This window comes from Phyllostomus hastatus, unplaced genomic scaffold (assembly GCF_019186645.2).
Source record: "Phyllostomus hastatus isolate PE091 unplaced genomic scaffold, TTU_PhHast_1.1 phas_scaffold_78, whole genome shotgun sequence".
Classification (NCBI taxonomy): Eukaryota; Metazoa; Chordata; class Mammalia; order Chiroptera; family Phyllostomidae; genus Phyllostomus; species Phyllostomus hastatus.
This window is the reverse complement of record NW_025334041.1, coordinates 20986116-22139548: the sequence shown is the minus strand read 5'-3', so window position 1 is coordinate 22139548 and position 1153433 is coordinate 20986116. Positions and strand designations below refer to the sequence as shown.

The 1153433-nt window shown below is 35.6% G+C and overlaps 2 protein-coding genes, 1 long non-coding RNA gene and 2 pseudogenes across 7 annotated transcripts; 2 read left to right on the top strand and 3 right to left on the bottom strand.

Annotated features, from left to right (window-relative positions):
* Positions 1-286655: 286655 nt before the first annotated feature.
* On the bottom strand, positions 286656-377272 carry ETV1 (ETS variant transcription factor 1). Of its 4 annotated transcripts, none has more exons than XM_045828026.1 (13): positions 376893-377272; positions 376343-376474; positions 375472-375559; positions 374065-374112; positions 365030-365083; positions 329834-329963; positions 326860-327048; positions 322700-322947; positions 305274-305342; positions 303374-303442; positions 300139-300308; positions 294441-294542; positions 286656-289388 (listed from the first exon to the last, which is right to left on the bottom strand). In XM_045828026.1, exons 2-13 carry the CDS (start codon positions 376385-376387, stop codon positions 289167-289169), a joined length of 1434 nt encoding a protein of 477 aa, XP_045683982.1. In that variant the 5' UTR covers positions 376388-376474; positions 376893-377272; the 3' UTR covers positions 286656-289166. The 4 variants fall into 4 exon arrangements, with proteins under 4 accessions (XP_045683982.1, XP_045683983.1, XP_045683985.1 ...); XM_045828027.1 differs by lacking the exon at positions 376893-377272 and adding an exon at positions 376601-376741; XM_045828029.1 differs by lacking the exons at positions 374065-374112; positions 375472-375559; positions 376343-376474; positions 376893-377272 and adding an exon at positions 373541-373899.
* A 116318-nt stretch (positions 377273-493590) lies between these two features.
* Positions 493591-1091165, bottom strand: DGKB (diacylglycerol kinase beta). Of its 2 annotated transcripts, none has more exons than XM_045827955.1 (26): positions 1091051-1091165; positions 1037998-1038258; positions 972058-972134; positions 968356-968376; positions 957499-957652; positions 942915-943055; positions 932746-932795; positions 928540-928614; positions 925271-925390; positions 917143-917260; positions 914706-914794; positions 914508-914624; positions 906633-906731; positions 881115-881147; positions 874276-874392; positions 867237-867310; positions 862651-862725; positions 848280-848365; positions 845667-845756; positions 838185-838345; positions 761301-761365; positions 658133-658223; positions 649294-649489; positions 524419-524539; positions 523395-523455; positions 493591-495610 (listed from the first exon to the last, which is right to left on the bottom strand). In XM_045827955.1, the coding sequence occupies exons 2-26, from the start codon at positions 1038065-1038067 to the stop codon at positions 495503-495505; spliced, it is 2409 nt and encodes an 802-aa protein (XP_045683911.1). In that variant the 5' UTR covers positions 1038068-1038258; positions 1091051-1091165; the 3' UTR covers positions 493591-495502. The 2 variants fall into 2 exon arrangements, with proteins under 2 accessions (XP_045683911.1, XP_045683910.1); XM_045827954.1 differs by lacking the exon at positions 1091051-1091165 and adding an exon at positions 1090521-1090807.
* On the top strand, positions 673542-692583 carry LOC123811615. Its single transcript, XR_006784407.1, has 3 exons — positions 673542-673667; positions 681902-682086; positions 686844-692583. It is a non-coding gene; the product is annotated as an uncharacterized LOC123811615 (long non-coding RNA).
* Positions 955130-955573, top strand: LOC123811614 (annotated as a pseudogene).
* Positions 1091166-1147356: 56191 nt separating the features above from the next.
* Positions 1147357-1147982, bottom strand: LOC123811977 (annotated as a pseudogene).
* Positions 1147983-1153433: the final 5451 nt, after the last annotated feature.

The following is a 1153433-nucleotide window of genomic DNA, read 5'->3' as shown; positions in this document are numbered from 1 at the left end:
AAACATTTAGAGAAAAACTAATTCCAGTTCTTCTTGAACTCTTCCAAAAAATCCAAGAAGAGGGAAGACTCCTAAACTTTTTATGAGGCCAGTATTATCCTAATTCCACATAAAGACACACCAGATAAAGACACAACAAAGAAAGAAAACTACAGGCCAATATTGCTGATGAAAATAGATGGTAAAATCCTCAATAAAATATTGGCAAACCACATCCAGCAATACATGAAAAAGATCATACACTATGATCAAGTGAGATTCACCCCAGGGATGCAAGGATGGTACAATATTCGCAAATCAATAAATGTAATATACCACATAAACAATATGAAAAGCAATCTCAAAATTAAGAAAAGTTATATGAATTATTTCCCTTATTATCTAAAATTGCTATAAATTACATTATTTATTAAATTCTACATTTATTGATATTTTATTAACTTTTTAACATTCTCTTCACTCCTGTAATATTATAAATGGGGAGTTATGCATGGACAATTTAATAGTTATGAAGAAAATGTTTAAATGTGTAGTGAAAGCAAATTGTCTTTAAACAGCTAAACCTATATTGACTCCTGAAAAGTTCACATCTAATTATTTGCTTTTTACTAACTCTTCTTGCCAAGAAGCACTGGTTCAGAAAAGATTGCTGCGTTATGGAAACAAATGCAGTAAACTCTTACTCATTGGTAGCTCATAAGGACATACACCATTTCTGTCTCTCTCATTTTTTCATGCTTGAAATTAAGATGTAGTCAAGACTTTTTTTTTACTTAAAGAAAGCAATTGAAGTAATTTTTTAAATCTGTACTTATTTTCAGTTCTGCCAAATGAGTAAAGAATTAATCCTTTGGCTATGAAAGAATTAGATGTCTGTGAGAGGAGGGACTATGTCCCTTGCATCCATGGAATTAATTATGAAAGATAAAAGGCAGGCAGTGTCAGAGTTTGGACTCTGTCATATTAATAATCTGGAAATAAGTGTTAAGCAAAACTGATTTCCTCTTAGTTAATTTTTGCACAATGGAATTTTTGAGGGCAAAATCCTCTGGCATTCACTTTTTTTCATTGCTATTTGATATGACTGAAGTACCTGAAATCTTAAGTGTTCTTGTCTAAGGGAATCTTAAATCATGCACATCTGAGCAGATTTATTTAAAGAAAGGCATTTTAACCTCTTGCTAAAGAAATATTCCCAACTCAATAACTGATGTTCAACAGATGACTAATGAAGGTCTTACAGTAGAAATTAGCCTCTACACTAACTCCTGGATTCATTTGCTCCATTGAGACTCTCTCAATCTGCCTTCTCCATTCAACTGGTTCCCTGGAGAAAGGTGGAAACAGGTGCCCAGGATCTTGTCATTAATTCAGATCAGCAGTGTCAGTTAATTAAGTGGAAGTTCTTTAATGCAGCCTCTAAAGGCAAAGATGGCCAAGGGTCCAGAATGTTAAAATAAAATACAGGTTTCTTTTTATCTCTCAAGTCAGTTTTTTCCCCTAATTATATTCCCTACATCTTTTAAGTTTTAAACATTAAGAAAAAATGTGAACAATATAAGGGGGGGAAAGGTAAGATACCTCTTAATCTAATTATATTTAGAATATCATGAAAACACAAATCTCACACATTATCCCTTCCACAGGATGTAAATAGATGAATCTTGAAAGGAAAAAATATCATAAAGCAAAATAATATCAGGAATACTGGGTTTATTAAAGATTTCTTTGTTGTGGAACTTTACCAAGCCTAAAATATAACATATAATGTATATTATTTTATTTTTAAATCACTGAAATGGATGCATTATGTAATGGTTTACATATATATGATAAAACATAAATATGCAAATAACCATGGCATTGTTTACTTAAATACCTATTTTTTTAACTTTTGAGCATTTTCAGCAATAGAATTGAATAGGACTTAAGAAAACCCTGAATTGTTCTTTTATAGCAGGTTAGGCAACATTTTTGCCCAGTACATATATTTTGATTTTTTATTTTGTTCCTTTTCAAAAATTCCCCTGATTATTTTTCTGTGAATACCACATTAAAAATTGGAGGAATTTTAATGTCTATATTTCCCTTGGTCCTCAGACAATCTCTTTTATGATATATGTGCTTGTCAAGGCTGAACTGTCCACTTTATTTTCCAATCTGTTTTTCAAGTGTTTATCCATTTGACATCAAAGCAAAAATAAATAAAGGGAAAATTTTCCTCCAGCACTTATTTGAATGCTATGAGATTTCTTTGAAGAATAACCTGGCGGGGGTCTATGTGCAAAATAAAAAGAGACATCTTTTCCTCAAGACACTACTCCATCTGTTGAAACACAGCCTTAATACATTTGAGAAATTTTACTGCTGTCTTCTGGAAAAGGATCCTATGAAGTGAATCACACACAGTGTGAGTGAGGCCCCTAAGGTTGTACAGTGCACAACCGGCACATCTATACCCAATGGCTTTGGAGCAAAACTGAAAGCATTTTAAGGGTGCACAATATTCTCCCAAAGGCCATACTTAAGCCTACAGGCTCTCCTCAAATGTAGAAGACTAAAGAATAACAAAAAAAGCCCTAATTTATAAAATTTGTAGTTTTTAGCTTTTATGGTTATCCTTAACAACCAGCCCCTTCCTCCTTTTAGCCCCATATTACTATTCCATTAGGAACACATCATTTCACCAGTTGGTTGGCATTATGTGATTCTGACATTTTGCTCTGGGCCTGAGGCTCATGCTAATTCACATCCCCATAGACAACTTTCCTATGCAAAATTATACTTTATAACACTTTTTAAAAGGATAGTTGGATTATCAAGATGTTTGAGAAAATGATAGCATAAAAATAATTTTGGAATTATTTTGTTTTATGTATGTGTAGTACTCAACATGATCAGCTAGAATTTACCTGATCAAATTAACACAGATTTAGAAAGTATTCACCAGCCATGTATTTACACCATGTTCTGCTGGTTTTTCTAAATTATGGATGCAAAATATAGTTTTCCCCCAGAATCACAGGATAGAGATTTTTTTTGAGGGACGGGGGGAGCAAATTCCTAACATAATTTTTGCTGTGTGTTTTTACTTGAGTTGTGTAGATCTAAAACATCACCATTTGCTCCTCTGCCAATTCCCACTCGCTTCATATCCATGCTTTCCCTTTCATTACATTATCTGGAAGATTCTAATCTGTTTGTCTACATGAGTTCCCTTCTCCAGTGAACTCTGAAATTTAAGAGTGAGCATGCCCTTCTTTTGCTCAGCACCTGCATAAAATGTGGCAAAAAATGCACGTTGAGTGGATAATTGATAAAACAGCAGTTTAAGGTGAGAGGTTATGTTTGAAAGCAGGGTTCTAGATACCTATGAAGAATCCAAAGAACACACCCAAAATGTCTACTGAGTAATTTCATTTTCTTTAAGTCCCTTTTAAGATGTTTTAAGCTTCTCATGTACAAAATACTTTTACATTAATATCATGAGGCCTCTGAAGTAAAATTATTAATAAAAATGATTCTTCTCAATACTGTGATTGACCAATAGGAACAGTATACAATAATACATTTTATTTTATTATGTTTGTGTCACAAAATCCACAGATGAAGTTTTTTGAGAAATTCATGCAGAGTACTATCTGCTGAGTAATTTGAAATAAATCTGGGGAAATATTTGATAATTGTGTTAAGTAAAAGAAATTTGTTCCATTTAAAATTATTTCACAGTTGTGCTCACTTTGGCAGCACACTCACTAAAAAGTAAAATTATTTAGCAGTTGAAAAATCAATAGCATTTACCCAGATGTCATGCTTTCATCTCTTCCCAAAGTACTGAAAGTCAGGTTTTCACGTTGCATCACAAATCACTGCTTATTTAAAACAGATGATTAAAAATAACTAAGTCCTTCACCTTCTCCTTTCTTATCACTTGGATGGAATCTCTTTGATGATTTACATTTAAGACAGATATTGATTTCTATCCTCCCCTTTTGCCCTTTAAATGCTACTTGATTTTCAGTGAATTCTTATAGGCATGAGGTCAGCATAGGATGGAACAAATATACCAAGATGACTTTTATGTTTAAGAAAGCAAAACAAGAGCATCTTCAAAGCATGGTAGTTTTCTGTAATGTATCTTTTGCTATACAAATAATGACATTGTAAAAACCAAACTCATACACAGCTTAGTTGTTTTTATATTTCTAGGTAGTATACATACTTTAATATTGTATGCTTTCTTTAGGTCCACTAAGATTTTTATTTTTCTTAGGTGTCATTTGGGGAAGAGCATTCCCAGGGCCAATTAAAATAGTCATAATTTCCTAGCATTCCAGAAAAACTAGTACAGGATGTGGGGAGTCAGAGAAATTAGTTCCTAAAATTTCTGTAAAAACGTTTTAATGCGACCATGTGACATTAAACGTGCTGAGATTTAATGTGTTGATTAAGTGGGAGCCAAAGCCGTGGGCTCAGCACCCAGGTGTCATGATCGAGCAATTCAGTTAGAATCAACAAACTAGCAGCTCTTTTACTGCTAAAATGTATGCAGTCTCTTTGAAAGAAGGAAGTGTATAGAAAAAATTAAATACAACTTTGAGGAGTGCCTACATGAAGGTCATAACACTGCCTTAGGAAGAAGGAAAACATTAGCTAAGAAACACCAAGTGGGTTGAGTAGGAAAAATCCGTAACGAAGGAAACAGAGCTGTCTTTCACAGCAAAGTCATATACCTCTCAGCCTGGAAGGTCAAGCTTTTCATTATATTTTTACAAGTACTACTTGAATCAAGTTGTCTATGGCCAACAGGAGAATGGCTCCTGAAATATGTCCACATTCTGATCTCTGGAACCTGTGACTGTATTAACAATGGGGAATTCCCATTACAGATGGAATTAATGTCCTCAATCAACTGACCTAGAGATGAAGAAAGTATCCTGGATTACCCAGGTGCGGGGGTCAACCTAGTCACAGGGTCTTTATAAATACAAGACACAGGCAAGAGGGAGAAAGCCAGACAAATGACAGCATGAAGAAGATTTGGTCTGATCTCTCCAGCTCTGATGAGACAGAAGTGGAGGAGTGAGCCAAGGAATACAGGCAGCCTCTGAAAAGAGGAAAAGGCAGAAAACGGATCCTCCCCTAGAGCCTGCAGGCCGGAATGCTGCCCAAGAACCTGGATTTTTGCCCGGAGAATCCCATTTCAGCCTTCTGATCTCTGAAACAGTAAGATATTAATTTCCTCTTGTTCTAAGAGACTTAGTTTGTGGCAACTTGTTATAGCATGGATAGGAAACTAAAATAATGGTATCAGAACAGACCTAATGGAAGCCAGTCAAAGACAAATGAAATTTTATTACTCTCAATGAAATGTGCTATTATTGAATGAATTTTCTTTATTTTTCTTTTTCCTGGGTTTTGTTAAATACATCACTGAGCGGGTTCGGAAACAAGACAGAAAGGGTGCTCTGAAGACATGTTTGCATGACCCACAGATCTAGGTCACACAAATGCCTAAGACTTCACTCTTGTGTCCATTGCCTCCTAGACAAAAAGTCTCTAGAGTCGGTCCTTTTACTCACACCTTCACATTTTGAATTTCCTTACTTCATGAAAAACAGCAAGCGGACTAAAAGAAGCTTTAAAATGTTATTATGGATGACTATGATTCTACTTTTGAAGGAAAAACAATTGCTTCATATGAATGATTTGTGAATATTGCCTATAAGACTGTTATGGAAGTAACGTAAAAGCTTTCAATGTTTAGGTATAACCATGTGCTCTATTTTCAGAAATGAGAATCTATGACATATGCATTGCCTCAAATTAAAAAGCTGTGAGTTAAAGTCATGGGTTTTCCTTGAATGCTACTATAGTTTCCTAAGCAAACAAACACAATTCAGTGCTTTGAGGAATTATCTGCTGACTCAATTAGGAAAGGAAAAACCAAACAAAATAGCAGAGACATGCCCTTCCCCCGCCCTGAGGGCCTTTGTACTTTCTGTTGAGTTTTTCGAGAAGAAAATTTCCCCCAAGTTTGCCATAGTTTGGGTCCTCGATGTTTTTAGGTCTCTCTTGCTAGTGAGTCTTTTGTGGTTTACCCCATCTACAACTTTGCTGCCTACTGTGACCTTCCATAGACCATTTCTTAGTTTATTTGTTCTTTTTGGTGTTTAGTATTATATGACACACCAGTTTCTTGTTTGGTTTTTGTGCCCACCAGAGTCGGTAATGTTGTGCTCAAAGTTATAAGACTCAACAGATGTTACTTAGTACAATGCTCGGTTTCCAAATGTCCCATCATTCCTCACTCAGGATGTGAAGGGTCATGAGAGATGATGCTGAATGGGTGTGGATTGCCTCAGCTCTGGGGCCCATGGCTTGGAGCCTTTGTCAGTTCTTTATTCCTTGATGATCATGTCTCCTCAGGGGTATGTGATTGGTTTCCATTCTATGAGGAAGCTGCTTTCATCAATTAGAGCTCACAGGTGTACCTTTGATATATTGTGGGTTTGGTTCCAGACCATCTCAGTGAGTTCTAATCTTTTTGCTGGTAGATGGTCTTGTCTTCAATTTATTTTTTTTTTAAATCTGTGAATCACAATAAAGCAAAGTGCAATAAAACAAGGCATGCCTGTATTAAGTAAATGATGTACAAATTGGGTGTTGGTGTAAAGCGTGTAACTTGGGACCTGTATAATTCTAGAGATTCCTTCAGTTAATTTTGCAAGGGAGGTTAGACCAAAGGTCACATTCTGGGGATACAGAAAAGATGACAGAACCAGCTTACAACATGTATACTTTCTCAGTGACTAAGAGACTAATAACCTAAACTTCATGGTATTAGGCATAGAAAATAGATCAAGGATGTTTGAGACAATTAATTTATATTAAAGCTTATTTAAGTATAAGGATACACAAAAGACCTATAAGTGACCCATTGAGACTTTCAAATGAATTCCTCCACTTACCAATAAAGGAAAGTCATTTCTATTTATATTTGTGTTAGTTCCACATTACAGGTTTTAAGTAAAATGTTTTTATCTCAATGTTTGTTTGTTTTTTCTGTCTGAAATATTTGGTAAATCATTGTTCACAGAAATTATCTTCAAGATTATAAAACTTTCCAAAACTTCACATACTTATTTCATATATTTTACATTCCCAACTACTATGTTGTAATGGATTTTCCCTACTTTTACAAATATTATCCTCAACTTAAGTATCACTTTGAAAATAAAATTCTAAATGCACTTTACTCTCCTTCTCCCTGGGCATATGGAGACTACATTTCCCACTCTGTCTAACAATAATTTTGGTGCTTTGTAACTGAGGTTTGGGAATGTGAGGAGAAACGATGTGTCACAGCAAGTCTAACACAATTCATAACATTATACTTCTCCCCCATGCTCTCTTTCCTGTGCATGCATGTGGTTGAGAGTGAAGGATCCTAATATGGCAGGGCTGCAAATGAGGCATCTGGACCCTCCTGTTGGAAACCGCCCTGACTGGTATAGGTATGAGAAACCACTCTGGCAGGCGTAAAATTAAAACCCAACACCCTCGTAAGAAAGTAGGTGATGAGTCGGTGTGCAGAACTGCACCTGTTAAGAAATCCTCTCATAAAAAGTTAGGCTTGCATTATGCTCAAACTTCCATGTGATTTGCCTTTCCTGATATCTATGTAATTTCTCTCAAAGATTGAAATGTAATCAGACCTATTACTTTTGTTTTTCCCTTTATATGTTTTCTTGCACTGAATTTAGAAATTTAGGTATTCACAACCCATAGAATTTAGTTTCTGCTTTATATTTCTATTATTGCCTTATGATGTATGTAGATGTTGCTTTTCTTCTGATTTGCATTCAAAAACAGCAAAAGTAGGTTTCACAGGCTTAACAACCACAATTGACTTTAAAAACTAAAAAAGGGGGAGATGTTGGGAACCACCCTGACTGGTATCAGAAGCTGAAACCCCGGTCTAGGCTAAGGCTAAGGGAATACCCTTGGAACCGTAAGCCAGCAAGGAGACAAAAGCTTATCTTTCTGGCAGGAATGCTGCTTCTGCTGCTTTATTCATGACTGAACCCCAAAAAGCTTGGTCGGTTAGCCAAAGACGGGTAAGATTCCCCATGGGGGGAATGACCTAAGACAAGCACGATCACTTTGGGAGGCCCCCCAAAAGAAGGACTTGGGGGGCTGCAGCAAAAGGGGGTGATGGACCCTCACTCCTCGGCTTTGACATAGCCTGAGTTCTCAGCATCTGGGAGAAAACCTCCTTGTCTCCTGGTTGCCTTAGTTCCCTTGCTCCACCTAAGCCTGAAACAATGACAGGGTGGTGCAGCTCTGTACTGAGAAGTGTGGATTCCCCGGGGTGATCAGGCCTAAGAAAGAACATGTAAATTACTGTGAAACCTTCTTTGTTTAGAGTGCTCTCAGTTGAATGAGAAGGGTCTTAGGAGGAAGTTATTTTGTTCCTCAGTCTTACAGCTCTTTTACCCCCAACTCGATAGACCAGCAGAGTTCTTTGTTTTCTATAGTTCCTTACTTCCCCCTAATGAGTACTGTACTTTACCTGAATTATTATGCAAAATGAGCCCAATAAAAGCAGGTGTGGATGGTAAATTGGTGCGTTCCCCACTAGGGGGGGTGGCCATTTCGTCCCTATTTCCCCACAGAAACTAGTCTGTCTCTGTGCATATGTGTTTTTTCTCACGTGTTTTCGTCGAGCCATCCACAGCGTTCCGTGATCACTGCTGGCCGGTGACCCACGCATCACCCTCAATGGACTAAAGCTGGAAAGCTTTGCTTAGAATTTCACTGGTTGTTTCAAGTCACTGAGATTATGGCATTTGCAAGTTTTGGCTGCTTGTGTTAATAACTCTGATTAATAGAATAATAGCAATGGGATCAATTGATTTAGAAGTGTCAGAGAGAAAAGATTTATCATTGAACACCCAAAGAGATATTTGTAGGATTGCAACCTTATTACTCATACTCAGTATAATCATGGCATCATTAGGTTCAGTGAAATAAGTTTTTTAAATCAGTTTTTAAAGAAAATATATATTGTATATTTACAACAGTTGTGCATGCCTATAGCACAACTATTTAAATTAATATCATATTTATTTGCACATTTATTATATAACATGCATTAGGTAACTAATAAACCATGTGAATAAATATATTAATTATATAAACTTTAGAACACCATTTCACAGAGAATACCAAAATTAATGATAATTAATAACTTAGCCAAGATTATAAATACCTAGAGAGATAGATTTATGATTCTAACTCAGGTCTCTATATTTATAAAATCATCACTTTCTCTAATAAACTATATTTTTTTACCACAATATGCATACACACAACACATGTAAAACTAAAGGGGACAGTAAATTATTCCACTTGATTATGAATTCAAAGTGTCAAGAATAAGTATATTTCTCATCAGGAGTATTATGTTTATATAGTGAAATGTCTTTTTTCTTTGGCAGTATTAATATCCTGAGAATATGTCAATGATAAATGTTCTATCATTTCCATGTTCACTATTTTATCACTATTACTCATACAGTTTACTTTATGTAGCAGTAAATGCATTTTCTGATCTGGTTAGGAGTTTGGGATAGAATGCATCAAGTAGTTGAAATGGCATTTTCCTCACTGGTTATGTATTGTTTCATAATGAGAAGGTTGAAAAGGTGAATTGAGTACTAAAGACAAAGTCTAATAAGAAGCTGTGATTTGGATTTTTATCCTGCAGGTTAGAGTTTGCAGACTCACATCTGTGGACTGGCCTCCTTCTTTATAATGACACTTCTGTTGAAACACCGCATACCTTTTGTTTCTTCGTAGGCAGGGCTGCTGCTGTGCCTGCAGGCTGGGGAGTAGTGACAGAGACTATGTGGCCCTCAAGCCCAAACTCTTTAACTTGCCCTTTAAGAAAAAAAAGTTTGTTGATCTTGCTATAGATAAAGATTTCTGGATTTTTAAATTATTTTTTTAATCTTTTTATTTATTTATTTTTAGAGAGGGAAGGGAGGGAGAAAGAGAGAGAGAGAAACATCAATGTGCGGTTGCTGGGGGCTGTGGCCTGCAACCCAGGCATGTACCCTGGCTGGGAATCGAACCTGCAACACTTTGATTCACAGCCCGTGCTCAATCCACTGAGCTATGCCAGCCAGGGCTATTTTTAAATTATTTTTAAGAGCAGATTGATGGTAAATAAGAATGGTGCATCAAAAAGCAAACTTGGGAAATCACGTGAGCAGTTGAGGGTGCCTGGGAAAAACAACTTAGGGTTCTTGCACAATAATTGTCCAGAGGGAAGATAGGGAAACACCTGAACTATGTATGGTAATATGCAATATATAAATACAATGTAAATTTATATGTGCATTTATATATTTTATATATATATAAAGTAAATTAATGACAGAATTATGGAGCTGGGATTAAGTCGGTGACTCAGCTTCTCCTCTGATACATATTCCTGAGTGGTATCTTAGCAAGTTGAGGTACCTTGTAGGAGAGTTTCAACTGATCACTGTCACCAGTTTTTAACACTATTTTTGTTCCTCATGCTCTGGGTATGCACGTTCATATATACTGAAGTTTTCTTTGTTTTCCCAATTGGCTCTTCCTCAGTAAAACTACTTTATTCCCCAAAATGTTCCTTTTATGACAAATTTCCCATTACCTCATCAGTTAAAACCTCTCTTCCTCACACTTTCTCTTTCTGACTTGCAGTCTCTCACATGCTTGATCTCTCCTAGTATCTCTCTGGTAAGCTCAAAATTGAAAATAATACTGACATAGAATAAATTTACTTTATTTTTACATAAAGGGGATTTTTTCAGTACTACAGATTTGATATGAGGTAGGGGCAAGTTCTTTCAGAATAGGTAATACTGCCAGTAAAATTGTCTTTATCTCTCCTGCTTCATCAATGTTTTTCTCTGTACATTCTCATCAGCATATAAACATGCTGTCACATTATACGACTTAACCAACCTTAGAACAGACAGACAAAAATTTGGTCTCCTGTCTCTCTCCCTTTGTTGTTCATTCCTCTGTTCTGTTCTGAGGAACATAATTCCTCAAATCAGTTGATTGTGCACCTCATTTCCACTATGATTCTTCCTATTCTCTCTTGCACCTAATTCAGTCAGATTCACCATGAGTAGAAAGAGCTTCTGCAAAGTCACCTGCAGCCACCACATTGTGCCATGGGTTCCAGCCACATTTTACTCAACCTGTCATCAGCAGTTGAAAGAGGTGTTCTTTCTCCCTTCATTCTGAAAGATAATTTTCCATTGTTTCTGGAAATTCTTTAGTTCTCGTCTTACCTGTTCAGTTATTTTGAATCTTTACCGATTCGAGTCTTCAGTGTAGATCCCTGACCTCTATGTATTGAAATGATACCCAGGGCTCATTTTTTTTCCTCAGTCTTACTCCAGATGACAGATGATCTCAACCAGTCTTACAGCTTTAAATGGCATCTTTATACTAAAGACAACTGACATTAATATGTCTAGCCAGACAGTTCTGCTGAAATCCATACTCATAAATCCAATGGTCTATTTGACATTACCACCTGCATAAGTTTTGCACCCTGTCCATACAGCTAAACTGGTGCTGTGCCTCCCAGAAGTGCCTTGGCTGTGTGACTCCAGGTTAGGGTCAGTTCTAAGGGAAATTGTAAGATTTGAAGGTGGAATTGAATCAGTGGCCTTTACACCTGTAAAGTGTCTGTAAGGTGCCAATACTATTGCACCTGTGCGTATTGTCCTGGTCAATCCTGTGAGCCTGCAGCAGAAAGCAGAGCCACAGACCTATAAATAGTTCTCCTACCCTCTACCCCATAATCATCACCCTCAGCTTCTGTAAGTCCTGGACCAGGCAGGTGTACAATCCCATAGGAGAGAGTGCCACCTCCTTCTGCATGTAATCAAGGTTGGATGTACTGATAGACAAACTTGGGTTCCAGCATGTTCTTATGGGTTCCAATGTCATCTGGACTCCAATTTGTTTTCCATTCCTCTGCCTTATATCCAGATATTCTTCCCAACTACTAGATAGCACTGCAGACAAATGGAGACTTCAGGCCCACCACCAGATGGCCTTGAATAGATTCTGTATCAGCTTCCACAACTGTGTAAAATCAATAATTACAAATTAAGTTTCTATCATAAGCCCCTTGATTCTACATCATTCATGGAAGTTCTGCTTCCCTTCCTGAACCCTAAAGAATATACTTGGCTTTAGTTTTCCTTAGACCTGGTACCACTTGACACAGTACATACTCAATTGTTTATTTTCTCGACATCCTCCAGTAGACAGTAAACACCATGGGGGTAGGGGTTTTTGTTATGGGAAGATATACATATATATCATGTATAATTGTTCCTATTCCATAGTAAGTACCCAATACATATTTGTTTAATTAATAAATAAATAATTATATATTTGCAAGGATATTTTTTGATTAAGCAGAACCTCAATATATGAAGAGGGACATTGATCCAGGATCAGTAAAATATCTGAAATATAGTCCAGAAACATTAGCATTAAGAAAATAAGCCAATCAAGAAATGAAAACCATGCCCTGGCTGGCGTAGCTCAGTGGATTGAGCGCAGGCTGAGAACCAAGCATCACAGGTTCAATTCCCAGTCAGGGCACATGCCTAGGTTGCAGGCCATGGCCCCCAGCAACCACACATTAATGTTTCTCTCTCTCTCCCTCTCTCTCTCTCTTTCTCCTTCCCTTCCCTCTCTAAAAAAATAAAAATAAATAAAATCTTAAAAAAAAAAAAGAAATGAAAACCAGACAAAGGAAGTTTTTGTATCTACTAACAGGTCAAATAATGAAGACTCCAATTCTGTACATTACCAGGTGCTTGTCATGACAACTGGGAAGGTTCTCTGAATGTGTAACCTGCACAGTTTTGTCAACTGCGAAAGACTAATCAGCAGTGGTTCACAGTCAGCCACTGAAGTCGCTAGAAAGGAAAAGAGCCTGTCAATTATGCTGTTATGTTTCACTTAAAAAACACTTTGTAGGTGCAAACAGGCATTTGGAAAAAAGTCGAACAAGAAAGGCAAGACATCACAGGCACATAGTTTTTTGGGGTTTTTTTTGTCTTTTTTTAAACTTATGGGTTCTGCTTGGAGTGTGTTTGTTTTGTGCGATATATCTTCTCAAACAGGCAATGCTGTTATTAATTAGGCAAAGACAGAGGCAACAGAGGTGGGAGCATGCTAAGCCAAAGTTGTTAAATGCATCTGAGCTCTCGTATGGAAACCTTCCCCAGTGGTTTTCTAAGCTGTCACCATTTTAGTGCCTCTGAGGAAACGTGCTCCAGGATCGGTGTTAGTGTTGGCAACGAGATGAACTCATTTTAATTCTCAACTCCTAAATCTGACATCAATCCAGAAACTTTGCAGCTAAATTTATCTCAGTTTGCAGCACAGGCAACATTAAGAATATTATGTGAGTAGATAGCAGTCTATCTGGTATAAGTGGTAAAAGTGAAATTTAGAAAAACAGTATTTTTGTTTTTAAAAATACTGAAATCTGTTAAGAGTTCTGATTCCTAGAAGGTCATAAAAGAACTGAGAAGATTTGTTTTTCTCTGGTTGCCTAGCTGGCCACAAAACTAGAGTATTTCCTGCCACTTCTGCCAAAATAAATATTATTAAAATACTATATCCCCCAGCTGCCAATCAGAGACAAAGGCATGTGAAAGATAGTGTTTATTTGCACATGTGCACCTTTCCCACCATAGAACTCACACTGAAGGTTACAACATGTGAAGTAATTGCAGCTCAATTTTTAAAAGCTGGTTTTCTCACATCTTCTCCCTCACTCATAATATGTAAGATATTGTCTGGCCTAAAATAAAAACCCTTCTCAGCAATATATTAGAAATGAATTTTTCTCTACCTGTGACTAAATTTTGAAGTTTAAAAAAAAACAAAACAAAACACTGAGATATTAACAGTATGATTAACAACTGATTTTTGGAAATGGTAAAAGACTTAAAAATCTCCTTAGAGAAAATTGCCTCGGAGAAGAGGATACCTGCTGGGAACAAGGAAAAATTCCAACGGGTTTTTGCTGAAAAGAGGGGTATGATTCAAGTGGATTTTGAGTGAGGGAGAAAAGATTAGTGCTCTGTAATTTGGTGCTGGAACAAAGTCCCAAATCAGATATCACTAGGTGGGTGGTTTATTTTTCTAAATAACTGGGTTTTAAAAGTGTGTTTTAAATTTTAATTGTGAAAAGAGTTTTTGAAACTTTTAATGGTGGTACCTTATGACCTAAAATTTTACTATTGTTTTAAAAAAACAAAGCAAAACCAAAATCATCTGTTTTTACTGCTGTTATCTTTTAGATTGTACCAGAACTTGAATTTGCCAATAGAGGGCAATAGTCAAACTAAGATAGACCGCATCTATCATTTTTGCAACTTCTAATGAGGTAAAATAACACATAGAACCCTCATCTGCTTTTATGGATATTGCTATGTAATTGCAGTGTAATTATGGTACACAACAGCTTCAGAAAATTATCTTTCAAGAAAACAGCTGGTTCTCTTTCACAAACCAGGATGAAATCTCATCAATTAAAAAAAATGCAAAGAAATTTTTCCAAAAATATAAGCTGATAATAAACAAGCAACAAAAAATGAAATAACATAAAAATTTTAAGTGGATAAATCAGAGCTGCTGATATGAAATAAGATAAATGTACAAATGTAAGAAAATTATGAAGGTAGAAGGTACTTCTGATATATTGTTCTATATTACAGTGTAAACAGACTTCTTAGAAAGATTTTCAAATGTTTTTCTTTTTTCTTTTCATTTATTTGTGTAATTATGTAAATGCATGGGTATATCTACTCCATGTGAGATACACACACATACAATCAAAGATCCAAAGTGTAATAATTTTTTATAACCAGTACTTTGGAAAAGTTACAAAACAATTAACATTGGGCATTTAACATGTAAAACTGTAAGTTTATTAAACTTTGGTATGGCAACAACCCAGTACATGAGTGCTTGCTTTTACAAAATCTCTGTGTACAGAATTTAGGAGGCACTAAACAGTTCATCAAAAGAATGATTACCCATAACTCATTTTTTAAATTATTTATTTCAATGTTACCTTAAAAAGTTAAGTCATTTAGAATGGCTTAGAGATCAATGGATTTATAAAATATAAAATGTACAAAGTCAGAAATATAAAGAGTAATATTTAAATTTTCTCATCCTCCTCTTTTTTTCCCTACTAGACTATACAAGCTCAGGTTTTAATAATATAAAACATTCAATTCCATCAAAGCTATCAAAGGTTGTGAGATTTGCCTGAGTAGACATATATAAATGCTGTACTTTAAAGAAAATTATAGTATACAAAGCCAGTTTTAAAGAGAAATTTCCTGTTACAAAAGATTCACAACAGCTTTAAAATAATCCCATTTTCTTGCTTATAAAAACAAGACATATACTTAATATAAATTAGGTAAAATTCATGTACACACAATGTTTAGGAAGACATTTATGGGGCAAAGCAAGTTACCCACACATTTACATGGTTTACATTTACTTACAAAAACTATGAAAGACAATCACATATAGATACACCCATCTCCTTCTGTAAAAATTCTTACATTTTCAGGTGGTCAGTAATATTTAGAAAGTAACGTAAGAATGAAAACTAAGAACTGATGTTCTCTTTACTCACAGAGTAGCATATTATGACCGTATCATTACATTGTCTACAAGCATACCTTATGAATCTTACATTTAGAAACTATTTTAATTAACAACAAATATTAACTGAGGGTATGTTATTTACAGAATCAGACACACAGTTAAACTTTAAACAGCTAAATATATAATATTAAAACTTATATATATAGATATATATGTATATACATGTATATAGTATAGCTGTATGCATATATGTATAGGTGTGAAACACATACATAGAAAAAAATATTGCCCTGGCAGGTGTGGCTCAGTGGATTGAGTGCTGGCCTGTGAACTGAAGAGTTGCTGGTTTGACTCCCCCATCAGGGCACATGCCTGGGTTGTGGGCCAGGTCCCCAGTAGGGGGCACATGAGAGGCAGCCACACATTGATGTTTCTCTCCCTCTTTTTCTCTCACCTTTCCCATCTCTTTAAAAATAAAATCTTTAAAAAAAAAGAAAAACATAGTATTGTTGAAGCCGTGTGTTTTTTTAACTGTGAAGAGTAAGTTGAATATCTAGCAATAATACTCTTAGTCAGAGGTTCTTAAAGTGAGGTTCCTAGACAATTATCATTAACTATACCCTAGCAGCTTGTTATCAGTCTGGAACCCATTCCAAACCCACTGAACTGCAAATTCTGGGATTAGGCTCAGCAATCTGTGTTTAAGGAAACTTCTAATGACAGTATTTAATACACTATCTGGAAAAAAGACTTTATCGATGGATTTTGAGATTGTCACACTCAAGTGAAATAAGTGAAATAAGTCAGACAGAATAGGACAAGAACTGCTTGACTTCCCTAAAGTGTGGAATATAAAACAGAAAGGAACAAATCAACAAACAGAAAAATCCATAGACATGGGTAACAGTATGGTGGCTACCAGAGGGGTAAGGGGGTGGGGAGTTTTCATAAGGTAAAGAGGATCTAATATATGGTGATGGAAGGAGACTAGACACCGGGTGGTGAGCACACAATGCAATATACATATGATACAGAATTGTACACTTGAAACTTATATAATCTTATTTATCAAATGTTACCCCAATAAATTAAGTTAAACTTCTAGGTGATTCCAATGCACAATAGAGTTTAAGATCAAATTCTCTTAGTAAATAATAAGTTACTTTCATGATTATTATAATTTGAACAACTCAGACTGTCCCTTATCTCTAGGCTTGTTTTCAAACAAATTCTGTACCAGAGCATATTTAATTCAGGAATAGTTAAGATGCTCTTATCGGAAAGGTTGGTTCTCTACTACTGGACCTTTTAAAAACTAGGCTCTTAGTTTAATCTGGACAGAAATTAGATTAAATTAGCTATGGAATTTCAACCTTAGGAGTTACCAAAAATTATCTAATCACACAGAAATTGGAAGACAGAACCAAAAAAAGTTTAAAATGTTTTCCAAATATCAAAAGGCAATTCAACAGTGAACTTGATGTCAAATCCAAATCTTTTAACTTCTATGTTAAATTGTAATCAGATTAGGTTGTAGGCCATGGTTTCAACCAGCTGTCTGTATCAGTGATGAGACAGTGGTCCAGTAACTCACAACAGACATTTGAGTGACCTAGTGGTGTTAGCAGTGGCACAGCCTCACGTTTCCCCACACCAGGAAACAATGTGCTTAATCAACTGTGCATCCTCCTCTTCAACACATGATTGGTTATCTCTTCTAAAAGCTATTCTTGGGCCCTTCCAGTTGTTTCTGTCATTGAAGCCTTCCAGGAGAATGAAATTTAAGTGTACTTGTAGACTCTTCTCAGTTATTAATATACCCTTCTGAAACAATTGTAACTGTATTATTTTTCTCTGGCTGCTGGTCTGCATCCTTGCTGTAAACTTGTTGAACTCAAGGGTTAGTCTTTCTGTTTGTGTGTGTGTTTTCTGTCCTGACAGCTGGCCCATGAGAGGTACCCACCACTGGTGTCAAATAAATAATTGGATAGGGAAGCCAATAATAGAGATTCATTTCTGCAGATTTCACTCTGTAATGAAGAGGGAATGCTTTTCATGTAAAATTTGCACATAGTTTCTGATAATGTAATAAAAGAAAGATATAATCTGTACATATTATTATAACTTGTTTATAGCAAAACTACCTCAATACTTCTGCCTGCATCCACCGTTCAGAAATGCTCATCGCATTTACCAGTAAAGCAGTGGTGCTGGGGCTATGGAAGCTTTACAGGAAATGAGGTACAGTGGTGCAGTCAACAGTTCGAGTAGTTTAGCTTCTCACCTCCAACCCCTCAATTTTTAGCCACTCATTTTCATGTGTCTTTTGTGTGTGTTTGTGAACTAGTACTCCAAGATACCATACGTTAATTTTTCTTTGCTCTTGCTTTCTTTTCCAATATAAAGAATCCTGTATATTCACGGTATGACTATGAAAGCCACATATTCAGAATACAGAAACAAGGAAATTGCCCACTTTCTCCTCAGGTACAGCTGAAAGCACCCCTGTCCCAATTTATTCATTGTCTTAGTGAATTTGCATCAGACCTCAATAAACAATATATCCTTTGCTCCCGTGGACTGCATAGTTGGCTGGTTAATACTCTTAATCTGGACCACGGCTCCTCGAATTTTTCACTAACACTTCCTGTCAAGCAGAGGCAAGTGACATGCCTTAGATGTCTTTAGACTCTGTTTTACCTTTAAAGCCTATGCAAATGTTTATGCTATTTCATAATGGATAACATTTTAATATGCAATTAATAAAATTTACACATACAAGCTTTTGAACTTCAGAAAGCTGTATTAGATGCTTCTTGGACTTTTCAATCCCACCAAGCACATACTTACATAATGTTTTTAGTACTTATGGCCAATTTGAGAAATTTAGCCTTGCTTGAATTTTAGTGTAAGAGCTCACTAATTTTGTCTCACTGTTTATGGGAAACTCCTTTATTAGAAGTCAATGGAAGTTGAAGTTTGGGACACTTTGAATAGTAAACACTTTGTAATAATAATAATTGCTCCTGCCCACCAATTGTGAATGTTTATCCTTGAAATTAGCAATTCCCCATTAATTAAGAGGCTAATTCTCTTGGGAGAGACCTTCATACAGACCTTCAGTATGTACTCAGGTTTGTTTGAATTTCAAAGTCAAGTTGACTTAGACTTTAAACAAGGGTTCCTAAAATATCAAGATTGTATCTTGAGATATGACTTTCCAGGCAAAGATGCATCTAGACCTTGACTCTGTAGTACTTGATGAATTTGGTCAGTAATCATCCTTGTTGAATTTAGGTTGGCTATCTGATCATAAGACAGTAAGCATCACAACAGTTTTGTTTGATTAATCTTCAGTTTCTAGTAAGATACCTGTTACCATTTTTAAAATCAGCAGAAATATATTTTCAATGTATGCATGATTAATTCCATCTTAAAAGGTACATTTAATTACATGAGGTATATTAATACTTGAGTAACTTGCGTAACATAAAATGAAAATGCATTCAAACAATTGTACTACATTAAACTATAAATAAAATGTAAAAACAGCTATAAAATATATTAATATAAACTCTTATTATCATAAACTATAATATTCAGAAACATTGTGAGGAAGTTTTCAAATGACAGGACTTTATCAACATTAAATAGCAAAACTGTTATTTTTAATACTTTTGCATAATACTGGGAAGAGTTTATGAGAGATTTCTGAGAAACAGGTAGGCATTGCTATAACCTTACATATCCTTTCTGAGAATGCAAGTTAACAGAAATATTAAGTGGATAAATATTTAATTCTTGTCTAGGGGATAAGATAAATTAACTAGAATGATAGCCATATGAAAATGCACTTGGAATGATGCACAACAGCAGTTAATATCACATGAGGGAATATAGGCAAATGGTTTAATTGAACCAAAAAATAAAATTGCATCAAAGTTCACAGTTCTAGAATGTCTAAACCAAAGTCAAGTTTTATTGATATATAAAGCAGTGAAACCACTTTCATCGATCAGTTTGTGCGGTAGATGATGCACTGTGAGAGACACATCTATAATGTGCTGTACAAAAACATTATAAGTACTGTTGGCAATATATTAAAAGTAATGTTGATGTTCCAAACAAGTTTTGACTGATAATTAAATTTTGAAACTTAGGATTTCTGATGATTTTATTTCACTGTGGATTTAACATTGAAAGCAGAACTTGCATTTCTAAAAACAGACTATTATTCTATTATTAGATAAAAAATTCCTTTTGATGTAGAGTATTGCAAGTAAAACTTACCTATACTATGTGAACCAATATTTGAGTACCATCTGTGTGTAAAAGACTAAATTATTTCCTTAAGGATTTTAACAAACATACAGCATAGCCTTTTTAGATTATATTTAAAAGGGAAGGTACAAGGTACATGTGCAAATGAAATACATATGTATAATATTAGACATAAATTCACACATTATATTTGAACAGATGTGAATAAACTAAAAATGCTGCTAATTTTTCACCACATTTTTTTTTAAATTAGAAATCATATCACTTGGCTATACTAGTTTCACAATGGGAAAATATAAAGTATAGCTAAATAATTTTTTTCAACTCATGTTGTCCAAAATTTTATATAGCTACTAGATTAATATAAATTTGATTAACTATAAAAGACATAAAATTACAAAACAAGGTTTCCTTTTTTACTTCCAAACTATAACAACTTCAAAAATGTTATACTAATAGTATAAAACCTAAGAATTCCAACAAAGTGAACAAAAAAATGCTAAAAAATTTGATTGACTTTTGTTAGCCTTGTTATTATTGATTTAGAAGCAGTTATACTCATAATGGCAAAATGCAGTGGTTTAGATTTTGGAAGCATTAGGTTTAGCACTAGTCACAGCAACACACATTACAGTTCTAGCATAGCTTTGCTTTTTTAGCACCCATAGAGATTTGTTTTCCTCATAAGACTTTTTTTTCTAATTTCCTTAAATTCAAGTGTTCTTGTGAAAGAATATACTGTTTGCTTCCTTCATGCTTCCTTCTTGAGTATAGTTTCCTGAAGAAGAAAAACTGTTTTAATCCAGTACTTAATTAACATTTTCATATTCTTTTAGTGCAATTCCATAACTTTTGCTCATTTGGTCCAGGAATTACCCAAGTACCGCAAATCAAACCTCTGATTTATGACTCTATCACGAGGCTTATCATCACAAGGCAACCATTAAAAAAATCACAAATCATGTTCCAATTCCCTTGATAAAAACTACAAACATTTTAAAGTCTCCAGAACAGAAATTCAAAACAGTTGCATAATACAAAGCAAACTTTCAAAGAAAAGAAAACAAAGAGGAAGAGGGAGAAAGGAGAAGAGAAAAAGCTGCAAATATCTGTATATCTATATTAGTTTTCACCTTTGTTACATATTCCCATACCCAACATGCTTTCCTTTAAGTCTGGCCCTATACATACAGTTGCTCAGTTTTTTCACTGTCAGTCCTTTTCCCAGTTTCTCCCACTTCTCCTTCCTTCTTTTCACTACTAATTTCTCTTTTTCTTCCTTCTGTCCCACTTATATTTTATACAATTCATATGTATGCAGAGCTCCTACTGCCATTTGAGAATGACTTTTGGATTTTATAAAAACAATAACTTTAAGAAAATGCCTTTATGCCCAGAGTGAACCTCACAGATTTATAGAATCTCCTCTACTAAAGCCTCTCTGTCATTTCTTCAGCCTGCACGGATGCCTAACTGGTGAAATAAGTTATTATGAGTAATGTATGCAAAGTTGCTTTTTCTAGAGTAGCATATTTGAACTCTGACTTTGTCTACCCCACCCCTGAAAATAATGAGTGAATCTAATGGTTGGTATTTTAGTGGTTGAAGTGGGCACATGTGAGGAAAGGGGACTTTTAATGAGGGCGGATGGGAAAGGGTAGTCAGGAACATGTATAAAAGATACATGGACAAAGCCAAAGGGGGATAGGAAAAAGGGTGGGAAGTAGGGGTGGCTGGGCTGGGGGAGACTGGTGAGGGGGAAATTGAGGCAACTGTACTTGAGTAACAATAAAAAATGTGAAAAAAATCAGATTTTTATATGATTTGCTCTAGTTGCAACCAGAAGCCTACTCATTGATTGAGACTATTGTGCCCACTGTGTTCCAAGCCCTGCACTATGTGTTTTACATAATTATCACCTTTAAACCTAGGTTTGCAAGATTGCAGATATTACCAACCTCTCTGTTGTATTTTGCATTTTTGGATTTTCCTCTACCAAGAGATCTCATATGCTTCCAATTTCTACCTATATTTGTCCTTCTTGCCTTTTATCCCCAGTGTGAAAAACTGAGGTTTGGTTAGTACTTTAGAAAGTCAATGATTTGTCTTCTCATTCAATATGGCACAACCATTTGACCTACTAAAAGCTATTCTGTGGTAATTGATTTGTCACTCTTACCATTTAAGTCAATGCACTGAACTGAAATTTTGGTTTAATAGCTAAGTGTACTCAAGAGATTTCCCATATTAATGTAGGGCTGTGGCAATTTCTTAAAGTTCTGAATTTATAAATTTGACAAAATAAAAGTACAGTCATTGCATGGTGTTAGTTTTCTGATGGAGATATTTTAATGAAAGTTGAAATATTAGGCCAGCTTTATTATCATTTGTAAACACAGACAAAATAAAAACAAAAACAAAAGAAACTACTTCTTAAGGTAGTGAAGAACATTTTGATTCTTAAGAATAGGTGAGAAAGGTCATGTGTCAAAAAAAATTCTGTGTACAGCCAACAGGAATCAGATAGTAGAGTGCCACGTTGTCATCTAAATATTTTGGAAAACAATTTTCCTTTGTTCTCTCTGTTCCTTGAACTGCATATGGTCATAATACTGAGTAAACACAATGTAGATAATTCATTCTTTATGATGAACTATTTTAAAACTTTTAGGAGATTTTTTTCTCTTTTGAATTTGGTATTATGAACTGTGTAAAGTACAATTCACATTATAAAATATTGATTATGTTCTCTCTTGTCATGTCACAAAGGGGTTAGATGTTGGGAACTGTTCTGCCTAGTTTCAGAAGCTGAAAGGTTTCTGCACTGACAGGCAAAAAGACCCCATGGCTAGGGGACTTTGGGCCCATAAGCCACTAAGGAAACAAAACTTATCCTCCCAGCAGGGGCACAGCCTCTGTCTCCTTTACTTCACCCTGCTTGGCCCCTGGAGGATGATAAGAATCCACAAGGAAGAAACAACCTAAGACAGGCACAGTTGCAAAGGGGCCATCAGGGAAGGACTTTGGAGAGAGTGGAGTAAGGGACAAAAGACCTTCACCCCTCAGCTTTTTCATAGCCTGAGTCTTCATTCTATCTGTAAAAAGTCTCCTACTATTTTGGCTGCCTCGCTTCCCCTGATTGTTTCAAGCCTAAAACAATGCTGAAGTAGGGTGTAGCCTTGTGCAAGAACTGGCAGTTCCCGGAGGGGGGCTATCAGGCATAAAAAAAGAATGCATAAAGTCCTGTGAAATCTGCTTTGTTAAGAATGCCCTCAATTTAAATGTTAAGGGTCCAAGTACAAAATAAGTTTGTTTCCCAAGGTTTTATAGCCAATTAGCATCACCCTGTCTACCAGACCCTGACTCAAAAGGACCCCCCATGATCCCAGAAATGTTATCTGTAAACCATACATCCTTTAATATGCACCCCTATGCAAGCTAAACTCAATGAAAGCCCATTGAGAAAGAGAGGCTTGACACCTTTCTCCTCTGAGACCAGTCAGCTTTTCCTCTCCAAGCAGATTATGTCTTGGTAGACTTATTCTCATCTGTGGTGGCTGGGAGGAGCTCTGCAGGCAGAGCCCCCACAGTTAGAGAAATTATATATCCTAGTTTGATAGCACTACCTCTTCAGGCTGTGTGTTAAATATAATTATTTTAAACATACTTTAATATGACCAATTATTTTTTAAAGTATTTATAAACTTTGTTGTAATGGTTTCTGTGCTGTATGGTGAGTTTATGATCTAAGGGGACTTTGGGTGACCACATTAAAGCGTGAATAGCTCTAGTATCAGCCCAAAAGAGCAGGTGGATTCAGAAACTCACACTCCTTTACTGTCCTAGGTCTGTTCTAGTACTTGTCAGTCATGTAATTTTTCTCTTCTTTATTAGCATCAGGGTCACAGAAAAAATCCATGTACTGAGTGATTTTTAATAAATAAAGATAAAACACATAGCTTTGAAGTTTTACTTTTTATATTTTACATAAAATTGTTAGAGATCAAATTAGTTAACCTTTCACCATAGTTATAACACTCATTCCTCAAAATGGAATGTTCATAAACAAAAAATAGTTGAATAAATGTTTCCTATTTGAGACAATTTCTTGAAAGTTCAACCTCATCTTATTAATTGTAAGGTGCACAGTTTTCACATTCAAAAAAATCAAAGTATTTCTACAGATAAGTATTAACCAAACAACAAAAGAATCTTTTTAAAATATTCTTAAATACCTAGACATATTAGAAAAATAAAAATAAACCTAATATATTTGAAATTTAAATATAAATAATAAATTCATAATTTTGTTTTTGTATTGATAAAATGAGTTAAAGGTTTATTAAAAATTAAAGATAGAGGATTTAACATATTTCCTTCATTTTTAAAGCATCATTAACATGACAGTTTAGTAACATCTGTCTAGAAAAAAATTATAATGAACACACAAATTATTGATGTATCTGGATTTCAGAAATATTCAAGTATAGATATATAATGCATAATATATTTATATGGACATACACACACACATATATATACACATCTGTGCATGCATATATATTTTCATGTATAGAAAATATTAAATATTTTAAATGTTTATACATACACATACATAGCCCTCTATACCCATAGGTTCTATATCTGTGGACTCAACCAATGGTGGGTGAGAAATATTCAGGTAATGTTATGTTGTTTCTGATATGTACTAAGTAGTTTGGCCTATGATTGTTGTGTCTGTACTGACTTTGTGCAAACTCTTTTTCTCACCATTATTTCATAAACAATACAGTATAGCAATAATTTACATAGCATTTACATTGTATTATGTGTTATAAGTAATCTAAAGATTACTTAATTGATTCAACTATGTTTTGTGGTGTGTTCTTCCTGCGATTCAACTTCTTTGGGACTCTCTGAGATTCCTGGACTTACATTCTATTCCCTTCACCAGATTGGAAAAGTTTTCTTTCATTATTTGTCCAAATAAGTTTTCAATTTCTTGTTCTTCCCCTTCTCCTTCTGGTACCCCTAAGATTCAGATGTTGAAACAAAGTTGTCCCAGATGTTCCTAAGCCTCACCTCAGTTTTTTGAATTCTTGTTTCTTCATTCTGTTACAGTTGGTTCTTTATTTTTTCCTTTTGTTTGAAACCATTGATTTGAGTCTTGGTTTCCTTCCCTCTACTATTGATTTCCTGTACATTTTGCTTTATTACACTTTGAATAGCCTCCACTTCTTCCTTTATTTTGTGTCCTTATTCAATCATTTCTGTGAGCATCCTGTTTACCAGTGTTTTGAACTCTGCATCTGATAGGTTGTCTATTTCCTCGTCGCTTAGTGCTTTTTCTGGAGTTTTGATCTGTTCTTTCATCTGAGACATATTTCTTTTTCTTGGTGCACCTGTTACATATAAGGGGTGGAGCCTTAGGTATTCACCAGGGCAGGGCAACTCATGTCACTGTTGTGGTGCTGTTCATGGGGAAAAAGTCAGAAAGGGAAAAATGCCACTTGCTTGGCTCTTGCCCCACTTTCAGTCACTTCCCCTGCTACCCAGAAATCAATTGTGCCTTCTGGTGCTGATTCCCAAGTGGGTGGGTTTGTGTGTGTTCTAGGTCCCCATGGGTCCCTGCAACAAACTCTCCTGTGAGTCTGAGAGTTTCTCCCACTGCCACCACAACCTCCACAGGTTTTTATAGCCAGTGGTGTTTAGTCTTTATTTACCTGTGCTGGAACCCTGGGTTGCATGATCTGTCTCACTCCCCAGTTGTTCCTCCCAGTAGCCACTGCCTTGCCACCTGTCCTCTCCACCCAGGTTGCCCGTCTTGCCCCTCCTACCAATCTGGATGAGTATTTCTTCTTCTTTAATTTCTTGGTTGTTGGTCTTCCATACAGTTTGATTTTTCTGACTGTTCTGGTTCTTTTTCATTTTTAAGTTGGTGGTTGTCTTTTTTTGTGTGTGCAAAGAAGTAAAGCATATCTACCTACAACTTTACCTTGGCTGGAAGTCCAATATGCTAATTTTAATTCAAGTCTAAAATATTTTATTGTACCTGATCAACTATAAAAATGAAAATTATTGTCATTTAGATGGTGGGAATATTTTATGTCAATTTAAGCATTTAGATATTTCAGATTAGGAGCTATAGCTTTATCACCTCCTTAATCCATTTGTGGATCTTGTTAAACTAATTAGTTCAGTCATGTCCTTCAGCTGGAAAGTACTTGGGGTTAATTTTACTTTGTGAAAATCTTTTTAAGTAGTTGCTTTTCAGTGTTAGTGGACATATATTTTCTTTTGTAGAATGTAATCAATGTGTGCCTGTGAGGGGGAGAGAGAAAGACAGACAACCAACTCTGTTAAAAAAACAAAACCCTGATTTTAGCAGTTTTCCAGTATTCATGGTGTAAATAATTGTACCACAGATAATTTTAAGCTACTACTATTATGCATAATTGGGAAGAGACATACACATTTTGATCTTGGGAGCTAGTACTAGGTAGCTCCAGCATACCTTTTGATCTAAGTGATTGTTCTTTCCATATTATGGAAATGCCAAAAAAAATTGAACTTAAGAGTCTAAAAACTTTTACAAGTTAAAGATTTCCTGATTTCATAATCAAATTTATAAGTAATCACACCCTTTTATTTTCAGAACACTTTTTAATTTCTAAACTTATCAATGTGATATATTGATGAATGTTTGCCAGGCCATAATAAACTGAGGAATTCCAAGAAAATAAAGATCACATTTGTCTGTCAGATATTGTGTCCTCAGGACACAAAAGATGTAGGTAGATATCCAGCCAAGGCATCCTCAGTGTGTCCTCAGGACACAATCCATCCATTGTGTTCTCAGGACACAAGAGATGTAGGTAGATATTCAGCCAAGGTAAAGATGTAGGTAGTTCCTCAGGAACTACCAAAAAATAAAACCTATTACACAATGGGCTCTCTATAAATATAGTTAAATAGCTATCAATTTTTAAGTTAATTGTTACACATTTGGTTCTGAACTAAATAAAGCTCAATTTAAAGCCATTAAGATTTTATTTAACCAAGAAATGACTAAAAACTGATAAGGATATAAAAGGAAAGATATTTTTCTCTTTGATATAAGGATTTTATTTCCTTTTTATAACTCAATAGTAAAAAGGTAATACACACAATTTTTTTAAAAATGACATATATTCAAATCCTAATGGTACAATGTAGGTGGTATCTGTGAGAACTCAGTATAACAATCTATTAACATTATGCTGAAAGTTTACATAACATGCTATAATAAAGAAAGAATATACACACCAGGGGACAAGTAAACGTGAACATTAACTCGTAAAATAAATGAAAAACACTGGTCTATACGATTTCAAGATTGGAGTAATCAGTCAAAGATCTTAAAGTGCTATACTTAAAATACACAAGGAAATAAAAAGTAAGATTGTAATTTTATCAGAGAACTAAAAACCATTCAAAAAAGAGCCTAGCACATTTGAAAAATTAACATCCATAATTAACATAACAATGAACTGAGATGAAGAACTCAGCTAAGATGGATAAAACAGATCTGACTCAGAGATCTGAAGGGGAAACTAGTGAACAACAGGTTATATCAAATGAAAATTCTCTTAATTTACCATAGAAAAAACAGTATAAAAATTACAGGAAACAGTCTAGAAAAATAGTAAGAAGATCTAACATATGTATAATTGCCTTCAAACTAAAAGACATGGCCAATATTCCAGGAAAAAGCCAGGAAGTCAGAATAAAGAAATAGCATATTCTAGGACTTACTGACTTTGAGGCTGTTATTGAGAATCATGAGTTTTAGAAACAGATGGCAGCTCCATTCTACAAAATACCGGATAGGAACAGTCCTATCAGCAGTGAACTGGCTGGACTTAGACCATAGGGTAGGCCAGATATTCCCCATAACACTATTATTACTTCCATAGTGCCTGAGTTCTTGACCATAAAAATCTTTCAATAGATGTTCATTCACTTGAGTTGTATATTTAATAGAAATATCAGTTATCACTAAAATTTTTGGTCCTTTGTGGTATGATGTATTTCATAGGAAGACAACCATAAGAAATAAAGTTTAGATGAACAGTCAATTTGTCTTTCTAGATGGCAAAACTTCTAACAAAATATTTAATGATTTAATGATTCAATACATTTGTATCATGAATGTGTACACCTGTAAAGAAATTTACAAGCACCATTTTATAGAATAATTTAAAAATTATTTTTTAAACACTAAGAATGTGATCTATACTGTTAGAGACAATTCATCTTCCTTTGTTAAACCTTGTACATAGATTTATCCTGATGGTCTCTGGACTAACAATCAAAAGACTTTCCTCCCATCTGGCCTTAGCACCAACCCCTGCTGCTTCAAACCCATGCTTACAATTGTCTATGCTCTCTTCTCCATCAATTCTGTGTTTTCCCAGGCATTATCTGCTGCTTTGAAGTCCTCCACAATTACTTTCCTCCTAGCTGTATGTCCACATGTGCCTTCAGAATCTATCCCCACCCTAGTATTCCTATCTCAAATTTTGCCTACCTCAAGAAGCTCCCTAATTCCTCCATCCTGTCCTTATTTCATTTAACACAACTATATTTGATATCTTATTTCCACACTTTCCTCTAGAAACTTAACTGTTACATTGTTATTAAATATTTTATAGCTTTCCTTTATAAAGTTACTTGTATAAGTGGTTGCTTTTCTAAATTGTGAGGTCCTAAGGCCCAAGTTTAGTTAATTTTGTGTGTCTCTTTGCACCAGAGTGCTTTAAAGGTGCATTTTATAGCTTAAAATTTAGCTAAACTTCTTTGGCTTAACTTGTTTGAACTTCTTAGTGTCAAAAATCTTTGCATGTTTTGGAACACTCAGAAAGCTATAATGCCTGGTATCTGCATCTGCCATTAAACATCTCTATTTTAAATGTGATTTTTTTCCACATTTCTTTACTCAACAATGTTCACAATGGGCCAGGAGCCTGATTACTAAAAGATCTTCTTTACCAACATATGGTTGTATCTGAATGATTGCACTAGACTTGAGTGTGCTCATTTAGGTCTAATGAGGTCCACAGAGGTGACCGTATGACTCATGACATGAAGTCATTTTTCCAATTAGCATTCTGACAAATGCATTAGAAGGAGAACCATTTCAATAGATTTCCACAGCTGCTGAAGGGATCAGGTGTCAGAAGATTTTCAGCTTTGTTCTGTTCTGGTCAAATAACTTATTTTTACCCAGACTGCCTCTTGATGCAGCTGGCGGCGATCATATGTCATCTGAGTCTGAGAGCCCGGTTTAAAAATGGTCCTTGTTACAGTACTACAACTGAAGAAATTTTAAGAGGGAACAGAAATAACTTTTGATTGAGTCATCCATCTTTTTTTGAATGAGTTTATTTCCATATAGTATAATACAAACTTTTATTTTTCAGAACTACATCAGTTTTGAAGTTTAACACAGTATAAAACATTTATTTGCATGCATAAAAAGAAGGACGAGAGATACTTCCATTATCCTAAAACACCTAATTTCAACTTGGCCTTTCACAACTTTGTATTAAAGTTGTAACATGTGTTCTCATTTGGATAAAAAAAAAGAAAGAATTTTAAAATCACTAGCCCCTCTCAAAACAATCAAACAGCACTGATTTACAGGATTATCCTCTGAGTGAGACTGGGAATGCTTTAAAGGTGTAGAGGAGAACACTGAAGAAATGGTCTCAATTCTTCAATGTCCCAATGCTCAAAAGCTTATAATAGTGCCTTGGAGAAACTGGATTACAGAGTTTTAAAAAAGATAATTTCTTAACATAAGTTTTTCAGATGACTAAGAAATTCAAGATTATCTGCAGTACTTAGAACATCATCCCTCAAGGTATTCAAATATTAGAAATATAATTATGGTAAATTTACTGACTTAAAAGGTAAGAATAAATGCAAAATATGGGAAATGAACCAACTTGTAGAGAGGTAGGATAATCATACACAAGGAAATTTTGTTTCCTTGAATGTAACTCATTAAAAAAATGGCTCCCAGTGCTCTTCTAAGGATAATCCCACTTTAAATTTAGTCCCACCACTGGTCATTTAAGGTATGTATTTGTTTTAAGGTGTTTCAGTTTATCTTTTATTTTGTTAGTAAAATCATTTTAAAGAATTTTTGATGCATTCTAATAGCAAGAAGGAGTAGCCTGCACCATGTTCTCTTTTCTTAGGATTTGTAGCAGTGCTACAGATATTCATTCTAACTATTTAAATGCTACAGTACCTATGTGTGGGAAAGGGAAATTTATCTATTCTATATATAATGTGTCCAGAATGGAATATGGGATTTGTATTTTTATAGATTTAAATTTTTATAAAGATTTTAAAATGCTCCTATATATCACCCTCATACCTCCCCTAGAATAAAATAATTTAATCATGTTTTCAAAAGTCTTTTTACAATAACTTAAGGATTATTATTTGGTCTTCTTACAGAAGAAAAAATAGTAATTCCTCTAAGAACAGAAAAGAGAAAGTGGAATGAGTAGGAAGTAAAACCAGTTTTCTTTTGTTTTGTTTTTACCAAAAAAGGGCATGATTTGACCTAACATACAAATATTTGAGTCATTCACATTGTTAAAAAGTTGGAAAGTGTATCAAAAGGGAGTAAACAAGATGGAATGTTGTTCGCTCTGTTCCTTATTTTATGAGAAAAATGTGGAAATATCTCTCAATACTACAGATAATAATGAACTATAAATTTGGACATCTTTGAAATATTATATAGTTTCTCTGGAGCTATTTCATTTCAGACATGTATGCATGTATCTCATCCTTTGTGTGTGCTAGTTACTGTTCCACAATGCTAGATAGAAGGGAAATTTCTGTACCTATGGAAAATACAGTGGTAAAAAAATCATACCAATTGTCATATTTTCTTTTTAAAAAACTCTTTCAATTACAGTTTACATTCAATGTTTTGAATTACCTCAGTTGCACAGCATAGTGGTTAGACAATCATTTACTGATATTTCCAGTACCCAGCTGGCACTGTACACAGTTCTTATAATATTATTGACTATATTTCCTATGGCTACTTTGTAACTACCGATCTGTACTTCTCAGTCCTTCACCTTTTTGCACCAAGCCTCCGACCCCCCTCCCTTCTGGCAGCCATCAGTCTACTCTCTATACCTATGAGTCTGTTTCTCTTTTGTTCATTCATTTTGTTCTTTAGATTTGACACAAGTGAAATCATATGGTATTTTTTTTCTTACTGAGTGATTTCACTTAACTAATACTCTCTAGGTCCATGCATAAAGAGAAAAATCATTCCAATAAGCTAGGATGAGCATTGTTGATGAAGTAATGGTTTGCATATTGGGGTAAATACTTAGACAAGGGCATGCTTCCCAGGAAGAGCACACTAAGGTATCCGTTATCTATCTGTTATTCAAAATAGACATGTAAGAGCTCTTCCTTGACTAGTTCTTAAGATAAAAATTTACATTGCTTACCTTTCTCTAAAGACATATAAAGCAGAAAATATAATTTTAGACATCTAACCATCAATCTGAAACATTCTTTAGTGGCAACATTGGTGGCTCCAGACTTCATTTGAAACTGGAACAGAGAGGCCTTTGGGAAATTATTGCACTGGAGAATTTAATCTCCATGAGAAAGGGAAAAAGGATATGCTTTCCCCTGAAAATAGAAAAAAAAAGTTTTTTGAGAAATTGAAAAAGCAATTGGATTATTGAAGTAGCAGAAAGAACTCAATTCAGCCTGCTAAAACAAAAAGAGATATTTTTAATTCTGCCTAAAAGTGACATCTCACATTACCCAGGGACCAGAATGAAGTTAGTTCAGCTTATGTTTTATTACTGAACCCCAGACGGACAGAACCAGAGTCCCCAGGCAATACTCTATTGATGGGGACACCAGCCCACAGTGTCTGCAGCGTTATGGATGAGACAAGACAAATTCACACGGACTACTGCGTCCTGTGGAGGAAAAGGGATGGCACAGCCACTCTCTCAAGAGGAGAGCATCACGGCCCTTGCCTTGACAAGCTTTTATTGGCTTTAATTTGCATAGGAATACAGTGTGTATACATAAAGTTCATCAATCATTGTCAGGCAGAAATGATCAAACAATAGATAACATTCAAAGAACTCGGAGGACTTATTCTGAGTCATGGTTAGATAGTTAAAGGGCCATAAAAGTTTCAGGAACAAACTCATTTCATGCTTGGACCCAATTTTAAATGATAGTTTAAATTGAGGGTACTAGCAAATTAGGTTTCAAAGGATTTTATGCATTCTCTCTTAGGCCTGATCACCCCAGGGAACCACCCATTCCTGCCCAGGGCTGCACCACCCTCCCAAATTGTTTCAGGCTTAAGTCAGGCAGGGGAAGTAAGGCAGTCAAGACATTAGCAGACTTCTAGCAAACAGACTGGGGACTCAGGCTATGTCAAAGCCAAGTGGCGAGGGTCCATCACCCCATTTTTCTATAGCCCCCCAAGTCCTTCCCTGAGGGCCCCTTTGCAACCATGCCTGCCTTAGGTTGTCCCTCCCTTGAGGAATCTTACCTGTCATTGTCTAACCAGTCATCTGCCCAGGGCCAAGCAGGGTGAGGTGAAAGGGGGCAGAGATGGTGCTCCTACAAGGAAGATAAGCTTTGTCTCCTAAGTGGCTTATGGTCCCAAGGTCTTTTTATTCAGCCTTAGCCATGAGGGGTTACAGTTTCTGAAATCAGGCAGGGCGGTTTCCAATACTGTGTCCCTCTTCAATCTAGCAGCCACTTTGAACTTCTATGAAAGCACCAAATCTATGACAATTATTTTATCTTCACCTGTGAACCATATTTAGTCAACTTGCTTTCACTACTGAGGAAAACTGCTTGTTCATCCTCTTCTCCTCAATGCTTTCCTCCACAAGTCTCCTATATCCTTAGCCAAACATACTCCCTCACTCATTGGGGAAATATGACTTTTTTTTCCTCTAAGGTATAAAGAGTATGGGGGGTGGGGTCATTTAACTTTTCTCTGGGCCAATTTTACTGGCCACACATATGGTGTCTATTTTTTAATGGATATAAGTCTGTTGATATTCACACTTCTATAGATAGCAAAAATAAAATCCTATAAAGAAATTGAATTAAAATTCTTTTATCAAAGAATTTGGTAATCAAAATGCCAAACTGCCTAGTTTTGGGTTGTAGGAGTATTACCCTGCCTGTGGTCTTCCTGGAATTGAATTGACAAAAGTTTGAGAAGAAAAATTCACAAGTGCTTTTCAGCTATTCAACCCTTCTTTAGCTGAGTTGTCTTTAGGTATAACTTAAACTTAATTTTAATCAACATGTACCTTAGGCTATGAAGATGGTATTTAATAGGAATATGTAAATGGAAAGTACAAACTCATTCCTAATGAGCAATAACTGCCTCCAGGAAAACCACGTTAGAGCTTTCTAAATACAAGGCACTTTAAATCGGGTACCACAAAAATGACTGAGTTATGACCACCGTAGAGGAGGGTTGTTTAGAAAGATCACAGTAACCCAACTGAATGACAGGACATCAGAAAGCCATATCATAATTTAACAATGGTTTTAATTACAATGGGACAACTAGAAAAATGAAGCTGGCATTATAGTCGATATCATAATGCACACCTATAAAACCCTGTTTATATATTTTTGTTAACACATTTACAAACAGATAAAGTACAGCGAGTATAGAGAATAACGATGTGACAGACAGTGGATGATGAAGTGAATTTTAAAAACTATTTTACATGAGGAAAGTTTGAAAGAACTAGGAGTGGTTTTATGAAGAAAAGATTTAGAGAAGATATAAAAGTTGTTTTTAAATACCGAAAGCTATACTATCTAGAAAAGAGATAAAGTTTGTTCTTTATGGTTCCAAGTCAAAGAAGAAGAGTCATTGCCTAAAAGTTTCAGGCAGACTGATTATTGTTCAATATAAAAAAACGCAGGTACTCATGACCAGGAATGTTCAAAGTAGGGACCAGCTGCTTCAGAAGCAGGTATCGTGAGTCTCCTCTCACTGACGGGGTTCAAGCAGAGGCTGAGAAGTGGCTTGAGAAGATTTGTTTCCTGGAGATGAATACCGGGGAGGGGTCATTAAGCTAGCTGGACTTTCAGATGACCTGCCTTTGCCAGTTTGTCTTACCAAGTTATCCCTTGATGAGAACAGACAGCTATGTTCAAAGCGAGCAAAGCAAAACAGTTAAATGTAAATTTAAAGACTTATAAGGCTTAATTTTGTGTACTAATTTGGAGGACCAAGACAAAAAATGATAGGAAAAATACTATGGAATAATTTTTTATATGGACCAGTTTAATAATTCAAAAATATAAATTGAACATTCTAGTGTTATAAATTAGATAAGGATATATTTATTTTCAGTTACAGAGTATATACACACAAAAGTAACAATTTTCCCTGAGTAGAACATAGTATTTTTTATATGTCTTTCTGATAGGCTCTTTGGCACTAAAAATAAAAATCTGGATTCAGAAACCTGAAATAATAAATGTGCTTTAAATAGCCACAAAGCATTTAATCATATTTCCGTAGAACCAAAAATGATACTTTCCTTAGATATATGTAACAGCAAAAACAGAGAAAATAATTTACTAAGACAGTTGACTAGAGCAGCAAACATCTGTGTTCTGGAAGGCACGAAATGCATGCAAGTGAAGGCTGGATACTCTCCTCTGCTCAGCATGTGGCGTAGACACTTCCGTCTCATCACCTCAGTCCTGTCCACAGCACTGCATTAGACTGGGCACTAAGACTAGACTTACTGAGTGGTTTTGTGTTTGGGATTCAGGTTGTTCACTAAATGCTTTTTAATGAATACCTTAATGCACTTCTTAATCTATAGTTTTTTTATTTCCCTTTTTTACCCACCTGGAGATTAATATTTAAGCAAGAAACAGTATAATTTTTTAAACTTCCAGGATTTATTTTTAATTCCTTTGCTTAACTATTAATCTTTTAAAATAATAATGCTTGGATTGCTGTTAAAGATTCTTTTATAGTCAACATTCCTAGGAAAAGGATGACTTATTGAAGGAAGTACTAAATTTTACTAGTACATTAAAGCAGGTATGAATTTTGAATTGGGTTTTACTTATGTCAGGAATACAATGCAAATGCAAATATTCCCCTGTGTAAAATAATAGCAAATGAAAGGAAATGAACATAAACTACTGATTCAACTGATTGCAATCAATGCTAGTAAGGATGTAGAAATAGATGGTTTAGAAATTTTCAAGGTTAAACGATACTAATCCACTGTCTTGAGTTATTTAATATGTCTTCAATAGATTCACATGCTGATGGATCTATATTTATATCCTATAATTAATGTCCTGTTTAAAATACATATTTTATTACCTCTAAACTATTGAAAAACAGTATTACAATTGCAAAATAATTTTTTAAACTTCCCATTTTTATTTAATTTTTGTGTCTTCTTTATTTCTATGGCTCTCCTCTCATTAAATATTGGAGTCAGCTTCTGAAACTTACTAGAATAATACACTTTGAAAAAATTTAGTTAATAGACTATTGTGTCCTTTAAAAAAAACCCTTCTATCTACACATTTTTTACAATTACAGTATTCATAAGAACAGATAATACAATTTGGTTTATATAATTATTATTGATTTGCTTTCACTCTTCAAATATACTTTTGAAGTAGGGCAGTACTCTGGTGCCACTACTTTATCAGGTTTACAGCCATTTTTTGCAAAGTGATTTTGATCTTAGTCAGGGCTGTTCAAATAAAGTGGATTAATAATCAATAAAAGAAAATCCTATATGAATTATTTTAATCTATATATTGGTTTAAGTATTTGTCCTAATAGCACATTCTCAATGAGCATATCTGAGGCCCATTTTTCATTTTTAAAACTGTACATTAGGAAAGTAAGATAGAATTTGTGATGTATTTATGAGGTACATAACTTTGTACTGAGTTATAAATATTGCTTGTGTCTGTCTTCAGAATTCCTTACTTAATCATATTATATGCCTTCTTAATGATGTATATATGCAAGTTATTAACACCATGTATTCTAAAAGATAATGAAAAAGTATTTTTCTTACCTAGTGAACATTGACCAATGTTTTTTGGCTAGTGAGATCACATAAAACCAAAAGAACACTTAAACAATGGGATATAACAGAAGAGGATGAGAAAAATAATATTTTCAACATTTTAAAGTTTACCGCACTTGTCTAATGCATGCAAGCAATTGACAATATAGGATTTGTATAAATTTCCCTATTTCTAGGTCACTAATTAAAATCATAGTCTTGTTTATTTGTGTGTGTGTGTGTGTTTTAATATGACATTGTTTACCTTTCTTGTTCACAATCACTGGATTTATTTCTTGAACTACGGTAACAAGTTTACTTTGCTTTGAAAAATATAGCTGATGAGATAAATTTCTGAATTATTTCTGGAAATACTTTCTGTCTTATGATTTTTCCCTCAAAATGCAGTTTGTTTGTTTTGGGGGCCCTACACAAGGGCATTCAACCCCAGGACCTGCGGGAGGTGAAATCTGGTCCGTATTCCGCTCACCAAACCATGTAGCCTCTCATGGGGCTGCACTGACTTGGACAAAGGGAAACTGCTTCTCTATTAAAAGGCATTGTCCCATTGCCAAGCACTGTATCCAGAGCAAAAATAAATCCTCCCAGATAAATGCGTGGTTTCTATTGTATCCACCCAGAGATGATACCTTTTTATGAATTGCACAAGTATGATGGCACAGGGGTTATCACAGACTGCACTGCCAATGGTAAAGACAAAGCCCAGAGAGAAGTAGGAAGTTGAATTATTTGATTTTTAGATTAAAAAATAATCTTTAAATTTAAGGAAGATACTACAGTTTTGAGAGGAACACTTTGATTATAAGAGCCTAATCATGTGTGTGTATGTGTGTATGTTTTTTCTGAAAACCAGAAAAAGAGATTGAAAACAGAGTAGGTGGAAAGCTGAACTAACCAGAAAGGAGGTAAATGTTCCAATTTTGAAAAAGAAAGGACTATTTGAGAGGAAGGATAAAACTCACATACTGCAGGACCTTGATAAGTTACCTCTAACTAGCTCTACACTCCAGGTTCTTGTTTTCAAACAGGATGGAAAATGGAATCCTCAGATATTTGATAGTCCTGAAGAGAATGAACTGCACCTTGACTCCCAGAGCAGGTTGAGGAATATGATTAGCCTTGCAGAGTTTGGAGGACACCCAGATTTCATACAGCAGCTATACAGTTGATATGGTGGTAATACGCCTTATCATGGGTGGGTTGAAATAGTTCTCCCACTTTCTTGCAGCTACCTAAAGTCTTTATAGAATATTCAAAATACTTTCTGTGGCGCTGAGAAAGGAGTCACTAGGGAAGAGAGAGAAAGCTGTTGGACATGAGGACGGAGGTGGTGACTTCTGAGGACCTAATGACCAGTTAGTAGACAACCAGTGCAGATAGCCTGAGTAATTCTGGTTGGGTTAGATCCCGAGTATATGAAAAATAAGCAGATGCCTCCTGTGCTAGTGCCTAGACTCTGTTTTATCCAAGAATTTAGGTGGATATGGAGAAAACATTCAATTGTGAAAATTCTAAATAAACTATAAATCTTTCTTTGATATGAGTTTGGGACAGTCTTATATTTACTTATTATGGACTTATGTAAAGACAGTTGCATTTTTCATATGCCCAAAATTGTGGCTTATGAAAACCCATAGTCTACAAAGGGACACAAAAAAATTGCAGAAGACAAACCTGCAGAGTGTTACTCTCAAATTGTTTCTAAATAGCCATTGAAATATGATTACATTTTATAAGATTCCATTTTCCTACAGTATTTTTGGGGACTCACTTATTGTCATGGTTTATTCATTCATGAGCACAAACTGGGGGGTGCTTATCAATTAACTGGAGATATTTTTGCATCTAAGGTGAGAAAAATGAATTGAGACAGATGATGCGACTTTGTTTAATTTGTGGCTGAGCGGGGCCAGAACTTAAGCCCCTAGATTAAGTCCTAGTAATGTCCTTTCCAGTTTCCCTGACTCTTTCAAGTGGCAAAAGCCCATCTTAAAATTCTAGCTCATATCCCTTCTTTTTAAAGCAACAAGCAAAAAACACTGACAAAAATAAATCTTTTGGCTGAGAACCACAGCCATTTCTTTGGTTCATGAATATCAAAGAAACACAAAGAGATTAAAAACATACTTTAGATATGGATATAATAATATGGATATTTATCTCTACATTATAGATATGTGAATAGCAAATACATTTTGCAGACTCACATATTTATATCTGTTGACCATTTAATAATAGTTCTTTAAGGCTAAGTATTGACTTAAACCCAAATGGTTCTAATCTTCAGTCATAGCAAAAGATCCAGATAAAGGAACCAGATCCTCTTACAGCACTGTCCCAATGTGTAAAATGAAACATGGCTTTAGGACTCATTACTGCATATTTTAGAAAATATAATTTTTTTCTCCCTGAATATATTTGGGTAGTAAAGTCTTTTAATTTTAAAGTGTGAGTGTATATAAAGACATCAGTGAGAACATAGAATCTCTCAGAAATTTCACCTAGAATGAGACTGTAGATAAAATACAGGGCATTTTTATGCTAGTGTGAAAAAGCTGACTAAAATATTTACGTATTAATATCCCATTGCAAAGATCACTGTTAGCTCATTGGCCTTAAATTATTCACTAGGTTCAATGGTTATTATTTTTGGCTGCTGCAGTCAGACCTTATAAATACATTTCTAAGGTCATACACTCTACTTTTCATCTAAATCTTTCTCCTTTTCTCTTTTAAAACTGAACCTTAAATGAAATTACCTGACATTCAACCTTAGTGAGTCAAACACTTTTGTAGACCGCAAATGAAACTACAATGATATTATTCTTTATATTATTCAAAGGGTGATCCAGAGTCAGGAAATGGGGGATTTTAGTATCAACTTTAATAAATATTATTTTTTAAATGGCAATCACAACAGTACCTTTTTGTTTGAGAACAAAAATCATCATATTAAAATGTAAGTTTCCAAATAATTTTTTTAGATTACTCATAGTTCACAATCTTCAATAGAACCTTTATCTTTCTTATTAACTCCCTTGCACAACAGATACATTAAGGAATTTGGTTCATGTTTCTTATCATGTACAGACTGAGCTATGGCATATAGTTCTCTGCAAGCAGTCATCTCACATCACTGCACAGCTGGAAGGACCCTTTTTATTTTGCACCATTTAAATTTCACTTTGCTTTTAATTCAAACAGAGTGAAAGATAAGTTTTCTCATTGTAGAGGTGCAAGGGCCTGCCAAGTATAGCCTGACTCAGTGTTGCATTTACAAACATGCGTCCGTTTGACCTAAAAAGAAGTTTGGGAACCCAAGAGATGAAACTAAACTCTTGACCTGGAGTTCATCTTGGGAATTCAGCTCCCATTTATGTTTCAGTCAGGTCACCTGTGACATCATGTAACCTCAGATTGCGAACCACAAGCGAAGTTGGTAAGTACCCAATGAACTGCATCTCAGTCTAGGAAGAGTTCACTACACTGTTCAACTCTTAGCGATGTGGGCATTCTCTCTGAGTCAAATGCTGCCTCATTCTTCTCTGCTTCTCTATGCCTCTAAATATTTCTGCCTAATTGTGATGAACTTTCTTCCTCATTCCACCCTGCAATTCTTATCTAATCATTGACTCATTGGGCACATCATTATTTGCATATTTATAATACATCAGCAAGGGAGTAGACATTATATAAACAATGCTTATAAAGGCATCTGCAAGCCCAGAACAATGGCATGCCCTAAAACTTCTGGAAATGTTTGGTCTCTGGTTCACTCCCATTTCTCTTCTGAAGGCAAAGATCTGCTCCTCAGCCTCCAGTCAGGCCTCCTATTGACTTCCTGTCCTCTTACTCTCAACTCCCTGTAGCCACCTTCTCAAACTTCTTTCTTAGTCCATAAATCTCACTACTATTGCCTTCTTTGGTTCTCTAGAGAGTAGTAAAACTCTGGCTGCCCAGTGGATAGGTTACTTTTTAAGGCATAACTTTCAAAGAATGAATACTTGACAGGCCTTAAGCTGCATACTGGAGATAGAGAAGGAATAGTCAGGGAACATAAGCTTAACTTGCTTGTCAGACAATACTTTGCTGAATCCTTACCTTGAACCTAAAATTCAATGTCAACACACAGACCTTTGGAAAGGCATTGTGGTGGATAAATTGACATTGTCCATCTGTAGATCTTCACCTGTTCATCTACAGCTTGGATGAAATACCCTTAGTTATATCTAACTGGATTTACTCTGATTCATGACTATCACACAACCACATAATTCTTAATTACCCCCCCAAGATATCATGAAATGGAGAGCAGATACCTTAGACTTCACATACGCATATCTTAGTTATTAGAAATACATATTTATGTAGTCAACACCTTGAACAGCCAGCATGGTTCACTTTCACTGTCTACATTCCCTTATTTCACTCTTGAATATTTTGGTACCAGGACTGAGCACTCCTTTGACAGGCAACATATCTTGGAGGTAAACAGAGTGAAATCTGGTACCAGAGCACTGGGTTAGTCTTGTTTCAGCCCCTAAATCCTATATATTTCTAGGCAGGTCACTTACTTGACCTTTCTTTCCTTCCATTACTTCATCTGGGAAGGGGAGTAAGCTATTAATTAGCTCTTCGAGCTGTTACAAGGATTAAATGATGTAACACATGAGTTGTTAAAAAGACATTCTGGTATATAATAATCAGGATTTGTTTGTTTGTTTTTGATTACAGATACGTGTTTACAAGTCTATCTCTACAAATTCTGAGTTCTCTACAGAAGCTTTAGTCTAATCTCAGCTACTCTTTACCCTGTGTACACTTTAGACAGGTTATTTATCCTCTTTCCTTTGGTTTACTATTTGTGTAGTGGGGATAATAAGCAGTACTTCCTCTATATGATTTTGATAATTAAATGAGCTAACATGTAAAACACTTAAACAGTATCTCATATATAAGCATTTAATAAATATTAGATATTTAGTAATAATTATTATTACTATTACTATACATATCAAGTACCTAGCAGAGGACATGGCCCATAGTTTATGGTTTATAAATCTCACTTTCTCTATCCTCTCCCTGGTGCAGTTGTTTTTGATCAATGTATATGAATCTATATTTGTATGCCTTTTTAAAGTAACAATCTTTGACTTCTTATACTCATATTTACTTTCTCTTTTCATTCAAAGCTTCTCTATCAAAAGCAAGATGTCCTGGAAAACTTAGCCAGACTAAACAAAATATCTCAACATATCCATTTCACATGAGTTTTAGTCAACTTTCTACACATGCGACTTCTAACATTTGTCTATACTAATGATATAAACAACAGCAATAATAATGTTACACATGTTATAACTGTAACTTATTCATGAATGGTAAATAAGTATAATTTTAGATTATAAACTTGAATATTTCTCTGAGAAATACATCAGGCTTTTCCACATTGGAAATTTTCTCCCTGATAATAAACCAGGGAACTATGGAATAGAAAGGGACAAAGTGAAAATAATGCATTTGGTACTAATTTAAGCTAATCAATCATACACTTTTCTAACTGGATTGGAGTTTTCTACAATTAGGTTATGTTATATTTTGTATAAACAGCTTTGTAGATCTGCTCCTAGGACTCAGTATGTGTTAAAAAAATACAAATTAAAAAAGGAGAGGGATTTTTCTGAGAAACTGAAAATAAGAATAATTAACCTATATTAATTTTCTGCTGTGAAATTTTGATAGATCTTTATTCAATTGCAAATAACAGGCCTTTGAAGATTCATTGACTATCCATTGACTTAGTCAATACAAAAAACTAGAGACAGAATGAAAAGACCATGTTTTATGTTGTTCAGGTAATTTGAGTAATATTTTTTCCTTGAGTGAAGACAGGATTTTGACTAAGCAAAACTGGTTTTCTACTCAAATTTGAAAGGGATGATTTTAGAATATAAATTGAGAACCACAATTTGGAAAATCTTGTGACTCAGCTCTAAGACTCTTTGTTGCAAAGGAGCCATGGAGTGTCATTTCGAATGTGTGAGTGGCACATAAACCTCACACTCTAAGATAAAGGTATCACTGGACCCTGTTATCTCACAACCCCGAGGTGCACTATGATAATGATTCCACTTAACATCAGTGCTCAAGTAGAGGGGGGAAGAAAGAAAAGCTTCAAGCATTTTAACTAGAAAGAAAATCAAATTGAAATATTAATTTACTGATTAATATAACATTAGCTGACCTATTTTCTCCAGCTTGTTAAACAACAAAGACTTGTGAAGCTAAATAACTGCCTAAAAGATAAATGTTTTAAGAATTCCCAGGGAGATGTTTAGCTCCTTTTTAAACATCATTAAAGATATGCCTTGCATATATCAGGCAGTTTTATGCTTTCTGTGCTGAAACATCCTGTTTACATTTATTTATTTATTTATTTTCCTGAGAAACTCAAACAAGAGAAATTCAGAGTAACTCTTGGGACCCCTTGAGTCATTTATTAAACCAATATCTTACTTTGAAAATTGGTGAATGAAAGGAAAGGCTCAAGAATTTGCTCTGTCCTCCTTTTTAAAAAATATATTTTATTGATTATACTATTACAGTTGTCCTAATTTTTCCCCTTTGCTCCCCTCAACCAAGTACCTCCCGCATTCCACCACCCTTAGTTCATGTCCATGGATTGTGAGTATAAGTTCTCTGGCTACTCCATTACCTATATTGTTCTTAACGTCCCTTTGTCTATCCTGTAACTACCAGGTTATGCTTCTCAATCCCTGCACCTTTTCCCCTAATCTCTTCCTTCCCCCTCCCAATTGATAACCCTTCAAATAATCTCCATATCTAAGATTCTGTTTCTGTTCTGCTTGTTTCCTTAGTTTTTCAGATTCAATTGTCAATAGTTGTGATTTTTTACCATTTTAATACTCGTAAGTTTTGATCTTTTTTTTTACGTAAGTTCCTTTAACATTTCATATAATAATAGCTTGATGATGATTAGCTCCTTTAACTTGACCTTATCTGGGAAGCACTTTATCTGTCCTTCCATTCTAAATAATAGCTTTGCTGGATAGGATAATCTGGGTCATACATCAGTGCTTGTCATCACTTTGAATACTACTTGCCAGTCCCCTCTTGCCTGCAAAGTTTCTTTTGAGAAATTCACTGACAGTCTTTTGAGATCTCTTCTGTAGATAACTCTCTGCTGTTCTCTTTCTGCTTTTAAGATTCTCTCTTTAACTTTTGGCATTTTAATTATGATGTGTCTTGTTGTGGTCCTCTTTGCATCCATCTTGTTGGGGACTCTCTGTGCTTCCTGGACTTGTATGTCTATTTCCTTCACCAAATTAGGGAAGCTCTCTTCCATTATTTTTTTCAAATTAGTTTTAATTTGCTATTCTTTCTCTTCTCTTTCTGGTACCTCTATGATTTGAATGTTGGTACATTAGAAATTATCCCAGAGGCTCCTTTGCCTACACTTTTTTTAAAATTCTTTTTTCTTCTTGTAGTTCTGATTGAATATTTTTTTCTTCCTTGTGGTCCAAATAATTGATTCAATCTTGGTTTCATCCACTCTATTGTTGGTTCCCTATATTTTTTCTTTATTTCACTTACGTAAACTTCATTTCTGCCTGGGTCATTTTTATTCTGTTGAAGTAACTACTAATTCCTTGAGTAGCCTAATAACCAGTGTTTTGAACTCTGCATCTAATAGATTGCTCCTCTTCACATTGTTTAGTTCTTTTTCTAGAGTTTTGTTCTATTTTTTTCATTTGATCCATATTTCTTTGTTTCCTCATTTTGGCAGCCTCCCTGTGTTTGCTTCTGTGTATTAGGTAGAGATGATTTGATTTCCTGTCTTAGTCACATGGCTGGTTGCAGAATAGCAAACTGGTAAATTGGATGGGGCAGAGCCTTAGGTCATCACCATGGCAATGCAACCCCTGTGAAACAGGTTGATGGAATCTCCAATATGGTGTCACCACACTTTGGCTCTGTGTGGGTGAGGGCTCAAAAGGGGACCTGCTATTGCCTGGCCTCTGGAGTTTTGTCCAGGAAGAAGCTATCCACTAGCACTTGCCCTGATGCCAGACACTTTAATTTCTCCTATATGTCAGTGGTGCCCTTATAGCTCTTGACCCGGTGCTGAAGCCCAGAGGGAGTGAGTCTGCATATGTCCTAAATATGTGGCAGGCCCTTTAGTAGGAGACTCCTGAGAAACCCTCAGTCTCTTCCACTGCCCCAACCCCCACTGGTTTTTACAGCCAGAAGTTGTGGGGACTTAATGCAGTCTAAAGAATTGGGATTTGCTTAAAAGTCCCCCACCACTGTTTCAAAACTAAGATGAATAGATGTCAACTTTCTTACCCTTAGTGACTCATTGTAGAATTTATAAGAAAAAAAAATTTTCAAGAAAATGAATCAGGTCACACTTGGAAATTTATTTTCTTAAACTAGTCATTAATTGAGATAATATTTATTTAAAAAAATAGAAACCAGCAAACTGCTGTCACATCCTCAGAGCCACAGGACCTCAGAAATTCTACCTATTCTTCCAAGAAGTGTACTGAAAAAAAGAGAGAAATAGTTTTTCTGCTGAGAGAGCAAAACTCTTAGTTCAATGTGGTTGCTAATACTATGCACTGATAAACTACATTCTTAACTGTAAAAGTTAGAGATTTTTTGAACAAAATTCTCTCTGGATCTTTAAAAATGCTAGCAATTTGTTCAATTAAGAAATGACATAAAATTCACTTTGATTTAGTGCACTCTGATGCATGATCTGAAGAAAACTGAATAGCCTTCTTAGGTTAGTCCAATGGTGATCCAGTAGAAGGATGTAAATAGTGATGATGGGGTGTAGTCAATAAAGTATAGTTAGTATAGTTGCTAAAGTTTTGATAAGAAGATGAAGTAGGTTTACCCATGTGATAGGTTGCTGAGACTAATAGAAAGAACAGGTCTAATAATCTAAGCTCCTTAGAATACATTGTTGATTAATTATTCACTAACATAAACCAGGAGATAATGCTGACTTTAACTTAATATTTGTATTGAACCTATATGCGTTAACATAAAGAATTATATGAGTTTTTTTAAGTCCATACTTCATTGCTAGAAACTCTTCAAAATGTGTCCTCCAGGTTTGGTGAAGGCTAAAAGTCCATCTGTAGCTTTAGTGACTGCGTTAACCCACAAAATCTACAGTTATATCTTTCTTCTGTTTTCATTCTGTCTTTCTAAGTTTCAGTTATATAATGTGTGTTTCAAAACAACACTTTTTCCCCCTCAACTTCCATAACAGTTTACTGCTTTTTGAGTGAACATTTTAATTTCAGTGCCTGTGTTCTTTTGGTTCAGTTGACAGAATATCCCTGGAATTCCTGGGAGATTTGAGGTTTTGTGTGAACTGCTACCTCCCTTTCTGTAGAACCTCCCTGGTGTAGACTGATGGGACAACCAAAATACCTTTTCTTTCCCTTCTTTGCCTCTCCTTCAGATTTTCTTTCTCAATAAATTATTATGTAACAGATTTAAGATCTGAGGTTTGGTTATTGTGCTTTTTAAAAGATTTTACTTATTTATTTTTAGACTGTAGGGAAGGGAGGGAGAAAGAGAGGGAGAGAAACATTGATTGGTTGCCTCTTGTGTAACCAATTGGTCCCTAACCAGGGACCAATTCTGCAACCCAGGCATGTGCCCCAGCCAGGAATCAGACTAGTGATTTTTTGCTTTTCAGGAAAACACCCCACCAACTGAGCCATACCAATCAGGGCTATTCTTTTTGTTAATCACAGTAGACCCTAGAGTAAAACAGTACACCTTAGTTAAATTTACAATCCATATTACAATTCTAAGGATGGTTCCTAAAGACATTAATAAGCTCCTGTTTCTTTAATAGAGAATTAAATGTCAAGATCTTGATAAAACAGTGCAAAACAGATACTTAATAAGCAATAAAAATTGCACATATTGAGTTCTAAATATTACTCAATTTAGACTAACAAAAATTGATGTTAATCAAGTAATGCTAGTTCATGATACTGTGAAAAACCTTCATTTATCTCATATTACCAGATGTAAATAAAACTAATTATGTTAAAATAATACAATTTAAAACATAAGTTATGGAATACTAGAATTATATCTGGTTTGCTTCACATGTCTATTACCTTGATCAAAAGTACTAAAGCCATTTTAAGTGACAGTATACTCAATAAGAACCATGAAATGAACAAAAATAATTAAGTGTGAATTTAAAGATGAATGTTAATGTACTTATAATCCCTTGATGAGTTCACAGAAAGTAAATTCTTTATTTTGTTTCTTGTCTGACAACATCCTTCTCACCCACACTCCAAACCTACTTGAGTTTCATCCCACTGCTATGAAAACATCTTGTGCTTTTCTAATAGGGCCATGCCCTGTACCCATTAGAGACAGTATATAGAGAAATGATGCCAAAAATGTGCCAAATAAAACTCTAACATTTATTTCAGTTGCTCATAATGCACACTAAAAAACTGCTAGCTCTTAGTGTCCTTTTTATTGGGGTCTTTGTCCTGATATTCACTCTAAGGCTAATTCACTCTCTCTCTTTTAACTCTGATCTTTTTGAATCACACTCCCTCTGACTCAATGGCAGTTAGCTGCTGCTATCAAGTACCCTTAGAATCCATGCACAAGCTGAAATCTGCCACGGAGAGAATTTTTATACCAGGATTTTAGGAAGAAACTATATGCCAAAAACTAGGTTTCAGGAAATTATTTATAAGGAGGACAGATTTCTGAATTTCTATCATTTGAATGCCTAAGTAGGCACTTTGTGTTACCTCTTTTACTCTGCAGAACATTCTTGCATGTTTGATAATGTTAATCCCATGTTAGAGGTGGAGTCCCTTGGGCTCAAGTTCACATAGTTCAAAAGTGACAGAGTGAGATGTTACTCATGTGCTATGCTTTTTTCCATATTTTTGCATTGTATTTTAGCAAGATTTAAAAAGATGCAATCCTGACTGTGACTGTTTTTTCTTATAAACAGACCCTGAGAATCATACTTAATTTTTGCAAAACCCTATGCTGTATTCTGACTAATACTTGGTAGAACAGCACAGTGTTGAATATTCTTACAACCTTACTTTCCAAAAGCTCATTCTAATTTAGTAAGAGATGTAGTATAAAAATATTATATATAAAACTGGTTTTAGTAGACCTATAGTAACACATTTTAAACATCACTTTTAAGATATTTCTCAGCCCTGATTGAGGAGGCTCAGTGGGTTGGGCATCACCTGGCCAACCAAAATGTTGCCAGTTTGATTCCTGGTCAGGGCACAGGCCTGGGTTGCGGGCCACATCCCTAGTTGGGGAGGGCATGCAAGAGGCAACCGATTGATGTTTCTCTTCCTCCCTCCCTTCCCCTCTTTCTAAAAATAAATAAAAAGAAAATACTTCTCAGACACAATGACTCACACTGCGTTGGAAGACAACATTTATGGTGAAGTGTCACCCTAAGACAAAATCAACAAAGTGAAAGCGTCTACATTTTACAATTTTACTTACCTTCTTACCTAATGACAACACTTAACTCCATTTTTATCTTAGAGTAATTACTTTATCTGTGTGTTCTTGACTAAAATTTCAGATACTTGTTTTAAATTTGATATAAATTTTATAATGTAATAGGAACAAATCCTGTATTTTCATTAGCATCTTGCTATTTAAGGATCTGATCTCTACATGTAGCTTTATGTTGCCTTTCAGAAAGAATATGTGAAAGATGTGAGCCGGTGCTTATTTTAGCAACTAAACAGCTCTGTTATCTTTTTTGTTCTTTATTTTTAAAACAACCTCTCAGTTTCAAAAGTGGAAAAACTCCTAACAGGCACTTTTAACAAACAAAATGCACACTTCTTATGGGTACTCTACTTGAGATTGTTTGCCTCTAATAGCATATTTATTTTACCTTTTCTAAACCAATATATCAAAGTCAAATATTAAGAAACTGGAGAATCAAGTCTACTTACTGCTTATCAGTTAGTGAAGTTCATGGTTTGTCACCCAACTTTTGATCTAAAAATAAAAAAAGAATCCATAAGGTTCGATGGATTTTTCACATTCATAATAAATACCAAAACTGGAGGGGAGAATAAGAGATGTGATGAATTTTGGGGGAACTCCTTTATAAAACCTAAACAGAAGAAAAAATGTCCCCAACATAAGCATATCAAGCAATAACACATGGCAAAAGTCTTAAAAGAACAAAGAAAAGGCAGAAAAATCTTTCTGGTTATCAAAGTCATTTCTTATTGAACATTGTATGGAAATCAAATAGAATTAATACATCTACTTATTAACAGAAAAGAAAACCATTTGTGAAAAAAAATGATGAGCAAAAACTCAAGATTTTTAGAACTTCCTTCTGTTATGTAAGCTGGAATGCTGCCTTCACCCTGACTTTTTTATTATTGATAGCAATACAGATGTTCCCCATTTCCCCTCCTTTGCCTCCTTCACCCAGCCCCCCACCACCTTTACCACATCTTTCTGTGTCCATGGGCTATGCATATACATTCATTGACTACTCTCTTTCAGTCCCCTTTCCCTCCCCTCTGAGATCTGCCAGTCTGTTCCATGCTGTTAGCTTTCTGCTTCATTTCCCCCTCTACTTTTTCTCCTTCTCCACTTCATCTGCCTTTGTTCTCTTCTCCTTTAATGCCTGTAGCTTTTGGCAAATATAATTTAGATGTACAATAATAAAGTACTACTACTTTAAGTTCTGCTCATCACTTTACCTTGTTTGCCTCTATCAACATAACAATTTTAATGATATTTTCCTAATAGGGACATTAAAACACAGCCTAAAATTTTAAAAATATTTGAGAAACATTTTTTAAATCATCTTAGGAAAAAATTTTATAACATGACAAAAAGCACTCATGTGCCTATTTTAAATGTTATGTTCTGGATATTATAAATGGGTGCACCAAAAAAAACAATCCTCTTAAAAGACTAACTGCTGAACTCCTGGAAAAATATATTATTTTTATTATTTTTCTTTGTTTATAATTATTAATTTTATATTTTCTGTTATTATTCCCACATCCCCTTCTTTTTCCCTCCTCTCTCCTATGCCTACCCACACTTTCAGAAGTTCTAAACTTTCTGAAGTACCTATTAGTTGCCAAATAATGTATTATGCAATTTATATGTTACTACATATAGTCCTTAAAATTATCTTATGAAATTTGATATTATAATCCACATTTTAAAATTGATAAGGGTGATGTTGTAAGAGGTTGAGTCACTAAAATGCAGCTAGATGTTTCTTCACTCTACCACACTGAATAATTAATAAAATGAGGATGTGCAAAAGAGACAAAAAACCTTCAAAAATTTTATCACAGATGGACAGTAAAATGACAGCTGAGTGGTAGAGAGTAGAGGGTGGAGGGATTGAACAAAAAGGAAAAAGAATTCATGGACATGGACAACAGTGTGGTGATTGCTGGAGAAGCTGGGTATAAGAGGACTAAAAGGTAATTTTAAAAATATAATAAAAGAAAGATTCATGTGAAATTTAAAAAATAAAGGAAGAAGAGAGAGAGTAATCCTTCTCTGCATATCAGCCAGGACCTTGGTCCTGGTCTTCCCAGCTTCCAAATCTGAGATATAAATGTCTATTTTTTAAGCCAAAAAAAAAGATAAAAGATAGTCTCTCAAGTTCAGCCACAGTGTAGTGTCTGTGTTGGTGTTGAATGTGCCCATGGTTGAGGTGAGACAAGGATAGGAAAGGTGCTCAGCATATTGTTCCAATGTTCAGAGTGGTATCTGAAATGCAATTAAAGAGCAACAAAAAGAACAGGGACTGAGGTGAGAAGCATTTCGCCCCAGGCTGGGAATGAACATTCCTTACTTAGCTAGTATAGCAACAGTACATCACCAAAGGAATTCCAAAATTATGTGTTGTATTTGGGGGGAGGGCAATAATGGGGATAAAAAGGGGAAGGGTCATCAAGGAACATGCATAAAGGACCTATGAAAAAGCCAAAGGGAGGAAGGATTGAGGGTGGGAGGTGGGGGTGGGTGGAGTAGGGGAAAGTGGTGGTGGGGAAATGGAGACAGCTGTACTTGAACAAGAAAAAATGCAAAAAAATTTTTAAAGTAAATAAAAAATTTTTCTAATACACCTTGATTGGTCCTTTAGACTTCCTAAAGATTAGAAGAACTAAAATTAAATAGACAAGGAAGACAGAGAAGGATGATACATGGTTGTTTATATAAAAATAATGCATGACAATGATAAAGCTATTATTTAGATATTATAGTAATCATGGAAAAGAAAAGGCCCATAATCTCTATAGGTTTTCATTTTACAAGATGCTTGGCTTATATGTCAAGCAAGTTATTTCCAGGTGTAGATAGCAACCAACTCATAGGCATAGCTAACTGGATCAGAGCAACTGATACATTTTCTGTCAAATTTTAACTTTTATCACAGACAGACCTCTATAACCCTAGGCAATATCTACAAATTATATGAATTGCAACATAACATCAGAACTGATTATTAATTGCTATATTTTAACCTGCATTAAATTTGATTTAAAAAATGCAAGGGCCTGATATAGTTACATCCCTCACTAAATAATTCTTGTAGTTATTTATACTTGACTAATTTTTCCTGCCTTCTAATAATTTTGTATTTATGATTTAGTAAAACACCACATCACTAAGCATGAAGTTAAATGAATTATAAAGTGAGTATGTTCATATAACCTCTACTCAGTATGAATACAGAACATTGACAAACGCATCAGAAGATCACTTTGCCCCCCGTCACTATCCCTCTTTCCTACCTAAAAGCAAACACTATGTCAAATTTTAACATTATTGTTAATTTTGCTCCTTTCTAAATTTTCTATAAAATGGAACAATATCTTATCATTTGTGTCTAGTTTGTTTCCCTCAACATTGTGTTTGTAGAATTCATCCATCTTGTGTGTAGCCGTATAGTACTTCACTACCATACAGCTTTCCATTATGTAAACATATCACCATTTATTTACTCATAGTATATGTCAGACATGAATTGTTTCCATTAGGGGCCACTATAATGTTTCTATGAACGTGAATATTAGTATACAGTTCTCTCAGTGCCACGTCCATACACTTAAGTTGAGTGAAATTGCTTTGGCACTATGAATGTCAACATTATCAAGAAAGCAGTTTCCTACAAAGTCTTTTTTGTTACATATTTATTTATTTTTAGAGAAAGGGGAAGGGAGGGAGAAAGAGAGGGAGAGAAACATCAACGTGTGGTTGCTTTTCTCATGTCCCCTACTAGGGAGCTGGCCCACAACCCAGGCATGTGCCTTGACTAGGAATAGAACTAGCGACCATTTGGTTCGCAGGCCCACACTCAATCCACAGGGGGGCACACCAGTCAGGGCTACAAAGTCTTTTAAGTATATATTTGCTGGTCAGCTGGTGATTCCTGAATTTCTATAATAAGTGACTCTTACATGTGACACTTAAGTCAAAGGTGGCATAAAGGATTTCTTGAAGTTTGACTCACATAGTGTTTTAAATAAAATTTAATAAGAAAAGTAAAAATTTCCCATCTCCCAGAATCAGATAAAATGTTTGGAAATTGGGGAAAGAGAGAGTACTGGGGCCAAGTGCAAAATCTACCTTCAGTCAGCCAGCAGGACTGACACAGGTAGGCCTTGACTCTGGAGATGGACACTGAGTGTCAGATAAACTCTGAGATTCTGTAACTTTTTGTTTTAAACAGCTTTAATGAGATATAATCAATGTATAATAGACTCCACATATTTAAAGTATTCAATTGGATAAGGTTTGACCTGTGTGTACGGCCATAAAACTATCACCAGAATCAAGATAGTATATTTATCACCCCCCAAATTTCCTGTGCCCATTTATAACCCATTCCTTCTAGTTCATCCCAAATCTCCTCCCTCCCTCTCTCCTAACCTTTCCCTTGGGGCCACCAATCTACATTCTGTAACTATCAATAAGTTTGCACTTTCCAGAAGTTTATGGAAATGAAATCACACAGTATGCATTTTCTTTTGGCAAGCTTTCTTTAACTCGGTTTGTTTACTTTAATATTTATGTGTGAATCATGAGTTTATTCATTTTATTTCTGACTAGCATTCCATTGTATGAATAGAACACCATGTGTTTATTCATTCTTTTATTGATAGCATTTGTACTTATTGGGGTGATTTTTTCTGTTTATTGATATTGTGAATCATATTAATTCTTAAATATTAAATCAAATTTTCATTTCTGCCATAAACTCACTTGGCCATGATGAATACATCATTTTATATGATGTTGGATTTGATTCGTTAAAATTTGGTATAGAGTTATTATATCTATTTTCAGAAGGTTATTTGTGTGTGTGTTTTCTGTTTGTTTGCTTTTTGTTTGGGTTTTTTTGTGTTGGTAATGTCTCTGGTTTTTATATCAGGGTACTGGCCACCTCATAGAATGAATTAGTCAATAATTTCTTCTTTTTTAGTTTCCTGGAAGATTCTGTACAAATTTAGTATTATTTTTTAATATTTGGTAGAATTTGTCAGTTAGGTCATCTGGACCTGGAGTTGTCTTTGTGGAAAGGTTTTTAACCATAAATGCAATGTTTGTAAAGGTTGGAAGGCTACTCAGGCTATTTTATCTTAAGTAAGCTATAATAGTTTGTGTTTTTTCAAGGAATTTATCTATTTGATCTAAGTTGTAGAATTTATTGACATAAAGTTACTCATAGTATTTTTATTTTTAGTATCTGTAGAATCTGTCACAGTATCATAACCTGTCTCATTTCTGATACTGGCTAACTTGCATCGTCTTTCCATTGTTTTTTTTTTTGCCTCAGCCATTTAGTTAGAGGCATCTGAATTTGACTAACCTTCCCAAAGGACCAACTTGTGATTTGATTGATTTTTATTATTTCTTTTCTGCTTTCTGCTTCATTAACATTTGCTTTAATATTTATTATTTTCTTTGCTCTCTTTGATTTGTTTTTTTTGTTGTTGTTTTTGATTTGTTAGGCTTTTTTAGTTTTTAAAGTTGGAAGCTAGGTTTATTAATTTGAGATCCACCTTCTTTCTAATATTGGCATTAAGTGCTTTAAATTTCTAAGTGCTGCTGTACCTACATCTCACACATTATGTGTTGTAATTTCATTTATGTTTATTTACAAATGCTTTCTAATTTTTTTATTTTCCTCTTTACATTATAGGATATTTAAAAGCGTGTTTAGTTTCTATTATTTAAGACTTTCCACATATGGCTCTAGTATTGATTTCTAATTTAATTGTGACTAAAGAACCTACTTTGTACAGCTGGATTATTTTGAAATATGAGACTTGTTTTATGGCTTAAAATACAGTTCATCTTGGTACATTGTAAGCTGTCCATGTGCCTGTGACAGAAATCTGTGTGTTGCTGGCTTGAAATAGGCTGTTCTGCGCTTATCCATTGAGTTAAATTGGCTGATAGCATTAAGTCTTTTGTCTATTCTTGCAGTTTTTGTTTGAAGTATTTTAAAGGATTTTTGTTAGATGTGTAAACACAGGATTTTTTTGACACTTTGATTAATTGAAAGTTTATCAATATGAAATGATCCTTTGTTCCTGGTAATAATCTTTTCTCTGAAATTGACTTTGATATTGTCATTTTAGCTTTCTTTATATGAGGGTTAGCTTGGCATTTGTTTTTCCACAAATTTACTTTTAGCCTCTGTGTTTTATGCATCACATACTTAGGTACTGCTTTTTCATTCAATCTGGCAATTTATAACATTTAATTTTGCGAATTTTTGACATTGTTAGTGTTGAATCTGTCATCTTACTATTTGTTTTATATTGGTTTCACCTACTGGTTATTTGTTCTGTTTTTTTTTTCTTCTTTCTCTGGTGTGTTTGAAATTTAATTTTTAAGCTTTTTTTCCACCTACACTTATTTATTAGCTATAGTTCTGTTTTGGTAGTTATTTTAGGATTATAGTAAACATTTTTAATTTATCATATTCTACTTTCAAGTGATCTTACACCATTTCTTGTATGACATAGCAAGAAATAATATTTTTTAAATATTATTTTTTAAATAATACTTAAAATAATATTTTTCCTTTTCTTCCCCCCTAGACTTTGTACTAACTTGTCACACATTTTATGTCTTTTTAAGTTATAAAATCCATACCACATTCTCATTAATTTTGTTTTAAAATTGTCTACTGATGAGATTTAAATATTATATATTTTCCAAGGTAGTTGCCACTTTTTGATGTTCCTCACTCCTTTTACTGATCCATATGTCTGTTTTCTTTCTGCTCAGATAACACCCTTTAATATTTTCCCTCATACATTTCTGCTGTCTATGCATTCTTCCAGCTGTTGTATGTCTGAAAATTCTGTTACCTTTGTAAAGATATTGCTGGATAACAAATTGCAGATTCACGGGACTGTTTTTGTTTGTTTTCCATATTTTATAAATGTTGCTTCACTGTCTTCTTACTTGCAATGTTTTGATGAGAATATTTTCTTCCTTTCTACCTAATGTTTCTTGTTTCTCTGGATACTGTTATGGTTTTTCTCTACCAAGTGTCTTTGTGAAGTTTGATTTGTTTTGGTGTACTACTTTTCATGTTTCTTGTGGTTGGGGGTCATGAGCATTTTGGATTTGTGTGTTTATAGATTTTATCAAAATTGGAAAAATTTGAGTTATATCTCCTAAAATATTTTTCTGTCACCTCTCTTTCTCCTGTGTCCTAGGGCCTCCAATTACATGTATATAAAGCCACTCGAAATGACCTACAGCTCAGTGATTGGCTTAATGTGTTTCCTCTGTTTCATTTTAGATAGTTTCTATCAGGATGTCTTCTTATTATGGGTCATATTTTCTTCTTTGAATGACTATTGGTTTTTAAGTGGATATCAGCCATAGTGAGTTTTACTTTGCTGATTACTGGATAGTTCTCAATTTCTATAAGTATTCTTTACCTAGTTTCTTGAACATAGTTAAGTTACTTGGAAAGTGTTTGATACTTAACAACTTGGTTTTAAGGTGTTTTTTTTTTTTAAGGTAGGATCAAAGCATCAATCCATGGCTATTTATTTCCCCAAACTGAAGGACTCTTTTGGCAACATGTCCAACACTCCATAAATTATGATTTTTCTTTTAGTTTGGCTGGTGGGAATAGGCACGATTCCCAGAGCTGGGTAAATTCCTGGCATCATTTCCGTTAAACCTTTGGGTAATTCTTTACCCAGCTTTGGGTATTTTTCTCACATGCATGCTCTGAGTAATCTGCTTAATAACCAACCAGGCCTTCTACAAATCTCAGATTCTGCCTGTGTGCAGTTCTCTATCTGGTGCTCTATTGAATGAACTTGAGACACTTTCGCTGGACTCTCAGCAGCAATGCCTCAACTCAAAGAGTCCAACAATCAGATTCAGCCTGGGCTTTTACTCTTTGCCAGGAAACTCTTTTGCGGCAGTAAATTGGGGTCATTGTGGGCTCAACTCATTTGTTTCCTGTCATTTGAGGATCACTTTCCATAGTTGATGCGAGTCCAATATCTTGAAAATATTTTTTTAAATATGTTTAGTTTTATATACATATATATATATTCAAGTAGGAACCTGAATTGTGTCCCTGTTTTTCTGTCTTAGCCTTAAGCCTGTATCCCACACCTTTGCTGTTTAGACAGTCCATAGGTGGCCTGTTTTTGTAGCCATGATTGAGAGCCACTGTTCCAGGTTTTCATTATTGGGTTTGCATTGGGGTCAAATGATTCATACAGTAGTTAATGGAATTAGCCTTTTTTGTGTGTGAGATTCAATAAAAGAGGATATATAAAGTTGTTCCTGATATTACTTAACACTCAATACCTATAGTTTAACTTTCAATTTTTGTGGTATACCCTTGAATAAAAAATTAAAAGACACTGTATTGTAATAGGCAGGACCATACACAGGAGTTGAGTAATCTGTTGCCCACCTACAAGTATTGGCAAACTATTTAAACTCCTGAAGTCTTACTCTTTCCATAAATTCAATGAAGGCATAAACTGTGTCCTTTGTGTCTTATGGGATAGTTAGTAGATTACAAATGAAGATCCTTTTATAATTAAAAAATGTTTTACATATACATATATGATATGATTCTCAGTCTTTGCCTATTAGTTTTTTGTTTAGGTAATTTTTTTTAATTTTTACTTTGCTGTGTGTTCCACTTTCCCCAAATAAACCATGTCTGCATGTAAGTCTTTGAAGCAGGTTCTTAAAATAAATATTTATAGATTTGTAAAACTTTAGCTCAGAAAAATTTTAAAACATTTTTAAAAGTTAATAGAAAAGCTGATTAAAAAAAAAAGCCTAGATTGAATAAAGTGGGGGGAAAAGAGAAAAAATTATAATATTCTTATGGTAATTTATAAAAATAAGTGTGTGATATGTATTACCATAGTATTTATAGAAATATATTTCTTTATTATGCATATTACATATTTCATATGTTGGAACATTGAATTCATTATACCCATGACACCCAATAATGTTTATATATGGCAGAAATACTCTGGAGATAGTTATGATCCAAGAGACTTCATTTTGGTTGTAGAAGTATAATATACAACCACAAAAGGACACGCTTATTTGAGGTATAGTCCCACTTGAATTAGGAATATTTCACAGTTAACTATGGGCAGACTAAACTGCTGTGTAAATACCAGAAGCAAAGCTGCAGGTACAGCACTCCTTCAGACCGTCTATCAGAAATGTTAAATGTCATAGTGCATAATTTATCAATGCTAATAGCCCTCAGTACAGATCTGAGGGAATTAACCTATACAGCCAAACTATTTATCACATCACGATATATAAAATGTACTTTTAATTAATAAATGGACAATCTATTGCCATCATGGATGCAACTGATCAATCCCTTTTTAAACTTCTGTCTTTGGTTTGGGTATTTTTAATGGGTTTTAATGGGTTTTTCTGTACACTTACTTGCACAGCCAAGTTTATGCACTTACTTCTTGGAAGAGTTTCTGTACTTTGTGGCATAATCTCACAGCCTCTTTGGTACTTTTCCACAGCAATAAGAGTATGAAAATAATTGTGCCTCTTGGTATTTTAAAATGGCATTCATTACTCTTGAGCTGACCTCACTGGCACTGACCTATCTGAAAGTCATAAAATTAGTATAATGCAGTTTCCATCAATATACTAAGTCTATAAAGGCTCAAGTTAATAGTTTACATGTGCAAAAATATTTTTAAGTACAGTGGCTCACTATACTCACGAAAAATGAAGCAAGCAAATAGAACAGGAAAACAGTTTTATACAAATGTTACAAAAGCATCTAAGATATTATTTAACCTATTAAGGCAACTACTGAATTCAATTGTCTGTTTACATTTGGCACCAAATCAAATTTAGTAAATTTAATGATACTGACTGATTGCCTCTTCCAGTTTTACAAATAGGGTATGTAGTTTCTAGAAGTTTGATTTTAAAAAGATAAACCATTACATTGGCAAATAAATTATTTTGAAGTCATTGATGGTTTCAGTACTTTACACTTGGACATTCACACATACTCCTATATGCAAATAAAAAAAATGAGTTAAAGAAAAAAAACCTGTGATTCTTAAAAATTCCTAATATTCTCCGAAACATGTTTTGTCTTGGGACTTATGCACTTTTGTAAAAATTATCTTAAACATTTCCTCTCATGTATACCATAGGTTTTATTAAGAGACTGAGTAATGAAATAGCAAGACTCTTTCACCCATAAATAATCTCATTATAATAATCACTTGGTCTCATAAAGAGATTATTCCTTCTCATGATGCCCTATCATGTTTTATGCTTTAATATTCCAATTTTCAAATCCAAATACCAAGGAAGACAGAACATCTTACAATGAGCTCCTTTTCCAGATTAATGCACCTGAGTGACATTTTTCCTTATTTAATATCCCTTACTCATTTCCTCTCCTGTTATAGGGATAGCACAGCTGTTTATCTGGCAATTATCTTTGAATCTATTAGTGAAAATGTCTAAATTAATCATACAAAGACAGTGCATCCCACAGTGCCTGTGCCACGAATACGGGCCCTCGTATTCTCTTTGTCATTTTTGCTGGCTCCACATGGCAGTGTTGGTTCCTCGATTCTGTAAACCGTAAATTTGTTTCAAGTAGAGAAAACCCATATAGATGTATTAGGGTCTACTACTTAGTTCTAGTAAGTATCTCGTTTATTCCAACAACTCAAGTGCTCTTAATTTTATATACATAACACTTCTAAACAGTCAGTGAGAAGGTGTGTCTGGGAATTGTGGGCAATGAACACATATTATCGACTTATGTAACATATCCAAAAGTTTGACAGACTTGGTATTTGAGTCAATGATAGCAAGAGAGGTTTTACTCAATTTAATAAACATTTGCTGTTGCCCTTTTAATATATGTGCTATGGGCAATGTAAAGATGAGGAAGGAAGACCAAGCATGTAAACTATTAGAGAATGAAATTAAAAGTAGGTTTCAGAGTATCCTGGAATATAGGTATATACCAGGTTGTCTCTCTAATCCATTCATTCAATGAAGGGGCATTAGAAATTGTAAGATGAAACTTATATGGCATAGCTTTTTAAAAATGTTTACCCTTAAGAAGTTCAGAGCCTGCTAGGGGTGACAGGAATATAAGGTATAAACTGTAAATATAAGTGATATTGTTGTGACAAAGTGCTGTGAGGAACCCTTTTCAATGCCAGACCAAGACTGATTGAGAGATGACATTAAATCTTCTAATGCAATTGATGAAGTCATATGCGGATTAATATGAAGGAAAAACAAAACAAAACAGCATAACGCAAGAGTTTTCCCCCAGGACAGGGAATCCTAGCGCCCTCCCCAGCACTCAGAGAAAGGGAAGGAAATAAGCACTTTAGATATTTTTAGACACATCTCACAAATAAGAATTAAGATTGAGTAACCTTTCAGGGTTGAAAACTTTCCTCTAGGCTTGACCCTTAGCTGGTGTGAGTTGAGAACTGGTCCTTATGTGCGTCATGTATTCAGGATCTCGAACGTTACAGAAAAAGTGGAAGAAATCCAAGCATTCACTGTTTTGCACGTAGTATCCTGATTCACTATTTTTCCAATTCACATTCAATTTATAATCACTTTGTTTCTATGAAGAGCTGACTTGTAAATGTAGTTGTGCCTGTATTGTTAGTGGTTAGAGCAGTGTAGAACAACACCTGGATGACAAAATGATTTTACTCCCACACCAAAGGGACAGTCCTATGTGGAGCCCTATGTCGAGAAGGATTCTGAGGACATGTGTTGTAACCTATTAGCAAAAAACATGGAAGGAGAAAGTAGCAGTACCAGGGACCCATATCTGCCAACTCTCAACATTAAACCATGAGTGAAAACGTGAATCAGGCATTCTTGGTTTCCAAACTGTCTGGACTCTGTCACTTACTTGTTGTATCTGTTTGAGGAAGTTGCTTAACTGAATTAAACCATGGTTTCTTCTCCTCTTCTCCTGTAAAATAGGACTAATAACTGTACCTACTGCATATATGGTTATAGTAATATTACGTGGGATAGTATAGGTAAAGTGCTTACCACAGTGCTTAGCACATATAATCATCCTGCCGATATTATTGTGTGATTAAATGAGACACTGTTTATAAAGAGTTATCATACTGTAAAGCAAAATAAGTTTTATTACTGCAGACATTTTAAAAAGCAAAATGAACATTCTCCTCCCAAGGAAACACTTTGAGGTAGATTGGTATGGTAGTCCTTCACTCACTCGCTGACTCATTCATTCATTCATGCTACAAATATTTATTGATCACCTACTATATATATATTCTAAACACTGTGAGCAAAATAGTCTGGCCAAACTTTTGCCCTGTGATGCTTCTGTTCTTACAGACACCTAGGCTCACCATTCAAACCCACCTGCAGGCAAGCAGTGCCATTCCAATGCAGAAAAGCGGAAGTACTGTTGTGCAATTACTCTCATGTTGCCTTTGATTTTATGAACCATTCAATCCTGCCTCTCCACAGATATTTCAAAACAGAAATGAGTGTCAACCTTCTGAAATTCACCCCCACATGTTTGCTCTGAGAAAGAGTGAAACTTCTCATCCCTCCACTCCTCCTGGGGGACCTGGGGAACCACACAAACTCTTCTTCTGCACCTTAAGGAGCAACAGGAGAGATTTGTTGAAGGAGGTGTTTAGGAGGTCCACATCCAAGCCTTTCTATTCAGTAGATAATTCTGAAGGCTGCTAGATTGTGGTTTTTCTAATGGCTTCAACGTTTATTAATCCATCTGGAGAGGGAAATTAGGACATTGTTTTTTTTTTTCCACCTCTAAGTGCACCTGATTTAGATAACCATTAGATGCCTGGTTTTCTAAGAAACCAACCAATGAGATAGAACTGTATTTTACACGTAGCTTCACACTGAATTCCTTTAAGTTGACTATACGTCCTCATATTGTGCACAGTGGAGGGCAAGATGCTTCTGCACCTGCACTGTAAACACACATTTTTTTAAAAAAATTATGTTCACTCAACAAAAGCTATACTAGTTTTAAAGTTTCCCATTTTGCTACTAGCAAAATAGCTGTTTTGATTTTCTCTTATTTGAAAAGGATCACTTCAGAAATAATCTTTACAGATGCTGTTTCCCCACAAGTGATTATAACTAAGTTTTGATATTGACTTTGTAAGCTCTATTTATTAAGAAGTATTATTTAAATTCTATCAACAGAAAAATAATAGATGTTAAAATTTATTATGTACTGTTTGTAAAAGAAGAAATTCAATTATTACAGAATAAAATCAGGTACAAAGCAGAAAAGATTCATTTGAGTATGTTTCTAATAAAATTATAAATGCTTATATTATTAACTTCAAAGTGTGGATTAAGGCTACTAGATGAGGCCTGAGTTGTAAATCAATATCAATTAAAAATAATCATGATCTGTCAACTAAACCAAAGTCTGTGTTGCTGAAAAAGGGTTCGCCCTAGTGAGAGATTATTGCTACAACCTCTCACGCCATTGGGTGATGTTTACCATATGTCCCATGATTGATAGTCGAATTTAATGAGTTCTTACAAGCAATTAAATAATCAAGAGTTCCTGCTGTTACATGGCATAGCTTGATAGAACAGTGACAAATGAGAGAATATCTACAACCTAATCAAAGGGACATATTTCCTTGGGAACAAAATAATATTATCCACCAGTGCAATCAAAGGACAAAAGAACATAGAAAGGACACAAACAGAAGGAGATGTATTATGTCCTCTTTTCATTATTCTGACTGCTCAGTTTCCATTTATTGAACCCTATTAAATCAGAAAGAAAATTAGGCTTGTTAAATGTTTCACTTACATATAGTGTGTGTACACACACACACACACACACACACACACATATATGCAAAATACAGCAAGAATAAAGACTAACAAGCCTGCCAAAAAGTACAAGCCTGCCTTAGGTGGTTCCTCCTGGTTTCAATGTGAAATGTTATTCTGCTGGACCCCTGGTGTTCAACCCAGGTAAATGTAACATAATTTTGTTTTTGTCAGTTCATCTGTAAGTATAAAGTTACCAAAAAGGGATTCATTGCCTTTGAGAAGTATCTATTTAGTATTATTTCTCCACAGTAATTTCCTATAAATTTCAAATAAAATGTCTCTGTTGTGAATGGTATTTCATAATATGATTGTTTTATTTACAATATTGTTAGGAAACTAGAGGGTTTCTGGTTTATTAAATTCTGATGAACTATGAACTTTTAAATCCATTCATAATATACCAAGTCACCTATATTTTATACTCCCCATGCTTGGATTGCTAAAATTTAAGTAAATAAGTACAATAAGAATAATAACACATATTTATTATAGATTCTATGCTGGTATGATATATGTACTCATTTGATTAAGAAAGTTGCCCTGGCTGGAGTGGCTCAGTGGATTGAGTGCTGGCTTGGGAATCAAAGGGTCACTAGTTTGATTCCCTATCAGGACACATGCATGGGTTGTGGGCCAGGTGCCCAGTAGGGGGTGTGTGAGAAGCAATCACACATTGATGTTTCTCTCCTTCTCTTTCTCCCTGCCTTCCCCTCTCTAAAAATAAATAAATAAAATCATTAAAAAATAAAATAAAATAAATGAAAAAGTCACCACATGTATTACCTTCCCTCTTTGGCAGCTTGACTCACAGTTGTTAAAGGAGGTCAAGTAAAAGCCTTAATCTTTCAAAAGGCAGAGTTAGAATTCAAATCCTTGCACTTTCAATGTAATTTCATGGTAAAAACAAACCTCCTGGAATCAGATGTTCCTGCAGTTGAATCTGGCTTTGTCACTAACTGGCGATTTGACTTGGGACCATTGATTTATCCTCTCTGAACCTCAGGTTTTTGTTCAGCCAAAAAGGGGATAAGAGGACACATATAGCATATGTAGCAAATTATTTCATCAGCAAATATTATTATTGATGAACTTATTCCAACATGTAGTGGACATTTAATATGGGTCAGGATCTATTCGAGGCAGTTACAGCCCCCAAGAAGGTCTCAGTTTGCCCTGGCTAGGTAATTCAGTTGATTCGTGGGCTCAATCCCCGATTAAGACACACAGAAGAAGCAACTAATGGATGCATAAATAAGTGGAGCAACAAATCAGTGTTTCTCTCTTTGTGTCTCTCCCTCCCCCTCTTTCTCTCAAATCAATTTTTTAAAAATATTTTTAAAAAGAAAGTCACAAAAGAATACATTTAAACAAGCAAATGCATGAATAAATATCAGATTAGAATGCAGATTGCCTATTTGTATTGTGATTAGAGTGTGCCCAGAGCAACCTGAATAATAATAATAATAATAATAATAATAATAATAATAACAGAAAGCAAAACAAATATAAGAGGCATAATAAGTCTGCATTGGGGGTAGGACTGTTAAGATAAGACCTCCTGGAAAAGCTGAATCTTAGAGAATCTATAAACATGAGCCAGAAATAGTAACAATGTTGGTTCATGCAAAAGAAATGAAAAGACCTAAAAGGTAAGTCAGAGAGTGGTAGATTCAGGAACCTGAACACAGTTCAACTACAGCTCAGGGCTACTCTGGGGCAGTAGTGAATGCTTGAACTGAAGTAGTAAGTAAAAAACAAATCATGTAAAGAAATGGCAGGTTGTTTCCTTTTCATCCTGAGGGGTATGGGAAACAATGAAGGAATATTAAGCACTAGAGCAAAGAGGAAGTTTAGTAAGGGGTCACACAACTCAAAATCTGTGGTAGTAACCCCAGCTAGGGAGGACAGTGACCCACATACTCATAGCGGTAAAGGGGATGGAGAGAGCTAGATAGATTTTTTTTTAATCATCCCTTCTCCACGAAGATTGGATATTGAAGGTGAAGGCCATTGGTATGTTTAAAACACAGGAGAGACAGATATACTGGGAAGGAAGAAAAATTATTCAACCTTAAAGATGTTGAATTCCTAAAAGGGAGAAAACTGAACTTGAACAATGATTAAAATAAAATTTAAACAATGCTAAAAAAAAGATGTTGAATTCCTGTAAAACATCCAGGTGGGAATGGAGAGTGTGGCCTTAGATTCATGGGTCCATAGCTCAGTAGAGGGATCTGGGCATGAGATGCATTTTTGGACATTGCAGATGTAGATGGCCATTGGAGGCGTGAGTAGCCAAGATCTTTAATAGCAAATAAAAGTGAGAAGACAAGATGGTCAATGATAGAACTCCAAAAAATATTTAAGTGGTAGTACCCACATGCAAGATACCTGCTTAAAAGATGGATAAGGAGTCACCAAAAGATAAAAGCAGAGTCTAAAGAGACTTTCCTAGAAGATGCCTTTCCTAGAAGTCAGGGCAATAATGAATCTCCAAAGCAGAAAAATTTTGGCACTGTCATAAAACGGCAGAAGGAACATGGAAGATGATGTTCCACAAGGAGCACTGTACCGTATGTTATGAAACACTTTAGATTCTTTTGGCCTCAGCTCGCTCTTGGGCATTTGGCCATCTGTACCTGTCCCAGGCACTAAGAATATCATGTCTTCTACAAGACCACTGAGTACCTTTTTGCTGGCAAAAGCCTTGGGACTTCCTTCCGTGGTGACCATGAGTCATGGAACATCAAAACCTGTAGTGTTCCCATGTGCACAATTAGGAAGTGCAGAGGAATTTGATGCCTCGTGGGGCTCACCTTTGACCCGTGGGAGAAAGGAGCTGGTGAACATATCCTTTCCTCTTCCTCTTCTTGATGGACTGCTCTAAAGAGCAGTCATTTATAAGATGTCTCATGAGACAACCCCAGGAGATTGAGCAATTCGTGATTAATACCTGAGTGCTGGTAGGTTGAGAACACCTCTGACTGGCTCGCCCTCCTGGGCCACACTCTGATCCCCGGGTTTCTGCTCCCTGACTGCATTCCTCAGTGACAGAGCTTCACTGTTTGTTTTGCTTCAGTCTCTGCTTTCTGAGGAAAAAAGGCCAAGAGAAATCTATATTACTGTTGTCATCAGAAACATCCATTTTAAGTGTAGCTGTGCCATACCATGAAATGAAAATGATTTGTCATTGTTGTTTTTAGCCTAGCATCTAGGATCCTGTCGTTAAAAATAGAAATTGGTGAATAGATTACCGTGGAATTGGAATAGATTACCAAGCAGTACAAACTGCAATTAGAAAAATAAATAATGAAAGTATTAGAGTAAGTTGAAAAGCAAGAAAAAAACAAACTAATGTCACATTTCAAGGGAATTCAAAGTAAATATTCTGATGTTTGAATATGATAAAGGAGATAGGTGGAAATGGATGAGGGGACCATTTGGAAATGCTAAAGCTAAGGTTTGCCCAAGAATTAGAGGCAGATAGCTGAGTCTGATTGACTTTATTGTCTGGCTCTAGACTAATGGTTCCCAAAGTGTGGTTGTAGCCAGGAGAGCAGCATCACCTGAGGACCTGATAGAAAATCATATTCCCAGATCCTACCCCAAGCGTACTGAATAAAAATTTCTACAGGTAGAGCGCAAAAATCTGTGTTTTAACAAGCTCTTTAGGGATTTGATACATGCTAAATATTGAGAGCTAAAAATTGAGAGCCACTGCTATAAATGAGAATAATCCATTTGGGGTAAAAAGTAACTTAAACAATAATAAGCCACTTCCTCCAAAAAGCATTCCATGATTTCCAAAAAATGGAAATAGTCTTTTCTGCCTCTGAATTTATAGATCCTTTATATAGCTACCTTTTTTTACATCATTGAAACAAGGATAACATTTTGGGACAATTTGATAAAATATCTGAGAAATCTGAGTAGCCACTGTGAATCCTATCATATCTATCCATCCCCAAAAGGAACCTGGTCAACTAAAGATGTCCTTTGTAATGGTCACCTAGCAGAGTAAAATAATGGTGAGGAAGATGACAGAATGCTCTTTTTAGAAACAGGCAGTCTAATTTCGGTGTGGAAACTATGCCTGATACTGGAGAACTGTACTATTGGACACATAAAGAGAGATGAGTAGATGCAATTTACTGACTTTTAAAATGCCTTCGACAAAGGTTCTGCCCTGAATGCTACTGGTCATATTGAATCAATAAGGGATAGAGGGGATGTCTGGTTATAAGAAGGAAACAAATGTTAAAGCCATCAATTTGCCATTAGATGGGGACATGTGGGTTCCCTAGTTTGCTGGCTGTCTATACCAGAGTTTCAATTCTGGACTAATTATTCGAGTTTTAATTGATAGCTCCCTAAGGAATTAAAGTAGGTTTCAACATTTACTAAACCAAATGTCTTTAAACATTTTAAACAAGGGAACAACTTTTCCTCTACCTTAATTTGTTTTTCTTAAAATTGAAATTTATCCAGAATCACTCTATATAAAGACAAAATAAAAGCAGATTTGTTCTGGTCTCTGCTTTAGTTGCCAGGAGGATCACTTCTCTTTAAGGATTTGCAGGGTTAACCTGCCGATGAAATATGTACTGCAGCCACTGAGTTCAGTTCTCAGAAGCCTAGGAGCTAGAATTTGTGCATCCCTTCATTGAATAATTTTATGAATGTGTAAAACTTGAATGTTATCAATATGCAAATATAGATGTCATCCTTATATAATTCAAATAATTCACTATACACTAAAGCAGACTCTCCCAACATTCTCTGGTTTGTGTTGGGCAAATACCCATTAATAGTGTGCTGTTGTTAATCACAGTGTGTATTATAAAACACATTTTCAAGTTACATGTGATATTTTTCATATAATTTATTAAAATATTCTATATCAGAAGCCTTAGACTGCCAGAAGATATAGAGAGCAGATTAGCTTGTTCTAGTGAAACGCCTGCTTTCTTAAATGACTCAGAATCTGCCTTAACTGTCAATAGTTAACAGTGTTTCTTCAAGAGTGGGGCTTTCTTTAAAAAAAACGGGAAGGGTAGTTAAGGAACATGTATAAAGGACACATGGACAAAGCCAAAGGGGGTTAAGATCAAGGGTGGGAGGTGTGGATGAGTGGGTTGGGGGAGAATGAGGGGTGGGAAATGGAGACAACTGTTCTTGAACCACAATGAACATAAAAGACATAATGTATCTGTACGCAAATCCAGGAGTTCCACATGATGTAACTCAAAAGGAGAAATTAATTAAACCTATGAAATACCTGAATATACAGTATGGAAAATTTTTAATAGGGAGAAGGGCAGACTAAATTGTCTATTCATCTGAAGACATTGCCTATGTATGTTTAGGGAGAAGTAGTTAATGTAAAGAGCAGTACAAAGGGATCAACAGCTGGCACTAAAATATTATTGTCTTTATACAAGACAAATGAAAAGCAAAAATACTAAAGTTCAGTAGCATTAAAATCTTTGAATCTCTCAGAATCAATAAGTTCACAAAAATTACACACCTCATTAAATTCTACACAGATTGCAAAGCTAGCTATAATGTAAAAACAGGCAGACAGTCTGTCTCAATATTATTACAGGAAGGGTTGGTTAAATTAATAGCTTCTCATTGATTAAAAAATCTTGCATTTTACATGTTCTTAAGTTGGTTCCCACCATTACCTTTCAATAACATAATGAGTCTTTGGAGAAATGTGGTTATATTGAACTACTGAAATACAAAGGTAGGCAAAAGAAAATGTTTACAATATCCTATCATTGTTTCCTGTTATAAAATGCTATCTACCTGAAAAAGAAATGATGTTTGCTTCCATATTCTTTTAGTGATTTTTATGCTTAAAATCTCCTGCTAAAAATATAATTAGTCAGTAATGATAACTAAGCATAAAATATTATCACTCCATCAACATGTTCTTAAACAAGACATCATTTTGCCCAGGTTATACTGTATCTGACATTGCATGTGATGATGCCACCGGGACCCTGTCCATTTGTAATCCCTGTACATTAGGAAATGCTTGCTCACCAGGTTACAACTTCATTTTGCACATATTCATTCAGTTAGTTTCCACTTCTGCTCATTTAACACAACTTGGTACTTACATGACTCAGAACTATTTTATGAAATGTGTGAATTCTTATTCAAATTACATGTTGACTTCTATCCAGTAGAAGCCCAAACTCTTTTTAATTTATATAACCCTTTATTCTTAGCACATTCTGCTTCTCCCCTGGAAGGTTTCAATAGGTAATTTACCCTGGGTATTGTAAAGGGTAGAGAAACGTGTATATTTATTATGCATAGCTAAGTTCATTTGCATTTCAGAAGGTTTCTTAAATTAGAATTTAGTTAGTGATATTGTTATTAGTACCATTGGTCTCATTTTTTTCATTTCATTAATTCAGTATATCTTCAGCTACATATATTGCCATCTCAAAATCCATTTGTTGGCTTCAAAGCAACATTAAATTATACCTTTATTTGATACTTCTGTATAATTTGTTTAAATACCCTTTAATATGTATTATAAATGAACATATTAATTTCAACATGAGTATTATAATATAACTATATTGATATATAATTATATATTTATATATGTTCATATGCATATATTTAAACTCTTATTAAGAGTAATTAAAAAACAAAACTTTAAGTTGAAATACATTTCAGGTAAAGCACAATGTATTTCTTAGTCAATAATAAAATTTAGTTTTAAAAGACATGTATGCATAAAGCTATGCAATGCCACACTACATTATATCCTAATGTAATTTGTAATATTTAAGGGTAGCAATGCTAGTAAATGGAAAGAATTTACTTGTTTTGAGTTTAGCTCGCTTATTTTTATATAACATTGTTATATATTTTAGAAATTTATTTTAGAATTATAAAACTACAATTATATTTTCATAATATTCACTTGTACAATATCTCTATAGTTATCCATAAACAAATATGAAGATATTAAATTCTCATATTTCTTAATTTAATAAAAATCTGTCACCCCCTCTTATTTCTCATCTAAACAGAAAAGTACTTTATATATAACAGGATGCCCTATAATCAAGTCACCAGTGTTTTACTGAGGTTGTCTATATCTAATGTGTTATTGCATTCCACATGTTGGACAGGATAACACTTGCTTAAGTTTACACATTTGGGGATTATGTAAGAATAGTCATATTGCAACCCAATAACATTTGGGTTTAATGGCAACCATCAGAGCTTATTGGAGGATAGAGCATATGCCTAGTCTTTAATAAATGAATATTAAGAGTAGCTCCTAACAGACAAATTTTCCTACAGGCTCTGTGAAAACAGTCTCACCCTATCCACATACATTGATTCACAAACAAATATACCAAGCCCCATCCCACACTAATGACCGCAGTCAAAGAAACCAAAGATATGGTGACTTTCAGGAAAGGAGCTGGGGGGTAAAGTGGGAGCTAAGTAAAAAAATATCAGAACCAAAACAAGAAAAAGTCATGTAACAATAAATTATCTTATGTTATGATATGGGATATGTGTTTGGGGAGCAAGGTAGATATCATGGAGGTAAGAAATAAAGGAGAAAGAAAAAAGACCATGAATAGAAAAGGTTTGAGGCAAATTATGAAGTTGGCCTTCTTTGTTATTAGTATTCTAAATTGTGTAAGCCAGATTTTGGTATTTCTGGCTCGTCCCTGGCTTCTCTCCAACAGGAAAAAATTAGTAATAATAATATGCCCTCTTTCCCAAGATGCAAGAACATACATTGATAAGTCTTAGGCAAAAAAAAACATATATGTCATGCCAGAGATAATATGGAACTGGAAATATGACATCTCTTTCCTAGTTACACGTCAGACACACTAGAGATAGCACCTAGCCCATTCCCTTTTGGCCTCTAGAGTTGACAGTTCTCAAGAAGGATTTGGAAGTTTCTTACAAGCTAAAACTTTTATAAATCTATGCCTCAGTTAGTGTGATTGTCCAGATGTCAATTTTCTGGTTGGGAGACAACAATGACTTTCGTATGAGATTCCCTGGTGCCCTTGTAATCACATACTAATTGTGACTAGCCCATAAGCTGAGCACACACATTGGGTTATCAATAAACATGGAACCAACAGCATCATAAAGTATAAAAGAAAATGCAGAGGGAAAAATAGTTCTGATTTTTCTCAGTGATAGAAATTAATCAAGGCCTACCCAGTGTTATTTGAAAACTTGGAATTCATTTATCTTTTTTCTTAATTTTATTTTTCAGTTACAGTGTATGTTCAGTTTTACTGTGTATTAGTTTCAGACATACAGCATAGTGGCTCGGCAACCATAGACTACCGTGTGTTCTCCCTTCCATATTGGAATTCATGTTTCAAAAGAAAATAGAAGAAATAGTTAGCATCGGTATATGAATGAGTGAATAACAATAATGGCTATGATTTGTTAAGCATTTACTGTGTAGTATTGTGCTGTTTTACATGAATTATCTCATTAAATTCTGAGAGAGCTCTACGGGGTATCTCACTCAAATAAGTTGTCCTCTTTTTGGATGAGGAAACTACAGTTTAGGAGAGTTAAGTAGCTGGCCAAAGAATATGCTTCTGGTAAAGAGTAAAGTCACAGCAGAGACTCAGGTTAGGTGGTTCCAGAAACTGTGCTCTTAACAGTTGCTTATTTCCTTAAAAAAAAAAGTGTTTTAGCTAGAATTTTGGCATTGTCACAGTGAATAGAAAAAGAGATGTGAAATGGAAAGAAGATATCTTCTCAGGCATTTTATGGACAGATCACCAAATTCCTTGGCATCAGGACTAAATACTGCTCAAGAAATGATGTGTTTGTCAGAGTCTTCAGAAGCCCCACCTTTGTACCACCTTTTCTAACATTGATTCCACCTGTGCTATAACTCCTATAGCATGAAAAACCATTTATTATGACTAGAAACATTGCTTTAAATGCAAGAGCCCCAGCACATATAATAGATGAAATTAAATGTCCCTTTTTATGAATGGCAGGAGGGCCACTTTCCAGGGAGATTAAGAAGGATAATGAGGAGCAAAGAGTGAACAGAGAGAGAAGGCTCCATGCCACAATAAGGAAACTAGAATGTGAACAGAAGAGGCCAGGTGTGTCCAAGACAAACTCAATATGGCTTGTAATTGAGCTCAGGGACAATCCAGTAAAGAACAATTGCATTAGAAGAATCAAATTCAAAAACAAAGTCAGTAAGAACTACACGTGTGTTTTTTGGAAGTGCGATTATACATACCTTGGGAATGGTTGTGTTGCATGGTTATTCAGACATGAGCAACAAAAGAACACCATGTGAGCTTTAGATGTGCAGCCACTTGTGATTTATTTCAAAAAGAGCTTGCCAGAAAAAAAAATTGTGATATTCTCTGGCTCGCTTTTGCAGTTATACCAGTCAGAAGGCCAAGGATAAAGACCACTTAAGTATTATTTAGAAATGAAATGGCTACTAAAAAGGATATAGTTGTATGTTAAAGAGACACTAAGCCATTTTGAGTCAACTGAGTTAGCTCTGGGGCAAGAATAAATGAATACAAATGTGAGACAATATTCTGGTAGATAGAGTATTTTCACAGTCTTGTGTCTGACAATATGGAAAGGCCACTGAGGATAGAGTGAGCTGTCAATTCCCTGTCCTATGCATATGTCTAAGTAGTATTTAAGTTGCCTGATACTTGAATGCATCAAATGAAAGATAACATCTTTGGGTCAAAGAAAAGCATGTGGCGTTTAATTGCTCAACACAAATGAGAATGAATAGAAAAAGAAAACAGTTAAAGCAGCAGGCTTAATCAACGTAGCCTGCAACCTTGCAGAGAGATAAAGTCAGGGAGTTCAGAAATGAGTGGGTTTGCCCATTCAATTTAATAAAATAGAGCTGAGGGGCAGGAAGAGGTGGTGGGGGAAGAGTACAGATGACTATGACTCTGATGCACAAAAAGTGGCGTATATAAGAACAAAGAAGGAAATAAAAGCACAATTGATCACTGAAAGAGTTCTAGTTAGAAGAGCAATATAAGTTTAAAGAGATCGTAATAAATGTGCTCAGATAAATTTCTGATTCCTGAAGTCACATCTTTAAAATCTGAGGCTTCTTCCTCTTTGACATACCATGCAGCAGGCAGCATACGTGTTACATGTTATGTCTACTAAATACTAACACCAAGAGATTTCCCAACATATAGACAATGTTCCCTGGTAAATAGTTGTGAAAATAATGCACTAGCCAAGCTCAGTTTGGAGATTTACATTACAAATATAATTAATTGTTAAAAATTGTTTAAAATCTGCCTTAATCCAGGATTTCCCAAATGAACTTGGTCAAAGTCCCCATTGTGAAACATCTACAAAGATCTCAAAAATTATTAAGCTATTTTAGTAGTGGTAGGTTAGGAAAGTATGTTAAAAGACATCCTAATTGATCTGTTCTTTTGAGAAAGCAATTTGTTTATTTATTCATTCACTTATTCATTCATTTATTTATTATGCCCAGTATTATGCCCTCATCTCTTTTTTCTTTTTTCCTTTTTATTGAATTTATTGGGGTGATGCTGATTGAGCAAGCAGTTTTTAAAAAGTCTAAATGGGACTTAACCCCCAGGTCACGGGGGGTTAAAACGTTCCCTGCTAAAATTATCCAGGACACTGGAAAGTTCCCAGTCTTTCAGACTACACAAAAGGCAGTGTAGGAATGTGATGCTCAGAAAAGGAAAACAATTGATGTGAGCCATGCGCTGACCCCTGCTTTATGCCTGGTGGTAATTTCTAGACTGCCTAAAACCTAGAACCATAACAGATCATAGTACTCTTGAGACACATACCAGGAATACAGGAGATATAAGTGGTAATTTTGGCAGGATGATCTAGAATTTTAAGGGCAGAATACCGGAGAGGACACAATAAAAGAAAGGAAAATTCTAGAAATCCTCATGAGGCTCCTTAAATTTCTGCTCAAATACCAGAATGAGCATGCATGGGGTAAATTTCTATGACAGTCAACTTTTATTTACTCAGCAGTCAACTTTTGTGGAAAGGACAATTACTGAGGAGTTTAAAGGCAACCAGTTCCCAGAGGACACTTATGTATCATTTATGCTTTTACCATCCAGAATCAAGAGACTTGATTGAATATAAAGGGCAATCTATACATGCATATGTGTGGATTGGTATACACACATACACATTTCTGCTTCATCTGTCAGTTGAAAGGACCTGGAAATAATGACACCCGAGTAAAAAGAAAGCACACTCAGTGCCCAGATCTTGACCTCTATTATGTTGCTCTAATAAAAGAAGCCAGGACTTACTGGAGAAATAGCTGATTCTAAGCTGGGTAGGAAATATACAAAATTAGCCTGGAGGGTCAGAAATTTAAAAAAGTACTCCCTCCAAAATATAAATAACAAAAATCAGAACCACAGTTATGGGACTATGTCAAACACACACTGGAGCCAACTGAAAGAGCTATCGGTGTCCAAAGGCAGGACAATTTATCAACAAAATAAGTGAAATAGTATTAGATTCTAGTTCAAAGTATGGAATAAGTATCAATGAGTCTATAATGATATAAATAAATTATTTGAATAAATAACAAATATTGAATAAACATATGGGCAGATTAAACAAATTTCCTATGGAGAATTTCACACAATCACCACCAAGGAGGTGAAGGATAACTCCCCACTTCTTTAGTTTGAGCTATACATAATGTCTTCCTTCTAAAGCATACAGTATGTAAAGGAAGGAAAAATAGCTTCCCACAGGATAAACCTGTCAGCACACCTTACCTGTGGTGATCGAGATTTAACATTAACAGAAGTAAGTAATGTTGATACTATGTACTGTTGACGTTATGTGATGAGAAGTACACTTTTTCCCTGGGGAAAGTCTCTGATAATATATTACCTCCTTCTAATCATAATAAAAACATTAGAAACTTTCCAAGTAATGCTTATTGTGACAAATGAATCATACTAACATAAGATGTTGACAATGGGAGAACTGGATTTGAGTTATATAAGAACCCTATTCTATTATCACAGTACTTCTGGAATTCTAGAACTGTTCTAAAATTAAAAACTTATTAGAAATTATAACAATATATTGTTGGATTTATAAATATGTAGAAATAAAGTGTATGACAGAAATTGCACAAAGTATAAAAAGAGGAAAAAGAAGTATGCTATGGTTATGTTCTCATATTAAAATGAAGTTTTTTAAATCATTTTTAGAAAACTAAACTGATCCAAAACAGACAAAAACAAAAGAAGTGAAGAGTAAAAAAGACCATATGGTTCCAAAAGAAAACAATAGTAATATGATAGTTTGAACCAGGCACATCAATGATTACATTATGTTCACAGAATCTAAACAATTGAATAAAAGTCAAAGATTTCCTTTATTTTTTCCAGTTTTGTTGAGATGTATTTGACATATAACATTGTGCAAGTTTAAGGTGTGTAATATAATAATTTGATATATGTATATATTTTGAATTGGTTACCACAATAAGTTTAGTTAACTTCCATCATCTTACATAGTTAAATTTTTTCATATTTTAGGTCTACTCTCATAACAACTTTCAAATATGAGTACAAAAAAGCATCATTAGCTATAGTCATTATGTTGTACTTTACCTCCCTGGAACTTATTTATATCATATCAGAAAGTTTGTACCTTTTGACAACCTTCACCGAATTTTGACCAACCTACCACAACCTCAGCCAGCCACATGTCTGATTTCTGTGTTTATGAGTTTAGTTTTTTTAGATTTCACATATAAGTGAAATCACACATCATTTGTCTTTCTCTCTCTCGAGTTATTTCATGTAACATAATGCTCTTGAGGTCCATCCATGTTTTTACAATGAGAGAACTTCCTTATTTTTCATGGTGAATAAGTATTCCTGTGTGTGTGTGTGTGTGTGTGTGTGTGTGTGTGTGTGTGTGTGTAACATTTTCTTTATCCATTCATCCAGTGATGGACATTTGGGTTTCTTCCATGTCTCAGCTGTCATAAAAAGTGACACAATGAAAATGCAGGTGCAGATATCTGTTTGGGGTATGGATTTTGTTTCCTTCAGGTATATACCCGCCCCAGACATAGGATTGTTGGATCAAATGGTAGTTTTTCTGTTAGTTTTTTGAGATGCCTCCATACTGTTTTCCATAGGGTCTGTACCAGTTTCTATTTCTAACAACATACAAATGTTCCCTTTCTTCATATCCTCACCAGCATTCATTATTTCTTGTGTTTTAGATGATAACTATTCTATAAGGTGTGAGATGGTACATCACTGTTGTTTTGATTTGCATTTCCCTGATAACTAAAGATATTGAACATTTTATCATGTACCTGTTGGCCATCTTTATGTCTTTGGAAAAATGACTATTCAGTTCTTCTGCCCATTTTTTAGTCAGGTTCTTCTTTTTGTCATTGAGTTCCTTATATATTTTGGATACTAACACCTTATCTGATGTGTGGTTCTCAAATAATTTCTCACTCCACAGCTTGCTTTTTCATTTTGTTGATTATTTCTTTTATTGTGCAGAAGCTTTTTAATTTCATGTGATTGACATTTTTATTGTTGATTTTGTTGCCTGTGCTTTAGGAGTTGTATTCAGAAAACTCATTGCTAAGGTTGATGTCAAGAAGGTTTTTGCCTATGTTTTCAGTGTTTCAGGTCTTAAATTTAAGCCTTTAATCATTTTGAATTAATTTTTTGAGTGGTATAAGAGACTAGTGTAATTCTTTTGGATGTGGATATCCATTTTTTTCCAGCACCATTCATTAAAATTCATTAAAAATACTCTCTCTTCCCCATTGTGTGTTCTTGGATCCCTTGTCTAGTTATCCAGGTATGCATGGGTTTACTTCCAGGCTCTCACTTCTGTTACTTTTGTCTATATATGGCAATTTTTATGCCAGTACCCTACTGTTTTGATTACTATATGTTTGTAGTATGGTTTGAAATCAAGACATGTGTTGTCTCCAGCTTTGTTCTTTTTCGGGATTGCTTTGGTTATTTGTGGTCTCTTGTGCTTCCATGCAAATTTTAAGATTTTTTTTCTATTTGTTAAAAATGCCATTGGAATCTCAGTAGACAGTGCATTGAATCAATAGATGGATTAGGATAGTATGATATTTTAACATTATTAAGTCTCAATCCATGAACATGGGATATCTATCCATTAATTTGTGTCTTCAGTGTCTTTTATGAGTGTCATCATTTTCAGTGTAGAGATGTTTCCTCTTCTTGGTTAAAATTATTCAAGTATTTATGGTTTTTGATACTATTGTAAGTGTATTTGTTTCTTTTCTCAGGTAGTTCATTGTTAGCATACAGTAATGATGCTGATTATTGTATATTGGTATTTTATCCTGCAACTTTACTGAATTTGTTGATTTAATCTAACAGATTTTGTGTGGAGTCTTCAGGTTTTTTCTAAATAAAATAATACCATCTATAAATAGAGACAATTTTCCTTCTTCCTTTCCAATTCTAATGACTTTTATTTCATTTCATTTTTTTTCTTGATTGTTCTGGCTAGGAGTTCCAGGATTATGTTGCATAGGAGTGGTAAGTGTGGGCACCCTTATCTGTTTCCTGATACTATTTGAGAGAAAGCTTTCAATATTTCACCACAGAGTACAATGTTAGCTGTGGGCTTGTTGTGAATGGCCTAATTATGTTGAGGTACATTTTTTTTCTGTAGCCAATTTGTTGATAATTTTTACCATGAATAAATGTTAAATTTTGTCAACTGCTTTTTCTGCATCTGTTGAGATGATCATATGATTTCTATGCTGAGTAACATTCTAGGACAGCTCCATAAAGTTGACACTATTTTCCAGAGACAATAATTTTATGCCTCAGTGGAAAGTCTCAACTATGCAGTTAATAGGGTGTTGATGGTGGTTTATCAATCTCAGATAATGGATTGGAATAGCTTTGGGATTGGATCAGGTCAACAAGGGACCATAGATCACCAGATCAGTGGAGAATGGGAGCTGACACAAATTTTTTTTCTTATAATAACATGATATCACCTATTCCAAATAATGGAGAAAAAAGTAACGAGATTTGGCCACTGGAACCTGCAAAAAGAAAAAAAAAGAAAAGGGAATTGCTAAACTCTCTTCTCTCTTCACCCCTACCAAACATCCCTTACCATAAGCTAGAAAACTCATATTCCTTTCTGGTTCCACCATGTTCTTTCCTGGAGGATTTTTTAAATTAAATAATAGAATTTATTTTAAGAGCAGTTTTAAGTTTATAGACAATTGAGCAAATTATAGAGAATTCTCACATGACTTCTTCCCTATTGTTAACATCCTGCTTTGGTGTGATACCTTTGTTACAATTGATGAGCCAATACTGAGATACCGTTATTGACAGTTTACATGAGTGTTCTCTCCTGGTTCTGTACATTCTGTGGGTTTGGAGAAATGTATAATGACACATATCCATCATTATGGTAATCATACAGAGTAGTTTCACTGCCTTAAAAATTCTTTCTGTTCATCCCTCACCCCAAACCCACCTCAACCTGGCAATCACTGATCATTTTACAGTTTCTGTGGCTTTTGTTCCTTCCAGAATGCCATGTCATTAGAATAATAGAGTATGTAGCCTTTTCAGATGGACTTCTTTCATTTAGCAATATGCATTTAAGATTCTTCCATGTCTTTTCAAGGTTTGATAGCTCATTTCTCTTTTGACACTGAATAATATTCTAATGTTTGGATGTACCACAGTTTATTTATTCAGTCACCTATTGAAGGGTATCTCAGCTGCTTTCAAGTTTTGGCAATTATGAATAAAGCTGATATAAACATCTGTGTGCAGGGTTCTGTGGATTCTACAATGTTTTTTAATCCTCATATCCAGTCAGTTACAAGATACTGGATTTTCTACTGCAAAATTTTCTCTGTCTCTATGATGCTTATGTTTGCTCCAGTCTTTATAACCTTTTACCTGTATGAGTGCAATCCTTCATTCACCCAGTATTTACTAATCACCTAACTCTTGCTTAGACCCTTGCTAGTCATGGGAGAAATACCATCATGGAAATTATAAACATAGTCTCTTGCTCATGATATTTATGTGTTATGGTTAATAGTGTCCAGTATTTAAGTAATGGTAAGTACAATGGTAAGGAAGAACAGAGACTTATGAAAGTCCCTAGAAAAGTCATATATTCTGAACTTTAGATATTAGGCTTCTGGGAAGAATTAGTTCTAAACTAAAATAAGAAAGATACAGTAAGAGTAAATTAGCCAGAGCAAATGAAAAGACCTGAATATTTTTTTAAATGTAAAAAAAAAGTGCAACAAACTGAAAATTATTTTTCAGTGCCATAGTAAAACACTTAAAATAAAATACAAGAAAAGAACAGTGTAAATATTTTTTTTTCTCCCAGGGATGTGCGCATGCCATATATATGTGTGTGTATATCTCCAAAAATGGATGTGTGTTTATTCTTACACATTTATACTTCAGTCACCTTCAAAGTATTCCACATTTGATGCAACAAACCCATCTGAGCAAGAATGCACAAAATAATTTTTGAACTCATTGATTTTGATGACTTTTAGTGTTTCTGCTGTTTTTGTTTCACCACTTCCACATCAACAAAACATTTCCCTTTTTTCATATGGAGAAACAAAAAAAGTCACTTGGGGCAAGATCAGGTGAATAGATAGGATGGGGCATGGGGTTCATGCTGTTTTTGGTCAAAAACTGCTGAACACTCTGTGTAGTCTTGGCAGGTGTGCTTGTAACTCACCCATCATGAAATGGGCAAACATGTGGAGAGTCTTCCAAAAAAATTCACTGAAGCCAAATGCAGCCTCTCACAACACCACCAGTCGCTACACTGATACGGATGGGTTCCTAAAGCACTCACCCAACAAGAGAAGCCTGTACTATAAAGGGCCCACCCTCCAGAAGACAATTCTAGTTTTTGGAGGGGTCCCCTCTAGTATAAATACATGTATGCAGACATATATATGACTGCAGTCATCCACTTCTTTAGGAACACATGCATTTGGTTGGCTATCTACTGAATTGTGTATAGCCAAGACATTTCTTTATATCTAGAAAGAATTTTGGAGGTAAGTGAATGGAAATCATCCACTTGCAGGGATAACTTGGAACCATGTGGAAAATCAACAAGGTAGCCATGGCAAGGTTCTTCCTGTGTTTGCCAACAAGCAAGAGGCAGTGCCATATGCTTTCATGTATGTTATCCCAGGAGGGCAGTGCCATGTGCTCACACATATGTCACCCTTCTTGGCCTTCTATATGGCAGTGTCCCGAGGGGTATGCTGAAAGGGAAAAGAGAAAGCAGCCACAACATGAGTATTAGGGTGTGGTGTGTTATTTGCATTGACAGATTTTATTAGACCATCACTTCAGTTGGCGAGCACCCAGAACAGCTGCTTTCCCCCAGGAGAAAAGGTCTTTGTGATACTACAAAATCTCCCCATAAGCAAGAAAGACAGTGGAGCGAAGGTGATATGCCCTTTGGGAGTGGACTTTTCCTCCTTAGAAAGGCCTGAGGAAAAGGCAGGAATTATATCTAAGACTTAACAGTCACAGAATTTTGTTCTCACTCTCTCTCCTTTGCCATTAAGTTCTTATAAAATAGATGAACATCTATTTACATTTAACTGAAATCCTTCATATTTAGAAGAATAGCAATTTAAAAAGTCTGTTGCTGAAAGTGTGTTTCATTATAATTTAGTGATTAAATATCTATGTTGTTTAAATATCAAAGTTGATTTTTGACTTTTTAGGTTTATATCAAGGTTGTACACATGTTATAGTTTGGGCCATTTTTATGTTCTATATCCCAGGAAGTGGAAAGCATTTCGCAAACTCATAGAAAGTGACTCATCATGATTCACAGGCTCTGAGGAGCCTGCTGAAAAGTCACATGGTTTAATTCATCTTGAATGCAGACATCAGGAATAAATGAAAAGCATATTGTAGAGCAAATCTCCAAGTGTGTGGTCTCTTTGCTATATTTTCTTGATAAAATCTATAAATGCATTAATTTATATTTAACACTACATTTGGCTCTTTCAAAAATTAATTCACTCAAGTATACTTAAAGAATTAATAAAATTCTGCTTAAACTTATATTTGCCAATCAGTGTACATGGAAAAAAATGCCAAAGTTTCATAAATCCATTTCTAACAATTGCAACTAATGAAATATAATCACTTAGTTCATTTTTCAATGCTTTCCTTTATATTCCTGCTTCCATCTAAAAAACATAAGATTAAAAGAGTAATAAACTTAATAGTTATGATCAATAATTGAATCACAAGAGAAAGTTTGAATCTCGAAATGAATTACTTTTGCTATTTTTAGGCAAAAATTATCATTGGAAACTCTGAAGCAATTATCTGGATTTTTACTAGAAAAAAATATGTAGTACTATCCCCTATTTTATATGTATAAGCTAAAACTCTCATGGAGGTTTTTGTTTTGTTTTTAACTATTCCACGTAGCTAGGAGGCAGGCAGTATCAAGATATAAACTCAGGTCCCTTTGACTCCAAAACAGATTTATTTCCCCCCTACACTACATTGTATATTGTAAGTAAATGGACTGATGCTTTTCCTTTTGTTCTCTGGCATAGACACAGGGACAGTTCTGAATTGCATCTGAGAAGTCTCCTCTGAAGGTCCTGAGATACTGAGCTCCAGCTATTCATCCAACTTAATAATCAATTCTTGTGTTTTTGCCTCCTTTCCTGTTTCACTTCTATTCTTCTTCACTCCTGTTACTGATGATTAGTTCTCAAATACAGTACCTTCAAGGAAGCTTTAGTCTCATCCTCTGCTACCCTAACGTATATCTTCTCTTTCCTCTCTCACTCCTCAATTTCCTTCCAGTGCCTCACAAATTATTGCTTTCCACATCAACTACTGGCACGTGAATGTTCGTCTCAGAGTCTGTTTTGGGGAAAGAGTAAATAAAATAAGTACATTTATTTTTATAGAAATGTTCTTCCATTTTTCTTTCTCCAATTCACTCCCCAAGCCCTGCCTCTAATTTATTGGCATCTTTCCCTTGATGGGAGTTCAGAGTCCTTATGATGTGTATTCCCTTTCTATGAAAACCTTCCGTCATAAAAGGATATATTGGTCTGATTTTCTCTGGAGAGTAAATTACTAATAGAAAGTGTCTAATGCTTCTTTGTGGCAGCTGTACTTTAGCATGGAGGCTAGATGCTTTTAATACTAAAGGTAGAAGCTTTTTCAAGGCTGGTGATAAGAGCAGGAGTTTGTCTAAAATCCTAACTATAAATATCTAACCTTCTTGCAAAACTCTGTGAAGTAATGTAAAATAATATACATTCAGATAGCTTTCATCACCATATATACACCTACCTTTTTTGAAAAGGTAGGTGTATATATATGATTCAGAAAAGTTCATATACTCAAAACTTTATAAAATATGTATTTTTTCTGTAGCCTGAAGGGCATATTTTCTCAGCCAACATGGTAATTTTGTTCTGAGTGGTTGCAATTTTTGCTAGATAAATTTAGTTATTTTATGATATATGACCAACTATCTACCATAACACTATTTTTTTAAAGAACAATAAAAGGTGCTAGGAAAGGAAAGGCAACTCAGGTGGACAAAAAACAGACTTCCTATCATACTCAATATGATTGCATAGCAATAAGGAAAATGTCATTGCATCTCATATGAAAAAGCTCAGATGGCCAGTCCGATGCCCGTTTTGTACGCTGTGTCACGACTCAAACACTGAGTGGTAAACATGGCATCCATCTCACTATTGTCAAGAGTATGAAAATGTGAAAGAAGTTGTTACATCACGCAGCCTGGAATGTTTTCTCACTGTAATCTGACTTGCTCAGATATTACTGTGACAGAGTAAACAGAAAGTCACTCCAGACAAATGTCATCAGAGCATCCTGATCCTAAAATACCTAGCAGAGTTTAGTAAGTAAAAACAACACTTTGAGAGGTTCTGTCCATTGAAAGTCAAAAGGCTTTGACAATTTCTCATTAATTTCTAAGTGGTCTCTCAATAAACCAAATGGAAATCAATTTTCTAAGTTAGACTTTACTCTCAGAGTTTAAGGCACTATGACACAAATGCTTAGAAACCAAGTTCAAAAGAGGAAAAGAGGATATAAAATACCTGGAAGATCAAGAGACTCAAATGCTTAAAGTAAATCACACTCAAATGTTAGGGCAAATATAAGTTTTTCTAAAATTAAACCAAAACATAGCAAATTTCAGAATATCTCCTGTATCCTTGCTCTGACTCTGACAAAAAGAGATCAGAGGGCCAACCATAGTCTCTGAATAGTTGTTCCAGCTTCTATTCTCAAAATCAAGAGTAGAAATCAGTGTAAAACTGAATTTATGAGCTTGATTTCAAGCATTACTTATTTCAAAAGAAAATTCTACCAAAGAACTTCAAAACGTACATCCGCACAAAAACGTGCACACAGAGGTACCTTGCAGCTTTATTCATGATTGCCAAAACTTGGAAGCAACTAAGATGCCCTTCTGTAAATGAATGGATAAACACACTGATATACCTTCAAACAATGGAATGCTAAAAGAAATGAGCCATCAAGCCATGAAAATACATGAAGGAAACCTAAATGCATATTACCAAGTGAAAGAAGTCAATCTGAAAAGGCTAAACTATAATTTTCCAACTATAAGACATTTTAGAAAAAGCAAAACTACAGCAACTTAAGATCAGTGGTTGCTGTGGAAGAAGAGACAAGGACTATTAGGCAGAGTACAGAGGATTTTTAGAGCAGTGAAACAACTCTGATATTTGTATGATGGATATATGTCATTATGTATAGATTATACAACACCAGGAAAACTATTTTAGTTGATTGTGATGTATCAATGTAGATTCATCCTTGATAAAAAAATGTGCTGTTCTGATGATTTGATAATGGAGAATCTACATATGTTTTGGGATAGGTGGTCTATTGGAAATCTCTGTACCTCCCTCTCAATTTTGTCATAAACCTCAAAATGCCCTAAAAATAATCTTTAAAATTTTAAAAAACTATTTGAATATGCAGAATTAGAGTTTAATGAATATATTACCCTATCATCTGCATAATGAAATGTTATTTAGGAATTAAAACAATAATGAAGATTTATGTTTGCTGGCCTAAAAAATATGCTCTCTTAGTAGAATAAAGGAAAAAAGTCAACTTACGCAAAAACCATGTAGTATACAATCCCACTTTTATTTAAAATATATGTGTGTTAGGAGAAATACGTACATGGTATTTCTATATGATATGGTTACAGGTGGTTTTCAACATTTTTTAATAATAATATGCTTTTCTGTGTTAGCTGGATTTTTATAATGACATATTAAAATGATGTGCTTTTTATTATAGCTATAATTGAAAAATAAACCTGTTTTCATTTTTAATATAATTTAAAAAATTAGTAATGCATGAGGAAAAAGCAGCTCCAGTTTTAGAACATTTGGAATCTCTTTCTTTCTATACAAATTTTTTTCTTTCTGATTCTCAAGACAAAAATCAACTAATCAATATATAAAGTCACTGGGCTGCTATGAATGGTTGTCATGAATACCTGAGTTCACTGTGCAACCATTCCTGTGGTCTAAAAAGAGGCTGATCCTTTATTTATCCCAACAAATGTCCTTGAGAAGGATGCTGATTAGCCCAGTTTGGTTTATACCACCTTCTCTGGATGCATCAACTGTAGCCAGAGGTAACTGTGCTATCCAAGAAGCAAGGCTGCTATGACCCAAACACTTTAGGAGAAGCAGGTCATTTTCAGAGAAAAAATAATAGTCAATTAGATTGTTGTTCAAGGCATCTAATAACAGCTCTATTCTTGGCCTTATATTTTTCTCAGTGGGGAATGAGTTGAACACAGTCTGTTTTACACAAGTTTATAATCCTGTTAGGGAGAGAACAACATTAATATGATCAGAATTGACATCTAAATGATTAGATTTTTATAAAGAGTTCTAAAAATAAACTTATACAATTACCTGGTACTTTATTATGTGTAGAAACCTCATTAAAGTATTGAAATGGCAGGTCACAATGTTTCCTTTATCAAAAGCATTCAAAGAAATACAGAAAGATTTTTCAAAGTATACTTTCTGATTTTAATGTGGACTGCATAAAAAATAGTAATTGTCTAATAAAATGGAAGGGTTCTGATATTTGGAGCTACATAGTTGTAGTAATGTGAAGAGGGATTTAGTTTGTAAATATCATATAAAGTAAAATATGTTAAGACTGATGTATTGATAGTATAACCATATGTTAATCAATTTCTTAGCCAGTGAAACAAAAATTTAATAATACTATACATTGTTTAATGTTTTCTCTGGTTTTGAGTTGATAAACATTAGCCTTTAATACATGTGTAATAAAAACTCCTGTAGGTTACTTTGCAAATAACTTAAGCTCTAGTACAGCTTGTGATATGTCATGTTAAAAAGAAAAAAAGTATCTGAAATTGATTTCTATAATTTCTGTCTTAAAGCTGAGCTATCATCTTAGAGCTGGGCTCCCTAACCCCCTGGGCTGGGGGTGGGTACCAGTCCATGGCCTGTTAGGAATCAGCTGCCCAGCAGGAGGTGAGCTGCAGAATTGTGAGTGAAGCTTCTTTTGAAATACTGCCTAAGCTCCACTTCCTGTCTAATAGTCCCCTACCCCACAATTTTCTATGTTGTCTTCCATGAAACTGGTGCCTGGTAGCTTAGGGAAAAACTTATCCAGGTTTTCCATGTACAGAACTGGTTTTGTTTTACAACAATAAATAACTTAATTTATTATTGTATTATCAGTATCAACACACAAAGAAAAAGGCATCACCCTTTTATCATAGTAGACTGGTAATACCTTGACAGTGGGTCTTCTTTTCCTGTTAACCCCAGTGTCTGGCACAGCAACTCTTCAGCATGGGTTGAAGAAATGCTTGCTGAGTTTTTAGTAAAGTGGTGCACATATACTCAATGAACATCAAGAATTTCAATGAATGATTTGGTAAAATACTACCTTTAGTGTTACCCATTGCTTCCAAACTTAACTCCTTTATTAGGATTAAGACATCAAAAGGTGATAGCAGATATTACACACAAAAATATGCTATTGTATTTGCTCATTGCCTTTCCTTAGTAAAATTATAAGCCTGTAGATCAGAAATTAATACTGGGGAAATAAAAAGATTTAAAGAAACTAAAAAGACATTGATTAGGAGTGTTCAGAGATCCTCAGATGCATGGAGAAACATTATATATGGCTGGTGAATGGATTATAAAGTAACATTCAAAATATGATGTATATATTTTTATAAAATTTGTAGAAGTTTTAATATATTTATTAGCCAGATATTAGATATTAGCATGGTACTAGATTAAATAGTGTTGGTGCATTCAAAATCGGTGAAGTATTTTAGGAAAGAGCAGGTTATTTCATTGGTCACCTATTGTACCATATTTCTTCAATTGTATTTTGTAAGATTTTCTTCCATAAAGTTGAAACTCTATTTTTAATAATAAAAATTTCCCTGGCAAATTAATAAGAAACATAAACCTATCTCCAGCAATCAATCTCAAATTGATTTTCTTTCACTTTAGTTCTAGCTTCTTCCCCATTATCAGTAGATTGATACTAGATCAACCAATGAATTGATTATTCATATCAACTAAATATGAAAATTTGATTGTGATTTTATGAAAATAAACCAATGCTTTGTGAAGCATATCAAGATACATACCCTACTTCCATTGAAAGGAAACTGAAGCATCAAGAAATTAACCCCTTGATTCAATCACACAGATCTTTCTGTTCCCAAAAAGGTAGCAATCATTTAAAATTGGTAGAGTTGAGAAAATAGGCAAATGCCTTTTTAAGGGCCTGAGATTCAAGTAATGACCTAGTAATGATCTAATAATATTCTAGTGATGAAATATGTTGAGGATGTCAGTAAAATTCTCAGGTGCAATTTCTAGCTGGCAACACAGGAAAAAGGAAAGTAAACAGTCCTTTTTGTAATTCCATCTGTTGCTAAATCCTCTATTTCCCTCCTACAAAAGGCCTAAATATGTTTTTCAGAATTCTCTGTTCCCATTCTAATCCAAGCCAAGATAATCTTTTAGTTTAAACATTTAAATAGACTGTCATCAAAATGAATCTTTGTAACAACCTCTCAAAGCAATTTTTAGTGTCATTGTCAAAAGCCTCAAATAATGTACGATGAGAATATGTTACACTACTCTCTTCTTTCATAAGGCAAAGTTTAGGCCCATGAAATTTGGTGGAAGGAGTGATACCAACTGACCCCAGTTTTTCCTGAGCACTCGCTGCCTCTGGTAGTTCTGGTGATAACATCCAATGCCATCAGCATAGGTAGGGGGTGAGTGGCCCCTCTGGCAGTGGCCTCTCTGGGAAAAAAGTATGGCTCCTTCACTTACTAGATGTGTAAACTTGGACACATTTCTTAGCCTTTCAGTTACTCAGTTTCTTTATAGGGGTTATATTATTATTTCCTACATAGAGTCTACTCTATTTAATAAATTAATCCACATGAAGGATTTGAAACAGTACTAGTTGTATAGTAAGTGCTACATAACTAAATGTTCAATAAAATAATTAAAATGTTATTTCTTTCCCCAATTATTAATAGTTCTTTTCACTGGAATTTCTATAAAAGAGCTTTAAAATTCTTTGGTCACATGACCCTGAAATACGTTCAGTAACAGGTTACTCCTCCAACATCCCATTCTCTGTAAATGGGAAAAGTATGTGCCCTCCTGAAGTTTGACATGGCTTCAGAATCTTCCCTTCCTGCATCATTTCACCATTTCATGCAACTTCATATCATATTATGTCAGAAAACTCAAGAAGAAGGCCAGTGACTTTCACCTTGTTCTACCTTTCTGTTGATAACCTCTTTACAGACACAGTATATTATTTAGTAAGTGAGCAAATGGGAACTGGCAGATGAACTCACCCGATGAAAAAGAGAGCGGAACTTGTTCTCTATCATTCCCAACGTATGAAAGTTGGTCTGTCCCCTTGTTGGAAAGTGTGTCTTTCTTTACTCTTTCTGCATAACCTGAGAGAATGTGTTTATTTATTTATCTAGCATCTTTATTTTTATTTCCAAGCATATACTTCCACAGCACATACAAAATTTCAAATGTGAAAAACTTTTTGTATTAGTCTTCCCTTAGAGATGCATCACTGTTAAAAAACAAAAAATCAACACCAAAACCATGTTAATAGCACAACTGAAGAAAAATTTTAGAAATTAAAATCCCATTTTTCAAGAATAACCTGAAGTTTCAAAGTCAAGTAATCTCACTTAACCACACACAAACATACTACCTTCCTATGGACACAAAAAGGGTAGTGTGAATACATTCAAAACTATTGTTATCATTAGTTCATATGAATGAGCACCCACCACAATCCCCACTGCTCTTAGTAATTCTTATTGGTTATTTAGCCTTGCAACATATCTGCCAAATAGTTATTTGCAGTCCTGTTTTACAGTTAGACCTGTGTCTCAAGGTCTAACAAATGTTAGTGATTCAAGCCTGGATTTGTAATTCTCTAAAGTTCATCATACTATCCTAGGAAGTCTTGCTTTCATCTTATGATATAAAAACTGATGAAATAGTAAAATTCAAAGTAATAAAGAAAAATCAGAGTGCTGGTATACAGCAGCCCTGAAGAAGGAAAAAGATCAAAGCTTTGTTTTCTGTAATATGAATAATTAATAAGACAAACCATGAAAAGTATTTACCATGGTTCCTGGCAAATGGTAAACAGAACATAAGTGTAAGATATTATTATAATTTCTTCTCATTTCATTCTTTAAAGCAGTTCTATGTAGGTATATTCTACACATATAAAACTTGCCCATTTCAAGTGCATGATCTTAGTAACTTTACTGAGTGTTTGCAACCATCCTCACAATCCATTCACTTTCAAATTCTTATCTGAAGGTTTTTTATTAACATTCAAAATCTGCAAAATGGAAAAATAGGATGGTTGCCAACATTAAATGTCATTTAATGTGGAGTAGTGTGTATATGTGTGTATACATAGTTATCTCAATAGATAGATAACATACGTAAATATTACCAAGAACTTAGAATTATGTAGTTTAGTCTTATACTACCATATCTGAGTTGAGTTTTTGCAGTAATAGTTTACTCAATGATTTACAAATTTAATTTTCTCTATTCCATGTAATTATAAATTGAGTTTTCACTAAGATGTATTTAAAATTGTGCGTGCGTGTGTGTGTGTGTGTGTCTGTATGGAACAACAACCAACATTTCTTTCCATAAAGAATTATATATTTTATACAGGAGAAGTTTGTGTTGTTTCCATTGCAGAAGATTCTGAAAATGTTGTTATTCCATCTTGTTTGCCACTCTGCTTTACTATTAAAAATCAAAAAACATAATTCTGGGAAGTAGACATGAAAAATTAGGTGATATGTTAATTTAACAAACACTTAAGACATATATAGTCATTATTATATATTATATACTTATATACATTGTTTTACATGTAATATATAGTCATTATATGGAAAATTAAGCCAGTAGGACTGGAAAAATATCTACTCGGGACACAAAATGTACAAAAACATCTTTAAAATACAATTGTTTGCTCAGTTTTTCAAGGATAATAATTCTATTTTATGAGACATGATTGCTTTTTGATACTATTATGACTGCTTTATTGGTACAAGAACATTGAAAAAAGTACATTTAGTGCCTTGTTTCCAATAAATAACACAAAACATAAGTCCTGAAAAATACAAAATAAAATAAAACAAGTGGAGAATCACACACACCACTCCCTCCTCCACTAGATCCCATTAGAGTTCAATTTCACTGTTTAAAGCTTTCTTTAAATTTTTGTATCTTCTGTTTCAAATTCTGCTGATGCTGTGGTCTCTCACCAGTTATGTTTAAAATTATCTTCCTCCAACAAGGATTCTAATTATAACTTTGAGTTTGTTAAGTAAATACCAATTATACATTAAGGGACAAATTCTGGTCTTAAATTTAAACTAAGAATTTATTCTTTAATGAAACCTAAACATCTAACATTTATTACCAAAAATCTTTACAATTGTGGTTCATACACAAGCATTATGATATAGTTGTCCAGAATATTAAAAAAATGTAGTTAACTATGATTTGAACTGGACATTAAATGCTACCAAAATAATATTCCCTGAGCAACTTTCTGTTCTACATTGAGCTTCTCAATACTAAAATGCAAAAGCTACTGGGATTTACTTATAGAGACCTAAATATCTTAAGTGTCAAAACTTTAATTTAAAAGTATTTTCCCTTATCATCGTGTTTTAAGAGTTTTTTAGAAAGGATGAGATATGAATCCCATAGGAAAAAAGGATAGAGAGCTTTCACCAAGTAAATTTGAACTCATCCTTGGAAATCCTAGACAACTATAGTGAGTGGGAACTTGGTAATATAAATACCTTGAAACCTGAGCAAATAAGGTTGAAGTATTTACCTGCTGATAATAGCCTCCTAATAAGACATATATGCAATATGACACTTTTTTTCATTCTCATACATAAAAGTTTCAGATAGAATAAGACAGTTTCTCTTCTCACAAAACTTATAGCTTACAAAAAAAGAGAATGAGACCCTAGAGAAGTGAAGACATATATCCACACAGAAATGTGTATACTAATTTCATAAGTTGCACCATTCATAATAGCCAGCTCTAGGGAAATATACTCAAGTGTCCATCAACTGATGAATGGATAAACACAATGGAGTGTCCATAAAATGAAATAATATTGAGAGTTCCGGGCAAAATGGAGGCAGAGATGGAAATGCTTCACTTCCTTGCACAACCAAAAGAAGGACAAAAACATTTAGTTCCTTATTTCTAATAAATAACACAAAATATAAGTCCTAAAAAATACAAAACGTAATAAAACAAGTGGAAAATCATACCACACCTTCCTCCACTAGACGCCATTAAAGGTCAATTTCACTGTTTGTTTAAAGCTTTCTTTGAGTTTTTATATGCTCTGTTTCAAATTTCTGCTGATGCTATGGTCTCAAAAAACAACCAGAACTTCCAGGAACTCAAACTACATGGAACTCTGACAACCAAGAGATCAAGAAGCATTCATCCAGACCTGTAGGAGGGATAGAGATGGGCAGACAGGACCAATGGCAAGGTGGCAGACCTCGCAGGTGAGATGGGGGCTGGTGCATGGGGTGCTCCCACATTCTCACTTGGAGAAAGGAACAATTAGGGAGTGAGACAGGCCACAGAACCCATGGTGCCAGCACAGGGAAATAAAGACTCAAAACCTCTGGCTGTAAAATTCTGTGGGGATTGTGAGGGTGGGAGAAACTCCCAGTCTCACAGTTGAGTCCATTGGAGAGGCCCATGGGTTCCTAGAATATACACAAACCCACTGGCCTGAGAATACATGTAAGGGTACAATCCACTTGTGGGAAGCAAGGGAAGTGACTGAAAGTTGGGCAAGAGCTGAGCAAGCAGCATTGCTCCCTCTCTGACTCCTCCCCCACAGACAGCACCACAGCACAGGGAAGTGGGTTGCTTACCCTGGTGAATACCTAAGGCTCTGCCTCTCACAATGTAACAGGCAGGCCGAGACAAAGAAATATGGCCCAAATGAAAGAACAGATCAAAACTCCAGAGAAAGAACTAAGTGACAAAGAGATAGCCAAACTGTCAGAAGCAGAGTTCAAAACACTGGTAATCAGGATGTTCACAGGAATGATTGAGTTTGACTGCAAAATGAAGGAAGAAATGAGGGCAATACAAAGTGAAATAAAGGAAAACATATAGGGTACCAACAGTGAAGGGAGGGAAATGGAGACTCAAATCAACAACTTGGAGCAGAAGGGAGAAATAAACATCCAACCAGAACAGAATGAAAAAATAAGAATTTTTTAAAAAATGAGCAGAGGCTTAGGAACCTCCAGAACAACTTTAAATGCTTCAACATACAAATCACTGGGTTGCCAGAAGAAGAAGAGGAACAGCAAAATTGAAAACTTATTTAACCAAATAATGAGGGAAAACTTCACCAATCTAGCAAAGGAAATAGACTTCCAGGAAGTCCAAGAGGCCCAGAGAGTCCCAAAGAAATTGGACCCAAGAGGAAATACACCAAGGCACATCATAATTAAGTTACCCAAGATTGAAGATGAGGAGAGCATCATAAAAGCAGAAAGAGGAAAGGAGAGAGTTACCTACAAAGCAGTTCCCATAAAACTACCAGCTGATTTCTTAAAAGAAACCTTACAGGTAAGAAAGGGCTGGAAAGAAGTATTCAAAGTTACAAAAGTCAAGGACTTATATCCAAAATCACTCTATCCAGCAGAGCTATCATTAGAATGGAAGAGTGAATAAAGTGCTTCCCAAATAAGGTCAAATTAAAGGATGTCATCATCACAAAGCCCTTATTATATGAAAGGGACTTATCTAAGAAAAAGAAGATCAAAAACTATGAATAGTAAAATGACAACACATTCAAAACTATGAACAACTGAACCTAAAAAACAAAAACAATAACTAAGCAAACAAATAGAAGGAACAGGATCACTGAAATGGATATCACAAGGAAGGTTATTAGTGGGGAAGAGGAGAATGAGGAGGAGAATGAGGAGAAAAGGTTCAGGGAATAAGAAGCATGACTGGTAGGCATAAAATGATGGGGGAGGTTTAGAATAGTGTAGGAAATGGGGAAACCAAATAACATATGTATAATTCCTGGACATGAACTAAGTGAGGGAGAATGCTGGAGGGTGGGGGGCACAGGGTGAAGGGGGATAAAAGGGAGAAAAAAATGAGACAATTGTAATAGCATAATCAATAAAATATAAAAAATAAAATGAAACTTTTTTAAAAGAAATTATTCAGTCATAAAAAGAAAGTTCTGATACATGCAACAATATAGATGAGCCTTGAAAACATTATGTGAAAAAAGCCAGCTACTGATGACTATATATTATATTATTAATTCATATGAATGTTCAAGATAGGGAAATCTATAGATACATAAATTAGGTTGCTTATAGCTAGTGGATAGAGTATAGGATAAGAAATGATAATTAAAGGGTATGGGGTTACTTTTTAAGGTAATAAGACAAATTGGTCATGGTGACAATTGCAAATATATTAAAAATTATTTAATTCTACACTTTAAATAGGTGAACTGCATGGTATGTAAATAATATCTGAGTAAAGCTATCACAACATAAGAGAATGTGAAGAAGGTACACAATAACTTTTTAAAATTTCTAGTATGGTTTAATTTTTACATAATAATGTTCTTATCCAGGTTTGCTGTATAGTAATGACCTGAGACATTAAATGTAGTGCAAGAGTATGTGCACCTGCAAGACTGTTTAATTTAGCTGTACTTGCTGATGTTTTCAAGAGGTCTAGTATTTTGAATTATTAGTTAAATATATCATTTCATTTTATAGTTCTCTTGTTTTTGGACTAGAAACCATTGAAAAATGCCAGTAGATGTTGAATTACATCAGAATGTCCTAAAACACTTTCCATAAGTAAATAGTATTTGTCAACATGTGTTCCATTCTATGTAATAAATTATCAGAATCTAATACTCTGAACAGTTCTACCACACCATACTATATAAAGCTTGAAGGCCAGCAGGGATTTTTTTTTAATTTTGTGTAATTTTAAACATTACATAAATAGCTCTGTTGCAGCTCCCCTGCTGTGTCTCAGATTGTTGCCAAGGCTTTTTTGTAGTATGTTATCACTAGAGTAACATCCTTCTATAAATATTGCACCTTTGGTTCTAATGTCACCCAAAATAGCAACATGGTCTAAAGAATACAGAAGAAGCAAAGTAAAGAAAGAAGCTAAGTTAATTTTTCTTTAATTTCTAGTCATTAAAATTTCCATATCATCATGCCTTCCCATTTATCTGCATTCCTTCTCAGTGTGAAAGTCTCTCTCGGGTTTCAGGATTTTTATTCAAGGCCAAAAGAATTTTTCTTAGAAAATTGAGCCCAGTGTGGATAACTGATACGTCATTTGAAATCAAAGTCATTGAACTTTGTTGAGTACTTGGTAAAAAACCTACTAACCAAGTCTCAGCTGCTTGCATCTCAATGACCCACTCCACGAAGCAATTTCTTCACTGTACAAATTTTAAAGATATAAACCAAGAACACTTTGAATATAGTCTGAATCTTGACATGAATGCTAAAGAGGATAGAATAAACATAGTTTGCTTTCCTTTTTATTTTAATCTGAAATTTTAATTCTGTATGTATTATAAGGAAAATTTAGTCCACATGTAACTAATTGTCAATCATATTTTATTCATCACAGTGTATTTTGAAAGAGCTACTTGAGGCGCTGATTCAAATAGCTTTTGAAATAGACTTTGGAAATTGTTTTTTTAATGAGCTATTAAAATATTGTTCTTGAAAAAAAGGGAAAGTCATTATTCTGAGCCCAAAGTCACACAAAAAAACCTCAAGTTCAACTTGAAATGCTCAATAATTCCTACATTTAATAAAATCAATTTGAGTTCCCATTCTAATAGTCTACCTCTTTAGAACATCCCTAAGCACATGGGGCCATGTTAACTGATAACTTTTGTACGACAAGAAGAAAGTGTTTTGTGGTGACTACAAACTGACTTTTAATCTCTGGATAATAACCTATTGATTGTCATAGCTTAATTAGTCAGCTACATAGGCCAAAAATATCTCTCAAGGTCCCATTGAGTCCCTAATAACTCATTTTTTGTAGCCTCAAACAATTCATTAGCAGAGTTAACCAGAAATGCAAGAAAACTTATTCTCAGATGACAGCATCACTTACTGATAACATTAGACTAAATCCTAGGAGCAACTGTATGCTTAACTGACACTCCATCACCACCATCTTCCTATACCTTATGCATAAAACTATAGAATATAGATGATTTTTAAAATTCAGAAAATGAAGACACAGTAGGCAGGGGAAAGATGGGGGAAGTGTTGAAAATAAGTCTGAGGTTTAAAAATGCCTCAACTGTAGGTATAAAAAAAATCTAGAACTGTGAGTTGCATATATATTACACACAGAAGAAAATTTTAGAATTGATAATAACTTACACATAAATAGTAAGGAAGGATGTTTCTTGGTTATAGATATAACTGTCATCTCTGAAGGATCTAGTCTAGTTCATAAAAGCCGCTAACTCAGTTTCCTGTGTTTGCTCATACCACACCCTGCTTTCTTGCTCAGGGACAATTTCACATATGTCTTTAAGGCTCTTAAATCTTTAGGCTCTTTAGGCTCTTTAGGCTAAATCTAAGGCTCTTAAGGCTTTAAGGCTCTTAGGTGTTTGGTTTATTTTTCCCTTACTTTTGGGCCCTTATTGTTTTTTATAACTTATCTTCTACTATTTACTAATGTTAGCTAGCTGGACCCCACATCTCTGAATATTTCTTAGTCCCTCTGCATTTCTTCACTCCATGAGACCCACCTTGCACAAGCGCCTTGACCAGTTTGTTACATGGGAGAGAATGAATATGATTTCCAAACTGCCATGACTTTTCCATGACAGCATCAAAAACCTAATTCAATAGCCACCTTTAGTTTCTGGAACACTGAAGTTGGAATCTCCAAAATATGGGGAAAAGAGTAATGCTGTTGACATTAGGTTTGCTTCCTTCCATTCTTTTTGAAGAGCCACACTTCAGAAAAATAAAATTTGTATTTAGGAAATCTTACCTTCCAGTTATTGTCCATAGATATGAAAGTGCTTAAAACTGCAAAATATGAGTTATAGAAATTAAAGAGACATTTTGAATGGGACTTTTCTGTTCTCTATTTTATAAGGGGCTGTCACATTCAAAATAACTGAGCAAGTAGAGCAATGAATCTGCATCAAATTTTGCGTTAAGCTTGAACGTTTTTCTGTGGAAACTATTTGAGATGATTCAAAAGGCTTTCAGGGACAATGCAATGAGTGCAAAGCAAATAAAAGTGTGGCGCAAACACTTCAAAGATGGGTGAGAATCTGTTGAAGGTGACCTACATTCTGGAAGACCTGCAACAAGCAGAACACCTGAGAATGTTGAATGGGTACACACTGCAATCCACAAAGATTGGTTACTGACATGCAAGAACTAGAAGCTGATCTGGAGATTCTAAGAACTATTGTGTCTGAGCTTTTGATGCAGGATCTTGGCATGAAATGTGTCATGGTAAAATGTGTTCCTTGGCTTCTGCTACCAGAACAGAAAGAACATTGGGCTACAGTTGCTAATGATTCTGAGAGAACTGTGAGGTCCCAAGGTACCGCCTTTGAAGGGGACTGAGGCATCATTGCCCTATGTATGATGTTTCATGTATCTTGTATCTTTTTCAATAAATGTCTCTATTTTTCATAGTACATAGCTGGATACTTTCTGGACAGGCCTTGTAGGCAATAGCGTGCTAGCCGAAGTTCCCCAAAAAACTGAATCTGAGGCAAAAGTGCCATGCTAACATTTTACTGGGAAGCTGCAATCTCAGGAACATAAGGATGGAGGAAAGGGACAATAAGGTAAAGCAACATAAAGCAGTAAGGTGGCGTGGAAAAGCTGTTTCTCAGGACATTCTGTTAGGGAGGGAATAGGGCAGTATTGATTCAAGACACATGCCCATTACTGGTTTCTCATTGGTCAAAGTCATCACAAGGCTGTTAACTATGCCTCTCCCAACACACACGCGCACACTTCACTATGTTAGCTAGCCTCTTTCGACTATCAAATCAACATGCCCTAAGAGCATCAGTGCTACCTTCTTTGCCTTCTTTACTGTGAGTTATGACTCAGGGTTTCAGGGAGAGCCAACAAATGGCCCTGAGCAAATAACACTATTAGCCTACCTGAAGCCTGCAGTTTGATGCAACAGAAAAGCATCGAGGCTAAAGAAAGGCACTCTGCAGTCACAACCTAGGTCCCTGGAGCTGCTGCACCAGGCCCCACAGTCTGAGCACACAGAATACTGCAATATATCACCTCCATGGAGGTGGTGATGCAGCATGACCTTCTCTAGCAAAGATCAATACCTCCTCTCTACGGACTGCAAAAAGGTGACTTACCCCAGCTAACCTTCCTAGAAGGCCATAAGTAGAATTACCAGAAAAACATGGGAATAAAAAATCGATGTGGTGTTTGGGGAAAGACTTTAGAAATAAAATACAAGGAAAATATTTACAGACATTATTTTTAAAACCATCTTCAAATAAGAAAAAAAAATAATTCCATTGGCTGTCCTACCAAATTACCCATTGACTAGCCACCCTCCACAGTCACGCAGCATTCCCAATCTTCCTTTCCTCAATTGCCCTTTTGCCTTGACACTCTCTACTTTTTATTGTATTATAATATTTACTAAGTATAGTGTTTATTATTTCCTGCCTACCCCACTATACTATAAATTCCATGAGAGTATGGTGCTTTGTCTCTTTTGGTCACTGAACAGTTCGAGAAATTAGAATAGTCCCTTTAACATAACAAACATTTGATATGCATTTATTAATGAATAGGTTAATTAATGGAGAGAAGAACAATGTTATATGAAAATCAGATATTTTCTTCTGAAGGTAGAAGAAACCCCTCCCTAGGATGCTTATGTAAAATGGGAATTCATTTGCTTACAGGCCGAAAACTCCAGAAAAGGCCTGGCTTCCTGTGTGGCTTAGAAGGACTTGAAAAGCGGCCACGGGGCTCTGTTTCTATCAGTGGCTTAATTTCGCCCTTTCTCCATGTGTCATGGCCCTGCGATGGGTACAGTGGCCCCCACAGCTTCCCAGATCCGTCTCCACTGTGAAAGGGAAAATGCCTATTTCATGATGCTCAAAAGCGCCAGGATGACCTGTGATTGAGCTCCATCCAGTCCCTTGGGGCCAGGACAGTGCAGTGGGTAGACTGGCAGAGCCCTTAGCCAAATGCCCCTTATGCCAGGCAGAGGGCAGCATCATCAAATGCACTAGGTAAGCGTAGTGTACTGGAGACTTGTAGATTCCAAATGCCTTAAATAAAGTAATGATTAAAATGTACTATAGGAAAGGCCTTCCTAGTTAAAATAAACTACCTGAGAGATTGAGCTGGAATATCATAGAGACAGGCATGCAAACAGGGAGCCTCAGCCAGTCCCAGCCTCTCCTACCCTGATGTCTCACATTGAGCACATTGTGGCATCTCATATATGTGTCTGTAACAGTGTTATGCGAAAGAAATTATAGTGCAACATCAGACTAGCAATTATAAAGCGAAAACCAAAAATATATATTCTATCCATCTCAATATTCTGCCTGAGTATAAAAATAAGAAAAAATTGAGAGCCAAAGTATAAATATATACTCTTAACATGCTATATATTTGTTGCCATCAACCTCCAATGCTGTCTGTAATTTCTTAATATGGTGTTCATAAAAAAATGAAAACTCTCTATTTAATTTTAAAATGTATATGAAATTCTTGATAAAAATCATATAAATGACACATGAGATAAACTTTCTCCAATTCACATTTAGTCCCTTTACTATATTTACCTTTTTCTAATATAAACCTTAAACCATCTTTGCAACAAACAATATTAAACACATAGCATGGATAATGCTTCATTTTCTGATATGACTCACAAGTTTTTAAAGTTTTGCCCCTTCTGAAAATTCATAAGTGTACATGCATAGCTGGAATTTGACCTTATAGCATTCTATTTTTAGGCCGTATAACAAGGATCAGATGACATTTAAATATAGAAAACAACTATGGAACATTTACACAATGGAATACTGCTTGGCCATAAAAAAAGAAAATTTTTCCATTTGTGACACTATGAGTGGACCTGGAGAACATTATGATAAGTGAAATGAGCTAGTCAGAGAAAGACAAATACTGTATGATTTTACTCACATGTGGAATCTAATGAACAAAGTGAGCTAACAAGGAAAATGGGAACAGTCTCCAGATGGAGAGCAGGATGACAGCTAGTCGGGGAGGGGAGGTAGGAAGGGTTGAACAAAGAAGAAAAAGGACTCATGGACATGGACAACAGTGTGGTGATTGCTGAGGGGAGGAGGTTATCTTAAGGGGACCAAATGGTAATGGAAAAAATACAATAAAAATTTAATTTTAAAAAATAGGATAGCTCCATTATATTATCTTTAATTTGGCTTTAAAACTGTCAATCAAATTAGAATTATGAATCTATTTATCTCAAAGTGATACTATATGTCAGCTAAATAGTCTTTCCTATATAATTTACACATTATGATCATTCAAATGAGTGTTAATTATTTTGGCATTATCTCCCACAGTGAATTCTTAAATATAAGCCTCTGTTAAAACTCACTTTCCTTGTTAAATAATGTTCTCTGTATCTGTCACAGCACAATAGCCCTTGAATTAACCCACAGATCATCTAATTGGAAATCAGTCCCTTGACATGCAGATAAGTTGTACTCACCTCTAACAAAACTAGAGCTAGAAGCCAATTCTCATAATCCAAGCTCTTCCAAAAAATGTCCATATTTCCTTTTAGGTTTTCCATTCCTTTAGTTTATAAATAAACATAAAACTTACAGAGTATTCCAAGTGTCTTCAAATTTAATTAGTAGCTTAAAAACAAAAGTACCTACTTGATTGATATATAACCCAAAACAGCTCAGTGATTTTGTAAGCTTCTGCAGACCAGGTGTGTTAAATGGATCATGCTGCCAAGTGCATCACATCAATTTCACTTACTCTAAAATGTTACCCATTTCTAGGCATCCCTGGGGTGTTCCATAAGGATGGTAAGTGTCAATGTACCCACAGGGTTGAATATTCCAGTGGGAAGGCCACTGTGCTATTCACCACCACCCCCAACACACACACAAATACATTACATAAGTCCCCACCTTGTCATACACTCAATACATTTAGAATATTTTCTTGAATATTGAAAATTCCTCTTATTATACCTACATAAATGTTACATCTAAAGCATGTAGCATATTATTATGACACTATCTTTCTTGGACTAATTTACTTTCTTGGACTAATTTTCTTGATTGGACTAATTTACTACATACTTGTAGTATTTTATTGTATTTTTTCCCATTATCATTTGTCCGGCTTGTATCTCCCTACCCCCTGAAATCACCACATGATTGACCATGAGTCCTATTCCCTTTTTGCATCATGCAGCACCCCCTAGCCCTTCCACAGCTGTCAGCCTGTTCTCTATGAGTCTGTCTTGATTTTGCTTCTTAGTTCAGTTTGTTCATTAGATTCCACATATGAGTGAAATCATATGGTATTTGTCTTGCTCTGACTGGCTTATTTCACTTAGCATAATATGCTCCAGGTCCATCCATGTTGTCTCAAAAGGTGAAATTTTCTTCATTTGTATGGCCAAATAGGATTCCATTGTGTATATGCACCATAGTTGTTATATCCACTCATCTACTGATGGGCACTTGGGCTGCTTCCATATCTTGGTGATTGTAAATAATGCTGCAGTGAACATAGATGTGCTTATGTTCTTTCAAATTAGTGTTCATGGTTTCTTTGGGTAAATTCCTAGAAGTGGATTTGCTGGGTCCTAAGGCATTTTGATTTTTCATTTTTTAAAAGATTTTATTTATTTATTTTTAGAGAGAGGGGAAAGGAAGGAGAAAGGGAGAGAGAAACATCAATGTGAGGTTGCTTCTCGTGCACCCCCCACCGGGAATCTAGCCCACAGCCCAGGTATGTGACCTGACTGGGAATCAAGACTGTTACCCTTTGGTTCACAGGCCAGTGCTCAATCCACTGAGCCACACCAGCCAGGGCTATTTTTTACTTTTTGAGGTAACTCCATACTGCCTTCCACAGTGGCTACACCCATCTGCATTCCCACCAACAGTGCAGAAGGATTCCCTTTTCTCCATATTTTTACCAGCACTTGTTTTTTTTTTTTTATTTACTGATGATAGCCTTTCTCACAGGCGTGAGCTGACATCTCATTGTGGCTTTAATTTGCATTTCTCTGATTAGTGACAATGAGCATCTTTTCATATGTCTATTGGCCATCTGTATATCCTCTTTGGAGAAGTGTCTTTCAGGTCCTTTGTCCATCTTTTAATTATATATTTTTTTGGTGTTGAGTTTTATAAGTTTTTGATAAATTTTGGATATTAACCCCTTATCAGATGTATTGACAAATATGTTCTCCAATTCAGTGGGTTGTCTTTTTATTTTGTTGATGGTTTCCTTTGCTTGTAAAAACTTTTTAATTTGATGTAGTCCCATTAGTTTATTTTTTTTTCTTTAGTTTCCCTTGCATGAGGGAAACTAAAGAAAAAAATATTCTGAGGGATATATCAGAAAAAAAATATTGCTATGAGCAATGTCCAAGATTACTGCCTATGTTTTCTTCTAGGATTTTTATGGTTTTGGGGTCTAACAGTTAAGTCTTTAATCCATTTTGAACTTACTCTTACCTGTGTTGTAGGAAGGTGGTCTAGTTTCATTTTTCTGCACATATCTACCCAATTTTCCCAGAAGGACAGTTGAATAAACTATCTTTAGCTCATTATATGTGCTTGCTTCCTCTGTCAAATACTAATTGACTATAAAGATGTGGGTTTATTTCTGGGCTCTCTATTCCATTCCATTGATCAATGTGTCTATTTTTATGCCAGTACCATGCTGTTTTGATGATTATGGTCTTATAGTATAGTTTGATATTAGGTAGTGTGATTCCTCCAACTTTTTCTTTCTCATTATTGCAGTTGCTATGCAAGGCCTTTTCTATTTCCATATAAATTTCTTAAATATTTGTTCTTTCTGTGAAATATGTTGTTGGTATCTTGATAGGAATTATGTTGAATCTATGGATTGCTTTGGGTAGTATGGACATTTTAAAGTTAATTCTTCCTATCCATGAACAAGTTATGTGTTTCTATGTATTTGTATCTTCTTTAATTTCTTTCTTCAGTATCTTATAACTTTCCAAATACAAGTCTGTTACAACTATGATTAAATTTACTCCTAGGTATTTTTTTAAAAAGTCATGGGAACTTTTTGTTCAAACCAATATATTTTTATTTCTTCCTTGATCTCATTATTGACCCATTCATTGTTTAATAACATGCTATTTTAATGTCCATGCCTTTATGTATTTTTCAGTTTTCTTTTTGAGATTGATTTTTAGATTTATACCATTATGGTCAGAGAGGATACTTGATATGACTTCAACGTTAAATTTATTGAGACTTGTTTTGTGTCCTATTTGTGGCCTATCTTAGAAAATATTCCATGTGCACTTGAAAAGAATGTATATTCTGCTGCTCTGAAGATATCAATTAAATCCTTTTGCTCCAGTGTGTTCTTTAAGACTGTTATCTCCTTGTTGATTTTCTGTCTGCAAGATCAATCCATTGAAGTCAATGGGATATTAAAATTCCCTACTATGACTGTATTTCTATCAATCTCTCCCTTTATGTCCATTAAAATTTGTTTCACATGTTTAGGTACTCCTATGTTGGGTACATAAATGTTTACTAGGATTATATCCTCTTGTTGGATTGTTTGTTTTATCATTTTTTAGTGTCCTTCTCTGTCTCTTACTATAGCCTTGGTTTTAAAGTCTGTTTTCTCAGATATAAATATTGCTACCCAGCTTTTTTTCCTTTTCTATTTGCATGAAATATCTTTTTCCACCCCTCTACTTTTAGTCTGTGTGTATCTTTTATTCTGAGATGGGTCTCTTGGAACCAACATTTATATGGGTCTTGCTTTTTATCTATTCAGCTAGTGCATGTCTTTTGATTGGAATATTTAAGCCATTTACATTTAAAGTAATTATTGATAGATACATATTTATTACCATTTTATTTGTCACCCATTTGCCTCTGCTGCTGCTGCTTCCCTCTTCCTCCTGTTGCTTCTTCTTAAAGCAAGTCCTTTAACATTTTTTGCAATACTTGTTTGGTGTTAACAAACCCGTTTGCTTTTTCTTGTCTGGGAAGCCCTTTATATCTCCTTCCATTTTAAATGATAGCCCTACTGGTTTAAGTAGCCTTGGTTGTAAGTCCTTATTTTCCATCACTTGGATATTTCATGCCAATTCCTTCTGGCCTGAAATGTGTCTGGTGAGAAATCTGCTGACAGTCTAATGGGATCTCCCTTGTAGATAACTTCCTGCTTTTCTCTTGCAACTTTTTAGATTCTCTCCTTGTCTTTAAGCCTTGCCATTTTAATTATGATGTGTCTTGGTGTAGGCCTTGTTGGATCCAACTTGTTTTGGACTCTCTGAGCTTCCTGGACTTGTATGTCTTTTTTCCTTTACCAGGTTAGGAAAGTTTTTAGTTATTATTTCTTCAAATAGGTTCTCCATCCCTTGATCACTCACTTCTCCTTCTGGTATTCCCATGATGCAGATGTTGTTATGCTTCATATTGTCCCAAAGGTTTCTTAAACTGTCTTCATTTTTTAAAGTTCTACTTTAGTTTTTGCTGCATTGCCTGGGTGTTTTTTTCTACCATGTCTTCTAAATCTCTGATTCAATTCTCTGTTTCATCTAATCTACTGTTTAGTTATTCCTGTATATTGTTTGTTTCAGATATTGCATTCTTTCTAACCCTAATCGTCTTATGGGCCTGGGTGTGTGCAGAAATAACCAGGCTGGACACCAAGACCAGCTTTTTACCAGCACTGGGCCCAGAAGAGGGTCAGCTATAGTCTCAGAGTTCCCAGAGATCCACCTTTGCTGTTAGGTTTAATCACTGAAATAGCCTCTAGCTGTACTCCACAGCCTGGCTTAAGCTCCACATTGTGCTGCAAGGGTGATTTCTGTGGGTGGGGCTATTGCTTCCCCCAGCTGATGTTGCTCAGAGGAGAGTGCTCTGCTGGAGAAAGACAACCTCTGCGGTAAGGGGAATGACTCAGCATAGGTATCCTGTGGCTGTTTCTTCAGCTCTCTCCCCAGGGCCACCAACCCTAGACTCTCCTCAAGCAACTCTAAATCACTTTATTCTCCCTCTGACACACCCCAGGATAAGTGGCTACAAACAAAATTGTGTGTGTTGGTCCTTTAAGAAGCTTTCTGCATCTCTAGCTAGCTCTCCCTGGCAGACAGAAACCCCGATGCTTTCCACAACCAGATGTTATCTGTGTTCCTTTCCCAGTTATGGTGTTGTAGGCTGGGGAGACCAGCTTTGGGTTTAGACCCAACACTTCTCAGGTGTAACCCTCTGGCTACTCAAATATGTCTTCTGTTATTTCAGCTGCCACCCACTGGAGCCCAGCCAGCCCTCTCATGCCCCTGTACTCCCTACTGGTCATGTCATAGTGATGTTGTTTCTTCCATAAGTTCTTGGTTGTAAGGGTTCTTTCTTTCCAGCTAGTGTTCAGTTGGTTATTCAGAATGATTTTTCTATAATTTAGTTGTAATTCCAGTCTGGCCATGAAAGGAGGTTAGTGTAGCTTCCACCTACTCTACTGCCATCTTAGAAATGAAAACCTAATTTTTAAGAATATTTTCTATTACAGAATAAAAAAAGGTGTATCTCAGTGAATTTTCACCAAGGGAACATATCTGAAAACCTTTATCAAGAGATATAATATTGCCAGCACCTAGGAATATACCTCGTGCCCCCTCCCAGAGTTGGTGATCACTATCTTGACTTTTAACACTATTAGTTTGCCTACTTTTATTTATTTTTTACTATTTTTGACTGTACATAGATTTATGTAGTCACTTTTTTGTCTCTGACTTTTGTCATTAAGCATTATCTTTGTAATATTTCTTTGCTGTGTAGCATTTCATCATATTCATGTACAATATATTCACCCTACTTTTGATGAACTTGTGAATTGTTCTAGCATTTGGATATAGCAAATAGTTCTGTTCTTTGGTTATATTATTAGGATCTAAATTACTGAGTCATGGGGTTGTATATGCTTGGTTTTACAAACACTATGAATCTATTTTCCAAGTAGCTGTACCAATTTGAATTCCACTTAGCAGTATATGAAAAGTGCTGATTACTCCATACCCTCCCCAAGAATTATGGTATTTTTTTGGCTTTTAAGTTTCACCCATTCTGATACATTTATAACTATATCTGAATGTGGTAAATTTTGTTTTATTTTGTTTTATTGGAGAACTACTTTTTATTGAAAACAACAGAATACAATACATCAAGGCAAGCATTTGCATGTCCTATAAAAATCAAGAATCAGGAATTACATACTAATTATGGAAAAAAGTGTTCTAAATAGAGCGACTGTATTACTAATCATTGACACAATGACAATAGGGAATAAACCAAGATTATCACTGACATTTAACACCCATACCCCCAAATTAGATCTTTTTAAACAACGTCTTACAACAAAGTTACTGCCATGAATTTGGGAAGCTATGATATGTAAACCAACCTTGAAAATTAATAAAATGTTTTTAGAAAGCACAGCAGTTAATTCTATAAGTGGCGGTTCTTCTGCTTGGATCAATAACAATAAATTTTTTAACTCTAAAAATGTATTTGTTCAATGAACAAACTAAACTAACAAACAAAATAGAGACAGACTCATAGGTGGAGAGCAGGATAATAATAGCTAAAGGGAGGAGGTTAGGTGATAGAGGGATGGAGCCAAAAAGGAAAAAGGATTCATGGACATGGACAACAGTGTGGTAATTGCAGGGGGAGTGGGGTATAAGGGGATTAAATGGTAATAGAGACAATACAATACAAATTTTAAAAAATAAAAATAATAAAAATGTATTTGTATTGTTCAGATAGATGCACTTCAATTGTGATTTATATGCATTGCCCAGATGACAAATGAAATTCAGGCATCTTACCATGTTTATTTGTCACTTGGATGTTGTCCTTTATGGAATGATATTCAAGTCTTTTAAATCTGAATAGGCAAAATACAATGCATTTATACCTTTTTCACTGATTTATTAGGGTTCTTTGTTTTCTTTGTATGAATTATCAACTATATATATCACAAATATTTTCCATGACTCTGTGACATATTGTTTCACTCTTCTAGTAGTGTCTTGGTAAAAAAAAATGTTATTTTATTATAGTCTAAATTGTCATTTTTCTTTGTTTCATGCTGTTTCTGATAGCATATGTTGTTTTCCTAAAATCCTTAATATTTTATCTTTTAACTTTACATTTCCATCTAAAACTGACTTTAGTTAATGGTGTGGGATAGGAATTAGGATTTCTTTTCTGGCATATGCCTATCCAAATGTTACAGCAGCATTTATTAAACAGACCCTCTTTCTCTCTCTTGTTCTCAACCAAGAGACAATTTAAGTTTAGATCCACTTCTGATTCATTGACTGTCGAATTTTGTGCTGTACCTCATTTATTCATCATTGTACCTTTGTATGAGCTTTAATAGCTGACAGTACATATCCTCCACTTTTCTTTTTCTTCTTCATGATTTTATTTGTGCTTTTTATTTCTATAAAAAAATGAAAAATATAAATTCAAAATTTTAGAATCACCTTGATAACTTCAAAACAAAAACCTTGCAAAATTTTTGTCATGATTATATTGAAGCTAGAGATTCAGTTACAAAGTGCATATTGACACTTTTTCAATATTGAGCTGCCAATCCATGAAAATAATGTATTCTGACATTTGTTTATATAATCTTTAATTTCTCTCAATATGTTTTATAGAGCTCTTGTAGATCTACCAAATTTTATTATAAATACTGTTATAAATGTTACTTTAGAACTTTATATTCTACCTATTTATAGATGGAATATAAATATAAAATGATTATATTTATCTGCTAAGTGTGCTTTTAGTTTTCATAATTTGTATATAGACGATTTTGAACTTTTTACTTATACAGTCACACTCACCTATGAATAATGATGATTACAGTTGTTCCTCCCCAACCCTTTTTGCAGCTCTTCTTGACTAGAGCTAGCTGTGATCACCAGTTCAACGCTGAATGCAAATGGCAGGAGGGGGCCTCTTTGTATTGTTCCCAGTTTTAAAGGAGGATTTTTTTTTAAATGTAACTACTAAGTTTGGTGTTTTCTACAGGAATTTTGTAGATATGTATTTTTCAAATTAAAAGTATTCCCTTCTTTTCCTAGCTAGCTAAGAATTTTTATCATAAATGGGAGGCAAACCTTGTCAAACAGTTTTATGTTTATATTTAATGTACATTTTTCCCTCTTAGTTCTGCAAGTGTAATGAGGTGTACTTATCCTTCCAGATGTTAAACAAACCTTACATTTCTAAAATAGACCTGATTTGTTGTGATATTTTATCTTCTTTATGTGTTACTGGATTCAAATAGTAATTTTGGAGGAGGGCATCATAAGAGAAACTGACAGTCATTGCATTTTGCCTTCCAAGCTAATTTAATGTTAAATGCATATTTCTAGCCCTGGCTGCTGTGGCTCAGTTAGTTGGAGTGTTGTCCTGTAACTGAAAGGTTGCAGTTTCAGTTCTTGGTCAGGACACATACCAAGATTGCGGGTTCAGTCCCCTGTCTGGGTACAAACAGGAGGCAACCAATAGATGCTTCTCTCTCAAATCATGTTTCTCTCTCTCCCTTCCTGTTTGTCTAAAAGGCAATGAAAAAATGTCCTCAGGTATTTTTGTAAACAACACATATTTCTAAAATATTTCTTGATTCTGTAAGAAGCCCTGTTACTCAACTAGTTTGCTTCTGTGATAAAAATGCTGTCTTAAAGGAACAAAAAAGACTTCCAGCAACCCCAAAGTTATTCTTGCATGCATAACAAGATTATAAAACTGGAAACACTTATCAGTTTAAAAATAATTATCTCCTGTTTTTACAGAACCCCGCCAATGCTATTCTAGAACAGCTGTGGGGTCCGATTGCCCACCACTAAGAAGCGTGACTCCCAGTGCAAGAGTTTGGTGAAAAAGGAAAGGGGTTGTTTATTTACATCCCCATTGTAAATAAACAGGGGTTGGATTTCTGCCATTAAGTCCCACTCCCTTTAAAATACCTCAAAACACATAGTCCTGCCTCCCTTTGCCAAACCAGGCCAGTTTCAGAATATGCCAGTCAGAGATACTGTCTTTCAGGGAAGCAGAAGTCTGCAGATCCAGATCGGCATTCCCCATCACAGTTCAGCCCCAAGCATCTCTCACGAGTCCAGGTGACTGGGCAGGTCCCTGCACAGCTCCATCAGCTCAGCCGCCATCTTCTCCATGCCAGCTTCCCTGCAAGCCTCCTTTTCCTTACTCCAGACCTCGGGGGGTGCTCTGACGCCAAACCTCCTGTCATCACCTTACAAACAAGACCTCATGGCAGACCTTACCCCTTCTCTACTCCCTTTCAATCTGTATGACTGCTTCGTCCTTCTCTCTCAGCCCGCACTTATTTTAAATGCTCAGCCTGGAACTTCCTATGTGACTTCCTGTGATGTGCTACTTTTGCCAGTTCCTCTATCTTTTACCTTCTTTCGGCTGCCATCTTGAGTCAGGGCAAAAGTGCCCTGTGACACAAGGGCATCCAGCTCCCCTGCTATGTCACAAGTCACTACACACTCTTAAGATCACATATACCTTTTACCTGGAGCAGCAGCATGGCTCTTAACTTGCTATTATTATGCAAAGTATCTTAAATGCCGTATCATCCACGCCTCCCTTCCCCCCAGTTAAGGTTTATGGGGACTATACTCTGCTATTTTGGGGGCCCCCACTCTGTACCCAATTACCCTTTCAGGAGGGATATAATAGTTATTTTAACTCTTAGATACATATCTACTTTCCTCTGCAGTGGGTTTTATTATGTACATTGAAATACTGAGATATATTATCAGGTAGAAAAATTTTCTTAAAGTTAAATTATAAGTAGGAAGAGCTCCAAAAGTAAAAAAAAAAATAGATAAAATTAATATAATTTTTAGCTAGAAATTGTTTAAAATGTTCCCATGATTTAAGAGGAAATACCAGAAAAATGTCAAAGGCAAATGACACACTGGAATATTTCCAGCACATGTGCCAGAGGAAAGGTAAATATTACTCTGAAGGGATAAACAACTTTACAGATACATTTAAACTAATCACACAAGTACAAAAATGAACAGCTGAAATAAATCAGCAAGACACAACATAAGAAATTAAATAGCTAATATATGTATGAAATATATTTTTAACAATCAAAGAAATGTAAGCCAGGCAAGAGAAACACTATTTTTCAGCTATAAGGTTGAAAAAGACATTGTCACACAGTTGACAAGTAGAAAACAGAAATGAACATGTTCAAATTCTTCCAATAAGAGATATAAACTGTGAGAACATTTTTCTCACAAGTAGTTGAAATTTGAATAGAAAATCTTAAAAATTTTATGGATATACTTATACCCAGTAATTTCACTTAAAGAAACTGATCGTAAGAGCAAACCTCATTGAAACTTATAAAAGATCATATGAAAACACAATGGTAACATAGCAAAATTACATGAAGTGAGGTTGGAAAAAATACAAATGCTATATTATCAAATTAAAAACTAAAACACTGTTTCTGTTTTCTATTAATCCAATTTTAGCAACTTAAAACAGCATCCAGTTTTATCGCTGCAGTTCTGTGGGTCAAAAGTCTGGCATGGCACGACTGGATTCTCTGCTTAAGGTTATCACAAATCTGATATCAAAGTGTTTGCTGGAGATTCTGGGGAAATATTTACTTCCAAACTTGTTTTAATTGGGAGCCTAAATCAGTGCCTTGTGACAATAGTAGCAGGCCTTGTGACAGTCCCTTGTCTCTTTGTTGTCTGTCAGCTGAGAACTAGGGAAACTTCTCAGTTTCTTTAAGGCACCGCCTCTAACCTCTAACCAGCAATGGCCCATCGCATCCTTCTCATGCTTTCAATCTTTAAACTCCCCCACTGCTGACCTCTAGATTCAGATTTAAAGAGCTGAGAAGATTACAATGAACTTCTATTTTAAGGTCAGCTAATTTCAGACCTTAATCACATCTGCAAATCCTTCCACAGCAGTAGATGGATTAGGATTTGATTGAATAACTGAGAGGTGTGTACTGCTGGCAGAAATTTTGAGGACTACCCTAGGATTTTGCCTACCAGGTCCCAAACAAAATGTATTATGGCCCCTATTTATATATAAATGAAGAAATTCCGCATATATGCATACTTTCTATAAGATCGATTTAACATTTCATGTATATGAGAGGGTACCCCCCAAAACAATACTTGTTTATTGTTACACATTTAAATTTCAGTCACCTTCAAAGTACTCTCCATTTGATGCAATACACCTATAAGACTTTTTTTCACTGCTCAAAACAGTTTTGAACTTATTGATTTTGATGCCTTTTAGTGCTTTTGCCATTTGGTTTCACCACTTCCACATCTGCAAACGGTTTCCCTTTGAGGACATCTTTCATCCAGGGAAACAGAACAAAACAAAACAAAAACCTGCTCGGATCAGTTGAATAAGGAGGGTGGGGCACCAGGGTCATGCCATTTCGGGGTCAAAAACTGCTGAACGCTCAGCATGGTGTGGGCAGGTGTGCTGGTAACTCACTCATCATGAAATGTGCAAACATGTTGAAAGAGTTAAAAAAAAATTCACTAAAACTGTATGCAGCCCCTCACAACACCACAGTTGCTACACCGATACAGACAGGTTCCTAGGGAACTCACCAGTTGTGGAAGCCTGGACCACAAGGGGCCCACCTTCCAGAAAGTAATTCCATTTTTTTGAGGGGTCCTCTCTCATATGTGAGCATGAGATAATTGTGGTTGTGATTTTAATGGTCACTTTTAATGATCAGTTTGGAAATTTTTGTATAATAGACATTTTTTAAAGAAGTAAACATATTTTTGAGTCTGTCTAGAAGTTTAATTTTATAGAAATAACATTTCTTTTTAACATATTTCTGTATCAAATGGTGTTACCAGTGTTACTCTTCCAAACAAGAGACCATATTGACAGTATTGGAGCAAGCTAATATAGAGAAACAAAAATACACTTAGAAATTTTGCAGTGTCTTTGAGCAGTTAAAATCCCATTTTGATGCATGTTCAATTGAGAACTAAAAGTTCAAATATTGCTTTGCATAGGAAATTAGCAATTAAGTACCCACATAATTAACTTGCACCTGCCAATTGAGGCACCAATTAGATTTGCAGAAACCTTAAAAGAAACTTCTTGAAAATGAAGTTTCTGACTTTTCTTGACAATAATTTGTTATAGATGCTCAAAAATACACAAATCTAAAAAAGATACCTGTGGTAGCCATGAGGATGGCTGATCAAGAGCGCAACTGCCGTGCCCTGAAATTCATCAACAGGCTGGCGCAGAGGTCAGCATTCCCACGGGCAGCCCACTGCCAGCCCACTGCCAGTGCCTGGGTGCAGTAGGGACATGAAGGCAGAGCTGTCCTTGGGAGACCCAGGACTTCAACGGATGCCTTTGGCTCAAGGACTACCTCAAAAGCCTTGGTATCTGTATTTGGTAGAATTTTTTGTTGTTGGCCACCCCCTCCCCAAATACCAAATATGTTGAAATCCTAAAGCGCAGTATCTGTGAATTCAACCATCTTTGGAAATAGGGTCTTTGCAGATGTATCCAATTTAAAATCATGTCATACTGGATTAGAGTGAGCCCTAATTACATAACTGGTGTCCTTATAATGAGAGAGATTTTCAGATATCTTAAGATATCTATTATGTCCCATTGATTGATGAGTCAGCTTTTATGCTAATATTATACTGTTTTGAATACTACAGCTTTGTAATCAAGGAATGTGAAGCCTCTAGCTTCTTTCTCAAGGTTGATTTTGTTAATCATTGTCCTTTGTGATGCCATACAAAGTTTAGGATTATTTATTCTAGTTATGTGAAAAAAAATGCCATTGGAATCTTAATAGGAATTGCATTAAACAGGTAGATTACCTTGGGCAGTATGGACATTTTAACAATATTCTTCCAACTCATGAGCATGAGCTATATTTCCATTTTCTGGGATATTTTTAAATTTCTTTCATTGTCTTGTAGTTTTACGTGTACAGATCTTTCAGGGTACAGAATTATGGGTGGATTTTTTTTTCTCAACACTTTACATAGTTCAGTCCACTCTTGTTGCTTAATGTGGACCCTGAGGAGAGGTTGGATATAACTCTTACCTTTTTGTCCTCTATAGGTAATGTGCTCCCCCACCAACACTGACTTCTTTAGGACTTTTTATCTTTGGTTTTCTAATTCCTAGGTTAGTGGGGATGGGGGAACATTTGTGTGTGAATTATCCTTCTTAATATTCTCTGTGCTCCAGATTTGTGTTTCAACATTAATTTGGAGAAGTTTTCAGTTACTGTATTGTTACAGAACACAGAGGCCAAGGTGGGGGCTGATACACTATTACTGAAAGGACCCCCTGCCGTGCTCAATTGTCTGACACCTTATAGGGAAGACATCTCTCAATGCCACAGATTTGTGAAAAGGAAAGGAAATGTTTATTTAATCCTATATAGACTTAAAGTAGTGACCTAATGTCTTCATCAAAATCCCAAAGTCCCTTAAAATACCCACAAACACACATAGTCCTTCCTTCCCTGCTTTGCCCAGTCTGGGGTACCATGTCTCAGGAAAAGAAATAGAAGTCAACAGCTTAGGCAGCCTCCAGTTCTTCCCAGTAATCCATTTTGCCTGGTAGGCCTCCCTTGGTTCCCAGCACCATCAGCTGTGTCACTGGGATCTCTGCTAAAGCTGGGTGGTGGTTCCCCCTTCCAAAGCTGTGGGGGTCCCCACTCTGCCAGAAGCACGTGGCTCTCTCCTTTCTATTGCCACACCCATATGGTTCTCTCCTGGCAATGGCTGCAAGAAGGGGAGTTGCCACTCTGCCAAAGCCGAGTGGCAGTTCTCTGCTAAAGGTGCATGGTGATTCTCTCACAGGGCTGCGGGAGTCTCCACTCTGCTAAAGACCTAGTGGTTCTCCCCCTCTGCACTGGGTGTGGTCCTCTTTCCAATGGCTGCCACATCTGGGTTTAAATCCCCCAGCCAATCTTCCTCTGCAGCCACATTTCTGACTCCTCCCACAACTAGCTACACTTGCCAGCACTCCCAGATCCTTCCAGCTTTACTGGGCTGCCATCCTGAGGCTGGGCAGGCATGGCCCCATGGCATGGAGCCAATCATCTCCAAGCTCTTACACAGGGGCTATAACCAGGGGGAGTTGCCTCCCAGTTACATCTTGGGGAGGAAGTTACTTCCATCCCCCTGGTTCAGAGCATGGCCACAGCTATTTAACAGATCTATGTAACCAGTTAAAGGTTATAGATATGTTAAATGACCACACCAGAGGTTAGCTGCAAAGCTGTTGCTATGCAAAACAGCTCTCAATGGCCCTGCTCCATTTGTCCCTTCCCCCAGCTCACACCTGAAGGAGGAAGGGGTGAGGACATCTTATATGTCTTTCTGATATTTCCTAGATACCTTAAGTTCTGGACCCCATTCCAAATCCCTATTTGGGGCCCCCCTCTTGGCTGTACCCTGTAACAGTATCAACTGTTTTCCTTTCTCTTCTCCATCTGTGTTCTCTTTCCATGTGTGTTATACCTTTTGTAGTTATCCCACAGTCCTCGGAGATTCTGTTCTGTTTTATTCCATGTTTGTTTTCTTGCTTTTCAATTTTGGAGATTTTTATTGATTAATCTTCAAGTTCAGAAAGTTTTAGCCAAGTTTCCTATTAATAAGCCCATCGAAGGCATTTTTGTATTTCTGTTGCAATGGTTTTGTTCACCAGCTTTTCTTGATAGTTCTTTTTCTTTTTTATTGTTGTTCAATGACAGTGGTCCCCATTTTCCCCCTATTACTCTCATTCACCCTACCCACCCCCACCTCCCACATTCATTCCTCCCCCCTAGGATTTTCAGCTCTCTATTTAAATTGCCCATCTGTTTTTGAATTCTGTCTACTTTATCCATTAGCATAGTAATGCCTTAGCATAGTAACCATAGTTGTTTTAAATTACTGGTCTGGTACTCACACTTGATCTGTCTTTTCCAATTTTGTTTTTTGCCTTTTAGGATGCCTTGTAATTTTTCATGATAGCCAGACATGATGTAATGGGGGGAAAGGAACTGCTATAAACAGGACTTCTGTAATGTTTTGGTAAGGTAGGAAGGGAGGGGCAGTGTGCTACAGTTCTATGATTAGTGCTTAGTCGTTCAGGGATCCTGTGCCACAGGGCATGAACATCACAAGAATTTCTCAATTACTTTCTACAACCTGAGGTAGAATAGGATAGCTTGAGTGGGCTTCAGTTGGGTATCTCCCTTCTTCCAGGTCTACTAGAGACTAAATATACCCCAGCAAATTAGTCTCTGATTAAATAGTTTCTCAGGAGGGCAGGCCTTATTAAAAAGAAGAGAGTAATCTGGTATATTTCAAATGGTTCATTTTCCCCTTGCCCTGCTAGAAGCATGAGAGTATTTATCTCTGATATTTACTGGGAGAATCAGGTTAAGCTCCTGGGGGTAAATCTGACAATATCCAAAGGGCCCCCCTCCCCCACCCCGTGATTGCATCTCCAGGAGTTTTAACTCTCAAACTTGTCTGCACTGAGCATCCCACAATTCATCAAATACAGGCCAGGTTTTCTTAACTGGCACTGGTTACCAGCAAGGTTTCCACTTGTGCGTCTCTGTTCTGTAAACCACAACTCCTGGTATTTGTCTCTCTGACCTTGGGGACAGTGATGTGCCTTGTGTCTTCCCCTTTTTGATGGATACAACAAGAGTTATTGATTTTTCAGTCTATCTTGTTACTTGTTCAGATGGTGGACTTCCAAGTTCCTTTTGCATGGAATGGGAAACTGAAAGTCAGAATGCTTGTTTGGAATTTTACAACTTTCAAAGCTGCAATGCAATAGATTCCATACTGGCTTGCCACCAAACATCCATAGACTTCCAGAGGGAAAAATGTAAGATACCTGACAGTATTACTCCCTAGTTTAAAATATCTTCACTCTTCATTGCCCTCAGATAAAGTCCTATACCTTTATGATGGCATAAAAGAGCCTTCAAAATTTAATTGCAGATGATGTTACAGCTTAATCTTCCACCATAAAACTCTTTTCTATGTACATTATAATCCAAGTTCTCTGAAAGAACTGTGAATTTTATATCTCTAGCTTTCCCCCCATCAGCTGCTTCATATGCCTAAAATTTTCTTCCCATTTTTCATCGTTAACATCTGCCCATCTTTAAAGACACAAGTAGAATATTCTCTCTTCAGAGAAGCTTTGAAAATCCTGTAGCCTTTTGTAAATGTCTGTACCAAGAGACATTCTTAATGTATTATTATCTCTTTATGTGTCTACAGTTCCACTAGGCGTGTCTTAAGGTGAGTCATTTGTTTTCACATCCTCTATATCACCACTGAAGCATGCTTAATGAATAAATGCATAGATGATGCTCACTCTTATCATTTGGTCTTTGAAGTTTAAAGGGGAAGTATGACTCAATATCTCATCCATCACAACACCATGAAGTGAAAAAACAGAGGCTACCGAGCATGTGTGCATTAGCTGCCCGGGACTGATAACACTAATAACTCGTGTGTTCCTGGCTTGGGAAGTAATGACAGAAGGAGGGATGATGTTTGGCCCTGAATCATAACTTCCCAGACATGTAGCCATTCTTTAGTTTGGAAGGGAAGCAAATATTCTTTGGAAGTATAATTTCTTACTGAATTATTGGAGCTAGCCATGATTACCAATACTATTTGAAAACTGAAAAAACAAATTACTTAGAAGAATATCAGTTCTCAAGTATTCTTTCAATCCCCTTATTCTTGGTGCAAGAGGAACTCCAACAGGCCATCTGTCCTTACCCAACTGCCTTCCAAACTGTAAGACAACTACTATGGGAAGCTTTCTCTGTCCACCCTTGGCTGAGTTAAGTGATTTCAAGTTACTACATAATCACGATATTCCATTCACATTGCTATCTATCACTGTAGTTACTACTGTGTCATGTAACTATTGTTGAGATGTGAATTTCTCAAAAGAGGCTGGATCTTAGTCATCACTTATTCCTCCTTCCCAACACGGCTTCAGGCAAATTACCATGTGTTAGATGAAAGCATAAATAATAAGCATCACAAAATTTAAGATAGACCAAGGATTATAAAATCTAAATTGTTTAAATCTTCATGAAAAAAAAATGGCTATATCCTGTCCAGTCATTTGGGATAAGAAACAAACATTTAAAAAATTAGAATTCCTAATGCAAGAGTTCAGATTTCTACCTTCAGCCTATACGGTCCTACTATTTACTGCCCCTATGCATTGGAGAGTGTTTAAACAGGGTTAAGATTTTCTGTTATTAGGAAAGAAATAATCAGAATAACAATGTGAGTACCTAATGCATAGAGGAGAACAAGTAACACTGTATAAGCCTCATTCTTTCTTCAAAAGTCAACACAAAGTCACCAACCCAGAAATATTTTCAGAACATGCTGCATTTTGGGGTATTTGGTGCATAGTTCAGTTTCTATTTTAATTTCTAAGTATTCTGTTATGTGTTGTTTTGCTTTCTACTACTGTGTTCTATGACAACTAGAATAACTTTTGGAGTTGTTCATGTTACCATATTTGAACTTCATTAAAAAAACTTTGCTATAACAGAGAGGCTACAATTACTTTTGGAGAATAAGAGTCTTATAATAGATATGTGTGAAACTAAAAAGATATATTATTTTTAAATCTTTAATTTCTTTGAAAATCACTATGGACTTCATACCATTTTTTTTTCAGACAGACCCAAAAAATAATGAAGAAAGTCTGTTTTTGTATAACCCTGTTGAAAGTGTTATGAAACCCCAATAATTGAGTCCTTTATGCCTGCAAACATGGGCCTAAATAAATGCACAAGTGGGAATTTGCAGTGGAGGAAGGAAATAATTTATTATAGGAGTGATGCCAAGCCAGAGAATAGGTGAGTTAATGCTCTACAATACTTGACTCCCTAAGGGTGTGTAGGTCAGAGATTATATGGGGCAAAAATCACAAGGCACCATGTTGGGGATTCTGGGTCCTGTAGGGAGCTGACTGGTCAGAGGTGAGCTAAGGGTACAAAATCATTTCTTTAGGTCTCGAGGACAGCACTGACGTCTTTTTTCATGTCCCTCTGATTGGTTTCATGGAAAAGTAGCCAAGGGGTCATTCTACTGTAGAGCTCAGGAGATGAAATATAACTTAGGTCCAGATGTTTCTAACCTGCCAGAGGTCCCGGCTTGTGACCATTAGTCAAGTTGGGGCTAGCTGTTTGCTGCCTCAGGTGTTCCAGATTTTCCAGGGGAGAATCTATATCACAGGTGGCAAACACAAGGATCCGGCCCTCTACCTTGTTTTATCCTGCCAGCCACCTTATTTCTACCCAGTGGCAGCGCTGAGCTCCTTGCCCCTAGTTAAGGAGTAGTTACACTTATACAGTCCTCAAATTACATTCCACCCTTTGAAGACAAACAGCAAGGCTGATGTGACCCCCAGTGAAAATGAGTTTGACACCCCTGACCTAGATCTATGATTGTGGAGAGAGGGGAAAAAAATAAATTCTAAAGCTATAGTCACAGGTTAATTCAAAATCGTGAAGGCCTTCAGTTTCAGAGGATACTAAAAATGTAAGGATCTAGAATCCAAAGATGTGAGTGTAGCCCCATAGAAAAGCTGTGCTTGGTACTTTATGACTGGGGTTTACAGAATAATAGGTTGTCTTTTTTCAGACATTTACATCTAAGAGGAACAAGACCTCTTCCAGGACACCTTTGAGCTACCTGGTGACTGTGACAGTAAATTTAAACTTATTAAATACATATACCAGTTCTCTCTAGCCCTTTTCCATGGCAGTATACCAGTTCTCTCTAGCCCTTTTCCATGGCAGTAGTTATCAAGGAGAAAAAACAAACAAACTTGTTTTCTCTTTGAGAGTTAGTGTTCTGTGCTATTTTGCAGTCAACCTCCCTCCAGATGTACCTGCACCCATGCTTTATATAACAGTGAATGTTCTGCTTTGCTACCTATATGACAAAAAGGATATAGGTTCAGGTTCAAAAAAATTTCAAGCTGGATTACTTTCAGTCAGTTGGAATAAAATCAAATATATCATTAGCAAGTTCAACTAAAATTACTAAAATATTTATTTTATAGACTTACTGTGATGGTTAAATGGGTAATACATGTAAAAAAGTCATGCATAACACATGGTGGATTCTTGTTATTGTTGACATTCTAGAAAAGGCTTGTGTGAATCACTTGGAACTCAGAGCAGCAACATAATTTCTGTAGGGGAGTTCTCTACAAATGGAGATGAGAGGACAAGGCCAAGTTCCTTCTTTGCACACCTGGAGAGGTATTTGGTTTGCATTTCTGTAGGACCCAGAAATCACTTGTGACTCTGGTTTCCTCTGACAATAATTTGGAAGCTGCCACTCTCAGTTTTAAAGTAGATATGAAGCACAGAGATGGATGGTTCTTTTAGTACTGAGTGGTTTTCAAGATATCTTTGTGCAGGATAAACTTAATCAGGAGTGGCAAATAATAAATGAGGGTTATAAAAATTTAGGAATCTTTTACTTACCCTAATTGATGGCTCTCAGAAGAAGATTCATAATTTTTTGTTAGTTGCTCTTTACTTTCTTCAGTGTCTGAAGTCTTCAAATGGCAGAATTTGGAGGGGGTTCTATAAAGTTAATTAACGTTAATTGTGTCATGAATTACTTTAAGGAGTCTGTTGAGTGATGGACCCAGTGAAGGGGGTCGATACCATTTAACGTTCAGGGGAGGATAATGCTGGTCTTTGGCACTGTTGTATGAACATTAGGGCCGTTCAAGAGCTTGTCAGGAACAGCTCTAAGGATCAGTTGATCATGGCAATTAAAACTATTGAAAATGACCTGACATTACATTATACATGATGCAACACTGCTCACAGTATGAACAAACTTTCATTCCATTAGTGATTTTCAGTTTTATACCAAGCACTGCAATGTATTTTTCTTAGTTACCTTACGTGGCTGTCTATGTACTCCTTATGCACTCCTCACAGGATATTATTAATATTTATCCTATTGTCTCATACAGCTTTTTATGGTTAAAGCACTTTGCAATCTTAATTAATTAATCTTTATATCCTGCCTAAAAGGATGGTAAATACCCTTTTAGAGTTAGGGAAACTGAGTTGGGAGTGGTTAAGGACTGGCCATCAAGAAAATAATCTGATAAATTCCAGAGTCTGGATTTAAGGCCTCCCCCTACCCCTTGGCACTAAAATTAATAACATTTTGGTCCTGAAGATCATGTTCTGAAATCTGGATAACCTTCTCTATACCCCCATAAGAAAGGTAAATGTAATTATTTTTTAACAGACCACACTCTTTAAATTAACCCACAACACCCCCCACCAAATTTAAAAACATCATCATAAAATGAGTAAAGAGGATAACTTTTTTTTAAATCATTAAACTTTGGAAAGTTATTTATTTAAAGGAACTAGTGAACTAAATCTTACTGAAAGCATATCTTTCAACAATGTGTTTTAGTGTGTAGAGTAATATAAAAATTACCCACATACCAATGTCAGATACTTCACATATACGATCAACCTAAAGCAAAAGGTTGGTATTTACAAACGTGTACTGATAAGGCAACAGAATTTTGAGTGCCTTGCTGATGAGTATATAGTTAATAAAAGACAATGCTAGAATTAAAACCCAAATCTGACTCCATAGTTCTTAGTTTTTACACTACAAAAGTGCTAATAATTATATAGAAACTGATCTTCAGTTAACAAATCCCATTCTCGACTCAACAGTAATCTCATCTTTCTAATCCACTGAAATTTCTAGACACATTACTGAAGACCTCTCTAGATGCCCTGAGTTCAGTCCATGACGTCAGTTATTATCCGAAGACAGCAATACCTCCATGCATGGAACTACAGAGTGTCCTAGTCAATAAGTTCTCCAGCGACTATCCGAGTCGGGGACAACTACTGAAATCCGGAGAAGGATGCTCACGACACTTAGTTGTTTACACTTTAAGGTGAATTAAAAAAAATTAAAAGATTCAAGTGTATTTTAAGTTTGGGGTAATTAGGATAGTGATCCAAATGTTATGATCATATCTTACATACTTTATGTGGGAAAATACATATGTATTATTATGTGGGAAAATACATATGTATTATTATATCTGTTCCCATTTAAATGTTAAGAAAAACAAATGAGTCTGATATGAATGGCAGATAGGCAACTATGTTTTTGGTTTGCATTCACTCTTTCCAGCTCCTAGGCTTGTGGAGAAGTAACTGCCACTGCATTCTGAAAGCCGTGATAAATAACCCAGGGTGTGGCAGAGGTGAGTTACATTTTTTAAAAAATCAGTGTGCTATTGGTGTCTCAGTATTAGAGTAACCATGTCAAATGATTTTTCCTACTTTATGGTTATCTGATAAGAGTGATAGAGGTGATTTTAGAGAGAATGTAGAACCATTTGGGGTTTAGTTTACTTTTGCAGACAGTGGTAAATGTTTACAATGTGATGGCATAAAATACTTATTGAAGAACTGAATTTTTGAATCTAACATATAATAAGCCTGTTACTAGCAAGGGTGGGGTTGAACATTGCTTTCCTTGGACACTCTTTACTCATAAGAAAATTGCATTTGACACAGTTATCATAAAGCAAATATCAGGAGATAAATTCCAAGAAATTTACTTATTCCCCCCCCCAATCTTCCAGCTTATATCATATATCAAATTATTCCTGTATTTTTCTATCAGTACTTATAAACAACTTTATTTTATAGTTCATTATTAAAAAGCTAATAGTGTTTACATGGATTTAGAATGCACTAAACTAGTAGTTTTCTACTATTAGATATGTTGCTTTCTTAACCCCCCACTACCTCATAGAGAGAACCAAATAAGTTTTAAAATTATACCACAGAACATGTAAATTACTGAGAACAAACCAAAGCTCATCTTCTGAGTGAATTTGGAGCTGACTATTTGTTCCCTCAGTAATACCTAGAGATGCACAAACAGCTCTGTATTAGATTATTTGTCAATGTTATTTTATGAAGAAATTTAATAAAATTTACTATTCTGCAATCCATTGAGCACTTCCTAACTTAATTGTCATATTCTGCATTTCCTGAGATTTACAATTAAAATTGTGATGAGCCAGACACACAAACTATTCCTTGTGTGATGACAGGTTATTTGTATTTTACCAAAATCATCTTAGGTATTTACTTATAATAAAAGTTTTATTTAAAATAAAAGTTTTATTTAAAAAATTGATTTTATTTACATATAAGTACTTATATGTGATAGAATTTAATAATTTAAGAAAAATTAGGCTGAAAAAATATTAAGACTTAATGCCTACCACCAAAAAAAAAAAAGTTCAATTTACTATTTATGCCCATGCCAGATCCAGTTAATAAAAAATAATGACTCTGACATTTTATATTTTCCAAGGATGATCAAATAAGGAATGGTCTCCAGACCAGAATAAACATTTACTTTCATTAAGACATGTTTAGTCTTCCTCGTATTATTGTCACTAGACACCAGTATTACTTCCTAAATTTTAAGACAGCATAAGGCAGTGTATTAACTTACAATATTTTGTACCTTGTGTTTTTTAAGCCTAAGTTTAACTGGTACAAAAATCAATAATAATGTGAGAGATATTACCAGTATTATTCTTATTTTGTGCAATAATAATGTGCAATAATAATGTGGATATTTTTTACTGAATATGGATACAATAGTCCATGTTTCTTCATGCTTATTTTCTTGTTTGTTCTTCCCAATGACCTGAGTGAATGTGGTGGGCATGTGGAATGATTAAAACTCTGTAAGAAATTCCATATAGTTATTAAAAAGAGTCAACTTTAAGGATGATTTGTTTGGTCAATAATGGTGTTGTTAACTAAGAAATCTGAGAAAGAGAGGCCGATTGTATGTAACAGTAATACTCAAAGTTCCATTATAGAAGTGTTTTGACCAGTTTTGGACATACTAAAATATCTCTATGGTTGGCATCTGAATAGTCTTTGCTTATTTGGGAAAAATAAGCAAATAAGCTTATGACTTGAGAAATTAACCTTTTTGAGAGTCAGCATCCTAAATATAAAATAGAATTAATACTACATGCCCTACAGCATTGAGACAAGGGAAAAACCATACACACAGTGCGGGGCAAAAGTAGGTTTACAGTTCTTCTTTTGGAAAATAATAAAATCATCAATAATAATACAGGAATAAACTGTGTTTTGCCTACTCATGACTGTAAACCTACTTTTGCCCCACCGTGTAAATAGTAAATAAGAAGGTGCTTTGTCAACTACAGAAGCCTACATAAATTAATTAGATTGCTGTTAAGACATTTAACTTGAAATATACAGAGGGCTTTTGTGTACCTGAAATGCAAGGGTACAGGACTATACATTTATAAATTTCAGTTATAAAACAAAATAATTTTTAAAGAAATCTTAGGAACAATTTATTGCTGCTAGTGTAAAAAGGGGCAGAAGCCACAAACAGAATCTTAGAATATATGAACAGTTACAAGTTGTTAATAGGAAAAAAAAATCAGATGAAAAGTGATGTGGCATCCATGATGTGAAGGAGGAATAGAACCATCAGGGAGACAGAACCACCAAACCTACCTGAGGGCAGGTCCATGATGGAAAGTCGGTCAGCTCACTGACAGGTTTGAAGGTGGTACTTTTGTATTGAAGAGGTTGTTTCCAGCAGAATAATCATGAGGAAAGAGTAAGAAATTCCAAAGAAATACGGGATTTTGTCTTTCCTTTATCTCTAATCTTGTCCCTCTCAATTGCCATGAAAACTTGAGAGAATAAATTTTCTAATGGATGCTCCTTGGTCTCTCATGCCTCAGCTTTGGAGAACCAGCTCCCTAAAGAAAGAAAAAGAAGCAAGATAAAACTTGAAGACAAGCAGATTTTTACTCTAGGTGTGCATTAATCTATCCTGGCTACCATAATAAAATACCATAGGGTGGTTATCTTAAACAACTTAAACTTGTTTTTTCACAGTTCTAGAAGCTGGAAATCCAGTGTCAAGTTTTCCTCAGGTTTTGTTTCTAATGAGACCTCTCTTCCTGACAGGCAAACTACTACCCATCTCTACCTCCTCACATGTTCTTTGAGTGCTCACAGAAAACAAGACTCTCTGGTGTATCTTCTTGTCCTTATATGGAGAACAATCCTATTGCATTAGAGCTCTACCTTTAGGCCCTTGTTTAACCTTAATTACCTCCTTAAAGGACTGATTTTCAAATACAGTCACATTGAGGGTTAGGGCTTCAACATACAAATTTTGAGGAAACACGATTCATTCTGTAACAAAACTCCAGATTACAAAGGTCTAATGATTGAAAAAAGTTGCTCTCATCTGATGTTTAGGACAGTGGTTATAAAATAGCATTAAGTTAATAAAAATACCATTATATAAAGGAAGCAATTCAAAACAAAATGTCCAGTTTTCTCCTACTGAAATGCCTAACTAGAATTCCTTCCATGTTTTCTTCCTTTGACTTTCCCACCTGTCATCTCCATAGCCATGAGTTACCTTCCTAAACTTTAAGTCAGATCTTTTAACTCCTCTTTTCAAAAACCTTCAATGACTCCCCACTGCTTAATGAATAAAACCTACTATTTTAATTATTCATTCATTTCTCAATAGCCTGGGTCCAACATATATTTTCAGTCTCATCAATTTCTCCACTCTTTAGCCACAGAGGATTATTCATCACTACTTGGACTGTCTATGCTTTTTAATGACACCATGCCTGTGCTAACTCAGCCCAAAATGCCCTCTCCCTCAAGGGTTACTTCTAAACCCTACAGCTTCAGCAAAGCTTCCCCTGATCTTCGTGAGAAGAAATCACTCCCGAAACTCTTTGAGCATAAGTTAATAGCATATATGCCTGTCTTTCCCAAAATACTCTGAGCTTGTTAGGACAGAGAATGTTTTATTCATAAACCAGCATAGCTTTAAAAATCTTACACACCTATCATATAATAAGTGTTAAATAATTCTCACTGAATAAAGAAATGGTGAGGAATAAAGAAATTGGGGATGCTATGTAGGATTGTAATTACAAAAGTCTAATAGGTAAAGAAAGGAAAAAAAAACACAGAAGAGATCTTTAAGAAGTACATGAGTTGTTATTTCCTATAAGAGGAGAAACTGTCTTCCTTTTACAAAAGGAAGCTATGAACACTTTCCTATGACCACTGTATGAAATGGCCTCATAAATGAGAGAAAGCCAGACTCTAATTTGCTAGACATTACAACATACAGCTTGACTGAAAAAAGATGCATACGGCCATGCATCTTCTACAACAAGAACAACCACAAAAGTAGATATAAGGGGAAAACACTTAAAATATTGCCCAACTTCTTTAACAACATAAAGTTAAAAAAATCTCTGTAGCACTCTTTATAACTCAGGGAAGAGTAGGAAAGTATTACATGGACAACGTCCATTGTAGTAAAAAAAAAAGTCTTGTTCAGAGTTCACACCAACTATCTTTTCATAAGAAATTATACAGCAGCACAATTAAAATGAAATACTAATTGTAACAAGAAAAGATGGTGGCTGCAGAATATAATTCACCCTTAATAGATTTTCTAATGCCTTACTTTATATCAAAGGGGATTAGCCCTTTAGCCAATAAAGTAAATTTTCTGATCTCCAAATGGGTACTTTATCCTCATTCGGGCTGATATTGCAGCGACATCGTGAATTTCTCAGACAGCTTTGTGAATCAGCAGAGTATTTCAGAGGAGAGCATTGACTGCTAAAAGCAAAGTCGTTATTTTTTAAACAGCCTTTAAACTACTAGATGAAACATTTCATTTTTGGTCAGGGGTGCATTTGCTCTGGCAACCTGGAAGCACCGAGAGGGCTGAACCGGTTGGGAAGGAATAGAATGATGTGACTGCATCAGCCTAACCTCACATTACAGCTTTGTAGGTCAAACTTCTTTTGACTTTGTCTTTTTAGCATCCCTGTCTATAATTCTTTTTTCCAAAGAGCTTAAATGTTAATATTCCATGAACTATTACCCTATGTTTCCAAAGAATCTTTGAAAAGGCATTAACTAACTTGTTCATAATAAACTTCGAGATCTAGAAAAACTGGTTTACTTTTCAAAAAGCCTCAAAGAAAGGAAATTAAGGCAAGAAAAATCTGTGCTTCCTAGTGCATCCATTCAACAAATGTTCTGAGTACTACCTTAGGCTAGGCTGTGAGACGCTGAAGCAATTAGACCCCTTTCCTCATTCCTAGTAATTCTAAAGAGCAATGATACACACAGCAATGTATGGTGTTCAAAGTCAAGTCAACTGAACTCAAGATATCCCTATACACCTCTTTCTTTTTACTGATGCATTGAGTGTTTTTTAATGCTTTCATGGGATAAAATTCACATTTAAGTCTGACTCAGCCTGTTTTTACAAAGTAAAGATTATATTTTACTTATTTAGACATAAAAAGTATGATATATTTAGATAACATGGTATCAAAATGCATTTTCAGTGGCCACTTTTGAATCCTTAGCAAGCACACTCAGCTCTCATTCCTTTGATTGAACTCTCCTCTATAACTATTACCTCAGTTTCCAAAAATAAGACTAGGTTTCATTAATTCATGATATGCAACAGCTGTTATGTTTCATAAAAGAGACCTCATTCAACCACCATTTTTACTACCTCATATATCATCCCTAGTAACCAACCCACCATTCTGCTCACATTAAACTGTGGGAGGCCGCTCTGCATGGTATGGGCCCAGCTGCCACTGGGAGATGCACAGGACCCACGGCCACGGATAGGTTCTCCCATGGAGAATCAGGCTTGCAATGTACCTAGGCCGCTATGAGTTTTGCTTTTTGCTAAAACTCCCTCACCTTGAATTGAGGACATTTACTGCAAAGCAACTTCCTAAAAACCATGCTAAACCTTCCAAGGATGAGTGTAACTGGTTCAACCACTTTTGCCTTTTCATTTGCAAATATCCCTCTTCTGTGATGTGATTAGCAGCACTGGCTCCTTTGTTTTCTGTAAAAGGTAACCACCTAAAGCAAACCTGTGCATAGTACATGAGGACCATCATGTAATGGGCGGAGAAACCCAATAAAGGCCTGTCATGGAGGAGGCCTCAGCTTTTGCTCCCCTTGAGAGAAAAGCCATGCTGTCCCTTTTCCTCCACCAGATGCGGTAGTCCATGTGAATGTCTCATTTCATCCATAATGATGCAGACACTGTGAGCCGGTGTCTGCATCATTAAATGTCCATTCTCTCAGTGTCCTGGCCTACATTGTTTCATGATTATCTGGTGGAGTCATCCTCTCTCATCATCATCAACAGAGGCCCTCAGTCATACCAACATGTTTAGAGAAGGGACTGTGACCACAGGAAGCACCATAATTTAGGTTAACTGTTTTACATCTATACTCTGCCACTCCCAGGCCCTCAAATTTATACAACACCGAATTAGAAAATTAGTGCACTCATTTCCCTAGTTACATGGATCTGAATAGACCCCACCTAATAAAGTAGGTCCTTTAATCTTAGTGATCCCTTCCCTGAGACTATCATGTGACAAATGAAAAGCATGTAATGAAACCATAATAACAGATTTCAAACTTCTGTTGTAAGTCATTAATACTAATGTAGAGTTTTCAAGAAACCACAAACAACGGAATAAAATCATTTCATAACTAAAAATAATGAGAACATTCCACAGATGTCCTTCTTCCATTGTCACATAGCATATTCATGAGTTTTAAATAATTTTAACTTCTAGTTCTCCCTGGACTTTTATATCTGAGGTAAGTCATGATCTTAAATTGCCTAACATAGATTTAGTTTAAGCAAAACTTTAGATATATGTTACTTTTCCACTTTTTATTGAGATAAAATATTTTCATTTGGGAGCTCTGTCTTCATCAAGAAATATCTTTAAAATGTTATATTGCCTATAGAATAGAGCTGAGAGTCTACATAGGATAGTTATAAGATATCTAATGCTAAAATTGTGTGGTAGGGAAAAACAGTTTCTCATGCAGAATTTTTCCATGTTATGTGCAAATACATTGATTGTTAGAGCTATGTGTATCCTTCTGTCTTTATATGAGTGTATTCTAGTGATTTTTCCAGTGTCTAGTATGCATGTATCCAGTACGGACAGTTTAATCCTCAGATTTCCTGTGGCCATGCACAAAGATCAGTCTTTAAATCATCATTCTATGGCTTTACTATGCTTGCTGCCAACCTTTCAAACTACTAAAAAATCAAGAAAGTTTACACTGCAGAATATTTATTCTCCAAACAGGTTTCTCAGTTTAATTTTATTCATAATTAGAAAATCTATACATCATCTATACCATTATTTGTTTTCAATTCACACTTTATTCTTAAATAAATTTAGCCTCACCCAAGCAATAATAAATGCAATAACTTTGGTATTATACCTATGTGCATACACATACATATTCTATTAAGCAATAAAATTAATGTATAACCATAAGTATATGCCATTTAAGCCAAGGATCAATATTTTTTTTTCTATAAAGATTCAGGAAATGAATAATTTAGGTTTTGCAGGCATTGAGTCTGGGGCTCAGCTGTGGCAAAAGTATGGACTAAAAATAAGAGAATATATTCATAATCATTAAAATAGCATTATTCTCTACATTTTAATGTCATATTTGATGTTTCACGAGTTGACCCCCATGAATTCACAGTTACAAAATATTGCTAGAACCAAGTGGTCAGAAAATAGACTATTGGAAATAGTAATTTCATTATCTAGGAAATACAGAAATGCCAAAATCTCTAAAAAATTTAGAAAATGTGTAAATTTTAAAATGTGCAAATGGATTGCATTACTTAGGGAAAAAAGTGGAAAATTTAAAAACAATAGCAATAATAGCCCTGGTTGGTGTGGCTCAGTAGATTGAGAACTGGCCTGAGAACCAAAGGTCACTGGTTCAATGCCCAGTTAGGGCACATGCCTGGGTCGCAGGCCAGGCTCTGGGTGAAGGGCATGTGAGAGGCAACCACACATTGATTATTTCTCTCCCTCTCTTCCTTCCCCTCTGTCTAAAAATAAAAATATTTTTCAAAAACCCTTTGAAAAGCAATAGCAATGATTAAAAAGACATTTCTGAATGAGGAAAATATAACACCATAATTATTAAATGCTGATAATTTATCTGCTATATGTGTATGTCTACGTATATTATATATCAAGTATATCAATACTTGCCCTGACCAGCATGACTCAGTTGGATGAGCATCATCTTGTAAAGGGTAGGCCACCAGTTCGATTCCAGAGCAGGGCACATGCCTGGGTTGTGAGCCTGCTCCCCTGTAGGGGCACCTGTGAGAGGCAACCGATTGATGTTTCTCCTCTCTCTAAAATATTTAAATATTTTTAAATAAAACAAAATCCTGGTACTTTAGAAGTACTTCAATACTTCTACAAATACATATAATATACTTTATAGTTTTTAAAACATTTATAGTGCTATTATACATAGTGCTATATATAGTACTATATAACTTTCAAGATGAATAAACATGAGTATCTTTTTTAAACTGGGCACTACAGTTAGGAAAAATTTTTCCTATCTATTTTTTATATATTATATGCCAAAATATTGGGAACAATGGATAAATTCTGAGAAAGATATAACCTTTCAAGCCTAAACATGGGAGAAACAGAAAATTTCAATACACCAATTATTAGCAAAAAATAAGTGAAGCAATAATAAAAAAAACTCCCAACAAACAAACCTCATGAACCATATGGCTTCACAGAAGAATTCTACCAAAAATTTAAAGAAGACTTAATGCCTATCCTCAAGCTTTTCCAAAAAAAACTGAAGAATTAAAGCTTCCAAACTCACTCAACATTGCCAGCATTTCCCTGATACCAAAACCAGACAAAGACATTACCAACTAAGGAAATTACAGGCCAATATCCCTGATTAGCGTAGATTAAAAAAATCCCCAACAAAAAATTGGCAAACCAAATTCATCAATATATTAAAAAGATCATTCCTCATAATCAAGTGGGGTTTATTCCTGGGATGCAATGTTAGTTCAATATCTGCCAACTATTAACATGATAATTGATACTTGATTGTTAGCCACATAAACAAAATAAAGGATAAAATCATATGATCATATCAACAGATGCAGAAAAAGCATTTGACAAAATCTAACACCCATTTATGATTTAAAAAAAAACTCATAGCAAAGTGGGAATAGAGGGAACATACTTCAACATAATAAAATTCATACATGATGAACATACAGCTAACATACAAACAGTGAAAACAAAGAATTTTCTTTAAGATCAGGAATAAGAAAAAGATACCCATTTTCACCACTTTTATTCAATGCAATGCTGGAAGTCCTAGCCAGAGCAATAAGAAAACAAAGTGCTTCTAAATGGGAAAGAAGTAAAACTGTCAATATTTTCAGATGACGTGATACTACATGCAGAAAACCCTTAAGATTCTCTGGTCCCATTTCCTCACTTTGTTCCCAGCAACAAATTTCAATGACTCAATGACTTATAACAGTTGTCATGATAAAAACTGTTTCTCTATCACTGAAATAAAACATGTAAGTTATTCAGAATACTCCTCTTCAGGAACCCTTTCCTAATTTTTCAAACTTAAAATGCACAGAGGAGATGGGGTTTTCTAGCTTACATGTTGACTGGAAGGAAATTACTGCCCTTGAAGATTTATGAAGATTTTATCTGAAGTCTAATCATCACCCTGGATGAAAGCAAATCCAACTGCAGTCAGCGAATTGTCCAGGCTCAGGAGTCATTTGAGGACACACAGTGGAGCTTTCTCACTTATCTCATGTCATGTCTTTCTCCAGCATTGCAATTTAGATCAGAAGGGGTGAACATAACAAGAACTTGTTTTTTAAAAAGATAATTTTTTATAAATAGAAAAGGGCTGTGTAAGATATGTTGCAGGCAATGTTTATAATTTTGCCAAGCGAAAACCTGTTTAACCCATCAAAGAGATTGTTTGTAGTTTTTATGATTTAGAGGATCTTAAATTTTACATCTTAAGAATTTATTTGACAAAAAAGTTTTGTATATTTTCAAGTTCTTACTAACTACTAAGTTTTTCCTTGTGTATTCAACACAAGTTTTCCTCTGGAAAATCTATCAAAAATATTTATATATTGTAACATTTTTTTCTTGAGATTTCAATTTTTTTATTTATAACACATATTCATTGTTGAAAGGGTAGAAAGTAAACAAATATATACAGAAAACCAAAATTAATTATCCTAATAATACAGGGTCGGGAAGAATTAAAGCCTGCTTGAATGTGGTTGGTAGGGTAATAATATGAGTGTAATAATTTATAGTTTTAATTTGAACATTTCAAATTAAAATGTCTTATGGTGTGCTTGAGTGTGATATTGTTTTGTTACAGAATTACATGCTTATGATTTTTGTTATAAAAAATGGGCATTATTTGGGCCAGACCCTGTATTTTTATAAATATGTTCTATTTTTTATCCTATAAAATCATTTAAATACTATGTATTCAAACATAAAGCATATGTGCGCATTATTAAATAAAGTAATGGGTACAGTATTTCATTCCTGCTATATTATGATTTTATAACCTGATTTCTTTCGCTTTAAAAAATAAGCTCCATGACTTTTCCATTATATAAATCTGCTAAATTTAACTAACTTCCCCTTTTAGAGATTTAACTTGCCTCCATGGTTTTAATTGTCTCAATGTTTTATAAACATTTTACACATAAAAATTGTATGAACAGCTGATAATTTTAAAGAATACATTTCTATACTGTGGATATATTTTGAGTTATTAATATATAAATGTCCACCAATTTGCACTTCCATTAATGGTTTTATATTTAGAATTCTAAATGATGCATACCTCTTGCCTGAAAACTTGTAACATCAGTAATATTTTGAACACAGGGTCACCATTATGTGGCATAAAATATTTCTCCATTATTTCATCCCATCTCAACAAAGAAATAGACATCCATAAAGGTACTCATGTGGGAGTTGTCAGATCCAGCACCACACACCAAGGTGCTCAGTAAGAGTCCGGCCATCCTATGCAGTAGGCAGAGGGCCACAGTATGGGCTGTGGAATAGGCAGAGCAGCAAATGTGCCCCAGCCCCTCTTGCTGAAGTCAAAACCATCAAAAATCCTTGGAAACTGCTAACCTGTACATAAAACCACTGACAGAAATCCAGCTTTTCCAAAGAGGAGGCACACCACTGGTGGAGGAAAAAGAAAAAACACATGCATAAATCTGGACAGAGCAGAGATGGTCAGAGGAAATTTACCAGTGCCGCCCCACGCACTAAAGCAGCACTTCACAGGGCTGACCTACCAGGAGGTGGTGACCTCTCCCACAAGGAAAAAGGAAAGTGCTGGGTGAATGCACAGCTAATGCAGAAGTAGCAGGTTCAGTTGGAGAAGGCAGATACTCTCCAGGAGCACTCAGTGCTGAGACACGAGTTCCATAACTAAGAGGAGGGAGATGATCTGGGAAAAGGCAGATCAGAATATCAAGGGGCATTAAAGGGACATAACTCCTACTGACTGAGCTAAACAGTAAGTACACCATGAGAATATGGTACCACCATACCCAAGAACCTCCATTCCAGATCTTTGAATACTTAGTACCTCAAGTACTAAACCCACATCTCTCTCCAATCTGTAGCCAGTTTTTTATGTGTGCTTCCAGTTGCTGCTGTAAGGGCAAGCAAGCTCTGGTTGAAAGGAAGTTAGGTCATACACAGGCCCAGGGTCTATGGGAAAGGAAGAAACCATAAACTTGAGTTATAGGGCCACCTTCTAAAAGAGAGAGTAGGGAGGGTCCAGTAGCAATATTGGTGAGTTGTGAGAACCACAGGGAAGATATAAAAGTTTAAGTTGTGCCACAAGCAGTAACATACAAGTAACAGGTATGTCCATATAAGGTTAAAGAAAGTAAAAGATATAAGACAAAAAAATACTTCCCACTAGAAGACAAGTAACAATTTGACAAGTCTGCTATTTTAAATATAAAGACAACAATGCAAGATGCTAAGGAGCATAAAAAAACAAGGAAACATGTCACCACCAAAAGCTGATATTAGTGCTCCAGTAACCAAATTCAAAAGCATGCAGTTTTGTGACTTAGCTGATAACTCAAATAACTTTTTAAGGAAACTTAATGCTGGACAAGAAAACAGGACAATGAAATCTGGAAAACCATGAACAAAATAAGAAATTCAATAGAGAGACAGAAATTTAAAAAAATAAATTCTGGAGTTTAATAATTCAATAATCTAAGCTTTAAAATGCAATACAGAGCATCTACAGTAGAATAGAACAAACATGAGATAGAATCAATGATCAGAGGATAGAAACTTCGAAATAATCCAGTCAGAGGGGAAATAATAAATGAAAATGATCAAAAACAGCCTATATAGTCTATGAAATACCATCAAATGTACAATTAGAATAATTGAAAGTCCAGAAAGAAGAGAAAAAAGGGGGCAGACAGTTTAAAAAATACCTGATCACTACCCAAATCTGTGGAGAGACTTAGACAACCAAGTTCATGAAGCTAATAGTTTACCCCATCAATGCAAAAAGACCTTCTCCAAGACACAGTATATAGACACTGTCATTATCAAAGATAAACATAGAACTTTCAAAGATCTAGTCATCAAAGATAATTTATCTAGAAGCAGCTGAGAAAGAGACTGTAACTTACAAACAAATCTCCATTAGGCTATAATGGGGTATCTCAACAGAAACCCTGAAGACTAAATGAGAAAGAACATGCATATATTCAAAGTATGAAAGTAAATAAAATTCCAGCCAAGAATAAACTATGAGGCAAAGTTATTTTTCAGATATGAAGGGGAAATAAAGACTTTTCTAGACAAACCAATGCTGGGGAAGTTTATCACCACTAGTACTCTCTTCAAGTTGAAATGAAAAGACACCAATCAGCATCACAAAAATATGAAAAAGTATGCAACACACTGGTAAAGGTACTATATAGTAAGCCTCAGAAAACTAATCCTCTAATATTGGTATATTAACCCTTACCTTTAGTACAAAAGCCAGTGGAAAGCACTATCAAAAGGTATTGTAGTTACCATTATTTTTAAATAAATATACAACATAAGAATATAAATAATAACATCAAAAATATAAAACATTGGAAAGTAAAATAAAGTTTTGTAGATATCAAAGTTAAGCTGCTATCAGCCTAAAATGGACAACTTTATCTAGGAGAAGTCTTATGTGAGCTTCATGGTAATTATGAAGCAAAAATCTAGAGTAAACGCACCAAAACAAGGGGAGGAACAAACCATACCATCAGAGAAATCACCAATTTCTAAAGGAGCAGAAATATAGATAAAAAGCAACAATGCAGATATAAAAAAACAAAGCAATAAGATGGTTTTGTAGTCCTTTGTAAGTCCTTACATAACAATAATAATTCTAGATGTAAATGAATGAATTCACCAATTAAAAGACACAGTGTCTGAATAGATTTTTGTTAAAAAAGGGCCCAACTATATGCTGCCTGTAAGAGTCTCGCTTCAGCTTTAAGTAGAGACATAGATTCAGAGAGAAGAAATAGAAAAAGATATTCCATAAAAGTAAAAACCAAAAGATACTGGAGGTAGATATACTTATATCGATAAAATAAAGTTTAAATTAAAAACTGTAATGAGAAACAAAGATCAATGTAAAATGATGAGTCAATCATCAAGAATATATAGCCATCATAAATATAAGTAATCACAAATATATGTAGATCTATTTCAGGATATCTAAATATGTTAAGCAAATAACAAAACATCTGAAGGGAGAAATAGATTCCAATACAACAAAAGCAGACAAATTCAGCACCCCTCTTTCAGCAATAGACAGTCAGGCAGAAAATTAACAAGGAAACTTTGGGCTTGTACCATATATTGGATTACATGGATCAAGATGCTTTTATAGAACATCCCACCCAACAGAGAGAGAATACACATTCGTTTGAACTGCACATGGAATATTTTCTAGAATTAACCAGATAAGAATAAGAAACAAGTCTCAGCAATTCACAAACAGTGAAATCATACCAAATATTTTTTCAACTACAATGGTATGAAGCTAGATATAAACAACAAGAGGAATGCTGAAAAATCTACAAATATGTGGAAATTAAGCAAACCACTCCTGAGTAACCAAGTGGTCAAAAAAGAAGTCAAGAAATATTTTTAAAAACCCTCAAAACTAATGAAAATTAAAGCACAACATACCAAACTTACACAGTGCAGCAAAAATGGTTCTTAGAAGGAAGTATATAGTGACAAATGCATATATTAAGAAAACAGAGCTCAAATAAGCAACCCAACATTACACTTCGAGGAGATGGAAAAAATCAAACTAGTCCAAAGTTAGCAGAAGTAAAGAAATAATAAAGATCAGAATGGGGAAAAAAAGGTGAGAAAAAAATAGGCAAATACCAACAAAACTTTGCCCTGCCCTGTGTGAGTTGCATGGAGTATCATCTTGTGAACTGAAAGGTTGTAGGTTCAATTCCTGGTCAGGGCACATGCCTAGGTTGTGGATTAGGTCCTGGTCAGGATGTGTATGAGAGACAACCAATTAATGTTTCTCTCTCTCTCTCTCTCTCTCTCTCTCTCTCTCTCTCTTCCCTCCTACTTCTCTCTCTCAAATCAGTAAGAATCTCCTTGGGTGAGAACTTTTTAAAAAAAACATAAAAAATATTCTAAAAATGAGAGATATTTTCCAAAAAGATAGACAAAATTGACAAATCTTTAGCTAGACTGACCAAGAAAAAAATACACAAATAATTTTTTAAACATCTACTTTTTATGTAGTGATGTTACAAATCTTCTCCAAATTGTACACCCACAAATCAACTTCTTCAGTTCATCCAGTGTTGCCAAACTATTTAACCAAGTTGATTTTTATGAAGGGTAAACAGGGTCTTCTCTAACTGAAAATTTTTTGTAATTGCCCTAAAGTCATCCCTCTATTCTAGTTCAGTTGATTGTGAGATACAAGCCAAGTGCAAATTTTCCCTTTCACTTCATATTCCCAGGAATCCTATATAAGTTTCCAGTATATTAATCAACCTGTACTTTTAAAATCTTACTCCAAGGATACTGAGAGGCCAAAATGATACTTGCCATTTTTTTTCTTCTGGGGTCTTAGGTTGTTCTGTCAGTTTGTACAAGCAAACTGTGTTTTAAATATAACCATTTTATGTTATATTCATGTGAATATTCTTTTTCAATTAGCATTGGTGATTTTAATGTAATCAATTTGTTGATGTTTTATAAATTATCCAATGCTTTCTAAGCTAAGAAAGTCCGTCATGCTCAGAAATAAGCTAAATATTTATCTATAAATTTTTATGGCTAAATCTATAGATTATCTTTTGTATTTTTGTGTATTTTTTACATTTTATCTTAAATAAATTTTCATTTTTCAATTACAGTTGACATACAAAATTATACTAGTTTCAGGTGTACAACACAGTGATTGAACATTATATAATTTACTAAGTGATCACCCCTATAAAATTTACTAAGTGATCACCCCTATAAATTAATTTAGTACCCATCTGACCTGTACAGTTATTATGATACTATTGACTGTAGTCCCTATGCTGTACTTTACATCCCTGTGTGTATTCTGTAACTACCAATTTGTACTTAATTCCTTCCCCTTTTCCACCCATCTTCTCAATCCCCCTCCCATCTTTCAAAAACCCCATCCCCCGTGCCTCTGGCAACCGCCAGTCTTCCTTTTGTGTCTATGAGTCTTTGTCAATTTTGGTTGTTAATTTATTTTGTTCTTTAGATTCCACACGTCAGCATAATCATATAGTCAAATAAATAAAATTTTAAAATGAAGGAGACATTACAACAGACATTACAGAGATTCAAGCAATTGTAAGAGACCATTATGAATAATTATATGACAATAAATTGGACAACCTAGAAATTTATCCCATTTCTGAGACAAATTCCCAGAAATGGGCAACCTGGAAAGTCTTGAGAAGAACAAGAAAATATGAACAAATCAATAAAGACAAGGAGATTGAATCAGTAACAAAAACATTCCAATACAGAAAACACAAGGACCAGATGGTTTCACTGGCAAATTCTACCAAAACTTTATGTGATTAATGCCAGCACTTTTCAAACTCCTACAAAAATTGCAAGAGTTCTCCCTAATTCATTTCATGAGGTCAGAATTACTCTGGTATCAAAGCCAGATAAGGACACTGTAAGAAAACTATATACCAGTATCACTGATAAATATACATGTAAAAATGTCAACAAAATATTAGCAAACTGAATTTAACAAAATATTAAAAGGATTATGCACCTTAAACAAATGTGACTTATCCCTGAAAGGCAAAGATGGTTTGACATATGCATATAAATAAATGTGATCCACCACATTAATAGAATGAACATAACCCTTGCACCTGTCTGACTAAAAAGGCAGCAAGAACAACTTTAAGCTGTGTAGCCCAACAATGCTTGATCAGATCTAACAAACACAACTGATCACCCACAGAGAAAAATCAGTGCCAAAAGTAGATATTCCTCTGTTATTCCCAGACATAGGAGTTAATTCATAGCCCCACCTACTGGTGCATACAGTATCCAATCCTGACTACCTAGGAAGCCAGGTTAGAGAACACATGAAATGGGGGAGCCCATTCTACAGCCTGAGTTCAGCAGGAAACTAAGCTAGCAATCCAGCCAACTGTTCTCAGCCTCCTACACCTCTGCTAGTCTCAGAGCTTGCACTTGCTAGACCCAGATGGCAAGTCTCACCTGCTTCAGGACTTTAGCAGCAGACATGACCAGTAACCCAATCTGAGCTGATTTGTGAAGAACTGTTTCTGACAAATCAAACCTGTGACATCTGGAAGAGAAGACTACTTACTCAAATGTATAGATACCAATATAAGGAATAAAGAATTACAAAAAGTGAGGTAAATGTTATACTACCTAAGGAAACTAATAAAGATCCAGTAACTGATCCTGAAGAAATGAAGGTGTATATACTGTCAGCAAAGAATTCAGAATAATCCTCTTAAAGAAGTTTGGTGAACTACAAGAACATATAGACAGAAAGACAAAATTAGGAAAACAATACATGAAAAAGCAAAACATTTCAACAAAGAAATACAAACTATCAAACAAAAAGGGCCCCACACAAAGATTAATCCTAGAGCTAAAAAATGCTAAAAAATGCAACACCAAAATGAAAAATTTAATAGACAGTTTTAAATATAGATTCAGCCATGAAGAAGAAAGAATCAGCGCCCTAAATGAGACAACACTTGAAATAACCTAGTTAGAGTAGCAGAGAAAAAAAAAGAGAATGGAAAAAAAAAAGAGAATGAAGAAAGCTGATAGGACTGATGGGACACAATCAAAAGAAACAATATCCACATTATATGGAATTACAAAAGAAGATAAAGGTACAGAAAGTGTATTTAAAGTAATATTGGATGAAAACTCTCCAATGTGGAGAGAATAGAAATGGCCATCCAAATCTATGCAGCCAAAAGGACCCCAAATAGTTGAATTGTAAAAGAGCTATACTGAAACACATTATCATTAATGTGTCTATACCAGAGATAAGGAAAGCATTTTAAAAGTAGCAAGAGAAGAGATAGAAGTTACAAACAAGGGAACCTCCATAAGACTATCTCCAGATATCTCCACTGAAATTTTTCAGTACAGGAGAGAATTGAATGATATATTCAAAAGATTGAAAGAAAAACTGCTAACTGAGAATTCTGTACCCAACAAAGCTGGTCTTCAGGAATAAGGGAGAGTTAAAAACTTTCCTGAAAAACAAAACGAAACAAAAAAGATGAGGGAGATCATCATCACAAAACGTGTCTTCTAAGAAATGCTAAAGGGGTTTCTTTGGGTAGAGTTAAAAAGACACTAGTTAAAATCATAAGAATCATAGAATCATAAAAGGGTAGCATAAAACTTACTGGTAATGGTAAATAGACAAAGTTAGAGTCTGTAATATGGCAATGGTGATACATAATTCACTTCCAATTCTAGTGTAAAAAGTTAAACAACCATAGTAAAAATAATCATAACTATAACAATCTGATATTAGTTACACATTATAAAAATATGTAGACTAATACCAATTACCCAAAATGCAAAGAATGGAGAAATAAAAGGGTAAAGTTTAGGAATTTTATTGAACTTATCAGTGTAAAATGGGGTGTTATGGTTTTACAGTATTTTATGTAAGACTCACAATACTTACAAGGACAGACCCTCTAGTAACTACACAAAGAACAAGGCCAAGCATACTGATAACACACACAAATAATAGCAGGATAAGAAATAAGGAAAAGCAGATCTATAAAACACCCAGAACACAGTTAACAAAATGACAACGTTAATCCTTGCTTATCAATAATCACTTTAAATAAAAATTGATTAAATTGTCCAGTCAAAACACAATGGCTAAATGGCTAAAAAATATAATCAAAGATACGGTGCCTACAATAAAACTCACTTTAGCCTTAAAAACACTCATAGACTGAAAGTAGAGGGATGGAAAAAAAACTATTTTAAGCAAGCAGTATCCAAAAACACAGCAGAGATAGCTTCCTTTATATCTGACAGAATAGACTTTAAATTTAAAAGTGTAAAAAGAAATAACCAAACTATGGAAGCAACCCAGGTGCCTATCAATAGACAAGTGGCTAAAAAAGCTGTGATGCATAGTTATAGTGGAATATTACCTGGTCCTAAAAAAAGAATAAAATATTACCATTTGTGACAGCATGGATGGACCTAGATGGTATTATGCTCAGTAAAATAAGTCAGAGAAAGACAAATACAGTATAATTCCACTTATAAGTGGAATTTAAAGAACAAACCAAACTGAAACTGGCACACTGATACAGAGAGAAACTGGTGGTTGCCAGTGGGGAGGGGGTGTTGGAGCACTGGGTGAAAGAGGTGAAGTGACTAAGAAGTTCAAATTCATAGCTACAGAATAGTCATGGAAAAGTAAATAAATCATAGGAAATATAGTAAGTGACATTGTGACCACTATATATGGTACCAGTTGGAGTACTGGAAATATCAAGGGGAACACTACGTAAAGTACATGATTTTCTAACCACTAAGCTGTACACCCAAAACCAATATATAATAATTTTTTAAAAGGTAAAAGGGGGGAAAGGAGAGCACATAATGCCAATCTGATCCCCACCTTGCTTTCTCTCACCTTCATGTAATTTTTCTTAGTTTCCTTCCTTAATCTCAAATACATAAAAAAGGGCAAACTGTTATTCTTAATAGCATTTGAGGTCTTGCTCCCTGACATATGTCATCAGATTGGCTCAAATAATATCATAAAAATAAAAATAATTATAAAAATTTTAAAAGCTCATTATATAAAAATAAAGGAGTCACTTCATGAAGAAGATATAACAATTGTAAATATTTGTACACTTGATATTGGATACCTTAATATATAAAGCAAAAGCAGAGCCGAAAGGGGAAATAAACAGCAAAACAATCATATTTGGGGACTTTAATATCCCACTTCCAACAATGGATAGATCATCCAGACCAAGAATCAATAACAAAGGAGCAGACTGAAAAAGCACTATGGATCAAACAAGCCTAACAGATACAGAATATTCTATCAGACAACAGCAGAATACACATTATTCTCAAGTGCAAATGGAACATGTTCTAGGATAGACCAGATGTTAGGGCAAAAAAATAAGTATTAGCAAATTCAAAAATATGGAAATCATATTAAGTATCTTCTCACCACAATGATATGAAAGTAGGAATCAATAGCAGGAGGAAAGCTGGAATATTCACAAATACATTGAAATTAAACCACACTCTTCTTCACAACCAATGTATCTTAAGACAAACAAAATTAGAAACACAGCAAACCAAACCTATGGGATGCAGCAAAAGCAATTTTAAGAGAAAAGTTCATAGCAATAAATGCTTACGTTAAGAGTAAGAATAATTTCAAATAAACATCCTAACTCTACACCTTAAGGACCTAAAAAAGGAATAGCTGAGTCCAAAGTTAGCACAGAAAGGAAATAATAAAAATTAAGAAATAGATTATACAGAGAACAGAAAAACAATAGAAAAGATTAAGAAAACTAAGTTGGTTCTCTAAAAAGAAAATCAAAATTGATAAACCTGTTTTTATACTAAAAAGAATACTAGAAGACCCAAATCAATAAAATTATAAATGAAAATGAGACATAACAATTGATACCATAGATTTACAAAAGCTCTTAAGAAACTACTATGAACAACTATATGCTAACAATGTAGAAGACATAGATAAATTTCTAGAAACAAGCAAGTTATCAAGATTGATTCAGGAAAAAATAGAAAATCTGAACAGAAATTAATAGCAAAGAAATTGAATCACTAATCAGAAATCTCCCAGTAAAGAAAATCCAGAATCAGAGGGTTTCACTAGTACATTTTAGAAAACATGTAAAGTAGAAATAAGTGAATCTCTCTCAAACTCTTCTAAACAATCAAAGAAGGAACACTTACAGACCCATTATGAGACTAGCATTACCCTGGTACCAAAGCCACAGAGGACACTGTAGGTGTGTATATCCCTGAAAAACAGATAAAAATATTTTCAATAAAATTCTGGCAAACTGAATTCAGCAGTACATTAAAAGAATTACATTCCATGATGAAGTGAGGAATATCCCTAGGATGCAAGGATGGTTCAACAAGCACAAATCAATTAATGATTATGTTTTTTCTTTTATATATTATTGTGATGTATCATCTCAACAGACATGGAAAAAGAATTTGACAGATTTTAAGATCTGCTCATGATATACTCTTAACACATTAGGTGTAGATGAAACACACCTCAACAAAAATTAAAGGCCGTGTATGACAAACCCATAGCAATCATAGGACTTAATGGTGAAAAATAGTATTTCCTCTAAGGTCAGGAACAAGACAAGGGTGCCCAATCTTACCACTTTTATTCAAAATACCACTGGGCGTCCTGGCAAGAAAAATAAATAAAAGGCAACAAAACTAGAAAGAAGAAGTAAAATTGTCTTAATTTACAGATGACATGATTTTATATGTGGAAAATCCTAAAGATACTACCACAAAAATTAGATCCTAATCAACAAATTCAGTAAAGTTACCAGATACAAAATTAACATATAAAATCAGTAGCAATTCTATACACTAACAACAAATCATCTGATAAATTAAGTAAATAAATAAAATGATCCCACTTACAATAGCATCAAGAAACAATAAAAAAAATAGGAACAAATTTTGTCAAGAATTTGAAAGCTCTCTGATGTGGACCCTGGCTCATGGGGTCTGTGTATTATGGCTGCTATGAACAAATTCACATGGACTGCAGGAGTCCTGTGGAAAAAAAGGGATGGCATGACCACTCTCTGAGTGACAGAGGGCCCCAACCCTTGCCTGGACAGGCTTTTATTGCTTTTCTGGGCACATTACATTAAAGATGGTCCTCATTTACTATGCACAGATTTTGCTTTAGGTGGTTACATTTTATAGAAAACAAAGGAGAGGATGTTGCTAATTACATCAAGAGTGATATTTGCAAATGCAAAGGGAAAAGTGGTTGAATTGGTTACAGTTGTCCTTGGGAGGTTTAGCATAGATTTTAGGAAGTTGCTTTAAAGATATGCTGTAAACATTTGCTGCCTCAATTCAGGGTGAGGGAGTTTTAGCAAGCCTCAAAGCAGCCTAGGTACAATGCAGGCCTGATTCCCCATGGAAAAACCTGTCTGTGGGCATGGGTCCTATGTGCCGACTCACTATCCACTGGATTTCCCAAGTCAGGGGCTGGGCTACATTCCCGCTGCCACGTGGAACAGTTCCCTATAGATATCTACTCTGAATACTGAGACACTAATAAAAGAAAATGCACAGACATAAATAAATGGAAAGATAACCAATGTTCATGAATTGGAAGAACTAATATCGTTAAAGTATTTGCACTAAACAAAGCTATCTATATACAATGCAATCTTTACCAAAAATTCCAATAACATTTCTTACAAAATAGAAAACATCCTAAAATTTACATGGAACCACAAAAGATCCTGAATAGAAAAAACAATTCTGATAATGAAGAATATAGTAAGAGGCATCATTCCTTCTGTTTCGAGCTATTATCCATTTTATCAAGTTATAGTAATCAAAAAAGTATTATACTGGCCTAAACACAGACACATAGACCAACAGAACAGAATTGAGAGTTCAAAAATATTGGACTTTCCGTAAACCCAAGCATATAAAGGTAACTAATATTTCACAAGGGAGCCAAGAATACTCAATAGAAAACAGACAGTCTCTTCAATGGTGCTGGGAAAATTGAATATTCACATGTAAAGGAATGAAAGTAGAGTCTATCTTACACCACTCACAAAAAATAACTCACAATGATTTAAAAGCTTAAATATAAGATGTAAAAACATAAAATTCCTACAAAAGACATCAGTAAAACTCTTTGCCATGGGTCTTGGCAATGATTTTTTTGGATATAACAATTAAACCGAAGCAACAGAATATCAAGAATAAACAGGTGGGACTACATCAAACTAAAAATATTCTGTATAGCCCTGGCCTGTGTGACTTAGTTCTTTGGAGAATTGTCCCGTAAACCAAAAGGTCATGAGTTCAATTCCCAGTCAGGGCACATACCTAGGTTGCAGGTTCAGTCCCCAGTTGGGATGCGTACAAGAGTCAACCAATATATTGTTTCTCTCTTAAGTGATGTTTCTCTGAAACTCCCTCCCTCCCCTCCCTCCTTTCTGAAAGCAAGGAAAAAAAATGTCCTTGGGTGAGGATTAAAAAAAAAAAGAACATTCTGTACAGCAAAAGAAACAACAAAATATAAAGACAGCCTATGGAATAGGAGACAATGTTTGTAAATTATACATGTGATAAGTTGTTCATATCCAAAATATACAGGGAACACATACAACTTGATAGCAGAAAAGAATTAAAAATTGGCAAAGGACTTGAAAAGACATTTTCCCAAAGATATCAGAATAGCCAAAGGATATATTATGAAGAGGTGCTCAACATCACTAATCATCACTGAAATGCAAATTAAATCCACAGTGATATATCACCTGACACCAATTAGAGGGGCTAGCATCAAATAGGCCAAATATAACAAATGATGGTGAGAATGTGGAGAAAAAGAAACCCTAGTGTGCTGTTGGTAGGATTGTAAATTGGTTCAGCCACTATAGAAAACAGTATGAAGATTCCTTCAAAAATTAAAAGAATTGCAATATGATCCTGCAATTCCCCTTCTGAAATTATGTTGGAAGAAAACAAAAACACTACACTGAAGAGATATCTGTACCCCCATGTTCATAGCCGCAATGTTTAATTGCCAACACATGGAAACAATCTAAGTGTCTGTCAACATGAGTGAATAAAGAAGTTGTGAGATTATATATATACATGTGTAATTTATCCATAAAAAATGAGAAAATCCTGACATTTGCACAACAAACATGGGTGCGCATTATACCAAATAAAGTCAAAACAAAATACTGTATTATCTTTCGTATATGTAGAATCTCAAAGGAAAAAAATTCATAGAAGAAGATCATAGGTGTTGTTGCAAGGGGTGGGGTTTTGTGGAGGGAGAATTGGATGAATGTAATCACAAGGTATACTCTTCCAGTTATAAGAGAACTAGGGATGTAACATACAATGTGATGGCTATAGATAACACTGCTTAACTTTATGATATACATGAAAGTTGTTAAAATAGTGAATCCTAAGTGTTCTCCTCACAAGGAAAAAAATGTATGTGTATTTGTATCTATATAAGATGATGAATGTTAAGTAAACTCATTGAGGTAATTATTTCATCATATATTTAAGTCATTTTATTATGCTGTATACCCTAATCTTATACAGTGCTCTAGAGCATTATATCTCAATAAACCTGGGAAAAGTTATAGAATCCTCTACATACACACAGAAAAAATGTTTGACAAAATTCAACATTCTTACATAGTAAAAACCCTGAAAAAAGTGGGTATTAGAAGAGATAGGTTTGAGGGTGGGAGGCAGGGATCAGTGGTGCCAGGGGGCATGGTGGGGTGAAAATGGAGACAGCTGTTCTTGAACAATAAAAAATACAAAATATAATAATTCAAAATTACAATAAAAAAAGGAACATACCTCAAAATATTCTTTTGACAGCATCAAATTCAATAAAATACTTGGAATGAATTTAAGGAAGTGAAAGAATTATAAAATGAAAATTCTAAGACCTTATGAAAGAAATTGAGAACACTAACATATAGAAAGATATACAGTGTTCATGAATTGGAAGAATATAGTTAAAATGTCCATATCAACCAAAGTCATCTATAGATTCAATAAAATCCTTATCAAAATCCCATTGGCATTTTTTATAAAAAAAATTTAAAAATTCTATGCAACCACACACAAAAATAACTGAATAGCCAAAGTAATGCTGATAAAGAAGAACAAAGCCAAAGGCATCACACTTTTTAATTTCAAACTATCCTAAAAAGCTATAATTAAAACCATATTGTGCAGGCATAAAATAGGCATAAAGATAAATGAAACAGAATAGAGATCACAGAACCAAACTCCCACATTTATAGTCAACTAATATTCAACAAAGGATCCAAGAACACCTAATGAGGAAAAGTAATCTCTTCAACAAATAATGTTGAGGAAACTGGGTGACCATATGCAGAAAAAATGAAATCTGACCCCTATTTTACACCACTGACAAAAATAAACTCTCAATGGACTAGAGACTTAAATATAAGACCTGCTATACTAAACCTCCTAGAGGAAATCATAGGAAAAAGCTCCTTGACAATGGTCTTGGCAATGACTTTTTAGATCTGACAACAAAAGCTCAGGTAACAAAAGCAAAAATCAATAAGTGGAACTACATCAAACAGTAAAGCTTCTGTACAACAAGAGAAACAGTTTAAAAAATGAAATGGCAACCTGCAGATGGTAGAAAATGTTTTCAAACCATATATCAGATAAAGGATTAACACCCAAAATACATAAAGAACTTATATACAATAACAAAAAAAAATCCAATAAAAATGGAGCAGAGAAACTAAACTGACATTTTTCCAAAGAAGTTATCCATAAGGCCAACAGGTATATTGAAAATTGTTCAACAACACTTATCATCAGGGAAATTCAAATTAAAACCACAGTATATCACCTTATGCCTATTAGAATAGCTATCCATTAAGAACATAGGAGATAACAAGTGTTGGTGAGGATGTGGAGACAATGAAACCTTTGAGCACTGTTAGAGATATTGTAAATTGGTGCAGCTACTGGAAAACAATATGGAAGTTCCTCAAAAAATTAAAAACAGAACTACCATGTGATCCAGCAATCTCATTCCTGGGTAAATATCCAAAGGAAATGAAATCATTATTTCAACAGGATATATATGCACTCATATGTTCTTTGCAGCATTAGTCACAAGAGTCAGATATAAAAACATTCTCTGGTTATCGACAGATGAATGGATAAAGAAGAGGCTATGTATATATACATAAAATGAATTATTTAGCTATGAGAATGGATATCTTGCTGCTTACAACATGGACAGAACCTGAGGGCATTATGCTAAGTGAGATAAGTCAGACACAGACTTACCATATAATTTCACTCATATGTGGAATGTAAAAAAGTCAAGCATGTAAGAGGAGATGGGGGTGTGAGGGATCAGGGAGATAGTGTTTAAGGGAACAAACTTGCAACCAGTGAAAAGCCAGTTTGAGAGACATGACACACAGCATAGTGATCATAGATGACAATATGTTATTGCAAATTCCACACTTGCTAAGACAGCAGACGCAAATTGTTCCCGCAGCAGAAAGAAATGAAAATCAAGTGACATGACAGAGGTGATAATCATATTGAAATACCAGAAATATATGAAATCACCAGGTTGTATGCTTTAAATTACATAACATTACACTTCAATTATAGCTAAATAAAAATAAAAATATTTCAGTATTTTACTAGTTTTCACATTAGACAATACTATATAGTATTAAGTTGTTCAACTTTATACTAGGCTAATATGTTAAAGTAATTGTTTTTTATAATCATACCTCAAAAGGAAAGATCTAATCAGCACACAAGACTATGCATTTTCTGTTGGAAATTTACCTCTAACCATTTGGCATGGATATGTTACTATGTTCTCCAATTTAGCAGGAACATAGAACATTTAGTGGTAGAATCAATACAGTATAGAAGGCTACACCTAGGGCAAACTCTCTTAGCTGAACCAGACACATATAGAAACACATGTGCACACAAAGAAATGAGGTCACATGTGCCCCTAACACACAATGCACAAACTGAAGAATACACCTGGCTATAGAACTAATAAATATAATTGCTATTAATACATAAAACATTTGATTTAAGAATACTTTCAAGTGTTTACTTAAACAAAGCATACACAGTTTAGTAATGGAGAGTGTTGATGGGAAATTACTTCTATATTAAGCAAAATATTTAAGATTGTAAATTAGCCTTAAATCTCATTCTTACATTATGGCAGTTAGTGGATTCATAATATCTCATCTAGAAACTTTGAAATATGGAATTATTTGCATTCATAGGGGAAGAAATATAGAATTTCCAAAGAAAAAAACTAAGAATATATTTATTTTAATTTTTTTTAAAGATTTTATTTATTTTTAGAGAGGGAAGGGAGGGAGAAAGAGAGAGAGAGAGAGAAACATCAATGTGCGGTTGCTGGGGGCCGTGGCCTACAACCCAGGCATGCGCCCTGACTGAGAATTGAACCTGCGACACTTTGGTTCTCAGCCCACGCTCAATCCACTGAGCTATGCCAGCCAGGGCTAAGAATATATTTTTAAAATTTAGAGAATGAGTCTTCCCATCAATTTGGATAGTGACTTCATTTTTTGCTTGCTTTGTTTTTTCCTGCCTATCACTGAATGAAGAGATTGAACCAACTCCTTGTTATAAATTTAATTCAAGTTGAATTTACTTTCACTGAAGGACTCTAAGCATAACAAAGGTATTGCATTTGACTTTCATCCATGAAGTATGCCTTTACAAACTGACCAGGTATAATGCTGGTGAATGTATTCAGTCAGCTCTCTGGGAAGACGGGGAACCCTTACTCACAGCATTTGCTCATTTCTGTGCTGTTAATACCAGCATTTGCTCCTACCACAGCCTATGTATTGTACAAAATATTGGGAAGAAATGCTCACATTCCGATCTGAATAGAAGTCAGCTCTCGCACATCACTGCTACTCACCAAACCACTGATCACAAAAACAAACATTAAAAAGTTTAAGTTTTAAAGGAAGCAAAGCTTAAAATCAACTATTGTGTCCAGGAAGAATATTAGACATGAGAATAATTGTATAAAATTGTTCAGAGAATTCAAATCTTAATATAAAGGAAAATAGATGAGATTACTCTAAAAGGCAATGTATTCTCTAAAACCAAGCATCACGGTAGCTTTCAATATGTATTTTTTCCTCCCTTTCCTTCCTTGTAGGCTCAAGTTGTTTGGAACTTCAAAAGTTCTTTACATGAAACATATTCTAATTTTCATTTAACCTGCTTACTTTTGCTTTGATGTTGCTTAGTTGATTAAAAGCATTTAGAATCTCAGTGCTGTGAAATCTAATGTCATATTTCTTAAGCTCATTTTGTCAATAGTTTGTACATTGAATTTTGATCAAGTAATAGATATTCACAAATCATTCTATGGTTAATTGTCATAAAAATATAGCCATAGTTGAAATTAATAATTGATCTAGCAACTGAAGACATAGCAAATCATTTTATTTAATTATATCCTTTCCAAAGAGCTGATGTGAAGAAATTTAAAAATGCTGCTCCATACTTCATGAAATTATGAGATACTTTAAATTTCATCCATTGATTTGTTACTAGAGAGAGGTAGTTTGGGAGAGGGTGCCTCTAGTGTAAAAACTCTAAACAAAATGCTTTCCTATATTCTCTGAAAAATGTACCTATAGAAATAGATTATTCTAATCCTGTACTTTTTTTTCTAAGCAAGAGATCTGTCTTCACTAGGTCACTCACATTAAGACTGGTTGCCTGTGTCAAATCTTGCCATGTTTGTTCCACCCCCAAAATAAGTAAATTGTAAATAAGTGAACATTAGCTATTATTATTAAAAGGATTGTCTAAATTGCTTTGTTCCACAACACAATCCAAGGCACTGCCTGTAAAAATAAACTTCCAGAATCTCAATCTCAATTGTGTACCTACAAAAACCTTGATTAAGAACAAAATAGGATTTAAGAGTGTCCCTCTTTGAAACTTTCTTCTAGAGAAGAGGTTTCAAATGCTCAGTCCGAGATGGAGAAGACTTTTTTCAAAAAAAGAGTCTGTCCCTTCTCTCTAATAGAATGGGCTATATTTTCATATTCACGAAGCCCACAAAGTTTCTGCCGGTTTATACCAGCTTGTACTGAAAGGAACAATGATCATTCAGAAATAAAAGAGGACTTTGAGACCCCCAACTGCCAGCAAGCATGACAATGCCTGAGAAAGTTACACAGCTGAACACCTGGGATATCTCTTAGAAAAAAAAAAAAGGAAGACCCACCTGGGAGAGCCAGGGGGCCAACAGGTACAACCAAGAGGTATGGATAATCAATCCAAGAAAGCCACAAGGAGCCCTAACCAAGGAACCGACTTGTGCCCAGCTAAATTCAAGATTACTACGAACCAGTAACTGACATTTACCTCCCCCCCTTTTGAATGAAAGTGTCTATTAAATCCTACCGTCCTTGTCTCAACATTGCATACTGAGTTGTAGGGGTCAGGTAACCTGTCTTCTAGTTCATGGATCTTAGTGGCGAAAGGAGCAGGAAGAGCTCATTCACACCTTAACCATGATTTAAACAATGAGACCATGTACTCTGAGCTGGACACAATAATGGGATGAAGTTTGGATGTTCTGGGGAGTGGTGAAGGTATTTTGCATGTAGGATAAATTTAAATAACTTGTAGCTAGAATAAAGATGGCCAAACGCTTTCCATGACTTATCCCATCAACATGTAGAGTACATTTCCCTTCCTTCTTGAATCTGGGCTGGCCTGTGACAGTTTAACAAATAGGATGTAGTGAAAGTGGCAATGCCCCAATCACAGACGTCCTTTTTAAGGAAATTCACAGCATCTGTTTCCTCCCTCTAGCATTTCTCATTCTTGGAACTCAGCCACCATGCTATACAAAGTCCAAGCCACGTGCATAAGACACATGTTGGTGTTTTAGCTGGCATTTCCAGATGAACTCCAAGCCACCAGCCAGCATCCAGTGCCAGTCACGTGAACAGGCCATCTTGGCTGTCCTGCACTGGGAACCCACAGATGATGCAGCCAAAGCGGGTGTCATGTAGAGTAAGAAAGCAAGGCGGCTTTGCCCAGTCAACACCAAGACTAGTAAGAAGTAATAAAGACAATTGTTGTAAGCCACCAAATGTTGGGGTGGTTTGTTATGAAACAATAAATAACTGAAGCAGGAATCTTCTGTGTTGGGAGGTAATGCCACCATATGAGAATGGATGAGAATTAGTATGTGACATGAAAGAATATGGTCTTAGGAAAGAATCCTGGGGATTCCAAAATTGCTTGACAGAAGAACAGAAACCAGCAACAAAGTCTGTGAAATATGTTCATAAAGGTAGAAGAAAATCAGTGACCCTGTAAGCCAGTGCATGAGAGAGGGGCCATGGAGGTGAGGGCTAATGAGAGATCAAATAAGACACAGCTGATAATTGCTTGTTACATTTAATGACATGGAAGTCAAATGTGGACCTGGCAAAAATAGATTTGCACACTGATGGAAGAAGCCAGACTGTTAGAGGCAGAGGTAATTGAAGAATGAACAGTAAAGAAGTGGAGAGAAACAGATTCTGTTGAAGAGTCAGAAAAGATGACGGGAAGAAGCTCAGAGAGAGCTTTGTGTGTGTGTGCATGTGTGCATGCCAGACAGAGAGAGAGAGAGATCTGAAAGATGTAAATTACCTTTAATGCTGGTAAGAAGGAAAAAAGTATGAACGTTAGGGGAAGAAAAAAATGTGAGTAATATTTTACTCTTTCCAGAAAGGATCCTCAAACCACAGAACATCCATTTAGGCACTATCTATGTGCATTGTTTATATACACAAAAACCTCAAAGTAACATTTGCTACAAAGCTGCATTTGTAATAATTTAGCTGTATCACAAATCCAAAGGAAATTATTTACTCACATGTCAAAATGACCTTGCTAAAATGCAAGGGATGGAACCTATGCTGGAGATTTAATCTTAAGATTTTATAGCTCAAAAAACTATCTTTTTAATTCTAGGCAAATGATCTCTTCTAAGGTGAACAGTGAAATGTACCCTTTGAGGAGACGGATGGTTACTTTGGGAAGAACAGCTGGAGTCATAGTCAACAGTGTGAGCTGTATCTACTTACTGATGTGAAAGAAAGTATACAAACATTTTGCTTGCTGGGCTTTTAAGATTGATTGTGGGTAACGTTAGATATTGCCCTTCCCAAATGTATGTCCATTGGTCCATGAATTTACACACATACAGAAAAGGAAGCAGATGGCTTGTACCCTGGTTCTTTATCTGGGTATTGCAAGAAGCGAAAGCATGTCTGATAGTGATAGTTGCTATTCAACTAAGTTCAAGAAGTTGCCAAAAAAAAAAAAAAAAGCACTGGAAGAGCTTATAAAGAAGAAAGGGTTCTAGACTAGTGACTTGGTATCAACACTAAATTAAGGTGGTCAGAGAGAACTTCCTGAGCACAGCATGTGCTTTGATGCAAGAAGCCTCCCGATCCAGGTACCATGGTACTGTGAGGAGGGACCTTAGGAAAAGTACTTTGAGGATATGAAGTGAAAGTTAGGGTACACTAAAGACTAGCAAGTCAATTTTCAGGATGAAGGCAATTTTCCAGAAAAATCCAGAAAGAAAGATTCATCGGGTCACGATCCTTGCAATTCCCTGCAGCTTAAGAAAACCAGTATGCTTGAATTTGCTTGAGTCAGGCCAACAACCAACTTTTTTGTTTCTTTGCTTATCTTTCCCATTGTGACTGCCTAATTTCCACTTCCTTTGGTCAGATTATTATTTTTTTTTGGCCAACGCATTTTCTCCTTTAAGTTAGTCTTATAAAAAATTTAGCAAAACAGAGGATTTTCATCCTGTTCTCTTCCCCCTTCCAGAACTTGACATTTTGATTTTCAGGAGACCACAAAGAATGAGATAGGTAAAATCCTCTGACCAGTAAATAGAGCATATGAGATAATCTATTTCTAAAGTAATCTTATGAGGCAAAAGCACAAACCTAAGCAGAATTTTTCTTAATACGTAAACAACACCTCCTCAATGCCACCTGCTGCAGTTGAAGAATAGCAAGCAAAGGGAACATGGGCAAAGTAATTCTTTCAAGCAATCAAACCCAAAGTCCATTCATTAATTTCTAGCCAAATAGAGCAAATCAGGACATTTTCTTATGAAGAGTCTCCAAAATATGTTTTCATGCCAGCTCAACTGCTGCCAGTTACCACACTCCATCAGTATCCTCAGTCTTTTGACAATAATTGTAAGTGCTTTCAAAGTTAAAATACATGCATCAAAAAATATGTACCACATGGCTATACTTGAACATTTCCCAATAGGTTAAAGATTTTAGATTTGTGTCCTAATTGTGAATATGGATCAAGCACAACAAACAAAAATGCATCAAATCACCCATAATGAGAGAAAAGATTCAAAGTATATTAACCAAATGCTGCCAAATTAAGATGAAGTCAGTTGATTGCCAAAGTATAGAAGATGCATAATTAGACAATGGTTCTCAGCTGGGAGGGTTTTTACTTCCCGTGGGACACTTGGCAGTGACTGTAACGACTGGAAGGGTGGAGACTGGCATACGGGGGGTAGAGACCAGGGATATTGCAAAACGCCCTCCAATACACAGGTCAGCACCCTGCAAGAAAAAATTATTGGCTCAAACATCAGTGGGGCCAGATTTGAGAAATTTTGAGTAAAATTATCAGAAAGTCCAATTTCTTTTTTCTTTATTTATGAAAGAACCTCTGGTATGTAACAATAAAATCATAGCATGGATAGGTAGACATAAACTGATCTTCCAATTGATTACGGTTTTCAGGAAATGGAGAGAAGAATTACTATTCTTATATATGAAAACAATACTAGGTCATTAAGGATTTAAGTGAAAAGAGAGTGTCCAAGACACTGACCTTTTTGCACAACTTGATCTTTTAGATAGGTCTGAAGTTGTGTAATGCCTTTAAATACTGATAAATTCTCCAGTATTCTCAATTTACAATGAGCTTCCTAGAATATTCTAAGCATGAACCTTTCTCAGGCAAATGGCAAACAAGACACTAAGGTACTTAGAAACAAACTGACTCAGATTTCTATATTTGAGTGTAATATAATGGTTAGTTAAAAGTCTAGACTGAAGAAAATAAGGGAGAGTAAAATAAAGACATACTATTTAAATTAATTCAGTTAAACATCAATAATGGTACCCACTTCTATTAATTTTATTTTTCCAAACATTCAGACTTATATGTTAGTTTTTAGAGGCAACAAAAAAGGAGAAAAGGACATAGAAATTCTTCACATTGATTCTGTGGCAATGATTTCAAAAAGTCCAGTGGAAACAAGCAAATTTAAGGAGATAAGGGACTTTACCATGGGAACTTTCTTAGGTAAGAAGCAGGTAAGTTTGAAATACATCTCTGCTGCTACTGAGAAGGAAAAGCTTCCCTGGCAACAACATTCACTTTTCATCCATTTCATTTTGAGGAAACGTCATGCCTAAAATCTTGGGGCCAAAGTCTATAACCTATGTGTTTCATCATATGTGGACAACTACCTTAAGTATACCAAGTGACATAGGCTAAAGGTTAATCAGTATTGGGCTTTAAGCAAGGATCCGACCAAATTATATATTTCAAATTTCTTTATAATTATGAATTTAACAGTTCTACAGTGGATGGATTTAACAGTTCTACAGTTTTGGAATTTATGAAACTCTACATTAACAAAGAGGGGGTGCTGGGGTAACAGATTTTTAAATTAGGGTGATGAATTTTCTTTCCTAAAGTTCCTTTCCTGATGGGGATCCTTTAGAATACTACTTTCTTAAGTTGCCAATGAGGGGAAAAAACAGTTACTGAGAAGTTTTGGACATACTGCTTATGATAGCTTTTAGAGGTTCACAGTCCATATTAGAAGAATAAAGCTTTGCAAAACCTAATTAACAGCTTGTAGCAAGTCAGCAAATATTTATTCAGTTACCCAGTGTAGCCTGTAACACCAGTTTATATACTTCAACATTAATATCCTGAGTAAAATTTGGGAAATAGGTGTCTATGACATGAATAGCAGTGTATTAGTTATCTATTACTATGTGACAAACTTGATTATATCCAAATTTCTATGGGTCAGAGGTCAAGGATAACAGCCTGGTTTACTATTCCGAGCTCATAAGGCTGGAATCAAGTGTGGACTGAGGGTTGGGTTGTGTGTGAAGCTCAGGATCGTATTTCAAAGTTATGTGGCTGTTGACACAATTCATTTTCTTATAGCTGTAGGGCTCATACTGGCTCCTTCAGGGCTAGAAAGAGTAGAGCAGGGCTATACTTCTCCTGCTTCAAGTCTCTGACCGAGACCCTCCTTTAGAGAGTTCATCTAATTAGATCAGGCCTATCCAGAATCATCTCCCTTTTGATTAACTTAAATCAAGTGACTAGGAAGGCTTAATTGCATCTGCAAAATCCCTTCGCCTTTGCCATCACACATAATCTAATAACTCACTTCAGGGAAGCCCTTTATGTTATCAGGTCCCACCCACATTCGAGGGCAGGGGATTATGTAAGGACTCAGATACCAGGAGGTGATTTGATCTACCACATTGGGAACTTGAAGGAAAGCAACAAACATAGTAGGGAGCTCAAAGGAGAGGACAAGAGATCATAAAATGACCTTAGACTCGCACTTAGTTCTGTGCCAAAGACCCTTCCAGGGCCAATGTTCCAAAAGAAATACAATGATCATGTCAAACACTGCATATTTCAGGCTGCTTCACTGAAAACACAAAGTAGTCAATGTTATCAAGACCAGTGGAAAATAGACCATGCGTCTATCCTGGTACCTATTGCTGACACTTTAAGCCAGGCCTAAAATAAAAGAAAGGAGCAAATATATTGTCACATTCTCAAATTCCCCAAGATAATGCATTCTGGCATTTTATTCTAAATAAACATTTAAGCCCATTAAATCACTACAAAAAGAAGGGAAAACATATTGTGTCAAGCCTGGCCTGTAATGAAAAAAATATTTTTTCTTAAGTGGAAATTAGATAGATACATAGATAGATAGTCCACAATATAAGTATTAAGTTCAATAGAATTTGCTAGAATTGCTAGCAATTAGAATCTAGATTTTAAAAGTCATATTACATCAAAATTTACCTTCATTAATGCATGTAAGATTTTTATGATTATAATCACCAGTTAGAATACTTTATTATCTTGACATTTATTAAATAATCTTTTTTATTAAATAGTCTTTTTAGTCTTTTTAAATAATTTGCCTAAAACTTTACATTATATTCAAACTTAAGAGGAAAAAAGAGAACAGTAGAAAGGAGATAAAATATTTGTATTTTAATCAACTTCCTTAAATAAATTTACAATTTAAATTCAGAAACACAAACCATAGAAAATAACAGGGACCAAAGTCTACTACTGCCTTTGCTGTTTTATTAAATTGTACATAATATGCTTTTTAAATGAAAGTATCATTCCTGTATTTACAATCATGGTTTTCAGCCTATTGATTAAAAAAAAATAGTTTGCTTCTCTTTTCAACTGGAAGTATGAGATCACTGATAAAGCTTAAGCCCATATGTCTTGATAGAGCACTATTCTTTGTACCAGTTATACTCTGTACTTATTGCATATTTTTAATTATTTATATTTCAGAGGAAGGGGTTAGCTAGCTGATTTACATACTAGTTGTAAATCCCAGTCCACAAAACTAGCTGCATAGAAGACAATTCAAGCTTACTTCTGAATACTTATAGTTGGTTCTAGAATTAGAGTATTAATGTAATTCTTAAAAATCACAAGGAAAAGATAAGAAAAATTCCTTTTGGAGAAGTAAAAAAAAAAACAAAACAGGTCTAAGTTTCAAATCTCCCTGGACTAGAACATAAATCAGGGAGAAAGATATAATTTCATATAGAGCCAATTCTCTATTACAAAGGGGATGTGGGTTCTGGGAAGCATGCACTTAATTCTGACTTATGCACACCACATTGTTGTCCATAGAATTGTACAAATCACCCTGCGAAAAAGGTTAATCAAATGTGTAGTGTGACTTAGGATAAAATGCCTGGGATGGCTGACCAATTCGATTCATATCTCCTGGTGGAGGTTCATAATGTCTTGATTCTTAATTATCTAGTCTTTTGTGCATTAAAAAAATGGCCAATAAAATGTCAGCCAAGAAACACACTGTTCATTCCTTTCAGGTTTATTTTAAACCTATTGCACTTAGGCTAGAGCTAAATCAATTTTTCATGAATATCTACCCTGGTAGATTGCACCTCAAGCCAGTTCAGGTCCCCCGAGAATTTTAAAAAAGAGATTTATCAAGTAACAAGTAACACCTCAGGAAAAAGAAACAGGGTTTTTAATTGCTTTATGCGCTCCATAATTGAAGGCAGGCACCTTCTTGAGGCACTTGCTGCCAGGAGGAGTGAGACTCCAGTTGGCCTTGCCTAATTAATCCTGTGATACAAACCTTCTGGCTTCAATTTTCACATTTCTGTCTCTTTTTAGAGGTGATAATAAAACTAAAAATTTATGTTGGTTACTGTATGACTATAACTGTGCCAGCAGAACACAAATAAAACCATATGGGCTAAAGAGACCTTATCTCCACATTTCTGGCATCTCTGTGGTTGGAGGCACAGGGGCAAGCTTTGTGCTAACAAGAAAAGGTAGGGAAATTCAGTGGCAGGCGGGCAGGCGTACAGGTCAGCTCCTTCTTGGGAGTTCGCTCTGTCAGGATGACTCATTGAAGCATATGCCTTTTTTATTGACAAAAAAAATTCTCAAAATAGAATTGTGCTCTCTGAAAGCTCAACGGCTCAGTGACTGCGCATCACAAAACGGCACTAGAGCTTTTAATGAAAGACAAATTGGGCAGCTTAGCCTTTGAAAAAGCTGTCAGAGTGACAAGTGCAGGCTCTTTTTATCTTAATAGCTTACATATTAAAACTTGTATAAAACATCCTTTAAAACATTGTCTGTGATACCAGCAATGTGGGCAGTTTGGCTGTGATGCATAATGCATCCCACATCAAGAACTGACCCCATTGTTGACACAGGTCATAATTAGTTTGCTTTTATGGAGAACCTTGATTTGTAATGGGACATTATTGTTCAATGTCCCATGGAATGATACTTATATAAAGAGGTGGCGTATTAAAGAATAGTTCATGTCCATAACACAGTGTCAGGGAAAAAATTTATAAGCACAAAAGCCTATGGATTTTTCCTTAGATTGACTATGAGACATGACATTTGTGTTACTTAAATCATAGTACAAAAACACTAAAACCATTCTATCATATGACATTTTGAGCAGTTTTGTCTATGCAATATTTATTCCTCCATCTTGAAATACCAATGGCATGATATTTTCAAAGACCGGAGTGAAAACCCGAAACGTATTGTATTATGCTATCCATAGATATTGCACAGGTATTTTAAGAAGGAGAAATTTCCAAAAATTATGGGATTTCAATTATTTCCTGCACTTAACGACTTAAAGTTTATGTCACTCTCTTTATTTAACTTTATTCCCTTTAAATCAATATTTATTTTGAATAGAATTCTCACTCTTCCTGCTCAATTTTTAAAAATATGGGAGACATCTGGTGGTCAACAATTACATTTCTTTTCTTAAAAATAAAAACAGTCTCATGTCTACTGGAAAATAAAATGTTCTATTTTGAAATTTAGTGGCTTTTTTTAATAGAAGCATTTTAATAAAGGCACTAATTCTCAACTCCCATACACCTAGTTAAATGGTTTCTGAACATGGAACTAACTTGCTGTTTTTACTGGACGTATCACCCAGTTTTCATACATATCAAATGGACTATTCCATTCTACATATTTAAATATGAGCTTTAAATTTTGTATGCCTAGAAAAAACACAAATATATTCTGAAAAGCTTTATAATATGTGGATATCATACTTTTTAAAACAAAATAATTGAATTTTATAGAAGATTCTTCATAAAGGGGAAGAGTTAGAAACTAGGTTCAGGATTGCATAAATAGATACAGATGTGGAATAAAATTTAAAAGGGAAAACTTTCAATGTAGAAACTAGAAAGGTTCAAATTCTGGCCAGCGATATGGAACACGTCAAAACAAAGCTGACATTAACAGCAGTCACTGAGGCTCCATCAGCCTTGTTCTCACAGATTTAAAATAAGCTCTCCACCCTTCTACACTAGTACACTGGATACGTACACACACCTATTGCATAAACACGCGCTCACACACAGAAAACAAGGCCACGTACTAACACTTAGCAATTTTACTCTCATTTCTACCTTATAGTTAAACTATAGAGTTCATTTTTTATAATTAAATTTGGTTAATTGTTTTTGACTATTAGCATAATTGAGTATTTTCTAGATGGTAGTTCTTGACTAAAAGCTTTTTTAAATGATTTCATTGAGTCCATGTAAAATACTACCTCACAGGCATGATTATTCTCCCAGTTAACTAATGAAGCATTGGGGTTCAGAGAAGTAACGAAATTTCAGTAAGAGTGAGTGGCCTTGGTGTAACCTGAAGTCCAACTACGATTTCTATACTTTTACCATTCTAAATCAAAATGACAGCATGACACCTCACTACATGTAGCTTTACTCTGTTCTCAACAATGTAACTATGTCCTCAATCACCTTGGATTCAGTAGCCAAGGCACCAATCTGATAAGACAACTCTGTGACTTATCTACCAAGAGATATGAGAAGTAAATTAAGACAAAAAAGAGAAAGGATGTCTGTGAAACTCTCACCTATTGGTGTAGTTCATCAGGTGTTCTTTCTTCTTCCTCCTGGGCAACCAACTCCTCCCCTTCCAGGTGGGCTCATCTGTCCCCCTGATCCATCTCTAGGGTTGGGGGAGGGTGTCAATCCTAGTACTCTAGGGACTGGACATGTAGCCCAGGCCTGGCCATGGTGACACATCCAGGACAAAGCAGGGGGCCCAAGTCAGGGCAAATAGACATATTCGCTGGAATTGTTTACCTTTGGTCTGGGAATAAGGATGGTGGGTTCTCTTCCCTGTCAGGCCCCTAAACTGGGATGATATTGGCACCCCAGTGTTCTCACCCCTGGGCCCCTTGCCAGTGTCATCCATGCACGTACATTTCTCAGTACTTGGAGAAATAGAGAATGAGGGGACCACTGTTGGAAATGCAGAAAATAAAGATAAGCAGAAGGCCTAGAGGAGACATAGCCTGCTTTTCCGTTCTGAAGGGCCCCAAAGCAATGTCATTCTTCCAGAAGTTCCTTCAGTGTTTGAGCTCCCCCAGAACCCTTCCCATTAACCTGTGGTAGTGGTCTGTTCGGTTTTGTGTTTCTTGTTGTTTTGGCTTGAGCTAGTGTGAGTTGGATTTTTGTCACTTGAACCCAAGAAGCCATGAGAAGTGCATGGCATGAGAAAATATTAGGTTCTGTGTGGCAGAAAACAGGGACAACCACTGTTTAGCCAATAGTGTCTTCGGAGTGTGATTTCAAACAAACAATTTCCCTAGGAAGGGAGCCAATGTGCCTGCATATGGCAGGGAAGTGTGACACAAAGCACCAGACTGGTGGCAGCAAACACAAGCATGAGCCAATTTCCAAAAGCTCCACAGTTTTAATCCCTACCAGCATGTAATTTTTGTTTTTATCTCACCCTTCTATATGTAAAGCCAGACTCAAAGTGTGCACACTTAACACCATACACATACACGCCCCTTCCAGACTTTGACACAACCACATTCAGGTGAGGAAGTCATTCTTCTTTGAACTCTATCTTCGTAGTCCTCAGAGACATGGCAGACGTACTGAGAGGAGTAGTAAATTTGGACAAAGTCATAATAAATTTAGTTATTGTGACTAGAGACACAGGATAAAATAAGCCAAAAAACCATATGCTTTCAAGTTGGACCAGTCTAGCCAAGTGTCCCAGCTTTGCCACCAATAGTGATGCCAGTTGGTTAGTGTCTCTAAAAATCCATTTCCTCTTCAATACTAGAGGAGAATATCAAAGTCAATTTCAAGAATGGAAAATATCTACAAAAATAACCTAAAATAGATGCTCAATGACTCACAGGTGTTTCTGTGGTTATAGATATTATTAATTTCACTATTAAGTCTACATAGACTTTCACTAACTAAAGCACTGAAAAAAACACATAGAAAAGAAGGAAAAAAGAGTTTGATTTCTTATGTACTAATTTTGCTTTTTCTAACTAATCACAATAAACTTCTTCTGAAGGCACTAGCCATCAAAATTAATAGTAAAAGAAAATACAGTGAATTATAGCATTGTATTTTCACTATGGCAAACATATTCAATGTTCTATACATACTAACTATTCTATTGTGAGTATTCTTTCTAGTGAGTCTTATCATTTAAGCTTATCATGTTCCTCTAAATCCTCCTTCTGTTGGTCTGTTTTCTGAAATACGGTGAGAGAAATTTTATGGTCTCACAATCAAGTTCCATGACATTCATTCATACACAGTGTATTATATCATCTCGACTCAATCTCTGTTGTGTATATGTTTGGACAAGACTATTACATTAAAATATTTAATTTGAGAGGGATTTATTTTAAACAAAGTAAAACCAAGTTTGGAAGTGATGCCCTTTAGATGTGACAAAGCAGTCCAGTGGTTCCCAAACATTTTGCTCAAGTCACTGGGAAACCTGAAAAAGTACTGATGGTACCTGTGTCTCACTTCCCGCCCACCTGCCACATTATCATTTAATTGTCTGGGGTGTGACCTTGCTGATGAAATGTTTTAAAGACCACCCAACAATTCAAGCATGCAGCACGTTTAGGAACCAGTGGACTAGCTCCCCTACTATGTCTCACCATTGCTCAAGCTACTCCATGTCTGTGTCTCTACGTCCAAGCATTCGTGAGAGAAATTTTTATTTTGTAACAGATACTGAAAATTAAAATAAAAGTTTCATTCACTTGATCAAATTAATACGTCTTATTCTCCAATATTCAACATACTCTGGAAGAGACTAAAAAGGAATAAAAAGGTGTAAGACACAGATTCTGCTTTAAAACTTTAAAAATATAATTCACATGATAGATAGAACAAAGATACCTAACAATAAAATTCTAAATGCTTCTACTGGAATAATAATCCTAAAAGGACTCAATTGATTAAAGACACTGAAAGTATTTTTTCAAATGCAAGTGAGCCACATGACTGCAGCCATCACAGGGGAATTCCCAGATAATTTTCTTGTACACACCAATATTTTCTTTGGTAAATATTAGTCAAGTCTTATTGAAATTGAGACTGATAGCTAGAAAGCCTGAACTGATATATTCATCCTCATTGAAGGTGACCAGAAAGCTACATATATGCAGCTTTTTCTCACTTATTACAATACTCTCTGTACTTTTTAAATCTGCCATCCAGTCTCCATGATGTGGACACACCAGATACAGGGCAGGTCAAAAGCAGGTTTATAGTTGTGAGCATGCAAAACAGTTTATTCTTGTATCTTTATTTATTAGTTATTATTTGCCATATAAACAACTGTAAACCTAATTTGCCCCAACCTGTATATATTATACTAATTATGTTGCTTATTATATATTATTACATATGTTATATATGCCACATTTACACGAATTGCCACATGTGATAGATATCCCCCACATACACAGAATGGACTATTCCTCAGCCATAATAGTCTTACCAATTGCAACAACAGGAATAAAACTTGAGGGATTAGGCTAAGTGACGTAAGTCAGAGAATGATGAATATTTTGATCTCACCTATACGTAGAATCTGAAAAAGCCAAACTCATAGAAACAGAGAACAGGTTAGTTAGTGCTTGCCAGAGGTGGAGGGTGGAGGTCAGGGAAATGGGATGTTGGTAAAAAGGTACAAACCTCCAGTTATAAAATGAATAGTTCTGGGAAATATCAAGGATCATATGGTGATTATAGTTTACAACATTGTATCATATACACATAGTACTCAACTCAAAATGATCTGACTTAACAATATTTGACTTTACGATGGTGAAAAATCAATATTCATTCAATAGAAACCAGAGTTCTAATTCTGAGTTTTGTTCTTTCCCCAGGCTAACGAAACAAGGCACACTGCTCTCACGATGCTGGGCAGAGGCAGAGAGCCACAGCTCCCGATCGGGCACCCACCACAAGGGTGAAATATCAATATTCTCAAGGGCACTGTGTTGCCAGCATTTGTTTGGATATTGTATTTTGTGTTTTCATTGAAAACCCATAATTTCTATAAAATGCCCAGCCGTGTCTCCTGCTTCTGGTGAGAAGAAGAACAGGATGCAACTACAGGTGCTTGTCCCCAGACGGTGGGGTCAGGTCCCAATAACGCAGGTGTTCTGAGGACACTTAGGGTAGGCTTAGTGAAGCTATGATTGTCAGTGGGTAGGTGTATTCAGTGCACTTTCAACTCACATTTTCAATTTGTTATGGGTTTATCGGGACATAACCCCATCATAATTTGAGAAGTATCTGCACTTGAAAGTTGTTAAGAGAGTAAGTAGATCTTAAATGTTCTTACCACACATGTAAAAAAAAAGTAATTATGTGACTGATGAAAGTATTAACTAATCTTATTTATTGTAGTAAACATGTCATAATATACAGGGTGATACAAAGGTGGGTTTACAGTTGTGAGCACACAAGATACAGAGTTTATTCTTGTATTATTACCTATCAATTATTGTATTCTTTTCTCTATGAGCAGCTGTAAACCTGCTTTTGCCCTGCCCTCATGCTGAGGTTTTGGTAGCTCGGGGTTGTTAACATGTCCATAGTATCCATGTCCTTCCTCACCATACAAGGAATGGAGGCAAAGGTACACATTTACACAGATTCCTTTAGTGCTTTGTAAAAATCCAAACTAACATCACAGCTTGGCATCATTGGACGATTTGCAAGTTTTATGTTCCGAGAATGCAGTCTTCATCTGGGCCTATGATGAGGATTAAAAATAATGATGTAAAGCACAAGACTTAGCACTATGCCTGGAACATAGTAGCCACTCAATTAACATTTGTTTTTAAAATAGATGTCCAATTCTAATGCCTTTGAAATGACTGTCTTAATTTTTACAGTGTTCATAAAAAATTCCTTGAAGTCCTTTATTACAGAAGCACTACCTTACTTTATGGAAATTAGTGCCAGCTACTCTCAAACTCACTGGTTGTTTTTCGTTTTTGACTTGGAGTAGATTTCCCTTAATTGGAGTTCAGTCTTTTAAAAATGAGTAGTTGCAGATATCCAAAGCTATTCTTGCCCACAGGAAGCTGTGAAAAGGATGCATAAATAATCAGAGGCAGAGTAATAGTTTACTTCTCTGGCCTTCATTAAGTCTCACTCTTTCCCCACAAAGATAGGAAACCAAAGTCATAGAACATCTGAACTCTGTCCAAACTTCAGTTGTATTTCAAAGTTTCAGGTTAGAATGAATAATACATTAATGCTATAGAACTTTTATTGTGTTCACTTTAAAATTTATATTAAGTAGATTGCTACATTATGGTAATGTACTAAATTACCTAAAGCAAAGTAATACCATGATTAACTGACTATAAACATAGGTTTATGGTCAGATTATAAAGTATTACAATGATTAACATTATGCATTTTCATAACAGAAAATTGCAGGATGAAATGTCTGTGGATTGACTCAGTGCCATTAGGAATAATAAAATAGGGGTATAACTCAATCTCCAGTTACATCTTGAGAGTAAACTTTGTCTTAAATCTCCTGTCTAAGTGGTTGAGAAATTCATTAATTTAAAATGCCCAAGTCTTGCCAAACACAGGGTAGAGAATGCGAGTATTCATCCAAATTTATGATATTAAGGCAAGTACAGCTTTACAGTTTTTGAAAGTCTTTTCCTCTAATACTTGAGTATTGAAATGGGTTGTAATGTTAAAAAATATATACTCTCAGATTTAGAAAAACCTAGTTCTACAACAATGTAACTGACTAATTCTCTGTGGAGAAGCAGCCAACACAGAGATAAAGACCCGCAGAAGTCCCGGGTTTATGTTGCTCCTGGAAGGTAAAAGGGTGGGAAGTGGGCACCAATCAAAAGATTTGGACATCAGGGAAGAAAAATCATCATGACAGACTAATGCTGCAGAATGCAGTAGCCGATTTGTCTCTGCCTGTTCTCATATGGCCACATAACTGCTGTATATCTTCGGCAAATTACCTTAATTCCATTATCTGTAAAATGGGCATATCTCTCAGTCATTGAATGGATTAGATAAAAATTGTGACTACCCATAATAGACAGTCAATAAATCATAGTTTTTAACAGTATAGTTATTACTAGTTGGTCACAAGTTGATCATTATTAGATTCTGATGATAGGGAATATTCCCAATGGGAAAAGGAGCATAGCAAAATTGGGAAGGCACATTTAAGAATAGTGGCTGGTGAAAATTACATAAACCTGGGAAATTAGATTAAATCCTAAAATACATATGTGGATCATTTTATATTGCAGAGCCTCTCACTTCCTACAACAATAGCTGCAAGTCCTGGTAGAGGATGTGAGACAGTGTAACTCTTTCCCAAAACAGACCTTTCATTGTAAAAACTGCTTCTTCAATGATTCATCCAGCAGGATGCAGTCACTTTAAATTGTGTTCACTTTTCCCTGGATGACAAGCGATTTCCACACTGGGGGTCATAGTTTCTGTAATTCCAGCTCTCAGCACAGTTATAGCCTTCTAATAATACATGTTCAATAATGCTAGTTTGAATTAAGAAGCAAATGAATGAATGCCTAAGGAAAAATAAATATTTTTCAAATTAATAAATTTTATTTTTGGTCTATATTTAATTAATGTTTTAATTTCTATTGGCCTCCATATATTCAGTTAGCTGTTTATTTGAAAACCATTTGCCTGCTTTCTGTGGGCTAACATATTTAAAGCAAGTATTAACTAAACAGTTCAGTCACCCTTTTTACATGCTGTGTTTCTCAGAATGCACTGTTTCTGTAAACTGAGTTATAGTAGACTGTTCAACATGGCCACTCTAACACAGTGTTTCAGAAAATAGTAAAAGTCAAAGTCACTGGTCATTAGAACCTTTAAAAATGTCTCACTGTAATATTCCTGGGAAATTACACCAAAGACATTTTGTATCCAGAGACTAAATTTTTTTAAATATTCCTTGATAAAAATAAAGCTAAATAGGCAAAAAACTTAGAATTCTTTTTTTAGTTCCATGCCTGTTGCTGACTTTAATTTTGTTTCATTTTTCTTACCCTAAAAGTATCTAGACAATTTTGTTATATTATTATCAGTATATAAACTAATTTATAATACAAAACCATTTCAAAATCTGGTTTGTAACCTATTTTTTACCTGTCTACAATGGATAAGTACAGAAATTTTAATCACCCTCACACACTTTGAACAAGCAATATGTATAGGATTTTGTGCCTGCTTCCTCTCTCCCTATGTTATGCCTGTTCTGATTATATTTATGGAAATGCAATTTTATGTCTGTTGAATCTAATAAAAATTGAGGCTCATATGTGTACGTATTTTTTAAGTTTATTTTCTAAGTAGTTCATCTGTATGTGTTTCATAAAAGTGTAAGTCTGTGACAAACTGAAAAAAAAGGAAAGAGACTAGTCTTCTACCACAGAGAGTTTGAGAAGTACTGTCCTAGAATATTATAGCCTTTTCTTCATGTTATACATTTTCTTTAAAAAAAAAACCTATATAAAACTTGTTAATTTTCAATGCTGAGTTTTTATCTTCTCAAGGTGTTGCATTTCATTTGTTATTTACGTGGTCACAAAGTAGATATGACTTTAGCAAAGCACAGAGTTATCAAAACTGAGTTGAACAACTACAACAAAACATCTGACCTTATTACATATTTCCCTGCTTAAAATTATTTAGTGCCTTTTCCTTAACACATACCTTTAATGCTTTTGAAGGCTTAAAAGATGCCCAAGGTCTGCCTCTGACTACTTTCTGGCCTGATCTCCTGCCCAGCCACCCACCCCACCACCAACTCTCTCCCTCTCCCCTGCAGACCACAGACATACTCTGTCATCTCCATCCCCAGGCCTCTGACTGTAAATTTACTCTCTTCATCCATGTAACCCTTCTCTCTTTCTCTGCCCTTCCCCCCACATTCAAATCACCCGCACACACATGTATGTAAACCTGTGCACACCCCCTAGTATTTCTAATGCCTACCATTTCTTGAGTTGTCAAATTACAGGGAACTTTCTCAAGTCTTTCACCTTTTATGCTGTTATTTTACTATTTTCCTTTGATAAAGATTACTAAAATGTTTTTAATCCTCATCCATAGACATGTTTTATTGATTTGAGAGAGGGAGGAAGAGAGAGAGCAATAAAAACATCAATGTGAAATAGAAACATCAATCGGTTGCCTCCCATATGCGCCCCGACCCTGTATAGAACCCCCAGTCTAGGCATGCGCTCTGACCAGGAATCAAGCCTGCAGCCTTTGGGTGTACTGGACAATGTTCCAACCAACTGAATCACCCAGTCAGGGCTGTATAGTATTTTTAATAGCTATATTTTTCATTGAATCATAGCTCTGTGAGGGCAAAAAACTAGTTCTGTCTGGGCTTTTGTATTCTCAGAACCTAGCTCTGTATCTGACACATTTGGGTTCTCAATATTTATTAAACAAATTCATACATAAAAGTGACAAATGAACTGGGAACTTTATGAGTACAAATCCCCATAAATTCTCCTTCTGCAACCTACCTTTTCATAATACCCCTCATAATATTTCAAAGCCATTATAATTATACTGCTAACTTATAGAAAGACTTCTATAATCTCTAGTCTTTTTTCTTAAATCAGTCTCTCCACAGAAAATTGTCAAAAATTCAGCTTATTTCTGACAGTTTATTTTCCCAACTCATCAAGTGTATTTAAAATTCTAATTCTGTCCTTGATGTGATACAAAAACTTACTAAGGCAAACATCAACCTGGGAAGAGATGTGGGGTAAAACCTCTTGAATTCAGTGTAGTTTGCTCTTAGTTTGAAAATAGACTCTCTATAACTTCTAACTTCAGAATAATTTATGAACTTAAAATATAGTTTGATCTTCAATACATTTTTTTCACTTGGGTCTTTTTTTAAAATTTTTTATTGATTATGCTATTACAGTTTCCCCAATTTTCTCCCTTTATCCCACCTCCACCCTCTCCCCCCAACCCTCCAGCATTCCCCTGCCTTAGTTCATGTCCATGGGTTGTACATGTAAGTTCTCTGAGTCCTCTGTTTCCCATACCATTTTTTATCTCTCCCTGTCTACCTTATGGCTACTAACCATGCTTCTTCTTCCCTGTACCTTTTCACCCCTATTCCTCCCTCCCCCCTCCCCCCTGAAATCCCTCCATGTGATGTCCATTTCTCTGATTCTGTTCCTGTTCTAGTTGTTTAATTAGTTTTTGTTTTCATTGTTTTTCTTTTCTTTTAGGTTCATTTGTTGACAGTTTTGAGTTTGTTGTTATTTGACTGTTCATATTTTTTATCTGCTTTTTCTTAGATAAGTCCCTTTAACATTTCATATAATAAGGGCTTGGTGATGATGAACTCCTTTAACTTGACCTTATCTGGGAAGCAGTTTATCTGCCCTTCCATTCTAAAGGATAGCTTTGCTGGATATAGTAATCATGGATACAGGTCCTTGCCTTTCATGACTTCAAATACTTCTTTATAGCCCCTTCTTGCCTGCAAGGTTTCTTTTGAGAAATCACTGATAGTCTAATGGGAACTCCTTTGTAGGTAATTCTCTCCTTTTCTCTTGCTTCTTGTAGGACTCTCTCTTTATATTTAATCTTGGGTAACAATGATGATGTGCCTTGGTGTGTTCCTCTTTGGGTCCAACTTCTTTGGGACTCTCTGGGCTTCCTGGACTTCTTGGAAGTCTATTTCCTTCACCAGATTGGGAAAGTTTTCCTTCATTATTTGTTCAAATAAGTGTTCAGTTTCTTGGTCTTCCTCTTCTCCTTCTGGCACTCCTATAATTCAGATATTGGAACATTTCATGTTGTCCCAGAGGTTTGTAAGAGTCTCTTCACTTTTTCAAATTCCTGTCTCTTCATTTTGATGAATGTTTATTTTTTCCTTTTGTTCCAAATCATTGCTTTGAGTCCTGGTTTCCTTCCTGTCACTGTTGGTTCCCTGAACATTCTGCTTTATTTCACTTTGGGTATCCTTCATTTGTTTTTTCATTTTTCAACTGAGCTCAATCAGATCTGTGAGCATTTTGATTACCAGAGCTTTTAAATTCTCAATCAGATAGGTTGGTGATCTCCTCCCCACTTAGCTCTCTTTCTGAGGCTTTACTCTGTTCTTTCATTTGGGCCATATTTCTTTGTCTTGGCTCAGCTTATAGGTTGCAAGGGGGCGGGGCCTTAGATATTTACCCAGGCAGGGCAACCCTCCTTGCTGCAATGCACCGCTGCCAGTCTGTTTGTTCTGGTTGACTTTTTTCTTTAATTCCTTTGTTGTTGGAGTTCCATGTAGTTTGATTTTCTGACACTTTTGATTGTTTATTGATTTCAGATTGGTGGTTATACTACTTTTGGTTGTATGAGAAAGCAAAGGGTCTCTACCTACACCTCCATCTTGACCAGAACTCCTACTTGGGTCTTTTAAAATGACACCTAGTTTCTTTCATTTAGGTATTACTTTAATTATTAATTTAAAAACATTTATTTTTTGTCCAACTACCAGAAACCAAACACTGTGATTAAGACTCACACAGACTTCATACTCACTCTACACCTCTGAGGCTGTTCCTAATATTTCTGAGAAGCTGAGTCCTAAAATAATCTGATCACTGTGCTAAATCAAGTACTAAACTCTGAGACACCTAAGATTCAAACCCAAGCTGACTGACTGCACACCTAGTATAGGATTACTCCATCAGCTCTTCTAAAATTATAAAAATCTGCTCCGGCTGGTATGGCTCAGCTTTGTGGAGCATCATCTTACAAATTGAAGGGTTGTGGGTTCAATCCTAGGTCAGGGTACATGTCTGAGTTGTGGGTTTGGTTCAAATTCGGGGCATGTATAAGAGACAACAATTTGATGCTTCTCTCTCACATTGATGTTTCTCTCCCTCTTTCCTCCCTCCCTTCCCCTCTCTCTAAAATCAATGAGCATGTCCTAGGGTGAGAATAAAAAAATCATAAAAATTTAGAATTATCACATAGAAGGTTGCAACTAAAAACACATTCAGCACATTTACTAAATCAACTGGAAACCATCTGTAAGAAAAACATAAAGGAAAAAGATTAGCACAGTAGGTGATTTTGTGTGTAAAATAAGAAATACTGAGTGACTGAGTCATATATCATCACAGCTGTCTTGATGGACAAGGAGAAGTAGATCATCCTGCTCATAATCAGGTGAATTGGTTTGGTGACAATGTCAATGATCAAAAGCATGTCTGTACAATTCAAATACAAACTTATTTTAATAATTCCCAAAGCAGGAATATCTAGAAATCTGAAACAGAGATGGATTAACGGGTTTACTTTCCTTTCCTAAGTGACAATGTATGTCTCTATACCAGATTCATCAGCTCTTTTCACAGTTCTACTTAAGTAAATGTGAAGGAAGTGAAAGACACCTGTAGGAAATGCACTGTCCTATGGAATGGAGGCCACTTCCACAGAAAGCCTAGGCCTTATCCGCAGAACACCACATTACCCAATTCTATAAACTAGGAATGTTGGTTCAGTTGCACAGAATGTATTGCAAATATGACCAAGTTAATTATCCAGTCCATCAGCCACAGAGTAAGTTTTCTCTTGTACAGCATATAACGTAGCCAGCTTTGTCACCGATGTTTGCTACTGACTGCAGTGAAGTCAGATGTGAGAGTCTAACTAGCCACAACCGTAAGTTAAAATATATGACCTTCAGTTATGCGCCATTACACAAAAAAGAAAACCTTGTATGTCTATGGAAACCCTAAAAATTTAAGTTATCAATTCTAGGACAGTCCCTTAAACATGCACCTGTTAATTTCATTATATATATTCATTTATATAAATCACTATTACATTGTTTTTATAAATAACAATGTTTTTTAGGGAAAAAAAGGACAGAGTGCCTGAATAAGCATTTCACCAAAGAGGACATACAGATGGGTGATAGACATATGAAAAGATGCTCAATATCACTAATCATCCTAGAAATGCAAATTAAAACCACAGTGAGATACCACCTTACACCTGTCAGAATGGCTATCATCAATAAATCAACAAACAGCAAGTGCTGGCGAGGATGTGGATTAAAGAGAACCCTCATGCACTGTTAGTGGAATTGTGTATTTGCACAGGCTCTGCAGAAAGCAGTTGGAGTTTCCTCAAATAATTACAAATAGAATACCCATATAATGCAGTAATTCCACTTCTTGGTATTTATCAGAAGAATACAAAACACTAATTCAAAAAGATATAAGCACCCTATGTTTACTGCAGCATTATTTACAATAGCCAAGATATGGATGCAACCTAAGTGTCCACTGACAGTCCAAAAGGTAAAGATGTGGTACATATATACAATAAAATATTACTTGGCCAGAAAAAGAATGAAATCTTGCTCTTTACAACAACATGGATAGACCTAAAAGGTATATGCTGAATGAAATAAGTCAAACAGAGAAACACAAATACCATATGATTTCACTTATATATGGAATATAAAAAAAATAAATGAACAAAGAAAACAAACTCATAGATACAGCGAACAAGTTGACGACTGCCAGGTTTAGGGAGGGAGGGAGAGGTAAAAAAGATGAAGGGATTAAGATGTGCAAACCACCCAGTTATAAATTTAGTCACAGGAATATAAAGTATAGCTTAGGAAGTATAGTCAATAATATTGTAACAACTATGAGTGGAATTGGATGTGTACTACTCTTTGGGGGTGTGTACTTTGTAAGTTATGTAAATGTCTAATCACTATGTTGTACACCTGAAACTAACATAATTTTGTGTGTCAACTGTATTAAAAAATTCAAAAAAATTTTAAAATGACAGCTTTAAAAAAAGTAAACACAATACTCCTCAAACTAGCAGGTGGGTGCTTGGTTTAGAATATGAGGTTTTCCCCCCTTACAATATAGCTTTGCCTCCATAATAATAACGAATCCTCTTATAAGAAAGCCCCATGATACATAAACGGGAAACCAGAAATTTAAAGCAAGTTTGTTGTAATAAGGCAGATTGGCTTTTGGAAAAATGTACAAATGATCTTCAGAATAGCATTCACATGAAATGGGTTTTGATTGTTGCTTTGATCAGTGGGTTGGAAGTGATGAAGGAGAAAATCTCATCCACTCTATAAGCTGAGTGTGGAAACATGTATTAAGCAATCTGAGAAGCCTAAGTATAGAACATTAAGTCCCTAGAAACACTTTGTACATACAACTGAAATGGCAGAAAACAGAAATGTTCAGCCTTGCATAAATATATTTCCACTTTTCAATTTATAAGAGCAATTACTACTGTAGGAAAGGATATTTCATAGGGATTAATGACCAACTGAAGGTAATGATTTCTGCCCTCATGTTAGGCTATCAACTCCCTTCAGAGATGAAAACTAATCAATCTGTCATTATTGAGCTGGTCTTATACAGTTTTTTTTTTAAGTATCTCATTTGATACCAATAAACTCCTGGAGATAAAGGAACACAATCTTCTTCAGCAGGACCACCCTGATTGACTTTGCCCCCAAAATCTGCAGAGAAATGTAATAGCCTAGTCAGGCTATTGTAAAGCTAAAATACTTGCCTATAGCCACGTTCATATTAAGACACTGATTATATGAACTTAAGAAGCTATACTTTCCTGTGGCTGTGAGGGCTATTTGGGGTGGGAAGACTTGTTTTCATGCACTCAAATATTATTTTGGGAGACAAGCACCAGACAGTGTCTTTGGGGCTAGAAGTACAACTGAGACTAAGGCATGGTCCCTATCCTCAAACAAGTTTTAGTCCATGAGACCAGAAAGTCAAGTGAGAAAAGAACTTTAAAACAAAATGCAAAACTCTACAATGGATGGTGAGTGGAGAGAGCATGTAACCCAGTCCTTAGAGTATGTAGCCCTGTCCTGTGGCAGATGACTGGAAAAGCTCGTCCATAGTAAATGACCTTGAAATAGAAAATAATCAGGCTAAAATATGGTTGTGCCTGGTAGAGATGATAATGTGTGCAGATGCTTGGAGATGATGATAGAAAAAATAGTACATTGAAGCCACTGCAAGTTTCTGTGTTTGGCCCAATGATTCAGGGTCTGGGTGGTGAGAGATGATGCTAGAGAACTAAGGGGAGACTAAAGCATAAAGGTCCTTTATAAACAGCATGAATAGGTTTCACCCCAAAAGCAATGGAGAACTCATTTGTGAGTTAGAAGTAAGGAATTGACCTGATCGGATTTTAGGAAGTTAAGTTTGGCAGGAAGGAAGATGGGTCAAGGTAGCACTCAGCTGAGTCTGCTGGAAAACCAGTTCTGCAGTGCAGAAGAGAGAGACATTGATATTATTAAAGAATAATGAGGAAGAGAACTTAATATTTACTTGACACAAAAGAATTGGAGAGGAGGTGATATTCCCTAAGAAAAAGTGAAAAAAAATTATAGGTTCATGGGTACATAAGACTTTCACTGTGGGATTGTGAAGTTTTGGGTAAGACATTCAAATAGTCTGATGGATATGCAGACATGAAGGTCTCATTCTTATGAGAGAAAGCTGGGATAGGAATAAAAACTCAAATCAGAGTTTTAAAGAATCAACAAATATATGTGCTGATTTCAGTATTCAAAGTGGATCAAATTCCCTAAGGGGTATAGTGAGAAGATTCGAGAAGAAAGACAAATACCATGTAATTTCACTCATATGTGGAATCTAATGAACAATCTGAACTAACAAGCAAAATAGAGACAGACTCATAGAGAGCTGGATAACAGCTATGGGTAGGGCGGGGGAATTAGAGGGTGGAGGTATTGAACAAAAAAGAAAAAGGACTCATGGACATGGACAACAGTGTGGCAATTACAGGGGGAGGGGGTATAAGGGGACTAAATAATAATAGTATAAATATAAAATATATTTAGAAAGAAAGAAAAAGGAAGGAAGGGAGGAAGGAAGGAAGGAAAAGAAAGAAAAAATAAGTTAAGATGTCACCCAAGGATTGAAACCATTTGAATGATGCAAACTGAGTACGCACAAGAAAAGATGCACAAAGAGGTATATAGATGAGGCAGAAACACATTACGGAGAGTGCATTGTCCTAGAGGAATTTGTTTGTTTTAGTCCCAGCATGCCACTCCCTCTTCTTATGGCAAATCTATCTGAACTTTGATTTGGGTAAACTCTTCATTCCATTCTCAGCCATGTCCTTTGGATGAAACAGACTTCACCCCTAGGATCCAGGAGTTGAATACATGAAATAAGCACAATTAATAAGCCTGTTCTCTTCCTGTCTACAAGTTAATCAGTGTCAATCCAATTCGATGATAGGATTATGAGTTATTCTAGAAATAGAGTCATTTTGTGGGTGTCTAGGAAGGGAGCCGATTCACACTCAGATAAGGAAGAGGGATTCTACTGACATCACGTTAGCTCTTAATCACAGGCAGGTTAGGATTTGAACATCATTCTCCCCATCTTTCTATTAATAGTCTCTGTCCCAAATGGTCTCACGGGTTCTCATCTTCCTACTCTCAAGCCTATCTAGGAAAGGGCTACCATACTGACCTTCTTATTTTCCTTTCTTTAAACACTTTTGTCTGTCTATAAAAGAAATGTAAAATCATGGGAAAATTGAATATTGGAGAAGTTACAATGAAGAGCATAAAAATCAACACTAATCCAGTAACTCAAGGAGAATGTTAAAATTTCAATATAAAATAGGAATTTAAATTGTATATGATATAACTAAATTAAATAAAACTCTTTGGTTAAACACTAAAATAGACTATAAGGAAATGAGTAAACATGTCAATTTGGGTATTTTTTGTATGGTAAGAATGTATTTTTTTTTCTTTCTCCATGGTAGAGTTCACAGGTTATCTCTGCATATTACCTTAATGAGAAGAAATTTTATAATTTTTTTTTCTTCTCAATTTTACTATGGTTCATTTCTCTATATCAGAGACTGGGAGAATCCAAAAATGAAACACTCAGCAACTATAATTTCCCCTTTCTCCCAGAAAAGGAACAAAGTCTGTGTTTGAAGTCAAAAGGAATTCAAGAAGTTGCTGGTGTCATAAAAATAAAACAAGAATAATATGTTACATATTATAGTATAATATATAAATATTAATAAATATAGAAATATAATGTATATAAATAAAACAAGTATAACATATATAATATATGCACATTTTATACATATTTATACAAATAAAATATGCAACTAAAGCTTCATGCCACTATTGGGTAGGCATGTGATTCCAGACCACATGTTTTAAACCAGTGCATGCATATACATTTATTGAAATTGAGATGTTAAAAAAATTACCCATGTGATCTTGACAAAATTATCTGGGTCAGAAGTTAACAGCACTGAGCTTAACCCATGAATCTAACACCAATGAACTTGGGCAAGTAATTCTGTCCACTTTTTTTTCATGTCAGTCAGGAAAAAAAATGGATTTTTTTGCAAACTTAAAATGAGGTTACTTTCTTTCAAGCATTCAGTATTCCCGAGAGGATTATTTTTTTTTTTACAAATCACATTCTATTAAAAAAAACTTCATAGAAAACTACATTTTTTAAAAGCCCCAACTTCCTTTCTAAGGCGAACTGTTAAGCAGTGGTATTTTAGTTGCCATGTAACTTTCCATGTAGTCGTTTGGAACTTAATAATGAAATAACATTTGAGCAACACGTGATATATCAAATGCTTCCCCTTCTGGTAACACACAATGTGTACCACCTTGGAAAGTCCAAGTGAGATTTAAGGTGGCTCCAGATATTAATTCTATGATATAAACGAAAAGCTTCCTCAAATATTCAAATGTTGCATTTCTCCAGACAAGCGTTCTTTCAACAGTTGATAAGTCCTAACCAGAGCTGGTATCAAAATCATGCTCTGGGGAAACATAATGTTAACCTGTCAAGTGGTTTAGATTCTTTCCAAGATAGAACAGAAGTTAATTTTATACCAGATAACAAAATGTACTGCATAACTCAAAACTCTGTAGAAGTTGTATGAAATTCCCTATCTCTTGAGTCAGAGGTCCCTTTAGCATGAAGATGGGTCTGTATTACCTTTTGTTTCTGTCTAGTTCAGTCCCTACCCACAATCCATGGATGAGCTTTCTATCAGGTAGTTGTCCCAGGATTTTCTCTCCCGTGTACTTGTCTCAACAAACAACAGAAAGCATTTGAGAGTTTTTGTTTCATTTTAGTGAACAGACATCTAATAGCTATGAACCATTATTCAGCATGTACATTGTGATTCCGATACGACCCAATAAAGAACCATATGATTTTAATCATCTGTGGGATATGAAATTGAAAGCAACAAACAAGAAAAACAAATAAGAACTCATAGACACAGACAACAGCATGGTGGTGGCTACTAGAAGGAAGGAGGTTGGGGGCAGTAAAGGGTGAAGGGGGTCAAATATATGGTGACAGAGAATTTGACTTTGGGTGGTGGACACACAGTGCAATATACACATGCTATATCATAGAAATGTACACATAAAGCCTATATAATCTTATCAATTAATGTCACCCCAATAAATCTAATTTAAAAAAAAAAGAATTCACAGTAACTTTTATGCTGCTGTGGATTTAACTCATTTTCAGAACAGGTGCCTCTACTGATTTAGACATTGTTGGCTAAACTACTGCCTGTGCAGTGTTATTGAGGTTTTTGTTTTTGTTTTTGATTTTGTTTTTGTTTTTTGGTGGGGAGGGGGGTATGGTAGGAGCAATCCTGAGATGGTGGCTGAGATTTCTTATTATTTTCGGAAACTTCTACTTCTTTAAAGCCTCTGGGTATTTTGGTCACGTCAGGACTCAAATTATAGCAGGTTATGAGGAAGGAAAGAGGGGGTAGATGAATGGGCTTATGAGGAAGGAAAGGGGGTAGGTGAATGGGGTCCATCTACTTTATCATAGTTACTCCGTACCTCTCTCTGGAATTTGACTCCTGTCTGAGTTTAGAGCAATTAAAATGCAATCATCCTCAACTCTCAGCCCAAGCCAAATGCTTTACACTTTTCTATTTAAGGAATGTTTGTCCCTTAAGCCAAAATTCCAGCCTCTGTTTGTCCCTAGGCTGGAAAGGCTTCTCCTTACGCAGCTGTTTAGATGAAGCAGAGATAGTAGGACTGAGTCCTGACCTCTCAATAACTCCCCACATCCCTCCCAGGACAGCAGCCCCTAAAGCACCTCTGTGAAACTCCGGGACTTTATGAATCACAGTATGAAGACCACTAGTATAGAATGGCTTCTCAGAGCTCTACCAGGTCCCAAATCCTGGGATTCTGTATAACCCAAGACCATCGGTTTCTTTGGTAACATGTGTCTTTCCTCAGTTATTTGGGATTTTAGTATAGTCCCTCATATTCAAATATATGAGGGGTTACATTAGCGACCAAGTTTCCTGTACAGTCACCACGGTTTGGGGACACAACATAGAGCAGATTATGCTATTAGATCTCTAATCCGTCAAAAATGCCAAAATGTATTTTTTTTACCTCCCCCAGGATGGAGTCATTAAAGATTGTGGTAACAGATGAACATAGGTAAATTACAGAACAAGGAAGTTTAAAAGCATTTCATCTGTTGAATATGCTAGAAAATTTCCATGTTCTTTTAGATTGAGACCAAGAAGCCCCTCCCCTGATATATTACAGAGCCTTATATCTAGGTGTAGGGCTAGATGAACCCTTAGCTTTAATCCTATAACCGGAAGGGCAGAGCATATTTGTCTGGAGCTGATACTGCCCTCTGGCTGCCAATTTGAATTAAATCCTTACAGAAACAGGTCTATAGTTCTTCGAGAAACACCTTCAGAATAAGGACTAAAATTCCCTGAGTCAGTTCTTCATTTGAGTTATGAAGTTAATACTCCATACTCTCTCAAAGGTGTAGCATGGCAAAAGGTCTCATATCAGTGCCACTTTGAGTATTCAGTACTGTATTTCCAGTGAGAGGAAGTTGAGTTATTTTTTTAATCACATTCCCTAAAAATAAAAATAAATGAACTTTATAGAAAATCACAATGAGACAAATTCTTTTACCAGCATTTCTGAGATGGTTTTCACATGTTTTTGCATAATGAAAGGGCTAATATAACATAACAAATCCTAAACTGTTTTCACAAGGAGTGGGAAAAAGATGTGTAAAAGTATGCTCTGTCTTGCTTCCTTCTGTTCACAATGTATCTAAATAAAACAAATGGTGTTCTTGCTCTTTCTGTCTGTTTCTCAATCTGTTTGGATAGTAGCCACCATTCCGCAGCCAACCATAATATCTGACACTTCCTGACATCATGAAAGCCACCATCTGTCTATCACCAAAACCCTGTACTTTTTAAAGACTACTGGCTTGATCCTTAATGAAGCTTCCCATTGAATGTACAGATCAGTTTAGAGGCCATACAGGGAATAATTGACAAAAGGAATCTGTATAACATCATGTTCCATTAGATTCAGTCTGAAAACGCAAAATGAAATATTAAGGTCCCTTTGCAGGTGGAAAAAAAAAAAGCTTGGTTTAGTTTCAATTGTGTTTCATTTCCGATTTGCCTGTGAAAGTTTAGACAGAGCTGAATACTAAGAATAAACCTTAACTAAAACCTAAGCTTTAAATCCAGTATTTTCAGTCTTGAAAATTAAACAGTTAGACATGACTTTGCTGTGTGTATATTTGAGCTCTGGAAAAAGAAGAAAAATCCATCAATTACTTTTCCAAGGCTTGAGAAAATCATGCCATTTAAAATTGAATCAACTTCTTTAACACCTGAGCGATTATCCAGGAAACAAAAGAAGGTTCTGTATGTCTTCACTAGTAAATGTCACAGGTGAACACAAACAACTGAGAGCTGGCAATGTCAAGTCACTCTTTGTTTTATTAAACTATTGTGCCTTTATTATATGTGCGACAAGGGAATACACTAACAAGGGAGACTGAGGAAGAATATTTTCTGGGATGATATTAAGTTCTTACAGAAGAAGTAAAGCTTTCCAGGAAAAAGACAGAATACAATGTTTCATATACAACTTTCATTACCGCACTCCATTGCTGTGATTATAAGATAGGTTGATTTTTCACCAATCTCTTTTTTTCTCTCCTTACCCCAATATTATTACCATGGTTCTTTTAACAATATTATAAATCCAAGTTCTGTGAGGTCATGGAATTTTCTCTAGCAAGCTAAAGAAAATAGTAGAGGATAGATAGATAGATAGATAGATAGATAATAGTTATTTTTATATATGTATATGTAAGTATATAAATACAGAAAGACAAAGACAAAAAAGAGAATATATTGTCTAAAGCAACCTAAATTTGAATCTTAAACTGGAGGAAAGCTACTTATGAAGTTCTAATATGAGTTTTTGTGGGAGTTGAAGTTTCATTTCTACAGAAAATAACTTAGTAAAATAAAATTTAGTACATGCTTACTCTGTGCCAGGTATCAGGTCAAGAAATTCATACATTTTATTTCATTCAACTCTATGTCTTGAGCACTATTATCCCATTTTGTTGAAGACAAAGCTGGAGCTTAGAGAGAGTAACTAATTCACCTGAGATTCCATAGCTAATAAGTACTAGTTCTGAGATTCATATCAAGATGGCCTGATTCAAAGTCTGTGATCCCTCCCACCACCATCCTATGTTACCTTAGTTAAACTACATACCCTGATATGCTCAAGCTATGATATTGTAAAACTTGGGGCAGTGTCATGGAAGAGGGTAAAAAAAAAAAGTGTTTGTAAGAATATCTTCACCACATGAGCGGCAGCCTTCAAAACTATCATTAGAAATATCTAAACATTTATTTTTGCAAGGATGCTAATGCTCTGGAAAGGCAAGTGACTTTTAGTCAAATTATGAGCCTTAAAGAAAAAGATCTCATTGTGTTTTTTCCACATTGTGTATATAGAAAGAGCCCTGAGTTCATTAAAGAGCAGCCTTGTTGCTATTCTTTTTCGTGTCCAACTCTGCATCAATAGTTTCAGGTGGAAAGTGAAGAATGAATTATCCACTGGAAATAATAGTGAGGGAAGCAGAATGATTTACTTGAATAGGATAGTCTGTCATAACACTAGACTTGAGTCCACTCAAACAGAGACAAAACCAGCAGATGCTCAGGGGAGCTATGTTCAACATGTTATCTGAGGGCCTGCCCATCTTGTCATGGATATAGCTATAAAATATACTTTCTGAACAAACCAAGAAAAAATCATGCATCTTAATGTCACTGTGTCTTCTACTTTTTACTTGCCACCTTACTTATTTAAAATAGAAAGAAAAGTAAAAATATCCAGCCTTGAGCTGAAGCAGCAAAACAAGCACATAGTCTTTTCATTGTATGTGTGTCCTGAATGCTAGTATGTATGTAGTATGTGTATGTGTGTAGTATGTGTATGTGTGTAGTATGCTAGTGTTGGTTCTGTCTATAGGCATTTAGTTTTACCCTCTAGTTTATTAATACTTAATTCCTTCTCATTTGTTACATACAAACACATTTATTTCAGGCCATACTTTCCCTCTGCTACAGAATTCAGATTCGTGTTTCCCAACCTAGACATGGAGTGTTGTCATTTTTAAAATAGAAACAATAAATGAGAAAAAATGAAAGCAAGTTGCTTAAATAAAAAGTGAATAAATTATTCAGACCAGCTGTCTGGATTTGGAAAGAACTTTTCCATGTTGACTGAAACCTCTTAATTTGTCATGTGCTACTGTGAAAGAACAAGGTATAAACACATTGGGACCAGAATGCTATTGTCTGCTAAAATTATCTGGTCTACCATAAATCAGATACCTCAATATATCTTAATCTTAATCTGTAAAATATGGGGAAAATGTCTTTTTATAATGATGCATATTTTTTACTTTAAAAAGATCCAAGGTGTTAATGAAAGTTTATGTTTTACATTTTAAAAGGATGGAAAAGTTCTAGGGATTATAATATGTATGTCTTATAATAATAGTAATAATTTTTAAATCCCATGAGAAAACAGAAAGAGACAGAGACTGATAGTGTTTGTTCATGGTCCTCCTTCATAACCTGTTAAAGGCTTTCTATGGTGGGAACCAGGAAATTTAAAAAAGTATTCTCTTCTTAATACAAAGGCTACTTGGCCTTCACTCTTTAAATCTCAATTTAATGATCTTTTCTACATAGTTTTATTATGTTTTGATTTATATTAATTAGAGCCTACAAATAGAAGAGTTAGATTAAGAGATTCTCATTTTATGTGTAATTCCATAAATTTACCTTCTTTAAGCATTTAAAAAATATTACACATAATGGGTGATTCCAAATTAAAATCTCTTACATAAGCAATGGTCTCTTCTGATGCTAAAAATCCTATGGAACTATTACTCATGCTAATGCAATTTGCAAATACTTGTTTCAAAAAAATTTTTAACTTAAAAAGTATAATATTTTTAGCCTATTGATGAAAACTGTATTACAATTCACACTGTAGTGATTATTGTTGATTTCTGTTTGGGCAATATTTTTGATAGTATTAATATAACTCAAAAATAAAATAAAGACCTTGATTTTTTCCTCAAAGACACCCCAGAAGGAACCTTGTACCTCATATTTCTGTTTAGAGGAAGTAACTGGAAAAAAACATTTATCATCACCACACCAGGTTGGGTGCTTTTCCAATAATGGAACAGATGACCTACATTGGGTATGCAGGCAATTTTAACTGCACCTACAGTGTAAGTGTGGGCTAGAAAGAGGAAAGAACAATCGTAGTTTATAAATAATATTCAGCATAAATAGGCCCAAAGATATTTCTAGAAATACCTACAGTATAGGAAATTGTGTTGTAGGCTGTTTATCTTTCATTAGTTATGCAAATTTACCAAGTCAAGTAATATGAAAAAGTCTGCATTAAGTAAGAATGTTTATAACATTTGAAAATAAGACCCAAGTTTTAATACACTATATTTTAAGGTTTCTTTACTTCTTTTTTAAATTATATTTTATTGATTATGGGGCCATTACAGTGGTCCCAATATATCCCCCTTTGCCACCCTCCACTCAGCACCCCCTATTCCCTCAGGCAATCCCCCACCATTGTTCATGTCCATGGGTCATGCATATAAGTTCCTTGGCTACTCCATTTCCTATACTGTACTTTACATCCTCATGGCAATTCTGTAACTACTTATTTGTACTTCTTAATCTCCTCACCTCCTCACCCTTCCCCCACATCCTCCTCCCATCTAGCAACCATCAAAATTCTCTCCATATCTATGATTCTGTCTTTTTCTTGTTTGCTTAGTTTGTTTTTTAAAGATTTTATTTATTTATTTTGAGAGAAAGGAGAAGGAAAGGAGAAAGAAAGGTAGAGAAACATCAATGTATGGTTGCTCTCACATGCCCCCAACTGGGGACCAGGTCCACAACCTAGGCATATGCCCTGATTGGGAATTGAACCAGTGACCCTTTCGTTTGCAGGCCCACACTCAATCCACTGAGCTACACCAGCCAGGGCTGTTTTGTTTTGTGTTTTTAGATTCAATTGTTGATAGACGTGTATTAATACCATTTTATTGTCCTTAGTTTTATCTTCTTTTTCTTAATAAGTCCCTTTAATAGTTCATATAATAATGGTTTGGTGATGACGAACTTCTGTAGTTTTTTCTTGTCTGGGAAGCTCTTTATCTGCCCTTCAATTCTAAATGATAGCTTTCTGGGTAAAGTAATCTTGGCTGTAGGTCCCTGCTTTTCATAACTTTGCATATTTCTTGCTGTTTTCCTCTAGCCTGCAAAGTTTCTTTTGAGAAATCATCTGACAGTTTTATGGGAACTTCCCTGTAGGTAACTAACTTTTTCTTTCAATGCTTTTAAAATTGTCTCTTTATCTTTACTTTTGGTATTTAATTATGATGGTTCTTGGAGTGGACCTCTTTGCATCCATCTTGTTGGGGACTTTCTGTGCTTCCTAAACTTGCATGTCTATTTCCTTCACCAAATTAGGGGAGTTTTCTTTCATTATTTTTTCAAATAGATTTCCAATTTCTTGCTCTCTCACTTTTTCTTCTGGCATCCCTATGATGTGAATGTTGGAAAGCTTAAAGTTGTCCCAAAGTCTGCTTACACTATCTTCATGGGGTTTTTTGTATTCTTTTTTCTTCTTCTTGTTCTGATTGCTTGTTTTTTGCTTCCTATGTTCCAAATCATTGATTTGATTCTTGGCTTCACACCCTCTATTGTTGTTTCCCTGTAAATTGTTCTTTATTTCAATTACTGTATCCTTTGTTTCTGACTGATCTCTTTTGTTCTGTTGAAGTCCTCCCAAAGTTCCTTTTTTAAAAGATTTTATTATTTTTAGAGAAAGGGGAAAGGAAGGAGAAAGAAATATCAATGTCTGGTTGCCTCTCACACACCTACTGAGGACCTGGCCTGCAACCCAGGCATGTGTCCTGACTGGGAATCAAACTGGCACAGTTAGGTTTGCAGCCTATGCTCAATCCACTGAGCTACACCAGTCAGGGTTGTTCTTTAAACATCCTTATAACCAGTGTTTTGAATTCTGCATCTGATAGATCCCAAACAGCAAATTTCAAACCTATTGTTTAATAAAATATAAATGCTCTTCTCACTGCCTTCATAGAACCAGATAATCATAACATTAAATGCAAAAAGTGAAAAAAGTTATAAAATACTGAGAATATGTATATTTCTATTATCTTTGGACTTAATTAGGTATATATAATTGGCATTCTTAAGTAGAATATTTAGACTTATTAATATATTAGAATATTAGGTGGCAAGATAAATAAGTATGTTAAGTGAAAAGCAAAATGTTATACATATAAGTTTTAAGATAATGTACATTAAAGAGAAAGTAAAGACTAGAAGAAATAAAGAAGCAAGATACATAATAAATATTAAAAAATCAGTTGCATATTTATACACCAATAATAAATGATTAGAAATGGAAACTAAGAAAACAATCCCATTCACAAGTACATCAAAAAAATAAACAAAATACCAAGAAATAAATTTAACCAAGGAAGTAAAAGATCTGTACTCAGAAAATTATAAGACACTAAAGAAAGTAAAATACAAATAAATGGAAGCATACACTGTGCTCTTACACAGCAAGAATTAACATCATTAAAAAGTCCATACTACCCAAAGCAATCTATAAATTCAACATAACTCCTATCAAAATAGCTATGGTGTCTTTCATGGAACTAGAACACATAATCCAAAAATTTATATGGAACCACAAAAGACCTTGAAGAGCCACAGTAATCTTGAGAAAGAAGAGCAAAATTGGAGTATCACACTACCTGATCTCAAACTATAATACAAAGCCATGGTAATAAAAACATCATGGTACCAGTATAAAAACAGTCATGTAGATCAATGGAACAGACTAGAAAGCTCAGAAAGAGCCCTATGTCTATATGGTCAATAATCTATGAAAAAGGAGGCAAGAATATACAGAGGAGTAAAGACAGCCCATTCAGTAAATGGTGTTGGGAAAATTAGACAGATACCTGCAAAAGAATAAAAAGAAAAAGCAACAGAAAAAGGACAGATGGAAGGAAGGGAGGAAGGAAGAAAGGAAGGAAGGAAGGAAGGAAGGAAGGAAGGAAGGAACTAGACCACCTTCTTACACAATACACAATAAACTCAAAATGGATAAAAGACTTAAATGTGTGACTTGAAACCATAAAACTCCTAAAACATAGGCAGTTAAATTTCTGACATTTCTCTTAGAAGTATTTTTCCTGATGTATCTTCTTGGGCAAGGAAAACAAAAGAAAAAAATAAACAAATGAGAGTACATCAAACCAAAAACATTTTCTACAACAAGCGAAATCAATAAAATGAAAAGACAACCTAGTGAATGGAAGGAGATATCCACCAGTGATACATCTGATAATGGGTTAACATCCAAAATTTATAAAGAATTCATACAACTCAAGATCAAAAGAATCTAATTAAACAACATGCAGAGAACCTGAAAGATACTTCTCCAAAGAGGACATACAGGTAGATAACAGGTACATGAAAAGATGCTCAATGTTGGTAATCATCATAAAAATGCAAATTAAAATCACAATGAGATATCAACTCACACCTATCACAATGGCTATCATCAATAAATCCATAAACAAGTATTGGTGAAGATGAGGAGAATAGGAACCCTTGTGCACTGTTGGTAGGAATGCAGATGGGTGCAGCCACTATGGAAACAGTATGGAGGTTCCTCAAAAATTTAGAAATGAGAGTACCTATGATCTAGAGATTCTACTTTTAGTATATACCTAAGAAATCCAAACCACTAATTCCAAAATATATGTGCAACCCTATGTTCATTGAAGCATTATTTATAATAGCCAACATATAGAAGCAACTCAAGTGCTCATCAGTAGACAAGTGGATAAAATAGTGGTGGTACAAATGTACAATAGTATATTACTAAACCATGGAAAGAATGAAATCTTAATCATTTATGACAGCATGGATGATGGACCTAGAGGGTATTACACTAAGTGAAATAAGTCAGAGAAAGACAAATACTATAGGATTTCACTTATATGTGGAATCTAAAGAACAAAATACATGAACAAACAAAAGTGAAACAGACTCATTGATTCACAGAACAGACTGATGGTTGCCAGAGGGGTTGGTGAACTGGATGAAAAAGGTGAAGGGATTAAGAAATACAAATCAGTAGTTACAAAATAGTCATGGGATGTAAAGTATAGCATAGGGAAAATCTTCAGTAATTTTGTAATAACTATGGATGGTGCCAGGTAGTTACTGGGAAAACACTTTATAAAGTGTATCATTGTCTAACCACTGTGTTATACATCTGAAACTAGTACAAAATAATGTGGAGTGTAAACTATAACTAAAAAATGAAATTTTTAAAAAGACTGGAAGAATAAATCTTACTAGTGTTTGTTTATGGATGAAGAGTCAGTGTTAAATGTCTGTATTATTCTTTTTAGTTATCCACATTGCCCAAATTCTTTACTATATACATACACATGTATTTACATATATACCCACAAATATATATATCTTACTAAGAATATTTGTTCATTATTTTATTTAAAAGGGGACCTTTATCATAACATACTTAGGTTATTCCCTAGCAATGTCAAATTAATTTCTTGACTGTTGTCCTTTTCTTCCACAATTAATCTCACTCAAAATTACTTTTCTTTATTTGCAAAGAAGTTTTCTTACTTTCTTTGGCTTCAAAGATGCATGCAACAAAGACACATAGAACCAGCATCTTAAGTCAAATTGGGACATTGGTGATGTCAAGATGCCAATTTCAGGTTTCTTTCCTATTCCTCAATTTGTTTCATCCTTTCTGTTTTCACACTAAGTTCTACTGCTCATGAAATGAGTAATTACTACTTGTGATTTAAATTTGGGTTTTATTTTTTGTTTTGGGGTTTTTTGAAAATTTTAATTTTTTTATAGTCAAATCAATTAAGAAGTTCACATTTTGTGGTTTTCCAAAGAAGTAACTACATTTTCATTGCATACTTTAGATCTATCACACAAATCTTTCTTGGCATTTTTAACCATGAGTTTCCTTCACTGCTCTTTTAATGCTCTTTATCCGGTGCCATACATAATCATCAGAAATAAATATATATATTTACAAAGGCGTTAGGGCTTTACTCTGTCCCAAAATAAAAGAAATCTAAAAGGTACAAGAATCAAATTATTCTTTTGACCAATCCTTACTAACTTTATGAAATTATACATTTTATAAACTTTGGAAATGACTTCACAACTTTCTTACCAATATATTTCTAAAAATAACCTAATATCTTTTTCATGGAAATGTATAAAAAAGTCCTTTGTTATTTTAATTCCAACAACTCAATAATGTTTTCCTACTACAAAATAAACATATTATTTAATGAAATTATAATGATGATTTTTGCAGAATATGATATGTTAATTGTAGAATATTATTTGGAACCTCTATTTTACCTTAGTTCTAAAGAATTTAATATAGAAAGTAGCATACAAAATTTAAAAAACAAAGAATTTAACTCAAATGTGGTCAAAGGTAAAATACACAAATATATGCATGAATATATATATATATATAAAATATTTGAAATAGATCATGTAGATGGGATGGCAATGTTTCTGATACATGCATATGCAACAAGTGTTTGTGTTTTCAATATATAGCCATGATTCCTAAAGAGATAAAAAAATATTTGACTATAGTGCTATAACTTAAAATACTGTACCTTATAAAATATATACCAAAACCAGAAGTGTCTACAATGTTTTGTATTACTTGTTTTAATTTACTTAAACAGTGAAGCAGAAAGAGAAGCTTCCTCTCCAAATTTTACATCTCCCATTTTTTCCCTCTAATATTGCTTCATTTTACAAATCAAAACTATTGCAATGTGGACATCTGCATGCAGATACTCTCATTTACAAGAAACTGCATTTACAAAAACAAAACACCAGGAAATGTGAGAGGGAAGAGAGCTGCCACCCAGAATCCTGTAGCTAAGCAACAGGATGTCTTCTTTTCAGTAACCACATTAACCAATCACCCCCTGTGGACTCCAGAGCTCCATAGGATTTCTACCCTTTGACTCTAACTTAAGCCATTTCTGGGCTTTTTCACCTCCGGACATCAATGCTATTCTGTCAAGTTTATGAGGTATGGATTTCCATCTCAGAATTGGTCACAACAGTCCTACTGATGTTCTACTCCCTAACCAACCATCTGTGGGATACTGGTTAGAACTGATAAAAATAACATGAATAACAAATATAAGTATCCATGAAAGAGAATAGCTGCAATGAATGAGGATTATCTACATAGGAGATAATATTAGTCCGAAATCTCAGTGAAATTTTTCCATGTGTAAATTCCCCAATGTCAATCATAATAAAAAATATTTATACCTAAAAATATATATTCGTAATAGAACTGTCTGCAATAGCCCAGCAGTGAAATGGCCCTCTAGGAGAAAACATCCTAAGCTCAACACTCTTGATTTTTTTTTTTTTTTTTTAGTTCTGGAAAATACCTTTAGAAATGTATATATTTGTCAGACACCTAGGACTGCTGGAACCTAACAAACCATTTTTAAACTTTTTTTAAAGGAACAATGCCATCTTAACAGATGGGTGTTAGCATAGGCATGCCAGGGAATCAAAATGTACATCACATTCCACTACAAGGGGGCAGAATCTCATCCAGAATTGTCCGTCTGTGCCACTGGCGAGAGGAACATTCCGCTTCAACTCCACCTCAGAGCCAGATTATTTACAACAATAACTTCTAAAGCCACAAAATTTTTTTTGCTTGTTTTTTTTGGCTTTTGAGTCTAAGAATTTACATTGCCCTGGGAAAAGTAGGACAGGAGCCATTGCGGGGAAATTTTAAGCAGCAAAAAGACTATTATGGCCCATTTAATTTTTTGACTGAGTGGCTTACCTAAACAGGAAAACCATTTTGTGGAAGTCAGCATATACTTTTTGTTAAATAGAACCCCAGAGATTCTTTATGACTAAATTATTTTGAAATATTTCCCCTCATTTTGGAACCTATAGAAAGCCATCTTAAGTTGGGGATTAAGGGGTATCACTAGAACTGTACTATACAGCAGAGTGGTATTCACAGTCGTAGTTGAAAGCACAGTGTAGGACTCGCCCTCTAGCTCCAGCATATTCACCAACTGTAGCATTAAAGACACCGCTCACAGACTCTCTGGCTTTGACTGGGGTGTAAGAGAGACTTTCCTACTGGGAATATTGGGTAAACACTTTGTAAACTATACTATATCTAACCACTATGTTGTACACCTGGAACCAATATAAAATAATATGGAAAGCAAACTGTAATTTTAAAAGAGGATTTTCAATTGCTAGAAATCTTAGTGTATAAAAAAACCTAACCCCCTGAACTGTCTTGGATGACTTAGAAAAATGCAAATGTTATCCTTCCATTGTATCCATCAACAGTGTATTATTTTCTTGTTTAAAGGCTAGTCAGTCATTTATTCATTTACTCATTTTCAAAGTATTACACATTTCTGCCTGTCAATTTGAAGATAATAATGTCATGTTCTATCATCTTCAATAAATAAAAGCTTGAAACAAAAAAAAAAAGACATTCCTGAAAGACTTAAAATTTTGAGCCTTTGTATTGTAGGTTCTCTGTCTGCCTTGAATTTATGACTTCATAACCCCTACCAAACCAATCTCTCACTGATATCAGACTGAGTCACTCATGTGTAATGGGCTTTAGTTCTGAGCACGCTGCAAGAATGAAAGGTCTGGTTGCCTGTGATAATGGGAACTTGGGAGCTAATATCAATTACAGATACAATATTTTTTAATTAGGCCTGAACACAATTTCATCTCAAAATTTGCACGGCTCCTATGGACATTTGCTTCCCCTACAAGACTTGTTATGCCACTAACTAGTATATTCAATTGTACTAGGTATTAAAAATAACTAGTTTCAATAAATTATTTTAAGGTTATTAATTCACATCCATTTTCCAATCCTTGTTAATAAGATAAATACATATTTTTAAGGATTACAGTAAATTAAAGCCTATTAGAGACACGGGGTCACAAAATATCAAGGAACATTGTAATTTTATACCAATAATCATGTCATACAGTCTTAAATGTTGTGACTTTTTTTCTTTTTACTTCTGCAAGATTTTTCCATCTTATTGTTTTTGTTTTAATGAGAAGCAATATTGCTTATTACAATCACAGTAACAAAGTTCAGGTAAAACAAATTCCCCATTAGCTAGTAATATAGTGCTCTATTGAAACCGTTACAATAAATGTACCTGGTACATGCTGTATTACTAAATTTATAGGTTTAAGGCAAAATAATATTTGATATTAAAATGCAATGGAGATTCTCTGGTTTTTAAATTAAGAACAAATCAGAGAATGTTGATGAAACTTCCTAAACTTACCTTTCCCATCAACCTAATTAGTAATTAAATATATTACAGAACTTTAAGAAGTGATATATTAAGTTGCATACACTACATAAAGGCATCATTCTCCTTCTTTAAATACACATATTCCAACTAAATTTCTTTCACAACATGAACCATAAAATCACCTGATTAACAGCTATAAAACAAAACATAATTTTTTCACCATTTTCCAAATGTATTATTCCTTTTGGTAAACTACTATGGGGGAAAAAGTGCAGCTGTTGCAAACACAAAGTTATGTCCCATTGTCTGTGAGAATTATCTAAATGTTACTTGCTTTCATTTGCTCTTCTCATTTGCAAATGTGCCAAGTTGACTAGCCTTTCTATTAAAATAAAGACTACCTTAGCCAAAGAAGAAATTGGACAGATTCTCAGCTTTGTCTGCAAACACGAAGAGCAAAAATACACTAATGGAAGCAGCATGATTCTTCATTATGGACCCCTCCAGGTCTTGAAAATCATCCAAGGAGCTATCTCATCAAAAGTTGAAAATCTTCCAAGGATCCCTTCACACATACCCTTTTTAACTGGTGAGTTCCTATCAAAGATTGTCTCCGTTGAAAGGGGCTTCTGGAATGATTTATATTTTCTTAAGCTTGTCCAAGTTATACCTATGCACCAAAACAAAAGGGGGATTCAACATACCTCATTTCATGTTTAAGATGGAATACCCCCAAGGAAGAAGTAACCTGTCACCATGATTTCAGGACATTTCTCCCCTGTTGTTTGGTGATGAAAATCGTCCAGTGGGTTCTGTCTTTACTTCTAAATATATATTTTCCTTCAGCCCCCAAGGAATGAAAGTACTACAGACCTCTTTCAGTTAAGAATTTTCTCATAGTTAATACATACATATATCACAGACATATCTATCCCCTTTTTACTACTAAAGCATTTCCAACTAGGCACCTCAAAGCTATGAAAAAGTTTTGCCAATGAAAACTTAATTTCAATGATATTGTTTTCTTTTTGAATTAGCATTTACGTTCCAAGTACTCAAAAGCATTTTTAAATGTATAGTAAAGAAAATTATATATCCGTAAGTATTTATCCATATGTAGCAGATTATTAATAATCCATTATAATCTTCATATTTGTTTAAATGCTGTTACTTAACATCTTCCTATTCTATATTAATCAAAAATGGAATAGGAAAGGGAAATGATCAGATTGCACCACCAAAATAAGAAGCTGAACTTAAGGTTGAATCTGTGGATACAGAAAGAGGAGACCTGTAGATATCTGTAGAGAGTGGCGATAGGAGCCAGGCTGCACATAAACCCCCAACTGTCACTGGAATGATGTCAGAACGCACATGCTCCCGGAGAGAGCGAAGGCCTGGCTGCTTTCTCCAGGTCAATCCCAGAAGCACTGTGTGCCTTTGATTCCACTGCCCTTTACAGTGGTCCTTCTCCTGCATACGGGTTACTGCTGTCTCCAACTCTTCCTATGTGACAGTGCCCAGGTAACAGCTTTCGAGCAGGGCTTCAGAGCATTCACCGAAATATAGGGAAAAGTAGTCAATTTTGTATGAGGCACCATTTGGAAGCTGAAAGAATTTTCAACTAAGAAAAATGAAGCAAATTCAGTATCCAAGACTAAAGGATAAGGTATTGACTGAAGGAGGAATATATTTTAAGATAAAACACCTACTGAATTGTTTGATAAAAAGTGTTATCCTATTTTGGGAGTCTTGGTCAAATACTATGTTTCTTTTACCATGGCTTAATTTACATCCTGATGGGTAAACTAAGTTATTTAGAGCTTCTCTTTCACTTTTGCTGATTTTCCAGAGGGAAAGTTATAGAAATTTAGAAAACTGTGACAAAGGAACAAGCCAGAATCCCATTATAGTATCCCATAATACTTTTATGTATTAGTGTTCATTATTTTATCTCACTGGAAACATACTGTTGTTTATGTATTTTTTCCTCACTGTGCTATCAGAAGAATTCTGCACTTAGCTCTTTTTTAACAATGACATTTTTAATGGGTACTTAGTATTTCATTAATATGCCACTAAAAATTTGTGATTTTTAAATAATATTTTTAAACAACCTATTTCTAGTTTTTCACTTTTAACACCAACCAATACATTATTTTTTCCTTACTCACTTTTTTAAAATAGATTTTTTGTTTGAGAATAACTGTAGATATATAGAAGAGTCACAATAATAACACAGGAAGCTTATACATCTCTCATCTCAGCCTTCAGTTTTTCCTACTGTTAGAATATTACATTGTCATGATTCAGTTATCAAAACTAAGAAAACAACACTGGGGCATTATTATTAATTAAACTTCAGACTTCATTATAATTTCACCAGTTTCTCCAAATAATTTATGTTTAATGATTCGGAACATTGATAGAGAAGAAAAAGTAACTAGATGATGTTTAATGGCCTGTATAGGTAGTATATTTGTCTTTATGTTGTTTAACAAGAAATTTGTCATCACCATTAATTTTAAGGCCACCTAATTTTGTCCTAAAATCTAAAATAATTAGTAAAAAACCCATAATATTAATTAAACACTAAAGGTACAAACAGATGTGTTTCTGTTTAAATTAGAATATCACTAATGTCATTGGAGAGAACATATTTTCACAACGTGTGTGTATACATTTTGATGTATTTTGTACAGACAGTCTTTATGGAACTGTAATTATGTGCTCAACCCTCTCTCAGGTGGTGCAAAAGGAAATAAAATTATACCTAAAATAGTTGACTCTCTCCTCGGAAGCCTAAAAATCTAAAAGTAATAAAACAATGGGAAATTCATAAAGTAGTATGTAAGCATTGTGGCAAGGGAGAGCACAGAAATGATCCCAGTTTTCCTGGCACATGTGAGAGATGCTAAAAAAAATCATTCATATATACAAAACACACACACGCACAAAGATGTAGGCAAAGTGTCTTGCAGAAAACAGGGGACTTTTACCATAATTTCAGTCACTCTCCTTGGAATTACAACATTGGTTAGTGATGACTGACAATGCTACTGAGGGCTCACTACTTGTCAGGAACCTCTGGGTAAGTGGTTCATTCTCCAAACAAGTGACAAAAGCAGCTTGTTCAAACTCCCCAATTCAATGAATTGTAAGTCTGAGTGTAAACCTCTGGATCAGAAACAAACATTTTTGGTGGGCCTCAGAAAGATGTGTTGGGATATATATATACATATATATATAGGGGAGACTTAACTTTGTTCTAAGCATACTTTTATACATGTTTCATGTATTTATTCATATAATCCCAACAACACCTCTATAAAGCAAGATCTACTATGACCTCCATTTAAAGTTGAGAAGACTGCATCACAGGAAGCTGCATAGCATGTCCAAGTTTGTCTAAGTAGCAAGTAGAGAGTCACTATTCAAACCCAGGCTGTCTGACACTGGAGCTCAAGCCAATGACTGCCCTCTGCCCACCAGAGAGGAAAAAAAAAAAAGGCATTAGGTGAAACCATGAAGACAGAACGAAGATAAAAATGTCAGTTGGCTGAAATGAAGTGGATGTTTTGGTAGGAAGCTTTGAAAATTAGGTAGGTAAGAGAGTTTAGATTTGAAAGACAATAGTATTTTAACTTATACCTCATTTTCACAATAATATCATAACAAATAGAATAGCAGACTGCTACACTGATAGCATACAGCATTAGTTTTGAAGTACATGGATTCTCTTTCTGTTTCACATAAATCTTCTGTTGATTTAGCCTGTTTTTCTTAAACAAAAGATACACACCATTTTCACATGTGCCCAAAGAGTATAAGCACAATTGCAGACATTCGGTTAACTCTACATCTTCTAGGTTCAAATGCTCTGAAAATCTTCCCTTTTGTGTTTAATGTGTGTTGTAGGAAATATTGAAAATGTTAAAGACATCCATATTTTAAACTCTATCCATCTGGTCATATCTGATTAGTTGTGTTTATTTTTGTCCCATACCCTTTAGAGCATATTTAACCATTTAATCTATTTTTCTTTAATTCTCATTTGAGGATGTATTTATTGATTCTGGAGAGAGAGGGAGAGGAGGAGAAAGAGAAAGAGAGAAAAGTAAAGGTGGGGAGAGGGAGAGGGAGGGGCAGGGGTGAAGGGAGAAAGAGAGAGAGAGAAACATTGATGCAAAAGAAACATCCATCAGTTGCTTCCCATACATGCTCCAACTGGGGACCAAACTCACGACCTAGGGATGTACCCTGACCAGGGATCAAACCCACCACCCTTCAGTTCACTGGACAATGCTGAAACCAACAGAGCCACACCACCCAGGGCTAATCTTTTCTTTTTTAACTTTATTTTTTGTTGACACTATTACAGATATCCCCTTTTTGCCAACCACTTGCCCACCACCGCCCAGCCCTGCCACCCCTTCCCTCTGGCCATCACCACACTGTTGTCTGCATCTGTGAATTATGCATATATGATCTTTGGCTAATCCTTTCACCTTTCTGTGCTTAACACAATGCTAAACTTTGCTGTGGCTCCAAAAGGCATAATCTTACCACTCACCCAAGATTAGCATAATCCTCTCCCACCCAGAGCAATTTGCAGGTTGACAATATTCATGATCTAAAAACAAGAGTAACTTTAATATTTTTCAAGGCTCAATTATCAAGGTACTCCCTCACCTTCATCTTCCTCCAAATCCTCCTCCTCCTCTTTAAATTTTGGTTTTCTCTGCAGGCTGTTTAAGTTTGTGATAGTAATTGGGTATTTGTCAAAGTTTTGCTTAGTATTTTGCTAATTTCATATACTTTAAAACCGTGCTTAATATATTTCCTACTATGTATAATTAAGAAGTTGAATACAATATATTTTTATAATATATAATTTTCAAATTTGGCTCAAATTTTATTCTCTTGGTTCCACAATGTTTGGGAAAGTAAAACATTATTCTTCAGACTGTATAATAATTATTAAAGCTCATATTTATTGAGTAGATAATATATGTTTTACAAATACTAATATAATCCTCACGACAACACTTTCGGGTAACTACCATCATTATCCCACTCTACAGACTGAGCCATAAATTAAGACACTGAGGTAAATGGCCCCACATTACACATCTATTAACCTGTGGTGCTAGGGTTCAACACAGACATTTTGACTCTAGAACACATGTAGTTAAACACATCATGATCATTTTACTTAATGTACAATAAAAAGAAGTGTGTTGACTAATATATTGGTGTTTGAAATAACCTGCAAAAATATAAAACATGCAAACAGAAAATGTTATGTGCACATTCAGAGAGACACTGAGAGAAAACAAAAATTTTAAAAATTATCAGGAAATGTTGAAACTAATTTTGAATCACAGTCCATGTTATATTTTTCCCAATTACTCAACTGTTTGTGCTTACCTAGTATCCTTGTAAAGCAGCTATCATAGGTACCACTGTGAAAACTGGGAAGGGTGTTATCCAAGTGCTTGAATGAGTACATAGTGCTCTCACTGTTTACTGAAGTATGTGACTCCATAATTACTATCTCCCTTGTTAATATTTCACCTTTAGTGTTCTTTATAGGGGCATGTTTATTGCTTGAGCACTTCTGAAGGGAGTTAGAAAAATATATATTATATGTAAGTAAAAGTGTCTACCAATGTACACAGTGCTTCAGAAACATCACACGCTCTATATGCTGATAGGAAAGACACCTGGGATCTGTTGACAGTTCCTTCTGTTCAGTAACTGCAGTCCGATATGTGGTCTACTTTATTGTTGATAGATTCTATGTGGCTAGAATAAAATATGTTTACTATTTATAACATGGTTAAATGCAAGAATTAATATGATCTTTCTGGAATCAACCAAACAATTACAAATAAAAGAGCAAAGATAATAAATGTTTTAATATTTGCAATTGGGTGATAAACCAACTCACAATTATTAAAATAGAATACAAAGAAAAATTGTATTTTTATCTCCAATATTTATGTTGGCTACTTAATGACCAAACCAAAATTTCTGAATAATTCAGACCTACATAAGAGGTTTTGCTCTGGGGTTTTTCTTTTGATTTGTTCTATTTTGTTTCTAAGTTTCCTAGTGATCTAGACATAGGCAATAGTCAATGGTAAAAGATTTTATAGTCAAAGGTAGTTGCCAGAATTGAACTAAAACATGGTAGATGGGTTGATTCCCGCACCATGACTGTGGAATTAGGATTTCCACAGAATAGATTATCTAAAATAAAGTCTTTAGAGCATTCTTGCTAGTGATAGTATAAGAAGTGGCTTTGATAAACTTTTGGAATCATATTTTTGGCCTTAAAAATACACAGTTATAACCAACTCAGCAAGGTATCTAATTTTTAAAAATCCTCAAGGCTTTTTAAATTTTTTTTAGTTTTCTCATTTGTATAATGGCAATAAACTTGAAGGGTAGGTATAAGAATTAAATGCCATCACACATACTGGACACCTAGCTCATATATTAGAAATTAGGAGATATTATAAGGAAGACCTCAAATGTGTCTTCCATTGTTTGAGACCAAATTCTAGCTGTATAACCTGAACACTATATAGCACTTAAATCAGTGCTCAAAAAGACTAACACTAAAAAATATCATTACTTCTTCACATTCTACTCATCATCAACAATTCTATTCCACTTTTCCTATTCTCTTTTCCCTGTCCTCTCTCTATTTCTTCCCTTTCCCTCCCTTTCCTGAACAGTAACACAATAGACCAGTAAATACATGGGACATTGCCATATTCCCCCTGAAATAGTCCAACCCTGACAGTTTTGCCTCATCAACAGAAGTTGTGCAATTTTAATCTCTTCCAATTCTCTTCTAAACAGCCAGATGTTTTATTTGCCATCACCACTGGACAGACTGAATGAAAAGAATAAATGTAATCCAAACATATTGCCTAAGAAACAGCATGTGACTTTCAGAGCAAGATAAACAATGGGAAAACTAATGCTAACTTATAAATGGTTAACTATGGAACACTAGTTAACAATCCATTTTTTAAAAATATCTTTCCAAATCTATCCACTTTAGCTTCAGATTTCAATGTTCAAAGCCAATGTTTTTACAGACAACCCTGAAAAAGAAAAAAAAAAATGAGCAACAATATCTATTTACTTAGAGAAGTTAAATGATGCACGTAACATCTCTGTGACACAGTCCATGACAGTGACTAACATTAGCCCTTAAATTATATTTGTCATTCATTTGGCCTGCAAAGTGGCCTATACTTATTTATGTTTATTTTTATAAGATGATGACCTTCAATTTTCAACTAACACTGAAAAATAAACATACTCTGGTTAAGCAAGAAAATTCAAATTTTCTAAATTAGTCAATCACCAAAGCAGGACTTAGTCCCCAAATATCCCACATTACATGTGTTTACAGAGAACAAGGCATAAGATAGTGGCTTCTAGATTTTTCCATTACTTGCCCTCCTTCCTTCTTACTCAGTAAAAAAAAATTGTAAGCTTTTGATCCTATTCATAAGCACAATCCCATCTCCATTACTTTTTCAAGTTTTAGTCTCTGGCAAAATAATACATCTCTCCATACTACCAATTCTTCATCTATAAAATGGAAATAGCAATTATAGTAGCCTTCTGAAAGAATTAAGAGAAGATTAAATGAGATAATACTCATAAAGCTCTTTAAACAATGATTAGGATAGAGTGAATGCTCAATAGATGGTAGTTATTAATACCTCCAATAATACTATTTAAAAACTTCATTCAGTCTACTCACCACAGAGACATTTCTAGCTGATAAGAGTAGGAGAAATTAATTAAACCACCAGTGTAAATTAACAACTTAATGATTAGTATCACCTTAAACAGAAGGTCAAGAATCAAATATGTGAGTCGGAGAGATCCCTCTGGCAGTATTTGAACAGTGAACAGACATGTATCCAGATGTGAGATTATGACAATAGTCAAAATGAAGATGTCAAAGACCCTGACACAGGCAAGGGCAACCATTTTGTAAACAATGGGAGGCGCATGAGATCCATGAAAGAGACAGGAACTACACAAGTATATCACTGAAGTAATATGGGTGGTATCAAATAAATATATTTTTAACTTTCTAGAGCAGGGTCCCATTTTATTTTTTTGGGTACATACTTCATGTCTATCAATTATCATTAACTCAAAATTTATTTCATATTTTGCAGTTTAAAAATAATTTTACTATGTCTCATTGTAGAAGATAGAGAACATGCTTACAGCTGGTAAAATATGATTAGCTTCATTAGTATATCTGGCTAAACTATCCACATATTAATCAATATATTTATGTAAATTGCTAATTTTCATGTCTCGCAACAAAGGTGTAAATTGTGGCATCATCTGACCTTCAAGGCACATGTGATACTACTGATGCTTTTTCTTCTTACTAAGTTGTGCAACTGCTAAAATTAATTGCACCCCAGGGCTATTATATTATGCATGAATTGTCACCCAAATAAATGACAATGTTTGAGAAGGAGTAAAAGAATTGGGATTTAGATATGTTCTCAGTGAATGCTGCCAGCTACATGACAACTGACATGATACCCAATTACAAGATCACTAATTAAGGCTATCAAACAAGCCCAAGCATTTTTGTCTATCACTAGCATTTTTGACCTTGGCTTTGGAATTTTATTTCAGTAAATAGGAAAAACATGTGTTCAGAATATTTTTTCTAGATTTCTGAAACTAGAATTTATCATTTAATAAGTCATAACATGGTAATTTTGCTGTATCCAATTTTAACATGTAAAAAATAGCAACAATATGCTTTTATTTTATTTTTTCCTGTCTTGGAACTCCAACAGAGCTAGGAAAGTCATGTATACAATAGACAGTTAGATCTTTTTTATGAGATCGAGGTTAAGGTTGTTATCTATAACCTGTTTTATGTAACCTTCCTGGTAACCTCAAAGCAAAAGCCTATAGCTGACTCACAAGAAATAAAGATGGGGAATTAGACCACACCATTACAGAAAATCACCAGTTCACAAGGACAGGAAAAAAGAAGCAATAGAAATACAAAAGAGAAAGAAATTATAAAATGGCATAAGTAAATCCTTACATATCAATAATTAAATATAAATAGACTGAATTTACCAATCAAAAAGCACAGGGTGGTCAGATAAATTTAAAAAAAAATTTTAATTATTGTTCAAGTACAGCTTTCTTCCCTTTTCCCCCATCCCAGCCCATCCCCCCTTGTTATTGTCCATGTGTCCTTTATATTAGTTCCTTGGATAGATTTTTAAAAAGAGATTCAATTATATAGAGCCTGCAAGAGACTCACTTAAACTTTAAAGATACACACACAGACAAATGAAGTAATGGAAATAGGTATTTCATGCAAGTGAAAACCCCCAAAAGGAGGGGTATCTATGCTTATATCATACAAAATAGACTTCAAGTCAAAAATGGTAATAAGAAACAAGGGTGTCATTATATAATAATAAAGTGGGTAAATTTATCAAGTAATGTAACAGTCATAAATACATATGCACCCAGCATCAGAGCACCTCGCTATATTAAGCTACTACTAACATTTCTGAGGGAGAAATAGAGAACAATACAATTAATAGGGGACTTCAGTAATCTATTTCCAGCAATGGATAGACATCCAGACAAAAAATCACACGACACTTAAACTATACGTTAGACCAGACTGACTTAACAGATATTTACAAAAAAATTACATCCAATCGCAATAGAACACACATTTTTCTCAAGTGCACATGGAATATTCTCCAGGACGGATTATATGATAGGCCACAACACAATTCTTAGCAAATGGAAGGTGACTGAAATCATACCAAGCATCATTCCGACCATAATGGTATAAAAATAGAAATCAACAGGAGGAAAGCTGGACAATTTACAAGCTTGTATAAACTAAACAACATGCTGTTGAACAACCAACAGATCAAAGAAGAAATCAAAAGGGGAAAAAATCATCTCAAAACAAATGAAAATGGAAACATAACACATAAAAATCATGGAATGTTGCAAAAAGCAATGCTTAGAGAATTTTATAGCAATAAATGCTTACTTTAAGAAGCAAAACAGATCTCAAATAAACAACCTAACATTACATCTTCAAAGAGCTGAGAAAAGAAGAACAAACTAAGCCCAAAGTGAGCAAAAGGAAGGAAAAAAAAACAAAGATTGGACTAGAAATTAGAATAGGTACCAGTAAAACAAACAAAAAAATCAACAAAACTAAGAACTAGTATTTTGAAAAGATAAATAAAGTTAATATCAAAACCACAGTGAAATATCTATCATCTCACACCTGTTAAAATGGCTATCATCAAAAAGACAAGAGATGACAAATGCTGGCAAGGATGTGGAGAAAATGCAACCCTTGTGCACTGTTGTGGGAATGGAATTAGTGCAGCCACTGTGGAAAAGGGTAAGGAGGTTCCTCAAGGCATTAAAAATACAACTGTCATATGATCCAGAATTAAAAATACAACTGCCATATGATCCAGTAATCCCACTTCTGAGTACATACACAAAGAAAATGCAAGCAGAATATTGAAAAGATATTTGCATTTCCCTGTGCACTGCATCATTATTCACAATAGCCAAGCTGTGGAAACAACTTAAGCACCTGGCAATGGATAAAGAAAATGTGCTGTACACACACACACACACACACACACACACACACACACGCACACACACAGAGGAATATCACCCAGCCTTGAAGAAGGAAATGGTGGACCTTGAGGGCATTATGCTATGAGATAAGTCAAACAAAGAAAATAATGCTATCACTCATGTGCAGACTCTAAAAATGTCAAACTCATAGAAAGTAAAATGGGGGTTACTAGAGGCTAAAGGGCAGGAATTAGGAAAATATTTAGGGTATAAACTTGCAACTGGTAGATAAGTTCTGGAAATCTAATGCACATATACTGACTATAGTCAGTAATACTATGCTATAAATTTCAAAGTTGCCAGATCTTAATTGGTCTCAAGAATAATAATAATGTCATAATCATATTGCAATAGGTAAATGTATCAAATCAATGCACTCTACATCTTAACTTACAGTTGTATGTCAGTTATATTTCAATAAATATGTTATATTATTATTTTTCTGGATTTTATTGGAAAATGATAATCATTCCTACCTCCAGGATTAGATTTCATGGTTAGGAACAGTAAATCTGATTTGTATTTTCTCTTATTTAAATTTTTTTTTCTCAAATCAATTCCATTCTTCTTAAAACAGAGCCCTATGATTATTCAAAACAATACAATTGATATATTCTTAGTGGAAGGCTAGGTCATTTCCTGGCCAAGTTTCTGCAACTGTGAGAGTGGAGGATAAAAGTGCATAAAGAGAAGAGCTAAAGACAGAAGAGGAATAAGAAGAAGGAAGACCACTAGAGAAGCTGTGAACACCTACATTAAAACAGAGACCTCATTAACAGCATTTGCCTACCAATGATGTGGAAGCAGTACTGCTGCTAATGGTTGGACTTTCAACTCATCCTCCTCATACAGGACCTTGATTTTGGCCTTGGCATCCAGCTCACTGCAGAAACTGGCCATTCTCTCCAGACTAGACTATCTGCCTAGCTGACCCAAAGAATGAGAAATAATAAATGTCTGTTGTAAGCCACTGAGTTTTTGGACCGCTGGTGAAAACTGATACATTGCATTAACCCACCAAGATTGTAATTTGATTCATCAGCCAGGGTGTCTTTAGCTGAAAAATACAACCAGCAACACAACTGACACAGCAGAGTTGTCACGACCCCATGGTTGAAGCATACTGGCCTTGATGACAGGAGATCAAGTTCTGTAGCTGAAAGTGCTGTTGGTAGAATTTAATGTCAGGGATTTAAAAACTGTTTTGTGGGTGCCCTGGTTTTTAGAAACAGCTTCAAAGTCTATCTTGAAAGAAAGGCCAACATTCTGCTTGGCTTCTATGGACCACTTGTGTTAAATATAGGACTACTATTTCAGGAAAGTTTTATCTCAAAAAAGGCCCACCTGAAAATAAATTTTTATGAAGAGGTAAATATCATTAATTTTGTCCAACTGCACTGGATATTTTTAAGCCACTATCTAGAGAAGTTAAGGTGGTTTGTTCAAGTTTTGTAAGTGGGACTCAGAGAAAAGGAACCCAAACTCTCTTCATCCACCTGACTCAGGGTTTTGCCTCCTACAACTTCCTGAGACTTAAGTTGGAGGACAACAACAGCTTCTGAAACTCCAAAGGGCTAGCACCTCATGAGCTAACAAGTGACTTAGCATCTGTAGTTTGATGCTTTTTAATTTAATTAACAAATATTTATTAAGCAACAATCATTGTCACCTACAAGTAGGTAGGTCCTGCTCTGTACATGTACCTTTTTTAAGAAGGAAGCCAACCAACCTAAAGTTATAAAATAGCAGGACTGAGGTAGTATTTTTATGGATCTCAAAGTCTCATTGCCACTGTGTGTTTATTAAGGCAAGCAAAAATGCATTCCCTCTCCCCTTTCTTCTTTTTTTTTTTAATTCGGTCCTTTCATTCTGACATTCTATATATATATAGCTTTTAGTATTCAGTGTTTTTAATGTAATCAATACAAAGAATAGAAACTTTACACCAGTACTAAGCCATCATGATACTGAATTGCTCAGCCACTGAAGTGTACTTTGAATATTGTAAGTGAGCTCTATTCTTTTTGCAAACCAAGAATGAGTTGTATTTGCTTAAATGTCAGGGCTAATGAGTACTCTGTCTTGTTGCCTTTCTTCCACTCTGTAGAAAGTAGTGAACTCTCAGTTGAAATATGTTCCAACATAACTATTTAGTAGGTAGTAAAGTGATATATATAAAACAAATATCCCTTGTTCTTTGTTAAGAAAACTCCTGGGTCATGGTAAATTCCACATCTGGTTTACCAAAGATGCAACTTTATCAAACAGTCATTGTTAAAAGTTATCATACCCATTTCCCTACACAGAATAAATGAATATGCACATGAATGACAAATTTACAAAAAGTTATTACACTGATAAATTCAAGAAAACATTTTTAAAAAGCTTGCCAAAACCCTCAAAAACAGAGCGGGAGCAAACTTTTAAAGAGTCACATTTGAGCCCCTTCACTACTTCAGAATTGTTAATAAGGAACTGCTACATGTTAGATGTATTTTAGACAGTATGCTCCTCTCTGGTACCAATAAAGACTTCTTCACACATTTCAAACTTAATAAAATTGAGGCAACTCTTTCTTAATTTACCTCACAAGTAAGAATAATCTCATTCCTGCCTTGGAGAAAGACAGTGGAGAAACCTCATTGGATTCAGCTCAGCTACTAATTTGGAGAGCAGGTGCCACTTTTACTACATGTAGTCATTTGATACTGTGCAGTCTGACAAGGCAAAAGTTATTACTACCTCATTCTCACAGATAAAGAAGCTGAGGATCAAAAACATATGACAAACATAGTAACTTTGTAGTAGAGCAACCTTACGGATACTACCTGTAGTTGCCAGACCACAGCTTCCCCACCCCCCAAAAAGATATTCACATCCTATTCATTAAAACCTGTGGCAAAGGGGAATTAAGGTTGCTAATTAATTGATGTTAAAATAGGTAAATTATCCTGGACTAATTAAAGTGAGCCAATGTAATCATACGGGTCCTTAACAGAGAAAGGAGGAGGCAGTAGATACAACTCAGAGAGAGATTAGAAGATGTGGGGATGCTGGCCTTGAAGATGGAGGAAGACAAGCCAAAGAGCACAGCAGCCTCTAGAGACTGAAAGAGGCCAGCCTCTCTTCTGAAGCCTCCGGAGAGGAACACAACCCTGCCAACACCTTGATTTCAGAACTACAGAACTGTCAGAAAATAAGTTTGTGTTATAAGACACTAAGTCCATGCTAATTTGTGACAGTAGAAATAGGAAACTAATACACCTCCCTAACCAAGAGATCGCCCCAGTAGAATCATGAAAAGATATCAGTTGAACCCAAACACTGGATCATTCTAGCAAATACTTAAGGAGTACCCAAAACATCCAAGTGCATGAAAAATAAGAAAAATGAGAAGCTGCCATAGACTTGAGGCTTGACTGGGTTTCGGAATAGAAAAAAGGCATTAGTGGGAAACTGATGAAATATGTACAGTTGCTAATTTATTTATTAGTAATGTGGCAGGGTTAATTTTTTAGTTTTGACAAATGAATCATGCTTACGTTAACATTGGGAAAACTGGGGTGAAGGGGAGATGAAAACTCTGTTCTCTGTAATTTTTCTGTAAATTAGAAATTATTCTAAAAAATTTTACTAAAGTACATATTTATTTACATATTCATCTATAAGTGTACATATTATACAGATATATAACATATGGCACATGTGGTATATTATATATTTGTGTCATATATCACATATCATATATTATGTTACATAAACAGCAAAGACACATGCCTGAGAGGCAGCTTTAGAAGCCACATCTTCTAGTTCTATTGAGTTGGCCAAAAGTTCTTTGTTTTTTTTTTTCATGGGATGGCTCTAATAGCATTTAGTTGTCTTTAACTTCATTTGAAATAATTTTGCTGGATCGTATGGTGACAGCTGTCATATCAATGTACATTTTTTTAAAAAAATCAAAATTGGTGAATTTTTGTGCAGCCATTTTAATATTGAAGATGAAAGAAAATACGTAACATTTTTAGCATATTATGCTTTATTATTTCAAGAAAGGTAAAAATGCAACTGAAACACACAAAAAATATGTGTGCAGTGTATGGAGAAGGTGCTGTGACTGATCGAATGTGTCAAAAGTGGTTTGTAAAGTATCTTAGTATTGGTATTTTGGCCAAATAATTCCTTGCTGTGGGGCTCTAATGCATTTGAAGGAGTTTAACAGCACCCCTGGCCTCTACCCACTAAAAGCCAATAGCGGGAGATAGCTGACATATTCAAAATATCTAAATCAATAAAGGTATTGGTGAAAATTAAAAACATGTCTTTATTTTACAGAAAAAAACTAAATGGACTTTTGACCAACCTAATTCGTTTTATTTCCCCCTTTCCTCCTCAGTTTGCTGTTCTCTCCTTAACCCACCCTGACTCACCCTGCCTGACCTATCCACTCCACTAATTCTATTAAAGACAAGATTATAAGAATGAGGTTATACTACTTGCTTAAAAGTAATAAGTGAATGTTTTTTTTAAAAAAATCTTAGAAGTGTGTGGATTAAGTAATGAGTTACAACTAATTCTCTTTTTATTAAATTCTCAGGGATTTTTACTGCTTAGTCACATCTGTCCTGGTGGAAGTTTATTTTAAATCAGGAATAATCTACCTACATTAGTTTCTGATGTTGATGGTGGCCTCAAACTAAGTGTTCTGAAGCATGTACTACAAAAAAGACATCATTTGGGGTTGGGTGGAAAATAATGATCTTGTGAGTTGTAATTATAATAACAGTTAACACTCGCTGAACTCACTAGGATCCAGGCACTGGATCAACCTTTTACATGTATCTTATTTAAGCCACAGATTAACCTCATGATGTGAGACCAACCATCTTTACTCATTTCCAAATGAAAAAACGTGAGACAGAAAAGTCGAGCAACTTATTACATGGACTATAGGGGAGGAAGGCAGACTTTAAACCTCACCAGTCTGATTCCAGGATTTGTTACCTGACCACAACTGGGCAAGCATTTGAACTGAAAGTATGGCTGAGTACCACTTTATAGAAAATGATGATATTAATAGCCAACATTTATTCAGAAATTATTTCCCTTAAACCTCATAACTATCCCTATGAGGTCTGTATGGTCACAGATCAGATTCCCTAGGATAGAGATTAGAACGCAGGAAGTTTATAGGGACATTTGCCTCAGGACTGACACCCATAGGGAGGGGCAAGAAGCAAGACTGCGTAGATGCTGGAGTTGGGCTGTCATGCAAACACAACACAGATGTCAGCTATTTTCCCAGGGAGCTCCAGAGCTGGGGTGGCCCTGCAGAGGTGTTCAAGTTTGGGCAAAATGAAGCCAAGTGTTAATAACTCCTCAGTAACCTATCACTGGATGTAGGCTGACCCTAGGAAGGGTTGAGGCCTTGGGTGAGGCTCTCAGCTGTGAGTCATCAGCTCCAACTCCCTCAGCAGCTGGAGAATAAGCACTTCAGTCCTGAAGTGTAGGCGGGGTGCTAGGTGAATTCTGGATGGTGTGCCACATACTTCAAGATGGAAAAAAAAAAAAGGAAAAGAAAAGAAAACCGAGGAATGAAATAAATAGGAAGCGACACAGATGAGGCATGATTCTAAATCAGTTACCAGTATGAGTCCTAACCAGAGTGCTATGCTGCCTTGGGGTACGCAAGAACTACTGGGGACAAAAGTAAAGGTTAGCTGGAATGTCAGTACAACCACATAGAAAGCTACCTAATTCTGACCAGGATTTCACAGGCCATGGTCAAATGCTCCCTGAGAAGGGACAGAAAAGGCAAGAGTGAATTCAGTGTTCATTTTGAGTTTAGTTACAGCGATTGTTAGCTATCTTTTTTAAATGAGGATACAATTCTTCATGATATCATTCTTTAAAAAATAAGATATTAAATTTTTTTCAAGCTTACATTAAAAAATATGAAAGATTAAAAATGGAAGTTCAACTCTGATGCATTAGTAGTATAAGAATAGAACTCCCACACAAGAAACCTCCAACTTTCCAGTAGATGAAGCTATCTTCGACTAGAACTCACAGTTGCATAAGGAACTCTGCTGCAAGAGAATAGAATTCTGTGTGTAAACATATCTGTGAAAATTGGTATGCAATATATTTTTATATATTTAGTCTAGCTCAACTTATTTAATGGCCAACTATCATAAATAACTCCAAAAAAGTGTTTTCCTTTTTTCTGGCCAATTGAATAGCACTTGAATGAACTGTGAATGAAGCTCTTCTCCCCCTCACCACCCACAGAAGTACAGAAACTATCTTATCATGCCTTTGAAGGGCTCTAATTTCCAATATATCAAAGAGTGAATCAAGTTCTTCCCATTCCATATTTAACAGATGTGAACTGCTTGGGAAGATCTGAAGGGAGGTAATTCCAAACAGGATGACTTGGGAGTGTTACTAGGAGAATTTAGAAGGAGCTGGAGGAGACAACAAAGGGGAAGGTGGAGAAAGAGGAGGCAGACATGGAGAAGTTTGAGGTTTAACTATAGAACTAGTAAAAACCTACAAGGTTATTTGAAATGAAGATTTCAGAAACTTTGTATTCCAATGCTCTGATTCCTACATCTCTGTAAAGTTGTTAACAAGTCCTACTCTTCCCACTGTTATGCTTTCATCTTGTCCTCAAATATAAACACAAAAAAACTGTCAAATACCTTCTTCTTTCCAAAATCAAGCTATATGGCTATGGTAGAACATTCCCCAAATTTTATAGTCCAATAAACATTGTCTAAAAAGGAAATGACTCTGGTCTGGTGTTAGTTCCTAAAAAATTTATCCTATGATGCCCATATTAATTTTCTAAGCATTCCCAAAGTGACTGTTTATCAATCTATGTGAATACTTGACCAGGGGATGATGTCATGCTCACGTGTCAATTCCTTAGTTCAGAATTATTCTACTCTTTAATAATTGCAAGATTTCAATCTTTGACTCCAGGCCGTTAATGGTTTCCCAGTGGTAAACAATCTCAACTGTAGGTAAATACACATAAAAACTATTTTTGCATCAATTTTTTACTGTACTGTACCATGAAGATTATTTTCCTTAATGTAAAAAGACATTTTCAAAATAGCAGAACTGCCATCCATAGAAGGGTTCAAGAAGGCCAACACTGGGTAATTCCATGTCATAGAGTTAAGTCCTGCTGCTTTCTTTCTGTCGTCTATGGGCCTTACAGTCTTCCCAACGTAGTGGTACATCTACCACACAAATGTAATGTATTTATTCACTCAGCAAGTGGTTATTGAGAGAAAAGTTTTTACTTGATTACTATGTACTAAATACTGAGCTGAACACTGAGGGAACAAAGAAAAATAAGGCAAAATCTGAGCCTATAGAGTTTATATACTTTTTTGCCATCACTGGAAACTCATTTTAATTCATTGAAAGACCCATTAAATTTTAAAAGTTTCCTAAAAAATTTTAAGTCAGTAGGGTAGAACCAAAGTATGATGTTCATTATCAACATTAACACCAAGGATCACATATTCTACCATAAGACTTCTTAGAACCTTGAACATGCTAAGATGCATGGTGAATCTGCAGAAGCAAAACAAAATATAGTGTTGGCCAAATTTATATGGCCAGGGATTTCCCTTTTCCCCTTGAGAACTCTTAAGGGAATAGGATTTTGCAAAAGAATCAAGGTTTCCAAACTGGGTGGGAAACAATAGACATGAGAAAAGTGTCTACACCATTGCTCTACTTGTCATTCTGTTATCACTGAGCAAGTCAAAGGAAATTCCAGGGCAACCAATGAATAAGTGCATGAGTAAACGATACAGACTATATGCATAAGACAACCAATGTTACATAAAGATCTTGTAGAAGAAACAGAGATCTATTTTTATACTAACGTACGTAGCTTCAGAATGTATTTTATACATATATACATTGATTCCCAAATTTAGAATGCCTATATACAAAAGTGGATGGAGAATGTTGGCATCATTCAGGATTTTTCTTTTAGGAAATTTTTTTAAACTCTTCCAACAAAACCCAGTGCTATCTCATAAAATGGTGATTCTTAAACTTTAGTCTACAGAGAACCTATATCAAAATTCTTAGAATATTCATTAAAAATTATAAATTTCTTAATCTTCCAAAAATCATAATGTCTCATGGTGGTATGCATAAAATTGAATGTTTTAACAATTCTAGTAATTCTTATGCACAACAAAATTGGAGAGGCACTGAACTAGAATCTAATCTGTACTCCACTTGGTTCCTCATTTTAAGAAACCCTCCTTAGAATGTTTCATTTTGAGTTTTCCAAGCAATGGAATAAAATGTCACTAGAGCTAACAGGGATCCACAGGTGAAAAAGAAGCACAATTATGTCAAGTACAGCAACCTTATTAAAATTCAAACCTTCTAATGGGGAAAAAATAAGAAAAAACAAAGATGGCTAGTTTGGGATTAATTTCCATCTCATTATTGCAAATTGGAAAAGCTAAAGTCAGAGGAAGGAAGATAATGAGCTTGAACATGATGAGATAATATATTTCTAAGCATCTTTAATACATATTTACTTCTTAAGAAGTTAAAAATCAGTATCTAGAATGAAAGACGATTCTGGGAAAATGGCAGCCTGAACATAACATTCCTGGGTCCCTTGTCCTCCCCTCATCTCCTTGTTAAAGAGGCTTAAAAATACATTAACCTGGATGGTAAGAGCACAGTTAGGTATTTTTCATTGCTGGGAATGTCTGAGAGAGAATCAATAATATCAACAGACATTAAGGTTAAGGCTATTGTGAGATTTTGTTGCAGATACTAGGGTAGGGAAAAGGATATCTTTGCTTTCTGTTGAGAGTGACCTATTATTCATCTATTAAAAGAAATCTAGAAAAAGGTACACTCATAAACTGAGTCATCTGTGGACCATTGATCAAAATGAGTCTTTTCTCTCTGCTTGGTTCTGTAGAGACCTAAACCAAAAGGAACGTCTCCCTGTTTCCCAGTAGAATACTCACAGTTTTTCCTGCCCTGCAGAAGGTGCTCCAAGACAGCCACAAGCAAGAAAGTCACCAGGTCTGTCGGTCCTGTGCTGATGTTTCTTATACCTATGAACAGGCAGTGGAAAATTACAAACAACCAATGCAGACACTATAAAGATACTGACTATATGAAAAAGTTAATTACCCAATAGAAAACATAGTCAAAGGATATAAAAAAGCAACACAGAAACATCCACTTAAAAAAATCTCTTGAATATGTATATAAGACATGCACAAAATTATGCATTTCAGAATTACAAAAAAATGGAAATAACCCATTTTTAAAATTATTGTTTATTCATGTAGTTGAATATTAAATTGAAATGAATTAAATAGAAACACATGAATCAATATGGATAAATCTCAAAAACCTAACATTACATGAGAAAAAGCAAATACATGGATTATAAATGCACTATGATGTTATATTCATAATTTTATCAACCATAAAGTTATTCATATAAAAAATAATACAATGATAAATAATAATAAAAAATAAACTCTGTGTTTTGTGTGCTCAAAACTGTAAATCTACTTTTGCCCTACCCTGTATTTATGCATTTTTATGTAGATAGACAAAATCTGCATAGGAATGACAAACAGCAAATTGAACTTTATGATTACTTCTGAAAAAGGAAAGAAGAAAATATGGCCAGAGAACTTGGTGAATTCAGAGATTCACTATTGAATCACTAATGTTTTATTCATAAAACAAAGCAAAAAAAGGAGGGATAGGGAAAATTATGATTTCAGTCATGTGTTCAATGATATATATATAATATGTTTCTATATGCTTAAAATATGTTATTTAATGCAAGGAGGATATGAAAGACCTCAGCTTAGTTGAGTTACAACTCAAGCTCTCAATTAGAAAGCAAAAGTCTAAATGTCAATTACGATAAATAAAAAAGACACATCTAGATACACCTGATAAAATAACTGTACTCTAAAGATAAAGACATGCTTTTATAAGCTTTGAGACAGAAAGAAATCACTAAGTCAAAGAAAGGATAATCACACTAGAAACAAATTTCTAATCTTCAACTCCAGACAGCAAAATACATCATTTATAATCTGTTTTGAGAATAGAAGTGTGATTTCAAAATTCTACTCTTAGCAAATACGTAATTATTATCTGAAAGCAAAAGGACTTCTAGTTTCCTGTCCCACAAATAAAGAGTTTGAAAGAGGCCACTCTGTTCTAACAATAAGTAAAAAGCTGAACATACTGAAAAATTAACAGCCTTTTCCTGGATGAGCAAGAGAGGAGAGGTCGCAGGGTAAACCTCTTCCCCCAAGGTCGGCGGGACAGAGAAAGGAATACAGCGCACCAGGGCTGCTGGAGAGGAGGCTCACCAGTAGAAACCACCCCCAAGAACCAATGTAGACAGGGAAGGCGGGGATGACATTGAGGGTTAAAAACGCTGAGTGGGAGGATACTTGCATGGGGCGGGGACACAATAGTGTGATATATGCCTCTGGTTGCTGACCCGGTTCCCAGAGTAGAGAGAGGATAAGACTCTCTTGCCTCTGGCGAGGGTGGGAAAAAGAAACCATTTTTAAGTAGGCCAGAACACGCTGTTTTCTTAACAAGGCCTGTACACAGAGGGAACTAGTCAACCAGACCCTAGCATGCTGGGGTATAAGCAGAGCCCACTTGTCCTGGGGAAAGGGACCATCCAACAGCAGCTCCCTCTCCCTTCCAGGTAGGAGAAGGAAAATACCCAACTCCAGACCATTGCAGCCATTCTGTCTCACCTAAGGCGAAAGGAAAAAAGCTTAGAAGCCCTGATGAAGTTCACAGCTGAGTGGCATGGGGTCTCCAACATGGTGACAGTTAATCGTATGACCAGGGAGCATTTATCCCCCCCTACAGCTTACCACCACTATTCACAGCAGTTCCTTTTCCCCAATGCATCATGTGCAGCTGCCATGAAAACAAAAGAAAGTCCTTTTCTAACATGAAGAAAATAACGTGTATATGGTCTTCTATAATCATATACACACACACTTATACTCTGAGGGAAATACTAGGCATGCTCCTGCCAAAATACAATTTACTGAGAACACAATTAACAAAATATGGGTAAATAACATTCAGTAACAGTGATTATATATATGCATGTATATATGTGTATATATATTCAAACTTATATGACTAGGAATTATAATAAAAGTATTAAGTAATGATTCTCAAAATATAGAACTACTGCATTCAGAAATAAAAATTCCAAACTACTAATGGTCAGCAGTTGGGGAGTTAAATGGATTGCAAACCTCTTCTTTAGCAGAGGTTTTGGGAAATGTTCTATGCATTCATGTGAAATGTTCTTTTACAGTAGACATACAGTATGGGGCAAGCATAGGTTTACAGTTGTTCATATGGAAAATAATACAAAAAATAACAAATAATAATACAAGAATAAATTCTGTGTTTCACATGCTCACAACAGTAAACCTACTTTGCCCAACCTGTATGTTAACACAGGAGGTTGCAATGGGAGTGGAAGCACAAACACAATGAAAAATGCCATACTATTTCTAATTCATAGTAGACGGCAAAATAGGAAGAGAAAGAAACAAGCCAGCACTGAAAATAATTGGGACTGGGCAAAAAGAAAAATCACTCAATAATTAACATAAAATATGAAAATATTTAAAAATATCATTAAGTACAATACACATAAAGGATTGCATTTATACAAAGGCAAATTGTACCAGATTGAATAAAATAAGGAACTGGAGCAGACATGCCATTTGCAAAAGATACATGGAAAACAAAATAACAAAGACAAGTTGAAAACAAAGGAATGAGCATATCATAGAATTACAACCAAAAAAAAAGTAAAGTGATTATATTAACATCAGATCATCAGCAATTCAAAGTGAAAGGCAGAGAAGGGACTAATTATATCTAATAGTTACTGCACACTTGCTATTTAAATTCAACAATGTCAAATTATCATTTTAAGTCAAAAGAAGTCATATATTTGCAATTTCAAAAATGTCAACATATAACACTATTAAAGTATTTAAAAAGTAAATCAAACACATCACCACATAATAATTCTAGTAAAGCACAGATTATTCAACAGTGAAAAATGATCGACATTGTAAGAAAAAAAGCAAAACTAGTAAAATTATATTAATAAATGCAAAAATACATTTGCTAAAATTCATCAACCATTTCTAACAAAATTTCTAAGAAAAATAGAACTAGAGAAAGAGGCTACAAAAAACATAAAATTTAATGTCAAATATTTATTGAACTATGAAATAATACACAGTACAAAGAAAATCTGAAATACATGAGATGACCACTCTCACCATATTCATTCAAGTTTCTTTTAATTCATTAGAGGAAAACTTTTTTCAAAAGCAGCATAAATATAGAAAATTGAGGGAAACCAATATTTTTATATTCTGATTATACTATTAGTTTTAGAAATGAAAAATTAAAAAGTTTCTTCTTAAAAAATTTAAACTAGCCCTGGCTGTTGTAGCTCAGTGGATTGAATGTGGGCTGTGAAGCAAATGGTCCCCAGTTCGATTGCGAGTCTGGGCACATGCCTGGGTTGCAGGCCAGGTCTCCAGTGGGGAGTCACGTGAGAGGCAACCACACATTGATGTTTCTCTCTCTTTCTCCCTCCCTTCCCCTCTCTCTAAAAATAAATAAATAAAATATTTTTTAAAAATAAAAGATAAATAAATTTAAACTTAATAAGAGTGATTTGCCCTAAAGATGAATAAATTTGCAAACTCCGTATTTTTTTATTTATAATTTTACTGGGCAGTTAAAAATAGCAAGAAGAAGGAAACCACAATATTAATTTATTTTCAAATAAGTTTCCAATTTCCTGTTCTTCTTTTTCTCCTTCTGACACCCCTATGTTTTAGATACTGGAATGTTTAAAGTTGTCCTGGAGGTTCCTCAGTCTCTCCTCATTTTTTCGAATTCTTATTTCTTCATTCTGTTCCAGTTGGTTATTTCTTCTTTTGTTCTGAATCATTGATTTGAATTTATGTTTCCTTCCCTTCACTTTTGGTTCCCTGTATATTTTTCTTTATTTCACCTTGTATAGTGTTCACTTCTTCCTTTATTTTGTGTCCTTACTCAATCATTTCTGGGAGCATTCTAATTACCAGTGTTTTGAACTCTGCATCTGATAGGTTGGATATCTCCTCATTGCTTGGTTCTTTTTCTGGAGTTTTGATCTGTTCTTTCATTTGGGCAATTTTTTTGTCTCGGTTCACCTGTTATGTTAGAAGGTATGGAGCCTTAGGTATTCACCAGGGTGGGGCAATCCACTTCACTGTGTTGTCATGCTGTGTGTGGGAGAGGGGTCAGAGAGGGAATAATACGGCTTGCTCAGCTCTTGCCCCACTTTCAGTCACTTACCTCGCTTCCCACAAGTTAATTATGCTCTTTTAGATGCTTCCCTGGTGCTGATTCTCAGGTGGGTGGGCTTGTGGATGTTCTAGGATCCTGTGGGCCCCTCTAAGGGACTCTTCTATAAGATAGGGAGTTTCTGCAGCTACTGCAACCCCCACCAGTTTTTACAGCCAGAGGTTTGGAGGCTATATTTCCCCAAGCTGTCTTGCTCCCCGGTTATTCCTCCCAGTTTATCCACATGGGAATGTGGAACCTCCTGGCCCACCAGCTGCCACCTCTCCTGCCCAGTCTGCCAGCCACCACTTTGTCATGTGTCCTCACCACATAGCTGCGCATCTCCACCCCTCCTACTGATCTAAATGAATATTTCTTCTTTAACTCCTTTGTTGCTGATCCTTCATTGTTCTCACATGGATCACTTCTTCATAATAGTAACATATTCTAGATAAAATAAAATTGTAAGGGCTTCACCAAAAAAAGTTAATTTAAAAATAAAGAAATTTGTGGAAAATATTCTTGTAAACTTCAGGTGGTGGTAAACTTTTACAAGGCCAGAAATTCAAAACTAGAAAAGAAAAACATTATATATTTGACAATGTTAAATAAATTTATTTTTAAAAGATATAAATGTTGAAAGAGAGACTGGGAGAAAACTGTTGCAACACAAATAAAAACAAAAAATAATAATCTTCACAATAAGATGAAGACAAGACAAACCACCCAACAGAAAAATAAACACATGAATTCTCAGAAGAGAAATGGCAAATGGCCAATGAATATGAAAGGATGCTTATTGTAGTCAGCAGGGAAATTCAGTGAGATGCCATTTTGGGCACATTGAATTTGCAGACATACACAAACACACAAAACACGCAATGGGCCACATGTGGACGCAGGCGCTTCTGTGGGTAAGATTGTAAACCTCTCCAACTGTTTGGAAATCCACTAAGTTCAAAACATTCACACTTTGAACAAGCAAATCTCCTTTTGAGGATTTATTACCCAGGTATCAATATGTAAATTTATTGACAGTATATTTTTATTTATTCCATATTTCTTCCCACTTGAAAAAAATAGAGACACAAACAAAACAGTTATCAAATGGTGAATAGCTGGCCATATTCTGATACATTTCATTTGTTAAATATCAGAAAGCTGTTACAGGGGAGGAAAAATTCTCTATGCTCTTTGGGTCTCTGGCTAGCCTTATGAATTAAACTGACAGAAAACAGACTAACAGGAGAAAAGCACACAATTTTTTTAAAAAATTTCCATGCACATGTGGGCCTTCACAAAAGAATGAAGACCCAAACATGTGATCAGAACAGGAAGCTTTATATCGTTCAGACAAACAAAAAAATTTGTGAAGAATTGATCATTTAAAAATGGGTTTGGGCTAGGCTTATTAAATGGTGAAGAAGTAAGTAGGAATTAATATAAAGATCAGTTTCACAAAATTGGTTTGTACAAATATCTTGACCCCCCTTTCCCCATCTCTGATGATCAAACTAACTTCCTTCCTTCCAAGCTAGGGAGGGTACCTTTCACATGGAAATTGTACCTTCTGCTTTTGGGAAGAAAAAGAACACTGCTTTCATAATCATGTTGGTTATTAATTCAATATAACCAATACACCAAAGTGGCTTCATTTGAGGTGCCATGTTTTGGTTTCTTTCACTATATAAAACAATTGCTTAGTTTCACATGAATTGATAACATGATATATTTGGATTTGATTTACATATCTATTACTTCATGTTCAGTTTACCTGGAAATTATCTACAACCATTTTTTCATATTTTAAAATGTTACTTTCTTTAAATTATATAATTTTTAAACTATGGAAGTATTCTATGGAATTAGATGATATTAAACTAAAAAAATGACCCAATGGAATCCCTTTTTTAATCTTAATTTTGATGTATTCATAGTCAAACATCATCTTCTCACCAACCATTTAATTCTGTGAATCATTTTAATCAAAAACCAGGGAAATCATCTTCAATTCTTTATCTGTAAGCAAGCTGCCTCTAAGGTCTATTAGTTTTTCATTTAATTTTTTTGCATTTATCACATCCATTTTATTATGATAGTCATTATTATTATCAAAGTATTTATCATCTGAAATCTAAATTATTTACTTAGTTTAGACCCAATGTCATGGCATCTGTCCTCTCTTTTGGCAATCCCTCTCCCCAACTTCTTTTCAAACCACTGCTCTATTGTTTTTCTCAAGTGCCTACCATCATCTCTTATTACAACATATCCCAACAACTCCTTCTGCTGGCTTTTAAGTTCTCCCATATCCATTCCTCCTCTTTTACTAACTAGCCCTGGTCTTCTACAATGGAGGCCTTTCACCTCCATCCTGAATGAAAGCTGGCCAGGCGTGTTGTGGTTACCCCAATCATGTTAGCAATTTACTAACTTTTTAAAAGAACAGGATTTGACTTTCATATACAGCCTAAGTCCAAATGCCGTTTGAGAGAGGGTGGGCAGCAAGACTGCCCTCTATTGTCCCAAGCAAATTAGCTCTTTCTCAAACTTACAGTACCACCCCCAGCTCTGATGGTTTACCAAATCTCTCCTCCACAGAATGAAATTCATTCATCATTCAGAGTGACTTCAGTTATGAGAGTATTCTTCCAAGAACACAGAGTATCCATTCTCTCCAAAAGAAATTCTAGAAAGCATATCTTTCTCTAACATATTATTTTTCCGCATCTGTGTTTTTTCAGCTCCACTTACAGATAGGTATCCAGGGTGATTGTCTGTTTGTCCTTCTGACTAATCTGCCTGTATGCAGAATTCTCTTTAATTCCAGATTCTTGCACTCTCCCACATGGAATACGTCCCTCTTTCCTATCTACCTGCATAAATGCAATTTACTCACAAGGGCTGGCTCAAATTTTCCTCTTGCTTAGAGCTTGCTCTGACTAGATCAGAATGTATCTCCCCGGTTAGCAAATGTTCTGTTTCTATCTCATCAATGCTAGCTTTGTCTCCTGATCAGGATGCAAGTTACCAGCAATCAGGCACTTTTTTCTTTCTTTTTGTTTCTCCAATCACAAAGACCTACACGGTAATCAATAAGCATCTGTTGATCAATTGAATACTGTAAGCCATAACAGTTTGACAGATCAATGTAAAAACAAATATATTCCAAAAATAAACATAATTGCTAAGCAACCATTTTTCATTTTCAATAATTTGTGCAGTATCACAAAAAGCCCATTGTATGAATCAAAAAAGCAATAGGCTGTTCATTATTTATCAAAACCGTTTGCGTGTATCAGAGTAAAATGGAATGTTATATATTTAAATCATATTTTCTTCCCCAGAAGTATTAATTCAAACTACCTAAAAATCAAGGGTTTCAAGAAAGCTCTTTCTTGTATTTGAAGACATCGAACCACTAGTCATTGTGTCTCAGTTATAATAAAGAATATACCATGGGGAAATGCAGGAGTCCAAGAAATGCTGTGAAAGAAAACAAACAAGGGAAATTTTCCATTAAGATACTGTATGGTAAATGTTTCTTATATTTTAGATATTCCTAGGAATGCTGGCAGAGAGGAATTAGCCATCAGTGATGAACACAATGACCTGAGAAATTCATATCAGAGCACATTACCATGCATGCTATATAATAGTTCTGAACATTTTTCCAGATGGATTATATGTTTGAGAACAGTATTTCTCCTTCATAATTTCTTTCAGCATTGAAAAACTGACTTTGAAAATTGATATAAATATATAGATTTCCCATAATGTTAATTCACTTTATATAATATTCTATAGGAAATTTTTAAAATCTTTATTTTTTATGGCAATAAAAAAATTCTTTTGGAATATAAAATGGGCTAGTCAATATAATAAGGAAGATAGTTAAGTAGTATATTTTGCTTAGGGACCATCTGTTTTGTTTTGATTTCTTAGGGAAAAAAGAAAAGAGTCAATTAAAAAATATTTATAAAAATGGTACTAATTTAAAATCAATTCTTTCTTTTCAATAAAAAAGAACATAAATAAAATTAATTCATCCTATATTCAAAAAATTCTTTTTGATTTTCTTTCAAATTTCTAGAACTCTTCTAAGTTAACTATGTTTAAGGTATTTTTGAAAATCATGTTGTATGACTGTATCTCTAAACCTCAGGTTTAACAGTTCAAAGTTGTGAACTAATTAGTTGTGAACTACAATTTATTTTTTTAAATAATAGAATTAAATTTTTAAAAACAAACACTAATGCAGAAAAGATTATGAAATATGTAGAAAAGCAATGCAAATAAAATGTTACCACAAAATTGAAAAAAAAACATGAATTACAAAACATGAGTAGGACAAGTCCATAGTCTTATGGGTCCCTAGTGAAGAGCTTATATGTTTACCAATACATGTGAGCATTTTATTTAAGTAAGGATCTTCTTTAAAAAGTACTAGCTATAACAACACAAGTAGCACAACCTGTATGAAAGAAGTTTTGTTACTTTTCTACAATAGAGATTCTCCTTGCTTACTCAATATCATGTTAATTAAAACTTAGATTTGAGCCCTGGCCCCGTAGCTCAGTTGGTTGAAGCATTTTTCTGTACACCAAAAGATTGTGGGTTTGATTCCTAGTCATGACACATGCCTGGGTTACGGGAATCCCCCATTGGGGTGCAGATTGGAGGCAGCTAATATCTCTCTCTCTCTTTCTCTCTCTCTCCCTCTGTCCCTCTTCTTCCCTCTCTTCCCCTCTAAATATATCCTCCAGTGAGGATTAAAAAAAAACAAAAAACAAAATTTAGGTTTGACACTTCCTGTAGCTTATTTTTAGATATAAAATTCTATGACTATATTCACTATATTGGACTCCCAATAGGCACAGTCAGTTTTGTTGGTTATCCCTCCTTTTACATAAGAGAAATACCCATTATAACCATCAACCACTCGCTGAGGTTATTTTTAAGATTTTCACTCACTTAATAACTACTCAATCACATTTTAGTTAAGAATTGTTAAAAGTGGAAGCTGAATCAATTGTAGCTTTTAGATATATTTAATAATAAATATCATTAATTTTCCTTAATACTTCTATTTTTCTACTTTTTTCTTTTAACAATATATATTTAATTGTGTAAAAGTAGTTTCAAATGATACTAGGAAGGTGGAACTTTATACCAGTTCTTTTAATAATTAAAATCCAGGAATTCATGAGACCGTTTTTTTTTCTGATATAAACAGCTTCCACCTTTGGCTGCTAATTGATTGTGCCATGAGCAAGGGCAGAGTAAAGATCAATTATCACACTATGGTACTTATAACACATGGGTAAGTATAATTAGCCTCTAAAATCCAGATTCAGTGAAATGATATTTTATTTCTCTTCAATGACTAAGGATGAAATCTCCCTTCCTAAACTATGTATAATTAGCCTTAAAAAGTGACTTACATGAGGTGAGGCATTGGTTGAGTTTAACATATAGGCTTTAGCATCTAAAAACTTATTTAATTTTATGGCTAAATTACCTGCTCCTTTACAAACTTCAGTTCTGTTTTTAATGGCATAATCACTCATAACCAACCTTGGAGCTATATTAAAGAGAAGGTGTTTTTCATATAAATTTTATAAACTTTTTCTCATATAAATTGTTCTTACTATGCACCAGAGTGTGACCTCTGATAACTATTCCTTCAATCAAAGCCCAATAATTAGATCTAGTGAGTAATTATAGTAGTAAAGGAAACTTTACCAGGGGAACTACAGATGGTGGCACAGGAGCTCTGCACAAAAGAAAAAATGTATAATGCTCCTGTCACACTTCTTTATGTATTACTTCAGAAAAGTCCTTACTGAAGTTTACTTGTTTATATTGCCAAAGTTTAAACTCAATGCTCTCACTTTTACATATAGAGAATTGCAGTAAAAATTAAATTTAATTGTATTCAAGGAATATGATTTAAGGAAAACAAAATCAGTTTTCAAAGGCTCAGTGTCAAATCTGAGAATCTATCATAATCAGCATTACATCTCAGAGAGTCTTGAGTTGTAATGATTCAGTATTTTATGAAAAGTTTAATAGAAAGAATGCTCACATGCCTTTTTTAAAAAATTGAAAAAGTAAACATTAAAAGAAATAAAAAATGAGGAAAAAACAGAAATGACCAAGGCAAGAAAACTTTTTCATGAAATACACATGTTTCTAGTGATCTCTGTTACCTCCATTTTCCAAATGTAGGGATATAAAACATTCCATACACGTCCGGGTCTGAAGACCATGTTTGTGCTGTGGATTGGCAATGAGAAAGGGCAAATGGCTTGAGTTTAGCCACAGCAGAGGCATTGGCCATAAACAAGAAGTAGTCAGCCAAGATAGGAGAAAATCATATTATTCAGATGTCCATGCAGGTGGACAGGGTACAGACATGAAAAGATCAAAGTGTTAACATGTGACATCTGATTCTATTTCCTCCTTGGAGTGGACATCGCTATGCCTAAAAGTATTCCACACGGCCAGAAACTGGTCAGAAGTCTACAGTTCAACCTCGTGCCTCTCTGAGGCTCTTGGATTCATTTAACATTCATTAAACCATTATTTATTGAACATTCATTACCTACGTGTCTGGTCCTCTTTGGGGTACTATATACACAATGGAGGACAAAACATGTAGTATGATCCCTGCCTTCAAGAACTTATTATGACCTAGCAGCAAAGACAGGCAATAATCAAAGACACAAGTACACAAATACAGGTTAAGATAAAATATAGAGTCTTATGTTGAGTTCCCTAGAAACAGAGCCCAAGATCAGCATTCTTGTTCACAAGACTTACTGAGGGAGTACTCTCAGGAAAACTGGAGTAAGTGAAGCAGGAGAATCATGGGACAAAGCTAAGAAAGAAGGTGGTCTCAGCTGGGGACTAGCTCAAGACTGACCCCATGGGGATCCCTGGAGCATGAACTGCACCCCTGAGTTGGTCTCACATTGAGGAAAGGAGGAACCCTTTTTGTAATCCTGGTTAGTCACTGGGTGAGGGCTGTGAAGCAGAGTAAGGGTGGCAGAAGGGCCACACATTTTTTTGAATGATATCCAAGTTGATTTTGGAAACTTGTATAGTATTTACCTTGGATAAATAAAGACCAAAAACAGTCAAAGTAGTGAAAGAGGTCACCAGGTACCACAAGAAGATGGTACCAGTAGAGTGCAGAGAGGCGAACAGGCAACAGACTGTGCAGAATCATGAAGGCCTCGTTTAAAATGTTGGGTTTAATCCTAAAAGCAATGGGCAGTTTCAAGGGTTATAAGAAAGGCACTTAATCAGATATGGATTGCTAAAAGATCTTTGGCAAAAAAGAATAAGAGATGGTCAAGATCTTGGGATATCAGTCAGGTGATAGTTGTAGGAGTCTAAAAGGAAATAAGAATGGTTGAAACTGCAATAGTTAGTGGTAGTGAACATGAAGAAATACAACTGAAATCAAGAGATAATTGCCATGTTAAACTGACAGAACATGTTGATGGATGGCTGTCATAAAGAGGATAATGAGGGCCCTGACCAGTGTGGCTCAGATGACTGGGCATCGTCCAGCAAAGTGAAGGGTCATCAGTTTGATTCCTAGTCAGGGCACACCTGAGAGGCAACTGATTGATGTTTCTCTCTCACACTGATGTTTCTTACTCTCTTCCCTCCCTTCCCTTCTTTCTAAAAATAAATAAATAAAATCTTAAAAGAAAAGGAGTATAATGAGTTATAACAATACTATACAAGTCCGCTATCTTTTATTATTATTATTCTCACCTAAGGACATTTTTTTCATTGCTTTTAGAGAGAGAGGAAGGGAAGAAAGAGAGAGAGAAACATTGATGGATTGCCTCCCATATGCACCTGGACTGGGGATCAAACCCACAACCTCAGTATGTTCCCTGACCAGGAATTGAACCCACAACCTTTTGGCTATGGGACAACACTCCAACCAACTCAGCCACATTGGCCAGGGCATCGTATTATTTTCTTTAGCTGTGCTGTACTACCCAGGTACTGGCACAGATAGAGAGTTCATTAACCTCAACCCCACTTGATGATTTGGCTGGATGTAATGAAAATGGCAAAGGTACAAGAGAGTTTAGGTCACTGGTTTGAGAGTAATTGAAATAGTGAGCCACAGAACACAAACTGGATCAAGAGGTAATAAAGACAAGATGGGGTTCTGAGTATGGAGAGACAAAAGAATCAACAGGCTGGAGCTACTGGCTAGGAAGCATAGAGGTTTGTCCTGCCTACTGTGTAGAGTTAGTCCAGCTGTTCTAATTGTGAAATTATCCAAATAAAATATATCAAATTTAATAGCAATAAGTCCCTGGAAGAATACATTAAAAAATTCAAGATATAATTGTTCACAGGAAGACAAAATCTTGTAATTCACTATCAATGCAGACATGACTCAACAGTGTAATGCAATGGTACTCAAAGCAAATTCAGCACTGAGGATGTGGCAGGAGAAGCGTTGTGTGATAGTTAGGTGCTAGTTAGGCAGTGTGCTCATCGTGAGGACTGTACAGCAAATTCCTCATTGCAACTCCAGAACAGATGAAAGGAAATTTGGAAAACCACTGGAGACATACAAAAAACGCTAAAGTAAATCCTGAGCTGTGTCAAGGGATGAATTCTGAGGTCACGGTGATCTCACTATTTGATCTGCTCAGATAAGGGCTTCGGTTCCTCATTTTCGAATGTATACACACAACCTCTGTGAGCCTTGTGTACATTTTGAAGTTCTGGAATTCCACTACTCTCAAGTAAATAGAAACAGGAGTGAAGCCAGGAAGAGAAATCCACAGCGCATTCCCTGGAATCGTTCGGAACGGCCTGACAGGCTGCCCCAATTGGCAATGTGGATCTTGGAGTCTTGAAAAACACAGCTGTGTAGACCAGGGTGCAGATCAAAGGTTAGAATGCCTATTTTTATTTTAATGTTGTGAAAAATTCTCTGGTCCAAGAACCACAGAGATTTTGACATAAAGGCTCCATAGAGGGAAGTCAAAGGCCCTCAGTGCAGAAGGCCCTTGGAAGGATCACATATTAGTGAATGGGTGGAAATGAAAGGGCTCAGATTTTTTTTCAAATCATTAAAAATTGCAACACGAATTTTGGAAGTCTAAAAATACTCTTAATGCAAGCAGAACAGATTTTAAAAGTTTCCATACTAAACTTTTACTTCTGGAAATAAACAACATGCTGTGTTTAGCAACAGTGACTTGTTGTTCTGGGTTTCTCTGGGTTTCTGTGTTTCTTAAAGGTGATTATAGATGTGTCGAGATTACATGTGGTATTCCAGAAGCAGAGCTGATCTCATTATCGATTTATTTTTTGCTGGGCTGGGACTGCCTCTACATTAATGCTTGTTGTGATCAAATAAAGTAGAAAAATATGGTAAGGCTGTGATATGTGCTACTAAAAAATATTGTTTTCAAAAGAGAACAACACTGTACTAACCACTTCATGCCATGTTTCCCTAATATGACATCATACCTTCACTTCTCACTGCCTTACACAGTCGAAATTTTGCCTCAGAATATATCTTCTTAAAGCCAAAAAGTCTGCAAAATTATTTCTGATGACCAGAGGCCTATTTATCTACATCCACCCTGAGGTAACCTCCTGTGATTGGACAAGCCCTCATAGCCCAATGCTTTTTTTAGATAGGAACTGAAGCTGTTGAGTTTTGTATTAAATTATATTACCAGATATGCCAGGGTCAATCCCGACAGGAAGAACCTCCAGCAACTGAACACAATAGAACTTTCTACTCCTCAGTGGTTCCCAAGATTTTGAGGGGAACGGCCAGCTGTTTAGAGAGTTCACTTGAGTAGCTTTCTATCTCATTTATTTTATTGGTTCCTTACTTTTAGCAGGATTTGGGAGGAGCAGTGTTTTATATTCCTAGTGAGTACCAGTTCTCAAAAATACCTGGTAAAATGTAAAAAAGTGCAAGATTAGTGATCTCTTTAATAGTTTCTTAAAATGCCCTTTATTTTCATTTCTGTAGTCTATGTGTTATTTAGGAAAGTTATTATAGCATTTTGTGGGTATCCATGACCTTAATGAGGGTGGACTTTTAATGTATTACAGACTGTTGTCTTAGCAACTTTAATACATACTGTGCCTTTAAACTGATGTGCATGTTATAAAAGCAATTTGCTTTTCATTTGAATACATTACTACCAGAGCAATGTATAGTTAAAAGAGTTTTATCTATAGTTAATTATTTAGCTCAGGGCTTAAAGCTGTGTGGAAAATGGGTTTCTCATTTTCTTAACAGAAGGTTAGTTCAGGCTTTTAAATGCTATCACAAGTTGGCAGCCAGGAGATCTCTAGTTGCTTCTATTCTTTCAATTTGTTCTGTGCTACCTGCTATCAGCTTCAATATCCAGGTTTACCAGCTGCTCTCATGCATTCGGGGCAGCATCATGCAACACAGCTATTATGTACAATCGCACAACCATTCCTAACCACCTAAATCTAACATCACCTCTGAACAACAAACACAAATAGGTTCAAACCTGTCCCACTCTGTGAGTGTACCAAGGTGTCAAGTGATTTAAATCAAGATTTTATGTCAGATTGATTAGGTGAGTGTGAGAAAAATAAAACGTGACCCTGTCTAAAATTAGAATGTCTCTCTCTCTCTCTCTTTCTCTCACTGTGTGAATATGAATATTCTACTGAAAACTAGGGTAGCTGCTGCTCTCTGTTACTCCTGTTTTCCAGGCCTGGGAACAGATGGTGCACCACCTGACTCAGAAGAGTCTAATGTAAGATTCATTGTGCTTCACAGGAAATCCAAGATCAAGCAACATTACAGAAGGTGACACAGCCCCTCAGCAACCAGTAGCCCAGTATGACATAGTCAAGTGGAGAGGGAAGAGGGGAGGAGAGCAAGAAATTAAAAGAAAAAAATAAGAAAAGCAAAATGCAGAGAGTACAAGCAGTCCACCTACTTGGAAAATAAAACCTTCAGCCCTTGAAGGCTAATATTTGAAAATACTATCAACCTCCATCTTAAACCCTTACCCCAAGACAGTAATAACTTTCTCTCTAAAGGACTCTAGTTATTTCGTTGTTGTCAACACAAAAAGATTGTTCTGATGTCCTTCTACATATGTCTTAAATTCAAGTCACCTTTAAGAAACAATAGTGAAGGATGCTAGTGACAAGTGTGTTATATTTGTAACTTTACCAGTTCAATGGAGAAGGGGCCTACGACAGAATAACTTGAATTACATGGGCCAAGGTGTCCTCATGACTTTTTTTAAAAGAGAGAAAGCACAGTAGTGCAAACATCTACAAAGCCCTTGTCCACTTAACCTAGAAAAGGAGTTGGCAAACTATGACCTGTGCACCAAATTTGGCTCACTGTCTGTGTTTTTTAAGTTTTATTGGAACACAGTGATGCTCATGCATTTGTTTATTGTCTGTGGCTGCTTTTGCACATTAGCAGAGATGAGCAATTACAACAGAAAACTTACAGTGCACAAAGCCTGAATTGTTTACCATCTGACTGTACAGAGAAAGTTTGCTGAGTCCTGGTTTAAAACATCATTCCTTCTTATAATCTACACATGAACACAGTGTCACCAAAGCAAAGAAGTCTGTGGAAACTCCTATAATATGAGTATCCTATACATTTGACTCACTATCTTTTAGAAAGAAAGTAGTTCCCCTTGGAATAAATCCCTTGTCATTTGGCAGTAATATTGTTTCTCTCATTTCCCCACCCACCACCACTAGCAGTTCAAATCAGCATTAGCAAAAATATGTAAAGATGGATTCTTCATGCCTGAATGTCAGCTTCTAAATTTCTTATAAAATGTATGTGTGTATATACATACACACAATGCCTTATGGCAAGTATAAGCTAATTTGTAGCCTTCCTACCCTTATCCTGTTAAATCTTATTGAATAATTTTTCCTGTGAAGCTGTCACAACAAAAAAAATAGTTTTAGGTTTTAGAAAAATACCACGTGAGGATGTATTCCTAACCTTGTTATCTCTGTAGCTGGTTGTAACGCAGACTCACCCCCAGAGACAGAGTGGCATTAAAGTGCAGTCAAGACATTTACAAATAAATTACAGCCTGAAAAAAAATCATAATAAGTGAAACAGCATTTCATCCACAAAGAGCACACTTGAAAATCCGTTATCAAAGTCAATTTGCTATTTCCACCCTACATTAGCCTAATACAATGCACACACGGCACAGTCGGTGGTGTTCCAGCACAGGCTCTCCAAAAAATAAGCCTTTAAGGATTTCCAAATATCTGAGAAACTGCATTACTGGTCAAGATAATGGCATTTTTATAATAAATGAAAAATAGCAGCTGAAATGCACAAGGGCATGAGATTGGGCATGAACAATCTGGTTCCAATACAATCCCACCATCTGCCACTCTATGCATCATTCAGCGCTTTCTCTATTTTATGTTTTAAATCAGTAGTAAATCAGTATTAGCTAGATGGGTGACTGTGAGACATGGGGATACCTTTTTTTTTACCATCCTTCTCTCATACTGCATTGATCCTGAGAATACTGTCTTCTGTGTTGACAAGCCAGCCTCCTCTCAACCCAAAAGTCATTTTTCTCATAGATGAAGAAGACACTGATGGACAGATGGGTGACTAGTTGGAGTTACTGAGGATAATTTTACCTTACAGAAAACCTTGTATACACAAGGACAAAAACATTTTAAAAAATTGAATCATTTGCAGTACATGCATCTCCCTCTGCCAGGTCAGCATTCCCTCGTGTTAGGTAGCAAGAACATCATAGATCATTAAAGATATGGGGAATCTCCCTGTTTCTCTCTTGGAGCCTTTTCAGCAGGTCCAATAAAAATATAAATGGCTCACTGGACTGTCTCTGTGAAATTTGGACGGGTGCTAAGGGAGATTTTTTGCCAATGAGAATCAACTTGTCATGGATGATCACTTTAATAATAGGCTCCATGATTGGCATGTATACATTTCTTGTAATCTTTTATGTATCAAATATTTCATAATAAAATAGGAAAAAAGGAATATTTTTAGCAACATCTTTTAAAAGACAGTGATTGACTTTTTTTCCTCACTGACCTAATTAAAATAGCAGAAACAAATCTGAGGTCATTTCTTCAGCATCACTATCCTTGATGAAATCTACAAAGATGTTTGCTTTTTTTTTTAAAGTATCATAATCCACAGAGCAAAGTTTTAAACAAGGTAAATCAATACTCAGTTGCCCCATTGATACTGTCTTCTATAGCCAGAAAATAAACTGCTGAACCTGTCAATGTAATTAGAGATAAATGATAAGGTTTTGGTGTCTCCATGACTATATACACTATTTCAATGACACATTTTAGTTTCATCTCAAGATTGAGCCCACTAAAAATGCTATTAAGCTTCCCAGCAAAGGTAAGGAACAAACAAAGTTGATTACAGCTTTTAGCAACAATTTAATTTTGATTCCCCAAATTTAAACAAATATGTATATTTAATTTTTACCTTCAGGAATGTTATACAAATATTTTCTACTAACTCAAATAATAGCACAGAAAGCTAACTTCTGATGCTATAAGGAGGGGCTAATTATCAATGTTTGGAAAATATATTCTGAGAAAAGAGCTCAGTCTCCCCCTTCATAGCCCCACATGGACTAAATCAATGCAAGGAGGCTAATTTCACATTGACCTGAAAAATATTAGTATTAGCAGTTCTACCATTATGTCGGTATGTTTTCAGATTGTCTACACTTAGATCAACAAAATCAAGTAAAGTGATTCATTCAACAAACATTTACTCAATACTTGCTATGTCCTGTGGGGAATGGGAGATAGTTTTCAATAAAAGGCTTCTGGAAGAAAGTGACACCTAAGTGAGTTCTTAGAATTAGCTAGGTCAAGGGTGGAAAAGGAGAGTGTCTTCTTAATACTAAAAGCAAAGACACAGAGCAGAGGAACTAACTAGTGTCTGACAATAATGCAGGCAGTTTGGCTTTGCTAAAACAAAAAGTACAAGACAGTGAGTAGCTAGAGGTGTGCCTGGAGATGTAGGCAAGGACTAAATGAGAGAGGTTTTGTCCTAAATTAGTAGCTTGAGATGTATCTCCTAAATTATAAGAAGAAATTGAAAGTCTTGCCCTGGCTGAGTAGCTCAGTTGGTTAGAGAGTCATCCCAATATGCCAAGGTTGTGGGTCAGATCACCAGTCAGAGCACTTGCAAGAAGTAACATGTGAAATGTCCAGAGTAGGCAAATTAGTAGAGGAACAAATTAAATTAGTAGTCACTAGGGGCCTGGAAGTTGGAAGGAATAGAGAGTAACTGCTGATGGGTACGGGGTTTCTTTTTGAGGTAATGGACATGTTCTGGAATCAGATCATAGTGGTGGTTACACAACTATGTGAGTATATTTAAAACCACTTCAGAAGGATGGATTTTATGAAATGTAAATGATATTTTAATAAAGCTCTTATGTAAAGAAAAAAAGAAGCAACAAATGAATGAATAAATAAGTAGAACAACAAATCAATATTTATCTTTCTCTTTCTCTATCTCTCCCTTGTCTTTGTCTCTATCTCTGCCTCTTTCTCAAATCAATTTTAAAAAGAAATTGAAAGTCTAAGCAGACTGTTATATATCTAAATCTGTATTTCTGACAGATCATCCTGTAGCTGGGGTAAAGATGGATTTGATTGGTATAAGAATGGAGAAAGGAGACAATTAAGACTCTAATAAAGAGAGAGCAGCCAGATGAAAGCTAATGAGGATGGAAACCAAGGTGATGGTCATAAAGATGGATTAGAGAGGATAGACTGAGATTTAAAAGCCAGAAGATTTCTATAATTAACTATAAATACATGGTGGGTAGGGGGAGAAGTAGCTACTTGCAAGTTTCTATCTATGTTTCCTGGCTATAATTTCACCAGCAGACCTAGAAAAAATGTGGCATGGGTAGAGAAATTTGGTAGAGAAAGGCACATATGCCTCTGGACATATTATAGGTCAGTTTCCCATGGGACAGTCATTTGGTGGTGCCCAGTAGCCTGAGGGATATGTAAGTCTAGGGAGATGTTTGAACTATATGTTTCAGTTTGGAAGATAAAGACACGTGAATAGATGAGGTACTCCAATAAGCATAAGAAATGGAGGGGAAAGAGAAGATGAAACAGAAGACAAAGAAGCAGTAGTCAGAAAGATAGAAGGCCCAGGAAAATGCCTTATCAAAAAAGCCAAAAGAAAAGGCTCAATAATAGATAAAGAAGGATCAATAATGGCCAAAATAACAGATAGGATCAAAAAATAAACAGTAGGAAAGACCTCAGTTAGCAATTAAGAACATTTGGGAGCCATATTAGAGTGGATCAAGGAGCAAACAGGAGGTGAATGTGGAGTATTATTATGATAAGGCAACAATGATTGGGCTGATTTTCAAATGTCAGCAAAACGAAAATAACCCCAACATCACTTCTAGTTATTTTTGCCAGAGACTATGGTCTGTGTTATACCTCTGCTAACAGGTACTATGTTGTAATTTTTCCAAACCTCTGACTCTGTGCTTAATGCACCCTTGATCATAAGAAAATAAAATTTGAATGATGGAGAGATACCAACATTAGGAGGCAGATAATATTACTACTTAATAGAAATGGCATCTAAGATAATGGAAGTAGAAAGAAAAACTAAGCAAGGTGGTAGAATTTGGGCTTAGAAGGTGGTGAATGTCCACATTATAATTCTTGAGTCCTTTGAAATTACTTCTCCACTAGGACATTCTCACAAAGGGCCAATTTTTGTTCATCCTTCACTTTAACAGGAAGTGCTTCATGTTTACATACTAGATCAAGGCCAGCACACTGCTTGCTTTGGGGACATGTGACATTCTGTATGAAAAGGGCAACAGTAATTAAGCCATATTACATTCTGAGCAAAAGTGTCCTCTAAAATGTGACCAAATATTATGAATCACCATAAATTCTCCCATTTCTATTTTTTATTGAAGAGTAATAGAAGACAATAATAGTTTAAAATCTGATTCATAGGCAAAAATGGCTTCCTTTATAAAAGAACCAATTTCACAAAGCCACTGATGAAGTTCAGATGATTCAATCACCAACCTCAACTTTAAGTGAAACTCATACTTTTCCCCTCACTTTGACCAGAATATATTACTACTGCAAAGCAATTTGCACTTTGCAATTTTAAAGTGAGCAGAAAGGACTAGACTTGCCAGAAGGCACTCGGGCAATTGTCACAGGCAGATTGTTTATTCTACCTAGGAGTTTATTATTATTTTCATGGTATTCTGCAAAGATCGAGCAAAAGTGCTAACAGGCTCTGGTGGGTTTTTTTAAAAGGTGGCATTTAGAGTATTATAAAGCAATAAACCATCAAGTTGCTTGGCAGATTATATATGTAGGTAGTTCATATAACTATATTAGTGGGGAATATAATTTCATTCATTCCAGAACTGTGTGGCCCAGCCCAAAGAGGAACAATCTGGAGGAATTTTCTTAATGTTTTTTTTTTCAGATTTTTTTTTGGGGGGGATCCCTGCAAATGATTCAGTGCTGGACGATAGTAAACCAGAGAATCTGAAACTGGAAACTATATTGACACCAGAAATCATGATTCTGTCCTTCTTAGACTTCAGATAAATAGGTAAGAATAGTTAAGAGTTCCCTAATGAAAGCAACAATCTCAGAACTCAAGGAAGGAAAAAAGAAGGAGCTTCTTTTGCAATGACACATAATGGGACAAAATCAAGTTCATGTTCTTATTATGAAATGAAATTACTCAAACTGGAAACCAGAGAAGCATCTGTATTAGTTTTCTGGGGCTGCTGTAACAAAGTACCACAAACTGTGTTGCTTAAGCCACCCTGAAAGTTCTTCTGCCACAGTTCTGGTGGCTAGAATCTCAAATCAAAGTGTTGGAAGGGTTGGCTCCTATCAAAGGCTAAGAGGAAGAATCTTTTCCATGCCTCTCTGCCAGCTTCAGGTGGTTTGTTGCCAATCTTTGGTTGTCCCTTGGCTTGTACACACATCACCTCGACCTCTGCCTTCATGCTCACATGGTATTCTCCCTGTGTGCATGTGTCTAAAGTTCTCCTTTTTATCAGGACACCAATCATGTTGGGTTAGATGTGCACCCTAGTCCAGTATGACCTCATTCTAACTATTTCCAAATAAAAGCACATTTTGAGGTTACTGGAAGTTAGGATTTCAACAAATTAATCGGGGTGAGAAGAGGCACATTTTAAATCATAACAGCACCCCAGATGTCTCTATCTTTCCACATACTATTGTCTCAAAGTTCAGTTCATTCACCTTCAATCTTCTACAGAGAAGATCGGCTGACTTTTCTCCAGCTCTGCCCTTGCCCTTGTAGTGCTTTATTTCCCCCTCAGTGAACTGGGATGCCTCAAAGGCAGGGCCCCTGACCATGTTTTTCCTCTGTGTATGCCCGGTGACTAGTTGTGTGCTGGCTTGCTCTTAAAATAATATCTATTTAACAAGTTTCAAGTGAAAGACTCCTCATTGATTTCTTAAAATTTATTTCTCATTAGATATCCAGTTTTAAACCTCCCCTCTACTTTTAACCATTCTTTTCACTGTTAAACAGAAATATCTTTGAAATCTTTTTACCATGCTCAAAAATTTTCAATGGCATCTCATGAGTTACAAGATAAAAATGTAAACTCCTTAGCTGCACATCAGGAACTTCGTCCTTGCTTCAGTTTACCCCTTTGGTCTCAATTCCTCAAATTCCTCTTCTACCCCCTATCCAATAAAAGCAGTAATTGTAGCTCTTTGAAAACCTTATACTCTCATGTCTCCAAAGAGAAGATTTGTAAATCTTCTCTTCCTAGAACAGGTTCTTCATCCCATTGGCTCAAACACATCCTCCTTTGTGAACTCTTTATCAGCTCTTCTAGTATACCTTTTATGTACATCCATATTAGAATGGTTTACACATTGTCTATTTAAATGCTTGCTTTAGTATTTTAATTTCCACAGCACTCTGAACTCCCTCTGCTTCTTGAGGACCAGATACAAGGCATTTCTTTTTTTTTATCTTTGTATTCTTAACACATAACATAGGTCAAGGGTGGGCACTGAATAAACATTTGTGGAAAAAATAAACACAGGGCAGAAAAACTATATGGTCCAATGTTCATTTACAGAGCTTACTTCGGACACTTTTGTTGGAAATAGGATATAAAAGTGATTGTAGCTCTTCCAAATCAGAAGCCAGAGTCAACAGAACACATACTTCAGCAACCTCCTCAATGTCAGCCTTCTACCTGTCATAGCCAGGCAAAGACAAAGCAGCTTAGAAGTTTCCTTTGTTCTTAATGCTTTACAAATGTTTCCTGACACCGAGGTAGGGAAGAAGGCTCAATGTTCTTTGGCTTATAATCTAGGAATGAATGCCTAGTAGAGGCCGTGACTCTCACAAATCATATGGAGATGTGGGCAATACTGGCATTTTCTTTCTTAAGCAATATTAACTGAGCAAGCAGTTACCAATGCTCAGATAATAACATCAAACCCAATTAACGAAAATTAGCAATTAAGGGGAAAGTGTGTGTGTGCACGTGTGTGTGTGTGAAGTTGTCTGATCATGGCCCATAGAGATTTTTCTCTTTAGTGCCAATATTCAGACATAGAGGTTTGAGTTTACTAAGGAACACAGTGGGCTTCCTTACATAGAAAGAAAGCAATAACAGCAAAACACTTCAAGAAGGTGGAGAATCTGAAAGTTTGTAGCTATGAGGCACAGGCGTTGCTGCCAGGGACATTTAATCTACTATTTCTAGCTTTTGTCATTCAGGCATCATTTATTATGAGAGCTGGCAGGTTAATTTTCCATACCTCTCTGTGGTATATACAAGATGATTGTAGGCATTGCAAATGAAAAGATGTTTCTCTCATCAAGAAGATCACAGCCTGCCCTCACCAGTGTAGCTCAGTTGTTTGGAGCATTGTCCTGTGACCAAAAGTTTTCGGGTTCGAGTCCTGGTCAGGGCACATACCTAGGCTGTAGGTTTGATCCCCAGCTTGGATGTGTACAGAAAGCAACCTGTTGGGGGGCTCTACCCGCAGGGCGCCCCCTGGCTGCCACAGATGAGAATAAGTCTACTAAGACATGATCTGCTTGGGGAGGAAAGGTGGCCGATCTCTCAAAGGAAAAGGGCCAGGAGCCTGTTCCTCAGTGGGCTTTTATTGGGTTCATTTGCACAGGAATACAGATAAAAGCTCATTAATCATTGCCAGGCAGTAAGGATGAAACAATAGATAACAAAGAACTCTGAGGGCCTATTTTGAGTCAGGGTCAGATAGCTAAGGAGCTATAAAACTTTGAGGAACAAACTTACTTCTTGTTTGGACCCTTATCATTTAGTTGAGAGCATTCTAAATAAAGCAGGTTTCACAGGATTTTACATATTCTTTCTTAGGCCTGATCACCAGGGAACCCGCCTTTTTCCAGCACAGTGCTGCACCACCCTCAGTCATTGTTTCAGGCTTAGGTGGAGCAAGGGAAGTAAGGCAGCCAAGAGATTAGGAGACTTCTTGTAGACAATGAGGACTCAGGCTTTGTCAAAGCCAAGAGGAAAGGGTCCATCACCCCCTTTTGCTATAGCCCCCAAAGTCCTTCCTTGGGGGCCTCCCACATGATTATGCCTCTCTTAGGTTGTTCCCCCCTTTGGGGGATCTTACCCGTCATTGACTAACTGACCAAGCATTGGGGGCCAGTTATGGATGAAGAAAAAGGAACAAAAGCACGCTCCTGCCAGGGAGATAAGCTTTTGTCTCCTTGGTGGTTTATGGTCCAAGGTCGCTCCCTCAGACTTAGCCTTGGTGGGGTTACAGCTTCTGAAAATGGGCAGGGTGGTTCCCAGCACAACCAACTGATACTTCTTTCTCTATCACATCAATGTTTCTCCCTTTGCTTTCCTCTCTCCCATCCACTTTCTGTAAGAACAATGAAAAAGTGTCCTCAGATGAGAATTAGAAAAAAAAAGGCCACAACCTATTGAGGAAGGCATATCTTCAAATAAAAATTGTGTCAAAATGTGTCAAAAAGTTTTGCATCAAGTATATTGTAATCTCTGAACAAGAAGTAATTAACATTGTCTCCACTGTTCATTACAAAAAAAGAAAAAGAAATTAGAGTTCCATGAACCTTCCTTATTGCTGCACAGTATCACTGACAACCTTTCCCAATATGGGAGAGAGTGGACTGGGCAGAGAAAATAAATGTTGCTTCTCTCTGATCTTGGTCAAGGTCATTGACCAAGTCCATAGTGGGAGACTGGAGGACAGAAGGAAGATAAAAAGCCCAGTTACATCTGTCTTTCTCACGCTGCCCTGAATGGCATCTTCAGTAGTGGCTATGTCTCTTCCATAGCTCCACACATGCCAGGCAGTCCTGCCATGTTCCTGAATTCCACATCCTCTGACCCAGTATTCTGAGCATGGAGTTAGTCTCTTGCCCGTACCACTCAGATTTTTTAACATCCCCCTATTGGGCTTCTTAGCTTGTCCATCAACTGTGTGACCCATTCTGTATATTTAGTTCCCTCTTTTTAAAAGTACTTTGTGATTTTGTTTTACTGTTGTACATTGGCTGATTGATACACACAATACAAAACAAACCAAAACCACAATAAAAAATGTGAACTTTTTTCTCCAGATCTGGGATTTCTATGTGCAAAGAATGCAGTAGTCACAAAGGTTACTAATAATTATCTCATTTCTTATGTCACATTGTTATACTTCAAAATCAGCTTTAGAGTCCAAAATACTAATATGTTTTAAAAAAATGAATGCCAGAAATTCTTCAGATTTTTTTAAAAAGTGGAATGGTACTAATCAGTCAAATAATTGGGATTCCAAGGCTATGAATAAAACCTAGCACAATATCACAGCAAAAAATAAATAGTCCAATCTTCATTAATAAAAAATGCTAGAAATTTACCCTTTAATTTCAATTTTGCTATAACTTTGATGTTAATAATAATAATCTCATTACCTTAAGGAGAGGAACTGAATTTTTTTTATTAACCCAACTTAATAACAATAATAGAGATAATATGAAACAAACATGTAATACTGATACCAATAATAATAGATAATGAAGAAAAACTATTAATAACATTAATATTAACACTATAAAACAAATATCTATGAGTTGTTTTTTATGCTAAATGTCTACCTTTAAACAGCTGACAAAGGTGTCACTCTATGGGCCTCAGTTTTCTCTGGGGAAACTGAAGAATTTGGATGAGATAGTCTTTCCCAAACATTGACTGGTTCACCTGATAATTATGTTTAATTATCAGGTTGTGATAATTAAACATAATATTGGTCTCTATTGCAATTTCTGTTACTTGAATCAAACATAAAATAATCATTTGAGAAATGTTATCTTTTTTTTTCAAAGATTTTATTTATTTATTTTTAGAGAGGGAAGGGATCGAGAAAGAGAGAGAGAGAGAAACATCAATGTGCGGTTGCTGGGGGTTATGGCCTGCAACCCAGGCATGTACCCTGGCTGGGATTCGAACCTGTGACACTTTGGTTCGCAGCCCATGCTCAATCCACTGAGCTACGCCAGCCAGGGCTAGAGAAATGTTATCTTTAAAAAGAAATAGTGTAAGACCCTCCACATGTCCTCAAGGGAGCATATTGGGTGCTCAGTGGAAGCCAGATGCACTGGCTCATGATTCAGTCACTCAGCTTCTGACTCACTTGGTAATCCTACCTCATATACTAGTTTTAAACTGCACACTGCTTTTTTAAATTCTTAGTTAAATATTTTTTAAATTATATCCATAATTGACCACTTGTTAAAGTCAGAAAGCACATGGAACACTGATGTTGAAATGCAATAAGGAAGCTGGGAGCATAATGATATAATTCTGCAAGTTTTGTTCAATATTTTCTTCATCAGATTAAAATTCTTGTATACACTGGGTGCTTCAAAAGTCAATTTGAAAAACACAAACTAATCTAATAATTATTATATATGGCTTAGAACTATGGGAAATAAAAATTATACTACATACAATGCTACTTGCAGATGTTTGAAATAACAGCTTGAACCTCTCTCTTATCTATCCAGTTAGAAAAAATATATATAAAATCACAAAACCAAGCCAGTTAATTATTTTTAAAGTAAATAATTCTACACATCTGACTACAATGGCATCTTTTTTTCTCATATTGTAACATGCATTTCAAAAATGTATGTTTTAAGCCCTGGCTGGTGTGGCTCAGTGAATTGAGTGCTGGCCTGTGAACCAAAGGGTCACCAGTTTGATTTGCAGTCAGGGCTCATGCCTGGGCTGCAGGCCAGGTCCCCAGTAAGGGGTGTGCAAGAGGCAACCACACACTGATATTTTTCTCCTTCTTTCTCCTTCCCGTCCTCCTCCTAAAAATTAAATAAATGTTTTTAAAATAAAAAGCAAAAATACATGTTTTGATATTTATTCACATAAGCAAATATGATACACTGATAGGTTTTTTAATTTATTTTTCAACAATATATGATGTTTCAAATAAAATTTCAATTTAAAACTTTTAGTTGAAAGGTTAAAATTTACATTTTTAAATATTATTTCTCTTCTTAAGTTGGCATTAAATGATTTTATATTTGGGGGTAATGTAGTAATCCAAAGCAATATATACGGTTTTATACATATACATATAGAGTTATTAAAATATTTTTACTATATGTCACTGAAACATTATTTTAAATATTAAAGCCCTACAGACTATGTGGGAAAATCCCACTGAAGAGATTTTTTTTTTTTTTAAGTAAAAGGGCTTGAGAAATGCTCACTTTGGAAAAATTCAGATCTTTTTAGTTAAGACTTCATGAATCATGTGGTTTTGATGATTCAGACAGAAAAAACAATTGCATTTACAATAGCATCAAACAGTAAAATAGGAATAAAGTTTAACCAAGAAAGTGAATGATCTATATACTATAAATTGTAAGACATTGATGAAAGACATTGAAGAAGATACAAATAAATGGAAAGATATCCTGTGTTCATGGATCAGAAAATTTAATATTATTAAAATTTTTACACTACCCAAAGCCATTCATAGATTCAATACAATGCCAATCAAAATTGCAATGGCACTTTTCACAAATATAAGGGGGAAAAACTAAAATTCAAATAGAACCACAAAAGACCCCAAGTAACCAAAGCAGTATTGAGAAAGAATAAAGCTGGAAGTATTACACTTTCTGATTTCAAACTATAGTACAAAGCTATACTAATCAAAATAATGTGATGCTAGTGTCAAAACAGACTTATAGACCAACAGAACAAAATTGAAAGCCAAAAAATAAACCCACACCTATACAGTCAACCAAAATTTGAAAAGGGAGCCAATGATATTTAGTGGGGAAAGAATTCCCTCTTCAGTAAATGGCATTGGAAAAATGAATATTCACATCAAAAGAATGAAATTGGACCCTTATCTACATCACTTACATAGACTGATTCAAAATGGATTTAGGAATTAAAAGGTGACCTAAAACTATAAAACTTCTAGAAAACATAGGGTTGAATCTCTTAGATATTAGTCTTTACAATGATTTTTTGTATATGACAACAAAAGTATTAGCAACAAAAGTAAAAATCACAACTGGGACTACATCACATGAAAAAGCTTCTGCCCAGCAAAAGAAATAATCAATGACTTAGAAACACAGCTCACAATTAGTAGAAAATATTTGCAAACCTTATACCTGATAAGGGGTAAATATTCAAAATATATAAAGAACTCATACAATTCAGTAGCAAAAAATAATTGAATAATTTGATTTCAAAATGGGCAAAGGACTTGAATAGGCATTTTACTAAAGAAGACACACAAATGGCAAACAGGTACATTAAAAGGTGGTCGTATCACTAAGCATCAGGGAAATGCAAATTAACAATCACAATGAGATATCACCTCACATCTGTCAGAATGGCTATTATAAAAAAGATAAAAAATAAATGCTGGTGAAGATATGGAGAAAAGAAAAACATGGTATACTTTTAGTGGGAATGTAAATTGGAAAACGGAATGAAAGCATCTCAAGAAATAGAACTACCATATGATCTTGAAATTCCACCTCTGGGTATATAACCAAAGGAAACAAAATCATTCTTGAAGAGGTATCTACACCCCATGTTCATTGCAGCATTATTCACAATAGCCAAGTAATGGAAAAAAATCTGACTGCCCATTGACATGTGAATGGATAAAAAATGTTATATATGTATACAATGAAATATTATTCAGATATTTTTTAAAAAGAATCCCTGTCTTCTGCAAAAGCACAGCTGGACCTTGAGAGCATTATGCTAAGAGATATAAGTCAGATAGAGAAAGTCAAATGATTTCATTTACATGTGGGATCTCAAAAAAGTTGACCTCATAGAAAGAGTAGAATTACAGTTACCAAGAATTGTGGGTGGGGAAATACAGAGATGTTGGTCATAGGTACAAGTTTTCAGTTACTATAAACTCCTTGAATCTAATACATAGCAAGGTGACCATAGTTAACAATACTCAATTGTACATTTGAAGGTAGCTATGAGAGAAGATCTTAAATATTCTGACCATAACAGAAAAAATTACATGAGTGAAAATGCTAACTAACCTTATCATGGTAAACATCATGTAATATATGCATGTAGCAAATCACCACAATGTGCACATTAATCTTAAAGAATGTAAAAGGTCGGTTCTATATCAGTAAACCTAGAGGGATTAAAACAGCCAGTGGACAATTTCTCTGGTCCCTGTCTCTATTTTGGTGATTGCCAAAGCTCCTGTAAACTCCATCGGCATGGGTCCCTGAATAGTTGCAAATCATCCCCACTAACCCATGTTGGACATGCAGTGCAAACAAGAAACATTTTTTTATTGGAGCAAGTCACTATATTTCAGACATTTGCCACAGGGATCAAATCTCACATATTAATACTGCATAGCACATACCACATAATAAGAACACCTAAATATGTGTTTACTGTTTTCTGGCCACAAATAATTAACCTTGTTCCAATACTGTCTAGTGTCCTTTCTGCGAAGCCAAAGTAATAATACTGATATTGCCTAATTCAAAGGTGTTGCATGAAGCTCAGAGGTCTAAATGTTGTTTTTTAAATGTGAGAATGGAAATCTGTGAATGCAAAGTATTACCTCACCGCTACACTTTGTACTATCAGCTGATTATGTCCTTAGATTCAGCTTTTTTATTCTCGTATTTATTCCTCTCAAGTCTTGCTCTTTCAGGGCCAGACATTGCCACCAGTAAAACATGCTCTTTGATATATTTCAGAAAGAAAGTACCCTTTTTGAGTTATTAAAAATACTGGTTATTTTTAAATAAATAAATTGCCAAATTTGAATTGGCATCTTCTTAGTGACTGGAAGGTAGCTCCAAGGTCCCTAAAATAAGACATTCTTCGTCAAAATTAACTTCTAAAATGAGCCTGTTGAAAACAACTGTGAGAAAAGGAAACAAAATGTCTAAAAACCAGGATTCATCCCAAGGGAATAGGTTTTCTAAAATAAGAATGAAAGGCTGTAAAAGCATAATCTGCAAAGAAGTGTAATCCTTAGAAGGATAATTTAAATGTCTATTCTCTTTAAAGGCAGGCTACATTCATGAAGTGATTGGCTTGTACTTCTAAACCCCATCTCCTCTTTCCCTTGTTTCTCTTCACTGTTTTGGTGAGATTCCTGGGCTTGTAAACATTCTATAATGAACTTTAAAACTCCATTTTTGGCACATTAACACAGAGTTCTCTTCTATACCCAAAACTGTTGCCACTGTGAGAATATGCTAAGCGAGAGCTCAGGTAGAAAAATACAGAACATTCACTTGACAAGCTGGCCAGAGACCGTGGTTCCCCAAGAGCCGCTATGGTGCATAGTTAGATAGCGGGCTGTACTGTGGTTTTCCAAACAGCAAAACGTTATTTGTAATGTCTTTTCAACTTAATCTGTTTATCGCATATAAGATTTTTCACATATTAGTCAATGAAACATCAGCTGCATGATCATATTGCCTCTTAAGCTTCCATTTCACTCTAGTTGCTCTGGCTTTTCTCACTGAAATGCCCTGTTTACAGGGACACAAACACAAAGAGCTGTTTTAAATAGGAAGCCAACATTCGGGTGCCAGACAGCACGCTGGTGCCACATAGCACGCATTCCGGAGTGCAAACTGCAAACCAAGACCTCTCTGTGCTAAACGGCACAGTATCTCCCATCCTACTTCATTAGAGTAGATTTCCTTGACGATGCCAGCTGCACTCCTGGCACCAGACATGAAGACTTGGGCTCAATTATCCCTGCTAAAACTATCGCTGGTGTCCTTGCGCCAGACGTACGCCTCTGACCTGTCTGCTACCAGGCAAAGTTGGAAAGTACATGTCCTCCAGGCCTGTTTTAGATTTTTCTCCAAGTTTTCCCTGGATTTTGTACTTTTGCATCATTTTTGTGGGCACCGGGTTAGATAAAGAGTTGATTGCTGTTTTGATAGCTGTTGCGCAGGAATGAATTTCACAGCTCTTCATGCAGAGACTTGCTGCCTGTTCTTCATGACTTCCCCCATAATGAGAATGATACAGTTCAAAGAATCACAAAGAAATAGGGAATTAATAGTTTTGAATCAAGGTGAGACAAAAGTCGTTTGTGTTATAGAGAATCTGTCTGTTTACAACAGTGTAGCTCTGTGAATGATTTTCAGTCAGTCTTCAGTGTAAATTACTGGTATACTGAGGTTACTTGTACTGTTATAGTGTATTTTATAATCCACTTCCCACATATGAAAGTATTTTATCATGTTCACTTTTAGTTTTGGTTTTAGCTTTATTGATGTATAATTGACAAATAATAATAATGTTCACTTCTTTACCCAATTAAAAATGTAATCCCCTAGTCACTGTTCTACAATGGTAAGATGATGGCAAAGAACAAGAATTACCATCCTTCAACAAAGCTGGATGCCAAAGTCTTTGGACATAGGCTCAACGATTGCAAAGCAATCTGTGTTTAAGTATAAAAGAGCTCAGAGAAAAGGACCTCACCACATCTAGAAACTAGTTCTCATCTAAGAACTATATATTTTAAGAAATAGACAATCAGAATCAAACTGACTTAAGCAAGAAAGAATCTGTTGATTTATATGTGTGAAGGATGCAGAGGTAGAAGACAGGGCTTCAGATTTTGGGTTGACTCAGCGGCTCAGGGATATTAAGACACTTCCTTTTGTCTATTTCTGCAGTGACTTCCTTAGTGTCAGCTTTATTCTTTCTGTCTATGACTAAATCACTGCCACAGTTCCAAATCCATAGCCTCAAAGTATACCATCCAGAAAGACAGAAATTGCAAGCTGTAGTCAATCACTTCCCTGGGCACTAATCAACATCCATGTTTTGTTGTCCCAGACTACCCATTCCTAAACTGATTTAATTGACACAGGAGTATCTTTGGAAGCTAGACTTAAGACAGAGCTATCTGAAAATATCAGTGTGGCAAGAGGAAATTTTCATGGCAGGATTAATCAAGGCACACTTTTAGGTAGGGTGGGATCAGGGTGGCATCAGGGTGGCCTCCACCCCACCCCACCTCTTTGCTCCTATACAAGGGAAAATGATGGCAGGGGAATATGAGTCAGTCACACAGTTGCTACTGCTAGCAATTAGTGAAGGCACATCTTGCTCCCTAGAACCCCTGCCCAGGGCTGCTTTGTGGAAATGTGCTTGACCTAAAGACTATGCAAATTCCATTTTTATCAATGAGCTCTCTCAGGACTGAGATATTTTTGAAATGAAATCACAAATTACCTTAAAGTGTTTTGTTGCCTTTAATGTATACAAGATCTCCTGAGCAAGTTGGCAAGCACAAAACTCCCTGTTTGAGGAACTATCTTAAGCAACTGATTTGAGCAAAACTCAGACATAAGAGATATCATCTCAACAACAATGGAATGAACTGTGATACTGTTTTTAAGTTGTTATCCAAGAAACATATAAAAATATATCTATATATATGTACTCACACAAACATATATATTCATATTCACATATATGTATGCATGCATAAATATATTTAGATATGAATATATGTGCATGTGTGTATGCATGAATTCACATGTGTATGTGTATAGATAAATATATACATGTACCCTTATATACCATAATCACCAGTTATATTTGTCTTCACTTATAAAGAGGAGGTAAATTTTAAAGTCTCCTTTCACTATTGTGACTCTCAAATTATTGTTTCACTGCAAGTATACAGCAGAAAGTATATACTGAATGTGGCCCACAAAAACAGCCTATTTGATGCTTATCTAAACAAGCCAAATTTTCTCCTGTTGGACCAAAGACCACAACTCGCTGTCTTGCATCTGGCCCAACTCACAATTTACTGTTAACCCAGCCTGCAAAGAAATAAGAGTATATCCATTACAGATGCAATCAAGTCGTGGTCATAGACTGTCTTAACGTGGGTATCAAAGTTCAGTTGGTAATCAGGCCACTCCTCGGTAAGCAAGAAAAAAGGAATAGGGTGGTTTGTTTAGGCCAAAATGAGGACATTCTAAACTACCAGATATATGTATGCTGCCACTCTCTTTTTTTATGTTCTTTTATAATAACATCTTTTTTCTTTTTATTTTTAAGCAAAGTCAAACAAAATTGAGTATGTGGTGGCTTTAACCATGCTAAGGCTGTCCCCCGATAACCTAGTCATGGAAAGTTGTTGTTGGGTGTTTCTAGACTCTTCCGTCACTGCTTATTACTTTAGTTCAGTGATCTCTATAGCTGACTGATCTCCATTGTTTAATGATGATCGACTCTAATTTCCTTCTCAGAGGGAAACTGATTCCAAGGGCCCACGTTCCCTAGCTATTACCTCCAAGGTACTCACTACAATTTTCACTATGGGTGTTAAAGTCAAGATTTAAAACTATTGGTTCAGTATCACAACAAGATTTTATATTGATTTCAAATTCTTTTGCTCTTTTAAACATTTTCCTAGTTTTCTCTCTCTGTAGGGTCATATTTACTCTTTAGATGAAGTATAATATCATATTTTTCAGCATTTTTTAATAGTTCAATTATAGTTGTCCCTATTTCTACCCCATTATTCTCCCTCACCTTACCCACCCCTGCTTCCCACAGTGAACCCTCCTCCTACCTCCACCCGCACTGGCCCCACGTTGTCTTTGTCCTTGGGTCCTTTATACATGTTCCTTGTAAAGCATAGGGTTTCTTTACATCACACTCTGTCTGGCAGTCTTGGCATTAAAACAGTGAGTTTTGGGCACATGAAGCATTCACTGCCTCACTTGCTATGCTACTTAAAGGATCTGACAAAACACAAAATCCCTACACACCTTCATGAGTTAAATGGTGGCATAAAATGCTGTGGATCAGAACAGATTGAGGGACATTTCTGCAGGACATTGTCTTGTTCCACATTTTCTTCCCATCACCTAGAACAATGCTTAGAACATACAAAATGTTTTACATTTTTTTGAATAAATGCATTAACCACAAAAGTTAGAAAGCAAGCTCAAAGAAAATATATTCTCCTGCTAAGTTATTTAACACGCAGGGAAATTTCTTGTAGTATAACTTACCCAATGTGAAAATCTAGATACCAGCAAAACAATGAAGCAACAACTATTTCCTGTGTTTGAACTATTAATTCCAAATTACTATTTGATGACTAATACTACTTTTCAAAATTCACAGGTAGAAACACTTGTTTTCTGTGATTTGTCTTAAAATAGTTAGATATTTTTGCTTAAGGAATCCACATTGTTAGGAAAAGCTTTTGGTGAACTTAACCAGTAAAATATTTTATGTTGTACAGAGTCTCTTCTTGAGAGAAGAGAAATCAGTGATGAAATTAAAACATATTTCTGAAGGTAGGTATGGACACTGAAGTGCCACAAGGTTGGTCCGTGGAGTTGAACTATTTAGATATATTTAGCTGTGGCATACACTCTGGGTGAGGGCATTTTACTTTATATACTTGACTCCTAAATAAATGAAGAAATTAAAATCAAAGCCAATATTATTAACTATTCCATGTTCATGTTATTTAGAACTTAGGGCCATAGACATGTTTCAATTCAAAGGGGTGATTAAACTACAGTACCTCTTTTTCAGGGTGGTGACTGTTAGTTGAACAATATTTGGATGAGAGCAACAGGCAAAACAGATGGCAGGCCATCACCAATACCACCTGTAACTTTCCTGGGTGTGAGCAATTCTGAATACAACTTTATTCTAGTTACAATTCCAGCTTGAATCAAAGCAGCTACCACCCCAAGCATCAGTGCCCTTCAATATCTAATTTCACAGTTTTCTTAACACGTATCTCATGTTATTTATTATAGTCAGAGGCATCCCAACACCTTTGTCTATCCTTGCTACCTTTTAAATGGTTTATCTGGCAAACCATCAATCACAAATCATGAAACATTTTAACTCAAGTACAATCAGTTAAGAAAGAAAACAAGGCTTGGGCCACCTAATTGGAAACATTGCTCACATCAATAAGTGATAAATGCTTGTTCTGGGGAAGAATATTTTCCCTCAGATCTGTCTGTAATGCACAATATGGACAAGATTAAAATCTCCAATCACCTTCTGACCTGAGGCCATAAAGATATTAATACAAAACAATCCAAAGTTTTGTAAAGATAAGAGTTTCAAAAACTCAATTTCAGGTTGAGCAGACTGCTGTATTGCCAAACAAGTAGAAATATGTATTTTGTTTATGACTAATTCTCCAGCTAAAATCACAGCTCACAAACAACTCTAAAAAAGATTGCTCTATGAATGTATGCAAATATTTTAGCTGTGTTGCAAAAGCCTTGATAAATTGACTTACTTGGCTTTGTCCTGAATGTCAAGTGCTAGAAATTTTCTATAATCTCTTCTTTGATATTTAAACTATTCATATGTTTTATTAATGATATTATAGAATGCACAGTTCAGAATTTATTGATATTATATACCCTACATGAGTATCTTATTGGGGATGTATTAAATATATTCAAGTAAACATATTCATGAAATAGAAAAAGCCATGTTTCTATCATAAAATTTTACATGAAAGAATATGGATGAGCTCACTTATTCCATGAGGTCAATTGCACTACCACAGCCAGAGCAGCCAGGTGATGTTCATTTCACTTTACAGGTAATTTATTATCACTGCAGCACGGTCACAGGGATGGTTCACACAAATAATTTAACTTAGGTAAATACCATTTTCCAGTAATGATAAGACAAAACAAACTTTGGGAGCATTTATAAACAGTACCATCCCATTCTCAGTATACATTTGCCAACTGATCTCTGTTGTTTGCAAATGAATTAACAATGGCTTCATAAATCATTAGAGCCATCTGCTTTGATGGTAAGAACTACTGTGATCATTTTGTTATAAGAGGAGAGACTAGGTATTTTAGCATATTTTTAGCATCATTTACCCTAAATTTCACATACAATCTAAAATAATTACCAGTATTATCCATTCTCATTGAGGCCCCTTGTAAATCTACTTACTATGAAGCCACTTTTTTCAAATATTAAATATGAAATATCTATTTTTCCCCTATTAAAATCAACCTCTATGGTTACCAAAAAGCTTGATTTTTCCATATATTTTCATCCCTCGAGAACTGATGAAAGAAATTAAAATCAGATTAACAAATTAGTTCCTCTGGTTGTTTTGATTTGGTGGATTCAAAATGTACTTTTGTTCAATGTATTTTCTTGTGCAAACAACTTATAGGAATGTTATTTTCAATGCTACCAGCATTTGAATAGAATTTCTTTTCCTTTGCTTGAAAGTACCTACCTATCTTTATTTTTCTATGGTTATTTGATTCAGGAACATGTTTGTAATGTGACTTTTAGTATTTGCCTGTGTTTGGCAGGTCTAAAAACAGAAGGGGAATCCCATGTCCACACACATTCACACACGCAGATGTACAAATTAAATCCATTATTATGCATGTGTCTCTCAAGGATACACATATTTTTCTGAAGAAAGGAAAAAGTAAGGCAGGAGAGAGGGCCTGGGGGAAGAAAAGAGGTCAGAGAAGGGAAAAGAGAAAAAGTTCACTGATGTTTATTTCTGATGGAATTTTTCCAATAGCCAGACTTTAAATAGTACTTGATGCAAAATATTAAGATACACACTTTACTGTAAGAACTTCTTTTTTCTTCATTTAGGATGGTGGTGGTAGAGAGATGACTACAGAGGAGGACATGCCCATGTTAAGTACACTCGAATTCGGTAGACATTCAATAACTAAATATATGTTGAACAAGTGATGGATAGAGAGATGGATGAAAAGATACCTTAAGCTGTTTACTATCTAAAGCTCAATTAAAAGTTAGAGGGGGAAAATCTGCTTATGAGTTAAAAAACAGTCATCTTCAACTTAGAAGAATATCATTTCTTATCTGGGTTTGCATTAAGAAGGAGACAAATCATCAGATGAACTGGTTCAAAGCTCTGAATCTGTGCAGTGAGAAATATCCTGAATATATCTTCACCATAACTTCACTCTGAATTGTCTTTCTTTATCAGTAGGATATGAAAAGCAGGTAGATTTCACAAGTTCATTATGATCCTAAGGATAAATGGCACAAGGGCAGATATACTTAAGACAGTGAATATAAAAGCCTATGTCCCTTAAAACTCAGGTTTGTTTATTCAAGATGTAATTTCACAATCTGGTAACTGACATTTTGTTCTTTTTTACATTATTGAGAATGCCAGCGTTACATTCTAGTAGAGGTTTAAGTCAGTAAAGGCAATAGCTGGCTTTGTCCTCTCATTGGACAAAAAATGTGAGAGAGAGCAACAGAGAAGACATTAGGTGGAAGCCACTGTGTTTTCACAACCTGATCTTGGAAGTAATACCTCCTCTCTTCTGGGGCATTCATTAGAAGCAAGTCACTAGGTCCTGCCCATATACAAATGAAGGAAATTACTGGAGTATCCGAAGATGGAGATTACTGAGGGCCACCTTAGAGGCTGACTACTCTAGCTCCTTAAGTCATAGTTATCCCCTTCTCCTTTGGTTCATTCCAACTCTCTTTTCTGAATTTCAATCATTTATTTCAAAAGCAAACCTTGTGCCAATTAACCTAGTTATAGATAAGACATTCCCTCATCCTTTTCATAGATCTTAGAAAAAGATCTCTTCTCCGATCTACCCTATAGGATTATTAAAAATATAAACTATGATAATGAAATAACATCTGCTAGAGCACTTATGATATATAGTAGCCCCTACTGGGCCATTTTTTTAAACCAACATTGTCATTTAATGGTAATTTCTAAACCTCTATTCTAAACACCATTTTTGCAAGTTCCTGAATCATTAACCACTCTTTTTCCTACTTGAATACCAGTTATAGACAAATTCAGGTCACTACCATTTTATTTATTTATTTTAGTTTCAAATATTTCTCCCAATATCCTTCATCTTAAGCAGCAACTACCCTATCCATCTTCAAAGTCAAGTTTCTTAAAGGATAGTGGTAACAGCTGGATCCACATTTTGATCTCACTGCTCTGATGTCTGCTCCAGTATGAGAACCATTGGCTTAGACCTTCAATGGAGAACTGCTGGCCTAAACTAATGGGCTCTCTTTTGTTTTTCTGTAATTTGTTTCTGCAGCATTTAGACTCTTCAAAAGCTTCATCACACACCCTCCAAAACATTCTCTTCTCTTTCTAACTCTCTGATACTTTATTCATGGTATTGCTCTTACCCCACCTGCCCTGAGAATGATGGACTGGTTCTGGCCTTTCTTCTTTTACCTTTATACATGTTTTCCCCAGTTCATTTTGCCCATCTTTTCAGTTTATACATGGAGTTGCTGAGACCTGCCAAGCTCACATCCCTTGCCCAGTCATCTACCCTAGGAGTTGACTCATATTTTCAAGGTCATTAAATGTATATCCTCTATAAGTTCCAAATCAACTTGTATGAAAACAAAATCATCATTTACTTTCCCACAGCTTCCATATCTATTCTTCCTGTGCTCTTTATCATAACAACGTGCAAAATAACTTTATCATAATAACATGCATAGTAACATGCAAAATCACATTCAGCAAATTGGCATTCACCTCAAAATCTACCCTCCTCCTATACTTCCATATAGTCAGTCAAGACTTCCTCTAGATTTTGTTTTCTCTTCTATCAAGAACCCTTCTCTGGATCTTTATTGTTATCCCTAGAGCTGGGAATTTTCTTATTTATTTTCCTCTCATACGCACTCCAACAAGGGATTGAACACACAACACAGGCACGTGCTCTGACTGAGGAGCAAACTGGTGACCTTTCACTTTCCAGGACAATATCTGCCCAACAAACTGAGCCACACTAGCCAGGAAATTTTTCTTATAAAGCTTTTTTATTCTTTTATAAATATCTAACATTTTATGAAATATAACTATACCTTAAAAACTTAGTGCCATTGTTTGAAATATTTGTGAATCTCTTTAATGTCTGGCTTAATAAAAGACAGCTGGAGTCTCATATCTGCTTATGCATTCAATTTGATATAATTTGCTGCTTTGGTTGAAGAAAATGAAGAAAACCCTTCTTCATGCTATCACTATTAAGAAATGGAGGAGTATTTTATTAACCTTTGCCCATAATTATAAATATCTTCTTCAACATCATAGCAAAACTCAAGTAGTAGTTTCTTAAAATTAGTCACAATGTAATAATGGAAATTGTATCAATAAACTTTCTATAATTGGTGCTGCATTAAACTCCGGTGGCTTATCACACATTTTGAATGTATCTGTTATCACATAATAGCATGCATTGGCCATTTGGATATTAATAACTTATTGAATTATGGAATCTTCCAAATATTGAGCCAGTTTATTATATAATATTTTAATAATCACATACATCAGTATCACCACTAATCTCATCAGAAAAGTCTTTAAAAGTTGGAAAGTGGTAGGTACAAATTTTTCAAAATTATAATTATCTCTTCAACACTTAAATTTTACCCCCAGCAATAAATACTGTTAGTTGTGGGGTTTTGTTTGTTTTTTTTGGTTTTGGTTGTTGTAGTTTTTTTAAGCAATAGGTTCACTTTCTTCATTTTAAAGAAAATCTGTCTTCCAGCAAACTCTGAATGGTCATAGTTTTTGCCTGTCCACCATTCTTTCCATTAAAACCAGTATTCCTGAAAAAGATGGAAACTTACAATGGAAACAATCACACTAGTGCTTTTAAAATAGCTATCATACCTTGATATCCACTAGATTCTTTATGCACACTTCTCATTTCTTCACACGGGATATTAAATAGCTATGACTAAGAGACACAGATTAAGTAAGATTGATTTTATGGTTCCCCCCTCTGTGCATGAATGGTGGTAAAGAATGCAATGACAGCTAGTAATGTTTGGTGCCAAGGACTTTAACCAGAAAGTTAAACCACCATTGTTTTTGTAGCATGAATGAAATTGTCAATGCAGTGAAAATAAGTGAATAATCCTACTACTATTATTTAAAAAAAAATTTTTGACTTTGCAAACTTCCTGAAAGGATCTCAGGGACCACTCCCATCACCCTGAGAATTCCACAGAAGTGTTCAGAGAAGAGCCGATCTGAGCGTTCTGTTTGCAGACCTCATGTCCCTGATTTTACACTCACTCTCCTCCCCCATCTGGAGAGTTATTAGAGTGGACTTGCCAGGTGTATAGTCTCTGAGGTTAGAATGTGGAGATTTAATCTGTCTGTGCAATGTATTAGCTGTGTAACTCTAGGAAGTAAATGTTACCTATAATTATTATTCCAGAAAAAGAATCAACTACAGGCAAGTTAATAAATTTAGGATTTGAATCCACCATTGTCTGATGGTGTCTACATTTAAAATCTTACATCCTTTATGGGCAATTCAGGACTCCACAGACTCAGATTCTCTACTCTCCCTCTCTGCTTTCCTCTGGTCTCACTCTACTCCCAAAGAGCCACCTGCTAGGCACCCCAGTACTAAACTTGTGTAGTCTTGCTATTTACAAACATCAGAAGATGTATTAAACATACAACAAGGTCTGTCCAGAAAAAGTCCAGCAATTGTTAACACAACGAGATTGGTTTGCACAACGTGGATGTAACCTGGCAGCCAAGGAGAGCGGACTGCAGTACACATGTGGGAACAATGACGACTTCACTGTACTAGTCAGTGGGGGCAGTAGATGCCATTGAGTGAGCATGTGCACTATGTGGCCATCACATTCAAAATGACTGAGGGAGTAGAGCAACGAATTGCATCAAATGTTGCATTAAGCTTGAACATTCCTCTGTAGAAACTATTCAGATCATTCAGAAGGCTTTTGGGGATGATGCAATGTGTGCAGTGTAAATAAAAGTGTGGCATAAATGCTTCAAAGATGGCCAAGAATCTGTTGAAAGTGAGCCACGTTCTGGAAGGCCCGCAACAAACAGAACACCTGAGAATTTTGAATGTGTATTGACTGCAATTAACAAAGATCAGCAACTGACAGTGTGAGAACTGGAAGCTGATCTGGAGATTGCAAAAACTACTGTGTCTGAGATTTTGACTCAGGACCTTGGCATGAAACATTTTGTGGCAAAATTTGTTCCTTAGCGAAGGATCATTGTGCTGCAGTTGCTACTGATGTGACTCAAACAGCTGCCAATGAATCATATTTCCTCAAGAAGGTCCTAACTTTGAAGGGAACTGAGGTGACATTGTCCTATGTACAATGTTTCTTGTATTTTCTTCAATAAATGTCTATTTTTCATAGCACATGGCTGGATACTTTCTGGACCGACCTTATCATATATTTGACCTAGGGATCCTCTCTTGGTGGTCCCTCCATCTTGGTGGTCAATATTAATCCCAGTACTGGGGTCCTACATACTTTTATAAGAGCATTAGTGCATTAAATATTTACATAACTGTTTTTCTTGTAGGCAGGCATCTTTGAACAGTGGAGTGGGTGAAATAATAATTGTTTTTATAACTTTCAAAAACTTCAAAACACAATGTCATTTTAATTTGGAAGATATGAATGAAAGGGATTTATTGCAAAGCATTCTCATAAATATGTTGGCTTTCAAAGGAAATTACGAGAAATTTTTTTGCAAAGGGTTGGAAATTTCCTCTTATCTAGAGTAGTCTTAAATAAAATCTGGCTTAATTACCATATCTAAAGCCGTCAAAGAGTAAACTAAATTACCGTGCATAAAGAAAAAATGTGCTGACTTACTAGGGGTGGGAGTTGGAAGGAGGCCTTAACTGAAGAACTAAACTTATCTAGAACCCAGACTAATATCCCGGAACTAGTAAGGAATATATACCAAATGTTCAAAGTGTTTTCTTTCATTGGTAAAATACACATGCATGATCTTTTAAATCATGTTTTCTTTCTCCCCAAATATTCTATACTGAGAAGGTCACAGATTTATAACTTGAAAAAAAATGTGATTTTGAAAAATACCTGAGGAAAACAACGTAAGAGTCACCCAGAGTAGATAAAAGTTTATTCAAGAGAATATAAAGGCCCAGAAAGGTTACTTGTTTAATCACAGGTGTGGACAACAAAGGGACACTGTAATAAATCTAACAAATGTAACCTCACACGGTGATCTGGTCATAAATTCCAACCAGGGCAGGTGTGGCAGGTAAGCAGATCCTAGGCATACAATGTCTTTAGTAAAGGTTTATCTTTGCCTGAAGCAAGCCCTGCCTATTGTTTCTACACACCTAGGTTAACAGACCTCTGAGACTCTAATTGTAAGAGTAACCACCCACGAGAAAGCATATAATCTCATTAATTATCCTGTAATCCAGTCCTCACCTTGCTATCTCCAATTTTTAAGCAATCTTCCTTAAGGTCCCCTTCTTAATTCCAAATGTATTAACAAAACTGTAAAACTGTCATTCTCAAGAGCATGAGAGATCTTGCTTCCAAGCAATTGTCTTAAGTTAGGCTCAAAAAAACTCATAAACATTTTCTACGGGTTTGGACATTTCTTGCATTGACACGGGACTGGGGGAAAAAAACTTGTGGAAAAATCAAAGGCAAGAAGCAATGTTCAAGCCCTGGCTGGCATAGCTCAGTGGATTGAGCACGGGCTGTGAACCAAAATGTCGCAGGTTCGATTCCCAGCCAGGGTACTTGCCTGGGTTGCAGGCCATGACCCCCAGCAACCGCACATTGATGTTTCTCTCTCTCTCTCTATCTCTATCTCCCTCCCTTCCCTCTCTAAAAATAAATAAATAAAATCTTAAAAAAAAAGAAGCAATGTTCAATGACTCTTGCCAATCTTAAACACACACACACACACACACACACACACATATTCAAGTACCTCTAATATTCCTCAGGACATTGGACCAAGGCTTCCTGTCACTGCCACACCCAGCCTCTGTTGACATTCACTGAAAGGAGCTCCGGAGGTCAAGATGATCCACTGGGCCTGGGCACAAAGAGCTGAAATGTGTATTTATACCTGGATGTTCTCAATAATGAGAAAGGGTTAATAAAGCTCCCATTGTATAGGATTGCTTCAGAGGACATATAAGTTAATTTATAAAAAGCACTTAGAATTATTTGGGAGAAAGTTCCTTGATTAATAAATGATACCACTTATTGTTGTAACTGTTATTATTGTTGTTGTTGATTTTTTAATTACATGTAAGTTGAGCTATACCTACATTTACAGAATAGAATAGAAGTGATAACTTCAAATATACATGTACATATATGATGTTCATATTCAAAAGTATTTGATGGGTTTTATAATGGAAATTTTGGAGATCACTGACATATAGAAAAATGACCAAACTAAATTCTACCTCAACCCCAAATGTTCCTAAATTCAGCCCAGGTCACCAGGTTGTCCAGGAGAAACAAAGCATACATACAAAAAAATCTAAAGAGTAAATATATGTACTGTATTTATTATATACTTATATAGTATACCTTTATGTGTACACTATATATATTTATTTACACTTTAGTTTTTTGTATTTCCTTTTTGGATATATAAAGATCTGTGGGAATACATACATATATATGTAATATCTGACCAGATACTGAAATCTGGTCAGAGAGTGAGTCCACAATATACACCTCCCTGGAAATGAAGACCTTACTTTTCCTTCACTCCTGACTCTGATGTTTAACCAAGATGCTCAGACTGCTCACCTGGTGAAGGTCCCTAGGAAGGCCACGTGGTGTGGGGAAACAGACACACCTTAGAGTCACAGAAAGCCTCAGGTTGTCTGTTGGCTCTGCTACTCGGGAAAAGCCATCCTTCCTTTGTTTTATTATTTTATCAGTAAATTAAAAGAAAACTATAACATTTAACTCACAGCACGCTTTTAATTTTTGTTTGTTTGTTTTAGCATATAATTTCCCAGACACACTCTCTGGCAGATTATACATAACAGATACCACTGAGCCCTGAAATTCAATCACTCTCTCCTAAAATAAGGTTGCGTTGTAGAATTATTTTTTAATGTTAGATGATTACCTCATTTCTTTAATATAGTAAGCTCCTTGATGACAGACTGAATCTCTTCCTCCTCTTTATTATTTCTTAATGCTAAGCCTAGGACAGAGTGCTTGCTGAATCAATATTTGTCCCTTGAATTGAATTGAGCTGGGTGGTAAGATTTTCCTCCCGTTTGGGTTATTTTCAATGTGTGCTAATGTAAGCTGGAGACTGGATGATCCATTTGCTCAAATATACAGTACATGTGCCCTTGCGTGGCCTGCCAGGCTGTGATCCCCAGCCAAGTTTCAGCTGCAAGACCACATTTTTTTTATTCTGGGAAGTTATAAAAATAACAATTCTGCCATCACTTTCTAATTCACAAAGTGACTTTAGTCCTGCGTTCTAATTCCTTTCATTTCTCCTTTATAGGACTGCCAAAAGCCTTGGCCTTTGCTGGCCTTACATATTTAATCAGGGTAACCAGTGCTGATGATTTTTACAGGGAATTAAGTTTGATTTGTTTTGAAACATTTATTTATTCCATATGGCATTTAAAGTGACTGGATTATTTTTGGTGTTGGAATGAAATTGCACCAACTAGATTCACATGTTCTAAACACACACACACACACACACACACACACACACACACACACAGAAACCAAAAGCCCAGGAGTGCTTGTGTAGAAAACATCTTCTGTAAAAGGAATTAAAATACAATGGAGGCATCAGGTCAGGGGATTTGGCAAAATCACAAAGATAATTGGGCTGAAACTTAGTGTCCAACACACATCTCCTCAGTCTCAGGCCAAGGCTTGGGCCCACACTCCAGTGAGCACTGTGGATTTCTTCCCCTTGAGCACCAGGTCAGTGCCACACCTTGTGCCCTGTGGTGCCAGGGACATTGGCAGTGACACTCTCTTAGCTCTGAAGGGTGAGGGGAGATGGTGAAGCAGCCTAGTCCAGTCAGCGAGGTGCCTTTATTCTTGCACAGGTTCAGGATAGGAGGGAGTGGTCCAGGCCTGAGCCCCAGCATTGTGCACAGTGATTGATGATTGGGTACAATTTATGCATGTGACCTACTTTTGTCCAATCAGTAAAGTCTAGTTTTATTCAATACTTGGCTAAAGATAAACACTTACTCCAGATCCGAGTCTAGTTTTATTCAATACTTGGCTAAAGATAAACACTTACTCCAGATCTGATAGGCAGAGATATGCACTCTGACACTACTGCAGCCATTGTCCTACCAAGGCCCAACAAGTGAAAACAGAGAAAAATTAAAGAAACGTGGAATCCAAGCCTCCAGAATTGCCTAACGTTTACTAACCTGGACGTGAACCAAAATATTGCCTTTATTGTTTAGGCCGATGTGAGTTGATTTCTTTTTTTTCCTCTCATTTCAAAAACAATAAATAATCTTGGCCTATAAGTAGAGATGCAGACTGGAACCTACATAACTAGTAAATCCTTGTGCTGGGGCCAGTAAAACAAGAAGTGTGCTACTTGGCACATTCCCTTATTGAGTGAGGTAAGAGTGCCCTTCGGCCCTTAACCATGAGCACAGGGAAAGGTGGTGTTGGGAAGCCCACTGTTTCTAATGTGTGCTACAAGGTTGATGCTAAGAAGCATTTTATACCAGTTAAGTGCATCACTGCTCTTTCCCTTCTTTTGCGGTTAGAGGTGTGAGTCATGCTTCCTGTTAACTCCAAAGACAGTGCCTCTGTTTGAGGTTTTATTATTTGGTAACGAAATGGAAAGCACACTGGTGGTGTGTCAGTGAGCTGGAAGCAATCTGCATTTACTGGGCTCACACACATGAAAAATGCAAATATGTTCATTTGCAGGGATATGGGTTGGTGGCTAGACTCAAACAGTCTACACCCCCAGGAAAAAGGAAGTTAAACCACAGGCTTAATCCTTGACTAAATCTTGAGGCATTTAGAACCACAAATTAGAAAATTAAAACCAAAGTGTGTTCTGCCATTCCAAAACTGAAGAGCTAAGGTCTTACTTAAAGGCTGGTAAACCCCATCACCGTGGCCCATTTCACTTCATTCTTACCCACTGGCTTACTTTTATGGTCTACTACTGTCAGCCTACCTAACACAGAGCTATGGGCCAGAGACTGGGTAGCAATTAGGCTTGTGAGAGCACCAAAAGCTTCCAGTGATACTTAATTGCTGAATGTCTGAGAAAAACTACAGGAGGTCTTTGGGCTGTCTTGAAAAACATTATTAACCTGAAAACTCACTAACCTCACAATTGGTGTAAGACGCATTAATTACAAAGTGAAAGGTAGTTGTACTCTAAGAGGTGATAGTACAGAAGAGGGACAGAAGATGTGCCGTGCCATTCAAGATGACAAGTTTCTCTGCAAACAGTAATTGCTAGTGATGTAGTGATGATATATTTACTTTATGAGTTCCTTGAATTCATCTTATAAATGCCTAATTTCATTCCACACAGATTTATCCAGGACAGGCAGGAATTTTTTAGAAAACTGCAACAATTTTTGAACATTGTTAAGTTGAAACTCTTATTTTTTTTTATTGATTGATTTTAGAGAGAGGGGGGAAGGGAAGAGAGATGGAGGGGGAGAGAGAGATTGAGTGATCTGTTGTACCACTTACTGATGCATTCATTGGCTGATTCTTGCATGTGCCTTGACTAGGGATCAAGCCTGCAAGCTTGGCATTTCAGGATAACATTGTAACTAAATGAGCTACACAGCCAAAACTAAGTTGAAATTCTTAATATGAGAAAAATAATTCAGAGAACAGAAGCTGTTTATGATTCATTTTAAAAAATAATGGTTGGAAGAGCCCAAAAATAAACCCATCATATGTGGCCAAATGATGTTTGATAAGGGAGCCAAAAAACTCAATGGAGAAATGACATTCTCATCAATAAATCACACTATTAAAGTTGGATATTCACATGTGAAAGAATTAAACTGAAGCCCTGCCTTACATCACTCACAAATATTAACACAAAATAGAGGAAAGGCTTAACTGAAAGACTTTAAATGGTAAAACTCCTAGAAGAAAACATAATATAGCTCTTCAACATTTGTCTTGGCAGAGATTTTTTGTAGACGACACCTGGAACACAAGCAGCAAAAGCAAACATCAATAAGTGGGATGACATCAGACTGAAAAGCTTTGCATTGAAAAAAAAATCAGAAAAATAAAAGGGGAGCCCTATGGAATGGGAGAAGGTATTTGCTAACCCCATCTCTGATATGGGTTAATATTCAAAATATATAAAGAACTCATATAATCCAATAGCAGAACAATAAACAATTCAGCTTTTTAAATGGGCAAAGGACTTGAATATGAATTTTAATTTTATAAACTTTAAATATGAATATATATAAAGATATATGAGTGGTCAATAGATGATGAAAAGATGCTCAGCATCACTAATCATTAGGGAAATGCAAATCAAACCACGATGAGGTGTCTCCTTACACCTGTTAAAATGGCCATTATAAAAAAGATAAGAGTTAGCAAAGGCTGGCAAGAATATGGAGAAAAGGGAAACTGCATGTACTATTTTTGGAATTATAAATTCATACGGCCACTATTGGAAGCAATACAGAGGCTCCTCCAAAAATTTAAAACAGAAAACTACCATATGTTCTAGGAATGCCACTTCTGGGAATATAGCTAAAGAAAAATGAAAACACTATGTGAAAGAGATACCTGCATGCCCATGTTCATGGCAGTGATATCCACAATAAGCCAAGACATGGAAACAACCTGAGTTTCCATCAGTGTGTGAATGAACAAAGAAGTTGTGATATATGTATGTATATATACATTTGTATACATCACACCATATATATCACATGTAAAATGAAATATTATTAGCCATAAAAAAATAAGAAAATTCTACCATTTACTACAAGATGGATGGATCCTGTGGGCATTATACTAAGTGAAATAAATCATGCACAAAAAGACAAGTACTATGTGATATTACATATGTAGACTCCAAAAAAGAAAAAGATCAGATTTCTAGTTGGGAGAAGTGAGGGGGATAGAACTGGACGAAGGTGGTCAAAGGTACAAACTGCCAGTTAAGAGAAAAATAAGTCCTAGAAATGTAAAGTACAACACGATGACTATAGTTAACAGTTCTATGGCATATTTAAAAGTTATTAAGAGAGCAAATCCCTAAAGAGTTGTCATCACTAGGAAAAACATTTTTTTCTTTCTTTATATCTAAACGAGATGATCATGTTAACTAAACTTGTGGTTATCATTTACATCTATACAGAGGTGGGCAAAAGTAGGTTTAAGATATTTATAATAAATAGTAATACAAGAATAAATTGTATTTTGCATACTCACAACTATAAACCTATTTTTGCCCACCCCTCTATATACATATGACAAATCATGATGCTGTATTTTTTTAAACTTAGTGCTGTATGTCAGTTATATCTCAATGCAACTGGAAGAAGAATGGCTTGGAAATAATGGTGTAGAGAAGTAGGTAACTAATTTTGAGATTCTACAACATATGAGTCACTTCACAGACTGGTATATTTAATCCTCGCAATTAAAAAAAAAAAAAGAATTCAGCCCTGGCTGGTGTGGGTCAGTGGATTGAGCACTGGCCTGCGAACCAAAGGGTTACCAGTTCAATTCCCAGTCAGACCACATGCCTAGGTTGCAGCCAGGTCTCCAGTAGGGGACGTGTGAGAGGCAACCACACATTGATGTCTCTCTCCCTCTCTTTCTCCATCCCTTCCCCTCTGTCTAAAAATAAACAAATAAAATCTTAAAAAAAAATTCATACTACCCTGACTGGTGTGGCTGGGTTGGTTGGATATTGTGCCACAAAGGAAAACATTGCTGGTTCGATTCTCAGTCAGGTCACATGCCTGAGTTGTGGGTTTGGTCCCCAGATGGGGAGTGTATGAGAGGCAACTGACTGATGTTTCTCTTCCTCTCTTTCTCCCTCCCTTTCCCTCTCTCTCTAAAAATAAATCAAATAAAATCCTTTTAAAATTCACTTATTAGAATTCTAGAAACAAACCATATTATCCATGTTTCTACAAAGGTCCTGAGGTATTTCAATGAATGTTTGGAAATTATGAAAGCAATACATATTCATATCTTTCATTAATTTGTTCAGTAACTATTAAATGAGTGCTAACACCATTGCAAAATATAGAGAGCTATGGGACTACAAAAGTGAATAAAATAAAACTGAAATTTCTGTCTCGAGAAGCTCATCATGGAGCAGAAGAAAGGCATGGATGTGCATGCCCTTCTTGAGGACTTGGGATGTATATTGTGTGTACAGCTGCCAGGTCTGGAATTTAATTTTATCTTACTTAAAAGTAGTAAATTAGCCTGTTTATGTGTCGAAGAGGCTGACAGAAGATAGGAGACTCCTGGTTTAGAGACAAAGGACTTTACTGATTGTGCGTAGATCAGTAAGAAGCATGACCATCAACATGTTTGTGTCATTTCCTATTGCCTCCCTTCCAAGTCCAAGGTGTGATGCAAAGGCCCAGCCAGATACCTGCACACTCAGTAGATTGTTACAGCCAAGGGACACTGAGATATGGGAATGGACCACTTTCATAGTAAGCAGTAAGCAAGCCTCCTGCCAGTCATGACAGATACATTAGCTTATCTCCTGAAGCAGCCCTCTGTAAACACAATCCCAAGAAATAGCTCCCATAAGGAGCAGTCAGCACCTTGCCTCCTTGGCATATTAAGCAAGTGCAAGTCATGCAGGAATGCAAGAGACCCATGAAGGACTCTCTCACAACACCAGGCAGGATGCAGAGTGCAGTACTGGAAATGCCATGTGTTGGCTGAAGAACAAAGTCCATCCCTTCTCCCTTCAGTGTTCCAGCCGCTTCACTTTAACACATCTACAGATCCCATGTGATTACAGCTTTCTGACAAGGGAAGAATCCATTCTGTCACTAACATATTTCAGGGTACTGGCTGGTAAATGTGGTGCTGACTATAGGGTAGAACATATGCAAGGCACAGTAGATCCATAGCATAAAGCACAATAACTAAGTCTCATTTCTGTGCTCACAAAGCTAACATGTTAACCAGACAAAGTGTCAAATATTTTCAGGGTTAAATCTATTTTGATTGTCATGCCTAGCAGCAAATGCAGGTAACGATCTGCTTAATTAAAGAGATGAGATATAAGAAGAGGGGTTAGTTCTCTGGAAGCGAGGATAAAACAAGTTTTAGAGTCATGAGAACTATTCAGTCCAATAGAGCTTTCCAATTCTAAATTATTAAAAGTTAGTGTATCCACCAGAGTTTGGCTAATAAAAACAAAAGCTACTCTCTGCATTCTAAGTGTGAAGCCTTTCAACACAGGAAATTAGAAGCTTATGAAATCATTGGGCAGGCTGTGGAGCTAAGGTCAGAGAAACTGCTATCCTCAACATCAGCCTAAAACATGGAACTGGGTGGTTCTGAAGAACTCTGCAGGAAGATGATGCAGTTCTCAGGAAACTCTGGCATTCTTCCACCCAGCATCTCAACTGCTATGGACTGAATTATCTACCCTCAACATTCATATGTTGAAGGTTTAACCCCTAATATGATGACATTTGGAGGTGGGGTCTTTGGGAGATAAGTAGGTTTAGATAAGATTGTGTAAATGCCACACGGATGGTACAAAGTAAACAACAGAAGGCCGATGGTGATGCAGGAGATAAATGTACTTCTGATCCACCCAAGATTTGGGGTAAGCTATAACCTGGAGCAGTACACCCAATTCAAACTGTGACTGACACCACCAATAGTCCCTTTTCACCAGCTTCTTGGAAAGAACTAGAGACTTTGCTAGAACTACCAAACAGGAAGAATCTTCCAGAGGACTCCCAGAAATATCAAGGAGGCCTGAGTGCTTCATTGGCAGGTGATAGCCAGCATTACCAAATATCCATTCAAAAATAAAACAATCAAATTATATTTAATGATACGCTTAATGAATTAAATCTACTCCAGAGAATAAAATGAAATAAGGATTTTTCGGATGACGGGAAATGATGTTGGAATAATGGTTAGGATGCATTTAGAGAGGCCACTCAAGTCTGGCTGAGGAAAATAAACTCCAATCTGAGGGCATGTAGGGAACAACTTAGCAGTGACAGCAATGAAGGGGTGGGGATGGGACTCATGGTCAACATTGGGAAGAAAGAATCAGAATAACTTAACGAATAAGAAAGATTTTTTAAATGAAAATCTTATAATTCCCTTCCTCTATGTTAGAGATTTGTATTCACTGAAAGCAGGCCAATGACTTTTGCAGCCATCTCACTGATCTTCATCTCAAATCCCCTTAACTGTGATCTGAACTTCATTGTGACAAGGACTCTCCTGTAAACACAGGCGGGAGCACAACAGGCAGGTAGCGTTTCTGCCTTCTCACTGGTGTCCTCTCTGCCTGACTCCTCAACCTGTCCTTGACCATCTCGAGATCTGAATGTTAACTGATAAGTTCTTTTGCTTAGTTCCTAATATGCTTTTCTCAAATTATGTTTCTTATTTCATTCATTCTTCAGAGTGACTACTACCTGCCAAACCCTGTTCTAGATATTATGTATAGAAATATTAATAAGACATAGCCTGGACTTCAGGGGGTTTGCATTTGAAAGGTAAGCACACAAATATGCCAGATAATGCAATAAATAATATATTTTTAAAGTGTTATTTATTTATTTTTAGAGAGCAGGGAAGGGAGGGAGTAACAGAGAGAAAGAAGCATCAATCAGTTGCCTCAAATACCCCCTCGGCCCACAACCCAGACATCTGCTCTGACCAGGAATTGAATATGCAGCTTTCTGGTTCACAAGCCACTGTTCAACCACATCAGCCAGGCTAATAAAGAGTATTTTTAAAGTGTGCTATTAACACACAGGAGAGATTACTAATGTGGGCTAAGGAACAGGTGGTTTGGGAAGGCTTGTCAGAGGAAAGGTCACGTAAACAAGGTCAGAGGAAGAGAAAGCCAAGCAGCTACAAAGCAAAGAGGAAAAAAGGACCAAGGCTTTAAATGTAAAACATTTGCACATCCAGTGTTTTACAAACTTCTTGCAAGCACAACTCTAATTTCCATACGTAGATTGACCATTTCTTAAAAATTAACTAGGGTAAAAAACAAAACAAAAAATACAATGTTCTTGAGTAGATTAACATTTTTATGAAACATTGAGAGCATCCACATATCAGAAGGTGTCTGTTACTTGGAACCACATGGAAACCAGCAGTGATTGGCTTGAGTCTGTCGCAGAGTAGGGACACGCAAAGGCTGTATTCCAATACTGGAAAATGAGTTCAGCTGAGAGAAGAGAGGCAACAATAACAGACCATTGCAACAGAGAGCAATGTTAGCCATTTTCCATCAGGCAGTTTATGGTTGTACATTTAAATATCACTCCAGTTTATTTTCTTCTTTGGATGCCATTTCTAGAATGACACATTTGGATGTCATCCTAATTCTAAAACATTTACATTATATTCCATCTGTATTTGGTTTTGGTGTTCAGTTATATGTAGCTACCTCCTCCCAGGTCACCACCACCAACTACCAAATGTTAACCTTGTTAATGATGAGTTATCTGTAGTGATCCACATTCATTGAGTTCAGTTTTACATCCCTGCTTTCATTCCTCATGAATGTCCTTTTCAAATCAGATGTCATCAGAGATATCACCCCTTAACCCTATTGGGGTTTTTTTTATTTATTTTTTGGTCCCTTCCTCCTCTTTTCTTCCTACTTAGAAAGTTTTATTTTGGAGTTGCTTATCCCTATTAGGCTATATTACAATTGAGGTTCTCTATTCACGGTGTCATAATATCTTTTTCCTTAGAGTTTCCCCATCTCTATCACTGTATTAATTTCTTAGGGTTGCCAAAACAAAGCCCCACAAACTAGGTGGCTTAAAACAATAAAAACTTATTGTCTCACAATGTTGAAGGCTAGAAGTCCAAAGTCAAGGTGTTGGCAGGACCGTGCTTCTTCTGAAACCTGCCGGGAAACCCTTTGCTGGCTCCTCTAGTGTCTGGGGGTTTGCTTGCAGCCTGTGGCACTCCTCATCTTGCTCTCTGCCTTCTTTGTCACACAAGGTCCTCCCTGTGTGTGTCTCTCTCTTAAAAGGACACCTAGGATTGGATTAAGGGACCACCCTACCTCATTAGAACCTCATCTCAGCAAATTACATTGGCAACAACCCTAGTTCAAATACAGTCACATTCTGTGGTAATGGAAGTTAGAACCTCAACATATGTTTTTGTGAGACACAGTTCAGACCCATCACAACCGCCGATACTGAGAAACAGTGCAGGGTGACACTGGAGGGCATGGGCTTTGGAATGGGAGGGCTCTGATTTCAAGGCCTTGTTCCACCTCGCACTGTCACCCCAGTGAATTATTTAACATTCCTAAAAGGACTTAGTGTTTTTCACATGTAAAGGAAGAATAATGACAATACCTCAGAAGTTTCTGAGAATTAAAATAATGCACTAAGGTAATTAGCTCAATGCCTGGCATATAGTCCATTCGTAGAGTGAATATCAGGCAGTAAATATTAGCAATTGATGTGAAAGTACATCAACTTTTTAAATAGACTCAGGCAACCCTCTTTTGAATACTATAAAGGTTAAAATAGAAGAGATAGGGCTGAGGACTCACCAACTTGAGCCTAAGCTGTACTGTCTGCCGGAATTCATTTCAGATAGTCTCGTAAAACAATGAAGAGGAACTGGGAAGATGATTTGCAAGGAGAACCGAGAAGCCTCCAGGGCAAGAGCTCATCCCAAGGGACTAGAAATCCATCAGTGACCAACCAGATTCCATTCTTCAAGTTTATTTTCAAAAGGGAAGAGGGAGTCTGAGTCATGTCCTGTCAGTGGCTCCGCACCACAGATTCCTATTCTGAGTCCCAATGGAAAAAGAGGACTCTGAGTTAAAACCAAAAGGATAATTCACTGAAAACTTTTAAACTTTGGAGAAAAGTTTGTATTGTTTTGGTATACCTCTAACACCTTCTAAAGCAGAGTGGTGGCAGGAGGCATTCATTCTATCCTAAAGTGCCACAAATATCTGTGAAGCCTTGGAAATTGGAGGACCTTTGTGATGCCCGGCGGTCACGTGTATCTGGTTGAGCGTCAGCATGAGTGACACAGAAACAGCAACAGTCGCTGGAAGACCCCAACAGGGAAGGAACGCAATAGTGTAGATAGATGTGAAAAGTGGACCGTGGTGCTTCACATATTCAGTGAGTCCCAGCAACAACCTTAGCAGAGAAGGATTCTTTTTATGCCCATTTTGTTCATAAGGAAAACTGAAGTTCGAATTGTGACAACGTCTAGCCCAAGACCACAGAGTTATAGGTAGAGCAGAAAAAATATTTTAACCTAAGCTGAAAATTTTCTAAAATTCATGTGAAAATCCCTCTAAAGCAGAGATTGGGATCTTTTTCTGTAAAAGAGCCAATAGTATTTTCAGCTTTGGGGACTTATGGGTCTCCATTACACTACATAACTTTGCCATTGCAATGCAAAAGCAGCCAGGAATGATGTGTATACACAGGGGCATGGCTGTGTTCCAGGTAAAGCTTACTTCCAAAAACAGGAGTCAGCCCAATTTGGCCCACAGGATGCAGTTTGCTGACCCTTGGCTCCTTTTAACGGCCGTGGCGAATGATTTGTTCAGTCATGAAAACACGGCATTCGCGCCCATGTCACCTCTTTCTCCTCCTGTTCCCTTAACCCCTATAAAACTGCTAGATGTTAGTAATCAGCACTGATTTGTTTCACTTAGTGAGCTTAGTCCCCTTGGTAGCAAAGCTCGAAACAGACCCTTGATGTGAATTTTCCACAATAAATCATTAATTTTTGCACCTCTTCGGCTGCACCTGTTCATCGTCTGTATGCTGCTGGCTGACATTTCCCCTAGTCTTTTCCTCCTCCTGTAGTGGCCCATCTCCTCTTTCCCTTTTACTTCTAAGCTAATTTCTATTTATGTTACTGGAATTTCCCATGGTTTCTGAAGTTAATGTTGTTGCCTTAAATCCGTGACCTTTTTTTTTTTTGCACCATTTGTTGTTCCTATTGCCAGTATGCAGATGTGATTCAACACCTTGATTTATTCATACAGCATCTGTGTCTCTGTGGACACCATGTGACATCTTTAAACACTGAATGATTAGAGGATTAGCCTTGAGTGGGCACATTTTAAGAGTTCAGTGTTATTCAAATGTCTGCGTTAATACAGCATAAAGGCTGACAAAGAAATACAAGATGAAACAAAAGACAACTAAAAGGAAAGTAAACTCAACCCATTCCTTAAAGAAACTCTTTACTAGAGCTGAAAGGAACATGACTACATCTACTATTTTCATTAAAAAAATCCATCAATCAATCAAGAAATTTGGAGAAATCTACTGAACTGGTGACAGAGTTTATTGAGGAGCTGACTCTTAAATCCAAGTCTGCTGATTTGCCATCTAGACTTCGTTCTAACAACTTAAGACTTGAACAGACAGAGAGAGAAAAGGCATTTCTGAAGTGTTTTTCCTTCCATTGATTTAACATATTGCATGTAACCCCTCAGGTGGAACGACAGATACTTCTTCCCTCTCCTACAAAGATAAGGGTCAGAGTTGGTTATATCTTGAAAGAAATTTCAGTTTTAAATCTTCATCTCAAATCAAGCATCCTTGTCTTTCTTGATGACTTTCACCTGCAAAAAATTCCAGGGCATGCTAAATCTGTCCTTTGTCACTATTCCTACTTATGATGTAAAATTATATTAAAGCACAATTCTGAAACTCTCGCTCTGCTGCTCATTCAAACCCTGAAACACCAATCCAAAAGAACCTGTGCACCCCAATGTTCATAGCAGCACAGTTTATAATAGCCAAGTGCTGGAAGCAACCTGGGTGCCCATCGGTAAATGAATGGATCAAAAAACTACATTTACACAATGAAATTCTATGCAGCAGAAAGAAAGAAGGAGCTCCTACCCTTTGCAACAGCATGGATGGAGTTGGAAAGCATTATGCTAAGTGAAATAAGCCAGGTGGTGAAAGACAAATACCACATGATCTCACCTTTACCAGGAACCTAAACAACAAAACAAACAAACAAGCAAAATATACCAAAGACACTGAAATAGCGAACAGGCTGACAATGACCAGAGGGGAGAGGGGAGGTAATTTCAGGGGGAAAGGGGACGGGTTTGCAGGAACAAGTATAAAGGACACATGGATAAAAAACTAGGAGGGGTGGAAATGGGAGGGAGGTGGGGAGGACTGAGGGATGGGCTGGGATGGGAGTCAAAGACAGAAAACTGTACTTGAACAACAATTAAAATAAAATAAAAAAGTACTGGGGGCCCTCCCTGCTTCCTCACACTGTGGGTACTTCCTCATCTTCGAGTTTTGTTTTGCTTTTTCCCCTCACCTAAAACCAAACCAAACCAAAACAATCTTTTTCTCTTTACCACTATTCTTGTCAAAACCCTTGTAGGAGTTTGCCAGAACTATCATAACAAAGTACCACAGCCCACGTGGCTTACACAAGAGTATCGTCTCAGTTCTTTCTGGAGGCTAGACATCTGAAATCAAGGTTAGAAAATTTTCAAAAGTCTAGGGACATACCTCAGAGGTATTGAGCACTGGATCCAGACTACGGCAATAAAGCAGGTATTGAAAAAAAAAAACAAACAAACAAAAAACAAATCAATGAATGTTTTGCTGGTGGAGATTGTTGCCTTTATTAACACATAAGAGATAAAGTGCAATTAAATGAAGCATGCCTATATTTGGATGGTTTGATTCCTCCTGAGGGCTTTGAGGGGCAAACTGTTTGAGCCTCTCTCCTCAATTTTTGTGGTTTGCTTGCAATTTTAAGCATCCTTGGCTGCAGCAACACAAATCCAGTTCTCACGTGGCATTCTCCCTGTGTCTCCTATGTCTCAAGTTTCCCTTTTTATAAAGACACCAATGGTATTCCAATCCAGTCCCACCCTAATGACCTCATCTTAACCTGGCTCAATTTGCAAACAACCTATTTCCCATAAGGTCGTATGTGAGGTACTTGGGGACTTTAAGCTACATATTTGAAGTAGAGACACAATGACACCCATAGCAACCCCATTTGTGCTCTCAGGCCTTAAACAAAACTCTTATCTCGCAAGCGTTCTCCTATCCCCAGGCTGAGCTAGTGTTTCCCAGGCTCAGCCCCTTCGGGACAATCCCCTCTGCCCACCTGAGGGCAAATTTCTTGGATTCTTGAAATCAAGGACTGTGTTTTTCTCAACTTGCTACTTTATCCCCATGCTGCTGGACATGTGGTGGACCTCCCAAAGAAAATGTTTGCTGAACTGACAAGATGGTGTGTCCCCCATGGGGTGACAAGTATGTCCTGTGGTTGGGGTCCAGGCCAGGGCTCTAAATCCTCTCGTGCCCATTTCCCCCCTCAACCCCCAGGGCTGAGAGACAGCGCACAGCATGTGGGGAAGGGATGGCTGAGGTTCAAATACCGACTGTGTCATTGAGGTTGGTATGTGACATAATAATGTTAACGTTTTTCCGATTTCTCTCAAATTTCCTCATTTGCAATACATGACCAGCATTTCAGACCTTGAAAGATTTGACTGAAAGTAAAGATAGCATGTCTAACTTTCTAAATTATGCTAGCTAATAACACTGTTGTGTAGGATGACTGCCAGCTTCAAGTGCTGACACATTTCAAAGACGTGCAAGAAGTTCTCAAAGAGGTTAGCACAACTGTAGTTCACATAGAGGCTTCCACACATGCAGAGACACATTTCTGGGGCCAGAGTCTTGAACGGTAAAAAAAAAAAACAAAGAGGGAGAGGGAGACACTTTGTCTAACACTAAGGAAACAGTTGTCACTACTGGTTGAGGAGAACAGAGAGTAAGTGTCGAATAAAGCTATAGGTCCTACCTTTGACTTTTGAGTCACACCACGCAGTTAGCCAGAAGAGCCATTTTCAAATATCAAGGGCAATACAAACAGAGTTATTATCATCACTCACTCTTCAAAGCAGTGACCTTTACTTGGGGCTGGTTTCTTTGGCAAGGAAGTTTGGCATGAAGCTATTAAAGTTACCTTAAACAGCAAAAGTCTGTTCTTGTAACTACGCTCCTTAATGGCAATTTAACAAAAAACACCTAATGTCAGGCTCAGAGGTAGAAATACTTAAGATAACCCACCTGAGACTCTCAGGCAGGCTATTTATCAAAACGAGTTAAAGTCACCTTCTGAGTAATTGTTGTGGAGGTGTTTTAGCGCAGCAGACAGGCACATTTTCTGTGGGCTGAGCAATTGATCACTATGTTCTGGTAACAGGTGCATCTGGCTTCTGGGGTCCTGAAACATGACAGCCTGTAGAAAGACTATTAAAATCGCTTTGCTAACAAAGAAAAATCAATTGTTCTCCACAAGGAGGTGCCTATTGGCACAATCAATATACAATAGTACAGTGCTGGGCTGTAAAAAACGTGAACAGATTTAAGCTTTTGAGTAGGTAAAAGGTATAAAGGTAGCTGCTTTTTCTCTCTCATGGACTAAGAGAGATAAAGATGTATTTTGCTGCAAGTTTCATTTGTTTTGTTTCAGTAGATCAACTCATTAAAAGGACAGTTTCTGGTTTTTTCAGAGAAATGCTTTATAAAGTAGCATTTGACTTGTTTTTATTTCAAAGTATTTGGGAGAGAGTCAGTATTGGTAAAAGGCATACTCATGAGAGTAGTCAAAGAATAAAAATGGAGAGACCGTGGGAAGAGGGACACCATCAATGCTATTGCTAAGAGGCCTAGTTAAAAAGTACATATTTGTGATACTTTCCTGCTAAATGTAAGAGCTGTGTGAGTTGAGATGTCAGTAAGGTCTTGGTACTTTTTGTGCATTTTTCTACCAACAAATCAAAAATCATTTGTCATTTATAAACATATATCAAGAGTAGAAAAAATGGCATTTTCGCGGCACTTACAAGCTCCATGTATTCTCATAAAGCTTTACCTGGTTGCCAACAATCTTTGAAGTAGGTACAAAACTCAAAGAAAACTCAGTTTGGGCTGTTCAGATGGGGGAAGGACATTCGCAATAACAAAGAATTTTATGCTGAGAACATGAAGTGCTTTTTCACTCAAAGGAATGCTACAGCTGAATAGTGCAGACAAAACCCATTGAACAATTGTCAGCAACTTTTTATATTTAGCTTGAGTGTGTATATGGTAACAGATTTGAAATTTAATGTCAAAAATGTGAAATGGTCTTGATATTATAAAATCAACAACATAATTCAGTATTTTCACAGAAAATTATGTGCCCTGATTAAACATAAAACAGAAATAAAGATATTTTGTAATTTACCTGGGTTGGGAAATAGGCATTATTTAGAGGGTTACTTTTGTTTGATATATATCAGCTAATAAGTATCATATACTGAAACTTCCAACCTCATGAGTTTGAGTTTAACCAGATTAATCTCTGGGTAATCTTTTCTCTCTGTGAGGCTGTTTTGGCCACAGAGAAGTCAAGTAGAATGCCAGACAGAAAACAATGTGGTTCTCAGTCTGTGAATCCAAAATAAAGATCTGGAAGTTTGACAGGTAGTGTTAGGAAGTAAGGCCAAAATTTAAAGACAGCAGAGTCCTGCAGAGACAAAGCAAGAGCAATCTACAAGAGTGTTTGCTCTAACAGCCACAGAGATTACTGCTGCCAACTTTTCAAATGGAATGAAATAGACATAGCTATGAGTTATCCCTGATCTGCATCTCCAGAAGAGAGCTATACTATTCTCTGATCAGATAGTGTCATTGTCCACATCTTAGTAAACTGTAAAGAAGTTCTTCAGGCAGATGAAATTAATATAAGAGGGAAGAATAGAGATGAAGGGAAAATAATTGGAAGAGCAATATATTTGGAAAGCTGTAGGCAAACCTAAGTAGATTTTCACTGTATAAAAGAAATACAATGTTTTAAGTCCTAATTTTTATTTGACTTTAGTCAATCAAAAACGAGTGTTATAATCTCTGGGATAGATGCTAATATGTCAACAAATGTTGTAATTGTAAAAATAGTATAAGAATGTGTAATAAGGTGACAGTTGTGGATTTAATAATTAAACACAAACAAAAAAGACTTAGATAAAAAAGATACAAAGAACAGATAGAAAAAATAGAGAACAAATTGGAAAATAGTAGATTTAAACATATATATAAGTAAATTCATTAAATGTAAATGAAATGAAATTATAGGATGAAGATTAAAACACTTTTACAAACTGTGCTGCGTGTAAGGGGCATAATTTCTATATTCAAATTCAGACAAGTTAACAATAAAAGTGATAAAACAACAATTGAGCAATAAGAGAAAGTTGTGAAACTACGTTGATATCAGACAAAGCAGAATCTAAAATACATCACGAAAAGATCAGAGTGTTTTACAATGATAAAAGGGTAAAGCCGTTTGGAAAATAAAATTCTAAATTTGTAGACAATCATAACATAACTTCAAAATAAATTGTGAAAATTCCATAGAGCTACAAGGAGAAACAGTTTCATAATTGTATTGAAAGACTTTCAAACGTCTCTCTCAGTAACTGATAGGACAAGCAAATAAATCATTAAGAGCATAGAAGAGTTAAACAACGTAACTAACCAACTGGACATACTGGCAAATGTAGAAAATCCAACCTAGCAACTACAGAATATAAATTAATTTAAGCTAAAAGTGAAGGGAGTGTATTGGCTTACTATAATTTATGATAACACGGATGCCTGTGCTTGGATCTGCAAGACTCAGACATCACTGGACCAAGGAAGTTAAAAATACCTTATTAATTTTCTTGCGACTTTTTCCCTAGGTCAGTTCTGCTTAACTCCATGTTTGAACTCATTATCTTCTGCTGCAAATAAACTGTCTTTTTGAAACTTAGGAATAAGGACCAAAGCAATTCTAAATTTATATTATTCTAGCATTGAAATTCCAAAGACCAGACACAGTTAGTTATTCATAGTGGAGTGCGATGTAAGGATCTGGGGAGACTGACTCCACTTTGGTCTCATAATAAACCCTGAATTAAACATTGAGAACAGGAAGATGGGCCAAGAGTCTAATCCTGTAGCAGAAGAGGAGTGTGACAAATAAAGATATTTCACATGACTGCATAAAAGGTGTAAGTTTCCATTTTCCAGTACTGTGAATCCAAAGAGCAGCTTTTGTGCCGGATCGTTAATAGAAAATTTACAACAAGGGTTTAGATTGGTCCATTTTGGGTCACAAATTCATCTTTAAAAAACTTTAGCCAAGGGAGTAAAGTGTTCTAATTTTTCTTTTTTACCTTTTTATTTGAAAATATAATCAAATTTTCATTAAGTTTTCCATAACATTATAAAGAACTCCCTTATTTTCTTTACTGAAATTCACTAACTGTTAACATTCCGTCAGGTTTTTTTTTATTTGTCATTGTGTGTGCGCTTACGTTTCCAAGTATGTTGTGGTGTACTTTACCCTTCTCAGTACTCATTTCCTAAGTAAAAAGGCATTCTTTTACATGTTTTAGCACAATTATCAAAATTAGAAAATTAAATACATATACGATAATATTATATGATGTACAGTTTATGTTCAATTGTTTTCAGTTGTTTCAATGTATTTAACCAGTCTTCCAAACTTGGATATTTAGGTTTTTCTTTTTTTGTTTCCATACTCATTTTGATCCTGTACCTTCTGTACCTGTGTACCATAGCAGGCTATTTCCTTCTGTGTCTCCTTTGACTTATCACCCTCTTACTTTTTTCTCTCTTTCATTCTCTGTGTTGCCTCCCTGAGATTCAAACGTACAGGGGGGTATCCCTCCTTTCTCCTGCCATACAATAGCTACACCCCTGGGTTTGTCCCCTTCTGATGCCAACAGTTATACTCAGTTTTGCAAGTACTTTGAAATTCTATGATTCTGTGGAAATGAGATATTATTCATCCTATGAAATGTTTTTTTTTTTTTTCAGAAGCAGAAAGGAGACAATGCCCCCAGGTCCATCAGTGTTCCTCCTAAGTTCAGAGTGAATTTACATCTTCCTGTAGCTAGCAATGAGTCAACTGCACTAATATTCTATAAAACACCCTGAACTTCCAGTCATTAACCTTAACTGAAGGAACTTCATTGATTTGTTTTTGCATGGTTACCTTTTGCTCAGGAATATGGCTTTGTTGTTTTCCCTAAAATGACCTTGACATGATTTTCTGCTGGTTGATTAAACTTCAGCAAAAGTAAAAATAAGGGCACAACAGCATATTCTGTGACCCTGCACTTTCACTCCTAAGAATTTAATGACAACAATAAAGTAAACTCTGTAAGATAAAAGTACAAAGAAAAATCTAGCTGGAATTTATAATAATGCAAAACAAACACACACAAACCTAGAAGCAACTAAATACCCAAATTGGAAAACTGGTTAAATGGCTCATAGAACATCCAGACAATTAAGTATTATCCAACTTTTAAAAATCACTATGTACAGTAGTACTGAAGACCTCAGAACGTTGTCCAGGTCAATATATCAACTTATAAATGATTGTTCTGGAATCACTCCTCAATTAGGTAGCAAAGGTTGGGATCAAATAGATTCCTTACTTTGGAGACAAAAAGAAAACAGAGCCTACAGCAAAAACTAACAATGTTCTTAATGGAAACTTTAGACAAAATATGTGAAATCCAAAAGTGTCTTCTGTTTTTTGGAGCCAAAATCAGTCTTGATAAAGTGTTTTCTATATTAAGACCCAACCATAATACTATTTATTTTTAATAATAGCTTCCTTTTGACCACTTTACTGTCCCTAATTCAGCCTCTGTGCTTGTCACATGGATTCAACTCAGGGTCTTACCCAGCTCAGTGGGAGGGCAAGGCTGTCTCAGTAGTGTATACAGTTTATTTACATTCCTCTTCTTTAACTCAGCACTTAAGCTCTAGCTATCCAACTGAAGTATAATGGTAAAACAAACAAAAAAAACATCACACAACTGTTTCCCTTCCTCCATCCCTTAGGCAAAATTGGGATAAATCTTATGCCAGAACCAAAGTGACTGAGTTCTGAAGCAGAAAAGAGTGGACATAGTCTGGCTCTGCATCTGGTTATCCTGGACAAGGTCACCCAGTCAACACAGTCCAGGATGATTTTGCACATGACCTTTATGGTTTTTATCTTCTGCTTCTAGATGACAGAGACAGAAGATAGTAACAGACTGTTAGTGCCTTAGGCAACATGCAGAAGTAAAGATTAGCTCTAGACACCTAGCTCATTTGCATCTCTGATCCTCATGTCTCTGTACACAATATATTGGAATTCCACCGCCCCTGTGTCCTATTGCCATATTTATCAGACTGGCATTAGACATGATTATTTAATCTTTGCTTAATATTTCATTAAAACACATATTATACAAGGTCAAATTTAAACAATTAATTATTTCAATTACTTATGAGACACTAATACAGAATATAGAATACAGATAGAACAAGCAGGGAAATACAGTTAGGGGATATTTTAGAAGATTTTCCAGAATAAATGTTTGTAGGGTGACATGAAGAACCAGCACAGAGAAAGAAGGGATGTGTTAAGGGTAATTATTGAATTATGTTTGGGACAATTAAATGTAAGAGACTTGTGGAATATCCAGCTGGAGGTGTCAACAGTAAAGTTGAAATTAGGATTTGGAGCTGGGGATAGGAATTAGGTTTTTAGAATAAGTGGTGTTAAGTATCAAAGGCTTCAGAGAGATAATCCAGAGAGAATACATAAAGCGAGATTAGAAAAAACCTACTAGAGCAAGGAGAATTTACAAAGGGTACTGATGGAAGTAACAAAAAGGGAAGACAGAGCAATACCTGGAAGTCTCTTTAAGACAGAGAAAGTAGCCAAGTATTCCAAAAAGGTTTGCTTTGTCTAAGTCCCACACAAGTCATTATAGAACTCAAACTGATTGTAAGTACTAGAAGTATATCCATTGTAACATGCCCTCTCCATGCAAAGGAGAAATCGCCTGTTCTGTTCTGAAGTACCCGGTACATAAGAGGGTCGCTTCCAGCCTCCCTAGGTGCAGCCTACCCATACGTGCTGACTCTGGCTGAACTCAAATTTTAGGTCCTGTTATGATTCCTCCTTTTCCACTGGCTCCTGCTCACCTTGCTGATGGGCCTTGACAAGCTGCTGCTTTTGCTATGACTGTTGCCGTTTGCATCTGACTGTTCTTGTTCATGCTCCCATTCCACCAGACCAGGTAAGTTTACTGCTTACCTGGTTTCTATTGCCATCAAAAAGTTTTCAGATATCCTGTTTCTCAATGCAAGTTTTTCTAAAAGGCCCCAAGTAATGGAGGCTTGAGCTATTAAAGGGCTATTTTGCCTTTAAACTTTCTGTTTTTAATCTTTTGCTTTTTGTGGCCTGTAATTGGGGCATTGGTAGTAGAAACCAGGTTGATTCACATACATATGAGGTCTGTCCAGAAAAAGTCCAGCCATTGTTAATATAATGAGAACAGTTTGAGTGACATTGTTGTAACTTGGCAGCCAAGAGAGTGGACTGGAATAAGCATGCATGAACAATGATGACTTCACTGTACTAGTCAGAGTGGCAATAGATGCTGTTGAGTGAGCATGTTTACTGTGTGACCCATACATTCAAAATGACTAAGTGAGGAGAGGAGTGAATCTGCACCAAATTTTGCATTAGGTTTGAACATGCTTCCATGGAAACTATTTGGATGATTCCAAAGGCTTTCAGGATGAAGCAATGAATGCAGCAAAATAAAAGTGCTTCACAAACACTTCAAAGATGGTCGAGAATCCTGTTCTAGAAGGCCTGCTACAAGCAGAACACCTGAGAATATTGAACGTGTACAGACTGCAATCAACAAAGATTAGCAATTGACAGTGTGAGAACCAGAAGCTGATCTGGAATTCCAAAAATTACTGTGCCTGAGATTCTGACGCAGGATCTTTGCACGAAACAGGTTATGGCAAAATTTGTTCCTTCTGCTACCAGAGCAGAAGGAATGTTGTGCTGCAGTTGCTCATGACTTCATTCAAACCATTACCAGTGAACAAGATTTCCTCAAGAAGGTCATAACCATAGATGAATTGTGGTTCTACAGCTGTGATCCAGAAACGAAGGCCCAGTCATCCCAATGGAAGTCATCCTGTTCTCCACTCCTGAAGAAGGTACATCAAAGTCACAGCAAGACCAAGACCATGTTAACTGTGATTTTTTTATTAAGTGGTGTCGTCCATCACGAGTATACCCCTCCAGGCCAAACAATTAATAAAGATTAATAAAGAGTACTATATCAATGTTCTTCATTGGTTGAGAGATGCAATACCATAAAAACAGCTGCGGCTATGGGCAACTGGTAATTGGCAGCTTCATCATGACAACCCACCCTCTCATGCATCATGTCCAATGCAGAGTTTTTGGCAGAACATCAAATCACCCAGGTGACTCAGGCCTCCTACAACCCATATTTGGCACCCTGTGACTTCTGGCTTTTCCCAAAACTAAAATCATCTTTGAAAGGGAAGAGATTTCAGACCATCGATGAGATTCAGGGTAACATGCTGGGGTAGCTGATGGCTATTCCAGCAAAGGATTTTTCAGAGATTTTTTGGACAGTGGAAGAGATTCTGTGAGGTCCTAAGGTACCTACTTTGAAGGGTCCTATGTATGATGTTTCTTGTATCTTCAATAAATGTCTTTATTTTTCATAGTACATGGCTGTATACTTTCTGGACAAACCTTGTTGTATATACATATTGTATATTCAAATATATTCAAAGTCATTCTACTCAATGATACATAAATGACCATTTTCCTCAAGCTGGAATCCCCTGGAATCCTCACAACTTCAACTCTGGAATGTTCTGTTAGAGTCATTTGATTGATCACGATGGGTAAAAAATTAAGGAACACTTCAAATCGCCAATCTTCAAACCCATATAGTATTGTATAATAAAGCACAACACGGAATAACTGTTTAAACAGACCTGTTCATCTAATATAGTCTCTTCTGTAATTCAACATGAGCCAGGATGCTACTATTGAGCTGTCATTTGGGGTAAATTTAAAAGACCCTTCAGTCAGCTTGTTTCAGAGCTGGGTTTATCGACCTCCCTGCATCACTGGCGATGTGTCCACAAGCAGGCAGCCCACACCAGCGTCCCTCTGTTCTCGTAACACACCAAGCCTGCACTCAGAACCCTCCCACTCACCCTTTCTTGGTTTCTTTCTCTCTGTCATTCAGGAATGTCAGATTTTAAGATCCTTGAGAAGAGATGTGAAGATGATAACTCTTCCCCAATTTCCTGGTGCATTTAACACAGAAAGAGGACAATGATATTGGATGGGGGGTGAGGAGGGCCATAAACCCAGGGCCCTTCTCCTAGGCTCTTCCCCGAGGAACTCACAATTCCTAGAAAATGAGGCTCCGGGGTCTAATTACGGTCCTCATCCATCTCTTGCCTCAACTAATTGCATCCTAATTGATCAGCTTGCCTCCACTCAATAGCCCCTGTGTATCCTACACACATCTATAAAAGGACATTTTTAAACAAAAAAATCACTTGTCACACTTTTGCTTAATAGTCTTTGATGACTCACCTTAGCCAAAAGCTGAGTTTCTAAAACTTGCTTTATATTATGATATCACTTGAGCCTCTTTATGAATTAAATTAGCAAACAGTAAAATTGACATTTTTTTCTTTTGGTTTACAGCTCTTTAAATTTTAATGCATAAATAGGAGTCCTCAAATTACCAGGCTCTTCTGGTCTCATCTTGCCCTGGAAGGATGTCAAACTCTAGTTCCAGCCTCTCTCAATATCCTCAGCCCCAGGTATAATTCCTCCTACCTTCCACTGCACAAAAGTGAGGTCAGCGAATCACCTATAGCACAATGATATAGGATTAGAGTTCCTGGACCCTATGGCAGGCTGACTAAATCTGAACCTCAAGAATTTTTATTTCAAAACAAACCCCAAGGGACTGTAATGTTGAAGAACCCAGCTGTAGTAGAACAAAATGTGCTATGGCAGTGTTCTCACGGTTGAGAGTAACTTAGAATCATCCTGGCAGCTTTATCAGAATGAGTATGCCTCCAGCTTTAACCTGCTGTCATTGAGAGTTAGGGGGATGGGGGTGCACAGGTGAAGAAAGTTTCCCTGAAGATCCTGGCAGTCCCAGATTCCTGTTCTCTCTTCCTCTCACCGACCAGTCCCGATTATCTGCCTCAAATTTCCCACCAAATTTATATGCGTGGGTCATATATTATTTTATCTATAAAGATGTCTCCTATCCACATTCAAGCAAGATTAACTGCTCTCATAACTGTACTCAAATACTTATTAGATATTTATAAGATAAAATTCCACACACTGAATTATAGTCAGTGATCTGTCTTTCTTGCCTACCAGACTGAGTCCTTCCAGAGAAGAACCGGCGTCTTCATGTTTGTCATCTCCAGAGCTAGAGTAATATGTAAATAATTAAGAATCACATGTTTTATAAACACAGCAAAACAAAGATCTCAGTGCCAGTAATGGGGAAGTCAGGAGACAAGTTCTACTGTTGTAATTTTGACCCTCTGCTTTCTAGGGAACTTGGTATGGCCACATGCAGAGCAGTTCTGCTCCATGTTTTCCTAAATTTTTAAATTATGAAATGTCAGTGTAATGATTGCAACTTCTTTAAAGGTACCATTTCCATTATTGGTAATTTTATAATAAATTTCAGTATTCTTTTCCTTGAAATTCAAAGACTATTAAATTCCAAAGGCAGAGCCCCGGCTGGGTGGCTCAGCTGGTTGAAGTGTCCTCCTGTACACCAAAAGGTTGCAGGTTCATTTGCTGGTCAGGGCACATGCCTAGGTTGCTTGTTGCATCCCCAGTCAGGGCACATATCTAGGTTGCAGGTTTGATCCCCCGTTGGGGCACCTTTAGGAGGCAACCAACTGATGCTTCTCTCTCAAATCAGTGTTTCTCTGTCTCTCTCATATGAATGTTTCTCTCTCTCTCTCTCCTCAGATTAGGATTTTTTTTTAAAAATTATGAATTCTAAAGGCACTTTGTTTATTCATATTAAATGCCCCTCCTGCCCTGCCTGATGTGGTTCAGTGGGTTGGGCATCATCCTGCAAACTGAAAGGTCACTGGTTTGATTCTCCATCAGGGCACATGCCTGGGGGTTGCAAACTAGGTCTCTGGTTAGGGGAGTGTGAGAGGCAACCAATTGATGTTTCTCTCTCACATCAATGTTTCTCTCCCTCTCTTTCTCCCTCCCTTCCCCTATCTATAAAAATACATAAATAAAATCTTTAAAAATGCCCCTCTCTGAAGAAAGATTATATATGCTCACTCCCTGGAACTCTCATGGCTGGCTGACATTCTTGGCCACGGACAATGAGCAGAAGTCCTGGTGTGTAACTTCAGAGCAACTCCCAGAGCCAGCAGACAGATACAACGTTCTGCCTCCTGTGCCACATGACCATCAGTGTTCTGGCTTGAGATTATACCATCAGAGGGCAGTCTGAAACAGGAGTGCAGCTGGCCCATGGTAGATATGTAGAGAGAGAAAGAAAGAAACTTTTATTTTGTAAGCCACTTAGCACAGTTTCATATATCCCGGTACAAAGCTCTCATAACATTGGACTCCTGAACAACCATAGGCATCTTAGAATTTTCAAGCAGGTATGACAATAAACCTGCATATGGAAACCTTAACTATTGAGAAGGCTATGGTGAGTGAATTTATACATTTTTAAGGCTTTTCTGAGGTAGGAAGTACCCTTAGGAGCACTTAGAAATGTATGTCTGGGAGAGGCTGTTAGCTGTTATAGATCCTGGAAGATATACTGGCATGTAGTGACTGGGGGTTACAGAGGCTATACACTCCTAAGAGAGTCTTGTTCAAGAATTGTCAAGCACAGTCCTGCCTGGTGTGGCTCAGTAGACTGAGCACTGGCCTGCAAGCCACAGGCCCCTGGTTCAATTCCCAGTCAGGGCTCATACCTGGGTTGCAAGCCAGGTCCCCAGTATGGATTGTGCAACAGGCAACCACACATTGGTCTCTTTCTTCCTCTCTTTCTCCCTTCCTTCCCTTCTCTAAAAGTAAATAAAATCTTTTAAAAAACAACAACAACGAAGAATTGTCTAGCCTAAATGCTCACTGTATTGATGGAGAGAAACTGGCCCACACAAACCATTTGAAGACATGTGGGTTAGTTACATCTCAAGAAAAGAAAAAGAAGAAGAGAGGAAGAGAGAGAGAGAACATGCAGATTTAATAGTTATATTTATAATGGATATATAAAAAGTATATATCGGGATTTGAATTTTTATTCAAACAGGATATTTCTGTCGAGATTATTCTTATGTTTTTGGCAAACACTTGTTCAGAAAGCCATCACGTGTCTAATCTTACAGCATATTTTAAGTCAATTCTTTAATCAAAGGGTGAAATCTGAAGACTCATTCTCAGATGTATAGTCTCCCCCTTCCAGGATTTTAATTTTTACTACTGTGGGTATAGATTTATTCATTCTCAGTTTATCCATTTAAGTGTTTTTCCTGCCCTTTAGAAAGTATTCTCTTTTGCCTCTTACCTTAACAGATGTTGTTAAGGTACGCAGCTGCAGACTAACTTTATAGTTTCTTACCCTTTTAGTAACACTATACATGCTTAGATCTTTCATCATGAGCCAAACCTGCCACTTCGTAATCATTCCTTGTTACTATGCTTTGATTTCTCTCTGTACCTTTTCATTATTCTACAAAACAAACAAACAAACAAACAAAAACGGATGTTTCCAAAGAGAATTCAGTCTTCCAGAAGGGACTTAAGCAGTATATTCAGAAGCTGATGAATCATTTTCAACCTCATCTAATAGATCAAACATTCTGCTGTGTCTCTTGGGTGATACCTGACATTGTAAACTCATATGCAAGTTGCGGTTTTCTGTCACTGTCGCCTTGTTGCATTCTGTGGCATCACTGCTGATTGTTTTTCTCCCTTCCAAGTTACTCTCGTGCTGTTCACTGGATCTGTGCATTTCTCAGTTGCACCAGGGCACAGCTATGATTTTACTGGACTCATTGCTTTTAGCAGAACCTCCCAATTTAGTTTCAACTGTGAAATTCACTGGAATGCCTCTACCCCTTCCTATTTATTTCATTAACTTGCACCTTGAGGGCACTATCTAACATGAAGTCCACACACCATAGTGGAATTCGAGTTTTCTGAACTCAAGAGTCAGGTCACTAAGAGAGCTTGTGGCATCTTCTCCATGATCTTTAGTGTAAAGCCAGGAAGACTGGGTGACTTAAAGAATTTGCTTGTTCTGAGACACAGAAATAGATCAGATAACAGCATCATGACAGAACCTTAGAGCATTAAGTGAATTAAATGATCCAGTGATATAAGTAACTATTTGCAAAAGCATCAGAAATGTTTGAGACCAAATCTATTTTCTCCTTCCTCTAAATCTGAATGGATTGTATGTAATGTCTGAAATCATGGGGTGTATTCAGAATGCTATATTCTATTTCTTTCAAGCCTGAGAAAGCTGTGCAAATGTTAATATGTGCTGAATAAACCCTGCGATCACTGTAGCACCTTATAATGATGTGTTCTGAGCTGCTATATCACGGTTGATTGTTACTTCTTTTTCTTTGCAATCCTTCATTTAATTTCTATTCCTCACCCCAGTGTTAATATTCCTGATGATTTGAATTCATTTTAGAGTTCATGAGATACTGTATCAAATGTTTTGCTAAGATCCACATGTACTACATCTCCCACATTGCATTCATCCACTAATCTTGCAATTCAATAAAAAAAGCAATCAGATTTGTTTGGCATGATTTGTTCTGTGTAAACCTGTGCTGCTTATTGCTCAATGGTGCTTAAATGATAAGTAGTGCTCGATGCAAATTTCCTCATGTAAGTTCTCATTTTAGCTCGGAAAAGTCTATAGTGTTTTTGTTGATAGATTTTTTTTTCTGACACATAGCTAGTGTCTAGGTACTAAAAACCAGAGAGCAGGAAGAACACACTAGTTTTATTATGGTACCGTGTCCCTCTTTCTTGCTTTTATATTATTTGTTTTCCCCATTTACTACCCCTACATTTTTTAAATTTAGATTTTCATTAAATTTAGTGAGCGAATAATCCTCTTACTTCTATTTTCCTATGACATCTTCTTAGGAAAAGTGTTAACTGGTGGACAAGAAGACTATGAGAATAAAATTTATTTCAAACACCTCTATTGAGAACATAAGGCAATGATTTGGTTATATATGTATAATGTCTCCTTATTAGTTATGTAATATAATGAAGATATAGTGGTAATTTATCTCTTAAATCTGAATCTCACACGTAATGGATGACACATTTCATTTTAATAGATTCTTTCACTTTCACTTGATCATAATCTACATTCCTGTTATGGGTTGAGTTGTGTCCTCACCCACAAAATATCTGTGGAGTCTTAACTGGCAGCAGCTCAGATGCACCTTTATTTAGAGACAAGGTCTTTACGGAGGTAAGCTAACATGAGGTCATAGGGTAAGCCTTCATTCAATATGACCGGTGTCCTTCTGAAAAGAGGAACCAGGTACAGAGGCAGATGCAAAGGGAAGAGGATGTAAAGAGACACGAGGAAAAGAAGGCCAACTAAGTAAACTGAGGAGGAGGCCTGGAACAAACCCAGCCCTCAGCAGGTGTCAGCACTGCGAACACCTTGATTTTAGACCCCTAGTCTCCAGAATTTGAGATAAATTCTGCTATTTAAACCACCATGTTTGGACTACTTTGTTCTGGCAGCCCTAGCAAACTAATACTCTATCCTGTATGCATGTTGTCATACTGTTTTATTCTCATTACCCCTGCTCTTCATAATTACTGCTCTCACACACACGTACCACATCAGCGGCTTGAAGGTCTGATAGGAATCAAAGCACTCTTGAAGAAAGTGGAAGAACAAAAAGGACATTCTGAATTCAGCAGTTTTCCCATTCTGAAGATGGATTATGTTATTTTTAGGGGCTCTGAGAGAGACTGGACACTGAGCAGGCTATTCTATTGCTCTTTAACTTGCAAATTACTTAAGGGAATTACTTCCCATTTCATACCAGGCCTCGGTGGCACTATAAGAATGAACTCATCCTCTTTTACAGGAAAGAAGTGAAAACCAACCAGGGCACAGTCTTGAGGTCTCTCTTCTGGGCTCCAATGATGGAGCAAAGTGATGCAAGAGTCAAAAGGTAGTTGGTAATTACTGATTTCAGTAACAGTGACCTGAATAGATTGACAATTATTTCTTGCTACTGGGATTTGTTTAAGCTCAATTCTTTATTATTTCCATATGTTTTATGATCTACTCACTATCCTTGTGGTAAGCTCCTTTCCCACTGAAGACAATTAGAGTCATGGTGTGTTCAGTTTCACGAGGACATATCTAAAGTTCAGAAACCTTAAAATCTACCCACTTGAGCTTCACAAAAACCCAGATAAATGCCTACATCTCTTTTTCTTATAAACTTCCACCATTCCTTGACTGATAAAATATAAGATACAGGAATATGAAAAGTAAAATTTAGGACAGCTATTGTGGGCCACCACAGGCATAGAAGAGGGGGAACGGGCTAATTTTATCGGGTCTGGGAAAGTCTCCCTGTCTGGGATACCTGTTCCGAAAGGAAGGTATGATGTTTCAATCTCTAAAGGCCGTCATTCAAGGCAAACTGAGGAGAGCATTTTAACCAGGCTCTCTGAGCTAGGATACAAGTAAAGAGTAAATTTGTTTTCCAAACTTTGAGAGTAAAATTGAGCACTGTTAATAAAATGCAGGGACAACATAGGTGTATTGTCCCATGCAAATTGGGGTACTTAGGTAAGCATCAACTTAGGAGCTTCCTGCTTTACAAGAGTCACTGCAGTGGCCTGTTGGATAGAATGGATCGAAGAATAGAATAACTGAGAAAGATGCTATACTCTCTGTTGCCCTTCTTGAATATCATAAGCAGGTTGGGAACAGGGGGTCCCTTGCTAGGGTGTGTTACCAACAGTGCTATAGAATCTACAAAATGGGGCCCTTGACTTTGAAAACCTCTTGGTTATTGTTGGTTGGAACCACCTGACACTAACACAGTGAGCAATCCCAGCAGGTACATGTGCCCAGCTTTCGATCAATGTTTTCACTGAGTCCAGAAGTTATTGACTCAGCAGTCAGCCTTGCCTTGATGTTTAGCAAAATTTTCAACATCCTCCTGTATTGTGGACCACATGGACTTATATTTAGTGATTAATTAAATGATTTACTTTGTAGTGCTTGGTTGAAACTAAACAATTATTATATTTGAATAAAACTATCCTTGCTTCCCGCTGTCCATAGTACACTTTATCATGCTCCTTTTGCACAGTCTATGTACCAAATGATGAAATACTGCAGCCCAATTATTACACCACATTATATAGTTCTCTAAGTATGTGTTAGATTCACACAGGTCAATCCACCTATTGGGGCGAGAAGAGTAATTTGGATGCAGAACATACATAATCAACTGATTTTTAAAGCAATGTTTAATACCAATTTGTAGAAGACTTATATATGAGAATTCTGAAGGATTAAATCAATGGATTTTCCAACATAAAACAAATTGAAATGAATAATTCAAAGTCTGTTCTAATATGAGTTATTTAATAAGTCAGTGTTCAGCATATTTCTTATTTGCAATCTGAATTATCCAAATATTTATTTTTATATTTCTCCCTGTTTTAGTTTCAGAAACACTGCCTCAAGCGTTTCTACATAATCACAATTTCTTTGTGAAAATAAACAGAAAATTCTGGGGAAGAAGTTGTTTTCTTTTTCAGTTAAATCTATCTCATCGTTTTCTTGATACTGGATTTCAGAGGTGAGCATGCAAAATAATTAAAATGACAAATTTATGGGTTATTTGTTACATCTCTTTAAACCTGCAAAATGAGCTCTTCATGAGACAAGTAAAAAGTCAACAAATTTGGAATGTATCACATCTGTGCCTAGTATTTTGTATCTGAGAAAAAATTAAATAGTAGAAATGTACCTCTTTAGATACTGCCTTTGCAATAATAAACTAAAAGTGTACTCCATAAGTGAATGACTCTAAAAAAGGCACCTTAATCTGTACGTGACTAAGTGCCGTATTTCAAGGAATAGACTTTGAAAGGAATTTATAAGAGATTTGAAAAGTCACAAAATAATATTTGGTTTGTTTCAATTTAGGAAGTTTGTAGTTCTTAAACTAAAAATATGGTGTGGGGGTGGCAGAGAGTTGCCCAGTTTATCTCGGCAGCCTAATTTCACATGAATTAAATACTATTACTAAATCTAGCATGTTTCTGTTTGGAAATTTTTTCCCATAAATGTTATATGAAATTACCACTGTCTTAAAGAGTTTAAGTACATCTTTGGTATGTTTGTATCATTATGATACATTAACCAAATTCCTCAGTTCATACTAAAGAAACAGGAATGCAGATCAGTTCGCTGTTGCACATAGATTGTTTTAAGGATTCTTTCTATTTGTTAATGAATAATTGAATTATTTTTAAAACATCCAATAAGGTAGTTACCAAAATTAGCTTTTTTCCCCTGCAACGATCATTGGGGTTTTGTAGAAATAGTGTTTATACATATTTACTTTTCTTTTTTTTTTAAAGATTCTATTGATTTATTTTTAGAGAGAGGGGAAGAGAGAGATACAGAGAGGGAGAGAAACATCAATGCATGATTGCCTCTCATGCGGCCCTTACTGGGGACCTGGCCCACAACCCAGGCATGTGCCCTGACTAAGAATCAAACTGGAAACCCCTTTGGTTCACTGTCCTCACTCAATCCACTGAGCCACACCAGCCAACTATATTTTTCTTAAATAAAACTATTTGGCTACACTATAAAATCAAGGCCAACCATTAATAAAGAAACCACAAGTAATGTGAATTATTAGAAAGCATAAAGTTGGATTTTTTACATTTCTAATTCTAATATGCCAAAGTATCTCCTGTAGCATTTTTAACAATTCTTTAAGAATGAAAGAAACTAAATGTGTTAGAAGCAGTGGTCATGGTTGCACAGCACTGTAGATGTAATTAATGGTCCCGAACTGTACACTTAAAATGATTAAAATGGCACGTTTAAGTTATATATACATATTTTAAAATAGAAAACATTTAAAAATTTAATATTTAAGAGTACTTTTAAGTATAAAGTAAAATATTTTGTAGTGCTAAAAGTAGGATAGATTGTGCAGTTTAAAAAGCAGTGCCACACCATGACCAGATGGCTCAGCTGGTTGAAGCATCCACCCGCATGGCAAAAGGTTGCCGGTTCGATGCCTGGTCGGGGCATGTACTGGAGGCAATGTTCCACTGTTTCTCTCTCGCATTGATGTTTTTTAGTTTTTCTCTCTCTCAATCTTTCTTTCAAATCCAGGACCATATCCTCAGGTGAGGATTTAAGAAAATAATAGTAGTGTTACTTGCATTATCATTTTTCTTCCCATTCCCCACCCCCTATTTTTCTTCTGCCAATTAAATTTACATTCAACTAGTATTACTGGGTATATAGAAAATAAAAAGGCTTATAAGATGTCACAATCTCCTGTGCAGTAACGTGGCAATTTAAAAAAATTAAGATTTCTTTATAAAATCATTTTTATGCTTTCAGTTATACTTTAAAAATCCATTTGTTGTTCTTCTGAATGATGGACTTTGAATCTACTATGCTTTAAAAGTTTTCTGGGAAATCTGTTACTTTTGGAAGTCATGTCGAACAGTGTAAGTCAGAAGGGCAGTGTTTACATATTTCTGAAGAATTTGATCAGGACATCCATCTTTTAGGGGATCATAAATTCTCACCCCTCTCCAAAAGGAAAACAAAGTGGTACTTCAATCACTTTGATTTCAAAATTCTTAAAGACTTAAAATACATAACTAGATACATAGATACGTACCATGGTTTGATTTTGGTGTTAAATAGTCTTCGTGTTTGTGTCTTTATGATGCATTAACCAAATTCCTCAGTTCAAACTGAAGAAACAGGAATGCAGAAGAGCAGCTCACTGTTTCACATAGCTTGTTTTAAGGGGCTCTTTCTATCTGTTAATGGATAATTGAATTATTTTTAAAACATCCAATAAGGTGGTTACCAAAATGATCTTTTTTATATTTTTCTATAAAGACTATTCAAAATGGTTAAAGAAATAAATTTTAAGTAAGACTGTAAACAAAATGTGAGCCATTGTTCCATACACTTTTAACTCATTAAAAATCTGAAACAAGAAAGTAGCTACACCGCTTACACAAAAAAAGTAGGGTGTATGAGTCTGCCCTTGATCAGGTGACCTCGACACAATGACAGTCTGGTTTGCCATTCTCCTCAGCTTCTCAGACGCCATTCAGGTGATGGGAGCGGAACCATGTCACGGTGGAGGACAAATGGGACTCACTGAAATAATTTATATAGCTTGTTCACCAAAACTTCTTTCTGATATATTTACTGAAGGGATTTTTTTTAAAGTATTTAAAGGGATTAGAATATAAAACTAGAAAAAGTTTTATTAGGTATCCTGGGACCTGTTACAAGAGAATAATACCTGGGAATGGAGAGGAAAAAAAGACATTATCCGAGTGCTTTGATTATTAATTAAATGATTATGATGTTTCAGATGATTAGAAGCAAGTCAAAAATTTAGACTGCATTTATCAGTTTTAAAACGTGCCATCTCCCAGAGTGATCACGATAGTCCAGTATTTTCAGTTTCTGGGCTTTTATTTTAGATTTAAATTTTGAGCATATTTATTTTGCTATAATTACATAAATTTCATAGCATGTTTTCTCAAACCATAAGTATAATCAATCTTAATACATCCAAGTGAATTAGAAATTTTTCCCATAGAAACATATTTTAGAATGAAAGTAAATAAGACTATTAGAGCCTATTTGAAAAAAAAAAACAAAAACAAAACCTACTTTACAGATCAATTGAAAAACCATAGGTATTCTATATATACTTTTAATTGAACAGTCTGAAATTATCAGTATTTCTATAAAAGCATTCACTACTCTAATCAAATTCTTTCTTCTTAAACTGTATTTTTCCATAAACTGATTTTTCTAAATAAATCTTTCTAAATAAATCATGTTTATTTTTAAAAAAAAGTCAAGTCCTAAAAGTACTAGTTGCTTTCTGAGTAAATTGGGCCAGATTTTTCAGTGTCATGTCTAACACTAATACCTTATGGAAACTTAGCTTTTATGCACTTCTTATCACAATATGTCCATTTGCCTTCTTTAGATTTTCCTATTATTTTTATCCAATTTCTATGGTTTTTAAAATAACTATTTTCCCCTTCTTCATATCAAAGTGCAACTGGAAAATAGCTCAAACTCACTTATTTTTCAGTTTTAGGTTTTGTCTTTTAAGATACCAAGTAAGAAACACTCAAATGGTTTCTTCTATAATGTTATTATCAGCTCTGAAAATGCTGCCTGATAGAAGTGGCTCCTTTTACAACTCCTATGTTCTAGCCAAATGCTATAATATTGGGTAACAGGTTTCTTTCCTTGTCATATAAAGATAAGTTGACTCATATTTCAGAATTTTTTTTAGTAACAAAGATATTCTATACATTATTCATACCTAATAGAAATCAGTTGCTGATATTAAGATTGCATAGTAACAACTCATACTAGCACCAAAAGAAATGTACTTTTGAAAATCCCTGGCTTGGACAACATAATTAACTGTGCTACTACTCTGTAATGAACACACCTTTTTGTCCCCCTTTCATTACCTGTTTACAGGAAGGGGAATTAAATAATTGAACAGCTTGACCCAATTACCAGATATTACTTTGATGGAATGGGTGAGCTTTAATATAAAAGGCTTTTGGTACCATTTATGCAGTTTGTGAGATTATCTCAATGGCAAACAAAAATGTTCTTCAATAATTTCTAATCGTGGTTCATTCACTAGAACACATCTGTCTATAGATAAGTCGATCATGTGTTTACTATACAGCATCTTCATGTGTGTGGTGGGATGAGTAACAGCAGCCCCCGCACCCCCATATCCATGTCCTGATCACAGGAATCTGTGAATGATAATTTATCTGGCAAAAGGGACTTTGAAGATGTGATTAGTTGAAAGATCACAGGGAGATCGCCCGGGATTATCTGGGTGGACCCCGAATGTAATCACAAGTGTCCTTATAAGAGGGAGGCAGAGGACAATTTGACTACAGTAGAAGAGAAAGGGATGTGGCCACAGAATCAGAGATTGAGGACACACAACGCAATATACTTAAATTGCATTGATGTTATAGACTTGTACACCTGAAACCTATGTAATTTTATTAACCAATATTACCCCAACAAATTAAATATTTTTTTAAAAAAAGAAGATAATTGAAGTGATGGAGCTAAAAGCCAGGGACCAGGAGCTGTCATCAGCCTCTAAAAGTGGAAGATGCTAGAATGGGGTTGGCCCCCTGGAGCCTCCAGAAGAAACAAGCCCAGCAGACACCTTGATTTTAGCCCTTTTAGGCTCTTTTTGGACTTCTGCTCTCCAGAACTATGAGGGTAAATTTGTGTTGCTTTAAGCTGATGAATTTGTGGTCATTTTTTACAGCATCTACAGGAAACTAATACAGGCATACCTCAAAGATACTGCAGGTTCCATTCCAGGCCACTCTAATAAAGGCAGTATCTCAATAAAGCAAGATGTTATTTTTTTGCTGGTGGAGGATCTTGCCTTCAGTTTGTAAAAAGTGCAACTCCGGTGAAGCCCAATAAAGCAAAGGGCAATAAAGCGAGGTATGCCCGTACAAACCGTAAAAAGGTTTAATTAAATGACCTCCAAGATCCTTCTATTATTTGAGAATACTGCGCTGCACTGTCAGCCTTGCATATTTTTATTTTTAAGCACTTTTAATAGGCATAACTTAAGAAAAATTATTTTTCACTAGGCATCTGGGATTTGACATTCTTTATTAGAATTAGTCTGCTGGGTATTAGCATGTCATCAACAAAAGGAAGCAAATACTAGGGGAGATACTTCTTTTAGTGACTCTTACCAAGTTGAAGGGAAATGTTATATTATTAATGGATTTCTATGGAGGAGTAGCCAATTCAGTTAGAAATTCAGAACACAAGAATCTTGCAGAAATCAGCTGCCAGATTTATTAATCTATCTAAAATAAAAACATAGCCAAACAAAAAGTAGAATGAAAACAGAACTTAAAAAAATTTATATACATTTCCCAAAAGTTTATAATGCAATGTTTTAAACCCTTCTGTATTGGAAATATCCTCAATGTTGGCCAATTATTTCATTCAGTGAGTCACTACCTTAAACAACAAAATATATAGTTTGTCCTTAAATATTATATAAGTGAAACCGATTCTTCTTTTGATTTCTTAAGGTAACTCATAGCCCAATTGTTCCCCACTGGCAAACTAGAGAATTATAAAAGAGAAAAAAAGAAAAGAGAAAATAAAAAGAAATAGAATCCTCAATACACTTTTCATTTAGATCATATTGTAAAGACCCACTTTCAATTTCTTCAAATATGTCAATTCTTTTTCCAGTATAACTTTAGCTGAATAGTTTAAAATTCATTCTCAGTAAATGGCCACAGGAGCAAAGTAAGGGGGATACAAGTTCAGATTTTTAAGGCATACTTCTTAGCCCACAATGGGCCCGATGATGTATAATGCATGTATGTGGAATAATTATTGAAATGACAGGTTACATACATATATATTGAAATTAGAATCTTTTGTAGGATTAAATGTAAATAATAGTGATTATGGTATATGGGTTTGCCAATAGCTGTTCAATTTAGGGATAAGTGGGAAAAAAGATAGCCAGGAGATGGATCTTTCAACGATCTGTCCTGCACTTGGTGAAGTACTTTCTGAGGCTGATTTCGGATTTGTGTAGGATGGGGTTTTTTTTTTTAACATTTTGATAGATACTCTTTAAAAAAATGTCATTCTTTTGGGATATTTGTGGACTGAACAAAATTCACAGTTCTTGCGTGAATCATTTAGCAAGCTATTGAGATATACTATAAAACCCTTTACTTGTGGTTTTTTTTCAAGGTGAATGGTACAACATATCCTACTTTAAGTATTTTCTCCAAATGCAAAACAAAAACAAAACGAAAACCTTTGAAACTTTAAATCTTTAAATTTAAATCTTCTTTCAAACAATCCAATCACATTTACACGAGTATCCAAAACAAGATGAGGGACAGATAGTTTCAGTGCCAGCACTATGTCATACAGCAACTTCCTCATATACTTTGACAGTTTGTAAATAATTTTCCATGTCACCGAAAGTTACAAAAGTTTCCACAGTTTCCCTTAGCAAGCTGAAGCTTACTCTTCATTTGTCAATGTGCATAAAAGCTGCTTAGAGCATAGCATGGCGTAAGCTAGTTTTTAAGCAATAAATGGTTTGAGTCATCTATTTTGTCCTGAAATGCTATGTGTAGTTAACTGCATTGCTTATAAATGGTCATAGTAAATTCAGCATGAAAGAGAATATTACAGAAAAGACAGCAGCAGAAGCATTAGCATTATCTAATATTTATATGTTATCAACATAACACAGCAGTAAAAGATTTAGATGCATATCAATGGGTACCATCTCTAAAAATTACTATAGTACCTATTTAGTGTACTGGATATTTTTCTTAAGGAGTGCTTGCTGTATCTAGAACAGCATAATATGTGATTTAGTACAGTTAATTCTTACGGATTAAATAATATTTTATGTACTGAAAGAAGTGAAAAGACAGATATTTTTTGCATCATGGTGATCCCAGATTTAACATGTAAATGAAGATCTCAAGGACCATGATGTATCATTGTTGAACTGAAATGGGCTTCAAAATATTGAAACAACAGTATGATTTGTGTCTAAATAGCAAGGTGGCACCAGATACATGTAATGCTACTGGCCTGTGACTCAGCTTGGAGCCAGAGTCCAAAAGTGTGCCCCTCATTTACAGTCATGGTGATTACTGAACTTCAGAGAGAATTACCCATATTATGGTCATCCTCTGTTGAGTCATATATAAAGCAAAAAAACAAAACCCAGCAAATACAATCTCTAAATACCTTTCTATAAGAGGTGCAGAAACAGTAATTTCTAACACTTAAACTGACATTTTTTTGTACACCTTGTAGAGACACAGAAATGATAGGGGAAGATGCCCAAGGCAAATAGTCTCCAAGTGGATATTTACACAACATGAATTAACTGTACCATAGATATCCGGAAAAAAAAATGAACATTTTCTTATGTTGTTATGAAATCAAATAAACATGATATAGCTTCATCATACTTAAAACCTGTAGGACCCCATCCCAAGCCAAAGTAAAAAGTAATCCCCCACTCCCCCCTCCCCCGCCCATTCACCCGTTACTTTCCTGTTACACGGAATAAGTGTTTAGATTCCTCCCACCCACCCACAAATAAAGTGCGCAGTCCATGGCAGACCATAGAATAATGCAACAGGAAAAGCCCCTTTTTGTGTATTATTATTTAAAAATAAAATACAAACAACAAAAATCAAACAAAGATTGAAGAGAATTCAGATTCTCTGCAGCTTCCGAAAAGAGGGAAAGCGCGGAGGCCCTGCCCGACTGTCCTCGTGTTAGTACACGTAGCCTTCGTTGTAGGGGTGGGGGTTGCAGCAGCCCCCCTCCGGCATGTAGGCCATGCTCTCGTCGAAGTGAGACAGAGGCACCGTGTCCTCCTCGTTGATGTGACGCTCCATGTCCGTCTTCAAAAGCGGGCGCTGATTATCCGGAAAGGCCATGGAGAAGAGGGCTTCTGGATCGCACACAAATTTGTAGACGTATCTCTCTCCCGCCACCTGATGAAAACATGGAAGAGAAAAGCCCGTCCTTAAGTATGTCGTAGTGGATATTAACCCATTTCCTGTGGGATCATTTCATAATATTTACAAATATGGAATCATTGTGTTGCATAACTGACACTAATACAATGTTCTATGTCAACTATACCTCAATACACACACCACATACACCCTCACTACCCCAGATGATGAAGGACAGGGAAGGAAAGGAACAAAAACATGGTTTAATACCTCTGAAATGATGGATAACAAAAGAAAAAGCCACCAAGTATTAGTAGATACACATGACATAAAAAAAAGTTTCTACTTTGTCACATAAATTGCAAAATGTTGCCCCTAATATTTATATTCATTCTAGATATAGTTAGAAAGCTGAGCAGTTAGCTTGTTTTAATATAAAGGTAAATTTACATTGTTATTTGTGTGTGTGTGGCAGGGGGAATCAACAATTTCATGCAGGCATCTCACACTGAAGGGTTATTTTTCTGTTTTAAAAAGTAGTATCTCAAAACACAACTGGACCTGAAAGGTGTAGAGTCTCCTCTTAATACTGTATTTGGGAAACTGTGGGAAACCTTAACTCCCAAACCTTCAAAGAAAAATGTCTTGTGTTCCTAATAAGACCAGACTAGTGATTCACTGATTCACAGGATGAACTGGGATTCCCCCCCCTACTGTGTATTCTTATCAAAGGAGGAAAAAAGATACATAGCCTTATTTAAATGAAAGATGGATCAAGAGGACTGCATTATCCTGGGTACATCACTTTTAAAAATGAAGGCAAGATGCATTAGACAGGAGTTAAGGATGTGTGTAAAGTGTCAAATTGAAGAAAGAGGTGTAAAAAAGTGAAAAGAATTTAAAGTGCACAATGCATAAGGAGGAAATGAGAAAAATAAATGTGAGAGCTGCTTGAAATAATGGAGTAGCATAATTTGTAGGGAATGACATGTCCCAAACTTAAATTTTGAAGAGTGATGCTTCTATAGGAAATTATAAACAATTGAATGAAACAAATATAATCCCCCACCCCTACCACCATTACTAAAGCACGCTGAGGTGCTCTCAAAACCAGGGTAGAGGATGGTGTAAAGATCAATATAATTCTTTATATTAACTTTGATAATATGTTTTTAGGTATATCTGTACTTCAGTAACTTTAGGAAGTTGAAAATTAATCCCCTCTGGGTCCCTAAGCATCAAACAGGCACTTCTAGTTGCTTTGTGCTATGGGGCAGCAGTGAGCTCGTGGTCCATGAACTATGTGTGCATATTTGGCAAGAAGCAACTACCAGAGAGAACTGCTCCTCTGGACTCCAGACAGATTTTTTTGTCTTGGATTTGTTTACCCTGGAAGAGGAAACAATGCAGAGAATCCTAAAATTCTGAATATTCTTAGGTTTGAAAGCAGTACTCGATTTGTATGAATTTGGATATGTTTCTTTAAAAGAAATTTTTTTATTAATTTTAGTGAGAGAGAGAGAGAGAGGGAGGGAGACATAGATTTGTTGTTCCACTTATTTATGCATTCATTGCTTGCTTCTTGTTTGTGCCCTGACAGGAGATTGAACCCACACCTGGGCAAATTAGGACTCTAACAACTGGAACTGTCTGGCTGGGCTGGATGTATTTCTTAAACTGCCCTCAGTTGTGTGTGTGTGTGTGTGTGTGTGTGTGTGTGTGTGTGTGTGTGAGAAAGAGAGAGAGAGAGAAATGGAGAAAATGGGTTGGAAGTCTTTGGTACACTGCATAGCAAATCAGAGAAGCCTGGCATAAATATATTCACTTTGGTCCTTTATAAAAAGGAAATTAAGTTCATAAAGGTAAAATAGTAAAATTACCATACAAATAAAAACAGGCAATATCAAAACAAAGCTAAGTAAGATACTAAATCCTAGTTTTCACCTGTTTCTTTGTTCAAAGCGTCCTGAGAAAAAAATGAAATAAATAGCTTGCATATCTCAGAGCATTTAGTAACCTGCTTTCTTTTGTTGGGGCTGTGGGGGAAAAGGTACTTGCTTTTGTCTTCTAGAGCTGTTTTGTCCAATCTGTTTTGATTGGTTATAAGCAGAAATTATTTGATAAGTCAGTGTGGGGAATTAAGTGTATAGCGTGTAATCAAGATGATAAAATCTGTTAAGGACTTTGCCTTGACTCACTGCTCCTTCTAGTTTTCCTTGGAATAAGCATTTTCAGGGCTCTTACTACATTTATTAGACTATGTTAAATGCTGCAGAGTTAGCAAGGGCTCATAACCAATGTAGGGGAATTACACATTCTGTTATTAGTAATATAGTTACACCCAAACTGTAATGCTGAGACAGAGAAAACATGAATTTTGCAGGAGAGATGAATCAGAATTAAACAGGAGGTATCTTGTGCACTGTGCTTTGAAAGACTAGATATTTATATTGTTAACTATCAAAATTTTAGAAGTAACACAGGGATACTGGAGGAAAATTAAAAATTACAAATGAAGCCAAAATAAATAATGACCCATCATTATATCATTCAAACATAACCACTGTTAAAACCTTTATGTCTACTTTTCTAGGCATTTCTAAATTTTGAAATAGAAGTACACACACACACTCTCCATGGGACATAATAAACATCACTCCACTGTTTATTCTTTCATAACTATGGAAACAATGAGTATCTTTACATGTTTATGTCCATTGTATTTTTATTTTCTAATCTTTCATTTATTATATATATCACATACACACATAATTTTTAAGTTTCAACAATTTCGATCACATAAACGTCTCCTACACACTGAAATATATAATTCTGCATCACAGTGTTTCAGAAAAAGGACAGCATGATTTCCCTCTGAATGACTACAGTAGAACTTACTGGACCATTAGAATAGTACATATGGTAACAGGTACAGATGAGAGGGCAAGACATTCTAAGAAGTAGGACAATGAGTGAAGCAATGAAGGAGTTGCATGAGAATGACCTCAAGCAGAATGGTCCAACACATGCAGGAAAAGTAAATATATGCCCCTAAGAACTGTAAAAAGCCTCGATTGTGCTAGTCACAAGTACACTTCACATTGTACATGTTTCATTAAACGACCTACCCTTTCTTACGATACATTAAACAGCAACACTTAAAAGGGTATGTCACATACAGCACCTTGCTGTCCTATATTAGTGAGTGAATGAAGAGTTACAAGTAGTTTCTCCTGGCAACTACAACCTAAAATGGAAAAAATTTGAGAAGCTACATTTTTACCTGTATTTCAACATCTATGCCATTATTTGATTATTTGATAGCATCTTGCCTTAGTAATTTATAAAAATAAGAGATAAACAAATAGGATATGAGATAACTGGATAAATAAATATGAACCCGGAATAAGAAGTGTAAGTTTGAACACCTCTGACAATATTTAAGAGCAGGCATGACAGCCTGTCAAATACTATGTCTAAAAGCCGAGGTGTGAATGGAGATCTCACATGTTTTGGCCCTTTGTGAGTGCCCCTTTTAATAAGGGGAATAAGACTCAAGACACAAAAGCCAAATAAATATGCCTAGGCTTACACTGGCTTCTGGTGTGAAATGCTTTCAGAGCTACCATTTGTTGGCAATTTTTATTATGCCAGGTACAATGTGAGTGTCTCAATTAACTTCCATTTAAAAGTTGTAGTAAATTTGAGGTAAGAATACACCATTTAGTAGGAGAAGCCAGCTATCTGCTCAAAAAGGCGACCCAATGAGAAGCTACCCGCAAACCTAGACATGACTACGTTTTCTTTCATTGTTGAGCAACACTGCCCGGGGTGCCGGCTGAGTACCTTCCGTGCAGCCCACCTGCGTCCGAACTGGGAAGAGGGTGATGAAAATGAAAGGAATGCAGTGTATCTGAAAGGGTTTGGCTGCAAATGGGAGTGGCGAATGAAAGGCAGGAATTAAAAAAAATGACCCCACAGTGGAGTTGCAGAAGACCGAAAGAACAGTAGGAAATGGTTATATATTTTGAAGGTGAGATTCAGGGCCATAGGAAGCAATTGTGAATCTAATTCAGCCTTATCTTTTAAGGGTTTTGGAAGTTTTAACTGCCAAGCTGGCAAACTCTGGAACACTGATTTCCTTTGGTCCAGGAAACTCAACGATGCTGTTGCCCTCTGTTCTAGTAAGTTTCATGTAGCAACTGGTCTAGTTTTTCTTGGCATCATGATGACATAAAAAATATGCCACAATTTGTAATGTATAACTATATTTATATCCTCCCAAAGGCTGTATAATAAAATTGCAATGAAAACAATGGGTAAATTGTAAACTTAGTCAAGACAATTAAATTGAATATACATGTGAGGATGAAAATGTAATAGCAGCATGTATCTAAGTGTTTTATCTTTATTTATTCATTTCCCTCTTCAAAAATTTTTCAGTATGTTCTAAATGTAATTCATTTGTTTTCTCCTCATTCTTTTTTAAAAAGCTGCTTTCAAATATTAAGGGAAGCTCATTTGAAATAAAATATAAATTTAACTTCATTCTACCAATAAAATAAGATCAAATACTTATTCTTAATAAGTGATTTAGAATATTAAGTTGGCTGGTAATAAAAGCAAGCAGAATTTCAGGCAAGAAAAATAAGTTTTTTGGAATGAGAACAAGAAATGTTCTGCATGCTTTAAGAATCGGAATAAGGAATAATAAGTAAGAATCCGGTTGGTATTAGAAACTAAAAGCAAGAGCATTTCAAAATTATGTAATTCTTCAGAATATAGTTGAAGATGGACAACTTCTGGGGATCTATACAGAAAATATTAGTACAGGAACAACCTTTTTTAGCAAACACAGTAAAATAGGAATTCCTAGTAAGTCTACTACTGTGCATATGATATTATTACATGTTTGTCTATGAGGCCCATAAATTTGTAAATAGAAAGGTACCAAACCAAGAACCCAGCATATGTTAAAGTGATTGAAAACCTTGCTTCAGATATTCAGTAATATGTGGCTTTTGAAGTATAACATGAAGATTTATGTGCAACATTTCAATGAATGCTAATGCTGTATTAGTTGCTCACCTTTTGCATGATGCCTTTCTCATAATAATAGCGGAGTGAACGGCTAAGTTTATCATAGTTCATAGCTGGCCTGTTTTTCTGAATGCCCCAACGCCGAGCCACCTGCCACCAAAACAGAATTACATTGTGGTATTAAATATTAGCTTATCAAAATAGTTCATAAAAAATAGCTAATTCATGAATTATTCCCCCCCCCCCCCAGAAGACATCCAAGTCAAAGAGGCAAAAGCCACCCTAATGTGAACTTCCTGTGTCCTGGTTTGCTTTTTAACCCAGGTGTGCAGTAATCATTCTGAAACATCGCAATAGAATTCTTTGTCACTATTGTGTTGGATACAAAATTAAATGGAAATATGGGGATGTGTTTACAACTGGAATGAATAGGCTGCAATTCACCAAAATGAGGCAAGTTTCCCATTCTGAGAAACACTGTAGATGTTGTTTCTTCTTAGTTTACAGATTAAAAACTATAGATTAAGAACAGCTTGGTGACCTCTTTGTAAGGTGTTTTTTGAGGTTATGATAAAACAAAGAAAAAAGATATCCAACTTGATACTAAAAAACAAAAAAACTGAACAAGTGGTATTGTGTGTACAGCAGAGGAAACAGTATATAAATTAATAATTTGGACTGCAAACAATTTTTACTGCCTCAAGCAGCATCAAAATAAAATTGTAGCCAATAAATACTAAACTGGAGAATTAAACATTTATTTAGCAAACAGTGATTGGCCGCTAAAAATAAGAAGGAAGTGGAAAAGGTCACCATGTATATGAATCTCTAAAGCAGAATGTCCACTTTGTTGTTTGCTGAAAAATCATCAGAGCCCTTTATAATGTGGCTTTGGAGGAGCAACTTATCTGGCAAAGAGAGAGACTTCAATGGAGTTTTAAGAAAAGCCAGTTCTTCCATGTTTGTGCGTTGTCCACCCCACCACCAGCCTCGGCTAACTAAAGCATTGTACGGAACAGTGTGGCTAAAGTCACGTTCTCATTAATTTCCCCTTTTTATTAGTCTGAGCAGAAACTGCAGCTGCCACTCAGACCTAGCCACCCCCAAGAGAGCATTATGTAAAAAGGTGAGTGTTTTCTTTCGTGTCCATGAAACTCCTAGTTGTCTCTAAGTCACATATACTAAGATACAATACTTTATAGAGAGATCATTCTGTCCCTGCACTTTATTAGCGATAACCGTTCTCCAGGATTTGTTTTTTTCTTTCAAAAATACTGATCTGTGCCATTTTCTCTCTTACTAATTTGCATTCCCTGAAAGGAGATTCAGTGGCATCTAGTCACGTGCATCAGTGTACTTTCTGTGAGGGCACCGAAATGTGGTTTAGCAGGGACAGGACCGTACACATTCAAGCAGACAGTCACAGTGGCAGGTACCTCCTAATTTTCCGAAGATAAACTTTGTTTCCATGTAAATGATCTGAGCAGTAGTGAAATGGGAAGGCAGCAATAAGAAATGCAAGCAATGCTTTCTGAATAGACTATCTTTTAAGAACCTAACAATGGCCATCATTATACCTTTAATAGGTGCGGCAACTCCACAGCATGCAAACCTGGAGGGCAGGTGAAAATAAAATACTAATATCTCCTAAAATTAAGCAACAATTTATGGATACTTGTTTGTATAAAAATGATTGCTTCCTAGAAACTCACCAGAATGCACATAGAAAATAAAATATTTGCAACAAACTTTAAGATAACATTGTGGAAGTCTCTGGGAGAGAAAGATGATTTTTTAAATACTATAATCAGAGTATAACTGTTAGGGTACCAGTTAACTGTCAGCACTGCATGTATTTGTAAACATTCTAAAACAATAAAGTTTATTTTTAGAGCTCTTTCAGTGTCACATTTGTATAAAGTTGAGGAAAATGGGACATACCAACATGCCTACGGGAGATAGAGAAGTTATACAATGTAGATAAGCTCTAGAAATCTGCTGCACAATGGAGTGCCAATAGTTAACAATACTGTTCTGTACATACAAAAGTCTGGTAAGAGCCCTGACTGGTGTGGCTCAGTTAGTTGGGCATCGTCCTGCAAAGTGAAAGGTCGGTCACCAGTTCCATTCCCGGTCAGGGTACCTGCCTGGGTTGCAAGTTAGGCCCCCGATTGGAGAAGCAATCAACCAATGGTCTCTCTCACACTGATGTCTCTGTCCCTCTTTTTCTCCCTTTCTTCCCCTCTCTCTAAAAATAAATAAAATCTGTTTAAAATAGCTTAAAATAATTCTTATTAAAAAAAATCTAAGCCCTGGCTGGCATAGCTCAGTGGATTGAGCTCGGGCTGCAAACCAAAGTGTCGCAGGTTCGATTCCCAGTCAGGGTACATGCCTGGGTTGCAGGCCATGACCCCCAGCAACCGCACATTGATGTCTCTCTCTCTCTCTCTCTCTCTCTCTATCTATCTATCTCTATCTTCCTCCCTTCCCTCTCTAAAAATAAATAAATAAAATATTTTTTTTTAAATCTGTTAAGAGGGTAGATCCCATGTTGAAGTGCTCTTGCCACAATAAATCATTTCTGGGATAGGCTGGACCACCCACCAATGAAGAAAGGCCATTCAGCCCTGACATAGGACCCACCCAACACCACTAAAAGCCATGGCAACATTTCAACTTGGAGTGGGTGCGAAGGTAGCAATAATTGCAGTGACTTCTTTATAAAACTCTTTTCAAATGAAAGTGTTGTCTGTTAGTGAGGAGAGTGAAAAGATGATGGCACTATAGCATTCACTCTTATTGTCAAATGAATTAAATAGGAAAATGTAATAGTTCCAGTATTACTCAATTTATTTCTAAAAATCATGCTTGCCACTCAGTAATGGAAACCACAATTGGGGCGTTACTCTCAGACTTCTTGGTGCCTCTTCCACCTCAATAAATTTGAATATCATCAAAAACGTCTCCTCCAAGTCCTACATATGCTCTACTATGTTTGGATCCATGATTAATTCAAAAATAATGTTTTATTATCTCAACCATCTCAGAAAGGGAGATGGTGAGGATTATGTGCTTGCTTGAGTTTCCCAAACACACTCAGCAGATAGTCAGCACAGGTCTGCAGACTCAGTATCATTTTAAACTGCAAGAAGAAACATAAAGAAATGGAACCTGTGAGTAATCCCAACGCCACTGTTCCTGAGTGTGCTGACAGAGACTCCCCAGAATCTGCTGTGTACTAGAGGGAGAGGGTGCACACAGGCCACCCGGACTGCAGAATTTCACAGACACTCTCTGCAGATGATAAACATAAACAGCAAAACCATGGCCCGATGGAAGCAATTGCAACAGCGAACAAATGCAGCCATCAGAATGGGACGTCACCTTTTTAACAAAGGCCCAGGACATACCGCGTGCTTGCTGCACAGCTGCCATCCAGGCGGTTCATACTGGGAAATGATCTACTGCCTCTGAATTCCCCAGCCCTTTTACACCCTGTGAGTCTGCTACAGACAAGGTGTTTAAGTGTCGGTCTGTTGTACGGAACAGATGTCCTTTTCTTTCTTGCGCAGAAAAAGAAAAATCACAAAAATTCTGAACTTGATGGGACTTAATAGTCTTCTAGTCAAGTTTTTTTACTTAATTTAAACCCAATCAAAAAAGTCAACAGCTGCTATATAAATAAGTTGATCACTTGCATGAGAAGTTGTACTCCTGTGACCCTGCCTGGCGTGGCTCAGTGGATTGAGTGCCTGCCTGTGAAACGAAAGGTTCCATTCCCTGTCAGGACACATGCCTGGGTTGTGGGCCCAGTCCACAGATCGATGTTTCCCTCCTTCTCTTTCTCTCTCCCTTCCCCCTCTCTAAAAATAAATAAATAAAAATTTTAAAAGACTAAAACATTTTTATTCTTCTGAATGGATTAATAATTACTGACATAATTCAACATTTCCCCCCAAATTAACAAATATATGGGGAAAAAATTTAAAAGTCTGTTTCTACTCAACTTTATTTTAAACAGGCATGGAGGGAAATATTTAACCATTTGATGTAAGTTTTTATTGAATATACTCAGTTGCAGCAAGAACCATCTCTCACAATGATTATTAACATCGTTTATGAGGTAAAGAGCACATATTCCCAATCATGTTAAAGGGCTTTCAAATTACTTCATGTTAAGTGTTCCCAGTCTCAGTTTGTTAATGCTTCACATTTAACAGTTTTTACACTTACATCATTTAATTACATCTACATAAAAACTAATTTCCTTTGACACATTAAGCTTTAGCCACAGTACGAAATTCCAACACCCAAACATTTAGCCCATACTAGATAAGCAATACTTCCAAATGCCGATACTGAGCCCTCCGTACGTGCGTGTTTGGTCTGTGGGCATGGACAATGTTGCTAAGCTACCCCTCTAGTGCCACTAGTTATGACTTGGAGAATTAACTGTGCTAACCAGCTCCTCTGTCTCATTATGCTCTTAATACGTATTTGAATCAGATAGTCTTCTAAATCTTAATAAGCAATGTGAACTTATCTTCTAGTTCTCACATTCAAACATACTATCTCATTGTAACTGAAATACGTGTTATTGTAAGGCCCATTAGCTTAGATGGTAGATGTTTAGTCTATATGAAACTAATAACTTTAGACTCAAAACCAGCTGGGTATCTTACTGATTTTTTTTTTATTTTTCTGAGCTGGTTAGAATCTAGTCAATATGATCAGTCTTAAATAGGTATGTTAGCCACCAGTGTTTCACTGTTTTTCTTGGCTAATGTAAACCAAAGTCAATTTGAATGGTAGCAGAGAAAGCACCTCTAATAAGAAAACAACATTTCATCTAACAGTCACCATTCTGTATTGGGTCCAAAATACGAGCATACAGAAGTCTTAAGCCTAAAATTAGTCCTGGAAAAAAAAGAAGGAACTGGGTTCTTAAGGAAAGTACTCCATTTGTACGGTGGTGGGTGGGCAGAGATAGTTGAACAGTTAGTTGAATGTGTGTTCCATTCACCTGTATTACCTCTATCCAGAGTCCTCTCACTTTGTTAATTTCTTATGTATTATGGTGAATCTTAAGCTTCATCCCTACCTTCCGATGAAGTGTGCACCACCCAGCTGACTCGAAACCAATGTCACCAACAAGCAAAGGGAAACAATGTTCCTGCCAAACTTGTGTCTCCTAAGAGAAAGTTAAGGAGTGGAAATTTCCCACTGTGGCCCTTGCATGGCTTTATTCCCCACAGCTGTTCTTCCCTGGTCCCTATTACAGACACTTTGGTCTCCAAATATTACCTTCCAACCCCCTTAATAAAATCAAGATTGCCCAAATAATGACTGCCAATTTGCAAGAACAATTCCTCTGTACCCAAAACTAGTTGAAACGAACCTCACAGATGTCCCCACTACCCCTTAAAGACCATCACACACCCCAAACTTAGTTGTTCCTTCAGAGACTTCCCAAGCCTTGCGTTCCTGAATAAAGGCTTAAACTAATGATGCTCTGGTGGATTTCCAGCGTCAGTTCTGAAGGACAGTATTAACTGGGAACAAGCATGCAACATACTCGTTTTATTTTAAATGTACACATGCTTCCCCCCATCTACCCACCTTCAAATTTGGAGGGTTTCCTTAAAGTTTTAAAATTTAAAAAGCCTCATATTTGGCATATTAATCACATATGTTTCTTTATATTATGACATAACTGATTTTCCTATCCCAAATCTACTAAACCCACCTCTTCAGGCTCAATCAGTTTAAATTCCATGCCTCGCCCAGTCCAGGCAATGAAATGAGAATTTGAGGGGTCGTCCAGAAGAGCTACCAAAAACTGCCACAGCTGAAGTGATCCCCGCCGCTGGTACGTGGGTCCTTCCCGATACATTCCTGGCTCTTGTTTGATGTCTCCTAAATTTTAAAAAAAATTAACTTTCTATTATTAATAATATAATATTTACATAAATTTACACCAAACCAATGTTAAATGGTTAAACCACAAGTGCTTTATGGGTTTCTGTGAAAAATGTTGCCACTAGATATGGATTTAAAACACTTAGGGGGTTGAGTAAAAACCAAAAATCTCTTCAAATTTACTCACAATTATATATACTAGATAAGGGGCAAAACAAATGAATATAGGTGCAGAATAAACCCATGAATGGTATTTACTTAAACAAAATTTATATTGCTATTTTTTCACTGATTTCTTCAAAAACCATAGCACCTAATCACACTTCTTTGCTTTTACTGTTAATATCATTACTTGCTATTCTGAGCAACTATGAAGTAGAGGAATCCCTTTTAAGCTCTAGGCATTTTATTTGTAGAACTTAAATTCTGCAAACTATAATTTGTGAATATCTTATTGACCTGAACATGAAAAAATTGCATATTTTAAGGCAAACATGTTAAAGCAAATTTAACAGCATCTTAAACTCTGAGTTAAGTAATCCATACTTTATATAAATTAGGGAAATCTCAGGGGCAATTCAGGGCATGTGGTCACCACCACATCATCTTTCCTCCACACCTTCGTGCTGGCACTACAACCATTTTTTCAACTGGCAGCAAACAAAAATTCTCTTGCATTTTTTTTATTTCTTGTGTTTCACTCACTTAAATATAACTTGCTACGCTTTTACTAAAAGTCCAATTAAAAAATGTAAACACCAGAGCTTCTGGTAAATTTATATATTTTTTTAATTTTTTTAATTGTTGTTCGAGTACAGTTGTCTCCAAGCAAGATAGGTTTGTTACATTTATTTGACATTCATATATAGTGTAACAATCAATGAAAGAGTACAGGAATAAAGATGCTACTGTTGAAACGCTTCTGGTATAAATCTGGTCAGATATCTCAGTTTTACCAAAAAAACAAAATAAAAACAAATAAACAAACAAATAAGCAAACAAAAACTCAGTTCAAGACTACTGACTATTTACTTGTATCTCCTGCTTACTTTCTTTAAAATGTGTGGAATTCGTTACATTGCAGGCCCCATCAGTATATCATGGTTAATGCATGAATTTCTCTTCTCCACTAAACAAACAATTCAGAAACAATATATTCAAGCTCATCTACGCACACTAAGTGTGAATTATAAAACAGACCAATAAAACAGACCAAATCACAAGCTTTTTAAAAATCTTTCCTTTGATCAGTAAACAGAGATACACCCTTAAAATAATTACAGAAAGAACAACACTTTAAAAACCTAAACCAAAGTAAAATTATTGCCAGTAGCTGCTAAAAAATCATGTTGTTTTGGTCTAAGCTAGATAATACAGAAATGTTTCTTCATCTTGATTTCAATGACAGTTTTATTTAACAGTTTTTCCTTCTAAGGTTTACAAATTCTTCATGGGGGCAGGGGACAATTGCGAAAAAGTTGAGCAATTATGCAGATAGAGTGAAACCCTGTCAAATTTTATAATATCTAGATTGCTTCTGCCTATAAATGTGACTGATTGTCCTGGCTGTGTACAATGAAAATATAACCTTTGGTTGTTCTTTGTTCTTGTTCTCCATTCCCTGTAAAATATATACTCTTACTATCTTCCAAAAAATGTTTTTTTAGTATAAAATTAAGGAATGTTGAAAAGTCAAAGGGAATAATCAAGACAGTTAGTGGCCCTTAACATTATATGACACTGGCCTGTAAGATAGCATAATTCTGTGTATAGTTTTGAGCTATTTTTCTTCCTTATGTGCCCATACTGATTACCAAGATTTCTTCAAATGTTAAGCTCACTAGTACTGAATGAAACTATAAAGGTCATTCCAGGAAGTAAAGGCTTTATGTTTTGTCTCAAGAGAAAAGGCTGTATTTTAAGAATTGTGATGCTCTACTAATGGTTAAAAATAACACAGATCATGCCTCTGAGACTCAAAGCTGAAAACTAACATCTATTGTAAAATAAAGCTACAAAAAGTCCCCTATTAGAGTGTTAACCCCATGACCTTGAATGAATTTAGCAACTTAAAGGAAGGCAAAGGAAACTGATCTTCCCAAGGCTTAGCATCCCTTTTGAGCAGCATTAAGACTAGCAAAAACCTGGAGAACAGAGGAGTCTACGAGCCACTAATTGGAGATTGAGAAGCAATGTGAGCATGACTTCGCTGTTTAAATAATGACAATTAAAAACTTCTGAGAGCCACAAAGTCATTACGACCATGATCCCCAAAGTTTGTGCCATCGGCTAATCAGAAGGCCCCCGGCTCGTTTCCTGTTAAACAATCAAAGCAGGAAATATGGAGGCCATTCTGAAGAACCACTAAATCAATTAACTGTTCAGCGTTCACCCAAGTTTCTCCTAGATGCTGACTTCTGCCACCCTTGTCAAGAAAAGAAAATTGTAACACCCCTTTCTAATGTCGGAGACTTCTCACTGCAACAGGGAATGATAATAAAAAGGTAATGGTTTCCCAACTCCCTTTCAAACAATTACAAAGCAATGCCGCATTGGTAAAGAACATCTTCCCAGAGAAAAAACAAAAAAGGACTAACAGTCACTAACCAAACGGCAGCTATGTTGGTCCCGTGTTCCATAATGCATCTTTTCATGAACAGTAAGAGGAAAGAGGCCGCATTAGTCATCCACGCATCCGCAGTAGCATGCTTTCTGTTCTGCTTTGTTAATTATGGGATCAGCTTTCAATAAATCTCGAACAAGCTGCACGAGCTCAGCGGGGCAATGGAAAGCCCCCTCTTACGCTACACAAAGCTCAACAAGAAAGACACTCTAGTGATATCTCTAAAAATGAGATCTCTTAGGGGACAGAAGAAAAAGCTTTTTAATGGAGGAAGGAAAGAGAATTTATAAAAGGTGAAATTTAGAAAGAGTTGAGTGCATCATAAATGACGTACATATAAATCTTTAAATAGGAACGTTGACTGTTTTCTAGAGGGGTCAGAGTGATCTCTCTGCTCCCACCACAAAAATCACAACTTCAAACACAGTGCAAAACCTACCATCGAATTTCTCTGGGACAACACAGGTGTCATCATAAAACTGCCTGGGGCCCTTTTCAAACATACAGCCTGTGGGAGAAGATGAGATACCTTTAATCACAATTGAAATGAAACTGACCAACAGTTTAAAATGGAATCATTAACACAAAAATTGAGGTAGAAAATAACTGCCATTTTCAGCTCTGTGGCCTTGGACATGTTATTTAACTCCTGTGCCTCAGTTTCCTCATTTATAAAATGGGAATAACAATAAACTGTCTACCTTATAGGTATGTTGTCAGGATTAAATAACTTAATATATAAAAGTTTAGAATAGTGCCTAACATACCATGATACATAAGAGTTGGCTATTAATATTATTACTAGCCCAAGCACAGAGCTCATGTGAACCTGACAACTTAGGATTTAGAACATATCACTTCCTTTCCTGTTTTCTTCCAAGTTTTTTGTGATTCAATGAGACAAAAGGGAATCAAAGTGAATTGCTGATATTTACCTTGCATTATTGCCGTGGTAAACTGGAATGGATTTGGTTTAACCCCTTACTTCCTTGGAGAAATATCTAAGCTAGCCTCCTCATGTTTTCATTGTCAAGAGCCAAGGCAGTTAAAAATTTTTTTTGAACTTTCCTTTTTTGCCATAAGTCCACAGAAAAAAGTGCAAAATAAACTGACAGCTTTACACAATCATTTTCTCTTCCAAATATCCTTGACTGTGGACCTTTATTTAATTGTTGTTTTTAATCACCAGGGAGAAATTTCACAGTCATGATTTTATTTCTCAGATGTACTGGTCTCTATTGAGGGTACATAATTTTAACAGTAGCAACAATAACTGCATTGCACTTGTACGAACTTTTTGAGCTCAAGTACTTTGGATTTACTAGCTCATTCTACTATCTTTTAAACATAGGGATTTACTTCTATTAATATCATTTATACGAAACAACCAATATTAGACCAAACCTAAAAGGATGCATCTAAGTCATCTCACTGAAAATACATGCATCGCTTACATCATGAACCATGTACAAATTTCCAGAAATACTTTAATGTGGATGGTATCCAGATTAAAATCATTTATATTCTTTTCTTTGCCCAAGTTAAAGTCCCTTAGGTCAAAGTTTTTCCACCATGTTTACCATAAACACATCTATGATAATAAGCCCCTCTCGAGTCCTCTTATGTGAATTTCTATTCTTTTTTTAAAGGCAAACCATCCATTTTATTATTTTTTTTAATTTTATTTTAATCATTGTTCAAATACAGTTTTCTCCCTTTCACTCCCAATCCACCATGAATTTCTATTCTTAATTACTGTCCAAAAATGGAAGACCGAGGATATTTTAAAGCAAATAGAGGAGTGAGTAAAAGTAGGATTACAGTTGTAAGTACACAAAATGTAGAGTTTATTCCTGTATTATTTATTAATTATTGTACATATTATTATATGTATCAATTATTGTGTTGTTTCCATATGAACTACAAACCTACTTTTGCCCACGCACACCTATACATTTAAATCTACTGACTTAGGTCTGTAAAGCAAAACTGAAAATTCCTTGATTATAGATTTCAATAGAGAGCAGTAAATGTGGGATAATCTATAAAGCACATGTTCTATTTAACAAGGATGTGGTTATTGGCAAAAAAAAAAAAAAGGAACACAGAAATTCACTTTTCAGCTATTTATATGCAGATGACTCATGCTAACCAAATACATGATATTCTGACCTGAAAAATCTTCATTTTACTTTAAAAAAGATAAAACTTTAAAAAATAATGGTTATGGGAACATCAGTATTTTTCTCATAAAATATAACGATTAATTGACTGCCTCCTTGGGGTGTCTGGTGATTTTGACAAGTATTTACCAAAAAATTCAATAATGGAAAACTTAACTTCTGTTCTGCCGGGATGAGCCAGGAAGCCTTCTTGCCGCATGTAAATGGAGTGGCAGCTAGGCACTTCTGAAAGAGGAGAAACGACATTGGTCACAGCGAGGTCTGCAGCTGAAAACGCGCTGTTATCCGCGGACAGAGTGCAGATGAGAAAGTGACAGAAAGGACTCAGAGTCTCCATGAGGGGAACTCGTCAGCCCGGTGACCACTGCAGGCAGGGCCCACACGCACAAGAAATGGAAGGATGTGGAGCCCATTCTCTTAAGCAGGTTTGGGGATTCAAAGTTGCATCACGTGAATCTTGCTGCGGGCTGGCTCCACCTGCGACCCCATGTGAATGCAATGCTGTCCTTGAAAACCCGCCGTGAGTCCAAATATGTTTCTGACCACTTATGGGCTAAATGTGTATTATCCTGTGGCAAGAGTCAACAAAAACTAATTCCTAGCGACTTCATGACCACTGGATAGAAATGACCATGAAACAACGAAAATTGCTAAATCTTTTAAAATTACTCCAGTCCTTTACGGTTACTGCTATTTTTTTTCTCCCCAGATAAAAGTATGACTGGCTTTTCCTTTTGTTAAACTCACAGGTCATGTTCAAAACTGAGGGGGCTATAAAGCTGAAACCCAGAAGTTTCATAGTAAACATCATTATTACTCTAAGAGTAAGGCGTTACCTATGTGACAAAGTTAACTCATCACTGAGAAAATAAACTTGGTTAATGGTTAAACTTGACTCATACTGACAGGTGTATATTTAATATGTTTAGCAGCTTTGATATGGAGAAAAGGAAAGAAATATGGATTATGAGACAGATTAAAATTCAAGTCCTTCATTTACTGCTAGTTAAGCTGCATATTTTAGGCACACTGTTTTGTGTTGATCTTTCTATAAAATAAAGGCTTGGGTCAGATGTTATCTAAAGTCTATTAGAATGACAAGTTCTTTGATTCTGAATATAAAAGTTCACTTACATAATCAGAGGTAGATTCAGGTGAAACCGATGAAGTTTTAAACTCTGGGACTCTGTACTTTCAAGAATCTGTCTCTTCTGAGCCGTGAAACCTACTAATTTCTGTATATGCAGTTTCATTTTCTTTTCCTTTAAGAAGGTTCCCCAAATTTTGTAAGTTTTAGGTCCCACAAACCTGGACCCAACGCTGCATATAACATATATAGCTTCTGTAGGAAGGTATAAATACATGTGATCAAATTAATTCTATCTTCAGGAGGTATTACTAAAGTTTAGACAACATATGAAAACTATATTTATAAAATGCACACGGCAAGTGTGCTACTTAATATAAGACTATGTCCTCTTTTCTCCCACTGTAGTGAGCACATGGCCTCACAAGCACTAAAGAGCATTTAGATGAATGGGAATCTAAAGACCCTCCTCTCCTTTCCACGCCATAGATAATCAGCACCATGCGGCCCAAGTGTTGTCCTTCACTGGTTTGGAATGTTCCATTTTTAAAGCCTATCTCATTTAGTTTTAAATTTGTGTGTGGATGAGTGTCAACCAAATTACAAAGCATTTTTTCTTCTCCAAAGTAAAAAAGTTTAGCAAATGTGGTTTTAGTAAAAAAAAATATTGGACAATCCACCATAACAATAACATTTAAAAGTATGTAGAAATCAATAGCTTACCAGTCGAAAACAGTAAAAGAAAAAAAAACACCTCCTTATCAAACATTGTATTACACCATGCCTCCTTTATATAAAGTATTATGTAGTATGCAATTCTGACCCTACAAAAGGCAGAGTTAACCTTGTTTCCTGATATCAGACTTATAATAGGGTGACAATGTAGTTGATCTTCTCGGTTACTAAATAGCAATACATTTTATCCCAACTTTTTAACCAATGTGCTTCGATGTAATTTTTAATGTTATTTTGATTTATTGCCAGTCACAAAGTCCCTCAAAGCAGCTGAGTCTGGAAGGGACAGTGTTAGAGACACTGCCATCAGCTCAGCAGCTGCTTAGAGGAAAGCATTTTGTTGTACCAATGTTGACACCCAGCCACAAAATACTTTTACTGACGCTACCCAGCTGGAGTGTGGCTGCAAAAACAGCTGGCTGGCTCTGCAGGCAACTGGAGGAAAACATATAGGCTAAACTCTATTATATATAAGTGTGGGACTAAATGTAGTCTTTCCTCCCCACAGGAGGAGAAAAGAGGGAAAGAGGAAAAAAACTCAAGCATTTCAGAAAAAAAAAACACTATTCAAAGTTGAAGGAACATTTTATAAATGTGCTCTAATGTAATACAAAATAAGCATAATCCTGTAAAACTAGACATTTAATATTAGATAAAATTTGATCCATAATTTCATTGATAATCATATAATTGGCTGCTTTCTTGATTCTGGTGTACTTACTCTGTAATATTTATTCACCTATAATATTTAAAGTATACTTTTTAAAAATAATAAGTTAATGACTTATAAACAAGGCTAAAGCCAAAACCTGTAATACATTTCCAAAGGCCCAATTTGTGATGTAATTTCAAAAAACCCCCAAACAAACAAAAAAGAACACTGAATGGCAGTTTAGGAAAAAAATTCACAAGAATATAACTGTGTTTTTGCCAGTTCTTAATAGTATTTATTATACCCTAGAGTGAATAAAATTAACACATAGCTCTTAAAATTGAGATGCTTGGCTGGCATCATTGAAATCCAGTCTATCTTTAAAATCAGTGTCTTTAATATGGTCCAGGGAAGCCTGAAAAATTATGGCTAAGAGGACTTTATTCCCCTAAAGTAACTAAAGTCATGTTATCCTAAAGTGATATCAGTTAATTTATGACTGTCAGAGTAGGTCAGACTCTAATCAAATTGTAGAAACATTTCCAAAGTGATTATTCAATCAAATGACTAACATGGTTAATTAGGAGCCATAAACATTGCTCTGAAGTTCATCAAAGTAATGACTTGCCCAGAAAAATTACTGCTAATTAAATTGCCTGCTGCTTTCATTTCTACCTTATCTAATAAAAAATCCAGCCAATGAAGTTTGGCATTACATTTTAACTTTTGCTAAATGCTCTTCTAAGATCCCAACTAGCTGAGCAGCGACTTCAAAGGCAAATGTTTTGTGGCAGGGAAGGGAGGCACCGTGTATGGATTCGCTTGTATTTTCCTATGGAGCAAAGCTTACAAAATTCAGCAACGGCCATGAGCTGTAGTTTAACCTATTCACAAATGTTAAGATGCCTGCATTTTTACATTGTCTGAAGATTATACTCTTAGGATCATTAGTATAATACAGTGATTACTAAATGTGTACTTTGTCATCTAATGGACTTGTTTTTTTTTTTAAGATTTTATTTTATTTATTTATTTTTAGAGAGGGAGAGGAGGGAGAAAGAGAGAGAGAGAGAAACATCAATGTGCAGTTGCTGGGGGTCAATGGCCTGCAACCCAGGCATGTACCCTGACTGGGAATCAAACCTGGGAGACTTTGGTTCCCAGCCCACGCTCAATCCACTGAGCTACGCCAGCCAGGGCTGGACCTGGTTTTGAATCTCAGTTCTGACATTTCAGGGTAATATAATACTCTGTTAGTTACTTAGCATCTCTAACTCTCAACCTCCACATCTGTAAAATGGGAATAACAGTGATACCCTTCAAAGGGTTGTTGGGAGGTCCATATGGGGTAAGTTTTGGGCAAAATTTCACCCAAACCTGCAAATGATGATTTTCAATACATGGTACCTAATACTAATAAAACATCTATTTTTAAGTGAACCTCATAAGTGTTTAAACTAAGTGAACCACAGTCCTTGAACCTGGAAATGGTTACACATCCAAATTATTTGTATACCTTGATTTGCTGTGCTTAATCCACATATCTACAGAGATGGCTGATTTGTTACTCATTAGTGTACTTATTCTATAATAGTCTTCACCAATCTAACTACTAACATGATATTTAAAATATATTGATTTTAAATTCATTATAGATTTATTATTTATAAGATTTAAGTGAGAATCTACATTACATATTAAAAATATTTGGAGGTACAAATTTTGAGCTTCATTTTACAGCATTACCTATTTTAAAAATATTTTTGTTGCATTTTTTCCATTACTATTTTCCTCCTATACCCTCTGCCACCGCCACCCACCCCACTCACCCTGGCAAACACCGCACTATTGACCATGTCCATGAGTTCCTTCTCCTTTTTCTTTTTTTTATTTCAGAGAGAGACAAGTACTATATAATTTCACTCATATGTGGAATCTAATGAACAAACTGAACAAGCAAAATAGAGACAGATTCATAGATTGGTCAAGTACAGCATTACCTCTTGATACTGGGTACTACTGTAAATAACTTCAGTTTAAAGTTTTAAACTCAATCTGTAAATTGCACTATGCAAATTTAATTTAAGGCAGAGGACTTTTTAAAATTATTTGAAACTTAGAGATCAAAAAGTTCTACAATATGATATCAGTACTGGGCCAAATCAGCTTGCAGAAACTAAATGGTCGATAATTTGTCACAGATGAGTTTATGGCGATGAAAGCCGATCTCATACGCTGCAAACATGCAAAGCAGACAAACACTGCTGTCATTTGAATGCACTAGTTAGTGTAGGGGAAGTTAAGAAGGATAGTAAACTAACACTCCAAACAGCCTGATTTGATTAGTCTTCATCTGTACTAACATCGTTAACATTCTCTTTAGGCTATGCAGGTATGAAACTAAAAAGTCTGTTTCCTCGTCTCTTAACTTGCATTTTAAAGCTGTGTTGGGAAACATGATACTGATTTGGGAAGCTCTACCAAGCGCTTGACCACAAAGTGCAGTTGCGACTGTGCACGTATAATACTGTTGGGCACTGCCCTGATTTGCTTGTTTGTGGCCCAGAAGTACAGAGTGAAGGTTTCCCTTCAGGGCACAGTTTGCCTAAAGTTTCTAGGAGCAAATCAGGCCAGATCAGAGAGGAAATATTTGTCACAGCTATTTGAGATATCCCTATAATGTGCTGAAATTGTTTATTATCAAAGAATATACAAACCAGGATATATTTCAGATTCTAAACTCTGAACTCAGGGGAAAAAACACCTCTTTTCATCTGATGTGTCTGGTTACATTTCTGCAGCAATAATCAGCGTGGTAACTTAAGTTTGTAAGAGTGAATAAATGAGAAATTCCAACAAACTAGGAATAAGTGTAATGCATTTTAATGAGATTTTGCTTTCATATGTGTGTGAAAAGCAAAGACAGATAGAATACACATTTGATGAACTCTTCGAGGAGGTGATGTGATAAAATCAAGTCCACTAAACTGTGTATTGTACATTGATGGTGGAGAAAAACTTCACACATTAAATGCCCAGAGCCCAAATGTGTATGTTGACACATATCTCAAATGACTGGGTACTTGGTAAAAACTGAGTGTATGTTCATGTGTGCATATATGTGTATGTATTTCAATGTATATATAGGAGCTTGAACAAGTTTTTCAAAAGCATGTATTCTCTTACCTAAAGAAATAATGTGTTGTATCAAGAACTAATTAATGATGACACCCATCTCATTCAAGATGAGCATTATGGCACAATTTGTCAAAGCTTTATTTGTTACACTTTATACTTTACAGTTTTGTTTGTTTTTCTCATTTCCTGGCACTCTCACGGTTTCATGTTTAAAACCCAAAGGTTTTCTAGAGTGCATAAATAACATGAGCGTCATGGAGATGCGTTTAAATGCAAATGCATTCACAGACATCCTGGCACAGCGTCCTCTTACTCTGCTTTTCCACTTGTCACACAAACAGGGTTCATGTAGCTGAGCGAGAAGACTTCATTTTGTGTTTCCTGAAAAGGATGCTATTGGGAGGTAAATTTTTATACCCATGTGATCCCACCATTATAGCTCAAACCTGAAAGTAAACTCTAAAAATAAGGCCCAGGATTAGTATGTGTGGAGTCATTTGAGAAATAAAGAAAGTGTGACACCAAAATAGTCACACTGTATAAGGCCTCTTTGTTGTCAGTCACAAAAGCTTTATGTGAAAATAATAGCTCATGTGCAGAAGTCAGGCAGTTGGACTTGGCTGTGATCTTAGGAGAGTGATGAATTTAGTGTTGCCTTATTCACACTTAGATGGGATCTTTCTCATTAGGATTTTCAGTAAACGATGAATATATAAAACCTGCAGAGGTATCTCTTCCACCACAGCTCAGATGTACTGAACCTACTGTTGACAGAATTGGAAGAAGAGAACTACAGTAGTCTTTATATGCCTACAATAATGTTTGCAAAGTCTTTTTAAAAAATAATGCAGTCATCTCCATTCAGGTACTGTTAAAACTTAGACTACATAATGTGAAATAACAGTGTAGAATTTTACTTATAAAACTGCAAACTTCTCATAAGCATATGGGTGTTATCCTATAGAAATGATGAACAGATTCAAACAAGATTAGTTTCTATGATCTAATAGTCTCACAATTTTATAAGTTTTATAAGCCTATAAAGGTTTTATTAAGTTAGAGTTAAAAATAATTTTCAAGTGATAGGAAACATAAGCACAGTTGTAACTCTGACTGTTTACTAGATATTGGTATACTCCAAGAGTTAACAGAAGTTTAAAAGAAAATACGAGGAAAGATGACATCAGCTGCCAAAACAGGCCTCAAAAAATTCTAAAGAGGAGGGAGTTTTAATGGTGAGCCTTAATGTCGAAATGTTCGCCTTCTAGAAGCTCCACGATTTGAAATAAATACACCATGGACTGCTCTGTCCTCTCACCTTCCTCTCTCCGTGGTCAACACAATATTCAGGTGGCTTATTTGACTTGCTTTGTACATGCATAATGCTAGTAAGAAGTCCAGTATGACTGTTTCACTGTCAAAAGCAACATAATTCTATAATCTCTTATTTGTCTTGTACAGTGTTTCAATGTTAAGAACATATCTCTTATTTTGTCTTATCTCCACTAGCCCCCAAAATGTATTTGTAAATATGAGATATAATAAAGGCATTTTATTCAAGGACTAGCAGTCTTTGCGGATCTCTCTAGAAGGGAAGATCAAATCGCAACAACAGAGGCCTTTTGTTACTGACTCTGTCCCAGCTACTATATTAGTAACTTTACAAACGTCATCATATTTAATCCTTACAAAAATCAGAAAAGTATAGTTATTCAGTCCATTTTATAAACAAGGAAAATGAGGACAAAAGAGGTAACAAAATATGCTCAATAGGACATAGAAAGCAGGCATTAGTCCCAGGATTCTGTATAAAATTGCCAGTGTTACACAGAGTGGGTGGTTTTATTTTTCAATGCTAACAAGAAAAATACGTGGATGAGGTGGTGAACGGTGCCAGCCACACACTGAAAAGGATCATCAGAATGGAACATTCAGAGAGACTTTTCTAAATTTAAAATAATAGTAAATAGATCAAAATAACATGTGCTTGTCAATCCTTCAGTTTTGTTTTATTCTTCACATGTATCTTTCAGTATATATCCTTGCAAGATTTTCCAGAATCAAAAACAATTAACTGGAAAAATCACACAAACACATGATAAAAACAATAGTCTCTAGTTACTCTGACAAAAGTCCCTTGATAAAGGTTTCTATTAAGTTTTTCATATGTAACGTTACAATATTTTATTAAATAAAAAGTCTTCCTTTTTCTCTAAACTATTAAATAGCTAACTCAATTAAGTAGAGAAATCCTTCAAATGTAAAAAAAATATAGCAATACTCTAAATCTAAAATATATTCTTTTGAAAAATACTATGTACTTTCCCAACTCCTGTTCCCAGTCATGGAACACACACACACACAGGCAGGGAAAGATCCAAATATGCACCTTTAAACTGTCCTATTTAATTCCAAACCTCAGGCACACATACAAAAACAGTTGTATGTTCATTTCACCCACTCGCAATCAGCAGTTCTGGGCCTAAGCTTCCTGGTTGTTTTCTTTAAAAAGAAACTCAACTCTCATACTATAAAAGTACGGTCCCCTCTCCCTTCTAATTCCCCTTTTTCAAGCTAGTACAACTCACAAGCAGATTAGGCCTCCCTTCCCCCTTTCCTGCCTGTAAAATCCAACTTAGACAAACACTGTGTGGCTGAAATGACATATCTGAATGGAATTCAGACCCACCAGTTCCTGTTTATGTTTCTGATTTGAGAATGTTGTCTTCTCATTCACTATACATTAGGAACACTGCAAGGCCATAATAGTGTCGGGTTACATGCAGGCAGGACCAATGAGCATTAATCATTACTTCCAGTCAACTGGCAACAGCAGCAGCTGATGGAACACTACACCCTTCAGCTCTGTATAAATGAACATTCCAGAGAAGGAGAGTGAGTGAGTGTGTGTGTTTCCTTTCAGTCTCCATTTTATGAATGAAACTCCAGGCTCTATAGAGTCCATTCATGTAAGAGAAATGCTTACAGGGCTCTGCCCCTAGGGATCAATCCGTCATGGGTAAAACTGATGTGATTGGTTTAAGACAGCCTTTAGCCTTCCATTACTGACTTAAATGCAGTCCCTGTCCATTTGACCTGTGTTAATGCATAAAGAGTAAATCCAGACCATAGTCTCAATTCTCAAATCAAATCACTAGCCAGTGCCACTTACTGTAACTGTAGATTTAGAGCATATTTAAGTATTTCTTAGAAAAACTAACTGATATAGTACACCAGGGTACTGTTTGAGGAGATATGCTATTTTAACTCACAAACGAATGAGGAAAACCCTGAGATACACTAAGCAATAAAAAAACAAAGTTAAATTGGAAGGTCAATCCATGGCCTCTATTATAATAATAAAATCAATTAGGAAGACATCACTGTCACTTTTCACAATTGAAGCATCTAAAAATCAGAGATTAAGTGATCTACTAATCCACAAATCACTGAATAAAAGAAAATTATCTTTAGATGGTAGAGAAACAGATAAGATGTTAACATTTTCTGAAGGATCAATAGCTCCTTCCTTTAAATTCCCAAGTGATTCTCCACTTGAATTCCTCAAAGCAACAGTTTTAATGTTAGGAGAGGGGGGAAAAAAAAGTGACCTGAATGTTTCAGGAGAAAATGTGGCCATAAGCAAAGGATGCTCAGTGAATGGGACAGAGCGGTGGCTCTGCAATAGGGAGTGTTAGGGATTAGGTGGGAAAAGCCACAGTTCACAGAAACAAAACTGTCACTGTCCTAGAAATTACTAAATATGATCACACTTAAAAATAGTTTTCAGGAGGAAAGAAAGCTATTTCTGAGCAATTATAGGAATGATTTGTGAACAGTCAGTCCCATACCGAATACTGTTTAATGTGTAGTAAGTTTTATCAGCCATCTGGAACTTGATCCTTGACTACAGAGGCAAGAAAACATGTCTCTTCGAGCGACCTGAAGCCATATGGGGAAACAGTTGCGATCAACAATCCTGGTATATATATCTCTAAACTATTTTGCATGAGATCTTTACCATGCCTGTAGAAAAAGGAGTGAAGAGAAACAGGAAAAATGCCTGTGTTTTTGGTTTTAAACCTGTGAAGCACTGTCCACAATAGTGTTATTACAATTTATTATTTATCTTCCAGTTTCTAATATCTGGTAAATAAAATGGCAGAGGAGAAAGTTACTACCATATTTTCCAGTTCAAAATTAAAATACTTAACACAGCCTAGTGGGAAGATGATCAAGAACCCTATAATGTAGCATCCAGAGAAAATATGGAACAGAGCAAGGCCAGTAAGCAGTGGATGTACAGTGAATTACTAATTCCTAAATACCATTCTTTTTTCAGAGCTTTAGAAAAACTTCAGTATTCTTTTAGAGATTACTTTCTAAGGTGGTTGAAAGATATGTAAATAAAAATGATGAGATAAGGCAGAATGTTTTCAAGTGTTACATTTCATATTTTTAAACATTAAAGGCTTCCCTTTTGAAGAGGACAAGCGGCTAGTTTATGGCAGGCCTGGACATCCAAAATAACTATCAGTAGCCTTCGCTTCCATTCCGCTTGTTCCATCTGGCTTTAAGGAGCAGTTTTCAATAGTTCCCTTTTGTAATCAGTGCATTCCTTGTGTTTCTTGAACAACACTTCTGGTTGATTAGGCCTGTGTAACTCAATTGTTCAGAAAGGATGTAAGAGAATTTATTAGGAAATATGTATCAGTTCAATTTCCCTACAATATATCTCTTCTTATAAATAAATAAATAAGAAATCATTTTTAAATATAATACACCGCAATGACAGCATTTCTGAGATTTACCGTAGTAACAGTAGTAGCACTCACAGTAACAATAGTTCAGAGGTGAACTACTGGGTGATTGGAGCCTTCTCGATTCTGTGCCAGTTGAGTCAATTTATTGAGGCCCGAACCCCCAACACACAAAGCACTACTTATTTATACTTCTGTGTAGCTGCAAAAACTAATTATGTTCTTCTTGCTCTGTTATCCACTGATTACATCCTGAAACTTTCACTTTAGAAACATATTATAGAGCCTACAAGGGGACCCCCCAAACAATGCTTACTAGGAGCAACATACAAAAATGCTTTCCTACTTTCCCTACTATATGACTAAAATGAGTACTCACCAACACAGCAAAACACAGAATAGCATTTACAACATAAAAACTTCCTTTCTTGCAATTTCAGAAAGCCACGGCTATTTAACTCTCCTGACTAAAGTGTCAACTTGTGCTTCTGTGAGTGCCAGATAAACTGGTCAGCTCTGACAAATGAAAAGTTAAATGTATTCCGACTTTTCACATGTTTAACATGAGGTAAATATTTTTTTTCAGTATTTATTCCATCATTTCTCTGCCTATATAAAATTTTCAACATTCTAAGGACAGATAATTGTTCTTAAAATTTAAAGCTTTGTCTATTGGCCTTCATCAAAGTCCCAAGGGGATAAAGAAGTACCTGGCAAACATGGGAGGGGTGGCATGCGTGAAAAATAAATAAATTTAAAAAAGGAGGATAAAGCCCTGGCTGGTGTGGCTCAGTGGACTGAGCATGGGCCTGCACACCTCAGGGTTACTGGTTTCGATTCCTAGTTAGGGCACTTGCCTGGATTGTGGGCCAGGTCCCCATTTCGGGGGTGTGCGAGAGGCAACCACACATTGATGTTTCTCTCTCTCCCTCTCTTTCCCCCTCCTTTCCCCACTCTAAAAATAAATAAATAAAAGATTTTTTAAAAAGTAAAATAAAATAAAAATAGAACATAGAAAAGGCCCATCTTATTTTTCCAAATGTAAACTTTTTTTTTCTTTTATATATATTGCAGCCCCTTTTTCTGGTGAAAAATGGACTCGCAAAAATTTGAAGATGACTGTTTCATTTCAATTTTAAGCCATGAAGCCGTATCAGAGGTTTTCACAAAGAGTAAAGTCCAATAAGAAGGCTCTGACAAACTCGAAGTTCATTTGATCACAGAATGTAAGATCTGGATGGGCCATTAATTTTCCATTTTTCCTTGTAATTATTCAGCATTCTCCAGATGATAATCTCAACTCTTGTGTATGGTATATATATTTTTAAAAATATATAATGTATTTTAAGTCTAAATATCACTTGAGGCCCTATATTTCCCCACCTGACCTCAGTGAGCACCTGACAGAATAAGTGTGAGTGCTGTGGAATGTGAAACACACATGCAGGCCAGGAGAAGCACACCTTCGGTCACATTACAGGCACTTTTCATTGCCCTGGGTAATGCAGAGCTTTTCAAAACCATAGAAAAATATTTAGTCCAAAAATTAGAGAAAAGGATCAATAATATATGTAACTAATTATGGATTAAAGTACTTTATTTTAGACAATTACATAGAAAGAGAGACTCTGAACAGCACACTAAACTAAGAATAAGAAAACCGTGGTTCTGGTTTGGCTGTTCCACACATCGGCTGTACAACCGATGCCAAGTTAACTTGGATGAGCCTGTGACATAGTATCTGTTCAACAGGGACAAGGTAACCTCTGAGAGTTCATGAGTTTAAAAGTTAGTATTTCTATGAAACAACGGTTTGTGTCAATTTCCCAGTGTAAAATAGTGCTAACAACCTTTGCCACCACATAAATGGTATATGTCCTTAGAGTAAAAAGACACCTCATCAGTACCAACAGGACTGGCCCAATAAACACGCTTCAAAACTACAGAAATAAGCCCTGGCTGGCATAGCTCAGTGTATTGAGTGTGGGCTGCAAACCAAGGTATCACAGGTTCGATTCCCAGTCAGGGTACATGCCTGGGTTGTAGGCCATGAACCCCAGCAACTGCACATTGATGTTTCTCTCTCTTTCTCCTTTCCTTCCCTCTCTAAAAAAACAAATAATAAAAATAAATAAAATCTTAAAAAAAACTACAGAAATACTTTCTTCTGGAAACATGTCAGCTTTCCCCACTCCCACTCCTTCTCCCTCCTCCCCCATAATGGAAGCTCAAGCTGTGCACTTTCCCCAATTTTCTCATTTCCGAGACCTTCTCCTTGTCCCTGAAAGTTCTCCTTCCCAGTCTTCCTCCTGCTCTTGGGTTATTACTCTAATTAATTTAAAAGATGCCTCCAAGTTATGAAACTTCAGTTGCATTTGCCATTGGGCCACCCTTTAAAAATACTTCCCCAAGCTAACAAAAGAAAAAAAAATTAAACACAAAAAACAACCAATCAACTAACACAACTCTAACAAAATGTGATCAATATCTAAAACAGCTGCCTTACTGGGCATTCTGAACTGGCAAAAACTCATAGGCAGGCATGAAAATGGGAAAATAACTATGATTCTATGAAAACAGAGACTGTATAGGACACTTCAAATGAAACACTCAACACACAATTCAACCCCTTTTATGTAGTCAGTTGGCCTTCAGGGAAGGAAGAAAAAAATCACATAGGGTTCATAAAAAAACAGCCAACCAACAATAAACTTATATATTGCTTTGTGCAGCATGATTAGGCTAGAGATTAATGGAAGGGAAACAATAAAACATATAATCGAACTATTTAGAATTTAATAAAATATGATGATTACATTGTACTGGTTCACCAACTGGCCCTAATATCAATTTATCTCCTCGGTATCTTCTAATCTGAGTTCTTTTTTCTTTTTTCCTGAATAAAAACTTCTACTCTATTAATATTTTGCATTTTTAGCTTAAATATTCTGCAGTTAAGATTGCATTCCTGTAATTATAATTACAACTAATAGACCTTCCATTTCCCATGTCATAATTAATGTCAGGCTTTATTAGAAGTATAATCATGCAGCCTTTTCACTTATAAAGCTTCTTTTATTTTCACAACATTTACGTTCTACTGATTAAGCAATGAAGAGTTCCAGAGGCCTACTGAAAGGACAACCTTTGATCGCAGATGCTGAGTAAACCAACTTAAAACATTTTTACATTGTTTTTAAATCACATAAAATATTCTCTAATGTGAAATTTGTTCCACATCAATAAGTGAACCAAGAAATCAATGATTCAGTGATAAATACATTCGATTTCCGATAAGGGTCATGTAATGTGCTCTCAGCAATGATGAAATCTGAAGATCATACTTATTGACCACAATATATGACGTATACAGATGTGTCAACTTAGTTGCAGCAATTTAGTGGCCAGCAAAATACATTGATATCCACTGATTAATTTTTCATAGGCCCTGGTTACACTGTTGCTACAGTTCTTTTAGACTACATCCAGAAAATACAACTTTGCTAGTCAACTATTAAATCAAAACGGAACTGTGTCCTGCTGGCAATATTGAAATAAATCAAAGGTATTGTACAGCTTTAGCAATTTGAAATGCATTTTAAAGGGTAGAAAGTAACATAAATTAACTGCTACTCAAATATTAAACATGTATTTTGCATGTCATTTACCAGGTCTATGTAACACTTACAAGAGATGAGCTTATATATCTTTAAAATAGGATACTGGACTGTTATGGACTGTATGATTGTGTCCTCCAAAATTCAATGTGGAAGCCACACTACCTAATGTGACTGTATTTTGAGGTGTAGCCTGTGCAAGTAATTAGGGTTAGATTAGCTCATGAGGGTGGGGCACCCATGGTGGGATTAGTGTCCTTTCAAGAAGAGAAAGAGAGACCAGAACTCACTCACGACCTCTCTCCTCCATGTGAGGACACAATGAGAAAGTGTCCATCTGCAAGCCAGGAAGAGAGGCTTCACCAGTAACTGAATCTGCTAGCGCCTTGACCTTGGACTTACTGGTCTGCTGAGCTGCTGGAAATAGATGTCTGTTTTTTAAGCTTCCCAGTCCATGGTCTCCATCAATGGTATTTTAGTGCAACAGCCTGAACTAAGACATGGACTGCGCTTTTTAGGCTTAAGTGACTGACTCTGTGATTTTGAGGGTCAGAGAGTTTCTGACTCTGAAGTTCATATCACTTATGGCCCATAAATAATGCAATTAAATTTCATAGCACCAGCTCCCATTTTTGCCCTCACTGGATTATTTCAATTGCTTCCTTGCTTGGTTCACATGTTCTCAAGAAACGTCACACATCCTCAACACCATGGTACATATAATTTCTTATGTGGTATAAATGAGAAGATTTTATATGTAATCTCCACAAAATCAAGAAAATGGTTTCAATATTCATCTTGCTGGGATTATATGTATAAAACCATTTCTACAACACCCAAAGAAACTCTTTAAATGCTATGCTCTTTGACTGCTTTTGAACCAATTATCTGAGCTATTTTATGATTTCCATATAAAGATTCTTAGAATTATGGAGAACTAAAAAAACTATGCAACAAATTAAAATGTCATTTGGAGAATAAGGATAACATCAGTTAACAGGATTGGAAACTGATAAAGAAAAATAAATCCTCCCTACAGTAAAGTCCATTGTGTTGCAGGGTTCTTAGCTATGGATGTAAATCATGGACGATTATAAAAGGTTCTAAACTGAACCCATTACAGAACATTTTCAGATAGCCTCCAAATTATAGGGCCTGGGGCAATTCAAATAAAGGGCCTCAACCCTATGTTTAATTTTTTAAAATTATAAACTAACTGATAAATAAGCACCCTATGTTCACTGCAGCATTATTTACAATCACCAAGATACGGAAGCAGCCCAAATGTCCATGAGTAGATGAATAGATAAAACAACTATGGGACATTTACACAATGGAATACTACTTGGCTATAAAAAAAGAGTTAGTTTTATCCTTTACAACAGTATGGATGGAACTGGAGAACCTTATGCTCAGTGAAATAAGAGAGTCAGAGAAAGACAAATACCATGTGATATCACTCATATGTGGAATTTAACGAACACACTGAACTAACAAGCAAAATAAAGACAGACTCATAAACAGCAAGATGAAAGCTAAGGGTGAGGAAGGAAGAAAGGGGGTAGAGGGATTGAGCAAAAAAGAAAAAGGACTCATGGGCATGGACAACAATGACGTAATTGCAGGGGATAGGATATAAGGGGACTAAACGGTAATGAAAAAATACAATAAAAATTATTAAATAAAAAATGGGGACATAAATAAATATATTCTCTCCTACCATTAAAATATATATACACACATACTACCATAACAACCTGAAGAAACAGGTCAAATCTAGAACTTGAGAAATTTCTAAGATTAGCCCTGGAATAGGATGGTGTGGAGCCAGCCTCTAAGACCTCAAATCCCAGCTCACCCCACTTCTTGCCTCTCTTCCTACCCCTCAAGCCCACATTGTGCATCAAACACCATGGGACCTCCCATGTAAGCATACATGTGAGCTGCACACAAGCTCCATCCTCATCCTCCTACAAACATGCTGCAGGGAAAACGAAGTCAGTCAGGCTCCCTCACCCAGAATTCCAGGCGACTGACGCTTGGCAGTGTTCGTGTGGCTTTGAGAAGGGGCCCGCATGTGTAGAATGAACCTCTGTCATATAACCTGAAGGTCAGTATTGCCACCCTGCCGGCTTTGTGTGCACTTAGTATATAGGGGCGTCGGGACTTCCTCACAGTGACAGGTGGGGCAACACAAGGGGTGCGTGGACCGCCCCACCCCAGAATAAAGGCATGTCAGACAACCCAACAGCTCCATGAATTTTCTTCCATCTGCCCGAATCCCTTGTGAATCTGTCTGGCCTTGAAAGGCTGCAAGACAGATACCCCTTGGTTACCTCCTTAGTCCTAGGGATACACACACAGGAGCACTGTGCTCTGCCTTAAGAAAACTGGACTTGGGAGGGCCGGATGGGCAGAGAATTCATGGGTCTCAGGTAGATAATGCACCACCCAGAGGTGGAGGCATGGCCTCTGAATGGGCAGCTCTTCTTTTAAATTTCTTGCCCAGTGAGGAAGTATGGCCAGAGGCAGAGGGAGCTCTCAGCATAGGGTTCCCTCTTGCCACATTTTAAGGGCGCTTTATAACAAAGCAAGTAATTTTATGCAAGTTGGAAACTCAAGACCCAGAGACAAGTTTCTTTCCTCAAGTAGAACTGATAGGAAAACTCAGTAGTTATTCCTAGAGAAGCAATAGTCCCTTCATAAGGAACATCCACAACTTTGCATCCAAACAAAAGGCAATTACATCGTTTTAAAACATTTCCAGTCTACAACCATCTATTGACCTCTGACCTCGGGTACCATGTTAATAATATTTTACAAGTACATGATGCCCATCTTATAAGCATTAGCTTTGATTTTATTCTTAAAAATTTTTTCCTGATGTCTGAAAAGCAGATGGCCTCATTTTGAGATTATAACAGGAGAAACTAAGCACAAATGAGTTAAATAATTCCTCTAAGGTCTGAAGGTCAAATTTGGTGGTAACATCTGCAAAAGATTTAAATGCTCCTTACTTTTAGGAAAATCCCCTCTCTATCTTTGTTACACTACTCCGTGAGGCCTTTCTGCTTCAGTGACACAAGCTAAACTCTATGATTAAACCATAAATCTGTAGTTTTGTATTCCACTCCTAGTGAGTAAGAATCTTTTATTCTGGACTCTTGGGATCTTGCCACCGACAATGAAAAAACAAACAAATAGTTATAAGCAGTAAGTGACCCAGGACAGAGGAACATTACTTTCTGCAAACACTTATTAAATAGTGCTGTAGTAGAAAATGGAAAAAAAAATAGCCCAGAATTCAGAAAAGAATGACAAGGTTACTTACTCTTTTAGGCTCAGAGTGTGTCTAATTTTACAGAGTGCACCCTTCTTTGGACTAGTTCCATATCTAGACACTATTTTAACCATCAGCTCATGACAAAATTCCCCACCCTTCACATACACAGAAAGATTCAAAGAAGGGATAACATCAGAAAGATTCCACCAACACAAAAAATGTCAGGAGCTGCCGAGTTTGATGCCACCGCTAATCAAAGTGACAAGCCAGTGAAAAGAAGTCTTAAATATAACTTAAAACATGGGCCTACCTGAATCATATGCAAAGTCTCTGGGTTCTTGTTTAATCATCAGAGGAGGGGGGAAGCTTTGACTGGGCGCACCACCAACCATGGTGCTGTGTTCATACACTGGGTCATGGTACTCCTGCTTAAAGCCTTGAGGTGGGAAGGGGATGTTGGGCTCAGACATCTGCCGTTGGTACATGGGACGTCCTTCCCTCGGCATTGTCGGCAAAGGAGGAAAGGAGTTACAGGGTTCAGAAAGCTGGCGGCGAAATCTGGGAAATAAGAGAACATGTTTCATATAAAACAATACTCTTTGAAATACTGGTACAATTTTTTAACTGTTTAATCAACATGACAACCCAAATGACTCAAAGTGTGAATCTGTAACAACAGCTAGATTTCTCCTTCCTGGGTCAGTAGCCCTGTGCTTTTTAAACATAATGTGGTGGGTAATCCCCTTCTAATTAGTCCCTTGCAGCATCATTTTGATACAATACAATAAGATACAGGTGTGCTTTGAGACGGGCTAGGAGAATGATACACTATTTTGAGGAAATGTTACAGTAAAAGTACCCAATTCAAAATCAGTTGGATCATTTTCCAAGTTAGTAAGAGGGTCTCGAATAATTATATACTAGGCAAAAATGAAAGAATCTGAGTTTAGCTTATATTCTCTGTCTTTTAATTCTGCACCAAACTAATCCACAGCAAACAAACAAACAAAAAACCCCCCTACCTACTAAGTTACTGAGGAAGCAAGAGAAGAACAGGCAGGGCTCCCAAATCTCCAACAACATTCTGAATAGCATTCTATTCCAGTGTTAAATAAAATTAGGAAATGTAGAGACTCATCCAAGCTGGTTTTTAAAAGACCATCTCTTTACTGTCCACCAGAAATGTACAACAGAATGGTTTCCAATAGATTCATACAAAATCTCAGGTTGATAAAAATAAGCATAAAAGATACAGCAGAGTTCCAAAGATGGAAATAACACGGTGTCTTGCATATTTAGGACAGGTTGTGCTGTTAGGTCTTGAGGAAGTCTGAGGAAGTTCTTAGCAGAAGGTTGAGAGCGAGTCTCTGCTCCTTTCTCCTTAGTTATGCCCCGGAACGACTGGCTAATCACGTAATCGCTCAGTTCTGCGTTTCTCATCCATAATATCATTGACCCACCACAAAGATGTGGATTAATTAAAGATTTAAAAGTGCTCTAAAAATGCCCAGGAGTGCTTAAAAATAACCTATTCAACATTACTATGAGCAAATAGAAGCCTATTAACTCCCTTCTTCCCCAACCCCCTCGCCCCACTAAAAGCATTCCAGAGACCTTAATTTGGAAAGTTAACATTTAATTTTGGTAACATTAAATGAAAATAAGGTAAAAGCTAAAGAACTGTAAAGTAGCTGCCTTAGCATTTTCTGAGAGCACTCCACCCAGTGATTTAACTCCAGCCTCCCTGGCTGCCCTGGAAACTACTGGAATTCCACCTACACCTGCAGACAATAAACTGAAGAAACTCCAATACTGCGAAAACAGCTAGGCTGACTGGCACTGCATTCACTTCCCTTCCCTTGCATATTTCATTAGCCAAAAAAAGAAACAGAAATTATCATTAAGAACTGTCAAGGAGTGAATCAGAAAATTGTAACTTGAAGTTAAAATAAGAAACCAGCTCACTCGTGAAGCCTTAAAAGGAGGTTAATAGTACTTGCATTAAAATCTTGGTTAAGGAATCAAGCCATTTGTTTTTAGGAATCAACCTGACTTCAGTTGGTCCTTTCTGAGGACCACGATATATATTAAACACACACGCTTCACAGGAAACTACAAGTTTTTGGTGCCATCCTTATGAGCCGCTGACCTGCTGTAAAGAGAAAGTGACTCAAGAAGCTCCTGGAGAGCGTTAACAGGGAAGGATGCTGATGGACTCTCGGATAAGGAAAAAAACGGCCTAGGAGGGGTGGAAAACGTTGAGAAAAAGAGACTGGGCTCCTTCACCGCGGGTGCAGAAGCAAGTGCCAGAGGGCTGGCCCTCGGAGCAGAATGAGCCTCAGGAAAGGAAGGCAGGGTGCAGCCCAGCTGGCCCCACGGCCTTCCCAGAGTGAGGTGGGGTGCCCAGGCTGGAGGGGGCTGGAGGGGAAAGGATCTGTTCCCAGAGCAAATTTGCCATTTATAACTGAGGGACTGTCATTTGTTGGCTAGAGCCCTTCAAGAAATCCTCCTCAGAAACATAAGGCCTCAGAGATTTTCCTGGGAATGGCCAGCTGGTACTGTCCTCAAAACACAATGGGGGGGCAATGGGAAAAGACCCTGAGCTTCCCTCTTACAGTTCCGGACCGGCTGTTCTCAGTCTCAGGTATTTGACTTCAAGTAGAGAAACTAAAATGGATTTGGCCACAGCATTTCAAGTTAGGTCACCTAAAAACAGGCACACTGCTTGTTCCCCAGTCACCTTCCAGAAGAAATAACGATTCTGCACAAAGAGCCAACTATACAATCTAGAATTCTGGCACTCATTGGAGAGCAAGAGACTCGGGTATCAAGAACTCTGGGAAATCACCAGAAGTGGGCAAAATAAAACTTGCTTCTTCTTTTCACTCCTTCCCCCCTTTCAGCCCTGCACAATGTGAATGTGTTTAAATGGCCCACCCTGCAATGAGATTTCTTTCATCTGTGTTTATGAAACTGTTTACACAGATGCGCATACCACTGCATGCTGACAAGGTCTCAAGTCTATCGGTGAGGAGGGAAAGAGGACTTAGTGATGGAAACAAAGGTAGAAACGATACAGCCTAGGTTCCACACTGGAAAGAATGCCTTCATCTTATCCCTTCACGCCAAAACAGTTTTACCAAATTTGAGATTACTGAAGTTGCATTAAATAACCTACAAAAAGTAGGTTATCCCCTTATTTTCAGCAAGTTGCCAGTGGCCCCTCTTCTGGTTCCCTCTGCTGCTCTAGATGATGCCTTTGGCTGAGCTGTTTTTGTAACGGTTTGTCAGAGCCAGTTTGTCCTGGCTTTTGTTTAAATTTTCAGAAATTCTGTGAGTCCATTGTGAAAGACAGCCATTAAGAAGTAAATTATGTAAAGTTATCATTTTAAACAGTTATATTAAGAACAAAGGCTATTACTACTCAAAACTCACAGCTTTCTCACTATTATACTATACCTGACTATTAATTATGCTCTTGAGGTTATGACTATAGTATCTATATGATAGAAAATACTATAGAATTTAGTGTGACTGCACATCTCTTTCCAATTCCATGTTCAAGGTTGCCACGATGATAGCTTGAAATCACAGCCTTGGGGGGGGGGGATATTAATATCTCAGATTCATCAGAGGTATACAGACTGGGTCTTCTGGATTTTCTCCCATAGAGCCTGTTGTTTGACATTTACCAGCCTACCACTGGCTCTATACAAGTACAAGGTAGAAGGGGAAAGAAGAAGGCCATATATAATCAACCTGTGTGTTAAGTCATATAATTAAGACCTCTAAAAGTATCCCAATATTTTATTTAAAAGTAAGTTACTCATCTCTAGGAATCAAGAATTAGTCACCACAGCATCCCTCCTAGCTCCATGCTCCAGTTCTTGCCTTGTTTCTTTCTACGTAATAATAATTTGGTTTCTATCTCTTTTAACTTTATATTCTCATGTCCAGGGTCATGCATCTAGTGACATTAAATATTCATCACATGGAAAGGATGGAAAATGGTTTTAATCAAATATGTTCTATTCTGCAAAACTGTGTACAGCTATGCCATTCACTCTAAGGTGAAAAACCTAATTCCATAAGCCACCTACTAAAATTAGTCTTCTAACTTCATAGAACAAGTACACACATATGCTCATAAAAACGGGATGATCTGATTCAAAGTGTAAGTGAAGCAATTTAATTCAGGCAAAGTGAAAGAAAAATGTTCAAATGTCAGTATATAGATTAATTTCCCACTTCAGCAACAAATTTAAATGTTTATAAAATCACCATTTAGAAATGACCTTCTCCACAATTTGTAACTACAGATAGAGCAAGCTCTTTCTAAAAATATTTTGCCTGGATGTGCAAAATTAATATGGTCACTTTAAATGTACTATAGGTCTTAGGAGTTGGCAATAGAATTTCTTCCAAGAATAACAAAAACTTTTTATTTACAAAAACCAGTTTGCAGTATACCTGTGGTCCATGGGGTATCTGCTGTCTTGCATGGGCTGTGATGGAGGGAGGTGAGCTGGGAAGGCGTGGTCAGGTTTCGGAGTGTGAGTTGAGTTTGGAGATGCATGATGTAGCGGGGACACAGGAGTGCTGGAAGGGGTAGGGGGGTTGGAGGGCCTCATTCCCACTTGTGGCTTCTGATCATAGGCACTACCCAAGGAACAAAAAAGAGAGAGAGAGAATATTTATTTCTTTGTAGGAATTAAAAAAAAATATTCCAACCTAAGGAAACAAAAGAAAAATTTAGGCTTAAGTCATAAGGAAGTTAGAATTTTATGTCTTTGGTGTTTGAATTCTAGAACATGTAATCTTCAAAAACTCCACACACTTAAAGAGAAATGGGATAAAATTAATAAGTTGGTAACAGCATAAATACAAAACATATATTTTAAATACATATACAAACAACTTAATATAAGAAAAGCACTGCCTATGAAAGCGGTGGCGTCACTTCCATCTATCCTTGATATGTCTCCTTGAGCAAGTTTCAGAGATCTTTTCTACATCATTGAATTTTCTCATATTATAATTCACATTACATTAGATTTTAGAACAAGAACCATCAGTATAAGATGAAGACCATACCTGGCTTGACTTTATTAGTGGTGGAATTTTAAGAAGGCAATGCTTTTGTTCTATTTTCATTTTGTATGTATAATAAATGGTGCTTGGCATTAACTTCTTCACATAGGATAATAAAGATTAATGAGGCAAATTAAAATCTCTCTGATATATTTGAACTTTCTTGGAGCATAAGTACAAAATAATTTTCTTAAGAACAAAATCCTATCGTCATAGACTAACTTGTACTAACTTGTAAACACTCACAGAGGAATGAATGAGCGAGCTTCCTCATGAATCCCAGCTGACTCCCTGTGTACATTTAGAGAATGTGCTTTAACTAAATTTTGTGATCTAAAACATATTTTACAAAAACCAAATTTTACTTAAATTCACAGATAAAAATGACATTTCTAGGTTAAAATATTGTATTTCTTTTTTTATTTTTTATGTCTTTTTAAAATTTTTTAATTTTTTTTTAGAGAGGGAAGGGAGGGAGAAAGAGAGAGAGAGAGAAATATCAATGTGTGGTTGCTGGGGTCATGGCCTGCAACCCAGGCATGTACCCTGTCTGGGAATCCAACCTGCGACACTTTGGTTCGCAGCCCACGCTCAATCCACTGAGCTACGCCAGCCAGGGCTAAAATATTGTATTTCTTTATAAAATAAAAAGAGTTCATCAATACCTATGTTTTTCCTTTAAAAAAGAAACATTTCTTTTTGCATTGACTTATGTAATAATTTATTCTGTTGCTCCATCTATATTACATCCAATGTAAAAATACAGAAGTGAAGGAGTATATGCTGTGTAAGTCTACTCTTGCCTTAAAGTATAGTTAATGGCGATCATTATGTTTGGTTCTACTTCTTTTCTTTACCAATATTTCTAAATGAGAATATACTTTTATAAAATGATTCGTCTAATTTATTCTCATGTAAAAAGAAAAAAAAATATATCCTCTGCCCTAGGATAATACCTTTTTCCTCATGAAATGTTGTCTTTATAGTTTGTATAGAGAAGGAGGCTCCAGAATTTTATCCATATATCACTGTGGGAATTATTCATCCCCAGAAAAACATCTCAAAATATTTAGGCAATTCCTTTACTGTAAATGTATGGACATTAGTTATGTAATATAAAGCAGTGGCTATTTTAAAGCCACACTGCTGGTCAATGCTGAGATCCAGTGACAGTTCTGTATCTATTTGGTTCATTAATTAAACTTTCTTCAATGTTAAATACTTATTCTGTGAACACATAATACTCTTAAGCAGGAAATTAAAAAACTAAAAACATTATAAAATGAAACTTGGATCAATATTTTTTTTATCTAAACCAAGTATGCTTTAATAGCTTTGACAAGAGATCTTGTAGTTTTAATTGAACGGACCCATAATTTCAAGGCTCTGATGACCTCCCAGAAAAGTAAATATAAAAAGACAAGTTTGAGTTTGCAAGAAAACATAGTAATAGAACATGTAAGCATTGGTCAGCTGATGAGAGACTGCACAGCTCTAAGTTTCTTGAGTCTTATACTCTGTATTAAGTAGTAAAGATATGAGAAAATATAAAATCCATTTGGATCACAATGTATTATGAACTTGAATCAACATAACTTATAAAACTGCAAATATCTATAATCACTTTTCAAGCTTCCAAACTAACTCCTTTTAAGAACTAAGTTTCTACTGTAATTGAGAGTAATAGTATTCAATATACAGAGCCAACTTCTTCCTTATACAATTAGAGTCCAACATGAAAAGTAGCAGAAGGCAATTTGCTAAGAAGGGTTTTTAATGAACATATGTGTTATCAAATTTTCTAACAAATGAACAATGTACTTTTATTGCTCCACCCTTTATTATCATCAGAAGGAACAACTGGCTTTTTAATAGATAATAGCCTCTGCTAAGCCTTATAAAATTCTAACTTTATTGCGATTGTCCATGAACGCATCTTATAGATCATCTACAAAGCCTGTCAGATAACTAATGTACTGCTGAGACATGCCAAATGTTTCATTTTTTCCCTACAAACTCTATCTAAAGTGCATAATGCATTCATTCTAATGAGAACTTTCAACAGCTGCTCAGGCCAAGTACGACCCACTTTTCAAGTCCAGATGCTTCACTCAGTAGAAAGGCAACCAATAGTGTGGATGAAAATTATTGCTTTAAAATCATTCAGAAAGTGTATGACTGAATGAATGGTAAACGGGTTTCTGGAGTTCTTCTAAACACATTACCTAATTAGCTTGCTATATGGTGACGATATAAAACTCTTATAAAGTTTGTCCTGAGACTTTAAGTTAGATTCTGAACTTTTTGTTTCAGTAAGCATGATCCTCTCTACACATACACCTGGTTACTTTACCTGACATTGTACAGGCACTTTTCTCCATAGCTGAATTTAAAGGGCTGCTCTTGACTGCAGGCAGAGCCGAGTTCTGAACATGGGCTGTGGGGTTCTTTCTTGATTTTCAGTGGTAGGCCATGAAAAGCCACTAGAAAATAAAAAAAAAATACCCCCAAAATGAAATGCAGTTAAAATTAAGTATATTATTTGCTGCTTTACTTCTCTTGTTTAAAATGTCACTAACATTCATATTAACCTAAGTACATAAGAAAAGTCACATTTGATGACTAGCATGAAAGGAAAGACTCTGAGTATCTCTGTATCTTCCTTTTCTGTTTATGATCTAACAAAATACATGCTTGAACCCTCATTACTTGAAGTGAATCACTTGTAGTTTGCTTAGCTGGTATTAATAATAGAAGCTCAGTTCTCAGAAAAGTATGTTTTGAAAACATTTCAGAAAGATTTTCAATGATTAAAACAGAAAAAAATACAACAGAATTAACTGAAAACTAGAACATCAAAAATTCCAAAAAAATAGCTGAAGGCTGAAACATAATTCTAAGTATTACTGGGAGAAAAACATCTCAAATCCATCAATAGTAATAGAATGACAACTAGATTATAAGAAAAAAATCTAGGTGCAGGTGCACTGGAAACTGATGACAATTTGGAGAAAAATTGCAACATCTAAGAAGGCAATGCTCATCTATAAAACGGAGAAAAAAGCACCTGCCTATCTACTTACCACAACTGTGAGGATGAAATATGAAAAATGTGTCAGTTATTTGTCACATGTAACATACCATAAAACAATTATTCTCAATCATGTTTTCTCTTTTCATATGACTTAATATATGGTTATACTTATAATCATTAATTCTTAATAATATGATATAAAATATGAAGGCTAAAAGACAAGCATATTTGAAGGGAATCATAACTTTAAAAACAAATAAATAACACTATGTACTTTTTTATTATATAAGAAATTGAAAAAAAAATCTGTTAAGCAATCCTGTAAGAATAGTTGAAGTTTTAGTTTAAATGAAAAATTGGTAATAATAGGTAATACGGAATTGGTAAAAATTGGTAATACGGAAATAATAGACATGAAAATGGATTTTATCTTCCAGTACAATATACACACGTATGAATAACCAGGGTAAACAAAAGGAGAGCACACATTCTGAAGGTTTTAACCATGATAAACACTGGAGTTAAACCACAAAAGATTGAGTCTGTGTTCCATAAAGATATGACAGGAGAAAAATCCTTGTTGTTTTAGATACCATTCAATCTTAATTATGACATCATGGCAGTATAAACTTATACTAGTTTGAATGTCAAACATAATTTCAATATAAGCATTTGAGACCAAGAACTACCAAGCTATAGAAAAATAAATAATATTTGTTTCTACATGTATATCATTTTGACAAAATTGTTCATGTTACTCAGGACCCTTCTGAAACATCACAGAAAATAAATGTGCCAAAGAAACAAATTTCACCTAAATTAGTTGACGAAGGAAAATATAATAAACGATAATAAAATAATCTCACTGGGTGGTCTATTTCAAAGTGTTTTCTTGATGTAGCACGTGTTTGCTGCGCATACTGAAAGCAGAGACTAGAAACAAAGGAGAAATTATATGCTACTTCCTATGGCAAGGGTGCTCACGCTCATCAGCTTTACCAAGTCAGAAAGTTATAATTTATTAACCACTCAGGTGAAAGAGTTTTAAGAACCTCAAATACCAATTATAATATAAAGAAGGACTTGCTAGGATTTCGATTTGAACAATCAACTAGAAAAACACATCTTTGCAACAGATAAATGTGAATGTGGATGGGGTGGTAGATATTAAGAAATTAATGTTAATTTTGTTGGATGTGGTAATGCAATGGCAGTTGTACCAAAGAAAAGGCTTAAAGTTACAGATTCACAAAATATTTACAGAAAATAACAAGATGTCTAGGATTTTCCTAAAAAATTGTCCAGGGGAAAAATGATGGAAAAATAAAATGATGTATGGGGGATGGATTGATTTAGAATGGGTAGTGGGACTGTGTTATATTATTCTCTTTACTTTTATCTAAGTCCCACATATGCATGATGAAAAGTCTTTAAAATTAGCAGGAAAAAAAAGAATTTAAAGTAGTATGCATAAGAAAATTCCCTCCCTGTAGTATGTGTGCGCACATGCACACTACTTGTCAGACTGACAAATATTGCATAGGCAACAATTAACTATACATTTGTTGCTTTCTTAATGTGTTTCAACTATCTTTATTACAATATTTCAAAAGTCTTTGGGATCATGAAGTAGAATAAGATTAGTGAACAGAACACAAAAAGCACCAACCATAAAGAAAATAATCTACCAATTAGGCTTTACTGAAGTTAGGAACTTCTCTTCATCAGAAGACACTATTAAAGGACTACAAAGTAAGCCACAGACAGCAATATGTTTGCAACAGAAAAATCTGGTAAGAACTCACATTCAACATAGCAAGAAATGCTACAAATAAGACAATCCAAAGTAACCAATTAGTAACCAATCCAATAAGTAACCAAATTAAAAATGGACAAAAGACCTAAACAGGAGGTTCATAAAAGACACCCAAAGAGCAAAACAAAGAAATAAACAACAACAAAACATGTATGAAAAGTATTCAACATCTTTACTCATCAGGAAAATGCAAGTAACACCACATGAGATTATCACTATGTTAGAATGACTGAACTGGAAAAGATTGACATCAAGATTGAAGACAGAAAGCAACAGAAACTTTTATAAATGCTACTGAGGTTATAAATTGATACACTTTGAAAAATCTTTTGGCAGTAGCTACTATAAAGCTCAACATAAATCACACTTGTGCCTAGTAATTACACTCAGGTATATGCCCAATGGAAAGGACTGCATGTATTCAACAAAAGGCAAGTGTACAAATGTTCAAAGCAGCTTTATTATAATAGCAAAAAACTGCAAAGCCCCAAATGTTCATTAGCAGGTAATGGATGAAGAAATTGTGGCACATTCATACAATGAAACACTATACAGTAATAACAAGGAAGAGATTCCTGTTACATGCAGAAGCATAGATTGTCTCACAGTTGTGGTAGAAAAGAAGCCAAGCACAAAAGAATATGTAGTATATGAATTTCAAGATCAGACCAAACTGAGAGTGAGAGAATGCCCTATGGATGGTGGATAGGCAAGTTAATGACTAAGAAAGGACACCAGTAACCTACTACTGTACCAGGAATATTTCATATCTTGCTCTGCATGGTGGTTATTTGAATATATGCACCAAGCTGTACACCTGGGAATTTTGCATTATAATAAATGCATATCTCAACAAAAAGCTTTTAAAACTGTGAGAGGTATCAACCAACCAATGCTATGTGGTACCAATTAAGGTATTTTAACATGTCTGACTTCCTGTCTCAGCAGACATCTAAGATTGTGCTCCAATTTCATAGGATAAATAATTCCAGATGAATGAGGGGAGGAAGGACAAATGTGGGGCACCATCAGGAATGGTTGCTGGTATGACAGTTAACCTCCTATCAAAATGTCCACTGGTATCACTCTAGAAGCGAAAGGCGTGATCCATCCTAGTGGCTACACTGCCTGTCGAGAGCTCTAGAGCTCTCAGATGCTCTTCATGCACTTCCTGAATTGACTTTGGGAGAAAGGACATAAGGATTCCCAAACTGCTATCCTCTGATAGCAGCAAGTTGATCCCTAAACTCAGGATCCCCAAATCTGGCCAAACATCTAAATTCCCAGGCAATTTTTGAATAAACAAAGATTTCCAGAACTCATGTTATAGGTTGACCTGTGTCCCCTCCAAAATGCTTTCATTGGGAAGATTGATTAAGATGAGGTCAAAAGGATGGGATCTAATCCAATGTGTTGACTATTGTCCTTATAAAAAGGAGGAATTAGGATACAGAGACACTCACAGGAGAACGCCATGTGAAGATAAAGGCAGAGGTCAGAACAATGCTTCTACAAGCCAAGAAATGCCAAAAGATTGCCAGCAAACCACCAGAAACTGTGAGTTAAGTATAGGCTATATTCTCTCTCCCAGGGCTCAGAACCCTAGTCGCACCCTCACCTTAGACTTCCAGCCTCCAGTTCTGAGACAATGAATGTCTGTTTTTTAAGCCATTCACTTTGTGGTGCTGTATTATGGCAGCCCTAGCAAACTAATATACCACTCCCTAAAACTGATTCACTAAGGTTGGGGTGTATATCAAGATTCTATATCTTAGAAAACTTCATAACTTGATTATGATTATCATAACTGGGTTAATTTTAAATGTTATGATACTTAGCACCACCTGGATCCAGTGTGAGCTGCATTGAAATGGGTCCAGTACTTGAAAGACTTAAAAACAAAACTAACAACGTCTTCCTTTTTGTTAGATGCCAACACTCAAGAATTCTCACAGGTTTTCTACTTCCTGAAGTTGAGGGCTCCCCTACCCTCTATAACACATTCAACGTGTGTGGGCCTCTTAATCATTATGGGCCCTTGGAACTGTGAGTTTATTTTTCTAGTCATAAGCCAAATAAGTAATACAATGAATGTGAGTTGGCGAGGATTTTTTTTTAATTGTTGTGTGTGAGGAACACAAGGAAAAGCCACCCTCAGGATCTTCAACATTTTGCACAAGAACCACAAGCTACTGTAGTCTCTCCATTCTCACTTTCCTGCTTCCCAGAGATTCTTTATCACACAAGCGACTTATTTATTCTCAAATAAGGGTAGTATAGAGACTTGCACCAGAGAGGGCTGAGCAGAGAATGTGTTGGGTATTTCATCACGGGGCTGAGAGTCGGAGCGTCTGCTAACAGGCAGTTTTCCAGCTCACTGGCACCAGCACAAGGGAAAGCAGCACATTCATTTTGTGCAATTTGCTTTACCTTCCCACATGGAGTTGGTGCATGTAAAAGGCTGTTAAGTACTAAATTATTCCTTATCAAATCACCATCATCTGGAGTCATGATCAACACTAATTAAATTACTTTCGCTGAACACGGCTCCAGCCTGCTGCCGAGGCTGCTAGACATTTCATTTCGCCTACTGTACGGTCCTTGCTGGGCCCGGAACAGATAGCTACCGGCATCTGCATTGTTTGTGGTTTTAATTAAAGTGAGTCTTTCCTTCTTCAAGTGTATCAAATCAAGTGAGTTAACTCCTTCATTTCATTTACAAAGAAGTGATGGTTCAAAATGATATTACATTATGTCTTGATCCCTGACTTCAGACAGTTCAGATAATTTATCTATGAAATCTGCAATCTTCCCAGGGCATTCCTCGAGCACATTTCCATGCAAACTTGCATGACCCACAACTCCTCTGGACAATCAGACCTTGAGGATGGGCAGAAAGAGCACTGGAGAGATGCATCTTGCATTTTTTCTTTGTCAGTGGCTTGACTTTTAAAACCACATCTTAAGGCTGACTAATGGTGACTGAGTTCTTCTAATGGTTAAATTTAAGAGCTGAAAATACCAGAACTTTAAAAAATGCACTCTAAAATACACTTAACCACTTCTTAATTCCAAAAGTTTACTCAGGGTTATTGTATTCATCGTAAGCTGTTTGTTAAATTAGTAATTGTTTTGCTTTTAGATTTATGAACTATGAGACATCCTCTTGCTTCCTTCTTTTCTTTCTGCTGACATTTTAAAAGGGAGGCAAAGTTCTGTCCTCATTCTACTGGGTAGAGACATGCCCTTTGCTTTCCCAGTGCAACAAAGCTGGTGAATGACCACATCTTTGGTAGAGGTAGACATGTAATAAATCACATTTAAACAGCTAAGAGACAGATGAAGATAATGTATTTTAAATTTTGCTCATAGCAGCCCTGACTGGTGTGGTTCACTTGGTTAGGCTTCCTCCTGTGAAGCGAAAGGTTGCTGGTTCGATTCTGGGTTTGGTCTCGGCCCCGGCCTGGGTGAGAGTCAACCAATCAATCATGCTTCTTTCCCTTTCTCCCTCCCTTCCCCTCTCTATAAAAATAAACAAATAAAACCTTTAAAAATAAAATAAAATTTTTCCTATCAGGATAAATTTCTAAACAATCATGACATGGGAGCAGTTCTTTATCATTAAATTGAAAACAGACCATGTTTGTTATAACTGGCTGGTTTGTGTTTAGACCAAAGAATAAACAATAAAATCTATAAATCCAGTTTTGACTTATATTTCTTTAGTAAAGATGACGACATCTTGTAAATTTAAGAAAAATTATATGTTTAACTATAGGTGTTGACTTACTGAATTGTGGTTGAGTTTGGAATTGTGATAGAAGGCACTGCCTATAATGCTTTTATTAAAAAGCTCAAATATACATAGTACCATAATGTTTTCAAATGATCTTCACCTATTGCATTTCACTCTCATCGTTCAAAACAAGGAGCCCTGACTGCTGTGGCTCAGTGGATTGAGTGTGGGCCATGAACCGAAAGGTCACTGATTCGATTCCCAGTGAAGTCACATGCCTGGGTTGCAGGCCAGGCCCCCAGTTTGGTGCATGCAAGAGGCAACCAGTTGATGTTTCTCTCACATATCAATGTAGCTCTCTCCCACTTTCTCCCTCCTTCCACTCTCTTGAAAAAAAATGAATAAAATCTTTTTTTTAAAAAAGACAACAAAGATATTTATTTTCATCTCCCCACTTTGCAAACATTTTTATTTTCTATTTTATTTTTTAAAGATTTTATTTATTTATTTTTAGAGAGAGGGGAAGGGAGGGAGAAAGAGGAGAGAAACATCAATGTGTGTTTGCCTCTTGTGTGCCCCCAACTGGGAACCTGGCCCACAACCCACACATGTGCCCTGAGTTGGAATCGAACTGGTGACACTTTGGTTTACAGGCTGGTGCTCAATCCACCGAGCCACACCAGCCAGGGCTTGCAAACATTTTTAAAGCATAAAGAAGCTAAGTTTCTTAGTTTGATAAGAAACTAAGTCTTAGTTTGATATCAAACTAAGACCTGGAACTAACTTATAATAGGTTAAGAATTAGAGCCCTGAGCTTTTAGCTGAACCTCTTGAACTCTTCAGCATATAATTCAAATTTATTTTGAATAAACATCCTCATGATTTTTTCATGCATGCACCACTATAACTTTATATCAGATGTGTCTTTATCCATTCATTTCTTCATAACTTCGTTTATTTGCTGTGGCCCAGATACTACGCCAGGTGCTGGCGGGGACAGGTGGTGGTGAATATGGAGCTAGAGAGAGAAGATGAAAAGATACGGTCTTACCATCAACAGCCCCCAGAAGTCCAATTAGAGCTTTGCTTGAACCTTTTCTTTTTAAAGTTTTCTCTACTAAAGATACTTTACATTTGATTAATTTGTGTGTATGTGGTGCACATTTCTGTATACGTGACCTTAATAATAAATTCTTGGCACTTGCATCTGAATGAAAACTACCCCTCAGAGCATTTGTGCTTGCTTTAAGGCGTTCTGCCTTCTTCCACTTTATCACTGTGACCAAAGGTACTCAAAAATTCACATTACTCGCATTCCAAGGAAAAAATGTTGCTGTCCAGCATCTAAAACTTTCCCGAGACTCTGATAACCAAAATGTCACAAGTGATGGTCCCCTTCTATATGTGGACAGAAGATGTAAATAAATAGAATGATAAGTTGTCTTGGGGCTGACCTTTCACTCTGCTTTACTCTGGACTCTTATCATAAAATTGAAATAGAGAAGCAATTTCTGTGAGTACAAAACAGTTACCCAAGGACCAGAAACATACCACATTTTAACTACTTCTCTAAACAGAATTTCTTGAATGAAATCTGTAGTTCTTTTAAAGCAAAATTAGCCAAGATGGCATAGTCTCCTAATTTTAATGTTGAGATTTACACTCTGCTCAAAAATTCTGTTTTAGAAAAATCTTCTGTACAGTGTTCTAGCACACAGGTTGGCAAATGACAGCCCATGGGCCAAATCCGGCCCCCCATGTCTCTTAGTTAGTTGCATTGTAACACCATCTTGCCCATTTGTCAAGGACAGTCTTAGGGCCACTTTGAGTATCAGTGGAGTATATGTGACAGAAACCCTGTGACCTGCAAGCCAAAAAATACTAATTACCTGGCCCTTTTCAGAAGGAAGTTCTAGGTTACGATCTAGAATAAGAAAGATGAACGGAAACACTGAAGTAGAGGGCTGGTACAGTGACATCTGCTAGTGATAGAGCACAGCTACAGTTAGTTAACAAAAGACATTTAATTTTGTTTTGTTAACTGTTCTCTCCGACCCTCAAAACCTAGTGTGCGGCCTTGGGTAGCCAATTTATGGGGATATACACAAACAAAATGATGGGGAAAAGATACAATATGGAGACTCTAAAACACGACAAATTTATGTGCTTTGAGAAATTTCGAGGCATTTACTTAGACCATGGTTAAGAATAATATGGAGAATTTTTTACACCTGTCTACAAAATATAACTGAGAAAGTCAAAACAAATCATTCTGTGGACACTGAGGTGCTTGTAAAAATTTTTTCAGTTGGATATAGCAGTGTTTTTTTTTTTAATCTCTGTAAAAGAGTGAAAAAGTAAATGGTGAAAAAATAAAAGGTCTACATAAATTAGATTTTTTAAGACCAGATAGAAACATGGCATGGAAAATGCAAATGGCCTCTGTATACAAATATATGTAGTTAGGAATATGCTCACTAGTTGAAAGCATGCACTTTAAATTAATATCACTTCCATTTCAGGTGATAAATGGGCAGCAATGACCTCAATTAGTACTCCGTTAAATTCCAAAAGCAAAGGGGATGGCTTGTGTAACAAATAAAGATAATGGTGTCACATCACCTTCCAAGACATACAGAAAAGCAGCACACATTGCTGCTGTATCTATTTGAGCCTCCCAAAGGTTCTTTTCCAGTACATTTACCTCTTCCACGCCCTCCCCACCCCCACAGTGCGCACACACCACTCACACATGCACACACCCAACATCCATTACCAAAGGGCCCAATCTCAGCTATCAGCAGAGTGCCTTTATGGGGCCATTAAACCATTTCTCTTGTTTACAGTGCCTGAAGAAAGATGTGAATTATGTCTGTGACAAAACAAGCGATAACATTTCTAAACTGCTATCAAAATGCAAACTGAAACACATTTAGGGACAGGGACCCTGATTCAAGCAAGTTTTCATGATTTTCCATTATTTTTGAAGCATCTGGAAATACATTCACCTATAATATTTCCCAGATAAAATTTTGACCATAGTACTGCAATTTGATATTTATTTTTTTCTTAAATAATATTCTTTAAGTAGAGCAGTTATAACATAGATGATACAATGTTTTAAAAGAACTATTATCAGTTGCAATAAATCCCATACCTAGTTTGCCCTTAGCAACACATAATATGCTGTTTAGTAATAATCGATAAGGCAGAGTAAGGAAGACTCTCACCCCTTATTATGAATCTCAGAATTTCTGAATTGAAGAGGACATTAGGCAAGAACGAGTTTTAGGGACTGAGTTAGTATTTGTACTCAGAAACCTTTGTACTAAAGGAATCGAAAGCAGAAGCCTGAAGGGTAAAAAGATGCAAAAGAGAAACTACATTTATTAAAGAAAGGCAAACAGTCATCACCTCCTGAAAGTAAATACTCAGCATCTGTAAGGAACAGCTTGGGCAGTTGGGAAACCAAAACTGAGTCTCAGGGAAATCATACATTTCTCAGAAGAGGGTATCCATTTTTTTTCCAATGCCAAATTCCTATCAGTAATAGCAACTGCATACTCTATTGCAGGGACTCCCAAAAAGTCTTGCCAGCGGTGCACCTGACTGAGGCGGGGAATGTGGTTTGAGAAAGTTGCAGAGGCGAGGTGATCCCCACCCTACAGCACAGCCCGTCCAGAATCAGGTATCTACAGACTTGGAAATTAGTGCTGAGGACACAGCTGAAATCAGAAGCCAGGAGTCCTCACGGTCTGCAGAGTAAGGCCTTCTGGTTATGTTACAGCCTCACAACACAGTTCCTCCTTAAAAGTTCACGTAAGTCATGGCTGGGTGGCTTGGCTGGGTGGAATAGTGTCCTGTACCCCAAAAGGCTGCAGGTTCGACCCCTGGTCAGCACACATATGAGAGGCAACCAACTGATGTTTCACTCTCTCTCTCACACTGATGTTTCTCTCTCTTTCCTCCACCCTCTCTCCCTCCCTGACTCACTCTTGCTCAAAAATCAATAAGCATATACTCAGGTGAGGGCTTTAAAAAAAGAAAAAAGAAAAAATTACATTTAATAATTCATCTTTCTTTACATTGCAAAGTACTATTATGCCACCTTAATAGAACAGAATGGACCTGAAAGACAGGGTTTGGGCCTTCTCTAAAAACTGCAGTGATGCCGAGATGCGGCTAACTCTCATGCATCTGAAGGTCACTTATCCACCAGTCCTGACCATCTAAACCAGAGATTGCCAATGTTTCTGACTGGTTCACAGGGTGGTGTCAAATAATTTTAATTAGTTATGATAATCTAAAAATCAGCTTCAAAACATTTTTCTGGTTTAAATTCTAAACTTCTGGCTTCTTTAGAAAACAACAATATCCATCAACACTGAGTCCATTTTCCAGACTGAAAAACAGGGCAGCCGTGGGCTGAGCCTGTTATCAGCTGCCTCTCCACCCAGGACCTGTGTTTTCCTATTGGCCACAGTCCCCATCATCCCCGCTACTTCACTCCTCATTATCTCTTGCACTAGATTCACTTCATTCACTTCTATGCCTGGATTAGTGTTTTCTACCCCCCATCTAACACAGCTAACAAAGCATTAGTGAGTGTGTTTCCACATAGGATTGCATGTGTGTGCATGAGCGTGCATACACAAGCACACACACTCATATGCAGGAATGCACCCCACCTCTAGTCAGCAAAACTAAATACTACAAAATTCACATTATACTGTGGCTCAGATACTCATTCTCAGGCAATTAGGCATAGTAACAAAGCTAGCTGGCACTTAAATCTGCCTGCTTTCTAATCCTACTTCCACTTACCAGCTGTTAAGATTGGGCAAGACACTTAACTACTTTCTGTTTCACTTTCATCTATAAAATGAGGATGATAATAGCACTTGCACTGTGGAGTTGCTGATAGGCTTAAATAAGGTGCTATTGTGCAGTGTGTAGTAAGTGCTCAATAATGTTAACTATTGGTTACTACTCAAACCCAGAATCTTAAGGCATTACAGATAAGGAGAAACCATAGATCATCCAGAAACAAGAAGTACACAAGATCATGAATCTTGTGTACATACTGAATCTTGGCTTTGCTACTTACTAGCTAAATGATTTCTGGTAAACGAGGTCATCACTATGTGATTTAGTTTCTTCCTGTGCAATATGACGCTTACACAGAGAAGCTTCATTCTCACACAGAGCTTCCTCATGGGTAGAATTAAATGAGCTAATTCACATGAGAACTTAGAACCATCCCTGGCACATGGTAGGTACTCAGCAAATGTCAGTTATCACCATTTTTTGCCCAACCACTTTCTTTCTCGGAAGATAAAGTGAGACCCAAGGAAGTAAAGTGGTTGGTACCAGCAGCAGGACTTCCAGCCATCAGACGGTTAATTCACTACTTTGTCTATTTCATCTTGTTCCGATTTCACTTTATGTCTGTCAACTACACATTAAGAACAAAGAATTTACACAGGGAGAAGAATCTATAGGGAAAGGTACCTTGACAGAAGGAAAAAGTGAAGAGTGTGGCCTGGTAGAATGAGCACTACCAGATTGGGAATAAATTAATCTGTATCCAGTGCCTACCTCACCCCTAACTAGCTGTGTGACCCTGGACAAACAGCGCACCCTCTCTGAGTGTCTGTCCCTAATCTACAAAATGAAGGCATCAGACTGAGCATTCTTTCCTTGTGCCTCTAAAATTTAGCCCCTGGTTGTGTAAGTACCTGCTTGTTGATGTCAGGGAAGAGAAAAATGGAAAAATCTGATACAAGAATTCAGATGGCATCACAAGGCCATACAGAGCTCCACACATCTCAACAATAACTGAGGGCATTACTGCATTTTAGCAAACTGTGGTCACTGAAATTCATAACAAGAAGCCTCAATCAGCATGGAAAAGCAAACCCGGTATAATCTACTATATTCAAGAAGGGAGGGTACCTAATGCACATCAGAAGGGTGCACAGGCACTGTGGTTAACATTTAAAAACACTGGGTGCTTTCAAAGGTGTTCCATGGACCACCTACTTTGCAGTTGATGTCAGAAAGAAATGCTACATTAATAAGACAAAAAGCAAAATCAAAAAGAGTTATTTTCCTAATTTTAAAAGCATCATACAAACCATTAATTGCAAAATAAAGGAACCAAGTACAGAATGCGTTGATCTATTCCTCTAAATTTTAAAGCCCAGTCCTACTATCACAGTGTTTTAGTGGCGGTGGTACTAAATGATCCTCATCTTCACAGTCTAATTGCCAGGAGAAAGTGCCCTGGGAGGAAACTGGTTCTTCCATCTGGAAAAGGTTAAGACCAGGGAAAGAAAGGCCTAATGTATGAACAATCCAAATCTAATCAGTTTTGCATTTTTGCATTGGCTTCAAATCAGATCTTCCTACCCCTACTGGTCCAGTAGATGGAAAGCAGCACGACACTGTTTTTTTGGAAACGAATTCTGTACAGTGAGCCCAAACACACAGGGCTTCACATCCAACTGGCAGGAATAAAACCCGAACAAGCTGCAGCTATGGGAAACAGACCTAATAGACTGAAATGAAGTTCTGAATCAAGATGCCCACCCAAACCCTCACCTCTCAAAAATTGCTCTGCTTAATAAATTATCCAATTGTGACTTTTATGAATATGGAAAACACTTCTTGTGTAGAAATTATTCCACTTTGATTTATTTTTTTTTAATTCTCACCAGAGGATATGTTTATTGACAAAAGAGAGAGAGAGAGAGAGAGAGAGAGAGAGAGAGAGAGAGAGAGAGAAACACTATTGTGACAGAGAAATATCTATTGGATGTCTCCCCTGTGTGCCCTGACTGGGGACCAAACCCACAACCTAGGTATGTGCCCTGATTGAGAATCGAACCCACAACATTTTGGTGTACGGGACAACATTCAAACCTACTTAGCCACTCAGCCAGAGCCAGCATGCTTTAATATAAATTTCCTTTATTACCCTATAAAGTTACAAAAATAAATATTCCTCTACCAAGCACTTTGGGAATTCCTTTCAAATAATGGACAATACTCTTTGGAAAAGACTTCAGGGTAACTATTATTATTCTTAGCTGAGGAAGGGCTGGAAGAGCCCATCACTACCTGGTGCTTCCCCATCCAGCAGGAACTTCTGAGGAATTCTATGAGGGATGGGCCCTGCAGCTGCCCAGACACCGACATGCTTAGTCCATGCTATTGTGTGACCGTGGAGACAGGTCCTCTCCCCAGTCAGAACACACAAAAGGCGGCTTCTTCTACTCTGCATCCCCTGCCTCCTGCAACTCTCCAGGACAAACCCCGCAGTTCTACCCTCTGTGCCTGTGTCTGTATAGATCTCTAACAGACGGTTCACAAAAAAGCGGTAAAAATATTATTTGAAATTCACTGATACAAAAAAAGAAGATAATAGACAACAGAGAAGAATCAATGCATCTAAAGATATTTTACTTAATAATGATAAAGGATAAATGTGATCTTTCATTTTCCTTCTTTATTAAATCACACAGGGGCTCCAACCTAAAGTTTTGCATTAATTACTCTATAGTCCTCAGTACCATGAAAAACAATATTGAAAATTTCACTGCCAAACAAGACTGCCAATTACTAATAAGCCTGTCATCACTTTGGAAAAATAATTACTAAAAGGACCAACGGTTTCTATGATGCATAAGTTTACTCACTAAGAACAAGTAGGCAAATAAAAAAGTTTTTATAAAATAAAATATAACCACTTCCTCCAGTATTATTTTTAAAACAATGAAATAAATAATTAGTGACATAGATACTTGCTTAAGTGAATTTATTCCTGTGGTCTTCCAAGCTAGAGCAGTATAATTTGAAAGTTAGAATTCAGCTCAATGCATCAGCATGTTCTTGAAGAGTCTTTAAATAAGCCTCGACGAAAAAGAATGATACACAGCCTCCAGTCAGTATCGCCCCTAAGACAACTAAAACGCCAGACCTACATACCGTACTCGCAGGTCTAACAACCATTTCTTCAAATGTCTGTCCTTCACTGGTTGTAATATTTACTCCTAAAAGGGATCTTTGAGTTTTGATTCAGTGAACCTGTACTGCTTGAAAAATTCTATTTTCTTTCAAGTCAGTGAATCCTGGCTTTTGATTCAGACTTTCAACAATACTTTTTTGTCCAGGCTGCCCTGTGAAAAGAGCCTGTAATTTGCATGGTCTTAAATTGACCACTTGAGCACTGAAATAATACCTAGGACAAGTATGAAGCAACACTCACATGGCTGAATACACCTGTAGCATCCTGAGGTCACTCTACTATAGACATGATTAAGATTAACTCGGACATTATTGCCACTTGGCTCTTTGTTCAAAAAGATCCCAATGGTAGACAACTGAAGTTGAAATATGTTCTTAATACAAGAGCTAGAAAAGTTTGCCTAAAAAAAGAAAGCCAGCTGGCTAGGCCAAAAAAAAAAAAAGTACCTTTCAGTAAATGCCAATAAAACTTTACATGCTGCCAAAATAACAAAGACAGAATAATTACAAAGGAAACTTTGAAATTTTCCTGACAATAAACACCTTCTTAAAAGGGAATTATCTGTCACCTGACCTCAATTGTTGCAGCTGTTAATACTAGCTGGGGTAAATCCTGCAAACACATTCTATTTAAACAAACTACTAATTTGGCCCCCAAATTTTATAATTTCTTCCCCAAAATAAAGTTAAAGATTTTCTTTATAAAGGATTTGTAATCTTTCATTTAATGTACAGTAGAGCTGTTTCCATGAAGAATCATTGCTCTTACAGAAAAGCTTTTACCTGAAGTGTTTTGCCTATCAGGAAAAATGTTATTTAACTCTATCAAATTTAAATCCCCTCAAAAGGAAAAGGGAGATAAATGAGAAATAAAAGTAAAACAAACAAACAAACAAACAAATGAAAAAACCTATGATTCGGGTGCTACAGTTTTAATCCCAAAATAGCCTTTGTGAAGAAAAAAACAAAGTCATCATTATTATGTGGAAACATTTTTGAAAGTGCACTGTTCTTCATACAGCAGATAATACTGACACTGGCCAAAATTCCTTGGGAAAAATCATGAGACTTACTTAAAAAGACCCATAGCAAAGTATAAACACTGTTTGCTTCCTAAACTGTTACAATCTTATCAGCACACCTCCCAGATGCCAATCAAGCCATTTTGTGATTTTTTTTTCTTTTTTCTTTTTTTTTTTTAGAGAGAGGTGGGGAGGGAGAGAGGAAGAGAGGGAGAGAAACAGCAATGTGTGGTTGCCTCTTGCATGCCCCCAATATGGGACCTGGTCTGCAATCCAGGCATATGCCCCAACTGGGAATTAGGCCATCACTCAACATTTTGTCATTTCTTAACAATAAATAGCTCAGTTGGTTAGAGCATAGTCCCCGATACGCCAAGGGTGTGGATTTGATCCCCAGTGAGGGCACATACAAGAATCAACAAATAATGCATAAATAAGTGGAACAACAAACAGATGTTTCTCTCTCTCTCTCTAACATTGATAGCACAAGAATGATTTCAGAACAACGAAATATAAAAAGTCTCTTCTGGCCTAAGCCCAGCCTTCACCAACAGAACAAGAAGAAAACAAACTGAACATTGACAAAGAATAACAGCCAAGAGAGCCTTGGATAGGCTTAACCATGGCCATAAAACACCGTCGAGAGTTACCATGCAAGATAAATTACATAAGGAAGTGATTTTACTGGGTGTATTAGAGGAAGCCAATGTAAATGATCAGTGTATACATATCACATTTCCATAGCATATCATTTGTAATAGATTGTTTGCTCTAAATGTGAACTTCTTTTTTTAAGTGGGTAATATGTTAGATTAAAATGCATTTTTTTCCTATAGGGACGCATTTTAAACTTTTCATTGGCATAACAGTGGGATAAACATTAAATATGAACCATGTCAGATGACAGTACTTCATGTGGAGTTGAAGAGACTGATCTTGTCCACCTTCACAATCTTTCCTATGAGCAGCTGCTGAGAAGTACTCGAATCATGCAACCTGTTATATGTGGTTTCTATACCCTGCAGCCCAAATTGTATTAAGGCATTCAAATGAAGTTACAATCATATTTTACTTAGTTGATACGATGTAGAGATATAGAATTGTTAGAAGAGCTGAAAATAAAAAAATCAAGTGTGATGCAATTATCCATTAGTTGGATACACTTGTAACCTAAGAAAATTTCTCAATGGTCATCCTATTTATAGTATTCCAGAAGGGTTTCTAAATGTGTAGAAAATTATCCGTAGATTTTTATTACACATTACAGTTTTGATGTATTGGTAACTTCCTAGCTGCTAGCTCAAAGGATGTCTGATTCTTTCTTTCTCTTTTTTTCCCTATTGTAGAGCCTTCTGATTGCATTATCCTGCAAGTGCACCTCTGAAACTACACTGCAAGGGGAAAGCTCTGTAATAAGATCATCCTGATCCTCGGGACAGGCAGGCCCTGTCTGATGGGAACTGAGACATCTCACCGGTTACTAAATTTGGCTCCATAGCAATAGTGTCATGGCAACATTCCAATGTATATATTTTTTACTTTGACTCGCTAACTGCAAATAAGGGGAAATTGGATTACCACATTAAACATAAAATAGAGAGCATAACTGGGTAGCAGTGTTGTACAGGTGTTGCTGCAAATAGAAAACTTCAGCATGGAGGCAATAATATTTGAAGATTACAAATCTTTTTACTCTATCGTAGGCAAGCATTTTGTGGTAACATCAAAATACCTATCAAATCACACTAGTCCTTGCACAGTACAAGCCTTTATGTTATTCGTAATAGATTGATGTACTGACTGGGAAAAAAGTCTGCATTTGATTTATTTTTTCACATGAATTTTACTTAAATATTAGCATTATGTACCCCTACAGGTTTTAAAAACTTAGGATAAAAAAACAACTTAGGATATAAGGTATATTGAAGTTGTTCTCTACTCTTAAACGAGGTGGTAGATTTGAACACTCCCTGCATTCTTTCAATTTTAACCTGTCAAAACCATATTTACTGCTAGGTCAACCTAAAGTACCCATTTAAACTTAACCTCTTCAGACTCTTAGACGTGAGCAGTATATGCCCATATGAATGCACAGATATTATAATGTCTGCTATAGATTGCAGATTATACAGGAATAATCACTGTTGTGTAACTTTGTGATCAAAGAGGATAATACACAATGATGGCAAATGGCATTTTTTTCAAGCCCCTTAATGGTTTACCAATGCAACACAGTATAGGAAACTCAGGTGCAAAATGGATTTTTTTCTAATTCCACTGTGTTTTATATTCTAAAATATAATCTAGTTCTTTAGAACACAGAGCTCTGCCAATGCGTCTGCTGTAACTCCAGGTGTAAGGCAACTTAGGAGTGTCAAATACTGTAGCCAGCTGATATTAGCAGCTTAGATTAGCACTTAAACAAACAAGGTTTATACAGACCTCCTTTGTAACAGATAGTTCCAAGAAACTAGAAAAATATGAAGATGAAAGAGTACTTTGCTCTCCTTCCATGTGTGCAAATAGAAAAGATGAGCTTTGGAGAAACACATGGATACCACCTGCAAAACAACTGTATGATCATAAACATAATAGGCCTGGTTTGCATGACCCTTCTCGCCCCTTTGAAGTTAATGGGAGCTTTGTAAATTGAGGGTGTGTGTAGGGATAAACACTAAGTCAGATAAAGCTTGATTCTCCTCTTCCCTTACAATGAGTGCATAAATTCTTAGCCAGTGCACATTTCTTTGAATTACCACATGAGATCCACTGACATAATTATGATTTCTGATAAATGTGCATTATTTAGTAAGCATCTGTTTTAACTGTGGTTTATTCCAGTGTGCCTGTACGCTAAAGCACCTTTACACAAATTATGTCAAGACCTTTTTGTTTTTTCTCTCTCTCCACTGTCTCTTCCTCAATGACACGAGACCTAATTTTTCAGACTCAGAAATTTCCAGGCTGGGGCATTTATCCTTAGAAATAAACTCCAAATATATCTGATTGACTTTCGCAGACACAAAATTTGACTGACGTTGACCTTTCAAACTTCACCTCCAGCACTATCCCATGCACACAGCTCTGTCTCCAAACACGGCCTCTAGCTGTGGACAGGAAATGCCCGGGCCCACTTCAGAGCACTGAGCACTCGGGTTTCGGCTCACCTTCCCAGCCTCCCTTCATCACGGGGTAAGCCCCACAGATCTTAAAGTGCCGAATGAGGTGTGGTAAACACAGAAGCAGTGAAAAAAGTAGGTACCAAGAAAGATTAAGTCCCACATCTGTCATTACTTGGGCACTAAATACTCGTCGCCTTGGGCAAAACTGTTTTGCCCCTACCAGCAGATCTGTAGCGCACAGCTCTATCTAAGACAGTGTAGGATTGGGGTTAGAGTGGGTCTTCCAGATTCAGGTCTGCAACTTGGCCACGGTGTCACCAGAAACAATCCATTGAACTACTATGTGCCTCAACTGTCTCATCTGGCTAAAAGAAGATGATAGTTCCCACTGTGGAGACTAGATACATAAAGGTATATACATAGTGCTTAAAACAGTACCTAGCACACAGTGAACACTATGCAAGTATTAGTTATTATTGTCCATTAAGGGTGGATCAGATCATCGCTAGGTTCATTTCATTTCTAATTATTTCATGAGTCCAGGTTTCGAGTTCCAGGTCATGTCTCATTTTCTTCATGAAGCCATTCTCAAGTATTCCAATCTACAATGACCTCTGAATTAGAAAAAGAAAACACACACACACACACACACACATATATATAATGTAACATTCATTTAAGTTGTAGTCATAGAATATTGTAATTGTTAATATTATAATAGCAACGGTGTTAATAATTATGAGTGCCCTGACTTATTTCCTTGTTCCACATCTATGGCATCATTATTTGGGAGTCCCTTTGGAAGCTGAGAAAATGGAAGCACTGGGAGATTAAGTGACTCAACAAGGTCACCCAGTGAAATAGTAGACGGGGCATGGTGCCTACCTATTAGGACTCCTGACCCTGGACTCTTGGCTACTATTTTAAGTCCTCACTCTTCTCTGTAGTTTACCTATCCCAGCGTGGTTTCCCCCTCTTCTCTCAAGCTTCTCAGGAAGCTGTCTGAAGACAGAGATCGTGGATCTTTTTCTCCTTGCGTATTTTTTCCAGGTAAACTTTATCCTATGTCAATAAATACTTAAATATTTGTCTATATTTATCTTGACATAATTATGCAAGCAATTAATACAATTCCTAAAATAAAATGACTCTAAGCCTTGGTTTAAAAACAGTTTGGTCTGTCAAACCATTTTTTCCCCAGTTAGTAGTCATGAATGCAGTCTTTACACCCTTTGAAAGGAGATACTTGGAGCACTGCACATTGACCATGTCCTTACGAACTGGAGAAAGAACAGGGTCTCCCACAAATTTGTAACGTATCTGCTGCTATAGCTTTGGACTTTCCCCTTCTGGGTTGGTAATGGCACATAACGGAAAGGAGAGTGTATTTACTTTTTGGAGAACAATGTGTTCATCTATCTCTCTAGGGATGACACAGTACCAGGACGTGGTAGGTACACAGGGATGGTATCACAAACCAATCTTTTCATGGTTAGGCCAATCAAATACAATCATTTTTAATTCTTTTTAACTGCATCATTGGCATTGCTATTCTGAAACTGCTACTGTAGCTTGTAAAATCTTGTGGTCTCAAAACAGCACATGTGAAATAGATGTTGATAAAGTCTTACATCTGTAAAGCTATGGAGTTATCAAATACTAACCTGGGTCCCAAAATCTTGATATGAAATATCTCATTTAATCATTCCATCAACCCATTTACTTTCCCCTTTTAGTTGCAAGGCTTAAAGACATTTGATAATTAGCCCAAGATCACAAAGACGATTAGTCGGGGAACTAAGATTTGAACCTACACATAGTGTACTCCACAGCTGACATGCTGTCTTGTAAGGTTACAGCTACTTTAAGATCTTTACTTTGGTGCTGAACAATTAATTCTCTGATGTTAGTAATTCTAGTTTTTGTTGTTGTTATTGTTTTAGGTACAGTGAAAATCTCCTTTTCTTCAATTTAGCATGCAGAGTCCCATTGTTGGGTCAAACATATCTGGTCTGGTAGAAAACCCAGCCACTGCCTAATAATTGATTCACTGGAGTAGTAGCTATTTTATAAGGATGATCTCAGGTCATTCACAATTTAAGCAGCCAATTACTTTTAAATGAGCTTCCAGAGGCCATATCTAAAGCTGAATACAATTTCATTGCAAGTAGTGTTACAGCAAAGTCCTGTGGATTAATTTTTATTATTTAAATAAGAGATGATCATAAAATTAGCACCCTTCTAATATAGTTCTCATCTTGATTATTGCTATTTAACTAGTGAAATTTTTTCTTCGGGCTGAGTGAACACTATAATTATTATTGCTTTGCATTGTAAAGGTTGCATCTTAATTGAAAAATCAACACTTTTTTGCCTTTCAGTGAATACATCAGCTTCAAAATCAACAAAAACATTGAAGATGCAGGCAATTTTGCTAGACCCACAAATTAGGGTGTCCTTGATCAACCAGAATTCATAACCCACAATCTTAAACTTAAGCTGTTAACTGATTCCATAACAAGGCCTATACTTCAAATATCAAATATTTCCAGCCCAACTTTCTGTTTGAGTCCTCACTGTCAAAAATGGCAGCTGCTTCAAACAAATAATAATTCTGAGTGTCCTCTGACAGTATCACTGTAGGTATGCACCAAACTGGTTAGCACGGTCAACAGTAAAAGGACAAATTAGTCTTATAACTATTTTACAGTATGTGTAGCTACAGCCTGTAAATTGATACCAGCACATACAATTTCTGAGCATGACAAAAACAAACAAAAACAACTCAGAAAGTTAAGCTAGTCAATGCATTTATGATATATTATAATGTGAATTGTATATTATGTATATTTCATATATATTTGTGTAAAGATAGAATACAAGCTTATATGTAATGCTTTCTATGTGCTAGACATATATATTTTATATAAACATATACAAGTTACCCTAATACTTAAATTACCCTAGAGCAGTGATTTTCAACCTTTTTCATCTCATGGCACACATATAAACCAATCACTGAAATTCTGTGGCACAGCAAAAAATATATTTTTTTGCCAATCTCACAAAAAATAGTTATAATTTTGATTGATTTCCAAAAAAAGAAATAATAGTAATTAGCCACTATTTTTGTTCCAAAGTGACTTTTTTAGAAAATCAGGTACCTATACTTGTATATAAAGATTTCTGATACCAAGAATTAATCAATGAGACACAATCTTATTATGCAACATGACCAATAAGATGCAACTCTATTATATGACATATATTTATGGCTCAAGACAAGACATTAACAATGGATGGCTACTGTTGTGTTGGCTGCTGTCATTTTATTTGACAATCTAACGAGGTCAGTGCTGCTGACTAAATAGTCAGGTATTGCATGCTTCAAAAAATCTTGTGACACCCCAGTTGAAAATCACCACCCTAAAGGTAGGTAACATTATTACTTCTTTTTTAAGCAAGAGGAAACTGAGGCACAATGATTTTAACTTACTTGTACCAGGTCACACACCTAGAAACAGCAGACATTTGAACTCAATGGTCCTAAGTCTAATACTTTGCTCTTATGCAATGCATTATATTCAGTCTCCTGAAAGAATCACATTGTGTTTTATTATATGGCTTCAGTTCCTGCAGCATTAATACTATAAAATAGCATGAATAGATATTTACAAAGTAGACAAAATGCCAAAAGCAATGTTCAATTAATTTCAGTATAATATTGGCAAATCTTTCTGGCCAAATTATACAATGGCCAAAGATAAAGTGTCCAAAATCAAAATTTAAAAATTGTCTTTGGCGAGCATTACAAGCTTGTTAAGCCAACATTCAGGATTCCTAAAGCTGAAGGCTCCTGTGTACACACTTCTGCAGTTCAAAGCATGAGGATGAAAGTGTTCAGAGTAATAGGGCTCACGGAGGGCTGTCTACTCCACCCCAGCTTTCCATGTGTCGTTTTGTGCAATACGTTATAAATTAGAACTCTATAAATAGTGAGGAATATGTTTGAAGTTTTCCATTTTCCATAATTTATTATATTACACATATACAAACTAACGTATGTGTACAGGCATGTGACAAAAATACTTAAATGTATTTTATTCACTTGTATAACCTCAGCATTTCAATGAATGACTCATTAGCACATTTTGCTGGGATGCAAAGAGAAAATGTAGCAAGTGCGTCTTGGTTCTACCATTTATTACCTGTGAGACTTTGGGAACCACTCTAAACCTGTGTGAGCCTTGACCACCCTGCCTGCATCCCACGACCACTGTGAGAAGCAAAGGACCTGTGGGATGTGAATGTGAACTATGGATTCTAAGTTGCTAAATTAACATAAGGGATCAGTATTACCACTAATATTGTTTTTACCTTTCAGCTAACATAATGTCTGGCATTATGAATGTTTGTTAGTTAAGCTTATTTTTCATTATGGGGAAAAAAAAATCCATTGAAGAAATGCAACCAAAAGAGCAAGCTACATTTTACCAGAATAAAGATGCCAAATCTTAAGATTCTAAATCTATTTTTCATTTAACTACAAAATTAATATGAAAATAAGAATTTATTTCTGATATCATTATCACAGCATTTATGCCTATTTCATTAGGTTTACAATTATTAGAATTTTACATTACGGGCTTAGGAGGCATTTTTAATATTATTCCTGACAAAAAAAGCTTTCAAGTAGAGAAAAGTTTGCTGACAATTAGAATTTGATAAAAATGTTAAGAAATCATTGTTTTAAATGAAATACAAATGAAGCCATATGCATACATAGATCTGCTTATGTAGACATCACATACATAAATTCATATGATTACCTCCAAATGTACATTAGAGGGCTGGTCTATACATTCCGTAAGCACATTATCCAAACCTTCAGAAACTGCCATTTAAAAGCTAGGGGCCTAAATTTCCACTTTGATCAATGGAACAGCTTTATCACAAGATAGGATAACTGAAATTTATTGATTAGCTGATAACCTTCTAATGCACCAGCCTTTAATCTGCAGTAAAACAGTGAATGACAGTAGAGCTTTCAGAACGGAAAACAGGGTTTGATTATCCTAGAAGAAAACAAGAATGTGGAGAGACTCGGGGAGGCAAAAACACCCAGAAAACCAGAGCGAGGACATCCAGTTACTTGGCTTTCCCTGCAGACCCCGTGAGCTGGGACACTGTGTCACCTGACATTCTAGCCCCAGTGCCAAGGACTAGAGTCAAATCAAATCAACATAATAAGGGTGTTGTGTGGAGGAAGATGAAGAAAAACAACCTCAAACAGCAGTAAAAGTTCATTTCACAGCATGACTGCCATTTCAAAGGAAAAGCTAATGCCATTAAAAGGTTCACTTCAACATTATCCATACATCTCGATAAGAATGAGTCCAGTTTAACCAAGTCCAGTGGCCTTGACAGTGTTTGACAGACCTTTTGCTGACAGCTTTGGGGCTGGAAGAAAATCTAAGAGCATCTTAGGTTTAAGGGCTAAAGGTCAGTATTGAAAAGTTCAGGTGTAAAGTAGACAAAGCGGGGCATACATTTCTCTATCATGAAAATTCAGCCAGAATTTTGTACTGATTTATAGAACTAGATCACACTTAATGTGAAAAACTGCAATAACGGCAAACTAAGAATTACATAGAGATACACTAAAATTGGTAAAGTAGATAAACAAAAGCCTGGTATAAAGATGTATCAAACTGCCTGGCAGGCATGGCTCAGCGGATGGAGTGCCGGCCTGGGAAAGTCACAGGTTCAGTCCTGGTCAGGGTACAGTCTGGGTGGCAGACCAGGTCCCCAGCTGGGGGGCCACAGGCAGCCGAGTGATGTTTCGGCTCATACGTCAATGTTTCTCTCCCTCTCTTTCTCCCTCCCTTCCCCTCTCTTTAAAAAATAAATAAAATCTCTTAAAAAGAGTAAAAAAAGAACAAGACATATCAAACTGATTTCATTCCTTCAACCAACAAATACATATTTACGCTAGTGAGGCAGCAGAGTTTAAAGGTACTTTAACAAGAAAATGATTGGAAAACATATTTCTTATTCCAGTATTACAGAGATTTTTGATAAGTAAAAGGTCACTAGTAACTGGAAGTATCTATGTTCATATAATTCTTGCTATCTTCCCCAACGTACAAATAAGATCACACAACCTTTCTTTTAAAATCAGAGACAGCCCAATAACCTTTATAAATTTCCTTTTTTCATCTTTAAAATAAGAGTTTTGATATCAACAACCCTACAATGTCTCTTCAATCTGCAGCTTTGGGATTTCCCCGAAGACTTACTACTCCTTGAGGAATTCCACAAATGTTCCTGCTCTGAGGAGCAGCCAGTACTCAACTAATACTTCGGCTGCTGCTACAACTGCCTTCACCACCCAAACAGATCTTCCCCCACAGGGAGGGACATGGGCCACGCCTAAAACATTTCTGAGGTCAAAAACCGGCACATAAACAACCTGAAACTATACAGTGTTGTCATAAATCTCTCAAATTCTGGGCTAGTCAGACCAAAATCTTTCGAGGCAGGGAAATCAAGCAATGCAGCTTAGATGAGAATCGGCACAGTTCCTCAATAACAAGTTCTCCCATTTTGCTTTTCTCCAATTATTAGTTCAAACAAGTTCTTTTTTCAGACAAACCCCTAGTAATCTGATTGCTTTATGTCCTAGATTTCTCGCTATATAAAATGAGGACAATATCAAGTTATCTCAGGGTATTTGTGCTAAATAGAGATTACTGAGAAATATACTGTGAATCTCAAATAATATTTATTAGAGAGCCCTAATCTGATAACTGATACTTAGCTCTAATGCAAACAGCTTTCTATTACCCCTCAAAGAAACATGAAGCATGGGAAAATAAAAGCAGATATGTACATTAAATTTCAAACAGCTTAAGCTGCCTGTGCATGATTATGTTTTTTAAAGATTCTAAAAATTCAATAAGCTATTCATTCAATATTCACTGAATACCATGTGAATTATACAAGCATGAGTAGGACATGATGCAACCTCTACAAGCCAATTGAAATAGTATTAAAATCAAGATGTATGTAAAGCACTTATGGGCACACAGACATAGTTAATTCTGAATAAAATAATCTAGGAGTAATAACGTCTGACCTGACTCTTAAAGAATGAGTATAATCTTAAAAGGTAGAGTAGGTCAGTATTCTGTATATATAATTATCATTAGAGCACACAATCTTTGAAACGCCGTAAGACATTCTTCCCACTCTCCCATCACCAGAATTCAGGCAGAGGCTGCAGGCTGTGAACACAGAGATACTGACTGACAGCCATGCACTGGGGCAGCCGGGGGCCACACCTCTGAGCGTTCAGTTGTTTCATGGAAATTAACATAAAACTTTAAAAAAGCACATGTTCTTCAGAATGTAACAGATCAGCATCTGAATACACAATGATTATGCAGGTGCTCTGCTCCCTATCCAATTTCACATCCCTTGACATGGGATGCATGAGACTACCAGTTGCTCACAGTGAAGAATGGAAGTTTCATGAGAGCAGAGGTATGTTTCTAACTCGCCCACCACAGCATCACCAGTGCCTGGAGACGGCATCGCACATAAGAGGCTCAAAATATATTTGCTGAGAAATGAGTCTTACAAACCTACTTATTTAGCATCCTCAAAAATGTCTAATACACAACTGTAGAAACAGGTATCAATAAATAGGCTAAATTAAAATCTCAAGTAAAATAAGAATTGTTACACTGTTAAGATTTATTTTTCCTATTTTAAATCATAAAAATGAAGATAATGGGCATGGATCACTTTGGTAAGAAAAGAAGCATTCTAGTTTTGCACAAAGAAATAGGAATGTAAGATTTCCCTACAATAAGACATAAACAAAAGAACAATCACAAGTCAAACCTCTTCTGGGGGATCCAAAAATATCACTCCTAACAGGACTGTAAAGCCAAAAACTAGGAGTAACTGTGAAACAAACCTCTGAATGGTTTAACTATGTGGCAGTTACAGCAAAATGAACTTCTTTGCTAAGTCTTAGATTTAAATAACATTCAGATGGGATTGAATACAAAATGATTACACCAACTTACTTTTAATGTTAAATTTGATTTTGTATAAACAGGATTTTTAATCCCTGATAAATTATCAGTAACTGATTTCTTGAGTTAAAATCACCATCAGCTAATGTCAAATGCAAGTAGTAATTGTTGAGGTATGGAATTCATTAGACTTTAAAAAGCCACCACATCAAACCAACCATTTTCACTTGGGGAGACACAGCACAAACTCTCATTAGGAGAAAATTCAGCAAAAGGCAGAAACAAATATGTATGGTGCATGTCAAGTACATTTTCAATATCATAGAAAAAAGTGGGGAAAAGCATGAGATAAAAACTTGTAAAAACACTAAGCATACCATTATGAATACAGAATCAGTTCGGTTCAGGTATTTTTTTCTTTACATTTCATTTCATGAAATTTGCATTATCTATGAAATGGTGGCCCCCAAAGGTACTTATTTTCATGACTGCTTGGGTTTTATTTGCAAAAACTAACAAATGTTGTATTTGCTTTTTTATTCATCACTGTACATAAGTGTATATGCATATATTAAAACACTAGAACAAAGAATATTTGGTTCTGCAAATAATTTTCCATCCTTATTCCTTACCTAATTTTCCAACAAATACGTTTGGCTATTAGACTAAGTCCAGTTACTGCATAACAACATACTTATTTAATACTGAGTAAAGTTCAACCAAAGTGGCACAGATCACTTTCCTCAAAATAATTTGTTACTAATTATAGGCAGGGTGAGTGGAAAGTATTTGTTGACATACTTCCTTTGAGCATGTTTCTGAAGTCAATTTGTAGGATAATTTGTTTTGCTAAAGGGAAAATTAAAGAGGGTAAGTGAAATAGGAAAGAAAAAGCTAAAAACTTAGATTGAAATATATATATATATATAATTTTAGCTTTCAGCTATAAATGGAACAACAAACTCCAGTTTTTCAGGGAGTTTGTTTTGCTCTTGGTTTTTTTTGTTTTGTTTTGTTTTCATTTCAGTGTTAACATCTGCATTATCTGCCCAAGGAAGAATGAACTAGGAAAACTAAAATTTTGACAGAATCTACAAGAGCAGATGTCATTAAAATTGATGTCCGTTTCTAGCCATAAGTATGTTATAATTTATAGTAATTTCTATCCCCCATTACGTTTCTTCTAAAGTACAGTTTTCAATTTGAGCAAGAATTCACCATATTTAGAGGTTATCTTCCTTTTTTTTCCTGTGTGCAAAAAGTGTCATGGGAAATCATAATGTGTCCTGGACCTGAGAGACTACTTCTTTGTCAGAAGTGAATAGAGGTTAACGGACATGCCCAAGGTGTACACGTTTCTTCTTTCGTTTCTTCTGTTGAATCTGATGGATTCCTGGGAGGTGATCTAAAACAAAATTTCTTGCAAGATGCAGTTTTTTTTCCCCACTGACGTTCTATTTTGATTTGAAAAACATGTTGCTTGTGAAACAATCAAGCACTACACTAGGATGTTTGTTTTGCTGAAAAGGTGGCCTCTGGACTCAGTGACAGGTCTGGGCAGATGTGTGCCACCCACGGGAGAGCAAACTCTGAGGACCAGACTCCCCTACTGGATGCACCTGGAACAGGGTGGGGCCCCCAGGGCTTGATTCCAACCAGCATTGGCAAGATTCCCCCCAATTTACTAGGTGTCCTTCTAAACTCGAACTGATTGTAGTTGGACAGAGATCAACAGTCTGCAGTGAACTTCTCACAGCATCAGGTAAGAGAAGGCATGCAGGAAAAGTCTTTGGAACAGGACAATACAAGTAAGTAACTCTCGCAAGGGTGACAAAAATTAAGAAACTATTTCTACATAAACTTCATTTTTAATTCCTTGGTACATTTAAATAATAATGACAATATATTACTTACAGAAAAATTTCACAAAGTCTATCTATTGCATAAGGAATTGTACATGTGTGAGAATAACAGCATCTATCATAAAACTTAACGGCAAACGAAAAGAGACACTGCCATCTTTACTCTACAAATGAGTAAATGAGCAGGCGAGGCAAAATATTTAACCTGTGTTCCATGGAAAGCCATCACCAGAATCGTCCAACAGCTCCCTGGAATCTCAGGGCCCAAGGCCCAGCCCCAAAAGTTAAACTCTCACAGGACTGGGAACGTCACAAAACTGCACTGAACAAGCTTCCCAAATGGTTCCTATTCACACTCAAGTGTGAGCACGCTTACGGGACCCACATACCACTATATAGCTGGTGACATTCAGGAAAGCAACTAAACCTTATCCAAAACGCTTCTCTACCTGAATTGGGTGACAGACAAAATCTGAAAAGTGATCAGTCAAGAAGTTGTAGTAGAATACAAAATATATCGTGTGGTGTCTAGGACAATTAGAAAGGGAAGAAAGTATCTGTTGTCTACAGAATAGGACAGTGTGACGTGGGGAAGGATCTTATTTGTGGGTTTTTTCCCACTCTGTGAATATATCGATTTAAACTGTAAAAAAGGAAGAAGCAAAAGGCAAAGACCAAAGCAACAAACAAACCATGAACAACAATAAAGAAAATGTACAAAAGGACAGAAGTTTCAAATGCTGACTGTTGATTACATTATCTCAGGCATACTATGTCAGATGAGGAAGGCAGGAGACAATCCACCCTCGAATGGGTGAGTCTGTCTATGTTGACATGTTTAAATATTCCTCAATTTTTTTTTATAAAAGGAAACAAAACATGGCAACATTCATGTTTCAAACCCCAGAAATGAAATTCCTCTTTGAATGCGTACTCACCTTCTGGTATAAACAATCAGAGGAATAAAAGACAAAGTCTTTCGAGCCAGTCATATTCAAAAATTCAGCCAGGCAAAGCAGGTTTCAAAATTAGCATTGGAAAGTAAACTTTTATAAAGTACTCGTATGTGTAGAAAGGAACAGAGTGCTGGAAGGTAGTTTAGTGGAAAGGCAGAAAATTAAGAAACACAAACCATAAATGGAACTTTCCTCTCTGGGGCAAGTTGTGTTAATATAAAGGAAATTATTGAGTCAGGGTCTGTGTAGAACTGTCTGATTTCAGCTTTTTAAGGAGCAGATTTGTAACAGTAACCTATTTTTCCCACCTCCCTGTTAAAAAAAAAGATCCAAAGTATTATTCTATAAAAAAATGCCTAAGAAAATGAAGCATAGCAATGGTTTTTATTTATTTGAACAAAGGGTCACCCATGTAATAGTGGCTTTAAATAGTTGAGTCCCTGCACATCAATTTGTCTTGATTATTTTCAGATGGGTCACTAGGAATATATTACAAATTTCAGTGAAATACAGAAATTTGCAAACTTTTTTTTTATATTTGATTCCATAAATATACCAGAGTCAAGGTTATTGTTTCTTCAGTGGCATTATTCTCCTTCACGTGAATTCCAGAACCCTGGCTATAGCCCTGGGATTGGCCTGGGAGGTTGCACCCAGCAAATGTGAACATCGACCATTAAGTGAATCACTGCAAACACCCAAAGGAACTAACAGAAACAAATGGAAATAAACTAGTTAGAAAAATAATAACAACTAACTTTGTAATGAAAGAATGGGAGGTGGGAGATTTAAAAAGAGTAGTGATATAACTAGATTTAAAATACATCACTTAAAATATAAGCTCACTGGTGTATTCAATTTCAAACATAAGATTTAGAAAAATTCAGTTTGTACATAAAAAATTTTAGTTTGTATATAAATGCGTATCTACTTCAGAAAAAATAAGACTCACCTATGTCTCAAACACTTTTAAAACTTTATTTTCTGAAGAGAGAGCATTCTAACTCCTATGGAATAAAGCGTATTTTGAAGCAATTCTTTTTTTCCAGCAGTGTCTGATATCTGCAAAGATTTGTCTATAAGAAAAAATTTGCTGGAACCACGTAATTGTTTCTCTTAGCCTTCATTCATATACTACAGTGAGCTTGCTTGTTTTCATTTGTTTTTAGGTGTCTATATGTGCTGTGAAAGTCAGCAGCTCCCAACGGTTAGCAAGCTATAGTGTGTATCCTTAGATTCTAGATTTCTAACTGATATATTTTTTAATTAAAAAACAAAAATGCTTGGGGATGTTTTTAGAGAGTACCCAACTGAAATTTTATAATTTCTGAATGCTCAATTCTCTACTCTTCTACATATATTTATCTGTGTTACACTCAAATGTATGTTCTATGATCCAGCCTTGAGCAGAATTTTGCAGTTCATCCTCCTAAACCTACATTTACCAAAGGGCTACAGCCATAAAACCAAAAACAGAAGCCCTTTATTTGATTGAAATATGTAAGAAAATCTAATTGTTCACATTTGAAAAGAAAGTCCCATACAATTTATAGACGGGCTGCACAGGGGGATGGAGTTTCTATTTCTAGAGGTAGGATCCCTCTGCCCCACTAAGCATTCCAGGACAGACGAGAATCAAACATTTGTATAGAGCATTTACGAGACAATATAAGCTTTCGGTCCCAATATTTGATAAGCTTCTCCATCCAGAAACCCTCCTTACAATCTTGTCCATATGTCCCATTCCTCTTTTTGAACCATTTCCCTTTTTCCCATCCAGAGTGATAGCTGGTCACCATCATCTGGACAACAGTTCTTTATGTCAGTGAAAACTTGAAATAAAGCACCCCTCCGCTTTCTTTTTATTATACTATTTTAGATTTCTTTTTACCTTTGTTTATAAGTTTCCTTAATATTTAGATATTTTAGTCACAAGTCCCAGAGCTGTATTTGTTAAACTGTAAATATTCACTAATTGAAATAAAATAAAATCTCAGCATTCCGAAAATGTTTGGTTAAACATTCATGGTTTCAGCATATTTTTCCAGAATGAGACTCTATATCGCTTTAAGGCATGTTCATATGTTTCTACCTTAAGAAGGGAATTAGGACTTGGAAAATACCTGGGAGGAAATAAGCACTAAGAAGCTGATTGTGATTAGGATGCAATTTTACTCACTGTGCTTCTAGAACATGCAAGACATACTGAATATGACATGTTCCTAATCCTCAAGAAGTTCACAGTCTTGTCAAAGAAAGACCTATATCTAAAATAGTATACTATAATAAACACAAGAGACAAGATGTCATAGGGTCTAACTCTGCAGGATGGTAAGAGGTCAAGAAAGATTTGAAGGAGATAAAGGAGGTTCACCAGACTACAAAAGTAAAATCTGTTAAAGCAAAATGAACATGTGCAGAGGCAAAGAGACATGAAAGAGTTGGATCTGTTTGGAGAACTGAAAGGTTCGAAGGACTCGTACTCACAGAATGAGGAGACAGGGTGTGGGGATGGCAGGAGTTAAAATGAAACTGTAGTCCCAGCTTAGGTTATAGGACAATGTTCTGTAGAGCTCAAGAATTAGGACTTTGTCCTGAACGAAGTTTCAGGAGAAAATTAACAAGGTCAGACAGTGTGTGTTAATGCCTCCACAGAGAGAGGACTGGAAAGAGGGAAAATTGAAGGCAGGGGCGCCTACTGAAAGACTGATTCACAAGTTCCATCAAGGGAGAATGTGGGTGCAAGCTCAGGCAGTGAGCAGAGATGAGTGAGCCATGAAATAAAGATAATGTTGAAACATAGACGACTTGGTAAGCAATTTAAGGGTAAGGGTAGATAACTGGAAGGATCGAGGATAAACTGAAGGTTTTCAGCTTGGATGGTGACACCATCAACTCAGAAAGCCAACAGAAGTAAGAGCAATGTTGGTCAGGAAAAATAATGATTTCAAGATTGGCCTTGTTGAGTGAACTGTCTGGGGAACAGCACCCTGAAGACTGGGGTTGCTGTGCAAATGCTGTTTCATGCTGAATTCAGCTGAGGGCTGAGGTGCTGCATTTCCGTAATTGCACGAGACCTCAGTGGTAGATCAGAGATGACATCCAGTGCACAGGGCAGAGTGGAGAACTGGCTAGAGATCACAGAGTAGGAGACAGTTACACAGAGCTGCACTGGCCACTGCAGTAGCCAGTTGCCACATGTGTCCATATAAAGCCACAATAACTATATGATTTGTTAAATGTTTTACTTATTTATTTTTAGAGAGAGGGGAAGGCAAGAAGAGAGGGAGAGAAATTATCAATGGGTGGTTGCCTCTCGAGTACTGCCCACTAGGGACATGGCCAGCAACCCAGGCATGTGCCCTGACTGGGAATTGAACCAGTGACCTTTTGGTTAGCAGGCTCAATCCACTGAGCCACACCAGCCAGGGCTGATTAAACAAATTAAAAAATTTATTTCTTCATTCCCATTAGCCACATTTCATGCGTTCAATGACCAATGTGATCAATGGCTACTGTATCAAATGGTAAGGATACATATTTTTCCATCACCGTAGAAAGTTCTATGGAATTATGCAGACATAACACATGTAAAATAGAAAGTTTTGGGGACAGAACCCTAGAAAAGAGAAGGTAAAGAAGACGAGTGGAGTGAAAGGGTGGAATCAAAGGAGCAAAAAGAGAAAGGAAAAAAATCACACTACTGTGACCGAGAGAAAAGAGTTCAGAGAGACAAAATAGTGAAACATAAGAAAAAATTAAACAGAGGTTAATCAGCCCGGGCAGATAGCTCAGTAGGTTGAAGTGTCATCCCGATGCACCAAAGTTGTAGGTTAGATCCCTGATCAGAATACACACAGGGGATCAACCAACCAATCAATGCATAAACAGGTGGAACAACACATCAATGGTTCCCCCTCTCCCTCTCTCTAAAGTCAATAATAGCCCTGGCTGGAGTAGCTCAGTGGATTGAGCGCAGGCTGTGAACCAAAGTGTCACAGGTTCGATTCCCAGTCAGGGTACATGCCAGGGTTGCAGACCACGGCCCCCAGCAACCACACATTGATGTTTCTCTCTCTCTCTCTCTTTCTCCTTCCCTTCCTTCTCTAAAAATAAATAAATAAAATCTAAAAAAAATCAATAATAAAAAATTAAAAATAAATAACTAAAAAGAGGTCAATTAAGAAAAGCATTAAAAAATAAATTACCTTAAGGTAGTAATTCTACCCTGGCAGTTGGTAAAGTGTTGGAATCATTACCAATTTCTTCAGATGTAAAATGACTCAATGGGATGATTTCTCCCACACAGATGACAGGTTTAGCTTTTCAGAAAGAAATCAGAACCCTACAGGAAAGGAAATGTTGGAAATGTGACCATTCTCTTCCCACACTTTAATGAAGGGGAGGCCTTGCCTAGCCGTCATCCTTAGCTATCATCCTTCTGGGAGTTTCTAAGAGCCTCTAAATAAGACCTAAATCATTGCTGTATAGGTTTCTTGAAATTGAATATTTAATAATTATATTCGGAAATCAAGCAACACTATTCTCTTCTTGTATCAAAAACCAAGCTGACAGACAGCAGTTCCCAGGGCTGGGGGCAGGGGGAGAGCGAGGAGGTCTTTTTTAGTAAGGGCAGAGTTTCAGTATGGAATGAGAAAGTTCTCAAGATGGGCAGTATTGATATTTGTATAACAGTGTGAGTGCCACTGAAGTGCACACTTAAAAGTAGTTAAAATGACAAATTTTCTGTTATGTATATTTTACCACAATAGGAAAAAAAGTTTTTTAGTGAAGCGAAACTAAAATATTTAACATGGGAGAGAATCTGGAAGAAACTCTTACAACTCTGGACACCCAGGAAATTGAAGACGCCAAACACAGAAGCTTAGAAGCAACACTTAACAAACACCTGTCCCTTGAAGTAACATAGGTACTTGTATTAGATCTATGATATTAGATCTAATATCAGGTGTGCAAATATGGGGTTGAAAAGTTGTAAGGTATTAAGCCTGCTTTGCTGCTGTTGATACCACCTGCTGTGAAAATGTCAAATGAAACAAGTTAGAGCTTTAAATGGTGCTAACAGAGTGACCGTGTGTTAGGTCAGTTTCAGAATCCAGACAGCATTTATACCCTTTTCTTTACTATTTGCACCTCAGATCAATAGCTGCAATTAGCTCCCAGAAAGGCAAAGCATAAATACCAGAAGTAAACCACGAGGCAACCATGTCTGCACAGGCCAAATGCTCACTCTGCAATTACAGGAGGGAAAGCACCAAGATCACCCTCGCCCAGTCTCTGACAGCCAGGCCCTGCAGCAAGACTCAAGGGAAGAAACACTGGGGGGGCCCTAGGAACAGCCAAAAGTGGCTTCCATTTCTGTTATGGCAACCAGGTACAAAAAAAATGAGGCTAAAAATTAAATCAAAGCGGGTAAATGTTCATGAGGCAATAAATAAATGTATAAACAAACAAACAAACAATAGGCCAATGAATGTTTGGCCTAGGATTTTTATGAATTACACAACAATCATCTCATACAGATTCTGACTACTGACTGTCTCCCATCATCATCCAGACGTTTCCCTGTGAACACACGGGAAAACTGGAAGTCATCACTAGCACATTCTCTGATCTCCCCCTGCTTCTTCTCCAAGGGTGTTGACCAAATCCAGGGAAGGGGACTGTCTTTTAATCAACTCAGTTTTCCTAAGCTCCTGAGCTCCTATTCGGAGCTCTGCTTAGGTCACACAGAGATTCTGCTGATGTCACAACAAGACAAATAAAGTCACCTCGTGACTGTAAGCTAAAAAGGCATTGGCATAATGCAAGAACAGGTATTGCAAGTGGAAACAGACAAAAGAGAAAGAATGAAAGAAGAAATAAAGAAAGAGGAAAACTTAAGAGATGAGGTCAAACTTTACTTACAACTTTCAGCCTGATAGTCTGGCACAAACTGCTCATCATTGTCAGGTACCTGAGCTGAAGGGAAAAAAAAAAGTTAAAATTTAAAAGGAAAACTGCCAAGACATAAGGAATATCAAAGTAAGATCTTTTATGTCAGATCTTTTTAGGCTGAGATCAAACCTATTATTATCTGCCAGAGAGCTCCTATTTAAAATGGCATTGACAGCAGTACTTGGGAGGGGGCATAGAAGCGATCATTGATGTCAACTAGAAAACATGTATGTCAGAAGTATAATGGCAGTCCCTCTGAAGTTCCCCTGCCACATAGAAGAGACACATGCCAAATAAAAGAAGCTATAGAATTTCTATTAGCTGCAGTGTTTCTTTTTGCAAGTAAAAGGTATATTTTTGGAGTAAAAGATATTCCAGTTCACCCTCCACAAGTGCTTAAGCAGCCCGTTCCAAGTAACCACGTTAATTCTTTCAAGTAATGTGCAGTTATCACACACAGCCCTCTGCTTTATAGAAATGTCTGATTTTGGTATGTTCCATCTACTGCAGATTAGACTGCCATAATTAAAAATGTCTGCCCTAAAAATAGCCAAAATAAGCAACAAAGTTTCTGAAATTATTGTCATTGATTTTGGCCATACAGCATAAAATGTGAAAAAATTCATTGACCATGATCAGAAAAATACAAATAAACTCCATTCTTTCACGCAAAATATTTTCCTGGTGACTATTTAGCATTAACAAAAGGAAATCACCATTTCATCAGTTCTAATATCAAACAACTTCCCTATTTTTAGCAAGGGAAAAAATTACTAAATAGCAAAGACTATGCATTCGGCAGCAATCAAAACACAAGTAAACTTTTTCACTTCTACAATATTTTCACCATGGTTGATTTAGACATCAAAATAACCTATTCCAAACATGACAGAATGTTACAAAAACAAGTTTTCCCATGCATACAAATGTGCACACTCACACACATACAAACTACATAAAATAGAAGTTAGGTTACTTTCCTAATTAATTTTAGCTCTGATATGATTAGTTGGTATTACTTTACTAATATTATCAAATACTAAAAAGTTTTATCCAGTCAAGTCAATATTCAAACAAGTGTCAATTAATTTTTTAAAAAGAGTCTATTCTGTATGGGGGAATACTTATTAAAATAATCAGTCTCTGTTGAAAATGTTTTTGGTTAGTAATTCAATGAGCTAAGAAAAAGTCTACATTACAAAATTCTGTATTTAAAAATTCTAATAAAAAATTATAACATACGTATAATTAAAGGTTCTTTTTACCAGCTTATTTAACATATTTAAAAAATATAATTTGGCTAAATAAAATCCATGTTACATTACTAAGAACAAAACCCATGATAATCTTGACTATTATCAAAATATATGCAGTCACATCAATTTTCTAACTTCCTTCTGTACAATATTCAAGCTTAGTAAAGACAAACCCTATTCTCTGCCACAAAATGAAACCAAACAAATTAAGAACTTTTTCCAAATTATAACTGATGCCGATTTCTTCAGCTTCTATTTGAAGAAGTGTTTTCTCTTTGTATTCTACTAATATCTGACAGCTAACTAAAGTCATACAAACTTCAAATCATAACTCTATTACTTGCTAGCTATGTAAACTGTGTAACATTATTTTTCTTTGAACTCTATTTATTCATCAGTTTTATAGTTATAATAGATTTTTTGTGAGGATTAAATAAAATAGTCTCAATAAAGTGTTAGACAATGCCAGATACCCATTTTTTTCCATTTCAGATATACACACACACAAAAAACTACTTCAATCATTACAGTGCACGTTTAATGTCTTTAGTTCTAATGAATTCTATTGCACAGGGAGAAATATAATAGGTAAAATTTGTATGTTAGCATTCTCTTAGGTATAAACATTGTTCTTGCACTGCAGTAAGCTTGAGTTTTCTCACAGACTCATAAATTATAACTGGAGGAGTACCCTTTAAAATAGGTCTCCACACCCAAAATTACAAAAATGTTTTTAATATCTATTTAATAAATAACAGCAGGTAGACAGAATCAAATCCTACATATTTTTTCCATTATATCCACATGTTTTGGCTTTCCTTCTAAATTAACAGCTAAATAGAACTATTGAGATGCAAAAATTATCATCCATAGCAATTATTATACTTCTAAAAAGCCAACATTTACAAGAACCTAATAAAAATGTAATATCTCTTTACAGGAATAGTTAAAAATAGCTGCTGAGTAACAAAAGTGTATCTGTAACTAAATATGCTAGTATGAATGTCTTAAAGGCCAGACCTTTTCTTTTTCCTTACTATAAGACAGAGTTGCGACTCCACGACTTGTATCACTTCAAGAAAGGCATACAATTCTCTGATGGCTGTGTGGTCTGTGTTGAGATATGTATGCAAAGAAAAACTTTAGGAGCAGAAGAAACTAGAAAGTTCTACCTCACAAATAGAAAATAGCTGCATACGAGCAATTTGTAAAAAGAATGAAAATTGCTATTTCTGTTCTAACTCTTTAACATACTGAATAAATACTTCACACTTATGCTTGAACATATTACAAAATTTTAACAAAAAACATATGACTCACATTTTTCACAGAAGCTAATCTTCAGAAACTGAATAGGCCAAATGAAGCAGCACGCTGCCTAAATAGACAAAGGCTTAAGTCCACCTCTAATTTAAAGTTAAGGAAAGCAGCTAACAAAAAACACAACTTGGATCTGGACAAGGAAAAAATGACCAAGTATTGCCACACTCATATCATACATTTCCGTCTTTCCCCTCAATTCACAGGAATTTGGTGAAGCAGAAAACTATAGCTGCCTAAAAATTTGGAACAAGTCATACCAACTCCAAAAAGGAAAATTAACAATAAAGGCCAACGTAAAAAAAAATTTTTTTCCCTACACTATCTATTATAAACTATGCTTGGAATAATGTACCTTTGAAGAATGAAAATGCTTCCCCACACTAGGTAATTAAAGAGGAAGACGAAGAGGAAGAAAGGAGAAGGGGGAGTATATACCAAAAGGCCAATAAAAGGCTTTCAAGAAGATGAAGCATGTAGATTTTATCGGTAATAGCTGGGGCAGCTCTATCAGATCATTGCACATTAATAGACAAGTTGCCATCACGTCTCAGGACTTCAGCTTTAAAAGGAGAGTATCTGCACTCTCAGCTATTTGCTTTACCGAGATTATTATCCAAAGTTGGTCTCTGTCTTTCTTTTTACTACATAGCAACACATATCATGATAAAGAAACTGAATAGTTAATCGTGACCCAGATGTCACAGAATCACTAACTCTCATGTTTTAATCTTAATATACTTTCTTAACACTCCCTGAGAAGAGGGGTGGGCAATGTTTAAATAGTTGGCCTTTAAGTAAAATAATAATCATTACTTAAGAAAAGTTGAGCATTTAAATAGGTTGACTACAGGCAAGGAAAAACATACTTTTTTTTTTTAAAACACACAAGCGCCTGTTGCGTTTTCTCTTAAAGCGAGGGGGGGAAAAAGTGGAAAAATTACCAATGAAACAAATGTCAAGTATAAAAGGGGTTAATATTTAATTAAAACCAGTTCTATCCACTGTAACAATGACCTGGAGCCAAACAAGGCGGAAGATGTATGAGTCATTCTTTCTGCCCGTGAATGAGACAGCTGATCTCCTCAGCAATTCCTCCAGACAAGCAGGCAGAACTGGAGTTCTGCCTCCATTCACAAAAACACAGTCCAGCATGAGCCATGTGGCCCAACCACAATCTTTTCATGTCACACCCTTCTAGAGAGCTGAAGCAAGTCAACTTGAACTTGCAATATAAACATAATTTTATTGCTCTGTCTCAAATAGAGTTCAGATCCCTTAAGGTACACATTTAAAGAAATGACAAGTTTACAAAATGAAATCCACCTATTTATTATATTTAACCCATCCTACTTCATAGGGTAACTTGTCACAGAAACTTAAATGTACAAAACTAAAAAGGAAGGAAAGAGGCAAAGAAAAAAGATGAAAGGATGGAAGGAAAGAGAAAAACCATTAAAAATGCCTTATTTTTTTTTGCCTATTATTCCAAATTTCTGTGTCCTAAGATTATAACAGGCTGCTGCTGACGTTATAGCTTTTCACTTTGAACAAAGGGTTAAAAACAGCTTTCTCTGAAGTTGTTTAAATTTTAAGTAAAAGTAAAACAACAAGAAAATCAACCTTCGAACAGTAGTATTCTGTATAATGCTAAAATGAAGCTTCAGGCCATGAAATAATATAATCATGAGGCCTGTAAGCCTCCTTTTATACCACATCCGATTTTAACATTAGAATGCTTGTACCAATGTATAAGCGTTAATTAATGCATAATTATAAACATATTTAAACATATCAAGGGGGCTCTTGTCCAACAATAGAAATATCTGTAATACTTGATAAAGACATTCTATGCATGTTTAAAAAGAAAGAAAACAGTTTTAGTTGTCTTTAGTCTCAAACTAGCTTCAGTTCCTAACTCTAAACTGACCTGTCGTGACTTTAAAACTTAAGGGTACATGAGAGTTGTTGTTTCTAGTCAAGTATTTTCTCTAGTGCTACTGAGGTCTGATGATGATGATGATGATGATGATGACTTTAATTACAAATTTATACACAGGTCAAATGGAATAAAGTTATATCATAAATTCCAAGAAATTATACATTGTCAGTAAGTGAATTAGGAGAGCTTAGCATTATTTCATAAACATTTATTACAGCCCTCTGGAAAAGCTATACTATGCTACAGCAAATCCAAATTCTATTCTTATAAAAAACAGTTTCTATTTTGCAAGAAGAGCCTAGATGAAAGGTATTTATATATGTCCAATGAGTATTTAGAAATGTAATACATTACCCTATCTGCTATACTTTAATCAAGTACAAAGAAGATTCTTTCACATTTTAGAGTATTTCCTGGTATACTGCAAAGAAGGGTAGTAGCCCCCGCTAAAAAGAAAAGAGACTCTTGCTCAATTATAAGAAATAGTATACACTTCTGTAATTTAGTGCTTAAATTTTCAATTACATTTTTATGTAAACCACATAAAAATAATGTCATCTTTAAAGCTTTTATTTCTTACTGCATTACATGAAAACGAAACAAAAAAAAACATTCAGGAGTACCTCTAATTTGTTTTTTAAAAAAGTTACAGTATAATTTCTGAAAACCAAAAATGAGTACATTATGACTGCTGAATATTATTGGATGACCATATGTGTAACCTGTGATTTAAGACACTTCATTATAAATGACTTTGAATATAAACAGTATCAGTCACTGAAGTGAAATGAATCTCTACTTTTAAAAGTAGACATATCTCTATGTTTAAGTCGACTTGATTATCATTTAAAGGTCACATAAATCAAAAGAAAAATATAATCTTATTTGCATGAGGTAAGGAACTTTGGTGTAGAAAGGTTGTTGTGAGAAATAAAACTTTGACTCAAGTATGGTGGCACCATGGAACTTGACTTGCAGCACCATCGAAAATCAGTTTGCCCTGATGGCATCAGATCACTGTCAACATTTTTCCTCAATATTACTGATAAATGGGAATCTCAAGAACATCTAGACCAACAGCAAAAACAACGCTCAAAAGTTGTTATGTATTTTCATTACATACACATGAAATTTCGTATTTCTCTTTCAGTTGTATTGGTAGGTAAACTTTAATAACAAATTTCAGAAAAATGCAATCCTTTTAAAATTCAGTTTTACATCCTTCTCTTTCTGCCCACCCTTCCCTCCCCACCAATCTCCACATAAGGGTCCGTTTTTAACCATGAATTTCTTGAGCACCATTCGCTGAAGCACCACTTAAAACCGGTTGTTAAAAATAAGACATCGCTAGGATGTTCATAGGATTGATATTTGAACTCACTATTTCATGGGATCAAATAATTGAAGTTGCCTCTGTCAGTAGCAATCTAATTCAAAAGACAAAGAATCAATAGAGACTTGTACATAGTTACAGTTACAATATGAAGTAGATAGAGAAAAATTTGAAATAGGCATATTCTCTATTTTTTTATGTACTACCATGTCACTGAAAACATTACCTATTCCATTTATTTCAGAATGAAATGTGATTATTTTAAACTGTGCTATATATGTTAAAAATATTTAAACTGTAGTGTTAGTACTTGGAAAGTGATGCTGATGTAAAGTTACAGTCTTCACAAGCATATTTTTGATCTCTGGAAATAAACTTTTTGAGAGAATGAAATTCTATTTTTAGAGATAACTTTAGTGAATTGAAAAACTAGTTCCAACCCCACCCATCCTGCCTTATCCCAATTTCTCTTAGACATAAAACACATTTCTTATTCAATAATAATTTGCCTATGACTAACCCATATGCTGCACTTTGGGTCTAATTTGTAAAATTCTTATAGGAAAGCAAACATGCTAGGATATATATCTCCCAAGTATGTAGGGACTTTGATCATTTTTTAACATGACTTTCATATGACACATGACAACTGACTCGACTCGCAGGTCCATTAAGATTTTGGACCTGTTTAATTTCCCGGTGGGATTCTAACTTAGGGGAGAAACTTGGTTAATTGCCAATGATCTTTTTTAAAAGGGTCAAGATGCTTTAAAATTCCACGGTCAGTTTCTTGGCTACAAAGCATTATGAAAAGAAATATGTAAACGGTTCATATCAGCCTATTTGGCAGTGTTTTAATTTCTGGGTGCCCAGAGGGACGTAAATGGACAAATCCAGCTATGAATAAACTAGTGTAACTTTGAGATCTCTTCATAGTTACTATTATTATTCAAGATGTTAATTAGTTAAAGTGCTAAAGCAAATATAATTATGTATAATTCCTAAAAATAAAAATAAATATGCAGTCTACTGACAGATAGCAATTTTTTTTTAATTTTAAAAGCCTTGCCTCATTATTAGATAGGATAAATTAATGTAAACAATTTTGAAAAATGTAAAAATTATTCTGAAATCAAATGGTATCTATAAGTGATAAATAGTAGCCCACCTTGGTATTCCATACATCAGTCCGACTATTGATTTCTGAACTTCTTAACCTTATGAATTCTTTTCTAAGTCAAAGTCCATGTTCCTCCCAATATATGTCATCTTCTCTGTTTATTTTATAAAAAGCAAATCTTCAGATTTGATTTATAGATATGTGAATAACTACGACTAAGAATAAACAGTGCAGTTTGAAAAGATAAACTCAGATAAATTATTCAAATTACTTATCTGAGTGACAAAAAAAAAAAAACAAAAGAAGTTGAAAGGAAAAAAATGTACTGAAATTGATTATAAAATGTTAAGAGTCTGTCACAGATTCCACATTTTAAAATTCCAGGAACAGAGTTGCTATGCACATTCAAAATCTGCCAGCAAGTGCACTGACTTGGAATCAATTAGACTTAAGCATCTTAAACAACAAACCAACCTTCCAGAACAATTAAAATGGATATTTTAAGTTATTTTGGATAAGCAAATAAATTCCCTCATACAGGTAATGGTCTCACAACCTTCAACTTTGCAAACAGAAAAAAGTTAATGCAAGAACCTCTGTGCAATTTTTTTCTTGAAAAAGTTACGTTGAAATATATGGCTTATGTTGCAATAATAAGTAATCTACTGCAATAAGTTTCATTAACAGAGACAAGCAAAATGACCTTTAAATATAACTGAAATTTTTATTAATACTTACCTTTCATTAACATACAAACACAATCACCCTTTTGGAAGGGCTACTATGAAAGCCAATTTACTTAAAAGATTTGAAAAAAGATTGCAAAAGCTCTTTGGAGAACTAGAATATCAGCAAAACAAAGAAACTTATTTTACATGCTAACAGCAACTTGATCAACTGCAAGCAAGACCACTGATAAAACACAGCAGCCAGCCCCAAATTATACAGCAACACTTGGCTTCCATTTAAAGAGAACCTCTCTCTTCTTTTAACCGTCTTAAAAATATGTTCCAAAAACTGCATGTTTCCCATATAACGTAAAGGCAGAAAAAAGACCATTGTACTTAATGCTTAAGTATCTATAATTTTCTTTGTTTTCCACCAAACACATCATAGGATAAAATAAATATTTCACATTATTAGGACAAGTCCAAAAGAAAAAAATTAAATTGTGAACACCAACAAAAGTCCCCCAACATTAGACATTTCTCAAGTTGTAGAAAGATCTACTGAAGCAGTATTTCATTGTTCCTATAAAATAAAGTTTACACAATAAAAGGTGCAAAGAATTGCAACACAAATTTTTACAAAAAAGCAATCAAAAATAAAAGGAATGGCTTTAAATGTCTCCTTGCTATATTAACTCAATCCTAATAAAAGTAACATCATAGCAAAAGTCAATTTCAACAAACATCACATGACAGTAACAAATAGAAAACATTTAAAAATTCCTCAAAGCCCCCAAATATTTATTTTAAAGCCATAGATTTCCTAAGTAATGGATACACACCTATCGTTCTGTGTTGTGAACAAGGTGGAAAGAAGACACTTGCACTTAAATCTTGAAGCATCCCGTCCTGATGAACCCAGAGAAACTAATTTCTGCCATCAGAAAAGTCCTCCACCAGAACACCAAATAATGATATGCGCTGCTCTAAAGGAAACAGCTAGCCGAGTTCTGGCTCTAGGAGGTCTCTCGAGGTACAATAATATAAACCTGATCAATTGCAATTAAAATCTGAACAGAGGCTTAGAACTTGAAGTCTTGGTGCATTAGTTCTTGCCAAAAGCAGATGTGATTGTGAGCTGGAAGCAATTTCTCCTGGTAATTTGTGATGACACTGGGTAGTGCAGCCCCAGATTCCCCAAAGACAAACTCATCAGAGGCTCTAATGTATGCATGACACATGAGGTGGCTCTTTTAGAGCTCAATTAATTGGGCTGAACATTAAGACAGCAAGTTCAGGACTTTTCCTCCCCCTTCTAGAGTTGCTTCCCCCCCACCTTTTAAAGCTTTTTTCTGTTTTGCCTTACCTTCTGCAAGCCACGTTTCCTGTAATTGACTTAGATCTTGAAAGAGTTCTAAAAAACAAGTCAAAGACATAAAGAAAACATTTGCAAACCTTTAGGTTTCATTAAGTGGAAATGTTTGTCGTAAGATTTGTCATATATCAATTTTATTTGGGGAGGCACTCAATATAAAAAGAGCAGAGTTCATAACATATATTTCAACAATCTTGTTCATTTTGATGGTTATTAAGCAATACTTCTTTAAGAAATCCTTTCAGTAAACTAAATAATAAAATCATGTCTCTTTCCCCTTCTTTTTAAACAAATAGCTTAAAAAATAAGGTCGGGGACACAAAATAACACACATGCTCTAGTATTCAAAAAAGGCTTAGGTAAAGCTAGGTCCACAGAAACCTTTCCTAAACATGTTCAACTCTTGTAAAGTAGTAGGAAAAAGATTAGAAGGACAGAAAAAATACTTTATTTATATCTCCTAAATTTCATATAAAAGATATAACAACAAATGGTATAATTCTCAAAGTAATACATATTTTCAGGTTCAATGCCACAAAGATAAAACTTTTAAATACAAGAGTTTAGAGGAAAGTTTCTACATGAATAGGTTTATAAAAATCAAAGATAGATAATTCCTTGGCACCTGTTTGTTATGAAGTCCAAATATTTGTATTCTGTCATAGAGGGTAGGGAGAGAAGTGTTCTATAATTATGAGGATCTGAGGAAGTTTTGGAATTTAATATACCTCATCTATATGGCCAACTGAACTTTGATAATTAAATCTAAGTATCTTAAGTTTATTATTAATGCTTCCATATGGCTGGAATAACTTATAATGTATTGACTTCCTACCAACAGTTCATAAAAATAATCTGTAACCTAATTTTCCAAATAAGTATTAGAATTATGAATTAGGCCTTAATTATAATTCAATGAACACTTTAAGACCTCTAAAACAATATTATGGCCTCACCATGGAGTCATCAAAATCATCCATGAAAAGTTTGATAACTGTATATGGTTTTTGTGTAAAGGGGATGAGAAATTAAATAATCATTTACATTGTTTTAGCAGTATACATAGTTGCTTAATTTGTCCCACTGTGTTGGATATTTTAAAATTATTACCTTAGTGTATGGGATTAGCTATATGCCATATGGACAAGGGTATTAAACATAAAAGAAGGATGTCACTGTTAACTTTTTACTTCCTTCTTTCACTAGTTTGTGACAGAGCCATAAAATATCCTCCAGTGCAAACTGTCACATTATGTTAATTGTTCCAAGTAAAAGTCTTAGTTAAATACAGTAATTTGAATGTTTATTATTTTTAAGCTAAGACTGAAGTTCTCCTGTTCTTTATGAGAGTGGGGAATATAGATAAAGAGGGGAATTCAGCCCAAAATCAAACCTCACCTTCTGAATCATGAGCCAGATCTCTGTTAATGAATTTTCTTTTCCTGACATTTGTTGGTCTCTCGTTACAATTTCTCCCACGCTGATTCTACAAAGGGAAAGATAAAATCCTTTAAAAGAATGTAAACCTCAAAAGTCACACACAAAAAAATACATGCATACATACATCTACAGGATCCTCTCTCTAAATAGAAAAATTCAAGTCCATAGGATCAATTCTAATATTCACTTTCTGCATTCATTTCACAGTGAAAGCTTATGCTGAGAATTCAACAGCCAGGAAGTGTTGCTTCCCAGCGCCGATCCTAGCATACTATTTATTAGTCATATATTCATGGTATCTCAGCATCAAAACAACATTAAGCAATTACACTTAAAGTCGATTTTAGGCTGGATCACAGCTAGCTGAAAACACAATGAATTTTATTCTTATACTCCCCACTCGAAAAAATAAAAAAGCAGGTAAGAGTGGTAAAATGGAACACATAAGAGAAAATGAGGGGGGAAAAGAAACAAAAACACCCCATGTAAACAAAAAGTGTCAGCATTTGTCTCAACTTCATTCTTTTCAATGTGGCAGACAAACCCAGCCAAAAACTTTGAGTGCAGCAGCTGCTGCTGCCCTCCATCTCCTCTTCCACTCATCTTGGGCCCTTTAATCAGAAAAAAAGGGGTCTTAAAAACAAACTGTGCCTTATCCAAATCACTGAAAGGTAAGCTCATTTTGAAGACTGGGCTTCTAGAAGCAGAGTCGCCCTACAGTGGCAACAAAGCAGATAAAGTATCTGCAATCCCAGCCCCCTTACCTCCTCCCTTATCCCCCCCCCCCAAGTCAAGTTTATAAACAGCAACTCTCGAACTGATCACTCACATTGGTGACCATGTAAGGCACTTGCTGGTCATAAAATCCATCCATTCTGCTGCTCTTCGCAAATCTCAGCTCAGTGTTTTATATTTTGAGCATTTAGCTGGAGATTTCCTCGGGATCTGGACCTCTATCAACCTAGAGGGGAACAAGATGGCTTTTAGGCTTAAAAAAATCATGAATGAAGCTCTTTAATTTGCATAGCTAATTACCCACCGACTGTCCCATTCACAAAAATAACCCTCCCTACACCGCCTCCTTCACCTGGATCCAAAGAAAGCCCAGAGAGTTCACAATTTACATATTTTCGGCAGTAGCAAAAATCCGAACTAAAGGCTATGTATTTATTTACACTCTCGATGTTTCCCTGCGAGGTCGGTGTATCCCGGGCAGCTCTGATTCGCAAACGTGTGCAAAACTAGCAATGGCGATCAACGAGACTTGCTTTGCACCTAACGGGACTAGAGACGGAGACACCTCTTTCATAAGGATAGTTTTTGCACCCACAACCATGCAATTATCTGGAGAGACACAAAAAGTTGTTGGAAAGACCCACCTGAAGGCCACGCTAGGCGAACTGCTGCAAAAAATTCCCTCCAAATTTAATAAAAACATTAATTATTGCCCAGCACTTCCCCCTTGGAAGCCGAAAGCGCCTCTGACAGAGCTCAATTCGGTGGTTTTTCCTCTACTTCTCCTCCAGGGGCCTCCAATCCAAACTGATGGATCGCTGCCTCCCATTGGCTCCGCGTCTCTTTCACAAGATCAGATTTCGGGCTGTCAATCAGGCAGCTTGCTGCCCCTTCTCCAGGATCTCCCGCGCCCCTCTTCCCAAGGCTGGTGCTCGGCGGGTTGGCGCAGGGTCCAAAGCTTGGAAATGCCACGGAGGAAACGGACTGCCTTCCTAATCCGCTGCTTATTGTTAAAGTGCCCAGGGACACTGAATCCATCCATGTTTACCGAGTCGCCGGTTCTCCTTATTGGTGTCTTTGGTCCATTCTTGGGCTGATTTCCTAAAGCACTTTTGTTCGGTTCAGGTAGATACTCTGAAGGGCGATCTACTAAGCCCGTGCCTCCTCATTCCCCTGCCTCCTCCCCTCCCTCAAGAACTCCAACCTCTCCCCACCCCCACCTCTCACTTTTAACCTGATAAGGAGCCCACCTAAAGCTTCATAGCTTCGCTTCCATTAAGTTTTTGGCCCAAGTTTTGTTGCCGTCTTCTTCTTTTTTTTTTTAACACACACCAACCATCATTCATTATGGTTTATCAAAACAGTTTTTAATGGCTTTCCTCAAGTAATACAAGATCCAAATCATTCATGGGACAGTAAAATAAAGAATCCGTGGGAAAGCACCGGGGGCAAAGGAGGAGTTGCATGTTAGGAAGGATTGTGTTGGGAGGGAGCACTAGGAGGACTATGGCGCGATCTAGGTAAATAAAAGTATAAAAATCAAATTTCCCCCAGGTGTGCACTGGGATAAGGTGCTTCCATCTCTCCGCGGAGGTGGGGCGGAGCAGGGAGGGGATGAGGTGGCTCAGATATCCTAAGGACCCGCACATTTCCTGAGCTTTTGTTATGTATACACGGAGATGGAGGGTGTCACTTACTGTACTTTATGCTTTCACTTCCTCTTCTGCTTTTACGCAGCCACTACCCGGAGTTGGGGAGCGAGCGGTGAGGGGGCTCGGGTTTCAAGGACAATGACTGGGACGTTAAAAAGTGAGGGCTGCAACTCTGAAACCACTTGCCCTCACCCTCCTGTGGGGCTTGGAGCTGTAGAACTTAAGAAGCCGCAGCCCAACAGGGCAGGGGAGGCCGCGGGGATGGGACCAGGAACTCAATAGTGCTGAGATTCACTTTTGATCCCGGTAACGACGATGGCTACAGACCAAAAGATGTTTCCGGCAGCTGTTCTGCCCATTGGGAAACAAGCTTCAATTCTCAATTTCTATTTGAAACTTTCCTTCCTGAAATGGAAGGGTATGGAGACACATTAAAATGGAGTATGAGCAAGACTCCGCAGGAACCAGAAGAAGAAAGATCTATGTAAAAAAAAAAGTTTTACATAAATTCTAGAAAAACTTATTACTGGAGAAACGCCCAATAATCACGGGGAACAAGGGCATACACCGTGCATTCCCTGAAACTAGTAAATCAGAGTAGCCGGTGCCAAGGCGCACCTACAAGCACTTTGAGCGGGAACTGCACTTTAACCTCAGCCAGGGAGGGTTTCCGGGCGCAGCCGGGGCCTCGAGGCTGGGGTAGTGAGGCTTTCGGGTACTTTCTGAGGGTGCAGTCAGGCGGAGAGCCAATAGCAAGGGTGTCCCGCCGACCAGCACTCCGGGGATAACTCAGCCCCTGTAATCTGAGCAACAGTTTCCAAAGACCTTCTCAGGGGCTAGAGCCTGACAGGTATCCAGGGTAACCGGGATGAGGAGGAGCTACAGTTTAGCCGCCCCCCACTCCGCCCCCACTTCCCCCACCCATGAGGTTCTAGTCCGCAGCCAATAACATACCGTATTTCCCCAGCCCATTGTTGTTTATTGCTGACCCTGCAGCGCTCCGCTAGGAGATTGGCGGCTTTAGGGAAAGGGGCGGAGCCTCTTCTGCCCCTGCTGCCACCTTCCAGCTCCATTCACAAAATTCCGGCCTCTCTTGGTCACGTGTCTGGGGGCGTGGCGGGGCAGGGGAAATGACAAAAAAGGCCCAAGTTTCCCAAACCACAAAACTTTTTCTTGCCTTGCAGCCTTCTCTGTGTCCTGTCCCAGAATGCTAGAAGATGAGAAAAAGGAGCCTTGGGTCTGGGAGCAACAATTTGTGGGGCGGGGTGGGGGGGGGGCCTAGAAATTAAAGAAAGGCTCTCAAGGGGATAATTCCAGGGTACACTGCATATGAGAAAAGCTGCAAGAGAAGAACGGAAGAGAATTAAGGAGAGTAGGGGAAAACCCTTAAGAACAAACGAGTAACTTTTGCTTCGTGCTTCACGTCATTGCTTTTGGAAGTGCAAACAGTTCCATTGTAGATTCTATTTTTTCCCACTTAACATTCTGTAATTTACATTTCTACCTTTGATTCATCCCACAGGTCCTTGTTAACTTTTCAAAGTTTCTTTTAGTAATAGTGCAGGTTCACTGGCTGACGGTTTTAGTTTTCATTTCCCAAATCCACACTCACACAGAGTTCCCTTAGAGCACTCCTCCCCGCCAGCGGTGGACTGGCCAAACAGCAGAGGCCCACTACTCCTCTGATTTTACTGCCTATTGCAGGGGCTCCGCATTCCCCGGAAGGGGATCCTTTAAGTTTAAATGAACTCAGCCTTTAACCATTTGATCTTAACAGTAACAATGATGTTATATGAGTAAGCAGACAGCCAGTTTCTACAGCGCAGTTGTGTTAAAATAACATTAAATTTTGAGATAAAGGTACCCCTCTAGCAAGGGAACTCTTGGATCAAGCCCCTCCCTCTCCCCCACCTTCTGTCTTTTCTCTGTCCTTTTTGTGGCCTGACACTTAATGAGACACTGGCTGGTAGTTTGGCTGCTGTTTATCTTCTATGCTTGCACTGAGAAAAACCAGTAACCTAGTGGCTGAAGACATTGCATAGGCTGAAAATTATTTTTTTTAGAAAATGTTGACATTGTGAAAAATGTCTACAGAGAAGGTCCCTCTATCCACACAGAGGGATGTCAAAAGTTTCACAAAGTTTCCACCACTATTGAAAGTGAGTCTTTAAAAAATCAGCTTAGTAAATGCCAGTCCTTCTTGAATGGAAAATTTCATTTTGGCAGGATTTCAGGCATAGAATGGCAGAGCAGAGGCCAAAAGGCTTTGACATTTATTTACTTGTATTTTGAAATCCCATTTGGGCTTTGAAATAAGAGCTCTTGAGAGAATGCCACCCCCCCCCCCAAAAAAAAATCCATTTCTGAGTTTGGAAAGTTTTTAAATTGCACGTAAAGCTATTTAAATCTTTATAGTTCCTTTGCTGTTATTTAATAAAGTAAGATAATGTTCATTAGTGGCTTCTTTTGCAGTTAATTTATTATAGCATTATATTGAAAATGCATGCTATTAAATAAAGCATATTTCTAAAAGCAGCAAAAAGGGAAATAACTAAAAATAGCATTGCTTGTTTTAAATGGTTAATATGATTAAAATTTAATAAAATTTGTTCAAATTGGATTAATTATTAAGTAAAATAGTAACTTTCATAATCCATTTTTTTTAAATGTTATATAAAGCAAATTGTTTATGGCCTAATTAACATTGAATGCATCAAATAGATAAGGAAAAGGTAGACTATTAAATGGCCAATGAGCAAAGGAAATGATAGGTCAATATATTTCCAAAGGAAAACTTAGGGTCCAGCCAGAATGGTAAAAAAGTAATTCATGGTTTTAATGGGTTCCCTGAAGAAAAGTGAAGCAGGGATTTGAGAAGGTAGAGCTTAGGACCAAGGTCCTGGTAACAAGGAAACTGACACAGTGTAGGTGTCCGCTTCTACTCTCAATCCTGCCATTGTCAGCTGAGGAACATGCACACACTCCCCAAGTAGAGGAAATGTAAACAGGTCATGAAAAAAATTCTGAACAGCACTAGAAGTCAAGACAGTACACATTAAAAAAAAAAATGACATTTTAATCCTATCAAGTTGAAAAAACATCTTTTAATGCCCAGCACTTACATACTTGTTATTCTGCTGGTTAGTTAGACTGGGACTTTCTGCAACCTTTTTAAGTAAGTATACAATATCTAATAGACCCTACAATGTACAATATCTAAAATTAGACCTAATAATCCTGATTTGGGAAATCTATCCTATAAAAATAAAAGCAGTGTGCATCAGGACATTAATTAAGTAAGTACTATTTATAGAGAGAAAATTTTGAAAACAACTATGATACTCACTAATATTAAGGAATGGTTTTAACAATATCTGATGGCTTATACTTTGGAATTTAATTATGGTAATGCAGCTATTAAAAAGTAGGCTGTCCTTAGTTTGCAAACTTGAGATTACATAAGAAACTCCTTGTTAAAAATTCAGGTTGCTGGATAGATCCATTGAGTTAGGACCCAGAGAGCACATCACATGGAAATTCTGTTACAGGGAATTTTGCTGTAGTTAATCTCTGACTCTTTCTTGAGAAAACCTGGGTTGGAATTCTACCCGAGGTCTGAAAAGAGGCCTACAAGTTTTCTTAGTGCAGCCATATTCTGTGGGACCCATATAACGTTGACCCTTATGAGGAATTTATAGCCAATATTTAAAATACAGATTTCCAGTATTGCTTGTGAAATTAGAGAACATGATGACACTGGGCCCAAATTCCCACATGGCAACCATCACCTAAAGCTGAGTACTGCCGCCTCTCGTGCAGGAGCACGGGCTCTCGATTTCACCCCGGTCTACACTCTTCCCCAGTCCCTGTTCTTCGTGTTTATGCTACCCACCTGACCCCTGCAAGCATTTGCTTGTGTTACCCCAACTGACATGGGATATAGTATGTTAAATGAAAACTGCAAGAGATAAAATAAATTATCACATGTCCTGTTCTTGATAAAAAAAAAAAATAGTGAACACAAAGGTGCATGTATATACACATATACAGATATCTGTACAGGTACATATATATCAGTGTTTCTCAACATTTTTTTCACTATTGCCCCTAAGGAGACTTTCTGGACACATTTTATTCATAAATACCCTCTTCCCAGGAAATTTTAATACCACAGATACATGTCTGTGTATGTCTCGTAACCCTTTGGAGGGCCACAAATCATTGTAATATCTAACATTGGTCCCTCCAAGAACCAATTTCCAATACTTGGAGCAATCTTACCCCACTGAGGATGTATAATAAAAACCTATATACCTTTTCTTTTTATAAATACTATTTACCTATAAATATTAGTTTTTATCATAAAATGATATCATTATCATTATCATTAATTAAATGTTCTTTTAGTAGGTCTGATTGCAGATGTGAAGTAAAAGATAATTAAATTTTTCTGGTAGTACTTGAAATGATGTGTTACAACATGAAGATATCACAGTCATATTTTTTAATCCATTAAAAGGATAAACAAATTAGTAGTTTAAATTGAAGTTAGTTCTGTAAGAACCGCAGATATTTTCACAGAACAAAACATAAATCATTGACCTTCCTTTGGAAAGAGGACCTTGCACTTATTTTAGATTTGAAGGCACATTGTTGGTAACTTTAAAATAAACAGTAAAACATCAGCGGAGTTCACCATTCTCTATTCTTGTAGTTTTCTAGATTGCAGTAGGAGGCGTGGTTGCTGTTCTTTCCTTAAAAGTAAAACACACATTAGTACCAAAGGCAAAAAAAGGATTCTGAAAGTACATTTTAGAAATAAAATTCTATTCTGAGATGCAACTTTATTTAGAATGATCTAAATCACCAACAATAAAGTTAACCTTTTAAGTGCATCAGACATTGGGAGGAATGTTATTTTCAAGCTGGCTTCCCAAAGTAGCTCCTCTGGAGGGGTGGGGATCTTCTTGGAAACTCTTTGTTTTCCCCAGTTCTAAACCCTAAAGTAAAATTTGGGTAACTCCTTCTTGTAGGCTCTATAAGCTGGCATATTTCCATAGCTCTAAACTCTGTCTCAGTGTTGATTATTGTCCTTCATTGGATAAACTCCTTATAACCTTCATTAACAATGAGCTCTTAGCCACTGGCTTATTGAAACTATTGAAAGCTTGTTGTAGGGTGAGTGAATCAAGGAACTGATAGCATACCTCTGAACTGCCTTGCTATACAAATACAAACAAATGTTGATACTGACTGAGTAATGCTGTAGGCAATGACTGTTCAGAAAACAAAAATTTTACTGGACAACTGAGAAGGGTTGATTACCCAAGTACAAATGGCTTTAAGGTAAAAGTTTGCTTTTAAAATTGTCAAAAACAAAATTAAAAGCTGCACAGAACTAAGTATATTTCTCATATATATAGACTTGTTTCTATTTTTTTGACACAGAAAAACATTCTTTATGATTTCTAAGGATGTGATTTTTATGTAACCAAGAGCAAAGAATTTGAAGTATAGAATTGTAGCTACTACCAATATGTCCTTTTCAAAAACATATTAAGTGAAGGGTTTGTAGTAGATGCCCTTGAAATTTATTATGAAATAAATTCCCTGATTTTCTTATTGATAATCAATGGTTGTGTTGAACTCACTCATAGGGGGCAAAAAAGAGTTTAATTGAAAGAGGATGTGGCATCGTATAGTCATGGGTTTGAAGAAGTAACACGGGCCCAGTTACTTCTTCTCTATGAGGCTCAGTTTCTGCATCTGTATAATGGAAATGAAACTTATTTTTTCAAACTTGCTTGAAGCAGAAATGTGCTAACATAGAGTTGGTACCCCATAAAAGTCAACTTTCCTGTCCCGCAGAGCTTTTCTCTAACATATGACCATAGATCTCTCTAAGTCAGTCTTTACTGGCCTTGTGCCATAAATTTGTCCCTGTGACCTTCTGGATGACTTTTAGAGCTGTCCTTAACACCTAGAAACAATCAGCTTGACTTCCTGACCATGATTAAAACAATTTCTATCTTTCCAACTAGGCAGGAGTCAATTCCTGGTTGCCAGTACTTACACTGCTCAGGCAGGGGACTGACACATAAGACACCTCTTTCTGATCAATGGTGGTCAGCGGACTTGATGCCTGACAAAACCAGCCAACTTTTCTTGCATATTAATATTCTCTTACTGAGTTCAAAAAGTCACCAAGGGAAAGTGGGCCAAATATATAGTGAAGGAAGATGATTTGAATTTGGCTGGTGGGCACACAATGCAATATACAAATCATGTATAATAGAAATCTATACTTGAAACCCATATAATGTTATTGATCAATGTCACCCCAATAAATGTAATAAAAAATAAAATAGGAAAAAATAAATACATAAAGCTAAAAAACGTCTAGCATAGTACTTGAAGGAGAGAGAAAATGGTATTTGGTGAGAATGCCCAACAGATCAATGTGTCAAGAAAGTAAAACAGAGGTGGTCCAAAATGAAGCAGTTTCTGAATAGGGGGCAAAAAATGGCCTCACGTCCATCACTTTCTTAAAAGCTAGAGAGTCTTCCCCGAATAAGGGTCACCAACGGTACTTAAGTCAGTTTCTTGGTATTTGAAGAACAATATGTCTTTGAACTTTGTAATAGTGATTTCACTTCCTTGTGATCTTCCTGAGTTCCCTTTTATATTTAAAATGTTCCTTTTGTCCTGAATTTCTTCTCAAGTATAAAAATAACCATTTGACTACAGGCATTTCATGTAAGCACATCAAAGAAAGCTACAAATCTTTGCATCTGTGTGACACATCCTAAATAAAACTCAAGTTTTCATTCTAGGCTCACTTTTATATTGTAAATTAAAATTGCTCTCTGTTTCCATTGTGTCAAATAATATCAATGCTCAGCCTCGACTGATGTGGCTCAGTGGATTGGGCATCATCCCTCAAACTGGAAGGTCCCCAGTTGGATTCCTGGTCAGGGCACATACCTGGGTTAGGGCCAGGTCCCCAGTTGGGGGCATGCAAGAGGCAACCAACTGATGGTTTTCTCCTTCTTTTTCTCTCTCTCCTTTTCCCTCTCTTTAAAAATTAAATAAGTAAAATCTTAAAAATAATAACAATATCAATGCTCATTAGATTGTTAAATATATTTGGGACCAACATGTCCTCCCAGAAAATAAGTTATTTATGAATGAGCCTTACCTTTGTTAGGAAAGCTTTATATCTGACACACCTGACATCATCTGAGTCAATAAATGAAAGCAGAACCCCGTTGCTTCAGGTATGTGTATGGATGAGACCTAAAATAATCTTTCCATTTAGAGTGAAAACAAGGATATCCTTTCCTATATATATATACACACACATATTCTCACACCCATTCCTACTAAAATCTACTCAGAATTCTTAAAATAATAAGCATTATCAGTTAACATAGAGAAAAAAGGCCATAGCATTCATTATAAATAGCTTGCTATTTGAATCATTCATGATGTAACAGGAGACATCAGTGCTTAGATTCAGGGTAGTTTAATCTTACGGCAGGAGGAGGCTTCAGTAGCCCATCTATTTTTTTTATCAATGCCTTGACTACACTTCTTATTTTCCACCACACAGAGCCATACTTAATAAGAGCTTGTCAATTCTCAGCTAAGCCTTCAATACCCTACCAGTGATCAAGAGTACTCTAGATCACTGTTTCTCAAACTATCTGCAGTGAACAACCTGATGGAATGGCTTAAATTATATCTTGTCTCACAGTTTCTGTCAATCAAGAATGCAGGAGCAACTTGGGTGTGTCTAGCTCAGGGTCTTTCTTGAGGTTTTAGTCAAGCTGTGAACTAGAGCTATAGTCACCGGGAGCTGAGTCATCTGCCTCCAAGCTCACTCATGTGGTGGCTGGCTCTCTCCGCTCCTTGTAACCATTGTTACACTGCTCTGTTTTTTACAGTATGGGTTTCTCCACAGGGCAACTGAAGGCATGGCTTCCTAGTGCACATAATCCAGAAGGGACAAAGCCCAGGATGGAGGCCACAGTGCTTTACAACTGAACCTTGGAAGTGGCAAACCATCAATTCTGCTGTATGCTATTGGCCCCGAAGACCAATCCAATGTGATAGACAAAGGTATTGAATACCAGGAGACTAAAATTAGTAAGGTCTTTCTTCGAGGCCGAATATAATAACTTTTTTTAATGTCCATCACAGATGGCACAAATTTGCCATTCTAATTTGTGCAAAATGGCTTCCACCATTCAACCTAAGGCTTCAGGAGAATGGGGACTATATCCATGGTTGTATTTCCATCACCTAGCCGAGTGATAGCCATTGAAGGAATTGGTAAACACACCCTGTTTTTAAAGCTGCTGAAACCAAAGTACTATGAATTGAATATTCGTGTCCCCTCGATTCATATGTGGAATCCCTACTCTCCAATGTGATTGTATAGAGAGGTGACATCTTTGGGAGGTCATTAGGGTTAGATTAGGGTCACAAGCGTGAGGCCCTCATGATGGGTTTAATGGCCTTATAAGAAGAAAAAAAAAGAAAAAGGGATGTCCCCTGACCAACCCGCCACCCCAACTGCCTGTCTCCTTCTCCTTCTCCTTCTCTCTCCCCATCATGCACGCCTTGTGAACACACAGGGAAAAGTCAAGCCAGGAAGAGAGCTCTCACCAGGACATGATCACACCGGCACCCTGATCTTCAGCTTCCACACTTCAGAACTAATAAATTTCAGTTGAATAAGTCACCCAGTCTGTGGTATTTTACTACGGCAGCCAAAACAGACTAAGACACAGGGGAAATCCAGAACTTTTAAGTTATGAAACCATTTAGGGATTTAATGCTTCAGGGTTGGGATATGTTTAATAATGACTCAACGAAATCCCTTCTGCTGAAGTTTCAATTATTTTCTCATATTAAATTCTTTATTCATCATTCATCATCACAATGTGTCAGGCATTATGTTGTATTAGGAATACACAGATAGTGTAGTAAACCCCACGTAACGAAAAGCAAAAACTACAAGGAGAGATATAATCACAAAAAATACCCCTTTACAGGGGTCTTCTGGTACCACCCCCAAACTCTCTCTCTAGCATGTTAATTAGTTTCATATTCATCAAAAGTTTTAACTTGTTTAAAATTTTCTTGCTTGTATGTATGCCCCTGGTTTTTGTTTTGTTCCTGACCCTCCTTCCTCCTCTTTTCCCAACTATAAAACATAAGCTCTAGGACTGTAGAGTACATTCTGCTGGTTTTGTTCATTATTTTTTTTACAAGCCTGCCTAGAACCAAACTTGGCTCAAACTAAGCTTTCACCAATTGCACATCGAATGAACACTGTTACCTAGAGGTATGTTCAAGGCAAGATGGAATATATTACTCTTTTCTATAAACCCTGTCTCAGCCTATCCATCACAAGGCCAAAAGTTCCACTTTTTTCATTCATGTTTTCATTTAAGGTCTTGCCTTTCAACATTTTGATTATCTTTTTGTTCCTCCACTGAGTCCTCCTCTCCCAGCTTTTTAAAATGTTGAGGAACAGCACTAGCCCAGTATTCTTGCATCTGTTCAGTGATCCTGCTTTTATCATTGACATTACCTAATTCAGTTTGGAACTAAGTGATGTCAATGAAAGTTTTGCATGGATAAGGACTGTAAACACATCTGTTCAAATTAAATGGAAATTAAAGAGACATTTTCAAGGACATTTGCTCTAAAAATTGATCTGCTTTGCAATTAGACTCATGTAAAATTGTTTTTTGGTAGTCATGGAAATCGCAGGGAGCCCACAAACCCAAGGTGAGTAACGCAGATCATTTCCTCGGAATTTATAAAAACTTGGGTGGGAACAAATTAGATTTTCTGTTAATTTTTAACTGTTTATTTGTAAAATGTAGGAGTTCTCTATGCTAAACTGTGCACTGGGTACGTCATACGCTGTGTGGGTGCTCAGATTAGGTCTTTAGAACAACGCTGCAACAGTAGGACTAGCATCAGGGAAGCTGATACTCATGAAAGTCAAAGCATTCACCTTCCTCCAAAGTCACAGAGTGGCAAACAACCACAGACCTCAGTGCATTTGACTCCCCTACCCCTCAGCACCATGAATAACTGCCAATTAATTGCTCAAGTCTGATTGTAAGCACTTCCGATGTGTAGTCTGAACACCTATGGTTATGCAATTAAAAACAAAAACAAAAAATGGAGTTTCCCAAACTTGGTCTTGAGGGAAGGACATTATCTTGGAATACTAATAGATGCTTCTGGAAAAGAAATAGAAAAAGTTGCCAGGGTAGGTTTGAAAGTTGGAGAAATGCTGAGTTGAGTTGAACACAAATCGGTTTAAAACAAAACGAAAAGAATGAAGAGCAGTTATCAGAGCCTTTCATATGCTAATATTCCCTGTTAATGAGATCAATTAGATCTCTGTGGAGGTGGTTTAGTGTTTCCTAGAGGTGGGGACAGTGAGGGGATTACTGAGGGTGAGGACACTAAACTTTCCAAAAATATTTGATCATCTAACGTTTCTCCCCCAGGTAGTGCATTGTAGTGGTAAAGCTCTATGGATTATAGGTTGTGAAATATTTTTGAAAATTATTAGAGCAAAATCAAAACAGCAATTTTGAGGCAGTTTACTGCTAGGGCTGTTAATTATTACTGATTCAATATGACCATGTGGACATAAAAGATGCTCTTTCCTAAAAAAAAGGTTACAATAAGGACAGTAGCAAAGTGGGTGGTATCAAGTAATACCATCTGAAGTCACTGTTGGAGGCCCCACCCTCTGCCACATCCCCATCTTCATTCTGCAACTCCCCTCCCCCCACCCTGGTGCCCTAAGCCTATCTGTCAGGTATCTATCTACACCCTTGATGTACTTACCCTGGGAAATGGGGAAATCACTTCTCACTTAAAATACCAGGCAATGTCAATTTGATGTCAATTTGATAGTTGTTTTTTTTTTTTAGGATTTATTTATTTAATTTTAGAGAGAGAGGAAGGGGGGGAGAAAGAGAGGGAGAGAAACATCAATGTGTGGTTGTCTCTCACGTGACACCCACCAGTGACCTCACCGGCAACCCAGGCATGTGCCCTGACTGGGAATTGAACTGGGGACTTTTTGGTTGATCCCCAGTTCATGCTCAATCCACTGAGCTACACCAGCCAGGACAAAACTAGCCTGGTTCTTGAGTAGCTTTTTAGTTATCTCAAAACAAATAAAATAACTAAGGGTCAACGTAATGTTAATAGCTCTTTTATTTTCCCAGATAAGAATACAAAAACAGCAAAGGTGAGGTGGAGCGGGTGTGTTGTCAGGGTGTGTCATAGGAACACCACATATAGGAGGCAGTCAGAGCCCCCACATGCTTGAGAATTTTCAAGACAAAAAGGGAAACCAAAGTATATATGACATTCTGAGCTAGGGATGAGGCAAGGCACCTTGGGACTTCAGAAGGCAACTGCAGGAAGGGAGTGCACGTTCAGTAATCATTATTTTGTCTGACTTTGTAGACAGGTCAAAAGTCATTTCTGGTGATAACTCTTATCATGGGGCAGGCTCCTAACTTAAATTCATCTATCAATAAATAGTTAAGTGAGGGAGAGAAGTTCCTCTTGGGTTCACAGGGTCTCAATTGTCTTTAGCTCAAAATAAGCCACATACCATGGAGGCATAACTTGGGGTGGATGTTCGGAACCCCTGTGTATGTGTGTACGTAGGTGTTCCACTTTGCTTTACACTTGTGTCTAAGTCTGTTCAGGCTGCTGTAACAAACTACCATAGATCAGATGGCTTAGAAACAACAGAAATGTATTTCTCCCAGTTCTGGAAACTTTTCATACAAATATCACTTATTATGCTAAAACCCATACTCAGAATCGTAGGGGAAAGAAGTGTATAGACACAATAAAATGTACCTGAGATCAATTTCACAAAGGATAGGGCTGAAATCAAATTATTTCACCAGGCCTCATTAATTTAATGAAGAGCCAGATTTTTCTTTTTGGAGGAGTGGGTGGTGGTGGTGGTACTGTATATATCACTGGTTCTAAAGGAGACTCAGATAAATGACCATTACTAAGAATGCTGAAATTACATTTAAATGCACATCAATCACTAATGTTCTCAGGGAAAAAAAAGATAATATTTGGGAACAAAAATACAAGGGAAGGCCGATATAAGTTTTGGGTCCTATGAGGTGCTGAGGCCCCGTTAATCCCAGTCTGGGGCCATGAGGCTCCCTGACATGCAGATTATTAGATTATTAGAGCAGAAAACAATTAAAGCCTGACAAACTCATGAGTTTGTTAAGTATGCCTTTCCTGCCTGAAGAAATTCAGATGGAAGAACCTGGTTCAGGAAGCGAACCTTAGCATATTCACGTCAGCACATGTGAATTAAGTGTGGCCAACAGGGAGGATCCAAGCGCAAATCTGTTCCTGCCCCCATTGTTTCCGGGTGACCCTGCAGGAATCTGTTGCCCAGCTGCTTGCTTTCTCTCATCTGCCTGTGAATTGCCTACCTCCCCCAACATGACACGTGTACCTCGTTTTACCTCAGTGTCTTTGGAATTTTCATGCTTGCGTGAATTCCCCATGCCCGCCTATTAAAATTCAATTCTCTCCTGTTAATTTGCTGTATGTCATTGGAACTATTCAGCCAGCCAGAACTAAAGGCATGGGGGAAATTTCCTAGACCCCCACATTTTATCGCTCTCATTTATTCCCTTCTATTTGCCCACATTTTTGAGAATGACAGGAAGAGAGAAAAATATTTATGACTTATTTATCTACTCATATAAGGTTTTTCTACAATTTAACTGCTTAGCTTATTTTCTATGTGTTAAGAAAACAAAATATATGATTTCTTTGGTGTTTAGATGTAAAAATTTCATAGATACTTCATAAGACAGGCTATAACCTGCCCCCTCCCACAGTATTATCTACGTTGTTATTTATTTATTTATTTAAGTATTATTTAAGAAGTGGCCATAAGCTTGTTTCATTGACTAAATATTCTTGCACATCAGTAAGTACAAAATATAGGCCGAAAGTTTTACTGAGAGACTTAATCCATCTGACTTGACCTGTTTTCACCAAATTAAAGAAAACTGTCTTAAGATCCCTTATACTCTACAGTTAACATTAGTACTCCATAACTTTGCAGAACTCAGTTAATGATGCCTTTACTTCACTTTTCCTGACTATAAAACAAAATTACTACCTTACTTTTTCTTTCCTGCCCTCAGATCCTGAGGACAAATCTGAGTATTCCAAATTCAAGCGAATGTCTTTGTTTCAGTCTCATTAAAATATTGTAGACAATTCCCATTGATAAAGGCTATTGTGCAAAAAATTTCTATGCACCCTGTAATTGTACAATTATTGAACTAATTTCCCACAAACATACCAGATCTTTAAATTCAAAGGCATGCTGGCACTTTGATATTCTTTCTGGGTCTGTGCTTAGCAGAGGGCACATGTCTAACAGATGCCTGTAGAAAAAGGCGCTTCTTTAAGGAAATCATAAGTAAGGCAAACAGACATCCCTTGTATTTAGTGAATTGAATACAATGTATAGACTAAAAGATGATGCTTATTTCAAAGACACCGCCATTGGGTAAAACACTTTCAGATCTCATCCTTTGTAGCTGGCATCAATGCTGGCAGCATATTCCTGATGAATAATTTTAATATAAGAGAGCCTTTGTGAATTTTCTTTGAAACAGCTTAAATAATTTGGAGGGCATCTTGGAGATAAAATAAATTGTTCAAATATTGGTATAAGTTTAATGTAGTAGTATTGAGACTTACTACTTTATTGTGTAACTGAAATGGACTCCAAAGACAATAAAAAAGGGAAATCATCATAGTGCCTCTTCTAACTGACATCTAACCACATGAAAGGCAGTGAAGACGTCAGCCCTTGGTGTATTTGGCTAAAGCCCTGGGAAGTAAACTATTTGGAAATTTATTATTATAATAGAGAATTCAAGTTGGCTGAAGCTTTGGGGTCTTCTTATAGAGTCTTTTTTAATTCATATAGATGATACCACTGATAATCAGAGAAGCTAAGCAATTTAACCAAGTGCACAGAGCGAAGGTCCGAAATCAGGTCTTGGGTCAGGGTACTTGACACGCAGTAGAGTATGTCCCCACGATTATCATGAGTGGTGACCAGTTCACTGGGCTGCCTCTTGAAATAACTAGGCTTCACAGAGGCAGACCTCTGGAATGTGTTGTGATGTAGATGAATAAGGTGAAAGAATGCTGTACTTTTTTTAATCTAAGATTTTATCCCTTGGGTTCCTAAAAGCAAATTTAGGAAGTTTATTTTTTTCTGTACATTAAAAAATTCTAGGGACTTTTTGTCTACAAAAAGTAGTGTGATACATTATAACACACTGTAACATTATTTTCACTATATTAAAATATGTATGTACATTTGACATACATAGTTTGAACTACATATTCAAAGATATTTATAGCAGAAGAAAATAATTCTAACTTAATTGTTCAAAATTAGGTTTATGGTTCATTTTCAAAAGAATTTCTATTGCTCAATATTTACTGACATTATAATTTTCAGGTCCTAAACACATAAGCAAGAAACGTCACTTTTATCTTTTTTGTCATTAACTTCAGTTGAATCTGACTCCATGCCACTTCTTGCTTGGCTGGTAAAAGATCCAACTTCAGTCATTTGAGCAACATTTATTTGCCTCTCAAGGACCACACAGAACTCTAGGAATTTTGCATGATGACTGGAAAGTGGGGAAAGTCTCATTTCTTCAGCCAAATATGACTCTGATGACATGCTCAATAAACCTAAGCCCAATCTTCCTGAAGACAGGTAGTGTCAGTCAAAGAAAGCTTTGTCAAGTCTTTCTAGATCAGCCTTGCTAGAAGAGCCATGTACTCAACCATCCTCCCTAGGTTATTTCATAGTCTGGGAGTTTTAGTGAGCACTAAGGCATGAGTCCCTGTTAATTACAGGACCAGCAGCCCTTCATGCCCTCCTTAGTTAAAACAATCACCTTTCTCTACTTCGAGGCTCTCTGCATCTTCCCCCTGCATCTCCCCTCCCCAACCCCGAGTCTTCTCCCATTCCTCTGCTTTTTCTCCAGCCTCCAGCACAAACCCTCAATAAACTGAGTCTTACAAAGCAAAAGCTTTGGAAAAAAGTGTGTCTGTAGGTAACAAAAGGAACACAAATTCTGACTACTTTTTGGAATGAGGAAGGGAGTGAAATAGAGGTGGCAGAGTAAAAATAGCTCATGTTTTTCTAACCCTTCCATAGCAATGAAAACAAAACATAAAGTAACATCTCAATAAATATCCTGACCCATGCTATACACTGAAGCTGTCACTTATATACTCTGTATTTTGTCATTATGAATATTGGTAAATAAAAATAATAGCTAAGCACAATCCTCTATTACTAAAATATCCTATTGATCATCAGAGGGGAGCTGGGAACTGACGTGGTACCCTTCCTCATTTTGTAGGATGTTCAATTAAGAACCAGAGTGGGATATCCTCATTCTTACCATCACATACTTTCATAAAGTTAGTATTAATTACCATTCCAGCATTCTTTTATTAGAAAAATTAAAATACGTTTTAGGAATAGGAATAAATAATCCCAATAAAAGGCAATTTTTTTAAAGCACCAACATTTCCAAAGTCGACAATAGTTTCAGAGTAATTTGCACATAGCTCTTGTATGATATAGACCTGAAACTGAGTTAAAATCAATCAATGAAACATTGAGTAATTATGTATAAATAAACAACTTATTTTCATCACACAGTGCTTCAAATTAGAACATTTTTCCCACCTTTCCACCCCACCTTATAGAAACAGCAGAAAATCAAAATGTTTAGATAGGAATAAATGACAGTGTTTCTTCTTAAATGATGGCAGTTTTTGGGCACCCATTTTCCTATGGAATCTCTCTTAACAATATTCTAAACTCAGGGCAACTGCAGGCAAGTAACATATCTGATGGGTGACCCTCTTCATAACTCCTGGAAAAAGGAGAGAGAACCAGTGGTTATTAAACTATATGTGACAAAAGAAAAACAAGGTCACAAAGTAGGTGAAGGATTTTGATAGCCAATGCAAACATAAAATAACCAAGAGTTAGAGATAATTCAGTGTTGAATTATTAAATCTGATACAATAATACACTTTAACAAACTCTTCATCTTGCACTTTCAGACCGAGGTTCTCAGATGATGTTTGTACAGTATTACTGGTTGCATATTCATTTTCCAAGAAAGAAAGAAAAACAAAGAAACAGTTAAGCCCTAAATTCTCCTTTTTATTTTGAGCTTTCTAAAGCAGCTTCATCTTATATATAAGGGGCTTGTAAAAAGATTTGACCTTCCTAGTATTATTAACAATAAGTAGAGCTAAATGCACAGTTACAGATCTTATTAAGAATCACTGTAAATAGTAAACTTTTTGAAGTAAGATTGTGTAATATAGACTAACAAAGTGTTGTTACATAATATTTTGCATGAACTGTGGTAGTCACTGGTAAACACTGAGAGAAGCAAAAAGTGGTGAAATTAATAAATGTTGAATATTATGTGTAACGTCATTTTTACATGGAAGTCAATTTAAATGTGTAAAATAATCTGTAGTATACATATATAAACAAGCTTCGTGAATTTTTCTTTAAGGAAGAGTTTTTCAGACTAATTTTGGGCAAGAGGCATCAGAGTCAACCATTGTCATTGTTAAAAATTCAGATCTTATGCAATTTTTTAATGAATTTTATCATTGAAGATTAAAATTACACATTTGTATTCTATTTTGTCCAAATAGAAAATAAAACCCAAGTTCTTTAATATTTTTAAACATAATTTTACTTATTTAAATTGCCAGCATGAATTAAATCATGATAATTTCTCACACTAGAGGAACTATGTTAGCATAGATTGGTCACATAAATAATTTGTCAAATATGAACACAAAACTGTATATATATATTTCTAATTTTATTATAGAGATATAGAAACTAAAATTCTACTTTGGTTAATTTATACTTATTTCCTTACAAGTTGCACTTGTTAAAAGGAATATCTATTTATACAACTATGTTGACATATATTCATATTTTAAACATTGAATATAAGTGCAAACATAATAAAATAATTTTAAAGACACATGTTGTAGGTAGATCATTACTATGTGATTATGATACAATTACTATGTGTTTCACTAACAGGGTTATTGAAGCAATAGAAAAAATTTATATAAGCTTATACAATATACTTCTCCAAAAGTGAGAAATAAATGTATAAATCACTTGGGCAGATAAATAGTTCAACATACTTCTGGACCTATGTCATCCTTAACAGTATGATTTGGGCAAGTCACTGTGCTTCTCAGATTTCTCAGCTGTAGTACAAATGTTGGATGGGATGGTTTCTAAGACCCAAACACTTTCGATGAAGGAAGAACACCTTTGCATTCTCACAGTAATTACAAGGGCCCAAAGGGAAATATTTCATAAGCTGTGTGTCTCTAGAAAATCATTATTGCAACTTACATGTTACTATCATTTATTACCTTAGGGGTTACTTTAGAATAATCATCTTGAGTCTAGAATTTATACGGAGCACCATAAGGGATGAAGAAGGCAATATACTTGGTAAGAAATGAAAAACCTAATAGGGGTCATGATCAAGAGGAAAAATCTGAGTGTTGCCAAAGTGTTACTATGGACTTTAAAAAAGGTAATCTCTTCCAGCTGGAGAGATTAGGAAAAGCTGTGGGGAGGAAGTGGCCTTCAAACTGGATCTTGGACTTGATTTCAACAGAAAGAAATGTAAAGCCATTTGTTGACTAAAGGAAGGACATTGAAACCAGGCAGAACCAGTTATTTGAAATGGTGAATTTTGTTCTTTCAGTGAAGTTGACTGTGTCAGGGACAAAATGGAGAAATATCTAAAAAGAGTTAGGGGCCTCTTTTTGAAGATTTTGGTTTCTATGTTCAAGAGGGTAGAATTTATCATGTAGAGAAAACCAAAAGATTTTGAAGACAAGACTGTCTAATGAGGGCTTTAGAAAGACCCTACAGGTATTGCTCAGGGAGGAAAGAGATGAGGAAGACTCAAGGGAAGCTGAAAGCAGTTTTGAATGGGCCTGAGCTACTGTGGGTGGGAGAGGGCGTGGGCACTTTAAATACAAACCCCTGCTGTGTGCATTCATTTTCCTCCAGAGAGAGCATAGTTACAAGATAAAATGATGGAGTTACTGAGGAATGACTTCGCTGCTAGATGGTAAGAAAGTGGCCTTTAAAAATGAAATTCAAGTATTTAAGTAATGTTTTTAAATTTTTAATGTGCATAAAAATCACCTGGGGTTCCTGTGAAAAATATGAATATCTAGGCTTCAAGCCTACAGTTATTGAAACAATTGGTGTTGAGAGAGACCCAGAATTTGCATTTAGTTAAGTGTCTCCAGTGATCATGATACAGGGGGTCTGCAAAGCAATCTTTGACACTGGCTGGAAAATATTTTTGAATTTGAATTAGCATAAGCTTTAGATTAAGATAAGATTTAGAGTGAGCTTTTAGTTTTTTTTAGAGTTTGGGCTGAGGTTATGATTAGGGTTAGAGTTGGAAAACAGCAAAAACAGGAGGAAATATTAATTCCCCACTTCCCATGTGGACACTAGGCTAAAGACATGCATATAGATTCTTCTTTCACCTTTGATGTAAGCTTAAAATACAGCCATTAATATTATTCTCCTACTTACAGAAAACCAAGAATGATAGGGGTCCCACGGCACTTCAAAAGTCAGAGAGCCAGAAAGCGATGAATTCAGAATATGAATCAAAGGCCATCTGATTTTAGAACTCATATTGGAGAAGTTCATGATATTAAAGACTGTTGCTTTTGTCTTTCTTCCTTCACTTTCTCTTCTCAAAACTTTCAACGAATTGGGACCAGTGCCACATTTAACAAGATTGTCTGATTAAATTTACGCCAGTACAAAATTTCATTCCTAAGTAGAGAAAGACCAGCTGGAACATAATCAGTCATCACAGTGGGATGCCCTAGATATGAAGATGCCCATCCTACCAAGTATAATACATATGCACATAGCAGTAATTTTAAAATAAATATAGAAAACTTCTACAGCATGTGTTATTATAACAATTTAAGTAGAATCACAAGAACTTTAAAGTGGGACATTATCATTGCCTTGAACATTTTTCCCTGTCTTAAAACTGACATCTCAAAATAAATTCATGATCTTAAAATCTAAGCATTAATTGTCTAAAGGAATGGTCTATAATAAAACGTGCTGAAGGTCAGATTTATTCTTCTGAGCTACCTATCTCTTGGCTCAAGCTACTATATTTTTTAGACTGAAGGGCCAATCATTTATTTACATTTCCCATGATAGTGGAAGCCTTGGTAGCTTGTTTCTTTAAGAGAAGGAAATGAATTAAATATGTTATGGGTCATATTCAAAGTTCAGTCTTCCCAGTACAGTCTTTAAACCTCTCCACTTTGAGAGGCAAACCTAAAGAGGGAACAATTAATTGTTTGTATTTTTCCTCCTAAAATTGACAGAGAAATGAACAAAAACTATCTCTAGAGTTGGAGCAGCAATTGATATATCATCAGTTGTAATTTTCCAGTTTTAAACCCAACAACTGTTCATTGTTATTTGTTTCTGAAGATGTTGGCTGAGCACAAGATGGCTGTAGCATGTTGTCACTTTAAACTGTTAACAGTTTTTCTTTACTTTTCTTATCTGTGACATTCTTTCATGCAGTGATGTTTCTCCCGTGCTACTGAAAGTGAAGATGATGATACTGTTAGAAAAATTGCCTTTTAATTTCAGAGTTAATAAGTCAATTTATAAGGCTTTTCTATTTTTCCTAGGCCCTTTAGAGGTGGTTTTATTTAAAGTTTATTCAGAACTCACCACTTTCTAGACACTATGCTAAACCATATGCAGAGTATCAGCGAGTACAGATGTCTTTGCTTTTCTTTCATTCCTATACATCTTGCTGTATATCTTATATCCTCAAAGAACTTATTACCCCTTAAAGAATAAGAAAAAAAATAAAAGCCTACTTGGTACCATTAGCAGAAAGTTTGATATATGATAAAGAATATATACTTGAAAAATGCATCAAATGAGAGTTGCATATATTCTTTAATTCCTTAAAAGAATCATTCATCAGAGGTGCTAGACATTTGGCTCTGAGGGAGGATACATCAGATAATCCTTGAAGGTCTTCCTCCACGTGTGTCCTTTGGTCTACACCTCAGTATAAACTTTTTGATTGTTTGATAAAGTGGAGAGAGCCCAGTTGCTGATTAGAGAACTGGAAGACTATGAAGAGAGTGCAAAAACTATTTACTTAGGATATGATTATTTATTGAGGCACCAAAGGGAATCAGTTGAAACTGGTTAAAGCTAATGTATTAATACTAAAAGTGGACATAATATAAGTGCATCTAAGCAATAATAATGTTACATTTAAGCAAAAAAGTACTTTGAGAATATCCCACAAAATTAAGAATATAAACTATCCAGTAATAAACCTTAAAAAATGGACAGAACTTATATAAAAAAATCTATTGAAAATTAGTATCTTTTTATATAACTAGTTTGCATAAATGAAAAGATAACAGATGGGAATCCTCAATATTGCAAAGATGTCGATCCATTCCAAGTAAATCGATAAATTTAGCACAATTCCACCCAATATCCCAATTAGATTTTTCTTATAAGAATATGTCCAAAATTTTTTTCTTAAAAAGAGCATTTGAGGTGAAATTTAAAATGCATTTTATATTATACACTGAGATATGAGTAAACAAATTAATAAGTAGATAATTGTAATGTAAGAGAAAACCTAGAAATACAACCTAACATATATAATAACTCAGAATACATTGAAGTAGTGCCTGAAGTAGAAGGAAATATAACCAAATATTTGGTATTGTGTTAATTGGCTACTCATTTAGATAAACATACATTAATCATTCCCAGGCTCATGTCTTACACCAAAATAAATAAATTTAAAAAATAGATTAAATAAAAATTAAATCAATGTGGTAACTATTTTTCTATTAATGAGATTTGACAAAAATAAAATGTGACAGTAAATATTAATTGATTGAAAATTTTGAACAAGGACTTTGGCAACATATATCAAAAGTTTTAAATCACACAGAAACCAGCAATTTAATATTTAAGAAGCTATGTCAAGAAAAAATGATGTGTCATATATGTGTATGTATGTATAGGAATTTAGTGTATTTTTAATAGGGAAAATTAGAATTGGCTAAATGATCAACACTAGAGGGTTTAGTTGATAATTGATAACACAACCATGCCATGGAATATTATACAATTATTTAGCATTATGATTGGAGTGTTCAATGTGCCAACATTTTCACATGCATAGAAATGTAAATTTAAAAACTTGTATATACATAGAAAGTTTAATAGAGCTTATCTCTTGGTTTTAAGAATACTAATTTTCCCTTTTTTAAATTCTGCTTCTCTGAACTTTCTTAATTTCAAAATATTACAAAATAGATAAATATACTCTTAAACTATATAAAAATGGAATAAAAAATGTCCATCATTTCCTCTGTCCTGGAAAATGAAACAGATGAAAGATTAAGAAAATAGATGCCCTCTCAGAAAAGCTAAAATGTCATTGGTACCCTGATAGTGTTGTTACCCACACCAGTCCTGCAGTGATGGAACCCCAAGTTCTTGGTGCCAGGACTCATTCACTGAGTTGTGAAGATCACTTAGTATCTCAGGGTAACACAGAGGAAGAGGAGTTCGTTGGACTTCAAGAACCTTATGAAATTCTATACACTCGACTGTATCCATTGTGCCATGGGAGCTGGATAATATCTTGGTACAAGACAAACTTAGAGGGAACATTTAAAAAGATTGTTAAGACCTTAATACGCAATATCCTCTCTGGTCTCTTCCAAATTTAACTTTGCTTAATCACAATCCACCAAACAAGCGGGCAAGTGGAAGTTTTCTGATATTTATCATACTGCAGGCACTAACTTTTCTTTGATATGCCAACAGTCAAGTGCTGGGACGTGTTATGCCATGAGTTTCAGATCCTAGGTATCTTAATCATAAGGTGGAGATCATGTACAAAACTTCTGCAGCCGGTACATCTGGATTCAAATTCTGGCTTTGCCTCTTAATGGGTTGTGCAGCTCTGAGTACCTGCTGTATCAGTTTTCTCATTAGCAGACTGAGGATTGGATTCTATGTGAATTTTCCTGACTTTCAAGCCTAACTTTAGCCTCCTCTGTAAACACTGTGTTTTCTAAACCTAGTACATTTGAAGGTGGATTAGATTCATAGGCCGTTACTTTATTGACCTCTTAGGACCTTCATAATCAACTTGAAACTCCTTGATTTGGTATAAGAGATCCATTTTTGATCTGCCCCTGTCTTTCCTCCTCTACTTCTTCAACTTTCCAGGCTGCCTCCAGTTCTTTACACACCTCAGTGCCTGTGCACATTATATCTCTCTGTCTAGAATTCCATCCCAACTATGCTTCCTTTTCGAACACAGCTCTTCTCATACAGCGCCCAGTATGACCATACTCGGGAAACACTCCCACACCTTACCTTAGTCTAAACTGGATTCTCTGCCTTTGTTCTCCCAGAGTACTATGGGTATTCCTCAATCATAGCACTTAGCAAATTAAGTAGTAGTTATGATTTTGTCTTTCTACACTAAAATACAAACTCTCTGAAGACAGGCACTGTGCCTAACCTTCTAAGTTTCTAGCACAGTCCCTTGTCCCAAATAGGCATGGATCAATAGGCTCCTTGTCTTTCTGTCACCTCAGACCCAGCAGTGATGAACAAATCCACACTTAAGTGTCAATTTCTCACAAGTCTTTAATGTTGCTCATTTACTGGTACTTGTATTTATTGTGGGTCCTCTACCTTTTATTAATGTATAAGACTAGTCACCACATTTGTGTCACTTTATCACATTATGTTTTCAAAGCCATCTATTCCCTGTTCTACATATTTTATTACCCTGAAGGCACACAATGCATGAAGGATTCTGAGTTTTTGATCGGGAGCATTTTGTTTTCATGCGAGCCATTTTTCTGTATTGCTCTCTGGTAAGCTGACTGTTAAAATGCACAGAACCTATAGTGAACAGGGTGGAAGGGGAGCCACTTGTGAGAGATATGGGTTGCATGAACCCGATAAATTGTTCTGAATCTGTGAGAACTGGGTACATAACACTACTAAATTAAGAGCAAATATTGGTAAGTGTTACAAATGCTTTGAGTTTCTATTAGTAAAGATATTGCCCAGTCATTAGGCATTAAAATCTCCAAAATGTAGACCTCTAAATAATTCTCTAAGTGCAGTTAAGACTAATTATTCTTTTTTTTGATGTTCACAGGAGACATGTAATGAATCAAAGGAACCAATAATTAAAACATTAAATAGGCTAATATTTTAATCCAGTAGCCACCTGTTTTCGGAGAGCCTGGGAGCCTTTCCCAATTTCAGTATAGTCCACCTTCTCATCTGGCCCCCAGCATGATAGCAAGTCCATCCCAACACCTCATCCTAATCTCCAAGCCTTACTGAGATGGTTTCTCAATACATGGTCCAGACTATCTCACCTGAACAGGTGTATTAAAAATGTGTTGGCACTATTCTGGATTCCTTGGCACCATCCCAAACCTACCAAATCATTTTCTGAGCATTAAAGGTAGAGAATCTTCACTTCTCAGCAACTCCTCAGCTTATAGCAGAGTCTCTAAGACTTGCTAGAGATGAGAAAAAAAAATAATGTAGCACAGTGCTACATCATTGTTATGAAGATAATAGTTAAAAATAATAGCAGTTGCACATACCAAATCATAGACTATAATTTTATTTGTTTTTCAACAGTAAAAAGTCACAAATATTTTATCAATAGATTTAAAAATACAGAATGAGAGATCAACTCTTGTAATAAAGAGTTCTATCGCTCCCTCATCCTACTTGCTTTTTTTTTCACTCAATACTCAGGGCAGCATTAAAAATTGTTTTTAGCTTAAAAATAATAATGACAAACTAGTTTCTTCCTTGGAATTATGTGCATTTTTTATGGGATGAATTTCTATTTCCAACTTTTGTTTCATTTTCTCACAACTATTTATATTTTTTCAATAAATCAACAACATCCAATACTTCTATTTCCCCCTGTTTAAAAGAATCTCTCTCAACCTCACTTATTCCTCATGCTATCACTTGTTTCCTCCTCTTTTCTGTACAGCAACTAAAAATTTTTCATCTACCTATTCATTCATCACCTTGCCTTTACTCTCTACCAGAATGCTCTTATCAAGGTCACCAAGCAACATGACCTCTGTGTTACTAATATTAATAGTCCATTCCCAGTTCTTATTGTCTTTGACCCGTCAGCAGCATTTGACACATGTGTTTAAACACAACATGTTGCCACACTTTTTTTTCATGACTTTCAGGACACTACCCTCTCCTGGTTTTCTGAATTCCCTATAGTCTTCTCCTACAAGAAGTCTTCTTCATTCCACATTCCTTCTTAGGGATCCTCCTCAGCTCCCTGATCTGTCAATTTTGAGGTGCTTCTCAGTTTGGTTCTTAGATTGTTTCTCTTTTCTGTTGATACATAAACTCCAGATGGGTTTATCAAATATGGAGGCTTTAAATACATGGGTATTCTGAATATTGCCAAATTCTTTTTTGCACCTGGGCCTTCTCCCATGATTTCCTGACTCATACATTCAGTTGATGACTTGAAGCTTCACGTGCTGTCTGTCTATGCAGCATATTCAATGACCAGGCCTCAAACTGAGCTCCTTATATTCCTCATCTGCAAACCTACTTGTCTCATAGCTTTTCTCCATTTCTGCTCTAGACTGGGAATTGAACTGGAGACCCTTTGATTTGCAGGCAGGCACTCAACCACTGAGCCACACCAGCCAGGGCAGCTTTTCCCATTTCTGTAATGGCAGATTCATCTCATCATATGCTTTAGAAATGGTCTTGACTTTTTCTCTTCTTTCTCATACCTTATATCTATCCCATTAGCATATCCCCTTGGCTTTTTTCAAATGTTTCACATCCTGACCACTTCTTATCACCTCCACTGCTTTTTTCCTAGTTCAGGCTTCCATCTTCTCATTTGGAGAGGAGCAATAGCCTCTTAAATGTTTGCTATGAACCGTTTGTTTTTGCCCAAATTCATATGTTGAAATCCTAATTCTCAGTGTGATGGTATCAGGAGGTGGGGTCTTCCCAGGGTGCTTAGGTTATGAGGAGGGAGCCCTCCTGAATGGAATTAATCCTTTTATAAAAGAGACCCCAAGGGTTCCCATGCCCCTTCCACCATGTGAGTATACAACAAGAATTAAGCAGTCTGCAACCTAAAATAAGTCTCCAGAACCCGACAATGCTGGCAGCCTGGCTTAGACTTCCAGCCTCCAGAACTGTGAGCAATACATTTTTGCTGTTTATAAGCTGGCTAGCAGTCCACGACATTTTGTCATAGCGGCCTGAAAGGACTAAGACCATCTTCTTGTTCATGTCCTTATTCCCCTAAAACCATTCTTGTGTGGCAGCAACAGTAATCCTTTTATAATAAAATGTAAGTCATAACTCTTCTCCCTACAACTTTCCAATAGCCTTCCCTCTCACCTAGAGAGATGAAAATAGTCATAATGACCACTTAAGTGACCTCATATGAACTTCACAGAAACCCATTGTTGTCCTCAATTCAGTAGCATGGTCCATTTTGCTGCAGAAAGTGGGCTATGTAACATTTACCATGAATTTACAGCATCACACACAATGCAAAGTATCTCAGGAGTCACACTGAGTTGGCTTTGTGAACAAAAGGATTCTCTTGACCAGTTATGATTTTATCAGCAGGTAGCAGGGAATCTCAATTATCCCAGATCTTGTTCATTAGTTAAGATAAGAATGTTGTAGTGGCTATAATGCACAGCATGATCAGAAGAGAAATATGAAAAAGTCAAAGTACAATACAAGTTTCAGTGGAAAACAAAAACACTTTTAAGGCTAAACATAAAAAAGAAAACAAGAGACAGACAAAACTACTGTAAAAGTTAACCAGATTGAGCTTCACAGGAACTTAAAGGGAAAGCTATACACAACCTGGAAGTTCTTTAAAATGAAGTAACAACTTGGTATGATAGCATATGGGTAAAATACACCATAATTACAAAAGCAGGACCAGAGATGTGTCCCTTAATTGTGACCATACAACAACATACACATCAGCCGTTTTGATAAAACAGTGAAAGGAAGAGGGAAAGTCTAAAGGACAAAGATAGTATACAGATAACTCCACTTCGATAAAATAAACTGCCTTTGTTCTACCCGATCTTTCACTTTCATTAGTCACTTCTTATCAAGGTTGGCTGTTAGGGGTACACTCCCTCAGACAAAGAGCAGTTAACTTTATAGATACTTTATAACTATTAAATAATTGATTTCAACTCAGCAAACAATGACAGGATCTTCAAGAACAGCACTTACATTTTTCTGACTATTATACAGGGGTGGGCTAAAGTAGGTTAACAGTTGTTCATATAGTTGGAAAAATATATAATACAAGAATGTATAATAACATAAGAATAAACTGTATTTCACATACTCACAATTATAAACCTACTCTCGCCCACCCTGCTTTTATACACATATAAGTGGATTGTTAAAAAGTGACTGAATACTATGCTTATTTAGAATATTTTTCATTTGGTTACCATTTCCTGCATTTAAGCTCATTTAATATACTTTCTTTCTAAATACCAAGATAAAATTTGAGTAATATAATTACTAATATAAGTTATCAAACACTAAGAAAGAATATTTAAAAAGAAGTAATTTTACCATATTATCAAAAGGTCCAGACCTTTTAAAATTACTATTCTATAAAAAATTATATTCTCAGTTAGATTACTAAGGCAAACATTCCCAATTGCTATATAGTGCATAAATAGTAAGGTTTTTAATATTATATATTAATAGAAAGGAAACCATGGTTTTGATTAAATCTATTTAATACTAACTAATCACATCTTGAGTTCTCTTTACCTAACATTGTTTATCTGACATATAAAAACTAAATAGGAAGAAATGCATCTAAATCTATGCTACACATTTGAAATTGATAGTTTATATTTGGTATAAAAGGGATAAAATTTATAGTCCTGAGTGACAATTTTATGTAACAAGGCATGAGAATGTAAAATTCCATTCAGATTCCTTTCTTATCACTATTCATGAAAACGGCATTTCTCAGCTGAGAAAGCTAACAGTGATATTACATGGTGACATTATTTCAGGAGAGTTGTGTACGATGCAGAATATTTAATTTTTTCACACATGAGTAAGGACTATGTAAAATTTAGCATTTAATTTGCATTCTATATGCAATATTTTAAAGGGCAAGATTCGGGATTTTTGGAAGTATTATAATAACCTAAAATCAATTTAAAAACAAAAATTTAATATTTATATACCTAATTTCTTCCAAGTGTTTCCAAATAGCTTTTCCAAAAACAAAATAACAATCTTGTTATTCTAAGATACAAACACTTATTATTGCTGCATTAGTAAAAAGGAAACTGGAGCATGAAATCACATAAATGATTTTTCTAAGGCTACCCAAATAAAGTATAGAAGTAGAGAAATGATAATGTAGCCACAGATCAGTGTTCCTCATTTTAATACTTGACACTGTTCTTTTAAATATCAAAACCAGTGGGACAGCCTAATAACATCCTGTGCAAGGGACGAAGCTGTTAACTGCACTGTATTCACAACCATTTATTATCACAGTCCACGCAAGACCATGCAGTTTGATCACCTGTCTTTATGGACAAGAAACTTAAATCTAGAGGGACTGTGACTTGCCCAGGGCTATACAGTATATTAATAGGAAGATAAGACTCAAATTCAAGTATCCTTTATTCCCTGTATATTGCTGTGTCCAACATGATTAAAGTGAATGAAAATAATCAGGTTCCCAAATACTCTGATTCTTTATGTAACTAGATTAATGATATAAAGAATTTAGTTATAATGCATTTTGACTTTAATATGTTTTTAATATAACCTGTATAGGAGGCATTGTTTTTACTTGCCTTTTGTACTTATGAGGTAACAAAATTTAATAATATTTTTTCACTTAAATCAGAAATAAAGATAAATCAGGATAAAGAGTTCGCTACTCTTTATATCTTTATATCTGGTGCTCCATTTATTTGTTTTTTAACAAAATAGCCATTAACTCTTGTATTCCTGCAGCTTAGCCACCTAAAGCAAGTGTCTGCAAACATTTTATGTAAAGGACCAGATAGTAAATGTGTTTTTTTTTTTTTTTGCATCTACTCAGTTTTGGTGTAACTAACAGAGTTTACCCAAGAAATTACAGACAATAGATGAATGAATAGAAGTGTCTGTGTTCCAATAAAACTTTATTTACAAAATCAGGCAATCAGTCCATGATCTATAGTTTGTTGACCCTGAGCATAAAGCATAGTGATTGCAGGCGAAGGCCCAAGATGATGACATACTTACTGTGGCATTTCAGTCCAGAAATATTTCAGCTCTGTAATAAAGATCACCATCAAAGTGTGAGAGTTCTAGTTTTTCTAGGTGATATCTATAGACCTGCTGAGTTGGCATACCTTTTTTAAAAATAAAACTTATCTTAACCTTTCTCAGACTTCTTTCTCACTCTTTCAGAAAAGTTATCTTAGTGTTATCATTGGTGTTTTTTAGGGAAGAAAATTGAAAAACTAGACAATACACAGGGTTTAAAGAGAATATTATAGGTTTTCTTAATATATACACAAACATTTCCAAAACTTTGATCCCCATATTCGTTTGTCTCATTGTTCATCTTTGCCTCTTGAGAATCCCAAAGAAATGCCAATAGAAGACTTTAACAAGGTATAAACTCACAAGGTTGAGAGAACTAGAGGCAAGAACTTGATGGGTCAGAATTCTTTCCCTGTGTTTGGGGGCGGGAAGCAGACATGGAGGTAATTCACTTAGATTAGTGGAAGAAGGCTAAGTGTGAGGCACCTGCTGACAACAGTCCAGACCGCACACTACACAACTTGAGGGAGACTCAGCACTTGAGTTAATGAGGACATTAAGATGGGAGGCATGGGAGTTAAGATAGGAATATTGGCAGGGGTGTCCAACCCGAGGCCCACGGGCCACATGTGGCCCAGGGTGGCTATGAATGTGACCCAACACAAAATTATAAATTTACTTAAAACCTTTTTTTGCTCATCAATTTTCATTAGTGTTTGTGTATTTAATGTGTGGCCCAAGAATATTCTTCCTCTTCCAGGCTGGCCCAGAGATGCCAAAAGGTTGGACACTCCTGTAAGTTTGCACATAAAATGTCTTCCCTCCTCCCAACCCCCAGATTTTCAACTCTGCCACAGCCCTGCATCCCTTCAATGCCTCCCTAACCAGGAGGACTGGAAGCTGACTCTAAAGAAACTGCATCTGAGAAGCCCAGGGCTTAGGGATGCTCAGTTCATTGAAGAGCTGGAGAGAGGGATGGAACCAAATGCAAGATCAAGTTAGTCAGCAGAGTGAGTTCCAGATCCTCTGGTCTTCATCTCCTACTTTGCTCCCAGGACACCAGCCATCAAGCCTAAGGAGACTTCTCTTGCGAATCCAACAGTCCGGGAGATAAAGCAGAAAACATGAAAACACTACGTATTAATGTATGAGGGTCCCAATTAGCCAGCTGAAGTACTCCAGCTTCTTTCTCCCTGTGTTTCCTTTCCAAACTACCATTTGTTTAGGATGTGGCAGAAGCGATCTGTGTACAGAACGACAGGAGGCTACATGGCTTTTCCGTTCTCTTCCAATACCGGATCCTCAGGAGTCTTTGCAATTTGCAGGGAGTGTAAGAGAGTGATCAGGACTAGATACTATATTTGAGAGTGGCCTATGAATAAATGACTCATCTCAGGAAGCTAGTAAACAGGAAAGAGCAGAAGAGAGGAGAAAGAGAAGCTGGGAACCCCAGGGCAGAAAAGAGAAGCTGTGTCAAACTGAGGAGTAGAAAACAAATAGCGGAATCACTGTTTTACATAGTATGTCACCTCAGCATTTAAACCTGCATGTAAAATTCTGCATTGCATTCAGAGTATCTGTTTCACCTTATTCCTCTCTGATACATACATATCTTTCATCTGAAATTCCTATTTGTGAAGTTATTACTTGGTTTCAAAGTTATTCAGGCTCAAATGGCTCCGGTCCCTCAGAATGTTCCATTTATAATAGCCTACTAACTAGTAGATCTTTCCTGGGAATAAATTACTACAGCTGTGGCTTTGAAATCTATGGTTACCTTCCAACCTCCTGCATTTTTAACTGAATTTATATATCAGACTCTTCAGAGAGAAATATGACTAAACAACCAGGAGAAGGTTGCATTACCTAATTCAATTGCACATTAGTGGCAGGATAAAGATGAACTCTAGGCCCCATAAGCAAGGTAGACAATTTCCTGGAGACTCTTGTGTCTCCTGCTTCTCTATTTAGCTTTTACCTGGGACCAACTCTAGTATGATAATGGTGACAGTTATTATCCACATTTTTATAAAATGTAGATACCCTACTAATATGGTAACAGCATTTGTATTATAAATTCAGTAGATGGAAGACCACAAAGAGAATAAACACAAAACTATCAATAGAAGATTAATTGTGAGGAAGCATTTTCAAATGGAATTGTGATGCCTCCAGGTATATCAGGTCGATCTAAAAGAGATGAATTTAGTACAAGCAGGAAACACTATGAGCAAAAAAGGTCAGAATGGGGTTCCTTCCACAATCAGATTCCACACTGGATATCCCTGGGTGTGGTCATGTCACCTTACTGAGGCAGATTAAGCGAGGAGGAGGGAACTGCTGGGGCTTGGGAAGAATCCTCAGCTTAGTCCTGTAGCTCTGCTGGGGACTAGACCATGACCAAACGATGTACCTGCCTGCCTCCCTGCCTGGGTTTTCTTACCTGGAAATCACCTACTTGGCACAATTGGCAATTATTTCCTTGAGAAATTTCCAGTATTGTGCATGTATGTTATAATATACCCAATACTAATATTTTTATATCCCCTGAACTGGACAGTCTGTGTAAGGAGTTTACATTCTTCTGGATTCTTGTGGCAATCTTTTGTGACAAGGTAACCCATACAGTGCTCCTTCCCCTTAGCTATTGAAATGAATCTATAAGGTGAAATTATATATACATTGTTATTTATATATTATTTATTTTTATGTTATATGTACTATATGTTACATGTAAATATATTTTATAGAAAAATTGATATATACATATAAACATATAATTATGTCTAATTTCTTTTCTTACATTATGAGGATTTGGAAAATCAAAATGGGTTCTCAAAGGATTCTTTGAGTGGAGTTTCCTTCATGACTGCTGTTAGCTTTGGCATTTGCTTCAGTAACCAACAATCAAGACAGAAAAAAAATATAAAAGAATTAAAGTAAGGTGATAGTGTTTCAGTAACTCCAGCCCCTGACATCTGTATTTTTCCCAACACTTAAGCAACCCATGTTTCAAATACTGATTGTGTATTCCTCAGAATCATCAAGCATACCTCTCACTTATTTGAGAAGTTACTAATTTTTTGGTTTGCCCATGTTTTTGTATATCATTACTTAGATAGTAAACAACTATCTATCTTCACAACCATTGGGAGGAATATGCCAAGTAAAAATTAAAATCCCTCACCTTCTTCCTCTAACCTCAAACCTTAAAGAAATCACTCACTGGTAAGTAATTAGTGTCTACTGTAATTTCCAGCTCCCACCAGTTTTCCTATTTCTCTTATTAACTAGCATCATGCCATATATTTTGAGTTTGACAATTTTATATCACTGACGTTATTCCAGATCACCAAAAATGGTTCCATCTCATTTTATTTTTTAAAATTTATTTTTATTATATTTTTTCCATGACCATTCATCCCCCTTATGCCCTCTCTCACCTCCACCCATTTCCCTTCCTTCCCATAATCACCACACTGTTGTCCACGTCCATGAGTCATTTTTCTTTTTTGCTTGATCTCCTCACTCCCAATCCACCCCAAACCCCAAAGCTGTCAGCCTGCTCTCTATCTGAGTCTGCCTCTAGTTTGTTACAATTACACAGTGGAATACTGCTGTAAAAAAGTTGTAAAAAAGAAGAAAATTTTATCCTTTGCAACAGCATGGATGGAGCTGGAGAACATTATGCTAAGTGAAATAAGCCAGTCAGAGAATGACAAATACCGTATTTTTCACTCATATGTGGAACCCAATAAAAACTGACCTCATTATTTTTAATAGATTGCAGGATATTTAATTATTTATTGATAGGCTTGTTTGTATATTTTTAATGTTAATAAAGATACTCCCTTGTTGGGAACTGCCCTGTCTGGTATCAGAAGCTGAAACCCCCGCCTAGGCTAAGGCTAAGGGAATGCCCTTGGAACCGTAAGCCAGCAAGGAGACAAAAGCTTATCTCCCTGGCAGGAGTGCTATTTCTGCTGCTTCATTCATAATTGAACCTCAAAGCTTGGTCGGTTAGCCAAAGACGGGTAAGATTCCCCAAGGGGGGAACGATCTAAGACAGGCACGATCATGTGAGAGGCCCCCCAAAAGAAGGACTTGGGGGGCTGCAGCAAAAGGGGGTGATGGACCCTCGCTTCCTCGGCTTTGACATAGCCTGAGTTCTCATCGTCTGGGAGGAAATCTCCTTATCTCTTGGCTGCCTTAGTTCCCATGCTCCACCTAAGCCTGAAACAATGACAGGGTGGTGCAGCTCTGTGCTGAAAAGGGCAGATTCCCCAGGTGATCAGGCCTAAGAAAGAATATGTAAATTACTGTGAAACCTTCTTTGTTTAGAATGCTCTCAGTTGAATGAGAAGGGTCCAAGGAGGAAGTTAGTTTGATTCTCAAAGTCTTACAGCTCTTTGACCCTGACTCAGGGTCAAAGACCCTCAGACTTCCTTGTTTTCTATGGTCCCTTACTTCCTTGTAATGAGTACTGTACTTTACCTGAATTATTATGCAAAACGAGCCCAATAAAAGCAGGTTTGGATGGTAAATCGGCACGCTCCCCACTAGAGGGGGTGGCCATTCCGTCCCTACTTCTCCACAGAAACTAGTCTGTCTTTGTGCATGTTTTTTCTCGTATTTTGTTGAGCCATCCGCAGCGTTCCGTCATCACTGCTGGCCGGTGACCCACGCATCACTCCCTTACATTTGTTTACTATTTTTATTCTTTATGATATCCCTGATTATGTCCTGTTTCCAAAATGTCTTTTTTTTCATCATCAGTCTTACTAGAAGATTGTACATTTCATTAATTTTTTTTCCAACAACAAACTTACTTTTCTTGGTTGAACCTCTATTATACCTTTGCTTTTTATTTCATTTTGTTTCTATTTTCATTTTTAATTTATTTCATTTCATGTGTTTGTATTTTTAGTATTTCTTCTGTTCTTTAGTTTTTGTCTGCTTTTTAAAAAAGATTTTATTTATTTCTTTTTAGACAGAAGGAAAGGGAGGGAGAAAGAGAGGGAGACAAATATCAGTTTGTGGTTGTCTCTCATGCGCCACCCCCCAAAAGGGGACCTGATCTGGCTGCAACCCAGACATGTACGCTGACTGGGAATAAAACTGTCGACCCTTTGATTTGCAGGCCAGTGCTCAATCCGCTGAGCCACACCCGCCAGGGCTCATCTACTCTTTAAATAAATTTATTCCTAGTAGGTTTTATCATATAGGTTGTTTAATTGTTATTAGATCTGTCATTTTATGATTTCTGAGTTTTGTGTTTCTCAAAGGAAGCTGTGTCACACACCCAAGGTAGTAAAGTTTTATCACATATTTTCTTTTAGTACTTTTGTCATTTATCTGTTGTTGCTACTCATGTTTTTAATTTACCTGGCATTTACTTTTGTTATGATATGTGTTATTTTTTCCCAAAATGATAGCTAATTTTCCCAACAAAGGATAGTAAATGTTTTCAATGTTTTACATTCTCTTTTGAAAATCATGTATTAGCTTTGACTAGTGTGGAGCAGTGGGCTGAACATCACTGATTCAATTTCTGGTCAGACACATGCTTAGGCTGTGGCCCAGGTCCCTAACCCTGGTTTGGGGCATGCAAAAGGCAACCAATCAATGTTTTTCTCTCCCTCACTTTCTCCCTCCTTTCCCCTCTGTTAAAAATAAATTAATAAAATCTTTAAAAGAAAAAAAAATATTAAATTACCATCTCTATCTGGACTTATTTCTGGGTTCTTTATCCCATTCTACCTAGCTAGTCATCAGTTTGTCTTGTTGTCTTGTTTTAATTATAGTAGCTTTATAAATTTTAACAGTTACTAATAAAATTCTCTTCTCATTATTCTTGTCATTTTGCTACAATTTTCTTAGTTGTATTCACATACTTATTTTTCTTCATGAGCTTTATTTCTCTTAAGATTTAGTAATATGTGCATGTATTACAACATTTACAAAAGGAAATGAAGAAAAAAGTGAGTCTCTTTGTATATATTTCCCTCAGTCCCTTACACCTCTCACAGGAGACAACTCCTTTTCCCAGAGACATTCTATGCCATAACAAGACATAAATATATTTTCCTCTTATTCTCATAGAATAATCACATTTGTGATATGCTTTGCCTTTTTTCATTTATTATCTGGGGTATTTTGTCAATATCAGACATATACATGATGGACCTCAGAAATGATAAGGCAAATTTCCAGCAAAGTTTATATCATTGAAAACACAAACATGTGACCAACTGCCATTTTCAAATGCTATTTTTAGCAAGTTAAGTCCATGGAAGTCATGTTGATTGTGTCATATGAGGTCAACTTTTCAGTTCAATGAAATAAAGAATTAAGTCAACTTGTGGATAATATTCTTTAAAGGGTGAAATATGCCAGCTTTCATGTCATCACATTGAACCGAGATAATGTTAATTTAAAATACATATTTGTTTCACAAATTTGGACAAAGTACTTATTTCCTCTCTGCTTCAGTTTCTTCATCTTTACAGGCAGTTTTGAATGAAAGAACAGATGACTTTTAGATCTTTGAAAAGTCTACTATTTAATTACATTCTCAAAGTAATTACTTCTTGTTAACTCAAACACAAAGAAAAGATCATGTAATATGTATTTGATTTTCTAGAAGAGGTGAACACCTGATATTTAAAAAGTTTTGTGATTATGGAAGCTTCAGTGTCCTCAGCCATAACCAGCCATGTGCTGCTCAGCAAATATTGGCATTAACATAATTCATCACTGTAAATGTCCCTTTTCCATGTCTTTTGGTTCAAAATTCTATGTTCTGGACTGACTTGATTTGAACTTCCAGCTACCTCTTGAACAAGAGCCTGGAAGTAACAAGATACATATAATAGTTCTGATTGCTGAAGTACTTAACTGTGAATTGAAACATTTCTGAAAAGAAGACACCATTGTCATGACCTTGGCAGCTATAGCAAGAGGTGTTTATTCATCCAACATGAAGGGTACACTGAGTATAGCTCAGTGTATTAAGCATATTCTTGTTGTTGTATTACATTAGGGGAGAAAGTACTGGACACTATTATTAAGGAAATACCTCAATTTGACAAAGGGAATTCAGTAAATACTAAATTTGCAGTGCTTTATTTCTAGATACACAACATTCTTGGATTTTCTTCTGAGTTTACCTCTTTCTTGTTTTGGTGTGGGATAACTGCCAAAGATAAATTTGATTCCTTAAAACAATATTGCAGTCTAACAGAAAATGGAGTAAGTAGTATTGATTTCACTGAAAAGTCAAAGAATATAATTTCTAAGATAAGACACTTATGTTTGTTATTACATAGCTACCGGTATTTAATGGATATGGCAGTTGGACTGACAATGAAGGCATGCTACTTTACTTATATATGAATGAGGACTAATAATTTTGACCTATGAAAAAAGAGACTGTGAGGATTAAGTAACGTATTTAGAGAAATTTAGGAATAAAAATGTTAAAAACCTGACATTGTAAGGCCAGCTTTTCCTTAATAGTTTTACCAGATGACTAGTAGGCTGTCAGCTCCCTAAGAACACACATTAAATGCTTATCACTTGCTGTTCACTAGAAATTGTGGCAAATGATCAATGGCTGCGTATTTGATAGAAGGATAGTGGCCTGGGGGCGGGGGAAGGAAGAGAAATAAAATTACAGCACAAATTACACTTAAAATGAGGCTAATAAAACTACAAATGCGAGGGTGAACTGGCTTAGAACCTGAACAGCAATGCACACAGAGAAAACAGAATTGGGGAATGTGGATGTCTTAACCAGGCTCGCCCAGAAAACAGGCACTTGGAGGAAGGCTCATCCAGCCCTCAAACTCCACCAACCTGGGGAACTCTCTCCCTCTTATCCTTGAGCCAGTCTGCCACTCTCCTGTGATTCTTTGAAACCATGTAGATTTTACAATAGGCCAAGGAATATTTCTCTTCATGGCCTTGAACCTTTAAATCATATTCAGTTGATACTTGACATACTTGTCGACAGCCTAAATGGATTTTTTAATAGTGTAGCTTAGATAAATCTTTCTTCTCTTGTAGGGAAGCCAAAAATGTTTTTATGGCTAACTCCAGCTTAATAAGCAGCCAGAGTTTTTAAAAACTGCAGCCATTTAATTTTTAATATGGATTGGTTCCTTTTGGTAATTAAAAACAAACATTTTGTAAAACTGCCAACATGTTAATCAAAATAATATAGGGTTATGTGCATCAGGCACTTAAACATGTTTTAAACCTTTCTGAGACAGAATCATGAAGTAAAATTAAAACAGACTGAAACAATGTTCTTTACTGCTTATGTCTCATATAGCCTAAAGGTCATATATAATATGGCTAGGGCCATATCAAATTTCAGTAGATTCTAAAAGTTAACTTGGGAATACATATCTAAATGTATGTTTATGTCACTATAATAACATGGAGCACCAAGAAATATGATAAAGGACACATGCATCACTTTGGTTATGTAGGCCTCAAAGTTTTTGCCACTGGTCAAGTTTGATCAATGGCGATTGAAATCTCTTCTTTTTTTTGCATTAGCAACAATGCTCATACGCTATTCTTGAGTCAGGAAAATGTAGCTAGACATTTGGGGCAACAAAGAGATAGAAAGTCTCTGTTTTATCCAAAGAGCAAGTAGAAGAGCTCCAAAGAGAGTTTTCTTTCTTTTTTTTGTGCTAGAGGGCTATGTTGTTAGTAGGGCCCCAGATGTAGGACTACCAAGTAATAATCATCTCAAAGGCTTGAAATGGTTATGCTTTATACAGTTTTATGCAGTGTGATAGTGTTTAAAACAATTCTGTTATCTTTGGACAGCCAGGGGTATTCCAGAATTTTTTTGCCATCTTTGCCATTATGTCAGTAAAACAGAAATCAAAGACAAGGTATCTTATATTTGTTTTTAATAAAAAATCAGTATGTTAACATTTTAATCTTAATATTAAATATCATGTGTCTTACTCTTTTACTAATATCTTACCAATTTTCCAACATCAACTCCTAATTCATGTATATAACCTATTATGTAATCCTGCTAGCTCCTTTAGGTTAATCAGAATCTTAGATCATTAGGATATTATGAATGACCAGACATTGTAGAAAACCACTGAAGATTCCAAACAGCCACAGCAATCTTGAGAAAGAAAAAAAGCAGGAGGCATCACATTTTCTCATTCAAAGTATATTCAAAGATTACTAATCAAAATAGAGTAGGCTTGTTACAAAAACACATAGGTAAGGTAGATCAATAGAAGAGAATATAGAGCCCAGATACAAGTTCATGCATATATGATCAATCACTTTTCCACAAAAGAACCAAAAATATATAATGCAGAAAGGATAGTCTTTTCAATAAACAGTGTTGGAAAATCTGCATAACCACATTGAAAGGAATAAAACTGGACCCTTGTCTTACTCTGTACACAAACATTTACTCAGAGTGTTTGATTAAAGACTTAAATGTAAGACTAAAATTGTAAAATTCCTAGAAGAAAATCTCAGGTAAGCTCCTTGATTTTGGTCTTGGCAATGACTTTTTTTAATGTGACAGCTAAACCCAAGACAACCAAAAGCAAAACAAACAAGAGGGACTATATCAAATTAAAAACCTTCTGCACAGCTAAGGAAATCATCAAGAAAATGAAAAGGCAACCTATGGAAAATAAGAATGTATTTGCAAGCCACATACCTGATAAGTGATTAATATCTTAAATATACAAGTATCTCACAGAAGTCAATAGAAAAAACAAATAACTCAATTACAAAAATGGGCAAAGGACCTGACTAGATATTTTCCCAAAGAGGACATACAAATGACCAAGAGATACATGAAAAGGTGCTTACATCACTAACCATCAGGGAAAAGTACATCAAGACCACACGAGATATCACCTCACAACTGTCATAATGACTATTATCAATAAATTAACAAATAAGTGTTGGAGAGGATGTGGAGAAAAGGGAACCATGGTACACTGCTGGTGGGAATGTAAACTGATACACCCACTGTGGAAAACAGTATAGAGGTTCCTCAAGAAATTAAAAATAGAACTACCACATGATCCGGCAACCCCACTTCTGGATATATAACCAAAGGAATTGCAATCACTATCTTAAAGAGATATTTGTTGTTTTCCCATGTTTATTTCAGCCAAGATATGGAAACAATCCAAGTGTCTTTTGACAGATGAATTAATGAAGACAATATGATACATTATTCAGCCTTTAGAAAAGAAGAAAAGCCTACTGTTAGCAACAACATGGATGAAACTGAGGTTCTTATGCTAAGTAAAATAAGCCAGACAAAACAATACTGAATGGTATTATGTATATGTGGAATCTAAAAAAAAAAAGTCAACTTACAGAAACAGAGTGGAATGTTAATTGCTAGGGGATGGGGTATAGGGACATAGGGAGAGACTCATAAAAAGGTGTTAAGATGAATTAGACATAAGGATGTAATGTGTAACGTGGTGACTATAGTTGATAACTCTTTATTGCATAACTGAAATTTTCCAAGAACTTAGGGCTTCTCCCAAGTTAAAGAAAAGTTAACTATGTGATGTGATAGATGTGTTCATTAATTTGATGGTGGGAATTCTTTCACAATGTATATGAATATGAAATCATCATGCTGTACACTAAATATACAACAATTTTATCTGTCAAATATACCTCCATAAAGCTGAAAAAAAATCAGACATATTATGAACTATGTGAATCTTATTCTTTCAAAAGGTTGAACTGAGAATGTGATAAACTTCTTTTTTTTTAACATGATTTTTTTCTTTTTCTTTTTTTTTTAGATTTTATTTATTTATTTTTAGAGAGGGGAGGGAGGGAGAAAGAGAGAGAGAGAGAGAAACATCAATGTGTGGTTGCTGGGGGTCATGGCCTGCAACCCAGGTATGTACCCTGACTGGGAATCGAACCTGCGACACTGTGATAAACGTCTTAATTCTGAACTTAATTTTCCTCAATAAGTTAAACTAGTTTAATAATATTAAATTATGATCATCAATAAAACGAACTCAGTGAAGTTCGTTTAACAAACTGAATTCAAAAGGACATTCCCTCTGCTCAAAGACAATGCAGCATCATTCATTTTTAGAGAAGGAATCAGTTCCAAGTGCTAATAGTTTGGCCCACATAACACTTAGAAGTTTAAAGCACTTTGAAATGTGAAAGCGTATGTGGGGATGGAGATGGTCTGAAACTTGAACTACAATATAGATCTGTCTGCTTCCTCTTGATTGTTAGTTTTTGCATGTATTTTTGCAATACTATGAAGGTGAAGATCACTAGACTCTCATTTTCTTTATGTTGATGGAGCCACTGAAAGCCCCAAACTACCACCAAGTCAGGAAATGCAAAGTGTGGTCACTTTCCACAGCCTATTATGAAATAGAATTGCTTAGTATTCTTGCGTTATGTGAGGTTTCAGGTATTGATCTGGAGCATAGATCATCAACAGTGAATGTGGCCCCTTTTTCCCCTTTATTCTCTATAAAGAATCAACTTGATATTATAGTCAACCACAAACTTCTCTGTGCCCCTGAAGATTAGTGTACATGCATTATGAAAAGCAACAATTAATGGTTTTTTATTATTGTTTATTATTAATGTGTAGTTTATTTTTGTGATGAGATTCTAAAGTTACTTTTCAAAAAATAGTTTCCTATAGTTCTTTGTTTGGAAAATAAAAGTATAAAATTAAGAAATGCTTCAGCTGAAATACATACTATGTGATGAATTTTGGCCTTTAGAGTATAAGGCTAAGATGATGTACATTTTGCCAGTTAATTCAACTCTGCAAGCAAAAATGTACAGGCTAAGACAAGTTTATGTTTAAAATAAATGTTCTTTAGAGCATCAACTGAATATATTCTGAACATATTCTTTAAACTTCTGGTGTTTTCTTAAGAAATGACTTTATCAATTTTCTCTTGAAATGATCTGTCTGGTTTACAGCCACAAATCAAGATCATTAAGAGACAATTTGAAAATTGTTAAGTTTCTCTAAGGCCCCCAAAAGTCTGTAATACCAAAGATTGCAGGATTTAAATGTGTTCTTTAAAAACAACTTTTTGTTGAACTTACTGGGGTTCCTTGGTTAATAAAATGATACAGGTTTCAAGTGTACAATTCGATACTACATCATCTGTGTGTGACATTGTGTGTTCACCATCCAACACCCTCCAAGGTCTAGTCTCCTACCATCACCGTTTGTTCCCCCATATCTTCTTCTACCCTTTCCCCCCGATGGTCACCATACTGTGTCTATAAGGTGGGTTTTTTTCTTAATACCTTCACCTATTTCACCCAGCCTCCCCAGCATCCCAGCCCACTCTGGTTGTTTGTTTTAGCATGATTCCCCACCTTTACAAAAAAATGAAACAAATACAGGTTAAAACCCAAAACTAAAAATCCAAAACAATTTCTGTAATTACAATATAAAGTAGTTGAGCATGTAAAATTTGGAACCAGATACACTTGGGTAAGAACCTCAGCTTTCAGTTACTACTTTGGACAAAACACTAGCTCTTCTAAGTTTTACTCTCGTATGTAAAATTTCAGCTAATGATTGTGTTAGGCTTATAAGGTTCTTGGAAAAATCTTATGACACAGTTCGCCTAGCAGAGCACCTGTCACAAAAGAAACTGGTTACTTAGCTTAAATGCTTGTTGGCTCTTATCAGACTTTATTGTTATGGGTGGAAATTATGTTCCCTCCAAAGTCATTACATTAAGTGCTAACCCTCAGTACCTCAGAATGTTGACAGCATTTGGAGATAGAGCTGTTAGAATGTTGATTAAAATGAGGTTATGTGAATGGGTGCTAATCCAATCTGACTGACGTCCTTACAAGAAGAAGAGATTTCAATAAATGTGTGCACTCAGAGAGGTAAGACTGAGAATATAGCCATTCACAAGCGAAGGAGAGAGACCTCAGGAATAATCAACTTCATGATACCTTGATCTGGGACTTGAGCTTGCAGATCTCTTAGAAAATAAGTGAGTTGTTTAAGCCTCTGATATTTTGTTATGGCAGTCTTAGAAAACAAATGTATCTACTCAAGAGAAATTTCTCCTCTTGTTTTGGAAAGAGATGTTACTGTACTGAACAAAAGAGTTGAGCTTATAACCCAACTAGGCCATCACTGCACCTTCTAACAACCATAGGCACTTGTTCAGGCCCCAAAGATGGTCACTCGGGCCTTCTGTAGACATTTTCTGCTAAAGAATGTGACATGGTTTTCTAATTCTTTACTAGAGAGTGTGGTCCTAGAGCATCTCGTACTCACACTGAGTATGTATACCCCAGGCTAAGCCAGAGAGGAAATATAGTAGGCACCTGGTGGGAAGCAAAGGTAAGAACCAGCTAGGGAGGGTCCAAGAGCTGCCCTTCAATTCAGCAACTCTAATTTTCTGAGCTTCCCTCCAAGTTTTTTTCTTTTAAAGTTGAATATAGTTACTTTTAGCTAAGTGAATCCTGACTATCTTTTGATTTTTATCAGAAACTTAACATGTGGTTCCATGGGAAAAAAAGAATCCTTATATTAACAAAATTGATATATTACAGGTTGAATTGTATGTCCCACCTCCTCTGCTCTGGGGAAACGAATATGTTGAAGTCTTAATTTCCAGTACCTCACATTGAGACTTTAATTTTCAAATAGAAGTTTGCATATGTAATTATTTAAGATCAGGTCAGACTGAGTGGAGTGGGCCCCTAATCCAATATGACCAATGCTCTTATAAAAAGATAGCCATCTGAAGGCACAGGCACACAGGGAGGATGTGAGAAGAGGCAGATATGGGAGTGATGCATCTATAAGTGGAGGAATGCCTAAAATAGCTGGCAAACTACAGAATCTAGGAAGAGCCAAGGGAAGACTCTGCTACGTGTTTCAGAAGGAGCGTGATCCTGCTGATAACTGGATTTCAGACATCTAGCCTCCAGGACTGCTCCTTTAAGCCACCCAGTTTGTGATAATTTGTTACAGAAACTTCTGGAAATGGATGTAGTTTATGAGATAGGGCTTAAGATCAATGATGATGAGTCTTTCCTTGAGATTCCCATGTTTTGAGCAATAGGAATCTTCCCTCATCTCCTCCAGTCCTTATTTGCATTCTTCATACATTTTCAAAGCATAATGCAATCTGTATTGCTGTTTAACATATATCCTATATCAACAGCTAGGTGATAAAATGTTTGAAGTTAGGATATATGATTTTGAGCTCCCCAGAGCCCAGCACAGTGGATAAATTCATCTCCATCACACTGCATTGTCATCATCACCAACACCAGTCAATAGTACTAATACAGTTACCATTTATTGATCACCCACTACCTTGCCAGGAGCTAAGAAAAGTACATTCCATATATTATCTCATTTAATATTCACAAGATCTGTGCCAAATGGATATTAGCCTATTTAAAGAAGATAAAATGGCTGCTGAAAGAGATGAGTAAATTCTCAAAGTTCACACAGCTGCTGGCAGAGGGGAATTGAACACACTTTTTTCTGTCTCCAAAGTTAGAGTCCTGATGATGATGATGATGATGCAAGTGTTCCTTTGTAAAGCTTTACTAATTCTGTAGCTGTTACACACTGTAGAATCTCATCAATGCTCTGAGTCATCCAAAATGCCCTTATGCTTTTTTTTTGTGAGGACTGTATTACCCTATTATATCATTCTCATAATTAGATTAGTAATACTGATCTCTCTCTTTTCCTCTTTCTCCCAACCCCTTCATATCCCACATCTCCCCTTCTCTACCCCTCTGTCTCAATTTATCCAATCTCTTGCCTCTCATTGTGACTTAATGTTAGATAAAATGAAATTTCTGCTTTTTCAATACCATATAAACTTTAAATTCCAAAAACAAATTTTCACAAACTAACTGATGTAGATATTAGCTATTTTTATAACTTCCAGGACAAAATAAAGGATCTCTTAAAAACCACTGGGGTAACCTTGACTTCCTTTCAGTTTCAACTGTGAACTAAGGCAGGCCTGTCTTGTTTTCTCAGAAAATACTCTTTTCACTTCCTATCCTAAGTCAATGCCCACATTACATATTAGAATAGTACTATGCCCTATTCTTTTGCAGCAGTATGACTATTTTTTGAAAACTCGTTTGTATGACTTTCTCTTTATTAACACTGGTGTTCTCCATCATTCTGTAAACATCATGAAGGCATTACAACTTCAACTTTTATGTTCACTCTGGTGTCCCTGGGACTAGCTCTGTGCCTGGTAGGTAAGTACTATTTTAAAAGTTGAATAAATGGGTGAATAATGACCCTAAGTGCACTGTCCCTCACCTCCTTCAGCTTTCCTCTTTGGGTCCCGTATGACTCGAGCAGTTGAAATCATATTGACCAACCCCAAGGCCTCTAGATTTCAAGGTCTGTGTGAACCTATATGAGAAAAAATATCTATTTTCATTAGTGTCCAACTGAAATTTAGCATTTTCTTTAATTATGAATGTAGGCAACAGTAGTGGTAACACTACCAATAACTTCATCACCAGCAGAAATCAGAGACATTTTGAAACTACATTATAGTTGTTGGTGGCATCACAGATTATGGTTTATACTCACTGTTGCTTTGATAGCTACTTTACACATTGCTAGATCCTGTTATTTAATGTGTTAACAGAGTCACATCATTGAATAACTACATTTTAATGTAATTGGTTATGTTTATAAGTGTATATACTTTGTTTTTCAAAACATCATTCTGAAAACTTAGTCTTTAGTTGACTACCAAAAAGGTGCATGGCACAAAAGAAGATTAAAAATCTTTGATAGATTTATATTTTATATTAAATTGGTATTATCTGTTAAGATCTGTCTGTCAAACTAATTTAAAGGGCAAAAGAAAAATAAGAATTAGAATGGAAATTTTCTTAAAATCATAAAAATAATGTGCAATGAGGTCTATACCAAAAAGCAACATTGATAAGGATATAAATTAAACTTACAAATTTATATATTACAAAATGGTGGAAAAGTAACTAACTATCTTTCAATAAGGTATACCAATATAATCCTGAAAACTGACCATGCACCTGAAAGGAAAGCATCATGGCCTCTCTCAAACACTGTCTGTAGTGTGGGTATTTCCCTTCCAGAGAACTGCGTGACTTCCCATTAACTTGACATGGGCTTTCAAGCTCTATGTGTGAAAATTATCTAATGATGATTAGATATGTTGATATGTTTAACATCAACTGTATTATTCATACATTTTTGTTAAGAAATTTTCTGGACAATATTGCCCTTGTGACAAAAACATAATAAAAAACACTTTTTCTTTTATAAATCCAAAAACCAGCCGCAATTGTAACTGGATGTGGAGCACTGAAAATATGATTTCTATCAATGTTTACTTTTAAGGGCATCTCTACTTCTAGAGAGAGATAACTAAAATTGTTTTTTTTTAATTTCTGAGGAATTATTGTGGTTTTTTTCCTTGAGTTTTATTTTCTAAGTGGTGGTAAAATGTGCATGATATTACCATTGCATTTAAAAAAGCTCTCTCGCCCTGACTGGGTAGCTCAGTTGGTTTGAGCATGGTTCCGATACACCAAGGTTGTGGGGTCTGATCCCTGGTCAGGGCGCATACAGGAATCAACCCAAGAATACACATAATAAGTAGAACAACAAACTCATTTCTTTCTCTCTCTTTCAAATCAATTTATAAAGAAAACGCTGTCTAGGCAGTGAGAAATCACCAGATTGGTTTGAAGATGAAGCATATTGATGAACAAAAAGAAGTGCCAACGTTAATAACAAAAGTGATTGATAGATCAAGAAGTTACTAAGCTAATTTAAAAAAAATTGGCTTTAAAAATAAGGTGAATAAATATTATTTATTTTAGAAAAGTCATACTCTGTTACTAAGCGATTTGCTTATTTGTTCTGATTTGTACATGAATGTGACCCCAAGGTCCTTATTTTTTGTTCTCTATATTTATCTTTCTTGAATTTGTGTGGTGGAGTGACAGGCTTGGGAGGGATGATGATGAGATATTTTAAAAGGTCCTTTTGCTCTTACTTGAAAAGTTTACAGCACAGTGGATACAATCTCTTCTAACCATAATTGATATACCAAAATAGATGTTACGATAACCTTTAATCTCTCCACAGGGATTTTTTTAAAGTACATTTTATGGGAGGTCAAACTTGAAATAAATATTTCCTTTTAAAAATAGGGCGAATATATTTAGAAATTAGGAAACTAAAGTGACATGTTTTAAGTAACCATCTAGCTTATATTTATTTACCCACTTTGGTAAACAACATGGGAACTACAATATGACACACGTATAGTGTCCACCAACATGGGTCACTGTCTGTGCACAGTTAGAAAGATGTCACTTTTTGAGAAGTTAGTAGTTAACTCTTTTTTCAGTGTCTTATTACCAAAAAGAAAAAGTCTTCATATTGAATGCTACCCTATATTTAAAAACTGACTGACTCTTAACTCAATGGATTCTTTTAGAAGATTTTTAGTTGGTCCTTCCGTCGAAGAGAAAAGCATATTTAAACAGTGCTGTTACAAAACAGAAAGAGATTAAATTGACCAATTTTTTAGACCTTGAGTGTAAAAACAGTTAAAGTTTCTCTCCTTTTTATGGTCAGAAAGCCTTTTCTCTATCTCACCTAAGTGGAAATTTAACTTAGGTTATTATTGTTCATTGACTTGTTAATCATTCTCTGTTTGAAGATATAGGGTAAATTCTAACACAAATAGGATAGGAACTGTATCTTTTGTTTTTCTTTCTTCCTCTAAAATGCTTCAAGGTAATACTTGGCATTTGTATAGCTTTTTAGCAAACTTAAGCTCTCCCTCACATACTTTTTTATTCAATCCTTACTAAAATGCAGGATTAAATATAGTGGTGTCCTAAAGCTAGCTTCTCCAGGTTCCTGTTAAATTTTCAAAAATAAGTTTAATAAAATAAAACATTAAGTTATATAAACTTATAATTACAGAAATTATATTTGAAACAAAGTTCCCAAATAATGAAAACTTACCATTTTCTAATTACTTTACCACGAATTCTATCAATCAGGTCTTCTTTTCTCTCCACTCAGTAGCTATTATTACCTTAAATTTTCCAAGGAGAAAATTAAATCTTATAAAATGGAAGCAATAATGGAATTAATAATGACTTATTAATACTGCCCATCATTCTGTAAATGTCATGAAGGTCTGACATTGGCAGGGACTAGAATGAGCTCTCTAACTTGTATCTACTCTCTGTTTATATTTTTTGTCATTGACATAGTCAACACATATGGAGGACCTACTGAGTGAAAGCCATCATAATAGGAAATTTACAGGGGAAACCTAACACCTTGTCTCCATCCACGCTCTCAACTGATGACTTTGCTTTCTCTTCTACAAAGAAAATAGAAACTCTCAGGAGAGAATGTCCTTAAGCTTTCTCAACCACATTCGATCATTTTTTTTGTGTGTCTGCCCCTCATTAGGTGACTTATTAGTGTCTGATAGTGTGCATTATTGTTCTTTGAAACCTTTTCTTGTCTGGGATTCTAGGATATCACTGTGGGCTAGCTTTCCTCATTGCCTCTCTGGCAGCCACATCTCATTTACTTTCCTTCTCATCACACTGGCCTCTGTATGTTGGATTGTAAATAGAGGATCTTCACATGGCTTCATAATCTGTCCATCTGTCTATTTATTTGCCTTTCTGATAATCTATCAGATTTATACATCAGCATTCCAGAAAGCTCCCCAGAATTCTATATCTCACTCTCACACACATATGTGTTTGACATTTCACCTTAGAAGTCTAATAAGCATCTCAAATTTAACATGTCTTAAGCTTATAACTGAGCCCCTGCAGTACTTGCCTTCTACCTAATTCTACATCAGCTCTTCCTATAGTCTTTCCAGTTCAGGCCCCAAATGTGAACTCCTGTCTTTCACTCACAACCCAAAACCATCTAAAAGCAAATTTTTTTCAGTGACATTTTCAAAATAAATGTATAATTTAATTGTTTCTCAACACCACCATTGTAGCCACCCTGGTCTAGAGCAACCATTCAGCTTCTACCTTGAATACAGTAAGAGCCTCTTAACTCATCTTCCTTCTCTTCCTTTAGGCACTTTAGTCTGTTACCAGCACTGTGACCAGAATGATCCTATGAAAATTTGTCAGAACAGGTCACTTCTCCCTCAGAGCCTTTCAGTGACAACCCATCTCACTTAGAATAAAAGCCAACCTGTGTACTGGGCCTGAAAAGGCTCATCCTGGTCAGCACCTCCTCTTCTCACCCTGCAGCCCCATGGGTCCGTGACCTCATACCCTAATTCTTCCCCTTCTTTATTCTGTTATTCTTTCAACATACCTGTTATTTACCTGTTATTCTTTCCCAACTCTGGGTCTCTGTATTTGTTTTCCCCTCTGCCTAGAATTTTCCAAGGTTGCCCACAGTAATGCTGTTATTTTGTTAAAAACTCAAACGCAAACTGTCTCCCTTTGACCTTCCTTGGCCACCCTACATAAAATTCAACACCCTTTTTCTCCTTCAGTATTTCATATCCCTTTTCTTTGTTTTATTTCCTTTCTTCTTTGTATATTACTATAATATAAGGCCTAGTTAACATATTCATCTTCTTTATGGTATCTCCCTTTCTGAATGTAAGTTTCAGGAGAATAGGAATTTGTTTTTGTCTGTTTTGTTCAACATCCTTTCTTAAAACTCAGAAAAGTATCTAATGCATAGCCATTGTTAACAAAATATTTGTTGAATAAAAGGTTAAATGACAAGATAAACATATGGAAATGAAGACAATGAACGGTCTAGTTAGTCTTATATTGGTATAATGAAGGGGAATTGAACCTAGCTTCTCCAGGCTGTGAGGAAGTGACAGTAAGTACACACCAAGGGAAACAGAAATTTGTGGTTTATTACAAGGTAATTTTAAATCACTTCAAGGGATTTGGGCAGTAAGAGTTTTTAACTTTATTGGGCAGACCTGGGCTGGTCTCACTCTTTTTTTCTCCCACCCGGCTAACCTATTTTCCAGACAATATATCCATTCTATATTAAATAGTTTTAACTCTCCCATCCCTTTGGCTTGAAAAGAGGCATGTCCATTCCCTACTCCACATCCCCACTTCTCGTTTTGTATATGGTGAACTTTCAGCTTCAGTTCCCTCTCCTATTTACTTTCTCTTTCTTTCATAAAAGTCTAAGAGGTAGAATCTTCTTTAGCAAATATTTTTTTATAATTTAGGTAACTCCTAGTCTATAATTGGTTGTCTTTATTTCAAACACTCCTCCACGACACTATCTTGTAAGACACAATGGCACTGTCTTAGAGTGCAAAATTGTTTCCTAAGGACTAACTCCTCTTCTTCTTCCTTCTCCTTCTTCTTCCTTCTTCTTCTTCCTCCTTCTTCTTCCTTCTCCTTCTTCCTCTTCTTCTTCTTCCTCTTCTCCTTTTGAATGTTTAACATATGGAAGTTTTTAATTAAAGACAAAATAATATTACACTGACTTTTTAATCAAATCTCTATTTCTGGATTAATGCCCTTTGAAACTATTTAAGGATTAATTGCAACCAGTAGTAATTTGGATATACTTCCCCCCCAACATTTTACTTTTAGAAAATGACAGAAATACTACTATCTCAATTTATGCACTCCACATAATAATTTTTGGTTAACTCACTTAGTTGAAATTATTTATCAGCACTTATGCAAAAAGTTGGTCTACGATCAGGGAAAAAAATCCTCAGGACTCTTTAGTAGAGGTTTTCGCCAAAACATGATTATGTAGAATCATGGAAGGATTAGGTCATCAAGACTGAAGTAGTTAGTAAAATGTAATGACATAAGAAACATCATATTATCTTAAAAATATCACAATCATTACAATGTATGCTACAGTGGTCAGTAATTCAAAACATAGTATTGAGCAATTTTTATCTCTACACAATGTCCTAGGCACCACACCACGGTAGTGACGGAATAGACAAGGTCCTTGCTTATATGATACCTAATGCTGGAGGACAAGATGGGCAATAAGCAAGTAAAAGAAGACAATACCTGATTGCAGTGAGTGCTAGGTAGAGAGTTAAAATAAGGTGCCAGCTATATTTTAGATTGGGAAAGGAAGTCTCTCTGAGTATTAAGCTGAAAAGTGAATGACAAAGTGGTACCAGTCACATGACTCTAGGGGGACATAGCATTGTAGGTCAATGTAGTCAACCTGGTAAATTTAAGGATATTTAAGGCTGGCATGACTGGAGCCTAATGGATGAGGTATAGAGACCAGACACTTTAAAGTGAGGATTTTATTTTATTTTATTTTATTTTATTTTATTTTATTTTATTTTATTTATTTATTTATTTTAAAGATTTTATTTATTATTTTTAGAGAGGGAAGGGAGGGAGAAAGAGAGAGAGAGAGCAACATCAATGTGCAGTTGCTGGGGGCTGTTGCCTGCAACCTAGGCATGTGCCCTGACGGGGAATCGAACCTGCGACACTTTGGTTTGCAGCCCGCGCTCAATCCACTGAGCTATGCCAGCCAGGCAGGATTTTAGATGATGCTCTAGGAGGGATAGGAAATCACAGAAAGTTCTTACAAAAGCAGTAGTATAATCTCATTTACATTTGTACTGATCAGCTGGTTGCATTTGTTGTGGATAGACAACAGGGAAGATCGGCGATGAATCAGTAGAATACTGCAGTGTTGCGGCCGGCAAACATCCAGGTGAGAAACGATGGGGGTCTAGACAAGGAAGGTGTCAGTAAAGGGTGGCAAAAGGGGGGGAATCAGGGTAGTTTTAGGACCTGAGTTGGTAGAAGTTGCCAATGGATTGGGTGTGAGTTATATAGGAAAGAAAGAAAATCAATGATAAACCTTAGAATTTGGTTTGAATAACTGGATATAGTGTAATATTATTTACCAAATTGGAAAGACTGGGGAATATAAAGTTTAATTATATCTAAATATTATTGTCTCAGCCTCTTCACCCTTTTAAATTGTCCTAGTTTGCAATGACCGAAAACAATCTGTATTTCTCTAACTCACTTGTCACCAGTAGTGGTTTCAGTCTTGCCAGTGAGGGACTCTTGTGTGAGATTTGGAAGATGAACAAGAAGAGGCATTATATTTTGGTGGGACCTGTAGGCAGCTGCATGGGCATTGGAGAATGCAAATAAAGAATTTTTCCTAGTGGCTTCCAGATATCTTTGTAAGAGTCACTCACTTCAGTGATGCAGGTAGTTGAGACTAGTAAGAGTAGTTTCTGAGTTTCCTGCCTATCCTGATTTCATTCCCAGTTGGGACTTCCCCAGACTTTCTAATAGTTATATAATTCTCTATTTTCCTGAATTGTCATCTCCTGTATGAAATGCTTAGAGTGTAATATTTTCCTGAACAAACTGTGACTAACATAGGGAGAATAATCAAAAGTTCTGCTTCTGAACTGAGAGAGGGACAGAGAGAGAAAAAGAGACAGAGAGAGAGGTGAAAGGAAGGTTATAGCTGGAGACAGAGAATTTGGAGTCAATAATATTTAGGTAATAAACATGGGACAGGATAGATTTTCTTTGCAGATGAAAGCAGTAGCAGAAGAGAATCCTGTGGGTTCAAACATTTTGAAGTCAAATAAAAGAGATATCAGTAAAGAATACCAAGCAGGAGAGGTCAGTGAATTAAAGAGAAACTCAGATGGGTATGACATTATAAATGCAAGGGGGAAAGTGTTTCAACTAGGAGGGAGGTCATTCAAATTGCTACACAGGAAAGTGGAGATGAGGGGCCTTAAAAGGTGAATTTGCATTAGAAATGGACAACTTTTTACCTAGTTGTTGCAGATACCTAGGAGAGTTTGTGCTTGTGCATATAGGATCTTCCTGGATCGAGTAGGGTCAGAAAAAAAAGGTGTAAAAGAAACACGAGAGCCATTTGAGGTTTTGGAGTAAGTAAAAACTACAGGCGAGGCAGGCCATTGCAAAGTTAAGGTGAGGTAACAAAAGACTTGCCAATGGAAGACATTTCATAGGCCTTGAGGGCATTGATGATTGCCATGAAATAGATTATTTTTGGCAATGTTAAAGTGACCTGATTCACTTAATGGAATCAAAGAGTTAAGTCACTGAATTAAAATTTTGTTTGGAAAGAAATTTCTTTTCCCTTGTGCTCTTTTTTTTTACTATGAAAATTCCAAACTTACACCAAAGTAGAGAGTAATATGATAAATGTTCGTGTTTCTAGTATCCACTTCAACAAGGATCAGCTTATGTCCCATCTTGTTTCACCAGAGTCCCACCTACTTTCCCTTCAGCCCCCAGGCTACATTGAAGCAAATCTCAATCAGTATATCCTTTAACCTGTACATATTTTAGTAATTATCTCTAAAAGAAAACTCTACAAAAATATAACCACGAAGCACTACACACCTAAAACAGTAACAACAGGGGACACCCCCCAAAAACCCTGGGATTACCTTCTGGAGGGCAGGTCCCTTGTAGTTCAGGTTTCCCCCGCTAGGTGAGTGTTCCAGGAACCCATCTGTATCAGTGTCCCAGCTGGTGTTGTGAGAGGCTGCTCTGGACTTCAGTGAAATTTTTTTGAAGAATTTTTCAACTCATTTGTTCATTCCATGCTGGGTGATTTATGAGAGTATCCAAACACTGAGAGTTCAGCAATTTTGACCAAAAATGGCATAGTCCTTGTACCCTTCCCTCCCTGTTATCTGATCTCACCTTGAGCAACTTTTGTTTCCCCTTATGAAAAAAACTACTTCAAAAGGAAACATTTTGCCGATGTGGAAGAGGTGAAATGAAAGATGGCGGAACCACTAAAGGCATCAAAATTGATGAGTTCAAAGCTTGTTTTGAGCAGTGGAAACAAATGTTTCAATAGGTTTGTTGTATCAGTTGGAGAGTACTTTGAAGGTGACTGAAGTTTACACATGTAAGAATAAATATACAATTTTTTAATCAATAAATTCCAGTTTTTGGGTCCCCTCTCATATTCCCTTAATGTTAGTCAATGTTTATACAGATATTAAAATTTCCTGCCCTGGCTGGTATAGCTCAGTGGATTGAGCACAGGTTGCGAACCAAAGCACTGATGGTTTGATTCCCAGTTAGGGCACATGCCTGGGTTCTAGGGGAGGTTCCCAGTTGGGGGTGCATGAGGGACAACCACACATTGATGTTTCTCTCACTCTCTTTCTCCTCCCTTCCCTTCTCTCTGAAAATAAATAAAATCTAAAAAAGAAATAAAAAATAAAATGATAAAATTTCCTGATTTCTCATAATATGTCTTTGTTGGTTTGAATTAGTATGCAAATTATGTGAACAATTCTCTTTTAAAAAACATTATTTGTTTTTAGTACTCACAAAGAGTATACATATAAAACATATACAAGAGATATAAAGCAAGTAATGAAACAAATAGTATGAACCTCAATCTCAACTCAAGAACTAGAATTTACCAGTACTGATGAATCTATCTGTTTTTCACTTCTCTATTCAAAGTCTGTGCCATGGCATCAAAAGTTAGCACTATCCTGGCTTTTATATTCACCATTCCCTGGCTTTCTTCACTTCTGTTTTTAAAAAACAGTTCTACTACATATGTATATGTTCTTAAACAATATGGTGTTTAGTTTTACTTATTTTTAAGCTTTAAAAAATATATACTGTAATTTGTTTTTTTTTCCACTCAACATAATGTTTCTAAGCTTCACCCATATTGTTTTGTGTAGCTGAAGTTAATTTATTTTCTCTGTTGCATAATCTTTCATATAGTGAATATCAACATTTATTTATTTATTCTCCTGTTCATGGACATTTTCTTTCTTTCTAGTTTTCCATAATGGACAATTTTTATGAACAATGTATCTCATAACAGATATACACATGTACAAAAGTGTCTACAGTGTGAACTAAGAAATGGAATTGCTAGATCATAGGTTACTGTCATGTTCAACTTTGCAAAATAATGCCAAATTGTTTTCTAAAGTGATTATACCAATTAACATTCCCAATGGCAGTTTATTACAATTCTCCTTGTAGCACATCCTTACAAGAGATGAAATATTGACCAGACAGAAGAGTCATAGCCTAATACATAGTATTTTTCCAACAAGCTTTAGCGAGTAGGTTTTATTTTGAATGCCAATTATAGTCCCTACTGGTATTGGCTGCCTAGGATGTTGAATTTAAGGTATCTATAATTCAGAGAAAGAAAGAGGGTGAGGATGGGGGTGGGAGAGAGAGATGAAGGAAAGAGAGATATGATATGATATGATAATGTAGAACAGGGCTTTAGAAAAGCCCAACTTCAGTACAGTTGACAATTTGAGATGGAAATTGCTGTGGGCTGCTGTTGTGTGCATTGTGGGATGCTTAACAGAATCTTTGGTCTCTACTAGTTAATGCCAATAGCATCTTCCCATCCAGTTGTGACAGCTAAAAATGTCTTCAATTGTTGTTAAATGTACCCTGGGGTAATGAGCAAAACTGGCCTTGGTTGAGAACCACTGGTATAAAGACATTTGCAAGAGATGGAAAAATGGCAGTAAAGTGAGCCAGATGTTGTCTAACACAATTTAGATCATAGAAAACGTGCATCCAACTTATTGAAAAGTTATTCATAATGGATATTTATTTGTGAATTAGCTGCCATTTTAGTTAGAAAGACAGTCACATTTACATACAAGCTAAGTAAATCCAAATAAAGAAAATTGCATAAATGAAAAAATTTACACCTTTGTTGGTTTTACATGGCCAACTTGACGTTTGTCTGCCTAGGTGTCCATTGCTGACTGCCTTTCCTGTGGAAAGCCGCCATTGCCTGCGAGTACTCTGACACTCTTTCTAAAGTGATATAAGTCTAGAGTAGTAAGGACATCATGTAAAGAGAAAATGCAGAGAAGGAAGTCATCACAGGGGAGAGCTGCGCTGACAAACGGAATATACCACTTGAATTCCACCAAATGAAATTCAGCAATAATTGAAGTCAGTATTTTTCAGACACATGAGATAATGAATTTCCTTTTCTTATTTAAATTGATTTGAGTTTCCTTCTTTCACAACAGTAATTATATTGAGCAATGCACAAAGGTATGACAAAAAATGCTGGGTGGAATTATTCTACTATAAACTGTTTCTTAGTTCCATTTTGATGTTGGCATACCAAAAGAGAAGTTATTAAAGGTGATCCAGTGAAAACAAAAATGTTTTATAGTTAGAAAGATGGATGTTATCAATAAAGTTTATACAATATCAAAATGGATAAGATATAAAACTGCTTAGATATAGTTGACTGCTTTCTATGAACAATTTTGCCATACATATTTTAACAGAGACATTAATTATTGTGTCTCTCGGTCCATGGCTCCTCCCCTTGCAGAGCAGAACTATCTATGGCAGCTGCTGAAAAGCCTTCCCTGGGAGCCACGTCATACACCATGTGACCCCATCCCCAGGTACACAACCTATTTGACTAGGAATGGTGTCAAGGACACTCAGTCTACACACCTAATGATGTCTGGTACAAAATAATGAACTTTTCTAAATACATCCCTCTTTCAAGGACTGGGGACATCACATCCTGATTAAATGCACCTGTTGGAAATAGAAGTTGAAACTTAAGTGTTTCACTCAGGGATCAGTTAGGACACTAGGAAGATTATATACATATTAAAATAAGAAAGAACCCAAGAATGAAGTAGAAAAGGTAAACTTATAAGAGATGACTTGAGGAAAGGCATACAGTCAAGAGAGAGAGAGAACAGAAAAAGAGGAACTGCTTCCTACATGGATACTTGATCCCTTATGCTTTTCTAGTACCAGCTGTAATTTCATTCCATTTGTGCTGATTATCACTTTATTGCCTCTTAGCTCCATATTCACCCTTCAGTATTTGCTCTGAAATAATGGATTGAACTTCAAGCATTTCTCTTTTGTAGTGAATACACATTCAATTGTGCCATAGCCAGTGCAGGAAAGCCATTGAGGGAGGAAGATGACTTCTGATTCAGGGGTGCTGCCGTTTATTTTGTATTTTATTTTTTGCTCCTGCTGTACATTCTGTCAGTGGTTGGCATACAGGGTCATCCATTGGCTCTCTGCCCCACTTATGCTCACAGAACATGTAGTCCCTCAGTGACCTTGTAGCCAGGGCCCTCTGGTGACCATCTTGCATGGTCCTCTCTCCTAGAATACCCACTGCTACACTCTGTGTGCCTGCCCATCAGCCTGAGCCATAGACAGTTGTTTCCTACAGCCATTGCTGTGAACACCAAGCATCCCAGGACTTGCAGGAGTACTCTGCCCTTCTGCACACCTGCCCCAGTTTGTCTGTGCACCTGGAAGTTCTGTTTCCACGGGCCCTCTTTATGTGGACACCACCGGCTCCATTCTCCAGCGAAAGCCCCATCCTATACTTACTCTTTTAGGAATCTTGGCTAGCTACCACCTTAGTTCCTGCTTACTTAGCCACCACAGACTAGCTTGGAGCTAAGTAACCAGCAAAATTATCAGGGGGCTGCAACCATACCTGCAGCAAGATCTAAAACCCATCTTGGAATCCCCACTTCTAACCTTGGCTTTCATTGCATAATTTCCTTCAGCCTTTCCTTCAGCCTGTAGAGTTCTCTTTACATCTTTATGGTTGATCTCCTATCATTATTTTAATAATTATTTACACTAACGTTTTCCTGTTCAAGTTGATGTGACTTTAGCCTAATAAAACTCAGGTGGATATTTACTATTATAAACAACCTATTTATAATAAATTCCATTTCTCTTATACTAACTTGAAAAAATGTCTGCTTCTTGTGATCACAGGAGCTGAATTCAAACAGCATGGGCACACCCAGTGATTTTGCTCTCCTTTTGAGAAGCGGATGCTTCTGCCCTTGCCCTTCGACTCCCACAACATTTCATGACACTGACCTCAAGGGTTAGACCTGACTGCACCTGCCAAGGTGCAGAACACTTAGGACAGTTTTGATGAAAACAAGGTTTGACATATTTGTCAATAGCACCAGGAATAATTTTTTATACTATAATATTTACTAACCACAGGAGACAGACAAACCAATATAATTAAGGTTAAAGGTATGTGGAATAACTGACTCTGAGAAGTTCAAAGTGTCTTTATTTCTATTTTAACTCTGTTCAGGTCATGAATCAATGAGCTAGAGCAAAGATATGCAAAAAGAGTAAATAACCTGAGTTTTCCCAAGTGGATTTTTAGTCATTCAGGTTACTGTATCCTTCAAGAAAGAATGTAATTTTCCCAATATACCCATATGCTCTGGGGCTGTAAGTCAATTCTCTTATTTAAGAAAAAAATACCATTAAATATCTTCAATGGTTATTTAATGATTGATTTCATTAAGATATGTATCACCACATTTCTGCAATGAGTCTATCATTGATGTTGCTTCATTTTTTAAGGAAAACTTAAAAAAATGAACAGTAAAAATGGAGCTCTTACAATATCTCAACTCATTCTCTATTTAAATGTGCTTAGTCATTAGTTTTATCACTAACTGGCTACAAATTTGCTATACAATTTTTTGATAAGCACTGATACAAAAATATTGAATAGAATTAGAATAAAAGAAAAAGGACATAATGCAATAGATTTCTGGGTTTTGATATAAGTATTTTTAAATGATGTCTATACTAACAAGAGAGAATCAAAGTAGTCCATCAATCAATAATTATGCAGTAATACTGGAGAGAGCAAACTACAATGACTTTCAGTGTAGCTGACTCTTTAATTACAGGTAAACCATCTTATAGAGAATAAAAAAAGCATTTGCACTTAGGAAAGCTGATTAAACATTAGTGTGCAATCAATATGGTATTTGAAGATCATCAAAAATTAGTACCTAAGTATTAGCTACTTCAAAGAAAATCATGGCTAGGTCATGACCCTTTGGAGAGTGAGACTGAAAGGAGACATTAAAAATGTCTTTCTGAATTATTTACTTTTTTATGGTTGGGAATTATAAGGTTAGATTATAAATAAAAAATAAAAAGTAATAAAAAAGCTTTTTAAATGCTTTAAAAATATTCTTAAAAGAGCATTCACCTGAGATCAACATTTCTACTCTCTTGAGATGGGAAGAAATAAAGGCTTGAGTGTTTTTGGTGAGGCGTACGGAGTCATTTGTGTTATCATAGAAATTAGTTCTCCTGAGTTGAGTACACAAATGTTGTTCAACTGTGTACTATATGAACAAATAAAGTAATATATTTCTAATGCAAGTATTTTTGTACCAGAGAACAGTATTTTTGTGAGCATTTTCCTTAAATCAAAAATATTACTTATAAGTAGAGTTGTATATTTAGAGTATGAATCAAAGGTGTTCAGAAATTTTGAGTTCAATAAATTGAAATTAACAAGAAGGTCTGTAAGAAACCTCTCCAAAGAATAAGCATTACAAATTTTTAGTAAAAAATACCTGGGTGCACAAAGAAAAAAAACAGTTGGAAGAAACTATTATAATCTAATTCAAGTCTAAATAAAAAAGGAACTTGTGAAAAGAACACAGTGAAAATACAGGGTTTGGCACAAATAATGCCCCTTTTTTATTACAAAATCTTTTATTACAAAATCATAAGCATGTAATTCTGTAACATAATAATATCACACTCATGCATACAATATGAAATTTTAGGTGAAATGTTCAAGTTGAAGTATAAATTATTACATTCTTATTATTACCTGACCAACCACACTTACTTCTGCCAGACCCTGTATATACAGAAACATGAAGTTCTTGCACCTCGTTTTTTTGTAATTGAATTCCTGGAATATATAGCTCAAGAGCTAATAGATGACATTTGGGATAAAGAGCTCAATTATTCCTCAGAGAGGCTGAGCTAAATGTAAAATATTCTATATATGTATCCAGCTGTTGTCCATTTCTGCTCTATAAAAAACACTAAAGCCTTTTATTTCCACAGGACTATGAAAGGTACTGAGTATTGAGTATTGGTTAACCTAAACCTAATAGTTTACCTAAACTCCACATCTTATTACCTGGGTGAACTTGGGCTATTTTATATCTCTGTACCTCAATTACTGCCTGAAAAATGGCAAAATATTACTTATCTTGTAAGGCTATGTGAGGAACAGTTAAATACATATAAAGTACTTAGAATATAATTTAACTCATAATAGCTATTCAATAATAATAATATTAGAATACAATCTGAGTTATTAATATCCTTTTAGTAGCATTAGTTTTTATTATACAGATGATACAGTTCTAATTGGAGATCATAGTTATAAATTTAATCAGCCTACTTCTTCTAGGATAGTTTTATATCAATTCTTTATCATCATTGTACTTTATTGTTCAATAATAACAATGTCTCCCTACTGTGTAGGCTCTCAGAGGTAAGTTCTATCCCGATTCTAAAACTCTCTGCACTTGGCACCAATTTAACTTATTGAGAATCCTGTTCTCTGCACCCCACACTATATCCCATCTGTTTCACTTGATGTTGCCCGTTCTCTTTTTCATGTGCCATGCCTTTGTTCCCCTGTCCTACCGGCTAAAGCAGCTCTTCCCCTTCCTGTTCTTAGAGGCAATTCCAAAGCATTTCAGTGAGAAGACTTCATGCTAGAAATTACCTTCCTCTTCATTCTTTAATCAGAAATACTTGAGTACCTAACCTTTTCTAGGCCTTGCCAAGTATGGCAGAGAATTTGCCACCATGATCCCCGATCTCGTTAACTTTACAGATTCAAAATAAACAACCAGGCCATACCGGTCTGCCTAGATTGTTCTTCCACAAGGTCTTCTTCTCTAGAACAGTTCTATCTCATCATTCAGGCCTCAGTTCCAACATTATCTACTCTAAGATCCCCTTTTTTGACCACTCAACCTAAAAAAGCACCCGTCCTACCTATAGTCAGTATGCATCATATTACCTTTTGAATATGTTTATAACATTTCCTATTATCTGGAAGTACCATTTGCACAGGTTGGATTTACTTGTGAAGAAGAGAGTTGTATTGCCTCTCCCCCCATGTTAATTATCCACTGACAATAGTAACATGTTGGCACTAATACCCCTACTAGCTCCAGAATGGGCCTAATGGCACGTGTTCATCAGAATCATTTACCTACCCTTGCCAAAGTAAATAGTACAGGGAAAAGCAGTAACTCAGGCCCAAACCACTCAGTGCAAGACATCCTCCTGGCCACAACTGCACAACTCAGAGTCAAATGTACGTAAGGGAAAGGACAGGTCTCTCTTTTGCTCAGCACAGTGGAGTGTGCACATGTGAAATCTGGAAATGTTGTAGATATTTTGTTGCAAGTAGTTTTATGTCTTCATTTCCAATACCTATGCTTTCTATTTCTTTTTCTTGCTCTACTGCAGTAAAAGTTTTCAGTAATGTCTTGAGTATGAATGAGAGAGTAGATATTCTTGCCTTCTTCCTGATCTTAAGAAGGGAGATTCCAGTCTTACATCGTTAAGTATGATGTTAGCTGTAGGCAATTTTATAGACTCTAGCAAAACAGAGGTAATTATGATGTATTTCTAGTTTGTTACAATTTTTTATCTTGAATCCATGTTGGATGTTGTTGAATTCTTTTCCAGGCCATTTGATATAATCATATGATTTCTTTTTTAACCTATTGATACAATGAATTATAATGACTGATGTTAAAATATTAAACTAGTCTTGTTTACCTGAAATAAACCCTTCTTGGTCATGGCAAATAATTCTTTTAATACATTATTGGATTGGGCACACTCATATTTTTCAGGATTTTTGTATATAAATTCTTAAGAGATTGGTCTGTAAAATTTTGGTAATGCTGGCATCATAAAATGAGTTGGGAGGTGGCCTTCTTCTTCTATTTCCAAAATAGTGCAAAATTTGTAAAATTGGTGTTAATTCTTTAAATGGTCAAATTCTTCAGTGAGCTAGAGATTTCCATTTTGGGAGCATTTAAACCAGCTGGAGCTAGAGATTTCCATTTTGGGAGCATTTAAAACATAGATTTAATTAAAAAATATTTATAGGACTATTCAGATGGTCTGTTTTACCTTGGTGTAGTTTCAGTATTAGAGTTTGCAGTTTGCTAAGATTTGGTCTGTTTCTTCTAACTTGTCAAATTTACTAGCTTAAAGTTGTTTGCCATGCTCACACACATTTTTATTTTAATGGCTACAGGGCCTGTGGTGATGTCCCCTATTTCATTCCTGATATCCGTGATGTGTGTCTCTCTGTTTTCGTTGTTGTCAGTCTTGTGAGAGGTTTGTTAATTTTATTGATTTCTTTTGAAGAACCACCTTTTGTTTAATGCTCTCCTGTTCTCCTATCTTTTCCCCTGTCTTTTTTAATATTACTGATTTATGCTCTTTATTACTTCCTTTCTTCTATTTAATTTGGGTTTGTTTGTTTGTTTGTTTATTTATTTATTTTTAGGTTTTTAATGTGGGAACCTAGATGACGGATTGGAGATCTTTTCTTGTTTCTAACTTAAGCATTCAGTGCTACACTTTTTTTCTGACATGATTAGAGCTGCATCTCACGCATTTGCTATATTACCTTGTTTTTTTTTTAATTCAGTTCCATGTATTTTAAAAGAATTATCTTTAGATCTTTCCCTTTTATTTATGAACTTTAGAATGTTGTTGTTTAACTTCCATATATGTAGAGATTTTCCTTTTGTCATTCTGTTATTAATTTCTAGTTAAACTCCATTACAGACAGAGAACTGACTCTGTATAATTTTAATTGTTTTAAATTCATTAAGGTTTGTTTTATGGCCTAGGGTATGGCCCTTGTCTAAGACTTTTTCATGGATGCTTAAAAAAATATGTATTACATTGTTGTCATGTGGGGTGTTCAATATATGGAAATTTAATCTTCTTGGTCCATTCTGTTCAATTCATCTATATCCTTGTGGATTTTTTTGTATAGTAGTTCTATCAGTTGCTGAGAAGAGAGTGTGGAAGTTCTCAACTATAATAATGGATCTGTCTATTTCTCCTTTCCACTTTATTAGTTTTTCATTCATGTATTTCAAGGCTCATTTGTTTGGTGCCTATAAATTTAGGGTCATATGTCTTCATGGTAGATTAATATTTTTGTCATTATACCCAGTCCTTCTGTCTCGAGTAATTTCCTTTGCTCCGACCTCTACATTATTTAATATTTATATATACACTTCTTTCCTTATTTTAAAAATCACTATCTAGAGTATCAGATGATGTTATAATATATTTATAAAATTCATGGGGCAAGTGCAGTACATTGCATACAGCTAAGCCTTGGTTGAATTTTATAGGAAATTCGGGAGTTTACAACTATCTCTCTTCAAACTTTCTAGGATAGAAGAACCTCAAGGGAGATGTGCTGAATTTATCTGAACTTAGACCAATTACAAAAAAAGAAAAGCTCTAATGAGCCGCCACTGCTGAATACCAAAATATTTTTTTAATGTTGTTTGTAATATAAAAAGAAAATTGATATGAAGGTCAGAGTCTCTGACCAAGTGTCCAGTAAGATAGCCCAATATTGGATGAAATGGCTTGGGGTTGAATAGAAATTCTTTTTGGTCTATTGGATGAAAAAGCACAGTGTATAGTACTGCCTAGAACTGCTAATACTCCTCCAAGGTATGACAGAACAAATTTATGGGGATATGGAGCTGTTATATTTAATTGGGAGTTGGAGCAAAAACAAGTATTCTTAGAACAGAATGCTGTAAACTGAAGCTATTCTTTCATGACTACATAGTCCTAATGTTAAAATGATATTAAGAAGTGTTAGCTGTCTACACTCATGCCATCCAAATAATCACACATTCAGGAATGGCCAATGTCCTCAAATTGAATAAAGTAAGAACTATGACTATATAAACCAATATTAATATGGTCATATATTTTCATCCTCATATTCTAGGATGTATCTATTTCCTAGAACCCATGAAAGAAAGCAAGTTATGGGGAATGCTTACTGAGTAGAATTCAGAGGGCTCATAATAATATAAATGGATATTGTGTGGCAATTAACTGTGATGGTGAAAAAAAGATGGTTTTAAAAAAAGATGCTTGGATATAATAATATAAGATTTACTATTGCATGTCCCATCCTTCATGATGTTAAATATAAATATATATTTTGCCCTATTTTTGTGAGTGGAATATAATAATGTAAAAGCTAATAAAACTGAAGATAAAACTGATATTGATGTAACAAAAGTAAATAACCCCATTTAAAAATGGACAAAGGTCCTGAATAGGCATTTTTCCAAAGAAGATATGCTATTGACCATCAAGCATATGAAAAGAAACTCAGTATCTCTAATCATCAGAGAAATGCAAATTAAATTTAAAATGAGATATTACCTCATAACTATTAGGAGAACCACTATCAATAGTAATAATAATAATAACAACAACAATAACACGTGTTAACGAAAATGTGAAAAAATTGGAATACTTGTGTGTAGTTGGTGTAACTGTAAAATGGTATGGGTATGGAAAGTAGTATAGAGGTTTCTAAAAAAAATTAAAAATAGAAGTACCACATGAACCTGCAATCCCATGTCTGGATATACGTGTGTGTGTGTGTGTGTCTGGATATATATACAGATATGTATGTATATATAAATAGATATAATCTCCAAAAGAATTGAAAGCAGGATCTAAAAGCGATATCTGCACATCTGCGTTCACTGAAGCATTAATCATGATAGCCAAGAGATGGAAGATGCCCAAATGTACATTGAAAGGTGAACAAATAAAGAAAATGTGGTATATCTGTATAATGGAATATTATTCAGCCTTAACAAAGAATGGAATTCTGTCACATGCTCGAATATGAATGAATTTTGAGGATACTATGCTGAGTGAAATAAACCAGTTACAAAAGGACAATAGTGAATGATTCCATTTATATGAAATATCTAGGTTGATTAAAATGATGAAAACAGGAAGTAGAATGGTGGTTGCCAGGGGCTGGTGATGAGACAATATGGGGAATTGCTTAATGGGTACAGCTTTTGTTCTCGTGAGGTGAAAAATTTCAAGAGATTCATTATGTAACAATTGAATATAGTTGACACTATGGAACTATATACTTAAAAACAGTTGAGAGGGTAAATTTTATATTATGTAGTCTAGCCTTCCTTTTAAGTGAAAAAGGTATGAGTGAAAGCTGATAGATTTGCTAAAATTTTGTTAGATTTTAAGAAATAGGAAGGAAAAATCCAGTTCTATATTCATACTAAATGGTTGAAATTGGCATGGTAGTTATTTAAAAAAACTGATATGTCTTTCCATTTATTCACATAATTTTCATGACATCAAAGATGGAATTATGGTAATTGATTATTATTATTTTTCCTATAATTTTAGTGAAGGACTGTTTAATTGCTTGAATGGTTTTGAGGTGTTTATCCCAACTTAGAATACCCAGTGCCATATTGGATAAGGAATACTGACTATAACATATTTAAAAAAATATTTTTGGCAGAGTGCTTATTGAACATATGGGGATTTTCAAAATAGCTTTGAGGAAAATGAAGTATTAAGGAATGCCACAAATATTTTTACCAGTTATCCTACTACATATCTAATTATCTATCTAGTTCTAAGGAACAGAAACACACACAAATACTTAAAACTGAAGCCATATTTGTCTGTGGTCATCAACAAATATTTTCTTAAAAAATAACACATATCACAAAATGGATCTGTGAATTCTTTTATCAGTTTAAAGGATGTGATCATTTTTGGTGCTTTCCTATAATTCTTTAGGGTTTTGTGTATTCTCTTCAGTTCTTTAGTTGGTTCATTTCAAAGCCCATAAAACTTAAAATTAGGGGAAATCATCCTAATTTTCTCAAGAATTAGCTTATATTAGCCTCTGGGAAGAATCCATAAGCTCTAGGTCTTCATTTTTGGTAGTTATTTTGTGTCAGTGGCAATTCAGAAATAGGGAGTAAAACTTAACCCAAGAAAGGTTAAACAAATACATAGATGAGATAAGATGCAAGAGTGCTTTGGGCAACAATGCCATGAGTATACTGATGCTCAGTTTTCATTTCTGTTTCATTAGACCCAGATGGTGCAGTTTCTCAACATACCTAGTAGAAAGGCAAGAACAAGATGTTCACAAACTAACAGGCTTGCAGTGATGAAAATGTGACTGTTAATTGCAAAGTTTTACTTCCAGATGTTCAGGTAACTGAACACCTTTCAGACAGCACATAAAGCTTCACAGAATAACTTCAAGAAAGTAAGATAAGATGAGATAAAAAAAAATCTACTGAAGTTTGAGAAATATGAAGCCACCTTAAAAGAGCAAATATTTAAAAAATCTTGGTGACTGGAACATCTGGAAGATATATAGAAGATACACTAGGCAATAGAACAACGAGTTTAGGCTCATTTTATTAAAGATACAGTTTATGACAATTTATTTAACTTGACTAGTAAAATACATAATATTTTTCTTTTACTAGGTTGTTGGTTTTGAACATGAAAAATTTAAAAATAAGAATTTAATGTTTAATTTTATATTTATACTTGTTTAAATAAGTAAAATGATTCTCAGCAAAAGGAACATAATTCTTATCTTTTTTAAGTGCTTCTATAGTTTACCATTCTTTCAAAAAATTCCTCCAATGCAGAATATTGCTCTATCTTTATTTAAGGATAGTTTCAAATGTCTGTGGATACATATGTCCTATAAAAATCCGATTCTTCATATGTATAAATATTTCTGTCAGAACCATTGAAAAGCTTGATTTCTTCTAGAGTAGATTGCTGAATATGTTAAGCAATCAACTATGGGTGACTTTTGGAGCAGTGTGAGAGGATCATTTTCAGAAACTGTGATCTCCAAACACTGTTGATCATATACCAATATCTGTGAAATAGTTTTAACTATCTACACCCAGTGTATGTGTGTTAATTTGGTAATGAAGAATACACCTGTACTTCTAGTATTGAAACCATACTGTAAAATATGTTTAAAATACTTAAAAGACTGGTTTAGGTAGAGATCCCCTAATGGGGGTGTAGGGAAAAGAAAAGAATTCTCCTTCTCTTCTGTGGTTCTTTTCTGGTTGGCTAAATAATCAAATTAACAGAAGGCAGACTTATAAAAGAAAATCAGATTTAATCCCATGCACACAAGAACCCCACATACATGAGAGGTTCAGAGACAGAAACCGGGATGGAGGTACACGAGACATTCTGAGCTGTGGATGAATAAAATGCTTTGGGGCATCAAAAGCTGATTGCAGGATAAGAGCAGACATTTAGTAAACAGAAGTTTGCCCTGCACTGTGGATAGGTCAAAAGAGGTTCTCTCTGATAATCTCTTACTCTATGAGCTTCCCCACCTGGAAGCTCTTCCAGGTAGCTAAGAAAAGGGCCAAAAATTACTCTTGAGCCTGAAGTTAAAGTTGCCCTAAACTCAAAGTATTCTGCATACTCCTGGGGCACATATTAGGGTCTTAAGAACTGTTCACTCCTAAATTATAGGTTGCTATCTGAAGAATCTCAAATGCATGGCCAGCTTACATGTTGGGATGTTTGCTGACATCTGGGGTGGTGTGGAAACTTAGGGCCTGGACTGGAAACATTTTGAAGGTAGAGGGAATTACTATTCTGTGGCTTTGTGGTACTCAAGAAATAAAGTTCTAGAGGTATTGCTTCTCTGCCTCAAGACATATATCCTATTTTAAACTTCCGAGGGTTTGAAGGTTAAAAAGCTAAGCTCAAAACCTACTGATGGTTGAAATTAATCCCCCACAGTGTTTCAGGGCCAAGGAAGCGGAGATCTGCTGAGCTCTTAATCAAAACCCAGATGAAGGTGTGACTAACGCTCAAACTTACACAGACCCACCCTTTCTTTTTCTTTCAACACCCTTCCTGCTAGAATGGTTTTGGAAGGGAAATCTAATGTAATTCATCTCCTGTAGCTGTATAGGCAAACAATATTTTTCCTTTCTGTCTTCTTTCCAGATTGTCTGTTGTCCTTGGTTTCCAGTTTGATCATGATATACTTAGGTTTCTTTTTTTTTTTAATCTGACTTCCTGGTTGTAACGAGATGTTTGATGTCGATTTTCGTTTCCTTTTTTTGAAGGTATTATATGCTATTCAATTTTAAAGAGACTTTAGAACTTCCTTCTTATCTTTATACCTTTTTTATCCTGAACCTTAACAGTAAGTATATATGAGGTCTGTCCAGAAAGTATCCATCCATATAATAGGAAAAATAGACATTTATTGAAAAAGATACAAAATACATAAAACATTGTATCTAGGAAAATGATGCCTCAAAGATCCCTTTCAAAGTAGGCATCTTGGAACCTCGCACAGTTCTCCCAGCATCTCTTCCATTGTTCAAAACACTGAAAAACCCTTTGTTGGAATCACCATCAGCTACCCCATTGTATTTTCCTGAATCTTATCGAAGGTTTAAAATCTCTTCTCTTTCAAAGTTGATTTTAGTTTTGGGAAAAGACAAGGGTGCCAAATATGGTTCATTGGTAGCAGTTTCAATCAAGTCATTAGCAACTGTAGCCTGATGTTCCTGGTAGCAGAAGCCATGGAACAAATTTTGCCATGACATGTTTCATGTGAAGATCCTGCGTCAGAATCTCAGACACAGTAGTTTTTGTAATCCCCAGATCAGCTTCTAGTTCTCGCACTGTCAGTGCAGATCTTTGTTCATTACAGCTCGTACACACTCAACATTCTCAGGTGTCCGGTTTGTTGCAGGCTTCCAGAACGTGGATCTCTTTCAACAGACATTTGACTCATTACATCATCCCTGAAAGCCTTCCAACATCTGAATAGTATCTGTGGAAGAATGATCAAGCTTAATGCAAAATTTGATGCAGATTTGTTGCTCTACTTGCTCAGTCTTTTTGAATGTGACAACCACACAGTGCACATGCTCACTCAACAGCATCTACTGCCCCTACTGACTAGTACAGTGAAGTCATCATTGTTTACGCATGTGCATTTCAGTCTGCTCTCCTTGGCTGCCAGGTCATATCAATGTCATGCAAACTGGTGTCATTACATTAACAATGGCTGGACTTTTCCCAGATAGACCTCACATATATGTTTTTCCCTATATTTCAATTTGTCTTTGAAATTTCCTTTTTATGTTAAGACTTAAGTCTTCAGCTCAGGAACTGTTATTTAGTCTTTCCCTCAATCTTTCTTCCGTTAAAATATAATTTCTTCCTTTTTTTCTTCCTTGTGCAATCTTCTGCAATTGAGATGCTGAAGTTTCTTAATTTTATGTCTTTCAGCTTGATATCTTTAAGTTTTTTGTTTGTTTTGCTCTTTCAAAATTTCTTTGATTTTACATTCAATAATAATGATTTAATCTTCATCTATTTATTCTATGATTTCACTCTAGTAAATTTTTACTTTGGCAATGGTATTTTAACACTTCCTTATTCATACATTAATTTTTCCTATATCCCATCTTTTTTTTTAATTTTATAGTTGCAGTAGTTTCTCAAGTCACTTTGAAAGTGTCCTAAATTCTTTTATTTCTTGAATTATATCCCATTCTTTTAGCTTAATTTTTCTGCTTTTACATCTTGGTCCTTCTATTTCTTGTTGCTAACTTTTCATAAAATAAAATCTTAATAATGCGTATATTTTTGCTTGAGCAATAAATGAAATATCTTAACTTTCAAAAATGTAATGTTGAAGAGTGACCAGGCAAGGTGAAACAAGATCTCTCTACCATTTCTAAACTCCATTTTCTTATAGGTTCTTTTAATTTTCAAGTAACAATCCTCCACTAGAGAGATGGTTGCAACAACTCCAGGCTAATATAATATTATCTGCAAAACGCTAGCTTTGCTTCTGAAAACTTTAGCAAATGCCCCAGAAAATAATCTGTTTAGCCTAATTTAAGTCACATACCATAAGTTCATTTTTGAAAAATTACCAAGGAAATACATGTTAATTATAACACATTTCAATCTTAAATCAAACATACTTCTCAAAAATAAACCTCCCACTCTTCTCTGATTTTAAACTATAAGACAATTTTGTTTTTTTAAAGTTTTGGTTTATGTGATGTGAATCATTTTTTTCCAGTGTGATTTAAAGGGAAAATTATGCTTTTTAAAATTGCTGTCACTCTTTCTCATTTAACTGAAGCCTTAACATTCTGCATTTGGAAATATTATGAAATCATAAGGAAGCTTTTTATTTTATCAGAATGAACATCAAGTGATTACACAGCTATCATGGTGGAACACAAATAAAAGGGCAATACCCTGTGAAACTCAAAGTGATGTTGTTTATTTACATCTAAATGAGTTCATTTTTGAACATGTATGAAATATTAGAGCAAACATGGAATGAATGGTAATTGTAAGAAACAATTATTTTTTAACTACTATTGGTTCCTAAGCTTACATTTATTATAGGGTTTAGCTTAAGTCCTATGAATTTAAAAAGATTACATATAACTTGTTACCTCAAAGAAAGGCTATTTTCCATGATCTAATCTACATACTACAAAGTTCATAAGTTACCCAAAATTCAAAACACCAGTACAGTTATAGATGAAATCGTATTGATGTAGCATAGGAGGACCAGCCTATTGGAAAGAGGAATATTTTCAGTACAAAGAGATCACTACCAACCAGTGAGAAGGAGAAGAAAGAACCTTGAAGATCAGCATGAATCTGGGACAATTGTGTAAGAAACTGAAGAGAAGACCTGTAACCTAGAGATGAAAAAAAAAAAAAAGCCTGTTTCAGGAAAGGATTAAAGCCCTAACAACAGAGAGAAAAATTGCAAAAGAAAAATTGTTGGAGGTGATCATAGAAATAAGCTCTCTTTTCTTGGAATGAATTTGGCTGAAATTTTTGTTGCATCATTCAAAAAATACTTTGAATACATCACTGAAGTGGTTTTCAGAGAGTCAATCTATCTAACAGCTAAAAGGTCTTCAGTTCCAAGCGGCAGAAGAAAGCCTTTTGTTATGTAATGTGCTATGCTTTATTTAGAACACTTTGCAGGCCTTGCAATGTCTATTGTACGTATATAGAGATTTTAAAAGGTACACAGGAACACACTATGTGATCAAATAATGCTAATTCAGTTTCCACCTGTGAAACTCTTTGAGGTGCAGGCTAGTAGATGGAAATAGTAAGATTATAGGAGACTCTTGACATGATAGATTTAACACACTGCTCTAGATTATTTTCAAGACATTCTTTACATTTGTGTTATAGAGCAATGTGTCATTTTGCTAGTTGTGACTGTAAGCAACTCACATCACAATGCTGGTGGGTAGGAGTAGTGAGTGAGATGACCGCTGAGCTTCCACATTTCATTGTGGCTTTGTGTCCTGTCTCACATCACAGTATATAAAATTCTAGTGAAGTGCTACAAAACTGTGCTTCTTTATGAAAAATGACTCTGGAAAGAAATCCAGCTGCTAGTGGTAGAGTCATTAAAAGTATTAACATTTTTATCCAGAAATGACACTTTGGATAAATTAAAAATGGATTGTCAAATTACATGGTGGCTTGGAAATTTGAAGTTGTCAATCCCACCATAAGTTATATGTGAAGACAAGAAAAAGTGATTTGTGAATCTGATTCAGCAAATGTTCTAAATAGTCCAAAATTTGTTCTTATTGTGAAAGATAAAACTTTAGTAAAATCTGAAAAAGCAATTAACTTGTAGTGTGAAACATGTAATGTTAGAAGAAAATGTGCTTTTGGAGACATTTATCTTAATAGCTGCATAAATAAACCATATTCCCATAATACAGATGCATTAAAACCTGAAGTGTTATTGGCATTTTTCAGTTATATGTACTCTATTGCATTTGAAAAAACAAGATACATGCTATATTCTGGAATTTGAGAAGTTCTCAGAAAACAGTTTACCACAACATGAAGGTTCTACAATAGTTCACTTATAATTTGCAAGAAGTTTTCTTGATGTAGTAGAAATTAAAAATGATTGGATTGCTGGGGGTAAGGAGGTATAAGGAGACTAAATGGTATTGGAAAAAATCTAATAAAGATGAAATGAAAATGGTTAGAATCCAAGGATTCTGGATTATAGCCTTGATTTTGGTACCAGGTAGATGTATGATTTCGTTCAGGACATTTGATTTTTAGTGTTTGCATTATTTCTGTAACTTTGGTGTGCAATGGGTGGATTAATAAATCCAGGTGTGTCCTTTCTAACTCTAAACTGGCATATTTCCTCTGACGTTATTTGTCCACAAGAAATGTCAATGTCCCAAAGAGTCTACAGATTATTATCAGTCACATCAGCTGCTCCTCACTTTATGTGTTGGCAGCACTACAACTTTAAAGAGATTTTTCTGCCATGAGATGAGTAAGAGACTGGGATCCAGCTACTCTTTAAGCAGACTGGCTTCTCTCTGCCACATGTCCTCGGAGTGAGTGGGATGTCACTGGCAAGCCAAACCTGATGACACAGAGTATTTGAACATTTGCCTAAAATACAGAGAAAGTTAAATGATATTACTACTGTCTATGGCTCCTTCTATGTGTAAGTATTCATTGATCCGTTTATGCCACTTAAATACATTTTGGCATTCAAATCTTTCTTTTTTTAAAAAAATTATTTTTAGAGAAAAGGAGATGGAGAAAGAAAGATAGGGAGAGAAATATCAGTGTGTGGTTGCCTCTAGCATGCCCCCTATAGGGCACCTGGCCCGCCACCCAGGCATGTGCCCCTACTAGGAATCAAACAAGCACCCCTTTGGTTTTCAGGACTGCACTCAGTCCACTGAGCCACACCAGCCAGGGCAACATTCAAATATTTCTGTAGCTTTTCCTTCTTATCATTTTATCCTTGAGAATAATGTTTGTGGGATTTTTATCTGTGAAGAAACCTAAGGGGGAAATGGTGGGTTTGATTGTACAAATCACTTATGTTCTATATCCATCCATGACTTTCGCTAGGGAGAATTAAAGAGGAGCAAGTCATCCAAAGCTCGTATGAACCCCATTCCTCCAGCTAAAATCACAAGAGAGAGGTCAAGATGAAGTTCCATTGTAAATTTCATTTTAAATGGCAGAAATTTGTATCATATTCCTTGAAAAGTGAGACATTTGATCACTGAAATAGGCTAGGGTTTTCAGTCAGGGTTCAGAGTCTATTGTGATCTGCCCCACTCTATGAACTTGACCTGCTCCAAATGAGTGGACCTACGTGACTGCTCTCTGCCCTAGGCTCTCTACTCTGCAGTCTGTGTGGTGGGTATGCATCTGAGCACCCATCACTTATAAACGAAGTCTGTCTCCTCACTCTTTGCTAGACCAGTCTTTGAGGATAGACTTGCTCATTTTTTCTACTTTAGAAACTAGAGCTCACCAGACACATAGTAGGCACTTAATACATTCTTGCTGAATACATGTATAAGTCACGCTCCCCAGATTCTAATTGGATTCTCTGGAATTTCTTTGCCAGAAGTTTTGCAACAGACCATGGAGGAACTTTGCCCAACAAATTAATTGCCAAAATTTAAAAAGGAATTGATGTTGCCATTAGAGAAAATGATTTTATTCTAGCTAATATTTATTCTGGTTAATTCATGCCAGTCTCTTTCCTATTTTTTTACATATGTAAAAATTTGCCTTTACATATGTGAATTTTTACATATGTTAATTCATTTAATTCTTACTCAAGCATATGTGAAAGATACCATTATTATTCCCATTTTACAGATGGAGAAACTGAGGCACAGAGAGGCTGAGTAACAGCATCAAAGTCCTGCAATGACAGGGCCAGGATGCAAAGTCAAGCACTCTTGTTCCTGTTAAGTTCATCTTCCTAACTATTATGCTTTGGTTCCCTGAAACAATATTTTTTAAAATAATAAAGCTGATTTAATTAATTAGGATGGGAACATATCTTTCAGAGCAATCTTTAATCAGCTATCCTAGTAAAAATATTTCTGTTGGTGTTAATTTTTAAAAATAATTAGCTTTATAAGATAAATGTAAAGGGTTGCCCCCATTTAAAAAGATGACAGGTTTCAATTTTTTTTTATTATTATAAACTTAATAAATCTAAGGAAGTATGCTGCTGCTTAGGGCTCCCACATAGTTCTATTGTAGCTAAATTCATTGAACCAGTAAACAACTCAAGGAAGCTTTGCAGATTCTCATATGGCTAACCAGTTGTGAATTTCAATTTTTACATTGCCTCTCGGCTGTCCCAATCCTGTATGATAATGTATGTATGTATGTGAACTATGATAGTGTAGATTTCTGTGGTCCTGGAATTGAAAATAAACTGTATAGCCTTAAACAAGAGCTAGTATCCACACATGCAAGTTGCTGCACTGCATTTTAGCAGTGCAGATACATTTATTATGGATCTAAGGCTACCTTAAAAAATAAATGTGGGGAGAAAGGGATAAAGTAGATTTATGCTTGGCCTCAAGCCCTTAACTGTAAAACAGATTTTGAATTTGCTGTGTCCAGAAGTCATCACAGTACTGAACAAATAATGAATCTGCATTTGTGCTGTGATTTTTGTCTGGAAAAGAAAAGTAGGGTTAACAGAGCTGGCAGAGTTGAGAGAGACATTCCCTAAATTGTGGAAGGACTTCCTATGGCCTCGACTTCTCTTTGGTAAACTGATTATTTTAACCAATATCTGAGGACCTGACTGGATCAATAGTAGTTTAAAGTTAAATTCCTTGTAGTTAATGAGTTATATTTTCATTATGGTGATGGTATTTTTTTTGCAGCTTTGGAAAAAATATGATCACTTAAAGAATGTTTTCTATATTATAATTAATTTTTATTAGGAAATGGAAATTTATATTACTAATACAGAACGTTTTGTACTAAATTTTGCATAGACACTGCATTTTACAGAGATGCTGTGCCGCACAATGATCATCTGTAATGGATTATTTTAATTTACAAATGATTGGTTGGTATTTAGAGTATATTCCAAAAATTTGAACTAGAATCTCTACTACAAATGGCATTAGTAGAGGCTAATATATGACTTTTTAAATTACTATACTTAAATATATTGTCTGATAATAGTGTTATTTAAATTGCTATACCTGACACAAAGAATTTTTTACAAATAGGTTATTAATACAGTAGTGAAGTTAAGGCATACCTGAGTATAATAAAATGATTTTCAGAAAGCCAGAAAATTAGTGGGGTGTTCTTCTGGAAATTTCTACACAATTACCAAAATAGGAACTGCACATGTCTCATGTCATACAAACCAACTGACATGTTGAATCTTTTTTCTTACTTATCTCTCAGCATCTATTCACCCTACTGATTTATCTCTCCCTCCTGTTGTATGACTCTTATAACAAAAGTCTGCTTTTTCTTTATTTCTCTGGCTACTTCTAAGACTTTTTTTGCCTTCCCCTTCCCTAACCTATAAGTGATGGTGTTTGTCTATGTCTATAGCCCAAACATCTCTCCTGAACTTCACAGATATTTAACTCAGCATCTCCATCTCCATTCGAATGACTAATTTATCCTTTCCCTCCTTCAAACATAAAAAAAGACGATAATAGCTATGCTTTTTAGGCAATGTTCCCTGCATTTGATGAGTATACCAATAGCCATTCCATTGCTTAAATCAGAAATGAGGAAGTCATACTTCTTTATTTTTCTTTCCTCTTAAAATCAATCACCAATAATTCTATATTCTGCCTGTCAAATATTCTCACATGTCTCATTTAAAAAATTTTCCTCTGTGTTTTTCCCTCATGCCAGGAACAGTGTAGAAGAATTCAGAGTAATAGTAAGAGTATGACTTGCATACAATCCTATAATTGTACTGTACTTTCTATTTCTGTTTATCCTACTCATCACAAGATGCTGGATCTTCCAGGTTAGTTATTACAATTGCAGTCCTATCTCCATACTGCTGTTGATATCCACTCATCTGATCTTAGCACCCACACACGCTTCCTCACAAGCCTTCCCACAACAAGTACAAGATCACCTATTCTGTCATCAGAAAGGTCCCAGTATTCTACCTGCCCTCAGAATATTGTTTCCCCGTTGCCCTAAGCAAAACCCAGATATCTAATGGAGTAACATTTTCCTTTTCGTAACTTGAGGTTGTTTCATTTCTCACTCATCACTGTGTGTAGGTATACTAGTTAGAATGTCTCACTTTCCACTATTACTTACAATCCATTTACCTCAACCCCCCTTTTTTTGAGATTCATTTCTGTGGAAAAATGGCCTTATCCTTATCATTCAGACTGTCATCTAACAATTTTCTTTTCACCAAGTTCATTCACTGATGGCTAGAATTTATAGCTAATATTTTTCTTCCTAGTCATGCCATTTTTCTTTATAATTTTAATATGTACAAATTCTCCCCCCGGCCTTTCAGATTTCTACTGTTCTCCTTTTTAATGACATTTTTTTTATCCATTCTATTGCTGCCTTTCCTTCTTATGATAATATATACATAAACCCTATTACTACCAAAATCTCTTAAAATAGAGATTTAAAGCAATCCTCTCTAAGATAAGCAATATTACTTTATAGCATTTCCATCATATTTTTATGGCTATGTATATCCAACCTCACTGAGATCCCCTTTGTGCTCACTCCAATTCCCATCTCAATATCCATCTTCTTCCTAGACCAGCCTTGTTTCTATGGCCCATAATTAACATTTCTCTTTTGCAAACATTTCCAACTGGTTGGTGGACTACCCCTCTCTTTTACTCACCTAGGAAAAGAGCAGGTCTGGATGAGCCCAACCACCTCTCTTTTCTGTGTCTAAACTGAACTGCAGAGTAACTATGGAGAAAATCAATCAACTAAGCCAAGAATTTTTGCTATACCTTTTTATTAATAAATCATTAATTTTATTTTAAAAAATTTTTAGTCACTGTGGCCCAACAATCATATTATATTCCAAATAGGCTGACTTCCCCACTATCTGAAATTATTTTATACAATTGCCTTGAGATAGAAATTGATAAGCTTCTCTCCAAATTGTTTCCTGTTTCAGCTGGACTGACAAAAGCTTACTGTATTTCCTGGCCTCTTTTGCAGTTAGATGTAGCCATGTTCCTGAGCTCTGGCCAATCAAATGTAGACAAAAGTTATTGACATCTGTCACTTTCATACCTAGCCCATAAAAAAAATCTACACACACAACCCTTCTCTTTCCTGATCTGCTGGCTGAATGGAAAAGCACCAGGAGGACCCAGAAGATGGTGAAGCCACAGTTGGAAAGAACCTGAGTCATGAGTGATTCTAAGAAGGTAACTTTCTCCTCATGTGCCTTTTAGTTCTATTCTCAATGGATTACATGATATCCACCCACAGTTAGTGAAGGTGGATCTTCTTTACTCAATCTACTGATCCAAAAGCAGGGACATGCTCAGACACATCAGACATACTGTTTTACCCGATCCCTGGGTATTCCCTAGCCTAGTCAAGTGAAATCAATCATCACAGTGAGTAATGAGGTTCACACCATGCTTTCTCTTTTTACTCTGCTGTAGAGTCTTATACTCTTACTATCTCTGACCTTAATGATTTAGGTTATTGTTGCTTGTTTGGCTACTATTTATAAATTTTATCATGGGTTTTATTATATCTGATGAGACAACAGATAATTTTTATGAAGAATGTTTTTTTTTCCCTTTTTTCTATTTTTGAAGGTAATGAGCCAGCCATTTATTTTATTTTTTAAATAGTTTCTTTTTTATTCTATTTTCCCCATTACCACTTAACCCTCTTATACCTTCTTCCACTCCACTCACTCGCCAGCCCCCCACAATCACCACACTGTTGTCCATGTACCTGAGACCTTTAACCACCCCTCCACTCGATGTCATCCACTCTCTATCTCTGAGTCTGTCTCTATTTTGCTTGTTAGTTCAGTTTTTTCATTAGATTCCAAATATGAATTAAACCATATGGTATTTGTCTTTCTCTGACTGGCTTATTTCACTTAGCATAATGTTCTCCAGGTCCATCCATACTGTTGCAAAGGGTAAAAATTTATTCTTTTTTATGGCTAAGTAGTATCCCATTGTGTATATTGTACCATAGTTGTTTTATCCACTCATCTACTGATGGATATTTGGGCTGCTTCCATATCTTGGTGATTGTAAACACCACTGCAATGCTCCACTCACATCTCAGCCCTTCCACACCTCTTCCATTACCTCTCTCCTCCAGTCAAGGGCAACCCCTTGTAACCTCCAGTGACCTCCTAGTGCAAAAATAAACACTCCTTTGACTGGCTTTCATTGATCTTGCAACATAATTTACTAAGATTGTCCATTGGCTTGTTCGTGAAAGTATATCCACTCTGGGCTTACTTGAAACAAACCTCTGCTAATTCATTGGCAGCAACTTTGCTGACTGTCTCTTGGTTAGATTTTTCTCCTTTACTTCTGAAGTAAAGTTTTCTTCCAAGAAAAGTCCTTGAGCCATTTTCTTTTTCTCCATACTCATTTATTCTCTGGCTTGAATACCAATTACATGCTGAAGATTTCCAGATAGCATGGACTACTACTGTGAGCTCCAGAATTGTCTCTCTGCCCATAGATATTTCACATTTATCTGCAACTTAAATAGAATTTCACTTTTTCCTTTGCAAATATCTATCTTGCATTTCTCATGAATTGTGCATTTTAGTGAATATGAATGATAAATCATATTCCTGCTCATCTATTTTTTGTTAAAACATAACTCATGTACAAAAGATATATACTTAATATATGTACAAATTAGTGGGTATTAATAAACACATATGTACATGTTGAGCCTCAGAAATATGTCAGTATTAGCTTTCAAATCCTCTGTATTTCCCTCTCAGATGCACCTCCTTCCCAGTTCCTCCATGTCATCACAATCCTGAATATTTTTTGATTTCCCTTATGGTTATTGCATATATGTAGGTATCTGAATATGATTGTATAAATATGATTGTGACAATCATTTATGATTGTATAAATGACTGAGATTGTATTTCTCTCAGTCTTTCTCTGTCTCCCTCTCTCTCATATACGTATATGTTGGGTTGGCCAAAAAGTTTGTGTTTTTTTTGTAATATGGTTTTAGTAGTGCTTTAGTAGTCTTTAACTTCATTTGAAACAACTTTGTTAGATTGTGTTGTGACAGTTGTCATATCAGCATGCATTAAGAAAACATCAAAACTGGTAAATTTTTGTGTAGATATTTTAATATTGAAGATGGAAGAAAATACACAACATTTTTAGCATATTAGACTTTATTTCAAGAAAGGTAAAAATACAAGTGAAACACACACACACACACAAAGGTTTGTGCAGTGTATGGAGAAGATTATGTGAATGATTGAATGTGTCACAAGTGGTTTGCAAAGTTTGGTGTTGGGACTTTTCACTGGATAATGGATGCTCCATGGTCAGGTAGACTGTTTGAAGCTGATAATTATGAAATTGAGACATTAACTGAAAACAATCAACATTATACCATGCAGGAGATAGCCGACATACTCAAAATATCCAAATCAATAACATTATTGGTGAAAATGAAAAATGCATCTCTTATTTTGTGGAAAAACCACATGAACTTTTTGACCAACTCTATATAAACACATATATGTATATATGCCCATACACATGCATTTGCATACGTTCACACACATTTGGCGGTTTTTTATCCTTCGAAGAGAAGCCTCGGTTGGTGTTGCCACTTGAAGTCTCTAAAGTTTTGAGATTACTTTAATATAAACAAAACTCATGTCATCCTCAGAAATTTTTTTTTACAGTATACTAAGCATCATATATATATATCGTGGGTATTTGCTCCTGAACACTAAGGAGCATGAAGTAGCAGTTTATTATGATTTAAATGCAAGCTGAGGTTGACTAAGATTCCCAGTTATGAGAAGTTTGAATCTCTGTTACTCTATGGCAGAATCTCTGAGGTTTCCAAGGTGCTAAGAACACAGGAGGGTTGTTCCTTAGGCCATGGTCAATCCCATCACACCATTTCTCCTTGCAATGCATGACCAAGCAGCACCTCTTTTCTCACTTCTGTCACGCAGTGAGCTCAGAGATAAATCTCACTCATGGCAGACAGAGCCTTGGAGAAACATTGCTGCTCTTGCCAAGGGCTCAGATTTAGGACCTAGTTTTCATGGGCATCATCCTCCACCTCCCCTCTGGCCTGCCGAGTACAAATGACACTGAGTAGCATCACTGAAAGAACCCTACTAACCCCACAAAAACCTCTTCCTTTTCTAGGCTTAGAGAAGACTAAAAGTGCCATCTTTCAGGTCCACCACCTGTGCAAGCTCAGTAGCATCTATATACTTCTCTCTCTTTCCTACACACACACACACACACACACACACACACACACACACCCCTGGGTGGTGTAGAATTGCTGTCTCAGAGGCTAAATATCTCCTTATTGGATCCTTGAAACACAAAATTATTGATCCCACAAAGAAAGAGCAATGAAAAAACACTAAACCTTTCATTCCTTCAGTCTCTTTCTGTGATGAAATCAACATCTTAAGGAAGAATCTGTGTAGATGATAGTCTCACCTGAATACTTCTTGTCTTTTTCCCCTAATGATGCACCATTGGCCAATCCACTGCTGTGGCTCTCAGAGCCAATGTCCCATGGCAGTTATTTATAAAAGTGCTCAGACCTTATCACCTGTGCTTCTATGGGTCTAGCTTCTCTGGACACTATTGGAATTAGTGATACCATCCACTCCTTCACCATGCACTCTGTTAAAAATTCTCCTTTTACCCTTGGAAAGTATAATGTCCTCTCCCTTTGTCTGTCTTCATCTTTACTTTGCTGTCTTCTATACTCTTCTCCCACTCAGAAGAAAAGGGACAGGAAGAAATAATAGGGTCTGACCTGTCTTTTAGATGAAAGAAAGAAGCTTTCAGGTTGACTTTTACCCTAAGGCCCATTTCCTACTTCTTGAACTACGATATCAAACAGCATCTCTGTTCTCTACCCCACCTAAAATGGTACAAAACTTTACATCATAACTACTTCCTGATCACTTTGCTGCATCAATAGGTTCTAGCATGCTTCCTTATTTTGCCAAATCATGAAAAGATTTTAACCAGAAATTTATCCTCATCAAGAAAAGCTTCCACGTTTATTATCTGGCTCTATTCGCAGTATGAAAAACAAAACAAGAAAACAATGGCAGTATTTTCTGTTAACAATAGACTCAGCTCTTACCTAGTCTGACAAAGCTCAGGGAGGGCAATCTTGTCATGCTTATGCCATCCATTCTTAGGTTTTTTCATTTTTCTACATTAGAGAAAAGACTGAGGAGAAAAAGAAAGCAATGAATTTGGATCCTGGGGTTTTAGGAATTATCTAAAACATCGAAAGTTGTTTTTGCACTAGAATGATTGTCTGGGTAACTAAATTATCATTTGTTTCAGGTATTATTTTCTTCCACAGAATTTTCCTCTATGTACAATCTGCCTACTGGCAAATGCTTAAAATTAAGCTCCATGACACTTTCCTATCAATAGTGTGTTTTAGCCCTCTGCTCAAAGAAACTACAAGTCTTTTATTCTTTAGAAACATCTGAGTGAAACTGTTCAATTTCTCCACAATCGTCTTAACATCTAGATCCTTAAAAAGGAGGATGAGTGTAAAAGTCAATTATCAGTGGTAATTTATTTTCGAGTCACAAAGCCATGTATTACATTGAGCTGTCTTACATGAGGATGTCCTTGGCTGAAACACATAGTTAGCACTGCTTTCTTGCTGATAGGCAATTCCTGTTTTTGTAAATTGAAGAGAGTAAATATGGACAATTGTGTTGCTTGTCAGCAATTGACATTCTTAAAAATTCCATGTAAAATTTTTTCCAGGGCAAGTTGGGATGATAATATCTACTTTCTAACTAAACTATGGGAAAATGACTCAGCTGCCTGAATGTACGCTAAGCACAGACATTCCTGGATGGCACCATCCTGTTATTTCTTACTCTATTAGTCTTGTTTTTTAGGTTTCTGATCTTCATTATCAAAGAAGTTCTCTGGATACCAGCCTTTGATCCATGTGCACTGAAATTCAGATAGAAAGTATACCATAAATCTAGCTCAAAAGTAGCAACGATATTTATATGTTTGAAAAGTTTCACTGCTCTTGGCTAACCTTTTTAGCTTGATTTCAAAATCCAGTTTTCTAAAAATTAAATACGAAATATGTTAATAATACATATTATAGTTATAAAGGAATGATGATATTATATGCTCCTTTAATATACTGAGGCTATGATATTCAATGAACCTCTGAAGTAATATCTTTTCTTTGCTCTCTGCTACATGCAGAGAATGACTATGTCCACCTCACCTCTGCCCACTGTACTACTTTATCCCCTAATCTCAAAAAAGACATGACATAACATCATCTCTTTGCATAAGACAAAAATGTATCCTTTTGTTGTAGAGAGGTTCAAAAAGTTAGCCACACTCTATATGATTTTGGTTTTTATTATATAACAAATGCCATGACCTGTACTGACAGCAGAGTCACATCTCTGTACTGCAGATGGAAAATGAGAGAATTGGAACTTGCTGTGCTAAACTGCTGAGATCACCATCATGCATTATTAATTAAAATAAATAAGAAATAAAAGAAAAATGACTTTTGCTCCTGCTATTTAAAAGGTCTACAGTGCATTATCTAGTTATCAATTCAATTTCTTTCACCACATCATGCATCCAGACTTAAACCATGCTGGTGAAGAAGTTCTCTCTATGACCTTGCCACTTGAAGTTTTCGTAAATTCCCCCCACCTTGTTATCTTTTTCGTATTCACTAGAAACTCACTTACCTGAATCTTACACTCACAGTCACAAGACTTGGAATAAAAAGTTTAAGCTGTTGTCATTAATGGCTTATTTCAAAATAACTGAAAATGCTAATACGAGTGAAACTGTCACTTAGAAAACTTAGACTGAGTTCTGCATCGTAGAAGGTGATGTTGGCAGAAATATTTAGGCTATATTAAATAATTAAATATTTAGGCTCCATCTACTAGATTCCAAAGAAGACGACTGAAGTGGTCAATTGAGCAAAAAAGCACATTTTTGAAGGAGGAGGAGGAACAAGAAAGGAGGGAAAGAAGGCAAACTAATTAGGTTTTAGTGAATTTACCAGTTACTAGACTAAAATAAATAGTCTTTCAGGTAAAAAATAGGAAAATCTACACTCCTGTATATTTTGGTGATTTTAAAAGATTTCTGCAAATTCACTGACATTCCTTTCTTTGAAAGGAGGAGCATAATTTCCTTTCCTTGCATGAGCGCTAAACTTGTGAATCATTTTTAATGTAAACAGAATGTGATGAAAATCAAGGGTAGGCCATGAACAGGAGAGCAGTTGCCTGGTCCTAGTTCTTTCTAGGGGAAGCCGGTTGCCGTAAGATGAGAACACTCAGGCAGCCCTGTGCAAGGTGTATGTAGACAGCTGAGGCCTCTTGACAATAGCCAACGCCAACAGGCCAGCCATGTAAGTGGGCCACTTCAGAGTTAAATAGTTCTGCTCCAGCCCAGAATTCAGGTGACTTCAGGTTTGACCCTCATCTAACTATGACATCATGAGAAACCTCCTGAATTCCTAACCTCTAATAGAAACTGGAAGAGATAAAAAATACGCATTGAACTTTTAAGACAAAGTTTTGGGGTAACCAGACAAGGACACTTCAAGAAAATAAAAATAAAGGCCAATATCTTGGATGAACATAGCTGCAAAAATTCTCAACTAAGTGTTAATGAATTGAATTGAAGAATACATTAAAAGGGTCATACACTACAACCACCTGGGATTTGCTGTGGGGATGCAGGCACGGTTCAACATTTACACATCAGTCAGTGTGATACAACATATAAACAAAATGAAGCTCAAAAGCATATAATGATCTAAATAGGTGCAGGAAAAACATTTTATGAAGTTCAGCATTCTTTCCTGATAAGAAGTCTTAAAAAATGGTGTATAAAGGAAACGTGCCTCACCGTAACAGAGGCCGCACATGACAAGGCTGCAGCTAACATAACTTCCAATGATACAAAGCTGAAACCATTTTCTCTAAGGAACAAGGCATGTCTATCCTCTCACTGTGTTCATTCAACTTAGTATTGAAAGTCCTAGTAACAGCAGTAGACAATTCATACCTAGTCATGATAAAATTTTTATTCTTTAGATCTACTTTTGAGTTAGTGATAGAGATACACGTCTATTTTATTTTAAGTTTCTTATTTTATATGCCTTTTACTACTAACTTGGTTCCTCTATTTCTCCACTTAAATTGCAAAAGAAAAAAATATGATGAAGACAAATAGGAGTTAATATTAAAGGTGGCTTTTGCAAATGATGGAGTGGGATGTTCAACAGACATTTATTGCAGGCCACCTCTGTGCCAGGTACTGGGAACCTAACAGTGAATACCAAGGATATTGTAGGGAAGTTAATCTGTATTTGTAATTAATTTATGCTATAATATGAAGAACCTGGAGTAATTACCCATATTTTTCAGACTATAAGATGCACTTTTCTCCCAAATTTGAGAGAAAAGGCGGGTGGGTGCATTTTATAGTCTGAATGTAGCTTACCTGGCAAGCTGTAGTGGCGGGGGGGTGGCCTCTGTTATTTATGTTATTAACTATTTTACCACATTTTTGCTTCAAATTTTCTTTCATATTTTTCTCCTCTAAAACATACGTGCTTCTTATGGTCTGGTGCATCTTATAGTCCTAAAAATACAGTAAGCATGTTCACATTGTAGCAAGTGGAGAGGCCCTCCGCATTTAAACTCTTTGCCTGTGCTACTCAAAGTTCTTGTTCATGAGGAGGTCCACGAGTGTCCTGCATGGAAATCAACACACTGCTGCCTTCTTTGGAAAACACTTACTGAAGAAAAAAATTTCAGCTGAGATTGAATGTGTCTTATAATGTCGGTAATTTAAATCTGGGATAAGCTCTTTATCTCATCATGCACCGTCTACTTAGGTCTTTATCTTTTGCAGCCTAGTAAGGAACAACTTGCAGATGGGCAGCTACTCTTCTGACCTCAGTTTGAATTGCATTGCTCTAAACTCTATTCTTGCCTTGTTGAGAGTTACCAAGTGTGGACTCAGTTTGCAAAAGCTGTAATTTGAGTGCATGTCTAGGAAACACTAAATCTTATTATAAAAGGTGTCGAGAGCCCCAGCTCAGAGTAGACTCTGGGGGCAGAGTAATTGTTCATGTCATACCTGCCACATGGGGCAGAAAAAGAACAAAATCCTACAACTGTAATTTTTGTAGAACTGATTTCAGTTTTTTAAAAATTTCTTTAATCTTGTATAATGTTTGTTGATATCATCCATTATTTCTTTGGTCATTCTCTTCTAATATATATATTTGTTAATAGAAAATAGGTTATAATGGTAATTATTAAATATCTTAGAAATGGTCAGAGGAGACAAAAACTAAGAAAATGCTGTCCTTTGCCTGAGATTGGAAAAAATTTTTGTTTGGTATAGACATTTATTTTATATCATCCTTTCATTTGCTCCTAGAACAATGTTTATTTAATATTATTTATTGAGATTTTCAATATTCAACTACATAAAAATTTTTTGAATACCTTAAAGCAGAGTAAGTATAAAGAGAAGTTACATTAAATTTTAAAATTATTTGCCTTTTCCGTAGGTTGTGATATTAGAATTTCTGAGCTGTGATCTTAGGATTTATCTGGTCTGACCCTCTCAGTTTATACACAGAAAAAATCAAAGCCCAGTGAAACTGGGCAAATAGTGAGGGAAATAACACTAGAACTCAAGTCTTTAGATGTGTGTTCTTTCCACTTTATTATTTTGTTGTTTTAGACATATTCTCATCAGTTGTCAAATTTACATTGGATGCCAGAGTTACTATTTTATTCTCAAAGACTTATAACAGTTTCTTACATTCCATTGGACTAGGCTAAGGGAACAGGAGTTTTTCCTGTATTGTAAAAACACTATAGAGCTACAGAAGCAAACGTGGCTTATAAACCCCAGAGTCTGTTCTGACTCTGTGCCCTCGAGCCCAACATCTGGGTCGTCAGTTACCAGTCAATCATTGATACAATGGAACTGTGCTCTGGTTCAGCAGACCTGCTGTATACCAACTAGTTTGCCTCTCCCCCTGTTTTCTTGGATGTGTAATCAAGTTCCTAAACATTTGGAATATGAAAATAATGAATTGTCCCATCCAGTTGCTCAACAGCAAGATCACTCACCTTCTTCACTGTGTTGCTGTGAGTTGCAATCTGCCTTCTCCCTTGGGACACTGCTTCCCGTGGAGTCACCTCAAAGTGGCTCAGATTTGCTTCTTCACACACTGCAGATTCCTCCCTGGACGGGGCATTGGCCTCCTTCCTGGTCCTTGCTCTGTTAGAACGTCCAGGTTTTAGTCCTGTGATTCCATGTCATGAGACTTTCCTACCTGGCATCCCTCCTTGGTGCAGTTGGTAATCTGGCTCCCTGGTTACTTTCTTTTTTTTGAGAATTCTAGTACCTGGTTCACACCACTCTCTCTACCACTACTCCCACCATAATTCTAAAGAATGTCACTATGCACTTAAATGATCCACTCAGTTTCTTTGACTAAAGTTTTTAGACCTTCAGTGACTGTGTCCCCGGCCACTCATTCTCAAGGTCACTCTCTAGACCTTGTCATTTCCAATAACTGATGTCCCTCCAAATTTCATTTACAAACATCTTTGTCTTCCCAACAATCGCATCCTATTTTTCCAATATACTTGGTCTAAAATTCCAACTCCAACAATCTGTTTAATTCATGCGGTCTATAATCCATCGATTTAACAGCTTTTATTATCCCTCACCTACCTCCATATTTCTACTCTTCTCCTTGCCCTGCTTAAATTCCATGTTTAGTCATTATAACCACTCTCTGGTCTCTACCCATAGTGCCCCTGCCTTTGTTCTACTTTCTTGGCAAAGCCTGTGTGCCTCGTGTTTATATCCAACTCCTCTCTCTTTACACTTCTGCCCAGACAGGGCAGCTGAATATGTTGGAGAAAAACATATCACATCACTTTAAATATGACCACAAATGTCAAGTGAGCTTTTAATGATGCCCAGAATTCACACTGTATTTTCCCAATCTAGTCTATTTCCCATTTTCCTTAATGACTATTTCAAATCATCTTCTCTCTCCTCAAATCTTCAACACCTATTCCTTTATGTTCATTCTCAATTCATGACCTAGGGTGCTATTTTTTTTAGAATACTGAAACAATCAGAAAAGAATTTCAAAAAGCCCCAACAAATACACCCACCCACAGATGCCTGGGTCTGAGAGCTGTGTTGCTATAACCTATTTATACTCTGAGCAATGACCAACCCTTCCTAATTAACCATGAGGCACATTGCTTCCATGACCTTGCCCCCTGCTCTATGCTGCTTCTTTCCTCTCTACTGAGATTTTCTCATACATGTAATATATTCTGTAGTATTCCCCACTTTAAGCCAATTCTTCCAGGATCTCTCTTCTCTCCCCAGCTACTACATCAGATTTTTCCCATTGCTGTAGAGAAAAACTTCTCCAAACTGGTTGTCCTCTCTAGATTTCTCTAATTTGTCTTTTTTTTAATTCTACATTAAACTCATCACCGTCAGGTTTTCATGCTTCCAACTCCACTGAAATTACTCTGGTCAATGTCACCAAAGACCTCTTTATTGCTTCTATTCTTAGTTCCCATCTACAGCCTATCAATACCATTTGACAGAGTTAATGGGTCTCTCACCCTGAAAACTCTGTCTTCACTTGGCCTCCAGGATCCCTCCCTGTCATGGTTTTTCTTTTGAGAAACAAGCGGCTCCTGCTCAAGCTTTTGTGCTGATATCTCTGCTCACCTCTCTCTAAAATTGGAGTGGTCCAGGGCTCAATTTTTAGACTTCTCTTTTTAATCCACACTTTCGTTTCATAAAATCTCAACTTTAAAGATCATTCGAGTCTTGAGAAATTCTAAATGAACATCTTCAGCACAGACCTTAACCCTCAACTTTCAACTGGAGTAAGTAACTGCCTACTTGACATTTTCACGCAGATGTCTAATGGTTTAGAGGGCATCTTAAAGTTAACATGTTACAAAATGAACTTTTTATGTTCTACCTTCCAAAGGCCAATTTCCACACAACCTTTTCATCATTTAAAGGGAATTCCATCCTTCCAGTTGCTCATGTCAGAGTCTTTGAATCATTTTTTTCTCTAACACCCTAATGCAATCTATCAGTAAATCCTTTCGGCTCTACCTTCAAGAACAATCCACAATACAACCATTTCTCACCATCTCTCCCTCTCTCTTTTTACCACACTCAGCCAAGCCCCCATCATCATTCACTTGAATTAACGATCAAATCTCCCCAAGGACACAGCATCTGCCACGGGCCCTGTCACTCTATTCTTATCCCAGCTGTTAGAGTCCTTCTTATAAAACGTAAATCATACCAGATCAACCCTCTACTCAGAATTCCTCAGTGGGTCCCCATCTCATTCCATGCCCAAGCCAAGTTTTCCAGAAGTATTTGGACTCCTGTTAAAACCTCAGGCTTCATCTGTTACAAGGTAACCCCCTCCTCCCTTCTCACTTTGTTTCAGCCACAGTGAACTCCTTCTCATCCCTGAACAATCAGACATGCTCCCACATGAGGACCTTTGTTCTGGCTATTTCCTTTCCAAGAGCAGTGCTCTTCCTTCGGTGATCCAGATGTCACTGTTTACCTCCATCAGATATTTGCTCATGTCACTTTCTCTATAAAGACTTTTGCAACTCTATTTAAATTGCACTTTTCATGGGTATTATACAGAGTAATAAATGAGTTAAATTAATATTGTGAAATGTTATATTTATTTTATAGTCATGATGATATGTACAAAAAAGTGTCTTCCTTTTATTCCAGTGTTTAACATTGGGTGGTTCATAGCGCAGGACACAGAGGTGATAGGAGTGGTGATACAGGTTCTTATTACACTGCACACAAGTTGCAAGCCAGCGTGAAAATGGCTAGTAGGAGGAACATGAGAACAATTAGTACAGAAAAGGAATGCATGCCCTTTGTGTGGCTTTAGATTTAAAGCTGAGATTGAGTAAATCCAGGTACTCATGTAGTGGAAAGCAGCAAGGTATAGAAGATAATTTTATGAGCTACCCATATGTCCAGTATTTGAGACCACAAAAAATGAACAATCTTGTCAACATTTATAAACAAAGAAGCAGAAGCCAGCATTCACCTTTTAAACCAGGTGCCAAGGACTAATAATCCCTGATGTAGGCATAGTCCTTCCCTGTTTTCAAACCTATTATCATATACGCTGTCTTATTTGACCCTCACAACACTTGAAAAAGGCAAAGAGTCACTTAAATTTTAAAGATATAGAGTTTAGACATCATGAGCCATGTTTAATGTCACATGGCTTCAAATGGGTATCCTGTCTTTGCCAGTGTCTCAATTTCAAACATTTCCACTTGCACCATTCCAGGCAGTAAACTAGATGCCATGACTGGACTGGATTTACCCAGAGACGGTCCTTCATCAGTGTTGCATGAATTTGCTGTGTGACCTTTGGGATGGGATCTTCTGTTCCAAGATGCCAATGGCTCTTTAGTGTGGATAACTTCTTTCATTGAGGCAGGGCTCCACAAATGTTTAAGATGGGGTATTATTGTTGTATTAGTCACCTTCTGCACATAACAATTTATCCAAAAACTTAATGGCTTAGAACAGTAAGCATTTATTATTATTGCAATTCTGTGTTTGTGAATTTGGGAGCTGCATCATTGGGTGGTTCTGGCTTGCAGTCTTGTATAAGGTTACAGTCAAGATGTCTGCAATCACCTGAAGGTTTGATTGGGCTGGGGCAATCTCTTTCTAAGGTTGCTCTCCCATGTGGCTGGCAAACTCTTGTTGGCTCTCAGTAAGGAGCCTTATTTTCTTGACACACAAGTGCCTCATAGGGCTGTTTGAGTATCTGATGTAATAGCAGCCAGCTTCTTCCTGCAGTGAGTGATCCAAGAGAGCAAGGTGGAATTCCCAATATTGTTTATAACCAGCACTAGATAACACCTTCCATCATTTCTGCAGTATCTTGTGGATAACACAGCCAGCCCTACTCATTGAGGAAAGACAAAATCCAAGCATGTGAAAACCAGGAGTTGGGGATGATCAGGAGCCATTAGGGAAGCTGGCCACCACAGCTGCTCTCAAGAGAATCAGGACTCGCATTCCTAGCAAAAGCATTATATGTATATTTGAGAGGATGGATATGAATACTGAGGTCTGGAAAAATGGACATTTCTAATGCAGCAAAGTAATTATTTTATCTCAGCTGCTTATTTAAAAATAACTTCCAGTTCATACTTCCCTGCGTGCATTCTAAATATACCTCAGCATTCAATTCTTTGGGAAATTTGGCCAGATCAGTGTAAGAGTGAAACAGTGAAAAGACCATATCTCTCAACTCCCATAGTAATAAAACAACTATTACTGGCATTCTAAGACTATTAATGGCTGCATAGTTCTCATTAATCTAACATTAAATATCCAACAAGCATTCCCTTATCGTACAAGTCCTGTTGCCATAGCATTATCAGTTCAACTGTTTTCTAATCCATTAAAATGGATTTTTGAGCAGAAATAATGGTGAAACCCAAGTAACCTGTAGATATATAACAATTTTAAGGTCGGAGAAAGAAAAACACACGATCCAATTTAATCTGATTGATTATTCTGAATTTCATCACTCGCAGGGAGTTCATTTTGTTGTGACTTGTTAACAAATCAGAACAAGATTAGCAAACCGATTGACTCAAGACTGAACAATGAAAATAAGCAATCATACACAATCATAATTTTAAAGTCTCATATAAAGTTGAAAATAACCTAGTCCAACATTTAACCCAATAATGCCCCTTCAACATGAGTAACAGGTAGCATCTAGACCAGCACTCAGCAAACCTTTTTTTTTTTGGTCAAGAGCCCAATAGTAAATATTTTGGATCTGAGGGGCAGGTGGTCTTCCACAAGTATTTAACTTTGCTCTTGTAGAGCATGTCTGTGTTCTAATACAACATTATATACAGAAACAGGCAGCTACCTGGATTTTTACCCATGGGCCATGGTTTTCCAACATCCCCTTTAGACTATGGATTATATCATGGCAACAGGACATACTGTGAACAAGATAGTAGTTTTCTTTGATTACTACTGAGGCCATGTTTATATAGGGTGAAATGCATTACACATGTTCTTGAAAATATAACCATGTTAGACTTTGTTCAAGTTCAGTGTGCTTCTAAATAATTGTGTATAATTTACCCAGCCAAAGGCACTGGAGTCCAACTTGTATTTTGTCTTGAATACCTTCTGTGTTTCAGGTCTCAATACTTCTCAAGGTAATTCATTAAATGATTGACTGTATTTAAATGAATTAATCATCACATTCTCTGTGTATATTATATTACTTTATTACATTTCATTAATTTTAATATTGTAGGTATTGGTCTCTTAGAAACTTTTAAGCAGAAGATACAGTGCTGTTATAATCTCCATTTTGTAAATTAGATCCCTAGAACTTACTGATCTTATAACTGGATGTTTGCTCCCTTTGACCAACAAGAGATAAAACTAGTTAAAATAGTGCCCTATTTTAGGGTCCTCATTTATTTTTGACTTAAATTCAGCCTGGCAAATAAGTTTGTCAGATGCTACTGGGACTCTTTTGGAATACTAATGAGGTAAGACTCTTTCATCTGTAACACATGTAACTGACAGAAGATTACTTTTCAGGATGCATAGAAATAATTTCTACAGATCCAAAGAAAAGGACTCACCCTCAGATTGACTATAACACTATAACGACAATGACTATATAATTCACAGAAGAGGAAATCCACTCATCCAGTAAACCTCCTTAGTAATGAGGAAAGCCCGGTGACACCTATGTGGACATACATGTTTACTCTCATGTTTATCTTATTTCTCATACCCGAGGTATATTTGTATAAGAATCTGATCCCAGAATTTGTGTTCTTAACAATCTCCTCAGTTATTTCTGTACTGGTTGCTCTGTTTTCAGTTTCATTTATTTTTTTCTGTGAGTCTGTACTCCAGCCCTCAAATTTTCTCTGACTATGGATATATAAGTTCTAATTTCTCATTTATTTATTTTCCTTCCAAAGCCCATAATTTTCTCTAACAAACACTTTGAAAGCATCGACCTTGCCCACATGACTTCCAGTTTCTAATTACTAAGAGATGTGAGATAGATTTCAGCTCTCTTTTGACAGCTCCAGCCTTCAGGATTGTAGAAACTCAGGAAATACTTGTTAAATTCAATAGAAATGTACAAAAGGGGTCAGTGGTAAGTGGGATTTATATATACCACAGAGGCAGAGAACACTTTCCTATTAGCCATGTTACACTTGGCCTCTTGAAGACTCTTCATCAATGAGTATTTTACAAGGTTCTCTAATCAATGAGAATTTTTCAGCTATATCATCACTTAGGAGTCATGCTTTTCACTTGAGTTCTCTTTCCCAAGGCTGAGATTGCTGTTTTGGCAAACTAATAGTAATATTCGCAAAATCAATTCCTAACCAACATTTTAAAAATCAAGTGAAATCTTAGCCTGGGTCCCTCACCCTGAAAGAGTAGAAGTTGAGATGAGAACATGCACAGTGGTGTATTTGTACTTTGATCCACCCCCCAGCAGTGAGGGGGCAACTGAGAATAGTGAAACAGAGAGGAAAAAACCAACCCACAGGTGTGTTATTCTGGTCATTTCTATGGGCTTCAGGGGCCAGATCCCACTGGTACCACTGAAAAGTTATGAGTCATGTGACTCAGAAAAAGAATGGAAGAGTATTTTTTATACTTCTTCCGTGTCCCCTAATAGTCAAGTTTACTCCAGAAATGTGGTAACTACCTCACACTTTCGGTTTTATGCCTCTCAGAATGGTTGCTGGTGCTCTTGTCCAGTCCCAAGCAGAGGTGGTTGACAAGCCCCAGGACAGAGAACAAGAGAAATACTTGGTGCAGCTGAGCAAATAGCATCACCTGGATGTACGGCAAAAACTACACAGATAATATTTGGAGCACAAAAGTTGCCCCGACACAAGTGAAACCTAATAGAATAAAATGAGAGGAAATGACATGGGATAAGATGGTTTTAAAAACCAGAATATGTTGCAAGTATTGGGTTGGCAAAAAAGTCCATATAGTTTTTTCCATAAAATTAAAAACACATTTTTAATTTTCACTAATAAATTTATTGATTTGAATATTTTGAGTATGACTATCTCCCACATGATATAATATTGATTGTTCTCAATTAATGTCTCAGTTTGATCGTTATCACCTGCAACTGTTCTACCTGACCATGGAGCATTGTCCAGTGAGACATCTCCAGAATGAATCTTTGCAAACCACTTTTGACACATTAGATCAGTCACAGCACCTTCTCTGTACACTGCACAAATTTTTTTTTTGCTCTTCAGTGCATTTTTACATTTCTTGAAATAACAAAGCATAATACGCCAAAATGTGTATTTTCTTCCATCTTCAAATATTAAAATGACCACATTTTAATATTTGAATTATTTTATAATATTTAATATTTTAAAACATCAAAAATTAACAGGTTTTGAGGGTTTTTAAAAAAATACACACTGATATGACAGGTGTCACAATACGATTTAACAAAATTGTTTTGAATGAACTTAAAGACAACTAAGAGCTACTAAAGCCATCTTACAGATAAAAAACTAAATAAACATTTTGGCCAACCCAATAATAATGGCAAATGTTATTTCATGAAAGTCATACTTGAATTTACTTCATATGCATGTCGTTGTGTATGTGCATGTATGTGTATATACGTGTGTTGTTATATCATGGAGTAAAATGTATTTCTTGGCTCTTGTCTGTGTTCAAGTTTAAAAGCCACTTGTATGTGCTCATCTCATCTTGCACATGTTGCTTTACCAGGATTTTTCTCTCTAGAACCCAGACTGGTTTTTTCCTCACTTTCTCTGTGATCACTATAAATTGAACTATCATAACCTCTAATAAACAGAACCATGCAAAGTAGTTCCTCAACATTGTTCATTTTCTTCTGCACTTATAAATGAGTATTGGTGATTTGACTCTCTTGAATCAGGTACAAATTACTTTTGAACTAGAGTGTGGTCTACCCAGGAAGTTCTCCCAAAGCTATATATTGTACTTTGTATATGTCTGAGTAAGTAACAATGGCTGCACCTTGGAATACACTTATATGAAAATCAACTAAAGTGTGGGAAATGCATTGAAATAAAGAATTAAACTTCTGGAGACTAAAACCCATTTAATGGTCAAGATGGAAAACAAACAAAATAACATTTAAAGACCTATATTGATTATTATATGATTTTATTTTTTAATTTTAAAGATTTCACTTATTTATTTTTAGAGAGAATGGAAGGGAGAGAGAAAGAGACAGGGAGACACAGTGGGTTGTCTCTCAAGCTCCCCCGAAGCCCACAACCAAAGCATGTGCTCTGACTGGGAATCAAACCAGTGACCCTTTGGTTTGCAGGTTGATGCTCAACCCATTGAGCCACACCAGCCAAGGCTTATCTTCTTTTGATTTTCTCCCTCATTAAAGGGTTTTGGTTACTGTTAGGATATTTACCAGGGGTCAAATGTTTGAGCCTGAAGGAAAAGCAAGGAGTAGGGTCTTTCATCTATTATGGCACTGTTATTGAAAGAGTACATTAGGGCATGTGAATTGACAGCTTGGACAAATTATTCAAAACTTTATCTATTTTTTGTTTGATAAGGAGCAAAGCCTTTTTCGGTACCATGTTTTTCATGGCCTTCCTCAGGGAAATGCTGTTGAGGTCAGAAGAGTGTAGCACAGAATGGAAGTTTCTATTTCATGCTTAAAATGCTTGCTATTATTGGTAATGCAGTCCCTATCAAGTATGCTAAGAAGAGGTCATGTGGGATTTAAAGGTTTCAGTCTTTTAAAATAAAGATACACACACACACACACACACACACACACACACACACACATACACATTTCAAGTATCACCTCATCTTTGGTTTTGAGTATTTGCTTTGCTTCGAGTCCAATTATTAGTAATATCTTAGTGTGTAAACATTTAAACTATAATTTCAAACACTAGAATTTAAATATTACATTGATTAAATTTTCTTCTTCACATTTCAACATTCATGTTATCAGTATGTCATTTTCTTACTTGGGCATCACAAGTTTCTAAGTGAAATAATACTTTCTTATTTTCCATATTCTATTAGTTTTAAGAGCATGAATGCTATTAAAGAGTAGAAGCCACTTCTTTGAATGGTGTGTTTCTCTTCTTAAATGAAATAGACAGAATTACTCAGAGATAGTAACTAGTAGTATTCTAACTTTGTATATATGGCTTCATTATCTGGCATAGCATTTAGCCAACTCACCGGGGAAAAGGGCCAGAAGTTTTGATAACAATAAATTTCTCTCTTTGGGGGATAAATAATTATTTGAATGTATGTAGATCCATAGACTGACAAATGATAGAGAAGGAAAGAAAAAAAAGGGGGTAGGAGAGAGAGAAAAAAATTGAAGTACTGTCTCCAACTAAGCCGATAACAAGGATCCCAAACCTCCATTTTTCAGGGGCTTCCTGGTGTTGTTGCTGGCTTACAGGGGAATTATACATTAGAGAGTGGTGCAGAGAACTCCAATCTTCTACGTGGTCTTTCATCTTAGTGAAACAAGCTGGACATTGTGTGAGACAAGAACATTTATTCTGCTACTTTAACTTAAGGCTCAGACTACATCAGACCAGGCTAGCTTGTTCTTTTTCCTGGTCGTAGATCTGAAGACTGACTACACTTACATGATGTGGAAGTGTGGAAGATTTAGGTCACAGGAAAATAGCACCAATGGCCTCCAAAACCGTGTGTGCACACCCTTGGTCACTTTGCCCACATCGTGGCTCCAAACTCCACCTGGTCCTGCGCATCTTCTCAAGGCAGAGAAGCACGTCTGTGCTTACCTTAAGTACACTCTCCATGTGGGAGGGAACATGCAGAAGACAGGAAATGCTGTCCAAAGTCATAAAATTAATATAACAGCCAACATTTTTTGTTGGATCTTACTATTTGCCAGGCATTATCCTCAGTTCTTTAATATTTTGTTACAATGTAAAAACTACTATGATTCTTATTTTTTCTTTTTTATTTATTTATTATTTATTTGTTTATTTATTGCTTTATTGTTGTTCAGTTACAGTTGTCCCACTTTCTCCCCTGATTCTCATTTTATAGGTTAGAAAAAAAAGGGCACTAAAAATGTAGAAGTTCATTGTAAAACAACTAGTAAAATGGAGGATCTTGGATTCAAAAGGGAAGTGTGAGGAGGTACCAAAGAAGTGAAATCCTTTATCCATCTCACTCTCCCCAGCTAAGGCCTTCCCTCTAGCCACGTGTCCCATCATGCCGACTATAAAGCCTCCCCGCTTAGAGCACTGTAGGGACAATCAGATAAGTTGGCATAGGGCAAGTCTTTAAATATTATCATTTATTTCTAACATTTGGGGCCTATTATTATATTCTTTCCAATTACAGACTGTCTCTAGATTTCCAAGGAGGGAAAGTCGTGGTTTTCTTGAGAATGAAATCTGTTGCATTATGCGCATTTACTGAGGTGTTTCTACAAAGGTTCAGCTTCTGTGTGGTACCAGTGTCAGAACACTGACGTGTGCTCCCAGGATCACGCTCACCTAATCATCTGAAACTTTATGCAGAGCATGTGCCAGAATTGTGTCCTGTTGGACTGAGTCACTCAGGATGCGATTTTGAAGGGGGAAGATGTTTTACCGAGTTTGTTTTTACATTTATTTCACTCTCCTGGTGAACTTGCTTTTCCAAACATTCTCAAAGGACAGGAGAAATTAACAGCAATGAGCTCATTGGGAAAGAAACGGGCTCCTGACCACTTTGGCTTTGCTCGCTCTGCAGTAATGCCCCCACTTGTTTTATTTTAAGGAATTTTGCTTAGGCAAGGATGCTGAGTGCAGTAAGGTGGTGTTCACTAAAGTAAACTTATTGAATTTTGGTGAGCCTCTGGGAGAAAAAAAGGAAAGAAAATTGCCTATAAAATGTGGAATTGTTGTCTCTGGGAGGAGAACAGTAGGTGTGCAGCAGCCTCTAAGTGATAAACATGTACGTTTCTAACTTCACTTGTACACCTGCCAAGTCTCTCCAGCAGCTGCCTTCCTTACAGCCATCCCAGTGCTAACAGAACAAGTCCACAATTTTCTAAACAGCATGCATCATGACTAAAATTTCAAAAGGTTTTTATGTCATCAGGTGGATAGTTTCTGACAGTATATAGTACATTTTAGGGTGTAAAGTTTATGGAGATTTTTATTCCTTTTGTTTTACATAAACACTATGGTTTCAAAAGAGAGGGTGTTTAATAAATGAGAATGAAAATGGCAACAGTTTCTTTCAGGTAATGGAGTGTCGTTACTGCTTGGAGAGACGTAGGATAGGGCGGCTGTCTTGATTTAACAGTCTTGAGGAAATTATGCTGTCATATCACAGGTTCCTATTTTTGATGCACACAGTTTTGAGGACCTGATTCCTTATTTTCTTGTAGTGACAGGTCGGGGAACACGGAAGGGAAAAAACTCTCCCAGTTTCTTGTAGGGATTCTTCAAGGTCATGAATCTAGACTCACCTCAGACCAGCTCAGGAGTTTGCTTATCCAATGTGAACATTTTAAGATAGAACGTGGAAACATCCCTATTGGTTGTAATCCTCAATCCTCTCCTATTTCTTTGTGTATTTCACTTTCCCCCCAAGTTTACCCACTTGAAAAAGGGATAAGGACCAGTATCCATTGCATGCACTTACTAGAACTCTTAGATAAGTGCTTAGCATATTACCTGGCCCATATTGCTAAAGGAAGGCAGTAAATCATCTCACTCCTGTGAAAGCTGAAGACATTTTTTCTTGACTTGATTTTCAGTGTTTGAAAGTTAGGACTTGTATGAGTAGACCTCACAAAAGGCCCGAGGAGGTATCAGGAAGGTTATAATGCATTCTGCAGTCATCCTTAAAAGTGACTTGATAGATGGTCTGGTCATGTTGCGCAGTGAGGTCTAATTCTTATCCTACAAAGAAAGCTCTAGCCTGTCAAGAAGGAAATAAGGTAAATGGTTTCGTGTGTGTGTGTGGGTGTGTGTGTGTGTGGGTGTTTGGAGTATTTGCATCTGGCATTTGATCAGGGGAAAGCAAAAATACAAAAGCATGTGAAGGAGCAGCAGACAGAAACGCTAAAGCTCTAAATTCTATCTCATAATCTGTAGTCGAAATTAAAAGATTCTGCCTCTTGTTCATTGATGTAGGGTGACACACTGGGATTAAATTGTAAATGACTTAAAACAAAACTTGTTTTCCTACTAGAAGAGTAAGTAAAAGTCTTCTTTTTTACTTTTAAAATTGAAAGATCTTTTGGATTTTGAAGTCACCTAATAGAATAGAAAATTTATGGGCTTCTAAAGCAGGAACAGCTAAGTTTAAATTTAGCTTCTTCCATATTGGTACAGAGTTTAAGTCACTTGCTTTGAACTGAGTGTTCAAGCATAGACAAAGGGAGGAGGGTTCTAATACCTCCCTCAGATGATTCTTTTGAGAATCAGAGTGAATAATATATGAAATACCTAGGACAGTAGTTGGCTTATGACAGGTGTTTGAGATATATTACATTAGTCTTTTTCCCTTTAATAATGGAGTTATCATTGTTAACTAGGGAGACGTTGTAGCTAAAAAGCTGATGAAAGTGAACAAGGAAAGATGTTTCATGTAAAAGGTAATTGAACCAGATATTAGGAGATAGTGATCATTCAAAAAAGCCAATCATTAACACACAAATTAAAAACCAGTTTATTAAACTCTTATTATGTGTCAGATACTATTTAACTTCTTAGATGCATTATCACAAGCCCGTCCTGACAAAGGTCCTACAATATTAGAAATTACCTATGTTCAAAAAATGAGTGACCAAACAGAGCTATAGTAATGGTACTAAGTTCAGGAAGTCCTCTTTTAACGTCATCAATAGGTTCTTGGAAATGGTGACTTTAAGCAAACTGACAGATAATGAAGTCAATTTTACTATAAACTAATTCATATAAACAACAGTGAAGGTCCTATAGCACATTTCTGTTCACAAAAAAAAAATCACTAAACTTTTCTTATTTTTTACTTTAGAGAGAAGGAAAAAGAAGGAGAAAGAAAAGAAGAGAAACATCAATGTAAGAAACATCAATCTCTACTGCCTTCCTTCCATGCTCTAAACAGGGGACAAACTGTGCCCTGTGCCCTGACTTGAATCAAGCTGTGGACATTTCAATTTGCAGGATGACTCCCAAACACCAGAGCCACACCAGGTGGAGCACATCACCAAGCTTTTAAATAAACATCACAAAGTCTTTTAATTTTAAACATAGAAATATGAGCTATGTGTACATTTAGGAAAGATGTATAAAAACAAGTAAGATGATTGTTTTCCAACTGGCTGATTCTAGTACAGGGTCTTAGGTGACTGTAGACTCTCCAGGCAGCTCAGGGCACAGGTGGGACCCACCCCCATAGAACGCTCTTCCATTCATTCCAAGGCCACTCACTCCCACGCCTACTGAATCAGACTGGGACCGTGGAGTCGCGCCAATTCATCTCAGCGCACATCTTTGGGATGTGGGAGGAAACCAGAGTCTCTGGAGAAAACCCACATAGACATGAGAATGTGCAAACTCCACACAGGCAGTGGCCCTGGACCCGGAGTCAATTTATTTCTCATCAATGTTATAAGGACAAAATAAAGGATGTTGAATGAAATGATGTTATTCGAGGACCTGCTGTCTTGCTCTAGCTACATATAGAAAATTTATAAAAGCAGATACGAACCCGTGTACACAAATAAGGAAACAAGTTCTAGCTCATTAAAAATAAAACAAAACAAAAGAAGCCTTAATTACTTTCAATCTAATCTAAAGCCAAAGAGAAACAGGAGAATTTTCCATATTTTGGTGTCAAGGAAATAAGACATTTAAATGACTTTCAAGGAGGTAGATACTCTTTTGAAGTACTGTTTGTTTTTCATAATGACACCTGGCTAGTGATATCTTAAGCTTGTCAGTAGTGCACGTTTTTGAAAGGGTTGTAGAATTTCACAAACTTTATTTCATATGAGTTACCAAAGCAGAGGGGCCAGGGTGTGTCACCAGCATTTTAATTCCAGAGCTACTGCAAATCACCTTTGTGACTTTGGCAACTTAAAACTTTTGAGCCTCTCTTTTGTCAATTGTTAAAATGAGAGTATGGTCTAGATTTTCTGTTAGATCTCTTTTCATTCCAAACACTGTCTCAAGTTCGAAAATAAAACTAACAGAAGACCATTTGAAATGGCTCCTTTTCTGCATAAGGAAACCACTACCATAAAGTGGCAAAATGTTTTCCACTCCTGTGACAAATCCACTGTGTCGTTTTCACAACATGCTAAAGTGAATATGTAAAATTATTCATGAGATACTCTCATAGGAAGTATTCAGTTAAAATTGTAATATTATTCTTTCAAGGGTTGCAGGTTGGTTATGTGTACATTGACTCAAATACATATAAATTTAAACTCTCTTACATTCATATGCTACTGTTAAATTACAGGTATCAATAAAACCCTTTCCAAATTGATCTATATTGCATTTTCACATTCTGCTTTGTTTTGTCACATCAAGTATAGATTTTTTCTATATGAAATGTGTATAGTATTATTTTGTCACTAGTAATAATACATATAAAAGTGTTACATAATCAATTCATGTTGTCTATTTGATTTATTCTTCCACCCCTTGACAGGAGAAAGCTTACACTTGGCATACCCATTTATAAGAAGACTTTTGCTTAAAATTAGAGGACAAGTAGACTGGTCTCTGATTTTGGTTATATGAGGGAAACATTAACAAATGAAACAAACGTGATTTGGAGCTTTCTAGCACTTAGCGGCATACTTCACTTTGAACTCTAAATTATTTATGGCATAAAAGGAGTCACTTGGCAAGTAACAGGAAAAGCATAGAAATCCGATGCAGATTGTGGTATTTGCTAACTTTAACACTTGAGTTACCAAAACCCACACCTGGTGAATATTTATTCTGAATTACTTCCCGAAGAATAGTTACATTCCTGATGGAAACAGGAAATCAGGCCATTAGCAAATGACTAAAAACTCCACGAGGGAAATTAAAATAATCTTTGTTTTGATGTTAAAGCAATTGTAGAAAGCTGCCAGGAATCTGAAAAAAATATATATATATATGTTTCAGAACTGATGGATGTTTGGTAAATAGTCGTATTTCAGTGTAAATTAATATGATGTGTTTGTGAAATGTAACATATTACCACCAGGGCAGTTAATAAACAAATACTGGAAAGTTGGAAATCTATGTGTGTGTATAAATTGTTACATATGTAAGTAAATCACCATATAGGCATATGTATGTATATGTATATACACATATAAATTTGAGAAAACTACTGCCTCAAAAAAAAAATAATACCAAACACTGTTTGTATTACAAACCAAGTTGGAATTATAGAAAATTTGAACTCTTAAATTATCTCTTTCATTTAACACACTTCAATTTCCTTTATGATATGCAAATAGTTATTCTTACTCTTTAAGCATTTTCTTTTAGTATTTCTCAAGAGTTTCTCTTTTCTTTATTTAAATTGGTCTCTACTGAATTGCACTTCAGACACCAGGGGCTTGAATTCCAAGGGTCTGGTCAGTCTCCGTTGGCACAGAAGGAAACGCTTACAGAAGACACTCCCTTATGTGGAACTCAGTAGCGACCCCTTTCACGGACACCCACTCCGTCTGGTTGGTTTGTTATATAACTGACAGGTTTACTTCATCAAAAGGTTGAAGTCACAATACTTTTCCTCAGAATACCCCTTAAGGTTTCATTATGCATACTTTAAAAAAAAATCTAGTATTGGCCCTGGCTGGCATAGCTCAGTGGATTGAGCGCGGGCTGTGAACCAAAGTGTCGCAGGTTAGATTCCCAGTCAGGGTACTTGCCTGGGTTGCAGGCCATGACTCCCAGCAACCGCACATTGATGTTTCTCTCTCTCTCTCTTTCCCTCCCTTCCCTCTCTAGAAATAGATAAATAAAATCTTTTTTTAAAAATCTAGTATTCATTATTTTTATATCTCAGTTCATGGCAAACTCCCTTGAGTTTGCCACATCATTCATTTCAGATTCCAAATGGCAGAGTGGGAAAACGGTCACAAGTAGAGCACAAGTGCAGCTTTACTTCTTTTCTTCTCATCATTGCACATTTATTCTGTTCCTCCTTTGTCTTCTCTCATTTTCTTTTTCTCAGGATTTTGGAACTGGGTCAGGCTGACTGGAAACCTGGTGAGCTTTCTGCCACCTAAGGCTATTTCTCAAAGAAAGTATTTTATAAAAATTTTATCTCTAATTATAAAAAAATCTAGTTATAAAAAATATTCTCTGTAATCATGGATGGTGTTATCAATTTATTGATCTGCCAAACAATAAGATCAGTCTCAGTGGGAAACAAGCATTTCTGGTAAAATGCAACCATTTGTAGTGGGCATTGACAAGGGAAACCCAAAAGAAGATGAGAAACACTGAAGGAAGTCAAGCTTTGCTGAATTGGCAAGCTGACCAAGTCCAGAGCAGTTTACACATACTGGTTCTAAAGGTACTCAATGGGTCAAGTGTATGTGTGTATTTTCTAAGAGAAGCTGAAGGTAAGTAAACTTATCAATTATGGAATGAAGGGGAGATGCTGAGAAGGACAGCAAACCTGCAAAAGTACCTCATATGACTTCTCATAACTTATTTTCTGAGGTTCTTGTTCTCCCTCACTGGTCACAGGTAATAAGAGTAATACAACTGGTGTAAGTGTGGGAGATGACACAGACATCTCAACCCCTTGGGATTTAAAGGGAAAGAGATGAGAGTATAAGAGGATGTTTTCAGGAGGATTACTGGCAGGGAAAGAAATCTGACTCCTAAAATAAAATACCTTTGAGAGAAGGTAGAGTTCAAGCTGGTGTTTCAACTGAAGACATAGATCTGAGCAGTAATGAAGGGAAGTTTGTGAGCACAACGTTCGCCTGAAGGAGGAAGCCGATCCCAAACACAGCAATGGTGTTATGTTTTGCAGGGAAAATGGCCAAGCATGGTGCATGAAGAAAGAGAAATGTAACTTTAGAACCTATGCTTGGGGTGTGGTTACTCCTATAATACCCTCAAGAGTCTGAACCAGCATCAGCATCACCACCAGCTTGTTGACAACTTTCAATGATGTAACCTTGTGGCTGCAGTGACAATGGCACAACCGCATGTGTCAGGGTTAATTTTGGTGCCAGGTGGGTACTGGAAATATCAGGGAGAACACTTTATAAAGTATATGGTTTTCTAACCAATATGTTGTACACCTGACACCAATACAAAATATTGAGTATAAACTGTAATTGACAAATTTTAAAAAAGCATTATATACTCCAAGAAACAAAGAAAAAAAAAGATTAATTTTGGTCTTTCTCTGCACCCTCCTCCCATGCCCCTTCTTCTTATACTACAGGGTCCTGGTGATTGATACCTGCATCAGAAGATATCAATTGGTTTCTGTGCCAAGAGAAAGTGTGAAATAATGAGCAATCAATTGTAAAAATAAATATGGGATTATATTTGATTCCTGAGTTGATGGAGAAAGTCAAAGATTAAACATACCCATTTTCTTCTCCATCCGCCATAAGACTTTGGTAATACACTGAGAGCTTGTGGTCCAGACGCCATTGGCAGAAGAAAAATAGAGACTGAGTGACTGTTGAAAGCACAGGCAATGATGTAACAGAGAAGGCATTTTATTTGCACACAAACCAAAGGCTGAAGAAAAGCCTTGTGGATGGCTTTTTACCTTCATTTAAAATCCATGTGAAGTTGGTAGAGAAAAGCTAGACACGAGTGAGCATATTCGAAATATATATGAGATGTTTTACTCTTTTAAGTGAACTAAGGAGCTCTGTATTATTGGTAAAAATTGCTTCAAATCAGTTTTTAAATAAGTATGCCTGTTTTTTTAAAATTAAAATAAAAATAAAAAAGTATGATCTTCTCCACCTCAAATCAAATTGTATTACAACCTTAGGCACCTTTTTCAGACCCTACTGCAGCCAGATGATGTTATATCTGGCTATAGTATTTCTGAACCAAGGTTTCTAAGCCCTTGAAGGAATCTGGGACCTAAAATTTTAAAATAACAAATAATATCTCAGTATATAATATAAGTGTGTTCATGATTAGGTTTTTCATCGTTATGTTTAGTTATTTCGATTTTAAATTTCAATTACCTATGTGACTTGGGGTTTTGCATTTTATCCAACATGTGAATTAAAATTCTGAAAAACTTGCCAACTCCTGTCACCACCACTCCTCAATTATCCCCATTATCATCAGGCATTGTTTCTGCAGGAGAAGCAAAGTAATTTTAATATTTGCCTAATAAAACACAATTATGCAAATCGCCTCTAAAATAAAACAATGTTCTCTAAAACCAAATATTTTGGAAATAACTATTCTATCATGCACATACTTTTTATTAGATAATTCAGATTTGATGATAATTATTTTATTTTAAAAGTCTCATAGAATTTTTTTCCAGTCTGAACTATTACAGAGTATACATGTTCTGGAGTATGTGGGTATTCTATTTCTTGTTGACTGTGATAGTGTAGCCAAAGAACTTAAGGTACACAGACACAACTCTAAAACATATATTTAATGAGTAGTTCTGTAAGCTCTAAATATTTTTTATTTAAAGTGTTACTGGGACTAATTTAGAGAAATTAAAAATATGATAGAAATAAGTAATACAAAAAGTAAGACAAAAAGTAAGACAAATAAATACAAATAAGTAAGACAAAAATAAGTAATACTTTTGTCCAGATAAAGATACCAGACAATGAGGATCATATTCAGATATTTGAAATACGTGTTCCCAACACTTAGAAAAGGAATGCATAATTTAAAAATTAAAATGAGATAATATGTTTACACTTTCATATTTGAAAAAGTCAAATTTAGAATAGCTCTAAAATGAAAGAGAAATCCCAGTAATTTAAAAGTAGTTACAAAAATTGGAGGTTATTATGCTTTTCAAAAAACATATGAACTAGAAACCGATGGAACATTGAGTTCTAGGGAGTATCGTTATTGTTTTCTATTTTCAAATTTTATTGGCCCTTTTCTGCTTGGGACGGGGTGGTCTAGTTTAGGAACGCTTATAAACCAGGAGGGTAATGATAATCAACTTAAGATAAAAGACCTAATAATTCACAAATTTCACTTTTCTTAAATGTTAATATTATGTGTTTGGCAGCAAATATAGAAGTTATTTGAAATCAAAGGATCATTTAGAAACCTTAATTTATGCATTTATTAAGCAAGAAGACAGTTTGCCTAGGGGTCACCACCAGTCCTTTGCATGAATAAAAGGGAACTTCTATTTTGCCTATGTGTTTTCTTGCATTATATATATATATATATACACACACACACACACACACACACACACACTATATATAAACAATATGTGTATATTGTTTATATATTTAAATAATTCAATGAGCATTTTCCTATAATATTTTAAATTCCTTTCTATAATATAGATTTTAAAACCTTGAAATTATTATGGGCTATATATGACTCTTCTAAATTTCAGTGGAGTTTATTTTGCCAAATTGTGTATGATGTGTGAATAAATGAGTCATACAAAAATTGTGTTTTTCTCTAAAACATGTCTAAAAGATAGAATATACATACTGAGAACAAGAAGAAAACATATCTATAATATAACATCTTTAAAAGAAATGTCAGATGTTTAGAACTACATATGTTAAGGTGATTTAAAATATCCAACTAATTCTTCATGGATGCGAAGAGTACTACTCACAGCACATAATTACTGGAGAGTACAGAAAAAGTTACAAATATGTATGAGTATTTTGAAAACACTTTTTAGCCCATCTGCAGAACTTTATAGATGCTAACGGCTTTAACTCATATTTTAACCCTTATTCCTTGCACCAAACATTATAAGTCACACCTTGTTTAATGACCAGAGAAAATGAAACAAGCTTTGAATGAACTCATTCTCCACCAAACAATGAGATATGAAAATCTGCATATTTTCTAAGATTGCAAGGATATTATAGGGTTAAGAAAGTATGAGGACAGTGGCCTTGGAATTACTAGAAGAGCTCTGAATTGTTCTGGAGCCTTCAAGGTCAGTATTATTCAGCACCTTTCTCTATGATGGTGGTTAAGGTCCACACATCACTACCACACAGCTAACTCAATGCTGTGGTTTTGATAAGATGTTGTTGATGTGTATTTCTATTATTCTTGTCCTTTCTTCCCTCACCCAAAATAACTCATTTTAATGCAGGAAAGTAAAGACATTATCATGAAAATCTTGAAGCCATTCACATTTATATAAAAAACAAATAATGTACCTTATTCAGTATTTAGTCATTTTGCAGTATGTATATTAGTAAGATATTTGCATTTTAGAAAATTTTCTTACATCATGTGGTAGGATCAATTGAAAGCAGAACAAACAGAGCAGATAGGTTATTATTGAAAAAGTGCAAATGAGAGATAAAAACCAAAAATTAGACAATAGCAGTAGGGGTAGGAGAAGATGAACAAAAATATATGAAATAAATTGAATAGAAAAGACTTGGTAACTGATTAGCTATAAAAGACTGGGTCATGCTTCCTCACATGAAAAGCATGTAACATACACAAGAGCAGGTTGTCATGTGAGAATTGGGTATGTCTAGTTTCAGGCATGTTGAAATTGTGTTGCCAGTGGAGCATCCACACGGATACCAGTAGGCAGTCAGACAAGTCTGCAGCTTAGAAATGAGATTCAGGCTACTGGTAAATATTCCAAGTGTGGAGCAGTGCTTTCCCTAAAGCATCTTCCAATTTTCTGATCGCTTAAACCTGGGAGCATGGGCAAATATTTTGTGACCTATTGCAAACCTGAAGTTTCACTTTAATAGTACACACACACACACACATTTGTTATTTGTTGTTGGCTTACACATGAATTTTTTCCAAACTCTTAGGTAAATGTGGCGATCCAAGAAGATACTGTTACCCCACTTTAGGAGGCATACATGAAGGGGTAGTGGAAAGTATTTTGCAGAGAGTTAAGCCTATATCCAATCCCTACTATTTAGCTCTGTGACCATGAGATTATTCTCAGCTGCAATAATAAGAAAGCCCATCAACATATAATATAAATAAATCACCTACCACATTGACCTTTTATTCATTTCCTTTCAGTACATGGTAGTAAAAGTTTAGAGTAAAAGTAAGAGTCAATGAAATTTGATAAAGCAAATTAAGTAGAATAAATGGAGAGCAGAGAATGAAAACAAAAGTGCCAAACTTAATACTATAATATGAAAGTGATTACTTCTGCTATAAAAAGACTTGCTTGTAAGTTTCCCAAGTATAGAATAGCCTCATGAAAGTTTTTAATTTAACTTTTAGGCACTATTGCTACTTTTAATGGCTTACAGAGATGGTACAATGGTTATATCAACTAGAATATTATAACCCACATGAAGACAATGGACTTTGTTTTATTCACTGATGTTTCCTGACCCCATAGGCATCAAATAACATGCACTAAATTTATGAATCAATAAGAGATAAGCAACATTTTTTTCTCATCAGTGTTTTGGTACATTTACTCTCAGTTGAAACAATTCACATTAACTGCTACTTCTTACCAGAGAAATTGAGGCTGATAAGGCAATAGTGAGTCTTATCATTATCAGATAAATAGTCCTTCTGACTACAGAATTGACACTTTACAGAGAGAAAAAGTTTCTACGTGAAAGATGGTAAGAAATTAAGAGCCCACAAGCTAAAATTTACAGAAGAGTTTTTGCTTATTTGTTTGTTAGATAACATTTTAAAATTAAAAGACTTTATACAAAAATCTTAGTTTGCCAGTTGTCTTGAAAACTGGAAGAAATGTCAATGTCAGTAACTTTCTCATTTAGCAACAATTTGTTTGCCCTGGGTGGTCACAGACCCCTATAAACCAGGTAGGTGTGAGTTTGTTAGTTGCCACATAGTTCTCACCATCCTCTATGCCCACTTATAAGATTTATCCAGTGGGCTTCTCTCCTAGTGTTACCCTTATTAAAAAACAACATCTTGACCCAGCAATTCCATTGCTGGAATTATACCCTAAGTATCCTGAAACACTAATTCAAAAGAACCTATGAGCCCCAATGTTCATAGCAGCACAATTTATAATAATCAAGAGCTAGAAGCAACCTAGATGCCCATCAGTAAATGAGTGGATGAAAAAATTGTGGTACATTTACACAATGGAATACTATGCAGCAGAAAGAAAGAAGGAGCTCCTACCCTTTCCTACAGCATGGATGGAACTGGAGAGCATTATGCTAAATGAAATAAGCCAGGCAATGAAAGCAAAAAACATATGATCTCATCTATAAGTGGAACCTAATCAACAAAACACACGAATAAGAAAGATAGAACCAGAGACATTGAAATAAAGAGCAATCTGACAGTAACCAGAGGGGAGGGGATAACAAGGCAAAGAAGTGAAAGGGTCATCAAGGAACAGGTATAAAGGACCCATGGACAAAGACAAAGGGGGTAGGATTGAGGGTGGGAGGTGGGGGAAGTGGTGGTGGGAAAATGGAGACAAGTATACTTGAACAACAATAAAAAATTAAAAAATAACAAAAAAAACACATCAAAAACTATTGTTAAAAAATAGTCAATGGTACCATAAGGAAGACTTTATTCAGGGGGAGACAACTGTGATAGGGTACAGGGACCAGTGCAGGGGAACTTTGCAGCGTGGAAGAAAGATTGGGGTCAACTCAGCTAAAGAGCAAGATGGGGGGTTAGTGGGTGGAAAATTACAGAGAGGATTCTTGCTGAAGACAGGTGGGGCTAATCAGACAGCACCTGGGAGGTGGTGGCAGAGGAGAAGCCTGATTAGATATTGAGGGTGATCAGATAGTCAGGGTGGGGGATGCTGTAAATTGATTCAGCAGGATTCTTGCTAATGTTGAACCAGGCAGAGAGAAACATGGAAGACTACATGTTGAGGCCCAGTTGAAAAACAGTTCAGAGGAGCCTGAGTAGAGTTTAGTCAAAGAGAGAATCTTTATCAACAAACTATACCAAACAGACCACTGAACTGATTGATTAATTCCCCCCGTGTGTGAAAGACAACAGAGTCTCTGGTAGCTACCTGAAACTCGGTTACAACAGCGAACAATAGGAAAAGGACTCAAGTTATAGACATGCTAAGTTTTCATCTGACTTGCAACCTTCCTTGGACAGAAGAAATTGTGAGCTATAAACAAGATAAGAGGCACAGAAAGTCTTTACACTGTAAAGTATCCCCAAAGTACTTTGGTTTTCCCTTCCAAACACCTAGTCAGTTAAACATAAACCAGCTTAAATTCATTAGCATTTGCCAAGCACTCTGTAGTTCAAGAGCTTCCAATTGGGACAGCAACCCAAAGACCAACGCAGCGCTCAGAGGCAGCGGGTGGGGCGGCTTCCTTGCCCGGCTCCGTTCAGCTATTGCTCCAGCTGCCGCTGAACTTGTAAAGCGAATGTGCAGAAAAATTTGGTTAAACAAAATTAACTTAAAAGAAGTACTCAAAACCTCTCACGTACAGTCATCTTTTATTATTTTCTTATCCCTACAGACGAAAGTAGAAAGCGTCTGGAGAAAGGGAAACAAACATTATTTTGCAGACTTCCAAATAACTAAAACCAGGATTAAATATATCACCTGAAAAAAAATGACTGAGATCTCTGTCTTCCATAAAATAGGTTTTTTATCACAACAGATGTTTTTCTTTTTCTTTTCATTTTTTTCCTTCTTAAAGCGGTATCAATCAAAATCTAATGAACTAGGAAGTAACAGCTCTCTCCCTCTTTCTCCCCCACCCTGCTTCTTCCCCTCATCAATTTATCAACATCAGGGTCCAAAGTGAGAATATGTATACTGGATTCGAGCAAACTAAATGCATTTTAATGAAGATTAAGCAATTCAGATGCGCTGAGGTTTAAGCAAGAGTACTTTTACTCTATTTTAATAGGCATCAGAGTGTAACCACAGCGCTGAATGCGGATGGATATTCTGCCTTCCTATCTACCTAGTTTCCTATTGTTGCCATAACAAATTACTACCCATTTCGTGGCTTAAAACAATAGAAATGTCTCATAGTGCCATGGGTCATAAATCCAAAATGGGTTTCACTGGGCTAAAACCAAAATCTCGCGTTCCTGCTGGGGACAATGTGTTCTCTCACCTTTTGCAGCATCTAGAGGCCCCGCATCCTGTGGCTCTGGTCTCCCCTCAGCCATCTTCAAAGGCAGCGGTGCAGCATTTTCAAATCTCTCTTCGACTCTGACCAACCCTTCTGCCTCCCTCTTCCACATTCAAAGATCCTTGAGGTTACATTGGGCCCACCTGGATAACCCAGGATATTCTCTCTACTTTATAGTTGTTTGCTTAGCATCCTTAATCTATCTGCAACCTTAATTCCCCATTGCCATGTAACATAACATAGTCACAGGTACCAAAGTTTAGCGTGGACAGCTTTTGGGGGCCATCATTCTACATTCCTGAGAGAGTAGAAGACAGCTGACCACTACCCCCACACCCTCTGGACACACAGACACTGCACTGGCCCAACAATAGCCTTGAGTTAAGTTTCAGATAACATCTCTGTGTCTCAATTTTGTAATGAGTGAATTGGGGTGGTGTTGATAATTATAGAACTCAAGTGAATTCGTTTACCTATAGAATTGTGCATGAAACAGAGAAAGCACTATACAAGCAGTGATTTCTACTTTTATTCATAAATTAACATTGTTCATGACTGTGGTGGGTAAGGTTTTGCTGGGTTTTAACAAACTTGTTTACTGGGATGGAGTGGTCTTTCACAGGGAGGGAAAAGTAGGCTGTACCTCTAATTCCATATTGTCCACGGGCCTCCTCTGCATCACTTGTTGCCGGTGCTTATAGCATCTGTGCTTACACCACAGGAAACCAGCTATGGAATGCCTCTCATTGTTACCCACACACCTGTTTTTCCAGCCAGCCTGTCCCCTTCTTTCTTAGAGCTCAAGACCCATGAAGTCCATAGATTCTGCAGTTTTGACCCTGAGAAAGCAACTCTGGGGGAATGTTTGCTGGCAGGGTGAGGTCTGCTGACTCCTCTGTTGGTGCTTGGCCAGAGGCAAGGAGCATGGGTGCCAGTGTGATAGCCATGGAGGTGTAATAGGCTGGTAGACACTAGCTCTACTCCCTGTGGCTCTCCTCCAGCATCTGCCAGACCTGGATGGTAGAGCAGGAACAAGGAGAACCCTCTGGAGGCCCTGAGCCTCAGTGGCTGGGGGAGGGGGGGACAGTCAAAGGTGCTTATTACAAGTGGCTTTAGCCATGAGCACCAATCAACTCTCATAGGTTCTGAGGTTTTCTGAAGAGAGATGGGTAAGAATGGATGCCAGAGGTGATGTGTACATTCAGTGTGGAATTTGAGTGTTGACAGTGAAATGTGGATAACATTGATTTGAGTTTGAAGTGTGGTTGGTGGAGTGGAGGGAGAAGCACAGAAAAGAATATAATAAAAAAGTTAATGGGTACATTCTTTTTTATGGCCAAGTAATATTCTAGCGTGTGTGTGTGTGTGTGTGTGTGTGTGTACCACCACTTTTAAAAAAATCATTTGTGATAGCATGGATGGACGTAGAAGGTTTTATGCTCAGTGAAATAAGTTAGAAAGGGAAACACAAATACCACATGACTTCACTTACATGTGAAATCTAAAGAACAAAATAAATGAACAAACAGAATGGAAACAGACTTATAGATTCAGAGAGCAGACTTGTAGTTGTCAGAAGAGAGGAGAATTGAGGGACTGGGTGAAAGAGGTGAACAGATTAAGAAGTACGCATTGGCAGTTACAAAACAGTCACAGAGATGTAAAGTACGGAATAGAGAATATAGCCAATAATATCATGAACAGTGCTAGGTAGGTACTGAAAATATCAGGAGGAACACTGTTATGCATATGATTGCCTAACCACTCTGCTGTATAACTGAAGCCAGCACTAAATTATATGAAAAATAAGTTTATTTTTGTAATTAAAAATTTTTTCAAAAAGAAGTTGATGAAATTTCAAGAGCTATGCCTTTGGACAGCCAAGGATTCAGGTGATATGTCTCTTTATATTACTTTGCTCCTTGGAGTTGTCCAGTATAAGCTTCTCTGGTGGTGTTATAATGTTTGCTCACATTTGCAGTTTGGAGGAGGTTATTCTGGCACATCTGCAAATTTCCAGATAAATTTATGAGAGAATTAGGTTGGAAGATGTGTGACACTATGAAAATAACCTGGACATACACCAACCCAGTATTTTGAACCTGAAGTTGACAACTATTTTTCTAATAGGTAAAGCAACCATTTGTCAACATTTTTGCAGAGCAGAGTAAAGTCTGCTACACCATGGATGTTTTGTCCTTTATTAACATGTATGTGTGTGCCGGACACTGCTCTAAATTCTTTAATTCTTTCGATACACATTCTGATTTTACAGTTGAGAAACTGAGGCACAGAGACCTTGAATAACTTGCCTGAGATTTCACAGCAAGTAGGTGGCCAATCCAATAGTTGGACTCAAGGTCCAGTCTCAGAGCCTTCATACTTCAGCATGTCTACACACTGGTATTCCCTAGGAAGCTGGACATGCATTAGGAGCTTAACAATGGGGTCGTTTTCAATATTGTGACCACCCCTTTAACATTGTAGCACAATATTAAAATAACACTTGTGGGGCTGTGCAGTGTTTAAATTTTCTACCCCTTTCAAATCTTTGAAGTGCAAGAAAGAAACAGAAGTGTTCTTTGTGACTACTGGGTACCACTTGAAGCTGTGGGATCTTGAAAATGGGGTACAGCAGGAAAACATGCAGACATACAACCCGAGCGGTCCTTTCTTAGCACAAATATATTTTCTAATTTTTCAACAACGTGCTATGAACTCTCTGAAACATGAATATTATTAACAAAATTTTAATCAGTGATTTTTTTTTTCCTGAGATCAACTGACTTCAGGAATGGATGTTGGATGGGAGAATTGAGTAAGAGACAGACTTTTGTGTGCATTACTGAGTCCATTTGTAAGATGTTAGACTATTATATTTTTATACTGGGGAGTTTTTACTACTCTATTTCAAATTTTAAAATGTATTATTTTATACGTAAATTTTGATACCTAATTTTTTCTATATTTTGCGTCACCATGTTTAGTTCGAATTCCCTATCACTTTAGTGTCCTGTGAACTTTAGAGTTTATAAAGTTACTTCTGTTATTTAAAAATGACATCAAAAACTCCCTGAAAATGTACCATGGCCAGATATTGCTTTGAGGCTTTATACGTAAAATACCTGGGACATGAATGTTTCTCAGGTATTTCTTCCAGAATGGGAAACTAATTCTCACTTAATTCTAATTTTGGTGTTTGCTTTTATTGTTTCTCCCACCTTCCCGGATTACCTACATTTTTTACCTTTCCCCTGTTTCTCTTTTTTTTTTTTCTCTTCTCTTGCTCCTTCTTTTCCTAATAATTTTGAGAGCCACCACCACCCAAACGCCTAGTTTATAAATACTCTAACCTTTGTATGAAATGAGGCAATGAAGCATTGGGACTTGATTTCTATCCACGTGCCTTCACTCACCTTCTCTTATTCAGGGGATCCTTCATTCTACCTCTCCACACAAAATTCTCGCTACCCGGAAAGGCCATTTGCAGATTTATCTTTCCTAGACGCATTTACGAATTCCTCCCACCAAATCATTTTCGCTCATTTCAATATGTACCACATTTCGCTTACCTTGGTTCTTACCTTACTCCATCATGTGATAAAGCCATTCATTTACTTCACTCTTCTAATACAGAAAAAGACTTTTAGAGATAGGTCATTTTAAAAAAGCCTTTGATTGCTGGAGCCCCCTGGTAAAACATCTTTGTACCAAGTTAGTGCCCATGAGATAATTATTGAAGTCTGTTACACAAAGTAGAATTAGAAATCAGTTTCATTTAGAAAATTTTACATGGGTACTCACACAATCCCTGCCCTAGTCTTTCAGTTCCCACAATTCTATCATCCGGTTTACTGTTTTCTTAGAATCTCTGAAATTGCGGAATAATGTTCACAGCAGCAATGTGGGGCCAAAGCAGAACAAAGAAGAATGATCGGGCCCTTCACAACGCAGAAGTCAGTGCTCAAACACTCAGACTTCTCACTTCCAACAAAAGGCAGGGTGCTGGCCTGGTACTCCCAGTGGGTATTCACTGGAGTAGATTTCCTTTCAACTGCTTGAAGAGTTCATTTATGAACAAAACCTAGCCACAGTGGCAGTAAGGAATGACACTGATCAGAGCGGTTAACAGTTTTATTTAAAAAAAACAGAATACTATGTATATATATATATATAAATATATATAACACTTTCTGGGAAAATAAGATACTATAATGAAGTGAATACCATGTTTTTAAACACAAGGAGGGTGTATAGAACCCTACCAATGTGAGTTTATCCAAACTTTAAACAGAATGCAATTTAATTGTGAGATTTAAGGAGTGATTTCTGCCTTTCAAAGAATAAAAGCTCTTTTGTAGGTTTCTGTTTGTTTTGTTTATTTACATTTTACATCCTCAACATATATTATGAGGGCTCAATCATTTTAAATATCAGGATACATGTAGGGTATTCGAATAATTATTTGTGGTTATATGTGCCATGAAAAGTACATTTTCCTTTTTGTAACCAATAAATAGCAAAATAGCAAACTAATTTTGACACAAAAATCAATGGAGCCATTTAAAAGTTTTGTCTCATTCAAGTAGAATATAATCTGAGATTTAAAACAGATTCTTTCTTGAAAACTGCAATTGTTTTCCATCACCATAAAACTAGGTGAAGAAAATAAATAAAATGCAGAACTATATACGTGATTCATTAATTCTCATTGGATTTTAATTTCTGCCTAGTGTGTGGCTCCCTCTGCTGGGTCTGTCTGTGTGAGTGGATAAAACAACTATGGGACATTTACACAATGGAATACCATTCAGCTGTAAAAAAGGAGAAAATTTTACCCTTTGCAATAGCATGGATGACCCTGGAGAACATTATGCGAAGTGAAAATAAGCCAGTCAGGGAAAGACAAATACCATACGATTTCACACATATGTGGAATCCAATGAACAAACTAACAAGGAAAATGCGGACAGACTCATAGATGGAGAGAAGGATGACGGCTAAGTGGAGAAGGATGACAGACAGTTTAGGTGGTGGAGGGATTGAGCAAAAAGGAAAAGAGACTCATGGACATGGACAACAGTGTGGTAATTGCTGGGGGAGGGAGTATAGGGGGACTAAGTGGTAATGGAAAAAATGCAATAAAAATTAAATTAAAAAATAAATTTCTGTGACTACCCTAAACATTTGAGCCATTCACTTTATACTGGTTATAGTCACATAACCTGTTTAAAATTTTTTAAAAAATTTAAATGTTAATTTTTTCTCTTCTTACCACATGCCTTCATCCTCCATAATAAGCTGACATGCACTTTTTGAATCAAATGCATGTGGTTTATACATCTAAGTGGAAAAATACATCCTTTAAAATTCCTGGTTCTACATAAATACATCATTCCTATTAGAAGGATGAACTCCAGGTTTATTTTGGAATCTCTCTGTTTATCAACTAAGTGTATAACAATGCTTAGCAAAGAACATATCTCTTTTTCCCTTTCTCTTTGACCTTTGTACACTCAGTGATAATTTTTACTAGAACTTCATCCACTTAAAACTTTACATCACTACGTCTACTATATTTAAAGGAGGTTGACTCAACTACTCAAACACACCCACATACACAAGAAAAAGCTGTATCTTGTAAAGCTAACATTCAATATTCAATATTTTAATATAACCTAGAACTTTCAATAAAGGACTTTTCTTAAAATAAATATTCTTTACTTGAAGCTAGCATTAAAATGGGAAGAATATTTTCTTTGACTTCAAAACCACCAGGCAGGTTTTTATAAGTTACTTTCCAAATCCCAGGAGTAGTGTACTTGAAGGGCAGGCCTGTGAGTATCTCTAGAAAGTAGTTCTGAGATGTAAAATTTGATCACTATTTGAATGTTTATTATTGATACCAGTGACTCCACTTGATTGAACATGTAAATACTATTGTTGATAATTATAGTTATGGAGCTACACTGAAGTAAAGCTATGTCCCATTATTTCAATTGTTGCAGCCTATGGGCCAGTTGTTAATTTGCCTCTTCTTACTGCTTTTTCAATGGCCTTCCACCACACAGATTGTTAAGAATGATTCACAAACTGCTGCTGCCTTCTAACTATATTCTCTAAAAGGTAGCCAAGAACTAATCGTATGTTGTACTGAACATAAAATAATTTGTGGCTTCAGAATATGTATTTGACACAAAGCCTGCCTGATCATTGTAGACAATTTTGTCAGTTTATGTGAAAATATCTATTACCTGTAACCATAGATAGACATAAAAATATATGTTACATAACATTATACCCGTAATAACATTTGTTACTCTTTTGAATCTTTTTTGGTCTTGATTACTGTTCTGCCAAATACCATCGAAACAAATTATACTAGGGAAAGCAATCATGGCACTACATTTATAATTATAATTATAATTATAATAATAATTTTCCTGGGAATGCTAAATTATGTCTTAATTCAAAAGCTTTTATTTTCAAAGCAGTTAAATTTATTGTTGATTGATATTTACCATTTAATGTTCCTGGAACACTAAAAGAATATGCTTTATACATAATCTTTCCTTATAGCACATTTCTTGAGAGTAGCTATTTGATATAAAGCACTCAGTTGAGTTTTCAAAGCAAAGAACAGAAATTATAGCAATTTTACTTGAAATCCATAAATCCATGCACAGGATTGTGTTCAACAGAATCACTAAATGCTATTTGTTATTCAAAGATGAATGAATCAATAAAAAAACAGAACTGATAAATCATTAGTACTTTAATGCAGAGTGGAGGGAGAAACTAATAAATCATGCATTTCAAACACTTATCTTCCTTGTGGCATGTTTGAAAATGCAAAACATGCGATGATGAGATGCAGGTCAATATGAATGAACAATACCAAATTGCTCAGGAAAGCGTTTCTGTTTGTATCACAGAATAAATGAAACAGTAAGAAAAGGACTATTCCACAATTTCTTTAAACAGTCAGAGAATCCAACCATGCCATGAGTATCTTAAACAATGATTGAGGCCATTATTTGCAAATAAACATTTGAAATGTCATAGAGATGGCAGTGGAGCAGGTGAGGGGGCATTACTTGCTTCCATGAGCTCAGGATCATTACAGGCACCAATTTATATAAGAAAGGAGCTGATACAATCATTTACTTTCTTAAGTATACTGAATGATCTATTACCGATAATAGACACTTATATTTATAAAAGACCAAAAAAATAAAAAAAGAGCAAGAACTCAGCTTTTTATATCTAACCCTTGTTAAGTTAGTAATACTGAGCTTTGATTGTGTTGTATGGCCTGTCTCTGAAAGGTGAGAATTTTAATTATAATTAATTGGTAATTCACTCTCTTCCAGAGTTTTAGTCATCAAAAAATTAATCATAAGAGCCATAAATTTTCTCCCCAATTAATTATGCATTAAAACATTTCTCTCACGCATCTTTTTCTGAATCTTTGGTGGGAAACACAGTTTATTAGGCACGTAGTTTAAAACATCTATTTGGTTACTGGTGTGATTATGAATAATCTCCTAGGATTACATGCAGAAAGGAATAAGGCTTGTCATATTACCACACTTCACTGCGAAGTAACATGTTTTCACTTATTTCTGGAATTAAACACAAAGCTAAACAAAATAAAGACCACTTTCTATTTTTCAGCACAAGAAAATTTTATGCCTGATATTTTAAGTTCCACTCAGAAGCACTAAGAAGTTAAAGAAAAATTACTTAGATACAGCAAGGTATCATATACAACTATTTAATAAAATCTTTCAGTTAAAATTTTCTCCTCAAGTCATAGGCCAAAGACTATTGATACACTGACTCTAAAAGGGAGAGAAGTAGAGCAATCTGCAGTTTTGATCACATAGCATTACTCATCAGTGCTTACTGATAACTGACATCACACTGAGAATCACATTCCCCTTGGTATCCTTTTTTATGTTTACAAGTTTGTTTTTTTTTATCACAGATAGGAAATGGAAATTGCAGGAGGAATGGGTAGGAGACATAAAAATCTATGGGAATGCATGCAACAAAAATTTGCAATATCACTTCATGTAAACTTCTGCTTTCTTCATGCATAGATGTCTGTAAAAACTGAGACAAATTTTCTAATAGATGAATTTTACATTAACTCAGTAACAAAAACTGTTAGATGAATTTTAGACGAATTCCATGATTTTGCATGAGCAGGAGAGTTGAAATGATTCAAAGATTCCCAGCGTAAGTGTTCCATGGCCCAAATATGCTAATTAGGTCTGAGAATGGAAACAATATGCGGTTATTCCTTGCTTATGTTCCTTGTTCTTTTGACGAGGGAGCAGAACAACCCAGTTTTTGGAGGAGGACCCATCAGCATCGGGGCTTGGTTCTTGTGTGTAATTTTTATCTAAAGAAAAAAAAAGAGAAAGAGAGTAATCTCAGATATAATACCGATATCCAAGAATTCCTGTTAGGTTAATAGTAGCCCATAAATGACTGAAACACCACAAGTATAGAAACCCTGTTTCTGAGTTCTATTATTTTAAAAACATTTTTAAGAGAGACAAAGATATGCATTTAACCCATATTCCAATGCTTGGTACTAACAAAACATAAAAATTAATTGAAATCACATTTTAATCATTCTATTTGTTACCTCTAATCTCAATTGTAGCAATACTTCCAAACTCCTCTTTAGGTTACATGATATTATCTCATGTAATTTATTTACCATTTGCTAGTATCATTTATTTAAGACAGAAAAGGATGCAACATTAGAGTATTCAGAATCCCAGCTATGACCAAACATCAAGATGAACTTGGTATCAAGACAAGCCTTATTTATCTTACTAATCAGATTGTTTCTCTCTTTCAACATGAACGGCCAAGCTTAATTTCAAAACAATCATTAGAATTGAAAGTTATAAGTTAATATGCATAAAAGGTCAGGAATGATGAACTACTTCTAATTTGTTAATTAATTGGTAATAGAATAGAATCAAATATTGGAAAGCCTACTTAAAACACTTTGAGAGACTGTTCTGAAGCTCCTCGTTTTGATTTCTTGGATATAAAACTGCGAATCACCTTAAATGAGAAGCTTAAAGTAGATTATGTCTGCAATTTTCTCTAATTCAAGTCTAAATTAGAGAAGACATTTTGTGAATATATGCTATGCTCAAAGCTAATTGAAAGCAATTATCAAAGTGGCATTTTGTCTGTGACGTTAAGATACATTGTAAGATAATAAATGATTATCATTATGTAATAAAAAGGTCACATCTTGCCTTTGGGCTACTGATGCTAAGAGTTTCTCGAAAGCAATCTGAGACATTTTCTTTAGAGATCAGAAACTAATACAAGAACCATCGCTTATTAAATATCAGTTGTCATCCACACAGCACTGGCGTCAGAGATGAGTATTTCTTTCAAAAAGAAACACCACCTCATTAAAAGCTGCAAAAATATATCTCTTAAAGTGCATACCTGACATTTTCAAGTTAAAATGAATATCTTTCACTTGTCATTCACTAATAGTAATGAAACAAAAAAAAGAATGTCACGTGGACAGGATCATTAAAATTGGCAGTGGGGCTTTTGGGAAATAGAGATTTCCTTCACAGTCTAGAAAGACAGAAATGTATGTCAAAAAGCTGAAAAAGTGAACAACTTTATTTAACTCTGTTGGAATCAGGTTATTCCAGGAAGATTCAGTGTTCTTCTATTAACTGTAAAAATAAATTGTACCTATAGGTACTAGGCTAACCTAGCTCCTAACTCTCCAGATATCTAATTTTATTTTTACCTTATGAAGTGGGGAATTGATAGCCGTATGGTTAAAACACCAGAATGCACCTATATATGCAGATTCAAAGAGATCTCCATCAGGTCTCTTCATAATTCAGCTTTAGGTTACCCCTTCCCACAGCCCGTTGATTTTAACCTCCTCTGAATCTTAGCTTTATAAAGTATCTAACACCACATCATTCATTCATTTATTCATTTCACAAAACTGATTGAGCCCCTACTATGCTTTAGACACTGTTCCAGGAACTTTGACAAAGAGACAATACACATTCTCTGTCCCCAAGATATTATAGCCAAGTAGGAAAGACCAGCACATGCAATAATGATATAGATGCTGAATTGGGGGCTAAGCAGAAAGGCACTATTTTTTAAAATGTTGAACATGAACATGAATCTTTTTTATACAAAAATATTATTTTTAGATAAGTACCTGGGGAAGAAGTTATCATATATTACTTATCCAATAACCTTAGCTTCAAATAGGACATTTGTGGCTGAAGTAAGAAGGTACACATTTCTGAGTCCCAGGGACTGGACTAAATCCTTTAGAGGGTACAGTAGTATTAGCACATGCTGGAAAATATGATCATTGTTATCAATGGAAGAAATGTGTCTTTGTAGTCACTCATATAAAGTTAGCATCAGTTTGTAACAAAGAGTAGCCGAAATGCCACAAATTACTGTGTGTGAGATTTTGTTTGTTCTTTGTATTTTTTTAGGTATTTCAATTTTGTTTGATTATGGCTATCTTTATATTGGAAATCCTTTTTTTTTTTTAAAGAAATCACATGTTGTTATGCCTTTGAAAATAGTACAATATCTCATTCAGTGCCCCTGACACAATGGGACATTTAATCCATGTCACTGACTAACAGGGAGTTCTAGTTTTCAGTTTCTAAGCAGGATAATGGCCAGTCCTATTTTTAAAATTGTCTATAACATGTCCTCTTTGTTGCTGAATCAGTCCTGTGGTCAAAATGCACAACTCTTCCTTTAATCTAATGTTATTTCTGTGAACAATTAAGTCTACACCTTTTTCCCCATCTGTGTTTATGGAATTGGAAAACAATTGCCTGTGTTTTCCTCTTAGTTGGGGGGAAATAACATGCAGGAAACCGGCATTTGTGAAATGTCTCTGACATATCCAGGCTTTCTGCATATGCCATTTCATTGCAAAATCGCATGTCTTTGTATTTGAGAAGAAGCAAAAACGACTCCATTAAGGATGAGAATAATTCCAGTCCAGGTGAATTGTTGTCGTAATCACAGAAAGTCCAGGTACAGGCTTCAGAACACTGGAGACTTAGGTGTAGCTTCAGGTTCAGAATGCCCAAGGGTGGGGGGAAACCTGGTTAAGGAACCTCACCAGGCCTGGAATAATTGTATGTATCCCACAATCTCATATTTTTACTTATTTTTGTTGAGAACCTGCTTTGTACTAGAAAAACAACGGTGAGTAAGAAGCAGATTCCAAAGAATTCAGAATGCATTGTTTCAGCAATCTGAAGATGGGAACCCATCGCAGGCCTGTCTCTGAGTGCTTCCATCTTTTACAATTCGAGTAATTACTTCTAGGTTGTTGCTCAATGCACCAAACATTTACCGAGCACCAGCTATGAGCAAGGCGTTTCGCAACTTGATATTTGACTATTGAGTTCGGAAGAGAATCTGAGGTTATAAATGAGAGAAAACTGTGGGCAAACAGAAGCCATGGTGATGCGGCTCCTCGGAGCTGGAATGGCTGCATGAAGGTGGAAAAACACTCGTTAAAGAAAATGCGAGATAAATATTGTCAGTGATAGAATGGTGTCCTCATATAAAGACTCTTCATTTCTACATGTCACTACTCCCTTGGAAAGCAACTCAGGCAGAAGAGAGACACTTCAGTCCCATGACACTTTCTAATTCCATCTTCCTATTTCAAATTAAGATTTAGCACATTGAAAAATGGAAACATGAAAACATTTGATTTCAGCTTCAGTTTTAAAATTAGTCAGTATGAAATAAAGATACACACACATAAAGCAGATCTAGGATTATAAGGCAGTTTTCCTGTTTCTATTACATTGTAGAATGTAATAGGGTACATAGCACGGCAGTTCCACCTCATAACTGTAATATCAAGAATAATAACATGAATAAAAAATTGGCTCTTACTGGGTGCTGACCAATATGCTAAGTGTTGTACACATTATTCAAATACTACCTGTTTTATCCATTTCTTTGAGATGCCTTCACGGAAGTCTACCCCACAAGAGTATTATTATATGAGTGTGGAATTTCATAAAAGAGATAGAAGAGAGGGTTTATGTCTCATACCAGACAGTGAACAGTGTGTCTATTCCCACTAGACATTTATGTGGTCTCCAAAGACTTTCTTTAGACCAACTAAAGTCAGGGAAGAGGAGGACCTTCACTGACTCACGCTTCATGGCCCAACTCATGGGAGATTTCTTTCCTACCTCCCTGTTTCCCATCACTGAATATTCCCACCACCTTTTATTATTAAGGGTAGTGTTTCTCTTCCTTGAGTTATCTGAACTCCCTGCTCAACGTCCAGTCCCTGGAGATCACATTCAACTAATGAAAGGCTTATCCAAACCAAAAAGGGAGCTATTCTTATTTCAAGAAGTTGTCCTACCCACTTCCAAAAGAATAGTTTTTCAATTATTTTATTTTTGTATGATCTAATTTTATTCTCTCTACAACCCTGGGAGGTAGGTGTCAACATTCTGACTTTACAATAGAGGACAAAAACTTACACAGGCTCTATAACCTGCATTATACAAGTCAGATGTGTAAGTGCGTGCAAAAAGCTTTCATAGCTGACTCAAACTCCCAAGCACTCCTTCTTTCCCACCTCTGTACCTTCAAGTCCAATGTTGCCCTGGAGAACATTCCCTTCCTTTTCTGCCAATCAAACTTTGATCCCTGTCTGTCCTAGTTCAAATCACATATTATTCTGAAATTTCAAAGCACAGAGATAAAAAGAAGATTCTAAATGCCCTTTGAGAGGAAAAACAGGTCATTTACAGAAAAATAAAAATCAGCATGGCATCAGGCTTCTCAAATACATTAGTGCTACAAGAATACAGAAAAACACCTTCAACCCCCAGAGGAGAAGTTAATTTTATCCTAGGGTTCTATACTTAGTCAATGTATTGATTAAATGTAAGGCTACAATGAAGACGTTTTCAGTCATAAAAGGATCTAGAAGGTTTATACCTTTTACATGCCCTTTAAAACACATTTGGAGTGTGTTCTCCAGCAAAACCAATGATTGAGCTAAGAAAGAGATTCAAAAACACAGGATCACACTGACAACACCAAAGGCTGGTAAGGATGTAGAGCAACACTCTCATACACTGCTGGCAGAAATGCAACATGCTACACACAGCCACTCTGAAGCACAGTTTGGTCCAGTGAAGGTAGGTAACATAGTACAACGTGATGTGCATTGTGCTACACAGGTGTTCTTGGATGCAATGGGAGACAAGGCAATGCCATGTAGATTGTGGTGGAAGGACAGGACATAATTAAACATGAGGTTTTGACAACATCATTCTGTGCCATACCAGAGGCAGGAGATCAGCTGGAAGGTTAACACAATCCAGAGGTGCAGCAACATGGACTTCAGTTATGGGAGTGGCAGATTTGAGAGTTCTCAGGGAGAAATCATCTACAGGACATGATGCTAGCTGATTGGCTGTGTGGAATATTGGAAAAGGGCAAAATTCTAGTATGATTTTCATACTTTTAGCTTTGTTTGGTATGTGCATGGTGATAATTTGTATAGAAAGATGCATTTTGAACAGGGGTAGGGGCCAGGAAGTTGGTGAACTCAGCATTGAGTGTGACAGGCTGAAGGAAATGTTCAGTGTCTTTTAGTTATTTCAGCCTGGTGTTCAGAATGGAGAAGAGTCTTGAAACAGATTTAGGTGTGACAAGCTTACAATGATATCCACTGAGAAGAGATTTCTGTAGGACATTGGGCCGAATCGACAATGGGAGGTTAGACTGTGGGACTGGGGAACACTGATGTTAAAGGGCAAAGCAGGGGAATGATGTCCCGTGAAGGAATCTAAGCACGAGTAGCCAGAGAGGTAGGAGAACAACCAGAAAGAGGCACCATCATATAAACATCGCTAATCAATCTTCAGCGTGGCCTATTCCTCTTCTATTAATGAGGGTGAAGCCATCAAATTGCATGTGTCGAGGCTAGATGTACCTCGATTTGTCGCAATGGTTTGCATGTAAGTGATTAAGTTACTGAATTGTTTACACTGTTTCTAAATCTAGAGATCATCATATTTGAGAGTTATATATTGTAGGATGTTTAAGCAGTTGTTCATGTAATTCAGATGTTGCCAAGCATTTTCCGTAAAGGGCTACATGTAAATATTTAGGCTTTGTGAGCTATACGATCTCTGTAGCTATTCAGCTTTGCCACTGTGGCATAAAGTAGCCATCAACTTTTTGTCAGTGAGTCAGTATGGCTGAATTCCAGTAAAACTATGTATGGAAACTAAAATTTGAGTTTTAACAATCTTATTTTGATATTTTCAACCATTTAAAATGAAAAAAATCTTAATTCTTTGGCTATACAAAACCAGGCAGCTGTTCAGATTTTCCCCAAAAGCCATAACCTGCTGACTTCTGATGTAAATACAGTCAAGTACTGAAAATCACATCTAGAATTATGAGGCATGTAGTAGAAGTAATGAATTTTAACTTAAAATTATAATGTAATGGGTCAATAGCTAAGAAATAGATGACAGTGTAAGTAATTCCATGTGCTCTATTTTGCCATACCAAGTGCCAGCATTCAGAATTCACTCCATGACAATTCTCCATAAGAATATATGCTACCTTTCCCAATTTTGATAAGACATCAACCGATCAAATTTGACTTAAATGCATAATCTCTTTATTGCTTTGCACCAGGGTGGGCTTGATAATATTGTAGTTCTTCGAAAGTACCTTAACAGGTGGCATTTCGCCTTTTAAATATTCTCCCTGTTACCTAGCCCATATTTTCTTCCCTGCTTCATCTCTTTAAGAGTTCATTATCACTGGATTTATTCAGCTACCTTAAAAATGAATGGGGTTTTCAGAGCAAAATAAATGCCATAAAATATCTGTGGGGAGAGTTTAATTTAGCAATTATCTGGAACATTAACAGTTACCTAGCCTGATCTTGGAATAAGATGGTCTCCTTCCGATAATGGAAACCATTTTGAATTCACGCGTGTAGCTGAGCCATATGACAGTGGGAATAAAGAGCATGCTAAATTTTCCAGGTCCATAACTGCCAAAAAGCAAAGCAATGAAACATAACAATTTTCTAAAATTTCTGTGCCAGCTTCTTTATGATTCCAGCCATTATTTTCTGAAATGATAGTAATTTCCAAGTTTAATGTTATAGTCTTTGATCTAACATCAAATCCAGAGAAATCATTGAGAAGAATTTACAATAAATCTTTAAAATATGGGTTTGAGAGGTTTACTTGCTGATGAAATTCACGGGAATTTTAAATGTGTATGGTAATGAGAAAAAGTGAAACTTTTTCCTAAAGGTGATGGGCTATTTGGCCACATTGAAGGGAAAATATTCATACCTAGGTTTGAAATCTATTTAAAGGTATAAAATTGGTTCTCCCTTCCAAAATATTTTATGGCTATAAGTTGGTTGCCAGGGAAGGTCAACATTTAAAAAACTCCTTTTTATAATGTCCATGTCTCTACAGAGAAACTTAACCCACAACTTTAACCTAGTAATTGTTTTTCTCTTTGGAGAGCCTTTCTAACAAAACAAAAGCAAAAATAAAAATAATCACAAAAACAGAACAGGACAAAATAACACAAAAAGTTATCCTTGACTATTATCAGAGAATATTCATAATATTAACTACTTGTGATTCTATTTTTCTTAATGAGTAATAATTCATATGTTTTCCCTATGAGGTCTTTTTAGATATCAAAAGGTTAAAATCATGAACTTGAGGTATGAGGCAAAGCTTTGATTGCCAGCTTGGACACTAGCCAGTGTGTCTCACATTTCTGAGCCTTAGTCTCTGTTTAGTAAAGGAAGATAACAGTACACCTACTTTATAGGACTGTTGCAAGTACCAGCTGAGACTATGCATGCCACATATGTGCTTAATAAATGTTACTTGCTATATTTAGGGTAATTATGTTTGGTCCAGTGGAGAACACATTTTGCTAACCCCTCTCCTACCTGAGGCAACAAGGCTTTTAGGATTCCTCGGGTGACACTGGGAGATGGCATATTATGACCATCTGCCTTCTCTCTGAGGAGGCCAGAAGCACCTGGTAGCATTTCAGCCACATGCCAGGTTCCACTTCTACCCAAAGGGAAGAATAGGAAAAAAATTCATGTGGGACCTGTACTAACCACAGAAAGAGTGGATTTTTTTTTTGAACCAATGGAAACCAATAAGCACATACTGACATATTATGAAAAGAAACTTCTTTAATGAGTCAGTTGCTAGACTCAGCTATACATTTGGTTATTTGGAACACCATAGCACTGATCTTAAAGACGTCCAATCAATGTTACACTATTTCATGGTAATCCAATAAACATTTTGATGTGCTACCCATAAAAAATTGTCATCACATGGTATATTGATAACTGACTTTCCTAACAATGTGCCCAGGATGTTGACCAGAGAACATGATTTATTCATGTTGTGTTGGAGTAGAGAGAACATAACCTAGATATTTTCCAGAGTCTCCTCTTCCATGGAATCATTCCATCATTTATTCAATTGTTCAAGCCAGAAACCTGGATCATCCTTGGCACCTTCTCCTTACCTCCCGTTAGCAATCTATCATTTTACCCCACAGATATTTTCTGTATCTCTTGATTCTCTGTCTTCTATCTACTACCACCACTCTAAAGCTTGAACAGATTGATGGAAATAATAAACCTTCAATTCATTTTAATTTAAGACTCTTCTTGCCAGCAAGGAAAATTCAGTCCATTTTAACCATCCAATTATTGACTGTACCTTATATTTATTCATTAATCATTCAGTGGGGATAACTTTTTAAAATATATTAAATGGTAAAAATGATGAGTTCTAAAAAAAAAAGCCTCCTAACTGGTTATTGCCTTCCCTTACTATCCATTCCCCACCCAGAATGATTTCATCACCATGCAAACCTGATCGATCACATCACTCTCCTGCTTAAAGTCTCTTTAGTTCCATGTGTCTTTTACACTAAAGCTAAAAATACTTCTTGTGAACTTCCAGGCCCTGTAGCTCTGACTCCCTTGAATCACCTGCCTGAATGCGCATCTCCTGTCCTCATGGTCCGTATCTATCGCATCATCTTTCATATCCTTATGCAACTGAGCTCCTTATCTCCCCATGCTATTCCCTTTGCATAGGACAGTCTTCCCTCCCTTTATGCTTAGTTATATACTCCTCATCCCTTAGTTTTTGGATCTATTTTGAGTTCCTTTGACAGTCTTCTTAGACCTCCTTTGCGGTGGTCAAATTCCTTTCTTGCACCCTGTCATAGTACCATAGTACCATATAATCACAGCACCACAGTATCACAGAACTTATATCATTACTGGAATCATGCATGTGTACGACTCTGGGTAATGTATAACTTCACTGAGATCAGAGATCATGTCTCTTTGTTTTCTTTCCATTATTCCCATTTTTTTTTTTGCCCTATAACAAAATGTCCGCAAGTTCACTGATAAGGAATTCAATACATGTTTGTTGAAGAAATGAAGAAACAAATCTGACATTCTTAGTTTGGATGAAATAGTTGTATTCTCTTCTTAATTTTTATTTATTGATTTGAAAATCATGTTTAATGGTATTTATTTTATTCACCTGATGAAACTGTCATGTGGATAAAACAATGTAATATGTAAAATTCATCAAAATTTTGCCTCCTCAAATGAAACAAGTGAAACTATTTTCTGAATATTCAAGGAAATAAAACAGTACATTATTAAACTCTATTCAGTGTATTTTTATTAAGATTCTTTTAATCCAAATTTTTGTTTGAAATGGGTAACTCAGGCTGGGGATACCTCTGTGAAAACAATGAACCCTGCTCTCTGAGAGTGGTAAGAAGACTTACTCTTTAACACTTTCAGCAACGCAGGTTGTTGCTCTTTGAGGAGAAGCTTGAAATATGTTAGGCATATTTTCTAATTTTAATATACAAAATCTGATGAAATGAAGAATTAGATAAAGTATGACTAGAAGGCAGTTGTGGGAAGAAATTCAGTTACAGGCCTTGTGATTCTATCGTTTGTATTTCCAGAACAGAGACCTCAAACATCTCTAGAAGGAAAGAAAGCAAAGCTTCTATTATTAGTCTGAGGGTGCCCACAGAGTGGGAGACTACCCATTTGAGAAGAATATATTCCATCTTGAACTAGATAGAAATACTTTTAAAACATTGCTCCTCTTGAAAACTAATGACATAATTTTGTTCAGTGAATACAACTTTACCACTTTTAGAATGTGTAATGGTGCTGGATCAAATCAATATAAATACATCAAGTGTTAGGTACTTGCTATGTTTTTCATTTCACTGTTTGTTCTTTTGTGTTTTGGGATATTACATTCAATTTGGGTTAGGAGTTCCTATCAAAGAATATGAAGATGAGAGATTATAATTTAGCTGAAATGAAGCTAACTTTTCTAAATAAAACTAATGATCACATTAACTTGATTTTCAAAATGAATAAAAGAACAAGTTAGGTTCATTTTACAGCATTTAAATAGAATGTATTAAAGAGAAGAACTAGAAAAAGGTAAGTCTAAGTGTAAACATAAGGTGGTTGGATTAACTTTTTCAATATAACATGGTAAGAAAAATTCTTTAAAATATTTTTTGTGCAAAATGCAATCAAATCTAATCAGTTTGGCATTAATTAAGCTCTAATAATGTACTTCACTATCGCTCCTAAGGAGTGTGATCCGTTTCCCCATCATCCAGGTCGATTTGTGCACATTATGGTGTCATCATAATTTTAAAACATACTGTGAAAATGACAGAGCTGCAAAATTAAAATAAATGATTAATGGTATTTTTTTCATGTTTTGTACTAATAGGTATTACTGAGCCTTTAAATTAATAGAGCTGTCAAGCTCATGGGTGTTACAGATTCAGCAATGAACAAAAATGGAAATTATATATTCCACAGACACCTAAAGATGACACTTTGGAATATTTTAAATTTTAATTAGTAGGTGCCATTGTTTTGTTCCCTGTACCAACCACAAATTAATTGGAAATTAGTCATGACCAATCCCTTTTTAACAATCTGAAATGAAAAAGATTGGTGCTTTACACCTTCACATTCTTGTTTGGGGGCCAGAAAGCATACATGCAGTAAATTGCATTGTCAATTACAAAAACAACAACTGTTGTGAAATTAGGAAAAATTATGCACCGGTAAACAAAACTAATTAATGCATAAGTAACAGGGGAACACAAAAATAACGCCCAACTAAACACCCAAGTGCCAGTCTTTGAAAAAAAAATAAAGGCTTTAGAAATGCAAATTTATGCACAGCATTTACCAATAATGTCTTAGGCAAAAGGATGCTTTTAGTTTATGTTTTACTTAACTGCTTTTGGAGTCTCACTACCACTCACGCCTTAAAAAATACAGCAGTCTGCTTATTCAAACATGTGCCAAGATGGCAAAAGATTGTTAGTTAATTTTTTATTCTGCAGAATGTCAAGACTAGACTCATTAAATAATAAATGATGGTATTTCCTTCCTTAAGATTTATCTTTATTCTGTATTTAAATATTAGGCAAAATGCAATTTCTATGCACATCTGGAAAGTATTCATTATCTATACCTATCTGTTAAACATTTTCCAACTGATAAGTTTTTGGTTACTCTTTGTCTTTCATCACTAACAATACTAATATTCCTTCATCACATATAAAGTCAGCTATTTTAAAGTCAGCTATTACAGAAGCTTAAGATTCCTTGAACTAGCTCAAAATCAGCAAGTGTCAAGTTACAATGGTCGTGTAACTTTTAATGAGAAAATAATATTTCTATTAAATTTTCAAAACAAGACTAATTATTAGGAAATAAACCTGGTGCATTCAATATTATCTCATATTGTTTAAAGTTAATTGATTCAATGAAAGGGCCTTGGGAGATTCAACAGTTAGGTAAACCTGCAGATAACTTCCACGGCACTGCTATGTGCTTCGCATAGTAATTTTCCTAAGCAGTTTTTCTCCTTCCTCCTTATGAAAATCCCATACAATACTGCTTTCAAGGAGTGAAAAATATTTTAAACCTCAGACTAAATTTCTGCAAAAGTGCTGGAAAAGTTGACAATTTTGCAAAAAGCTGGTATAAAAAGTTTTCATAAAATGGTTTTCTGTAATAAAACAGTTGTAAGGCTGTATAATTTCTAATCTGTTTTCAGTTCCCAGGTTTGTGATCAATTAATTTCGGTAGTAGGTACAGGATTACCCACCTACTATAAAGATAAGCAAATTCCATCTATTTTCCTACTTCTCAAATTCACCCTATTCTATCCATAAATTTTCCTACATACTATTTATATTTAGGTTTTGGTAGCTTTTTGTCAGGAAACATAATTCTATTCACAATTTTCCTTTAAAATTGTGTATATCTTTAGTAATAAAGAGAGAGATAAGCACATAAACTATGAGAGAAAGCAATCCATCCAATACCACTGTAGTTTCTAATATAATATTATGTGAGGTGTTCGTTTCAATGGTATTCCCAAGTAGAAAGGATTTTCATGGTATTCAACTGTATAAGTGGGTTGAAAGTGGAATCAAAACAGTCTCATCTCTGCTTATTTTGCTTCTCAATGCTAAATGTCCTATGCTGGGTTGGCTGTGGTTCCATCTGCTAGTTAAAGTGCCTAGGAGTCTCATTGGCCTGGCTGCTGGTTTTACACCAGTGCTCCTTTATGCAATACTATGCATTACAGAAAGTTTCAGAGTCATTGTATTTCCTCCTCTGATCTTTTTATCTATAACAAGCTTAACGAGGAAAACAAGCTTAATGAAGCCCTGGCATGTTTGGGAGTAGAAAAACAAGTTAGGAACTGTTCCAGCCTCATAATTCTTTGCCTTATGACCTTGGACATTCATCTAAAGTTACCTCCACAGTCTAAAAGTTTCCCACATAATCAAATACCTTATTTGTAAAGTCTTAAGATATGTTTACTTACAGACAAGGTGGTCTGAACACCAGGCTTATGTGGTTCATCCATATCATTACTGGTTTAACAAAATACCTAAAACTGAACTTTTACACTTATAGGTGAGTAGAAAAGCTATGCCTTTTTGGTTAATTATTTTCACTCAAACAAACAAAAAGGTAGAAGCTGTCTCAGATGCTTAAATGGAGGGCACAAGAATGGAAAAATAAATTAATAAAGTTATCTCAAAATGAATAAGATTTAAGATTCAAGTTCTAGGACATTTCTTGGACTTATTTAGTTTTTGTAAGAGATATGAAAATGGAGAATATACTGTGAAGTCTCAAAGTTGGCAGATAAATAGTTCTGGCTAATACTAACATGCCAGCTGGATGGGGACGATTCATGCAGAACTCGGGAACATCTATACACAATAAAATCTAAGGAGAGTGGTGACGATTTCAGTTCCAATTAAAAAGAAGTAAGCATATTCCACCCTGTCTCTCCCACTGACGGCAACTACAGACCCTGCACATGGAGCAGCTACAGCCAGATGCTGAAGAGCAACCAACAGCAGGCAGATTGGGGAAGGAAACCAGAGCATGAAGTGCCACTGAGCCAGGGCTGAGATCCCTGTTTTGCCCCCTCTTGTATTTCCTAGTCTGGACTTAACGGCAGCCCCAACATTTGGAACTGTACACCAAGTAAAGGTAGAGAGCTGTAAGAAAAGCCCCATCTTTCTATCTAAAGGGGCAGAAAATTATAGTCCCATAGGTCAGAGAGAGTGGGAAAAAGATCTTGTCTTATTTATCCCCTAATGTCTCCTTTCCTAGTCTTCTGGAAATTCCATAGCAGTGGCAGTTGTTTCCTGCAACTACAGTGAAGGAAAGCCTTTCTCACTGACCAGTGAGATAATGGTCCCAAAAGCATGGGTAAATACCTGATATTTTTCCTTCTCGTTCCCCTTATTAGACAACCCTGGAGGCAGATGTTATATTGAGACACACATGGCAGGGCAGGGAAAGTAAGGCTTCTAGCCAGAAGAGCAGTATGAGAGCCCCGGGAGGCAAAAAACAAAGAGCAACAACAACAACAACAACAACAACAACAACAACAACAAAACACAAACAACTAAAACCTTCATGGAGATCCTAGAGTGGAGATTGGAGGAAGGCATAAGAAGAAAGTTATTGCTAAAGTTGTGTATAGCCCTGGCTGGTGTGGCTCAGTGGATTGAGTGCTAAGGGGTTGCTGATTTGATTCCCAATCAGGGCACATGCCTGGGTTGCAGGCCAGGTCCCTGCTGGGGGTGTGTGAGAGGCAGCCGCACATTGATGTTTCTTTCCTTCTCTTTCTCTCTTCCTTCCCGTCTCTCTAAAAATAAATAAATAAAATCTTAAAAAAATTAAGTTGTGTGTAATCTCCTTAGTATATCTTTAAGCCTGGCATGCATAGATTTGACTATGAGAAGCATACTGACAACTTAGAGAACTGAATCAAGGGGAGGTTAACCACTCAGGTTCCAGACAGGACTATGTATCTTGCATATGTAGGATAAATCTGAGTAACATTGCAAAGACTTTGAAAACTTAACTGACATTAGAACCACAACTCATAGGAAGCAGATCAGAATCTGTAATCTGAACCTAATTGGGTCAGTACCTGCTAAAACAACAACAAGAAGTCAGCATTCCCCACAAAAATTAAACAACACTCAGAGTTAACATGACATTTAATATATTCAGAATACAGGGCTTTTCTGGGAGTTCTGGCAAAGATGGAGGTATAGGTAGAAATGCTTTGCTTCCTCACACAGCCAAAAAAAGGATAATGACCAATTTGAAAACAGTAAACAACCAGAAGTGCCAGAAAATCAAACTGCATGGAACTCCGACACCCGAGGAGTTAAAGAAACATCCATTTAGACCAGTAGGTGGGGCAGAGATGGGAGATAGACAGCTGAGTGGAAAGGACTCCCAGCAAGGCTGTGAACCATGCAGTCGAGGTGGGGCTGGCTGAACAGGAAACTGAAGAATCAAAGCTGTCTGTAAAATACTGTGGGTGTTGCAGCAGCATGAGAAACTCCCAGTCTTGCAGGAGAGTTTGTTGGAAAGTGGGGCTAGAGCAGAGCAAGCGAGCTGCATTGTTTCCTCTCTGACACCTCCCCCACAGACAGCACCACAATTCAGCAAAGGGGGTTGCCCCACCATGGCAAATACCTAAGGCTCCAGCCCCTTACAACTTAACAGGTCCACTGAGACAAAGAAATGTGGCCCAAATGAAGGAACAGAAAAAACTACAGAAAAAGAGCTAAGCAACAAGACAATAGACAACCTGTTTGATGCAGAGATCAGAACACTGGTTATCAGGATGCTCAATGAATTGATTAAGCTCAATCACAAAATGAAGGAAGACATGAAGGCTACACAAAATGAAATAAAGCAAAATATACAGGGAACCAACAGTGAAGAGAAGGAAAATGAGATTCAGATCAATTATTTGGAACAAAAGGGAGAAATAAACATCCAACTGGGACAGAATGAAGAAACACGAATTCAAAAAAATGAGGAGAGGCTTAGGAAGCTCTGAGATAACTTTAAGCACCCCAACATCTGAATCATATGGGATGCCAGAAAGAAAAGAACAAGAACAAGAAATTGAAAACTTATTTGAACAAGTAATGAAGGAAAACTTCCCCAATCTGGTAAAGGAAATAGACTTCCGGGAAGTTTAGCAAGTCCAGAGAGTCCCAAAGAAATTAGACCCAAGGAGGAACACACCAAGGCATGCCATAATTAAGTTACCCAAGATTAAAGATAAAGAGAGAATCTTAAAAGCAGCAAAAGAAAAGGAGACAGTTACCTATAAAGGACTGACCATAAGACTATCAGCTGATTTCTCAAAAGAAACGTTACAGGCAAGAAAGGGCTGGAAAGAAGTATTCAAAGTCATGAAAAGCAAGGACCTACCACTTAGATTCATTTAGGACCTAATACTATCATTTAGAATGAAAGGGCAAATAAAGTGCTTCCCAGATAAGGTCAAGTTAAAGGAGTTCATCATCACCAAGCCCCTATTACATGAAATGTTAAAGGGACTTATCTAAGAAATAGAAGATCAAAAACTAAACAGTAAAATGACAACAAATTCACAACTACCAATGACTGAACCTAAAAAACAAAAGCAAGAACTAAGCAAACAACTAAAACAGGAACAGAATCAGAGAAATAGAGATCACATGGAAGGTATTCAGTGGGGAAGGTGGGGAAGAATGGGGGGAAGGGTACAGGGAATAAGAAGCATAAATGGTAGGCATTAAATAGATGGGGGGAGGTTAAGAATAGTATAGAAAACAGAGAAGCCAAATAACTTATATGTACAACCAATGGACATGCACTAAGATGGTGGGGGGAATGCTGGAAGGATGGGGGTGCTGGGCAGAGGGGATTAAAGGGGAGAAAAAAGTGGGACAACTGTAATAGTATAATCAACAAAATATACTTAATATATAATTAAGTAAAAATTTCTCAACATACACTGATCCAGAAAAATCTCAAAAGCTCCTAAGGGGAAAAATACCCGATGATGCAACTTCTGAGATGATACCCATGTTGAAATGATCAGACAAGGACTTTATAGTAGCTACTATAACCATGCCCCAAGAAGTAATGGCAAATACTCTTGAGATTTTCATTTCAGAGCCCATTGGCTGAGAAATAGAGGATATTAAAAAAAAATGGAACCAATTGGAAATTTTACAACTGAAAAGTACAGTGACTAAAATAAAAAAAATGACTGGATGGACTCAAGAACAGAATGGAGATGAGGGAGAAAAAAGTAAGTGGACTTGAATATAGATGAAAATATTGTCCACTATGAATAACAAAAAAAACAAAGAGGAAAAAAATTAACAGAGACTCAGAGACCTATAAGATATTACACAAAGCATCTAAAACATCATCAGGATTTTAGAAGGAAAGGAGAGTGTGGTACTTAAATAAGTAGTTGAAGAAATGATATCTGAAAACTTCACAATTTGACAAGATACAAACCACCTATATTCATGAAGATCAGATGAACTAAGAATAAGCTCAAAGAAATCATGTACAGACTCATCAAAATCAAATGACTGAAAACTGAAGACAAAGAAAAAATTTCAAAAACAGTCTGAGAAAAATGATGCATTACATATTGTGGAGAAATACTTCAAATGCTTATAGATTTCTTATAGAAACCATATTATGTAAAAGACATTATGTGAGGTATGAAGGAGAGTTAAGGAAGAATCTTAAAACACTTATAATTAAGTCTGAATAGCTGGATGTATACACACATAGCCGAAATACAGGGCCATACATTGAGATGACATTAAGAAAATATTAACAGAGAGTCAGGAGTACAAAGGATCAGGCAAATATTTCAGAAAGATGGGACGTTAAAAATGCATCATGAGGAAATTGCAGCTAAGCTTGGTATTGAAGGAAGGGATTTTATTTTCTTTTTAGTATATATGTACTTATAATCCCATCATCTTCCAGAAAGATTTTTTGAAGCAACTTACAAAAATACATATATCCCAACAGGATATGATAGTTAATTCAGGCAATTTAAGAAATGAAAAAATAAGTATAACAAAATAGACTATAGGTAAGATTAGATGAAAAAATACAAACCTTTTGTCCTAGACAATTGCTGGAAAAAACTACAGATTTGCTGGTAGCTGGCTTTTAGGCCAGAAGAATGAGTCTATTTCTGAACCACCAAATAGGGAATGGGATATTTAGGCACAAAATTAAAAAGTATGAGTAGAAAACCTCTGGAAAGTGATCTCTATGTACCACAGCAGGCTGATGCCAGGCTTTGAAGGATAATTCCATGCCATAACAAGGATTCTGAGCTTCATTCTGTGTGAAATGAGGAGGCACTGAATTTTGACATCAGGGAGTAAGATAATCATAGTCATATTATTCAGTAGTAATTTGGGTAGTAATGTGATGGATGATTTTAACTATACTGGGAAGCAGTACAGTTAAAGGAAAGGAAAGGAAATTCTTGTGCATAATGGTAGGAATGCAGACTGATGCAGCCACAATGAAAACCAGTGTGGAGGTTCCTCAAAAAATTAAAAATGAAATTCCTTATGACCCAGACATTCCACTCCTGGGAATATATCTGAAAAAATCCAAAATGCTAAATCAAAAGAATATATGCCCCCCATGTTTGTTATGGCATTATTTACATTAGCCAAAACATGAAAGCAACCCAAGTGGCCATCAATAGATTGGTGGGTAAAAAGCTTTGGTACATATAGGTGAGATCGTATGGTATTTGTCTTTCACCACCTGGCTTATTTCACTCAGCATAATGACCTCCAGATCATCCATGCTGTCTCGAAGGGTAGGAGCTCCTTCTTTCTTTCTGCTACGTAGTATTCCATAGTGTAAATGTACCATAGTTTGGTGATCCATTCATTCAACAAACAGGCAAGCAAAATATAATAAGAGACATTGAAATAAAGAACAAACTGACAATAACCATAGGGGAGGTGGGAGGGGATAATGAGGAGAAAAAGGGGAAGGGTTTTCAAGAACATGTATAGAGGACACATGGACAAAACCAAAGAGGCAGTAGGATCAAGGTGGAGAAGTGGGGATGGCTGGGGTGGGGGGCAGTACTGAAGAGAAAATGGAGACAACTGTACGTGAACAATGATAAAAATGTGGAGAGAAAAAAGATTATGGCACATATACACAATGGAATACTACTTGGCCATTACAAAGAATGAAATCTTACCTTTTGTGACCACATGGATGTACCTAGAGGGTATCATGCTAAGTAAATAAATCAGACAAAGACAAATACCATATAATATAACTTATATGTGAAATCTATAACACAAAATAAAACAAAACAAACAGACAAACAAATACAGACTTACAGATACAGAAAACAGACTGACAGTTCATAGAGAGGATGTGGGTTCGGGAGGCTGGGCAAAAAAGGTAAAGGGTTTAACCTGTACAAATTGGTAGTCACAAAGTAGTCACAGAGATGTAAATTGCAGCATAGGGAGTATAGTTATAATATCATAATTATAACTATATGCATAGGGCAAGGTGGGTACTAGAAATATTGGGGGGACCACTCTGTAAAATATATGATTGCCTAACCACTATGCTGTACATCTGAAAATAATGCAGAATAATATTTAATGTAAACTAATTGAAAAGAAAAAAACAAACAATAGTTGCTCACCTGATAACACCTTGCTATAGGAATCAATCAACCTACCTTTTCCTTTTTGACATGTTTATACCCTGAATAAATCATCTTATATCTCCAAAAAAGATAAATATATAAAGAAGCCTACAAATTTAATTATAAATAGGAGTTGTAACTGATGATTAATATTAGAGATACACTAAAGCCCTGAGGAGTAACTGAGTGAGGCAGCAAAGCATCTTAATTAAGAGAAAAGGCATTAAAGCCCCTGGCCTCTTACTGAGTGGCCTTGGGCAAATTGCTAGACTTACCCAGCTTCAGTTTTTATTTATTTATTTTTGAAATTTTATGATATGGGGATTATAATAACTTTCCTGACCTCTTAGGTTGGTTGTAAAGATAAAATAAATAATGTACAGAACCTGGTACATGATAAACACTCAATAAACATTAGTCATCGTTACCATAGTTTCCACCAGGACATACAAATGTCTTGAAAATTCAATCAGCTTTTATCTGGTTAAAACTAAATTTCTGGGACTGGTAATATTTAAATTTATAATTTTTTTCATTTTCTGTCTTAATAGCCTTAGATTAATTTGTGCTTAGCAAATGATTGAAGATTAATACTTTAAATATATAATTATATAGAACAATAAAAATATATAAATAAAAATTTAATAGGCCCTAGAACACTATTCCTCTTTTAAAGGGTTTGTATTTTAAAGTTGTGCTAGAAATAGTCTCTTTGCACAAACAAATGTCAAAATGAGGTGGACCTCTAGACAACAGCAGTGTCTTAGGGTGACGAGAAAAGGATCCAGTCTTCATAGGACACAGGGTACAATCAAAGGCTGGGCAAGTAGTCAGGGTCTGGATCCAGAGATGTTAGGGCCAAGGAAGGAACCTAGCATTCAAATCAGAAAGAACATCTTATAAAATGGCCCACACAGTGGAAATAGGTACAGCAGGAAGCAGGTGCCCTACCAGCTTGGAGGGATCAAGTATCTGTCCTTGAAATATCAAGTGTAAGGCAGCAAGTCAACCAAGGATTGGTTCATCAGCAGGTATATAACACTGGAAGCTAAGAGTGGACAAATGGGTTCAGGGTTTTGGAAGTATTATACTAAAAAAGGTATAAAGAAGGAAAGATACATGTAAACGTTTTCCAGAAGTTGCCTTGACTTCATCTAGAACTTTGACAAGTCTTCACATTTTACCTGTAATTGTTTCACCATTTAGCTTGTGATCTGTTTATGACTTCCTTCCTGTGTTCTACCATATAAAAGTTTCACTAATTCTCTCTTGGAGTGATATTGCATTACAACCTTTTTGGCATTACTTCTCATAAGAGTATCACAGGTAGTAACTAATATATGACTATCAGTATTTCAAAGTGTCCACAGAATGCAGCCTATACAATGTATAAAACAAATACATACTGGGTGGGGCAAAAGTAGGTTTGCAGTTATTTGTATAAAAAATTATACAATAATTTTAATAAATAACACAAGAATAAATTCTGCCTCTCATGTGCTCACAACTGTAAACCTATTTTTGCCATAGCCTGTAACTAATAATGCAGAGGGAAGAGGCCCAAAGAAGTTTAATCCCATCATATCAAGAAACATAAAGATCAAACCTTTTAAGGTTGTGAAAGTATTTTTTCTCTGATACATTCAAATTCCATGCTTTGAATTTATAATGAATAAAGATAACTCGAAATAACTTTTACATGCATTTATATATAAAAGATATGCAAATGAATTACTAGCCAACCTACATTATATTAAGTAAAAGAAGATTTAGTAGAAAGCATTTCTTAAAATTGTTATACTTTCTCCAAAAACATTTAAGAAACCCACAAATGCAAAATACATTTGCTAGTGGCAACCTCATGATGTGTGAGGCACAGTATGCTCTGGGGTTATAAAGATAACCAAAATAATGGTGCCTGAACTCAACGAGTTTATGTCTACTGAGAGCTAGACAGATACGTTGATAAGTTATTCTTTAAAATTTATTTTTATTAAAGTATAGTTGACATACAACATTATATTAGTTTCAGGTGTATAACATAGCAATTTGACATTTCTATACTTTATGATGTGATCATCATGGTAAGTCTAGAAACTGTCAGCATACAATGTTATTATAATATTATTAACTACATTTCCTGTGTTTATTTATGAATAAATACAGTACATCTTGTGACTTATTTATTTTGTAATGGGAAGTTTTGTACCTTTTACTCACTTTTAACTTGTTCACCCCTCTGGCAATCAGTTTATTTTCTATATCTATGAGTATATTTCTGTGTTTTGTTTGTTCATTTGTTTTGTTTTTTAGATTCCACATATAAGTGAAATCATAGAGTATATTCTATAATTACTTGTAGTACTTACAGTTGATTTTGCTACTTTTGTGTTTTAACCTTTATATCAGCTTTTTAAAGTCACTGATCCACTTGCCTTTACTATATATTTTCCTTTACCAGTGAGATTTTTTCTCTCACATGTTTTCTTGTTTATGATTATAAGCCTTTTTTTTTTGTGACTTAAAAGGTGATCCTTTAACATTTATTTTTAAAACTGGGAACTGTAGTTATTGCTTCTCTGAAAAACCGTCTTTCCTTCAATTCTGACTAACTTCACTGGGTCATGTATTCTAGATTGTAGTTTCTTTTCTTTTAGCATTTTAAATATATCCTACCACTTCCTTCTGGCCAGAAAAGTTATTGCTGAGAATCAGCTGATGGCCTTATAGGGATCCCCTTTTGATGACTAGTCATTTTCCTCTGGATGCCTTCAAGTTTCTCTTTATTTTTAACTTTTGCCAGTTTAACTATAATATGTCTTGTGGATCTCTTTGGGTTCATTTTATTTGGGACTCTGTGTTTCCTGGACCTGAAAGTCTATTTCTACCTCCAGTAAGTTAGGAAAGTTTTTGACCATTATTTCTTAAAATAAGTTTTCTTCACCTTCCTTTTTTTCTCCTTCTGATCTCCATATAATGTTTGTATGCTTGATGCCATCCCAGAGGCCCTTTACATTATCTTTGTTTTTTTTAATTATTTTTTCTTTTTGCTGTTCTGACTGGGTGATTTCCCCTATTCTTTCTTTGAGTCATTAACCTGTTCTGTATTACACAACCTGTTTTGTTTTCCTCTAGCATATTTTTAATTACAGTTATCGTAATCTTCAGCTCTGATTAGACTTTTAAAAAAATTTCTAATTGTTTCTTAGTTTTCTGTGTTCTCTATTTTTCTCCTAAATTTGGTGATCTTACTTATGACCATTACTTTGTATTCTTTGTCAGGAAAATTAGTTATCTCTGTTTCATTAGGTTGTTAATTTTTTTCTTTTTCTTTCACTTGAAACATATTTCTCTAACTCCTCATTTTGTTTAAGATCTTGTGTTTGCTTCTATGGATCAGATGAAAGAGCTGCTTTTCCCTATCTTAAAGGAGTGGTCTTGTGTTGGAGCTCCCACTGTGCAGAGGTGTGTGCTGGTTTCTTTGTCCAGCTGGCTAGAGCTATAGTGTGTATAGCAGTTCTGGGTTAGCACCCTGGCAGTCTCCTATTGCAGGCTGCCCCCTCAGAGTAAGGTTCCCTTGGTTATGACATTGCCTACTCTTCTTTATGTGGCCCCTCTCTTATTCATTTGGCAGAAGCTGTTCAACCAAATTTTAGTAGTTCTTCAGGAGGAACTGTGTACATATAGGTGTATATTTGATGTTTCTGTTGGAGGAGGTGAGTTCAAGGTCTTCCTACACCACCATGTGGAACCCCAATAAGATGATAATTTCAATGTAATATACTGTATTTTGCTGTGTATAATGTGCAACCATGTTTTTGGCCACAACTTTCAGGAAAAATATCATTTTAACTTTTTAAAATTCAATTATTTAGTTATATTTAGATACTTTTTATGTATTATAAAGGAATTTTAACATTTATTTTTGAACATGTTACGGTACAAGAAATTTTATGTAACAAATAATTACAAAACATAAGAATGGGTGTGAGGTATTTCAGGTACTACCCATGTACGATGTGCATCCTTATTTTTCCCTCAAAAAATTGGGCGAAAAAGTGAAGATTATCAATAGTAAAACAAACTATGATAGTTAGTTCTTTGATAAAGCTATGAAGTACTGAGGCAGAACTGTTAGACTAGTGGAGGTCAGAGATAGGGTGGAAGAGTGGAAAAAATGATGTTCAGGTTATAAAGGAAGGGCAGCATGAAACAAGTCTTAAAAGGTGAGTTGTGTTACTCAACTAAATAAAAAGGAAAGTTTATTTGGACAAGAAGAAAGTGCATGAAAAGGTGAAAAGAAGGAAGAGACAATATAGGTGAAGCAAGAAGCTCAATTTGAATTACATGTTTGTCAGATAGAGAGAAATTAAATTATTTTAAGAAGAGTGTCATGGTGAGATTAGCATTTTATAGTGACAATTATGAAAAAAGTAAAGATGGATTTAAATAGAAAAAAATGGAAATAGGGAAAGATTGATGTGGTTATTGCTGGAAATGAGAGAGACATACAATAAAATGGCCAAATCCAGGATAGTGGTATAAGGGATGGAAAAAAGGGAAAAGAAATATGTCATATCATTAGGTGGGCATGGTAGTTAATATGAAAGTATGGAGAAGTATAGGATGACTCTGGATGCATAATAGTAACTACTTCAATTGGTAAAGGAAGGAGGAAGAGTTTTGGAATGTTAGAAGAAGTCAGTGTTTGGTGTAGTGGGGAGGAGGTGCAGGGAGGTAGATGAGCCTATTTTAGTAATTTTTAATGAGGTTTAGTATGGTCACTCCTCACTTAACAAAACTACTGGGCATCCATGAATTGCAAAATTGGTAACAGGAGGGCTACATGCGCAGACACAAAATCTGGCCTAGTCTGTGACCTATGGTATCTTACTGTCACACTGTCCTCCAAATGTCCCCCTAACCAATGACAGAAACATACTGACAACAGAGTCAGCATGTTTGATGTGTTCAGGAGTAAGGACCAAGGGGGAAGAATATAGAGAGGGGAAAACAGGCTCTGGAGTCCAGCCTGAAAAAAAGCACTTCTTGAACTATTTCAATATGACATCTTCTAGAATTAATTGTTTCTTTAGTTATGATATGTTTAGTGAGATGGCTAATAATTTTATGGCCAAAGTTCATTTTCCCTTAACTCAGTGGCTATTAAAAAACTGTCAACACAAAGATACTTAACAGTTTCTGTTTACTATTTTAATGTGATATTATTTAAAAGGTCATAAAAATTACAATGTATATATTTAAAAAGTTAATTTTAAGCTCTTTAGTTTTTGTTTTTCCTGACATTTGAACTCAAAGTTGGTGAAATTTATAAGTAAATATTATGTTGATGTTTTTCAATTATTTTAGTGTGGTAAAATAAGTTATATAAAATTTTCTATTTTAATTATATTTAAGTACACAGTTCAATGGCATAAACTATATTCACATTGCTGTACAAACACCATTGTCATCTATCTCCAAAACTTATATTACTTTGATTTATTTTAAAAAGTATTAATTTTTATAAGAATCAAAGACCTGCTTATCACCTGCCTTTCCATTTTATATATCCACTTACAGAAAAACAGAATGTCTGCTGTGCTCTAAAATTATATCTAGAGCAATTTCCGCATAAATTGAAGATCAGCTTATGGGTATTTAAATTTGGCAAAGAATTTTAACATTCTACCAATTCTTATGTTCTATAAGAGAAACACTGCGTTATTGAATCAAAGCAAAGAACACGTTTCAGTTAAACCATACCAATGCTCTGACTACTAAACATTCCCTTCAGCTGAGTGAGATTTAAAGTTCAGAACTCCATGTGGCTCGAGGAAATGTGGAGCATGCCAGAATGTGAAATAACAATAATGAGCCATAGTCTAATACGGCTCTTGGCCCACTGTAGGCTGTAATAAATGTTTTATGTGAATAAAAGCATTTACAAGGAGAGAAAATTAAGTGAGTTATGTAGAATGTATTATTAATTTAACAATTGTGTAGATCATGATAATTAATAGGCAAAATGGATGTCCAATTACTAACTGAAAGAAAACAATGAATGTATCATTACAAGTGCTGTGTGAAATAAGCGGAAATTATTCTAAAACATTGAGTAGCTTTTAATAGACATAGACATTTAAAAGCTGGGGAGAAGCATGCGTGATGTACTGAGGGTCAGACTGTGAGGTGGTGGTGTCACGAGGATGGACTGGGGCCTTTGCAGGTTGAGATCCACTGTGGGGAGTAGCCTCAGACAATGCAGACAGGGGAGCCAGGCCACCTATGTGTCCGTTTCTACTCTGCCACTTACTATCTGTGTGGAATCAAGCAAGCTATTTTGCCTTTGGCTACCTCCATACCTTCATCCACAAAATGAAGCCAATCATAAGTTTTTGTGAGAATTAAATGTGTCAAAACAGGTCAAGTGTCTCAACTGTACATGGCACAAACTCAAAGCTTAATAAATGGTAGATATTATCACTATTAATCCTCCAAAATTTAAAACATGGCACAAAAACTAAATTTAACATCTCCCTGAGAAGAGTCCAAAATAGTATAAAGTACTAGTGGAAGGTGTTTGTTTTCATTGTGTTTCATTTAGTCTCTTGTGACACTTTTATGAAAGATGAGAATAGTGCTGTTGTCACCACCACCAACATCCTGTATCACACACCATCAACACGAGCACTGCAACTACCATCACCACCAACAGTGACATCACCTCTACCAGTTCATCATGACACCGTCACTGCCACCACCACCACCGTCACAACTATGATGATCACCATAACCACAGGCTTTACCACTGTTTCCACCAACACAATCATGACCCCTGGTTTCCCAGCACTCTAACCCTAAACCATCACACAACCACTGAGAGCAAGCACCTCCACCAGTTCATTGTGACTTCCACCACCACCACCACCCACAACAACAGCTACAACACTTGTAACTTCCATATGAGTATGAATGTGAACTTAAAAAGTGCCATTGGGAAAATGAACAATAACAGACAAGATGATGTAAGCGTATATATGCTGGCAAGGGGAGGAGCAGGACATATTTAAAAGGTCTTTGGAACTGTGTACAGGAATAGCAAAAGGCATAACAAGTAGCCAGTCTACAGTAATTTTTCACACATGTTTATTTCACACTACTATTACAGAATTAATGTATTTCACATACTTGAGGTTCAAGTAGCTAAAAGGAATATACTGGAAATAAACAAAAAGTCATAGGTATGTGCTGTAGAAAAGGCTGAAATGATGGCTTCTGGGTAAAACCACTAGAAAGGTGCAATTAAAACTTCCCTTTTACATGCTAACCTGTGCTGTTTGGAATCTGTAGCTAAAGTTGTTTAAACTAGTGGTTAAGAGAATGGGCTTTAATCAAAGAGTCCTGGGTTTAAGTTCCACATATGTTGCATATATGACCTTTTTATTCAACCTTCCAAAGCCATAATTTTCTCCACCTGAAAACTGGTGATAACCATTATTTAGAGTTTGTGTAAATATTTAAAAAATACTGATATAACGTGCTATGTCAATTACAGCTCAGTTTAAAAATGCATGTAATACCAGCACTTAACACAATGCTGATACTAATCTGATCTTAAGACTCCTCCTGTTACTTTCTAAACAGTTTCACACCCAGTCTTAAGGTAAGAAGGAACATTGATTCATCTCCTTTCTCATCCCTTATCCCTTACCCCAAGGGAACTCATTAGCAAATTCTTTCTGTTTCAGTTCCAGAATTTAGCTCCCATCCATCCACTTCCCTGCCACTATCTTTGCCTAACCTCAGACTACTCTGATAGATCCTGCCTCCCAGCTGCTAGTCAGAACAATCCATTCTCCACATAGCAGGCAAGGTGAACTTTAAACATGTCAATCAGATGATGCTCAAAGCCTTCAATCGTTTCCTGTTACACTTACAATCAGATGATAACTCTTTACCATCATTTCTCTACATGACCTGACCCCTGTCCAACTTTTCATTTTACCTCTTACCACTGTCCTCCTGCTTCTAGAAGCTTTGGTCATACCATCCTTCTTACTGTTTTTTGTTTTTTTTTAAAAAAACATACTGGCTTTGATTGTTCTTTGGAAAGGGCCTCCAGGTCCATTTCTCTAAAGTAGTATCCTGTATACTCTACCCAGGTCCTCCTTATTATTGTGCCTTGTGTTTCCATAACTCTTGAGATCTGAAGTTATACTTATATGTTGATTTACATTTATTTAATCTATTATTATCAAAAGTAAGACAATTACATTATTGATCATGGTATATTGCTTATCATTCCAGTGTTTTATTATCGATCATGATCATGTTCCTATTCTTAGTGCCAACAGCAGTGCCTAGCATATTTTTAAAATGTAATAAAATATTCATTATGCAAATGGAAATAGAAATTTTGAAGGGTATAAATGCCTGACTTGAATAGTATCTCATTACAGAGAAAACTATAGGGGGAGGTTTTTTAGAGATGGAAGCTCACAGATGCCCAAATGTAGGCAAAAGAACAGATGGGAGACTTTTGTCTGAGGGCCTCAGACAGAATTTTCCCATAAGCCGTTCTGAAATAAGTCCAAGAAAGGTTAAGAGAAACTTTGTCAACGTTTCTTAGTTCCAGAGTATGTAATTGATCTGTGGTATGTAAAGGTTATACTTAGGCTAACACAAACATTCATTCCACAGCTAAATCATCGTCAAGGGCATACAATGCCTAAAACTTGAATACAGTGGCTTCGTCTGATAAATTAGGGAAAAAAATGGTACATGGTGATAGGTCCCAAACTTAACTATTATGCTTATTTGGTTACAGAAGTATGTGGTTAGTTAGCTACAGGAGTGTAGAATACCTAATAAGCAAAAATGAAAGTGTCATTGAATCTTAACTCCTCTACTCACTGTGCACGGGGTCTGCATCCAGGGTTCCCCGTCGATCTGCATCGGCAACGACTTGCTAGTCCTAGGAGAGAATGTTTCCTTTAAGTACAACACTGAAATACTTTACCTAACGGACTACACATGCAAGACATCAGCTGACGGGACCAGGAAATACAAATATGGTAATATCTGGGCTCTAAATTTATCTATTTCTTTTTTTATCAAGCTTTTTTTTTTTAAGATTTTATTTATTTATTTTTAGAGAGGAAAGGGCGGGAGATAGAGAGAGAGAGAGGAACATCAATGTGCGGTTGCTGGGGGTTATGGCCTGCAACCCAGGCATGTACCCTGGCTGGGAATCGAACCTGGGAAACTTTGGTTTCCAGCCCGCGCTCAATCCACTGAACTACGCCAGCCAGGGCTTAAATTTATCTATTTCAAAGGAGTCTTCTACTCTTGTTTATTAATGAATACCCTGAAAGGTACCTTGATCGCCGGGCTGCTAACAGCTTTTTGGTAAATGTGGTGATAGAAACAAAAACTCTGATGTAAAAAAAAAATAAGTAGGGTATATGTTTAATGGAAAAATAAGAGTTCCTATAGCAGGAAGAGGCTCCTTGTTTTCATGCAAACCCACATTGCAAACCTGGAAAAAAAAGTGTTTGACGGCATTTTAGTTCATGAAAGAATTTAAGTTAACAATGTTTCAGCCGTGTTCTCACTGGTTAACTTGTCCAGCAGATACGTCAACACTTCAGTAAACCAAACTGAACAAGACCCAGATCAGAGGGGATGAAAATTGTGTGCTAGAATTGTATCCATGGTCTCAATAAGAGAGTATCAAATCTCAGTAGACCTGATAAGCAATAGCTAACTAAAACTTTGTAAAATCTGCCCATCTGCAGTATTTTAAAATATATCAGTATTAATCATTAATAACTTGAGGCACAAATAAGACAAATGTCATGATGCATCCTGCATACTTTTAATTAGTTTGTAGTTATGCCATGTTACTCCCCCTCTTCAACTACAGAGAAAGAACTACCTGATGACCACAGAGGAGCACTGCGCCAGCCGCCGCCCGGCACTCTTTAGTCCTGTGTATATTTGCCCCATCTCCATGGCTCCTTCCAAGCCAACCACCTCCAGCAGCTGATCGCTCAGATCTGAAAGAAAGCAGAAGCCTTGTAAGTTACAGGGCATAGGCACATGTGTACAATTTAACGGCATCAGATGCGATGGAGCTGCGAAATGAAAGCTGCTACACAAAGAAAGCTTCTCTGTCTTGGATACTGAAAGTAATGAAAAGATGGCCTATTTATGAAACTCTCAGTTTAACTAAACCATGAGGTACTGTGGGAAAAGATTTGCTGTCAGCTTATTCTAAAACAAAATGGGAAGAATGGATTTGGAGCCAAATAATGCCAAAAAATATACCAGTAGTTCTTAACATCAACAAACTTAATGTTATTCCACATGTATGTGTGGCACACTTATACATCCCACATCAGACATTTGGCAGCAGATCCACATTTCAGCACTATAAATAAAGTATGAGGATATGCTGTCAAATATGATTTTGTTAAATTATGCCAGCAAAAGACCTGAGAGATCATGCAATTAAAGTTCTCATTTTAGAGATAAGAAGACTGAGTCTAAATCATTGAGTGACTTGTCCAGAGTCATAGGTAACTCTGTGCAGAAGTTCAAGAAACAATATTAATTTATTGGAATGTTTTTTAAATGAAAGGTATATGTTGTGAAAATACTGTTTGGGGGTAGGCTAGATAGCACAGTGAAATAATGTTTTTTTTTTACTTAGTGATTTGAGAGAGAGAGAGAGAGAGAGACATTGATTTGTTGTTCCACTTATTTATGCATTCATGGGTTTCTTCTTGCATGTGGCCTGACCTGGGATTGAACTCGAAACCTTGGTATATTGGGACAATGCTCTATCCAACTGAGCTACCCAGCCAGGGCTCATTTTTTTTTTTTCCTTTAACAGAGGACAGCATAAAGAGGTAATAATAACAGACATTGTTTGTTGCATGTTTACTAAGTGCCTGTCACAGGAGTAATCATTTTTATATATCATCTCATTTGTTCCACCTGAAACCATTTTAACACAAATAAGAGTATTCCCATTTATAGACAGAGAAGCCTGAAAATTAAAGAAGTTAACTAATTTATTCATATGCACATACCTGAAGTGACAGAGCCAAAGTTTGAACCCAAACACTTTGATGCATAACCAATCTGCTATGTTTGATAAATCAGCCATATTGAAAGAGAGACTTCAAAAATAATAGAAATGTTTCTTACACAGGAAGGGAGGTTGGGTAGGACTTTTTACTCAGCCAGAAATCAAAGGTTGCACTTCCATGAGTAGAATCCCATAGAAGACCATCAGCTTACCATTGAGCTCAGAATGCTTGAACCTTTGTTTGGAGGCAAAATTCTGGGTGCACATATGTGGTCCTTTTATTTTAATATTCTCATGCATTTTAAAATGTAAATACATAGTTTAATACCGTTTTAGTCACAGAAAAAGCTAGAGGTTGTGCCACAGAGTGGGCAGGTATGATGAGTGTACAGAGTTATCATGTAATAGCTGGTCGTAGTTGAAGTTCTACTTGAAGAAAAAAAAGCAAATCTATTTCAGATGGACTCCAGTTTGCATGGCAAACCTTCATTTGCCACTAATAAATCCATTTTAGCGTGAAGTTCCGAGACATAGATGACACCTTTTCAGTGTAGCTCAAGTGTGTGGCAAAGCACTTTGAAATCCCAAGGTTTGTTAGGTTTATGGTCACCAGAAAATTTAATATAAACCCTTAAAATAGAAAGTGTGACCAAGTATTTTTTAAGCAAACCGATAAAAAAATCTGTTTTTTTAAACTTTAAGTTATAGCTGCAGCATGAGATTTTTCTAAGTAAAAACAGCCTTCTAGCCACAAAGTCAAATGTTAACAAGTCGTAATAACTTAGAGCATTCACCTTGCTGTTTGAAACTCTATTTAGACTTATTCCTCATGAAACTTATTCTGTGTTTCTAGTTTAAATTTATGTCGCCAAGAACAGATGGACAGGAATGGAAACATATTCTTTCAGCTGTAGCAGGCACGAAAATTTGCTTGGCTCTATAGAGCCTGGGTGTTAATATACGCATTTCTTAGATATGTCAACCAGAAATCTGCACTGTGGCAAGCACTAAAACCCCAGATGTGTGTCTGGTGATATTTATAAAACAACCGCTACAACAACAACATTGAAGTTCATATTTAGTATTATATTTTTGCGCTGCCTGATTCTTAAATACAGGGTCTGGCAGAAGTAATGCCTGCTTGAGTGTGGTTGGTAGGGTAATAATATGGGTATAATAATTTATAGTTTCAATTTGAACATTTCACCTAAAATGTCAGATGGTGGGCTTGAGTGTGATATTGTTATGTTACAGAATTACATGCTTATGATTTTGTAATAAAAGATTTTGTAATAAAAAAGGGGCATTTGTGCTGGACCCTGTAGGTGAAATATCATGCAAATTTTTGTAATGATCTGGTTGATGGGAACTGTTCTACAAGAGATGAAAGACTTTTTCACAACGAGTTAATCTCTGAGCCCTAACTTTTCGATGAATCACAGGGATCGTCTACACCCACACCATATTGCTGCAGTCTACCACCCTCCTTCTGATTTTTTTCTCTCTTTTAATTTGTCTTTGATTTTTATCCCAGAAAACATGCCCTGATACTCAATCCTGTCATTAATGATTATTATGAAGATAATAATCCAGATATTTCTTATGGATTTAGAAGACGTAGGCTTTCAATCTTTCATGTTCTTGCAAACACAAAGAATTGCATAGAAGTGAAATATTTACTAACTCTGATAAAGGTAAATAAATACCATTTCCTTTTAATTATGTGTTCAGAAAAAAATGGAAAAAAGCTCTAAATTTGTGCTGCATTTCTTTTCTCCCACTGCAGTTTCGCTTTCTAAAATACAACAGACTGCAATGTCTGTGTACAACTGATACCCAGTACATATTGTCTTTGAGATCAGGGTCCTGGTTGATGTCAGACTAAGATAGTTTCTATCTATATAACTGAACTCTGTTTCTATATGTGGTTACATTCAAAACATCAAGGGCTTTCTCACCTCACATCTAGCTAAAATTTATTTTAAGTTCAGGACTGCTTGCAATGTCATAAGCAACCAGATGAACCTACCTAATTAGTTTGTCACCTGGCTATTGATTTCAGAGTTGAGAGTAGGAGTAGCAAACTACACAGCCTGTGGACCCAGTCTGGCCCAATGCCTATTTTTGTATGGCCTGTGAGCTAAAAATGTTTTTTAAAGAGTAATATAGTGTAGCATCTGAAGATTATGTAAAATTCAAATTTCAGTATTCATAAATTAGTTTTTATTGGAACGCAGCCACACTTACTCGTTTTAGGTCTTGTCTGTATCTGCTTTCACACTACAATGGCAGAGTAGTTGCCACAGAGACCATACGGCTTGCAAAGCCTAAAATATTGACTATCTGGACCTTTAGAGAACAAAGTGCCCACCTCTGCTTAGGAGAAACATTAACGCTTTCAGGCCAATGAGGTTTCAGTTTAGCATGGCCACCATAACTGCTACCTGGCATTCTAGTGGCCTGAAGGAACAAATTCCTCCGTGTATTGTATCTCTGCATAGAATAGGTATTCTCAACCACGGAGCCTCACGACACTCATATCCTGTGAGGTTTTTCACAATCAGGTTGTTATTAGTCATGAAATACCCACATTTCCATCAGCTTTATGACAAAAGAAACTAGAGCAGCTTAACGTTCAACATTAAACTCAGTCATTGCATCCTGGGTGGCTTTCTTGAGTGTGAGAAAAAGTAGAGTTATAGGCAGGAAGGCAGAAGTTGCATCCAGACCTGAACCTCCAGGTGAGGGTCAGCTCCAAATGTGTGAGTCATGTACCAAGTATCGAGAAATCCAACATCTTGATATTCTCAATTGTTCATCTACCCTGAGGAAGACACTGCTTTGGTTCAGAGAAAAACAGTACTTTTCTGGAAGAGTTTCCCATGGCTTCACAGGGGTAACAGAGGCAAGAGAATCTTCCAAATTTGGTATTTTCATATTTAAAATGAAAAGCAATAGGTGCTTAAGAAGGAAGAAACTTTATGAAATAACTCAAATTGGGTCATATTAGAGCACGATTCTCAACATAGGGTCAGTGACTCCGAATGCAGAAAAACACAACTTTGTTTATACTAAGATGCAGTTGAAGATAAGTACCTTTTTCAAGCACAAATTTAGGAAAGAAATCCTAGTTGTAATACAAACCAACCTGCGACTTTGTCCATGACAGATATGTCTATATCATAGCAATTCTCAAACCTTTTCATCTCCTGGAACACACAACTAATCACTAAATTCTGTGGCACACTAAAAATAAATGTTTTGCAGATCTATTTCTATAGGTATAATTTGTATTGATCTACTACTACTACTAATAATAATTACCCACACTTTTGGCTTCAAAGTGACTTTAAAAAATCAGGTCCCTATACTTGTACAAAGGAATTTCAGTTACCAAGAATTAACCAACCAGACTCAACCTAATAATGTGACATGACCAAGAAGATGCAGCTCTATTCCATGACTTATATATTTATGGTTCAAGACAAGGCATTCACACCAGATAGCTACCGTTGCACTGGCTGTTCTCGTTTTCTTATTTGACAATCTAAGGGAAAAGAGATCAGTGTTCCTGACTAAATCGTCAGGACTTGCATGTTTTAAAAATTCTTGTGGCACACCTGTTAAAAATCACTGCCCTTTCACATTATAGTTGTTGAAGTTTTTCAATAAGCTATTTATACTATCATTTTTCAATTTTAATACTTATTGATCCTCTGTTAGAGTTTTTTTAAAGCCTCACCCAAGGGCATCCTTACTGATTTTAGAGGGGGAAGGGAGGGAGAGAGAGAAAGAGGGAAATATTTAGGTAAGAGAAACATGGATCAGTTGCTTCTCACCTGTGCCCTGACCAGGACTGAACCAGCAATCAAAGCATGTGCCCTGACTGGGAATTGAACTCACAATGTTTTAGTTACGGGATGCTGCTCCAAATAACTGAGCCACTCTGGCCAGGGATCTTCTGAGATTTTTTAAAGTTAACTTACTAATAAAGAAGCTCATCCTCAACTAAATAAAAATTTTAACAGCATTTTAATATAATTGGCTTTTTTTAGCCTGTATGTATTTTTATGAACTTTAAAATATTCCTCTGAGTAGTCTGTAGATTTTGGCAGACTTACAAAAAAGGACTATGGCACAAAAACCCTCCCTTAGATTTAATTTACCTTTGACTTTGTAAATCTTTGGCTAAATGTTTTTGTGCCTCATTACTTTGTTACCCAGGTCATCAGGGGGCATGAGTGCAGAAAAATCTGAAAGTCAGGGCTGAGGTACAGATTCAACAGCGCAGGAGTGGCACAGCTAATAAGTAGGTAGCATTTCTTCACAGCTTAATCTCATCATTTTTGACAGTTATGCCCTGTGTTATGTCTCATTATGTAATTGTTTCAGACTGCCATATGTGAAGGAACAGAAAAGGATGCATTACAAACACAGACTCAATGTGGGTTGTAGCGCTTCAGCATTTCATAGAATACAGCGCGTCCTGAAGTGAGAAGAAGCGGGGCAGGGCACACTCCTTTGTGCCTGGTGTCCGGGAAAACCCCACAACACTGTGGGAAGCCATGTCCCGGGGTCCACTCTTTGACTCAGGAGGAACCCTTTGTAGTCACTATAAATTGCTAATTAATTCATCTAGTAAGTCCTTAGTTGGCCGGGGGGAGATGGAGCTAGCTGTGGAGTTGTGTCTTCTGAGTGTGGGTAGGCTGTGCATCTTCCAGTCCTGTTTTGTTATCTAGCAGTTATTAGAAGCATGCTTAAGGATCCAGAGCAAACTTCTAAAAACCCAGGTACATATATGAAATCTATCTACCAGAGTGAATGCTTTGGGAAGTTTTCCTTGGTATGTCCATTTACTGTCCATTGATTTAGATGATTTCTCACAAATATAAATAGCTGTTTCCCTGGGCCTCCATAAACTAGAAAATGCAAATTAGAAAAGGGGGTGAGTGGAGAGAGCTAAAGCAAAATTTTATTACTATGGATTCTTTGTTTTACTGTATGTATATACAAACATTAAAGCAGACTTTTAACACCTTAGGGAGTATATTGTGCAATTATAGGTATATTAATAAAAATGGAAAGGGTATGTAAATATAAATATATATATATACACATGTATGTGCATATGTGTATATATGTTATATACTATCTGTGGGCAGCTCTCTGTTCAGGGACTTACAGACATTTTTCCATTTAAGACTCATGACAATCATTTAAGGCTGGTATTAGTCTCCTCCTTTTATTGATGAGAAAACTGTGTTACTTATCCAAGCCTTCGCACATAGTTGAAAATCTGGTTTTCCAACTAAGTACACTTTACTCCAGATTCTATGCAACTGGAATCTCAAATGGCACCACTAATTATCCTACCACTAAATAGTTTCGGATGTCACCAAATTCAAATAGAGTACATAACCCTCATTTACAATGACTAGTGTGATCATATATGAATTATACTCTGAAAAATCTCTATAAGAAGGCTAAGAGAAGCAACATACTGTTTGGAAAAAATTTCATCCCAAATGGTTAAAATGGAAAAATTAAAAAGGTCAGAGTCTGGTACATAAATGGATTAACTATAGTTACTTGAACAATGTAGCAGTGTAAAATTTCCCATTTCCTGAAATCTAAAAGATAAGAGGTTTAAGTACATATACAGAATATGTAGATAAAATGGAATCACGTGCCTGCTTTTAAAAATGACTTTTAAAGAATGGATTTGATCATCTCTTTTAAAGCCATCTGGTTTTTGAAAACAACCAGCTAGAGCTGACTATAGCTATGTATTTTCATTCTAAAATTCCGAACTTCCCAAAATGAATCCACAAAAAGTAAAGACCAAAAATCACAGTGTGGCATATTGTCAACAACCTCCCTTCTTGTGACCAAAGTGGTCCGGGGCCTTCGAATCACATTGTTGTGGTGTACTTGGAAAGTGATCTTCACCCCAGAAACACACAATCCAAGACGCATAGCATTTCATTCACAAGGCTCATAAAGAACCAGCTTAACGTCTTCCCACAGTAATCCACTGCTGTAACTGACAATGTGTATTAAAGGAAATGTAAGCAGAGTGTTTATGAGCACAAGCCAGCAGTTGAGTCTGAACACTGCTGCGTCTGGATTCTTGAGTAGGTTTGTTCTCATTAGACTTCGTGGAGGGACGAAAGGCTGTGGCTGGTTTTCTGTGTGAATGAGCTATTAGTGTTTGTAGGGATGTTTTCACAGCACCAAGCCTCTTCTGCCCTCTTCCATGAACCGAGCTACTTCATTTGTCTCCTCATATTAGCACCGTTCCTAAACAAAGCAATGGTCAGGAACGATGGCCCATGTCAGCAAGTTCTGAACAGTTTCTGAAGGAGCACCCTGTTCCTTAACATGGATGCCTGCTATGGGGGTGAAGTCACCAGGAAGACCGTCCACCCTTCTTCTCCTAAGAATTAAGCAGTTTCCACGATTAAAACACTCAAATGAAAATCCAGTTTATTAGGGGGCAGGGCCAGATTACTTATGACTATATAGTCTTCACATTCACTTCCCAGAAGTACTGTGAAAATCAGTTCTTTTCTTGAAATATACTGGCACATTTTACTGTCCTCTTATCTTAGTTTCAATGAAATATGAAAAACATGCAAAAAAAACCCAATAAAATGAAAAAACATGGTAATGGATTTAAACTTACTTATACACTTAATGCTAAAAATTAAAATAAGGGCAACATAATGACACAGAATAGTAATTTACATGAAACATGTCCCTGTACAACAAATCTGGTTTTTACATCTGCTTTATTTCAGTAACAGATAAATCCTGTGCTCCTAGCAAGAGATTGAGAGGTTCTATCATATTGGGCTTTGTGCTTTCTCAGACCACTTGCATAAAAGCACACTGCTGTTCAGAAGTAAATCTTACTCTCCTGGCAGTAAGTATATCTTCAGAAAAGAGGTTACATGGCTAAATAGAATTAAATCCCAGTAACCATCACTTAGAACTTTATGGTATCAGTAAAATATAAAATTGTATACAGAAATATTGGTGCCCTGCCAGAGAACCCTGGAAAACCTGCTGAGTTTGAGGCTTTGCAAAAGAGGAATGCTGCAGCTTCTGGTTAGAACAGTGTGTGTGTTTAAGGAGCTTTTCTGTAAGGAAGGACTGAGGCTCCCCATGAACAGAGAACAGGGTGTTAGAAAAGAACCGAGACAGGAACGGTTAAGGTTTCAAGCACTAGCAACACAGTATCATCATTGCCTCAAATGAGTGGCTCTCGAATCATCAATGCCTCTAGGAAAAAAATATTCAATCAGAGAGGACTCTGTTTAATCTGTTTTCACTTTTTTTTTGCAGTTTATAAATACATTGTAGACAGATGGAACATCATAGCTAATAGGCTACATGTTAACAAGTTAGTCCAGCTTACTATACACCTGAATTCTTCTATTTTGTATATATACACCCTTCTTTCCTTTCTTCTCCAGGAAGATAATTTCATTTTATGACTTTATGGCTACAGAAAAAGAATTATATTACATTTTGGATTGCTAAATTGAATTATTGTTGACATAAGTAGTTTTATTTGGATGGGATTTTAAATTAATCCCATTTGTAAATACTTATAAGAAATACAATATCCTTTGTCACGTCAGTTACAAAGTTAGTGGACCTATCCATTCAACACATGAAATCACTTAGAACCGAGAACTAGCGACGTACAGCTACATAGGAGACTTTCAGGATCTATTCACCTCTGCTGCTTATTAATCATGTCCTGACAAGTTTCCAAAGAGCTTGAATTTTTTAAAAATAAAGAATAAGCCCTTGTATATAGACATGTTGAGGGGATTCAGAGAAATACAAAAGGTCTCTGTGAAAAAGTTTTCCTTTACATTTTAAAACGCATGTCATTTTATCTTTTTCTAAAAGGACTGCACTGATATTAATCCAGCTTTTAGAAAATACAGAAACATTCATGAGTAATAGTAATGTGAAAAGTAGAAAGGGAACATTCAAAGTACCTTTGTCCCTAACAACCGTGGTGAACACAAGAGTTCAATGCAAACTTTCCGATTTCCAACACTGAGAAACTGAGGATTTTGTCTCTCTTTTCAAGAAGTTGATTTGGGGGTTGGGGAAGCCAAACCTCTTTTATAGTACAAACTTTACTAATATAACTCATTCTTCTTCTACCTTCTCTTATAAGAAATATATCCTTTAAAAAACTAGTTTGTAATATTTTTGCACTGATACTCCATACAAAGAAAAAATATTCTATTTAGTCGTATTCTTTTAAAACTTATTTGTTTAAAAGGGCTTCACTGTATTGGTCTTGTAGCCCTTCATACAACAGAACAAAAGCAGTTCTATGAAAGAAGTCTAAACTTGGACAAACCGTAAAAAAAAAAAGCAAAGTTCCTCTCTGTTTTTATCAAATTTGATTGCTGCAGCTGTTCCCAGTTTCTGTATTTTAAAAATAGCCTTATTCAGTGCCTTGTTGGCTAAAGGCCAGAGTGCCATTAGAACATGCTGTACGGAAAACCTCTATTCAGTTACAGATACAGAAATATATTTAAGATCAGTGGGGGTCATCTCCAGCAAACACTTGTAAAGGAAAATAGAATTTTAATGTGTTTGGACTGATCGCCACTTTTACCAGATAGTTTAAAGTTCCTGTGCAGAGCTTTCCTATGAATTTTTTTCTCTTAGGTAAAAATGCAGAATGACGATCAATGTCATTGGAAAAATATTATTAGACAGGCTTGTTTCCCCAATAGCAGTTGTGTAACTGAGATAGTGCATTTCAAAGAATACCTGCTAAAGGTGTCTGTGTGGCAAGTTCACAGGTACACATCCATCCAATGAACAGGAGGTATTATTGAGCAAATGCTACCAATGAAATTGCAACTTCTCTCTGATTCAGGCCACCTAACTAAGGTCATCAGTGTAAAATAGACCAATACACTCAAGGAAAATAAGTTGAGAAACTCATTTTGGTTCCTACACATACTTTGAAATATTCATCTCAGCCATACAACCACTATTTGAGAAAGAAACTGATAAATTCATACCTTTGGGCTTGAAGTGTGTGGGGATGGGTCAAGGAATTGAATTTCTCAGGACAGTCTTAGAGTTGAACTCCATATCAGTTCTTTCCTTTTCCTCAACAAATTTTTAAAATAAGCATTTGGGACTAAACGGATTTATTAAGAAATGTTAATCTGAGTTGCAAGTAAAAAATCTGTTTTTTTCATGGATCATCCGTAAAAAGAAGAGGATTCTGAAGCAAGAGAACGAGGGTAGTAAGAAAGAATCAGCAAGCAGTGGTCTAGGGGGGACCTAGGCGAGAACATATGTTTATTTCATGGAAATTTACACTATTATGAAGAAGTGAAGCATCACAGATTTTACCTTTCTTGAAAGCTAACAAGTTAGCCTCCACAGTTTTGGGGAGGCTGGCAGAAAACATGAATCTCTGGAGTCAGAGACCCAAGATTTCATTACTCACAGCGTTTATGTCATTCTGCCAAACCTCAATTTCCACAGGGTAAAGCAAAGAGCATTTCCACCATGTAATCAAAGGGGGACAGAGCAAGTAGGTCAGCACTCTGCAGGCTTCTTGGGACAGGGCTGGGCTCATTCTGATCCTCAGGACAAAAACTAAGACCCAGAGAGGTCTTCTTTCCATGAAGAATGGGGATGAAGAGATGACACCCAGGTGTCCTAGGTACAAGGTGTAGTAGAAAGAAAAGTTTGGTGGGGCTGAATTGGTAAGCAGAACAGAACTGCACTAGAACAGGAGTGGTAGCAGCACATTGTAAGGAAGCTCTTTATTACACTATGAATACAATTAGTTTACTAGGTTATTACTTAATGATTTCAGAAATAATAGTAGTGATGACCAAGTGTACACTATACTAGATTTCTGAATAGCAATAGTACAACATAAGATGTGTTATTTACCACATGCTTATTATAATCTCAGAAATGTGAGATTATAATCTCACATATACAAAGTGTCAAAAGAAAAAATGTTTAAAAATATTAAAATCTTATGTCTCAGTTGTTAGGCTAGGTGCTGAGTATGTAGGGGTAAGCAAGACATAACCAGAGACTCAGTATAAACACTGAAAGAAGGAAGTGCACATTCGCTTCTGGTCAGAACTGGGCGGGCATAAATCTGGAGCCCCCCAGGGCAATTGGCTACCCAGGGAGGAGCCACTCTGATTACTATTAATAATTTGTTTGAGCACTTGAACACAGCCATGGATTTTTCAGATACATAAGCAAATACATCCATTTTGTATCTTTTGAAGTCATTTTAAATCTAAACATGGAAAATAAAAATGGTCTATTTTTGTTTCACCTGCTGAATTAGGGTTCTTTCACTTGCAACTCAATGACACCTGAGCAACATGACTTCCAGTTCTTACTACTGACAGGTTCTTCATCCTCCTTGTACTTTGGTGATGTCCCCCTCCTTCAGTGACACCTGTGATTGATTTGTATTCCTTAATGAGCTAGAACTTGGGCATTCAGCTATCCAAAATCTTAATTGCATTTCCAATACTCTCCTAATGTCAATTTTTACATCTTGTCCAAACAACTATCTTCTGTTCCTTAATCATGCTTGATTGAGACTGCGTGCACCCCAATAAAATGAAAGCTTTTCCCTCCTTTCTTATTTAAACCCTGTTAGTCCTTTAAGGTTCGGTTTAATAACATCTCTCCTGTAATGCCTTCTCTTACATCACCAACCCACTGCTACATTTTATTAAAATACTGCATCTTCATGACCCTTGTGGCACTCAACCTACCCTGTGAGGCAACAATCACAGAATCAAAGACTCACATAGGGTGAGCCCCAGGGTGCAAGGCTAAACTCTTAAAAAATGACACATCACTTTGCACTTTGGCCATCTCATTACCTAATGGACCCTACGAGAGCTCTTTCCTGTGGCACATGCTCATTGTCAATATTTCAGTCCAACCCTGATTTTTCTCTTCAGTACAGATCACAGTAGTCCCCATTTTGACAGTTATTATGCATTTCTGATTATCTGAGTTTGTTCCATCCCAGAACTTGACCAGAATTTTTGTTTCTCTGGTATAAATTTGATCTCCATATGTATCTTGCTATATCATACATGTTGTTTTATAATACTACCGAACAACAATCATTTGTTCATTTATCCATTTATTTCATAAAAGAAAGTTACATTAAACATCAAACAGATGAGCAGTAAGTCCATACAATCGACCTCAGCATCTGCAGGACACTGGTTCCAGGACTCACTCGGGTACCACAATGTGTGGATGCTCATGTCCCTTATAGAAAATGGCATAGTATTTGCATATAAAACTGTAGGGAACTGGTTTGTTTTAAGTCTGGCAAATGTGACTCAGCTCTGTATGGAAAACCTACAGAAGCAAAGTGGTGGGCAGGAGCCAGACCCTCAGACCGGGTTTGCCCATAGGAATCAGGCCTAGAAAATGCATACAGACCGTTTTGGCTTGCTCTGGCTAAAACTCCTCACCCTGGTCTGAAACAGTAGATGTTTATTGCCTGTCTTCAAGGTAATTTACAAAGCCTGTGTGAATTTTCCCAAGGGTGGAGCTAATCAGCTCACCACCTTTCCCTTCTGCATTTGTTATTTTCATTTCTTCAATTATACCTAACATGTAGACAACAATATTCTATGTAATAGATAATAAATTCTTCTTTGATGTAAAACCTGAGAAAAAAACAATAAAAGCCTGTCTAGGCAAGGGTTGGGGTGCTCTCCTCTTGAGGGGGTGGCCGAGACACTCAGAGGCACTCTCCCCTGAGAGAGTAGCTGTGCTGTCCCCTTTTTTGTCTCCAAGGGACTGCTGTAGCCTGTGCATTTGTTTTCAGTCACAACAGGCGGACTCTGCTGGCCAGAGTCTGCCACATAAAGCCTAATGCAATATAAATGTTATGTATATAGTTATTATACTGTATTTAGAAATCAAATTTTTGGAATTTTTAAAGACCATCTCTGATCTGTAGTGGTTGAATCCGCAGATGTGAGACCCTTGGATATGAAGGGCCAACTGCATATGCCAGGTGCTGTGGGAGGTGACTGAGATGGATGAGTCAAGTTTCAGTGCCCAAATGATGGTTCCCAACCATCAGCATCCTTCAGAGAACTGACTTGTAAAAATGTAATGGATAATTAGTGCTACAACAGACACGTATTTAAAACATATATTGCCAAAAAATAGAAAGTGTTTAATTCTCTGTATGATGGTTAGGAGTGGTAGGCCTTGGGATGGGGGGTAGTTAGGGAAAGTCTTTCTGTAACTGATGACACTGAAGGCAAATTAGGAAATGAGGACTCAGTCATGAAGGCCTTACAGACCTTGCTTAGGAGTTTGGATTTTCCCTGTAGTTAACTGGGGGCCAGTTAAGATTTCCAAGCTTCAGTAGAGAAGTGATTAGATTGCATTTTAAAAAGAACATTTAGAGAGGCCTGTGGAAGATGGATTGTAAGGAAATGAGTTAAGAAGCAGAGTGATCAATTAGGAAAGTACAGATGTAATCCTTATGAGAACTGACAGGGAGTTAAAGTAACACTGTGACCATGTGCCTGAAAGGAAGAGTTGTTTAGGAGGCAGAACTGATGTATCATGACCTGGGAGGTGAGGAGTGTTAGGAGGCACCATGATGCCCAGGGTCAGGCTTGTGAGAAAAGCCAATGGCGATGTCACTAACTGAGATAAGGAGAAGGGGGGAGGAGTGAGTTGGAAGGTAGAGAACATGGGGAGACTGGTTTAGGATCCAGGGATATGGGCACGTTCACATCGCGCTCTCTGCAAGTCCACTTGCAGGACAGATTGGACAAATCTTATCTATGGATACAGGTCTCTCTTTCAAATTAATGTATAAGCTTTAGGCGTAAGAAACATATATTGTGTTGCTTCAGAGTTTGCTGCTCTGTTTTGTTTTAGATTCCCAAATGCACAAGCTGGCACAGAACAGATAATCAATAAGCATATGTTGAATTGGCAATAGTGTATTGTATTGACTACACTAGAAGCGTTCTTGATAGTCTTATACAAGTGTCTCAGAAAGAAAGACTCACATTTGAATTTGTTTTATGGTGAGTATTAGCTGGAAAAAATGGCTCATGACTTCAGAGAAAATTTCTTAAAGTGACAAACATATTCCTTTTGACTAAAAGTATACATTGGTGGATTATTTTTTATATAATTTTTTTTGTATTTATCTAGCTCTATTTAGTTTCCCACACTTTTTAATGATTTAATATACTCATAGTACTATTTAAGAACTATGCTTAAGCCATTGTTAGGTGTTTTTTTTTTAAGCTTGAAATCCAAGGAGTTCTTTACTGATACAATTTTACAGATGGGGAAGAGAAGTCAGAGAAGATAAATTATGTGCCCACAGTTACACAGCAAGTGTCTAGAGTTATGGTCACAATATCACAACTCCTCCCTGCATCTCAAGGATACCGATGGAAAGATTCCTTAGATAATTGTCATTAAGTAATAATATGCAATTAAGGTAATTTTAAAAGACAAATACTGTTGTTATTTAGTCATTCTGTTTGTTGGAAACTCCTTTGTCATTATTAAGTCTTCTCAATCTTATCATGATTTGGATATATTGGTGGAAGTGGACACCCTTGTGTTTTTCCTGATCTTAGCGACAAAGCTTTTACTTTTTGCCCATTGAGTATGATGTTGACTGTAGGTCTTTCATATGTGGCCTTTATTATGTTGAGGAATGCTCCCTCTGTGCCCACGTTGCTGAGTGTTTTTATCACAAATGAGTGCTGTACCTTATCAAATGCTTTTTCTGCATCTATTGATATGATTATGTGATTTTTGTCTTTCTTTTTGTTTATGTGGTATATTACATTTATTGATTTGTGAATATTGTACCATCCTTGCATCCCTGGGATGAATCCCCTTTGGTCATTGTGTATTATCTTTTTAATGTATTGCTGGATGCAGTCTGCCAATATTTTGTTGAGGATTTTAGCATCTATGTTCATCAGTGATATTGGCCTATAGTTTTCTTTCTTTGTTGTGTCTTTATCTGGTTTTAGGATTAAGATGATGCTGGCCTCATAAAAAGAGTTTGGGAGTCTTCCCTCTTCTTGGATTTTTTGAAATAGTTTGAGAAGGATACAGGTTAGCTCTTTCTTAAATGCTTTGTAAAATTCTTCTGTGAAACCATCCAGTCCAAGGCTTTTGTGTGCCTGGAGTCTTTTGATTACTGCTTCCATTTCACTAGCTGTTATTGGTATGTTCAGGGTTTCTGCTTCTTCTTGATTCAGTTTTGGAAGATTATATTTTTTCTAGAAATTTGTCCATTTCAGCTAGATTTTCAAATTGTTTGGCATATAGTTGTTTGTATGTACTAATTTCTTACAAATCTTTGCATTTCTATGGTATCACTTGTAATTTCTCCTCTTTCATTTGTGGTTTTACTTGCTGTTTGAGTCTTCTCTCTTTTTTTTTTGATGAGTCTGGATAAAGACTTGTTGATTTTGTTTCTATTTTCAAAGAGCCAACTTCTGGATTTATTGATCCTTTAACTTGTTCCTTTCACGACAGCATGGATGGAACTGGAGAGCATTATGCTAAGTGAAATAAGCCAGGTGGTGAAAGACAAATACCATATGATCTCACCTATAAGTGGAAGCTAATCAATGAAACAGAAAAGCAAGCAAAATAGAACCAGAGACTTGGAAATAAAGAACAAACTGACAATGCAGCAATATTTCCACCAATATGTTCCCTAGAGCAAGCGACACAAAGGAAAGAATAAACAAATGGGACTTCATAAAAATAAAAAGCATCTTCATGGCTAAAGAAAATATTAGCAAATGGAAAGGAAACCAACTGTATGGGAAAACATATTTGCAATGATATCTCAGACAAGGGTTTGATCTCCAAAACATATAAAGAACTCACATGACTCCACACCAGAAAAACAAAGCAATTCAATTAAAAAATGGGCAAAGAATCTGAATAGATACTTTTTCAAGGACATACAGAGGGCCCAGAGACATATGAAAAGATGCTCAGTATCACTAACCATCAGAAAGATGCAAATTAAAACTACCATGAGATACCACTTCACACCAGTCAGAATGGCCATCATGAACAAATCAACAAACAACAAGTGCTGGTAGTGTTGTGGACAAAGGGAAACCCTAGTGCACCATTGGTGAGAATGCAGACTGTTGTGGCCACTGTGGTAAACGGTATGGAATTTCTTCAAGAAACTAAAAATGGAATTGCCTTTTGACCCAGCCATGCCACTGCTGGGTTCATACAGTAAGAATCCTGAAACACTCATTTAAAAGAACCTATGCACCCCAGTGTTCATAGCAGCACAATTTATAATAACCAAGTGCTGGAATCAGCCTAGGTGCCCATTGGTAAATGAGTGGATCAATAAACTATGGTACATTTACACAATGGAATATTACACAGCAGAAAGAAAGAAGGAGCTACTACCCTTTGTGACAGCATGGATGGAACTGAAGAGCATTATGCTAAGTGAAGTAAGCCAAGTGGTGAAAGACAAATACCGTATGATCTCACCATTAACAGGAACATAATCAACAAAACAAACAAGCAAGCAAAATATAGCCAGAGACATTGAAACTGATAACAAACTGACAGTAACCAGAGGGGAGGGGAGAAGGAAATAATGTGGGAAAGAAGAGAAAAGGACATAAATGAACATGAATGAGGGACCCATGGATGGAGCCAAGGAGGGCTGGGATTGAGGGTGTGAGGTGGGTGTGGGTAGAATGGGGTTAAGTGATGGTGGGAAAATGGAGACGACTGTATTCAAACATCAGTAAAAAAGGGGGAAAAGAATGAAACAAAATGGAAATAAGGAGTGAAATAAAAATATTCTTTTTTAAAAGAACAAACTGACAGAGATCAGAGGGGAGATGGAAGGGGAATCATGGGGGAAAGAAGGAGAAGGGTCAAGTCAAGGAGGATGTATAAAGGAACCATGGACAAAACCAATAGGGTGGGGGTGGGGAGGACTTAATGTAGGACGTCCTGGGTGGGTAGGGCAAGGGAGAGTAATTGGGGAAAAATAGGGATAACTGTAATTGAACAATAATAAATATTTAAAAATAAAATAAAAATATTTAAAAAAGAAATATTGATAACTTCATTGTTTTTGACTGCTCTAAAGATTGAAATCAATTTGCCACATTCATTGGTACCTTTTAAATAGCATAAATCAGTTAGAAGTCTGTGGCAATATAATATAGCTGCCTACTAAATGTTTTCTTTTCAAATGTTTCTGAAAGTGATTAAAATCTTATAGCATTTATAAAATTTAAAAATTCTCTCTTTAAATCAGAAATAGCCAGATACTTATGTGTTATTATAAGATGCTAATTGTATCATAACACTGTTAGTTGTTAGAAGTGTTTTATGAATTTTGAATTCTATTAAATGATAATTTACTTTCCCAGATAAGTCACCATGCAAGAGGCACTTACTTATTACACATGTTTTTCAGCATATGTTGCAAGTTTATTTTAATGCTGAAGAGGCACATTATGATCAAAGCAGAATTCTGCCCAATTTAAACTGTTCCAAGCTATTTTCATACATTCACTCATGTAATACTGTAAGATTTACATTAAAATGAACGCTCCTCTACAATTAAGTGATTCAGTCAACATTTAAAAAAAAGGTGCAAATGTGTGCAACACGAAAAAAAACCCCAACAGATGTGCGAATAATCTCTGCTTGGGGGCCAGTATCAAAAAGAACTGTAGCAAGGGTGGGGTGGGGGGAACTCTTATTCTTTCTATACTTTAAAGTTTTCTGTACCCATGTTAAAGAAAATACATAAAACAATGACAAGATTTTTCCATTATGATGATAATTGAATTAGCAAATAATACATTGGAGTAAGAAGCAAATAATAGACTATAAAATCAACAACAGCACTTAAAGACAGATATTTACTTAGATTTTGCCTCATTCTTATAGTATTCTATTCTGTCAATGAATAATATATTCAAAGGGCACCAAATTTTCACCCATATTTAGAGAACATTCATATGTACAAACCAGAATATTTAGCATGGAAGCATTTAAAAAGAAGTTGGCCACCTAGCGTACATGAATGACAAGAGAAGCTTCCAATCCTAAAGGTCACTAAACCTGATTCAGGACAGGGCACGCAGTCATCCAGGTGGTATACCCCATGACTCTGGGGTCACAGTTCACAGCTTAGTGAAGTGAATGGCATCGCTTCACACTTTACGGAGCACCCCTGCTCAGTCAGGTACACTGGGGCCCTAGAAGGTATCATCCGTCTATGGGAAATGTGAAGAGGGTTATGTAGATGAAACGCACCAGATCAAGTGCTTCATAAACCGTTACTTCTATTTCCATGAGGCACACTATTGTGACTCTGGTGATGGGCCAGAGAAAAACTTGGTATGTCAATTGACAATCAGAAATATTTAGATAATCTGAAACTTTTGATCAAAGAACACAATAAAAGATATTTAAGTGTCCATCCTATTTTCTCCTTTTCCAGGGGACTGCAGGGTATTTAGCCTCCTGTTATGTTAACTGAACTTCCCAGTGCCATCTATTTGGGAACATATAACACTGGAAATGACTGTATAACTAAATAGGCGGAAAATGAGTTAATGTACTTGTACTTAAAAATATTGCCCATTGTATTTTTTTCAACTAATTAACATTCACAGAAGTCATTGATATATGTTAAGACACATACTTTAAAATAAAAAAAGACACATTGTGTTTACAACATGCGCTGCTCCAGTATTTGAAATTTAAACACATGGACAGTTGTATACTGCGGCCTGATACGTGAATGCATGTTCAGCTCTTATGTGACCATGAGCTTTAGCTGTTCTGACGTATTGCACGTCTTCTCCACAGTTCTACAAGTATTCAAGGTGCTGAACCATCTAAGTGTGGTCATATATGTGTCTACCTAGATAAATATGAGGGAGAAAATGATTAGCCTGAGGTCTCTGGTTAAGACACTGACCATACTTCAATCTATTACATGAGACCAACTCTTTCCCCCCTCTTTAAATTGAGAAATAAAAAGATGCTGAGAAAACATAGGATTTATGCTTTGGTGAAGAGTTAATATGATCTAAATTATCTCATAAAAATCTTCTATGGCTCTTTGTCCATGAGAACTAAAAGATTCAAGTTTTTAGTCAACTGGCCAAAAAGAAGTCTCGAATGTTTGGGAACACTGTGAAATTGCCAAGAACCCTGTTGTAACAACAGGTCAACAATTCTACACAGAAAATGATATTAAATATAGGGGTATGGGTACGGGATGAGAACACATGCCCAGGTGGATTCAGTAGAGGAGAAAAAGATAGTATTATGAGTATTTTCTGTTCTTTATCTCAGTTACTTTCATGCAATCATTTAAAATAGGAGAATGTGCTTTTATTTAGAGAAACTTTAAGCATTTGAAAAAACCATGTGTGTGTGTGGTATACATACCCACATCATTAGGTGCTCAATGAAAATATAGTTTTGTTTCCTGTTAATCAACTTTATTCTGCCCCCATGTTCCCATCACTCCAACCTACCAGTAAATCAGATCTCAGCTGATTTCCTCTCTAAAGATTCTATAAAATACAGGAAAATTTGAGCACAGCCCCCCATTCTCAGCTACTGTTCCTCACAGTCTATAATGTGCATTCTGAAGCCGGGCACAGGTGGGACCGAGGAAACCTGCTGAGACTCGTCCTGGGGCTGCCACCCAGCTCTTCCACCTGAGGATCTCACTTCCTCCTCAGGACTCTTCCATGGAGACACCTGTGGCTCGACACTGTTCTTGGGGCCCACCCACAGTAACCCCTTCCCCAGCCGGCCCAGAAGAACCTCTGCTTTCTCTGTCCTTACCCCTACAGACCTTTCTTTCTTTGAAACATCGCATATCATCCCTTCGGAGAGCAAAAGTCGCAAATTGTTGGCAGAGGGCTGAATCTGGTCCGTAAAACTGTTTGACTTATACCATACTATGCTGTGAAAATTTTAATTGTTGCTAACATTTTAATCTGTCAATTTTTTCTTCTTAAAAAAACACACTTTACTGGCACCAGAAATGAAGTACTCTGGGCAAAGACTTGGTTGAATTGGAGAGGACATGAATTCTAAAAACAAGGAGATTTGCAAGAAGGACAAGTTGTCTCAGTGTTGCCAGATCCTTCAATCATTCAAGAGTCTCAGAATTACAGGTTTCTGTGAATCTACTTACTTTTTTAAATGTTAGCAGAATGGAAGAAAATATTTGTAAACTACATATTTGATAAAAAATTAGTATCTAAAATATAAGGAATGCCTACAAATTATTAGCAAAAACAAATAACCTGATTTAAAAATGGGCAAAGGACTTCAATGGACATTTCTCCAAAGCAGACACACAATGACCAACAGGGATATCAAAAGATGTTCAACATCTCTAATCACCAAGAAAATGCAAATTGAAATCATAACGAGGCATCACCTCACACCTGTCAGAATGGCTCTTTTGCTGTATGATATTCTCAGTAAAGTTTTATAGCGATTAAACATGCAGGTTTTATAATAGAAATCTGGGTCCAGATTGTTACTATTTAGGTTTTCAATTGTGTGACCGTGAAAAAAAATATTTATCCTTTGCAGGCACCTGTGCCTTCATCTGTAAAATAAAATACAAATGTCTAGCGATAGAACATATTTAACACACTCACCATAGTGCTTGGAGCTGGATAGAAATTCAATAGTTGCTGGTAATATCATAAACAATAAAATCATTTTGTTGAACTAGAAAAGCATTCTAAGAATGAGAAGTGTAATAGTGAGTACCAGTACTCTGGTTTCTTGAGCTGCGGTAGAAGTTCAGTATTAGAAGACCTAAAAACTCAGAAAGAACAAAGACCAGTCTAGGATCAAGTATATTCTATTTAAGCCTCATGTTTGAAGTAGGAAGCAGGAAGAGCTAATGAGAGTTCAAGTTCTACTTCAATTAGCCCCCATTCATTTTACTGGATGCCGGGGATTGCCAGATAGCCCTGATTTCTCCCTCTTTAAACATATTCTCCTTCTCTCTTTCTCCTAAGTTTTGCACTGATGTTTCTTCGTGACTGTATATACACCTATGCTAGTATTTATTTATGGAACAAAAGAGATCCAAATGAAAACAGTTGCATTAATTTTAGGGATATTTAAGTAAACTGCCATTTATTGGTTCCTTTCTTCATTTTTCTGTGTATTAGCTTCATGTCTTTAATTTGGGAATATAAGAGTACACACTAGGTAGCCTCTGTAGCTAGCTTTATTCTCGAACTATTCACCGAACACACTGCTAGTGTTTGTTCAGGCTTATCCTAGCACACTCCGAGACTTGTCAGAAATAAACAAAAGGACATTCACAGCCTCCTGGGTATGGCTAGGTTTTATTCTTTCATTTACCCTCTTTGCTTCTTCATTCTTCCTTTTGGATTCTATTCTTTCCATTCAATCCTTAATTAGCTGGCTTCTTGGTAGCCTCTAATTCTACACAATGAATTGCAAAGTAACTGAAGTAATATTGATATAATGGCATACATTGTTTCTCTTTTCTCTGTGGGAGAACAGAATATAATTGTGGCTATATGCAGAGTGGGAAATAAGTAGGGCATTGAGAATAAACCTGAGAAAGTTACTACTGATGAAAAAAAAAACTTTGAAAACCATCACCACTCATCAATTTTTAAAATGTAGCTCATGTTTAAACATTTATTTGTTTCAAATGAATAATGAAAGGCTGTTCTATCTCCCCCAAACCAAAATTAAGTAGCATTGAAATTCCTTTTCATAGAGATGTATTTCAAAATTAGTATTTGGAAAGATACAGGCACTGCCTGCAACTATAAAAACAAGATCAAAACATTTCGATGCCCTTTCCCCACTTCAGTAGGACAGCCACTACACAAAGCTATTCTCTAGAGTAATGATCTTGCCTCCCTCCCAAGGTTTTTTTTATCCCATATTCAGGAGGTCATACCCGGTCTTCAGCTGAACGGAGCTCCACTCCTATTAATTTAAAAAGGGGGCTTCAGAGGTTCACACACAGAAAAATCTGCTCCTTAAGAGGTAAGCTCTACCAAAATCCTATTTGAGGAAAACAAGGAGAATGTAACTTTGTGAAAAACGATCTACTTATATGATCTATATCCTTCACTAATTTTAAAAAAAATTTAAAAAATCTTGGAACAGAAGTTAATAAAATATCTTTGGCTTCAACATAGTTCAAGTTACCACCATTGCATTAGTAACAGGTTTTTTTTTTTTGGAGGGGGATCTGATATTGTTGTTTTTATAATCATCCTCATCTTCCTCCTCCTCCTCCTCCTCCTCATTTTGTTAAGATATCTGGCAGATATACAAAAGGTTATCACCTTGGGGCTATGTAATTTTTAGAAAAATGTTGAACATTCATTGAAAAGAATGAAAGAAATCTGGTTGAAGATGCAGGTGCACTAATAAATGGGTGATCTTTGGATTACAGTATTTATGTGTACTGTGGCAAAGCTACACAGAAACCTAAATGTTATACATATAAAGTGGTACAACAAGAACATCTGTGTTGGGGGGATTGAACTGGCATGGCTAACACCTCCAGTGCCAGGTGCAAAGGAAATTTCAATACAGTTTGAGTAATCTTGACTGCTAGCATCTGCCTGCATCAGATTATCTCCTGTGTTCCTGGTCTACCACTATCCATTAGAGTATTTATATGATACATCTGGTGATGCAACGGCCAAGCAAGAAATAGCAATGCCTCCATTACTAGGGGCAAATGCCTGATTGTTTCACACAATACAAAAGCAAATGGGAATTCTTTTCAGGCCCAAGGGCAGCCAGCCAATTCTGAGACTGATTAGCAGAGAGCATCCCAGAAAGATGGCTTTGTCCTTTCCCTTTAATTAGGTCCATAACCACGTGCATAACATGGAGAAGGTGAACACTTCAGTTTAAAATTCTGTCTATACATTTCATTGCCAGGAAAATCACAGAATTTAAAAAGTGCTGCAAGAATCATAACAGAGTTTTAATGTGAACTGGCTTGATCCAAAGTCTCCACCTACATCTGATTTTCAGAATCCATCAGTGTGGCAGGAGAGGATGGTGGAGATCCTGCATCCACTAGTCTCCATAACACAAAGCTTCATATAATCAGCAGCATGTTATATACACAGATCACGTCCCTCTCCTCAAACTTCCTTTACTCACAACAAATGACAATGCCACCTGTTGCTGAGAAGCCAGAAGTTGCCAGCTTCAACAACCTACTAAGTGCACCATCTAAGAACCTACACAAAGCAGCACCAGCTTTTGCTTCCCAGTGCAATAGATCCGGCAGGCTTTTTAGCTTTATAAAGCAAGCCCTTCACCTCCTGCTTTATATTCTCACATCTTGATTTTTCCAGCCCTCTTCCCATCCGTTAGATCCTTACAATCCAAATTTCAATCTGTTTAGGATTCTCTTCTTAAAACAAAAACCTCTATAGAGGCTGTGCTCTCTTACAACAAACACCTTTACTATTGGTCTCCTCTTGCACCAAAACATATTTACAAGTTTCTTACCTTGTTCCCCTCAAATATGGCTTCTCTCCTTAACATTTCATTAAAATCCATCAAATTAATTTCATAACTCATGTCCTTTCATGTAGTAAACTTGATCATCCTAATAGATATTTCTGTAGCATTAGACATGTGTGACCACTGCTTCTTCATGCAGTCTCTCTCCTTAGCCTCTGCTTTGTGACATTCACTGTCTTTTCTTCTTTTATCTCTCTGGCCAATTATTCCTACTTTCCTTTCTCTCCCCTTTTCCTCTAACAATTAAAATGTGGAACTCAGCAGGGCTTTGTTTTGGGTCTTCTATTCCACTGTACTCTTCCTTTAGAAATTCTTGTTCACCAACATGGCAGCTGACTTATATACATTAACCTCCAGACTTCTAAAATTCAGGCCCTAACAATAAACTGTTCATCCAACAGTACTTTAAAACTGACAGCTCTTAACTCATCATTCCCATTTCCCCCCAAACACCTACTCCTTCTCTAAAGTTCTCAATCCTTCGAAATTTCACTATGATCTGCCCAATTAATTATGCCAGATAACTTAAGTCATCTTTGACACCTGTCTTTCTCCTTTCCCAAATCTATCAATTACCAAGACTTGCCAGTTTACTTTTAGAAATGAACTGTCGTCAATAACTATGTACTTAAAAACAATATGGCAAAGATGTCCTTTCATCACTCCCAAACCTTGTCCATCTTTTTCTTTATCTATCCATAAGTAAAATTAGTTATGAGTTTATTCATCTAAGTCTCTTGTCTTTTCCCATATGTACTAATTGTAACAGCTCAATTTCAAATATATGATTGGGTTTGCATATCAGTTTTTTTTTAAGGTAACATACTCTGAAATTTGGTTTATTCAGACAAAAACATATCCCAGAGAACTACTTCTGCATGCAGTTGACCCTTGAACAACAAAGGTTTGGACAGCATGGGTCTATTCACACATGGAGATTTTTCCCTGGACTATTTTCCATCTGTAGCTGACTGTAGGCACGGGTCTATGCCATTGTTGTACAGGGAACTTGAGCATTCATGGATTCTGGTATCTGAGAGAGGTCTTGGAACTAATCTTCTGTGGATACCAAGGGTGGTTAAGTTTTGGGGGAGTCAAAAGTTATATGTGAACTTTTGACTGTGTGGTGGTTGGTGTCCCTAACCTCTGTGTTGTTCAAATGTCAACTGTACATAAATTTGTCTCATTTCAATGAATGCACAAAATACCACAGTATAAATACCCCACTCTAAGACGACTGTCTTCTTTTTAATGTTAGGCTTTTTCCTCTTTTATGCAACAATGATGTAATGAGTATCTTTATGCAAACATACCTTCTAGATACTGCAGGTTCAGTTCCAGACCTTCCAGACCTTTATTACTTGCAAGAAAGCAAGTATCAATCTTTCTGTTGGTAGAGGGTCTTGTAATTAATTTGTTATAAAAAAGCAACATCTGTGAAGTGCAATAAAATGGAGGGCACAAAAACGAGGCCCCTTATATAAGTGTTTCTCAAGGTTGATAAATATAGTTTGAAAAGACTGCCAGGTTATACTCCCAAGTAGTGCTGAGGGACAGTACTCCGTAGCTTTTTTACATTTCTCTGTGTCTGGAAAGTAAGGCTTTGGCTGTCCTTGTTGGGCACTGTCATGTCAAAGATGCACAGTCAACAGTCTTGGAATAGAACATATTTCCTTCCAGAGCAAAAGGGATGTGTATTTATTCTACAGTGTAATAATTCCTCCCTATGCTCAAATCTCTTCTCCTACAATACAACCCATGGCATGGACGGATGTTATCTGGCCATGTTTTATAATGTCCTGCAGGAATTTGGGCTTGGGGATCCAGTACAAAAGGCTGCTTTCCTGGCTACAGTTGTTGTGTTGAGAAACGAAGTACACTTCATCCTTAGCCAAGGTTATAGTGTCTTCCACCAGCCTTCATGAAAGAGTAGCAATAGCCATACAGTTTATATTCTCACTATAAGAACAAATGGAGAATACAACCTTTCCCACATTATAGCCAATGACTGATAGTAACAACTTCTCTTTTTTATTTCTAATAAAATATAAAAAATGATCTCATTGTTTTAGTTTGCATTTCCCTGGTTATTAGTATAGCGAGGCTGTACATGTTTCTCTCTCTCTCACTCTATTTGCTCCTTCCCAAGTGCTCCTCATTCGTTTTCACTTTTGTTCATCTCTGACACAACAGAAAATAGCTTCCTAGCTGGTCGCCCCACATCTACTCAGTCTCTCTCGAATGCAGATATGATCCCCTCACTTCCCTGTGTAAACACATGAAGTGTTTCTGATTATCCTGAGGAGAAAACTCCCAGTCTTTCACAGGGCCTCCCCGGCTCTGTCTGCTGCCCTTCTTTTCTTCATTTCCTATAGCAAACATAGCGTTTCACTTTCTTGAATATGTCATACTCTTCTTTTGGGCATGCTCAGTCATTTGTGAAGTCAAATTCCACGTATCAGTTCAAACTCTTGTTTTAAAAGAAATTCATTATGAGTTAATGTTTTGAAAATAACTTTTGAAAAACCCATGTGTTTTGGTTGTCCATTACAAAACAAATTACTGAGAGAGGATTAAGTGCATTAACTGCTTCTTTGTCTTCACCTAAACCTACTTCAAATCATTAAAAGCTCAGGAAGTACGGCACTGAGTTGGAAGGACACTCTGTCGGCTGTGACACAGGTTTCAGAGTCATGCAGTGCAGTCTGGGATTCCATTTGTCTCCCTCCCCCTTCCAATCCTTTGCTCCTCCTCACATCCAACATTTAATAAGCACTATCTGTCTGCCAGGGTGCTGCTAGGACTGTCGAAGTTCACGGTGACACGGAGGAGTTGATCTACCCTCCTCATGATGAGACAAACAATATGAAAGCAAAGATTATACCTGGGGGCAGCATTTGAGTGGTGTCTTGAAAACGTGAACATTTCTTTAGTGACTGAGGGATAATGTGAGTTTTTTTGGTACAGGGAAAACAAAAAGAATATTTCAAGTTAGGACAAATATAAACAATTCCATAGGAAAGGAATCTGTAGTATAGCTATGCAAGTGTGACAAAACAGTTCATGACAAACCCAGGAGAAAATTAGTTTTTGAGCCACATTTTTCTCAAGGGTAAAGTAGGGATAATATATTAAAAGCACTTCAAAAATTGTAGGGCTGCATAGTAAGCATAAATAGTAGTCATTTTCCCTTTTCCATCTCTTACATGCACATTCCCTTTCAAATTTTGTAACAGTTGATGCATGCAGATGAGCACAGAATAAAAATGATGATAGAAATAACAAATAGTAATCACTAATACTTTGATCTTTTAATAAGTACAGTTAGTGTACAGCTATTTTATGTTTTATCTCATTTAATCATCAATAGTCCTGTAAGGTGGGTACTAGTATTGTCTTTATTTTAAAGATGAAGAAACTGAGACACAGAGTTAATTAGCTCGCCTAATTAATTAATGGTGAACCTAGGATTTGCAAGCAACCATTATGATTTTGGATTTTGAGCCCTTATCTGATAAGATTATGACAATGTTACTTCTCAGTGCCCTGAAATCATACATATATGAAAAAGTATCAAAAGGCATGCACTTTATTCACAAGTCAAACATTTTCAAACATATTTGTTTATACAATGTTAAGTTTGTTTTAGTCTATATATGTCCTACTGTATACATATGGCCTGTATACTATTTCTTTAAGCAGATTGAGTTACAGATTCACTGGCAAATATTTACCAAACTCTTACCATGTGTTAGGCCTTCTGTTAGAACTTGAAAGGGTTGAGCAAGTAGATACCATTCTTACCTTCTTGGAGTTTACTGTCTAATGAGGATAACAAATTTTAAACAAAAACTGAGACACAAAATTGCAAATCATAATGAATACTATGAAGGAAATGAAAAATATGCCATGATGAGAAAGAATAATGAGACATGATTTTGATTTTTTTTTAGCTTTTAAATTTGGTCACAAGCTAGAAGGAATGCATTTCAAAACATAAAATGACACAGCAAAATATGGGTGAATATTATTCAAATCTCAGTGATGTCCAAATGAGTGCTGTTTCTGGCTTAACAAGGCCACACTAGTATATCACTGTGTCATGAGTAATTAATTTGGTTTAAAATATTATTATGAACCCAAGTTATAGTATAAAAATTGTATAGCCCTTGGGGGCAAGTTATGCTCCTCTCAACGCAGGTGAAGCTCCTCCATTCCCTTTCCCCCCACTTTCCTTTTCCTCCCGCTGTTTACTGAGGTCCAGGTGGAAACCAGTCCATTGCATATAATCTTGTGGTCCTGCCCCTACTTTTGCAATAAATCTCTTTGTAAATAAATGCTTCTCAAGTTATCCTAACTTGAGTGTTTAATCTGTTTCCTATTAGGACTCTTACTTATATGATAAATTTCATTTGGCTTTGAATACAATAAGTTTCATGCAGTAGGGTAGATTCATATAAACACACATATACCCACCAGACATAACTTTGTGTTCATAAAACTGTAGTCTTCAAAAAGAATTTCAACAAAAAGAATAATTACTTCCAATAAAAGGTATTCTAATATTATGTTCAAAATAGAAAAAAGAAAAAGAAATGTTCTGGTTTATTTAGAGAGAATGGAGAAAGAATTTGAAATGTTTCCCGAATAGATAATAAATTTGAGCTGTAGCCTAACTTAGCCATGACACTTGAAGTTATATTTATAAGGTCACAGTTTTAAAAAGAATCATAAATCTTAAGCAGGATTATTCTATGTGGCTCAATGCTAAAACCATCTTGCGAAAGTACTCAATAGTTAAATAAAAATATCATCCTAATAAAAATAATAATAAAAACCACAATGGTATTTGCTAAACTTCATAGGTGAATTTGTTGGTGGTCTAAGATGTCTGCCAACAAAAGTTCTTTTTGTGCTGTGAATTGACCGAAGGCCAAATGGGAATGGAGACCTGATCCTCTTTGGAAGTGGCTCTTGCCCATTATGAATAAGAGATGGCTGGGAGGAAGATAAGGGAAAGCTAATCATACTTTTGTCCATTTATAGACTTTCTAGAGTCTAAAATATTATGTTAATGTTTGAAGAAGAAGCTAAACCATCATTCCTGGGACAAAGAATTCTTTTTACAGCTTTATCAAGATATAATTCACATGTCATATAGTTCACTCATTTAAAGTATAAATTCAGTGTTTTCTGTATATTCAAAGATAGATGCACCATCACCACAGTACATTTCAGAACATTTTCATTCCCTCTAAAAGATACTCTTATATCCTTTAATTATTCTCTTGTGTCCTCTAATTATTCCTCAATCCTCTAATCCTCCAATCCTCCAGTCCTATTGTCACAGCAATTACTAATATACTTCCCATATCTATACATTAACTTATTCTGGATATTTCATATGAATGGGATCATATAATATGTGATCTTTTGAGACCTTCTTTCACTTAGTATAAAGGTTTTAGGGTTCATTCATGTTGTAGCATGCCATTAATATGTTATTTTTTATGGCTGAATAATATTCCATTATTTAAACATACTATATTTTGTTTATATGTTCATCCATTTATGGATACTTGCTTCACACCATTTGGCTGTTATAAATAATGTTGCTATGAGCATTAATGTACAAGTCTTTGTGTGGACATATATTTTTATTTCTCTTGGACATTTACCTAGGAGTGGAATTGCTGGGTCATATGTAAACTGTGTTTATCCATTTGAGAAACTGTTTTCCAAAGAGGCAGCACCATTTTGCAGACCAACCAGAAAGTGTAAGAGTTATAATTTCTCCACATTCTCATCAACACTTGTTACTACCTGACTTCTTGATTCTAGCGATCCTAGTGGTTGTGAAGTGGTATTTGTCTGTGGTTTTGATTTTCATTTCCTTGATGAGTAATGATGTCAAGTACCTTTGCGGGTGCTCATTGGCAGTTTGTATATTTTCTTTAGAGAAATATCCATTCAGAACCTTTGTGCACTTTTGAATTGGGTTATTTCTCTTTTTGTTATTGAAATGTCAGCCTTTATATATTGTAGCTAAAGTTCTTTATCAGATATATGATTCACAATTATTTTTCCTCATTTCTGTGTTATTTGTCACTTTCTTGAGTATCATCTGAAGTACAAGTTTTAATTTTGATGAAGTCCATTTATGTATTTTTTTCTTTTGTGGCTCATGCTATTGATGCCAGGTATGAGAATCCAGTACTGAATCAATAGTCAAGATTTACTCTTCTATCTTCTTTTAATAATGTATAGTTTTAGAACTTACATTTAGGTCTTTGACTCAAGTTAATTTGGGGATATAGTATGAGGTAAGGGTCTAAATTAATTCCTTAAATTTTTTTTATTATTGTTCAAGTACAGTGAACAATTTTCTGCCTTTTCCCCCCACCCCTCCCCACAACCCCAGCCCTTCCCACCTCCTTCCCCCATTTCCACCCCCTTGTTATTGTCTGTATGTCCTTTGTAATTGTTCCTGAAAACCCTTCCCCTTTCCCCCCATTATCCCCTTCCCTCTCCCTTCTAATCACTAATCACTTTCCCTTCTGATCCTGTTCTCAATTTTAATGTCTTTGGCTATACTTTGCTTGCTTGTTTGTTTTGTTGATTAAGTTCCTGTTAATGGTGAGATCATATGGTATTTGTCTTTCATTGCTTGGCTTATTTAGTTTAGCATAATGCTCTCTGGTTCCATCCGTGCTGTTGCAAAGGGTAGGAGCTCCTTCTTTCTTTCTGCTGTGTAGTATTCCATTGTGTAAATGTACCATAGTTTTTTTTTTGATCCTCTCATTTACTGATGGGTACTTGGATGCTTCTAGCACTTAGCTATTGTAAATTGTGCTGCTATGAACATTGGGGTGCATAGGTTCTTTTGGATTGGTGTTTCAGGGTTCTTAGGATATAATCCTAGCAGTGAAATTGCTGGGTCAAAAGGCATTTCTGTTTTTAGTTTTCTGAGGAAATTCCATAGTGTTTTCCATAGTGGCTGTACGAGTCTGCATTCCCACCAACAGTGCACTAGGGTTCCCTTTTCTTCACACTCTCTCCAACATTTGTTGTTTGTTGCTTTGTTTGTGATGGCCATTCTGATCGGAATGAAGTGGTATCTCATTGTTGTTTTAATTTGCATCTCTCTGATGGCTGGTGATATGGATCATCCTTTAAATTCATTCTTTATATGTGGCTGTCCAGTTGTCCCAGTACTGTCTGTTGAAAAGATCATTATTTCTTCATTAAGTGATCTTGGTGCCTTTGTCAAAATCAGTTGACCACAAACACAGGGTTTACTTCTTGACTCTCAATTCATTCCTTTGATCTGTATGTCTGCCTGTCTCAGGGCTTTACTCTTGACTGTTCATGCTTTACTATAAGTTTCAAAATTGGCAAGTGTGAGTATTCCAATTTTGTTTATCTTTCCTACGGTTGTCTTGACCATCCTGGATTAGATACAATTCAATATGAAATTTGGAATCAGCTTCTCAATTTATACGGAGAAACTAGATGGGATTCTGATCATGATTACCTGGAACCTATAAGTCAATTTTGGGGATGTTGACACCCTAATGATTTTAAGTTTTCCAATTCATGAACATGAGATGTTTATTTATTTATTTAGATCTTCCTTAATTTCTTTCAACAATATTTTACAGTGCTCAAAGTTTTACATTTTGTTTGATAAATTTATTCTTAGTGTCTTATTTTCTTATGCTATTATAAATGAAACTATTTTTTGTTTATTTCATTTTGATTATCATTGGCAAGTGTGTAAAGTACAATTGATTTTATATATTAATCTTTTACAAGCATGCTAAACTCATCAATCAGTTCTAATACTACTTTAATAGATTCTTTAATATTTCTACATACAATACCATTTTATATGAAAATAGAGACTTTTACTGCCTTTCCAATGTGAGCGACTTTTATTTATTTATTTTAATTGTCCTAGCATAAACCTCCAGTACAATGTTGAATAGAAATAATAAAAATGTACATCCTTGTCTTATTTCTGATCTTAGGGGGAAGCCATTCAAGTCTTTTGCCATTAAGTATGATATAAGCTGTGTGATTTTGTCCTTTATCAGGTTTTTAAAATCCTACTTTGCTGAGTGTATTTCTTCATGAAAGGATATTGGTCTTTGCTGAATGCTTCTGTGTGTCTGTTGGAAAGATCAGGAAATATTTGGTTTTTATTCTATTGATAAGATGTCTTGCTTTAATTGATTTCCAGATGTTAAACCAGCTCACACTCTTGGGATGAAATTCACTTAATCATTGTGTATAATTCATTTTATATGTTGCTGGATTTGGCTTGCTGTGTAGTTTGCTCAGAATTTTTGTGTCTATATTTATAAAATATAATGTTCTCTACTCTTCTTGTTATATCCTTGTGTGTTTTGGGTGTCGTGGTGATACTGCCTTCATTGAATGAGTTAGGATGTATTTCTTCCTGTTGTCTTTGAGAAGAGTTTATGAATAACTGACATTAATTCTTCATTAACTGTTAGATAGAATTCACCAGTAAAGCCCTCCAGACTTGCATGTTTCTTTGTAGGTAGGTTTTGATTACTACTACAATTTCTTTATTTATCAATTCAGATTGTGTATTTCTTTATGAGTCAATTTCAGTAGTTTGAGTCTTTCTACAGTTTTCTCCCATCCAAGTACTAACCAAGCCCAGCCTTGCTTAGGCTCTGAAATCAGACAAGATTGGGCGTGTTCCGGGTGGTACAGCTATAGACTCTACAATTTTCTTTCATTTTTTCCCCCCTGGAAGATCAATAGTAATATCCCTTCTCTCCAAATCTAGAGTTGAATTTTCTATTTTTCTTCATCAGTGTAGACAAGATTTAAATTTTTTTATCCACATAAAATAACAAGTTTTGGTTTCATTGATTTTCTCTATTGTTTTTCTATTTTCTATTTCATTAATGTCTGCTCTAATATTTATTTTTCCGTCCTTTTGCTTGCTTTGTGTTTAATTTCCTCCTCTTTTTTTCCATTGTTTTTAGATGTAAGGTTAGAACTTATTGATTTGAGATTTTTCTTTTTTTAAAAAAAGGATGCATTCAATGTTAAAATTTTTCCTCTAAGCACTACATCCCATACATTTGGTATATTGTGTCTTTATTTCCATTCATATCAATTTCTTTTGATTCCTTCTTTGACCCACTCATTATCTGGGGGGTGTATGGTTTAGTTAATAGTGAATTTTTCAAATGTCTTTGTTATTATTTTCTAATGTTGTATTATTTGTTTTTTAAAATTTACTGAAGTTTATTTTATGGCTTAGCTTATGATCTATCCTGGAAGATGTTCCATGTGCTTTTGAAAATAATGTATAGTCCACTGTTGTTAAATAGAGTGTTGTATAGATATTATATAGACCTTTGTTGGATAGGTATTTGTACACATGTTACAGAGTTGTTTATATTGTTAAACATTACTATTTTTGTTAGTCTTCTATTTTCTTGTTCCTTTATTACAGAAACCAATATAAAAGTCTCTGACTATTACTGAATTGCCTATTTCTCCCTCCATTTCTGTCAGCTTTTGCTTCAGGTATTTTGGTACTATACTGTTAGGTGCATATTTGTTAATAATACTTATATCCTGCTGATGGGCTGACCTGTATCAGTATAAGATACCCTTCTTTATCTCTAGTAATATTATTTGTCTGAAAGTCTATTTTTGTGTGTGTATTAGTTGATTCACTTCAGCTTTCTTGTGGCTATTGTTTGTATGATATATCTTTTCCCTGTCTTTTACTTTCATTCTAGCTTTATTTTTTAAACTAAAGTGTTCTCTACACAGAATATAATTGGATATTATTTTGTTCTGTTCTGACAATCTCTGTCTTTTGATTCAGTTGTTTAAGGTATTCACATTTAGTGCCATTTTTTTTTTTTTACTGTTGGGTTTATGTCAACCATTTTACTTTGTTTTCTGTATGTGTTATATAATCTCTTTACTTTTTTGTTGCTTTGTTTTTGCAAGTGAATATCTTTAGCGTAGCATTTTAACTTACCTTAATAATTTTTTTCACTACAATTGTTCAGCAATTTCAGTGTTTGCTCTAAGGCCTATCATACAAATCTTCATTTATAAGACTCAGCCTCAGATTTACACTATCTTAATTCCAGGCAGATATAGAAATGTTACTCCTATAACTCTATTCCTCTCTCTGTCCTGTTGTGATATTTTAAAAATTACTATATCTATACATGTTTAAAACATTTAAACAATGAATTTATAATTATTATATTATATAGTTTTATGTCTGTGATAGAAGCTGAAAGAAAAAAGCAGACATAATAAGCATAGCACTTGCTGAGTAACCTCCTTATTTATAATTTCTGGAGCTCTTCAGTTTTTCCTATGGATCTATTTGGAATCAATTCCTTAGCCAAAACAGCATTGATTTCACTAACCTCCTTTGTACTACTATTGCCAAATGTATCACATATCTATATGTGATAGGCCAAATAATACATTATATGTATAATATAAGACAGCTTTTTAAATCAGTAAAGAGAAGGGAAAATAAATATGCATTGGTACTATATTTTATGGTTACATTATCATCTTTAACATTGCCTTTCCCATTTTCATGTGTATTCCAGTTACTGCCTAGGGTCCTTTGCTTTCAGCCTGAAGATTTTCCTTTAGTATTTTGTTAAAAGTGGTTTTGTTAGCAGCACATATTCTTGGTTTTCTTTGGGAGCATGTTTATTTTACCTTCACTTATGCAACATAGTTTTGCTCAATATAGAATTCTTATTTTTGAGCAGTTTTAGTATATATCCTACGTCTTTCTGGCCTCCATTGTTTCTGATGGGGAGTCATCTAATATTCTTACAAGTATTCCTTTGTAAATTAGAGTGTTTTTTTCTTCTTGCAATATTTCTCCTTGTCTTTCACTTTCAGCATCCTAAAAAAAGATTTTATTTATTTAATTTTTTTTAGAAAGGGAGAAAGAAAGAGAGAGAAACATCGACATGAGAGAGAAAACATGGATCAGTTGCATCTCGAATGCACACTGATGCACACTCATGTACCTTAACACACACTGACATGGGACCAAACCCACAACCCAGGCAGGAACCGTAACTGGAATCAAACCAATGACCTTTCAGTTTATGGGATGACAGTCTAACCACCTGAGCCACAGTGGTCAGTACAACTTTAAACATTTTTACTGCGATGTGTCTGATTGTGGATCTCTGTGTTTATTCTACCTGGAGTTTGTGGAGTTTCCTGGATATGTAGATTAATGTTTGCAATAAGTTTGGGGAGTTTTTAGTCATTATTTCTGAAGAGGTTTTTGCTTCTTTCTCTTTCTCCTTTTCCTCTGACATGCATAGTCATTATGCATGTGTCGGTGCACTTGGATAGCTTCTGTGTTTCTCTACATTGCATTTTCCTTTGTTCATTTCCCTCATTTCTCAGATTGTATAATTTTTATGTTAAAGATTTATTTATTTATTTTTAGAGGGGAAGGGAGGGAGAAATAGAGAGAGAAACATTGGTGTGTGGTTGCCTCTAGTGCTCTTCCCACTGAAACCTGGCCTGCAATCCAGGCATGTGCCCTGACTGGAAATTGAACCAGCAACCCTTTGGTTCACAGGCCAGCACTCAATCCACTGAGCCACACCAGTCAGGGCAGATTGTATAATCTTTATCAATCTGTTTCAAGGCACTAATTCAGTTCAAATACACTGAATTTTCACCTTATTTATTATACTTTTCAATCCCAGCCTTTAAGCTTTTAAGATAATCTCTCTTAATTGATACTGTATTGATATTGTCTATGTGATGTAATATTGTCATTATAACCTCCTTTGCTTCTTTACTCATGTTTTTTCTTTTTTACTTCTTTGAGTGTATTTATAATGGTTACTTTGAAGGTTTTGTCTGTTGAATGCCACATCTGGTTGCAATCACAAGCATTTTTTGCTGTCTGCCTTTCCCCCCTTGTGTATGGATCATACTTTCCTGTTTCTCTGCAGTTCTCATTTTTTTATTTTTATTTTTTATTGGAAACTTGACATTTTAGGTAATGATTTAGCAATTCTGAGTATTTCCCCATACCCTTGAGGCTTATTATTATTTGCTTACTGATGTTTTCTCAGTAAAGTCTATTCTGCCACCATTGCCAAGCCCCCCTCCCATCCCCATCAGCATGAATGCTCCGATGTGTCTGCTCAGAGCGTGATGTGCTGGATATGCCCACAGTCACTCTGGGATGATGCGCACGTTTTTCAGGGCTCTTTTACTGGCTCCTCCCCTTACCATACCCAGGTCCACTACCTGCAGGTCTATTGTGCTCTTATTTCAATAGTATTCTCCAACGTAAATCACTTGACAGAGGCATCCAATAATTTTGTGATCATTTTAAGGGATAGTTCCTGAAATCTGTGTTTGGGATTTGTTCTGACCCCAAAAGGACACTTAATTTTCCTGTTTTTTTCCCCCCTTAGCAAAGTAGCCATTTTACAGTTCAGCCTAAATCTCCAGTAAACCTACCAATCTCCTCCCAATTGCCTTTTGTCATAACCACAGTTTTTAAGAACATATGTCAGCTTAAAATTCTCTACATTCTATTGCACATGAAGTCAATTACTATGGCAAGAGATAGGGAGCTCTTCATTCTACAGCCTGATGTTTTCCATTGCAAAGTCACTGAGCCACAGGTCTGGAGCTAGGTGTGGGGAAAATAACACACCTCTCTGAGTAAATCTCCGTTTTAGGAGCTGAGTGTTCAATTAATGGGGGAGGGCACAGTAGTTTTCATAGATTTTCCCAAATATTCTTAATTTATTAATTACAAGACCCATGTTTGTCTTACTTAGAACAATTTCCAGAGACTTATAATTTTCTAAAACTATTTTTACTAGGGAGTAGGTCCACAGAGTTCTATGTGCTATCATACATACTAAAGTGAAACTATTTTTTTTTTCATTTTTTGGCTGGGACCTGGGGGCTGGATTTACATAATCCAGCCAATATATATTGCTTAAAAGTGTGTTGTTCTCTATTTTATAGATTGGATGTAGTCAAGGCCACAGAACTGAATGATTATTACATACAGACATTAAAAAGAATGTAAACAGTAGAATATTGTGATAAATTACTTTGGATAAGCTTAATGTCATAAACCATTATGTCATCTAAAAATAGGAATTGAGAGAAATAAAGGCAATAATAAAAATGACTGGATTAAGTAAGAGTATAATTTTTTGTTTTTCTACAATACAAAGGCTTAAATTCATTCTCTAAAATCAGCCAGGTTTATGAAAATGAAATATGCTATCGTTATATAGAGGAATTTTATTTATGTTTTATTTTAGCAGAAAAATTCAGGTCATTAAATCTTATAATTAGTTTCTTTTAAGTGAATTAGAAAAGTATTATTCTAATTCATACTTAATAGAATTTTTATTTATTTTCCCTCCCTATGAGTCATTGATTTTATAGTTCCAAGACTAGTTACTAAGTTTCAGTTTGAAATATCTGAAGGTCAAATTATTACTTGACTATAGGATTCCAAAGATTGAGAAAAATGTCTAATCATATCATAAATAACCTTGCAGAATCCCAACAAGGTATAGAAATGAAATAATAGAAATGAATAGAAATGAAATCAATAGAAATGAAATAAGAAAAATAAATCCATATGCACAGACAGAAACATATAAAAAATTATTACAAATGGGTGAATTTCAGAGAAAATTGCTATTATAAATATGTAATCCCTAGTTACTCATTTTTCCCCAGAATCTTAGATTTAAAGCCAGATTCCTTCATCATTTCTGACCTGATATGAAACACCATCTGGCATGTGCATGTTAAGAGGATTATACAGCAAAATAGATATTTTCTCTCTTTCTGACTTTAAGAATTTTCAAAGACATGTGCATTGTTTACATTTGAAATGTGAATTATAACCAAACTGATGAAAAGGTGGTTTTTAGTATCAATTCTATAAATTAAAGAAATTATACATTTAACTGTCTTAATTGGCATTCTATAATTTCTTGTCTAAATTTTAGCCTCATGAGTATTTATTGAAGAAAGATTTTAAATTGAAACTTTATGGAGCTGATGATAAAGAACATGTTTTTATGATTATATACATCAAACTGAATCACACAGTTCACCAAATCTATGTTGACCAAATTTTCTGGATAATTAGCAAATGTTTATCAAAAGGCAGTAAAAGTTGTTATACTTATACTACATGAGATGAATCATAGTGAAAAATATAATATGACATTGAAATCAATGTCTGTGATTACTTTTTCTCAGATGAGGAGTTTAGCTGCTTTTAATATTTATTTAGAATCATAAACTTTAAAGATCATAGCTAATAGGTCATGGGGTTTTTTTTTCCATTTTAAAGATACAGAAGCTGAGATCTAAAAGGCTCTATAGTCTGTCTGTACACCTATGGCTAGTAAGTGAGAAGTCCGGGGTTAGACTACAGGTTGCCGAAGACTTGGTCCATTCTACCTGGACCCTATTGTGCTTCTTTCATAATCCTGATGAGCTTCTGTCCAGAGAAATTTCACTTCAGAGGGTCTGAGATCTACACAGTTACCCCATCCTCATGCACACTGCCCTGGACACTTAAACTATATTCATACTTTGGAAAGACCCTTTTCTTAATTTTTTTTTCAGACAATTATAGTGGCTGAGTGTTTGAGTTTCAAAACATTCCCAAATGTGCAACAGAATCTAAGAAGAGAAATCTAAGAAGAAATCACCATACAAAACTAGCCAATGCAAATAAAAAGAATAATCACAATAAATGTAACCAAAAAAAATTCTGACATCAATTACCAGGAAATAAGAATCAACTACATTTTCATTTCCTATGTGGAATAACTAAGGCTCATTTGGTTCTGTCTTGATAAAATTATACAAGAAGGAAGGGAGAGAAAGATGGAAGCACAGAGGAAAAAGAGAGTTCGTTGTCTTGTTTATTGATATCACCTTTTATGCTGAGCTATATAAAAAGGAAAATTCAAATATTAAAAGCATGGAATAAAGGTATATAGTCATATATACATTCTCCATATATCTATGTTGAATGTACTCATCATTACATTAAAACAAAAAACAGCAAGAAAAATAATGAGACACTTAATACTTGAAGTTCTGTTAAAGTGTGATCTACTCTCTTTCATCCCTTGCATACAAAGTCACATCTGTCTTCAGAATTCTGGAAGACTGTGTGTGCCACTGGAAAATATGAAATCAAATAGTTTTTCAAAGGTCATTTGTTGTTGTTAGGATGTGTCTGCCAAGAATATGATCAATTAAGCATTTATTAAACCAGTGTTCATGTTGAACTGGCTACTATACAGAGTAGTTTAACCACTCTTATTCTTTAGGCTCAGAGAACACAATTTCAGCATCATAGAGAATTTCTGGCTTTAAAGACAAAGGTTATAATGTCATTAGCTTCTGTGGTTCACGACTTCCAGTGATGACAAGATTCTTTGTAATTTATTTTTATTTTATTTTACAACTGATGCTGTTTGCCTTGTAGACCACAGAATAGAAATAGCTGCAATGCCTGTTATTGATTATTTCCTTAATTTGAAGGAAATAGAGGCTGACAACACTGAAGGACAAAGACTGAGTCATTGCTGGACATAGTTTCACATAGAGGCCACTTTCCATTGCCACATGCTCTAAATTAATGTGGAAAATGCACTCACTGGTTTTTTGATACTGTAACCTACTGATATGGCCTGTCTTTTGTGATAGAGAGTTTTACCTAAAATTGTTTTGTAAGAACAAAGACGGTAATTAAAAAAGAAACTACATGTAGTATGAGTAGTCTGAAAACATCTATATGATTATGTTGATAGTGCATGCACACACACAATATAACACCATATTGGGTGCATCATAACAACAATGGCCAAGCAGACAATGCTACCCACAGAGAAAAGTGGCTTTGTCCATCACAGTGGATGTGAGCAAATGTGAAATGGGCAGATAATTTTGCCTTTTGAGGCAATCAGAAAAATCATGAGAAATAACAACCTTGCCCTGTCTGGTGTAGCTCAGTGGATTGAGCGCAGGCTGCGAACCAAAGCATCGCAGGTTCGATTCCCAGTCAGGGCACATGCCTGGGTTGCAGGCCATGACCCCCAGCAACCACACATTGATGTTTCTCTCTCTCTCTTTCTTCCTCTCTAAAAATAAATAAATAAAATCTTAAAAAAAAAGAAATAACGACCTCTGTCATTATACGCAATTGATTAAACATAAATTTGACCATATAAATTTCATTAAGAAAATGAGTAGATGTTACAGAAATTATGTCATTGTGTATAGTCTGATTATATGATGTCTGTCCTGAAGAAGACAAACCATTGTTAGCATAATAAGAATGGTTTGTGTGACATCAATGTAAACTGGCAGCCAAGGAGAGTGAACCGGAATGCACATGTATGAACACTGATGACCTTACTGTACTAGTCAGTGGGGGTAGTAGGTGCCCTTGAGTGAGCATGTGTACTATGTGGCTGTCACATTCAAAATGACTAAGTAGAACAATGAATCTGCATCAGACTTTGTGTTAAGTTTGAACATTTTTTCACAAAAACTATTCAGATAATTCAGAAGGCCACAGTTATGGGCAACTGGTGATTGGCAGCTTCATTATGGTTATGTGCCTACTCACACATCACATCTTATGCAGAGTTTTTGATAAAACATCAAACTACCCAGGTAACTCAGCTCCCCTACAGCCCTGATTTGGTGCCCTGAGACTTCTTACTTTTCCTAAAACTAAAATCAACTTTGCAAGGGAAGAGATTCCAGACTATTGGTGAGATTAAGGAAAATACAATGGGGCAGCTGATGATGATTGGGAGGACTGTGTGAGGTCCCAAGGTGCCTGCTTTGAAAGGGACTGAGGCATCATTGTCCTATGTCCAATGTTTCTTGTATCTTGTCATCTTCTTCAATAAATGTCTCTTTTTCATAATACATAGCTGGGTACTTTCTGGACAAACCTTGTATGTATATATATCCATACACACATATATGTTTAAATATAATAATGAAGATTTAAAGGGAACTTTAGAGATCATTTAGTCTGATCTCTACATTTTATAAAGGAAAAAATTAAGGTACATGTCTGTGAAAGTATAATTTAAGCCAAATATTTCAAAAATCAGGGGCAGAACATATTACTCATAACTCAAAATAAATTTAATTATCTTTTATATAAAAATCAGATTTAATTATTTTTATTAAAGATGATCTCCAATTTTAATCATTCTACATTTTCACTTAGTTTATAACATTTTCATCATTTCTGATATATGAAATACATATATAACGATGTACATATCATTTATTTCTTTTGTTCTGTAAAATTCGCACCATAATGAGATGTGAGAAAATTAAGCCACCAAGGAGATTCTTTGGATTATTTTTAGAGAGCATTGTTTATCAGTAACTACAAAACACATCCATTGTTGTTTTACTTCAGTGACTATCATTCATTCCTGAGAAGACTTTGTCTAAGTGAAAAGTTATTAAGTAATTTTTAAAGTATAATTGTATTGGAATAACTTATGGTGTATTTCACCCAAGCCAAGATAACCCCCAAATTTTCATTATTAGAAAGTAATATATGGATTGAATAAAAGTGTTTATGTATAATAAATAATTCTGAAGTAAGTAAATATAGTGTGCACATAAAATGCAATGTAATGCAATTTCATTTTCATGGCCAAAATATGTAACAACTTCATAGTTTTTGAGAGACAGTTGGTGGAGGAAATGTGAAAGAGAGTTGGTTCATTCTTTCTGTACCATTTCCCCCCATTATACATATATATTTTAAGTCATATGGACTCATGATTTTCCCATTCTAAAATTAAAGTCACAGATGTTGGGAATTTTTGGTTTTGTATGTAACTCTGTCCTTACAAGTAAAACATCTGAACAGACTGAAAAATCAACAACTTCTCTTGGAACCATAAGGAGGAGACCTGTGGCTTCCAAGATTGTAAAGACAGACAGGTAAATATAGGGAACCCAGGCAGACAGGGCAGAGGGTCAATTCACAAGCAGAAGTTGCTGTGGGTACCGCTACTGAGGTTAGGAAACTTGATCTGTATGTAACTGATGAATTGCTGGAGGCTCAGTGTGTACAACTCTGATAGTTAAAAATCCAAAGGAATTCAGTTACTGGCAGTCCCCACAATATTGTAAGATTCATCTCTAGGAGCTTGGTCAGATTTCCACAGTAAATATCTGAGAAAAATCCCCTCAGGCTTCTGGGAGGAGAAGGGAAAAGGGAAACACTTTTAAGGATTTTATTTATTTATTTTTTGAGAGAGGGGAGGGGAGGGAGAAAGAGAGGGAGAGAAACATCAATGCACGGTTGCCTCTCATGGGCCCCCAACTGCAGACCTGGCCTGCAACCCAGGCATGTGCCTTGACTGGGAATCAAACTGGTGACCCTTTGGTTCATAGGTTGGCACTTAATACACTGAGCCACACCAGTCAGGGTAGGAAGTACTTTTAAATATACCAGAGTTTTCTTCTCTTTCAAACAAGGCCTGCCTTTAGGGGAAACTAACTATAGCGTCATCTTCTACAGTGTTATCAGAGCCTAACTGGCCTGGGGAAGGAAACTACCCAACTCTAGCCCATTGTAGCAAAACTGACCCATATAAGGAAGGAGAAGAAACATAAATACTTGTAAAATTCACAGTCCAGAGGCGTAGGCTCACTGCTACTCAGTGGACTACAGACCTAATTATAGGATGATATAATATATTAATATCAGAGTAGACTTCAAAACTGGAAGTTTTCAGGAATAAAGAAGTATATTAAATAATGATAAAGGATCAATTCTCCATGAAGACATAACAAATTTTAATGTGTATGCACAAAAAAACCCAGCATAAAACTACATGAGGCAAAAAATGATAGAAACTGCAATGAGCAATAGGTGAATCTACTATGAAAAACATAGTAAAATTCAGCAATTCTGTCAATCAACTGGATATAACTGGCATCTCTGGAGTACTTCATTGAACAATAGCAGAATACACATTTTTCTCAAGCTTACATGGAATATTCATCTAGATAGAACTTTGGGGCAATAAAATGCAGCTTAAATATAAAAAGAAAACTAATCATATAGTATTTGCTTTTAGGTCACAATGTAATTAAACTGAAAATCATTAACAGAAAGGTAAGTGGAAAATTGCAAATACATAAAGATTAAAACACTACACTTCTTTTTTTAAAAGATTTTATTTATTTATTTTTAGAGAGAGGGAAAGGGAGGGAGAAGGAGAGAGAAACATCAATGTGTGGTTGCCTCTCATGTGGCCCCCACGGGGGACCTGGCTTGCAACCCAGGCATGTGCCATGACTGGGAATCAAACTGGCGACCTTTTGGTTTGCAGCCCTTGCAAAACACTACACTTATAAATAACACAGGGGACCAAAAGAACTAAATGAAAATGAAATCACAACTTATAATTTGTGGTATTCAGCAAAAGAAGAGGTTAGGGGGAAATTTATAGCATCAAATGTAGGTATTAGAAAAGAAAATCTAAATATCAATAATATAAGTTTCCACCATAAGAAAGTAAGAAAAGAAGAGCAAATTAAATCAAAGCAAGGAGAAGAAAAGAAATAAGAATAAGGGCAGAAATCAATGAAATTAAAAACAGGAAATCAATAGAGAAAAATCAATGAAACTAAAAACTGTTTTTTGAAAAGATCAAAAAAATCAATAAACCTCTAACCGGACTGAGAAAAAAGAGATATACAAACAACTAATATCAGTAAGTGAAAGAGTATACATCACTACAGATGCCATAGAAATTATTTTAAAATAATTTTCTAAACATTTCAACCAAATAATGCAGTAGATTTAATATTTTTAAAGATTTTATTTATTTCTAGAGAGAGGGAAAGGGAGGGAGAAAGAGAGGGAGAGAAACACCAATGTGTGGTTGCTTCTTGCATGCCCCCAACTGGGGACCTGGCTTGCAACCCAGGCATGTGCCCTGATTGGTCATGAAACTGGTGACCCTTTGGTTTGAGGTCTTCACTCAATCCACTGAGCCACACCAGCCAGGGCTAGATGCCATAGAAATTAAAAGGATAATAAAATAATATCATGGACAATTCTGTGCTGACACATTTGATAACATGGAAAAAATAAACCATTTCCTGGAATCTACAACATTAAAAGAGAAGTTATACCAATTCTCTACAATTTCTTTCAAAGGATAGAAGCAGAAGGTATACTTTCTAACCCATTCTATGAGACCAGGATTAATGTAATACCAAAGCTACATGAGGACATTAAAAGAAAACTACAGACCACTATCTCTCATAAACTTTAATGAAGAAATCCTCAACAAAATATCAGCAAGTTGAATTAAAAAAAAGTATGAAAAGAATTATACACCATGACCAACTAGGATTTATCTAACTTATGCAAGACTGGTTTAACATCTGAGTATCAATTAATGTGTTCCATCACATCAACAGATAAAGCAAATACAACACATAATCATATCAATATATGCAGGAAAAATATGATAAAATTCAACACCTATTCTTGATAAAAATTTTCTGTAAACTAGGAAAAGAGGACAATTTTCTCAACTTTATAAAGACTATATATAAAGCTTAGAGCTAACATCATATTGAAAGCTGAGAAACCCTAAACTTTCACACTAAAATGAAGTACAAGGCAAGGATGTCTCTTCTCACCACTCCTTGTGAACATCATACTGGAAGTGCTTACTAATACAATAGGGCAGGAAAGGGAAAGTACATGTTATACAGATAGCATAGGAAGACAAACTGTCTTTGTTTTCAGATGACACTATTATGTACTGAGAAAATATGAACGAATTGACAAAAAACTTTTGGAGCTAATAAACAATTATAGAAAAGTTGTGTACATAATTTTAATACAAAAGTCAGTTGCTTTCTTGTATATCAACAATAAACAAGTAAAATAAAAAAAAACTACCATTTACATTAGCACCCCCCCCCCCAAATGAAACAGGCATAAATATAGCAAAATATGTACATGGTCTATATGAGGAAAACTAAAAAACTCTGATGAAGACTATCTACCAAACAAATTTAAAAAATCAACTATATGAATGAAGAGATATTTCATGTTTATGGATAGGAAAACTCAGTATTGTCAAGGTATCAATTCATCTCAGTTTGGTCTATAGATTCAAAACAATTTCAATCAAAATCACAACAAACATTTTTAAGGATCTTGACCAACTAACTCTAAAGTATATGGAGAGGCAAAAGACTCATAATAGCCAACACAATATTGAAGAAGAAGAACAAATTTCAAAGACCGGCACTACCCAAATTCGGGACGTACTATAAATCAATAGTGTTCAAGACAGTGTGATATTAGTAAAAGAAGAGACAAACAAATCAGTGAAACACAACTGAGAGGACAGAAGTAGACCTTTATAAATATAGTCACCTGACTTTTGACAAAAGTGCAAAGGAAATACAATGGAGCAAAGACAGACTTTTGAACAAGTGGTGCTGGAACAACAAGACATCCACATGTTAAAAATATGAACCTAGACTAAGACCTTACACTCTTCAAAAAATTAATCTCAAATGACTTATACACCCAAATGTAAAACACAAAACTATAAAACTTCTGAAATATAAGATAGGAGAAAACCTAGATGACCTTAGGAAGGGTGATGCCTTTTTATGTATGTATGTATGTATGTATGTATGTATGTATGTATTTATAGTCTCACCCAAGGACACTTTTATTTTTTAATTGCCTTTGGAGAGGAGAGGGGAGAGAGAGAGAGAGAGAGAGAGAGAGAGAGAGAGAGAGAGAGAGAGAGAGAGACTGATGTGAGAGAGAAGCATTGACTGGTTGCCTCCTCATATGTACCCTGACCAGGGATTGAACATGCAACATGGATATTTGCCCTGACTGGGAATCTAACTCACCACCATTTGGTTTTTGGGAGGATACTCCAACAAATGAAAGCTACACTGGCTAGGATAGTGATACCTTTTTAGACACAAAACTAAAGGAATGATTCATGAAAAAAATAATTAATAAGCAGGACTTCATTAACATTGGAAATTGTTGCTCTGCAAAAGAAAATGTGAAGAGAATTAGAAGACAACCACAGACTAGGAGAAACAATATTGAAGAAGACACACCTGATAAAGGACTGTCATTTCAAATGTACAAACAACTCTTAAAACTCAACAATAAGAAAATTAAAAAAAACATTAAAAATGGGCCAAAAACACTAAAAGACACTAAACTAAAAAAGATATACAGGTAACAAATAAGCCTATGAAGGGATGTTTCACAACATATGTCCTCAGAATTGCAAAGTAAAGCAACAATCAACTACCACTACAACCCTACTAGGATGGCCCAAATCCAACACGGACAACACCAAATGCTGATAAAGATGTGGAACAAGAAGTCTCCTACATTGCTGGTGGGAATATAATGCAGTACAGCCACTTTTGAATATAGTCTGGCAATTTCTTACAAAACTAAACATACTCTTCTCATATAGTCCAGCAATCATGGCCCTTGGTATTTATCCAAAGGAATTAAACACTTATGTCAACACAACAACCTGCACAAGGACACTTATAGCAGTTCTTTTCATAATTGCCAAAACTTGGAAGCAAGCAAAATGTTCTTCAGTAAGTGAATGGGTAAACAAATGGTGGTACTTCCAGACAATGGAATAGTATTTAGTGATAAAAAGAAATGAGCTACCAAGATTTGAAAAAACATGGAGGAATCTTAAATGCTTATTCCTAAGTGAAAGAAGCCAATCTGTAAAGGCTATGTACTATATGATCCCAACAATATGACATTCTGGAACAACCAAAGCTATGGAGACAGTAAAATAATCAGTGGTTGTCGAGGTTGGAGGGGAGGGAGGGATGAATAGGTGGAGCACAGGGTATTTTTAGGGCCATGAAGATACTCCGTCTGATTCTACAATGGTGGACACACATCATTACACATTCATCAAAACACATAGAATATACATACAATACTAAGATGAAACCTAATGTAAAGTATTGACTTTGGGTGATTATGATGGGTCAGTGTAGGTTCATTAATTATGGCACAGGTACCAATCTGGTGGGGATGTTAATGACAGGAGAGGTTCACATGTGTAGGAGCCAGAGAAGACATGAGAAATCTGTGCATTGCCCTCTCACTTGTGTTGTCAGCATAGAGCTGCTCTAGACATGGTTTAAAGAAATAAAGTAATAATAGACCAGGAGCCAGGACAGAACAAATGCTTCACACGAGACTGCTTCAGACTGGGGGATTAGACTGAAGAGCGCTGCAAGATGCTTCCTCTTTAATCTCTCACTTGGCAGATGCGTACAACTCAAATTTATTTCATATGATTTATTTTATTAGAAAATGTGGTTTTCCATAAATTGGTGAATGTATTTTTGCTTAAAACAGCAATGTCAATATAATACTTCTTATGGTCTAGTCACTTAGTATAATTTTTTGGGGAAAAAAGAAGTCTTATTTGAAAAAAGATATATATTTTCAAAAGCTGTTATGGTGAAAAGTCATTACATGAGAATTATTATGTGAGGTAATCTGTAAATTTAAAAATCCTTCACAAATTAAGAAAAAGGATTGGAAGTTAATGACATCAGGATAACATGGAGAAATAACTAAACTATTTCAAGTGAAAAAATGGTATAACCAGAGATAGTATAACATTAACAACTTTGCCACATTCTATTACAGCAGCACAAAGTATTTCAACATGTTAAACCTCAGATAAAATTTTCGAGATCAGCAGATTACCCTCATCTTATCTCTTCTTATCCTCTTTTATGTTTACTTTCCTTATTTTGGTTTCAATAAAGAACCAACCTCCTCTATTCAGTGTAGCTCTCACACATGCTGTTACATCTGTCTGAAAAACGACCCTCTCCATCTGTCCTGCCAAGTCCCACTAACCTCAGGCAGTCTTTCTTCTTCCTCTACCCAATGAGCTATGTCCCTAACACCCAGGTCTAATATAAATTTCATTGTTTTGTAATTTTATTTTTATTTTTTATTTTAGAGAGAGGAGAAGGAAGGCAGAAAGAGAGGGAGAGAAACACTGATGAGAGAAAAACATCAATTGCCTGCCTTCCATGTGCATCCCAACTGGGACCGAACCTGGAAACCACTCATGGGCACTGACAGAGAACCAAACCGGCAAGGTGACACCCAACCAACTGAGCCACACTGGCCAGGACTATTATAAATTTCTTCACAGCAGTTAAATAATTACTATGTAATTATCTGTACCTACATTATTACTGTAATCTTCCTTGTGGACAAGTGCAGAGTCTCTGTTGTTAATTTTTAGTTGGCAAATTGGATAAAGCAAGAATCTACTCTTTAATGATTATTCAGGTGATGTTATACTTTTTTTTTGTATTCTAGAAAACTACTCAGTATTAAAGTAATTTATTACATTGGAGAACTGATTACATCAGCAATTCCTGAAAGAACTTCAGTAAAAAATAGTTGGGCATACTGTAAAATTAAATTTTAGGTGTGTATATGTTTATGAGTGTATGTGCACACATATGTACAATAGAAGGCAATTTTCTTCTACCAAGGAAAAACATTGCTTACAACTAATTACTGCATTATATTGCCTTCTAATGCCTGAAGGGTCACTGTATGGTGATTGTGATTGAAGACAATTATGTTAATAATTTTCAGAGAGGAAAATAAAAGTCTAGCTGATGTCCAATTTTGACATTTCTGAGAAAAACATGGCATTGGCAGCAGTACATCAACATATCATTCATATATCCCAAATCTATCAAGTCTATCTTACAACGTTCAGTTTAGCCTAAGCCCCACCCTATGGATTTGCTAGACGATGAGTTTTACTGAAATTTCCTGTTAGGACTTCCGAGAATTCCTAGGGATGCTTTCATGGCACCCAAGCTCAGGACGACTTGTTCAGGTCACTCTGCTCCTGTGTCCAGAAATTTTGCCTTTCCTTAAGTTCCCCTCCTATATGACAAAATGGAAGATTTAAGAGAAGAGAATTAAATGAAGAAAAATAACAGGTTAAAGTGGACATAATGTATCCCACCTTCTAGAATCCAGCATAGGCCCTCTCTATTTTCAATTGTTCAGTGCTTTGGTGTTTTAGGAACTGGTATCTTCTGTAGAAAATGGACTACTCAACAGTCCTTCCCTTCAAAACTCAGGCAAAATTTGAGAAAGAGAGAAAAGAAAAGAAAAAAAAAGCCTCAACAATTTAATCCCTATCAGGTATTCGGGGCTGACTTATTTTTACTTGAATTTGGGATGATTGGCAGTGGGATTGTGGATTTTCTTCAAGAGAAAATTCCTATCCCCTTATATAGAGTGATCCGGACTGTGGGGACAAAGGCAAGACAATCTTTAAAGCAGAACAAATGCTTCTTCTCAAAATCTGTTTGACTCAATCTTACTCTACCTGGCATGCAACACGCATGCACTGAGAACCTCCTCAGATTTCTAACTTGGAAAAGCACAAAACTAACTTCTTTAAGGGCATAGTCCTGCTAAGGAAACACTTGAAACACATTACTAAATAGAAAACTTAATATTTACTGTAAATTATCTGATGAGTTCAAGGTTTATCTCAAAGCCAGGAAGAAGTACTTATAAGACTAAAAAGTGTTCACTGAAGTGGCAGCTCCCAGAATCATGGGTGTGAATGCTTTAAGGACAAATTCCAGGCTCTACCTTAGAAGCAAAAATGCTTTACAAGCCTCAAGATGTCAGTTTCCAAGCTTCAACGATTGCAAGAGCTAGACTACACCCAGAGCAACAGGAATGATCTGCTGACCACTTAAAAATAGCATTTTGTCCTTGTGACACAAAGGCCCCTCAAGCTTATTATCCATGCTTGATATTTTGCCTTTATGGTTGCAAAAAGGAAGAGTCATTTCTTGAGGTGTCCTGGCTAGATTTGGAAGACGGAGGGGAGCACACAAAGGCTTGAAGACAATGCAAGCCTATGTGTAAAAAGAGGCTTGCCTTAAGCTATGTGCAGGCAAAAAACCCCGAAAAGGATAGGAAGGAACTCATGGGGAAATAATTGTTTAATTCTCCACACTAGTCTGGTTTGCTAAAAACAAGTGGGACTATCTGAAGTGAACAAATGAAAAGAAGTGTAAAAGTCTTTCTGTCTTTCTTTTTCTCTGGACTTCCTATATTAGGCAAGGGAGGATGCTCATGTTTGCTATTTTGTAAAGCAAGAATTCATACCAATGCCCTTTATTCTTTCTCATGAGTCTCAGAGATGTCTTTTTGATGTCCGTTTGAGCCCCAGGCCTCAGTTTTTACTACTCCGAGTGGCAAAGTTAGTGAGATCACGGCTCTTACTTGGTCCCTTCATTCTCCTAAGTGTGAGAGGGGGTGATGAGAGAAAAATCCTTTCTCGTCAAAAGTCTGAACTGCTCAGTAATGACTACTTTCTTAGAGGTATTGTGACTATATTGTTAAGGTTATCAAGTAGGAATGCATTTATACCCATTGAAATGAATATTCTATATACCTCTATAAATCACTTAAAGGTGATGATGATTATCTAAGACTATGAAGTACGAGCTCTGGGAGGGAGAGGGCAAGTAGTCCCAGAGGAAAAGTATCCCAGCACCAAGAATCAGGAACTAGAACAGAGTGAGTGAGTGAGGTACATCCACAGGTAGATGGAGAGAGAAATGTCTATTCCTCTCAGAGACCTCCACACTCATACCCGCCAGAAAGGGAAGGAAAGCTGAAAATAAAGCCTGTTTGTCACCACTCCCCCACCCTGCCACACACATCATGATTTAACACATTGAACAAAGTACAGGCAAGGGCATTATTAACTCTGAACCTTAGGTGAAAAGTGCACCTATTTTGGGTTCAGCACAGGACACCCCAAGTGCCTGAAAACCATGGCATATTCATGATACTCCTCTCCAGGCAAGTAACAACCTTTATCATAAATCCCTGCCTCCTTGTTTGTTCTTCTGTCTCTCCTTGAGATGAAACTATCCAATGTAGAGAAAAAGCAGGGAATCAGGAAATTCAACACACTACATAAATATTAAGACAACAAGATCCTCTATTTCTCCTCACAAACACGGTTACTCACACCCTCATCATTGCTGACTGGTGAATGAATGACAATGTATTAACTACAGATTTAAAACAAAAATGAATTTCAAATGCTATTTTCCAAAAGTAAGTGTGATTTTTATGGTTCTTAAGCCACTTGACCCTATTGTACGTAGCAACACCTCCCCAATAAAATATTCCACTTCTAGAAAATGCAAACCACACATTGCTACGTGAAATACCTATTATATATTTTTTCAGTGACTTAAGTGCTCCAAATGCCAAATAAATTGCTAGGAGAAAAATAATATTTTTTAAGAAGAGTTCCATATGAATGGATTGTTTACACAAACAGATTTGATCATCTGAATTCAAACAATAAAAATCAGTCCAAAGTATACTCATACTGTATCATCCTATCCAATTGGATAAACTTTATCCAATTTATGCCTTTGAAAAGTTACTTCCTATTGACATTTTTCCATTGACAACAGTAAAATTCCAAGGGATTTAGAAAAGGTGATAAAGGGGGTGTATTACCAATCTTATATCATTGCAGCATTCACTTTAAAGCAAAGTAATCCTTTTCTGTTTCTGCCCCAACATTTCATAATTATGTCATTTTACAAGAATTGTGTAATTTACATAACCACCTAAATTGTCATAATTGCTAGAAAGTGCTGAAAAAGCATACGTTAGGCATTTCAGATTCATTTCTGCTCTCTGTTTTAAACTCATTTGAAATGCTTTTTGCATAAAAATTCTTTTGGTCAACAAAAAAGTAACTTTGGCTTGATTTTGAAGGAATCCTCTTTCCTGTCACTCAAGCTGACTTCTCTTCTTCCAGGAAGCTTTTCCCAGGTGGATGATGAGGTCCTACCTGGGTAGTGGTGGGCTACCAAGGTAAAAAACCCTCCACTGAAAAGAGAAGAGGAAACTGAGACCCACAGAGGTCAACTGACTTGATCTGAGTCACACAGGTCATCTCCACAAAGTCAAGGGTAGAACTCACTTTTTTTGACTTGTGTATTTTGTTCACTGTCTCATACCTTTATCTCCTGCATTTAGAAAGAGGAAACAGGAAAGAAAAAAAGAATGGAATGGTCTCTGCACAGTTTTCTCAGCATGCCATTTCCATTATAATTATCTTAACCATCTGTTTTGCTTGGAACAGGCAACAGAATTTGATATTAAGAAACTAAACTGTCATTCCGTACAACAGAGAAGGGCTTCAGAAATGGAGTCCTATTTCAGGATACAGAAGTAGACATCAGTTTTATCAGAGGCTTCATCAGCAACCATGAAGTGGAAGACCAATATATGATTGCTATTCTTTGGGAAAATCCTGGTTTATGTAATTTTATAGATAAAAATTTACAATTAAAAATCACTGCAGCATGTTTTATAAGTGCTAAAAGTGTATTTGGAAAATATGTGAACTAAAGAACAACTAGTTAAGTGTATTTGAAAATACCAGCTAATTTTCTTTAACTCTGCTTCAACTGCTCCTTTAAAAAGCGAATCTACCCTTCATACTTAAAAGACAATATATTAATGTTTAGCTTCCTGTAGCTAATTTGGCCATAATGTGAAGCTATAAAATTTTGTGGCAATATAAATGATATGCATAAATAGCAGTGTTTACCTCTTGCATGTGCACCCATACATGGTCACACATTGCACAGAGCACACACACAATATATGATGCTGCTATTTCAGACTGAGTTTTGAACTGAAATAAGAAATGACCTTATTCACTTACTTGGTAATTTTTGCAAAAAAAATTATTGCAAAATGTGTATTTAACCCTGATTTAAAGAGAATTTAAAGAGTGATGTACATATTTTACAATTATACAAATTTCAAATTATAAATATTATTTGAAAGAACTCAAGATGCTTTGTATTCATCATTTAAAATGAATTATAATTGTTTAATTTAAAATAGGCATGAGAATAAGTAATTATCAACAGAAAAAGCAGCTTATTGCATCCAAAATAAGCAGGGAAGGCTGAGCAATTTTCTTAGGAAAATGAGAGTATCTAACTCAATTTTAAAAAAAAGTGATATATTATTATTTCTGGCAAAATTTTGGGAAAATATTAGCAAAGCTAAGAGGAACCAGAAGGTCTTTCAATAATGAATTCTTCCAAAACTTATCATTTGTTATAATGACACTGAGGATAAAAGAAAAATAAATTAAATAATATATATGTTCACAATTTAATATTAAGTCTCTTCCCTGCCTCCTGGCCTCTATTTTTTTTCTAAGTCTTAATGTAATACTTACTCAACATTTTTCTTAAAATTTTGGCAGTGTGGCAGAAGACCAATAGATCAATGTACTTACTAAAATTATCATCAGTGTAGCATATGAGTAACATCTTTCTGAGACTTTTTTTTGTCCTTTTATTTTTTGTCATAAATAAGGTTCATTTTAAAGCCACAGGTAATATCCTGCAGTATAACACTACATTTACCTAATACTTTTTACATTAATCAACCACAATAACCTGTTAAATGTATATAGTACCTATAAATATTTATACAGCATATGTATATATATTACTTATATAAAATATAAAAATAAAGTTGAAACAGACTCCAGTGAAATAAACAACATGGTAATGAATGGTATTCTCAACTTACTCATGCATTCCTTCTTCCTCCCTCCTTTTTTCCCTCCATCTTTTCTTCCCTCCCTACTTTCCTAAAATTTTTTTATTACTTTCTGGTTTATATATTGCCTTTTCCTCCCCTTCAAGTGGATGGTTGTGAAAATGCTAATAAATGAGGCAGTTATTCTTTAATGTGGGGTGTTCAGTCCATTAATAATGTGCCTGTGTAGCCACCAAATGGCCACTAACGTGAGAATATTTTTTTCAGTAACTGTAAATACTACGAATGTATATACTTAATTTGTCCTAATACTTGAAAATTATTCAAGATAATTTTAATGACATTTTAATTTTAATTCAGGGCATTTATGCAATTTACCCAAAATATTTCAATAAAAATCAGAAACAGGTTTAACAGCAGCAAAATAGTTTCTATAGAGGAATCAAATATGCTATTGTGTGACATATGGAACAAGCCATTAAAATGCATCATTAATTTGGCAACAAATATTAAAAATTATCATTTTAAGTTCACCTATTTAAGTTCACTCTGTATATATTTTCTTTGTAATCTCTGCAGTGTTCAGCGAATGTTATTCATTCAAAATTTTTAACAAAAAACATAGTCAAGAATTCTGTACACCCTAGTACAGTTACACTTTTGTTATTTATATATGTCACCAAAACTTAATAGTTATTTTCATGTTCATACATTGTGAACATATTTATTATACTAGTTGGTATTCCCTCTATATACAACCACACCATAAATGTTTCTCAGAAGTTGGTGAAAGAAATGTTTCTCTTAAAGCCATGGATTTCCTCTTATGGAAAATAAGAAGTAACAAAAACTGTCAGTTTTTGCATTGGCTTCCCCTAATCCCAGGGCTAAATTTTTGGTTCAACTACAGTAACTTTTTGGAGTACATTTTCTGATTCAGTAGGAATGAAATTCACTAATGCTTACAGCAAATAATCATTCTCAAAATAGTGCAGGACACAGCATCAAATTTTTCATCTTCCATGGGAAGCAGAGAAGTGGAGGTGAACATCTAGGCAGGGCAGTTTCAGACTGTGTTCTCTATGTTGGATGTCTGTGCTGTGGTGGGTCCTCCCCACGCTTCCCAGCCCCGTGTCCCTGGATTAGGGTGGCACACAGCAACATTCTTGGCATCGCTGTGGCAGGCCTGGAAGTTCCAGTGAGCCAGAAGACCTGCACCAAATCTACTGATTTTAAACCAGCTTAGACCACTGTCCCCACTTGCCAGACCCAATTGACATACAAGAAGATGAGGATGGGATAGTCACACCTGCAAATCTCCCACATGTGTGGTTGTACTGAAGCACCCCAAATCACTTAATTTCACAGTGATACAGCCCTGAGTTTTTTGGAGTTAAATTCACCACATTATGGTAGAAGTTGACAGAATTTTTCCTCATTCTCAACTCTAATCATTCTAATCTTTCACTTTGATCTCTTTATTCTTACTTGAAAGATTTTAAATTGAATGGCATCTGTATCTTTTATTATAAAGCTTAAAGATCATATATAAATAAGTATAGGCTCTATTCAGGGCCTATAATAATAAAGACAATAACTTTAACACCTTTTAAACTATTAAACTTGTCAAAGATCTTGTAGGGGATGAAAAGGAGAAAATCTATATTAAGTCTGCATAGTACATATTCAGTAAATGATAAATATTATTATTACTCAGAATAACATCAGAATTGTACAGATTTATAAAAAAATTAAATACAAATAGGCGAGTTCAGTTAACCAAGTCAGGTAATTCCTGATAAGAACAAACATACAAGTAACAGTTGGGTACTTTCTGAAGAAAATATTAGTTGATATACTACATATTTTATGTATGCACACATGGTAATTAATTTTTAGATGCCTGTTGAAGTGTTATAGGAATACAGCTTATAAAAGTTAGCATTCTTTGCCTAAGATCTTAACATTTTTAATGTCTTTTTTAAAAAGAGATTATGTCAAAAGAGATTCAAAAGAGATTGTCTCTTTTATGTCAAAAAGAGATAGAGACATAAAGCAATGCTTATACGACAGTGAAGAGGGAATTTTGTAATGTCAGCAGCGGAGCATCTTCCAAGGCAGATGAATGCCCACTCCCAATGCCTAACTTCATAACCGCGTCTGCTATTTGTTTCCTCTCATTCATTTTGCATCCGTGTTAGGCTTGCATCTGTTTATGTACTTGTCTATTATTCATCTACAGGATAACTGCTCAGCAGTCGTTACTTCCTTTCATATCTTTTCTGCATCTTTTGTTTCCATGCGTTGTTTTGGCAATAAAACCAAGAAAAGGGTACAAAGCTTATTAAAAAAAGTGCAGTTGGAACATCATGTTTTTATAGCTCCAGGAACATTATTGCTGATTTCAAAAAGTTTTAAAAAATGTTAAAATGTATTTGGCAAAGTTTGAAGCTCATAGGTATGGTAAATTTGAAATTTTGATAAAATGGAATTTAAGAAGTGTTTTGTAAAACACTCACTACTGATTGATCTTTACGTGGCAGACTGCCGTGTGCAATTTTGTGTAGACTATACATTTTAATACTAAAATCTCAAGCAATGCAGTCACAGTAATTCCTTACATTTATATAGCACTTCATAATTTTATTATGTGTTTACTCATTCATTATGTCCTATGATCTTTCTAGGTAGATAATTAGCATCATCATTTTAAGAATTCAAAAAAAAGTAACTATGTAAATGATGTGCTAGGGTCAAAAGGTCAATGAGTCCCTGAGCCTAGATTAGAATCAACATTAACCTGACCTCCATCCAGCCTGGTATGGGCCAGAAGAATCCTCACAATATACAGCTGCTTCAGACCACCTGTGGGTTTAAGGAGTATAATATAATTTGGGAAACTTGGATTATATAAGCATACCCTATGTGTGATTTTAAATTAGTTGTTTTCAAATCCAATAAGCCTCTATTTGTAATTAAGGCTCATTACCGCAGGGCACAAACATTCTGTCTTCTGTATCAGAGGGTTCATGAGTTCTCTGAAAGTTCTTCCATTCACTCCAGAATGAAAACTTCAGTTTTGTTTCCTCCAATGATATTATTTCTTAAGTATCTGATTCAACATGCTAAGGTGAGCCCAAAGTGTAATTTTTAGGTTATTTTCAGTCAAAAAAGAAGTAAATAAAGGTACATAAAACCAATTCTAAGAATCGAAAGCAAGACCACTGTATAAGCTTATATATTCAGAATATGTTTATACTTGTTTCTTTGAAAATCTTCATATATTTACATAAGATACTTTGTACATTTTTAAGAATTGCTACTTTCCTTATTTATACACTTGTATATTTGTTGAAAGTCTTCATGACTATGAAAAATAAAAACCATTCAAAGGCAACTGTGATATAATTCATTAAAATGTAAGGCCCATTAATCATGAAAAAATAAAATTCCTTAACTTTTGATAAGCACAATAATGAAGCAATCAAAATCATGTTAAAGTCCTTGTGTACTATTCAGTTTTGGTTGAGTTTAAAATGTTGAAAGTGACACACAGGACAGGGATTTATATCTGAGGGATAAAAACTATTCCATAGAAGCCTAAGAACTTCTCAGATTTATAGCTGCATTAATTCTCTTATTAAATGCCAAAAACTTCCACTCAAGCCTATTAAGACAGGTTATGATTTCTAAAATAATGCTGAATTGGGGTCATTGGAAGGATGCTTCCAGCTGGCCTGAATATTATGGGATTGAAGAGTGGTCATCATAGGGGATCAATATGGGATTGGAGTTTAAAGATAAATCTATAGGGACATATGAATTTTGCCATATCACTATGTATAGAACCTCCAAGAACACAGTTTGGTTTTAAATATTGACACATAGATAGAATTAAAAAACAACTTGATCATGTAACCTTACCGGCCACCATACCTAAATTTTGTTTCAAACACTAATAGAAAGGAACAATAGTACAGCAGAGGTACATAATTGTCCTATATCCTCCCTCACTAATTACACATTGCCAATATATTGCCCTTAATCAGAAAACATGTTTCTGTTAAAGAGATTTTATTAACTCTCTTTGTTAGGTTATTTTAACATCCTCTATTCCACGGTTATAAAAGAAAAACAAAGCCATCCTCCAAAACCTAGGTTCCATTTAAAAGAAATTTTCTTGGGTAACTTTGTAATGCTTGTGAAAAACCAAAGAATTTTAACAAGCCATTTGTATTGTAGACAAAATAATCAAGAAGTAATGATATTTAGACAATTGCTGAATTATTCTAAAACATTGTCTTCAGAGCAGGTAAGCTCTCACTGAGTGATAAGTGGCAAAATGATTTTAATTTGGCCCATAACATCCAGGATTCTCCTAAGAAACCTACATTCATGCTTCTTTATCATTATCAGAGCTGACCCTGTGGCATAAAACGACTCACAAGGAAAAATAATCTACCTCCCTCTTTCAATGTCCTCAACCAGAAATGTCAGAAAGTGCCCCTTACCTTTTGTTCCCTCCTCAAAGGAAGATACTCAGTGAAAGGGCTTAGTTTCTGCCATTTGGATCTCCTATGCACTCCTAGCCGTACAAACAAGGAACGCGTGCGCGCAGCGAGAAGCTGCTGCCTCTGTGCCCTGACATCTCGTTCTTCCTTGTTGTCTTTCAGCCACTGAGTAATTAACTCTTAATAAGCTAAGTGACATCTTCTGTAAATGGTTACAGTTCAGAAGAATTAACATTTAATTCTATTAAAAACATTTAATAAGCCACAGACAGAGGTCTCTGAAAATTCTTATATGTGCTTCTTATTGAATCTGCAGAATCTGTGAGTTGGGCATTTCACAAACCTTTTTGGGAGGGTCTCTCTAGATCTCTTTCAAGTAGCTATGGTCATAGATATGAACTGAATGTCTATGTGACCTTTGTCCTCTTTTTGGCTCAGTCAGAAATGCCAGCTGGTGGTTAGAAACTCAAGTACCATCAGCAAGTGGTCCCAAGTGACTTAATTGTTCTGATTTAGATTTTAGTCTTTCAGAGCAACTTCTTTTAACCTAACTCCACGGGCATCTAGTTAAAGTAAATACTCATTAGTATCATTGAACAATAATATTAATAATTTCTAGGGATATCGTATATTATTATGAAAATATAATATATAATTATGATAATATAATTATAAAACAATATAAAATATAATAAGAACAATTGGTGGCTTGATTTTCACTTAGTATGTCAAACATACATTTTCTTCTAAGATTTTTATGATAGCATTTTCTTCTATGGCTATTTAAAATTCTATAAAGTTTATCAAAACTCTAAGTACTTTGACCATGTGAAGAAGATTTTACATAAATCTTAACACAATAGAATTAAATATGTAGTTATGTTCCTAAATCCAACTCACACCGCTGATGAAAAATAATATAAGTAATATCCTACAGCACTTATGCATATCTTAAATTGTTATTAAGATATAAACTTTTAAGCAACTTACACACTTAACAAGAAATAGTGAAAATTACACTTTCAAAATTTCAATTGAATTTGAAAATGCTTTAACTAGTTGCCCTTTACCTAAAAGTAGGAAAGCAAAGCAGTAAAAGCAATTTGTCTGAACTCCATAGAACTTGTAAATACCTCATTAGAACATTTACGTGCACCTAAGAACAGAAAAGATGAGAATGTTAGAGATGTAATATGCGAGTGCAGGGAAAATATTATGTACAAATAAACAATTCACAAATATAAAATCACATTCCTTGTAATAAATTATTTTTAGGAGTAATGAAAGTAAAATAACTAATTGGGAAAATAGAGCCAATTGCATTAGGTTACTGACCTACAGCAATTTATATATTCAACACATTTATATAACAAAGCTAATGAGGAGCACATCAACATTTTTTGGTCCATATTTATCAGACAGATGATGACCCTTATATGCGAAAACCTAAGCAGATTTCATTCGATGCCGTTGGCCCCGACAAGCCTGCGGGCTAACATAATTTCTGTTCACAGAAACCAGTCTCCGGTGCTTACCAGTCTTGATCTCATCCATGTAGGAAGAGTTCTCTTTGAATTACCGGAGCAGGGCACATGCTAGGGTGGATAAATCAGCCAAAGAGAAAGGCCTAAAAGGGCAAAGAAGCAGTAGGGCACCTGTCCTCACATTGTCCTGAAAGTGACCTGAAGAGTGACTTTCCTTGAGGAAAGAGGTAATTCTGTCTCTACTTTGGCTTAGCTTGTATCACTCACAGTAAAGGTCACAAATCGTGACAGCTTTCTGTGCTTGGGAATCAGATTACTGTTTGTCTAAGAAGGAGCTGAGAGCCGTGAGGCCTGCTTCTTTTAGGAATCTAGGTCAGAATTCATCCAAGTAATGCTGCCCGGGCCTTTCAAAGCAACATCTTATATCGTGGAAACACTTTGAGCAAATCCTGTCGGTTGTTCATAAATTATATTACAACCTGATGGCAGAAAAAGTTATTCTGTCCTTTTTCTGACTCCAGCTTTTCATAAGGTAAGTCATAAAATTTAATTGGTGACCTCAGAGAAAGGTCATAGTTCTTAAAATCAACTATATCCTTTCTAACTTCCAAGTCAATAATAATAACTGAAGATGATGTTAGTGCTTCTGAATTCAACAGAAGTGTCAGCAGCCGTACATATACAAGAACGACATCCAAATGTATAGGAGCTTATTTTCAAAAAGTATATGAAGTTTTCTGCAAGATGCTGCAAATGATTTGGACTTTATGCAAATAGGAAGCATATGCGCATTCCTCAATAGAGGTGACAGTATGGAGATTAGCGATTGAAAGATCACATGATGGTGGGAGAGAATTACAGTGGTAGAACAATCTTTTATTGAAAAGAAACAGTTTTAGACATTCAGTGTAAATAAATGAGAAGGGTCATAAGCATTCATGCTATTTTTAGATCATTTACCTTTTCTTAGACAAAAAGAAAGAGCTAGAAAAAGAAAAAAAGGAAATAAAGGACTTGAGAAATTTGCTTATTGCTCTGAGCTTATATAAATAATGTTGCCAAAATCATGCCCAGTGCCTATTAAAATGTGGGAAATAGAATTGACACTTAAAGTATTGTGCAATGTGACTCCCAAACCTGGAAGCCTGTTGCTGGTGTGAAAGGAACTGAACTTCTGGTTTCCTGGAGAGCCAAACAAATCAAAGGTGAATGAGTGACGAAAACTGGTGGTGAGAAACAAGCAGTATTGGGACATTTGAAAATTCCTAGAAGCAGATGGATGCTAATATATTAGCTTTCAGTATCAACTAACTAACTCAAATATTCTAATTTTTATCTTTAAAAATCAAGGTCATATACTGTCACCACTGACATTTGGTCTACCTGAGACACCATTCGAAACAGGAACCATGTTTTTAGACCCTGGTATGACATTTCAGTTTCCAAAACAGATATATCAAAGAATGTCTTTTGAAAGCAAATATATCAAGGAATGTCTTTTGATTGGTATATCAAAGCACACACTGTTCCAATACTTTATTCCAAGATAAAATAATCAAGTTGGATTATTTCCTAACATGCCTTAGTCAATAAGTAAGACCTCTCTTCTTAATATTACCACTATTCTCCCAATAAAGCTGAGATGACAGTCACCTTTGACTGTAGCCTCTTCCTCAAATTCGTCAACAACATTGATAGACTTCCTTCAAAATGACCATCACTTTGTCCTTTGTATTTTTATAGCCATGGCCATATTTGAAACTAAGCCAGGATTCATAATAACCAAATTCTGTTTATCTTTGCTATATGATGTTGTTCAAATCTCCTAACTTCATTTATTAAATGAAGGAGTAAAGACTATTTAATCTAAATTTCTATTACAGGTATTTTTCTTTTATACACAGAAGGTATTAAGAGAGAGTTTGTGTGTCAAAGTATATGTGTGTGTGGAAGGGAGACTGATTCACTTTTCAGGTGCTTATTACCACAAGTGACTTCTGGGAAAATAAGAAAGATTGGGGAAGACATAAAGAGGAGATAGAACTTGACCCAGGCTTTGGATTATGAAAAGAATGTTAAAAAGTTAAAGAAGAGAGGAGTAAATGAATTTATCCACCATCATTGTTCTTGTTAACAATTTTCTCAAAATGCATTATTTTTATAATTTCTTCTAGTATAATTTCACTAAATATCAGCCAGTCTTATTACTCCACAACTCTTATTACTTTACTTTGTGTATCTCATTTCTCATGGAGAAAGAGACATACAGGGGGTAATTTTTGAATGTAAAGAGGATAAATGTTAGTGGAGATGTCGTAGAGGAGTCTCCCCAAATTTGAAACTAATTTAGTTTTCAGATTTATTTACACTAGGGAAACACATGCACACGCACAGACTCACACACCATGACAAACCAGCTAAGAATTGTCCCTCAGGAAATCTTCTTTCCTTCTCTATAAAAAGCAAGTTTATAATCAGAATGTCAGTTCTTACTTGCAGTGAGATATAATTGTCAAATAAATCTGTTTTCACTTTTTCTTCATGAAGCACATTTTCTTCAAGAAGACATGTTAAATGGAGGGTAAAATTATTAAAATTTCTGTTGGTAAACTTGTCTCTTAGTTAAAATAGCTCGAGGCACTTGTTTAGTCTTGCCATGAAAACCAATGTTTGAATGTCAGAAGCCACTTGGATAGACTCCTCATCCCTTGACCAGCACCTGTGTCTAGGATTTCCCATTTTCTTCCCTTACCTTGTTTACTCAACTCTTTTTTTTTTTAAATTCCAGGGATCTATGTCACACTTCCTGATTTTTTTATATTAGTATAGTATGAAAAATTAAACCTAAGTATAATAGCTACTATTTCTGGGGTGGTGATTATCTGCCAGATGCTGCTCTAAGTGATTTGAATCTAATCTTGCCAACAACTTTATGCTATGCATTTAAAAATTAATCCCATTTTACAGGTGAGAAAAATGGGGACCAGACAGACATGTTAAGTGCCTCGCCCAATATCGCACAGCTGGTAAAGGGAGGGACCAGGATTCGGAAGCTGGTAATCTAGGTTTTGCATGCCACATTCTTGACCAAGGTGACAAACTGCCTGTCAGATTGTGTGGAAAATGCCTACATCCACCTTCATGCTAAGAAAGGTGTATGACTTCCTAAAAACTGTACACAAAATTATAATTCTAAAGAATATATTCAGGAGTTTTTGAAGTCAAGTTCTATGTTTTATTATTATGATTTTTTAGCTAAGGAATTGGGAGTAGTAGCACAGAGATCAGTCCCCAGAGTTTGGGGTCTGTTTCCTCCTCTGGGTCTCCAGCTGTCTGGCCTCTAGGCTATCAGCACTGGATTTTTTAACATTTCCCTGAGGGCCCTTATTACCACCTACTCTTAATAATTGATTATTAACCACTGATAAAGCTACAGTGTCCTATTTCCCTATCTTTAATGTTTTTATATCTGAAGTCTCTCTGGCAACCACTTTTTTTTTTTCCTGTGGGACTAGATATTACATATTGTGATGAGAATGAAATTTTTAAAAACCATCAATAAAATCTTTTTCTGCTTGGAGCTGGAAATGTCAATGACTCTCCTCTCCATTGTTCTTGTCTCAGAAGTCTGTGTCTACTTTGTGGATGCAATCTGACTCCACCAGACTCATGACTCAACTTCCTTTACTCTCCTCTGCCTGCCTTTCCTCCCCTCCCCTCCTTTTCAACCTCCGCAAGAAAAAAGATTCTCTTGGGTAAACTAGTCACCTTCTGAAGTGGACACATCTGTTAGGCAGAATCGTTGTGTTAGGCTGTTTCCATGGCCCATTTGTCTCTCAAACACAGTGTACACTCAGCTATGTGCCTTGGGTTTTAAGTACTAATGTTTGTCCCATATCAATTATGACCTCCTTAATAGGATAACATGGAAAAATGATAGTTTATACTCAGAAAACAAAGTGTGACTGCTAAACTCATGAGGATTATGGGTAAATAGTTCTTGAGTTTTGGACTATTGAATATGGACTATTGCATATAACTATTAAACACTTCCCTAACAGTAAGCTGTTAAGACTCAATAACATATGGGTTTCATTTTCATTTACGCAAACTCATGAGGAAGAAGGAGAATGAGGAGAAGGGGATAGCAAAGGGAGAGGAGAAGGAGTAGAACAACCTCCACAACTGGATTTTATATATACAAAATCTGAACTACAGAGGGAACTTTTCAGATGCTTCAGGACTAATAGGGGCAGAACCAAGATTTGGATGGAAAGCATGGTGCCTGCCTAGGCTGTGAGGCTGAATCTGAGAACAGATCTCAGGTCTTTTTAAGGGCCTTCTTAACACTCTTGTGCTACTCCATATTCTCTCTCTCAGTACAATATGTATTGCAATTCTCATTATTTTAAGCTACTTACAGATATTTAAACCTTTTTAAATGTCAAATTTGTTTATTTTTTGTTTCCCTGCCTTTCCCCAGGACAAACACAGCAGTGTCTTATCAGGTTTATCCTAAAAATAAATAAATAAAAAATAAAACCCAACAGACTGCTCCCTTCTTTTATTTTTATGATTTTTTAGCTAAGGAATTGGGAGTAGTAGCACAGAGATCAGTCCCCAGAGTTTGGGGTCTGTTTCCTCCTCTGGGTCTCCAGACTAAGACTTCATGAACAATTCTTCCTCCTCTGCATATTCAGAGATACTGATGATCTCTCTAGAGTGACTAATGGTCTTTAGCACGGAGTAGGATAAACAACAGGGCTTTTCACTTGTACTTGGTAAGGGAGCCATTTAAATCTGGAGAACATCCCACATTCAATTAATTATTAACATAAAAACTTTTCAGATTTTTTAATGTAAAGAATGAGCTATGGCAAAAAGAGGGTTACAATAAAAAAGAAAAATGTGGAGATGAATATGGTGAAGTCTAAGTGTGGTATCAACGCTACTAAATTAGCCTTCTCTTAAAAATGTTCCCCTTTGCCTGGACAAAAATTATTTGCAATCAAACAACTTGAAAAGTCTTATCGAAATATAGAGGTAGGACTTTCAGTCAAAATGGAGGCATAGGTAAACAAGTGTCACCTCAGCCCACAACCATAGCAAAAAATACAACTAGATTACAAAACAAATATCACCTGGAATTGTTTGAAAATCAAGCTGTGTGGAAGTCTGACAACCAAGGATTTAAAGAAGTCTCATTCAGCCAGAAGGGTGGGAAGGGTGGAGATGTGGAGAGGCACGGAGAGGTGTGAAGAAGCATGGAGATATGGGTGGGATGGAGAGACAGAGATGGGAACAAGATGGGAATGAGCAGTCCCACATCCACGTGTGGTGGATAAAAGATGGGAGGGATACCTTGAGAGAGAGAGATCCTAGGCCCAGTCCATACCCCCCAGTCCAGGCTTCCAGCACCAGGAAGAAAAGTCCCCTTAAATTTTGGCTGTAAAAACCAGTGGGGATTGGGGAAGTGGAAGAAACTGTAGGATTCTCAAGAGGGCCCTCTTAAAGAGTCTGCCATAGACTTAGGACTCATGTACCCCACCCACTCTGTGACTCAGCAAGAGGACAACAGCTGGAAGAGAACCACTGGCATACAGGGAGAAAGTGAAGTGCAAGTGAAGAGAGAGAGCTTCCTCCTAGGCAAAAATCCAGAGGCAGGGAGTGGCACTGTACCCTCTTAGGAGCCTTCTGCACACACGGAAAGAGAGCAGTGACAGGCATTGCCCTGCCCTGGCAATTACCTAAGGCTCTGCCCCCTGTAACTTAACAGGTGCACTTTTCTACAATAGGCCACACTACTAAGAGAGGGAGTCAAAGCAGCTCTACCTCACACGCAGAAACAAACACAGGGAGGCTGCCAAAATAAGGAGACAAATAAATATGGCTTAAATGAAAAAAAAAAACAACAACAAAATAAAACCTCAGAAAACAGAACAAAATGAAATGGAGATAAACAACTCATCAGATGCACAGTTCAGAACACTGGTTTTCGGGATGCTCCAGGAGCTCATTGGGTACTTCAACAGCATAAGAAAGATCCAGGCAGAAATGAAGGCTGCATTAGGTGAAATAAAGAAAAGTTTACAGGAACTAACAATGGAGAGGATGAAGCCGAGAACCAAATCAATGATTTGGAACATAAGAAAGGAAAAAGCATTCAATCAGATGAGAAGGAAGAATAAAGAATTCAAAAAAATGAGGATAGGCTTAGGAACCCCTGGGACATCTTTAAATGTACCAACATCCAAATCATAGGGGTGCCAGAAGGTGAAGGAGGAGAGCAACAAACTGAAAGCTTACTCAAAAGTTAATAAAAGAAAACTTGCTTAATTTGGTGATGGAAATAGACAAGTCCAGGAAGTAACGAGAATCCCAAACAAGATGGACCTAAAGAGGACCACACCAAGAAACACCATCATTAAACTGCCAAAGGTTAAAGATAAAAAGAGAAGATTAAAAACAGCAAGAGAAGAGCAGACAATTACTTACAAAGGAGTTCTGATAAAATTGTTAACTGACTTCTCAGAAGAAACTTTGCAGGCTAGAAGGGACTGGCAAGAAATATTCAGTGATGAAAAGTGACAAACTACAACCTAGATTACTCTCTCTATCATTTAGAAATGAAAGGCAGATAAAATGTTTCCAAGACAAGGTAAAACTAAAGGGGTTCATCATCACCAAGCCATTATTATACTAACTGTTAATGGGGATTATGTATGAAAAAGAATATAAAAATGATGAGCATTAAAATGGCAATAAATTCACAACTATCAATAATTGAATTGAAATAACAAACTAAGCAAACAACCAGAACCAGAACAGAATCATAGATATGGAGACCATTTGGAGGGTTATCAGTGGGTAGGGAGAAGGGGTAGAATGTGGGGAAAGTTGCAGGGACTAAGAAGCACAAATTGATAGGTACAAAATAGACAGGGGATGTTAAGAACTGTATAGGTAATGGAGTAGTCAAAGAATTTATGTGCATGGCCCATGAGCATGAACTAAGAGGGGGATTGTTGAAGGGAATGGGGATACGGGGTAGAGGGGACAACGGGAAAAATTGGAACAACTGTAATAGAATAATTAAAAATATATTTTAAAACATAAGATGCATCAAGAATTTAATTGAGTCCTCAAAAAAAAGACATGTAAATGTTGCAGGAGAAATGAAAACATTCCCATTTTAAGCTTTGGGAAAAAATAAAATAATTTAATTAGAGGTGTTTTATGATTAAAATATTTTAATATTAATCACCCTCCTATTGCTACTACACATAATGCAATCAGCAGAGTCAATATGTGTATACTTTTATGATGATAAAAACCAAGACACAGAATTGAATTAAAGACCTTTCATTCTACTCAAAGCATCTCCCTTGGCCCTTAATTAAGTGGGAAGAAAAAAGTATAAAGACTTCTTGAAATATTTTTAGAGAACTCTAAAACAAAAAGCATGTCTAGGGTTACTTAGAGGCTTTACGCTGTTGTAAAGGTCAGAGAGAAAAACAAGGTAACATAATGACCTTGCCAAGGACTTTCACGCCCAAGGTAATACTAGGGGTACCTACTCCTATCATTTACCTATCTCTATTGATTCCTTCACTGTAGTTTGTGGGAAAAAAAAAAGCCTTTTATCTTTTGTACTGTCCTCCCATCTTTTCCCTTCACAGATAAGCTTTTAGTAGAGTTAATTGCACTTTCTTTGGTTTATTTCCACACCTGCCATTCACTCACTGTAAACTGCACTCAAGCTTTGACCATGTAGTCCGACCCCATTGAACCTGAGCCAGCAAAGACACCAGGTCTTACTCAGTGTGAGACATTCTGCACATTTACTTCAGGCTCTCTCCTCTTGACCTTTCTGAGGCTTGTGGAACAAATCCATGTTCCAGAAATTCTCTTATTTCAATCTCATTTTCAAAATGTTATATTATGAGTCTCCTCATTCCTTATTGATCATTCTTTTTAAAACTTAGCAGAGTTTTGTCCATGCCATAAGACTTGCAAAGAATCAGTTTAAGTTGCTTATCTATTGAATCTTTATTTTCTATTAAAGCAATTTTGCTCTTCCCTCTTATATTATTCCCCTTTTATATTTTTATGAGGCATAATATTTATAATAAAATTGAGTAATATCACAAACCTATTGAAATTAAAAGGCAACACACTCAACATAGACCAGTGACTTCTAAGTAAAAGATGCACATTAATGTGATACAAATCTTGGTAAATGCATCACATACATACAGATACACAGACCTGATGATGCCTTGTCAGGGGATTTCTTATATGTCAGGTATCACATAATAACTAAAGAAATGTATTTAGTATTTTTCTTTTTTCTTATGGCCATGATAAACAAATCAAGAAACAAGTGCTGGTGAGGATGTGGGGAGAAAGGGAACCCTAGTGCACTGTTGGTGGGAATGAGACTGGTGCAGAAACTGTGGAAAACAGTGTGGAATTTCCTCAAAAAACTAAAAATGGAACTGCCATTTGACCCAGCAGTTTCACTGCTGGGATTATACCCTAAGAATTCTGAAACACCAATCCAAAAGAACCTATGCACCCCAATGTTCATAGCAACTGGACGCAACCCAGGTGCCCATCGGTAAATCAAAAGTGGATCAAAAAACTATGGTACATTTACACAACGGAATTCTTTGCAGCAGAAAGAAGGAGCTTCTACCCTTCAGGACAGCATGGATGGAACTGAAGAGCTTTATGCTAAGTAAAATAAACCAGGTGGTGAAAGAAAAATACTATATGATCTCACCTATAAGTGTAACTTAACTAATAAAACAAACAAAAAAGCAAAATACAAGAGACATGAAAATAAAGAACAATCTGACAGTGACCAGAGGGAAGGGGAGAGAGAGATAAAGAAAGAAGAGGAAGGGTCAAGTCAAGGAACATGTATAAAAGACTCATTGACAAAATCAATGGGTGGAAGATTGAATGTGGCAAGTGAGGGTGGGTATGGCAGGGGAGAGCAATGGGGGCAAAGTGGGGACAATTGTAATTGAATAATAATAAAAAATTTAAATAAAAAATCTCCTTTTATATTTTTGCATTTACTCTATTTTCCTAATATTCTGAGTTGATTTCTCAGCTCATTAATTTTCAATCTTCCTTCATTCCTAGTACTTATAGCTAAATAATTTTACTGTTAAATAGCAATTGAGCTGATGTTCTTAATTTATAATAATTTAGATTTAACTCCAATCTAATATTTTCTTAATTAAATTTTGATGTTTTAAATTTTCGAAATGTATGGATATCTGAAGTGTATCATTTTTGTATTTTATTAAAAATATTTTAAGTGGCAGAATAATCTGCTTTATGTGCTTTAAAAGAGTTATCTAGCTTTTGTGGTGATAGTGGATAGAATATGGCCAGAGAGGATGTGGGGCGACAAATTGGAGGTTGTTGAAGTAGGTCGTTTGAGAGAATGATGGTTTCATTACAATATTCACAGTGAAGGTAAAGAAGAATGAGTAGACATAAAACATACCTTGAAGGTACAGTGGACAAGGTAAACAGTGGCATCATGAAAAGCATGCATTAAAGAGTGAGTGAAGGATGAACAAGGGCAAGGAGCAAGTAGGTTCTCTTTGAGTTCTCTATATGCATCTCTTCTAATTATAATGAGAATGACTCATATTGGGTTTAGGCTTTAAGTTATCTGAGCCACAACTGTACTCAGGATTTTCATCTTTAACAAAAACATAGATATGATATTTTTATGAACTTAGCAAACTGACTTTAAATGATGTCAATACAAAATAATGAAATCCATTATTCGGAAGTCTCTGAGTAGGATTACCAAGTGAACCAAAGGAATGTGATGAGTAAAAATTGACATACATAATAGTAAAAATCTTCCTTTTAATTGTGAAAAGGCTTAATAAAAACCCTTTTCACCATTCACTATTTTTGTAAACCAGTAGGCTTTTGTGATGTCATTTGTATCAATATATTAGGTTGCACCTAATTTGTAACGGCACCCAGAATAAGATTTTTTGTGTGTTAAGGAGTAGTAAGGATTGTGCTTGGGAGGGTCTTTTGGATGAGAAATGGACTAAAGATTCTTTTTGTTGGTGCATTAAGATTTTTTTACACAGCCAAGAATTAATAAATAGTCTGAATTAAACATATTTTGGATTTGTTGCCTAGAGGAATAACTAAAGATACACTTTCAAAGACTGCTGATAAAATGCACAGACAGCTGAGATTAGGGTGAAATACAACAGGACATTCTCTGCCACTGTCCTATAGCTTCCCTGCATAATCCAAGAACATTTAACCAGTTCGAGTTTGCCTGAATGGAAGAGAACAAAAATTGCTGGAGGGTGAAAGGGATAGGAGGGAACAATCCAGAGATGGCAGTTGCAGCTGCAGCTCTCCAAGGGCAACAAGTGTTATGGAAATACCCCCAAGCACAATCAAGTCTATGTACAGCAAGACCTAGGTCTTTGGTGCAAAGAGGAACAAACTTTTCACAGTTGATTTAGTTTGCCCATGTTACAAAATGGAATAATGACCACAGAAGGGAATTAAAAAAAAACAACTGTAGCTCTGGGGTAAATGTGTTGCTCAAATAGAGCCAACTCCTCTAAAAAAATGACTAGCCTCAAGAAAATCTGCAGCTTTTAAATTACTATTGAGAAATGTTTATTTTAAACCAAGAAAATTTTTATTCTTAAAGCCTAGTTCAAGTCCTACTCTAATTTGTGACGTACATGGTTGATGTATTTGTCTATGAAATGCATTCGATAGATTTGAAGCAACTATCCTACAGCATAACATTTAAAAAAAGAGCTACACAATTCTCTATTGAACACGGCCTAAAAAGTCCCTTTGGACACCTGTCTTTTTTACCTGGAGTAGAGATTCACTAACAGATTCACTAGTATGCATTGATGTCTCTATCCTACCTAATGAAAAATTTCAGAGAAAGACAAAAGTTAAATACAAACTCAAAAGAGCAAAGTATAACTATTTCCAGTAATGTTTGACATACATGATTTTTTTTAACCAACAAGAATTCTTAAAAAATGCAATAGTGGCAAAGTAAAAAGGTCTATTAAGTTAAACTCAGTGAGATTTTTTTGCTTTTCAAAATACAGATGCTCATCTACTGAAGTAAATATATTGGTTATTATCCTCGTCATGGTCATAATTAAGGAGCATGTGAAATTGCCAGTGGATCCTGTGGATTCCTTTTTTTTGGTAAGTAATAGGAATTTCTTGTATTGTCATTGAGACATTAAAATTACAGATGTTTCTCATTGTATTTTCCTCCATTTTGCTATTTACCTTAATCTAATGTAAAATGGTGTTTCTTAATTTTACAATTATCTTATGTAAAATAAACACACTTTAAACTATTGCACACTTCTATCTTCTACATTTGCAATTGTGCATGTCCTGACTTTGAAATTTTATTGCAGATTAAAAACAGATTAAAGCACATGCGTGCACACACACACCTTTAATTTGCCTAGGAAAGAAATCCATCAAAATAAATAATTCATGTTGGGATGGACTGAAATCCAGTTTTTTTGGAGGTGCCAACAGATGGTTTACATTTATAGACTGTACACTTACTGACTTCCAAACAAATTAAAATTCATAAAGTATATCATTAGTACTCCCTATAAGCAGCATTATGTTTAAAGATTTGAATTTTTCCAGGTGAACATCATTTTACTAAGAAAAAAAAACATGAAATAAATTGACTTCCTATTACTATTTTCTGTTAGCAAGTTTACAATTCAACCTTGCTGGTGATCACCCAGCGACACAAGCCGGTGGGCTCACAGCTGGATGAGGCATTGTCTTCTCTGTAGTCAAGATTTTATAAGAAGTCTTAGACAGTTTTCATCATTAAAACAATAGGCATTTCCACTACTAATAAAATGAGGCAGCTTCTCTAGCTTTTACTTCTTATGATATTAGTTAGGTTAGGAACACTCAACCAGTATAATTAAGAGTGAGACTTCGGCTTATTAAAGGTCAGGAAACTCGGCCCTTTTAGTTAATTTTAGCAACACTTTGGCCTAAAAGTGGCCACTTAATACCATGGAATTACAGTAACATTTCATTTTTAGTGAACCTTGCTACTAACTAAAATGTTAACATTTAACTCGAGTAAGGTTTTGATTAAAACCTGCTTTAAGCCCACAAAAAGAGATCATTTATTGCTCATTAAGATTTTTGTCTACATAGTAGAAAGGGTAATATTGTCAATTATATATTTAATGCAATAAAAAAATCAAGAACACCATTTTAAAACATGAGCCTGGGACCTTATTCACTAAATGGTGGTAGCGGCTTACTTGATCAAATTAACTAAACAAATGGCAAAGCCTCTTCAGAATGGCTGTATTTGCACATGCAGGCTTTAAGAAAATTAACTAAAAATCCTGGCTAATTGCTAGATACTCTTAACCGTGTTTTAACTGCTTTAAATTATGCAAGCAATTGTTTTCATTGTCTTCTTCAATATGTTGAGTTGCCCAGTGCCAAAATAATTTAGACAAATGTTACAGTGGCAAATTTTTTTCATTTCAGTAATAAAAATAAACAAAAGTAAAATGTAAATATTTTGATATCATAGAAATAAAACAACTAGTGCTTAGGCTGGATATGTTGTTTTTCAAGCACTTGTTTTAATAAAATATAGTTTTTCCGTATCTTAAAATTTTTAAAAATGATTTTACTTATTTATTTTTAGAAAGAGGGAAAGGGAAAGAGAAAGAGAGGAAGAGAAACATTAATGTGTGGTTGCCTCTTATGCACGCCATACTGGGGACATAATTCATAACCCAGCATGTGCCCTGACTGGGAATCGAACCTGCGACCCTTTGGTTCTCAGTCCAGAGCTCAACCCACTGAGCCACACCAGCTAGGGTGTTCTTCCCCATTTTTATTAAGAAATATCTAAGTGCTGGCATGAATTATTCCAGGGCAAATACAACATTCTCCCTTTGTTAACTTTAGGTATATGTAGCCGAGAGTAAAGGATGAGGGACAAAAGTTTTGCACATATCTATTCAAGAACATCTCGAGTTAAGTTAATACATTTCCCTTCTTAGTGATTAACTTGCTAAATTGGGGATAAAAATAAACATTATACTTTGGTTTAATTGATCCCTAATCAATTTAATATGTGTTGTACATGGGGCCAAATGCTAAATGAGATTGAATAAGACTCTCTTCCTTAAAATGGGCTGAGGAAAAAAACCAAAACATGTTTTATATAATAGTACTCTATTCTGAGAAATAAAATACAGAATATAATTTTTGATGTTTTAAAATGGTAAAATCTTCTGGTGGTATTTAAAAAATGTGTTATTGAATCTGTTGGGGTGACATTTGTTAATAAGAAAACATACAAGTTTCAAGTGTACAGCTCCATAACACATCAGCGTACTGCGTCTTGCACTCAACACCCTGGTGGTATTTTTTGAAATTCACATCCCATCATGCAACAGTCCTATCTGCTTATCTGGTTCTCTTTCACCTAGACACACAGTTTTCGAAAAACTTATATTCTGTATTGTTTTTTGAAAAGCCATTGACATTAAATGTCCTCAAAAACACAAGGCAGAAATAAATTTGTCCATGTAAATCTTCCTAGTTAAACAAAGTAAGAACTGTGAGCCTAAGATTATGCTTAGTAAAATATACTTTATGTATTATAGAAGAGCTTGCATAAATCTTGGGTTGTATGGTGAATAATTCATAACACGGATTTATCGTGGCTGGCCTTAGGTTAGGTGAAGGTGTAGTGAGGGCAGAGGGAGCCCTTTGTGAAGTAAGAGGTCCCCAGACGATAATACAGCAGTTTAACTCTCAGCCCAGTGAAGAAAACCCCATAGTCCAATGGTACTGGGTAGAAAGTTTCAATTTTTTGAGTCTTCTCTTTTACTTCATAGCATGGATGGAACCCAGAAGTACTCATTGTCCCTAGCAGAATGGCTTGGAAGACTACTTGTAGACTCAGAGTCAGGGGCCTGCCACAGGGTTATAGCAAAGGACAGTCCAAGTGGATAAAGGTGAAACACCCAGATAGGGAGTGTTCATGTGGTGGCAGACTCAGAGTTCTGGCCAAACATGCTCCTGCTGGCCAAACCATAATAAACTAAATCTTACCACAGCTTATAATACCAACGGGTGAGCAGAGATGGTCTAGACAAGGACTACTGCCCTAGGAACCAAGGCATCTAAAGGGCACTTTATCCAACAACTTATACTTCCCCTTCCCATCGTGAAGGGAAAATGTATTAGGCCATACCCTCCCCTCACACATCGAGCTGACTTCTTGGAAGAAATCTGAGGAGTTGGGCAGGTGGCTTAGAACTCTGAGGAGCTTCAAGTTTTTTCTTTGAGTGACTAAACACTATATAAAGAAATTCATTACTTGTCTTAACAAGCACATTTTAAAATAGATAAGACTATACTTTGTTTTTCTTTCCTGCTATTCTGTAGAGGGTAGTAAATCAGATTCAATTAATTATTAATAAAATAAACCAAATGTTTTCTACATACCTGAGTAAACTGCGAGTCAACAAGGCAGGCCAACAAGGCAGGTAGTGTCATTATGATTATTACATTCTTTATTGTGTGGTATCACACAAAGAAAAAAATGGCTTTTTACTTTACATGTTTTATAAGAAATCTCTCTGAAATGGTGGTTTTAAGTTAGCCTTGGTTTTTGCATTAAATAAACTCAAAGATAAAGGAGGATACTTGTCTCTGGGGAACTCAGTAGCTCGGTTGAGAGACATCTAGAAATACTCTTGTTGCTTCGTTTTCCAAGAATGGATCCTAAAGTGATGCTCCTAAGTCCTGATCCTAATTAAGGGTCTTTCATCGAGTTTGGAAAGGCTCAACATTTATGAGTAGATAAGACCATCAATGAATAGGACCTAATCCTAAGAAAGCACAGTAGTTACTGTTTTCTTTTTTTTCACTTTTGGAACCCTGAACCACCGTGTGAGAAATATGGCTATTCTCCTGGAGTGGCCTTTAGAGAGGTCATGTGGTGTGTGAGAGTCTCTGAGACTACATGGAAAGACAGGCCAAGCTGTCACGCGTCCCAGCATAGGTGCAGCTGTGGGAGTGAGCCATCTGGGATGTGTCAGTCGTCCATTTGGGCATTCCGATGCTCACGGCCCCAGCTAATGTCACCAGCAGCAGAAAAACTGCCGTACTGACACCAGTAAATGCACAGTCATGAGCAAAAATGGTCGTTGTTGTTTGAAGCCACAAAAATTCGGGATAGTTTTTCATACAGTGGTAAGTAACTAACACGAAAACTTTACGAGAAGTAAGGTTTGGCTGTAACAGAAACCAAGAACGTGTAACACAGCATTAGCGTTGTGATGGAGACTGGGAAGAATCTGGACTTGGAGGAGACAGTTAGCTGCTTTCCGCCCTTCACTCAGATTTCTGCAACAGTCTATTCATCTTTCTGTCTCCAATTCATTTCTTCCAAGTCAGAGATCATTCTAAAGTCAAATCAGATCATGTCATGTTAAAAAAATATCTTCGAAGATACTCTACTAAGCATGATTTTTAAAAAAAATTTTCATAGTAGGGGCTTTGTGATCTGGTTGTGCTTACCCCTCTGATCCTAATGATTAGTGTATACTTTTGGCTTCAGGAGTGTTTCTCTATGTTTGGAACGTTTTCCTTTGTGTTGCATTGCCTTTTTACTTATTTATTTTTCTTAGTAATGTCAGTTCAGATGTTATTCATCTTACCACTTTTACCTCCAAACTCTTCTGCTACCCTCCCCATACTGTGCTAATTGCTCCCAACTAACATATTTTTTTTCTAATCTGCAGATATTTTCATATTCCTTTTCTCTCTGTTGTGCCTTCTACATCCTTTCTTGGCCAACCTGATTACCAAATGTTCATCTGGCACTTCTTTCAAAAAACCTGTTCCCTTTTCCCAGAGTGAGTCAGATGCTCAGCCTCTGGATCCCATGTATCCATCCTTTCCCTGCCCCTGTAACTGTGGTTTCCAGCTACAACATAACTGGGCTTATGTCTGTCTTTCCCCCTTAGATTCTCAGTATGCTAAAGGCAAGAGCTATGGCCATTTCTCCTTATCTCAAGGCTTGAGAATAGTGCCTGGCACATAGTAGGCTATTTTTAATCATATTCAGAATGAACACATGACTAAAAAACAAATAGCCAGGCTAAGGACTTCTGTACTTTTTCTCAAATACAATTTTCATTCTGGCATAGTAAATGCACATGAAACCATCTCCCAATTCATGAAGTTTATGTGAATTTTAGTTTGTTTCTTACTTTTATTGTGAGGGAATTATATGGTGGCAATCATGGTAAAACAGGGGAGTTTGGGGTGTTGCTGAAGTGCTATCTCACCCTTATCCAGACTAAGTAGGTAAATACTATTGAATACATGTTAGCACTACATAAAAGGCGACCTTTTCTACAGTGGTCTATTCTCTGTGCTCATGCAATTGTTATTTTTACAAGGCTAATAGCTATCAGTGTATAAAGAAGCCATCAAGCTCTTATAGATGGTTTTAAAATACTGTTTTTCGTTTGTATGCCTTCAAATTGCGCCTAAATAACACAGTTATTTTTGACTGATTGATTCTAAGAATTTTGCTATTACAGCCAAACTATGACATTTTGCATCATATATTTTTAGCATTTTTAAAGAATGAAATGCTTTTCTATTTTTTAAAGTGATTTTTCATTTTGAGTTTCAGCCAAATATCTCAAAAATCCATAGCTCCTAGAACGCAGAGAAAATGAGCAAGGCCCAATAAAATATATGTGGCTTACTGCTACAGCTGTATATTTTAAAGAAAGCTAATATATCGACTAATTCTTAGAAGAGCATCCATAAATTGCTGTCTTTGGAAAAAATGTTTGTAGCTATAAAGGCTAGAGATGATGTCATTTTGCTGCTACAGGTAAAGAGGCTTTTGTGTATATGACCTTTTAGGTATTTCTACTGAGATTCTAAATACCAATGTACCAGAGTACATTCACCATTATGTATCCAACAAAGTCTCAAGATAAAATGACAATGTTTTACTGCATCAATTTATATCTTTCTATAGTTTTACTCTCTGATTATTTTAATGGCTCAGCTGCCTTTTAATATACAAAAGAATATATATTGGTTTAACTAAATGGACAATACTGTTCATTTTCATACACCCTCATAATTTTGAATGATCATTGTCTAATCAATTTCCTTGATCTTTAATGATCACCGCTGGCATTAAAATACATTAATACTTAAGAAAGACAATAGGCTTCTGTATAACCAGGTTTTTGCTTTAATTTCATTGTCATGTGAACATTACCTTACATTTTGAGGTCAACTTCATTTGAAATATAGATGATGAATAACTTAGTTTCCCTCTAGAGATATCTGTGATATATAAGACATATTTGTGTATAAATATGTGTCTTTGTGTGTCTTCCTTGGTGGCAGATTAAAGATGCCACAAAGTCTTTGGCGCTTTTCCTATCTAGTCTTAGAAAGTTCTGTCTTAACCAGAAGACAACGGCAGAAGTAATAATGGGCCAATTTCTGGGCCAGCCTGTGGGAGAGACTGGCAGCTTCCACTTCCTGTCCCATGGATTTGCACGGAGAAGTAGTTGGATTCAGACCAACCCAGCCCTCCAGCCCTCCATGCGAGGGTGCCTCACTGAACACCAGCAAGTGCTCCAGTCATGCCACACGGGGCAGAAGAATTACTCACCAAATTGTGACTCACAGAACCATGAGTGGTAATAATTGGTTGCTCTTTTAAGCCAGGAAGTTTGGTGTGGTTTATTATACAACAGATAGAGGATAAACCCTGTGATTCTCTGGGTAGGCACTCATTTTGTGATTCACTTTCATCAAACTATTTCAGAATCATTCTACTAACCAGGCTACAATAGGACCAATATGGAAATATCAGAAAATGACTCACAAGGCACATAGAACTATTGAAACTATTTGGTCTGGGCTAAAAAAAAATCAGAGTTGTCAGCCACATATCACCTGATTTTTATATTTGTTTTGGAGATAGGCTTCTAGCCTCCTGATTTAACCAGTTAATGGAACTATCTGACTTTTAGATTTTAAACGTCTATCTTAAGCATTAAAGTAACATATGCATAAACCCCCACCAATACTTCTCCCTCATCCCCAGATTATAAAGTGTTTTATAAGTCATCTTATAAAAATTCTGTGAGATAAGCAGTGAATTCACCCACCACCCACAGGCAGCTGCTTTTGGGTAGAAATTAATCTATAATAGCAATAAATAAGTAAAATGAAAATGGAATGAAAAACAACATATGCATTTTAGTATTCATATTATATATATATATACACATAAATACACAGAGATACTTCACACATATGCAAGGTTATTGATTTAGAATTCATCATGAAGAGGTGCCCACAGAATTCTCAGAATAACAATGTAAAAACATATAAGACATTCTTCCATTTGGTTTCTTTTAAAATTTAGAACTAAAACTAGTACAATTTCAAAAATGAATGAAATAAATATGTTAGAGGATGCAATATCTTTGGGGATTCCTAGTATTAGTAATCAATTTTGAAGAAGTGTTTGCTTTTCCTTTAAGAAAGTATGTAAATCTTCTGTTGGTTAAACAATTTAATCAGTTTTACCCCTACAAAGCACAACATATTCAGAACACACATGGAATATTTTTGAGAAGAAATTATTTTGTTTCAATCCTGAATGCTTAGGAGTTATTGAAAAATAATTTGAACATTGGAACATTAAGAAGTAACTTGCACTTTGACAGTGTCTCTGTAGGATGTAAAGGCAGTGTATTAGCCATGCATTATGAGTTAGAAATTACCTTAAATTCAGCAGTCAAAACAACATATACGGCATCAGTTTCTGTAGGTGAGGAATTTGGGTGTGGCTTAATGGCGTGATTCTGGGGTAGAATCTCCCGTGAGGCTGCAGCTAAGTTGTCACTAAGCATCTGAAGGCCCATCTGGGGCAGAGGGGCTTCTGTGATGACTCTCTCATATGACTGTGGGCCGGAGGACTCTGTTCCTCGCTGGTGTGGGCAGAGGCCTCAGTTTCCTCCTATGCAGATCTTAAAACAGGGTTACTTGAATGCCCTCAGAAGGGTGAGGCATCACAGAGAAAAGAGGAAGTTGCAATGCCTTTTATGACATTCTATGGCCCATTCGCTGCAATCACATACTGCCATTGCTCTTTATTCTATTAAAAGTGAGGCACGGAGTCCACCCCACACTGTGTGTGGGGGGAATTAGGCTCCACCTCTGAATGAGAGCAATATCCAAGACTTTTGGATATATTTTAAAATCCCTGATGGATGGCTCAAAGACTCACCAACAATCAACATCATTGGTTTATTTGGTCTTGAATTGGAGGTGCTATTCTAATGAGCACACGTTTCATGGCTGTGGGCCATAGAGCACATTTCTGAAGACTATCTTTTTCAGGGGCTTTCTCTGAATTCCCTGTCTCTCCAACTCCATCTCTGAGTCCCACAAAGATCAAACATATCCTCTCAACACACAACTTCATATTCTGGCAGTATGGGAGCAATCCATGTCAAAGGGTTAGCTGATTGGTACAAATAGTGCAAAGCAGAAAACAACCAGCATGGAACTGAAGTTCATGGATTTAGAGGCAATCCATTTTTCTTTTTCATTTTGTTTGTTAGGGAAATTTTGTTTTCACTCCCAAACAATAACATGTTTTGAAGCCAAACTATATCTCAGAATCATCTACATTGATAAGACTTTCTAGCACTTCTTTAAGTAGGTAGAAAATATTTAATTACCTGAACTAAAAGTCTCATGGCACTACATCAGATTAAGAATGAATAGATATTGCACTGTGGATAGGTGGAAATATATTGAACTTTCCAAAACAGGGGTCATGGGTTCTTATGCCTTTCACTAAATTTATTATAAGGCTGCTATTGTTATTACAAGAGAAGAGTGTTACTCCATTTACCTCATGGGAAAGGAGTTTCATTTTCAAGATGCATGCATGTTAGTGGAAACAGAAAGGGAAAGCTGTCAAAAACGATGCAGCTCCAGCTTCAGGACACTCACTGCTTCTTTCTCGTGCACTGCATACTCTGTCTCTCATGACATTTCCACTGTTGACTTGGTATATGCTACTTATCCCTCGTAACCAGGTCCCTCTGCTCATTCAGAGTTTCTACTGCCTCACAACTTTTGCTGGCATTTGGCCTATTGGAGTTTCTCCCACCCCTCTTGTACAGCACACCTTTCAGCTTCAGAGTCACTGGTCAGTCTATGTTCTGTCCCACATAATCTGGGTGGAAGTGCCACCCATGCTTTCAACTGGTCAGTTCTGGCTGAGGCCGACAAGGGCACAGAGGTCACAAAACACTGCCTCTCAGAGAGAGGCTGTTGGTAGTAGAGGCATTCCCAGTGCTTTGCCCAAGCAGTGCAATGTTGGATAAGTAGGTGATTAAAAGGAACACAATATTTTAGTTCTTTCTCTTCTCATAATTTCCTATATGACCTGGAGAAAATGTTTTTTACATGCACATTTTATTACCTGCCAAAGAGAAATTCTTTTTTTTTTTTTAAATTTACTAAATAGACATATTGAAGGCCTATTTCTGTGAAGCCATATGCTAGAACTTGTGTGGTCTTGAAAGCTGTTTAAGAAGTTTCAAAAGCTTTTAGTGAATAATAGGAGGCACAAAGCATGCACACAACTAAGTAAAATATGAAGTAGAAAATGATTTGAAGAAACAGAGAGTTTAAACATAAAGCTATTGAGGTTCAGAGTAGAACTAGGTGTACCAGAGATAATGTATTCCTTAATTACTTTATAAAACCACTAATATGTTCACTGACAAAATATGGATACAGGCTTTGAAGGGAAAAGCTTATAGAAACAAGTTTATAAACTAGTGTCCTATAGGAACACAGGCTCTACCATGAGTAAGCAATAATTTAGGAATTGATAAATTTATTTTAAAGAAGCTGCCTCGGATTATTTAAAAATATTTTATAAGAGTCTCAGACCTTTTTTCAGAAAACCCTGTGGCCAAATTTAAATTCATTTTTTTATTGCTTAGTAAATATCAAAATTTCAATTCAAAGAGAGACAATATGAAAAACAGAATATACCATGGTCCAAGCTATGATGTTTGCTGTTTTTATGTCTTTGTGCAAGTCTTTTAATTTCTGAGGTTGAAAAGAGTCTTCTTCGAAAAAAGGTCATCATAAGATGACCAAACCAAAGAATTTGACTATCCTTGTAGCTCTGTGATTCTATTAGAGTCTGATCCAATTAGTCATACAGTTACCTGCCATTACAGAGGCTGCGGTGGATATACATTTTAGCACCAAACCACAATTTGATAACAGGGCACAGAAGCCGCAAAGCCTCCTATTCTGTTCCATTACTAATTTATCAGGGGCTAAAAGCAACCAAATTGAGGATCCTAGGCAGACAATGTTGCCTTTGAGGGGGAAAGGAAGTATCATTTAAAGGGAAAGCATTATCATTCTAAAATAATGGCAGAGCACATGGCCTGAGTACTTTAAATCAGAGCAGGATAGCAAAGGTATTCTTGGCTTAAAGGCCCCAACACAAAAAGCTTTTAGTTGGGATTTTTAAAGGAAAAAGAAAAGAGCTCCCAATAAATTGGTTTCGTCAGGATGCTGGTGCTTAAGGAATTGGGGGATGGTGGGAATATCATAGGCAAATTATGATATTCCAGAGTCTAACAATATTGTGTTTCTCATTTAGAACAAAGTCCCAACATTTTGCTAATGAAGATAAAGAAAACACAGAGTTTTTCTTGAGCTCTTGCCAATTTTAGTTATTGAAAGATCATGCATACCACCACATTTGTTCAGTGTGTTAGCAATATATTTAGTTACATATCTTTTGCCCTCTATTTTCCTTGATATTCTGATTTCAAACAAGTAAATAAGCATACAGCACTATGTGTGCATACATGACTTCATGTAATCTGATTTGAAGGGCTAGCAATGAGACTAAAAACCAAATAACTTGTAATTAATCCTATCATTTATATATTATCTCTTACAACAACACATGATAGCGTGCTTTATTTGGAGAATTAGATAAATTACTGGTTGTCAACTTTAAGAAATACAAGAAATATATGTGAAAATAACCTTTCAGTACCCCAATCAGGTTGGCAAGGCATCTGTACAGTACTAAAGATTTTTAATTGTGAAAAAATCTATTAAAATGCCAGGCATTATTATTACCATGCACTTACACATAAAGTTACAAGTGGAAGAAAAATCTCATATGATAAAGAGGAATGTGATTTCTAAATCAGTTTGGATGATCATAAACTATAAAATAACATTAAAGATTTAGATTAAAAAAGCATATTTTTCAATCATTTTCCTGTTGAGATTTATATCTTTGAGGAAGTTACCCACAATTACTTGTTGATTGCATTGTACAATGGTTATCTTTTATTTTACACACACACACACACACACACACACACACACACACACAAATTGATTTTTGAGACAGAGATAAAGGAACAGAGAGAGAAATATCAATTAGTTCCCTCTCACTTGTACCCCAACTGGTAATCAAAACTGCAACATAGGTATGTGCCCTGACTGGGAATTGAACCCACAGACTTTTGGAGCATGGGGTGATGCTCCCACCAACCAAGCCACCTGGCCAGGGCTAAAATGGTTATTTTATCCGTCATATCATTATAACCTCTTTAGCTATGTTTATTGCCATTCCAGCTTTATTGTTTAAACTAGGTATCATTCATGACTGAAAACATTTTCTCTCTGCCCATTATATTTCCATCTAACAAAAAAAATCCTGTAATAAGAGTCAGGAGATCTCCATAGTACACGTTATGGAGTTTTAACTATTTAACAATGTTACTTATCTTGCAAAAATTGAATTAGCTTGCTCTAGCATCCTTAAATGAAAGATATATTCCAACTGCAAATCCCTTCTGAATAATCAAAGATTTAAAAGAGAAAGAAAGAAAGAAAGAAATTTTGTAGTTATAGCATTGAGAATAAGGAACCTATCTCGAGGGGCCTATGGGATAGTGAGTGAAAGAATGTTCCTGGCAATAGTGAGGATATCTGGTATGGCAGAACCAGAAAAGGTGATAATGTAACCCAATATGTTTGTCTTAGTATTAGTTCTAAATTCACACGAAGGATCATGATTTTCCTCAATAGGACATGTGATGATATGTCTGGCAATCTCATTTCACATGTAACAACACAGTACAGACATGCAACTGATATGAACATGTAGTTTATGGATTCCAGTTGATTGCTTTGTATTCATAGCCAATATATTTATTACATCAAGCACTATGGGCTCTCTGTTTTATCATTATATTGTAATATTGCAAGGCTGGAGTACTAGGTTTAGAACTGATTTAGGACCTTACTGTTCTAGATAGTATAGTTTAATGGTGGATCTTCATATAATACGGTTTAGAGAACAGATTTTAATTGAACGACAACTATATACAAAAGCTGTGGTATCCACTGGCTAAGCTCATTTCTCTTGTTTTGAAAAGGCATGCTCTAAAACAGACATGGCACCCCTCAGCTGCTACTAGTAAGTGGTTCTAATTTAATTCCCTCCCTCCCTCCCTTTTTCATTTGTTCATATTGAGACAAGTATGTGTGTGTATGTGTACAAAAATACACCTGTATTTAGCAATTTTTCATTGTACCCACAGAAAACCAATGTTAGCACATAGAATTAATTATTTTAAAATTTTAACTTAAGAATGACTTTCATGAGAATTTAAATTATTGGATGCATATTTATATTTTATTATTTTATGGAAGAATGCCCTAAACTTAAGCAGCTATGTCCCTTTCTGATGGGCTTGAGCCATGTACTTTGGAGAGGGGCTTTGGTTAATATGAGAGAATCATGATCATGCTCAGTCCTGGATTTGACGTTCAAGGCAACTAACTCCCTTTGTGGTCACTGACTCCTTACTTGCTCCACAATAGCTCCTGAAAACAATGTGACTAGTTCCTTGCTTCACATTCTTTGGACTTTTGCATTGTATTCAGGAGGTTCCTACAGGTGATATGCAGGTGATATGCAATGATCAATTCTGTGTTTGGCAACAGCCTCCATATTTTCTCTTATTTTTCCTCTTGACAAATGATCCTACCTTCATATACCTGGCTAGAGTTTTCTAACTCAAATGCTAATATCAAGCCACTTTCTACAAAAAAACTTAAATGATTCTTAGTTATCCAAAATTCTAATATGCAACTGAGAAAATCCTTTATAAATGGACTCCCCTCTACTACCTGCCTTTATACTGTCCTTATTTACTGTTCATTTGCTCATCAATATCAGACTTACAGTTCTCACTCTACACTGTATCTACAGGTGTGTGTTACAAATGAAGGTTCTTCTGCTTTGAACATCCTCCACCAGCCTAACTAAATTTTTCTTCACTGTTTAAAATTCAAATTAAAATACAACCTCTGTCTCTGAAGTATTCCTTTATCACCTTTGGGCAGAAGTAATTAAGTCTTTTTGTTAATATTACTCTGATTATACTTAACTTGATTGTAGTATAGCTTTGCTTTGTTCTGTTTTAAAATGTGTTTCTTCTCGAATCTTGATGCAGAAACCATATCATGTATATCTGTATAGTCTCAACTCCTTCCACATGCTCCGCCATAGGGTTGTCAGTCAATAAAATGTCTTCATATGGAAATTCGTTAAACTAATGTTTAATTATATGCATCCCCTCCCCCCAGCAACAGAATGCAAGTTTCTTGGTCATAATTCACTATGAGCCTATTTCTTCAGCAAAATCAGGGTTACAAAAGCCTTTCCCTATTCCCCCCCCCCCCAATTGGTTTTCATTCAGAGAGAGGAAAGTGACATTTAGCAAGCACTTAACTGAAGCATGTGTAGGATGAGTCAAATGGCATCCACGTGCGGATATTTTAACTGTCTCAGTTCACACAGGGTCTCTGCCTGCTGGAATGGTCATGCCTCCCAGGCCTCAGACATTCAACAGAAGACAAGAAACAGCTAAAATAAACAATTTCCTCAACAAAATATACTAGAAATTTGTAATAGCCCTTATGTGAAATCCAAAATGTGATTTCCAGTGATGTTCTGACAGTAGCAGATTAAAAGAATTCCAGAAGTTTGGAAACATATCTTCAAGTCTAATTCATAATGATGGTGAAGCTAACCAAATTTTAGGATGATGCAAATTGTAAGTAACAAAATCGGTTGTCATTTAATCATGTCTTTTACATTGGGTGAATATTTATCTAATTTATAATTCATCAAGTGTAAGTTCTCTATTCTTTTAGAATATAAATGTGAGAATTTCTGATATCTCATGTATAATTTTAGTTGCTAGCCTCATATGCTATAGTGATAGACCTATTACTATTCAAAAGATAGTTCATTTTTAACTCAAAAATTAGATGGTATAAAGTTCATATTACTGAATGTTAACATTTAAAGTTTTATAGTTTCTTAACAGCACAGTTATATGTGATATGTCCCTGCTAAGAACTATAGCCTCACTATTTGGTGAAAAAAAAATTATCTCAATCAATTACACTACACCGTTCCCTGTTCCCTATAGCAAAGGGATGTAAACCTGCCATCACTCTTGTTGACTGAAGAACCACATATTTCCTCACATCCTTTTTACTCCCATCAAACACGGTTTAATAGGTAAACATTTCTTGACATTCTACTTCATTTCTACATATTTTTAGATAATAAAGACATAATAAAACACAAGTGAAATCAATTACAGTAGATCCATATAAGAATATTAAACACCACTGAAATCCTATTTTTTAAAAATATACTTGTGGTATGAAGTAAATAGCCAGGGTATATTTTAAGTAAAAATTTTAGTTTTGCAATATTATATACACAGTACTCTTCCAACTTTGTGTTGCATATACAAGATCTGTCCATAAGGTATCCAGCCACGTAATATGAAAAACAGAGACTATTTTTGAAGAAGATATAAGAAACACTGTACATATGACAAGCCACCTCAGTCTACCTCAAAGTGGGCATCTTGGGGCCTCACACAGTTCTCCCAATTGCCATCAGCTGCCCTGTTGTATTTTCCTGAATATCATGGGCAGTGTGAAATCTCTTCCCTTTCAAAGGTGTTTTAAGTTTTGAGAAAAGACAGAAGTCACAGGGTGACAAATCTGGGTTGTAGGGGGGCTGAGTCACTTGGGTGATTTGATGTTTTGCCAAAAAACTCTGCAGGAGATGTGATGCATGAGTGGGCTCATTGTTGTGATGAAGCTGGCTATCACCAGTTGCCCATAGCTGTGGCCTACTGAATCATCCTAACAGTTTTTGCAGAGGAATGTTCAAGCTTAATGAAAACATTTGACACAGATTTGTTGCTCAGTTATTTTGAATGCAATGGCCACACAGTACACATGCACACTCAGTGACAACTACTGCCCTCACTGACAAGTGCAGTGAAGTCATCATTGCTCAAGCATGTGCATTCCAGTCCACTCTCCATGGCTTCCAGGTTACATCAATGTCATGCAGACTGTTCTTATTACATTAACAATGGCTGGACTTTTTCTGGACCCCGTATATCATGTAAATATTGACAACGTCCCTGGAGACTACACTCTAAATCATTAGAGGAATTTTGTTAGATCATAGCATTATGAATTTTTAGGGTGCTTTTCAGTATTATTAAATACAATAATAACCATTAAGTTTGGAGAATTATGGTGGCCACCTTGCTAAAATCTTTCTTATGGGTTATCTCAGTTATTACAACAACTAAATGCTGGAGATGCTATTAAAACCTCCATTTTGCAGGTAAAAACAGAATATTTAAAATTTTAAAAAGTTTATTATTTTGAAAAATAAATCGGAAAGTTCTACTCCTAAACATTACTTAAGTACACTTTTTCTCACACTGCATCTATAGAGACCTTTTTTGTTTTACCTTGAATAAAAAAATAAAATAAAATAAACCTTTATTTATTCTTAGTTTTTAATAATCATATTTTATTGAATTGACCACATATGTATCCCCTGCCCTAAATGATCTCCTGAAATGTACTGCCATTGCATGGGTGCTACAAAGTTGAGCTAGACATGACACTTACAAGCTTGTCTGCAGGTAAGTCATTGATTGATGGTACCACAATTACTGCCAAAATAGAGGGTCTAAACATTGCTAATGGAGAAAAGTGGAGGGGTGAATTAGCAGTAAATGTGTCACAGAGAAGACGCCCTTTCTACTGAATGTTCAAGCTTCTCATTACCTTCATCTTGCTTGAAGACATCCCAAGTATAGCAAAATGAATAAGGACAATGAGCTAAAATTAAATAAATATCCAATGGCTTAGCAGAGACCAAGAAAATGTTATTTTCACACAGAAGTCTCACAGACCACTTTGTGGATGACGTATAAGTTGGGTTGGGCTCACCAATGGTTGTAGAAAATTGTGTCTGATAATTTACATTGTTTTATCTGTTGGATATTAGTAATTGCCAAAGGAAAGATATTAAATCCTTTCTTATTTGTTTAGTTAGTTATGACACATATTTTTGGAAGGTACATTTATATATGTGTGAAGGTGTTATATAAATAATTTAGAGAAACAAAGACCACATTTATGAGACAAATTCACATTTAGCATATTTGAGAAATCCCTAACCTTAACAGCCCTAATGGCAGTCAACATTTCTGGAGTAGCTTCAAATGCTTAAATATTACATCTTCTTTGTGCTTAAATTTTTTTTTAAAAGGAGATCTATCTTTGGAACTGTTTTTTCAGTATCACTAGAAATTGCATGCATCAATGGACTAGTATAGATCTTTGCTGTTGTTTTTTAATTCCCATTAGAAGCTGACAGCAATTCTATGCTGGAGACTTCTTGCCTACTGACCCACAAAGTTTGCAAAGTCAGAAATCATTATTTATAATTAGTGCCAGTGCACAGTCAAGCATTCTCTTCAACCACTATGGGAAGTCTTTCATGAAATCTATCTTATGTAACACACAACACCTGTAAGCTATCTTTGCCCAGCATTGTCTGGTATCACGCCCCATTTATTCAAAAAAAGTGTGCTTCATAGAGCAGTGAGGGGCATAGTACATGTAACTGGGGAAACTAAAGAAACAACAGAGCTTCATATGTTAGCATGGGGACAGTGTGAACTTTATGAAGTCTGGCCTTTGAAAAGTGAAAGAATAATGAGAAGGTATTGTATGAGCATAAATGCCTTGCATTAAAAGAATATGTGAGCAACCAAAATTTGGAATTGGACTGCAGAATCTCTTATGGTCTTCAAAAAGAAGGAGGAAGAGGTCTGATCTGGGAAGTGGTTAAATGTTTATAGAATGGAAAAGTTTGCTTACAACTGACTTAGTCACTTATATGTTTCATTGCCCTAAATTCTTATTTTCAGTCTTTGAAGTGTGTTTGAAAACACATATTTTTCAGATCTTTCTGGTTAGGAAATATTCATGAATTAACTGAATATTAAATGTCTGGATAATTTCTGAGATTCCAGACTGTGTTTCAATAGCTGAAGTTGTAAATACATAATCATATTATAACATAACATTTTAGTTATTAGTCTAATATAAAATATGTGCCAAAAGCCTAAGACAATGTTAGAAAAATATTTCAGTAGATGAAAAGGCATGAACAACAATAAAATTTTCTTCACTTGCAACTAACATATTAGCCACTTATAGACATATGTTACTTTCCCCACTGGTCACATCTTCACATAAAAAGTGACACGTACACATATGGATATCTGAAAAGTAAGTTTATTTTTGGTTTTGTGTGGGGGTGGGGGAAAAGTAGGACCATGTGATATCCACCTTCTCTTTCAGCATTAAAATTATATGACTATGTTTGAAAGTATATTATTTTTGTCCATTTAAATAAAGATTTGTTAATTTCTAATTATGGTAGAATGTATTTCTCAGAACCTACAGAGTCTAAAATTCCAATATATAGAACCAAAATTAGCTTTTGAGTATGCTGACTATATCTAACAAAATAAAAAAGGAAGCTATCAGTTCTAAGATTATATCAGCTCTTCTCTCATGTGTCATTTTAAGTTTTTTTAAAAGTTTCTTGAGTTCTACATTTTAATATTTGTCTTCTGTTAAGGCTAGATTTAACTTGAAGAAGTAGGGGGTGCAATGCCACTTTTCCTTATATCCAGAATTTTTCATGGAAACTTATAGGAACTTCTGAATTATTCTAAAGTCCCTGTCACTATCACAGCACTCATTGCATGCACAATGAAGATTTGTTAAATAACACTCATTCATCTACTTACATCTATTGCATGCTTTGCATGACAGGTAAATAAATTGAGTCACGGTAAACACATGAGCAGTGTCCATGGTTAATGTGGTATTAATCTTGAACAGGAATACTTTGACCACTTATAGACTTCATTTAAAAATTTTAAGTGAGGCATCTTTTTAAATTAGGAGTTAGGGTACTGAGATTGGAACAGAGCAAAGTGAGTGTAGAACCTTCTATAACTTAGTGTCAAAATGTTGTTTAATATTTCATTAACATGCTTAGATTTAAAGGCAACTTAATAATTTTAATTTAATAGAAAGGCATCCTGGCCTCACAGAAACTACTGCGAACTATATCTGGAAGGTGAGAATTGTGGATGTAATTTATCCCATGGCATTGCTTCATTCCCACTTTGGTCCTGTTGGGATACACGGGAGCATATAATAGGAAGGAAATAGCCCAGACAGCGAGACTATGACACTTCAGGAATAACAGGTTTCTTTGCAAGGGGTTTCTTAAGAAGGGTTTCTTATAGTGGTGTTATTATGATCAGAAATAGAAGACACAGAACCAAGAAGATGATGTTTGTTGGAGCCAAAAAGATTATGTTTTAGAGCATATGAAAAATCATACCTTGAGCTTTGTGCATAGGTTGGGAAGAAGTTGAGAGTGTTGAAATTCTTGACATTTTGTTAATAAAGCCTATATCTGAGTTTTACTGTTATAGCCCTAAGCTGTTATGACCTGGGAGAAAAAGAAGATGATGTATTTATTTTGTAGTAATTTTTAATGCTATGCCCATGGTATACTTCATACATTGAGTTTATACACTGAATTTAAATTCCTGATTTGAAAAGTAAATGAATGCAATTCTTAATTTGGCCCCAATACTAAAATATTTCCTTGCATTGGTTGCTGTCATTTACTTCTGACCAATTAGATATTCTCAAGAATAAAGTAGCTCTTACACTTTCAGCCATTTACCCACTCCTCTTTTCTTTCTTGCAAACTTTTAACCTGCTGTTCTATATTTCCCTTTTAGCCATCCACCTCATTCACACTCTTCTTTCTAGTCTCCTTTGCCTTCATCGTTTTGTCCTTGTGAAGTAGCCAGAGTCATGCTTTGGTTGTTAGTCAGACACCATGGGCAATTCCCTCAATGTTTTCATTGTTTACAGGAGAACATCCAATGTATAGCAAATAAACCAGCTGGAAACCTCCCCACAGACAGACGTATCCAAACGGGAGGTTCCTTGGTGTGTTGTGGTGGGTCAGTCTGGTTCTGCTACCAGAAAGAACAGCCCACACCCATATGCACTGTTGCTCCCGAATGCAAGGCTTGCGAGAGCATCCACATGCACTGGGCTGGGCCTCAGCCAAAACTGAGCCCTTAGCACATACAGTGAAACAGAAGGATGTGACAACGACAGAGTTTTGGAATATTGTTTGTGGCATGCTGTTCTCTGGCATAGCTTTCAGAATCTAAGAACAGATTTCTCCTCATTTTCCCAAGACACATTGTTTATTATAAAATCAGGCTTTTAAGTAATGATAGATTTGAAGGCAATTAATCAACTTAATATGAAACTCAATATTTATTGTAGATATTTTGAAAATTGTTTTGGAATGTTGCAACAGAGACTCATGCCTTAAAAATGCACTTACTTTTTTAGTATATTTTCCAGGAAGAAGAGGAACATTAGTAATTGGACAAACACAATGATCCTTGACTCTAATTGAAGACATGCATCAAAGACTTTTAATAAGAGTAAAGTACTTAAAATATGAAGCAAACATATTTGAATAAGTTTCACAAATATAGGCAGTTTCTGGACAAGAATAATATATCTGTGTAACTATGCATTTATATGACACACTATGCAAAAATCCTATGGCAATTCTATAAGGGCAGTGTGGTTAGGGAAACACATATTTAGTATTTTCTAAGCAAATGCCTTGTTGAAAAGAAGTAGGACCCTGCAAATCTAATATAATTATTAAGGAAAACACTACTTTATTTTCCTGTTCTTTATGTTTGTTCCTCTAGGGTGGCCAACCCAAAATAAAAAATCATTAATTGACATTCAAGAAATGTACAAAATCAAATGGCATATCCCCATTCAAATGTATGCCGCACCTTCCTAAGTTGGCAGACATCACAACCAGCAAAAAGCCACCCATGTGGAGGGATTGGAACCATCTCCCAGCTTATGCTCACAGGCGCAGGAGGAAAGGGAGGTTCCAGTATGACCCCAGAACCCAGCGTTGGCTCTGGGTTCAAAGCTGCATTCTCTACTCCACACACCTCAGATTTTCAAAGCATGGCATTCCAAGAAGAAATTTTGGAAACAGAAGAGTGAAAAGTGTATCTCTTATCCATTTCTGTGAAAGACATACACTTGAATTCCAGACATTGGCTGAGTAAAAGTTTGTTGGTCAGTCTTTTGTAACTTGAACATTTACAATATAAAGGTGACTACTTACACTTTACTTTTGGCCTAATAAAACCTATAAACCTTAAGAGATGAATCTGATATTGGTCAAGAATGGCTAGGTTAACATGTTTCACAAAACACACAATGTCTTGGTGGCTTATGAACCTAAAGTTTCATTTTTCATTCATGCTACATGTCCAAATAAGTTGTCAGTTGGCTGCTTATTTCCTTCAATCTACCTAAAACATTGCATTTGTTGTAACAGGGGGGAAAAGGGACACACAAACTACACACCACTCTTAAAGTTCTGCCCAGAGGAGCCCTGGCTGGTATCGCTCGGTGGATGGAGGGCCAGCAAGCTTGAGAACCAAAGGATCGCTGGTTAGATTCCCAGTCAAGGCACATTCTTGGGTTTCGGGCCAGATCCCCATTAGGGGGCACTGGAGAGACAACCACACATTGATGCTTCTCTCCCTCTCTTTCACCCTCCCTTCCCCTTTCTCTAAAAATAAACAAATAAAATCTTTTTTTTAAAAAGGTTCTTCCCAGAGGAGACACTGCTGCTTCTGTTCACCTGCTATTAGGCAATGAGAATCTCATGTCACACTACAGGTTAATGGGTTAAAAGAGGAAATGTAACCCTTTCTCCTATCAGATGAAAGTCCTTGTGAACAATAGTAGACTTTACTATAGGTAGATAGCATTAGGCAATATAATTTTCAGGAGTGAGAGATAGTAATTGCCTTCTACTGTGGACCAAATAGTTTTGGACGAATAGGCATTTGGATGGACCATGACTTCATAGTAAAGCAAAATGACCACAGATAACAGATCCACTGTGGCACCCCTAAAATATTAGGTAGACAGTGCCAAAATATTACACTACCTAAAAGTAGACAAATGCTATTCATTGTTAAGCATAGGGTACAAACATTAAGTAATTTCTTAACTTGTAAACCCAAGAAATTTCTTTATTACTGGCCCAGATATAGGAAAACATTTAACTTATGTTTCAAGTAGCCACCAACTTGAAGTGAAATGAATACTAAAACATCTTCTCAGATTTTGTCCCCTTCCTTGGTAAGCCCAAATTTAGTTTTGTTTAGGAATTTTCAGTCTTCCTCAGAGTGAATTCTCCGATCAGTCTTATAAGGATTTAGGGACCTGAAAAACTAGGCCTGATTGTCGCGATAAGAAAAATGTTCAGTGCATTCACTTTTATGGGACCCAGCAAAAACCTCAATTTAAAAATTTTATTCTCAGAAACTTGTGATAGAGTTTTAAACAATAAATATCAGGGATACATCCAGGTAAATTACTAAATACCTCCAGGTAAGCAGAAAATCTTGCCATCGGTAGTGAAAATCACAAAACCCACAAGTAAACAACAAATATCTTGTTGTCCTAAACATTCTGCTTCTCTGAGCTGTGGACCATGATGTCATTTCAGACAACAAAGCAAACATCGGTACACAGAGGCAAAAGCTATTTTCGGGAGTTTTAAATACTTTACATTTTGGAAATTGTTAGCAGCACCTACTATTTACTTTCTTTTCAATTTCCTCACAAAAGAGGCACAATCTCTGAGGGGAAAAGGCTCTCTTTTAAAGATTGAATGTAATATTTATCAGTACTATGGAAAGCAGAGGGAATTATGACAACTTATTTGTTCTGTCTATGGAAAGTCATTTTGATCTAATATTTTTGGTTTTAAAGAAGTAATTGTAAATGTGTCTTTTGGAAGATATCACTTATAATGTTTAAGTCAAGAGTCCTTCTCTGTGGTGGGTGTGGCAGGATTCATTCATATTGTCTTTTCTTGCTCCTGCTGGGTCTTCTCCTGCAAAATGGCGCTCCACTAGCAGCACTGACTCGGAACGCAGAATGCAGTGGGCTGCCTTTCTCAGAGTGTTTTCAAGTGCACTCAAACTGTGAAAAATGTCACAGCAATACTCCCATTCTGTATCAGCTGAACTCTATTTGCTCATATTCATATCTGGCATTGACTACAATTCAAACCTGGTTATTTTTTTTTATAAATTGCAGCAAAATAAAAGGCATATTTCAGCAGTGTTTTGGAACCCCGAAACAGGAATCCAATTGTTAGACAGCTCTTTACCATCCCTTCTTTGGAAGTATCAATCTTTAAACCAGCAGGTGAGAGTACATTTTATTAAATGGTTCATTCTCATTCAGATCCTGGGGGGTCTTACTGCTGGGTGAAGCGTGCTGCCATCTCGGAAGGAACAGTGAAACCTTCTGCACTGAGAGAGCACCTCTGTTTACTTCAAATCATGACTTCAAATCATGAAAAGACAGGCTTCTGGTTTTGAAATCAGGTTTGTCAGAGGTTCTGGTTTTGAATACTTCATTTAAAAAAAGATAAATATGCAGAGCTGTGATCACTACTGGTTTCACTTTAGGCCATCTCTACATGATGCGGAGTGCCTGATCAAGAATGAGTCATCTGATGTTCTAGCGTTCTGTACGGACAACTCAAAGACAGAGAAAATGCAAATGATTGTGAGTAAATTAATCTTAGGATGAGAGAGGAAGGAAAGAAGGAAGGAAGGAAGGAAGGAAAGAAGGAAGGAAGGAAGGAAGGAAGGGAGGAAGGTTGGTTCTTCCATAGACATCCATTGACATGTCCTTTGTGCATATGTTTAAAAAATGTTCTTTAAACATTTTTAGAGATATTTCTATTTGTTGAATATGCACATTATTAGTTAATAATACATTATATCAGTAGCAATTATTGAATAGTCTTGAAATAAAGATTCTTTTATAAATTCTCTCACATAATTTTTTTAAAAAGCTCAGAAATTATGTCAAGAAAAACAGTTTACCTGAGCCTGCAGGTGCATGATAAAAATATCTTAGTGCCTAGCTTCTATTTGTACCTGCCAAGATGAAGGCAAACAGGTAAAAATATAATCTTCCCATGGTTTCTGTGTTTTATTATATCTTGGGTCACTGAATGTCTTCTTTCTTTATAGGATAGGAACTAATATCTTATACCTGTAGCTGATGTATTCTTCATCTGGTATGCCATTTATTGTTATTTTTTAAAAAGTCACCATATTAAATGTGCCCAATAAGGAAACTTGTAAAACAGAAAGGGAAAATGAAAAAAAAAAAAACATATAAATCATCTGTCATGTTACCACCCAAAATAGCTAATGGTAACATATTGTTTGGCCTTCTGGTATTTTCTTTTATATCTATTCCTCATCTCTTCCTGGGCTCCCTTCTCTTTTCTATCCACATGCTTTGACTAGGTGTTATCCTCCAACCATGCCCACAACTCACCCTCCACAGAGCGGACTGAGTTCACTTCTTAAAGCTCTCTGGTTTGAAACCACCCATGCCCTCCCTACTGAACTTTGCATGAATTCCAAAGTCCTTTTGCTATTCTTGCTGAGTCTTTACAACTTGCCTCACTGACTCTGCATAGTCAGGAGAATTTCCTGTTCTCCTCCCCATTACTAGTTTTCTATTGCTGAAACAAATTAGCGCAACCTTTGTGACTTAAAAAAACACAATTTTTTTAACTTTTCAGTTCTGGAGAACAAAGGTCCCAAATGGGCTAAAACCAAAGTGTTGGCAGGCTGTGTTCCTTTCTGGAGGTTCTAGGGGAAAATCCATTCCCTTGCCTTTTCCAGTTTCGAGACACCATCTGCATTGTTTGGCTCATGGTCCCCTTCAAAGTCTGCAATGTTGGGTTGAGTCTTTTTCAGGCTATCATCTCTCTGTTTTTTTCTCTTCTACCTCCTTTTTCAATTTATAACGACCCTTGGGATTACATTGGGCCCACCCAGGTAACCCAGGATAATAACTTTAAGTCAACTGAACAGTAATCTTATTTATTTATTTTTTTTTGCAACCCTAGGTCTCCCTTGCTACCTAATAATATAGTCACAGATTCCAAAGATTAGCATATGGACATTTTAGGTAGAGGAGGCATTATTCTGTTTATTATATTCTCAAGCATTCGTCAGAAATGTCCAAGATAGCTATGTATTACCCTCAACAGCATTAAGCCAGCAGAACCTATGGGTAGCCCTGTGATAGCCACTGTGATGCAGAGAGTGCCATACTATGCCTAATGAATAAATTAAAAGGTTTGAAATTTTGGAATATCACAAATGGGAAGCATAAGAGGTGAGAAGGACATTAGGATGGATTGTAAGTTTATTCAGCCTAAGGTTATAAAAGATAATAATTTTGCAGCAACCAAAAAATATAGTTTTTGCTGATCTGGAATAAATGAAGTATAATTTTAATCCATTCACACTGGATGGCTATTGATGTGTTGGCTGTTGTCATTTTTTTTTTTATTTGGGAAAAGAGGTCAGTGCCCCTGACTAAATAGTCAGGTACTGAATTTCAAAAGAAGAAAGGAGGGGTTTGCAGGAACTAGTATAAAGAACACATGGACAATAACAAGGGGGTGTGGAGATGGGAGAGAGGTGGGGAGGGCTGGGGGTAGGCTGGGATGGGGGTAAATGGCAGAAACTATACTTGAACAACAATTAAAATAAAATAAATTAAAAAAAATTCTTTCAGGACACTGGTTGAAAATCGTTGACCGAAACTAGAGACAAGTGAGCTTCCAGAAATCTTTCTAAATAAAGATGACCCGTTGTTGGGGAGGGGGATCTGTTTATGGATCTCAAATTTCTTTCTTTGTTGTCTTTTTCCTCCTAAGAGCTTCCTGAGAAAATCTTTTCTCTCGATTATCACTATTTCTTCAGCAGGTAGACTACTTCCTGGCACAGAGTAGGTTCTGTAGAGATATCTAATGAATATAAGAATGGTTATATGAATATAAAATACAGTTTTCCATTACAGAAAGATACCACACTGGATGAACTATTTGGTCACCTATTTTGCTTTCAGTTAGCAACATGTCACCATCACTGTCACACTGTGATGTTATTTATTTGGGAAATTCAGTCCCAAATAAATGTTCTTTTTCAACCAGGCTTTTCTATATTAGCTTTCTTTTTTATAATTATGAAATGAAAGATATTATTTCCTTTTACTTCTTAAAGGAGCCTCAGGGACCATAAGTGTGTTTGGATTATAGTTTGCCAAAGCCTGCTACAGTTGCCTAACCTGATTCTGTTGAAAGCCTTTGTATTTCAGATGTTTAATATCTCCATTTGCTACCTGAGTTCTCAGCTACGGGGCCTGCAACTTCACTTATTTATTTTTCCCGGATGAGGTTTTCTTGGGTAGTTTATTTTCAATACTCTCTCAAAACTTAGAGCCTATTCTAGCTTCCCCGTTAAGAAGTATTTTAATCTTCAATCCTCCCTCTCCCTTGTTTCAAGACCTTTATGCTATTTTCTATAATATTAACCTCAGAACTGTAGTTCTTATCTATGCAATGATGGAGAAAGGGCGGCTGTGGAAGTGGAGTATTAGAGGAAAGATAGGCAGTCGCAGATAAAAAAGTAAAGGCATATCTCATAACAGTTCCAGGTTGTCTACCATATATAGTTTCCTGGGAGAAAAGTAATGGAAAATATGGAGAGAAACTTTTATAATATGTAGAATTACATTTCTATAACAAGTCATTTCACCAATGTACCACAATCTTCTAAAAACAGTTTTTGATGTTTTTAAGGACTCAGTATTAAATGGGTAAATGAATAAATTAATCATATATTAACATGAGTTTTGGAGCAAAAGCAAGATTTGTTGTAATACAGAAACTTAAATAAAGCTAACCGCACTGCTAAGGTGCTCCATTTAGGCCAACAACTACAATTTGTTACCCACATTTGATCTTCTTAGTGTCTATTGAACTACTGTCAATCATTTGTGTTATATTATTTATGAAGATCATTGAGCCAAGACAAAACCAAAACACCAAAAAAATCGTTGTATTTAGAACCACCAGAACAAAATATTTGAAAATGACATGGTCCCCTGTTGGGAACCGCCCTGACTGGTATCAGAAGCTGAAACCCCTGCCTAGGCTAAGGCTAAGGGAATGCCCTTGGAACCGTAAGCCAGCAAGGAGACAAAAGCTTATCTCCCTGGCAGGAATGCTGCTTCTGCTGCTTTATTCATAACTGAACCCCAAAAAGCTTGGTCGGTTAGCCAAAGACGGGTAAGATTCCCCAAGGGGGGAACAATCTAAGACAGGCATGATCACTTTGGGAAGCCCCCCAAAAGAAGGACTTGGGGGGCTGCAGCAAAAGGGGGTGATGGACCCTTGCTTCCTCGGCTTTGACATAGCCTGAGTTCTCATCGTCTGGGAGAAAATCTCCTTATCTCTTGGTTGCCTTGGTTCCCGTGCTCCACCTAAGCCTGAAACAATGACAGGGTGGTGCAGCTCTGTGCTGAAAAAGGTGGATTCCCCGGGTGATCAGGCCTAAGAAAGAATATGTAAATTACTGTGAAACCTTCTTTGTTTAGAATGCTCTCAGTTGAATGAGAGGGGTCCAAGAAGGAAGTTAGTTTGTTCCTCAGTCTTACAGCTCTTTTACCCCAACTCAAAATAGACCCTCAGACTTCCTTGTTTTCTATGGTTCCTTACTTCCCCCTAATGAGTACTGTACTTTACCTGAATTATTATGCAAAATGAGCCCAATAAAAGCAGGTGTGGACCGTTAATCCGCGTGCTCCCCACTAGGGGGGGTGGCCATTCCGTCCCTACTTCTCCACAGAAACTAGTTTGTCTCTGTGCATGTTTTTTCTCGCGTGTTTTCGGCGAGCCATCCGCAGCGTTCCGTGGTCACTGCTGGCCGGTGACCCACGCATCAGTCCTCTATAATGCAGGGCATATGGTCATTATAGTTGTATACCCAACTGTTTCCAAAAACACAGAGAAGGATATGTAATCACACTTTTATGATTGTGGAAAGTAATCTACCAATAATTACAAAATAGCTCTGATGTAATTTCCAAAGTCCACTAACATATTCAAATCCCATGTGAAATAAATATTTCTTAACAAATTAACTCAACAAATGTCTTTTTCCCATTTTAGATGTCACCACTGTTTTAAATGTTGTCATGCAATAGCACTTCATTCCTTCTATTTCACTTCTTTCTCTACTGTTCATCATTATTTCTTAAATGGCCAATGATGATTCATGGATTGGTACATACACTGATGCTGTTGCTGTTATAATTACCCAGTATATCATTTACCCTACATGTTAAATCCCTGTGTGAAAATGATCAGTTATTTTTATTAGGAATTAACAATTATAAACTTACTTGATAAGGCTAACTATTCTATAAATCTCTCAATATTTTCATTCAAATCTACAAGTCTCTTAACTTAATATTTCTTTCTACTTTAGGTCCTCTTTTGCTTTTTTTTTGACTTATCATTCTTCATTTTAATCTTATACAGATCAACTTTTTAAAAGACAGCCAGAATCCATTTTTAACAGGTACATTATTTATAAAAAAATTCTCTACAGCTCTATTCATTTTCATTTTCTTGGTTTTGAAAAGTCTTATTTCTATCATTAACAATGAACTTTGAGGTACATTATTTCAACTACAGCAAATGGTTTTGGAGTTCAATGAATCACTCAGCACAGAAATTCATAAGATATTGGTTTATCAGTCAGAGATATTATCTGTTTTGAGCCAGTCAGTTTTTCCTGAGAGAAACCTCTAACTGGCTGCAGATTGGATTGGATTTTAGCTTTCCTGCACTATTAGGCATCAGAGTTTCATAGGACACAAGCAGTCTGCAATATGTTTGTATGTGTTTCACATAGTTCTAATTTAGGCAAGATTTTACAAATAAAAGATTATATTTTTAATTTAATACCACTATCTGTGGTATTTGCCATTTATTTGTTTTAACATATACATCATATTATAACTATATTTCCAAAATCTAAAATCTGAGAATATATTTTAAAATACAATGTTACACAATAACAACAAAAAACATCACATTTGACTAAGATACTTACTAACAATGGAATAGGAATAGTTGACCCTAGACTTAATTTTCCCTTAAAAAATTCCCTTAACTCTATATCTTGCATCCCACAAATCCTAACATTAGCAAGTCTTGATATTTCTACTGAAAGAAAAAAATTCTGTTTTAACAGCTATTACACCTAAAGATAGCTTCCTATATTGTGCAGGCAATAACAGTATCGATCTTATTTCCATCCTGTCTTTAATCCTGAGCACAATGTTAAATAGCAGCACACACATATATACTTATACATATTATATATTTATACATATACAAATGCACAGATATGTGTATTTAAGTGTGTATAAATCCATTTATTTGAAGACCTAGAAAGCTAATAAGTAAGGAAACTGGGCCACCATCTGACTAAGGACAAAGATCCCATGGGAGGTGAACTACTTTTGCCCAGTGGGCTTTCCTTCACTGGGTGTCTGATGAGTGAAGAGTGCTTTTGTCAGCCTCATGGGACTGAGTTCGAGGCCACAAAAGTAGGTGGCTTGGGAGACACTCCTTGTCTTGCATTGGCGTCCCAAATGGCAGTGCTCTAGCAACAAGAGCCAACCAGAATTGATTCTCTGTCCCTGTGTATCAACAAATTTGAACAAACTAAAGCCAAAGACAACAAAATGAACTCATTTCACAAACATAATAGTGAGTAAAAAATAAAAAAGAATAAAACTGAATAATTATTTTAACACACAAATTTAACTACAATGTTTAAGGATTCATTCTTAGGTGCTAAGATTAGATGGAAAATAAAGCAAGCATTTATAATCAAAGTCAGAATGATGGTCCCCATAGTGGAAGGTAGAGGCTTGCAGTTAGAGAAAGGACTTCAGGAAATTTTCTGGGTGTCGCTAGTGGTTCTGTTTTGGGGAAATGTTTACACAGGTGATCATTGCATGTTAAATCACCAAATGTAATTTTTATTCACACATTTGTATTCATGTGTGTTGTGTTCTTTTAATACTATTTTTTTAAATTCATATTTTTTTAAATTACTACTTTTTAAATTATTTTAAATTTTTATTAATTTTTGGAGAGAGAGAAAGGGGAGAGAGAGAGGAGGAAAGGGGAGTGGGGAGAAACATCAATTTGTTGTTCCACCTACTCATGCTTTCAGGTTGATTTTTGCATGTGCACAGACAAGGTATCGAACCCACAATCTTGGTGTATCGAGAAGATGCTCTAACCAATGAACCCTTTATTTTAGGAACATTTTTCAGTTTCACATAAAAACATGGTCACCCTTCCACAAAAAATAAATGAATATTAATCATGAATTGAGAAACTATGTTTTCTTACTGATTATTTTCCTTTTGACACTTTGAGTACTTCTACTTCATTAAATAAAATAACTAACCTGCTATATTTACTATATGAAGGTTGGTTTACTTTCCCACTTAATTTTTGTCTTTGCTGTTTGATGTTTCTTTGCTCAGACCAAACCTGGTCTTGATTCAGCTGCACTGTGCTTGTGTTCAAGTTCAAATACATCCACGGAACCAAGGTGGCACTCTATTAACTTACAAGCATCAAAGGAAGTCAGCCAGAGGAGAAACAGAAATTCCAAAGGTCAACTGCCACTTATACTGGAGCTCTTGTTCCAGGTAAACACTTACTCATTTCTTTCATTACAAAGAGTGATGTGGTCCAGGGTCCTTCACAGCACTGGTGGCCTGGTGCTTGTTGCAGAATTTTTATGTACTTAGCCTGAAATTTTCATGCACTTTTTTTTTTTTGCCACCATGAAAGTCACATCAAGTTAAAAAATCTATCAAGAGTTAGAGGGGGAAATCTATCACGTACACTGATAATTGAATGTTTTAATGAAACCATGGATTGTCAATTGGAAATTGTGCTTCTTCACTCTTGTTCTATTTTTATCTGCTAGTCTACATACACAGTTTCCTCCTGTAGAACAAACACAAGTACACACAGCACTTCATACACATGTTCACCTCAAGCAAAGAAGGAGGTTATAAATATTTTTTGAGAAATAACAAATCAACCTGTAATTCTCCATGTTAAAGGTAAGGTTCATGTATTTGCTTCAAGTTAAAATAATTACCTTTCCAATGAATTATATTTTTTATTTTCAGTTTTTCTTACTTTGAGACCTGCCTCAGCTGTCAGGGTTCTACATTTAGCATCATTACACTCAGTTAATGTAGGGCAGCTTATTTTTATAGTGTGGTGTTTATAGACAGTTTTTTATCTCACCACTAAGAGCATTTTGATTTCTGCCATATTCCCAGATTTTCTTGTCATAAGGCACAACATTCCACAGATCCACTTTGGGCTAAGCCTCATAGCATTCACTTACATTTACTTTTCTGCCTCAGGTAATGGGATGAGCTTCAGTAAAAAGAAATTGCTGGTTTAGTTTTTCACATCAGAACCCAAGCACATTGTTTCTCTTCAATTGCTCTTCAGAGCTCGGTTCACTGCCATTGCCCCTAGTAAGTACTCATCGTCAGTCTAGTGTCCCATACTGACTGGGCTCAGTGCTCGTAAATGTCATTTGGGTTTTTAATTGTTACGCTGAAAAATAAAATGTCTATTTCAGTCTTATATGAACATTTAACAAAAATTTTGTAGAATTTCCAACTTCTTGATGAGAGAAATATTTGTCCATTTATGACACTGTAGTCTTATTTAAAGCCTAATAATATATACTAAGAAATTTATATTATTGACATTGACTGGCTTTGGTTATTTTATAGAACTATGTCAATCACAGAGGCAGCCTCCAGTTTTGAAATATATTACTACATTTTCTGTGACTTTTCACTCACTCAAGGTGCATATGTTCCTCATAAAAAAAATACCATTTGACATTCTTACCTCATTTATTTTTTTGTTAGCCATTATTATTTGTTATACCTAAATCTACTTAAGCTGTATTTTTTTTTTGTTACCCATTTCTGATAATATCAAATAAAAGTGTAATCATTGGTAGGGAGCTTTAAGTCTGAACTTGGGGAGAATAAAACAGTCCTGATTAGAATGAGCTCATTTTAAAGACAGTGACATCTCTCATGTATGTGCGTATATATTTGGAATTATGGTTCAAAAGCTAAAATTCAAAGCTTTCTGAACATGTTTAACAGTAGCATCTACTTATAGGTCCAGTGGTTTGGGATTCCTCATAAGTGAAAATTGCCACTAGCTTCAGGGACTAGAATGTCTCCTTGGCAGTGGTCTAATGGATTGCATAGTTATAATTTCAAGGCTCTGATTTGACAATGATCCAATCGTAGTAGTGATCACCACAGTCATTTCAGGTTTCTCATTTTATAAGACAAAAATTAGAAAGCAGAAGCTTCTATAGTAATTGCTACAGCTTGACCAGTTCTTTTATTTAATTTTATTTCTTTTTAGAGAACTACTGGTTGCCTCTTACACACCCTCAACCAGGGACTGTTCCACATCTGCCCTGCCCAGGAATTGAATCAGTGAGCGGCCTTGCAGAATGATGCCCAACCCACTGAACCATACCAGTCAGGGTGCTTGACCAGTTTTTCACAGACAAGATTACTAGGTTGCCAGCAAGTCTGAGTTTGTTTTTGAAGTAGTATGTATTTAATGCCAATAGTATGTATTAGTACCCAAGTGATTAATGCCATTTTGTATTGGAATAGTACACAGCAAAAACAGATGAACTTCCAAGGGTTAAAGAGAATGAATGAGACCTAGTTTAACTCTAGGACTTAATTTTGAACATGAGATTTCTGCATCTAGTTGGCCTGAAATCTCTGATATGTTTTCTTCCTTTCTTACTTTCTTAGAGTTGCTATTCCCAAATTGGATTTAAAAATTAATTCTAAAGCAGTTAAATTTTTTGAGAAATTATTTGCGTATTTGGAATCATTTAGCTTTATCCTAATAGCAGTGAGTCTCTCTGTCTTTATGTGAGTAAACTGATGCTATCAGTAAAGCAAGGAAAAGAAGTTAAACAGACTGGTATCAGTGAAAGGTTTAATAAAGTACAAAACTAAAATAATGTAAGCAAGAAGGGAATTAAAAATATATTAGGAAAAAAACAGAGAAGTTATAGGAGGAATTAATGATTCTACATTTGATTTCTAAAAAGGGGCTGATAATGTTGCAAGAGTTTGGCTGGGGGTTAAAAACATTGATTGGTTTTTATTAGCCAATATTTATATTAATAAAATATACACAGGTAAGACATTAGCTATTAAGTTATTATATTATGTTCATATTTGGGGTCTCATCATGTGATATGTTTTCTCTAAATTTTGGGATAACTCAGTTGATAGAGCAGAGAACTGAAGCAAAATCTTCAGGGATCTCATGGCTCCATACTTCAGAACTAGGCCTATAGTTTTCTTTCTAGAATCATTTTGTATTTTGTAAACCATATTGGTTTGGAGAGAAGTGAGTTGTTACTCTTATTTGGCTACATAACCACTTTGTGAGTTTTGGTATTATTTTAAAAGATGAGTCATTTTCTTCAATTGTAAAAGGTTGCTTTTTATGAAGGTAAGCATTCATGTAACTCTGTGGTGTGTACAAAGTTAGTCTTCAGCCTCATGTCTTTCCTGTCCTATCCCAATTTTTTCATAAATAATCATTTGGCTAATACTGTGTGCCAGGAGTCCAGCTCAATACTGGAAATATAGGAGGAAACAAAATAGATAAGTTCCCTGGCTTCATGGTGTTTACAGTTCTGTAGCAGAGAAAGAAATAAAAGCTAAAAGTAGTCAGGCAAATAAATAGTTAATTCCATAGTTTTATACTGAGATGCCTGTGGCTCCTCCATGTACCCTGTGGCCCTATTAGAAACCTAGAATAAAATGAAATTTTTCTCTTCTTTGCATAAAAAACTCATCCTTCTTATTCAAGTCTCAGCTTAATACCATGTATTTTCTAACTTCCCTATATCTTCAACCAGATTTGGTACTCATAGTATGTATTCTGTATCACCAGTACTTCCCAATCATAGCTTTGTCCATACTTTATTATAATTACTCTACTAATTACTAATTACTCTATAATTACTCTTCTTTTCATTTTCTTTTGTTTAGATCTACCACATTGCTTGGCACATAGTATTAATACAATAATATTGTGGAAAAATGAATGAATAATAGAGTAATATGCTCTATTACTCTATTATATGATAGGGCTATACTAAGAATCTAACCTAACAATTATCATCATTATCTCAAACTATACCGCCGTTCAATATCTAAAAGAGGATAATGTTAATATAAAAATGCTTACAGTCATTTAATATTTTCAGACTTTAATTAAAGTCTTCCATAGAAAATGATACACTGTTATACGCTTTCATCTAAGACATTTAATTCTAGTTTTAACATATTTCTAATATATGACTGGCCATATTAATTGAATAGTCAAATAACAGTAAAAGGTTAAAGACCAGAGGATGTTCTAAATGAATCATGAACAGTTGGCTGCTATATATACATATTAAAAAAGGACAGCTGGAACTTCTGAGGATTAAAGACATCTACCTATATGTGTACAAATAAAATACACATCTTTACTATATACAGTACTAAATGCCAACTTATAGGTCAGCTAATCTGTGGAGAAAAATTCAATATCAGTAGTTAATATAACAGTAATGTGAGGGATTTAAAACAAGGAATTTGTTTCATTTACATGTTGCTAAAGAACTATATCCACTGTGCTTTTCTCTGAATACCATATTGCATTACTGAATTTATTTATTTTTTAAATCATAATATCTTCCTGAAAATTTTATGTAAGATATTATTTTTTGTTCTAAATCATTCAAACATTCCTATATTGACATCCATAAATTATGTGGAAATTTCCTTAAATTTAGCTCAGTAATTTTTTTAATGAAAAACTTTGAAATAGGACCTTTTCCCGATGTGAGGAGTACTACGAACTAATTTTAACAAATTTCAGTAAAAAAACCGCAAAAAATTGGAGTATCTCATTTTTTGAGATAATCTATTTTTGTATACCTCATGTACATGCATATGCAAAAGTAAAATAATAATACTGTTTATGTAATTTTATACCAGGCTTTCTTCCTCTAATTCCACATCATGAACATTCTCAAATGTTATTAAAATCATTCAATTATATTGCAATATATAAATGTATCAAAGCAATATGTTATACACTTTAAATTTACACAGCATTACATGTCAATTACATTTCAATACATAAACATATAAAGTGAAATCATAAATGTAAACTAAACTATTTTACTTTATAATTTTAAATGATTATATCATGATTAATTTAACAATTCCCCTGAATTTTGACATAAATGTAATTTCTTATTATATAATAAATAGAGGGTACAGCAAAAGTAGATTTATAGTTGGACATGGAGAATATTGCAATAATTAATAAATAACACAAGAATAAACTATGATTTACATATAGCTATAAACTTACTTTTGCCCCATTCTGTATATTTATATATAAATAATTTCTATGCCATAATTCTTAGATTTATTTAAAAATGTTTACTAAATTAAAGAACTTAAATTATTTTCCTATAGAATATTTCTAATATTATCATACTATTCAATGGTATAAAAACATATGTTCAAAAGGAGAGCTAAATTGCAAATGTAATTTTTCTTTTAATCACAAATATCTTTGCCAAATCTTATAACCATAGAGTTATAAAAGTGATATTGAGGTATAAACATTTTTAACATGTTGATTGACTGGGTGAGGGTATAAAATTAGTTACAAGACCACAAAAGTTAAACAATAGTTAAAAGCTATCAGGTGAAACTCAGGAACAAATATGAAACTGCAAGTTTTAAGGTAAATAAAGAAAAAATGTATGAGTTATATTAGAGATATGAGAAGGAGCTGGGAACTATTAAACCTGTAAGACATTTAAGAGAAGGAAATCTTCAGAGACTGTGTCAGGGTAGAATAGGGTCTTGTTTCTAGAATAAACTGAAAATGTAGGACACATTCTTCTTTGTTCTACAAGTAGGTCTCTAACAGTCTAAGTACTTGTTCTACTATTTGAGATAAATGGTCTGAATTTCTTCTGCTTGAAAATTTGTTGTAATGTTGCTTCCTTTGCAGCATTATTGTCAGAATTAAATGAAATGATCTGCTAGATGCAGAAGCATTATCTCTCTTGTTCACCACATGTCTTCAGAGGCTAGCACATAGTAGATCTTCAATAAAAATTGTTAATGGCTTTGCGTTACAGCAAATACTGCACTGATTAAGCACTGATTTCGGACAAAAAGTGAATGCAGAGGGTTTCTTCTATAAGATTGGGATCCCTAATCTTCTGCTGCCAGAGAGCAAGGAGAGGAAAGGACCAGACCTGGCACTTAATTGTACAAGCAGCAGACTTCAGGGAAGTCTCCTATTCCATGATCAGACTCTGAGAGTTGTGATAGTGATGTATGGATGTCTGGATAAATGTGATACAGAAATTCAATCTCCTAGATTCCCTTCGGTCCTGTCAAAGTGGCTCAATCCTTCTTTTTACCAGATGGTATCTTTCACACGCCCACTAAAAAATCATGGAGAAACCTGAAAAGATGCAAATTTCTTATAAATAACCCTTGTCCTCCCACAGGATTTGCTGTCATCACTTATCCCGACAACCAGACAAATATTAAGGGTCAAATACTAGCACAGTCAGAGCAGGGATGCTAAGAGAAGGGAGGAGACATTTTTAAGTTGAAGGAGGATCTGCAGAAGCTAGGAGAGTGATCCTGAGGGTCCTTGGCAACAGGTCACAGAATATACACTTAGATAAAATAGTTAGTTGATACGGGGGCACTCTCCTGTGACACAGAATTTAAAATCCTGGCACATATACTAGGAGATGGTGTGCACAGATGCTAGGCTGGTTCTTAGAAGCTTGGAAAAATATAGCACCCATGCTGAGGGAGGCAGAATTTCTAGAGCTGCCATGGAACATAAAGGAGGAAGCAATCAAATGGTTCAGTGTATTGAGCATGCCTGACCGGTGTGAGGGAGGAACATATATGTAAAGCTAGAAACACTGCCAGGTGTATAACCTACACTATAGTCCACTGGGCACTCCATTAACAAAACAATAAGGAACGTGCTAGGAAGAGGGACATCAGTATCCTTGAGAAGCACAGTGAGAGTAGTCTTTTGTAGGCTGGATAGGAGATGACATCATAGAACTGGGATTCCTGATAAAAAAATGGTAATAATATAATATCTAATTAATAGATACCAAGAGGTGGCACATAATAGCCAGGAGAAAGTTAGGTGTAATTAGTACAATAAGCAGGAAGACTGGAGTTGCTAATACAGGGTATAACCTAAGGAAAAAAACATGGAGTAAACACATAGAATATGGAGTTCCCAGAGGCAAAATAGGGCAGCCATCGAGAGTGTTATTTAATCCATAAAACAAAAATAAATAAAGAATGAATGACCCAGAGGCTAAGGGCAACTTTACATCCACTCCTTCTTCTACCTGCCTTTTCCCTCTTCCCCCAAACACCCTTTCTTGCCTAGGGTCTAGACCTGAGTTGATCTTCAGATTTTTGTTTGGAGACTACTTGCTGAAGGATAAGAAAGAGCTCTAATAGGATGGACCTAGCAATACTATGAGAGTATCATGTAGTAATTACCCAGTTCTTTCCCTAAGGGACCTAAGGTCATTGACTCAAGTGGATGTGCATTAGGTAAGGGGACTATCCAGAAGGTTTGAGGATTGTTGAATTCAACATCAAAACTGAAATTGCAGAAGAGGGTGAGTGGTGGTGGGGAGGGGGGAAATGCAGACAACTATAATTGAACAACAATAAAATAATTAAAAAAAATAAAGAAAGAAAGAAAAAAATGAAATTGGTACCCTGACACCCAAACTGATTCAATCGTTCCCCTAAAGCCATAGGGATCCAGATAAAAAATGGGAGTTTTGGCCTGAATCTGGCCCACAGTAGTTCAAAAACCCTGTCTGCCCCATCCCCAGAGGTCTTTTCCAAGATCTCCCAAAGTACTATTGGATTGTACATCCCTGGTAACTGGCAGATCTTTACATTGGTTTCTTGTCTTGTATATAAGACCTATCAATTATTGCCACCCACAAAGATTTAAAGAAGGGAGAAGAAGTAGTAGTCTCTAGCATAGTCCCATATGACAGTCTAGTACCTATTAAAAACAGGATGATTCATGGCATATGCCAATGGATAACTGTAAACATTGCCAAACTGTAAGCCCAAATTCATGTGTTTTACCAGATGTGGTAGTTTTTCTGGAGCAGGTTGCATAGCCTTCAGTGTGAGTACGTAGCCACTGAAATGGAGAATGTATTCATTTCTATCACTTTCAGAAAGAAGATTCAAAATCCATTTAAATCCATGGGGAATAGATACCAGTAAACGATAGGTGGGGTGTCCAACCTTTTGGTATCTCTGGGTCACCTGGGAGAAGAAGACTTGTCTTTGGCCACCCATTAAATACATTGTGACACGCAATCACAAAAAAATATCTCATAATGTTTTAAGACATTTCCAATTTTGTGTTGGGCTGCCTTCATAGCCATCCTGGACTGCATGTGATCCTCGGGCTACAGGCTGGACTCCCCTGCTAAAGTCTTAGTTGGAACTCTGTTAACTTTCTTGACCTCTGTTGTAATGTACTTGGAAGAACCCAACCAAGTCATAAGCTCAGAAGTCCATTGTAAAATGGAAGAAGTGATCTGGGTCAGGATTAGGAGGGCCAGAAAGCACAGCAACTCACAGGAAAAGGTGGCCCTGATCCCCAACCCTTCTGGGCCAGCACCTCTGTCTCATCTCCCTCCCACAACTCTTATGATCACACATCAGAGGCAAAAGCCTAAGCATGCTTCAGGATGGTTTGTCCTGTGTCTGTATGGATCAAAAATAGGCTGCAGTTTAGTGCAATGCCACTCAGGAACGGTGGCAAGGGGAAATTCTCCCAATGGGCAGAGCTCTGAGAAACATGCCTGGTCATCTTTTGTGTGAGAAGAGGAGTAGCCCAAGGTGAGAATGTACATGGGCTCATATGTATCTGGACAAGGTGTTCTAAAGATGCTTGTTTCTGAATTAAAGCAACGAGAACAAAGCTTGAAGATCTCTATATTGTAGACTAACACCCACCAGAGAGCTTCTTCCACAATATAATCTGACAAGAGAGAATGACTCTGCTGGTTGACAGTGAAATCTACATAAAATTGTCTTGGCCAAAGAATCCCTCTTTCTTTTTTTTCCCCCCCGAGAGTTTTCTATTTTTTTAAGATTTTATTTATTTAATTTTAGAGAGGGAAGGGAGGGAGATAGAGATAGAGAGAGAAACATCAATGTGCGGTTGCTGGGGGTTATGGCCTGTAACCCAGGCATGTACCCTGGGTGGGAATCGAACCTGCGACACTTTGGTTCGCAGCCTGAGCTCAGTCCACTGAGCTACTCCAGGCGGGGTAAAAGAACCCCTCTTTCAACAAGGGAAGTACAGTGACAATATATTATTACAAAATAATATACTGGTCCAGTTACTGCAGTCACCAAGAAAATGCTGAACTGACAGAAAAGTGGAATGCCTTTTAAGGACTTAGCCAAAGGATGAATCAGGAAATTATACCCTGAAAGTGTGAGGCACCACCCTTTAGACGCAGCATGCACCCTAAATTACTCACTATTGTATGGTGTTTGTTCCCAATAAGCAGGATGCGACAGAGTGCATATGATCAACAAAGCTTAAAATATTTACTCTCTGATAGAGAAAACTTTGCCTATTTTTAGTGTGAAATACCTAGTCCAGAAATAAATCAACATATAAATGAACACTTGAATTAAGATTATGTTACCACCAAGCAGTGGGGAAGGAACCTTTTCAATAAAAGGTGCTATTTATATTGAATAATGATATTAAAAAAAGTTATTCCTGACCTTGACCTTAAACCATGTCAAAAATCAATTTCATCTAAAAGTTAAATGAATTAAGTTTCTCAGAAATAACATGGATGTTAAGAAAGATAAAAAAAACTAACCACTAATAAAAAAACAATAATCAGAAACAAATAATTGATAACTTGGACTTCAATAAAGTTAAGATATTCTGATTTTCAAAAGATATCATTAATAAAGAGGCAAGCCACACAGTGGGAGAATATAGCTGCAATCCATAGAATTAACAAAATACTCTAGTTTTTTTATATAAAGATAGATAGGTAGATAGACAGATCCAATAAAAATAGAGGCAAGAGACTCTGAAAGACATTTCACAAAAGAGGATATGCAAATAACCTGGTCACATAAAGTGGTGCTCCACTTCATTAGTCATCAGTAACATGCATAATTAAAACATAATAAACTGGACTGACAAAGTTAAAAAGACTCACAGTGTCGTTGAGGACATCGAGCAACTGGAAGCCTCATCTTCTGATCGAAGAAGTGTAAATTGGTACAACCACTTGAAGCAGTGCACACTAAAGCTGAACTCACACATACCTTGTGACCCAGCAATTTAATCCCTCTGTCTGTAACCCCCAAAATACATACATACACATGCAGATATGCATCAAAAGACCTTTTACACTAAGGTTCCACAGCTCCACACTGGAAAATAAAACCTGTGTACCAGAATAATAAATACTATTCAGTAATGCAAATGTGTAATTAAAAAACACAGACATGAATGAATATATGCTATATAATTCTATTTATATGAAATTTCAAAACCAGAACAATTTATCCTTTTAATAGAAGTCAGGATATTGGGTAGGGTATGTGTTTGGGCAGCTTCTGTTGGGTTGGCAATGTTCTATTTCTTGATCTGAGAGAGGGGTTACATAGATGTGTTCACTTTTCTCTACAAATGTTATAGTTCTTTCAAGTTTTTAAAAGGGATAACACACAGAGGGACAGGGCATTGGGGATGAGAGGTCATGAAATGATATTTTAGAACACGGTCAGAGAAAGTATCTTCCAGGAGAGCATACTTTAACAGTGGCCTGAACGAAGCAAGGAGGAAACCATGTGAAACCACATTAAAGCAGAGAAGAAGATTCCAGGTGGAGTGCAAAGTGCAAAGGCTTTGAGATGGTATCTATTTGATTAGCATCCAAAAGGTCAACTGGGCTTGAGTAGAGTGAGTGAGGAGAGCAGCCACGAATCCAATTGGCTGGGCACATATTAAGCTACTGAATGAAGACTTATGTTTGCACTGACATTTTTGGTCCTAGCATGAGTGTTCTTTGTTATTTATCCATTAAAGGTGCATAGCACATTGTAAAATGGCTTTAAAAACCCTATCTACTTGACTTAGAAAGAACAGATTTAACATGAAAGTAAACAGCCCTGGCCAGTGTGGCTCAGTGGATTGAGCACCAGCCTGCAAACTGAAAGGTCACCAGTTGGATTCCCAGTCAGGACACATGTCTGCGTTGCGGGCCAGGTCCCCAGTTGGGGGCTTATGAGAGGCAACCAACTGAAGTATCTCTTGCACACTGATGTTTCTCTCCCTCTCCTTCTATCTCCCTTCCCCTCTCTCTAAAAGTAAGTAAATAAAACCTTTAAAAAATGAAAGTAATCAATTTGCTCATTTTAAGAGCTGAATCCCATTTCACTCAATCATTAAAGTTTTGTCTATCCTACACAATTTCTAATGAAGACTGAAACCAGTCAATCAAGAATATAGTTAGGATGAGAAAACAAGTGTTAATAAAAGCATAATACGAGGTCTGTTCAGAAGGTATCCAGCCATGCAATATGAAAAACAGAGACATTTATTGAAGAAGATACAAGAAACATTGTACATAGGGCAATGACACTTCAATCCCCTTCAAAGAAGGTGCCTTGGGACTTCACACAGTTTTTTCAGTTGTCATCAGCTGCCACATTGTATTTTCCTGAAGGTCTAGATGGTCTAGAATCTCTTCCTTTTCAAAGGTGATTTTTAATTTTGGGAAAAGCAAGAGGTCACAGGCACCAAATCTGGGCTGTAGGGGGGTTGAGTCACCTGGGTGATTTGGCGTTTCACAAAAAAACTCTGCAAGAGACATGATGCATGAGCGGGTGTGTTGTTGTGATGAAGTTGCCCATCACCAGTTACCAATAGTTACAGCCTTCTGAATCTTCTGAACAGTTTCCACGGAGGAATGTGCAAGCTTAATGCAAACATTTGGTGCAGATTTGTTGCTCTTGCTCAGTCATTTTGAGTCTGAAGGCCACACAGTACACATGCTCACTCAATGACACATACCGCCCCACTGACTAGTACAGTGAAATTATCATTGTTCACACATGCACATTCCAGCTCACTCTCCTTGGCTGCCAGCTTATATCAATGTTGTGCAAACCATTCTCGTCACATTAATAAGGGTTGGACTTTTTCCAGACAGACCTTGATGTTCATACACTGATCATTTATGAAAAAAAGAGTTATATGCACATTTTATATGCACATATGAAAGGCTTATACAGAGATAATGCAAGACTGAAGATGTGATACCACCAACAATGAAAACAAAACAAAAGAAAGTCACTCTTTAAAGGAACATATTTTTCTTAAAGACATAATTTTCTCTAGCAATGTCCATGAGAGCAGCCAATGAGATTTGAGACCACTGAAACTTATTCTCAGATAGCAAAAGGGTATGAACCATGATAATACTTTCTATGCTTTGTGAAAACCTCAACATCCCACCTCTAACTCTGTGAGAATTTTTCTTTTTAATTTAAAAATAGTAGCATAAACATCACCACCAGCACCAAACAACACATACAACAACATTAAAATAAAAATTCAAGGTCTGCAATCCATGCAGAAAGCTTTCCTGAGAATTCTGAATGACCTACAATGAGTCTGTACCCCTGCTGTCTAGAAAGAGTTGTTCAAAAGCAGGAGGCACCAAACTTTAAATAAAATCATAGAACTCCTTCAACCTTCTCTTTCTTACTGAGTCTATGTTAAATGGCTGTAAATCTTGTTGACAGTGATTGTCACTTCTATTGTTCCACAGTCAGCACTGGCTGGAAGAGTTTTGCAGCCTAGCTAGGGCCCATAACCTGTCCCCTGTCTCCCCTTACAATTTATTTTCACCCCAGCAGGCAGCATCTCACAATGGCATCCATTTGTTAAGTAGCTTGTACTTTTCCATTCAATCTACTTTAGAGATGGCTCTTATAAGCAAGTCTGTGTAAATCACAGGTAATGCACCCTGAAGAGAGAAAAATATATTTAAGAACAGCAGGTACTATCTGAATTGACTGCTGGGATGACTTGACCTCTGTTGCAAAACCTCTGGGAGGTAGTGATGGCTCATGGGCTTATGTGGCTCCCAGGCCATCAGTACAGAGGCCACCACAGTCTTAAAATCTTTGAAAGATCGTGAGAGATGGAAGATGTGCAACCAAAGGGAATGCAGAAAGCAAACACTGCCTTTTCCATGATTTACCACAGAAGAAACTAGCTGGCATAAACAAAATATTTCAATCATTCTCACACCAGGAGTCAACTCTGTTTTAATCAATTCTTATTGGTACACATATTCTAATGGGATTTTGTCCCTTTTGGGGAAGGGAAGATAAATAACTGTGTTGATTCAAAGATGGATCAGACTGTAGTCAGTATCTAATTCCTCATCAGTTCTCATTTAAAGATTTCAAGTAATAGAGTTTTTCAGAACAGATTTTTTTCAAAATTTGAAATATGGATCCCATTTTATACATCTATGGTGACATAATTAATTCCTAGAAGTCTATTGTTTGCATAGCTAGAGAATAAAGTCCAAATTTTTGCCTTCTCTCTTACGAATGTGGGCCAAAAGTTGGAAGTGCTTTACATGTTCTACACTTGATCTTAGCCAAAAGGCCAAGAAGCGATCACTTTACATATTCTACATGGTCTTGAGAATATTTTTAGGTTGATGGGATAATAATAAAACCATGTAACATTTCTATAGTATATGTTTATTTGAAATGCATTGAGATGTATTGGTGTTTCAGGGTTCTTAGGCTATAATCGTAGCAGTGGAATTGCTGGGTCAAAACGAAGTTCCATGTTTAGTTTTCTGAGAAAATTCCATAGTGTTTTCCACAGTGGTTGCACCAGTCTACAGTCCCACCCATCGTGCACTAGGGCTTCCTTTTCTCTACAACCTCTCCAACCCTTGTTGTTTGATGCTTTGTTTATGATGGCCATTCTCACTGGTGTGAATTGGTATCTCACTGTGGTTTTAATTTGCATCTCTCTGGTGGCTAGTAATGCTGAGCATCTTTTCATATGTCTCTGGACTCTCTATTTGTCCTCCTTGGAGAAGTGTCTGTTCAAGTCCTTTGCCCATTTTTTAATTGGGTTGCTTGTCTTCTTAGAGTGGAGTTGTGTGAGTTCTTTGAATATTTTGGAGATCAAACCCTTGTCTGAGGTATCATCAACAAATAAGCTTTCCCATATGGTTGGTTCTCTTTTAATTTTAATGCTGTTTTCTTTAGCCGTGCAGAAGCTTTTTATTTTCACAAGATCCCACTTGTTTATTCTTTCCTTTATGTCCAATCCAAAAGAACCTACATACCCCAGTGTTCATAGCAGCACAATTTACAAAAGCCAAGTGCCGGAAGAAACCTAAGTGCCCATCAGTAAATGAACAGATCAAAAAATTATGGTACATTTACACAATGGAATACTATACAGCAGAAAGAAAGAAGGAGCTCCTACCCTTTGCGACAGCATGGATGGAACTGGAGAGCATTATGCTAAGCAAAATAAGCCAAGTGACGAAAGACAAATACCATATGATCTCACCATTAATAGGAACCTAATCAACAAAACAAACAAGCAAGCAAAATATAACCAAAGACACTGACATTAAGAACAAACTGACAGTGACCAGAGGGGGGGGTGGGATAGTGGGGGAAATAATTTCAGGAACAACTATAAAGGACACATGGACAAAAACAAGGGAAGGTGGAAACAGGGGAGAGAGGTGGGGATGGCTGAGGTGGTGGGGAGGGGTGGGAGGAAAAGGTAGAAAATTGTACTTGAACAACAATAAAATTCAAAAGTATTTAATAAAATAAAAAATAAATATTTTCAAATGAAAAAAAATGAAAGAATATATGCATCCCTAAAAAATGTGTTGAGATGTATAAATTAGACTGTGAGGTTAAAAATTCATAAATAATTATCTCCATTTATACAGATTAGAAAACAGACGTGGCCAAGCTAATAACTGGCCTGAGGTCACGTGTCTTTATACCACAAAATGTACAGGGTGGGGCAAAAGTAGGTTTACAGTTGTTTGTGAAACAGTTTGTTCTTGTATTATTGTTTATTAAATACTGTCTTATTTTCCATACAAACAAGTGTAAACCTACTTTTGAGCCATCCTGTATGATGGCCATATAATTATAGTCTAGAGAACTAAAACTAAAGCCTGCTTGGAAGAAATTGACTGGCCTGTCAAGAGTGGCTGCTCAGAGGCTGCTGACTTGAAAGAACGTCAGAGGAAGACAGCCTGGAGTGACTCGAGAGTTCTGTGTCAGAAACAGTGTGATATTAAGTTCCTTGTTTTCTTTCTTCACATGAAATATGATAACTTCCACTTATAATTCACCTCATAGGAAGGTATAAACACCCCCGAAAAAGAAAGAAAAATCACTATAATATAGACACCACCACTGTATGATAAACTTCAAAATTCCAAAGATACAAGATAGTAATTGTTCTCACAATTACAAAATGATAATTATATGTCATAATAGAGATGTCAGCTAACATGATGGTAATCACATTGCAATGTATAAATGTATCAAATCAACACTTTGTATACATTAAAGCTACACAATGTTGTATGTCAATTATTAACTCAATTAAAAATGAAAACAAAAGTATCTTGCACATATAAGGTTAATACAGTATTGGAACAAAATTTTCCTACAGACCTTCAGAAGCTTCTGTCTTCTGATCTATCACTAGTTATAAATATGTTAAAATGGTCAACCAAGAGAGTGGGTAGTTTAGTTAATGTGGCAGAGTCTTCTGATCTGGAGGAGGAAGAGTGATGAGATTTCAAGAATGCAGTATTCACAAAGGATGATGTGTGGTAAAGAGAAACAAAGGGAGCCAGAAAAGAAGGAACTCTCTTCCTCCTACCTATTTGTATCCTCTTCTCTTGGGATAATGGGATAATGATTTGTAGTTTAGAGAACACTATTCTCTCACACTGTTCTGCTATTAAAAATAAAGTCCCTTTTCCTTCCTACTAAAGCAATGCTTTGCTTTCCTGGTATTCTGATAGGTACTTTCAAAATAATGTGTTCAAAGGATGTTTTCTTCCATGTATCATTTTGATACCTGTATGTCCATAAGCCTTTCCTCATTAATGAAGTCAATGTATATGCTCACAGACTCAGAGACACATCTGTCACTACATGTATATGATCAGGACATTTGGGTATGTACTAGTAAATATCCTGATTTATTAGTCTACTAGAGAGGTTTAGAATGTCAGACTTAAAAAATTACTCAATTTAATGCATAAACTATTTATTTTATTTTTGTTTGTTTGTAATATTTTGAATAACTGAATATTTTCTCTAACTAGCAAAAGAAGCTCAATTTCAGTATGTACTATAAACAGGACATTCATTGTTTCTTCAAGAATAAAAACACTGTTATAGTTCCTTGTTAATTGCCAACTTTTGTATAAATGTTTCAATAAAAAGTAGTGTTTACAAAGGTAACATATAAAACTTTTAAAAATCAAACAGCAAAATGAAAACAAAAGAAAGAGCAACAGAAATCCAAAATAGTCTGTATTAAAACAATTAAAATTAAAACTTTATAGGATCTTTTTAAAGAAATAGATTTCATTATAAAAGGAAGAGAAAATACAGCATCTAGCACAAATTAATGCCCCTTTTTTGTCAGAAAATCTTTAACTACAAAATCATAAGCATGTAATTCTATAACATAATAATATCATACTTAACCATATGATATTACATTTTGGGTGAAATGTTCAAATTAAAACTATAAATTATTACACCCATATTATTACCCTGCCAACCACATTCAAATAGGCCTTACTTTTTCCAGACCCTGTATATTAATGAAGAATTTAAAAATAACGCCTAACTACAAAAAAATGTGCAAAACCTCAGATTCACCTTAAACTCAAAAAGCAGTTGCACACTTTTAAAATGATACATGCAGATCAATTTATTTCTTATCTTTTAGAGCTCTTCAAATATTACACACATTCAAAATTCCTATTTAAATTTTATATAATTACTACCTTTTAAAAATCAAATAGTGTTTCATAATTTTATACTGGGTAAAAGATGTGTTGATTTCCTGCTTTCCACTAGCCTTGCTAGATGTCCTGGCACTTCAGTCTTGGCCAGGATGATTTAAGAAAAGACTAGAATATAAGGACTCTTAGGGAAGAAAGTACTTATGGTCAAGTATAGAAAGTTGGCAAAACCATCAACAATTAGTATGGTCTTTCATTACTGCTCAAGGACTTGCAAGAGAGATGCAAGGCTTAAGTGTTACTTGTCTATGACCGTGGATAGCTTATTTCACAGCACCAACCTGTCCAAATATGAGGCGATGTGCCTTAGACTGGTTTGCTTCTTTTTTTAAAAAAAAGTATTTACTTATTTTTGGAGAGAGGGGAATGGAAGAAGAAAGAGATGGAGAGAAACATTGATGTGGGAGAGAAACATCAATTGGTTGCTTCTAGCAAGCCCCCAACCAGGGGCATGGCCCACAACCCAGGCATGTGCAATGACTGGGAAGTAAAACTGTGACCTTTTGGTTTGCAGAGGCAGGAGGGCTAGACCTGTTTTCTTCAAAGTAATGTTTTGTGCACATGTCTCTTTTTAATTTTGAAAATACATAAATCTCATAAATCTTTCTTGCAATAAATCTAAAACTGAAATGTTCTTTGGTATTGGTTGACTTTCTCTGATTATTTTTCAAACAACATACTCTGAAAATTTGAATGTCACACATTCGGTAAGAAAATATGCCTTATGTAATTTTTTGGATAGAGAAGTGCATATTCTCAAGCATCAATAGGGAAAAATGTCAGTATGCTAATGACTTTAACTATTAGAAGAGACATTCATTTAAATCATTGTGTATAAAAAGATCCTTACTTTGTTATTCAATATATTTTGAAAATATTGTTATGTTTGTTTCATTCACTGAAATTAAGTTCTACAAATAGCAGCTGATTCTTTCATTTAATCAGAACCAAATTACTAATTTCAGTATTAATGGTTAGCTTTGACATGTTTAAAAAGGGTAGAAGGTACTTAATAGACCTGTCTTCAACCCTGAAATGAGCAACTGTTCAGGGAAATGAAATTGTTGAAAGATACATTTTTTTCTGTGAATCTGTGAAATATAATATAATTATTCTCTTTTAATGAGTCTCTCAATGAGGAACGATATTTCAGAGCTTGCACAGGTAAAATATAATGATGATTGAAACAGCTTTGTAAATAAAAGGATGAAATGAGATTGTTATTTTGTACCATATTATGGGATAATTAGAATAACAGTGTGGCATTCATCAGGCATTTGAACTTTCTCAAAAAAGCTCCCTAGGGCTTATTTAAATTAGTCATGTTTATCCATGGAGATTTTTAGTCTTATTTCAAATGACTGTCACCTTGTTACATTCAGGCCTCAATCTTTAGCTTATTCTGATTAACAGCTGCAATTTACAGGAGCCAATAGACCCTTCCTAAAACACCCTCCCAACCCTGAGTTTGTAAATCCACAGCCTATCAAAGGAAGAGCCATAGAAATGTTTTTATTAAACCAGAAACAATTATTCAGTGTGGAGAAAATGGTGATCTTTATGAATCTCTATTGATTTCCACAAAAACAGAGTTGGCTGGATATAGTCCAAGAAGCTACCATTTATATGTTAAGTAGCCCTATGTATACACGCACACACACACACACACACACACACACAAAGACTATTCATGAAAACAACATTCATGGCAATAGAACTCCAGTGGTTATTTGCCTTGGCTAACTCAAAATCATACAGCTCAGACAAAATTTATATAGTAGATAGTGGGATTTGACTTTTTTTAAGACTACCTTTGCTCACTACTGGACCCTCTGGCACCATCTGGTAGTTAGAAAAACATCTGCAAGGAGAACAAGGTGTTAGATTGTAGTGGTTTCATAACATGCATTAAGGTTACCAAAAAAAAAGTAACTTAAAAATAGAGGCAAAATAAAAGTCTAACATCTCTCCTGGTAAGACTTGAAATCTCTGAATAAGATGCCATTCCACAATTGGTACAAATGACGTTTAATTCTTACTGAGATCATACTTTTTCTTGTTTAGTATTTTCTGCCTTGATGAAAATATAGCTTTTAATACCAATAGAAAAAATGAAACTATGATTTATGTTGAACAATTTATGTAGTTGATTTCATGTGGTTTTCACAGTTCTTTAATGTTTACTATTTTTTAAAAACTCCTCCCTAATTTGTTATCTTATGTTCTGATTATAATGCAAATTATTTTAAGTTCCCTGGGACACATTTATTACATGAGCTTCAAATCATTACCCTCAAGTGGCAAGATTACTATAGGGCTTTATGGAACCTCTATGCATGGTCTTATATTTGGAAACTTCATGTGACTAATATTGGAAAGCATGCTTTACGAGTGTTATTTAATTAGTTGAGGCTAGTATACCAACCAATATTTAACTTGAAAATATATTTTATATTTCCACCACTGCATAATTTAAATTTACTTAAATTTATAATTCAGTCTTAGTCTGTGTAGATGACTTGCCATTATTTTAAACATACTTAGAATTGGATACAGTGTCACAGAAACAAATAAGATGGTCATTTTATCGCTGATATAGGACATTAACATTGTAAAGAAAATGACCCATTAAAACATTTTTATTTTTCATCCTTCTCTGAAGTTACAGTTAAAATCAATAGCTAGAAATGTAGAGGTTCTCAAAACAGTATTAGCATTTTGAAAATAAGGTATTTTTCCTCAGATGTCAGAGGGGATAATAGCTAAGCCTTAATTTAAAACCTCAAGTGAACAAATTCCTTTTCTTCTTCCCTTGCATCTATTAAATTGATTGCCAAATCATATATTTTTCAATATGTGGCTGTCACTAAAAAATCATTTTTCTCAAGCTTTCTCAGGTTCAGCAGTGAAATCAAGTTGCTCCTAATTCTGCTTTTCCTACCTACCTAGTCTTTGGAATTTCTACATTTTCCTAATTTTAACTTGTTTTCAAGAAAAAGCCTTTAATAGAAATGATCTTATTTATGGAATTATAATAAAATACAAATTTCCCATTAAAGTGATTGCTTATCCAAAATGATTTTGAGGTCTTATCAATCATATGTTTAAAAAACATACAATTATAAACTCATTTTGAGACAGCTCCTTAAAGTTTACTAGATAGCTAATGGTTAGATCTATCTATTTTCAACAAATGAATTTATCAGTGCAGTAGTACATTCATGTATTTTTGTGAAATGAAACATCTCAAACATCATGATCTTTTTTCAATAGTTTTAATATACAGGTATAATAATGCAACATGAAATCCTTTTCTTGTTTCTAAATTTAACTGATTTAATCACTGAATTTAAATGTTTGGAAATTGTTCTGCTTGCCGTTGCTTGAATGCCAAACACATCATCTACAGTTCTGAAATGAATTTCACGGTTATATTTAGACACCCTAAAACACTGACTTCTAAATTACCCTAAATAACCCACAGTAATATCTTGAATGGTTTGTAATAATGGATGAAAAATGTCCATTTCCGACAAACTATAGTTATAGTCAGATAACTATAACTATTACAAGGTACAGAAAGGGTTGGGGTCTAACTATGTACATACTCTTTGTACTTCCATCCAACACACAGCACATGCATTAACCTCAGCACATGCATTGTTCTAGGCAACACAACACACAGCGCATGCATTATCCTCAGCCCCTCGCCATCCCCATTTTAAAGACACGATATCAGAGCCAATAACTTTATTTATCTTCCAAGGCAAAAGGAATTCAAGTTTTGTAATGCTTTCACGGATACCAACTCCTTTACTCTCTTTAATCACTCTGACCTAAATTGACATTTCTTCCCTACTTCCCAGTCTCAATAGATTCAAATCATTTTCAATCAATTGAAAATAAGGGGAGGAGGAGCAAGTTGAGAGGAGGTTATTTTTGACTGATAACACAATTTAAATATCTGAGAGTAATTAATACGACAAAATATTATTTTATCAGATACACTTTAGGATGTTTTTATTAGTTTTTATTATTTCAAAATATGGCAATAATGAATATGACCCTCTGAGGAATTTAAGAGAACATCTGAAGAACTGCAGTTATAACTCAACAGAATACAGTTTGAAATATAATGGTTTAGCTGAAGGCCTTTATTTCTTTTAAAATGCAAATATCTCTACTTTCATCTGCAATCAGTCATTTATACATTAATGTGAATAAATTTATTATACATCTTGCTGAGGCTTAGATTTAATTCAGAAGAGGGGGCAGTAAGGATGAACTCAGCAACTAAAACAAATGGGGAAGACTGACTATTCAGATCACTGGAAACTTACCTTGCCTGCCTTACGATTTGGCTCAAACACCTGCTGTCTATACATAATACACTCATTTGTGTTTTCAGAGAGAGATAAAACAGTGGAAGACAAACCCACTAAGAAAACAATCTATGGCCCTGACTGGTGTGGCTCTGTGGGTTGAGCACTGTCACCAGAAGGTTGCCAGTTGGATTCCCAGTCGGGCACATGCCTGGTTGGGGGCGTGTGAGAGGCAACTGATCGATGTTTCTCTCCCTCTCTTTCTCCCTCCATTCCCCTCTCTCTGGAAATAAATAAAATTCTTTATAATAAGTCTACTGAATTAGAGGAGTGTGAATGTGAATACATTTCCAAATTATATCCAACCAAACAAAAATGGACTCAAATTAGTTATAGATATGCTTCTGTTGCCGCTCACACATGACCTTCAAAAACTCTAATTTTTATTGTTTTTCTCCATGTTTCTGCTGAGAATAAGTATTCTTAAGTCACAAACCCTATAGCTTTCCACTTTCTTCTTTCTGAAGTTTATGAAAACTAGGTCCTAATAGTTCTGCAGTAGACAGCAAGAAGATACAATGGGGAGAGATACTCTTTCCTATAAAGTTACGAGCACTGATAGTCTATGGGAATAGTTCTGGCTGACTTGTCTGTGCTTTATTCCAAATGGATATCCTTGAAAGAAGCTTACAGAAGGGAAGAGCGAGAACAACAAATGGTATGTCTGCAGTGGCTGCATAGGGCTGTGCACATGGTTGTTTGGTAAAGCATAGCTATGAGTCTTTGAACTTTAATAGCTCAGTGGTTATTGAACAATGAGCAGTTAAGCACTGAGAATCAATTCAGATATGAAACTGTAATATCCACATTCAAAGGACATGGCAAGTACTGGTGTATAGTGACCAAATAGAAAAATCTTTCTGGAAATTAGTATATGTAGTATTTAAAACTTTTGCAATTGCTATGTAATATAGCAATACTATATTAGGGACTCTGCTTACCTAGGGAGAGAGCCAAGCTTTTTAACGTTGATCTTAGTATGGTCCTTGAACTAATTTTATGACTTAGAAATTTATATTTAAATATAATATTGACAATAATAACTCTCTTAGAAATTAATAAATATTCCTAATTGCATTCATTTTAAAATTTATATGCACATACCTACTAATTTTTCTATGTATTTCTCCTTTAAAAATATTTTCTCCATGTTTTCATGTATTCATTCAGAGCACAAAGAATTTTAATTAATTTTGTATAAACTTGCTTGCATTAAATTACACTACTTTTGAAGTTATCTGATTGACTAATCAGATAAAAAGACAAATACCATATAATTTAACTTATATGTGGAATCTAAAGAACAAAATAAATGAACCAACAAAAGTGAAACAGACTCATAAACACAGAGAGTGGCCTGATACTTGCCAGAGGGGAGGGTGTTTGGGGGACTGAATGAAAGAGGTGAAGGAATTAAGGACTATACGTTGGCATTTACAAAATAGTCACAGGGATATAAAGTACAGCATAGGGAAGAGAGCCAATAATATCGCAATAACTATGTATGTGCCAGGTGGGTACTGGAAATACAGAGGGGAACACTTTGTAAAGTATATGATTGTCCAACAGCTATGCTGTATACTGGAAACCAAGACAAAATAATATTGAAAGTACTAAATCAATAAATTATACTACTTTTCAAGGTTTACCTTTTTAAGGTTACCTACACATTTAAAGGGCATCAAAAACTCCTGTCATTGGCAGGTGGTAATAAACACTTCTTTCCAGAGGATACCTAATACTTTCTCCATCAATGTGTCACTCTCAGAGTCACCAAATTCCACGTAACAGAAGGTTCTACCTACTACTGCAACTTTCATCGGACACCTGAAGACATCAAAACATAAAGTTCTTTCTTTTCACCATCAAACCTACCAACCACCCTCACATATTATTTATTAAAAAATACTCATTATTCTATTGGGTCGATAATAAGGCTATAACTTCACATTTTGTCTTTACACTGAGCTCAGCTAATATGTTTTCTTAGACGTCTGAATGTCATCAGTGGTATTGGGTAGATTCCGGAAGGCAAAGAAATACTATGCATAATATATATAAATCATTTTGACATGATCAACAATTAGAATATTACCAATTTGATACTTTTGTTTATAAAATTCATCAACAAGAGTTGGTTGCTAAGTCCCAATGTCAAATATGTTACAATGCAGTTGAAAATTCTGAGCCACAGCTATTCTACCATATTTTGTTAGTCCTTTGTCCTCTGTTTCCCAAGTTTCCTAATTGTTGTTATTAAATTTTAGAAACAATAGCAGCTGATAACTAAGATTTATTGTGGAATATTTAAACTTGCTATTATACATGGAACATAGAACAATAGCTTAATATAAGATACTTCATTGTCACAACCTGACTGAACAAAGCAAAGAATAAAACACCTTGTAACACAACCTTAGAAAAGCATTAGCTAGGCCCTTGTTAGAGCAACTCAAACATTCTGACCCAGACAATAACATTCCAGAATTTAATATACAATAGACACTATATTATGTTCCACTGAATTTCTACGTGTATTTGTTTTCTGTGGGAAGATATATATCCAAAGGAGAAAAAAATCCATGAAAAATATTTTTTTTGGAAAAATCCAAAAAAAAATAGATTCTACATGACTGTAGAATCTATTAAGATATAATTTTAATCACACATGCATATCAGATATTACAAAAAATACAACTGTATAAGTATATAGACTATAGTGTAATGGAAAACTCTTTAAATGTAACAGAGACTTTGAAAGCCAATTAAGAGAAACTTAACAGATAATGTTAGAAACCTTACCTTGACTTGCAAACTTCAACTCTTTGGCATCCGTGAGTGTGGTCCTTTTGTCAGCCCCTTTTTTCTCTATCCGGCGATGGCTTCTTCTTTTCTTAGACTCTCCCCAAAGATTGGATCCTCCATGCATGCTTGGTATATTCAAAATAGCAATTCCTTCCAGAGAGATGTTTATTAAGTCTATCTGTACTCCATCACACTGAGCAGTAAAAGAGAAAAGAACACATACGCTATTTTATCTTTCTTTTCTTAATTTCTCTTTTTGCATTTTGTTATCTTTTAATAAGAACTTTAAAACCCATCATCTTTTCCTTTCTAAATAAGCTTTTCAAGAACACTTAAATAGTTTCCCTAAATGTCAATATAAATAGAAAGTGGACACTCACATTAACCTGTTATTATTCATAGTCTTTAAAATTGATCAAACCGAATCATCAGTGTCTCTTTGTTTACAGAAAACCTTTGGGAGGGAGGCACGTTAGTATCTGCATATATAACACATCATAAATTTCCACTGTGTTACAAATAGGTTGGTTCTGCCAAGTATGGTCAAATTTTAGGTCAAAATCTAAATGATTGCCTCCTACTTAAAACACACTACAAAGCAATATTAGGGGAAAGTGAAAAAACAAAATTCATAATTCATGGTCTCACTTCTTGGGCAAAGAAAGAAGTGGCTTTTGCAACAGTTGAAGAAAGAAAAAGTACAAAACAACAATTGCAAGAGCTCTGAATTACATTAGTGTGTCCAGAGATGATATTTTGATCTAGATTAAGTTCCAAGTAACTGCATTAAAGGCAATGAGAGGCACAGCGGTCTAAACGAATACGGAGGACCAGGCAGGCTGAGGGAGGGAAACGCCAAGAGTAGCAGGAAACGCAATCACCAACCCATGCTTACTCTATAGCTGCAGTACAAATAAAAAAATAGAAACCATTAAGCAAGCAGATTTTTTCTTGTTTATCTGAAATATGAAACTTGCTAACAGACTATGCTTTGTGAGATTCAGAGTGGCCACTTTTCACATTTTTTGAATTTTCTGTTCATTTCCACTGATGGACCTGTGTGGAGAGTGACAAGGCTGTGCTGTATTTTTGGAGTTGCTCGTTTGTTCTGAGTTTTCTGAAATGGTAGTCATTACAAATATATCTCAGACATTGTTCTCCAGTGTTCTGTTATAAGCTAATATGAGAAGAGAGATGTAAACATACAACAGTTAGTTTTACAAAGAATTTTGTTAGGGCTCTATATTTCACAACTTGAAGGATATCTACAGTGAGATTGTTTTATGTGTCAGGTGTTATTACAGAAAAAAAAAAACCACCGTAGTAAATGTACCATTTTCTTTCTCATGATGATCATGATTTCTGAACCTAGAAGACATAATGCTACCCCAAAATGGTAAAAACGAACACCAAACAAATAGAAAACCTCCCCCCCACCACATTTTCCTGATCACACTGAACCTTAAACTGCATCTTGTTCACTAAAATATAAAAACTGTGAAATAAAGCATCACATCTTGAGCCTACTTGGCAGGGCTAGGAACAAATTCTGGAGAAGGTGCCAAGTTTTCATTCAATTTGTTTCAATGAGGGTGAAACCAAGGTCTGGAGGATGCCATTTCTCCCTCCAAGAAATGAGCGATTTTTTCCTTCCTTTTCATGTATTAAATGAAGATGATTTCTTTTTACTAAAGAATTCTACTCATGTGTATACTCACTTACCGCTATATATTCTAGATAAACAGATATTAATTTCATAATTAAAAGTAATCTTGTGTAAATACCCTGCAGGCCGCAATGAATCAAACACACACTGTGTGCCAGGCCTCCCACCGTCTTCAAGTGGAATGTACTGGCTGGATAATTAGATAGTACATATTTTTTAACCTTATTTGCATGCATATTATATCTTTTGCACACTGACAAGCAGCAGTAACAACAAAAGTCAGATTACCACAGGGAATTCCCACAAAGAAGTCTTCATTCCTTATAATTTGCAGCCTAAATTAAAATAATTTGATCTTTGACAAGGATGAAATGTCAAGCAGAAGGGGGTCCCCTACAAGCCATGGCCTGTGGCTTCTGAAATCTGCCTAATTTATGTCAGTCACTCCTTAATACATATTTAAGTATTACACGAAAAAGATGATAAATATGCAATCTGACACCTTTGGTATTTCCCTGCTGTTAATTTATAAAGGTCTGGTTTCCCCCAAACTGACTAAAATCATTTAAATAACAGAAGAATTGCAAAATAAACTGGAGTCGGGGCCTGGCTTCCATTTTCACTCAATATTGAACACAGCAGGTAGTACACTAAGACAATTATTTGACTAGGCCTTAGAACCCCACTGTGACAAGTTACTTTCAGAATTAGAGGAGTATTCCTTTGTTCCTCTGCAAATAGGCTTAAAAAAATTGAACTGGAGAGCTACATGTGACAATTGAAAAATATCAGTGTATACTATTATTCGTGTTTTTCAATCTTCAGAGTCCTGTCACATGTAGTTTTAAGGAAACAGATGAAGTAGCTCTCTGAAAAGTGAAAAAACATTCTTAAGGAGGCCCCTAAAACAAGGCCCGATAAAGAACATTGAGGCTTCTATGAGAGGAGAGCACTGTTCTTACATAATTTGCTACTTATTAATGATATGTTCCCACTAGTTCTTGACCCCAGGTTACCTTCCTCTGTTTGCTTTAACGTTATGTTTGTTAGTCTGGACAATTTCAGGGCTCATTCAGATGGAGACCAGGAGTTGTCCGATGTACCCCGGTGGAGGGCATGGAGATAAAAGCTGAGGTGAGGGCTATGAAGTGTAAACACATTATAATACTCTGTCAGATAATATTTTCATCCACTTTGAAGATTTATGATTTTTTAAAAGGTAGCTACAGAGGAAAAGAATATAAAAGCTTAAAAGCTAACAGCCTCAGTTAGTCAATAAATCTTGAATATTTTTATTATGTAGAAAAAGGTCGTTAACATGTAGTACCGGGGGAACTATTTGCAAAGTGCGATGCTGTGATGCCGCTGTCTGCTCTGTTCAGTTTTACAGGACAGAGCTTATTTTTGAGAAATTTTCCTAAAAGAAGAAAAGATGGTTTACATTTGTTTGCCAATGTATTTCAATCCCAGTTTACAAATATACCCTGGACCATACTATACAGAGGTGTTGAGGATGTGAATTTAGTGTTTCAGATTCCACTAAGTATCATTTGATAGGAAAATTCAAGAAATGTGAAGAACACTGGAGAGCTGTAAATATGGACAACAAATTTGATGAAGTAAATTAACTATAAACTATATTTTTTCATAGTGCAATTTTATCCTGAGGTCAGATAAAATTATTCATATTTTTCTCAATAAAACATAAGAACATTGCTTTGTTCATTGTATAAAATGGTGTGGAGTAAAATGACTTATCTAAGTATGCTTTTGGAAGAGTTTCTGCCAACTCATAGTTAATTTATAAGACAAAATTATGTTTTTGCTGAAAACTACAGCAACAAACCTATAAATTAGACATATATACATAAGTGGCTCAACAGTATCTCTTCTGATATTTCAACGTTAAGGTACTCTACATTTTCCCACTGATTAAACTCCATGTTTTTAAAAATACTTTTTATCAGTTTTATCTACCAAAAAAGCAATGTGATAGAGGGGCTCAGAACATGCTTATTGGGTAACTTTAGTAATATTGTTGATTCAAGATATCAAGCATTGACCGTAGTATTAACAGAAAATCCAGTTTAGTTGCACATTTTCCCTTTTTAGTAGATTCTGTGATAGCTAGAAATTATTGCTGGATAATTAGAATTCTTACTTATAGTTATCTTATTAAAAATAACATCTGGTAAACACAGAACTTTCAGCTTTGGGCTGTTCACTCTTTTATTTACCTCACATTTCTTCCCCACTCTCTTCACTAAGAAAATCGATGGCATAGTAGTCTTAATGAAGTGATAATGCTATGCCTCACCCTCACCACATTTCTTGTTCTTTTCTGGAATAACAAGATATTTTTTGTTTGTTTTGGACTTAATGAGGCCAACTTTGGTTTCCTATTACCATCTTTGTTGAGGTTCAACTGTATCCCTACATCACTGCTTCTGGAATTTCATTGCAAAAAATAAGTCACCTGAGAATCTTTAGAAGAGAGGATAGATCTTTGAAGTATTCTCTCTCTCTCTCTCTTACACACACATACACACACAAATGGGGCAGGAAGAAACTTTTGGAGCTGATGGATATATTGATGGCATGGAGTGTAAACAGAGTTTCATAGTAATATGCTTATTTCCAAATTCGTAAGTTGTATACATTATGTATAACCATGCCTCAAAAAAAGTGGTTTAAAAAAAAAAAGAATGTCCTTTCAAAAGTTTCATTTCCCCACCCCAATACAGTGTGTTGCCCCAGCTAAGACTAGATGAAGGGTCCTCTAAACACATGCTGAAAGAGCATCATCCAGGATGATTTTGATACAGGTGGGACACAGACTAAGTTGAAAAACTGGACCCTACTGTCTATAAGGGCTTTGTTGCTCGTTTACTGGGTAGCAATAAGAATTTTACCTTTTGAAACTTGCTAATTTATTTGTGTACCTGACACTCTTATTGCCATTTATTAATTCTTGAGATAATTTAAGGTTTTATAGAAGTACTTAATCTTTCAGACAAATCTCAGTATTTTGTGATGGGCGTTCTTGGCCTTGGCCTTAACACTTACCACCCTTCCTAGACTTACTGACCACCAAAAAAAAAATGACTGAAATATTTTGGAGAATGGGCTATGCTGTTCTCTCATGAACTTTGCTTAGTATGTAGAGCAAATTAAAAATCCATGAACTTGAGACCTTTAGATGCATGTCTCAAATACTTTAATACAAATTTTGTTTTTAATGTATTATATTGAAATTTTAAAGGTTTTCATTATATTTTCATTTATCTCTTACAACAAAATTAGAAGATAACTGAAATTCTGAAAATTAAAATTTCAACTTTGTTCATCTCTCCCTTCCATGTATATTACATATATATTGCCATTTTACACATGCACACATATGTATGTATAAGATCTAGTTTATTTGTTTCCTTAGATTTAAACCTTTTGGCAGCAATTCTTATTTCTCTTAAATTATTAAAGAAAATATTCATCTTCTTAATTCTGCAATAGAGACATAAAATCTCTCCAGTTCATAAGATTCTGAAGGAGATTAAGTCAAATAATGTATGCACATTGCTTAGCAGCAAGCATAAGGTAAAATTAATAATATATAAAACTTACCTATATTATTATAAATTGGTATCCCATGATATATATATTATTCCAAACATTCACCCACTTAGAAAATGCTCCCCATATGAAAGGGAAATGTGAAATGAAGGGTAATGCGGTAAATGTTTTGTTTTGCAGAAGCTGCTTATAAAGTATATATACTCCCATCACATGAGTCCTCTTGTACTGAAGTGGTTTTATTCACATATACATTTTGAAAGCATAGTTGGTGTATAATTTTAGGCCAAATAGGAAGCAACATGAAACACAACTGAATTTCCACATAGCTGTTTTTGTGATATTTAATTACGAAGTAACTTTGAGGGTAGAAAAGCATATTCTGCTAATATGATAGACTGGACTCATTAAAAAAATAAAAAAGTAGATAAGATTTTTGTATTACCATCCATCCATACACTCACACACACACACACACACACACACACAGAAAATTTTAGAACTAAGATAGATACCTAAAATTAGAACAGTATGTCAAGATACGCAACGATAAAATGGGGAGTGCGCAGCGCTGGTTCTCATTTGTAAACGTCACTGCAGTGGTTGCCGGACAACTCGGTAGGCACAGAGCTGGTAAGTCAGACTTGAGGGGAATACAGAAACCGCACCCCAAGGAAAACAACTTAGTTCTAGTTGTTCAGATTTCTGTGGGGACCATTCTAAATAGTTTTTCTGTAAGATGTGAGGCACAGTAATTTTGTTCTATGGAAATCACTAATTTTGTTGTTCACTGATTTTACAATCAATGTTTTCCATGGTGATTTTCATTCACATTTGTGTTGCTATATGATACAACATTTTCCTTGAACATTTTTCATTTTGTGACACATAGGATATTTAATTATGTGATGTATTTATCCATTCACCTACTGAAGAACTTTGTTTGCTTCCAAGTTTTGGCAATTATAATTAAGCTGTAATAAATATCCATATACAGGTTTTTGCAGGTTTTAAGATCGCAACTCCTTTTGGTTTTCAATTATAAGGAGCATGAATGATGGACCATATAATAAGAGTACATTTAGTTTCATAAGAAAGTACCAAACTGTCTACCAAAGTAGCTCTACCATTTTGCACTCCCACCAGCAAGGGATGAGTTTCTGTTGCTCAGTATCCTCACCTGTATTTGATGGTTTCAGTCTTCTAATAGGTGGGTAGTGAGATATCATTGTTGTTGCAATTTGCACTGTAATAAATTTCTTTGCCATCTGTATATCTTTCTTGGTGAGGTGCTGTTAAACTCTTTGGTCTGTTTTTGAACTGGTTATTTATGTTTTTTATTGTTGAGTTTTAAGAATTCTTTGTATATTTTGGATGAGTCCTTTGTAAGACATGTCTTTCACAAATATTTTCTCTCCATCTGTGGATTGTTTCCTCATTCTCTTAACATTATTTTTCACAGAGCAGAGTTTCTAACTTCAACAAAGTCCCCTTATCGATCATTTTTTCATGTCCTTGGAGTGTATCTAAAAAGGCATCACCATATCCAAGGCTATCTAGGTTTTTTCTTATGTTATCTTCTTGGAGTCTTATAATTTTCCATGTTACATTTAGGTCTTGTGATCCATTTTGAGTTAATATTCGGTAAGAGTGAATATTTCTGTTTAGATTTTATTTTTTTCTTTTTGCTCGTGTATATTCAGTTGTTTCAGAACCATTTGATAAAAAGCTCTTTTCTGCCCTATTGTATTGTCTTTCCTCCCTTGTCAAAGATCAGGTAAGTATAGGTAACTACCTGTACTTACAGGGGTCTGATTTAGGAATCTCTATTCTGCTCCATTAATTTGTCTATTCCTTCACCAACATCACACTGTTTTGAGTACTATAGCTTTGTAGTAAGTCTTGACATTAAGTAGTGTCAGTACTTCAGTTCTGCCCTCCTTTAATATTGTGCTGATTACTCTGGGCCTTTTAATTCTCCATATAAACTTTAGAGTCAGTTGCCAGCATTACAAGATGATATTGGGTTTTTGATTGGGATTGTATTGAATACATAAAGTGAGTTTTCCTTTCCACATACATGAAGTATCTCTTCTGATCATTTTTTCTCCAACCTGCGTTCAGTGATAGGATAAAGTAAAGGGAAGTGCAGGAGGTTTCAGAGTATCCACCTACATTTAACTAGAAACCATACTTATAATTCTTTTCATTTTTGCTTTCTTTGGCAGATTGTCTTAGAGCATTCTCAGGGTAAGAAATTTGCAAAATCCCCTATGTAAAGGATTTAGAAAAATAAGATTTCAAAAGGGAAAGGGAGATTTAGGTATGTTTAATAAATATATATGCATATATAAAACAATATAAATATATAAGACTATGTATATATAAATAATGTATACTCATAGATATGTTCATGAATATCAATTGAAGAAAGTCAATGTTGAGCCCAACAAAAACCTTTACTTAATGAAATTATACTCCTTTTCAGGGTTATGATCTAATTAAGAAATGAAAGAATTTCCATTCTGTGACCACCAATTCTCCTTCTAATACCTCAATTTATTCACTAATCATGATGAAATAAAAGGCCAAAAAAAAGATAGATTGTGAAATAACACCACCTTTGCTGTTATTATCATTATCAGTAAATTAGAAAGGCAGGAAAATAAATAGCCAAGCCAGGCCATTATGATTTCATGTGTTCACAACTACCTTTGTTCACCAAACTAATTACTTGCATATATGTCACTAATGATGGGGATCTCAGAAGACAAGTTTCTCACTTATTTTTTAAATGACAAGTACCATAGCCAATATTTCTCCATTCATATCAGTTATTACATGTTCTTGTTGCATAGTTCTGTCCTTATGGTTTATTTTTACCAATTATCAAAATATAACATTTTCTATTCTTTAAGCTCTAAAATCTCTCAGTAAAACTAAGTCATTTTCTCTCATAACCCATCTTCAAAACTTTTAGTTCTACAGTGTCTATATTTTTTGGTAGACCTATTTGCTACAAATCTTTTTAAAGTATATCTTTTCTTGCTATCTTTGCTCTGTATCCTGGCTTTTCCACTTTCTATAAATGTAATGGGGAAATGGCAACCTCAGGAACTGAGAAAATCTAGTTAATGAATGGGAATGGAATGGAAAAGTATACTTTTTAACCTTTATTCATGAAAGTAAGTACAATTTTTGTGAACTGTGTTTTAAAGGTTATAAGATATTGAGACCTGAAAATAATAAGTTTTTAATGTATCTTGCAACTTTCTCATCTCTTCAAGTGCTTTCTTTTATCTTAGATTCTTCTATTCACACTGTGTCTAGTAACTTCTCCACTGATTTCTAAAGTTGTATTCCACCTCTCATTCTTTTATACTGCATTAAAATAACTCATACTCAAACTTAACTTTATACAAACATTTCAGAGAGTGCTAGATTCCCAGTGAGTGACAGAAATAAAATTTTACAATCACAGGTAAAGCTATATGGATTGCTCAAAACATAACTCCTTCCATAAGACTAGCAAAAACATATTAATAACCAAATTCAAGCCATTCCATAGTATTATAAAAGAGAATTCATTTTTCTTACTTCTATTTCTACAGATTCATGTAGCTTCTTGCAGGTGGCTGAGAAAGTTTCAGATGTGCCAAACTCAAAATACCAAAATTTGTTCTTCATTCTGGAAAAGGAAAGGAACAAGCAGCTTAAGCAATTATCAATAACAGAAAGGATTGTTTAAATGGGGTAGCCCTGTCTTGTGTTTTAAGTGATAAAAAAGGGTTGAGGACATGTACCATCCACAATGTAATAGATGGTCACATAATTTTCAAACCTAAAATGTTGGTGTCAAATTCTATGATTGCCCCTGAGGGAATTACAGGAATGTATGGATCTGACAGATTCAAGTATATCTTCGACTTTTCTACATATTGGTTGCTCAGATCTTAATGTATGAGTTCACTGCCTATTATTCTTAGCTTATTCTTGGACAACTTCATTTTAGACCAGCCACTCATGAAGAGAAAAAATTTTTTGACTTTTTATGGGGGACAAAAAAGAAAAGAAAAACTAAGCTAAATGTGCTAGGTTTTTGTAGATGGTTATGCATTAAAAAATGACATTATTGGATAGCATATTAAACATTTTGTTTATCCATAAAGATAAAATTCAGTATTTTGGGAAATAGCTATTAATTGTTTCATTAAGATATCACCTTCTTTAATGTAAATGATAGTGGGAAATTATGATATATCATACAACTAAGTATTTAACATTTTATCAGTATAACAAAAGTTATAAAGAAAATATAGTTTAAAATACTTCAGTATATAATATGGAAGTAAGATGTTCAAAATTTATTTTCTCCCATGACCCATTGAGCATCTCTATTGCTTTGTGACAGTTAATTATATTTATGAATCATGTAATATAATTTTGTGAAGTTTGACTAGACTTTTTAATTACTCACTATTGGATTTAAAGAGTCATTCTCACAAAAAAAATGCAGTTTTTAATCATACATACTCTAATAAGATATCATGTCCTCAATTAGAAAATAGGTAAAATGAGATACATGTTTTCACACATAAAGGTAAAATAAAAGAAATTATATTATGATATTCAAATATGCCTCTCACATCAAATTATTTTTGACATATTGCTATATGTCTTCCACATTAGCAAGTAAAACATTTCAACAACTAAAAAAACATTTGGCAGGGACCTTACTACTTAATTAAAACCTGTTTAGTTATAGAAAATGACAGGAACCTAATACATGCTTACTATTATGTTATATTGAATAGAGTTCTCTGATATGACATTAGAAATTTAAAAAGTAATCCCATCTAGAAGTATCCAATAATATTTAGCCTCACACAAGGTTTTATTAATTTAATAAAAAAATTTTCATTAGCTCTTCTTGTATCAATCACAGATTCAGGCCAGCCATCTGAATACCAGCACAGGTTTCACTGGATTTTAGCTCCACAAATTCTTATTCTTTTTTAGAGAATATTTTTTTGGGTTATGGCCTGACTTCATATATCTGAATACATAAAAATTGATCATAGTAGTTAGCTATAATGGGAACAAACATTTAACACCAGGATCAATGGGCCTCAACCTATATGAAGGTTCTATTAAAATTAATGCAGATATCTATTTTATAGATGTACTTTTACAAGTTTTTACACTGGCTAAAGTTATGTAAAATTAAACTATTCTTCCCATGACTCATTATTCTGATGAAAAATTATATCATTCAGAATATTGAGAGGCAAATATCGGTCTGTGTGAGGTGGTCTCAAAACAACCTTAGATTAATAATCAGTAGACTTTTTATGACTGTTTGGAACTGTTTTGTATATTCAGCAAGTTTTCTAACAACATAATTTTTGTTGGACCATTATCCAGACCTTTTTGAATTTATTTATTCATACATTCATTCATTTAACAAATGTTTAGTGAGAATATTCACTTCCTTATGCTACTATGTTTAGTGCTCAAGATAACAAATATAAATGCAATTATCTTCATCTACAAAGAACTCAGAATGTTGTAAGATTATGGGCATATAAAATAATTTTAAAATTTAATCTTTGAAAGAAATGAACTACATATTGTGAGAAAACACTTTAAGGAATCAACTACTGTTACCTTAGGGAGTTCAGAGAGCTTTAGAAGAGATGACATTTTAATAGGTAATTAGAAGGAGGCACACAGGAAGAAGAGGAGACAAGACTGAATGTTGATAGGTGTGCAACTACTTAAGAGAATGCTGACTGTAAGCTAACAAGGGTGTGATTCAGAACATGCAGGCCAAGTTCAAGGGTTTGGAATTGAAATGACTGATTGCTAGGATGCTGACAGAAATTTATTAGCAGTGGAGTGACATGACCAGCTTTGTCACATGGGTAAATAAGTCAGCAGAAATGAACAAGTAGCCTGGAATGTTGAAAAGCTGGTATTATGGACAGAAATGTGGCTGATGGAATAATTAAAGGCCTAAACCAAGTTCACAAGGGAAATGAAGAGAAGCTCAAATCAAGAGACAAAATGAAGTGGAATAAATAGGAAGTGGTGATTTCAGATTATACTGATTCCACCATTCCTCGGTTGTCTCAGGAAGCATGCATGGCACACCTGAGCACTACTCCAGCAAAAGAAAGGCTATGACCTTATATTTTTACAGGTTCTGTGATCTAATATATATTATATTGCAGTTTAAAAATTAAATATAAATGTGAGGCTTTTGATTGTATATAAATAATTACTCCTTATTTCTTCCCATTCTATCCATCAAAGTTCTCTATAGCTTAGTGAGGATGATGAGGAGTTATATCAGCTAACCAAGATACACCTTAGTAAACACAAGAAACAGAAATTCTGAGAATTTACATTCAGTTTTTATTCACCACATTAGTTAGCATTACTGCTCATGTGCAAAAGCTGCTTTAAATTCTCTATTATTACAACCATTTTATGCTTCACTTAGGTAAATATATAGAGGTTATAAAAAGCACATAGAATCAGATTCCACATGACAAATTAAAAGCTGTTAAATTTTATTTTTTTTCAACCCAACTGGTCTTTAGGTTGTAGAAATGAAAAAAACACACACATGCATTTAAGCATGTATGCTATTTATTTTTATGGCTCACATTAGAAAATGATCTAAATAATTCAAACTCAAATTTGTCAGAGAAAACATACAGCTTTGAACTTTAAAAATAAGAAAACTGGGCATTTAAACTACTGTGAAATGTTCAAACCAAAGTCTAGCTATTGTATTCATAAACAGGCTTTGTGACTGGTATGATAACAAATGCCCTACTAAAAAAATTCTTCATACTATTATAATTTTAAGTCATTGATATAGTAAAACCTATTTCAATGAATTTTATTGTAAGTCTACACGTGTCAGTTTAATATTTGAAGTGCTTACATATTAGAAGTTCAGGTAAAAATGAATAAATTAACTCATATTTACCAGGCATTTTCTTGCTCCTTTTACATATCCTCAGGGAAATATGAACTATTTGGAGATTTTTGCTCAAGTAAAGAACCATTCTTGTCTTGAAATTTAGTTAATATTTAGTTCTCCAAGTTCTGAACTTTCTAATAAGTAATTTCTAGAAAAGTATTTTCCTTCAAATTTTTTTTTCTGGTGTACATGTTTTATGTTTTAGCTTTTGTCTGCTAAGTAATTGTAATGCAGCAAACAGAAAACAAAACAAATAAAATGTGAATTGGTAGTGCATTTCCCCCAAAATATAAAAAAAAACCTAATTAGATATGAAGCTCATTATGAAAATGCAACATACAGAGAGGGTGAAATTGCCTCATTTATCTTACAGGAGAGAGATCAAAAGCCATAAACACAAAGTTTTAATTTAGTGAAATTACTCTTAAATTAAAGGTCAACTTTCACATAGGTGTGTTTCTTTTATTATTTTATGTATTTAGTGGCAGTATAGAAAGGCCACTTATCATATGTAGCTAAAAAATCTTCTGTTAGACTCTCAAGTCCATTTTCAAGCATCCTGGACTAAGCAATTCTATCAATACTGTACAGATAACATGCTCATCACTTGAGAAAATAAAGCCTTTTTTATTCTTTGCTTTTGAAATGACAGAAAAACATAATGTCCTAAGTAGCTTAGTAAAAATGGATTTAAAATTAATATACATATATATACATACACACACACACACACACACATATATATATATATTTATAATCCTCACCCAAGGCTATATTTTTATTGGTTTTAGAGAGACAGAAATAGGAGTGTGAGGAGAGAGAGAAACATCAATGTGAGAAAAACATCCTTTGGTTGCCTCCCATATATGCTCTAATGAGGGATCAAACCCACAACCTAGGTATATGTTCTGACCAGGTTTCAAACCCGAAACCTTTTGGTGTATGAGACAACATTCCAACCAACTGAGCTGCCCAGCCAGGATTAAAACGGTTACTTTTTATAGTCATTAAGATGTTTCAAAAATCTCATCTTTTTCATCAGCTCTCTTTCACTTCTGCCCTGTTATGAAGTATTACAACCATCATCATTTTGTCACAGAGAACAATGTTTCTAACAATTCAATAACTTTATTTTCATAATAAGATACAGTCTCGCAGTTTGATGGAATATCCTAGAAACAGGGCCAGAGTTTTACATTTAGCTAACAATGCTGGTGATGAGATGCATGGCACTGTTGATTTATAGCAATAGATTAAGTGTTTAAAGTCGTACATTTATGTCATAAAATCAGCTCAGTTTTTATTTGTATTTCATTGCCAAGAGACATTACACTAAACATCAGTTAGAGGGCTACTCATTTATTCCTAAACGTTAGTTCAGTATTACTATTTAAAACACACGAGTAATCAAAGGGCAGGGCTGGTGTGGTAGTTGATTTCACCAGTGCATGAGCTCTGCAGCCCAGGGAAGAAGCATTCCAGGGTGGTGGCATGATGGCAGGGCGGTGGGGTCTCGTGGGTGCAACACCCAAAGGTTAGTGCAGGAGCAAGGGTGGGGGATACTTGTAGTTTATGTTGTTTGTCACCTCTTCAAGTCCACTATAAATTAAACACCATGTGCATGGACTATAGTAATAGGCATTTTTAAAGAACTAAACCCATGCCTAACTCAAATGAAATCAGCAATTTAGCTTTCTTTTCCTTTGATTGGTAACTATAAATTCACCAATACATGATTATGAAAAAGGTTGTTCATAGTTTGAGGTATCAACCTAAATAGGAACTTTTATTACAATTTATAAAAATTAGAGTATCAAGTATTTAAGTATATAAAAAGTTATGTATTTGCTTGTAGAAATGTGAAACTACAATTTTATGGCAGTTACTATCCATATAACAATCTAGTGGCAGAAGTAACCCAAATTCTGTATTATTAATTTTACAAAAAAACTACATTTTATTGAAACCTTCAAACTCATATTTTATTTTAAAATAGCTATTTATACTTTTCTCATAGCAAGAGAATTATGTTAATATTATTTCATAAGAAAGAAACATGGCAGTAATTATTACACTGGGGATATTTTATATTCACACAACAGAGAGCAAACATTTTTCATGTCTCCAAACAAGATATAATTTTTTAACAACATATAAAAATGCTTGTGTATAATGCTCATTCATAAGATATGCTTCTTAAGTCCCCAGGAGACAATGAAATAAGCCATAGAAACTTCACATAGAATCATATAATACTCTATCTTAGCTTCTGAAATAAGATGGATATTCTGAAAATACAATTTTTAACGTGAATTACTTTTATAAGAGTAAAGAAAGTTTCTTCTATATAAGTACAATATATGAAAAGGATGCTCCCAAAGTTAAATATTTTAGTATATTTTTTCAAGTATTTTCCAACTCTCTTTAAAAAAAAATAATATGTGGTTATATCAGTATTTTTTGCCTATAAACAGTTTGTAGCATAATGCTAATGAACTATATTTTTTCCTGAATGTTCTTTTTTCTGCTTGTTATTGCACATTAGAAATAATTAGGACAGCTGGAATGGAAAGTGTACACGCGGTAGTGATGGCACGCTGCACAACCCATACTAAATAAGTCTACACACATACTAAGCCCCCAAAGAGCAATCACGAATTAATTACATCAAATGCAAAACTAAACCTACGAAATACTTAAACAATGACCAAGCATGTTTAGAACTGAATATCTTTTAATTATCTTAGATAGTTACTCTGAAAATTAATATTTTAAAATCATAAAAGTTTCCCAAAGAAAACTGTTAGGGAGATTAAATGAAGTTTATGATAGCAATGACTGCAATTGTTGTGTGCACAGAAACCCAATGAGGTTTGGCAGTCACAATCCCCATGTCACATAGAAAGTAGGAAAGTATAATTCAAAAACTTCTAGCTTTTTCCACCATACTGTCTTTCACTACATACAATAATGAATACAGCATCACTTGAAACTTTTTTCTAAGCCATAAGAAAAACATTTTAAGTCAGATGGGCTATCACTAGGTGGCTCTTTCATTCGTATTTTTATTTTAAAGGTGCTTTGATTCCGCTCTCCTGAAATTAGCCAACTAAAGATAGTAATGTAGTGTAGAGCTGATTAAGACCTGAAAGAAGTACACTGTGGGTTTCTAGGAAAGATTATTCCCTCGATAAAGAGACACACACAAAGTGAAAGCTCTGCCTCTCCTTTCCCATGGTTGCATGTTGTCAAGGAAGGGCATTGCAATTGAAGATGGGCTAGCCATCTTGCCACTGCGATGGGAAAGGAGAGGCTGTTGACCCAAATCCTGACAGAGGTGAACTTCTTAATCAGTCAGCTCTGAAACAGTTGGTCTCTGGATTCCTACCCATGGGAGATTTATAAATAGACACTTATGATTTATTTTGTGTATTCTGTTACTTGTAGCCAAAATCTCCCTGACAAGCCCATTATAGTTCATAAGAGAATTTTCACATGTATTATCATCAATAAGACATTTAGAAAATAAAATTTGGTGATATATTTGTCATACAATACAATTTTTCTAGATGTGAAATTTGGTAGTAACTGAAATAAAAGGGTTAGGGTGGGGAATTCCTGTTCAGCAGAATTCCCTGTGCTTACCTTGTGACTAGACATGCAAAGATCACGGACTCTGTCTTCCTCATCTGACTTGCTACTCCCCGAAATTTTCTAAGAATTATTCTCACATTTATATATTTGGAATAATCTTGGGAATAAAACTCATAAAAAATCCCTTTTAGAAGTGCCCCTCAATTTAGATCTTATGCTTTTATTATAGTCAATGAAGCTTATATAGACTAGGGAGCAGCAAGTAAGGTCATACTTCTCATCTTTCCTTATCCATAGCTAATAGCTTAGAAAGAGCCACCAGGTGGCATTTGAATTAATATAATACACCACGAGGCCTGAGACTTCCTGCAAAAATATGTGTGTTGTAGTATTTCTCACAAATATAAATAAGAACATGTAGCACCTAGCCAAAATTAATAGTGACAGAGTAATTAAGGTTTCCATGGCTCAGTATAAAAGAAAGTTCCAGCTTATTTAAATGAATTGGTTTATTCATAAATAAAAACTGTCCACCACACAAAAACTTTTAGTATATTTATATATATTTTTAAAATTTTATCTTATTTTATTTTATTTATTTTGTTATTGTTCAAGAACAGTTGTCTCCATTTTCCCCCTAAAATTCCCCCCTGCCCCACCCATCCCCACCTCCCACTCTTGATTCTACCTGCTTTGGTTTTATCAATGTGTCCTTTATACATGTCTTTAGTATATTTAAAACCTAAAAGAGGAAGGCACTACCAATTCAGAAATTAGCGCATCTCCTCGCCTACTCTGGACCTCAGGGGAAGCAACACTGCCCGTCTCTCTGGTGGCACAGGAGTTCATTCTGAGCACCTACTCCAGGCTGGGCACTGTAATAGGCACTGGGATACTTCTGTACCTAGGACAGAAGAAGCCTCTGCTTACATAGCAATTTCTAGTTTGGAAAAATAAATCATTTAATATTACTAGTGATAAGTGCTAAAAAAGAGGTTTACAGGATGGTATAAATTGTACACAATAAAACGGAGTAGAAGAATTTCCTAAAGAAGAAACTTGGTCGGGTTTTCCAAAGACTCGAGCTAACAGAGTTCTTTGGCGTCTCCGCGTTCCTTTGCTCTAACTGCAGTCATCAAGCAATCTAGGAGTTAATTTGACTTTCCATGAATTTTGATATTATGAATATGATGTCTTGACCTCTGGAATTGTATATTTTAATCCCCGGAAAGGAAATACAACCCCCTTCCCTCTGTTTTTGAGTGGTATACATGTTTTGTTACTTAGTAAACTTGAGAAACTGAATTAAGAGCCTGATCATTCTGGCTGCCATCGTACAATTATGTTTTCGCATTTACCAAAAGGAGGATAGATTGGACTATGACCATACACTCAAGATATTGCCCACTAGGAAGCCTACTGGAAAGCTCAAATAGGTTTTTCAGACAGCAGGAACAACTATCTGAATAACACTAATTTAATATGTTGAGCTAGACAGTGAAAAAATTACTTGCTACATCGCCTCTCTACTATCACCAATTGAATTTCCTGGTTCTTTCTGTATTTCCTTCCCTCCCTCTGTCCCTCCCTCCCTCCTTTCCCCCCTTCCACCCTTCTATTTTGTTCTTCTTACTTGCTTTTACTGATTGTACTAAGCTAATCAACTATTTAAGCAACAGGTATAAGAATACAAACATTTTCTTAATGTTAATATAGTTCAATAGATACTTAAAGAGCACCTACTTAGTTTTAGGGAAGTTAATTAAATATAGTGGTTTCACTGGACTTAATAACAAAGATAGCTCTGATTTTCTGTCCTGACTCATGGACAACTGTTTACAACTAGAATATAAATTGATTGGTAACTCTGTATACCTAGCAAGTGGAAGGAGTCAACCCTCCTCAAATGTTATAAATAGCCCTGTTTAAAGACATTTGCTTTGAATATTAAAATATGAATGACACCTGAAATCACTAGACAAAGCAGTTTCAAAATACAACATAGAAGTTCAGCATATTAAAAAAAGAGATTACAAAGTATTTTGGAAAAACCTTCACTTTCAGCACTGAAAGGTTAATTGATTTTCCCATTACTATCTTCAGTATCATAGAATGATTTTAAATCAATGATTATGTATCATTAGAGCATGTTATATCTTGCCACATTTTAATCTATTTCTCTTAACTGATTTTAGTTGCTGTATTTTGTAAAACTTTTAGAAGTAAAGAAAAAATGACACCTTTCTAGTTTCTTCACACCTATATTCTGTTAAGACTACCATAGCTTCATAACTTAAAAGAATACTCTTCCAAAACTTTGTTTCTGTTCTCTCGAAATTAGTTAAGTGTTTTACCTTTTGTTTTTCTTCACACATCAGCAGTCCTTTTCTAATTCTGTAACAAGAAGACCTTTGCATTTTGAAAATGCTGTTCACCTTAAAACTTCTCTCACTCTAAAACTAAAAAACAGGGCAGCCCTCCTTTTTCCAATGCTATAAAGGAGTGGTTTTACAAACACCTTAATTATCTTGTGTAAAAATGATAAGGGAAAGAATCAGACTACTTGAGTTATAGTGAAAATACTGATATTTTAATCAAACTGAAGAATTACATAGTCTAACACATAAGTCAGTATATCCACTATTATTTAGATTGCACCGTTGTCACTGATATACGATATACATGTTTAGAGACCTAGATGACTCCCTGAAATATCATGATATGTTTTTCTTTCCAGCCAAGATGCTATAATTTATATAAAATATTAAGGCTGACTTGTGTATAAACTAATTGACAGAGGTAGGCATTATCATTTGGAGATTATTCATTGTGCAGGTACATTCAAGTGCATGTTTGATAATTCTAAGATGGATGCAAAAGAAATATTTCCTCTCTAGTATTATTGATATTTTATTTTTACAATATGCTTAGCCCATATATTATTTTCTCTTATTTGAAATTATGTCCATATAAGCAGATAAGTGGAGGTGAATTTCAGTTGGAAATATTTTTTATAAGATAAAACTATTTTCAATTTACATCACCCTCAGCAAACTACACTTTCCTCCTAAGTTAAAATAGTTAGCAACATGTTTCATTGGTTTCCAGAATTTAAAGAAATCATCTGTATTTTTCAGTTGAGAGAGAGCAAAGTGATCTACTTGTCCATAAAAACAGGACAACAGTCTGAACCTGGACACAATGTCTAAGTCATCATACCCTGAATATTATTGAATATTCAATCACTTATTTAGGTTAGTGACTCATTCAGAGATGCTTCCTATTCTGAACAGATTACTGCGATTTAAGAGGCTATTTCATGCTCATTTTTTATCTATCAATAAAAAACAATATCTCCCAGAGGCTTTTTTTTAGTAAGAGGTCAAATATTCATTAGATAATTATATGATTATTTCTACTTATATGTTATGTTTTTGTGTCATTTAATCTTGTCAGAATTCATTAGTATGGATTCATGGAATCACGTATGTGAGCAGGAACTCTATTGGAACTCTATTTCCCATTCTGCTATTTCCCTAACAATTTAGAACTTAATCATTTGACAGATAAAAATAAAAAGCAACTGTTTTAGGAACATGAAAGGGAAGACCAAAGAAAGGAATGCCTATTCTTTTTGCTATTCATTCACAAATATTTACTGAACACCTGTTATGTGTCAAGTTCAGCTCTGGTTGCTGAAAATTCATCAGTGACTGAGATAATGTTCCTGCTCTCATATTGCTGAGAATCATTATTTATCTAAATATAAATTGAGATCACCCACTTTCACTTAGAATTAATGAATCACTCTCTCCATCTCTCATTTTATAGCAGAGTGTATATAGAAAACCCAAAACCATTAAAACAAAACATACAGCATTTAGTTCAGCCAGTTCCTAGAGCAGTCTTTACAATTAAAGGAGAATTTTATTCATAATTAATTAAAGTATTATTAAATACGAAGGTAGACTATTTAATGCACACAAGTTCTTCCCAATCCTACATGCATGGCCCTAGGCAGTGGGACTATGCCAGTGCTCCCTTCCAGAGGTCAATCCTGTTTTCCCCTCCCAAAAATCTGGACTACTGTTGGTGACTCGGTTTGGCCAACAGCACCTAGCAGAAGTGATGTGCAAGTTCCACAGTTTAGGCCTCAAGGGCCTTGAAAGGTCCCTCTCCCCATCTTGGAGCATTGTCCTGGTCCTGCCTGTTGTGAAGAACCCTAGAGTGGAAATGACATGAAAACAAAGATCCAGTATCCTGGCAGAGCCCAGTCCCCAGGTCATCCACCAGCTTCCTGCAGCCAAAGTGCTCCCCAGCCCATACACAGAAGTATGAGAAATAATAACTTCCTATTGTTTTAAGCCACTTAGATGTGATGTTCTATGTATAAATGGAAAAAAAAACACCAGACATGTATTATATGTTACACAGTGCTAAGCACAGCATCTACAAAAAAGTCAGCAAAAGCTTCTATAAACTCTGCCTATAATCTCTATCCTACAGTGTAGTAGAAAACATAGTAATTCTTCAAGTACACTAACATTATGAAAGTGCTATGATAATAAGTGGAAGAAGGAAAGTAAAAATAGTTCACGAAAGGTAGTAATTACTGGGAGGGAAGCGCATTTCTGGCACAGGTGACTGTAAGCACAAAGGCTCCTGTGGTAAAAAGCAGATACTCAAAACAACTGAGAGAAGGCCAAAGATCCTAGAGTAGAGAAATTGTTAGCTCATTGTTAGATCTTATGGGTAGGCTAGGGCCTGATATTTAGCTGAATAGTATACATGTCCTATGATGAATACTGTTTGTAGCAGTGCTTATAAGGAATCTGTATTTCTTTGTGTGTGTTGTTTTATCTTTTCGATGCAATCATTTGCTGCGTGAGCATCAGGAAATGGCAGCAAAATGCGTTCCTAAAACACCAGCAGAGTAGGGCTTGAATTTCATTGTTAAAACTCCTTGCATATTCAAACCCTCAAAGCTGAAACTAAGTAGCCTAAATAAATTTAATAATGGGAATGAATTAGAGAGAAAAGAGGTCTGGTAATTGTGGTTGTATTTGCCTTTCAATCAAACAATTAGACTTTTACATAGACAAAAAGGAATATGATAGGCAATTAAATATCATAATAACCAAGCAAATCAACAAGCTTCTGTTGTACGCAGGCTGACTCTACTATGTGGTCAACTTTATTCATCAATGCAATATAAAAAAACAAGTGTGCAAAAATCTGAAAGGGTGATGAAGTGTTTCAACCTCCTTTATTGTTCCCATATAATTGACAAATGAAAAGAAATCAGTCAATAGTCTCCAATCAGATAAAACTGGTGAACTATTTCTGTTGGAAACAAAGCCTTGCTTTCTAATTAGCTCAATAAATATAGATATGGCGATTAACCCTCCTGGACTTCCTTTCCTTTGTCTACTAGAGTCACAATAATATTGCCCTGAAGTATTGGCAAATGACCAGGATGAGGAGGCATTTGGGTAGATTATTGTTTTAGGCAATAACCCCTTAACACAAGGCAAGAAAAAAGAAAAAAGAAAGAAAGAAAAATTCTGAATTCTTCTTGTTACATTCAATCATCACAATAGAGTAATTTTCTCTCATCATCTATAAATCTATCATCTTGCTAATACTTTGGTAAAATCACTTCATTGTAGCACATAATATATATTAATAAGCTACTAGACTTTTTCTAATAATCTACTTTCCTTTCCACTTTAGATTTAACAATCATATAATAATCACTGTTCTGCGTGGGAATGAATCATATGCAATAGTAAGGAAATAGCTTAGAGGGAGATGCAGCCCATGAGAGATTTAATCATAGGAAATGGCTGACTTTTTATTTCCAATAACCATCTGCACTTGTGGTAAATCAGGTGCTAATGAAACTCAGGCCCAGACTTCGCAGGAGCATAAATCTCAAGAACCAAAAGTTGTGGAGCAACAGACTTCAGAAGAACAGAAATTCCCAAGGAAATGCACCAATTATCATACAGAAGGTCACCATCTGCAAATGTGTCACAAAATTGAATATATTTGGTAGTCCTAATACCACTTTATGACACTGGTTGTAAATATCAAGTATGTATATTTCCTTTGAAACTCATCACTTGAAATAAATATTCTGAACTTCCTGGACAGTCAGCATCTTGAGGGTAGGGGCTCTTCATGCCAGCTTCATGAAAACGTCCTTCAGTGTACCTTCAGCTTATAAGTACTCAATATTTGCAGACTAGTTGATGAGAATAAAACTATTAATTGTGGAATCTCGCTTTTTGAGCAGAAAAGTAATGTAGAAGCTTTCCTTTCTTTTTCTCCCCTCAGTGGACAAGGCAGACAAAGTTAAATTGGGTAGAATTTGTGTCAGACATGGAATTAAATTCGAGTCTTCTGAGAATCAAAAAACTATGACTATGTGTTTCCTAAGACTTTTTCTATCTATTTCATCATATCATCATAGTCTTTAACTTCATAACTCACCAAATCATTATTGGGGTGATATCCACATCATGAACCAGGAGAGAAGCAGAGGAACAAGGGATAGCCCAGAACGTACAGTATCAATTAAATTCTGTGTCCCAAAAAAAGATTCAAGACTTAAGACTTGACATAAAACTGACCTCCTTCTATGTGCTAGTGTAAAACACAGACCATATCTATCCCCATAATTAATTATTGAATTTTTAATCATTTGCAAATAATACAAAATCAAGGTCCTGGAATCACAGGTAAAGATGATTATGTGTTATTTCTACTGAGTCAACCTGAATTCTCCAGTATCCCCATGTAATGTGGCTTCATCATTCTCCACTTATTATAGTCTGTGCAGAAATCCGACTGCAGTACTAGAAAGTCTTTCCTCTCATTTTTATAAAAATACATTTAAACAGCACTAAAAAGAAATCTAGATGCTAGAGCCAGTTAGTCTGTAAACAGATTTATGAATTACATGAGGTGGATACATATATATATATATATATATATATATATATATATATATATAAAATGTGTGTGTGTGTGTATTTGTTTCATAATATAAATTATTGTACCTGAAGCCAACTCCATATCTAGTCACAATTCCACAAACACTATGGACTGAATTTTATAATACCTAATATTGTTACTGGGCATATTTTTTAAAAGAATGAATTATTATTAAAGATAGACATTAGTGAAAGCTAAATAGGAGGTTGGAACTTAATTTTTTTCTTCAAAGATTTCCTCTAGGAAGGGATATACTTTCTTAATTTTATCCCTTATCATGTTAAAAATAACAGAAATTCTTTAAAAAAATGTGAAGGAACACACAGTTGGTGTATAGCCTACAATGAAGCATATCACAATTTGTGGTAATAAGTGGCACGTGATTTGAAAGAATACATGCCAAAGCAATGCAGTCACAAATATCTGCATCCTTCTGACTTTGCTTCTGCTTGTTTTGTGATATATTTGCCATTATGAGAGATGCGTATAGTAGGAAGAATTAAAGATCTTGATGATTTCCAGGGCATTTCCTATAAAATTTAGATGTACCAAATATAAACCACATTTATATTTATTAAACTATTACTTTATGTCATCACATTGTGTTCACATACTCTCTTAGAAAGCATAAATGGTAAGTTTTTTAAAAATAATTATGGGTCTAAAAGGACTTATTCAAGCATACCCTTCAAATATTTCCATTTAGTTTTGTCTGTATCTATTTCTACTACTTTAATCCAAGTCATTATCACCACTTGCCTTGACTATTGCACCAATATATTTCACTTTCACTCCTTTGGGAGCTATGCAACTCCTGGGACCCTTATGGTAGAACGGGGCCATGTTTGCGGCTCCTTCTGACAAATGAGATGCTAACGACCACAGTGTGGGTCATGTCAGGATTGAACATAATTGCCAAAATGAGCTTCTTTGGAATTCTCTTCCTTTCTTGCACACGGAAGGGCAAGGCTCCAGTATGTGGCTGTGCTAATCAACTTGGATCCACGGCTGAACAGAATAAACACAGCATTCCTGTGCTTGTGGAAAAATTTGTAACATGATGGGAAAAAAATTCTTTTATAGTTTTCCAATCACCCTTGCTTTGGGCTTGACACAACACTTCATATCACATCCAAAGCATGCTATAAGATGTATTTTCAAGCATTGGTGCTTTATTCTTGAAAAAGGAGCCATTTTTGACCATTTGTGAACCAGTAACTATTATATTGAATTCAAACAATTGAAGTAATGTTATCACAAACGAAATAATTTTTCAAATTTGTCTTTAAATTTATTCTAAAGAGATAATTAGGTCTTTGCTCAAAATAAAATTTCAGTTCATTAATTAAAATGCTAATTTGATAAAAACTCCTAACCTAATTTAAAGTCAAAATTTCTTTCCTGTCCTACCTATCCGACGGCTGAGGCAAGAAGAAAGTGTGTGAGAAGAAAAGGGAGGAGAGGGCGCATTGCTCAGTCACGTCTGACAGAGGACTGCTCTTCCTGCTCCCTCCACCCCTGTTCTCTGCCTCTTCCAATCTGGAGGTAAGGAGAGCAAGATCTTGATGTGTATCGCAGGGGAACACTCCCACTGCTCTTTCCAGTTTTCTTCATCTTTTTAAATTTACTTCTCTCTTTCATTCTTCAGAGATTCCACACTACACTGCTCTCCCTCTTCACCCACAGCATTGCAGATAGTTCGACTCGGTCGAGAGCATTGCCATCCCAGCTGGTCCCTTTTGACCTTGTCCCCATCTCCTGATGGCCGCTAACCTAACTTAAATTCCCTTCTCTTGAGGCCACTTTGTCCTCTGACAGATGTAAAAAAACAATCTATAGTAGCTCATGGTCTCCCCTCCTTTACTCCCAGCCTCATACAGCCAGCCCTCCCGCTGCGTGTTTTGCTGTGGCAAACTCAGAGAACACAGTACTCCTCCAAACTGCAGTCTTCGGCTCTGCCATCTCAGCCTGCTCAGTCAGCTTCCTGCCCATTACCTTTCAGATGTGACTCATACTTGTCCCACGAAGCATGGACACATATAAAGATCTCCTTAACCTCCTCTCCCACTCTGGGTTAGGTGCTGATAGTAGGAGCTTCCTCCACCTGAAGGGCTAAAGTGAACCTACAGCATATTTCCCTCCAGGGAAATCCTCTTCAAAAACCTTCCCACTGCCACCAGTTGGCTCTTTTACACCTGTGTGCGGAAGAGTGCAGAAACAGTCTCCCCGCTGGTTCTGTATTAGCAGCTTCCTTTGCAATGGGCCTCAGCTGAAACTCCTGGTACAGTAATCTGTCCCATGTAAATCAAGCTTTGCCATCACCGTCTGTCCTCTGTGCCCTCACTGCACCCCCCCCCCCAACCCCATACATCCTGATTATCCTTCAGTGACTTTGTTTGAGTTTTGGATACAATCTAATTAAACCTACAAAATCCTATATGATCTAGATCCTGTCTTAACACCTCTGTGCCGATAACAGCTCATCACAGGGGGCTCCTTTCATTCCTCAATGAACACACTTTCTTGCCTTAGAGCAGGATGTTTCAATCTCAGCATTATTGATGCTTAAGGGTCAGACAATTCTTTGTTGTGGGGGATTGTCCTATGCATTGTAGGATGGTTAGCAGCACGCCTGGCCTCAACTTCCCATGTGCCAATAGCACTTCAGTGTGACAATCATACATGTCTCCAGACATTGCTAGATGTCCCCTAAGGAGCGGACAGACACTTTACCTATGATACTCCCTCTGCCTAAAAAAAGTTTCTTTTTTCTCATTCTTCACCTAAAAATCTTTCTTCACTTTTAGCCCTAGATGACCCAAACTAAATCAGTTCTTCTACATATAAAGCATCCCATACTTTCCTCTGTGACTAGACAGGTTTTTTAAAATGTCCTCCCCTTCAACCCCAAAGAGAAAATTTTGAGGGTTCATACATGGCACATGCCACACACCAAGGCAAGAAGAACAACAGAACCAGACCATTGTTAATGCGAGCGAAGGCTGAGGAAAAGCCACACCTTTGCTGGGAGAGCCTTCCACAAAGGGTAACAGTTTTCATTTTCACCTAAATATGCAATATGCTGAATCCAAAACCTTCACTGCGGTTTCCTTCAACATGTGAAACTGAACGAGTGATAACAGTAAGAGCTAACATTTGTTGAACACATACTATGTGTTTTACATAAATGCCACATTCAACTCACAGTGACTTTGCTATCAGTATGACCTTAATTTTACAAAAGGAAAAACCTTGAGACAGAGAGAATTGGTAGTTCAAGGTCAGGTTGGTTTCCTTTCTGAGTTTTTGCTCAGGCCAGTCACAGACCTCTCTCCACTCCCTCTACTTGCCATTCCTTCTGCCTAGAATTTTCTTCTCCCCAATAACCACATGCATTTTGGGGGCCTATTTAAATGCCACCTTTGACTGGCATCCCCTGCCTTACATTTCTTCTGTTGAACTACCTACCATGTGATGTACTGATAGTTCACCTATCAATTGCCTCCCTCTCCCAAAGACTAGAAGTTCCTCGAGACCAGTGATTTTATTTCGTGGCTCAGTGCCCACATGTTCTAAGTTCTATGTACATGTTTGTTGAATAAGTGAATGAATACATTTCCAGCTTCAACATGAGGGTCTTAGTATTTGAACCAGACCAGACAGCAAAGAGACCAGGTTTGAAATCTTGGCTCAAACTTGTTTCAATAATGATTTCGTTTTAGTTTTCTACTCATAAAGATACTGGCTGTACACCTGTTACGCAGAGATCTAAGACACAAGAGAACAGAAGTGGCTCTCTCTTGCCTTTCTTGTCTCTGCCCAGAGAGTAAGGCTCTAACGTGGAAAGCAGGTGGACACCCAGTCAGCAATGCAGCAGGCTGGCAGCTGGGGGTGGGTCCGAGTGGGCACAACACCCAAGGCAGCTGTGGCTGAAATCGGAGGTCGGTGAAAGTAATCTTTGAAGTCAACTGCTGCAAGCCACCATGGTAACCTCTTATATTTCTCAAAACACTCTTTAATTCTATAAGTAACCTAATCCATTATGTAATATTTTACATATTTTCTATCATTCTTATCACAAGGATTATGAAAACATGCATACTCTCATCACAAAAATAACCTTACATGACATGGAGATTTGACCAAACTCTGTCCAAAAAAAAATTAACAAAGTTACTAACTATGCAATTTTTCATTTTAAATTAAATCATGGAATAATTTTTCTCTCTCCCTAAGCCCATTAAAAGTCCGGTACTTTATTGCAGAGATGACATTGAATGATTCACAAATTAATGAAACCATTGTTACAATGCTCTCAACTTGAAGGAATGGAATTATAAAAGCCTTATAAAACCTTATCCTCCTCATGCCCTGATCCTTCAGAAGCATGGGTGTCGCTTATTTTAATGCTAAACTGATGTAAAGCCATTTTATGAATGCTTTGTGCTAAATAATTTTCTAAGGTGGGTAAGAAGCACTTAGAGATTTCTAAGCAGACAGATTGATGAAAGGTTCATCAAACATTCAAATTGTAATCTTGTTCCTTTTTTTAAAAGAAGGTTTTATTTATTTATTTTTAGGAAGAGGGGAAGGAAGGGAGAACAAGAGGAAGAGAAACATCCATGGGAGAGAGAAACGTCCATCGGTTGCCTTTCACATGCCCCCAACAAGGGACTTCGCCTGCAACCCAGGCATGTGCCCTGACTGGGAATGGAACTGGCAACCTTTTGGTTTGCAGAAGGATGCCCAATCCACTGAGCCACATTAGCTGGGGCATAATATTGTTCCTTGAGGTATATGCAGGCTTTCTACAAATGACTAAACTTGGAAGAGAAATTTTACTGATGGTGTGAGATTTTAGGGCCCCTTCCTGGCCCCCGAAGTCATGGGCAAATTTTCCAGGAGACCCAAGGCACAAAGCCACATGTGACCTTTGTAACTTAAGCCAATATTTAGGACACATAAGTTTTGCAGGTTCAAGTGATGATGCTACAGCAACCATGAACCTTATTTTGCATCATGATATTCTGAGGTCTTTCTCAGTGGATTTCATCCTTTGACCCTTTGTGTGGAATTGTCTCCTGATTAGGCAGTTTCAAAACGGAAAGAGACAAAAAGAGGCCTGAGCAGCAAGCCAGCCAAATGTACCTTTTATAAATCTATCTCTAAACTTGTAGAGAACTCTAACAATGGTTTCATTAATTTAGTAATCACTCAATGTCATATCTATTATAATGTACTAAGCTCTTAAGAGAGAAAGAAAAAAGAAAATTGTTTTATTCCCATGATTTAATTTAAAATGAAAAATGAAAAATTGCATTGATGGTAGTCTTGTTAAACTTTTTTGATTTGCTTTATCATTTAAAGTATGGACTTTCTTTTCTTCAAGGCCATGCTTTTGTCTTTTATTTTGAAACTTCCCAGTGAACATTCTTATTTTTCTAGGACAGGTATGGAAGTACTTCAGTCATTTTAGTAAAGACTGGTAATATGTACTTAAAACTTGGTAAGCAATGCAGCTCCAAACGATGTGCATTAAAATAGTGTCTACTAAAACAATATACCTAGCCAGGACTCCAAGTGATCTTTGGTAACAATGCACGCTGTCTCCCATAAGTAATCATATACTTTGCATTGGTTGGACCTTTCTCCTGGATCCCTGGTCTCTTCTGGGGACTCTAGACAGATACGGTTCCCAGCTCCCTGGGGAACAAGGGTGGTTGTGGGGGTGCTGTGCTCCCCTCGGCTATGAGCAGAATTGTTCACCTCCAGGGGCTTGGGCTGTCCCTTCTGAAGTGGCTCTGTAGGCAGTACAATAATGTCCCTTCTGCAGAATGTGCCTTTGATGATGGCCTGAAGTTTTTGTCTTTCTGATTCAGAAAGGGATTTCCTAGAATGAGAATTTCTTGGATCTGCCAGCCTTCTAAGTGTTCCCTGTGATTCTGCAGGGCAACTGAAGTGTCCCAGAGCGACCCAGTCAGACATTCTTCAGATAGTTGAGTCTTCACCCAGGATGGCCCGGCCAAAACTGCATGTACTATACGGCTGCACAGGAGAAAAGCTTCCCCTGAAAGCAGAAACTAAGGGAAGACAGACGAATTTAAGTCCAGGCCCACAAGGTCCCTTTTCCTCATTACTAATTTTGAAGTTGGCCTATTTATGAATGAACACTGATTCTCTTCAGAGAGTCAGTTATATCTAGAGGCAGAGAGGATGACGTTGTGATCCATTTGTCCATGTAAACAGTCAAAAAGACAGTAATGTTAATTTCTTAGTTTTGAACTTTCGGTTCTCAGTTTGGCAAATAAATCATGACTATGTAGGATGTTAACTTTAGGGGAAACTATAAAAGGTATATAGAAATTCCCTATACCATTTTGCAAACTTTCTATAAATTTAAGATTATTCCAAAATATAAATTTAAAAATGTAGTAGAGAGGGATCTGTAGTAATTCAAAAAGACAAGTACACCCTACATAATTATATAATCAGTCTTTATAAAGGAAAGAAAATTATCTAATAATTATCATAGATACATTGACTATTTCCATTAGGGGCTAACATCAAATGCCTGAACCAATGTTTTTTGTTTCATTTTTAATTTTTAGTGAATTTATTTGAGTGATACTGGTTAATAAAATTTCATAGGTTTCAAGTGCACAACTGTACAATGCATCATCTGTATATTGTATTGTGTATTCATCACCCCAAGTCAAGTCTGCTTACATCCCAGTTTATCCTCCCTTTACTTTCCTCTGCCTCCCCCAATTCTCAACCCAAGTTTTTTGTATAAAACACTCATAGATTTAGGTGAATGCATGTGATGAGATATGTACTGAAAATAATAACTCTGTATTTAAATCTTTTATCCATTTTGAGTTTATTTTTGTGTATGGTATAAGTTGGTGGTCCAGTTTCATTTTTTTGCATGTAGCTGTGTAGATTAGTTGAACAGGCTATTTTTTACTCTAGTTTATGCTTCTTCCCCCTTTGTCAAATATTAACCATAGAGACTTGGGTTTATTTCTGGGCTCTCTATTCTGTTGCATTGATCTATGTGTCTGTTCTTATGCCAGTACTAGACTGTTTTGATTATAGTGACCTTGTAGCATAGTTTGATATCAGGTATTATGATCCCTCCTACTTTGTTCTTCTTTCTCAAAATTGCTGAGGCTATTTGGGATCATTTATGGTTCCATATAAATTCTGAGATATTTGTTCCGTATGTGTGAAATATATCATTGGTGTTTTGTCAGGGTTTGTGCAGAGTATTATGCTAAGTGAAATAAGCCAGGCAGTAAAAGACAAATACAATATGACCTCACCTATAAGTGGAACCTAATAAACAAAACAAACAAGCAAGCAAAATACAACCAGAGACATTGAAATAAAGAATCAACTGACAGTAACCTGAGGGGAGGGGAGAGGGGGATAACGGGGAAAAGAAAGGGAAGGGGCAAGTCAAAGAACACAAATAGAGGAGTCATGGTCATGGACCATGGCAGAGATTGACTGTGAGGGGGACTTGGAGGGTAGGATAGGGGAGAGCAACGGGGAAAATGGTAGGACAACTGTAGCTGAGCACAATTTTTAAAAAATCTTGCTTTCTACTTAAAATGCAAAAAAAAATTCACAATAAGATTTGAGAAAATGTCATTTGAAAAAAAACAATTTTATAAAAGTTTATACCAACATTCTTTTATTTTAAGAGTACTGTAGACAGTTATGCCACATACATGTTTTAAGGCTTTTTCCCATTATACTAGATCTCTTCATTTTCTAAATTTGTTACTTGTAATTGGAGGTCATTTCTCTGGGTTCATTTTCTTCTCTCATTATGCTGAATTTAACAAGTGTTTGTTTTTTCAAACCCTCTTTAAATAAGAGTACCTATTTCTTTCATCATTTGTAACTATGTACAAAATCGTTTTTGTTGAACCAACTTTCCAGTTCACACACCCCTGCTACAAGAAATTCTATGATGAAATCCATCATTAAGTTCCTCAAAGAAATCATGGAGTTATTTTCTCCCCACTTTCCGTTTCTTGCCTGAACTTGAGAAATTTGATGATTCAGAGGAAAAGGAAAGAGGGTGGGGGGGGACCCCTGACTGATGTCAAGTGTCTGGATGTTTGATGACTTCAGCTGACTTGAAACGATCGCTTTTAATACAACAATTCCTCTTTTCATCTCTGCCCAAATAGACCCATGCCCACTTCTAGAGCCCAGGAAGTCCTCTTTCCTCACAGCAGAATGTGCTTCTTAGGCCCAAGCGTTGGCCAAGGAGCTGCCTTGTGCAGCAGATCCGTGCAGACTGGGGAGCCCTGCAGGTGACAGTGAAACTCCGCACAGCGCGGGACCACGCTAGAGGTGGGGGAAGTTCACTCTGAGAGCTGGGACCAGAGGCTAGTTCCTCTGTGCTGCCACTGCCAGCTGAGAAACTCTAAAGAGCTGGAAATTGGCCTTCTGTGTCATTATGCCAAACTATCAGACAGAGCCTATTTTATTTAACATCAATAAGCAAGTTGGATAGATTGATTTAAAACCTTTAAATATGTACATATATGGTATGTGGACCTCCACTTGTACTTTTGTTCCAGGCCCTGAGGACCTCAGGGGCAGCCCTAAGGATAATAAGGATTTATCAAGTGGCTTCTATGCCAGATACTATTTAAAAAGCTTTACATGTATTATTTTATTTAAATCAGATAGTAACCGTTTGAGATAGTAGTAATTCATATAAACATGTTAGATATGAGGATATGGAAATTACAGGAGTTGAAAGGGTGATCTTAAAACTGAGAGATTCCCCTTGGAGTTACATGCAGTTTTCAGGAATGCCTCTGTTTGGTCTCCAGAAAGTAGGCGTTCTCTCCATTTCTTTCTATTTTTAGCCATGGCCTAATCACAAACCTTTCCCTAATACTGGTTTCAGCAGGATAGTGATGATGTTTACTGCAATTTCAGTTTCCATCTGTGCTTCAAGTGAAATAGCACCCAAAACCTATAGCTTTGGTTTTTGATTCTACCAATTCTGTGCAATAATTACAATCTTTTCATTTTGTCAGTGTGATTTCTTCCTGTGCCCTGGGGTATGCATAGCACATAGGTTCAAATTCAGCCATCTCTTTTCCCCATCTTAGTTTTCCAAGGCAACTTAGTCTTGGGACTGCAGATAGGTTTCACCTGAGATTTCACCTCTGATGGGCTGGCAGCAGCTGCCTGGATGCTTCTCTCAAGAACATAAGGCTGCACATGGAGCCAGCAGGAGAGAGTGACTTAGACAATGGGAGTGGAGTATGACTTCTGTGAACTATAATTACCCATAATTAATAGCATACTTGTGCAGATACTCAAACAGGAGCATTTTTGCCCGCCACTGTTATTCATCAGGGCACATACAATGTATAGAGAAGAGCGTGCCTCTTCGTTGGTTCAAATACACTTTCCTTCAGCATTTCTGCTCATCCATTTTCAGTGATCTTTTCAACACTTGCATCATGGGCACAACTTCACTCATGCACTCACACATACACACACATCCCTGAGTTTATAAAACCTAAAGTACAGGTGGTCCTGTAAAAGGCACAGACTTGACTTATTCTCAAGAGTAATTTCTGTACATCCTACTGACAGGTATGACCAGTTAGGTAAACTTACTAAGGGAGTATTACAAGCCAGAAAAGCAGCTCTTAGGAAATTAAGAATTTCAGTGGAATGTTTACAATGGAGGACCATAAAGCTTATGAGTTTTTATTGTCATGACCTTTTCCCCGTAGCTATAGGTCAAGAAGGAAAAACAGAAGGTGTCTGGGCGAGAAAAGAAGACTTGCTGGGACATCTCCGAGTCTTTGAACAGCCCAACGGTGGTGACTCTCAGCTGGGTGCAGTGGCTCACTGAGCCGCCAGGGTGGAATACAGGGCGAGGAAGAGCCCAGAGGGGATCCTTGAGGACACTGGGCTGGTAAGGCAAGTAATTCAGCAGCTTCATTCCTCTCTGATTGCCCTGTTGGCACTATTTTGAGAGTTCTGAGTAAGAACATCCTTCTTTTCTTTTGGAGTGAACTGAAAAGCAAGATCTATAGTAAAAACAAGATTCAACAGAACCACTTTTTTTTTTCAGGAATAGTTTCTACTTCAAATGGCTTCACTCACTCTGAGAGAATAACATCTGAGGAGAACACAGGGTCCTTAAATATCATTTCTTGTCCCCCACCTCTTTCCTTTTTGGGATTGATGCCTTGGCTGTTTGTCTGAGGTATACCAGCTCCTAAAGTAATGCTTAGAAGTCAGGGTTTCATATGGTCATCAAATGAGTATTACAATTATATTCAAACTCATGACGGATCTAATCAATTGTCATTAGATTTTACAGCATAAAACATAAAATCCATAGCCACATTACCCAAAAGGAGATAGTTTATTTTCCGTTTAGAAGCCCTCAGGAGGTACGCAGGCCTGTGTGCTCATTTATCAATATCATCAGGGACCCAGATTCCTATCTTACTGTTCTGCCATCCTCACTGTATGCATTCTATGCTCATAGTTACCATGGCTTTTGTTACTCCAGCCCTCATATCAACATACCAGACCAGCAGAATGAAGAAGCAAAGGTGAGCAAAAAGAAGCTCTTCCCTGAATCAACTTTTTAAACATCCTTCCTGGATGTCCTACACACCACTTTTGTATGTTTCATGGGCCATAACCCAACTCACTCAGCCACGTGTAATTGCAAGCATCTAGGAAGCGCTGTCTTTGAGTTGAATCCATTATCACCCTGAATTATACCTGGAATTCAAACTCTAAGGAAGGAGGGGAGCATGGCTATGAAATGGTGTCATTAGACATAGCCTGTTGACACAGGACATCTTAATTGGCATTCATACTGGTGTGTTTTAATAAAGCATACAGTTTGTTTAGAAGAACGGAGATTGACTACATTTCGCGGCTGTCTAGGTCATCATTAATCACGGACTGAGAGGCTTTTAGAGATGAGGTATGCACTGCCTGGCATTTCTGTAACAGCCCACTTCGTCATCTCCACCTTAGTTTCAAGCACAAGATACCAAAATGTTAACAAATCTGTGAGGAATAGGCCAAGCTAATACATTAATTCATGTAAACAAACTTTTAGAAAAGAGATAATGGCATTTTGAATATAATATGGTTTAAAGATTACTTAAATATATATCAAATACATGAAGTAGCATTTCTTAGAGAGCACCTTTCCTTTTTCTAGACCTAAAATTACTACATCGTATTTAAGGCAAGGGCTGCCAAATATGGATTGCTGGTCAAATTTGGTCTGCTTTTGTGTTTGTATGTGTGTAAATAAAGTTTTATTGAAACACAGCCACTCTCAAATATCTATATATTGTCTGTCAGTGGCTGCCTTCAGTCACTTATGACAGAATCAAGTAGTTGTGTCAGATGTCTGACCCACAGAGCCTAAAATATTGAGTATTTGGAATAATGTAGAAAAACATTTACTGATCCTTGACATAAAGCATAACAAAGTAAATACAAGAAAAACTGAGCCTCCCTGACATTTAGAAGAAGGTTGAAAGAGTACCTAAAAGTATATCAAATATGTTTTTGATATCTCAAATGTATATCAAAATGGAACTCTCCTGGAAAATATATTTTTATAGTTATAATATTTAATCATTTAGCAGACTAATCAGTTTTTACTGATTCATTCTTAGAGAATGGCAAATGTCTCCCTCTTATAAGCTAAACATTTACTCCAGTGGTTCTCAAGAGGGGGCCATTTTGCCTGTCAGCAGATATTTGCCAATATCTGGAGACAATTTTTTGGTCATCACAATCGTCACAACTGGGGCAGGTTGGGGGATGGAGGAGGCAGCTGCCACTGACATCTACTGGCTAAGGCCTGGGGTGCTGCTAAGCATCTTATTACAACGTGCAGGGCAGCTGTCCATCATAAAGAACTCTCTGGCCTTAAATGTAAACAGCACTAAGAAAACCTGTGGAAAATGAGAAAACCCCAGGATTGAACAGGTGTTTGCCAATAATCAATCACTTCTCTCAAAAGGAACGTGTCTTGTGGTATTCTATCTCAGCGGTAGAAGCTGTGCCATATCCCCTCACTGTTTTTTCTGTAAACAAAAATATGATTTTTACCTGCACTTACATAGTAGCTCAAAGCTTCCCATTAATCACTTAAAATGGACTGGCACAATATCTCATGCGTATTTCCTGCTCAATGCTAGCTCCTAAGTCCTGTTCTGAAAGAGAAAGGGATCCCACAGCCAAAAGAACTGGGGGACAGATACTTATAATATCACCATCTTGGAAGTGCACTGTATAGAAGGATATTAATGATTCTGTGAACTCAGCACACGATCCTTCCTGTTGAGGCAGCCAACTATAAACAGAGTTCGAGGGAAAATGCTGTAGGTCAGTGAGGCAAAGGTGATGCCAGAATATTCTAAACAGTGTTCCTTAGATGACTCATTCTAATGTGGTCATCACTGGGAAAAATAAAAGGATCACTGAATAAAGAAGTTTGGAGATTACTAGGTTGGACAGAGTTAAATGAGCTTGTCGATAGCAAAGGTTTTTAAACTGCTCTTTGTGTGACAGAGTTTTGACAGCACCCTCCTCGGAATAATGCTGTTTTAATAGATAAAACAAAATGTATAAGGTTTCAAGGGCAAACGAATTTTACTGAAGTGCAATTATCAAAATATAAAAATAAATTTCTGCCATATCAATGCAAGTATTTTTATTAATTCCTTAAATAATAAGATCTCTTGGTGCATCCAATACCCACCATCATTTAGAAATAGTAATGAATATAAATAATATTTCATAATATGAAAACATGACTTATTTAAGGACAAAGTTTCAGCTACTGCTAATATTGTTAGAGCTTGTCTTCATTCAAATTGAAGGAAAGAATTTCAGTGAGAGGTTAGTAAAAACTAAGATACAAAAACCTCACGAAGCCTTGAAAATATTATGCTGAATGTGAGTTTCCAAGGGTGAAGGTTGTGGGACTTACTTGAACTTGTTTGAATATGGGAACGATTAATATATTTCAACTACAGTCCCACATGGCGTGTGGGAAATTCCGCTCTGAACTGGTGCTTCTAATGTCATCATGCAGTATTGCATTTTTAATCATTGTTTTAAGCTAGCATTTTCAAATCCAGTTCAGCTCTATGATAACAGCTGTTGTTTTCTTCACTGATCTATTTCACTCAGAAATGAGTTTTTAGAAAAATTTCTTTGAGCTTTATACTTGTTCCTCACAAGTATCTCCATTTAAATTCCCAGGATGAGAGGAAAAATGAAGAGAGTCTTGGGGAAGATAATTCCTTGAAGGAATGGATTTTCACTTGCCTTTTCAACTTGATGAACTGATACTCTCTTTTAAGTGCCATCCATGTTTCCCAGCTTACTATGAGGGAGTCATAATGAAGTAATAATTTGTCTTCAACCTATTTTATACACTTAATTCTTATGTCATTTTATGTCTCACACCTCTATACTTAGGGAGCCTAGGCTGATTTTCACCTTTGCCCTAACACGTGACTTTGTATCAAGTACTATCCTCTTCTAATTAAGTAACCTCATTCATCTAGATAGTTCTGTGGTGATAAGGTAATTCGTTTTTTGTTTTTTGTTTTTTTTTTTGCCACAGCAGCCATGACAGAGCCATGTGCCAGTTGCTAAAATAGTTGCACAGATTCTAGTGAAAGGCAATAGATAAGTGAGAAAGAAAGTGTACTTTGTCAGCCCATAAATTACCCCTGCCCTTGGTCTACAGTAATTACAGCAGAGCTATGGCTGGCTATGCCTCTGGTGAACTCCAGCAAGCGTGGCCATTCACGCTTACCAGCACACACACGGACAGCTTCTCTCCCAGGAGGCCTGACCTCCTCGAACTGATCAAACGTATCCATGTGAAAAGTAAAGAACGAAAGAGGGGAAAAATAAACCAACAAGATTTTTAACATTAATTAATTGTTACATTTATTCTTTTTTAAAGGTCTGTGTTACAGGACCCTTCATCTATTCTTTGGTCCCTCTAATGACAATTAAGAGACATGGCAGAAAGCAGGTGCGGAGCTGAATTTTATACTGTGAAAGTAAGATACATGGAAGACTCGCGTAAAACAATTTTTCAGCAACAAACTCAAGTGATTGAGACCAGCATTCCTGTTATGGTACCTTTTCCCCCTTTTTTTCACATTTTTGTCCTCTCAACACAATCACAGGAATGAAGTGATCTAGTATTATTCCCATGTCACCGCTTAGTATTGTCAGGTAGAGGAGTGCCATTTTTAAGCTCCCACTCCTAGGAAATATTGGTACCACAATTTGAAGGAGGAGCCTCTTCTGAGGATGTAAAATGCTCACAAAATGATATGCAGTTGTTCTGATTTTTAAAATATTAAGCAAATTTACATAAATACCTGAGCCAAAAAGGAAAAGACTAGAAAGAAAAATATAAAGACAACAGTGCTTATTCTAAGCTGAAGAGTTTATGGATGATCTTTTTAATATTTAAAATGGAATGTGTTCTTGAAATTTTCTACAATATGTAACTATGGTTTTATTGTCAGGAAGAGAAAATATTATGAAAGAAAGATGACTGTACATCTTTGAAAGGTTTAACAATGAGTGGGTTGATGAATGCCAAGTTTCAGCATTGATTTTAATTGATATTATATATTTTTAACATTCTTTCAGGAAGGTGGAGAAAAGAAAGAACACTGGCCACTTTCTTAAACGGCACCATTTCAAACAAATGTGCAAGATGTGGATGTGGTGAGGACAGCTGAGAAAAGAGCACAGAGATGAAATCAGAAGCTTCTTGAACTTCCTTCTCCCTCTCCTGCCAACATAGTAGAGAGCTTTTATATAGAATTTCAAGTGCTGTCCTTTAGCCCTTTGTTAACTCGTTCTGAACATGAAGGCAAGCACTCCTGGAAAGGTCATTTAAAACACGGACGACCTCCTTCACTCTAGCCTCCTCACACCTTGCCAGCCTGAACAGCAAATCACAAATTATTTCTTGTTGTTATTGTTGGAGCGCATCTCTCAATGGTATCGCCGATGTGAGAGTCGATGTCTTTTTTAAAAGTCAGACTGGCACGGGAGCATTTGGGATGAGCCCTCTTTTGTGTGTCTGCTTCATTCCTTTGTTGGAGTTCTACATTTTCTGTGTATGGGATTGAGGAATCATGGAAAATTGCCACTTGTGTGATAAATTACTGTTTTCACCCATCAAACTTCGAAAATGCTCCATATGAGCCTTGCACACCATTATGTTGTCCCATCTAGGACCCTTTGAAAACAGCAGGGTGCATCTGGCTGAAATTCAGTCAGGCGATTAAATTTATTCAAGCTTGGTGAACTTGAGAGCTTTCAAAAGGAGAGGAGCTGAAGGGATGAGATTATAGTCCTGACAGGGCTCTGGAAAGGTGTCTGACATCTGACTGCTCCTAGTGAGGCATGATACCTATTCCCATTGATTTGCAACAAAGTATTCCTCAATAAGTATTTCCACTTAACATTTCCTCTCAGGGAACCTGTGCAGTTGAAGATATTTACGAGTTGCTTTCAGCTTAAAAATAAATCACCTCTAATTCCTCTAAGCGAAATCAATCAAAAACCTGTAAAAAATGGACTGGTTGTTTGGTCGATTCTGGCAGAAAAGTAAACAGCACTTCAGCTTTTCTCTGCCATTAAGGCCTAAATGGCCTAGAAAGTAAATCAATATTTCTAGTCAGCCTTCTGGCTATTGTTTAGCCAGTAGATATGGATTTGCTCTGGTTTACTGCACTCCTTCGGGACTAACCTATAATCCTCCGAGAGGAATAATAAGTTCGTTATCTAGTCCAGCTCTCTGTTGGACATTTAAATGGACCACATCCATCAGCAGCCCTTGTTAAAGTTAAAGGATGAGGCCATCCCATTCTACCCCGTTTACGGTGAAACACTTCCAACACAGCGAGGGGGACGTTACAACTCACAGTTGTACTGGTTGGCAAATGACCTAAAAACCCTGACTGGGGGTACAGGCAGTCATTTAAGTGTGAGGAGGCATTTATCACTGCTGTTTCGAGATAGGAAATACTACTTACTCATTTCTAAGTAAACTAGGATATTCCTAAAGCTACGTGCTGCAGGATCGTTCTTTAGACCTCCTAATCCTTGTCTAATATTTCTGTTTAAGTATCGGTGTGATTCAAAGCAGGAAAAGCTAGTCTCTGCTGCTATAAACCAAAATGCTTCCCTTTCTCCTTGTCGGCAAATGGAAATCTCTCACACTCTTACTCATTTCACTTTAATAAGTTGCTATAATAATTTGATAATGACATTCTTGAGGATCTTGGAAGAAGAGAATGTTGGGGAAAAGATAATTCCTTGAAGGAATTAATTTTCACTTGCCTTTTTCAACTTGATGAACTGATACTCTCTTTTAAGTTCCATCCATATTTCCCAGATTAATATGAGGAAGTTATAATGAAATAATAATTTATCTTTGAACTATTTTATACGCTTAATTCTTATGACATTTTATTGATTTCTTGGTAAGAAACACAAAAAAATGGATGAATTATGATTATTTGGAACTTTCAAATGTAGGTATTTATAGCTCACCAGACATTTCTTCAACAAAATGACAATTATGATAAAACAAATGAAAAAAATTTTCGGTTATTTCATTGAGATCTTTCTCATAATTTTACTTAAGTAAAATTATCACAAAATTATTGAAAAGGAGAGATATAATTAAGTAAAATAGCACAACAGAATTTAGATGGACTGTGTTTGCAAAATATAGTAATTTAAGAAAAAAGGTGATTTAATTAAGCGATATTAACTTAGAGTAGTAAAATGACTTGTTCTGTGGAGAGAATTTTTGCTGTTTCCTTCTTTAATCACTCAACTCTTCAATTTCTGGGAAGTTTGTTTCAGCTTTAAACAGATTAGATCTTAAATTAGAGAGAAATTAAATTTTTTGTAATCTGTCACTGGGAAAAATTAAAAGTTTTAATTTAATTTTAATTAAAATTAAAAATCAAAATTAAACTTAGTATACACTAATTTTAACAATTTATTATCTCCACTGGCTCATTAAAGGCATTCTTATGATTAAAATAATAAATTTAGTAAAAATATCACATTAATTTATTTTAAGACTTCAATTAAATATCAATATGTGGAGATGTATAGTTTTATCTCTTTTGGTTTTTGCTGCAGTTTGAGTAAGTCTGTGGTCACAGCCTGACTCAGAGCTTGGTGCTGGCAAGCCAAGCCAACTATCTCTACAGAGCTCAGATCCTTCGTACTCTCCATCCTTCCTGAGCGGTGAGGTTCCAGGGAAGATAGAAGATGTAACTTAAACTACCATGCAACGAGGCTATTTTTGTTTTTCAAATATGATATATGAACACTTGGAATTCATACTTCTAATTCTTTAGCAGTGATTGCAAAATGCTAACTGTATTCTCAAGGTAACTTAAGAAACATATATTGTTAGACTCTGCTAATTGTACAAATGAGAATCACACAGAAATAACTGAGCTTTTTTACAAAATTGAGTTTTCATGTAGGATTACACTCTAATATCCTTGTTAAAATATTGTTTTAGTTAATTTGTTTGAAAATTTAAATAAGAGCAATAACTCAAAAAATTCATGTATTTCCCAGAAGAACGCTTTATAGGTAGCGTGAGGGAAAAAAAAATACCTGGCCATTTCTTGTTTGATAAAAAACTTTTAGCATATGCTTTTGATATTGTCTGATTTGAAAATTTTTAATGCATATAAAATTTCTAACTTTTTATTTGCTGCATTTGTATGCTGATATATTTGAAAAACACCAATTTATATAGAGAATAATGTTATATTGATAGAGTTGAATTTGCCTCTTGAAACCATTTTAAGTTATAAGAGTATAGCCTTTGCCTGGAAAGTGTCACTATTAGGCAACACTGCCCGTCAGCAAGAGGCTAGTTTACACCATGATGCCATCATCTGCCGAAGAAAAGCACTCATCCCATATTTCTGCATCATAATAATTACCAGTGAAATGGAACGGAGCATGTATTTAAAATATGATTATTGGGAAAAATGTATAAATAAATCAGTACGAAAATGAATGTATAGGAATATAAATTAACACTATTACTTTGTCTCTGCAGCAAAAGATCAGGCCATTTTCAGTAGATCACTACTCAGGTCTCACCAGGGCTGTGAGGAGCACTGTTAAAGTGAAATCCCTGTGTGAGGCCGATCTGGTGCCGCTGCCTGCCCTTAGGGAGTGGAGACTGGTCACAAATAAATAATTTTGGTCAAATCTTATTGGAAGTTCGTAATCCCCCTGGCAAAAAAGTGGTTCCGACTGATACACAATCACAATGAATAGAATAATAATTCAAGGGTATTTGATCACATTTAAGAGATTAGAGAACCTTTATTCTATACAACACAGGAGACAACACTTCTGCAAAAGTAGCTATACCCTACGTCAAGGCATGTTAGGAAAAGATTAGGCAAACAATGGCTTACGGAGCCAAACAGGCCTCTTTTCATGACAAGGAACTCCAACTTTGAACCAGAGATAAGCAAAATGGTCCTCTTTCAAATCAGAAATCCATTCTTATTAGTAAACAAGTATTACAAAAATAAGCACTCAGTATTACATATTTAATGTTACCAGTAAAAAGTATGGAAATTTGTTTTCTTGTTATATAATAATGTATAAAACATCCTTAATTTTGCATACTAGCCTGCAAATTTACATATTTACTAATTGGACCTTCCAGAAAAAGTTTGCTCCCCCTCCGTTGCCCTATTCCATGGTATCAAATTAATTTCTAAAGATCATACAAGATCTATATTGCCAATTTAGCTGATACAACATCTCTGGGCCTTTATCTTTTCTTCCTTCCCCTCACCATTTATTTCACTATCTTATTGGTCCACCAGTTGCTTATGAAGCAGCCAAGGATAATTAATGTTTTTATAGCTCCCAATGACACACTTGTTTCTAGGTTAGGACAAGAAACTCTGTGTCTACTATTTAGGTTTAGAAACACTGCACTCAAACTCTCTGAAGGGATTTTTAATATGAAGGTTGTGAACACCACTTTAAAGCACATGACTGAGAACAACGTAAGTCAGACGAGACAGGCAAAAAGAGAGGAGACGGTAGACACAGCTGCATACTGAATGAAAAAAAAGTAAGAACTTGTAGGTTCAGTTCATTTCTTTTATCTTAAATAGCAAAAAATTGACCTTTATTTTTCATTTAATTCATAGTAGTATCTAGAAATCAGTAATGGCAAAGAAGATCAATTAGGTCATTTAGTCCCTCTCCGAGGTTCCAATTTTCTCATTCAGCATAATAACTTTGGCCTGTCCAAACTTAAGTGACGGAAGAGATGGGTTTCCACAACTTAACTTGGGAGATATCTCTAAATCAAATTCATCTGTACCAAAGCATCATTAAAGACTTGGCTATTAGAATTATACTAAATTGTTCTCTGCTTAATTGCACCTCATTTGTCCTTTATTCCCCTTGGCTAGCCAAGCAAACTTTTTTTTTCTTTGACTAGATTTATCTTAGACCAGCTAGTCCACATATATTATTGATAAAGACAATGTCATTAATGGTTTCTGTTTGTTGGTTGTACTGCCACTTAAACATTTGTTTTCCTTTGTTCAAGTTACTCTCAAAGGAAGACTACTCTGTAATAAGTAGTACCACATTTTATAGAAAATTTCTTACGTTCTCCAAAAACTCCAGTGGCTTATGTGCAACCCTCTCTAACTTCATTTATCAACATGCAGAATGATCAGCACCCAATAGCTTGCTATAATATGTACACTTTCTCACTGCTATCCATTTCCCCATTAATGCTCATATTTTGATTTTCTGAAACCTCAGTCACATTAAGCCTTTCTTTTTCTGCAATAAAACATGGCTCCCATACCCCTCATTGATTAAGTCTAACTCCAGAACTTCTGAGGATGCTAGTTTCAACAGCATACTGTTCTCCTCTTCCTGACCAATTGATGGATATCCTGTAACACAATCTTGAATTAAAAAAATGAGCTGATTAAAGAAGTATTAAGAAAAATCCATATATATGACTAAGTCAATCCATCAGTGTTTTGTTCAGTAGGGTCAACTTTTTCTCCATGTAGAAAATACCACTGCCAGGAGATAGTAATGAACTACGACCTTGGAGAGTTTTGCAACAGGAACTAACGAGAAGGAAACACTCGCTATTAGAGCAAATAGACTCCTAATCAACATATTATCGATCGTTCATTTTTGTCAAGGTCATTTTGTGCTTTAAAAAATGATCCCACAGTAAGGCTTTAATAGGAAAAGTGGACTAATTTGATTTAAAGAGTAAATGCTATTAATTATGAAAGGCAGTCAATAAAAAGCTTGTTCTTCCAAACATAAAGGCAAATTTTACAGTCTCTTTGATTTATGGTAATGAAAACAATGATAAAATATTTTCACTAGTATCTCTTATTCTTATCCGATCTTTTGCTCTCTTTCTTGTTCATACATTAGAAAAATTCTTAAAATAATCTTTGTCACTCAAAGTAAATTTGGTATAAAATGTTGCTTTATAGTTTTATTACTAAGCTTTTTATTTTCAGTAGTTAAATGATCATCACATTATTTCTGTAATAAATATAAGAAAACAAAATATATTTTTATGTGCAAAGATCTATATAACAATGTTAAATATTTTATTAGAAATTTTTCTATTCAAATAATATATGTTGATGAGATTTAAAGAATTTTAGCATTGTGAAATCCATATAAGTGAAAACATTTTAGAGAACTACCATATCCAAACAATATCCTACTATATGTACAAATATATACCCTACCATATGTATAAATATGCACAATTACCAAACATGCAATATTTTAGATTCTGGGGTCTATTAAAGTCATTTTTTCGTTCAATTAATTTATCATTTACATCAATTTATCTGAAAGAAACAAAGACACACATTATTTAGCCAATAATAAAATATAATTAATAATAAAATATCAGTGAATTTAAGATAAGTAAAATCCTTGAACACACAAGCATAACCTATTAAATTCCTAAAAGTGTATTTTCCCCCTATAAAATGACTTCAGTGTAAGCAATGCAGGCTACTCCATATATCACTTCAATAACATAAAATTTCGTGGTTATAAAATACGCATTTGAAGAACTGCCTTCAATATGTTTTCCCAGTGTGAATCACCAGTGTGTGAGCTAAGGCTGGCTCTCCTGGACTGTAATTATGTGACTATGTCACTGGAGAATGGCAGAACAGGCAAACCTTACATGTTTGTAAAAATGCTATTTTCTTCTTTTTTATGAAAGAGTGCCTTTATTGGTTAGAAAATAATATATTTTAAATATAGTAACTAAATGTAAACAAATGACAAATCCCAAAGTTTAGTTTGCTGACAAATTGTTAACTGAGAAGTCCCAAACAGCATTCTGCATTTTACTGAAGATTTATTTGTTTCAAGAAGAAAAGCAATTAGTGGCATGGTGAAAATACAATAATATATCTTATAGAAAACAAGGGATGCAGAAGTTTAGCTTTGCATGGTGACTGAATGATGAAAACCTTACATACAACAGACATTTTAGGCCATTAATCTAAATTATAAGGAAAAAGGGCATGTTGGCTTATCATAAGAACCAATTAATAATGGATTTGTAGGTGTTATTAGTTAAAACTTACATGTTGGGATCTAATGCCAAGATGATATACAGACTCAAACCAAAGCCACAAGAACCCCAGCTTTCGTGCCTATTGACCAAAAGGCTGTTTAGAGCTTTGCTGATGGGGCTTCTTCCAATAGCAGATGATTCAACAACCTGTACGACGTGTAGTTCAAAGCAGATAGCTTATTTAAACAGAATCATTATTTTATTTTAAAAATGTTTGAACATGAAAACTACTGCGTTTTAAAGTGCTTCTGTTTGCATCTCATATGAGAGTGACAATATGCTTCAGTCCACACCCAGCTCCCCTAAGACGAAGCTGCCCGGCTATGCAGGTATCCACTAAGCGTCCGAGCAATGAAACTCCAAAGACCAGGGCCTGAAGAGAAATATACAGATTCTTCACTGAATGAAAGAGGCAGCATACATTGTCCTCTTCTTCACATCTGACTGATTCAGAGGAGGGAGAATTCACTACTTGGAACTGGGTTGAAAGGTCATCTACCAATTAATTTACATGCCTTAGTACAAAAATTATGTTATATGGAAATACTGAAGGGATAAAATATAGGGTGGGGCAAAAGTAGGTTTACAGGTGCAAGTACACAAAACACAGGGTTTATTCTTGTAGTATTTATTAATTTTTGTATTATTTTCCATATGAACAACTGCATACCAACTTTTGCCTCATCCCATATTCTGCACAAGAAACTTTTCAATTTTCTGAGATAGTTCTGTGATTTATTTACACAAACTGGGACATGGACATTTTGTAGAGTTACATGTTTTCTTGCAATCTTCATGTAGGTAGACTTGACATGATTTAAACTTTCTTGATGATGGAAGATTGCATCATTATCATTAATAGTTGTTTTGGAATATATGGACAGCTGGCATTATACATATGATTTTTATTGGTACAGGACTGATGAGTGGATAAAAACTGCCAGTGCACAGAGCTGCAGATGTTCCAGACTCTCAGAGCATAGTGGTTTAGTATGCAAACTACTCATGGGTCGAGAAGCATTCGTGCATGTTTGCCGTTTCCGCTGTCCATTACTCAGTCCTCCGAAGTATTCGATGACTGTTTCTTTAGGTTCTGTTGTGTGGTTAGTTGTCCCTTTGCTTCTTTTCTTCTTTTAAGGTGGTGACACTCACTTCTATTTATATTTTCCGCAAGTTTTGGAGTCCAGAACCACCGTGTCCTTCTACCAGCAAAGATGCTCTTCCTATTGTGCTTCATCATTACGCATTGTCTTTAGCATTACAGCTGCATTCACCACTTCCGTCACTGCAGAATGTTCACTTGCACCATTACCACCAGGGTCCAAAGGATCGTTCTTTGCTGTGTGTTATCTCTTTCATTACATACTTTCACATCTGTTTGCCTATGTTTTGCTTAATGTGGTTTCTCTTAACATTTCTTAGGTTTCATGTGAAAAAAGGGTCTTGTTCTTGTCAGAGAATCAGAGAATTTGTTGTTTGGCTGCTTTCTTATATCAAATGTAATCTTTGGGTCTTCCCTTCTTTTAGATGGGTTACTAAAAATTAGACTTTGCATTCCAGGAATTGTGACCCTTGTTTTTGTGTTTATGTTCTTTCAAGGTGAATAGGGGTGTAAGAAGTCTGATTTCAGATAGCCAAAATTTTATTGCAATCTCCAAACACTTAGTATTGTAATAGACATACAATTCACTTCAAAAAATGCTTTATGCATTGGAGAAAATGTGACATAGTCACCATAAACGTTCACCTACCACAACTACCTAAATATCTACTTTGATCTCACTCTCTTGAATGATTTTGATCAATGATAATGACTAGTTGAAGAGAATAAAAAAGGGAAAAATAAAGAAATGCTTAGTTTTATAGTATCCATTGTGAAACATTATGCCAAACCACACTTTCCAACAAATAAAAGTCTCCTATGCTTCTTATTACCTGAGGCCTTTAAAATGTCTTTGTGAATACAAAATGAGTAATTAAGAAAATAAAAGAAACACCTTATCATGGGCACCAGTATGATTGGTGTATGGTACTGGAGACAATTCATTCAAATGACGGGCATTTGACAATTAATGCTTTGAGCACAAATTCTTATTATGACTTTAAGAAATTCACACTATTATTGTGGAAATAAATAGTGAGGCAAAACTACAAAGTACTTTTTAAAAAATATTTTATTTATTTACTTTTAGAGAGAGGGGAAGGGAGGAAGAAAAACACCAATATGTGTGAGAGAGACAGTGATCGGTTGCCTTTCCCATGCCCCCAAATGGAGACCTGGCCCAAAACCCAGCCATGTGCCCTGACTGGGAATTAAACCAGCAACTTTTCAGTTCACAGGCCCGTGCTCAATCCACTGAGCCATACCTGCCAGGGCCTACAAGTACTTTTATAAAAAGGGAAACTAACTGGCATGTGTGAAGGCAAAATCTTGCACTCTGTTTTCGTTATCATTTTGGTCCTCTCAAATGAGCATATCCTCTAAAGAAGGAAAGGAATCAGTAGTAATTTATCTCTGACGAGCTAGAAGGAGGGTGTAGGCAGAATAGTGGTTAGAAACACATCATGGGAGTGGAACCAGAGTGAACAGTGTGGTTGACATTTATTATCTGGAGTCATCTATGAGTAATGTGAGCTCAGATTCTAACTCGGAGTCTATGGTTGGAAACATTGCAGAGACCAGAGTGAAGCAAAGTACTGGTCTGCAGGAGACCATGATTTTGAAAGTCACTAAGGTTTTCACATTGTTGTTAGATGTGGGCCCAGTCTGAGGCCAAGGAAGAAGATTGGGAGGCTACTTGAGCAGAGCTTCAGCAAGTCATCTTCAGATGAGATATGTTTACAGATTCTGCAGTCTGGGAATCCTACTCACATTTACACCTGACAGATATGAAGAAAGGTATGGTGAAATTAGTAAGAAATGTAGAATTATGAGATATGAATCTAAGAGCTTTCTCTGTAAATTATAAAACATATGAATTTGAATAAATCATTTAACTTCTCTACACTTCATTTTCTCACTGGCGAAATGGACACATGACTGTTGTTATTACCATTACTACTCCTAAAACAAAAGTGGTCTCAAGCTTTTGAAAATATATCGAGGTTATATTTCAAAACACTTTAGTCTATAAAACAATATATTAATATCTATTATTATACATGTGAATAACTTAATATTTACAACATTTTTGGATATGGAACTAACTTTGTAAAATAAAATTACCATCTCTACCTGAATGCTCAGTTCTTCAGTTATTATCTATAGCTCTATTTAGTGCCATGAACCTAAATATTATGAGACAAAAGTATTTAATGTATTTGACATTAAATTTGAAATTATTATTATTATGAATATGAGATTAGTACCTAAAAAGAGAATCTTTTTTAGAATCTAAAAAAATTCTAAATAGAAACAAAGAAGGCATTTCAAATCCATATTGAACCACATTACTGTCTTTAACTAACTCTACAGCCAAGCACTAAGGTTTGAGAAAAGGAGTAAATTGATTACTAGGTACAATGATTGTCCTATATATTTACTTCCATAAAAAAGGGAGGTTTGATTTTGGCCCAAGAAAAAAGAAAACTTAGATTTGATCGTGCTTTAATTGAGTCAGACTATGAGATGACATCCAAATTATGTTTCTAGAATGGCAAAGAAAATCTACTTGAACAGGGTGTTCTTTGAAAAGGCCTTTCTCTTGAAGTTCTTATAAAGAGACAGAAGAGGGAACAGACTATTCTGAAGGCTTTGAACCTAATAAAAATGAATTATTTAAAAGCTGCCAGTTTTTTTCCCTTTTGATAGGAGAGATACATGGAGACAATATTAACAAAAATTTTTAGATTATTATGAAAATCATCATGGATTCTGGCAAGAAAAATAGAATTTCTTTTCAAAGTATTTTAAGGGAAGTTTTACACAAGTATTTGACAGACTATCAAAAAATAACATGTGTACACACTGAAGTATGTGTAAAAATAGTTTTCTAAGAATCCATTTTGAAGTACCACATAAATCTCTTCTATTAAGTTGAGATTCTAAGATGAAAACAGCCTTTATGGTCTCCCTTAGAGTCGGGCCCATGATTTTACTTTCTTCTGACTCTCAATATTGCCAAACAATGCAATATTCAGTAAATAGTCAAAATAACCCACAAATTTCCTTGCATTATGTTTAATAATTTGTGACTCTTAGAAAACTTAAGCAGTGATTCCTTAGAGAAATCACCCACCTAATCCAATCAAAATGAGAATATTTCAGGCCTCTTCTGCTGCTTCTGCACTGGCCAAGTACAAGCATATACTCTGGCATTTGGACAAATACCGGTGCCTGTTCAGAAAGCACCATATTCTCTAGAGATCTGGCAAGTAACAGACTTCATCTTGCCAGTGTAGAAATAGCATTAGAGCAAGACTAATTGCTGGAAAGCCTGTTCAGAAAGATTTGTCATTCAGGAGGGTAAAAATAATCTCACTTTTCAGAGTACATTCAAACTTTTTTTAAATTTCCAGTATTTAATAGAGATCAAAACATTTCCATTTCCACAAGTGAATGCATTTTATGTAATACAGCTATTTCCTTTGATTTGAGTTCAAGCAGGGAAGCTAAAATGAAAAAAAAAATCTGTCTAGACTTACCATGTTTGTCCCTTGTGTAAGATGAAATTTATTAAGCCTGAAATGTGGCTTAAGGAAGTATTCATGTGTTCCATAAATATCTTTTTGAAAAGTAACAATGCCAAGAGGGAGGGACCTCTTAAATATGCACTTCACAATGCAGTAGAGAATAAGCAGGTTAGATTGCAATGATGATGGGTCTAGAGATTTATTGTGAAGGGAGAATTTCAAGGAACCAATGTGCCATGTTAACCTTGACTGCTTCCTAGCTCGATTCACTGCCCTGTACTAGATGTGATGTCTTTAACATACAAAAATTACCACCAAAATGACCACTTATAGCAGAAGCAGCCAGCAAATCTCCTGACTTAATAACCTTATTCTGCCAGTGACAACATCTCTAATAAAATCCATTGCTTCTGATTATTTTAATGTTTGGTTCAACCTTCTGATTTTTAAAAGAATGTTCTCCCCTAGAGTTATTATCACAATCCAGAATGCCTTCCATTGTGTGGAGCCAAACTGCCAGAGTCTTATCTAACCGAAGTCCAGATTAAGCCATTTAAGCCATTTTCTTCACTGTCAACTATGAATGGTAATGTGAACATAGCTGCTGGATTTCCAGCATCTAGTTTTTTTAACCTACCATCCACGAGCCCAATAAAGCATATCAGTCATTTTTAACACAAGAGAGCCAACATAGCCGCAGTAAATAAAAGAGAAACATGTTATGATGTTAAGCCATGTGCACTGCTTGGCATTCATTCAGTTCACTGTAGCTGAAAAAATAACTGTGAGGCTCCATATCCCATTAACACAGTGTTAATTATTGTCATTGTCTCATCAGTGGTTTGTTTATGACAGCTCTGGCTGACAGGAATAGTGGGATGTTCCGTCAAGGCCATCACCTGATGAGATTTTTATTGGCAAAAGATCTTTCTTTCCTTTACTCAAGTATGTTAGGGGAATCAGTGCTTCACTAACTCCGAACATAAATGCTTCTATTAGGCTAGTTTTAAAATGTTTCAAATAATTAATATAATAATCCCTTTTTAGCATTATAGTTAACCAATTCACTCTCTAAAAGGAGAGAGACCCTTCAATGTTTCTTAGCTCAAAAGAATTCCACACGGTGGCAGTAAAAGGGAAACCCTGCCTTGCCAGGGGAGACTGACAGGATTTTTAATTCCCTTATGTGTGTGACATCTGTGAATTAAGAGTGATTCCACTGGAAGAGTTCTGTGTCAAAAAAAATCCAAATAATTTGTACAAACACACACACAAACAAACCCTATTCAACTAATAAGAATCGTTGCCCTTTTTCTTTTAAGGTATGGGTAAAAGACTTTGTTTCCCTCAAAGCAAGGGGCACTTCAGATTTTTTCGTGGGAACCGATATTTACCACTCTCCCTTTAATTCTCTCTCTCTTTTTCTATCTACATATTGATTACATGAGAGAAGTAGATCTATTTCATTCCCTGTGCAATTTTAATGCTTATTTTTCAAAAGAGAAGAAAAGACAGTATCATTCACAGAATACAATTCTTAAATTACAATTCATAGAATAACTGTAATTTAATGATAAACATGACATGACACTCCTACCCAAGTCCATTAATGGCTAATTATAACTTCAACTCCAAGAATATATTATCTCACTACCATTTTTTTCTGTATTTAAATTTTTCTTGTATTGATTCTAGAGAGAGACGGGAAGGGAGGGGAGGGGAAAGAGAGAGAGAGAGAGAGAGCTACACATCAATGTGAGAAACATCCATCAGTTGCCTCTTGCACATGACCCTTCTGGGGACTGGACCTATGACCAAGTCATGTGCCAGGAATTGAACTGGAGACCATTTGGTTCATGCTACTACACCCAACCAACTGAGCCACACTGGCCAGGGCCATTTTTTTCTTATTGACTGCTAATAAAATTCTTTATTACATCGGATGTGGACTTCAATCTATAATTTAAGAATTAAATGTTTTTAATTATTTTGTGTCCTTATTGGTGTCGTTGGAGTAAAATCTGATGTCTGCTTAACCTGCAACATGGCTGTGAGAATATGAAATTTCTATGACAGTGTGTAAAAGTAGTCATCAAAATGTGAAAGCTTATTATATACACAGAGACCTGGGTTATAAAGTAAGTACAGTAATTGTGATGGTTAGTTTTATGTGTTAACCTGGCTATGATGCCTAGGTAAACAACATCCTATAATGATATTTTTTAGATGTAATGAACATTTAAATCAGTAGACTTTGAATAAAGCAGATAACCCTCCATAAAGTGGGTGGGCCTCATCCAAGCAGCTGAAGGCCTTTGAGAAAAGAGACAGAGGTCCCTGCAGTGGAAGGACTTTTGCTGTCCAGATTGAAACTTAAAAATTCTGTCCTGAGTTTCTGGCCTTTGTACTCATAGCTGCAACATCAGCTTTAGCCTGCCATCTTGCCCTGTGCATTTCAGTTGTGGCAGCCCTCAAAATATAATTGTGTGAACCAACTCCTTAAAATAAATTTCTATCTCTCCATACAAAGAAAAAAATATACACACACATACACACAGATACACATATACCAGATAATATAATGTTTTACATATATTTGTATAATATACATTTTATAGTACATACATATATTTTTACATGTATCACCCTATAGGTTATTTTTGTCTAAAGAACCCTATCACAGTGAGTATTTTTAGGAAGAAATTACATAAATTTACACACCCTTCTCATAAATTGAATTCAGAATCTCTCTCTTAATGTCAAAATGCCTGGCCTTATGGAGTGGGTCTCTCATTGTGTCATCATTATTTTCAGCTCCTAGAGAGCAGTAAGTTTCTGCCAATTGATACCATCTCCTCCTTCCGTTAGCCTCATGCAAGCATGAAAGTAATTAATTCTCATGCTTACTTGAGTTTGGTTTGGCTTTGGCACAGCATGCATTCCCCAGCAAACCATAATTGATTCTGAATAATTGATCAGTGACAAACATTCAATTTTCTTTATCTTCTCTTCCTCTCATTTTCCTATGATATATGTTTTCATTGGGGAACCATTTTCCACTTTAAAAAAAAGCCCCAGATGCAAGGCCTTTTAGTGATCAAATCAATTTATGCTGCTTTCTGCCAGTTCACATCAACTCCAGTGCCACTCCTCTTGGAGAACTCTCAGAGAATGCTAATTAGTGTCCCACAGTATCCATTAGGTTTCAATAAGGAAGTAAACCACTCTTGTAAAGACCTCGGAAACTATTTACATATGACTGCTTTGCCATCTGTCTAACTACCACACTGACTTGCACTTTTCAAATACCCTTTGATAAAGATTACTAGCAAAACCACCAGACCCTATATGAATCATGGGCTTGGGCAGAATAAAGACTCCTAAAATCAGGACCTGTGACACTCATCTAAGCTTTTTAATTTGCGTAATAATTATGTTCTTTATTTTTCTCTTAGTTAAGAGTAAGATTACATTGTAATAGCACCCCACTTATCTAATTATTACAACTCCTTAGCTACCAGAATGAAGCTTCCTCCTCAAACAGAAATAGAATATTCCTTTGAGAAAGGTAGTTTTTAGAAAAGTCCATACATTTTACCACATCAGAGACAAGTGCGTAGGTTTTTGGCCAAAGACATACTTAGTGTAATGTGCTGGTTGACTTAGAAAGAGTGCATATTTACTCTCCCCTTAAAGTCAGACACAGATGACAGGTCAAAGTAACAGCTGGGTAGGTTAGGAACAGTTGGGCATCCCACGTGCTCTCAGATATCTCCACTCAACCTACTGCTTCCTTCAGATGCAATGCTCTACCTTTCTCCTCAAACTTCTGAAACAAAAATGTTACCATTTTCTTCTCTTTCTTGAGTAACAGTCTGTGTCATCCACACCTTTCCAATCTGCTGGAACCCAATGTTTAAAAGGACAAATCCATAAATGGACTTTTTTTATTGTTCATTCTCCCTAAGAGCAAATTAGTATATACACTCAATTATTCATCCTCTCTGCTATATAAAACATTCCTTAGTCCAATTATAATTCAATATTCAATTCAATTCTGGTGTGTAAAATTAACATTTACTGGTCCTGCCTCGTGTGGCTCAGTGGATTGAGTGTTGGCCTGAGCACCAAAGGTCGCTGGTTTGATTCCCGGTCAGGGCACATACCTTGGTTGCAGGCCAGGCCCCAGGATGGGGGCATGTGAGAAGCAACCAACCAATGTTTCTCTTACACATGGATGTTGTCTCCCTTTCTTTCTCCCTCCATTCCCCTCTCTCTAAAAACAAATAAACAAAATATTTAAAAATAAAGAAATTAGCATTTACTGGGTACTCATTCTAAGGCCATGCATGAAAATAAAGCCGCTGCCTCACTTTGCAACAAAGCTCAATGAGGTGGTCTCTTTTCGTTTTTTTGATTACCTTATCTGTCATTCTCACTCAACCTCACTCCTTCAGGTTTCTCCAATACACTTCTTGCTCTGCTCTTTTTTGCTCTGCTCTTACTTTTCTTTGCCTTCACTAGAATTTATTTTCCCTGAGTCCCTTTCCTCATTATGTCTATAAATCTATACTTCCCCGCCTTTCTTTTGCATTGCTGGCTGCTCCTTCTTGGTCTCCTTTGTTTACTTCCCCTCTCACCTCAGCCATTAAATGCTACTGTGACCCAAACTTCAGTGAAGCACTCCTTGCCCACATTCTTTCCCTGGAGAGTCTCTGGACAGTCTCATATAAGTTGGACACTGAAAGCAGCACCACACAGAACCTGGTCATTTCCAGATTCATATCTAAAGCTCCAAACTCCAACAGGTTACTTGATATTACCATTTAGGTCTCATATCTAATAGGGCAAAGCCCAAATTCTTGATTGCCATGTTCTAAATCAACTGCACTTCCTGTTTCTCAAAACCAGTAAATTACTCATTATTGCACACCTGAATAACTAAGAATTGTATATGCAAGAAAATAAAGAAGAAATTTTCTTTTACAAGATTTTGTTAATATCTTTATTGTAGATGATATTTTTAAAAATAAATTCTGGTAAAGAGTATGAGTTAAAAAATCACAAAAATCTGTGTTTTTATACAGATTCAACCATTTATTAACTTTTAAATGCTATTTAATATGATGACTTCTGAAATAACTCATGATAAACTACTTAATCTCTAAAATCTCTGGGTCCTCACCTGTTAAACTGAATAATAATAGTAATGATAGCATTAGCTTGTATTAAGGATTAAATAAGGTAATCTTCCTGATATCCATAATCAGATTTTATTCATTCATGTGTTCTTTGATTAATTCAAGACATACACTATAAGTCTCACATGTCCCATTCTAGATATTGAAGATGGACAATCAAGGCACAGAAGGTTTCACCCATCATGAAGCCATAATCCCATTGGAGAAGAAAGTCAGCATGTAAGGAAAAATGTAAGCTATATAGATGGTGACACATGCAGTGAAAGGATTCCATGTGACAGAGAATAATGGAAGACCAGAATAGCATTGCAAGGCGATACTTGGGATGAGATCTAAAAAAGAAGGAGCTCCCTATGCAAAAGTTAGAGCACATTTTACATCAGAAGCACTGGAAAAACAAATGAAATATGGCTGAAAAGACCCTGTGTCTTTTAGGAATACATGTGACTCCAAACCGGGTCTGGTGGCACAACACATGATTAACAAGAGCAGAAAGTCACTACTACCTATAACCTGCAGGGACAAAAGGAGGAGGTGAAATAACCAGAGCCCGGGAGAAGTATCGCCCTGCATAAGATGGAATCTTAGGTGGATGGAGGCAAGGGAAATTGGAGCCAATGAGGAGATAATGCCACTGCTGGCATTATCTGCTGGAGGTATGGCCCAAAAAGGGGAAAGAAGAGATTACTTTGAAATTCTCCTTCACTCCTTCCCTTGTTATGATATCAGGGGAAGTCTCCATCATCAAGGCCTTTCAGTGGCTGAACCAAATCAGATGGCAGATGACATAACTGTCTGGCAAATGCACCCTAAGAATTCAGCCCTCTATATAACAAGAGAAAAAAACAAAGGATAAGGAATTGGTCTCAGAGCCAGTTAGCTCAGAACTAGCACAAGGTCCCTCAGGTCATTAAGGATTCCCTCCTGTAATACTGTGGGCAAAATCCCCACTATATAGGAAAAGGGGATGGATTCAGAAATGTTGTGTTTTTATAGATATAAAGAAAAATACAGCCTTGCCCTGATATAAGAACATGAGGAACTCAGACAAAAGATTTGGGTCTATGAGTTGGTGTACCCCTTGCCAAGATTATACTTTTAGGCCTTATGTGGTATACTTTCAGAAAGATGGCTATACCTCACCACCTGGCTTATTTCACTTAGCATAATGCTCTACAGTTCCATCCATGCTGCCGCAAAGTGTAGGAGCTCCTTTCTTTCTGCTGCATAGAATTCCATTGTGTAAATGTACCAGTTTTTTGATCTATTCATTTACTGATGGACACTTAGGTAGTTTCCAGCATTTGGCTATTGTCAATTGTGCTGCTATGAACATTGGGGTGCATAGGTGCTTTTGGATTGGTGTTTCAGGGTTCTTAGGATATAATGCCAGCAGTGGAATTGCTGGGTCAAAAGGCAGACCTCACCTTTAAGTGGAACCTAATCAACAAAACAAACAAGCAAGCAAAATATAACCAGAGGCATTGAAATTAAGAACAATTTGACAGTAACCAGAGGGTAGGTGGGAGGGGGTAATGGGGAAGAAGGGAGAAAGGGTTTTCAGGAACAACTATAAAGGACACATGGACAAAACCAAGTGAGGATGGAAGCAGGAGAGGGATATGGGGATGGCTGGGGTGGGGAGAGAGTGGTTGGGGGGTAAATGCAGACAACTGTACTTGAACAACAATAAAATAATTTTTAAAAAATAAATTAAAAAAGAAAGATGGCTGTGTATGAGAAAGCAGAACAAATCATGATGGTCACCCTTGTTTTTTTTTTTTAAGAAATAAGTTGTGAAGAAAAATATGATGGTTCCTGACAAAGTAAAAAATTCCTTGTTTCAGAACTTGGTGATCAGTTACTCATTTGAAGTTTTGGTCTCCAAGGGCTTAACAGTCGAAGCAACTGTGATTAGGACTTTGCAGAGCTTGGCACTAAATATCTGTAAACTCTGGGTGTCAGGAGCACTCGGGGACAGGTCTATTATGATGAAAGTACTCAGGGTTTTTATCTTGGGTGGAGTTGGTACAGAAACAAATAAATTTTTAAATTAATAAACAAACAATTACATAGTGATTAGTAGTATCTATGTGTCTGGTATGGTTTAGTTACAATGAGGGACATGGATTATGGGACAAAGAATTTGTTTTCAAAGGGTTCATCAGAGTGAAACTGACCACATTACTGTCACCAAGCTTATGTATACACAGGAAATGTTTGAATAATTTATTATATTGAGGTGAGGACAAAATACCTTTGGGAGGTATATTTAATAACCTTTCAAATTCATACAACAATTACCATTTCTGACTTATACTCTTCCATTTCACTGATGTCTTTATTTTTATTTTCTAAAATTTCATATTTTTGTGTTTATTTCTAAAATGTCAAAGTTTTATGTTTAATTGTTAGATTAACAAAGTATTGTGTTACCAAATTAACAAAACAACTACCCAAACTCAAATCTCTTAGATATTCTTTCATCCATTTTGCTGACCTTTTCATCACACCACACTTGTTTTTATCAAAAATATATATATTCTTGTAAAAATAATCTTTCAGCAGAAGCTTTTAACATATTTTAAAATTTATAATATAGCTATATATTTTTATCAAGTATGGTTCTGGGTAACTATCTATTCACTTTGATCCAGATTCATTTTATGTGTACATTCATTCTATTTTAAAAACCTTTTGCTATTCCTATCTCTAAGACATTTTTATTCAGCAAGACACATCTAAAATAGATTTCATCTGCATTCACTTATATAACAAACCATATTTATATTTCCAAGCACATTTCTTTCAAGAATTATTTAACCTTTACTCATCATTAAAATGTTTTCAAAAGTCAAATTTCAAATATGTAAAAACTTATGGCTTTGAATTATTTGGCTATACAAAAGTTAAAATACTATGATATTAAAGAATGCACATAAGTGCAGTTAAACACCCGCAAACAAAATTAAAAGAACATTGGCAAAAGTAGAAAATATTTGCAATAGAGAAGGCACACAGTTAATGTCCTTAATATGGAAAGAGCTCTGATGACTCAATTATATTAAAAAATTATACCAATAAAAATGGTAAAACAATGAAGACTACATGACTCATAGAAAACTATAAATCTACTGAAACCTGTACACAAACATATAGTAACATATTAATATGAATTCCTACATTTTTATTTGGTTAATTGTTTCCCTTGTAACAGCAACAATGATGATGATGATGATGATGATGATGATGATGATGGCATAAACATGGAAATACAAAAGTATAGAGTAATATAAAGTCTCAGAGGGCGTTAAGAGATTAAAATGAGTATAGCTTACTATTAATAAGTCATATTGTAATCATAGAGTCCAGCAATCAAATTGTTGGTATGCCACTTGCTTGTTGTTTAATTTAACCCCCATAACTTTGTGCTATGAGTCTTAGCTTACCTTTCTGTATAATGGGGATCATAATAACAATCTTACAGAGTGGTTGTACACTTATAGATTTTAGCACAGTTTCTAACAAATGATGGTTGCTCTTAAATAAAAACTGCTAGTTATCTCATCATTCTCCTCTACCTCCCTAGTTTTCTCTTGAACTAATTATAGATATAAGCAAAGCTTAGTATAAAACAATGTTAACCAAAATATATCTTTAATAGCAAAGCAAAAGGGCATTGATTTGGTATATCTTGTCACATTTATATACTAGAATGAAATGTGGCCATTTAAGAAAGAGTATAGAAAAAATAATAAATTATTTAGTAAGACAGGTCATACTGCTATAACAAGAAAATCAAATGGTAATAATTTATGTGTTTTATGATCACAAATAGTGTACATGTCTATATGGGGAGTATGTTCAAGGGCACGTGTACACATGTATAGTTCATATGTGAGAATATAATCTGTATGAATGTATAATTGTGAGCATACATGTGCAAACATAGATAAGGACCAGAAGTCTATAAACTTCCTATTTATTAAAAATATATAATGAATTTCTGCTCAAAGTAGATACCACTCTAAATTCTGGTGACAAAATTCTCAGGAAAGACAAACACAAAACACAACCTTTATACAAGGGTTGGGGAACAATACTGGGGAAATAAATATTGTTAGAATAATCTAACAGATAGATGTTAAATGCAACTGGAATAATGGGAAAATGTATGGAAAATATTTAATCGAGTCATTAACTTCTAAAAGGAAGTTAAATCGAGATTTCATACTAAAGAGACAATTGAACTGATACATGAAGGATGAGCAGAAGACACAGTAAAATGTAGAGAACAGATAGCTCAGTGAGCCTGGAACTCAAGTGGGTGTCAGATAACCACAGGGTTTTAGGGCATTTTTTAAGGAGATTTAAGGAGGTACACACATAGGTAAAATGATCAGAGATCTGTTCAAAAAACATCACTCTGGCTACAGACTGAAGGTGAGCAAAAGTCAATTAAGAGAACTGTGAAATTATTTGAGAAATTCAAATGGAAAGATTACAGGAGTATAGATCAGTAAGGAGTTGGGAGAAATGAAATGAAGTGATGGACCCAAGGGCTACTTAAGAGGTAAAACTGAAATGATATATTAATAGATTGGACATAGAGACTACAAAGTAAAACAATATCTAACTCATGTGGCTATAAGAATTAAAAACTAAACATTTAAATACTCAGGACCAGTACAGACCAGATACTGAAGGGAAACGATTGAGCAAGAAGGAGCCATGAGGTAGTTTAGGAACCATAATGAGAGAGTGTTGCCATTCACAAAATGGGAAACGCTGGAAGAGCATCAAGTTTACAGAGGAAAATCATAAATTTGATCTTGCATGCCATGACCTTGAATGACCTTCAAAATATGAAGGAGGAGATGCCAGTGAGGTAGTTAGGTAAATTAGTCTAAATTTGAGAAGAGTTTGGGATTACACAGAAAATTTAGGAGTTACATAGGGATCAATAAAGCTAACAGTGAAAGGGCCATTCTTAAGCGACTCCAGATAAAGAAGAATAATTCTGAGGGGAAGAATAAGGAAAAAGTGGCCAGATATATGGTCTCATAGAAGCTGAGTGAAAAAAAAATTGTTTTAAGTATCCAACTATAAAGGCATTCATGTAAAATGTGGTTAAAAGGAGCCTCGCTAAAGAAAGTGACATAAATATTATTGGTGTCTATAGCAAGAATGATCTGTGTGTAGAGGAGATTGGATCAGACTTGAGTAGTGAAAATAGCAAATATTAAAAAAAATATCTTTAGTAGTTTGGCTACAAAGAAGGCCAATAAAGGGTATTAACTAAAAGGATATGTGTGAGGAAAATGAAAGTAGAATTTGTTTGATTAGAGAGATTGGAGCACATTAAGAGTAAAGATTTGCTCTTAAAAGTTAAAGGCTAAACCTACATTATGTCTTTTTATTCAATATTAAAATAATTCTGTTTATTTTCAACAATATCCATAAAGTCTTTCATAGATTACACCTATTTTAAGTTTACAGTGTTATAGTCTTTCACAAGTGATTTAAGAAAAAAAATAAATAGATTTTAGTAAAAGCTGGGAAGTTTCAATACGTAGCAATGAAAAGATGAAGTAGATTGTAGATGAAAAGGGTGTTGTAATAAATCTAACTGAAAGAAGCATCTCAGGGTAATTTGGTCATACATTCTTAACTGGGCAGGCTAAAGTGGATAGTCATACCCCAGGCATATAACTTCTTTAGTTAAATTTTGCCTTAAGCAAGTCCTGTCTATTGTTTTTATGCATCTAGGTTAAGACACCTTTGAAATGCCTCTTTTTCAGGCCCCTTAGAAGCATAACCATTCTCAAGAGAGCACATAGTCTAAATAACTAATCTGTAATCCAATCCCCACCTTGCTTTCTCCCACTTCCTCTACCTTTCTCTTCACTTCCTCTACCTTACCCCAGCTCCTTATTTCCAAATGCATGGGGGTGGGGGAAACCCTGCAAACTTTTATTCTGGGAAACAATTTTTTTTTTCAGTCTGTTGAGATCTTCCTTCAAGGCATATCCTAGGTTTGGTTAAATAAACTCATAAAAATTCTCTACAGATTTGGACATTTCTTGCATTAACAAGATGAATTAGGGGCTAATATGTATCCTTTCCAAACGTCAAGAGCTTGGAAAGTGAAAACTCATTGGAAGAGAGTGGGACAAAACAGGTCAGAGATAACAATTAAAAATAAGAGAGATAAAAAAGAGAGAGATTAAAAGAATCCCATGATATTAAGCAGGCCATTTAACAACTATGTGACACACAAAGTTTTCTGGAGATGGCACAGTTGAAAACTCCGTTCCCTAGAAATCAGGTGCATGGGCTTGCCCTTGTCTCTGCCAAAAACAAAGAGGGATAACTTTGGAAAGTAACTTAATGAATCCAAACATTAGTTTCTTATGTCATTAAAGAATTTCCCTATATTACCTGTAAGTCTCTTTCAACATTTTTTTTATTTCTGCTACCAAAAGAAACGATATCCTGCAAGAAAAAAATTGATCTAACCATAAGTATCTGTATAGCATAATCTCAGAAATGTTTATTGTAAATCCTGATGTAAGTGGGGATAAAATCTCCCCGTATTCCTTGACTTAATTCCAAATAGGTTGGCAGTGGTGTGAAATGACATTTTCCACCCTCGGGGATTGTGAAGGGCACTTAACATTTCTGACAAGCTTAGTCATTTGAAATTATTCCCTGTGTAACTTATCCATTAAAATTCTATATCTCATGCACATAATTTTTAACAACTACATAAAATTTAAATACACTGAATACGATAGCTAGTCATTTGGAGACATTTTGATGTTGATCTATATTTAACTAAAAAAAAAAAACAAACCCAAAACCTATAATAGAGTATCAGTAGAGAATAAACATAAAAGTTAAAAGAGGTATTTCTAGAAATAAACATAATGAATATATGTTTATATAACATGTTTATAAGAATATATATTCATATTCATGAACATGTTATATAAGATGGTTACATGTAAATATATACATTCCTTTTTGGAATTTGCATTTTCTTGTGAACACTAAAACTGGATTGGCTTGGCAAATCAATGATTAACTGAGTCAATAACTCATGCATTTTTAAGAAAGGCCTTGGCTTTGATTTCATTATATCTAAATAAATAAAATTCTGTGGTCTGTCTTCTCAGCTATGTTTAATAGACTATGGATAACTTCTGAAAATTTGTAAGATATAAGGAACCCCTTTCCATTATTCAATGTTGCCTCCCAACTTCAAGAACTATATACAGTTTAAATATATGTACTTTTAATTTTTTTTACATATGGATCAGAACCAAAATCTTACCTCATAACTTTTCTAGGATAATTTCAATTAATTTATTCCTATAACTCCAAGTAAATTTAGTTAACATCTTTGCTTGGTGAGTCACTCAAAACTTTTTTTAAAGTTGCAATCCAGGCCTTCAATGGACCCTCCTGCACTCTGCTCATCGGGCATCACTCACTGCATGATTTTCTTCCTTTGTGAAGGCATCCTGATATCACATTCTAACAGTTACTACACATGCCATTGATTTCAAGGATACACAGAGCTCATGGAAAAGAACTAGGATCATAGGGACAGCTATTATATTTTAGTTTGTCCAATAAATCACACTGTGACCTTGGGAAGACACTTCAGTGTTCTGCTCCCCTGCTGGTTTTAGTAAAGATTAAGTGTTTTCTAAAATCCCTTTCCCTCTGAAGTTCTAGAGCTCTACATCGATGGGTTGTCAAAGAGAAATACATTTGGCCAGAACAAAGAGAAAAATGGGCATTGTATCCTGTATTTGGGGCATGGGGAGGGCAGGGAGGGAAGGAAAATACCATCCAACTTTTTAAATAATGTCAACCTTTACTCCAGCAGATACATATGACACTTTGGTAGATACATATGACACTTTGAATATATCTAACCCGAAACTCAAGGGACAAACATCAATGTTTTTATTTGTTTTAATAGATTTCTAAAATTAAAGTGCAGCTCTAGAAATAGAAAATTGGCTTTTAAAAAAGATTCATACTCTATAGACTTGTTAAATAAAAATAAAGTTCTAAAAATAATTTCAGGGGAAAAATTAAATATTATCCTATCTATATTAAAGATACAATTAGCTGACAATATTTTCATTGTGATAGAGCTGAAAACTGTATTTTGAATCTTGTGAGAAATTCTTTTATCACTGATCTTCATTCTTTTAAAGTTAATTTGCAGGAGGGTTTTCAGATTTGTTTGAATTCACTTGCCAATATAATAACTTCTAGAAAATGACAGAAAATCTCAGTAAAATGGCTTCTGCTTACTATAAAACCAGTGAACAGAATTTGGGGTTCCTTTCCTGCAGCTGAACAAAACAGTTCCATGGAAAGTAGCCTCACACAGTGATCTAATCCTAAATTCATAAATGGACAGGTCAATGTGGGTCATCATGACCCAGGCACATAACTTCTTCAATAAAATATTCATCTTTGCCCATTGTTCTTGGGCATCTAGGTTAACACACCTTGGAAATGCCAAAGTAATCCTGTTTTTCAGACCTCTGGGAGGCATAACTCAAGGGAGCACATAACCTCATTAGCTGTCCTGTAATGCAATCCTTACCTTCCTTTCTCCGACCTTCAGGGAGTGTTCACCTCCTTAATTCCAAAACACAGGAAAGAAACTGCAAACTGTCATTCTAGGGAGCATTTTCAGTCTGTGGAGATCTTGCTTCCAGGAGCATCCTCCTGGGCTCAAATACATTTTTATGAAAATTTGCTACAGGCTTGGATATTCTTGCATCGACAATCCCATTTATATCAATATAGTTGTCCGAATGTGTCCTTTTCCCCTCTGTAGTTCTGATTTGAAAAGTGAATCATCACAGTAGATTTGAATGTGAAAGGATTGCCCTGCCCTTTTATCTTCTACTGGATTCATGATAGAAACTCAAGGCCCCAGTTTACCTGAGAATTCTTAAAGACACTGAGTACTGCATTCAGTTTCATTTACCCTAACCTTGAAATTTAAGTTACAGTTGTATAAGGCTAAGATGCTCACTTATTTTAGTCCAAATGTTAACTAACTAGATTCTTATCTAGCTGATGAGAAAAAAAAAACTGTCCATACTTTACAAATGTATATGCTTATTTTAAATTTAAAAAATAATTTCTTAGAATTCATTTGTTCAGTCATTGGAAAGTTCCACAGAATTTTGGAAAAATTAATGCAACTCTAAAGAATAATGACTTTGATGCTCAAAAGATTTCAAATAGTCAAGCCTTGTGTCTGCTATTTACTAGCTGTTTGACCATAAAAAAAAATGAGTTAACATCAATAGGTGGATAAAGATATTAATGATAGGTAGATTGATAGGTAGATAGATAGTGATAATGATAAAAGTAACACTCATCTCACAGAACTTTGCCTAGGCTTACATAAAATAATTTATTTTAAAAGTAATTACTAAACTGTAAAGTATTATTTAACATATTAGTTGGTATTACTCATTTTTATCCCAGTCAGATAAAGTAGAAATGGGGACAGCTGTAATTGAACAACAACAAGCAAAAATATTTTTTAAAGGAAGTAGATAATATTTACTCTAAAAATAAGTTATTGAATGTCTTGAATTTTCTTATTAAATTTTTTATTAAAAAGGAAACATTTCACCTTTCAACCTTTATCAATGGAAAACATTTCACTCAACCTAAAATGATAATTTCCACAGATATTTATTGGGTAGAGTACATTTTAAAAGCTCTAAAATAAGAATGTAGTGGTAATGGAAAACAATATTTAGTATCAACATTGAATAGGCACAAAGAGCAGTCCTGTAATTAGACATATTTAGACATGTAGCTAAAGAAAATATACCTCTGGGAGAAACTCTAACTGCTGTTACTATTTTCAATCAAATATGGGACTCCAAAGTACCCATTTCAGTGCTGATACTTAATGTCTCACCATGTTTCCATTACAAACCTTTTTTTTTTAGGAGTTTATAACTGGGCCATAAAAATTTACTCCGAGCACTCCTTAGCATTGAAAAGAGCTTTTACAGCCTCCTGGGAAAATAATAAGTGTATTTATAGAGTGAATATATAAATATATTGATAATTGTGTCTATTTTTAAAAATCACTTATGAAAACTAATCTCCTTTATAAATTTGCTGGATCATATTATATTCTTCAGTTTCATTAACATGAAAGGATAAATACAATTAAATTCTCTATCCTTTCAATAGTTTCTAAAAATGATTCATCTAGTGTCAACAAAGTACCACTGTATTTCAGAATTTGTTTACTGGCATCCAAAAACATTGAGAAGGACCAATCCCCTTCAGTGGGAATGAACTCATATTTATATTTCTGAAGGGTTTATGTGTGCATGTTGTTGAAAATTGCTGTTGCTAAAATTGTGTGCAATCTGCCATTATCTTAAAGAAATAAAGAGACTTAAGAAATCTGTAAGTTGTCTTTGGGTGATTTCTTTAGAACCAGGAAGGCTTGAAACCCATGAGCATTTATTTTATTCAGGTAAAAAATCATCCAATTTTTCCAGTTATTCACATACACCATCAAGGGAACACAAAGACCTCCTAGGCTTTATTTGTTTAAATATCAAAGGACTCTCTCGAAAAGAAAATGCCTTTGTTGTATTTTATTTGATAGTTTAGTCTTAACATTCTATTTCTCTCAGGTGATATTTGAAATCTTCACAATGAACATTTGTCCCCATTAAGACATGAAGTGTTCGTGCATGGGTTTGATCATTAAAAAATCTGTAGAATCAATAGTTTCTAAATATCATAACTACTATTATTATTTACTAATATAAGTACTAACAGCAAGTACCCTTTACTGAGTAATTTCTATACCACTGATACAGTGTTAAGTTCTTTATTTGCATTATTTCATTAAATTCCCCAAATAACTATGAGGTTATTGCATGTTTTCATGAGAAAATAGGCTCTAAGAAACAAATGGCTGGTAAAATATTATATAGCTAATTATTGGCAGCTCAGGGACCCAAATTTTATTCTGAGCATAAAGTCTATGTTTAATGGCCATTCTCTGCCTAACTCCCTACTCCAGAAGAACGTCATTATGATTGGGTAATTAAATGTTCTAACAATAGGAACAGTATGGCTGACCCAATTAATAGATGGCAAGGTAGCCCAATAACTAGCCAATAAATAAAATAATAGAATAACACCATGTTGTTTCTTTTCAAACAAAACAAAACAAAAAAGTAAGACTATTTTTACCATCATAGAAACTAATTGTAAAATTTACTACATATTTTGGTATTCCAGCATGAAAATGTAAGATAAAAAAATTGCATATCTTTACAATAACTGTCAAAAAGAATAATGATATTTACCTTTTGAAATCAGCAATGGAATATTAATTACATGAAAACTAATAAAATTATCTGACATTTAGGAAGTTTGAAATGGCTTCATAACTCTTATACTTTTAGTCTTCACCAAATTGGTGTCCAAATACCATCTGGTCTGTAATTAGTATATAAAAGCTAATGAATCTAGTTATGCATAAATTTTTTATATAACCATGTAATTGCTCCTTAGTAGTTCATAAAATTGATTTGGAAATATTTTGAAAGGCTTAGCAATTGCTTTGCTTCTTTTAATTCATGAGACTGTAATTCCATGTAAAGTTAGGCTAAAATTCAGAAAGGAGAATTAAAAAAAATAAGTTAACTGAAATCACTGATATTTCTCACAATGATGATTACTTTAAAACCACTGACATACATTTAACATTTATATCTGCTTCAATCTTTGATTTTGATACATGGAAACATGTTGAAAATAAAACTCTTGACATTCTCTTCATCAATGAGCCTCTCCTCTTATAACAATGGTGTCTCTACTCTTTTGGTCCAAATTTATCATTTATTTATCTTTCACACCCCATCCCCTTCACTCAATAGTATCCCTTCAGTCCAGCCAATATCACTCACTGCCTGAACTTGGGCATCTCCCCTAACCAGTCTTGCACTTAAATCCTCATTCCTAAAAGTCAGTCTTCCACACAGGGATGAGTTACCCCTATACAACTTTCCAAACTGCATCACTCAATAATACCTAACCCTCATCACTGTCTATGAAGCCACAGGAGACCTCGACATCTGTTCTATCCTCACTCCCATCCCAATTTTTCCTTTCGTTTATTCTTCTCCTATCACTTCCCTTGCCTTGAATACACCAAGCCTGGATTTGATCCTGGGCCTTCATGCCATTTCTCCTCTTTGTTCACAAGTATTCTTTCTCCAGGTTTCTGCAAGTTACACTCCATCCTTTTTTCTACGTGTCTGCTCAATTGTCATTTACCAAAAAGCCTTCTCTGACTTCACTTATATTAAAGAGTTAGCTCCAACACCCTCTATCTCGAAGTTTTATTATATTAATATCCCAGGGGCTCTGTTTAATGTAGGACATATATTACCTCTTAATCTTCCAAACAATTCTAAGAAGTGGATTTTACTTTTTTCTCATTTATACTGAAGGATGGAGAACATAAATAAGATTAAAATTCAAACAACACATTAGAAATGTATCTCCAGATTCTTCCGATTTAGTATGTTATCAACTACCTAATCCCATTTATTCTTCAAAACTCTCCTAGTTTTACAAACAGGAATTTGAGGGTCCAGAGTTAAAGATAATTTTCCAGGATCACATAGCAAGTAAATGGTAGAACAGGGATTCAAACTCAGGTTGATCAAAGCTGGCCATGACCTTCCCACCCAAGGCAGCACACTGGCTGCTTAAAGAAGAGGTGATTTTTTCACTCTGCGTGTATTCTGAGCTTTATTTTTGCTCACTTATCCAAGTCTCATGTAAGTAAATGCCTATTTAAAATCTATTATTTGGATGATATAGGAATACAATAAAGTACACATGTGATATAAAACATTACCATTATTCCAAAAATTTAGAGTTGAGATTTATGATTCTGATTTTTCCTTGTTTTTGTTAATATTGTATTCTCTTAACAACCTATCTGCTAAACTTCTCATTTCCAATGCCCACATTAGACAATTTAATTAAAATTCCTCTAAAATAATAACTAGGAAATTCTTTAAATGTACCTTTAATCATAATATTAAGCATGATATTTTAGAATAATTTGAATGTACCATTGCACTAAGGCCATAACAAAATTTTCCTTCTATTATTTGCATTTTTAGTGAAAAATAAAGATCAATTGTACCATATATTTTCTTTATATGTAAATCAGCATTTATATATTTAATTGAGTTTAATAAATGTCATGGGTGGAAAATGTCATTTTCATCCTGGAATCAAATATAATCTAACATAAACAGCACAAATGTATACAAAGACTTACGGAGTTAACTCTGATACACCTACATTTGTTACATAGAACCAATCAACTACAAGCAATAATCTGATAGTCAATATGAAATATGAGGCCACTGAAACATAAATTAATCACAAGATTAATGTCTCCTGCTCTGAGAATAAACATCACAGCTTTGTCTCAGTGTTTATCCAACAGCAGGAGAAAAAAGGCAAGTTATCTTGTGGCAACATCCTGTAGTACCTCATTGTCATCATCTTGTAATCTTACTTGAATTAAAGGTTTGAAGTGTCTTTTGGGCCTAATTAGTGCAGTCCCACATCAGCATATGCAAAAAAGAGATATTTTACATTATTTCAGGTCAGCAATAGCAACAGTTTTATTCCATTTCCTTCAAAGCCATCTCAGAACAGATAACAACCACACATTTTCATCTGAACTTTTTAAAAAGATTTTATTTATTTATTTTTAGAGAGGGAAGGGAGGGAGAAAAAGAGAGAGAGACATCAATGTGCGGTTGCTGGGGGCTGTGGCCTGCAACCCAGGCATATGCCCTGACTGGGAATCGAACCTATGATGCTTTGGTTTGCAGCCCGCGCTCAATCCACTGAGCTATGCCAGCCAGGGTTGAACTTTTTTGAGATAGTTTAAAAGAAGATACCATAATAATTTAACATTACTGAAACTTGACTTTTATCTAATTAACCTAAACTGTTCTTTCTTAAAATGCATAGTTCAGCCACTATTGTGGCAATAGCTATTATTTATACAAATTAATAGAAAAAGGAGTATTTGCTTCAAAAGGACTACACTGCAGGCCAAATTCATGCATAGTCAACATAGAGTTTTAAAAATTATCTAATCCAAATTGTAGGCATGAGAGAAGGGGGTTCAGTTTACTATTGGCAACAAAAGTTCATGAAAACAGAAATTTGCTATTTCATATTAAAGGGTAAGCCTGGATTTAGAACTCTGTAGACTCAGGTGAGTGATTTTAAACCATGCAGTCTACATGAGAGATATCTTAAATTGAAATGTAATGCTTTAGCAGGGGTGTCCAACCTTTTGGCATCTCTGTGCCACACTAGAAGAAGAAGAGTTGTCCTGGGCCACAGATTAAATACTCTGTGACACTTACCCACAAAAAATTTCATAATGCTTTAAGTAAATTTACACTTTTGTGTCAGGCCACATTCACAGCCATCCTGGGCTGCATGTGGCCCATGGGTCACAAGTTGGATGTCCCGGCAAGTTTATTGTAATGTAAACATTGGTGAGCAAGTAACATTCATGTGTGTCTAGCATGCAGTCAGAGATCATGAAATGTTTTCTGATCACTGCATACATGAATGGAGTGCCTTCATTGCCCAGGAAAAGCCTTGAACCAAGACATTGATAAACAGAAAGGCTGAAGATTCAAATAAATGGGAGCACATAGCATGCTCATGGATAGAAAGAATTAACATTATTATAATGACCACACAACCCAAAGCAGTCTATAGATTCAATGCAATACCTATCAAAATATCAAAAGGCTCTGGCCGGTTGTCTCAGTTTGTTGGAGTGTCATCCCATACACCAAAAGGCTGTGGGTTCAATCACCAGTCAGGGTGCATATAAGGGAGGCAACCAATTGATGTTTCTCTCTCACATTGATGTCTCTCTCTCTCTCTCCCTCCCTCCCTCCTTTCCTCTCTCTCTAAAATCAATAAACATATCCTCCAGTGAGAATTAAAAAATACCAATGGTATTTTGCAAAGAACTAGAACAAATAATCTAAAAAATTATATGGAACCACAAAAGACGAAAACAGTCTTAAGAAAGAAAAAATGTTGGAGGTACTGAGTTACTGATATGAAACTATACTACGAGGCTATAGTAATCAAAATAGTATGGTACCAGCATAAAAACAAACACATAGACCAATGGAACAAAGTAGAGAGCCCAGAAATAAACCCATGCCTGTTTTGTCAATAATCTATGACGAAGAAGGTAAGAATATACAGTATGTAAAGACAGTCTCTTCAAAAAATGGTGTTAGGAAGACTAGACAGATAGTTGCAAAAAATGAAACTATTCCATATATAAGAATAAACTCAAAATGGATTAAAGACTTTAATATAAGACCTGAAACAATAAAATTCCTAGAAGAAAACATAGGCAGTAAATATTTTGACATTGAGTTTAGTAATATTTTTAATAACATACCTCCTAGGATAAGAGAAACAAAAGAAAAATAAACAAATGACACAGCAAACTAGAAAGGTTTTTCACAGCAACGGAAGTAAGTGATCAAGAAAACAAAAGACAACCTAAAGAATGCGTGAAGATATTTGCCAATGATAATTCTGATAAGGGGTTAATAGCTAAAATTTATAAAGAACTAATACAACTAACATAAAAAAATTCCAATTAAAAAATGGGGTTTGAATAGACATTCCTCCAAAGAAGACATATGGATGGTCAGTAGACATATAAAAAGACACTAAATGTCAACTAATTATGAGAGAAGTGCAAATTAAAGCCACCATGAGATATCACCTCAAACCTGTGAGAATGGCTGTCATCAATAAATCAACAAACAAGCATTGGCAAAGATGTTGAGAAAAGGTAATGCTCATTCACTATTGGTGGGATTGAAAATTGGTGCAGCCGCTATGGAAAACTTTATAGAGATTCCTCAAAAAATTAAAAATAGAACTACCATATGACCCAGCAATTCCACTTTTGTGTAATCTGTAGAGAAGCAAAACACTAATTTGAAAAGATATATGCATCCCTATGTTCACTGTAGCATTGTTTACAATAACCAAGATATGGAAGCAACCTACATGTCTATCAATAGATGAGTAGATAAAGAAGAGTGGGGCATATAGTCAATGGAATATTACTCAGCCATAAAAAAGAATAAAATCTTACCATTTGTGATTTTATGGATGAACCTAGAGGGTATCATGCTAGGTAAAATAAAACAGATAGACAAAGACAAATACCATATGATTTCACTTATATGAGGAAACTAAAAAAAAAAAAAACAACAACAAAATAAATCAACAAACAAAACAGAAACAGACTCATAAATAAAGGGGAAAAAGTGATGGTTGCCAGATGGTAGGGAATGGGGGACTAGGTGATAAAGGTGACCTGATTAAATACAAACGGATGGTTATGAATAGCCACAGAAATATAAAGTACAGCATAAGGGATATAGTCAATAATATTGCAATGACTATATATGGTTGTAGGTGGATACTAGATTATCAGGGGGATCACTTCATAAATTTTATGAATATCTAACCACTATGCTTTATAACTGAAACTAATATAATACTGAATATAAACTGTAATTGAAAAAACTAAAAATAAAGCCTTGCATCACAACAATTACAGAGCAGAGGAAAAAAAAATAATGTCTTTACAAAAATCATTGGACTAGCATATCTTTAACCTTACCACACAATCACATAGCCTTGCCTCAGATTTAAATGATTTCTTGATAGTGAAGTATTCCAGTCATCTTGCTAAAATTATGAGTAGAAAATAGACAAAATACAAAGCAGGTTGCAGACCCTCATGAAAGCTATTCTAGAGTCTTGAGTTTAACTTCATTTGTATTTTCTAAGGACAGTCATATCTCTAAATCCATTTGGTTCATTGTTGGTGTATGCTTAACAAGTGAAAATTTAACTTATTTTTAAATATATTTTATTGATTATGTTATTATAGTTGTCCCATTTTCCCATTCATTCCCCTCCACCCTGCACACCCTCTCCCATCCACATTCCCCCACCTTTAGTTCATGTCCATGTGTCACACTTTTAAGTTCTTTAGCTTCTACATTTCCCATACTATTCTTGCCCTCTCCCTGTCTATTTTCTACCTACCATCTATGCCACTTATTTTCTGTACCATTTCCCCCTCTCTCCTCCTCCCACTCCCCTGTTGCTAACCATCCATGTGATCTCCATTTCTGTGGTTCTCTTCCTCTTCTAATTGTTTGCTTAGTTTGTCTTTGTTTTAGGTGTGGTTGTTAATAATTGTGAGTTTGTTGTCATTTTACTATACATGTTTTTATCTTCTTTTTCTTAGATAAGTCCCTTTAACATTTCATATAATAAGGGCTTGGTGATGATGAACTCCTTTAACTTGATCTTATCTGAGAAGCACTTTATCTGCCCTTCCATTCTAAATGAAAGCTTAGTTGGATAGAGCAATCTTGGATGTAGATCCTTGCCTTTCATGACTTGGAATACTACTTTCCAGCCCCTTCTTGCCTGCAAGGTCTCTTTTAAGAAATCAGCTGACAGTCTGATGGGAACTCCTTTGTAGGTTGCTGTCCCCTTATCTCTTGCTGCTTCTAGGATTCTCTCCTTCGTTTTTACCTTGGCTAATGTAATTATGATGTGTCTTGGTGTGTTTCTTCTTGGGTCCAACTTGGTGTGTTTCTTCTTTGGGGTTCTATGAGCTTCCTGGACTTCCTGGAAGTCTATTTCCTTTGCCAGATTGGGGAAGTTCTCCTTTATTATTTGTTCAAATAACTTTTCCACTTGTTGCACTTCCTGATCTCCTTCTGATATCCCTATAATTGGGATGTTGGAATGTTTAAAGATGTCCTGGAGGTTCCTGAGCCTCTCCTCATTTGTTCGAATTCTTATTTCTTCATTCTTTTCTGTTTAGTTATTTCTTTCTTCCTTCTGGTCCGCTCCATTGATTTGAGTCCCAGTTTCCTTCCCATCACTATTGGTTCCCTGTACATTTTCCTTTATTTTACTTAGCATAGCCTTCATTCTTTCATCTATTTTGAGACCAAATTCAACCAATTCTGTGAGCACCCTGATCACCAGTGGTTTGAACTGTTCATCTGATAGGTTGGCTATCTCTTTGTTGCTTAGTTGTATTATTTCTGGAGCTTTGATCTGTTCTTCCTTTTGGTCTTTTGTCTTGAGGCACCTGTTACATACGAGGGGCAGAGCCTTAGGTGTTCACCAGGGCAGGGTAGCCCAGTCTCTGGGTTGTGACGTTGTGTGTGGGGGTGGGGTCTGAGAGGGAACAATGGTGCTTGCTCTGCTCTCTGCCAGATTTCAGTCCCTTCTGCTGTTTCCCCCAAGCAAACTGGGCCTTTCTGGTACTGATTCTCGTGTGGGTGGGCTTGTGTACCTTCTAGGACCCTGTGGGTCTCTCCAACGAACTCTCCTGTGAGGCTGTGAGTCTCTCCCTGTGCCTCAACCCCCACAGGTGTTTTCAATCAGTGTTTTGAGGCTTTATTTCCCTGAGCTGGAGCCCTGGGCTGAGCTGTTTGTCTCTCTCCCCAGTTTCGCCTGGTTTATCTGTGTGAATGTGTGACTGACCAGTCTGCCAGCAGCATTGCATCCCATGCCCCTCCAGTCTTCAGGCTCTCTGGGTCCACCTGCTGCTGCCTGTAAGCCCAGTGTCCGCCAGCCAGCCACCACATTTTTTGCTGAGACCCCTCTCTGCCTGGCCGCCTGACTCCACCCCTCCTACCAGTCTAGATGAACGTGTCTATTTGAACTCCTTGGTTGTCGGACTTCCATACAGTTCAATTTTCTGTCAGTACTGGTTGTTTTTTGTTTCTAAATTGTTGTTGTCCTTATTTTGGTTGTGCGAGGAGGCACAGTGTGTCTGTCTACGTCTTCATCTTGGCTGGAAGTCCTAACTCTTATTTTTTAAGTGATTTAAAACAAGTCTATCTGTAGGGAAAAATGCAAGGATGCACAGCCCAAAATATTAATTCTTACCTCGCTAAAACATTTCATTTAAGGGTTTTCCTTACATAAAATATTTATGCCATTTCTTTGATCTCTATATTTTTTACTTTTTTAAAAAAGAATTTAATAGGTTCAAGTTTTAATTAACCTGCATGTTTCCTTTTTAATTCAATTTTATAATATTATATATTATTTGACTGTTCAGTTTGAATAACTCACATTTTTCCCATGTGAAAATTAAAGCTGACCATAATGTTCATATAAATGCTAAAACAACGGTAAAATACATGGATGACCATTTTATTGTTTCTAAGAGTAAAGCTGTCCTTGTAAATCATTATGCATATTTATGTGAATCTTGGTGTCCTAAATCCAATTCTTCTCAAATAAAGATTGATTAAATGCACCTGTATAAGACAGGCTCAGTGTTCCCGTTTCTCAAAAGCACTTCATCTGAATGTTCTTAAAGTCTCTATGATAACTTTTACTTTTAGGACCTTGTTTAATTTGCTTGCTAAAGTTGTATCTTCTAGATCAGGAGTGCCAAACTCATTTTCACTGGGGGCCACATCATCCTTGTGCTTGCCTTCAAAGGGCTGAAATAATTTTAGGACTATATAAATGTAACTACTCCTTAACTGTTACGGAGTTGAAATTACATTTGGCCCTTTGAAGGCAACTGCGAGGCTGATGTGGCCACTGGTGAAAAGGAGTTTGATACCCCTGCTTTATGTAAAAACTTTTCTTAATGATTTCAAATAAAATTTTAACTAAGAAAAACTAAAATAATTAAGGTTATAAGTGCATTTTATATATTAAATATACATTTATCGCTTTATTGCTTTACTAATGAAATTGGTTAACCCTGTATTTTCTATTTGTTTTTATTTTATTTGTGAACAAAGTTTAAAAATTTCATAAGAATTTTTTATCCTTAGTCTATAAGAAATTATTTGTATGCAACTTGCATTCTTTCATTTTAGCTGCTCCGGTGATTTTTTGCATGCTAAAAATATCTATAATATTAATATATTTGCATCCAAATTACATTTTGGTTGGTTATAAATTTGGGGGTTCACTTTTTACATATTTAAGGATTTTGTAGTTAATTTTTCTGTCTACCTTCTTGAATATAATGCTGTTTGTGAGAAGTCCAAGGCCAACCAGAAAAGTTTTTCTTTGGAATTTTCTTTTTTGCTCATATACTCTACTTTATTTTTTTCCTAGGTTTCATTTTCCCCCTATATTTCAAATCCTCTTAATGTAGTATGAAATGATTTTGTGTCACTAATTTCATTGAAAGCAGTCTTTGGACACATTTGGCCCTGTAAAACAGTAAATTCAAGTCTAGTTCATTTCTTGAAAGTTTTGCTGAAGTATGTGTGTGTGTGTGTGTGTGTGTGTGTGTGTGTGTATGTGTGTGTATTTGTGCAGCTGTTTTCTTCCAGAACACCAATTTTGTATGGGTGTATTAATTTTTCAACTGGAAATCAACCATATAGTCATTAATTAATGCTATTATATACTACATACCATTCTAAGCTCAATGCCTTGTAACAGTTTTTGCCTCACGCATATATTTTTTCTCCATATTCATTTCCACTTTTATTTCAATTTGCTTTATTTAATTTATCAGTTCTATTCTCTGCATCCTTTACTCTTTCCATCAGTGCCATTTTGTTCTGCTCCCATGTTGGCTTTCATTTCTATAATTGTTTTTAAATGTATCCTCCACATCTTTTTTACTCTTTCTTTCAGTTTAGGTTTTATCTTAGTCGCATTGTACATTCTGAGGTATTGCATTTTTTTAAAAAAATTATTTATTTTTAGAGAAATTAAGGGAAGAAAATGAGAGGGAGAAAAACATCAATGTGTGGTTGCCTCTCATGTGCCCCCTACCCAGGGCCAGCAACTCAGGCAATGTGCCCTGGCTGAGAATCAAACCAGTGATGCTTTGGTTTGCAGGCCGACACTAAATCTTCTGAGCCACACCAGTCAGGGCTGAGGTACTGAATTTTTACTTTAATCTGTTGTACTTAGATTTGGGGGAGCATGAAGAAGAGGGTGGTTCATGATAAGACAGTCGTGATTACCTTCTGCTCATGGCAGTATTTTTCTGATGGATTTTCTCAGCCTCCTTCTTTCTTTTTTTTTTTTCCTTTTATTTCCCTGTATTATTTTACAGAGTCTCTACTCATTCATTTTCTTCACATTACTCTTAAAAATGTGAGTAGTTTTGAACCATGTTGATGAATTGGGAGTGCTAGGGCAGGATTTCAGAGAGTTTTCCTGAGTCAGAGAATGCTTGTGAGGGCAGAAACGGATGTTTGTGTGAGTGTGTGCATTACATTGTGAAGCCCTGCTCTAATATTCACAGTTGCTGGTTCAGCTCAGGATAGACCTGTGGCCAGAAGCTTTCAAGGAATTACTATCAGGGCAATTCTCTTGAGAAGGAAATAATTCTAGTTTGAGGGAGGAAAAACATTTTTGTATCATGATTAACACGGTACTCATTTATGAATGTTTTTGGATGTCTTTAGTCCTTGCAGTCACCTGTAAGATACACCTTAAAGAGTCTGGTCTCCATTTCACCCTAGGCCCTTTACACTTTCTGATGGATTCCAGAGTATATATGAAAATTTATTTTGGGTAAATATGTGCAAGCCTACTGGTTTTAAAGCATATTTGTGTGCTTTCACTTGGTAAATCATTGTTTTACTCACTATTTTGTCTTCTCTAGACTTCACTCTTCCATTCTTTCCCAGGAACTTTGTTGGGTTGGAGGAGACTGTCTTGTGCTGCTCAAGTGTGCAAAACCCTTTATTTTTTTTGGCCCATTTTGGGCCCAGGCAGGATGATGGTTGTATTCTACTTTTACACATCAATGACACTTTCCTGACATAGATGAAGTAAAACTTGGGTCAAAATATGGTTTTATAATCTACTATATGTTAGTTCATAAATATATTTTAAATTGTAATGCTTTGTCTTGATTAATATTTTTGTTAAATTTTGGGTAATTTTTGAGATTCTTATAGTTTGTATCTATATTTCTGAAATATTAGAACAAATTGCTGTACATTTAGAAATGGAATGTATCCTAATTTGTTCATTTATCTTTCTTTTCAATTATAGGCCAAAGCAAAATCCATGACTGTTTCCCATGTACTGTGATTTCCTTGATCATATTCAGAATACATCATCAAAGCTACATCCATAGTTTTAAGATCTAAAACTTCATATTTGTATAAGTAATAATTTATAAAACCTCCAAGCCAAGTTTCTAATACTTTGAGTCTGTAAATGTCTGGTACATTCAATGTTAAGACACCACTAGGCTCCACTTTAAATGAGTATAATATTAACTGGTTTATTGGTTGAATATTCGTTGCATAGTTGGGTAAACTGTCTAGGTAACTCTATTAAGATACTCATATTTTAGCCCTGGCTGGCGTAGCTCAGTGGATTGAGCGCGGGCTGCGAACCAAAGTGTCGCAGGTTCGATTCCCAGACAGGGTACATGCCTGGGTTGCAGGCCATGACCCCCAGCAACCGCACATTGATGTTTCTCTCTCTCTCTCTCTCTTTCTCCCTCCCTTCCCTCTCTAAAAATAAATAAATAAAATATTTTAAAAAATACTCAAATTTTATAAATATAATAATGCTTCCACGTTTCTGAGTATCTTATTGGCACATGCCATGCTTCAATAAAGTTATAATTTGAAGAAAATATCTAATTTTATTTATACCATGCCACAGCTATATATATAATTGGCTTTAGTTTCCTAACTACATAGAACACTTATATAAAAGTCTACCCCAATGTCTACCCCTATACCTAGAAGTATTTCTCTGTGGCCGGTCTCCTGCTTTCCTGGTTCTGATCTGTTGGTTGACATGACTTTCCTAGCTGTGGCTGATCTCCTGGGTTTCTGATCACTTCACAGTATAAAAGGTTCTTTCCCTTGTACTACCTCCTGGTTTTCTACTTTACTGTTATGTCTCCTCAGACTTTTGTTTTGCTGACTGGTTGCCTTTCCCCTCTTACCCACAAGAGTTGGTGTCTGCTCTCCCAGACATGTACCTGGCACCTGACCCATTTTCTGTTGTACCACGTCACCTTTGTCACCTTTTGTGGTTCCTTAAACTGCACATTCTTAATCTACTTAGTGTGGTGCCATTTTAAACTTTAATATTCATTTGAAACAGAAATCAACTGTTTTACTAGTGAAAAATAGTTGAATAATAGCAATTTTACTGGATCAACGTAATCATAAGGTAATCCTGAAAATATTTAGTAATTCAAATTGCAACATTCCAAAGCTCTGACATCATACCATGAGCCAAAGGTACAATCTGGTAGCTCTTACATACTATACATTTAAATTATCATTAACTAATATTATGTGCTTACTTTATTTAAGACAATTATCTAAGGGTCTTAATTGTTAAAGTTTATCTGTAATTAAGTATTAAACAAAAATTTTCTGATAATATTTTAAATAGGTTTGTACTTAATCTGATAATTACATGATACCCAAATTACTAAATGCTTAATTACTGAAAAAAATGTACATATTAATATCACATTTTTCATAAACATTATACTAAAGCAAAAAATTTATATGTAACTATGGGAAAGCTACATGAATACATAGCATAGCTGTAGTAAAAAAGATAATGTATTTATTATGATCTTCACTTGCACATTTACATGATTTTTAAATGTTTATTTTGCAATGTCTTGACATTTGTTAGCTGTGAAAGGCTATGCCAGATTTCCTTTATGTAAAATAAAAGTGCTTTCCCAGAAATATAAAAGATATCTTTTTTCCCTAACATTTACATATTTTACTTCTATTGATAAAAAATGGATGTAACATGCCTTCATCAATACATGTACAATTCCTGACCTAGAAACAATTAGTGATTTCTCACCATTAAGTCTAGAATTTGCTACCATCAAATCAGAATATTTCTCTGTGACTTTCTATACTTACTATTGCCCTATCACCCCAATAAAGAGTCCTTTTTGCCCTTTTGATTAAGAAATCATCCAATTTTCAGAACAGAAAGTAATGAGAAGTATACATCATAAACTTTCCTAGAGCCATGCACTCATGTACCACTACCCCCTTCCAGCAAAAAAATGGACTGCAGATACTACCAATTGTCTGTAACAGTCTTTTCCAAATGCCTTTGCTCTATCAGGATATACTCCTAAATAGATTCATTCCTAAACTGTTTCTAACTCTTCCTGTTTCCCATTCATAATTCTGTTGCATTTCTACCTCCCCAGGTTTGGTCTGTGGCTCTTATCAATCTGAATAGTGACATTCAATCCCCTTCATGGCCTTTGGCTTGAATTCTACTACTAGATTTCCTGATTTGCCATTACTTGCCAGAAGGGAGAGGGCTTGGGGGAATGAGTGAAATAAGTAAAGGGATTAAGAAATACAAATTGGTAATTAAAAATAGGGAATATAGTCAATAATATTGCAATAACTATGTATGGTGACAGGTAGGTACTAGAAATATCGGGGGGACACTTTGTAAAATACGTGATTATCTAATCACTATGCCGCACACCTGACACCAATACAAAATTATACTGAAAGTAAACTGTAGTTGAAAAAAAATTATACACAGAAACTGACCTCTAAAACCCAATCCATTCACTATAATCTCAAAAAGAATGAAATCAGTGGAGTAGTTCCCATTTGCCTCTACCCTGTGCCCCAGTTCTGATCTCTTTGGCCTTGACCCACTCCTCATTTCACTGCCTCCATCTCCCTCACTTCATCCTTCCTTCCCCATCATTTGTCCTTTTTCCTTTTTCTTTAAGCTGCTCAAGAGCCATTTTTCTTTCTCACAGGGGACACAGTCCAGATGTGTCCCCTGTGAGAAATAAGGAAAAGTGAAGCCCGGGAACCAATCCTAGGGAAGGACATCCAGCCCAATCAATTGAAGGGACTTAAGTCAACACCAAAGAAAGATCATAAGGATAATGGATATTTTGCTGAATTTCCCAGTTCTTCGCTAGTAATATAGAGCAAATGGGCAGTCTAATAGATTATGATTTAGAACAATATCAAAGGAGAGATCGATAGAAATCTTCAGTGTTCTCTGGGGTCCAGATATTTCAAAAAGAATTAATGTCTAATTTTTCCCATTACATGTATTAATTAGCATATTTAATTTAGAAATTACAGAATTTATAAAATTAATTCTTAATGCCACTGTTTATTTCCTATTTTTAAAAGCTGTACTGAGTATTTAGTTCTTTGGACAAAGAGTACTATTAAATAAACAGAAGCTAAAATTTTAAATTCACCGAACTAATTATCTGTTAGAAGAGTTGGCTTCATTTACCAACATGATGGATATTGCTCCTCCTGTGGCCATGGCTGAGGACTGAGAAATCTTGCCCTTTCTCTCTTCACAAGCATTTTTGGCTCCCTGGATAGTTGTCCTGGCATGGTCTTTACCTGGGGACAGGTTTCTATAGCCCTGATCACTCTCTGGCCTTCTGCCACAGAGGTCACCTTCCTTCTAAACACATAGTGCTTTGTTTCAAAACTAAATTCAGTAATTAGATATTTAAATGCTAGTTGATATTCCTTTGATTTTTCATTTCACTCTTAGTGACTTCCCAGTGATTCATTTGCAAGTTGTATACCTGTTTCTATCATAAAATTCACTCAAGATAGTCTAGCCTTACCTCAAATGTTTTACTGAGTTTACAGTATTATATTATTAAAAGTATTGAAACCCAAAATGTAAGCATCATACTTGAAAATGTTTTAATCAACCTCAGTAAAATTATGAAAGTAAACTGCTAAAAACTATGTCATTGTTAAAAAGCTTTCATAGTACTTACTAATTAAGACAACTACTTTTACCTTCTTTAATGAACTTAATTGGCATTTGGGCTTTTCTCTCTCCTTTTAGGTTTTCTTTTTGCTTATTTGTGTATTTCTGCAGTAAAGAATTGCAACCTCAGCAAACCATAAATTTTATTTTTAATACACAAAACATTATTCTGGGAACCAAGAGAATGATTTATGGAGATGCATTTCATCTTCAAATATATAAAGGAGCTGGAACAATGACAACAACAGAAAATAAAATACCTTATACCAGACCCATAAAAAGTGATTGCAATTAAAAATTAAGCTGGAGTTGACTAATTCAGTAACCAAGTCCATGAAAGTAGAAATTTAATTTTTACATTATTCAGTAATGCAGAATTAGCATAAAATGGCTTCAGTAATTACACAACTATTCATGCTTTTATATATATTTTGAGTTTCCTACACATTTACTTATTAGTTTATTGACTCCTGGATTATAAAAGTAAATTTAGTCTAAGGTGAGGAACAGTTCAGATTTTATAGAAAATGTTTCACTCCTAAAAGTATGTTAAACATATTCCTTAAAGTTTCTCATTAGAAATTACTAACTTACCAAATGTCATTGCACATGCCAGCTTTATTTAACTGACTTATTATTTTGACTGCATACCTCCTCGATATGTTTTCAACTATGATAATTGTGTTAACTTGCATCTTTAAAAAGAATCTTTAAAGACAGAGAACTGTCTTTCAGGTAATTTCTGGAGAGTTCAAAAATACTTTCAACAACTTGCCATGAGATTTTAAAAAGTTAATTTGCCACTTACTCTATCTATAACACCCAAATTTAGTATTTCTCCCTCAGCACAGGAAAGATGGAATTATAAAAAAAATCTTTTATTGCAAGATTACAATATGACAAAAATTCAATAATATGTCATACTACCCAGATGACAAAGCCTTATAATCAAACCTGAAGTTGGGGAAGCTTCGAGGTTTCCAAACAAGTTAATGCCTGCAAGTATCTAAATCGAATAGACACTCAGGGATACTAGCACAAATTAATTCGAACTTGACAAAGTGCTGATCCAACGTGTCAGTGTAACAGGAGAACGGCCGGGATGAACAACACGGGGCTCCGCTCCCAGCCTTGTTAGCGGGTTGTATGCTGGCACTGCTTCTTAGCGGGGCTGATGGAGTCACATTAGCAGGTCAAGAGAGCAAAGCTAGTCATTTTAAAAAAATACAGAATCAAACATGTGCCATTTGGTGGAGGACTTAGTAGAGGAAACATGAAAAACACTTTGTTATTTTTGTACTCATGTTCTAAAAGGAAGTAAATGCAAACTCTCTTATTAAAGAGATATTGTTAAGCTGGACTTTCATTATGTGTTTTGAGAACAATTTATTGCCCAAACCCTCTATATAGTTAACATAATAATTTAGATAAAAACAGAAGGAAAAGTGCAGCAAATCTTGCTTCCTGGAGTGACAGAGGTTGGAGCATGGGTGAGATTTCAATGAACTACACTTACGAGTGGCCATGAATTACAGATGACAGCATAGTTAAATGCATTATTTTGTCTCAAATTAGAGCTGACATAGTGAAGCAAGATGTCCTTCTCACAATCTTAGTAAGTGTTGGCAGCAAGAATAGGTTTCAGTCAAGGAACATACAATTAAATATCACCTAATTATCTTCTCTGTACACTTCCATATTTTTAAAATCTAAGTAATAAGAAAAAATATATACAGTGACTATACTCTCTAATGTTTAGCAATTTCTAAGATTTTTTAGAAAGAAAATTAGAAAAATTGCTAATTTTTTAGCAATCTCTAAGATTTTACATTTCAAAACTTATCATAATGGAACAACTATAAAATCCTAGGGAAAGCTTTATTATTAGCATTATTTTTTTTTTAAATCCAGGCTCATGCAAAGTCAAGAGTCCCTCATATTCCATTGGAAACAGCCAGATAAGACTTCTCTAATTGAAGTATTTAAGGAAAATAACCAAACATGAAAGGGTTGTAGTTTTCTTAAAGAAGGCTTGCTTTGTTACAACTACTTATATTGAAACCACCTCTTTGTTTTCTTCACACTCATTTGTGATATAAGCCAGTATATTGTCAATACTGTTTTAGTAGATAAGAAAATGAGGCTTCTTATGACATTTGTGAATGTTTAAGAAGAGTTTCAAAGTAAAAGCAACAAACTATTTTTTATTTCCTTTGAAATATTATTACAGAAGATTTTAGATATGTAACATTGAATTAAACAATTCGAGAAAAGGCCTCTGTTCCATTCACGTGCTGAAGGAGTTGAGTTTCACTGCCGCACCCATGACATGCCCTTCATTCACTCGCCCATCATCTATCTCTCCACAGAGATAGTCCCTCTGTTCAGTTTCACACTCACCATTTCCATGCACTTATGCTTCCTCCATGTATGTATGTATCTCCAAAATGTATAACAAGTTTTTCAAGTTTAAAACTATATGAAAATGCTATCGGAGACAGGCAGTTTTTCTGCACTTTGCTCTTTTCAAATCTAACGTTTGGGTTTGTGAGTTATATTCAAGCTAACAGATTTAACTCAAATTCCTTCATTACCCCTGCCGAAAGATACATTGTGATTGATTTTGCTATTACAGTTTATTTACTAATCTACTGTTGATGGCATAGTAGGTTGATTCCAATACATTTTGCAAGTATAAACAATGCAAATAATGTTTAACATTCTCAAAGAAATCTCATGGTATACATATATGAGAATTTCTCTAGAATGCATACCTAGGAATGAAAGAGCTGGGTTTTAGCATATACACACCATTAAATTTAAATCTGTTGCTAAGATGCTTTCAAAATGTGTCTTTTTTAAATTTTATTTTAATTGTTGTTGCAGTACAATTTTCTATCTTTTACTCCCACCCCATCCCACCCACCCAGCCCTCCCCTCCTCCCTCCCATTTCCACCCGCCCCTAGTTTTTATCCCTGTGTCACTTATACTTGTTCCTATAAACCCTTCCCCTTTTCCCCTGAAATTCCCCTGAAATTCCCTCTCCTCTCCCCTTTGAACTCTGTCAGTCTGTTCTTTATTTCAGTGTCTTCGGTTACATTTTGCTTGTTTCTTTGTTTTGTTGTTTAGGTTCCTGTTAAAGGTGATATTATGTGGTATTTGTCTTTCACTGCCTGGCTTATTTCGCTTAGCATAATGCTTTCCAGCTCCATCCATGCTGTTGCAAAGGGTAGGAGCTCCTTCTTTCTTTCTGCTGCATAGAATTCCATTGTGTAAATGTAACATAGTTTTTTGATCCATTTATTTAATGTTTCTATGATGATGTATATGCCATGATCCTCATGCATGACAATACTCAATGTCAGATTTTCCATTTTAACTTTTCTGGTAGATGTGACATGATAGTTTATTTGCTGTGTCCTATTTAAAGCAAGTTGGTAGCTTTTATGGTCTTTATTGGCCATTCATTTTTCCTTTCAGAATTGCTTTCCCCCCAATCTTTTCTCCATTTTAATACAAAATGGCTCACTTTCTTCTTTATATCTCAGAAGTCCTCTTCATATTCTACATAATAACCCTTTGTCAATTATAGACATTACACTTATCTTTTCCCTGGAGACAATTTATCTTTTGTTTTGCTGCTGTTTGATATACAAGAAGATTCCAAGTGTCATGAAATAATTTTTATTTATTTTTTATATTTTATTTTTTAATTGAGTATTACTTTTATTGTATTTTTTCCATTACCATTTGGTCCCTTATACCCCTCCCCAAGAATCACCACACTGTTGTCCATGTCCATGAGTCCTTTTTCCTTTTTGCTCAATCCCTCCACCTTCCTTCCCCTCACCCTTAGCTGTCATCCTGCTCTCTATCTATGAGTCTGTCTCTATTTAGCTTGTTAGTTCAGTTTGTTCATTAGATTCCACATGAGTGAAATCATATGATATTTGTTTTTCTCTGACTGGCTTAATTCACCATGAAATCATTTTTTTAATTAAAAATACTTAAAATTTTTGTTTATTACATTTACATCTTCAATGCAGTAAAATTACTTTGTCTGTGGGTATGGTATAAAAGAAAAATAAATCTTTTCTTCCAAATGAATAACTAATCTCGCAAAAGTTTTAATAATCTCTTCTGTGACTTGCAATGCTATGTCTGTGCATAGAATGTTTCCAGGCACTCCTTTCTAATGGGACTTTTCTGTATTTTCACCAATACCACCGTTCACATTATCATACCTTTATAGTATTGGTATTTGATAAGGTAAACTCTCCTCCTTTCTCTTGATTGTGAGTAAAAAATTGCTACCTATATCACACATTTTTAAAGAGAAGCTTGTCCAGTTCCTTTAAAAAATACGTTTTAAAAATTGTGAACAGAATTAGAAATTGAAGAGAACTGATACATTTACGAGACATAATCTTCTTACAAATAAATAAGGCTTTTCTCCCACTTACTTAATTCTACTTTAATGTTCTCTGTAAATGCATCTTTTGTCCTTGAAGGCTTTGTGTAACTTTGTTAGATACATTTCAAAGTAATTAGTGTTTCCTGACATATTTGCATATAGGATCTGCTCCTTTTGCTTTTTCAAGTTTAACTGTATATTAAATATCAGGTAGCTTACATTATTACTAATAATTTGAGTGTAGGCTAGTTATTGTTTTCCATATAAACATGGGAATGACATATAAATGTCCTCTGGTTACTTCCTTTCCAATCATTATGAATTTTATTTCATATTTGTTCATAATATGGTGATAACTTCTGTAGAGTGTTCTACAAAAGTAACGATTGTGAACATTTTTATATCATTCCTCAATCAAAAAGAAATACTTCCTGTTTTCATCATTATGTGTCAGATTTGTTAAAGTTTTTTTTTAAATTTTTAAATAGTTATTCTCTGTTTTGCATTTCCAGTGTATCAGGACCTTCTTTCTTCTCTTTCCAATTCTTCTGTTGTTCTGTTCTCTTCTTTTCTTTTCTCTCTCTGCTACTCCAGTCTTACTAAGATTAATCTGAAAGTTTTATTTATTTTTGTATTGTTATCCTAGATAGGCCTTATTACAGTTCTTGGAATCAGAATTTATGTTCTTTGTTAATTCTGCAAAATTTTTATTCACTATCATTTCCATTTGCTCTTCAACCTTCTTTTTATTATTTATTTGTGAAGTCCAATCACTGCTTCTCTCCTTAACATTCTTTTCTTCTCTTTTAATTTTCTTATGTGTTACTATATCTTCCATTTCATTAACACACTCTTCAGCTGTATTCTGTTATGTTCATTAATGCTACATTGAGGATTTTTCCAAATTTTAATGATCACATTTTATATTGTTTGACATTGAATTTATTTTGTTGTCCAAACTGATCAGTGCTTTTTCAAGGTTTGAATTTTTTATTGTTAACCTTTTAAAAATATTTAATATCTACTAGTTTTAATATTATAATTTTTTATTTTGGTATAAATCTGCTTTGTTTTGTTAGTGCCACCTCTTATCCAGAGTAATTTATATTCTCATCCAATTTTAAATTTTCAACTGTAACTTCTTTTTCACTGGAGCTATTTCAGATTTTATGGATTGGAATTATACAAGCCTTGGGTCCTGAGAGAATGTCTCCAGGTAGAATTTGTGTTTGGTTCTGCTAGGTAAGCATATGTGAAATCAACCCAGAATTACTTTAAAATGAATTCTTATCTTGGGTTTTTTCAGACGTCAAGATAGAAGTTCTAGTCCCAAACTTTCATGAGGTTTTTTCTGTGGTTTTTACTTCAACATGAATTTTTATTGTATCAATTTTGTGACTAGGCTAAAAAAGGTGTCTGTCATTTCTTCTTTTTGGGAAGTGTTTTCCCTCCACTTCCATTCTCATTAATTTTGAAGCATTTCAAATGTCTAATTTTGTAATACAGGTAACCCTCTAGCACCAAACTGAATAAACTAATAGCGTTGTCTTACTACACTGAAACAGAGCAGATATTCTGCAGACATACCCAAGACGGCTTTGCGTTCAGTTAAACCAAACTCTTCAGTTTCCTCCCTTCTTTTTGGACACTGAGGAATTCTCTCTAACTTGCAACATAACCATGCATTGATAGCTTATATTTTATCATACCCTTGCACTTATTTATCCAACATTTTAAAGTGTTTGGCATGAATTTTTCCAGTAAATCTACCCTTGCTATTTATTTTTCCAAAAAATGTTAATGTTATTTATTTTTCCAAACACAAGTACTTTGGTGCTGCATTCTGTGAAACTCAGCTATTTTTGCTCTAGGCTTTTCCTAAAATTCAACATCCTCACAGAAGAGGATGTCTATACTGAATTGTTCAGAGGCATGTTTTAGTTGTAAGTTAAATTTAAATCACTATAATGTGTAACATGAGGAAAAGCCATGTTTCATTTACTCCCTTGGCAGTTTAGTCTCTCTTTTATGCACATAACAACCAAAATTTTCTTCAAACACTTCTTGCAATCTCTTGTTGAGTCAATGTATAGGGTCTCCTCATACTTCATGAAAGAAATCCCTTTGAAGTCAAATTGTACTCTAACAGGCATGGAGAAAATCCTGTTAATGGTAGACCCAAGAGCCATACAAACTTTTTGTGTTTTGAAAAGCAGCTACTTAACTAATGTTCTATTCAAACAGAATGTGTTCTTTTCTAGGATAGTTATTTGCACATCCTTAAATCCTCTTCCAAGATCCTTATCAAACCTTCCTGAGAACTTAGGTAAATTGGCTTACTTAATTTTTTTTATCAATTGCTCAATTAACTCCTTAAGAGTGATACAATAGGGTAAAGAGGTCTAGCTTTAACAGAAACTTGCCTTGGTAGCTTTTACACACTCCACATAATATCTTGACACATGACATGCAGCCAGAAATTCACTGTTATCAAAAATGGCCATTTAAAAACTATTCAACTAAACATTGACAAATGCTGGAGTGATATTCAGCAAAATATGATAAAACATGCATCTTATGCCACATTTTCTGAGAGCTCTTTGAATTTCTCTGGTATCCAACTTGCTCACTCTTTTTTCAATATCTGGTCCAGGGTTCTAGGTAAGAGTTTTGTACAAAGACACATAAAGACTCATTAAAACTGGCTGATAAATTTAGTCTCATTAATGCCACATTGTATCCCAATACCTTCCAAATTGTGGATCATGAATATATTACAGTGGGTTTATAAATTCACACATATAGACAAATAACCAAAGAAATACTGCTTTGTATTTACATACACTGGTAATTTTCAAAGACATTGGTTTTTGAAATAGATCATAAAATGTGTTTATGTTAAAGCATTTTTATATTGATGTTATTTTGTATCTTTTTATATTTTCTTAGTCACTGGGTACTAAAGGTACAGTTATCAACCAGTTCAGATCACAGACTTGAAACACTGAGAACCCTTCTCCAAATGCCAGCAGCCCTAGTCTAACCATTACTCAATGGCCAGCCCCCATGGCTGGCCGCCTTGGTCACCCCACACCCACTGGTAATTGGGCAGCTGGACCCCATCAGCTGTTAACAAGCTCCTATGCATATTAGAACATTTCCTTGACTGTGGCCCTCTCAGGAAGCCCTAATTCTGTTTGTTCAGTGGCAATTGTGGCCTATGCATCTGATTTTTAGAGGGTTCTTGGCTAAAGCAGAACTACCTAAAACCTGACACAGTGATGCTGAAGTCTCAAGAATTTTAGAACTTTCAAACTCCTTAAGTCAATCCTTTTTTGGCACACCCTGGTTTACGTAGGCATTCACTTATCTGCTCATTAACCATACTTTTGTCGAGCTCCTTTTGCATGCTGGTGCTATGCTTTCTAAGGATTTAGCAATTTTATTGGAGAAACATTATGAAAGTTACACATTAAGAAATGTGTAACATTAAGAAATGTCCAACATTAAGAAATTTAATAACATAATGTTGTTATACAAGTAGCTTAGGCTATTAGTGTTGGTGGAGTCATTTGGATGGGGATGATATTTAGCAGGAGGGAGAAAAAGGAAAAGACTGTGCAGAAGGTGGGACTAAAGGACTCTAAAAGTTGTGCACGATCTAACATATAACTTGGCGGTGGAAGCGAGTGAGATGTTGAAATGTTGATGAGCATCCTAGTTTGAGGAAAGCTAGAGGTTAAAAAAAAGCAGGCAAGAAAGGATCAAAGAAATGGAACGTTGATTGAGTAGAATGCATGCCTCTGGAAACAAGGTTGGTTAAAGCTGAAAAGTGGAAGGCAGATGGTGGGGAAGACCTTGAATGCCTGACCAAGAATTCTGAACTTTCTGTTATGCAACGGTGAGATCTACAGTTTCTGAAGCATGATTGTGACCTTTGTTTAACCTGCATGGTATGTTTGCAATGCGCCTGGCAATGTTTACAATATTTTGCAAATAATACCTAATTTACTCTTCATTCATAACACATTTTAAGGAAGGTGATTTTATTTTGCAAGTATTTTATATTTGGAGAGCTAAGCAACTGAGAAGATAAGCTGGCCAAGGTCACAACTAGAAAGCGACAGGACTGGGACTCAAAGGTAGGAAATCTGTTTCCAGATTTTGTATGCCGACACATGACCCTCGAGTGGATGGGCAAAGTCAATTTTTAAGAAAATCAATCAGAGCAACATACAGATGTGTTTAAAGAACTGGAAAGACAGAAAGGGATTCAATTAGGAAAATTTTCAGCAGTATGAGTATGAGGTAGTGTTATTTATAGCAGAATGGTACCCTAAGAAGTGAATGGACGGGATAGACTCCAGAGTCCTTAGGAACGAAAAACTGAAAGCTGAATGTAATGGCCACGTAAGTTAAACCGTATCATTTCTCACAGAATCTATGCATGCCAAATACATACATATTGGAGGTTAATAATCCTATATGCTAAATGTTTGATGAAATCTGTTCTTTTAAAACACAAACTCACAAGTAGTTTCAGTATAATTTCTCCTAATTAGGACATTATGATTTTTTGTTGATGAAGGACAGCCGAGTGTTAAATGTGAAAAGATTAACCACGCTAGCTAAGTTATACTTAACATGGTGTTAACTTTCTGTTTGTGTAACTTTGCATCTTACTGATTCCTTACAGACGAAACTGTGTCTTTGTGAATTGTCTGCAGGATTTCTGAGATACAAATTCCAGGTTATTTTGAAGTTATGACTGTTTGTATCATTCGCCCACTCAAGACATCACACATTCTCCCAGCCACCCCCTACACTTGGAACAGGCAATCAATTAATATATGCCAGGCAGACCACCTTGCTCTTCTCCTTCAAAAACTCCTCAAAAACCATCTGCTCTGGGAGGCGTTCCAGCTACAATAACCACCTACTACTTTCAGTTGCCTATAATATCTACATCCACTTTCTTGAGCCTTACTAACATATTTTACCATTAAAATATCCATAAGACAAGATATTTTCTAAATATCTTCTAGTGGAAGTTAACCTCGACTCAAACATCAACATTCCCTTAATGTGGCAGCACATTCTTGCAATCTTTACTTTCATGACAGATTAAGGAAATATCAACTTCAAAAAGAGTAAGAGGATTGACATTTAATTTGTGTGTGACTCTTAGATCAAAACGTTTAGCCAAACCAGTTAGTTATTCTGATTTGGGTTTCGTGCCAAACTCTCATGGGAGAATGTTCAGTGAAACTACCTAATTGGATACTTTATGAACATGCTATACTATGTAAAATAAACAATGTAGTAAATTGCTTTCAAATTAGTGGACTTGTGATTTTTAAAGTTCACTCTAGATTACTTTCTATGGAACAACAACTGATTCTCATCTTGTGATATTTTTGGTAAACTGTTCTATGGAGTAAAAAAATTAATATGACAAGAACACATTGTATCATTATGCAAAAGAGACATAACAGAGAATATTTCTTTTTATTTTCGAGATGCTAAATCCATGCATTGTCATGCTGGTTAACACCAAAATTCTGAGTGCCTCTGACACCTCTACTAATTTTGCAACATGTGTATCTTCTTCAGGTTGGCTTCGTCCAGGTAATAAGTTGAAGATATGCATTTTTGACTTTTGCAAAAGTCAGACCTCGCTGAAAGATAAAGAGCCTTTCTTTGTATTTCCACAGCAGGGATTTACAGATCAGGTGATGGGTTACCAGAAGAATTAATACACTGAAGCTACAGAAGAATGGGGGCTTTTTTTCCAAAATAGAAGGGCAAAGACCTGCTGTTGATGGGTGGCAACATGAGAGTCAAAATGTTGCAAATAGAGAGCCCAGAGATCAGATGTTAAATGCCGGTCCCTTTATTCTTCAGGCCAACCCCTCAGAGTAGAAAAGAAAAACATCCATGTAGGGCCAAGCAATCAAAGCATGCCAGGAGTGGCCTTGGGGCACCCTGTCTGTGACTGGGAATAATGATGGTGTTTTCCTAGTTCTGTGCCTTATATGGCACAGGAGCAGTGAAGTAGCAATGACTGCAGAAAGTGTTCAGTCAAGCAGCTCTGCAACAAGGTTTTACAGGGCCACATAGACATTATTAACATGAAAAAAAAAAAGAACTTTAAAATTATGAGACTTTCTCCACAATGTGGACTGAAAAGTGCCAAGAGGATGAGACTGGAGGGGGCATTAATTTAGGAAAAGTTGTTGGTGAGTGTGAACCATTGAGAATGAAGGCAATGAATGAGGATGGTGTTCATGGGGATCAAAAGCAGGTACCAGTCACACACCCACCAAATGGTGGGCTCCAGGGGAAGATGCCAGTGACCGCCTGACTTCTGCCACCCTGGAGCAGGGACAGAAGCTTCCCCTATGCTAACAGGCCATGTCATGTGCCCTTTGTCCCCAGAATCGTTCTGGGAAGGGGAAAAGAAGGGACAAAGCCAGTGATGGAGAAACAGAGCAGGAAAAATTGGGTAGTTGCATGAAAGAGAAAAAGTTTCAACTCAGAAAAGTGAACTATTTTAATTGATAAAACCAAGTGCTTATTAGATCAGTGAGAATGGTGAGTCGAAAAAAGCTGAGATCAAGTAGAGAAATTAAAGAAAGGAGCTCTTTTGTAGTTTTTGGCAATGTGGGCATTGCCAAGACTAGTAACTTTTATATAATAATTTAAAATGAACTTAGCTACCTTTACCATTAATTCTATCCCACCAACTTTTAGATACAAACCAAAAAAAGATAATTAAAACTGCCATTAAAAATAACAAAATAAATTGAAAATTTATATTATTTAAAGTATGTTGAATGCCCTACTGTGTGTTAGGCACTTGATAATCAATGAGGATACAGAGATAAATAAAGCAAGATCCTAATCTTTAAATTTTTAACATAATATTTCTACCAATATTCTTAACCTGAAAGCTTTCAAGACAATTTCTACTGCATTTGTTGAATGCTTTTTGCAGTCAATGAGCAAGTTTGTTTTGAAATTTTATTTGGATTTATTTGGAAAGGTACACCTGTTTTTTGACTGTTTAGAAAATATTAATTATCACCATCAATATGCTTGCAATAATTCCTGCCAAAAAAGAAAAGAGCATGCATGGCATACATCTCTGTGCTTACACTATGCAAGATCAAATAAAATAATGCACATGAAAGCTAATTTTAAACTGAAAGTCTGTATGCATATGTATTTCACTATTTAAACAATAACGAGGGTCAAAAACCTTCTTAGAACACAAAACACCAGGTAATTACCTAGGATCTGTTAACAACTTTATTCTCCCATGGACCCTATGGACTCCAATTATTCAACTATATATTTAAAAGCAAACTGGTTTTGAAATTTAAAATACCTGTGAGCCCAGAATTGCACACTTTGTCCTTTGGTAAGAAGCATTTATGTTTCATTTAATTTATTAAGGCCCCAAAGAAATATTTATATAGCATCTTACATTTAGATAATTATTGTTTGCAAATCATTTTATAATACAATTTCTTGCCTGACCTCAGGTATGTTTCCATTTTTCTAAACAGACATATCTACGTGAAGATAAATTTAAATTGCAGCCCTAAAGTACAAAATAAAGGATTAACTATGACCAAATTCACGCTACGCAGTGAAAACCATCAACCGTATATTAAATGAGACAGCTAATATGAGGGACCAAAGAACCCAGAATTTATTTATAAATATTTGTGTATAAATATTTATTAAAATTATGTATTTATTCTTACATATTTAAACTTCAGTCACCTTCAAAGTACTCTCCAGTGATGCAGTTGACGCAATGCATTGATGGCATTGATGTGATACACCTATCAGGACATTTTTGCCCCTGCTCAAAACAGTTTTTGAACTCATCAAATTTGACGCCTTTTAGTGCTTCTGCCATTTTTTGTTTCAACTCTTCCACATGGCAAAACGTTTCCCTTTGAGGGCTTTTTTCATCCAGAGGAACGAAAATATGTCACTTGGGGGCAAGATCTGGTGAACAGGTAGGTTGGGGCAGAGGGATAAATCACCTACTGTGCAATGGGTAAATGTATTGAGAGAGTCTTCAAAAAAGTTCGCTGAAGCCAAATGCAGACTCACACAACAATGCCAGCTGGTACACTGAGACAGATGGGTTCCTAGAACACTCATGTACCTAGGGAAGCCTGTACTGCAAGGGGCCTGCCCTCTACAACATAATTCCAGGGTTTTCTGGGCCCCCTCATATACGTATATGAATGGAAACGGAAGTAGCAATGTCTTACACATACAGGGACTACTGCATGCCGGGCCATTTTCTTTGAGTTTGACCTCTATTAACTCATACACCGAATTTTGCTATGTATAATGCACACTTTTTGCCCAATTTTTTGAGGGAAAATTAAGGATGTGTATCATACATAGATAGTACCTGAAAATCTTGTATATGTTCTCATGTTTTTTAATTATTTATTACATAAAATTTCTTATACCATAATATGTTAAAAAATAAATGCTAAAATTCCTTTATAATACAAAAAAGTGAATATCTAAATATAATTACTTAATTAATTGATTAAAATGAAAGTTTTTTTTTTTGAAAGTTTGGGCCAAAAACATGGGAGTGTATTACACATGGTGAAATATGACTACTCCTCTTTATGCTACAGGGTAGGAACTATCACTGTGCTTTTTTACAGAAGAGAAAACTCAGGAACAAAGAGGACTAATTTGCTGACACTTCCAGTCACCTAGTTGGTCAGCAGAAGAGCCTGGATTTGGATTTAAGCAGTAAGGTTCCAGATCATATGCTTGTCGACACTCCAGTCAGTTCAAAGATCAAGCATGGCTTGCCTTTCCTACTAAAAACAAAGGGAAGCTGACATAGACATAGGACAGTCTGGTCAAAAGTCTCTATTTCACACATTGTCTTAGTTCACTATTTGTGTCGTGCACCTGGACTTAAACTAGAATATGTTATATTTTGCAGGCAATACCTGTTGCTTCGCAATTACTCAAAGCTCACACACCATTTAAGATTAGGAGTTTATTTAAATTCCTCATCCACTGTAGTTCTGCATTGTATCTCTTGCATAGGACCTTTTAGTTCAGAACTTTAGGTGCCCACCCTTTTTATATACTTTGAGAGCTACCCACACTTTTTTGAACATTTTTTCTCGTCGTTCTAGTTTTATATCTCTTGCAATGGAGAAGAGTAAACTTTTTCTGTAAGGGCCACATAGTAAGTATTTTAGACGAAGTGGATCTCATGGCCTGACTCACAAATCAGCTCTGCCCTTGTGGTTCAAACACAGCAATAGGCAGCAGGAGAAAGACTGAGCTTGGCTGTGTTCCAGTGAAACTTTTTTTTTTTAAACAAAGCAAGCAGAGGAATTGGCACATGTGCCATAGTTTTCCAAACCCTGACCTATCTTGTTATGCAACTGTGGAGAGCATTTATATCTTTCTCTGTCTTTTGGGAGGGAAGTATAATGTGAAAATGCTCTCCCACTTAAAGAAACCACTTCATTCTATGACATCTCTGTGAGTCCCTGTCAAACCTGCACTTTCTTCTTGACTATAATGTTGACTGGAAAACCATTCTGAACATTAGCTACACTATGTGCATCATTCGATTTAACTTAACTAGATAACAGTCCTAAGAATCAGGAGTTGCTAGTCTGTTGTCACAGTTGAAGAAATGAAGTATGCTAAATTCTGAATAATTTACCTAAGTTTTTAGAGCTGGTGAACAGCAGAAGCAGAATTAGGATTCTGTCAGAGAAAAGATGGTTCATGAACTTTGTATGATGTCATGGCATTGCTCCTGCCCAAATCATCTACACAGCCCAGTGTCAGGTTCAGACTTCCAAATAATCAATGCATTTTTAATATAAATTCTGCTTAGAATTCTTGATATGCCTTAATGAGGACCAGGAAAACTTGCTTGTATCATCTCAATAGTGAACTTAAAAAAAATAACTTCAATATGAGTTTTACTACTTGTTTATGTGCTAGAGAGCTTGGAACATTCAGAAAGCCATTAAAATGCATTTTACTGGTGTGGAATTATGAACATTTGTCAAAATTGCTTTGTACAAAATGCCTTAGTTTTTCACAGCTGTATAAAAGCTACCTCAAAGAAATAAGTGCAGAATGAATAAAAGCTGGTATGAAATTTTTGCATATTATCAACAAAAATCTTTTTTAATTTTACTCTGCGAAAGTCCTACGATTACTTCAATTATATCATAACTTGTATTTAACATGTGCAAAGAAAGTACATGACACTTCTAGTACCTTTAGTGGTCTTAAGTAAGGTTTGCTGGTTACTATGTTTCTCTAGAGATTACCTTTCCACAGGAACTAATTTTATATGTTTTCTAACTAAAACCCAAACTTTCATGCTGTGCACTCAAAGCTACCCCAAACATTCTCAACTCTATTAAAAATAATTGAGTCACAACATAAAGGTGTTTTAAATGAATGTGCACTGAACATTCTCCAGCTTGGATTCAGGAAATAGATTTAGGGAAGTTTTTAATACTCTGCAAACTTTAAGAAGAGGAAATTAACTTTGGTTATTTAAAGCTAGAGAAGATTGGGCTTTAGCACTTTAGGACAATGTGCTATCATCAACTCCAAGGCAGTGAAAGTCTTAAAGAAACCCTCTTAGTTTTGTTTTAATAAATTGTGTTTCCACTGTTGATAATTCAAATATTACATAGTATTTGGTCACTTAAGATGCAAAATCTAGTTAATTTTGTGTAATATGCTAAAACTGAAATGTAATTACTTGTAGTATCTAACAATAATTTGAGGTTTCAACAACATTAGAAATTGAGGTTATTAACATATTGTACATGCACAAAATGATTCTGTGTGACTTTTCAGAGATTAAATTGTACTCTGTATGGACAAAGGAAGAAATTAAATCAGGATATGAATGAGTGCTATTTAATTAGGTAGATGTTCTACAAAGCATAATAACATTGCCTTACCTGAAAAGTTAATCAATTCTTCTATTATTTTTCCAACTGTTAACCTTCCAAAGAATCATGCTAGCTTAAAATTAACATTGTATATTAGTTGTATTTACCTAAAAGTTTACAGAGAAAAATATTTTACAACTTTTAATTGTTTCAAGTTTATATAAAAGATTAAATATATTTTAAGTACCTATATAAGTAACATGATTATTTTATTCTAATCTGAAACCTAATTATCACCTTCTTATCAGGGACAAGGAACAGCTTTAGAGGTAAATTAATGTACCCTATCAGTGGGACAGTTTGTCACTTTATTAAATAATCATCTTGGCAAATAAGATTATTAAGAGCTTCATAGAATGAAGAAAAGAAATGGGACTGACTCACACTGTTACATTAAAACTTACTTCTCAGAGGTTTTTGAACAGTTTACTACTCTTTCACTGTGCTGGATCATAAAGTAGAAATGACAGCATGAACTTCTCTTTAAAACATAAGACGCAAATATGTCTCATATCATCTTTTAAATGTAAACAGAGTTTAGACACTACACAGATATATCATATATTTCATTGTACACAAGCTTCAAAAAGTATGCTGTGTGTTTTAATAACAAGAAATTATGGTATGCTAGTACAGAGGGTATGTAAAAGAGTTTGCATTATCAAAACTAAGTAATTGTCTAAAATATACAGTTGCCAATAATTTCCATACATTAAAGAGCTTGAATGAGCTTTAAAATAAATGTTTCCTTATTTGTTTATCTATATAGAAAATGTAAAAAATAAAAATTGTAAAATATGTGGTTTATTTAAATGCTTTTATAAGAAATATAGTAATTACTTATATATAAAATTATATTTTCACAAGATCATTAAATAGCTCTAAAACCAAAGAGGTTTGTGGGAAAAAATCTCATAAATAAAATAATCTATATATTGAACTGAAGTAATGCTACTATTCCTAAAGGTAATTATCTAAAAAAAATTTTTAAATAATTTCTTCTTAAAATGTTCCCAGTTCCAATTAAAAACTGTTTAAGAAATTTTGGCATTTATTTAGCTAGCAATGATATAATTAAGAAAGAGTATCAACACTTAGTTTGATGGAAGTAAGGTCCCTTGCACATTACATTAAAACTGGTCTTGTTCATCAAATATAATCAATTGAGTCATCAGGACTAACGTACACAGATGGCCTTTGAACTTCTTCCATAGGTTGATTAGATTTTGGCATTTGACAATAGATTCTCAAGTCTGCTGGGTGGCATTCAAATATAACTCAAATTATACTTCACTAAAAGAGATACATACTTCCACAAGAGAAAAACTAGGCATAAATATCTAAATTCTGCCATTAAGACAACATTCAGCAAAAATATTATTTTGCCGGTGTGCTTATTAAGAAAGCACTCCTGTTTTCGTGATCACGGGGATTTCTGCAATGACTGAGTGCATGTGAGCCAGCGCCCTCTGCTGGCCAAATTCTTTTACTTTGAAGTACTGTACTGAGAGTCTTTTCGATCTTTGCTTAGCTACCCTACTACAGCTTCTCTCTTTATGTAAGAGATTGGATTTTAAACTGAATTTTAGGCATTCTAACAAAGTGATTTTTTGTGATACTCACAATAAAGTTATACTCTTAAATTTCTTATCCTAAAAACTAAAAGAAAACAATTTAAGAATTTATGTCTAAATAATACATGTTTCTGGTAATGTAAATAAAAACCAAAACAATTTAAATAAATGCCTAACAAAACTAGCAATTAATAATAATGTACTTACATGCTAGTATAATTATAAACTATAATTCATTAGTGATTTTATATTGGTTTCCTCAAAAATCATAACTATAATTTACTATATCGAGTACAGCTCAAATTACCCAAACCCAGTCAAATGACTCAGTTGTCACTACTCTGGATTTTACCAATGCTCCAGGTTACAGATGATGAGGCAAGAATGGCTCCTTTATTGGAATGGTTCCTCATCTCCATCCCAGACATCCCACCTAACTCCAGGCCAGTAAATGACCTATTGTCTGTGAAACTGACATGGATATCCCACCGATACCTCATATTCAATAAGCACAGAACCAAATTAATACTCTTCATCCCACACACCACCTCTTGGTTAGTGTTGCTACCGTTCTGCCTTTATTCACACGTTCACTCTCCAGTTCCTTCACACCCATACCCACACCCATATCAATGAACACGCTGGGTAAGAGTGAAACAGTTTTTTTCTCCTAAAAAGTCATTTCCTGAGTCCTATGTCCTTGTTTAAAGCCCTATGGTGGTTTCATATTACCTAGAGGATAAAGTCCAAGATTCCAAGGGGACTACCAAGTTCCTTGTGATCTGAATAGAATGAACAGATCCCCTTCAATCTCCTGTTTCTCACGTTTCAACTGTCTACTTACCTACCTGGAACTATTTACCCTCCCCATCACACACCAAAATGTTTTATGTTACTGTGCCTCAACACCTGATATTCCTTCTTTGACCACACAATCCATTTGCAAAGCATCTATTCATACTGTAGAACCATACTTGAATATTACGTTTTCTAGAAAGCCTCCCTAGCACTGCTACTATACCACTACCACAGAAAATTAGTGTCTTATTTTTATTCCTATTTATAATCCTTTGATTTCTGCATTCATCTCACAGTACTATATGTTTGTATGTGTCTTTCCCCAAACAAGCCGTACACGCTAAGAGGCTGGAACGGTATCAGATCCACCTTCTACTCTTAACCACCAAATAAAAATATTTGGTTAGTAAATGTGTATGAAATTAATTTTATCTTGACAGAATGGTTAGTATCTTGCTAAACATGTAAATTAGGGCAAGTTATTTATAATTCTAATTCAGTTATATGAAATATATAAAGTGGAAATAATGATAGTAACTTCTCCTAGTGTAATGTATGGGTTATAACAAATAATCCAGGAAACTCATTTGGTAGAGTGTCTGGAGTAGTTCAGCCTTTAGGAAATCCTAGTGATGACATTTGTTGTGGTACTAGATAGAAAGAATTCACCATGAAAGTAAGATGGCTACTAACTTGTGCAATTATTTTATGTGGTAACTTTTCTAATAAAGAATGACACAGTTAATAGATATAAAGATAGCAATAGAAACTTTTCATTAGAGTTTGCATTCTTTCATGTAATATAGTAAGTTTCGGTTAGTTAACACATATTTAAATATGACATATCATTAGGTAAATATAAAACAAGCTAAAATATTTATTTTAAAATATAAAAAACCCCAGTAACATTTAGCTAATCAAATATGAATATAAATGCATTTCATATTCATAAACTTACAGATTACATGCATTATACTACATGAATGTTTCTGGACCATAGAAAGTATTATCAAAATTCCAAATGACCTTTCTAATTGAATATGCCTTAAAAATTAGAAAAAAATGAAATAAGAAAAAATGATGATAGATGAGAATAAATATATAAAAATACATGTAAAGACCTGAATATGTCTATGTGCAAAAATAAAACAAATTATGTCACAGCAGTGATTAATAAACTTATCAGTAAATTAGAAGGGTGGCATAAATAGCATGTGCCCTGCTTAGAAATAAATGAACAGGTAAAGATTTAAACTTACAAAGCAGCTAATTGTGGCATTGATTGATTGTGCTAATGGGTTTTATTACACACCACGTTTTTTGTATAGTACCTGTATTTTTTATGTCATTAAACAGGTGCAGTAGAACATGAGGGCCATAGAAATTTAGATGTAAGCAACTTCCTAAAGCTGAGAAAATGAATTAAGGAAACTAAAGTCTATGAAAATCCCAACTCACTATCATGGTACAGTAGGGTTTTCACAGACACTGTTGATTGAACCCTGTGGTGCATTTTCCTCTGTTCCCCTGTGTACCAGAAGCTCCCAGGTGGACACAGGGCCTCCACACCTCAGCAGGAGAGCACGCTCTCCTGGGCTTTTGTCTTTCAGGGCAGTGGCCTCACTAAGCCGTATTGAGCAGAAGCGAGGACTGTAGTTTTCAGCGGAGGAACTTGGTAGTGATGCCGTGAGCTGTGGCCACGGGTATGAGAATACCTTTGGGGGGACGACTTCTCTCCTTAACTCAGATAAAAATAGACACTTCCTCCTGGCAGTGCTTTGCACTCAATTTTGCACTTAACTGCAGTGATAGTGTTTACCACATTTTATTTTGGTTTGTCTTTCCCACTGACCTGCAAGCTTTTCAAGGGCAAGGAGGATATTTAATTATTAACCTTATTTATTTCCCAAGTACTTTCATATTATAGACCTGTAATAAATATTTTTTGTGGCACACATTAATAATAATGGTAAAAAAATATGATATAATGTTAAGGGCATTTGTGTTAGACTTGAGGAGGTCTTTTTTTTTCTTCAAAATTTATTCCTAATTGCTTGGTTTTCACAATGAAAAAATATACATGTATAAATATTGAATTATTTACTGAATAAATGAAATGTGAGTAGTCTTATAATATGAGAACATTAGGCCATAAAATGAGGAGTGATTAATTTTCTTTGAGTCAATAGTTACCTAAGATTATATATATTTGATGTATATACATAAAACATTTCAGTTATAGGGTAAATTTCCTATTTGATGATTAGTTATAAAGCTCTTTAAATACTTACACTCAGTTTCCTATCAGCATTTAGAAAGATTTACAGAAAAGAACAAAGCAGAAATCTAGTTTTTAAAACTTTCAAAGACATGTAACACAGCAAGTCAAATAAATTCTAAAATAAAATATGGAGGCTCATGTACTAAAATAAATTATGGAGACTCACACACTATAAAGAAAAATCATTGTTGACCAAATATTTCTTTTTCTGTTTTCGGCCAAAGGCAAGGGGGGTGAGAAGAGAGGGTACTGGGGGAAAAAGGAAATTCAGAGAATCTACATTTACCTAATTATTTGAAGACACAGGTATAGTAGGCCTTATCTAATATCTTTTAGAGAATAAAATTGTTCTAACATAGTTTTTAACTCCTTTTAACATTCATTTTCAGTAAGTGTAAAAGTACCTTTAAAAACTAGCTTAGAATTTGGAGAGCTATCGGTACACCAATATTCATAGGAGCATTATGCACCATAGCCAAAAGGTTAAAACGACCCAATTGTCCATTAATGGATGAATAAATAAATAAAATGTGGCATATACATACAACAGAATATTGAATGTATATACCGCATTTGAAGGGAGGGACTTTCTGACATGTGCTACCGTATGGACTCACCCAGGAAACACTACGCTAAGTGAAAGAAGCCAGTCACCAAAGGACAAACACTGTATGGTTCCACTTTCATGAGGTACACAGAGTAGTCAGATCCGCAGAAACAGAAACAGAATGGTCATTGCCAGGGGCTGGGAGCAGAGGATGGGAGATAGAGAAGATGTTATTTCTAGGTACAGAGATTTGGTTTGGGAAGAAGAAATGTTCTGGAGATGGATGGTGAAAGTGGTTTGCACAGCCACGTGACTGTAACTAATGCCATGAAGTGCACACATAAAAATAAAGTGGTGCGCTGTTCTCTTAAATATAGTTTACCACAATAAAAATAGCTGGAAATGAAAGCATCAATCAAATTAAAAAAAACTTTTTCAAACAAAATAAACATCTGGCTTCATACCTATGACTTTAATAAAAGTCACATAAATGTGTTTGTATGAACAAAAATATCCTTTATTCACCATAAAGATTTTTTAAAATGTTAGGTGTGGTATGTAATAAAGCCTGTATTAAAAAATAGAGCTACAAAAATTGCAAGTCTGAAAGAATCATATCCATATTTTAAAAAATAAAATTAAGAATAATAGCACTAGGAAAAACATTAAAAATAGCATCACTAAGACCTTTATTTTTAATATTTACCTGGCCTAGTGCAATTGTTACTTCATTGTTCATTGCTATGTCCCACCAATTCCAACACAGATTTCTTGGCTAAGCACTTAACTCTTCATTGCCAAACTCCCTTGAGGTGACATAAAAACATACACATATCTTAAGGTTTTATTCATTTGTGGAATCATAAAAAAGTAAAGTGACTAACCACCACAATAAAAACAACCTCATAGAAACAGAAACCCAAGGGAAGGCTGCCAGAGGGAAGGGGGTGAGGGGATGGGAGTAAAAGATGAAGGGGGTGTGGTCAACAATGTGGTGATGAGTTGACGGGGGCACAGTTGATTACTAGACTCTGTGCAGTGAGCACAGTGTAAAATATAGCAGTGTCAAACCACCGTACTGTACCCCTGAAACTAATCTCACTACTATAATATCATATACTAACTATATTGACATTTAAAAAATTAAAAGATTATGAATACAAATATACATATTTAAATAAATTATTTTCAGTCATTCAGATCCCTTTATTGACTGCTAATATCAGCATCATGACTGTAACATAAATCTCCATCCTGAGCCCTTCAGGCCTCTACTTTTGATACTCACAAGCCAGAATTATAAAATTTTCAAATCTACTCTCAAACTTTTGTCTCTAAAATCAATTTTAAGTTTCTGGTAGTTCAGTAACTGAGAATTTTGATCTCTTCCTTCCTTCATGGAAGTACATATTTTGGAAGGGGGAAGGGCTAGATAGTTAAAATACATCAAGGAATTTACAAACACATCAAGCAATATTTCAAATTAATAACCCTCTAAAAATTTTTCCAAAAGGCAGTACAGGGTGATTTGGGAGCTCAACCCAGCTGGATGGAAGAAGGGAAGACTGTCCTCAGGATGTCAGTCTAATGAATAGCAACAGCCAATCAGTCTAAAAGGGAGGAAAGAGCAGAAATGGCAGAGGGCAAAGCAAAAACTGTCAAAACCTGTGCCAGGAATCAGATCATGGAGAGCTCCCCAAATTATTGAGGATCTGAGAAACTAATGGGTTTGATAAAGAGAAGTAAATTGGCATTTTAAAAAGACCTCTACCAAAGAACTCTCAAGAGATTAGAGAAGAGAGTATAAACTGAGGAAAAAGGGTACCTTAGAAAACTGGGAACCGCTAACAACCATGGCTGGGTTACACTGCTACTGGAAATCGGGCTCTTTGATGGAGTCATGAAAAAAGCATTTCATAGACTCATGTGGTGGGTGTGGAGCTGTCATAAGTCTATTCAGGTGGAAATTCGACTGAGTTTCCAATATCCCACCTCTGTCCGTCCTGCCATGTGAAAAGTCCAATTGTGTCCTCAGCAAGGACTAAACAAAGGACAGTGTCCAGAGTTTCCCCTTCATATTAAAGCTTAGTCCTTCGAAGCCCATGTAATCTGCTGTGGGCCCTGGTTGGCTGCTGGACCCAATGGTGGCGTGCTCCCACACGGACAAGGAGGTGTGTGTGGGTAACCCAGCAAGAGGGAAGGCTCTTCTTTGATCCCCTGAAGTTGTAACCAGAAGCTTTTCAAAAATAACCAATCAAGTCCCCAAGGTTTGTGAGCTTTTAATGGTTCCACATGCCTACTTCAGATTGGCAGGCCTCTATGGCCAAGCATCTCCCCCCACCCCCAACAATCCTGTGCTGGAGGGCAGACGGTGCTCCTGGGGAGATTTCCTGTGCTTTTAGGATTAAGTCTCCTCAGCTGCAGTCCCCGGGAGTGTGTGAGGGAGTCTGTAAACCCTAGAGATTCCTGGCTAGGCAAGTAGGCTTATGCTCCCCAGTTTATTAAAGTCAATGTCTAATTCCCTTTGTTCTCTTTATTAATATCTAGCTAACTACTTATGGCAACACACACAGCAGATGAAGCAACAAATAAGACTCAAAATTTGGTATAAGCAGTTAAGATGGTATGTTTAGTGGACCAAGACAAGTTTAGACAGAGTAACTGACAAATTCAATATCTGTAAAAGTAAAAAATTAGTACATACAAAATATGTATGTATGTTTTCGTATATGCATTATAAATAATATATATAATTATATGTAATTTAGTGACTCAGACATCTTTTTTGACCTTAATGAGAGCTCTCGCACTTAAGCAGAAAGAGAATCTAGATTAGACTGGTTTCCATAACAGAAGAAATGAACAATGGGAAAGTGTAGAAAATTTATTCACAGGGTTAGGTTGTGAAGGTCACTTTCTGTAGAGAGGAAGCCATATTTTACGTTATTTATATAATCTATCTAAAGAAGGCTATATATAAAACACTACATGCCATTTCTCAGTATATCACAAGCACCCTTACTCCCAGGTCTAGCATGGTGAATATATGGGTGACTAGTATTATTCTCAAGGTCAGTGTCACTGATTGGCAACAGCTGGTGTCAGTGAAATGCAACCAGCGTTAAGACCACTTTAAAATGACCAGATGTACAGGACCCAGGAAATAAAGTAAAAAGAAAGGAACTGGAAATTCCCACAGAAGTGATGACTCAAGAACTCAGAGAGAGTAAGTGCCGTGGAAGAGGGGCAGACATGGAGAGAGAAGGAGATATTTTAGAAACACAGTTTGTTGCTGAGTACACACACATATGTCTTAAAAGCATAAGCTTTGGTTCTGCTACGATGAATGTTCTATGAACAGTGCCCCCCTCTGTAACATGAAAATAGCAATAGTTACAGAGTAGACTTGTTTTGAGGATAAAAAATACAAACATTGTGTGATAGAAAACAACCTAATGACTTGGTAGAGTCATTCCTAAGTAAACAGCAGCCTTTATTATAATTATAGGCTGTGATATTATTCCTATTAAACTCTAAGATCCTTTGAAACAAGAACATGGCATTATTCATTGTTGAAACTCCTCTGATTGAAAGGTGGCGCCTGTGTCCCCTGCCTTTGAACCTGAGCCAGCTTTGGACCACGTCAATCAATAAAAGCACAGTGAGCATGAAACCATGCTACTTCCAAGGCTAAGTCAAAAGAAAGCCAAATAGTTTCTCACCATTTTCTCAGAACATTCACTTTTGCAGGATTCAGCTGCCATGTCAGATGACTGGTTACCCTAGGGCACCACACTGTGAGGGAGCCCAGGCCACATGGAGAAACCATGTGTATATGTTTGAGGTGCTTAGTTTTATGTGACAAGTTGAGTGGCTGAAGGGTGCCCAAATTGCACTTTATTTCTGAGTATGTCTTTGAGAGTGTTTTTGAATGAGATTAGCATTTAACTTCGGCTCAGTAAATATCACTCATTCCGATGTGAGCCTAACTGGCTCAGTTTCTCTAGAGAACCTGGACAAATCAGTGCTCCAGTTAGGTCCCAACCAACGACCAGCTTCCAACACCTGGCCTGAGAGTAGCCACGCCTCCAGCTGATTCCATCCCTTAGATGTCAAGTCACTTCCAAGGACTGAGTCTTCCCAGTTGAAAGGAGGCAAAGACAAGCCATCCCTGCTTTGCTCCATTTGAAATGCTGACCCACAGAAGCTATGCACATAATAAAATGGCTGTTTTTATTCTGTGGCTTAGCGGTATAACCGATAAGCTTTTGAGTAGTTTGTTATGTAGTAATAGTGTACAGGAGAGACATGTGGAAGTGGAGTGCTGCTATACCCAAACCAGGAAAATATATGACCTTTGCTTTGAAACTGAAGGGTGAGTAGAACCTGGAAGGGACAGAAGGACACTGACAAACCTAAGGAAACTCTGAGTTAGGGCAAAGACAATACAGGAACAATATTACTAGACAGGAGAGGAATCAAACGCTTATCCTTATGGTGGCTAAAAGTTTGTAACTAGAACATCTTGGCAAATCTTACCAAAAATGTTTTAAGAGAGGGGAAGGGAGGGAGAAAAAGGGAGAGAAACATCAATGTGTGGTTGCCTCTCATGCACCCCCTACTGGGGACCCAGCCTGCAAACCAGGCATGTGCCCTGACTGGGAATGGAACTGGCAATCCTTTGATTTACAGGATGGCACTTAATCCACTGACCTCATCACCCAGGGCAAATCTTAGCAAATTTTGATGCCTTGTAAGCATTTGCCAAATAAAATCTTATAAAGATTTATAAGGTTATAGCATCTCTGGTGCTTTTTGGGTTTTGCTAGAAGCTTCAGTGGGAAGGAGACTTCTGAGAAAATTAGAATAAAATTCATATAAGTCAAGATTTGATAATTTCTAACTCCCCTCAGAAATTTTACCTATTAAAAATATTTTCACCCTATTTTAGGGCTGGTACGTACCAACATATATGTAGGTTGATGCGGGTTGCTCAAGTAAAACTCCCAGTGTTGTGAAAACATTGGTCATGGAGAAACACAAAACAAAATGCGAACTTGAAATGTTGCATGTGGAGAATATTATTTTTTGTCTTTAAAGAAAAATGTTTGTGAGGGAACCCTTCCTTTAAAAAAGTGAGTCATCCATTTGAGGTTAATATTTTAGAATTAATGATGCTCAGTAAGAAAATAATGTTCAACACAGGCATATAAAGAAAAGCATAAGCAAATAATGCTTGGGTGGAGCAAGAAGCAATGGCAAGCGTCTAATTAATTCCAATTAGCCATGCCAGGGGATTACCTTCTAGGTAAAATTACCTTATAATGAGGTGATTAACCTCTTTGGAAAGAGTTCAAGATAGACTAAATTGATACTTAATATGTTGCATAATGTAGAGATATAATGAGGGTCCTCAAAATAGTTCCCAGGGATAATCTCTACCAATAATCAATTGACTTTATTCTAGAAGAACAAAAAACACTTCTGTTATATTATTGATAGTATGAATTCTAAAGCATTTGGATATTATAAATTAGGTATGTAAACTTTATATCAAATTAACTAACTTCTATGGCACTAACATTATCCATTCTAACAAAAATATAACCACCAAAAGCTAACCAATTCCAAATCCTAGCCTATGGATTATGTCTGAACATCAAAAGAAGAAAAAATGTTTGTCATTGACACTGATCAATGTCACAGACTCATTCCCCGAAGTCGGCTGTCCATTGTCTAATTAGTTTAGTGGATCCCTCCCGGCCCCAGAGCACAGCTGGTTCTCGTTATGGAGAGACGGCCGCTGCTCAGGGGAGAGGCCCGAACTCAAAGGAAACAGGAGCTTCAGTGCCTTTAACACAAAAACACTTGGTAAATTAGGGATGGGATTCCTAGAAACGGTAGTTTTTACTGCTGGCAAAGCTTATCTTTGGTTTTCCCCTTAAAATTAATCATTTATATGAATGAGTTAAAGTCATACATTTATATATAATATAAATTATACATATATATTTGTTCTCAGCATCAAACGGATAAGAAATGATTTACTGTAGTCATTTAATTTGACAAATATTTACTGAAAATCTCCACGTAGGCACAGAATCTGTAATAATGAGTAGATTTTTTTCTTCTTAAACTGCTTTGTTACAGTTTATTACTCTTCCTTGTGGGAAAATACTCTACCATGGATTAGTCAGATGTGGTTTTGTGGAAATCTCTTAATTAACTATTGCAACTTCATAACTCTCGTTTCTTTATTTGGTTTCCTAGGGAGTGAGCGTGTGCATGTGTGTATACATGTTTCTCTGTGTATAAAATTTTTGCATAAAACACATGCAAATTCATGTAAAGCAAAAACACAAATCCTAGGAAGAGAAAGGCAAAATCAAGGAGGAAAATAGTATTTGGAAGATTTGCATGGGACAATACTAATAAAATGTAAGTATCTTGCAAACAGAAACTAGAAATGAATGTTTCTTCTTCGGCTACCACAGAGAATATATCAGCAACGCTTACTTCAACATCCATCCCACAGATCTCAATGGCCACCTTAACTGGGAGCCCTTCAATTATCCATCACTGTGTATGTTACAACACAGACTTTCCTGTTAATTTATACTTTTCTACAAAACATATCACTATCTAAGTTTTCTATATATCCCCCAATTTTCCTCAAATGCTTTAGGGTTTCAAAAGATTCAGTTCCAGCTAGATGCCCATCATATAAAAGGGGTTCCTTATTAAGTATCTGTAGAGTAAATCACGGACCAAACCAATAAGCAGATAAGCAGTATTTTATCTAAACTTCAGGAGCTTGATTGAAAGACAAATCACTCAATAATAAATAATTTAGTAAATAAAGTTAGTAAAGGTCTATTGAGGGTTAATTATGTTCCGTGTACTGTGAAGATACTAGCATCCCAGACACGGCCTTACTCCATGATCTCAAAAAGCCTACTGTCAGAAAAATCTAGAATACCTCCACAGAATGAGTGTAATTTTAAAGCAGAGGAAATTTTCCCAATTAATGCATGCTATGAATTTCTTGGATAATTTGGAAAGCTTGGGTTCTTTTAAAATTAGGATCTATTAATATATTGGTATCAAATGATCAATGTACTATATCAACTTAGTTTTATTTTGCCTCCTCACACATTAGAGGGTCTTCTCAGCAAGACCCTCTAACATATCTGATAGCAAAGTACTCTGTTGATTTTCAGTTAAATTGCCTTATTTAAATAACCACACCAATTACAGATTTTGTTTTATACCTCTTCATAAAAAGCAGAAATCAGTGCAAAACTGAAGCACATACATGCCTCTGAACTGGGGTAGGGGTGGGGGGCTAGGAAAAGCATTGTCGTCTCATTTAGGAAATTACAGACCAGATACTTTAAAATAACTGGTGTGGACTTAATGAAATAGTGTCTTCCAGGACTACCGCTGGTCATCAGTGGTTGCTAGAACTCTATGAAGAATTTGAACTGGTTCTTTGAAAACAAGCTATGACCACAGTATTAAGACATCTTTGTCAGACCACCAATAAGTTCCTTAGAGCTAGTTCTATTTTACATATCATTTAAAGTCTTTGCCATGGTTTTACTCATGGAATAACAGAGTTTTGCACTTTCCAAAAATTATTATTAGCCTTTATACTTATCATTTTAACAGATACATATTTTATAGTATATAATTATTAATACCAATATTTTTTAAAGCAAGAATTAAATTCCTCTACCTAAATAGAATCAGAAAAAGTGTGACATATGTGTATCATAAGAATGAAAATATAATGGTATATATTAATAGTCAAATATTATAAATAATTTAAAAACAAATATTATGTACTAAAGGGTTTTGAATACAGGGATAAATTCTTTAATGATTATTTTGTTTTGAATCTAAAAGAACAAAAATATTTATTTAAATTCAGTTTGATTGAAGAATATCTTAACGTTTAGAAAGTTAAACAGCATTAATTCTTTTTAACAATTAACTTAGATTTACATAGAAATTTCGAAAAGAATACGATATAGACCTCTCAACTAGCACTCTCTTAAGCACCGGAAAAATCATTATCTTTCCCAGTTCTTTCAATTTCTGTCATAAGAAGCACCGAGAGAACTATATATTTTGGTAATTAATTTCCTTAAGATAATGTTAGAAACATCATGTTCTTTAAAATATAAATGAATTTCAAGGTGATCATGCTAGAGGATAATATTAATGGCATGTGATTTATTGTGACAAGAGACCTGATCTGAAACACCGTTATTAGGACTACTTAAAAAAAAACCATTTGCAAATTCTTGAAAATATAAAAGAGTGCTATGGCTGCACCTGCTTCAGTGTTGAAATCTGAAAACCTGTCCCCGTAAGGATGAACCTGTGTACACACTGAATCTCACATGCCTTCCTCATAGAAATTTATTTTAATATTTCCATGTCCTAAATATTTTGCATTATAGTTTAGGGAATAATCTAAATGTTTCTAATTCTGAGTGAAGGCTTAATCTTCAAACATTTAGGTCAAAATGCATATGTCTAATTAACTTGGTAATGTATGTAATTTTAGAGCTGATTGTTATCTTCAAATATGGTTGGCCAATAGTGTGCATCGGGTGTTTACTATACACCTGGCATTCTTTGAACAGACACTAGAAACTGGTGATCTGTGTCAGTCTGAAAGTATTTGCTATGTTATTACTCTTCCAAATGAAATATCCCCTCTATACAACCAAGATTTGCTCATGCTTCAAATTTACAAAGAAGTTACATTAAGATACGGTTTTATACATTTTATAAGCACATTAGTGTGTACAAACACGGGTGTAAATGACATCTAACCACATAGTGGGCAGTGAGAAATGACATTAAGTAGTACTGAAATTGATAATAAAAATTAAGTAGATATATGTGAATAATGTCTTTATTATTAAGAAGAATTAAAATTATTATAGAGAACAAAATGCATTAGCTTCTAACATGAAGGAAGATCTTAAACACTGGGATTCTTATATGTAGGCTGTCCAAATTTTGAGAATCACATATATATACTGATACACCTCTCTATACTTTTAATGATCCTTTCTGCCTCCTTCTCTCCCCCCTCTCTCTCTCTCTCTTTGCTGAATAAGTTTGTAGCAAAAATGCCTTAAACATTATTAAACTTTTATTCTCCTGTGAATTTCTCAAAGCCGTTAATGGGCTATTAAATTGTGAAAATCCTGAAGGGGTACACTGCATGCTGAATTTTCCAAACAGCATTTTTTTTTGCTTGAAACATATTTTAAAATATGATTACTGACACAAGAATGCTTTATAGAAAGACATTAAATAAGCACAGGCTAGTCGATTCAATAATATGGTTTTATGTACATTAATAAACATGTTCATTTTCAGGACATTCAAAATGTATTATTAAATGCTAAAATCTACTATAAAGTTAAACATATTCAGTTACATCGATTTATTTATGTATATTTAATAAAATAAAATTAAATCTTATGAAATGAAATGTCTCCTTTTTCTAGCTTTAGAGAAACATCACAGGTGCAAATCTATAATTAGAGTGCTTTCAACTTAAATTTATGATATGCATGGCACAAAATTCAAACAATACACAAAAATACAGAATAAATTTTCAATCTCCACCAACCACTGTTGGTGGAGAATTCCCAAAAGGGAACTTCGTTCCCTTTTCTGAAAGGAACCAGAGTTATCAGATTTTATTAATCCTTCTAAAGACCTTGTGCACACATATACATACATATACTTCTTGCATTTTCTTTTAACCAACTTGTATCTATCTGAGCAATGAGAGGAAAAGAAAACTGTAACTCCGTGGTTTATGACTTGTAGTGTAAGAAAGAACTCAAGGCAAAATCTAAGGTAGGTATTAGAAACAAGATTTGATATGTTTTTGTAAAACACTTAAATAGGTAAATTTAATAAAAAGTCAGATAGGATTTCACTAATCATGAAACTATTTAATATGATGATTCTTATATAAAGTAGTACACTAAAGTTTAGATTTAAGAAAAATATACAATAATTTGAAAATACATTTTAATATTTATTTTTATGAACCTCTATGGAAGAAAATTATAGCAACATGCTAATATGTGACAATATTAAAATAAACATAATAATATTCAGAGGCAGCTGCCTAATAAGCAGTCTCTAACATCATGACACGATATACATCTAACCAAATACAGAGGCCATAGATCCTTTGGTTCGAACATCTACATATACACAAATGTGTGTATATGTGTATATATGATTTTGTAACTTCATGGAATGAACAGTAAAAATGGGTATAACTGAAGCAAAAGATGATTCACTTCTTTGGCCCATTTTTTCCAGGTGAGTAGGGAGGAAATAGCCATATTTCCTTCTAGAAATGGGGAAGATTCAAGACCAAAGTTGTCCCCATTTCCTTAAATACCAGAAAAAGTGTCAAAGTCTACATTTTGGAGGGAAGAATATTCACATATTGTTATAGTGACAAAACTGATTTTGGTCATCAAGGATTTTTTTTCTTGAAGAAAGTATTTAAAAGTACTTCATGAACATTGCTATTTCTCTGGCTTATTTTCCATTTAGCTCAGGCCAATATTGGGCAGACAGTATAATGATTGGAGGCTTTATATAATATCTATGTAATATACAGGTACTCAGCATTATTGAATCAGAACCTCATGTTTTCCTTTGGTATTTGGGATGATCAAATTCTCCTACTTAGCCACGTAAAAATTTCAGTATGTCTTAATCTTTCTTTTCAGCACATGACAATGGACTAGAGATGGACACATGGCATTTCCCATTATAATCTCATTAAAACCTAACAGAAAAATCTGAATTTATTTACACTTTTGTCTTTATACTTACACGCCAAGCCTTATTCAGTTAACATGTGAAGTATAAGTATTTTATACCACATAGTGATCCTTTTTATGATATAATTTCTCAACAGAAACCATAATGAAAATTTCATCATTTGAAGTTATCTTACCTACTGTTGAATTTCTCTGGGTGTTTTTCTCTCATGATGTGGAATCTGTGTGCAATGGAGGCGTCCTAAGGAGAGAAACAGAAAACAAAAACAGAACAGTTTATGACCCTACCATCTTGGAGAAAAAAGATTAAAAGAGAAAAAATGTTAATAAATAATGTTTGTAAATTAACCTTTTTCTTAACAATGTCATTGCCAAGAGGATGTTCTGAAATTAGGTAAAAATGTATAATCCACGTAAATTCTGTGCAAGCATGATTCATGCCACCATTGGTCACTTGTCATATTTACTTCTAGGAATTGATTTCTATTTCATTCATGCATCTCCTTTAACAACTGGTTTTGGCCTCATACTCAAAGTATGTTTAAGATAGAGCACTGGACATAAATGTTAAATAAAAAGTAGTTGAAAATACTGTTATACCAGAGCTGGAAGAGTAATATAGGTGGAGAAATGATCAGGCAGAAAAGCTCCTAGTCCTTTGAAATTAATTATGGTTAAAAGACAGTATGAGGTGCATATCTGGTAAAGGCAAATATATTATACAACCTCAAAGTTATTAAGAGTGTTTTGAATGTATAATTATTGTTTGTTCCACAGCAACTTTCTGACATATGTATCTTATCTTGCTTAATGAAAAACAAACCAAAGAGAAAAATTTACTTTTGGAGAACTGGTTTCAAGTGTAACGAGGCTCCAAGACCCAAATGGGTGAGTTCTGAATCCTAATGGATGTTTCTTCCTTTCAGGAAATCCATTCAGAGTTTCTATGAGACAGAATCCCACTGAATGTGGGAGATTGCTGGAATATTGTGATTCAAGCTTTTCAAGCACAAACTGTTCTTGCTGACTTTAAACAGTAGCCCCTGTTATTGCAAGGAAGGAGATACTTTCCCATTCTTCATCTACACATGATTAATCACTCCAATGAGAAACTAATATATTTACCAGTCATCTCAATAGCAACGGCGCTATTGTTGTGATTAACTGTTAATTTTGTTTCAGAGTAAACGAAAAAGAAAAACCAAACACAAAGAAAATAAAGAAGCTGTGCGTTTGAGAGAATTTTGAAAACACTAATCAAGGATTAAAAGTCTAATGAATGAAATGAAAAGGCTAATGTGCTTATTCATGCATAACAAAGCATGAGGCACAAGAGAGGGACCAATGCCCACTGCAGATGGCGGAGAGTTGCTTTTCCCTACAAGATAGAGCTGTGATAGAAATGTAGTGTTTTTTTGTACACTTTATCCTCTAAAAATCATTGAGTAATTGAACTACTCCACAAGTGAAAAGAATACAAAGGTATAGATAGCTACGTAAAAAAACAACATTTATTTAAAAAGTTACCAAAAACCCCTCTATGTTTTTTTCTAAGATATAACTTTGTTATATATACATGGCCAACTTCCTTGTTTGCTAAGAAACAGGAATATCAAGATGGCTCACTTTTATTGGCCCAGTAGTTCTAAAGCTCAGGTCAGAGTTCATGTAAAAAATATTCTCATTAATAAGTCATAAATATATTCTATTTTAGAATGTGAAGTTGTCTTGTTGTGGTATGAAATTACAGAAAAAAATCTCAGCTAGGCTTTTCATGATATATTATGCAGCATGGTCGTTAATTAATTTTTAAAAATCATTTATTTTGAATTTAACCCTAATCTGGTTCAAAATCAATTTAGAATACTTTGTAATTAAAGGCATACCTCCAGCAGTCCAGTAAAGCAAAAGCAAAGAAATATGAATTAAGTACTAAGAATGAATGATCAATATTGGTTATCCATAGAGAGACTATCACTGAATTTACTTTTGCTTAAATTATTTGTTTCTGCAAATTTAGAGAACTGAGACTTTTAAAAATAGATTGTGTAGCACATTTTGCTTTACAAGCATACATTTTTGCAGTAACAAATTTCTTCCTTTCCCAAGGAAGATAAAAAGATAAACAGGAGAGAGAGATAAGGAGAGAGAGACAAAGAAGGAGGAGGAGGAGGAGGAGGTGAAGAGAGAGGGGGAGAGAGAGAATGAGAGAGAAGTGCAGAGTATCAAAAGGACATCATTTAGGCAGACTGGATTATAACTGAGCAGACTCGGGGAAACAGAGAATACCCAAAAACCAAAGACAAACTTAATATTAGTTCTACCTCCAACATACTTGGGCAATGGCTCATCAAGTCAACAGAGGGAAAAAAATAAACACTACTGAGGAACACTGGTGTGCCTTTTCCTTGTGCTGAATGGGTTCCACCACAAAAAGAAAGTTGGCCTCGCTGACTACAGGATTGATAAGGAACAATGACAGCAGGTGTTCATTTGGATGAGAATTCAGACCAAATTCTCATGGGGCCTGCCTCTGGCATAACCCCAAGGGGCTTGAAAGAGAACTCTCAAATGCTGAAACTTATCCAGCAGCCATATTTGGATTCTCTAAAAGGAGACCAAATAAGAAAAAGCTAAAATAGTGCCGTTGATTTCTTTTATATAAATGTTGCCCATCCTGTCCCTATCGCATGTTTTAGAAAACAGAAATTAAATTGCCATCACTTCCACACTCTAAAATAGAAGAACTATGAATTCAGACAGATTTCACTTCTAGGACTGGTAACTTTGAATAAATTATTTATTGTGAGTCACAGCTTTGTTATCTTTAGAAGGGGATACTGATAACACTTTAAAGTATTGAGGAGAAGGTATTTTGAGAGTATTATGTAAGCAAATGGAATAGTGTTCTTAACATGAGGGAAACTTTGGATCCTACTAAAAACTGTATGAGAAAACATAATTAAGTGGGAAAATACATCTTTTTAAAATATAGGACCCACCATTATGAAATATTCCAATATTCCCCAAATTTATGTATCAAGTCAGATCTAATCCCAATAACAAAAGATTTTGGCTGGGCACTCAAAGCAAGAGTAACTAGAAAGAAATGATACTGAATGCCATCTAAAAGTATAAATCTTCTGAATAGCAATCAAGATTTATAAAAAGAGTAAAATAAATAGGGAAAGTGTCTCTAGTACAACCAGATATGAAAAGGTGTTACAAACTAGAATAATTAAAATAGTTTGTTACTGGTTCAGAAGTAACATATAAAGATATAGACATAGAAATCTGTTTTAGTATAGTAATTATGGCTTTCATTCAAAGAGGGAAAGCAAATGACATTATGGAAATAGTATTTTCTGTGATCCCTCTAGGTTTTTTCTCTCTATGTAAGTCACAATAGCAATTTTTATGAAATAATCTCTAGTGGGCTGAGTCACGGTTCTTAAAGATATCAGAACCTATTTCCTGGTATCAGGTAAAGTTTGTAAAGATGTGATCAAGTTAAGGATTAACACTGCTTGGAATTGGTAACTCCTTTCTACCTTACACTTCTTTTCTTGGGAATAGAACTGTCTGTCATACTATGCTTGTTCCATCACTATATTCAAGAAGATGGGTGTTAGAATAAAGCTGACTCCTGAGGTAGGATATGGGATTTGCTGAATGGTAGAGACAGATACAAAAGCATAGTTTTCAATAAGGAAACTTTTGCCAACAGGTGCCTTCACCATGATCAGAATTGTCATGAATTATTTAATTTCTTTAAATGAAATTGCTATAAACTACTTTCTCTTGAAAAGCTATACATTGTATTCAGTTTAAATTTTACTTTCAAATTTTAAAGTTTTTCCCTTTGATTATTCAGTAAAATTGGAGAGAACCATGCCCTACTGTATGGCCATGTTGAAGAGGGAAGGAAGATTTGAGGTTGTATGTGAGATGAGGCCTGTTCCTACATTAGCATTTTCCCACTCTCCCACCATTCATGAAGAAGCCCTAGGTAATGTGGTATCTTTACACTGAGAAGGTACATCATCATCATTCCAACCAAAACCAGGAGATAGGCTCTAATCAGAGGATGTGCATTATCCTAAATGGAGGAAGGTTTATTCTCATTAAAAGACTATCCGATTTTTTTTTAGGGGGAAGGCAGATAGGATCATGCAGAATACCAGGATAAGTAAATGGAATCTGTCACTACATTTAATCCTTCAGGACAATGTGAGAAAGTAGTTTCTAGACCCAGAAGGAAAGAGTAACATTGAGACAACGGCTTTAAGAGGGAAAAAAATAAGACATCCAGTTGCAAGTGACTTCCCATTGAACACCAGGAATATAAGTATCTTAACCCTACTCCTCCCTCCCTCCCATCTTTTGCTGGGGCTTTCAACTGGCCTAGTCAATCAGAAGCAAGAGGGCAAAAGGAATGTAATGTCCACATTGGACACTGCCAGGCAAAGAGCAAGATGGACAAGAGTAGAGAGAAGACCTAGAGAGGTCAACAGTAGCAATCCAGAATGAGGAGTTGCAGTCCTTACGATTTAACGCTTAGAGCAGAATGGCGAACTTTGTGTAAGAACAGAGAAGACTATGAAGCACAGGCACCAAATACATGGTAAATAATTGACAATCAAAACAGACACTGCAATATTAATATAAGTAAATTAAGTATAATGTACATACATATAAATGTATGTATAAAATTTTGAATTTCTTAAACAAAATAGTTATTACTTGGTACCTGGAAATAAATAATAATTTTTCTCATTTTAAAAGTGAAACAACTGAAATGGAGTTATTATTTCAGAAAATGAAACTGAAGTTGCTATTCTTTTTAAAAATATTTTATTTATTTATTTTTAGAGATAGGAAGGAAGGGAGAAAGAGAGAGAGAGAAACATCAATGTGTGGTTGCCTCTTATGTGGCCCCCACTGGAAATCTGGCCTGCAACTCAGGCATATGCCCTGACTGGGAATCGAACCTGCGATGCTTTGGTTCGAAGCCCATGCTCAATCCTCTGATCTACGCCAGCCAGAGCTGAAGTTGCCATTTTTATTGAAAAGCACCTGTAAGCTTAGATTTATATTTTGAGATTATAGAATATACACACAAAATGTTCTGGCTTTATCAAAGAATGATGTATCCCACATAAATATATTTCCACTACATGCAGTGCACTAAAATTTAAAATTTAAAATTACTAATTTGGCATAAAGAGTATTTTATTAAATATATAGATTTAATTTAATTAATAGATTAATTTAATTCCTTGTCTCATTAAAACTGATATATAGCATCACCTTTAAGTACTGTTAATGGCTAAGGCCATCCTATTACACATCACAGACCTTGGACAGTGACAAACTGCCTCCTTCAAGGTGTGGGCTGCTTGCTCTACACGGAATGACTAGGCTGTGCTATTTTATGGTGCATTTCACTTTTCTTAGGATTTTTCATTCAGTATTTCTTTTCTATCATGTCGAACTCTTAACTTTCACTTCTTACTGTAAAAATATGCCTGCGCCTAGAATTTCCTTCCTGTTTTGCTGATTCCCCCTTTCATATTTTGAAAGGAAATGGAAACTTAGAATTTTAACTTCAGGATTTTCTTGCATGGACTTTGAGTTAATCATTATAACTATTGCTAAGCATGGCATTATAGCTGCTTCCTAGATTGCTACTTTATTCCAAAAAAACATAGTTTTTAGAAATACTATTTCTGATAAATAAATAGTGGGACTTAAATATTATATTTCCATCTCCTTAAATAAAAATTTATTAAACTTGTAAGAGATATGGTAAAAGTAAAATGAAATGTACAAATAATTAGTCTGAGTTTCAATTTCAAATAGAAACCACATATCTAAAATTATATACTAAAATGAGAAGATTTTAGTTGTTTTAATAATCTTATTAAAAATCTCTGTCATTTTTATATTTTATACAGAAGTCATCAAAAACCCAAGAAGACTAATTCATGTTATTGGAAAAAATAGTTGACCTCAGAGTCTAGACAGATATGTCAAAAAGAGGACTTTAATCATAAATCCCACTCTTGATCTTTGTTAAATACAATATATGGTTTTAGCAATGCCAGAAAACTTCTATGTTTCTTCATATTAACCTTAAGTTTTGTGAACAAAGTTGTAAAGAGAATGACAGACTTACTATACACTTTACTATTATCACAACTATGTGTTATCTATGATCAAAAAGATCCCCTTTTTAAAGTATTTTATTTATTTACTTTCAGAGAGAGAGGAAGGAGAGACTGAGAGAGGGAGAAAAACAGCAGTTGGTTGCCTCTCACACGCGCCCAACCAGGACCTGGTGGACAACCCAGGCGTGTGTCCTGGCCAGGAATCAAGCTGGCAACCTCTTGGTTCAGAGGCCCACACTCAATCCTCTGAGCCACACCAGCCAGGGCAAAAGGCTCCCTTAAATACAAATTCCATTCTACTTAGCAGATTTATGATTTGTTTTTACTGAATGAAAAATACTAAATTACTCTCAAAGTGCTTCTTTTAATTAAAACTTCCTAGATTTGAAGGCCTAGAAATCTCAAATGAAAGCAACAATGCAGACTACAAAACGTGATTGAGGTATAATGATTGGTATTACAATTTAACTTTGATTCCTAATGAGAAATGATCAAAGGACATTTTAGTTACATTTTAATATATAAAAGCCCAATTCATAATAGTTTTAACAATAGTTAATCTCTCTATAGCACCTAAAGTCAGAACTGAAAAAAGAAGTGTGTAATCATATAATATAGACACAGAAGTTTGAGCATAAATAGCAAAGGAATATTTAAGTCAAAATTCTTACTGAAAAAAAAACTGTAGACTAATATTTTACATATAAATGTTCATCATTTTGGTGATGCAGTGTTTCGCCACTAGACTGATTTAATTTGCCCAAACTCTAATGTAAACCTTGGTTTCTCAAGAGCGACGGTAGTATCACAGTGCAGGACTGGAAAGAGAAACCCTAGACATCCCCCTTCAGAGTTTTCTGATAGAGTCGGACCTCTTTGAGAATGCCCGATTTGGGTCTATGGAGGAGGGTGCCTGTTGATACGAAGGCAAGATACTCTCTCTGTGCCTGACAAAGGAGAAATAAACACCCTTCTTACATTTAGGCCTAGAGCACCAGAGTCCGTGAAAGCAGGCCAGGATCCAGGGCATGAGGAATCAAACACTGAGCATGATGTTCAGCCATAAAGACACAAGACAGGGACAGATTTACTGGAACAAGGAAAGCAGAGGCTTGCTCATAGCCAGGTGGGTGGTGTTTAAGAGCACACGCTTTGCAATTTGACAGCCTCAGTCCTGCTATATTCATGCCATAACTATGCTGCTGTTTCCTCATTTGAAAAATGGAGAGTCCGTAGCTACCTTCTCAGATTAATACTAATTCAGTATCATTCTTGCGAGGATCTTTATCCTGTATCGTGAATCCTGACAGTAAACAAAAACATAAAGCTGTTATTATTACATTGGTTGGGTACTAGGCAAAAAAAACCTGCTAGTCTAGGAGTGATGTATTGCAGTACAAATTGATGGCATCTTAACACAAAATCAACCCACTTCCTTAAGTATCAGCTGACTAGAAAATGTTTACAAGAAATGTTAACTAAGGTGGTTATAGGCCTAGAGTATTTTTAAAATTCTGCCAGTATCTATTGAATGTTGCAGGGTTCCAATGTGCTTCTTTAAACACTTTTGATCTCTTTATAGTAAAATTCTTCCCATAGTTTGCAGCTTTCCTCTCCAGTTTGAAAAAAATAAAGTATATGAATTTAAATACTAAAATAATATATTTATTACTATCTTTAAACTTGCCTGAGTTTTCAAATTCAGAAAAAACAAGTCAACATCATGTATCTTCAATGGTTTATTTCACAGTAAATTAAATGCCAAACTGTTTTGTTTCTGGAAACTCTAAGCATTTTATTAATATATAATATTTTCTACAATCAATCTATCTTTTCTTCATTAGCAGAAGGGTTGGATCTATCAATTCCATTCATGTCTGAGGTTAATTTGGTCATTGTAATATTCATTCAATCTGATAAAAGCTACCAATGTATTCAGTGCTTAGGTGTAATTTCAGCAAATCTGAAACAAAAGTCTTGTCGTCTTTGAATACCGATGTGGTGGAAATGTGATAGCATTCCCATAATATCTCGAACTAGGCAGAATTATTGCATTTGCAAAATCAATCTAAGCCAACGCTGGGTTTGATAGGACCAGTGACTGAACTGGGGTTGGGAATGACCAGCATGGTATGAGCGCAAACAGGAAACTGGAGTGAGGTGGTGTGGGAGAAGTAGTGAGTAGGTGGGAGTGAGGGTGGAGGGGGATGCAAAGGAGGAGGGGAACTGAGATTTAGAAAAGAAAATAATCTCTAAGTACTGTCTCTAAGAAGGAATGGGAGTGCATATCAAAGGTCAGGGTGGAAATAAACCTGCCTATGAGACTGGGGTCAGGGGGTGGGTCCCACAGAGGATAACACTGGGGCAGGTAGATAACTTGTTTATTAGAAGCAAAACTAGAACTAGAGTAATTTTCACAAAAAGAGTATGAAAGGAAAGCTCTCTATAAAATATTCATAAAGTCAACAAATGTCAACAGTGCCGATGATGCACCAAACACCAGGTACAGAGTGCAATTACAGTGTTTATCCCATTTGAATAGATAATTTAAATAGTGTAGAGAAAAAAACTGAGGGTTCATAAGTGTGTATAATTCAGTGTAAGGTATTAAATTGGAGTAATTAAAACATAAACCAGAATATATGGTTTATATTCATGTAATCTACCTTCTTGAAAGGCCATAAGAATTGTTTCTATAATGACTTTAGCTGTATCACAGAAATGATTTCCAAATATGGCTATATTGTTTATATTTAAAAACTAATTGATACTAATATTTCAGCAGGTTTCAGTATGGTATCACAAAGTGACACCATCAGTTCTGTTTATTCCATCCTAGGTGAGAAATTCACTGAAGAGTATTGCACTTCTCCTGTCCTCTCTTCCCCTCCTGTCTTCCCCGTCTTCTCCTTCCTTTCTGTCTTCATTCTCTGTTCTTCCACATACATACACAGGAAAGTACTATAGGAAGATTTCACCCTTTTTTACTACAAAATATTGCTTCTAGGACTGTATACCTATCGAAGGTATGTTAGTTCTAATAAGGTAAAATTGTGTTAGATACTGCTTGTTGCCTTCCTAATATCTATTTCCCTCCGCATTTAACCAACAGAACTCTCATTTCATATGAGCAGCCATCTACCGAGCCAATAAGCAAGTAAGCAAACAAATAAATCCTAAATTCCCTGGGTCTTTGTAGCTAGGAATGGTAAACTAGATGTCCCCTTCTACCACCACCATACTTGCAAGCATGTGGGAGTAATGTCTGAAAGGTATGACAGGTAACTGGAAAACAGGATAAAAGTCACTGCTGAGCCCTGCAGGAGGAAAAAAAGGAGCCTGGTCCTTTAAAATACCTCAATGACCACGGTAGCTGTGAACTTCCACCAGATGTCCTATTGCGTGAAAAAGAAGCCCCAGACTTGTGACTGTTGTTGCTCCAGGCAGCCAAACACAGCCTTAACTGAAACATAGGGACCACTTCCCAACATCTCATTCCTCTGAAAACACAAAGAGAGGGAGTCTGCAAATTATATAGTTATGATATTAGAGAAAAAGTTCATTCAATTATTTTACTTTATGGTTAAAATTTCAAAACCTTTTATTTGTACAGAGCTGTGAGATTTCTAAAGGCTTCTCTGGAAAATTATATATTTTGACTTCATTATTTTTGCTAAATTAGATATTTGACACTTTTTTACAGAAGGAGGACAGGTATTAATATTTTTATTTTTGAAAATAATATATGCTTGCTTAAGGGATTTGACTGAGGTTATGCTACTCGCCAGAAGGGCAGCTGACTAGTCTTTTGTCTCTCAGGTTGTGACCTCCTCATTAGCCCAGCAGTGTGGGTATTTCACTTGATGTTTATTTCAATGATATTCTTGTTGATAAAGTATTCTAACATTAATTGTTGTTCATGCCATCAGCATCCCAATTTTCCCAAAATAACTATTACTCAGCAAAACAGGAGAAGTTCCTTGTGTCCAAAATTCTATTCACACTCTAATGGCAGGTTTCATGTAAATAATGGTGTGTTTGCCAGGTGATGTTAGGGAACAAAACGATGCTGGCTGCTTCTCATTAAATAATACATGACATTTGTGCTCATGCTTTGTTCTCAAGAATAAATATAAATTTACTATCCTGTAATCATAGTCTTTGAAGAGAATAAAATCAGCAAGTCAGTAGATTGAGACCATAATCACAGACTTCTAATTTATGTTAACTTAAATTAGAAGAACAAGAGTCCAGTGGGTTGCGTGCCTGCTTGTGAACTGAAAGATCCCTGGTTCAATTCCCAGCCAGGGCACATGACTGGGTTGCAGGCCGGGTCCCCAGTTAGGGGTGTGCAAGAGGCAACTGATTGATGTATCTCTAGCACATTGATGTTTCTCTCCAGCTATTTTACTCCTGGCCCCTTTCTCAAAAAGTTTAAAAAAAAGAAAAAGAAAAAAGAAAAGAACATGAGACCAAAATGCCCCAGCAAAAATACCTCATGCCTGAATGCTACAGAGAATATCATAGCAAGTGACCACAGAAGGCCCAAATCAGTAAAACTGTACTTTAAAGAGGATAAAGGGCTATGACATCATCCCCATGAGTGAATAACATTGGTAAGTGAATTTGCAAAAGCCATCAGAGATAGAATTACTTTGCTTCTAATGTAAGATACAAAGTAAGATCTACTTAGTATCTAACAAAATTAAACTTATAAGGAAAAGCTGCTCCTGTTAGTCTGCTTTTACTACCCTCAAACAGGGCAGCAAACAGACTTCTAGGCCCTTCCTAGGGGCAGCAGAGAAACGGGCCATCATCTCAGCCTGTTGAAATGACTGCACTGGAGGCAGGAACAGTCCGGGTGGGGTGTGAGGAGGGAGCTACGGGCTGGGGCAGAGCGGATGGCTTCAGTTGAAAACCCTGAGGGAAAAGCCATAATGAAAAAGATACATCAAATATTGTTTCAGTATTATTTAACATAGTTGGTCGCAGTTTTCCAACCTAAACATGAAGGACTAGTCTTTATGCAAGGGAAAGCATCTCGCCATTTGGCTTGTTTGAAAGATAAGTAAATACAGTTATCATATTTATCAGTGTAATACAGATTACACAGATGCACAGAAGTAGTAAATATTAGAAGCATTTCTTTAATCCATGCCTCCTATAGGTCATAGGTCATGAACTCCTGAGAAGTTCATAGTAAGAGGGGCAATCAAATCTGAAACAATAAAGTATCATTCACATGCCTTTCTTGAGCAGTTATTACCCATGATTCAGTACTGTGTGTTCTACCAAAAATGTATTATACTGGCAAATAGTTAAGATACATAGCCTTTAAAGGTCATAAAGGATACAACTACATTTGTGATGGAACAAAAACTGTTAACACACGAGGACTCCCAACTTCTACCTCCTCGCTTTACCCACTTAATTCCTTTTGCTCCCCCATGTGCTGCAAAAGAGAAGTTCAGATAAACTTTCAGCAGATTTTCTAGAGAAAAGCACTATCAAAAATAGTCAAATTCATCAAATCAAAGAGTGGAATGAATAGTGATTGCCAGAAGTTAGAGAGGGGGGAAATGGGGTGTTATTAATCAAAGGACATAAAAGCTCAATCTAACAAGATGAATAAACTCTAGAGATCTGCTATACATTATACCTAGAGTCAATAACATATTGCACACTTAAAATTAGGTAAAGAGGGTAGATTTCATGGTAGTGTTCTTTCTGCAATAAAGTAAAATAATAAAATGAAATAGAATAGAAATAAAATTACAATCCCCAAAGGGCTACTTACTGAAAGGGAATATTATTTATCTGGGCCATGCCTCGTGGGGCTGTGTCAACAAAAAGGGAGGAAAGATCAAGAGAGCTACATAATAGAAGAGAAACAAGTGAGACCTGTTGAAACTGGAGAGGTTAGAGACGCTAGAGACTGAAGATGGACTGACGATGGTAATATAAGTTGTTGTGTTCAAGGGAAATATGAATACCAATGGAAGATTGGATCATCCTTTAAATTCAACTTTGCTCCAAAATAGGACTTCAGAGGTTATTTTTTATAAGAAGTTCAGGCATTTTATTTTTATTTTTAAAATAATTTTGAATTATTTAAAACTGCTGTGTTGTGAAAACTTTCTTCTCTGAACATTTGGTTTTCATGATGAAATATCCTGAAGAAAGAATTCTAAGATTATCCTTAGAATAGATATAAGTATTTATAACTTTATGGTTTTACAAGTGCTAATCAAACCTCCTCGTGACAAATACATGAGCCAATTGCCTGAGCTGAAACTACCGTTTTCCACAGTTGTTCTGGATCTGACGTCTTCCCAGGTTTGGCCTATGATTGACGGCATCGTACTTGGTTCGAATTTGGATTTGGAATGTGCTCAAGCCCTCTATGGTAGCTGGCCAATAGTGTTCACAGATTTTGGCTTTTTGGACATATTAGATATTCTCACTATTTTCACACCTATGCCGTTGTCTTCTTCCCCTACCCATGCACACACATGCACACACAAGAACTTTCCAACCACACACACCACAAACGAACCAAAGGATCTTTCCAACATCCTGCCATCAAACATAACATATGAGTGTAACTGTTTCCAAACATACCATCTCCCTGTTACAACAAGGGTTTCCTTCCTCCTAAAACCATTCCCCAGACCTGTGTTTGGATCCTGCTCCTTCTCAGTTTCTTTGGAACCACAATTCATCAGAAATGTGTATCCTTCCTCTTCTGTACTTCATCCTCTCTCTATTAATGGGCAGTTTTCCTTTAACATTAAAATGTCTTAGGTATCAATAATGTAAACAAAAGTTCCCTACCCTCCTGTGCCTGCAAACCTGGCACTTTCCTCTCCACCTTTCACCCAGACTCCTTGAAGATCCTGACTGGAGTGTCTGACTTCATTTCTCCTGACTCTGTAACACACTGCAGTCGGCCTTTCTACTTCACTACTTCGAATTATTGACTATGATTTCTCTCTCTGCTCCCATTACTAACTCTCTATAGAGAGAGTTAGTGCAATGCAATGTGGTGTGAAATTTATCACTCCATTATAAAAGTACATCTTTAACCCCTTGGCAATTGTTACTCAATTTCTTTTCCTTTCTTCCTTCTTTCCTTTATTCCTGTTCTCTTGCCTCCCGCCCAATATTTTCTTGCCTTAACTTAGATCAGACCAATTCTTTTTTTTTTTTTTTGTCCTACTTTCCAATCCATTCTGTCCCAGTTTACTTGGCAAGTTCTTCCTCCACTTGTCTCTTCAGTGATGGCCTTCTTTTGGGTTGTGCTCTCATGCTCTTTATTCTAACTCTACGCAAGTGTGTCTAGAAAAGATAGGCCTGCAATCATGCCAGGGAGATGAGACTTGATTCTAGAAACCAGAAATGGTTTAAACAGGGCATGTCATGTGCATTTTGGAGCAAATATTTGAATACTGTATAAATAATTTATTTGGTAGGCTCAATATTGGGGAGATAGAAAATGTCTGCTGAATTAGAACAGTGAAAATACTATGTATGGAGAAGAAGGTACTTATTCATGAAATAGTTAACAGGTAAATACTGGCCTTGATTAATTGGGCATTGATCAACCTCAACTGGTCTACCGGACCATGGAGCATGGTCCAGCAAGAAATCTTCCAGCACAAAACTTCACAAAACACTTTTGACATGTTCAATCAGTCACAGTAACTTCTCCATACATTGTACATATCTCTTTTTGCATTTCAGTTGCATTTTTACCTTTCTTGAAATAATAAAGCATAAAATGCTTTTTTCTTGCAGCTTCAGTACTAAAATGGCTACACAAAAATTCACCAATTTTGATGTTTTATTTTAAATGCACACTGATATTACAGTTGTCATCATATGATCTAACAAAATTGTTTTGAATGGAGTTAAAGAAAACTAATTACTACTAGAGCCATCTTACAAAAAATGAACTTTTTTTGCTAAGCCAAAATAATCAATGAATAATAGTCTCCACTTTAAAGTTGCACGTAAAACTAAAAAAAAAATTTCTTCAGTAAAGTAATTTAATATATAAAAATTTTATATAATTACTGGTCTTGTCCAGCAATTTTTCAAAATAAATGATTAAAAATATACCATGTATTTGTTTGAAGACCTTTGTTGAATGATACTGGGGCCTATTTTATTAACAGTTTTAATGTGAGATCAAAGTTATTAAAAATTTCACAGCATGACAAAGTGACCCCAAATGACTCAATACCAAAGCTTTGTTCAAGGTTGTTTTCTTGATCCCCAGAACACTGAGCACTGTCCATCATTTCTTTCAAACTCATAGTCTTAAAGTAGCCCTATAGTAGGTTACAGTCTCTTTTAAAACTTCCATCTATTCTGATAGAATCTCATTTAACATATGCAGCCTTGACTGCTCACTTCGTATTCAGTCCCACGTTCCCAGACCCCTGCTTTGTACTGCCTACAGGTGTCCTGCTGAAAATTCAAAGCCAGTCTTCTCCTTTCCTCCAAACTGTGCCCTCTTCTCAAAACTATTATTTACCTCGCTGGTGCCATTTCCTACTTCTAGCTACTTGGGTTCAGAGTTCAATTTATTTCTGACATTTCTCTTTTCTCCCACTCACATAGAGTTGACAACCAGTCCTGTGGGTCTGCGTGCTGTTTTTCTTTTCTATTGCCCAGGTTTGATCACATCCCACATAAACTACTGCAAGAGTGCACCAAGCGGCTTTTCCTTCTAATAATATGACAATAATACAATTCATCCCAATCACCATTACTCATTTAAATGGGGTAATTACTTGGTGCCATCAAAGCTCCAAAGCTGTGGCTTAGCTTTTAAGGCCTTCCATCTTCTGGCTGCTCTACCAGTCAAAATTTATCTGCTGGTAGGACTCTATTCAAATATTTGCAAATATTTAAATATACTTGGTATATTTCTGCCCCCATAATTCATCAGTTTCCAATGAATAAATATTTAAATCAATTATGCCATTATAAATAATTTCACATACACAAAATTGTTTTGAGTACACCATGTAATCACTGAGCCTTTAAAATTAAGATACAATTGTCACCTCAAAAAGTAGCACATATTAGAAAGTTTAAATCATTTTGATATTTCACATTCAGTATTAAGAAAAATTGTAATAAAATTACATATTTCTGGTACATGAAAACAAAATAGCTAAACTTGAAGAGTTGAAATAATAAAAATATTTTAATTATACTGTCTGTATGTTGTAGTGAGTTGTAATAACCAGTCAAATTTTGCAAAAGATAACCCTATTCACATCAGTAATATAGACACAACCATGTTCAGTACATCTATTTTGAATGCTTAGTCTATGCAAACTCTTTTAGAGGCCTATGTGCCTGTGTTGCTGTTTCTGATAAAATAGTTTTATATGAATGTTTTAGCAAAATAGTTCTATGTTAGGCACAATATAAATGTGCAGTTATGTTTATTTAAATAAAATATGGGTTAAAAATGGAGTTTTATGTTTCCAATGCTATTTGAGGACTTAAAAGAAGAGACAATAACTCTTGACAAATCAATGGACACTAATACTATTAAGCCTTCTAGAATTCTGGATTTGCTGTAGAAAAATATCACAAAGAAAACTATTATTTTTCACTCTAAGAACAGAAAAAAATCACAGAATTACATATAATGTCTATGTACACATAAAAAATTAAATAGAAATATGATCTTAATCAAATGCCATAATCCAATCAAATATATAGATACATAAATGTACAAAATATTCCATATTATTCTGAAGCCAACATGTTACTTTCAATCTTTTAAGGGCTTTTACGGTTTAAATATGAAAATGTTCTTCAGCTAATATTAGGCAGTTCCTTTGCTTAGGACGCTGTAGTAAAGTGTATTGTCTTATGGAAGTTTTCCTTAAAAGAATATATTTTCTATCACATCAGTTTAGAGTTTTAGCTCATTTAGTATTTATCATTTTATATGGTAGTGTAATATTTTCATTTAGTGTTTTATAAAATGACCAAATTTTAGATGTCTAACTCAAATGTGCAAACTGCTTGAAAAGCTTATATGTAATACTTGTAATGGATTTTTTTCTGTTTTGAGGACCTCACAACCCCCCAAAAGTTAAAAATATTCTCAGTTTTTGCAACTATAAGAATATAAATTTAATCTAAACTGTGATTCATATCTCTTTTCAAATAAGAACATTTATAAAAATGGCTTTCCCTTAAGAATTACAACCACCTTAAGTTAGTCTCACAAACAAAATATTATGAGCCACCTTGGACTGAAATGTTTTGTTAGACAAAACATCACTGACTCTCTGAGATCAAATATGCAAAGTGAGTAAAAGGGAAAGCACCTATGATATTCAAAATTATACATTTGTAAAGTACTACTTTGCTTCCATGGCTTAGTTAAATCATTTTGTACATGCCAAATTATACACCACTCTTTTGCCCTAATGTGAAATGAAAATAGAGACAGTAAATCAATATCTAGTACTACCTGTGGCATTTGCAAGCCTAGTGAATGTGAGTGATATGGCTTCATGGCAGTTACTTTTATCTTACTGGTAAAAACAAACAAACAAACAAACAAACAAAGAAAACAACTTTTGAGTAAGGTAATGATATTAAGGGGTAGTTTAAGTCATATTAGATAATGTTATTGATATCTATCACAATCAAATTATTTATTTTTGTTGTTTAAGTGAAAAGTCTAAATGCATTCCTTTTCTATTTTAGGTTGATCTGCGGGTCCTTAAATGCAGTTGCCACTAATTAGTTGCACCATGGAATTCAGAGACAAATCCCTTCTGATACACACAATGGAAAAGAATTTAATAAGTGAATACCTAAGAATCTACAACACCATTACACAAAGAGAGCTAGAATAATGGTCAACAAATGGCTTTTAAAAAATGCACCATTTGTCACTAAATATACTGCCATTATAACAAGAAACCTTTTGTGCTTTAAAAGGGTAAGTTTCCCTCAGTAAAATATTTATGCTTTTAGAAATTACTAGACTATATAGCTCATCCATAACAATTTCACTGTTATTGCATAAAATTGTAAATTATTTCTTTTAAATTATTAATGCAATTGAAAAAAAGAACTTTCCAGGCTTATAGTCTTTTGAAAGGACAGCAAAATAGAACAAAACCAAGATGACAATTTCAGCATTTAAAATCTACACATGATAATTCAAACAAATGTTATGACATTTAAGATAATGAAACCCTTCATTTATTCTACTATCTGGTATGAGTTTTATTTCACATATAAGGAGTCAGAACAGATGTCCAAATATTGTAATGCCAAAAGAAAGTTAGGGCATATCTTCATTAATACCCTCAGAGCAGCCTGCAGTGTCTCTTTAAAACTGGCACACAGTACCTCAGAAGAACTATTAAAAATCCATTCTAGGAAACATAGCTACACAAAGCATTCCCAAGACAAAAAGAAAACAATAAAGCTCAGTATAACCCTTTTAGCAATGTGAGTTGCATATTATTGACAGACCATTCATTGCAATCAGCAAATGATTAATTGCAAATTTGTTGCTAAATTGACAAAAAAAAAGACAAGCTTCAGGCTAGTGTTATATAGAAAAAAAACTTAAAATGATTAGAGATTTTTTGTAGTGAATTAATTCTAATCAATATGCCTGTTGACTGCACATTGGAATAATGCCTACCTTAAATAGCAGAGGTCCCCAATATTGTAGACATTCAAATTAATATTTAACCTACTGACTTCCATTTAAAAAATTCATTGAAGTTGCATTTTTTGCCTCCCCTTTAACAAATAAATAGTCCATATTTTATCAAATGTGCACATAAGATTTGTTTTTCAATTTCAAATGGAGATTGCCACAATAATGTCCCTATGGTCAAACTTATAATAATTGCCTGAAATCATTTGTTACTGGAATTTTAAGGTTAACCTCGGTGACACATTAGAAATATAAAAGGTGATAAGACAGTAAGATGGATGAGTATTTGTTTCCTAGTTACAAATGACTAGTCCTTTGCAAAATGGCACTTTTCAGGCTCTTTTACTTCATCAATGATTCAAGAAAAAAGAAAAAGAATGAAAAAAGGAAAGAATGGTGCAGTGGCATATATTATAATACTTTGTTCAAAATGCCCATTTTTATCAAAATAACTTTCAAAATCATTTTTTGAATAAATATTTATTAAGCACTTACTATGTGCTAGGTTTCAAGTTGACAAAATTAAATAAAATATAGACCTGCACTTAGGAAAATCATCATATTTATACATTTCTTCTGCCCTGTCTGATTTTCTTTGAATCTTACTGGGGATGCAGTAGTATGAAGAGGCAGGGACCATGTACTGAAATTCTTGAAAACAGCAGAAGCGATATCTTTTGCAATAAAACTAAAAATAGGTGAGAGGGAAATTTAGTAGTAATTTAGTTACTACTAAAATTATGTTAGTAATTATGCTGTCTCATTTTCTGGTAAGATGTCAACAATCAATATACCTAATAGAAATGTATTTCTAAAAAATATGTGAGGGTGCCTCAGGATGTAGTTTGTATAAGGTGGGAGAGTGGTAAGCTAAGTGATCCTGTTGAATTTTCAACACAAACCCTCCATACTGACCCTGAATTACAACTGTGGGAAAACTACACCAAATTCTGAACTCCACTGCCCGCATTACAGGGAATGTCTTCCTTTGTCAAGTCTGTACTTCCAGGTTCTTTAAACAGGGCATTTAACAGAATGTGTCATTATATTCCTCAGTGCACATCCAGCCAGGCACAATTTAGATTAGAGAGCCTATGTTACATCGTCCAGAAGACACCAAATGACCCAGAGCTGGTAGGCAAAGGCTAAAATTCGGCCGGATCACCTGGAAGAATAATAACTTACTGAAGTTACTGAAGGCTGGATATTACTCTACATAGAGTTGAGCAAACTGCGGTACAACAATGTTAGGTGAGTCGAGCAATAGTGCAAAACCAATATCTGGGTTCAATTGATATTCAAACCCATTTCAATTGCCTCCCTCAGCTCTAGGGGATGGCTGGTATCTTACATAAGCAATATCACCAAACTGAAAGGAACTCCACACATAGTGTGGACCTCTCCAGGAAGGACGACTGACATTCTAATGCCACTAAAACTCACAATAAAAGTTTTTTTGTACATTTAAATTTATTTAAAATATCTTTATACCCTTAATATATCTTTACTTATTTTAGATTTTTATGTCCTGATTATACTGTTACACTTTTAAAATATATGAAGACATAATCATTCTTTATTTTCTCTCAATGGTTTAAATGCAGTTTAGATACATGCTCCATTTCAAAAGGTATGTGATTTATATCTACTCCTCCTTAATTTGTTAAATGAATCTTAGCAAACAAACATTGCCTTAGTGAGGCAAATTTGCCACCTTACACATTCTCCTTAATAGCTTTTGTTAAAGATGCTTACCTTGCTTGATTTAAATCTCATTAAAATATATTCACAAACTTAAGTGCTCCATTTTAAAAAATTGCTCCCCTAAGGGGACATTAATATAGCCAACTTAATTAACACACAGTATTATAAAATCACAGCAATGCAAATTTAAAAGAAACATAGCACTAACACACAGTATTATAAAATCATAGCAATGCAAATTTAAAAGAAACATAGCACAACTAATAAGCCATGGAATTTTAAAAAATTTGAGTATTCTTTTCAGAGATTCAAGCTCAGAGATTCAGAGAATTAAAGAAACTTTCTAAATGTTAGTGCTAACCAGGAGTGGACCAAAAGACTTGTAAATTAAAAGTAGGTATCCTTTTAAATTTAAGATAAGTCATACAAACATTTATTGACAGCAATTTTAGGGAACTGCCAATTTTGTTGCTTTTTGTGCTTCAAAATGTGTACTATGGGTAGGAGAGACCAAGGAGTTATCCATAAGCACTTGTCAGCTGTTTTCTGAAAAGGACAGAATAGGGCTGAACTAACATGGATTTATACTGAGAAAATATTCATTGCAACAGACTGAAAATGTCAGGACTACTAATTACTTTATATAGTAATATACTACTTTACTTACTTACCTTAAATTTACTAATTGCTCCCATGTGGGAAATAGATAAGAATTGGTAGGAACACAGAGGAATCACTTGGGAATGGAGCTAGAAGAAAACTGTGTTTTGAAGAGGAAAATGAAAAGACACTGTGTCTAAACATAAGAGGTATTGAAATGTGAGGGTAAAGGGTTTTAATTTGATTTGATTGACAGTTGAATATTCATAAGTTCTCGAACAGAAGGAGGAAAATGGTATTTCTTAGAGATGGCCCCATGATGAAGACAGAGCTGTGATTCTGTTTTGAAGAGCTTTTGCAGAGGTTTCTGAAGTGATAAAATGCAGCAAATTTTGCCCCCAATATATCAAATTTATTTTCTGTCCTTTTTACTGGTATGTCCAGAAATAGAACTTATTTATCCTGGGTTGGCATCTAGAAGTTGTTTGAGGTATAGAATTACCAGCTTTGGTGGGAAGCAAGTCTTTATTTGATTAAATATATATTTACATATGTATTAATGTATATACAACACACATGTAATATATGTATAGATGTACATCTGTAATAAAACCATATATATGTTTTTATTTTAGCATGTAATACATATGTAATATATGTATATGTATATAATAATAAACTATATATATATATATATATATATAGTTTTATTTTTCAGTATGTTTTGCTCCTTTGGAAATCTTCAGAAGAAAAGACAGGTGAGCTTTATGCTACTGTCATCTACACAGACATCAGTTTTCACTAATGATCAATATCACTCCCAGAGGACCCATTTTGGTGGGACTCTTCTGTCTTGCAGTTCCAATTTTTTTGACTACCAAAAATGAGTATGAAGGCATCCTAAATTAGAGACAAACAAACACAATCATAAAACCATAAATTTAGAATCTCACAGATCATCTTGTCTGAAAATACCCTTTACAAGCAAGCAAATGAGAGAAACCCCGTGCATGGAATGCTTTGCAGAGTTAGTGATCCTGTGCCAAAGCTGTGCTTCCTGATTCTTGGAGTATGCCCTTAATACCTTGAAATCTAACTTGAATGCCAAGCAATAAAGAGATCAAATTCCCTCTGGAAAGTGAATGGCAGCAGTGGCTCAAAGCATGGCCTAGTATACTAAGATGAAGGATAGGATAATTAAATATTTTTCCACATGCTGAAAACAAAAAGCTTAAAAGCCATTGTAGTGGATCAGACACAGGGCTCATGCAGGATTTTCTCTCTGGCTGTGGCAAGGAGAAGAAGACACATTTTTTCTTGTAAAGATCGACCTCAAAGGTCAGCAAGTTAAATCAAGACTATAACTCAACAGTGTGTTTAACCTTGTGAAGCATGACTCAAATTTAGTGTGGTTTTGAATATTTTACTACACACATCCTTCTGTTCCCCCTTGTATGTGCTCCATAGAAAATATTCTTAAATATTCCTGACTTTTAACTTGCTGTAAAGCAATGTTAACCCTTACAAACCAAACAATGACACTTATTCTTGTACTTTTAATTTAATTAACATACTTGCCCTTTAAAAGTTTATTGACCTACATTATAATTTACCTTAGACTTCGTTTTTTGAACAAAAATGTTCATAAAATTTTCATATTCATTAATCAGCTTTTCAAATAAGTAATTTGATCTTTCTGTGCATAAAGATTGCTCATTTTTTTAACTTAATTCTTTTTTTAAAAAACATTTTTTTAAAACATTTTTTTCTTTTTTAAAGATTTTATTTATTTATTTTTAGAGAGGGAAGGGAGGGAGATAGAGAGAGAGAGAGAAACATCAATGTGTGGTTGCTGGGGGCCGGGGACTGCAACCCAGGCATGTGCCCTGGTTGGGAATCGAACCTGTGACACTTTGGTTCGCAGCCCGCACTCAATCCACTGAGCTACGCCAGCCAGGGCTATTAACTTAATTCTTTAATATTAAATCCTCAATATATGTTTGGTACTGAATTCAGGGCTTGAGGTAAAAAGTGGATATGAATAAACTGTTCCTTGCACCCACATACAGACGTCTCAGACTCACTGCCTGTGAGCTCCAGTGCCAGGGGAGCAGATTGGAAGGCATCAGACATATGGGAAGAAACTGCTGAAAACTGATGAAAAGAAGGACCAGCAACCAAGTTTACTCTACCCAGCAAAGCTATCATTTATAATCAAAGGACAGATAAAGAGCTTCCCAGATAGGAAAAAGCTAAAGGAGTTCATCATCACCAAACCAGTATTATATGAAGCGTTAAAGGGTCTTCTTTAAGAAGATGATGAAAAATGTGAACAATAAGATGACAATAAGTATATACCTATCAATTGAATCTAAAAAACAAAATTAACAGAATCATAGAGAGAACGTTTTGATGGTTGACAGATGGGAGGGGTGTTGAGGGGATGGGGTAAAAGGTGAGGGGATTAAGAAGTACAAATTGGTAGTTACAGAATTGTCATGGAAATACAAAGTGCAGCATGGGGAATAGAGTAGACAAAGAATACACAGCGTCTGGCAGAAGCAAGGCCTGCTTGAGTGTGGTTGGTGGGGCAGTCATATGGATGTAATAATCCATAGTTTTAATTTGACTATTTCACCTAAAATGTCATATGGTGTGCTTGAGTGTGATATTGTTATGTGACAGAATTACATGATTATTATTTTGTAATAAAAGATTTTGTAATAAAGCAGGAGCATTATTTGTGCCGAATCCTGTATATACAGGACCCACAGACTTGGACAACGGTGTGGGGATTGCCTGAGGGAGTGGAGGGGGAACAAAGAGGGAAAATTTGGAACAACTATAATAACATAAACAATAAAATATAATGAAAAATGTTTCTTGTTTTTCTGTTGATAATCAAAACTTTCTTAAATGCAAATAATCAAAATACAAGCAGTAAATCTGGTACGATTTCTATACAGTTTATAAAATCTCTACTCCACCATTTACATTTTACTATTATTGATAACAGTGAAAATAAAATGTACATGATGTATGCTACTCCTAAACATAACCAACCTGATGGTATTGCAAGCATGGTGGCCGGGGAATGTTATTGGGGACTTGCTGTTAGATGGGAGCTCAAAGGAATTCGGGGAGTCTCTTGGTGAAGATATGAAGTACAGTGAGAAAAATCTGGAGAAAAGGGGACACTTACTGATATTGGTGAACTGTTTAGCAACATTGTTCAACCTTGTTACTGATACATGAAAGATAGTGATGGTATCTAATAAACTCATGCCTATGGTTGCAAAAATTCACAGGCAAAATATAGAAAAGTGCCTACTCACATCTAGCTGCCCATAATAAAACAAGAGAGAAGAAATAAGAATGAAAATTAAGTTTTAAAACAAAACTTAGAGAAAATATTAATAAGCCAGGACTTGATGTGTTTGAAAATAAAATGGCTAATCATCCTCAGTTCTTCCTATCAAAAATTTCTGAAAAACTAGCTTCAGAGAGAAGACCAAAGGTAGGCACTACCAATAGCAAGGCGACTTGGGCTTAAGATCACAAGGTTATGATGAGATTTTTTGTTAAGAACTCAAAAATGTTTAAGGCCCCCCCTTTCACTCAACAGGGTATTGAAGAATCTTAAGGGTATTGTCCCATAGCAGCCTCTGAGGCAACCCAAATTAGAGAAAAGTCTATCAGGAAGAGATATGTAGGTATGGCTACTGTCTAATGAAGTGGATTTGTCATTGACACATAGCAAGCACACACAATTTTTTAGAGGAACTCTTCCAGTTGGCTGAAAGGGACAGAGACAATCCAGAATGAGATGTTTTTGAAGCCCCAACCTACACTGGGAAAGGAGGAAACTGAGAAAACTGTTTAGCAGAAAATGTGCACTGTCTATTTTCCAGAAAAAAAAAATAGGGACTCAAGTAGCAGAACCAAGAGCTCAGAGGATCATCTCCAGAAAGCTGAAGTGGGTACTACTAGATGAGAGTCTGGCAATATGGGTTTCAGAATTGCTATGAACCGCTGACTGCTGTGTATGTGGGACTTCCCAACTTTTGAAAGAGAGTGTCTATTGCTGTTACCTTATGCCATTTGATGTCTGGTGTGTATATGGGATACAGATAACTTGTTTGTTTAGTTAGTAGGTCTTTACTTCAAGACGAATCATGCTCAAGGAGCTGTATCTGAGGAAGTAGACTTAGGGACTTCATTTATACCTGGACCTAATTAAAATAATAAGGCTCTGGACTATGAGCTGATGATATAATGAGTCAAGACTATTGGGGTCTTGGGAGGTTGTGAATATATTTTGCATATGGAATGGCCATAAAGTGGGGTGGGGGCAAGAGGTTGGATGTTGCAGGCTGTCTCAGTAGTGGCTGTCATTAATTCTATCTTTGCCTGATTATACATGTCATACTCTAGAGAGGGATGCAGTCTATTTCAATCTTCTTGAAACTGGGCTTGAACAACAAACAGAATGCAGTGAAAATGACATTCTAGACCTGGCAGCTTCCACCTGTATCTCTTGGCAAGTTGCTTTTGAAATGTTTGCTTTGGGGGTGGGGCAGGCTCCCTGTAAGAAACCCATCTAATCTGAGACTTCCATGCTGTGACAATAGAGAACTCCCCACCCTGGAGAGACAAAGAAAAGACAAGCAGAACTAAGGTACCAGACAATGTGGGTGAAGAAGCCATTCTGGAATTTGATCCTCCAGGCCCAGCTGCCAGAGCTAATGTCACTGAATCAGAGATAAATCAACCACTGATCACTTTCTGAATTTCTGCGCTACAAAACTGTGAGCAAAGCAAAATGTTTATTGTAAGTCATTGCATTCTGTATGTTTGTTATATAGCAATAGATAACTCAAGACAAGCATACCTACTTTCATTTCATTATTCATTTCTAATTTTCAAATACTTCTTATAATAGTTACTTTTCTTGTATTAAAATATAATTTATAAATATTGGAGCCTTAAATATAGTTGATAGAAATGTAAATATTGCAAATTTTGGAATTAGGTTTAGATTATCTTGGTTTCATAGTTCCACATAAAATGCCAGTACATAGTAATTGAAAATAGGATATAATTTATGCCGTCATTCCCATCACAGTGCCTCCCAACTGCAAAATCCCTCTTGCTGCTTGCACTAATAATTCAAAGACCAGCACAATTCCTACCATCTTTGAAAAACCTCCCCCAGTGTTCTGACTCCCAGACTTCTTTTCTCTTTCTTCTAAGAGCTTTCTACTACCCTCAGCTTGAAGTCTCGGCAGTCTTCCTTCAAGAATCAGTTTACTTCCAGAAATTATAGCACCACTAGTCAGCTTAACATTGAAAAGCCTTGCTCTGTCCTTCTTTGACTTTTTACTCTCACTCCTGTAATTATGTTTTTGTCTTTTTCCCCTGTGATTCTATGCCTCTCCAGAATCTAATGTGTGTGACTCTACAGGGTGGGGAAAAGTAGGTTCACAGTTGTTTGCTTGGGAAATACAATATTTAATAAATAATAATACAATAAATCGGTTCATGTACTCACAACTGTAAACCTACTTTTGCCCCACCCTGTATGTTGTTGTGAGTCCTTGCTTTAGACACATCTGCATGTCTGCACCTCCATCATTTTTCTACCACTCAGTTTCTCAAAAACACAAAAACAGAACAAATCTTCTTATGTGCTTCGACATCTGTACAAGTCGTATGGCTGAACCTACTTGTATTAATTGTTCTTATAAAGAAACTTGTTTGGTAAGACATGGTCATAAAAGTCTTTCCTAAAATTCACTCCATATTTGTGTGACCATCTTCTCCGGGAACTGATCAATCCTTGTCCATTGCACTGTCCTGAAAAGAAGACTGTGGTTTTTAACTGCTTTTTCTCTTTTGTAACACTGCATGGATTACTTATATTATCTGATTTTTCACATGTTTGGGACATATAAAGGATATTTTGATTCACTTTTATTTAAGTAAAAGTGTTAATGATTTTACTAAAATGGGAATACATTTAAGGCAAAAATTAGATTTTTACCAATGACATCCTTATTACATGGGAGTGGTTTTCAAAGGTTAGTATTAATAAGACTAACTGTTAGACTTATTCAGTCTGAGTGGGGCAAAAATCTGTATTTCAGTTGCTTGTGGTGCAGATGGCTAAAGACTATATCACAGAATATTTCTCCATGCCACAAAGAAGAGATTTAAGACAACGTCCAATGCTAAGGTGAGACAGTGAGAGACGGGAGGGCCAAGTCCAGTTAGAAAACCTTTACACACGTGCAAAGGAGAGCAGCACAGGCCTGACCTAGACAGTGGCACTGGGGATAGAAAGGAGGGGACAGATGGAAGGGAAACTAGCTATTAACAAGTTCCGGAAACTGTTTTCTATTAAAGCTGCCTTAAAAAAAAATCAAAATGCACTGTTGTAAGCACTAAAACAAACACAACCAAAAAGATGTTTTCTTAACTGGGAAATTATGATGTGCAGTTATGTTTGGTATCTAAATGCAAATTTTGCATGTAGGCTGCATTTATGGAAGAACCGAAAACAACCATAATATACTATATCATAGCAGAAACAAAACAAACTAACTAGCTGTACTTGGCATAGTAATGATGAGCCCTTTAAATTAAATCTTTATGCAGATTCTATTTTACACTCCAAACTTTTCATGGAGCCTTGTGTAATTCTGATGTGTAAACCAACAAATAGATATGCTCTGTGTATTGAGTAGCCTGTTTGGGTACCAGCTGGCTTGGCTGCATGCCTTTCTAATGGTAATGAAGTCACACAGCTGCTAGGACAATCAGCTGGAGTTCAGATTATCACTAGCTAAATGGATATCCATTGACTAGCTCCTTATCCGGACTCATTAAAGTTCAGTATTGACAAATGAAGAGTGGCTAGAGGTTTACAGCTAAGAGGCATCTAGAAATGAACTTGTTGCCTTTTCTTCCTATAGCTTTTCCTTGTGATTCAGACCATCACTCATCTATTTGAGATTTGTGATTAGTAATGAACTGTGAAATTTCAAGCACTCTTCCATTTATGGTTTTCAAAGTGAATGAATGTCCTAAAACAAGTAGTCATATGAATCAAGCTGTATTTGAAACCAAAAAAATTACCAAAAAATGTATTGTTTTTCTCTAAATCAAATAGTAAAAGATATGATTACCACAAAAGGTTTACAGTTGATGTGAAATTAATTTTTTTATTCTGGAGACTCTTACTTGCAGGCATTTTAGCGGGTAATTTTCAATACTTGACTCTGTCTGCAAGAGTCAATATGTCACTCTAAACTAAAGGATTTCTCTCAACATAACTAATTAGGTAAAATGTGATCAGGTTAGCTTAGTTAATTCTATAATTACCCCTCGGACATGCTAAAATTTTTCCAATTCCTCAAGACAGTAAAGGCTAAAGTCAACACTTGTTACTCTCTGAAGGTCGGAAGCAGAGAACAAACTTTCAGGTTACGGTAAAGCTGTCCCTTGTTCCTCCTTTCCCCCTTGCTGCAGTCAAGGCACAGAGCTCAGATACAACGTGCCATTTGCTTGCATTCATATCCTATTCATTTCATGGAAATAATTTTTTTCCTTCATTCTGTTTCAAGGGTTGCCTAACCTTATTTCCCACACTCCTTGTCATCTCTCCTTATCTTAAAAACTGCCTCGTGAAGACATTGAAAATGTTTAGTCCATGTTGTCCAGTTTTGCATCCAAAAATCAATTTAAAATTGCATGCTACTCATATATATGTATAATTATTTTCCTTAGCCTTTGATGAAATATCTGTAGACCCTTTCTCCTCTAAAACACATCAGCAGGCGGAGCTCCCTCAAGAAGGTACAGAAGTGGAAAGTGTGCTGGCAGGCTATTTGCTTCCTTACAATGTCCTTGTACAAATTTTCTATCCCCTCACTCGATCTTCAGTTTACTTAATTTCCAGGTCTCTTTACTGCTGATTCTAAAGGCAGAGCAACATTCCTCCCCTACCAGGATTGTGATTTAAAATGCTTTCGCTATTAGGTGGCCCAGATGCTTCTTTAGGTCTTGTCTCATATTTTCAAGTGTAAGTGCTACAAAGCAGGACTTGAAGCATTATTAAATGTATGTTCACTAGTTCATAATATCCACTACACTATGACTAACCACAATCCCTGGATTTTGACAGAATCCTCTTACTAGAGAAGAAATAAATTCCAGGCCTCCCACAAACCAACAAATGTAAACTCACCCACAGGAAGGATGTTCTCTTGTCTCAAGAAAGCATGCTCAGAACAAGCGCAGACCTTCATGTAAAGTCTATTTTCTTGGAGCCAAAAATGGCAGACTCCTATAGTCAAAAAGTACTTTATTATTTTTAAACTTCTTAAAGGAAACAATTGTCCAGCTTCAAAAAATGTATGCAAAAAGGTAGAGAATAGGCCCTAAACTGGCACAAAATTGCACCAGGACTCGGAAGACCTAGCTAACTTTTGGTAACGTTTGAGTCACTTAATCCCTTTTGATCTGATGAGTCAAACAGAAGTTTAGCCCTCATTCATTTATTCACTTGCAAAATGAAGGTGCACTCTACACCATGCAAGTCTTGGGATCTCAGGATTAGAAAGCCATATGCATGACTCTGAAGTGATCATACCTGGAATCCCTAGGGTCCCTGACAATCCAAGATTCTGAGAGTAGGTAAATTGAATGTCATTACTCCTTTGAATTTCCTATACAAAACAAGAAAATGTACTGCTCACTTTCTCTGCTACAACACAGGCTGCTGACGATACTCCCTGATATTCTGTTCCATGAGGTATCTCCCAGAAGGCGGACCATTCACTAGCTCAGCCTTTAGGTTGTAAGAGGAGGTAATAGGTGTCACTTCTTGCCATGACTAGTTACATACCCAGGATTCTTTTCTATCCTTCTCTCTCATTCTACCTATGGGCTGGATGATGCCAAGGTGACACTGTACTTAAGATGTGGCAGAGGTACTAGCTGCAAGTGCCTGGTGCCTGGGTTATTTAAGGGACAGCTGCTGGACCCTTGAACAAGACATAACTTGTTGCAGCATGACCCAGTATAGTGTGTTTAATTCAAACTATATAAATCTCACCTATTGACATGAAACATTAAGATCAGTATATTTTCCAATGCTTTTCATAACAATTATAAAACCCAGCACGTCATTCTGTGATGCTCAAATCTTCAGAGTAGTCTTTAATCGCTGATATTTTCTCCAAGGAATATTGCCAGTTTTAATAAACTGCTTAACTTCCCTGAGCATCAGGAATGCTTTGGAAGTACTAAATGTGCCATGTAAAAAGTCCTCATGGTCCTCACTAATCAAAATTTGCATGAGTAGTCTGCATATGACTTAATGGGAAACATTAAGCCACAAGGTATGTGAGGGTGATTTCATTTATGTATTGTTACACAGAGGCTTTCACAGTGTTCTTATTTTTCTTTCTTTCTTTTTTCTTTTCTTTTTCCTTTTTTTTTCCCCATTTGGAAGTATCTGTGGATTCCATGTGTTTGTTCACCCTTTCTCCTCAGGTAACCACGAAAGGCCATATGTTGAACCAACGTGGTGCCCCCTGAAGCAGGTTTTCCTCTTTAAAATGCTGCATTTTGCAGCATCCTATGTACCATCTATCGACATTCCATTATGTTGGCACAGGTCTGACCAACTTGCAAGCAGGCACAGTGCCAAACACACAGATGGCATGAGGGGAAAGAGCCAGAAAAAACATGTGAATCAACTGTGGGTATTGATGGCATATTTCCCAGACATGGAGGTCCAAACACTTGTCCATCCTAAGCTTATAGTACATGCTTACAGATACACAGATTTGTCAACAATGATCTAGCACTGACAGATTAATTTGAAAAAATTAAGCCACCTTTGGCTGCTGAGGATAGCTACAAGGCAATAACTCTACCAAGGTTGGTGTTTGGTCTTTAGTCTTACCCAAGTGACTCTTCAAAAGACAATTAGGCAGTAGATTTAAAAAAAATTATTTCTTATAGAAGAGTTATAAATAAAGGCGAAAAGTTTATCTTGGTTTATTCATAAAAACTGTACAATGAAGACAAAAGACAAATGTCAATTAAGTGTGCACTAGGACCAAAGGTTGTTTTATACTGTAGGTTTCAAATTGTGGCTCTATTAAATAAATATTCATTTTCAACCTACCTGTCTGTGTGATCAAAAATGTATTGTTTTATAAACTAGTAAAATGTATTTTCAGGATTAGACCTGTAAGGATATAAGATAAACAGTACAAGATTTGAGGATCCTTAAATGGATCATCCACTTAAGAAACCCTTACCTGCTATTTCAGCAGTTTGCCTGAAATTTCTTAAATCATTGCCACTTAGGTTAAGCTACTGTATCTCCTGGATGCTCCTATTGAAAGGAATGTATTTTATTAGGGATCTAGTGTGAAAAACCCAGAATCTCTTACCTTACTCATAAGCTTTACTAAGGGCAATTCCTTCCAAAACTGGTTTTAGAAACAACATCTGTTGGAGAAGTTGACAGTAAAATTTTCAAGGCTGCAAACACTTAGAAGATTACTTTGGAACACAGATAACCTATTCAAAATGTTCATAGTGACTCAATGAGTCATATATATTTATATGTATTTAAAGATTTTACTTATTTATTTTTTAGAGAGGGGAAGGAAAGGAGAAAGAGAGGGAGAGTAATATCAGTGTCTGGTTGCCTATTGCACGTCCCATACTAGGGACCTGGCCTGCAACCCAGCATGTGCCCTAGACTGGGATTCTAACCAGTGACTCTGATTTGCTGGCCAGTGCTCAACCACTGAGCCACACCAGCCAAGGCTCAATGAGTCATATATTTAACAGGTCTTTTGATCCCAAGGGCCAGTGCTATTGCTGTTATCAGATCACCTGCTATTTTACAGACTTGAACTGGTTCATTTACATAACATTTACAGTTTAAGATGTAAGTAGGAATATTACATTCAGTTTTCAAGGGAACATGTAATATATAGTCACTGACATGTAAGCTTGGAATTCAATCTGGTGTGGTGGAAATAACTTGCCCTTTGTAAGTGGGTGGATAAATCCTGTTACATTTCTGTAATTTACTTACATTTGTAGAAGAGAGGACATACAAACGTTTAGTCAGTTCTATGATAAGACAGCACATGACCACTTTAGTTTTAATTCCTGGTCACTTTATGTCCATCACCTACATGCTCATCTTGTTTACTGAAGGCTGAATGCGCACCTCTTAAATAACATAATCATGCTCACAGAACATCAAACATTGTCACAGAAACTGGTGTGTGAGGAGTCCATTTTGTCCTTATTTTCTTACAACATGCAATTATTTTGCTTTATTTGATTTGCAAGCAGGATTTTAATAAGTAATGTATATTCAAAGACTAATAATAAAGTTTTATCTATCACAATTCTATTTTTTAATTGATATTAAAATATTAAGAAATAGTTTTACCCTTAAAGTTTAACTTGGACATGAAATCAGATTAGAATGCTCTTAGCTTGCTTGAACTTTCCTTCTAAAATCTCATCCTGACAACTCAGTCTACAATCTACTTTTAATTTGTTTTAAAACATCCCTGTAGACAGCTTAGGTTATTAGAGACTGTCTTCCAGCCATTCTCCAAATAAAGAAGCTAGTATAGACCTATAGGTTTTACTTTTTTCAAAATATAATTAAGATAAAAACTTAGTTTCATAATTTTCCTTACTAAAAGTAATTAAGAAGTTGTCTATTATAGAGCTAAATTATAACATCCTCAGTTTTGGAACACCACAAAATAAAATCTCCCTGACAGTAGAAGTACACACACCAAAACCTGAAACAACTTACTTAAACAAAGAGATTCTGCTTTGTGATGACTCACATATTCTCTTTCTTAGTTCCTCCTTCATTCAATCACGTGGTCATTTATTCATTCCCTAAGTAAGTGTTGACCATTTACTACAAGTCAAGAACTGGGGCAGGTACAAAGATAGGACAGGTAGTCAAAAGAAAATTCCTATGGTACAAGATTCCAAAGAGAAAAGATTATAAAACTTCTGCAATGACTACATGAAAGGAGATGAGGTTTTCATTCAAGGTAGAAAATGACATCCATTATAAAAGTGCTATTAATAACAGCCCTTTAATATTTAATAGAGCAGAGTGATTAAGACAGAATCCATACTTTATTATTCTATCTTCTACATGTATTAAGTAGGTTTGACTACATTTAGGGGTATTACCTATAATTAAAAATAAAACTAAAAGTTTTTAAAAAATCTATATGGGGTATAATATATGGTTGTATCTATTTAAGGCAATTATATTTATGTCAACAGCTTATTCCACTTTTATCAAATGCAAATTTGTCATGTAATTTTCATTTTCTTATAAAAAGATAAATAAATAAAAATGAATTAGATATATGAGCAAATGAGGGCAGGATATTTGAGAATTTATTCACGTGGCTAAAAGATAGTCAAACTCAGTCTAATTCTGGGAGCAATTAAGACTTAGATAATTAGTACTTATATTTTCATATTTTATAAACACAATGATTTTATTAAAACAATATTTTTTTAGTATACCTACCGAAATTAAATGGTATGGTTGAAGGCCAATTTTTTATTAGGAATGTTTTCAAAATTTTATATTGAAATACAAATGAAATACAGTTGATCCTTGAATAACAGGGGTTTGTTTGTGCAGGTCCACTCACACATGGATTTTTTTTCAGTAAACATTGTAGATGTATTTTATCCTACTTATGATTTTCTTAATAACATTTTAGGTTTATTTTTTAGCTTACTTCATAGTAAAGATACAGTATATACTACATGTAAAATGAAAAAAGTGTTATTCTACTGTTTATGTTACTGGTTAGGCTTCCAGTCAACAGCAGGCTACTAGTAGTTAAGTTTCTGAGGAGTCAAAAGTTACACATGCATTTTCGATATACATGGGGGTTTGGCTGCATTATGAGGTCATTCAAGGGTAAACTGTGTAATGTTTTACTAGACTGTAAATGTTTTGCAGGTAGAACTATATGTTTCTGATCTTTGTTTAGTCCCAAGGACATAGCATATTTCATTTAATGAAATGGTATTAGAATGAAATTGAAATGAGCATATAAATGGTTTTTGAAATATAAAAATGTTCCATGTAGATAATTTGTTATACTTGTTGCTAGTGTCTAGAATTGTCTACCTACTATTTTATACAAAAATATACTAGTATTGCTTTTGGTCTTCAGATATTTCTAGGCAGTTAATTACCAGAAAAATAATCTGAATCTCTTTTTAAAGTTCTATTTTTAATGCAAATTAAAATCTTTAAATCCATGAGATGTATGATAAATATTAAATATGTATAAAAGGCCAATAAAACCCTACTAATTAACTTAACTGATTGCATTTGCAGTACTGTTTAAAACACAAGGCTTTTATAGGTCTCGCCAATGAAATTCTTTCTATATTTTTTTAAATTATGATGTAAATAATAAATCAAATTTCAATTTTCTCATTGAATCATGCAGGTAATGCCCCTCCATGTACAAAGCAATGAATAAAAGATATTTTCCAAAACTTTTAAATTTTAATTCAAAAATAAAATAAAAACATATATGAGCATCATATTCCCACCTCAGAATAAGCTTTTAAAAATAGAATATTAATTTGACTTTCATAAGAACTATACATAAGTAGAACACTAGAGTCATCAATAGCATTATTTAGACAATGTGTGGCCTTTTACAACTATCACTTGCACTCCATACTATTTGATTATAACTTCAAAAAATATTTTTTCTTAAATGGATTGATAAGATAATTATAAAACAATCAAGTGATTAAATAGTTATTAGTCAAACAGATGCTCATAAGAATCACAAAGGTATTAACACATATTTAGATCTTATTTTGTAATACATGAACATATTTTTAATCTTATCCGGTATCAAATATAGTAATGAAATGAGTTTTCAATTTTTATCTAACTTTACAGAAAATGTACTCATCATTTCCCATTTTAAAGATAAACAGATGAAGAAATTAGTGATCTCAAGGTCCCCCATTCAGCCCCGGGACATTCCCTCAACAATAAATATTGGGTTGGCCAAAAAGTCCATTACATTTTTTTTCTGTGAAATAAAAGACATTTTTCATTTTCACGAGTAACTTCATTGATTTGGATATTTTGAGTATGTCAGCTACCTCCCACATGCTAGAATGTTGACTGTTGAAAATTATGTCTTGATTTGAACGTTATCAGCTTCAACTAGTCTGTCCAACCATGGAGCATCATCCAGTGAGCAACCTCCAGCAGGAAGCTTCATGAACCACTTCTGACACATTTGATCAGTCCCAGCACCTTCTCCACACACTGCACACATCTTTATTTGCATTTCAGTTGTGTTTTTACCTTTCTTGAAATAATACAGCATAATTCGCTGAAAATGTTGCATATTTTCTTCCATGTTTATTATTAAAATGGCTACACAAAAATTCACCAATTTTGATAAGTTTTTTAAATGTACACTGATAAGACAGCTGTCACAATCTAATAAAATTGTTTTAAATGAAGTTAAAGACAACTAAGTGCTGCTGGAGCCATGTTATAGAAAAAACCCAATGAACTTTTCAGCCAACTTGGTATTTCTGAAGTAACAATTCTCATGTTTCAAGTATTACAAAAGTCAGTAAGAAATATTAAAGCCAAATGAAAATGAAAATGGAAACACTTATCGTGACATATTGTTCATTATTTCTATTCCATCAGCAATTACAGAAAAATTACTCAAGGTCTTTCCAAAAAAAAAAACTGATTATGGCAGATTGTGAGATTATTTTCCTGAAGAAGAATACACTGTAGTCAGGGTGGCGGTATCCACAGTCCCACGGCACCTCAGGAAGTTATTTCGAGACAGACTGTCTCTTAGGTGTTCCTGATAGACTAAACACTCCCCCCTGTTACTACGAAGAAATCAGAAACTGATTCAAACAATATAATACGTTTAATAATTAAACTTCATTAAACTGTCTTTTCATTTATCTATTAAGTTGTACATCAACTTATTTCAAAAACAATTTAGGCACTTCTTCCAAAAATGCATGAATGAGGGAGAGGGAAAAAAATAAAGATCCCATTTCAGGTGCATAATATCAAAGTATTCACAGAGCATTGCTACAATCGGGTCAATATACTCAACCTTATGTCTTTTAATCTGGAAGTAAGGACTTTGTCACTAAATTATTTGAATAACCCTCTGCCCATTTTTCCTACAGCTACCTGGATTATAAATAAATGAAATTACAGTCATATAAGAAGACTACTCATTCTAAACTGCTGGCATAGACATTAGATATTTTTTTTAATTCTCACTCAAGGATATGTTTATTCATTTGAGAGAGAGAAAGAGAGAGAGAGGTGGGGAGAGACATCGATGTGAAAAAGAAACATCGATCAGTTGTCTCCCTTATGCACACCGACAGGGGATCAAACCCAAAACCTAGGCACGCACACTGAACAGGAATCGAAACCTCAACTTTTTGGTGTATGGAATGACACTACCATAAACTAAGCCACCCAGCCACAGTGAGTTTTTGTTTTGTTTTGAGTTTTTTTTAATATAAGAAGAAAACAACTGTTTCACAACACAAGTAAGTCCAATAATCTATTGCTCCCACATAGTCAAACTATTGTTGGAAATCCCCCCACATGAAACAGAAAAGTAAATTAAAAATAAATACATAATTTGAATAAAGTAATTGAACTAATTAAACATATGGCTATAAAATCAAACTTTGCACACTCTTTCCTAGAACTATCATAGTGATGCTATCTTAAAAAAGTACTTTCTTAGGCAAATACCATATGATCTCACTCATATATGGAATCTAATGAACAAAATGAACTGATGAACAAAATAAAACCAGAGGCATGGACACATGGAACAGACTGAAAGAACTCAGAGGGGAGCGGGTTAGGGGGGCTGGAAGAGATTAGCCAAAGAACATACATGCATGTATGCATAGCCCACAGACACAAACAACAATGTGGTGAAAGCCCTGGGTATGGAGGTTGGGGAGAGGCGGGGAAATGGATGACATCTATAATAGTTTCAACAATAAAAAAATTTTTAAATACATTATTGCATACTTGAAAATTTTTAAGTGCTTTCCAAAACCTGTAACTTCCACTCAAGTAGTTTAGGGTTACACTAGAGATCCATGAGCTTTATCTCAAAAAGAGAGAGAACCATGTTACTACACAAAATTTGAAGGTATGTGGCTCACAAATTTTACCACGTGCCAGAATCGCCTAGAAGCCTTGTCAACATACAGATGGCTGTATTAGATTACTTGCCAATTGTTTCTGATATGGTAGGTCTGGGGTAGGGCCTGAGAAATTGCATTTCCACAAAGTCCCAGGTGATGCTGCCGCTTCTGCTGCAGTGACCTACATATTGGGTCTTCTGTTTTAATGAAAAGGAATGAGTCATGGGCCTCCACTAATGTCCTAAATGTTACTGAAGTATAATATATGTATGAATACTTGCACAGATACAAATTTTTATTTCTCTTGAGTATATTTCTAGGTGTGGAATTAACTTTCTGAAAATCTACCAACCAAAATGTTATCTAAAGTGGCCGTTTCACTATAACTCCCAGAAATTAGTAAGGGTTCTAGGTTTTTTTTTTTAAGATTTTATTTATTTACCTTTAGAGAGGGAAGGAAGAGAGAAAGAGATAGAGAGAGAAACATCAATGTGTGGTTGCTGGGGGCTATGGCCTGCAACCTAGGCATGTGCCCCGACTAGGAATCGAACCTGTGATGCCTGGTTCGCAGCCCGCTCTCAATCCACTGAGCTACGCCAGCCAGGGCAGGTTCTAGGTTTTTCACATCCTCTCCAATACTTAGTATTATCTGCCCTGTGATTATAGCATTCCTAGTAGATATATAGTAGTATAGTGTTATAATTTTTAATTTGCATTCCCTAATGATTAATAATGTTGATGTCCTTTGTATTCTTATTAATATTTTTAAAATATCTTCTTTGGTAAAATGTCTGAGTCATTTATTCATTTTTACAATTTGGTTGTTTTATTATTCTTTCTTCATAAAGTTTATATATATAATCTGAAAAACTCATTTAACAAATAATATGATTTGCCAATATTTTTTCAACTCCAGTTTCTCTTTTCTTTTTCTAATTGTATCTTCTGAAGGGTAGTCACTTTAAATCTTATTGGAGTCCACTTTATCGGTTTTTAATTTATGGGTCATGCTTTCAGCATTGTGTCTAAGCACATCTTGCCTTACCCAAAATTAGGAAGATTTTCACCAATTTTCTCTAGAAGATTATATTTTTAGCAATTAGTATTCTGAATTTTGGTAATTCATATGTTTTGTCATATTTTCTTGGTCTAACAAGGTTTTTCAGTTTTGTTTGTCTTAACAAAGAACAAATCTTTGACTTGATTTTATCTATTAATTTTGTATTTTATGTTTTATTAATTTTTGCTCTAATATTTATTAGTTGATCCCTTTTGTTTGATTGGATTTAGTTTGCTATTCTATTTCTGGCTACTCCAATATAGACTTTTAAATCTTTAAATTCCCCCTCTAAACACTGTTTTAGCTGATCCCAATATTATTTTTATATTATGAACTTTTCCTTCATATAGTTCAGTCAACCCATACAATAGCCTTATTTATAGTAAGCCCAGGATGTCTGAAAATATGTTAAAATTATACTTGAAATCAAGGCTACATATGTTTGTATATTGTAATAGTATAATGTGACTATTAATAAAATTGTCATGGCATCTTATTCAAATAAAATTATTACATACAAAGTCTATGCAAATAATTATAATTCATAAGGTATGAGTTATACCTACCTACTTCTGAGTATGTTTCTTATCAAACATTGTATATTGTACTAGAAAGAGCTTAAGTTTTGGCATCAGGCACATCAGTGTTTGAATCCCAATTTCACTGCTTGCTAGCTCTGTGATTTAGTATGATCTAGTCTCTCTCTGTTTTAGATTCCTCATTTCATTAATGAGGATTACAATATCTTCTGTACTGTGCTGCTGTAATAACTAAATGATATATAAGTTTTTGCAGTATGTCATACAGACTAGTGCTAATAACCACTCATCTCTGCTTTCCCCAGTGCTGGGTGGAGGCGCCTATGCAATCCTGAAAAAACAGACAGTTCTGTACCTCCTCACCAGCCACTTTAGACATATTTGTGTGATGTCAATTTAATGAGAGCCGAGAAACAGATTATTGACTAAATTTTCGTGTTTTATATTGATTGTTATATATAAAATATAAGAAATATTTCATATTCTAAAAGTTTCTTCGGAGAGACTTTAATGGTTTGAATTTAAACTTCAAAAATATCCAATGTTTTGGAAAATTGTGTTTATCGCCAGTGAATCGAGAATATTTCCCTTCTGTGAGTTTGAGCAACGGCTCTCCTCATTGAATTCGGAAAGAGGGTACAGCAGATACCACACTCTTTCCCCAGACCCGAGCAAGGCTGCTGACCTATCCCTTGCTAGTTATGTTATTGCCAAACCATACCTACTATTTCAAAATAGTTCATTTACTAAAATATACTAAAAATGATTCCAATTTGAATATGCCATCTGTTTCCTATTGAAATTGTGAAAATATTAAGGAACTATTGTTAATTTTGTTGATATGATAAAAGCAGAGTAGGTATACAATAAAGACCATTTAGCAGTTAGAGGCACTTACTAAAATATTTATTGGTAAAATGGATATTGGCAAGATGTTGACACTTATTGAAGCTGTGTGAAAAGCACATCACCTTCATTATACCCTGCTCTCCATTTTGTGGAATGGTGGAAGGTTTCTACAGTAAAAAATTAATTATTTTGCAATTGCTACCTTGTACCACTTTGTTGTTTTTAATTATAATCTCTGGTTTGGAGGCTCTGCTATGAATACAAAAGAACAACCATTTCCAAGACAAATAGGTAAGTATTGTCTTTTGTCTTTTCTCTAGGCCTGACCTCGGGAACATTCTCCCACTTCAGATAAATCTTCTTTATACATAATCCTAAACTTCATCTGCCCCAGGACAGCTCTGAGGTGCCTACGTGACCCTAGCCCCCGACGAAAAACAAGACATTCTGAGTGGTTTAAGTTAAGACACTTCTGGTAACAAGAACGACTGTTCTGAAAATTATACACTTTTGCTACATTTATACCATGTCCTGAAAAGTGTTATCAAGTTGTCTCCATTAAGCAGCAGAGGAAAAATCATTGTGCCCAACAAGGAATTTTCTCTTACTCGGCTAATGATTGGGTACATGTCCTTGGCAGGTCACTCAAGTGATTTGGTCTAGTGACCTTTAAATTGAGAGTCACAGCATTGCTGATAGTGGGCAAAATGTGACGATCCAGTTGCTGTTATGGGTGTAGAGACACTGATAATTCAAAAGAAACAATGAGTAGGCAGAGTGAAACAGTTTTATTTGTGCAACAAGAAAAATACTTTAGTCTTTTTTATTGTCTAATAATTTAACTGGCTATCTCAAGACACTTTCCAGGACTTATTAACCTGTATTAATTAGCATCATAATAATCAGGTCCACAGTTAAGTTATGAAGTAAAAAAATACAAGAAAAATAGTATTAAAGAGGAAAAATTTAAAAAAAAATTTAAGTCATTTAAGAATAATGATTTAGTATGTTTTTTTACCCATGTTGAAAATTATCTGTCCAATTCCAAAAAGTTAGGCAGACTAAATTTTATTTTGTTTTATGTGATCTTATTTTCAAAACCAATTACATGTAAATATTTTATTTTCATTTGTGTATATTTTAAAGGATTTTGAGGAAAAACAAATATTCTGCCAGCATTCCACATGATTTTATATAAACTGTTGAGGTCAATGTATGCTCATTCCTTTAAAGCAGGGGTTTCCAATCTCAGTACTAGGCATTTGGCCTGTGTGATTTGGCGGAAGGCTATACTGTGTATCACAGGATATTTAGCAACATTCCCAGTCTATACTTAATAGAACCAGTAATACCATACCCACCATGTTGTGACAATCAGAAATATGTTCAGACATTGCCAGGTCTCACTGAAGAAGCAAAATTACCCCTTTTGAGAACCAAAGCTATAAAAGTGAGTTTTGCTTTAGAATTCCAATCACTCTCAAAAGGTTGTAACTGAAACAATGGGAAGAGTCAAACAAAAAAGCAATTATGGATTTGAAGGAAGCATTGTCATAAGAAGTAACTTTTCAATTAAAAACATTTTGAAACTAAAGGGTATTGAGTAATACGTGCTGAATGTGAGGACTTTTAAGAGTACCACGTTGAGTAGCTGTTTAAAAACTCGAGTTGCTTATAAAGGCCAGAGAAATGGTAGGATGATAAGCCATGCATTTGTCATCAGATTGCTTGGAAATTTCCTCATGGAGATTAATTCATCATAGAAATAAGAAGGAGTTTTAAACCTTTATACATGCAAACCAAAATTGGTCAGATGCAGAGGTGCGCACGCACACACACACACACTTTGATGTGAGTAAACACTGCTTTTTACCTATTTCATGTTTCACCTCTTTTTCCCACCCTCTTCTAAACAAAACAAATGACAATGTTAAATATGGTTGCTTAATTAGTATTACACAGGCTGGGCAAAAGTAGGTTTCACAGTTCTCATATAGAAACCAATACACTAATTAATAGATAATAACATAAGAATAAAGTCTATGTTTTACATACTCACAACTGTAAATCTACTTTTGCCTGATCCTGTAGTCAAATGATTTATTTAGTGTTCAAGGATCTTTATCTTGCTGTAAGTGTCCTTTATGTTCAAAGATAGTCTTGAAGTACCTTGAATTTGCTTGTATTGATCTCTGGGTTGATTTATTTCATCTCTGCAACTACATAGAAAGCTCACTTGCTTCGCATTGCCCCTTGTAAACAGAAAAGCATTGGGAATAAAATAAAACCTGAATAAATTTTTGAAGATTTAAACTGAGATTATTTTAATTTAGTGATCATCTTAGCTTTTAGCATCTCTATCACGGGTAAGCCAAAATTTAAAAATTGTAAAAGTAAGCAAGTAAATTACTGGTAAACTAGCAACATTGCAAATTTTGGCACTAAAGAATGCACTGAGAGAAATAAAATTAGAATCAATTTCAACTCAATTTTTTTCTTGTATTCTTTTATATGCTTAACTATGTTTAAATGATTTTGAAAGTTTCCAAGAAAGTGTAGGACAATATTACCATAAAGTGTTATCAGTTTGTTTGCATTAAGATACATATTTTGCCTGTTAACATAGACGATGCCAGTTTCTTTTAGTGAAACGTAATTGTAATGAAAGTAAACATGGAGAAATAAAAACATTATAGAATTAAATGAATTAGATACTTTAGTAGGAAAATAAAACTATTTTAAACTCTTTGTAAAGCAGTACTTTTTCAACTCTCAGAGTTGGAAATTATCAATTCTTGCCATGCAGCAACTCAATAAAAAGAAAATGTGCTAAGTATGATCTGCTGAGATGCCAGGTGCTGGCACTTAAAACTTCTTGCTAAACTGAAGTGAGATGGAAATTTTTAGTTTGTGAACCTTGCACTATGTAATTTAAAATTGTCTATTAGTAGCAAAAAGAAGGAAGGAAAGTAGGAAGGAAGGAAAGAAGGAAGGGAGTGAGGGAGGGAGGGAGGGAGGGAGGGAGGGAGGAGGGAGGGAGGGAGAGAGAGAAGTCTTTGGGTAAAGTGAAAAGAGATACCTTAGTGAAAAAGGCTTGGCTTAATCAACTTCAAAAATTTCAACAATCGGTTTATACTCTGGATGTTCTCTTTCTGGGGATATTTTGTATTTATTAGCCAGGTCAAAAATTGTCAACGGCAATCACCACCAACTGCTTTTGCTAGGCCTGTCTTTCCATGGCATTGCTTTCACCTTTACCAAGTGGCCCCAGTCACTCAGGCAGTTTACTCCAATGCCGCCTGCAGTGACCTTTCTCTGCCTGAGTCATAAATCCCTAAACAGAGGGGATGAAATCACTGACAGTGCCTTACATATGGTGGTGTGAATGCACTGAGGTAATTGCTCTGTAATTACATGGTAATTATTGACCATTTAAGTACATTTAAGAACAGGGTGAGTACTATGTAATCAAAGACTAATTATCTGATTATTTCTGTCTTTTAAACTGCAGGCTTACAAGATACAAAAATTGCAAGTAACGTGGTGATTAGTCATTGAACTACATGGTAACCTGAAGCATAATTATGTAGTAAACCACAGAAATTGTATTTGTACTGTGGTTCTCCTGAACAGTAATTGCAGAGAGGTATATTGTAAAACACATTCTATGAAGGGATAACAGGAGAAAATCATCAATGCATTATATTAATAAAGCATAAACACATTAAAATTATTATATGATTCATTAAAAAATATCAATGGGGTCATATATTTTGCCAGACAAGTAATCAGTATCAGAAATAAATATTGCTATGGTTTACTGTAAAATATAAAAGTGCTACTGCATCTTTTAATAGCCTCGTATAGTTTTCCTTGCATACTCCTTAAAAAACTGGGACAGGGTGAATAATTGAGATGGAATACCTGAGAAGTAAAAAGAATACGGTAAGGTCAAATGAAATGGATTCAGGAAGTGATCGACTGAACTGGAATTAGTGGCTGGATCCAGACCAAGAGGGTAGCTTGACTGCATTACTAACTGCTGCATTCCAAGTTGGAGTCATTTACACAACCTCACGGTCTTCGTCCTGAAATTAATGTGATGTGAGAACTGCCTGAATAACTATTTACAATGATACCGAAACACACTAAAGACATTGACTTAAATTTATTTTCAAAGCTTCTAGTACTTTAAGTTTGAAAGGGGCTAATTAAATATTCCCTCCTAAAGGTTTATCTGATGTAGGCTGAATGGATACACCTCCTAAGCAAATAAAGACATGGTGGACTGGTGAAGCTGGGTGCCGAAGGGAGGATTTGGGGGACTATGGCTTATGTATATGTCTGTTATAAAATGTGAAGATCAACTATTTTGTTCATCAACAGTGCCGAAAATTAATAATTTGTAAAGTCTATTTAAGTAACTATTTGTCCTTTGGTAACATGATTGAAAACACCAATAATATGAGTCCTTAAATAAAGATCATACTGATCCCATCACAAAGTAATTATAATAATATTTTCTATGTAATGTTGGCATGGAGCTCTGAAAATTAAATAAAATTAAATATTATCCTTCTCTATGAACAAAAGAATAACTGTGCAGTAGATAAAAATTCTTTACCTAAGGGATAAGGGTTATCAGACCACATATAGAAAAATGATAAAGCAATCAAAATAGAATTTGGTCACTTTAAAAAATTTTTGCTGTCTATTTCAACATAATCTTAATGTAGTCATTATTAGTGTTTGTCTATTTTCTCCCATAGTTCCATGAAAAACAATATACCTTTAAGTATTGTAGCATGGTTTATTTTGATTAAGCCTTGATTTATACTATTTTGCCTGCAATGTTCCTTCTCCAAGGAATTCTACACTACAATAAATTGCAACCTGAAGTACTTTCAATATTGTCTTGTACAATTAGCTAAATACAAATGCATAGTCAAGTGAAATGCTATTAGTAGTCACTTATGAACTTGTTAATCTTTTGACCTGAACAGCTACTCATAAAGTGAAATTCAAAATGGACTAGAGTGGATGTATTTGATCAGCATTGATTAATTCATGTATCATTACTGAACTATTTCCTTTGATTGAGATCTCATTAAAAGTCTATACCTCATATAAAAATGTCAATAATCTTAAAACAGAAATGCTACTTTATTAAGGCCATACTTTCTGGCATAGAAACTAAAAATTATTTACAATTGCTTTTTTAAAGGCAAATCTACATCTTTATTTTTTAGGATAAATTACTGTATACTGTTTTATGAAGCATAAAATTTAGAGGTAATAAACAAAGATCATTTGTTGAATAATGCCTTTGGTCAGCCTGAGGAAAGGAGCTAGTAATTAACATTGCTTGCCTTTCGCACTTGCAATAACTCATCCCAAGTTGCCTACTCCGTTGATCACTTCCTAGTTGACATAGCCTATGATTTGAATTCCTTTATACAGGGGTGAGAGTTGAAAAGTAAATGGCATATATAAAACATGAAAAGATACTATAAGTGAGTTTACCATACAATATTGAGTTCCCTGTGAAAACTACCCATTATATTAAGTTAAGGAGAAGTAGTCCTTCGTACAAGATACAGAAAGGTGGTTCAGACTGACTTCTTAATAATCTCACCACAAATTATTTGTGTAATTTACCATTAGACTAAATCATTCCTTTGTCTTCCTTCCCCTTGCTGATTCATTGCTTTCATATAGAACAACATTGGTCATAAAATAAAGAAGCAAGCAGAAAATTTCACAAATGGACACAAACCAAGTTTCTCAGTCCATTTTATCTAGGCTATTTTCTCTATAAAGTAACTTAAGAAAATATATAATATAGCTAAGTAATCTAAATCCAAAGCAAAGCATATAACAAGCTGTTACACCATATGTAGTAAAAAGAAAGTGATTTTAGTCTGTTTAATCTCATTAATAAATATTGTCACAAATATTTTACAGTTATCTCTATATCTCCATATCTCTCTATATTGGCAAACACATATAAAGAGAAGCTTGTCCCCAAATATACTTGAGTCTGTATGTTGAAAAATTGTCACACCAAATGAAATATCCACTTTGACCACTTCCATTCAACATTTCAGTGGAGGTCATAACTAGGACAATGAAAAACAAAATAAATTTAAAACATCCAATTAGAAAGAAGGAAGGAAAACTATGCTTTATTTACCGACAACTTGATCCTGTTACATAGAAAATCCCAATCCAACAAGCCCAACAAAAAATTTACTAGTAATGAGTTTCCTGTAGTGACATGACACAATCAAGAAAAATCAATTGTATTTCTATACATGAGGAATGAACAATGTTAAATTAACCTCAGTAAAATCTTTATACTGTTTCTAAGACTAAAATAAGTAGAAACACATTTTAAAAAGTGAAAGACATACAATGAAAACTATAAAACATGGCTGAGAAAATTGAAGAAGTTATGTATAAAGTGAGACATTTTATGGCCATGGATTGAAAAATAAATATTGTCATGATAGCAATTCTTCAGAAATTGCCTGCAGATTTAATAAAATCCATACCAAAATACCAGCAGGATACTTTGAAGAAGTTGACAAGACGATCTATAATAATTGTGGTAATAGAACAGACCCAGAATAATCAAAACAATTTTGAAAAAGAGGAACTAAATTGGAGGATTTACACAATATGATTTCAAAACCTACTATACATTGATAACAATTGGGAGTGTGGTATTGGCATAAGCATAGGCATGTTGACCAAAAGAACAAATTTAAGTGTCCCAAAATAAATCCTTACATTTATGGTCAATTGATTTTTCACAAAGACATCAAATTAATTCAATGGGGAAGAGGATCGAATTTTTAGCAAATGGTAGTGAGATCATCAGATATCAGTGTGTGAATAAAAAAAGAACTTAGATGTTTCAAACCATACACACAAATTAATTCAAATGAATCCCACACCTAAATAGATGAGTTAAAACTATAGAGTTTCTAGAGGACACTGGAAGAGAAAACCTTCTGACCTTTGGGTTGGACAAAGGGTTCTTAGATATGACACCAGAAAAATAATCCATAAGCAATTAATAATATAGACTTCATTAAAATTATAACTATTGTACATTAAAAAAGTAAGCAATAGAAAAGACAAATGACAGGCTGGAAGAAAATATTTGCAAATTTACATCTGATAATAGGATTATAACCAGATATATAAACAACTCTTATAATCACCAATAAGATAAAAGATACAAATTTTTAATGGACCAAAGATTTGAATAGGTATTTCATCAAAGAAGATATATCAATGGTTAATATGCATGTGAATCAATAACCACCAAAGTTAGTCATTAAGGAAATACAGATTAAAATTATAGTGAGATACTAGTCCAGACCTACTCCAATGAACATAATAAAAAAGACAGACCACATCAAGAGTTAGTGATGATGTGGAGGAGTGGGAATGTTCACACAATGCTGGAGGGAATGTAAAATGGTATAACCTCTTTGAAAATGAGTTTCGCAGTTTCTTAAATTGTTAAACAGATAATTTCAAACAACTGAGCAATTCTACTCTTAGGATTCTGTACAAGAGAAATGAAGATGTGTATCTACATAAATAAATGTATGAGAATACAGGATTATTTATAATAACCCAAACTGGGAATAATCCAAATACATATTAATTAATGAAAGGATATAAAATATTTTATGTAGTCATATACTGGAAAATCATTTAACACTATTTTTTAAGTGAACTACTGATGTATGCTATAATATTAGTGAATTCAAAATGACACGATAAATGAAAAAATCAGGTGCAAAACACTGCACATTGTACCATCCCATTTATATGATATCTCTAGAAAAGACAAACTGATAAGACAGAGAGTGTATCAGTGTCTGCAGCTAAAGATGGGAATTGGTATTAATCATAAACAAACATTAAGACACCCTTGAATTATGAACATAAAGCATAGAATATGGAAATTATACCTTAGTTGTTATTTTAAAAGCAGTGGAAAAAATAATACAGAACAATTTGTTAAACACCAAATAAAAAGCAAATAAAACATAAAATTTCATAAGACCTTGAGATAACAAAGACAAAGTGTCAGGTGTGAAACAATCAAATGAAGAATTACAGAAACATGAAAGAATTACGGCTTGTATCAAATAGCAGAGATTGTCATCCTGGATACAAAACAATATCCAACTGTATTCTGTCTATAAGAAAGATACTTTAGATTCAAAGACACAAATAGAATAAAAGTAATAAATGAAAAATAGCAGTACCATATAAATGGTAACCATGAGAGAGCTGGAGTGGGTACATAATATATAAGGAAATAAAATTCAAGATATGAAATATTACTAGAGACAGAAACGTTATTATTGATAATAATGCCAATACATAATGAAGATAAAATAATAAATGTATAAACATATAATGATATATCCCAAAATACATAAAGTAAAAAGTAACAAAACTGAAAGAAAAAAACCCACAATTTAATAATCGTATTTTTAGATTTATATACCCCACTCTAAATATTTGATGAAACAATCAGAAGATTAGTAAAAACATAGATGACTAAAACAATACTATCAACCAAATGGAAAAAGCTGACAGTTCCTGAACTCTCCATCCAGCAACAAAAGCTACACATCCAGTTTAAGTGCACATGAAGTATTACCCAGGAAAGACCACTAGACAATTTAAAAAATATCAATTAAGCTTAAATGTACTGGAATCATTCCCAGTATGTCCTTCAACCACAACAAAATAAAACTGGAAATCAACCACAGGAAGTAAAAATCCCTGACATATCCCCAAATATTTGTTTAAGTGCCACAAATCTAAATACCTGTTAATCAGGGTACATCATGAAGGACACTAGAAATTTTATGAAATGAATGCATGTAAAAAGCAATATATATTGGTTGCAGCTACAGCAGTGCACAGAGGAAAACTGTTGTCTTTAAAATGCTACCTTTTAGTAGGTACAACAAAATCATTTGATGAAATCCAATAAAACTCATCTTGATTAAAAAACACCAATGAATCTAGCATGAAAAGTAAACTTCCTTAACTCTACAAAAAAATACCCATGGAAATCTAACCACAAATTTAATGCCAAAAGGTCAAATGCCTTTTCCACAAGCTTGTGCAAAAGGAAAGTACACCTGCCTACTGTTAAGTAGCCAGTGCCATAAGGCAAGAAAATGAAAATGATGGAAAAGATCCATTGGCTGCCTGATGTTGGAAGTAAGAGCAGGGACTGACAGTAAAGCACCAGGAGGGGACTTTTGGAGATGACAGATAGGTTCTAAAGCTGCTCTACTGTGACAACTGCATAATTCATAAATTTACTATCATTAAACTATTCTTACAATGGGTTAATTCTATGGTATGTAAAACATTGCTGAGATATAAAACTTCAGCAAGTTATGTACAACTTTTATATGCAAGAACTTTTAAATTTTTAACTTTTAATTTCAAATGCTCATAGTCTTCTTGACAGCCATGGTAATTTGGTGATAAAAAGCACAATCCCAGAGTTACCATCTAGTCCCTCAAACAGCACACTGAAAAGGTTTATGACCTCTGTTTACCTTCTTCTTATTGACTTGTTTCAGCACTTAATTTTTATACCCAGGGGTGTATACTTGACCACTAACTAAATAATCACAGTATACGGGTTGCCTTCCAGGGGTAGCCACTTCAGCATGCAATACTCAGGCTTTTTCAACACTGATTTCAACATACCTTTTTAATTCTGTGCCATAATCTGCAAAATAATTTTGACTGATCTCCTGTAGCACACATTTTCATATGACAAGCAGAACAAGAGTTACTGAGCCTGTATTCCTCATATATGGACCACTCATTTGTGGAATTATATCACATCGGTGGTTTTTCTTAAGTAAAATATTAGATTGCGCAGAGCTCCTATTTGCTCACCCATGGTGCAAGCTAACGATCATATACCATAATCAACAGTATCTTTTGATTAAGGAATTTTCTCATATAACAATTTTTGGGTATAATATTTATGATAAATTTGCAGTCGTTATAACACTTTCAGAAACCATGTGACATATTTACTATGAAAATGTAACTTTAATATTGCCTTTGAAGCACTGGTCTCTTCCTTGCCATTGGCAAAAATAATAGTAATCAATTCTGTAAACAGTATGATTGTTCTGATATAACTCAGGTGGTTTACCAGAGAGGTTAATTTGCTTTATTTGAAAATTAAGCAGTTTATGCCCTAAATTGGCAGAGATATCTAACCTAAAAAGCTCTAGGGTAAGGTAAAAAAATCACCAACCCAAGAAAATCTAATTTTAAAAGATTTTTATCTTCCTAATTCCTATCATATCATTTTCTGTTTTGTCTGCTTATGCAAAGTCATCACACTTATTAATCTGCTCCTCTGGGAATATATAGTTTTACCTTCTGCACTTATAATATAGTATGGCTCACAAACTGGATTACAACTTCATGACTGATTTTTATCATTATATTTCAAGACTTTGGGTTATTTCAAGGCTTCGGTTTATTTCAATTAAATTGCGGTTCAAACTCAACAGCGACAATGGCAAGTGCATATTTAAAACACACAAGCAATAACAGGAAAAATTTGAACATACTAAGTGAGAGAAAATTTAGCCTGTTTTCTGAATATATTTTGAGACAAACTGACTGACACTGTCTTTTTTTTTACCATAGATATAACCTTTTAAAAGCAAAGATTATCAATAGTATAACAGAGTGTCTATGAATCTTACTTTTTAAATTTGTGCAATATATGGGAACAAAACTACATCGCTGGGTTTTCTGCTAACGCCACCAGGCAGCTTGTTGACATTGGACTAACTATGAAGAACCACCCGTGATTCATGGCTGACACCTTCAGAAATACTGTATTTAAAGTGGTATCCCCTCTTTTGAAAATATTTTTCCTTGACACGCCAGGATAAAAAATGATTCCTTGTTCAAAGATCTGTGAGATTCCTTCACTCATGGGAGCAGAGAACTCAATTAAATGTCAGCTGTAACACTATGATGATAACCATGATTCTACGCTAATGAAAAGGAAAATGAAAATCTTTCACATAGGCGGGTTGTACTACCACTTCACCTGTGAGGCACACTGAAGTGCTGCTAACCTGGATATAAACATGGTAATGCCTTAGAGCCCAAACGGAAAAGCAGTACTGTAGGCGGTACGTCCTGCTACTTGTTAAACATGAAAAATGCCGCAGGAATGAACTGATCCCACTGAGGATAAACAAGTAAAAAAGAAAATAACACAGAGATGCCCCCACACATACAGAATCATATGTTTTAAAGTAATTATTTGTGTTTTGGAGGTATTTTTAAAGAAACAACAGACTGATAGATATTTGTAGAAAGCTATACACAAGCAAAGTAATCTAAACATTTTCAAATTCTCCAAAGATGGTAAATGACTTATTCTCTAACTCAGCGTTAGCCTACTTTCTTTTCCAGTCTAAAGGATTTTCCCAGCAATCACTTCGACATCAATCTACTCTAATTTTACCCCCACACTCTCTTCTGTGTTGCAGATTGCAATTTCTTCTAACATGTCAGTATGTCAAGAGAATTTTTTGAAATCATAACATTTTAATAGGCATGTCAACCTCAATACAATTCTATTAATATATCCAAATTATGTTCATTGTTATTTTGTCCTTAGTACATTTTGATTTCTAATATTTCTATTTTAATAATCCTGTTCTATTTCATTACATCGTCTATCTATAACCGGCAAACTGTGCTACCCTCCCTCCCTCCACTTTTAAATACATTTTCTTGGCTGCAGTCAGACTATTCTTCCTAAAACACCATTCCTCTCAAAGGATTGTTTTGCCAAAATCTTCCAATGCTTCTTTACAAACTACACCTTAATCTCCAAACTCCTTATTCATTTTTTCAAGGTTCACCATGCTGGTGTTTTCAAACCCTTAGGATTCTGCTTCTCCCATACAAGAGGCACACTGATCACTCCTCTGTAACATGGTCTGTACTACCTGGATTCTCCACTTCCTAACTTTGTCCTCATCACACTTCGTCCTTTCTTGTCTAGAGAACAGTTGGATACTTTATTATCCTATGCTCCTTAAGCGATCCCGGAAAAAGATTTTCTGTATAATTTTACCAGTTTTGCATTTCACTATTTTCCCTGGTCATCTGAACTGACCTGTAGCTGCCTCTCTCCTTGCAGAGGCAAATGATTCAGACATTCAAACATGGATGCAACACTTCTGCCTACCAGTGGTCCAAGTACACAATTTCAGAGTTCTGTGCTGGGGACGGTTCTGCACCAGAGCATTTTCCTCATTCTTTAACCATGCCTCCCTTCCCCCAGCAGACTGCCAGCTCGGCTACCACTGTGGCAAGAGAACTTCAGGGGATTTTGGTGCACAGAAAATGCCTTATCTCTGTTGCCACAATGCTCACAAATCTATGTCTACAGAGACCCTAGAGAGCTGTGTTTTAGCTGACATTGCTGTAATCGCTTTAAAAATAGTGGATAACTTTAATGGGACCATTTAAGGACTTTGCAATAAAAATTTATCAGAACAGTTACATGTTATGGGCTGTAACATCTTACTAATTTATGCCATGTTTTATTGTCTTAAAGTATTAGAAATTAAAATAATTTCTAAATACACCAAGATGGACAACTTTCCATTTTATCAATGCTAAAATATATTAAATAAATATTTATAAAGAAATAAGTAATTATACTACAGTTAAATAACCTACTGAAAGTATGGAAAAACCCCTTAAATTTTGATATTGCCCTCCATAAGCTAAATGAAAATGGGAAAATTAACCTCCATGAACCTCATTTTCTCATCAGTAGAATGACAAAAAAATAGGAACAACCAGTTCACAATGATAATCAGATGACATAACATTTTTAAAATAACTAATACAAAGTACATATCACATACAGTAGAATCTCAATAAGTAGTAGTTCATTGTTATGACCATAAATTTAAAATGAAGACACTGCCAGCTCAGGAAGAACAGATTGGTTCTAAATGCTAGACAGGAAGCCCCACAAATCCTTTCTGGAAATCTGCATAAGTCTCAGGGATTTCAAGAGAATAGAAGGGGAACTTTTAAAGTGCAGGTAATAGCTAGTGAGGGGGGGCAGGTTAGGGGTGGACGGATTGAGCAAAAAGGAAAAAGGACTCATGGACATGGACAACAGTGTGGTGACTGCTGGGGCATGAGGATATAAGGGGACTAAATGGTAATGAAAAAATATAATAAAGATTTTAAAATAAGTAAATAAATAAATATTGATACAATTTTTAAAAGAAAATAAAGTATAGACTATCATATACATTTAAAAATAATTTTATTTTGATAAAAATGAATATATTGACTATAATTTTTTCATGTATTGTTAAAAATATACTGGTTTGGGGATATACTTCTTATTTTTCTCTATAATCTGGTCATTAATAATAAAATTTCAAATTATCTTTATATAATAAAAAATATTCCTCTATTTACAAATATAACATAACAGGTATGTAAAAATCACATACTCAAGGGGACCGAAAAAAGAAAACAAAAACAGAATTATCTTCTGGAGGGCAGGCCCCTTATAGCACAGATTCCCCCCCAGTAGATGAGTGTTCTAGGAACCCATCTGTATCAGTGTACCAGCTGGTGTTGTTGTGAAAGGCAGTGTTTGGCTTCAGTGAACTTTTCTGAAGACTCAACATTTGCTCATTTCATGGTGGGCGATTTACAAGCGTGGCTGCCCACACTGGCACTGAGAGTTCACCAGTTTTCTACCAAAAATAACATGACCCCCTCCCCCCACCCTCCATGTATGTACCCGATCTCGCCCTGAGTGGCTTTTTTTTTCATCCCTAGATGAAAAAAGCCCTTAAACAGAAATGTTTTGCCAATGTGTAAGAGGTGAAACAAATAATGGCAGAAGCACTAAAAAGACATCAAAATGCCTTCAAAAACTGTTTTGAGAGTGAAAAAAAATGTCTGGATAGGTATATTGCATCAAATGGAGAAGACTTTGAATGTGACTGAAGTTTAAACATGTAAGAATAAATACACAATTTTTATAAATAAATGTCATGGTTTTAGGGGGTTCCACTTTGTATATTTAGGAAGTATCAGCAGAACGTCAGAAGAAAGCCTTGAGATGGTGCATGTTATAAAAATAAAGCAAAAATTTCTCTTTATTTCACTTACTTAAAACTGAGCTAAATGAAGTCCCTGAGACTATTGACTAAAGTCATAGAAAAACTACAATATAATGATTATGTATTTGTAAATGTTTAGTTGGTAGAAATGTAAATTAGTGCAGACAGTATGGAAAACAAAATGGAGATTTCTAAAGAAATTAAAAATAGAACTACTATATGATCAAGAAATCCCACTTTTGGGTATATATTCAAAGGAAATGAAAATGGGATCTTGGAGAGATATCTGCACTTTCATCTTCATTGCAGCATTAAAAATTAAGATACAAAATGAACCTAAATGGCCATTTACAGATGGATGGATAAAGAAGATTTGGTATGCAGTGTGTGTGTGTGTGTGTGTGTTTGTGTGTGTGTGTGTATCTATCACAGGATATTATTGAGTCATGAGAAATAAGGATGCCCTGCTGTTTGTGACAATGTGATTGGACCTTGAGAGTATAAAGTTAAGTGAAACAAGTCAAAGCAAGGCAGGGTATTGTATGATATCACTTGCATATAGACAATAAAGAGGTGAAGTTATAGAAACAAAGACTAGGATAGTCATTACCAGGGGCTGGGAGGTATGGAAAATTGGGAGGCATTAGTCAAAGACAGCAAATTTACAGCTGTAAGATGAATAAATTCTGGGGATCTTATAGACAGCATTATGTTTGTAGTTAATAATGCTGCAATATATATAATTAAAAGTTGCTAAGTATATAGATCTCAAATGTTATCATCACAAAAAAGAAAGAGTAAGTATATGACATGTGCAAGTATAGTTAATGCTATGGTGGTAATCATTTTGGTATATGTGTGTATCAACTCAACACTCTGTATACCTTAAACTAATCAAGTGTTATATGCCAACTGTATTTAATAAAACTGAAAAAAATATGAGTTTGCATATGTAAATTTTTAGGAGAATAGCAGTAGGAGTCATTATAGATGAATGTAATTATCAAGAGATATATAAAGTCTATCTAAAAAATGTAGCCATTGTTAATAGAAAGAGAATGGTTTATGCAACATCGATGTAACCTGGCAGCCAAGGACAATGGACTGGAACACGCATGCCTGACCAATGATGACTTCACCGCACTAGTCAGTGGGGGCAGTAGACACCACTGAGTGAGCATATGTACTGTGTGGCTGTCACATTCAAAATGACTGAGCAAGTAGACCAACGAATCTGCATCACCTTTTGCATTAAGTTAGAACATTCCTCCACAGAAACTATTCAGATGATTCAGAAGCCTTTTGGGAAACATGCAATGTGTGCAATGCAAATAAAAGTGTGAAACAAATGCTTCAAAGATGGTCAAGAATCTGTGGAAAGTGATCCACATTCTGGAAGGCCTGCAACAAGCAGAACATCTGAGAATGTCAAATGTGTATGGGCTGCAATCAACCAAGACTGGCAATAGACAGTGCAAGATCTAAAAGCTGACCTGGGTATTCCAAGGACTACTGTGTCTGATTTTGACTTCCCAGTGGAAGTCATTTAGTTCCCCATCCCCAAAGAAGTGACAGCAAAGTCAAAGCAAGATGAAGACTATGTTAACTGTGTTTTCTAATTGGGAAGGTGCTGTCCATCACAAGTATGCCCCTCCAGGCCAAACAATTAATAAGGAGTACCACCTCAATATTCTTTACAGTTGAGAGATGCAATGTGATGAAAATGGCCACAGCTATGGGCAACTGGTGTTTGGCAACTTCATCACAACACACTGACTCATGCACCACGTCTTGTGCAGTTTTGGGGGGAAACATCAAATCACCCAGGTGACTCATCCCTACTACAGCCCAGATTTGGTGCCCCATGACTTTTGCTTTCCCCAAAACTATAATCACCTTTGAAAGGTAAGAGATTTCAGATGAAATTCAGAAAAATACAGTGGGACAGCTGATGGCTGAAGAGATGTGTGATTTGGAGGGATGTGTGAGGTCCTACGGTGTCTACTTTGAAGGGGACTGAAGCATTATTGTCCTATGTACAGTGTTTCTTGTATCTTCTTCCTTAAATGCCTCTATTTTTCATAGTATGTGGCTGGATACTTTCTGGACACACCTCATGTGTATACAGAACAAAGTGAATACATCTAAAATACAGAATCATTAAAGTAGTAGAAAATGTGAATAAGAGGAATTTTAAAATTCTTAACATGCATTTGGAAATTCACTCAGATTTGCATATAAAAATGTCAATAACATTTTTTACTCTCTGGGGTCTCTAACATTTCTGATATGCATTTCAAAATTTAGTGTCTAATGGAAAAGAATTCAGGTTATTATTGTCAAAGAAAACAATATTAAATCAGTCACATTTATTATATAGATTATATAGGTAGTCAAAAATACTGGGGCCTGAATAACAGTAATAACAAAAAGTTCAAATTCTGGTTTTTTGACAGGAAAATTCTTCAAGTACAGGCTATTAAATTCCTTAGTAGAGTTGTTTTTTTAATATAGAAATTTAATTTTGCTTTTCAGGCCCATCACACTGGTTTTTTCCCTGTAAGTCAGTTCTTTTCTCTTTCTCTGCTTTCTAGGCTTGCTCCCAACTGTCAGTTTTTCCTTTCAATCACTCCCACTTGTATTTCTGCTGTCAGATGCTTCTTCATGTCAATGCCAAAATATGTGTTTTTTTAAAATTCAACTTTTGAAAATTCTCCCATTTCCTTTATACCTGCTATTATTTCATCTTTTTGATCACCATCATTTCCAACCTATAGCTACCACTAAAAGCTTCATCTCTCAGATTTTTAGAAAATTTTATTTTTCTACTCCTCTCCATGCTCAAGGCTAGGAGAGTCATTATGGCTGACTCACCATATTTCAATGTTCCACTTTCTGGACACCGGCAGAAATTAGGAATAGCCATGTGACTTGCTTTTAGGGGAAAATGAAGTGAACCTAAGTCAGTCAAGAACCTTGAAGAGTCAGTATGTGATTCACTGTAACATCTCTCTGCTGCCAAAGCATCATGGACTTTCCAAGTCGTGGAAACAACCCTCAGCTGTGGTTACATGAATGAGGATTACACGGATCAAAGACTCCTGGCAACACAGAGCATGAATAAAAAATGAAAGTGCCTTTGAAAGATTTGTAATGTTTTTATCATATTGTTGTGGAAGTTGATACATTCCAGAGAATGTTGTTATGATTTTAAAATAGAAAAAACATAGATATTGGCTTAGCACTTAGGCCTAGGATGGTAAAGAAACTGCAATCAGAGGTGGCAGGAAAGGTGATGAGCCACAGTGTGCGATGGTGAAACAACTGGATCGTACTCTTAAATATTTTGAGCTGCAAGAGAAAATACTTGTTAAAGTGTAAGCATATTGCAGGGGGAAGGAGCAGGTGGAGGCAGAAGAGGGTATAAGGGTGACAAATAGTAATGGAGAAAATACAATAAAAATTGTTAGAGAACAATAGAGTAAATAATGTGCATTGGCTACCATTGGTGGCATTACAAGAAAGAGGTTGAACACAGATAAGAACTGGAGAGTATGTGATAAGAAATAAAATAATATAGAGAGAGAATTCATTAGGATTGGAAGAGGAAGTTTCTCTACATCCCATCTAGTGCAGAGAAAATTGAGATAGCTATAGAGAACAAATATAGATTAAAACTCCACTTTTGTGAAAAGGAAAAAAGTGAAGTCATATCTATTCTTAAAAACATTCAATTTCTTAAACTGCCTCAGGGCAAGGATGTGACTCAGGTTATGGCCTTCATGCCCACTGGAGGAATCTCTGAAAGTTTATGATGCATTGAGGAAAAGTCAGGCTAATGTGTGTGGCAAAGAGTGAATTCTTTCAATTGCAAAAGATGGTTCAGGGGGAAAAATTAAGGGTCAGTGTCTCCCACTGAAGAAAATATAATTAAACTGTTCTAGATTAAAGGAAATTGCAGATGTAGGCATTGGACCATGTTGCTGGCTGGAATCAAACAGTTAACAAGCCAACTAAGTAGTTGAAATAATCTTCCAAAGCATGGACTAAATGTCATGAGTCTACAAGACCTGAGGTGATCCCAGTGATCTATGAGCAGAAAATGCCCTGAGAAAACTTAATATCTCTTAAAGAAGATACATTACCAAATGCATCAGACATGGCCAAAGAGGATAATAAAAAGACAAGAACAAAGGAACTATGGAAAACGATGGAAAACGAGGCCTCTGTAAAGCAGAAAAACAACTTAATTAGCTTCCATTGCACATTCCGAGAGCTGAAACACTTACAACAGAATCCCGAACTCTGGGCCATGGATGGGTACTGGTCCTTGGCTTGTTAGCATCCTGGCTGCACAGCAGGAGGTGAGCAGCAGGCAAGTAGTGAAGGGTGAGTGAACCGGTCCCTGCTGTCAAAAAGATTGGGGACCACTGCCTTACAGTATAAGCTCAGTAGCATTTCAGAATGGTTAAAAGCAAAATGGAGTCAGCTGGGAAATTTCTATTCTTTTACTTTCTAAGGGTATGTATTGTGGTCATCCTGTTCTTAATCCATCATCATATACCGGGTGAAAAAGAAGGCAGAAACTTTGTTATTTTAAAGTCTAGGTCTCTAGCTCAAGGGAAGATACATACATAACTGAGTGCTACTTTCATCACCTCCTCCAGAAGAGACATGAATGAGTAAAGAAGAGAGTCTGGACACTGTCCTTTCCAGGTGTGGTTGGCTGGGACTATAGGGCTAACTTACTTGACAGGAGTGCGAATATCCTAGGTGTGGAACTGAACTTTAACTGAACATGTTCTAACCAAGAGAGAGATTTTGACAACCATTGCACACATCCCCCAGTACGGTGGTTTTCCTAATGGGCATTTGGTAAAAATGAGCTTTCCTTCCTCCCTGGAGTTGTCTGTGGATGCAAACTCCCATCGGTATTAAAATGTTTAGAACTGATTTGTGTCAACTTTGGGTAAAAGTTTTTAAAATCCCCAACTCCTTGCCACATTAAAAAATGTTCCAGATGGGGAGGTTCCATCAGCCTGAGTCTCTGAATGAGTGTAACTGTAATACAGTCTCTTCTGGACAGTGACAGATACGTAACATTAACAAGAAAAAACTTTCAGGTTGTTTGGGGGTTTTTTAGTCCTAAGATTTTGAGGGTCCATTTATCTGCTAAACTAGCTATCTTGGCATGTATACAAATTACTTTTTATTTAACATAACTCTGCTTTTTATTTAGTAATTATATCTGTAAAAATATTAATAAGTCAAAAATAACATTTTTCATAGTTTCTCAAATCTCAGCTACAATGCAAGCTTCTTCAGAAGAAATCTCATTTATTATGGTAAGTAATACACCAACAAGGAAAATTACTTGCATATATGTGGAACCCAACCATTTGAATTACATTTTTCTTTAATTAATTTTTCAGTTTATTTCTTAAGTGACTTCCCAACTTTTTAAATGACCTCTGTCTGATAGGCAACTTTTAATTTTTTGCTTTGCCTGTCAAGCACTCTTTCTTCCCTCTCATAATAGAATCTCTCTTTACAACAGGAAACTTATTCCATGTGACTCAAGTAGAAATAAACTCTTCTCAATCCACATTACCATTCTGTGCTATAAGAGTAACTCAGGGCACAGTAATCGCCTCAGGAATAAGTCCAGGCCGGCTAGCTTCAGGGGCACAGGACTTGTGTAGTCAAAAGGCCTCCACCCTCAGGAGTCCTTTTCAATTGGTTCATTTTCTACTACTACAGTCTTGACATTTCTAATAACTTTTAAACAAGAGGTTTTTTATTTGCACATTGCATGAGGCCCTACAAGTTATGTGTCCTATCCCAAGTGCATGTGCAAATTTTTGCAGTCAAATAATATCCCTTGGTTTACTGCCGGAACTATGAGTTAAAACTACATCTTTCCACTATGGGTCTAGAATTTCAGGCAGCAAGTTTTTTTTTTTTTTTCCCCCAGTTGATGCGGCAATTCTGAGATAAGAAGAAGCAAAAGTGGAGAGCAAAACTAAATACAAACTCTACTGCTTGGACCCAGCTGTAGAAGAAGTCAAAGATCAACTGAACCAAGAGATGGAACAGGTAATATGATGGCACTGAGGATGACAGTGAGCCTCTACACCCAGTGTTAAGGCTGTTACACTCCCGGGTTAGTTATGGAAGTCAGTACATTTCCATGTTAGCTTAAACTCACACACATGGAGTATTTGGTCAAGTGAATCCCAAACAATTTGAAACAAAACATGATTTATTGCTGCACCAAGTCTCATTTCTTTTTCTACTTCCCCAAAATACTATTGAACCTGTATAGAAAAATACCGTATTTGGCATATAATAAGCTCTTTCCTAGTTAACTAATACCTATAGTGATCACTGAATGCTTGAACTTATTATAGATTCACTGCTCAAAATGGAATGATCAGCTGATTATGGGATCTTTCAATCCCATAATCAGCAAAATCTGATTATGGGATTGAAAGATCAAAAATCCATTTCCCTATTTTTAAAAAAAAATTTTTCTTACTAGGAGGTATTTGATGTGCATTGAATGTTACACTTCTTTTTGCATTAAAATTTATCATAGACAACTCCACAATCTGAAACAATTGAAAATAAACCTGTTTCACCAAGTGCAGTAAGAACTAATCTAATCACAACAAAACCAGACTTTATTCATTAAATTATTCATTTCTGTACATTCAATGAAAATAATGCACTTTTACTTTTTGCTTTTCAAACAGAAATGTTAAATGGAATAAAATAAAATGTGTGACAATTATATTATGGTAATGTGACTAAAATATTAACATGAATTCTTAATCATTACTTAGCAAATTACAACTTTCCTATAGAGAAAATAATAACTTACATATATAATGAATAATATTACACTTGGACTATTATGGTAGTAAGTTAATTACAGACTACATAGCTGATTCAGTTTCATTTACCTAAGGAGCTGTTCCTACCCTGTTGCAGATTAATTACATCTTCAGGAATACACTCTCATTTATCATTGTCACTTGCAGCATTATAGCTCTTGGCAAAAGTGTAGGGCTTTTTTTTTTTACTGTTAAAAAAATTCCTTAGCTGTGATACATTTTACAAGTTTAGCCATTAAACACATATGACAGCTAAACCCAGGTAAGATTAAATTAGCTATGGAACATTAGGAAAGTTCATGTCCCCAAAATTAAATGACTGTAAGGAAATCAAAATTCTGCTAAAATCATTCAATTCAGACAAAGGCCTATTTCCTATATTATTATATATATATAATATAGGAAATATATATATATATATTTGGAGATATCATGTTTGAAATAAATGTATGGAAAAAATGTGTTTCACATTATCAATTCCTTTGTTCACATTAGACAGTTTTTTAATAATTTCATTATCTAACATTGTTAGAAATACTCAAAAGAATTATATATACACACATATATGTACACACACATGCACACAGTTTTGTTTAAATTCTGATGGGAATTTTATACTATTTGCTTTCCTCTAACAATGAGAATGTTCTTAAATATGAGCAAGAGAAAGAAACAAAGAGTTCTGCTGTAGCCTGAAATAGAGTAGAATGCTTATTCATTTATTGCTAACTGATTATTTAGTATATCCTGAAAATTTCTCTATGCTAATGTATGTGCAAAAAGGAAGTATGCTTGAATAACTTACACTCCCGATCTCAAGGAGCTCACATTCCAGGAGGAGAGAGAGAGAGAGAAAAAAGATGGCTGTGAAACAACATGAGAATTCAATTAATGTTAAAGATATGTGAAAAATAACATGCAATACCAAAAAGGAGTGGAAGACCCAAACTTGTCACTCAGGAAAGACATTTGAGGGAAGAAGAGCTTTGACCTAATGTTTCAAAAATGGATAGGAGCTAACCTTATTACTTACAAATGAGAAAAGAGAGAGTGTATTTGGGGATATTATAGGAGAGGGAGGAGAGTGGTCAGATCCATCCCGACAGGCTTGATGACATGAGCAAAGGCAACAGAACCAAGAAAAAACATTTTGGAAACTAGAGGCAATTCCCCCAATGGAGGTGAGGCTGTTTGCAACAGCAGCCACTAAAGGCATGGCTGGCTAGTTGAAGCATGGATCTAAGCAACAAAAAGAGCAACGGAAGATATCGGGATAGTAAAAACAAGAGGGGATGAGAGCCTGAGCTGGTAAGGGCTAGGAAAAATACAAAATATTTGGAGAATAATCAGGGAGAATCAATAGAATTAATGGATTACTTGTGGGGGTTCATAAAACTACAAGAAGAGCTCTAAGATGGGTGAAATAGAGACTGCTCTCATCTGCACAATGATTGAGCCTTGAGAAGAAATGAAATAACCTAGGTAGACATGAAGAGGAAAGAACAGAAGAGAAAAACAATTCAGAGGATGATCATCAGCAATGAAAAGGCAGATTAACTTGTTAATCAAAGACCATTAAAAGTGACACAGATCCAGCAAGGCAGACAGAGAAGAATTGTAACACTCGAGAAGGTATGGGTTTAGGGAGGCCCAAGAAAGCAAGAAACGAATTTCAAGGGGGGAAAAAAGCACATGAAGGTTAAGTGCAGCAAAATATTGAGAAAGACACTGCTATTGGACTTGTACATGTGGACATCGAGGGTGAAAATAGCCAGAGACATTTTATAAAAGTGGTGTGGGAGAGAGTACAGAGAGCAGAACCAGTTTGCATTCCTTCAGCGAATGGATGATGCAGTGGTGACAACTAAAAATAACTGCGTGAGACTTCTAAATGACTTAGGAATAAAGACATCCCTCATTAAAGTACAGGTATTTTCCCATTTTCTTCTTTTCCCAAATGTTTTGTAGATTTTGAAATATTATGACTTACTGTTTTTCTTCAGACATCAAAATTGTTTGTCAATAATTAAAACTCTGTTCCTTGGGTGATACAGAAAATGTAGAAAAATAGCTAAAAAATAATTAAGTCTGCATTCCCCTCCAAAAAAAGAAAATTTATATCTAAGTCTGAATATTTTTTAAATGAAATATTTCTCTGGTTGAAAAAAATCTAAAAATAAAACAATCAGCTGCTTAATGAAAGAGCATTTTTGCAATCTTCTTAACAAAATATGAACAAAATTTGTTTCAACCTTCTGATACACTTCTCTAATTGGGGTTTTAGATTGGGTGCTGAAATTAAATTATTGTACCATTATTTGTTTTTATATTTTGGATTTATTTTGAAAAACACCCATTATATTCTGATACATAATAAATAAATTATTTATCATTTAGTAAAGAATAAATCACTTCCTCGTTTTTCTAAAACTGATTTTTGAGTATAATGTGACCTTGTCAATAAAAGAGAAACAGTATATAATTATAACAAAATGATTTGAATTAAATTTGTAATAAGATTTTGTATGTAAAATCAACTTTGAGGTAAATTGTCAAGTATTTGAGATTAGTGATCATTTTTTGTGATTTATTCAAATGTAAATCTTTCTTGAGATAACCATTTCAGAAGCAAATGTTCTATTAAAAGGGTATCTTCCAACAAAAAGAAGTCAACTTTACAAGGACATATTATACCAGTGTAGTATTAATGTCATTATATATTTCTCCTTGTTATAAAATGAGAAATAAAAATACATTTTAATAGTTGGACAGGGATGGGGAGGGAAGGGATGAGGTTAGGAGTGGAGTGACCGAGCAAAAAGAAAAAAGGACTCATGGACATGGACAACAGTGTGGTAATTGCTCAGGGAATGGGGTATAAGGGACTAAATGGTAATGAAAAAATATAATAAAGAATAAATTTTTTAAAAAGCAGTTTTCTGTGATGATAATTAGGTTTCCTTTTTATCTTTTTCGATTTCTTAAATGTATAACCACTGTTCCTCATATAGAATCACATAAAAGTTATTGTTGTCAGTTTAACAACAGATTTATAGTTATACCAATAGAATCTGGCCAAAATAAACTTAAGTAATAAAAATGTGGTAGCTTAAATTTGTATAATACTTATAATAAACAGATGAAGTAGACAAACCAGAGAAAATGAGATTTTGATGATGTTAAGAGCCCAATTTTTTTGGCTTAAACGGCCAAACCAAAAACAAAATTCTACATTCTTAATCAGTCTGGGGTCATAACTAAATTTCTAGTTAAGATATTTTCTTTGTATTTTTAGTAAAGGCATAGGAAAATGTGTAAAGTAGGAGAGGGGTGATGACTGAAGGAATTCTTACCAGTAATTATTTCACTAACTTGAAATTGATAGTTATGAGAATTAAGTAGTCATATTTTTCCTACACTGGTGGAATAAGAGGCTCTCAGTGACTGACTAAGGCTGGATATTAAATTGTAACCATGCAAATATCTATTTGATGGGCCATTTGGGCAGTAATATATACGGTGCCCTAAAAGTCCACTTGTCTGTGTCAGAGCTCTTCCAGACTTGGAGAGTCACGCTACAGTGAGCAAGGCCCAGGTCCAATTTCAGAAATACTAGCACGAATGAGGTTTTCATTTTCATATTGGCTTTCACTTTTTACACAGTGTGTGATACTAATTTGTTTCTGGATATGTTCTATAAAAACTGGAGGACCTTTCCAGAAGCCTTTGAAATTCTTATTCCCTTGCTTGTTTCTGTTCACAGTGCTTACTTCTGTGTTGAAGAGTGTCCAAATTGGAACTTACTGGGATGATTAACAGCTGCTACAAAATCAATACTCTGGGTAGAGAAAACAGAATTGGGCTAAGATGGTCTTACATGAGCACTATTCTGTGGCTGCATATCATTTGATGTCAGCAAGCCCAACATAATTTATGTTGGTGGAAGCATTTCCATGAATATAATCCATGGGATTTTCAGATTCAGCCTCAAAGACCTAGCAGTGGAGGAGATAATTCATAGGTGTTAATTATGCATAATTATGCATACTCTCAGTTGCAAAGATAACTCTTACACTTAGTATAAAAAGGGTTTGCTTAAATCTTTCATTATTTTAACATTCATTATGGTTGAAACACTAAGTCACACTATTATTGTTACTACAATTTGCCTCTAAAATAGTCTTACATTTTTTTTCCAACAATTTAAACTGAAAGGTAATAGAGATGCTTTTGTATTTGCTTTTTATACTCTGATGCCCAATTATACAACACTAAGTTAGTTGCTGGCATATGCCCTAAAAATCCTTTATATCTATTCTTATAGAGCTACATACTCTTTACAATAACTTGCTATATACTGTACAATTACTTATAACAATTTTATAATAAAAAATAAGTATGCTAACAGTATAAAAGGAAATAAATTAATTCCCTGAATCATTACTTATTTGTACCTCTTCCAACCACATTCAGGAAAAGATGCAGGTGTGCACTGTTTCAGCTCCAACAGGCTGGAATTCACAGTACTTTTTGGCACAGTGTTCATCCTTCCATCCACCAGAATACCAATCCCAGGAGTTAGAAGCGGCACTCAATAAGGAATGACTTAGTAAACAAACTCCTTTGAGACTAAAATACTAATCAGCATGAGGGTAATAACCAACCACAATAACTCAGTTTTTTAGATTTTTATACTAATAGAAGTATAGCATAAATGACAAGAAAAAGTTAAAGACGTTATCCAACAATTCTATTTATAAATATTAGTAAAAGGCCAATAAAAAGATATTTTGCTGACTTGTTTAACTGGATCCTGCACTAGGAAGAGCTCTGTGTATCAACACTCCCCTCCTCCCCTGATGTATGAAAGACTCTCAGTAATGTACTAGGGCACGTGTTACTTCAGTGAATACGTCACAGGAAAGAAAAATAATTAATGCTTAAAGGGGCAGGATTTCCCTGTGTGTGAGACAGCTGTCATTAATTTGAACTATACCTTTTGCATATTGAGCATGTAAACTTTCTTCTTTTTGTGCTGTTAGAAAAAGTGAAAGGTTTTGAACAGGGAGCTATCATGGACATGGATTCTATTTTGCCCAATGTGTGGGCTTCCTATCAGCATTTCATCCAGAAACTGACTCTTCAGCTCAGAGCCACAAGGACAAAAACATGACATAGCTGGATCAGTATTGTTATGATTTTGGAAAGTGACAGCTTTCCAAGACCAGAAATCTGAGTTGAGGATACATAAAGCCTACGTCCCAAAGCGGAGATACACACACACAAAGAGCAAGTGTTTTAAGAAGTAAATGGAAAGAACCACACATGAAATAGAAAAATTTACCATGGGTTGTGGTATTGGCAGCTCAGTACAGATGACTTCATAACACAAAATGTATCAAATAATGTAGAATAGAAAAAAAATATTTCCCAACCAGCAGTGAAAAATAAAGGCCCTATACGTTATCCATACTTTCAGTCACTTTCATAGTACTTGTGACCACAGTACTATGGAGAATATAGCCATGGGAAACATGTTCCAAGACCCTCCATGGATGCCTGAAACCATGGATAATAGTGAACAATGCATATACACACAGTTTTTTTTCATGCATACACATACACTTACGGCCTCATAACTCCTCTTTTACTTTGGGGGCACCGTTAAGTAAAATAAAAGTTACTTGGACTAAAGCACTGCAGTACTGGAACAGTCGACCTGATAACCCAGACAGCTACCAAATGCCTAGCAGGTGGGTGGTGGATCCATTGCACAAAGGGGTGATGCACATCCCAGGTGGAAAGGTGTGAGATTTTATTACTCTACTCAGAAAAGTGCTCATTGTTAAACTTACGATTGTTTCTTCCCGACATTTCTCCTTTAACATTTTGAAATCACATTTGATTTCAAATGTGATTTCAAACTCCAACTGTGGAAAGCAAAACCATGAAGAAGGGAAGACTACTTGCCCCTACATACAATTTTCCCTTCAGAATATTTATCATGACTTAAAATTCACTTGATTTTTAATGTCTTGCCCCCATGAAAATGTCGCTTAAGAACTGAAGTTTTATCTGTCTATATTGCTCAGTACTGATTCCAATTGTTTAGAAGAGTGTCCAACACATAATGGACACTCAACAAAACAAAATAAAATTGTTATATAAATGAATAAAAGGAAAACACAAGAATATATAAAACAGAAAATCAACAGAACAGCAACTACAGATTATTATAGCCTATCCACTTAAAATGTGATCTAAGCCAATAATACTACATCATCTCTCAATTTATTATTAAAACAATTTTATAAGAGGAAGGGATATAGCATTTAATATTTAAATGAGAATTTAAGCATCATAGTAGTAAGTTTCAATGTATTCAAACACAGTTGAATAATCCTGTGAATTTTTAAAAGATTATCCATGATCATACAACTTTTTTGTATTACATTAAGGGAGTTTCATTTCCCTTTCCATACTCCTGCACATTGTAAGTTAATATTGTTAGCATTTTGGTATATATATTTTCTGACTCTTCTATGTGTTCTTAGAGACAGAACTATATGAAACCATTGTATTTTATCACCATTATCATCCTAACATTTATTAAGCACTAGGGGTAGGTATTGTAAGGGGTTTGGAATTCCAGAACTCAACCCCCATAACTTCGAGACAGATTCCACGTTATCTTCATTCCCTTCACATCCCCTCTCTCTCCCCCCCTTCCCCTGTCCCTGTTTCTCTCTCTCACACACGCAAAGGAGAAAAAGGTATTACTTATGGATAATTTGTCTTTGTGATTTCACATTATAGTATTAGAAACTCTTTCCTCACTGTACATCATTTTCAAATTGCTAAACATTTAGGTTGTTCCCAACTGTATGTAATTAAATATAGTTGGTGCAGCTTAGGCTTCTATATTATTTATTTATGTAGAATGGATTCTTAGAAATGAGACAGATGGCTCAAAGGGAATTCCCATTTTAAACTTTAACAGATACCATCCAATTATTCTCCAAAAGAATATCTTAATTTATGGGTCCATCACACGATTATTAATTTTTGTATAAACTGATTGACATTAGATAATATCAGTCTTTTTATTTTTTAATAAAAAGTAAACGGTGATGCCCCATTGTACAATTTTGCATTTCCTTGTAAATTAATAACATGAGAAGTCTTTTCATTGGGCTTTTCACTATGATCCTTTCTCATAGTCTTAGTTTATTTTTCTATCAGATGATTATTTATTATTAAGAATTCCATATTTTAGTTTATTAACTCCATTATTTGTATTGAAAATGTCTTCATTGACTTTTAACTGTTAGAGTTTGAACATAGTTTTTTAAAAAATTAAAGACTGTGGAAAGTAATTAAAATCTTATTTTTCTTTATGGGTTCTAGGTTTCCTGTTTGCCCCTGACAGGTTTCCCTTACCTAAGCAACACATTTCTACATTTTTTCTAATGTCTTATAATTGGATTACTTCATTTTGCATTTTAATCTATTTTCAAATGGGTGAATGAAAATATAAATTTTTATTCAAACAAGTAACCAATTCTGTCACCTAATTTATCATGTACTTTGTCCTCACCCAATGTTTTTAAAATCTAGCAAATGTTAAATTTGCTGGCAGTACCTTTTGGTCTAATTTTATCATCAGGTCTATCAATCTATTTTTGTGCCACCATATTTTAGTTACCATGACATGGTAGCATTTTGTACATGGCAAGGGAATTGACCATTATAGGATGTTACTTACTTCAAAAAATTATAAAGGCATGTTTGTTCAAATGTAAATTAGCATTTATCAAAACAACTACCAGTAATTCTATTAAAATTCTCAATAGAAATGGGCTAAATGTACAAATTAATTTGAGGAGACTTGTTCTTTTAATACTATTAAATAATCAATATAGAAACATGAAATGACTTACTCATATCTTATAACATTGCACAAAATTTTATTTCATCCATATAGGCTCTGAGTGTATTTTTATTAAACATAAACCTTGGTATTTATAGTTTTCTGATATTGTTAACTAAATTATATTCATGTCAACATTTAACTGGTAATTTTATAAATTAAAATTAAAAGTGACAGGGCCATATTTGCCATTATATGTTGATTTAATAGTTCTATTTTTAGTTTATATGTGATCATATCACTTTCATATAATAATCTTATAGCATTTAAATGTTTATATGACTTATTAAAATTTTTATTTTTAAATTACCTCACTCTTTTAAAAGTATTAATGGAGGTAGTGATATGAAAACCCCTGTATCCTCATTTTATTTGAAATGTCTCTAGTATGCCAGTATTATTCTGATGTTAACCACTGATTTGATATTTCAAATGTTTTACGTATTTTTAATTTTTTAATTATAAAAATGGAAAACCTATTTTTTTCTTTAAATCAAAGGATTATGCTAATATTGACCCATTTTGGTGTTCTTAAAATATACTCTATTTTGTTGATAGATTTGAGTCCTTAAATGCAGTGAAACCTCAGTTCTTGAACTTAGTTTGTTCTGGTGAACTGTTCAAGAAGCCATGTGTTTGAAAACCAGTCTCCTTCGCTGCCTGAGAGCCGTGTTACTGATCAGACAAGTATCAGTACAGAAGGGTTGGTTGTAGGGCAGAGAATTGAGACTAGAAATTTTGTTAGACAACCAAGACATCTTTTCTATGAACAACTTGGTTAAAAAACTGAATCATTCAAGAACCAAGACATTGAAGAACCAAGGTTTCACGATATATTATTTGAATTTACTTGCTAATTTTATTGCTTGCACCTGTTCATTTACATTCACATGTGTATTTTCTTTGTTGGGTTATGCTTATGAGGTATTGTTACTGAGGTTTCCAGCTATGTAAAATGAATGGAAAAATCTTCCATTTTAATCTATATACTGTAATAATTTTTAAAATGAAAATTATGCTGATAAAAATAATTTCAGCGACAACCATTTTAGTAGTTCTATTCCCATAATTTACTTTTTCTTCTTTGGCTATATGCTAAGAATATGGTTTCTCAAACTGTCATTCTGTAACAGCAATGCTGGGATCACCTGGGAGCCTGTTGGGATGCTAAATCTTTAGCTTCCGTCTCAAACTACAGAAGTAGAAAGCTTGGCTATGAGCATCACCAATCTGCTGTTTAACAAGACCTTCAGGTAATTGTGACACATGGCATAAGTTTGAGAACTACAAGCTTTCTCTTGGGCAAATTTCAGATATATATATTTGAATAAAAACATATTCCATTTATTCTACATGATAAAGTTTATTAGCATAATGATGTAAATGATGAACTCATAATTATTTAAATATTTTCCAAAGCTGTGGTTATATCTTCAAACTTACAACCTGTGTATTTATTTCTGTTATAAAATATTCTTGGAAAGTGATGTCAGCAAGATGATGGAATCGGAGTTTTCAGCCATAATCCCTGTCAACAGAACATGGGTTTTGACAACCACTCACCCATGACAGTATCTTTATGGGAGACAGAGTCCAGCAGAGAAGTCCCAGCGTATGGTAGGAGCAACAAAAAATATCCGAGGAAACCACTGAAGAGGGTAAGAGGTCACTTTCATTCTGCATGCAGCACCCCTTCCCCAAGGTGGCACAGCTCAGTGCCAAGAGACCCTTTCAGCCAGAGATTTCTGCAACGCAAGGGAATGAGAGTATATTGAGTACGGTATTAGCTTCTCAAGCCTTGCAGGACGTGCCAAAGAGGCACTTTCTTTCTAATCTCGGCGAGAATACTGTGGGTGGCTTCCAAACAGCTGAAAGGTTCAGGAGAGACTGGGAGCAGCTGGGTGAGGCAGGGACTCTCAGCCCTAAAGGTTTGGTACTCTATGAAAGGGGGTGCATCCTACATACCATGCCACCGACTGCATCAGGAGGGCCACCGACAAGCTGCTTGGGACGCCTCAACTAGGACCCTGACCCAACTGGCCCAAGAGGTCCCCCATCACAGCAGGCTCCTGCTACATGCCCCTGTGCGTGCCATTGTGCATTCCCTCCTGAGTAGGCACAAAACCCTTGGCTGACAGCTTGTGCACTCGTGCAGCCGCAGGCTCACCTCTGCAGGGTTGGAGGTAGGCACACAAATTTAAGCATTTCAGGCACTGCCTGGGCAAAACACTCAGGAGAGGATCAACACCCAGCCTGGCTTTGCAGGATCTAGAGAAGGAATACAGTCTGAACAATTACTTCTCCATACTCCCTTCCCTACACAAACACCTCCCCCACCCCGCAAAAGGAAACCAAGGGCGTAGAATGGGCACATCTACAGAAACATTCTGAGAGAACCTCAGAGTTCTACCAAAGGCAGTCACTGAAGCCTGGAGGAGGTGAGAGCTGCTTCAGGTGCATTCCAACTGTGGCTTTCGACGGGGCCCTGTAATCTGGCTCCCGTCTGCCTTAGCAACGGTCTGGGAGTGGTCCTACCTGCTAAGGCCCAGAGGGAGACATGCTCATCCTACCCTTGCAGGAGGTCTGCTGATGTCCAGACTGTGGATACTGAAGCAGCCTTGAAACAGGTCCAGCACCTCTCAACTACTGTTGTGTAGTCAACCTGCACATTTGTATTTCCACGTTTTGAGGTTTACACTTACCTAGAATCATTTGTATTGTTTCGCACACTGTTTAGACAGCTTTTAGTCGATATTATAGTTACATAACTTAATTGCATATATAAATGGAGAACTATTATTGCAAAAATAGTCTTTGTGTTATATGTAAATAAATAATATTTGAGAATATTTAATATAAATGCTGTATTTAGAATTTGCTATAGAAATACTATAGAATCTGCTATAGAATTACATATTTTTTGTTATAGAATTAAATGGAATGGAGATCATAAAAGTATTTTTTAAAGTATTGTAAAAAAGAATTTTATACTTGGGTTGTTTACAAGTTTCTTTTGAGCTTTTATTCCACTTAAAAGAACCTAAAAATGGAAATCAGAGATGGCTTATTATAAAACGTGATTTACACTAGACTTTGTAGAAGCCTAGTCAGTGACCCACATGCCTAGAAATGGTATTAGCTGGGCCTAAATGCAAAGGTTGGCCAATTCCGTTTTAGTTATAGGTTTTAAGATAAAATAAAATAGTCAAAGTTGTATGCATGATATATTATGACAGATGTTTTATCTTCAATTAATGTCCAACTATCACATCTAATAGAAGGGCTCCTACTACACATAAATTGGACTACTGCATTTCTTCACTATAATCACTGATTCAGTCAATTGCCTCTTAGAAAACAAGCACCACACCTTGGCTTCCCAGACTCTTTAAGACATGGCAGCAGCCACCTGAACATCTGCCTTTTTGTCATTCGCTCCCACCTTCTCTCTTTATGTTCCACACACTGACCCAGCAAGTCTTTGAACACGCCAAGCTTTTTTCCACCTCGAGCCTTGTACCTGCTGGGTATGTTCTCTCCATCCCTTTTGCATCCAGCTCACTTATGTGTATTTCCTGGATGTTTTTCTTAAATGCATCTTCTTTACATGGGCCATTCCTGACTACGAGAACTAAAGCTGTTGTTTCTTATTCTAGCTCATGGTAACTTTTCTTTTCTCTCACATAGTTTATCATAATTTTCAAAAAATTTGTATTTGTGCCTGTTGTTAATGCTTCTCTCCCACAAAACTCCAAGTTCTAATAAAAAGGTATCTCCTCAAAGAGTTCAGTTTTTTTTTGTTTATTAAATGAATGAATAATCAACTGTAGGAGACCATTCTGTGTGGCATGGGCCCAACTCCCAGTGGAAAGCAAGGTCCAATGCACAGGACCCATGCACATGGATAGGTTCTCCCATGGGGAATCGGGCCTGCAATGTATCTAGGCCACTTTGAGACTTGCTTTTGCTAAAACTCCCTCACCCTGAATTGAGGCAACAAACATTTACTGCAAAGTAACTTCCTAAAATCCATGCTAAACCTTCCAGTGATGAGTGTAAATGGTTCAACCACTTTTCCCTTTGCATTTGCAGATATCCTTCTTCTGTGATGTGATTAGCAGCATCCTGTGCTTTGTTTTCTGTAAAAGGTAACCACCTAAAGCAAACCTGTGCATACTAAATGAGGACCATACAATGTGTCCAGAAAGACAATAAAACCTCATCGAAGCAAGGGCCAAGGCTTTTTCTCCTCTTGAGAGTAAAGCCATGCTGTCCCTTTTCCTCCACAGGACTCAGTAGTCTTGTGTGAACTTCTCATATCTCAGCCACAATGTGGCAGACCCCACGAGCCGGGGTCCGAATCAATCAAATATTAAGAAAAATGTAGTGGTATATGTGATGGTGATGCAGTGGCTAGACAGTTTTCTTCCTGGGATTTTTGAGATTATAGCTATTTTAAAGTTCAAAATCAGAATGAAAGGCAACACACAGCAGTCTATAAAATTAATTTCTAAGGTCCTGCTGTTCAGGCACTTTTGACAATTCTCTCACCTCACTATAATGCAGACTGAGTGACCACACAGGCTTCTCCTACACTGTTCCCTCACGGGCCTCAAACACTGTGTGCCGTACACGGCAGCTGCTCAGTAAATACACTTTTACTGAAGGACTGCCACTGGATAAGAGAATCTATTTGCAGAGTTAATTGTGATTCCAGGATCATTTCTACTTGTGACTAAAATTGAAAAAAAAAGTATTATAAAGAAGGAGTTATCAAAAACTTGCTAGTTATTTACCAATTTTTCTTTCCTTCCTGGGAAGATAGAATTCCTTTCCCAGCCAATTGATTAAGATATGACCAATAGCCTATATGTTCACTTATTTAAAAAAAACACACCCTAATATTCCACTCTCTTTTTGTCACCTGATTGTGAATAGAGGGGCTTCTATGTATCTAGAGGAGGGTGGGGCCACAAATATGGGAAGGGCAATAGTTGAAATAATAAAAACTCTACTGATAGCATCAAACTTTGAGAATATATTTTAAGAAGGTGGTAATGGGTTCCTAGAGATCACTTCGGGTGCAATCTATGTGCCATGTTAAGCTTTCTCATGCTGCTGACAGCAAAAAGTTGAAATGTTCTCGTTCTTTCAGTGCCCCAACTCCACTACTTCTTATATATCCAGAAATATTTTGATAGAGATGATTCATTTTATTTCATTGTTTTTTGGATTCACTGAGCATGGCAAAGAAAGATAAGTCGCTGATTTGAAGATAGCCTTGCTGAGTGACAGACAAAGCTTGGAATTTCTGTCAAATCTGTCACTCTGATTGTGCCCTTTAGTGTTGAACCTTTGTGGCTGAGACACAGGTGACAATTTCAGAGATATATGCTCTTCTCTCTTAATACCCCTACTTCCCAGGTTACTCCTATACTGAGTTTCTTTCTTTTTTTTTTTATTATTCAATCACATTTGTCTCATTTTCCCACCATTACTCTCCCCTGCCCTACCCACCCCCATCTCCCACTTTTGATCCTCCCACCTCCATTGCCTTTGTCCATGGGTCCTTTCAATATGTGTCTCCCTCCTTCTCCACTGGTAGCATTCTAATTTGGTAAAATGATTTTCCTTCTTTTCCTTTCATAAAATCAACTGATCTATTTTAGTATATATTTTTTGGAGTAGGTTTTTCCAGTTTGTCACAAAAGTCATCTCTAATCTTGATTAATTATAGATTAAGTGTATAAATTAATTTGCATATTGTAGTAAACTATCCCACTTAAAATTAGAAAATGTCTCCATCTATTCTAATATTTTATGTCTCTGTAGAAAATTTTAACATTTCCTATATGTAGGTCTTGTACATTGTTTTATTTTTCCTATATACTTTTAATTTTTGTTTTTTAAATAAATTTCTTATTATTGATATGATTGAGTAGTATTGAATATCTAAGTTCATTTTATATTTCTCAGCTTTGCTACACTTCCACATTTAGTCCTCATATGTTTTTAGTTAAGATATTACTTTTTTATGTTTATGGGGTTTTTGTTTTTCACTGTTTATCATTTATTTGCAATTCTCTGTGCAATATTTTTATAAAATTAATTTTGTAAAACATCGGATTAACTCTTTTCAGTAAGCCAGTTTTTGGTGTCACTGCCATTCTCAATTTTGTTGCTATTCTTTCCTGTATTTCCTGTTTTATTTTTATTATAGCTTTTCTTCACATTTCTTTGGGGTTTTGCTGTTTCTCTTTTTCAGTATGTTGACTTTTCCATTTAATATCTGTCCATTGATGTCAGGGATTCCCAGCCTCAGCACTATTGACATCTTGAGCTGTATAATTCTTTCTCATGTGCTGGGGGCTTATTCCATGAACAAGAATTATTTAGTAGCTCCCTACCCTCTACTCATTAATTGCCAGTAGTGATCCCCTCTTTGTATGATAATCAAATGTGTGACTTCTACATATTGCCAAATACCTCTTGTGGCGAGGGAGAACTTAATCTGATTTTGAGGATCATAACAGAAATTTGGAAATTAACTGAAGTCATATAATAAATTACTCAGTGAAATTGACTTGATTTAGAGGGGGAGCAAAAAACATTCCATATGACCCAGAGAGTGATCTAAAACAGTAATGATCCCTGCAGAAAATGAACAAGGAAGATTAATGTCAGAGCTCACCTGTGTTTACAAAACTGATTAGTGCAAGCAATTAACCAGCCAACTAGCCAGAAATTTAGTAGGAGATCTTAGAATGAGACAGCCGTAACAGGCTTTGATAAATTTCCTCATATCCTTGGTTATATAAAAGACCATATGCATGTATAGCAGCATAAATGTTCAGGAAAGATGAAAGAGGGCCCTTGTTATTTACATATCTTTGACTAAATAAGAGGACTTGCAAATGAACAGAAGAGACGAAAGAAGGGCCCGCAGATGTTAGAAACTGAATCGGGTCAATAACTGTCTGAAGATTGTATGTGCTTCCCAATGACCACACAGATCCAAGGGCCAAGTGACAAAGACTTACTGGCTCTAGGTTTGCAGACACCTGGTCAATCATGCATAAACAGGGCTGATCCCTAGGAAGCCAGGATTAACATAAAAACAAAAATTAAACAACAACAGAACACACACAAATGAGGCATCTACATCCATACATCACAAGGAAGAAAAGGTTCTAGGTGAGTAGTGCAAGCAAGACACAATACAAACACAGGAACAACTACAGCCTCAATGGGAGGATCCCAATCCAGAGTTGCATGATACCTCATAGAACATAAAACCTCTAGTTTCCAAAAATAATTGTCAGACATGCAGAGGAACAGCGAAGTGTGGCATGACCTTTGGAAAGAACAAACAATGTCACTGAAGGATTGCAGATGCTACCAAATCTCTGATGGTCTCCAGGTACTGGACTTGCCAGACAAAGACCAAAAGAACTAAAGTAACCCAAGTTTAAAAATAAAGGAAAGCATAACAATGACTCCTCAAATAGAAAATATACCCTAAAGATAGAGACATTATTTAAAAAGTCAAAAGAAAATGCTGGACTTAAAAAAGTATAATAACCCAAACAAAGCATTCACTGAAAGGACTCAAATAGTGGCATTATTCATAATATCCAGAGTGGAAACATTTTAAATACTCATCAACTGGTAAGTGGATAAACCATATGTGACATATCTATTCAATGGGATAGTGCTCAGCAATAAAAAGGAATTCATATTGGCAAACCTCAGAAATATAAAGCGAAAGATTCCATATGTCAAAGTCAATACACTATATATTTTTCTGTATAAAATATCCATATAAGGCAAATCTTAGAGGAAGAAAGAACGGTTATTACTTCGAGCTGGGAAAAGGAACCAGAATTTACTATAAATAAGCATAAAAATTCTTGTTTTAATGATAAAAATGCTCTAAATTGGATAGATTTATTAAAAATAAAAGGTTTACTTAAAATGAATGAATTAGGTTCTAAATTATATGCCAATAATGCTGTTAATATATTTTTATATTGATATCAAGTATAAATAGTAGGACTTTTATGGATCAAGTGCATTACATTCTCACAAATAGTAAGAATCTTTACAGCATTAGTAATGATTGTATATTTAGCCTGTATTAATCCTTATTAGAGGCTTTTAAAATGTATAATCGCATTATTTATAACTATGAGAAAGAAAATAATAAGCATTGTGATACAGATAAATGATGGGCAGCCAGAATAAAAATATTTGCTAAAGTACTCCTACCTAAGTAGCTTCAATCCTATGTTCAGAAACTCAGCCAATGCTTTTTCCAGTCTCCTAGTGGTGTGTGTGTGTGTGCATGCATGTGCCTGCATATGACATAAGGTAGTACTGAGTGGCTGGCATATTAAATGGAATGGAATGCTATAAGCAATATAAATTTTAGACTTTATAATTGTTCCATACATATAAAAGCATATACACATATGCATATATATACACATATACACATACATATGTATACATATATATGTATATATAATCACTTTTACATTCCTTCAAGATTAAAATTTAAATAGCCAAATGAAATTTTACTTCCAGTGTAAGATTTTTAAGAAATCTTTTAAGTTAGCCTTTTAACTTACTAAACACTTGGGAACAATAGCAACATATTTTTTAAACTTGGACTTAACCATAAATTTAAACATAATGTCTCTAGTAGGTTATGATGCTACTATTATATATATCTGAAATTAAGGTGAAATTTCATGCACTGTTTTCACATTTTCACTAATGTAGGACTTTAGCTTCTACTCTAACACTTGTAACTAAACCCTTATTATAAATAATTCTATTCTACATTTTAGTAACACATATGATCAAACCAATTGTAAAAATTATAGTTTTCTTTAACACATGAAACTTTATTGCTGTACTCTAACTTTAAATAAAGTCATAAGCTTTATTATTGCCCATTAGAGGAGGGGTTTTGCTGACACTAGCATAAAATAAATTATTTATAATTGGTCAATCTTATAGTGTACAGACAGTGATTATCCAGGACTGGTTAAAAAAAGAACATTTAGTGGAAAATCTTACCACGCCAATGGAAAAGTAATTATTGATGATGCTGTAAGGCACTGGGTCTCCCTTCTCATCTTTATCGTTGGGGATGACTTCAAACATCCACCTGTCCAACATGATTTCAGTGCTGTTTTCAATGTCTTTTAGGATTTTCATCAGATTTTCACCTTCATAACCTAATTAAAAAAAAACAACATTATCTTGAGAAAAAATTCACAGGCTGTATTTATGTGTTTGATCTTCCATTTGAGTATGTATCATTCTTCAGTTAAGTAATGCATTTTTAAAGCAATTCTAATATAAGTAAAATCAATTGTAATCTTATTTTACTGAGACCGGTATTTTATTTTTAGCTCTAATTTGCAGCTCATATTTCTCTCCTGTGGTGCAACTTTTCAGTGCAGCCAACTGCCAAGTGAACATCTCCACTGAATACCCCCAGAAAACGTTAATATCAACATATTCAAAATAAAATTAACTATCTCCTTCCATACCTTTTTCCTGTGAACTCTGTCTCAGAAAAACAACAGCCTCCACCCAGGTGCTGAGGTAAGTAACCTGGAAGCATTCTAGATTAGTGTCTTTCCGTAGCTACCTCATCCTCACCCTTTCCTCCTAGTTAGACGCAACTACTTTCAATTTAAATAGCAAGTCCTTCTCTTTTAAACTTGGTGCCACATTTGTGCCACATTGTCTCTTATTCTACATACCCAGGATAGCCCCTTTCTTTCGGCTGGCTTGCTTCAATTCCCTCTGCGATTTGATTCTTCATAGCACTTAATTCAGGAAGACATTCTCTCAAAATAATGGATTCTGTGCAGTGTCACCAAAGTTTTCAACACCAGCCCTACCTGAGGACACTGTATAGTTATTTGCATCTTTCTGACTACAAAAATTTTTTACCAGGTGTGCCCCACAGTAAATGCTCAGTAAATCCACTTTTTAATGAATGTACTACAGATAGTCAACATGGCCTGAAAAGATATTTTTCAAATCCTGTATCTTCTATTGAAAGTATCTATAGGTATACAAAATTATAGCTTAAACTTTAGCCTAATCCTGGAAGTGCTACTTTCTTAATCACGTGCTTTTAATGCCCTGCAATAGTTCTCTTTAAAACTTAGGTTTGCTGTGAGAATTAAGTGAGAAAAAAGTAAGAAAGTACATAAAATGTCTTAGTACATGAGGTATAAGAATAGAAGGGTCTCAACAATATAAGAATACTAATGATGCTAATATCAGAATTTCAAATATTGTACTAAGTTAAATAACATTTCTATAATTCTTCACATACAGATAGAAATTCTTGAGATTATGTTTTGAGTTGGAACAATATTTTCATCAATTTTTTTCTGTGTCAAACTTTGCTTTTCATTTTAATAATTTTTTGCTGAGCAAGTAAATGCCAGAGGCTACGTATGACTCCTCATTAGATGTGCTAGCACTTATAACATTGGGAAAACTAACTGTGTTAAAAGAAAACATAACAAGCAATGTAATACGCCAAAATTCTCTAATGATGAATAAATCAGATTATTTATAGCATAATTCAAAAACTATGAACCCACATAATAATATGAATATAATTGTAGTCAATGGAAAAACATTGAACTGTTTAAACCATGAGACAATGATAACTAAAGTTACTTATATTTCGGATGTTTCTTTTTTAAGTACATTTTATTGATTATGCTATTATAGTTGTCCCATTTTTTCTCCCCTTTATTGCCCCTCCACCCTGTACCACTTTTCCTCCAGCATTATCTCCACCTTAGTTCATGTCCATGGATCATACATGTACATTCTTTGGCTTCTCCATTTCCTATATTATTCTTAGCCTCCCTTGTCAATTTTGTACCTACTAATTATGCTTCTTACTCCCTGTACCTTCCCCACTGATAACCCTCCATGTGATATCCATTTCTGTGATCCTGTTCCTGTTCTAGTTGTTTGCTTAGTTTGTTTTTGTTTTTTCGGTTCAGTTGTTGATAGTTGTAAGTCATTGTCATTTTAGTGTTCACAGTTTGGATCTTCTTTTTCTTAGATAAGAGCCTTTAACATTTCATATAATAAGGACTTGGTGATGATGAACTACTTTAACTTATCTGTGAAATAATTTATTTGCCCTTCCATTCTAAATGGTAGCTTTGCTAGATAGAGTAATCTAGGTTGTAAGTCCTTGTCTTTCATGACTTTAAGTACTTTTTTCCAGCCCCTTCTTGCCTGCAGTGTTTCTATTGAGAAATCAGCTGACAGTCTTATGAAAACTCCTTTGTAACCAGCTGTCTCCTTTTCTCTTGCTGCTTTAGGATTCTCTCCTTGTCTTTCATCTTTGGCATTTTAATTATGATGTGTTTTGGTGTGTTCATCCTTGGATCCAACTTCTTTGGGACCCTCTGAGATGCTCAAACTTGCATGTCTAGTTGCTTCGCCAGATTGGGGAAGTTTTCCTTCTTTATTTTTTCAAAAGTTTTCAATTTCTTGCTCTTCCTCTTCTCCTTCTGGAACCCCTATAACTCACATGTTGGAACATTCAAAGTTGTTCCAGAGGTTCCTAAGCCTCTCTTCATTTTTTTGAATTCTTGTTTCTTCATTGTATTCCAGTTGAATATTTATTTCTTCATTCTGAGCAAATCACTGATTTGAGTCCCGGTTTCCTTCCTTTCACTGTTGGTTCTCTGTATATTTTTCCTTATTTCACTTTGCATAGCTATCACTTCTTCCTTTATTTTGCACTTGTACTCGATCACTCCTGTGAGCTTCATGACTACCAGTGTTTTGAACTCTGCATCTGATAGGTTGGCTATCTCCTTGTGCTTAGTTTTTTTCCTGGAGTTTTCATCTGTTCTTTCATTTGGGCCATATTTATTTGTCTTGGCTCAACCCTCTTTCCTTTGTTGTGGCACTATATGTGGGGGAGGGGTCAGAGAAGGAACAGTGTCATTTGCTCAGCTCTCACCCTGCTCTCAGTCGCTTCCTTTGCTACCCACAAGTGATATGGGCTGATTCCTAGTTGGATGGGTTTGGGTATTTTCTAGGAATGCATGGGTCCCTTCAATGAACTCTCCTGTGAGACTGGGAGTATCTCCTGCTAAGGCCACCCCCACAGGTTTTTACAGACAGAGGTTTTGAGGCTTTACTTCCCCATCCTGGAACCCTGAGTTGCTGGGTTAGTCTCACTCCCCAGTTGCTCCTCCCAGTTTATCTGCACATGAATGTGGGACCAACTAGTCCTCTAGCCACTGCCTTGCCATGCATCCTCGCTGACCTGGGTCCTGTCTCCATCCCTCCAACCAGGATGGACACATGTTTCTTCTTTAACTCCTTGGTTGTCAGACTTCTATACAGTTTTATTTTCTGGCAGTTCTGTTTGTTTCTTGTTTTTATATTGGTTGTCTTCCTTTTGGTTGTGTGATGAAGCAAAGCATATCTACCTGTGCTTCCATCTTGTTTGGAAGTCTCTCAGATGTTTCTTAATAGTTCAACATTTATTCTCTTATTCTTTTATTTTTAAACAGAACAAATAATAGCCTTCCAAATAAATTATGTATATACATATGTATTTCCTATTGAATTAAATAATAACCAGTTAAATATATTCATCTATTTCCTAAACTCTACTTTTTTGAAAATATGTATGATAGTTTTCAGATATAATTTTTTATATATATAAACATAGTACAGTATAATACACTATAAAAGTACAGTACAATATACACTATAAATATATATACACATGTACACAAACACAGCAGAAATATGAGTAAATAATAATGATTTAAATCAAATATTGATTTTGTCTTTGGGCGCATTTCAGGTTAATTACAACAAGGTTCAACACAACATCAGAAAAATGTGTGAACCGTAACTGACCAGTAGGGACTATATTAGAAATGGATTGAGTGAAAATTAATTACCAAAGCTAGATTCTACTAGGGTCACTCAACTTAAAATCCTTAAGTTGAGTTCTCAATGTGTTTAAGGCTATATTAGTTCTCAATGTGTTTAAGGCTATATATGAAAAATGCTAGCATGAATTCAGCCTTGTAGGTAAGTAAAAATGTTAAAAGATAGGCAGTAAATAAACCTATTTTGAGAAATAGATCTATACTTCCGAAGTAATTCACAAGGGTGAGCAATTTCAAACTGTAGTCCCCAATTTAACATATATCTACACCCTACTTTTTTATATTAATCTATGCCTGAGCTTGTTAAATAATGATCCATAACTAAAAATAGGACTCCTGAACTCAAAAAGAGCATATTTAAAAAAAAAGACAAACTCACTAACTATGCAAATGAACACTTATTTCCAGAAAAGAATAATGTTATTTTGCTTCTCTTATTTTTTATTTAAAGCCTATAATCACTCTAGGCTAAGAAATAAAATGAAATCATAATTAATATTTATTTTCTACTTAATAATATGTTATAATAATGCCTGAATCTATCTCAAAAGTCAGAGAAATTTTTCCAAATAAAAATCATGTACAGAAAAGCAAAAACAAGTATTTGTAAGTGTGATCCATCTAAAACTCTCTCTTGCCCCCTTACTCTTTACAAAATGATGTTTGCAATAATATTCAAATTTTTATTGGACTAATTATTGCCATAAAAATTGCAAAGGGAAAGTAAATTGCATATTTTTTCAAATGCCATAGAACGTCCTATGTTCTTACAAGTATTACATTTCCAAAAATGTTAAATATATTCTTGTAAAAAAGTTTCAAGTCAATATATTCCATTGACCCTAAGAGAATCAAATGTTTATTGGATGAATAATGTACCTTTCTCTTCTAAATGTTAAGCCTAATAATAACTACATCAAATAATAAGTACAGACACAGGTCAAATTAAATAGTGTAGTGTAAGAACCTGGGAACCAGGTACTGTTATTTCCTTCAAATTCTGATGAGAAATCTGAAGCACAATTGTTAAGCAACTTGCTCTATTACACCTCTGGCAAGAAAAAATCTTTCTTTCATGCATGTTTTTTTTTTAATTAGTAAACTCTAGCCAACAGCATTTCCATTTCCCTATTTGCTCAATTTGGCAACTTTCAGCCCTTTTTACTACCTCATTTTCCCTGGAGCTCCTGTTTAACCCACTAGCAAGTTCTATCAATCCATCCTGAAAATGTGATTGGGGTTTGTCTACTTGTCCCTTCTGCATTACCACCACCCCAGTCCAGTCTTTATATTCTTTAATTCTGATAACTATACATTTTTCATTTGGAAAACCATAATTCTCCACATTTTCTTAGCAGTTAATTTTACATCCTCTAATTAATCTACGTTTGAAAACAAATATGATTGCATCACACTGCTTTTGCTACCCTTTCAAAGTTTTGCTTTGTGCTTCAGATTCAATCGGATAAAATCCTTATCATAACTACCAAGCCCCTGCATTATCTGCCTCGTGATTATCTCCTTGGTCTCATACTAATCACGCCTTTCAGTCCATACCTATCAACCCCTCCATGACAGCCTTGAGGGTCCCATCAGCTTTCATTTGGACCTTTCAATGCGAAGCTGTTTCTCCCTCATTCTGTGTTCAATCCAGCTGAAATGTTACTTCATCAGAGAGGCCTTCCAGACAACCAGCAAAAAAGTTTCCCGCGTGTTTTTTCTCTAAAAATACACTCTGTTTGGTTCTGTCCTAGCCTTGACCTTATTTTGTAACTATACATTTCATTGTTCATTGATTTATGCCTGTGTGCTCAAAGGGTAGGAGCCACTTCTTTATCTTCTCACTCTGTATCTAGCACCTAGAGCAGTGCCAATACACACATGCTAGGAAACCACAGAAAGATCATCTTTAAACCACACTTTGACATATACTACAGTTCATGAGTCTTTGGCCACTGATAATATATTTTTATAATTTTATTTTATTGTTGTTCAAGTACAATTGTCTGCATTTACCTGCCACCACTCCTCCACTGATAATATCTTTAAAAGAGTTTTATAAGAAAAACACTTACATATAAAAATGGAACTTATATATCAATTTTGAGACTTAAGCCATTTATTAGTTTGGAACCAAAAGTGAAATTAATATTTTTTAAATATAAAAAATGTTTTGCAGAAAAATATGACCAGAAGCCATATGCATGCTTTGTTTCCTTTTAATCAATATACATATGTAAGCACTGGCAGAATACAATCACCTCATAAGCAATGGTTCATTCTAGCTATCTGTCATCTATTTATCTTTAGGTTCTATGAGATTTACTTTAATATTTTATAATATTATTTTACTAAATTATATCCATAATGAAAGTGACAAATAAATCATAAGCAAAGCATTTACTTTAGTCCCCAACTCTGTCTGTCTGTCATGTATAAATATACATATTCACAACTTAGATTTCCCCGTCTGGCCAGACACTCATGTAATGATTCTCAAAGTGTATTATAAATCAGTTACTGAGTTTGTTCAAAAAGAAAATCACCTGCCCAGGTCTCGACCCCAGAAATTTCTATTCAGCATATTGGAGGTGAGGACAGGTCACTATATTTTTAACAAGATCCCCAGGGGCTTCTGATTCACAGTGTCTTAGTAGACACTTTTCAAACATCTCTAGGTGAGGTTAGCTGCTAAAAATATTTATGATCCAATTCTTCCGGCTTTAGCAAAATCTAGTTTACTTTGGTTCCTTCAGTTAGGTACAGCCTATTAATGATGCTTCAAAATACTTTAAGACCTCATCTTGAAATGTTCTCCCCTTACACTACTCCATACACACTATTTCACTTTGATATCCTTGAATACGTCAAGTGGCTACCTCTCTCCAGTTCTGTGAACTTGATGTTTCCTTTCACAATAAAGTCCACTCCTAGGTCTACATGGTTCTGTCATCCCTTCACTACAATTCTCACTGCATCATCTTGTCACTGCAATGATGAGGCCTTTCGTTATGCTGGTTATCTGTGTACTTCTTAGAAGGAAGTCTCATGATTTATACATGATTCAAAGTGCCACTAGAATTTAAGACCATTTTGAAAACAGTCTTTATTTTAGATTCTCAACTCTGTATCCCAAGGGCAGACCACAATGCCTGGTGTAAAATGGGTTTGAAAACATGTGTTCATTCCTGGACAAGTCATTCATTAGCCTTTACATTGTTCCTTAGATTGTTGTTGTAACACACAACTCAGAAATTAAAAATCTGAATGTTACTTTTAGAGTTAATCCATGCCGATCTCACCTCTCATGTGAGAAGCCCCATTATCAGAGAGACCTGGAGGCCTGCCTGCCCCGGGACATCTACAGTTAGTATCGCTTTAAAGCCCAGCACTCACTGTCTAACTCTTGGTCCACCATTTCTTTCTCTAACCCAGATTGTTGTTCAAAATCATATACTGTATATCTGACAGCAATTACATTTGGTAAAATCACATGGTAGTTGTAAATAAATGCTGGATTCATGGAGGGGGTGTGTTCTGTACTGTTTATATTTTACTAAGATTTTCATTGTTGTTAAAGCTGTTTTACCTCCTCCCCATCGCAGGCATCTTGCTAGATCATTACCGGTCCCAAGAGGCAGAATGGCAACTGGAGGGTGCTTGACTACATTAGCCTTTTCTGTGAAATTGAAAAGTAAAACAAAATAAAATTTTGATCATAGATAGAACAATGGTAAAAAAAATAGTTTGGCATGAAATGAAAGCATTCTACTAGACACTTATAAAGAAAAAAGTTATGTTTTATAGGTATACACAATTATAAATTATGATTAATCTCCATGCATCTGTAGCAATTTATAAAATGCAAACAAATAACATTATGGACAAAGTCACAGGAACATTCAAGTCTCATGTGTGAGGAAAGCCTTGTTTGTAACTATGCTAGCCCATTTAAAAATTGTGGTTTAAGCTGGATTTAACTCCACTGAAATAAGTCAGACAGAAAAAAGCAAATACCACATGATTTCACTTATATGTGGAACCTAATGAACAAAATGAATGAAAAAAACAGAAGAAGACTCATAGATACAGAGAACAAACTAAGAGCTGTCAGGGGTGGGGGGGCTTTGGGGAGCTGGCTGAAAAAGTTTAAAGGATTAAGAAGTACAGATTGGCAGTTACAAAATAGTCACAGGGGTGTAAAATACAGCACAGGAAGTATAGTCAATATTGTAGTTGCTACATATGGTGAGAGGCGGATACTAGACCTATCGGGGTGATCACTTCACAAATTATATAAATGTCTAACCACTATGCTGTACACCTAAAACTAATATAAAATAATAATACTTAATGTCAGCCATAACTGACAAATTTAATACAAGATTTCAATCCTTAAAACAATTCTCTGGATATAGGTATACATAACATAGGAATATGCGTACAAGAGCACAACCAAAGTGGTGGATTAGGTTTCTATATAAAGTCCTTTGGCAACATCAACTCTAAATACACTTTACTTTAAGGAATAAAATATATTTTTTAAACAGCTGAATTCTAAAAGCTAGTAAAGTGCAAACAATGTCCTTGCATTGGTTGTTTCCACCCAAGGTGCTCTTTTGTTTCGGAATAAACACCATTTAGCCATGAGATCAAGGTTTTCTTTGAGACCCACCTTCACGTGAAACAGTGCTTTGAGTTCAGAACAGCGAAGCTCTCTGCCACTGTCTGAATCATTATAGGTCTTGAATGAATCTCACAACCACATATTAGTTTATTTTTTCTCTCAGCTGCTCAAAGTCAGTAAGTGTTTGTGTATAAAAATAAAGAGGAAATCAATTATTTAGGGATGGGCCACAGCTGATAGCCAAGGCTTACATTTTTGGGGGTTAAAACAAGTCAATAATATCCTGATGTCTACACTCTGATATCCTCACCAGTCCTCGGATAGTATACAAGCAACTCTTTAATTTTTATACTTATTGAATTCTGGTTTTCTCCTTAAGTAGGACATACTAATGCTATTTACATCCTTTACCGGGAGGCCAGAGAGCACAGTTTTTACTATTTCCTTTTTTTTCAATGTCAGTAGATTAAAGTTAGATGTTTATCTAACGTGTACTAGCAGCTTGTATTTATTTTTAATTTCAATATTTCAACATGTATGAAAAGACAACATTTCTACCTGCATTGATTATATGAAAGTTTGTTTCAATTTGTATAGATAGTAAAGTTTATTTTGAATCAATTCTTCCCTTTTTGTGAAAGGGCCTGTTTTTTTAAAAAATCTAACTAGTTATTCAGTATCTGAAATGAGAAATTAGAAGTGAATATTTGTATTGCATTTATCTCCCCATAAAGGTGAATTTATGATTTATTTTACTGAGCAGTAATCAGTTCTAACAGCTGTCTAGAAAAAAAAACATATTTTTTCTGATTATACCAAGCTTTTCTTGTAATTTGTGTCTATCTTTTTTCCTCAGTCATGTACCTGTTTCGTTAGCTTATAAAAATCAAGCATTTAAAATGTGAACTGAGAAGCAGTGTAAAATGAGATTGAAGTGTGAGTTCCCATCCCAGTTCTGTCAGGTCATAGCTACCAAATTTTGTTCATTTATAACTTCTTCAAGCCTTAATTTCCTTATCTCAAAAATGGGATTATCAAAACTGTATTATAGAGTTGTGAGAATTAGGAGGATTGGGGTAAAAATCTTAGCATAAGGCCTATTAGATAGACCATGATAAATAAAAATTAGCTATAATTATGATAATAATGATCGAGGGAGAGAGATGACATGAATGTAACCATAGGGTCAAGTTCTCAGGTTCCATGCTTATACCAAATAAGCACATAGATCCGACAGACTAGACAGCAAGTTCTAGAATCCTCTTTGGCTCTCTTTCTAAGGCAAAGAAACAAATGGTGCCTGATTTACAAAGAACTCTGAGGGGTTAGTAAATTCCATGAGCAATACACAAGAAAAGAAGGATTCCTGATACTTTAAATCATGCTGTAAATTAAAATTTTTAAATACAGAATAAATGAAACCAGTAAATAGTGTGCAAACATGCTGAATGTCAGTTATGTAATGTCAGTCACTGTAACATCCAAACATATCAATGCATTTATTAATAAATAAAATGTACAGAATGTAACGTTGCCTCTCTCACCCCAGCCATGTAAAATATGTGTCCTCATTACCTATGCAGTCCAAAATCCACCCCACGGTCCCGTCTCCCCCGCAGGCGAGCACTCTGAAGTCAGTGACGTCACGGAAAAAGTTTAACCTGGAAAGTAAGTACACGATTGAGATCTTAAAATTAGGACATTTTTAGTTTAATATTCATTGAATTTCATCTCATAAAAGTATTTTTAGTTTGTGAAAACTGTAAAATCTTAATGATTTTACTGAGAAAATATTAAATTCTGACCGATAATGTAACCCTAAAGGTATTAACATGTCTTAATTTAAACATTTTAGTTATATGTACTCAATTCTATAATACATATTCTTTACTTTTCTTTTATCAACTTGAAAAATTCATAAATTACAGTAATTTTATTGATAGTCTTCCAGATGTGATCTGCAGTTCATCCAAAGTCACATATGCTTGAGTATTTCATTTCATAATTTTTATGAATCAAAATTCTCTTTCAAATAATTATATAAACATGTGATTATTTTATCACTAAATATGTCTTTGAGAGGACTGCCTCCTAATTACTGAGATAAATTGAACAGGGTGCTTTTGTAGCTAACTGTTTCAGTGTTTCCTTCTGCTTTACAATCTGCAAACAGGAGGCAAGTGCCCCGCTGTCTGTTGGCCTGGCCCGCTGTGATTGCCATCCAGGCACACCCAAGACTAGCTGCTGGTCAGCTGTAATCAATGCCCACTGCTGTGGCTGTTCCTGCAGGCAGCGTGCATGTTAATGCAGCCAGCTTTGGGGGAGTCACCAAGGCAAGTAATGCAGGCATTATATACTCATACATGCTTGTTTTCTTGCAGTAAGAGAATTGAAACGGGACATAAGAGTTTGGAATGTAACTCTTTACCTCCTTTACACCAGAGATAACCACTGGAAATTAATATAATAAAATACAATAGAATATAATACAATGCAATACAATACAATACAATACAAAATATAGTATGCAATTATCCAAGGTTTCCCCCATATATTTATATATGAATATTAATGTATACATAAGTTTTCTTATACACTTATTTTTAACATGAATGGAATTATGCTATATATCCTGTTAACTTATTTGTTAAAAATTGTTTCTAAGACCTCTTTCTGTGTCAGCATACAGAGTTGTGTCATGATTTATAGTAAGAGAATGTGTTACATACATTTTATATTCTATGATTTAAATCATTTTTCTTTATTTAGTTTTAAACTATCTCTACTGTTTCACTATTACAAAAAGTAAATACTGTATTTAATATTATTTCCAATACAGTTATATGAAAATGTGCATGTTTTGAAGACTAACCTTCTAAACAGGAAAGGTTCCACTATACCACCATATTACCATTTAAATGGCTCCCATTGTACAAGATGTAAGTGCCCATTTCTTGCAGCATATAAACAACTTTATGACATTTCTTCATTAATGGTGGAAAACAGCATGTGGCTACTATTGTAAAATCACACATCCCTGTTTACTAGAGGGTTGTGTACATTTTTTGTAGGTTTAATAGATGTGTAACCTTCTGTAAAGTTCATCTGCTCATCTATTAAACCTACAAAAAATATTCATATATATTTATCCATTTAGTTCACCTTTTCCATTTAGTTCTCTCGCATTATCTCTCAAACTCTTTACATATTATGAATGATATTTTCACTTAAATAAGAATCAATAGAAAAAACATCTTGTTCAAGTAATACAAATAGTGCATAAATAAAATAGAAATATATAAAAATTCACTGAAACCCAACAGTGTAATAGGAATCGTGAATATTTAGAACATAAAATTTCCACGTATATCTTATGTAATATACTGTGAATATTTAACTTTTGTTAATATGTTGCAGCATTTTCTTCCAGTTCATTACCAATTGCTTTGCTTCTATTATGTGATATATATTATGTATAATATAAACACCTGTATAATGTGTAATATAATCGCCAATTGTGTACTCCAAGGACAGAACATTTCTGAAAACATATTTTCCTCTATGCTCTCTCTAAATTATGGGTTATCATGTGTATGCTATAAACAACATATTGATTACATTTTGCTTTTTTCATTAAGTATTTTATTAAAATCTATTCATGTGGAAGGTGTTCTGTCCATGAGTAGTTTAAATTATTTGATTTCTCTTGCTAAATGTCAGTTATTAAGTGAACTTTAATCCATGACATTTAATCCACACTAATAGACATTTGGAGTGGTTTGTTTTATATTTTTAAAAATATGCCCTGGCTGGCGTAGCTCAGTGGATTGAGCGCGGGCTGGGAACCAAAGTGTTGCAGGTTCAATTCCCAGTCAGGGTACGTGCCTGGGTTGCAGGCCATGACCCTCAGCAACCGCACATTGATGTTTCTCTCTCTCTCTCTTTCTCCCTCCCTTCCCTCTCTAAAAATAAATAAATAAAATATTAAAAAAAATAACTGCATTGTTGGCCGAGTTTTCTAGTGTCGTGGGCAGTGGCTACTTTCACATAGAATTACTTACAACTTTTGCTTCCCAGAGATGCTGTACTGATGCACATGGTCATTAGCCATGTGGTTGAGATCTGGCAGACCCTATACTCTCTGACTTGTAATATTCATTCTCTTCATGAATACTCTCTTCATTCCCTGTGTTTCCTCTTTTGGGAAATTCCTGCTTATGTCTTTTGTCTGTTTTTCTCATCTTTTCTTCTTGTTGATTTGTAAAAATTCTTCATTTATTATTCATTGTAATCCATTTTTGGAAATATTTGCTACATGTTACAAGATTTCTTATGTTTAATTAATATGCATTTTAATGAACATTTAGTTATATTCAAATTTATCAACTTTTGTAAGTAGCTAGCACTTTAGTTTGTTTTGTGTGTAAGAAAACTATTTACTCAAAGGTCAGAAAATATTCATATATACTCTCTTTTAAAACTTCAGTTTTACTTTTAACAGAAATTCTGTGTGGTGGTATGAAGTAGGAAATACAGTACATTATCATATATTAATATAAAAAATATAAAAATAACCATAATCCCTATCTCATGCCATCACATAAAATTATATAATACATATTACATTGTATATGTTATATAAAATACTATATATGTATATATTTTTTACAAAATTTGTGGTATTATGAGGTATGGACCCCTTTATTCTCCTAGCCCCTGCCCTCTGCTCACTTTTTCTTCCTTTTCCTCTCTTGCTTCCTCTTTCTTCCTTCCTTTTTGATGTTGTGCACAAATTTTTAATCCATTTCTTCATTGGTGGATAATTCAACTTCCTACCATGCAAGCTCCATCATGAGTCAAATCGCTATATATAAGTACATTTCTCTTCAGATTGTCTATTCTATTTTATTCATGAATTTGCCCATCTCTGCACAAGTATCACAATCTTACAATTGCTATAGCTACACAGTAAGTCTAATCTTATAGACCATGTAGAATCCAAGATATTATTCCTTCTTTGCTTCTCTATATGAATTTTAAAGTTAACATCATATTCCATAAAATAAAAAGTAAGATCAATCATAATTTTGAGTGCAGGTATATTAAGCCTATAGATTAATTTTTGGAGAAATAACACCTATATAATGTAAATTAAATTCACTTGTTTATGAGTATAGGATTTTTCAATTTATTTAGATATTCTTTAATGATTTTCAATAAAGTTTTTAATTTTTCATATCTAGCTCTTGCATATATTTTATTCAATTTTTTTATTATTTTATAATTTGTGTTAGTATTTTTAAATTATTGATTTTAATGGTTTTGTTGCTTATATATGTGAACATATTTCACTTTTATACCTTCATGTTTTAAACAGACACATTACTCCTACTTTGTCTATTGCCTACATTTTGTTTACAAATTCATTTGGATTTCTATGTAAACTGTGCCATATGCTAATAACAATGGTCCTATCAGTCATCTCTAATTCTTATAATTTTTATTTCTATCCTTGTATTGTTCTGGCTGCAGCCCCAATATATTGCTGAATAGATGTATTTATACAGAACCTCATATCTCATTCCTGAATTTAAATTTAATACTTCCAGAATTTCCCTATTTATGGTGATATTTTTTGTATGGATCTTCTTTTTCTATTCTGAGTGACACATTTTATAAGTTACAAAAGTTCCCTTCCATTCTTGTTATAGTACTTTTTATTATGACTCAATATAAATATTTTTTCTGCATATTTTGAGATGTTGATATGATTGATCACATTTAATCAGTACTGTTATATATTCTACATTATTAAACAATCCTCACAATCCTCTTATGTACTTAAATTGGACATTGTTTATTAATATTGTTTACAGGGAATTGGATTTGGTTTGAAAATTTGTTTAGAAGTTTTGCATCTAATTTCATGAACACAATTGACTCACTATTTTCCTTCCTGATACCATCTCTAATTTTTTATCAAAATTATTATCTCATAAACTGTATTACGGCACATGCCTTCATTTTCTATTTTTGGAAGCATTTGTATAAATTTGAAAATTCCTTAAAATAGTAGCACTTGCATTTAAATGATCCTGGTGAGTCTTTTTGATTTCCTTTTCTTTTAAATAGAAAAGTCTTAAAATAATTGTTTTGATTCCTTTAATAATTATTGAAAAAATCTATTTCCTAATTCTTCCTAAATCAGCTTTTGCCAGCTATATTTCTGCATTGATTTGCCTATCTCCTATGTTTTCAAATATTTTGTCATTGAAGCTTCAAAAATCTTTTTAATATATGTCAATGACATCATAGAGCTCACTGTTTCTGGTGAACAGCTAACCATCCATTTGACTCACCATTGTTCTTCTATAACACGATGATGTTTCATCTCTTACACATAACTGTTTTCTTTAAAAAGTGCCATCCTTGGTTCTTCAGCAGCATCCTACCCCAAACATGAACCCCATGGGATTGTCAATTCATTCTCTGTAAATTGATTGTTAAATGCGTTGAAAAGCTGACCTCTCTAGCTCACCCTCTTAACCCACTCAATCCATGCTGTTTTCCCTGGAGATTCTTTCCTTATTTCATTCAATCACTGAAAAGTAGCCTTGGAAAGTTATTTAATCATCCTGAGGATCAGTTTCCTTTGCTTTAAAATGCAATTAAAGCCTCCTTCATTGGGTTGATTTAAGCCCAATGTACATGTAAAAGATACATGTAAATCAATTACATTGTACCATTCACAGATTACAGGGTGAAGCAAAAGTAGATTTACTGTTATGAATATGCAAGAGTTTTTTCTTGCATTATTATATATGAAGTTTTATATTATTTTCCATAAAAATAACTATAAACCTCCTTTTGCCATATCCTGTACTATTATTTTTTTCTTTATTAAAAGTAGTATATATGTTTTATACGCTGCTACTCCTCCATGTCCCCAACTCCCCCACCCCCAGTGATCTGGCAAAATAGTCACAAAGAGAACTTTCTAAAAAGCACAGCTAGATGGACAGATAGTAAGGAGTTCTCCCACCTCCAATCTGAAACTGCAGCCAGGGAACTACTGAGAGACCTGCTTATGACCTTGGGAACCAAAAGTACACTGGAAAACACCTCTGATTGAGAACAAGCAAATCTGATACTTGGCAAGAGCCAAAATGCTGGGCTACCCATCAGCATTCACTTGCCACTTGTTAAGCTGTAAAGTCCAGCAGATAGAAGGTTCCCACTTTATATAGAATCTTGACAATGGGGAGGAAGGATGAGGGAGTGAGGAGTGTTAGGAAAGATGCCAACTTGACAGGTTCACTTGCAGAATTAGTAAGTATAAACATTTTGCAATGAGGTAATCACACATGGCTCAGGAATTTATTTTTGCTATCTATTTTCATGGAATTTTATTGAAATTAAAACTTAAAATAATTTATGAAAAGAATTAATGATTTTTAAAATTTTTCATTGTTGGTTCTAGAGCATTTACTGTTTATTCAAAATAGCTATAATTGGAAGAGATCCTATGTTAATTCACGGGTTTAGTAGCTCTGTATCAGATGCTTTTTTATTAATATTTTTTCTTTATTTTTTATTGTTGACACTATTACAGATGTCCCTATTTTACCTGCTCTTCCTGCCTTCACCCAGCCCCCCTTCCCTGCCCTCTACCCATCATTACACTGCTGTCTGTGTCTGTGGGTCTGTGTATGTTCTTTGGCTAATCCCTTCCCCTTCTTTCATCCACCCCTCCCCTTCTCCCTCCCTTCTGACAGCTGCCAGTCTATTCCATGTATCTATGCCTTTGTTTCTATTTTGTTCATCAGTTTATTTTGTTCTTAAGATTGCACATATACATGAAATCATCCTAATCACATCTGTTCAACAGGCAACACTACAGTGTACCCTACATAAAAAAAAAAAACAGTGGTGATATTCTAGTGCTTGATATGACAATGTGAATCAAAATATTTCATCTGAGATTCAGAAGCCTACTTTCCACTTTTAATAACTATTGGGATAAAACTGTTATAGAAAATATAGGAAAGCCCTGGCCAGTGTGGCTCAGTTGGTTGGAGCATCACTTTGTAGACCAAAAGGTCGTGGGTTCAATTCCTGCTCAGGGCACATATCTATTTGTGAGTTTAATCCCTGGACTGGGTGCATACAAGAGGGCAAATGATTAACGTCTCTCTCTCTCTCTCTCTCTCTTTCTCTCTCTTTCTTCCCAGCCCCTCTCTCTCTGTCTTTCTCTCCCCATCCCCACCCTTTCCCTTCTCTCTAAAAGCAATGAAGAAAAATGTCCTTGGGTAAGGATAAAAAAAAGAAAAGAAAATGTAGGAAGTCTTTATTTGTGCCTGACAATTGTATTTTTAAAAGCATGACATGAAAACTATTTTAAGAAAGAAGAGAAACTGCAGTACAGATTACATAATCTTGAAAAGTGTCTTCTAATCAGATTTCTTAAACTTCAATATGTAGGAATTTTTTTTGGTCTAATCTCACATTTTGTTATCTTAAGAAAATAAAAAATACTGCCATATATATATATATAGATAGATAGATAGATATAGATAGATATAGATATAAATAATTTGGATGTATTATTTAGAAATGAAATTGAACATATAAAAATAAATACTTATATGGGTATTAAACATTATACATAGTATACAGTATATATTATAAAATTACATTTTCCAATACTTAAATGAAACCATTGTAAGATTCATAAATAATGTTAGTGTAGTAATGCAGATGAATGGTTATTTAATCTTGCATATTTATATTCCTTTGTGTTAAAGAAGCACAAGTTGAAGGATCACAAATGGCTTTATTATATGTCAATAAATATCCTCCTTTTCTTCTTTTTTTTAGAAAAAAAAAGTTTACTGCAAGAGCTTGCCTTATTTAAGCATTCTGGGCCAGAAACATGAATAAGTATCTCTTATTATTCAGCTCAGTTATACTCATACTCACAGTGTACGCTGTTATACATTATTCTCACACTCACAGGTCAGGCGGAGTCACAACTGCCTCACTGAAATCAGGCTGTCTTTTCTGGTTTGTGATATTGTTATCATTTTTGAAACTTTATTTGCACTCTAAAAAACCAATGCTTAATCCTTTCCACTTGTTTCTAATACCCAACTGCATCTGTACATATCCTGGTATCACTGGTGTTATTATAGTTGCTATAGCCAATTTGTAAAAGCTATGCATGAAGCAATTATGAAAAGGCTTTCCTCTGTACTATATAGTATAAAATTGGGAGGGGTTAGATAGCATCTTTTTCTTTGGATATGATAATGTCAGCTTCAGAGTGGTGACTTACCAACTGTTATGTGCCTCCTGCATCATTTCAGCTTAAAATAAAAATAATTATAACCATGTTCTCCCATATCATATTTTCTGTCCTCAATTTTACCAATAAAGCATAAAGTTTAGGAAAACTAAGAAATGTACCTGTTTCAACAAATTCACTTAATCTGTTGAGGATCTTTTATGAAAGATGAGTTTATACTTGGGGAGGGGGCATTTCATGTAGTACAATGTAATGCTGTTAACATCACAGCTAGAAATAACTTTCAGAGTATTAGAAAAAAATAGATCTCACAGAACTCTGCATAATTGAAACATTAATGTTACTACCTCTAGAAATTTCAAAAACATCTTTTAGGCATAGGCATATTTTAGAAGAGAAAAGAAGAGAGGGAGGGGCAGAGAGAAATGACAAAGAGAATGAGAGACAGAAAATCAGGATACTTATTCCTGAGAGACCTATGCTGCTATCTCACCAAACAACTATGATACTGTCCCCAGTGTAATACGAGTGAGAAAGGAGAAGGCAGTGGTATACCATTGACTTTTTATTGAAACTATCCATAATTTCATTAGTATAGGCCTAGTATAGGACTGGGTACCTGGCCTGCAACCCAGGCATGTGCCCTGACTGGAAATCAAACAGCGACCCTTTGGTTTGCAGGCTGGCACTCAATCCACTGAGCTACACCAGCCAGGGCTATAAAGATCTTACTTTAAATAAAAATATTAATTTATTTTGGTACATGTAAAATAGTAATCCTTTTAGGATGTTTTAAATATATATGAATATAAATTAATATTTAAGGGCCAAGTAACTAAAGAAAATAAAACAATTTTCTTTTTTTGTTGTTATTTTCTCTCATTTATAAGTGTAAAAGTTTCCTTCATTAGATTAGAAGGAACTTAAATCAACTCATTATTTACATATGCTATTTAGTGCTGCAAATATGAATTCAGGTTTATGGTCATGTACTTATGTCTCTATCCCTCAAAGTACTAATGTATATGTATCCACTATGGCTAGTAATATATGTATATATGTAAATATATAATTAAACTATTTCTATTAAGGTTGAAAGTTACACGACTACCACACAGCAAAACAAACCTACAGTTTTAAAGAGAATTAAGTAAATATGATAAACTGTTTTAATCTAACCATAATTACACCAATTTCCTTATCTTTCAAAGAAGTTAACTTAGAAGAACTCATTCTTAACACATCCAACTGGAAAGCACAGAGATATTGTCTGTGGTCCAAAGCACAGTCTAAAATAAATCCCACGATATAGAAGCAGACGTGATTGGGTTGCTTGGATCTGTTTGGCAAATCTATGCACATCTATTCTGTCATCCAAATGCTTGTATTATTAAAAATTAGAATGAGTTTTTATTTTATATGCATTAGATCATTCCATCAAGTTAACTTTAGAATGTGAAGCAAGAAGGTTTTGTGAGTTAGGGAGTAACTCTAGAAGTCCATAAGGAAAAAAAAATGTTACTTTGACTAGGATCAAATACAAAAGAATAGCTATAAGTGCCTAAGAAATATCCATTATGGAAAATCCATACACAGGTTCCCCCCATGTTCCAATAAAACCTTTCATAAGTGGAAATGGCATAAAATAAAGAGTATTTCCATTTTCTAAAAATTTACTGATTTAGTATGTTAATGGCAATTTTTGTAAAAGTGCAAATCCTCTTTGAGTTTCAATTGGTGAAAAAGGTACTAATGTAGGTCTTTCTAAAAGCAAAGTGGTATAAAGTAAACTTTTGGAAATTGAGAGGTAACTGTACCTAGAAATATAACTTTATAAATTATATAATACCTATATCAATTAACTTATTTAATATGTATTGAAAATCAACAACTGTGTACCAGGAACTGCGTTAGATTCCAGAGAATCCAAAAGAAGACAAAGAGTAGGGCCTTCACGTGTGTCAGTGGCGTAATTTAGGAGGCAGACCGAAACACACAGTCAGTGTGGGAAGTTCTCTTAAGATGGTTAATGCCAGTGAGGCAGCAAAGGATATCAGGGTTGGCTTAATAAAGTAGATATACTGAGTTGAATTTTGAAGTTTTTGTAAAGGTTAATTTGCTAATGAACTGGAGGAGAAGAAATTGAGTGAAGGGTTAATATGTAAGAAGGGAGGAATGGAATATTAGGAGAGTGATCAGATGAGAAATACTGGACAGAGTGGAAGAATGTATTGTAAGAAGGGATATAAAACTCAATGGCACTTCCATTAATCAAGTTAGAGAAAAAAGTCAGTGAACAATTTGGGAAAGGATGAGAAAATGAGTTTAGTAGTAGACATGAAAAACTGAAGATATGAATGGAACATCACTATGAACGTGTTGACAATAGCTAAATAAACTCGCACGGGACCGCAGGGAGGAACCTGAGATGAAAGGAAATGTTCAGAAGCCATCCATGCACACTTGATGATCAAAATAATGGAATGGAATAGGAAGAGGGAACAGACAACAGAGGCTAAAAGAACCATGTTGGAACACAGCAGACACAGATTTGCTCCTTTATGACACTAAACCCTAAGCAAGTTATGGAAGCACTCAGATCATGTTTCCTCATCAGGAAAGGGAGAAAACACCTGACTCATGATAAGATTGTTACATTATACATATTCACTCTTCTTCACCAAACAAATCAGTGTTATTTTATTACTATAAAATTATGAAAGCATATACACATGAAATTAATAAAGTTCTGAATAGTAAATTCTAAGAAAAAGTAACATTAAAGGAATGGACTAAAGAAAATACATTCAGATATATAAGAAGCAGCACCTTAGAGACAGGAAACCTTGATTTCCTAATGTCCAAGGAAGAAAAGACTTTCAGAAAGGTGAAAACAGCCAAGACTATTTCATAAGACATCTGTAAGTTTATTAGTGACAATAGCATCCTGAATGTAAAGTCAAAACCCTAAACTACACTGAAGAAGATAAAAGGTGGAAGAATAGCCTGTTTTATTAGGAATCTAATAGTGCAGAAAAAGATTTTAGAAGGTAACTCATTTGCATAGAGTTTTCAAATTAAAAATGAGAGCTTCACCAATTTCACATTTGCTTGTTTTCTGCAATTCTGTAATGACCTGAGAATTCTTGGTCTGTATTCCCCTTGGGCTTGAACTCTTATATTCTACCCATTTCTATTGTAATTTGTGCATATTATAACACTTTAATGATTGTACATGATTTCATAAACTAATTCAAATCACTTAATACAAGTAGAGTAAGTATTAAGGGGGTTTACATACTTGAGATAAAAACTCAGTAAAATAGCAACAGGTCAAGATGTAAAACGAGAGAGCATTCATAACAAATGATGTGTTAAAGGCAGAAGAGCAGCAGGGAGGGACCCAGGGGAGAGGATGACTACATCTTACTTGGGAGGAGAGATGCCTCATCCACTGAGAGAATACGGAAGGAAGTCAAAATGGGTTTGAATATCAACATATTCATAAGATTAGGAGTGAAGAAAGTTGAGGTAATTTCCTCCCCATAATCTCTGATCAATAAGCTAAGAGCAGGGGTGAATACTGACTTTGTGGGGTATGATGTTTAAGAGTTTTAGGTCCTCTGTAAGAAAAAATAAGTAAAGATATATAAAAATTCAAGTTTATATAAATTATATATATAATATGAAATTATACTGACAACAAATTTAGGATAGCTCACAGCAACTACATAAGATCTAGAATAGTAACACAATTTCATTAATTAACTGCCTGATATACTTTTAATTTTTTTTTTAATTTGATTGAATTTTCCTACGACAAAAATATTGAGTACATTTTTTTGAAAAGATGAGGCCAAATTGTAGATTTCTATGTTAAATTACCTTAAACTTTCCTGCTTCTTAAATGATAAGAGTTTTAAATGAAAGAGAAGGTTGTAATTTGGAAAAGACTCATGGGAGGGGTGCTATCAAGAGAGACTTTACAGACTATATTATTTAGTGACCCAAGATTTGAGACTTACTTTTTTCCTAGTAACTGTAGAATCACTAGAAGAATAACTGAATAATTTGTTTGTGTGTGTGTGATCATGCACACAACTTGACAATTAAGGTTCTTAATTAGTGGAATATTAGGGGTATTTTGGATGCAATTATGATCTATGTGTATACCATAACCAATTCATTTTTTCATTAATTCTATCAGCAACCTCATAATTCTTCAGTAAGCTTTATTCTGAATGATGAGTCAGAATACATTTCTGTTGTTTATAGAAAAGTAAATATAATTAATAACATATTCAACTCTATAACTGATCAGAGATATGCAAATAAAAATGATAAGGACATGTTTTCATCTGTCATATTGTACAAAAATAGAAAGTGCTAAAGATAACCAATTTAAAGGAGATTGTGGAAAATAAGCATTATACACTGCTGCTGGGATTGTAATTTAGTATATACTTTTTATAGCACTTTGGCAGAAAGTTACACAGTTAAAAATGAAAATATTCTCAACCAAGCAATTCTACCTATATTAACTTATTCAATGAAAATATGGAAATATGCTTTTAAAAAACATACATAAATTTTGGTATTAACTTAGCATAGTTGGGAGTAATTTAAAAGTGCAAGCACTGTTAATGTTTAGCAATAATGCATTACTTAACAAAATTATGGAATTTTGTTCAGCTCTTAAAAATAATGAAACTGATCAATGTGTTCTGAACTCAATATTTATCATATTCTTTTGAATGTAGTAAAAGAAGTACTGCGAGTAATGTTAAAAATCTATCTATATATGTATATGTTATATATATGTACATTATACATGTGAATACATTACATACATAAATTTTATGTTTACAGAAAAAGTTCTGAGAGTAGACATACAAACAATTTACAGTGATAAACCCTGCAGACTGGTACAGCTTCTAATTAAAATCATACTAAAAATCCATTTAGCATGGATTTTTACAAGTATATATAATACTTTTATTTTTTCAATACATTAAAGTATTAAATTAAAGCATTAAAGTATTGAAAAAATAAAATGCTAGGAAGCCTAAAATTAAAAGGGTGAAAGGAAGCATGTAGTATACATTAGAGTAAGTACAAAATAAAATGAGAAATGACTAAAATCAATGTTATTGGAGTATATTTACATAAAGCTAAAAAGTGGTCATGTTATTAGTAATTATTAATTAATAGCTATAAAGAGTACTGATAATAAATAACATTAATTGAGGATATATCATGCGATAATCATATTTTTATGTGCTTTATACACATTATCCTATTTAACTTAACTAGCCTGTAAAAGAGATCTTTTTCTCCTACAGCAAACACAACAAAGGCAAGGGGAGGTGAAGTCATAAGGCTTGTAGTTAGTAGAGTCAGTACCATCACTTGTAACTATGAAACCCAGGCCAAGCCCTGGATCGATTTAGTCTGGGTGGAGTTACTGAGATCTTGGAATGGCTAAACTTTTCAATGCAGAATTTCTTAATCCTGCGCAGTAAGATCTACTTCTAAGTTTAGAGACTATTAAGAGAGAAGAAAAGAGCCATCTTGTCTATGCTTGTTTGCTAATATCAAGACTTTACTTTTGTTTGGCTTTAACTGAATAGGGATTTCCTGCACGTGGCTCACCTACCCAATAATCTGATCATAATCCTTTAGACTCTGGAGCCTGGAGCTCCACAAAGGCATTATTCTGAACTAAATTCCTGCGGTGAGCCTGCCTATTATAGCAAGTAGTTTCCACACATCAGCACCCTGTATTTGGAAACTGGCCTTGGACAGGAGGTAGTAAGGAATGAAAGAAAGTTGAATGTAATTATGGGAATCTGTGCTAATAATTCTACTTATATTTATTTAATATAAGTACACTGATATAAATTTTATTCTGAGCATTTGAAACTACAATTTCAATATTTGGTTTCTACTTTCATACATAACCTAGGAGACTTATTTTAATCATACTAACTTTTTTTAAAAAGAAGCTTTTGTAAGATTATATAGCTTCTCTCCACTCATTTGGTCTAGTGTTTATTCACATATTGAAAGAGAGAAGACAGGTCAGTGGGAGAAGATATTGATTAGTTAAGTAGGCCAAGTTAATGACGATTTCCTTCAGTGCAGTCTTGTCACATCAAAAGTATATGATTTATGTTAAAAAATGTTATTTTACTACACTTTGCCTAGTAACAATAAGAATTGATACTCATATTTTATAGGCAGTAAGTAAAAAATCATATTAAAATTCTGATTCTGTGTTAACTAGCCTTGTCTTTACTCTGTAGATTTATATTCTATATTTAATGAGGAGATTAGTTTTTCAAACAGATGGTTTATAAGTTTAAGCATCCAGCTAGTGTGTGTTTTATATGTGTGTGTGATTATTATTATTAGCATTAGTATTAATGTTACTTCACAATATTTACAGGAGAGGAAAATCTGCTTCAAACGAGCTGTTTTGAAAACCAGCATTTGCATGGGTTTCTCTTATGTAGTTGACATTCCATGTTCTGTTGTACACTGATCTGCCTGCTATACTCAAAAAAACATTATTTTAGGTAGCTCAGCCTTGCTTACTTAATTAATGTTAATTAATGGCAATAATATTGTCTTTAGACTTACCCTGGCATTGGTCCATTTACAGCAAGACTGTAAACCTGACGAGGATTTAGTAGATATTGGAATTTTCTGTAAATTCTAGACAGATAAAAATATGGAAGAAAAGAATTTAGTGATAGAGTAACATTTTAAAATAAATAACACCCCTTAATATTTTAATTATATATTACTATAATTATATATATATTTGATAAATTTTATATTAATAATATTAGAAATATAAAAACTTAATAGAAATTAATGGTTCCTTTGAGAAAAGAGGCCTAGTAGTCATTATAAAAGCAAGATAGCTTATAAATGAGAAATAATATTTACCTTCTAAATATGCATATGCATTTAGAATATTATCCTGCTTTTAAATATTATTTAGCTAATTAAAATTCAAATAAATATTTTGAAAATATCAGCATATAATTTCTTAAATATCTTTTTTGAACAGATCCTTGTGAAATGTATCAAATATTGAACCAACCTAATAGAGTTGAAAACTATCCCACATACAAAATCCGATTATGCACTTCACATGTACGCAAGCAAAGAAAGTGACCTCATTTGCCTAGTTATTTCACATACACACTCAACTTGACCAGCCAGCTCATAAAACTGCTAAACTGTTTCAATACCATATATTAAATAATTTACTTTTCTTTTCTGAAAGAAATCAAGCTTTGTACATCAAATGCAACAGAAATTTTTCAAGCACATATGTAGCCAACAGGGTTGGAAGTCTTAGACAAAATAAAAGTGCAGGAATATGTTTAGATTTTTTATATTAATTTTATACACATGTAAAATATTACTATATATAAGGATGGACCAAAATAGGTTAAAGGTGTTCATATGGAGAATACAAAATTAATAAATAATAATACAAGATTAAACTGTTTCGTGTACTCACAACTGTAAACTCACTCTTGCCAAAGCCCTGTATTTTACAAACACATTCCTGTAAGATTTACTAATAGAAACTGTCTAAATTAACTACTACTATCTGCTTATATCCTCCCCACTCCCAAATCTACGGTAAACTTCACATTCTAAATCCTGATTAATTGGATTAACTAGTATATCGAGAAAGATGCTAGAGTCAGTCTCCTTTTTCCCAGGATCTGACCCTGATTGTGGACAAGCCTGTGCCTTCTGAGTACTGTCTGTCTAGCTAGGCCATTTCACTGCTTTAATGCAAGGTTTCATGTTCTCTCACCAATTCTGTAAAAACCATGCCTGTCTAGCCCTTTTCTATACTGCTACTTTAGTACAGTGATGTGGTGAGCATGATGGACAGTTCCTATTAGAGTCAATTTCTTTGTAATATAAAATATTTTACATGTCTCATCTTTTCCCTCCTTCCCCTTAAATTTTAACCTCTGTGATTATCTTCTGGTCTTAACAAATACAACACAACATTTCACAAATCTTTCTTCTTCCACCTGGGAAACATTTACTTATATCAGAACCAACTCAAATGCTTGTTCTTCTCTAAAGCCATTTCAGTGTTAAGAAATAGGAAGCAAAATCTTGGACATAGTTTGTAGCAATATTTAATCAGATATATCTTCCTAGGCAAGAGAAAAAGGAAACAAATGGGAACTACATCAAACTAAAAAGCTTTTGGACAGTAAAGGAAACCATCAACAAAATAAAAAGACAACCCACAGAATGGAAGAACATATTCACCAATACATCTGATAAAGGGTTAATATCAAAAATTTATAAAGAACTTACAAAACTCAACACCAAAAAAACCAAACAACCCAATTAAAAGTTGGGCAAAGGACCTAAATAGACAATACTCCAAAGAGGACATACAGATGGCCAATGTACATATGGAAAGATGCTCAACATACTAACCATCAGAGAAATGCAAATTAAAATCACAATGAGATATCATCTAACACCTGTCAGAATGGCTATCATTAGTAAATCAACAAACAACAGGTGCTAAGGGGATATAGAGAAAGGGAACCCTTTTGCACTCTCAGTAGGAATGCAGACTGGTGCAGCCACTGTGAAAGCAGTATGGAGATACCACGAAACATTAAAAATGGATCTGTCTTTTGACATAGCAATTCTACTTCTGAGAATATATCTGAGGGCACCTAAAACACTAATTCAAAAGGACATAAGCACACCTATGTTCATCGCAGCATCATTTATAATCACCGAGATATGGAAGCAGCCCAAGTGTCCATCAGTAGAGGAGTATATAAAACAACTATGGGACATTTACACAATGGAATACTACTTGGCTATAAAAAAAAGATGATGGTTTTACCCTTTGTGACAGCATGGATGGACCTGGAAAACATCTTGCTAAGTGAAATAAGCCAGTCAGAGAAAGACAAGTGCCATATGATTTTCCACAAATGTGGAATCTAATGAACAAACTGAACTAACCAACAAAACAGAGACAGACTCATATCCAAAGAACAGGATGACACCTAGGGTTGGGGGAGATTGGGGGTGGAGCAATTGAGCAAAAAGGAAAAAGGACTCATGGACATGGACAACAGTGTGGTGAGTGCTCGGGTAAGCTGGGTATAAGAGGACTAAATGATAATGGGAAAAATGCAATAAAAACATTTTAAATAAATAAAAAAGAAATAGTTATCAAAACATTTCCAGTTTAGCATTTATCACGTGGCATTGCAATGTATCTGCCTATGAGCCTATTTCCCTGCAGGATTTGTTTTAGATCTTTTATTCCCAGTCCCTAGTAGACTTTGAATTCCCTCAGGTATTATCTGAATGATGATACATGAGTACTTTCTCAATTGTTGACTGGTATAGGACTCTTTGTATGAATATATAGTTCTGTGATCTTTTTCTGCTTATCTAACATAACAAAATAAACCACAAAACTATTTTGAAGGGAAACCCTGCCCTGGATGGCATAGATCAATGGAATGAAATGTGGGCTTGCAACTCAAAGGGTCATCAATTCCCAGTCTAGGGCACATGCCTGGGTTGCAGGCCAGGTCCCCAGTTGGCGGGCAAGTGAGAGGCAAACCCATCAACGTTTCTATCTTTCTCTTTCTCTTTCCCTTCCCCTCTCTCTAAAAATAAATAAAATCTTTAAAAAGAAAACCCAGAACAGAATCTACCCTTTTAAATAAAAGATGCTTCTCTTTGCATTCAAAATAGGTCATTTTGAAAACATACTTATATTTTCTTTGAATTTGAATGATCCCTGATCATGTATAAAGTACAAAACATAAGTGAGTGTGGGTATAGAAGCATTCCAATATCCTCCCATACCCCTATTAGGTTTAATTAATTAACTTAATTGCATTACTATATTGTACCTATACTTTTTTAATTTAAAGAAAACTATTTTTATGTACAGGAAAAGGGAAAGGCAGATATTCAGTGAAGGGTACTGTACATGATCAATGTTATTTCAGTTTTAGGGAAATGGTTTTCTCCTTTGAATTTTTTTTTTATTTTTCATTTTGACACTCAACTTGTGTAGAATTCTCAACATCAATTTAAGACTTCTGAATTTTTTTAAAGAATGTATGTTTTGTGAGTATAACTATAATGTACACAGCAGACAGTGAATTATAATGGGGAAATAATTTTAGCATTATTATTTAATTACTATTTTGATTTCTGTGAGACAACTATCTCTTTAATAAAGCATTATACTTTTAATTATTAAGCCACTACTTACTGAAAATAATTTTGATCATGTTTAATAGGGTTAAAATACAACTGTATATTGATAAAAGGGAAAAACTTTTAAGCAGAAATAATATCTTTTTAGTTGAAAAATAAAGAACATTCCTTATTTCACTGAAATGCAGCTAGAAGTTAAATGGTAAGAAAGAGATTGCATTCATGGAAACATTTTAACTACATTATTTGGTAAACCAAAAAGGTAATTTCTGGTTTATTATCATGATGTTTGTGTTAGTGCTTTTATTTGATTACTGATTTTTGGCTAGGATTAGCAAAGACCTCTAGAAATTATTAAGGCAGGTACAGCCACATTTTGTTTATGACTACCTTTTTTAGAAGGATATAAGATTTATTCCCCAATGTGATTTTCAGGCTTTTATTAAATATTATGATTTAATCATGAACTCCTTCCAAAAATGAAAATTTTATGTTGTAGATGAGACTATTGAGATACCTGATAATGCCTCATTATTATTCAAATTAAATATGTCGTTTTCTTTGGGAAATATGGCATCATGTTCTAATTGTATTCCTCATTACTGGCTAATGATTTACCCGAAGTCACCCTGTTGACCACTTAGAGAACAAATTTTATTTCTACATTATTTATGGAGGATGCTGTATGCGAAGCTCTTTGATAAGGGCTAAGGGTAATAGGTAGGGTAGTGAGAATTCAAATAACTGATTTATGATAAAAATGTTTATAAAAGGGCATTATTACACTAAAATTTCAATTATAAAAATGAGAGATCAAACCAATATATTACATACACATGCTAGCATTATTTATCTCATATTAAAATATGTAAACTATGAGATATAATGTTTGCAAGTAGTTTTACACAATTTTAGTGAATCTTTTCAAATAGATATGACATAGAAAATAAACAAGACTTGAAAAAACATACCTTTCTCCTTGCTTCCCGCCACTTTTGGGGTTTACGAAAACTAAAAGCGGATGGGTGCCAGGAACAGGAGTGATCTAAAAGAAAAGGTGGTTATGCAGACAAATTACTCATGTATATGACAAAGACCCCTTGTTATTTCTATATTATGAAATACCAATTAGCAAATTCAAGAATATGGTTCTTTGTTGTTAAATGTGGATATTTACATTCATAGATCTACATAGTAACCCTGTTAAACATGGTGAGATACATGTGTATGTATGTGTGTATAAAATTCAAGATCTGTCTGGAAAAAGCCCAACCATTGTTAATGTAACAAGAACAGTTTGCGTGACATTGATGTAACCTAGCAGCCAAAGAGAGCAGACTGGAATGCACATGCCTGAGCAATGATGACTTCACTGTACTGGTTAGTGGGGGCTGTAGATATCATTGAGTGAGCATGTGTACTGTGTGGCCATCACACTCAAAATGACTGAGTGAGTTGAATAATAAATCTGCATCAAATTTTGCATTAAGCTTGAACATTCCTCTGCAGAAACTATTTGAATGATTCAGAAGGCCACAACTATGGGCAAATGGTGATTGGCAGCTTCATTATGACAATGCACCCATACATGCATCACATCTTGTGCAGAGTTTTTTTTGCAAACCATCAAATCACCCAAGTGACTCGGCAGCCTTACAGCTCAGATTCGGCACTCTGCCACTTCTGGCTTTTCCCAAAACTAAAATCACCTTGAAAGGAAAGAGATTTCAGACCATCGATGAGATTCAGGAAAATGCGATGGGGCTGCTGATGGTGATTGGGAGAACTGTGTGAGGTCCCAAGGTGCCCACTTTGAAGGAGTCTGAGGTGCCATTGCCCTGTGGTCAATGTTTCTTGTACCTTGTATCATCTTCAATAAATGTCTATAATCCAAAGGAGACCTCAGAATGTAACCTAATTTGCCAGCATATTGACCTTGAACTTTCCAGCCTTTAGAACTGTGAGAAATAAATGTCTTTTGTTTATGTCATCCACTTTATGGTATTTTGTTATAGCTTCCCAAGCTGATTAATACAGAAGTGTCCTATAGAAACTCAAGACATGCTCTTTAAAAATGAAGAGGGAGAGCTAGTCATCTTTCTCAAGATACCAGCATGGAATTTGATATTATGAGGACCAGCATCCATCAGTGATCATGAGCTGAACCTGCACATGCACAGATGGAGGATGGAAAAGATAGTACCTGTCCTGACAAAAATGTGGAGCTAACTTATTAGCCCTACTTCTGAAAATCCTACGTATGTACTTCATTTACATGAGAAAAAAATTATTACCTTGTCTGAACCACTGTTATGTTTTCTTTGCTCCTTGTTTATTGCTGCTTCCCTGTTTAAATCTACTTAATCTAATTGTAATGGATTTGAAAAAAAAGACCCATAGGGGAAAAAATTTGGATACAGATATAACCAGGCATAGAAACTTTATCTTTCATCAAACTTGTAAATATTTCCAATCCCTGTGTGAAGAACAACAGAAACTTGATATCAAAGTGTATGAATAGTTCCTATACTTCATTTTATCTTATATTGTAATTCCCATTACTGAATATGGGCATCATCATTTTCAGTTAATCCTTTTGTAATGTAATAGTCTGAGATAAGGAAAAATGTAGGTATTATTAGATGTGATATTTCAGTTAGTATAATCAGTACATCTGCTTCCAGATCTTGCTCTCAAGAGCTGTCTAAATCAGGTAAGAACTAACTTCTTACCTGAAGTTAAGAAGTTAGAGGAACTAACTTCTACAATTCAGAATTGAGTCGAAGGGAACTAATTTGCATTGTATTACAAATCACATATACTTAAAGGAACTTAATTAGATTAAAGAAATACAAACAGTTTTCTTAGTTTCTGAAATTCAGTGTATCTGATTTACATGAATAACATTGTATGGAAATAAAAAATATAATCTTTTTATTTGACTGTTATTTTTATTTTTTATATTTAAAAACAATGTCAAATATATGGAAAAGTTGCAAACACTATAGAATTTTTTTTCTGAATAATTTCTGAGTAAGTTGCCAAAATGACATTTCATCATTTTTTATTACATTAGGATTGCCAACACACAAGAACACTTTCTTATGTAAATATAACACTTCAAAATGAGAATAACATGATTCTGGACTTCTTTCTTTTGTTAGAATAGCCATTATTGAGACAATTGTTGAAGCTTGAATGGAATCAGGATTAGGTAGCACTAATATATCAAATTTATATTCAAGTTCACTAATTCTGTTTTGAACTAACTACATCTTCATGTTCATACAATAATTCCTTTTTTCCTTCAAGAAATTATTTTTTAAATGTTTATCTTTTTTCTTTTTATTGAATTTATTGGGGTGACACTGGTTAACAAAATTATACAGGTTTTAGGTGCACAGTTTACAACACACCATCTGTGCACTGTACTGTGTGTTCACCACCCCAAGTCAAGTCTCCTTCCATCACCATCTACCCCCCTTTATACTCTCTACCTCCCCACCCCCTCCTCCTCCTAGAAATCACCGCACTGTTGTCTGTGACCATGAGGTTTCCCCCACTTTTTACTTTTTGCTCAGTAATTCTGAAATCAGATGTACAACTCAACTATTTTGAACACTGAGTTACTGCCATCCTAAAATATCATATTCGTTTTGTTAAAAAATTGATAGAGTGAGAGGGGAAGACACAAACATGAATACATAAAAACTGGTTATTTTAAAACTATTTGTTACTGGAAGTAAATATTTATATACCCCTTGAAATAATTTACTGTGGAGCAGTATATAAAACATATGAAAGTCAAGTTGCTGTGTTTGCATTGTAAAAAAATACCCTGAACCTGTTTTCAGTCTCACCCACCACTGGACTTGAGACACCTCTATAGAACCCTGGGCTTCTCAAAAGTTTTTTAAGACAAATTAAGATAGAGTAATACAGTATAATCTAGAAAATATTAATAGCAGGATAAAGTATTCAAGAAAGATTTCATAGCATGTGTGGTACTTAAAAATCTCAAAGAATAATTATAAATTAGGTGGGAAGGGCATTCCTGAAGGAGAGAGTTCATACCAGATTATTCTCTATAGAGAATAGAGCTAATCAGATGAAATCTTACTCACATAAAGGGGCAATTTCTTATAGAAAATATTAAAGAACATGACTTTAGGGCCAGACTGATTTTGAATCCCCGTTCAACCTCTCCTCTCTACATAAACCCTTTCCCTTAATGATCTCATTTTAAATGACAGCTTTAATTTGCATTAAAATGCCTTTCACATCCAAATTCTTATCTGTCTGGTGCCCTAAACTGTAGGTTCACGCATCTGTCTGCTTACTTGACATTTTCATTTTGATATCAAACAAGGTCAGAAATTTCTCCTCAAACCTCTTTCACCCAGATCCTTCTTCATCTTTTCAGCAACTAAGTGAAACATCTTTGGGGTGTCCCTGACTTCTGACTTCTCATCTGGCCATCTTACATAAAATTACGGACAACCATGATGCTCTGTCCCAATACTGCTTCTTCATCTCAGTTTCCCCATATCACTTATAGGCTAGCACTTTAGATGTATGGAGATAGGAACTCACCTTAAAGCTTGTTGCAATGCTGAAAATATAGAGTAATCATTCTGGACATAGAGAGGGAATTAAAATGACCCTGGAGAACTGATTATGAAAGAATCTACAGGCTTGAGGAGCCCAAAGTGGGCAAATGATGATGCACGCGCACACACACATGCACACACAGATCAAAGGAAGGGAATTTGTTTTTATACATACACCATACAGTTGTGTACAGTACATATGTGATGCAGTTTATCTTCTCGATTATAAGAATGAAATACTGCAAATAACAAAGACCAGGGATAGGGAGAAACAGTTGAGGTGGGAAAACACTGGTTTACTTTTAAGTGTAAAGATCTCTCTTTGCCTTGTGTTAAGGGTATTAGAAACTAGACTTTTTGGTTCTTAAGTCATCCTTTCATTGGAAAAGTTTTCTCAAAGAATAATTAGGGACAAAGTAACTTTGGTTTAACATATTTTAAACAATTTTTCTCATTTTCTGTTTATTTGTTCACATGTGGATAGTCATCTATATTTTTACGTCTCCCTCATCCTAAGATATTGTAGCTTCAATTACATTTGATCATATATATTAAGTGTAAACCTATGGTGTGTGCAGTGACAAAGACAGAGTGCCTAACCACCTCTATTTGAAGTCCCCTAGGACTTGGGTTAATTAATGAGACTCATCCTAAGGTTATACATGATCTATTACTTCCTCTAATTAGAAATAATAATCCTGATCATTATGCTGGTTAGCTGGAAAGAAGTAAGATGAATGTGCTTAACTATGATTAATAGTCTCCTGTAAGCAGTGGAGATCTCTTCTGTCACTGAGTTATATGCAAACTGAGAAGCAACTCAATGCTTTTTTATGATATATACTTTTAATGTTCCAAAAAATTAATTTTCTGGCAGCTCTTTATACCTTTCTGATTAAAAAAAACATTGTATTATTTTAAATTCATTACCACAACAAAAATTAGTTATTTTTTCATTTTGCAAGAAAAAGATAAATAAGAATTTAATCTTTCACCTTTTTAAATATTTCCCCCAAAATTCTGTGAACACCTATGTGTATCATATTTCATTCCATTCTGCTGAGGTGAAACAGACTACTTTAGAGAATTATATACCAAATATTTAAAATTAAAAAAGTTACAATGATGATGATTGCACGAAGTGATATTTATTCACCACTGTTTAGTAAGGGCTGATGATTATCCTTTGCCTACTGGCAACTTTCCCTGACACTTTCATGCACAACACAAAGCATGAAAGTTACTGGGGGGAGGAGAGATGAAATGCATCCACATAAAAGGTTAACCACCTACTGTTTTTAACGTGATTGATTTAGTTGGAATAAGGTGGAATATTCTTATTTTTTTTAACAAAAAGGAAAATTCAACTTACATACTGACACAGTTTAAAATATTATGCATGTACATTTAATTTTGCTGTAAAGTCTGAGTAAAGTGCATTCTGATTATTCAAACCTTAAGTAACTGAGAGGAAAAAAATGTAATTCTAGTACATACATGATTTTTGTTTTTAAATGTGCAACAATATACAAGTAAATAAAATAAAAAAGGTGATCAGAAAGTTAGCATTTATATACCTGTTAAAATTTCCTAGCCAAGGAGTTAGTTCACCCTGAAGGTAAAACACAGAACCTGAGTCAGATGATCCTCATTCAAACCTTAGCTTTGCCAATGACTGACTGCAAGGCCCTGAAGATAAGTTCACTTTTGAACAGCAATATGCTCACTTTGAACATAGTAAACAATAAGGGTGATATTTATCATATGAATATGGAGGATAACTAAGAACTAATATTTATCTCATATGTTTATAGGACAAATTCACTTAATATGCATAAAATAATATTATAGTGCCTAGCAGAAACTATTTAACAAACAATGCATGTTTCCCTTTTACACTGAGAAGTGCCTACTCAAGTGTGAAACATACTTAAATTTTAAAATTTGGTTTCCCTGCCACTATTTTTATTGCAAGAACTCAGAGTGAGTCAAGATACAAACTAATAAATATTTTGAATTGACATACTAAATTTACAAATATTGCTTTTTTCGCTATAATTTTTATAGGATCAATTAATTACATTGTATTTGCTATCAAATTTTGAATAGATGTTATATGTGGGACTTTAAATGAAATTTCTAAACACACACATGACTTCCACAAAGTGTACATCCTATTTTCCTCTTACAATAATTAACTTTTATACTCCCTATCCAATGTAGTAACTTTATCATTCAGAATTTCTTTTTTTATTTGAATTTATAAATTCATAATTGATTTTCCATTTACAATGTGTTTTATTAGATCAAAACAAAGCAATAACCTAGATATCAATATTTTTTAAATTATTAAATTTTCAATGAGATATTTAAAATAATAAAGAAACTAGCATTTAGGCAACTACTGTGTGCTCTAAACTGTGCTTTCAAATGATGCCCTATGAAAGATATACTCCACTCCATAGTATCACAGATAAATAATAAATGAAACAGAAAGATACAATGTAGTGCCCATTGAGTGCAAGTGTGTGACGTATCTCTCTGTGTGGTAGATGGTTGGAAAGTTTGCCTGGAGAACATGAAATTCGAAGCATATTCTTACAGAGAGGAATCAGAAATTGGTGGAGAGAAACATGTGGTTAGGAAAACAAAAAAACAAGTTCACAGTTTCATACAGTAAGCCTTCATTGATTGTTTTCATACTGGAATGTGAAACAGGTAAAATAAAATATATTTAATTCAATATATAGAATATTCTAAAAAATGGATGGAAAGATACCTTAGGTACCTTATTTCTGATGTCAGAGACCCTGAGGGTAACTTAGAAGTTTTTAAAGTACTAAAAACATGATATTGAGTTACCTATTTTTACTTACATTAGAAATATTTTTGAGATTTCAATTTTGACTTAAAACTTTGGAAAATAAATATAATAATAAGTTCATTATTTTTATTATTTATTTAGAAACAAAAGTATCCAGATAAGTAGAGTTCATTTTATTTTTCCCAAAGACATATTTTGCCATGAAAATGACTCTTCCAAACGTACACACTAATATGGAGAACATATACTTATGGACAAAAAATACATATATAAATAATAATGTGTATTTGGTAATAAGTAACAATAATTTTAAAATCTTAGGATTGGCAGACCCCTTTCCAATTTGAATTTAAGCAAATGTAGCTTCATAAATGGTTCATCTAACCAGAATGTCACTCTGTCAACCAACTATAATACTAATGTCTTCATAAAGTAATAAGGATTTTTCCAAAGTAATCTACTGAGTTAATCTTCACATTAAATGAATGTGTTGACACCTTGGCATATGCCCCCTCTAAGAGCACAGGAGTAACAAATAGGAAAACTACTAAAATTTACATTTTTAAAAAATCATACCTGCAGACCTTGCCCATCCACAGTAACTGAGTTGGCTCTCTGCATTTTGTTCTTGTCAGTCCCTTTGTTCGGCTGCTGGGAGCCACCCTTTTCCTTTTTCACTGTCACTTGTCTTTCCTATAAAGAAAAAGACCCCCAAAACTCTTTTATAAAAATGTTGAATTGTTTTATTGAACAGGTCACCATACAGAAGAGTCTCATGGCTAATTTGGGCCCAAATTCCTCATGCATAATATGAAAGCTGTTGTGTGTGTGTGTGTGTGTGTGTGTGTGTGTGTGTGTGTGTATGAGAGATGCATAATCAAACCATCCATTGAAAAATGGTATGAAAGAAAACCAACTTGTATTATCCTTAGGGTCCAAATTATGACTCTAACTTCTGATAGAGTCAAAACTTATGACTCTAATTTGACTCTATCAAGAGTTATTAAGAATCACTGAAGCTAATTTTTCATAAAAATGGTCAAGATAAATAATACGGGATTACAAATGAAATATTTGGTACGAAGTCCTAAAAATAATGCTTACATAATGGGCAATATTAAAAATGAGTACATGATGGAGCTTTAAGCTACTATAAAGCTACCATCAAGGATGACATGAACCTTGAACCTCTCATTCCATCCCAGCCAATCCCTTTGTTCCCCTTAATACACGAAGCTTGTTATAGTTGTCTGCTCCCTGTTTTTATGTCCTCTTCTCTCTCTCTTCAACTCAACCTGATAAATGTTATCATCATTAATTCACAAATCAAATACATTTAATACATTGGTGATGTATTAAAATCACCAATGACCTCACGATCACACCTGTTGCTCAGTCTTCCCCATCTGAACTTTCAAGCGGCACTGGACATAACTAATGTCTCCTCCCTTCTTGAAAGCTCGCCGCCCTGGGCATCCAAGACAAAGCTTTCTCTTAGCTCTCTTCTTATTTCACCAACTGTGCCCTTGTGGTCTCTTTTGTTGGTTCCTCCTTCAGCTTCCTGGTCTTTAACACTTGACTTCTGCCGTGGCCCTCTCACCTTTACCAACTACACTCACACCCTAAGTGACTTCATTTAATCCAAGGCTTTCAATTTCAATTCTAGGATAAAGAATTCTAAATATTCCTGGCTGGTGTAGCTCAGTGGATTGAGTGCGGGCTGTGAACCAAAGTGTCACAGGTTCGATTCCCAGTCAGGGTACATGCCTGGGTTGCAGGCCATGACCCCCAGCAACTGCACATTGATGTTTCTCTCTCTCTCTCTTTCTCCCTCCCTTCCCTCTCTAAAATAATTAATTAATTAATTAAAAAAAAGAACGTAAAAAAAAAAGAATTCTAAATATTTCCTGTTTGGATTGCTCCCTTGAACCTTGATACCTATAGTCAAATGCCCTTTCTAGCTGTCCACATGAGTATCTAAAATGTACATGAATCCCAAAACTATTTTAATTTTCAGCCTACCCCCCTTGAAAATAAATTGCATTCTAAACAATAACTCCCCACCTCCATCATTATATTATATGAACTACCATAATGTTATCTGACTGAATAATATAGCTGTGACTGAATGAGTCCTTTTGATCCCAACTTTGGCTCCCTACTCTCAATTATTGTACAACAGCCACACTCCTCCCTTTGCTCCCCTCCAGCTGCACCCACCTCCTCATTGTGCCATAATCACATTATGCTCTTCATTGAGGCTCTTACAGTCACTCTGCACTCTACTGGAAAGCTCCTATTTATATATCCCTTGGGCTTGCTCCTCACTTACTTCACATTTCTGGTCAAATGTCAGGACTGCTTCTCTATTCACTGCATCCTTCTTTTGTGAGTATGTAATTTAATACAACCTGAAATGTCTGTTTAATTTGTTCAATACTGGTCTTCCTCTGCTTTAATCAAAGCTTCATAAGAGAAAGGATAGAGAAATAGATGAGTTTCAACATTATAAAAACAAAAAAGGAAGTGTCTAAAGCATTATTTTGAGAAATAGTTTTGACCTTGTCTAGGCCGGGTATGAACAATTGCCCTGATCAGTTAGCAGTGTTTTCCACGTGTGCTTAAATGCTCCAGTGCCACTTTCTCATCACTTACTCAGATATTTATTTCTTAATTTCTGTGTTTGTCTTTTTAGAGGAAAATTTAACTTCCTGTTATCTCAGAAAATATTTTTAAGTAAACTTCAAAGTAAAACCCTATGAAAAATATATCAGGGACAGATGAATCAGAAAACTTCTTGAACAAAAATAAATGTTAATCAGGACAGTCCATCTACTTTGCAGTTTCAGGTGCAAAAAGTAAAAAATATATATATATATATGTATATATATACATACATATATAGGTATAGCTGAAAATGGGTATATATTATATACACATATATAAAAATATACATATATATTTGTATATATGACTAAGAACCAATGATACAGTAGGATTTCTGAAATTCAAATTCTTTGGAAAATGATGTATTTACAGATAAGCATAATTTCTGATAAAAAATATCAACATTTTAAAAGGTTGATCATGCTTTATAAGATTACAAATTATAATTATAATTTTGTCCATAAACGTTGAGTATAATGCTTAGAAAGAATGAATTACAGGGTGAGGCTTGGAATAAAAGAGCCTGAGATGAATCCCATCTCTGCTACTTAAATATTATGTAACCTCAGAGAACTTATCCTTTCTCAAAATGAAGGTAGTAATTAATACCTATTTCTCTAAGTATTTCAAGTTTAATAGAAAATGTATGAGCTCCAAACACTGTGCCTGTATTAGAGTATGTGCTCAATAAATGAAACTTATTAGGAATAATATAAAATTAATTGGTTCTACCATAAGGGGGGTTCATTAATATTACCTTTATGAAAAATGTTTTTATACTTACAAATATGGCACTAGTTACAGTAACATCTGTTTAAATGTGAAGAACAAGCTCAGTATGAAAACCCATAGCTTGTATTAAAAGTTCAAAAATGAAATAAAGTTGATGAGTATATGAAAAACTTCACCTTCAGTATTTAATTTTTTTTTGGTTTGGGCCCTAAATTACAAAATAAATTTGTTATAATTAAGAAAATTTTGTTGTGCCAGGTAAATTACCCCAGATATAAAAAGAGTTGGAAAATTATTGCTATAATCAATAGAAATTATTCAAACACTGAAAAGAGCTACTCTAAGAAAACCATGAAAGAATATAGAACATATAACTACAAAATATAAAACACAGTTATTGATATTTAAGCATTTTCAAATATCAATCATTTGTGTTTGCTAGACAGACATTTTAAACATAGAATTCAATGTTTGGTGATCCTTGGACTCCACAAGTAGCAAACAGATTTTAACTAGGGAATATATTGTATTACAATTCCAAAGAATAATCACCATAATGAACACAGAAGAAAAGCTGAACAGACCATTCACAGAACACAGAAAGATGAAATAAATGAAATAAAAAGACCTCACTTTAAATATGTGCTCTAAATAATATTTTTCTGTATCATGCTGATTCTCAGATGTTTTAGTATTTGTATGTGGCTGACAACTGCTTTCACAAAAGGTATGTTTACCACAAACCTTAAGCCTGCTGTTATCGATCATTCACAAACTACAAGCAGCAAGTGATGATTACCTCAAGCACAGGGTTTTCTTCTTTTTGTCCAATCTCAGCATGAGATACAGGCAGCAGCAAAGCACCACCATTGGTACAAAGCCACAAAGAAGGGGAGGGGGATGCTTTGCTGCCAACAGCATCTTTCAAAGGAATCTTGCTACTTGCTTTCTCTGCTATTTCACCAAGTGCCTGAATGAAGACATAGCCCTTTTGGCCCCTAGGGCCAAGCCACAAGAATTTCCCAGAAACTTGAGAATTTTAAGCCAAGGTAACACTTGGATATTCTTAATATTAAAATCTCCCTGCAGCAAACAAGTCACCATATCATTGGGACTTATAAGGGTTACCAGCTCTGAAAAACCAATTTATTGACAGCTGCAAAGCTAGACCTTTGATAAGTGTGACCTTACTGTGGGATTTGAACATTTCCAGAGAAACTCATTCATTTCAAAAATGGCAAAGACTCTAAATCTTTGGGCAAGTAATCTACTACCTCTAACTCACCGTTGAACTCATCTATAAAATGAAAGGTTCATGTGATGATAAATTGAAAACATGTGAAATACTGGCATAAAATCGGCAGTAAATGCAGTAATTTTTAAAATAACAAAATTGTCATAGTTTACCATGAAGTTTAAAACAAGTAAGGTGCTGAAAGAGCATACATGCATAATCAACAGACACAGACAACAGTGTGGTGATGGCCAGAGGGAAACGGGGTGGGGGGTGGGGGTGGGCAGAGGGAGGAAAATGAGGACATCTGTAATGGTGTCAACAATAAAAATAAAGCTAAAAAAGTATACTATACATTAAAGCAAATGTAAATTTTTAAGGGGTTAAATATGGGTGCCCTGAAGGCCCATGAGAAAATCCTTTAACTTGGGCTGCTTACTGGCAAATGGTACTGCCCTTATAAAGTTGTGTGTGTGTGTATGTGCCTGAACTTCATTCCTGCTCCATTCCCTTTGTAAAACCATACTAACTGATGCCACAGGAAGCCTAAGGTTAAAAGCAAGGAGGCAGCTTTCTTGTACGTGCACATTCATCACTTCATTCCATATGTTATGTTCAATAACCAACCTGGTAATTTCTGTGTAGTACCCAACCTGTTTATGCCAGTTCCAAGAAGAATTTATCTTGCTTTTGTAACCAGGTAAGGTAATTATTACTCGTGCCATTGGATTATGTATAAAAAATGAGTTATTTCTCTACATCACTTGCATGCTTAAGAAAGAGAGACTAATACCAGGCGCATGAGTGTGCATGTGTGTGTGTGTAGGAGGACCAATCAAGTTGGGTTTGGGCACAGTTGACTATAAAAGCATGGAGAATTAGTAATAAAAATTAAGAGCTTTGAAATACAAATTGCTCCACAGATATCCTTGAGTTTTGGTGAGTTTATACTTTAAAACAACTGAGTGGGTCCTGGCTGGTGTGGCTCAGTGGATTGAGCACTGGCCTACGAACTGAAGGGTCACGGATTCAATTTCTAGTCAGGGCACATGCCTGGGTTGTGCGCCAGGTCCTCATTTGGGGGCTTGCAAGAGGCAACCCATCCAAGTATCTCTGGCACACCATCAATGTTTCTTTCCCTCTTTCCCTCCCTTCCCCTCTCTCTAAAAGATAAATTAAAATCTTAAAAAAAAACTTGAATATAATCGGAAACAATTGCTTTCATTAGTATACAAATGCCCTTAGACCAAATAAGAATGTTTTTGTTTTATTTTAAAACAATTGATCATTGAAATTTATGGGTGAGAAAATGGTGATAAATGCAAAAAAAAACTATATTGCCATTTCCAAATAGTAGCTATATCCTCATAGAAAAGGCCTTTATCCTGTCAAAAGTAACATATATATAATATACATTTACATGTTATGAATATAATGTTTAAGATATGCATATATCTTTCTGTAAGTTTCCTTATACATTGTAACCACATTTTCAGTTAGCCAACAAGCAACTGTTCCTGAGGGCAGATCACTGGGGTCTGTCTCTCTCTCTGCCTGCACGTCTCTGTGTGCGTGTGTATCACACACTCATTTATATTGCTATACATAGGCTGAAGAAAAATTCTGGAAAAATACAGTTGAAGTAAACTTGTACAATGATGTCAGAGGATAGTAATAATTTTTAAAGATTTTATTTATTCATTTTCAGAGAGAGGAAAAGGGAGGGAGGAAGAGAGGGAAAAAAACATGGATTGGTTGCCTCTCATAGACCCCCAACTGGGGACCTGGCCAGCAACCCAAGTGTGTGCCCTGAATGGGAATCACCTTTTTTGTGCAATTATCTTATCCTCTAAATAAATTCATACTTACATGGTTATTCACATATTATTAATAATAATTTTCATAAGAAGCAGATTCAAATTATCACTGTAAGGAAATGATGCCACTTGAGCATAATCCTTTAGAGACAGTAACAATTGAATTTTGTCACAGAATAATGTGGAGGCTTCACTTCATTAATGCATGGTAAAGCTAATACTTCACTGAAATTAAATGTAGAGCCCTCCCTGGGTGGCTCAGTTGGTTAGAGCATCATCCCAGTGTGCCAAGGGTGTGGGTTCGATCCTTGGCTAGGGTACATGCAAGAATTATCCAGAGAATACATAAATAAGTGAAACAGCAAATCAATGTTTCTCACTATCTCTCTCTCTCAATATTTCAAAAAAAGAAAAAATATGACAATGCCTACATTTATTTTCAAGACAAGCCATTTAACCTGTGACTATATTAGATTAGCATGACCTTCTATATGATGTCATATGCTAAATGATTAATTAATGCTGGTGTACTGTTTTTTTATAGTGATGGACACTTGAAAAGGAGCAAGAGTTTCCCAACACACTATCAGTGAAAGCTATATTTTAATGGCTCAGAGGATCTGTTTTAGGTTTAATGTATTTATATTTTAACTTGACAAGTGGAAATGATGCTATCCTTGTATGCTGGTCTTGGTCAAAACTCTTTGCAAAGTGACTTTTATTTAGCTCTATATACTTTTTTCACGTGACTTCTTGTTTTTCTAATGTTTGTCACAAATGTAGGTTGGAAATGCTTCAAGTCTATCCCATCATGAAAATCTAAAGATCCCTAAGGACATGAGAAAAAATGAAATATACAAATTAATGTTAATGGTTACTAAGACAACCCAACGTGTTCTTTATAACAACACAAGATGTATAATGACCTATGATTGCAATTGTGAAAACCCTTTTTGCTTACGCACCTCAGGGACTGAACCTCCTGAAGTGGGCAGAGTCTGTTGAAAAAGAGAAGTTCATATTAAAGCTGAAAAAAAAGGTCAAACTGAAAACAAATATCAGTGAAGGTTCTTATATCACTATTCTCTTGTGAAATAAATGAATAAACATCAAATGCATTTTCCTGTCATAGTTTTTTCCTTACATTCACTCATTGAATAAATATCTTTTCACAAAAATAAGGAATGCTCTAATGCAGAGCTGGCTAGGTTGTGGAACGGCTAATTCAAACTACAGTTCATCCACCCAAAACTGACTAAATGACACTTCTCTACAGCAACACTGACATACTACATTTATATTTTGAAATACAAACTCATCTCCAAGTTCCATTTTCTTTCGTAAATAATCCTTACTAACTTTTGATGTCACCTGTTTACCCAGCCCACGTTCCCACTTTTCAATATAACTCTCACTCCTTCCTAAAAATACTCAGTGTCTGTTTAATGTAGACATAGCTTACAGGGATGATTTTATTTTGTCATTCTCTAAAAATGAAAGAAGTATTAATATTAGTAAAAAACAAAAATATAATTAAATAAGAAGCAAGATTTTACTTGAAAGTGATTTTATTTTAAATGAGGTTAAATATACTGAAGCTAGATTTCATGAGACTGTATCTTCAATGACCCACCACCCCTCCTTTTCTGAGTCACATTGGAAAGGTAACCCCCAAATCCTGTGTCCTATGAGACTTCTAACAAATTTGTAAGAATTTTTAATACTCATAATACCACATAAAAGTTTCCCAAAGTGGGGTGGAAGGAAGGAAAGGAAGAAAATTGGATAAGTAGCTAGCAGTTGTTAGATATTTGTGTATCATTAAAAAGGAAGGAGAGGGGGATATATTCCAGTGTCCTCCCCAGGACCAAGCTTTGTGAGGAGCACTCTGGGTGGATCCCCAAGATGGGTCTGAGACATCTGAGAACACAGGTCTTAGCTGACATGTTTACCAGAAAGAACTTTGGGAAGACAGCAAGAACCAACAGAGTAAACAGCTACTTCTGAGGTAAATGAGGCCCCACACGGTTTCACAGATGCTCCACATAGAGGTGGATTAGAAGGATCCAACACACCCAAAGGTGGAACACAAGGAGAAGGAGTCTAAGATGGCCCCAGAGAAAATGAAGGTGTCCGGGAATACAACTTTGTTTGGAAGATGTTTTTATAAGTAAAAATAAATGGCAGGTGCAGATTTTTAGTCAAAAGAAATAATGAAGTCTGTTAAAATAACCTTGATTTTACTATCCCGTTTACAGGAGAACCCTGTGGAAATAATTGCTGTTGTTTCTCAGGTGAATTGACAAAAGATTTGGAAGAACACTTATTGAAAGCTTTCAGATTTCAGTATTTCTTGACTGAATATACTTCAGTCCAAGTCCGTCTACATAACCCTTCAGGCAATGGGTGGTGGGGAATGGCTCCCCTTAAAGCTTCTTGTCAGCCTACTATTCTTCATCTTTCTCAGCTTTTAGTTGAAGCTTAGATCTGAATAAACACTTTTAAGACATGAATATGTACTTCCATCACTATTATAATATATAAATGTTTATTCTTCCTCAAATCCAGAGTTAAGTGACTTATACTATGATTCTCTATGTATCTAATGTCATGATCCCAGGGATACCCAGAGACTTCCAAGAAACCCAACTGAGACACCCATCAGGTGACCTCTAGAACATGAGTCACAGATCCCTTCTACCTCAGAAAGAGTTTATGTTAACTACACATTAAGTCTGCACAGAACAAGTCAATGAAAAGCCAAGTAAAAAGATTATAGTTGTCCAAGGTTCAGAATAACAACCAACTGCAATCTTACCTTTAACTGGAACCTAGTCAACAAAAGAAAAAAAGTAAACAAAATATAACCAGAGACATTGAAATGAAGAACAATCTGACAGTAACCAGAGGGGAGGTAGGAGGGGGTAATGGGGGGAAGGCAGGAAGGGTTTTCAGGAACAGCTACAAAGGACACATGGACAAAACCCAGAGGGGTAGAAACAAGGAAGCGGGTGGGTTTGGCTGGGGTAGGAGGGAGTGATAGGGGATAAATGCAGACAAGTATAGTTGAACAACAATAAAATAATTTTTAAAAATTTTCAAATAGATTCTATCTATACCACCTCTACAACAATCTCTCCATAAAACCATCAAAGACATCTTAAAGATAATTGTGGGCATTAGAATATAAACAGGAATCACTATTGCTATTCTACAGTGTAATATCAATAGTGTAATGGCATAGAAATTTTTCTTTAATCTCAGAAAATGCCTGGTGGAATATTTGGAGATTTAGTGTCCTACTACCTGCAATTTGCCTTTCAAAAGATTCAACTTAATAAAATTCATATTACATATATATTGTAAATATGCATATATAAGCACACATATATTCATATATAGAGACATATATGTCTCTATATATATAAACAATTGATGAATATAGTTTAGGGATTTATAGTATTCATGTAACCCAATGCCACAAAAAGCAAAGACTATGCCTTGTTGGATAATAAAAATCCCATTTTAAGGCATCCCCCACAACACACTATAGGATGAAATTGAACCCTAGCAGGCACTCTGTTAGCACTTGTGTAGGGAATTGCAATGTACAGATATTCATGTTAGCAGGCTTCCTCCTTCTCAGAGTAGAGGGCACATGGGTTATCTACTGAGAGCAAATGAGGTTGGTAGAGAGAAAGTGAGATGAAGAAAGTAAGGAAATAGTTGAGAATTTGTCACTACATCTCTGAGGATGGGAAAGCAGTTGACTAAGGATGAATAACAGGATCAAACAAAACTGAGCCCTCAGCTGGGCTAGAAGTCATAAATATGTAAGACAGAAAGCCACCAGCATTGAGATTTTTTTTCTAGCAACACTCAGACATCTGACAGCAACACTACAAATTCACTCCAAGAATAAGGGTGATGAAACTATATTTGAGCTCACTTACAATTAAGATGTACAGGCAACACGTGTATATTAAATTACCATGCCTAGCATTATCTTATCTCTGAGTCACAATAAGTAAACCGTGATATGTGTGTAAATGAAAAAGAAGCAACTTGTTGGAAAACAAATTCAAATATTATATTACTTCATTTTTATTCTCCTATATATAATTTTTAAATATCAGGATGAGCAGTGTAAATGTTTTAGTTTCTTTAAAATTATCATGAGTGTATAATTCTAAATGTAATATATTTTTAATTAGAATTAATACAGGAACTGTATATTTGTATTTAATCATATGTGAGGTGTGACTACAGAGGAATGTGATTGATTTTATTTAATCAGTATCATTTTAATATTAAATAGAATACACAGTACAGATAATTAGTTTAAAGGATGCATTTGCCTTCAGGGCACTTGTTAAGTTCAACCTAATATCAAAGAATTTTTAAAAAACCTATTATTCTAAAGTATTGAGATATCTCTTGTCTTCATATTTCCTAAAATGGAATCATTTTAAATTGACAATTTAATCCAAATTGTCATAGGACAAAGAAAAATCTTTGTTGGAGAGATTATTAAGCTTTGACTTAGTTAAAAATATAATAAGAGAATAGTAGTCACATTAAAAGGGCCATCAGTTATTTCAAGACTAAAGTAAAATTAATAGAATTATATATCATACCTATATAAGAGTGTTCATATTTTTGAAATATTGCTTTCATGTTTATTATTTCATTTAATCCTTCCACTAAGCTGGGATGCATACTCCATTTCTCAGATTGGGAAAATGAAAATCAGAAACATTAGATAACTAAGCATAGGAAAATAAAGTTAGTGACAGAATCCAAATACAGGGCTTTTTTTGTCTTAGGATTTACTTAATTCAAACAACAGGAGGTTCAACAAAAAAAAATTGTTTCCTTTTTAGCTAGATCTCTATTTTTTAAGTGATTTGGAAACCAAATAATTTTAAAATGTGGTTGAACACAACAAAGTATGTAGTAACCTCAATACATATCCGTTCTGCCTGAAGGAACTGGCTTGGAGATCAGTATGGATTAATTGAACAGAGAATAACTTCCAGTGCAGTGGCAAATTAGAGGCCAAAGAAAACTATTCTCAATGGCGTATTTTCCTTACACGCAATTCAATATCACTGGCATCAAAGAAGTGAGAGACAGGAGGAAAGCAGGTTTGGGAAGAGAACAATTGTCTTCCAAACATGGCGCCCTGCCGCGGCTTCAGAGCTCAAGGTGTTCTTCCTTCACACGTGATAATGAAACGCATCAACAACATCTCTAAGATACAGAAAGTAAACATATTTTTAGTTTCCGTGGATGTTACTCTTACATTCCAGCTTCATAGTTTGTTTAAGCTTTTCTGACTTTGCAGGTCCACGGGTGTGCACGCTCACACATATGAACACAGTGCAAATTTGAAACATAAGTGAGATCGAAATAATTTTAATACTACTGTTGTCTTTATCAATATCTTTAATCAAAGATAATTTCAACGTGTGACCAGTAGGTCAATCATAAAAAAATATAAACTGGGCTTGTTTTCTTTCCCACTGGCACTTTGACATATCTAATAAAATATAACTAGCAAAAATAAAATAGTTTAGAAGATAGACATCTTAAACAGGGTTCTTTACTTAACCACTTCTCACCTGAGCCAAATTAAGCTTCTTACATCAACATAAATTTAATGGTAAAAATATTTTTACCAGGATGATTCAACTACCTTTGTAATCACTCACATAAATATTCTATTCTTACTTCTGTAAATGCAATCATTTATGGGTGTTTGCAGAGCTTTGGTCGGGAGATATGGAAGTGAAGGGAGAGCAGGGCTCCCTCCTGTGCAGCTCCCTCAATACATGCACCCGTCTGTGTCCAAAAAGGAATTTCCTGAATCCAGAAAGTACACCTAGAGCAATGACTATTTGGACACTTAAGGAGTACCAAATATTTTCAGTGAAAACGTTAAAGCTATATTTTTATAAAGATTGCTAAATTATTTCAAACATAGATTTCTACATATAAAAGCAATTGTCAAGAATAACTAAAACTGCCTAATACTGCTGTTATTGTCTTGACTATTGATTAGCTAGTGAAATAAAACCTTAAGAAATATTATCCTTCCTGGTTAGGACTCATAACATCATCAGAAGCCAATATGGTTGAAGAAAGGTTCTTTTGAGGATTTTTTTTAGCTTTGATCTGCAATATGAATGTTTGTATATTTACACATTTCTAAATAATTTCACAAAGAACCTGTACCCTGTATACCACACTCTGTGATATATATTCTATTATTCTCCTCTTTCTTCACTTCTATTCTAACCTACTTTTCTCCATTGTTTTTCTTTCCATTCTTTTTTGAAATGCTGGTTTTGAAATTTAGATCCCCTAAATCCTAAATTAATTTCAACCAATTTTGGGGGACTGCAGCATGAATATTAAAAATATGTTTAAAACAAGAGATTTTGGGCAAGGCAGATATTGCTTCTGCCACTTGCATGTTGTGTCACTTCAGATAAATTTCTTAATATCTCTAAGCTTCACTGTCTTCAAATGTACCATGGATATCATAACTACACCTACCTTTAGGATTAAAAGGAGGTCTGGCAAGTTTAAATTCTCAATAAAAGGTAACTCACTAATTTCAGAACCTAAATGATATCCTTAGTTTTCACTGTCTGCTTAGAGCTCAACAAGGACAGATTGCACTTTCTTCATCTGAAACGACTTTTTATTGTTGGTAAGTAGATGGGAACCAACAGACATTTTTAAAAGTGAAGTATCTATGCAAGGGCTATCACAATAGAGATAAAGAAGGAAAGATGTGTCCTGGCTGGTGTGGCTGAGTGGACTGAGCGCCAGACTGAGAACCAAAGGGTCATCTGTTTGATTCCCAGTCAGGGCACACACCTGGGTTATGGACCGGGTCCCCGGAAGGGGGCATGGGAGAGGCAACCACACATTGATCCTTTTCCTCTCTTTCTCCCTCCCTTCCCCTCTCTCTAAAAATAAATAAATAAAATCTTTTTTAAAAGAAGAAGGAAAGATGCAAGACAGGAGAGAAGAGACCAAAGAGAAAAAAACAATGGAGACAAGGGGGAGGGGAGGCTTAGAAGAAGAGAAGAAAGAGAAAACCCTCCCTACTATTCTCTTCGATCCTGAGTGCTGTCCTTACCAAAACCTCAGCAAAGAAAACAACGAAGTTGAGCAAAAAAGGGATGGAGCTGATATTTAGATCACTGCTTGAGTTTTTTGTTTAATGTACATTGCATAATTCTTAAACATCAGATTCATCCATCTTTAAAGCACATTTCAAAATGAAATGTACATGGCTTGTTATTTTCTCAAATTATCCTTTAGCACTCTTAATTTACATATAATAAATAGATGTCTATTTATGATTATGTGTACACACATATGAATATGTGAATGTTTGGGACAGAGGTTTGAGTACCGTGGGTGGTTTGAAATTAAAAAAAAAACACTCTGGAAAAAGAACCTAATATAGCACATCAAGAACACTTGCTGTTAGGGCTACACTTGCCCTCAACAAATACATGAACCCACTCTAGCAACATATCATTTTACTGTATGTGCACTGCTGCTTTCCGAAAGGCAGAAAAACCACTATAGGGAATGAAAGAAGATTGATACAATATTTAAATCTTTAGGCTGTTAGGTTTTCATTTTCTTCAATCTTGGAAAATACCTTAAATTAAAGAACAAATAAGTTATGATGAAATTTGTTCTCATCCTGTGCCCCTCTCAGTATCCACTGATCTCACACCAAAGCACTTCCTAACCAGGTTAAAGTCAAATTCTGCACTCACATTAGGCTAAGATTCAATTGACTTAAAATTTTACACTAACTGCCAGTCAACCTTATCATGAACTTTCATTATGTGCATGTAATTAATTGGGTCCAACGAACAATAACAGGATTGTGTTATAGACTCTTTTCCCCCGACCATATAATTAGAATATAATTACCCACAGGATATCAGAATGATGCAAAACCTTTCCACTAAATGCGCCCTCATTAGGAAACAAGTCTCAATGTACATTTATTCAATCAGTGTGAATTAATTAAAATGTTACTGAAATAAAAGAGGGCAGCAATAAAAAGTATCTGACATCTATTAAGAGACTATCACTTTAGAATTGCAAACACAGTTTATATTTGAACCCAGTGGGCTCAAGTAGGAACTTTATCATGTAATGTTATGCACGCACAGCATACTTTAAAAATCTGAGTAAATGAAACATCATGTGTCACTGTGTTTGAAAGGAACATAGTACACAATGAGTGCACCATCTGAAGAATCCACATAGGATTTTAGAGGCCCCATTATTTCCTGATGAATCCAAAGGGGTGTTATCATCACACAGTGGTGGGCAGAAATCATTTTTAACTCAAAGTACCCAGGGAATTAGTTGTTCATTTCACCCCTTGCTATTACAAATTTGACATATGTATTCTGATGTGGGTCAGGAGATAATGGTCTGAATAGCCTAGACTTACGAAAGCACTAATTATTATTTTTTTAAGTAAAGAAAATAGCCTCGATTATTTAAGGTAGCTCAAGTTATTTCGACAGCACATTTTCTTTGAGCAGGACATTCATGCGTACCTAATAATATGTTCTCTAAAAGAGGATGCATAATATGCCACACACTCCAACTGTATAAAACATGGAGAAAATAGCAAATGCATAAAGAAACTGATGGACATCTGATGCATACCCCAGAAGATGTGAATTCATGCAAAAACACTCTTTCTAAAAGTTATTTATATTGGTTTGTCTAGTACCTGGCATACTGTTACATACAATAAAAGTTTACTGAATAAATTAATAAATAAATAACCCTAATACAAAGGAATATTCATCATTTTTAAGAATATCATAAATGGCAAAAATTTTAAAAGCTCTATGTATGTTTCAAGTAAGATACTTTGCATTTTCAAGCTTTACATATTATCAGATAATTCTTGACATTTTTAGCTTTATTAATAGCTTTTATAAAACTTATTTCTGGTCATCACAAATAGACATGTACCACTTTATAAGGGAGATTTCAAATGAGCACTAAGATAAATGAGGCCATCTACAAACTTCAGGTTTTCACATGCTCTTTAGGAGCAAATCATAACCAATTTTTAAACTGTTGCTCCTTTTTTAAAAATAAATTTTATGTTGACAATATATGTTATATGTTTAGCAAGTGTTTATATGTTTTCCATGTTTGCTATATTTACAAAATGGTATGATGTTTCACTCTGATATCAGGCTGGTCTTGATTCAGACCCAAAGCTGAAAGGAATAATGGACTCATTCTTGCTCCATGAGAAGGGAGGTTATGTCACACAGGTTCGCTTAGTTTTTAGCAGAAAAGTTTCTGTAGAATGTTGTACAAAGACATGCAGCTACAGTTATTAATTGAAAATGCTATGAATTGAGTCACATTAAATAAAATACCATATAAACTGAGGGTAATCAGCACAAAAAAGAATGATAAAATCCTACTAATAGAATATAAACAATTTTCAAGTTCCATTTAGTATTAAACACCAATTTTAACTTCCTGAATACTAAGAGTGAACATTTATGATATTTTTACATGAACTGCTGCATTGTTTAAGCTATATTTTTTTTAAAAAAATAGATTGTATATATAATTTAGTATCTGGGAAAATGTCTTGATTCTACTCAGAATTCTGAAATATTCTCTCTAAGATCTCTACTACTTTATTTGAAATATTAGGCATTTCACAGTACCATCTATTGGATATTTTATATAACTACAACAATGTTACAATCACTAGTTTTTCAAAATTTAGTAATAAATATAAAATACTTCTAGTGCCACTCCAGAAACTAAGCACAATAATTTGACATCCACTAATGTTACCTCATCATCATCTACTTTACACTGATTTTTATTAGCTTACAACAATTAAATTCAATTTCATGGGCTATCAATGGTTTTAAAAAATAAACTTCTGTTACTTATTTATTGTAATCTTTATCTGATGTTTGTTACTGTTTGATGCATTTCTTCTCAACACAGGAAAAAGTGACAACTGATGGAATGAGTAAGAGTTGACTGAATGTCATTTATTAATACCGTAAATACTTGCTGAGCATCTAGTATATGTCAAACTGAATTAGACAATAGAGATAAAGAGATTAAATCCTTTTAGTGTGAGCATTAGGAATGATGATGGTGCTATTGAGTGAGCATAGGGGAGAGTTTCACAAGAAACAACTTAAGTTCAAGTCCTCACACGTGGACTTTGAGGCTTCTGTGGAATATCTAAGGGGGAATTTATAACATGAAGCTGAATATTTGGATTTAAAGGGGTAAAGGACAACACACTTGCATAGACATATTCAAAAGTAGTAGTTTCAGTCATGAAATTGTATGAGAACCCATACAGAGAGCATAATAACATAGGAATATAATTTAAAATGGAAGTGTACATATATATCAGAATAAAAGGAGGACGAGGAATTTAGCAGTATCAATAAAGTGTGGCTTAGAGGTGGTAGAAGTGTGCTAGACCAATGTTACGTATTAATTTTTTTAATCCATGCTTATTGATATGAGGGGGAAGAGCGGGGGGAGAGAGAAGGACAGACAGACATCAAACTGAGAGAGTAACATTGATCAGTTGCTATCCATAGGCACCCCAAATGGAAATCAAACCCACAATCTAGATATATGCCCTGACAGGGAATTGAACTCTCAACCTTTTGGTGTATATATTATGATGTTCCAACCAGCTGAGCCAACTGACCAGGGCAATGAGTGTTACAGTATATGAAAACAGAGCATTTCAAATACGCTCAAATGCTGGAGGGGATTCAAACGTGATCCTTCTTGCAAAGGGAATCTAGTAATCCTGTTGGTGGCCCAAAGCTGACCCCTGTTTCCTGGCCAGAACACCTATCCCCAGCTGCTCTCAGTGCTGACTGCTGAGACCTTCCAGCTGCCCCATTTTCTGAAGAATTACTCTTTGCTCACAGGAGCAGGGCCTCCTGAGAGCATCTCCTACCTGGAGAAGACCACAGCTAATAAATGATTGATGTAGGTTAGAAAAAGCTACCCGTTTGCCTTAAGTCAAGATATGGGTTAGGAATGCAAATGCAAATGCAAATGCAAAGGCCAGCCCATTTGCATTGAAGAACAACCTTATGATATGATTGTTTCCCAGCATATCTAATCAAAGCAAAGCTTAAATTCTCCCTATGAAAATTCATTGCTCAAAATATGGCCTTCCCTCTCCTATTTCTTCCCTCCATTAAAGATTTCTTTTATAAATGATATGCAGCCAAATCATTGGTTTATGCTCTGCTCCTTGGGAATCCAACCAGAAAGTACCACTAGATTTAAGATCAGTGGCAACAGCAGTTTTACACTATGAAACAGTCAGAAATTTGAATTACGTGGGTTGAGGAGGAAGGAGGAGGGGAATCTGACATAGTGTGGGTATCTCACACCTGCCTATGTCCATGGCTACATTAAAAGAGGGGCAAAGGTCACATCCATGTACAAATATAGAAAGTAACATTGTACAGGAGAAAGAACAGCTCTTTCTCTGGTGTTCTAGGGCAGACACACAACTAAGGATAAAAAAATGAGGAGTTCAAGTACTGGACTCAAATCATAGCGCTTTCAAGTGCTACCTAACAGACGCATGTTAGATTATACCTTGTTTAAATTTTTCCTTTGTAAATTAGCATATCAATAGAATGTCATTATGGGTTGTGACAAATGTCACAAAAGGACAAAAATGAGTTGGAAGAGAGGCAGAAAATGCTAGAAGGAATTGGTGGAATGTAGGTATTAGATGACTCAAGGATGTTGGAGAAATGGTAACCAAATGAAAATGTCTGAAACTGTTTGTGGTTGGAACGACACAGGAGTAAGAAAATGAGCATCTGAACACAGGTGGTGTGCTGTATGCTGCCAGGACTTGGATGTCCTTGTACAAATGACTTCATCAAAGCTCCCATGAGTATCAGCAGCAGACTGTAAAATGATAGATTCTGCCATCCCATTGGATAGCAAGGAGTGGGCATGGCAGTCTCAACAGAACTAAACTATTCTTATTCCACGAAAACAGGGCACGCAGATTGAACTAAGGAACCAAGAAGTGAGTCAAAACTCATTGCATACATGCATAAAAGTGATATACAAGCAGATCTCATTTTATTGCGCTTCTCTTAATTGAGCTTTACAGGTGCTATGGGTTTTACAAATGGAAGCCAATACCCTCCAACAGAAAAAAGACTATGTTTTGCTTATTTGCTTTATTACAGTAATAGGGAAGCCAAACCACAATATCCCCAAGGTATGCCTGTGACTCGCTTTATTGCGGTGGTCTGGAGCCAAACCGACTATATGTCTGAGGTATGACTGTATAAACCAAAATTTATGTGTGAATCAGTTTGCTTTGATTTCAAGTAAAGGCTCAGAATAGACAAGTTTTAGCTGCTAATAAAACAGAGGAAAGCACATGTATAAACACTTTACAACCACGACCACTCTCACTTCATCAGGAGTCATTGAAACCACACAGGTTACCCCTGGAAGGTAACAATGATCCTTAAATGTCTAATGGTAAGGGATTCTGATTTTTATTGCACTCAAAATTTAACATTTAGAAGATGGAAACAATCATTTATTTCCACTGTAATCAAATTAGACCTGGATGTTTTGCCTGCCCTAACCCAAATCTTCCTACAGAGGGCGTACGTTGAAATACAAACACAGAGGTTCACGTATTTGGGAGCTCCCATGCCACAGTCTGTAGCAAATTAATCTAACCAATGTTTAATGGGAAGCGTCCGTTTTGCACATTCTTGCCAACACTTGAGTATTAGCATTTTAAAAATATTTGCCAAAAAGGAATTGAAAAGTGTATCTCATTGTTTTAATCTGCTTTGTTGATTATTTACAAGGTTTAACTTTTTAAATATTTAATAAATTATTTCCATTAATTTGACAAGATGGGTTTTTTGTTATAATGCCGTTTTACCTTGATTGTGAGTTTTAATATTTATCATTTTTAAATAAATTTTTAATTGTTCTAGTCAGTCAATATTTTCCTTTTTCTTTTTAGGAAAAGGTAAAAGGGCATTCTACAAAGCAAAAATTAAACCTTGAATCCATGGATGATTTGTTTTGCAGTGAGTGTAAAGTAGAATTTATCTTAATTTAGTTTTCCATACGATTATACAGTAACCTCAACACTTCTGATCCCCACCATCCCTTGCCAGATCTGATGTGCAACCTACATTACATACATTATTACATATAGTTCAATGTTTTAGACTTTCTACCAGTTCTTTATATCTTCTAGAGACACTATTAACATTATTTTGATCACTGTAACTTGTGCTTAACATACACAATCAACATATGCTTAAGATTTGTTAAAATAAGTCTTATTACTCTTCTGTCCAGAATACATAAAGTGTTTATGTAACATTTATTCTTTCCAGCAAACTTTGGAATCATTTCATCAAGCAAAAAATATTTCATGAAAATTACCATAAGTAAATGAGTGAATTTGAAAAATATAGAGTCTTTTTAGTTAAATTTTATTTCTTCCATATAACTAGACTTCATACTTTAGTGTTAATTATTTTTTAGGTTTAAGGACAGCATGATCTCTTTCCACTTTGTTGAAATTCTTATTTTGACTGTAGATTTTCTTAATCCTTTCTTGAACATTACTGATTCTATTGTCCTGAATGTTAATTTTTTCCCCGTGCAGATACTGAGATATTTTAGTTTTCCATAGGCATTACTTTTTCTCTTCATCTTTTCTAAACCTTCTAGTTTAAGTCAGTATATTGTAAAGTAGATGTATTCTTGACCATGCAAAGCAATTGCTATTAACATTTTCTTCTACATCATGCAATAAATCTTCATACATAACATCCACCTAACTTTAAACTACTATGCTTATTTGTTTTCTTTTGGCAAAATTATCTGTACTACTATTTTATCTTGGCAAACAGGTAGACTTATTTACACTAATATGCACTTTGGCCATAAGCCATTAGTCTGCATTGACCATTGTAACAAATACCAGCATCAATGGAAATACTACTGTACAGCATTACCGTTGAGGTGTAGTCCCCAGCCAATACAATTTTATATGGAAGAATTTAATCTCAGATGTCATTAAAAGCAGTAACAATAAAAAGTGTTTTCTGTAAGTAAATGGTTTGTTTTTATGCTGTAATTATTGTCAAGCCTACATTTCCCTCTTTTTCCTGAGGCTACGAAAAACTCAGGGACAAATTTGCATACTATCTCTACTGTGCAAAGTTTTTATATTGTTGTGACATGAATTTCTAAGTCCAACAATGTTGGCACAAAGTGATTATAATTTACATTACTGCTGACTATATAGTTATATAAGTGGCCTTGACTATAATTGTTAATAAGCCATAGAAAAACTTAATTCATTAAAACAAAAAAACATATTCTCTTTTGAATGAAACAAATACATAATATTCTTTGTTTTCTTTGAATTTATTTCATAGATTTTAAATTTTTGAATAGTTTATTCTGTCTATAGAATGCTCATTTTTTACTATACATTTTAGATTTTCATGATTTTAAACTAATTGAACTTCCCATTACATCATATCAGCTCTGTTTTTGATATTCTATAACCCTGGACTAAGCCAACAAGGTACAAGTTTTTTCCATAAAAAATTATAACTTGCTCTAGATACAGCTATATTTCAGGCATAAATTATCATAGAAATTGTTAACAGCACTTTTTGCTGCCTTATTATAAAATAAACTAACATTAATATTTTAGAGTTCTAAAAAATAGAACTCTACCATATGTATTTAGGTAGAAACAAATATAATTAGCCATAATATATAAAATTTTTTCTAGATTAGACTCTGTTTATAAGTACATACATTCCACATAATAGAGCCTACCTGGGTTAACATAAAGATGGTTTATTTAGAAGGCAATAAAATTAGTCTACCTAAAACAATGTAACCAATAAATGGTTCACCTTACAAGGGAAGGATAGAATCATGGCTTAGCAATGATGGGTCCTTTTCCGATGTCATATGCTGGGCCCCTTTAACGTATATGCACATGAAGAAGTGTCCAACCAAAATAAGTATGCTCAGGTTTTATATACCTGAAGGCTCTCTAGTGCTTAATGTGTTTCATATTAGAATTTAAATCAGAAAACCATTAGAAAAAAAAGGAACATGCAAAATTTATTTCTACACATTTTAGAAAATACAAAAATTCAAAGCAGCTGTCCATTGTGAACAATACCATAAAACTGAGTCTGAGTTAGATTTCAAAATATGAAAAAAGGAGATTCCTTTTTGCCTATCATTACTATGATGACAATTATGAATTGATCTATAATGAATATTAATTAAATGAATATTAAGAAATGACATTGATGAAACATTTATTGAGCACTGCCCATGTGCTTTGTCCCACTCTTTAGACAAAAAAAGAACATTGCAAAGGCACACATCCATGGTACATTACATAAAGAATTTCGAGATAATTGATGACTTCAATAACTGGTTAAGGGTTAAAGAGGTAAATGGAAAAGAAGGGGGAAGCAGCTGAAGCGGTGATAATAAAAACTAAAGCTCAGCGCAGCAAGTCACATTGGTATCCAAGTGTGCACACCTTTCCACCAGACTCTGAAGCACTAAACTAGTATAAGAAATTAGGTTACAGAGAATTCAAAATTCAAATTTCAGAATCACAGAGAACACAAATATACTCCTCCCTCCTTTAGTTGGGTGATGTTTTGTTTTGCAGTAGTCATTTGTTACTACTTAAAGATAAGTGACAAAACAGAAAGAGCCCATAATACTTGGTCTGTGAGGTAGAAACACATAGTAAACTTCCAGACCCCAACAGACCTGCTGACATTGCTGAGTTGTCATGACTTGGATAAATGCGTGTTCTAAGGAACGGTTTAATATACTCTTGCTATTTAAGCCTTAGTCACCACGTCTACAATGCATACTTTAGTAGAATTCTTCTCATTGTGGACGTGCAAGCAAGATTGGAAGAAGGGAATTTAATATAGCCATATGGTTCTGAGGGCTTTACACATAGAGAGATAAAGAGATTGCTGCTTCAGCAACACCATGACGTAGACAAGTTCAGAGTCACAATGGAGATAAGACAAAGACATCATTTGAATTAAATGAAAAGAATGTGTTCAAAATTGCTACTTTCCAAATAGATTTGTTTTTCTTTGAGCTGACAAGCCCTGTTATTTATCTTCTTGGCATTTATAAAGGTTCATATTAAGTAATATCGGATATTGTAACAAGAGAGCGTATTCCAGGGAGCACACCCCACATCAGTCCACAGGGCAGAATGGGCATGTTCTTTGTTTTATGTCATATCACTTCCTGTCAATGAATATCACCCTTGCTGTATATGTTAATATTATATGTGTTTGAAAGTGGGAAAAAATAATTACTTAAAGCTAGTTTTTAAATGTTTAACTAATTAATAGTTAATTCTAAACTAATTTTTGGTTCTAGAAAACAGTCCAATCACTATGTTTCTGATTTGAAAGTGTACTTACAGCACTGAAAGAACTAAACTGTGACATCTGATTCATCTGTGGAACAAAATAATACAGTACAGAAAAATGATGCTTTGTAGTGCTGATTAGAGAGTAACCAGGAGTAGCCACTCTTCATAAAGACGTTCACAATGATGTCACTTATAATAAAGAATAAACATTCTAGATATATCTACTGTTTGAACTAAATTATGATATTTTCACATGAGATATTATGCAGCCACTTACAGTGATGTTCCATACTACATGGAAATAAACATTTAATGATATTAGCTTAAGTGTACAACTAGGAATTCACATGATATACTAAATTTAATTACAAAAACATTTATAAAGTACACCTAAAAATCAAGAGGAAATTTTTAATAGTGATTCTATTAATACACCAATAATCGTTCTTATATAAGTGATTACAGATTTCTATTTTTTCTGTTATTTGATATTATTTTTATAAATTTTTTAAAATACAGTTATTTTATAAGATTAAAATTCACTTCTTGATTTCCAACATCACACCTAAAATAAGAGTGATATTAGATGATATTAACTGAGCACTTAGTATTTACTAGGTGTACTTCTAAACAATATTCATATATTAATTTATCTAATTCCATCTTATGAATGGAATACAGGAGTACAAATTATTAATGATTTGCCTCATGTCACAAAGTTAGTTAAAAAAACAGGATCTAATACAGACAGTATACCGCCAAACTGTATCCTAATGCTGTTGAACCAATTTACTCTCCCTCAGGTGTGAAAAATCCAGTTGCTTTACAGCTTCTCCAAAGCTTAGGATTTTTAATTGTCATAATCATTATGATAGGTGTGTAGTGTTATTTATTGATAGTTTAATATGCCTTTTCCAGATGGGTAATGATAGTAAGCACATATCTAATATGTTTACCACTGATGTGTATATGGATATACACAAAGTCTGTCTGGAAAAATCCAACCATTATTAATATAATGAGAATGGTGTGTGTGTCACCAATGTAGCCTGGCAGCCAAGGAGACTGGACTGGAATGTGCATGTGTGAACAATGATGACTGTACTGCACTAGTCAGTGGGGGTGGTAGACACCTTTGAGTGAGCATATGTAGTGTGTGGCTGTCACATTCAAAATGACTGAGCAAGTAGATCAATGAATCTGCATCAGATGTTGCATTAAGCTTGAACATTCCTCTGTGGAGGCTATTCAGATGATTCAGAAGATTGCAGCTATGGGCAACTACTGATTGGCAGCTTCATCTCAACAACACACTCGTTCATGCATCACGTCTTCTGCAGAGGTTTTTGATGAAACATCAAATCACCCAGGTGACTCAGTCCACTCACAGCCTAGATTTGGCACCCTGCAACTTCCTGCTTTTCCCAAAACTGAAGTCACCTTTGAAGGTGAAGAGGTTTCAGACCATTGATGAGATTCAGGAAAATACATCGGGGCACCTGATGGTGATTGGGAAAACTGTGTGCAGTGCCTACTTTGAAGGGGACCAAGGCATCATTGCCCTTTGTACAATGTTCCTTGTGTCTTGTATCTTCTTCAGTAAATGTCTCTATTTTTCATACTATATGGCTGGATACATTGTGGACAGACCTCATATTTTCAAATGCCTAAGTCATTTGCCCATTTGAATTGGATTGGTGGTTGCTTATTATTATTGATTTATATAAATTATTTTTACATTCTGGACATAAGTCATTGGTAACCATTCTGTAACGATTTGACGGAAACAAATTGCCCACAGATCCACAGTTCACGTTAGAAGCTTAAGTTTCTAGTATTCTATCCTTTTTGGTTTTCACTACCCTATGCTTATTTCTCACCAATTATCTTCCATATCTCACCTCATTAGAAAACTTTTCAATGGACTCTCTGGAATCTTTGCTTAAAATGAACAAATTATTTTCTTTAAGTCAGCCACTTTTCCTATAACACTTCTGAAAAAAGTTTGCTCATTGTCTCAACCATTATTGGTCCTGAAGTTTTTATGAGACTCTCTTGGCCTTCCATCAAAATCAACATTTCTCCAGCCCCACAGCAGAACCTCTTATCATTTGAGATTCATGAAATTTAATTGTTCTCCTAGCTACCCTTATCCGTTAGTGTCATATAGCAAGCAATGAATATGACACTATGATTATCCTGGGTTGTTTTAAGGAGAATGTACAATCAACTATCCTGAGTCCCTTGCCCTCTAGCATCTAGTCTCTACACATAGTTGAGTGACCCCGATACACAGCTGTGCACTGAGCTCAAGCATCCTCTGAAACTAACCTACTCTGAAATCAAATTTTCATATTTCCTTTTCTACTACAATCTTTTCCCCTGGTTCCCTCAATTTCTCACTCTGTTAATGGCTTTTAACTATTCACATCACAATCCTATAATCACACTCTCATATATCCTCTGTTCCCTACTTTAAATTTATTTTAAATCACATAGCTAGCAGAATCATCTTTCTAAAACACAAACCTAATTATGTACTCTCTTATTTATATTGGATAAGCCCAATTCCTTGACAAGACAGGCCAGATTTTTCACAATCTCAGACCTTGTCTTGTTTATCTCTCCAAACCTCACCTCTGCTGGTAACTCTTAGTAAACATTTTGCAGTTTCAAGCTCCCAACCTACTGTTTTGATTCTGAGACTATTTATACAGAGCTCCCTTTGCATGTAACAGCTAAATGCATTTCCAAGACTTAGCTCAGACATCATTTCTTCAATAAAGTTTTCATTTACTCTTTGAATTACCTGCAGGATGAATTAAGGTGGTTTCTCCTGTAGAGTCCCTATATGTGAATATTTAGTACACCAATAGAATCTAATTTATAAAAAATAAAGAACTGTTCTATTTCAATTTTTAGTCCCATTGACTTTGATTTAATTTTTTTATCCTTACCCTAGGACATTTTTTTAATACTTTCAGAGGGAGAAGGAGAAGAAGAGACAGAGACAGAGAGACACAGAGAGACACAGAGAGAAATATCCATTGATGTGAGAGAGAAACATTGTTTGGTTGCCTTGTTCTGTGTACCCCAACTGGGGATCAAACCTGCAACTTAGGTATATGCCCTGACCGAGAACTGAACCCCCAAACTTTTGGTTTATTGGAGGGCAGAAACTCCAACCAACTGAGCCACACCAGCCAGGTTAGCTCCGTGGACTTTAATAAAAGACAATGAAAAGAAGAAAGAAGGAGAGAAGAGAGGAGAAAAGTAGAAAGAATCTAAGCCAGAGATATTATATATAAAATAATATATATGAACAGTAATGATTCTAAAAATACTTTCAAATAGAATAACAGTTTATAAAGAGTGGATACTTTTCTATAATAAAAACTAAAGCATTAAGGAATCAAACAGTCCTATATTTTAATTTATGAGCTTTAATTAGACATACTAATATCAAAAAGGACCAAGTAATTAACCTTTTAAAGTACAGCATAGGGTATATAGTCAATAATATCATTATAACTTTTTATGGCCAGGTAGATACTAGATAGATACTAGATTTTTAGATGATCACTACATAATGTGTGTGTGTGTGTTTGTGTGTGTGTGTGTGTGTATGTATATGTGTATATGTGTGTGTATATATAAGACCACTATGCTGTATACATTAATCCAATACAATATTCTATGTCAGCTGTAATTGAAGAAAATAAAAAATTTAAAATAAATAATCAACCCTTTGCTTAGAGAACAAGAACCTAGCTTTTAAATATAATGTATAGAAACCCTTTTATGTATAGAGAAAACTAACAAGGGGCTAAATATAATAATATGATTTTCATGATAATCTGTTTCATATTACTATTCAAACATAAATTTAAATGCCACTCCTCATGAGATGTTTCAAGTCTTCTTTTGTTGGTAGTGGCAGAAGAAAATGAATAAAAGTCTCTTTCAAACTGAAGAATCATTATAAAAGCATGTACTCCTAGAGACCCAGTTTGCCTGATTATAAAAAAGTATATATATATAAAACTTGGCAAGAATATAAGACTATACCATCATTCTATAGAAAGTGATCAAATTTAAAGCTTTCTCCATGAAATTACTCTAAGAATCAATGGGACTTTAACTAGTCAATTCCACTGATTTCTGTGACCTAACAAATTTATATGCCATCAAAAATAATTTTAAAGTACTAAATGAGACCATTATAGTGAAGAAAAATTTATGAACAGGATAGTAATAAAGTTATAGATTAGAACATAGAAGTAAATAACATTTATACCAACATCATAGTCTAGTGTGGGTATAAATTTAACTATATGCTTTCTATGGACAGAAGATAAAACATGACAGCAATAAGACTTGTAGGTCCAAAAGACAATTAACCATGATAAACAGCGGGAAGGGATCTGTTAGGTAATGAAGGCATCTCCAACAGCATTTCTTCTTACAATAGGGTGTTTCATGTGATTTTTTAAAAATAGCATTCCATGCAGGTTAATGACATAATGCTAAGTACAAATTTAACACAGCAAATCTATATGGGACTAAAACAACTTGCAACAAGTCTGCCTTGTGTTAGGGGTAAAATTTAGATCATGAAGCGTGACTGGATTGTATGCCAGTCAGGCCATGCTCCATATGTATTGTCACATTGATTAGCACGGGACAGGTTTCCGAATGTGATCTATAACTAGAATGAAAAATGCCTTCTTAAATGAAGTCCATTAAAGAGGGAACATCTGTCTTGACAATCAATTGGTAAGGGTTAGTGGCCTTTTATAGAATTAAGTTGCTTATGAAGAGTTGAACTGAATACACTGGATTCACTTTATAGTTGTTTGGAGGTGGGATGAGGGAAGACCAAGAAATTTACATTTGTAAACAGTTCTGAAGTCACTTTCATCATGACAGTCATTGGACTGTGCTTGTCAAAATTTTTGCTAAAAATTTTTCAAAGAAAGCATTATAAGTACCTGTACACATTAAAAAAAAGTCATAAAAGATCTTGGTAAAATCCCTTACACTACATAAATGTTAAGCAGAGTATTTTTATGATAGGATGCTTAAAATATCCTAGATACCAATTGCAATTCAAGAAAACAGTGATTATATCTGATGTATGGAATCATTGATGATTACATATTGATTTTAATTTCAGAGTAGCTGGTTTTAGTCCATTTCTATGGCAACAGGCACTATTAAGAGCCACTGTCTGTGGAAGCCATTTGTAGTGCATGCTTATAAAAGCACATCATCAGTGCAGAAAGGATGCTTACTTTAATAATCTCCTTATCAGTTGAGCACATAACTACTGAATTATTCACTTAAAGTTAATAAGAAGTGTTAGGGAGAGATTGAAAGGCTAAGACAGGTATTATGGAAATGTTGAAAATATATATAACACCTGAAAAGATATTCTCAAATGCCAGAAGACGGCTTGGCCCTGTAGTATACATATCAGTAAGATGCTTCAGCTAGGATGTATACTGAGCTTATGTCACTCATTCCATAAGCAATCCTGGTCACAGAATCAAAGCAAAGGAAAGGAAAAATTTCAATTAAACTAGATATCCTAAGTCTATATTTTATATTTTAATGTAACAGATATGACATTTATTGCCATCTTGCAACAACTGAGTCTCAACCTCACCTGCTTTACTTTCAGAAAATGGAATTATAATGTTTAAGGAAGAAAATTGTTATTAAAGAGTAAAAAACAAAACAAGCTATATTATTTGTGTACTAACAATTTCTTTAAACAAAAGATAAAAAATAACAGCAGTGATAAGGTATGAATCATTCCTGGAATATTATTGAGAGTTTACAAATTGAAAAATCTCAGAGGCCATAGAGCAAATTAAGCAATTTTCTGGACAGAAAAACTTTATTAATTTGTTTAAAATATTAGTATTTAAACAGATAATGGGTTTAACATTCAATGCATTTATTTCATGATAAGAAAGTAACCCTTTATTTCTACTTATCTAGGCAGAACAAATTTTAAAGCAAAGTGTAGGCTCATTTACTAACATACACAAAATCTCAAAGGCTTTACAGAGCAGCTGTACTTAGAGAATTACAAGAAGTTCAAATTATTCTTGATATCTAGTATGTAAGATGATATGCAAGGATTGAGTAGGTTGATCTAGTCAAAGCCTTGTTTAACATGCTGGAGAGTTTGGAATTCAGATAAGAAATCACTGAAAACATTATAAATATATTCATGTATTTAAGTGGAAAATATTTTGCTGTCTTTTTAGAACCAGAATGGGTGGTCCATGGAAAGGAGGCAATTTAGTAAGCCTGATTTGATGACAATCCTGGGGAACAATTTCTGAGGGTAGCCTACGAGGCAGTTGCATTTGGGCTGAAGGAAAACAATTAAAATTAAAGTGGGCTGCCTAATGATTAATTTTATCTGGAAGATGAAGCAGGTGATGATGAGTCAAGTTTCTGGTGGAAAGTTGAGATATTAAGGTTCTATTAAGGGTGAGCCTGGTGAGCTCGGTGCCCAGGTTCTGGAGCGATGCTCTGTGGGCTCGGATCCTGAGTAGCTACTTCATAGCCATTTGACACAGAAAGTGTATATAACCTCTGTGTGTCTGTTTCCTCATATGTAAAATGAGAATAGTTACCATATTAATCTCATGGTGTCACTGTGAGGATTAAATAAACTCATATATATCATTATCAATAACAGCAAACCCTTCATGTCAATTGCTATCTCACTCTCATAATCTGACCCCGATAACCTTGATTCCAACAATCTTGGATTCAACTGTAATTTACAATGTATTATTCCTCATATCCTTTACTGTGTCTCACTCTTCTGTCCTAATTCCCTCGTGTCACAGCTTAAATTCCATGGTCAGTTCTTACAATCACTCTCATGCACACACTCTCCTTTTATCATATTTGATGAAACACAGCCTTTTAAGGCTGTGCTATGCTTATTCTGCTCCTGGAGCTGGAATGTAATTGGAGAAATATAACTGAATATGATTAGAAATATGCTCATCTAAGCTTACTGGTCTTGTTCTAAATTTATAATTATTAATAACAAATGCCTTCTCATTACTCCCCACTAATCAATGATATTTCCTTGATCCATTATGCTCTCATTTTCCTAGCTGAATGTTGTGTACCTTCTTCCCAGTTCCCAGCTTTCCTGTCGTATACCATCCTTGCTCTCAGCAATGACCCAGTGTTTATCTCTCTGATAAAAGTGAAATCTCATATCTTTCCCACTGTTGCTCCCTCAACACAAAGGTAGATTGTTTATTTTCAATGTAAGTTAAAATCTTCTAATGGCTTCCACCTTCATTCGGAGTAAATGTTAATAACTTTACTATGGCCTAAATTTCTCTACATAATATGAGAATCTTATGATATCTTTGATCTTCTCCTCCATTGTTCCTTCCTCTGCCCACTTAGGCCCTAATTTCCTTTATGCCCTTCAGATATGTCAGGTTTTCCTTACCTCTGTGTCCTTCCCAGTCTTTCCTTGGAGGATTCGTGGTCTGTGAAATTCTCTCCCCAGATTCCCATGAGTGACTCCCTCACATTCCTCAACTCTCCACCCAACTATCTCCTCGATGGACTCTGTTGACCACATCTTCTATCTCAGCCCTAACATTTCTTCTCTTCTTCTCTTGCTTTTTTTTCTTTATGTTTAAAATGCAACCAGTGTTTTAATGTAATTAGGTACTAAATAATTACTTATTGCATTGTTTATTTTCTATTTCACCTTAGTAGAATGAAAACTTTATCATGACAAAGATATTATTCACATTTTACTATTTCCCCTATTTATAATATTATTTATAATTCTCAATAAATACTCATCAAATGAATGAATGTGAATGAATATTTAGCATGGTAGCAGATATAGTATCTATACTCAGAAAATAAGTTATCCTGATTATATTAAGTAATTCTAATATATTGGCCACGTAAAACAACATGGGTTGCAACTTTATAGGTTTGAGATTCAGAAGAGAAGGATAAACCAAATATAAATATAAATAAATATAAATATAAATTGACAGGGTAAGGAATCAACTAAATAAACAGGATCCCACTGGGAAGAAGTAAAGGCGGGAAGAAGTTAAGTGTGGAAAGCTGTGGCGTGTGAGGGCAGAGCACAGGGACATGTCAGCGTCGAGCAGGCTGAAGCCGTGAAACCCAGGGAAGATACTGAAAGGAAGAGATCGGAGAGGCAGAAGAAGGACCAGGAGAGCATGGTACCATGGGAGCCAGTGAAAGGCAGAAGGTTTAGAATGAGATGGTCAGTAGTGCCTAATACTTCAGAGTAGGTAGTGCCAAGAAAATTTTAAAAATAGCAAACAATGAGATACATATATTATAATTAAAATGGCAATAAGATTTAGTGATTGAAAACAAATCTCTAGAATCAAAAGTGCCTAAAAACACAATGAAAGAGTTGGCAAGACTGACAGAAGAAAATTCATATGACAGGTGTTCTTTGCCTTTGATTCTCTCAAAGAAAGAAAGAATAGAACAGCAGAATATAGAACAAAATGAATCCATCTCATGATTGACTTTATGTGACCTGAAGGCGGGCCAAAGAAGTAGTCCTCTGTCTTTCCCCTGCCTCACAGAACTGAGTAGAACTGACATGGGGAATGGGATGACAGGTTGACATAACAGATTAGCTCTCAGAGTTAATATCTGAGCTTGAGAATGTATCTGAACTAGTAAAATTACTTCAATTTTTTTAAAGTAAAAATATATAAAATTTCTGCAAGTCCTTTCTCTTTAAGAAGATAATGTAGCATAAAGATGACACCAAAATTCATCTAAAATAAAAATGTTTTTACATGGCTCTCATTAATTTTAATTAATCTTATTTACTACAGGATGTCTAATAAATTTTAGATGAAGAAAGTTAGAATTCGTTATTGCTAGCCTCAGCAATGTGGAGGTATTTTTCTTTGCGTTATATTTGTAGTTTGAGAAAATGAAGAGTTTTTAGTAACTTTTAAATAAAGACATTTAAAATGCAACCAGTATTTTACAGATAATTAAAAAATGAACCATAAGTGGGTGCAAATTGAGTAATTTGACTAATTTCTCAGTTGACCTTTAGAAAAGTATTTGTCTAACATTTCTTAGCTGTATTTTTATTATATCCAACTGAAGTTCCAGCTACCTAATTTTCATATTGTTTTTAAAATTGAAAACTGCATTATGGATATAAAATAGTTTGTTTTGTAAAATAACTGTTTCATCTTAGAAACAATTTGGACATTGAAATGTACTCCGAATACTGTCTTTGAATATCTGCTTCTCTTTCTAAGAAGGTTTATTCTTTTCAGTGTTACCTTATCTCCCTTACATATTTTTCACCTGTGTGAAAAATACCTGTGTGTTGAGTGAATTAAGTAATTACTTTCCTGATAGTTTGATTTATTGTTCACTAATAAAAAAATAAAATACTCCTAATGGCAATGCATAGCTTTCTTCAAGGTGTCCTCAATCTGGGGAGCCTCTGACCTGGATAAGAAACCTCACCATCGCAGATATATAATGTGCATCCCCAGCAAAACTGCCCATAAGAATAAATTCATTATTCTGGGAAGCTAGATCTATAAAACATGTACAACGTAGAGGAGTTTTGCCTATACAATTTCTGGTAAGTCCAGCATGACTAAGTGATAAAACCTGAGTCAGCTTCAGTTAGAGCATACCTTACTGAATGTTTATTGTACCATGAAGGAAAAAGGAAATACAGTGGGCAAAGGTGTCTCCTCCAAAGTAATGAGGTATTTTATATCCATGCAGCTGTGCCTTGATCAATGGACAATTAGCTCTGGAAGCGTTTAGTGGTGTAGTCTACCAGTCAGTCATAGAAAACCCAAGTTTTATAGCAGGAGGATGAGAAGGGATCACTCACCAGTACCACTGGACAGATTGTTGTGGGTGGCAAAATGTGGTCCTTCAAGGGCCCGCAGTCACATTCAGGTTTTAGATGAGAAGCACATTTATTATGCAGCTAGGAAAGGAGAAAGAGGACACTATCAAATGTTGCATGACAGGAGCAAACACAGGACAGACTGTATTTCAACTCAGAGATAGCAAACACCTTAAAGGTACATAAAAATAATTTACAAAGAAGAATGAACAAAGAGGATCATAAAGCTATTCATATTATATTTGCCCTTATATATCTACCTTAAATTAACCATTTAGTAACTTCTGTGACCCAACGTATATATTTTCTAATTCTCAGAAATGTTTATACTAAAAATGTACTTTAGGTTTTACAGCAAAAAAAAAAAAGCCTGCTTTCTTTGACAAATACACATTATGCTCTATTACAGTCCTTCCTTGAAACCACTGCACACTGTGAATGCTTTTTTTTTTTTTCTTTTTGACCCTCCTGTTTTCTCAAAGTCATTCCAAAGTGCACAGCTCAGTATGGGGCATAATTGATCCCATCATTAGTTTTAACTTTGTAATTCAATATGTAAATGTAACCAGAGATTCATCTCAGTAGGAGCAGGATATAAATATAAGATGATTATCATTATAAAAATGTATCTTTATATTGTATTTATCAGCTCTACATTGCTTTAGTGCATAACTGTACAATGTGTTATTTACTTTTCAACACATATGAACCTAAACCAATATTTTTATCAACGTTGGACACAAATTGAAATTGAGGTGTTATAATATAGTATGTTAAATGGTGATTTTTTTTCATCAAGGTGTCAGTTTTTATTGGAATCATACAGATATGCTAAAGTCACAGTTGTTTAAATGCATCTAGGGATTTCTCCTGATCCCTCATCGTATCAATTCAATATGACATATCATGCTTTAGAAAAATTATACTTATTAATAAAATAGCTTCGTGTTCAAAACAAAAAAAGGAACTACATCATTTTTCAGTTTTGAACCAAAAGCCACCCCATGTAAGTCACGGCTACATTAAACTTCACAACAAACTTACCTATGTAACGGTTAATTAGCAACCAAGGATAGGAGCCCAGTGAGTGCTGATTTATTGTCGGAGACAGAGCTCTACTGCAGGGGTATTTCTGTTGTCCTTCCATCTAAAATACCTGCCATGCTACCTCCCTGCCGTGGAGTGAAGGCTACTTGTACTGTAACTATACACATTAGAGTACAACATATGAAATAAAAGTACGTTTACATGTTCATTCATAATTAGCAGCTCTGCTTGTCACAGGCACGTAAACTCCTTATAAAAAGTGGTTTAATCTAATAAGGGACTACTGATCTTTATCAAGAGGTGTTAAAGATAAAGAAGCCGTTGAAGCCACATGAAAAACAAAACTAATTACATGAACACTCAGATTTGGCAAAAGCAACTGCATATTTTCTCCAAAATAAAATTAGTGACTGGTTTAAATATATTATTAACTCACTGAACTTAATCATTTTTCTTAGACTCTGTCATGGCCCTGGACTTTCGATTCAGAGATAATAGATCGCCAAATGCTGTGGGCTGAACAGAGTCCCTTGAAAGACACGTTGAAATCCTCACCCCTGGAACCCATAAATGTGAGCTTATTTGTAAATATATTCATGTTCAGGTGAAGTTACACAGAATTAGTTTGTGTCCAGACCCAATGACTGGTACCTTACAGAGAGAAATCTGGACACAGAGAGACAGACATGGAGACAGGTTTCAAGCCACAGCATGGATGGGTCCTGCCTCTTCTGTAAAATTGCCAGTGGAGCCCCAGAGCAAAGTGTGATCTCTTTTAAAATGTTGTACAGTTGTTCAGTTATCTTTGCATTTTCTCAGAGTAAGACATAGAAATCCTCAGGTCATTATTTTATGCACGACAATTCCCACTTATGTTAAGGGAATCAATCAGTCCCATATCCAGGAAATATATCAAATATATACCAGCTTTTCCTGGAAGTGAAATAAACACTTGGAAATAATCTCAGAGTTTATGGCAATTTTTTAAAATTTTATTTTTTAAAATTTTAATCATTGTTCCAGTACAGTTTTCTCCCTTTTACTCCCATTCCAGCCCACACACCCATCCCTCCCCTCCCTCCCATTACCACCCGGCAATTTCTAATACCACCTGATTTAGAGCCAGGTCTATGTTTATTGGAGAAAGCTGTTTCAAGGAAAGAAGAAGTGTGTGTGTGTGTGTGTTTGTGTGTGTGTGTATTTATTGAATAGGTGTGAGAAAAAAAACTGGGGGTATTGTACTGAGAAGAAGCAGTAGAATCCAAGAATGAAAGAGGGAAAAAATAGAAAACAAATTTTTCTAAGAATTTTGAGGGGAAAATAAAGAGAAATAAGTTCATCTTCTGGGGAAAAGGAAAAAAAACCCTAAATGACCTAAGTTAAAGGAACATTTGTTGGATATAGATTCTTAGGTCTCTAACATTTTGAAATCTCAGGGTGCTGGATTATTTCCAGAATTTGCTAAAGCATAAACCTTCCTATTGGAAAGACAATGAAAACCTTTCAACAGTATTGCTTCCAGCTTAATATTTTCACAAAAGTAGTAGGCCCACATAATACCAAAGTAAATAAATCAAAGCCATAATACAGGCTTATGCTGTTAAACTGAAGTAAAATGTCTCCCCCTCCTGCTCTGGTGAGGCCTGCCTGAGGAATGACATTTTACTACAACCAGGGGCAAATCACAACATGTTTTAAATGGAAAGTCAAGGAAACGCCCTCGGAGAAGAAATGAACAGGTATAAACACTGGGATGGAAGGTTCCGGAGATGTGAGTAGGAGAAGGAATAGAGAACCAACAAGGACATTGAGCCCAGCTGATTGAATTATAAAGCACAGGAAAAACTGTTGCCTCAAGGTTAGAAGACAGTTTACATTGTTATAACTTATGATGTTTCTATTTTTATGTTCTTAACTGGTTAGATTTGCTGAAAAAAAACTGCAGTTCTAAGAGCCTATCTTTATAACTACAAGATGACAAAATATTATAATATGAAGAAATCACAGGTCCTGACTAAAAAAAGGGTGCTAAAGTAGGTTTATGTCTTTAAGAATTTGTCTGAATTCACCTAGTATATCTGATGCAGATTTTATATTATAGGATTATAGTTTTTAAAAAGCTGAATTTAAGTCACACATGTTAAATATGCACGAACAGTAAGAAGGACAGTGCACCAGACATTAAATTGAACTTACTGAGAACCTCCTACAAACTCAGCACTTCATCAAGAACTTGGGGTGATTAGAAATAATATGCATATTAGACCAAAGCTGGCTTGGACTCTAGACTAGCAGGGCAGTTGATGTTATAATATGCAGACATACAACCTCTGGAGAGCATCTCAGCCTTCTGTGGATTAAAAATATAGAAGGACCCCGACAAAGTGAAAGGTCACCAGTTTGATTCCCAGTTAGGGTGCATGCCTGGGTTGTGCGTTCAGTTCCCTGTTGGGGTTCACACAAGAGGCAACAGATCAGATTGATGTTTCTTTCTCACACCAGTGTTTCTCTCCCTCTCTTTCTCCCTCCCTTCTAGAAAGAAAGAAGGAAAGAAAGAAAGAGAGAAAGAGAGAGAGAAAGAGAAAGAAAGAGAGAAAAGAAAGAAGAAAAATTATTATTATTTTTTAAAGATTTTCTTTATTTATTTTTAGAGAGAGGGGAAGGGAGGGCGAAAGAGAGAGAAACATCAATGTGTGGTTGCCTCTCACACTGCCCCCTACTCTGTGGATCTAGCAAGGCAACCTAGGCATCGAACTGACGACCCTTTGGTTCGCAGCCCGTGCTCAGTCCACTGAGCTACACCAGCCAGGGCAGAAAAATTATTTTTTGAAAAATATGTAAGTTATTCAGAAAAAAATACCAGTGCCAAGGAAAATTTCAAGGAAGATAGGGACTTTTATTTGGTTCTTGAAGTTTAGTAGAAATTAAAGTGGGTGCGCTGAAGGGAATGCAGTAAGCAAAATAGCCAGTGGGGGGAGGGAGAGCATGGCCTCCCCAAGAGAATGTCAACAAACACGCACAGCTGCACAGGCGGCTGTGTGTAGAAGGGATGTTACATAAGGCCTGTGCCTTACGGCCTGATATTTGAGGAACTGAAAACCAGGTCGGGGTAGGAGGAGGTGAGGGCTGCATTTATTATCACAGAACTATTATGGGTTGCTGAAGGTGGCATATGATAACAAACTAGTATTTTCAGAAGATGGTTCTGGAGGTGGATGGCAGCCTGCATTATAGGAAAAGTACCTTCTGTTAGGGAGATAAGCCAAGAGATTCTTGTCTAATCTAGTTAAGAGGTGCTAAGAGCTTGCACTTGGGCTGGGGAGGATGGAGACGAAAACTCAAATCTGAGAAATCTATTTTAAGGAGAAAATTTAAAGTCTCAGTGAGAGGTTGACTATAAGAGAGAAAGGTGAAAGACAAGAATAAAATAAGTTGATTTCTATCTCTATTTTCAGTGGCTACAAGTGTGATGTTACATGTCTGATGGAAAAGAGAGTTGGAATAGTTGCTATTTGTGAATTATAAAAAACTCAGCTTAGTCTGGGATTTAGTGAGATTCAGGACCACATGGTTCTGGATGTTTTCAGAACATGTAAGTGCTGTTCTCCCTTCCACTGGGAAATCGCAGATCCCTCCAGAGGTGAAGAGAAAAGCCATGAGTAATATTCATGGAGTGCCCTCTGAGAGCCCGGGGTAGGGTTTTGTGATCCCCTGTAATGTTTTACCCAGGTTTCACTACGATGAGAATAGTCAATTACTGAGCACTTACTATATATGAGGTTCTGCCCTAGACACATCTACTCATTTAATTATTATTAGCAATCCTACAATATGGGTATCATTAACTCTATTTCACAAATTAGAAAACTGCCCAAAACCTTTCCATACCTGGCCCAAGGCTACACAACTACCATCTTGGTTATTGGAGATAGACCATCTTAAGAAACTGCTCAGTCTGACTTCTGAGACTCATGCCATTCCAAAAGTAATATGTAAAAGGAAGTAATATCATTTGAAAGCCATGAAATGAAGTCCACTTTCATCCTCTGTGTTCCTCTCTGCAATCTATTCCTCCTGGTCTTCATGTAGCTAGGCCTCCTCCCGGACATCAATGTAAAGCTTTATATCAATGGTGCCATATTCCATCAACTTCACTTCTATTAGCCCTTTGCTACGAGAATAGCACTTTTTGGAAAGTAGAAGAACATAAGAAAGTAGATACATTTTGCTTAAAGGCAATTGGTAGTAACAGGCGAGCATCAGTCAAGAGCAAGTGAACTTTAGACTAAAATTTTCATACAGTGATTAAAGAAGAAACTACAAATTATACTAAATACATAAATGGTCTAAGGTAAATTATTCTGTTCAACTTAGGCACAAAATCAATATATTAATGAGTCCTTATAATTGCTTAAAATTTTCAAAAAAATGCACAGAAGCTAAAGTTACTTTTGAGAAGGCTATATACATTTTTTTAATATATGAGAACTCTATTACTGCTCAAGTCTTGCTTCATGAACCAAATACTGATGGGACTCCCAGACATCAAGGTTTACAGCAAATAAGCTTGATGTGGGGTGGGAGCCTCAGACTTTGGGGCAGCTTAGAAGAGGACAGCCATGTATTTTCTGACTCTGTCTTACACTACAGTGTCCATGGTGGGCTTGTTTCCCAAGTAGAACTCCGGGGCATAAGGACATTTGCAGTTTACACTGTGTTCTTCTGTACTGAAGAATAGAATTATCTTCCTGTACACAGGGATCTTTAGTTAAGAAAAAGATGTAAAGCCCTGTTGTCTGAACTGATTTAAACATTAAAAAAATACATAGATTTTTAAAAATATAGTTTATTCTGATGTAAACCTCTCTTTTCTTTTAAAAAGAAGTGCCTACTTTCCTGTAAAATTAGGGCCAGGATCAAGACCAAGTATAAACATATACTTGTGAATAAAGAAATTGAGAAAAAACAAAGCAGAATATTAAACAAAAATAATTTCAGAATACTGTAACAGTGAGAGACCACTAGTGATGGTAACTTTGAGGAGAGTGATTTCCATAAAATACAGAGAGTGGAGCATGTGCAATGCTTCATAAAGATTAAATGGGGAAAGTGGGAGAGCAATCAAATAGAAAAAAGTTCTAAAAGCTTTTATATTAACAGAGGTACCAATGCATATTTTTAGAGTGTTCAAGATAAGTATGCATTTAAAACACATGGATTTTTTTCAAGAAATAAAAAGTAGAGAAAAATAATAAATTTAAGACATTACATTTGAAATTTTTGAAGAATGAGAAAATAACCTAAAATACAAAGAAAAAATAAATTCTGATGTTCTCTAATTTCAGTTTATATGGAAAATATAACTAGTGAAAGATGTACTATATCGGAAAAATCAGAGGAGCTGGATCCTAAAATGTCAGAAATAAAAAGTATATATTGTTACAGATGTGTAGCAAAAATGGCTATATTTAATGTGCATGATTTTTTAAATAAAATAGTTGTGTTTTCTTAAAACTGAGAACTCGTTATGTTTGAGTAATTCATATGTGCAATTTAAATCACTGTTAGACAATTTATTATAATAACTAAATGCTTCAAAAAATAAAACTGTTTTTCATAATTGAGGGAATTTCAAATGTAAATACAATTTAATAGCTGAAAACAATCGAAGAAAATGCATTCAGTTAAAAAAGTACTTAAAGTTATTTTTGAAATGCTAGTCACAGTTTGTTTTTCTCATTATCTTGTGTGTTTATGTGTGAGCTTGAGTGGGGGCAGGGTGAAGGACACCACAGAGAAACCCATTTGCAAAACTTGCCACTGTTTTATTCCCACAAAAGCAAGAACAATTGGTCTTATAACAAGAGGACTCAAACGCCAGCTAGAAAAAGCAATTGAGGAAAAAAACAGCAACAACAAAAAGCCCAGTCCTTAAATGATTTATTACTATGTTGTCAAAAATTGCTATTCTTAAAAATGTGCATTCTAATTAATCTCCGGAAATTAAACATGAAACACAGGAAGTATCATCTAACAACTGCATTTATTCCAGAGGTTATTTGGAGTCGGCTTTAACAATCACACACACCAGATGGAGTCCTAAAGTTTCCCCAGAAAGACCAATGTACCTTTTCTTTTTCACCTGTCAAGGCCAAGAATGAGTTTAGCTCTCTACTTCTTATCCCTCAATTGATGATTGAACTGAAGGAACAGATTAACAACATGTAAAGAAGGGACAAGTGAGTTCATAGAAACATCAGGAATTAAATGTGAATCCAAGTGCTTCTCTACCTAGCCACAAGGTCCAGGTCATTTTGGTTAGTTTTCCTTGGTCTTAGTATCTTTACTATATAATTAAATCTTCGCATTTTGTTCATTCTACCTTTTTCACCCTCCAGAGATTCTGTGATTAAAATAAATTTATATTGGTAAACCAGAAAACTCTACCAAACTAGGGTTGCAGTGTAGAGGGAGAGAGGCGCTCTATTCAGTCAGTATCCCACGCTCATTGCCCGAGCCTCGCTGTGATTGCTGATTACCTTCCCGGCAACTCCTAAGGCTCCATGGAGTGCAATAGAAAACTGTAAGATGGTATCATATCTAAAGTTGTCACTATCTCTAAAATATTGGATTCTATGACTCCACCTCTTATCCCCTTGAAAGCCGAATGAAATCAGAAACTCCCACGGTCTTATGCTTAGTCTGAATTCAGGGTGATCTTGAAGGGGTAGGACTCTTAAAAAAAGAGTATGAGATGCACAGTCTTCGAAGTGAGAGATGTCTAGAGACTCGTTTTCCAGCGTTACTCACTGTGATGTGACACCAAACACAATGCAGTCCAGTGAGGCCCTGGTAACACTTGACGGTTTTATGGCACTTATCACACTTGGTTGGGCAGTTGCCTTCCACCCAGTAATGGTGCATGACCTAGGACAGAACAGAGCGTGGTGGTGAGAGGAGATGTCCTCACACGCCTCCTCCAGAAAGCCCGCAGGGCCCCGCACTCACGTCAGTGTTCTTCTTGGACTTCACGTAGGTCTTGATGCAAGAAGGAGGCGCTCTGGCCACACAGCGCTCGTGCACTGTGTACTTGCAAACTGTAAGGAAACACGGACACAGATTCAGAGCTGATCCTGGTCCTGCTTGCAGTTTTACAGGGAAAGAATGACATTAACAGAATCTCATTTCACGTCCACTGCTCCCTAATCAATCCAATCAGCCACATCAAGAAAAAGTCTCAGTCGACTGTTTTCACCATGGAATACAAAAGACCGATTAGCACAGGAAATATTATGCATGTGAAAGACCAAGACGCCTCTGTCATGGCATAGCAGGAAATGCCTAATTAAATCAGACCTCCCTCAAATTTTTCACAATAACTTCCAGATGACAAAAATATTAAAGACAAATTGATGACTGCCAAATGGCTTGGTGTCATTTGCTAGAGAAAGAGATCTATATTTTATGAAGTATAGGCATGAGAGCAGCTGGCGAGCATGGGAATAAAAGACCATGAGTTTATGCTATTTTGTCTATTGATTTATCTAAACCTTAAATGGCTGATTAGTCTATTTCCAGAGAAGAGATTTCATCATACAGGCCAGGCCTTTAGTAACTGTTCCTCCCTCATTTGTCTTCACGGCAGTGTTTGTCCAAAGGGAACGACTTCTGCTAGGCAACATGTGACATATACATATACACCAATGTGAATATTTATGTTCATATGCAATGTGTATCTACATGCACACATACATATATGTGTGTATACATACAGACTATGACATATTTCACTGGCATATTCAAATTATTTATTGCATAGCTTGATTTTGAAAGTGACTTAGGGTCCTATACAGATGTTCTTTTAATAGAAGAATAAAATTAAGAGTTCTAAATGCATAAATATAGAGACAAAATTAAATCAGAAACAACCATGTTGTCCTCTTAATAAAACAAATACTAAACCACTGCATAAAATTAGAATGAAAAGTACAAAGTCCACATAATATTTATATAGTGAAACTTTTCCACATTTTCTACACTTCAGATTTCCTTTCTCAACATTAAGGAAGAAAACATACATTTTCTTCTCTTTCATATTGACAATATACTGCATTTGCCACACTAATCACTTATAATTTGTGAGCAAAAATTCTCACTGTCTATATGTCATCTCACCTTTTAGAGAGTTATTATGTTTCTTATGCTTCCATCAACAAAATCTCCCATGAAAAATTATTTTTCTTTAGAAATACCAGAACTTTAAAAACAAAGTACTTCCCTGGTACACGGAGAAGGTTCTAGTATAACTAGCTCTTCAAATGAAACCACCAGAAACTGCCCTCTAAAGTCAGCACGGGAAAATATCATGTAACTTTATTAAAATCCTTAAATAAGACATCACTTAAAGGTGGCAATGAAACATGGTTTCTAATGTCAAATAATACAGCTGAGCTGGAATCAATTCCCAAATGTACTACAAGAAGTGGCTACCTAAAAATGGTTTCCGACAATGACACATTGTGTGGAAGCCAAGTAAGAAATTAGACTTAGTATAAATACACAAAAACGGATGTGTTTAATAAACCTGACAGTTCCACACAGAAAAGGGTATAAGATGGACAAATTGCTGGACCAAGACAACCTCGCACTTGAGTGAGGAGGACGGGACATACCCTCTGCTTTTCCACCGACATCAGGGAATGAAAAAATGTCTCAGGCATGTCTGGTGTAGATTCAAAAACATGTAGATGACTTATAAATGAAGTGTAAAGTACACTATTAGAAACTTCCACTAGACAGCACTCACTTAATACAATGGAAATTGAGAAGATGAATGTACTAAAGGGAAAATAATGACCACAACTCGTGAACTGGCAAGGCTTTGGGTTCCAGTATGCATTAATCACATGTGGGGAGTTTCTTCATAATAGCATTAAAAATAATGTGCCTATGGTATAAGGTTAGTTTGTGTTTCTTCTGATTTCTTAATTTGAATGCAAATTGACAGTCAATTAATTTAACCATTTTCTAAAAGACCTGAGGAACTGACTCATCAGAGGTCAACACGAATAAGGTGGCTAACTTGGAAAGGAAAAAAAGTAAGATAAATATGAGTTAGATATAAAAAAGAGAAACTAGTAAAAATTTTATAATAATTTCCATAGAAATGGGAACATTTGCATGATAAATTAAACTACAGTGGAAAGAAAATTGCTAATGGATTGGAAAATGTCCTTCACTCTTTCCTAAGTGAGGGTTTTCCAAAACTGAAGAAAGTTAAAAAGGGAGTGACCCAATTGCTCAGAAATGCACCCCAGGGGAGTATCAGTCACAGATACAGGAATGGTGAGGATCATCCCTGGGTCTCCATCAACAAACAGGACTACCCCATAAGCATCAACCTCTCCTCACCGGAGGTGCTGATTCCTGGGACAAACATACTCACAGGAGCAGCAGAGGCCCTGCTTCCCCACCCCGATCAGCATGTTCAGGCAGAGATTGCAGTAGGCAGGTTTGTTAAAGTGCTTGAGTCTCCACACATGCTGTCCATCATCTTTCACGTTCTGCACGGGACGTAAGAGAAACAGATTGCACTTAATGAAATAAACAGTGGAATATGTAAGTGCCAATAAAATTCAGAGCTGGACTGAAGCATTTGAAGACAATCTGTTATTTCATCCCTGACTTTCTCCAAGGTCGCCACAGAGTCTAGAAAAACACATGTGCTCTTAGCGGAATGGGATCCTGCGAACAAATCTCAGAGGCTACGGCAACCCACAAATTTTCGTCCAATGTCAGCAGTTCAAGGGCATGTCCCGAATCTTCATAATGACCTGCCAAACTGAGGGACGTGTCTGCCTCGACTTTGAATACTTCATCCTAAGCACAATTCCATAAAGAATAAATGAATAAAAAAGAGAAAATGAGGGGAAGAGCCGTAGAAATGAGGACTTGGAAAGAAAATGTTAACCCTTGCTTAGCAGTCGGAATATGCAAGTTTTATGATGGTGGTTAAGTCTCGAAAGAAAGCCGAAGAATGGGATGACAAGGAATAATACTAACAAGGAATAATACTAAAAGGTCAGTTATTGGTGATAATCTAAGGCTTCAGCTGAGAGTTGCCTAAAAGTTAAAAGTTTATATTAATACATTTTTATGGGTCTCAAATAGTAAATATTAAAGAATAGACCTTTTAAAAGACCTAAATGACAATCGTTTTTGCTTTCTCCTTTTTTAAGAACTATGAATAATTTCAGTCTAATAAAAGGGGTAAAATATTAAAATTGTCTCACTATATTTATACAAATCATAGTTATTTGCCACAATAAAACCTTGTTTAAATTCACATTTTAGGAAAACAACTGTAATTTTTATTTATTCTTCTAAAGAAAACTATATATAATGCCATAATAGCAACCTCACTAATAGGTATTTAATCACATCTGCACTGTTCAAGATTAAAGTGCAATGAAATAACAACACTTATGTCCTGAAATTGTTATGAGAAGTTTATAAATGAAGTTATTACATATTATTACTTTATTACCATTATTTTCACATTAAGATCTAGTGCTTATATATCATTCATCAAATTGCATCAAATTCAGTTAATTTTAGACATCATTTATTGGCTTTCTATCAAAACCATTATAGGTCATAATTAGCCAAGTTGTCATATTTCTTAGGATGCATTCACCCTATAATTTTTGAGCACCTACTATGTGCTGGGGGCACACTATAATACTAATTCTCTAATAGTGGAACAATATAAACTTGTCCAGATCATCTTGTTTCTCATGATTAAAAAACATCAGTGTTTCCGAACCACTTTTTTTTATTCTCAGCCAAGACATAAACCTCCAGATTTGTAGAACCAGATTAGATCCATAATAATTAATTCTTACATTAGACCCAGAAATGTCAAATTTGCATCATAATATGAAACATTAGTGGAAATGCTTCCTAGAAGCTAATGCTCCATGGGTCTCAAATTTCTGCACATTTTGTAAGCAGAAGCAGTCCTTTCTTTCTAGGCTATCTTTTCAAAGATGTTTAAATAACAAATAACTTTAGACAATAGAGTCATGTATCCCTCCACAGCAGAGGGTGGATAAAATAAAAAATAAATCTTCCCCACCTCAGCAAAGGTTAAGCAGGTCTGTTTACTTCACATTATAAAAAATGGAGTTTCCCTAAGCCAGGGGTTCCAAGCTCAGATGGTCTGCGCAGGAATTCCTTGGGCCACACTCCATGCCATCCTTCTGAGACTGCGTATGCCCAGAGAACAGGCTCGGGCATGAAACTCTCGCTTGCTTTGCTGGGAGCTGAAAAGTCCTTGGTCTCTGACCCAGGAGTCTCATGTCCTCTGCCAGCATCCAGAGTGAAACTGGCAAGCTAACTTGTTAACTGCTAAGTAGGCTAAATTTCAGACCCTTCGCAGTCCTTGACAAGGCTCAGGTGTCTGACAAAAGAGTAACAAGTTCTCAACAAAAGCAGTAACACAGGAGGTATCATGGAGAGGACTTCGGAAGACATAAGCGTTTTAATTTTCTCCCAAACCTTACGAAATGGTCTTTGTAGTCATTTCTGGATCCAGCTCTGGCTTGTTTCAGTCATAAGAATTTTAGTATGTTGATTACATGAATAGAATGTTTTACATAACTGTTAACTTTGCTATATTTTCCAAACTGTCTATATTTTTAAATTTCTATGCCTTCAAATAAGAATAAAACATCCTGATTTCAAAAGTTTAAGCAATGAGGTTGTTAAGTTTTTAAAACCTATTGATAAAGTCAATGGTTTAAAGCTTAAAAATTTTTTAAGTGAAAAGGAGAATGGAAAAATCCGATTTTCATACGTATTAGTGTTCTTATAATCCTTGTCATTTTATTTTTAAACGATTGTCCACTACATGTGAATAAGCCTCACCCTGTGGAGGAGCACATATGGACCACATTAGCTGGCATTTCCTTATCAAGAATAAACAAGTCTGAACGTGGGTGTTCTGTCAATCAGAGCGCTTAGCCACATTACGGGCTGCAAGTGATGTGCAAAGCCATTACCCAGACGTAAAAGGCTTTACCAAAAAACAAATTAAACAGCTTTATAGCTCTTAGCCGGATATATTGCCAAAATATGCAAAAGATAAAATATGTATGGGACTTCAAGAGAAGAAATTGAAACCGAGAGCCAGCTACTTCTCAGCAGTGCAAATTATACTCCAACTCTCTGTATTTTCACGTCCTGTCTTGTTTGTCTAGTTTAGAATGTAAACTCAATGGGGGGGGGAGAATCTGCCCCCTGCTATATTCTGTCAGCCGGTTGAGCATGTTCCGATTAGTACTTCTGTTGCGAATAAATATTTATTGTTGTAGAGAGGAATTCGTTTTTATAAGAAAGAAATGCAGAGGAAATGTGGACAGCTTGATTCCTGGCCTCCTCTGAAAGTGCAGATAAGCCATTTGACCTCTCTTCTTATTTTCCTCTCTAATAAAGTGCAAGTACCCCCTTTCCTCTCCCAGGCCGTGGTGTGAGCTTTCATTACACAATACCTGTGAAGTCAATTTAGCTCCTCAGAAAGCTGGTGTTATATAAACAGCAAATATTATTAACATCATCAGGTTGAGTTGTATAAGGTTCCACTGTTTTACCCAGAAGATTTTAGAAGGATGTTTATAATAAGTTTGACATATTTCATCAAAAATGGTCTCATGATTTTTTTATAGAAACATATTCCTGATATTTAGAAAACATTGTATCTTATAATGAAGCAGTTTAGTTATGTGTTTATCATCGAGAAATGCTTAATGAATCCTGGGAAAGTTCACACAGAGAAGCTCCAGGTTCTTCCTCTCCTTTTAATCCCCCAGAAGTCCAAAGGAGGTTTCAAAGGGAAAAATGCCCTTTGGAACTTTTGAAACCTATTTCATTACAAATAGTGACTTCTAAAGTTATAGTTTTTTTTCCCCTGAATACCTACATTCAAGATCACACATAGTGTGCAACTGAACTAGGACTATTATAAATAACGTCATGTCTTCAAAAGACCTCGAGGAGACATTTCACTGACCCCACAGCCAAAAGGCCCCTACTCACACACCCAGCCATGTCTCCACTTCCACTGACTTCAGTTATAACATGTAGAAGAGCTGATGTGACCAATTAAGTCCAGCTCATTACGTAATAAGCACCACTAAATTACCTTACTTTTCTATCTATATGAAAGAAAATTCCATTTTAGACAAAAAGATAATGCAGAAAGAAGTTTTAAAATTCTGACTGCAGCAGCATTCAACTGTTCATCTCCAGGTCCCACTTTCAGAAGTCAGGCTCAGACCCTGCCATTCTTGAGGTTCAAAGGCAAACTCAACAGTCATGCTCCGTGAGTGAACGCTCTGATCTGGGATCTCAAGAAATGTTGAGTGTATCCTGCTTTGTAACACCTTTCTCGACTGAGCCGTGTATGAACAGAAGAACAAGTCAACCAAATTAAATCTTCAAAATAGAGTAGAGAACATCACTTTTTTGAATATAGCTCAGTCTATTAAGAATATGTCATCTTCTACTCTCCACCATACTCAAAAATTTTATCGGGGATCACATTTCATCAGCAATCAGGAGGCAAACCAAATGATTGTTTTTACTCTAGTGAGTCAGGCATAAAAATGCCTGTGTCCTGAAACATTTCACTCAATGGCCAAGTTTGAACTGCCTATAGGGTTAAAGACCAGGATTCTGTGAGCACATGTAGTTAAGTCAAAATACATATCCCATTCTAAAATCATACAGGTCAGATGTGGCCACAAAATTTTAAAACTAAGAAGTCAAGGTAGCATCATTTCTAGTGAGGCTTCTACTTAAATGTGTATTCCTGTTTATATAATAATATGAATTTAGGAAGTTTCCTTGAAAAATCTAGTGAAGATCTAAGACTACAGATTTCAGGAATTTAAGCATTATTATTTGTTTTGTTTTTCCTAGGAAAAGGAATATCTGTACTGAAAGAATATTAGAAGGAAAGGGGTATTCTTGATTAACATTTTATATGTCCAGAAAGAATGACTGGCAGGCAAAAAAAAAATGAGCTAGTTAATTAATAACAGAGCCAGGGTGAAGAGCAATCTGATGAAGTTCACTGTTACTATGCCTTCTTTTGAGTAGTCCACGAGTCTTGGGGGGTTTTCTAATTGAGCTAAAAGTTATTAGAGGGCCGTCTCCTAAATGACTAAAACTAAATCACAAACCTTTGTGTTTGTAATACGACAGAGTGGTCCTAGAATAAATCAGGGGTCAGGGCACTATCGGTAGTGATCGGGCCAGCAGACCATTTCTGCAGGTCAAGCCTGCCTGGAACACAGCCCTGCTATTTGTTCCCTTCACGTCGCGTATGTGGTTGCTTTCGCTCTTCGCTGGAGAGCTGGTCACAACAGAGACCTGTGTCCTACCAAGCCAGAAATTATGTACTAACTGTCCCTTTACAAAGTTTGCTTACTGGAACACAGTTGTCACTAGATATAGTTATTTTTTAAGAAAGTCATTCAAAAACGAGACATTTTTAAAAATAAGTTTTCGATGAGATGAATACTGAACAAAGAGTAAGTCTCAGGTATAAATTTTTATTGCAATCAAAATCTCATATACCCCCAAAGGCACTATTTTCCATCGGTGTAAGAGTCTGTACTGCTTCATAATGGGTATCTTAAAGCCTGACAGACGTCATGCAAGAAAAAGGAAATGGCTCTTTCTACTATTTGATATAGACGTTCTGATACACAGTACATTTCTGATTTTGGAACTAAAACTGATTTTTATTTTAAAATAGGGTAGCTTTCAGAGTTCCGTTAATGGAGAAAAATAAGCTACAATACAATCACAGCTGCTCTGCCTTATATTAGAAGCGCGGATTACTCTCCTAGGACGACGTTCTTCTCTGTGTAATTTGGCCGAGCACCGCAGCCCGGCTCACACACCACTCTCACACGCACTCCGGGATTTAACATGCGCTGTCAATTAGCGCCTACTCCCCGAGCTCCTAATCGACAACAGACAAGAATATATAGGACAGCATAACAAGACTGGCCCCACAATAAATGGCTGGATTCAACCTAAAGCTTCTAGAATTCCAATTTGATAAGCAACAGTGTATGTGGGGGGAGAGAGGGGAAGAGTGGCCTGGGGGGAAATAACGCTATGAATCAAATTCTCTACAGGTAATAACATAACACATTAACTGCCTACAGAAAAGGAAATAAATCTCAATTACCAAAAAAAAAAAAAGGCCCTCAGCACTCAGTTGTCAATTTGTCATTCCTGCTTTGTGAAAACACCCTGCCTATTAAAAAGCTGTTTCTAATAGATACTACGTTTTGTGATCATAATTACATGGCTTATGCATTTTGTTAAATGGCAATTTAAATATCATTGACATTTTTTGAGTAAAGGAAAAAGGATATTGCTCTTAGACTAACTTGTCTGGTACAAGAGAAAATCTAATCTTGGTTGGTGACTTTCAAATTTTAAACAGTGAAGCCCTGCCATCTAGTGTCCACCTCTGGGAACACAGCTTTGGAGCACATCAGGTTGCTTACCCTTAAAACCCTAAATTGATTTCTCTTATTAAGCACCTAAAACATTATATTTTTACTAAAAACATAAACTATAGATTTTATAGCATGACTATAAGATAAATTACAAGTCGTGAGCATGATGTGCACTAATGCAAAGAGCTGTCATTCAGCTGACATAAAGTTACTGCTACGCTAGAAACTGAAGAGGTATTTATTTGTTTAAAATATTTTCAGTTAAAGCTGGATAAGGAACTATACCAAACCATGCTATTTTCACAACTTCACAAATGTCTATGATTACAAATCAAGTTGTAAAAGTAGTTTTCAAGAAAAACACCATTTCAAAATCTTTCTGTGATATTTAAAATGTAGATGACTTAGTCTTCATTTTTGCACTTTCCTACCTAATCCCCCAACTGCCGGATGGTTGACCTACTCATTCCTGCATGTTGTCTCCTTCTCTCATACTAGAATTTCCATAAATTTCTAAAACAAACAAAATTGTAGCTTTAAAAATATAAAACTCTCTCTCAGGAGCCATTATTATTAGAACTTCTTGACTAGTCATTGAACAACTACTTTTCATATACGTAAACCCTAAATCTTAAAATGTTAATGTCCCATCAATTTTCTTTTTGTTTCTCCCAAGTCTGGTTTCATATACATCTGTCAAAAGGCATATCAAACAGTTAAACAAGTATTAATAATACAGAGAAACAATAATTTATTAGAAAAAGAACTAGGTTATGTATAGTAAAATAAAATCTTATGCAAGAGAAAATTGCAATATTAATTTTCAAAGTGCAGAAATAATATCTATTAAGGTTTATACTAATTATTACTATTTTAATAAATTATCTACTTTAAGTATAATTACATATATGTCATCCATTAGTAATTTTTCTTTTCCTCCCTGACCATATCTAAAATCCCATGGACCTCATGAAGAGTAAGGTTAATCTGAACGTAAAAGAATTTGAACATCCTTGTGAAAAAAAAAAGACAAATGCTACTGCCCTGAAGCCCGTTTCCATGTTCCCAAGCCCATGAATAAACATGTACAAACGCATTGGTCAGTACTGCCACGGGTTTTACAGGCACAGCCTGTAAGAGTTCTTGAGACTGACTTCAAATGTTGGTATTCCGAATACCTGTGGTACAGTCTTGAATCTGAAAAACTGTCATGGCTGGTAATAGGAAGCATGGAATGTGTTAAGGCCAGCAGGAAAGTAGTGGACACCATGTCCTTGTATCTCAATCTCTAAATATTGTATGTGTCATGGCACTCTTAGTAATGCTCTTGAATCTAATTATACATTTCATAATACACATTTTATTAATTTCAGTTTTCCCGTTAATGCAAAAACCAAAAATCTAGTACTGGCATGGATTTTTAAACTATTATTAAAATTCATATCAAGGCTGGGGGACAAGATTTGCTTTCAAAGTCTCTATCACATCCTATTCTGAATTTGGGTTGATCTATTTTATTCCCTTAAACTAGCATTCCATTACCAATGGAGGCACTGATATTAGAAAACTTTTGACAGCCTTAGAGCAAAGGTCTGGTTGATCTGCTCAAATATAAGAAACAGTTGTGTATGTGTGTGTATATGTCCTCTTAACCACATTAATGTATAATTGGCTCCTCCAAGAATTACATATCAGTTAAACAGAATATCTTCATAGGAAAAGGACATATGTATGGGATGAAAAACCATAGAATGCAATAATATTATGGTTTTTTGCATTAGATAAATGAGATAGTCATTAATGTTTTTTTAAAACTAGATTACATGTCAAATAGAGAACAAAGAGAATGTATTATGACAAGTATGGCTACAGAAGCAGTTACTGTTAAATTGTACTGTGCATACTCATTAAAAGGTCCAGGCATTCACTACATGCTCACTGGTAGGAAACAGCCAGATCAACTCATAATCAAAGTGTAAAGTGGAGAACCCCACTGACCTATGACCAGGTACCCGCCCTTGTGTTGACGCTTACGTTTTCCAAGCCTAGGAGCACAAGAAGCGGGATTGTTGTCATGCCTCCTTGGATCCATTCCTCCAGAGAAACCGTCCCATCGTGATCATAGTCGATTTCTTCCATCATTTCATGAAGGATCTGAAGCAGAGGAGTAGAGGGAAACCTTGCAATAAATGAATAACACGCATTTCATAGGACACAATGAAGCAGTGCATTGGATTGGTTGGAACTGTGACAAGCAGCTAAGCGGAGAGTTGAGGTAAGTATCTAGGTAACTTTGTACAATATTAACCTTATTACTGAGTGTACAGTGGCTTTGTTCTGATTTCCAGAGCCTGATACTTTCACTGATTGGCTTTTAAAAATAATGGCTTAACTCTTTAATACACCATCACTGAATGGTACAGCTAAAACAACATGTCTTTAATTTAAGAGTAAAAATGGCCTTTAATTGCTTTCTCTAGACTATTTTTTAAATTCAAATATATGTCAGATAATGTCTGAACAAATTAACTTCATGGCAAAGAACTGAAATACTCTGCAAAGTGGTAAGAGGCAGGAGAATTAAGTTGTTTTTAATTGGCTACCAGAACTTAAAAGAGCCAGAAAGTTAAACAATCAAGTCATTTTTTATTAGTTTCTTCTCCTAAAGATGATTTGCACAGAGTGTCCCAAAATGTCCTCCACAGACTGTGTTGGTAATACCTTTGAGTATATTGCAGTACTAATAATGTTCGATTCAAAGTTTTGTTGTGAGAGTTAAATATGTTAATATAAGTATCTTCAAAGAGCATCTAGCATATATGAGTAGAGCGAGTGTGATATAGATGTTGTTAGTGTTATATTAGCAGAAACTATATATGAGTTCCAAATATGTTACCATTGGCTCTGGAAAGGCAAAGTACTTCCCACCTAATTGCACCACAATGACAAATATAGTAGAGCTCCAATAAAAAAAAAGGTAACTCAGCATCTTTAATATGGACGTTCTCACCAATTTGGAAAAAGAAACACAGAGAGCATTAGAATAAGTTTGATAGAAGTGTTGTTTGACTAAAATCCCTGAACATGATTTATTGGTGTCTTCTTTTAGAAAGTACATAAAAATCAGATTATTATCCTTCAGAAGAAACTAATAGTTATTGGAAAGAAAGAGATTTTTTGGAACAAAATGATGGCAACCTAATTATTTCCTTATTCTCAAAATGGAACATGGGGGAATTATTTAGAATTTGGCAAATGGCATAAGATCGAGGCTCTGGTAGACTAGTGTAAAATGACTAAATGAGAAGAGAACTAACATACAGAGAAACAATAATTTATTAGAAAAAGAACTAGGTTATGTATAGTAAAATAAAATCTTATGCAAGAGAAGATTGCAATATTAATTTTCAAAGTGCAGAAATAATATCTAATACAGAGCGTTGATTCAGATGGCTGATGCTTTCATTTTGTACCTAATAAATCTAATGTTATAGCTTGGGTCAGTTTTTCTGTGTGTGTGTTTTTTAATTCCCTCCAAGGACATCTCAGTCTTCCCTACTGCCTGCCATCAACCTCCAATTTTCAGTCCTCTTCATTCACTCACACACACAGTTATCAGCGTTCTGACAACATGAACAAATGTACACACTCATTTAAAGCGGGGAGAGGGCCATTGAATCACCAGGCAGGATGAGGCCGTTCCTGTCACAGCAAACATAATGCACAAGGTGAGACTTTTATCTCGACTTTCGACTATTTATACCACTCATAGCAATGGCAGGCTTATCTGCGTGTGCCACAAAGGACAAACAATGCTATATAGTTTATTGTCGTAAATACCATAAGTGTATATAACAATTAGCCTACCCACCAATTCTTTCCTTCCTTAGAGCATCTGGATCAGCCTTTTCTCAAATCCACCTTCCCCTGACAAATCTCTTTTGGGGAACTGGTGGAGCCCACTTCTGCTTTGAAAGCTGATGGAAAAAGATCCCACCCCCTTTTTTCCATCACCTCAGTGAAGACAAGAGGCTTGATTGGTAGATAAAGAGTATTCACAAGTATTGAGGTAAATACGATGGAGAAAGAAAGTTGTGTTAGATTAACATCAGCAAAATGGACAACAAAATTTATAAGAAGTCCCTTGATATGAGTGCAAATACTATTAGGATGAATCAAGCAGCATTCCTAGAATTAAACACATTACCGTAACTTTATTCTTCCATATAACATCTACAACATTGTTATGATCTCTGAACTCATTAAGCCCAGCATGTGTATTTCCACATCCCCCCCAAAAAATCCATTGAGTCAAAATTTGAAAAGCCCCATAAGCATGGTGCCCACCTTAGTGCATGACATTGTATGTGACTTCATTGCAGTTCACTGGCAAAAGCTTGTAAAGCCAGGGAAATGCCATCAGAGCCCGCATTTCCTGTACCATGCCATCATCATGCCGTTAACTGCATAAATGGGAATAGTGTTTTCAGAACAAACTTTTGAACTCAAATAAAATATAAACCATTTAAATGAAACGGATTTGTATTGCTTAGCTCATGTACAATTTGCTGAATTTAGCTGGTTTCAAAAAGAAAAAAACATAAATAAAACTAATTAATGCTCCCCAAAATACTACTTGGAACTAAAGTCAGTTTCTAAGCGTGTATTTTGTAACTTGAATAAACCTATGAAAAATAAGAAGCCTTTTATGTTTTTATAAGCATTGTTAGATACTATTTCTCTCAATGATTTGAGTAAGTAGCTTCAGAGCTTTGGATAACTAACTTTAACCTTTTGGGATCTCAATTTGCTCATTGTGCAATGAGTGGAATGGTAGTGTCTGCCTCAGAGAGTTGTCAGCATTAAAAAGCACATACACAAAAGGTAGCACAATACATTGTGCACAGTGAACTATCATCATCTTCTTAATCCCTTCTCCCTCTTACAGCAACTGCTTTGCCAATTTTCATAGAAGGACAATCACAGAGATGAAGAGCACATATCAACTCTGACTTGGGTATGGCATGGCATGACAGTGGCAGGTGCGTCAGTAGCTCCTATGTATCTGCATGTATATGAGACCAGCATTCAAATTAGTTTCCATAAGGAAGAAAAGCAAAAGGCACTGCTAAGAATTTCATATACCCTTCCTTATTCAAGATCCATTTTGACTACTATTTAGAAATAGTATCTTAGAGCTATCATAAAAATCAAATGAGAATAATGGATTAGGGTTCCAAGAAAGACAAAAGAGAAAGGCACCTGCTAGAATTTAGCCAAAAGTTAAATCATTATGTACATACTGGATTAAGTTCAGTGACATCCCATTCAAGGTACTCGGCGACGTGCATCATCTGACTAATGATGTTTTCTAGTTCCTGGAGCAGAAAGAGAGAGAGAAAGGAAGATAAAGACAATCAATACAAAGACTTTGTAAATTCTTTAACTTTGACTTGCAGTTATTGTTTGTTCAACATGTTGCCCCAAAACCTAAAAGCTATATGATCAATATCTTTTTAAAAGGTCTGATTAACTATACCTAATAGGAGTGTGAATTCATTTTGTACATTGTCTAGAAATCTTCACCAGGAGAGGGCACCGCTATACAAAAGAAGAGTTTCTTCCAGCAGAAAATTGTTAACAAACTCCGAGGGAGAGTTGGATGAATGAAGGAGCAGGCATATTTTCACAGGGTGTGATTTTTAAGTCACTGAGTATCCTGACCTTTTGACTTGAAATCAGGTGTGGAAGGAAGTGTCTGAGGGCAGCTAAAAGGTTTATTTTTATTCTGATAAAAATGAGAATGTATTCTGACTGTCTGTCCCGCTTACCAGGAAAATGTGCTCTACTAGAGGAGCCTTCAGGGTCCAGATTGGAAGGCTAAGTACATGTAGAGTTTATTTTATGAGGGCATGGAATTTTAGTTTGAATTTTCACGTTATTCTACTCAAATGTCAACTCTTTGAGGAATACATATGGCTTTGATAAAAAAAATAAAGCATTTTTCAGACCTATTTATTTAATGTTTTAATTTATTCCCACGTCTAAAAAACACTAAAGATATATTGTAAATGCTAGTAATTTAAATGTAGTCAATTACATAATTAAAACTGGTACTATATAGTGTGATAATTTAAAATATAAGTATACAAGAATAAGCTTGAATGTATGAGGTCTGTCCAGAAGGTATCCAACATATAATGTGAAAAATAGAGGCAATTATTGAAAAAGATACAAGATATGAGAAACACTGTACATAGGACAATGACACCTCAGTCCCCTTCAAAGTAGGCACCTTGGGACCTCACACAGTTCTCCCAATCGCCATCAGCTGCCCCAGGGTATTTTCCTGAATCTCATGGATTTCCTGAAGGTGATCTGAGTCACCTTCAAAGGTGACTTCAGTTTTAGAAAAAGCTAGAAGTTGCACAGTGCCAAATCTTGGCTATCGGGGGTCTGAGTCACCTGGGTGATTTGATGTTTTACCAAAAAATTCTGTACAAGATGTGATGCATGAACAGGCACATTGTTGTGATGAAGCTGCTAATCGCCAGTTGCCCATAGCTGCGGCTTTGTGAATCATCAGAGTAGTTTCCCAGAGGAATATTCAAGCTTAACGCAAAATCTGATGCAAATTCGTTGGTGTATTTGCTCAGTCAGTTTGAATGGGATGGCCATATAGTACACATGCTCACTCAAGGCATTTACTGCCTCCACTGACTAGTGCAGTAAAGTCGTCATTGTTCACACATGCACATTCCAGTCTGCTCTCCTTGGCTGCCAGGTTACATCAATGTCATGCAAATACTGTTATATTAACAATGGCTGGACTTTTCCTAGACAGACCTCACATATCAATCAGAAATTATTCTATTCAAATCTCTCAGCTAACATATGCAGTTAATATTCATAGAATCAAGATGGGAAAATGGTAGAGAGGTTTTCTGTTGGGGGATCATGGATCCATTTGATAAAAGCTACACTCCCTCTCTGCAGAAAAGACATAATCATGAAAATGTTATTTATGTAACAAAGGTTGCCCCAGAAATAATACAAACATGTGTGTTTATTTATTACAGATAGGAAAATTTTTAAACATAAATACCTCAGAATCATAGGTTAGAATTGTGTGTGTGTTACTAATCTTTCACCTACAATATTTTTGCTTACATAAGTCTTAGTGGTTTGGAATGGTTAAAGTCCCTGGGTATGCTTTTTAAAATAGAAACTATTTTTGGCAAACTAATATTACATAGTGTAATATTACATAGGTTTGTAATATTAGCTGTTATTGAACCTCTCTTAGGCTCAGTTTTTTATCAGTAAAAAATATTATTTTTAATGTTCTAATAATACCTAGTTAGTCCCTGGCTGGTGTGGCTCAGTGGATTGAGCACTGGCCTGTGGTTCGATTTGTAGTCAGGGCACATGTCTGGCTTGCAGGCCAGGTCCCCAGCAAGGGGAGTGTGAGAGGCAACCGATCCATGTATATCTCCCACACATTGATGTATTAAAAAAAATACCTAGTTTACAGAGCTGCTGCAAAGATTAAACATGCTATTATACAATATAAAAAGCAGTGATTTTTGTCTGTCATATTGCAAATGATTAGCGAACATTTATTAATAGTGTTAGCCATAGTGGTCATTTTTCAAAATATCAATTTTCCTCTATTTTTTGCCTTCAATATATAATGTGTCACACATTTAAATTTCTAAGACAAATGATATCAAAATATACAATTTCATCCTAATATTGAAGGAAATATATGAGGACAGTAATTTTTGTGGGAAAAAATCATAAAAAACAGTTTAATCATAAACAAATGTGTTTATCGCCAACCCATTGTTTAATATTGTAAATATAGTCACAAATATTACTAGTAATTTACTATAGGTTAACAAAAAATGGAGATCAAAAAAAGCATTTGATTCGATTTTCAAGTCAGCCTCCAACCTATGGCTCAAAGCCTAGCAAAGAAATTTCCTTATAATTTAATTAAAAAGAAACATTAAATAAAACAAATCTGAAGTGAAAACATAGTTTGCATTAGTGTAGTCAGAAGTGCTACAATAACCATACTGAAATATCTAGAAAAAAGTCTAAACTTCTAGTTGTGAAATGTCACCAGAAAATGAGCAAATGGATCATGTAGCTTAATATTCCTAAATAAAAAAATGAACACTAGACACGTAAAAGTAATAGCATGTGAAAATAGAGCCTTTTACATAAGAAATCCCACAGTTGTAACATCAATTCAGATTGGTGCTCATTTCCTCGAGCGGAACTATGTATTTGTATTGCTCTCTGGAGAAACTAATGCACCATTACACCACTCGGTGTTACAGAAGTGTGTCTCTAACTACTCTGCTTTGCCTGTGCAAGTCTGTTTGAGGTCTGCATTGGGAGGGACACCAGATGAAGAGAGAAACTCACTTCAGAAATAATGTTGTATTAAATATTTCAAAACATTTGGGGTTTTTTTTGAGGTAACTCTTCCCTCCAAAAGTTCCATAATCTGACACATACTCTTTTACTAATATTTAGTTAAATTTACGGGGGTGACACTGGTTAACAAAATTATACAGGTTTCAGATGCACAATTCTATAACACCTCATCTGTACACTGTGTTGTGTGTTCACCACCCCAAGTCAAGTTTTGATCCATCACCATTTATCTCCCTTTACACACTCCCACCCCTCCCACCCCCCTCCTCTATTCTCAACATTTCCTTTACAGAACAGGAAATACTGTAATATGTAAAATATATTATTAGCAAATATAAAGTATATTATTGGATGGAACCTGAGACAGATATACTTATGAGGCACTAATTGTGCAAAAGAACTAAGAGTGAAACTTCTCTTCTGAAAACTATAATGATTTGCATGTTAAAAATAAAATAAGCATGTAATCATTCCTTTCAGTTAAATCATATGGATATGGTGTTTTTCTCTGACTATTTTTTATAACTAAAGCTATAGCATGTGCAAGTTGCATTTAAAATTGGGTGAGACACTTTAAAAAGGGAAGTTTGTCAAAGCAACTTATAAATATATTTAGATATAAATAATTATACAGCATAAATAATTAAGAATACTTTCCACAAGTGGGAAAATAAAACAATTAAAATGAATACAATTTCTTTAAATTCTGCTTGTATTCTCAATATTTTCCATAGTTTCAAATCTTGCGACTATGTTTTTCTTTCTAGATCAATGTTTCTCAACTTTCTGATGTTTTATTCAAATAAAGTTGGAGCCTTTTTTACCTTCCAGTGCATAAAAAGTCACTTTTATGTGGTGAAATTATTCAATAGAACAATTGCAATCCTAACAGTTTCCTCAGATAACTCCTTTTCAAAAAGTCAGATGATAAAAATGCTATGTGAGTGCATGAAAATTGTATTATGTGTGTCTTCTATGATAATAGCTATAAATTTATTCATTGCATTTTTTTTTCAGAACTACTTCAAAATTTTCACAGAATATTTGAGGAAAAAAATTACCGAGCTGTCCAGGAAGCCATTCCCATCCGTGTCATAGAGGCGAAACATAACTAGAAATAAAAGATATATTGAAAAAAAGATTATAGGCTAGTAAGGTGAATGCTTATCATAAGGCATATTCTTCAAAAGCATATTTTCTAATAAAAACAAATACCAAGTCCCTCCCATCCTCAAGGCAATTGATTTGTGAGATCATTTCTCAAGCTAAATTGAAAGTGAATTAATCAATTAATAAAAATACTGGCAATCAGATATAATGTCCATCAATTTTCGTTATGTATCTAGAAAATATTACTAGTTATTCAAATTCTTTATTACAAGATCATTAAATGGAAACTCAAAAATAACAGAAGAAAAGCAATTCAGACATTCAGAGTCTGGATATTGCATGGCATAGTAGATAATAAAAATCAACTGAATCAGAGGACTGGAAATGAATTATAATTTGGAATTTACCATGCACTGTTATGTGAGCTTACTAAAACACTTTTCACTCTCTGTAAAATGAGAATAATCGCTTTGTCATAAGACACATATTTGCTGTGAAAGTCAAGTGCAGTGATACATACAAGTGCCTATCAAAAGTCGTAGGTCATGACACAAATGTAAGCCATGGTTTTGATTGATCCCCCCAGTACTGTGGGAAAGGAAGGATTAGTGCAGAATAAGGGGATTCTTTTGATGGAGGATGACAAAACATAAACTGTGTTATTGTCATGTCTATCATGGCATATTTATTTAAATCTGAGATGCAGTTCTATGGAGTAGCCACTCTTTGATCAAGGAAGGGAAAGAAGAGTGCTGGCTTTGTGGCAGTGAAGTCGGGAATGCGTGGTGGTAGAGTCTTCTGCTAGCCTGAGGATCCCCTGTGTAATTCACACACCGCCAGGAGACTGCGGAAGTGGCTGCAGGTGCCGTACTGAGTCACACAAAGAAGAATGATACAGCTGTAAAAACAGACAACTGGAAGTGAAGGTTTGTGTTGGGTTTGTATAATTTCTTGGAGAATCTTGATGTCTGAGGTCTATAATATTAAATAAGGACACTGGTAACGAGGAGGCATAATTATACAATGACCTTGATCATATATTTTATTTTTGTATCTAAAATCATGATTATAGCTCACCAAGTCTAAGGTCATTATTTATAAGATGCAAAACTGGTCTGCACATCACTAAAAGGAGAAAGTGCTGCCAATCTATCATATCCTATGTATGGTAAAATGCAAACAGTCTTTAAAGATTAAAATGCAAGGGGAAAGTGTGTACTGACTGAATAAAGGGAGAAAATAGGCTGGCTAAAAGACCTAAATGTCTTTATTTGCAAACCAGGATAATTGTTCTCTCATATACTCATCAAGTGAGAATAAAGTTCAGAAAGAAAGAACCTTACTTTCACGTGGATATTAGGCATTTCAAGATTTTCTAGTCCAGCAGAAAATGGTAAAAATATCTTCAGAAATGGCAAGATTTCTCACACCACTCAGAGAATGGGCTAATTACCAGGAACAAGGCAGGAACTTAGCAAAGCCACTATACTTTAGAATGAAAGATACTTGTACCTCTGGTAATCCTTAATGGCGTAAATGACTGCTAACCCACTTCACACAGCTCAGACACACGGAAACCCTGTGCTGGCAAACCTTGTTGGAAACGTGAACTCAAAGACATAACACATGAATGGGGTGCACTTGTAGGTAACCATCATTCACTTCGGCAGCATCTGACATTTCTTTCTGTGCTCTGAAAGCCACATTTTAGATACAAACCATAATCACAGCTGAAACACCAGATACATTTTCTTTACTAGCTTGAATTGAAGATTGAATTTACACACGACCTAGACTCTACCAATCAGAAGCACAAGCCCAGATGGTCAGATGCTAGTGACCCAGGAAAAAAGGAGCTGCTCAACCCATTCTGGTGATGGGGTCAGCAGCATCAGTGACTACAGAGAGAGCGTCCAGGGTCCTGGATGTGTCAGGGGTGCTGTCATTGACAGGGGCACTGTCTGAGCTCAGGGAGGCAGCGATGGATTTTCCCCCAGTTCGTAGTTGATGTGGTCCTTGTCCTAGGGAAGCAGCCTCCAAACCTAGTTTTCGCCTCTCCTAATGATTCTATGTGTCCCTCAATATCATTTTTAAATATTAATCTGCTTTATTAAGCAAGTTTAATTAAAAACTAATCTGTTTTGCTGTCTCCCTCCATGCTACTATAAACAAAACAATGGTTTTAAAAATAAGTGTATTATTGAAGTATTACTTATAATTTAATACTTTATCAAAGTAAACACACCAATGTATCTAGTTAGTCAAGTCAAGGAATAGAATATTACTAGCAGCAGAAATCCTCTCATGCTCCCCATCATTATTTCTCTGTCCATTTGCAAAATTAAACACTGTCTTGGATTTTATATGCATTCTTTTGATTTAAGCATCATTTACTACATGTCACATTTCTGATCTTCATCTGTATTGTTATGTGTAGTACTAACTCATTCACTTTCTTTGCTACCTATTAACCCAATGTATAAAAGCATCATAGTTTACTGATTTTATTTAGGTTGTCTCCGATTTGCTATTTCTAGTAATACTGGTGTTATTTCAAAAAATTCTAATATAAACCTCTTCTAAAAAGTGTGCTTAGATGAAAATTTGCCATTTGGCTACAAATCAGTAAAAGGAATGCTTTGATCATAGGATTTGCAAATGTTTACCTTTAGTAATATTCACAAACATTTCAAAACTGACTTGACCGAACCGAATTCTAAACAGTAGTCCATAAGAGTTTGAGTCTCTCTACACCCTCACCAGCATTGCGCATTACCACCCTAATTTAACACATTCTGGTTGAAGGTATAGTGAGCGGAATGCCACTGAGGTTTTAATGCCCACTTCCCTGGTTACTAGTGACAGTCAGCTAATTTTCGTACATTCATTTTCCAGAAAGACTTGGACTTTCCCAGGATATTCCAGAATCCTACCATTCCGGTTCTAGCCTTTCTGGATGCAATTTACATTAAGACCTACCGTCAGAACTGCCAACTAAGCTTTTTCCAGACACAAAATGGGGGATGTATTACAGTGGAAGAAGAAACAATACAGATAACCAATTATGCAAGTACTAGTACTGGGAAGAGAATGTTTATTTGCTCTGCTGTGCCGAAATTGTCATGCTTACCGTGTCCGTGTAAGTTAGGGGCAGTTTCTAGATTTCTCATTTCTAACTCTGTTCAACAACAGCTTTGTTTTAGAAATTCAGGTGCTGATTTTAAAATTTATATAAAAATAAAGAAAGACTTAAGATGCATAAAACAACCATAAAGGGAGAACAAATTTGGAAGATTTGCATTTACTGACTTCAAGAGTTTCTAATACCCAAGGGTAATCAAGACAGTGAAGTTTTGGCCAAAGGATAAACAAATAAAACAATGCAAGAAAACAAAGTCAAGATATAGAGCCACACACATAGGATGAACAGGATACTGAAATAGTTTAAGGGGATAGAGAATTCTTTTCAAAAGTTGACAAAGGAACAACTAGATAGATAGTCATTAAAAAAAGAACACTGACTCTTACTTCACATTAAACATAAACATTATGTCAAATGATTTTGAACTTTAAACTTTAACTTTTGAAAAATAAACTCTAATTTTATCATTATAGCTAAACTATAAAGATTCTAGAAGAAAATATAGGAAAATACCTTCACAACCTTAACCATCTAACATGAACCAACAATGACAAAAAATTAATAATAGGTAAATTAAACTTTATCAAAATTAAAACTCCTGTTCACCAAAAATAAGAAAATAAATAAGCCAGCCACAAACTTGAAGTGCATATATCTGACAAAGAACTTGTTTCCAGAATATATGAAAAAATCCTAAAGCTCAGTAATAAAATAACCAACAACCTAATTAACATAGAGGCAAAAAATTGAGCAGACACTTCAAAAAAGGAAGATATATGAATGATCAGTTATAACAAAGTGTTCAAAATCACCAATCATAAAGAAAATGAAAATTCAAACCACAGTTAGAGAGACCACCATATAGCTATTGAAACAAATCTGGAATTTTAATCTTTCCCTCCAAGGCCAGTCCACCAAAACTGCTCAGTTGTTCAGCCTCTCAGTTGTAATTGTAGGAATTTATAATTTAAAAACAGTGGCATGCCCTGGCTGGTATGCTCAGTGGATTGGGTTCACGCCTGAGAATCACTGGGCATCCATTTACATTCCCAGTCTAGGGCACGTGCCTGACTTGCATACCAGGTCCCCAGTAGGAGGCATGTGAGAGGCAACCACACATGTTGTTTCTCTCCCTCTTTTTCTCCCTCCCTTCCCCTCTCTAAAAATAAATATATAAAATCTTTTAAAAAATAAAATAAAGCCCTGGCTGGCATAGCTCAGTGGATTGAGCGCGGGCTGGGAACCAAAGTGTCCCAGGTTCAATTCCCAGCCAGGGTACATGTCTGGGTTGCAGGCCATAATCCCCAGCAACCTCACATTGATCTCTCTCTCTTTCTCTCTCTCCCCCTTCCCTCTCTAAAAATAAATAAATAAAATCTTTAAAAAATAAAAATAATAAAATAAAATAAAAACAGTGGCAAAAGCCAACCTCCTCTCTCCCAGATATTTGACCCATAAACATAACTTGTCCTGATAATTTCCTTAAATTTTTCAGATGTAAAAAACCAAAAAACATTGTGCGCAAATTTTCTAGTTGTTTCCAGTAAGAAACCTGGTCTAAGAACACTTAGTTCACTACTGCCTGAAGGAGAAGCCCTGCTGTGTTTTACATAATTATTTTCTAAACACATTAATAGGGGTTCACCACTGTCTATGAACCCTCTCTAATTCATGAAGGAAAAAGCTTGGACAACTTTACATTTTCATCAATAATAATAGCAAGAATAAAAATGTATACATATATAGAGCACTAAGTATTATATACTCTAAAGCTCACCAAGTCTAAATCAAGGATGAATGTTTTCTTTGGTTCTGGATAAGAGAGAAAAATTCTAGAATTTTAATTTTCAGAGTAAGTCTATTTCCCTAAATTAAAATTGTATTGGGGTCAAGAAAAATATGAAGTATTGAATATGCATATTTTCCTTAGCTTTCTATGGAAGTGCCACTAGAGACAGGCATTGAAGAGGCATAAAACCACAAACACAAAGAAAATGTGAAAGGAGAAAAGAACAACCAACTTTCAGATGCTGGATAAAAAGTGGAAACTGACTAAACCTGAGAAATATGAACTTATGCCAGTAGCACAGAAGAGGCAAAAATTTGCACAGAAGGGTAGTCAGTTGAAAATCGATTTGATAATCTTCACAAAAGGAAGTTAGACCCTCAAATGCTATGTGTCATACCTTGCACCTGATTAAAGAATGGATACAGAACACACGTTTCAAAACAAAAGTTTATGACTGGAGGAGATGGGAATTTCTTAGCTATGTAAAAACAGAGAAATTAATTATATAAGAAAAAGGCAACTTTTAATATTTTGGAAAATAAAAATTGGTTTTGATAAGCATGTAGAAACTCTCCCTTTTAAAACTATTATCTCAATAATATTGATTAATTTAATACCTATCATCAAACATTATAATAAGCTATTTCTTCTTAGTATTTAAAAGTAAAGTTAGGTGCAGGATCAAGTGAGCAAATAGATCTTATTTTGAAAACCAACATGATAAGGATATAGATTTTTAGGTGCAAAAATAATTTAAGCCCAATATTAAAATTATCCTGTCAACATGATAGCTTCCAAAGATGGGTACATGTTACAAAGTTACAAGCTACTTTAACCCACTTTTTCCCTATTTTTATGCTCATGTAATTATACTTTATATAGAAACAATTATGTGCCCACACATGAATTTGGTTAAAAGATCAGAGTGAAGGCATATTATACAATATTAAGGGTAATTCTTTATTTCTAGATTTTTTCTCTTCCAAAAATTAGCAGGTTTCTCTCTATTTTTCCTTGAATATTATTTTAATATACTCTGGTTTTTATAATTTGCATTTGTTATTGATATGAAAAGATTAATTAGGAATTTGTTCTTAAATATTAGAAAGTACTTTAAAAAGCATTTTCACTGGAAATTCTTTAATTCACATTTTTAAATCATTTTGTATGTTTCAAGATGTACTTAAACTTTAAGAGCAGAGGTGAAATAATTAGCTGATTAGTTTGTGATATATGAAATAATGGAGTAATATTTTCTTCTTTTTTCATGAGAAAAAATAATAAAAAACAATGAAACAAAGCTTCATAAAATAAACATAGAACTTATACAGTAAATCAGAAATCATGGGTTTTGGTCACAACTAGATGAACTGTTTGTATAATTAATACCCAGTCTCTCTGACCTTTTTTCTTTGACACTATGGGGAAGTTGACTAAATAACCTTTAAGTTGTTCTCTTCAGTGTTAAGCTTCAGTAATTCTGAGATTAATATTTCTCATAGTACTAACTAACATACAGGACAGTCTTCATTATCTCACATCAATTATCTATTTTGTGGTTGTTGTCCTATTGGTTTCTCTGTGGTGATATATTTTCAGTAAATGTAAGCTAACTGAATTGTTATTATAGTTAAGTCCTTGACAATATATAAACACTCATCCAAATGTACATATTATGTATTTTTAAGTCTCAGTATAAATAAATTAGTATTATTTCATGCCTTAAATATTTACATCACTTTCTCATCTTGATGTAAATATTGATGTAAATACTTACATCATCTTCTCATGTACCCATTAACTTTCACACAATTCCATTAAACTATCATTTCTGAGCATCAATCTGTGAAACACACACACGCAAACACATGCACACATGCACACACAAATCAGCTGCTAGGGTGGGAAGTTACACACAGTGCAAGGGCACAAGGAGAGAGAACCAAATAAATACAGTGAGGAGATGGGAATTCAAATCACAATATGAGCCTGCCCTGGATCTGATGGGCACCAGGAATGAACACCCACAACAAATACTCCTGATAAGCAAAGGCATGAAGGTGGAAAGGTTCAAGGTCTGTCTGATGACTGAAAAATAAATCCATTTGTGCAGTGTGGGCCAGTCAAAGCCAAATGCAACACTGCCAGGTTAGGCTGGGATCAAATTGTGGAGCCAGATCAGTTTATGGATGCCAAGTTAAGGGTTTGATTTTGCATATTACTCAGTAAGGAGCTATCAAAAGAACACTTATCCCCAGTCAGAAGAGAAATAGGAAAGAATAGACTAAATGTTGGCAAATTTTAGGTAACGTGAGAGGTAGGCACAAGAATTTAAACTTTATATGTGAGAGGATGATTAAGCTGTCAGGTGTTTGAAAAAAGAAAGCCTCCAAATGAACTTTTAACTAAAAGAAGTTGATGACCAGAGGAACACTGAAGACTGGTTGAGGTTAATCCATAGAATTATATTTAGATAGCTTTATAAATCTCTACAACCTCAGTATAGGAGCAAATATATTGCATGCCTGAAACTAAGTAGGAAAGAATGGTTGGCCTCGTAGACTATGGGGTCGGTCTCTGTTTGACAGAATAGGAGGCAAAAAAAGCCACAGGCAAATTCAGAAGAGTGAAATGATTAAGAGATAAGAATTCTAAACTTTTGTTTCACCTCACAGACAATTATGTAGACTAAAATACATGAAGAAATTTAAGTGAGCAAATATTAGTTCATTTAATTCTCATAGCAAGCATATGAGAGATATTTTGATTACAATTTTACAGATGTGGAAACTGAAGTGTAATGTGTTATTTTTGTTTGTTTGTTTTTTAATATGCCCACGTCACTCAAATGGGAAGTATCAATGCTATGATGCATGTGATTAGGGAAATCAAGACCCAAATTGAGCCTTGACCTGCAAAAGTTAATTATTTTAGGTGCTTCATCATATCTATTTCTGTGTTCATTTTAATTATTTTTCTTCTTTTGTTTCCTCTAGTTTATATTATATTTAATAAGTCATAACTATTTTGGAAATAAATACCTATTAAGAACCATTTAATTTCTTTAAAGTCTTACTAAAAATTTTTTAAAATCTGTAATTATAAAAGAATGCACGAATGTTAGAAATGTATCAATCTGCAATTATAGCAAAATTAAAATGTATAGAACTGAACATTGTTAAGAAAGTGGGTGAGGGGAATGGATTTTGATTTAATTGATGTAGGAAAGGGCCAGGCATTGGCCTTTAAAATTAAATATAAGTTCCAGGTAATCAAGGACGACCTTAAGGTCCTCCAAAGGAGAGGAGAGGAGAGAAGAGATAGCTGGGACACAGGGATGCCTTAATGTGCTTCTGAGGTTGAAATTCATTCACCTTGAAGATTCCAGCAAAAATCACAGTAATAGTGCCAGGCCATAACAAGTCTGCCTATGGAAAGAGTCTGAAGAAATGTTTAAGAAAAAAAAGGAATACAACTAAATCTTGTGAAAGCTTAAAAAAGAGTTTGAAAATACACAGACAGAATGGAGGGAAGGGGGTTGGTAACACTTGAGGCAGGTAGTAGAAGGTCAGGTTTGACCTGATTCACCAAGTGTTTTTGAATGACCTGTGGGTAAGCGTTCCGTCTGTAATTGTGGACAAAGCCAGTTGTTCATTCACAGGCAAAAATTGAGAACTTGAAAGCATGCCTCTTAGGAATTCTAGCTTTAAAAGATACTTCTCATTGACCTAAAATAATTAAGCTGCTACACAAAGACCACATTGGGGAGGCAGGATGGTGCCTTCATTCAGTCTCAGAGCTGGGAAAAAAATGCCTTTGTATTTCCAAAATCATCACTAACATGGTCCTGATAACACCTGAGCAAACTTTTTCTCTGGCTGTAACTTCAATAGAAATTCACTGAACATTAATATTTATTTTGGAAGGAGAGAGATTTCTGTAAGTTCTTAGGAATACAAATAAATCTTGAAATGCAAATATTCAACATTTAGGAATGATAAATATTTATTTAAAGAGTAATGTCAATACATCTTATTCATAAGCAGATGTGACCTGAATAATCGTATTATAGAAAATTCTTTACTAGTGAGAAAAATTTCATCAATAGTTTACTATTAAGTTTAATTAAACATACTTCCTAATTATAATTCTGAGACATGACAATGTATTGGCTTTAGAAATGTCACATTTAGGATTCATTACCTTCACTATCATTTCAGCAGCCAATTTTTTAAATTCATTTTAATAATAGCCAATATAATCAAGTTAATCAGATTGCTGAACAAACCACCAGTTCTAGAGTTAGCAAGGGCTATGGAGACAGAATAGATTGCTAAATAAATGATCATCTTGGCTCACGAGTTAATGTTTAAAAACCATTTTCTTGTATTGCAATGAGTACTGTTTGCCACCAGAGAGAGCTCAATGACTATATTTTATAAGTGAGAGCAATTTTTTTTTCCTTTCAATTAGACAGAAATCCTCTATTGGAAATTCCTGCTACATCATAAAAGAAGCAAACAGTAGCTATTATTTAATTATTGATAATATCCAGAGTCAGCTTCTATAAATGAAACTCTCATGTTCGATATTTAAGAAATCATTTGTTCCTGTCAAAGAAAGTGGAAAAAGGACTCATGGACATGGACAGTAGTGTGGTGATTGCTGGGGGCAGCGGGGGAGGCATTAAGGGACTAAATAGTAATGAAAAAAAAATACAATATAGATTAATTTTTTTTTTAAAAGAGAAAGTGTTAGGGCAAAACTTTTAAGAAAGATTTTCAAGGGAGAAAGGCTTGTGCTGTAATGCGAACCCTCTTGCTGACTAACAGAAAGACTTCCTCATGTCCTAGAAATATTTTGTTCCTTTTTCAAAATAATTCAAAGTATACTTTCCAATATCATCTTGTTATCAAACTTAGCAACATTTTTTTAAAAAAGCCATTTATTAGACAAACATGTTCAAGAAATACTGGATAATAGATTAAATTTGATGAATTGCCTGAAATCAATCAATATTATTAATATACTTTGATTTTTCAATTGCAGTAATTTTTATTATGCACCAAGATCCCTTTATTTAAGGAAAATTGAGATAATCATAGTAGATACAGTTTTAAGTTAATCAATTTTCAGTCCCTTTCCCTAACCCCAAACTGTGATGAGGAATGAAACACAGAGACACATACACTCCAGTTTGTCCTCAGGTCGTCCTCTTTCCAGGAGGGACAGGTAACAGACGATGTCCTTCAGATGGATTACTTCAGGGGAACACGTGTTTGCAGGGGAAGTACGAGGGGGTGTGATGGCGCCTTTGTTCATTCTCAGACCTGAAACAAAAATACTTGTCTTTATATTCTGAAAAGTATTCAGTGTTTAAAAAATAAAACAACAACAACAACAAATAGGGAGTTAAGCACAGCCCGTGCAGAGAGCTGGATATTTCCATAGGATGACCAAACTTTCGGAGCGCCAGTGCAGCAGAGTCAGACATCCTGTACGGACTGTTGTGAACAATGCAGTTTCTGGCTTTTGATGACAGAGGACCACTCTGGCTGCCTAATGCAGAGTTTTAGGATCAGGGCCCCATTGCACAGGCTGAGTCCGCAGGCAGATTTGAACATACCAGGAACCACTTCCCTATTCCACCTGTCTCTGCTTTAGGCAGCCACAGCTATAAATCAGCTGGGAAGATACATAAAATTGGCTGTTTATTAAAAAAAGAAAAACTGAGAAAGAACTTTGGGTCTGTCACAACATGATTTATTCAGGGCTCATTCATTCATAAAAATATTTATGCCATATATTTGCCAGCACCATGAATAAGACATCCTTTTTGCTGTCAAGGAATCTGCCCATAAGAGTGAAAGGGACAGAAACAAAAATCTGGATATCTGGACAGGCATTTCGGTAGAGAGCTAACAACACACGACTGAAGTTTATTTTATACGGCCCACACTTACTCTCTAAAATTCATTCACTGTGCTTATTCCAAGACAAGGGTCGAGAACTTTAATGTTCACAACAGTTGATGATTGCATATTATCTGTCTGGTGATAATCAAACTGTAACTTGTTCTCAATAAATGGTACCTTCCATCTTATACAGAAGCCTCTGAAACCAGATCGCATGTACCGGATAAGACCTGAAGGAAAACCCCAATTATCCTTTGAGGTAGATCTGGCAACCTCACAGGTGTTCGGATGAGCTTGCTAATGGGCTGAATGCCTACCATGTTCCTAATCAACCAGGAGTCACTTGAATAGACCAAATAATCCCAACCAAATACAGTTCTACAAGCTGGCCATTCCTTAGTGCTCATCTACCTGATCACGCCCTTGCCCTGTTCTACTCCCTTTGATGTATATTTCAGATTCAACAACTATTATCTCTTCCATTCATCTCAAGATAGCCAGCAGATTACTTAATGCATTACTAACAGTTATGAATTAGTTTTATCATTGGCAATGCTATTGCTAAGAAAAGGTACCACTTATTGAATAGGTAATATGTAGCAGGATATGCTGAGGACTTTAGCGGTGTCCTCTCACTTAACTTTCAGATTAACCCTGTGATGTAGACTGTATGACTCCCATTTCACAGATGAGAAACAAGCTTACAGGAGCTAATTTCCCAGAGATTCAGAGCTAGGAACCCATCCTCTTTTTCTCTACAGTAATGGTTTACAGACTATTGATTCAATACTGATAGAGGAAGAAAAAAAATTTGCACTTTTATCCAGGATGATTCTTTTATACAAACATGCATATCATTAATTAGTAGGTTTCATAACTGAACTAATATTTTCCTTTCTAAAGTATCCTATTTCTTTTCTTCTATTCTATTTCATTCTTAAAATTCTATCAAAGACTCTCTAAATTGAATGCATTATCCACTAATGTATCCCTACCCACAGTTTGAAAAATACTGCTTTATATCCTTCCTTCATTTTCTTTACTGAAGTTTTATTTATTTCAAAAACTTCTCTATGGTCCATATTTATTTTACTTCTTTTTATAGTTATTGAAATACATATGAATATTTAAGAAATGATTTTCTTTCTTAACAGAAGAGTCACAGTATATCTAATACAAAGTAATATAGTTAGTTTATAAATCAAAAAAAGGGCAAAGAGTTTAAGACAATCTTGAACTTGACAAAATAATCACCTTACTATTTCTAATTGACAAACTAAAGTTCGCCAGCTTCAGGAACAAGCAGTTTCAACTTATGATAAAAGACAATTTGGCACTGACCGTAGACATACCTATAACTTCCAGCCTTGGGGAACAGAGCCCTTGAATTATGGTTGGATAAACCATGATCTAACTCACCCTGACCGATGAGCTAATCCTCTCTTCCTATCTTCCCCCTTATGGTACTGAAATGATTTAATCAGCTTGTTTTAAATCTTTTATACAAAAGATTTGTATTCAAAATAAATCTAGAAAGAATAAAAAGAACACACAACATTCGTTTGAAAGAATGCCAAATGTATTATACGTTTCACTTACTTAGAACACTTGATGATCATTTGTTTGTACTCGTAAAATGAAGGTGCATGGTATTCCACTATAAGCTTTCATAATACTGAATATAAACAATAGGAGAGTGTGAATCTTCTGTTTGGCTTTCCTGTATGTAATTTATATACATATGGAACATGAACATACATATATAATTTATATTTAGCCCCAACCTTTTGAGAAAACCTGTTACTGTACTAAAATTCATTTTGACAAAATGAGTAAATACTTCTCATTTTCTGTTCATGACATGTTCTAAACTAAAAGCTGCATTATGTATTTAATTGTCATAATTTCACATTTTAAAAAAGTTATAAGTACATAAACAGAATTATGAGCATATACAAAAATACAAGCTGAAGAACAAATCAAATCTTTGTCAACTCCAATTATACCAAATTTGAGAGGTAAAATATATATTTTGCAATGAATTATGGGGTGCAATCAAGAAAAAAGTTGCACTGTCTAAGACCTTTCCACGACTACTTTACCACAAAGTGATTTGTAGAGCTGGACTGTGCTACATCTCAGGTGTGGAACTGACGAAAAAGCTCACTGGTTTGTCCTGCTCCAGCCCACTCCCTAAGATGAGAAGGTGGGAGATCAGCCCACCTTCTCTTATGTGGTGAAGATGTTTCTAAATAGTTTCACTGAATTTTCTGTGAGTATGTCCTGGGCCTCAATCTGTCTTCATAGAGAATGTTTTTTACACCCCGCTCTACCATTTATCATTTCTTTCCATTCCCTAAACCTGGCTGGAGGTCTTTTCCACTATGTATCTCCCATCCTCGTCTTTGACACTCCACTGCCCCGAAGACAAGTCATTTTCCTTTTAAGCAGACTGCACTAAATATTACCCGGAACACACACAGGAAACAAAGTACACAGCAAACAAGGCCTTGCCAGCCTGGTTCCCTGCCTGCAGCTCTTCAATGAGACAGTAAATGGATCCTGCACTCCCCTTTAGCAGCAAAGGGAGGAGGCTCCAAAATCTACCCCCCATTAACAAATTCCATTTTAACCCATTCAGTTGTGGGTGAAATTCACTCCTTACATTTGGAACTGAATGTGAAGCTAGGCAAAACAAAAACTATGTTTCTTTTGCCTCAAGTGGTCAATATTTAGCTCTGAAGATCATTCAATTGACGGACACCCACTTAGCATGTTCTCTGACCTGCCTAAGGTTATGCTCTTTAAATATTTTTAACAAAAGTGAAGCAAATATACACACACACACTGTTTACGTCCACATATACGTGGATGTCTGAATGTATACATTCGTGTATTTGCGGTGCACGAGAAAGTGCTGAATAAAGCAGACAATAAGCACTGTATTTAGAGTGTATGTCTTATTAGGAAAAAGGATCTTGGGCTTTGAGTTTTTTTCTGTTTTTATGATGATTTTAGTACATACACTGAAATATATACTTATGTGTAAACATTCTTTTCTTTTCAATGTTTAACTATAAAAAATAGTCCAATTGAACGCTACCTACTATTATATCCTTTAAGCACATGCATTTCATTTTATCCCAATCTAGACACTCTATTTCTGGAAACAATAACCTGGAAAGGTTTGTTCTAAGAGATAGTCTTAATTCCAGTCTCAAGGTTCAATTATTAGTGAATAAGTTTGGGGTACAGGTTCAACTACTGCCTCTGCTCCAGTTTTCCTTTCAAACACAAGCATTTCAGATCACGAAAACACTAGCATCTTATCCAGTTTTCCTTCATCTACTAAAATGAAATATACAAAACTAACAACATAAATCACATCTCTAAACTACTAAGGCAATAAAACAGTCTGGCAAATTGAATTTTCCATTTCCTTAAATACTGGTTCAATCTGCAGAAATTTGTCAAGTTTATGAAGTAATTTGTCACACATTATAATCCTACTTCCCTTATGCATATATTCGTCATGATGAACAACAGAGATAATCAAGAGTAAAAACAGTGGTTTAGTATTATTATACAATTCATGATTTTTAGAGCTGCCCTTCCAACTATGTTGGTCTTAGTATAACATTATAATTATTTTTTAAATCCTTTGTTTTTGTGCAAACTAGAAGCAAAATGAGATAAGATTAGGTTGCAAATGATCAAGTAATGCAAAATCCACTGTGACTCCTCATAAAGTGAGGGTAGGCATCGGGATACAGTGCCTGACAAGCAACTGAGGTCAGCAACGCCCCTCTAAGAACATACTGTGATTTATGACTGGACATTGGCAAACCTCCCCGAACAAGCAACTGTAAGGAACAGGGCTCGAAGCGTTGTGGATAATGATCTAGCAGGGGTGTCCAACCCACAGCCCACAGGCCACATGTGGCCCAGGATGGCTATGAATGCAGTCCAACACAAAATCCTAAATTTACTTAAAACATTATGGGACTTTTTTGTGATTACGCGTCACAATGTATTTAATGTGTGGCCCAAGACAACTCTTCTCCTTCCATTCTGGGCTAGAGACCAAAAGGTTGGACACCTGTCTTGAGTCATTATTATCAAAGGAATGGCAGACACAACACTTCTGGCTGTGAGCCAGCAACATCTACACAGAGCGGTTTTATCTGACCCTGACAGTGGTTCTACAGACAGCGGGGTGCAAAGTCAGAAAGTAAGTGGCTGATGGTTCGGTAGCAATGGGGAAGTCAAGAGCTGAAGACATGTCATCTAACTCTAAATGTTAGTCTCTTTCCAAAAGCAGTTAAAACAGTATATGCCCGCATCAGTCCTGTCCGGTAGAATATTTTGCTCTTGCGGCAACGGGATAGATGTGCGCTATTCAGTGCAGTATAACTACCTGTGACTGCTGAACATGTGAAAGGAGGCTGGTGTGAATGAGGTGTTTGATTTTTGTTTTATATCGATGTATATTAAATGGCTACATTAGACTAGTGGCTACCCTGCTGGACAGTGCAGGTAATACAAGGTCTGCAGTTAAAAAATTCAAGTTATTTGAATTGCTCTGAGTTCCTTAAATATACCTAAGTATGGGAATAAAACCACCACATATTAAAAGAGGTCATAACACCAACATTTCTATTTTTTCCATATTTTAAAGACATCCCATTAATACTGCTGAAATTCTACTGTATTCTTTCAGAATGTATGACATCTTAGGGAAAAAAAACATATATTGAACTTGCCCTTTATTCTATGTCTGCAAAATTAAAACACTGAGAAATAATCTTTTTAATGAATAATGGAATAGCTGGCATTCATTGAACACTTATAACGTACCTAATACATGATGTTTTTAAGTCTCAATATCAAGTAAGAGAGATGCAGTTATTATTTCCATTTTGCATTCAGCCAAACAGGCAAAGTAGTGCAGGCACATCCAAAAGGCAGTCTAAACTGGGATTCAATGCTCTAAGTACAATTTTGTGGGGCCAGAAAGGAAAAAAATAAATCAAAGGGATATGTCTACTGCCTTTCAATAAATGACCTTTTGTTTTAAGAGTCTGGTTTTCAAGACAACTAAAAGTGCACACATTGATTATTTCATAAACTTTTGGAAGGAAAATTAGAAATCCTAGACATGGCCGAGAGCTCTAAATGTCCCTCTTACATCCACACCATTCGTTGAGGCATCCGTTATAATACGTGTCTGTGAAAAGTGTGCATGCGTTCACATTTCCATGGACAAACATGCACATACATATATACGTATTTACCTTAGAGATTAAGAATAATTTTCTGATGGCTATCTGTGTTTTTGAGAGGAGTATAACTAGTATGCCCATTATAAACATGAACCAAAATAAATTTAAGGACCTTTGATATTAGTCACAGTAAAACAGGTTTTAGGCACTGGGGATAAGGCATCAGATCTGATGAGAAGCCTCATTTTTACAGAGCTCTCATTCTAGCAGATCGAGGTGAAATGCATGGTAACACTGCATATTTTCCGGCTATTACTAGAGATTTTTAGAGCATATCACAAATTTAAAATGTTATAATTGCTTTGGGACTCTGCAAGGTACTGAAAACCGTGTTTGCCCTTATTAGGATCTCAAAAACTGTAAAAAGTATTCATGAACAGGACAGTACAATAATCTTTAAAAAACCACTGTCATGTAATATACAAATATTAAGATATACCTTAACTACATCTTTGTCCTAGGTGAATAAATCTATTACTAAAGGTGAGAAACTTGAACACCAAACTTTTATTTGAAACATTCAGAAAGAATAATAAATCAATCTGAATAATGAAGTCCAAACAATTTAATAATTAAAGGGGAGATTATGGGGCAACTTGTCCTTTTCTGACAGTAATTTTATCATAATTGGCACTTGATGTTGTGGGTTTCTCTCTGGTTTCAGTGAAGGGTTTTCAGGGTTTCATAATAAAAGATTTATTAGAGTTAAAAAAGTTTTTAATAACTACTACTAATAACTATAAGTATAAACTATAATAACTATAACTGAAGCATATGAAATGCAATGGTTGATATAAATAAATGCTAATTTGCCAATGAATAGAAATTCTTTTCTCTTTATTTCTAGAGCATATGTATGTAGGTATGTAAGCTATACAGACCACATAGAATCATTATTATGAACAGTGCAAGTACACCAAGATCACTGAATGTGAAACTATACTTTTAATGCCTACAGTGTGCCGAGAACCTCCCTATTTGGCAGTCACAGAACCTTGTACTCTGTACACTTTGGGTGTTTGGGGATCTTGTCTGACCTTTTTAGCATTGTGGACACTGAAGTAGCTTATTAGACACAGAAGACCCATAAAGTTACCTAAAATAAAAAAAAGTACATACATGCAAACACACACACAATTTTTAATAACCTCAAGACAGTTCTGATAAGAGTAATAGTTTCTTCTCAGCACAATTAATGAAGTGTGTCTTTTGGCAAGAACATTCACTAAAGTCATTTGGCAAAAGAATATTTCCAAAAGGATCAAGTACCTCATTTTCACTGGGTAATTTTCTGTTCTTAATTTGATTAACTTTCATATGGACAAAAAGAAATTGTTTCTACTTCTCTACACAAAAGAAGTATTTGGTGTTGTGACTCTCTGGTTGCAGAGAAAACATGAAAAAAGTTGAATTCCACCATTGACACTGTAGCTAAACCGCACAAACCGAGTGTGTATTTCCACATTGCATGGGCAACGAGAAGGGACCAAAGAAAAAGTACCCTAAGTTTTTCAGAGATAGTTATTATTCTCAATCCTAAATGTCTTCTGGATATATATACCTTCATCCTCAATTCCCATCATGGTAGCCACCACACCACTGGCCATGTGATTATTTTCTGGCTTAAAACCTTATAATGGCTTTCTGACTTCTAGACGAAATTCCAAACTTAGCACGACAAATCAAACTCTTTATGACATGGCCTCAGAGACCTCCCTGGCCCCTTCTCCAGCCATTCTCCTCCAGTCTCTTGACCTTATCGCAGTCCATATGACCCAAGGCACAGATCCATATCTCTCAGTGTCCCCAGTCCCTTACCTTCCTCCAGCCCTCTAGGGCCATGAAGATTCTGATTCTGCTACAGTCACTCCCCCAAACCCACCTCCGGGTTGTCTCTAAAATGTCCAAGGTCATCACTACCATCTGCTCAGGGACCACCTCTTTATGTCCCTTATTCCAATTTCAATTAGTCACTCTCAGCTCTGACCCATGCTTTCTATATGATTCATTTTTGCCAATAGCACTCATTAACATCTGACAATGTTAAATATATTTACTTATTGATTAGTATTTCTCTCCCCACTAGAAGTAAGACTATGGGGTGGGGGTGTTCTATTTCACTTACTGATAGATCCCCAGCAATCTGAATCATGTGTGACAAACTTAAAGTTATCAATAAATATTTTGAATGAAAAAAACTGAATGTCTTACACAGCTTGTGTACTGTTCTTTGGTGGGACATGTTCTTTATATTTGAGTAGAAATGTGCAGGGTGCCTTCGGTTCTTGGCACTCCCTTCCCCTCCTCTCCCACCCATACCAGCACCTACCTTTACCTAACCGTGATAATTTTCACTGATGACTAAAATCTCAGTCATATGATCCTAACAAAGAGATCACAGCATTTATTTCACTGTAATGCATTTGATCACCTGATTGTCTCTTTCTGCTTTACTCTAAAAGACTCTCAGCTTTCCTATAGAATTCCTGGCACAAAAAGTGTTTTAAAAAAAAGGGATGAGTGGATGAATGAACAAATTAATAAAATGAATAATTATATCTAAAATTGGTCGATTTACTACATGATCTCATTTAAAGGGTGCTAGGAAAATCTTCTCTCATTCTTCCCTATAAAGCAACTAATAAGAAACTTCAACAAAAACCTCCACACTGACCCATGGGTAATAATGGACATTCACTATCATAGAGTCACTGCTTTAAACATGTGGAGCTCAATAGGAATGCATAGTATGAGTACCTGAACCAGTTAATAAATCATGTCACATTCCCTTTTAATTATTGTGTTCATAGATAAAATAAGTTACTGATTACTGCTATTAATTACTATCCTATACAAAAAGAATGATGATTTAGTGAAGGTAGTTAATACCCAGAGTTTTTGCCAAGTTTGGAATAGGTGAGAACTGGGGAGGGTCAAGGAGTCACCAGCTAGTCTACAAGATGCAGATGTGGTGACTTCTACAAGGATTCCAGGGTGGTTTCCAGTTGCACTCTGTAAGTAGCCCATCTTATTGATTATTGCATTTCTAGCATGTGCTATTGAACTAAAGTGAAGCATTAGCTGGGGCCTGAAAAAGCTAGGTTTTGCTGTGAAGTACGGGCAGAAAGTATAGAGTCTCAAGTAAGTGGAGCGTTTTGAAGTCAGCAAACAACTGGGCATGGAAAGATTCTGCAGTGCATGGAGCAAAAAGACAACTTTGGGCTGTAGGCAGAGTCTATAAGCTGCATAGCATGTGTTTAATGCGGTGGAACTCAGATTTTATCACCTTCTTAAATAATTACATTGCCCAGGCGCTGGGGGCTCATTAAGGGCACTTCAGGGGCAGGTATCTCAAAACATGGGGAGAAGGCAAAGTGACAAGGAATCCATCCCTGTTACGAAATCTCTCCCGCACTGTGTCCCTTCACCAGAGCACCTCCGCTTTCTTTGACTTTAAGTATCAAGGATTTAAATTTTCTTGGAAAATTAAAGTTAAAAAAACAAAACAAAAACACATTCCATGAACTGATAGTGAAGGCCTAACACTTGGAAAACCAGGAGTAATATAATCAGGCTTCTGTGTTAGAAAGTCCGCTTTGGAGATAGGAAGTCAGGGCCCCCTGGGATCCATGAGTGTGACCATCTATAACGCAACTGATGGTGAATCAAACTGACACAGGTAGAATATCTGAGAAGTAGCTGCCACAAGTAATACAAAGCAGCTGGAACTAACTAAACATGAGGCAGTGCAAGGAGGAAGAATCCAAGATTTTTAGGGTTGGAAAATTGATAGATGATTGGGTTCCCTTCAGCAAGAGGGAAGACAGGAATTAGAAGCAAGGTTGTATCGAATACAATTATTTGACTTTCAGACACACTTCGTCTGAGTCCTTCTGGAATACAGCTAATTGGAATATATTCATTGTGAGCTGAAGAAGCAGTCCTGGGTTATGTAGGGAATAACTGAGGTATTTTATGTTAGTGAACATTTCTGTATGATGTGAAGAGAAAAATGTCATCTGTTGAGAAGGAAAGATTTGAGTACACTAAAAAGGGTTTGCAAAGTTTTACCTGTTAGATCTAGCAGAAAACATTAAGCATAAATACATTTTACAAAAGATTTTAAAAAAAACTGAACAGGTGTTAAGACCATGTTAATACTGGGTGTTAGAAACTCGTAGTGGCAACAATCAGCAAATTTATGAAATTTCCCTCTGTTTTTTGTCAGTGTTCAAGCTGTAGGAACCGAAATATGAAATCATAGTATTGATTCATGGCTAAAGGTTTATAAGCCATATTCAGAAAATCAAAGGTTCCACATGCTCGAACAATTCTGTAGAGAGGAGTTCAAATGATAGAATTTAGAGATGAAGGTACGATCACAAATTGGTCATTGCACGGGCAAAGAGGTGAGGGATCAGGGGCCTGGCATTTACAATGAAGCAGAAGAGGCTATGATCATGTTGAAAAGAGAGTGCAGTAGGGATATCTTCACAAATTGAAAGTCCAGCTCTGGCTGGCATGGCTCCATGGATTGAGAAATGGCCTGTGAACTGAAAGGTCACCAATTCGATCCCAGGTTAAGGCACGTGCCTGGCCTGCGGGGCCCAGTCTCCGTTTGGGGCCTGTGAAAGGCAGCCGATCGATGTTTCTCTCCCTCTCTTTCTCCCTCCCTTCCCCTCTCTCTAAAAATAAATAAATAAAATATTACAACAAAAGTCAAGCATGGAAACAGAAGTAATCATCTTATAATATTTAATTGATGATAAGAAGCAGTCATATTGCAACAAGATGTTTCCAAAAAAAAGTTCAATAAAACACAGCTACACATGCAACCTTTGTACCTATTTACAATTTTTTAAGTTTTATTATATAAAACTATTTTTTAATTTTTACCTATCTCCTATACTTTATTTTTATTCATGAACAAGAATAACATTTTATTTAAAAAAAACAGAAAAGAAAGAATAAATTTTGTTTTCCTTTTATTGAGTAGACTTCATGGTTCAGTTGATGGATAGTCAAGAACAGCTTTCATACTCCTGAAGGTATCGTGGCAATAAGTAAAATACGGTGAACTCTAAGAGGGGGAATACAAAGTAGTTTATAGCACTTCTCTATTCACAAATAACCTGCGATTTTTATCAACCAGAAATACATCTTGTGTAAATAACTTAGATTACTGAAAAGCAAGGTTCTAGGAATAAAAAGACATTTGTTTTTCAGTTTCCGAGTCAAGGACACTGAGGCCTTGACAACTTTTCTGGTGTCTTGTGGTCCTTATCCCCCAGTATGTGGGGTTAGAAAAGTCCCACAGAGGACACTGTGCACTTATGTTTTAAAGGTGGAGGCCAGGCTTAGAAAATGAATCACAGCTTAGCTCATTACTGATGCGTGAGGATTACACAGCCTCTCTTTCAATTCCTTTCAAGTATAGGTCTGAATGTCCCAAATAAAGTATGAGCTATTATTTCTTAATTTTTTCTGTTTTTTGACCTGATTTGATTTTTATTCCTTGTAAATTTGGCATTTTCTGTGTAGTACTTACTGTATGCTATTTGAAAAAAGAGGGCTTGAGATCGGAATATCTGACAACACTGCCTAAGTACTTTACGTTCTCCATCCTGTCTGACACAGTTACTCAGAGAGACAACATACTAAAAAATGTCCCCCCTTCTCCTTTCTTAAAGCCAACAACAGCATTGCTTTGTGAAAGATTAAATAAGGGAAACATTGTTATTTTTTCTGTCTAAGGTACAAGAAACCTATTCAAAGCATGAAATGGAGAAGTGGGAAGTATTAATTTCTAGATCAAAGTAAGGAATTGCCCCATTTAAAAATGTCCAGGCCAGAACGCTGGAAAGTGCTGGCACCATCGTTCAAGGACAGCCTAGATGGAAGGGACTCAGAGAAAAATAGCAAGTGTGAGTCTCTCAATTCGTGATACCAGGGGAAGATTTGTAGAGACTGAAAATATGTTATGTTGGAGTAGTTGAAGAGTAGGATAGGATAAACATTATTTTTATCTATGTTGAAGGGATCAAAATACAGTATGTGGGAGGTGTATGCTTGTTTTCAAAAGCTTGGACCAATGAGAGAAAAGGGGAAGTTTGTGAGGGAGGTCTCCCAGGGGGCTGTGGGAGAGCAGAGCCAGCAGGCAGAGAAACAGCAAACTTGTTGTCTGTCTCCACCAGCATCTTCTGAGCTATGAACCAAACCAGTGATTTACGGGGAGGAAAAACCTTTGGGCTGCTGAAGGCCAGGCAGGAAGAGAGCCTGAATGAAATCAACAAGCCATTCCTGGATGATCCTAAGTATAGCAGTGATGAGGATCTGCCCTCCAAACTGGAATCCTTCAAGAAGAAATACATGGAGTTTGACCTGAATGGAAATGGAGATATCGGTATCATGTTTCTGAAGTGAATGCTTGGGAAACTTGGGGTACCCAAGACCCATCTGGAACTAAAGAAATTAATCAAGGAGGTTTCCAGTGGCTCTGGGGAGACCTTCAACTACTCTGACTGTCTCAGGATGATGTTGGGCAAGAGATCTGCCATACTAAAAGTGATCCTGATGTACGAGGAGAAAGCAAAGGAGCAGGAGAAACCAATGGGTCCTCCAGCCAAGAAAGCTGTCTCTGAGTTGCCCTGATTTGTGGTGGGATTGAAGGTGCTTCTAATAACCCCAACACACACACAAAAGACAAAATTGTGAGCCAAAGTCAAACCAAAATAAATTCTCTCCTTCTGCAGATCAAACAAAAAAAAAAAAAAAAAAGCTTGGACTAAAATGGCTCCAGGAAAAACCTATTAACTTTGTTAACAGAAGGGGACACAGCACAACATAGGGGTTAATAGCATGAACTCTTCTTTGGATTGCCCCAGTTCTCTGTATGACTGAATTGTCGATGTTTTAGTGATAGGTTTTAAGATTTTCACTTATTTGAGTTCCAGTTATTCAACTTCTCCTCATCTCCTTCCTCACTCTTCCGTCTTCTATTTTATGATGTTAGCGGCTCCCTTGGGGTTCCCTAGGCCCCTTTCATGGGGTCCCTTTTATTTTCTAAGGTCAAAATAATTTCAATGATTATTCTGAGATATCACTTGCTTTTCTCACTCTCATTCTCTCATGAGGGGACAGTGGCATTTCAAAGAGACTATATAACATATGATATGGTGACAGAGAAGCAAGTACAGTTATTTAGCTATCTTCAATGAGGCCTAACTTTATAAATACATTGCAACAATGTAAACCAATGTCACTCTTCTCAATGTTGTTAAGTCATTTTTCAAAAACATATGTAATTTTTGTTAGCATGTAATAGGCTGCTCGTGGTTATTTTTAGACCATCTCATCTTTAATTGGTAAAGAGCAATAGATATCACCCACATAAATAAAAGCATTTTGGGGTTATCAATAATAGCAAGGGCACAAAAGAGCCCTAAGATCAGAGTGTGGGAAATGCTGCAGCAGACTACATTTCTCTATTGCCTGTGAGAAACCAGCTAGGCTCGCAGGGTGCACTACAGAGATTAGAAGGCAGGAAAGAGAAGGGGCTGGTTCCTGCTAGTCCACCTGCACTTTCTGTGAGATCTCTCCAGCCTTCCACCCTTGCAGTGCGTGTTTCCAGCAGCAATAGCAATAGGCTCTAGTCTCTGCTTATTTCCGTGCCACAAGAGGCACAGGTGGGCTCTTCTTACAAAACCCGGCACAGACCATGGCGATGCTCCTAAGGGGTCTGACATCCAGGGCTTCAGGCTCCTAAGCTACCAAAGCCACCAAAGCCAGTCAGAACGTATCCCCCTCCAGGGAAGTTCTGCCAGACCACACCCTCCGCTCAGAACTTTGCAGCCCAGCTCGGAGGTCCTTTCCTCCAGCGCCTGGGTTGTTATTACCCCAACTTAGGGGCAGCCTGTGCATTTCCTCAGTGCTATTCTTTATTTGTTCCTCTCTCCAACACTGTTTTCACTAATTTCCTATTTCACATCCTCTAGAGTTATATGGTGAGATTTCAGTTTTCCTGACTGCATGGAGAATGATATAATTAGCAAATGGAATTAATGTGTTACATATCTCTGAAAAGCTATGCATCATAAAAGAACTAATCATCCCTATGGTGACAAAAATTAATTGTCTAAGAGAAAAATCAACTCTTGTCTGAAATTACAAATGTAACAATTAAAAAGTACATTGGTACTTTGCAAAATGTATGTTAAATATTATGTTTTCTAGACATATATGCTTTGTTACATTTATATGTGTGTATACATAGGTACATATATATAAAATCCATTTAAAAGAGAAATTTTCCATATTTGATGAAAGTATCTCTTAAAATTATTTCCTAAACAAAGACTTCTACAACATTGAATGACAAGTGATAGAAAGTACACTTTCTCAAATGCTTAGTTATTATTTCAGAGACATTTTAACTACTTTGCACAACCTTAGTATGAAAGTATAAATCCTGCAACAAAGGTCATTTTTAGGCAAGTCATTCCTTGTGTCACAGAAAACATGAGACTGATTTTCCCTCTGAGTTTTCTTTTACTGTTAAAGTAGATAATTACACTCACCCCCGGAAAGCAGAGCAGGCTTACTTTTGACATTGGGACTGGAATGAGGGAACCTGTTGCTGAACGACATGAAAAGGTGCGCCGTGAAATCATCGGGGAGCTCGGCTTCTAAGAACGTCTTCATAAATAGCTTGAAACCTTCAAAATCTATTGTCTGAAAAAAATTAAATACATATTTTAAGACTCAGCCAATGTTAAGATTTTGCGCCCTGTTCAAAATCATTAGTAAGAGAAATGACCTCATTTTTATATCCAAGTCTACAAAAGGAAGGCAGCTTTTTGAGAACTGGATAGGACAGTCCTGGGTTGTGAACACTGGTGTGTAAATTAAATGGGTGTGTCTTACCTGTGGCCCTGGAGCAGGGAGAGGAGGAACCTTCCCTCAGGCATTTCCACAATATCTGTAGGACCTTAAACATTTACTGTGTGAATCCTGGTTTCCTCCTCTGTAGACTGGGATTAATCTGCCCAATTCCACAGAGCTGTCACAATCATTAAGTCAGGCCACCAGAGTGAAGGCGCTAATGCAGTTTCAAGAGTACTTCAAGAAAGGGCGGGGGGGGGGGGGGTGGTTCTTATCTCTTTTTCTTGTCTCTAATGGTGAATATTGTTTTCAACAACTAGGAAAAAGTCGTTAATAGTGAAGTTTCACCTTGACATCAAGGTCAATAGATACAAAATTCCCAAGTGAAATTCTAATTCTTCCTATGCAGGCTTTCCAGGAAACCTATTTCAAGATCCTTGCCCACCCATACTCACTGGAGGACTATAAAAGAGCAGACATTTCTTTTGGAGACAACTACAGCTGCCTTCAGAATCTCTATGCTTACTTAGGGAAATGGTGATGGAAGCCACCTTCTCTTCTGGAGTCAATAAGAGAATTTCACAGGAGCTACCTGGAGAGCTTGCTGTCTCCAAGAGGGCAGTGGGCCAAGATCTGACTCCTGCCCGGGAAACTGAGGGCAAAGGCAAGTAAACGGCACTCTATAGGCTTAGCCAACCCTTCCTGTGTGACCACAGGGGCAACTACGAGTAACTATTTCCTCTGAAATGGGTGTAGACCCCATGGAACTGAGGGGCAGTGAAGCTGTGCTGGGTCCCATCAGTAGGTCATTTGGAAAGACAAGGAGACCTACAGAGACGAAGCAAGAACACAAGCCACTTCTCTCCAGATCAAGAGAGGGCAAGGACTAGAGAGAGGCCTCACAGGCAGCCAGTGCAGGGCATTTTTTTTTTCCTTAGCCTATTTAATGTAACTGAGATGAAACTAAAAATAAGGCAGAAATAAAATTTGGCAGACTGATGCTCATAATTTTTGCTCAAATTCCTGGCAGATGATAATAAAAGTAATTCCTTAAAGTGGTATTTTTGGATAGGAAACGTCTATTTTTCCTATTAATAATAGGAAAGACTTACTGAGGTAAGGTCACAGGGAATGACCAATTTTATTATTGTATTAGTTTAAATAAAGCTTAAATGGAATATGACATAAGGGCTATCATTAGAGAAAGTAAATTTTTGTTCATTTGAACATGCCCAAATTTAGTATACATACTATGTATAATTTTGTCCCTAATATAAACTCAAGCCAATAAAAAAACAAAGCCAGAATCTTCACTTTGTTTACATGGTTCTAAGACTATCTACACATTAGTACGGCATTTTTGGTTAGTTTAGTCTGCTTTAATTTCATTCTCAGAAGGGCACTTCAGACATTTATATTGGTGGTAATAAAAACTTCTTTTTCTTCCATTTTTAATAAATCACCACTACCATACATTTTTGTAAATTCTACTAGCAGCCTTACCACATAACTAAAAACCATGAATATAAAAATCTAAGAAGAACCTCATATACCAGAGATATTTTCAAAAAGCAATTTGACACAATGAATGAAGCCAACATTTTGAAATACACAGATGAGGTCAACTGCCAGAATGCTGTTTGCAAATACATTCTGTTGGGCAGGGGCACCTATTATTACTAACAGGGTTTCTTATTATTATAAATAGGGTTTCTTCAAGTAGCCCATGGAAAGAGAAGTAATCCACTTTCAGATGTATGAGTGACCAAGAGTAAGAGAAAACATAACCCTCAACAGGTATGAAGACCTGTGGGAAATCAAGAGTTCATCTTATCACAATTAATAGGATGTTTGTGTGATGGACATATTCATGGGCATGGTGGTTAGAAGCAACATGTTTACAGTTCCAGTTCCTTCCACATCCTAAGCCTTTTGTAGTCAGCCATGTGTTGGTTTGAAGTCAGTTTACCTGCATCAAGGCTTGGATCCAACGCTCTCAAGCTGATGATGGTAGGCAGGTATGGCGCCTCTCTTAATAAGCAACACATTACTTCCTAGTCTTTTTCTCAGCTATCAGGAAACCTTTCTAAATTTTCTCACATGCTGTAGCTCTCCCTTGCTCAGCAAGCAAAAAAATAGCTTCTTAGTTTTATTCTTTGACAGCTCTGAGCCTTAATTTTCTGCATATAAAATCAACCATTCAGGGTTGTTGCCTGAATGTAATAAATCAATATAAAAATGATGTAAAGGGTATTTAATGCACCCTTGGGCCCATAATATGAAAAATAAATAAAATAAAATGAATATATAAAAGGAAGCATTAGTTTGTGGTTAGATAGAGGTTTTTATTATCTTAATTTGCCCTCCTCTTTATTGTTCAAGAAAACTGGAAAATTCACTGTATCTTCCCACATCAAGCCTGCAGTATTTAATATCTTAGACATTTTACTAAAATTGTTCTGAATCAGATAATATTGGCAAATTACTTTTTTCAGAAAGCAAGAATTTAAAAACATACTGTCTTACTTTAAAAAATAAAAGCCTATTATAGATGTAAGGATGTAATATAAATTTCTTCATTTCTTAAAGGATTTTTATGAGATGATGTAATTCTATTTATTTCTAAAGTGTTACTGATGATTCAAACCTCTTTCTTCAAAACCTTTCCAGTGTGGAAGGGAGCAAATTTCCTTTCTCTTATATTTCCTGTCATTGCACATAAATTACAATGTTGCAAAACCAAAACTTCTTCAAAGTGAATAATATTAGCTGCCTCAGGATTTCCTACTAATTGAGGAATTATTCTTTCCTGGTTAACCCATCTTCTTCTTTTAGTAAAAAGATGTTCGAATCTTTCCTAAAACTCTTTGTCCAAAATGTCAACCATTTCCTTATGAGGATAGATACTGTCCTTGATCTATAGATTTTTTTATCTCATGACTTAGCAGAACATTTCCCAAGTTAAATATCATGTATTTACTGCTGTCATGTAGCAGAATCAGAATTTGTTATTGAAGACTGTGATGCTGAAATGAATGAGATCATTTAAACATGTATCAAAGGAAACGCTAATGAAAAAACATTGGGTCAGGCTTAATTGAATTGGCTATAAGCTCAGAGACACACACCCCGAACAAAGCTTAAAATTTGGAACTATTCTTTATTTTTCTCCCCTAAGGAGCATCCACGGACTATTTAGAGAGATGATTTGGAGAATCTGTAAAGAATACAGACTGATGAAGCTGCTCAGATGTTGCTGCCAATTTGGCACAAATTTAAATCATACTTCTATATGCCTTTCACTATTATTGTATATCTGACCATCTGGATCCTTTGTTTTTAAATCCCTGCTAATACTAAAGAAATGGCACCAGTGCTCATCCAAGTAGATTCAAAGTGAATGAAAATAAATGCCATCATTCCATCATTACTTTATCTTGGCAGTTCCAGAATGAAGAGTTTCTCATATTCAGCAAACGTTCTCTCTGTGCCCGCGTACCGGCTTTGTGCTGGGCTCTGCTCTAGCAACTGGGACAAGCTGTCACCGGGATATGTAAAAATCCCTCCATCGAGGGATTATCTTTTTATGAATGGAACAAGAAAATAAAATAAATTGGCAAAATGTACAGTGTCTGATGAGATTATTTTTTAGAAGAAATAAAGACAACAAAGGTTTACAAATTTCTGGGGGGTGTGCTTGTAGTTTTAAATCTGATGATCAGCAAATGAAAATTTGTTCTTTGAATAAAGATGTAAAGGCAATATGGGACAGAGCTTTGCATTTTTGGAGAAAGAATATTCCAGATAGACAAAACAGGTAGTACAAAGGCCCTGAGGTGTGAAGGAGCTCCTGCTTCGAGCAATTTCCACAAGCAGCAGGAGCAGGAGGCTGAATGAGGAAGGAGAGAGCACTAGAGGAGTAGGAGATAGGTTAATGGTACGATCTGTGGTGATGTGTGGATTGGGGCAGGTCACGAAAGATACCAGACCATCAACCTTATGACTTTAAGGCAGAGTGAGAGGAACAGGTATTGGAGCATTTGCAGCAGGAAATCACGTTATCTGACATACTTATTAATTAGCTGTGAATGAATACTAGTTTGTCTGAAAATGTGGAAACTGAATAAGGACTCTCTTTTGTCCAATACAAGGGATGTTATTATATATAGTATGATCATATTAATTAATAAGTGATCTTTCAATGACAAAAATGAATCATTGAATAACTGCAGATTAAATAACTAACAAAAACCTTGAACAAAGGGATGACTTTAACTCATTTTTCAACAAGTGTTGATTGAGGGCCTACGATGTATACTATACAATGTCAGCAACTGGGAAAAAGATCTCTGAGCAAACGAGGTAGGCAATAACTTAACTTACCCAGTGGTTTTCTTCACCATTTCCACTTCAATGTGGCCATAAAATTTATACAGTTAACTAATTATGTTAAATTTAAAAATGTAAAGGCCATGGGGCCAAAGTATATAAATTAATATGTAGCATAGCAAAATTCCTGAGATTTCAAATGCACATTTTTGATATTAAAATACTTTCACAAAAAGATGCACTTTAAATGTCTCATTTCTTATGCTTATTGTGTACTACAATTGATTATTCATAACTTGAAGTATCAGAGAGCTGCTTAACAGTCCCCTAAATTTGCCGTGGAGAGACTCTCTTTACAGAGAAAGAGTGAAAAGTGTGGACACCTGGGATTTTTAAAATGAATTCTGGCAAAAGAAAACATTTTTACCACCTCAGAGGCACATAGTCAATTAATTGCAGCTTTACCTAAGACTAACAAAAATTAAGACTTGGTAGAAAGAAGTATATTTTTTAGTAAAAGACAGCAAGTAGCAAGAATAACAAACAGTGCTAGTACAAGTTATTTTAGTGTGTAATTATAAGATGCAAATAATGGATTAGAATAACTTTAAGCAGAATGTGTTTATCATGATTTTCATGACCTTGTAATCAAGGGTCTGTATCCAACTAGGTTTTGCACTTCCATTGGAATTCACTTTAGTGTGACACTGTCTTCACTACGTTCGGTGGCGTCACTCAGACAGGTGTGAGCAGTGACTGAGGCACACACTTATACTCTAAAGGAATTTAAAGTAATTTTTCTCCTCAAAAACAACACAAACCCAAGAAGAGTTTCTTTAACAACTATGTATGCATAATAATGTTAGTTTTTAATGATTGCTTGCTTACTTGTATGTTGACCTTCTCAAAAAAAAGTTCGAAAGGGAGCTCTCTTAACACAGATATGTGTGCAGACAAATTTACAAGTTTATCTTCTCTTCTGCTAGACTACATGGCTCAACATGACTTTGCATCACAGTTTCAATAGAATGTCTTTTACACTGTAGTCACATTATGTATTTAAGATATGGACTCTGAAATAGCAAAAATAAAATTTCATTCAAATACCTCTTTTTAGGCAATCTAGCAAGAAAAAAATGATTTAGGTGGGATGGTAAGAGGCTGTATGATAGAATAAATACAAAAAGCAACTTTGCAGGAATATATTCTTTTGCTTAATAAATCTCAAATGAGATTATTTTAAAGTGTAATAGTGTATAGCTTCATATTTAATATTGAAGCAGACTAAAACAAAAACAAAAAAACTAATAATAACCAAAATTTTGAAAGGATTGCAAATATATGATATCCCACAACCTCCGTTCTTTTTCTCCCAGGGTTAGTACTGTGAAAAACATCAAGTTCAAAAGGCATAGAAGACCAGGAAATACTCAGTCAACATGTAAGAGTGAGGGACTAAGATTTTACAACTGGGTCAAGGAACCTACTACTTATTTTGAAGGCATAAGAATTCCCTGAGTTGAAGCATTCTGTCAGCAATCTGTGAAATAGATGTATGAGTTTGACACTCTCTGATAGCAAAGATCAACCTGACCATTTTTGTTTCTCCCATACGACCAAACACATTGTCAGGTGGACATTACAGATGCAATAAATGCATTTGGGGTGCAATCCAATCGCTTCTTTCTGTTCCAAATGCTTTTCTCACTTTCTATATGTTTATCTTTCATCAGTGGTTGTTTTATGCCAAACTCCTCCTTAGCTTCCCATCTCTCCATAAAAATCTTCATAGCCTGTGATACATTCCACTATCCTTAACTGGAAAGGAGACATTAGACATTTGATTAAAATATCAGTTGCATGTAATGAAAATACCAAAGGTTCCTGTGTTCTAGCAACTACACTAACTTTGTTATGTGTATACTCTACCTAATCCTCACAATAACCCATTAAATGGATGCTGTTATCACTGCTATATAAGTGAGGATCAGAAAGTTAAATAAATTGGCAAGGTCAAAAAACTCTTAGGACATAAATATTTCTAACTTCAAAGTTTACTATAATACAGTTGACCAAAGTATAATTTTATGGACAGGTTTTCCAATATTCACATAGTATGACATACTTTTTCTATGATTTATCACTGTCAATGCATTGACTAGACAATCAATAATCTTGTCATTTCAGAAAAAAAATACATAATAAAGTACAAAAATAAAAGTGATGATCACTTTATAAGGGATATATATAATCAGTATGTTTTACATCTGAAGTATAATATAGGTCAACCGTGGCTGGAAAATAAATGAAAACATATGTATACACAGATATATAAACTAACCTTTAGACAATAATAAACAAGTAAAAGTGAGGGTATTATCATCTACTTATTTACCCAGTCTTCAAAAATCTGAGTTGACTACTGTTCTTTTCATACCCTTTGATAGACCAGGTGGAACTTATTCTTTTCAAACATGTATCAGAAATGTGTTCAAAATCTGCTGCAGCCTCCGTTACAACCTCGCGGCTGTCCCAGGTCTCCTCCCCTTGTTGCGCTCCTTTATTAACTCATACCTGGTCTGCTCTGTGACTTCCCCACTGTCTGCTCTGCTGCGTTGCTTTTGCATGCATTTTTCTAAATGGAAAATTTAACCTGTTGATCTTAAAAATATTATTTCTGATTTCCTTCATCTATTAAAAAACATTAAAACTCTTAGACATTCTAAGATTTTTCTATCCAAATCTCTAGATTTCTTTTTCACTAGTATCTTTTTACTGCCCTACTCAAAACAGCTATTCCTGATAATGAAAATACACAAACAAAAACAATAGATAAAAATAAAATTAAACCTATTTGCTATACCTAGAGTTTATATAAAACTAAACTCTAGGTATAGCAAACACCTAAAGTGTTTGTTCTACTTGTCCTTTCAAAATGCAGAAAAATTACCTGACTATCCCAGCATCAATTTTTTCTCTAACCTGGATTTTAACTCCTATATAAATTATTTAATACATGTTATCAAAGAACACTATAGAGTATTTAAATTCAACATTTCAAGGTTGGCTGTTATTATTAAAACTGTGGAGTTAATTTATTTCCACATTACTTAAGCTTGTTTGTAAAACTCATTTATAGAGAAAACAGCTGGAAGCAATTACTATTATCTTAAATACTTGTTTTTAAATTTCTGTATGTTCAGTACAGAAGTTTCTCCCCTAAACAAATCAATTGTCATCAATATCACTTAGACAGGTGAAACAGTCAAATTATTAACTCAAGCTTTCAATTTAGCATAAAATATAACAGATGATCCATTGTCAAATTCTATATGTTTCCATAGATAAAAGATACTGCATTTTTGTAAATGTTGAGATTTGTTCATCTGTACAATTAAAAACCTGTGAGAAGCTATTCAAATTAATATGTTTAGTGATATAAATAATTAATCTCATGTATTTATATAAATATCTTCTCAAATTGTTGGACATGATTTCATTCTAAGCTACAAAAGTTGAATATTGAAATGAATGCTACTATATATTTCAACAATAATTAGTACATAGTCAATATCAGGTTAATAACAGAATTGTAGTAGGCATTTGATTATTCAATTTGTTGGTTGTATTTTCAAAACTGTGATCTGGTTGTAGGTTTGATAAGAAGAGGAAGATGACTGAAATTGTTTTGATAGCAATAGGGAAGAGAAACAGAAACACTGGATAATACTACTTCCATTCCTTGCTAACTGATTGTGCTGGCATTTATGCGGTTGTGGTAGAAGGACCAAATACAACAGACACCATAACTCTACCACCAGGACAGCATTCTGGATAGCGGCCACGTTTGGCAGGGTAGCAAACCACATGTCACCTAGTCTACCCAAACCTCACTGCAGAAGGAAATTAGAGCTGGAAAAGGCATTAGAGTTACATTTACTTTATAGCCAAGAAAATTGAGATGCTGAGAAACTCAGTTGCAAAATTGTTTGGGGGTATCTTAGATATTCTCACTTTCACCTCTCAGACATACTCCAGAGTTTTTGTACGAAATCAAGTTGATCACTAAAGTGTGACCAAGAGACACTGCCTTTAAATATCAATGGAATACCTATATGTCAGATACGAAGTTACCATATTTTTCGGACTATAAGATGTACTTCCTTCCCTTTTGGGAGGAAAGGGGAGTGTGTCTTATAGTCTGAATGTAGCTTACCTGGCTCGCTGGGGGTGGGGAGTGGTGGTGGAGCAGGGTCACAGGTTATTAAATATTTTACCACATTTTTTTGCTTCAAAAATTTTTTTCCTACTTTTCTCCTCTAAAACCTAGGTGCATCTTATGGTCCATTGTATTTTATAGTCCTAAAAATACCGTAATTATTTTTCATAGATTTTAACCCTTTTAACAAATCAACAAGGCAGACACTCTCTTCTTTTTATAAGTAAGCAAACTGAGGCTAGGAAAGACTAAGTAACTTGTCCAAGACCTGCTAATATGTGGCAGATGTGGAATTTGTAGTCAGTTCAGTTGGATTCCTAAGACCATGTTTTCTCTTATACTTTCCAGATGCTTTCTTTAATGGGAAAGGTTGTTTTGGTTCTGGAAGGACAATTACAGCTTACAATAAAAGAGTGTTTATATTATTGCTAATAATTATATCAGTGTCAATATCCTTGTTAAAGACATTTAAAATATCACGGTAGGCGGCAGCAATATAAAATGTAGGTTCTGAATTCCCAGGTTACTTATTAAGGGATTGAAGCAACTTACTTGTCTGAACATAAAAGCTATATAGATGAACAAAACTATAGTACAGAAAACCAAGTACAGAGATAAGGGAAGCCCAGGGAGTTATGAAAACATAATTTAGCTTTGAGCCAAGGAACACATACTGAAAGAAAGTGTAAAGAGGAAACCCTACACTCACAGGACACTGGTAGACCAAGAAAACAGAGAGAGTAACAGACACACACGCCCTCCTTCTCCCTTCTCCTTTGGATCTCCTCATCTTCTTATGTTCTTTCTGTTCTGTAACTGGAATTGCCTGCCTACTGAGTCATTGTATATGGAACAAAGGCTGAGCAAGGAGGAAAATAAAAAAGAAACTCATTTGGCTGACCCCAAAAAGAGACATAACTAACTTTGACACCAATTTTCATTCAGCTTCTAGTGGAGGTTCAAGTTGTGCAGAAAAGTGTGTTTGTTGACTAAGATGCTCAACAAATGCCCTTTAATAGCCCGCTTCATAAAAGCAGCTATTTACTCTGAGGAGTTGCTTCCCAATACCATAAAACTTAAATAGCCCATCTCTGGGGGAGCTAGGAGGTTTCCACAAATTCAGGAATAAGATCAGGAAAGCCCATGCTCTGAAAGAGGCTAGTAAAAGTTATTATAGTCAACAAATCGCCATTTCAGTCGTGCCTTATTCTAGGAGAATGTAATATATAAGACCTCTAAATCAGTCAAGATCATCTGATGTAATCAATTGTACAGTAACATGTTTGGTATGCAGTTTTGGTGTTGTGTCATTAAAATTATAGGAAGCCTTGTGAATAAAAACCTGCTAATACATACAGATCCAATACAGTCCAAGGAGACAATATTATGATTTGAGACAATATGTTAGTAAGATATATTCCTAGTGTGATAGAAAAATCCATTTAGAGAATTCAAAAATGTATGTTGTAATTCTCTATACCAACTGAACTACAGACCTAAAACTTGCTTTACAAAATGGATTTTCCTAGAAGAAAGTGGCAGAGTAACAACTCGGTTACTCTTTTTTCCAGAAGAGCAAACTTTAATTTTCCTCACAGAATCTAACAGCACTCGTGATCAAATTTTAAAAATCCTTATCAATTATATTTAAGTGCAACTTTTAAACCTCCCATTAACAAATTAATAAAGTTTTCATTAAATAAATTAATTTATCAGAGTCTGATTTTATTCAACAAAATTAGAAAATTAAATTCAAACATCTATAAAATTAAAGTCTATACTCTGGATGCTTTTAGATCCCGTGATTGATGTATCAGTTTCTCCATTTGAAACTTTGATTTGAACAAACATCAGTAAATAATAACTTTCTAAGTATTATAGGTAATCTTGCATGTTATTTAAATATTATTGGCACAGAAGTACAGCTCAGTGATATAGAAGAGAAATGCATAGCTCACATCAGAGTAAAGAAAGATAAATATGAATAGAAAAGAAAATGTCTTACTTGGTTAAGAATGTCTTGTTTCTGTGCATGCAAGGAAAGAAAGAATACATGTATTAATGTAAGATAATTTAAATTTATTATCTCATTATCATTAATTGCTTAACTGACAGGTCAAGATTACAGACTGAATTTCAAACATACCCTTGATCCATAGTTCTCAAAGTATGGTTCCTAAGCAGCAGCACCAGACTCAACTGGGTAACTGAGAAATACAAATCTTTGAGCCTCACACCCGGAACATAGAAACCAAGGGGAGGGATGAGCAAGCAGGTGAAAGTCTAGGTCTTATTAAGACCTCCATGTCATTCTGATGCAAACTAAAGTTTGAGAATCACGAACTGGATCCATCTTTGATATAATAAGCAAATAGTTCTAATTGGCATGCGATAAATATAATGAATAACACATATAGTATAATTAAAACTTTCTAGAGAAGATTATGAAATATAACAGTGCATGTAAAGATACATTAGTGATTGCTCATTTCCCACTCTTAATGTTTCCTTATATTGCAATAACATCCCTAACGTCTCTCCGTGCCTTTAAAGGTAAATGTCTTTTCATTCATATGATACTACTTCATTTCTTCCCATCACTTTAGATATCAATCAAACCATTTAGAATTAAATTTAAAATTGAGGGCAATGATAGATAGATAGATAATGATAGACACATTCAATGCCAAATTTGTTCCTTCTCTTCATCAAATTCTACTGCCCTCATAAATTAATTTATGTCCTGACTCTGTTTTACTGTGAACATTTTCACTAAGATTGAATGGCTACTACTAAGTAGCTGCAAATATAGCCTTAACATTATATTATTCACATAAGATTAGGTGAAGACTAATAGTCCTGACTTAGTAATAATTATGTGTACTGGAAAATGCCACTCATCACATACCAAATGGCCATTCAGTGTACTCCTATTTCACATACACTGAATCATATTGCTTACGTGAGACACCTTCCATGTCCCCTTATCCTTCTCATCTCTCAAGGCCCTCCCTTTCCTTCTATAGGTTAATCGATGAAGAGGGAAGGGCAACAGTCTTAAATTATCATTTCAGGTAATTAGGTTTTAATTATGGTTATTGTCATAAACTTAGCTAGTTAACTGTGGGAAAGTCATTTCCCTTTTCTTACAATGAGTTTCTTTAAAACTCTATAATTGTATTTGGGAATCAAGATCTTTTAATACTTTCTGCACTTAGTCTTCAAAGCAATTGTTTACATTTTCTATTTAATTATTATTTCACTTATTACTTCAAAGAATGATTATCAATCTTTAAAAGATAGTAATTAAAATAGGTAAATTACCCATATATTGTATATTTAATATTTTTCTCTATTAAAATAGTTATAAATAGGTCATTGGATTAAGTTTTTACATATAATTATTTTATAATAAAGTAATTCAAGTGAATGAAAATAAAAGTAATAAATCTAACATATAAACAGTTTTACTTTGTATGGAAAAATATTTTAGAGATGTTTAGACAGTTTTCTCCTTATAAACTAATTTTATGTAGATGATAAAAGTCATGTTAATTTTAGAAAATAAAGGACTAGTTATTTATTCTAAAGCCAAACTAGATTAACTTTAATCTTTCTTAACTTTTCTTATATAATTGAGCATTAAGTATTGTCTATGCCCAAGAACTTTGAGCTCAACTTGACCAGTCAATGGAGAGAGAGAACTTTATATGTGAATTGACAGCATGCATTCTTCACAAATTCTTTCTGAATTCTTTCATATGATTAGTGTAATATTTTATAAACTAGATGGAGTCAAGTACAAAAGAGAACCTTAGGTCTTAAAGATTTCCTCTTCAACATTGAATATTCCTAATTATTTCCTTGCAAAATACATATTAGTGTTTTAAAAGTCATATAAATTTTAAATTATTCTCCCGAAGGGAAAAATACATACTAGTGTTAACATTGGAAAGTGGTTTCACTCTTAAATTAGAATTATTTTTGGATTATAATGAGATCTAACTTTCTTATTTTTCAACTGTTCATTATTTTAATAATGCACTTCAAGAGCAGATCCATGCATTTATGAAGAGGTGTTACATTATTGAAAAGGCTGACATCATATGTGGGTCTAATAATTAATCTAGCAATTTAATAAATTCAGCATACAGTGACTAATAATTCTCATTAAATATATAATATCAGTAAGGCTAAGTCTTTTGAGTCCTTTAAATAAGAAATCACTGTAGTAAAAAGGCTACTATGCAAATAACATCGCATTTCAACTGAATTTATGACCAGCAGCTATCTTTAGGGAGAAAAAAAACTAATTTTACCTCTGAATATATATTAGATAATATGCATATTTTCAAATATGGTTGGTTATTCATGAAATTTTAGGGTCTGATATTAATTCAGTAAATTTGGCATCTTTAACTTTCCCACTCCCCTTTTTTGTCTTTTAGATTTTTCAGTTCAACAAATTTATCTGCCAGCATTTTTTCTCTTACTCTATAGATAATCTAGGAAGAAACAATGTGAGGAAATGCATGTGAGATGTGTCCTTCTTTCTCCAAAATAGTAAAATGGGAATGGCTTAAAATTACCGAACTTCCCCATAATTTGTAGGCACTAAATATCAACTGCTTTAAAAAAGAAATCTTAGATTAGACAGTTTAAAAAAGTACTGTAATGTATCAGAATGTAGACAGAAGAAAATATGGTGTGCAAAAGAGCTAGTTTTTTAAAGAAATACTGAAAGAAAATTATAAAACAATATGAAATTTTTATGGTTGGAATTTAGAGATTGGGTTTTGATTAAAATATAAGTTCTATAAATCCCAGAGAAGTACAAAATTGAAGGACAACCAATAGCCCTGCTCTTCTAAACATTCAAAAGCACAATGACAATAATAAGAAGTCATATTTTAATCAACAAAATAAAATCTAGATGGCTAGATAATACATCCAGGCAAAAATAGTTTTTTGCAAAGCTCAGTTTGTTTTAAATCCCATAAACCCAACTGTGACTTGGTGAGGCTGCAAAAGAACTCAGAAGTGATATCAAACATTTAACATCTCTCAGCTAAGAGTAAATGGAAGGCTATTTAACAAATAATTAGGAAGGGAAAGGCATCCATTCAAGCATGGCATTCAAAAGCAATAGACAGGACATGAAGTTATAATAAGGAAAGAATGTCAGAAACTGAGAATAGGTAAAAACAAGATAGGAGCAAAAAATTCCACTCTTTTTGCCCAAGTTGGCTCTTTAAATTAATAGATCAGTTATATCCATCACAAAATCTTTCTCGAGTCAAAAGAGTAATTCCCTGAAAAGAGTAACTCCCTTGTCCTACATCAATGTTCATTTGAGGTTTAAATTTCTAGGTCATAGAGTTAGAGTCAGGCACATTTTCTGTCCCCTTCTATCTAATTCTGTTTTCTGATTCCAGGAAAAGGATCAAAAACTGTATTTTAGATGATCTATACTCTTTCATGCACAGACCATAAAAATATTATTTTCATTAGCAAAATAATTTTGGATTAGAAAGATAGTGAACTACAACATTTAATATAACTCCCAGTATAGCATCTTATTATAAACTTCATTTTGTTTACATTATGGTATATGGTACACAGTATATATATTTTTAAGAACTATTCACTAAGATATCCCTCCTCCAAGTAGTTATCTCAAATTTAAAAAGGAAAAAAGAAGTTTTACCCCTTCTGGATTATACTTTGCAAGCACACCATTACCATGGAATTCTTCAAGAACATCCTTTAATTTCTTTGTAGAATCTATAGGAAACAGAAAACACACAAATGTCACACATGCCTGCTGTGATTATGAAATGTAGTTGTGAAAGAAAGACCCCCCTAAAATATTAATTATCACCAACAGATATTAATTTTAAAGTGAACATATAAAGTGTTCTTAATCGCTATTGAATGGCTACTTAATTGGAAAAGGCAATCATATAAAGGAAAAACAGAAAAAAATATGTTTTGCCCAAGTGTATTACCCAAGAGTGGAGTCACTGATTATCTATTGAATATTACATGAATTGACGAGCAAATAAATGAATAGGTAGAATGTTTTTCTTTTATTTTGATAACATAATATCTAAGTGAATGAAATAAGTTTAGTCCTTTAAAAAAAACTTTAGATAGAGGGGAAGGAAAGGAAAAAGACAGGGGGAAAAACAACAATGTGCAAGAGAAACATCGATCTGTTGCCCCTCATTGGCCCCCACCCTGGGACCTGGCCCATAACCCAGGCACATGCCCTGACCAGGAATTGAACTGGTGAACTCCTGGTTTATGGGATGACATTCAACCCAGTGAGCCACACCAGTCAGGGATGAAATAAGTTTAGTTTTAAAAGAAAAAGAAAACACAGGTATTCATTAAACTTTCATCATTTATACTGTGCAGTTTGCACATATTACAACATTAACTAAATAAAAACCCTGCTGAATAAACAAGAAAAATAAAATGTTTATCTAGACCTTAGTGGTAAATCCATTCAGAGGCATGCTATAGATTTTAGTATTTTGTAGGTATTTCAGAGAGAATTTTCTGAATGTGCATAAAGTTTGACACTAAAGCTTGTTTTAATTCAGTTAAGAAACAAATTTAGACATGTTATCAAAAGTACTTTAAATTACTTTTCCAATATTTTAAAATAAGTTTTAGGACTTTAAAATGGTGACAAAAGAATGTTGGGAAATAATATCACAAAAGAATAAATATTAAACTTTAAAAATTATATATAAATATACTATAATTACATTTATTTAATCTACTAAAACAATACTCTCTCATAACTATCAAAATATATTTTTTTGACCAAGCAATATCAGAATTGTAATACATTTAAGGTAGAAGAAAGCAATAGTTAACAAACAAGTCATCTAACCCAGTCATAGTTAAATAACATTGATTTTAAAAAAAGCTTTTAATTAAAATATAAAAAATAAGCAGGAGATTCTTAGTTTTCCATTAGGGAACGGGGCATAGAAATTGTTTCCTAGAATTTGAATGTAAGCCTTCTGGCCTTTCCCCAAGATTCCGTGATATTTGAACCACCATAATATATTTCCCAGTCCCCAAAAACTAATTTACAAATGAAGTTTTGAAACAACATATTAGAAAATCCACTCTTAGATGCCTTGGAGGACATCATGCCTACCTATATTTGGTGATATGAACATTCATTTGGAATGTACAATTTTGTTCCTTTATAATGTAAATTCCACGGGGTTTTCTATTTGTGTGACTGTGTTTTTTATTGCAATAAAATTCATATAACACAAATTTGCACTTTAACTATTTTAAAGTATACAATTCAACATTTTTGGTATGTTTGCCTGGCTTTGCAGCTATCACCCCACAATAAAACCCATATTCTTGACATGTCACACGAACAACATCACACAGTGCATTGTCTTTGTGATCTGTCTTCTTTCACTTAGTCCAATGTCTTCAAGGCTCTGCTTTCCCCACACCATATGAAAGTAGAGTGTCCCTATGGCACTTTTCAAAAACCAAAATGGCTGAATACTGAAAAAGCAATTACCATTTATTAAAAGCAAAAATTCTCTTTGGATGTTCTTGAGGTTAGAGAAAGCAGGTACTAGTGTAGGTCTTTTGTAAAAGCAAAATGTCAAAAGAGAACTTTTGAAAAGCAAGAGATTGCTGTTTATGTATGTTGTAGCATGTTTTACTATTTCATCCCTTTTTCACAGCTAAAAGAATTTCATTTTCTGGATATACTTCTCATTTACCTATTCACCTGTTGGTATGAGTGAGTTGTTTCCATATTTTCACTTTTATGAACAGTACTGCTATGAACATTCAAGTATGTATATTTCCAGACAAAAAAGTTTTAGTTCTCTTAGGTATATACCTAAGACAACTGCTGTGTCATATGGAAACTCAATATTTAACATTTTGAGGAACTGCCAAACAAATTTGCATAGAACTATACTAGTTTACATTCCTGCTAGAAATGTATGAGGATTTCAATTTTTCAACATTTTTGTGGACACTTATTTGCTACTTTTTTATTATAGCTATCTTAGTGGTTATAGCATAGCATATCTATAGCTATGAATGGTTTTGATTTACATTTGATCAGTCATTTGCTAATGACAAATGATGTTCAATACCTTTTCATATGTTTATAGTCATTTGTATATCTTCTTTGGAGAAATGTTTGTTGGGGTCTCTTGAACATTTTTTAAATTAACTTATATTTTTGTGTGTGTTATTGAGATCTTCTGGTGTGTGTGTGTACTTGTGTGCTACCAGGTGCATGAAACCTGTACAGGTTCCTATGTATTTCTTTTTCAGTATATATTTTGCCAGCACTTTCAATACTGTGATCAGAGTTAACATATTATGCCATGTCCCTGGCTGTAGACTATAGGTTGCCCTAAGGAAGAAAAGGTACATTTTAATATTTTGCACAGCACTCAAACTTATTCCAAAGCTGAACAATAGAATTATAGCAAATGTTATGATCCAATGGATCAGAACTATTGCTACCTGACAAAAATGACAGTAATAGCTTCAACATATGTCTTAGAAATGTGCATTACTTCAAAGACCAGCTTGTATATCTAAAAGAGACATGAAGCTGACAACCTACACCCAGATTCTTTGCGAATGATTAGGCCCTACTATAAGTTAGCACAATACCTTTTACTTCATCTTGTTTAGGGAAGTAAATGTAGACCACTCTGTACATACCTTATAGAGATATACACATATACAGATACATAACTTCTAGGATAACATATCCCATTAGACTATGCATATTCTAAGCATATCTTAGCCCCATGATAAAATTAAAAGGGAAGAAAAATTTTGATTCCTTACACACAGGCCTTCCACAGAACTACCCAAAGTTGGGCTTTTCATTTCAGGTTTCTATACAAGTAAAACACATTCAAAATAGTTTATACATGCCCAGAGAAGATAACAACCCTAAAAGTTATTCATGTCATTTTTAGTAGTTCATCAGTCATTTATATTGGAATATGCTTAGTGGAGTAACTACCTGAAATAAATTAATAAATAAGAGCCAAAAGCTGTGACCGCCATTCCTACAAACTGAATGATCCTCAAGGCTGATCTCAGTCTGAGGCACTATAAGGAGCTCTAATTCATATTAAGACGAATCACCATCAACTCATCTTGCTCCTTTTCCAACCTCATCATATCTTTTTTTACTTTTTTAAAATTTTAATTGTTGTTCAGATACAGTTTTCTGTCTTTTACTCCCATCCCAGCCCACATCCCCCAGCCCTCCCCACCTCCCTCCCATTTCCACTCCCCTCTAGTTTTTGTCCATGTGCCCTTTATACTTGTTCCTGCAAACCCTTCCCCTTTCCCCCTAAAATTTCCTCCCCTATCCCCTCTGGTCACTTTCAGCCTGTTCTCTATTTCAGTGCCTTTGGTTATATTTTGCTGTTTGTTTGTTTGGTGGTTTAGGTTCCTGTTAAAGGTGAGATCATATAGTATTTGTCTTTCAGTGTTTGGCTTATTTTGCTTAGCATAATGCTTTCCAGTTTCATCCATGCTGTTGCAAAGGGTAGGAGCTCCTTCTTTCTTTCTGCTGCATAGAATTCCATTGTGTAAATGTATCATAGTTTTTTGATCCATTCGTTTACTGATGGGCACCAAGTTGCTTCCACCACTTGGCTATTGTAAATTATGCTGCTATGAACATTGGGGTGCATAGGTTCTTTTGGATTGGTGTTTCAGGGTTTTTAGAATATAATCCTAGCAGTGGAATTGCTGGGTCAAAAGGCAGATCCATTTTCAGTTTTCTGAGAAAATTCCATACTATTTTCCATAGTGGTTGTACCAGTCTGCAGTCCTACCAACAGTGCACTAGGGTCCCCTTTTTCTCCACAACCTCTCCAACACTTGTTTGTTGCTTTGTTCATGATAGCCATTCTGACTGGTGTGAAGTGGTATCTCATTATGGTTTTAATTTGCATCTCTCTGATAGCTAGCGATACTGAGCATCTTTTCATGTGTCTTTGGATCCTCTGTATGTCCTTCTTGGAGAAGTGTCTGTTCAAGTCCTTTGCCCATTTTTTAATTGGGTTGCTTGTCTTCTTAGAGTGGAGTCATGTAAGTTCTTTATATGTTTTGGAGATTAAACCCTTGTCTGAGCTATCATTGGCAAATATGTCTTCCCATATGGTTGGTTCTCTTTTTATTTTAATACTGTTTTCTTTAGCTGTGCAGAAGTTTTTTATTTTGATGAGATCTCATTTGTTTATTCTTTCCTTTATGTCCCTTGCTCTAGGGGACATATCTATCAGTAAAAATATTGCTGCGTGAAATATCTGAGATTTTCATGCCTATGTTCTCCTGTAGGACTTTAATAGTGTCATGGTTTATATTTGAATCTTTTATCTACCTTGAATTTCTTTTTGTGTATGGTGTAAGTTGGTGCTCGAGTTTCATTTTTTTGCACATAGCTGTCCAGTTCTCCCAGCACTATTTGTTGAAGAGGCTATTGTTACTCCATTTTATATTGCTGTCCCCCAACCTCATATTTTAATATTTTGACATCTGAAGTTTACCCATAATCTAGTCCCTCCTTCACAATATAGTTTAGAAATGAGAACATTATCTTGTTCTTCTATTCTGTTCCAATACCTGTCTCGGGCCAATTCTCTTTAAGAATGAGATCTTGTCTTGCCTGACCAGTATTCTGTAGATGGGGATTTGGGTAATAAACAACAGGAAATCTCACATATCCTGCCAGGACCCCATAACCTCTAAGCAGAATCTGGTACATGGACTGTCTACACATCTGCTTAGATTTCCCAGTTGCATTAGATTGGGAAAATCTTTCTGTTGTGTTCTACTCACCTTCATAGGAGAATACACATTTATTTATTTTATAACTCAGGTGTTTTTTTGATTTGTTCTTATTACCTATCACCATAAATATTCCTATCATTTTGATTATATCAATTCTAAATCCTGTCTGTTCCAAACAACAATGGGGCAGAGGGGAGGAGAGAGAATGCATGACTAAATCTGACCTATCCTCTGGTACAAGGTAGATACTAGGGAAATGACACCTGAAATAGATAGTAGGCAAGTGAAAGGCACAGTCTCAGGCATATTTCAGCTAATATTGGAGCTCCAAGAACAAGAGCACAGTGACAGATTCTGGGCTGAGCAAGGCTGAGGAATCCAGGCAAGCAGCCAGCCAGGCAGGCAGCTGTAAGCTGGGAGATCAATTCACAGTTAATACATATCTGCAACAGAACAAAGGCTTGGCAACCAAGAAGACCGACAACTGAGGTGCTGGGCTGCTAGTTTAATACTTGGGATAAGGGATCAGTACAGATGCTCAGCACAAAATATTGGATCTCCTAGAAATCAAAGTAAGGTCGTGATTTGAGGCAATTCTGAAAACCAGGGCTAATTCCAGAGGCACTAATGTGTGGCTTGGCTAACAGGACAGAGCCCTTGGAGAAGAGCACAGGATACAACTGTTGCTTTTTGACTAGTATATTGGTTTTACCAGGAAGTAGTTAATAATAACAACCACAATACGGAGAATTTTTTCCTGTAGTCTTATTTATCTGTTTACTTAAATTTATATTTTATTGTATTTTTGCCATTACCATTTCTTCCTCTTTCTCCAGCTCTGGCAGTCACTACCCTGTTGTCCATAAGTCCTTTTTCCTTTTTGATCCACCCCTCTGTCCCCTAACTAGCCCCCACTCTGACAGAATGGGGTCATTTTAGATGGTCTTTTCCATCACCATCAATATCATCCAAGAACTAAAGTGGGACTGAGCCCAAAAGTGGGAACAATTTTGTTGGGGAAACACCTTTACATGCTGTGACAGATGAAATGTATATGGCGACTCACTGAGTAGGTCTTATGGCTTGTCTTCCCTGCACTTGCTCTAGTGCATTTGTTTCCCTGTGAATCCTCTCATGTTTGACTGACTCAGGGAATATACAATGCCATGAGAGCTAAATGTGGTACATTTTAGGAATGTACAATTAGAAATGTTCTGATTTTTTACATGATTTTCAAAGAAAATTTAATTCCTCTTATATAATTCTAAAATAAAAATAAATCAACAAGTGCATTTGGCAATGTTTAGAAAATGGAAGAATCAAACAAATTAATGTGTCCTAAAAATGCGACATGAAAAATGAAACACTTTTAGTTCACCTCATATCCTTTTAGGTGTCTCTTGCATCTTGAATGAGCTTCCTTTGTGGTTTGACTGCCTCTCTGCATGCACTTGTCAGATTAATCACGAAGGCCCCGTAGAGTAATGGAAAGATTTAAAGCCAGATAGATTTGGATTTAAGTCCTGGCTCCAGAGTTTTTGGCTGAATGTCCTTGGGCATATTTTTAACTTCTTTGTGGCTCAGTTTTCCAATACTCAAAGTTGGAATAATGATATGGACCGTTCAACTGTGTCTTGCAAAGTGTCTGGTGCCCAGCAAATCCCTGCTCATTTACTCCATCCCAAACATGACTTCAACACATGATCGCCATTCGATAGTTTCCTGTTGTCTTTGGATTAAAGCACAAACCCCTGTTCTTGGCATCATAAGTGTGTCAGAATATGACCCCAAACTATCTACCAATAATTATTTTATATGCTTTCCTTATTTATAATTCAATATCCAGTCAACCAATTACCAAGGTACCCCATGATTTTAGAGTTCTTTCTTGCCTCATAGTGTTCTTTTCACCCAAGATTCCCTTCAATGTCAAATGAAGTTCAAGCATGACGTGTGCCATAGTTCACCTGCCGCCTTGTAGACAGACTCTCTCAGAACCTCCTTCAGGGACAACAGATAGCAACGTACCCTCTATAGAACTCCCCATAATAACTTTATTAGATTCCACACCTGATTTATGCATTACATATTAACACTACTAATTAAACTTTGCATGTGTAGTGCTTCACATTGGAAACTGTTTTCCCTTATTATTTCTCTTAAAACTCACAATCACCTTGTGACTGTATAAAACTACATCTCTAATTAACTAACACGTTAAGAAATCATGATTAAAGAACTCATTACTTCTTCAAAAATCACACAGCTAAAAGGGCTTGAACTAGTGATCCAAACTCTTGTGTGTGATGCAAACCTGTTCTCTCTACTTTGGGGGAAAAAAAAACAATAGTAGTTTCCATTACAGTGAAGGTTTCTACTTTGGACTCCATGACTGTTTGTCAATTTAGTTCAGGGAACTTTATTATCTATTTTTCTAGTACACAGAAACATTCTATTTCTTTTTGTGAACTTAACAGATGAAGAATGTATCTTCTATATACACAAGAAATGTAACCAAAATTTTTAAAATTAAAAATGGACATTTTTAAAATTAAAGTTTTTCAATGCATTTTATTTTACTTTTATTCAAGATTACATTTCTTTTTGATAATAAAATTAGAATATGTGTGTGCTGTTCTTTTGAAAAACTTTAACATATATGTAGATTTTGCATATTTATTTCATGCAGTTATAAGAACGCATCTTCAATAATCATTAAAATTATTTATGTTGCATTATAAGGGGAAAGTATATAAAAAAGACAGGACTATTGAACAGAAGTCAAAAAATATTCTGCAAATAGCAGATTCTCATTATGCCTCATGACAAAACCTTTTTGTTTTTTTGGTTGTTCCAAAGTAAATATACTTTAATGTCAAAGCCAATAGTTTTACCATCCAAATAATAGTCACAGCTGCTGTGTAAAGATGATCACATTTCACTGTTAACACCAAGATGATCCAACTTATACAATGCTTCTGTCATTTGTATAAATAACAAGTTTTTAAAGAACTGGCTGTAGGTTAATAATGTCATCCTTTATTTGCCAAAGTTGACGATGCCATGTTTCAATGAGGACATATGGGTTTCCAGGGAAAAGCGAAGGCTCTGACTGTGGGAGAGCGGCTGCTAGCGCCTTCAGTCTCACACTTAACACAGGACTATGGAAAAGCCATCTTTTGTTTCTTTCAACCCAGTGCTTTCAAAAGTCTGCTCACAATCTACGCTTTCCTGCAGTTTTTGCTCCCATCCCAAAGGATATTTGCAGCCTCATAATATTTTCCTGTGCGCAGCCAAAAGCACCTCTGCAGTGGCTTTTTTTAACCCCGTAGTAAATAGGTTTGTGTAGCTTTCACTGTTTAAGAGAAGTCTTTTGTACTTTAAACACTGAGCTAGCATGAATGTGCATGTAACATTAGTATTGAGAACAAAGTTAAATTTGATAATTCAAGGTTCCCTTAGCAATACAGTATTTAAAACAGCAAAAGAGCTGTATTGTTGTCCAGTTCAAACAGTTTTGTGTCTAGCCCAGCGGTCCTCAAACCTGGATCCCTCTTAGGATTATACAGCTCACTTTTGAAATATACAGATGTCATCACCAGATGACATCCTGCTCTCCATCTATGAGTCTGTCCCCATTTTCCTTGTTAGTTCAGACAGTTAATGGGGGGGGGATTAGGTGATGGAGGGACTAAGCAAGAAGGCAAAAGCATTCATGGGCATGGACAACAGTGTGATGATTGTTGAGGGGAGGAGTTATAAGGGGACTAAATGGTAATAGAAAAGAATACAATCAATATTAAATCAAAAACTAAAATATATGAATGCCTGGGACCAAAACTCAATGATGAAAATGGCATTGGACTACATTGGATCCCGACATGCAGATTTTTAAAAAGCTTTTGACAGGATCTTACACACAGCAAGCATTGAATTTAGCACTGCTTTGATCCTTTAGAAGATGCACAAAGAAATTCAGAGTAAATAAGCAATCTTTCCTGCTATATTTTCCTATATATGTGTGTGTATGTATGTACATATACATATATGTATTTTCCTGGCTGCTGTTCAAGAGGCTTTATGCAAAAACATAACTTATTAGAACATTTTATTCAAAAATTTATCTTGACCTCATGTCACAAGTGCAAAAACACATTATTTTGGAAATCCAGAAGATTCAGATATTGATATTATTATTAATGCAATTCCCCAAGTGGTATAAAAGATGTTCTCCTTAAATAATAGTCAGCAGCTGAAAAGAAACACCCACAGCACTATTGAATAAGGTATTTGGAGGACTCGTCACCAAGAGTCAGAAGTTCATATCTACTTGTGTGAAAATTACAATAAAAGTACAGAGAGCTTGAATAAGAAATACAGAACTATTGTAAAAAATAATGAGTCATGTTTAGCAGTTTATGTGCTAAATGAAATCTATAAACCTAAATTTTTAAATACCCTAAAAAGAATATTCTAATGACACAGCTAGACTTGGAAGAGCTATGAAACAAAAAGCTCTGAAGCTGCTCTGAGTGCAAGTCTCCTCCGTACATGTCCCTGCTAAGCTCTTGGGATCAGCATTACTTGAAACGATGGTGGGCACAATGTCTTAGAGAAATGCATAGAGCAATACACACCACAGTGACTGCTTCTATTTATCTGGAATGACAACTATATAATTCTAGAATAACTGTTGATCTGAGACTATGAATAAAATTTCTCTTTCCCTGTTGATATTCATTATTTGCTAATAATCCTCTTAACAAGCATTCCTTAAAGTTCTTTCCTGCATTTGCTATTATTATTTTTCCCTTCATCCCCCTGTATTTAACTTTTAGATGGTGCATCTAGTCCAATATGTTGGGCAACCTATTTGTTAGAGTGGTTCTTTGAGGATACAAAATATTGGATAACTCTGTTAACAGACCTAGTCCAGCTAGACACTATGCTAGAAACCCATCAGATACTTATATCAGATTTTACTGTGTAGAAAATCATATTAAGAAAATAGACATGTGTTTGAGCCACTTATCTACTCAACAATCAAAAATTGATACTGAAAATATAATTTTAATGAAGAGTTATAACTGGTGATTAAATTGACTGGTATGATTCAGTGGTGTGCTGGTGGAGGTTTAACTGTGATAGGTGCTAAGGGTTCACTTGCAGAGTGTGCTAACTGGCCTGCTGTAAACATTCCCACCATGGCCATTTTGAGGTTCCAGTATGACCTCATGAACATGAAGCTGGGAAAAGGTGCTAACATTCAACTCACATGAGTACTAACTTTTGCATTAATCAATGTGTAATTGTGTGTACTTTAAAGAGAATAAGCAGGTGTTTCAAAACAAATAAAGACAAAGAGCAAAATTTCAAATATTTGAGTGGCATGTGTTATGTTTAGAACAGGTACTGTTCCAAGTATTTGGAATATACTATTGCACCAAACAAAATATTCTTGCTCATATATTTTGTAGTCTAGTGAAGGAAAACAGAAAATAAACATAATAAATAAATGTAGTATATTAGAAGATTCCAACTGTTATGAAAAAATGGTACAAGGTAAAGGGGAATATAAGCTTGCAGAATAGTTTGCAATTTTAGATAGCAAGTTTAGAGTACACTTCTTTAAAAGGTGACATTTGGGCAAAACATTGAATCTGATTTATGTTTTAAAAGACGTACTTTGTTCATGTAAAATGAATGAAATCTGAAAGTTCTGTGGATTATACTAATGTCCATGTTCTAGTTTCAACAGTATTTTATAAACTGTAGTTATATAAGATGTAAAGAACCGTAACTAATACATAGGGTCTCCTTGCCATGACTTTTAAAAAATAATTTCCTATGAATCTATCATTATTTTAAATTATTTTTTAAATAAAGAATACTCTATTGTATTTAATATAGACTTGTACAAGAGTAAAAACAGGGAAATAATTAGGGGATCATTACATTAATTTTGTAGAGATCAGATTACTTTGCATGAAGATATTAGTGGTGGTAAGGAAAGATGGACTATTATGAAAGTGGAGCCAAAGGCTTTCCCAATGATTGAATGTGGTTTGTGAAAGTGAAGTGCCAAAAATGATCCCCCCAAATTTTATGTTTGAGCAATTAGAGGGATGGAGTTGACACAGAGAGGAACAGGGAGCACTACAGAAGGAGCGAGCTTGGGATGGAGAGTTTCACTGTCCATTTTAGGCATTTGATATCTGAGAAATCTATTAGACATCCAAATTTAGCCACTGAGAAAGCAATTATACATAAACATGGAATTCAGGAGAGGATCTAGGCTAAAGAACTAACTTTGAGTGTTATTTGTAAATTCACTTTCCAAGCTCACAATCCACGTAATACCATAAAGCCGTATGATACCACCTGGAAAGGGACTTTAGAAAAGATATCAAGGACTGAGACCTAGAGCACTGGGAGGTTCAAATGTCAGGAAAAGAGGAGGAATCTGCAAGGAGACTAAGAATAAGTAAGTATCTAGTAAACTAGCAAGAAAAGGAGGAGAAGCAATGTGTCATGAAAGCAAAGTGTCACAAAATATCAAGTAAGATGAGAGGCAGAACCTGATCATTGGATTTAGAGAGAAGAAAGTCATCTGTGTCCCTGTTTAAAACCATTTCAATTTAGTAGTTAGGACAAAAGCCCAAGCAGTTTGCACTGAGAAAAAATAAGATGGGAGGAATGGAATGCAGCAAATATAGGCAACTCAATCAAACAGACTGGCTCCAACAGAAACAAAGATTTAAGCAATAGCTAAACTGCAGGAAGTGGATTTAAGATAATGTTTTAAAGAGAGGGGAAAGAAAACAGCATGCTAATAAAAATGATCAAAATTGAACACAAGGAAAAAGAAGGGAACTTCTGGCCAAGATGGAGGTATAGGTGGACACACCGTACCTCCAGGCACAACCAAGACTGGAACAACAATTTAGAAACAGAATAACATCCAGAACTGATAGAAAACTGATCTGAAAGGAAGTCAGACAACCAACAAGTTGAAATAGACCCGTTCATCCAGATTGGTAGGAGCGGCGGAGACAATCCGCTAGGTGCGGGTTGTGGTGCGGAGAGCAGAGAGAGTTGGGTGCATAAGGCATCCGGGGGCACGTAAAGCATCTGGGGCACACAAGACCGCAGCGGGTGGACCCTGAGTGTGCAAGCGGCAGCTGGCAGACTCCGGCTGAGGGGTGGCAACCGGCAAACCCAGTGAGACAGTGATTGTAAAGCAAGGCAGTGTGCGCAACCCAGAATCCCAGCGCTGGGAAATGGAGCCTTGGGACACTGATTGAGGACACCTGTGGGAGTTGAGGCACATGGAGAGACACCCAGCCTCACAGGAGAGGTCCCTGGAAGGTCCCACAGTGTACACAAGCCCACGCACACAGGAATTGGCACCAGAGGGGCCTAGTTTGCTTGGGGGAAGCAGCAGAAGGGACTGAGGTCCCTTGGAGAACAGAGCAACCTCCATTGTTCCCTCTCAATCCCGCCCCCACATACAACATCACAATCCAGCGACTGGTGTGCCCCACCCTGGTGAACACCTAAGGCTCCACCTCTTACTGTAACAGGTGCGACCACACCCCCCCCCCAAAAAAAGAGAGAGAGAGATGGCTCACACAGAAGAACAAATCAAACCCCAGAACCCATCCTTTTAAGCGACCGAGAGATAGCCAACCTATCAGATGCACAGTTCAAAACACTGGTGATCAGGAAGCTCACAGAATTGGTTGATTTTGGTCACAAATTAGATGAACAAATGCAGGCTACGATAAGAGAAATTAAGGAAAATGCATAGGGAACCAATAGTGATGGGAAGGAAACTGGGACTCAAAACAATACAGTGGACCAGAAGAAAGAAAGAAACAACAAAACAGAAAAGAATGGAGAAATAAGAATTCAAAAAAATGAGGAGAAGCTTAGGAACCTCCAGAACATCTTTAAACATTACAACATCTGAATTATAGGGGTACCAGAAGGGGAAGAGGAAGAGAAACAAGTGGAAAAGTTATTTGAACAAATAATAAATGAGAACTTCCATATTCTGGCAAAGGACATAGACTTCCAGGAAGTCCAGGAAGCTCAGAGAGTCCCAAAGAAGTTGGACCCAAGAAGGAACACACCAAGGCACATCATAATTACATTAGCCAGGGTAAAAATGAAGGAGAGAATCCTAGAAGCAGCAAGAGATAAGGAGACAGTAACCTACAAAGGAGCTCCCATCAGACTGTCAGCTGATTTCTCAAAAGAGACCTTACAGGGAAGAAGGGGCTGGAAAGAAGTATTCCAAGTCATGAAAGACAAGGTCCCAGATTGCTCATCCCAGATTGCTCTATCCAGCAAAGCTTTCATTTGGAATGGAAGGGTAGATAAAGTGCTTCTCAGATAAGATCAAGTTAAAGGAGTTCATCACCACTAAGCCCTTATTTTATGAAATGTTAAAGGGACTTATCTAAGAACAGAAGATTAAAAAACATGTATAGAAAAATGATAGCAAACACAATTATTAACAACCACACCTAAAACAAAACCAAAAGAAACTAAGCAAACACTAGAACAAGAACAGAACCACAGAAATGGAGATCACATGGAGGGTTAGCAACAGGGGAGTGGGAGGAGGAAAGAGGAAGAAAAGGTACAGAGAATAACTAGCATAGATTGTAGGTAGAAAATAGATAGGGGGAGGGTAAGAATAGTATGAGAAATGTGGAAGCTAAAGAACTTATAAGTATGACACATGGACATGAACTAAAGGGGAGAATGTGGGTTGGAGAGGGTGTACAGGGTGAGTGAAGGGGGGAAATGGGACAACTGTAATAGCATAATCAATAAAATATATTTTAAAAAAAAGAAAAAGAATAAAAGGGAAAAACCATAGCATGGAATGGTAACTTTAAATGAGTAAGAAAAAATGCAATCTCATTCACAGCAGAAGGTCTGGCTTTGGATGGACGCATGGGCAGTTCACCTGAAGGAGAGAGTAGAGTATATAGGTTTACAAGCTGGGAGGATGTAGATGTCCAGTTGGTGTATGTAAAGTTCTGCTGTGACTACTTTACTTTAGATGAGAGAGAAATAAAGACCACCAGCTGAGAAAAGAGGAGAGGGTGTGGTTTGAGGAAAGTACTGAGAAGCCTTGATGAAAATCATCCAGGAGATAGCAAAAGTGAATGGACAAGGGAGATGTGCTATGCCAACCAGGCCACGTGGAAGGCCACTCAGCTATAAATCAGGTGGAAAGTTATTAACTAGGTTTGTGGTTTATCCATCTAAGGGCGGTGGAGTGGAGTGGAAGGGCAAGGAAGTTAAGGAAGGAAGTGGGGAGATGATTTTAGTGACTTCTCATGAGGGACTGCATTTGAGTTTTTCATTATTGCTTCAGTTCAGGAAGGGTCCACTGTGTGCCTTGCTGGTGACCTTCTTTAGGTTGAGACAGGACAGTTTCTGGCATTACTATGTTTTTAAGAGCTTCACACCCTCGACTCAAAGGCCAACCTTCTCTGTACCAGCCATAATGGGATGTGGAAAAGAGAGATTTTATTTCAGGTCCCTTTCTATGAGTGTTTCCCAAGAGTTTACAATACCTCTAAGGATCTTCTTTATTTTTTCTTCATTTTTATATTCTGTTAAGTAGCTACATATGCTTGGACGTATTAAATTATGTCTAATAACTGTCTTTTCAGCCTTCTTTCTTGACCAGAAGCTGATAAAATAGGAAGCCCGAGTAGTTCAGCTCTAGGTAGAGCCATCATTCTTAGTGGTGAACAAAAGCATAATTCTCTAGAGAGACATTGAAAGTTTCATGTCCCCACTTCACTGCCTGGGCTCCTCCCTTCCTGTTTGATGACACTGTAACCTTCCCAGCATGCACTTGCCTAATTCATTTGGAAGAGGTTGAATAATAACAATAAGATAATTCCAGAGACTTTCTGCCCCTTCAGGACACTTTCCAACTTGTAAGGTTGAAGTTGAGTGGTTTTTTCCCCCGTATTCCTTTACTTAAAGTATTCTCATTTATCCTCTATTTTTTTCTATCATTTTCAGGGTGATTTAGGTCATTTTTTTTACAGATTGCATTCATTCTATTTTCCCCAGAAAGACAGGTAGCATTTTAAAATAGATATAATTGCAAGAAATCATCATTTCATGTAGTATTGTTCAAATACTTTCTTCACAAATACCATGTGAAATCTCCAGAGTAATGAGCCCATTTTCAACTCGATATTTAGATTTTTACATTGACAAGTGCTGCTTAACTGCCATTCACTACTTGTGGTGACATGATTGCTATTGGTAAATGGGGATAAAAAATATCCTCTTGTGCGTCTGCTGGGATGAGTGCCTGGCACACAATTAATATTCATTAACTCAGCCCTTACCATCATCTGTATTGTCAGATTTACTCGGAGGTCTGGGGTTATTGTTTTTATAACCTTGATTTCAGGTTATTCTCAAATTTCTTCATTTCTTTTGTATTTTCATTTAGATGCTTTAAACTTCCTACTTCCAACAACCAGGATATAGGACAAAATGTTTTAAATTAAAGTTATATTTAAATGATCAATTTAAATTTTTTGTTACGGGAAATGTACTTTCAGAGGTAACAGAATTAAGAACAGTCATAATATGCCTTTCGATAAAGGTATTTAATGAAATGCGACTATGAGTTACAATTTTGAATCTGTACCTTATTAAAAAATTTTAAACCCAAATTAGTCCAGAAGATGAAAGCTTCATGTTATTTATTTTTAAAGTTCTCATATGGGTTAAAAAACACTGAGAAACCATACATCCTGGCAACAATAGAGTATTCTCGAGTCGCAGTGCTAATAGCATCCTGTTTTAAGACAATACAAAATAACCAAAGTTCTCAATCAGTTACTGACCATAAAATTTTCAGCTCTGTACATTTACCAACAAACACAATATTTGGATATCTAGAAAAATCAAAATCTATTTTTTGCCATCTATATTTCAAAAAATGTAATTTGCTCACATACAAATTTTAAAGAACATAAACTCCAAAATTTGTCCCCCAAGTTTTAAATTCAAAGCAAAACTCAGAGAAATGTACCATATTTATTTTGTGGTTTTATGTATCTACTTATCGTTACCATGCCCTGGGGACTGTAAAAGCTTCAATGTGAAAAGGAGGGTTACAACTATACATGGAATTAGAAGTAGTTGAGAGATTTGCTTCCAGACCTTGGGTCTAGATGATCTGTATGGTCCTCTCATACTATTAAAAGTACTATAAATACTGTGAATATTAGTAGAAAGTCTCTGTCTAGTGTCAGAGGGACCTCCATTTTCCTTTTCTAATATTGGGGAAATTAGAAGAAATAATACTTAAGGACTCTTCCAGCCACATCATTCTATAATTCAGAGCTAAAGATACCCTAGGAGGATACTCAGTCCCACACCACCTAAACATTCCCCTTCTAATATTCTCATCTCTAATTGTTACTTCCCTTTATTCTTATCTGACTTGTGAACAGAAGGTTCAGTTTGAGGATCTTGGATATGTGTAATCCCACTACCAAATAAACAGAAAAAAAAGAGAGAGAAGAAAATATTTCAGTGCATTAAAAAATATGTTTTTCTGCCTTGGCTGGTGTGGCCCAGTTGGTCAGAGTGTCATCCTATAAAGTGTTGGTCGTTTGACTCCCGGTCAGAGTACATGCTTGGGTTGTGGTATTAGTCTCTGGTCCAGACACAAAGATCCCAAGGCTAGGTGTGTACATGAGGCAACCAATCAATGCTTTTCTCTCAAATCAATGTTTCTTCCTCTCTCTCTTCCTAGCTCTCTAAAAGCAATGAGAAAATGTCTTCAGATGAGGACATTGCTAAAAACAAAATAAAATAATGTGTTTCTGGCACATCAAATTCCCCATGATATGAGAAACTCTAGTAATATTAATACCAGTATTACATGAGAAATATGTTTAAAAATTATACTAATTGTGTTAAGTAATCAGCTTTGATCAAGTTCCCTTTAAGCTAAAATTGGTAATTTTAAACTAAGAACTTTACCTACACTGTGTGTAGGAATATTGTGGCTTCGTTCCTCTGAATATCATTGTCACGCAAGTGCTCAGAGGGAATCTATGGAGGTTTTTTGTTGTTGCTGTTGTTTAAATCTTGCCTTGACCCACCCGTGTCATGCTTTTTATTTATTTTTTTAAAGAATTTACTTATTTATTTTTATTGAGAGAGGGAGGGAGAGAAACATCAATGTATGGTTGCCTCTCACGCGCCCCCTACTGGGGTCCTGGCCTGCAACCCAAGCATGTGCCCTGACTGTGAGTTGAACCGTCAACCCTTTGGTTGGAAGGCCCATGCTCAATCCACTGAGCCACACCAGCCGGGGCAGAGTTTTTATGCAATTGTCTCTCTCACAATCTACATTATCACATTGGTATAGTCAGTATAATAACTTCCAAAAGACTGCCATAATTTGTTATCAAATTTTTTAAAAAATCGCTAAAATACTAAATACATATATTGGCCTCTCACTCATTCTGAGTGAGAGGATTTCTCACCCCTTAGTTGAATTTCAGCCATAAATCTAATAAGATAAAGACAATTCCACATTGTTTAAATATTTTTAAGGTCTAAAAAAGAAGTAAATGACTAAAGGTGATGATTTTGTGTTTAAAAAAGAAAATATAAAAAAAAGAAACAAATAAAAAGTTTAGTTACAAATCAAGCCTGAGGTGGTTTTCAGAGGACTGTGCACACTGTAGTACTTATAAGTCAAGAATGAGAAGATTTCAGTGAGAGAGGCCATGCCAGCCTCTCCAATGAACTGCAGCATCCACTAATCAATGTGTCTCCACTACAGAGAAACCTCTCAGTCATGTTTGAGGGGGAAAAAACAGCCAGGAAAAGAAATGCTCCCAAAGATGAATAACACTGTTTATTAGTTTCTCAAAACTGTTGTAAAAAATTACCACCCTTGGTGGCTAAACGCAGCAGACATATATTTTCTCATAGTTCTAGCAGGAGTGGCAAACTCATTTTCAATGGGGGCCACATCAGCCTCACGGTTGCCTCCAAATGGCCAAATGTCATTTTAGGACTGTATAAATGTAACTACTCCTTAACAGTGAAGTGAGAACTCGGCACTTGCCACCGGGTAGAAACAAGGAGCCGGCCAGATAAAACAAGGTGGAAGGCCGGATTCGGCCCTTGGGCCATATGTTTGCCACCTGTGTAAATCTAGAGGATGGAGGCGAAAATTAAAGTTTTCTTAAGGTAGTTCCTTCTGAGGGCTCTGAGGAAGAATCCATGTCATGCATCTCCCTTAGTTTCTATGGCTGTTAGAAATCTGTGACAAGCTTGTCTTGTCCTCCAACCACATTAATCTCTGATTCTGTTGTCACATGGTGTCCTCTCCCGTTCCTCTCTGTGTTTTCCCCTTTGTCTTTTCTAAGAACATTGCACTTAGAACCCACCCTAAATCCAATATGAGCTCTTCTTGAGATCCTTAATTATATTTGCAAAGACCCTTTTCCCAAGTAAGGTCACCTTCAGAGGTTTCAGGGGATAGGACTCAAGGGCGATGAGTACTATTCAACCCACTACGCACTGTTTTTTCTTAGAAACTTTAGAATGATGTCAACCAAAACTTCTATGGAGACATTGCTCTGAAAAACCCAGGGATCTTAATGGAATTTTGTAGTTTATTTTTTGTTAAGTAGTAGGTTGAATCAGGTCCTCTGAGAAACACATACAAGAATGTCTAGAGACAGTTCTGAAGGATTAAAAGGGGAGCAGGAGTAGGCAGGGAGAACCTTCAGACTGTGAAGTAAGTAGGTCTACCCCTTGGAAAAGGGGACAAGGAGGAAGACAAGAAAGGGGACAAGAAGTAGCATAGCCTCTGATGTGACACCACTCTGAGAAAGTCTCTACCAGGCCAGTGAGGAGCTCCTGAGCCCACACTGCCCATTGCAAAGTGTGCTGTGTTGTAACCTGAAATTATCACCACCACCAAGCTTGGTCACTGCCTGAGAGCAGCCCAAGGAGGGCATGGCTTCAGCATCAATACTGAAGTAAGTTCAAAGTTTAACGACTAAATGATGAGAAGATAGTCAAAGTTCAGGTAGAAAGCCTTCTGTCACATTTCATCAAAGTTCCAAGAAGAATTCATGAAGAAGGAACATTTGGCAAATACAGCTCTTTTGATATCCCTAGGGCATGTGCTGCTTGGGGGTATTATTCCAGGATTATTGATTATGGGATAATGTATAAGTGATCTTTATGTCTTTCAAAACCACTGTTATTACAGAAGGGTACTGGCAACCTTGAAGGGTTATTACATAAGGTTAGTGATGTGGTATCTGAGGTGGGGTACTGATGCAGATGACTTTGCTCTGATGAAGGATTAAATAAATGGTCCTGACAGCAAAAAGATACTCAAATTGGTCAACTGTGCTGCAGAACAGATCTCCCACCTAAATGGTAAAGTATGAAAAAAAATGACATCATTTATACTTTTCTGCTAAACTTCCAAAATTCTTACGAATAGATATAGGCAAGCACACATCTCAGATCCAGTAAAAAGGTCAGATTTCCTGCTGTGGGCAGCAAAAATATTTAAGGATAGTTCATATGCAAATAGCGAGGAATTACAGCAAGGAATTTGTTCACCTTAATTATGACTGTGCAAGAAGAGAAAGCATAAATACTGGATGTAAATCTTTAAAAAAATTAGTTCATGCACATAAAAATAATTGGACAAGTGTATGTGATGATGACATGAATATGACTATCACATATTCTCATGCTATCACCAATTATATTAGTACAAACCAAATGAATGGAAACAGATGTGGAATTTGAGTTTTAAATCTCCTGTTGCTACTCTCTGTGATATCAGTTGATAGTCCACAGACATTTGTTCCCAGAGTCAGAGGGCTTACAGGAGGAAGCTGGCCACTGGTTCCATGTACCAGACATGGCCTTGTACTTGGATGCATCCAAACCTCAGGCAGGTCTTACACCTTCCCTCTCCCACCCCTTTACCAGCTGCCTCCCACTCATCCGTCTCCTTCAGCAAGCAACAGTTTTCACTACATCTCCCAATTCTCTTTTTGCCACTGAACTTCAATCAGGAAGTATACAAGAGTTTGATTTTAAAAATTACCTTGTTTCTTGTTTTTGCTTTGTTGTAAGAGTTATTTTTAATCATCATGTCTTTAACACATTGTTCATATTTCAAGTTTCTGCTCTAATGGTTACTTCTCTTAATTCTTACCTGACATTTGAATGGAAGTTTCAGATTGAGGAAACTTCTAAGATAATTTATATCTAATAATCTTAGGTAATTTTTATCTAATATTTTATACAGCAGTATCATTGTGTACTGCACACATGTGCACTGATAAACCCATAAAGTGTTAGACAATTAGGTGCAAATGATTGAGTAATTAGTGATTTGTTTTTTATGCAAAAGTCTCTGCTGAGTTTTGCATACATGTTTCAGTATAATTGGGTGGGTATTTTTATAGGTTCGAAATGCATTCTTATTTTCCATACTAAATGATAATGGCATAGAGGCATCTACTATTAAAAAATTAATAGTTCATTTTCAATAATGGATTAGATTCAAATAAGGAGGAATGCATCTGTTACACTTATTAAGTAGAAATAGAATGTATATAGGAAGTGAATTAAGTCAAAATAATTAAAGAGCCAAGGCAGTAACAAAGAAGAGACCAGAAAAGTGAGAAAAGCCAACAACAGCAATGAAATTTAACCAAGCAGATTGAAGGGTCCAAATACTCTGAACAGTATAATCCCCAATGTCAGCTGCTCAAAACAAGGGGTCTTATCTTCAGGTTTACAATTAAAAATTGCAGAGTAATCAATAATGAGGGGCACAGAAACGTAATTAGACTACCTCCACAAAACTCTGGAAAGATTATAGAAGGGTTTTTGCTGTGGAAAAAGATGAGATCACCAAGAGATGTAAAGGGACCATAAATAAAAATGATTATATTGGCTCACATTTGTGGAAAGTTCTTTTGTATTGCAAACTGTCAAATATCATGATAAAAGCATATTAATATTAGATGATTACATTTTTATGAATACATATTGCCTCACAAGTTTTTTATGGTGTCCACTGCAAACGGGGAAAAGACAGACAATAAGCTCATTATTCTGATGGTGTGACATTTATAAATTGGCTTGAATTACTAGAATGTGTGGCAGCCAGCTGTCTGGTTTGGTTTTTGGCCCTTACTTGCATTGGTGTTATTTTCTCTCACCTACGGAATTGGAAGGACTACAAGGATGAGTTAAAAGTCTGTCTGAATGACTGGGCAGAAAAGTTTCAGAAGCCGTGGAGAAATCATCTGGATGTTGTTTTGTGATAGAAAGATCTGACAAAAGAGAAGAAAGTTATCTCTTTCAAAGTTAAAATTGGTCTGGAGAACAGCTATTTAAATTAGAGACATTTAAGAAATTAAATTTCCAATTATTACCTAGCAAGAGCTTTGCCTAAAGCACATTATCCAAACACACACAAAATTATAAAGCTGATTCTAAATTGTTCTACTTAAAATCTGAAATTTAAAAAAAAAAACAAGAGGCAATGTAAATGGAAAATGTCAAAGATCTTATGTTTCCTCTTATTCATATATTATGGTCATTGTCATTTTGACACTGGTTTTGCTTAAATGTTTCTCTGAATGAGGTTATTGGATTAATGGCTTTTAACAACTGGCCCTTTGCAAATGTTATTTAAGTCTTAATCAGATTATAATTGGGTATCAATCACCCTTTTCTTCAATTTAAAAATCTGTGTAGTCATGTGCAGCAATCTTCTTCAAATTAATTAGTCTTTTAATGAAAGTCCACGTTAATAAAGACAGATGGCCAACTAAGTAAAACTGACATCAGATTTATCCAAATTTATGAGATTTTTCCAAAATAATTTGTTATTGTCTTAGAATTCTCCAATTGCTTTCCTCCTTCTCCTAAGCCTTCTTTTCATCACAGATGGCTTCATTTTCTCGGCTCTCACTGTCTAGATTGCCATCATATTAGGTGGTATGTGTCCCCTGGCTGTTGAGATGAAAGTCATTTTAGAGTTCAAAAGCAAGATCATTATGTATTTTATGACTATAGAGTTAGCAACACCCATTTAAAAAGGAAACCAGAGAGCACTTAAATATAAAAAGATATAACCAGTGACAGTTTCCCTACTTGAAAATGACCACTATTTTCACCATTAGAGTGCTGTCTGGAAATGGGAATAAAGATTACATGGCACTTTAAAGCTGCTTGTATATTTAAGATATCTTAAATATTTTTATGTTAATAAAGACCCACCGCACCATCATTGATATTGGTCAAATAGTGTGTCCTTGTATGGCCATACCACAGTTTCATTTACTCATCTCTCATACTGGAGCACTTAAGCTTCTGTAAATTTATATTAACATTAAAAGTACAATAGTTGTGATATATGTGTGTATGCACCTATGTAATCTTTGAACATATTTGATTCTGTTCTTAGGATAAATTCCTAATAGACAGCCTGAATGGGCACAAAAATTCCTACACACTCTTAAATTTTTTTTTTCACATCATGCTAATTTTCTCTTCAGCAATTTTGAATCAACTTAGTGTGTAATGATAGCATATACGTGGAAAGTATCTGTTATTGTGTACAGAATCTGAACACAAGTCAAATTTGACGCAAACCATTTGCATTCTAGCTAAAATAATCACATGCTCAAGCAAAATGTCACATTAATTCAGATGTCATATCCCTATGCATAAATTAGTAGACATAGGTCTTACTGGTAAATTCTGTTTTGTTTTGTTTTTTAGCCTTGTAGGAGAGCCATTACTGACCATCATGCTAATAAAGAATATCAAGATTAAGTGACTGAAAGACAACAGCGCTCTGAAGTGGAAAGAGCACAGGATTCAGAGGGCAAAAGTATTCCTTGGACCTAATTTTCCTTATTTGTAGATAAAGATGATAAATTGGGCAATATCTCAGCCTTTTCCAGGTATAAAACTTTCTATTTATGCTATAGTTCAAGCCCCATTAAGCTAATAACCATGACTTATTTTCTTAGATTTTTCCCCCATAGCACCTAGCATAAGTACTTAGCATAAAATTGTCACTTTCGTGTAGCATGAAGACCATGTTAGAATCTATTTTTAAATGAGTTTGCTAGCTGCTCATTGACTAAATCTCATTGCAGAGAACTGTATAAAATAAAGTAAAAATCTGTTTTCCAGCATTAATTACTTTGTAACTTTTTGCAGATGGAACCATTCTTTAAGTTGCTTGATGTTTTCAGAAAGTGAAGGAGAAAAAACTGTGGTCTCATACAACATGTAGAAATGCAAAATATCCATTCGGGTAAGAGAGCTTGGTTTTCTACTTCTTGGAGTCAGCCAAGAGAATTGAAGGAGATGACTTTTAACGTTCACTGTTATAGAGAGCTATGCATTTTAAATGCATGAGTTCAGCTGGAAAATGAACAGGACCTGCGCCCTCCAGCCAAGAGTGTGAGAAACAACCCGGTTAGGAGGCCATCTGGGATCCTCTGATGTAGAGCCATCCACCAAACTGGAACGTTCCTCAGCTGACTATTTCACAGGAAAAATACAAACTTCTTTGCTCTTGAAATCTCAGGAATTTTGTTTTCTCTGTTTCAGCACCTTTGCCCACCTTAACAAACGTGCTTCAATATTTTGCTGATTTGTTGACTCTAAAATTTCAAAACCACTTAGTAACATTTATAACAATAGGCACATAGTAGCACAATTTATTTCTTAACTAAATAGTGTGACTGGTTCCCAGGAGAAGGAGCTGTAAAGCTACATTAATCCTGTCATTTGAAAAATAATGGTCCCAAGCATCAAGTATATTCCATTTTCTTATATTCAATCATTATTCAAACCATGTCATATTTTAGTTTGCATAATTATTTTGAGCATTATATTCTTTTAAGATGTTTTTCAAAATTCCCAAATGCTTTCTTTATTCTTTCTAAGATATTTACTAAATAAATGTGAGACATTATAGCTCTCTATTATTTATTTTGTCCAATGTTCAAAACTGATCTATCACTTACAGTCATATTTAAATTTTACTTAACTATATGGATTATGTTACTCAACATTATTTATGTTGGCATCATACTTATAGTTTTAGAGAAGTGTTGCTTATCTTTATTGCTATTTCTTTATAGAATTTTCTTGTATGGTGCAGCATTATCTTAAACCTCATTAAAAGTGATACATTTATGTTTTTTTTTTAATTTTAGTATAACTAAGCCCATATCTTAATTTGTGCAGAATTGATCATTTTTTCAAAATCAGATCTTCCTAGTTATTAACAAACAAGTTGTTCCTTTTATTTATGTCACCTTTAATAAATTTTCACAATATTTTATAACTTTCTTGAATAGGTTTTTGTAAATAGTTTGTCAGATTTATTTTTAGGTAGAAGATATATTTGTTGCTATTTTGAACAATATATTTTTACATTTTCTAGTTGCTACCTTTGGAATATAGAACTTTTTCTATATTTATATGACATCTAACAACTGATTAATTAAATTCTCAAAATGTATTCATAAGATCAATAAAAAATAGACTCATAGAGAGCAGACTGACAGCTCTGAGGATGGGGGTTAGCAGGTGGAGGGACTGAGTGAAGAGGAGAAAGGACTCATGGACATGGACAACAGTGTGGTGATTACCACACTGGGGGCAAGGGGAATAACTGGTAATGGAAAAAACACAATAAAAATTGATCTAAATTAAATACATAAAAAGTAATGGTGGGTTTCCCAGTTGTCTTGAGCTTCTAACTTAGTCTCTTGATTTATAGATAGATAGATGATAGATAGATAGATAGATAGATGATAGATAAATAACCATATCATCCATGGGCTATTTTAATTTGCTCTTTCTATTCCAGTCTTATATCTTCTGTTTTTTGTCTTATTTTTACTATCAAGAACCTTCATTATAATGTTCAATAGAAGTAGTGACAAAGGGTATTTCTGAGTACCAGATTTTAGAGGAAATACTGCACTGTTTTGTCATTAAAAATGACAGGTATTATACTTTTCTGTAAAACACTTTTAATCAAATTGATGATTTCTTATATTCTTGGTTTACAAAGAACTTTTAACTATAAATATAGGTTGAATTTACTTAATACCTTTCATACTTCTTTTTCAGCATGTTATTATAAATTGCATTAATTGCATTTTTTAGTGTTAAAAACTCATTCCTAGAGTCAATGCAATGATTATACTGTACAGTTTTCAATTATCACCACCCATTCATGTTCCCCTCAACCCATGTTCTTTTTTATACTCTACTATTTTGCATGTTGTGTCCTGAAATCTATTTTTGAGTGTTTAAACTATAGATCAGTCTCTATATATTTATATTAGTAAAGTCTAATTTTAATAAAATCTAAACATTAAAGAGCCAGTAAATATTTTAACTATGTTTACCTCCTTTCCAAATTATATGTAACTTTTAATTAGGATTTTAATTTTGTTTTTTAGTGATCAGAAGTAACTATTACAATTATTTCCATTTTTAAGATTGCTTTAATTTCCTGATATTAGCTCTTTCTCCAGGCCAACCTTGTTCCTTCATTCTCAGCATCTTTTGTCTTATTTGGCCTTTGAGAATTTTTTATACTTCTTGTGAGTTCAACAGCAACATACTTTAATGTAGGTTTATTGCTAAAAGACTTTTCAATATGGCTACTCCACCACACTTCTGGAAAAGAAAGTCTCATTCTTTTCCTTGAATACAGCTATCATAAACTAAACCTGACAGGCCCTCTATCCCCAAGGGCCGTTGGAGGTAACAATGTACACTTTCTATGGGAAAAGAAAAAGAGTAAGAAAAAGTCAGCTAAATACTTGGAGTGATTTCCATTCACGTATTTCCATTTTTCCCTTGGTAGCAGATACTTATTTTATCATGACTTTCATAATCTCAGAAAAATTGAATATAAAAAGTCATAAGACATAAACATACAACACTTCAAAGGTTTAGTAAGAGCTAATTGGCTTTTTACAGTAATTTCCAGGTAGTTTACTATCAGTTTCTGAAGAAAAGTATAGATAATGGCTGGAGACTTTTTTAAGATTGTATTTATTTATTTTTAGAGAGAGTGGAGGGAGAGAGAAAGAGAGGGAGAGAAACATCATCACTTGCCTCTCACACCGCTCCCCAACTGAGCCAAAAACCCAGGCATATGCCCCGGGGACCTAACTGGTGATACTTCTGGTTTGTAGGATGAGACCCAACTCACTGAGCCACAGCTGCCAGGGCAATAATGGCTGTTCACTCACCAATTTTAGCAAACAGTTTCAGTCTTTCCTTTCCCAATTTCCTTGCCCTGTCATTTAACTTATTTTAAGTAAAACATTTTGGTTCTATATACTGGATAGATAGAATCTCTGTTTTGCACACATTTTCTCCCAATATGTAGCTTGTCCTTCCCTCCTCACAAGAGGGTCTCTGGTACACAGTTTATTTGGATAACCCAATTTATCTAATCTTCCTTTTATGGTTTGTGCTCTTGGTTTCAAGTCTAAGAAATCTTTGCCTAACACACGAACCCAAAGATTTTCTAAAATGTTGCTGCACTAAATATTATGGATTTGTTTAAAATATAAAGCTGGGATCCATTTTGAGTTAATTTTTATAAAGTGTAAAATTTAGACTTATTTTTTATTGGTTTGTTGTATTTAATGGGTGTCCTATTGCTCAAGTATCATGTGTTTACAATGTATATTTCCTCCACTGAGCTTTTGCCCTATTTGTCAAAAATTAGTTGGGGTACTTTTGTGGGCTTGTATCTGAGGTCTCTGCGACTCTGTTGCTTTATGTCTGTATCCTGGAAATATGACAGTCTTGATTGCTATGACTGTATAATAATGTTTTGAAATTAAGTAGGCTAATTTCTCCAAAATTATTCTTTTATTCTCCTAAATTGTTTTGGCTATCCTTGTTCTTTTGCTTTTTATCATAAATTTTAGGATGATTTTATCTCTAGCTACTAATAAAATCTTAATGGAGTTTTGGTAGTAGTTGTGTTATAGCTCTCTTACTTTATGGAGAATTTTCATTTTTTCTATGTTGAAACTTCTATACTATAAGATTTTACTTCATCTACTTCATAATTTTTTTAGTTTTTGGCAGAAAAGTGTGGTATACATTTTATTATATTTATATGAGTACATTTTTGAGAAATTATAAGTGATATTATTTGAAATTTCAGTGTCTATGTGTTCATTGCCAATATACAGAAATATATTGACATTGGGATGCTTATCTTGTATCCTGACAACATTAAATACTTCATTAATAATTCAAAGAGGGTGGTTTTTGAAGATTCTTGGGGATTTTCAACATAGACAGTTATGTTATCTGCAAATAGTGACAGTTCTGATCTCTATGATTTTTATTTTTTTTTCCCCCTAGTTTCACAGTCTAGAAATTCAAACTACCGACACATGCATCAATGATGCATTCAAAAGCACTGTGCTATGTGAAAGGAGCCATAAAACAGAAAGAAAAACATAAAACAACACAACAAAATTTAAAAATTCACTTTATGACTCCATTTTTATGATATTCTTGAAGACATAAAACTCTAATAACCCAAATCAAATCATTGGTTGCCTGGAGCTAGTTGTATAGGAATGAATTGACTTAATATAGGCTACAAAGAACTCTTTGGTGTGATGAAAATTGCAAATTAAAATTTTAAAGCATTTAAAGTAATACTTTACTACATGTCTAAAGTCCTTTGCAGATGCTTTCAAGCATTATCTCTCTTAATTTCCACTTCAACTCTTCTATGTAGCCCATCCTATCCTCGTGATTTAAACTTAATGAGACTGAGAACCCAAAGTTTTCCCAAAGCCTCATGGAAAAAATAGTAGAGGCAGTAAAGTGGCTATTGGACTGAGTAATCTATAGGTTTTCTGTATGTCTCTTGCTATATTTCTTATATTATGTTATGCTATGCTATATTAGTATATGATTTTTAAAACCTTACATCTCAGGTAGAGCAGGCATTAATGCAAGTTTTTAAAAAATCCAACAGTGTGTTTTAAAGGATGACCTTTACAGGGATAGTTATGGGAGCAAGGGGGTGACCAAATAACACTGCAGGGCCTAATCAGTTGCAAACCAGTCCTGGTCAGAGACCATGGAAGCGCACACAGGTAAGGCAGCATAATCAGTGTTGTTTTGCTCATATTCATAAATATATTTTAAATAAATAGAAAAAGTATTTGGTGCATCTTGAAAACTTAGTCTTCAATCTGCTTTGCTCAAAGCTTCATGTAGGTTGTTTTCTGCTTTAAAATAAAGCATCAAATGGTTTCCTTTAGAAATTAAATGTGAGCACATCTGTCTTGTTATTGGCTATGACTTTGTCAAATGTTCCAAAGCAATCAGAAACAGACAGTAAGATGAATCACAGATCAGAGGGCACCTTGCCAGTTGAAATTGTCTACAGGACATTCTGACAGTTTTCAGTACTGTACTCCTTAAAATAGCCAAGTAGGTGAGTGGTGTTGTTATTACTCTTCTAAGAAGGAATAGGTTTGATGAACAAAAGGCTGGAGGCCTTGCCAAATTCCAATTGATAGTTGTACCGTCATTTACCTTCCTTTGCCTTCCCAGAGGAAAATTTTTAACAGTCACCAAATATGAGAAATTGAGGTGGTATTGTGGCTTATTCACTCAACTCTAATCCCCATATCCAATTAGCATTCAGCCTTGTCATGTAGCGACCCATCTAATGCTTTCTCAGCAACATGCAGTTCTGCAGCTGATTAAAAACAGTGGGTGGCCTTGATCACTTAAGATGCTGCTTATAAAATCATTGGGAGCTTGGTGGTAAAAGAGAATGAGATCCAACAGGAAGATGGAAACTACATAATAGTCCAAAAGAAAATCACATTGACAAATGCCAAGAAAGCATTTTCATCTTAAACCATCCATTGACAAGATTAGGTGAGGAAGATGGAAAACTGGATGGTACTCATGTCATTATGATATTAATTTGAACAATACAATATAGAGAAGAATGAGAACATAATTATTGTGGCTACTGTATGCCACATACTTTTCATATTTGTATTCATTATATAATTAATCCTCATACTAATTTTTTATGGTATATGTTATTTTCCCCAGTTTTCAAAGGAGGAAAGTGAAGACCAGAGGTGCTAAACACCTTATCCACATGTGTGGATCCAGGAAGTAGCAAAGAAGACTTCAAATCCAGGTCTCTTTGAACCTTACTACCCAGCTATATTTTGGAAATTTTTTTTTGTCTCTAAAACCTATCATTATATAATTCCATTTTCTAATTTATCAGTTAACCTTCCTGCTTTTCTATAACTACAGTTTTTTAAATCACCTTGTTATATCTTTGAGGTATCTATTTTAAGTGGTTTTATATAAATATGTATAAATAAGAGATGAATTTAATAACTGCCTGGATTGAAAGAAGAATACTGCTCAATTAATAAAACAAATATATTTAGCTTTGAGGATGGTTGACAAAGGACTATTAGAAATGAAATTTCATTAACTAATAAAGAATACAGTATGGGCTCTTAAGAAACATTGAGAGAGGTCTCTATATACTACTATGAAAGTAGTTCCAGAATTTAAATAAAAAGAGCAGAGTACAATGGAATTGATATACCTTAGAGATATTTTGTTTAATAATAAAGAAGGATAATAATATGTGTTAGATTTTGCTTGCATTTGAAAAGAGACACGGGAAAGGTAAATAAGAAACTAATAAAAAGAATGACCCACAGAGAATCAGAGATTAGGAATGAGATGACTGGGAAGAGTCCCTCATTGTTTCAGAGATGAGACTACAGATCATTCCCATTTTTATGGTTTTAACTTTAAATCACACACATGTTTAACCTAATCAAAATAACTAAGGAGAACAATGTTAAGGACACACTTGAATAGTCAGAAGAGTTGTCAGTAGTTGGTTAAGTGGTGTCTAGCATACAGTCTCAACAATTGACTATTCCACTCAGGAAATGAGGTTAGAAGGCTGAGATGAAACCTCAGATGGGATAAACTTGGACCCCAGGTCAAACAATACCAAGTTTAAATACCAGCTTTCTGATAGGCTAGCTATATGATCTCTGCAGATTACTTAACATCTCTGAGTTTCAACTGAATCATTCCTAACAATAACAGCATCAATTCTCAAAGGGTGTAAAGAAAAAACAATGAATGTAAGATCCTTGGCACTTAGAAAGTGTTCAATTACAGTTAAGAATTGCTATCATAATCACCATTATTCTCATCATAGAAGTAGAACAGACACAGAAAGTACCTATTGGAAGCACCCAAAGGATTTGTACTGGGAAAGTCTCAAGTAGTTGGACAATGATAGGCAGAACTAAAGGCAGGGTTTCTTATGTTTTAGCAAAATCAACCTCTTTTTCTGATATTTCTACTGGTAGATTGAGAAATCTTAATATTTACAACAAAAATTGCTGATAGACTCAAGCCAAAGATAAATACTAAGCCAAACAAATCAAAAAACTCTGTTGAGTAAATTTTTGAAAGTTACTTCATAAATGCAACACTAAAATGCTTTTTGTTTGTTTAATAAAGTTATATCCCATCTTTTTTTGTAGATAGCTTTAAAGAAAAGGCACAATATCTATATTATTATTAATCTCCACATAATTTTTTTTATTTAAATACTTTGGATTCAATCAACTAGAGAAATTTTCCTCATGGGAATATAACCCTGATCTTATAAAAAGAAATTGTATAAGAAATTAGTTCTATGCTAAGCTAAATTTCTTGAATCCATCAGTTAAGAAGATACAAAACATTTTTGGATGCAATTATAAATGTGATTTTTTTTTTAGTTTCCCTTTCTGATAGTTCATTATTGGTATAAAAAAAAATGCAATAAATTTCTGAATATTTACTTTGCATCCTGCTACTTTACTGAATTTAACTGTAATTGAAAAAAAATTTACTTTAAAAAACAGGAAATCTTTTTAGTCATCAGCTGTTTAAATTTGTAAATGGAAGATTCAATTAACATCAACACTCAGTTGAAATGGACATTCCCACCTATCATAAATATCCTCAGCAATGAATTTTATGAAATTCAGATGTACTCTACATTATTTTAATTTTTGATGAGACTTTTGCTAAATGGAAATATATCAGAATTTCTGTGTTGCAGGACACAGACTTCTAGCAGTACTACAAATGGTGATTACATCTGTGTTGATGTTTCATGTTTTACTTTTTATGCATCTCACTATCACTAGTTGAAAAAATTCAATCAAGAAAAAATAATACATGAATTAACTCTAAAGAAAAATCTTCTTTCAGCAGAAGCACCAACATTCTAATTAAGGAGAAACTGAAAAACAAAACAGATATATGAAAATATATACAAAAACAAAAAGTCATCTGATACAAAATCACCAATTGAAATTCTCTTTTTGTTAAATATTTTATTTATTTATTTTTACAGAGAGGGATGGAGGGAGAAAGAGAGGAAGAGATACATCAATGTGTGGTTGCTTCTCAAGGCCCCCTACTGGGGACCTGGCCGGAAACCCAGGTATGTGCCGTGACTGGGAATCAAACAGGTGACAATTCAGTTTGCAGGCCCATGCTCAATCTACTGAGCCACATCAGCCAGGGCAAAATTCTTTAAAAAAGACTGCCCATACCAACCATACTTAATATAATATACATGTTAGAGGAAAGTAGAAGGTGAAAATATAGGAGACAAGCTATGAAAACTTCCTTGAATTCATAGAAGAAAAAGATACATTGGTTAGTCTACATAAATATTATGGTAAACATTAAGAAAAGTAATGATAGTGATTCTGCCAAAGGGGTATTGGAAATACATTTTACAAGAAATGTTACATGAAATTTCTTAGATTCAGAAGACAGAACTATTGGAAGGGATTCCTCTCCTGCCTTATTGGTGATGGCATTTCACCACTACTTTCCCAAGAAAACATTCTTACCTTTCCTCCCTACATCTCACCTATGATACTCACATACTATTTCCTCTTTTCTATTTCCCAGATGCATTGGCCTGCTTTGCCTTCTCTCTCTGGGTTTCTGAACCTCTTTAGGATATTCAGCTTTGAGAAATAATGGAAGACCATAAGCTTTCTAAATCACTCAAATATTTTGTGTACTTAGTGCTTAAGGGTTTTTATGAAGATGAAACAGAGAGATGTACAGGCATCTGTTTTTACAAAAAATATAGGTATAAGTTGATTTTTTCTTTTTTATAAACTGATTTTAAATAAAAAATGATAAAATTAACTATCTCCAAGAGAAATTCTTCTATTTCATCTACGTTACAATTACAGTCAAAGCCTGAGATGTCACCACTAAATTATGATTCTTTTAAATCAAAAGTTTGCTATTGTATTACAAATTAAAGACCATTAATGTCATTTTAATCATTTCTATAGTAAGTTTAATATCCAACTGATGAAATCGCTGCCACCCTGATAACTGCCATCTCATTTTAAAGGAGCAATTAATTTTCAAATACATTTTTGTCTTTCTTTTGTGTTATTAATTTTATAAATGCAATTATTTTTCTGCAAATGTCCCCTGCAACAGTTAGGAACGAAAGGCGATAGCATTTAAATTGGTAGACCCATCAAATTCCAGCCAGCTTCATATGGTCAATAGTATGCACTTGGCTTCTCTCTGCCTATTTTGCAAAGATTTTGCAAAATCTTTTGCAAAGATTTTGCAAAATATTATTTTTAATTTCTGTGAATGTCCCTGAATACTTTAAAAACATTTACTTATTCTTAATATAACTGTTTATAAAACAATAAAATTTTACCAAATTATGATGAGTAAAATTATCACTCTATTAGAAATAGTTCAACTATGCAGAAATTTAGAAAATAAAGTCATAAATACGTGCATCTGCCACATAGATTTAGCTAATCTAAAATGTATTTTTCTTCAGTTCATTTATAAAAATCAACATTAAATTTACAGATTCATTAAAATCTGTAAACACATTCCTTTCAATCCCACCTATAAATAACCACAATCATAAAACAGGAGTGGATCTTAACCATCCTGATTGTATATACATTTGCTGCATTTATATATGTCCATAAGCACAAAAAGAAAATATTTTTACATTTGCATAAAAGTTTCCATTTTCTTAAAAGTTTTTAGTAATTTACCTTCATTCATAAAATTTTTACAAAGCTGTAAACATAATGAAAATGATTGTGGAAGTGATAGTGTTAAAAAACATTAAGCAAAAAGGAGTGTTGAGTGCGTGAGCTGCACACAGATTGTAATTTAAAGAAAATAATAAATATAGGCCTCTTGAAGAAGGTGGTACTGAGGAAAACATTTTAAGAATGATTTATTTTTCTATTATTATTACACTGCTATTATTATATCTAGTATTTTTATTATTAATTATTACATCTATTATTACATTGGTTTTCTCTCAAGACAAAGATAAAGCCCTCTTTATCTTCATAATGTGTGTGCTTTTAATCCTGTTATCTAATATGGCTCTACTAGCTAACTCTGTGTGTGTTTTGTCTAACATGATTTTTCTTCACTCATTTAAGTTTTTTTCTGGCTTCTATTATATTTGTAGTTTTCTTTTTTAATCATCTACTATGATCTTTGAAACCTACAGATACCACTTTTTAAATATGCTTATATGTTGAATCTAAATAATCAATATAATTTTTCTAATAATATCTAAAACATTCAATGTCGTTATTATTACTTTGAAAGAATCTTAGCATGTTTTAGCCACAAGTGAACATGTCTCCCACTTTCCATGTAACAACTGTCTAAAATTTTAGTACTTTCTTTTGAAACATAAAAAAATTGCTTACTCTTATTTACTCCTCTCAATAATGCATTACATTTACCATGTTGTTCCTTGTACAGTTTCTTTACATTGAGTTCTCTTTTTTGAAAATATTTAAAATTCTTTTATTTAGGGAGTTTTTGTGCTAAAATCTGAAACTGCATATCTTATTTGCCTCCACTCTTAAACCAATTATTATCAATTTATAGAATTATACTTTTATACTTAATTTTCTTGAGCAATTTGGATTATTTTTTCCATTGCCTTCTAATGTCTCTTTTTGTAAAGAATGTCTGTTCTTTATCTTTTATGTCATTTTCATTAAATTTATTAATAAAATTATATATATTCAGGTGTATAATTCTATAATAAATCACCTACATATTGTATTGTTTGTTCACAACCATAAGTGAAGTCTCCTTCCATCACCATTTCTTCTCCTTTTACCTTCTTCTACCTCCCCCATCCCTCTTTCCCTCTGGCAATCTCCACGTTGTCTGTGTCTGAGTTTTTACTTATTCCCTTCACCTTTTTCAGCCAGTCTCCCAAAACTCTCCCCTCTGACAGATGTCAGTCCATTCTATGTATCTATGATTCTGTTTCTATTTTGTTTGTTAGTGTATTTTGTTCATTAGATCCCATTAAGTAAGTGTAATCATGTGGTATTCTTCTTTCTCTGAATGGCTTATTTCACTTAGGATAGTAATCTCCACACACATCCAAGTTGTCACAAAAGATAAAGCTTCCTTTTTTATAGCCAAGTAGTTTTCCACTGTGTAAATGTACCACTGCTTTTTTTAACCACTCATCTACTGATGGGCACCAGAGCTGTTTCCTAATTTACAATCTTGGTTATTGTAAATAATGCTACAATGAACATAAGGGTGCATATTTCTTTCAAATTTATGTTTCCGACTTCTTTGGATATATTGCCGTAAGTGGAATCCCTAGGTCATAAGGCAGTTATAGTTTTAAATTTTGAGGTAACTCCATACTGCTTTTCCATGGAGGCTGCACCAGTTTGCATTCCCACCAATAGTGTATTAGGGTTCCCTTTTCTCCACATCCTCAACAGCCCTTTTTTGATGATTTACTGATGAGAGCCATTCTGAAGTGGCTCTCAGAATAATGTGGTATCTCATTGTAGTATTAATTTGCATTTTTCTGATGATTAGTGACAATGAGCATCTTTTTATATGTCTATTGGCCATCTGTATGTCTTCTTTGGAGAAGTGTCTATTTAGGACCTTTGCCCATTTCTTAATTGAATTGTTTGAGGGTTTTTTGTTGTTGAGTTTTATAAATTCCTTATAAATTCTGGACATTAAGCCCTTATCAGATGTATCAGTGAATATATTCTCCCACTCAGTGAGTTGTCTTTTTATTATTTTGGTAGTTTTCTTTGTTGTGCAAAAACTTTTTAGTTTGATGTAAGCCTATTTGTTTTTCTTTTGTTTCCCTTGTTCAAGGCAGTATGAAAGAAAAAAATATATTGCTATATGTAATGTCCAAGGATTTACTATATATGTTTTCTTCCAGGATTTTTATAGTTTCAATTCTAATATTTAAGTCTTTAATCCACTTGGAGTTTATTTGTGTGTGTGGTGTAGGGATGTGGTCTGGTTTCTTTTTATTTTTGTAATAAATCTGTTTAATTTTCCAAGCACTATTCATTGAATAGACTGTCTTTAACCCGTTGTATGTTTTTCCCTTTATTTTTTGTCAAATATTAATTGACCGTGTACACATGGGCTTGTTTCTGGGCTCTTAGTTCTACTCCATTGATTTATATGTCTGTTTTTATGCAAGTACCAAGACATTTTGATTATTATGACCTCGTAATATAGTTTGACATCAGCATAATTCTTCCAATGTTGTTCTTCTACCTCAAGATTGCTGTGGCTACTCAGGGTCTTTTTGTAGTTCCATACACATTTTTGGAGTATTTTTCTAGCTCTGTGAGATATACCATTTGTATTTTCATAGGAATTGCATTGAACTATAGATTGCTTTGAGTAGTATGGGCATTTAAATGATGTTGATACTTCCAATCTGTATGTGATTCCACTTATTTGTATCTTCCTCAATTTCCCTCTTCAATGTCCTATAGTTTCCCAAGGACAGGTCTTTCACTTCCTTGGTTAAATTTATTCCTAGGTACCTTATTTATTTTGTTGTGATAGTAAATTGGATTGTTTTCTTAACTTTTCTTTCTGATAGTTCATTACTGGTGTATAAAAGTGCCACAGATCTCTGAATATTATCTATGTATCCTGCTACTTGCTGAATTAAGTGTTAGTTCTAGTAGGTTTCATGGTGAAGTCTTTAGAGCTTTCAATATACAGTATCATGTCATCTGCAAATAATGACAGTTTTATTTCTTCCTTTCCAATTTGGACACCTTTTATTTCTTCCTCTTGTATGACTGCTGTGGCTAGAACTTCCAGTACTACGTTGAGTTACAGTGTCTTGTTCCTGATCTTAAGTGTCTTGTTCCTGAAATGCTTTCAGTTTTGACCTATTAAGTATGATGTTGGCTGTGGGTTTGTCATATATGGCTTTTATTATATTGAGGTATGTTCCCTCTATTCTCATTTTGCTGAGGGTTGTTATCATAAATGGTGCTGAGTTTTATCAAATGCCTTTTTTTGCAGCTATTGATATGACATGTGATTTTTATTCTTTATTTTGTTTATGAGATGTATCACATTTATTGATTTACAAATATTTTACCAACCTTACAGAGCAATAAACATGATACAAAATGTGTTTCATGGGAATAATAATGATAAAAAAAAACTTCCAGGAAACAAGTCTTGGACTGGATGGTTTCACAGGTGAATTTTACCAAACATTCATTCAAAGAAGAACAAACACCTGTCTTCAAATATTCCAAAAAATTTCAAGGGGAGAGATGACTTCCAAGCTCATTTTAACAGGCCAGCATTAATTAATTCATTAATTTAAAAACACTACAAAGAAAGAAAAATATAGACCAATATCTCTGATGAAACCAGATGCTAAAATCCTTAGCAAAATATTAGCAAACCAGACACGGTAATACATTTAAGAGGTCATACACTGCCTTGGTTGGAGCCTTGTCCCCTATACCTAAATGTTGCAAATTCAATTACCAGTCAGGGAACATACCTAGGTTGTGGGTTCAATCCCCAGCTGTGGTGTATGCAGAAGGCAACCAACTTATGTTTCTCTCTCACATCAATGTTTTTCTCTCCCTCTCTCCTGCACCTGCCACCTCCTCCTCTCTCAAAGCAATGAAAAAAAATGTCCTCAGGTGAGGATTAAAAAAAAAAATAAAAAGATCATACACCATGATCAAGTGGGATTTATTCTGGGGATGCAAGGTTGATGCATCTTTTTAATTAAAATATATAATATAGTTGTACTATATTTTAGAACCTATGTTGATGGTAATTCAAAGCATTTCAACCTATTGAAACTTAGTCTTTTTTATTTTCATGTAATAACTTCACTATTATTTTTATATAACCTAGGACATTAACAGTTCTTCATATTTCACTCCAAAACTAGCTGAAATATTATTTTTACAAATTTACATAGCAAAATGGCATGGTATCCTGTTTCCTATTTCATAAGTGGGCATAGTAACTTTAAGGTTCCAGTAACTAACTTTAAGTAAAGTTAAGTAACTAACTTTAAGTAACTAAAGTTAAGTAACTTTAAGGTAACTTTTTGGGGGGTTTTCTGAAGAGCTAACTTTAATTCAAAGTGCTATACTGTGAAGTTCAAAAGATCAAATAATATTCTTCACCCAATTCATATTTGGATAATTTAACTAATATTGTTTCACACATATATTAAGGGCTATTGCCTAGCATTGCACTCATGTGCTGATAGAACAGTTATAGATCCCACACTGAAGTTCCTAAAAATAATGAGGGTCTTGAACATGTGTAAATTAACGTGTAAATAAGATCATGACACAGTACCTAGTTTGTTATTGCTAGTTATGTAAATAACTCATTCCAAATCAAGGGGGTAATAGAAACAAATGTGCAATTAATAATTGTTCTCTGCTTTATAAAAACATGAATGGCACCTGTATTGCTACAGCTGGTAAAGTGAAAACTTTAAAATATGGTACTGTGCTCATGTTCTTAGTTCACATGGCATCTCCTTTGTCAATGTATAGTACCCCCCTTACATTTTCCCACAGTACCTTGCAACTGTCACATCCTATTTTCCATAATGAGTATCTGTGATATCTGCCTACTTGGTATTCATAAGCTGCCCTCTGTTTTCTGCTAACATACCAAAGTCCTTTAGGTATTCACTGGACTCCTCCTCTCTGATCGTGGTTTTTCAGAGGTCCTCCCTATTCCAGGGCTATAGGAACAACCATGTAATCTAAGCCCAGGCAATCAGAGCCAGGTATTTGTGCAATGGATGAGCAAGGAATCTGAGACACCATTAAGTATCATCAGCTCAAGGCTTTTCCCTGAATAGCGTGAAACAATAACACCTATTACTAGTAAGGTAATCATCCATCACTGCTGGAGTCTGACCAGAAGGAAGGACAATGAAGCTCCTGGAGGAAAAAAAGTCAGAGCTGAGACATGGAGACAAACTCCTGAGGGCATGAAGCTCTGCCTAAAGCTAAAAGCATTCTGGAAACTTTCAGTTGTCCATAAATTCATGCCATTTCTCTCTCTTTCTCTGTCTCTCTCTCCCTGTCTCTCTCTCCCTCCTTACCACCCACTCTCCTCTCTCTCAGGATTCAATTAGAGTCTAGTTTCTCTAACTGCAAAAGTTTTTACCTCACAGATTATATATTATAGTTGCCTGCTTTCCCCTCCCTATCACCTACTATGTTCCCCTGAGAACAGGGATCATGTCTTGTTAACCACTTCATGTTTAGTTACCGTCATAAGCGCCCAACTCAAAAATTGAACTTAAAAGGAATAAACAAATGAGTACTAATCTTCATAGTTGCATTACTTTTGTTATCATTAAAGTAATTGGTGAATACTTTTGTCTATAATTCTTGTTGAATATCTTGAATTGACAAAGAATGAATATTATTTTCCTTCTACTCTGTCCCAAGGGAGATCATTATAAAAAACTGGAATACTGGATTAGAAAAACAGTCATCTACTGTGGTGTCACATCCCATTGATGAGATGAGATCAGTACTGAGGTGCATGATGTCACTACCCTCAAGACTACAGTAATGTGGGAGCAGAGCAAGTGAGTTATAGTATAGTTTCTGCTAATCTAGTAAAACCTGGTCATCACTGGCAATTAATCTATATCCTGAGTGACTACATCCCATCCTGAATTTATATTCCCTTTGTTAGGCTCAGCTGTGTTTAGGTTACAACATTCTAGGATAGTGCTTGCTGTCACTTAAATATAATGCAAGCCACAAATATGTGCCATAAAACAACTGAAAGTCATAGTAGTTCCATTAATAAAAGTAAAAAAAAAATGTAATTGTAATAATTTACTTTACATAGTTTGATATTTTCAAAATATTAACATTTCACTGTGTAAATGATTATTTTTAAATATTAATAAATACATATATCTTACTAAGTCTTTGTTCATTTTCTATTTATGGCCCATCTCAATTTGGCGTAGGCACATCTCACATGCTCGATAGCCACATGTGGCTAGAGGCTATATGTTAGACAATGCTGTTCTAGAATGTTATGCTTTTAAATACTTTAGATGGTGTCAAGCAGAGTACCATGAGCATGAAGATATCTCAAATGTTCTTTGGTTATAATGCTATAACTAAAAGGTGAGTCTGGAGGTTTAGAAGAGATCTAATTGAAATGCATCAGATTTCTCAACTCTAACAATACAATCCTTGTGAGGTCATGTTGCTTCAAAACCTAAAATAAGGGTAATTTTAAGAACACTTAAATTGTTCTCAGTGTTTAATTATAAATAATTATAACTAGGACATAAAATTAGGAAGAGTGCATACTTTTAAACATTGTCATATTTCTCATAAGTCTTAGCATTCAAAATATAAAGTCCTTTTAATAATTTTCTTACTTATCCCAAATGCATAATAGTAGAAATGGAGAATAAAGAAGTCCTATCTACCTTGAGTAAAAGAATATTAAAATTATTTATGTAGTGATTGAAACATCCTAAAATCAGAACTCTGCGCATTGATCATTTTTATCCTTTCTCTATGGTTTGTAAAATTAGTCCTTCAATTTTTTTTACTGTGGTACTATTTACTGTTTTCACCATTTTTAAGATTATATTTATTTAATTTTAGAGAGAAGAAAAGGGAGGAAGAAAGACAGGGAGAAAAACATCGATCAGTTGACTCTCAAATACACGTCAAGTGAGGCTGGAACCAACAACCCAGACACGTGTCCTGACAGGGAATTGAATCAGTGACCCTTTGTTTTGTAGGATGATGCCCCAACAACTAAGTCACACTGGTCAGGGCATGTTTAAGCCATTTTTAAGAGTACTGTTCTGTGGCATTAAGTACATTTACATTGTTGTGCAACCATCACCATCATCCATCTCCAGGACATTTTCACTCCTCCCCACTGACACATTAAATCCATTAAACATCAACTCCCCATTCCCCTTGACCAACTACCATTTCCCCTGGAACTACCATTCCGTTCTCTGTCCCTATGAATTTGACTACTCTAGGTGCCTCAGACATGTGGAATCATACAATAATACTTGTCCTTTCAGACTGGCTCATTTCACTTAACATAATGTCCTAAGGTTCATCCAAGTAGCAGCATGGGTCAAGAACTTCCTTTTTAAAGCTAACATTTCTTTTTATCTATAAATTACAGTTTGTTTATATATACATCCTTTGATGGACACTTGGGTTGCTTCTACCTTTTGGCTATTATGAATAATGCTGCTATGAACATGCATTGGTGTACAAACATCTGAGTCATGGGTTTTTGCTTTTGTTACCTGTCCCAAATATGAGGACTACTTATCTTTCCTGTATTTTTATTCCATTCAAATAGCGGCAGAATATTCTTTCACATTAAAATAAATTAAAAAATAAAATAAAATATTTCCTCTTTTTATTGGTATATAACAGTCTTACTTCCTAATAGAACAGATTATTCACTCCACTGATCACTTTAGTTTTTTCCTAGTTTTTATTCCACTATATTCGTCTAAGGTAATCATTCTAATGCTAAATCATTTTATATGTATAAATGATAGCATACTGAATTCTGAAAACTAAAAATATCTGTAGAATGGTCTAAGTTACAGGTTCTGGGTCCCGGATAAATTATCCTAGTTTCACATTTTTCGTGCAAGTTTTCTTGTCACATATTTCAATCTTTCAATCCTCTTCACCCTATTAGTTCTTCCTTCAGCTCCCACATGTGAACTATTCTGAGTATTAAAAACTCATTTTTAAAGCAATACAGTTTCACCAACTAAAATAACATGTGCTCAGTTAGGTTAAATTTAGCCTTGTGAAATTGCACCTGAGCAATTTTGCAGCATCGGTAAGAGCTTCCCCTACCTCCAGTTCTTTCCATCCTCAATCCCCAATCACATTCTATTGTAATCTTTCCCTTCTAGTAAATATGGTTTTGAGAACCCGTCATCCAAACCAAGGAGAAAATTCAACCCAGTGATGTACGAAGTATGGTCTAAAAATAAGAACACAAAGCTCATGAAATCTTGAGAACGGATACTCCTAGCAAAAGTCAACTGTTCTCTAACTTTTTCAATGCCATATTTACTGTTCAAAGACTTGTGAGAAGTATGTGATAATTTTATTAATAACCAGAACTACTCCAAGGATCTTCACTGTCTGAGTTTCTAATGCATTCTGTGTTCCTTATTTCTAGCTATTTCCTTTAGCAAGTCTTAATAGGAAAGGAAGAGAAACACAGATGAGCAATTGTATACAATGCAACATATAATTTTTGCTTCAATTGCAATAGAGGAACTAGTCTCATTTTAGTATACTCTCATCAGGCATACTTTCCAATTTCCCCCAACCAGGAGTGCTCTTGGGAACATCAAGCTATCACATAAATGAGCAACAGTAAGGGACAGAGATGACACTGGGAAAAAAATGTAGGCATACATGCATTATAGTTACTTTGAGTCAGGATTTCTATTATAGAGATGGAAATTACTCTCTAAAGGAAGAATTTCTTTGAGTAATATTTTTATTAATAAAAAATCTCAGTGATTTTTGAGGTCACCAAATCTTATGTAAATGTTTGATTACTGGTGTCTGTTGTACTCATGTATGAATGGAAAAGTGAATTTTTCTGGTTTTTTGCTTTGTATTGTTTTGAGTATTTTAAAAGATTTTATGTATCTATACTTAGAGAGGGAAGGGAGGGGGAAAGAAAGGGAGAGAAACATTGACGTGTGGTTTCCTCTCATGTAAACCCCCACCAGGGACCTGGTCTACAACCTGGACTGGGAACTGAACCAGCGACCCTTTCGTTCTCAGGCTGGCACTCAGCCCACTGAGACACATCAGCCAGAGCTGGATTTGAAATTTTACAGTCATTTTTCACTTAACCTTTAGCTAACCTAACTTCACTTTCTTCTGATAATTGGTTCTGAAGAGCTAAATTCAGAAACTAGAACAAATTTTCTTAACTTTAGAGATTCCCTGCTTAAGTGCTTGTAAATGTTTTCTTTATCCTTCAAATTTAAAAATATTATGTAAGTGTTCTAGGTATTTCTTTTTGTTAACTCTCTTTGGTTAACCCCTTTGGTCAGTGGACTTAGCTCTCTACTTTTTCCCTAAGGCTTCTTTTAAATGTAATTGTTTCATTTTCTTCTGCTCTTTTTCTCTAGCATTCTAATTACAGCATTTTATAGGTTGTTTTTTTTTAATTTTCATTTTTACTATTTTTTCTTTGCTATTTAATTATCTTCCTATTTTCTACATTATTATAAATAGAGCATTATGAATGATGAAATGTCATGAACTTCAAATGAATACAAAGGGATATAAACAGAAAATGAAGGAGTGAGGAAAGAAGAGATAAAAATGTGGTTTTTTTCCTTGTTTGCTGCTTTGTTGTTTTCTTTTTTCCACCTTGATCACAGCTGTGTAGCTGACTAAGAGTGCTGGTCTTCACTATTCCCTGTCGGGCAGGCAATGAATGCCACAGTGTCAGGGGGGCAGGTAAGAGGCCTTCACTCAGGGCCTCGATGTGTATTCCTCAGACACGGGAAACGTGCCTCTCACCCATTCTCTCTTCTTCACTGTAAGCTAGTGGAATTCTTGCTCCAACGTCCCCTTACCAGCAGGCCTCCCTCTGGCAAAAATAGCTGAAGTTTGGCCACTTCTCATAATCCATTTTACCATGCGGCACTCACATGCCCTTGCCATGACGAAAGATGAGGTATAGGTTACCCATGCCTGCTATTCTTTTTCCAGCCACTCCTTTGCCACTCTTTTTACTTGCTCAGGTAGGTGTTTCACACATTACCACGCCTGCTGCTTAAGCCAAGATCCCAACAGGGTAGACCTGTCTTGTTTTCTTCCACTGGCTAATCTGACCTCTATGAGTGGTTCTCCTGGAGGCGCAATGTCCTGGCTTTGGTGTTGCGGGATGGAGAACTTCAAACCAAAGAACTACCCACCAGACAGGCCAACACTCCCTCTTCCTCTCTTTAGTTATTACCTTACATGATTGACAGCATAAAAGGGGGTCATGAGATTGCAGACCATATAAAATTATGAAAAGGAAGGAAGCTGCTAAGAACATATTGTGAAATAAAATCCCTGTGCCAGACTAGTTGGGCACCAGGGAATGAATAAAATATAACCTCAGGTTAAACTTAAGAAAGAACATGCACATTTTAAATATCAAAGGCATATGTTGCAGGCTATTAGAATATACTTATATTGTGTATCTGTAGAGGTAGCTACAAAATCCCTCTGCATGCTTAGTAGGAAGCATCTTTATATTCCTTTTCTTTCTTTACCAGATTGTCATTTTGCACCAAGTTTTTGTGAGCTCTTATCCACGTCAGTGATTAGAAGTTATTGAAGCAATCACTGGTCAGTGCTTTTAGTCTCCAGCTGTTGTTAGAGGCAGAGGAATTACGGCCACATGTGAGAGCAGCGAAATGAGTAAAGAACAGGGACTATGGAACCGGACCTAACCAAGTTCCATTTGACTGCATGTTATAGCTGGGTCACCTCTTTAAGACTTGGTTTTGAAGTCTGAAAAAAATACTATCTCATAAGTTTGATGTAAAGATTAAGTAGGGCAACGTAAGCAAAGGCATAGCACAATGCTTTGCATTTGGATAAATATATATTATTATTGTAAAATGATATTTACATCTTTTGTCATTGCTTTTATTGTAATAGCAAAATCAAACAAGCAAGCAAAGCAACAATGGAACCAACATACACAGAAATTAGCAACAACTTAACTTAGGTAACCAACATATTCATAAAAATGTCATTCAGAGATAAACTTCTGGTTAAGAAATTTGACTTTATGGTCTATGCTGCTGCTGATGGGACACACTTAACACATAAAAACCTGCACACTCTTGATAGTTTTCTTTTGGTAAGACGCTCTTTTTCACAATATAAATCAATGTTTATCCTTTTATTTTCCTCGTTTCAAATCCCTGCTAATGTTCAGGGCCAATTCTAATTTTTGTGATTTCAGGAAATAACTAAAGGCTAAGAGTATCTTAGAAGTTCGTCTCCAATTTAATTTAATTTGATTATAATGTTTCTCAGGGATCTTGACCTTCACTTCTGATGATATTGGTTTATGACTGCATCTACCACACACACATGACTAAATGCCATTGGGGTATTTTAAGTCATTTGTCCCACTAAGTATACATCCCATATACCCTTATATAGTCGAGTAACTGTGGCAAGTTTTAATTTGTCAATCATAATAGATATCTAGTTAAACCAGAATAAGAATTAAATTACCAAAAATCCCAGGTTAAAAATGTGACTTTAGTTTGAAAAATATAAAATCTTCTCAGATATTGTATTCTGGAAATGTAAAGGAGAAAAAGTTAAACAAACAAAAAAACAAATAGAAAAGCTAAGGGATTAAAAAATAATCAAGGAGATGATAAATAGTAATAAAAAAAGCTGAGTAAACATTGGATTTTGAGTTGCAGAGATTTTGATTTTTTTGAGGTGGATAATATGTTTCTGCAGTAATTTACCTATTCTTAGAGTTTGAAACAGTTATATATTTTAATTAACATACATCTTTCCTTCCTACTGGGGGAAAATATGTTTTCATCTAAAATAAGCACAAATGACACAATGTTTAGATTACACTGTCAAAACCAATGGTCTACTTAGTGTCTGCTCACATATCCTTGCCACAGATATTGACAATAATGATACAGTACAAAGTAAAGTCTATTTTTAGTCACTTCCCAGTGAAATGTAATAATACAAATGTACATGTGCACGCACAGCACAAAATTATGGTACGATGCTGATCGCAAGAATCACTTCTGGTAACAACAATAAAAATCAGTAGGCGTCTCTTGTATCTTGCCAAGTCTAATTCTGAATTTCTACTATGTACTAATATGAGAGAAAGCAACCCAGATACCAACTGGGAAAAACTCCAGATTTTCTCTTGGGTACACAAATCGTGACTTCTGCTAGGAAACTGTGATAATACCAATGTTCCAGAAGATTAGAACATGAATTCTTAAGAGCCTTAAACCTCCATGGGCTTTTTGAAAGGAGGGGGGTTGGAGCGGAGGCTTAACTACTGAGCACATTTGTTTCAAAAATATCAAGGAAAATTAGGCCATTGTCACAATCCTCCTACAAGGAACTATTGAAAGTGGTTGAAAGGTATTTTCCAGAAATATAAATAAAATGGCTAAATCAAAGGTGGTCTAATTTTTATTCTTTATTAATTCAAACACTTAAGTCTGCCCCCTCAAATGCATGCTGTTCTAGAATCTGGAGCCAGAAGGCTATGATGAGAATGCCAACCTGCACACATAAAAGAAGAACAATAACTGGGAAGGCAGGGTGGCCTGCTGTGTCCCCCCAGCTGTGTGGAGAAACAGCCGGTTAGACTCCTGCGGGTACCTCTTTCCCTCTGCCTCCTGCCACCTTGCCAGCATCAGATAACTTCTGGGTAAGGGCTAACCAGAGGACATGAAGAAAGGAACTATAAAATAGCTACAACATAAGGGAAACAAAAGCAGAGGCAATAGCTCTTTGGAGAAGAAAAGGAACTAAAGGAGACATATGCCTCTAGTCAAATTATTTTACCAGTCAGGATTCTAAATCCACCTGACAGCTGTCCAGGGGAAGCTTCCATTTTGCAAGTGAGAAAAGAATTTTGATAAAGACAAGAACATCAATTGTTGCTGAAATTGTATTTGGACTACTGCATGCTCAAAATCTATATATTAAGGATAATATTGTAAGGAGAACAACAAAAGATGATGGTATTTTAAGGAAGTGCAAGAGACAAAAGGTCAGATAAGTGCTTACTACAAAAATAGACTTAGTTCTGTGATTTAAAAATCAATATAAACTAGAAAATATGTAATTATCCATTAAAAGAATTGATTACACCTAATTTTTAGGCTATTTGCTCTTTTCATTAGACTATAACTCAGTCCATCTTTCTCTTCTTGGTTTCCCTTAGCCTATGTCCCATCATTTCCAGATGCCAAGGATTCATTCCCTTTTCACATTCAATGTATTCTTCTTAATGTCTTTCATTTTTCTAATAAATACAGAGAACCTAGTATGTATGACACTAAAAAAATGCATGGACATAGAGGCCCTGTCTTCAAATTATATGTATTCCATTTGAATGAATCAATAAGTGGAAATAATAATTACTAGCACTATGTCCTAATGACATGTATACTATAATTTTACAAATTTTACAAGTGAGAAAACTGAGGAACAGAGATGAAGTAACTTGCCCAAAGTTGCATAATTTGATAGAGTTGACATTCAAGCCTAAGCAATTTAATTCTAAGCCCATGTTCTTAACCACCATACAGTATACCTTAAGAGTTATCAAAGCAAATTAACTCAATACACTAGGTGAAGCCATAAAAGTAAATGAAGAGTCAAATGGATGGTATTACCAATAAAGGTAATAAATTCGGAAAAGTTGGAAATAAGTTGAAATATCCAGTGAGTTCTTTATAACAACCTCACCCTCACCCTATATAATGTTTAGGGATCTTGTGGGTGAGAAATACTCATGAAGAAAAAGAAGGTAGAAAAAGAAAGGTAGAAGTTACTAAAGGTTTTTTTGTGTTTGTTTTACTCTTTCAATACACTCTGATGTCAGTTCATTGTAGAAATTACATAGTAACATTAAACTTTTGATCATTTAATGATTTTCTATGCTCTAAGGCATGCTTGACCATGTAAACAACAGAAACTCTGCATCAACAAGAAACCTCAACCAATTTAAATTTATTTTTTTAAACACTCAATGTTAACAGTAAATATAAGCTGTCTATCCCCTTTGTGAACCTGGTCAACCACATTCCAGAAAGGTCTATGTCTCTGCTCTATAGTTACTTAATTGTTAGAAATTTACCCCCAAAATAGTCTATCCACATCTAAGTCAATAACATACCAATGACCAGGAAGAATGAAATCTTGAAGTTAGAAAATTTTGTTTTTGTGTCAAAGCCTCTCAAACACCCTATCACGACCCTTTCTCTAACCAACTAAAGCTATTTTCCCTATTTACCTTAAATTTTAATGATTATCAGATCCAAATTCACTGAGCATCCATTGTTGAGTCTTAAATTTTCTTCCAAATTTATGAAATGGTAATATCACAAATTCAAATTGCAATAACCTAAGGGACAGAATGGTGTTTTATTTCTTCTTTTATTTTAATGGAGAAAGGAATCAAGAATTCAGCTGTGAATCTGTTAAATGTGAAATGTCAATGAGACATCCACTTGAAGATGTCGACTAGACAGCTGCACATTCAGAGCTGAAGCTGAGAGGAGAGGATTGAGTTAGAAAGATATATTTGAAAGTCATTGTCATGTACGCAGCATTTAAAGCCTTAGAACAGAGGATCACGAAAGAAATGAAAGCTGAGTTTTAGAAAGGAACATAATGCAGGCAACAGCCAGGAGAATATACAAAGGAGGTTGAGACAAATAGTCCAGAGATTGGCTAAGAAAATGGAAATTATGGATCTGTAAGCAAGAGACATGAGTGTTTTAGAAGGAAATAATTTGCTATCTGATTCAATTAACTTAAAATGTTCAGGTAAAATACACAATGAATATTGACCATGAAAACCTTAACTTTAATGCTTTCCCAAATTGTTGAGAGCAGAAACCAGGCAGATGAATGGAACAGTAAGCGGAGTGATGTTTGAGAATCAGAAATTCTAGAGAACATCTGTGCGGTGAGAGCAAAATAGAGTTGTAGGCAAGGAAAGATTATTTCCCCTCTACTTTTCTAGGGTTTTTTGGCTAAGATTCCCTGTAATAAAAGACAGCTGATTACAGAAAAACAAACACGTTGAACAATACGTATAAGGGGGCAAAAGTAGGTTTACAGTTTTTTGTATGGAAAATAATGCAATATTTAATCAATAATACTACAGGAATAAACTCTGTTTTGTGTACTCACAACTGTAAACCTACTTTTGCCCCACCCAGTGTACTTCCTGTACATCTGGGAGTTGGTCAGGAAAACCCAGTAACTGCAAATGACCAAGCCTCCACCTTGAATACCATTTCCAGATAAAGACAAAGGAAAGATGTTGGGGACTGTGGCAGCCTGGTTCTGGGAGGTTACCACGAAATGCACAGTGAACAAGGGCATGGTTATCATACAGATTTATTTAGTAGGTGCCTTTCCCAGTGTTAAGAGCTTCTACAGATTAAGCCATCCCACTGTTTCTTGTGCAGAGAGGAAGACACCCTTACAAACGGAGATTTTCCTTAAACCTGTACACGTTTCCTACAAAAGGTAACCCTTAGTCTGTTGCCAAAGCTTCTCCTTTTGTGCATTAAAAAAAATAACCAGCTCAAGATCACCCTTCTGCCAAAAGGCACATTTTGCAGTGGGAAAATCTGCCCCCTCCTAAGTAAAGAATTAAGCAGGTGAATGACTACAGAATAGGCACAGTCCTTGAGATCAATGAACAAGGGTGTTGGTGGCTTATCAATCCAAGGGTTCTTATCACTTTTATTACATTTAGCTTTGAATCCTAGCTCTAGAAATCATATTTTTTTCTCCCATTACACCCCTCACAGACCTCAGCTTGCCCAAGGCAGAAGAAGACATTAACCCAGAGACCTGACTACTGGTCGCAAGGTCCAGACCTCTGGCAGGCTAAAGAAAACATCTTGACCTGAGTTAGCCCTAAGGTAGAATATCACCTGGCTACTTTTCCATGAAGCCAGACAGAGGGACTCCGGAGCAGACGTCAGAGCTGTCCTCAAGGGCTGAAGACATGATTCATTACCCTTACCATACCTCCAATCAATCAGCTTCCGTCACAACTCTGGACCTCTAACCCACAGTGGCTTGTGATTTTTGTCCTATGTGATCTGTCAGCTACCTGCCAACAGAAAGTCAGGTCTTTAGAACATTAGCTTTCTGCACACTCTTGCCACTCCAGAACGGCCAATTCAATATTAAGCTATTTTCTTTTCTAAACTGCAAACTCCTGTTGGTGCATTTTTTAGCCGGTGCGCACAGGCAGATGGACCCAAGTATTATAGTCTGGTAGCACTTATGAAAGGATAAGTCTAAACTACCAAATAACAGATAAAAGTGTTAGATCCTTCCACAACTGTTCCAAGCACAAAACCACAACATAAAGACTTGACGTTCTGATTATGAAACTCTATTTCTAGGAACATTTCTTTTTTTAATCTCAGAAGTAGGGAATTTCTTCAACTATAATACTTTTCTCCTCAATATGTTAAGTACAGCTGGAAATTTTAATCTATTTCTCATCTGAATTCACCAACCATTTAAGTTAATTTATATATTTGTATGGATTCCTTATAAATATGTATTGAGTTAGTTTTTCTTCTGTTAGTCTGTCTTATGTTACTTTAATCATTTGACCAGCCAACAAAACTGAGTGAGGAAAGGAGAAAATTTTTTCCCTTCTCCACAATTATGAAAGGAAATAAAGGGTTTGAGAGAGCAAACTAGGAGAGAAACAGAATAAAGAGAAAGATATAGATTAAGAAATAGAGAAAGAAGATGATGAATCAAACTTGTTTATTTTTGGAGAAGGACATTAGTAGCAAAATATCTTTATTGCATTAAGTTTACTTATACTTATTATTTTTAAAATTACTGAATTGACCAAGTCCTCATCATATTACAAAGTTATATAAAACATCATTTAGGGGTCTATTGGTATTGATTATAAAATCATCTCATTTCAGACTTTTTGATTATCATTTTAAATGGCCCATTCTATACTGATGAGTCCAATTGAAACAGCTTGTTTGTGGGCATATAAATTGCAGGCAAAGTAAGAAAACCATATACAAGGTAAGAAGAAATATTATAGGGCCTTTATGTAGCTATTGTTCTATATGTGTTCTGGGTTGTGTGAAATGTATGGTACCCTATGGGCATAAGTGAGGAGCTATTTCCTAGAACAAGATTGTCCTTCAGATGGACTAAAGAGTTCAGCCAGCTACTGGCTGACAAGGCAATGCTGTCACTCTCCTATAATACATTTTAAAAGATTCATAATTTAAACAAATGACCTGGGCAATTTCCCCTTTCCCTGAAATTCACTCTCTGTTCAAAACAAAAGTATAACTGAATCACGACCTACTGAAAACAAAAACATAGCTGAACACTCACCTCTACATTATGTCAACAAAGGATATACAGTGAGTTGAAGGGCCGAAGGAAAACAAATGCAGGCATATCTTAGGCTTTGTGACCAACCAATTTCATTTTTGTCAATTGCATTAACTCTCCAATTGCAAACTTGCCTCTGCCTACTTTCTGGAATATACCTTCAGCATTTCTTGCTACCGCTGCTGCCTGAGGCAGTCTATTCTATCTTGACTCCACTGCTCAGGGGCTGGCCCAGCACAGCAGTGTGAAGCTTGCAGTAAAATGAGACAAGTCTTTAAATGCTACTCAGCTTGGCTGACCTCATCAGGCTTCTTCCTACTAAAGCTTCACAATGGACTCTGCCTGGGAGGCAATGTTATCTCTTCATGGAACCTTCTGCCCATAATCATTTATTTTTATGTGTCCCAAAGTGACTCCAAACTCTGCCCATCAGAACTATCTCAAGGCTGTTTTAAAGGCTATACTGAAAACCTTTGACAAAGTATCCATTTCTCACCCCAGCAGCTTCTAAAAAATTAAAATACTCTCTATGCTTTCTTAGTCATAGCAAAGATTTTTATACTTTATGAGTAATTTGAATTTATGGCACAAAGGAGCTTCCTGGTCCCTTTATTCATGTTCTTCCTTTTTAGTCTCATTCTTATTAAGAAGCAATTTTGCTTGTTTGTGCTTTCTTCTTAAGTTAAAGATCACCCAAGGGATGAGATATAAAGAGTTAGCAGAGCAGTGATTAACTGAATGGATTCTAGACACAGTCAACCTGATTTCAATCAAGGCTCTCTAATTTAATATCTATATGACCTTAGGCAACTTACTTAACTTTTCTGAGCTTAAATTTCCTCATCTGTAAAATGGCAATGCTAATAAAATTTGCTGACCTCACAGGGATGCTATGGAGATTAAATAGGTCAGCATAGGTAAAGCATAGGTACCTAGAGAAATGTGACCTATAATGAACTCATAAGATCTTTGTAAGTGTTAGATACTATATTTGCCACCTAAATATGCTCTCGGTGATAATAAATATACTATAGTTGCCACCCAGATATGTTCTGGGTGATAATAAATATCAGCCTGCAAACATTTGGCTTGCCTTAAAAATGTACTACTTTTAAGGATCTAAAATAGACCCAAGGTCCTCAGTGAGCCATCTCTTGCCCTCATGGGATGAAGTCATGAATAATACGTGAACCTGACTACCGAGGACACCAAAACAATGGTCTTCCCTGCTGTGACCTTGCTAGACTCAGGTGGGAAACAGCCAAGACACTGCAAAGAGCTACAAAAAGACAATGGAAAGGAAACAAGAGAAGAAAGGGCAGAGGGAAAAATGAACAAGAGTTTTGCCCACTACTTGCATCCTAGGCATGTCTCTGATCAGGCACTCCATTCTTTGTGAAACAGGGACTACATGGTCACTCTTTAAAACTCTGTATGGAGCAATAAATGGGGAGAGTTAGAGAAGCATTACCCAGGATTTTTGACCTGTGGAATTGCCACACCTACATCCGAGAATGCCATAGACAGTTCCAGAAGCCTTCAGAGAGGTGTAGAGCATTTTGAGGATCAGTGACATCAAGGAGACATCTTGATTCGGCAGTAGAACTGCTAGAGGAACATACGCTTTTCAAATGCTGTTTCTATTCCAAATCTATTTCTATAGGACCAAGTTGTATTCTGTATGATCATCAAGACGATTCCTCAAAGAAATTCCTCATAGAAAATACTGGGTAAAGGAACCTGCCACAGGATGACTTATTTCTGTTTATTATACAATGTTTATAAGGAAAGTTGGGGATCCTTTATGGAGAAAAAATACCCATGAAGGCTGTTGCATAACTTATAAGGAAGGATAATTTGAAATACATATTGAAGAAGTCATAGGTATACCTATGACCAAAATGGGACTCTGAAATATAAGTGAAGTATGAGGTTAGAATGCCATCTTTAAGGTGGCTTATGGAAAAGAATCTGGAGAAACCTGGAGAAAGTGGCAATATCTCTGTGTGCTGAGTACTATGCTATTAATAGTTTAAAAAGAAAATCTCCATTAAGTTGGAAAGTGCCAGGATAGAGATGCTAAGATCTTAACCACTTGACTAACAGAAGTTAAAATACATGCAATCTTGTGATACACTAGAAAGTTTTTAAAAAGGATTCTATGGAGAAGGACTTAGGAAAAGAAAGCCAGTTGAGACTTTAATATATGGCCCAGTGCCAAGCTCTGCCAGCCATCAGTCTCCCCAAGACATCTGCAAATCCCAGTGGTTTTCAACAATTTAAGCAGGATCAGTCAGAAGTTATGGAGAACCAGAAAAAAATTAGAAATAGCCCTGGCTGGTGTGGCTCAGTGGATTGGGTGTTGGCCTATGAACAGATAGGTCACTGGTTCAATTACCAGTGAGGGCACATGCCTGGGTTGTGGGCCAGGTCCCTAGTGGGGGCGCATGAGAGGCAACCATGTGATGTGCCTCTAGCACATCGATGGTTTTCTCCCTCTTTTTCTCCCTTCCTCTCTCTCAAAGAATAAAGAAAATCTTTAAAATAAAGAAATAGTTGAAGAAGCAAGGATCACATATCAACTGAAAAGATATGTCTGATTGAATGTTGAGCTCTTGGTAGACACTTTGTATCATTTAGAGAAGAAGTTCAGTCCCCACGTTTATGAGCAGAGGTGGTGTCATGGGCAAACAGTGAAATACCCGCAGTGTGCAGCACAAGCTGGGAAATTGTGTTTCTTTCCTAGAGTTGGGACAAAATTCCATTCTGTCAGATTTGGTGGGCCTATACAAGAGAGGCCCATTGGAGCGCCTATCTTACAATATCCTCAGAAAAGTGTAAGCAGTCTAAAGTGCCTGAACACACAGAGGAAGAAGAATCCCACACCAAGTCTCAGGGGACCATTATTAGTGAGTTCATCCCTAGGCATTACTGTCCACATTTCCTTGAAAGACTATTAACAAAAGTCCCTGTGCTCTGCAAGTGATCTCTTCCTGCGCTGGCTGCAGTGAGGAGCTCCCGAAGTTGCCAGGAGAGAACAAGGCCAGAAAAATGGTTCATATGGACCCAGCACTTTGTCGTAAGACTAATGTTGTTAAGTAAGCTTCATTGCCATTGTTTTCCAGGTATGAACCTATTCTTTACTTCTTCCAGGAGACACCAACTGGCATCTTATTTGCTCCCTGGTGTGCTCTTTGGCCAACCTGTACGGTGAAATAGAAGTTAAACATATCATGCCAACATTCCCAAATGTCTCAACCTACAGATGATAGTAAAAAGGAGCTAAACACCAAGTATAAACTTCTTTGACCCTGAAGTTTTCAGATACTCAAGGATCTCAAAGAGTGGATGAAAGGGAGGAGAAAGGGTTCTCTTACTTGATGTGGAATGTGGACTCAGGAACACTGGAGCAATGCATGAATACAGGACACATGGAATTTGGTCAGTGACCATTTTAGGAACATCTATTTCTTTAAGATGAATTATTCAAGAAACTCTTAAATTAATGGTATTTTTTTCTTTTTACTTCTCAACTCTATTCTATTTTGATCATACTGGGAGATAAGGTGGCAAAAGGAAAATTTGCACAGAACTCAATATAATGATGATGGCAGCCAGGATTGGAATAAGAAGGAAATTGTGGAAGAAGAAGTAGTGCAAGGCCTTCAGCAGGAAGTGACTCTGAAAACAGCAGAAACTGTCATTACATGAAAGGGTACCATACAGTAGCACCTCCTAAATGGCCTGTGGGGCAGTTTCTGATGCTGCAGAAGGATTTCCCCGAGATTCACACAGCAGTACCTGATATTACTGCCACCAAGGGGGAGAGAGGAGGCTGAAGATCATTGGGGTTCATTTTCTCTGCTCCAAAGAGCCCAAAATGTTTAAAATGTTGATTTTAAAAAAAATCTGGCATTAGTGAAGTGAATATAAGACAAGTGAAAGGCAAAATGTGCTCATCCAGAAAGGGTTATTTAGAGTAATTCTGGCTCATAAGTTTGAAAAAAATTGAATGCACTGATTTTCGTTCCCACTGTAACCACCTAATCTGATATCAGTAACAGACTATTTCAGTAGTCAAAACAAACTATATCAATGCAATGATCAGAATGTATCTTCTGTTCCATAAATGCTGAAGGATGCTTTTCATTACATACTACCTCCTTAAATAACTTTTAACAAAGAGCTTTTAAGAGCCAATTTCTAAAGAAAAATTTTCATACGGCAGGAATTTAAAAACATACCATGACTAATCTGTGATATACGTAGGGAAACTATAAACCAGAACTATTTGGCAGAATTTCGTAAACATCTGGGAGACTTTCCTGTCCAAGTCAAAGCACTTTACTCTTTTCTTGATTTTTCACATAAGAGCTTTGGTTTCCCACCGACTTCGGTGGTGGGGTAGGTTTCAAGAGACAACGGATTATCCTAACGTAGTAAGAAACTAAGATGAAAAATGTACAGAAGTCATTCATCATTTGGCAGCTCTAGCAGTTCAAAGAGTAACACATTCTGCTCCAAAGGTACTTATGACATTGGACAGAAAGTCAACAGCATCCTCAACCTCCATTAAGCTGCGTGGAGTTCTCAAAGCATTCAGGGGTAGGGTGGGGCTCAGGGGGTACTCTGCCTGGATTGAGACTGTTTGTTCCCTTCTCCCGAATTCTTCATTTCTGTGTTTATTCTATAATAAAATGCTGAAAATTAAGTTCACGGTGACTGTCACTTGAAAGAGGTACATGTGTAAATGTCTGTGTTTTAAGACATGTATTTCCTTGAATAAAATTTTAAAATTAAACCTACTTTTATGAGTAGTCTCAAAAATACCAGCAACTAAAGGAGTTTTCTTTCATCTTCACTGCACAAATAAAAATAAAGTAAGTGAGTCTCCTTCTACCTGGAAAGTGTAGAGCACAAACAGGACAACTTCAACGGCCAGTGGTAGGTCAAAAGGAAAGAAAGGGGGTGAGAGACCAAGACAAGAGACTTCTGGGCACAAACCTGAGGCTACCTTTATACAGACTAAAGAGTATCCTGCTGGGAAAACACGTATTTTCTTCAACCTCTGCACTACTGACTAAGGCGGTAATAACTATTATAAACTTCTGTTTACTGGGAGACAATTCTCAATGTTTCATGTTTCTGCAGGTTTTACAAGCAGAAATACAGGCTATTTTTATTCCAGGCTATTGTTTCAAGAATGCTTTCACAGTGAAAAACCTTGGGGGAGAGAGAGAGAGAGATTGCAAGCCCTTCTTGAGCAAAATGTACATTTATTTGTTCTCCGTTATAAAAGATTCATGTTCCCAAAACTTGGGGTTCCTCTCCCAAAACTAAAGCCACTGCTTATGCAGAGGTCACCTGGTCCTTTTCATGTTTCCCTGTGGGAACTGAAGTAGGGTAGCCTGTAAAAACATAAGCTACGTGCTGTTTGCTATGGCAAGATCAGTCAAGTTCTTCTTCTCTGACCTAGTCAGTACCTCTAGCATCATGACTGTGTAGCAAGCAAACTTGTTACATGATGAGTAGGATAAAATCTAAGACCCACTGCAGACGTGGCAATGTTCTTCCTTATAGAACACATTTCCAGGTAGGAGGAAATCAGTCTTGCATCTGAAGATGCCTTGGGAATGCTTTGAAAGAGGCTATAGGATTTGAAGACAAACTGTGATTTAAGAGGTTAAAGAAGAAAATTGGGCCACAAGAGCAGGAAGGTATTTCTTACATAGTCCCATAGGAGTGAACTGTAAAATTCAGTACATGATGAAATTAGAAATATGTGTTTAGGAGAAGCAGAGATATTGTACTGCATAAAAATAAAAGAAATAGAATAACTCAGAACAAACTACAGATAATAACAAAGAAAGCATTAATTAACTTATGCATGGTGGTTAGCAGTACAAAGCATTTCCACACATATTATTTGGAGTCCTACAACAATCTTGTGAGATAGGCTTTATTATTTTCTTAATTACACAGCTGAGAAAATTAAAGTTTAGAAGGTTATGTAACTTGCTAAAGGACAAAGCTAAGACACTAAGAAGATAAACATTAGACATGAACTTAAGACATTTGAGTAAAGCCAAAACAAAAAAATCAAATTGGGCCATAAGTTCAGAATCTTTCAGTGCAACTCATTTTCCCATTGCCTGATAATCAACATGTCTTTTTCTCCGATGTGAAAGAACAAAATCCCTCTTTTTACCCTCTTCACTTTATGTATTCAGCCATGAGAAAGGACACCCTGCCATTTGAAATAACCTGCATAGCCCTTGGATGTATTGGGCTAAGTAAGTCAGAAAAGAGAAAGACAAATACTGTAAGATCTCGCCTACATGTGGAATGGAAAATTAAAAAGTCGCACACACAGAGACCAGATTGGTGGCTGCCCAAGGCTGAAAGTGAGAGTATGGGAGAAGGGGGGTGAAATGGGATAAAGACGGTCAAAAGGTACAGACTTCCACTTCTAAGATACACAAGTCCTGGGGATGTGATGTGCAGTAATGTGGCTGTAGTTAACAATACTATACTGTATATTTGAAAATTCCTAAGAGAATATATCATAAACGTTGTCTCCACACACAGAGAAACTGTAATTGTGTGGTAAGGAATGTTAACTAAATTTATTGTGCTCATCATTTCACAAAACATTAAATTATTATGTCGGACACTTAAAACTAATACAATTTTATTTCAATTATACCTCAATTAAAAAAATGTTCTTGCATACATTACATTCATAGAATGTATTTTGCTTTACCTTTGCCATAGTATTTGTTTCTCTCAATAGACTTAGACCTTTGATTAAAAGCACCAAAATATTCATGTCTGTATTACTCAGAGCCAATCAATGCCTAAGAGTAAAAAGACACTAAATATTGTTAGTGAAGTAATAACAAATGAGTAAAATCATATTTCCCTAGTCTGCATACTTGAGGTGGGGGAGGGGGTACTTCCAGCTATAATGCAGGCTGAGGGAACAAAGGAATAGTGCACTGAATAACAACCTTTAACCTATAACTGAGTAAAGAGTACAGTTTAATGTATATGAATAGTGGTAACTCGTAATTTCTCATACTAATACTAGTGACAAAACAAGAGTTATTATTTATAAATAGGGAGTGTTATCCTCATTTTATAGATGAAGAAACAGAAGCTTAAAGAGATTTAATGATGACTTGCTTAATGTTCCAAGGTAAATGACAGGTTATATTTCACTTGTGTGATACTGACCACATTAGCAGTTTTCACCGAATATTTCACTTCTCTCCTGACACTGAGCTGACAGAAGGAATGCATTTCTCCACTCCATGGAAGTTAGATGTGGTCATGCGGGTCACTGGGGCCAAAGAAATGTAAGCACATCACTCATGACCAGGGAGAAGCCTTCGGAGCCAGCACCCAATGCACAAGCCCTCCATTTCTCACTGCCACGGCGTCTGCCAGTGTTTAACGCTGACGGCTGCCCCAGCTGTCTGGGGCTTGATTGAGGATAAAGTAAAATTGAACCATTTACTGACTCAGATTTGGAAATATAATATGAGCGAGAAACGTCCATGTTGTTAAGCCACTGAGATTTTGTGAATTTTTCACCCATAACCTAATTTTGCTCGCCTCAACCAATACTTCACAGGAATCCTGACTTCAAAATTCAAGTTTGCTCAGTCATAAATCTTAATAAAATTGTGTTTGCAGTCACTGTCCAACGTTAAAAATAATAGATGTTTAAAATCAGTAAAAATTAGGTCTTTTTAGGATACTAAAATAATGAAAATTTAGATATTCATAATTATTATTTTCTTTACTATTGCAAGATTTAGTGTTGAAAATTTTAAGACATGTGAACCCAGAGAAGCCACCAACGGGATATTCAGTCTGAAGAGGTACAACAAATAGAAACCACAGCCAAAGATGAGGCAAAAAAGATTATGCAGCCAACATATATCCCAGAAATAAAATCTGGGTCAGAGCCAGGAACTGCTTAGTTAATCAGTGTGAATCAGAAGAAACAGGGTCGGAAATGAGAGACATGTATTACCTAAAATAGAGTCGCAGATTCCAAATTCAGACCAAGTGTCAGGGCAAGGTCAACACGTTTAGCCTAAGTAGTGTAATCAAAGGAGAAAAAAAGTCCTCATTTGCTATTAAACTACCTCAGTCACCCTCCTCATGGCAACCATGACCCTCCTCATTGCAATAATATATTGAGACCTGGTCACTGTGCCTGCATCTTCACACTGAATCAATATTGCACCCTCGGAGGCAGGGGAGGGGACGAAGGTGTGCAGCACAGCACCGGAACTCACACCCAGATTTATCTGACCAAATACCGTGTTCTCAGCCACTATGCCAAATGACCCTGTGCAAAGAGAGTAATTACCAGTGAGTGGCTTGGCCTCCCAAAATAGTCAGTGTATCACAGGGCAAGGGCCAAAGGAAAAGCTAATTCCTGCAAGACTGCTTAGAAAGAGGGCTAGCAAGTGATCTAAACACACTTAACAACCAATTGAAGAAGATACGCCCATGGGAGGTGGTCAAGTCTCTCTCCCTCCACTCTCCTTACCACATCCGGTGTGAATCAGCACAAAACATCTCTCAGAGACACAACTGGATCATCATGCTAGAGGTCGGGACTTCTTGAGAGTAAGGCTACTGAAAATGGAAAAGAACTTTCCCATATTTTTATTAGAATTGTTTCATGATTTTCTTCTCATCTCCCTTTCCTCTCCCACCTTTCATAAAGGAGGAGGGAGAGAAGTTCCAGGCACAGGAGGAGTGAGTGTGGGTAGAATTCAGGAACATGCCTCTACTGTAGGCAGAGCATCGCTAAAGTTAATACATAATCAGGTCCAATCTACCAGGATGAGAAATTAGAAAGACATTTTGGGGCCAAAACCATAGTTAGCAGCTTTGCTAACTATGCTTTGCCTTATTTGCAAAAACTCTTTGAGAGATAGCTGTTCCTGAGAAGGATGTAAGGACCTGACTCCCGAATTCCAGATTTCTCTGTTTTGGAAACATGATGTATTGATCTTCATTAAGAAACATAAATGAATTACTGTCTTTATCTTTGTTACCACTTATTTTGCCATGGCAACGGGCCAGGTAATCTGCCTGAAGGAGGTCATTTGCCTCCCTCCACGGCTTACTGTGATAAATAAATGAATACTTGTGTATTGTTTAGAGTATGGTACTAAAAGTCTTTGATTTATTATGATGGTGATTATTGTCTCACTAAATCCTACAACAATACTTGGACCTCTTGCCAGTGAGAAAGCTGAGGCTCAAGGCCATTCATGTAACTGTTGAGATCTCATCACTACCAAGTAGGAAGCAGGGCTGCTGTACAACATTGTCAAACAAACATCGTCAAACACTAGTTTGCTCACAAAGTCTGCACTCTTTTCACTAAGCCAGACTGCATGCTTCTCTCCAATGTGAAAAAAAAAAAATTCATAATACCTCCTAAATTAGACACACCGGTCCTTATTGAAAAGAACAGTTCATCAAAATTTTGCACCTCTCTACAATGCCTGCTTCTATAAACAGTATGAAATTTATGAACATTTGAAAGTGTTCCCTGCATAATAGCACAGCATTTTTTAAAAAATAATCTGCATGCTATACAACACACTTTACATATAGCAGATAAAAAGCTAATCCTAAGTGACAACATGTGGGCAGATAATGGATTGTTTAGAAATACTGTGTAGGTTTCACATAGAAAATAGTGCTGTCCACAAAAAGATTTGGAGTTTCTTAACCCTTCACTGTGCCATAAAACCACAGCAGGAAACACTGACAAATTGATAATGCGATAAGCTCAATTCTCTACATAGTGGGAGTGAAAGCTCTTATCACTACAGCTTAATGACTTCATGTAAAGAGTAGAAATGAAAATTATACTCCTCTCCCACACATCAATGGACATCTTTCCCATGGAGTGACTCAGCCTGAAAGCCTACATGGGAGCATGGTCTCAGCATGCTGTCAGCAGCCACAGCAGGCTCCACGGTAGGTGTCTGCAACATTTGTGGGGACAACACAGACCCCAAGCTGCCACTAGCACCAGCAGCTTCTACCTCATGCAAAGAATCCAGTCTTGTAACAGAAAATAAGACACTGACCCAAACTCCAAAATGTGGCACTTTTCTACTTGACTATCAACAATATGTTCCAACAGCCAACATAACAAACTCACTCCCTCTCTAGCAAAACAATGAACAGTTACATCATAAATAATTGGCCAGGCAATTTTCTTATTACTTGGCATATATTAAGTCATTTAATACTTACAACACTTGACGTTTTTATTGTTTTCCCCATTTCTCAAGTACAAAAAATGGGATATAGAGATGTGAAGTAACTTCCCAAAGTCAGAAACCTAAAATATGGTAGGACCAGGATTTGGACACAAGCCATCTGATGTGCTAGCTGCCCAATCAGGAAAGCTGTGCCAAAATCACTCTGTGTACCCAATTCATCATGAAAACAGCCTAGAAGTTGAGACGTCAATCGTAGTTGCAGGGTATAATGGACTATGTTCATTATATGTTAAATGAATACATTAAAACCTTACCCCCAGGGGGGAGGGTCTTTGGGGTTAGAGAGGTTATGGACGTGGGGTTCGGATGCAGTGACTGGGTTAGTGAGTCCCCAGAGAGCTCACTGCCCCCTTTTGCTCTTTCCACCATGTGAGGACACAAAAAGGATTTGACCTCTTGCAACCCAAAAGAAGACCCTTGTCAGTACCCAACCATGCTGGCACCCATGCTGGCACCCGATCCCAGGCTTCCAGCCTCCAGAACTGTGAGAAATAAATTTCTGTTGTTTATATAAGTCACCCAATCTATGGTACTTTGTTATAGCAGCATGCATGTGGCATATTGTGGCAACTATAGAGAAAACCCCAACTCAGACAACATAAGAAAATAATATTCTAGGTTAAACTTGAATAATTTGGTTTTTGCTGGGGTAGGGGTTCCATGAACTCATTTAACTTGACCTAGAGTTCCACAGCTTCACCCATCCCTCAAAAGTATATACAGCACTTGCTTGATATAATCTTACTATGTTGCAAGTGAATACTTAAATCAATAACTTGTTTTTAACTTAATTATCTACTACATATAAACAATTGCTCATTAAAAGATACAAACTGACATCTAAATAGCACATCCAACAGACCACTTTTATGAAGAGCACAGATGAATGTCACTTTACCAGGACTGCACTGCAATATGAAAAATCGGACCCTTAAACACCGCAGATAAACAGATCATGTGTACTGAACAGCAAGGAAAAGTACACCACTGTTATCATCCTCAGGATGATAAGTGTGTTTCCAGTTATGTCTTGACAATGGAAACTTATGACGCGAGGATGGATTTTAATCATGATAGTCCTTGCTTCCTAATTACACAGGAAACTTCACAGAGAAGCGATTTTCAACCATTTTCATCTCATGGTACACAAACCTATTACTAAAATTCTGTAGTACACCAAAAAATATATTAGATTTTTTTTGTCAAGCTTAGGAAAAAAAATAGGTGTAATCTTGACTCACTCACACCAGATGGTTATTGTTGTGTTGGTTGTTGTCATTTTATTATTTGACAGTTTAAGGTCAGTGCTCCTGACTAAATAGTCAGGTATTGCATGTTTTTAAAACTTCTTGCCCTGGCTGGCGTAGCTCAGTGGATTGAGTGCGGGCTGCAAACCAAAGTGTCGGAGGTTCGATTCCCAGTCAGGGTACATGTCTGGGTTGCAGGCCATGAACCCCAGCAACCACACATTGATGTTTCTCTCTCTCTCTATCTCCCTCCCTTCCCTCTCTAAAAATAAAAAATAAAATCTTAAAAAAAAAGAGAGATTAAAAAAATAAAAGTGTCCTACTTTAAAAAAAAAATTCTTGTGGCACAGTGATTGAAAATTGCTGTCACGGAGGATTAAGTCTCACACTTTTTATGTAGTCTTTGTTATTTTTCAAAAAAATAGTAAGTCAAGAGATCACAGAAGCAGCACTATGATTTTTTATTCAATGTTAATCGGTCAATGCATCTTCTCATAAAATCCATTTTAATAATGTTCTTACACTCACCATGTTACTTCTTGCTACCAACTTACTGAATATTCATTCATCTTTGTTTCAGTGTTACAACTTTTATATTTATGACAGTTTTTATTACTTAGGCATTTCCGAAGCTGATTATTAAATCAACCTTTCTTACATCATAATTAAATATACTCCCTATATTCCATAAAAAACAATAGCCTATGATATATATAAGATTTTAGTATTAAATTCTGTTTACCAATTCAAAGGAAATTTGAAATATTTAATTTACAGCCATTATAAATGATATTTTAGCTGTCATGGCAATAATTTACCTATTTTATATTCATGTTTCTGATAAGGATTTTTTCCTATAAACACCCAAACACTGGAAAATATATTTAAATAATCAAGCCAAGTTCAACAAACCTAAATCAAATATCTTGTTTTCTTTACTTGGGGGATTATGTCACTAAAATCCCCCATCCATCTTTAGCTCTCAATTCCCCTGTTTTGTTATCTCCCAATTTCTCCTCTGTTAGCCTTCATCTGAATCTCCACCTTTCTGGTCTTTTTTCATCACTCATCCATATTATTTAGTTTACTACAGTAGCCCACTGGCCCAACTCTAGTCTCTTTCCATTACCACATACCGTTCTCAGAGTTCTTCAGTTAAACCTTCTGAAGGATAGCATCGTGTATGTCACTCTACCCCGAAAACCTTACTATTCCTCCTTACTGCCTAACTCAAGTTTAGCATTGTGTATGTTGATTCCGTGTCATTTTTATAATCTTAAGTGCACGTCCTCTTTTAACTTGTGGTATGGCTCATCTCTCTTCCTCAACAATATGCTGAATATCCTTTTAGATCTATATCATTTTCTTCTTCACTTCCCTTAAAACTATATTTCAAGATTTATCTTAAGTCCTACTTCTTCCATGAATACTTCCCTTTCTCCACCTCAAATTGAATACTTAAGCCCTAGAGAACCCCCAAATTTGTATGTGGCACTTACAATATTCTGCCTAGAAATAACAGTCTGTTAGTTTTAGCCTTCATTAAAATGTAAATTCCTTGAAGGCATGGTCCATATCTGTTCATATTTGCATTTCTTGCAACATCAAGCAGAATACTGTCCCAAAAGAAGATGCTCAGAAATATTTACTTAATTTTGGATATAATGCAAAGAGAATATAGAAATTGGAAATCATAGGTAAATCATTTTTAGACAATTTAGAAATTATTGATTATAAGGATGTAGACAAGAAATGAACCAGCCTGGGCTAAATTTTCTTTATGTGATAAATGAATGAATTGTACTTTCAGTGACTCAAAACAGTTTTTGAGTATGAGGAGAACATTTTGATGTCAGATATTTACGACACCCACCCTGTCCAGTGTGGCTCAGTTGGTTGGGTGTAGTCCCACAGCTTGGAGGGTCGCCAGGGTTGCAGGGTCAATCCCTGTCTGGGCACATGCGAGAGACAGTGGTTGGATGATTCTCTCTCACATTGCTCTTTCTCTCCCTCTCTTTCTCCCTCCCTTCCCCTGTCTAAAAACAAATAAATAAAATGTTTTTTAAAAATATTACACCTACCTCTTCCATATGATAATTTTACTTTTATTATTATTGACTAAAAAATACGTACATGTTCTTATGGTTTTGTGACTTCCTGGTAAATGCTCGGCAGCATTCTTAAACCCTCACCCAGAGTGCTACAGCCTTCAAGTTGGGAAAGCTCTAGAAAACCTGGAAGGTTGGATTTTTCAACAACATGCACTGTCTATTAATCTTCCTGACTCATAATATGTAGCATGTGAATACGTTATTATTCATTATTATCATCATATTTATTTATTATTCCAAATCCCTCATCTGTGTCTAACCATTTTCTCTGCCTCTCTGTCACATTATTCACATTATTCCCAACACTTGTCTTCTACATCCCACAACTCCTCTGTGCCTTACCGCCACCAGTTGCTTCAGTTTTTGCTTTTTTAATTATTATGAGCTATTATTTTTTTTCTCTTTCGATTTCTTGCATTTTATTCTCCCAATATCATGTTATCCCCTTCACTCTCACCATTCTTATTATGTTCTTATTATGGATTACTTTTTCTCAATTTATCATCTTCCAAATCTTTTAGTGTCTCCTATTTATTAGTTGTTTCTTTTTTTCTCTTCGATGCTTTGACCTAGTTGCTATACACACACACACACGCACAGACACAAACATATATATACATATATGTATATATAAATAGCTGAAACTCATTTCATGAAATAGACATATTCCTGGAAATCTATGATAAAAACAAACTTTTCATAAACAAAATCCTATTGTGTACCTATAAAGAAATTTAATATTTAAAAATACACCACTATATCTTTTCTATAAATACGCACACTAAACAAGTTGTCCTAAGGTCTTGGCAGCTCTTCTTCTTCTTCTTTTTTTACAACCCTTAAAGCCAACTCCACAATGCATCTATGACTCCCAATTTGTGGTCCTTTTGGAAATACTAGTCTGAGAAACAGGAAAAACATCTCTGATTTCCCTTCCCTCCCAATGTCTATGAATCAGGTCCTGTTGACTCAAGAATAACACCATTTATTTTTCTCCTTTTACTTCCTTAGTCCTGTCTTCTCCTTCTTCTTCTGGGCTCCCATCTTGCCAGTCTCCATTCCCCCAGGCTGTGTTATGCTTTGCTTCACTTCTATTACAGGTGAAGTGTTTTCAAGTTTAGTTTTGCATCTAGAATCCTAGTTCCTTTTCTTCTAGTGTTGACATTTGATTTAAGTTTACTTTTCCTATGCCAAAAAGGTAGTCTTGCAGTCGAACTACTTGCAAACACAGAAGATATACCTACATCTATCCCGATACTGATCATGCTCTGTTACCTGTTTCTGTAAATCATCATACTTTGTTTAGCACAAATGCCAAGTAAAATGATAGTATTAATATGAATACTTACACTCAGCATATTTCTGAAGTTGAGAAAATTCTGAGGGGCTCAGGTGGGCCCACTTTTCCTGGTTTGTCATGGTGATGGTGTCGAGTTCTCTAACATACCAGGTGAGGAATTCTTTATCCAGGTGTTTGGCAGAATCCTATGCTTTAAATTTTCCACCAGGCATGTTTTATAATAAAATACCTCAAGCTTTCAAAATATGCGATCTGTCAACATGAAACCACCGTGGCTGTAAGTTTGTAGTTTCAATAACACATTAAACCACTGCAAAAAGAGAAACATAAAGATAAAAAGATTAGCATTATTATTCAAAGGAAAGTATTGACAAATTACAGAATGTTAAGCATTTTTAGTTCTTAAATAATATATTTTAAAGTTTTTCTATTTTACATAATGCTCAATTTTTAATTACTTGTTTACTTTTTAATGGTATTTACATATATTTCCTAATGTGAATTCATAGAAATAAATATTAAGGCTACAAGATGTAAAAAAACATGTTTTTCTAGATTCATAAAAAGATTGTTTTTGCTAAACTTTATAAACTCCACATTTAAAGAGTTGACAAGAGTGTCACTTTTATTGATCTGATTTTATCAATTCTCTAATATCTAAACAAACATAATATAAAAAAAATTCTAGATCCAAGTCATTAAAGGGGATTACACAGCTCTATAGCTTCCCTGCACTTACAATTCACTAACATACAATACTTCTGACGATGTCTTAGTATGTTGTTCAGTACTAACACAAATATTCACAATCATGCAAATCAAAATTTTGGGGATCGTATAAACTATTTTGTCTTGAGCAATAAAATAGAGAGAATAGTTTTATTTTATAATTTTTTCAAATCCCAATAAAATTTACCAAATTAAAGCAAATTCCAAATGCATGACAGATTTGCATGATAGTTGATGATCCCATCGTGACTCATGCTTAACAATAAACCCCGAGGTTGTCACAGATCTATACGCAGTGGTACATTGATAAGGGCAAACAAAGTGAAAAACCTTAGGGGCTCAACTCTTTATCCGAGATGATGATCAATTGCTCAGCCATCACCCAGACTGGCAATATAATTGTTATAGAAAATTAAGTATTTAGAAACAATAAGAGAGTTTACGCCATTGTATGATTAGAAGAAAGTTTCTGCAGATATCATTACCTAAATCCACAGCACCTTTTTTTGGTCGTCATCCTTGACCTTTCTTCTACATCTTTTTACTGTTCTCCATTATCGGCCCCAGAAGCTCATTGTCTTGTCCTGTCATCTTTACCTTAGAGAACTGTTCTTGTTAATGTCATCTGTGCAGGGTTTCTGCACTCAGTTTTTCAAGGTGATAGTTTTCTATTTAATTGGAAAATGAAGATACGGTTGTGTTCACACAGGCCAAATTGCTAGGCCTCTCTTCCCTCCAAGGGAATGCTGTTACACACAAACATGCATTCGAGGATGCAATGCAAACTAAAGGAAACGGAAATGTGTGATGGACATTTCCTTATGTCTTCTGCCTAGTATCTTCCTGCTGACTTCATCCTTCATATTGACTTCATCCTAAATTTTTGCTTCTCACCAGTTACATGCAGCTTGAGTGGAACTATAAAACAAGGTGTCCTGTTCTCTTCATCCAAAGTGAGACCAATGATTCAGTCACATTTGGCACATTAGACTTTGCCTCATGAAGCTTTAAATGTTGAGTGGAGCGATTCAAGGACAGAGTAAAAATAGTTGTAGCTAAATAATTGCAGCAATAATTGGATACCTGTCCTTGTCTGTGACTGACTCTCCAGCTATCTTGTCACTTCTGGAAGCAAGTGATATTCTTTTAATAAATGATACAGTTTCTGCTTCCTACAACACAAACATCTTAACTGATGATAATGACAGCTCATTTATTTGTTCAAATATTGTTACTGAGCCAATGGGTATGCCAGAAAACATTCTAGGCACTGGAAATACAACAAAGATCAAAATACACAATAGATAAAAATAATGCTCATTCCAACAATGTGTCAGCTTTGTTAAGAGTTTACAGTATGCATGGCGCAATCCTAACAGCAATTGCATGTTAGAGCATTTGATCTTCACAAAATGGCTCTGAGTGATGGGAATCTGGTACTTATGACAGAAACTTCTAGAAACCCACCCAATATCCAGTCTTTCTTACTTCCTAGGTTACAGAACCCTAATTTTATTGAATGAAAATAGGTCCATCTGAACAACTACATTCCTCTGGTTCTTTGCATGGAGAAGTGGCTAATGACATGCAAACAATGTTGAGTGAGGATTATAGGAAAGTTCTATTTGAGTAAACAGTTGGTAAGAGCTCCTTTAACCATTTTTCTTCTCTTCCAGCTTCCTACCTGAAATGTGGACATGTTGATGGCAAATCAAGCAGTTTCTTGTACTACTTAGATAACCTTTAGAATGCAAGCCATTTGCCAAGAATAGTAGAGTTCCATAGAGTAAACCAGGAGTAGGCAAACAGCTGACTGCAGACATTTGGCCAACAACCTAGTTTTGTAAATAAAGTTTTATTGAACACAGATGCACCTCTTAGAGAATCCAGCAAGAGGCCAATTTTTTGAAGAGGGAGTAATGTAAAATAAAGAGGCCTGGGCATTATCCTGAAGGTAGTAAGGAGCAGTGAAAACCCTAAAAAAAGGCCAGAGGACTGATTACTTTGGAAAAAATGTCAATGATTTCATTTACTTTCTTTCTCACACTGTTCTGATAGCTACCTGTCCCCTTGGCTCTCTCTGTGCTTTAACGTGGCTCATTCTTTGAAGCCCAGGGACAGTCATAAACTAAGTTGATTCCAGAGGCCTGCCTGACAAATTACCAACAGTAAGTTAACCAACAAATTAGAACAGTAATTAATTAGTTAATTATAGCTTTCCACTAGCTCTGAAATCTATTTTTTAATATTTTATTTATTTTATTTTTACACAGAGAAGGCAGGGAGAAAGAGAGGTAGAGGAACATCAGTGTGTGGTTGCCTCTTGCACGCTCCCTACTAGGGACCTGTCCCACAACCCCAGCATGTGCCCTAGACTGAGAATGAAACCAGTGACCCTTTGATTCACAGGCTGGCACTCAACCTCTAAGCTATATCAGCCAGGGCAGCTCTGACATTTATTAACATTTTCCACTTAATTAAGTAAAAGAAACTCAAATTTAAAATAACTAGTTAACATAATTCAGAGTTTTACATGAATGCTGTTTTTCAGCAAAGTCTCACCCAGTCAGGCAATTTAATGTTGTACATCATATATATCTTCTATCCATTATGCTTTTTTTGTTTTGAACATAAATTTTTATTATCAAATATTTAATTTATTTATATTATTCAATATTTGTCTCATTTATAAAGAGAACAATTACACATGAACATCAAAACTATCTTTCTAGATATTGAAAATATTTTTCAACCTAACAAAAAATTACTTAGCTTTCTTTTCTCTAGCATGGTCTTCTTCTGACATGGTCTTCTGTTTGGATATTTTAAATTATTTTTTATTGATAGACTTGAGAGAGAGAGGGAGAGAAAAACATAGATTTGTTTTCCCACCTATCTATTCATTCGTTGGTTCATCCTGGTATGTGCCCTAACCAAGGATCAAATCCACAACCTGGCACATCAGGAGGATGCTCTAACCAACCACTGAGATACCTGGCCAGGGCAATTCTCTTTGGATTTTTTTTTATTTTAATTGCTGTTCAATCTCTTTGAATTTTAATTTGGTTTATTTTACTACTGACATGCTTAGAATAAAACCTATCCTCTTATCCTTCTCCCAGTGAAAGCCTTTAGTTTCTCACAATTTGGGTAGTTCCAAGTCTCATTTTGTGAAGCCACATGTATCCAAATACATACACACACACTTGGGGTGCAGATGGAGAAGGTTTTCCTAGCCAAATCTTTAAAACTAGTTAAACTGACATATCAGAAGATTGTGTATAGAGAAATGTTGCATGCGTAACATTAAAGCAAGAAGTAGAGCTACTCTTCATAACTCAGAAAGAGATGGGAATGATGACAGCGTTTCTCATCGCCTATGCCCCCTTGTAAATGTGTAGAAAGAGAATGACAATATTCAGCTGGCATTCCCTATGGTGCATTCACAGGCTTCCTGTTACCCCAAAAGCAGCTTTCTTTAGGCATGTAAAATTTGTACGAGGAAGGATCCAGTGCTGGAAAGCAGTGTAATTCTGGCATTCTCATCTAGTCACTGCATGTGCTACTTTGCTTAGTTAGTGACAGAAAATAATTATGATGGAGGAGTTAAAGAAGGCTCTTTAGCCTATTGTACTTTGGCTAAAACACATTCTCCATAATTTGGAAAGGAAATAATCTCCTCATGAAGAAGACACAGGCAATGTCTTCTTCCTAAACGACTTGGTAAATGACTCCAGTAAATGACTTGGGTGTGTTGAAAGCATATCTGTTAGCACATTAAGTGTAGATTTCTAAATAATTATTAAAAGTAAGCATGTCATGACTCCAATCACTGAATAAAGTTAATACACATCAAGGCATGCTGAACATACATGTAAGGTAGTTTGGGACTGAAAATATTTACTGAGTCTCAAGGGTAATGAGCCCCAAAGTCCAAGTTAAGTAATGCAAAAATCTTAGGAGTGAGAAAGGAAGAGGGCCAAAATATTAATCATAGAATTTCTTAAAGAAAAATAGGATAAAATTACATGGGATATTGATGCTATCACTTGATTTATAATTATTTGTTCATTTATCCATGAAAAAAATAAGTCTAAATTAAGACCCAATGCCATGCTAGGCACTATGCCAGATTCTGGGGATATAGTTATAAGTAAAATAGATACGGTATTTGACTTCCTGGATCAAATACCTTGTTTAAGCAGATCTTACATTAAACAAACCAACTATACAAATAAATAATTGTGGGCTGTAATAAGTTATATGGAAAATAAAAAGGCAATGGACTCCTATAAGAAAGTATAATAGGAGCCCTGATGTATATTAAGAAATTCAGAGAATCTGCCCTTTCTGGTGTGGCTCAGTAGACAGAGCACTGGTCTACAAACCAAAGGGTTACCAGTTCAATTCCCAGTCAGGGCACATGTCTGGGTTGCAGGTCAGGTCCCCAGCAGGGAGTGTGTGAGAGGCAACCACACATTAATATTTCTCTCCCTTTTTTCTCCCTTATTTCCCCTCTCTCTAAAAATAAATAAGTAAAATCTTTTTTTAAAGGAGGGGTCTTTTTATTTTTAATTTTATTTATTTATTTTTAGACAAAGAGGAGGGGAGGGAGGAAGAGGAAGAGAAACATCAATATGTGGTTGTCTTTCACACGCCCCCAACAGGGGACCTGGCCCACAACCCAGGCATGTGCCCTGACTGGGAATGGAATTGGTAACCTTTTGGTTCACAGGCCAGCACTCGATCCACTGAACCACACCAGCCAGGGTTAAATAAATAAAATCTGTTTTTAAAAAAGAGTTTCAGAGAGTAACTCATAAACTTTCAATTAAACTAAATGATGAAAGTTGAATAACAGCTGTAAACTTGAGTGAGAAGAACATCATGAACAGAAGCCTGAATGTGAAAGAGAGAAAAAATTAGAAATACTGGAGGATCTCTAAAGAAGGTTAGGTGTGACTGGAGCCTGGTGAGCAAGAAGAAAAGTGGCACAAGATTAAACTGGAAAAACATGTAACAGCTATCTCATGAAGATTCTCAGAGGCCATATTAAGGATTGGTCATAAGTAAATTATGGAGCCACTGAAGTACTCGGAGCAGGGGTTGCACATGACCCACTCTTCTACTTTAGAAGTCCATTCTAACCAATCATCAGAGAGGACAAGAACGAACGTGGGAGGACAGACTTTGAGGAGGCTCTTTCAGTCAGTATTGGACAAGAGCTGGCAGTGGCTTTAATTGGGGAAATGGTAGTAAAAATGAACATAAAAGGCCGAACTCAAGGTATATCTTTGAGGCAGGCTTTGCTAATAAACAGGACATACTGTGTGCAAGATGAGGTGATCAAGAATGACTCCTATGGTTTTAGGGTGAGCAGGGTATAAAAAGACGGAGTTTAAAGAATTCTAAATACTGGAATAATATTAGGATGGAGGATAAGGCAAAAATCAATATTTTGTGCCCTGATTGCTATAGCTCAGTGAGTTGAGCATCATCCCACAAACCAAAAGTCACTGGTTCAATTCCCAGTCAGGACACATGCCTGGGTTATGGGCCAGGTCCTATCCCCAGTTAGGGCCATGTGAGAGGTAACCAGTCGATGTTTCTCACACATCAATGTACTTCTCCCTCTCTTTCTCCCTCCCTTCTGAGAGGGCATGTAAATTGGAAGGACTGGTAGATAGTAAGAAAATCCTCGGGATAAAATAGAAAGATAACAGTATGATACTGTGAGTCGTCTGATACAGATGACATTTGAAGACATAGGAAGGCATGAATTTGCCTAATATGGCAACCACACAGCTGCACTGTAACCACTGCCTTCAGGAAAAAAAAACTTGTATTTAGCAGCAAACACTGCAGTTAGGTGACAGCTTTGCTCTTATGGTTTTCAGAATCCAATCAGCTTTTGAACCTAGGTCACAGTCGGAGGGCAATGACTAAAGATGATGGATGTCTAGGAGCATGCCATTCTTGTCCAATGGAGGAGCTGCTTTAATAATCTAAATTTGCTCTAGAACTCCCAATTGGACTAGCTAAGGGTTCCTCAGATCTACATTGTCATCTGAAACTATTCATGACCAACTCCGCTTCCCCCACCTCCTTTCTCTTCCCAGGTATTAGATCTCGGATATCATTGTTTGAAGACTCTTTCTGCCCTGGAAGAGTTTTTCTTCCTTTTTATCTTTCACAGGAGTAATTTCCTTATGCTTAATGCTTTTATATCCCTAACTCTATATCCATATCAGTGTTTGTTTCTTGGTGAAGAATCCCATGTTTCAGGATCCCACAGCAAACAGATGGTGCACTTAAAATAGGTAAGTAGAAATTAAATAAAAGTATTATTTAGGAAATATACACAGGGCTTAGAAAAACCAGTAGAAGATGGTACGTTATTCTGGTCCAGCAAAGGTTGGGAACTTACTGACCCTAAGCCTGAAGGGAATAGGGCTGTTGCAGCTAAGGAACCCGAGAGTGGCTTTATATACAGAATCACCTGATAGAAGTCAGGGACATAGATATCAGGACACAGCCTCTTGCAATTGACTCAGTTGGGTAGGAGGTGGGGGAATAATTCCCCTGATCTTGTAATTCAACCCTCTCTTCTCTTCCAGTGCCTCACACTGACCAAACCCAGTCAAAAGCCACAGAGCAAAGCAGACCATTGGTGCAAGGTCTGCAAAATAGCCTCCTGAGGCCCAGAACAAAATGTGAAGAGGGTGAAGGGGAAATCTAAAGGGGCAAATATGAAACATCAAGCACATGTGGGGAATGCGGTGTGAGAAAGTGGGCCCAGGACAAGGTTCCAAAGAGTTCCCATAATTAGAGATAATTGTGGAAAATGATCCCCTGAAAACAACACCCAACCAAATAAAAGAAAAAAAAAAAGCCCTAGAAGAATGTGGAATCAAAGAGACAACAGAAAAGGAAGAAAAGAATCCTTCGAGGGGAGGGTATAACGCACTTTTCAAAAGTTGCTGAGCAGTTAAATAATGAAAATGGAAGCGTCTGATATCAACATGATGGCACTGGAGACCTTAGTGTATCAATTTCTCTGAGGCGGAGCAAATCGAATTGGAATTGGTTGCATAACAGAAACGCATCTGGGGAAACTGTAAATGTCATTGACTCTTCGAAAAGTATGATTTTGAGGAGCGGTTCAGAACTAACAGTAACTACATAGAGATAAATGTAAAACCAAGAAATTTTTGTTGCCCTGGCTGGTGTGGCTTAATTGGTTGGAGCACCATCCTTGAACTGAAAGATTGAGAGGGCTTGATTCCTGGTCAGGGCACAGACCTAGGTTGTAGGTTCAATCCCAGTCCAGGCATGTGTGGATCCCCAGTCTGGGTGCATTGGGGAGGTAACCAACTGATGCTTCTCTCTCACATCAATGTTTTTCTCTCCTTTCCCCTCTCTAAAAGCAGTGAAAAGCAATGAAAAAATGTCCTTGGTGAGGATAAAAAATAATAATGATAAAAGAAAAAAGAGACAATTTTGTTGTTGTTTGTAGGAATCACTGAAACACATTTTAAAATTAAAGAGAAGGGTTTATAGTGAGAATGGTCAAGTTTCCAAAGAGAAAGATAATGATCAGTGTTTTAAAGTCCTTAAAAAGAGCTTTGAAAAGTCCTTTAAAAAGACCTTAAAAGCAAGGTAGTTCCAGAATATGGGAGGGCCAGAATTTACCCTCTCAGTGAGCAGGGATGCAAGTGGTTTTTTAGGTTTGGTGCTTAGAAAACAGAAGATTTCTGGTTGATGGCTTCTGTTTTCTCAATTATATAAATATAAATCTCGGTTATTAGCTGAGAGTTTGGGTAGGCAATAATGGGAAAGTAACAGGGAGAAGATGTGAAAAAATTATACACAGGTGTGGTAAAGTGAGCTCACTAAAAGCATGTGATAAGAACACAGACTTAAAACAGCAGAGTCTTGAGCTGTCTGTCTTTCCTAGGTAAAGTGAATCACTTAACCTATCTGAGATCCAATTCCTGTCTCATGAAAAGTGGAAAATACCACCCACCTCCTGGGGTATTAGCATTAACAAAATATGTGTACAATGTATAAAATATTATCAGTAAAGGCTTTCTTCTTTCTGTTGTAACTAAGGATTTAAGATAGATTTGCATTATTAAATTTGAGCATATATACACGATAGATATAAGGGAAATAGATTGGAAGTCTACAAACCTTTCAGAAGATTTATGTGGGTAGCTTAATATAAGACTCATAATTGTGATATTTTGGGATTCCACTGACACATAAAAAATCTAAAAGAATAAATTGAAGGGAAATCTTTAGTGATGCAAAACAGGGAAATGTATCATTTTAAACTGTCTGCATTTGGAATCACAGTTTTGAACTTGAATTATTTAGTTCTTTTTAGGCAACTTAAATAAATTTTCAATTCTTTCTTTTCACGCATGGTTTGAAGAACAACTTAGCATAGAAATTGAAGAGTTGGGTAAAGACAGTGATGAGGTATGATACAGAACTTTTATCAGTATAAAATAATGAATGTAAAGTGCTCTGGTAGCTGTTACTTTTCAAGAATGATCACAAAAATAACTCTCATCCCACATACCCTTCTAGATCTCCCCTTAACCCCTTTCAGAGATGATGTTTTCTCCTCTTGTCCCGGTGTGCACCTGTGTGGCAACCGTCACCAAGAGATGACAGCAGAAGTGATGTTGCGTGACTTTTGTGACTAGATCACTAAAATATCACACACCTTAGTCTTGCTTTCTTTCTTGGGACATGAATCTAATGAACATATTTTAAGAAAGCCTGAAGGAGCCCATGTGAAGAGGCCACTCGGCAATGCCATGCATACGTGCGCCAGCCAACAGCCCAGCTGAAGTCCCAGCCCACAGCCAATATCAACTCCCAAATATGTGAGGAAAGATACCTTCAGATGATTCCAGCCTAAGCTGTTTAGTAGTCCCTTTCTCCAAGCTGGATGTCTTCCCAGGTGAGACCCCCCAGATGGAGTGAAACAGAGATAAGCCAATTTATTGCATCCGTGGTAAAACCTGACCTACTGAATCCATGACCATATAAAGTGGTCGTTATACAGCACTAAGTATTTGGTGGTTTGTTATGTAATGGTAACCAGAACCAGTGGCTTAGGGTCATATTGAACACATGAAAAGTACCAAAAATATCATTACTTTAATATTATTATTATATTTTTTCACATGCCGAATAAGCATATGTGTGTGTGTGTTTCATTTTCATTTACCATTCTTCCATTTTAAGGTCAAGTTCATATTGGTATCAATTTTCCATTTCCCTCTCAAGTGAGGAATAAAGTGTTTGGGAGTTGAATCTAAATATTTAACCTAAGTTTTCCACTGGATTTACAGTACTGGATTGCTGAAAGGCTGAGAATCATGGAATTAAAAAGTAAGAACTTGGCAGAAAACTATAGAAAAAAGGAAAGATCTTGAACCCCAAAATAGAAGATTCATTTTTAAGTTTTTTTTTCTTTTTTGGTTGTCGTGTTTTGTCAGGAAACAAGGCCTGTTTGGTTCTTTTATAAAGATTTTCCAAATGTAAATATAATCCCAACTAAAGAAGAGAAAATAAAAAGGAATAAACGTTAACCCCTTTCTTCCCCCCTCAAAAAGGAATGCTGATTAAGAAAGAAGCAATTGAACCGTTTTTATGTAACACCTAGGACTTTTTCAAAAGAAACATATTTCCTAAAATGTTGATTATTCTAAATTGATAAATTTCTCTTTGCTTTTTTCCATGCCCACCTTAAGAAAGCAGAAATTCACTAAAAATCATTATCCAACCATTAATCCCTTTCCAGAAGAGTCTCTGATAAAATACACACAGGCTTTGTATTGAATTAAAAATGCATGTGTTTATAATATTCTTCTATTAATTAAAAAAATAACAAATTCAGTCCCATGTACTTCCTGGAAATTGATGACTGTTGGTAGGGAACTAATAGCTTTCAAACTTTTAATCCTCAGAAAATAATCAACTCTAATGCTGTTATTCAACTCCAAGTTAGAGTACAAAACAGCCTAAGGAAAATCATTATTGAAGTACGCTGGGGACCTTTTTACCAAATGCAATTTGATGTCTGCTCTGGGAAACAAGTAATGCTCTCAGTGAGTCCACAGTACAAAAACAGAGAGCTGTATTTAATTTACAGACACAGAGATAGATGTCATAAATTTTTAAAAAAGACATATTTTGCCATATATAGGCTGTTTTCTTCTGGAAAACATTATCTTTAACTTTCCATATACATCATGGTTCACCAAAAATACTATTAAAAACACAATGAGTCCTGAGTGGCATGGCTCAGTGACTGAGCATAATTTTGCAAAGCAAAAGGTCACTGTTTTTATTTATTTATTTTTTTAAAAAGGTCACTGGTTTGATTCCTGTTTGGGGCACATACCCGGGTTGTGAGCCAGGTCCCTGACTGGGGCGGGGGCGGGGGGCGGTGTGAGAGGCAACCAATCAATGTTCTCTAGCACACAGATGTTTCTCACCTTCTTTTTCTCCCTCCCTTCCCCACTTTCTAAAAATAAATAAATAAAACCTTTAAAAAAACAATATATTTTCTCATTTAATTACGCTTTTGTTATTTTTATTTGTACATAAAATGTTGCCTGTCCCTGCGTGATAAAATATTAAACTTTTAATTACCTAGGGATCAGTTTGGTGATGTTTTCACCATCAACTGCAAAAACTTTTGAGGTAAACTGCATAAGCCTTTGGAATACAATAATTTTTTCTTTCAAATTTACCTTTAAAATGATGATTAGTTTAAATTTTCCATGACATTCTACTATCAAAATATAAATTGGCTACATCCTTCAGGTCTCTATTACTAAGCACCTTTATCAGAATCTCCCTCCCTTATTAGAAGTAAACCCTCTTTATTCTATTAATCAAGTACTCTCTCTAAGGTCCATTTGTATGTGTGACTTCCACCTCTGACATCATCTAATAATTCTTTATTCCCTATGGGATAATGTCCAGTTTGCATAGTTCAACCTATGCAATTCAACCATGAACTTTAAGTTAGTTAAGAATATGCAATTTTAGTAAGGTGACTTTGGAGCTATACCAATCCTAGGACTGTCACTTGAACAATATTTAACTTCTTCATGTCCTATTCATATCGCAGGCAAAATGATAACAGATGATCGTAGACAGACTTAGTCTATTGTGTAAGACTCCTAGTGCCTGTCTCACAGTTCATGTTTATTACAGTCCATGGCTAATGGAATGAAGGTTTTCTTTTCTTTTTTAAAATCCTTAACCTGTAGAAATATATTTAAAGAATTACAAAATAACAAATTGACTAAGGAAATTAGTCTATTATGCATGTTACTTTGCCTAGTGAAAAAAAGCATTAAAAGATTTTCATAACCAAAGAAAGATTAAAAAATGAATCAAATTTTGAACTAGAATAATTGCTGGGTAGAAGCATGACTAAGAAGCCTCATTGAAGACAGCCTGCAGAACATCCTTAAATAACTAGCAACACTGACAAACTGAACCACGTTACAAAAGTTTGAACGTAGGTTTCTTCAAAAAAAGTATTGAAATTAAATTACTCTTTTTGAGATGGACCCAATGTGTTAAACAAAGTTGTAATATTATGAATCAGGTCTACTTCAAAAAATGATCAGTGCCCTAGCTGGTGTGGCTCAGTGGCTATAGTGCTGGCCTGTGAACGGAAAGGTTGTCAGCTCGATTTCCTGTCAGGGCACATGCCTGGGTTTTGGGCCTGATGCCCAGCTGCAAGCTTGTGAGAGGCCACCAATCGATGTGTCTCTCCCTCTCTCCCCTCTCTCTGAGAGCAAATAAAACCTTTAGACAATAAATAAATAAGAACAACAACAACAAACAATTGGTGAGCAGCAGCAGCTGTTTAGAGATAAGTGGAGAAATAAGCACACCTACCTCAGACCTCCCAGGTTAGAATAGCCCAAATTTGGCAGACCTTGGAAATCTGGGGAGAGCCTAAATCACCAGGGATGTCTACTTTCAACCAACAGATTCCTTCTTCCAAGTTCTTTCAGAAACAGAATATAGGAGAGAATATCCCTTCCACTAAGGTATTTCATTTTAATCTTGGATATCTGTTACAAATATATGTCTATGACATATTGGAAAAGGAAAAATTGATGCGGACACCAGCCCACAGTGTCCGAGGCATTATGGAAGAGATTAAATAAATTCACACAAACTACCGAGTCCTGTGGAGGGAAAGGGACCTCACGACTTCTCTCTCAAGGGGAGAGCAAGCCTCGGAGCACCTTGACCATCCTCTCAAGAGGAGAGCACCCTGACCCTTGCCTTGACAAGCTTTTATTAGATTCAATTTGCATAGAAATACAGTATATATGTAAAGCTTATTAACCATTATCAGGCATTAAGGATCAAACAAAAGATAACAAACAAAGAACTCTGAGAACCTATTTTGAGTCAGGGTCAGGTAGCTAAATGGCCATAAAACTTTAGGGAACACACTCACTTCCTGCTTGGACCCTTATCATTTAATTGAGAGCATTCTAAACAAAGCAGGTTTCACAGGATTTTACATATTCTTTCTTAGGCCTGATTGCCCTAGGGAACCTGCCCTTTCCAGCACAGGGCAGAACCCACCACCAGCATTGCTTCAGGCTTAAGTCAAGCAGGGGAAGTAAGGCAGCCAGGAGATTAGGACACTTCTCACAGACAGAATGAGGACTCAGGCTATGTCAAAGCCAAGGAGCGAGGGTCCATCACCCCTTTTCTGTAGCCCCCAAGTCCATGATTATGCCTGTCTTAGATCGTCCCTCCCTTGAGGAATCTTACCTGTCATTGGCTAAATGATTAAGCATTGGGGCCAGAAAGGGTGAAGTAAAAGAGAGAGAGGCAGTGCTTCTGCCAGGGAGATAAGCTTTGTCTCCTTAGTGACTTATGGTCTGAAGGTCACTCACTAAACCTTAGCCATGGGGGTGGGGGGCGGGTTATAGCTCCTGAAACCAGGCAGGACAGTTCCCAATAAAAAATAACTGAAATTTGATTATGTAAATTTGTATTTCCATTGACTGACAGGCATGGCTGACTCTCAGCACAAATGAACATGCCCATGTGTATACACATACCCACATCCACATAGGCACACACATGCACATACTTTGCCTTTCTAGGTTATAAGTGATTAAGCTTTTTAAATAAAGTCACAGATATTTACCAAAACAAAACAAAAAAAATGTTTGTAGAAAGTCCAGATTCTTTCCATATTTAATTTGTTGTTCTCATTTTTGTTTCTAAATATTAATACCTTATTTGATATTGATTAAACATGACTTTTGATGTTTCCTTTCTTTTTCTGAAGAGGAATTTATGTGTGTTTAAAAGATGTTTTTATCCTCATAAAGCATAAGTAATAAAAACATAAAATTTAATGTAAAATATGCTGAAGACAATGTATAAAATATCATTTTCCTAGTGATACTAATGGTATTTACTGTCAGTATACTAGTTTAGATGAAATATATGAAATCTAGTAATTAATATTTTTTTAACGTTATAGTGTACTTGACTCTCTGAAGCATATATTCCTACCAGTTTTATCAAAAATAAAATCTGGTAGAATTCAAGATATACAAGGGAACTCTTAAGTGAATAGCTTTCAATTTATAAACTTTTCCTTATTAGCCTCCAAGCTTATTTCTAATTACTGAAAAATTCCAGATTAAAAATCCTATATTTGAAAACTCTCTCAGTGGAACATAACACAAGCATCTCAAACTATTCTTTAAAATAGATTCTCATAGAAATACAAATATAAAGTATATAGTTAATTGATCTTTTTCCAATGGGTAAGCACATACTTTTTTCACTCTGTTCCCTTTATTCTTTCACTGCTTGTCATATATATGTATAAATATGTATATATATATATGTATAAAATGAACACTGTATAATGCCTTTTCATATGTTTTAAAACTCTATGTAAGTTGTATCAGACTACCTATCTTCTTCTACAGCTTGCATTTTTCACCCAGCTTTTTCAGATGTACACATATTAGCATATGTGACTCTGAATCATTCATAATCACTGCTGAGGAGTAAAAGTATTCATTTTATGAAATATCAAATTTATTCATCTAATCTATTCATAGGTTTTACATAATTCTTCATTATTAAAAATAATAATGCAATCAACACTTCTGCATATGTCTGCTGGGCATGGATCTATCTATACATTGAATTGCTGGGTTTGGGAGTACATATGCTTTACTATATGCTGCCAAACTCTTTTCCACAGGAAACTTATTTTAGTCAGATTCTCAAGCTTTTTCCCATAAGATGAGTGTGGGAGACACACTCTAGGGTGAAACTCAATGAGTCACACCTTGAATGTGGGTAGAAGCTGTGACTTTCTTTTAACAAATACCAAGGGTCACTTCTTTGATTAGATTACATTATGTGGCAAAGGTAAAGGGATTTTCAGATAATGAAAATGACTTTAAGTTCATCAAAAAGAAGAGCATCCTGGGTGGACTTGATCTAGTCAGGTGATCCAGCCTTTTAAAAGAAAATCTAGAAATAAGGGACTTAGCCCTCTACCCCTACCCCCAGGCTCTAAAGAAACAAGCTTGCATGAATTCTACAGTCTCAAAGAAACAAATTCTGCCAACAAATTGAGGTAGGTCAAGAGCAAATAGATCCTCCCCTAGTCAACCTCCACATGAGAAGGCAGCCTGGCAGACACCTTGATGTCAGCCTTGTGAGACTCTGAGCAGAGAATTCAGCTAAGCCAAACCCAGACTCTTGAACTACAGAAACTGAGAGATAATACATAAATGTTGTTTGAAGCCACAACATCTGTGATTTTGTTAACAATTTATTGAAGTATAGAAAGCAAACATAATAGTTAGCACATTATTTTTGTTTTCATTTGAATAGTCTGCATTCTAGGACACTGAGCATTTTCATGTGTCTTTCGACCATTCAGAAATCCTTTTCAACACATTGCCCATTTATTTCCTTTCACCAGGTTTCTACTGGGTTAGTTTTTTTCTTTTGCATATATGAGTTTTTTGCACATAAATCTATTGCTTTAAGCCTATTGCAGTTAATAATGATATTTTTGTTGTCAGGATTTAAAATTTTACTGTTTAAATGTACCAATTTTTAATTTATAATTTATCACACATTTTTAATAGTATCTGAAATTCTAAATATCTCAGAAGAAAGTCTAGAAAATGAAAACATAACTGTCCAAAGTGAATAAATCCTCTGCTATGTGGATAATTTCTTACTTGACCTGTGACTTTTAGAATCAAAGGATACTAGTTCTCAGCTGTAATTAAGCTTCAATTCTAGTCACCTACTAACAGTATTTTCCAATGTAATGCAAATGAATATTCATGATTCTAGTAAAAGATAAGCATGTGAAGGTAAAATTGTTTTTCTAATATTAGCCTACAGCAAGCACTTTAAAAACATAGCCAGAACCATGCTTTAGGATTTATCTTTTATTTCCAGTTGCCTCGATAATATGGTGCTTTGCTGGAAATGGCCAGTGATTCAGTATGTTCTTGAGTCTAATTTTCCCCATCAGATTGCTCATACCAGATCTTTATGTTCAAAACTGACTAGTTAAAGGGATTTTGATGACCAACAGTAATACACATCAAAGAACCAGCAGGATTATATTCTCTCATATTCATTTTAGAATATGAATATATTTCCTCTGAGAAAAACAAATATAGAAAGTATATACAGAGATGGGAATATATGTAAAAGCAATGAAAGACACATATAAAAGGAAACAATAAAGTCTGCATTAGATCCTGCCATGTGGAACAAGATTTGTTAAATTAGGCGGCATCTCTGAAAGGAGTATAATTACTTGGCCAAGAAAATGTTTATTATCATTAGCTGGCAGAACACCATGAGGAATATTAAGTTGTCATGGTGTGAAGTGGCAACAGATAGAGGAACAATGGGAAAGAGAAAGAACCACTAGAAAGACATAAAGTCAAGAGATAGGGATAGGAATCTTAGTAATGGACCACGATACAGAGACAAAGTAGATCAGCAAGGTAGCTGATAGAGACTAACCATGGTAGTTAAGATACAGCTATTCAAATCAAACAGTTATCAGTGACAAGTGCACTGGGGAACAAAACAAAACAAAACATGAGTAGGTGGTGGCCGAGGATCTCAGAGATCTCACAGTGTATTCAGAGAAGCAGACTTAAACACATTCATCTTTATATGAGGCATCTTGGTGAATACAGAAGGCTTCGGAAGCAGAGGCAAAGAGTGCTTCCCAATGGGAAGATAAGGGAAAGCTAAAAACAGAAGGTGTACACACTATTCCAGGTTTTTGAGACAGGGCCTTCCAAGCAGCAGCAATGTTGTGATCAGCAATCAACCGATTCAGGCAGAGAGTAAGGGCTATGGGTGGATGTCAGGAACAGAAGCCAAATTCTGGACAGAAAGAGGTTGGTATCTAGACAAGAGACCTGAATATCAAGGGAAGAGGAAGATAAGGGAAGAGAGGGTCAGAGTCCAGTCTCTTGGTTAGTCTCGGTAATGAGATTGGATTCATTGGTCACACGTAAAAATATAATATACCGTTGTTGACTTGATTAAATATGGAGGGTCTGGCAGAAGCAATGCCTGCTTGAGTGTGGTTGGTAGGGTAATAATGTGAGTGTAATAATTTATAGTTTTAATTTGAATATTTCACTTAAAATATCATATGGTATGCTTAGAGCATGATATTGTTATGGTACAGAATTACATGCTTATGATTTTGTAATGAGAAAGGGGCAGTATTGCCCTGGCTGGTGTGGCTCAATGGATTGAATGCTGGCCTGTGAACCAAAGGGTCACCAGTTCAATTCCCACTCAGGGTACATGCCTGGGTTGCGGGCCAGGTCCTCAGTAGGGGATTCACAAGAGGCAACCACACATTGGTGCTTCTTTCCCTTTCTTTCTCCCTTCTTTCCCCTCTCTATAAGTAAATAAATAAAATATTTTAATAATTAAAATAATAATAAAGGGGCATTATTCATGCTGGACCCTGTATATTGGCTTAGAATCAGAAACAGACTAGATAAGTGTGCCAGAAAGCAGACGGGGAGGCTCGAATTGAAAAGGAAAGCCGATCTCTGGCTGGTGTGGCTTGGTGGATTGAATGCCAGCCTGTGAACTAAAGGGTCATCAGTTGGATTCCCAGTCAGGGCACATGCTTGGGTTTTGGATGGGTCTCAGTTTGGGGGCCAGAGAGAGGCAACCAATCAATGTTTCTCTCCCTCCCTTCCTCCCTCTAAAAAACATATATAGGTATATATGTATATATATATATGTACATATATGCATACATATATACACACATATGTATATATACATACATATACACACATATATATTTAAAGGAGGGCTAAAGTACAGGGGATCACTTCTTTTAATTGTGTGAGAGTGGAGAAAGACAACTAATAGAATAAAATGGTAGAAAAGATATTTTCTAGGGTTTTTAAAATTACTGATTTAATAGTTCACAAATTCTCCCTCTCCATTTTTCTCCTACCAAAGCACTGAAAATTACTGCTACATTTTCTTAACGCAAGAATTACTTTGGTCCTTTAATTATGCAATTTCCCTATTGTTTAATAAATATTTTCCTTTTTCCCTCACCTGCTTTCCTGATGAAATGCAAACACCTGGAATGCATAAACACACATCTCACAATTGTTGCATTAGATTTATCCCACCCATGTTATGTCACTTAAATACACGCCAAGGACACCAGATTACACGTAGCATATAGCCAAAGCTGTAACAGAGGCGTAATACCAAAATTTTAGGTGATTTCAATGAACAGCCATATAACCAGAAAGAGGCAAGAAGGAAGAAACTACTTAAAGAGAAGTGTTGGATGAAAAGTGGGTCCAGGTTTGAGCTGAACTGGAATGGGAGGGAAGAGAATGGGAGAAGACACAGTCCAGCTCAGAATAATTCAAAATGAAGCCACAAAAACGTGAAATGTAACAAGAGCACTTAGAATCACTATAATTTTCATGAGTTAAGGTTGAAAATAAGGCATTCCTGGTGACATAAACTGTGAAAGAAGAAAAGCACAGACATGAAAACAACAATACAGACAGCGATGGAAGAGTGAGGCAGTGGTGGTGAAGAAAGGCTACTTCCCAGACTGAAGAGTCCTGACTTAGAGAAGCATAGACTTTTAAAAACATTAAGTGTTTTATTTAGATTGATATTTAGTTGTTAGCTTTGGGCAATCTGTTATCAAGGTGTAAACTGGCGCTTCTTAGATATTGATATGCATAAAATTAGGTGGATAATATTTTCATGACACTGGTGACTATTTCATAGGTCATTTGAATTATCTGAAGATTGCAGCCCTGTTCCTTAATACATTCACATAAATTATTAGGGAATGTTTCAGAACATACCCACTTTCTAATTAAACTGCTTTTTTGAACTGCCATATATTTTTTGTGTTTCAAGTGCTTTCTGAACTAATGTCTTAATGCAGCATATAAGATATATTAAGCCTCATATTTTTATTCATTTACATGTTTTTATAATAATAGATTCTTGGAATGTTTTATTTCCTTTTCCTGAGGTGGCACTTTTTAAATTACCCTTTAAATTTAAAAACAGACTTTGATGTTTACTGAAATCGGAACACTAATTTTTCAAACTCATTTGCTTAACAGTGTGAAAAGCAATAATAAAGCTCTAAATATTTATAAATTATTAAATGCAAATGTAATTAACATATTTTGAATGAAGCCTATTTTCTTCTTTCCTTTTAATAGAATGTGAAACTAACTTAAGCTGTTTATTCCTTTGAGAATTGTCTTCATAAATCATTCCAGCAGAGCAGAGGAATTAATTGTTCAGGACTTGTGTGAAACAACAACTAAGCACTAATTCCCTGACCAACATCTCAATTCTGAGACACCTGCCAAAACAATCAAATCAGCTGTCCACTGAGACACCCTAAACAGTATACTAAGGTATTATCAGCAAAGGACCCAACGTTGTTCTTGAAGTGTGTCCTCTTGGGTTTGTAGGTGATTTCAGATTGTATACAAAAGTGATTTAGTAACAAAAGTATGAAATTTGGAATCCATCGGATCTGGATTGAATTCCACCTTTAATCTGAATCGACATCTTTGTTTTTCTATTTCATCATTAACAGGTAATCACTAAGTAACTGGGCCTTTTTCTGGGTCTGATCAGACCAAGACCCTCCCTGCGGTCAGTCTCATAGTCAATAGCGAGTCTTATGTGGATGGTTTTGTGGTGAGACACAGAAGGAGCAACTGAACACACTTTTCAAAGCAAAACATCCCCTTAATCATCCTCTTAATCAGGGCTCCGTCTTGCAGCTGTCCCTCCCACCTGCCCCTCCTCCCTTTCCTGTGCGTTCTCATTTCAGAAACTGTCTATGCTCAGCAGCTCAGGCTTGGCTCCCCTTCACATGCCTTCTCACCTTCTTCCTGTAACCCTTCCCACCACTTCACCTTTAATGAACAATCTCCCTTCCAACCTCTCTAATTCTCTGTTTTCTAGGCTCCCTCTTTGGAAGTGGACAAATGATGACAGTGTGGTGACTGGCAGAGAAGGGGATCGATGAACGTAAGGGGCATAAATGGTGATGGAAGGAGGCTGGGGGTGGAGATCACACAGTACACTGTAGAGAAGAGTGCTGTAGGATTATGCACCTGAGCATGTGTACTTTTGTTAAGCAGTGTCGCACCAATAAATTCAATAAAAAAAGAAACAAAAAAGTTGAAACATGGGGAATTTCATCTCATAAATATGAAAAAAGCAGTACCTACTTCATGGGGCTGTTGTAAAATTAAACACGTAAGCATCTAACATTGTCTCTATTGTGTATTTAGGCACTAACTCAGTATTAGTAAATTGTTAGTTCCTTGCTTCCTTGCATAATACAAATCCCAAATTCCTCAGGGAAGATGAATACATAAAGCAGCTACAAGAAGACAATTGAAAAAAGAAATCTTCATTATCATTTGTCTTGTAGGTAAAGATAGAACATTTTTAGCAAACTGCAAGGACAGTCCCTCTAGATATTATAATCTAAACATTGTTTGAATTCTTCTTAACTAAATGCTATAAATCTAATGTTGGGATGGCAATCACTGAAATAACAAAGCCCACAGACATGTACAATGGTGTCTTGCCAAGGGGATTATTATATACAAAGAAAAAAAATGTTGTTATACATCAAAATGAATAACAAATAACTAAAAACAACCTATGTAATTCTTGGAAAATGACATTCAGTTGAGAATTTAGCACTGGTTTCTACCTCAAATTGGGGTCCACAGTGGAGACTTTGAGATTCTATCGCATTTTGACAGGATTAAGCCCTTAAGATTAACTGGGTCTACAATTTGCTCTGCATTTTAAAGTTTAAAGGTTTCTTTTTGTTGTTTTACTAATGCATTTTATTACAACTTTGTAATTGAGCACACACTCCTCCAAAAATGACATAGTCCTTCTATCTTTAGAAAAACGTTCAAGTGCCATGTTGTATTATTACTTCCTTTCCTTAAATAAACTATTATAAAACAATGAAACACTTTATTTCTAAAAAGAAATATCTTTCTTAACAAAAAGCTTTCCTAAAAATTTACTCTTATTGAATTGTATAAAAATAGTTCATTAATAGAGAAAAATATAAGCATTTACTGTGCATGGGTAATTTCTGTTCTACACCTAAATTATCACTTGAAACAATTGTATACACAACACATATTCACATTTTTAATTAATTCTGCTTTGCATTTACAACAATTTATCATTATCTAGTCAGTCTGAATGAATCCTGACATAATAATAAGCAAACTGGAGATTGCCCACTAAGGTTGATATAGCAGAAGATGCAGTTTATGATTAGGAAGACCATATCACTGTATCTTTGGACTATAAGACACACTCCACCCTGCAAATTTCGGAGGAATAATGGTTCTTAATGCTGCTGTTGAGTTCTGTTTATATTTACACTGGTGAAATATTATGTTATTTATGTTATTAAATATTTTACCACATTTTTTGCTTCAAATTTTTTTCTTATTTTCCTCCTATAAAACCTAGGTGCACCTTACAGTCCAAAAATATGGTAAATAATGTGTTATAGTCCAACTATTTTCTAATTTCCTTTATCATTTTTTTCTTTAATGCTTTGACCTAGAGTTGTATTTGGGGCATGAAATCATCAGTGATTTCACTCACATCTTTAGATTCCACTGACAGCCATATGAAAAAGCCTTCTAAGCTTATCTCAGCCTGTAATTCTCACCTGACACCCAAGCCCCCAGATCATATACTAACTAGGCATCTTTAACTAGGTATCCTAGAGATACCTTAAATGAAGTAATCTCTCCACATCTTTTTAAAAAATATTTTATTTATTTATTTTTAGAGAGAGGGGAAGAGAGGAAGAGAAACATCAATGTGAAAAAGAAACATCATCGGTTGCCTCTCATACACGCCCCAACCTGAGACCCAACCCACAACCCAGGCATGAGCTCTGACAGGGAATTGAACCAGTGACCTTTTGCTTTGTGGGACAACCCCCAACCTACTGAGCCACAGTGACCAGGATGCTCCACATTTTCCTTTAACCTACCTGGTAGCTTCCGATAACCTGCATTGCAGGTGCAGAAGCAGGTTACTCAATTCTGTTAAGACATGGAATAAATAAGTAAAATGAAATAAACACATAAATTAATGAGTTCATAATTCTTTAGAAAATACCTTGACCTTCTGTTTTTGATATTTTCCCTACTGTCTTTGAAAAACACTTTTGCATTTTCTCTAACTACAGAAAGCCTGGTGAAGGCTGCCTGAAGTCTGACTTCCTTGAGAAGAAAATGTGTCTCTGGCAACCATGATCAACCCTACTCTGACTTACCATCCTTGTGGTCAGTCGCATATACCTCACCACTTGTTTATAAAACACTTGTTTTCTGCTTTTGGTAACGTTAACATGCCTAGATGCTTGGTATGCTAATATTGCCTAGAATTTGGACTGGAAGAGACTAGAACTATTGCTTCTTACAAGACATTTATACCAGTTCTGGGGACAGGGGAAGCTTAGAACATACAGACTACTCTCCTATCAAATAATTAACAAGCATTTAGGGAGACTTGATTAACTAACCGGCACTGTTTAGATTTTGTAAATATATTAACATATTTATGATGTTAGTATTGTGGATGAGGAGACAGAGATGGATGCCATGGGGCAGATGTTAGCTGATCATTATCAAATGAATTTTACTGTTCACCCAATAATTCTAGTAGTTTTATCTTTAACAACCTTTAAAAGTTTGAAATGTAAGCATTCTCTAATGCGTTTTGCTGAAACTTCAATCATCCATATGGCACTTTGCCCAAAATAATGCTATTGTCCAGAAGGGCTGGCTTACTCAAGAACATTAACCTCCCGATGTTTTTGTGAAGCAAAGGGCAAATGAGTGACTCACTGATCTAAAAATAAACATGAGTTTACAAATGAGGAGAAATGGAGCATCATAAGTCATTTCTGCAATTTAATATGAGAACCCATCATATAATAACCTACTAATATTTTGCATTATATAAATAAGTTGCCTGGAAAGTACACCTATTTTTCCAATGAAATGCTGGTTCTAAATAAGAAAATGGTAGAATAGGACTAACAAATACATGACATAGATAGCAAATATATACCTACAACCACTAAGAACTCCCACCCCAATACTCAAACAGCCAGCCATACATAAATGGATGATGAAGATAGAATTGGTCTCTGCCCAGCAGCACAGTCAAATACTACCAGCTGATTAATGTTGGCATATGGAATGAAACCTATGTCTCCCCTGCTCTAGAATCGGAGAATTTACGGAAAGTAGCTGGACATAGTGTTTGTCTTATATTGTATTGCACTCCAAATGCCTAGAACAGCTCCTGATTTAGGGTAGATGCTAGCTAAATTGTCTCAGTTAACTTCTTATGTATACCTTCTTTAAATAAACAAACAAATCCATGCACATGCCTTTCAATGACATGCATGTGCACATGCACAGTAACTCATAGTTAATTTTGAGCTCTACTATTTCTGGCAAAGTAACCCTTACAGTCCAAAATTATAGATTCATGATTACTAAAGGTCTCTGAATTGAGTGAAAATTATGTAAAAATCATTTGCTTAAAAGAAATATAATCAGTGGAATTCAGTAGTGTCATTTACATATGCATTCTATAAGTAATTTATTTGTAAAGTACTACATAGACAGTACAGAAGTGTGGAATAACTATTAATTTGTCTCTCAAAATATTAAAAAATAGAATGTCATTATTAAGAATGGAATGAAAATATACAGTAGTAATTTTAAAAAGCTTTTTAATAACAGCATTCTTTCCTTGAATGAACTTCTCTGGCACAGCCAGTGTCTCACACTGAGGTTCAATTGCAGCAACTGAACTCACGATAGCTTCAGGAGACCCTTCTGCACGGTAATGGTTTTGGAGACAAGTTAGCTGCTGTTACTTAACCCTGAAATATATTTTCCACATTTCAAATTAAGTCCATTAAGGTAAATACTATAAACATACTGTTTGCACCTTTTTATATTAATAGATATAATATGCTTAATGTAGGAGAATCCCAGTTTCTTATCTACAAAAACTTACCATGAGATTATAATGAGGAAAAATGCTATGCTATTTTATAGTACCATTAACATATATTACTAAATTTTAGCATATAATAGCCTCCATACATATAATAAAAGTGGGGGACTGTTGCTATAAAAGATTAAAGTCATCTGAAATACTGTTTTTTTTTCCAGTTGTTACCATAACAACTGAGAAAAAGTAACAACTGCAACAAAATCCATTGTACCCTCAGCTTCAAAGGATTGTTCCAAAGCGATCCCCCCACGTAGAATTATTATTAGACACAATCTAAAGTGTTTAGATCACACAGGCTCCTGCATGTAAATTTTTGAATTGTTTCTCCAAAATAAGTAGGAGGAAAAATATCTTTGCCATATCTTCCCTTCTCAAACTCTTTTCTCATCTCATTAGCTTAAGGAAAATACAGATTTTTCTTCTGTGTTAGCAAAATAATACCAACTTTCTAAAAAGGAGTTCGGTGTGCAATTAAGAAGTTAAGCAGATGTGATGGACGTAATGTGAGTTTCTCTGAAAGCTGTGCACAGCATATAAAGAACAAGACAATTAACAACAGTTTGACCAACATTATGTAAAGGAACTTTGCAGGAAGAAGTGAAGCTGTCTCTGCAAGGCTTGGACAAAATAAGTTCCATTCCTCTAAAGCTGTTTGCCATCTAGGACCTTCCATTTTTTAAAAAAACATCTTTATTGAATGCCAAAGGCTATACCTTGTATTTCAGGAGAGAAATTCTGCTTCCTATATCTGCTTATAGCTTAAAACCGAGGAATACTTTAGCCATTCACTTTTTAGAAGTCATCTTGCTTTTTTGTATTAAGCCACATAGATAACTGAGCACTACATATCTGAAATATATCAATTTACACTGCTCTGTATAATAAAAATGATCTGTCTACTATATTTAATTTGTAAAATTCAGTAAGGCAAAACTATCAAAACCACTGTCAGTTTTGTTTCTCAATAATTGTCAAAAAAGATCATTATAATTGATGTGAATTAATATGTGCATGCATGCTAATTGCTCAGTGTGTGTATGTATGTCTGTTTGTGTACATGTAATATTCTTTTCTCAAGATACCAGTATTAAGGTCAAAAAAGAGATGATCTTTCCTAACACAATAGTGAGCATCATTTGTGTAAATAAATAAGCGTAAATAAATAATAAGAACTTCATAACTATCATGTCTACACCTTTGCCTTGACTAGTCAGTAGAGCCAAGCTGGAACCCTATATTATTGTTTTTATTATAAGTTGCAAAAATTCATTTCCATATAACTTAACTGCTTTTTTGGACTTATTTTTTTTGCACAACTAATATTTGAACTAAATCACATAATTCTCTATATTGCCATTTAATGGCATAGACATGTCTCCTCAACCAGCCAGACTATATATTTCGTACTTTAAAAGTCCTCCATGCCTAACACTACTGTAATACAGCCAGTGTAAAATATTTATAATCAACTGAATCAAATCATAAATAAAAAGTTAGCACATATTTCAAACTAGTTTTCTTATATACTGTATGTTACTTAGCTAAGATTGGTCACATCCACCAAATTCTGTTTTCCAAAAATGAAAATTAATGTCTGCAATTTCAATGTATGCTTTTACTATGTTAAGAGCTTTGCTTAGTGTTGAGAAGATAATTAGGAAGATGTAAATATTTTTAGGCTTGCATGTAAAAAAGGATTATTTATATGACAACAGTTAAAAAAGTTATTTTTTTTTTGCTTACATAAAAATTCTGGGATACCCTGGCTGGTGTGGCTCAATGGATTGAGTGCCAGCCTGTGAACCAAAGGGTTACTCATTTGATTCCCAGTCAGGGCACATGCCTGGGTTGGGGGCCAGGTCCCCAACAGAGAGCACATGAGAAGCAACCACATATTGATGTTTCTCTCACTCTCTCACTCCCTCCCTTTCCCTCTCTCTAAAAATAAAATAAATTTAAAAAATCTTTCAAAAAAATGCTGGGATGCTAGGGGAAGTTTCATAAATATGTACTGTACTTTGGCACTAAAGTCTTTGAGAATTCACATATGTGATTTACTCTCTACAATATTATTCTGAAATTCATCCAAAATTGTGGGCTAATTCTTTCATTTTCTTTTCATTGAGTTTACTGGGGTGACACTGGTTAACACAATTATATCAGTTTCAGGTGCACAATTCTATAACACGTCATCTGTACACTGTATTGTGTGTTCACCTCCCCAAGTCAAGTTTCCATCCATCAATGTTTATCCCCTCTTTACCCTCCTCCACCTCCCCTTATCCCCTCACCCATTGGCAATCACTACACTATTATCTGTGTCCATAAGTTTATTTCTTTTTTTCTTTTTTGTTCAATCCCCCCTGAAATATGCTTTTCAAAAATTCTGTTTCCGGCAATGACTGACAATGCATTTCTCACCCTCGTGCATAGCTTGTGCTGTTTTGCATTTGTCAGTGGTTTATAACTTATGTACAGCTTCTTCTGTTTTGCAATGCTCTCCGGAAAACCAAGGCTGTGATAGAGGCTTCATAAATGTTGGTTTACTAAGATAACATTAAATATTAAACTTTTCCTAAAAGATAATTAACTCTCTGTCATGTAGAGTTCTACAAACAATAGGCCCTTGAACCTTTTGAAAATATGTTAATTTGTTAGGGGTTAAAATCATATAGGGGAATTAAATCAAACCCTCGCTTTGAGGGACTGATTATCATTTTATGACATTTGTACCTCTAGCACCTAGTTTATATGGATATGTGTTCAATAAAGAATTCTTATTTGTGACAATTTTTACAGAAGAGTAAAAATAGATTTTCCATATTGTCTAACTTGTGGTGGCTTTGAGATTTCTCAATAAGAGGAGGAAAAGCCAATAATATTTTAACAGTGAACTAGGCACATGTACAAATAAAGTGTTAACAAAAATTCTTTATGACTGACATTTACACATATGAATCTATAAATCAAGTAAACCAGAAAAATGTCATGCCAATAATAAGCCAGATGTTAACACTTCCACCTTTTTCTTCATTTTATGTGCATTCATAAATGGTAATGTAGAATAAAACTTTGACCAATTGCTTTATTTTTGTGTTTTTCTATTGCTTTAACATTCCTGCATTGAAGCTTTAAGACTCTCCATACTAGGGTAGAATATGACTACCCCACATAATTTGCAGGTTGGTGAAAAATCCTTATGGACTACATTTTATCAGGCATAAAAAATTCACAGACAGATAGTTATTACTTATATCATGTGGTCTATTAAAGTACCTTAAAAACCAGCTTTGCTTTTCTATTGAATTCATTAGGTATCTTGCATACATTTTAGTTTATGGGCTGAGGGTCATAAGATGCTCCAGGCCATTCAATGAGGTATCAACACTCATTTAAAAACCACCACCCAAATAAATGCTATAGCACTACAACAACAATATTTAACTGGTGGACTGCAAGAATTTTTAAAGCATGCAATATTTGACTATTTAGTCAGGGGCACTGACTTCTTTCCCCTTAGACTGTCAAATACAAAAATGACTACAGCCAATAGAACAAAGGCCATCCAGTGTGAATGGATCAAAATTATACCTTTTTGTCAGATTGGCAAAAAATACGATACATTTCTGGTTTGCCACAGAATTTTAGTAATTACTTTATGTGTGCCATAAGATGAAAAAGGTTGAAAATCTCTGTTATAGTATTATATTTTAGTGCTCAAAATCCATGCTTTTATTTGAAATTAATAAATGATATACTCATGGCTTCATGTCACCCAACAGAACTAAATGTCACACAGATTTCTAATGTATTTGTTTTGTTAAAGAAATATTATGCATCAAGACAAGGGCTCAGGGTTCAAGGTAATGTAACTCTTCCCAAATAATTACAAACAAAAATGATCTATATTAATGTATTTTGAAATATTTGTGATCTGCGGTAAAGAACACCCTATTTGGAAGACTGACTTGTTTATGTTAACTGGCTGAGTCTATCTAATGAGACCATTTAATACAGTAAACACCCACTCTTTGCTTCCAGTAATTGAACATAGTCACCTACACCACTTGAAAGAGATGGACTGTTTCTGCTATTTAAGATGAGAGTTTGCGCCCTAAATATAAAACACTTAACTCTTCTTCCAAGTTATTTGGATGTTTCATACTTTATCTTGTCATAACTTCTCAAATTAATAATTGCATTGTAGCTAAATGTTTATGTCTTTAAAAGGTTCTAATCCAAGTGGTCAAACATATTTTTTTAATATCTGAAATAATCTAGAGCTATAAAGCCCGAAGAATATGTCGATGATCCCAAATATTTATGTGAGTAAACAAACTTGGAAAGTCCTTTTATCCAACAAATGTCCATAGTAACAGTCACTATAGCTGGAAAGAAAACCAAAAAAAGGGCTCTCATGCATCTCAATTGGGAAATTAAACCTACACTGAAGTAATCCTGCCATATAAAACTTTTGTATGACAAGTTGAAATTCTCTTTAAGTGAAGTAATCCAGATGCTGTCAATATAAGTAATAAATGACAATCATATGTGTGGTTCTTGTTTTTTCATAATAGGATTCTAATTTTTTTAATTATATTTGAAGAATGTTTGTTTAGTTCACCTTGCACAGCATAACCCAAAATCTTCATATTAGAAAGTCTGAGTTTCATAAGATGTCAATTTGCTTTCTATTTAAAATTATATTTTCTATTTCTATTACATTTAACATTTCTATTTTCTAAAAAATTACATTCCTCAGTCCTGACCAGTGTGGCTCAGTTTGTCCTGCAAAACAAAGGGTTGCTGGTTAGATTCCCGGTCAAGGCACATGCCTGAGTTATGGGTTCAGGGCCCAGTCTGGTGCATATAAACAACTGGTTGATGTTTCTCTAACACATCAATGTTTGTCTTTCTTCCTTCCTTCCCCTTACTCTAAAAATAAATAAATAAAAATTTTTTAAGACCAACACTCCTCAGAACCCTTCTGAGAATTCATAATGGGGAACATAATTTCTATTAAAGGATCAAAGTGACCATTTAACCTGAATCAGCCAAACAGGGTTTAGGAATGGTGGTTCCAGCCAGAGGGAATGGTAGTGAGTAGGAAGATATTAAGATAAGGAAGAAATGCAATTTTTCAAAATCAACTAAAAATTAGATATCGTTGTTAGATGCAGCTATGAAGTGGTAGAATTGCTCAAAATCATGTTGGAGAAAAGTGAGAATCACAAGGGTCCTTCAGGTTCGGGTAACAGGCTTGCATCACATTCTCTGTTTGGATTTTGAGCATGGGGGCAGCGCTGTAATACGAAATAATAAAAAGGGGGAAATTATGTGCATAGTAATAAGTTTGAAGTTCTTTTAAACAAAATGCTAAAGTGTCAAAATTGACAATGTTTTTAGGAGTCTCAAACCAAACTCATAACCTCAATCAAACCACTGATAAAGCTTTGTGTGTAACTTTACTCTGCTTCTACAATTCATTATATATAAAGAATACTGCTTTGCCACTACTTATTTTTATTTTTTAAGGTATGATCATATGCTATACACTCTATAACATACTACTTTTACTTTATAAGTGGCAAACTATAACTCATTTTTATGATATTCAAAGAAGATTATAAAATAAGAAAGTATAATTTACTCAACCACACCCATACAGATGTTTATTTGATCTATTCGTAGTTTGATGTTATAATAAATAATGCTACAATGAAAAATCTAGCTGATTGTCTTTACATTCTAGTGCCTTAACTTTATTGAATAAATAAATAATAATGAAGCTATTAGAAGAAAGGATGGGAAATTTGAACTTTAGTAAGTTACAGCAAAATGTTTTCCAAACATTCCACAGCATTTACAGAATTGCTGATTGTTTACAATAGAGAAATTTTTTTTTCACATCCTTGTCATATTAAATGTGACGAAATGCTTTAAAACTTTCTCATCTGGTGGGTAAAATTTGGATTATACTGCTGCTGTTGTTGCTGCTGTGGTCATCATTTCACTTCTATGACAATTGAGATTTGACATTTTTTCACAGGCTTGGCTGTTTTGGATCACTTCTATAAATTGCTATGACTCTGTCACCCTTTCTTAAATTGCTTTTTGTACATCTTTGAACATGAAAGAAATTAACCCTTTGCCTATTATATGAATAAAAACGATTTTCTTGCAAGAAATCACTCACTATTGATTTTAATTAAGATGCCTTTTCCAGAAAGCTGTTTTAAATTTTTATGTAATAAAACTGTTGTAAGAACATTCTTGCAGTTTTCTAGAGACTATATTAGGAGTTCAGAGACTATGCAGAAATATTATAAGTCAAAAATATGTGTATGTATTTGGGAATAGATAAAATGACTGCTAGGTGTCATTTCAGGTTTTCTGATTTTTTAGGATTATGTAACTTGTTTTACTTCCTATCTACTATTGATCAGGCTACGTTGCAATATGAGTAAAGGCTAAATTTTAGAACTGATTGAAAGGACAATGCTTCTCTGAGAAACCTTTAAATGACTTTTTTTTGGTCAAAATAAATTTTAAGGACTTCTACAACCCAACTATTTCCTCATATGACTTTAATCACTTTTTTATCTTTTGGTAAATTAATGTCTTCATTTCTTTACCACCTTCCTTAAGGAAGAGCTGGTCCAGCTTCAGCAAACCGCTACCTGGCACAGTGCACACACCCAGGATTGCCAGATCTGATTCCTCAAAGGATGGCAGAAATGCAGATGTCCTGATTCATAAATGTCAGAAATTCCAGGTGGTTAGAAACGTCAGTTTTGAATCTCTGAGGTTAGAAGTCAGGCTGTGGTTTGGAATGAAGGATGGGAACAACTGAGAGGGGACACCAGGGGAACTGCCAGAAACATTCTGTGACTTGATCTGAGCGGGTTACCTGGGTGTGTGCAGCTTGTGAACATTCCCTAGAGCCATGCCCTTACGATTTGTGCCTTTGCTCTCAGATAAAAAGGTAAAAAAAGAAGCATGCATATAATTTATTTACAATATACTGAATGTCTATCCTCCCCAAATATGAAGACATGGCGACATTAGGAGCCGTGTCTTTTTGCTCCCCTATACCACCTGACACATTGCTAATATTTAGTTTTAAGAATATTAATGAGTGCTGGTGAACAGCAGACACATGCTTAACTAGAACACAAGGCATAGAGATACATGAAATGTTTCATAAGTTCAAATTTTCTAATTTTTAAAATAAATATTTCAGATGCAAGAATACAAACATATGCACACAAAGAGATACAGATATTTGATAGGGATGGGGTAGAGATATGGGGAGTGGGGGGAGAGAGGGGCAGAAAGAGAGAGAGAGAGAGAGAGAGAGTCATAATCTACCAGGTTTTTACTAGGAGTCCATACTCAAAGCCATATAGTTTTATATTAACCACTGTGATCATTCATACTTTTGAAGAAATTGTGAGGAGAGTCACTTTTTGGAACTCCCTTAGAAGGAGAGAGGACCTGAACCTAGAGGTTTAATTAACATTTTATTCACATGGATAGCTTCAGTGGCTCTGCAAACAATATGTTACTCTGTGATGCATATCTAAGGAGCCACTTATAAATGCTTTAGTTGAAAGAAGATATAAATTTATTTTCTTTTCACTGTTAGCTCTATTCCAAGCCCAAGTACACCCTCAAAAAATAAATCAGTAGAATAAGACTACCAACTAATAAATAGACATTCCCATCACAATTCTTCATCTATTACCAATTACAGCTAGCTTCTTAATGTCGTTCTACAAAACAGAGTGGAAACATTCCTTTATGACAGAAGTTCCCTCTAGACCAGGGAACAACAAACTTTTCCTTAAAAGACCAGATCATGATTGTTTTAAACTTTCGTTGGAACTACAATACTTTGTTGTGGTATTGCAAAAGCAGCCACAAGCAACATGTAAACAAATACATTCAGCCATACTGCAATCACATTTTATTTACAAAAACGGGTAGACCTCTACTCTAGACAAACCTGGGAGAATATTTTTAATATAATTATTCCTGTGATATCATGGTATCCATTTTTGAAACAGAACCATTGAATAATCAAATTTTCCTCAGTACTGTATTACTGTGGGTAAAAAGATGTTCATCTTGGAATGACCATGAATTTCCGATTATTCTCTACGCTGAGGCAGCCCATAAGGTATAAATACCATGGATATAAAGCTATGTCATATTGACCTTCTCCCTTACCTTAAAAAGTTTTCACGTGGGTTTTTACAAGATCTGTACTTTTTCTGCTCTGTGTCTCAGACGTGGGATAAATGTGTTCTCTAACAGCCTGACTTCTCTGAGTCAGCTCTCAATTTATCTCTGCCCCTCACGCTCACTTTCCAAAACCTGACAAAAACATCCCTGAAACCTTCCCAGGGGAAAATTAAATCCTCATCTCTGGCTGTGTAAATTATCACCATGTATAGTCATGAATACAATGAGAACCAGCCCTGATTCATGCTTTTGGAGCATCCTGAAAAACGTCAGCTCATGCTACACCGAAGGCCACTGCTCGGCAGAACTCAGACCACAGGAAACCAGGAAACAGAAAAGATATTCAGGATGTATTCTTTGGACGCCAATTTTTTTTTTTAAAGAAGACAATTATCGAAGATATCTGAGTGGAACAGTATTAAGATGGTGCTTGGCTACCTCTACTAAAATTGCTTCCTTCAAATTGTCTATACCTGGCAGTGGAGGGTGGGGTTGGTGGTGGCAGGAAATGATGACTTTGGAACATTAAAGCAGCGCCATTACTGCCAGAACTTAATTCACTGAACTTAGAAATCCTGAGAGCACAGAAAAGCACATTAGCCCTGACTGGTTTAGAGGATTTTGGCTTGAAAGCTGCTGTCCCTAAAGGAAAATATCTGGTCCAAGTAACTGGATGTACCTTCATGGGGAGTAGTGCCCAAACTAGTCTGTGCTCACAGAAAAAGAGAATATCTACAGGTAACTGAAAGAATTGCCTACTTGAATCATTTGTTCACAAATATTGAAATTATGGACATTACATAAATTAATATCCTATACTCAAGGACCATCATGCAGTAAGCCTAAGAAAGTTACAAACATATCCATATACAAGGAGCTGACAAGATGTATGTTCATGCCCTGGCTGGCATAGCTCAGTGGATTGAGCGCGGGCTGGGAACCAAAGTGTCCCAGGTTCGATTCCCAGCCAGGGTACATTCCTGGGTTGCAGGCCATAACCCCCAGCAACCGCACATTGATCTCTCTCTCTCTCTCTCTCTGTCTCTCTCTCTTTCTCTCTCCCACTCCCTCCCTTCCCTCCCTAAAAATAAATAAAAAATAAAATATTAAAAAAAAAAGATGTATGTTCACATACGTACAAATATAAGGGAACAGAACTTGGGATTAGGGAGAAAGATGGGCTGGGGAGGAAATGAATGATTGCTGGATAGAGTGAGAATCACACAGGTTCTTGAGAATTTAGAGAGGAAGACATTGTATTGTGTGTTATGGGGAGGGTTTATCAAGAGAGGAGGGAGAAAGCCTCTTAGAAGAAGTCAAGGAGTAGAAAATGGCACCCAAGAGAAATAAAAGGGTTCAGTGGGTCTGCATGCATAGAGAGGTATGGCAGGAAGCTAACAGAAGGTTAATAGAACCTGCATTAATTGAGTGCTGCTAGCTTTGTGCCAGGGACTGAAATTTTATCAATTTAGACTTTAAAATAACCATGTAAATGAGTTGCTATTATTAATCCCATTTAAAAGTCCTGGCTGCTGTGGCTCAGTGGATTGAGCACCAGCCTGCGAAACAAAATGTCACCAGTTCAATTCCCGGCCAGGGCACATGCCTGGGTTGTGCGCCATTCCCCACTTGGGGCGTGCCAGAGGCAATGATAGATGATCAGTGTATCTCTCACACAATCAATGTTTTTCTCCCTCTCTTTCTCCCTGCCTTCCCCTCTCTCTAAAAATAAATAAATCTTTAAAAAGTAAAATAGAAACTGGTGATTAAATAACTCAACCAATATCACACAACTAGTAAGCACCCATGAGAATTTAAACAAGGTAGTTCCTGACCACCTTGTTATACAGTGTGGCAAGTTAAGGAAAATCTACAGATTTTTTTGTTTTCTCCTGAGTGCCAGGCCAAGGTGAATCTATATCTTATTGAGAAGGGAAAGGGGAGGCACTGAATCATTTTGAACAAGGACATGGAAAACAATCAGACTCTTACACAGGAAAATTGACACTGAAGACTTTTTACAAAAAGTATCAAGCAAAGAATAGACTGAAAATGAAGAGACCACACAGCAAGAAGAGTACAGTCAAGTGAAATTTCAGAGGGAAACTGCCTGGTAGGCGGCATAAAAGTGTGAGAGACAACAGTGACAGGAAAGATTAGGAGGTGAAACTGGAGTCAGCTAACTGGAAACTGAGAGGTACTAGGAAAAGGGGACATTTCAGTATGACTGGGTCTGGGGTCACGGGTAGAAGGATGTTTGGAGCGACGAAGATCAACTCAGTTTTCACAATATTCTTGAGGAGTGAGTGGGATGTTTAGATAGAGAAGTCAAGTAGGCTGATTAAAATAGCTCAAAAGTCCCCCAAGTTCAATACATTTAAACTGAATTCTTCAAGGTCCCCAAAGTAACAGCAAATCAATCCCGTTCTGACCCTCTCCATTGGCTGAGGAACTGCCCCCGTCCAACTGTGATGTCCGGTGCTTAGAGATCAGGATTGACACTTCTGCCTCATTTCCTCATACACTTTTAGACAGCTGTCATCTGCACTATCAATTCTACTTCTTAAATATCACTCGTGTTTCTCTTTCTTTCTACTTACATCGTTCCTACTGTAATCCAGGCTAAAATAATCACTCGCCCTTGCTAATGGGTACCCCAACTTCCATCTGGCCAACCCACAATTCATCCTGTACACCTTAGAGTTAGAGTCATCTCATTAAAACATAATGTCACATACCCCCAACTCCCTTAAATCATCACTTATGTCCGATGCTCTAGGGTTAAAGACAAACAGCCTGTGCTGACTGACTTCTCTTTAAACTCACACAAACCCACTCCAAACTTGCAGTTTTCAAGTTTGTCTTGCCATGAAGTTTTTACATGCTTTCTACCTTTGCTTCTTTTTTATATATTTTTTAAAATTGACTTCAGAGAGAGAGGAAGGAAGAGGGGAAGCAGAAGTGGGGGGGAGGCATCATTTTCTTGTCCCACTAATTAATGGGTTTACTGATGTTTTACGTAGCAGCTAGGAACCTTGAAGGAGCAGCCTGGCCAGAGGGGAAATAAAGCAGGGCCCCTGCCCAGTGCAGTCTATTGAATAATAAAGAACTTAGAAGACTGGAAGCTAAGGGGCAGCAAGTCTCGCCTGTCGATGCAGCCGTCCTGGGCTGGGTCTGGTACGATTGCCAGGCATTCCCAACATCACAAGCAAAACTATGATAATTCAGGACGAAGGGAACTCTTAAGGTTCTGTCTGTATAGCTCTCCCTAGCTGGGGAAGAAAACCTTTGAAACAATGTATTAATCCAAAGGTCTGGAGAGGGGAGGAAAAGGGGAAACCTAGAAACAGACTAAACTGTATAACCCCTGAACCCCAAACTCAGATTAGCTGAGTGCCCACTTGTAGCCTGGTGCTTAAGTATATAGAACAAACTTATTAACAAATTTATTTCCTCTATATGCGGGGCATTCAGATTAGCCTGGTGCCTGCTTGCAGCTTCGTGCTCCTGTGTTTTCATAAATAAACTTGTTATCTTATTCCACCATACGAGTTTGTCTCTCAACTGAATTCTTTTCTTGTGAACAAGGCAAGAACAGAGGGGGTGAAGCTCCTGACTCAGGTCTCCCTGGTAACAGGTTGATTACTGTATGTGCCCTGACCCAGGATCAAACCCACAACCTTGGCAAATCCGGATGACTCTAACCAAGCCACCTGGCCAGGGCTACTTTCGCTTCTGTATTATCTCATTAAACCAACTCATTGTTCAGACCTCAGTTTATAATCACTTCACAAAGCCTTTCAAACCCACCTGATTAGGTCAAACACTGTTATATTTGGAGCATTCATGTAAGATACCATTTCCAATCTATTTGTATTGTTATTTATTTGTTTTAACACCAAAAATTGACACTTTAATTTGCTTCTGCCTGACATTTGCTCCACCACTTCATTGAAACTGCCCTTTTCAAGGTCAGAAGGACCTATCTTTCCCAACCCTGTAGATAATTTGAAGACATCTGGCTGGCTCTTCCATTTGTAACCGACACAGCTGAACTGCCCTTTCTTGTTCAAACACTTTGTTACTTGGCATCAGGGGAAATAACATTGTCCTGGATTTCTCTTGCTGTGCTCCTTTTCGCTTACCTTTGCAGATTCTTCACATTTTCTCTATCCCATAAAATGCTGGTTTGCCCCAAGGCTCAGCATTGAAACTTCTTTTCTGTCTACACCCAGTTTCCAGGTGATCTCTCCTGCTTCCAGGTATATACACAACTCCCACTGTTTCCTTCTCCAACCACTTGCCTTAATTTCAGTCTCATGTATTCAACCGCCTACTTCACAGCACCTCTTGGATGTCTTGGAGGCATTGCAAATGTAGTACGTCCACAGAAAAATGGGTCATATTTTAAAAATAATTCTATAATAGTGTATTATTTAAAATAATACCCACTCTGTTACTATTCCTTTGCCCTGACTGACTTTTCTTCATGGCACTCATGTGTAAATATTTAATTGTTACTTTGTATCTGCCCCAAAATATTGTAAGTTTTTTAATGTACAATTTTTACACAGAACCTGGCATCAAGTAGGTGTTCAAAATACATATCTTTATTAAATAATAGATCCTTAATGTCAATCACTCTCACTAAATTATAAAATCACTGGGGATGGAAGCTATTCATGTGTTTGATTAGCATTGTTTTCTGTGTGCCTATGGTGGTCATTAAATGCTTTTGGACTGCTTGGATAAAATTAATGTTACAGTAGTGCAGTCTTACGACAGAGAAGACAGAGTTGCAACAGTGAGTGAAGCTATCAAAAACGGCAAATGCTGATAAGCTGAATAACAAGTGTTGATGAAAGGTAAATGCATTTGATAAATGTGGACACTGATAGAGCATTTAAGACCAATTTAATTATAGGTGCATAATAATGGCAAATTACATTTGGCTAAAGAATTAGTGGGAGGCCCAAAGAGTAAGCGTGATTTAGTAATATGATTCCTAACACCTGGCTTCCCTTCATTTCACATGCCAGTTTTGAAGTGTCCTGGACTATTTTATAAACCAGGACTCCAATACCTCTCTGCCCTGCACTAAAGACTCCTCATCATTGGGTATCTTGACTCCCAAAGTGCTGGCCTGCTCCCTCTTCATCTCTGTGTGAACAGGAAGCCAGACATTCAAAAGTTAGGAGGATAGGTCTTTGCTTAGAATGCAGATCTTTGCTATGAAGTGTCGAAGTTGCCTAGATATAGGTAGTGTGTAGGCCTTCTTATTTAAATATTGAAATTGTGAAGTATAAGTAAATAAGGCCCAGTAACTATGATGTTTACTTGCCTGTCAGAATTTTTCTAAGCTTAATGAATTTTAAAACATTAACAAGACAATATGGCTTTGTACCCTAGTGGGTATGGCAAAGAGGAGCACCATGGGATTGCATGAGCCAGAAAGCGCTGATGTTATTCAGGAAGTGGCAGAAAATGGATGAACCAGTCCAACAAAGATCTTTTTTTATCCTTGACTCTGAGCTGGTCAGAACTAAAAGGTTAGTTCAGGTTCTAGCACTGGCAAGAATTAGGACCATGACTCACTTTCACTTTGATTTACAATTGTGCTAGCAAATCACCCTTGCAAAGAATAAACACAGAATTAGGAATGCAATTGAGTAGATGCTCCCTGAGGCTTTGTTTCATTCCACACAAGGGCTTAGCCAAAGTTCAATACTACCAGAGTCCCATGAACAGGGAAAAATCCTTCCAGTCAGCACAGAGGGCAGGACATGGGGTTCTAGTCTTTTATAACCATCTGGGCGGGGGCCACACCAGCACTAAAGGGCCAGCCCTCTTGTTGCAGTGACATTCTTGCTACACCGAAGATCTATACTTCTGTGCTCTATTTCTTGTGCTTCATCAGGCCAATCAAATTTCCAGTGCAGCTTGTTTGGATATGGTCTGCCACACACACCACTTGAGAAATCACCTGAGCCCCAAAACTATGAGAGAGGAAGAAGCTCATCTCTCAGGTCCACTACTCAGTTTAAGAAACAGAACTGAGTATCCGCTAACAGAGAATGAACCTTCCTTAGGTAGTAAAAGGTAGTAGGCAGTCAATATTTTGCTCATCCTGTAAGAAAGAACAAGTCTTCACAGGAATCGACCAATAGTGGGTGCTTAATCTCTTGGCAATCTGAAGTAGCTAGTGAATGAAAAAGACTACTAAAACAAGAACATGAAATCCCACCCCAACCTACAAAACAAAAACTGTGGAATCAAGTGGACTCTAGACAATATAAAACAGAAAAAACCTTAACCTCCTTCTCAAAACTGAAAATTATTTTTGTATTTTTTTTTTACTGTTTGGCCTGGAATAAATGTCATATAGACAGACATTTTATTTCAGTTCTGTCTAAAAACAATAAAAATGAGAAAAAATCAAACACATGCATTAAATATACCTGCTTATCAAAATTTAGCCAGTCGTAAAATCTAGTAGTGTCCTAACCTGAAAGTTTTCTCTTTCCGCAGTTCTCATTTCCTTGTGAAGCTGTGTATTTTGAAATATGACAAATAAAATTAATGAGGGCACAGACTACTCTGTGTTGTCAGCAAAATGACATAGTATCCATTTTATTTCTAGGTCAGAGTTAACCTTTTTTATATTGCTTAGGTAAAATTACATAGAAAACAAGTATGGGAAATTTTTGAAAAAGCTATTCCAGGAACAACCTCATTCTGTGATTTCGGAAGCTACTCCTGAGTAAGAAAAGCACACTTACAGGGCAGGCTAGCGAACCAGCATGGATGAGTCCACTTGAAGCTAAAGTTTAATATAAATCGTGCATTTCCTCTAAAGATGCCCTCATATGTCTCCTTAGTTGATTTGTGCTTATACAGAAAGAATGGAGGAAAGATAAGGCTATGGGAAAGCAAAAATCTGAGCACCTGACCAACCACTCGTGAAGTACATGTGAAAACCATGAGAAACCTTCTATAGGCATGTTTTTCTCATTTCTTTTGATAAATGTTTGATGTGGTTGAGAAAAATATTTTCTGTTGTCACTGGCACATCATCCTTTCAAATGGGACTCGGAAAAAGTGACACCTCACTGCGGGGACAGACTGGGTTATTTTCTACTCTCCCCACGTGTGCGACCTCCTGGCTTTCTATTTCCTCCCTAGAATCCCTCATCGTCTACACTGCATGTTTGTTCCTGTCCAGCGCTGAACATCACCCTGATTCTCCCACGTCTTTATATCCGGCTTCACCACTGAATGCCAACGATCAAATCATAGAATGTGTCAGAAATAAAACAAATGCCTCAGTCTAACTTAAGCCACTAGTATTGGAGACATAAAGTTTCAATTAGCACACTTGATGAAATTAAGAATAAACGTATCCTCTAAAATCAGGATAACATGGCTGAATATTACCTCCAGAATGAGCATATATATTTATTACTATCATACAAAGGGGAAAACATATGCTAAGAGATAGGCACTTGTTCAGAATCAGTACAGACCACAGTGAAAAATGGACAGGGAAGAGGTGAGGAGCAGTGTATTGCAGACAATGAAGGAGTTGGTCACTCACCTCTCTAACAGAGTAGATTGAAAGATAACATTTTTGACCCAGGAAGGTGCTTTATGAGGCAACTCATCGCTCCCCAGTAAAAAAAGAGGCATTTTCAAATTTCACTTATTTATTTAGCATTTCTTTTAGATACTTATTTTCTGTCAGGTACTGTTCTAAGCACTGGAAAATTTTTAAAAAACAGACAAAATAAAAAGACAAAATGGGAGTACAAATAAGGTGAGAAAGAAGTGCTGACAGAAAGGGTATTTGAAAGAGCTTAACATCAAGGAAATACTAGATTGGAAGAGAATAGAGTGACTACAGACATTCCTGAAAGAGATAAAAAGGCTCCAAGCTATAAAGCATTGTCTGAAAACAAAGGTATAGAGAAGGTGAAGGGGTGGGGAGTAGGGTTGAAGTAATTTTGGATATTAATCATTTTTAAATGAAAACCCAAATTTAATTAAATTTGTTATATCAATACGAAAAATAAATGATACAAAGAGGAAGAGGTTAAAGACACTGAAGTTTTTCTTTCCCTCAGGAATTATGAAGTGCGTGTGGCAAGGCTCCATGAACAGCTACCGTGGAGAATGGAAAGGAAAAGCAAACACGAGTACTCAGAAGCTTTACCAGGGTCGGACTGAGATGGGAGATCACAAATTTATTATGACACCAGCTTTCATGGTTTTGTGATTTTCAATAGCATTCAGTACCCCAAGGAAAATAGAAAAGCTAGATTGCTCAATTGAGGAAGGGTAAGGATTTTGCCAGATGTAAAATGGAAGGAAAAGAAGAGAAAGAAATGGAAATTTAGGCAAAAGTAAAGCTGCACTCTAGTTCTCCTTGCCTGGGTGCCTGGATAATGAGACGGTGAATGAGAAAAGAGTGCTGGAAGAAAAGGGTGTGGAGGTACTGGAGACTGGTGGGAGGTAGAGAGAACAAGGTGATTTCTGTTTTGTACTTCATGATTTCAAAGATAAGGAGTTTCAGGACACACGAAGATTCAGAATGAAGTTATTGGCTAATGCGGAAGGAGTATCATTTCTGAAGGGTATTAGTTAATCTGCAACCTAAATACTTTAACCAATTTTAACTATGACAACAGATAGAGATAAAGAAAAAATGTTGTCCAAATGTCTAAATCTGAAGGAATAATAAGATGACAGATGATATTGAAAGGGTAGGTGATGCTATTTAAAAAGGCAAAGAAAAAATAAAACACTTCATCTTGAATAAATTCTGTGTTTTCTCTGTCACATCCCAAGCAGCTGAATGGAGTCACACATTGAGGTACACTGTTGTAGTCCACCCAAATGGCTCCCCAATATTCCCCAGATCCTTGCAGGTGCCTCTGGTTCATAACTTTTCCACGCATGTCCAAAACTTCAAATTTTCTCCACTTTATTCAAATTCTAAAAAGAACATTTGAATTCCAGAAAGATCTTCCATTTAGCACTACAAAACTAGAACACCTATTCAGACAGCTCCTTTCTCTCCTTCCTCCCCTCTCATCAAAGTCAACTCTTGCCATGTATGTCTTTGATCCTATTCAATTCCACATTCTGAAGTCCATGACGTATCTCTTCTCTATAGTTTTAATCATGTCAACTAATCATGGATAATTTAAACATGCTAAAAAAAACCATCTTAGAAAATTTAAAACTCCTTCAAACTTCTATTATTCTCCAGAATCACCTCTATCACATTTCAAACCTTCACAGACAAACTGTTTGAATGACAAACTATTCTCTTTTTATTTCTTGAGCTCCTACTCACTCCTTAACACCTTTTCATCTAGGTTTCACTCTAACTGCTACAGCAATGAATCCTTAGCTAAGATCACCAATGATGACCTTGTGTTTAAATTCTATGGATATATTTTTTTTCTCATCTGTTAATTTCTCAGCAGCATCTGGCAGTGACGACTGTGTTGTCTTTCTTATGCTTTTCCCTGGTCTTTGGAACACACAGATTTCTGTTGTTTCCTCCTCTGAGACAATTTGTTTCCCTTGTTTACAATCCATCTACTACAATATACTCTAAATATATTATATTTCATCAAGATTTGTTCCTAAAATGAGATCCTTTCTCACTCTGTTCTTTCCCAGAGATTCTTATCTACTTCAAAATAATCAATTACTAACTGTACCACCAAAGTTTATATATATGTTTTTTATATAAAAGTTTTATATATATATACTTTCCCAGTTTGCTGTTCTCATCTTTTTAGTCATGCAGCCATCTGTTTATTTAAGAGTTGTATTTGGATGAAGGAAAGGACTACTGGTTTTCATAATAGGGTAAAAGAATGATGATCTCTAGGCATATCTTTGTTAAGTTATTTTATTGCGTTTATTCGGTAAATTCCTTTCCCTCCAGACCCAATTCAAATCCTACATTATCTGTAGCTCATTTCTTAGTCTCCTACTCTCCTCATTTTCCATAGCATCCTACTATGTACCTCATATGTACCTATTTCTATTGCTGCACATAGCTCATGGTATTAAATTTCTACATCCTCCAACCTCTAATTTAGGACTAAAACTGGTCAGGACCACATTCTAATTATAATTTTTTCTCAGAACCTAATACTCTGAAGTATCGTAAGTGCTCAAACATTTTTAAATGGATAATTGAATGCCAACAGACCAGTAAACTGTGCTCTAGGGTTTTCAAAGAGATATTAATAGATGCTCCCAGAAGGAGGGATTCTGTGATTAAAAAAGATCAGGAAAGTTTGTACTAAATCCCATTCCTGGAGATTCCAACACATACTTTCATCTGAGGAACTATAAGAAGTCCTTAAAATAGAAAACTATTTAACTTTGTTTAATGTTTAGATAAGACAAGCTTTCTTTCCATTTTCTTTTTTTAACACAGATATTAGCATTCCTCAAATAACGTTTCCATATGTCTTAACATAGTTTGGATTTTAACTCATTAGGATCAGCAAAACAGATGTTAAAGAAACAGAGGGCATGCACATTCTCTTCATCCAAGATGCTCAGTGATGGTAGGATAAACCTGCTAATTCTTCAGCATGGCTTCAACTCTTAGTGGAGAAGAAGTTTTGATCACTGTAGGACCACCGTATTATTGATATATATACATCAAAAGTAAAACACCCTTATTGTTTCTGTTTTACAATTTCTGTTTCTTTTTTTACTAAATTCAAGAATTAAAGATCATCGCCTAACCATAAAGAATAGCAATATTATTACAGTCACGTTAGAACCATTGTTTTGGTGTTTTTGAAAGTGCTTTTATTAAAATAACAGAGTTACCCAAACACCAAATGCACCACCAAGCTGTTACGCAGGTGGCCTAAACGAAGCCCGAACTCCTTACTACTTCACTTTCCCACTATGTCTGATGGTAGAATGTAGTCAGAGTACATTCAAAACCAGGGACCCAAAACAAAACAACAGTCCTCCCCTGACTCAGCCTTTCATGCTATGCCTTCTTCCTTGTGTGACAGCGAGGGGGCCTCTATTTGCCAGATAGAAATTTCTAACACGTGGTGTGGCAAATAACATGTAACAATAGAGCACCCATCCTGCTAATCAGAACTCTTATTAGGAACAACAGGACAGCGAAGTGACTCATCTGCTTGTGCGCTCTTTCTCGAGTCGAACAATTTGGGACGATTGTGGGGAAGCTCCAAGTTGTTTATGTGCAGCCCAAAGTTGACAGGCAAGAGGAGTTACTAAGCAACATTAAGTACTTGTGTTTTTCTAATCTTTAAAGGCTGCTGCAAGCTGAATAATCTTATAGTGTAAAGGTACAGAAAAAATGATGTGGGAGTCATGTTTTTGACTGAATGAAAATGTTTTGCTGAATAATTCTAAAATTCTGATTCACCATGAGTTCCACTGTGTTGTTTTTAAGGATTACTTCAGGTGTATAATCCTATTCTACTCACTATCTACACCAGAAACCTGTCTAATAAATAAATAAATAAATAATAATAATAATAATAATAATAAATGCATCATGGGAGGGTGGGAGTAATTGTTACTTGTAAGTCTTGAAACCAGTTTGTTCCCCAACAAATAGGCTCTCTGTTCTCTATTTCAGTTTTTTGTTTCTTTCATAGCACTTATTAGAACGATAAATCAGGTACTTGCCTTTTTTTTTTTTTAGGTGTGTCTGTTTCTGTCTTTCCCTTTCATTTAAGGGCCTTCAGTATGGTGGGTGCCTGTGCATTGTCTTACTCTCCCTTCCCTGAGCTGGCTGAAGGACGGAATGGGACACAGCATCATGGTGTTTGTATTTGTTTCTTAAGGTGATAGTTTTTAATAACTCTGTCTATTTATGCAAACCTTAAATTTCCCAGAAGTAGTTGAGTGTTGCTTACAATCCCTAAACTACTTGCTATGAAAGGCAAGCAAGCGAGAATTCCCTAGCCCTTATTTCTCTTCATTAGGGACCCAGTAAAGGGAGTCTTTGGTCAAAAGCCCAGAAACATTTTCTAACATTCTGTCTCAGCAAAACAAGTTGCTGAATAAACTACAAACTCATCTTTTGGGCTTAATGTTCTGTTTTCAGGTCAAGGATCCTGTAACGCTTTTCCATAGCACCTCCATTTCTTCCTCCTTTCCAGTTCATATAATTCAAAAGGAGTTGATTTAGGTAACAATAGATTTCCTCATGTAAGAGCTCACATTTTCCCAGTGTGCTTAGGTACAAATAGCAGAGGAGTAGATATAGATAAAAACAGAGTATCATTTTGTGATATTTACTAGATGATAGCCGCAACTATTTTAAGAATGTCAGAGGATGAAAATGACAGACCTCTCATTACAGTCTGAGGTACAGGGAAGGGAATTAAAATTGCTGAGAGTTGACTGGGTTCCAGCAACTCTCTTGAGGGTGTTTAACGTGTATTATCTAACTTATCTTTATTAAAAGTTACCATTTTTGTAATTCAATAAAAACCTTTTGGGAAAAGTAAAAAAGGCCCTATATAAGAAGGGTGTTGATTATAATATTTAATAGATTTCATGAGCCTCATAAATATTTTTTATTAGCAATACAACTAAAAAAAGTGCTGTTAGATTTAGATTTTATTTAGGACATTTTCTTTGCTATTGACACTTTAGTCTTTACTTGACACAATATCCCTAAGTAAACAAAACTTAGTTTTGTTTGAGTATTTATGTGCTTCTGTCCTAAGCCCCTTGTGTGTTGATTAAATCATGTGATTCTGTGAATTGGATGTCATTTTCTTTATCCTTGTTTTACAAACAGCAATCTAAAGCATAGAATTTAAGTTATTTGCTCAAGTTCATCCAAGAAGTAAAGATTTGAGGTCAGGCGATTTGAATGCAAAGAATAACTTTTAAGCCCTATATGCTTAACAAGGGAATGATGACATCCAAATGAGCCTTTTTGCATTTCGAGAAATTACACGAGGAGTCAATTTCTCTGGACCTTAATCCACAATTCCTTCATCATGAATAATAAAAAAAAATTATATAAGCCAAGACTCTTTTTTATGAGAGAGAGAGAGAGACAAAAACATTGATGTGAGAGAAATATCCATCATTTGTCTCTGGTGGAGGCTCAGACTGGGAACAGAACTGCAGCCTAGGCATGTGCCGGGCCTGACTGAGAGTCAAACTCAAAATGTTTCAGTTTACAGGACAGCACTCCAACCAACTGAGTCACATAGGCTAGGGCTAAGCCAAGGCTCTTTAAAATAAATTATATTATGAAGAAAGGCCCAGCTACCTCATCCTGAGTTTTACTATGTTGATGTAACTCGAAAGAGATTTTAAATAGCTATAGGAATTCTAATCCCATCTGTCCTTCCTTCAGTTTAAAATTGAATATTTGATTGATGTGAATTAGACACAGAATAAAATAGAGTTAACTGACCCAAGATAATACTTTTAATAAGAAATAATATATTTGGAAGGCCATATGTGATCTCCACCCAGTTCATATTGTCACAATATTTAAATAGTATATGAAAGGAATTTATACAATCACTAATAAGTAAAATCCAAATTATCCCATAAACTGAAAATACTTCTTTAGGAGAGGGGGAGTAAGGTCTGCTTTTCCTACCATCATTCATCTCTTCATTTTCATTAGTGGTAGTCAAGTTTCTAATGTCTGCTCACAGATATGACTCAATATTCGTCAGCTATGACTGAATCATAATATTCTCAAGATTCTTTCTTAAAGAAAATAAGGGTAAAAATAGCAATTTTAAAAAAGGCACCATTTTACAACTTCACTCTATTATCTACCAAAAGGAAAACATCTTTGATGAACGACTTATTTTAATATTTGTTCCTCCCACCAAAATACCAAGGTCTGTCCATAAAAAGTCCAGCCATCGTTTGTACAATGAGAACAAGTTTGCACAACATCAGTGTAACCTGGCAGCCATGGAGAGTGGATTCGAATGCACATATGTGAATAATGACGACTTCACTGTACTAATCAGTGGGGGCAGCAGTAGTCAGTGGGAGCGGTAGATGCTGATGAGTGAGCATGTGTACTCTGTGGCCATCACATCCAAAATGACTGAGTGAGAAAAGCAATGAATCTGCACCAAATTTTGCATTAAGCTTGAACATTCCTCTATGGAAACTACTTGGATAATTCAGAAAGCCACAGCTACGGGCAACTGGTGATTGGCAGCTTCATCACAACAATGTGCCTGCTCATTCATCACATCTTGTTCAGTTTTTTTGTGAAATATAAAAACAATCACCTAGGTGACTCAGCCCCCCTAAGGCCTAGATTTGGTACTCTACAACTGAAGTCACCTTTAAAAGGGAAGAGATTTCAGATAATCTATGAGATTCAGGAAAATACATTGGAGCAGCTGATGGCCATCAGAAGAACTGTCTGAGGTCCCAAGGTACCTACTTTGAAGGGGACTGAGGTGCCATTGTCCAATGTACAATGTTTCTTGTATCTTGTATCTTCTTCAATAGATGTATTTCTCACAGTGAATGGCTGTATACTTTCTGGACAGATCTTGTACATTAGTGCCAGAAATTAGCTATAATTAAACATTTCAATATTGTGATCTGAAAATAAATATAGCATCTGTCATATTCCAAAATATTGTGCCCTACATTTTACTTTTTAAAGATTTTATTTATTTGTTTTTAGAGAGAAGGGAAGGGAGAGAGAGAGAGAGAAACATCAATAGGTTGCCAACTGGGGACTGGCCCAAAACCCAGGCATGCGCCCTGAGCAGAAATTGAGCCTGTGACCTTTTACTTTGCAGATAATGCCCAACCAACTGAGCCACACCAGTCAGGGCTATGCCTTTATTTTAAATATCCAGTACTAAAGAGAATGGTAAATGCCTTCTGCATAATTTTACACTAATTATGAGTTCATCTTATTAAAATACATTATCTGTCTCAGATCTTGGATACTGCATTGGAAAGACCATCTCTAGCCTCTTGTGTGAGGGGGAGGGGGCAGTAAAGACTGTGGAAGTGGAACTGCCTATCCCTTCAGGGAACTGAATTAGAGCTCTGAATTCAGTTTACAAAGGAAGTGTTTATTGACCTCCAAAATTGTATGAGAAATGCTGCTCAGCACTAATGTTCAAAGACAAATAGTTTGGTTTGCTTCTCCAGTGTAGACAACAGAGTATCGCAAGCCTCTGTGGCACATTCAATGATAAAGGCAAGCACCAATGTCAGGGGAACCCCAGAGGGCAGTTGAGCCAGTGGTAGGTTCCAAATAGAATTCCAGAAGGTCATGAAGCTCAAGGACTAAAGAGGCATCATCAGGTGAAACACTAATAGAGTGAGAAGAGAAATTTTGGAGTCAGGAAAAAAATTATAGCCCTGGCCAGTACGACTCAGTTGGCTGGGCATCATCTTGCACACTAAAAGGCTATGGGTTCAATTCCCAGTCAGTGCACATGTCTAGGTTGTGGGTTTGTCCCTGGTCCAGACACCAGGAACAACTGATCAATGTTTCTCACATCAGTGTCTCTCCTCCTTTCCTCCTCCCTCCAATCCCCTCTCTCTAAACCCTCTTTTCCTTCTACTCTCTCTAAAAGCAATGAATAAAAGTGTCCTCAGGTGAGGATAAAAAAAAAGAAATTACAGAGGCATGTGTAAGCAGAGACAAAAGCAGGTGAACAAATAGCATGAACTTATAGAGGGTTATAAAAAGCCAGTGATAATTAACATGAGTACACTCGGAACATTTTGGTTAAAAGCATGGGTTCTAGAGCCAGACTGTCTGATTCATAACCCAGCTCTGATCCTACTCATTTCTAACTGTAAGCCATTTAACCCTTTGTCTGTTCCCTCTTTTATAAAATAGGAATGAGGATGATAAGCGTATGCCTAGATTAATGTGCAAGATGCTTATACAAGCAATTGACATGCAGTGTTTAATAAAAGTTACTGTCATTATTTTTAAACAAGAAGGAGAAAACTGAAGCCCACCTGAAAAAAAATCAACACTATCCCTAACCTCAACCTGTAGTGTCACAACTGACAGGAAACAAGAGAAGACCAGGACTAACAACGTGACTGTATTTTTGAGGTCCATCACCACATGTATGTGACAACAGCTCAGTAGCACCAACTTTCCTTAAGGAGCAGGTACAAACATTTATACTCTGATTTTGAATGGAACAGCTTTTGTGCTCTTTGCTCTGTAGTGACTGGCATATTGCCAATACAAAATAACTAATTCAAAGGCATCCTGTTTCAACTTTACAATACAATATAGATTCTCTGTTAAAAAGCAAAGCCTTCATTTCAAATTGTTGACTCAGATAATGCTTTAAAAAGAATATCAGCTGTTTAAATTTAGCATGCTGAGAAAGACCAATCATGAAATATTGTTTGACTTTATGGCCGTCGCATTTGCATTTTATTCCTTGTTTGTCTTCTGTGAGAAAATGATGAGTGACAGGAATCATGTTATTCTGTTTAACACTTCAAATGTCACCTAAATGAACAACTTTGTTTTTATCCTTACCAGTTAAAGTTGTCCTTTAATTTCCTGGCAAATTTTCACAAAGTGATTATGCAAGAACCAGTGATATTTCCATGAACAGTTTTACTTCTTCAGTCATCCTCTGGTCTTTCTCCTCCACTTTCCTTTGAATCGTCATTTTTTTACTCTTAAAAAATATGTAAAGGAGATCATCTGAAGTCAAGACCAATCTAAATTTTATAATGAGACCTTACAACTATTTAAAGAAATGTTTTGAGTCTGGGCTTTATCTGTGACTTTAAGAATCTTCACATGCAGCCCAAAGAGTTTGTGTTTAAGACTCCCACAGGGCACTGGATCTGGACAAGGTCTCATACCAGCCCTTCCATCATGATTCCCTGTTTTCCTTTCATCCTTCTTGGTGTTTGGATCTCTCAGCTCCTCTTTTCCCATATTAATTCCAACATCTTTCCTGGCAAAGATGTCCCCAGCTGCTTCTCCACAGTTCATGAAGCCAGAGCAGAGCACTAAAATTGGAATGGTTAAATATGCCAAGTTTTGGGGTCAATTTAGTTCCCAATTTATGTAGATTCAACCTTGAATATCAGGAGAGCAGGGAATTCTCCCAGTTGGTATGATTTCTCAATCCCTCTCAACAATAGACTCAGTCCACTTGATCCATAACAAAACAAAGTGTCAAAGTGATTAAGAGTTAGACTCCTCACACCTTCAGGCTAATCCTAGCCCCCCACTTACTAAATATGTTGCTTTAGGCGGTTTGCTTATTCCCTCCAGGATTAATCTCTTATGAATGGGAGAGAATGCCATCTCCCTGCTGCAGCTGTTATCCCATACGTGACAAGACTTCCTCAAGTGCTTAACCTAGTACCGGCCAGAGGTGCACTCATGATAACTGGGAACTATTCATGCATTGCGTGGTGAGTAAATCACACATGTTATCAAGGTGCTGAACCTACATTATAGTTATGCAAGGCTGAATAAGTGCATGGGGTTATGACTTGAGGTAAGATTTTTGTGTTGGTGTTTTGTAAGAGAGGGGAAATGCCAGAGACGAGAAAGGGGCAATTGAAAGTGGCTTCTTTAAAATTTTGCCTGGAGCTTCCCCCAGGCAGGTGCTCATAGGCCAAAGGTATTACACTTATGAGAATGTTGCAACAGTATCATGCACACATCCATGCAGTTCTGTTCCCAAAGCCAGCCAGGAGAAACGTTTAGGATAAAATATTATTAAAATGTCATTTCAAGTGTATATCTCTGCATCATAGTCATGAGTAGTAGGCAGAATTAAATTGAGGCACCAGCAGTTATCTTTGCCTGGCTTGTCTGACTATATGTATGTATTCCTTCTTTCAATAATGTGCAAGGAAAAGCATGACTCATAAATACTTGTTTAAGTCAGGCGCTGCCCCAGCAAAATGTACCAATGCTTTAAAACTTAAAGTAATTGTTTTATTTCAAAAATAGTCTTTAAAATCTTCTCAGACAGGGCATGAAGTTTGCTTACCAGTAAAACAACCAAAATGAGTCAAAGTTATTACTAAAACTCAAACCCCACCTACCTAAGTTTCTATCTTAAAGAAGTTTTGACAACTTCCTGTTCAATCGAAATTCTTAACAATTCCAACCTGACTTATCTTCTTGATGGCTAAACATGCCATAGGTTCAGTAATGATCTGTTCTAGAGTACCAGGGAACTTTTCGCAACTCGCTCCAACCATATTATTTGAGTTTTGGGGTACGTGTTTCCTTTTCTTTTTTATTGCTGTCTAAAATATTTAATCACCCTTATGTATGTTCTGTCATAACAAATATGTCCCCTGAATTATATTTTACTCAGTGATTTACAAATTCATATGTAGAGTTTTTGTACTGAGAAATTATGTTTGTGTGGGGGAGTGGATTACCTCTAAAAATTGGGTATTTCAACATGGCAAAAATATTATATCTGGAGATCTCAACATGAGTAGGCAAAGTAATCCATTACATTCAGAATGTTTTATTTTCAATAAAATAATGAAAATTAGGTGGATTAGAAAAATGATAACACAATTTTAAATGAAAACAATAGGATAAGAGTGATTCATAGTCTTTTCTAATGACAGGGATTTTCAGAATTACATACTTTGCATTTCACAATGCAAAGTTTTGATATCCCTTCATCCTATAGAATTTATGGCAGCATTTTTAAGTGTCCAGCTTAAAATCCTAATTTCTGGTTTGGGTAACCTCAGTATTTTTCATAATCTTTCTTGAACAAGACAATAATAAGTCAGTGATTTTTTTTCAATAATCCTACAACTGAGTCTAATAGCCTTTCTGCTTGAAAAATTCTTTGTTTTTCTTCATTAATAAAATCTAGTCAGTGTAAAAGAGGACCTGGTTACATACTCTAAGATTTTTTAATTAATGATTTCTGGTTTTCCTTCTTTAAAAGACCTTTAGCATTCTGCAGGCATTCACATTGGTCATTTGCTTTACAATGGGCTGGCCCTCGTTGACCTATTTTTTGCCTCCTTTTAAAAGAGTTGCTTATCTGCAATTTGAGCAACCAGTTGAAGTTGTTTTTAAAAGTTTTTTAGGCCTTCTTCTTTTTTTTTTTTTTTGCCAGTGAACACAATGCTGCTTGATTCTAAGAATAAAGTCATCTAAAGTCATTAGTTAAAACCACCACTTTGAAATCACAAGGAAGGGACCAGTTAACAAGTAGAAGGAATTATTGTAGTAGTAAGAAATTGGGGGAATCTTGCCAGTTCCGCCCACTAAAGAGTATTTCAATGTTTATCATATCATCAGTGTCGCCTAGGCTGTTGCCTAGCAGTTACCTAGAGATCTATTTCACGTTTTATTTTGATTTAATAAAGTAAATCAAAGACTTTTGGTTTGCCTTGTTTGCTGGCTTCTTTATTTTACAGATGAGGCAGAAGTCTGCAATGAAACTTTTAACAGTTAACTGGGCTGCTGAAAGTCTTAGCCAGACTCTTTACGAATTTTCTTTTGAAAAGGCAAGCTGCCATCCTAGTAACTTTCAGGAGATCACTCTTGTAATTAAATCTAGAGGACAATGACCAGTTTTGCTGCCTAAAATCACAGTGGACGGGGGGCTTTCTAAATACCTAACCAACCAGCGGTATCCCTCTGAACATAACTGAATAACCAACCGATCACAGCATAACGAGGACAAGAATCAGGGAGACAAACCTATGTAACATCTCATGGAGAAGGCAAAGCTATGCTTTCCTAACTTTCCTCGCCATTTCTTCTCAGCTTCCCTTCCTCCCACACCACATACCCAGAAGCCACTCAAATTGCTAACCATGTCAAGTTTAACTTACTGCAGTGTGATGCAGGCGAAGGCTGGGCGCATCTCTGAAGGGAGAGCAACTGCTTTTCCGGAGAGGAACTGGGACTAGGCAGCTAGGTATCAGGATCCTTCCCAAGTCGCAGGCTCTCTGCTCAGTAAGAACGCTCCCTCACTGCTCGGCTTCCCCAAAGGAGTGGAGCTTCAAGAACTCTGCTCACAGCATCTCCTCCTCCCTACTTCCACCCCCTTCCAGACCACACGGCCCATTCTAACTGTGTCTAAGATGAAAATGCACTTCCAATCAACAACACAGGCTGCCTGCAGCTACCAGTCCCCGAAAATCTGCAACTCAAAAGCAGCAGAGCCTGAAAGACAGAGGTTTCCGGGGGCTGAAAGTCATCTTTGACACCCCCTTTTCCCACCTCTCACTCCTCCCACTCACCCCCCACCTTACCGAGGCCACCTCCAGTCTCCCACTCAAGCTAGTTATCACGGAGGATTGTTTTATTACCCATACCAATAAGCTTCAGAAGGGAACTGAATTTGTCAGAGATGAAATACCTGCTGTCCACGACTAATGCTCTTCTTTCATCGCTTTGAGTCCTTGATCAATTGCAAGATGAGTCGATATTGGAAATCTGTGGAGTGTGTGTGTGTGTGTGTGTGTGTGTGTGTGTGTGTGTGTGTGTGTTGGGGAGGAGGCAATCTTAGCGGCTGCAAGCAACAGCTCTGCCTATCTCTGGATGCCGTTGCTACTATTATTGCTGTTGCAGCTCAGAGAATGATGACACTGGGAGACGGTGCTTTATAGCTCTTTAACTGCTGGACCCTCATAACAAGTGGGAGGAGACGATGCAGGTATGAGTGGCTATTGTTGGGACACGAAGCTTGATGCAATGCAATTGCTACCATTCAGAATACATTTCCACTCCAACAGGAAACCTGATACCTGTCTCCCCTTTCTTACTAACTTTAGTCCTTGATGGGTCATTGCTCATCAGTCACCTGCTTAACCCACTTCTAGCTGCACACTCTTATTTCTACATTTGAACTTGGTAACCTAAGAGCAGGTGACTAGAGAATAAATGAAAATAAAAAAGAAAAGGAAAGGGGAAAGCAGTGAATATTAAAGGGAAATTGTATGTGTGTGTAACCAGTGGGGTTTAGATAAAAATGATAATTTTGAACCACGTGTGTAAAATCATGCATTGGATTAATAAAAATGGAAAGCAGTAAATGGCCATGCCTATTTTATAGAAAGTGTGCAAAACCAGATAGTTATTAAAAAGTGCATTTACCAGCTTAACTGAAGGCTATTTTGATATAGATACCTTTTGGTGGCTCAGGCTTCCCACATGACATTCACTGTGGTTTCAATGCAGTCGTCCCTCTGTTAGCTACAGACTCTAGCAAAAACCACTGGTCACTGCTGCCTGCAGACTCTCCTTTTTCTCTTTATTGGTTGCTCATTCTCTTTCCTAATTCATCTCCAGTATATTCACACATAAGATGATATTTACCAGAACTTAAAAGTTAAAGCAGTTCTCAAAACACACAAAAACTAGAATAGTTGTTAATGACCAACTTAATTTGCTCTAGCAATAGCTTTCTTCATGTATTAATTCTGTAATTGATTGGGTAACCTTGAACAACTCCTCCTAAATAACACACACATACACACACACACATACACACACTCCTCTTAATTGAATAGTACTATTAATTCACTTTCAGCATTCAGTTGTCTGAACTAAAAATAAAGTTATTTCCTTTTGATTTATTTGCCATGCACACGTTTCCTTATTTCTGTCTCACTCTGAGCAATTTTCATATTTGCCACTACTTTCCCAGGAGTTTGGGCTTCTGTAATGAGGGTTAAATTGGACAGAGGTTAATGCAGAAAGATGAAAGCCACAGAAAAGAAAGCAGGGAACCAAGAAGGAAGAAAGGAACTCAAAAGGATTAATTAATACCTCTCCTTTTGATCTGTTTACATTAGAAAATCTACAAAGGCTGGTGAATGTGAAAGCATTTATCAATTATCCAATAAACATTAGTTTACCAAAGCCAACCTAACTACAATTGTAACAGAAAACACAAAGGTTAATATTTTGCTTAAAAACATCATATACTATATAATACAATTTTAAAAGTATCCGGGCTTTTTAAAATTTCAAAATCCTAATAAAACATGATGCCAAATAGCCACATCTGTTTACCTTTTCATTGTTGGTCTATTAAATAGCTATTATATAATACACTATTTTTATTATTATTATTATTATTATTATTAAAATCTGAAGAGTAACTACATATTTTCATACTTACATATAAAACAATGTAAGAAAATAGGCAAAAGTAGTCTTGATCACTTAGAAATGTATTTGACACAGAGCATCAGCTTTATCCATAGGTGGTGTGATTTGAAGATTATCTTGCCCCTCAAATTCATATTTGACTAAAATTACCACAACCTGAAATTCCATAGTTTAGCATTTTTGTTTTGTTTGTTTTACCTTGACTCTTATTTTAAAATCCAAATATATTTAGGAAGAGCATTTATAATGTAAACATTCTTTAAAGAGATCATTTGTTAGTTACCGTTATTACAGATAAGCAAGACGCTAAACACTCATTCTAGGTTGAGATGGAAGGACCAGGAAGTAGTGAAGGAACTGGTAATAGACATTTAATATGAACTTAGTTGGCTTTTGGAAAATTGCTTTGAGCATTACTGAGGTTTAAGAACAAACGGCTTTCTTAACAAAACCATCACATAATTCCCAAGGTTTGGTAATGGAGATGAAAATTTTTAGTCCTGAATTGATAGCTCACCCTTAATGTCTGAATCTTCTACTTCAAGATTTTCTATTTTGTGGGGAAATTTACAAAATATTGCTTTATGACCTTGTGCCCGTCTCTTTAAGAGACCTCTTTACCCAACACTGGATTTTCAGAAACAATGGGACCTCTGTATAATTAATCAATGTCAAAAAAAGTGTCAAAAAATGAACTTGATTTATAAATTCTTACTGATCAACATATAGAAATATAAAAAGAAAAAGAAAGAATATAGAAAGAAATAACATCTTAACTTTCAATTAACTCTCTTTTATTATCAAAACATGCATTCCCTAACTAACTTATGCTTATTAATGACAGTTGTTTATTGGTGAAGACACAGAAGATTGTAAACTCTGTGATGATCAAAGCTATATTATTTAGTTCACTACTGTATCTCCAGCATCCATCAAAGTGCTTAGAATGTGGTATGTACACAGTCAATGACTTTTTAATAAAAGAGTGAATGTGTAAATGAATTAGCCTCTGAATGCAGAGCATGGGGAAGATGAGTTAACTGGAAATAAGGATGTTTAAATTCTTCCAGCCTACTCTGCTGGTAAATAACTACGGCACTTCTGAGAAATGACTCACTTCTTGTGGTCTCGAAGTATACTTTCAGAACTGTAACATAGAGATTCCACAAAACATAATACATGTGTGTCCCAGTACTGCTCCAAAATACTTTTATACTATAAAAACTCAATCAAGAAAATTCCTGAGAATCTCATTTCCTGAGCATTTTTCAAACCAGTGACATCAGGTCCTATTAATCACTGAGAAATACACAGTTTTCCTACTTTTTATTTTCAAATCTGCATCTAGTTTAGTAAGTACTGGACTGAACTAAATACTGAAAGAAAATAGCTTGTTACACATTTATTTATGTGCACATTCCTAAAAATTTAGTTCTGTGTCAAGGGTGGTAAGAAAGTTAACTTTCATTGAAATTTTATAAACCAAATGAGGTAAATTGTTTTAAAATATGAGAAACACAGCTTAAATAGTGAAATATCATAGGTTACTTGGATTAAATACAAGTCTATATTAAATCATAACCTTTTATGTAAATTGGTGCTCAAAAACACCTTGTCATGTTAATTTGATTCAACATTTATTGAGCATCTATTATGTGCAAAGCTTTGAGAAGAAAAGCATACTTCCATTAGCCACAGCATCTGTTTTTAAAGAACATATAATATATTCTTAAAATTTATCATTTTAAATGTTTAAAAACATTATACCTAAACTCATATCAAACATGATAAAAAACCTCTACCAACTTTGACTATGAATGATCAGAAGAAAGCTACTTCCCAATTTGAATAGACTGACACATGGGAATTTTTTCACTAATTTCCAATTAATGAATCAGTGGATGTAGGCTGGGAGGTTAGGACAGATCCAGAAAAGACATGATTTTGTGTCACTATCTTTAAAAAGAGTAATAATAATAAAATACTGAATTTGGGTAGGTCCTCAGATCTCCTTTAGTCCAATTCTTATATTTCATAGATAGGAAACAGTAGATTACCAGAGGTTATTGCTGGGAAAGCCATTTACCAGTCTCTTCATCTTGTGATGAATTGTACAATGCTAGACATGCAAGCTTTGGCATAAAAAAAAAGTCCTGCTTGTATTCCCAGACATGTCAATGACTACCTAGCTTTATGACTTTAGAAAACCATCTTTCCCAACCTCAGTTTTTACATCTATAACATGAAGATTTTTAAAGCTTTATTAAGGTATAATTTACAAAGAAAATCAGAATATATTTAAAATGTACAAAGTGATGATTTGTTATATGTACCCACTGTGAAAGGACTCTTACCATCAAGCTAATTAAGACATCCATTGCCTCACATATTTGATTTTTCTTTTTCTGCAAGACTTAATCTCTAATCTCTTAGCAAATTCCAATGACATGATAGAGTATTTTCACCTGTAGCCACTATGTTTTACATTTGATCCTCAGAATTTACCCATCTTGGAACTGAAATTTTGTACCCTTTTACCAGCCTCTTTCTGTTTCCTCTCACCCCTTCCATGGCAACAATCATTCTACGCTGTTGAGTTCAACGTTTTTTTATTCCACATATAAGTGAAAACAGCAGCACTTTTTCTCTGCCTTATTTCATTTAGCATAATGCCTTCCAGGTTCATCCATAATGTCAAAATGGCAGAATTGGTGCTTTACTATTATATAATAACCTCCTTTGTCTCTTGTTGTTATCTTTGGCTTAAAGTCTATTTTGTGGGTATCTATAGCTACCTTGCCTTTCTTTGTTTTCCATTCCCATGAACTGTCTGCAGGGTAAATTACTTATCTTTGATTCACTAAAATAAATTTCTGAAGATTTAAATTGTGTTTTTTTGTTTGAAACATATTCCCTTGCTTCTTCATCTTCCTTGACATTCTGTGTAGGTGTCTGAACATTAGATAACACAGTCACCTCCCCCAGTATTGAAAGGCTTGCTCCCTACAAAAGTCGAGTCTTGTAGATCAGCCCCACATGAGCCCCTGGTTATCCCTCAAGCCCTTTGTGATTATACAAGCTGTGGTCTTTGTCCCTGGTGGCTCTGGTATTTGAGGATATGCCAAAACCTGTCAGTGTCCCAAAGGGATAATTGCAGTAAGCACCTAGATGCAGTATAATTAGAAGCTGGATTGTCAGGCAGCAACCGGAAAAGTATGCAGTTAAGCCTCTTTCAGGAAGAAACTGAGAGATGGGCATTTTGCCCTTTTTCTGCACTAAGTATGGGTGAAGAGCTGCAGTGGTGGTTGGGGGTAGAGCTACTGTTCCCATTTAAAAACTGTTTCTCTAGGAGACACAAACAAATGAAAAAAATTGTCTGTGCTCATGGATTCAGAGAATTAATATTGTTAAAATGTCCACAATACCCAAAGTAGTCTAGAGATTTGATAAAATCCCTATCAAAAATTCAACCCAATGTATTTTTCACAGAAATAAAAAAGCAATCCTAAAATTTGTAAGGAATCACAAAGGACTCCAAATGGCCTAAGCAATATTGAGAAAGAAGAACAAACCAAGCATCACACTTCCTGTTTCAAACTATATTATAAAGCCGTAGTAATCAAAACAGAATGGTATTGACATAAAATCACACACACAGAACTATGGAACAGAATAGAGAGCTCAGGAATAAACCCACACATACATGTCAATTAATTTATGACAAAGAAGCCAATTATATACAATGAGGAAAGCATAGTATCTTTAACAAATGGTGCTAGGAAAACTGGACAGCCACATGCAATAGAATGAGACTGGAACACTATCTCATGCCACACACACAAAGCAACTCCAAGTGGAATAAAGACTTGAATTTCAGATATGAAATCCTGAAACTCCCAGAAAGAAATATAGGCAGTAGGCTCCTTGACATTGATTTTGGCTATGCTTTTTTGGATTTGACACCGAAAGCAAAGGTAACAAAAGCAAAAGTAAACAAGAGGAACTATACCTAACTAAAAAGGTTGTATACAGCAAAGGGAATCATCAAAAATGAAAAAGCAACCTACAACATGAGAGAAAATATTTGCAAGTCATATATCTGCTAAGGGGTTAATATCTAAAACACACAAGGAACCCACACAAATCAATGGTAAAAATTTAAACAATCCAATTAAAAAATGAACAAAGGATGTGAATAGAAATCTTTCCAATGATGACATACAAATGGCCATATGTGAAAAAATGCACATCACTAACCATCAGAAAAATGCAAAGCAACACTATAATGAGGTACTACCTCACACCCATTAGAATGGCCAGCACCAAATAGGGAAGAGATGACAATTGGTTGGCCAGGATGATGTAGAGAAAAGGCAACTTTTATATACTATTGGTGGGAATATATATTGGTTCAGTGACTATGGAAGAAAGTATGGAGGATCCTCAAGAAAATTAGAAATAGAAATACCATATGATCCAGCATACCCACTTTTGTATATGTATCCAAAGGAAACAAAATCGTGATCTCAAAGAGATATCTGTATTCCCATTTTTATGGCTGCATTGTTTACAATAGCTGAGGTATGGAAACAACCAAGTGTCTATGAACCAATGAACAGGTCGATAAAATGTGAGATATATATACACACACACGTATACACACAATATTATTCAGCCTTAAAAAAAGAAAGGTTCTCCTCATTTATTGTTGGTGGGAATGTAAACTGATACCTCTGAGCGCTGGCTGTTGTGGCTCAGTAGATTGAGTGCAGGCCTGTGAACCAGAGGATCACCAGTTTATTTCCCAGTCAGGGCATATGCCTGGGTTGCAGGCCAGGTCCCCAGTAGGAGGTGCACGAGGAGCAACTGCACATTGTTTCTCTTCCTCTTTTTCTCCCCCCTTCCCCTCTGATTATAATAAATAAATAAAAATTTTTAAAAAAGAAGAATAGAGTTACCATACAACCTAAGAACCCCTCCTCTGGGTATCTATCTGAAAAATTTACAAACATCTATTTACAAAGTCATATACAACCTCATGTTAATTACAGCATTATTCAAAGTAGCCAGTATAGATGATTGGATAAAGAAGATGATGCATATACAATGGAATACTGTTCAACAATAAGAAAAGATGAAATAATGTCATTTGCAATAGCATAGATGGATCTTGAGAAAACCATGCTAGGCAAAATAAACCAGACAGAAGTTAAGAACCATATGATTTCACTCATGTGGGATATAAAACTGAAAGTAACAAATGGACAAAGCAAACAAATCACCAAAATCTCAGAGAGACAACAGTATGGTGATTACCACAGGGAAGTGGAGTGGGATGTTGTAAAGGGTAGAGGGCGTCAAATATATGGTGACAAAAAAAGACTTGACTTTGGGTGGTAGGCACACAATGCAATATTCAAATGATGTATCATTTGTACACTTGAAGCCTACATAATCCTATTAACCAATGTTAACCCGATAAATTTAATTTTAAAAAAGGATAGTATATATGAACTAGTTAGAGGGGGAACCTCCATTTATCTCATTAATAAGGGTCTTCAATAAAAATTTTTAAACAATTTTTAAAATGGGGAGGTCTGCCATTTGCGACAACATGGATGAACTTGGAGGGCATCATGCTAAGTGAAATCAGATGGACAGAGAAAGACAAGCACTGCATGGTATCACTTATATGTGGAATTTAAAACAAAAAAGCCAAACATATAAAAAAAAGTAGAAAAGAGGCTGGTAAACAGTACAAAATTTCATATATAAGATACTTACTTCTGAGGATATAATGTTAACATGGTGATTACAGTTGATAGCACTGAGTCATATAAGTAATATTTGAAAGAGAGTAAATCTTAAATGTCATAAGTAAATAAGATGATGGATGTGTTAGGAAATATATACATATATTTCCTCCATCTCTCTCTCTCTCTCTCTCTATATATATATATATACACACACACACCACAATATATCTATTTACCACAAAGTATAGTTTAAATATTTCATAATTTTACACGTTAAATACACCTCAATAAAGATTAAATTTTAAAAAGAAACATTAAAAGTATTTTTCTGCTGTAATTTTAACGCAAGCCCCCTTGTCATCAGAGTCAGGTGATCTGAGGTTATGTCCTCCCAGTGGCAGCCATAAAAGCTGGGGCACGGCATGAGTGTGCAAGCTCCTTCCAGAGAGACGTTGGTGACCGGTTTTATCATTGTTGTGTGCTGTAGGTGGAAGGCGCAGAAGTGCCCTCTGGCTGCCCCTGGACCTTTTGGAAGATCACAGCCAGTTCCTAGATGTATGAAAATTAGAAGCCAGGCTCTCAAGCAGCTGCTTGTAAAGTGTGTAATCAAATCCCCTCCAAAGAATGACAGGGGAATGGGTATGTTTCCTGCTCCCTCAGCCCTGGGGTGGGGCCGTGGCTGGAGAGTCGTGGCTGGTTATCCTGTGCCCATTACACACTGCTTATTCATTTTCTGTACTCCTAAAGCTCCTGTGGACACAAGTCCTTTTGGCTTTTAGAGCTGGGTGTTTTGGGAGCCCATCCCTTGAGTGGGAGCCTTAAAAGTTCGGGCACTAGATTCATGCTTCAAAACTTCCACTCCTCAAAAACATCTGGAAGTTTGAGGTTCCCTTCCAACTGCATAGCACTGTGCCAAAGGTAGGATTTCGGGGAAAGCATGTCTCAGGGTTTCCAGGGAAAGCACATCTCAACTTTCCCTACATGTTTAGATGTGGATATTTATTTTCTTATTTGCCTGATATGTAGGGTTCATTCAGCTAGGTTCTGGATTTCTCTCAGCCCTGTATGTAGCTGTACATTTGGTACATCCACAGGAAGAGGGAAATTCAGAGACCTCCTATAGCACTGTTTGGTCTTTCTCAAAATGAGAATAATAACAGCACCTAACCTATAGAGTGATTTAGAGAATTTTTTAAAAATTGGCACATGTGGAGCATACACTAGAGTCCTGCATATGTGTAGACGTGCATGCTTATGCACACACACATATAGATACATGCATATACATACTTATGAACAGGCATGCATGTGCACAGAGTGGACCACAGGTTTTATAACTATTACCTCTCTTCTTCATTGCAGTCATCATTTCTGAGGTTAATGTATAAGTACATGACTTTCTGTTTTCTCTTTTTAGCTGAATGACGATGGCAGATGCTGCATGAGTCACTTAGGGGCGTCCAGCATATTCTGACCTAAGAGACTGTTTTCAAAATCAGGGAGAATGCTCCCGCTGCTTCTAAGAAGGCAACTGGCATTGTAAAGAGATCTTACTGAACAGTGAGTGATAAATAACATGGATTACAGAAGATACCATTCGGACAAACTTTCTTAAGCATCCCGAATTGAAATTTTGAATGATACACACTTCAGGAACCATAGATAATGAAGCAAGACACATTTTAAAGCACAAAATAGAAAGCCTGTAAGAAATAAATTGTAGTTTTGAAATGGAAGCTTTATGTGGGAAATTAGCAACTCTAATACAGCCTAGCTATTTATTTGGCTGTCTCCAAGATGAATATGGATTACAGTGTAATTGATTTAGCATTGGTCATCTGCACAGTGTTCCTGAAAAAGATCATATTCATATCATATGATCTCACTTTATTATTTAGACTACCAATGGTTCAAAAAAGACAGACTATATGTATTCTGTCATGATATTTTTTTATTTTTTTCCTAAGAAATCAGATAAGTGAATTTATTTAATTTGTTCTGTGCCATCTCTAACCCTACAGCAACATCCCATCACTCTAATACGCTAAAAGCCATTTATCTGTTTGTCTCTTTACTGGGCTTACTCGTCAAATTATAATTACAGTTGCACAGAGCCATGCAAACAAAAGGCACTCAAAGATTTTCAATTGTATTGATATGGAGTTTGACAAATAATAATATTTGGTATTTTTGAAAGACAACAGGTAGATTTTATCTAACAGCAGCATATTCAAAACAGCATGCTATAAAATCCAAGGAAGTAGGTACTTAAACTTTAAGCTATTTAACTGGTTAAATATAGTTTATATTGCTACAGTTCAAAAAATACTGACCAAAAATACAGGTGTGTGTTTTTTGTGTGTTGTTTGTTTGTTTTAGTTCTGGGGTTTGGAGATTGAATAGCTCTCTTTTGTATCTTATATGTGATTTAATCTTAAGGAAATTTTTTATTAAATTGAAACAGATTTTAATAACTTCTAGAATGACAGGTAATCTAAAAGAAAGAGTCTGTATTGAATTTTGTAACAGTAATTATACTCACCTGTGCTATTCCTTAAACATGCATAAACATAAAGATTTGTTGTGGATTTGACAAAACACTGTTGAAAAGACAGATGCTATATGATCGTAGAAATTTGATAACAAAGCTCATCATCTTTATCTTCACTGCTATGAAATCAGCCATCTGTGTGGTATTTGTCCTTGAAATTAATTTGAAAAGCTGAGGATGTATTTCTACAATTAACCTCAATTTATGCTGGATCAGAGATAAATACAAATACAGGTGGTGGCAAAGTAGGTTTGCAGTTGTTTGCATTGAAAATAATACAATAGTCCTGGCTGGTGTGTCTCAGTGGATTGAGCTCCAGCCTGTAAACCAAGAGGTCTCTGGTTTGATTCCCAGTCAGGGCACATGTCTTAGTTGTGGGCCAGGTCTCTATTTGAGGCATTCAAGAGGCAACTGATCAATGTATCTCTTGCAAATTGCTCTTTGTTCTCCCTCTCTTTCTCCCTCCTTTCTCTTCTCTCTAAAAAAAGTAAATGAATAAAATATTTTTAAATATAAAATAACACAATAAATAATAATACAAGAATAAACTATGTTTTATTTACTCATGACTATAAACCTCCTTTTGCTCACATCTGTATTAAAATAAAATAGGTTTGCTAAGACATTATTGAAAGAAATGAAGAAGACACAAATAACAGGAAAGATATTTCGTGCTCAGGAACTGAAAAAATTGATATTCTTAAAATGTTCATACTTCCCAAGGCAGTATACAGATTCAATTCAATCACTACCAGAATTCCAATGGCATTTTTTTTATAAAAATAGAACAATCCTAAAATTTATATGAAACCACAAAAGACTCCAAAGAGCCAAGGTCATCTTGCAAATAAAGAATAATGCTAGAGGTATCACACTAATTTCAAGCTATAGTAATGAAAACACTATGTCATTGGCATTAAAACAGACGTATAGTCCAATGGAACAGAGTAGAGAGCCCAGAAATAAACCCACACCTATACGGTCCATTGAATCATAACAAAGGAACCCAGAATACACAAAGAGAAAAAGACAGTCTCTTTAATAAATGGTGCTAGAAAACTAAATAGCCACATGCAAAAGAATAAACTGGACCACTATTTTATACCATACTCAAAAATCAACCCAAAATTGATTAAAGATTTAAATGTAAGACCTGAAAGCTTAAAGCTCCCAGAAGAAAACACAGGTGGTAAGATTCTTGATGTGAGTCTTGGTGACAACTTTTGGATTTAACTCCAAAAGCAAAACAACAAAAGTAAAATAAATGAGAGAAACTACATCAAAGAGAGAAACTAAATAAATGAGAGAAACTAAAAAGCTTCTGTACAGCCAAGAAAACCATCAATAACATTAAAAGGCAACCTACAGTATAGGAGAAAAATTTGCAAATTATATACCTGTTAATATCCAAATTACATAAGAAACTCATAAAACTCAACATCAAAAAAGAAAAAAAGAATGATCCTACTTCAAATGGTCAAAGGATATGAATAGACATTTTTCCAAAGAAGACAAACAACTGGCCAACAGGTAATGTGGAAAGGTGCTCAACATCACTAATTGTCAGGGAAATGCAAATGGAAGTTACAATGAGATGTCACCTCACACTTGTCAGAATGGCTATTATCACAAAGACAAGAGATAAGTTTTTATGAGGATGAAGAGAAAATAAAATCCTTGTGCACTGTGGGTCAGAATGTAAATTGGTTTAGCTATTTATGGAAAACAGTAAAAATGCTCCTCATAACATTAAAAATAGAACGATCACATGATTCAACATTTCACTTCTGGTTATTTATCTGAAGAAATGGAAAATTCTAATTTGAAAAGACAAATTATTGAAGCCAAACATGGAGACAAACATTTAGCCAAAACATGGAAATAACCTCAGCATTCACCAATGAGTGAGTAAATGAATAAAGAAAGTGTTGTGTATAACGCAAGGGAATATTATTCAGTCATAAAGAAAGAAAAAAATCCTGCCATTTGCAACAACATGAATGGAACTTGAGGACACTGAATGAAATAAATCAAACTGACAAAGACAAATGTTGAATGATCTCACTTGTATGAAGAATCAAAAAAACAAAACAAGCATCCCCCCCCCAAAAAAACACAAAAAATCCCAAAAAAGCCACTAGCTCATAGACCCAGAGAATAGATTGGTAGTTGCCATAAGTGGGTGAAATAGGTGAAGAGGATCAAAAGGTACACATTTCCATTTACATATAAAATAATTAAATTCTGGGCATTTAATATAAAGCATGGTTACAATAGTTAATAATAGAGTATTGCACAATTAAAATTTACTAAGAGATCTTAAAAGTTCTTATCACAAGTAAAAAAAAAGGTCTGTAATTATGTATGGTGGAAGATGTGATCATGTTACAGAATATATACATGTCAATTCATTATGTTTAACACCTGAAACTAATGTAATATTTCAATTATACCTTAACAATTTTTGAAAAGTTCCTTGCATGTTAAAACCAACCATTTTATACAATAAAGCTCATTCTAAACCTCAATGAAATGTTTCTTTAAAATTTGATCCATTTTTTTTGTGGGTAATGGTTTTCTATTACATGATTTCCTTGCATTCAACTTGAAGAGTCTGAGGGAGAAAAAGCTTGAGCTTGTATGTGGCCTCACAGTTCCCCAAAGCTATGTCCATTAAAACCAATTCATTTCATCCTATGGTGAATGATTTCTTGTCTTTATACTGTAATCATTTTTAAATGTCTCATCTCAAAAAACTCAGCATAAAGAAAAATCTTCTGAAGGAAGTACAGTGTGGTCTTCTAATTATTTTATATGCTTTTTGTTAGCCTGTTCATTCTTATCTTTACCAACATTATATGTACGTCACATTATTGTGATTCAGTTTTGCAGCTTGTCTCAGAGTATTCTAAAAAGGAACTTTAATAATTCAGAAATAGAAAAAACAATTGTCATTTTAGATTTCTCTAAATAGTGGTAAATATACTCAGCCCAATACTTAAAACTGAGGTTTCTTGGCCAGTATGAAAAAATTAAACTTGCAAATGGGTTTTATTACAAGTCATCTTAAAAATAAATAACATAATTAAAACAATCACTAAATATGTTTTGAAATATCAGCCATTCTTTCCTCAGTTGATAGAATTTGAATTCAGAGACCATTATTGCCCTGGATGATTTATCTAAAAATTGCTTTTGCGGTTGAATAGTTTGATGAAACCCTGGCCCATATACACTTTTACGTCAATAGGAATTGACGTCAAAACCGTTAAGGAAAATGGTCACCCGTTGTGATAATTCTGGAAAGCTGGGACATCCAAATGATCTACACAAACAAAATATATATTACTTTAAAAAGGAGAAAAACTAATGCTTAAGTAAGCATTTTTTTTTCTGGGAAAGACTCATTCCAAAATATTATTTAAAAGCTTGGAAGAGCATATACCATTTTATTAACTTTTGTTTCCCTTTTTGTCTACCAAAACATGTTCATTTTTAGTAAAAACAAACACTTTTATGCTAAGCATTAATCTAAGAAATATATAATATACAATGGCAACTCATGGCATTATAACAACTTTTATTAATCAGATGTTGTTGTATATCCAATTTTCTAATGAAGAAACAGAAGTACAGAGAACTTAATTTATTCAAGTACCAAAATCTGTGAGCAATGGCAAAACACTGGATTTTTTATAATCTGGCTCCAGATGTCATATTGTTAACAGCTCTGCTACTTTGCCTCTCTACTTTCAACAGATAAATATCACTTGAGATATGAAATTAGAATGTGTAAGACAATATAGAGATAATTGATTAGTCTATGTTTAATTGGTACAGGATGTAACTAGCACTTGAAATGTCAATAATTTGTATTAATGGAGGTAGAATTCTTGATGATGTTTTTTATTGTTGTTCAAGTATAGTTGTCTCCATTTTCACCCCACTTCCCCCTTGCCCCACCCATCCCTGCCTCCCACCCTCAAACCTTATCCCTTCGGCTTTGTCCATGTGTCCTTTATACATGTTTTTTGATGGAACTTTCCCTATTTCCCCTCATTTTCCTTCTCCTTCTTCCTCTCTGGTTACTGTCACTTTGTTCTTTAATTCAGTGTTTCTGGTTACATTTTGCTTGCTTGTTTGTTTTGTTAATTAGGTTCCACTTATAGGTGAGATCATATGGTATTTGTCATTCACCATCTGGCTAATTTCACTTAGCATAATGCTCTCCATTTCCATCAATGCTGTCGTGAAGGGTAGGAGTTCCTTCTTTCTTTCTGCTGTGCAGTATTCCACTGTGTAAATGTACCATATTGAAAGAACCTATGCACCCCAGTGTTCATAGCAGCACGATTTACAGTAGCCAACTGATGAAAGCAACCTAAATGCCCACCAGTAAATGAATGGAAATACTGATGATTTAATATCCTCATTAAACTAAAAATTTAAAATTTCTTATATTTTTATTATAATCTATTTTAACTATATACATATTTATTGTAACATGATTTGTATCAGATTTTTATCTTCTGCCAAGGTAAAAATAATTAATAGGGCCGTTAATTTATGTATTTTAATAACTTTGTTAACATTACAATGTATACATGTAGTATATTTAGTTTTTCTGTGGCTCTCCCTCATTTTACCATAAATTCAGTGAGGGAAGAGCTCTATCTTATTTGCTTTTGTAACTTTAGCTCTTTGAAAAATGTTGGTAATGAGAAACATTACCAAAATTATCACAGCATCAATAAATGTATTTGTGTAAGGATCTGTCCAAATGCTGAAAATATTTTGAACACTGGATCTTACATCATGTAAACTTTATGGCCTGGTGTTGAAGTATTTGTACTTTCTTTTCATAGGGGTTAGGGTAATTATTAATTATACAGTCCATGTGTTATTTGTTTACTTAATATTTGTGAATCTCACTCATAAACTCTATGACGGGCAGGATTCTGAGCCTTTCTTCACCACTTTAGCTCTCACACTTAGTCCAATGCCTGGCAGATGGTCACTCAAGTTTAATGATCTATTAATTACCCACATCTAAAGAAAATAATAGATCCAGGAAGATTTGGTATATCTCTTTCTTTTCTTTTTTTTTCTGTCTAAAAACATACAAGAATTTTGAAGTCGAAATCATCGAAGAAGAAAATGTATGTACATCTGAGGTTTTCATGAGAGTCTTAAGCTACAGGGTAAGCATTTGGGAATCGTGGACCCAGAGAAGATGAATTGTAGCAACAATATGTTGTATATAACCTAAGATAGGAGACTAAAGTGGTAAACATAAAAATGAGTCTAATTAATTAAATTAATGGACCATTCTCTGTTAAGATTTGTCTGAACTTTCTTTCATACAACAATGTATTGGAATATGGTTTAACACTGAAACAGTATACAGAAGCAAGGAAAAAAGACGTGGTTGACTATCAAGCTAAGATGCTAAACTATGTCCAAAACATATCTGAATACTGACTGTTTTTAACTTGTTTTAGTTTCTAATTACTCCTACTCAATGTCTAGTTTCGCATCTTCTGGTAAAAATAAATCTCTGATCTTTCTTTGGATACATTTATTTTGGAATATAAATAAAGGAAACCTGATCCCAGAAACAAGTGGGCTAATTTAGGCCAACTGGACACTTGCCCTAGAAATCTGAGCTTCCCAAGCCATGTGAAATTATTGGAATTGATAGATTACAGGAGAAACACCCTCTAATACTTCTATCTAGATCTTGAACTTGGCCTGTTTCCTACCCTTTTTAAACTTGGCCCTATTGTGGTTTATTTTGGTCTATGAACTACTTATATTTGTTGAATAATATTATCTTGCATTAAGTATTCAGAATCTGTTTAACTTCCTTGCAACAAGAATATCAGCAGCTAGATCAAGCAATGATGAAACATTCAGTGTTTGCATCAGAGGAATGAGTTCACTGGGGGATTGGCTAGGGTGATTCATCTGGTGTATATTATGTTCTGTTGAATGGAGTGGTCTATAGAAATCAATTACATTTTCACTTAAAATTGTGGATTTGTGTATTTCTCCTTTCAGGTCTATTAGTTTCTGCATCATATATTTTGAGGCTTTGTTGATTACACACTACTCAGAAGTAAGGCTCACTATGCATCATTGATAGAGGAGTTTGTTTTTATTATCTAATGACCATTTTTTAAAAATTCATTTATTTATTTCCAGAAATGGGTAAGGGCTGGAGGAAGAGAGAAAGAGAAACATTAGTGCAGACAGAATCAACGGATCAGCTGCCTCTTGCATGCCCCTGACTGGGGAATTAACTTGCAACCCAGGCGTGTGTCCTGATCCAGCAGCCCTTTGCTTTACAGGACAAAGCCCAGCCAGCTGAGCCACACCAGTAAGAGCATAATGACCCTTTTTATCTCTAGTAATTTCTTTTGTTCTGAAGTCTACCTTGATATTTGTAGTCATTCCTCTTTCTTTTTGGGGGGTAGGGGTCATGCCCTTAAATACACCATGTACTTTCAACTTCTGTATGTTACATTTAATGTATATATCTTGTAGATGTTTATTGTTATATTATTTTTTTAATTCACTACTCCAGTCTCTCTCTTTTAATTGCCATATTTTGACCATTTACCTTTTAATAATTACTAATATGTTAGAGCTAAAGTATGACATTGTTTTCTGTACTTTATTTCCCCATTTTCTCTCTTCTTGGTTACTTCTAGATGACTTCAATTTTTTTAAGATTTTGTTTTGATTTATTCACGATGTTTTTGAATGTATTGTTTTGTATAAATTTCTCAGGTGTTGTTCTAGATATTAAAATATTCACTTATAAGTAATCACAGTTTACAAATATTTATAATTTACTGCATCAAGTGAAGCTTAGAAATCTTATTTCCCTTTAGAATGCTTCACCTTCTCTATTTTTAATGTGAAATTTTCTTAAGTGTATAGGTTTACTGGCAACAAACTTTCTTAGTTGTTTTTTTTTTTTTGTCTGAGAATATCTTCACTCCCCTTTCATTCCTGATGTCTATTTTCACTGGGCAAAGAATTTGCAGTCACAATTTTCTTGAAATACTTAAAAAGTGTTCTTTCTCCTAGTCCTTATAAATTTCAGATGAGATATCTGCTGTCATTCAAGTTGGTGTTCCTCTTTAATTAATGTCTTCTTTTTCTCTGGTCACTTTTGAGATTTTTTTATCTTTAGTTTTTATAGGTTTAAATTCAATGGTGATTTCATTTGTCAGTTCTATAATTAACATTGGAGTTTATAAAATAACTATTTCTTTGCCAAGATTGAGATATTTTTAGTTGTTTTAAGAGAGTTCATAATTGCTTTCTGTAACATTTTATTATGGCTGTTTTCACATGCTTGTAGATAACTATTTGATTAATTTTGCTGTTGGCATTTGTTGACTTTCTCTTCTCTCTCAATTTGTGATTTTCCTTGTTCTTATGATGAATGATTTACAATTATATGTTTAAATATTTTTCAAGTACTGCAATCCCTAAACAGTCTAGCTTCTTTCTGTCCCCTTATCAGAATGAGAATCTTTTTTTTATTTTTTGTGGTTACATTGTGTTTTCCTCTTTAGTTGCCAGTAGGAAAATTTGTGAAGAATAAAGTAATGGTATCTGCCTAAGTCCCAAGTTTCTATATTTTATGTTTTTCTTTTGTTTTGTTTGAAAAAATTCTGATTGGCCACATTTTATGTCTTGTGCTTCTTTCTCATATACTTAATTTAAAAAATATATTTGATGTAAGTATTCTACATTTTATGTTTGGTGTAGCTGACATTTAAAGTCTACATCTGAATGTGATATCTATTATTTCTTCTAGTTCTTGCTGGTAGTGCCTGTTTCTTTTGTGTTTTGCAAGTTTTAGAAATGGGCTCATTTGCCCTTAAGATTTACCACAAGGATTCTCTGACACCTTGCCCAGTGTGATTCTCTAAAGAATAGTTACATTCGCTTCCTCTGTTTGGCAGGGGACTGGAGATCCTTCCAATTTAGGCTCATTTAAATATAAATTCTGAGCTTCAGGTTTGGCCCACCCAATTAGTAAAAATTTGGACTGCAGACTCACGAAGGAGACTGCTTGTCATTGCAAATTCACTGAAGTAGACTTTTTTCTTTTGACACCAACCTCAAATTTTAAGACAGGCATTTTTCCTTAGAGTTGCTTATTGTTGAAGCTGCTTGGGATGTGGATATTTCTACTTCCTGTATCAATGATTTAGATTTTTGTGGGTTCTGATTTCTTTAACTTTGTTTTTAGAGAAAGGGGAAGGGAGAAGGAAAGTGAGGGAGAAACAGTGATGTGAGAGAGAAAGAAGGATCGGATGCTTTTCGCAGGGACCCCGACCAGACCAGAGCGGGCTACCCGGGCAGGTGCCCTGACTGGAATCACACCGGTGACCTTTTGCTCTGTGGACCACACCCAACCCACTTAGGGACACTGCTCAAGGCATGTGGGTTTTGATTTTATGCAGGGATGGGGAGGAGAGTGGTCTCCTATTAGAGTGGGCTCTTTCACCCTGAATGAGCCTTTTGTCTCCTGCCCTCTACATCCCAGTGAAACTGAAAGTCATGTTTATCTGTTTTGGTAAATGCTGTCAAGATAGGGAAAGCTGTTTTCAGTGTTCCACTCATCTGTTTGGCTTTCATCATCTTTTAGTTTTAAGTATTAAATTCATTTCCAATTCACTGATGCCTTTAACAAAATTTTCAATGTTCTATTTGTTGTTGTTTTTTCAAGAGGTGAGTATGGCAGGACACATGCTCCACCATACACTATCCTTATTAAAAAGATATGTATATATATCAATGCAGACGTGGGAGGAGGTGTGCTAGGTTTTGTTTTGTTTTGTTTTATATCATCTCTGTAACTGAAAAGTTTCAAAAGCATAAAAAATGTAATGCAAACTCCTACACAAATCCTGTAGTATTAAACACAGAAGTCATAGTCAAGATATGTTAATGTAAAGGCTAATATAACAACATAAATATGTTTATTTTGAAAAACATTGCTTCTTGCTTTCTATGAAGAAAAAATCATCTTTTAATTATGATTTCCCTCATTTTTTTCTTTCAGCTCTCTTCTGTGTCTTCCAAGAAAAGTCAGAGAAAAGAACTATAGAAAAATAAAAAGAATTGAAAAAAAAAACAATTCCAGTAAGCAACAGCCAACTTGCATTTTATATCTACCTCTTTCCTAAATATTTTTTAAATTTTATTTTAATTGTTGTTGCAGTACAATTTTCTATCTTTTACTGCCATCCCAGCCAACCCACTCAGCTCTCCCCTCCTCCCTCCCATTTCCACCCGCCCCTAGTTTTTAATCCATGCGTCCTTTATACTTGTTCCTGTAAACCCTTCCTCTTTTCCCCTGAAATTCCCTCTCCTCTCCCCTCTGAACACTGTCAGCCTGTCCTCTATTTCTGTGTCATTGGTTATATTTTGCTTGTTTCTTTGTTTTGTTGTTTAGGTTCCTGTTAAAGGTGAGATCATATAGTATTTGTCTTTCAGTGTTTGGCTTATTTTGCTTAGCATAATGCTTTCCAGTTGCATCAATGCTGTTGCAAAGGGTAGGAGCTCCTTCTTTCTTTCTGCTGCATAGAATTCCATTGTGTAAATGTATCATAGTTTTTGATCCATTCGTTTACTGATGGGCACTTAGGTTGCTCCCAGCACTTGGCTATTGTAAATTGTGCTGCTATGAACATTGGGGTGCATAGGTTATTTTGGATTGGTGTTTCAGGGTTCTTAGGATATAATCCCAGCAGTGTAATTGCTGGGTTGAAGGGCAGATCCATTTTTAGTTTTCTGAGAAAATTCCATACTGTTTTCCATAGTGGTTGTACCAGTCTGCAATCCCACCAACAGTGCACTAGGGTCCCTTTTTCTCCACAACATCTCCAACACTTGTTGTTTGTTGCTTTGTTTATGATGGCCATTCCGACTGGTGTGAAGTGGTATCTCATTGTGGTTTTAATTTGCATCTCTCAGATAGCTAGTGCTATTGAGCATCTTTTCATGTGTCTCTGGATCCTCTGTATGTCTTCCTTGGAGAAGTATCTGTTCAAGTCCTTTGCACATTTTTTAATTGGGTTGCTTGTCTTCTTAGAGTGGAGTCGTGTTAAGTTCTTTATATATTTTGGAGATTAAACCCTTGTCTGAGGTATCACTGGCAAATATGTCTTCCCATATGGTTGGTTCTCTTTTTATTTTAATACTCTTTTATTTAGCTGTGCAGAAGCTTCTTATTTTGATGAGATCCCATTTGTTTATTCTTTCCTTTATGTCCCTTGCTCTGGGGGACATAACAGTAAAAATGTTGCTATATGAAATATCTGAGATTTTCCTGCCTATGTTCTTCTCTAGGACTTTAATAGTGACATGACTTGTATTTAAATCTTTTATCCACCTTGAATTTATTTTTGTGTAAGATGTAAGTTGGTGCTCAAGTTTCATTTTTTTGCATGTAGCTGTCCTCTTCTCCCAACACCATTTGTTGAAGAAGCTGTTTTTACTCCATTTTGTGTTGCTGCCCCCTTTGTCAAATATTAATTGACCATAGAGACTTGGGCTTATTTCTGGGCTCTCTGTTCTGTTCCATTGGTCCATGTGCCTGTTTTTATGCCAGTACCAGGCTGTTTTGATTACAGTGGCCTTGTAATACAGTCTGGTATCAGGTATTGTGATTCCTCCTACTTTGCTTTTCTTTCTCAAAATTGCAGCAGCTATTCAGGGTCGTTTATGGTTCCATATAAATTTTTGAAGTGTTTGTTCTATGTCTGTGAAATATGCCATTGGTACTTTAATAGGTATTGCATTGAATATGTACATTGCTTTGGGTAGTACGGACATTTTGATGATGTTAATTCTTCCAATCCATGAACACGGTATATGTTTCCATTTGTTTGTGTCTTCCTTAATTTCTTTCTTCAGTGTTCTGTAGTTTTCTGCATACAGGTCTTTTACCTCCTTGGTTAGATTTATTCCTAGGTATTTTATTTTTCTTTTTGCTATATCGAATGGGATTTTTTTCTTGATTTCTTCTGCTGTTTCATTGTTGGTGTACAAAAATGCCTTTGATTTTGGATATTGACTTTGTATCTCACTGTTTTGCCAAATTCATTTATTAGGTCTAGCAGTTTTTTGGCGGAGTCTATAGGATTTTCTATGTACACTATCATGTCATCTGCAAGCAATGACAGTTTTGTTTCCTCCTTTCAGATTTGGATGCCTTTTATTTCCTTTTCTTGTCTGATCACTGTGGCTAAAACTTCCAGTACTACATTGAATAGAAGTGGTGACAGTGGACAACCTTGTCTTGTTCCTGATCTTAGTGGGAAAGCTTTTAGTTTTTTCCCATTGAATATGATGTTGGCTGTAGGTCTCTCATATATGCTCTTTCTTATGTTCAGGAATGCTCCCTCAATTTCCACTTTGCTAAGTGTTTTTATTAAAAATAGGTGCTGCACCTTATCAAATGCTTTTGCCACATCTATTGATATGGTTATGTGATTTTTGTCTTTGCTTTTGTTTATGTGATGTATTACCTTTACTGATTTGTGAATATTGAACCATCCGTGGATCCCTGGTATGAATCCCACTTGATCATGGTGTATGATCTTTTTAATGTATTGTTGGATGCGGTTTGCCAATATTTTGTTGAGGATTTTAGCATCTATGTTCATCAGTGATATTGGCCTGAAGTTTTCTTTCTTTGTTGTGTCTTTATCTGGTTTTGGGATTAGGATGATGCTGGCTTCATAAAAAGAGTTTAGGAGTCTTCCATAATTCTGGATTTTTTGGAATAGTCTGTGAAGGATAGGGGTTTGCTCTTCCTTAAATGCTTTGTAGAATTCTCCTGTGAAACCATCCAGACCAGGACTTTTGTGTGTCGGGAGTTTTTTTATTGCTGCTTCAATTTCATCTGCTGTTATTGGTCTGTTTAGGCTTTCTGCTTCTTTTTTATTGAGTTTTGGAAGATTTTTCTAGAAATTTCTCCACTTCACCTAGGTTTTCAAATTTCTTGGCGTACAGTTCTTCATAGTAATTTCTTACAATCCTTTGTATTTCCTTGGTGTCCGTTGTAATCTCTCCTCTTTCATTTCTGATTGTGTTTATTTGGATCCTTTCTCTTTTTTTCTTGATGAGCCTGTTTAAAGGCTTGTTGATTTTGTTTATCTTTTCAAAGAACAAGCTCTTGGATTCACTGATCCTTAGTTTTGTGCTTTTAGTCTCTATGTCATTTAATTCTGCTCTGATCTTGGTTATTTCCTTCCTTTTACTTGCTCTGGGCTGTTTTTGTTGTTTTGCTCGAGTTCTTGTAGATGTAGGGTTAGGTTGTTTGCTTGAAATGCTTCTATCTTTTTTAGGTAGGCCTGTATCGCTATGAACTTCCCTCTCAGGACTGCCTTGGCCGTATCCCATAAGTTTTGGGTTATTGTGAGTTCATTTTCATTTGTTTCCAGAAACTTTTTTTATTTCTTCCCATTTCACTCTTTATCCATTCATGATTTAATAGTATACTATTCAATCTCCATGATTTTGAATATTTCGGGTTTCTTACCTTGTGGTTGGCTTCTAGTTTCTGTCCTTTGTGGTCAGAGAAAATGCTTGGTGTAATTTCAATTTTCTTGAATTTGTTGAGGCTTGCTTTGTGTCCTATCATGTGGTCTATCTTTGAAAATGTTCCATGTGTATTTGAAAAGAATGTGTATTTTGCTTCTTTGGGGTGAAGGGTTCTCTATATATATCAGTTAAGTCCATTTCCTCTAGGGCATTGTTCAATGCCACAATATCTTTGTTGATATTTTGTTTGGAAGATCTGTCCATTTTTGACAGTGGGGTGTTAAAATCCCCTACTATAATTATGTTTCTGTCAATATCTTTCTTGAAGTCCTCTAAGATTTTCTTTATGTATTTGGGTGCTCCTATGTTGGGTGAATATATATTTACAATGTTTATGTCTTCTTGGTGGATTCTTCCCTTGAGTATTATGAAGTGACCTTCTTGGTCTCTTTTTATGTCCCTTCTTTTGAAGTCTATTTTGTCTGATATGAGTATTGCTACCCTGGCTTTTTTTTCCCCTGTCTATTTGCTGGGAAAATTTGTTTCCAGCCCTTCACTTTTAGTCTGTGTAGATCTTTTGTCCTGAGGTGCATCTCTTGTAAGCAATATATGTGTGAGTCATACTTTCTTATCCATTCAGCTATTCTATGTCTTTTGATTGGAGCATTTAATTCATTTATATTTAAGGTTATTACTGATAGGTGCCTATTCATTGCCATTTTCATACCTGTGTTTCTCTCTCTCTCTTCCTTCCTTTCTTTAAAGCAGGTCCTTTAGCATCTCTTGCAGAGCTGGTTAGGTGGAGGTGTATTCTTTTAGGCTTCTTTTGTCTGGGAAGCTTCTTATTTGGCCTTCTATCTTGATTGAGAGCCTTGTTGGGTAAAGTAGCCTTGGTTGCAGACCTCTGGTTCTCATTACTTAGAATATTTCTTGCCATTCTCTTCTGGCTTGGAGTGTTTCCATTGAGAAGTCAGCTGCTAACCTTATTGGGGCCCCCTTGTATGTTACTTCCTGTTTCTCCCTTGCTGCTTTTAATATTCTCTTTTTGTCTTTAATTATGATATGTCTTGAAGTGGCCCTCTTTGGGTTCCTCTTGATTGGAATTCTCTGTGTTTCCTGGATTTTTGTGACTTTTTCTTTCATCAAATTAGAGAAGTATTCCATTATTACTTTTTCAAATAGGTTTTCTAACCCTTGCTCTTTTTCTTCTCCTTCTATTATCCCTATTATATGGATATTATTACGTTTCATAATGTCTTGCATTTCTCTTAATCCCTCTTCATTCTTTCTGAACCTCTTTTCCTTTTGTTGCTCTTCCTGGGTGTTTTTTTCTACTTTGTCCTCTAGCTCACTGATCCAATCTTCTGCTTCATCAATCCTGCTTTTGATTCCTTCTACTGTGTTCTTCAGTTCAGAAATTGTATTCTTCATTTCCTCTTGGCCCTTGTTGATAGTTTCTATTTCCTTTCTCATGTTGATATAGTTTCATTGAGTTCATTGTAGCTTCCCTGTAGTTTCTGGTAGCTCATTGTGAGCTCATTGGGCTTCCTGACAATCATTGCTTTGAACTCAATATCTGATAGTTGAGTTGCCTCTATTTCATTTAGCATTCTTTCTGAGGCTTCATCCTTTCCTTTCACTTGGGGATTATTTCTTTGTCTTCCCATTTTTTGTGAGATTCTTCTTGTTAGCCTCAGCTTCTTAAATTGATCTGTTCTGGATCTCTGGGTTTATGGTGTGAACTTCTGTGGTGGAATACCAGTGGGTTTCAGTGGTGCAGTTTCCTTGATCTCCTGAGCTCACTTGTCTTGGGCTGTCATTTAAGTTGGCTCTGTGTTTGTGTTTGGGTTTTGATTGTTGTTGGGTCTTTCTTTTGTGGTTCCTTCCCACCAGCTGGTTATATGAGGGTCACTTTGCCCACCACCTCTTGTATTTTGTTGTGCTGGTGAGGGCAGGTTGTGTTGAAGCTGGTTCTTCCATGTGTATAAGGTTTTGAGGATTTTCTCTTGCTCTTGTTCAGTTGTTTATACTGGGTAGTGTCTCTACTGTTTAGTTGTATTTCCAGATAGGTCCTGGATTGAGGTTTGTGTGGTTTCCACTCCCTCCTTCACCTTCTTCTGTTGTTATCTGTTAGTGGTTCTTTTGCTGTTGGGTTTCCTCTTTCAATGGGTATCCTGGTGTTCACCACTTCCACCTACTCTTTTTTGTGATCAGTTGGAGGGGGAAGGCAAAATGGTTTAAGACAGCAGCAGCCAGTAGATAAGAGATATTATCTATGATATTATAGATATTTGATATTTACAGTAGCAGCCAGTAGATAAGAGATAGGAGATCCTTTGGCTATGTATAGTGTTAACCGTGATTTTCCACCCAGCTGGCTGATTTTTAGAAAGGATGGAAAGAAGATAAGACTCTTGTTGGGGAAGGAAGGATTGTGAGTTGGATCTAGAAAGCAGTGAGGTTGTGGGAGGTCAGATTCTGAGGTGAGGTGAGAGTAAAGGATCATAAATAGGTGTAGTGGGAGAGAGAATAGAGTTAACCACTACAGTAATAGAGTTCAGGAAACTGAAGTGGGCTAAGATCTGGGAGGGGTGTTGTGAAGTATTTACAATTGCATGGAACTGCAATTATTTATAATAATACTAGAGCAGCAATCATATGACAGAATCTATGAGATCTAGATAACAAGAATAGGGAGTATAGAACCTTGAGTAGTGTGCTAATGGGACACAGGTGAGGTGGAGGACAGTAAATTAGCAATACACTATGAAAGAGATATTAGGGGAAACCTGTCAAGTGATACAATGTAACCAGCCTAGCAAAGCAGACTATACAGAAAGAAGAGAAATACAAAAATACTATTAAAAAAGGATGCAAGAATAATGGAAAAATAATAATAATACAAATATGCAATAACTTGCAGGTTCTCTGTGATAGCATAGTGAAATTTGTCTTACTGTCTCAGCTGTTGTGATGCCCCTTCTTTAGGTTCAACTCTGGTCTTTTCATAGTTCCAGGTTTTTGTCTCACTTGTAGGTATTTAAAAAAAGGCAGATGAAGGAAGGAAAGAGATAAAATTGGAGGAAAGAAAGTAGGAAAGAATAAAACAAGAAAGCAGGAAAGGATAGAAAAGGAAATTGAAAGAGAATAAAAATAATGAAAATTAAAAAATTAAAAATTATTTAAAAAAATAGAATAAAATTAAAAAGCCTCTTGGTGTCAAAGTGGCCAAACCGGTTTTTCTGGTCTTGTTGGCTGCAGCAGACTGAGGGGTGATTGGTATGGCTTTCTTTCTTCTCTATCTGCACTCAGTCAGCTGCACGTACTGTCTGGGGAGCTATCGTCATACCTCTCCTCTGCACCCTGGGTGTGGGAACCAGGCTTTTCCCCAGGGTTACCATTGTGGGGGGTTTAGGGGTGCGCTCCCACGCTCAAGCCCTTGGCCAGACTGCCTCACCCTTCCCAGTGCTATAGGGGTGTGCAGGGTCCTCCGAACAAGCACAACCTTCCGATCACTGCCCAGCTGGGTGGCTGGGAGGCCCGAGCAATTGCTGTGGGAGAATTCCCCAAACAGTGTCTGTCTTTTCACTCCTTCCTCTTGAGAAATTCCTCCTACTCAAGCCTGCTGCTCCATACAGTGGCTTCCCTGATCCCACAGCCCAACTCTCCAGCCAGACCAGTGACCGTGGGGGTCAGGGCCGGTTGCGCGACCCAACCCTGCCACTGTCCACAGACTCCAAGGGTGCTCACAGCCCTTGTGTGTTTGCTAGCAACTGGGTTCCTCCTTGTACCCCTCAGGCCTTGTTTGACTGGGGAGGGAGCAGTTGCCCCAGCTCTCTCCCAAGGACTGTGTAGCAAACCCTGCAGAAGGTGCTGGGCCTGGGGCTGCAGCCCCAACCCGGATTCTGCGCTGATCCCTGGGACCCTACCATCTTTCTGCACTCTTCTCACTGCCCGGTTTTTCAGTCCCACCATAATTCTTGGTCCCTCATTTTCATACATGTTGAGGTATGTTGGTTGCTTGCTCTTTTACTCCGTGGATCAGCCAGGATTTTCTCCCATGTGTAGAGGGCATGAAATCTGCTCCCTCTTACCCTGATGCCATCTTCCTTTTCCTCCTAAATATTTAAATGCAAAATTAACTCTAAAAATTCTTGATTCTGAGATTTCAGTACAGATTCAGTTTACAAGAATTGTATTATTGACTAGTTTGTTTAGGTGACAATTCATCATCAATTCTGGACTTGTCTATATAAAGTCAACATTACTACTACAAGTATGTCCCTCATGGTACTTTCTAAATAACGTGACAAGAGTAACTAATAGAGTGGCCTGGGAAGTTGAGAAATCTAATTAAATAAAATTTTCTTGCAGATATCCTCTCAATTTTGGAACAAAAATCTATTTAAGATTACATATTATTTAAGTTAGTAAAAATAGATATATTAAAATACAGATTAATTATTTTTACAAATATTTAGTGAGCAACTCTTATTTGCCATTCAGTGGTAAATCAGAAGTGAACATATGATACCTCATGGAATTTACATCCTAAAGAGTATTTTATAAAAATTTGTTTATTAGAGATGCAAATTAAAACCACAGTGAGATACCACTTCACATTGGTCAGAATGGCCATCATAAACAAATCAACAAACAATAAGTGCTGGCGAGGTTGTGGAGGAAAGGGAACCCTAGTGCTCTGTTGGTGGGAATGCAGACTGGTGCAGCCACTATGGAAAACAGTATGGAATTCCCTCAAAAAAAAAAAAAAAAGGAATTGCGTTTTGACCCAGCAATTCCACTGCTGGGATTTATACCCTAAGAACCCTGAAACACCAATTCAAAAGAACCTATGCACCCCAATGTTCATAGCAACACAATTTGCAATAGCCAAGTCCTGGAAGCAGCTTAGGTGCCCATCAGTAAATGAGTGGATCAAAAATCTGTGGTACATTTACACAGTGGAATATTACAAAACAGAAAGAAAGAAGGAGCTCCTACCCTTTGCAACAGCATGGATGGAACTGGAGAGCATTATGCTAAGTGAAGTAAGTAAGCTGTGAAAGACAAATACCATATGATCTCACCTATAAGTGGAATCTAATTAGCAAAACAAACAACCAAGCAAAATATAACCAGAGACATTGAAATTAAGAACAAACTGAGAGTAATCAGACAGGGGAAGGGAAGGAAATAGCATGGGAAATAAAGGGAAGGGAACATGTATAAAGGCCCCATGGACAAAGTCAAAGCAGAGGAGGATTGAGGATGGGAGGTAGGGGTGGGAGGGGTGTCGGAAAGTGGTGATAGGAAAATGGAGACAACTGTATTCAAACGTTAATAATAAAAAAGTTAAAAAAATATTTTATTAGCAATTATGGCAACATAAGGATTTATAAAATATATAAAAATGTTAACTATATAAATACCTAGTTATCCTAGCAATACTTTAATTATATTGACATTTTCTGCCTTGACCAAGGTGGCTCAGTTGGTTGGGCATCGTCCCACAAATTAAATAGTCACCAGTTTGATTCCTGGTCAGGGAAAATGCCTGGGTTGGGAGCCAGTCCCTGTTTGGGGCATGTACTAGAGGCAACTCATCAATGTTTCTCTCCCTCTCCTACTCGCTCCCTTTCCTTCTCTCTAAAAATAAATAAATAAAAGCTTTAAATTTTTTCATCATAATTTTACTTGTCATTAGTTGCTGGGAACCGCCCTGACTGGTATCAGAAACTGAGACCCCCGCCTAGGCTAAGGCTAAGGGAACGCCCTTGGAACCATGAGCCGGCAAGGAGACAAAAGCTTATCTTCCTGGCAGAAATGCTGTTTCTGCTACTGAACCCCCAAAAGCTTGGTCGGTTAGCCAAAGACGGGTAAGATTCCCCACGGGGGGAACAACCCAAGCCAGGCACGATCACTTTGGGAGGCCCCCCAAAAGAAGGACTTGGGGGGCTGCAGCAAAAGGGGGTGATGGACTCTCACTCCTCGGCTTTGACAAAGTCTGAGTTCTCAGCGTCCGGAAGAAAATCTCCTTATCTCTCGGTGGCCTTAGTTCCCGCGCTCCACCTAAGCCTGAAACAATGACGGGGAAGTACAGCTCGGTACTGGGAAGTGCGGATTTCCCGGGGTGATCAGGCCTAAGAAAGAACATGTAAATTACTATGAAACCTTCTTTGTTCAAGAATGCTCTCAGTTGAATGAGGAGGGTCTTAGGAGGAAGCTAGTTTGTTCCTCAGCCTTACAGCTCTTTGACCCCCAACTTAATAGACCGGCAGAGTTCTTTGTTTTATATATTCCTTACTTCCCCTAATGAGTATTGTACGTTACCTGAGTTATTATGCAAAATGAGCCTAATAAAAGCAGGTATGGACGGTGGATCAGCGCGCTCCCCACTAGGGGGTGGCCATTTCTGTCCCTACTTCCCCACAGAAACTAGTTTGTCTCTGTGCATGTTTTTTCTCGCGTGTTTATCGTCGAGCCATCCACAGCGTTCCGTGGTCACTGCTGGCCGGTGACCCACGCGCAACAATTAGTATCTCAAAATAATAAAGATAGTTCTTATCTTTGTGAGATTTTAAAAAAAAATCTCTTGATCACACATATTTATTTCTTCAGATGTTCTGGAATTTTTCTGTTCTTTCAAATCCAAGTATTTTTTAATAGTGATGTATGTATAATGAATTCACTTCTTCAGTGCTTCAACCACTACTATCTGTATCCAGTGTCAATATGTCACTGAAACTGCTCTTAATAGTGTCACCAGTGAACTGTCTTATCAAAACCAAGTCATACTTTTCTCTTTTTACCTGAATTGCTAATAGTTTTCCCAAATGAATATAAAACTTCCAGACTAGTGTAGATCCTACACTAGTAGGAAGTTACCTACTAGTATGCTACCTCTGTGGGCAAAATTTCTCAATGCTTTTCATATTAGTTAAGGTATATTCAAGAAATAGAAAATAAGCTAGGTATTTGAAAAATTGCTCACTAAATAGAGCTAACTGGCTACTCAAGTATTAAAAGGCTAAAGCAAAAATTGAATCTGGCCACTAAGGCTTGAGAAACAAAGGGCCAGCAGTGTCACCAGGAACTAGATATTAGGGCTTCCAAATCACACCTTGGGACCAGGCTGGTGGGGCATAAGGAGTGAAGAGGAGGAGGTAAGGGAGGGTGGTGGAAACTTTATGGGTAATTCTTCGGCCACTTTGGAAAATGCTATCAAATGGCCTTGGAGCTTCTTTGGTCCACAGATGCTGAAAAGAAGCTAACAGAGTTGGAGGCCGAAAGAGAGTCCCTTCTCCTCTCCTCTGACTTTTCAATCACACACACTGCTTCCCAGACTATAAGGAAATTGTAAAAATGGAGTTCATACATTCCCATCCCCAATATCACAAGGCATATTATAAATTGATAACCTCACCCTGAGAGACAATAACCACCGCAGTTTACTCCACTTATGATAAAACTTTGTTCCCAGATTAACTGACCACCCAAGTATCTGCTTATTCTCGATCACTGGAACATACTTAAACTTGCTATTAAGCACATCCTGTCATAACAATTTTAGATCCCCAGAGGATACGTCCTCTTCTTTCTCCATTGCTGGAAATTGTACCTGTCAGTCCTTTAGATTCTCTCTTAAATTTGATTTGCCTAGGAATGTTTTTTTCTTATTCCCTGAGTAAATTTTTCTTAGCATAGTATCTGGCCTATAGTCTTACAAGAACTTTGTGTATTGTATGAAAGAAGCACATTTTCCATCTACATCTGTATCTCTCTTAAGGATGCTATATTCTGCCTTTTTCTTTAAATAATGGTTTTGCCGATTGCATTACTTCCCGTTTCTTCTGAGTAGAACTAATGTCTTACTCGTATGTGCAGTCTGCAGTACTCTTCAAATGATGAAATTTCCAAAACGGATATATACAAATATAGAAACTCAATCAAAATCTTATGAATATATAAACTTTAATTTTTGGAAGGCAAAAGTTTAACTAGCTTTCTTAGAACACAAGTTTCTTTAGTTTTTCTACTTTAGGCTTTGCTACTCTTTAATTAATATTAATACTTAAGAAATAAAACAAACCTAATTTCCAATGGCCCCAGAAGTTTCCCTATTAGGATGATGCTTAAAAATTACAAGGTGCTACTTTATTATTTCTCCCTTTATCAATTATGCCACATAAGTCATAATATGGCACATAAGTCTACCTATGCACCATCTCAAAATGTTTCTCTTTGGAATCCATCCCCTGACTCTCTGGAAAAAGGATATATTATCAGTAGCAGTTTTTCTTCATAATATAACAAAAACACAATACCCTTTCTGAGTACCCTTTCATTGTTTTAAACCTGCAGATGATTAATATCCTTAGGAAAAAGTGAGCATTGAAATACCTGTCAGCTCTGAATTTGATAAACAAGGTTTTAGTGTTTCAAACTCATGAATAATTTCAACTTCCATTTGATCAGCAAAAAAAGAACTTAAATTATTTTTTCCCTTTTGATATAACTAACATTCAAAAATCAGTATTTTGCCGAGATTTTTAATTTTTAGAAAGAGGGGAAGGTAGGGGAAAGTCAGGGAGAGAAACATTGCTGCATGAGAGAAACATCAATTAGTTGCCTCTCACACACCCCCAACTGGGAACCTGGCCCACAACCCAGGCATGTGTGCTGACTGGGAATTAAACCAGAGACCTTTCTGTTTGTAGGACAATGCCCAAACCACTTAGCCATGCTAGTCAGGGCAAAATCATCATTTTAATAAATTTCCCACAGAGAGGAAAATAACTTTTTAAAATTTTAATGACAAATCTTATTTATTTGTATGCCAATATTCTAAATAAGCATTTGTGATAAGAATAAAAATTATGCTATATATAAAAGCAAACAATTATCTGATAGTCTACTGTATTATCAATCTTTTGAATATAGGAATGCTTGGCACGCTGTAAGCTATCAATCTATGATCTCTTTGAATTGAAAATTCATTTTCATTTATTCATTTTTAGTCACCATTGTGAGATTAATCTACCGCTTTTGAATATACTGACTGAGATCCCCAAAGTAGAGAAGAGTTAAGAAATAAGAAACCATTATATGCTAATTTTAAGAACAAAAGTGAAAAAAAATATGTATACATGTATATACACAAACCATCATAAAATTTTTGTTTTAATCTCTAAAATATAGTCTGCCTAATATAATACATTTTATCATGCAAAAATAATATGCATGGATGGGTATATTGCACAATGAACACTCACTTACACAGATGAAAAACAGACAAAGACAAATAATTACACTAAAGAATGTCCGCTCCAATGAATCATTCCCTTAACTCGATTTAAACTCCATGGGTTATATTGATTGGTACTTGACATCTGCACAACTTTTTTTAATTCAATGATTTTTATTGGTGGCTGAAGCAAACAAAAGTAAACCCACAAAATTGAATTTCTTTGCAGTCATAATTCTACCTACAGCCCAATGTTACATTTGGAGTCTTGTGGTTTTAAAAGCACATTACTAAGGTCTGACAATAATTTGACTATTATCGGACAAGAAAACCTTCAAGTGTCTGCTTCATTCTGACCACATCAGTTGACAAATCAGCGGTGACCAGATTCTGTCTATTTGTGGGCTTTAATCAGCCTACAAATGAGATCCCAATTTAAAGTGGCTTCAGCAGCCTTAAGAAGGTATGAATGCTCTGTGTTTTTTATAGGGAATATCCGAAAAGGAAGACAGCATTTATTGTGAGGCTGTGTAAGAGAGGTGTGTCACAATGATTTCTTTTTATCAAGAAAAAAAATAAAATTCCTCTTACTGCAACAGCAGGTTGAACTCCAGGTTTTGAATGGAGCACAAAGCCTCATCAAGACCCAATAACACACCTTGATCATCAGAGTGTTTTTCCTAAAGACATCTCACCAGGCAATTCCTGACAAAAAATATTTATATAATATAATAAAATGATAATAAAATGATATAATAAAATAAAATGATACACTTCTCATTAATAGCATTCAAATACATCTTTCCATTGGTCATTTGCAAGTGGGTGATGGTAATCATGAATAATAGCAATAGCTTCATATAAAAGATAGAAAATGAGCAAGTCAGTGAATGCAGAATGGTTGCTATGTGTATAATATTCACTACAAGACCTATAATGTGTATTGCAATACATGCAGAATTTTATTTCTTTTCTGTAAGGTTATAAACAGGCTACTATACTGTGAATATCCAAGAAGAGAAACATGTACTCATTCTTCTCTTCCCTCTCTTCTGCCCTCTGCCCTCTGCTCTCCCCTTCTTCTTCTCCTCCCCTCCCCTCCCTCTCTACCTTCTTCCCCCTTCTCCATCTTTCTGTCTGTGACCATGTCTCTCAAACAATGTCCTGAACTCAAATTCAACAGGAAAGTGCTTCTCAAAACAAGCCACCCCAGAAGAAAGGATCTTGTTACAATGTAAACTCTGATCCAGTAGGGTCTAAGGACTCTTCATTTCAAAGCTGTTTCCTGGTGATGTCTACAATGTCAGTCTGTCAACCACACTTTCAGTAACTATAGAACTCATGTTGAGAAATGCAAATCTAGGCAAACATAATAGGCAGTTAATCAGGGAATGTTGACTATAACACCCAGAAGAGAGATTTTTCAGTACCCTAAACTTGAGTGATGAGGAACATCTCCAAGTATTTAACATGGTAAATAATAAGAAAGGTGATTATTATTAGTGGGAATAGAGATGTAAGTATTATCAGTGGCTCTGACCTGGGGAAAAAGTTCCATTTGGCATGACTGACTCACCAGCATGACAATAGGTAAAGATCTCTAACCAACAGTTAGAAATAAAGTTTGTAGTAAAAAAAAAAAGAAATTAAACTTATACCTCTATATTTAGTTAGTTTCTAAACAGTGACATGCAATTAAAATAGTTGGGGAAGAGAACTTAGAGAATGCTCAGTTTGGAGGTGAGCAATGAAAGAAATGTCATAGAAGAGAGAGAGAAGAAGCTATTAGAAGTAAGAGGATAACCAGACAAAAACCGCCTGAAAAGTGAAAGAGTTTTAAGGCAGGGGCTGTAAGAAAACTTGAGAGTATAAGGAACAAGGAAATATATAATGATTTTTTGTTAGTTAAAAAATCATTTTCAGGCAACTTCTGAAATGTTCAGGATCAGACACCAAAGTGCAGGTAAGAAATATGGAAGAGTAAATGAACATAACAGGTATAGAGTAACGTTTTAAATAAAAAGCGATGTGGAGAGAAAGATTGAGCAGATAGCAAGGTTGAAGGAAAGATTTTTTTTGTTTTGCTTTGTCCACAACAGGAAAGTCTGAATGTATTGTCAGAGGCAGGTGAGGTCACTAGAAAGGGAGAGACTGACGCTATGAACAAGAATGAAGAGAATTGAGAGTGACTTGGTGATCCTGTCCTGAGACACTTTTCTTGAAGGGGCAATGCACCAACCATGAGGAGTGGTTTTCATAGACAAACTCAACTGTCATTCAAGAGCAAGGCTCTTAGCTTTGAGTTCAAGATGGCAGAGTAGGAAGATCCCCTTGTCTCATTGACACTAAAACTGCAACTATATATAGAACAATGGACTCTGAGAACCACCTGAAGACTAGCAGAGTGGATTTTCTACAACTACAGATATAAAGGCCACACTGAAACAGACAGGAAGGGTAGAGACTAAGCCTAGCCAGGACATACCCTACTCCCCACTCCTCATGTAGTGGTTCACAGGTAGGAGGGATATCACAACCACAGGGGTCATCCCTGCAGAGCAAAGGGTCAGAGTCCTTGCCTGGTTGACCTAAACCAGGAGGTGCAGTCATCATAACATCTGGCTTTGAAAACAAGTGAGGTTTGAATTTGGGAGAGCCAAAAAGCTGTAGGAAACCCAGGTTGTGCTCTTTCTCAGTTCTGGCACAGAGGGAGCAGTTTGAAAAGTAGCTAGGTCATACATGAAGGTGATTCATTTACTAATTTTAGGGAGTGTACTGGAGGGACAGGGATTTGTTGGAACTTGCTCTTTCATCAGAGGTCTTGGTGGGGCCCATTTCCCCCATTTGCTTTAACCTAGCTGGTCTGACACTGTACATTAACTTCACTAACATGTTCACAGCCCCTGGAATTTCCATGAGGACCTATCCAGGGTAGCACCCCTCCAAAGCACCTCCTGCTCTGCCACAACCAGTGGGCAGCCTCAGTTGGCACCAGCACACAGCAGTGATCTGCAACAGTGGGGCTGGGCCTGGCAGCCTGCTGCATCGAAGACTTGTTCTGCATACCAGTGAGCCTACAATAGGTGGCCAGGCCTCACAGCCAGCAGGTCAGAGACCAGCCTTGCCTGCTAGTATGTCCAGAAAGTTCTGGCCCAGCCACATCAGAAGGCCACACTAGTCCACCCTTTAGAGTACCTGGCTCAGGTGACAAGGGGGACACCTTCTAAATAAGGGCCCCACAGGACACTTTTGAAATAAGGCCACTTTTTCAAGTCTAGGAGATTTAGCTGACCTACCTCATATAATACATAGAAACAAACAGGCAAAATGAGGGTAGAACAGAATATGTTCCAAACAAAAAACAGGAGAGAACCCCAGAAAAAGAACTAAATGAAACTGAGGTAAGCTGTCTACTAGAGGACGAGTTCAAAGCAACAGTCACAAAGATACTCATTCAACTCTCCAGACAAATGGATAAAGTCAGTGAGAACTTCAACAAAGAGATAAAAATGACAAAAAAGGACCTATCAGAACTGAAGAATATAACAACTGAAATATGAAATACACTGGGGGGAATCAATAGTAAATCAGATTACACAAAGGAATGGATCAACATACAGAAAAACAGCACAATGGAAATCACCTAGTTGGAATGTGAAAAAGAAAAAAGAATAAAAAAGAATGAAGATAACATAAGTGACCTTTGGGACAACATCAAGAGTACTAACATTAGAATCATAGGGGTCCTAGAAGGAGAAGAGAGAAAGGGACTGAAAACCTATTTGAAGGCATAATGGCTGAAAACTTTCCTAATGTGGCAAAGGAAACAGACATCGAAATCCAGGAAGCACAGAGTCCCAAACAAGATGAACCAAAAGAGATCCATACCAAGACACATTATAATTAAGTTGTGAAAAGTTAAAGATAAAGAGGGAATCTTAAAAGCAGCAAGAGATAAACTAGTAACATAAAAGGGTATGCCCATAAGACTATCAGCTGTTCTTTCAACAGAAACTGCAGGCCAGAGAGGAGTAGCATGATATATTCAACATGATGAAAGAAAAAAATCTACAACCAAGAATACTCTACCCAGCAAGGTTATCATTCAGAATTGAAGGAGATCAAGATTTTCTCAGATAAGCAAAAGTTAAAGGAGTCCATCACCACTAGCATTATAAGATGTGTCAAAGAGAATTCTATAAGTGAAAAAGAAAAGGCCAAAGCTAGAAATAAGAAAATATATGAAGAAAAAGTCTCACTGGTAAAAGCAAACATAGTAAAGATAGTTAGACCAACCATTTAAAAATGTAGTATGAAAACAATTAAAATGGCAATAAGCATATACATATCAATAATTACTTTAAATGGAAATTGACAAAGTGCTCCACTGAAATGGATGCACTGACTGGATTACAAAAAAAAAGGACCCCTACTTATACTGCCTACTTGAGAGTCCAGAATGAAAGACACATAGAGAGTGAAAGTAAAGGGATGGAAAAGATATTTCATAAAATGAAAATGAGAAAAAAATAGAAACTGGGATAGCAATACAAAATAGATGAAAACAAAGTCTATACATAGCAAGAGACAAAGAAAGACCCAGCAATCCCACTTCTAGGAGCTTATCTGAAGGAAATGAAACAATTCAGAAAGGTATATGCACCTCTATGTTCACTGAAGCATTATTTATGATAGCCAAGTTGTTGAAGCAACCTAGCTGTTTACAACTAGATGAATAGATAAAGAGGTATATGTGTGTGCACACACATACACACATGAACACACACATACACTGGAATATTACTCAGGCATGAAAAAGAATGAAAATTTGATTTTGACATGACAGGGATATATCTAGAGGGTATTATGCTAAGTGAAATAAGCCAGAAAAAGACAAATACCATATCATTTCACTTAGGCATAAAATCTAAAACTAAAGAAATGAACAAGCAACACAAACCAACCCACAGATATAGAAAAACTGATGATTTCCAGAAGGTTGGGTGATGGGCGTATGGGCAAAAAGGTTAAGAGGATTAACAGATACACACTTACAGCTATAATATAAATAAGTCACAGAATGTAAAGTATAACATAGGGAATATTAATAATATCACAATAACTTTGGTGATAGATAGATAGTGGACTTTCTGGTGATTACTTTGTAAGGTATATAAATGTGAAATCTCACTATATTATACACCTGAAACTAATGTTGTATGCCAACTTTGCTTTACTTTAAAAGATCTATACATTTCAGAATAAAAATTATATATGCAAAAAAGGAAAATTGATATCGACCAGTCCTTGTGAAAGTTGACTAAATCGAATAAAAATCACAAGAGGGCACATTATACTTGGATGAAGAGGAGCCTGTGTTTCAGGAGCAGAATGAAAAGAGGATGAAGGCAAAGACAGTCATTGGAAGCTTCCAAATGGTATAATAAGAGGGAATACCACCCTGCTCTTTTTTTCTTCCCATGGTCTGAAACTTCAACTTTGACTTTGATTCTAATTTGCTTCTTGCATTTTTAAAAACATAATTTGGATAAAGTTGATTTTGCAGCTAAAGAAATATAACTTATGCAGTATTAAGTATTAACTACTGGATATAACAATTAAACTTGTCATTTGGCAGCTACCTAAAGCCACAAGAGAGACAATGAATATGGAGAAATTTACTTTTATTCATTTTTTCTGGGAAGACAACGTCAAGACTCCAGATATAGTTAAATATTCTTTTTGCATGCTCTTCTAGCATTTTATATGCATACCTTATGTCACACTAAATTTATATTTTAACCTCCTCACCAAATTTTAAATTTGTTAAAGATAGACTATGTCTTAATTATATCTCTATTCCATGCATTTAATACTGTGCCAATCATCACATAGTTGCTCAAAAAATATTAATTTTCAACAGTGTGAAAGAATAGAAATAAACTAGACCTTTTTTCTGAATGTTGCAAAGAATCAACTCTATTAAAATAATCACTTGCACTTATTTAAAAAAAATTATTTATTTGTTTTTAGAGAGCAAGGAAGGGAGAGAGAGAAAGGAGGAGAGAATCATCAATTGGTTGCCTCTCACACACTCACACCTGGGGATCTGGCCCACAACCCAGGCAAGTGTCCTGACCAGAATCAAACCATCAACCTTTCAGTTTGTGGAACAACACCAAATCCAGTGAGCCACACCAGCCAGGGATGCACTTATTTTTGATAACATCTAAATATTTAATGACTTGTGAAACATCCAAAGATCCTGAATATGTTTCATTCTTAACCTTGGTAGTAAGAAATTTTCCACCATTCAAAACATAGGGTACAGCACAAATAACACCCCTTTTTACTACAAAAATTTTTGTTATAAAATCATAAGCATATAATTCTGTAACATAACAACATCACACTCAAACATACCATATGACATTTTAGATGAAATGTTCAAATTAAAACTAAAACTTATTACTCTCATATTATTATCTTTCCAACCACACTCAAGCAGGTGTTACTTCTGCCACATCCTGTATTTTGCCTGCAATTCGAAAGTTAAAGGAAAATCTCATGCAACAGAGACCCCTGAGACAGTGGTGAAACTGACATTTCTTTGCTGGTAAAAGGATATGGTTACTAAAGAAGGCAACCTATGTGGTTTAAGAATTTTCTAAAATTAGGGACAATGCTCATTAATGAGAGCAAATAGAAAGATGGGTCTTCCATGTTAATTTTAGAGAAAATGACTCCATGCTCAATTTTGTTTTTCAAGTAGTTTTAGGTACATGAAATAAAATTTTACTTTCATGTAAGTCTACCCTGGTGTCAGTTAAATGTACCCTTATAATGCTTGTGCATTTTTGGAGTAACTTTTGATCTGACTTACTGTTTGTCATCTCAGATCAGCTTGACCTGACTTTTTCCTTAGATTACTGAGTATTGTGGTAATAACATATTACATTTCCATGATTTGACTTAAAATTATTCTACATTTACTATTGTTTACATGACTGAATTTCAATTATTCTACATTTTTCACATTTTTATTATTCCAGGTAATACATAAATCCATTGCTTTTATAGTGTGCACACTATCGATGCTGGACATTTGCAATGTGCTTTTAACAGACCTGAATTGTACCAACACCTGAAAGAAAAAGAAGGAATAGAGAGAACAGAAAATGGAAAAGTCAGATAGCAATGACGACTGACTTGAGCAACTAAATTTAGTATATTACATAAGAATTTTGGGGAGAGCTTGATATAAGTACTTCTACAGCAAGATTGTATAGTTATGTTGCCTGGACTGTTTTTTACATTTTTAAATTATTTCAACTAACTTTGTCTTTTTTGTGTTAATTATAAAATTGTCACATATGTCAAAAATATACATTTGAGATTTATCTTCCTAAATCACAGAAATTTATTTTTGGATAAATGTTCTCCTTCTGGAAGTTTTTTTTTTAAAGCTTAGTTTTCTCATTGCCAAATGAAAGTATTGAAATTTCTAAAATACAAAAAAGCTTCTGACTAATAATAGAATTAAAAATAAACATCCTCTTCATGTTTATAGATATAGCTTAATTTCATAAGGGAATTCACATCCTGACTGAATAGAATGTTTATGTGGAAGAAGAATCTCCTGTGAAAGGAAGGAGATGATTATACACATATATATTTATAGAAATCAAATTAGATTTCATGGCTAGCATAACATCGACAAATCCTCTAAGTCAATTGATGATCCACACATCTACATCTGGATATAAATTTACAACTCCAAACCCTTGTCTTCTCTTTTATAATATTATATACTTGTATACAGCGTGGGGCAAAAGGAGATTTACAGTTGTATGTGAAAAAGAGTTTATTCTTGTAGTATAAAATGTATTATTTTCTTTATGAACAACTGTAAACCCACTTTTGCTCCACCCTGTATTTAATTTATCATCTCATTGGTGATTATTACTAGCTTTATAGCATCATTGCAAAGATTTAATAAAGTAATGTATGTAAGATGCCTGGACAGTACTTGACATGTACTAAACAATAAATAAGACATTTGTTCATTATTTATTCTCTTTTTTAAAAACATTTTATTGATTATGCTATTACAGTTGTCCCAATTTTTCTCCTTTACCCCTTCTACCTGATATACCTATTCCCTCCAGCAATCCCCTCCTTAGTTCATGTCGATTGGTCATGCGTGTAAGTTCTTTGGCTACTCCATTACCTATACTGTTTATAAAATACCCCTGTCTAATTTATACCTACCAACTGATATCTTAATCCCTGCACCTTTTCCCTCATTTTCCCCCTTCTTCCTCCCTACTGATGACCCTTTAAATGATTTCCCTATTTATGATTCTGTTCCTGTTTTGCTTGTTTGATTAGTTTGTTATTTGGATTCAATTGATGGTTGTGAATTTATTGCCATTTAGTGTGTATCATTTTGATCTTCTTTTTCCTATATAATTTCCCTAGTATTTCATAAAATAGTAGCTTGGTGATGATGAACTCCTTTAGTTTCACCTTATCTGGGAAGTACTTTATCTTCCCATCAATTCTAAATATAGCTTTACTGGATAGTATAACCTAGGTTGTAGGTCCTTGCTTTCCATCACTTTGAATACTTCTTGCCAGTCCCTTTTAGCCTGCAAAGTTTCTTTTGAGAAATCAGCTGACAGTCTTATGAGGAATCCTTTTTATGTAACTATCTGCTTTTCTCTTGCTGCTTTTAAGAATCTTTCTTTATCTTTAACCTTTGGCACTTTAATTATGATGTATCTTGGTGTGGTCCTCTTCCGGTCGATCTTGTTTGGGACTCTGTGTTTCCTGGATGTGTATGTCTATTTCCTTCACCAAATTCAGGAAGTTTTTTTTCATTATTTTTTTTAATAAGTTTTCAGTTTCTTGCTCTTTCTCTTCTCCTCCTGGCTAACCTCCTCCTCCCTCATCTCTCCTTGCCCCTTGGCATCTCTGCCCCTTTTATCCAGTCTGGATGAATGTGACTTCTTTAAATTCTTGGAATTCCACACAGCTGATTTTCTGACATTTCTGGGTGATGTTTGTTTTGTAGTCTAGTTGTATTTTTTGCTATACTTGTACACAGACATAAGGTGTGTTACACCTCCATTTTTATCAGAAGTCTCATTATTTATTCTTTCCTCTATTGTTTTAGTGGCTCCTCTGCCCAGCTCTAATAGATGAGGTCTTTCTGAGAAAAGTGTAGCCATTGTTAATATAATGAGAACTGTTTACCTGATATTGATGTAACCTAGCAGCCAAGGAGAGTGGGATGGAATGCACATGTGTGAACAATGATGAGTTCAGTGTACTAGTCAATGGGGGCAATGGGCACTATTGAGTGAGCATGAGTACTGTGTGGCCATTGCACTCAAAATGACTGAGTGAGTAGAGCAACGAATCTGCAGCAAATTTTGTGTTAAGCTTGAAAATTCTTCTGCAGAAGCTATTCAGATAATTCAGAAGGCTACAGCTATAGACAACTGGCAATTGGCAGCTTCATCATGACAATGAGTCCACTCATGCATCACGTCTTGTGCAGAGTTTTTAGGTGAAACATAAAATCACCCAGGTGACGCAGTCCCCACCTCCACACCCAGCAACTGGCCCCTACAGCCCAGATTTGGCACCCTGCAACTTCTGGCTTTTCCCAAAACTGAAATTGCCTTCTAAAGGAAGAGATTTCAGACCATTGATGAGATTCAGGAAAATATGACTAAGCAGCTGATGGAGACTGGGAGAACCGTGTGAGGTCCCAAGGTGCCTACTTTGAAGGGGACTGAGGTGTCATTGTCCTATGTACAAGATTTCTTGTATGTTGTGTCTTCTTCAATAAATTTGCCTATTTTTTATTTGACATGGCTAGATACCTTCTGGACATACCTCATGCAATATTAATACACATATGCAAACACACAAGTACTCAAGTAGGCACATATTTTAGTGTACAAATACATGCAAAGGGGGATCTAGACAACTGTGGACATTCTGTATATTTTTGTTCCAATTTTTCAGAAGATGCAATATATCAAATTGTTTAAAAAGTATGTATATGTTACCCGTTTCTTAAAGGCTCTGAAAGGGCTTATGAATAAAATATTTAAGATGATATTAAGAAACAAAACAGAATATAGAATAAATAAGAACCCATGAGTAGACATTATTAGGCATTTTAGATGGGCTGATTATAATAGATGAGCATATAATTAGGCTGAAGTTTTCCTCATAACTAAAAATTACAAGTAAAACTTTTTAGTTGCATGTTATTATTGTCTGATAAAATAAAATGTATAAACAGATTTGTAGATAAAAATACAAATGTTTTTTTTTCTGGAAGTATATGACCATTTCTCTGCAAGGCACACTGTTTGGGGACCATATTTTGCCAAGAACATACATTATTATTTAAAATCTTAACATAACCTATGTCAATTTTCTATAAAGACTAAGGACATCAGTAAATCCTATTTCAGTTTAGGTATGTATCTTTGGAGAGTAAGATGAGATTCTAGATATTTTATATTCTGGTAGCATGATATTAATTGATTTTAATTATATTCTAGACTATTTCAAATAACATATCAAAAGTAAGACTAATAGGAGAGAATATATATTTATTACTAAATTCTGAAAGTTTTTTGTTGTGGTAAAAATCATGATTTAAATACTAGATGTGAGAAAGCCAGAGTTATATATTTTCATGAAAGTTTGTAAGATGAATTGCTTATTCTTGCTCAAAGCAAAGGTCATCTAACTTTAGTAGGGCATGGGCAGTGGGAATGATTACAAATAGAACCAATATTGTCATAAAAATTACATCTTTTCAAGCTCTTTTAAAAAATTGAGAGCAGTGCTCTGTGTAATGAAAAAGCATATTAGTTATGGGCTGGTCTTAGGAAGAGATTGCCTTATCCATAAGAGTATTCAATGTGTGATTTTAGAAAAAAAATTGTATTATTATGGGATCTAGCTACGTAAAATTAGCTCAATAAATTGAAGAAATAAAATATTTAGAAAATTATTAATTTAAATTTTAACCTGAGGTCCATAATTTTATGAATGATTTAAATGGATGACATGGAGAATATTCACTGTAGAATTTTTTCTCTTGTCTTATAATATTGTTCTTACAAGGAAGAAAACATTATTAAAGTTAATAAAGTCTTAGTTTTATAATACAAAAAATATGCTCATATGCGTCAATCAATTCTTCTGAAATTCTAACTCTACATTGTATGTCATCAGAAAAAAAAATCCACAAAGTCAGACTAACACAATATATCAAGTTAAATGAATACTGCTAAATGGTTATTTTCTAGACATATTTATGTTTATGGAATGCCTAAGCACATTAGCTAGAAGAAATTATCTATATTATTTTTATTGCTATGAAATGATGAAAATGAATTTCAGACTCAGGTTTACAGATATTTTGAAAATAGACATTTTTAGCCAGACATTTGTTGAAAAGAACTTGGATTTGTAATGCTTATTTTTGAGATAACAAAGCACATATGTAGGGATTACTCATGTATTTTCACAGTCAGTGTTTGCCAGTGATTTGCTGAAGGCAGTTTGTACCAGTTTACAAGAGCTGGTTGTTGGATTTCCAAGGATCTTGTGATCCATTTCCTCAACACAGCTAACAGAAAAAATTAAACTGACTTATAGTTAAATAAGTTGCAAATAAAAATAATGGGAATGAACACCTGAAAATCATCACCTCTTGATTGTTTTACTACATTTTATCATCATTAAGTTAGATTTGCTCTCTCAGACCCCTACACCTCTTTCTTTCCTTCCAACGTCTTCTGATTTCTCTTTAGCAATGGAAGGCTGTCCCTCACTCACTCTCCTAATAAATGTACCCATCAGAGGTCACTTTATTATTGCAACAGGCTTTTTCTAGGAACTGATCAAATCAAGTTTATTGCCAACGGCATCCTAATTATTCATCATATTTCATGGTATTATGTAATAATAAAATACCTAACACTATTGAATTTCTGTCAATGCTTTACATCTCATTCTAATTCACACTTAGACCTCATAATAACTCTTCATGCTAATGGGAACAACATTCTGCAGATGGTGGGTTTGAGAAATACAGAGGTTAATGCACTATTATAAAGTTAGGAAATAGTAGATTTAAGAATCCAGATTTATTTGGTCCCACTTAACCACAATAGCATGTATTAGAATTTTTTGGTGCTGCAATTAGCTAATAAAAGAGGGTGTTTATAATATTTATGAGGAGATACATTGGTAATAATTGCTGATAAAAGATTTTGGCATTCAGGTTAAACAGTTTAAACATTATTCTTTTGGCATTGATTGTTTTTGAACATGGGAAATTCACATTTAAACTTATTTGTAAAATAATTAAAGCTTTTGTTTATGAAATTATTTTCTTGAGGATCAGATCATAGAATATTGTTTTCTGTGACACACATAATCAATATTATTTATTGATTTTTCTAGAAATTTCATCCCAGTGATTCTAAACCTTGTGTGATTTCTTTCCCCTCTCCTACCCCTGGGACATTTGGAAATGTTTGGAGAGTCTGGATAATGACATTGTGGAGATTGCTATTGGTGTCTCATGTCGACAGGCCAGGGCTATTGCTACAAGTCCTAAAATGCACAGGACAGATCCTTACAAACAATAAATTTCCAGTTAAAAAATATCAATAAGGCTAAGATTAGAAAACCCGAATTAAATCCTTCTCTTACTTTGTATAGACAATAAGTTTATCGGAAGATAACATTGGATGTATAAACTTTAAGAATGAGAATGATCTATTTTTTTCAGATGACATGGATATGTACTAAAATATATGTACACATATGATTATAACAGTTTACACACAATAACTCAAAAGTGAAAATAAACTAAATGATCAGAATAGGAGAATAGAAAAATAAATTGTCTAATCAGATAATGGATACTATGCAGCAATAAAAACTAAGGAACCATAGCCATATAAAATAATATAAATAAGTCCTGACAAACATAATTAAAAAAATAATAATGGCTGTATCATATAATTCCATTTACATATAAAGGATCTTGAGAATGTCCTGATAAGGGAAATAAGTCAGATAGAAAAGGACAAAAACCATATGACTTCACTGATATGTAGGATATAAAACAGAAAGCAACAAAGGAACAAACTTTCTCATAGAAGCTGACAACAGTATGGTGATTACCAGGGAACAGGGAGGTTGGGGGAGGTTGAAAAGGTAAAGGGGGTCAAGTAAATGGTGACAGGAAGTGACTTGGATGGTGAGCACACAATAAAATATAAAGATAATGCATTATAGAGTTGTACACTTGAAACTAATATAATGTTATTAACCAACATTCTCTCAATAAACATGATCTAAAAAACAAAAAAAATTTGTGTACGCTGTTAGAAGTCAGGAGTTTGAAAAAGAGCATAGAAAGAACTTCTACAATATTGGTCACATCTTAGTTCTTGACCTTGGTTCTGGTTATGTATGTGTTCAATTTGAAGGAAGTTTTGATCTGTACACTGAAGTTTTGCCCACATTTTTCTTTTTATGTTATCAATTAAACAATTAGTTACAAAACTAAAAGTGGATCCGGTTACAAATAAACATTTTTTTCAATTTTATTTTATTTTATTTTATTTTATTGATTATGCTATTACAGTTGTCCCATTTTCCCCCTTCATTCCCCTCCACCCTGCACACCTCTTCCCACCCACATCCCCCCCTTAGTTCATGTCCATGTGTCATAAGTTCTTTAGCTTCTACATTTCCCATACTATTCTTGCCCTCCCCCTGTCTATTTTCTACCTACCATCTATGCTATTTATTCTCTGTACCTTTTCCCCCTCTTTCCTCCTCCCACTCCCCTGTTGCTAACCTTCCATGTGATCTCCATTTCTGTGGTTCTGCTCTTATTCTAGTTGTTTGCTTAGTTTGTTTTTGGTTTCACTTTAGGTGTGGTTGTTAATAGTTGTGAGTTTGGCCCTGGATGGTGTAGCTCAGTGGATTGAGTGCAGGCTGTGAACCAAAGTGTCACAGGTTCAATTTCCAGTCAGGGTACATGCCTGGGTTGCAGGCCATGGCCCACAGCAACCGCACATTGATGTTTCTTTCTCTCTCTCTCTCTCTATCTCCCTCCCTTCCCTCTCTAAAAATAAATAAAATAAAATCTTTAAAAAAATAGTTGTGAGTTTGCTATAATTTTACTATATATGTTTTTTATCTTCTTTTACTTAGATAAGTTCCTTTAACATTTCTTATAATAAGGGCTTGGTGATGATGTATTCCTTTAACTTGACCTTATCTGAGAAGCACTGATGCGTGGGTCACTGGCCAGCAGTGATCACAGAACGCTGCGGATGGCTCGATGAAAACATGTGAGAAAAAACATGCACAGAGACAAACTAGTTTCTGTGGAGGAGTAGGGGTGAAATGGCCACCCCCTCTAGTGGGGAGAGCGCTGATTTACCGTCCATACCTGCTTTTATTAGGCTCATTTTGCATAATAATTCAGGTAAAGTACAGTACTCATTGGGGGAAGTAAGGAACCATAGAAAACAAGGAAATCTGAGGGTCTATTTTGAGTCGGGGTTAAAGAGCTGTAAGACTTTGAGGAACAAACTAACTTCCTCCTTGGACCCTTCTCATTCAACTGAGAGCATCCTAAACAAAGGTTTCACAGTAATTTACATATTCTTTCTTAGGCCTGATCACCCAGGGAATCCGCCTTTTTCAGCACAGAGCTGCACCACCCTGTCATTGTTTCAGGCTTAGGTGGAGCAAGGGAACTAAGGCAACCAAGAGATAAGGAGATATTCTCCCAGACGCTGAGAACTCAGGCTATGTCAAAGCCGAGGAGCAAGGCTCCATCACCCCCTTTTGCTGCAGCCCCCCAAGTTCTTCTTTTGGGGGGCCTCCCAAAGTGATTGTGCCTGTCTTAGTTCGTTCCCCCTTTGGGGAATCTTACCCGTCTTTGGCTAACCGACCAAGCTTTTTGGGGTTCAGCAGCAGAAGCAGCATTCCTGCCAGGGAGATAAGCTTTTGTCTCTTTGCTGGCTTACAAGGGCGTTCCCTTAGCCTTAGCCTAGGCAGGGGTTTCAGCTTCTGATACCAGTCAGGGCGCTTCCCAACAAAGCACTTTATCTGCCCTTCCATTCTAAATGAAAGCTTTGCTGGATAGAGCAATCTTGGATGTAGGTCCTTGCCATTCATGACTGGGAATATTTCCTTCCAGCCCCTTCTTGCCTGCAAGGTCTCTTTTGAGAAATCAGCTGACAGTCTGATGGGAACTATTTTGTAGGTGACTGTTCCCTTATCTCTTTCTGCTTCTAGAATCCTCTCCTTCATTTTAATCTTGGCTAATGTAACTATGATGTGCCTTGGTGTGTTCCTGCTTGGCTTCAACTTCTTTCAGACTCTTTGAGCTTCCTGGACTTCCTGGAAATCTATTGCCTTTGCCAGAATGGGGAAGTTCTCCTTTATTATTTGTTCAGATAAGTTTTCCACTTGTTGCTCTTCCTCTTCCCTTTCTGGTACCCTTATAATTCGGATGTTGGAATGTTTCAAGATGTCCTGGAGGTTCCTAAGCATCTCATTTTTTTGAATTCTTGTTTCTTCATTCTTTTCAGTTTGATTGTTTCTTTCTTCCTTCTGGTCCACTCCATTGATTTGAGTCCCAGTTTTCTTTCCATCACTATTGGTTCCCTGTGAGTTTTCTTTCATTTCACTTAGGGTAGCCTTCATTTTTTCATCTAATTTGTGACCAAAATCAACCAATTCTGTGAGCATCCTGATCACCAGTGCTTTGAACTGTGTACCTGATAGGTTTCCTATCTCTTGGTCACTTAAAAGTATTTTTCTGGAGCTTTGATCTGTTCTTCCATTTGAGCCATTTTTTTTTTTTTTTGTCTTGTCATGCCTGTTGCATATGAGGAGCAAAGCCTTAGGTTTTCACCCAGGTGGGTCCGCCCAGTCGTTGGGTTGTGAAGCTGTCTGTGGGGGCGGGGTCCGAGAAGGAACAATGGCACTTGCTAGACTCCCTCTCATATTTCAGTCCCTTCTGTCGCTTCCCACAAGCAAACTGGGCCCTTCTGGTGCTGATTGCTGTGTGGATGGGTTTGTGTACCTTCTAGTACCCTGTGGGTCTCTCCAACAAACTCTCCTGTGATGCTGGGAGTCTCTCCCTGTGCCTCAACCCCCACAGGTGTTTTCAGTCAGTGTTTCAAGGCCTTATTTCCCCGTGCTGGGACCCTGGGCTGCGTGGTCTGTCTCGCTCCTCAGCTTCACCTGGTTTGTCTGCTCACAGATGTGAGACCACTCAGTCAGCCAGCAGCCCTGGGTCTGCCCGCTGCCAACCTGTGCCTGGGGTCCGTCAGCTGCTGCCTTGTGCACTGGGGTCCACAAGCCTTTGCTGCAACCCCTCTCTGCCCAGGTGCTCCAATCCGCCCCTCCTACTGGGTCTGGATGAATGTGTCTTAATCCTTGGTTGTCGGACTGCCATACAGTTCAGTTTTCTGTCAGTTCTGGTTGTTTTTTTTTGTTTCTAAATTGTCATTATCCTTAATTTGGTTGTGTGAGGAGGCACAGTGTGTCTACTTATGCCTCCATTTTGGCTGGAAGTTCCAAATAAACATCTTTTATAAATACCTGTGATTGTTATTAATTAGAGTGGTCATTCTCTGATGCACCACAAACAAGCACACACACAAACACAAGTATGTGCATTCCAAAAGGAACTAAATCTGACCACATTCCACTAATCCTCATACATAAATAATAGGCAATAATACAAATATTCAATTGAAAGAAATCCAACCTTTAACACACAGATGGAGATAAATGAGAAAGCAAGGCAGTGTCAAACATCAATATTCCAGTAACTAAAGTTTATTTATTGTAGTATCATCAAGAATTAAAATTCTTAGTAATTTATGACATCAATATCATGAATATACTATGCAAATGAACAAATTACATTATCATAGTTATAACTTTTTTCCTGAAGTTTTCCACATCCACCACTATAAAAAACAAAACAAAATTATAATTTCAAGTGGGAATATTTTAGTATTCCCATTATTCCCACTACTAAACAATTGTTTAGTAACAATATTTTAGTGTGGCTCTGTGGAATTAAATGTTTTCCTTTTAAGATGTATCAGCATGAAAATGTAAAGTTATTGAATATAAAATTTTGTTTTTAATAGACACAATATTATCAATATGAGTATTCTGACTCTTCTAATTTTGGTTTGTTGAGAATATATATGTTGTCTATGATTAATATTTTTCTTGCTAAGTTTCCCATACTTTCACCCATGTGATTTCTTAGTTTATTTCCAGGTAGGTTCTACACTATTTGTGCTTTCATTTTTTCATGATCTGCTTAACACCTCCAATAATATTTAAGGTTGATTTTTGATAGAGTTTTACAGAAAAAATTATGGACCAATTACTGTGGGTAAAAATCAATGAACTCTCCATTTCCTTAACTACCATGTTTATTTAGGCCAACTCCCTCTTGCTTTTACAGAGGCTTCTTAATATTGAATATCCCTCCAACCTGATCATGGTACTCTTTGGTTCAAACTAGTTTTCCTCCTATTCCAACACATGCACATACTGCATATAAAGTGAAATTTACATTTTTAAGTAAATCTACACTAAGATTGGTATTCAATCTTAAATGCCTTTTTATGTGAAATAGCTTGATAACAACACCCTCACATCTAAATTATACACATGTACACAAACACACAAATATCAGTCAGACCCTCATGTTTCTGAATGTCTAGCACCCAAAGGGATCTACATCATCAAGTAAGTGGGGACACTGAGAAGTCTAAGAAGGAGACATGAATTGTCTGTGATCACACAGACACTGAGTAATCAAAACAGGAATATTACTCTTCTGAAAGTTCAACTCTAAGAACCTTTTAATACTATTTACCTTAGAATCTATACTGCTTAGCAAGATTCTTCTAACATTTGAATCAAGTTTTTTACAGTTGACCTCTTCTTTAAAAAAATTAAAATGTTTATTGATTTGAGACAGGCAGAGAAAGAGAGAGAGAGAGGGAGAGAGAGAGAGAGAGAGAGACATCAATATGAGAAACGTGAGAGAGAAACATTGATTTGTTGCCTGCCGTACACTCCCTGACTTGGAATTGAACCTGCAACCTAGGTGTGTACCCTGACTGGGAATGGAACCCCCAATCTTTTCAGTGTACATGGATGATGCTCTAACCAACTGAGTCACACCAGCCAGGGCTAAAGTTAATCTAGTTTTATTATACTTGATTGCTAGTATAATCATCAGAACCATCCATCTTATATTACCAGGTAGAAATAATTTTTATGAAAACTTCAAAATGAAATAGCTTGTTTATGACAACAAGGGAATAATAAGCTATAGTCTAAAAATTTAAGGGGCATTATATTTTTAAGAAGATTAATTCACATAGCTAGGTTGTTGTTAAGACAGGATTAAAATTTCTAAAATATTCTATAAAAGAAATTCACATCTGTTGTATACAAGGTGGGAAAGAGAAATTCTAATTTTTGTGATGAGTCACCTTCTATTTGATTGAGCATCTTTATAATTTTTCAGTTTGTTATGTTTAAACCTAAAAAGAATAAGGTTCATTTAAGTATCTAACAGCCTAGCAACAAGAAGATTGTTTTAAGCCATTTGTTACTTTGCTTATAAAACAAACTCCTTTATATAGAAATGAAAAAAAAAACCCAAACTGCTCTAATTTTTTTAATTTATGTTTCTGGCATTCCACTTGTTTTTGGATAAATAATTGTTGAAATGTAAATTTTTCCTTAATAATATTTATTGTTTTATCCTTAACTTTTTGAATCATATAAAAATTGTGCATATATTTAGCTGGAATTATTAGTTTAAAGTAATGAGATTATACTGAGCACACTGGAGTCAAGTTAATGTGATTATATGATCATACAAAAGTGTGTACTGAATAATACTCATAGAAGGAAAAAACACTCTTTTAGGTTTATATATGTGATTAGCTTTACAAATGAAGAAACCTAAAATATGTGTTAATTTATATCTCCTATATATATTTATTGTGTATATTCAAAGGCAAGTTTGGAAAAAACAAATGTTGAAAGAGTTATACTAAATGTAGCAGTATGTACCCAGTTCCTCAGAATGTTTTTTTTTTTTATCCTAGCATCTGTTATTTTTTCCCATCAATCAGTGGTTTCAATAATCCCACTCAACCATTATCATTCATCTACTTCTTTTATTGCAGAGCTTACTCTTCCCCATTTAGTGGCTGCCACACAAAACCAGTACATTCTGTACATTCAAAGGGAAAAATAAAATACACCCTTCCCAACACACACAACCACTCAGGTAAAAAGAATCAAGGATGAAAAGCCATTTGCTCAACAAACGCACCTGAAGCAAGGCTCTTTAAACAGGTAGCTTAAGAGGAATGGCTACATATGTTGGTATTGTTTTTTCTTACCTGAAGAATTAGTCAACAGGAGGGAAAAAATATGGATTCAAGAAAATGAGATTAAGGAGCAAGAATATATCAGAGCCTCTGAAATAAAGTAACAAAGCTGTGATTTCAAGCACTAATCTTACCACATTCTGTCTTCACTACTTTCTTTTACTAATTTGGACTAAAAGGTCATTTACTTTAAATTATTTTGTTATGAAAATTCTTAACAACTTCCCCCTTATGTTTCTACTCAATATTTTTTGTAAAATTTCAAACTCAGCCCTGGCTGGTGCAGCTTAGTGGATTGAGTACCAGCCTGTGAACTGAAAGCTTAGTGATTTGATGCCCAGTCAGGGCACATGCCTGGGTTGCAGGTCAGGCCCCCAGCTGGGGGCATGCAAAAGGCAACTACTGATGCTTCTTTTGGATACCAAAATTTCTCTCCCTGTCCTTCTCCCTCCTTTTCCTACTCTCTAAAAGTAAATAAATAAACTCTTAATTTTTAAAGTCACATTTAGCAGTATGGTGTTTAAAATAGTGGTTTGGCAGACCAATCCTCTGGAGGTCTCCTCCCTCTGCTGAAATATATTAAACTTCGACATACAAAAAACTTTAATACACTACTGGGGTCACTGGAATGTAAAGGAAATTTCTAAATCATAAAATGAGAACAAATGTGGAGTTTACATTTTAATAGAGATGAGAAACAAGGAAAATCTAAAACACAAAATGCTTTACCTTAAGGTATCAGCCGTCAGAGATCAGAATACTAATCTTAGCTCCTGCAGGAATCTGAAGAAGCTGAAGATAAAACTCCCACATAAGTTTAAGGGCCTCTAGAAAGGTCCCATTGAGCCTGGTGCAGGCATCAGGGATCTGAAAATCTCTAGGTGATTCTGATGTGCAGCTCAGGCGAGAACTAGGTCCTTATTAGAGCTACAGTTCTAACAGGGTGGTTCCCACACCTGCCACAGCAGCCTCTCCTGGAACTTGTTAGAAATGTAAATTCCAGCCCTGCATACCAGCCCTATGGAATAAGAAACTGGGGGTGGGGCCCAGCAATGCGGGATTTCTTAAATCCTGCAGATGATTTCGATGCTGTTCTAATTTTGGAATCACTTTATTAGGGGATCAATGAAGGCCTTTCTGAAGAAGCTTTATCCATTTGGGGATTCGTGATGTTGCAAATCCTGGGTTTGGCATCACTTAATAAAGATGTGAACAGGTCTACCTTTTCACTGGTGGATAGAATTAACCTCACCCAAGAAAAGGGAGGCCAGTCCCATAAAATTTCACTTTGTGGAGTGACAGTGGCTTGTATTGAAGGACACTTAAGGTCACTCAAAGAGGCATAGAAATCTCTCTGTCCCCAACTGATTGAGTCCAAAAAGCATCTTCACATCATCTCAGGAGAATGTAGAATGCCAGGGGGAAATAGTCCATTATATTCACGTGAACGTTCAGATGCAGCAAAACATAAAGCTGCTTGTCCAAGAAGATGCTGATGAACGAAAGAAGTCAGGACCTGAAGGAACAGAAAGAAATGTCTGAAAACTTCAACATGCAATGGAGAGTAGGAGGGTGCTGCTAAACAGCCAGTTAGCATGTCTGACCGAGACTGTGCTGAAAAGATAAACTTAACTTCTCTCAAGGACTGTAGCTCTGTCTTCTTCCCTCTGATCCAACCTCCACAATCTTTTGCAATGGAATAAAGCCTCTAATCTAAATCCTGTTAATCACATTTTAACAGTTTTCAGTGGTTATCAAAGGCAAATCTGAATTTTTAGTTTTAGTTTTCTAGTTCCATAGTTGAAATTTTTCATTTCTAACTTGACTGTCTTATTGAGTATTTCATTTCATTTTTCTTAACAAAATCTTAGCCTGGTTCAGTGCCTCCAAAATTAATCCTCAGGCAGAATTTAAAAATTCCTGACATGTTTTTTATTCTTTCTTACTATATTATTTCTGGAGCTTTCTGGAAATGTTCCAAGAAGAAAAGTTTAGAATGCTACTTTGGTCCATTTAAAAAGTTATTTACTCTGTGCAACCCATGGGTAAGAATAAATAAATAATATTGTCTAATACTGGAAACAGTTTCTTGCACAAACAACTATAATATAAAATAGAATATTTTTAAAGTGAACATTGGAGGACAAGAGAGCATAAGAAGACATAGACGGGAGGTTAAATACAATTAAGAAAGACTCTATAGAAAAGTGCCTAAGAGCCCTGGCTGGTGTGGCTGAGTAGATTGAGTACTGGCCTCCGAACCAAAAGGTCGCAAGTTCAATTCTCAGGCAGGGCATCATGCCTGGGTTGTGTGCCAGGTACCCAGTTGGAGGCGTGTGAAAGGCAACTGATCAGTGTATCTTTCACACATTGATGTTTCTCTCCCTCTCTTTCTCCCTTCCTTCTCCTCTTTCTACAAATAAATAAAATAAAAAAAAGAGGAAAGCACTTAAGGATAGGGATTATGAATGTACTTCCTGAGACTAGCTTTTATCCATCTAACAATGGTATTGAAATGTTTTTCTTGTGTTACATTTTGATGTATCTTGGGCCTTCATTGCTTTTTTAAAATTTATTACAATTTATTACTATGCCTATTTCCTTTTTTTTAAAGGTTTTATTTATTTTTTTATAGAGAGGGGAAGGGAGAGAGATAAAGAGGGGGAGAAACATCAATGTGTGGTTGTCTCTTGCATTCCCCGTAATGGGGACCTGGCCTGAAACCCAGGAATGTGCCCTGACTGGGAATTGAACCTGTGACCCTTTGGTTCACAGGCCAGCACTCAACCAGTGAGCCACACCAGCCAGGGCCCTATTTCTATTACAGATTTTTAATACCTGCACCAAAATATTATCTATAAGATTCCTGAAATACATAAATTGACAATAAAGCAAATAGTCTCATTTAAAGAGCTATAAGTGAATGATATAGGTGAATCTTGACATAGTGAAATGTGTCAAGTGTCAAATGTGTCAATAGTGAAATTTCAAAATTTAGTTCATACCCATAGCATTGTATAAGCAAAAACTTTATAAATATTGCTTTACAATATTTTTTATCAGAAACATAGCTTTGGTAGCAAGTAATGATTTGATAAGTGCTTATGTTTGCATAGAATATGTTATATTGTACATGTATAATTTGAGTTCATTAATTCAAAACCTTGTACAAGTGATAAATTGTTCCCACATTATTCAAACACTTTTGGCAGCATCAGTTCAAAAGAGGTAAATCAACCAATATTCAGTCACCCCTGGCACCCAGGTGACTGGAGAGATCAGCGTCTGCACAGGAGGTGGTAGGCATTGGTCTCCCTTCCACACACAGAGTTCTCCATGATGGATGTAACCAAGAAAGCCTCCAGGAAGTTCTTGTGGTCCCATGAGGATGAGGGCCATCGAGGGAAGTGAACATGGGATAAGGTAGTGTAGTTTTTAGACCAGCAAAGGGAGTAGATGACAGACAGTGAACATGTAAATCTAAATTAGGTAGTTTTCTAAACTGTTAAGCACCCCTGTTAGAAGATAAAGTGAGGCATCAGAAAATTTCTGAGAGTTTATTTGAGCATGCGTTGATGTGAATCAGGCAGAGTCAGACCAAGGGTGGTTAGGAGCTCTCCACTGGTCAGAGGTAGGGGAAAGGCTTTTAAAGAGAAAATGTGGAAGAAAGCAAGAAAATTATTTGATTGGCTATAGTTTAAGAAAGTGACTTATTTTGAAAAGTCTAGTTGGCTGTTTGTGATTGGTTGTTCTTAGGTCTCATTTTCTCGAATTAGAGCAAGTTGACTATGGCTTATGTTTGGTTTACTTCCATAGGGTCCCATGGCATCAGAGCCACCTCAGTCTGGTGGCTTCATTGTTTAATTATTTTAACCTTTCTCTCTCTACACACGCACCCACTCCAGGAGATGTTACTCAAACGACAAGATTTTCTTACCACTATGCTCTATTTCTGAAACCAATACAGAATAATATTGAATGCAAACTGCAATTGAAAGATAAATAATTCAATTAATTAATTAATTGATGGTAAGAAAAAGAAAGAGTAAGTGTAAGCTTTAGGAATGTCTAATCACTATGTTGTGTATCTGAAACTAATATAATTTTGTATGTCAACTCTAATTGCAAAAATAATTAATTTAAAAATTTGCTTTTAGTATTTTAAGCCCAAAATATCCAAATTTCTTCCTTTATTAAAAAAAATCCCAAGATATTTCTTTTTAAAAAAGTAACCTATATTTTTTAAAAATTTTTATTTATTTTTAGAGAGAGGGGAAGTGAGAAAGAACGGGAGAGAAACATCAATGTGAGAGAAACATTGATCAGTTGCCTATGGCGCACCCCAACCAGGGACCTGGCCCTCAACCCAGGCATGTACCCCAGCTGGGATTCAAACAAGCCACCTTTAGGTTTACAAGTCAGCACTCAATCCACTGAGACACACCAGCTAGGCTAAAGTAACCTACATTTTTATTACTTTAAGGTAGCAATTTTCAACTGGTATGCCACAATAATTCTTTTTTTTTTTTAGATATTTGAAATACAACTTTATTCTGATTTTAAACAAAAAGGAATGGGAGTGACAATAACAAACAAGGTTTCACCACCGAATATTGTGATGCGGCTGAGGCAGTCTCAGAGTTGAAACTCAATAAGGAGATATTTGCACTCCGAAACAGCTAAGAATGCAGGTCCAACAAATGAAGGTATTTTTAAACTGCCACATTCTCTCCGAAGCCCATTCATCTCTCTCAGCATCCCAAGGACTAAGCACACGTTCGGCTTAGCTATATAATAAAGCGGCGAACACGCCGCAGCACTGACATCACAGGACGGTTGCCTACGAAGCTCGAGCTCTGACGCTGAGCTCTGACGCTGAGCTCCAGCTTCCCTTTCTCACAGGTCCTCATCCTGGTCCCGGGGAGCACTGGTCTGAGGTACCTCGAGGCTGTGCTCATACTGTGCTGCCAACGCTGGGCCCATGGAAACCTCCGGTGGGGCAAGAGCAGGCATGGTGACGAACTCTAAGTCTGGGTCTCCAGTGAGTTTTCTAGCAAGCCAGACGGAGGGCCTTTCAAAGTTGTAGTTACTTTTGGAGGAAATGTCATAGTACTGAAGATTCTTCTTTTGGTGGAAGACAGTTGATTTTGCCTTAACTTGTTGCCCCTAACATCCACTTTGTTGCCACAGAACATGATGGGGATGTTTTCACACACTCGTACCCGATCTCTATGCCATTAGGCACATTCTTGTAAATAAGTCTCAAAGTGACACCAAACATTATAATGGCACACTGGGCTTGGTGTAGTAGCTGTCCCACAGCCTGCTGGACTTCTCCTGGCCCTCTGTGTCCCACAGGTTGAACTTGATTGGTATAGAACAAGGGGTGGACCTCCACACCCAGGGCAGCTACATACTTCTCAAATTCACCCGTCAGATGGCATTTCACAAATGTGGTTTTCCCACCATCGTCAATCAGCATAAGACTGAACTGAACACAAAGGTTCTCCTTGGGCGGCCATGGTGATGTGACTTCCAGAAGCAACTCCTTGCCTGATTGCCACGAGAATTTTTAAAACACGCGATACCTGACTATTTAGTCAGGGGCACTGACTTCTTTTCCCTCTGACTGTCAACTAAAATAGTGACACCAGTCAACACAGTAATAGCTGTTCAGCATGAAAGGACCAAATTTATACATATTTTTTTGTCAGATTGGCAAAAATATATTTCTGGGTGTGTCGCAAAATTTTAATAATTAATGTGTTCCATGAGATGAAAAAGGTTGAAAATCACTGCTTTGAGGGTGTGAACCCCTGTTTGTTTGCATAATACCTCCACAGGAGTTTCATGCATATCTTTGGCCATCCTGTTATTTTTATTATATTTAATATGAGACTGACAAGAGTAATTAAAAATTTTTGAACTGAAATTTTGAGAGTAAAAAAAGGAGGCAAAATAAATGTATTTATAATTTTTTTAAGAAGTAATGCAAAAGATGGTTGAAATTCTTAATAAGGAAAACCCAAAATGTGTGCAATGGTATTAAGGCTCTGCCTTTCAAGAAATGGAGATAAATCTGAGGACCCAGTTTGGTTTTGCTACTGAAAAATGTACAAAATAATAGTAAAACCAGTTGAGGTCAAAGGCTGTGAACCTGTTACTTGTACCTGCCTACTCTTGACCTGAGGAAAGTTGATAACCACACGGTAGGGCAGAGCTCTCAGGGAGAATCCTGCCACCTGCTGGGCACCCAGCTGGATGTTGTGGCCACAAACTGTACTGTGCTGTGGCCTCTCCCTTCACAGGAGCTTCTCTTGAGAAGTATCTTTTAAGTGGGTGAAAATTCTAGACATCAATAAATGTTCCAGATTATATCTAAAAAAAATATTCTAGCCCTGGCCAGTGTGGCTGAATGGACTGAGTGCTGGCCTGCGAACTCAAACGTTGCTGGTTTGATTCCCAGTCAGGGCACATGCCCAGGTAGCAGGCTGGGTTCCCAGTTAGGAGGAGCGTGTGAGGAGCAACCAACTGATGTATCTCTTGCACTTCAATGTTTCTCTCCCACTCTCTTTCCCTTCTCTCCCTCTGAAAATAAATTTAAAAAATCTAAAAAATAATAATAATAAAAATAATCTAGATTCTTGTGTCAGAAGCCAAAAAAGAACCTAGCCACATAATTTCAAAGTTTCATGCTGAATACTGTTTCTGGAACATGTCTCTGTCATTTGGTTGAAAACCACTGATGTTGAGTTGGTATTTGAACTGGGATTGCACTGGGCTATAGCAGAACAATGGCGGGGAGGGCTGGCTGAAACCTGACATGTTTACATATGTTCTCACATTTAGGAATACTGTATATTTTCACATGCTCAGATATTTATATCTTCAGTAAAATATTGCAAATTTCTTAGAATCAGTGCACATTTATTGATAGCCTTAGTCCTATGTATTTGTCTTTGTTTTTTCAGTTACATTTTCTAATTGGTTATAGCTGGTTTATCTAAAAGCTATTGATTTTGACAAGCTGATTTCATACCTGGCTCATGACTCACATTTGTCAGTGCAGTGGAGAATTTTCTTTTTAAAGATATTTTTCATCCTTTTACGGTATTTTATGAGGGAGAGGAGTTATATGCCTTTATTCATTCAATCTGTCACCACGATCCAGTTTCTTGAATTTAATATTTTTACATTTGGGGGAGGAAACTAATTTGGGTGTTCACAGCTCCACAGTTCACTGAGGACAGCATAACTCATTTGTAACCTAGTAACCACGCTTGTCACTAAATTACATATTGCTACACTAGCTAAGTAACTGCTCTGCTGTGTCAGACTGAAAGAGGTTACTGGAAACCTCAGTAATTTAAAGAGGTTAGGTCTGCAGAGGTGAATGTGATTCTTCCAGAATCATTGCTCTGAGGAGAAATGGGAAGTTCCATAATATAAAGTTAGATTTTATCAATGAAGTTAAAAAAGAAAAACATAGTAGTTTTCTCTAGTAGTTCTTCTTTATTTTAATTCAATTTACCCAAAGATGTTCTTGCATGTCAATGAAAATAACTATATACATAGGGATATTTAAATATGTATACATATACTTATTATAGGCCAAAGATAGATCTACATTTTTCTCTAAGCAAAATGAATTTGATAATTCTGAGTGAAAGCACAACATTTTCCTTCATGGCTTCTCCACAAAGTGGTCACATTTTCTTGTATTTCAAAGCGAAAACAAACTTCATCGTCAGCCATTTATGCCCACAGGAATAAGACACAAATTAGATATATATGTCAGGGAGTCTTGTGGAGGCTAATTTTCCTTCTAAATTTCACAGATGTGCTAATTAAGATTGTCTCTTAATTTTGATCTGTGATTTTTTACAGACTTTGAAGATCAATTTGTGAAATAATTGGATTAAGTACTGAGGTGCAGTGAGTACATTTGGTTCACTTGGTGGAATATTACACTGCCTCTTAAAGTAGTGCTTAAAAGAATATAAAACAGCTTGAAACATTGTAATGTAGTAAAAGGGGAAAAAAAGCCCTGACCAGTGCAGTTCAGTTGCTTTGGCGTCGTCCTGCAAAGTGAAAGGTCACTGGGTTCTGTCCCCAGTCCGAGCTACCACAAGAGGTGGCTGATAGATGTTACTCTCACACACGAATGGTTATTTTTCTTTCTCCCTCCCTCCTCTATCCCTAAAAATAAATATATAATACCTAAAAAAGAAAAAATAGGCCCCAATTTTTATGTGTGGCTTGATTATAAAAAATATTTGTTTTTAAATAATTTTTAAGAAGAAATAAAAATATTGGCAATACTTACATTTAGGTACTAAAACTACAGGTAGCCCCCTGGTTTATATCTTCTTGTGTTTTACATGACTAGCCTAAGAACTGTATTATTTCTTAATTAAAACATATCTCAGAAGTGTTATCAATAAAAACACACTATTGTATGGTATGGTACCATGGTAAAGGAAAACAAAAGTAAAAAGAATGTAAATATACACGTGTTTATATTATAATTTGAGACATGTATTTTACAAATATCACTTTGTATAGTGAAATCCAAACAAATCCAGCCAAGTTGTGAAAATGACAATGAGAAGGATTTTCCTCCAAACTTCATTTGTTAATGTCAGTGTTCCATGACAGACCATCTATTTATCCACTCTAAAGTTGATGTGAATACTATATACGTAGTTCTGTGAATCCACTCTTCTTCTCCTTCGAGATTTTACAAATTATACTAACAACTTCTCTTGCTGTCAAATCAAGTCAAACATAAGCCATCAGTAGATTTCTCATTACCAGGATTTGGGGCAGAAGGGCTGCGGACAAACACCAGAGAACACAATGTACCACCTTACGACTCAGCAAACCCACCTGCACTTTCTGTCTGCCTCAGCCTTGGAGGCAGTAGTTATAGCAGTTGAACCAGGCACAGCCACTTTCCAAAAGCAGTGCGAAATGAAGGTCTCCAAAGATTGTATACCTGTTATAATGCCTTCTAGTTTAGAAATTATTTTTCTGTGTTCTTTCTTTACTTTATTCTTCTTTGGCATGCATCCCATTGTGTTCTTTTTCTAGTTCCCTCTGTTGCCATATTTTGAAAATGTCCTTGTGTTTGTTTGCTTTGTTTTAGAGATTTGTGTGAATGAAGGTTAGCTCTTAATTCTATTCCATTTTATTTTTTTTATATAATCAAGTTTCATTCAAGAAAATATTGATCGACTTCATTTCCCTATCTCTCCTCCATTTTCCACTCAAGCACTCCCTGGTAGTAACAGCAAAATTATTTAGTAAGCAAAACCTTTCTAATTTAAAAACACACAATTTGGAACTTTAATCATGGTCCTTTTGATAAATTATGAGATTGAAGTACACCTTTAAAAAATTAGCCTCATGTTCTTTCAAATGTGGCCGTCATGGGGAGGCCCTGTGAACACTGGAGGACTGATTCCCTGCCCAGCTCTGAAGAGTCAGCTGGGAGGACCACATCCAGCATTAACTCTTTCTAGTTTATCACAGTTTTTGAGCCCAGGTCAGTCTTTGGATGCAGCAGATAATGGAATAAACTGTGGTACTAAAGTCGGGTCAGTTTTGCTTAACACAGAACTCTTCTAATAAGCAATCTTCCTTTCAGACCTCTCTGTTGCGCTGGCAGACTTCCCAAATCCCAAGCATGGTCTGAAAACGCCTCCTGCTCAATCTTGCTTCTTCCAACCCCCACCCCGCCCCCCGGCAAACTGCTTTTTCCACAGATGGTACTCCACTACAAACCTTTGTACCCCTTCTGAATGTGTCTCAGCATCCATGTCTCAGAGGATCCAAATGTCATATTTTATATAAATTCCACGTATACTTTTTCATATTTTCAAACAAATATTATATAGTTCACTAAATGAAGTCATTACAAGCTGAATAATTATATCTTCCTACTGGTAAAACAGTGCATCCTCTTAGCTGTGATATCCTGTGACATAATATATTTATGAATTCTTGTAATCACAATCTCACCAACTATGTAACCAATAGCTAGAGGTGCTTTAAAAGTTTGTCAATATAAACAACATGCACACAAGTCAATAGTCTCCAATAATCATCAGCTTAATCTATTATTGAGAGTTTTGTGGTCCACATATTTTCATGAGGCACTTTAAAGCCCTCAAACTTGAGAAAGAAATTATATATATATGTGTATTCTAATTTCTCCTATTATTCTAATTTCAGAAGTGAGAAAGGCACTTTCCAATTTGAGACTAGCTCTCTTCATTGGCATTCTTTATTTCAGCCACAGAATTTAAGAGGACCTCACACTTTTACCTTGAAATAATGGCAGCAGCAACAACCGTGAAAGAATTGCATTGCCTTTTTCAAAGCTGAAAATCACATCAACATTTTACGCTTTGAATAAAATAATTTATCTAGGATAGACAGTACATGTCTCTGTTTTTAAAGAACTCAACTTGCATCATGATCCTTGAAAATCAAGGTTTTGTCTGTTTTTCACTCATTCAGAATATAATAAAGCATCTCTCTGTGCTTCCTCAAAACACTTTAATGTTTATAGAATTCTTTATACATAGATGTGTGTGTACATACAAAACAGAACAGTACACTCAAAACAAGGATAACAAATGTTCCTACACTTATTTCAAGTAATATGTTTCACTTTTCATTTTATTATTTTCTTCAAACATATAAATCTCATAGCTGCTAACTGTAAACCATTAGATTATTTAGGATTGTATAGGTTGCAAGTGATAGAAACACAAGCAAGGCATGGGCCATATGGAACATATTGGCTCACTGAACACACTATAGGTCTCAGGGCAAGAGAATGAAAAACGTGTGACCCACTTTCACGTCTCTCTCTCTCTCTCTCTCTCTCTCTCTCTCTCTCTCTCTCTCTCTCTCTCGTAGACAGGCTTGTTCCAGAGCTCCTGGTTTTTAAGTATGTGCTATAT

Coding starts and splice junctions, on each gene's coding strand:
- ETV1 (XM_045828026.1), bottom strand. CDS start 376,387: ATGGATGGATTTTATGACCAGCAAGTGCCTTACATGGTCACCAAT. Junction 322,948..326,859: donor AGATACCCCATGGACCACAG/GTATACTGCAAA, acceptor CTTATTTCCCAG/ATTTCGCCGCCAGCTTTCTG. Junction 303,443..305,273: donor TCATCCCGGCAGAACAGAAG/TTAAGTTTTCCA, acceptor CTTCTCCCACAG/GCTGTATGTTTGAAAAGGGC.
- DGKB (XM_045827955.1), bottom strand. CDS start 1,038,067: ATGACAAACCAGGAAAAGTGGGCCCACCTGAGCCCCTCAGAATTTTCT. Junction 658,224..761,300: donor CCAGAGAAATTCAACAGTAG/GTAAGATAACTT, acceptor TTCCTTTTCCAG/AATGAAGAACAAATTTTGGT. Junction 524,540..649,293: donor GTTGAAGTTTGCAAGTCAAG/GTAAGGTTTCTA, acceptor GCTTTCTTTCAG/ATCTGAGCGATCAGCTGCTG.